This window comes from Ambystoma mexicanum, chromosome 6p, assembly GCF_040938575.1.
Source record: "Ambystoma mexicanum isolate Mex_15411 chromosome 6p, UKY_AmexF1_1, whole genome shotgun sequence".
Lineage (NCBI taxonomy): Eukaryota > Metazoa > Chordata > Amphibia > Caudata > Ambystomatidae > Ambystoma > Ambystoma mexicanum.
In genome coordinates this window covers 1426317437-1427470869 of record NC_090935.1, presented here as the reverse complement: position 1 = coordinate 1427470869, position 1153433 = coordinate 1426317437, and the positions used below count along the sequence as shown (strand labels likewise).

General features: G+C 48.0%; 1 protein-coding gene across 1 annotated transcript; it reads left to right on the top strand.

Moving 5' to 3' along the window:
• The first annotated feature begins 489538 nt into the window (after positions 1-489538).
• On the top strand, positions 489539-1128780 carry LOC138510837 (histone-lysine N-methyltransferase PRDM9-like). The gene is made up of 6 exons (XM_069626517.1): positions 489539-489586; positions 489769-489832; positions 490457-490728; positions 811790-811857; positions 944785-944975; positions 1124428-1128780. Exons 1-6 carry the CDS (start codon positions 489539-489541, stop codon positions 1125393-1125395), a joined length of 1611 nt encoding a protein of 536 aa, XP_069482618.1. The 3' UTR covers positions 1125396-1128780.
• Positions 1128781-1153433: the final 24653 nt, after the last annotated feature.

Sequence of the window (1153433 nt, the reverse complement as noted above, 5' to 3'; positions counted from 1 at the left end):
TTGCTGACGAAGACATTGGGGGTCATTCTGAGTTTGGAGGTAGCCATGGTGCTATTAGCCCCATGGCTGCCTCCAAACCCAGGTCCGGGTCCGGTGTCTCTGAAAGGGGATTTACCTGGTCATTCTAACCTTGGAGGACCCAGTTAGTCCCCATTCAGAAAACCATTCCCCATTCCCATTTGAACCCCCATAGGGCTCAATGGGAATGGGGAAGGTGCTAATAACGGGCCCGCAAATTGCAGGCCCTTTATTTGCTCCCTGGTCCCCTAACGGGACCCGCTAAGGACATGTGGTCTGACCAGACGTTATCAGCGGGTCCCGCTAGGGAACCTCGGAATAGGGCGGTGAGGGGTTACCGGCATCCTTACCGGTGCCGTTAACCCGTTACCGCTCACCTCCGAATGACCCCCATATTCTAGCACAGAGGCTGAGTTGCCTCTGTGCCAGGTCGTTCAAGGGGCCATCTCTCCATGTGTAACATCGTTTAGCATTTTCAGATCCCATGTGTTCATGAAATCAAGCCAGGCCTTCCCCTTGTTGGATAGTTTCTGTGGCCCGCCACCCTTGGTCCCCTTTCTTTAATACACACACCCTGCATTGAGATCAACTGCCAGAAGGATGTTCGCTCCTTCCCATTCTGCCTTGATTTCCCCCAGTAGATCTGTTAGTTTACCCAGGAATATCTGGATATCTACTAAGGCTGGCTTCCAGTAAACGTTTATCACAATTAATACCGGGTTGCCTAGGCTGGATGTCAGATTTACTTTGCATGCTAGTATGCCTATTTCATCTTTAAGGATTAGAGTGACATGTTTAACAGAGCTATTTTTAAAAGCCATAAACAGGCCCCCCGCAGGGCGACCCTTAGCTTTTTGACAAGCTGGCCGACAGTAGGTTATAAACCCTTCGATCTCTATTGGGTTGACTAACCATGTTTCTTGGAAAAGCAGCATGTCCATTTTCCCCAACAAATATTCTCTTATTTCCTTCACCCTAAATGTGCTGGAACCCCTTGTGTTTCAGCACACCATATTGAGTCCTTTTTGACTAAAGGCCCTGGGTACCTAGTCCCAAGCTTCTCAAAATTTGTGTCAGGCTATCTGGTAGTGCCGCCAGAGTTTTTTCCTGAGTTAGAACCTCTTGAGTGCACTCCACCCCCCCAATCCCTCCCGGTCACTGAGGGACGCTTCCATCTCGTTGCAGAGAGACCCCTTGTCTGCCATTGGGGTGGGCGTGGCCGACAGGGGAGGTGCTGGGTTGGGTGTTGAAGACTACTATGCCTTCAGATTCAAGGTCCCAAGCAGCCTTCAAAATTTCGGATTGCGCTTTTGTTGCGCTTAACCCTTTTTTCCACCATGGAATGAACATTCTGATCTGGGAACTTGACATATTCAATGTCACTAGTGCAAAACAAAAACAGACACCTGACTTTTTTAATGTAGTCAAAATCACAGATCTGCTCAATGACTTAAATTGGGCTGGTTTAGTTTTGATTTTCAGCCAAAGTTTTGGGATTTCAAAGCCGGTTGTGTTCTCATGTGAGTTGGTCATGTCATTGTTCTGGGCTCCCAGGGACTCAGCAGTTTTGGGATGCTCGGGTCCCCCCTGATTTAGTTTACCCATCCCCAGTTCTGTTCCTCAAATAGTTTGGTATTTTCCTTTGCCCAAATTCATAATCAATGGCGGTGGAGTCTCTCTCTGGCCAACGAGTATGAGCTTTGGTACTTCTTTTTTTGCTCTCGTAAACATCAGGACTATTTTTATGCTTAATCCACTATTGTTGATATTTCCATTCTTGGGTGGTGCAGATGCCCCTGCCAAAGATTTCTTCTTCTGAGTGAATATTGGAGCAAGTTTCCAACCTTTCACCCCCTCGGCCCCAGTAATGTTGTCTGCATTTGTTGGTACCTCAGTTTGAAAGCCAACACTCACTCTCAATACTTCAGGTTTCTTGTTTTGAACCGACTGTTCTTTGTTTGGTGCCTCTTTGTGATTTTGATCAGGGCTGTCTGAGTTGCCATCTACTGTTTCTGAACAGTTCGCTAACTCCTTCCCTGTCAAATTTGGTGTTTTTAACATTTTTTTCTTCCCCAAGTCACTTTGTTCCTCCCCATTTTTAGCGCTTATGTTTTTCTGGTTTTTTTTATTTTTGAATTTTTTCTCTTGCTTTTTTGTCAATTGAGGTCGAACCTCCATCTCAGTTTTATTTCCCTTCCGTCTTTTCTTCGTCTTTCTTCTCCTGTAGTTTTGGCTATTAGCCTCAGTCCAATTAGAGCAGATCCATTTAAGACTTCCGCGGCCTCTACCCCCAGGGTTTGTTGGCTCTCTTTTATGATCTCCACCTGGTCTTCTAATATTTGGACCGTCTTCAGGAGTTCTTCAATTGTCGATTCCAACAAAGGTGTGTCTTCCAGTGTTCTAGGGTTTGACTCTCCAGTTTGACTCTCTTTTTCTCTCAATTGTGGCTTTCCATTTTCTTCAGCCTTCCCATTCTCGATACTTAGAGCTCAAAGGAGGTTGATATTTTCACTTTGCTTTACATTCTCTTTCTTGATCTCAGACAATGATGGAATTTATGTGCCATTAATCACATTACTCCGGCCCACCATAGATGCATCACCTTTCGCCATTTCGTTGGTTAATTCCAACAGTATCCCTGCTTGGGACTGAACTTCTCCTCTTAACAGTGCAAAGACCGAGACCATGGAGTTTAAGACGTAATTCAAAGCTTTTAGGGTTGTGCCACTTGGGGTCGGGACCTCAGCTATTTCTTCTCCATGTCCCACTGGGAGAGCTCTGTTATGTGTTTCTCCTTCAGTACCTGTTTCCCTTTCTCTTTCCTCCTCTCCATCCATGCTGTCACCCTGAGATCCATATTCTTCCTCTAGAGCTATCTCTATTCGATGCATTTCCTCTGGGTCATTTTCATTGCCCCTGCTATTTGTTGCATCGCGGCCTCAGTTTAGATCTGATTGTTCCACCAGCTCGTCCAAGCTTCTGCTTCTTTTTTTTACTAAAGTACTCCTTAATTTTCCTTTGAATGTTCTTGGTGGTCACTGTGTAATCCAAGCCTCTTTTCCAGTGGTTTATCTGCTCAGTTTGGTTCTCCTTTCCAATATTCTCTTTTTCAGGATGTTGTCCTGTATTATGTATTTGGGCCATAGTTGTTGATACACTTTGGGCAGGGCTCGCCGGTGTACCCCTAGGTGTTCCAGGTGTTCCTGATATAGTTGAATGTGCCACTGGTTCCAGATAACAGCCATCCCATTCTGGACTGTGCTTCTTAATTTCATTTTTAGTTCCTTGGGATTAATGTTCTGCGCCTGTTGCACCCCTCTGTTTATCCACTGGGGGGTACTTCTCGGTGGTTTTTGGGTCTGCGACAACAGGCTATCTTGGCCTTTGGAACTCACTTTCCGAATTGCTTGTGTCCCATCTGCTTTTTCGTGAAGATTTTCTCTCAGAGAGCTAGTAGTTGGCGATTTTCCTTGTTTCCTCTCAGCCCTCTGCTCTCCCTTTATCACTTTTCGCGTCTCTTTGGTGAGAAAACTCTTCCTTCAATCAGCTCCAGTATCAGCAGTTTCCTATTTAACTTGGCAAGAGGGGCCAAGGATACCTTTCTCAAACATTAGCACGCCCCTTTGGTGCCTCCTACGTGCTAAATGTAGAATTCAGAATGTAGAATGTCACTGGCCACCACACGTCTTGTCCCGTCCTAATTTCCTGTTGTCCTGTCTCCTTGTAAGCGCTCTGATGCCTGCGGGCTTTCAGCGCTATATAAATAAATAAAATAAATAAATAAAGAATGTAGAATTCAGTAACGGCTCTCGGCGCACCCCAGTATCACCCCGAGCGTCCCACACGCTGAGTCCTTTTTCGTTCACCCGAACGTTTCGCACGGGGTATCAGTGGCGGGGGTGGGGTGGACCTTCCGCAGCTTCTATTCTGCTCACCGTAGATACACGGAGGCAACGAGCTGACGGGCGCAGACCAACTTCACAGACTCACAGGCTTGCCAGAACGTCTTCGGTTCTGTTGGTCGCCTCTGTCTGCCCTTTTTTCTCCTTCGCTGTTTCTCCCCTTATCACCTTGTACCCGCGCTCTACGGGCCCCGCTTTCTGTCGAGTCCGAGATTGCGCGGTCTCAGAGATGACAAATAGATGGACACAGTCTCAGTTTATTAGGAGGTTACGCTGCTGCCGGCACTTACTTGTCATACGCTACTTTTTTTTCTCCAGAGCCAGAATCACTTTTCCAGCGCTGCCAAGCCTTGCCAAACACGCAAAACCCTCGCGCCTCACGCCGCTCTCGCTCCGCTTGACCGGAGCTTGGAGTTTTAAAGGCGTTCCTCTCCTTTCAATGTCCACAAAGGAAAGACTTCAGCAGGCAGCTAATGCTGGTAACAGTAAAGTTGAGCAGGGTCTCCAACACGCAAAACACTCGCGCCTCACTCCGCTCGATATTCCATTTACCCTCGTCCAAAACCATCTGTTTTCATATTGAGATGATTTAAGATTAAGGGCCATTGATATGCATGAATTTGTGGGTAATTGTCTGAACTCTTTGCCCTATGAGCTCAATGACTTTCTGGGTCACCCAAATTCTAGATAAAATACAAGTGCATTGGCAAATAACCAAAAAAGCGAGAGGGGAGGGAACTGGGTGCGGGTGCCAGAGTCTCAATTGTTTGCAGATACAGGGCTACCTTCCGTAAGATCAGGATTTTCACATTATTAGTTGGAACTCACAAGGCTTTAACCACCTACTTTGTCAGGAAAATGCCATTACAAAAAGTGGAGACGCAGAACTAATTTTCATTCAAGAGTCTTTCCTGACAAGAGAGGTTAAAATTGATCGCTAAGTGGTTGCCAACAAATGGCTATGGTAAATACCTTTGGGAGGCCTCGTGGGGGACTACTGGTAGCTGTAAATCAACAATGAATGAGTTCCATCGACCCACTATCCTCGTTTTCACCATACATTCAAGCTGTGAGTCTCTCCACTCGATGCAACCTGGGGTCAATACTGATTATACATCTATATGCCAATTACAAAGAAATGAGCTAAAATATTTTTGAACGGCTGCAGCATATTTTGATGTATAATCAGAACATGTCTAAGCATGACCATGTTCTATTGGCCGCAGACTTTAATAGAGACTGCCTCTGGGGGGAGTCACGACTAAACAAGGCCATTGCCAGGAGGGGCATGAGTGAAAATCATTTTTGAATGAATGGAACTTGTTTCCATTAAATGGAAATGGCAGTACAACTTGGCTCTGCGATAAACAATCCTCTAGAATAGATTTTTCCAATGTTTTTCAGGGGCTGTTTCAAAAGTGCCGAGCAATTCAATGTCATCGAAGCAAAACCTAGCAATCACTACTACGAAGCAGGTTTGTCTGTACTCAACCTGGACAATTGGCCTGCAAGACAGGGAGTCTTACAATAAATCAAGTTAAAATCGATTAACATGGAATGATAGATGCACGGGGAGATTTATGTCTCTATTCGAAATATGGCTCACAAAACGAAATATTCATGAGCAATTTGCAGTCCCCGATGCTGCAATTGTAAAAGTGCTACACGACACAATCACTAGGGTTAAAGTTGGAGGTTTTAGTGCAATGACTAGAAAGGCGATATATGTCTGAGAAATCCAGGCCTTTAAATGCTTTACCAGAGAGACCATACGCTGTATCAAGAACTCTAGCTTGACCCCTGGTAAGTGTTTGTCATGTATAAGAGAGGAGAAGATAAACTTCAAATCTAAGGTAAAGGCCTTACGGGAGCTGAGACATTAGAGAGAATGGGAAAAGATCGTATCTGGCATCCTGAATAATTCAGATAAAAACCTTTGGCAGATTATAAAAGAACGAGAGAACAACCAGACCGTTCTGCAAGATTGTCCTGTACCTGAGAGTGTATGGGTATCCCATTTCTCTAAGTTGTATAGCCCGAGTCACTTGTTGTGTGAGAAGGACAGAAAACACTTGTGGAACTTTGTTTTTGACCAAGAAGACATAGAATACATCATATGCAAACTAAGCCGCTCGAGAGCGCCGGGCCCGAGCGGCTGTGAAAAGCGTTGTTTACAACCGACCCAAAGTTCTGGGCAGAAGTCCTATATAAAGTGCTTAAATCAGCCCTCTGTCACAAAATATATTCGGATCTGTGGCACACAGCAAATGTGGTGCCAATCTTCAAGAAGGGGGATAAATATAACCCACTTAATTATAGTCACAACACCCTGTTAGACCCTGAGTCAAAAATATTTGCATCCTTCATATTAACAGAACTCACTGACAACTATGGGCAAGTACATCCAGCATTTTAAAGCCAAATCAGATTGGCTTCCGTAAAGTGGTGGGGACCACCACCGCAGGATTTATCATAAACCATCTCCAACAAAGTGTTTGGGAAAAACAAATCCCTGACATATATGTAGTCTTGATCGATTTGTCGATGGCTTTGGTCAAAATTGAAAAGCTGGGGAATCCCGGCCAATTCGCTGGCTGTTTTGATTAACTTGCATTCTGATCTAACACTTCACGTTAGATTGGGCCGGTGGAGTAATATTTCTGCGACAATTCAAACTTCTAATGGTTTATGCCGGGGCTATTTCCTGGTACCGTTATTATTCAATCCTTTTCTGTCGGACATTGGAGTAGACCTAGTAAAAGCTTAATTTGTCACACCGACCGTTCTAGGATGCAGGCTCTTTTGGGTTACCTACACCGACGATATTTTGCTGTAAGACCACTCTAGCCTGGGTATTCAGCGACTCCTCAGGGCATTTGGTCAATATGGTGAATATGCTATGAAAAATAATACTATAAAATCTAAAATGCTGGTAATTCATGCAGGGTGCAGGAAGTTCGTAACTAGCTGGACCCTAGAATTGATGAATATTGAAGAGGTGTGATATGTGAATATTTGGACTTCAATGTTCACCGTAAGAAAAAACAAGCACTCCTAATTGAGCAAGTGATTGCTAAAACAAAACAGATGGCCTGCCAGATGAAATCACTACACCGGTAAGTTGGGAAGTTCTCACTTAAGCCCCTACTTAAATTTTATGAATCGAAGGTGGTCCCAACAGTATGTTAAGTCTCCAACCAACTTACAAAATATGACTTTGATTACGTGGAGGGGCTCTTATGGAAAAATGCTTTAGGTCTCCCAAGATCAGTTCCAATGTCGGTTATTCGACAAGAATTAGGCCTAAATTCAATAAATTATAAAAATGTGTTGTATTTGTGCCCTTTTATGTTCAAAGATATGCTAACCATTGCTAAATTCCATATTTGAGGAGATAAACTTGTCAAAGGCCTCAAGCAAAAGCATCTTAGTCCAGTAATGTTGTAGGTTCCTAGGCATGGCATTAACAAGTTTAGAAGAAGTGGCTGTAAACTATACCTTGTCCAAGGAACAAAACTCGAGATCAGGACTGGATTAACACATGTGATAAAGCAAGGTCCTACAAGATGAATGGAGATTTAGGGGGTGCATAGGAAAAGAGGGTGCTGTGTCACCTATTTGCTGCTTTATGTCCCATGGGGCTTCGCCAGGTGTTTGTTACGCTTCCGTTTGAATCTGCTCCTAACCAAGGAAAACAGATTTAAATTGAAAATGAAAGACACAAGTGACTCAAAATGCCAGCATTGTTCAAATTCGATAGAGTCCCTAAAGCATCTGATCTGTGAGTGTCTGGCATTGATAACACTTAGGTGTAATATCTTTGGAAAACACATTGAGGGTCTTAGATTACAACCATGGGAATCACTTTGGGATGATGTTTACTCGGACCACTGCTCAAGATCCACATTGCTTGCTTTATATTCATTTATTAGAAAATTGAACGTATATTGATATTGTATTTTGACACCAACTGGAGATTTTATTTTTTAATGTATGAATTAAGTGATTGTTATATTTGTATACTCTTTTATGTCACTATTGGAGAATTGTTTTAGGGCCTATTCATTTAAATAAATAAATGTAAAAAAAAAGAATTGGCAGAATCTTACAAGAACTTGCAGAAACCCCACGCCGTGCACGCCACTAGCAGGAGTCTTGGGATGCGCTACAGGCACCTCACTTCAGAGACATTGGGCCTCATTACAACCTGCCAGTCCGGGACTGTGCAAAATCCATGACGGCGGTAAAAACGTTTCCGTGTCCGCAAGGTTGCGGAAAAACCGTCCGATTACACGCTATCGGTCGCGCGCACCACACGGACTCGGAAACGTTGTTACCGCCGTCACGGAAAACCCCACGGAAATGGAAATAACACAGCCACAAATGGCGCAAAACCTGTGTCCGCCTCCGCCGCCACGGACACGGAACCGGAAATACCATGATCGCCAAAACAGGAAACAGAGAGGCGGCCATCATATAAAAGCACAATCCATTGCCATCCAGAGCCAGCACAAGCACAATCCTAACTCTGAGAAGCCAAAAGGGACCACCAGCATGTCTGCCTGGATTCCTGCTCAGAGGCAGCGCAAACAGCGCTTCAGCGAGGCGGAGCTAACCGTCTTGGTGGAGCACATTGTGGACAATGCGGAGATGCTGTTCAGCGCCGACCAACGGCGTGCCACACAGCAGCGGAGGAAGGAGGTGTGGGCCGAAGCTGCACGCAAGTGCACCGCTGTGGGCGTGACAGCGAGGAGCGTGAAGGGCTGCCATAAGCGGTGGGACGACCTGAGGCTGAGGGTACACAACCTCATTTCCACGCACCGCCAACGCAGCAGTGGGACAGGCGGAGGACCCCCTTCCCCACTGAGGCTGCAAGCATGGGAGGAGCGTTGCAGCAGCGTCCTCCACCTAGAGGGAATCCATGGGATCGGGGAGGCTGAGGCAGGAGTGAGCCAACCTGCAGATGCCGGTAAGTGCCCAAACATGAATGCCACATGAAAATATGCAGTTGTGAGTACTGGGCCAAAGGACCCATTAACAACCCCCCCCCCCAGGCAGTGAATGTGTGGGCCAAAGAACCCATTAACAACCCCCCCACCCAGGCAGTGCATGTGTGGGCCAAAGGACCCATCATGATCCGTATGGCAACCAATATCACAGAATGCATACACCAGCAATCAGATGCACGTGACTAACACTATTCAATGTACAATCTTAATGACGCATGTGATGCACCCATCTGCCACCACAACAACACTAATTGCATGCCATTTGTGTCCCCACAGCCGTTTCAAGTGACAGTGATACTGCACAACAGGCCAGCCAATCTGCACCGGCAAGTACACAAGCCACCGCCACCACACAGGAGATGCTGCCGGCAGTTCTGCACCTCTGGCCACATTACCAGCCACTACAGATGTGCCGCCCACCACCACCACCGACATCCCCACCGTCTCCACACTGCCTGAGTCTAGACAGGTGCCACGGGAACCTATCATGGCCACCCAACACAACACCGAAGGCAGCAGCACTGCAGAGGGGGCGGCCTGCAGTGATAACAGTGCCCCGCAAGAGCACTCGGAAACGGGGCCACAGGGGGTGATGCCCACATTGGAAGACCTGGGCTCCTTCCATGAGCTGGAGTTCAGCCCCACATCACTGGGGAGTCCCATGAGGTCGCCCACCCCATCCATGGCCGAACTGAATGCCCGCATGCAGCGGATGGAGGACCAGCAGGCTATCCTCACCCAGCTGGTGGAGAGGCAGCTAGAGGAATCCAGGCTGCAGAGGGAGAGCTACAGCGCCTCAGTGCGTCGCCCGTCGAGGTCCATCGGACGCTTTGCGAGGACTATAGTAACCCTTGCACGCCATGTGCGGGAGGGCAACGACCACACCTCCAGGCTTGTAGAGGCCACAGATGCCCTCAATCCCAGATTCTGCGGAATCAAACACAACCACCCCATCCAGCTCCACTACTGCCAGTCCAAGGAGGCGCTCGAGTAGGCTAACGGTGTAACGCTCACCTGGTTCCCACAGGGGCGATGGTCTAGTCTGGATTGCTGCGGCCTCTTCTAGCGTGATGCGCAGGACCCGGAACACTGATTGGACAGGACCTCCAAATCGTGCTTGCCTGGCCCGTAGGAATATCCTTCTGCAGATGAGAAAGGGGATTAACAGTCTGCAGAATAGTGTGCTAGCTCCCCCCTTTCCCCCTTCGTTCCTCTCTAACTTCCTCCAAACCCCGGTTTAAGCTCACCTTATGGTTTGGAAGGATGAACTCTCCATCCTGCTTCTGGTGCAGGGGCGCGCGTTCGTCCAGTTACTTCACTGGTTTTCAGAATGGCGCTGGCAAAATCCACTTGATTTTCCTGAGCGATGCGCCGTAAGTATGAAAGTTCAAAGTTCAAGTGAGGCCCCCTTTATGTTGTCTTTCTAACCTGTGATCTGTCCTTTATTTCAGGTGCAGAATGAAGGCGATGCGGTGAGGGGTTAAACTGCCGAGGTGAGTAGTGATGAGGCCCTCTAAATGTCCTTATCATTCCCCAGAAATGTCTCTTGTCCTTTCCCCATAGTGTCAGGACTAGTTAGGCGAGTACAAAGGCAGCGAATATGGCAAGGGAAATGTGCACCCAGGAACTACGACTCAGGTATGCTAGAACCCAGGAGTGCAAATAGAGTGTGACATCAAAACCAATATATGAAAAGGGATGTGGGGTAAGCACCTGACCGCGAGGAAAGTCGGCAAGCGCCTTACCCCCAATTGCTGTTACAGGTACTGACAGCGCTAAACCCACGTGGAGGGCAAGCAATGACAGGATCTGTGTACTAACACTCTTGATGGTATTACAGAAGGGAACTTAAGAACTGTACTCACGAGGACGAGATAAACCTCTTGAATGTCAGCTAGCCCACGAATCCTGTTGAAGAAACTGGGACCCCGAAAGGCTAGAACAGCAATGGAAGGAAAACTAAATACCTAAGTGGGAATAGTGTCTACAAAATAGTGAGGAAAACATAAGCATTCACACAGGAGCTAGCTACTACCGCACACCACACCTAATAATCAAAGGGAAAATAAATGCAGAAGTGCAGTGGAAAACATGGAATGGATCCTCTAGAAAGTAAGGATCAGGAGCAGGGAAAAACGAAATAACCTATGCAAACTTCTCCCTACCCCTCCAAGGAAAAGACAGGAAACTAAACTAAGAGGAAGGCTAAGGCAAATGGGTAACAGCAGCAAAGGACAGAGTCAAAGAAATATAGAACACAGACAAACTGGGCTGCATCTAAAAGGGGAAAGCACTGAGAATTGCTGCCTGCAAACAGAGGAAGACAAAAAGGGAAATCAAGGGAGTAGAAATCAATTAGCTCATGAATCCGAAATTTAGGGCGGAGGAAACAAGAAAACAGGAACAAGGAAGTAGGTACAATGGCAAGGAACAAGGAACCAGGGACTAGTCAAAACAGGAACACTGCAAGCGATGACCAGCGCTGGACTGAAGTGAGACTGAGGCTTTTAAAGCTGTTTAACGAGCACACGCCTCAGGTGTGCTGACTGCTGCACCTGCAGCCACAGGTGTTGCCTATCCTCCACCCAACCTTGTCCTGCAAGGGTGGAGGTGGAGCAGTGGGCCAGGCATTCTGGGAAGCACAGTCATTTGGTTAAAGAAGCATGCTGGCTGCCAAAAACCTGGAATGGATCCGGAAGGGAAGTAGTTTGGAAAATAGGGATTTAGCGCTCCCAATTCATTACAGCGCTGTGGCATTAGGTTCGGAGGAAATGTCCAGCAAGGAATAAGCCCCAAAACATGCCCCCAAGTGGCGGGAACGGGAGCGAAGGGAGCGAGTCGTGACACATAGGGGCCGGGGTACGGTACCTGCCAACGGGGCGGCGCCGACCCGAAATGTGAAAGAAAAGCCGGTAAGTATTATGGCTGTTAATCAGGTTTTCCTTCTGTGTTCCTTCTGCTCACCTTTTGTTTCTTCCTCTCTCCCCTAGGTGCAGAGATGTGGCGTCCGATGCTGACAGCCGCGATGGAGCCGGGAGATGTCTCGAGGACAGGTGAGTGAAGTGTGGCGCCGCAGCGAGCAACGCGATGCTTTCAAATAGAAGTCTTTCTTCAGGGATGCTGGCGAGAAGATTCCGGATGCAGGTAAGAAGTTTGAAATAGTCCTTGGTTTTCACCTTTCTCTTCTCTTCCTTCCTTGCAGGTCTTCCAGGTTCGAGGCGGGCGTGGCTGGAGTCCAGGAGCAGGAGCAGACACGGTGAGCGTTAAGCTGCAGGAAGCAGAACAACGCGAAGCATGAGCTGCTGTCTGGGCGTGGCTTAAATAGCCTCCAAAGAAGTCCCAGGTATGTATCCTTCCCCAACTAGGTATGTATCCTTCCCTGGCCACGCCCGAGTGAAAAAATAGTCCCTATGAAAAAATAGTCCCTTTCAGGTCTCAGGGAGGCCTGAAGCGTGCAGCATGGTCTGCATCAGGTAAGTGCACAAAACACCTCCCTTTATGAGCCTGGCGCCTATGGCGCCAGGACTGATGTCCAACATGAGCCTGGCTCCAAAGGCGCCAGGACTGAGTCGAAAGAGCCCCTATAAGGGGCCGCTGGGCTTTTACCCGAGGGAATGATGCCTGCTTCTGGGGGTGCTGGGCCTGTCCTGGTGCTCCGGGGGTAGGCATCATGACAGCCAGGTCCATCGGGCAAGGTTGCACAGGCACAGAAGCACACACGGAAGTGATGGCATGTGTGTGGGGCAGTGAAGGACACATGTGGACTACAAGGGTGTGGGTGGAGGTGGGCACGTTTGGGTGGTGGGGTAGGTAGTTTTGGGGGTTTGAACAATGGGGTGGGGGTGGGCACGTTTGGGTGGTGGGGTAGGTAGTTTTGGGGGTTTCAACAATGGGGCCTGGGTGGGCACGTTTGGGTGGTGGGTGGCCCCGGGTGTACAGCTTCCCTAACCAATGCACCTCCTTCCCTGTTGTTATTACATCAATACATCACCATTTCGAATCAAGACATACATGTGTGGACATTGATCATTTATTTTGCAGTGCAACTATTAATTCATTGTCGTCACCATGTTCGTGCATTTCTGTGAATGTGCTGTGACTCAAAAGTAAATGCGAATCAGGGCATCCCGTGCTCTCTGGCCATCATGTGGACCCCCAGGGGGAGGCGGTGCCATCCCCATCTCCATCCCCATCTCCATCCCAATCCCCATCTCCATCCCCATCTTCCTCATCTGCGTCTGGTGGCATTGGGATGTTCCTGCGAAGGCATATATTGTGCAGCATGGCACATACGAGCGCGATTTTACCCGTCTTCACTGGGCTGTATAGCAGTGATCCGCCAGATCTGCTCAGACAGTGGAAACGGGCCTTCAGCAGTCCAAATGTCCTCTCAATCATTCCACGTGTGTGGATATGTGCCCTATTGTATGCCTCTTCATGCCTGTTCCTTGGTCTCCGTACAGGTGTCATCATCCATGGCGTGAGTGCATATCCCGCATCACCTACATGGGATGTAGATGGGGGAACAAGTCAGTGTTTGTGGCATCATGTCCTCATCTGCTGCTGTGCATTATTGTATCATCATTCATTCATGCATATGTACCATGCAGTGTATGGAGGTATGTTTTGGGCATCACGACGTATGTCGCTAACTGGATATGGACCTACACATTAACTTGCATGTTTACTGTGCCCTGCGGGTGACATTTGATTGTGTGCATGTCACGGTGCAATGCTGTCCACACATGGCAGAGTGACTCCACTGTACGGAAGTAGTAAATACACGTCGTCTCATTAACACACCTCTCGTGCCTTTTGAGGCAGTGTTTCAATTGAGGGTGTGTGTCTGCAGTGGCACAAGGTTCATGGGACAGTGACGGGATTGGCTGTGCCAGCGTGTGCACGGGCACATTGTGGTGCCCTGTCATGTCTTCCTTCATGATGTTTGGCATCCGCTGTGTATTTGGTAGATGGAAGGGGGGTGATGCATGTGCGGTCACAGCGGCACACTCACAATGCTCATTGGCCTGGACACACACACACCACTTCGACAGGGTTGTAGCATCGTCAGCTGTACTCACCCAATAGCCATGTGCTTTGTCCGGCATAGCGTTCCATGTACCGTGGCAACGTGGAATTCCGCAGTACCATTGAGTCATGTGATGAGCCTGGGAAACGTGCGCAGCAGTGCGTAATCAGTTGCATGGCATCACAAACCATCTGGACATTCAAAGAGTCATACTGTTTCCTATTGCGGAACACCGCCTCAATTGCACGTGGTACTGTCAGCTCAACGTGGGTGCAGTCAACTGCGCCTATGCAATTTGGCATGCCTGCCATGGCATGGAAGGCCAACTTGGTGGCAATGACCTCAGAGAGGGTGCGGGGTAGGGCTATGTGTTCCGACACATGGCGCAACAGGGCATCCAGTACCTGTACCAGGATTTTTGAGAAACAGGGTTGTGATATGCCGTGCAGCTCACCAACCGTGTGTTGATAGGTGCCAGTGCCAAGGAAATGCAGTACTGAGACAGCCTTCAAGAGGGGTGGATGGCGGTGGGGGTGTCAATTTGGCTGCTGATGTTGTCCTCAATCATGGCGTGATGTGCAGGATTGTTGCACGGTCCAGCCGGTTTAGTGTGTGGATCTGTCCTGGGGTGAGGTTCCAGGGTGAGGCCCTGATGATTGGTATTGCTGGCTGGCGGTGGGGTCGGGCTGGCTGTGCAATGGGGTTTGCCAGAGCTGCAGGGTTGGCTGGTTGCCGCCTGCGCCTCCTCCGCCTACGCCTCCTCCTCTGCGCTATTACTGCCACCATGTGCAGTGCTGCCTGTTGGTTGAGTAGGCCCAGTCCCAGTGCTACTAGACCTGCTGCCTGCATGGTTCTGTGTTGTGTTGGGCTGGGTGTGGCCCTTTTGTAGGCTCTCAGTGGCCTGCTAGGTCCAGCTGGGCTGATTTGGTGCACCTGTGCCCTGATTCAGTTCAGCAGGCAGTGCATAACGCCATGTTCGCGGTGGCGGCGGTTCCGCCACCGTGATCACGGTATTTACGCCATTTTTCTGCCGGTATTTCCGTGTCCGCGCTAGTTGTGATGCTCACGGTGTTTCGTGTTGACGGTAACGGAGGGGTTTCCGTGCAGACGGGCTTAACGGGACCCCTATTTCCGCGGTGGCGGTTGAGGGTGGTGCTATTACCGGGGCCGTGGGTCATGATTGGGCGGATATGGAAACAGTGCCGGTATGGTTTTACCGGCAGTGTTAATTCCGGACCGGAGTACTTGTAATGAGGCCCAATGGGCCCCACCACTCACCTGCAACCATACTCAGCTGTGGTAATCTTTGCATGGCTCAATCCTAAACAGTTTACTTCTGGCAGTTCCTCCTTATCACCGGGCTTTACTGGGCAAGGACGATGAACTTCTGGATGCCTATAGTCACAGGTTCTGAGACAATGGGCCTCATTACGACCTTGGCGGAGGACCATGGCGCTATTAGCACCATGGTCCATGCCGCTAAGGTCCCAACTCCGCCATGGTGGATGGCGGAATTACCGCCCCATTCCAAGGTGAGTGGGGCGGTAATTCCCCATTCACCAATGGCCCCTTCCCCATTCCCATTTTTGCCCCATAGGGCATAATGGGAATGGGGAAGGCGATAATTACGGCACCGTAAATTACGGTTGCCATAATTATCGGCAAGGTCCCTTTGCGGCATGGTTTTTAACGCCTGCAAAAAAGCAGGCGTTAAAAACACCATCCCGCAAAGGGACCTCGGAATCAGGCGTTAAGGGTCCGTTAACCCCTTAATGCCTGACTCGTAATGAGGCCCACTGCCTTTTTGCACTTGAGGCAGGCCAAGTTGATGTGCTTCTGGCTGCTGCTAATTAAAAGCTTTGGAGGGAAAATGACGACTTCCAGGCTTTCCTCCCTTCGGAGAAACAGCAAGACTTTAAATTAGGCATGATAGAAGCCAAGCTCATCACTCAGGACCTGTTGGAAGATTCCATCCATCATATCAATACATTAGGCACCAACATATACAGGGAGGCTTATATGCATGGAACCACGTTTACGCAGGAGGTTCAAGACAGGATACTCGACCTGCCCTTTGACCGTCAGGATTTGTTTCATCCACCCATAGACAAAGGGCTAAATAAAGGAAGACTTCTACCCAGACCGCTAAGTCACTTGCGGTCTTCTTCAAGCCTGGGGACAAATCGTTTCTGCGGTCCTCTTTCTCGGAAGAAGCCAGGCAGGGATCCTCTGGGGGTTTCATCGCTACCAGTACAGGAAAGCAATAAATCCTGATGAGTCTGTCAGCAGCCATAGAAGGAAGCAGCCTCTCACCTCTGCCAAGAGCTTCTTTGCTGGATCTTCCTCTACAGCTACAGCAGTTCCAAAGAAGCGATGACTGGTTGAGCCAAGCCCACTCTAAACCAGCTGGGTTCAGGCTCTCGTCACATTTCTCACTCTCAGACATCTCTCAGGACCCTTGGACAGTCTCCATTGTATCCAAGGGCTACCGTCTTTCTGTTCCTCTTCACCCTCCTTCCTGCCCACTTCTCATCCAGATGAGATCCTCTATACCTTTGCGAGAGGTCGACAAACTCCTATCCATGGAAGTTTAAGATGCCAATACCCACGGACCAGCGGGGTCAGTGCATCTATTCCTGTCTATTCCATGTGCCCATGAACAACCAGGCTGTCCTCCAGCCAATACAAGCTCTTTCTACTGTCAGTCCGTATCTCCCCAATGAAACGTTTGAGATGGTCACACCTGCACAGCTTCTGTGATCTGTTTCAGAGGATGACTGGTTTTGCACTGTGGAGCTCAAAGACACATTCCTGTATGTTCCCATCTGGGAGTCCCATCTGAGATTTCTGAGCTTCTCTATCAGCATGAGGCATTTTCAGTACAGGGCTCTCCCTTTCGGATTGGCATTGGCTCTGGGAGCATTTACCAAACTTATGAACACAGTAGCCTGCTTCTTTTGTCTTTTGGGGACCATTGTCTTCCTCTGCTTTTACTATAGGCTGCCCTGCGCTGCTTTTGCGCAGCAAGAGGCCACACCAGCAACATTATTAGCGGACCTACTTAAATCTGGGATTTTCCATCAGCCATCAAAAATAGACCTCATCAGAGCCTAACTTTTCTTAGATGTGTATGGGACTCGCAGGCTGCAAGGATTTTCCCATCTTAACAAAGGATCACCTGTATCTCATTGGCAGTGGGCCATTTTCAGTGGAGACAGTCAACCTCCGCTTGGTGGTTTCAGAGGCTCCAAGGATTGATGCCTGAATGCGTACTATGTGTTCCGCTGGCACACTTGAAAATCAGAGGTCTCCAGTTGCACTTGCCCAGCTTCTAGAACCTATCCATGAGGAGACAATCAGATTGTGTCCTAATTTCAGCCTCTCTGTCTATGGAAAAGGACTTGGCATGGTGGAGCCAGCTCAACAATCTGACTCAGTGTGTTCCTTTCAGGAATTAGACCCAGATGAATGTGTCACTATGGGCTCCTCTATTGGGGTGTGAGGCGCCACGTTGGGACCTTTCAAGACGCATTGTCTATTGTCTCAGGAGGGACAGCATTCTCCACCTCAACATCCTTTAACTGCAGGTGATTTTTCAACGACCTAAGGGCTTTCCTTCCAGTTCTCTTGAGGGAAAAGAGTTTGCATCTAGACCAACAGTTTAATCTCCATGTTGTACCTGAACAAGTAGGGAGAAACAGATCTTCTACCTTGTGACAGCTGGCAAAAAGAATTTGGGAGTGGAACATCAGGCATTAAATGTCCCTGAAAGCCATTCATCTACTAGGTCTGCTCAATGCAGAAGCCAACCTCTTCAGCAGAATGACGTGGCCTGATCACGAGCTGGGACCGGTACCAAAGGCGACCGAGGACTTTGGAACAGGGGGGAGGCCGATATCGGTAAGAGGGGGACTATACCTTCAAGTGAGGTACTCGTTTCGGCACCGGCTGTCGGTACCCAAGGGAATACTGCCTCCTCGGTTCCGGAGTCTTCACAGAACTGTTCAGGCGGAAACCCTATTCACCTGAAAGTACCTATGGGTGGGAAAGCACTAGTACCTCTAGGTGGGAAAGTGTTAGTACCTCCAGGTGGGAAAGGGTCACAGAAGACCCATCCGGTACCGGAAGAGTTATTTATTCCGGACAAAATAACAACGGTACTGGCAAAACCGTCTATTGCCTCGGCACACCGAACAGGCAAGGGTACGTGCAAAGAGGCTTGCGGCTCCGGGGTCGATTCAGTCCATTCTGATTTCCCTATAGCAGACAGAGCCAAGTCGGCTTCTGCACATACAAATGTGGGTACTTCTGTACCGAAAGAAAAAGTTTTGCCCTCATCTACCGCAGTTGAGCTTGCAAGCCAAGGAAAACTCATAAGTCTACTCATAAGAGGCATAAGCACTCGCATTCAAAAGCTAGTCCGGTACAGAATTCTCCACAAAAACACAAAAGGAAGAAATCTCCTGTGGCTCCATTTCTCTGGCTTGTACCGGAGAGCCAGAAAGACAATTCAACTTATATTTCTGACTCTGAAGACTTTGATGCTTCCACATTTTTTACTGTTCCACCAGAACAATTGTTCAGTGCTCCTGTGAGGGCTCACATTCCTCACATTTTTCCTCAATTTTCTCCTCAGTCTGAGGACAATTTGGGTCAACCTACACTGGCGCCATCACAACCTACACCCCAACTGGTTCTAATCAACATTCAGGTGCCTAGACCAGTGGCATTGAACATTTACAATCCTAGCCAACCACTTAATAGGGCTGACTCTTCTACTTCTCCTATCAGATTGGAAGAACCTCTACCTAGCCCTTCCCAAATGGCAAACAACATCACTAACACTGCTGTAAAGAATGCTTTCTGAGCCCTTTCTCGAAGTCTTGGCTCAACACATCAAGGACAAAATATTACCAGTACTACCTCAGGGATCGGTTCCAGTCGACCCTACTCCCGACCCTGTACTGGTATCAGTAGACAATGTGGACCCTGCTCCTCCACCCAAAAAACAGAAAATGTCAAAGGACACTGACTCAGATTCAGAGGACACCACTCATTCACCTTCTAAGGTATTCCATGACATTGTCACTAAAGCCATGCAGGCTCTTGAAATCCTCCCAAAAGATAAGCCTGAAACGGCTGGTGTCTTTGGGAAACTGCCATCACAGCAGTCTAAAGTTCCACTGCACATGAAATTGTCCGTTATGGAGCAAGCTCTAGCTCGTTGGGGAAAATCTCATTCCGATACCCACATCTCCAAGGCCCTAGACAATAAATACAAGGTGCCCAAGAACAAACCCTTCATACTCATGGGAAATCTTCCAGCTCAATGAGCAGTAGTCTCTGCTGCCCATGGCACAGAGGGTAAAGGCCCTTCTCCATCTCCAGCTTCAGTGCTGGACAAAAATGCAAAAGCATGGGAGACCCAAAGCAAGAAGTCTTACACTACCTCTACCTTACAACTTAGGCAGGTTAACGCTGCTACAATTCTGGCAGGATTTAATATCCTTAACTGGGAGAATCTGAAGCGCTTCTCTGACATGCTACCTCAGGAAGCTGCAGACAAGTTATCTTTCTGGATCTCAGAAGGCAGAGAAGCTGCTATGCAACAGCTTCAAGTCATTAAATACCTAACTAACACAACTGCTAGGGCAGTTACTAGTGCAGTCTGCATGCAGAGACATGCATATCTGTCTGCCTCTTCCCTTCACCAGGATATCCAGGAGAAGGTGCTTAATCTTCCATTCGATGGTAAAATGTTGTTTGACCCATCTACAGATGAGGTCCTACACAAATGTAAGGCCAGTGTCACAACAGCTAAAACTCTCAGCTCCATCTGGGTGAAACAGCCATATCACCAAAACTTCAAGGCATTTAAACCACCATGTACACAAGGCAACAGTGGATCTTCCACTTCTGCAAAATGTTACTACTGTGCCAAAAAGAGACGGTATGGACCCAAGAATAAATCGGCCCCTCCCTCTGCCTTTAATTTTGCTCAAGATCAAAAGAAGTATATTTGACTTCCCCCCCGGGCATGTACTTACCTTCTGCTCCAACCATCATCCAGGAGCATACCTCCCCGGTAGCAGGAAGGCTTTCCAACTTTCTCCCTTTTTGGAAAACCATTACTCGAGAGGAGTGGGTTCTAAATATTATTCTTTCACACTAACAGTGTTAGGTCACTGATTATTTTCTTTACCTTTTTAAAGTTACCTATAGTCTAACTCTGAACGCCTTTTCCTCCAACAATCTATCTGCTCCCTAGTGTGGTAACTTGCCCTAGAACACGCTGATGAGCTGCTTATCTAGGGTTAGGGGATAGAAAAGAGACTTGCCCTGTACCTATCTGGGCACAATCACTGCTGTTTTGATCACATCTAAAATGCACAACCTGTGGCAATTTGTCCAGGTGCGTGCGTAAAGCAGTGCAGGTGAAATACAATTATTTATTCTTTTCCCTGGATTGGCTACTATAAAAACAAATTTAAAAGTGGAACAACTCTCATTCATTTAAGAGTTCTGCTTAAATTACAGGTGAAGGCGTTATCAAGGCTTCATATCTCTCTCACACAAGTGTTAAGGATTCACTTGTGACAACCTCTGGACTGCCCAAATTGTCCTTTGTTTTTAAGAGGTCCCAACAGGCCTTACGGTTTCAGTGGTGTGATGGATATACCAAATCTGTCTCTGGATACTGTCCATATGATAACCCTTGGCATCTATAGACCTACAGGATGCTTATTTTCACATCCCCATCTACAAACACCACCGTCAGTTTCTGAGATTCACAATAGGAAGGTCTTATTACCAGTTCACATGTCTAACCTGCATGCTAAATTCTGCCCCCAGGATTTTCACAAAGGTTCTGGCGTCAGTGGCAGCCTACCTGCGGTTGCAGGCAATCCATCTATATCCCTACCAAGACGACTGGCTTCTCAAAGCCCAGTCTCCAGAGGTATTGCTTCAGAAGTTGCAAATTACTTGTCATACTATGTTTAACCTGGGGTTTCCCATACATGTGACAAAATCCCAACTTATTCCCTCACAAAGGATCCAATTCTTGGGAGCAGTTATAGACACTACTCTGCACAAAGTCTTTCCACCCTTGGAAAGAGTGGACGCCATTCAACAAACCATAGTTCGGTTCTTCAACCACCAGTCACTGACAGCTTGCTGGTTTCAAAGGCTGTTGGGCCTCATGGCATCTTGCATAAACCTAGATCCTTTTCCAAGGCTACATATGAGAACGACCCAGTGGCATCTTGCTCTCAGCTGGAATCAGCTCTCCGATCCCCAGGAAATAAAGATCCAAGTTCAGGACTCTCTGCACTGGTGGAACTCCCCAGAGAACCTGCTAACAGGATCTCCCTTTCAACCTCCCCCTCACCAAATAGTCATAACAACAGACTCATCAGAGTACGGTTGGGGAGCTCATTGTCAAAGCCTAACAGCTCACAGTCTTTGGGCCTCACAGGAAAATAAGGACCACATAAATGTCCTGGAACTTAGAGTCATATTTTTTGCTCTAAAATCTTTTCTTCCCTCACTTCAAGGAAAGGTGGCGAAATTTCAAACGGACAATACCACTGCAATGTTTTATATCAACAAGCAGGGGGCTGGGGGACTCCTAGCAGAACAAATTTGGTATTGGGACATTTAAAATCAAATTTTCTTTTTGGCGTCCCATCTCGAGGGGAAGAAGAACGTCCTGGCGTACAAGCTAAGCAGGTTACAGTCTACTCCGTACGGATGGGAGCTGAAACCATCAGTAGCACACACGATATTTCAGAAGTGGGGCCATCCATCAGTAGATTTCTTTGCCAATCGACACAACACACTCTGCCCGCAGTTTGCATCAAGGCAAGGTCAGGATCCTCGGCCCCTGGGAGATGCTCTACATCTGGATTGGTCAAATCTAACACTTTATGGCTTCCCACCTCTTCCATTAATTAACAAGATGTTGCTGGAGTTCAAAATGTCACACAACCTAACAATGATTCTAATAGCCCTGTTCTGGCCTCGCCAGATTTGGTTTCCAGATCTTCTGGAGTTAGCGGGGAATACCCCCTTAGATCTTCCACTTTCCAGAAATCTTTTGACTCAACAGAAGGGACAGGTTCTTCACCCCCTCCTCTCAATTGCTCAACTTGAAGGGTTGGTTCCTGAAAAGCTAGCCTTCCCTCACTTGCATCTGTCAGACCAAAGCATTGCTATTATGTCAGCCTCCAGGAAATCTTCCACTAAGAAGCAATATCGTAGCAAATGGTTACGTTTATGTCACTGGGCCTTAGAACAAAATCTTAACCATGTAAAGGTCTCCATTGATAATGTTATGTCCTTCATGTCTTATCTTGTTTCCACCTGTGTCAAGGTAGATACGTGCAAACATTACTTATCAGCCATCAGTGCTTACCTGACTAGAGAACACAAGTATTTTTCTCTTTCCAACAAAGCCATTAAAAGGCACATTGAGGGCCTTTTACGTTTAAATCCTCCTATTCGTGAACCTCCACCTCAGCGGGAGCTCAACGCGGTTTTACCAGCCCTAATGCAAAAACCATTTGAACCTATGGCTTCATGCAATTTAGAACTCCTATCTTGGAAATCGGCCTTCTTAGTGGCCATTCTTCAGCTAGAAGAATTGGTGAGCTCTGGGCTCTTTCCTCAAAGCAACCTTATATTTTGTTCCTTGAAGACAAAATTGTCTTACGTACGGTCCCCTCCTTTCTGCCTAAGGTGGTTTCCGATTTTTACTTAAACCAGGAAATATGTCTTCCCGTTTTTGTTCCTAGACCGCACGTGTCTGCGGCAGAAGAGAAATTGCATAATCTAGATGTAGTAAGAACTTTAAAATTCTACCTTGAAAGGACCAAGCCGTTTAGAAAAGCAGATCATCTCTTTATTAGTTACGGTGGTCCTTCTCCTGGCAATAAAGCAGCAAAGGTTTCTATTGCCAGATGGGTTGTCTCTTGTATCTCCAAGGCTTATGACTTGAAAGGGCTTGCGACTCCGCACAGACTTCAGGCTCATTCTACTAGAGCCAAGGCAGCATCTGTAGCCTTTACCAGACACCTTCCCATTATAGGCATCTGAAAAATAGCTACCTGGGCTACCACACTTGCCTTTTGCAAGCGCCATGCTATGGACACTTCGTCCAGAAATTATGCCAAATTTGGCTAAGAGGTTCTCCGCAACTTGTTTGCCTGAATCCTGTGCATGCTGTCTCCTCCACCCTTGCTTATTGAAAGGCTTTTTAGTCTTGCCCCAACCAGTTGGAAGGAGGGAGAGCCAGGACGACATAGAAATGAAAAATTACCTTCATGGTGATTCAGGTTCTCTTAGTCGAGGCTCTCCCTCCTTCACAACACCCACCCAGCCATCCCCTACAGTACGCATGTTCTTAAATTCTACCGCCTCGGCGGAACCATAGGAACTAGGTGTGGACCATTGTTGACGTGAGGGTAAGGTGTGGGCCTGGCGCATGGAGTGACGCACGTGTGACATAGGCCCTTCCTCTTCTAAAACTCTTAAAGTGACAGCTATCTTTTTCAGTCAGCTTTTCCGGACCGCCTGCGGATGCAGGCGTTCCCAACTAGTTGTGAAGGAGGGAGAGCCTGGACTAAGAGAACCTGAATCCCCATGAAGGTAATTTTTCATATTTTCTAATCAATATGTAATGTATATTAACTTGTATTCAACCGTAAATGATGTAGCCTTGTTATATTTAACATGTTTTTTTCTGTTGTTGAAAAGTCTACTTTTTTCATTAAGTTTTTTGATAAGCACTTTAGAGCACTATAACGTTTATATTAAATGCCATGCCTGTTATATAGTCACTTAATGTTATTGAGCTACATATTTTAGCTGTTTTTTTTTTCATTTTTTCATGTTTTGCACACTTTTCATTGTTTTTTATGTAGATTTTTGACTCTTAATTTCTGATTTTCCTGCATTCCTTGCTCATTTTGTATAGTAGATATGAATATCCATATGCCTGCTTTGCCATTACCTAACGCTACATTTAGTCCATGGTGCCATCCCTCCAGTTTATTGTTAGTTTTTGGAGTTTTGTCTAAAATAGCTGTATTGCAATTCCAGTATTCTATTTTAACTTTTGGTTGTTTTCTTCCAAATCTAGTTTGTGCCCCTATCCATGTCCCCTCAAAGTAATTTAAGAAACTTGCCATTTCTGTTTCATGGTGTCGACAATAATTATCATTCACTGTTGTCATGTATGCATTTATCACTTCTTCCTTTGGTACAAATGTTAGTGCGAATAGTTTTTTAACATTGAACTGAAATTCACTGTCTGTACTGTATGTTCGTGGTAGTCCATGTTTTTGTATGTTTCGCCACAAAGCCTGGTTGTAATGAAAGTAACATCCCTATATATCTGTATTTTTGAAAATGTTTTTCATTGCGTTAATTACCGATAGTTCAAAATCCATATTACTTTTTTGTGGATTTTCGCAGGAATCACGCATTTTTTCTTTTCTTTTAAAAAAAATTTCACGGTAGCTTTTCTCTGTTTTGTTGGTCATCAGGATGTACAACAGGAAAGAACTCTTGCGTGCACACTGTATAGATGTTTGAACGGTTTTGGACAACATTTAAATGTTCCGTCTAACATCTAGTGTTCGGTTACCACTAATCTTTGTAAAATGCTCAGGGAATTTTTCAGTGATATCACTTGGTGACCTCCGCGACCTATTTACTGCAACATTGCAATGTTGCATTGGTGTGTCAAAGAGAACGGAGATCTTGAGCTCCCCAACTCCGTTTGTCAAAGTGAAAAGAAAATGCTTTGATCACACCTTATTACTGCGCCAAAAGATGATTGCAAAGTATTATTCGGTATCTGATTAATTAGTTTTATTAGTAGCCCTTTGTGATAACACGTGTTTCAGCATTATAAATGCCTTTCTCAAATCAGGGCATATCCTGTGCCGTCAGTCTTATACCGAATAATACTTTGCAATCATCTTTTGCCGCAGTAATAAGGTGTGATCAAAGCATTTTCTTTTCACTAATCTTTGTAGATTGTGCTTTGTGGCAAACATTAGATATTGTTTTCTTTATTTTCCCTTTCATGGTATACAAATTTCTCTCCTTGTAATGTGATTTTAAAATGTTCTGGAATTACTAAATCACCAATGGTTTTCAGTATTTTTGGCACTGAACTTCTTTGATAAATTACCTGCCGTTTTAATAACTTGGCACACAGCATTTCTCCAGCCAAATACGGCAGTAGTTCACCTAATATTTTTCGAACTATTTGGCCACATGTGCTAGCTTCTTCTTTTGCCTTTCTTTTAAGCTCAAATCTTTTTTCGTTAATTTCTTTTTTGAAAACATTCGGTTTGTGTGTTCTTATGAACTCGATATAGCAATTTATTGTACAGGCTCTTCCTCTGCAATCTAAGTTTCAATATTCCACACATTTCCACCAACTTTTTTCATTATTTGTTCTTTCTAAATGATATATGTATCCTGACTGACACAGTTGTTTCTTTCCCTTGTGTGAAACAATGAAATTTGCCTTCTCCATTTTTTTCTCCTATATTAATAAACACATCTTTTCTCTATTAATTAATTTATATGTGTCTTTTCATCATGTATTATAATTTTCACTTTTTATAAGCTATTATTACGTTCATATTCCTTACCTGTAGTTGTTTAATTTAGACATTAATCTTTCACTCTGTTTTTACTTTGCTTTAGTTTGAAATGCGCAGTTGCAGTTTTTATTGCCACAAAGCAAATCCAGTCTGTTTAACAGTCGTTTCTCTAATATGGTTTGTATTTGTATTTGTTTATTATTTGTATCGTGCTCCGAACCCTGAGGTAACTGGGCGCTGGAAAACTTGAGTGTTACAGGCATAAATAAATCGTTGACAAAAGATAGGAGGACCAGTTGTTACAGTTAGGTCTGAGGACAGGAAATTACAGGTGAGTGTTACAGGCATAAATAAAGTGTTGACAGAGGTGGGAAGACCAGTGGTTACAGTTAGGTCTATAGACGATCATTACAAGTGAAAGCATGCACGTTAAGCAGTCATAAGAAGGGGACCTAGGGGTGCAACGGCAAAAGGTAGAAGGGGAAAAGCCTCACCGGATAGGCTTGTCACTAAGCCAGCTTTTTACTCCGGTTTTGAAGGTCATGAAGGATGGTTCTAGTCTGTGAGAAAGATGCAGATAATTCCAGCACTTGGCTGCTTGGACTGGGAAGCTGGCACCTCCTGCAGTTTTTAGGTTGACCCTTGGTACTACGAGGCGATTGGATTGGGCAGATCTGGAAGGCCGTGATGGTTGGTACTTGCTGAGTTTATCTGACAGATATTTGGGAGCTGAGTTTGACAGACATGTGTGTGTAATTTCCAGAGTGCGGAGAGTGATTCTATCGCAAACTGCAAGCCAGTTGGCTTCCCGTCTGATAGTTGAAATGTGGCTGGATCTAGGAAGGTTAAGTACTACTCTCAGTGAATTATTTTGTAGGACCTGTACCCTATTTAAATTCTGTTCAGAGGGTCCTAGGAAAAGTGTGTTGCAATAGTCAATCTTTGACAACGCTAGGGCTCTGGCAAGCGTTATGCAGCTGCTAGTGGACAAGTAAGAATTGCAGCTATAGATTAGCTTGTTTCTGTAGGTGGTAGAGGATGCCACAGAGCTGACTTGTTTCTTTAGGGACAGAGTGAAATCAAGATAGACTCCCAAGGTTTTTATTTCCTTGGCGACTTTGATCATGTTCCCGTCAATATTGAAGGATATGTACCTTTGGTCTAGTTTATTTAGACGCGCCTAAGTGCCGACAATCAGAAGCTCAGTCTTTTCATCATTGAGGCACAGACTGTTGGTGGCCACCCAGGCCTGGATTTCTAGGTAGATATCATTAATTAACTTGGAATCCTGATCGTAGTGGCCAGTAAGCGGGATGAGGACCTGGGTGTCACCTGCGTAGTTAGTGTAGATGACACCCATGTTATCCAAGATATCGAAGAGGGGCTTTGGGAATATATTGTATAGCGTTGGAGATATGCAGGAGCCTTGAGGGACTCCACAGTGTATAGGGATCGGGTCAGCAGAGGCTGAGGGTGAAAAAACTCTGGTGGTTCGATTGGATAAAAAGGATTTGATCCAATTAGAGGCATTGGTGGAGAAGGCTGCTGCTGTGGTGAGATGTCCAGTGAGGATTTGGTGGTCGACTAAATCGAATGCTGAAAACAAGTCTAACAGCAGAAGGATTGCTAACTTGCCTTTGTCCTTCGCCTCGTCCATATGGATTTTCAAATCCAGGAGTGCTGTCTCCGTTCCATGTCTTGGCCTAAAACCGGATTGTCTGAGGCCTAGTAAGTTGTTTACCTCCAAGTGCTTCTGGATTTGCAACTATGCAACTCTATCCAGGATTTTTAAGAGGAAGGGGGTGGTGGTAATCGGCCTGTAATTCGTTGGCATGTTGGGGTCTACGTTTTTTTTAAGAGAGGCATGATCCAGGCCCCCTTAAGATTGTTGGGTACTGGTGATTCTAGTTCCTTTAAGATGCTAAAAAGCTCCTTAGAGCTTGATTTGGCATCAAGGATTCTAGTGTTTGTTTTGTTTGTTTGTTTGTTTGTTTGTTTGTTTATTATTTGTAGGGTGCCCGAAACCCTTAGGTAGCTGGGCGCACAGCATATCAAGAATACTTAGAGCATGGTTACAGTTTGCAAGTTACAGTTAGTTTAGTTACGTACATTATATACAGTATATACATTATGAACAGTTGTTTGCATCTAAGGTGTGGGCAGGTGCATGGGATCATAATGGACAGTTACACAGTAGCAGGAATTACTAGGTAGGGTGAGGACATGGCATAGGGATGCATCATGGGTCTAAAGGTTGTTGCGTCATAGCCAGGTGCAGGTATTGTGTCTAAAACTGTTGTATGGCTGGTCTCTTCTTAGTTCAACTGGTAATGCGTTCCAATGCTGAGCTGCTTGTACAGGGAAGCTATTGCCTCCTGTTTTTCTAGGCGGAATCTGGGTATTTGGAGGCAAAAGGAGTTGGCTGTCCTGGTTGGTCGTGCAGAGGTTTTACTTATTATTCTTTCCCTGAGGTATGGAGGGGCTGCATTGTTTAAACATTTGAAGGTTAATGTAACGATTTTAAAGATGATCCTATCTCTATTCTTTAGCCAGTTGTAGTTTCTCCGCACATTCGAGATGTGCTCTCTGGTAGGGAGGTTCAGGGCCGTTCTGAGCGCATTATTTTGCAGGGTTTGTAGTTTACTGATGATGTATTTATTTGCTCCTGCATACAGTGTGTTGCAATAATCCAATTTTGACAGGATAAGGGCATTGGCTAGAATAATGCAGCTTGCTGGTGAAAGGAAGGGTCTGCATGCTTTAATAAAGTTTGCCAGTATAGGCAGTGGATGAGGCCAGGGAGTGCACTTGTTTTCTTAGGGACAACATGGAGTCCAGATAGAAGCCAAGGGTCTTCACTTCTTTGGCGACAGGGATTATATTGCCGTCGATATATTGAAGGTACTGTGGTTGGTATCAAGTTTAGGTTGTTTGGCGAGCCTTAAATAAGGATCTCTGTTTTTTCTCGTTCAGGCAGAGGCCATGGGTTGCCATCCATGCCTGAATGAGGATGTAAATCTCATTTACTAAAGCCGTATGTGGATAAGATGGCAGATTTGTCAGATGCCGCAGCTGTAGCGAACAAGGCTTTGTTATGGACGGTATCCTTTTTGGTGTTCCTTAGGATTTTTAGTTTGGGCGTGCACCACTTATTGAGGTGGGCAGTTGGTTTGGCTTTTTTATAGCTTGAGTGGTGCAGAGATGCTGATTCAAGAGTGTCATTCTATAGGTCCACTATCTTGTTTGAGTCTAGATTCTTATAATTGTGCACATCGAGGATGTGTGAAGTTTTCAACAGTTTCTAGAGAGGGTGGGGGGTTCCATGGTGGGGCAAGGGGGTGGTATCCCTTGGATAGCTAACGATATGAAGTGGTGGTCCGACCAAGCCACAGGTTCATTCTGGAGTATTGTTATGGAACAATTGAGGTCTGACACCCAGTCCAAGATTCGGCCCTTGATGTGTGTAGGTTCTGTGACTCTATGTTTGAAGCCAAGTTGGGAGATGGAGTTTTTTAAGGCTATGGCCTGTGTATCATCAGGATCCTGAAGTCCTAAATTAAGGTCCCCCAAAAGGATAGTTTGGGAGCCAAGCTTAGTGTTGGCGGAAAGAAGGTTTGTGATGTCTTCATCGAAGGAAGAGATCGGACCTAGAGGGCGGTAAATGAGATGCATAAGAATAGTTTGGGTGGGTGAGAGTGCGACTTTGACTGATAAAAGTTCCGCAGAAGGAAAGCTGGTATGGGAGGTGGCTCTGAGGCCCAAATGGGTTTTTGTTATAAAGGCCACTCCCCCTCCTTTACCTGATTTTCTGTCAGCCCTAATGATAGTGTATCTCTCAGGGAGGGCTAGTGGGATTGCTGGGCCTACTGCCTAGTGAAGCCAGGTTTCGGTAATAGCCAGGAAGTCCAGGCAATTGGCCGAGATAATGTCAGCAATGTTAAGGGCGTGGGCAGCTAGTGAGCAAGCATTAATGAGTGCTCATTTGATGGTGGGCAACAGCACTGTGGCTGACGGACCTCCTGGGCTCAGATTTCCTGATAAGGATGGTGCCAAGGTCAGAGTGGGAGCCGTCATGGTGGTAATGGGGGTCGGTGAGATCAGAGGGTGTGAGGCTGCTGCTAGGCAGAGAGTTGGCCAGTGCTTTTTAGGCTTAGGCGGTGTGTATCGAGTGGGCATCCTTAAGGTTACTTTGTGGTTGGGGAGGCGAGAACCTAGTCTCTGGTTTCTGATGTCAACAGGACATGGGATAAGTGGGGTGGGAGGTGTGGCGAAGCGCTGAATCCATTTAGTTGGGCTGAGTAATGGATTGGCTGTGTCCCTAGTTAGGATGCCATCTATGGAGATGTATTTTGTAGCGCGTTGGAGAGGAGGGAGGAAGTTCGTTGGGTTGATAGTATGGAACAATGGGAGGAAGAAGGCCATGCCAAGGGTGACTCTGTGGAACGCGCCATGATAGTGATGAATCAGGCGCGGGTTGGAGAACAAAAAGTGGAGCTACTAATTAGCGAAGGACGGTACAAAGCGACTGGTGAGCTAGGTGGGAGAGGAGTGCTGAACGATAGTTGCCTGAGGCTAAATCATAATAGATGCCGAGTTCAGGTCGTGAGCTAGCAATAGGCTGGTGCCTGTAGCTTGTGATCACATGGGTCACAACGCAGTTGGAAGGCTAGAGCATTGTGGGTACAGTGCACATGTGAACTTTAATCTGCATTGGCTAGTACAAAATTATTCAGGAACATCAAATCAGCAAGCTTGCATTAGGCTGGGACAAATGCTCAGAACATCAGATCACTAAGCTATGACTGGGCTGGCACATGTCCATAAATGCAAGGCACATAATGTTCATGAACATCAGGTGGCAAGGCAAAAAGAGTAGTCTAGCTGGTAGTTGAGGCAGAGTTACAGGGTCACCATGATAAACTGTATAGCTGGGAGTGGTCTGGAGCCTATAGCTTGTGATCATCAGGGTCACAGGGCAGTGGGTAGGCTAGAACATTGTGGATACAATGCACATTAGAACTTTGGTCTGAGTAGGCTAGTACAGGTTTTTCAGGAAAATCAAATCAGGAAGCTTGGACTAGGCTAGCACATATTACACAGGACAACCAGAATAAGCTAGTACTAATAGGCAGTACATTTCTTAGGAGCATCGAGCACATATTACACAGGACAACCAGAATGGGCTAGTACTAATAGGTAGTAAATTGCTTAGGAGCATCGAGCACATATTACACAGGACAACCAGAATGGGCTAGCACTAATAGGCAGTAAATTGCTTAGGAGCATTGAACACATATTACACGGGCAATGCAATGTTATTCTCACAAGGCTGTTGTATACATATATCACTTGTCGTTGGTAGATCACAGTGAGTATGATCATTGCGATGCTGGGAAATAAAGTGTCACTAAGACTCACAATTACTAGTGAGTGGCCATAGGAGAGTGGCATAAGCAGCAATCGGCAGAGGGATATTTGGATCGGCAGACGTTGGGCCCTGGTCTATGCAATAGTAATCAACGGTAGGTGGTAGGCAACGCGAGCAACAATCGCTAATGTACATCAGGTGACTAAGAAATCTAGATGGCGGATGTTATTGGGGATACGGTTGGGCCGTGATGAGCGTAGAGTATCAGTTCTTCTGCCGTATTTGGGTGATGGCAGATGCAATTAGGTGGTGAAAGCATGTAAGCCGCGTAGGCGTTGGCAACAGCAAAAAGATACAGTACATTGCAATGTGGTCACTTGGCTTATGGGGTTCCTTGTCGGCAGGGCAGGTGACACTCTGTTTAGCGGGAAATGTGATTTCAAAGAACATCAACAGTGTTTGAAGAATAACCAGAGGTAATAGCACTGTGGAATGCAGCACCTGTTTTTAGCAGCAGGTAACAATGAGGAATAGGAGTAGAGGTATTACACCAGTGCAGGTGTCAGAGGGATAACAAGGTCTGGCCTACCTTCAGAATCGTTGTTGGAAGGGGTGTGCCGCATCGCGCATCAGTGTGCAAACAGGCACAAAACAGGGTCTTGTTTATCTGGGCTTTCGCTAAAACGGGCCGGCTTCTGCCTGCCGGCGGACGTGCATAGTACAAATGCGGTTTTCTGGCTTGGCAACAGGACGCTCAGCAGAGCGATGCAATCGTGGCCATCTTGGTTGTTCTTTTCTTCCTGTAACATAGTTCTCGTGCTTTTTCTCATCCAATCAGTTTGCTTCTATGTTCACGTGTTTCTTGTTTCAGGAAGTGTACGCAACTTTTATGTGTGTAAAATGACATGCATATTATCATCATACCTTTTTTTAACTCCTTCATGCCTTTTTCTAGCTTAATATTCTAAAATATTGTCATTATTTAATACATCTCGATCCTATAGAAAAATGTGTATGTTCGAACAAATAATCTACAGTTTTTTCGGCCGCGATCTATTCAGCTTCAGTAAAACAACCCAAATTCGAGATCAAGTACTCAATACTGGAGGCATTTTTGCCCAGTGGGGTCACCACCGGTAGACCTCTTTGCCAAGGTGGAGAACGGGAAGTGCTCTCTCTTTGCTTCCAAGGAAGGCGTGGCCGGGAACTGTTAGGGCGATACCCTTTCGATCCAATGGGAATCCCTTTCTCTGTATGATTTTTCACCAATCCCTCTTTATTACAGGGTTCTGGTGAGGTTCTGCAGCAGCAGCAAGCCACTTTCATTCTGATAGCCCTGCATTGGCCACCTTACTATTGGTTGTCCCGTCTGGTGGATGCTCAGAGTAAGGTCCGATTTTCCTTCTGGCAACACACAATCTCCTACAGCAAGGCAGGGTTCTTCACCCAGTCCGACCGATTACTGAGCTTAGCAACATTGTTCCTGAGCATCTCACCCTAGGCCACCTCAGGTTATCAGCAGAAAGCATTGAACTAATTCAGGCAGCCTGGAAGGCATCTACTCGGGTCCAGTACAGAAGTAAGTGGACCAGATTCTGTTACTGGGTTCTCGACAAGTAGGTCAGACCGTTGCCTTGCTCGCTGAACAAGATCCTTGCCTTTCTCCAGCATTGGATATTTCATACATTCACATGCTGTGAATAGTCCCTGTTGTCAGGCTGGGAATCCTCGGTAACATAGAATTACTTAAATTTAAACTGAACTCTGGTATCTCTGTTGACCCCTGTCAATCTTATCTGTCAGCTAGCGGGGCCTATCGCACAACACAGAATATGTCTTTTCTCAATTCCAATACAATTGTGCACAGAGACCAAAAGGATCTACTTCTGGATCTATCCTCCTTTTAAAAGACTTGCATCTAGATATCTAGATGTCGGAAGAAGCCAGTGTGCATTCCTGATTGTCTTCTGGTGCTGCTTGACACAGTACAGTGAGCACTGCAGTGTGGTCCCTATGATGTCCTTCCGAGCCGTTTGAGCCGTTGTGCCAAGGAGAGGTCCGTTTTGACAGAGTTTTTGACAGAGCAAACAGAGACTCAAACAGACCCGCTCCTTGAGCCTGGAAATCGAGTACTACAGAATTGCGTGAGTGGTGTGGAGTACGGTGGTCCACGGTGGCGCCAAGGAGGAGCCAGTAAGTAGGTGATTGGTAAGTGGAAAGTGGACCACATAAAATGCTTATGTTCTTAAAACATTGAAATAAGTGCTCCCCGAGTTGCTACCTCTCACCCATCCCCCCGCACTCTCTCATCAACTGACATAATAGTGTTGAGTGAATATTGAGTCCTGATTCTCCGCTGGCCTCGTTTAGGTTTAGTAAATCCTAAGGCTGCACTGGGGTGTATTGAAAGGATCAGCCTGGAATCTGTAGTACATAAGCAAAGAAAAATAAAACCTTTGCTGCCCAGAATACACACTTTGCACAGCCAGGGAAAGCGACAGCTGTGTACTTCTAGAAACAAACAGATGAGCAGAGCAGCGGATATGAGCGAAACCGTGAGTATGACAAAGACATTCCTTGGTACAAATCCCCCGCCACGGATGCAATCATTTCAACTGAAACTAATATCAGTGCACTAAACGTGGGGGTACAGATGGTTACTTTGAACAGCATGATTGGGACCAATGTTGAAACGACCAATGTGGCCAAAAGGAAACAAATTAGCAGCAAGTCTCTTACTCAAAGTAAAAATATTACAAACTTTTTTCTGAGTCACGTTGGTACCGCCTCCATGTCCAGTTGCACTCACTATCTCACCTATCTCAACAGGAAACACAGATAATAATAACTCTTTACTAAATATGGTCTTGGATTTGCGAAGAGCATCAATGGTTGGGTTGGAGGCAAATGCAGTCATACCTATACAAATACTAAATACTAATCTGTCAACTACTCCTGATTTGGTACCCATTGCCTAAACTGGGCTGGATGAATCCTTGCCTACCACTATTGATAACACTGGTGATTCTACAAATGACTCTTTGACCAGCACCATGCACGTTTTAACCCGAGTTTGAACAGTGTTGCTGTAACAGTTGGTGCCATCTTTGGGCTATGCTCGACGATGGCAAATGAGCAGTGGGCAATAAAATGGATATTGGTTGGATTGTGGACATAATTTTTGCGAATAGTACTGGGGAGGTGGAGCAAATTAAATAAGGTATTTCTGGAAAGCATCGCTGTAATACCATTGGGAATTCAGAACAAGAGCCTAGTATGTTACATTTGCCACCTTCGATCAGGACTAATGCCACGGTATCACTAGAAGAATCTGCTTATTTCGATGGCAGTTGTCTGATTGATAACTCTAAGCTATAAAAAACATCAAGGATAACGCTACCTCCTGCAGCTTGGGAAATATTACCAGCAAAGCGTAAAAGGAGAAAATACAAGCGCAAGACTACTGAAGCAGTAGTACTTAGTAAAAAGCTGCCAGCAAGACCTCCAGCAAACATGGGCTCATTGGCAACTACTTTCCATAGACTTACACCTAGGAATTTCAGTGCAGAGCTAGTAGTTTCACCTACAAGTAAGCATAAACAACAGATGCCATTTGTTCAGCCTGGGACTTTATATAAATGTTCCCAGTTCCCAGAAATGGACCTGATGGTAAATGTAGGTGATAATGCAAATAGAAATGAGAGTGGTGACTAAGAGAGGAGGACGAATATCATCAGCCAAACAAGGAAGGTTACTGCTGGAACCAGGCTGAATTGTCCTCACAAACTGGATGTGTTCTACTGCCATCCTCTCTTTCAAATTTTCCTCATCAAAGGGACTTAGAAATTGAAAACGAACTGTGGCTCCATAATCCACAGCAACAAGCATTGCTTGCGCAATTTAGGCCATCGGAAAATGAGAAATATAAGTACTGTGATGACGGCCCTAGGTATAAACTTACTGAAACACAGGAAACACAACTCCAGGTGACTAAAAGTATCTCACAGAGTATATGTATTGAGGAAGTGGCTGCAACAGATAATATCCCCTTTCTGAATAGAGACCCTAATGCATTTGTTTCATTAAGTGCATGCCTTGAGGCTTTTGGTACCACAGGATATTGAAAATGTGGAACTACCCATATTGTATATCCAGAGTAATTGGGCAATAGTTACGTTTGTAATTTTGTTTATAGTAGAAAAGTTAATATCGTCTGTGGAGGAATTGTGGGCTATGGCCTTTACTATACCGGTGCAAGAATGCACTATTAATGAAGGTAGATTTAAGACACTGTTATGTACTGTAGAAGGTAAAAGGGGATGACACAAACGGGGGGGGGGCCCATTGAGGCATAAAAAGCAATTTACTCACTGGTAAAATGTAAGGACTCCTTTACAGATGCAGACTACTAGAAACTGGATTGCAGTGCTGGAAGAACCCAGAGGTTGGCTTTCTGAGTTTGACCTAAGGTGTCGGTACTCCTCTGGAATACCCAGGGATATAGGTTGTTTACCTATTATTCTGAGGTCATAGATGCTCTGAATTATGTGGAGATTATTATGCTACAGGAAACCTGGCTATTGACTACCATACAGATGGATGGGTATCAGATATTTGCCTTGCTAACCACTAAATCTAGTAGAGGAAGACCTGAGGGGGGTTTATGTATTGGGGTCAAAAGTCATCTAAATGCTAAACGATACGACTTGACTTAATGGAAATGTCCTGGTTGTCTGTATGTGGAAGTCTGCAGTTTGCTAGTTAAAACTATAAACACATTAGTAATGAACATTTATGATTAGCTGGAAAGGTGGTGGTGCAAAGGAACTACATGCATGTGTGGAAAAGTACCTACTAAACTGGAAGGAAAAAAATCCAATGTGGCAATATTGGTAGTGGGTGACTTTAACACACATTGCATATCAGTAGAGGATGAGTGGCGGATTGATAACAGTTTGGTGGTATGCAAGGGATTTAATCCCATATCAACAGTCCATAAGTATGAGCTCCTCCAAAAAGTATGTAGATGGACGGAATTGTTACGTAGTTTCCATCTGGAGCCACTTGTCCCAAGTTCAAATGAAAATCTTTTTGAAGTAGCGACCTGGTCCAGTGGAGGAAACTCTTCTTGCCTAGACTGTATATTTGCCATTGAGACGTTGAGTAAGTCCATGTAAAAATACATGATTGTTCCGACCTTACTGAGTGACCATACTAGGATGATGGTTACTTTCAATATTGTGAAAAGAAAAAAGGCAAAATCCTGTGCTTGCTAAAATTACGGTTAGCCTGCAGAGCCACCGTAACATATGGTCAGAATTGAATGTGGAGGAAGTCATTTCACATATAGTGCAGATGTATCCATCACCAATAGATTTGTTAGAACAATGTGCTGGTGACATACGAGAATTATTATTAGCAGTTTGGCCTCCAACACAAAGGAAAAAGGTGATAGGTATCCAGGGGAAAGAGTAAATGCCCCCTGTTTGATGTTAATCTACATAAGGAGAAACTAGCCCTTTGTAAGAGGATTGTGGCACTAAAAAGAAATAGGCATTTGACAATAAGTGGGAAGAAGCCTCTGATTGGGGCCCCCATGACCAACTATAGGAAGTGAATACGCCGACATAAGCAGAGTGCCAAGTCAGATAATTGGAACACGGTGTTTACTTTGATTAAGACTAACGATTCACAGACATTTTGGTATTTGTACCGCACATATCTTACAGCATCAGTTCCAAAAGAGGCATGTGGTGTCAGCTAATCAGATTCGTTTAAACATGTGAGGAAATTATACTGAGATGGTACGGCATTAACGAGAGACCCCAGACAAACACTTCCCTAGCAAGAAGATTGTGTGGTACAGACTAGTGAGGATGAAATATTTAGCATACTCACTAAGCTGAAACGATCTCGTGCCCCAGGACCAGATGGCATGGAAAATGACGCCCTGAGGAATAATCCTCATTATTGGCCGATATGTCTAAATGCGATGTATGCATACACTTGTGGGGCTATACCTATGAGTTGGTGTAATTCCACATTGATACCAGCCTATAAGAAAGGAGATCGCGCCCAGGCATGTAATTGTAGGCTCCTATCAATGTTGGATACCAGTAGCAAGGTTTTTGCCACTATTTTCCTCAAATTGCTAACAAGTTGGGCTGAAGAAAAACAGTTATTTATTTATTTATTTACTGTACATTTGTTGGGCGCTTATACAACAAGTATATTGTGGTTCAAAGCGCCCGCAGGGCAACATGGAGGGGTCATGTGAATGAAGAACAAATACACCAATGAAAGACAGAGGCGGACCTACTAGGCCTTGTGAGCATTCAGAATGTTAAAGTGCAGAGAGAAGAGAGAAGGAATGAGGGAGTGGGTCGGGGTAAGTGCTAGGTGTATCAAGAGCTATGGAGTGAGCAGCTGTAATTGCCTAGGTAGAGTGGCCAGCCGCCAATAAATAAGTACAGGCCTGTGGTGACATAAGCCAGTGGGTGCCAATGCAAAGTGCTGGGCGGGCTGTGGAGGCTGTAGGCGATTGGATGTAGGAGGCCAGGACCTGGGAGAACGCATAAGGGCCATGGTCGCAAATCTCAGCAACTGTGGGATTTAACAGAGGAGGGAGGAAGGGAAGGAGGAGGTGAAAAGGAAAGTCTTGAGGAGCTTCCGGAATTTGAGGTGATCCGGCTGAAGACAAAGACAAAGGGTGAAGCTTTTCCATAGGAGGGAGCTTGCAGAGGTGAGAGATTGGCCATCAGCTCGCTTTTTAGCGAAGCGCTTACCACACAGATAGTTGGTGCCGGAGGAATGTAAAGATTTGGAGGGGAGTATTTAGTCAGAGCAAGTTGTAGGTAGCGTGGTCCCTGGCCCCAGACAGCCTTGTGGATGATGCAGAGGGATTTTAATTTGATCCTTGCAGTAACAGGGAGCCAGTGGAGAGTTATTAGTGCTGGAGAGATGCGGTACTTGGCCAAGAATACGTCCCCTTAGTAACCTCACCTTATGTTCGTAAAAGATGAGCTCTCCATCCTGCGTGTCTTGCAGGGGCGCATAGATACCAGTTACTTCACTGGTTTGAAGGCGTTGGGAGAGTTCCGGTAAGTACTGACTCTGAAGTCCCTGGCGGGATTGGTAAGTATCAAGTGCAAAGAGTTCAATGTGCCCGATGTTCACTCTTGTCCCCTTCCTTCCTTAAGTTGCAACTGAGTTCGTGAGAAGAAGGTCTCGTAGCTGCTGCTGGCGTTCAGGTAAGAGTCTAAGACTATTGCATGCGTTAACGTGTTGTTTTTCTCCCTCTTTACAGATGCGGCATATGAAAATGTGGAGAGTTATGGAATAATACCGCTGGTGTTAAGTCTATGGTGGTAAGAGGTTGTATTTGTTGATTCCCTTGGCTCACCTTGTTTTTTCTTGTGTCCCCTAGGTGCCGGATTACGGCGAAGAAATGATGGAGACAGTGCCGGATCGAAAGATGCTGTGAGAACTGGTGAGTATGGCGCCGTGCTGGAGCTGGCGAAGCGACGCGTGCAGGACTGATGTACTTTCCAGGTCCGGAGATGAAATGGTTCCGGAATTAGGTGAGGAATTTGAAATAAGTTCGTTTTCTAACCTTGTCCTTTTCTTCTTCTTTATTCTAGGAGCTCCGGATTCGAGGCGGGCGTGGCAGAAGACTGGATGCTGGCTGCAGGCACGCGGGCGTGGCAGAAGACTGGATGCTGGCTGCAGGCACGGTGAGCGTCACGCTGCTGGATGCAGAATAACGCGAAGCATGTGCTGCTGTTCGGGTGTGGTTTAAATAGCCTCCAAAGTAGTTCCAGGTAAGAAGTTCCCTAGAGCCACGCCCGAGTAAAAAATAGTCCCTGTAACAAAATAGTCCCATCCAGGCCTCATGTAGGCTTGGACTCTTTTGCAGCATGGTCTGCATCAGGTAAGTAAAGTCTATGAGCCTGGCGCCTATGGCGCCAGGACTGATTTCTATGATGAGCCTGGCGCCTAAGGCGCCAGGACTGAACCCAGACAGCCCCTAGCCGGGGCTGCTGAGGTTTAAACAAATATCTGGATGCCTTCTCCCGGAGCTGAGGGCCTTGGTCCTGATGCCTGGGGGTAGGCATCATGACAGCACTCCCCCCCAAGGCCCCTCCTAAAGTTGTTCTTCCCCCTGGCCCCGGTTTGTCTGGGAAGTTCCGATGGAATCTTTTCACCAACCGAGGTGCATGAACGTGGTCGCTAGGCTCCCATGATCTTTCTTGTGGTCCGTAGCCCTTCCAATCGATCAAATAAAAAAGTTTTGATTCAATCATCTTAGAGTCCAGGATATTTTTTTACCTCGAATTCAGGTTCTCCATCTATGAAGATGGGGTTAGGTGGTTTGGTTAATCTTGTCCCTGGTTGAACTGGTTTTAGAAGTGAAACATGAAAGACAGGATGAATTTGCATATTAGAGGGTAATTCCAATTTGAAGGCCACTGGGTTGATAATGGCCTTAATGGTGTAAGGTCCCAAATATTTAGGATTAAAAGTCTGAGTTCCCTTCAGAGGTATATGTTTTGTAGCCAGCCAAACTTGATCCCCAATCTGGTATTGTGGAGTTTTACTTCTATGTTGATCAGCATTTTTCTTGTATTTCTCTTTTGCTTCTTTCACATGTTCTGTGGCTTCCTTAAAGGCTTGTGTAATAGTAGAGTGCAAATGACTAACTGCGCATTTCTAAGTGCTGAGGTGAATGGAGTTCTGAGGTTCGAGGGTGATGTCCATATATGGTATAAAAAGGGCGTTGTCAGGTTCCTGAATGTACAGAGTTATTGTATGCATACTCGGAAATCCATAAAATATCTTTCCAATTGCTTTCGGTCTGGTGTAGCATGCAGCGTAGGTACTGTTCCAGGGTCTGGTTGGTCCTTTCCGTCTGACCATCGGCCTGGGGATGGTGACTTGTTGATAGCCTCACGTCGATTTGTGCCAGTTGACAACATTTCTTCCAAAAATGCGAGATAAATTGACTACCTCGGTCAGAAACCATTACGGAAGGGAATCCGTGTAATCGAACAATGTTTTCGAGGAACTCCTTGGCCAGAATCGAAGCAGAAGGTAACTTCTTTAAAGGAATAAAGTGGGCCATCTTGGAAAAAAGATCCATAATAACTAGGATGGTGTTAAATCCATTACATGGAGGTAGATCTGTAATAAAGTCTAAAGACAAGGTGTGCCATGGTGTAGGTGGAATATCCAAAGGTTGTAAAAGGCCAGCAGGTTTTTTCTTTTGGCTTTTGTTTTGGGCGCAAATGGCACAAGACATCACAAATGACTTTACATATTTTCGCCAAGTGGGCTACCAGAACTGTCTCTTAATTTTCGCTTCAGTTTTTGCGATACCTGGGTGCCCTTCCATCAGGGTGTCATGGTAATTGTAGATGACTAGTTCTTGTATTTCCTTGTGTGGTAGAAATAGTCGTCCTTGATAGTAAGGTAGGTAATTGACGACTGAGTAGTCCGGCCCTTTCTTTACCCAGTCCTGCAGGGTTGCTGGATCGAAGAGTTGTTGGATTTTTGAATGAATATCTTCTAGTGTCTGTAGAGTAGTTATGCCAAGAATTCTTTGCTCAGGAATTATTGGCACCGGTTCCGGGTTTGCATATGCTTCTCCCATCCCTATTCGGGATAAGGCATCTGCTTTGCCATTTCTGCAGCCTGGTCGATAAGTGATCACGAAATCGAATTCGGCAAAGAACGATGCCCATCGAAGTTGTCGCGATGATTGGGCTTTGGCTGTTTTTAAATACTGCAGGTTCCGGTGATCGGTGATTTCGGTAATAGTATGCCTGGCACCAAGAAGATAGTGCTGCCAAGCCTTAAAGCCGGATTTGATGGCCAATAGCTCTTCATCGGTAACCGCATAGTTTAACTCAGGTGCTGAGAACTTTCTGAACCAAAACGCTACTGGGTGAAGTTGACTGGTTTCAGGATCCTTCTGGGACAGGACAGCTCCCATGGCTAAACTGGATGCATCAGTTTCTACTATGTATGGAAGCTCAGGGCGTGGATGCTTTAAGACAGGTGCTGATGTGAATTTCGCTTTTAGCTCTTGGAAGGCCTTTTCAGCCTCTTCGGTCCACAAGAAGCGTTTGTTTTTTTGCAAAAGTGCTGTGATGGGGTGTACAACATGGGAGAAGTCTGGAATGAATCTGCGGTAGAAATCAACAAATCCGAGCATGCTTTGTACCCCTTTGACTGAACTGGGTGATGGCCACTTGAGAATTGCGTCCACCTTTCGAGAGTCCATTCGGACTCCTTTTGGAGTCAGGATAAATCCAAGAAATTCAACTTCCGTAGCATGAAAAACACATTTTTCCAATTTTGCATATAACTTGTGCTGGCTTCGTTTCTCAAGGACTGCACGCACGTGCTTAACATGGTCTGATTCTGAGGAGGAGTACACTAGAATATCATCTATGTATACGACAACACAGACGTCAATGAGTTCACGAAGGACATCGTTCATAAAATACTGGAAGGCTGCTGGTGCATTGCACAACCCCAAAGGGCATCACCTGATATTAGAATAATCCGTACTTGGTGCGAAAGGCAGTCTTCCATTCGTCGCCTTTCTTGACACGTACCAGATGATATGCCCCTCAGAGATCTAACTTAGTGTAGATACAAGCATCCTTTACTTGGTCTAGTAATTCGGGGATGAGAGGCAATGGGTATCGTTTTTTTACCGTAATCTGATTTAATGCGCGGTAATCTATGCGCGTTCTAAGGTCACCTTCCTTTTTTGGCACGAAGAACAAAGCTGAGGATGCAGGAGACTTGGAAGGACGAATAAAGCCATTAGCAAGGAATTGGTCCAAGTATTTGTCCTGATGCCCGCTCCCGGGGAGCGGGTTCAAGCCCTGCGTCCCCGAAAACGGACATCCAGTCCCCAAGGAAGGACCCAGCAACCCCATATAGGGGCCCTTTGGACAGTGTCCTGGCGCCTATGGCGCCAGGCTCATAAAAGACATCAGTCCTGGCACCATAGGCGCCAGGCTCATTATGAAGTGCTCGGGTGCACTTACCTGATGCAGACCATGCTGCAGGATCCCGGCCTCCTTGAGGCCTGAAAGGAACTACTTTACCTGTGGGACTAATTTACCATCCGGGCGTGGCCGGGGAAGGATACATACCTGATTGGAGGAAGGATACATACCTGGAACTTCTTCCAAGGCTATTTAAACCCCACCCGAACAGCCACAGGTGCTTTGCGTTGTTCTGCATCTAGCAGCTGGACGCTCACCGTGTCTGCTCCTGCATCCTGACTTCTGCCATGCCTGCCAGCATCCTGGATCACCTGCAAAGGAAGAGAAGAAGAGAACAGAAGAAGGAAAAGTCCTTACCTGCTAAATCCGCATCCCGGAGACATCTCGCCGACAATCCTGAAAAGGAAGACTTTTATTTAAAAGCTCATCGCGTCGATCGCTGCAGCGCCACATTCCACTCACCTTTACAGGGCGCCTCCATGTTCAGCAGCGATCATCCGGATTCGCAGTCACGCCCCAGCGCCTAGGGAGAAAAAGACCAGAACAAAAGGTGAGAGAGAGAAGGGAATGAGGAAAGCTAAATCTTCATGTTAAGACTTACCTGGTGATTCATTCCCTCTTCATTTCGGGTCCGCGCCGCATCCTGGCATTTCCGGACCCCGGCCCCTAAGGGGAAAAGAGACATGAGCGTTAATGAGCGAATGAAAAGGCATTACCAAAAAAAGCTCATTAAAGACTTACCTGATTTCTACAAGGATTTCACCTCTCATCTCGGGTCGGTGCCTGTTCCCCGGCATTCCGTACCCCGGCCCCTATGGGGAAAAAGACACTAGCATTAGTACATTAATGCATGGACACAAGGGGAACCTCTTATCAAAAAAACTTACCTGGAAGCCAAGCAAGTTTGGTTCTCACCAATCCGAAAATCCAGTGAAGTAACTGGATACCAACGCGCCCCTGCATCAGAAGCAGGATGGAGAGCTCGTCCTTCCAGACCCTAAGGTGAGACGCTACGAGGAATCACAGAAGGGTTTCGAGGAGGCTGGGAGGGGAAAGTGGGAGGCTGATTGCATTACCCCGCAGACAGTTAATCCCCTATTTTCGCCTACAGAAGGATACTTCTGCGAGCCAGACAAGCCAGATTTGGGGGCCCGGTCCAGTCTGTCTTCCGAACCCTGCGCATCACCTTAGAAGAGGTCACAGCAGCGCGAACCAGGCCAGCGCCTCCGTGGGAGTCAGGTGAGCGTTACAGTATTGCCGTAGGTGACGATTTTCAGGTTCAGTGAGGGCATAGATTCTACTGCATGGGGGTTGTGCACCGGGTAGGAGGTCGATTTGACAATCGTATGATCTGTGAGGAGGTAATGTATTAGCCTGTTCTTTTTGAAAAACATCCTGAAATTCTTGGTATTCCTGAGGTAACTGCACAGTTGGGTTAACGACTGTAGCCAGGCCTTTGTTCAAAGTTTTCTCTGGGTAACAGGTGTGTGCACAATCCGGGAAGGTTATTCTCTTCTCTCGCCAATCTATACAAGGATTATGTGTTTCCAACCATTGCATCCCCAGTATTATCTGGAACTGTGGGGCTTTGATTAGATCAAACACAATAGTCTCTCGATGCCCATCTTGACTCAACAGTGTCATCTCTGTAGTGGAATGAGTTACAGGCCCGAGGCAATCTCAGTTCCAGCAACTGTGGTGATGACATCCGAAGTGGTCTTTTTGCAAAGAGGTAGATTCGTCCTTGACACCAAGTCGTGGTCCATATAGTTTCCTACAGCCCCGCTATCTATTTATGCCCTTACTGCGTGCATACGTGATGGCTGCCTGGGATCAAGTAGGACTATTGCGATGAAATTGGGATGATCAGATGCGAGGTCTGAGTGTGTTTCTTTAAGCTCGGCAAGCGGACCTCTACGCTTGTCGGGCGTTGTCGTTTCCCGAATCAGGCCCTATGTGGCTTTTATCAGCAACTCCTACCATCTTCTTGGGTGGTTTTGTAGGGCAATCCTGTTGGAAATGGCCTGAGGTTCCACAGTACAGACACAACTGCATCTGTCGTCTTCTTTCTCTTTCCTTTTGCGTTAAGGGTCCTTTAACCCCCCCGATCTGCATAGGTTCAGATGCATCTGTTTCTTTGGGGGCAACGTTGGGTTTAACCAATACCCGGTTCTCGAACTTAGCTCGATCAGTCTTTCGGTTCTGAAGTCGGTGGTCTAGCTGGACCACTAAGTCTATAAATTCTGTGCAATCCTGAGGTGGGTTCACAACTTGAGCCAAGACATCTTTGAGTTCTCCCCGAAGTCCACGATGAAACAATGTAATTCGTTTTTCCTCCGGCCATCCTGTTTCCACCACCAACCTATTGAAGGTTGCAATATAGGTTAGCAGATCCTTGTTACCTTGTCGTAAGGATAAAAGTTCGCTGTCCAGGGCTTGACCCTGTGAATGTCTGGCGAATAGTTTTTCCATGCTCCTTTGAAAACCCTGAAAATCCTGGAGAAGAGGATCATCCTGGTTGACTAATGGAATGGACCAATCCGCTGCGCTGCCACTAAGATATGACAATACAAAGGCTACTTTGGCTTGGTCATTTGGAAATGCTCCCGGTCTGCATAAAAAGTGCAAACGGCATTGGTTCATAAACACGGCGAACCTTTTGGGGTCCCCAGCAAAGCTTTCGGGTGGAGCTAACGGAATATTTCCTATTAAAACCACTTGCACTGGATTGCTTGATGAAACGGGGGTTGGGTTTCCCCCATATCCAGGTAGGGGCGTTTGCCCAGCTTGGTTTTGCAGTAGTTGCCTAGCCAGATCATCCGTGCGCTCCTTTGAGACAATCAGTTCTCTCCTGAGGGCATTAGTCTCTTGGCAAGCGGCATGTACTTCCGCCCTAAGTTCCCCCAATAATTGGGCCAGTTGGTCGGTTTCGAGGTTTCCATAACACCCGGGAGGGTATTTGTAGAGAGGCTTCGTGTTATGTTACGCTCACCTGGACCCCACAGGGGTGTCGATCGGACCCGAACAGATGCGGACTCCTTCAACATGATGCGTAGTGCAGAGGTGACTGTCTGGACTGGTAAAGTAAATGCCCCTGTTTGATGTTAATCTACATAAGGAGAAACTAGCCCTTTGTAAGAGGATTGTGGCACTAAAAAGAAATAGGCATTTGACAATAAGTGGGAAGAAGCCTCTGATTGGGGCGCCCATGACCAACTATAGGAAATTAATACGCCGACATAAGCAGAGTGCCAGGTCAGATAATTGGAACACAGTGTTTACTTTGATTAAGACTAACGATTCACAGACATTTTGATATTTGTACCGCACATATCTTACAGCATCAGTTCCAAACGAGACATGTGGTGTCAGCTAATCAGATTGGTTTGAACACGTGAGGAAATTATACTGAGATGGCACGGCATTAACGAGAGACCCCAGACAAACACTTCCCTAGCAAGAAGATTGTGTGGTACAGACTAGTGAGGATGAAATATTTAGCATACTCACTAAGCTGAAACGATCTCGTGCCCCAGGACCAGATGGCATGGAAAATGTCGCCCTGAGGAATAATACTCATTATTGGGCGATATGTCTAAATGCGATGTATGCATACACTTGTGGGGCTATTCCTATGAGTTGGTGTAATTCCACATTAATACCAGCCTATAAGAAAGGAGATCGCGCCCAGGCATGTAATTGTAGGCTCCTATCAATGTTGGATACCAGTAGCAAGGTTTTTGCCACTATTTTCCTCAAATTGCTAACAAGTTGGGCTGAAGAAAAACAGTTATTTATTTATTTACTGTACATTTGTTGGGCGCTTATACATCAAGTACATTGTGGTTCAAAGCGCCCGCAGGGCAACATGGAGGGGTCATGTGAATGAAGAACAAATACACCAATGAAAGACAGTGACGGACCTACTAGGCCTTGTGAGCATTCAGAATGTGCAAGTGCAGAGAGAAGAGAGAAGGGATGAGGGAGCGGGTTGGGGTAAGTGCTAGGTGTATCAAGAGCTATGGAGTGAGCAGCTGTAAGTGCCTAGGTAGAGTGGTCAACCGCCAATAAATAAGTACAGGCCTGTGGTGACATAAGCCAGTGGGTGCCAATGCAAAGTGCTGGGCGGGCAGTGGAGGCTGCAGGCGATTGGATGTGGGAGGCCAGGACCTGGGAGGACGCATAAGGGCCCTGGTCGCAAATCTCAGCAACTGTGGGATTTAACAGAGGAGGGAGGAAGGGAAGGAGGAGGTGAAAAGGAAAGTCTTGAGGAGCTTCCGGAATTTGAGGTGATCCGGCTGAAGACAAAGGGAGAGGCTTTTCCATAGGAGGGAGCTTGTAGAGGCGAGAGATTGGCCATCAGCTTGCTTTTTAGCGAAGCGCTTACCACACAGCTAGTTGGTGCCGGAGGAATGTAAAGATTTGGAGGGGAGTATTTAGTCAGAGCAAGTTGTAGGTAGCGTGGTCCCTGGCCCCAGACAGCCTTGTGGATGATGCAGAGGGATTTTAATTTGATCCTTGCAGTAACAGGGAGCCAGTGGAGAGTTATTAGTGCTGGAGAGATGCGGTACTTGGGGTTGAGGCCAAGAATACGTCTCGCAGCAGTATTCTGGGTTAGCTGGCGAGGTCATAGAGAAGAAGAGGGTAGATTAAGGAAAAGATTATTGCAGTAGTCTAGCCTTGAGAGAACAAGAGTTCTAGAGGCACGTTACGCTCACCTGGGCCCCACAGGGGTGTCGATCGGACCCGGACAGCTGCGGTCTCCTTCAACGTGATGGGTAGTGCACAGATGACTGTCTGGACTGGCCCGCCTAGTCTTGTCTGCTGGACCCGAAGAAGTATTTTCCTGCAAGTCGAGACAGGGATTAACCACCTGTGGGTTTTAGTGATGGCCTCCCAACTGTTCTCGCTCTCCCCCACTAATCACCTCTGATATCCCCTTAGTAACCTCACCTTATGTTCGTAAAAGATGAGCTCTCCATCCTGCGTGTCTTGCAGGGGCGTGTAGATACCAGTTACTTCACTGGTTTGAAGGCGTTGGGAGAGTTCCGGTAAGTATTGACTCTGAAGTCCCTGGCGGGATTGGTAAGTATCAAGTCCAAAGAGTTCAATGTGCCCGATGTTCACTCTTGTCCCCTTCCTTCCTTAAATTGCAACTGAGTTTGTGAGAAGAAGGTCTCATAGCTGCTGCTGGCGTTCAGGTAAGAGTCTGTGTTACCCAACGGTGTCCGGTAACTATTGCATGCGTTAACGTGTTGTTTTTCTCCCTCATTACAGATGAGGCATATGAAAATGTGGAGAGTTATGGAATAATACCACTGGTGGTAAGTCTATGGTGGTAAGAGGTTGTATTTGTTGATTCCCTTGGCTCACCTTGTTTTTTCTTGTGTCCCCTAGGTGCCGGATTACGGCGAAGAAATGATGGAGACAGTGCCGGATCGAAAGATGCTGTGAGAACTGGTATGGCGCGGTGCTGGAGCTGGCAAAGCGACGCGTGCAGGACTGATGTACTTTCCAGGTCCGGAGATGAAATGGTTCCGGAATTAGGTGAGGAATTTGAAATAAGTTCGTTTTCTAACCTTGTCCTTTTCTTCTTCTTTATTCTAGGAGCTCCGGATTCGAGGCGTGCGTGGCAGAAGACTGGATGCTGGCTGCAGGCACGCGGGCGTAGCAGAAGACTGGATGCTGGCTGCAGGCACGGTGTGCGTCACGCTGCTGGATGCAGAATAACGCGAAGCATGTGCTGCTGTTCGGGTGTGGTTTAAATAGCCTCCAAAGTAGTTTCAGGTAAGAAGTTCCTTAGAGCCACGCCCGAGTAAAAAATAGTCCCTGTAACAAAATAGTCCCATCCAGGCCTCATGTAGGCTTGGACTCTTTTGCAGCATGGTCTGCATCAGGTAAGTAAAGTCTATGAGCCTGGCGCCTATGGCGCCAGGACTGATATCTATGATGAGCCTGGCGCCTAAGGCTCCAGGACTGAACCCAGACAGCCCCTAGCCGGGGCTGCTGAGGTTTAAACAAATGTCTGGATGCCTGCTCCCGGAGCTGAGGGCCTTGGTCCTGATGCCCGGGGGTAGGCATCATGACAGGCATTGAGCTTCTGTTGGAAAGTGAATAAAGGAAGAATTCCCTTAAGGAGGTGGAGTTGAAAGTGGGACTTCTTTGCAAGGCATTGAATGTGATGGATGAAGAAAAGAGAGGCGTTTGTAGATGACTCCAAGATTTCTGGCTTCAGGTGAGGAAGAAGAGTGAGGGACAGAAAGAGGGAGCAGGAGTCCCAATAGTAAGGGTCTCAATCCTGCTGGCTTTGAGGCAGAGGTCATTGGAAGTACACCAGGAATGGATGGCAGATAGGCAGTCAGGAATGATGGAGGAAGTAAGAAAAGGATCAGAAGGAATTTTGAAGAAGAGTTGTGTGCCATCTGCATAACACGCGAAGTTTGGGGAGAAGGTGGAAATGAGGTGTGCAAGTGGAGCAAGGTAGTTGTTAAAGAGCCAGGGAGAAAAGTTGGAGCCCTGGGGGATGCCGCAGGTGGATATAGAGGTCTAGGAGGAGAAGGAGCCCAGAATTACCTGAGACGAACAGACACTGAGGAAGGAGGTTAGCCAGTCAGGTGCCCGCTCTCAGATTCCTAGGGTATCTTGGATTAATTTTATGAGGATTGAGTGATTGACCGTATCAAATGCAGAGGAGAGATCAAGTAGAATGAGAACAGCTGGAGAGTTGGAATCAAGAGATGCGAGCAGTTCCTCACGGGTGTTCAGAAGAGCATTTTCCATGCCTCTGGATGCTCGGAATCCAGATTGATGGTCGTGGAGGCAACCAGCGAGTTCAGTGTGCTGGGTCAGTTGGGGGAAGACCAGCTTCTCCAGGAGTTTCTCAAGTAAGGGGGTGACAGATATGGGGTGATAGTTGGCTGGACAAGAAGGGTCTGCAGAAGGTTTCTTTCAGGAGGGGGCACACAATGGATTGCTTGAGGGATGAGGGGAAAGATCCAGTAGAGTGGTTGCACAAATCAGCGAGTGCAGGTGCAAGGCAGACAATATTGTCTTAATGGTTTTGGAGGAGCAGGGGGAAACCGGTTTGGAAGATACCTTCATGGAGCGGACATCTCTTGTAACCTCATCAGGTGTGATAGGAGAGAAGGAGGAGATAAAGGCAGAGGGAGGATTGGAGGCTATAGTAGGCAAGGGCGTCGGTGAATGGGAAGGGGAGAGTGATGCGACAGTGCTCAGGTTGTCCTTAGTTTTCGCATCAAAGTGTGTGGCCAGTGCGTAGCAGAGGGCCTGGGGGGGAAGAGGTGAGGAGGAGAGTGAGGAGGGGTTGGCTAGTTCCCTGCAGATTTTAAAGAGTACAGCTGTGTTGTTGGATACACTACAGACGCGGGCCTGGACGTGGTCCCTTTTCTTGGTACGGATGGAAAGTCTGTATTGCCTTTGGAGTAGGCGACAGGCCAGTTTGAGGGTGAGTCTGAGGACTGTCACTTCCGTTACGCAGTTCTGCACTTGCGTTTCAGGGCTGCACGTTTCGAGTTGTACCAAGTGATACGCTTAGAGGCATGTTTCAGGCGGATCCTAATGACTGGGGCAAGTATGCCAAGGGTGTTGGAAATAAGATGGAGGTTGCTGAGAGCAGCATCAGAGGTAGAGTCTGTAGTGGGGATATAGGGGGGGATGAAGGCAGCAAATGACACTCATTTCATCAGACAGAGGTTGGCGTTGCTGTGGGAGGCATGGTCAGAGGGCAGAGAGGACCCAGGTAAGAGGAGAAGAGAGAGTGGTCTGACCGGGAGAGTGGGGTGGTCAATGGGGAGGAGTGTGAAAGATCGGCGTGGATGAAGGCATCAAGAGTGTGTCCATCTGAGTGGGTAGGACCAGAGGGGAGAATGGAGAGGCAGAGTGAGGTGCAGAGGTCATGGAAGAGAGTGGAAGCCATGATTAAGGAGTCAAAGTGGATGTTAAAATCACCCATAAAAAGGAGTTTAGTGGTGGTAGTGAGGAGAGAGGAGGAGAAATCAGCCCATTCAGAGATGAACAGGATGGTAGAGATAGGTGGCCTGTAGATGGTGTCAATGGTCAGTGAGGAGGTGGGACAGATGACCACCTTGCAAAAAATGCTCTCGAAGGAAGAGTAAGGTTGGGTGGGTATGGGGGAAGAAGGAACCTACTCAGGACACATAAGAGCAACCCCACCGCTTGTACGGTTAGGACGAGGCTTAGAGATGATTTTATAGCCATCAGGGAGAAGGGAGTCAAAAGCAGTGACTGAGCAGGCATTGAACCTCGTCTCGGTAAGAGCGAGGATATCGAGGTCAAGGTCTTCAAGAAGGAGGCATATGTCGGCAGAGTGTTTGATGGGAGAACTAGAATTAAGCATGGCTAGATGAAAGAGATCTCCACCTTTAAAGGTTGTCTGAGGAGGGGTGCAGGGACGTGGTATACCAGTCGGAGGTGGCGGGATGGACATAGAGGAAGAAGGAGTAGCAGGAGTGGGGAGGAAGTTAATGAGTGAAGGCAGTTGCCGGTCAAAGAGGAGGAGGTTGGGTTGAGGACCCTAAACCAAGATAGTGCCAGTGTGATAGACATTAATGATACACCTGGATGATGCAAAGACCCCCAAGAGGACTTCCCATGTAGTACCACCATTAATGGGTGGGGGTGTAAGAGGAGAGAGAGTAGAGATATGATGAGGAGTCCATAGATCTGGAGAGGATATCAGTAAAGATCTGTCTGGAAGCTGCGCTGACATCAGTGTCTACGATAGGTAGGCCAAGGTTAGTGGTCAGGATATCTTTTTAAAACTTTTTTCTTCCAGACTTTGTGAGAGAGGGAGGATAGGTCATAGTATAGCAGTTAGAATAGATAGGGGAGATGGTGAGTGCCATAGGGGTGGCGGCGAGTTAAGGATGGAAGATAGAGGCGAGAGACTGCACAGGGAAAGCAAGAAGCAGATGCAATGGAATAGCAAACAAGGCACACAAAACATATGTAGGACACCTACATTCGTTTTATTGATGCAAGGCACTTTAAGCACACAAAACGAAATTGGCAGCACAGATGTAAGGGCACCTAAATTCGATTGTTGATGCAAGGCACTCTAAACACACAAAACGAAATTGGCAGCATAGATGTAAGGGCACCTACATTTTTTAAACTTTATTTAAAGAGTGTATTTGACATTACAACACGGGTAAAACAGATAGCATTCTTAGTGGGAGAACAGTGCATTCTATAAAGGGGCGTCGACGGGCCCCCTTACTTAACAGCAGTAAGAACACAGAAACGTGCTCGCCTTGGAAGCCTTGCAAGCAAAACAACACAAAGTAACACATGTTCGATTCCCGGGTCCGCGCTTAGACACCTCTGGATATTAAGCGCGTTATAAATAACCTATCATATCATATCAGATAACATCAGGCGTTGCCAATTTAATGTAAGAGACATATTTCATCGGTTTTACTTTCAGTGAGCTGCGCAGTGGACTGGATAGACACCAGGTAGCTGTGATACTGTGGCCATATATCTTTGAGTTTGCAGTTCATTGGCTGTAATGTGGACCAGCGTTCTTCCATATCCGACGCCCATGTGACTGCTCTTAGCCACTGGGGAACAGTAGGGCCAGTTGGACGGAGCCAAAGTAATAGAATGCTTCGAACCGCCAACAACATACATAGGCTTGCCAATTTACGAAGACTTCCCTGTATATGATCAAACTGATGGAACAGACAGTTGGCTGGTGTGGGGTCTAGTGTAGAGTTCAATACAATTGACATAGTATGCCAAATCCCAGCCCAATATTCTTTCAACCTTGGACAGCTCCAAAGCATGTGAATATAGACTGCTTCGTCTATGTGACTCCTTGGGCATGAGGCTGATTGAGTGTGTGAGATATGGTGCAGCCTAGCAAGAGTGTAGTGGAATCGGTGTAAAACTTTAAATTGTATCAACCGAAACCCAGAGTTGAAGGACACCTCCTGCGTCTGCCGACAGATGGCCTCCTAACCCTCATCGGTGATGTGTTCTCCCAGCTCCCTAGACCAGGACTCCCTGAGATTACTCAGCGGTCTACATCCCCGGGTCTGCAGTAAGCCATACAATCTAGCCACAATCCCACTTGCAGAGGGGCCCCTCATGATAGTCTCCAGTAGCGGTTCATCCGGTGGTTGTACCGGAAATGCATTCCATGTGGGTTTGACTGCCCTACGAAGCCCTGCATATTGCAACCACTGTAGGGACTGCCTGCGCAAGGGTGTTGCTAAGTCACAGTGTTCTACAAAGGAGTTCATAGTGTACACATCATCAATTGTTCCATACCCATCAATAACCCACTGGTTTGCTTCCACCTTGGTGATAGTTAAAAATGAGGGAAAGAAATTCCATAGGGGCATGCTTCTATGGTATGGCCTAGGATTATTCAATATTTTTCATATTTTGTCTCATGCTAGGGCAGTTATTGTTATTGGGTCAGTGTCTGCACCTACTCTGTAGCATGGCGGTAGTACAAGCAAGCGCACATCTCCGGTGCCTGCAGCATGCCTTTCCATTTTTACATGTGGGTGATGAGCATCCTTATCAAACTAGTAGGCTGCATAGTGTGCTTGCTCCGCTACCCAATACCTCTCAAAGGTATGGGCGGCTAGGCCACCCTTATCATATGGCATGGCCATTGTGTCCCATTTGAGCCACAACGTGCCACATAAAGCCATTAATTGCTCTGTTTAGTGCCTCAAAGAATACTGTACCAGGCCATGAAGTTATATTGAGCAAATAGTATAGTAGCTTAGGGAGGACTAGCATTTTAAGGAGGGAGGCCTGTCCCACAATAGTGATTGGGAGTTTTGCCCAGGTGCGCAATTTGTCTTACAGTCTTTGTAGATATTCTCCATAGTTTCAGGCCTATAGGGAGACCTTGTGTCATGTAGCTGTAATCCCTAAGTGTTTTATTTCTGCTGGGGACCATACAAAACCTATTAGGTCTGGGGGGCGGGGGTGGTTGTCTCTGTTAGCGGGAATAGTTCAGCCTTTATGAAATTGGCTTGGAGTCCAGACATAGTCCCAGATTTAAGGACATCAGACATTACTGGCGCCAGATGTCTAGCTGGGTCCTGTCTGAATAATAATGCGGCATCTGCATATAACAAGATGATTTCTCGCTCTCCCATGAGATTGATGCCCCGTTGCACATGCTTACTGCGGATGTCATCCGCCACCGGTTCTATAACCATGGCGAACAACAAGGGTGATAGTGGACAGCCCTGTCTAGTACCGCCGCATATATTGATCGGACGGGATAGGGAACCGTTTACATTCACTCTGGCTACGGGCTGCATATACAGAAGCTTTACCCACAAGATGAACTGCGGTCCAAAGTTATATTTCGAATGGTGTGAAGTATAGGTGACCTGGAAGGAGACTGCGCCTGATTCTTGCACACGAGACTTATTTTTGTATTTTATATTTTTTGTTTTTTATTTTTCAGAAAAAATTGCCCTTAACGTTGATGACACGTGTTTCGGTCCTCCAAGGACCTTTCTCAAATCAGGGCTTTTGATTAGTCTTATGGTCATGTAAGAGGCCCCTGTCACAAGATGTGAAAGATAAGCTTCCATATATCATTGGGATAAATCCCTGCTGTTCAGATTAAGCGCGTACAATCGCAGAATTGCTACAAGTCTCAAGGGGGCGCCCCCTTGAGGCCATGCCTTGAGGAAGCGCAGAGGGAAAATGGAGAGACGTAAGCCTCAGAAATCCATTACCCCTTCCAAATTAAAATCATCTGACGAGTCGAGGCCTTCGTCTCCTCGTCATAGAAAACCCAAACCCTCCCATTCTCGTTCTTGAAGTGGATCTCATCATTCCTCGTCTTCGGAGCATAGTAAAAAAATGTACCATAGTTCGCCGTCCAGTTCTTCCTCTAGTTCACCCGAGAGGGTTGTTTGCCCTTCGAGACATAGTACCCCGTACCCTGGCACAATGGGAGGAATTCAGAAAAAGTATGCTAAAGGTGTTCGAAAACGCGGCCTTGCCCCACTCGAAGACACCCAGAGGCGTTACCCCAAATGAAAGACCTGGGAAGCACAGGAGCCGTGAGTCCTCGAACTCGGCTGTGGAAACTCCTCAAGAGCAATTGATTCCCTCGAGTCGAGAGAAAGCCTCTGTGACGCACAAAAAGTTGTCACTATTGACCCATACGGCAAAGCCGAAGAGCGCGGTGTCGCCGCCCTCATCGAAGGAGACGCCATCAACGCCTCGCGTGTCGACCTACTTGAAGCCGTACACAACAGCATCTTCGACGCTTTTGTCGAAGACCGTGACAATGGTGTTGATCCCATCGCCAACTTTGGAGAAGTCAAAGCTGTTGACAACCTTGTCAAAGCCATTGACATCATCTTCCACGATTTCGACAATTTTAGCTGCAATTATGACATCTATAACGCCTTCTTCTACTTTTGAGAGGACTTGCACACCTCAACCTCGTTCAGACTATTTTAAAACCATGTCCTCAATATATGATGATGCAGACCATTCTTCTGACTTCGAGGGACCCTTTGGGCTTGAATATGGCACACCCTCTGTTCCAGAAGAACTTGTGTCAGAGGAATACCAAATTAAAAACCTACAGGACTCTCTGCATGAAGCAAGTGGCATTCACACTTCCCCTGAAGTTAAATTCAGTAGAGCTGACCCAGGAGATCATGCTGAAGGCAATTATAGACAGCTCATCAATAGAGTGATGGAGTACATGGGATGGTCCAGACCTACGCCTGTTTTTGAGCAGGATGACTTAACAGACAATAGACCACATGAGGACCCTATTGTTCCATTTCACAAGGCTCTACACAAGAGTGTGTCTTCCAACTGGGAAACACCTGATGTTCTCCCTTCGAGGTTAGCAATATAGAGCATCAGCTTCGGACCCTCTATACCTTTCGAAGCATCCAACACCTGAAAGCCTTGTGCTACAGGCTGCAACCTCTTCTGGCAAACAAATGCCTATCCCACAAGATAGGGATGACAAAATATACAATGCCACGGCCAAGAATATTTTCTCGGTCGGTAGTATGGTGTAAAAATCTGCTAATGCCACTTGTACGCTGGCAAGGTTTACCTACACCCTATGGGATTGTGTTTGGATGGCGACTGACCACATTCCTGAAGGGGATGAGAGAGACGGTTTCTTAAACATTATTAGGATGGAAAGGACGCTATGTGTGAATCCCTCCAGAACAGTCTCAACTCTGTTGACAGCATCAGCAGAGCCATGGCGGCTTGTACGACAGTCTGCAGATTTGCGTGGTTGCGGAAGTCAGGATTTGCCCCGATGTACAGTCCAGACTTCTGAATATGCCCTTTGACGGCACACATCTATTTGGTAAGAAAGCTGATGACAGTTTGGAAAAGTTGCAAACTTCCAAGGCAACAGCAAAATCCCTTGGAACTGCAATATGGCAAACTCTGAACCGCCCCACAGGTGCACCCTGGAGGTGTAGGTCCTTTCGCAATTATTCCGCATTTGGAAAAAACAGAGGACAGTCTGCTCAAAGAGGCCAAAGACGATTTCCCTGTGGTGGATGGGGTAGAGGTACTAAAACCTCATCAGCAGGGGCTGCTTTACGCTCAGCCTCTGCGTCAGCCGCTCCAAAACCTCTCTGAGGTCATACATTACAAAACAGCAATAGGAGCAGCAGTAGGAGGCAGGTAAACACAACATCTGAAAGAATGGCAGGCTATTACTTCAGATGCTTGGGCATTGGAAACAGTTGCCCAAGGTTACTGCCTGTCTTTCCTACAAACACCTCAGAGTCATCTACCGGGGAACAACTCTTTGAAGATTCTGGATCCGCTCCTTATGCAGGAGATTTTAACTCTGCTAGAGGAAGTTGCTATAGAACCAGTACCTGTAGCGGAGAGGAACAGAGGTTGGTACGCCGCATATTTTCTAATTCTGAAAAACGACAGCGGAGTGAGACCCATCTTGGACTTAAGAGACTTGAACAAGTTCCTCAGGAAGGACAAGTTCAAGATGGTTACCCTTTCTCAGATCCTTCAGGCCCTCCAACTTCAGGATTGATTGGTATCATTGGACCTTCAGGATGCTTACTTTCATGTGCCAATCCATCACAAGCACAGAAAGTACCTGAGGCTCACCGTTGGCAACTCTCACTATCAGTTTCGGGTTCTGCCTTTTGGGCTAACCTCTGCCCCAAGGGTTTTCACCAAGCTAATGGCGGTTGTGGCAGCGAGTCTCAGGAGAGGGGGGATTCACATCCACCCCTACCTAGACGATTCGTTGATCAGGGCCAGTTCTCCGGAACAAGCCCTAGATCATCTAAGCTATGCTTGCCACTTCCTCCACAGGCTGGGCTTCTCCCTTAACTTCAAGAAGTCCCATACGATACCATCACAAAGACTCCAGTTTATCGGAGCAGTCCTGGATACATCCCTAGGAAAAGCCTTGCCACCAGAGGTGAGGGCTCAAGACATTCTGCAGATGGTGACAAATTTCCAAAATGCCCAACATTTTCCAGCCTTTGATTTTCTGAGGTTGCTCGGCCTGATGGCATCCTGCATTTTTCTGGTGCCAGAGGCTCGCCTGAGAATGAGATCTCTCCAATGGGCTCTCATGACCCAGTGGTCACAGTTCTCAGGAAGGATGTCAGATCTCCTACAAATCCCAAACAGTCTCGCTGGACCTTCAGTGGTGGGCCTGTCGGGAGAATATCTTGAAAGGAGAACCTTTTTGGCAACCATGGCCGGAGATAACAGTTGTGACAGATGCCTCACTCACAGGGTTGGGAGCCCATATCAACGATTTGACCACCAGCTGTCGTTGGCCTCCATTGGAGTCCAAGCTACATATCAACCTTTTAGATCTGAGGGCAATCAGACTAGCTCTGAAGGCCTTCCTGCCATCTGTACGGGAAAAGAATGTCCTGATAATGACGGACAACCCAGTGGCCATGTACTACCTCAACAAAAGAAGAGGTCTAGGGTCACTACCACTGTGCAGAGAGGCAACAAAGCTCTGGTTTTGGACAATACAAGAAGGAATCTCTCTATCAGCAGTTCACCTAGCCGGAGAGAAGAACACAACGGCAGGCATTCTGAGCAGGCAGAGCACAGTCTCTCACGAGTGGGAACTAGCTCAGGAAGTCCTTCTAGAGATCTTCACCCTTTGGCGAACCTCTCAAGTGGATCTGTTTGCAACCAATGCCAACCGGAAATGCAAACTATACTGCTCAAGGGAATTTCCCCCGAGAGGAGCTCTAGGAGACGTGTTTGTGGTGCACTGGGAATTTCCACTCCTCTATGCGTTTCCTCCAGTCCCTATCATTCCTCACGTAATAAGGAGGTTGGGGAGGTTCAAGAAAACCATTATCCTAATTGCCCTAGATTGGGCCAGGAGAACGTGGTACCCGGACCTTCTGGACATGTCCATCTGCCCACCGATTCGTCTTCCACAAAGAGAGGATCTTCTCTTGCGAGAAGAGGGTCGGGTTCTCCATTCGGATATCAGGACTCTTAGCCTTTATGCATGGTTTCTGAAAGGCTGAGATACAAAGATTGGGACCTCCCGGACGACGTAATGGAGGTTTTGTTTTTGGCCAGAAGGCCAGCAACCAAATCCCTATACCGCTGCCGTTGGAATAAGTTCTGCACCCGGTGTAGAGATAAGAATGTTGACCCTTTCACGTGAAATACACTGATGGTGTTATCTTTCTTTTTGCACTTGGCAAATCTGGGGCTCCAGACTGGTCCGATAAAAGGTTACCTAGCAGCGCTTTCCATCTTCAAGCGCACTGCTGAGGAAGTCTCCTACTTCAAATACCTTTGGTAATTCAATTCTTGAAGGGGTTAACTAATGTTTATCCCCCAACTCCTTTTCAAATCCCCCTGTGGGATCTAAATGTGGTCTTAAACTTCCTAATGGGTACTCCCTTTGAGCCTCTTCATTTGTGCCCATTACGAGTTTTTACCCTCAAAACAGTCTTTCTAGTGGCAATAACATCTGCCCGAAGGGTGGGTGAGATACAGGCTTTATCCTGCAAGCCTCCTCACACTGTCTTTCACAGGGACAGGGTGGTATTACAGGTGAAGCCTAACTTCCTCCCCAAGGTTGTTTCTGAATTTCACATCACCCAGAAAATAACTTTTCCATCCTTTTACCCTCCTCCACATCCGGGGAATTAGGAAGAAAGGCTGCACAGACTCGATCCGAGGCGTGCTTTGAGTTTTTACATTAGCAGATTAGCAAAACACAGACAAACCGCCAATTGTTTGTGGGTTACACAGGTCATAAATTGGGCCTAGCCATCACCAAACAAACCATCTCTAGATGGATTATTTTAACTATTGCATAAGGCTGCAAATTGGCTGGTAAAGACCCTCCAGAGCACATAAAAGCTCATTCAACCAGGGATATCGCAGCTTCGTCAGCTCTTCAAAGGGGCGTTCCAATGAAGGATATTTGTGCAGCTGCCACATGGTTGTCTGCACACAACTTTACAAGATACTATAGTCTAGATTCCTCCTCTAGCCAAGAATCTAAATTTGGAAAGGCAGTAATGCACTCTGTGCATACTTAATAACTTACATTTTACTGCCTCCTCCTGAATATATTACTGCTTTGGGAGTGTATCAAAGATAAGGAATACGTGGGAGGACACAAACCATTCGAAGAACAAGTTACTTGCCCATGGTAACGTTCTTTCGACTGGATGTTCCTCCCATGTATTCCTTATCGTACCCCTCTCATCCTTCCCTGCAGTAAAACTTCCCTTGTGGTTGCAGTCTGCGGTCCCTCAAGGGTAGTAACCGTCTAACTCTGGACAGTGCTTCGCTCTTCAAAACGGAACTGGGCAACGGATGCTGTGCGCGCTACTTATACCTGTGATGACGTTGAGACGGAGGCCTCCGAGGGACATCGACTCGACAGGCATCGACGCACAGCGCCCTTTACTGGGAAAACATTTTTCAGAGGCAGCAAGCTGGATATTAGGAAATATCAAAGATAAGGAATACGTGGGAGGAACATCCAGTCGAAAGAATGTTACCATGGGTAGGTAACTTGTTCTTTGCTAATACCACCCACATAAACTGCCAGGACACTCAGTCAAAGGCTTTACGAATATCAAGGGGGGCAGCAACCGCCTGTACCTTTAGATCTATTTGCGGCAGGATGTTAAAGACGCGTCTTAAGTTGAGTGCTGTGGAGCGTCCAGGAATAAATACTGACTGGTCCGGGTGAATGATGTGCGTCATTTAGGGGGCTAGGCGCAAGGCTAATACTTTAGCAAAGATTTTGATATCTGAATTAATGAGGGAAAAGGGGTCGGTAAAAACCGCACTGTTCAGAGGGTTTTCCGGGCTTAAGCAGGACTGTGATCACTGCCTCTCGAAGTGTGGGGTGGGGGGGAGTATACCAAGTGAACAGGCTACCGACCAAACTGCCATAAGCACAGGGATGAGACAGGACTTGAAATGTTTATTGAAATCTATTGTTAGGCCATCCGGGCCGGGGACCTTGCTAGCTGGGAGAGCTTCGATGGCTCGGGAGATCTCTTCTGAGGTAATGGGGCTATCGACAACCAATTTGGTGTCGTCTGAGCGCGACGTTAACCGTAGGTCATCTAAATATTTATCTATATCTTGTGGGGACATAGTGTCTGAATTAGCGTATAACTCTGAATAAAAGGTGTGAAACTCTTCACCCACTCCCGTAGTGGTATGTACCAATGCATCGGATGCACTTTGTATGGAAGGGATGTGATGGTTGCCTTGATCCTGTCGGTCCATCCTAGCGAACAACCTGCCTGCGCATTCGCTTTTACCATACTTCCTTGCTAGATTAGGGCAATCCAAAAGTTTCAGTTCCCTGTCTGCGTGTGCCCTGAACTGGTCAGGTTCTATTTTTATGTCACCAAGGATAGGATTGTTTGGACACGCTTCATGGGCTTGCTCTAACTGGCGCAGGTGGGCCTTACTTGCTTGTATATCTCTGTGTATCCCCTTAAGTATCCCACTCTCAGTTGCAAGGGCTACCCCCCTGTATATATGCCTTGAAGGCTTCCCAAAGGATCACCTGCATGTCTACTGTTCCAGCATTCAGGTGGAAGTACTCATCTATATGCTGTGCCATTTCTGCCTTGAATATGGGATCCAATAATGAGTGTGGCTTGAGTCGCCACCCTCTCTTCACGTTTGGTAGCTCGCCTAGTGTCAGCTGTACAGTAACAGGGGAATGATCGGAGAATGTTCTCGGCAGTATATCAGCGCGTTTTATGTGAGCAAGTAGCGAATCAGACACCAACCATCTATCTAATGAGGTATGTGAGTCATGTACTGTTGAGTAATATGAGTATTGTTGCGACCCTGGGTTAAGTGCCCTCCAAGCGTCTGTCAGTTCTAGCTCCGTAAGTCCCTGATGAAGCACATGTGCTGCTCTGGTAAACTGTTGGGGCTTGAAGCTAGACCTGTCAAGGTTAAGGTCCGTAATGGTATTGAAATCGCCACCCCAAATAACAGGGACTAAGGGGTATTGTGCCAGTAAATCAAACATTGCTGTATATAAATCGGGGTCATCAGTGTTAGACTCCTATGTGTTGAGTAGAAGAACCTCCTGGTGCCGTATCTTCCCATACAGAAAAACGTATCGCCCTGCTGCATCAGAGTGGACTATGGTATGAACATATTGTATGGTTTTGTGAATGAGGGTCATAAACCCCCTGCATTGGGTCGAGTATGTAGTGCAGTAGCATTCCGGGCCGCAGTTTTTGGCAAAGGCCTTGCAGCAATGTTGCAATGCATGCGTTTCCTGCAGGAATAGTATCCGAGTATTATGTAATTCTAAGTACAACTGCAGGTCCCGCCTCTTGATCGGGTTACCCAGCCCTCGTACATTCCAACTCACAAGTCGTATCAGGTCAGCTCCCAAATGTACGATGCACTCTATAGTTGCCAGCCACCACTATTTCATTTGTCAAATATATGCATACCTTTTCCATGTAGATACTGCTATTGCTATCGATAGATACAAACATGTCAAACACATTTTTTATAACTTTACCCTAACTTCCCACCCCTCCCACATCCCTCTCCGAATCAGAGGGATGGCTCCCTCAATGTGAACATCCCAACTGCATCTGCAACTTTGCATGGGGGGGCTGTGTGCCGACTGACTCCGGCTCGACACAGCTGGCTTCTGCGCGTTCAGTTACTAATATGTTTTGACCGGCTGTATAGCAGACTGGGCAATAAGTAGATAACTCCAGTGTAGGCTAGGAGGATTGTCCCCACCCAGATCACGGTCTTTCCCTGCAGTATTACTATTCCGATTTGCGAGAGTGACCATGGAGACCTCACAGTTTTTCCATAATGGTCAGCCCGGGAAGTGTTCATCAACAAATCACATGGCCTCCTCAGGTAGGGTGAAAAAGTATACTTTGTTGTTGTGTTCGATTCGCAGCTTGGCAGGGAAGAGCATAGCGTATTTCACGTTGTGCTCCCGGAGTCTTTGCTTGATTACCATAAATGATTTACGATCCTGTTGAACTGATGCCGAGAATCCGGGTACAGGTGAATTCTGTGTGAGCCAAGCAAAAGCTCTCCTTTAGCCCTTGCATCACGGAGCAGCGTGTCTCTGTCCCGATAATTTAGGACACGGGTTATAATCGGGCGTGGAGGGGCTCCCGGCTTAGGTTTTGGGGCCAGTGTGCAGTGGGCTCGCTCGACAGCATCAGCATCTGCATTCACGCCACATAGTCTTCCATTGGACCTTCCACATTATCTTTAGGCACGCCTATTATTCTAAGATTGTTGCGTCGGGACCTGGATTCTAGGTCTTCATTCTTCTTGCCGATGGACTGGACCTGTTTCGAAAGTGCTGTAACATCTGCCCGAAGCGAAGTCACTACATCCTCGGCCGTGCTCACTCCGTTCTCAACTTCAGTAATACGTGTGTCCGTTTTATCCATCCGGGCTTTGATGGAGCAGATTGTGCCGCTCATGTTGTCGAGTTTTGAATGTAGTGTAGTGAACCCCTCGCGCATGTACTCCATCATGTGTTGCAGTTCACTGGGGCCCTGCTGATCCAGGCCATCCCCAGTCGGCCCACCCGCACCCTCGGCTCCCTCCAGCTCCTTGGGGGCAGTTTTCGTGAACATGTTGATGCAGCTTTGCTTCTTCCCAGCTCCCTTCGTCATTTCGTTTGCTGTGCTAGTGGCTGTTGCATGTATTGTTGACACTGTAAGGCTCTCCATATAACTTCTGTGCCGTGTCAGGTTTTGCAATGTATTGTCACTGTGCGATGGGGGGAGGGTAACCCCAGCTTGGCGCCACTGTCCTGTGGTAACACCACCTCCCCCTCACCTTAGTATAGTGCGGTCTGTACCAATGTGGATGTGTCCTATTTTCTTATACTTCAACCCAATGTTCGCAATGGGCAGGGCCAGGTCAGCATGCTCGAGGCCAGCCCAGTTTAGTTCAGTGGCTTTGAATAGTGCAAACACGATTTGCAGTGTATTCCTGAGCAGGGGTTCGGGTGCCAGGGCTGCATGAGGGAGTCAGTGTACAGTAACAGGGTGGTGCAGTGGTCCCCACCTGAGCCAACCAAGTGCAGTGAATATGCCGCTGCCCAAGGGGGTCCACGACTGTGAGTCTCCCAATGGGTTCCCTTAGGCGCCCAGCCAGATCAATTCACCTTCGGCTCAGCAACCCGGCCTTGAACACAGTGCGTGGGCCAGTCCCGCACTGCAGCTGGACCAGTGGAGAGTCAAAGGATCAATCCTTGGTAGGCTCCAGGGAGGGAAGGGTCAACTGGGCCAGTTCCAATATATGCGCGCCAGCGGGGAGGGAGGAGAGGCCAGGCCGCAGATGGCAAAACGGACAGGGGAGGGGGGCAGGAAGGATTCTGCTGCGCGTGTGCCCAAGGGTGAAGGAGCAGCACACAGCACATCCCAGCCCTGGAGGAAGCAGGCCCTCGACACCGGGCCGGACCAGAGGGAGCACTAACCTCTCGGATTCCGTTGGCAGTTAGCAGGTCCAGGCGGGGCAGCAACAGAGCCACTGCAGCGGCTCCTCCTCTTCAACAAGGAGGGACAGCAGGCATCAATGCGGCTAAGGGGGGGGGGGCATCTGTCGGTGTGGGAAAGAGAGTTTTACCCCAGACATGGGCCAGATAGATTCCAGGGCAGTGCCAACAGAGCCACTGCAGCGGCTCCTTCTCTTCTTCAACAAGGAGGGACAGCAGGCATCAATGCGGCCGAGGGGGGGCCAGCAGTCGGTGTGGGAAAGAGAGTTTTACCCCAGACAGGGGCCAGAGTCCAGGGCAGTGCCGGCCGCCTCAATGCCGCGAGCACCGTGGAAGGGAAGAGGTAGGGCACCAGCGGTCAGGCCACGCAGACCGGGGCCTCCAAACACAAAATCGCCCACAGCAGGAGCCTGAGGAAGGCTCAGGTCAAGTCTCTTGTTCTGCTGCTCCAACAGTAGGATAATCGGGGATGTCGGTGGGGGCCTCCCCAACGGATCATAGTTTTCCAGCTGAAACTCAATAGCACAGTAGCAGGGGTAATGGTGCAGGGCCGACGGTTGCCAGCCACAGTGGCGCAGCAGTAGCCTCAGGCAGGGGCAGATCAAGGCAGCACTTCGCGGGCTGTCCCACAGCTGCTTCACCAGTGAAATCTCGCTTTATAAGGATATCAGCAGCCGAGAAGTGCATAACAAAGCCAGTTTACTGTGCCGTTCTGCAGAGCCTCTTCCTCAAGGCGCCATCTTCGGCGCACGTAGCAGCGCCCCCCAGTAAATTTGATTTCTGATGCAAGGCACTCTAAACACACAAAAACAAAATTGCCAGCACAGATATAAGGGCACTTAAATGCTATTTTTTACGCAAGGCACTCTAAACACACAAAACGAAATTGGCAGCACAGATGTAAGGGTACCTAAATGTGATTTTTGACGCAAGACACGCTAAACACACAAAACAAAATTTGCAGCACAGATGGAGGGTGCATTTGAAGAAAGGTTTTGGCTAGGGCTGGGCAAGCATTCAGAGGCATGTGATACAAGATGATGATGACTTGTGCTATGTGGGAGTAGGAGAGAGAAAGTTCATGAAGGAACACGCCAAAGATGTAGCAGAAATGTTATAAGAAACACACACTAGGCTTCGGATTTTCAAAAGAACAAAATGAGATGTAGGAAGGAATGAGTGAGATTAAGTAAGGCACGGAAGTCAGAGTCATTAGTTCAGCAGTTGTTAGTGGTTAGTGGAGAGGCAGATCTGATGCTTGGTCATCACTCACTGGTATTTTTCAGGGTGCATTGAGTTGCAGGGGCCCAAGTAAGTGTGGTAATGGGCTGTTCACCTGGGGGCTGCTCCATGCTTAGTAGGGGGAAAAGGGAGGGGCCCTCTGAGCCCTCCTAGGCACTCACAGGCTCTGACAGGGGCCTTTAGTGAGGGCCTTGTGTGGTGGGCCAGCTTTCTGCCTGCCGGCTGAGCAATTGGCTAGAGATGAGTGTGAGCTAATCAGGGGGAGTCGCACCTAAGGAAGTATATGTGGCACGCCAGTGCCTATTGGCGCTACAATGGCGGTGGCCATATTGGGAGTGGGAGACCAATGCAGAAGTAAGCCCCAGTGGACAAAGTAGGTGGTTGGACCAAGGGCCAGCCGGAGAAGACAATGTTAAGCACACACACATATGATTTAAATACCCCTTTGGACAAATACATCTATTATGACTTGCGCATGGTAGTTTGTAAGGTGTATGACTAGGATGTTGCGGTAATTAGTTGAAGGTCTTATAAGTGTAATAAAGTTAAATATCAAATGAAATTATATTTTTGAAAGGAAATGTATGTTTTTATCTTTTGTTTGTTTTTTATCTGTTTTTATATATGCAAAAGGCTAATCACATAAGCGAAAAGCATTTAATAAACAAAAAAATGAAAAAAAATAAAAGACTTTGGTCCCCATCATAAGTTGGGCGGTATCCCGGTGGTAAATGTGCCGGGATACAGCTCAACGCTAATAGCGGTACTGCCACTCAGTCTGGCGCAGTTAGCGCCAGATCCTGAGTTGTGTGCGGGGGGAGGTCTCCATTCCCATTGGATTCACTTATTTTAGGCGCTATTACAGTGGCATGATTTGCACTGCAGTAATAGCACCGCAAATGGACAGAAAGTGCCGAGATTTACCTCCAGCTTAAAGCTGGAGGTAAATCTTCAACTTTCTGCCAAAATTCTGGATTGGGCAGAGCAGTAATGCAGCGGTAATGCCATTACCGCCACATTTTAACCGCTGCGCCCAACCCGTGATGAGGCCATTCATCTTGTTTGGGATTTCAACGTCGTATGTTAATCATTAACTGTCAAACCCTTGGAACATTTACCGTCCACTGAAGTGAAGTTTCTCAGTTGGGAGGTTGCACTTTTGGTGGCTATCTCATTTGCACGGAGAGTCAGTGGGATTCAGGCTCAATTGGCTTCTGAGACTTATACTGTTTTCCACAAGGACAAAGTGGTTTTACACACTCACGAGAGACCGCTCTTTCAGGGGAAAACACTGGCAGCTTTTGAGGTTTTCATGACAGTCGTAGGGGACAGAACGGCTCTCCCAGTGTCCCTAGAAAGAAGCAAGGCTTGCCCCTCCCCCAGGTCATGTTTTTGTCAGCCAACCACTACCACCAACCCAAATGCCACAAAGTGATTTGAGGGTTCAAATCCACAGCTCTGCTCGCTGCATCGAGGGCTACCTGGAAGCATGGCAATCTATTTCCAGCGACTGTTGGATTTTAGTTTAGTTTAGTTTAGTTTAGTTTATTTATTTGTACCGCGCGCCGAACCCTGGGGTAGCTGGGCGCCGGAGACTTAGAAACAGTTACAGCATGGCAAAAATATACAATACAGACTGTGATAAAACAACAACGGTGTAGCAGACCGGGTTACAGGTGGTCAACAGAGGCATGCAGAGAGGAAGTGCATTAAGCAGCGTTTTTGTTGGAAAGCCATGTTTTTGTTTTGGCTCTAAAAGTCCAAAATGAGGGTTCTGCTCTAAGGTATGGTGGCATAGCGTTCCATAGTTTGGCAGCTAGGACCGGGAAGCTGGCGCCACCTGCTTTTTTTAGGGAGAATTTGGGAACGGAAAGGCAATGTGCGTATGGTGTTCTAGTTGGTCTAGTTGAGGTGTGGTTGTGGAACTTGACTGCCAGGTATTTGGGTGCGTCATTAGAGCGGCATTTATGGACGATGACGAGGGATCTGAGGGTGATTCTGTCTCGTACTGGGAGCCAGTGAGCATCTTGTCTGAAGCTGGAGATGTGGGCGTTTCGTGGGATACTGAAGGCGGCTCTGATGGCATTATTTTGAAGTACCTGTAGTTTGTTCAGGTTGTGTTCTGATGAGCCAAGAAAGAGGGTATTGCAGTAATCAATTTTTGAGAGCACTAACGCTCTGGCTAGTGTAATGCAGCTGGAAGGTGATAGGAAAGGTTTGCAGGCGTTGATGAGCTTATTGGTGTAAGCTGTTGAAGAGGCAGTTGCGTTCACCTGTCTTTTGAGCGAGAGAGTAGAGTCTAGATAAACCCCAAGGGTTTTAATTTCTTTGGCTACTGTGATTAGGTTACCGTCTATGTTGATGGACGCGTAACGGGGGTCTAGTTTGTTTAGTCGATGTTGGGAGCCGACAATGAGGAGCTCAGTTTTCTCGTCGTTGAGGCATAGGCCGTGCTCTGCCATCCAGGCTTGGATCTCTAAATAAAGGTTGTTGATTCTGGTGGAGTCCTCGTCGTAGCACCCTGATAGGGTGATGAGAACCTGGGTATCGTCAGCATAGTTTGTGTATGTGACACCTAGGTTATCTAGGCGGTCAAACAATAGCTTTGTGAAGATATTGTATAGGGTCGGCGAGACGCACGAGCCTTGAGGAACGCCGCAGGTGATGGGGACAGGGAGTGCTGATGCCCCTGGGGAGAAGACCCGGGTGGTTCGGTTGGTTAGGAAGGACTGGATCCAGGCAGTCGCCTGGTTAGAGAAGGCCGCTGAGGTCATCAGATGTTCTGTGAGGATCTGATGGTCGACGAGGTCGAAGGCAGCTGATAGATCTAGCAGTAGGAGAATGGCTAGATTACCCTTGTCCTTTGCCTCGTCCATCTGGATTTTTAGGTCCAGTAGGGCTGACTCTGTTCCATGCCTTGGCCTGAAGCCGGATTGTCTGAGACCCAGGAGGTTGTTGTCTTCCAGGTGCTTCTGTATTTGCAGGTAGGCCACTCTGTCTAGGATCTTTAGGATGTAGGGAACGGTGGTGATTGGCCTGTAATTAGTTGGGTTATTGGGGTCTAGATTAGGTTTTTTTAGAAGTGGCATGACCCAGGCCTCCTTGAGGCTGCTGGGCACTGAGCTTGATTTGAAGGATGCATTGATGAGGGCTGTTATGAAGGGGGCCAGAGTGTTGGCGCCTTCTTGGATGATGGGAGCTGGGCATGAGTCCCCTTGGCATCTAGAGGGCTTGAGGCCCTTAATGATGCTTTCTACTTCTTTAGTGGAAACTGGTGAGAAGGAGAAGGGGGGGGCAAGTAGGTGTTTTGGGGGTGGTGGACGGAGGATGGTTTGTTTTTTTGGAAAGGCTGAGCTTTTTCTGTTCGATTTTGGATTGTAACATGGTGATTTTGTCTGCTAGGGCTTTTTGAATCCTCTCACACCAGTCTGCATCTTTCACGCAGGTTTCAACCAGAGTGGGGGGGGATTCGAGTTCCCTGAGGATATTGAAAAGCTCTTTTGTTTTGGATTTGGCGCTCTCAATTCTGTTATCATATGTCTCTTTTTTGGCCTTAAGGATAGCAGTTTTGTAGGTGGTGGCTGCTATCGAGAGTTGAGTTTTGTTGGAGAGGTTGGGCGTTTTTCTCCAGGTGGCTTCTGCGGCTCGTTTGGAGTTTCGGAGGATTTTTAGCTCTGGTGTGAACCATTTGTTCATATGGGCTGCCGGTTTGGCTTTGGTGAGTTTGAGTGGGGCGATGGTGTCTACTGCTGATTCTAACGTTTTGTTGTAGAGGTCAGCGAGTTTCTCCGCATCTAGGTTGGCGTAGTTTGTAGGGGTACAGATATTGTCTATAAGTGGGCAGAGGTTTTGTAAGGTAATGTTGCGGTTGTTTCTGGTGAGGGTTTGGGGGATGGTAGGGGTTGGAGAGTTTGGTTGTGATTTCCCTTGGATGGAGAAGGAGATGGCGTGGTGGTCAGACCAAGCAGTTTGCTCGTTTTTTGTGATGGTCGTAGAACAGTTGAGATCCGCTAGCCAGTCCAAGGTCCTGCCTTTGTTGTGGGTAGGGTCTGTGATTCTGAGCTTGAACCCTAGTTGGGAGATGGTGCTTTCCAGGGAGAGTGCATTGGTATCGTTTGGGTCGCCGAGACCGAGGTTGAGGTCACCAAGAAGGATAATTTGAGATCCTGTTTTGGTGTTGGTGGTCAAGAGGTCAGATATCTCTTCCTCAAATGTGGTGATGGGGCCTGGAGGTCTGTAAAGGAGGTGTAATAGTATGGTTTGTGTGGCAGAGAGTTGGAGCTTTGCTGACAGAAGTTCTGCAGATCGGAAGCTGGGCGGAGGGATTAATCTAAGTCCAAGGGATGTTTTAGCGATGAAGGCTACTCCTCCTCCTTTACCTATGTCCCGGTCTTTCCTTAGTATTGAATAACCTTCTGGGATGGCGAGGGATAAGGCTGGGCCTGCTGCTTGGTGCAGCCAGGTTTCCGTGATAGCCAGGAAGTGTAGATTGTTGATAGAGATGAAGTCTGCGATATCTAGCGCATGGGCGACCAGGGAGCGGGCATTGACGAGGGCGCCCTTGATTAGTGGCTGTTCAGATGTGCTCAAGGGGGCTGATTGGGTGATGTTCAAAGTTTGAGCGGAGTTTGCTTGAATGTGTGTGGGATGAAAGGAGTGTTTTTTGGCTAGTGTCTTGGGGGTTATGAACCGAGAGCCGAGTCTCAGGTTTCTGTCTTTCAATGTGCATGGGTTCCAAGGAGTGGGCGGAGCAGCAAATCGGCGGATCCATTCTATAGGACTGAGGGCGTCAGGCTTGTCAATATGTTGGGTCTCCAAAAAACCCATAGTATGTTGGGTTGGGAGTGATTGCGGACGGGGTTTGTGGTGGGTGGTGTTGTTGTGGTGGAGCAGGGCGAGTGTAGCCGTTAAGGTGAGCGTGGCTAAGTAGAAGTTTGCCATGGGTGGTCAGAGTAAGACCCGGGCGTAGTTGGCCGAGGTTGACTAGGTGGTAGTAATAGAGTAGTTTGAGGTGAGGCGGGAGCCGACTGGGTCGGGATAGGCAGGATGGCAGGTAGTCAAGATCAGAGTGGGTACAATGGGCAGGCACGGTGGTCAATGGACTAGGCACAGAGGCTAGCAGATAGGCACATTCAAGGTGAGGCACAGTGGTCAACCGACTAAGGCACGGTGGCTAGCAAGTAGGCACATTCAAGGTGAGGCACAGTGGTCAACAGACTAAGGCACGGTGGCTGGCGAATAGGCACATTCTAAACTGAGGCGCATAGGAAAAGTACATGCTAAATGCATGCACCAAGGCACCATACAGCGGTCTAGATGGTCTGTAGGCGACCAAAAGGCACAATATAGCAGACTATATGGTCTGTAGACGACCAAGGCACAATATAGCAGACTAGATGGTCTGTAGGCGACCAAAAGGCACAATATAGCAGACTATATGGTCTGTAGACGACCAAGGCACAATATAGCAGACTAGATGGTCTGTAGGGGACCAAAAGGCACAATATAGCAGACTAGATGGTCTGTAGGCGACCAAAAGGCACAATATAGCAGACTAGATGGTCTGTAGACGACCCATGTTGGAGGCTGGGAGCACATTTCAATGGAGTCGGTTACGGTTATAAACATACAGTGGTGTCTCCGGTGCTGGCATGTACTTACAGTACGTTTTCATTGTCCGGGTGGTAGTCTATCGGTTGGAGAGTAGAAAAAGTGTGCAGGGGGGGTGGCCACGCCGCGCTTCCATGCGCGTAACAGGCGCAGGAACAGGCCTTAGTATGGCCTTCGTGTGGCCGCCGGCGTCCGCCTGCCGGCGGATGCAGATTTCAAATTAGGGCGGGTTATCGAGGCTCAGCCTCGTTTTCGTGCCGCGTTGCGCCCGGCATATCAGGGTCAGGCAGGGAAGTGGGACAGGGACAGGCAGGCCCCCTGTATGCTGTGGCTGTGATCCGCGATGTGGATGCCGCTTCTGGGAGGGGGGAAAGGGCTCCTGCCCTCTTCCCTTGGCATGGGCGTCAGAGTGGGCTTGTAGGCGCAGGAACAGGCCTTAGTATGGCCTTCGTGTGGCCGCCGGCGTCCGCCTGCCGGCGGATGCAGATTTCAAATTAGGGCGGGTTATTTTGCCAATGGTAGGCAGGGCTAGCGCCTTCTTATTCTTCTTTCCCCTGAACCTCCACACAAATGGGATCGGATCATTTGAAGCAATAGATTCCGAAGTTGCCTCTTATCAAGGCAATCAAACCAGTCTCAGCTTCGCAGAGTGTGGCAGGATTTTATTCAAGCTCTTTTGCCATTCCCAAGCAAAACAAGGCAAGCCTTTGAACACTACTGGACCTGTCTGTTTTCAGTCTATCCTTAGCGCTGGTGATTTGTCGATCTGCCTTGCAGCCAGGTGATTGTGACAAATTATGTAGGAGCTGTCACACTTGCCAAACCTCTGGCAAGAGTGGAGCCAAGAATGTGGCACGCCTGATGCCTCTCCCAGTGGTGGGCGTTCCTTTTGAGAGGGTGGGCATCGACATTGTTGGTTCCCTTGACCCTCCCACATCTTCAGGGAACATGTTTATCCTGGTTGTAGTAGACCATGCTACTAGGTACCCTGAAGCCATACCTATGAGGACTGTTACGGCTCAGGCTGTGGCTTAGGCTCTACTTGGTATTTTTACCAGAGTAGGGTTTCCTAAGGAAGTGATATCCGACAGGGGATCCAATTTTATGTCCCACTACATGCAAGCCATGTGGAAAAACTGTGGTGTCACTTACAAGTCCTCTACAGTCTACCATCCACAGTCAAATGGACTGCTAGAGAGGTTTAATCGTATTATGAAGAGCTTGATGGGTGCTTTAGAGGAACTCCTTAAAAGAAAGTGGGACCTTCTACTGCCATGCCTTCTCTTTGCTTATAGAAAAGTCCCTCGGGAGGCAGTTGGTTACAGTCCCTTTGAACTTCTCTATGGCCATCCAGTCAGAGGTCCATTGGCCCTGATTAAGGAGGGGTTGGAGAGTGCTCCTTCCCCCAAGCCAGTCAGAGTGACTGACTATGTGATAGGTATCCGGAGGAGAATGTCACACATGATGGCAAAAGCAAGTGATAACTTAAAAGCAGGCCAGGCTCTGGTCAAACATTGGCATGACCAGAAGGCCAGCATGGTTGAGTTTACTCAAGACCAGCTTGTACTGGTTATGGTGCCAACAAGGCAGAGGGCCTTACAGGACAAATGGATGGGACCCTTCAAGGTTGTGGGCAAACTTGGAGAGGTGAACTATTTGGTGGATTTAGGCAGACCTAAGGAGGCTCCAAAAGTCTTTCACACCAATTGTTTCAAGGCATATGTCTCGGGACCAGATGTGGGAGCTTTCCTTCTAGCTTCAGCTCAAGAGGAGGAGGAGAGTGAACTTCTACCTGACCTCCTCAGAGGCCAACCTTTAGATGAGAACATAGGAGTCAATCTCTCTTCTCAACTGACATCTGAACAACAGGAGGAGTGCAAAGTTCTGTTGAATTAGTTTGCCTCCCTGTTTTCACTTTCACCGGGCTTGCCCCTTGGGGCTAGCATGATATTCTCACTGGTGACTGTTTACCTGTGAAAACAAGAGGTTACAGAATGTCAGAACACGTGAGATCCCACATCTGAGCAGAGGTCAACAAGATGCTTGATCTCGGGGTTATAGAGCCATCTACAAGTCCATGGTCTAGTCCAGTTGTTCTAGTACCAAAGGCAGGATCCAAGGAGTTGAGATTCTGTGTGGACTATAGAGCTCTAAATGCAATCACTAAGACTGATCCCCACTCTTTACCAAGGACACATGAACTGGTGGACAAACTTGTTGCAGCCAAGTACCTCAGTACATTTGACCTAACATCAGGCAATTGGCAAATAGCCCTGAAAGACCATGCCAAGGAGAAAACTGCATTTTCAACCCCAACAGGCTTCTGCCAGTTTATGGTTATGCCTTTTGGATTTAAGAATGTACCTGCTGCATTCCAAATGATGGTCAGTCATGTTCTGAATGGGATGGAGGACTTCTGCATGGCATACTTGGATGACATTGCATTGTTCAGCCCTACTTAGAAAGGACATGTTGATCACTTAGGATATGTTTTGCAGGCTCTTGAGAAGGCCCATCTGGCCATAAAGGCAAGAAAATGTCAAATTGGTCAGAGCAAAGTGGTCTACCTTGGCCATGAGGTAGGAGGAGGTGAAATAAGGCCATTGCCTAGCAAAGTACAAGCTGTGCAAAACTGAGCCACCCCTACTACCCAAACCCAAGTGAGAGCCTTCCTAGGTCTCACTGGGTACTACAGGAATTTCATAGAGAACTATGGGACCATAGCTTCTCCTTTGAATGCGATCTCCTCTCCAAAATTCCCTAATAAGGTTAGATGGAATGAGGAGTGCACTCAGGCCTTTGAAAATCTGAAGAACGCCCTTTGTCAAGCTCTAGTCCTTAGAGCTTCTGATTATCACCAACCCTTCATTGTGCAGACAGATGCATCTAATACAGGTATAGGTGCAGTCCTTAGTCTACTGGATGAGAAAGGTATGGAGCACCCCATTTGCTTCATCAGTAGGAAACTGAAGGAACCAGAAACAAGGTGGGCAACCATAGAGCATGAATGTTTTGCCATTGTGTGGTCTTTGAAGAAGTTTAGACCATACTTGTATGGATCTACTTTTGTGATTGAAACAGACCACCAACTCTTGAGATGGTTAATGCAAATGAAAGGGGAGAACCCAAAACTTCTAAGATGGTCAATCTGCCTACAAGGGTTTGATTTCACCATTGAGCACAGGTCAGGATGTCACCACCAAAATGCTGATGGTCTCTCTAGGATATTTATAACAGACTAGAGTGAAGAGATTCATCCAGGAGTGGATTAAATCCTCCTGTCCCTTAGTCTGGGGTGGGGGAGGGGGCAAGTGTTAGGGAGAATTCTCCAGAATGTCCAGTAGGAAATTCCCTTACCTACCAAGTCCCTCAGCAGCTTTGCTGGATTTCTAGGATTTATTTTTTTCACCTGGTAAGAGTGTGAGCCTTTTTTCCCACTCTTACATGTGTTTTGCTGTGTGTGTTTAACATTTTTGTGTTCATAGATTGTGGAGCCTCACCTATTCCATAGGCATCATCTTTTTACTGTGTGTTACACAGCACCTTTAGTGCAGTGACACAGGGTTGTCTTTTTCAATACAAAGGGAAATGGCTTTGGTTTTTCCACTGGCTTCCATTGATGATTTGCTTTCTTTTACGTCCAATTTTGAAAGTTCTGGCACCGAGGTGTCCTCTTGCAGGACTACATGGCGCTGCTGGGGGATTGCCTAAGTTTTCCGAACATGCCCATTTCTCCGTCAAATCTAGTGATGAAAAAAGGCATTTCTCCAGCCTGTTTTATCCTTTTTCCTCTGCAGAGAAGGCCCATTCCAACATGGGACTTCAATGTAGTTTTGGCATCCTGGCACAAAAAAGATTTAAGCCGATGTGACCTTAGGAGAGATTAACTTGGTTTCGTGGAAGACTGGTTTTCTGGTGGCCATCGCCTTGGCTCAGAGGATTAGTGAGATTAGTGAGTTGCCAGCTCTTTTGGCCTTAAAGCCTTGCACTATTTTTCACACTACAAATGTTTACTACAAACTCATCCTTCTTTCCATCAGAAGGTGGTTTCATATTTTCATATTACCCAGGAAATAATCTTAGCATTATTTATCCCAGATCCTCAGTTAGAGAAAATCCTGCAAAAAAGCAACAATTGTCAGATGTATAGTCTTTTGCATTTAACACTGTTACGAGTTACAGAACAAACTTCATGCCCACCTGATACATTCCAAAACCACAACAGTGGCATTCCAGAGACAACTCATCTGCAAAGCAGGGACTTGGTAAACGTCATCCATTTTCTGCAAACATTACTTGCTTTACACCAGCTCTAGATCTGATTCTCAGTTCAGTCAAGCAGTCCTCTGTAACATGTTTGCTGCTGTTTAGGCTGCTTCCTCCTCCTGGGTAGAGGGGTAGAGTGATGCTTGATACTCTCCCATAAATATGTACATGATAGGACAAAAGAGGAAGAAAAACTTGTTCACTATAATGAATGCATTACTCCCAGTCCATAGACCCATTTCCTCCATATGCCCACCCTTCATCCCCTTAAAATGTAGTCAGTCCTATCGGTGGGTGAAGGGACTATGTGGGACGGATGGGGGTGGCACACGCGTGTGCCTCTGCATGCAACATTTAAAAGGGAACTGCACTTTGCTGAGCTATGGCTCCGATCCCATCCCGGTGTTAGGGAGAATTCTCCAGAATGGCTGATTTCACTTACCTACTGAGTCCCTCAGCAGCTTTGCTGGATTTCTAGGATTTATTTTTTTCACCTTGTAAGGGTGTGAGCCTTTTTTCCCACTCTTACATGTGTTTTGCTGTGTGTGTTTAACATTTTTGTGTTCATAGACTGTGGAGCCTCACCTACCCCACAGGCATCATCTTTTTACTGTGTTTTACAGAGCACATTTAGTGCAGTGACACAGGGTTGTCTTTTTCAGACTTCCCACTTTAAGCTCCATTTTCTGAGACTGACTACTGTCTCCCAGAACATGTCGAGTTGCCATTGACTTTATTAGTCTTTTTAAATTCACAGACCCAGTACAAACTATCTTACATAGAGTTCTGGAAAGGGTTAATAGTTATCCCTTTTTGTCTGTCTCTCATGCAACATTGTTTCGTTCCCCTTTCTTTAAGATTTGCTGGTGGCAATGGTATCTACCCTATTTTTCCTACCGCGGTTATTTTAAATAGCCTTGGTATTGTTTTAGGCTATCTTAGTAGCCTCGAACTTAAACCGGCTGGAGCTAATTTACTTTTATTTGGTTCCGGCTGGGTTTATTCGCCATTTCTTTTTGTAAAGGTCTTTCTAGTGTTTTACTCTGCGCGCCAAACCAGGTTTGGTTTCTTTGTTCGCCGTCCTTTGGCGGGTTTCTGCACAGAAGCCCTCCTTAGGCGCCTGAATGTCTGAGGGGGACAGGATGTGAGGGAGGGGTTTGAGACTCCCTGCACAGGGTCTCCTTGGAGACCCATGTCTCACTCTGTGTGATTGGGTGAGGTGGCTGTCCCGCCAGGACAGCCACCCTGCTGTGTGATTGACAGCCAGGCTGTGTGAATGGGGGAAAACTGCATAAAAAGCAGGTCTCTGGGACTGAGAAGGCAGAGTCGGCACTGGATCGAGAGAACCGAAGAGAAGCTGACGGCACTGGATCGAGAGAACCGAAGAGAAGCTGACAGAAGAGGACCTCTACCACGATTGAACCTCCCGGTGAAGCCCTGCTGCAGGTCAGAATCTCCAAACTTCAACGACATGGAAGATCTGCAAGGAATCTTCTCCCCTTGAGCTGGTGGGACCAACCAGTTTGCCGAACTGCAAGCAGGCCTTCCTTCTCTGGTCGAATTTGCTGTGCACAGCTACAGTGAACCGGATAGCCAGAAGGATCGGACCCTGCTTGGGTTTTAAGGAGCGCACCTTTTATTTGTTGCTTTGCTCTGCTGCTGGTTTCTTCCTTGGCCAGTGCAGGACCCTCCAGTCTTCTTACTTCGTGTCAGTCCGACAGTCGCTTCAGGAACCGTGAACCTGCAGGACCTGCCAGGAACATCCGCCTCAGCTACAGCCTTCTTCTCCATTTAAGGAACTGTTCAAATCCGGTCGTTCGTTCCGTCTGACCACAGTAAAAGTGCTTGAAATCTTTTGCCAATCCGAGGGCTTGTCATTCTCTATTCTTTAAAGTAACTTTTCGTCCGACCAACTTCGGTCTGAACTCTTGGCAAAGACTTAACCGCGAACTACTCTGAACTATGTGATCCTCTGCAAAAACTTTGGTCCATTGACTTTGGCCCAGGCCTCTTGATTTGATTTCCTCACTGTAGTTACTTTTTCTAGATTGCCCTGCTTACTTACTTGTTGGAGCTACTCAACTTTTGTCTAACTTCGTCTTTCCTTCCCTTTTAAATTACTGGAGTGCCATTTTGCTCACACTTCATTTTGAGCTTAACTTGTCCAGAATCTACTGGGTGTGGTGTAGTGTATTAAGATTGTGATTTTTCAACTGCTTGATAATGATGAAATGTTTAAAACTGATGTGTAAATAAATGTATATTCTTTTACCCAGAAACCTTGAGTCACTGTTTGTTTGAACCATAGTAATTGCTGTCCTTTGTGTAACTATTGATACTGCTCACTTTACTCTTGAGATAAGTCTGGCTGCTCAGCTATCGCTACCACTTTACTGTGTTGTACAGGCTTGTACCAAAGGTGAATTTGTACTGTCACTTGTAGTCTTAATTGTGTGTGGTGTTCCCAAAGGGTACTGCATATGATTCTGCCTAACACCCGGCACAAAGAAACAGGATTATGGTCTAAGAGTTAAGTAGCAAGTGACGTTTTCTTTCTCCTTCAACACAGTCCTTCTCCTTCAACATACTCCTCCTTCTTCACAATCATTTGTCATAAAATATATTTTACCATAGTCATTCATCTTAGTTGTTCTCCGTCATCATAGTCTTTCATCATAGCCCTATTCTTGTCGGCTTTAAACGTGGCTACGCGTCTCTGCAACCACGGTCTGACGTGCATAGAGCTTGGGGATCTGACCTCCCTCGTACAGTCTGGTCTCAGCATCCATTCGTGTTCGTGCCACCAGACTTGACAGAGATCTCTCAGTCTCCAAATGCGTTCCGACCTGGGCTTCTCATTTGGATAGAACGCCAACCCGCGGGCGATTCAGTTAGCGTTTTCTTCCTCCTCTTTGGTTCTACTGGCCCGCGGCCCAACGTGGCTCAGCCCGTCCAGGATGTCAATACTGCGGAGGCTCGCCTCCATAGGAGTTCCCCTTTGCTTTCCAATCCATCCTCTTCTTATACACGTCACAGGGATAGCTGAAAAGGCGTCCATCTTTGTTGACAATGGCATTAAGGCTGTGTTCAGAATTACCTGCAGCTAAGAGAGGTCATGACGAATTCTTGTGAAATCCATTTGTACTGGGAGATATAAAAGTATTTTCCAGATTCATACATTGTCATGACCCTTGCCTCAGGCCCTCACTGGCAAGTCAGCCTTCCAGTTAGGGCCAGGTCAAAGGCCATAAAACCTCATCCAAGATTCTCTTGGAGTCAGTCCTGCCGCCTTTGGCGCCAGACTCATAACCATCATGAAGACCAACATTAGAATGGGACTATTTACTTGGGGGGTTCAGCCAACATGGAGGCACACACATAGCTCAGTTACAAGGAAATGAGCTATGCGGTCTAGTCTTTTGGATGTGGCAGGCCTGGGACTACTTTGGGTGTGGCAGGCTTGGGACTATTTTACCTGGACTACTTTACCTGAGACTATTTAAACCGCACCCATACAGCAGAACATGCTTTGCGTTATTCTGCTGTGGGCAGAGTAACGCTCACCGTGTCCAGTTCTTTGATGCCAGCTTACCTGAAACCAAGGGCCTGCAGAGAGAGAAAGAACACTACGAAACTTACCTGGAACAGTATCCTGTCTTCAATCCATCGCCGACTTCATTTCCACTCACCTGAAGGTACGAACTCCATCATCCGGCACTGCATGCATCCTGGAATACCATAACCTGGAAAGAGGAGAAAGAAAGACAGCACTACTAAGCGTTTACTCATGTTTCCTCCCGAATGAAGAAAGCCACACAATTCTTACCTGGGTAGTCATCTCCTGGTCAGTATCATTGCTGGAACATTACGGCGCTTGGCGAGAAACATTGCAACCTGCAAGGAGAGAAAAGACACAGGTTAGCAATATAAAAGGCGAAACAGCGCTGCGCATCGTGCATTACTCACTGGACAGCATCGCGCACAACGCGCTTTCGCTACTGGCCCATGCTCATCTTCAAACTGCATGATAACACCAAAATACCTTTGCATACCTAAAAGGAAAGAAGCAAGACATTATTATTCGAACTAAGAGGAACATAAGAACTGCATATAAAGACTGTAAAGCAGCAAACCTACGGAGTCGCAGCAGGCCTGGATTCCCACAGGGGGGCTTGCACCAGTGAAGTAACTTCAATCGCTGCTCGCCCCCCACATCTATGCGCCCCTGCCACGAGGAGCAGGACGGAGAATCCACCTTTTACAATATTAAGGTGAGGAGACGGGCCAAGGGGGATGAAGGAGTTGAGGCCAAGGGAGGTGGGAAAACATAAAGACAATCTGCTATTGAATCCAGCTCTTCAATATTGCAGACGCATCTTTAACCAGAGGCCTTACCAAGGGACTGGGAGAGGGTTCAAGAGTGCAAATCATCCAACCAGGACTGGGTAGCGTCCCCGTGGATACCAGGTGAGCGTAACAGAACGCAAAGCCTCAATAATATTATTCACCTGGGCGTCATGGAGGCTTCAGAGACTGATGTTAGGCAGAATCCCGTGCAGTTCCCTCTGGGACCACTACACAAGATTAGGACTACACGTGAGAGCAATAAATCCCCTTTGGTATCAGTCTGTACCACAAAGATTTAGTTGGTAGCTGTGGCTAAGCAGTCACACTTATCTCAAGAGGGAGATGAGCAGTATTCAGGGTTTACACATTAGGCAGACCAGGCTATGGAGCAAGGAAACACTGACCAAAGTTTTGTACTTAAAAAGAAAATATATATTTATTTATACACCTCTAATCAAACACATGTATCACAATTATCAAGTAAGTTAAATTAAGTCAAGAAGAAGATATACACAACTCCCTGTTCAATTGTAGACAAGTTTGCGGTTAAGTGAAAACTGAGCAAAACGGCACAGTGAAAACCCACTACAAATGGCACTCCAACAATTTAACGAAAAGGGAGGGAAAGCACAAGTTACACAGAAATATCTTCGCAGACCCCCTAGCAACACTTCCCTGAAGTTTTGTGGACAAGTAATGCACAGTAATACTTTAGCAAAGAGATAAGTAAATGAAAACTGAGCACAATGGCACTCCACAAGTTAAAACAGTAGGGAGGAAGAGGGGTTAAGAAGATTTAGGTGCATCAACACATTTCTCATTGAAAAACAATCTAGTGAGAGCAGATCTAACAAATCAGCCAGAGTCAATAGGCCTGAGCCAGTGTCAGTGGTACAGGACCAAGAGTTTAGGAGCAAAAATGTTCTTGTAGCTGCAGTCAAGTCTTTGGTGAGCAAATGTTGAAAAGGTAGATGCGAGGTAAAAGACAATGTTAGGAGAAAGGGCGGCCAACCCAACGAGTAGCTAAAGGATTTCAAACACCTTTATGGCTACCACGGGGAAAGGGAGGCCTGGCAGAACAATGTACCTTAAACGTGAAGAAGTGGCTCCTGCGGTGGCGGTTGTTCCTGGTAGTTCCTGCAGTTCGAGGGGTCCAGCAGAGGAAGAGAGGCTCTCGTCGTGGAGGAAGGTTCGAGTCACTGCACTACCCAGGGATGAAACCAGCCACGATGCTGCCAAACGAAGTTTAAAAGGTACACTCCTTTTAATCGCGGTCCGGGTCGATAGCTGCCTGGCTATCCGGTCTCCAAGTGCTGAGCACTGTCGATTCGACCAAGGCAGGTCCGCGATGCGATGGGTGAACTTGTTGTGCCCACCAATTCAAGGGAAGAAGGCTCTTCGCTGAAGATCTTCTCTCGTCGTGTAGAAGAAAAGTGGTGAGACGAACCGGCAGGGCTTCACCGGTGGTTTAGATGCTGAAGATGTCTGTGGCTTCTCTCCCCTTGGTTCCGTAGTTCCAGTGGCGACGTATTGCTCTTCCAGTCCTCAGGACCCTGCTTTTATGCAGAAAGAGACCCATTCATGCAGCCTTGCTGCCACTCAAACAGTGGAGTGGTCTTCTTGGCGGGAGACCCTCCAGCCTATCAGGTTAGAGTGCGACCTGAGTAGCTGAGGCAACTCTGTCCAGGGGTTCTACTCCCCCTCCCAAACAACAGACCCACCCCAGATTCAGAGGCACGAAAGAAGGGCTTCTTGGCAGAAGCCCGCCAAAATGGCAAACAAAGGATCCCCGACCTGGGTTAGGAGTTTAGAGTAAGACACGAGAAAGAATTTGTATTAAAGTTCTGGCGAATAAACCGAACTGGAGTAAAGTTAATAATAAAATAACCCGGCGGTATGTTAGAGGCTGTCAGTAAAAGTGGTAGCCTCGAACAATGGGAAAATCCCATAGGGAAATATTCACGGTCGAATATTTACGGTAGTAACCACTGCCACCAGCCAGGAACTTTAAAGAGGGGAACTTTAAGGTACCCCCTCGGAAATGAACCCAAGGCAAAGACTATTAACCCTTTCCAGTACCTCCATAGTAAGATGGTTTGTACTGGTTAAGTTCATAAGATTTGACTAGTAAAGTCAATGGGGACTTTACATGCCCTGGGAGACAGTAGTCAGTCCCAGGGTATGGAGTCTATGTTTGGGGGTCGCTACGACACCCCTGTGTCACTGCACTGAGGGTGCTGTGTAACACATGTGCATAAAGATGGTTCCTATGGGCGAGAGAAAAGATCCCATAGGCATTAAACACAAAAATAGCCTAGAACACACATAGCAAAAATACCTAAGAGTGGGGAAAAGAGTCTCACTCCTAGCAGGTAAAAAGAAACAAACCCTTCAAATCCAGCAAAGCGGCTGGGGGACTCTATAGGTAAGGGAAATTAGCCATAGAATGAGAATTCTCCCTAACAACTGACCAGTTAGTTCAGTTGTTGGGACAGTTACACGCTGAAGTACATTCAGCCAGGCAAGAAACCAACACTCTTAGGAGGGATTTGATTGTTACTAAGGATTGTACCGATGAAATAAGTAGACAATTGCTCCAATCACAGGCAGGACAGACCCCATTGCCTGGTAATATTCTGCCAGCACCTGTACCAACTTCTTCCACCAATCCAGTACAAATAACCCTTCCTGGGGCAGTTCCTTTAGCTCCACCTGAACGATTTACATGGGACCCCAAGAAGTATGCAATGTTCATGAACCAGTGTCGTCTTCATTTCCTTTGCAGACCTGGGGCTTTTCCTCAGGACCAAGCGCGGGTTGCTTTTGTCTTGTCATATCTGAGTGGCAATGCTGCGGATTGGTCGGTACCATTGGTAAGTCAGGATAACCCGTTGTAAATAACAAGGGGGATCCTGGGAGACTCTCTGCCAGACATGAGTCCTAGTTACAAGAGCCTTACCCAGAGTCTTTAGCTCACTATCTTTCACAGAGGAGAAATATCCTAAACATATCAGTCTTTGTCCTGCCCTGAGGCACTCCAGCACCAAAATGGTAGGCAATTCTCCTCTGAACAAGAGTACCAACCGCAACCCCAGACACGTGTTTCAGTCTGGTTGAACCTCATCAGTAGGGTGTAGCTGTGCCTCTCTAAGAATAGTGAGCAAGGGGTCCATGTCTGGATTCCCCTAGTAATTTAGGGTGATACCCAAAGTTACTTGAAGTATGCAAATAACAAGGGGGTCCTGGGAGACTCTCTGCCAGACATGAGTCCTAGTTACAAGAGCCTTACCCAGAGTCTTTAGCTCACTATCTTTCACAGAGGAGAAATATCCTAAACATATCAGTCTTTGTCCTGCCCTGAGGCACTCCAGCACCGAAATGGTAGGCAATTCTCCTCTGAACAAGAGTACCAACAGCAACCCCAGACACGTGTTTCAGTCTGGTTGAACCTCATCACTAGGGTGTAGCTGTGCCTCTCTAAGAATAGTGAGCAAGGGGTCCATGTCTGGATTCCCCTAGAAACTTAGGGTGATACCCAAAGTTACTTGAAATATGCAAATAACAAGGGGGGTCTTAGGAGACTCTCTGCCAGACATGAGTACTGGTTACAAGAACCTTACCCCGAGTCTTTAGCTCACTATCTTTCACAGAGGAGAAATATCCTAAACATATCAGTCTTTGTCCTGCCCTGGGGCAGTCCAGCACCGAAATGGTAGGCAATTCTCCTCTGAACAAGAGTACCAACAGCAACCCCAGACACGTGTTTGAGTCTGGTTGAACCTCATCAGTAGGGTGTAGATGTGCCTCTCTAAGAATAGTGAGCAAGGGGTCCACGTCTGGATTCCCCTAGTAACTTAGGGTGATACCTAAAGTTACTTGAAATATGCAAATAACAAGGGGGGTCCTGGGAGGCTCTCTGCCAGACATGAGTCCTGGTTACAAGAGCCTTACCCAGAGTCTTTAGCAGATAACCCGTTGTTACATGATTTTGGGGGTTTCCAGATGGAAATGGAAAAACTCTTTGCTCGTCATACCCAAGGCCAAGCATTGGACAACAAACTTGTGTCACTCCATCAAGGAAGTCAAGACTTGCTTACATATATAGCAACATTTAACAGACTAGTCGTTGAAGCTGGGTGGCCTGAATAAAAAAGGACCACACTATTTCATCGGGGTCTACGAGGGGAACTAAAGGATGTCCTTGCTCAAGTGGTTAACCCACCGAAAGACTGTGGAGAATTCATCAACCTTGTGGTTCAATTAGATCACAGATTATAAGACCGAAAAGCGGACCGGATAAGGTTAGACACTCGAGCTGTGTATGTGCGGTCAAAGGACAATGTTCCACGTACATTGGAAAACACAGTAGAACCCATGCAAATCGGAGGTGTACGGCCCCCTTTAACTAAAACTGAAAGAATCAAGAGAAGGCGACAACAATTATGCTTATATTGCGGAAAATCAGTCCACTTCCTCAAAGAATGTCCAGTGAAACCACCAAGGAGAACTGTTTGAGCCACAGAGAAGGAAGATAATAACAAGGAGTCGGAAAACTACCAAGCCCGGCAAGCGTAGAGGTCCGCTTGTCGAGCAAGAAGGATGAGCCACAGACCTCACACTTTGCATTACCAGTAATTTTGATCAATCACCAACAACCGTCTCGGATGCATGCTGTCGAAGCATACATAGACAGCGGAGCAGTTGGGAATTATGTAGACCAAGATCTGGCAGCAGAGATGGGGCTTCCCTTATGCTCTAAGTCGACTACTGAAAAGGTTACTACAGTTGATGGGACAGAAATAGCTTCCGGACCAGTAACCGAATGCACAGCAGCACTAACCCTACTGTACCAGGATTGACACCGAGAATCTATTGCATTCAACCTCATCAAAGCTCCTCAGTTTCAACTAATCTTAGGGATGTCATGGTTGGTAGCTCACAACCCTCGAATAGATTGGCGTGCCAAGAAGTTGGCCTTTTCCGATGATTGTGCTTGCACCTGTTATTACCAAGAAAAGGGGAAAACAGATTTATGTACATCTGCTACTTCCAGTATGGCGTTGATTGTACTAGGTGTGACTAGTACTCTACCAAATGAATACCAAGATTTTCAAGACGTGTTCCAGAAAGAACAAGCCAATACTCTACCACTGCACATGCCCTACGATTGTCAGATCGACCTCATACCTGGTGCGCAAATTCCTTGTGGTTGAATCTATGCACTTACTGAACCAGAAAACCTCCATTTGAAATCTTATCTTGATCGGTACCTGGCAAATGGATTTATCCGCCCATCTAAATCACCGGCAGCCAGTCCCTTATTCTTCGTACCAAAGAAGGAAGGAGATTTGAGGACTTACATAGACTGTCGCGCATCAAACCAGATCACAGTAAAAAAAACATTATCCACTGCCCCTTATTCCTGAATTATTGGATCAAGTCAAAGACGCCCAAATATATACCAAACTGGACCTTAGGGGGGCTACCATCTTGTTCGAGTGAAGAAAGGAGACGAATGGAAAACCGCCTTTCGTACCAAATATGGCTTGTATGAATACCAGTTAATGCCTTTTGGACTTTGCAACGCTCCTGCTGCATTCCAGTACTTTATGAATGATGTTTTGCGGGAGTTAATCAACGTTTACGCCCTGGTTTACATTGATGACACCTTAGTGTATTCTGCTACAAAAGAAGACCATGTTAGGCATGTCGGCTCCGTCCTTACTAAACTCTTCCAACATAAACTGTATGCTAAACTTGAAAAATGCTCTTTTCATGTCACCGAAGTGGAGTTCCTCGGTTTTATCCTCACACCAAAAGGTATCAGAATGGATAGGCACAAGGTAGATGCCATTCTTAACTGGCCGTCACCATCTTCATTTAAAGGAATCCAGAGTATGTTGGGCTTTGCAAACTTTTACCACCGATTCATCACAGATTTTCCCAAATAGTGCAACCAATTACATCACTATTGAGAAAAAAACAATAAAAAGTTCCATTGGACCGAAGAAGCAGAGAAGGCCTTTCAAGAACCTAAGAGAAAATTCACTTCTGCTCCAGTTCTACCGCATCCTCGCCCAGACCTCCTTTATATAGCTGAAACAGATGCCTCTAGCATGGCTATGGGAGCTGTTCTCTCACAAAGGGACCTAGGAACTGGTCAGTTACACCCTGTGGCCTTCTGGTCACGAAAATTCTCACCTCACGAACTCAACTATGCTATCACAGACAAAGAACTCTTGGCTATAAAATCAGCTTTCAAGGCATGGCGACACTATCTCCTTGGTGCCAGACATACTGTCACGGTCATAACTGATCATCGAAACCTGCAATACCTAAAAACAGCAAAGGCTCAATCATCCCGTCAACTGCAGTGGGCTCTTTTTTTTGCTGAATATGACTATGTGATCACCTACCGGCCAGAAGTCCAAAACGGAAAGGCTGACGGCTTGTCCCGCATGGGTGTTGATGAAAAGGTATACATAACTCCAGATCCAGTAGCCATCATTCCATAAGACAAACTCCTGGGTCTTACGACAACATTGACACAGGGTGAACTCCAAAACAAGATCCAACTCTTAATGGATCCCACCTTCTCACAAGAGTGGTGTACTCAAGGAGAACATTACACCATTAAAGATCAGTTACCATATTTTAGGAACCGTCTATACTTGCCAAGTAAAGATTTACAAGAGCAGGTTATTTCGAGTTATCATGACTCCCTGATTGAAGGTCATCCTGGAATTGCCAAAACTCTAGCTAAAGTAGAACAAAACTATTGGTGGCCCACATGGCGTAAAGACATCATACAATTTATCCAATCATGCGGTGTGTGTGTGTGCACAAAACAAGTCCCAAAAGCAGAAACCAGCTGGTCTTCTCCAACCAATGGAAATTCCTCCCGCACCATGGCACACACTGTCCCTTGATTTCATTACAGATCTACCTCCCAGTCAAGGATTCAACACCATCTTAGTAGTTGTAGACTTGTTCTCTAAAATGGCACACTTTATTCCTTTTAAGGGTCTTCCAAATGCATCCAATTTAGCAAAAGTATTCCTGGAGGAAATCGTACGGCTACATGGCTTTCCATCGGTCTTGATCTCAGATCGAGGTAGTCAGTTCGTATCCAACTTCTGGAGGAAATGCTGTTCAATGGCCCAAATTGACATTCGACTATCCACAAGTCACCATCCTCAAACAGATGGCCAAACAGAAAGAACAAACCAAACCCTCGAGCACTACTTACGTTGCATGTTACATCAAGTGGAAAGAAATTGGAAGGACTTGTTATGGATAGCTGAATATGCCTATAATAATTCATTACACACCAGCACTGGACAAACCCCTTTCTACACTATATATGGTAGACATCCACATAATTCAGAATTGGATCTCCCAACCCCTTTGGAAATGCCAGCGGTTAAAACCCTACATACAACTATTTCCCAGGCCTTCAAAGAAGCAGCCAAACATTTACTCCAAGCCAAGAACAGACAAAAGAAATTCGCTGACCAACATCGTAGAAAAGCCCCCGACTATCAAATTGGAGATAAGGTCTGGTTAGCATCAAAATATGTGCCCATAAAAGGAATTCAGATCTTTCGTCCCCGATATCTGGGACCTTATTCTATTGAATCCATAATAAATCCAGAGGCAGTTAAATTAGCCCTACCACCCACTATGCAGATTCATCCTGTGTTTCACGTATCACTCCTGAAACTGGTACAACCCGGTACTCGGGTTACAACACCACCAAAACCAGTATTAGTTGACCGAGAACCAGAGTTTGAAGTAAAGAATATCCTGGACTCAAACTACACCAGATCCAAACTATACTTGTTAGTTGATTGGAAGGGATACGGCCCTCAAGACAGATCATGGGAACCTAGTGAATACATCCATGCACTTCGCTTAATTAAAAAGTTCCATCAGAATTACCCATCCAAACCAGGACCAGGCAGAAGTGCCACCGTGAGAGGGGCCTTGGGGGAGCGTGCTGTCATGACCCTTGCCCCTGGCGCTCACTGGCAAGTCAGCCTTCCAGTTAGGGCCAGGTCAAAGGCCTTAAAACCTCATCCAAGACTCTCTTGGAGTCAGTCCTGGCGCCTTTGGCCTTTGGCGCCAGGCTCATAACCATCATGAAGACCAACATTAGAATGGGACTATTTACTTGGGACTATTTAACTTGGGGGGGTTCAGCCAACATGGAGGCACACACATAGCTCAGTTACAAGGAACTGAGCTATGCGGTCTAGTCTTTTAGCTGTGGCAGGCCTGGGACTACTTTACCTGGACTTCTTTGTGGCAGGCAGGCCTGGGACTATTTTACCTGGATTACTTTACCTGAGACTATTTAAACCGCACCCAAACAGCAGAACATGCTTTGCGTTATTCTGCTGTGGGCAGCGTAACGCTCACCGTGTCCAGTTCTTTGATGCCAGCTTACCTGAAACCAAGGACCTGCAGAGAGAGAAAGAACACTACAAAACTTACCTGGAACAGTATCCTGTCTTCAATCCATCGCCGACTTCATTTCCACTCACCTGAAGGTACGAACTCTATCATCTGGCACCGCATGCACCCGGGAATACCATAACCTGGAAAGAGGAGAAAGAAAGGCAGCATTAGTAAGCGTTTACTCACGTTTCCTCCCGAATGAAGAAAGCCACACAATTCTTACCTGGGTAGTCATCTCCTGGTCAGTTCCATTGCTGGAACATTACGGCGCTCGTCGAGGAACATCGCAACCTGCAAGGAGAGAAAAGACACAGGTTAGCAATATAAAAGGCGAAACAGCGCCACGCATCGCGCATTACTCACCGGACAGCATCGCGCACACCGGAAGACATTATTATTCAAACTAAGAGGAACATAAGAACTGCATATAAAGACTGTAAAGCAGCAAACCTACGGAGTCACAGCAGGCCTGGATTCCCACAGGGGGGCCTGCACCAGTGAAGTAGCTTGGTCGGTGCTCGCCCCCCACATCTACACGCCCCTGACACGAGGAGCAGGACGGAGAAACCACCTTTTACAATATTAAGGTGAGGAGGGGGCCCAAGGGGGAGGAAGGAGTTGAAGCTAAGTGAGGTGGGAAAACATAAAGACAATCTGGTATTGAATCCAGCTCTCCTATATTGCAGACCCATCTTTAACCAGAGGCCTTACCAAGGGACTGGGAGAGGGTTCGAGAGTGTAAATCATCTGACCAGGGCTGGGTGGCGTCCCCGTGGATACCAAGTGAGCGTAACATACATGCAGACAAGGTGGTTTGGACTAGGAGTTCTATTCTGCAATGGGAGTACTTGTCCCCAAGAGCAGAGTCACTCCCAGTGAGGTCCCACTTGTCCAGAACCCTAGGGAGGGTCTTTCGTAGCGGGCTCACCTCCCTAGTCTGAAAGGGGGTGGCTCTCCCCTGAGGAAAAGGGACGAATTGTCGAGATTCGTCACACTAGTCTTTCATCTTAGTCCTCGATCATGGCCCATCATCCTAGTCCTTCTCCTTTGCTTTGTCCTTAATCTTTAGTCCTTCGTCCCAGTCAGACTGTCTCTCCCCACTGTTGCATGTCATCTGTCATCTGTTTTTCTTCTATTCCCCCTTGATATGTCCCACTTTCTCAATCTCTCACCTGCTTGATTTGTTGCTCTTTTTTCGTTCCTCTTATTGAGTGCTTTGGTACCGGTCGGCAGAAATAATGCAAGAGAGGGCAAAGAAAGAATTAATGGTTGCATGGAGATTGTAAGGGGGTGGATGCCGAAAGCTTAAAATGGGGTGTAATCTTTCAGAGTTTTGGTCCCTCATGATTAAACAACCACCCCTAAGCCTGCATATAGATTTGTGTGTGGTATTTCTACATTTCACAACTGAGGGCCTTGCTTGTTTGGAGGATTCAAGGTATGCATGGAAATGTAATGTTATTAAGCTTGAAACTTGCATGGAGTTGAACAACTGTATCAGTCGTCCAGAGGTAAAAGTAAGGCAAGAATGCTGCCTAAATATTTCTGAGCAAAAAACGAGCATATGGCTATAGAATCTTCCTTGCATCAGTTATAACTAGAATGTTAATGAGTATGATTGGCAAACTGGTGCTGGGTTTTGGTGCAGCAAATGTTTCCATATTGCTGCATATGATGGTTATCAAGCATGTCATGCCTTCGAACACATGGTCTGATATATCATGTATGTCTGCATTCTACTTCTAGCTGGCATAGTCCTACTTTTTAGCCCGTAGTTAAAAGATTTTTAGAGATTACACTATTCTTTTGGATGTCCTGGAAATGTTGGGCTGAAAGGTGTGTTTTAACTTTATTAATGATTCCATGATGAATGATACAGAGATCATAAGCATCTTATGGACATCGATAGCAGGCTTTGAAACGTGTAAGCTTTATGTCTCTTTATGTCTCAGCTAGGATTTCAACTGTTAGAGGTTTTTATTCAGTCAGCAGAGGCTAACAGCTAATGTAATATTAGACACATGATGGCCAGCCCTTCTGTTTTCTTTGTTCTTTGATCTGGACCTGTTCTTTATGGGCCCAGTACAAATGCATGCATATACATGTAAAATGCAATGAACAACAACACACGCTAAATCTATTGTGTCAGTGCTTGTTTTTTGTATGTTTCTCACTAACCTTTCTGCTTTGCATGATGTCTTCCCCTTTTCAGCTTTCTTTGTTTCTTGTATCTTTTTTTTAACCTTTATTTACAATTTAACAACATACAGAGTAAATCAGAATTATGCAATCATGTAGTCAAATCAAAATCAAACAAACCTAATATACATTACAACTATATACAATGAAGGATGTAATTGCATCATCATCTTTCTCAGAATCTTGCCCTAGCTCTCCCTATCCCCACCCCCATCCCCAACACCCCTGATTCACTTTCACATATTCACAGCTTAGTACATTGAAAGAAATGTTTCCCAGATCTTTTCAAACAGCTAATTTCTTCCCTTCCCTCCTGTACAGTACTCTCTGCATTTCTGCCAGGACGTGCATATCCGTGATCCATATTCAAGGTGAGAGCAGACTTCCAATTGCTTAAGATTATTTTCTTTCCAATCATGGCACCTCTGAATAACCATTTTTTTTACATTGAGTAACATCCTCTAAGATTTCATCACTCCCCAACACCAATGTTGTGAAGTCGAAAACAAGCTTCTCCGCAAGCACCTATTTCCATCCAAAACACTCTCACCTTCCTACAATCCCATAACATGTGTTCAAGGGTACCTGGTTCATGAACACACGCCCAACAATCAGAGTTTCCCTGCAGACCTCTTTCCCACAATCTTTCGGGGGTCCAGTAGACCCGATTCAGAATCTTAATCTGTCGTGATCTCTCTGTTAGTCCCAGAGAGCAAAGTCTGACATTTTCACACATTCGCGTCCACACATCCACTGAGATTTCAGAACCAATTCTTCTACTCCACTCTTCCCTCAATGAGTCATTACCTTTGTACTCTGCCACAATCATATTGTAAACACAGCTGGCTAAGCTCCCTTCCCCCACCAATGCCTTCCTTGTGAACAAATCTAGATTTAGCCTCGTCTCTAGATCAATCCACCCGATTGCACTCCTGAGCTTTCTATAGTCTGACACTTTGAATTTCTTAATGTCAAAGTGTATCTGTGCCTCTCTAGCTGTCATACATTTTCCGTCCTTAAAGAGATCAGCGATCCATTGAACACCACCAAGAAACCATTCAGGCCTGAAAAGAACCGTACCCTTTATTTTAATAGATAGATTCATCCATACTGAAGCACCAGGATCTTTATGCGCATCCACTCTCAACAATTCACTCAGCCTCTTCCTAGCGTGTCTCAGACAATCAATCAATGGATCTTTTCCACAACCTAACCTAGAATTTGAGGTCAAGATCGCTCTCGGCATCAATGGACCATTGTAGCTAGTTTCTGCCAACACCCACTCATCAGGCGTAGCATTGAGGAAGTAAGAAGTGTGCGCAAGGTGGTAGGCTTTAAAATTAGGTACTTCCAACCCGCCCTTCGCCAATGGTAATTGCAACTTCCATAATTTTAACCTGGGATTTTTTTTATCCCATAGGATTGCTTGGAGTAATCTGTCCAATTCATTCCAGTATGTAGAAGTTATGGTCATTGAAGTCATGCTCAGGACATAGTTAATCTTTGGGGTTGAGACCATTTTCAGAGCATTCACCTTACCCCAGTGACAGTTTCTTGTAACTTGTTTGTGCATTTCTTTTGTGTAACAGCACCCCCCCATTTGTACACTTATATGAACACTATGAAGTGTGCACTTGTTCCGAGTTGTGCAAGTGAATCATTAACTTGCACAATCACTTCACCTTTTAGAGTCAGTTACAACATGTTCTCAGGCATTCATTTTCATGCCACTTTTCATTTTGTAAATGTTCAGTGTCTCCCACAAACGTATTGAGGAGCACTGGTTTAAAATGGTAAAAACCATATGAAACATACACTATGCAAGAAATACCTTTCAAATATGAGATGTTACACTGACATGCAGACGCATACTTTTGCAACGGGACAGGCGCATTAACAAATCCTGGTAAAAGGGCAGACGGAATGTAGAGGCTTTATTTTGGCAGTAATCTCGAGCCGGCCTGCCATTACCACCTAAGGTAATGCCCCCGGCGTCCATCGTTATAGGCCCGAGCATAGCAAGGGCCTTAACGGAGGCCCCCGGGGGCATTACCATTAGGGGGTAATGGCCTGCCATCGAGGGGCTTATTGCCATTAGTATTCCGGGGTTTTTAGCCCCAGGATACTAATGGCATTGTTATTCTTTTCAATTAGCTTTTGTTTTGCCGGTTGAAAGAAGCGGCGCTGCAGTACGTGTTCATTATACAAAGACTAGAACGAGCATACTACTTTATTACTACAGATCAACAGGGTGCCATTTTGGGCCCAGTTGATCCGTAGTAATAAATGGAGAGGTGATTGAGGATGCTGGCAGACCCGGCACGCGATGCACACAAATGCGTACACTGGATTACACTGTGATATAGCTTGGAATTGAGCCAATCCACGTTCAGTGTATCCCGTAGCATTGGCACGCGGGTACTAATATTGAATGCAACATGGTGAATATTTAACAGTTTATTTTGATGCTGGATATTAAAGGGTGGGTGAACCCTTTATTTGTATATCTTTAAACAGTGCCTGCACCGTGCCACACATTACAGAAAACATGTTAAAATTATGTTTCCTATGGATCATCAACTGTATGTGCTCTGAACTGAACCTGGGGGCAATAATCTCCTTTAAAATGTTTTCTTTAATTTGTGACAGGGTGCTCGCCCAATTTAAAGATGCATGCAACGAACTGCTTGTAGACAACTGTAGCCCTGGAAACATTATATGTATCTTTAAACAGTGCCTGCACCCTGCGCAAATTAAAGAAAAAATGTTAGGATTTCATGAATTCTAAAGACACACAGCAGCATTTATCTTTAGAATTGAATGTTCCCACAGCACTAAACAAACACCAGCTCCCTCAAGATAATTTTCTCCTGACAACGATTGTCTGCAAGCAGCTTCATTATATGTATCTTTAAACAGTGCCTGCACCCTGCCACAAATGGAAAGAAAACATGTTACAATTGATTATTGCCACAAGGGCAATGAAGCCTTCAGACACGCAGCACTGTCATAAAATGGAAGCCTTCGCCTTAGGGAATTGGAGTACATAAAGTTGGGGATGCTCCAAAAGAAAAGTAATTGTAACATGTTTTCTTGCATTTTTGGCACGGTGCAGAAACTGTGTACAGATATAAAACAAAAGGGTGCACTGTGCCCCCTTTAATTGGAAAAAACATTTATTGCAGCAAAGTCAAAACAACGCCCCACCAATGTCGAGCTTCCAATTAATAGAGATTTGCAAGTAATGTTTTTGTTGTAACCTTCTGCACAGGCAGGCCAAAACAAATGTGAAGACTTTACAGAAGAGTCATTGACACATATAACAATGTCACATAAAAATGGAGATGCCTCAAATCTATCCCTGGCAGTTTGTGTAAATGTTCGGCCTTCTTGCACAACCTATCGTAAGTATTACCATAATCTCTTCTTTTTTATATCTTATTTTATATTTAAAAAAAGGCTTATGAAATGAAATGATTATTGATTCAGAGATGATTGTTACAAACCATTTAAACAAGTACTAAAACATCCAGTATCACATTCTCTATTTACTTTTGCATGCCTTGCTGAAGGGTAACCGTCTAGAATGTTTGCATAGCAGTACATCAGACTTTCTAAATGTGAAGCCAGACCCCTCTAGCAGGCTTCCTTCAGTGTATTCCTTGTCTTTCACTGCTCTTTTCAGGATGTCCCTTTCACAGTGTTGCCTAAAAAAACGCAGAGATCAGTTTGGGTTAGGTCATCTTCAGAAATCTTTAAATTACTCGCCACAGTACTGTGTGAGACACATCTCAGAGGGATAGATTTTCCCCAGGAACCAAGGCGAGTTTCCCGCCATCCTTCAATCAACAGGCTTTTTTTATAGGTTTGTAGATTGCATAGTGATCAGTGCGGGCATGTGCTAGAACATTCTATGACATCATCAAAAGCAATGGAGGGTGAAAGGATCATTATTCAATGATTAAAGAGATTATGAGACTGATGGGAAAGGCAAAAAGCACATGTCACAAAATTACCACCGCTTTTTACAATTCTGCCAGATTACAGGGTGATAATTCCACCAGCGTTATTCCATCCAAGAAATTAGCACTGGAGGAATGAATGTAAAAGGAAACGGAAATAATTCCTTGTGTTCATTCCTGCAGCAGAATTTGCCTCAAAAAGAATGTGCGTAATAGAATCTGAAATACTGCTGAGGTATCACCAGAATAGGCAATAATTTCTCCAAAAATACTGTGTAGTTACCACAGCTTAAAAGTATCCGGGTTATGAAAAATAAGTCACAGTGCATGAAACCAAAAGCGAATTAGGGCCCACATCTTCACAAAACACATGTCCAAGCAACCTGTAGCCACTAGTGGACATGAACTATGGCATCTACAACCTGCTACTATTAAATGACTTGCAGGGGCGTGCAGGATCCCAGCAGGAAAGGATAGCAGCACCACAAAGGCAGAGGACACATTACAGAGGCCTCTCATACCTTGTGTCTGTCCTTCCGTATGGGCACTGACTGATGACAAATATTTCAGCTCTACTACCTGAACTGCTAAGCCATCGCAGACTTGCTGTTCTGGATTTTGACAGACCTCCAGAGTAGGTTCAATATCCCACCCTTGTTGAAGCTGGTGTATGTTCTGCACTTCTGTGCCACGTGTATTTCAGCACTTTGTTGGAATGCTGCATGGCATGTCTCAATCAACCTTCTCCAAAGTGCTGGTCATGTGTTGGATATATTCATGAGACATGCCCACCACAGCAGCCCAGGTATATGCAGCAACGGCACTGTTTACACATAACCCACTTCTCCAACATGATAGCAGCATTGCAATGCACACATGTGGCATTCATTTCCCCCGTCAGTGGAGCAGGTGTATCACAATAGGAAACAGTACCATTCCATGAGCATACAGATTACTTTCAACGCCAATCTGATCATCGGCCACTGCTTCATTTCCCAGGTTCCATTCATGATGCCATAGTCCTAAGGAACAGCCCCCTGCCAGGATACATAAACATCCACAGAAGACAGCATGCCTGGATTTTAGATAAGTATTAGAACTGGAAATGCTAGAGGCATTCAGATCAATGAACGAGAAGCTTGTTAGCTGAAGGTTGCACAAGACCATAGCATTACACATCATGCATGCATACCCACACCCATCTCCTAGCAGTATGCACATTTCCGCAATAATACCATGTTACATTGCCTATAGCCTTTAAACCTCCTGAGTGTTGACATACCTGAGGTGCTACGTAGGCCCCTACACAAATAATACGTTATGGAACTACATATACAATGCCTCATACAAGATGCATGAAATAGGCCAGAGCCTTTACCTCAAAGTCCTCGGGGACATTTGATCTGCATGTACACCATACTGGGCTAACTAGTTATGCATGAACGTAGACATGCAAAGAACAAAAAACACAGATCATGATATGTCAGCAAGTGGTCCATGGTCATGGAGGCTGTTGCATCTGTGTACTGACATGCAAGCAGGGGGGAATTAATTACCATGCACTGCAAAGGTCCAAGAAAAAATATAGATACTCCAAGTGTTGTAGGATGATAAGTGTCCACATGCACATGTACACACAAAGCTGAACAGCACAGTGCTTACAGTGATGAGTCCACCAACCAAAAGTCTCCCAACTTTCTTTTCTCCCTGTTGCAGGTGACTGTATCCGCAGCCCACGTGTCTGAGGACACCTGTCAGGAACTTTAGAACGCCCTAGAAGGTGACCTGCAATGAGGCACACATTTGAACAAGGTTGTGTACTTAGTGTACATTTGGAGTGCTTAAGGGAAGGTTCAAGTGCCTGCATCAGACATTGGAGCATTCACGTACAGCGCAGAAAAAGTCTGGAAAATTGCTACACAAGATGTGTGTACATAGGAATGTTCTCATGCCTCCAGATGAGGACGCATTTCCTTTCTCACAGAATTAAGGAGCTGCAGGTGACCACAAGCAACCTTTGGGTGGATGTGATGTATTGAGGGAAGGACGCATCATACATCTGGAACTTATGGATATCTATTTTTAAACACACAGACATATGCACATATCACTGTACTTATACCCTTCACTAAAATCACATATATAACAGAAACTAAATGACCACTGGAATGATGGACTGCATTGCTAACGTATTATTTCTACAAGTAAACACTCCTGTCCTCCCCCACATTCAACCTCAACAAGCCTGCGATCCCACATCCTATACAGTCTGTAACATGGATGTTTTTACTTCCTTCTTTTTTAAATTTTTTTATTTATTTTTATTGTTTTTTTTTTCAAACCTTTAAAATAGTTACAACATATAAACAAACACCAACTAACAAATCCAAGACTCCATCAGCATGAGTCATCGTATAGCGTTTCCCACAGTTTTACTTTTTACAGGTCTGTTCACTCTGCTGGTGTCAACCGATTTTCAATTATCTCCAGCAGCCCTGTTAAGGGAAGTACCAATTTTAAGTCTGTTCCCTGAAACATCAGCTTCCACCAGTCATCTGCACGTAAGGAGGGGTGGTATTGGCTCCAGGGGCCCAAGTTAATTGTCCTTTCCGATCTTAATTTGGTGCAAAATAGCACCAAGTGTTTAAGTGATTTGTTGGCCTGTAAACACAACCTACATTCAAGAGCTAGATGATCGTTGCCTTTCCATAAGCAAAGCCGGTCGATGCTTTTAGACATGTTTAACCAAAACAATATGAACAGTCTTCGTGCCTGTGGTTCAGGAAACAGTATAACATAGCGTTGTTGCGTGTTGAAGGCACGTGTCTCAAGTGGTACCTCACTCATTGATTTAGCGACAACTCTCTCTGCACAAGTTTCGTCCCAGTCTGCACGCCAGATTTCAAATTTGGCCGCGTCGGGATTATCATGGAGCATATCAGGTTTGATGTCATATTTCCTAAATATCGCTTCACATCTTTTTGTCCACATAGACACGCTTTTGGAGTTGGCAGGTGAGGCATCGTAAAAGATGTAAAATTGTGGAATTTGGGCACATTTACAAGTCTTACGATATAGGTTTAAAAGACTCCAGCAAATCCTGGCGTGAATCGATATAATTGCTAGCTCGTATCGTATACAGGACGTCTTCACGCTCCTAGGAAGAGCTAGTACTTTGGACCAAAAGCAGTTTTCTAAGGAAGCCCAGGTCTCGTGGGGACGGCCAAGGACATTTTCTGCCCCATATATCACGACTGGAATGACCTTTTGTTGATAAAAGGACAGAACAGGTCGTAATGAAAATTTCCCAAATTTGTTATGGATAATCAATGCCTGGCTTGCTAGTTGCTTGGATTTCCTTTTTGTCTCAGCAAGCCAGGGCCCGTCGTTTATGGCTGAACTTATTCTCATCCCAAGATATTTTACATTCTGAGATATCTGGAGCGTTTCTTGACCTAAGGTCCATTTTATGTTTTTTCAGTTGGACACCCCACCGCCATTCAGGTTTCGTAAGACCAATATTTTGCATTTTTTAGTTTTTATCGATAGTGGTTGGATGTAACATATTGTTGCACAGCATTTCGTTTTCTTTGCAACCCAATGGGCGTTACATCCAACACGATCAAGTCATCTGCGTAGAGAAGCCAACTTAGATGTATGTTGGCGACTTTTGGTGGAAAAGACTTTACTTCGTCTATTGATTTGCCTATGTCTGATATAAAGAGGCTGACTATTGCTGCGGCTAAGGGCCAGCCCTGCTTAACTCCTTTGAAGGTGTCAATTGAAGCAGATAAAAGGCCTGTTTGATACAGACGAATGCAAATTGAGGTCTTAGTATGGAGTTCTCTAATTGCAGCTCTTAAATCTGGCAGGCACCCCCCAGCTCTGCAGTTTTGCCCACAAGAGCGATCTGTCGATGGTGTCGAACGTATAAGAGAAGTCTATGAATGCTAAATAGACCTTTGTGTTCGACTTGATTGCCTCCATTTTGATGATGTTTAGCAGTAATAAATTTAACGAGCATCCCACTTGTTTTACAAACCCAGATTGACGTTTGTCCACGTGGTTTGATGTTATACATGAGGCTACCAGTTTTTTGCAACATTGTGGCGTAGATTTTACCTAGTACGTCCAACAATGCAATTGGTTGATAGTTTTTGGGATTAGATCTGTCACCCTTTTTAAATATAGGTACAATAATCGCGGACTTCCAAGATTTTGGGGTCTGACGAATTGTATTAATCCTTTTGAAAAGCATCTCACAAATCTCTGCCCATAGCTCTGGGTGCAGTTTGATGGTAAAGTTTGTGAGCCCGTCAGGGCCGGGGGCTCGCAAACTTTTTGCTTTCTTGATTATGGCCACTATATCATCTTTCAGAAAAGAGAAGGCCCAGGGTTTAGAAGTTTCATTAACTGGGCTGTCCAGTGACTCATTTGTTTGGTGGTTGAGTTTAAAATCTTCCAACCTGAGTATCTTTTAATCATGGTAACTAGGCCTGCCATCGGACGACCTTTTAGAGGTTTAATCTCAGGATTTAAAGCCACCTCGAAGTCAGTTGTAACCGGAACTTCGGTTAGCCATGTTTCTTGTAAACATGCAAACTGGAGGCAATCGAACCTGTTCGACTTGAACAAGTGTGAGAAGCCATGTGTATTCCAGGAGGCAAATCTGCACACATTTTGCGTTGTGTCCTCGTGGCGTTACTGTTGGTTTTTGATGTTGAAAGCCTCGGACAGCCAATACCACTCTTGTTTTTCCTCGGTGGATTTCGCAGTGTTGTCGCTCGGCCCCTCTGTGCGACCCGAGGATTGTTATTCTTATCTTGTCGTTTTGAAGAGCCATTTCAGTGGCATGCACAGCTGACTCCTGAACAAGGCACTTCGAGGATTGATGATTTTCGTCGACCATTTGATACATTTGTGTATGAGATCGAGGACTTGTTTTTAATTCGTGCCCTGTCGTTTCCTTAGATATTTTCGTTTTAGCGGACGAGTCCCCTGCTAAGGGCTTATGGCGAGAAATGTCATTGTCTTCAGGTGACAGTGGATGGTGAGTTTCGATGTGCTTAAAGACGTCAAAGCCTAAAGAGAACAAGGCTACATTGGCATCCAATATAGTCGATGCGATTAACGATAATGAGACATGGAGCACTACCTTGTCATTTCAGTTTTCGTCGAAAAATTCCACGATCTTCAAGTCATTGGAACTTATGGCACGTAAAGATGGCACTAGGTGAAGTAACCTGATCGTGTTGCCTCGATTCAAGATTAACTTGTCAGAGGTTTCCAGCCTCTCAATTATGAGTTTGTAGACAGGGGTCGTCATGTTAGTACTTCGAAGGGATTGTGTCCTCCGACGTATTCCTTATCTTTGTTAATACGTTTCCAGCTTGCTGGCCTCAGAAATTTTTTTTGTAGAGGGCGCTGCGTGCCGACGTCCGCCGAGTCGATGTCCCTTGATGGCCACCAAATCGGCGCCAACGTCACCATGCCCATAAATAGCCACGCGTGGCGTCCGTTGCTCAGTTCCGTTTTTCCGCGCTTCGTGGGGCCTCGGAACATTGTTGCTCAGTTTAGTCATATAAACTAATCTACATCTACTCGAATATACCAACTCGTTCTCGATGGCATCTTCATCGGAACCGACAACGCCGCGATCCGGCTTCAAGAAATGTCGAGACTGCGGTAAAAAAATGTCGATAACGGATCCACACAGGATCTGCTTGTGGTGCTTGGGAGCCGAGCACCATTGTTCGGAGTGTGAGGACTGCATGTCCATGACGGCGAAAGCCTCGAAGTAGCGCAAGGGGAAGCTCGAGAGAGGTAAGTCAGTCAAAACCTCCTCGAAAGTTTCTTCGGCTGAGTTGAGGCATTCGTCTCCTCGCCGTCAAAAACATTCCCATTCTAGATCTCGAAGTAGCTCCCACCATTCGTCGAGATCAAGACACTCAAAGAAGAGACGTCGAAGATCCCCTTCCTCGTCGTCTTCTGTTTCCCCAGAACGGGTCTCCTGCCCCACAAAACACGCTCTCAGGCTGAGTGGGAGGAATTCACGAAGAAAATGTTAAGCGTCTTCGAGAAAGCGGCCTCGACCCCCTCGAAGACAGCTGAGGGTGATACCCCGGGTGAAAAACCCAAAAAATCAAAATGGCGCGAGTCGCAGCACCCGGCAAAACATTCCACCCGAGAGCGCCAGGGGCCATCGGGTAAGAAGGCACCATCTTCGACGCCGTCGTCGAAGATTCCTTCAACGCATGGATCGGCGCCATCGACGCCGTTGTCGAAGGGTTCTTCGACACATCGGTCGATCGACTCGACGCCATCGTCGACGCCGACATCGACACCGATGAAAGAGAAGACCACGGCTACTCCACAGCCAACGGTGATTCCAAGAGCCTCCGGCACGACAGCGAGACCGTCGTCGACATCCTCGAGAAGGATCCCGATCCTCTCGAGTTCTTCGAGGCCTCTTCGAGTTTTCTCGACGCCTTCGAAGCCTGTCACATCGGCATCGACGACATCAACGTTTTCTCGCCCAATAATGACTAGTTTGGCTCCTTCTGCTTTAGAAATGGGTTTTATACCATTTTAGAGGTCAGAGTACCCTGGATTATCTTCAATTTATGAAGAAGGGGAAGATTCTGACCAGGAAACCTTCGGGTTGCAGAGGACCACACTACCTATTTCAGAGGATTTCACCTCTGAGGAAAGAAGGTTGAAAGACCTACAGGAGTCATTACATGAGGCAAGTGGCTGGACACTTCCCCAGAAGTGGATTTTGTTAAACCAGACCCAGGGGAACATGCCGAAACACCCTATAGAACCCTGATGGCAAGAATTATTGAATTCATGGGTTGGTCTGCGCCTTCGCCTATTTTTCAACAGGATGACCTGACAGACATATTAGGCAAAGGTCCAGAGGAGGATCCTCTGGTCCCCTTCCATGCAGCCTTACAAAGAAAGATTGCATCTAATTGGGAAACTCCTGAAGTTATCCCTTCTGTCAATAAAAGATTATCAGCCAATTATAGGGTAGCTGCAGCTGACCCTGAATACTTATCGAAACACCCGACTCCCGAGAGCCAGGTGGTCCAAGCTGTGGGATGTTTTTACCCATGCATCCCAGCCCTACCTCAAAAACTGTGCAGTACTGGCATTGAAAACATCATGATGGCCAGAGCTTCCCAGAAAATGCCCAGGGAAATGCATGAAGAATAGGCTGCCACCCATTTTTGCCGATGTTATGGGCACAGAAGGGCACTGCCTAAAACCACCATTGGACTACCCACACAGTAGCCTGAAACATTGGGAATGGCAATGCTGATTGCCAAAAGCAACCTAGAATTGTGGGGAATTCATTTTCTTAAATCCCAAAAATGGGTGCATTACCAGTACTCACCACTATCAGAAAGCCGGCGTTTTAAAACAACACCAGACATTTGTGTAAAACTGAATAAATGAACCCAAAGCAGGCCAAAGAAAGATTTACTGAGAGGTGGATACAATGTAAAGTTATATTCTGAAGTGACTTGAAGGTTTATAACAAGACTGGCTGAGCTGTGGATTTCAGCAGTTTAAGTAAATTTGGACTGAAAGACACTAAAAATCTAAATGTTTAAAAGAAATGAGTGACCTACTTTTGAGTGTCACATAGGTTGCAATTGTTTAAATGTCATAGTTTTAAACTTAGAATCAGCATTCTAGCTGCATATGTAAAAATCGTTAGTTTTATTTGAATGCAGAAAACTGGGTAACTAAAAGTGACATTAGCTGGGGCCTGGCTTAAGGAACTGAATTCTGCCTGACATCTACCCCCACAGGAGTTAAAACCTGCTCAGCCACTCTTCCCCTGGCCAAAAGGAGTTGTCACCTCTCTGATTAGATTAGGGGTGGAGCAGCTACAGGGAGTTGAACAAAGGCCTATCCTGAACCCAGGCAGAGGGTTTATTGGGGGGAGGCCATAAATGGCTTCCTCTTGAACAATGGGCCTTCCAGGGCCCAGGCAGATGGTTTATTGGGGGACCGTAAAACAGCTTCCTCTTGCAGGAGCTGGGAGGGGCAGGGTCTCTGAGCTTGGCAGAAACTGGAAAAACCAGAAATTCAACCTTGTGCTGGGGGGAAACCACACCCCTTTGGGACCAGAACATAAATCTAAAAAGATGGATCATTCATAGAGCGGACTTGTGAAAATTTTATAAGTGATATCATTATTCTTGTGATTTTTCTGTGCACATTTGAAGACGTGTTAGGACCCGGTGGTATGTTCAGGGGGGGTTTTTAGCAGAAAAGAGGATATTACTCTAAATGTATGTATGTTAAAAATCTGACACTCCACCACCTAATGCCCACATGCTTTGCGAACATTTGTGTAAATGCGGGGACAAATCCAATATTGGTAACCCGACCAAAAAGTGAAATATGTTGCCATTTTTTAACCCAAGCCCCCAGGAAGAGCAGAGTTTGAACAGGGGCTACCATCAGTAAATGTGATGGGTGCATGTAATTTTAAACAAATGTGTACCTGTGCAAATATGCATTTGGGTCAAAATATAGATTGTGTGTAATTTGACAGGGGAGTGTCCTCTCTGCAAGCCATTAAATGACATCACTCTGACACTCCACTTCTTTTCCCCAATCAAGAGAGAAAGGAAAGCTTGACCAATGGGCAGTGGAGAGGGCTAGGGTCTAGAAAGCTAGCCTCTCCACCCACTTTCAAAACACATAAAAGCAGACAGTCAGGACAGATAGGGACATCCAATTCCATTTGCTGCGGAGCATGCCGACCGACGGCTTCACATCCAGAGATCCAGACTTCAAATACATCAATCTCCAGAACCTGTAGCAGTACCTAGAAAGCAGAGCAGTATCCAGAATCCAGAGAGGCTAGACCAGCAGAGCAGAGCTGATCCAGATCACTGTGAAGTGCCGAGACCAAAACCGGAGTCCAGTCCAAAACCTGACCAGATCCGTGGCGAGGCCTATTTTTAAATATATTGTGAGTACCTAGCAGAACTGTGCAGAACCCAATCTCTTAGTTAAAATAATCTAATGCAAGCTATTTTAACTTGAGTAGAACTGTCTCCTAGAGATCCTGTCACCTGTCATTTGCAAAGCTGTCACCTGTCATTTTCTAGCTGCAAGCTGTAACCTGTTGCTTTGAATTTTAAAATTTCAAATAAAAAAAACAACCTTCACAAAATCGTTCATAACTCCGTAACCGTTTGGGTTAGGAACTTGGTTTCACTTTCCTCTGAAAACTTAGAACCGACTTCCTACTCCTTATACTTTCTCCGTAATCACGATTCTCGCACCTGCGAATTTTGCCGCGATTTGCGATTTGGCCCGATTTCTTTACTTGTAAAAAGGTAGCTGTTTTGCCTGAACTGCTAAATTTCGTTTGCCTCTTAAGAACCATCCCTGAATCATTGCTAGAGTGAGCCTGGACTAATATTAACTAGATACCACTAACCCTGAACCTCTAGAGGGAATTAAAAGCATTTTAGCATATTTTTCACTTCATTGCCAGCACATATAAAAGCATTTTGGGCCTGTGTTTCAAACTTCTGTAGTCTAAGCTTGCTGGGGTGAACTGAATTACATTTGATTGCATTTCTGAGAACTGTGTGCTTTTCTTCCATTTCCTTGCATTGCATAAAGGGGGGGGGAGTGGATTGCCAGAGAAAAGTGATTACATTGTTTTGTTGAAATCATATTGAGTATTTTCTGTATTGCATTTTCATTCAACATTGCATCCATCTGAACTTATATAAAGCATTCTCTACCACCTTATTCTTCTATTCCTATTTACAAGTGTGCTAGTGCCAGACTATCCATTATTGATTACTGCTCAGATTAAGTGTGATATCCAATTATTAATTTATCATAAAGTGTGATATATATATATATATATATATATATATTGTTTAAATTCTCAAATAAACCTTTTAACTTGAACTTGCAAAACAGAACTACTTCTTGGCTCAGTGGGGTCAGGGGGATTCCAAGATTCCAAGAGAGGGGTGTTATATAGGGGTAATCATCCAGAACGCATGAACTGGACATAAAGATATATCAATAAGGGTTTCCATTCAGTATCCCAGACTAGGCATTGACTTAGCTGTAGTGTTGAATTGAATCCTCTTACAAATTGGGGGCTCGAGCCGGGATATTCTGGGTTAGATTTACCATTTGTGCAGATTAATACAGCGTGCCGGCTGACCAGATACACATATCCAGTCGGATCACCACGCTGTGTTAAGCTGTAAAGCACTCATCTAAGGAACGCTCTAAGGAAAAGTTCTGTTTTGCAAAAATAAAATACAAACTTCTGTAAGTCAGGACAGAGACCAATCTCTAGAATGACGACCTTAGTAGACATGAAAATAGCCAGAGAGCACTTCTTACATAAGTTATTTGTGAGAGGTGAGTGGACTCACCAGGACCGCATGGTCTGGTTGCAGGCCATCACGCAACAGGTCACGCAAACAGGGTCAGATATATGGAGAGATCAGGGTCCCTTACATGTGGCCCTGAGTGAACTATACATGGCTCCTAAAGCTAAGGATGAACAAGACAAGATGGTTAGGATAGCGGCATACCTGTACCTATATATGGGAGACATGCAGGATAAATGTACTGAAAGCCAAGATCTGGCGAATAAGCGACAGATGGCGTTAGAGAAGGTCCAATCTGACCTGGTCTCTTCTGAGCAGAGGCTGCAGGGTAGCCAGGAGTCAGAAAATGAGAGTAGACAGCACATCATTAAAATAAAGAAGGATATGGACACCCTGCAACAGGAAAAGGCTGACCAGGATACCAGATTTCTGGCCTTGCAGAAGGAGTTCCAAGAAGGTTTGGACTCCCTACTGCAGAGCCAGAAAAAGCTGGAGCAACAGTTAGGCTTCAATAGGGTATGTGCTGAGCAAGTAGTCACCCTGCAAAGCCACCTAGATAGGGAGAAGGCAGAGAGCAATAAACTGATTCTGAAAGACCTGGATACCCAGGCAGAGTTTGATCAGGAGCGCCAGAAAGCTGGTGCCTCCCAAAGACAAAGGGACGACCTGACGGTACAGATGCAGACTCTTAGTCAGGAAAGGGACACCTTAGGCCAGGAAGTCTGCCACTTAAAAAGAAAAATGGAAGAAAATCACCTGGCCCACCAGGGACTGGGTGACCTCCAAAAAGAACACCAGGACTTGCTAGAGCACACCAGGAGGGTGGAGGATGCTCTGGCAAGAAAGGAGCAGGCCAATAGGGACACAGCTCAGGAGGTAACCCTCCTGCAGTAGAGACTGGCCCAGTACTCCAGGACCAATCAGGAGGCACAAAGAGAAAATGATGCTCTCTGTCAGCACAATGATAATCTCCAACAACAGGTAGCGATGCAGGAGCGACTGATAGAGTCTAGTAAGGCCTTAACTGAGGAACTGAAAGCGCAGGCTCTTGCATTGCAACAAGGAGCAGGGGCGGATAGAGACCAGGTTCGCTGGGAAAGGGAAACTCCTGAGCATAACCTCAGGAGCCCTAGTACCAGAGGCTTTTATCTCTCTCCGTCCCTGGACTCTGCCGCCCCCATGTCCCCTGGCGCACATGAGCACCGGGCCACAGGGATGGCAGATTACTATCCAGCCAGAAGCATGGGGCTCATAGGCCAGTACCTCCCAGGAATGGATGGGCGGGCATCCGGGTATGGGCACCCAAGCACAGTGCAATTTAGTGGGGAACCCCAGGAGAATAGGCCCATTAAGGGCATCCTGAAAACTTCTGCCCAGTTAGGTCAGTGGGGGGGTACCCATCAAATCCTGGCAGCAAGGAGGAATCTGAAGACTCCTCTGAACGGCGCAGGACACAGGAGACCAGGTCCCCACATTCTGCCAGCCAATCCCAGGCTCGCAGAATCCGGGAAAACCTGGAAGATCAGACAGGAACCTTTGGGAGCAGTGCCTCTGAGTCAGAGGATGAATGGACCAGGGTTACCCGAACCAAAAAGGCCAATAAGGCAAAAAGGGCCTTGCTTAAGGACCCATTGAAACAGATTAAGGCAATCAGGAGTGTCATCACGCCTTATCATAAGAACGCCAAGTACTCTGTTTGGGAACACTTGGAGCTCTATGAGCAAATGATGGAGACTTTTCATTTGAAGGACAGCCAAAGCTGTATCCAATATGTAAAGTGGACATTCTCCCCAGAGTACTTCAGTTTCTTTGCGGGGCTGGAGGACCAAAATCATTCCAGGTGGTCCACCTATAGGGCGGCCATATTAAAACATTTTTCTGTTCACAGAAATCCCCAAGAGGCTTGCAAGGCAGCCTACAACTTGCAATGTGGGGAGGATCAGGCCCCACAAGAATTCGTGCAAGAACTGAAACGTGCCTTTGCGCAGACCACCAGAAGGGTGCGCACGGACAGCAGAGAATTTGTTAATACTTTTTTCCATGCCTTGCCCAAATACATAATGACCCAGCTCGTGAGAGATTTTCATGAGAAAAGATCTTTAGACTGGGTCATTGAACAGGCTACCCGGATCTATGAGGTGCAGAAGCCCATAGAAAATAAAAACAATACCCAGAAAAATCCCAAAACCAACAGCACCCCTGCTGCTGCCCAGGTGGCAGAGGTACAGGTCACCCCCGTTTTGGATTTGGAGATGGGGGGGCCTAAAAACCTAACGGCACCTAATAATGCTAGGCCCAGAAGGTCCTCGGGCCAGTCACAGACAGGGAGCCAAGGAGGCAGCCCCACAAATGGGGTCCCTCGCTCTCCTGATTATGTAAGTCCCCGTTACAAGGGAAATCGACCCATCCTGGGTTATGTGTGGACTCCTCCAGCCCAAGGGGGGGGGTCCAGCCAAGCACCTAACCCAGGGAACTTCCCTCCTAACTTCCCACCGGAGGGCAGAAGTTCTCCAAATCCTGGGCAGAACTTTTTCCCCAGGTATCCACCCAACTTCCAACCCCAAAATCATCCATCCTTCTTTCCCCAATTCCCTGAGCCCAGACAATCTAATCCGGGAGAGGGGAGGCCAAGGGTGGAGGGGTACCCAAATCTTCCCAATCCGGGGTATTACCAGAGAAGGGATAGCTACCCTTCCCGGGATCAGCCCAGGGGAGAAAACAGGGCCCCGTATCAGCCTGAGCGGGTTTCCCAGTTAGAGCGCCAGGTTCAGAACATGGCACAGGAGCTGGGTCGCGTGCTAAGGGCTCAGCAGAACCCTCAGATGAGCATGCCGGCACAGAATGCCCCAAACTCTGGACCTGGTGCTCCAGAACAATGACGGGGGCAGCACCCCGATAACACACCGGTTCCCAGGGAGGAGGCACAAGGGGAAGGGGGGGTAAAGCCTTGGAGGAAGCTTCCTTCCCAACTTGTAAACAGCCCCTGGAAAACCAGGAACCGGAAACAAAATCTCCTGCCCCTGAAAGCCTGCCTCCCAAGGAGCAGAGGGGGGGTAGGAGAAACAAAGGACCCAAACAGACCCACTTTGTGGAGGAGGTACAGGCCTTCCAATTTGAGGGAGAGGGATCCTCAGAAGATCCTGGGAAAGGGATCTTCTCCTTCAGAGATGGGGGAACTCCTCCCAAAGAAAAATGGGTCCCAAGGGACTCCAATCCAGACTGGGGAGATGTGGAGACTGAGCTACCGCCGCCCACTATCTTATCCCAGAACCAACAATGCCAAAATCCCCTGGTTCCAACCCATCCTGGTGACTGCCTCCAAAAAGGGGGGGCGGCCCAGAACCGGAACCAGGGGAACCCACAATGGCTCTGATCTCCAGTTGCCGACTTTTCTTTCAGATTCCCAAGGCTCTCCACAGAATTCCCCCCAAATCTCTTCTCTAGCAATGTCCAGAACCAGAAAGTTAGCCCACCAGTTGTCCAAAAATGTGCATTATCTGTTCCCCCTTGAGGAGAAGGAGGGAAGATACTATGCCCCGGTACAAGTACAGGGGCAGGGTACAATTTTGGCACTGGTGGACACTGGATCTCAAGCTACCCTTCTGTCCAAAAGGGCCTTTGAGGAACTAAATGCCGGAAGGGGGGAGAATTACCGTATTCCTCTCACCTCTCTTCCTGGACAACTGTAGAACTTTGACGGGAAGGAAATTCCCGTTGAGGGGACTGCAGACTTGGACATTAAAATTGGGCGACACAAGTTGAAACACCCGGTCATAGTAGTGACTCCAGAGGGCACCCCTTGTTTACTAGGGAATGACCTCCTGAGAAGGTTGTCACCTCTAATAGATTGTGTAAACAAGGTCCTCTGGACCCAGACTAGACGACCCATAAAATTAAAACAGAGTGTCAACCATGTTAGTTTAAACGGCACATGCCACATGGTTGAACAAAAATCTGACCAAGTAGAATTCCACTTCCAGAATAAACAAATTCCAGACGTGACAGTAATAGCAGTAGGGCAACAGACTAGTGATGGGGGGTCCTCTCTATTTCTGAAAATCAACCTTCCTTCCAGTTTAAAGTGGTATTCCACACTGGAAGGAAACACCCTGAAATTCTTTACTAATCCACAATCAGAAACTCCCACTCCTATAGTCCACAAAGATGTGAAATCAGCTCAGAGCCTGGCTGATATTCAGCAAGTTGGAGAGCAGTTGTTCATCCCTGTTCAGTTAAATGATGGGAAGGACTCTGTTCTCGCTCGAGTGTGCGTGAACAATGGTAAGAGCTTCATCAGCGAAGCCATGTTCCGCCAACTCCCAAAAGATCCAGCCATTCCCACATTCAAACTGATAGACAAATGGGAAATGGACCTGAAAGCACCCAATTCCAAACATCTCCTGCCAAGCAGGTGTATGCTCAAAATCTCCATTGGCAACAAGAGCATAGTCCATAATTGTTGGGTCGTGCGAGACGTCACTGCCGCCTTTTACTTAGGCAGTGACATTCTCAATCGCTTTGCCATTAGTCTGGACCTAATAAACTTCAAAGCTTGGTCCCGATTAGCGGATAATCCCATGGGCTTTGATGATCCAGAAAAAGCATTTAGGTCAGCTCAATTGCTACCTTATGCAGTTGAAATTCAGATCAAAGAGGAAGTCACCATCCCAGAAAGGACCCAACAATTCTCCCTGGAAGTGAAAGTTAAAAGAGGACAATATTTGCAAAACCATGATGCTTATATACATCTAAATGCTTCTCTCCAACAGCAAGGGTTGGGGGTAAACCCAACTCCATTAGTCAACATAGCACATGACACCATTCTAATAGAGGTGGATAACAGCGACTTAAAGAGTATTACTCTAGCGGCAGGCACCATTATTGGAATGGCGGTTGATGACCGACATTTTTCCATCGATTTAGGAAATGAACTGTTAGGACCAATCCCCAAGGACTGTTTTGACAGTGACAGTGATGACAATACAACACCAGACAGGATTTTTACCCGGCATGGGGGGAACTTCCTGGTGTACACTTCTTGCCCTTATGATAAGGAAGATGTGACTTGTGACTTCAGGAGGGATGAGGTGATTTTCCAGGTCCATGAGGGCTGCCTTTCCCACCTGAAGCCTCCAGTCCAAATCAGCACTCTGACCAGGGACTTCTCCACCCAGCTGGAGGAGGCCGCTGAGATAGCCAAACCAGAAGTCTTTCCAGGCTTCAGGCAGATGGTGGAAGAGAGAGTCAACCTAGCTGATGCCTCTGTGACTCTGGAACAAAAGCAAAAGTTGAAACAAGTTTTCTTGGATTTCCAAGATCTCTTTGCGGTAGACTCATATGACTGTGGTCACACTGACATCCACACAACAACAATCCCCACGGACCTTGGCATGACTCCTGTGTTTGTGAAGCAATATCGCTTGCCTCTCGCATCAATGGAGTCCCTTACTGAAATAATTAAGAACCTTGAGTCCCGGGGAATAATCCGTCCAGTCCACAGCACCTTCAATAATCCGGTGCTGGGAATATTGAAGCCAAACGGCCAGTGGAGACTCTGTGCCGACCTCAGGGAGCTCAACAAACGGGTCCATACTTCCCGATGGCCTCTGCCCTACATTGACCAAGGGCTGGCCCAGATCCAGGGGTCACAGGTATTCACTGCAATAGACCTGACCAATGGATACTGGACTGTGCCTGTCAGTAGGGAGGACCAATACAAGCTGGCTTTTACCTTTGGGGGCCAGCAGTACACATGGACCCGGACTCCCTTCGGATACCTCAACTCCGGCAATGAGTTTAACATTTTCCTACATAAGGCCATGCCCAACCTGGGTGCGAGGTGTAACCTGGCTTATGTAGATGATGTCCTCATCAAAAGTTCATCTGTGGAGGAACACATAGCGGAGATCTGTTATGTTCTGACCCAGTTGAGGGCCGCCGGAGCAAAACTTTCCTTTCAGAAAGCACAGTGGTGTAGAACCCGTGTTAATTTCTTGGGTCATGAGATTACTCCTCAGGGTCTCTGTCCCCAGGAAAAGAAAGTGGAAGCACTTCAGAAACTGAAAGACCCCACAACTCTGCGGGAACTAAGGAGCCTCCTTGGACTGACTAATTACAGCAGAAAGTTCATTGAGGGCTACGCAGAGATCACCAGACCCCTGATTCATCTCCTGAAGGGGGGATGGGGTCCAGAACAATCTGAGGCAGTAAGATAACTCAAAAGAAGCCTCTCGCAAGCGCCTTGCCTAGCTTACCCTGTCAGAAACAAGGAGTTCTTCCTGGAGACAGGGTTCTCTAATACGTGCTTGACGGCAGTAGTATACCAAAAGCATGACAAGGTCAATAAAGTAATCTCCTATGCGAGCAAAACTTTATCCTCTGTGGAGGAAAAATTCAACGATTGTGAGAAGGCACTCCTGGCAACGGTGTGGGCATTGAAGAATTACCGCCCGTTTATCCAGGGGGAACACATCATAGTGGAGACTCCACACCAGCCTCTGCAATATCTCCAAAGTGATAAAATCCGGGCCAGAAATGTGAGTAATTCCCGAATTACTTCCTGGATTCTGTCAATGCAAGGCTTTCCTGTGGAGGTCAGATATGGCCAAAACAAGAAGAGTCCCCTCGCGCAAGGTCTGGCTGACTTGCATGATTGTGCTAGAGAAAACTGTCTCGAAGACGAAAGCCTAAAAATCAAGGACAACATGGAGGCATACCTTAATTCCCCACACAAAGTCTTTGAAGAGGACAAGTGTGAGGGAATGCCCACTGTCTATGTGGATGGATGCTCTTACCATGTTGACAACAACAGGGAGAAAGAACTGGTGGCCGGCGTAGGGAATGCATGGGTGATTGAGTCCCCAGAACCCTCCGCTGGATACAAAATTGGTCCCCGAAGTAGTCAGGTGGCAGAATTGATGGCTGTGCATCAGGCCATCCTCACTGCTGTCCAGCATCAACTCCACGAACTGGTCATAATCACAGATTCGGATTATGTACGGAACGGGTTCGTGGAACACCTGGTTAATTGGAAAACCAGAGGCATGTTATGTGCTAACAACAAACCCTTGAAACATGGGAAGTTGATCCAAAACATTGATGATCTGGTCACCTCGAAGGGAATGACCATCTATTGGAAGAAGATCAAGGGTCATTCCAAAGTAGAGGGACCAGACAAAACTGGAAATGACTTAGCTGATCAGCTGGCCAAAACCGGGGCCATCCAAGGGGATCTAATTGAGATTGAGTCCCTGTTGGGGGAAATCCAGGTCACTGCTATCACTAGGTCCCAGACAAATGCTCACAATGATCTTTCGATTGCACAATGGAGTAAGGAGACCCCTGATGCTGATTTGATTACAGCTCAGAAGGGGGATCCAATTATTGGTAAGTTTTACCAACACCTTGAGGACCCTGAAAACTTTCCCCTGACGGATACCGATTAAACTGGGAAAGAGGACCTAAGAGTGTTGATGAAATGTCCAAAAATGTTCCGGATCCAAGACGGTTTGTTGGTAAGGAAATCCAAAGCTGGCCACGATCAGTGGGTGGTTCCTACCTCATTCCGAAGCCTGATGTTAAGTCACGCCCATGATGCGGCCACCGCCGGTCATAGGGGGTTTCACACAACACTGGAAATCTTAAGAGAGGTTGCATACTGGCCACACATGGGGCAGGACCTTGACCAATACTTGAAGGGGTGTCTTGTGTGTGCACAATTTCAGCCATCATCCCTCACACACCGTGCGCCTATCCAAAAGAGGGGGATGACACTGCCATGGTCAGATTTACAAATCGACTTTGTAGGCCCCGTGATTCGCTCCGCTAGGGGGAATAAGTGCATGTTGACTGTGACATGCTTGTTTACCAAGTGGGTGCAATGTCTACCAGCCCCAAATTGCAAGGCAGAAACCGCAGCTGCCCTGATGATTAACCACATCTTTTCCCGTTTCGGTCTACCTCAAAGGATTGAGTCAGACAGGGGTAGCCACTTCACCAGTGAAGTAATGACAAAGATGTGGGAGATACTGGGGGTTAAAAGGAAGTTGCATATTGCTTACCGGCCAGCTTCTTCTGGGGCAGTAGAGAGATGTAACCGAACCATTGTGAGCATATTAAAGAAGTTTGTGGCAGATTCTGGGCCAAGTTGGGATATCCGATTACCTCTGGTCCTAATGGCCATCAGATCTACTCCTTCATCTGCAACCAAAATGTCACCATTTGAGTTGATGACGGGGCGCAAGATGGTGCTTCCTCAGCATTTGCTCTACAGGACCCAAGAGCAGACACTGATAAATGCCTCCACAACTCATGAGTATGTGGAGAATTTAAGGAAACACCTCCAACATGCTTTTGCTTATGCTCAGCGGAATCTAGAAAGATCAGCTGATAGCATGAAGACCCACTATGACCTGAAAACTTCCAGGAAGCAATATCAGGTGGGGGACCGGGTCTATTTATACAATTTCCAAAGGAACCTGGCCAAACAGCGAACATTTTTGCCTACATGGAAGGGACCCTTTGAGATTATAGACAAAATCTCCCCTGTAGCCTACAAGATCCGCATCCCCAAAGGCGGTTTGGCAGAGGGGGAAGACAAGTGGGTCCACATTAACCAGTTGAAGTGTTGCCATCCCAGGCACACTCTGCAACAACTGGAGGAATCCTCTGGAATCCTAGAGGGTACTGTCTCAGATTAATTCAGTTCTAACTTAAAAGATCCTACATATCGCCTATCAAATTCTGAGTTTCTCAATGTGGGTGTTTTCGTTTTCGAATGCAAAAAAAAATGTGCATGTTCATATGTTCTGACTATAAATTTATATGCCACCCCACTATATCAATGGTGGGGGAGAAGTGTCCATGAATAGGTATTGCCGCTCTTCCTTTGTCGTCCTAGGAGAAAGAAAACCTTGAGACTGGCCAGGGAGGACGATCCGGAGACCGGGAGCAGAGACGCAAGGGGCCCGGGGTACCACCCAATCTTCCTATCAGGACCGGCGAGGAGAACCGATCGATCCGACCGGATGGAGAAAAAGATGCTGAATTGTGCCATCTATTGGAAGAAGATGAGGAAACATCCCAGATCTTGCGAGTTCCATCAGTGAAACAGAATGGCCATCACAAGAGGGGGGCTTGTGGGATGTTTTTACCCATGCATCCGAGCCCTACCTCAAAAACTGTGCAGTACTGGCATTGAAAACATCATGATGGCCAGAGCTTCCCAGAAAATGCCCAGGGAAATGCATGAAGAATAGGCTGCCACCCATTTTTGCCGATGTTATGGGCACAGAAGGGCACTGCCTAAAACCACCATTGGACTACCCACACAGTAGCCTGAAACCATTGGGAATGGCAATGCTGATTGCCAAAAGCAACCTAGAATTGTGGGGAATTCATTTTCTTAAATCCCAAAAATGGGTGCATTACCAGTACTCACCACTATCAGAAAGCCGGCGTTTTAAAACAACACCAGACATTTGTGTAAAACTGAATAAATGAACCCAAAGCAGGCCAAAGAAAGACTTACTGAGAGGTGGATACAATGTAAAGTTATATTCTGAAGTGACTTGAAGGTTTATAACAAGACTGGCTGAGCTGTGGATTTCAGCAGTTTAAGTAAATTTGGACTGAAAGACACTAAAAATCTAAATGTTTAAAAGAAATGAGTGACCTACTTTTGAGTGTCACATAGGTTGCAATTGTTTAAATGTCATAGTTTTAAACTTAGAATCAGCATTCTAGCTGCATATGTAAAAATCGTTAGTTTTATTTGAATGCAGAAAACTGGGTAACTAAAAGTGACATTAGCTGGGGCCTGGCTTACGGAGCTGAATTCTGCCTGACATCTACCCCCACAGGAGTTAAAACCTGCTCAGCCACTCTTCCCCTGGCCAAAAGGAGTTGTCACCTCTCTGATTAGATTAGGGGTGGAGCAGCTACAGGGAGTTGAACAAAGGCCTATCCTGAACCCAGGCAGAGGGTTTATTGGGGGGAGGCCATAAATGGCTTCCTCTTGAACAATGGGCCTTCCAGGGCCCAGGCAGATGGTTTATTGGGGGACCGTAAAACAGCTTCCTCTTGCAGGAGCTGGGAGGGGCAGGGTCTCTGAGCTTGGCAGAAACTGGAAAAACCAGAAATTCAACCTTGTGCTGGGGGGAAACCACACCCCTTTGGGACCAGAACATAAATCTAATAAGATGGATCATTCATAGAGCGGACTTGTGAAAATTTTATAAGTGATATCATTATTCTTGTGATTTTTCTGTGCACATTTGAAGACGTGTTAGGACCCGGTGGTATGTTCAGGGGGGTTTTTAGCGGAAAAGAGGATATTACTCTAAATGTATGTATGTTAAAAATCTGACACTCCACCACCTAATGCCCACATGCTATCCGAACATTTGTGTAAATGCGGGGACAAATCCAATATTGGTAACCCGACCAAAAAGTGAAATATGTTGCCATTTTTTAACCCAAGCCCCCAGGAAGAGCAGAGTTTGAACATGGGCTACCATCAGTAAATGTGATGGGTGCATGTAATTTTAAACAAATGTGTACCTGTGCAAATATGCATTTGGGTCAAAATATAGATTGTGTGTAATTTGACAGGGGAGTGTCCTCTCTGCAAGCCATTAAATGACATTGCTCTGACACTCCACTTCTTTTCCCCAATCAAGAGAGAAAGGAAAGCTTGACCAATGGGCAGTGGAGAGGGGTAGGGTCTAGAAAGCTAGCCTCTCCACCCACTTTCAAAACACATAAAAGGAGACAGTCAGGACAGATAGGGACATTCAATTCCATTTGCTGCGGAGCATGCCGACCGATGACTTCACATCCAGAGATCCAGACTTCAAATACATCAATCTCCAGAACCTGTAGCAGTACCTAGAAAGCAGAGCAGTATCCAGAATCCAGAGAGGCTAGACCAGCAGAGCAGAGCTGACCCAGATCACTGTGAAGTGCCGAGACCTAAACCGGAGTCCAGTCCAAAACCTGACCAGATCCGTGGCGAGGCCTATTTTTAAATATATTGTGAGTACCTAGCAGAACTGTGCAGAACCCAATCTCTTAGTTAAAATAATCTAATGCAAGCTATTTTAACTTTAGTAGAACTGTCTCCTAGAGATCCTGTCACCTGTCATTTGCAAAGCTGTCACCTGTCATTTCTAGCTGCAAGCTGTAACCTGTCGCTTTGAATTTTAAAATTTCAAATAAAAAAAACAACCTTCACAAAATCGTTCATAACTCCCTAACCGTTTGGGCTAGGAACTTGGTTTAACTTTCCTCTGAAAGCTTAGAACCGACTTCCTACTCCTTATACTTTCTCCGTAATCACGATTCTCGCACCCGCGAATTTTGCTGCGATTTGCGATTTGGCCCGATTTCTTTACTTGTAAAAAGATAGCTGTTTTGCCTGAACTGCTAAATTTCGTTTGCCTCTTAAGAACCATCCCTGAATCATTGCTAGAGTGAGCCTGGACTAATATTAACTACTCACCCTGAACCTCTAGAGGGAATTAAAAGCATTTTAGCATATTTTTCACTTCATTGCCAGCACATATAAAAGCATTTTGGGCCTGTGTTTCAAACTTCTGTAGTCTAAGCTTGCTGGGGTGAACTGACTTACATTTGATTGCATTTCTGAGAACTGTGTGCTTTCCTTCCATTTCCTTGCATTGCATAAAGGGGGGGGGGGTGGATTGCCAGAGAAAAGTGATTACATTGTTTTGTTGAAATCATATTGAGTATTTTCTGTATTGCATTTTCATTCAACATTGCATCCATCTGAACTTATATAAAGCATTCTCTACCACCTTATTCTTCTGTTCCTATTTACAAGTGTGCTAGTGCCAGACTATCCATTATTGATTACTGCTCAGATTAAGTGTGATATCCAATTATTAATTTATCATAAAGTGTGATATATATATATATATATATATTGTTTAAATTCTCAAATAAACCTTTTAACTTGCAAAACAGAACTACTTCTTGGCTCAGTGGGGTCAGGGGGATTCCAAGAGAGGGACGGATGAACTGGACATAAAGATATATCAATAAGGGTTTCCATTCAGTATCCCAGACTAGGCATTGACTTAGCTGTAGTGTTGAATTGAATCCTCTTACAAAGCGACAACTTCATCAAGCAGCAGGACCGCTTACCCTACTGTACCACAGGATAGAGATGACAAGAGGTACGATTCTATGGCAAAGAAAGTCTTCTCTGCTTGTAGTATGGTGTTGAAGTCCATCAACGCCACCTGTACGCTCGCCAGGTTCAGTCACACACTGTGGGTGTGTGCTTCATCAGCGGCTGACTGCGTACCCGAAGGAGAGGAAAAGGAAGCCTTCCTTAACATTATTAAAGATGGCAAAGATGCCATGTGCGAGTCACTTCAAACTGGCATCGATTCCGCTGACAGTGTCAGCAGTGCCATGGCAGCTAGTACAACAATCCGCAGGCATGCGTGGTTGCGAAAGTCTGGCTTTGCTCCAGATGTACAGGCCTGACTTTTGAATATGCCCTTTGATGGCTCTTCATTATTCGGAAAAAAGGCTGATGACAGTCTGGAAAAGTTGCAGACATTTAAAGCAGCAGCAAAATCTTTAGAAGCTGCTATCCGCCAAACTCCTTTTCGCCCCTCTGGAACCTCTGGGAGAGGAAAGTCCTTTCGCTATTATTCCGCATTCGGGAAAGGCAGAGGACAGCCGGCTCAAAGAGGCCAAAGGAGATCCACCCGAGGTGGACGGGTCAAAAGTACTAAGACCGCAGCAGCAGCAGGTGCCTCTTTACCCTCCGCATCTGCATCAGCCGCCCCCAAACCACTCTGAGGTCTTTCCACACAAAACACCTGTAGGGGGCAGGTTAACTCACCATCTGACGGAATGGCAGGCTATTACGTCAGATGCTTGGGCATTGGAGAAAGTTGCCCAGGGTTACTGCCTACCCTTTCTACACATCCCTCAGAGTCATCCACCGGGGAACAGCTCTCTAAAAGTTCCTGATCCGCTCCTCTTGCAGGAAATTATGGACCTGCTAGAGAAAGGTGCCATAGAACCGGTACCTGTAGCGGACAGGAACAAGGGCTGGTACTCCCCCTACTTTCTCATACCAAAGAAGGACGGAGGACTGAGACCCATCCTGGACTTACGAGAATTGAACAAGTTCCTCAGGAAAGCAAGTTCAAGATGGTAACTCTCTCTCAGATCCTTCAGGCCCTCCAGCTCCAGGACTGGCTGGTATCTCTGGACCTTCAGGATGCTTATTTCCATGTGCCAATCCATCTCAAACACAGGAAATACCTGAGGTTCGCAATTGGCGACTCTCATTATCAATTTCGAGTTCTGCCATTTGGGCTAACCTCCGCCCGAGGGTCTTCACCAAGCTAATGTCGGTAGTGGCTGCGAGTCTAAGGGAAGGGATCCACGTCTACCCCTACCTGGAGGATTGGCTGATCAGGGCTGTATCTTCGGAACAAGCTCAGACCCAGCTAGATTATGTCTGCCACTTCCTTCACAAACTGGGCTTCTCCCTCAATTTAAAGAAGTCACAGATGATACCATCACAGAGACTCCAGTTCATTGTAGCAGTCGTGGACACTTCCCTGGGAAAAGCTTCGCCACCAGAGGTGAGGGCTCAAGATATTCTGCAGATGGTCAACAAGTTTCAAAATGCCCAACGTCTCCCAGCCTTCGACTTTTTGAGGTTGCTAGGCCTCATGGCATCCTGCATCTTCCTTGTGCCAGAGGCTCGCCTGAGAATGAGATCTCTTCAGTTGTCACTGAGAACTCAGTGATCGCAATTCTCAGGGAGAATGACAGATCTCCTCCGGATTCCGGACAAGGTAGCCCGCGACCTTCAATGGTGGGCCTATCCAGAGAACATCTTGAAAGGAGAACTGTTTTGGCAACCATGGCCGGAGATAACAGTAGTCACAGACGCCTCACTCACGGGGTGGGGAGCCCATGCCAACGACTTGACCATCAGCGGTCGTTGGTCTCCATCGGAGTCCAGACTACACATCAACCGATTGGAGCTGAGAGCGATCAGACTAGCGCTGAAAGCTTTCCTGCCATCAGTACAGGGGAGTAATGTCCTGATAATGACGGACAACACGGTGGCCATGCACTACCTCAACAAAAGAGGAGGCGTAGGGTCACTGCCACTGTGCAGAGAGGCAATGCAGCTCTGGTTTTGGGCAATTCAGGAAGGAATCTCTCTATCGGCAGTCCACCTAGCCGGAGAGAAGAACTTGGCAGCGGACGCTCTGAGCAGGCAGAGCACAGTCTCCCACAAGTGGGAGCTAGCTCAGGAAGTCCTTCAAGAGATCTTCGCCCTTTGGGGAACCCCTAAGGTGGATCTGTTTGCCACAAGCACCAACAGGAAGTGCGATCTGTTCTGTTCAAGGGAATTTCCCCCGAGAGGAGCTCTAGGAGACACGTTCATAGTGGACTGGGAGTTTCCACTCCTTTACGCATTTCCACCAGTCCCTGTTATTCCTCAAATGATCAGGAGGTTGAGAAGATTCCGGAAAACCATGATCCTAATTGCCCCGGACTGGGCCAGGAGAACGTGGTACCCGGACCTTCTAGATATGTCCATCTGCCCTCCAATCCGTCTTCCACTCAAAGAGAATCTTCTCTCGCAGAAGGGAGGTCAGGTTCTCCATCCAGACATCAGAACCCTCAACCTTCACGCTTGGCTTCTGAAAGGGTGAGGTACAAGGATTGGGATCTCCCTGATGACGTCATGGAGGTGTTGCTTTCGGCCAGAAGGCCAGCAACAAAGTCTTTATACCGCTGCCATTGGAAAACATTTTGCAGCTGGTGTAGAGAAGGGAATATCAACCCTTTTTCATGTGGTACACCAACAGTGTTATCGTTTCTACTCTACTTGGCAAACTCAGGCCTTCAAGTTGGCACTGTAAAAGGCTATCTCGCAGCGCTTTCAATCTTCAAGCGCACTGCGGAGGAACCATCGTATTTCAAACTACCTCTAGTGATACAATTTCTCAAAGGATTAACTAATGTTTATCCTCCAAAACCATTCCAAGTTCCCTTATGGGACTTAAATTTAGTCTTAAACTTCCTAATGGGCACTCCATTCAAACCACTTCACTCTTGTTCGCTGAGATTTCTCACACTTAAAACTGTCCTATTGGTAGCACTAACATCTGCTAGGAGGGTGAGCGAGCTACAAGCTCTCTCCTGTAAACCCCCAAATACAATTTTCCACAAGGACAAAGTTGTCCTACAGGTGAAGCCTAATTTCCTCCCAAAGGTGGTTTCTGAATTTCATATTACTCAGAAATTTACCTTACATTCGTTCTACCCTCCTCCCCATCTGGGGAAAGAGGAAGAAAGGCTACATAGGCTGGACCCAAGGCAAGCTCTAAGCTTTTACATCAGCAGAATGGCTAGGATCAGGCAAGCAGACCAACTGTGTGTAGGATACTATTAAGCTGATCGGCCCGAGAGGACCGTGTACCTGTATTCTTGGTGGTTGGTCTTGCTGAAGTCGCCAGTCTGGAGTCCAAGAACTGATGAATGGGCGGCACGAGGAATCAGCCCCTCCGCCACCCAAAAGAGGAACTGGGTGAAGGGTGGACCGACCCCCAATGTCACGATAAGTACTGTCCCGATGAGCGTGACTTGAGGGTTGATGGCTCAAGATGGTGACCCTGTAGCTTTAAGTAGAGCCGATTGTCGACATCAAGAATCTTCCGGAACCAATGTAACAGTGAGGGATTACAGCTGATAGAAAGTCCGGTTGGTGCTGATAGCTCCAGAGGTTTGCAGGATTGGGTTCGGAGGCAGGCAAAACAGGAAGAGAGAGAACAGCTGGAGACTAGCTGGTACTGGGCAAGTCCCGGGTAAGTATGAAGATGGGCAGACCCAGTGCCGACAGCAAGTCAGGGCTGGAGGCAGGCAGGCTCAGGACAGGCCCCAGGTAAGGATGGAGGTAGGTAGGCTCAGGTCAGGCCACGGGTAAGGCTGGAGGGAGGCTGGCTCAAGACTAGCCACAGGTAAGGGCAGGAGGTAGGCTGACCCAGGACAGGCCACAGGTAAGGCTGGAGGGAGGCTGGCTCAAGACAAGCCACAGGTATGGGCTGGAGAATGGCTGACCCAGGATAGGCCACAGGTAAGGGCAGGAGGTAAGCTGACCCAGGACAGGCCACAGGTAAGGGCAGGAGGTAGGCTGACCCAGGACAGGCCACAGGTAAGGGCAGGAGGTAGGCTGACCCAAGACAGGCCACAGGTAAGGGTAGGAGGTAGGCTGACCCAGGACAGGCCACAGGTAAGGACTGAAGGTAAGCTGACCCAGGATAGGCCACGGGTAATTGCAGGAGGCAAGCTGGCCCAGAACAGGCCACAGGTAAGTGCAGGCAGGAACAACGAGGCAAGCGAAGCGAACCGCGTTGAGACGCGACTCGCTGAGGATTGCGGCCTCCTTTATGGGCCGCCGGCGCCCGAAAGGCCTGGGACGCAAGCCGTTCCGTTTCCGGACGCCGGCGGACCCATAACGAGGCTTGAGAAGCAAGCCCCGCTAGGGAGATGAGTTCGGCCCACGGCGCATGCGCAGAGCCGAGAGAGAGGCCTTCCGCGCATGCGCCGAAGGCCGCCAGCCCTGTAGCCCGTCACTCCCCTCCCGGCGAGCCCCCGGAAGCAGATGCGCAGGTAGACTCGCCAGGAGGGGAAGAGAGCGGCAGACCCCCGGTTCCCGTGTGACATAACACTATGCCCCCTCCCAGGAAGGCCCGGAGCTCCGGGTTTCCAGGGAAACCGTACATAGAACTCACGTATCAACCGGGGTGCATGTACATGCTGGCGTGGCTCCCATGTACGGTCACAGGCTGGGTACCCCTTCCAGTCAACTAAATAGTGGAGCACCCCTCTACGGAAACGGGCATCACAGATCTCGTGTACCTCAAACTCCGGGACCCCCTGCACTAGGACAGAGGCCGGACGGGGAGGAGTGCGGCCATACGCATCGACCACATAGGGCTTTAACAGGGACACGTGAAAAACGGGATGTACATGCCAGGAAGAGGGCAGGCGTAGGCGAAAGGATACGGAGGACAACCGTTTGGTAATAACAAAGGGACCCAAGTAACGAGGAGCCAGTTTGACGGGCAAATTGCGGAGTGGCAGATTCTTTGAGGACAACCACACCTTGTCACCCTCCTGAAAGTCGGGTTCTACACTCCTCTTCCTGTCTGCCTGTCTCTTCATCCGATCTTTGGCCTCACTTAGGATCTTGCTTGCCAGTTCTTGTTGATTCCGAATGTGTTTGACTAGATCATCAGCAGAAGGAACAGTACTGGAAGGAATGGGTTGAAAGGGCATCAATCGAGGATGTAAACCAGTGGAACAGAAGTATGGACTGACTCCGGTGGAAGCATGGATGGTGTTATTATAAGAAACCTCGGCCAAATCTAGTCCATCTTTCCAGTTAGATTGTGTGGCATTAGAAAAACAACGGAGGTACCCCTCCAAAGTCTGATTGGTCCTTTCGGTCAGTCCGTTGGTCTGTGGGTGGTAGCCAGAGCTTAGAGCTCTATGTATTCCTAAATGACCGCATACCTGTTTCCAGAACGAAGAAAGGAATTGGGTTCCTCTATCCGATATGATTTTCTCTGGTAGGCCGTGCAGCCGGTAGATGTCATGCAGAAATGCCGAAGCCATTTGGGTAGCTGTAGGGATCTTCCGAAATGGGATGAAATGAGCCAGTTTGGTGAAGCAGTCTACGACCACCATTATACAGGTGTAACCTTCAGATGGGGGCAAATCCACAATGAAATCAGTAGCGATTGTATGCCATGGATAGAGAGCTGTTTCAGTGGGCATTAATAACCCCAATGGCCGTTTTCTGGGAACCTTGCACTGTGCACATATTGGACAGCTGTCGATGTACTTCTGGACCTCAGTCGCCCAACCTGGCCACCAGAACTGTCGAGAAACCAACTCTCGAGTGGCTCTGACTCCACGGTGTCCTCCTATGGGTGAATCATGGAATCCATGTAAAACGCCTCTCCTAATGGCTCCTTTAGGTATGTAAAGTCTCTTCTGAAAAAACAAGAGTCCCTCACGTTCAGTAACTGAGTGACGACTAAGAAGGGATGTTCTTTCGGGGTCCAACCGGGTGGCTTCTGCGATGGACTTAAGGTGAGAGGACAAAGCCAGCAGGAAATGGCGAGGAGAAATCAATGGCTGTTCAGGACCTTGCGTCCCATCAACATTTTCCAAGGACCTGGAGAGAGCATCTGCTTTTATATTGGAAGTTCCCGGGATATAAGTGACATGGAACTCGAATGGAGAGAAGAAGAAGGCCCACCGGGCTTGACGAGGAGTCCGACATTGCAGAGAGCGAAGATATTGCAGATTGCGATGGTCGGTTCGCACTTCTACAGAAAAACGGGCTCCGAGGAGAAAATGTCTCCATTCCTCGAATGCGGTCTTGATGGCCAACAACTCCCTTTCTATCACCGCGTAGTTTCGTTCGCTGGGACTCAACTTGCGAGAAAAATAGGCAATTGGATGTTCCACTAGCGTGGCTGGATCTTTCTGGAGGAGGACTGCTCCGACCGCGAAGCCGGAAGCATCGGCCTCTACGATGTAGGGCAAGTCCTCCTGGGGATGGCGCAGGATGGGAGCAGCCATAAAAGCCGACTTTAATACTCCAAAAGCCTGGGAAGCCACAGGACTCCATTCGAAAGCGATCTTGCTGCTGGTAAGACTGGTGAGGGGAGCCGTGATCCGCGAGTAATGTGGGATAAAGCGCCTGTAGAAGTTTGCGAATCCCAAAAATCGTTGGAGAGCCTTGATATCGTGTGGATGTTTCCATTCTTGTATGGCTAGAACCTTCTTGGGATCCATCCCAACTCCTTCTTGATTGATAACGAATCCCAAAAATTCAATACTGGTCTGGTGAAAGCTACATTTCTCTGCCTTGGCGAACAAATTGTTGATGGATAGTCGATGAAGGACCTCACGAACGTGTTCCACATGCTCGTCCAAGGATTTAGAGAATATTAGTATGTCATCCAAATAAACCCAAACGGATAATCCTAACAGGTCACCAAAAATGTGGTCCATAAATCGCTGAAAAACAGCGGGGGCATTACATAAGCCGAAGGGCATAACCCGATATTCAAAGTGCCCAAAAGATGTTTTGAAAGCTGTCTTCCACTCGTCCCCATTCCTGATGCGTATTAAATGATAAGCTCCACGGAGGTCCAATTTGGAGAAAATACGTGCAGTATGCAGGGTTTCAAGGATACTACGTATCAAAGGCAACGGGTACCGGTCCTTGGCTGTAATGTCATTCAACTGTCGGTAGTCGACACAGGGTCTCAACGTGCCTTCTTTCTTCTTTACAAAGAACAGGGGAAACCCTGCAGGTGACTTTGACGGTACAATGTACCCCTTGTCTAGACTTTCAGATAGATATGCCTGGAGAACTTGCTTCTCGTCACGGGTCAACGCGTACAACTTCCCATGAGGTATGACATGGTTCGGCAACAGGTCAATGGAGCAATCAAAGGACCGGTGTGGAGGAAGGGGTATGTTGCCGGGTTCAGAAAACACCTGTTTGAAGTCGGCATATACCTGTGGAACCAGAGACGTGGAACATAGATGAACCCCAATGTTGTCCGTCTTTAGAGAAGTCGAAATGGTCATGGTGGGAACAGATAGCTTGCATCCTTGAGTACACCTTTCGGAGGAAAAGGTTAAAGTCTGAGTTCTCCAGTCTATCAACGGATTGTGATGTTGTAACCATGGTAGACCTAGGACCATTTTGTAGTTAGGTGACTTAATAACATCAAAGGAGAGTACCTCGTAATGATCAGTAATCTGAAGAGCCAATCCGACCGTGAACTGGTTAACAGGCCCCGAAGACAAGGGGGTACCATCAATAAGCTCCACCGACAAGGGAGTAGGCCTGGAAACGAGTGGTATTTTATGTCGGGCGACGAATGTTTCGTCGATGTAGTTGCCGGAAGCCCCACAATCCAGCAGACCAGATATCTCCAAGTCTCTGTCTGGTAATTTAATCCTGACCTTTAGGGTCTGTAACACCACTGGTTGCATGGGCCGACGAATGGAACAAATAACCGAAGGGTCTGAGGAGGAGATGGGACCTGTCGTTGCCCTTCCTATAAACGACAGGTCTCCTAGTTTCCCGACTTCTTCTTTTGTGGACGTAAAGGACATATACTCAGATAATGCCCAGCTGCTCCACAGTAAAGACACAGACGCAAAGACCTCCTTCGTTTCTTCTCTTCTTCCGACAAAGGCCCTCTCATGACTCCTACTTGCATGGGCTCAGATCCGGACTCGGTAGATCCAAATGAACCAGCAGGCGAATTGGTTGTTCGGGAACCGCTTCTGTCGAACCGACGTCTCTCAGCCTTTCGTTCGGTTAGTCGTTGGTCAATACGAAGTACTTGATCTATCAAGAGTTGAAGACTCTCCGGCTCGGGGATGTGGAGTAATTCGTCTTTGTACTCCTCTCTCAGGCCTCGACGAAACAGCGTTTTCTGTGTAATTTCGGGCCACTGAGAGTCGGTAGCCAAAAGCCGGAAGCGACTGATGTGGGTGATGACGTCATTGCTTCCCTGTTTGTAGTCCATCAACTGATTCTGTGCGACGGAGACCAGGTTCGGCGTCTGGAATACTTCCAGAAAGGCTTTTTCGAAGGCAGCAAAGTCATTCAAAATAGGACTGTTCGTGACCACAAACGGGGTTGCCCAAGCCAATGCGTTCCCAGTTAGATTCCCCAGGATATAGCCAATCTTGGCCCTATCGTTGTTAAAGTGCGTGGACCTGAAGAGGAAATGGATCCTACAGTGGTTACAAAACTCTGCCACCCGTCTAGGATCGCCGTTGAATTTGATGGGTGTTGTGTGAGCCAATGGTCCCTCTGTCTGAGAAGGAATGGATGCTCCTTGTGTTATCATTTGGCGTAATGTTTGATTCTCTTGATGCAGGGCGGTCATCTCAGCTCTGAGTGCCAGCAATTCGTTCCTCATTTCTTGCGATTCATCCATCTCCGAATCTGAAGGCAGGCGTCTCAATCTATTAAGCTGATCGGCCCGAGAGGACCGTGTACCTGTATTCTTGGTGGTTGGTCTTGCTGAAGTCGCCAGTCTGGAGTCCAAGAACTGATGAATGGGCGGCACGAGGAATCAGCCCCTCCGCCACCCAAAAGAGGAACTGGGTGAAGGGTGGACCGACCCCCAATGTCACGATAAGTACTGTCCCGATGAGCGTGACTTGAGGGTTGATGGCTCAAGATGGTGACCCTGTAGCTTTAAGTAGAGCCGATTGTCGACATCAAGAATCTTCCGGAACCAATGTAACAGTGAGGGATTACAGCTGATAGAAAGTCCGGTTGGTGCTGATAGCTCCAGAGGTTTGCAGGATTGGGTTCGGAGGCAGGCAAAACAGGAAGAGAGAGAACAGCTGGAGACTAGCTGGTACTGGGCAAGTCCCGGGTAAGTATGAAGATGGGCAGACCCAGTGCCGACAGCAAGTCAGGGCTGGAGGCAGGCAGGCTCAGGACAGGCCCCAGGTAAGGATGGAGGTAGGTAGGCTCAGGTCAGGCCACGGGTAAGGCTGGAGGGAGGCTGGCTCAAGACTAGCCACAGGTAAGGGCAGGAGGTAGGCTGACCCAGGACAGGCCACAGGTAAGGCTGGAGGGAGGCTGGCTCAAGACAAGCCACAGGTATGGGCTGGAGAATGGCTGACCCAGGATAGGCCACAGGTAAGGGCAGGAGGTAAGCTGACCCAGGACAGGCCACAGGTAAGGGCAGGAGGTAGGCTGACCCAGGACAGGCCACAGGTAAGGGCAGGAGGTAGGCTGACCCAAGACAGGCCACAGGTAAGGGTAGGAGGTAGGCTGACCCAGGACAGGCCACAGGTAAGGACTGAAGGTAAGCTGACCCAGGATAGGCCACGGGTAATTGCAGGAGGCAAGCTGGCCCAGAACAGGCCACAGGTAAGTGCAGGCAGGAACAACGAGGCAAGCGAAGCGAACCGCGTTGAGACGCGACTCGCTGAGGATTGCGGCCTCCTTTATGGGCCGCCGGCGCCCGAAAGGCCTGGGACGCAAGCCGTTCCGTTTCCGGACGCCGGCGGACCCATAACGAGGCTTGAGAAGCAAGCCCCGCTAGGGAGATGAGTTCGGCCCACGGCGCATGCGCAGAGCCGAGAGAGAGGCCTTCCGCGCATGCGCCGAAGGCCGCCAGCCCTGTAGCCCGTCACTCCCCTCCCGGCGAGCCCCCGGAAGCAGATGCGCGGGTAGACTCGCCAGGAGGGGAAGAGAGCGGCAGACCCCCGGTTCCCGTGTGACATAACAGATACTCAGGTCACAAGTTGGGATTACCCATAACAAAACAAACCATTTCCAGGTGGATTATTTTGGCCATTCTGGAATGTTACAAACTGGCAGGGAAAGAGCCACCCCAAAAGCTTAGGGCTCATTCAACCAGGGGTATCGCAGCCTCTTCGGCCCTCCAAAGAGGGGTACCCGTCAGAGACATATGTGCGGCTGCCACATGGTCGTCCGCACATACATTCACAAAATGTTACAACCTGGATTCCTCCACTTGTCAAGAGACCAGATTTGGCAAAGCCGTATTACATTCGGTCCATCCCTAAAGGGATACATGACATTCTTACTCCCACCTCCAATTACATGCCACTGCTATGGGAGTCTATCAAAGATAAGGAATACGTCGGAGGACACAATCCCTTCGAAGAACAAGTTACTTCTTACCTTGTAACGTTCTTTTGACGGAATGTTCCTCCGACGCATTCCTTATCGCCCCTCCCATCCATCCCCGCAGTAATACTTCCCTTGTGGTTGCAGCTTACGCTCCTTCAAGGTCAATAACCAATTCAGGCATGACTTTTCTTATGCTACAAAACGGAACTGAGCAACGGACGCGGTGCGTGGCTATTTATGGGCTTTTTTCGTGTAAGGTCATTAAGACCGGACTGACTAAAGAGATTGGTTGTGTCTGCAACCTGTCGTTTTTAACAATAATGTGACAGGTTCTGCCAGATACACTGGGTTCGTGACTGGTTGGTTGCAGGATCTCCTTTGTCGTACTGGATGGTTTGGAGTTCCTTGTGCCCATTTTCGGTTCCTGGGACCCATTAGAGGAGCCCTGTGTCTTGGGATCCTTGATGACTTTGGTACACTTAGGTTCCGCTCCCCAAATCGTTACAGGGTCGTCTTCCAGATCTACATAATCGGCGTCTTCATATGTTGACAGGTTTAGAAGCTCAGTAGATATATCATGAACTTACCCTGCCAAGGCCACTTCCTGAAGAGTTGCGGGTGTGTCCTTTGAGTCTGTTACTTGCTGAATTGTGTTGCTTGTTTGAGACAAGGCCATTATGCATTTATTAATGCTACTGGCCACATTCTGAACCACATTAATGTTCCGCAGGAACTTCCGTGCCCCCTGCAATGACTTATTTTTCCGACCCTTTTGATTTTTAGACTTTTTCGTTTGTTTTAGAGGTTGTGTGGAGGGTGGTTTAGGTATCGGCAAATTCGTCGGGATTTGAGGGACCCCATTGAAGATTGGATAAACATTCGATGGCTCAGCTGGTGGACATTTAGAAGGAGTGTTGTTAACAATTTCTACACACAACTCTGTCTGCGAAGATGAAGCAGCCTGGGAGTCGAGCTGTGCTTGGTTTGAGCTGCTGCGAGCCTGCTCAAATGCGGTTTTAAACGAGATGTCGGCAATGTTAACGGTCGAACATCTTGCTGAGGTTGGCAAGAATTCAGTTCCTGAAGATGGCATATGCCGAATTGCAGGCGACAAGACAGGTGTACTTACTCCACTTAGGGCAGATGGCGTTGCAGGCTTTATTAAGAGGAGGCCACTCTGCCTAGACATACTTCTCTGATCCAATGCCTGGAGAGCAGCTCTTCCTGAAGGTTTGTGGTAGTGACGTGTGTGCCAATTTCCTCGTAAATGTTGTTACATTGATTAGGTGTAGTGCTGTCTGACGTAAGGGTTTCAGGCTGACCCAAGATGTTTGGGGTAGTTCTGTTGTGTTTAAATAGCGAAAGAGCCTCTCTCGCGCCTTCAGCCAGAAGCTTTTTGTCGATAGTGTCGTTTTTCCTTTGGTCGTTTAGAAGGTTAAAGGACGCGTCCAGCGTTTTGATTCCTTCATGTTGTTCGTTGTATGAACGGTCACACACTTGTTTGAGGCGGATCAACCTAGAATGCAGTAGTGCCACTACAGTTGTCAAGCCCTTGGTTGCTTCATGTATGCTTTCATACAATTTCATGAAGGGTGCCAAGGAAATCGCTGTTGATGAAATTAATAAGGCTTGTAGCTCTTGAGATGACGCAGGAGTACTCTTTACAGGGGAGGTCTCATAAGCATGCTTTTCGTGTGAGATCCTCCCTAACGTGTATAATTCTCAATCTTCCATCAATGAGGAGTCTTGGGAATCTTCAAGGAGAGAACCATTGCTGCCAGGCGACTGTGGAGTGCCAATAGACAAGTCATTAGCGTGAGTGGCTTTCTGTGGTCGAGTTGTCAGCCTTTTTTGGGAGGTTCGCAAATGGTTGGATACTTCATGTGAATGAAAGTCATTAGGAGTTAAATCGTTTGTTTTTGGACGTTTGTAGCACACTTTGTGCCATATGTCCTGGTTTGCTCCAGTTAATTGAGAGTTTTGCCTTTTAATTGTGTGTTTGCCAATTTTTTTCTGTGGTGGGGGGCACCCTCTATGAGCTCTCTCGTTACATGCTTTGTTCATCAGCATAAGGTTTTCTAATTCTTTATTGGCAACACCAAGTGAGTCTCGCCTATCTTCATTCTGCAAATCACCAGTATCAGATTGCGAGACGCCCTCGACTCTGGGTGTCACATTGCCCTGATGACACATTGCAGACTCTTGTTCTATGCCAGCGGCTGGTGGAGTTGTGTGAACAAACACGTTTTCCGAGTGCGCCTCGCACTGTGGGCTATTGCTTTTATGAACCGGAGAGCTGGCGTTTATTGGTATCTCCTGGACGAAGACGCCAGGTTTGCCCGACTCGCCAGCACCCATGGGCTGCGGCGAAAGAACACCCAGCTCTCCCGGGTGTCAGCACCTCCCCCAACATGCAGGGCAACTCCTTCGAGGAAAGCACGCATACCCCCGGACGACAGACCCCGCCACACTTCCTCTGTCGGGTTGGCGACCCCGCGCCAGACGGCACCAGCAACGCAAGCAGACCGCTCCGCCAGCGCGCCCACCCCGCAGCCCCCACCAGGTGAGCCCGAGACCGGACGCTCCACAGGGGCAGAGGCAGAAGCGTCACATGGTAAGGCAGCGAGCGGGACACAGGCTAGTTGGGTTATTTTGGAGGTATTTTCAGGGAGAACATTATGTATCGCTGCTGGCACTCCGCTTTGTAATGTGTCCAACAAACCAGAGTCATTATCCGTGCATTCAGCAAGCGCGTACTCGTTAGGCAGTAAGCCTACGGTTTCAACTACAGGTTCAGACATAACTGCAGATATATCTGCAGCGTTCACAGTCACGCGGCTCTTAAACTCGTTAGGTTCACTAGAGTCAAGGCAGGCAAGGGAAGAGGTGACTTGTACGTCTGTAGTAGACATGCATGAAAAATATCGGCTTACTTTGTTTGTGTGAACTCGCTGGATGGGTAGGCCATTAACAGCTCCGCTAATGCCTTCATGCCGTTTTTGAGCACGAGTCCTTAAGGCAGGTGAGGTGGAGTCCAGCATCGTAGTCGTTGCGATTCGTTGTGGGGGCTCCAGCTCGCCCACTCGCCAAACAGCTAAACAGCAGGCAGTCCACAGCCCTTCACTCCTCAGGGCTTAACGCCGCAAGGGCGAGCAAGGCGGCCTTAAATGGTCAGCTGACCTGACTGGCAGCTGAAGTTTTTAAAGGCACACGCACCTCAGATGATTTCAATGATTTTCAAGCAGGGAGAAAAAGCGAGCCTGTATCCCGACAGAGCACTCGTCACAGCTAAACAGCAGGCAGTCCACAGCCCATCACTCCTCAGGGCTTAACGCCGCAAGGGCGAGCAAGGCGGCCTTAAATGGTCCGCTGACCCAACTGGCAGCTGAAGTTTTAAAGGCACACGCACTTAAGATGATTTCAATGATTTTCAAGCAGGGAGAAAAAGCGAGTCTGTATCCAAACAGAGCACTCGTCACAACTAAACAGCAGGCAGTCCACAGCCCTTCACTCCTCAGGGCTTAACGCTGCAAGGGCGAGCGAGGCGGCCTTAAATGGTCCGCTGACCGGACTGGCAGCTGAAGTTTTTGAAGGCACACGCACCTCAGATGATTACAATGATTTTCAAGCAGGGAGAAAAAGCAAGTCTGTATCCCGACAGAGCACTAGCCACAGCTAAACAGCAGGCAGTCCACAGCCCTTCACTTCTCAGGGCTTAACCTCCTTCTTCACTTGTTATGTTCCTCTGTTGGAGGCTTGGACTGCGGAACATGCCACTGAGAGCACCTTGGTAGAGTGCTTGCAAAGGATTCATCTTTGGGGTGGAAGAGATTGAGGATGCTGATTCACTCCAGAGATATGTTGAAGGGAACAGTTATTGTAAATGAAACATTCTCATTTGTCACCTCTATGGTCACAGAGAACTTCCTCACCCTTTGGCTCAGCAATGTCATAGCAGTATTGCCATCTGCAGAGCGCCGGTACAATCTGCCCAAAGAGGTTGCCAACCTCATGGAGGTACTGTGCACGGCATCTATCATCACCTGGGAGTGGCCCAGTGGTTCATGGGTTATTTGTTCCATGTGTCCCCGCTGCTGTTCAATCTGTGTGAGTCTCTCCCATAAAGTGTCTAGGTTGTTCTGTGGGACTGGGTGAAGTGTGTCATGGGGGTGCCTTGACCCAAATACGCGAACGTACATGGCTGTGCATATACAGAAATATCATGAATGGGTTTATCAGTTTCCTGACAATGGCGCACAGCTGAGGTTATGTGGGAAAGACCGGTAAGCAGAGGTGAGAGACTAGAAAGGGGAGGGGTGTTAATCATTATAGGAGGCTCAATGCCTTCCGTTTATCTGCTGTATTACTTTTTGTATTATCTTTTGTGACCAAATGAACTTGTTTCCGTGAATGTATGTATGCATAATAATCAGGAAGAGGCCCCTCCTTGCTGCTGTAGGAGTATATTTGATAGTGCTTGAAACTTGTGCAGGGAGACTGGAAGGTGAAGCTGTGGTATCCTCAGCAGTGGCTTGACAAACAGGTTCCTTTTAGGCAGAGGTGGTGCCAGTGATGGTTTATGCCACAGACTGGCTGGAGCCTACTGCTGCAGGATCCGCCCAGCCATTGTGTCTGTGGGCCCGAGGGTGGCTTGTGTGGTGGTTGCTGCCAATGAGGAAGTACATTGAACACAATGCTTGTTGCTAGTGCTATTTTTCCTGTTTGTGTCAAGCCAATGTGGGAGGGGCTGGGCTAGTTAATGTTGTGTCCAGCATATGGCAACTTACCATATGGAAGCCACAATGGTGTGGTGATTATTTCCAATAGTGGTTGATGATTGATTGCAAACCACTCAGACAGTCGAGGATACATTAACATATATGTCACTGATAGTTTGTTCTACATTTACGCTTTCTCATTACTAAATCCCTTTTCAGGGAGTCACCTGCTATGCTTCCTCATTAATGATCCATATGTGTTAATTAATCAATTATAACAAGCTTTATAATGGAGACCAGTCTCTAAGCGTGTGACCGGGATTCGAACCTGTGTTGCTATGCATTGTCTTGCTTCAAGACAAACACATTGCTGCTGAGCTATCCTGCTGGCATGTGCATTGGCACGTTGATTGCAAGTGTGTGCGCTGGCATGCTATTGGGGCTTAGGCTAAGGGCCCACAAGCCAATCATCTATTCACTGTGATCTTCTTGGCATGCATGCTATTCGGGCTTAGACTAAGGGGCCACACGCCAATCATCTATTCACTGGGATCTTCCTGGCTGCTCTGACATCTGCCTCTTCTGCACCATCTTGGCCTGCCATGTGGACTATGTTTTTCTCCATCTCCTGGCATTTTGTAAATTGCAGGCGCTCCACAGTCCCTCCTCCGGTGTCAACAGTCTCTGTACGGTGGTGGGACATGAGGTAATGGACCCTTGCCTTGAGGTCATGCCACCTTTTGCATAGATCCTCACAGTCCGGGGTACTGTACCCACGGCCGCCACATTGTCTAGAAATTAGCTTCAGGCGGTAGGCCTCCTCTGGTGGGTGATCTTATTCTGGGCCCCAAAAAGCTAATTTGCATGGGCCAGTATCTGCTTCGCCTAAACAGTGAGCTCTACCTATCTAAACGTGTGCATTCTTTGGCACATTATTGCTACCTTCCCTTTTGATTTCCAACGTACATGATGCAGGGCTTTTTCAGATTCAGATGGCAAGTGTAAAACGGGGATTTGAAGTGGATTGGATTTTTCCAAATGGCCACACAACTTTCCGTTGTGAAGAAAACCAGGTGCAGCAATTGATCCTGAGGAAGGTTAGTTAGTCAAATCTTTAATAGCAGCCCTATAGGTGAACGCAGACAAGAAAAACCTACATTCCCCATGTAATCTCAAACTGCATATCACCGCCAACTAAATTCATCTTTCCTCGTACCCTTTCTAGTAAATTAGTATCGGTGCAACGTGTGGAACATTTTATGACCTCATGAAAGAGTGCTTCAGTCTTCCCTAATTAACATAAGAGATGGCTCTTTGTAGACATGCCAGTTGTGGTGAACCAGAAGGAGGACACAGACGATTGTTCACCATGGCTCAAGGGTATTATTAAAATTGAAAGAACAACATACCTAACTAGCTCTATTTCTAGTTCCCTACCTAGTAAAACAAAAACAGATGGATTTCAATTCCAAATTAAAGTTCTTTAGTTGAGTCCTACCCAATTAACTGACTTACCACTTTAGAAAACAGTTAACTAAAAGGAAAAAGGGGTGGCTTTGTAAACTATCCTCAGCAAGGCTTCTGTATGGCCCGGTTTACACTTGACTTGCTCTCAGTCTTCAAATACATCACCTCATACATAGTCTCAGTACATCACCAACAAGCCCCCAACAATGCAGCAGGGAAAAAAACAGCTGCTGGCATGAACTACATAACAACCGGTGTTCGCAGTATGGAGGATGATATTCTGCTTAGGTGAGCACTGCTGCACCATCTATATCTATTTTCCAGACTGTGTTCCACTTTAAAATGACCACCGTCTTCACTGATGCCCTTCCTGGGCTTCCACATGCATCGGTCCCACCTCCGGCTGTTGCCAATAGGCTGAGGGCAAAATATCAAGAACCAGGGATTAGGAGCCAGCAGGTGATGACGACCACCTTACAAGGCCCTCTTTTAAGGCCTAACACTGCTGTCAGGGCGTGGATGGCGCCTACTTCTCTATTTCAATGTTCTCCTCTGTTATATCCCATATTGTTTCTTCAAGCTACTCTAAACGCACCGGAATGCAGTGAAAAACTAGCTCTATCTGAAATACCGGCGAACCTGATAACCTTTTCTCAAACTATCCAGAAGAGACCACATCACCCCTGCCCTAAAAACACTACGCTGGCTCTCAGTAAAACACTGTATCACCTTCAAAACAATGTGCATAACGCACAGGGCAATTTGCGGACAAGGAGCAGAATTCCTACAAAAGAAAATAACAATCTACAAGCCAACGATACCCCTCAGGTCAACCAACGAAATCCGCCTGGAACTAAAACCTTACATCAAGAAAAAACTTGAAGGCACCGCCTTCTACTACTTAGCCGCAAAAACCTGGAACAACATCCCAAAAGAAATAAGGAACGCCAAAGATCACCTTAAATTCAGAAAATTACTAAAAACCTGGCTCTTCAGTACCAGAGACTAAAACCGAAACAACAGTAAGACAAATAACTAAACGGGAAAGGACATTGACAAGCTCCCAGAACCGACTGAGAAGCACTCAGGGCACTGGGAGGGGTGACGCCAGACAGAGTGGTTCACATGCAAGACCCATGGAGACGGAGGCAACAAACACAGCCAATCATTACCATCCCCAACCGCCCGTTTAGCTACAACCAGGTACCACTGGGTTGTGGAACTGGCGAGATACCACCAATCACCACACTAACTGAGGTATGGACACTGGCAGGTGCACTAGCCATATGGGTGGGCGTGAGGAACATACAAGGTTGTTGACGGAGAGGACGGAGGAGGCAGCGAGATGTTCAAGGGGCCTCAAATGCAAAACGGGCATGAACCTTCAGAGGCACAGGGGTACCCAAGCACTCCATCGGGTGAGATTACGCGAGCACAACTGGTCAATTCAGGACAGAGATGCCAACTAACCAATACCACTAACAATTTCCTCTTCTGCATACACCTCTCAAACTCCAAACCAAACACACCCACAAACCTCCAGCACAACAAACCGCACAAACTTCACTACACTGCAACAACAAAACAATAAACACACATAGACTCGCACATCAGTACACAATGACTACCGGCCGCATACACCCCAGGCCCAGCCGATGGACCCACGGGCTGAGGCTGCCAACAGCACATCACTGCACTCTTGCACTTTTCCAGCCTCCACCCACTAACTCACCTTCCCTCCCTCTTTCAGAGCGGCCTGAGTGCCAGGGGACCACTCCGGTGGTGATAGTGCGCAGTACAAATGTCCTTTAACATTAACATTAACATGGTCAGGCTGGTATTGATGTCTACGACTCACCTATGCATCCTGGCACTAGAGCCTTGCCTGAGCCTTACTACAAGTCGATCACGCTTCCCCTATTGTCAGCACGCTCTGACTTACTACACTGTTGTCCTCAGATAGTCTCCTTAATACACTGTGCCGAGGCCCCCTTCACAGCATGGCCTCCGGATCGACACGTTTTGGCAATATCTAGCCCTACCACAGCACCCATCTCAAAGCCGGCTGGCAAAGCTTGTCTATGCCCCCAGTTTGGCTGGACTCCCGCTCGAGTTGCATTGACTCTAATCTGCTATTTGAATTTTTGCACTGTTTTCTTTACACATGCATTCATCCACTTATTGCACCTATTACTGTTAAGATTGTAAACACCCAACTACTACGTAGCCAAATCCTACAACCATGTATCCTGCATGTCTTACAACCATGTAACCTGCAAGCATTGAACATGTAATGATTGTAAATGTAACTACATGCCTGGAGGCATCACTTTCACCTATACTCGCACCTTTCATTAATGCTGTTCTTCATGATTATCCGCATTTCCGTCAGACGCAGCCCCCTGCACCCTGGGGCAAGACTCTGCCAAGCTGTTGTAAGGAACTCATGGTTGCAGCACTAAACTTTACTTTACTTTATAACATTTGTATCGCACAACCAAGGGACCTGTAGGCTGAAGGGCGCACAAACGGTAGAAAGAAATACATATAAGATAGAAAATTATAAACACCAGCCTAGACCAACAAGAGGCATCAGTGTTTAGCTGGATTGCAGAGGAGAACTAAAAGAATAACAAAATGTTTTAATTTTTTCCTCAAGACCTCTGTTGATTTAGTTTCTCTTAGATCAAGCGGCAGGGCATTCCAAGCCCTTGGAACAACTTTCCCAAAGCCCCCTTTCATTGCTTTACTGGTGTTACAAGTAGGTATTTTCAATTGATACGTGTTGTTCGATCTAAGAGATCTGGAATTAGATTACTCAGAGAGCAACTCCTTCAAGTATGCCAGCATCGGTCCAACACAACATTTGTGAGTGACTAGAAGCAAGCAATCCTGTAGCCTGGATTCCACCGGTAACCAATGCAAACTCTGTCTGGCCTCTGAAACGTGAGCTCTCCATTTAAGGCATTTAACCACTCTGACAGCACTGTTCTGGATCTCTTGAAGACGGTTGCATTCGGATTTCGAGATGCCAATCAGAAGACTACTACAATAATCAATCTTTGACCCTACAATGACTAGTGCGCTTATCTTTGCATTCTTCTGAGAAATAAATGGGCGCAGGTGGGCTAGCAATTTTATGTAGTAGGCTGAAGAGGAAACCAGACTACTGACCTGCGCCTTCATATTTAAATTCTGGTCGAGTACTATGCCTAGGGTTTTCACTTTTTTTGTGGCAATGTTGCAATCTCCAACCAAAGTATTCATAAGTTGGTCCTAACTTCTTTATCTTATTCTGTGTGCCGACTAACGTAAGTTCAGTTTTTTCTTTATTTAATGCAAGTCCATTCTGCAGCATCCAGGTTTGTATAAGGTAGTAGACCTTATTTATGGAGAGTTCATCCTCTCCATGTGATCCTGTCAGAGGGATGGCACATTGAGTGTCATCCGCATAATTTGTGAAAGCTATGCCATTCTGCTCCAAGAGATCAAAGAAGGGCACCGTAAAAATATTATAGAGTGAGGGGGACACGCAAGCACCCTGGAGGACGCTATAAACCAGAATTGCTGGCATAGCCTCTGCCTCTCCACTATACACTCTTCGCTGTCTATCACTTAGATATTAGGTGATCCACCGTGCAGCGCTATCTGAAAAATTCACCACTTCCTTCAGCCTAGTGATCAGAATGGAGTGATCAACCAGGTCAAAAGCCGCAGATAAATCTAATAGCACGAGGAGCAAGGCCTGGCCTTTGTCCATAGTATCAAGTAACTTAGATTTCAGTTCCAGAAGGGCCGTTTCTGTCACATGGCCCTGTCTAAACCCTGACTGGTATTTATTTAAGATCTGATGCCTATTCAAGTGGGCAGAAATTTGAACATAGGCCACGCCGTCCAAGATTTTTAGAAGGAAAGGTGTATTCGTAATGGTCCGGTAGTTCATAGCCGTTTTGGGACATAATCCTGGTTTCTTCATAAGAGGGGTTATCCAAACCTTTTTAATCCCCACTGGGACATGATTTTCTAAAAAGGAGGTGTTTACAAATTTGGCAGAAATTAGAATGGGAGAGAAGATTTTATTATCATTGCTGAGCAAGGATCACCCTTACATCTTGTAGTTTTAAGATGCTCAATAATGTTAGCCAATTCAGTCACTGATATTGTGGAAAAGTTAAACTGGTGCAGGGAAACTGTCTCTACATGGTTTTCCGATTCACCTACACCCATTGGCATATCTGAAGTTGACTTTTTATGTTCGATATCTTTCTTGATTCTCTCCAGTTTGCCCATCATGGCATTCTGAATTCATGGACACCAGGCCGCATCTTTCAGTGGGATATCACTATTCTGTTCATGTGGAGTTTCCTGTTCTCCTAGAATTTTAAAGAGTTCCTTAACCTCTGAGTGAGAGTTTGCTATCCTATTGTTAAGCATATCTTTCTTAGCAGCTAGAAGTGCTGTTTTATATTCCTTGGCTGCTAGTTCCAAGCTATTTGTATCCTGAGTTGACCTCCAGGCGTAAAAGTATCTGATTTTCGCCGTTTTAAGTTTTTGCAGTTCAGGACTGAACCACAAATTACTTTTCTTTGTGTGCTTCAGCTGTTTCTTTTTTAAAGGTGTCAAAGTTTCCGTTATATCCTGAAAAGAATGTAGGAAAAGATTTGTCATATCTTCAAATGTTTCAGATTTTATCATTTCTGAAGTGAGTTTCTTTACATTTCTGGCTGATACTGGATATTTTCCTTTCCCGTTATTTCTTAAAGGTAATTCACTGTTTATCATGAAGTGGACAAAGGAATGATCAGACCCAGGACAGGATAAGACTTGATGATCACTCATTTGAATATTATGGGTTACAACCCAATCCAAAGTATGCCCCTTACAGTGCGTGTGCCATCTGACAGTTTGCTCGAAACCAAGGTTGCTCAATGAATCTTCCAGCACAGTAGCTAATGTTTCCGTCTCATCCCCCAACCAGAAATTAAAATCACCCAGAACTTCATATTTAGTGTTGGGCTTAAGGAGTGGTAATAAGAAATTAGTCAATAAAACAGGGAAATCAGACCCTGGAGCAGGTGATCTCTATAACAATAGCAAATTCATGGTCGCGTCTGCCTTAATACCAATTTTAACGTGCTTCAATTCAGTACCAGCAATAATAGCCTGACTGTTTACTTCCCAAATATCCAAATTTGATTTAAATATCAGGGCGACCCCCCCCAACCCCCCTCCTCTTCCTTCCAGTCTATTTTGCTGCAGCATACAGTAACCCTCTGGGATCGCTAGCCCCAACGAGGGACCTGCTGCATCATAGCCCCAGGTTTCGGTGAGCACACAAACATCAATATTGCATTGCACAATATAAGTAGCAACTTCCAAGGCATGCTTAATTAGTCATCTGGTGTTCAAAAACACACTTCTTAATGCTAGAATGGAAAGTTTAACTAAACCCACATGGTGGCTAAAGGGGGCGGCCGGATTGGACTCAGCCCCTGAGCCACTTCTATAGTTTTTTTTTAATTCCCCTCTAGATCCAGGAGCTCCTCCTTCTGAGCACTTTGAAAGCCCTGTGTGACCTGTGTATTAAATAGGTCCACATCAGTAATGTTGCTATCCAAATACTCCTCCCCATTCAAAACTACTGGTTCAGAAACCGATAAAAAAGTTGGCTTATCTAACTCATAACTAAGACAGACACAAGTGATCAGAGTTCAAGGGTGTTTATTAAACTATAGGTAGGTTGGAAAAACGCCTATCGAAACGTAAATCTAAGATGGGAGCAAGCTACGACAATCAAATAATAATAAGCCAGTCTGACTGGCGTCTTGTCAAATAAAAGGGCCTATACTAAAAAAAAATATTGCCAAGGGGGCGCTGTTGTGCACGACTAAGATGGCCGCCTGAAGCGTAAGCTCCGGCCCGACAAACATCCGGAGTATAATTGAATCCTGTTCTGGAGCCACCAGCGGACAGCGGAGCCGAGCAACGGGTGCACTATGGCCCAGCCCACACTCGACTGAAATCCTGGAAGCAGCGGTCTAAAATTCACGTAGATATTGGCCTTTGGTGGTGGGAGCGGGATCGGGCCTGGGAGTGTGCCGTGGAGGACGTCCGGCTAATCTGCGCCCTACGCTGCTGACACTCTGGCCAGAGAGGCATAGAGAGGAGGAGCCGCTGTGCTGAGGTCGCGGAGCTGGACCCGTGGGCGCTGCGGATTGACTGAGGTGGCCCCCCTGGACTCCGTACACTTGGGCTGTGCGGACGAGGGCTGCTGGCTCGGCGGCCCTGCATCTGACCGGCGGCGAGGTTGGACCAGAGGAGACCGGTGGGGCCCTGCCTGCGCAGTCGTGGAGGCTATCCCGTTGGGCGAGAGCTGGCGCTCCCTGCTGCAACGCAGCGGGTGCTGAGAAGCGGGCCGTCGTCGGACGGTGGGACGTCCTCCGACCCTGACCGTGACCGGAGGAGTGGCGCTGTCAAGGGGAGGGAAGACTCCATCTCCTGGCCTGTAGCCGGGGCACGCCGCATGTACTACATCTCCTGCAAGTCGGCGGTGGAGACGGCGCCAGGCTCGGGGCCGCTTAGACAGTGAGTTATACGACGTGCAGCGGCTGGGGAGCAAGGTTATGAGTACCTGGGGTCTTCCCCCGTGCCCGCTGTGTGCTGTAGGGCTGCACTGGATCTGGGGGCGCCGTGCCTGGGCCCTGATACAGGCACCTTTGGCGCCATTGTTACTTGGCGGCGTTGTGCTGATGCGCTCGCGTGCTGGGCTGGAGGAGCACGAACGGAGCAGCGGTACACGGGAGTCCCTTGCGATAAGCGGGGGCTGGTTTCAATTGGTGCATACATAGCGAGGGAGGCTTCTTCTGTGGTCTGCATGGGGTGGAGGTGCTCGCCGATCCTGGCCGCCGTCTTGCTGAATGGACTGATCGCCCTGTGCTAATCAGGTCCCAAGATTGCACCGTATAGAAGTGCCCAAGTTAGAAATTATACTGACTTGAACATTAATTGGAAAGCATTCATAATCAGCTCCTTTCTACGTGGGAGGACACAATCCGTTGCAAATGGGCGAATTAAAAAGTATACCAGCTCAACTGTGGCCATGGGCGCCCACTACCTCTGCTGGCACTAGGGCCCTGGACACTGATGGCCCCATAAAACACCATTTTCGTGGTACCCCAGCCTGACAAGGCCCACTTGATTGATAGTATCCTGTCACGGTGCAGGCGGCCTATCCCTGCGGAAATCCAGTACAGCCCCACAAGATCTATAACCCCTGTCGGGCCGAGGTGGTGGGCTGGCTGGTGTGGCAGATATGGGAAACAAGAAAAAGTGGCAGAGGGGGCGACTGGGAAAAAGAAGGGCCCGATGGATTCATTCACCAGCAGCCAGGCAGTCGGCTATGAACCAGATCCGCCGACAACATCCACAGCTGAACCTGGCGTGGACAGCAGCAACAGGGTTGATCGCCTTACCACAATAGTACAGAATGGCTTCCTATCCCTTAATGTGAACTTAGACGACATTGTCAACACTATTGGAGCGCTGAAAACTAGAGTCGCCAAGGAAAGCCTCAGACTCACTGAAACCGAAGACAGAATTGGCACAAATGAAGACGCCATTGCGTGACACGATCGTGACATAGCACAGCTTAAGGCAGGCATGAACGCGTTGCAAAGTAAATGCGAGGACCTAGAATCCAGATCCCAAAGAAACAACATTCGGTTTGTGGGAGTCTCGGAAAAGTTTGGGAAAGGCGCAATGGAACAACAAGTGGAAAGCCTTCTTAAGACTCTTTTTGGGACAGAATACTTTTCGAGCCAATTCCTGGTTGAGCGAGCGCATCGCACACTAGCCCCTGTACCGAAACCCGGTGCCCCGGGGGCTGCGCACTATCATTGCTAGACTGTTGAACTACAGAGACAGAGACACGATCCTTAGAATGGCAAGGGAAATTGGGACACTACAATATGAGGAGAAACGCATACATGTTTATCCGGACTTTGCTGCGGGGGTACAGGCTAGCAGGAGATCATATGAGCCGGTCAAGCGTCTATTGAGGGCACGCCAGGTCCCATATGCGCTAATATTCCCGGCCAAGATGCGAATTCAGTATGGTGGAAGGGCACACTTTTTCTAGACCCGGCTGCTGCTCTGGCGTATGTGGAAGCAACTATACCCCCACCACCTAGAGGCCGTGGGCCGGACCAGAACAGAAGATCACCTCCAGGGGGGGAGACCGAGGCCCTGCCGACTGAACCAGGTTGCACGCATATCCTCTGTTGTTGCTTTATTAATGTGTAACGGAATTCTGCTCCCGCTGGGGGGCTCTGAGTAGTGCTTGAAGCGGGTCGTGAGCCCGCTCTGGTGGCCTCGTGATGACAACGTGGCACCCACAGGAAAGTTTCTACAAGTTCCAAGGGTTCATCGTCAAGTTGGGGCGGATGATGTGGTTGGAGGGTGGGGATGGGGAAACTGGGAAGTTGCAGAATGTTACTGCTACCAGGGCATGTTAGGTACCTGGGGGGCGGATTGGTTTAATTTAAGTTCCAGGTTGGTTGAAACCGGGTCTGGCGGGTGCGCGCTGCGCCCACATCAGGTAAACTTAAGTCATGGTGGAAACAATAGCATGGCATGGATTATATGTATGGGGGAACAGGTGACGGGGTGAAGATAACCTTATTGTCCTGGAATGTCCGGGGGCTAAATAACCCGATGAAAGCCAGGAAAGTGGGGAACTATGTCACCAGGCACAGTCCTCAGATCCTAATGCTTCAGGAGACGCACGCACAGGGAGTGGTTAACACAAGTATAATGGCTAAATGGGGCAAGCTACGTTATTATACAGAATATTCCTCACAATCCAGGGGAGTCATAACACTCATTCATCCTGCATTGGGATTCCGTACAAGGGACACGAGGCAGATCAAATGGGAAGATATGTGTTGGTGTGGGGGGAAATGGCTGGTCAACAAATGACCCTGGTTAACACCTATGGCCCTAATATAGATGACCCAGATTTCTATCTGAAAATACTCGATATTCTTAACAAGCACGACATGACAACCATTATATGGGGCGGTGACTTTAATGTTGCACTCGACCCCGTGCTAGATAGGCCAACTAATGTGGTGAGGGTGCCCACGAAAACGGCGGTAACTCTGAACCAACTCCTCCCGGAGTTGTCGCTGATAGACGCTTGCCGGGTGTTGCACCCGGATTATAGACAATATACATATTACTCATCCATGCATGACAGTGAATCGCGTATAGACTACTGGTTTATATCCTCGGACATCTCGAGCACGTTGCAGCTCTGCCCGATCCTCCCCTGCAGGCTGTCCGATCACTCCCCGGTTCTACTGAGCCTCGCGTTCAAAGATGTTCCCAGACCGGTGACAAGGTGGAGAATGCCGGAGGGATTGCTGGGAGATGCAGACGTGGCCGAGGCCTTACATGAGGAGATAACCAACTTTTTTGTAGACAACCTGGGGATGGTAGGTCGGGTATCCACGGTGTGGGAAGCATTCAAGGTTTGGGTTAGAGGGATCCTTATGGTCAAATCAACGGGACTCTTGAAGGGGGTGCGACGGGAGCTTGAGGTGGTGGAGCGGGAACTGAAAGAACTGGAAGAGGTCTATAGCCGCACTCATGATAGGGACACCCTCGCTGCAATTCACAAACTTCTTAGGAACTTCAACAATCTAGCCACGAGAGAGGTACGATACATTGCGGCCCCCATACGGGCACGCCGCTACGGAGAGGGGAACAAGGCGGGGAAAATGCTGGCCAACTTGATTAGGAATGAAACGCATAGCACCCCGATAGCCGCCATTCAAACTGCGGCAAACGTAGTGGTCACAAGCGACAAGGGGATTAATGATGAATTTGTCGAATTCTAAAAAGCACTAAATGCGAATAGAGACCGGAAAACTCCAACTGAGATAAAAAAAATACTTGGCCTCACTGGGTCTTCTGACGCTCCCAGACGAAAATAAATTGGCTTTGGAGCTGCCTGTCACGATAGAAGAAATCGCTGAGGCGATCAAAGATCTCACGTCAGGTAAAGCCCCGGGTTCGGATGGGCTGGGGGCTGAATTCTATAAGGAGTTCCATGAGGAACTAGCCCCTATTCTACTCAGAACGTGGGAGGAGGCCCTTGAACAGCGCATATTAAAACCCCGACAATGAGGGAAGCTATAATTACTGTGCTTTCCAAGCCCAGACACCTGCCCCAGGACATGTCCTCTTACAGACCCCTCTCGCTCATAAACACCAACATTTTTGCAAAGGTCATGGCCTATCGTATGGACCCATAGTTCCCGCACTGGTCCACCCGGACCAAAACGGGTTTATTCCCCAGAGGTCTACCACGTTGAACCTCGGCAGGCTGTTTGGGATCATCGCACAAATTGATCCGGGCAGACAAGCGGTCGCTGTCTCCCTTTGACTCGGTCTCATGGGAGTACCTCTTCGCAGTGTTGGAGGCGTTCGGGGTGGGACCCAATTTTATTGGATTTGTCCTTCTACTCTATACAAAACCCGGGGCTAGAGTCTGCACCAACAGAACCATGTCCGACATGTTCGAACTAGGTAGGGGCACCAGACGGGTGCCCGTTCTCTCCAATTCTATTTGCCCTAACGATAGAGCCCATGGCGGCTGCAGTTAGATTACGACACAGAGATAAGGGTATAGTTATGAAAGGCTCTAATCAGCTGATCTCACTTTATGCGGATGACACGCTGTTATATATCCATGAACCCGACAAAAACATTGCACCCATAATGGCAGATATACACAAACTTGCTGATTACTCCAGCTACACAGTAAACAATACTAAATCAGAAATGTTCCCACTCACCGCTTCCACTAAATGCCCGGAAATAACGGGTGGCCTTAAATGGTCAGAGGGATATATTAGATATTTAGGCGTGCTGGTCTCCAGGAGCAGACAATCTTTGTTTACTGACAATTACGAAGGGGCACTGCAATCAATTAATGCAAAACTAGGAATATGGAGACACCTCCCCATTTCAATGCATGGCAGGATAGCAGTACTAAAAATGACCATTCTTCCTAAGCTACTGTATCTGTTTGTGAATATCCCGATATTGCCAGGTAGGGAATTCTTCTCCAGGCTGCGATCAATGGTGACCACATTTCTTTGGAATGGGAAGACTGCTAGAATGGGTTGGGAGAAAATGGTGGAGCCATATAGCTCCGCAGGCATAGCTGCCGCGGACTTTGAACTTTATTATCTGGTTGCACAAGCGCAATTTGCGAGATATTGGTATGAGGAGGTAGAAGATGCACCTCACGCATGGATAGAAACACACACAGTTGCACCCTCTGATGTAAGATCAATTATTTTTGACCCACGGCATAGAGACATGTGTGAATATGATCCGGCGAGTTGCACTGTCCGGGTTTGGGGGCAATATGCCGGAGACTTAGGGCCTCATTACACGGATGGCGTTAGGGATTTACCGGTACCGGTAAAATACCGGTACCGGTAAATCCCTACCGCCTTACTACGAGGTCCTTTTGCGGGTTGGGGGAATTTAACGCCTGCTTTTTGCAGGCGTTAAAATCCAACCCGCTAAGGGACCTCGGAGCTAATTACGGCACCGCAAAATTGCGGTGCCGTAATTAGCGCCTTCCCCATTCCCATAGAGCCCTATGGGGCAGAAATGGGAATGGGGAAGGGCAATGGCGGAAGGGGGATTTACCAACTCTCCAACCTTGGAATGGGGCGGTAAATCCCCTTTCCGCCAAGGCGGTGCCGGTATTTTACCGGCATGAGCCATGGCGCTAATAGCGCCATGGCTCACCGCCTTCCGTATAATGAGGCCCTTATAACCCGCAAATTCCCTTGTGGAATTTTCCCGGCATTCCTCCCACGTTTGACATGGACATGCAGGAAGCCTGGGATCCCAATGGGGAAATGGTGGTGGGGGACATGTTCATAGAGGGGAAATTCGCAAGCTTAACAGATATTTTAAGGGCCATGGGGAGGGGACCACTTCGGACACTCTAGTATTACCGAATGCGATCAGCATTCCAGGCGAGATGGCCCCTCTTCCCGGATGAGCCACTTTCACACCCATGTTTGCAACTGATCACAACTCAAGGGGGTCTGGGAACCTCCAAATTATATGCATCGGTGCAGGCCCACACTCCCACAATCAACAATGTCAAAGAAAAATGGGAAACAGATTTACAGACGCCCATACCAGACGAGAAATGGGTGAAGTACTGTTCACTCACTAAAAAAGTTTCGCTCAATGCAGGACTACTCCAGATACAATTTAAAATCCTAAATAGATTACACTACACGCTGGCCAAAGTAGCAAGGTTTGTACCGGACGCCCCGAGCGAATGCCCTAAATGCGGCACCCCACAAGCAGGGTCCTTTCACATGTATTGGGACTGCCCTGAGCTGCTGCGGTTCTGGGGGAGGATGGCTGAATTGCTGGCGGAAATCACACAAATATCCCCATTCCTGTCTCCACAAAAATATCTGTTTGGTGATATAGGGAAGTGCTCTGAGAGGACTAGAAGACTCTTTAATGTTTCATGCGCAGTTGCTAAAAAATTTATCCTCCAGGCTTGGAAAAATCCTACACCTCCGAGCATGAACACCTTTCTACGAGAATTGACATACGTAAATGAGAACGAGGAACAGTATTTACTGACTTAGTCGAGAACGAGCCGACCGAAGGACATCTTGGGCGCGTTCAGGATATACTTATGTGAATTGCCGTCGGACAATGAAAATTCTATGTGAATAAGTACCACCTGTGAAATTGTAAAATGTGCCACTGTATGATATTTTTGATGTGATGTCGGAGCGATTAATGTACCTGCCACGACCTTTAATAAAAAGATGTTTTAATAAAAAAAAAAATATTGCCAATCCTTACAACTAATTACAAAAAGAGTGTGGGATAGGGTTCACAAGAAAGAAAGAAGTGTTCACAAATGATAAGTCAGGATGTAGTAGCTGGGGGTCTCCCTTCCCCACGTTTTGAGCACAGGACAAGGCAGGACTCCTGAGCACAGCACACGCTCGAGCTTTCCCAGCACAAGACTAAAGTTCCGTTCTCCGGTATCAGGACCTTCGGTGGGTACGTCTCTTTTCTAAAAAAAAGTCTGATGTGTTCAAAATAATAACCATGAGTTCCTTTCTGATTGTACTTGGGTGATGATTCTTCACCGCTGGGTCCCCCTCTTCTGTACTCAGACCCCTCTCAAATATCAGCCTCCCTCTGTCGGTTTCACTCTGGCTTGAATTCAAAAGATTTTATCTGTTGCATTCACATTTCGGTGGGTGATGGCTATTCATCCCTGGATCCCCTCTTCTGGGCTCAGACCCTTCTTGGATATTTGCCTCCCTCCGTCGGGTTCACTACGGCTTTTCACAAATCAATTTCACCTGTGGCATTCACAAATCTTAATGTCTTTTTAAACAGTCCACTGTGGACATCCCTCTGTCGGGTTCACTCTTGTCAACACAATGTTCTTTCTTCTTCCTCACTATGCTGGATTTGCTTCCCTTAGTTTTCCAAAGGTTTGTCGGTCAAGGACTTTCGACTGTACAGGGGATTTTACTAGACACTTGTATGACCATTTTGACCTTTTCCTTATGGCTCTCCTACGGCCTTCTGGTTTCAGTAGTTTCAATAATAGGGTGAATTAACCAGAGTCTCCCGAGTGAGCACCCACGTGGTGCCGGACCCCTATGCAGCTGGTTTTCCCCTGAAGAGTTAACAGTTCTATAATTTCCCTTTAACTTTGCCATTTGCATTTTTCGTTCAACACAGTTCGGGTTTTTATCGATTCCCCCCTCCACTCACCGGCTGTGATGAACCGCTTTGCTTTTCTTTCTTCTGGAGTCAAGGACGGTACTACAGTAGCAAGCGTCTCCCCCTGTCCTGCTTATCCGTGTAGGAGGGCTCCATGTATGGTTGACATCTGCTGCAACACACGCTGGCTATTGTTTGCGGTCTTTCGATTCCTTCCATGGAGGCTTCGCGGGTCTGGGTCAGAAAGGGCAAGGTTGCTTCTCTCCTTGTCACCCTTTCGTTTCTTGCTGCCTGTCTCCTCCTCTTGAACTGCCTTGCTAGGATAACTGTCTCGTTGTGCGGTCTGCCTTGCTAGTAGTGCACTCTCGTGCTCCACCTTTTATCCCTGTGGGGAAGGGAAAGGCCCGTCAGGTGTGTGTGATTCTGGTTAATTTCCTGACTTTGCCTGACCCTTGTGTTGGGACATGTCAGGTAAACAGCTCTGGTGTTAGTCCTTCGTCTTTTGTAATGTGCGAAAGTGTTTGTGTCGGAAAGGGGATTTGGTGGGGGGGAGGGTAGAGTTTCTGAGTATCCTACATGGTAGGATGGGGAAAAGGTGTTAGAAGAAGGGGGATACTGCATCTCACCCGTCGGCATCCGACTTCCAGTGCCCGAGGACCCCCCATCCAGGTGATCTTCCCTCACTGGTCCACCCCCAGGAACTGAATCCAATAGCGATGGCTGTGTCCTGGCCCCCTGGATGGCAGATCCATGGGGACTAGTAAAGGAGACACCTCCAGGTTTCTCAGACTGTGCAACCATGTTTATTCTTATTTTTATGTAATAGTTTTTTATAATGCGCCTAATACCGTACCTGAGTTCGGTTTCTAAGCATGGATCCGGGATTCGAACCTCTGTTGCACTGCGTGATCTTGCTTCCAAGACCAGCATGTTGCCCCCGTGCTATCCACCAACCCCTGGCTTTCTTGTAACTACCTGTTTTGAATTTGCACACACCTTTTTGTCCCATATGCTTTTCTGCACGCCTGAGTGTGCCACGCTGCACCATGAGGCGAGGCTTTGCCAGTCTGCATTTTGCACATACTTATTTTGTCCCCTCTACTTGTCTGCACTCCTGATGTATCCCCCCGCACCATGAGTTGTGGCTTTGCCAGTTTGCATTCGCACATACCTATTTTGTCCCATAAATGCCCTTTTGCACAGCTGGATATTCTTTCCAGCCTTGATACTTAGTTAAGGATTTCAGTCTCTCCTTGACATTAAAGAAAACTGTTTCTTGAAGCAAACAACCCCATTCCTCGAGATTTGCTGAAAAGGTTAATGTTTCTGCCTTTTCATCCTTCAAAATGCTTTTTAGCCCTACTTCAAAGGCTTTATATCTCTTTTCTTACTCTCCTTCTAGGGTATTTACCCACTCTGGTTTCTCAGCCTCCTGTAACCTTGATATGCTTTCCAATCATTTTGTATACTGCTCGAACCTTCTAGTGGTATGTTTTTAATTCTGTTTCTCAGGCTCCCAAAACCTTGTCGGCTTTCCCCATGGCTACGCGTCCCTGCAACCACAGTATGACGTGCGTAGAGGTCTGGTATCCCTCATGTGGTCTGGTCTCGGTGTCTGTTGCCGGCCTTCCTGGCCACCACAGCTCCTTCGTAGTCGCACCACCAGACTGGACAAATATCTCTCCTTCTCTGCTCCTGTTCCGACCTGGGCTTCTTGGCCGTGTATAACGCCAACCAGCAGGTGTTCGGTTAACGGTTTCTTCCTCTTCCTTGGTTCCACTGGCTCTGTGGCCTAAAGTGACTCCGCCCGTACAGGATGTCAATATTGCAGAGACTCGCCTCTGCATAGCGGTACACCAGCCTCCATAGGAGTTCCTCTCTGCTTTCCAATCTGTCCTCTTCTTACACATGTCACAAGGATAGCTGAAATGGTCTCCTTCTTCGTTCAGGCTTTGTTCAGCATTGCCTGCAGCCAGGAAAGGTAAATAAGGATTCTTGTGAAATCCAGTTGTTGTGGGAAATATAAAATTCTTTTCCAGATTCATATATGCAGACAAGGTGGTTTGGACAGGGAGTTCCATTCACTCCCAGTGAGGTCCAACTTGAGCAGGGAAAGCATCCTTTTAAATAATTTTGCTAGTGCACCAAATTGCAAAAATATGGGTAAATACATTGTCTACTGCAAAGCTATCCATCTCCATTCTGCTTGTAGGCACACAACTCAAAAAATATTCTTTTCTCAACTAACTTGGGCGTGATGCTAAACTTAAGGCCTTGTTCTTCCCATATCAACATACAATTCAAGACTACATTAAATTAACTTATATACATTAAGAATCCTAATGTATATTAATGTGAAATGTAACTATTTGCATTTTTCTAGCACTGTTTTATTCATGATGCTTTTTCCGCCCGGTGGTTATTCTACCAATTTCTATAGGATTTACTGTTTGGTAATTCCGCCATTACCAGCCTGCAGTAATATTAATTCTGCCAAAAACTGACTGTGCTAGCAGTGCAATCAGTGAGGGGTTTTGGTGGTAATTCCTCCCAGCAAAACTAACATTACTAACAGTCCACTTGCTGCACAGTCAAGACTAATGCTCCCTCTACGGTGCATGACTGGGGGCCTGCACACTTTAGATGAAAAGGCACAGCATGTTTCTTAATCACAGTGTATAGTACAACATTTGTCCTCCACTCATTCATCAGCTTGCTGTGCACAGATAATCAGAAGCCAGGCACATCATTCTTTGAAGATGATAGCCCGTAGTAATGAATGACTGCTCATGCTGCGATGTGACAGTCATTGAACACTCCTAACCAGTGTGCGGCCAGGCCATCTATCTACATATGTTACATATGATTTGTTCTGACATACTGAGAACTGTTGTCTGCATTTCAGGAACAGTTAGACAGTGATGGATGGTCCTTAGTGCAAAAGAAGTGATTGAAGCTCTGACGACAATTGTATATGGGTGATTTGTTTGGATACGAAAGGCAGATGAGACTTGACATTTCTTACTGGCATAGATATCAGAGGGACTTTTTTGCACTTCAGAGAAGCTTACTATATGATGGAGCCTCGGTCGGAGCTGGTGAGATGGGTAAGGTGGGAGTTTGGGGGTGTATTTCAGTGCATCAGTTCCACGCGACTACCGCTTTCAACCAAGACAATAATTGCAAAAATAACTTCGAATGGATCGTGTCCTCCCACGTATTCCTCATCTTATGATAATTCGTTATCGCCAGCTTTGCTGCTTCGGAAAAAAAAATGTCGGCAGAGGGTGCTGTGCTCGAGGTCGTGGCGTCGATTGTCCCTCGATGGGCTCCGTACCTTGTCGACGTCACTGATGGTATAAGTAGCTCGAGCCGCGCCCGTTGGCTTCAGTTCAGTTTTTCAGATTGCTTCGCTCTCGAGAACGGCACGCTTCTAAATTTTCTTCTGAAAATGTCGTCTTCTCCAACATGGGGTCTGGCATGGATTCACATGCTCATGAATATTCCCCGTCGTCAGGCCGGGAATCCTCGGTATAAAAAAAATCAGTATCAGTTTAGTTTCTGATCTGTCTTTCCTAGTAGTAACCAATCACTGATCTCTGGGTCATACTGACCCCAGCCAATGATTGCCCTCTCCCTAAGCCCCGCCTCTGGCAGCCATCCTCAGATTTTTACTGCACGTTCAAGTGTTGGGAGTCCTCGTGCTATAGCTCTCGAGCTTGACTGTGTTTTTGCGCTTTTTCAAAGAGAATTTCTCATTTTTCGGTTAAATAGAGCCTCAAGCTCCACCGCTTCTACATCCGATCAACGGGGACCCGTTTTGGATTTTTCTATGCCCCTCAAGGGTGAAGATTTCGTCGAGTTACACTTTTGGAGGAGTCCAGAAGTTTCTGAGGCCTACACCGGACATGGCCCAGGAGAAGGGAAGCTCGACACCCGGGAAGCTGTTCAGGGCTTGCCCTGGATGCCAGCTGCAGAATGTGTTCAAGGAGGACGAGCATTCTTTATGCCTCTACTGTCTTCATGAGGACAAAATGCACGTGGAGAAGGACTGTGCGTTTTGCAGGAACATGTTGGAGCGGACCATGAGGGATCGCCATCTTCGTCTCGCCACCTGCCTGGAGGGAAAGAGCCCGTCAGGTGAGAAGAAAAAGAAGAAGTTCGAGCGGTCTTTTAAGTCCTGTGAGGGCGCCCCGGTGACGGGGGCCCAACATAAGGCTAAGCACCGCGAGTCCGCGGGCACCGGGAGCGCCGAACGGTCGGGCTCCTCGGCTGCCAGGCAGGGCGCATCCTCCTGGCGCCATCAACCACGAGCCAACGCTCTGGCTCGGGTAAGAGGAAATCCGAGAACCCGGCTAAGCTTCTGGAGAGGCCCCAGGCGAGCTCGAAGGTTCCAGCAGAGGGTGAGCGAGGTGGTGACCCTCCCCCCAAGGTGAAGGCCTCAGGCGCACAGGCGGTGACGAAGGCTTTGATTCACCCAGCTAAGGCCTCGATCGAGGAAGTCGCGGCGGCCCTGGTGCAGCCTGTGGAGGTTACACCAGAGGAGGCGACCTCGGGGCCCAGAGTTTCCCTGCCACCGCAGAGGGAATCCTCTTTCAAGCCCATCGAGAAGACCCCCGTGAAGACCCCGGTGGAAAAAGAGGGGGGGTGGTGGCCATCGTGGATACGGATACAGCCTCTGAGGAGGAGCTGATCGAAGTCTTGGAGAGCCGCGACGTGGGCATGGAGGAGGCCCAGCCCATCGGGAGGGATCCCAATGAGGGGGACGACGAGAGCGGCGGCGGCGCCGACGAGATTCCAGATCAACCGTCGCGCCCGTCGCAGCCAGTGCCGAAGGACAACTCGGCGGCCATTTTGTTGGCAATACAATTCTTATGTACAGAGATAAGGACGAGATTGCCTCTACCCCCGACGGAGAAGCCAGAGCCGCGTCCGACGGAGGAGCCAGAGCCAGGCCCGTCGGGAAGTCCTCCACTTAAGAAGAGAAGGACACACCCTCCACCACCGTTTCAACCATCACGGCCTGCTCATCCCTCGCCACAATCCTCGATCCATGGGGATGACACAGGTACGGGTACGGATGACGACGGCGGTGACGACGGGACGGACCTCCCGTCGTCTCCCCCTCCTCGGGCTTCCCCGCCCGATAAGATTGGATCTTTCCACGTTATGATCGCCAGGGCATCTGAGCTTTTCCAGCTCTGCCCCGAAGAAAAGAAGAAGGAGGGGTCCTTTACCAACGGCGTGAGGACAAGAGGAAGACTGTCCTCGCCGTGCCTCTGCTGGATGACATCTGGGACGAAGGACTTTCCCGTCTCAAGAACCCGTCCACGACGCTGGCAAAAAGGGACCGGTACGAGAAGAAGTACCGGGTCCCCGACGCGGCCCCCTTGTGCCTTAGGGCACAGCCGACCCCGGATTCGGTCGTCTCTCAGGTGGCCAGGAAGAAGGCGGGGGGCATCGGCCTCAACATCGACGTCCCCGCCAGACGGCGAGGGAAAGAAACTGGACGCGATGGGACGACGGGTCATCTCGTCGGCAGCAACGACGATTAAGGCGGCCAACGCTTTGGCGATTGTAGCCCGCTACGACAGGGAGTTGTGGTACAAGATCGCCCCCCTGTTGGACTTCCTACCGGACGACAAGAGGGTGGAGGCCCTAGAGATCTTGCAGGAAGGCGAAGTGGCTTCGGGCCACGCCATAACGGTGGCGACGGACATCGCTGACACCGGTTTCCGCCAGTTGGGCAACAGCGTTTGCCTTCGACGGCGAGGATGGCTCAAGGCGACGGATTTCCGCCAGGACGTACAGGCCAAGGTGTTAGACATGCCCTTCGACGGGAACAACCTGTTTGGGAAAACAGTAGACGATTCCCTTCAAGCCATCAAATCGGACACAGAGACGGTCCGGGCCTTAGGAGTTCTCCAGCAACGGCGGCCGTCCTTTCGGAGCGCCGGAGGCAAGCAAGGGGCCTCCAAAGGTTCCGGCGGCGGCTCCTCTACCTACCGTCAAGCGGCCTGCTCTTCGTCGCAAGAAGCCTATAGAGGACGAGGCAAGTCGGGTGGATCCCGCCGTCGTCGCCAGGGAGGCCAAGGCGGCAAGGCGACCTCAAAACAAGACTGAACTGACCTTGGCGTCGGGCCCCCACCGAAGCACCCCAGTGGGAGGCCGGCTAGCGAAGTTCGTCAGAGTGTGGGAGTCCATCTCCACCGACCATTGGGTGCTGGATGCCCTGGCCCAGGGGCACGCCCTTGAGTTTCTAAAGAAGTGCCCTTGCGTTCCCCCATGGCCAGGAAGGAAAATCACGTCCCTCAACTTCTGTTGGAAGTAAGGGCGATGCTCAAGAAAGGTACCATCGAGCTCCCCCCAAAGAGGCTTCGGGGCTCTGGAGTTTACTCAAGGTGCTTCCTCGTAAAGAAGAAGACAGGAGGATGGCGTCCCATCCTGGACCTGCGACAACTGAACAAGTACATCAAGGCACAGAAGTTCCGGATGGTCACCGTCCAGCACGTGCTGGGACAGCTGGAGGAGGGCGATTTCCTGTCGTCGTTGTATTTGGAGGATGCATACTTCCACATCCCTATCCTAAAAGGACACCGAAAGTTCCTCAGGTTCATGGTCCAAGGGTGGCACTACCAATTCAAGGCCCTCCCATTCGGGTTAAAGTCGGCACCCAGGGTTTTCACCAAGTGCCTGGCACCGGTGGCGGCGCGGCTGCGCCTGCAGGGGATCCACGTCTACCCCTACCTGGACGATTGGCTCATCCGAGCAAGGACAACACACAGCGAAGACCGTCCAGCTGCTCACGGACATGGGGTTCTCCATCAATTACCCGAAATCCCACCTGGTGCCTGCGCAAGTCGCACTGTTTCTGGGAGCCAAGCTCGACACAGTGGCGCGTCTAGCCTCGCCGTCGGAGGAACGGACAGTGGCCATCCTGGGCAAGGTGCAGTGTCTGCTGGCCACGGACGTGGCCAGGGTGAGGTTCATCAAATCCCTCCTCGTAATGATGTCCTCGTGCATATATCTAGTGCGATTGTGCAGGCTTCGGATGCGCCCGCTGCAGGAGTTCCTCGACGCCCGCTGGATTCAAGCGACGGGCAGCTTCGAGGACAGGATCCCCCTCGACGAGACCTTCCGACGAGCGATCCGGTGGTGGGGCACCCGCGCGCACCTGACGGCGGTTACAGACTTTCAGACCCCAGTCCACCAGGAAACGGTGACTACGAATGCCTCCCTGGAGGGGCGGGAGCACACACTGGAGATCTTCACGCGAGAAGCCTTTGGCGACCGGAGGAGAAGTCGCTCCATATCAACTTCCTGGTGCTCCATGCAGTGTTCTGGGCCCTCAGGTCCTTCCTACCGTCCCTCGAGGGCAAGGTGGTGAGGATCTTCACCGACAACACCACCACGATGTTCTACATCCGGAAGCAAGGCGGAACCAGATCCCCAGCCCTATCCAAGGAAGCTCAGGATCTGTGGCATTGGGCCGTTGCCCGAGGGATGTTTCTGGTGCCGTTTCATCTGGCAGGGATAAAAAACACCATTGCCGACTCACTCAGCAGAGAGCAGTGCTCGTGCCACGAGTGGGAACTACGACAGGACCTGGTGGATCGACTCTTCCGGCGATGGGGCACACCCCAGATCGACCTGTTCGCAACGGCGACAAACTCCAAGTGCCAGAGGTTCGCCAGCAGGTTTCCCCAGCCGAGGAGCATGGGAGATGCTTTCTCGTTCCCCTGGGACGGCCTGTTCCTATATGCGTTCCCTCCGTTGCCGTTGCTGCTCCGACTCATCAACCAGCTCAAGAGGTCCCGGTGCTGGATGATCCTCGTCGCACCGGCGTGGCCGAGGCAGATCTGGTTCCCGGACCTTCTGGATTTGACAGCGTCCCCTCCGTTCAAGCTTCCGACGGACGCGGATCTTCTCGCCAGGGAAGGAGGCGCCATCCTTCACCATGATCCAGAGTCGCTGAACTTGCAGGCCTGGCTCCTGCAGCGCTAGAGTTTGGAGGGTACGATATCCCGTCTGACTGCAGAGAGGTTCTTGCAAAAGTCAGGGCGTCCTCAACTCTCAAGTGCGATGGACATAAGTGGAAGAGGTTCTCTGTCTGGTGCCGTGCACAGAAGATTAACCCTCTAAGGATTACGGCCCCCAAGTACTGCCGTACCTACTGTCGCTGGCCAAAGCTGGACTAGCTCACGCCTCCATCAAAATACATCTGGCGGCGATCTCCCGATACACCAGAACCACGGGTCGGGTGTCCTTGTGGTCTCATCGACTGATGAAGGAATTTATGATGGGACTGTTCCGATCATTCCCGCCGGTGAAGGCTCCTGCCCTGGCGTGGGAGCTCAACGTGGTGCTGACCAGGCTCATGAGGCCACCATTCGAGCCGCTGCATTCGGCACCGTTGAAGTTCCTGTCGTGGAAAACAGCATTTCTCGTGGCCATCACCTCTGCACGACGCGTGGGAGAGATCCAGGCCCTATCCTGCAAGCCCCCGTACTTTACTTTTCACCACACAAGGGTGGTGCTGAGGACGCACCCCTCCTTCATGCCCAAGGTGCCGTCGGACTTCCATCTTAACAAGCCCTTGGTGTTACCTGTTTTCTTCCCGTCGCCTTCGTCGCCGGCCGAGAGGACTTTGCACTCGCTGGATGTGGCTAGAGCGCTGAAGTTTTCAGAAGACTTCACAGCTTTTTGTGAACTTTGGACCTGTGAACCAATGCAAGGCTCTCTCGAAGGCTTCCATTTCCAGATGGCTCTCCGGCTGCATCATGCACTGTCACCGGTTGGCAAACCGACCGTTGCCCGGCCGTCCGAGAGCCCATTCGACCAGAGCAATCGCTGCTACTACGGCGTTCCTGTCTGGTGTGCCCCTGCTGGACATCTGCAGGGCTGCTACGTGGAGGTCGACGTACACCTTCACGAGATTCTACTGCGTCGATCGGGACTCCAGGGAAGAGTCCAGGGTCGGCCAAGCAGTGCTGCGCAACCTGTTCGCCTAAGGTGAGTCTGGTGAGGAGGTAAGAGTTGCTTAATGTTGAGTTGTTGTATTGCTTAATGTTGAGCCTGCTGCCACCTCCCGTGGCTGTGCATGTGTATACTGCTATGTATTTTTGTATTCATGAGCATGTGAATCCATGCCAAACCCCATGCTGGAGAAGGAACAAGTTACTTACCTGTAACTGTTGTTCTCCAGCATTGGATCTTTCATGGATTCACATGCTTAGAATATTCCCCGTCGTCAGACTGGGACCCCTCGGTACACATATATAGCCTTTTCCAATAGGAAAACTTTCGAGACTTTTGTGTCCTATCTACGTCCTTTTAGGACCCGCCTACGCATGCTCCATAGGGCGTCCCCGTATAAGAGGCCCGCCCCCGCGGTTCCCCTTCAGATTTCAACCGTCTCCAAAGTAGTGGGATCTCCTTGCGCTGTCTTACTATTTTGTGCAAGGTTGCATTACTGGAAGTTGAGTACAGAAAATGTCCTCCGTGTCAGGAAAAGCGCTGTTCCGCCCATGCGCGACGTGCGGCTTGAGAAAAGTTTACGAGGGGGGCGGACATATGGATTGTATATATTGCCTCCACCCTCATCATTCGGCGGATAACTGCGACATATGCAAAGGGTTTTCTCAAAAAACCCTCAAAGACCGCAGTAGATGACTGGTGGCATGGCTGAAGGATGGAGCGGGGGCATACCCCCCTTCGGACGTAGGCTCCACACAATCGGCGAAAACATCACGCCGCGCTACCTCGTCGGAACCACCGGTGAAGAAATCTCGACCGACGGAAAAAGAGTCGTCTGGAAGTCACTCAACTAGAGACTCCTCGTCAAAGAAATCATCTTCATCGAAAAAGCATGAAAAGGAAAGGAAAACCTCCTCGGGCGATCATCATAGGTCGACCACGAGTCGAGAGTCGAGTAAAAGCAAACCAAGTGTGGAAAAGGCGGGACCGCCAAAACCACCTGCTAAGTCACCGTCGTCGACGGCGGTCCAGTCATCGGCCTCCACCCTGCCACTTACGCAGGTGGCATCCACTGTCCCACCGACAACGACGTTGACGATGGCCTCGTCGACGGGGGTTCTACAGGAGGCTTGGAGGCCTGAAGTTTTTGATCAGATCCCCCGGATACTTTACTACAAGTACAGGCTGTGTTGCTGTCCTCGGAGGACGAGAATGAGAGAATAGCTGGCCCAGCAGACCTAGGGCTACGAGTGGCTGACAAGTCGTCGACGAGGGGATCCGTTATACCGGTATCTGCCCCTCTTCTCAATCCTCAACCTGTTTTATCGTTGGAAATTCTGTCCACGCTTCAGTCGTTGTTACAGTCGTTGGACCAGAGACTACCTTAGGCAAACCTGCCACAGTCACCCGTCGACGAGCCGGGCCCGTCCCGTCAACCGGCGCACCTACGCACGCCAATCTCAGCACTGGCACAAGAGGAAGGTGAGCTGCCAGATTCGGAGCCTGACAGGCGAGCCATGTCGGATATCTCCTCATCCCCCTCCAGGGATCCAACCTGGGAGTCAGAGGTGGAGTTGGAAACCCCTAGAAGCCCAGCTCACCCGTCCCCTCCGGACGACATTGCGTCATTCCATTCTATGATGAGAAGGCATGCAAAGAATTTGGTTTGTCCCAGGAAGAACAGAAAAAGGACTGTTTTTTGTTCGACCACATTGGTAAGAGTAGGAGGTCTGTGTTCTCGATACCAATGCTAGACCATGTGTGGAAGGAGGGGTTGCAGACAATGCGTCACCCGTTTTCAGAGCCGGCAGTGAAAGGACGCCTGGAAAAAAAGTTTAAGGCCCCAGAGTCTACCCCCAAGTGTTTATCCTCCCAACCAACGCCAGACTCCGTGGTGTCGGCGGCAGCGGCGATGAAGGCGAAGGCCCAGCACAAGTGCACGACTCCTCCTGAGAATGAAGTGAGACGCCAAGATGCCTTTGGCAAAAAAGTGCTATCCGTGGGAGCGACCACAGTAAAGGCCGCAAACTCTCTGGCAATTGTTGCCAGATACGATAGGGAGATGTGGCACAGGCTAGCTCCGTTGCTTGATCATCTTCCAGAAGAGCATAGGAAGGCAGCGATGTTACTCGTCCGAGAAGGTGAGGAAGCCTCAAATCACGCAATAAACATCGCGGTGGACCTCGCTGAGTCAGGCTTCAAGCAAGTCAATAATGGGGTCGTATTACGTCGACGGTCATGGCTTAAGTGTACCTACTTTAGGCCAGATGTACAATACAAAGTTTTAGATATGCCCTTTGAGGGAGACCTTCTTTTCGGGGATAAGGTGGACGAAGCCCTAAAGGGAATGAAAGAGGACTCGGACACGGCACGTTCATTGGGTGCCCTCCAGAGTGGCAGAAACTACAAGTCTTTTCGTCCCTTTAGAGGGGCTTCAGGTAATTCAAGATTCTCTGCGTCTGGAGACAGATCCTTTGGCAGATCAGCTTACCCCTCCCAGGGATACAGACGTGCCTCCCAAACGGCGAACCGTCGCCGGAACTTCCAGACTTCCAGGAAAAGACCATCATATCCGTCGTCGTCGAGAGACAAGCAAAATAAAGATCAGCAGTGACATACAACACACCGTTCTGGGGGGAAGAGTTTCAGCATATGTCGACGAATGGGAACGAATAACGACGGATCAATGGGTGCTGGATACTATAAGAAACGGACACTCTCTACAATTCAAACACAGCCCTCCGCAAATTCCACCTGCGTTCACCGCTCATTCCCATCTGAAGATACTGCAACAAGAGGTAACACTCATGTTAGCAAAGGGCGTGATAGAATTAGTTCCAACATCACAGAGAGGTCAAGGAGTCTATTCAAGATATTTCGTCGTAAAAAAGCCGAACGGCAAATGGCGTCCCATTTTAGACTTACGTGATCTCAACAAGTCTCTAAAGAGCCTAAAATTCAAGATGCTCACTCTGCAGGAAGTGAACAGCGCCGTTCAAGAGGGGGATTTTCTAGCGTCCCTGGATTTACAGGACGAGTATTTCCATATTCCAATGCGTCGGAAACACAGGAAATTCCTAAGATTTGTAATAGGGCGGACTCACTACCAATTCACGGTTCTTCCTTTTGGGCTCAAGACCTCCCCCAGAAAGTTCACAAAATGCCTGGCTCCAGTAGCGGCCTGGCTAAGGAAGCAAGGCCACCATGTATACCCATACTTCGATGACTGGCTGGTAAGGGGATCCTCCCCAGCGTCGACCAACACAAGTTTACAAGCCACCATGCAGCTTCTACAACAGCTGTGATTCGCCATAAACTTCGAAACATCCTCTCTGCAGCCATCGAGATTGCTGGTATTCCTGGGGGCACAGTTCGAGAACCAGTTAGGGCTAGTGAAACCTTCTCTCGACAGAACCTCAAGACTCAATCAACAAGCATGCCGACTACGGCGAAACACCAAGATCTCAGTGAGAAAATACGTTTCGGTCCTAGGGGCCATGGCATCCTGCATCCATCTGGTGGAAAACTGTCGCCTATTCATGAGGCCAGTCCAGGAATTCCTCGCAGACCGATGGACGCAGGCTCAAGGATCGTGGTCAGACAAGATAACCATCGACGACGACAAGCTGCTTCGGACCCTTCAGTGGTGGCAGAGTTTCCACAATCTGAACAACGGCGTACCCCTACAGGAGCCGGAGTTTCAGCGAACCATAGTCACGGATGCGTCCCTAACCGGATGGGGAGCTCACATGGGTGCTCTCCAAACGCAAGGTCGCTGGACTCCAACGGAGTCACTCCTACACATAAACGTGTTAGAGCTCAGAGCAGTACGATGGGCCTTGAAGGCATTCCTACCACACATCAAGGGTTCGCGAGTACGAATACTGACCGACAATACAACGGCCATGTTTTATCTGAGGAAACAAGGAGGGACGCGATCAAGAACTCTTTCCATAGAAGCCCAGAAAACATGGCATTGGGCGTTAAAGCACGAAATTTACATCGTAGCTCATCACCTTCCAGGAGTGAGGAACTCCCAAGCAGACTCCCTCAGCAGAAGCATGGCCCAAATACACGAGTGGGAAATGGACACAGTTCACCTGATGAAAGTGTTCGAGAAATGGGGTCACCCCCCTCTGGACGCCTTCGCGACCAAAGACAACAAGAAATGCGAGCAATTTCGCAAGCAGATGGCCTCAAGAGGGCTCCAGGGGGGAGGCATTCTCCTTCCCATGGACGGACATGTTCCTCTATGCTTTTCCTCCGTTCCCCCTCATACGGAGGACAATACAGTGGATACGCAGATACAATTGCCGGGTAATTCTAGTGACACTATACTGGCCAAGGCAACCGTGGTTCTCCGACCTGCTTCACCTGTCGCTGGAACATCCCATAGGGTTTCCGAAAGTCCCGAACATACTATCCCGGGACAAAGGCACGGTGTGGCATCACGACCCGGACAGTCTCAACCTTACAGCCTGGCTCCTGACTTTTCGGAGTTCGGGGCTTTAGACATTTCGGAGAATTGTCAAAAAATTCTGCAAGCGGCTAGAGCCCCTTCTACAAACAAATCCTACTCCTATAAGTGGCGGAGGTTCTGTGAATGGTGTAAGGGACAACAGGGCCTACAACCGTTGTCGGTGACGCCGGAACAAGTTCTACCTTACCTGCTCCTCTTGGCGTCGAGGGGATTATCCTTCACATCGATAAAGGTGCATCTGGCAGCCATCTCGAGGTTCACAAGGAAAAGGCAGTCGTCTCCTCTATTTAGCGACAGACTTGTAAAACACTTCATGAGGGGTTTATTTCGAGCTTTTCCCCCGGAAAAACGTTTCCCCCCGACTTGGAGTCTCAACACAGTGTTGGCAGGCTTAATGAAACCGCCTTTTGAGCCTATGGCCACGTCCGACATAAAATTCATTTCGTGGAAATTGGCATTCTTGATTGCTATCACATCAGCTAGAAGAATCTCGGAACTGCAAGCGCTGGTCGTAGACCCGCCATACCTAAGATTCTTTAAGGACAAAGTAGTCCTGGCAACTAATCCTATGTTCGTCCCAAAAGTTCCGACAGTGTATCACAAACACTCGTCCATTGTTCTCCCTACTTTCTTCGCCACACCATCATCGGCAGCAGAAAAAGCTCTTCATACCCTGGACGTTAAGAGGGCTCTGAAATTTTACCTATATCGTACACAGGAACTCAGGTCTACTAGACAACTGTTCGTCGCATATGGTCCGTCGACGAGAGGAAAAGCAATCTCTAAACAAGGATTGGCTCGATGGGTCTCATCGACGATTGCGTTTTGTCACTCTAAGGCCAGAAGGCCACTGCAAGGACATCCTAGAGCCCATTCTACAAGATCGATGTCCTCCTCAACAGCTTTATGGGCAGGAATTCCGTTGACGGACATATGCCAAGCTGCGGCATGGTCAGTGCCCCACACGTTTACCCGCCACTACTGCATTGCTAGGCAGCATGCGGACGAGGTGCAGATGGCAAGAGCTGTCCTGCGCCATCTGTTTCAGTAAGGTAAGCTCCACGCTGTGGAGAATCTGGTGTCTACCTTCTTAATGACAGTTTATTTTATGTGGGTATAGTTATATGAGGTAACTTATTCCTACTGTACATATGCATTGTGTAGTATGTTGAGGGTATATTACATTACATTCTCACCGCCGTCTCAAGTGGTACTGCTATACAATCTATTCTAAGCATGTGAATCCATGAAAGATCCAATGCTGGAGAAGGGAATAGTTTCTTACCTGTAACTCCATTTCTCCAGCATTGGTATCTTTCATGGATTCACATGCGCCCGCCAACCTCCCCGGAATGTAATGTATTTGATTGATAAGTTTAACCCTTCCTACTTTGGAGGGGCCGAAATCTGAAGGGGAACCGCGGGGGCGGGCCTCTTATACGGAGACGCCCTATGGAGCATGCGTATGCGGGTCCTAAAAGGACGTAGATAGGACACAAAAGTGTCGAAAGTTTTCCATTTGGGAAAGGCTATAAATGTGTACCGAGGGGTCCCAGTCTGACGACGGGGAATATTCTAAGCATGTGAATCCATGAAAGATACCAATGCTGGAGAAATGGAGTTACAGGTAAGAAACTATTCCCTTCTCTAGCATGGGTCTGGCATGGATTCACATGCGAACCCTCCCGCCTAACCCTCTGCGGCTCTTCACTTGGTCATACTGCCACTTTACGTGCTACCAAATCTGAGGATGGCTGCCAGAGGGCAGTCATTGGCTGGGGTCAGTATGACCCAGAGATCAGTGATTGGTTACTACTAGGAAAGACAGACCAAAAACAAAACTGATCCTGATTTTTTCTATACCGAGGATTCCCGGCCTGACGACAGGGAATATTCATGAGCATGTGAATCCATGCCAGACCCATGCTGGAGAACAACAGTTACAGTTAAGTAACTTGTTCCTTCTTCAACACCTTCATCACCCAAGACTGGGTTTAAAAAAAGTATCGAATGCAGATCGAAGATGTTGATCACAGATCCTCACCGCGTTTGTCTCTGGTGCCTCGGTTCAAGTCATCAAAATGGCCACTGTGGCTCCTGTCAGTCAATGACGGAGAAGGGCCTTTGTGAGAGGAAAGGTAAATTGGCGGTGGGGAGGGAAGCTTCTAAAGCCTCGAGGGCTTCGTCTAAAAAACATAAAAAATCGAGCGATTTGACGACAAAGGGAAGTCGGGAACTACTGTCGTAAAACCCAGTAGTATGGAGGATACTTGAAAAACTTGAGTCGACGCCAAGTCGTCGAAGACTCAACGAGAGTCGAGTACCTCTCCGATACCACATAAGAAACAGAAGTCGCCGAAAACTTCCACGATTTCGTCGACGCCTTCGGCGCCGGCAGCTTCGACATCGAAGCCAAAAGCGTCTTCGACGCCTGTGTCGAAGCCTTCATCGGGGTCGTCGAAGATTCCTTCGACACCTTCGAAGAATCTTTCCATTCCTTCGATGAAAATTCAGGAGGAAGAAAGGAGATTTACTTCATTACCAAAATCAGACCTTTTCGATTTTTGAAGAATCTGGCTCTGAAGATGAGGAAATCTCTCCTTTTGGAGTGCAATATGGCACTAGCCAAGTTCCAGAAGAATTTATAGACCCAGAATCTAAGATGAGAGACCTGTGCGAGACTCTGCATTCTGCTAGTGGCATTGACACGTCACCGGAATTAGAGTTTGCTAGACCAGACCCTGCAGAACATGCAGATTCAGGGTACAGGAGTCTGATGAATAGAGTGATAGAATATATGGGTTGGGATAGAACCTCACCCACTTTTAAACAGGACGATATGACGGACATAATTGTTCAGGGTCCTCAGAAGGATCCAGCTCTCCCCTTCCAGAGGGCACTTCTGAGAACAGTGGAGAAGAACTGGGAAAATCCTGAAAATATTGCTGCTGTAAACAGTAATTTTCCAATAAAATAATATAGACCAGCTAGTTCTGATCCTGAATATTTAAACAGACATCCCACTCCAGAAAGTCTGGTTATTCAAGCAGCAACTACTTCAAGACAGACTGCATATCCTACTATCCCCCCGGATAGAGAGGATAAAAAAGTTGATGCTTGGGCCCGTAAAGGTTTTACTTCAGGTAGTATGTCTTTTAAGTCAACCAATGTACCTGTACCCTGGCCAGGTTCACCCATACCCTGTGGGACTGCATTTCGGCGGCGGCTGATCATATTCCGGAAGGCGAGGAAAGGGAAGGTTTCCTGAATATTGTCAAAGACGGGAAGGAGGCAATGGGGAATGTCTCCTGTCTGTACTGGATACTGCTGATAGTATCTGCAGATCCATGGCTGCAAGCACTGTACTATGCAGATTTGCGTGGTTGAGGAAGTCAGGGTTTGCACCAGATGTGCAGGCCAGACTTCTCAACACACCTTTTGATGGCTCAAGGCTGTTTGGTAGTAAGGCTGATGAAAGCCTAGAAAAACTTCAGACCTCAAAAGCGGCAGCTAAATCTCTTAGCGCCTCCATGCGTCAGCCTCAGAAACCCTATTCCGGCTCATCTTCCTGGAGGGGTCGTTCTTTTCAGTACTACTCCTCTTTTGGGAGAGGAAGAGGACAGGCTTTTCAAAGAGGCAAAATAAATGTCCCTCGTGGTAGACGAGGAAGAGGTGCGAAACCAGCCTCAGGATCGGCATCTTTGCCCTCAGCCGCTCCTGCAGCCGCCTCCAAATCACTTTGAGACCTTGTTACACAAAACCCCAGTGGGAGGCAGGATCCCTCAACATCTGAAGGAATGGCGGGTCATTACCTCAGATGCTTGGGCACTGGAAACAGTAGCTCAAGGTTACTGTCTCCCCTTCCTAAAAAGGCCTCAAAACCATCCACCGGGAACCAACTCTGTCAAAATTCCAGATCCGCTCCTGTTGCAGGACATTTTAACCCTGCTGGAGAAAGGTGCTATAGAACAAGTACCTGTAGCGGAGAGGAACAAGGGTTGGTACTCCCAATACTTTCTCATCCCAAAAAAGGATGGAGGATTGAGACCCATCTTGGATTTAAGAAACTTGAACAAGTTCCTCAGGAAGGACAAGTTCAAGATGGTGACCCTTTCTCAGATCCTTCAGGCTGTCCAACTCCAAGACTGGTTGGTGTCATTGGACCTTCAGGATGCTTACTTTCATGTGTCAATTCATCTCAAGCACAGAAAGTACCTGAGGTTTTCGATTGGAAATTCTCACTATCAATTTCGAGTTCTGCCATTCTGGTTAACCTCCACCCCAAGGATTTTCACCAAATTAATGGCGGTGGTGGCAGCGAGTCTTAGGAGAGGGGATTCACGTCTACCCCTACCTGGACGATTGGTTGATCAGAGCATGTTCTCCCGAACAAGCTCAGCAACATCTTTCGATCACCTGCCACTTCCTTCACAAATTGGGCTTCTCCCTCAATTTCAAGAAGTCCCACATGGTACCATCCCAAAAGCTCCAGTTTATCGGAGCAGTCTTGGATACTTCCTCGGGAAACACCTCGCCTCCCGAGGTGCGAGCTCTCCACATTCTGCAGATGGTAACAAAGTTCCATAATGCCCAGCATCTACCGGCCTTCGATTTTCTGAGGTTGCTCGGCCTCATGGCATCCTGCATTTTCCTAGTACCAGAGGCCAGATTGAGAATGAGATCCTGTTACGCTCACCTGGCTCCGACAGAGGCGTCGATCGGAACTGGACAGTGCGGTCTCCACCAATGTGTTGCGTAGGGCCGAGATGACGGACTGGACTGGCCCACCTAGCTTCGTTTGCTTGGCCCGTAGGAATATTCTTCTGCAAATGGAGAAAGGGAATTAACCACCCGTGGAGTTGAGCGTAAATTCCCCCACCCCCGCTGTACTCCCCACAGATCACCTTTGATGTCCCCTCTTATAGTCTCACCTGATGGTTTGAAAAGATGAGCTCTCCATCCTGCATTGAGCGCAGGGGCACATTGATAACCAGTTGCTTCATGGCTCGAAGGAATTGGTGAGTTCCAGAACAATATTGACTCCGAGATTCCCGGCAAAACGCTGTAAGTATAAAGTTCATAAGAGTTCAAATGCCTGACTTTCACTCTTGTCCGATTCCTTGCAGGTTGCAGCTTGACCCTAATGAAGAGTTCCTCGTGGCAACCGGTAGTATTCTGGTAAGGATTTGTATTTTCCAACACAGTTCGATAAAATAATGTCAATCTGTAACCTGTTGCTTTCTCCCTTATTCAGGCGCTGAGAGAAAGTATGAAGTCTCAGGGAATAATACCTCCGGCGGTAAAATCAGGTAAGTCTATTGTGGTGAGGAGGGTCCCCCTTATTAGTCCCTTTGTTTCACCTTGCTGTCCTTTTGTTTCCCCTTAGGGCCCGGGGTTCGGCGAAGATGCAGTGGAAGCTGCGCCGACCCGTGAAGAGGAATAGTACCCCCGGTGGTAAAATCAGGTAAGTCTATGGGGGGTAACTAATATTGCCTCTGTGTATTCCCTTGGCTCACCTTGCTGTTCTTGTCTTCTCCTTAGGTGCCTGAGTGCAGCGGGAACATGCAGGAGGATGCGGTGGAATGTGAAGATGCTGCGAAGGCCGGTGAGTTCAGCGCGGCGCGGCAGCAGGCGAGGCGACGCGCATTAATATCTTCTTTCTTCCAGCTTGAAGGCGCGATGGATCGGGAATTCAGGTAAGGATCAAAGGTATTGCTCTTGTTCTACCCTTTTCTCCTTCTTTCTCCCTTTTTCTAGGAGCTCCAAACTCGAGGCGGGCGTGGCAGAAGGCTGGATGCAGACTTGCAGGCACGGTGAGCGTTACGCTGCTGGATGCAGAATAACGCGAAGCGTGTGCTGCTCTTCGAGCGTGGTTTAAATAGCCTCCAAAGTAGTCCCAGGTAAGTATTCCTCCCCAGCCCCGCCCAAGTAAAAAATAGTCCCTAAGTAAAGTAGTCCCTTCCAAGCCTCTTTTGGCTTGGAGCTCTTGCAGCATGGTCTGCATCAGGTAAGTTTGCAGCATGGTCTGCATCAGGTAAGTTTTAATCTATGAGCCTGGCGCCTATGGCGCCAGGACTGACTCTCCATATGAGCCTGGCGCCATAGGCGCCAGGACTGGACCCAAATAGCCCCTAGCAGGGGTTGTTGGGCTTGCTTGGGATAACTTGATGCCTGCTTCCGGGGTTGCTGGACTTGGTCTGGGTCCCCGGGGGTAGGCATCATGACAGATCCCTTCAATGGGCACTCAGAACTCAGTGGTCCCAGTTCTCAGGGAATATGTTGGATTTTCTGCAAGTCCCGAGCGCAGTTGCTCAGGATCTACTATGGTGGGCTTGCAACAACAACATCCTCAAAGGAGAATCTTTTTGGCAACCATGGCCAGAGATAATAGTAGTAACGGACGCCTCACTCACGGGGTGGGGAGCACACACCAACGATCTGACAATCAGCGGTCATTGGTCTCCATCGGAGTCCAAACTACACATCAACCTATTGGAGCTGAGGGCAATCAGACTGGCGCTGAAGGCCTTCCTGCCCTCTGTACAGGGAAAGAATGTCCTGATAATGACGGACAACACAGTGGCCATGTACTACCTCAACAAGAGAGGAGGAGTAGGGTCACTACCACTGTGCTTAGAGGCAATGCAGCTCTGGTTCTGGGCAATACGAGAAGGAATCTCTCTATCGGCAGTTCACCTAGCCGGAGAGCAGAACACGGCGGCAGACGCTCTGAGCAGGCAGAGCACAGTCTCCCACGAGTGGGAGCTAGCTCAGGAAGTCCTTCTAGAGATCTTCGCGCTTTGGGGAACCCCTCAAGTAGATCTGTTTGCTACTGCGCTCAACCGGAAGTGCGAACAGTACTGCTCAAGGGAATTTTTTCCGAGAGGAGCTCTAGGAGACACGCTCATAGTTAAGTGGAAGTTCCCACTTCTGTACGCGTTTCCTCCAGTCCCCGTGATTCCTCAAGTAATCAGGAGGTTGAGAAAGTTCAGGAAAACCATTATCCTAATTGCCCCGGATTGGGCCAGGAGGATGTGGTACCTGGACATTCTGGACATGTCCATCTGCCCTCCCATACGTCTTCCGCAAAGAGAGGATCTTCTCTCGCAAGAGGAAGGTCGGGTTCTCCATCCAGAGGTCAAGACACTCAACCTTCACCATGGTTTCAGAAGGCCAGCAACAAAATCTTTGTACCGATGTTGTTGGAACAAGTTCAGTAACTGGTGCAAAGATAAGGATGTGGACCCTTTTCAATGTGGCACCCCAATGGTGCTTTCTTTCCTATCTAGCCAATCTGGGGCTCCAGATCGGAACAATTAAAGGATATCTTCCTGCACTGTCCATTTTCAAGCGCTCCTCGGAAGAGGTTTCCTACTTCAAAATTCTGTTAATCATTCAATTCCTGAAAGGGCTTACTAACGTATACCCTCCAGTACCTTTCATGTCCCAACTTGGGATTTAAATCTTGTACTTAAGTTTCTAACTTGTATACCTTTTGAGCCTCTGCACTCTTGTCCCTTGAGGCTTCTAACCTTAAAAACTGTCCTACTTGTGGCCTTAACATCAGCCCGCAGGGTTAGTGAACTACAGGCTCTCTCATGTAAACTTCCAAATACTACTTTTTACAAGGACAAGGTAGTTCTTAAAGTTAAACCTTCCTTTTTACCAAAAGTAGTTTCTGACTTCCATTTGTTACAAAAAATCATATTAGCAACATTCTATCCTCCTCCTCCTCCTCATTTGGGCAAAGAAGAGGAGAGACTTTATAGACTGGACCCCAAAATGGCTCTCAGTTTTTACATTTTAAGAATGTCAAATTTACGTCAAGATGACCAACTCTTTGTAGGTTATGCAGATCATAAATTGGGATTATCGGTGACAAAACAAACCATATCCCGCTGGATCATTCTGGCTATAATTGAATGCTACAGATTGGCGGGAAAGGACCCCCCAGATGGGCTTCATGCTCATTCCACTAGGGGGATAGCTACTTCTGCGGCTCTGAAGAGGGGAGTTCCTGCAGCGGATATTTGTTCAGCTGCAATATGGAAATCAATGCATACTTTCATCAAGCATTATTGCTTAGATGCTTCCTCCTCCAGTGAGGGGTTATTTGCCATGGTGGTACTTCATACCGTCCATGAAAACAGTATCTAATACTCCCACCTCCAAAATTGCCACTGCTATGGGAGTCTATCATAAGATGAGGGATACGTGGGAGGACACAATCCATTTGAAGAACAAGTTACTTACCAACTGTAACGTTCTTTCGACTGGATGTTCCTCCCACGTATTCCACATCGACCCTCCCAACCTACCCCCCAGTACAGTTTACATTTTCTTACACTTTCCTCTCACGAAGAGTGCATCAGTCATGAGGCACACCTGTGTGTTCCTTCAATATTTCATCGAAAAAACAGAACTGAAGCCAACGGGCACGGCTCAAGCTACTTATACCATCAGTGACGTCGACAAGGTATGGAGCTCATCGAGGGACAATCGATGCCATGACCTCGAGCACTGCGCCCTCTGCCGAAATGTATTTTCTCCGAAGCAGCAAAGCTGGCGATAAAGAATTATCAAAAGATGAGGAATACGTGGGAGGAACATCCAGTCGAAAGAACGTTACAGTTGGTAAGTAACTTGTTCTTCTCTTCTCCCCTCACAAAACAACTTTAGTACTGGTTGATTTATTTACCTATTTATTAATTTTACATTCATAAAGCACGCCTAGCCCTCAGGCAACTGGCGCATGACTTAAGAATACGGTTACAAATAAGGTAATTGTTTTAAGAATGCGGTTACATTTCGGTTGCTTAATTGCTTGAGCATAGATTCAAGAATACGGTTACATATGCATTGCATGATTTAAGAATACAGTTGCATATACATTGCTTGAAAACTTGAGCATAGACTTAAGGATACGGTTACATTTACATTGCTTGACTTAAGAATATGGTTATGTATGCAATGCTTGAACACTTGATCATTGCTTGTTCACTTGTGCATAGAGTGGTCCTGGTTAAAGAGACAGGTTTTCAGTTTTTTTCTGTAGGAGCATAGTGAAGGGTCGATCCTGAGTTTGGTTGGGGCAAGGCATTCCAGTAGTTCATTGCGAGAACAGGGAAGCTAGAGCTGCCCGCTTTCTGTTTTGGAATCTTTTTGAGTTCAGTTGACCTACTAGGTAGGCTTATCAGGCAGCTCTAGTTGATTGTTTATTTTTAGAACATGTTGGACAGGTAGTGCGGAGCGGTATAAGTAAGGCATTTATGAGTGAGAGACAGTACTTTGAATTTGATGCGCTCTCTGACTGGAAGCCAGTGAATGTTTCTCTTCGTTGTGGAAATGTGGTCTGACTTTGGAATATATAGGGTTGCCTAATGGTGTTGTTTTGAGTAGTTTGAAGCTTTTGAATGGTTTTTTTTGGTGGTACCAGCGAATATGGCATTGCAGTAGTCAATCCTTGAGAGGATTGGGGCTCTTGCTAGAGTAATACGATTCTCCATCGTGAGGTAGGGTGTGCAAGCCGTAATGAGTTTCTCTGTTTACGAGGAAGCTGAAGCGATGGCATTCACTTGCCTTGTGAGGGTAAGTGAGGAGTCAAGGTGCACACCTAGAGTCTTGACTTCTTTGGACACTTTAATGTTGTTGCCATCTGTGTCAAATGTTTGGTAGGTTGGCGGGAGGTTCCTGAGTCTAGCTGGACTGCCTACAATCAAAATCTCTGTTTTATCGTCGTTAAGGCAGAGTTTGTTTTCAGCCATCGACGCTTGAATTGTGAGGTAGATTGCATTGAGAGCTATGGAGTCGGTATCATAGTCTCCCATGATAGCTAGTAGTATTTGGGTGTCATCAGCGTAGTTTGGATAGGTGACACCCAGATTATCTAGTTTGTCAAAGAGCTGTTTGGTGAAGGCGTTGTACATGTTAGGGGATACGCAAGAGCCCGATGGTACTCCACATAGGACCAGGGTAGGGAGTGCGGCTGCTGAGTCTGAGAAGACTTGCATTGATCGATTCGAGAGGAACGACTCTATCCAGCTGATGGCGTTTTCAGAGAAGTGGGCGTCACTGGCCATTTGGCGGCAAGGATCTTGTGATTTACTAAGTCAAATGCCGCCGACTGGTCCAGTAGGAGTAAGATGGCTAGGTCACCTCTGTCTCTTATTAAGTCCATTTGTGATTTGAGTTAGACTAATACTGTTTCTGTGCCGTGGCCTGATTGTGTTTTGTACTTGGAAGGACACTATACAGAGAGAAGGAGTGAGAGGAAGAAGGAAGTGATGTAAGCAGGGGGGAAGGAGTTAGTTGGTGTAAGGAATAAAGAAAGCAGGTACCACTTCAAGGACACCACAGGAGACATCATCATGTAGGATGAACATGCAGCACTTCTGGCAGCACTATCTTTGCTGTTCAATATGAACAGGTGTTAGGCAGAATCCTGTGCAGTTCCCTTAGGGAGCACTGCAAAAAGATTAAGACTACAGGTGTTGGCAGTAAACCCAATTGGTAGCAGTCTGCACCACCTAGATTTACCTGGTAGCTGTGGCTGAGCAGTCAGACCCCTCTCAAGAAGAGTTAGGCAGTATATAGAGTATACACATTAGGTACAAAAAGACAGTAGCACAATCAAACACTGACCAGAGCTTTGGTATAAATGTATATAATTATTTATTTAAAAACACACTTATAAAAATACACTGGCACTAATATATCAAGCAAGTTCAAACAGTCACTATAAGTATATACACCTCCCTAGTTAAATTATTCGACAAGTCTAAGTTAAGACACCACGTATTTGCAAAACAGAGGTGAGCGCGTAACTTTAGATGGCACTCCAATAATTCAGTTAAAAAAGGGAGAGAAAAGGCAGAGTTTGGAAATATCACAATACCAACACTTTTAAGAAACCACAGCAAGTCAAGAAAGGCAGGGTCTACTGTAGAGCAAAATGTTCATAGGCCAGGGCCACTCTTGGAGAGAGCAAGGCGGAATGTGCCCCAGCTCACACAGTGGAAATGCACTTAAAGTCTTTGCAGAAAAATCAGAAAGGAGTAGGAATAGTTCAGAAAGGCAAGGTTAGCAGGTCTGGGGCCAACCCAGCATAGAGGACAAGGATTTAGGGGACACCTTGTGTACTCTGTAGAAAGGGAGGCCAGGCAGGACACAGTACCTTAAATGGGAAGGAAGCTCCAGCGGGGGCAGTTGTTCCTGGCAGTGGTTGCAGCTCGGTGTTCCAGTCAGAGGAAGAGAGGATCTCGTTGTAGAGGAAGTTTGGAGTCGTTGCACTGCCCAGGGATGAAACCAGCCGCGGAGTTCCCGATTAAAACGTGCAGTCCTTTTATTCGCGGTCAAAAGTGGTGAGCTTGGCTATCCGCCGCCGGGGTGTTTGGCACGGGCGATTCGACCAAGGAACGCTTCTGGGAGCGAAAGAAGGCGAACTGGTTGGTCCCACCAGCTCAAGGGGGGAAAGACTCTCCAGCAGAAGATCTTCCCTGTCGTTGGAAAGTGGTGAGTTCGTGCAGCAGGGCTTCACCGGTGGTGTCGTCGGGTTGCAGGTGGCTCAGCTTCTTCCTCGTCGGATTCTTAGGTCCTGTGGGGACTTCTGAGGTTCCAGTCCCAAAGACCCTGCTTTTATGCAGAAAAACCCCCATTCATCAGCCTAGCTGTCAATCACACATGCTAAGTGGTGAGCCGGGCGGCTCACTACTGGGCCAATCAGAAGAGAGTGTGACTTGGGTTTCAGAGGCAGCGCAGTCCAGGGTGCCTAATCCCCCCTCCACCCCTCCTATGGAACCCAGACAGAGTGGCACCACTTGGAGGGCTTCTGTGGAGAAAACCGCCAAAATAGTGGAACAAAGGGCTCGACCTTTGTTGGAGTCACAGAGACGGACACAAACGCCATTTCTGGCAAAAAGACCCAACCGGGGAATTAATATTAAATAAATAACCCGGCAGTATCTTTAACGTTGCACCATAAAGTGGTGCGTTTAAAATCAATGGGAAAATCCCATAGAGAATATTCCGAAGGAATATTTTGCGTGGTAACCACTGCCACCAGCCAGAAACTCGACAAGGGGGGGCTAGACAGTGCCCCCTTGAAAACAGACCCAGGGGCAATCAAATTTCCCCTACCCAGTACTTCCACAATATGATGGTTTTTACTGGTTCTGTTCACAGATTTGGACCTGCCCTGGGAGACAGTAGTCAGTCCCAAGGTATGGAGTCTGTTTGGGGGTCACTATGACACCCCTGTGTTATTGCACTTAGGCTGCTGTGTAACACACATAGGAAAACAGATGATGCCCTATGGAGTAAAAGGAGGTTACCCCATAGCCCATGAACACATACAAAGTCAAAGGTACATCTCAAATCATGCCCAAGAGTGGGAGGAAAAGAGTCTCACTCTTAGCAGGAGAAAAAAAAAACCCAAAAATCCTTCAAAGCTGCTGAGGGACTCACTAGGTTTGGGAAATTAGCCTTAACATAGAATTCTCCCTAACAACAGGGCATAATTTTTGAGGAAACCACTACCATTTGAAGTGACACCCCAAGCTGATTGTGGTACGAGATGATTAGAATGAATGGAAGACTTTGAAGATTTCATCAGGGCTTTAGGGGACAGAGATGTGGCCGATATGGTCGATATACTTCAGACTTTGCATTGCACTTCAGAGAAGCGTACTATATGATGGAACTTGGGTCAGAGACGGTCAGATGGGTAAGAGGAAAGTTTGGGGTGTATTTCAGTGCATCAGTTCCACGCGACAACTGCTTTAGACATGAATTCCAAAAATAAATCTCTTCTCCCCTCACAAAACAACTTTAGTACTGGTTGATTGTGCTTTGTCCTTGGATGGACACTGTACAGGCAGGAGGAGTCAGAGGAAGAAGGAAGTGATGTAAGCAGGGCGAAGGAGTTAGTTGGTGTAAGGCATAAAGAAAGAAGGTAACACTTCAAGGACATCGAAGCAGATAAGCGGATAAGCAGCAGTATCCTACACTAATTACAGCACTCAACAAAAAATGTGTAGCACAACGAAACAGACTATGAGAGTTTGACATTTAACTGCATCCAGAGGTCTCAGGAGAAGATGGATGAATATGTCCTTCGCCTACAAAAACAGTATCACACTGCGAATTTGACAACTTCTCAGAAAGGCATCAGACTATGTATTATCAAGGGGTGTATCGCGTCCATTTTCAGGAAACAACTTTTAAAGAAACCGTTCCCTCTAATAGAAATACTTGGCCTGGCTAGAGTGTTTGAACGTGTGGACTCGTAAATAGCTGTCATGAAAGCTCTGAAAAACAACAGCAGCAGTGGCAGTAATGTCACCGAAATCCAGCACCAATTGTCAAAATACAAGGGAGTGTGCATACTATCGCCCAACCCCTCAACTGAGGACCCCGGATAATGCACATGCGCCATGCCGCCAACCTGAGAGCCAACCTGTGAGCCACATGCAGAACGTGGGCCACGTCTATGCTATAGATGTGGATTCCCTTTCCCACACAGAAACCCATGTCCAACTCTGACACAACATTGCAGCAAATGTGGGTGACAGGGACCCTTCCAAATGGTTTGTAGAGACAGACGTCCTTTCCCGATGCAACGGCCTTATGATTCAGATCAACAGAGACTCATGGTATGTCTCAGAAGATAACCTTACACATGCTGGGTCAAGATGTCAAATTCGTGATTGATACAGGGGCGACTGTGAATATGATAGGTGAACGACAATTTTGCCTGTTCAACGTGGAACACAATTTGTCTCTTCCACAACACACATTTCTCAATGGGGCGCCCAAATACCTCTGCCGTGTGTCAGCCAGTTCTCCCAATGTGCTTCATCATGGAAACAATGAACTTCCTGCTCTGCTTCATGTCCTCTGAACGTATGCACTCAGTAGATTTGTGTTCTGCTTTAAGACGGCCAAGTGTCTGGGCCTCATCGAGATCAAGTGTCACATGGACATGTGGCAGATGCCACCAGTACCTCCAGACCCGCTGTCCAAAGCTACCATCCAAGCACTATTACCGAAACTGGTGATCATCCTACACATCAATGAAGCAGTCTTCTGGTACCACAACATCCCCCGATGGGTCACATTCCACCTGCAGCACATGGTTTCGGAAGAACTGAGACGTCTCCTAGCGGCTGACATCATCGAACATCATCGAAAGAGCTATGTGACCCACCCCATGGGTTTTCCAGCGATAGTAGTGCCTAAAGAAGGGGGGCACATCAGGCTCTTTGTTGACATGGCGATTCCCAACACGGCCATTGAACGAGAATGCCAACCTGGTCCAAACATTGAGAACATGATCATCTTCCTGAATAGGCCTGAATCAGGGGTACCACCAGCTCCCCCTCCATCCGTCCTTCAGGGCCCTCACTACTTTTGCAACTCGTAACAGATTATACAGATACAAGAGAAGGGATCACGTCTGCAGCTGAAATTTTCTAGAACACCATCACCACAATCCTGCTTTCATATAAGCAATTCTTTAACTACATTCACAATATTATTGTTTTTTGGCGCACTCAAGCAGAACACAATCACACACTGATCAATGTCTGTCAGGCACTCATGGAGGCAGGGCTGAATCTTAATATGGAAAAGTGTGAGGTCAACAAGCCCACTCTTCATTTCTTCTGACATATTTTTTCAAAACGGGATGATCCCACACCCGGTAAAAATACACACCATCAGCCAGCTCCCTCTGCTCCTTCTTAGCCATGGCAGGTTACTGCTCATGCTACATCAGGGATTATGCCACAACACAACCTCTGAGGAAGCTGCTGAAAGCTGAGGCCTCATTCCTGTGGACACGACCATGCCAGTCGGTGTTTAAGGCCATCAAACGTGCCCTTCCAAAGGTGCACCACCTGGCCTGCTTCGATCTGACTAAACACACAGCAGTGATTGTGGACGCTAGCCCTGTAGGAATTGGTGCCATTCTAGTCCAAGCAGACTCTTAGCGGGTACAAGAGAAATGCATTGTTGCATACGCCAGTAGAGCATTCTCCCAAGACAGAAGAAGGATACTCACAACCTGAAAAGGAGAGCCTCGCAATCTTATGGGCGTACAAGCACTTCCACCATTTCCTCATTGGCAAGCGACTCAGGCTAGTCACAGACCATCAGGCATTCCTATCCCTGTTCAGCAACCCCCGCACAGGCATGTCTCCTCACAAAGAACGATTGGCAATGATGCTCTAGAAATATGACTGTAACATCATAGATCGGCCGGGGAAGGACCTTAACTTGGCGGATTACATCTCGAGGAACACGGCTCCCCAGACGACTTCACTAAATCACAAGTTGGGGGAGGCATACATCAACTACCTAGTGGAACAAGCCCTTTTGCCCTCGGGATCAGTGAAGAATATCTCGATAGTGTCCAGGAATGACCCAAACATACTGTCATCCGCAACCGCTACCGCAGGTGGCGGCTCCTTCCACGTTGGAGGCGCTCCGGCAGGTAGAGCGATTTAGTCCCCTCTTTGTGTCTAGTACCAAGCCACGACCAATCACAGCACTGCCGGTAGTTTATCTGCCATTCAAGCCCGGCAGTCGCTGCGTTTCAACCGTTGCTGGTTCTCGCTCCAGCGGCTCTGGTTTTTGCGCTCACCAGCGTTTGCCCTCTGCTAGCTTCGCCTTGCAGCGGGTCTGCCTTGCTTGCTCGTCCCTCCTCTTTGGGATAGGAGTTCTTTTCTTCTTACCTGTCTGCCGTAGGATACAGCGGCGGCCTTTTCTTTCTGCAGCGTTTTCCTTGCCGATCACTCGTCACTTCTTCGCTTTCTCTTTCTAGTCTCGCCGCTCCGGCGGCGGGCGTTTTTTGTCCTCCCGCTTTGCCGCTCTTTTCTCTCGCGGCTCTCCAGTTTTTTCCTTTTTTTCTCTGTCCATTGTTTTCTCTTCTGTATTTCTCTTTTTCTCACCGCGCCTATCATATCCTTGGGCCTGGTTTCCTCCACCTCTCTTTGGGGTATTGGACTTCCCTCCTGAGTTTCTACCCGGTGGACCACGCATCAGCTTCCAGTTCCTACTGTATTCCAGTTCGATCGTCACCTACCTCATTGCCAGAACATCCTAAGGGTTTTTCCCACTTGTGGGTTTTTTCCCCTTTGTCCGGCCTGTTCCCGGTCAAGGGGTCCCAGGACGGCTGTCAAGTCAGCGGTCACTGTGGCTTCTCACCGAGACAGGCAAGTGCTACCTAAAAAAGAACGGGACTACCTGAGCCGGCGGAATCTACAGAACGCAGGCGACTCTGAGGACTCAGGTGAGGAGAGTGTGGAGGGAAGGGAAGAGAAAGGAGTCATACAGCTTTCACAGTCACAGATTGAAACGCCAATAAGGACCAAGATGTCAGCCGAAGAACAAGTCCAAGAATTATGGAAGGCTTTTCAGGCCATGTCACTGGAATTACAGGGGGTAAAATCGGAGAATGCCCTTCTAAAACAGATGGTAGCGGTCCGGGAACCCTCACATCCCCCGGAATTGCCTCCTATGACTCTTTCGTCAGGAAGATTTGATGGCTCACCAAAGAGGGTGAAGGAATTCCTGGAAGCCTGCAATGTATATTTCACTTTCAGACCACACACCTTCTCCACGGACCAAGCCAGAGTAGGGTTTATGATCTCGAATATGACAGGGAATGCTTTAGCCTGGGCTACTCCGCTAGTTACGAGCAGTAATGCCATTCTACAGGATTTCTCAGGGTTCCAGAACCTACTGAAACAGACTTTCAAGCGACCCGAACTATCTTTTACTGCAGGTGAGGACCTGCTGGATGCACGACAGGGTGCTCTGGACGTGCTGTCATACATCTCCTCTTTTAAGACACTGGCGGAAGGAGCAGGATGGTCCGAACAAGCACAATACGCTGTATTCCGGAGAGGGTTGAGAGAGGAGATCAAAGATGAGCTAGCCAGATCTCCACGCTCTCCCACATTTCCAGACTTACTTGCTGCCGCTCTCCACATTGAGTACCGTCTCCAAGAGAGAAGGACAGAACGCAGGAAGCAAAGAGGACCAGGAAATCCCATGAACCCTCCTTCACACTCTCCTTCTGGACGATTCACCTCTACTCAGAACGAAGAACCGATGCAAATCGGAGCTACCAGAGCACCTCTGTCGTCAGCGGAGAGAAGGCGAAGAAGAGAAAAAGGGTTGTGCGCCTATTGTGGTTCCGATCAACATGTACTGAAGGATTGCTCTGAGGTACCGGAGAAGAAGGCGGGAAACGATTACCCTCGGCGCCAATAGGGACGGGCAGCCGGGGGTATTCAGATCTTTTTCAGCGTCCCTATGTCACACTTTCAGTATCGGCGTCAGAATCCCAAGAGGATTCCAGACTGATGGTACTATCTGTTACCTTGAATCTGAATGGAAGACTGGTGGAAACATTAGCCTTATTGGATTGTGGAGCGGCCGGGAACTTTGTGGACACTCTGTGGGCAGACAAGATGGGGCTCACACGGATAGTTCGGAAGGTGGGTCAGAAGGTGGAAGGAGTGGACGGTACACCTTTGTCGTCCGGATTAATCACTCATACCACTGAACAACTCTCCATGGTAATCAACCAACACACAGAAACCCTGCAGTTCGACATCATTAGAGCCGCACATTTCCCCATAATCTTAGGCATTCCCTGGCTGCGCAGGCATAACCCGTATATCGACTGGACGGAAAATCGACTAAGCTTTTGCTCTACGTACTGTTCGGTCAACTGTCTTCCTCCCGATACCAGGGAAGATCAACAGTCAGTCAGAGTTCTCTCCAAGGATCATATAGGTGTTCACGCGCTTCCTAATTTCTGTGCTAGATACTTCGGGGTATTCCAAGAGAACCTTCACGCGCAGCTACCTCCTCATCGGCCAGAAGACTGTTCAATCGATCTCGAACCTAATGCACTGGTGCCATTTGGGCGTAAGTTCTCTCTCTCTCAGGCCGAGAAGAAGGTATTAAGAGTCTATCTAGATACCAACTTGGAGAATGGTCTTATTCGACCTTCAAAGTCACCAGCTGGTGCCTCCCTGTTCTTCATCAAGAAAAAAGACACGACTGATCTTCGACCCTGTATCGATTACCGGGGCCTCAATAAGGTTACAATCCGTGATCGGTATCCCATGCCACTCATAACCGACATTATTGAGGCGGTACAAGGGGCTCGAATTTTTACCAAATTGGATCTCCGAAACGCATATCATTTGCTTCGCATCACTGAGGGGGACGAATGGAAGACGGCTTTTCGAACTCCATACGGTCTGTTTGAGTACAGAGTGATGCCGTTCGGCTTAGTGAATGCACCGGCTGCATTCCAGCGATTCATGGATAGGCTATTCTCTGATCTGCTGTCGGTCTCGGTCATAATATACCTCGATGACATTCTGGTTTTCTCCCCTAACATGGAGGAACATGTTCAACATGTCACACAGGTACTGTCTCGCCTTCAGGAAAATCAGTTGCTGGTCAAGGGCGGGAAGTGTAAATTTGCAGTATCCTCAGTTCACTATCTCGGATTCATTCTTTCAGAGGAAGGGGTGGCCATGGACCAAACCAAGGTGGATGCGATTCTGGATTGGCCAGCTCCTACTTCAGTCCGAGAAGTCCAGAGATTCTTAGGATTAGCTAACTACTACCGCCGATTTATCTCAAACTTTTCGGAGGTAGTCTACCCGATTACGCGCCTACTCAAGAAGGAGGCTATTCCTTTTTTCTGGTCTGATGAAGCAGAGAAAAGTTTCAATTTCCTCAAAAGATTGTTCTGCACTGCTCCCATTCTCCAGCATCCTGATCAATCACAACCATTTGTTCTGGAAACTGACGCTTCTGCGGTAGCTGTAGGAGCGGTATTGCTCCAGCTTATCCAAGGAGCGGAACATCCCGTAGCCTACATGTCAAAGACTCTTTCTCCTAGCCAACTCAACTATTCGGTACTGGAGAAAGAACTTCTGGCCATGAAACTAGCCTGTGAAGAGTGGCGCCATCTCCTACTAGGAGCCAGACATCCTTTTCTGATTAGGACCGATCATAAGAACCTCAAGGTACTACAAGAATTGGAGTGTTCAAATTCCAGACAGGCCAGGTGGGCACATCACTTTGCACAGTTTGAATTCCAAGTCTCGTATATCCCGGGATCCCAGAATAGTCTGGCGGATGCCTTATCCCGCAAAGACTTCACCAAGGAACACCTGGAAATAAAGAGGGAGTCCATGTTCAAACGCAACCAAATCCTGGCCTTTGTTGGTTCTTTCCTCAAAGAGGTGAAAACTGCCCTCACTCAGGAAAAACTTCAACTACCCCTACGTAATACCTCTCCTTTTCAACAAAAAGGTGACTGGTTTTTCTACAAACAGAAATTGTACATTCCCAAAGGTCCTCTTCGTTCTAGGATTCTGAAGTGGAGTCACGACTCTCGCTCGGCCGGCCATCGAGGACCCGAGAATACCCTGGAGCTTCTCTCTAGAACATTTCTTTGGCCAAATGCTAGAAAGGAGACATACGAGTATGTCAACACTTGTCCAATTTGTGCCAGAGCCAAGTGCCGCCTGGGAAAACCGTTGGGTCTGCTCACTCAGGTCGAACTTCCAACGCGCCCCTGGGGTCTCATATCTACCGATTTCATTGTTGATCTGCCGGTATCGGAATCCTGTACCTGCATTATGGTCACGGTAGACGCCTTTTCCAAGTTGGCACATTTTTCTCCCCTTCCGGGTCTGCCCACTGCTGCGAAGATGGCGGAGGTTTTCTCTCGAGATATATTCAAGCTACATGGTCTTCCCGATAAGATAATCTCGGATCGGGGAAGTCAGTATATCTCGAAGTTTTGGACCGCCTTCTGCTACCGTTTGGGCATTGAAAGAGCTCTGTCTTCAGGGTTTCACCCAGAGACCAATGGTCAGACGGAACGCCTTAATGCAACACTGGAACAATACCTAAGGTGTTATATATCTCAGCATCAAGACAACTGGGTCTCGCTGCTTCCCACGGCGGAATTCTCATACAACAATACTAGACATTCCGCCACAGAACTCTCTCCTTTCTACTGCACTTACGGGGTTCACCCTCGTGCCGTATTTCCGGAGGTTACCAGTTATACGAACTCCCCGACGGTGGAAGAGGTATTAGGGAATATTAAGGAGGCCCAGACTTCTGCTATGCGGAGTTTAGAGATTAGCAGAAGACGGACGAAATCCAGTGCCGATCAACACCGGAAAGAATGTCCAGTTTGGAAGCCAGGGGATCAGGTGTGGTTGTCCACCAAGTTTCTGCCTAGATGGACAAGGCCTTCTAAACTGTCTCCTCGTTTTCTGGGACCTTTCACTATTCTCTCTAAAGTAAATCCTGTAGCTTTTCGCCTTCGGCTTCCCTCCTCTCTTCACCGCATTCACCCGGTCTTTCATTCCTCTCTTCTCAAACCTTACCACCCCGACCTTCACCAGAGAACCATTCCCAGATCTATCCTAGCACGGTCCTCGGAGCCTGATGAATATGAGGTGTCTAAGATCCGTGATTCCAGGCATTATCGCGGACGTCTTGAGTACCTTCTGTCCTGGAAGGGATACCCGGAGTCGGAGGACTCATGGGAACCGGCTTCTCAGGTTCATGCACCAAGGTTGTTGGCTACCTTTCACCGCCGCTATCCGAGGAAGCCTGGGGCGGTTAGGTGGGGAGGGGGTCATACTGTCATCCGCAACCGCTACCGCAGGTGGCGGCTCCTTCCACGTTGGAGGCGCTCCGGCAGGTAGAGCGATTTAGTCCCCTCTTTGTGTCTAGTACCAAGCCACGACCAATCACAGCACTGCCGGTAGTTTATCTGCCATTCAAGCCCGGCAGTCGCTGCGTTTCAACCGTTGCTGGTTCTCGCTCCAGCGGCTCTGGTTTTTGCGCTCACCAGCGTTTGCCCTCTGCTAGCCTCGCCTTGCAGCGGGTCTGCCTTGCTTGCTCGTCCCTCCTCTTTGGGATAGGAGTTCTTTTCTTCTTACCTGTCTGCCGTAGGATACAGCGGCGGCCTTTTCTTTCTGCAGCGTTTTCCTTGCCGATCACTCGGCACTTCTTCGCTTTCTCTTTCTAGTCTCGCCGCTCCGGCGGCGGGCGTTTTTTGTCCTCCCGCTTTGCCGCTCTTTTCTCTCGCGGCTCTCCAGTTTTTTCCTTTTTTTCTCTGTCCATTGTTTTCTCTTCTGTATTTCTCTTTTTCTCACCGCGCCTATCATATCCTTGGGCCTGGTTTCCTCCACCTCTCTTTGGGGTATTGGACTTCCCTCCTGAGTTTCTACCCGGTGGACCACGCATCAGCTTCCAGTTCCTACTGTATTCCAGTTCGATCGTCACCTACCTCATTGCCAGAACATCCTAAGGGTTTTTCCCACTTGTGGGTTTTTTCCCCTTTGTCCGGCCTGTTCCCGGTCAAGGGGTCCCAGGACGGCTGTCAAGTCAGCGGTCACTGTGGCTTCTCACCGAGACAGGCAAGTGCTACCTAAAAAAGAACGGGACTACCTGAGCCGGCGGAATCTACAGAACGCAGGCGACTCTGAGGACTCAGGTGAGGAGAGTGTGGAGGGAAGGGAAGAGAAAGGAGTCATACAGCTTTCACAGTCACACATACAGGCGGTGATCGCACCCACAAAGGATGACCAGTGGAATTGAAGAGACTAGCAACCATTCACACAGAACTAGCCGTCTTGCTACTCATGATAGGCACATGGTCGGTCATCCCAGCTGCTTTAAGAAAGGCAGCATTGAAGTAGCGCACAAGGCCACCAAGGGGTGGTCCTTACCAAGTGATTACTACACCATCACGTTTGGTTTCCCAGCACTGATGAAATGGCACAGTAGCCGATTGAATATTGCAGGGCCTGCCAGATGACAACAAGAGCCAACATGCCGTTGCCACTATCAGTAAGAGACTTACCGGACACTGTGTGGCACATGGTGGCTATGGACCTTTGTGCCTGACACAAGAGGGGTCATACATTTTGCTATTCATTGACCAGGGTGGTATCCCCGACAAGCTTCAAGTCAACGGCCCTTGTGATGGACGAAGTATTCAGTGAGTGGGGCATCCCGCTAACCGTCAAGTCGGATTACAGCCTGACTTTCCATGGCCATGCGTTTGCCATGCTGGCAGCACATTTGGGGTTTCAGCACCAGAAAATAACACTGTTGTGGCCCCCAGACCAATGGAATGGGCGAGAGGTTTATGGGGACAATAAAAAGACAGTCCAGAAGGCAGACTTTGACAGTGTACTTTTGCAACAAGCATTGTGCAAGGTGCTGAGACAATATAGGATGACTCCACATGAATTGAGAGGAGCATCGCCTGCTGAACTCGTGATGGATAGGTCTCTCAAGACGAGACTACTGATTTGCATCGAGCCTACAACGTGAGTGATGGAGATATCTGAGAGAAGGACAACAAGAGAATGGTGGCAGTGAAGGCATATACGGGACGATGAAGAGGAGCATCCCCGAAAAACATTGTTGTTGGCAATGAGATATGGGTGCAGCAGAGATAGATGAGCAAGACAGATTGCCTATTTGACTGATTCCACTACCATAGTGGCGTAGAAAGGATCCATAATCATGGTGGCTCAAGACGATAAGGAAATCATGAGAAATGCGTCGGATTTCTGCCCATTCAGAAGGTCTGGAAAAGAAAGGATGAAAGAAGAAAAAGAACAGAGAACATCAGAGGAGGGAGAAGAAGGGCGTGGTGCTGCAGACAATGATCTAAGTGTGACTTCTGGTCCGCAGATACCCCAGTTACATTTAGGGAGAGTGATCCGCCGACCTGGTTGATAGGTGGAAGAGATCTAGAACTGTGAAAAAGAACAGTGAGCACACTGCTAAAGGGTGTGTCCTCTGTTTTTGGTAGGGGCTTGTGGGGAGAGGACTGAATACAAGTAACAATGCGAGTGTCCCGACAAGTTACCTTTCGACGTCTACACCGGAGTTGGCACAGCTAGGATTGAGTCCTAGTTGTGCCAATCCAGTGTAGACTTCGAAAGGTAGCTTGTCGGGACACTCCCATTGTTTTTTGAGATCTAGAACTGGACAGATAAGAGGGGGGAAAATATTGTGTTCTTGTAGGGACAACATACAGGGAGAAGTGAGAGGAAGAAAGAAGTGACGTAAGGAAGGGGAAAGAGTTAGTTTATGTAAGGAATAAGGAAATAAGGTTATCCTACACTATGTCTCCCGTGTCTTCCTTTACCTGATTCCTTTTCTGTGGACGGAGGTGACAGACCAGATTGCTTATTACTTTTACAGCTGTAATCCACGTGAAGGGATTCTACACGCTGCCTGGACTTGATTTTCATGGCTTTAATCTGTCTGGGATTGGTAGACGGGCAGTGGCAGCCTCTTTGTTGGATGGTGGGGCACTGTAAAGGCTTTGCAATGTATGGTTTGCCTTTGCTCTTAAGTTACAAACATTATGGTATTAATGAAACTCCTCCAGCCATCATTTCCAATCAGTGTGCTGTACACCATTTACATGTTAAATAGTGCAGTTGTAGCGTCTTTGAACACGGCATGGATTAATGCAGACGTGGTTGAAGGCTATCCCACTCAGGTAATTCATGAAGTACATACTTGTTTTAGCTGAATCCTTTTCATGCTTTAGATTGTTGACAAGAACAGATAGCAAAACTTGGCCATAGTGCTGCAAGAACAGCATATAACTGACCTTTATTTTTAGATGGGTGATGCTATGCTATTTCAGTTGCCTCAACTACCATCTTCCCCACTATATAAGGAGTACAAGACATTGAAAAAAATCACAAACATGCATATTCCCATGCTGTTCAACATTTGCAGCCCTATATCTGCTTCTCTATGCAGGTGCCAGGCATGCTGGTATGCAGCGTGCCAAAAATCTATATCCAAGGTCCTCATCCTAGTATTACATTCTGTGTGGAATTAGTAGTTGGGTTTCCCCCATACATTACCTGATGGCAAATTAAGGTTTTGCAGTAGCTTGAGATGCAGCACAGTAGCCCAGAAATTACCCTCTGCAAAGCCATCTAAGAGCACATCAGGTGCACTGAGGTCATGGGATGAGGGCATGCCGATGTGAGGCGTTGATGCTCATTTTCCGGCATTGGGCAATCTTCATCTGCTATAGGAAATCAAGCTTCTAATATATGTATGAAAATAGTATTGGTTTATCTCTCACATCTCACTCCTAAAATAGACCAAGTCCCCGAGTGCTGTTTACTCATAATATTCAGCTGTCTGAGAGGGACAGGTGCATTCAAACCTACCCACCAGTACCTGAGATTAGATCCTGAAGGCTGAATGTCACCACTCCCAGTGCTCTCGCTGCCTGTAGTGTGTATGGGTGAATAAGGAGCTAGTGCTGTCTATGTTGTACCTTTTCTGTGTGTGATGAAAGCATATACTGTGTGCCTATGTTGTACTACTTCTGGCGGGGGAAGCTTACAATAATGCTGTACAAACGTGTTCTAGGATTTGCAAGGCCCTGTGTGCCACAAAGGGCGATCGGTGGGCGATGCAGGGCCCCATAATTTCCACAAGTATTGGCATTGCACATCGCCGGAAGTGTGAATACAGAAGACAATTTCATGACACAGTCACAGGGAGTGAACTCAATCTTTTATAGTCAATGGCATCATGGGAGGTTACATTGAAAGCACTTGCCTTGACATGTGTGAGCCAAGAGGTATAAATGACATTGTGATATGCGTATGAACGGTCAAACTACTATTATACATCGAGGCACTCTATAGTCTGTTATACTATGATTGAGGCTTTTTCAAAAGTATACACTGTAAACGCAGTCACTCCTTTGGACTTGCACTTTTGGCACATAAAGCTCAGTACAAGAAAATGATATGCCCACGGTCACATACTTTAGTTAGAAGTAGTGGAGCTGGAATTTATATTTATTTATTTATTCACAGCACACCGAAAGCCGCAGGCATCTTGACTCGATAATTAAACGGATCAGACAAACATAGAGAACGGGACAATCAAAATCCTAGGGGCCCAACAGAGAGTTTGGGCAATCCATTACTTGAAGAGAAGGGATTTCAATGCTCTGCGGAAGTCCACTGTGTTCTCTTCCAGTCTAAGCAGTAGTGAAAGTCATCTGCAATGACCTTCTTGTCCTCTTTATATGAGAGACTATGGTGGCCTTCGTGGCTGCCATCCACTGTGATGGTGAAGGAGAGGTCTCTTTTATTGGGATACACCCTGGATTGAATCTCGTCGTTATGATGCTTCTGATTGTGTCCGTCAGGTTCATTAAACTCCTTTTTCCCACGGAGTCCAAGGTTGTTGCACCGTGTCATAATTTTGCACCTTCTTGCCCAACAACTGCTTTTACTGCTATCACTCTTAAATCAAAGCCCATCGGTAACAAGCGCGGGCCGGGCCTCATACAATCATTGGTTTTTGACAAATTTGGAAGGTAAATGGATAATCACCATATCCAGCCTGTCTTGTTCCGGGAAGTCGATGATTTTCAGGTCGTTGGTTGTAATCAGTCTGAGATTTGGAATGTGGTGTACCAGTCTTAACACATTAGCTCAGTTCATCGTCAAGCCGTCATTAATGTGTAGGATCCGCTCCAAGAGTAGACAGGTCCCATCTATGCGCCATTGTGCTCTCTGCAGCGAGGAAGGGGATAAAACGTGGCAACGTGTGATCAGATCGCCAGCAGCAGACTGTGTGCGCCACGGTCAGGAATTGGGTCATGAACGGTGGAGCAGGGCCACATTATTTAACTCAGTGATATGCGGGGCGTGGGAGGTTTCAGGCGTGGGCTTGGCCCTTCGAAGAACTTGCCTGTCCGGAGCTTCATGGAAATACGTTTGACTTGCTTGGTTGCCAGTAGCGTGAGTGCAGCTTTGTTGCCGCTGTGTGCGCGTGCGCATTAGGTTGGGTATGTCCAGGCATGAAGCAGGATCTTACCACAAGTGTCCCCCTGCCTTCTGGGCAGTGTAGTTCAGTCCCAAGGTACACACTGCTGCTAGCCTGCTGCTGCACCTGCAATGAAAGCAGATATGGCATCTGCTAGGATGTGCTTTCAGTTTTGGTCTAACACCAGTTCTCTGCTTGTTCTTTATTAATGTGTCTGATAAGACACTGGCTCCCTGTTTATTCCTGACATTTCCTGAGGCCCTTTGCCTCTTGTAAAGCATACACCTACCAGAAAGCACTTGCTGAATTAAACCAGAACCCAGAATGGAACTTGAAATGGGATTGGTCCAAAACGTTAGCGGTAAAGGAGCTAACAGAATGCAAAGGCAGTTTGTAGTTTCTAGCAATGTAATTATGCTATAAACAAAGAGCCTCATTACAAGTCTGACGGACTGGAATTAAGGGTGTCAATATCAACGTACCTGCACCCATTACGGACCGGCAGTCTACAACTGTGCCTGCCGGGGGCCTCTGCCCCCGGCAGGTCTGACCTGCCGTGCACATCGGCCCGGGTAGGCACAGTTTTCACGGAAGCTCTGGCACCGTTAGCAACGGTTCCGGTGCTTTCGTCTCCCCACTCCAATAGAGTCCTATTGGACACTATGAGTATGGGGACTTAAGATTTCTGCCGCATGAGATCCCGGGTCACCGGGACTTGCAATGTCCTGGTGGCACCAGGATCTCCGGCGGCAGAAACAGTGTTACGGGATTGGCGGCCCCCAACCTCGTAATGAGGCTGAAAGTCTTTGGGCCTGATTCATGTAACGTTTTCCTATGGGATTGCGCCATTATAAAACACTTCCATGAATCAGGCCCTTTAAAGGGATGGTCTAGTAAATTTTTTTTATTTAAAAAATAGATAGGCCACATAAAAAAAAATATACTAGCATCCTCCGTTTTAAAACTTCCTATGTAAAATTTTGAGCTATTCAAGCTCAAAATTCGAAAAAAGCAAGCACAGGGTCGCAGCCATTTTGTGAAATGGAGGCCCTCCTGTGCTGGCTTTTGCTTTTGCGGCACTAATGAAGGAAAAGCCAGCCAGCTGTAGTAAACAAAGTCTACCGCTGGCTGGCTTTTCCTTCATTAGTGCCGCAAAAGCCAGCACAGGAGGGCCTCCATTTCACAAAATGGCTGCGCCCCTGTGCTTGCTTTTTTCGAATTTTGAGCTTGAATAGCTCAAAATTTTACATAGGAAGTTTTAAAACGGAGGATGCTAGTATTTTTTTTTTTATGTGGCCTATCTATTTTTTAAATACATTTTTTTGCTAGACCATCCCTTTAAGTGTGTGTATGCAATTTTTCTGGGGGGTAGGCGTGTAGCATCCTGACAACATAGCAGAATAAGATGCAAGGTAAATGCAAATGATACACAAGCAGGCACAATAATTGCAGCTTACTCTCATGGCGAGATGATTTAAAAGTAGTATTTACACAGTTCAATGGGAAAAACTTTAAATCAGGTTGAGTACTACATAGGTGGAATAAATGCAAACAGTTCAAGCAGGGGATGTTCTGAAACTGTTCAAATGGAATACTAAGATTTTTTTTGTGTTTAGGTTTATTACAACCCTTTCATCATTTTCATTGTACATCATTAAAAAATAAAAACGTGTGTAATAATATAATTACAAATCAATCCTAATTGCATTTACACGATTCAAATTTCACTCAATCAGTCTTCTCAAGGACTTCTCCTTTTTCTACATTTAATTTACTAAAAATCTTACTAGTACAAGTAGCAGCGGCACTGACCTTCCTTATGCCATTTGGTCCCATAAGGCATCATCCAATACCATGTTTGGATTGTGCACAAATGGATGTTAGCAAGTGCTACACTTAGATAGAATTGTGAATGTTAGAAAGTGCCACACTTAGATAGAATTGTGAATGTTAGCAAGTGCCACACTTACATAGAATTGTGTACATTAGCCTGCGCTGGACCCAGATAGAACTGCGAATGATAACAATGGCCACACTTAGATAGAATTTGTGAACATTAACCTGCGTCACACTTGCGTCACATCTAGATAGTTTTGTGAATGTTAACAAGTGCCACACTTCAATAGAATTGTCAGTTAGCAAGTGCCACATTTAGTTAGAATTGTGAACATTAGCCTGTGCCGCACCCACTCTGCAGGACTCTCAAATCTAGCTGTAGCCTCCATCTCTGTCTATTATATGTTGAAACCCACTTACAGTGGAACCTGGGCCTTTCTCCCAAAATATAGGACTCTCAAATCTAGGTACAGACTCCATCTGTGTCTACTGAAACGTAATGTACTGTGAAACCTGGGCCCTCACCCACTCTACAGAATTCTCGAATCTAGGTGCAGCCTCCATCTATGCCTACTGTATGTTGAAACCCACTTATTGTGGAACCTAGGCCTTTCTCCCACTATACAGGACTCTCAAATCTAGGTATAACCTCCATCTTTGTCTATTGTATGGTGAAACTTAATGTATTATGAAACCTGGGCCTCTCTCCCACTTTACAGGACTCTCAAATCTAGAGCCTCCATCTCTGTCTATTATATGTTGAAACCCACTTACTGTGGAACCCAGGCCTTTCCCTCCACTATAAAGGACTCTCAAATCTAGGTATAGCCTCCATCTTTGTCTACTGTATGGTAAACGTAATGTATTATGAAACCTAGACCTCTCCACCACTTTGCAGGACACTCAAATCTAGGTGTGGCCTACATCTTTGTCCATTTGTCCATGGTGAAACGTAGTGTATTGTGAGATCTGGGCCTCTCCCGCACCATACAGGATTCTCAAATCTAGGCACTTAGCCAAACTGCAAAGGTCAGCTGCGAGACATATAACCCATTAACCAAAAAGCTTGAAATGTCTGCATACTTAACTCACATAGAAACCCACACAACCACCTCTCGCACAGCAAGCCGCACGCACTTCACCACGCCGCAACAACAAACAACACATACGCTGCACCAACAGCACACGAGGACTGACATCGATCCGATACTCACACCAAAGCTCAGCGCACGGTGTAAACCGAACTGAAGCCTTCCAACAGAACACCACTTCTCTCACTATCCTACTCTGTCTTCACCTTACTAACCCACCCCGCCTTCTCGTTTGCAGATCCGCCTGAGTGCCTGGGGACCAATTCTGTTGGTTATGGTGCGCGGTACAAATACCTTTAACATTTAACAAATCTACTGAGATATTTCAATCTCAGCCCTGTCAATTCTGGACATTTCAGCACCAGATGCTTCAAATTTCCCACTGTCAGATGCAGCGCATAACTGACAAAGTTGGCCATCTAGTTGGTTGCCTGCTCTTATTCCTATAATTTGATTAGTTGGAGAAGATTAAACGGTAACCTTAAATATTGTTGGCTTACTGTAGGACACGGAAATGTCACTACTTGCTGGGGTAGTACCCCATGTTTTACACTCTTGTGAGCGCACCCTCCATACAATTTATAGGCTTTTACTAATTTTAAGATTCTCTCCCAGTCGTGAAGCCATAGGTTGGCCTTTGCCTTTTTTGGGTTAATAATTGCTTCCCTTGAGATTTTAAATTGCAGCATGGTTATTTCACAGTTATCCACACATTTTGGCAAATGAAATGACTTTTTTAAAAAAAAATTTAAGAGACAACTTTCGAATAGGCCCATATATATGATATGATATGATATTTTATTTGTATCGTGCTCGTACACAGGTGTTTCAGAGCGCGACTAGGCAAGGGAGGGGAAACAAGGGAGAACACCAAAACAACAACGATCTTACTAGGCCCAGTGACATTGAGAAGTGCATGGGACGGGGAAAAGGGAAAAAGTGCATGGAAGGAGGAGAGTGGAAAGTGCAGAGGAGAGTAGATAAATAAATAATAAATAAAAAAAAATAGAAAGGAGGCAATAAACAGTGATAGTGCAGCCAGCATGTGGCAAGTGCTGTGGTTATGGCGACAGACTGGGTAAGTCTGATAAGTGCAGAGAAGAAGAAAATGGGCTGGGGGCTCTATGGGTACAGATACAGTCCATCCAGTGCAAGGGGTGGCCGGGAGGCAGTGCAGGAGGGCGGCAGGGTGAGCAGGTACCTGGACCAAGAGGAAAGAGGATGGCCAGGTGCACAGTGCCAAGAGAGAGCTGGTCAGCAGGGGAGAGGGGGAGAGAAGGCAGAAACAAAGAGGAAGGTCTTTAGGTGCTTCCGGAACCGGAGATGGTTCCCCTCAAGTTTTAGAGTGGCATGGAGGCTGTTCCAGAGGGAGGCCCCAGCCGAAGTTAGAGATCTACCCCCAGCTCGTTTCTTTGAAAAACGATTAACCCGGAGGGAGTTAAAGGTAGAGGAGTGAAGAGCTCGAGAGGGGAGGTATTTGCGGAGGAATAGCTGAAGATATTTTGGACCCAGGCCCCAGAAAGCCTTGTGGACAATGCAGAGGGTTTTGAATTTAATCATTGCATCCACTGGGAGCCAATGGAGAGATTTCAGAGCTGGAGAGATATGATCCCAGGGCTCGAGGCCAAGGACAAGTCTTGCAGTCCTGTTCTGGATAAGTTGCAGAGGGCGGAGAGTAGAGGCAGGTAGATTTAGAAAGAAGCTTTTACAAAAGTCCAACCTAGAGAGAACCAGAGCTTGAGAGACAGTGAGCTTCTGAGGGAAGGAGAGGAAAGGCAAGGTACCTCTGAAGAGGTGCAGTAGGAAATTTGACTTTTTAGAGACCTCAGAGATATGGGCTGAGAAGGAAAATGTGGAGTCAAAGATGACCCTGAGGTTCTCAGCCTCGCAGGTAGGGGTAGGAGGCGGGCCGAGGGAGGCAGGCCAGAGAGTGAGGGAAAAGGAAGGAGATGGTGTGCCGATGAGGAGGATCTCAGACTTGCTGGCATTCAGACAAAGATCATTGGCGGCACACCAATTTTGAATGGCAGTTAGGCAGTCAGAGATGAGAGAGGTGGAGGAGGTGGCTGAGGGCAGCCGGAAAATGAGTTGAGTGTCATCAGCATAGCACTGGAAATTTGAGCAGGAAATGGCAATGCAGTGGGCAAGAGTTGCCAGGTATTGGTTGAAAAGCCAGGGTGAGAGGTTAGAACCCTGGGTAACCCCACAGGTAGAGAGGAAGATAGATTATAGGAAGGACCCGAGTTCCTTACAGGATGCATTAATTGAGCAAAGATCAGGAGTGATCTCCAATCTACCATTGCGTAGAGGTAGGTTAATACCAATTCATATTGTATTACTACTGCTGGCACACACAAGGTTTAGTGAAAGGAGTGAATGCCAAACAAGGCCTTCTGTTTTGTCCAAGAATGCTTAGTCATACTCTGGGTTAAATTCCAGACATATATTCTTCCCAAAACTATTTTTGTTGTGTAATATTTGATTAATGTAGTTAATGAAAACTTGCAATACAGGGTTGTGATTCTTTTAGCGGGAAATATATGGAGGAATTTTTTAACATTTGCTGGTACTAAGCCCTTTTATTGTATCCATTCCATACTAGAAAGCTCAAATATTTCACACCTGTGTTCTAACACCATCCATAGTCCATTCTTTTTTTACTTTACTGGTTGTTACAAGGTAATTATGTCTTGCAATATCTCAAAATTCCATTTAGGTTTCTATGTAGACAAATTGGTGTGCGGTCAAAAATTATTATATCCTAGGCAAAAGCTAGCCAATTTAAGCTTACCAATCCATAGCTTGAACACTCAACAGTCAAAAATGCACCCTGATCGGAAAGGTAGAGGTTGAATAGACATGGGGACAGGAGACAACCCTGGCGCAGGCCTCTCATAGTTTGAATTTTGTCCGTCAGAGATCCACTGCTATTCAACTTGATGTTCACCGATGTATTGGTGTGCAACATTATTAACAAATTCAACAACCCCCCAAGAATCTTCCACTTCGTCAACTTGTCCCAGAGGATTTGTCTAATTACATATCATAGGCTCCTGTAAGATCAATACTAGCAAAATAGATATTAACACCAGTATTTATGGCATTTGCTTGGAGAAGGGTTATTAATAACCAATTCAAATATATTCCCTGATTAGCTCAAAAACCAATCTGATATTTTGCTAATCACTTTGTTTCTTGTATCCAGGTTCTTTTAATACCAAAGAAGAATAGAGCTTACTGCATACATCCAGAAAAGCAATTGGTGTTTAGTTCTATGAATCTTCACCATTGCCCTTTTGAAAAATTGGCACTATGGGGCTCATTACGAGTTTTCCAGTATACAATAAAAGTGGGGGTAAATCCTGTTACTGTCACTTTTACCGTTCCGGGGGAATTTCGAGTAGCTCTGGAAATACTGGTGCTGGTAATACCAGCAACAGATTATCCGACGGCGGAACAACCAGCACTGGCATTACTGGTACAACAGTATTACCGGCCGATTACGAGTTGGGAAATGGCAGTAACACTATCGTTTTTTGCTGATAATACCGGCAAAAGCAAGGCAGAGATACCTACACCTAAAAACAGGCGGTAATGGAAATTAGGCCACAGGTGCACACACTGCACCCAGGTGCACCCATTTCACACAGGAAGAGAACAAAAGGGTCACACCATCCACAAACACACTGCCCTACACCAGCATGCTGCCAATGGTCTCTGTCAGCCTTGACAAGCAGCTGCTCCACGCCAACAGAAAGCTGCAGGGGCTGGAGGACCACCAAAGGAAACATGAGGCACGGAAGCGAAGGATGATGGTGCTAGGAGGAGATGCCATGCAAGGCGTGTGCCTAAACCCAAGATAAGGGCCTCACCCTGGACACTCACTGACAGCCAGATCCTCACCCTGTACGACCTCAATTGGGAAACTATTGGAGATCTGATGGACAAAATTCAGGACGACATAGGGAGCAGGATCGGCATCCACCGCTGGCAAAGCTGGTGTCGGTACTGCACTTCCTTGCCACGGGCACGTCCTAGCATATTGTGAGCCAATTGCATGGTATCTCTCAGCCTGCTTTTACTAAAGTGCTGTGACTGGTTCTGGGCGCATTCCTTTGTCACGTGGGACGGCACATTTCACTGCCCACTACCCTGGCACAGGTGAATGCCATGAAGGCAAGATATTACACCATGGCACACATGCCCAATGTGGTAGCAGCCCTGTACTGTAACCCATATAGAGTTGGTGACACCCCAGGTATTGGAGGAGGTCTACAGGAACCGTAAGCATTTCCATCACTCAATGTCCAGGTCACCTGTGATGTACACCTCACCATCATCCACTGCTGTTGCAGCTTCCCAGGAAAAAACAATGATGCCATGTTCCTGCGGAACAGCACGCTGACGGCATACATGGAGGGGCACAGAGGCCAACAGACCTGGATATTGGGGCGATTACATGTTTCATCACACAAACCTTGCTGTACAAGTGACATGCAATGGGGCGGGCCACACATAGTGACTGCATGCCCTGACAAGGCCTTGTACATGCAGGACCCACCCGCACTGCCCACACATGACAGGCTACAACCCACAGGAGTAGGACATGACTCACGATGTAGCAGTAGATGGTCAAGCCATGCTTTCCCAACAGGCCAGGCCCACACACTGTACTGCAGGTAAAATAATGCAACATCACACATCTCACAACATGCATGGGCTGCAAATGGGGGATCTGGCCCACCTAGGGGTGTCCAAAGTATGTCCAGGGGGTGCCCTAAGAGCCGGGGTAAAAGGGCAAATATGACAGTTGGCAACACAACCAAGGGTTACCGTCCATTCAAAGTAGAACCACACAGTACAACAATACACAAGGAGATTAGTTGCTCCAAAGACACTCTGACATTCTGAATAGCCTGCCCACCCCCAGACACTGTTAGTGTCTTGGGGTGGAGAATGGCTAGATGTAGGGCCAACAAACACCATTGGAGCTCCTGGGGTGTCCGTAATGTAATAGTCGGAAGAACACTGCCATACATGGAATGACATTCTGCTAAGCTGAAACTGAGGGACATGACACTGGCATTTGACAAGACATGCACTCAGGTCACAATGTATATGAATCCATCATGGAATCCACACAGACAACCTGCACATGTAACCCAGACTACCATCAGGAACCATGCAATCGAGCAATGCACAGGCCTAAACCACCTAACAAGGTATGCTGCCCTGTCAGCCATCAACCTTGAAAGCAACGAGTGTTGGCTGTGACCTTTGTGCAAGATGTAACATGGCAGACTGAACACCCCATACTGAGTAGTTAACTCTACATACAAGGAATGTAATGTGAAATAGTGTTGTGCGACGACACATGGGACATGCTTGCACAGACTGTCGATCGAGATGCTGCTGTTACAGGCAGTGCATTCACAGATCATCATGATTTACACCTATGTCTCTTCACCTTGCAGGTGACCCTGGATACCCGCAGCTTCCGTGGCTAATGACTCCTCTGAGGAATCCCCAGACACCACAGGATGTGGCATACAACTGGGCACATATCCGGACTAGGGTGTCTGTTGAGCAGACCTTTGGCCTGTGAAGGCTTGCTTCTGATGTTTACACCATTCTAGGGGTGCGCTCATGTATAGTCCCGGCAAGGTGGGACAGATTGTGCTTGTATGTGCAATGTTGCAAAACATCTGCATTCTGCAGAACAGTTCCCTGCCGCCGGATTTAGACATGCCGCCCCTTCGGGAGGATGATGCCATGCTTGCGGGTGCCATGCATGCATGCACTGAGTGGGGTAAGGCCAGGGACAGCGCCTGGCTCGCCAGGAACTGATAGAATTGTTGGGGGGTAAAGCCATCACATTGTACTCCGCTTGCACCTTTGTACAGAATGTTCTCTCGCATTAAACTCTTATACACAATAAGGAATGTCCTATCATTGCTTCAAGTGAATATTATTTGTATGTAGCAACATGTAACGTATAACAACCTTCACCAGAACAGCATCCCCGTGCCCAAAAACCCATCCTCATAACACCCTCCCCAAAAACCCATCCTCATAACACCCTCCCCAAACTCACACCCTCATAACACCCTCCCCAAACACAACCCCCGAAAACACCCCAGCAGTGTCCACCTGTCGCTTTCTGTGCCTCTTCGGCACAGGGCTCTTCACCAGGTCCTTGCCAGTGTGGAGGGGCTATGAGCAGTGCCTTGGGGTACCAGGAAGGGAGCCCTCTGTGGGTGTCATAGAGGTGGAGGCTTCTGACCCCTGGGCCCGCATGAACTGCAGGGTAAGATGCATGCATTGGTGCAGGGTCTCGGTGGAGGCGAAGGTGGCCTCTGTGTGCTCCAGCGCCCTCTATGTCCCATTGCAGTCATGGTGGCGGTGGCATAACCGAGTAACCAGGCCATCCTGGCCATCCTGCGGCTGCAACCCTGCATGCACTCATGCATGACCCACATCTCCTGCAGCTGCTGGCCTGCCAGATCCTCAATGGAAGCCTGCCGCTCCTCAATATCACATAGGCGAGCACTTATGGCCAACGCATTGGGCACCGGCAGAGGTGGTGGGCTGTGTGGAGGGCCAGGGCTGAAGCACAGAGATGCACCACCCATCGTGTGCTTGACCTCATCCCCCTCATCCTCATCTGTGGTGTCCACATAGGCCCTGCCACGATGGGCCAGTGGCTGCACTGCCTGTGATGGCGAGGAGAGCATGCTGGAACCCCAGCGTCTTCCGGACACAGGGGGGACGGCAGCACTGTGCCCCATGACAGGTGCTGGCTGTGGCATAGCAGTGGCGGCTTTAATGACTGCCGTGTCACCTGCTTGGTAGGTGGAGGGGCGGCAGAGCGCTGCATGGGAATTGTGCCATACCCAGTGTGTCCACAGCAGTGGTAGGTGGAGGTGGTGGAGGTGGTAGTGGTGGCCTGGCAGCTCTGTCCTCCTGTCTGCTCCTGTGACGAGGCTTGCATTAAACGCATCCAACATTGTGTGTGTCCCAGAGATGCACATTTCCTGTGGTTGGCTTGGGTGGTATGGCTCCAATGAGTGCTGCTACTACTAGGTGGTGGTAGTGCCTGCTGAGGGTGCACATGGTGCATGCATGTGCACATTGCCTGTTGGCCTGCCAAGGTGGCTTGTTGCTGTGTGCGCAGTCGGTCTTCACTTTTTGACATCGACTCAGGGTTCGAAATTGAGGGGAACTGGGAGATATTTAGCTCCTGCTTCAAGCCTAGGCGTGCCTGGTTACCTTGAAACCAACAGTTCCCAAGAGCTAATTTTGACTCCGCAGGCCAACGAGTGGCTTACAAGCATGCATATGTGACATTATTTTTTTAGTATTTGGGAATCTTAATAAAGACAAATTAGGACACATCTAGTACACATTTAAGCATAATGGATTGTACATAATGGGCAAAAAGTTAAGGACTCTCTCCTGTGCAAGTTAGATTTGCAGTGTGCCGGGTACCCCCTCCTCGTTCCCCAGTGGTCACACCTGCCTATTTGGTGTTGCCTGACACAAAGCAGCTGGTTTTAGCTCCCGCACATCAAATCCTAATCTCAAGCCCTGTGGGCTATCTGGGCACACATGGGCGCTTCTCATGTGTCAATGTGTTGGTAGGCATATTTCGACTACAGTGAATGTGCATTGCAATGTTTACACGCCCCCCGGTACACTGGTCATTGCTGTGACTGCAATGTGTTGAACCATTCCTGTGCCCATTTTGTGCATCTCTGCTGGGGGACACATGCTTTTGGACACTACATTCACATGTACATGGTCTCAGATGTACTTACCGCCATCGCAGTGGGTCCCTGCTGCAGCCTCCGCGTTCCGCATCCCCTTGATGTCCTCTATGAGGAGGATGAAGCTGGCCGTCTCCTCCCAGGCCATGATGTGGGGGGGTTTCACTGTGCCTTCTCCCGTGCCATCGCTCGCACTCTGTCTGGCTGTGAGGCTGTGGACTCTCACCGTTAAGTCGTCCCAGCGTTTCTGATAGTCCCTGATGCTATAGGGTACTGTTGCCACTGCCGTCACACTTGCCTGTATGTCGGCCCATTTGGCTGTCTTTCTCTGGGCAGAGGTTTTTCTGTGGCTGCTGCCAAATAGGGCATCAGCATGGTCCACCACTGCATCTGCCAATGCAGTTAGCTCTGCCTCCCTAAATGTTGGCTTCCGGAGCTGGATATCTGGCAGACAGGTCTTTTTTCATGTGAAATTATGTTGCCATAACTTTGGGGACTGGATGCCAGCTGGAAACGGATGATTCGAGGTTGATCGAGTTTTTAAAGATCGCCGCCTCTGAGCTTTCCGTTCGTTGGTAATGCCGGCCGGTTTGGTGCCGGAAACATTTTTGCTGGCATTATTTTGCCTGCCAGTATTACTGTTTCCGGCGGGGGTGGGTGGGGTGTGCACACCCGATGACTCGTAATACAGCGATAAATCTGACCGGTAACACCGCTGTCCGTATTACTACTGTTTTACCAGCAAACCCGTAATGAGCTCCAATGTGTACAGAGTGCCAATAATAGGGCATTCCGTAGGTATTACTAATATTTTTAATGAGTAAAACTAATATATCTGCCCAGAGGATCGGATTTCGGCAGCCCTGGAATTCTTACATTTTTTTATTTGATTTATTATGTCCTCCTAGGTGATTAAAAAACCCCAGTGTGAAGGCATCATGAAGACACAAACAGATTCAATTTTATAAATAAAATGGTTTATTTTTCTTAACTGTCAGGGTGGAGTAAGGCCTAATTTGCCCTATGCTAAGGTAGGATTTCCCTACCCAAAGAAACTAAGGATAGTCAGTGTCAATAAGTTAAACACAAAGGTCTGTCTGTGTCAAAAACCTGTACTTGCCCTCACAACTAAAGATATACAATGTGTAGGGATGTCAGCAACCAAAAGAAACAGTGTTCAAATCAAAATAAAGGTCTGAGCTTCTTCAAGCTGCTGGCTTACTTTCCAACTTCCCCTTCCCAAAGTTAAAGACAATTCCAAAAGGCCTCAGGGTTTCCTTCCCCAAGAGGTCATCTCGTCCAGCATAAAAACTACAATCGGTTCAAATCTCTTGACTCTCACAAAAAAATGGTCCCAGTTCAACTTCGTAGTCATTCAGGGTTTTCAACAGTTCACACAGATTACTGCTCGACTCTCTCGCGGCCCATTTGAGCCCCAGCATCTCTTTCACGCTTCTGCTGCACACAGCGTCCTTCCCGCCGGCCCATCCCCAATCTGCTCCACGACTGCCAGCCATGTCCTTTTCTCCAGGTGGGTTTCTCTCCCTGTTTATGCATCTGTGGCCTGTTAAATGGTTGCAGGTGCAAGTCTTTTACTTTAAGTGCCTGGCCATAGTTAAGCCTATTAGCAGGACATGCCTGGCTATTGCAATGGTACTCCTCCACAGTGAAGTGCATAACTCCCAGTTGCCTCCTCCTAGCCCCAGACTTAAAGTCAAATGGTTGTGGGACCTTTTGTGTGTAAGAAAGAGGTAAAGACTGACAATAACCTACAAAGGCAGGGGGAGGGTAGGGTTCATTCTGACAAGGGAAAGGGTGATACCATGTCTCACCCAAAGACATCCTCTCCCCTTTCCCCAAGGTCTCCCACCCATGTGATCCGCCCTCGCATATCCACCCACAGGGTCGGGATCCAAGGGCGATGGCCTTTCCCTGGCCACCTGAGAGGTGGATCCAGGTTGAGTAGAAGTGAGGATGCTCTCAAGTTCTAATTGTCTATACACCTGGGATTGCCCTCTTGATTTATCAAGCGCCAGAACAAGGATGCATTTTTGTTTGACACCGTCCACAACATACGTTGGCTGTCCATAATTAACAATGCTAATTTATGATGGACCATACAATGTTTAAAGTTCTGTCTTAACTGTTTCGTTCTTTCCTTGACACTATTAAAGCCTATTCTTTTATTCTTCCATTTAAAGCTCCTCCAATGCCTGTTTTGACTTCACAGGGTTACCTTCTCTAAAAAGGTCATCTTCGTCTTGGAAACGAGAACTCAAAAATTCAGACAAGGATCCAGAGCTGCTCTTCACTTTTAAGCCGTATGTTCCTTGGGTCTTGCCCCGTCCATGAAATGCATATCCATGGGATATTATGGAGCACGTGATTGACACTGATTTTGAGGCACCACAAAGGTTTTTCTCAGAAGAGGAAGACAACCATTACATCTCACCTCATGTGCAGCCACTGCATGCAGCTCTTTTACCTGCACTACTGGTATCTAAACCCACTCTTCCAGAAGTACGCCCCATGGACATTTTGTCCGCCTTACAGACACTGGTGCAAACATGATTTCCCTGATTCCTCCTCCACAAGATCAGCCTGCAGTTCCTACTAGATGCCATCATGCCCTCCTTCCTTCGGTGCCTTCTCCAGAGGATCTCCAGAGGATCTGTCTGACACTGATTCACAGGAGGTCCCACCGCAGGGTGCTGCGTCCACTTACTCTTTGTCCTCAGACACATTTGATACCAGCAGATGGAGAACTTGAGGAGGTTCCAATCAGGGATTCTTCTGATGAAGTTGGGACATTTCACACCATCATATCCAAGGCATCTAAAATGTTCGACCTCCTCCCTACTGAGTAGAGAAAGGAAGGTTTCCGTTATCAATGTAGGGAACAAGCTTGGAAGACCGGGGTGTCTATCCTTGTTCTTATGACATCTGGGAGGATGGTTTGCTTATCTTGATAAACCTCTTTATTGCGCTTTTTAAAAAGGACTGGTTTGACAAAAAATATAGGGCACCTGACACTGCCTGCAATTGTCTTTGAATCCAGCCTAGTCCTGATTCTGTGGTGTCCGCTATGGCCCGCAAAAGATCAGGCAACCCCTCTTCTCCATCTGCTGTGCCTCTGCCCGAGAAAGCGAGACAAATGGATGTCTTCAGCAAACTAATCGTATCTACTCCGGCCCCTACCATCAAGGTTGCAAAATCCCTTCCCATTTTGTCCCGATATAATCGGGAGCTGTGGTACAAGATGGGACCCATGCTAGATGTCTTGCCTGACGATAAGAAGGAAGCCTTCTTGTTACTCCATGAGGGCCAGGCTGCATCTGACCATGCAATCTTGTGGCGGTTGACATCACTGATATTGGTTTTTAACAGATGGGAAATGGTATTGTTCTGCATTGTCAAAGGTGGCTCAAAGTCACAAACTTCTTCTGAGAAGTCCAGGCCAAGATTGAACATATGCCCTTTGCTGGTAAGGAACTCTTTCAGAAGAAGGTGGACGACACCATTCAGGCCATCAAGACGGACACAGCCCAGAGCTTGGGCACCTTGCAACAATGCCGGCCGTACCAGTCTTTTCACTCCAGCAAGTCTGGGTTCCCCATATCGGGACATGATTAGCTACCAGCCTGTCGTTCCCAAACTTAGAGACCAAACACCTATGCCTCCATTGCCAATGCCAGGTTCCAGTGTCATAGAGGCAACCAACAACGTTGCAGGTCCTTTCAGGCAAGAGGCCAGCCCAGTAAGCAAGCATGAACACGTCATGGACCTGCCCCTCCATTTCTGCACCCCAGTGGGAGGGCACCTTTTCTGCTTTTACCACTAATGTTGCGGACAACCACAGACAAGTGAGTGCTCTTTCTTCTACAACACAGCCATACTCCGGAGTTTCACGAAGACCGTCCACCACTCCACCTTCCATGAAAGCAGAAAAATAGCTTTGCATGCTACAACACAAAGTTTGTGCTCTCCTTTCAAAAAGAGCGCTAGAATGCGTCCCACGTGCACAGTGGTGTCAGGGCGTTTACTCATGCTACTTACTCTTACATCCCATCTCCTTTTCTCCATACTGCATGGGCGTCCCTTGCAAGAGACGGGAGACGGAACCTTTCTCACCAGAAAAACACTTATTCCTCTTTAAATTTAGAGGCGCGCGGCCCTGGGAGCATGCACTGCCCTGATGTCATGATGCCTACCCCCGGGGACCCAGACCAAGTCCAGCAACCGCAGAAGCAGGCATCAAGTTATCCTAAGCAAGCCCAACAACCCCTGCTAGGGGCTATTTGGGTCCAGTCCTGGCGCCTATGGCGCCAGGCTCATATGGGGTGTCAGTCCTGGCGCCATAGGCGCCAGGCTCATAGATTAAAACTTACCTGATGCAGACCATGCTGCAAACTTACCTGATGCAGACCATGCTGCAAGAGCTCCAAGCCAAAAAAGGCTCGGGCGGGGCTGGGGAGGAATACGTACCTGCGACTACTTTGGAGGCTATTTAAACCACGCCCGAAGAGCAGCACATGCTTCGCGTTATTCTGCATCCAGCAGCGTAACGCTCACCGGGCCTGCAAGTCTGCATCCAGCCTTCTGCCACGCCCGCCTCGAGTTTGGAGCTCCTAGATAAAGTGAGAAAGAAGGAGAAAAGGTTAGAACAAGAGCAATACCTTTGATCCTTACCTGAATTCCCGATCCATCGCGCCTTCGAGCTGGAAGAAAGAAGTTATTTTATGCGCGTCGCCTCGCCTGCTGCCGCGCCGCGCTGAACTCACCGGCCTTCGCAGCATCTTCACATTCCACTGCATCCTCCTGCATGTTCCCGCCGTACTCCGGCACCTAAGGAGACGACAAGAACAGCAAGGTGAGCCAAGGGAGTACACAGAGGAATATTAGTTACTCCCCCATAGACTTACCTGATTTTACCACCGGGGGTACTATTCTTCTTCACGAGTCGGCGCAGCTTCCACTGCATCTTCGCCGAACCCCGGCCCCTAACGGGAAACAAAAGGACAGCAAGGTGAAACAAAGGGACTAACAAGGGGAACCCTCTTCACCACAATAGACTTACCTGATTTTACCTCCGGAAGTATTATTCCCCGAGACCTCATACTTTCTCTCAGCGCCTCAATAAGGGAGAAAGCAACAGGTTACATATTGACATTATTTTATCGAACTGTGTTGGAAAATACAAATCCTTACCAGAATACTACCGGTTGCCACGAGGAACTCTTCATTAGGGTCAAGCTGCAACCTGCAAGGAATCGGACAAGAGTGAAAGTCAGGCATTTGAACTCTTACGAACTTTATACTTACGGCGTCTTGCCGGGAATCTCAGAGTCAATATTGTTCTGGAACTCACCAATTCCTTCGAGCCAGTGAAGCAACTGGTTATAAACGCGCTCCTGCGCTCAATGCAGGATGGAGAGCTCATCTTTTCAAACCATCAGGTGAGACTATAAGAGGGGACATCAAAGGTGATCTGTGTGGAGAACAGCGGGGATGGGGGGATTTACGATCAACTCCACGGGTGGTTAATTCCCTTTCTCCATTTGCAGAAGAATATTCCTACCGGCCAAGCAAACGAAGCTAGGTGGGCCAGTCCAGTCCGTCATCTCGGCCCTACGCGTCACATTTGTGGAGACCGCAGCTGTCCAGTTCCGATCGACACCTCTGTGGGAGCCAGGTGAGCGTAACAGAATGCGAAGCCTACCCACAAATTCCCACCCGGGTGTTATGGATACCTCAGAGACGGACCAATTGGCGCAATTACTAGGGGAACTGAGGGCTGAAGTGCATTCCGCCCGTCAAGAAACCAATGCTCTTAGGAGAGAACTGATTTTGTCAAAGGAGCAAACTGATGACCTTGCTAGGCAACTATTGCAAAGCCAGGCTGGACAAGCACCCCTACCTGGTTCCGGGGGAAATCCAGCTCCTGTGTTATCGAGTAACCCTGTGCAAATAAACCTACCAGGAAATATTCCATTAGCTCCACCCGACTGCTTTGCCGGAGATCCCAAAAGGTTCGCCGTGTTTATGAACCAATGCTGCTTGCACTTTTTATGCAGACGTGGAGCCTTCCCAAACGATCAAGCCAAGGTAGCCTTTGTATTGTCATATCTCAGCGGCAGTGCAGTTGATTGGTCAATTCCACTAGTTACTCAGGATGACCTAATTCTTTGGGATTTTCAGGGCTTTCAAACGAGCATGGAAAGACTATTTGCCCGGCACTCCCAAGGACAGGCCCTGGATAACGAACTTTTGTCCCTACGACAGGGTAACCAGGACCTTCTATCCTACATCGCGACCTTTAATAGGTTGATAGTGGAAACTGGATGGCCTGAGGTAAAACGAATCACGTTATTTCATCGAGGGCTTCGAGGAGAACTCAAGGATGTCTTGGCTCAAGTCGTGAACCCACCGCAAGACTGCGCTGAATATATAGATTTAGTGGTCCAGTTAGATCACAGACTTCAGAACAGAAAGGCTGATCGAGCCAAGTTTGAGAATCGGGTGTTGGTCAAAACCCATGCTAACCCCAAAGGAGCAGATGCTTCAGAACCCATGCAAATCGGAGGGGTTAAAGGATCCTTAACCCAGAAGGAAAGAGAAAGGAGACAGCAAATGCAATTGTGTCTATATTGTGGAACTTCTGGGCATTTTCTACGGGATTGCCCTGTAAAACCACCCAAGAAGGTGGTAGGAGCTGCTGATAAAACCCATATGGAGTCAGACTCGGGAAACAACCACCCCCGACAAGCGTAGAGGTCCGCTTGCCGAGCTTGAAGAAGGATACTCGGACCTCACATTTCATCATACCAATGGTCCTCGTAGATCCAGGGCAGCCATCGCGTATGCACGCAGTAAGGGCATACATTGATAGCGGGGCCATAGGAAACTATGTGGACTATGAATTGGCTTCCAGGATGAATCTACCTCTCTGCCGAAAAACCACCTCAGATGTCATCACCACATTCGATGGAACTGAAATTGCCTCTGGGCCTGTAACTTATTCCACCGCAGAGATGACACTATTGGGTCAGGATGGGCATCGAGAGACTATTGTGTTTGATCTAATCAAAGCCCCACAGTTCCAAATAATACTGGGGATACCTTGGTTGGAAACACATAATCCTTCTATTGATTGGCGAGAGAAGCTAATAACCTTCCCGGATTGTGCACAAACCTGTTACCCAAAGAAAAGTCAGAACGCAGGCCTGGCCTCAGTAACCACAGCAGTCATGCAACTACCTCCAGAATACCAAGAATTCCAGGATGTCTTCCAAAAAGAACAGGAAAACACCTTACCTCCTCACAGATCGTACGATTGTCAAATCAATCTCATACCCGGTGCACAACCCCCTTGTAGCAGGATCTATGCCCTTACGGAACCTGCGAACCTTCACCTACGACAATACTTAGACCAGTACCTTGCCAATGGCTTTATTCACCCATCCAAGTCCCCTTCATCTTCAGCTTTGTTCTTCATGCCCAAAAAGGAAGGTGACCTCAGAACGTGCATAGACTACCGCGCATTGAACCAGATAACTGTTAAGAACCGATACCCATTGCCTCTGATCCCTGAACTACTAGACCAAGTGAAGGACGCTTGTATATACACTAAATTAGATCTCCGGGGGGCATACCATCTGGCATGTGTAAAAGAAGGCGACGAATGGAAGACTGCTTTCTGCACTAAGTATGGGTTATTCGAATACCAGGTGATGCCTTTCGGGTTGTGCAGTGCACCAGCAGCCTTCCAATACTTCATGAACAATGTCCTTCGTGAACTCATTGACGTTTGTGTTGTCGTATGTATCGATGATATTCTAGTATACTCCTCTTCAGAATCTGACCATGTGAAGCACGTCCGAGCAGTCCTTGAGAAATTGCGCCAGCACAAACTATATGCAAAACTGGAAAAATGCGTTTTTCATGCCACAGAAGTTGAATTCCTTGGGTTTATCCTGACCCCAAAGGGAGTCTGAATGGACTCACGAAAGGTGGACGCAATCCTTAAGTGGCCATCGCCAAGTTCAGTTAAAGGAGTACAAAGCATGCTCGGCTTTGCCAATTTCTACCGCAGATTCATCCCGGATTTTTCACATGTTGTACATCCCATCACAGCACTCTTGCGAAAAAATAAACTCTTTATGTGGACTGAAGAAGCTGAAAATGCCTTCCAAGAGCTGAAAGTGAAATTCACGTCTGCACCTGTATTAAAGCACCCGTGCCCTGAACTTCCATACATAGTGGAAACTGATGCATCCAGTCTAGCCATGGGAGCTGTCCGGTCTCAAAAGGACCCTGAAACTGGCCAACTTCATCCAGTAGCATTTTGGTCCAGAAAGTTCTCGGCACCCGAGTTAAACTATGCGGTTACCGACAAGGAGTTATTAGCCATTAAATCCGCCTTCAAGGCTTGGCGGCAATATCTTCTCGGTGCCAGGCATACCATTAATGTGATCACTGATCACCGGAACTTACAGTATTTAAAGACAGCCAAGGCCCAATCGTCACGTCAACTTTGATGGGCATTGTTCTTTGCCGAGTTCGATTTCTTAATAACCTATCGACCAGGTTGTAAGAATGGTAAAGCAGACGCCTTATCCCGAATAGGGATGGAAGAGGCAGAAGTGAACCCAGAACCAGTACCTATAATTTACGAACAAAGAATTCTTGGCATGACTACTCTACAGACACTAGAGGACATTCAGGTAAAGATCCAGCAACTCTTTGATCCTACAGCCCTGCAGGACTGGGTAAAAAAAGGCCCGGACTACTCCGTCACCAATGATCTGCCTTATTACCAAGGGCGGCTATTTCTGCCACACAAGGAACGACAAGAGCTAGTCATTTCCCGTTATCATGATACCCTAATGGAGGGGCACCCAGGTATTGCAAAAACTGAAGCTAAAATTAAAAGACAATTCTGGTGGCCCACCTGGCGAACGGATATTAAATCATTTGTTATGTCTTGTGGCATTTGCGCCCAAAACAAAAGTCAAAAGAAAAAACCAGCTGGACTCTTACAACCTTTAGACATTCCGCCTACACCATGGCACACCTTATCGTTAGACTTTATTACTGATCTACCCCCATGCAATGGATTTAACACCATTCTAGTTATTGTAGATCTTTTTTCTAAGATGGCCCACTTTATTCCTTTAAAGGGATTACCTTCAGCTTCAATCCTGGCCAAGGAGTTCCTCGAAAACATTGTTTGCATACACGGATTTCCGTCCATATTGGTCTCTGACCGGGGCAGTCAATTCATTTCACATTTTTGGAAAAAATGCTGTCAATTGGCGCAAATCGATGTGAGGTTATCGACCAGTCACCACCCCCAGACCGATGGTCAAACGGAGAGGACCAACCAGACTCTCGAACAATACCTGCGTTGTATGTTACATCAGACTGAGAGTAATTGGAAAGACATTCTTTGGATCGCCGAATATGCATACAATAATTCAGTACACTCTGGAACTGGACAAAGCCCCTTTTATACCTTACATGGGCACCATCCTCGAACCTCAGACCTTGACTCACCCCAACACTTAGAAATGCCCGCAGTGGACCATCTGCACGCTACGATTACACAAGCCTTTAAGGAAGCAACTACACATTTAAAACAGGCGAAAGAAAAATACAAGAAAGATGCTGATCGGCATAGAAGTGATACTCCACAATACCAGATAGGGGACCAAGTATGGTTAGCCACAAAACATATACCTCTAAAAGGAACACGGACCTTTAACACCAGATATTTGGGACCTTACTCTATTAAGGCCATTATCAACCCGGTGGCTGTCAAGTTGGACTTACCTGCTAATATGCGAATTCACCCCGTCTTTCATGTGTCACTTTTGAAGCCAGTGCAACCAGGGACAAGACTAACCAAGCCACCAGACCCTATCCTTGTAGACGGAGAACCCGAATTTGAAGTTAAGAACATCCTTGACTCCACGCTGATAAAGTCAAAACTCTTTTATTTAATCGACTGGAAAGGTTACGGACCACAGGAAAGGTCATGGGAATCTAGTGACCATGTTCATGCACCCCGATTGGTGAAAAAATTCCACCGAAATTTCCCAGACAAACCGAAACCACAGGGAAGAACGACATTAGTAGGGGCCTTGGGGGGAGGGCTGTCATGATGCCTACCCCCGGGGACCCAGACCAAGTCCAGCAACCCTGGAAGCAGACATCAAGTTATCCTAAGCAAGCCCAACAACCCCTGCTAGGGGCTATTTGGGTCCAGTCCTGGCACCTATGGCGCCAGGCTCATATGAAGAGTCAGTCCTGGCGCCATAGGCGCCAGGCTCATAGATTAAAACTTACCTGATGCAGACCATGCTGCAAACTTACCTGATGCAGACCATGCTGCAAGAGCGCCAAGCCAAAAGAGGCTTGGAAGGGACTACTTCACTTAGGGACTATTTTTTACTCAGGCGGGGCTGGGGAGGAATACTTACCTGGGACTACTTTGGATGCTATTTAAACCACGCCTGAAGAGCAGCACATGGTTCGCGTTATTCTGCATCCAGCAGCGTAACGCTCACCGTGCCTGCAAGTCTGTATCCAGCCTTCTGCCACGCCCGCCTCGAGTTTGGAGCTCCTAGATAAAGTGAGAAAGAAGGAGAAAAGGTTAGAACAAGAGCAATACCTTTGATCCTTACCTGAATTCCCGATCCATCGCGCCTTCGAGCTGGAAGAAAGAAGTTATTTTATGCGTGTCGCCTCGCCTGCTGCAGCGCCGCGCTGAACTCACCGGCCTTCGCAGCATCTTCACATTCCACCGCATCCTCCTGCATGTTCCCGCCGCACTCCGGCACCTAAGGAGAAGACAAGAACAGCAAGGCGAGCCAAGGGAATACACAGAGGAATATTAGTTACCCCCCCATAGACTTACCTGATTTTACCACCGGGGGTACTATTCCTCTTCACGGGTCGGCGCAGCTTCCACTGCATCTTCGCCGAACCCCAGCCCCTAAGGGGAAACAAAAGGACAGCAAGGTGAAACAAAGGGACTAACAAGGGGAACCCTCCTCACCACAATAGACTTACCTGATTTTACCGCCGGAGGTATTATTCCCCGAGACTTCATACTTTCTCTCAGCGCCGGAATAAGGTAGAAAGCAACAGGTTACATATTGACATTATTTTATCGAACTGTGTTGGAAAATACAAATCCTTACCAGAATACTACCGGTTGCCACGAGGAACTCTTCATTAGGGTCAAGCTGCAACCTGCAAGGAATCGGACAAGAGTGAAAATCGGGCATTTGAACTCTTACAAACTTTATACTTACGGCGTCTTGCCGGGAATCTCTGAGTCAATATTGTTCTGGAACTCACCAATTCCTTCGAGCCAGTGAAGCAACTGGTTATCAACGCGCCCCTGCACTCAATGCAGGATGGAGAGCTCATCTTTTCAAACCATCAGGTGAGACTATAAGAGGGGACATCAAAGGTGATCTGTGGGGAGAACAGCGGGGGTGGGGGGATTTACGCTCAACTCCACGGGTGGTTAATTCCCTTTCTCCATTTGCAGAAGAATATTCCTACCGGCCAAGCAAACGAAGCTAGGTGGGCCAGTCCAGTCCGTCATCTCGGCCCTACGCATCACATTGGTGGAGACCGCAGCTGTCCAGTTCTGATCGACGCCTCTGTGGGAGCCAGGTGAGTGTAACACCTGACTTTGCCCTCAGGCACCACACCTCAGTCCCCTTTTCCGCACCAACAGGAACGGCCTGAATTCACCAGCGCTCATGGGTTGGGCTTCGGCCATGTAATTCCATGCGCGGATACTTCTTCTCTTCTGTCTTTTTTTGTCTTTTTATCATTACAGAACTCGGTCCTCAGGCGTCACGCTCCTCCCCGGCGCATGTCGACTTCTCCAGGATTCAGCTGGTGTCCAGCCTGCGGGGGCCTCTTTCCGACTAAGGACCCTTACGCCCATTGTCTTTGTTGCCTTGGCCCAGAACACGGTTGACAAGCTTGTACCGCGTGCAACGCGATCTCATCGAGATCTTTGAAGAACAGACTAGCCAGGTGGAGAGAGCTCTTCAAGAGATCGCCTCCTGAGGACCTTAAGGACTGTTAAATGGTTGCAGGTGTATCATCGATCTAAGCCCAAGGTAGGGCTGTTTTTTTCTAGCGCACCCCACAAGGTAGACTCCTTCCCAAGGACTCGCCCACGTGGGAGGGACCGCTCAGGTCCTCATACCAGCACAGGTACCAAGGCTTTATCAGCTACCGGCCGGCAGGCCGAGGGGTCTACGGATCCTCCCGGTGACAGTGTTGAGCGACCGGAAGGTTCTATTACCGGGCCTAGTCCTGAGGGGCTGCACCCTAGTACCGGCAATATCTCTGAGGGGTGCCTTCACGCAGTTCTACCAGCAGGTCCGCCGAGGACAAAACACCTACCAGGCCGCGTCCTGAGGAACAGGCCAGCACCCATTGTCCACACTCAAGAGTCCTGGACAGGGCAGTCCCAGCAAGCCAAGCAACACGACGCAGGCACGTGGAAGGCAGCGCGACAAAATGGCCGACGGGCCAGATCTTCCAGACATCCGCTCTACATCGCTCCAGCCCAGGCAGCAGACAGAGGAGTGGGTGTCAAGGTGGGACTGGTGTACTCCAGGTATGTGGTCTACAGCCTACCCGTCTGTTGCGCAAGGCAGGCTCCCAATGCGTCCGTATGGGCAAGGCATACAAACATTCCAGCAGCCGATACCCACTCCATCAATACCACCTGCCACCACTCCAGCGTGCGAGGACCGCTTCTTCAAGCGGTTCCTTGGCCTCATGAGGTCTCCCCGCATGGGGGATGTTCTCAGGAATGCTATCAGGGATGTCCTCCCTTCTATGGCTCTGGCCCCACAGGCCCCGGTGCAAGCCCCCGAGCCCCTGTCCAGCCTCCACTACCGGCTCCAGTCCTACAGCTAATAGTTCAGACGGTTCCACCTGCGCTGCAGCCTCCAGTTGTGCTCCCCACACCTCAGCCGGTGGCACCCAGCACTCCCCCGACTGGGCCGGATCCTCCAGACCCCCAAGGGGACACAGATGAGGAAGAGGACCCCGACACATCGACATTAGCCAAGGCCTTCCACTAACGTCTTGCTGGGCTGGCTGAGTACCTGGGCCTACCTCAACCCGAGGTCGAACAGCCTACAGAGGGGGTCCTGGCAGAAGTCCTCACGTTACCCACCCTATCAGAACGGGGATCCCGATGCAGGACTTTGTTGCCCTGGCCAAGAAGGGATGGCTGAAGCCCCACTTGGCCCAACCAGTCAATAAGCGCCTAGACGCCAAGTACAGGCAGATGGAGGGGGATACATTCTTGTCGGCCCATCCTCAGCCACACTCCTCTGTGATAGCTGCGGCATCACTATACTCCAAGCCTCAGTCGTCTTTAGCGTCCTGTGTGCCGCTGCCAGGCAAGGAGGAGAAGATCTTGGAGGCGTACGGGAAGAAGCTGTATTCCAACGCATCTTTGCATCTTCGGTAAGCCAACGCGGATGCCATGCTGGCCGCCGCCAACCAGAGGCTCTGGTGGGTAATTGCGCATTTCCTACCAGAGCTTCTGGTGCACAGCCAAGCACGCTTCAAAGTGGGTCTTGGCGAAGCCAGGCTGGTAGCGCATTACATCATGGAGTCCACAGTGGCCCACCTCGGTTCGGGCCATCTGCATTGCCACAGACATGAGAAGAACGGCCTGGCTCTGGGCGACGAAATTCAATCCGGATGTCCAGGATCGTATCTTAGAGCTGCTTGGGGTGGGGGACCTCCCCCACTCCACCACAGACGAGGAGCTCTAAAGAAAAGAAGAACAGCTCACAAACGGCCAAGTCTTTATCCATCTTGACAAAGAACACGCCCAAGACATACACCCAGTCACAGCAGCCACATAGAAGGGGCGTATGAACGGAGTTCCAGGCAGCCGGACTGTTCGCCGACTCAACATCCGCGCAAGCAGCAAAAGGGGGGGGTAAGGGCTTTTTTCAGTCCCCCTCCTCTGCAACAGCCTCAGATGGAAAAAAGGCATGACACGCCCCTCGGGGTCCACGTGTCTCCGGTGGGGGGCAGGCTTGCTCTCCCTGTACATTTTTGGCACCAGAATTTCACAGACCCATGGATCCTCTCCATAGTCTCCAATGGGTACCGCCTACCAATCCATGCCTCTCCTCCCTCCTTCCCTTTCATTCCCACAGGTTGGGACAGCAACTCTTTTGGCGGAGTTCCGGTCGCTTGTCGAGAGCCAGTCAGCGGAGGGAGTCTCAGCCTCCCAGCGTGGCTTGGGCTTTTACTCCAGGTTTTTTACCATTCAGTAGAAGAACCAGGCGGGCCTGAGAGTTGTGCTGGACCTCGCCACCCTCAACCTCTCCCTACCTCTACAAAAATTCAAGATGATTACGCCAGCTTTGATAGCAGAGACACTGTGCAGGGGAGACTGGATGTGCTCCCTGAACAAGTCCCGATCTGGCAGCCTCATTGTTCCTTTCTTCAAATCAGGATCATGGGCTACCATTTCCAATACAAGGTGCTTCCTTTTGGCCTCAACTCGGCCCCCAGGGTCTTTCCCAGGCTGATGAATACAGTGGCAGACCTCCTCAGGGCTCAGGGCCACCACATTTACCCGTACCTAGACGACTGGCTCGTGAGGGCTCCATCGCAGGAAGCGGTGCATCTTACTTCACACGCTCTCATGAACATTCTACACTATCTGGGCTTTTCGCTCAGCCTCAAGAAGTCGCAGCTCTAGCCTACGCAGACTCTGACCTTCTTGGGCCTCATCTGGGACACATGCTCAGAGAGAGTTTTTCCTTGGGAGGACAACATCACAGCAATCAAGAGGGCCGTTACGCACTTTTTCAGCAGAGAAGTGACATCGGCATGGTGGTTCCAACTCCTGCTAGGTCTCATGGCAGCGGTCCTACTGGCCGTCCCCCACACGAGACTAAGAATAAGGAGGATCCAGCTGCACTTTGCGGCATCATGGAACCAGGAGCGGGGTTCTCAGGCGGAGATGATCCACGTTCCTCCATCACTTCGCCCATTCACCTTCCGACGGGCCCAGGACATCTTCTGGCACAGCAGGGGGGCAGGGTCATTCACCCCGCGCCACAGAAACTGGACCTCACTGCGTGGTTTCTGAGCAGGTCACGCTGAGGCACCTCAGCCTCTCCCAGGCTAATCTTGAGATCATACAGGGCGCTAGGAGCAAGTCTACCAGGGCCCAATATAAGAGCAAGTGGACCAGGTTCTGCCAATGGGCCGACTCTAGGGATATGGACCGACTGGCATGTACGTTGGATGACGTGCTCTCATTCTCGGCGCACCTCGCTCATTCGGGTGTGCAGGTTGACACTTGCTGCACTTACTTGGAAGCCATTGGGGCATACAGAAACTCGGAGGAGGAAGTCTTCTCCTCTTCCAATCATATTGTCAAGAAACATTTGACGGGACTCGCGAGACTGTACCCGCCCATTAAGAGGCCACATCCTGTGTGGGACCTCAACATAGTGTTGGGGGCCCTCGCTCACAAACCTTTCGAGCCGATGGCGTCCGCGGACATCAGGGAGGTCACCATCAAGACTGCCTTGTTAGCCGGCCTCACCTTAGCTCGCAGAGTCAGCAAAATACAGGCGCTGGCCGCCTCAGAACCCTATACTACGTTTAATAAGGACAAGGTAGTCCAGCGTTCCTACCTAAGGTTCCTTCTGCGTTCCACCTGAACAAAGAGATAGTCCTGCCTATGTTTTTTGCGGAGCCTAAAAACGAGGCACAGAGAGTTCTACATTGCCTCGATGTTAGATGGGCATTGGAATTCTACTTGGACAGGACCAAGGGCTTCCGCAAGTCTGATGCATTGTTCATCACTTTCAGGGGTTCAAGACCGGAGTACCATGCCTCCAAGGCCTCCATAGCCCAATGGATGGTCTCGGCCATCAAGGAAGCTTACGAGGGACAGCATAAGCGACTACCGGCCAACATGCACGCCCACACGGTCAGAGCCAAGGCAACGGCCATCGCATTCCAACGGCATGTCCTCTGGCAAGTCATAAGCAGGGCGGCCACCTGGGCCACCCCTTCGGTTTTCTGCAAGCACTACTGTTTGGATGCCGGCTCTAAGGGCAGACGCAGCTTTCGGACAGGCGGTTCTTAGAAACCTGTTTGCTTAAGGAGGATCTCCTCTCCACCCTAGGGCTACATTCAGTTGTAATCGCCCATGCAGTATGGAGGAAAGGGGACGGGACGTAAGAGTAATTATAAGGTACTCACCGTAGTGACTAACGTACTCTTAGTCCTTAGTCCCCTTTCCTCCATACGTCTCACCATCCTCCCCCCTAATAAAACTGGTGTCATTAGGCAAGGTTAATCCATTGTCGACGTGTCTATGGGGACTGAGGTGTGGCCCCCGGAGGGCGGAGTCAGGGCAGCGCATGCTCCCAGGGCCGCACCCCTGCGCGCCTCTATATTTAAAGGGGAAGAAGTGTTTTCTGGTGAAAAAGGTTACGTCTCCCGTGCCTTAGAAGGGACTGTCATGCAGTATGGAGGAAAGGGGACTAAGGACTAAGAATACGTTAGTCACTACAGTGTGTAACTTATAATTTCTCGTAAAGAAGAATGTGCGCGGCTGGAGACCCATACTGGACCTCCGTTCATTCGATCCCAAACCTTTCATTTGGTCACAGTTCAACACATTCTCAGTCAGATAAAAGTAGGAGATTTCTTATCATCCCTGAACTTATAGGACACATATATCCAATGCCACCACAGGAAGTTCCTCAGATTTACCCTGGTAGGACTTCACTACCAATTCATGGCTCTACTATTTAGCCTCAAGTCTGCCCCCAAGGTATTAACAAAATGACTAGCTCTAGCTGCGGAAGTTGGGTATACATTCCTACCAGTGTCACGACAACAAGTTGCATTTATTATAGGGTAACTGGTTCAAGTCCTAATCTCTCAGGGTCCACATATATATTACACGCACAAAATGATCAGGACCGATATGTCAGATAGACCATCTCTTTCATTAGACCAATAAACCATCAATACGCTGTCATTTCTCTGTAGAAAACATATTCACAATTTGATTCAAAAATATATCTCTAAATCACTCTTTTTTTAAAAGAAATAGCATATACAGACATGAATGCAATGACTCATAAATTGCATGAACACTATTCTCACATATAACAATACATCATAAAAACAATATTATATATTCACACGAACAGCAACACCTTATGTCATCTGGTTACAAAGTCTGGGAGCCATTTCTCGCTCCATTGACCCCTTTTGTTTAGTTCCAGGGATATATACCAATTCCTCTTACTACATATACATATTATTACAACTTCAACATGAACCTTTGTTCCTCACAAAAAAAGTTGTCACCTCAGTGTTTCGGTCAAAATAAACCACTTAACGCTCCAGATGCAAACGACCTTCATCTGGACTAAGGATTGCTTAATATGCCACACAACATGAATTCCTGTGTGGTAGAATATCTGTAGTGAAGGTCTATCTGAACTAACTTAAATCTGAATTCAATACCATAACATCATTTAAAGTACTGTATAAATCACACTAATATACCTAGACTCCGGTATGCTTCAGATCTGCTACTGTGCCCCAAATTTAATTTAAAAATACCTACAATAAACATAGCAAAGGACATTAGTTCACTCCTCATTGCCCTAGGCTACTTATCTATGCCTAGCATATCACATTTCCCCCATAATGCTCACCTCCAGTTCGCGGTTTTCCATACTATATTCAGGAGACTCCAAAGTCACTGGATATCGTACCAGGATAAAGGCAGAAGACCTGCAGCTATCAGGGAATTACTGTTTTATGTTATCCAGACTGTAGCACCGTTTTGATGGCTAGATTATAAGTTCTAGTTTTCCTCAAGGAACTTTCGATGTTTTCGCCACATTTCCGGTGTGAACCAATAAAAAAAGATAAAGTGAATCCATATGGTTTCTCACTATTTGGCCTACTGCAGTGGCCCACCAACAAGTTCTGAAACCTATTCTTAAAGTCCATCCATAGGTTAATAAAACCAAACAAACAATTGTTCTTGGTAAGGATCATGTAAAAGGTACTCGCAGTGCGTGCTTCCTTCAAACTGCTTTTCCCACAATGAAGACCTCTCTGCAGTTGTTTCCGTCTTGTCCTCTTGCGCCTCCATAGCTTTGATTGCTCTTATTTTGCAGGCAACAGGTCCTTGATTTTCAATTTCTCTAGGATTCACAACTATTTCCTCCTGGCATTTGGGTTTCTTCGAGATTCTCACCAGTCCCTCTTGGACTTTGAGTCTCTTCAGGTTTCACAACAGGTCCTTCATGGACCTTGGATTATTTAGGGTTCATAACCGGTCTTTTCTGGACCTTGGATTTCACCAGAATTGGCAATAGGCCCTTCCTGGGTGTTGATTCCATAACTGGACACACCAGGTCCTTAACTTCACAACATGTTTCACAGCTTGTCCCTACTGAACCCTAGCTTCAAAAATGGTTTCAGAATAGTCCCTCCTAGACCTTAGTTTAACAGCCTGGTGCACAACTTATCTCTTCGGGATCTTGCCTCAGTTCAAGACTTTTAAAAGGTCTTCTCTTAGACCTGGGATTTAAGGGCATGCAGTACTTTTCCTAGACATTGGATTGCCCGAAAACACAGTACAGCTTTTCTCAGACATTGAGTTTTATAATTTATTCTAGGTATCTTCCCAGAACTTGGGTGTCAGAATTCACGGTGGGTCTCCTCCCAGACATTGGGCTTTATGTTTCACCACAGGTTTCTTTCCAAATCTTGGGTTTCAGGATTTATAACACGCCACTTCCCAGACCCTGGGTTTCAAGATTAGAAACTAATCTCTTCCCAGATTTTGGATTTAAATGGGTATTTATCTCCCTCATTCAGGGATCTGTTCAGGCAGGCTGTATTCTCTTGCCATTCTGCCACGTGCATCAGACCTTCCCTAGGGTAACTGGTTGAAAATCATTGGCTTTGGCTTTTCAAAACCGCAAGAACTTTACAGTGGCTGTTTAGTTGGTCTTCCTCCTCCAGTGCTTCCAGTAATTAGCAGCTCTTCACCTCTCATCCCAGGCTTTCCAGGCTTGTATTGCCTTCATCCGTGCAGCACTCGTCCAGAATTCTTCTACTAAGCAGCCTCCACTTGTATCAAGGGAGCTTCATTAAGCACATCTGCCTCATCCGGGTCCAAGACACTGACACATTGCAGGGTTCAGTCACTTCTCCCCAGGGGAGAGCCTTTCCCTATCAGGCTAGGGAGGTAAGCCTGCTACGAAATACTCTCCCTATTGGCAGACCCAGAAGAGACTCCCCCCTTGGGGACAACGACTCCCGTTCCTGTGAGGAACTCCCTACCCAGTCCACCAATAAACCAGTATTTATAAACCTCATTGGAAGAAAACATGAAGGATCAGTGGATATTTGTTATTGCCATGTTGAACCACTGAGAAAACTTAAAGAGAATTACTTATGTGGTACTGAGATGAGATACTGAGTGAAAATAAAACACAAAAGAAGGACTCTAATGGTATGCCGGAGAAGTACCCGCGTGTCATCATAAATCCAAGGGGAGAAGACGCAAGAGAGAGAGAAGGTGAGGTGCTCCAAATCAGCTGTTGGAGTGAAGCCGAAGGAAACGGGCAAGCACGGCTTCCCAAGCTTGAAGGAAGCTCACATATAAAAGTCCCTGATTTTCACTTCAGTAGAGCGAGGCTGAGGGAAGCCAAAGGATTAGAACAGGGTCTCAGGAGGGACCTAGTAGATTGTGGTGGCTTGACCGGTGACAAAGGGAAGTGTCTCACCGACACCGAAACAACTTGCAGAGAGGCACCGCAAAGCGTGCCGAAAGAAGAGTGAGTCACGAGCGAAGAAGCTGTCCTGACAGGAAGAGTAGTGCGTGAACCATGAATTCTCATACTCGTTCCAGTGAGGCAGAACTTGATAAGAAGAGTGAGAATCATCGCTGGGTTACTCATACTTGTCCTAGTGAGGCACAAGTTGACAAGAAGAGTGAGAATCATCTCTGGGTAACTCATACTCGTCCCATTGAGGCTCAAGTTGATAAGTAGAGTGAGAATCATCCCTGGGTTACTCATACCTGTCCCAGTGTGGCACAAATTAGGAAGAAGAACGAGAACCATGAGCAAGTGTTGGTAACAGGAGAGTGAGATGTATAACAGGAACAACATTGGTTGTGATAATCAAGGTAAAGAGTAGACACTGAAACAAGAGAGACTCTCAGGTTTGTCTAATAAGGAAGAGTTGACACTAAAAGAAGAGAGACTCTCAAGTTTGGCTAATAAGGAAAGAATAAAAGAACTACACAAATGAGAAAACCAAATCAATAAGACCTCAAAAGGTCAAGAGAAGAGAAAGAAGGAAAAGTGGAAGAGCCCTCTAATTGAACTTGATGACTTGATAAAAGTGATAACCAAGAACTATCTTAAAATACGTTATTAATGGAACCTGCTGAGATAACAGCCCATAGGTGAAGGGAGTCAATCTCCTGTGCCTTAGTTGTTTTGTTAGTGGTATGGGCAGTGGACAGACTTTTCTTTTGGACTCACCGAGACTGATGAGCACCCTAGTTAGTTTTGTTAAGTAGGGAAGGTTCCAACTCTGTCTCCTTCTTCTGACCCACCACATAACATACAGAGTCATTTTAGAGCAATTGGTAATTGCACGCCAACTTTAGCACTTACATGCTAATGGATCTCGGCTTGCAATTTTAAACATTTGCAAGGCACAATACAAAAGGAAATATTAGAAACAGGCAAACTCGCCTTTACTCTTTCTTTTTTCTAGAAAGATAAATGCTGTCTGCAAATTGTATGTTGCTGACATCATTTACCAATTTATTCCAATAGCTTTTAGCAGGTGTTAAATGGAGGCTGATTCCATAGGAATATATTCCTTTTTACGTGAAAATCTCATGCAGGCGTTAAAGGAAGTGCACTTCCAAGACGAAGAAGGAAAGCATGGAGATCTTTACTCTGCTTTGTGCTTCTCTGTTGCGGAAGAACATGAAAAGGGGTCAAAGTCTGATATGAAGGAGTTAAAGCATTGCTTTTATTTGTTTTCCCGCTCCGCCCCATCGAAAAATATCCTATAAATGTTCTGTTCCAGCTATTTGTAGACCCTTGGGGCTCTAGTGGTTATTATTACTGATTGGTAATTTTCCAGGTTGATTTATCCCCCCTGATGGTGGGCTCTGATTTCCAACATTGTGAGCTTTCAATTTATAGATGGCCGGTTCCCAAATGTATGTCCCCCATTTCACTTCCCAGTCCCTACTCACTATATAAGAAGCGTTGAGCAACACCTCAGTATGTCTCAATCAGTCTTAGCTTTCCTAACATTGTTGGCAGCCCTCTCTTGTTTCTTACCTTTATGGGTTTGAACAGGGTCAGATGTAGGGATTCCTTTTTTTTTTTGGAGTGGGGATTGGGGGTCCTGTGATTTCCCAGGAAGTGTTTTTTGCCTCATTTCTATGCACATCCTGGGAAAGAGATTTTCCCTTGCAGTTTTCCCTTCTGGGATCTTTAACAAGGTGCCTGTGTTACATCCTTTGTTTACTCTAGCACGGCTGATGCACTGGCTGATGGGATGGAATTGCTGACCTTTTTGCAAAGGGACAGAAGGAGTTGTTTAATCACTGTCTGGTTCCTCCTGCTATTGACAGGTTGAGACACTGAAAAAAAGTTCTACCTTTACTGAGGAAATAATCCAGAGCTATTTGCAGCTGTCACTGCAGACCCTAAACAATAAAAATGGTGCCTTATGTCAATTGGGTACGTCTCAGGATACTATAATCCTAGATTCCTCTTTGGCAGGTTTGTCATTAAAGGAAGTTTGATGGGAACTTCCAAGACCTGACAATGAACTGTCAAGAATTAGTAAATGTCTGTAGAGGTCAGTTTATCTTCACCAGTTTAGTGCTTATCTACCCAAGGTAGGTTACATTATCAGTAAACTTGCTGGTATTGCTCTATTCTGGGCAACACTAAGAAGGACTGTTTTTGATTCCCACTTAGGTAACTATGCACTCTGCTTGCCAGTCTTTACGTCTATGTGAACGCCCCAATCGTGTTCACTCTCTGGAGGGAGAGCTGGTGGACATACACCATGGCAGCCCAGACATACTATCGTACGTCAACTGTTTTTGTCACTTGGCTATGAAACCGGTTGGCACGAGAATACCTAGTTACCTTGTTTTGTCAAGGTCTGGAGAAAAGATCAGATGAGTTGGCCAAGGTGAATTGTCCGGCCACTATCCAATCCATGGTTGAGTTGGTCTTACAGATTGATTATTGTCTATAGGTGAGATGGGTAGAGAAAAGGAGGGAACAAGGAACAGTGTTCAGACCTGTTTCTCGCCCAGTTATAGCAGCAACTCCACCCATAGAAGCGTAATATGAGGATTCTACAGAGAATCCATGCATGTTGGTCTTATTAGAGGTACATTATCCGAAGTGGAAAAAAAGTGGCACAGACAACTGGAGCTCTGGCGAGAAGGGTCAAAAGCTTAGACCATGCCTAGTGCTCCAAGTACACCTGTTGGGAAGTTTATAGGTCATTACCCATACAGTTGTGTTCAGGTCACCACAAACTATCATTGCCTGAGCCTCGAAGTCCAGTACCTTGTTCCGAAAAAACCTGTTTCTCTTTCTTGGCATGTCAATTCCTTGACTAACATAGCCATACCAGCACTTTTCACTTCTGGTGTGTATATGAACAACCGTTGGTGCCACTTTCAGCAATTTCCACTTGAGTCCAAGAAGACCCTGAAATGATTTACCTGGTTGATGTGCGCACTTTGCCTGCTGATCCCATGGACACCTCTAGCCAGAGTCTAGTTTGACTGTGGGAGAACATTGAGAAAACATTTATTTTGATTTAATAGCTTCTTCTAATTACCCTGTCTTTTTCAGTCTGCCCTGGCTGCGGCAACAGTCCTTATATCACCTGGGTAGATAGTTTAACGGTGATATGGGTCTGAGTTTTCTGCCCTCAATTGTGGTGTCTCCAGACATTACGGAGCATGTCTGCAAGTTTTAGAAGAGGCTAAGGGAACATCTACTATTGCATTGGTAGAGGTGTTTCTGCAAAAGTATAACAATTTGGTGGTTTGTTTGTTAAACCCACTTCAGGCATGTTGCCTCCGCATTGACCCTTTGATTGTCGAATAGACCTTGTTCAAGATGCCTTTCTCTCAGTGAATGTATTTTCTCTCAGACACAGAAAAGTTGGATCTATGTCAATATCTTGATAATAATTTTGAATCAACCGAATTGTTCCTTCTCAGTCTCCGGCTGGATCCTCACTCTTCTTCATGCCAGAGTAGACTGGGTCCTTAGACCCTCTATTGACTATCATGGAATAAACAAGTATACTGTGCAAGATGGTTATCAGTTATTAGCACATCCTGGAATCAGTCTGCCATGCCACCATTTTCACAAGGTTAGATTTGACCGAGGCTCACGTGCCCCGTGCCAGCTCGGGGATACATGGGATACCCTTTATGGACATTTTGAAAACCAGGTGATGCCATTTGAGCTTTGTAGTGGCACGTTCTTTTCCAGAGATTCATGGATTCCATCTTCTCTGATATGATGAATGTCTCAGTGATTGTGTATCTTGATGACATTCTGCTGTTCTTCTTGTCATAAGCACATAGAAAACAAGTGCATGCTGTCTTTCATAGGTTATACGCAAATTGTGAAAATTGAACAATTTGAGTTTTAAAGACCTTGAGTAGAATATCTGCCCTGTGTCTTATCTCCAGACGGCCTAGGCATTGGACCCGAAGAAGATATCAATTGCGTTAGATTGGCCTTGGCCTACCAGTGTAAAGAAGACAAAGTGTTTCTTTGGTTTTTTCAAATGTTTATCGTAAATCCATAAAGAACCTTTTTTATTTTACGTACACTGTAGAGATAACCTGCCTCCTTACCTAGGAGGTTTGTTTTCTTTGGGATGAATGGTCAAAACAAGCCTTCATAGCCTTAACAGACGCCTTTATTCAAGCTCCCATTTTGTGTCATCCTAGCAATGCTTGTTGGTTATTGTTGAAACAGATGCCTCTGATAAGGCTATTGGGGCTGCCCTACTAAGCCTTTTTTACTGGTATTAAATATTAACACTTAGAAAGAGAGCTCTGAAAGAAGCCTGTCAGCAAAAGTGACTCTTGTTATGGGGTTTCTGTTTTGAGTCTAAGTTTCCTGTACATAATGGGAATTTAGGGGTCCTTAAAAGGCTAAAGGTCCACTGGGGATATTCTTTTCCTCTCTGTGCAATGTCCATGGGGCCTATTATGATTCAGGTCTCTTGTACCTACCATCTCCAGCTCTACCAGAAAGAGCCTTACAAATGTGCCATTACTCATGGTCCACTTTATTTTAAGGAATATATTTCTGCTTTTCTTGTTTGTTCTGAAGTTAAAGTACTCTATCAAATGCCTTTTCGGGTACTTCAAATGTTAGAAAGACCCACCAAACTGTCAGAGATAATCTTCACCACTTTTATTACAGATATATCCCTTTCTGATGTGAGTGAAATAGTGGATGTGGTGAGTGAAATAAAGGTAACTCTGAACCCCTGGTACATTCTTCAGTATATTCCTCAATGCCTTCTGTGCCTACTATGCCAATGTTTTTTTCCAGATGTTGTTTGGCTCCCCGGCCTGCGTAATAAGATCCTCTTTGATCGGGACTCCCTATACACCTCAAGATTTTGTTCTGCTCTATGTATGCTGTCAGGTTTTGACTAAGCCCTGTTATCTGGCTTTTATGCCAAGACTAACGGCCAGACTAAGGGCCTCATTACGACCATGCCGGTCCGGTAACAACGGTGCCTATAAGCCTACAGGCACCGTTGTTACCGGACCGACATAGTACGACTCAGACCCGCCCGCAGAGTTTCACGGAAGCACCGATACCATTATTAATTGTGCTGGTGCTTCCGTGGTCCCCCTTCCCATTGAGTCCTATGGGACTCAAATGGGAATTGGGATTAACATTTACAGGCGCTTGTGGCCAGGTGCCGGTAAATATTGCAAGTCTGACGGCAGCCTGCCGGTTTTACCGGCACGGCTACCGCCGGACTTGTAATGAAGCCCTAAGTGTTTGAAAAGGAACCATTACCCTACAATTGAAGTGATTTTCTATAGTTACCAAGCCTAATTGGAAAACCCTTCTTCCCAGTGCGGGGTTCGCTTACACAAAGCATCTCATTCTATCTGCTGTTCCCCTTGCAGGTTATTTCTACCGTCCTCTTCTGTTCATGATGATGCCATTCCTGTTGCTTCTGTCTCTATACAATCTTTGTACCTCAATTTGTAAACAAGTCCTGGTGTGTCTCCCCAAAGCTAAACGGGTTAAGCCATTGATTGTCAACAAACACAGTCTGACTTCGCCACATTATCAGGTTGGAGATATGGTGTGACTTTCCTCATGTTTTTTTTACCTACAAGATCGCTTCCTACAAAACATTGGCTAGGATAATTGGGGGCTGGAAGGCATTGTCAACCCTGTGTCTGTTCATTTGTGATTGCCTCTTAGTTGTGTTCAACAGAGTTCACCCTGTTTTCCATGTTCCTCAACTCAAGCCAATTCTTCCTGGCCCATGTCTTTCTTATATGCCCAAACCTCCTCCTCCTAATGATGTGAAAGGTGAATGAAGTTGAGTCCACTCTTTACTCCTATCTTTTTCGAGGCCATTTTCAGTTTCTGGCATCCTGAGAGGGTTATCCAATTTCAGATTTTTTGTTCATGCCCTTTTCTTAGTTTGAGCCTTTTTTCAGGTGGCTTTTGGTAGCATGGGTCTTTGGGGAGTTGTGTGGGAGGGGCATGGGGGGAGCTACTGCCAGACTCGTCAGATGTAACCATGCTGCCTGGTCTTTGTATGCTTTTTGGAGAGGCGGGCCAACAAATATGTGTGTCATGCTCTATGGCCTTAAGCAAGTAACGAGTGAGAGTGTGCACTGCTGAGTAAATTCAATTCTGACTATTAATAGTGATTCTGGTTGACAGTTTGTATAAACTTGGGGTGCATACCCTATGGAACATGCCTCCGCACAGGGCATTACAAATAGTGGCAAAACTGAGGACCTTGACTGAAAACAGCCAGCGGTGAGGGCTGCACACCATTGGCCTAGCAAATTTGCTAGAATTATATTTCGTTAAAGCATTGCTGTTACTATTCTGGGATTACTTTCATTCATGAGAAAGAAAAACACCAAACAGTAGTTGAGGCAGAGACAAACCTTGTATTTGCAAAACATCTACGGCCAATAAACAACGGCCTGTGCCAATGTTCTACAAATGCCAATGCATTTCGGATGTCATATCCTTCGTCAGGGCAATAGCTGTGCGTGTCACAAAAATAGATCCCAGAGACCCCAACCAATACCAAATCACAAGAGTCAGACCACAAACAGAATGATGGAAATTAACCCCATATTAATCAAAGAAATAAAACATAGGCGATGTGGCAATGACCGATTTGTAGTGAGTACATCAATTTGTTCGAAATGAGCCAAACATAGTGTGAAAATCACAACATTAAATAAAGTTTTGTACATCATGATGAGCAATTTGCCAATAGAATGGTAAAACAAATGTACAGTTTATATGAGTGCATTACCGCAAAACATGGGAAACGCATGCAGAAACAAGCAAGGGAAGGAAAAGGAAAGAAAAGAAAAATAACACGTTACACCAAATAACACGGCTAGCATGTCTATGCATATGAAGAACTGATTTAGTGTTATTTTCTCTCACCTGGATGGGTTGTAGCAAATAATGTGCCTATGCCTCTTCGTGCAGACAGAGAAGCCTTACTAATAGTAGACGCTCACCCCCGAGGGGAGCGTGCCTCTAATAGAATGCTAATTACTTTAGTGAGAATGGGCTCTAAAGCCATTCCTACTGCAAAACAGTAAAGAAAGAAGACACATTTCTGTAATAACTCTGTCCTCTAGGTCTGCTATTCGGAATTCTAAGTAAATCTCCTAATCTGTGTTTACCTTATCTCAATAAGCCGCTCCATTGTCTGCTGGTATGAAGAGCTCTCGAGAATGAGTCATGCTCCCTAATTGCTTAAATATGGTTGACAAACTAATCACGTGCGCACGCACGTCACAGTTGAGTATGCCTGAGCCCCATTGAGACAAAAGTAATTGTGCCTGATACTAGGTAGATCTCTGAAAAGTGTGGCGCTTGGAAGCCTTTTGTAAATCCCAAAAGCAGTCAGCTGGGTTGTAAATGCTAATGTGGGTGACTGTGTCGCCCAAATTGGTAATGTAATGTGGCATACCTAACTTAGACGATGGCCTTCCCATCTATACTTTTTCGCCTCTCGACAAAGTCCTCAACTTGGCTGTCTGTAGACTGTGAAAACCTGACGGTATTCTCCCTCCTACTTCCTCAGGATCTTCCATTCAGGTAGCTGGGCAAGAGCCATCGCTTTTGGATCCCGACCGTGGGGGTGGACAAGCAAGGGAGGATACCCGAGTGGAGGGTCACAAGGGATCGGGAGGAGGATACCCAAGGGCGAGACATGGTATTCCCCCAGTCCCAATACTACCCCAACCTACTCTGACTCAGCCCTCATGGAGTATTTTTAATCTCACGCCATCTCCCTCTCCCCATTTCCAACAAATACTGAGACGAGGAGAAGGCAACTATGAGAAGTAAAGTTTTCCCATAGAAACAACATGGGGAAAGTAAGGGAAACCTACTATAGAAAGAACTCATCCTGCAGGAATTAATGCCTGGAGGAGAACAGCGTGCCGAGACGCTGGCCCAGTGTTTGTGAGGGGATGCAGCATGGCTAGGGAGCCATGCATCCAAGGAGCTGGAGTAAGGCAGCCTGTATCCTGGAGTAAGGCAGCCTGTATCTTGCTGGTGGGGTTTGGAAACTGCGTGTTCCCTTGGGACGTGTGCCAGTCCCAAGGGAGGCTGAGGGGCAGGTGGTGAGACCCTGACCTCAACCTTGTGTATCCAGAGGTGCCGCTTGTCAACGCGACGCTGCCCGGTGAGTGAGAGAGCGAAACTTAGGAGCGTGCGTTTGTTTGAAGCGGAGCAGGAGAAAGATACAGTTTTAAAGCGGGAAAAAGCGGAATGTAAGGAGAAGTGTACAAAGGGCTGGAAGTGTAAGAAATAAGCAGAAGAAGAGGAATAGATAGAAGGAAGTTGCGCTAGCAGCATGGAAGAAAAGTACACTGAATAAAAGTTTAAGAGTGCGAAGCGTGCATGGTAAAGCGAGGACAATGTGTCAATCGTGCGGGAAGCACGAGAAAGAAACGAACAGGTGCCAGGCTGCACGTTAAGGGAAAATAATGGATGTGAGGTGCGCAGGAGGCACGATAAGAAAGCAAAGGAAAGTGCAAGAGTGCACCGTGGAACAAAAGGAACAACAAAAGGGAAGATGCACATGTGCATGAAGAAGAAGCCAAGGAAATAAGAAGGGGTACAGGAAGCACCTGAAGGTGAAAGGCTTAAAAGTACGAGCAAGGAATAAAGAGTGAGGGGTTTCAGATCAGGGTGGTCACACCTGGGAGGAGCAAAGAACCAGGCGGTTTCGAAAGTCTCTGATTGTAACCCACAAGTGAAGTGTGTGTGAAAAAACTGTGTATAAAAGGAAAGGTTCATCCTGGCAAGTTAAACTTGTGTCTGAAATGAAAAATGGGCCGAAGCTTGGGAAAGGGAACCCTGAGAGGACTAACCAAGCTGGAGACGTATTGTTTTGTAGTGTTGAAAGGATTGAAGCTTGGGGAAGGGAACCCTGAGAAGCTTAAAAAGGAACTGTGATATATTTCGTTTGTGGTGTTTTGAACTTGGATAAGTTGAAGCTTGGGGAAAGTTATCCCCGAGGAACCAAAGACACTGAAGGTGCTTGAGAAGATTGCAAGGGCTCTGTGGAGAAGGTCTTATGAACAGCCCTTTTGAATTGAACTAATTTTTGTGATATTGACCATACTACATCTGGTGAGAAGAATGCCTGAAACCAACCTTGGTTTCCGATTTTCTGTTGAACCACACATTTTCCTTTTTAAAAAAAAAAAAAGACTTCCTATCACAATTTTGTAAAGAGTGAGGGCAAACATAGGTTTAGACACAGACAGACTTATTTTATTCTATCAGACATTGACTGCCGTTAGAAACCTCTGTTAAGGGAACCATCCCTTTAGATTTGGAGCCATTGAAATCAAGGAACCTTAGGTAAATCAAGATTTGTAAACTAACATCTTTGAGTCTGTGTCTCTCTTGATACCATGCCTGTCTCACAACACTCTTCAATCTTCCCCGCCTCACCTCCCCCCACAGCCCTTCATCAATTAGGCTATTTATCTATGAGACAGAGGGAAAAGTCTAAACTCATTCTCATGATCTTCAAAACTATACACAGACTTGCCCCACCCTACCTATTGGCCCATCTCCCTCCCTACTCACTGTCGCTCCCTACGATCCTCTTTGGCTCACCTTCTTGCCACCTCTTGTTGCCCTTGCGCGCTCCCTCTCATTTATAACAAAAACTTATATACTGAATGCATTTTTCTTTATGTGGGAGGGGAGGCGGGTCACCCCAAATACCAGTTTAATACCCTTAAAACCCCTCCCCGAACATTTCCCCAAAAAAAGCATTTACCTCACCCAAAAATACATTCGGTATACAGGTTTTCATTATAAAGTACTCAATATTGTAATGTTTGTGCGAACTGCAAGCTAAAACAATATGGCGTCGGTGTGCAGCTATTTTGGACACTCATCTCACATCACCGTAATAAAAGGTCTGCGTCCTCGCAGGCCTCAGATAATAAACGAACATTTCAGTAGTGAAAGCAGAGCAAGGTCACATAATCACGTAAATATTATTGCTGAGTGGACTTGCTGTGGAGAGTAGTTGTATTGTCCACTGAAGGACGAATACAGGGAGGGAGTCGGAGCGTCCTGTAGGTGCTTGATAATAGGTTCTGGGAATGAATGCAAGGAGAGGGGTGCTCGGTTTTTCCACTTCTGACTGGATTTCTCCACTCTCTGCCCCTTCCACTTGTGTTCTGCTCTTTGGTCGAGCGTAGCCATAACTGAGACGGGCGGGTTTATGTCCCATAAAGAGAATGGAGCATTTTGTGGCAAAGTTAGTTAGAATCTGGATCCCCGGGTGTTGCAGTCTCGTTGAGTGGGAGGACGCTCCGCCTCAGACCCCGTTAGCACGAGTGATCTCTTTGCCTACCTGCTGAGGGACTAAGCAGTGTCGTAGTGGCCAAGATGAAGGTGTCTTCTGCTGCTTTGTTAACAGTGACGCCACTTTTATCTATCTTTTTATATATCGAAGTGTATGTTTGGTTATGTATACTGAGTTTATATGTACCTATATTGTGTGAAAAAAGGGCCTGTAACGAGCCATTTGTTGTATTATAACAATTAGCCTATGTGTGAGTTCTTGCTTGTCTTGAGTCCAATAACTTGTTTTGCCAGGGGACCGGGGAAACGTAAGTGTAAGTGTTCTCCTCATGTGGCCAAGCAAAACAAAACAGATATATGTGTGTTCCACTATAATATTTTCGACATAAACACTGCATACCAGGTAGACGTTGTGTCACACGTTATATTGCAGAAGAATTAAACCATAAGTGAAACACAGACAGTTATACAGCATCCTCTGAAGGGGGTGCGCCATAGGGGGCCCTTCTGACATCCGAGATGTGTACCCAATACTGCAACTCCACTCCTTCACCTGGACCACAAATGGAGTGGCGTAGATCACTGTATAAGGACCATTATACCTTGGCTGCTCCACCTGCGGACAAAATTGCGAATGTGGATTCAGCCTCCTGGTGGCAGTTGCAGCGGTGGTGACTTTGCTGTTCCTGTTGTAGCGCTGTCTTCTTCTGCACGTCTTGGTGCTATCTGTCGAGAGATGAGCTTAATACATTTAGTCAGGTTACAAGGTTACATAAATAAGCATGAAATTCATCACCCAAGACAGACGCAGCCCTGTGAGCATCTGAAGCACACCGGATTGGTGAAGCTGCCGTGTGCATGCATCTCCCGTCACTATTTCATGGAGGAAGAGGTGATGGTCCTTGCAGGGCTGTGTTCTCAAGCAGAAAAGGGCCAAGGGCAAACAGTGGACCCCACTCTTCTTGAGAGTAATACAAAGTTTTAATCATTTTGCCTTCAACAGACTATTTATTCACTCAACAAGACCGTTGGCCTGGGGGTGGTAAATTGAACACATCTTATATTTTATTCCTAAGAAAGCTGTGATCTCTTTAAAGAGATCATTAAAAAAGTGTGTGCCATTTTCTGATTTAAGTGCTTTACACACTCCACATCGAGGAAATACCTGCATACCAAAAACTTGGCTGCAGATTTAGCATCTGGATGTGCACAAGGATCCGCCGGAACCCAAAGTGAGAAGGGGCACACGACAACAGTAAGATATCTGTACATGTTGCACCGTTCTCCCTTGTCAGCGAAGTCAGCGTGTAACTATTGAAATGGTCCGCTGGGATCTGGTAATGTGCCTCCCAGCGTACGTAGTATTTGCCCAGTATTATATGTCTGATATGTCGTGCAGTTGGAGTTAAACACATTGATGAATTCTGTAATGTGGGGCACATACCAATCCTCTTGTATATCCACAATGATGTGCTGCTTCGATAGATGTGAGGGGTAGTGCAGTTGCCCAAAGGCAACCATGAGCAGTTATTGGGGCATCACTGGTTTACCTCAGATAACCTGCCTCTAAATGAGGTCAGTGGGGGACTGCTCACACTTTTTTATGCCACAGTAATTTTTCACTTCGGGATGCCTGCCCTTGTAACTCTTATTACCTGGGTGATTGGCACAGCTGTGTAGAGAACCTCTTACTTTAACTGCATTGTGGCTACCTTTGGATAGGCTATAACATCTGGAAATGGAATATATGCCGCTGTTTTGGTTGCTTTGTCTGTGGCCTCGTTCCCAAGAGAAATTGTGTCTATGTTGTTAGTATGGGTGGCACACTTGACGACAGCTCCAAGCGCGGGCCGTCCAAGTGCAAAAATCAACCGCTCCAGTAATGTTGCATGTTGTACCGGCGAACCATCAGGTGTGCAAAACCCCCTTCTTTTCCACTGCAACAGGCCTGAATGAACCGTAGTGATAACATAGGCTGAGTCTGAATATATTGTTACTCAGCATCTCTGGGATGCTTCCAGCGCTTCAATCAGTGCAATACGCTCAGCCGCCTGGGCAGAATAGTGCACTGGTAATCATTTTTGCGCCAACACCTCATGCTCCCTATCCACTAGGCGAACACCTCATGCTCCCTATCCACTAGACGGACTACTGTTGCACCCTGGTGCCTTTTTACTGTCTCCTGGTAAATTGTCACTGACCTGTCAACAAAGAATACCTCTCCCTTCTCTATTGTGTAGTCTTTCGCTTTTGGTATGTCATCATCGGGGCCTTCATATGTAGCACTGCTGTGCAAGTCATCATTGTCGGTGAGTGGTTCTGTCAAAAATGTGTCAGGATTCACTGTCTTACATCTGTAAGGGAAGCATGGTTTCACAAGTGTGACACTGACACAAAAGTTACAAGTTTCAAAAACCTTTATTAGATTTGTGGGGTTTGTAAAAACTCCTATGTTGCCCAATAGCTATGATGGGGTTAGGCTCTGCCATCAAATAATAAGAAAACACAGTCCTAGTCAGTCTACGTCAAATTGAAATGGCCTCTACCAACAACACCTAATGCCCACCCTATCTCTTATGCAAAAAGTGTGTAAAGGGGAATGTGTATGCAAAGGAAAGTCAATTTTATACCATATAGGATCAATGTGGGTGAGTCAGCTCTCCTCCCCACGTTGGACAGCACGGAGTAAGGCAGTCCCTGTACAAAGGATGACACACTCTGGCCCAGGTTATCATAAAAAGGCAGTTCAAAACGTGGGTTGAGGCCCGCTTGGCCTTCTACTTTCACGTCACTTATTGCAGCTTTCCAAAAGTTCTTTCGAAGGGATTGTGTCCTCCGACGTATTCCTTATCTTAGATACCTCTTTCCAGCATTGCTGGCCTCGGACATTTTTTCTCTCTAGAGGGCACTGCGCGTCGACGTCCGCCGAGTCGATGTCCCTCGACAGCCGCCGTATTGACGTCGACGTCATCCTGCCTATAAAGGCCATGCGCAGCGTCCGTTGCTCAGTTCCGTTTTTCCGCGCTTACTCAGTGCCTCGGAATATCATAGCTCAGTTTTCGTAGAGAATATTATTAATTTTCCTCGAGATATTCGATCCATACTCAATGGCTTCCTCGTCTGAACCGATGACCCCTCGGTCCGGCTTTAAAAAATGCCGAGACTGTGGAAAAAGATGTTGTTAACGGACCCTCACAGGGTCTGTCTGTGGTGTTTGGGAGCTGAACACCATTGTTCGGAGTGTGACGACTGTATGTCCATGACAGCTAAGGCCCTGAAGGAGGGTAGGGGGAAGCTGGAAAAAGGTAAGACTTCTAAAGCTTCTTCTTCCTCGGCGAAGTCGAGACATTCGTCTCCTCGTCACCATTCGCGCTCCAGGTCTCGAAGCGGGTCTCATCACTCCTCGAGATCGAAGCACTCGAAAAGGAGACGCCGAAGATCCCCTTCTTCGTCCTCCTCTTCCTCTGTTTCACCTAAGAGAATCCCTTGCCCCATGAAGCATAGTTCCCCGGGCTGAATGGAAGAAATTCCGAAAAAATATGATGAGCGTCTTCGAGAAAGCGGCCTCGACCCCCTCGAAGACTGCCGAGACCTGCCGAGACCGATGCTCTGGTCGAAAGACCCGAAGGTCAAAAACGCTGCGAGTCGCAGCACCCGGCGAAGGAAGCTTCTCCAGCGCATCACGAACCCTCGAGTAAAGCAAAGACCTCGAATCCTTCTTCGAAGGTTCCGTCGACGCCGAGGTCGGTGTCTTCGACGCCGTTGTCGAAGGGACCTTCGACACACGGGTCTGTCGACTCGACGCCATCCTCAACACCGGCGTCGACGCCAAGGAAAGTCACGGTTGCGGCGCACCCAGTGGCTATTCCTGGGTCTTCGATGTCGATGTCGTCGAGATTGTCGATATCCTCAAGCAGAATTCCGATTCTATCGAGGACCTCGAGGCCTCCACCTTTGTTTTCGACGCCACGTTCAAAGCCTTCGACGTCGGCGTCGACGACATCGACGTTTTCGAGGCCGATTACGACAAGTTTGGCACCCTCTGCCTTGGAGATGGGTTTCACACCCTTTGTGAGCTCAGACCAATTGAGAACAATGTCCTCAATTATGGAAGAGGGAGAACTGTCTGACCAAGAAGAGACATTTGAGTTGCAGGGATCTGCAACTCCAGTTCAAGAGGAGTTATCCTCAGAGGAACACAGATTAAAGGAACTCCATGATTCCTTACATGAGGCAAGTGGTTTAGACACTTCCCCAGAGGTGGAGTTCGCTAGGCCAGACCCGGGGGAGCATGCTGAAACCCCTTATAGAGCGTTAATGGCCAGGATTACAGAATTTATGGGGTGGTCAACACCTTCACAGGCTTTCCAACAGGATGACCTCACGGATATTCTTGATAAAGGTCCACAGGAGGATCCTGTAGTACCTTTTCATAAAGCTCTTCAAAGAAAAATCATGACGAACTGGGAAAACCCAGATGTCGTCCCGGCAGTAAATAAAAAACTGTCTACTAAATACAGGGTATCTTCTGCAGACCCTGAGTTTTTGTCCAAACACCCATCCCCAGAAAGTCTGGTGGTACAGGCAGCATCTTCTACTGACATCAAGACTGCTTACCCTACCGTCCCACAGGACAGGGACGATAAAAAATACGATGCTATGGCTAAGAAAGTCTTTTCGGCAGGTAGCATGGCGTTAAAATCTATTAATGCTACTTGCACCCTTACTAGATTTAGCCATACACTTTGGGAGTGTGCTTCTACAGCGGCTGACCGCATCCCGGAGGGAGAAGAAAGGGAGGCGTTCCTAAATATCATAAAGGACGGTAAAGACGCTATGTGCGAATCCCTCCAGGCGGGCATTGATTCGGCTGACAGTATCAGCAGAGCAATGGCGACAAGTGCAACAACCAGGAGATTTGCTTGGTTGAGAAAGTCTGGTTTTGCCCCAGATGTGCAAGCCAGGCTCTTGAACATGCCATTTGATGGCTCTTCTTTGTTTGGGAAAAAGGCGCAATCCCTAGGCGCTGCAATCCGTCAGACACCTTTTCGTCCCACAGGAACCTCTGCGAGAGGCAAGTCTTTTCGCTTCTACTCTGCATTCGGAAGAGGTAGACGACGACCGGCTCAAAGGGGACAAAGAAGAACTACCCGAGGTGGATGGGGTAGATATTCAAAAGCCGCAGCAACAGCAGGTGCCTCTTTACCATTGGCATCTGCATCAGCCGCCCCAAAACCACTCTGAGGACTTCCCTTACAAGACACCTGTAGGAGGCAGGTTAACTCAACATCTGGCGGAATGGCAGGCTATCACGTCAGATGCTTTGGCATTGGAGACAGTTGCACAAGGATACTGCCTGCCTCTCCTACGCATACCTCAGAGTCATCCACCGGGGATCAGCTCTCAAAAAGCTCCAGATCCGCTCCTCTTGCAGGAAATTTTAGACCTGCTAGAGAAAGGTGCCATAGAACCGGTACCTATAGCGGAGAGGAACAAGGGCTGGTACTCCCCTTACTTTCTCATACCAAAGAAAGACGGAGGACTGAGACCCATCTTGGACTTGCGAGAATTGAACAAATTCCTCAGGAAAGACACATTCAAGATGGTAACTCTCTCTCAGATCCTTCAGGCCCTTCAGTTCCAGGACTGGTTGGTATCTCTGGACCCTCAGGACGCTTATTTCCATGTGCCAATCCATCTCAAACACAGGAAATACCTGAGGTTCGCAATTGGCAACTCTCATTATCAATTTCGAGTGCTGGCATTTGGGCTGACCTCCGCCCCGAGGGTCTTCACCAATTTAATGTCAGTAGTGGCTGCAAGTCTAAGGAGGGAAGGGATTCACGTCTACCCCTACTTCGACGATTGGTTGATCAGAGCTGTATCTTCGGAACAAGCTCAGATCCAGCTAGATAATGTTTGCCACTCCCTTCGCAGACTGGGCTTCTCCCTCAATTTAAAGAAGTCACAAATGATACCATCGCAGAGACTCCAGTTCATCGGAACTATCATGGACACTTCCCTGGGAAAAGCCTCGCCACCAGAGGTGAGGGCTCAAGATATTCTACAGATCGTCACCAAGTTTCAAAATGCCCAACGTCTCCCAGCCTTCGACTTTTTGAGGTTGCTAGGCCTCATGGCATCCTGCATTTTCCTAGTGCCAGAGGCTCGCCTGAGAATGAGATCTCTCCAGTGGGCACTGAGAACTCAGTGGTCACAATTCTCAGGGAGAATGACAGATCTTCTTCAGGTTCCCGACAGGGTGGCTCGAGACCTTCCGTGGTGGGCCTGTCAGGAGAACATTCTGAAAGGAGAGCAGTTTTGGCAACCTTGGCCGGAGATAACAGTAGTCACGGATGCCTCACTCACGGGGTGGGGAGCCCACGCCAACGACTTGACCATCAGCGGTCGTTGGTCTCCATCGGAGTCCAGACTACATATCAACCTGTTAGAGCTGAGGGCCATCAGACTTGCGCTGAAGGCTTTTCTGCCATCTGTACAAGGAAAGAATGTCCTGATAATGACGGACAACACAGTGCCCATGCATTACCTCAACAAAAGAGGAGGCGTAGGATCACTACCTCTGTGCAGAGAGGCGATGCAGCTCTGGTTTTGGGCAATCCAAGAAGGAATCTCTCTATCGGCAGTTCACCTAGCCGGAGAGAAGAACTTGACAGCGGACGCTCTTGAGCAGGCAGAGCACAGTCTCCCACGAGTGGGAACTAGCTCAGGAAGTCCTTCAAGAGATCTTCACCCTTTGGGGAACGCCTCAGGTGGATCTGTTCGCCACCAGTGTCAACAGAAAGTGTGATCTGTTCTGTTCAAGGGAATTTCCCCCGAGAGGAGCTCTGGGAGACGCGTTCATAGTGGACTGGGAGTTTCCACTCCTGTATGCGTTTCCACCAGTCCCTGTCATTCCTCAAATGATCAGGAGGTTGAGAAGATTCTGGAAAACCATGATCCTAATTGCCCCGGATTGGGCCAGGAGAACGTGGTACCCGGACCTTCTAGACTTGTCCATCTGCCCTCCAATTCGACTTCCACTCAGAGAGAATCTGCTCTCACATAAGGGAGGTCAGGTTCTCCATCCAGACATCAAAACCCTCAACCTTCACGCTTGGCTTCTGAAAGGCTGAGATACAAGGATTGGGACCTCCCTGATGACGTTATGGAGGTGTTGCTTTCGGCAAGAAGGCCAGCAACAAAATCTTTATACCGCTGCCGTTGGAACAGATTTTGCAGCTGGTGTAGGGAAAAGAATATTGATCCCTTTTCATGTGGTACACCAATGGTTTTGTCCTTCCTACTTTATTTAGCGAATTCAGGCCCTCAAGTTGGCACCATCAAGGGCTATCTCGCAGCGCTATCCATCTTTAAGCGCACTGCGAAAGAACCATCCTATTTCAAGTTACCCTTGGTAATACAGTTTCTAAAGGGGTTAACTAACGTTTATCCCCCAAGACCATTCCAGGTTCCCCTATGGGATTTAAATTTAGTCCTAACTTTCCTGATGGGCAAACCTTTCGAACCACTCCACTCTTGTTCGTTAAGGTTTCTTACCCTTAAGACTGTTTTATTAGTAGCACTTACATCTGCTAGAAGGGTGAGCGAGTTACAAGCTCTTTCTTGTAAACCCCCTCGTACAATCTTTCACAAAGACAAAGTTGTTCTGCAAGTGAAGCCTAATTTCCTCCCAAAGGTGGTTTCTGAATTTCATATCACACAGAAGATTACCCTTCTATCTTTCTATCCTCCTCCCCATCCGGGGAAAGAGGAAGAGAGGTTACACAGGCTGGACCCAAGAAGGGCTTTAAGTTTTTACATTAGTAGACTGGCTAGGATAAGACAAGCAGACCAGCTGTTTGTAGGCTACGCAGGTCACAAGCTGGGGCTACCAATAACTAAGCAGACCATTTCCAGGTGGATTATTTTAGCCATTTTGGAATATTATAAACTGGCAGGAAAAGAGCCCCCTCAAAATCTTAGGGCTCATTCGACCAGAGGTATTGCAGCTTCATCGGCCCTCAAAAGAGGAGTGCCGGTTCGGGACATATTTGCGGCTGCCACATGGTCGTCCGTCCATACCTTTACACGATTTTACAACTTCGATTCCTCCTCCAGTCAGGAAACTAGGTTTGGAAGGGCAGTATTGCACTCTATTCATCAATAAGAGGAAGAATGAAGTCAGTACTCCCACCTCCAATAACAGAATACTGCTATGGGAGCCTATCTAAGATAAGGAATACGTCGGAGGACACAATCCCTTCGAAGAACAAGTGACTTCTTACCTTGTAACATTCTTTCGATGGGATGTTCCTCTGACATATTCCTTATCGACCCTCCCATCCATCCCCGCAGTACTACTTCCCTTGTTGTTGCAGCTTACGCTCCTTCAGGGTGATTAGTCTAGTCCAGAAAGAATTATTGTGGGCTACAAAACGGAACTGAGCAACGGACGCTGCGCGTGGTCTTTATAGGCAGGATGACGTTGACGACGATACGGCGGCTGTCGAGGGACATCGACTCGCGGACGTCAACGCGCAGCGCCCTCTAGAGAGAAACATTTTCTGAGGCCAGCAAAGCTGGAAAGAGATATCTAAGATAAGGAATACGTCGGAGGAACATCCCATCGAAAGAACGTTACAAGGTAAGAAGTAGCTTGTTCTTCACAGTTCAACAAAAGTTCACATAGGTCTCCCTCTGTTGGGCTCGGACCTTTCAAGGCATCAATAGTTCACGTACGCCTCCCTCAGTCGGGCTTGGATCTTTCAATCAAAAGTACCTGATTCAACGTAGATCTCCCTCAGCCGGGCTCGGACATCGCAAACACAGCACTTGCCGGTGTTCCCTTCCCCAAGCTTCATTCACATTTTTTAGGGGTTCCCTTCCCCTAACTTATTTCATGTTTCCGGTCTTCCTCAGACTGTTTCGGACCTTTCACTGATGTCGAAAACGTTTGAATGTCTGCGGCTTTTACCAAAGACCTCTGCAGGACCACTTCGACTTTCACTTGAGCTTTCCCTTAATGTTATTTGCCGCAATGTCTCCTTGTATTGATAGTTCTATACCTCAATCAGAAAAGTTCAAAGAAATCTTCCTCTTCAAGCAATCTCCTTTTAACTTCCCCTTTCGTCGGGTTTAATATTGACTATTGCGTATTTCAAAGTTTGTTCACTTTGCCACTTTATAACAAGACATCAAACATTTCGCAGAGACTTTCGCGTGGGCTGTTTCCTTTCGCCAGACCACTCCGCTACTCTCCATCACTGGCTTCATAGTTATCTGTAACTTACAAGTTCATTACCGGTTTGCTTTATTTTGCGTCTCGTCAGCACTTGCGCAATCTTCAATCGTGCGATGTACTGTTGCGGCTTCAATCTTTTCTTGACACAAACTGGTCTTTCCTTTCTTTCGGTAACTCACCGGTTGTGTGCATTCCTTTCTTGTCTTTGCAGCTTTGATTCATGAGTCATGGTTGATACCACAGTCTTGCCCTCGCCTCCCCAACTCTGTCGTTCAACCGCGAGGGTCTCTGGCGTCCTTGAAACACAATGCAGGCTTCTTCTTGTCTGGGCTTTGGCTTTCCCTGAGTCTCCTTCGCGGTTTCCCAGAGGCAACCACTTCCTGCAGGGAACTTCAGGGTTTTTCTATCCCTTGATCGGTCGTCCTTCTCCAGTGGGTTTGCCTTCGCCCCGGAAGAGCTGCTCCTTCTCGTTTCTCACCTTGCTCAGAGTGTGTCTCTATGTTCCGCCTTTTTGTCTGTATGGGGGAGCTAATGGGTCTTAAATGTATGTGATTAAGGTCAAGTGCCTGACTTTGCCTGACCTGATTAACGGGACATGTCCAATTAAATCTGTACGGGTTAGCCTCATTACTCTCAGTTGACCTCTTCCTCAGCCCAGTGTTTAGAATGGGGGGAGTTGGGACATTGGAGAATCCTAAAAAAAAAGGATGGGGTATGGGCACGAGAAAGGGTGGAATACAGTGTCTCACCGTTGGTTGCCTCACCCGCCCACTCTCCGAAGATTCCCCACCCAGGTGATCTTCCCGCAGTGCTCCGCCCCCAGGGTCTGGCTCCAAAGCTGATGGCCGTGCCCTGGCCACCTGAGAGAGAGATCCCCGGGGACTAGCAAATGAGACACCCTTTGGTTTTTCACACATCTGACAACGTGTATGGATGGGCTGGACAGTATCACCTCATACGCCGATGCCCTCTGCGTGGTTTGTGTTTGTTTATTTTATTTATATGGCGCACCCAACCCAAGGGTACCTGGGCGCCTTTCACACAGAGGATACAAGTGTACTTTCAAATTAATTACAGTGGATGCAGAAATTCAGCATATATACAATAGAAACAGTAAAATTATACAAGATAAGCAACTGTACAACATATCAGCAAATACACAACAGGTGCAGTGAATTATGGAGGATAGGTGAGGAGTATATATATAAAAGTACTGGTGCAGAAGAGAATAAATTGGTAGTCAGGGCAAGGTTATTTGGCAGAGTCAAGAACGGATGATGTTGTCTGTACAAGACTGAACTATCCATTGGTGGCGTGGGTAACCATCCACTTTATGGTGTTGCGCCTAAACGTGAAGAAGGGTTGGTTGGCTCTCAATGATTGAGGTAAGGAGTTCCAAGCTAATGTTGCCATAACCGGGAAGCTACTTTCCCCTGCTTTTTTAAATTTGAATCTGGGCACGACCAGACCTGATGAATTAGCTGTCCTTGTGGGTTGTGAATTGGATTTTTTAACGATTCTCTCGGTGATGTTGATAGGGGCTGCTTGATTAAGGCATTTATGTGTTAAATGATAGTTTTCAGCATCATTTTATCCTTGGTAGAGAGCCATTTGATCTGTCTCCTCAGATGCGAGATATGTTCTCTCTTTGGTATGCCATGAGCTGCTCTAAGAGCATTGTTTTGCAGAATTTGGATTTTCTCCAGCATGGGGTCTGGCATGGATTCACATGCTCATGAATATTCCCCGTCGTCAGGCTGGGAATCCTCGGTAAAGAAAAAATCAGTTTCAGTTTCGTTTCTGAACTGTCTTTCTTAGTAGTAACCAGTCACTGGTCTCTGGGTCATACGGCCCCCAGCCAATGACTGCCCTCTCCCTAAGCCCCTCCCCTGGCAGCCATTCTCAGATTTTTACTGCACGTTCAAGTGTTGGGAGTCCTCTTGCTATAGCTCTCTAGCTTTTACTGCGTTTTGCGATTTTTCAAAGGGTTTAATCTAATTTTTTCGGTCAATCGAGCCTCAAGCTCAACCGTTTCTACTTCCGATCAACGGGGAACCGTTTTGGAATTTTCTACGCCCCTCAAAGGCAAAGTTCTCATCAAGTATCGCTTCTTTGGGGATTCTAGAAGATCTTTGAGGCCTACCCCGCGTGGACATGGCCCAGGACAAAGGAAACACGACACCTGGATCCAAGCTGTTCAGGAGCTGCCCTGGATGCGGATTGCAGAATGTCTTCAAGGAGGACGAGCATTCTAGATGCCTCTGCTGCCTTCACGAAGACAAAACGCACGTGGAGAAGGACTGTGCGTTTTGCAAGAACACGTCGGAACGGACTATGAGGGATCGGCGTATCCGCCTCACCAACTGGCTGGAAGGGAAGAGCCCAGCGGTAGGTGAGGAGAAGAAGAAGAAGTCTGAGCGGTCTTCTAAGTCCTTTGAGGGCGCTCCGGTGACGGGGGCCCAACAAAAGGCAAAGCACCGCGAGTCCGCGGGCACTAGGAGCGCCGATCGGTCGGGCTCCTCGGCTGCCAGGCAGGGCACACTTTCACTGATGCCATCAACCACGAGCCAACGCTCTGGCTCGGGAAAGAGGAAATCGGAGAACCCGGGTAAGCTTCGGGAGAAGTCCCGGTCGATCCTGGCGGATACAGCCGAGGGGGAGCGAGGCGGTGACCCTCCCCCCAAGGTGAAGGCCTCAAGCACTTCCAAAGTCATGAAGGCCTTGATTCACCCGGCAAAGGCCTCTATCGAGGGAGTCATGGCGGCCCTGGCAAAGCCTGTAGAGGCTACCCCAGTGGAGGTGACCTCAGGGCCCAGAGTTTCCCTACCACCGCGGAGGGAATCCTCTTTTCAGCCCATCGATAAGACCCCTGTGAAGACCCCGGTGGGAAAAGAGGGGGGGCGGTGGCCATCACGGACACATTTACAGCCTCTGAGGAGGAGCTGGCTGGAGTCGCAAGATCCTGAACAGAAAGTTTGAGGAGGTCCGGTCCCACGGGAGGGATCCCGACGAGGCTGACGAAGAGAGCGACGGTGGTGCCAACAAAGGGCTTGTGGAGGAGGAGGATTCCACTCCCCAACCGTTGCACCCGTCGCAGCCGACACCTGGGCCACAGGACAACTCGGGAGCAATCTTGACGGCTATCCAGGCCTTGTGTACGGAGATCAGGACGAGGTTGCCCTTACCTCCAACGGACGATCCAGCGGAGCCTGGACCGTCGGGAAGTCCTCCAAGCAAGCGGAGGAGAACTCATCCCCCCGCGCCCAACACGGAACAGAGATGGCCACAACGGGGACGGATGGGGACGGATGACGACGGGATGGGCCTTCCATCACCACCTCATCGGGCCTCCCCGCCCGACAAAATTGGCTCCTTCCATGCCATGATCGCCAGGGCATCCGAGCTTTTCCAGCTCTGCCCGAAGAACAGAAGAAGGAAGGTTTCCTCTATCAACGGCTTGAGGCCAAAAGGAAGACGGTCCTCGCAGTCTCATTGCTTGACGACATCTGGGACGAGGGGTTTTCACTCCTGAAGAACCCGTCTACGACTCCTGCCAAGAGAGACCAGTACGAGAAGAAGTACCGAGTCCCGGATTCCGCACCCATGTGCCTTAGGGCGCAGCCGACCCCGGATTCGGTCGTCTCTGCGGCGGCCAAGAAGAAAGCGGCAGGGGTGACGGCTTCGACTTCAACCTCCCCGCCGGACGGCGAGGGGAAGAAACTGGACGCCATGGGACGACGGGTCATCTCGTCGCCAGCGACGACGATCAAAGTGGCCAACGCCCTCGCGATTGTGGCCCGCTACGACAGGGAGCTGTGGTTTAAGATCGCTCCTCTGCTGGACTTCCTCCCAGACGACAAGAGGGCTGAGGCCCTGGAGATCCTGCAGGAAGGCGAGGTGGCATTGGAGCACGCCATAACGGTGGCCACGGGCATTGCTGACACCGGTTTCCGCCAGATGGGCAACAGTGTTTCCTTTTGCAGGCGTGGTTGGCTTAAGGCAACTGATTTACGCCAGGACGTACAAACCAGAGTTTTGGACATGCCTTTCGACGGAAACAACCTGTTTGGCAAGACAGTGGACGAGTCACTGCAGGCCATCAAGGCTGACACGGAGACGGCCCGGGCCTTGGGGTTTTACAGCAATGACGGCCGCCCTTTCGGAACTCTGGAGGTACGCAAGGTGCCTCCAAAGGATTCGGCTGCGGCTCCTCGACGTACCGCCAGGTGGCCCGCTCCTCGTCGCAGGAGGCCTACAGGGGACGCGGCAAGCCAGGAGGATCTCCTCGTCGTCGCCAAGGAGGCCAAGGCGGCAAGGCCGCTGCCAAGCAGGACTGAACCGGCTGTAGCGTCAGGCCCCCACCTGAGCACCCCGGTGGGAGGCCGGCTGGTGACGTTCGTCAGGGTGTGGGAGTCCATCTCCACCGACCGATGGGTGCTGGATGCCCTGGCCCGCGGGCACACTCTCGAGTTTCTAAAGAAGTACCCCCGCATTCCACCCAAGGCCAGGAAGGAAAATCACATCCCTCAACTGCTGCTGGAAGTAAGGGCGATGCTGAAGAAAGGAGCCATCAAGCTAGTCCCAAAGAGGCTCTGAGGCTCCGGAGTGTACTCATGATACTTCCTCGTAAGAAAGAAGACTGACGGGTGGCGTCCCATCCTGGACCTTCGTCATTTAAACAAGTACATCAAGTCCCAGAATTTCCAGATGGACACCCTCCAGCACGTGATGGGGCAGCTGGAGGAAGACGATTTTCTGTCGTCGCTGGACTTGGAGGATGCATACTTCCACATCCCCATTCTAAAAGGACACCGAAAGTTTCTCAGGTTCGTGGTCCAAGGGCGGCACTACCAGTTCAAGGCCCTTCCCTTCGGATTGAAGGCAGCGCCCAGGGTATTCACCAAGTGCCTAGCACCGGTGGCAGCGCGGCTGCGCCTGCAGGGGATCCACGTCTACCCCTATCTGGATGACTGGCTCATCCGAGCAAGGACAAGAGAACTATCCGTCGAGCACACAGCGAAGACCGTCCAATTGCTCAGGGATCTGGGATTCTCCATCAACTTTGCGAAATCCCACCTGGTTCCGTACCAAGTCGCCCTGTTCCTGGGAGCCAGGCTTGACACAGTGGCGCAAGTGGCCTCCCCGTCGGAGGAAAGGACGAAGGCCATTCTGGGCAAGGTGCAGCGGCTGTCGACCATGGACGTGGCCAGGGTGAGATCCATCAAGTCCCTTCTCGGCATGATGTCCTTGTGCATCTATCTCGTGCGCCTGTGCAGGCTACGGATGCGTCCACTGCAAGACTTTCTCGACGCCCGTTGGATGCAAACGGCGGGCAGCTTCAAAGACAGGATCTTGCTCAACAAGACCTTCTGCCAATCAATCCAGTGGTGGGGCACCCGTGCGCATCTGGCGGCGGGTATGGACATCCAGACCCCGGCCCATCAGGAGACGGTGACGACGGACACCTCCCTGGAGGGATGGGGAGCGCACACCGGAGATCTCCACGCAAGAGGCCTTTGGCTCCCGGAGGAGAGGTCAGTCCACATCAACGTACTGGAGCTCCGGGCTGTGTTCTGGGCCCCAGGTCGTTCCTTCCATCCCTCAAGGGCAAGGTGGTGAGGATCTTCACCGACAACACCACCACAATGTTCTACATCCGGAATCTGGGAGGTACCAGATCCCCAGTCGTATCCAAGGAAGCGCAGGATCTGCGGCACTGGGCCGTCGCCCAGGGGATGTTTCTGGTGCTCTTTCACCTGGCAGGAATAAAGAACACCATCGCCGACTCACTCAGCAGGGAGCTGCGCTCGTGCCACGAGTGGGAATTGCGGCAGGATCAAGTGGATCTGCTTTTCCAACCATGGGGCAATCCCCAGATCGACCTATTTGCGACAGCGATGAACACCAAGTGTGGGAGGTTCGCCAGCAGGTTTCTCCAGCCGGGGAGAATGGGCGATGCCTTCTCATTCCCCTGGGACGGCCTGTTCCTGGATGCGTTCCCACCGTTGCCATTGCTGCTGGGACTCATCAATCAACTCAGACGGTCCCCGTGCAGGATGATCCTCGTTGCTCCGGCATGGCCGAGGCAGATCTGGTTCCCGGACCTTCTGGACATGTCAGCGTCCCCCCCCAGTCAAACTACCGACAGACACTGATCTCCTAGCCAGAGAAGGAGGCACCATCCTCCACCACGACCCGGGGCCGTTGAACTTGCAGGCCTGGCTCCTGGAGCACTAGAGTTTGGAGGGTACGATATCCCGCCGGACTGCAAGGAGGTCTTTACAAAGGCCAGGGTGTCCTTGACTCTCAAGTGCTAAGGACATAAGTGGAAGAGGTTTCCCTGTCTGGTGCCGCGCACAGAAGATTAACCCTCTGTGGATTACGGCCCCCCAGGTGCTGCCATACCTACTGTCGCTGGCCAAGGCGGGGCTTGCGCACGCCTCCATCAAGATACACCTGGCGGCGATCTCCCGCTACACCAGAACTCCAGGACGATCATCTCTGTGGTCCCATCGCCTGGTGAAGGAGTTTATGAAAGGACTGTTCCGATCGTTCCCGTCGATGAAGGCTGCGGCCCCGACGTGGGAGCTCAACGTGGTGCTGACCAGGCTCATGGGGCCGCCATTCGAGCCTCTGCATTCAGCACCTTTGAAGTTCCTGTCGTGGAAGACAGCGTTTCTTGTGGCCATCACCTCCGCACAACGAGTGGGAGAGATCCAGGCCCTCTCCTGTAAACCTTCATACCTGACTTTCCACGAGACGAGGGTGATGCTGAGGACGCACCCCTCCTTCATGCCCAAGGTGCGGTAGAACTTCCATCTCAATGAGCCCTTGGTGTTACCCGTTTTCTTCCCGTCGCCTTCGTCGAGGACTTTGCACTCGCTGAATGTAGCTAGAGCGCTGAAGTTCTACGTGGACCGCACAAAGAGTTTTCGGAAGAAATCACAGCTGTTTGTGAACTTTGGACCTGTGAACCAAGGGAAGGCCCTCTCGAAGGCTTCCATTTCCAGATGGCTCTCCGGCTGCATCATGCATTGTCACCGGTTGGCAAACCGACTGTTGCCCGGCCGTCCGAGGGCCCATTCGACCAGAGCGATCGCTGCTACCACGGCGTTCCTATCTGGTGTGCCCCTGCTGGACATTTGCAGGGCTGCTATGTGGAGGTCGACGCACACCTTCACGAGATTCTACTGCATCGACCGGGATTCCAGGGAGGAGTCCAGAGTCGGCCAGGCAGTACTGCGCAACCTGTTCACCTGAAGGTGGGCCTGGTGAGGAGGTAAGAGTTGCTTAATGTTGAGTTGATGAAATGCTAAATGTTGAGCCTTGCCACCTCCCGTGGTTGTGCATGTGTGTACTGCTATGTATTCTTGTATTCATGAGCATGTGAATCCATGCCAGACCCCATGCTGGAGAAGGAACAAGTTACTTATCTGTAACTGTTGTTCTCCAGCATGGGTCTGGCATGGATTCACATGCAAACCCTCCCTCCTACCCCTCTGCGGCTCTTCACTTGGTCCTACTGCCACTTTACTTGCTACCAAATCTGAGGATGGCTGCCAGGGGAGGGGCTTAGGGAGAGGGCAGTCATTGGCTGGGGGCAGTGTGACCCAGAGACCAGTGATTGGTTACTACTAAGAAAGACAGTTCAGAAACAAAACTGAAACTGATTTTTTCTTTAATGAGGATTCCCAGCCTGATGACGGGGAATATTCATGAGCATGTGAAGCCATGCCAGACCCATGCTGGAGAACAACAGTTACAGGTAAGTAACTTATTCCTTATTGGTGATTTATTTACTCGCCCCCAAGTACAAAGAGTTACAGTAATCCAGCTTCGAGAGGATAAGTGCTCTAGCTAGGATTGTGCAGCTATCTTTGGATAGGAATGGTTTGCAGGCTCTAATCAACTTGCAGGTGTAAACTGTAGAGGATGCCAGGGCATTAACTTGTTTGTTGAATGTGAAGGCAGAGTCGAAGTAAAAACCTTACGTTTTTACTTCTTTCACCGCTTTAATGGTATTACCGTCGATATTGAAGGTGGTATAGTTTGCACTCAATTTGTTGAGGTTGGCTGTAGTTCTGAGCATTAGGGGCTCGGTCTTATCCTCATTCATGCATAGACCGTGTGCTGCCATCCAGTCCTGAATGATAAGGTATATTTTATCCACCAAGGCCAGGTCCTTGTCATACTCTCCTGTGAGAGGTATGAGGATCTGGGTGTCATCTGCATAATTAGTGTAGGTTACACCCAGATGGTCTAGGTCATTGAACAATGGCTTTGTGAATATATGATACATTGTGGGAGATACACAAGAACCTTGTTGCACACCACAGGTTATCGGGATCGGATCAGCAGCTGCTAGTGGAGACGAGACTCTCATAGTCTTGTTGTTCAGAAAAGATTTAATCCAAGTGATAGCGCCTTGTGAGAAATACGCTGCTGAGGCAAGGTGTTTACAGAGAAATTGGTGATCCACCTGATCGATGGCGGCCGAGAGATCAAGGAGTAGCAGCAGTGCTGTTTTGCCTTGATCCGTGAGTACATCGATCTGCGTTTTTAGGTCTATTAGAGCCGTCTCTGTACTGTGACGTGGTCTAAAGCCAGATCTGCGGGCACCTAGGAGGTGGTTTTTCTCTAGGTATTCCTGTATTTGGATGTAAGCCACTTTGTCAAGGATCTTGAGTAAGAATTGTATGGTGGTAATGTGCCTATAGTTAGTAGGGATTGAAGGGTCTAGTGATTGTTTTTTCAAGACGGGTAAGACCCAGGACTACTTTAGATTACTAGGGACAGAGCCTGAAGTGAATGAGGAGTTAATTAATTTAGTTATGAATGGCGCTAGCTCTCTAGCGGCATGTTTAGTTATCTGTGCCGGGCAGCTGTCTCCTTGACACCTTGATGGTTTGAGGGAGGAGATGATTTTTTGTACCTCATAGGTGGATACTTGAGAGAAGCTGAAATAATGTTGTGGTTTATTGGGCTGAGCTGTGCCCATGCTGGTCTTGCTTACGTTAGGAAGGTTAGCTTTTTTATTAGTAATCTTGCTTTGGAGGAGAGACATTTTATTCACTAGAGCGTTCTGGATGTTTGTACGCCAGAGTTTGTCCTTCAGACACTCATCTGTCTGAGCAATAGGTGTTTCCATTTCCCTTAGGATGGTGAACAATTCCTTAGTGCTAGAGCAAGCTTTATTAATCCTCCCATTATAGGATTCTTGTTTGGTGTGTATTATTTCTTTTTAGTAGAAGGTGGCTAGGTTGATCAGGTTCGTTTTGTTTTCTTCAGTAGGAAGTAGTTTCCACAGGGTTTTGAGTTTTCTTTTTCCAGTTCTCAATGATTTTAGATGGGGGGGATGAACCATGAGTTCTGGTGAGCTTTAGGTTTGCTTTTCTGCATCTTAAGTGGAGTAATAGTGTCTAAAGCTTTGTCATAGTAGCATTATAAGCATCTACTAATTTATCTGGACTAGTTGAGTCCGGTAGTGAATTAAGAGTGGGCATGATAAGTGGTATGAGCTTATCTGCAGTAATGTTCCTTTTATGCCTCATAGGGAGTGGAGGTGCTATTTTATTGAACGTGGAGGTAAAGGTAGTAGTAGATAAGATAAATGAGAGCAAGAAATGATCAGTCCAGATTTGGGGCGTAATGGATGTGATAGGTACTGCGCAGTTCAGGTCTGCCACCCAGTCAAGGATTCTTCCTTTGTTATGGTTAACCTGGGTCACTCTTTGGGTAAGCCCTAATTCTGAAAGTACATTAGATATGGCTAGGGCATTCTTGTCGTTGGGATCATTGAATGCTAAATTAGAATCTCCTAGTATGCAAATTTTAGAGGTTGGTTTAGTTTAGAGGTCTTCTTCGAATGAACCTATCGGTCCTGGTTGTCTATATAATAAATGTATTGTTAGAGTGTCTGAATTTGAGATTGGTACTTTAACTGTGAGTAGTTCACAGGACCTAACTTTGGGAGATGGGGCTATCCTCATAGCTAAGTCAGACTTGTCGATGAGGGCAATGCCTCCGCCTCTAGAGTCAGCTCTGTCTGCTCTTAGGATTTCATAGTTATCAGGAACTGCTAGTAGGAGGGTAGGGCCCGCAGCATCGTGGAGCCTCGACTCCGTTATGGCAAGGAAGTCGAGATTGTCTGCTGTGATCAGATCCGCTATCTCTGTAGCATGCACCAATAAGGATCTGTCGTTGATTAACGCAACCTTAATGTTAGAGGGTTTATCCTTAGTCACAACAAGAGATTTACCCTGGCAGGTTTTAGGGTGTGAGTCTAGAGTTGTGGTTAGGGCAACTCTTTTATTACTGTAGTGGGTTTTAGTATTGTTCGCCATAATGGTAGGGTTTGTTTTAGTGGAGGTATTAGTCAGTGGTTAGTCTAGAATTTCTGGCTAAGATAGAGCATGGTAAATTTGTTTCACTGGTGGGATAGTAGTTCATACAGTTGGTGGGTGGCAAATGATTTAAACCCATGCTGCTAGAGTGTTCAGGATGAGTGGGTTGGGTAGTGAGAATCGAGGGAGGTAAAGAGCTAAGACGTTGGGAGGGTAATGGTCGATTGTCACATTTGAGCTGGGAACATGGCGAGGAATGTTTAGATACTGTACAAGTTTTGAGGTCCTTGTTAGCCATGGGGGACCAGTGGTAGTTGAGGTAGTCAAGGGCTGGAACATTCACTTGTGTGCCTGCAGTCAGTGAGGCATACAATATTGTTAACAATAGTAGATTGGGAGCATGCATAGTGCAAGTAGTGTGCCCCATTAGTTTAAGATGACCGTTGCAAGTGAATGATAACTTGAGGTTAAGGTTCAGAGTGTAACTTGGCAAAGGTTAGATCAATAACCAGATCCAGGGCTGGTGTGTACCTAGTCAAGGCAGAGGACAGATACCAAGAAGGAAACAGAGTCCTTCTTGGTATCGTATTTGGCAGTGTGCAAGCATCACATTTAGGAGGTAGTGACAAAGAGGTAGTATAGGCACTTTCAAATCAAAAGATCACACTAGGCAAGTAACACGTTGACAGGCAGGTGCAGGCAGTAGGCAGATGCAGATCAGCATTCACGCTTGGCCATATCCATAAGAATTTGATTGAGAGTAACTTAAGGTTCAAGGTGTAACTGGGCAAGGCACAAAGTAATTACCAGGAAGGCATGGGCCGCACTCAATTGTACGGATAGTGATTGGCAGTAGGCGTGTATCACCTTTAGGAGGCAGGAGTACAAAGGGATAGTAGCTAAATGCAAATTGGAGAAATCACATTAGACATGTGACACGTTGAAAATGCGGGCACGGACAGGTGCAATAGGAGGATACAGGTTGGCATTCACATTTGGCAATACAAAATTATATTTGGTACGATGCGAAGTCGCAGTTTGGCAGAGGGCATACACATGTAGCCGATGCTGGTTCACGGGAGCAAAGACATGTTAGCAGCACGTTTCTAGTAGTAAATACTACGTGTATATGTAAAGTCAAGATGCACTTCAGTTGTGGTCAGGATGTTGGGAAATATAAGCCCAGAGATATGCAGTACAGATGAGAGGTTAGGAGTAAGTTTTAGTGCAAGGCTATGCTTACCCGACAGCCATAGTACGTAGTAGGAGGTAGTGTTTCATTAGACCACGGTGAGGACTTGGTAGACTTTGATCGGTGTAACCTTATCGAAGGATGGTGGGCAGAGAGACGTGCCTTGGCCTCTGGAAAGCTCTGGACAGGCTCGTGACAGGGGTGAGAATGGATTTAGACCTTTCAAAAATGGCAAATACTGCGTGATCCACATACAGCGCCACTGAACAGCCCATCACAATGGTGGCAGATATTTCAATAGGAAAGGCTGCTGCAGCCAGAGCTTGATCACAGGGAAACTGTGCCTGCATCACTGAGTCCAACATACCACTGTAATATGCTAGCGGATTGTGACCCATAGTGCTTTGTTTTGTCAGAGTGGGGGAACAAATAGAATTCTTGTGTATAGTCAGATATTGCTAGTACTGGGCAGATACAATAACATAGTTGAGATCCTGAAAGCTGGTTATCATTTCTTCAGTCCACTTGATCACACTCCTTGCTTTTTGCGTGTCTTTAACGGCCTGCAGTAATGGTTTTGTGTAAGTGGAATAGTCAAAAAATTCTGGCCCTATAGTATAGTCACTCGGTGAATACCTTCCCTCCCAAGCTCTTCGCTCCTCCACCTTAACTCCCTCAGGGTCAGTCCTTTTTCAAAGAAACAAGCTGGGGGTAGAGTTCTGTCTTCGGCTGGGGCCTCCCTCTGGAACAGCCTCCCTGCCACTCTGAAACTTGAGGAGAACCATCTCCGGCTCCAGAAGCACATCAAGAGCTTCTTGTTTGCTTCTGCCTTCGCTCCTCCTCTCCCTGGCTGACCTGTTCTGTCATGGCATCGTGAACCTGGCTACCCTCTGACAGTCAGGCCCAGGTACCTGCTCACCCTGCCACCCACCTGCACTGCCTCCTGGCAATCCCTTGCACTGGAGTCTGTATCTGTAACTCTACAGTCCCCACCCCCTTTTTCTGCACTTATCCAGACATACCCTGTCTGTTGCCTTAAACTTGCCACTTGCTGGCTGCACTACCACAGTTTGTTGCTTTTAATTTTTATATATGTATTTATTATTTATTTTTATTCCTTTGCTCAGCACTTTCCATTTCTCCCCCACTCCCATGCACTTTCCCTTTTCCCTTTCCCATGCACTTGCGCGTTCTCAATGTCACTGGGCCTAGTAAGATCGTTGTTTTGTTCTCCCTTGTTCCCCTCCCTTGCCTCATTGCGTTCTGAAACACTTGTTTACGAGCGCGATACAAATAAAATATCAATATCAATTGCGGAATCGCAGAAACACTTGCATGTCTTTTACTGTCACTGGCTGCGGGGTACTGTGCACTGCTGCCGCAACGTTTTGGTGTCACTCTTTTACCATTAACAGAAATCAACTGACCGAAGTACAACACTTCTTGTTGCCAGTACTGCCCTTGTATCCCTTGTCAGCCAACAGTTTCAGCAGGGCAATAGCGTCTCTCCTACATTGTTGTTCGTCGGCATTGCACACCAGTAGGTCCTCTACATATTGAATGATCGTGCCAGACACGTGAATGTTACCCAAATCTGCATGTAGCACCCTGTTGAAAATACTGGGGGACTCACAGGACCCTTGGGCAAGCCTAGTGTGCTGGAATCTGACTCCGCTATATGTAAAGGTGGTGAAATATTGTGTATTAGGGTGCAATTGAACAGAGAAGAACGCGTTTTTCAAATCCACTACTGTGAAGTGTGTTGCTGTGGGTGGTATCTTACACAAAATCGTTGCAGGATTGGGCACAACTGGAAATTCATCCTGTACTATACTAAAAGGGGTGTAAGTCCTGTATCATCCTCCACCTAGCCCCCTTTGCATTTTTCACTGGATATATCGCTGTGTTGCATGGGGAGGTTGAGGGCACTATGATCCCTTGGTGTAATAGCGCTGCAATAGTATCGCAGATACCTTCCTCTGCTTCTTTAGACAAGGGGTACTGTTCACTCTGGGTAGGACCGCACCTGGCATTAAAGTAATACGGATCAGGGCACCCTTTGTAAGAGTTCCACGTCATGGGGGTTACTTGTCCACAGGTTGTCAGCACTTTTGCTAGGTCATTTTGAGCAAAGGATGGAGCACTCCTGGCAAGCAGAACAAGTGCAGGGACCCTCCTGTACTACACCATTATTTCACATGGGACACAACCAGACAGTGTTACTTCTCCGTCTCTCGTCATCGTCAAACAAGTCCCAGTCTGCTGGGTCAATGCATAACACTGTACGCCTCTCGCCTCCCTTGGTGCCTGTCTCGATTACTATCTTGTCATCTGAAACCATCACCCCTTATATGTCTAAAGTGATGATGGTACCTGGACATGCTCTTGGGGTTAAGCTGGCCTGAACAGGAATTCAGCTGGTACTCTCCACGTCCCGTCAGCTGCACTTGGCACTTCTTGCAATGCACTGCAGCGCTATATACAAACAAGTACGGATACACCGGCACTCCTGTAGCTGCGGTCTTTATTCCTAGCGAGTGCATTATTAACATTGCCCTCAATAGCATATGCCTGGGGTCAAGCACACCACTCCCCTATCTGTAAAGGAGATGGTCATGTTTAGTTTACAGAGCATGTCTCGCTCCAACAGGTTAACGGGAATGCTGTAGAATATAACAATTGCGCCCAAACCACTCTGTCGCCCAGCTTGATGGGTACCTCTTCATTAAATGGAACTGATTTTATTGCCCCAGCGAACCCCTGCATGCTCATTACCTCCCCTTACAGAAGTTGCCTTCTGTGATACACAATTTTGTTGCACCTGTGTCGACCATGAAAAGAACGGTTTATCCCCTATATCTATGCCCACCATTGGTTCCTCATCTGTGTTGGCAGTGACTGATAGGACTGGGCACGCTAAATCTCTCTGTGGGCTGTCCTAATCTGCATATGTGTATGTCCCCGGAAAGACGAAAGGGTTATCCCCCACCACGCTTGCTCCCTGGTAGTGCGTCACTGTGCAGTGAGGTACTGCGTTACTGTTTGGGATTTGAGGGGCTTGCAGGGATGCGTACGCTGGTATGTTGAAATCTTTTATTTTGGCAATGCCATAATGTTAGGGAGCATTCTGATAAATGGCTGATTTCCCCTACCTAATGAGTCCCTCAGCAGCTTTGCTGGATTTCTAGGATTTGTTTTTTTCACCTGGTAAGAGTGTGAGCCCTTTTCCCACTCTTACATGTGTTTTGCTGTGTGTGTTTTTACCATTTGTGTGATCTTGCCTCACCTACTCCATGAGCCTCATTTTTAAGTGTGTTACACAGCACCTTCAGTGCGGTGACACAGGGTTGTCGTTAATTCCCTCCCGGTAAGCTACATGTTCACTTGTATTCCAAATTCGCAGCCAGTATAGTAGCAGTCGCAAATTTATCAAATACTCCAGCCCATATGCTGGTGTGGTTGTAGAAGCGGGTGCAGGGAGCTGCGGGAATCGAGGTGGGGCAGCAGGCTGTGTTGTGGGCAGAGGTACACCATAAGGCACTGCTGGGGATGGCTGTCCGTAGGACTGTTGGTATGGGCCAGGGGTACCTTGTATGTTCAGGTGCATCTGCTGATAATATGCAGCCGCCTGTCTGCCCCTACACTCTTGCGTAAAGTGGTCTACTCTCCCACACGTCCAACACTGTCCGATGGTTCCACCCCTTGGGCCTGCTCCTCCGACTCCACCTCTTGCACCTCGGGGCCCTGAAAATCTCCCTCTTCCTCTGGGATACCCTCCCGGGCCCATCCCTGGGGCTGTGGCTGGTACCCACCATTCATTCAGGTGCTCCGCCCCACCCAGGCGCTCCACTCAATTCACCCTGCATGGCCCTGTATTCCACCTTACTCCTACGTCCCGTCCCCTTTCCTACATACTTTTGGGACATTCCGTCCTGTGGGATGGGACTGGAGCACTTTTGTAAAAAAGCATCAAATTGAAAATGTGTCCTTCTTCTATTTTTACTTGGGGTACCTCATGCTTCCGTAACCCCGCCCTCCTTAGCTCAGTCCTTTTCTCCGCGCGGTCGGGGCTGGACGCACTAGCATCACCGGGAAGACCTTTTTTCTTTCCCGTTGTCCTTCTCTCCAGCTCCGGTTCTGCGGTCGCGTAGTCCTCCGTCTATGCCGGAGTGTCTGGGATTTTCCACTTGTTCCTCTTGCGAGTGTCGATAGCTAGGGGGATCCCCATTTTCTCTGCTTGGCCTGTCTGGGACCGAATCTCGTGTTTCTTCTGCGACTCCCTTTCAGTCCGGTCACTTCAACTTTATCTTCGTAGGTGGGAGGAAATCTTCCAGAAGGTTCCTCCATCGCATTTCCAACTCTTCATTGACGGAAAGAAGAGACGCCCGGTAAGTTCTTTACTTTTCAGGGCACCCCGGCCGGGGGACTCCTTCCCGGGGTCCTCCAGGTCTGGGAGGGGCTTCAAAAGCTCTGTTACCGGGGTTATCCCTGAGGTGCCTCACAGGCCTTATAGACGTACCCGGGTTTTCTCCGAGGGTTTCCGCGAGGGGCCTGCCTTTACCGGATCACGATCCAAGGTTCACCGATCAGGTGCTAGTAGCCAGCATAGTCATGCTGAGGCGTTGGGTACCGGAGTTCGCTCTGAGGTCTCCTTGTTAGGAGCTTCCCGCACAGACACCGGGGTGCGACCTGAGGCTTCTGTTAAGGCTTTCTGTACTGACTCACGGTTCGAGGCCCCTCTCGGGGGAGCTATTAAGAACGGACTCTGTTCCGAGGTTCTGTCAAGATGCCTGCCCCCGGGAAACCAGGTTTGGCCCAGCTACCCCGGAAGCAGGCATCATGCCATTTAATGCAAGCCCATGAACCCCAATTAGGGGCTATTTGGGTGCAGTCCTGGCGCCTATGGCGCCAGGCTCATAAGTTCAGAATCAGTCCTGGCGCCATATGCGCCAGGCTCATATTCAAAGACTTACCTGAAGCAGACCATGCTGCTAACTTACCTGAGGCAGACCATGCTGCCAGTGACCAGAAGTCAAATGAGGCCTAGGAGGGACTATTTTTCCCTAAGGAACTATTTTTGACTTGGGTGGGGCCGCGGAAGGATACTTACCTGGAACTACTTCCAAGGCTATTTAAACCACGCCCTGACAGCAACCCCTGCTTCGCGTTATTCTGCACCTGCAGCGTAACGCTCACCGTGTCTGCAGCAGCTTCCAGTCTTCAGCCACGCCCGCCTGGATGCCGGAGCTCCTGAAAACCTGAAAGAAAGCAGAGGGAAGGTTAGAACCTGAGTTTTTACCTGCAATCCTTACCTGAATCCTGAATCTTCTTGGCTCAGACCTAGAAGGAAGAAATCATCAGACGCGCGCCGCTTCGCATCCTGCAGCGCCGCGCGGGAACTCACCTGTAGCAATCCTCCGCATTCCATTGCGCTTTTCAGCATCCAGCGGCCGCTCTCCAAAACCTGTGGAAATAAAGACAATAAGGTGAGCAAGGGAGCATTCCCAGACAATAAAGGCAATCCCCAGGACTTACCTGATACCACAGGGGATACTTACCTCATCTCGGGTCGGCGCGGCCTCCACAGCTTCTCCGCCGTACCCCGGCCCCAAAGGGGAAACAAAAGCAACACAAAAGTGCAAGTAGGGGAAACCGAATTCCGCTACAGACTTACCTGGTTACTGCCTGAGACCGCAATCACCAGAACCTCCACCGATTCAGCGCCTGCAAAAGGAAAGGGTCACAGGTTAGACCAGGTCCTCATTATCGAACTGAACAGAATCCATAAACACTTACTTGCATCTTACTGGTTGCCACGTGGAACTCTTCTCAAGAACTATTAAGGCAACCTAGGGGATTTGGACAGAGTGAAGGCCAGACGTGTTTGAACTCTTTTTCAAACTATTTCCTTACGGAGTCAATACCGTTCTGCAACTCTCCAACATCCCACACCAGTGAAGTAACTGGTCATCTACGCGCCCCTGCGCTCGAGGCAGGATGCAGAGCTCATCTTTCCAAACTATCAGGTGAAAACATAGCAAGAGTTTGGAAGTAATTTGTGGGAAGAGATCGCAGGAGTGGGGGAAGGTGGGGTTGGCGCCCAGTCCCCGCAGGTGGCTAATTCCCTTTTCTCCATTACAGAAGAATATTCATACGGGCAAGACAAGCTAAGCTGGGTGGTCCGGTCCAGTCTGTCATTTCGGCGCTCCGTGTGTTGCTGGAAGAGGTAACAACAGCCCAGTTCAGATCGACGCCCCCGTGGCACCAGGTGAGCGTAACAGAACGCGAAGCCTACCCACAAAAGGCCACCTGGGCGTTATGGAGGCCTCGGAGACGGATCAGTTAGCCCAATTATTAGGGGAGCTGAAGTGCACTCCGCCCGCCAGGAAACTAATGCCCTTAGAAGGGAACTAATAGTTTCAAAGGAACAAACAGATGATTTGGCCAGACAGTTGTTGCAAAACCAGGCGGGGCAAACACCACTACCTGGACTCGGGGCTAGTCCAGCTCCTGTACCATCAAGTAACCCAGTACAAATAAATTTGCCAGGAACTGTTCCATTGGCTCCGCCCGAACGTTTTGCCGGAGACCCTAAAAGGTTTGGCGTATTCATGAATCAGTGCCGCTTACACTTTTTATGCAGACCTGCAGCATTCCCAAGTGATCAAGCCAAGGTAGCCTTTGTGCTGTCCTATCTCGGCGGCAGTGCAGCAGATTTGTCCATTCCTCTAGTTAATCAGGATGACCCAATTCTTCGGGATTTCCAGGGGTTTCAAACAAGCATGGAAAGGCTTTTTGCCCGACACTCCCAGGGTCAGGCCCTGGATAACGAACTTTTGTCCCTACGACAGGGGAATCAGGATCTTCTTTCTTACATTGCAACCTTTAATAGACTAATAGTAGAAACCGAATGGCCTGAAGTAAAACAAATCACATTGTTCCATCGAGGGCTTCGAGGAGAACTCAAAGATGTCTTGGCCCAAATTGTGAACCCGCCTCAAGATTGTGCGGAATACATCAACCTAGTGGTCCAACTAGATCACAGACTTCACAATAGGAAGGCCGATCGAGCCAAGTTTGAGAACCGAGTGTTGGTCAAGACCCACGTCAGTTCCAAGGGAGCAGAAGCCTCAGAACCTATGCAAACCGGCGGGGTGAGAGGACCCTTGACTCAAAAAGAGAGAGAAAGGAGACGGCAAATGCAGCTATGCTTATATTGCGGGAATACTGGTCATTTTCTGCAGAACTGTCCTATAAAACCGCCCAAGAAGATCGTGGGGGCAGTAGATAAAAACTCTGACTCGGGAAACGATCTCGCCCGGCAAGCGTAGAGGTCCGCTTGCCGAGCTTAAAGAAGGACACTCAGACCTCGCATTTCATCATTCCAATGGTCCTCGTAGATCCAGAACAGCCATCTCTGATGCATGCGGTAAAAGCATACGTTGATAGCGGAGCCATAGGAAACTACGTGGACCGTGAATTGGCTTCCAGGATGAACCTACCTCTCGCCCAAAAAACCACCTTAGATGTCATCACCACAGTTGATGGAACGGAAATTGCCTCTGGTCCCGTAACTCACTCCACCACAGAGATGACATTGCTGGCGCAGGATGGGCACCGATAGGCTTTGGTGTTTGATTTAATCAAGGCCCCGCAGTTCCAAGTAATACTGGGGATACCTTGGTTGGAAAAACATAATCCCTGCATTGATTGGCGAGAGAAGAGAATCACCTTCCCAGAATGTGCGCACACCTGTTACCCCAGGAAATCTCAGAACACAGCCCTGGCTTCTGTAACCCCAGCTGCCATGCAATTACCTGCGGAATATCAAGAGTTTCAAGATGTCTTCCAAAAAGAACAGGCAAACACCTTACCTCCGCACAGATCGTATGATTGCCAAATAGATCTCATCCCAGGCGCACAACCCCCTTGCAGCAGAATCTATGCCCTTACGGAGCCCGAAAACCTTCACCTACGCCAATACCTTGCTAATGGTTTTATTCGCCCATCTAAGTCCCCTGCATCTTCCGCTTTGTTCTTCGTGCCCAAAAAAGAAGGTGACCTCAGAACTTGCATAGACTATCGCGCACTGAACCAGATAACCATTAAAAATTGGTACCCGTTGCCTTTGATCCCAGAATTACTAGGTCAAGTGAAAGAAGCTTGCATTTATACTAAACTCGACCTCCGGGGGGCATATCATTTGGTACGTGTCAAAGAGGGCGACGAATGGAAAACAGCTTTTTGCACTAAGCGCGGACTATTTGAGTACCAGGTGATGCCTTTCGACTGTGCAATGCACCAGCAGCCTTCCAGTTCTTCATGAACGATGTCCTTAGAGAACTCATCGTTGTTTGCGTTGTCGTTTATATTGATGACATCCTAGTATATTCTTCATCAGAATCTGATCATATCAAACACGTCCGAGCAGTTTTAGAAAAATTACGCCAGCACAAACTTTATGCCAAATTGGAAAAATGCGTTTTTCATGCCACCAAAGTGGAATTCCTAGGATTTATCCTAACCCCGAGAGGAATCAGGATGGATACACGAAAGGTGGATGCAATTCTCAAATGGCCTTCGCCAAGTTCTGTCAAAGGTGTGCAAAGCATGCTCAGCTTTGCCAACTTTTACCGCAGATTTATCCCAGACTTTTCGCATATTGTTCATCCCATTATGGCGCTCTTACGAAAAAACAAACTCTTTATGTGGACAGACGAAGCGGAAAGCGCCTTTCAGGAGTTAAAGGCTAAATTCACATCTGCACCAGTCCTAAGACACCCACGTCCTGAACTCCCGTACATTGTGGAGACTGATGCATCTAGCTTGGCAATGGGAGCCGTCCTCTCTCAAAAGGACCCCGAAACTAACCAGATTCACCCAGTGGCCTTTTGGTCAAAAAAGTTCTCGATTCCTGAATTAAACTGTGCCATTACTGATAAGGAGCTGTTAGCTATCAAGTCTGCCTTCAAGGCTTGGTGGCATTATCTACTCGGAGCCAGACATACCATTACAGTCATCACGATCAACGAAATTTACAATATCTAAAGACAGCTAAGGCCCAGTCTTCTCGCCAACTCCGTTGGGCACTATTCTTCGCCAAATTTGATTTTGTAATAACCTATCGGCCCAGTTGTAAGAATGGTAAAGCAGACGCCTTATCCCGAATTGGGATGGGAGAAGCAGAAGTGACCCTGCAACCCGTACCTATAATTCCTGAACAGCGAATTCTTGGCATAACATCTGTACAGACGCTGGAAGACATTCAAGGTATTATCCGACAACTCTTTGATCCTCTTGCCTTACAAGACTGGGCTAAGAAAGGCCCAGACTTCTCCGTCACCAATGAGCTACCATAGTACAGAGGACGTCTATTTCTGCCACATAGGAACTACAAGAACTAGTCGTCTCTCGTTACCATGATACGTTAATGGAAGGGCATCCTGGTATTTCAAAAACGGAAGCTAAAATCAATAAACAATTTTGGTGGCCCACCTGGCGAAAGGACATTAAGTTGTTTGTCCTATCTTGTGGCATTTGTGCCCAAAACAAGAGTCAAAAAAGAAAACCAGCTCGTCTATTACAACCTATGGACATCCCACCGATTCCTTGGCACACCTTGTCATTAGACTTTATCACGGACTTACCCCCGTGCTATGGTTTCAACACTATCCTAGTTATTGTGGATCTTTTTTCTAAAATGGCCCACTTTATTCCATTAAAAGGGATACCTTCAGCTGCAGCCCTGGCCAAGGAGTTCCTTGAAAACATCGTTCACCTACACGGCTTCCCATCCGTGTTAATTTCCGACCGAGGGAGTCAATTCATCTCACACTTCTGGAGAAAATGTTGCCAGCTGGCACAAATAGATGTTAGGCTTTCAACTAGTCACCACCCTCAGACGGATGGTCAAACTGAGAGGACCAATCAGACTCTTGAACAGTACCTGCATTGTATGCTACATCAGTCTGAGAGCAATTGGAAAGACATCTTATGGATCGCTGAATATGCGTACAATAATTCAGTACACTCAGGAACTGGACACAGCCCCTTTTATACTGTATATGGACATCATCCTCGAACCTCGGACTTGGATTCGCCCCAACGTTTGGAGATGCCTGCAGTAGACCATCTCCACACCGTCATTACACAAACCTTCAAGGAAGCAAAAGAACATTTACAGAGAGCTAAGGATAAATACAAGAAGAACGGAGATCAACTTAGGAGAGAAGCACCACAATACCAGATAGGAGACCAAGTATGGCTATTTACTAAACACATCCCACTCAAGGGAACACAAACCTTTAATCCTAGATATTTGGGACCCTACTCGATCAAAACCATTATCAACCCAGTGGCCGTCAAGTTGGACCTGCCCGCCCATATGCGAATTCATCCCGTCTTCCATGTCTCTCTCTTGAAACCAGTCCAACCAGGAACTAGATTAACCAAACCACCAGATCCCATCCTCATTGACGGGGAACCTGAATTTGAAGTTAAAGACATCTTGGACTCCAAGAGGGTTAGGTCAAAACTCTTTTACCTAATCGATTGGAAAGGATACGGACCCCAAGAAAGGTCCTGGGAAAGTAGTGACCATGTGCACGCGCCCCAATTGGTGGAGAAATTCCACCGGGAGTTCCCTAACAAACCAAAGCCCAGAGGAAGAACGACTTTAGGAGGGGCCTTGAGGGAGAGTGCTGTCACGATGCCTGCCCCCGGGAAACCAGGTTTGGCCCAGCTACCCCGGAAGCAGGCATCATGCCATTTAATCCAAGCCCATGAACCCCAATTAGGGGCTATTTGGGTGCAGTCCTGGCGCCTATGGCGCCAGGCTCATAAGTTCAGAATCAGTCCTGGCGCCATAGGCGCCAGGCTCATGTTCAAGGACTTACCTGAAGCAGACCATGCTGCTAACTTACCTGAGGCAGACCATGCTGCCAGTGACCAGAAGTCAAATGAGGCCTAGGAAGGACTATTTTTCCCTAAGGAACTATTTTTTACTTGGGTGGGGCCGCGGAAGGATACTTACCTGGAACTACTTCCAAGGCTATTTAAACCACACCCTGACAGCAACCCATGCTTCGCGTTATTCTGCACCTGCAGCGTAACGCTCACCGTGTCTGCAGCAGCTTCCAGTCTTCAGCCACGCCCGCCTGGATGCCGGAGCTCCTGAAAACCTGAAAGAAAGCAGAGGGAAGGTTTGAACCGGAGTTTTTACCTGCAATCCTTACCTGAATCCTGAATCTTCTTGGCTCAGACCTAGAAGGAAGAAATCAACAGACGCGCGCCGCTTTGCATCCTGCAGCACTTCGCGGGAACTCACCTGTAGCAATCCTCCACATTCCATAGCGCTTTTCAGCATCCAGCGGCCGCTCTCCAACACCTGTGGAAATAAAGACAATAATGTGAGCAAGGGAGCATTCCCAGACAATAAAGGCAATCCCCAGGACTTACCTGATACCACAGGGGATACTTACCTCATCTCGGGTCGGCGCAGCTTCCACAGCTTCTCTGCCGTACCCCGGCCCCAAAGGGGAAACAAAAGCAACACAAAAGTGCAAGTAAGGGAAACCGAATTCCGCTACAGACTTACCTGGTTACTGCCTGAGACCGCAATCACCAGAACCTCCACCGATTCAGCGCCTGCAAAAGGAAAGGGTCACAGGTTAGACCAGGTCCTCATTATCGAACTGAACAGAATCCATAAACACTTACCTGCATCTTACTGGTTGCCACGTCCAACTCTTCTCAAGAACTATTAAGGCAACCTAGGGGATTTGGACAGAGTGAAGGCCAGATGTTTTTGAACTCTTTTTCAAACTATTTCCTAATGGAGTCAATACCGTTCTGCAACTCTCCAACATCCCACACCAGTGAAGTAACTGGTCATCTACGCGCCCCTGAGCTCGAGGCAGGATGGAGAGCTCATCTTTCCAAACTATCAGGTGAGAACATAGCAAGAGTTCGGAAGTAATTTGGGGGAAGAGATCGCAGGAGTGGGGGAAGGTGGGGTTGGCGCCCAGTCCCCGCAGGTGGCTAATTCCCTTTTCTCCATTACAGAAGAATATTCATACGGGCAAGACAAGCTAAGCTGGGTGGTCCGGTCCAGTCCGTCATTTCGGCGCTCCGTGTGTCGCTGGAAGAGGTAACAACAGCCCAGTTCAGATCGACGCCCACGTGGCACCAGGTAAGCATAACAGGTTCCTCTTAACGAGGCTAAGGTGTGTAACAGAACTGAGAGGCCTGTTAAGGTCTTGTCTGTGAGGTGGATTCCTCAAATTTCCCGCACTCGCAGTGTTACCGGTTCTGTTGAGGGGCACAGGGAGAAGTTGTCGACCGTAACTCCTCTGTTACCGGCTTTGCTGAGGTTCCTCCTTTGGAGGCTAATTCTAGGGACAGGATGTCCAGTAAACATACAAGGCCCCATAGTACCGGCTCTGCCGAGGTTCCTTGTGTCAAGGCAACAATTTCAGTCAAGTCCCCTGACCAGTCTGTGGAGTCAACTGCCTCATCACATGTGACGCAGTTCTCCTCAGATGTTCACAAAATGGCGGGCGTTCCCGTGTCGTCTACAGTAGGCATTTTGGATTCTTCCCTTGCACCCACGCTATCGTCGGTGGGTGCTGGAAACCTTCTTTTCGGTGGACAACCTTTTCCACGCGACAGTGCGAATACGTTCCGCTCTTCCTATGATTGGCGTGCTCGGATACCGCTACCACATTCGGTCTCGCTTCCTCCTACATCTGCCCCATTGGTCTATGTAGACCCGGTTGGTGGCGGGTCCTCTTGGCAGCCCTCTTCACTGCATTCGTGGAGTTATGCTCCTCATGGGATGCCTCTGCCCACTCCAGTGCCTAAGGTCTCGGCAGAGGATGCCTTTTTCGGGAAATGTCATAGTCTAATGAACTCTGATCCCATGAGGGAGTACTTTAAGGATCTCTTTAGGGAAATCTGCCCTCATACTCCATTGCCTGCCCCGACAGTTCCTGTCACAGCGCCTGTCATCCTGGCGTTAGCACCTCCTCTGGCTCCCGGCCCGTCTCCGGCTCTTCCGCCTCTGCCTCCCTTGTCACCGGTGGACAAGTCTCCAGCAAAGCGTGATGTCAATCTGAAGCCTGTTGCGTCGCAGTCGGGGGATCCGGATGCTCCAGACGACCCCTTGGCAGATGAGGATAGTGAAGACCAGCCCTGCTCTGTCAGAGCATTTCACGACCCGGTAATGGACATGATGTCACTCCTGGACATACCAGTGCCTGAGGCACCCGCTTTGCAGGAAGGGGTGCTGTCGGGGGCGCTGACCTTGTCTCCACAGGAGCGCACCGGCCTGTTCCTTCAGAGGGACGTCCTGCCCGAGGCCCACAAGGTCTCGAATAAGCCCCACACCGTGCTACACATAAATAAAAGGATTGAGGCCCGTTACAGGCTTCACACCTCTGAAGAAGTAGCCTTGGCGTCAAGTCCGCTCCCGTCCTCGACGGTGGTAGCGGCCGCCACTCTGCAATCCAAGCCGGTCCCTGTGACTTCCGCAGCTGCAGCTCAGGTTCTGTCCAAGGAGGACAAATTACTTGATTCTTTGGGCAAGAAGATTTTTTGCCAACTCGCCGCTGCATTTCCGTCAGGCTAACACAGAGCTCATTTTAGCGGGTGCGAATATGAAACTGTGGAGGGATTTGGCTGACTTCCAAGAGTTCATTCCGGCTGACAGATTGGAAGACTTCAAGGGCAGTCTATCAGATGCCAGGGTGTTGGCGCATGATATGCTGGAGGCTGCTGCGCATCATGTCGACACCTCGGCTCGAGGCCTCATGCTGGAGTTGGACACCTTTCGTCAAGCTTGGCTTCATGCAACAAAGTTTTCGAAGGAGGTCCAAGATAAAGTTCTGGACCTGCCATTTGATGGCAAATTGCTGTTTCATTCCTCAACGGATGATGAGCTCACCAAGACTAAGGCGAGCACGCAAACTGCCAAGTCTCTGTCGCTGCTAGTGAAGCCTCCAGTCAACGCTCAGAGATCTGGGTCCCAGTCTCGGTCCTCCTCAGGCTTCAGATGGTTTCAGGACCGCAGGTCTCGTAGGACTGATCTGCCGAGGGGTAACTTCCGTCGAAGACAGCAATGAAGTCGGTTTTTCTCTCGGTCTTCAGCCTCCACTTCAGGGACAGGTAGTCTCTCCGCTGAAAAGTCTGCAAAATGATATTTTTTGGCGCTCACACGAGACTCCGGTGGAGGGACAAATCTCATCTCATCTGGAAGCGTGGCAAACCATCACCGACGGCCGGTGGGTTTTGTCCATCACTGGGTCGGGGTTCCGCTTGCCCCTCCCCCCTACCGCACCCTTCAATCCTCCCTTTCAGCAGTCGTGGACGCCCTCCCTCAGAGCCGAGGTCCAGAAGCTTCTAGATCTCAGGGCGATAGAACCTGTTCCCATAGGGGAACGAGGGGAGGGCTTCTACTCTTGTCTGGTTACGGTGCCAAAACCCAACCAGGCTGGCCTGCGCACCATTCTAGACCTTTCCCAGTTCAACCTTTCTTTTCCCCAAGAGAAATTCAAGATGATTACGCCCTGCCAAATAAAGTCCACTCTTCAGAAGGGCAACTGGCTCAGCTTTGTGGACCTTCAGGATGCTTATATGCATATCCTGATCTGGAGCCCGCATCAGAAATATCTGCGGTTCTCCCTGGGAGAGGAGCACTATCAGTTTCGAGTGCTCCCTTTGGTCTCAGTTCCGTGCCGCGTGTCTTCATGAAGATGATGTCAGTCATTGCGGCTTTTTTAAGGCTACAGGTTATTCATGTGTATCCATATTTGGACGACTGGCTTCTGCGCAGTCCCTGTCCGGTGAAAGCGTCGAGCAATCTTCAGTCTCTCTTTCAGCTCCTGTTCAGTCTTGGGCTGTCGGTGAACTGGCAGAAATCCTCCATGACGATCTCTCAGGACCTGATATTCTTGGGTTTCCATTGGAACACGATCAACTGTAGGGTGTACTTGACGGTGGACAGAATGGCGGATCTGTTAACCATGTGTCAAGTCTTCATTCAGTCGAAGAGCATGTCTTCTTGGTGGTTCCAGAGGCTTCTGGGCTTCATGGCCTCGTGCGTGCTTGCTCTTCCCCTTGCACGTCTCAAGGTGCGACTTACGCAGTTGGCTCTTCAGAGCTCCTGGCTCCAGGCAGTGGACTCGGACACCAAAATGATCCCGGTTCCACCCTACATGATGACAGATCTCCTTTGGTGGTCTTCTTCCAGCAATCTGTCGGTGAGTGCGCCTTTTCAGGAGCCCTTCCCTCAGGTGACCATTATGACGGAACTCCCTTATCAGGTGGAGCGCGACGATGGATCATCTTCAGGTTTTCGTCCTGTGGTCGCCGCAGGACAGACAATTTCACATAAATTATCTGGAACTTCTGGCAATTTTGCTGGCGCTCAAAACTTTCAAGCCAGGGATTGTGATCAAGGTGGTCTGCATTCGCACAGACAATGCGGTATCCATGTTTTACATCAACAAGCAGGGGGTTACCAGGTCACCTCCCCTTGTAGATCTAACCATTCAGATTTGGGAATGGGCCATTCAGCACGGCGTTTGGCTGTTGGCGGTACACATTCCGGGCCAGCTGAATGTGACGGCAGACTCTCTCAGCCGGCGAGCGATGGACAGCTTTGAGTGGTAACTGAACACAGAGATTCTCTCGCGACTGGGGCACCCCATAAGTGGACCTCTTTGCGACATCATTGAACAGGGAACTTCCTCTTTATGCTTCCAGGAACAAGCCCTGAGCTTCTTCCCTGGGGGATGCTCTCGAGATTCTGTGGCACAACATGAGGGCCTACACCTTCCTGCCTCTTCCTCTGATTCACTGGGCGCTTCAGCATCTGTCAGTCTGCTCACCGATCAGGCTCCCGCTGATTCCCGACCTTCTTCACCTGAGCGATCAGCAGATGTGGCACCCCTCCCAACAATCGTTCAGCTTGGTGGCCTGGTGTATGAATTCAAATCTTTAGAAAGCTTCAATTTGTCCACAGATAATATGCGTATCATTCAGGCGGCTAGAAAGCCTTCGACGAGGTCTCATTATAGGAGCAAATGGCTCAGTTTCTGTCACTAGTGTTTAGCAAAAGAGCTGGACCCCAGAGAAGCTGTCATCCATACGGTCCTGTCTTTCATTTCTTATCTGGCAGCTTCGGGCATGCATGTCTTGTGTTGTAGGACTTATTTGTCGGCTATTGCCGCTTACCTGTCCACGGACTCTTGCTCCTTTTCTCTGACAAACCCTGTCATTAAAAGCTACTTTGCAGGTCTATTGCATCTATATCCACCTGTGCGCAACCCGGATCCCAAGCGGCATCTGAATGTGGTCCTTACTGCTTCATGCCATAAACCCTTCAAACCCATGGCTACGGCAGACTTGAAATTCCTTTCATGGAAAATGGCCTTTCTGATTGCGGTGACTTCGGCAAGGCGTGTAAACGACCATCCATTCCTCACCTTTCACAAGGATAAGATTGTCCTCCGGACCAATCCCTCTTTCCTTCCAAAGGTGGTATCTGATTTTCATCTGAACCAGTCTATATCCTTACCAGTCTTCTTCACAGAACCGGCTTCAGACGCCGAGAGGGTTCTGCATAATTTGGATGTAAGGCGAGCTCTTAAGTTTCATTTGGCCAGAACATCTAATCTTCAGAGCTCTTCCCAGCTCTTGGTGACCTTCGGAGGCTCGAAAGGAAAGCCGGCCACGAAAGCAACTATCTCCCGATCGATTGCTTCCTATACCTCTGAAGCTTATACCGTTCAGGGTCTTCAGTCTCCGAAGGGAACTCATGCCCATCTTGTGCGGGGCAAGGCAGCTGCCATTGCCTTCCAAAAATATGTTCCCTGGGAAACCTTTGCCAAAGCAGCTACATGGGCTTCCCCGTCAGCTTTTGTGAAACATTACTGCTTAGATCTGAGCTCAGGGCTGATACTCAGTTCGGGCAAGCTGTTCTTAAAAACCTCTTTCAGTAAAGGAGTTCCATCCACCAGTTATTCCGCAAGGAGTGCTTGGTAATCTCCCAAAACCATGGAGGAAAGGGGACGGGACGTAGGAGTATAATAAAGTTACTCACCGTAGTGACTACCTTACTCCCAGTCCATAGTCTCCTTTCTCCATACGCCCGCCCGCCGTCCCCTCTAATAAGTAGCCTATATTATTACTTAAATGGTCTCAGACCTTGCGATAGAAAAGGACTGAAGGGCGATGCGCGGGGTGGAGCTAAGGAGGGCAGGGTTACAGCCGTGTGCGGTACACCACGTAAAAAGAGAAGAAGGACACATGTTCAATTTGGTGCTTTTTTACAAAAGTGCTCCAGTCCCGTCCCACAGGACGGAATGTCCCAAAAGTAGGGAGGAAAGGGGACTATGGACTAGGAGTAAGGTAGTCACTATGGTGAGTAACTTTATTATTCTCTCTGGCGGCACTGCGACAAGTGCCCCTTCTACTGCCAGCTGTGCTATTTGTTTCTGCACCAGTTTTGCTTCCTCTACTTGGGCCCTCTGTGCTATTTCCATCTACTTTTCTTTCAACGGCTGTATATCCACCTACCCCTTCGTTTCAATACCCACTATTTTGTCAAGTGCCTTTTGCACCTCCTTGAGAAGTCTCCTCTTTACTACAAAATAAAAGAATGCAATAGAGCGGTCCAATGGCAAATTATTCCTGTCTCTATGTGGCCACGTCACACACTATGCCCTACCCGGTCCCTTATCAAGAAGGTGACATTGAGCCTCTTTCACTTTTGCCCCCTGGTCACCATTTTCTTCCACGCCTGCTTCCCTTTCACTACCACCATTCGCCCATGGCGATTCCTCCACCTGGGCCCCCACAACCTTTTCACGCGTGGAGCTATAACGGATGGGGCCTCATCGTCTGTCATATCCTCCACCTCATCCCACTCCTTCGTCTCTTCTCGCCTTTCTCGCTCTTCGTCTGACCTTAAGGTCCCATAGTTGCCGTACTGTCGACTCTGAACAAGAAGTCTCCTACCCTCCATCGTTCACAATAGGAGCCTGCTGCCCCCTCCCTTCTGTTTAGCCTCAGCCTCACAAGCTCCCCCTCCACTCTCCTTAATGGCTCCTCCAGTTCTTTCTGTGGCTTCTGTTCTACCTTCTCTGGTATCTGAGCTCGGGCAGCTGCAGTTGCTGTGGGGTTTGGAAGTTTCTGATACTGTGCGAGAGATGTAGTGGGAGGTGGTGCTGTAGTGGAGAGAGGGACATACGTGGGATTTGTGTACCCTAACGCTGCACGGGTGGGCTAATATCCTGCTGGGGGTGCCTGGGACTCGGTGGCCTCTGGATCGGTGGGTGCCGTGGGCGTGACTGGGGTCAGGGTTGGGCATGATCGGGGTCGGGCACATTCTTGTAGCCTTTCGCCGAATATCTATGCGGGGCCTGTGGAGATATCTTCTAAGTCCTCCACCATCTTCCACAGTTCCAACACTTCTTTTCTATTCTTCAACTTCTTCCCCTTATACTTTTCAGTTAAAAACATGTACATTTGACTCAATACATTTTTATTATTCATCCTTTCTTCTGGCCGTGGTTTGTACATACCCCGCCCCCCAAGTTTCGGCCAACCACTCTGTGGTATTTCATTATCTTGTCCCTCTAAAGCAGGAGAGCTATACACATATATTCCAAAGGGATTGCCGGCTGCATTTTAGACGCACTGGGCTAGGTACCGTACGTTTGTCTTTATTCTCTAAAATTCTGTCCAGCCCGTGCCCTATTACCCTGCCCCAAATTCCCTTTCTAACCCCACACCCCACACCTCCTTGCTCCCTCTCACACACTCACACACTCTTTTAAACCAGGCCACTCCCTGGCCTACACAAACAACTCTATAATGCACTTGAATCCTCCTGCAGGCCACACCACACAATACAGAAACGCCAACAATAATATATAATATTTTTAATATTATTTGGAGTAACGGGATCCTTTCCAATTGATGGAAGAAGGTAGCGCTGTATTATTAAGAGGAAAAGAGGAACAGGGGTAGAGGCTCTGTATATGAAGTATTCCTCCAGGGTATTAACTGGTTTAGACCGCTTTGTGGCTCCAGCTGGAACTGCCTCCAAGCGTTTACGCTTATTCATTCTTCTTCCGTGCGAGTGACCAAGAATAGCAGGGGCTATTTTCTGTTTGCTCTACCCAGTTGTTATCTCTGACTCAGCACCTTACCAGGACTTTCAATTCGCTACAATAGCATATGTGCGTACGTGCATAACCCGGAGCAGCCTGTCCGTTTTATTTCACCACACAAGCTAGCAGCTAAATGGCAAGCTTTCAGTTTAAGGGATTTTAAGAAAGAACAGGAGCCCCTACCCTCAAGACTCAGGGAACAACATTATAAATACAGTAAAAAGTCCAGAGATTTTATTTCAAAGCATAGCAATTATTTAATAAGTATTAGACTGAATTAATCAGACATTTCTTGCAAAAGAAACATTCAGTTCAATACAGGAGGAAAATGATGAAAAAAATCACATAAACACACACATTCGTAACTATCACCCATATACTCAATTACCTAATCACAAGCATACACTATCCAACAATTGATGACAATTTAGAACAACAAATAAACACCAAAAAATGACTTCACGTTCTCACGCCCCCTTTATATTGGGCGGAGAGATGCCAGGCCCACTCAATATACAGAGCCTCTACCCCTGTTCCTCTTTTCCTCTTAATAATACATTGCTGCCTTCTTCCATCAATTGGGAAGGATCCCGTTACTCCAAATAATATTCAAAATAAATCATAAAACAAACTGCCACGTGGTCTTTCTACACAAAACCCACACGTCAGTCACTGCGTCACAACTCTCCTCCACATTCACCAACAGTCACACGTTTCCCCTCCCCACCCACGTTGTTTTCTCCTGCAGCAGGTGCACTACATGTCTTTCCGAGTTCCTCCATCACAGGGCCCCATCAATGGCCTACACAATCCGGGAGCAGCACGCCGCGTCAAAGAACAGACAGGTATACTGGCAACTCGGCTCCTGTAAACCTATCCAGGTTGTGCACAAGGGGACTGGTTGCTGTATACAAAAAGGAGAATGACAGTGGTATCTCACAACTCAATTGCTGAGGAGCTCTCTGGCCAGATCAAGGTGAACACAAGATTATATGTGAGAACATCATCATCGGTGACGCACACTATATACAGTGTTAATCCCCCACCCTCATTGGCTACCATCTATATACGTACTAACAATGCCCTATGGTTCATTGGTCCTTTGGCCTGTGATGACTTTGTCCCATCTTTCAGGCACATGGATTACTGTGCCGTCACCTGGGGCTCCCATTTCCCTCATTGGTGGGTCTACATGATGTATCTTCTTCTAGTTGGCCTAATCACTTGGTACAAACCTTGATGACAATATGGGGTCAGTGGATATTCTCGAGGTCTTCCAGGCCCGTTAGTACCATTAACCGCTTCTCTTGATCCCAGCTAAGCTGGTGCCCCCAGCCCTACATTTGCTGGCTTCAACTCTGGTTCCTCATGGTACAAATCAAAGGAAGGCTCATCCCTTGCTTCACCCTTTGTCATGAACTTCAGATCACGCCCCTTTTGGACCTCCTGTTCCTTGTCTCAACGGGGCTTACATTCCGTACTACTTCCAATATGGCCGTCAAGCGCTGACGTCCTTGCTCGCTCCATGCGCTGAACGCGGCGTGATCTATTTATAGACCATGCCTTCCGCTGCTCCGCCCGTCTCAATGCTATTGTAGAGTAGCCTCAGACGTGTGTTCGTAGCTCGCGTTATTGTTTCCTTGTCCCAGTGCTATTACCCGCTCCTGACCCTTTCCCCCTTCCTGATTCTGAGCATTACTAGCTTTTCCCAGACTCCCGGATTCCTGGACTCCGATCTCCCGGAACTAAATGCAACCTGGAACCAGACGAGACTCGAGCAGCGCTGTTCAAGACCAGGAGCATTCGCAAGAAGGCAGCGATCGAAGACACCGGCAAACACCGTACCCAGGTGAGAAGGGGGGAACTCCTTGACAGTTTGAGACGCCACCCGATCAAACCTAAAAACGAGATGGAAGCCGCCATGCAGGACTTAATGCGACGCATGCAAGAATTATCAACCGAGGTCCAAAATCTTAAGGCGGAAAACGCAGCGCTCAAACAATTGGTCTTATCCCGGGATTCTGCTACAAAGGAGGGTGCCCTGTTGGGCGGTATTGTTGACAAGTATGGTGGTTCGACAAAAACACTTTGCGGATTCCTGGATTCGTGCCTGGTCCACTTTACCTTTAAGCCCTATTATTCTCTACTCCTAGGGCTAAGGTGGGTTTCATCATATCCCACCTTTCCGGCAACGCCTTAACTTGGGCAACACCCCTTGTTAACTCCGGCGATGCCCTCCTAGACAACTATGATGGGTTCATACAGGCCCTTAAAGGCATGTTTGACCGTCCAGAGCAGGTCTATACAGCCCAAGAACGCTTGCTGGACTTTCAACAGGGCTCCCAAGATATGCTCACTTATGTGACCAGATTTAAACAATTGGCTAAGGAAGCAGACTGGTGTTCTGAGGCTAGTTTTACCCTGTTCAGGAGAGGCCTGAACGATGAGATCAAGGATGAACTGGCCAGGGTGGCCAGACCAAATTCATTCCAAGCACTAAAGGACCTGGCCTTGCAAATAGACTTTCGCATCCAGGAAAGGAAGGCTGAAAGGAAAGAATCCAAAGGAAACCCACCCAAGACTTCCTTTGAGAGCACAGCCAGAATGGACGTAAACCCAAGTCTAGCCCCAGAACCTGAACCCATGCAAATTGGAGCCTTTTGTGGACCCATATCACCTCAAGAAAAGTTGAGAAGGATCCATACGGGTTTGTGTATGTATTGGCCTTCAGACAAACATTTGGTCAGGGAATGTCCTCTGGCACCTCCTCGGCGTTCGGGAAACGCCAGCTACCAATCTTAAATGGAGCAGAGATTCGGGAGAGAGATGTTTGCTCCACATCAATTCCATCCTTGAACTCTCCTCTACAAAACAGACTGGTCGTTCTCCAGGCATTTCTTTCACCTTCGAAGAATAAGATCTGCCCCATTCTGGCCCTGGTTGACTGTGGAGTTATGGGAACCTTCATAGATCAGGAATGGGTTGTCAGTCATCAAATCCCATTTGAGGCACGAAGCACCATGCAGTCTGTGGAAGCCATCGATGGAAGACCCCTCAGTTCAGGGCCCATAAGCCTACAGACCAAGGAAATCCAGCTCTCAATAAATCACCATCAAGAGCTGATCAGATTCAATATCATTAAGTCCGCCCACTACCCCATGGTATTGGGTATGCCCTGGTTACAAAAACACAATCCGTATATAAACTGGACAGCAGGATCATTATTCCTAGGCTCTGAGTTTTGTATGTCTCATTGTCTATCCCTGGAACTTCCTTTAACACCCCCTGAGGAACCACCTAAGGAGCAAGAAACCCCACTCATGGTTTCCAATATAATACAGGTCCTGGAGGCCTACCAAGGATTTGCCTATGTCTTTTCCACTGCCATAGTCCAGGCTTTACCTCCACACAGACCTGAAGACTGCACAATTGAAACGGAACCCTCGGCAGTGATTCCTTCCGGTAGGATGTTTATCCTTTCCGAACCTGAGAAAAAGGCCATCAAAGAATATCTGGATACAAACCTTGAAAATGGTACCATCAGACCTTCAATGTCACCAGCAGGCGCATCATTGTTCTTTGTTCCTAAGAAAGACACCCAGGAACTTAGACCTTGCCTCGATTATCGTGGCCTAAATCAAAGCACTCTTAAGGACCGATACCCACTACCCTTGATATCGGATATCCTGGAGGCAGTGAGGGGTGCAGTATTATTTACCAAATTGGATCTCAGGGGTGCCTACCATTTGATCCGTATCCGGGAAGGAGACGAGTGGAAGACCGCCTTTAGAACACCCTTTGGCCACTACGAGTACCTGGTCATGCCCTTTGGACTAGCCAATGCCCCAGCAGTATTCCAGCGTTTTAGGGATAGGGTGTTTTCTGACATGTTGTTTCTCTTCGTCATTGTCTATCTGGACGACATATTGATTTTTTCCAAGGACCCTCTGAAGCATGAAGGACATGTTAAGGCAGTTCTCCAAAGACTCTGGGAACATCACCTCTTAGCCAAGCGTGAAAAATGTTTGTTTCACATTACCTCTGTGCACTATCTGGGATTTATCCTTAGTCCAGAGGGGATTGGCATGGACCCTTCAAAAATAAAGGCCATTCTCGCCTGGCCTACTCCCACATTCGTGAAACAAATCCAATCCTTCCTAGGTCTAGCCAATTTCTACCGAAAGTTCATAGCCACCTTTTCCGAGATTGTACAACCTATAGTGGCTCTGCTAAAGAAGGATACCCCATTTGTCTGGTCAACATTACAAGAAACTGCATTCCAGCGTTTGAAGACCGAGTTCACACAAGCTCCCATTTTGGCTCAACCCGATACAAGTCGACCCTTTTTAGTGGAAACGGATGCCTCTAATTACGCTATAGGAGCAGTGTTGAAGCAGAAGATGGAGGACGATTTGGAACATCCTGTTGCTTATCTTTCAAGAACCTTAAATCTGAGTGAAACTCACTACTCCATCCTGGAAAAGGAACTCTTAGCCATTCGCCAAGCCTTCACTGAATGGCGACACCTATTTCTGTGAGCCAGACATCCTGTCCAAGTCCGTACTGATCATCGAAACCTTCAGATTCTACAGTCACTGGAGTGCAGGAACAGTCGTCAGGCATGTTGGGCCTACTTTTTTGCCCAGTATCAGTTCCACATTACTCATGTCCCTGATCACAGAACCTGATCGCTGACGCCTTGTCTCGCCGTCCTGACTACGTGACCACTGAAGATAAGGCATTTCCTAAAATGTTTTCTCCCACGATCTTCGTAGCCCAAGCAGTTGATCTCCTGGAAGAAGTCTGATCGCACACCCAATCCTCGGAAATATGGAAGGACATTTCAACAAGAAATCACTGGAAATTAAGAGCCAAGGAAGGCTACTTATTCAAGGACAGTGCACTACTCATTCCTACACGGAAGTTACAGCAAAAATAATAAACCTTTGTCATGACACACTCCATTCCGGGCACCGAGGTATCACCAACACCCTCTGTTTTTATACAGAGACAGTTCTGGTGGCCTAAAATGAAGTCTGACGTACAGCAATACATCCAGGCTTGTATAACCTGTGCCCAAAATAAACATGATAACAAAAGACCGGCGGGTCTTCTTCTGCAGCCCACTCTACCCTCTAAACCATGGGAAATCATCGCTACAGACTTCATAGTGGAGTTACCACCTTCCCGAGGATATACTACCATCATGGTCACCATAGATTTGTTTACCCATATGGCCCATTTTACGCCACTGATGAAACTACCCTCCTCTTCAGAGCTAGCTGGAATATTTCTGGAACACATATTCCGACTACATGGGCTCCCTTGCAAGATCATATCTGACCGGGGTCCACAATACATTTCACAATACTGGAAACACTTCTGTCGGGTACTAGGAATCCAACGTGCCCTCTCTTCAGGATATCACCCCCAAACCAACGGAGCCACAGAACGTGCAAATCAGACCCTGGAACAATATCTCCGATGTTTCGCCACCAAGGTCCAGGATAACTGGTCTCTCCTGATACCCGTTGCGGAATTCGCTTACAACAACTCCGAACATTCAGCGCTACAGACCAGCCCTTTTTATTGTAGCCAGGGGTTCCATCCATCGGTTTTACCCTCGATTCTTCCTTACCCTACACCAGTACCTACTGTTGACTCCTGGATCGAAACTCTTATCAACATTCATCGGGAGGCTAAAGAACACTTAGAAAAAGCCAGATTACAGACCAAGAGGTATGCGGATTCCAAGAGAAGACCAGGTCCTTCCTATACGGTCGGTGACCGAGTGTGGTTGTCATCAAAACTACTCCCCCGACACTTGCGACCAAACAAGCTGGCTCCCCGCTACTATGGTCCATTTCCCATCACGGAGATTATCAATCCTGTCTCATATCGAATCAAGCTACCTGACTCCTGGAAAATAATTCATCCAGTTTTTCACACATCCCTATTGAAGCCCTACTCCAATCCTCTCGAAGATCCAGTAGACCTCCCCCTCTACTGGTTGACAACCAACTGGAATATGAGGTGTCCCGGATTTGTGACTCCAGGTATAAGCGGGCCATCTTCAATACCTAGTGGAGTGGAAAGGATATCCTCCTAGCGAAAGGACCTGGGAACCTGTTTCAAATATCAAGGCTCCTCGGTTACTCAGAAGATTTCACCAAATACACCCAGGCAAACCTGGAGGAAAAGGCCTTCGGAGGAGGCATGCTGTCATGAACTTCAGATCACGCCCCTTTTGGACCTACTGGTCCTTGTCTCAACGGGGCTTACATTCCGTACTACTTCCAACATGGCCGTCCAGCGCTGAAGCCCTTGCTCGCTCCATGCGCTGAACGCGGCGTGATCTATTTATAGACCACGCCTTCCGCGGCTCCGCGTGTCTCAATGCTATTGTAGAGTAGCCTCAGACGTGTGTTTGTAGCTCGCGGTATTGTTTCCTTGTCCCAGTGCTATTACCCGCTCCTGACCCTTTCCCCCTTCCTGATTCCGAGCATTACTAGCTTTTCCCAGACTCCCGGATTCCTGGACTCTGCGCTTCCGGAACTAAACGCAACCTGGAACCAGACGAGACTCGAGCAGCGCTGTTCAAGACCAGGAGCGTTTGCAAGAAGGCAGCGATCGAAGACACCGGCAAACACTGTACCCAGGTAACAAGGGGGGAACTCCTTGACACCCTTATCAACTTCCCCTGCCCAGAGCATCTTCAGGCCGTTTCACAACGCACACTAATCAACTCATTTGTGATGGATTTAGGGGTATTGTTTGGGGGCATCTTGCATTTCAAATGGGATGGCATCATTCTGGGGGGCGCTGCAGTCCTAAATCCACACCGGACATTTGTCAACTTGGAACCTCTGTCCTGACTCTCATAGGTCTGTCCTTCGGACTGAGCGCAGCTTTGCTCGCTCTCAGCCCTTCACATTCCATTCGGATATCGCAGACCTGTAACTCCATACACTTGTATGTTATCTGTGCAGCCTGAAGTTCTTTGTGTCTGGGACTGCTACTTCTGTTCTCGGGGCTGGGGATGGGAAAGGGAATCAGGACTTGTTTTCAAGAAATACTAGTTTGTGCAGTTCTCTGGTTCTTAGTGAAATGGGCCTAGTTTACAAGATGACAGGACTTTAGTGCTATTCGCGGTACAGATTGGGGTAGAGTTTGTTATCATTAGTCACTGTATTTCTACTAACCTATTTCTATATCACACATGCCTTACATGTTGAGCCTACTTGTGGTTTCATGTTCATTCCAAAATGCCCTATTTACTTAATGTATCATGCACGCGATCCCCCTCCCTTTGAACGTGCATGGCCACTCTACTATTGACTAATATACATTTCTTAATCTAAAGCATTTTGGATTGGCTGGGAGTTGAACGTTCATTCCAGCACTCACACGCACGCTCGCCAGCATGCCTGTTTACTCCCTGTTCACCCGATGACACCTGGAAGGTCAGAAAGCCCTCAGTTGCGGTGGTGGCCACCACTCACAGGATCACTGAATTTTCTAATCCTATGGTGGCTGCAGAGGCAGCAAGGTCTTTTGTTATACCGGTTAGCGAAAGATAGTGAGAATGAGAGAGGGAGGGGAAGGAAGGAAAGTGGTTGTAGCTCTAGTGCACCCCCTTCCCTTCTAATCCCTGTTACCCCTGCAACTCCAAGTGTCTATACCCGAATCACAGAGCGTAAAGCTGTGTGGTCCTACTACTGTCCTACTTTTGTTGCCCTGAGTGAGACTATCATAAGGCTTTCACAAGCTAACCCTAAGTGCAACCTCAAGGCGAAGTGGGCTCAGGTGTTGTATGCCTTTACAGTGACCACGGAACCAAGACTAAGCCACTGGCAAAGCCTTAGCTATGAGAAATATACTGAAGTGTTCTGCAAACTGTCTTAAACTGATAGCTGGTGTTTTGCCTGGAGTGAGACTTTGGGTGGTGTACCCTAATTCGTTGCATGACAAATAATAACATTCAAATATCCGTTTTATGTGAGCACCTCCGCAGGACTGGGCGAGGCACTTCAGCACCCTTGGTGTATTTGATCACTTTGATTTATTTTTGGTGTTCACTTGGTGATATGACACTTTAATTATTTTTAAATGGTGTCTTGCATATAATTAGTTTACAAATATATTTTGGGTTGATAAATGATGTAATTTATTGTTTCATTTTAGGTCTATTATGTATCCCTGATAAAGACGTGTTAAGTTGTATGCCATACGTCAAAACTGGTCGGTCCATGATAAATAGCCTGAAGATGGAAATATGAATTCTATAAGCCATCTATTGTTTGGCTGTATTGACATTTTTGGGAATTTGTCATATGTTCTAAATTGTCATCAATTGTTGGATGGTGTATGCTTGTGATTGAGTAATTGAGTATATGGGCGATTGTTACTACTGTTTGTGTTAATGTGATTTTTTTTCATCATTTTCCTCTTGTATTGAACTGAATGTTTCTTTTGCAAGACATGTATGATTAATTCAGTCTAATATTTATTAAATAATTGTTATGCTTTGAAATAAAATCTCTGCACTTTTTTTCTGTATTTATATTGTTGTTCCCTGAGTCTTGAGGGTAGGGGCTCCTGCTCTTCCTTAAAATCCCTTAAACTGATAGCTTGCCATTTACCTGCTAGCTTGTGTGGTGAAATACAACGGACAGGCTGCTCTGGGTTATGCACGTACGCATAGATGCTATTGTAGAGAAGTGGAAGTCCTGGTAAGGTGCTGAGTCGGAGATAACAACTGTGTGGAGCAAACAGAAAATAGCCCCTGCTATTCTTGGTCACTCGCACGGAAGAATGAATAATCGTAAACGCTTGGAAGCAGTTCCAGCTGGAGCCACAAAGCGGTCTAAAGCAGTTAACACCCTGGAGGAAAACTTCAGGGAGGCAAGGTTGCGATTGAGGCAACAATTACACAAGTTGAGGAAGCAATAATGGCTAAGTCCGATGAAACGGGTTAGGAAGCAACTATGGACAACCAAATACCCGTTTTACCCATTGAAATGAACAATGTTCCTGGGAAAGCTCGCCCTAAATTTAAAAACACGTTCCCAGAAAACAACAACCACCACACTGATGTACCATAAGCCTATGCTTAAACCAAAGCCGAAGTTGAAATCTGGCCTGAAACCCAGCCCTAGAGCTAAACCTAAGCCCAAGCCTAAGCAGGATTCTGTCCAGCAAGGATCCTGCTGTAACCCTGGCCTCTCAGGTCCAGGAAATGGAACAGTGGTGGTAGATACTGATGGCACTGATGAAGTGGGTCCAGGGTCACATTCTGGCACAACCTCACTAAACAGCGTCCCCCACTACAGATTTGCAGCCCAATACGATAGTCTTGTTCAACAAAAACATAAAGAGCCAGGGTGTTTAGGAAAGATGAAACATCCTGTGAGTTGCAGGGAAGCCGAAGCCACTATCAGGATCACTAGCCAAGCATTGGCAGTTAGCTTTCGGAAACTCTGCATGGGTCCCGAATGAACGCAACTACCCAAACTGATAACTATTACGCCAGTGACTACGAATTTTTATGCTCCCGGTACACAGCGAAAGAGAGCTTTGATATAGCAATGATCTCAGGGGAATCCCTAAAGAGCTCAATGGACAAGCTGTGTAACGTGGTAACAAAATCTTTTGTCCAACTTGAGAAGACATTAAACCAGCTGCTGGAACTAATACTGGTCAGTGACCGTGGAAAAGAAAGTTGTAGTAGGCCAACTTTGGCCAAGTCAAATAAAACATTATAGGAGACAAATGAGAGGATGGACCACACCATCACTAATAAAGTGAAGGTTTCGGGAATACAGTCGACAAACACTGCCCAAAGAAAAACTGATACACCTCCATTGGTGCAACAGGGTCTTGTCCTCATGGAAACAGAGGAAATGATAAAAAACATTTTTGTATTTGTATTTATTTTATTTGTAGTGCGTACCTTGCCCCGGGGCATCTGGGCGCATATTTAAGAGGCGGTTACAAGTTACAGCAGGTAGATACAATATACATTTTACACATATTTACAAAAGTTCAATATACATTTTACACATAATCTACAAAAGTTCAGATCATCGAGTAGAGAGATCTAAGTATAAAGTATAAACAGTCTATGTACAATGAGCAATAGGTAATGGGATTAACGGATGTAAGAATTATAGAGAGGAGGCTGGGGCATCCCGTTCATGTAGCCACAATTTGGTTTTGGCTTTGAAGGAATGGATGTGTGGAAAGTTTCTGAGAGCATTAGGTAGGGTGTTTGTTAGGGAGAGTTCTCTTATGCGGCTAATTTCCCCAACCTAGTGAGTCCCCCAGCAGCTTTACTGGATTTTTGTGGTTTGTTTTTTTCTCCTGCTAAGAGTGAGATTCTTTTCCTCCCACTCTTAGGCATGATTTGAGGTATGTCTTGACTGTTTGTGTGCTTATGGGCTACGGGGTCTTTTACTCCATAGAGTCTCATCTGTTTTAGTGTGTGTGTTACACAGCACCCTCAGTGCAGTAACACAGGGGTGTCATAGTGACCCCCAAACATAGACCTCATACCCTGGGACTGACTACTGTCTCCCACGGCATGTAAAGTCGCCATTGGCTTTATTAGTCCAAAATTGTGAACAGAACCAGTACAGACCATCATTTTGTGGAAGTACTGGAAGGGGTTAATTAGATTGCCCCTGGGTCTGTTTCCAAGGGGGCACTGTCCAGTCCCCCCTTGTTGAGTTTCTGGCTGGTGGAGGTGGTTATCACGCGAAATATTCCACCAGAATATTTCCTATGGGATTTTCCCATTCATTTTAAACGCACCACTTTTTGGTGCAATGTTAAAGATACCGCCGGTTTATTTATTTAATATAAAATCACCAGTTGGGTCTTTTTGCCAGAACTCGTTCCCAAAATGGCGTTTGTGTCCGTCTCTGTAACTCCAACCAAGGTCGGGCCCTTTGTTCCACTTTTTGGCGGGCTTCTCCACAGAAGCCCTCCAAATGATGCCACTCTGTCTGGGTTCCACAGGATGTGTGGGTGGGGGAATTGGCACCCTGGACTGTGTTGCCTCAGCAACACAAGTCGCTCTCTGTTCTGATTGGCCCAGTGGTGAGCCTCCCGGCTCAACACTTAACATGTATGAGTGACAGCTAGGCTGTTGAATGGGGGTTTTTCTGCATAAAAGCAGGGCTTTGGAGACTGGAACTTCAGAAGTCGCCATAGGACCTAAGAAATTCAAATAGGGGAGAAGCTGATCCATCTGCAACGACGACACCACCGGTGAAGCCCTGCTGCAACGACCTCGCCACTTTCCCGACAACAAGAGAAGATCTTCTGCTGAAAGAGTCTTCTCCCTTTGAGCTGTTGGGAACAACCAGTTCGCCATTCGCCTTCCAGGACATCCCTTGGTCGAATCGCCAGTGCCAAGGACCCCGGCGGCCGGATAGCCAAGCTTCACCACTGTGATCGCGAATAAAAGGAACGCACCTTTTAACCGACGAACTCCTTGGCTGGTCTCATCCCTGGGCAGTGCAACAACGCCAAGTTTCCTCCTCGACAAGATCCTCTCCTTCCCTGGTCAAAACCACGAACTGCACCCGCTGCCAGGAACAACTGCCACCGCTGGAGCTTCCTCACTTTTAAAGGTACTGTGTTCCGCCTGGCCTCCCTTTCTACGGATTGCTAAAGGTGACCCTTAAATCCTTGGCTTTCCAACTAGGTTGGCCCCCAGACCTTCTAACTTTATCTTTCACCTCAAATCCACCTCTTTTGAATATTTTTGCAAAGACTTGAGTGCATTTTTAAACTGTGTGATCTTGGGCACATTCCGCCTTTCTCCATTCAAAGTGCGCCTGGCCTATGAACTTTGGCTCTACAGTAGACTCTGCCTTCACTAACTTGCTGTGGTCTTTTAAAAGTGTTGGTAACTGTTTTATTTTCATGACCTGCCTTTTTCTCTCCTTTTAAACTAATTATTGGAGTGCCATCTACGTTACGCGCTCACATCTGTTTTGACAAATAGTGGTGTTTTGATCTAGACTTGTCTAATAATTATTAAGGGAGGTGTGTATATTTTTGTTGAGTGTGTTTTTAACTTGCTTTGCTATATAGTGCTAGTGTATTTCTTAAAGTGTGTTTTAAATAAATAATGATACACTTTTGATACCAAGCTTTGTTCCGTGTTTGCTTAGCCCTATTGTGTATTCTTTATATACTGCCTTACTCTTCTTGAGGGAAGTCTGACTGCTCAGCCACAGCTACCAGGTAAATCTGGGTGGTGCAGACTGCTACCAATTAGGTTTACTGCTTACTCCTGTCGTCTTAATCTTTTTGCAGTGTTCCCCAAGGGAACTGCACAGGATTCTGCTTAACAGTGTTCCAGAGATTAGCCGCGAGGACTGGGAAGCTCGAACCTCCGGCTGTCTGTAGCTTGAAACTAGAAATGGTCAGTGTGTGAGCTTGAGAAGATCTTAGTGGTCTAGTTGCTGTGTGTTGAGTGAAGCGCGTGGATAGGTAAGCCGGGGCTGTGTTGTTCTAGGCCTTGTGGGTTAGAAAAATTGCATTGAGGGATATGCGATGTGAGATGGGTAGCCAGTGTAAGTTGCGTGTAGTGTTGGATATGTAGGAGCGCCTGGGTACGTTGAGAGCTGCCCTTATGGTGTTGTTCTGCGTGACCTGGAGTTTGCCAATGTTTCTTTGACTAGTCCCTAGGTAGAGGGCGTTGCCCATCAAACAGCTGCTCCACTATCCTGGCTCCCATTATGCCATCAAAACTGTTATGAATGGACAATATGTCTCCAAAGCAGAGGATAAGAATCACTATGAATCTGGAAAGAACCACAGAAGGAGTACTGATGACCCTATAATATGGGGCCGGAATCTAGATCTATCCCCAATAAGGTCAAAGATCCCTGATTCTAGAACCTTATTCAGTCAAGCTACTTGCAGGCTAAATACCACGTACCCCATCGTGACCTTTAACCTGCAGCTGCTCCAAATGGCAAGACGTACCAAATGGTTCGGACCAGCCAGAAAATCCATTAAGGGTGATTGTATCATCCTGTCTTTTGCCTCTCCTGACATGGTCTTTAATTTCTGGGCTCCTAATCTTTGCTGACCAACAAACATCAGAATGTTGCCCCTGGACTTTTTCTAATCCCTGCACCATCAGCCCAAGGCCAGGTGCATAGAGCTCCATTTAATCGGCCTCAGACTACTTCCAGCCTAGCATGTTCTCAAACCATGGCCGTAGGAGCTTCTTGGCAGGAATTGGTGGAATTCCCATATTGTATGAATCTCGCTATAGGCCATTCCTCAGTAACCAATTCCAAGTTTTGTACTCACTAGAGAACATAGACTGACATATACACCCTGAGCATTCGCAGAGGGGAATTAGTTGGGAACGCCCTGAGAAGGGATGGAATGCTCCACTAACTAAGATTTACACTCCTGTATCTCTGCCCCATGCTTGTAAAAAGACGTGCCTACCGATCAGGATACAGGCATGGCCTCTGTCTCTATGCTCATAAATCAACAAGATGGTGGGCTTCCCATTTTGGCCACAGCTGAGCGTGGCTCCCGGCCTTTGAAAAGCTTATTGTGGAACATTGCAGGGGCCTTCACATCACACCGGAGGACTAGCTGATTTAGTTTATTACCAAAAATGACATCATCCTGTTATAGCCCCGATTGTCTGTCCGCAATCCAGGAGTGGTGTGCCGCCAATGATCTCTCCCTTAATGCCAGTAAAACAGAGATCCCCCTCATCGGTTCACAGCACCTTCCTTTCCTGTCACTCTCTGGCCGCCGACTTTGGGCCCTTGTTAGGCAGAATTATATGCAGTACCCTTTGGGAACACCACACAATATTAAGACTACAAGTGACAGTACAATTTCACCTTTGGTACAGGCCTGTACTACACAGTTAAAGTGGTAGCAGTAGTGGAGTAGCCAGACTTATCTCAAGAGTAAGTGAGCAGTATCAAATAGTTACACAAAGGACAGCAATTACTATGATTCAGGCAAACACTGACTCAAGGTTTTCAAGTAAAAGAATATACATTTATTTCACTCTTCAGTTGTTTAACAGTACACTATTATAAGCAGTCTAAAAATCACACTCTTAATGTACCACACCACTTCCCTTAAATTCCAGACAAGTTAAGCTCACAAAATGAAGTGGGAGCAAAATGGCACTCCGGCAATTTAAAAGGGAGGGAAAGACAAAGTTATTAGAAATTAGGTCAAACCAACAGGTAAGTACTCAGGGCAATTGAACAAGAGGAACTACAGAGATAGAATCAGGTAGAAAAGGCTTAGGGCCAAAGTCAATGGGTCAAAAGTCTTTTGCTCAAGATCACACAGTTCAGGGTAGTTCGCGGTAAAGTTCGTAGCACGGTTTCCGGACGAGGTTGGTTGATACAAAAGTTAGTTCAAAGAGAAGAGAAAGACTAGCCCTCCGATTGGAGAAAGATTTCAAACACTTTCACCGCGGTTCAGCAAAACGAACAACCGGATTTGCACAGTACCTTAAAAAAGAGAAGGAGCTGTAGCTGAGGCGGACGTTCCTGGTAGTTCCTGCAGGCTCACAGTTCCTGAAGCGACTATCGGACTGACAAGAAGTAGGAAGACTGGAGGGTCCTCCACTACCCAGGGAAGAAACCAGCAGCAGAGCAAAGCAACAAATAAAAGGTGCGCTCCTTAAAACCCAAGCAGGGTCCCACCTTCCTGGCTATCCGGCCCTCTGTAGCTCTGTACAGCGAATTCAACCAGAGGAGGGGTCCTGACTTGTAGTTTGGGCGAACTGGTTGGTCCCACCAGCTCAAGGGAAGAAGTTTCCTGGAGGATCTTCTCTGTCGTCGGATTCTGAAGATTCGGACCTGCCGCAGGGCTTCACCAGGTGGTTCAGTCATTGTAGGTGTCCTCTTCTGTCAGCTCCTCGTTGGTTCTTTCGTTCCAGTGGCGACTCTGCCTTTCCCAGTGGTGGGAGTTCCTTTTGAGTGGGTAGGCATTGACATTGTCGGTCCCCTTGACCCTCCCACATCTTCAGGGAACAGGTTTATCCTGGTTGTAGTATACCCTGCTACAAGATACCCAGAAGCCATACCTATGAGAACTGTTACGGCTCAGGCTGTGGCTAAGGCTCTACTTTTTACCAGAGTAGGGTACCCTAAGGAAGTGATATCCGACAGCGGATCCAATTTTATGTCCCCCTACATGCAAGCCATGTGGAAAAACTGTGGTGTCACTTACAAGTTCTCTACAGCCTACCATCCACAGACAAATGGACTGGTAGAGAGGTTTAATCATACTAGGCAGAGCATGATAGGTGCTTTAGAGGAAACCCTTAAGAAAAAGTGGGACCTTCTACTGCCATGCCTTCTCTTTGCATATAGAAAAGTCCCTCAGGAGGGAGTTGGTTACAGTCCCTTTGAACTTCTCTATGGTCATCTAGTCAGAGGTCTATTGGCCCTGATCAAGGAGGGGTTTGAGATTGCTCCTTCCCCCAAGCCAGTCAGAGTGACTGACTATGTGATAGGTCTCTGGAGGAGAAAGTCACACATGATTGCAGAAGCAAGTGATAACTTAAAAGCAGGTCAGGCTCTGGTCAAACATTGGCATGACCAGAAGGACGGCATGGTTGAGTTTACTCAAGACCAGCTTGTATTAGTTATGGTGCCAACAAGGCAGAGGGCCTTGCAGGACAAATGGATAGGACCCTTCAAGGTTGTGGGCAAACTTGGAGAGGTGAACTGTTTGGTGCACTTAGGCAGACCTAAGGAGGCTCCCAGAGTCTTTCACACCAACCGTTTAAAGGCTTATGTCTCGAGACCAGAAGTGGGAGCTTTGCTTATAGCTTCAGCTCAAGAGGAAGAGGAGAGTGAACCTCTACCTGACCACCTCAGAGGCCAACCTTTAGATGAACAGATAGAATGAGTTAATCTCTCTTCTCAGCTGACTTCTGAACAACAGGAGGAGTGCAAAGTTCTGTTGAATCAGTTTGCCTCTCTGTTTTCGCTATCACCAGGCTTGGCCCCTTGGGTCCAGCATGATATTCTCACTGGTGACTGTTTACCTGTGAAAAGCCGGGGTTACCGAATGTCAGAACATGTGAGATCCCACATCAAAGGAGAGGTCAACAAGATCCTTGATCTCGGGGTTATAGAGCCATCTACAAGTCCATGGTCTAGTCCAGTTGTTCCAGTACCAAAGGCAGGATCCAAGGAGTTGAGATTCTGTGTGGACTAGAGAGCTCTAAATGCAGTCACTAAGACTGATGCCCATCCTTTGCCAAGGACAGATGAACTGGTGGATAGACTTGGTTCAGCCAAGTACCTCAGTATATTTGACCTAACCTCAGGCTATTGGCAAATAGCACTGACAGACCATGCCAAGGATAAAACTGCATTTTCTACCCCAGCAGGCCTCTACCAGTTCAAAGTTATGCCTTTTGGACTAAAGAATGGACCTGCTACATTTCAAAGGATGGTTAATCAAGTTCTGAATGGGATGGATGACTTCTGCATGGCATACTTGGATGACATTGCAGTGTTCAGCCCTACATGGAAAGAACATATTGATCACCTGGGATATGTTTTGCAGGCTCTTGGGCAGGCCCATCTGACCATAAAGGCAAGCAAATGTCAAATTGGTCAGAGTAAAGTGGTCTACCTTGGTCATGAGGTAGGAGGAGGTGAGATAAGGCCATTGCCCAGCAAAGTACAAGCTGTGCAAAACTGGGCCACCCCTACTACTCAAACCCAAGTGATAGCTTCCCTAGGTCTCACTGGGTATTACAGGAATTTCATAGAGAACTATGGGTCCATAGCTTCTCCCCTGAATGTGATCTCTCCGAAATTCCCTAAAAAGGTTAGTTGGAATGAGGAGTGCAATCAAGCCTTTGAAAACCTGAAGAAAGCCCTTTGTCAAGCTCCAGTCCTAAGAGATCCTGATTATCACCAACCCTTCATTGTGCAGACAGATGCCTCCAATATAGGTATAGGTGCAGTCCTTAGTCAACTGGCTGAGAAAGGTAGGGGGCACCCCATTTGCTTCATCAGTAGAAAACTGAAGGAACCAGAAGCAAGGTGGGCAACCACAGAGCGTGAATGTTTTGCCATTGTGTGGTCTTTGAAGAGGATTCGACCATACTTTTATGGATCTACCTTTTGTGATTCAGACAGACCACCAACCCTCGAGATGGTTAATGCAAATGAAAGGGGAGAACCCAAAACCTCTAAAATTGTCAATCTGCCTGCAAGGGTTTGATTTTACCATTGAGCATAGAGCAGGATGTTACCACCAAAATGCTGATGGTCTCTCTAGGATGTTTATAACCGACTAGAGGTAGAGATTCATCCAGGAGTGGATTAAATCCTCCTGTCCCTTAATCTGGGGGGGGGGCGAGTGTTAGGGAGAATTCTCATAAATGGCTGATTTCCCTTACCTAATGGTTCCTCAGCAGCTTTGCTGGATTTCTAGGATTTATTTTTCTCACCTGGTAAGAAAAATAAATCCTAGAAATCCAGCAAAGCTGATGAGGGACTCATTAGGGAAGGGAAATCAGCAATTTATGAGAATTCTCCCTAACAGCCCTCTTCCTGCTCCCACCTGTGAGGCTAAGAACCTCAGGGTCATCTTCGACTCCACACTCTCCTTCTCTCCTCACATCTCTGACGTCTCTAAGAAATCACACTACCAGCTGTACCTCCTCAGAGGTATTCTTCCTTTCCTCACTTTCCCCCAGAAGCTCACTGTCTCTATCGCTCTGGTTCTCTCTAGGCTGGACTGCTGCAACAGCCTCTTTCTAAATCTACCTGCCTCTACACTCCGTCCTCTACAACTCAGCCAGAACAGGACTGCAAGACTTGTCCTTGGCCTTAAACCCAGGGATTGTATCTCTCCAGCTCTGAAATCTCTCCATTGGCTCCCAGTGGCGGCAAGGATCAAGTTCAAGAACCTCTGCATTGTCCATAAGGCTTTTTGGGTCCTGGGACCGCAATACCTCCAACTCTCTCTACAGAAATATCTTCCTACTCGAGCTCTTCAATCCTCAACCTCCAGTTCATTGTGGGTCGGTCCCTTCTCCAAGCAACGAGTTGGGGGCAGATCTCTTTCTTCGGCTGGTGCCTCCCTCTGGAACAGCCTCCCTGCCTCTCTGAAACTTGAACAGAACCATCTCCGGTTCCAGAAGCACCTCAAGACATCGCTTTTTGCTTCTGCCTTCTCTCATCCACTCCCCTGCTGATTTCCTGTCTGACACCTGCACTGGTCACCCGGCTACCCTCTGAATTGGGGCCTTGGTCCCTGCCCGTCCAACTGCATGCCTGCACTGCCCCTGGCACCACCTGCACTTGTCCTCTGTATCTGTAACCCTACTGTCCCCTTTCCTGAACTTATTAGACGCCTGTTGTCTGCACTTCTAACACTCCCACTTGCCACCTGTTGGCTCCATGTCATGGCCACTGGACAAGGGGCCAGTCCTTCCTCATCCCCAGGGTCCAATTGGACCAGTCCCGGTGCCAGGCTCATGTAAAAGTGTGCCTTGCACACTCTGTGCCAAAGGCATTTGCAGCTGGGCCGGGCGTGGCCGTAGAACAGAATTGGAAGGCATGTGCCAGAGTCTCTGGGAAGGGCAAGGTGGAGTCAGTAGGCGGGGCTAAAGGGAGGGGCCTAAGCCAGCCTATATAAGGCCAACCCATCCCCGTGCCATCGCTTCGCGTTATTCTGCTTTCAGCAGCGTAACGCTCTCTGCTGTGCGTACCTGTGCATGACTGGATTCCTGCAGCTCCATTCCTGAAGCCATCTCTGAGGGTGCTCCTTAGCTCCTGCCAGCCGCTACATCACTGTGTGCACCTCTTACCTGATCTGGCTGTTCCATTGCTGAGGGCGCTCCTTACCTGCTGCCAGCCGCTACATCGATGTGTGCACCTCTTATCTGATTCGGCTGCTCCATCGCTGAGGGCGCTCCTTACCTGCTGCCAGCCACTACATCGCTGTGTGTACCTCTTACCTGATCCGGCAGCTCCATCGCTGAGGGCGTTCCTTACCTGCGGCCAGCCGCTACATCGCTGTGCGCGCATCTTACCTGCATTCTATCGCTGCCGGAGTCAGAGTCTTCATTTTACGTAATCCGGGCGCCCAGTTACTCGGAGCACCTCTTCTCTCCATTTTCTCTGCGGTATCTTCATCCTGCAACCGCGAATCTTCATTGAGCATCCGGACGGCATTCTTCGCCGTCAGCCTGCACCTGCGAGGAAATAAAGAACACAACAGGTTAGAACTCATACAAATAACGAACGCTTGGCCGCGCCATACAAGAGACTAGAGTTTCCTTATAAAGACCAACTTACCTGTCACTGTTGAAACTCCATCAGTCTCTAGGGACTTCCCGGACCCTCCACGGCTCCGATTTACTTTTTCGTACCTATGGCGATGGAATGAGACATTGCAAGAATTATTATTAGACGAAATACAGACAGTCTAAACGAACAATAGTCATAACTGAAAGACTTACCTTCTAAGTGGATTGGTCGCAGCTGGTCTGGATCAACACTTCCACGGACCAGTGAAGCAACGCGGTCCATTCTACTCGCCCCTGCTAGGATAAACAGGACGGATAGCTCAACATTACAAAACAACAGGGGAAACACCAGTATCTCGAGCAGCAGGCCCAGCAGCAACCTGGAGGGGGAGACGATTCCGAGGAGTCAAGTCAAGGGAGGGCTCCAACCGTGCCCCAACGCCCCCGCGGAGACCAGGTGAGCGTAACAGAATGCAAAGTCTCTCCAAATCTCTGCCTGGGCGTTATGGAAACTTCTGAAACCGACCAGTTAGCCCAACTATTGGGGGAGCCACGGGCTGAGGTGCATGCCTCAAGCCAAGAGACTAATTCCCTGAGGAGAGACCTTATTATAGCCCGACAACGAACAGATAATCTGGCAAGGCAAATGCTCCAGGCACACGCAGGACAAGTCCCGTTACCCGGGATTACACCAACTCCTTTGCCGCAGCCCTCACCACCAGTGCAGGTGGTACTCCCAGGGCGGTTCCACTTGCTCCACTCGAACGCTTCTTTGGCGACCCGAACAAATACGCTGTGTTCATGAACCAGTGCCGCCTCCACTTTTTGTGCCGACCAGGAGCCTACCCCAACAACAGTGCAAGGGTGGCCTTTGTGCTTTCTTATTTGGGAGGCTGTGCAGCTGTTTGGTCTATACCATTAGGGGCCCAGGATGATCCAATACTTCGGAACTTTGCAGAATTCCAACGGTAATTGGAAAAACTGTTTGCCAGTCACACCCAAGGACAAGCATTAGACAACAAACTACTATCCCTGAGACAAGGAAACCATGACTTATTGACTTATATTGCCACCTTCAACCGCCTCGTAGCACAGACCAACTGACCGGAGGAGAAACGGACAACACTTTTTTTTACCAGGGGCTTCGTGGTGAGTTAAAGGACGTACTAGCTTAAGTTGTTAATCCACCCGAATGCTGTGCAGACTATAGCAACCTAACTGTGCAATTGGACCACCGATTACAAGAACGAAAAATGAACCGCACGTGGGCGGAAGGGAGATCAGTCTGCATAAGGCCTCGGGACACTCAAGCCAGAGGTCATGAAACCCCTGAACCTGTGCAATTAGGTGGATTACAAGCTTCCATTTCTAAGGCTGAAAGAGAAAAAAGGAGGTAACAACGGCTTTGTTTATATTTCGGAAAGGCTGGACATTTCTCACGAGATTGCCCTACTAAACCCCCCAAGAAGGTGGTAGGTCCCACGGCCAATGACATTGAAGACAAGGAACAGAAGCCGGAAAACTCGGACACCCGGCAAGTGTAGGGGTCCACTTGTCGAGCGGAATCAAGAAAGTTGTAACGACCTCATACCTGGTCATTCCGGTATTAATAACCCATCACCAACAACCATCAAGAGTACATGCTCTAGAAGACTACATTGATAGTGGTGCGGTGGGAAATTACATCGATCATGGGTTGGCTGCACGGATAGGCCTCCCACTTCAGCAAAAACCACACTCAGAAAACGTCACTGCCGTGGATGGCTCTCAGATGTCTTCTGGGTCAGTAACTCAACACACCGATGAGGTAATACTGACATGTCAGGATGGTCATCGGGAAAGCATTTCGTTTGATCTTATAGGGGCCCCCCAGTTCCAAATGATCCTAGGAATGCCATGGCTTCAAACCCATAACCCAAGGATCGACTGGCGCACAAGAAAGCTGACCTTCCCCCGAGAATGTGCCAAGAGCTGCTACCTTAAGGATGTGAGGAAACTACAACACAAGGAGAAGCCCATCCTGGGAATGTCGGTCCATTGCCTCCCGAATATCAAGATTTTGCGGACGTGTTCCAAATGGAACAAGCCAACACCCTGCCACCACACAGAACTTATGATTGCCAAATCGATCTTGTCCCTGGAGCCCAATCTTCCCTGCAGCAGAATCTATGCTCTGACTGAGCAAGAAAATCAGCATCTACGAACATATCTCGATCAGTACCTAGCTAATGGGTTCATCCGCCCATCCAAGTCACCAGCCTCCTCAGCTCTATTCTTCGTACCAAAGAAGGAAGGGGAGCTCAGGACCTGGATAAATTATAGGGCGTTAAACCAGATTACTGTGAAAAATAGGTATCCTCTGCCACTCATTCCTGAACTACTCGACCAAGTAAAGAATGCTCAAATCTATACAAAGTTAGATCTACGAGGAGCTTACCATCTGGTCAGAGTGAAAAAAGGCGACGAATGGAAGACAGCATTCCGAACCAAATACAGGCTTTTCGAGGACCAGGTCATGCCCTTTGGGCTATGCAACGCACCAGCCGCATTCCAGTTCTTTATGAACGACGTACTCCACGAACTGCTGGACGTCTGTGTCCTTGTTTATATCGACGATATCCTCATCTATTCGGCATCCAAGGAGGAGCACGTGGGCCATGTAAGAGCTGTTTTGGAAAAACTCTGTAAGAACCGGTTATTCGCCAAACTGGAAAAATGTTTTTTCCACGTTATGGAAGTCGAGTTCTTGGGCTTTATGCTTACCCCAAGAGGGGTACACATGGACACTCGTAAAGTGGAATCTATTTTTCAATGGCCATCCCTGACCTCAAACAAAGGAGTGCAGAGTGTACTCGGGTTTGCCAATTTCTACCGGCTATTCATCCCGGGATTTTCTCAAATCGTCCACCCTATCACCTCTTTGCTAAGAAAGAATAAAACATTTTCTTGGACCCCCGACGCTTAAAAGGCATTCCAGGAATTGAAATCGGCTTTCACTTCAGCCCCTGTTCTCCGGCATCCTTGACCCGATCTACCTTACGTGGTTGAGACCGACGTCTACAGCACAGCCATGGGGGCAGTGTTATCACAGAGAGACCCAGACACCGGACAGTTACATCCTATAGCATTTTGGTCCCGTAAGTTTACAGCACCAGAAAAGAACTATGCCATAACCAACAAAGAACTGTTGGCGATCAAAGGAGCCCTTAAAAACTGGAGACACTACCTCCTGGGGGCTAGGCATACTGTCACCGTTATCACGGATCATCGCAATTTGCAGTATTTAAAGACAGCCAACGCCCCATCTTCTCGTCAGCGTCGCTGGGCTCTCTTCTTCGTGGAGTATGATTTCATAATCACGTACCGACCAGGAGTGCGGAACGGAAAAGCTGACGCTCTGTCACGAATGGGCGATAACAAAGATGCATTTATACCATCAGAACCAGTACCCATTACTCCAGAGGAACAAATTCAGAACGAGATCGCAGTAACCGCCTGTTGGGAAGAATTGAAGGTTGACCTCCAATCTCAAATGGATCAAACCACCCAAAAAGAATGGTTGAATAAGGGAGAACAGTACTCAGTCACGGACAACTTACCCTATTTTCAGGGGAGACTACATATTAGGGATAAAGAAACTCAAGACAAAATTATAGCCAACTACCATGAATCATTAGTGGAGGGACACCCTGGGATTATTAAAACACGGGCCAACATCAGGAAGAATTATTGGTGGCCAACTTGGAGAAAGCATGTGGCCCAATTTATCGCGACCTGCGGAGTTTGCGCACAGTAGAAATCCCAAAAGGCCAGCCCTGCAGGATTATTACGTCCCCTAAGCATACCACCGGTCCCTTGGGATACATTATCCATGGACTTGATTACAGAGTTGCCTCTCTGTGACGGCTTCAACACAATTTTATTGGTGGTGGATTTATTCTCTAAAATGGCACACTTTATTCCACTAAAAGGACTTCCTACTGCTGGAACCCTGGCCACCGTATTCCTAGAGCAAGTAGTCAAATTACATGGCTTCCCATCAGTACTGATCTCTGATCGGGGGACACAATTCACCCTTCTGGAGGAGTTGTTGCAAGATAGCGCAAATTGACCTTCGCCTCTCTAGCAGTCACCACCCCGAGACCGATGATCAAACCGAAAGGACTAATCAGACGCTAGAGCAATACCTGAGATGCATGCTGCAGCAGACTGAAGGATCCTGGAAGGATGTTCTTTGGTTAACTGAATTTGCTTACAATAACTATGCACACTAGCACGGGACAGACCCCATTCTATATCATGAATGCTCGGCACCCTCGGACATCTTCCTTTGACCCGCTTGATGAGCTACAAATGCTGGCAATCACCTCCCTACATAAGACTATTACCCAAACCCTTAAGGAAGGAAGACCAAGAGCTTAACTAAAGCCAAAGAACAACAAAAGAAGTTTGCTGACAAGCATAGAAGGGAAGCTCCACATTACCAAATCGGAGATAAAGTATGGTTGGCTGCCAAAAATATACCACTAAAAGGGCCTTGTGTCTTCCGCCCCAGCTATCTTGGGCCCTATCCCATCAAAGCAATCAACAACCCAGCCGCAGTAAAGCTAGATCTACCCGACAATATGCAAATTCATCCAGTATTTCACGTTTCCCTCTTAAAGCCTGTGAAGCCTGAGACTAGGATCAAAAAACCACCGGAACCTGAAATTATCGAAGGAGAACCCGAGTACGAGTTTAGATTCTAAAATGGTATGGTCAAAACTGTACTACTTAATCGACTGGGAGGGTTATGCACCTCAAGATCGCACTTGGGAGCCTGTGGAATTTGTCCATGCGCCTCTACAAATCAGGCGGTTTCATCGTAACAATCCCACCTAGCCTGGACCAGGGAGAGGATCGCCCATGAGAGGGGCCTTGCGGGGGAGTCGTGTTATGGCCACTGGACAATGGGCCAGTCCTTCCTCATCCCCAGGGTCCAATTAGACCCAATCCTGCCGCCCCTGGCGCCAGGCTCATGTAAAGGTGTGCCTTGCACACTCTGCCAAGGGCATGTGCATCTGGGCCAGGCGTGGCTGTAGAACAGCATTGGAAGACATGTGCCAGAGTCCCTGGGAAGGGCAAGGTGGAGTCAGTAGGCGGGGCTAAATGGAGGGGCCTGAGCCTGTCTATATAAGGCCAACCCATCCACGTGCCTTCGCTTTGCGTTATTCTGCTTTCAGCAGCGTAACGCTCTCCGCTGTGCTTACCTGTGCATCACTGGATTCCTGCAGCTCCATTCCTAAAGACATCTCTGAGGGGCTCCTTACCTGCTGCCAGCCGCTACATCGCTGTGTGCACCTCTTACCTGATCCGGGTTCTCCATCACTGAGGGCGCTCCTTACCTGCTGCCAGCCGCTACATCGCTGTGTGCACCTCTTACCTGATTCGGCTGCTCCATCGCTGAGGGCGCTCCTTACCTACCGCCAGCCGCTACATCGCTGTGTGCACCTCTTACCTGATCCGGGGGCTCCATCGCTGACGGCGTTCCTTACCTGCGGCCAGCCGCTACATCGCTTTGCGCGCATCTTACCTGCATTCCACTTCCGGAGTTGGAGTCTTCATCTTACCTAATCTGGGCGCCTAGTTACCCAGAGCTCCTCTTCTCTCCATTTTCTCTGCGGTATCTTCATCCTAAAACCACAAATCTTCATGGAGCATCCAGACGCCATTCTTCGCCGTCGGCCTGCACCTGTGAGGAAATAAAGAACACAATAGGTTAGAACTCATACGAATAACAAACGCTTAGCCGCGCCATACAAGAGACTAGAGTTTCCTTATAAAGACCAACTTACCTGTCACTGTTGAAACTCCATCAGTCTCTAGGGACTTCCCGGACCCTACTCGGCTCCGATTTACTTCTTCGTACCTATGGGGATGAAATGAGACACTGCAAGAATTATTATTAGACAAAATACAGACAGTCTAAACGAACAATAGTCATAACTAAAAGAATTACCTTCTAAGTGGATTGGTCGCAGCTGGTCTGGATCAACACTTCCACGGACCAGTGAAGCAACTTGGTCCGTTCTAAGTGCCCCTCCTAGGATAAGCAGGACAGATAGCTCAACATTACAAAACAACAGGGGCAACACCAGTATCTCGAGCAGCAGGCCCAGCAGCAACATGGAGGGGGAGACGATTCAGAGGAGTCAAGTCAAGGGAGGGCTCCAACCGTGCCCCAACGCCCCCGCGGAGACCAGGTGAGCGTACCACTCCACTACTTGTTATGTTGATTCCTTGTCCATCCTCCCACACCCCCTCCTCTGTCACTTCTCCCCTCTACCCTGCACTTGCACGATCTCAATGTCACTAGGGCTAGTCAGATCGTTGTTTTTTGTCCTCCCTCTGTTCCCCTCCCTTGCCTTGTCGCGCCTTGAAACACTTGTGTTATAAATGCCATATCATATCATAAGAGACCTGGCGACTGTACGGTATTATATTGCAGGGCTACTGCACCTTCTCTTTACCTGCCACCAAAAGCAAGAGGGGTCGAAACGCTGCAGGGTTGGCAATGGGCGTATCAACCTTACTAAGGGGCTCCCTGGAACTTATACTTAATGATCATGAGATTTTTCAATGTGTTAGTCTGATTATGGGTTGCACAAACTCACAGTATGGCATTGTGAATTTTTATAATACAATGATTATTTCTAGAGGCACCTCTAAACATATTTTATTACTCAATGTAAGCACTTTTGGAGACAATGCCTTCTACTACAATTTGGATAGTTGGGGGCAATTTTAATGTTATAATGGGCAAAGGCCTGGACGATGATTTGGTTACCAAGCATATCATGTGGATAAACCAACTCTAGTAGATAGATCAAAAAAGGGAAGCAATTGCGTTTAAAAATGGCTGCACCCTTTCCGATCAACCAGGAAAACAAACTTTTGTAGGTCACCTTGGTAAGAGCCTGATGTATTACATTGTATTTCCTGTGTCTTGCTGGAACGATATTATAGACTTCTGAATTGATGAGAGGCTAGAAATTGATAATTTTCCTCTCACTCTTTTTTTAAGCCTTCCTTAATCGTGCTTTCTCCACCCAGAACGAAAACACAAGTAAGTCTGGAGGGTATGTCCGCGCTACCCACCTCACACTACGCTAGAACTCGAATATTGCCCCATCTTATTTGAGCGAGTTATAACTGAACAATCTAGCTTCTTATTGAAAATTGTCAATTTAGAGCTGCCGACCACGAGTACTATTAAGGTACATCAGGAGGGGATGGGTGCATTTCTGCACACCTTTATGGGATTTTCAACGCCAAAACAAGAGAAATCGAACTGTGAATATAAAAGGCTGGTTCGACTCCCACTTCAGGCTTGCAAAAAATAAGTAAAGCAAAACCTATCGATACCAGGGCTATTGCAATAAGGAGATCGTTATACAGACAAGCCATTAAAAATAGGAAAAAGATCTAGTCGATAATACCTGGGATAAGCTTTTGGAAGCATCCCTATCCAAAAAAGGTAAACATTTTTGAACTATCTTGAAGTCTGGTCCACCAACCTCTGGTTCAGGACAGGTAATGTCCTGTTCTCTCCCGGCTGATGATTGGGTGAATCATATTTCCGAACTCTACTCAGACAGTTTGTCAAGACTTATCCTCTATTACCATCTCCCCATGACAGTAGCCTACCTATTGCTCCCTTCGATGGGGCATGGGCGATCAACAAACAGCAATAAGTGTACTCCTACGCCCCATCCCCTTTCCTCCATACTTTTGGGACATTCCGTCCTGTGGGACGGGACCGGAGCACATTTTGTAAAAAAGTATCAAATAGAAAAATGTGTCCATCTTCTCTTTTTACGTGGGGTACCGCACGCAGCTGTAACCCTGCCCTCCTTAGCTCTGCCCACGCATTGCCCTTCAGTCCTTTTCTCTGCGCAGTCAGGGCTGTACACACTTGCATCACCAGGAAGACCTTTTTCTTTTCCCGTTATCCTTCTCTCCTGCTCCAGTTCACCGGTACGTAGTCCTCCGTCTATGCCGGATTGTTTGGGATTTGTCCTTGTTCCTCTTGTGAACGTTGCTTCAATAGGGCGGATCCCCTTTCGGTTTGGCGTGTCTGGGAATGGATCACTGTTGGGAATTGTGTTTCTACTGCGACGCCCTTTCGGTCCAGGCACTTCAGCGTCGTCTTCGTCGGTGGGAGGACATCTCCCATAGAGTTCCTCCACCGCATTTTCAACACTTCATCGACGGAAAGAAGAGACGCCCGGTAAGCTCCTTAGTTTTCAGGGCACCCCAGCCGGGGGACTCCTTCCTGGGGTCTTCCAGGTCCGGGAGGGGCTTCAAAAGCTCTGCTACCGGGGTTTCTCCTGAGGTTCCTCACAGGTCTAATAGGCGTACCAGGGTTTTCTCTGAGCGTTCCCGCGAGGGGCCTGCTGACACCGGATCACGATCCGAGGCTCACCAATCAGGTGCTAATAGCCAGCCCAGTCGTGCTAAGACTTTGGGTACCGGAGTTCGCTCCGAGGTCTCCTTGTCTGGAGCTTCCCATACAGACACCGGGGTGCGCCCTGAGGCCTCCGTTGAGGCTTTCTGTACCGAACCACGGTTCGAGGCCCCTCTCGGGGGAGCTATAAAGACCGGACTCTGTTCCAAGCTTCCTCTTATCGAGGCTAAGGTGTGTACCGACAGAACTGAGAGACCTGTTAAGGTCTTGTCTTTGAGGTGGATTCCTCAACTTTCCCGCGCTCGCAGTGTTACCGTTTCTGTTGATGGGGCACAGGGAGAGGTCGCTGACCGTTTCTCCTCTGTTACCGGCTTGGCCGAGGTTCCTCTCTTGGAGGCTAACTCAAAGGGTCACGACAGGATGTCCAGTAAACATCCCAGGCCCCATAGTACCAGCTCTGCCAAGGATCCTTCTGTCAAGGCTAAAGTTTCGATCAAGTTCCCTGACCAGTCTGTGGAGTTACCTGCCTCATCCACAGATGTGACGCAGTTCTCCTCAGATGCTCACAAAATGGTGGGCCTTCCCACGTGGTCTACGGTGGCCATTTAGGATTCTTCCCTCACACCCACTGGGAGCCTTCTTTTTAGTGGACAAGCTTGTCCAATGGGACGGTGTGAATCCGTTCCACCCCTCCTATGACTGGCGCGCTCGGATGCCACTACCGCATATGGTCTTGCTTCCTCCTACTTCTGGCCCACTGGTCTATGTAGACCCCGTTGGTGGCGGGCCCTCTTGGCAGCCTTCCTCACTACGTTCGTAGGGGTAGCCCCTCATGAGCGGCCTCTGATCATTCCAGTACCTAAGGTTTCGGCAGAGGATGCCTTTTTTGGGAAGTTTCAAAGTCTTATGAACACTGATCCCATGAGGGAGAACTTTAAAGGCCTTTTTAGGGAGATATGTCCTCTGGTGCCACATCTTGCCCTGGCAGCTCCAGTCACGGCACCTGTCGCTCCGGCAGCGGTACCACCTCTACCTCCTGGCCCACCTCCACGTCTTCCGCCTCTGCCTCCGATGTGTCCGGTTGACAAGACTTCAGCAGAGCGAGATGTCAATTTGACACCGGCCGCATCGCAACCGGCAAATCCTGATGTTCTGGACGACCCTCACGCAGACCAGGATAGTATAGACCAGTATACCATGACCGGGTTCTGGACATGATGTCACTCCTTGACATACCAGTACCTGAGGCACCCGCTCCGCAGGAAGGGGTGCTTTCCGGGGTGCTCACCTTTTCTCTGCAGGAGCGTACCGGCCTGCTCCTAAAGAAGGACGTTCTGGCTGAGGTCTGCAAAGTCTGGGATAAATCCCCAGGCGGGGCTACATATAAATAAGAGAATTGACGCCCCTTACAGGCTTCACACCTCTGAGGAACTAGCCTTGGTGTCATGTCCGCTCCCTTCCTCAACGGTGGTTGCGCCAGCCACTCTACAATCCAAGTCGGCCTCTGTGACCTCTGCTGCCGCAGCTCAAGTTCTGGCCAAGGAAGACAAGTTGCTTGACTCCTTGGCCAAGAAAGTTTTTGCCAACTCAGCGCTGCAATTGCATCAGGCTAACGTGGAGCTCATTTTGGCGGTGGCGAATCTGAAACTGTGGAGGTATTTGGCGGACTTCCAGGAGTTCATTCCTGGGGACAAGCTGGAAGACTTTAAAGGCGGTTTGTTAGACGCCAGGGTATTGGTGCAGGATATGCTGGAGGCTGCTGCGCACCATGTTGACACCTCAGCTCGAGGCCTCATGTTGGGGGAGGACACCTTTCATCAATCTTGGCTTCATGCAACTAAGTTTTTTCGAAGGAGGTCCAAGATAAAGTTGTGGACTTGCCTTTTGACATCAAAGAGTAGTTTAATTCTTCAACGGATGACGAGCTTACAAAGACTAAGGCGAGCATGAAAACTGCCAAGTCTCTGTCGGTGCTAGTGAAGCCTCCAGTCAACGCTCAGAGATGTGGATCCCAATCTCGGTCCTCCTCAGGCTTCAGAGCGTTCCAGCAGCGCAGGTCTCGTAGGGCTGATCCGCTGATGGGTAACTCCCATCAGAGATCGCAACGAGGTTGTTTTCTCTATCGGTCTTCAGCCTCCTCTTCAGGGACAGATAGTCTCTCCGCAAAAAAAATCTGCAAAATTATATTTTTTGGCACTCGTACGACACTCCGGTGGGAGGACGAATCTCGTCTCATCTGGAGGCGTGGCAAACCATCACCGAAAGACCGGTGGGTTTTGTCCATCACTCGGGCAGGCTTCCGCTTGCCCCTACTCCACCCTTCAATCCTCCCAGTTGGGGACGCCCTCCCTCAGAGCCAAGGTCCAGAAGCTTCTAGACCACAAGGCGGTGGAACCTGTTCCCCTAGTGGAATGAGGGGAAGGCTTCTACTCTTATCTGTTTACGGTGCCTAAACCCAACCGGGCTGGCCTGTGCACTATTCTAGACCTTTCCCAGTTCAACCTTTCTCTTCCCCAAGAGAAATTCAAGATGATTATGCCCTGCCAAATCAAGTCCTCTCTTCAGAAGGGTGACTGGCTGAGCGTTGTGGACCTTCAGGACGCGTATATGCATATCCTGATCTGGAGCCTGCATCGGAAATATCTGCGGTTCTCCCTGGGAGAGGAGCACTTCCAATTCCGAGTGCTCCCTTTTGGTCTCAGCTCAGCGCCGCGTGTCTTCACGAAGATGATGTCAGTCATCGCGGCTTTTCTACCTCTACAGGGTATTCATGTGTATCCATATTTGGAAGACTGGCTTCTGCGCAGTCCTTGTCCAGTGAAAGCCTCGAGCAATCTTCAGTCTCTCTTGTTCTGTCTTGGGCAGTCGGTGAACTGGCGGAAATCCTCCATGACCATCTCTCAGGACCTGATATTCCTGGGTTTCCGTTGGAACACGATCGACTGCAGAGTGTACCTGACTGTGGACAGGATGGCGGATCTGTTAACCACGTGTCAAGTTTTCACTCAGTCAGAGAGCATGTTGGCCTGGTGGTTACAGGGGCTTCTAGGCCTCATGACCTTGTGCGTGCTTGCTTTTCCCCTTGCTCGTCTCAAGATGCGACTCATTCAGATGGCTCTTCAGAGCACCTGGCTTCAGGCAGTGAACCCGGACACCAAAATGATTCCCGTTCCACCCTGCATGATGACAGATCTCCTATGGTGGTCATCTTCCAGGAATCTGTCGGTGGGTGCTCCTTTTCAGGAGTCCTCCCCTCAAACGACCATTACAACAGACTCCTCCCTTATTGGGTGGGGCGCGACGTTGGATCATCTTCAGGTTTTCGACCTATGGTTGCCACAGGACAGACAATGTCACATACATTATCTTGAGCTTCTGGCGATTTTCCTGGCCCTCAAAGCTTTCAAGCCAGTGATTGCAAACAAAGTGGTCCGCATCCGCACAGACAATGCGGTATCCTTGTTTTACATCAACAAGCAAGGGGGTACCAGGTCACCTCCCCTTGTAGATCTAGCCATTCAGATTTGGGAATGGGACATTCAGCACAGTGTTTGGCTGCTGGCAGTGCACATTCCAGGCCAACTGAATGTGACTGCAGACTCTCAGCCGACGAGCAGTGGTCAGCTACGAGTGGGAACTGAACACAGAGATCCTCTCCGACCTTTTTCGACATTGGGGCACTCCAGAAGTGGACCTCTTTGCGACATCATCAAACAGGAAGCTTCCTCTTTATGCTTCTAGGAACAGGCTCGGAGCTTCTTTCCTGGGGGATGCTCTCGTGATTCCGTGGCACATGAGGGCCTGCGCCTTCCCGCCTCTTCCTCTGATTCACTGGGCGCTATGCAAGCTCAGGAACACGACGAATTGCACTCTCCTGTTCATAGCCCCCTGGTGGCCAGCCATATTCTTGTTTTCAGAGCTTCAGTCTGCTCACCAATCAGGCTTCCGCTGATTTGCGACCTGTTTCACTAGAGCGATCAGCTGATGTGACACCCCTCCCCACAATCATTCAACTTGGCGGCCGGATGCCTGAGTTCAAATCTTTAGAAAGTTTCAACTTGTCCGCGGATAATATGCGTATTATCCAGGTGGCTAGAAACCCTTCGACAAGGTCTCAGTATTGGAGCAAATGGCTCTGTTTCTGTCACTGGTGTTTGGCTAAGCAGCTGGACCCCAGAGAAGCTACCATCTTTAGAGAGAGGGGCGCCTGCTACCTTTTTTGTATTTTTGGAAGGAACTTGGGGTTGGTCACCCTAAATTACCTGGGGGCAACCAGACGTGGACTCCCTGCTGCTCAGAGAGGCACAGCTCCACCTAACTGATGAGGCCCAACAAGGCTGAAACATGTGTATGGGATTGCTGTTGGTACTCTTGTTCAGAAGGGAATTGCCATAGCATTTCGGTGCTGGAATGCCCATGTGGGCGGGACAAAGACTGATATGCAAATGGATATTTCCCATCTGTGAAAGGTACAGTGAGCAAAAAGGAGATGGCTGTGAACTCTCAAAGTGGTTACAAACCACTGAACAGGTTATCATGCCGTGTTCTTTCGAGAGAGGGGCGCCTTCTACCTTTTTTGTATTATAACAAGCACAGGCACCGAAATGTAACCCCTGGAAGAATTTTGGTGCATGCAGTGTATCCGTCAATGAAGCTACTGAGTACAGTACGTGGGCATGAACCTGTGCAGCCCCTGATGAATGTCTGGCACATACACGCCTAAATGACAGAAACGTGAATTAATTAATGTTTATGTTACACTATATGTGCAACAGAAAACTGAGACCTGATGAATGTGTACTTTATTTTTTGTTTTTAACAAATAATTTGTACAATGTATTGGTGAAATGTTCAATTAAGATATTTATTTTTTGATATGGGATACAACAACTTTTAGAGTGTAGGTCAATTTTTTCAGGACTATTAACCTAGTTCTTCAAAACCAGGGCACACGTTCCTACATTGAAAATAGACTTCCTTTATAATAGTTTATGTATATGTCTACCCCATGAGGTAGGAATGTTGAAATTCCGCTTTTGTGGGCTAATGATTTAAAGTGAGAGATAGAAGAAAGGGCTACATTCTTTTCCTAATTTTAACGGGACATGCAGTAGTTGAACATTTATTTGTTTGTTTAACATTTGCTGTACAAGTTAAATTAAAAGAAAGAGAAGCATAATGCCTGCCTCCATGTCTTTAATAGAACCAAGACTTTCCATCAAGCTCTTTTGGAAAATCTTCATTTGCACACATACTATGTCAGCACTCTTGGTTGCACATTATGTAGAGTGCCAACACAGTGCAGATAATTTGTTTTGGTTCACGATCGAGAAACAGAGTTGTGTTTCAGTTGAAAGTCTGGCCAATAAATTGGCTTAGAAAGAACAGATACAAAATATATATTCAATAGCCATTCTATGTTTACTGCCGCAATTTAAGAGGGCCGCCATCTTTTCTTCCATGGAAGGTGGACGTCTGCCCTTTCCATAGAAATTACTTTGTCCGACAACAAGCGATCATGTGACTTGAACCGATGTGAGTTATTAGCATTGCGATTTTAGCTAACGTCTCCAGCTGCCAGTTAAAACACGTTCGGGCTATCGCCGAAGCCATTGAGATATCGGCGATTGCAAAATGGCACACTGCCATTCCCTCATGGGGGATGCCCTGAATTCAGGTAACCTTGATTCAGTCTATTTGATTAGACAAGAGGCTTGACACTGTATATTACATTTGCTAATCATAATACATAGAGATCATTAAAGACTTTGCACGCTATGGCGCTGTGAGTATTCATTTATCTGGCTTGTGCACAGGGGTTTAGGGTGCACCCTCCTTTTTAAGAGCACTGGCAGTGGGATTCTGTTATTAATTATAGTTTTCCATCTTTATTTATTTAATTAATGACCGCCCTGTTACAAACTCTACAAAAATGATATGTTAAATAGTTTATGTAGTACAATTGAGATAACAGGGATGGGGCAATGTGCGAAAAGATAATTATTGTTTCTTTCAATTTTCACCTCAAATATTTATACCATAGCACCTTTTTGGCTTTGTTAGTCCATAACTTTGGTTCGTTTAATGTTTTTACATGTTGGCACTGTAGCACTTTTGTAAATATTTGTTTGTTAAATGTATTGCATGTATGTTGTTGTAATAAGAATATATGTATTTATAATTAATTACACAGATATGTGCTGTATGTTCCTCTGCTGTTTTTATGAAATGATGTAGATTAACTATTTGATGAATTCAAATAGAGTCTATTTCTATATTCATTCCACAGATACAATTTTCTGCTAATATTTGCCCTTCCCATGTATCCTGTAGTGTAAAGGAAACCTGATTTTCAGCTTAGCACAGAATGCATTTCTTGACATAAAAGTTGCTTGATAATTCTTTTGCAAACTCGCTCCATTACCCATAATACAGTGTGCGACAGGGTCTGGGCCTGGACCCTGTCAAAGGAGAATGGGGAACCCTCCCAACACGGGCAGAGGGCTTACCAGGGTGAAAGGCAAAGCCAGCCATGACACAGAGGCTTGGAATGATAGGTGGGGTGGGGAACAGTCCCAGAAAACCCCTCCTGTACCATGAGTGTCACTCCTACTACCACTGCCCGGTACGTGTTCTGGCCAATGTTTTCTCCTTTGTGTTTCAGGACCTCACAGCCTAGAATCCTTTGGAACAGCATACAAGAAAATAGAGCGATGCTGCACATGACACGGCCAGCACAACCCCACTAAGAATTAACTACCAACACGAGAATGAAGCAAGCAACTCTGCTTCGGTCACTGGTGTTTGGCTAAGCAGCTGGACCCCAGAGAAGCTACCATCTTTAGAGAGAGGGGCGCCTGCTACCTTTTTTGTATTTTTGGAAGGAACTTGGGGTTGGTCACCCTAAGTTACCTGGCGGCAACCAGACGTGGACTCCCTGCTGACTGCTCAGAGAGACACAGCTGGTGTTCAATCAAGGTTACCTGAATTCAGGGCATCCCCCATGAGGGAATGGCAGTGTGCCATTATGCGATCGCTGGCACACTGCAGCAAATGAAAAACGAAGTGCCACACCCAGGACATGCCATAGAAACAGCAGAGTGTGCAGCCAGACCTTTGCTGGGGAAGGGGACAGAGCTAGAAGGCCTTTTAAAGCTTTTCACCTTTGTAACTCATCAAGTAGGGAAAGCATAGCCACAGATTGGCCCATAGTCATGTGAACGCTGCAACCAATGGAGGGGTGTGTGTGAGGGAGAGGGAGAACAGAGTAAATGTAGAGTGAAGGAGGGACCTTTAGGGTAGTATGGGTGAGGTCAGGCGGTCAAGAGGTGTGGAGGCAGAGCAAGAGAACGGGCACAGGACAGACCGTGGAGCTGAGAACTGAAGAGTTGGTGGCAGAATTTGTGTAAAGTGCAGGTGAGGTATTGGTTGTGAGAGTGAGTGGAACCATGTTTTTAAGTGTGAATGTGGAAGTAGAGGCGAGAGTAGTACAAAGGGTGAGGAGAGGGATGTGTAGAGAGGTGAGGAGGGGGCATGTAGAAGGATGAGAAGAGGGGCCATAGAGAGGTGCGTAGAGGTTGCATAGGGAATGTTTGTATATGGAGAGGTGAGAAGAGGGGTGCATAGATAGTTTAGGAGATGGGTGTGTAGAGAGTTCAGACATCAGTGGGAAAGAGGAAGGGAAGGAGAAAGGAGAGAGAAAGAAGACAGGAGGGTCTGAAAGAAGGTGGAGGAGGGAGAGGGGCATGTGAGAATAAAGAGGAGGCGGAGGTGGGAAGATTAGTCAGATCAGGGAAAGGGGAGGGAGGGAGCGCATGAGTGAGATAACGGGCCAGGATGTTGGTTATCGACAAAAGGAAAACTTCATTTCTATTGAGCAATCCTGGGGAATGTTAGGTTAAGGGATCCTTCGAAAAACCCTAGAGGTGGCCAGATAGGTCAGGCTTTGGCCTTTAGGTCCTCACCTGTAGCTAGAATATAGATAATAGTAGTAGTACCCGATCAGTAGTTACCAAGCCTGGGTTACGGTAAAAAGTGAATTTGAAGTATCCATGGATTCCTATATAGAATGGAGAGAATAGCCTCCTCAAGACTGCTGGAATAAATTAGTCAGAATCGTGGCCTGCGATGGTCATGGACTTCACATGTGAACACCATAAGGCTTATCTAACCGACAGCCAGGAAATGGAAGACTGCGTGCAGAGCACCCTTAGGAGTTGGTCCAGAATCCAGGGCTTGCAAAACCCTGGGACGCAAAATAACGGGGTGTCTCACGTTCAGCCTCACACAGAATTTCAAGATGATGTAGACTGCAGTGCCACCCTTTGATTTCCCCACTGACCCTCATTAGGGATAAAACTCCATCTACAAATCAAACCGAACACTAAAGTCTTGCAAAGACATTTGCCTTAAACCAAAACAATACTCCAAGCAGACATTTGGTGGATCAGCATTCTCCTGAATTCACTCTTGAAGGAAATACGAACAACAGAAGACCACCTAAAATCCAGACAATTGCTAGAAACATGGCTCTTTAACTTACCAAACTAGACACCAAACACAGTTGAACGGAAACAGCCAGCACAACACAAGAGAAACACCCAACACAACTGAAACCTAACAAACCAAAACCTGCATGCCCCAACAAAATAAAGCATTTTAACATAAAACCACAAAGAAATATGCGATCCCTGCCAGACCAACATAACCACAGCACAGGAGGGCACAGACTACCAACCTCACCAACTAACCCTACTAAATACCTTCCAATATCCGGCATACTCACTGTCAAACACCAAACAAAAAACACACATACCCCTACTGCAGCAGAAACCTACAGCCACAACAAAATGCACACACTCCTTGACACCAAACTAAACACAACACACTACAGAAAACTAAACCAATTACACAAAAATCACCCCACGCACACTCCTACAACAAACACCACCTAACCCGTATCAACTTAAAACAAACCCAGCGCACACTGTCCAGTTTTTCTGAACTGAGGCCACCAGCAGCACATCAAGGCTCTCTAGACTTTCACTCTCCATGCACCTAACTAATCCCTCTCAGTCGTCCTTCCTTTTCAGATCCGCTAGAGCACCTGGAGACCATGAAAATGGCAGCACTACCCAGTATAAATCACAATAACCTAACCCAACAGACATGTAACCAACCAAAACCACAAATGACTTCAAAAAAAGGCTCAAGACATTTCTCTCTAAGCCCACTTGGCTGAGTACTCTCCCTCCTTTCTGCACTGATATCTACCTTCTGACGCCTTTTCTCTTGTTTCTGTTGTTCGTCTATTGTATTGTTGTTTGTGCGCCCTGAGGCCTTCGGGCATGTGGCGCTTTATAAAAGTTAAAATAAATAAATAATCCACACATAGGGCTTTAATGAATTAATGAGGGAATATAGGGAATAACCTGTCTATATCCATTGTTCAAACTGGAAAGGAGAATAACCTAAGGGAATAATCAAAAGAGGAATCTCGACCCCAGTTTATTTAGGAGAAAAGGGGCAAGGAAAAACACAGTTGGAGAGGAACCTAAGGGATAAAGATTTCTGTCTCTGCTCCCTTGTACCAAGAAGGGAACGGAAGAAGTTGCAGGGTGGTCGAGCCCTCCAACACTGTGGGAGCGGCTACTGCAGGCCAGGGGAGAGCTTATCCAGCAGAAGGAGCCTTCGATAAAGGGGCTGATCCAGGAGGTCCGAATCTTCACCTTTTGGCCTTGAAGGAACTGGAGGGTCCAGAGCCTAGGCCCTCCACAGCAACCTCATGGTGAGAGACAGACTGTGACAAAAAGGGCCTTAAAATATCGACTGCCTGAAAAGGCCCAGATACCAAGGGAGAAATACCTATCACCACCACTGAAAAGATGGCTTGGTGAAATGGCCCATTGTGAGTTCAGCTACCACGGTTTCGTGTGAGACCTGACAAGGTACTCAAAGAGACGGCCTAAGGCAGGGCCAGTGTGAGTTCTGAGACAAAGGACCAGTGGAAAACCCGACAAGTAGTTGGAAGAGACGGCCTGAGGAAAAGGCCCAGTGTGAAATTTGCCATAGAGGTCTGGTGGAGGACCTAACAAGAACCGTGGAAGGAGGGTCTAGCGAAAAGCCCATTCCAATATTTTGATTTAAAGGTTTGGCGAAAGAACTACAGAAGTCATTGTCAAATCGAGTGAGAAAACCATACACTGTGCATCTTAAAAGCTGGTTAAAGTGGGAGACACAACAGAAACCGCAAGCCAAAGGTCCAGAAGAGGACCTGCTATAACACTGAGTACCCAGCCTGGAAGGAAGAGTTGGAGGCAGCCAGAGTCATAGCCGGTGGAAGGGGCTCACACGAGTTTGGAAATATCCAGAGCCCAATTGCAAAACCCAGCCATGCAACAGGGAACTGTTGGGAAAACCAAACAAACATAAAGTCCAGAAGGAAGGACTTACTGCTGGCACCTCAACAGGGTCAGGACACAATGAGATTCCTGACATATCTAACTCCTGACTACAGGTGAGTATCTGTAAGTGTGGAAGCCAGGTGAAAGCAGAGCAGACAGAAAAGAAGATCCAGACAGTGAGTGTTCATTGCAAGTTCATTACCTCCAAGAACCGTTCTCTTTGTTGTAAAAGAGTAGGGGTGGTTATCTGAGGAGTAGGGATTTTTGGGACTATTTACTTTGGCTTATTGTTGGACCTTTCATTATTAGAGTAGGTCAGTCGACAGAAAAGGTATTTCTGAAAAATAGGTTTGGGCTTTCTGGTAGCCAACAGTTCTTCGAAGTAGGGTGTCTTCGGAAGACACAATGAAGCTCCTTTTGGATGAGCCGGCTTTTACACATTTAATTTACACTAAGGCTCGTTTTCAACTATCTGCATGGAAGGAGAGGAGGGGCGGACCCTCCCCTTTCCTCTCTGTCATGGATATAATACAGCCTTTTCTCCAGCATGAAACCTTCATTCCTATGGAATCCTACATATTTTCCACAATCAAAAAGTAGGCAGATTCCATAGGAATCTATTGTAAATGCTGCCTGCCATGCTTTGACGACAGGCAGCGTTAACTTAGTTTGCACGGCAGAGTGCAAAAGGGTGGCGTACAAGCGTGTACACAACCATTTTTAACTCCCCTTTTGCACTCCGCTGTCCAAATGAGGAAAATTACAAGGCAGGGACTTGTTTACTCAGAAGTGTAAGCTTAACAGGTCCCTGCTGCGTAATTACGCAGAACTAAAAAATGAGCTCCAAGGACTTTTTAAGAAGCTGAAACCAACAAAGTCTTACTAAGAATTGTCTTCGATTGTGTATATTAGCGTATAGCTCTATCATGTTTTTAAATTGGCTTATTTCCTTTGTATAAAAACATTATAAAGTTGTTAAATGTGCATAAATTCTATAAATTAGGCAAAGCAAGAATAAAGGGTAGGTAAGTAGCATGTAATTTTCTAATAAATCGTCAGTGTTGAACCTGGCTTTGTTAAAAATAAATGCAGCTTGTACATTTTTATTTTCAGATGCATCTAGTAAAGTGGTTTTAAACCAGGCCCTGAGAAACAGAAGCAACGCGTACGAGTTTAGAGAGGTGAAGAGACAAGTCTACGCTGAGATAAATGAACTTCACGATGATGACTACTTATGTAAGTGGCTCATGGGTCAAGGGCATGGGTATGAGGAGTTTATATATAAATGTGTGACAACCTTTCACCCCTCAAATATACATTTTCTCAGATCTATGTTTGATGCAAACACCAGCCAACAAGATGCATAGTAGTAATTCACAGTGAAATTAGTGTAAGCCAATGGACATTATTTTAAAATGGAATTAAGTTGGTACTGCTTAAATCTGATGTTGAACTTAAATATTTAGCATATTTTTGGACATGGCAATACCACTAGCAGGCATCAAATAATTTAATGTATAATTACTTCTTTGTTTTCATTTTTTTTTACCGCTGCTTCATAAATGAGCCAATAAACAACATATAGGGTAACATCAATGTACAAGATTGTATACGTTGAAGTTTATTCTAAGCACATAAACATCACAGGTTTACCATTAAACAACAAAGTGTTTGACGCTAGCAGGAATGTTTCTTAGATTAGCACGTTTGTGCATTCCATCCATTCCATGCTGTCAATACTACACATCAAAAGCTGTGGGCGTTTCAACCCTGCCTCATGGCTGGCTAAGAGTAAGACAAGATAGACTATTCTGCAGACATATACGCAACGACAATAAGCAAAGCGACTTTCCCCTGGCAGATAGGGAGATGAGGTCCTCCAACCATTCATTCAAATTCCATACCTGAAGTATCTCCCTTTTTGCCCTATATATAGTCAGACACCTAAAGAGACATTGGGCCTCATTACGAGGTTGGCGGTAACCCACCGGTGCTGCCGGCGGGTTGCCGCCAACCCGTAACACTGTTCCAACCACCTGATATCCCGGTGGCAGTGAAACGGTAAATCCCCATTCCCATGGAGTCCTGTCGCACTATAGGACTCCATGGGAATGAGGACACTATAGGACTCCATGGGAATGGGAACACTGAAGCACCGGCACCATTGCTAACGGTGCCGGTGCTTCAGTGAGAGACATGCCAGTAGGGGCCTGAAAACCCAGCAGGTCAGGCCTGCCGGGGGATCTGTGCCCCTACCGGCATTCTCGCAGTATGGGGGTCCGGAAAGGGTGCTGTTACGTTGCTACCGGCGCACTTATTTCTGGACCGCCATACTAGGACAGGACTGGGGAGATACTGATATTATGTGTTCCAATCTAAAATATGTCCCAGCAGGAAGCATTAATTTCTCATTCAATGGAGGAGATACCAAAGGTATTGGGGTATGTGGTAGCAGACTCAAGTTGCGCCATGGAGGAGCTCTGTGTGGAAATCTCTCTCCTTAACAGCCCTCCGCTCCCTATCATAAATTTGCAGTACAAAAGTCGATCCCCCTCCTCGCAAGAGACCTTAAGCCAAACCCCAAAAAACTTCTATGGCACCCGTTCCATAAGCAGAGCATGACATGGTCTACTGCCTTGTAGCTTAGGCAGGCACCTGGTAGGCAGAAGGGGGACTAGTCCCCAGTTAAATATATTTCACACTGACCTCTTCTGGGGAGGGAAGGAGGTGCCTTCCAGTTGCTCTCTTGGAACTCGAGGGATCATCAATCATTTCTCAATCATCAATCCGCCCTTGATACGATTTTGAAGTTGCAGCTATTCTGTTTATAGGAAAGGTGGCTGACCTCCTTCTTCGACCTAGACGGCTACACTACTTTGTTCAGACCCTCCACTCACCCAACTAAGCACCGTCTGAAGGGCGGCTTATGTATTGGTGCTAGGGCATTGTTGATCATTACTGAATTTCCGACCACAGGGTTCCACTGTAACCTATTATAAGGTTACACTATTCCCGGGAATGGGGGCAACATTGGTGGCGATCCTATATGACCCCCCGGGAGCAGAACTAACCGAGGGCTTGCAGTGGGTACTAAGAGACACCCTTAGGAGTTGGTCCAACAGATTTACCTGGGGTGGTATTATTCTGGCCGGAGATTTTAATGTGGATTGTGTTTATGGAAGTCGGGGTGTGGCTAGAAAGGAGAAGAGGTGTGGACTTGGTCCTCCGGTCAGGGGCTGGCGTGAGGCCTTAGACGAGTTTGATCACTCTCCGCTGGTGGTTAAGGAGGAAGAGGTACAAACCACATGGTCCAATGCACATATAACAGCTGTATTGACTTTATTTTTGTGAATCCTGTGATTCAGAAGTGCTTTCCAGAATTTGGAACGCTCCAGATGACATGTGGTGGTCAAGTTATCCTCTAATGAAGTGTCGGGGGGGGGCAACCCCTGAATAGGGGTTGGTAATCCCACAGTTAATCTCCAGGGTAACAGGCTTTGTTGGACGAACTCCAGGATCCAACGATTTGGATTGGCTGTTAGAGAGCAGGGACTGGGTGAAGTGGAAATGTACTCCGTGGCTGTGTGATAGGGAGATGGAGAAGATGGCCTACATCTCCCCCCCACCCACCCCCACCCATTCCTAGATATTGGGTTTCTGCTGACCTTAGGGCTCATATGGGCCTAAGGTTGATCAAGACATTGATAGGAAAAAGAAGGTGCTCAATTCCCTGATTCGTTAAAGAAAAGAGACTCACCATCCCATGGGAAACTAGGAGGAAGATTATGGTAACAGCAAGGTCACGATTTAAATCTTGGCTCCGGAGTTACAGACTTGGGGTAAATTCCACAGCCTGGAAGTTCATTAATCAGTTGATCAGGACAAATAATGCACAGAAGTTTTGGCATCTTATTTGTACTAATGGGGAAGGCCTGGCAGCCCTGGAAGTCTGTAGTGTAGCGGAGGATCAATGGAGTGCCTTTTATTGAACACATTTTTTGGCTGGATTCTGAAGTTGGAGAAAAGGAGATGGTGATCTCCATGCGGAATTCTGCTGTTTCTGATTACATCAGGGGAGCTGATTTGGAAGGTATGATATTAAAATGAAAGGCCTCTAGGGCCATCGGTCCGGATGGACTATGTAACATGGTTGTAAAGACCGACCCCTGCTTTTGGGGTGCCCTGCTAAGGTGTCTCTTCCTGTACATATGTGAAAGGGGATCATTACCCAAGACTTGGAATAGCACAATACCCATCCCAGTATATAAGAATGGCCACCACAATCACCCAGCAAATTTCAGACTCTTAGCGATGTAAGACTGTAGAGCTAAGATATTTGCCTCTATACTCCTCACTATTGGCTGACTAGGTGAGAAAAGAGGGTTTGCTACCATTCTATCAGACAGGTTTTAGGAAGGGAAGTGTAACAACTCACTCTTTTCCGGCTCTTCTGACTTTGTTGTCAGATACACATTCATATCCTGGTAGGGCGCTATACCTCGCCTTTGTTGACTATTCCGCTGCTTTTTAAAAAAAAATACATTTTTATTGGCATTTCTTTCAACTTGAACATCGGGACTCAACATTGTCCTGTTCCCGCCCACCCCCCAACCCAAACTATGTGAGAAGTTAGCAAGGTGGGGTATTGACTCATCACTTCTGTACTTCATTAAACATATCTATTCTGACACAGTGGTGAGGGTAAGGACCTCACAGAAGGGTACCGACACCAAGCCTTTTGTCACTAATGGAGGCCTCAAGCAGGGTTGCCCAATGGCACCCCTTCTTTATAACCTCTATATTCTTGAGGTATTGCAGGCTCTAAAGGCTGTACATAACCAACCCTCTGCATTGTCCACAAGGCCTTCTGGGGCCTGGGGCCTAAATACCTTCAACTCTCTCTTCCTAAATATCTTCCTTCACGAGCCCTTCGCTCATCCGTCTCCAACTCCCTCATGGTCAGCCGCTTCTCGAAGCAACGAGCTGGGGGTAGATCTCTCTCCGCAGCAGGGGCCTCCCTCTGGAACAGCCTTCCTGCCTCCCTGAAACTTGAGGAGAACCATCTCCGGTTCCGGAAGCACCTCAAAACCTTCCTCTTCGCTTCTGCCTTCTCTCTCCCTCTCCCCTGCTAAACCTGCTTAACTCCCCACTGAAATTCTGCACTAAACCTGCATCTTGGCCACTCTCAGCGACCTCGGTCCAGGGCCCAGCCACTCTCCACTTGCACTGCCTCCCTGGCTCCCCGTGCACTGTGGGACTGTCACTGTATCCCTACAGCCCCCTTCCAGCACTTGCTCTGCACTTACCTCGCACTTGCCACCAGCTGGCCCTTTTATTTATTATTTATTATTTTATTACGCTACTTACCGTGTACTGCACTTTCACCCCCACCTCCTCCCCCTGCACTTTCTCCTTTTCCCCTTACCTCTGCACTTGCCCGATCTGAATGACACCTGGCCTAGTAGGATCGTTTGTCTGTCTTCCCCTTGTTTCCCTCCCTCCCTGCCTCGTCGCGCCTTGAAACACTTGTGTATAGGCGCGTTACAAATACCATATCATATCATATCATATCATATCCCCTCCCCCGCTATGGTAACGAAGTTTTGAACTGTCTCACATAAGCAGATGACAGTCATATTGGACCGCATGCCTATTGGTCTGCAACACTCCTTAGAGGCATTACACAAATTTGCAACAGAGAATGATCTGCGCCCTAATCCCTCTAAAACAAAGGTCCTGCATACGGGTAGAGGGGCTTATGGTATGGTGCGCCTTCTTTTAAATGGAATTTAGGTGAGGTTACCTTGGAACAACGGGCGGTGGATAAGTTGAATATGTTAGCAGAGCCCAAGTTAATGGCTCTTGCTGATTTTTTTTTTGTGCGTGATCGGTTTTATTATAATAAAATACGAAATAGTTTCGAAGAACAAAAGCTGGGGTTGCAAGGTTAATTTAGACGTTTATTTTATCATGGTTTTAATGTGAGACTTGTGTTTTAGAAATTGTCTTATGCATTGTAATGTTATGTTCTTTTTTTACAGTGTAAAAGAGTGACTAAGTTCTTGCATATGCACTTAATATAAAAATAAAAGAAATCTAATATATTACTCTCTCTATGCTAGGGTCCTTAACATGCTAAGTAAATCCTAGTGCCTCTAAGGCAGAAGTCAAAGATGCAGCTTCAGCATCCAGGACATTTGTCACAATACCGTTTGACATGCTATTTTATCTCATGTCAAAAAAATCTACTAAGAACATGATATTGGTCTTAGCAATGCCCTGATGGCCGGCAGTAAGTTGAATGTGTGCTATGCCCAACAGAGATGTTCTGAAGGTGGCTGGCACAAAGAGCTGATCGAGGTCTGGCCATCTCACTCAATGGTATTCTCAGATCAATAAAGCAAACCTCTCTTCTCCACAAAAAGGTCCCTTTTTCCACTGATATGGTATGATCAAACAGAGAAAAGGGACATTGGAACTGAGATGATGGGCATCTGTAGGTTTGCTCTTCGGGTCTGAGTTTGATGTTGTGTAGGATGTCCCAAAGCCCTACTCTCCCTTTATATTGGCTGGTAGTATTGTAACTTCTCTTAATGTAGGTTTCTAGCAGACTTTACAAACTATCTCTGCTACTGGATCCCCTTGTTGAACATCAAATGTGTTCTTACCTTTATTAACAAACAAAACGTTGATTACTCCTTGATGATCTTCATCCATAATTCAAGCTTCAACGTCTATGTATGCCATACTTCACTGCCAGGCAAGACTTTGCTACTACCTTTCCACACGTTCCATTGGATAGTTGGAGTTTCAGATCTATGGAAATTAGAGCCCAGGCCGTTTCTGGTCAACAATCTGTTCTATCCATGCCAAAATCCACTGACCTTGGGGTTCCTTTAAAAAGGAATTTAGTCCCCCTGCAGGCTCTCAAAACATTTAGTGATGTGGGTAGTGGGCATGGAGGAGCTTCCAAGTCAGTCGCCAATGATCGCACTTCTTACAACATGGTTCATTAAGCCGGGTAGGATGAACACATGTTGGGCAGAGGAAATAATACATAATAAAACATTTGTTTATGAATTTACAGTGGTCATGCCAAATGGAATAAAGTCATGTTTAATGTTCAAACATATATAGGATGGTTTCTCCCCTGGGTCAATAGGACTGACGTCCATTCCCTTCAGGCTCACAGCAGAATTTCTTCCCGGCTGTAGGCTTCAGCCTTAAAATGTCAGACACATTCCAGGGGATTTTGAGTTCATGACGGGTGTAACGGGTTCACGTCCTGCACAACCTGTGGTAAGCATTAAGTGGTGGCGGACTCCCACGAGCTCTGCCTAGAGGGCTTAGCCCCAGATCACAGATGGGCGGATTGTGCTTCGTGGCATGCCTTTTTGCTCTGCGCGCTTCGTCGAAGTTTAGGCCCCTGGCAGGAGGTGTTCCACAGGTCTCTGCCGAATCACATCATGGAGTTCATTGGGGCAAGGAAGACAAGACCTCAGGTGAGTACTCTGGCGCACTGCAGGAGGGGCGCAAGTCCTTCTGCGGTTAGGCCCACTGTACCAGGGTTTTCTCCAAGGCCTCACAGGCTTTTACCGGTGCTCACACCGATGGTTCCTCTGGGCATAATACCAGAGTTTGCGCCGAGGCCACACAGGATTTTACAGGTGCTTGTACTGAGGGCCTTCGGGGTCTGGAACCAGGTTGGCTAGACCCGATGTAACGCCTCAGCATGGTAAGTCTACCGGGCTCAGAGATTCTGAGGGTCACTGATCTTCTGGAGCATCTCCGAAGCCTGCAAGAATAGAACAGTACCAGGGATCGTCCCCCACGGCTAGTTTTGGGCCTGTGAAATTGAGCAAGCCTCCTCGCTCAAAGAACAAGACTTGCGGCATAAATCGGATAAGGTCAGTAAAAGTGTACATCAGAGAGGACCTCCTCAAATACATCAGAGAGGTCAAAGGAGCATTGCCAAAGTCCCCTCAGGACTTCGAGTACCTTGGAACAACGTCACAGCCCCCACAAAATAGCAGCCAGACAGACGTCAGGAGAAACCGAGACCCGTCGGTTGCGGTTTCTCACACTGCATACACTATATCAGAGGTTTCCTCTCGAGTCTTTGGATACTTTTGTACCATGCACACCGCAAATTCCCTTGCCTCCAACAGGGAACAATAAGGCTTTCGTGAGGGTAGATTGGTCTCCAGTCTCCACATGGTCCACATCATACCCGGCACTTTCATCTTCTATGAGGTTTCAGCCTTCCGTCTCCTCCCAGGCACCCGAAATGGTGACAGGCTCTGAAATCCTCTTCGACACCCCTATCGTCTACTTCATGGACCTTGACGCCTTCCTCAACCTCCAGGACAGATTTTTCGAGAGGTTCCAGCGTATCATGCACTGAAAACCCATGGTGGGGTATTTTAAGAACCTCGTAAAGGAGGTCATTCTCTAGGTAGTTCCGCAGTGCCCACTCAGCCTGACCAGACTGGCACTCCTATGATGCCTCCATCTACAGTGGCTTCTAGTACTGCAAGCATCTTCCTGCATCCCAAGACTCAGCTAGTGCCATCTTTAGCGCCAACTTTACCAACTCCTGATGGTTTATCAGGTCCTGCACCAACTCATCCAACTCTGTAACCTGTGTTGGAAGCTCCAAGGCAAGATACTGATGATGATAATGATACCTGGGAGGAAGAGGAGTCCACTTTGCCATCTAAGGCTTTTCATTGACCTATGTGGGGACGCCAGGATTTTCTAGGACTTCAGGTGTCAGAACAGGTCTCCTCTGAGCCAGGTGTTCTTTTAGTGTTATTGTCACTGAATGAGGAAGATGGATATGGGATCCCTATGCGGAAGGACGTGCTGGCCAAGGCAAGGCAACTGTGGAAGACTCCACACTCCACCTTAATGACTGGCAAAAAGATTGAGGTGAGGTATCACCAGTTGCAATTGGAGACAACCATTTTATCAGCCTCCGTCTTCGTTTGTGGGTGCAGCACCCTGATATCCAGATATTCAGCCTCCACTTCCTACAAGGGCCAGCCTCTAACACCCCTTTCCAAGGAAGATAAGATCATGGAGTCCTGTGGAAAGGAGATGCATTCAAATGGCTTATTGCATTTGCGTCAATCAAATGCTGACGGTCTCCTGACGGCAGGTAACCAATACCCATGGCTGTAAATATCTGACTTACAACAATATCTTCCGCTGGAGACAGTTCCTGCTTTTAAGTCAGGCTTAGCTGAAACAAAGCTTACCGCGCAGCATTTTAGGAAATCGCCTATGAATCACATAGACACTGCTGCTAGAACAATTGGTATTGGAGGGGACATTCGACACACAACCTGGAATCGTCGATCTCCCCTTTCAGGGGAATGACCTGTTTCACTCCACGGACGATGAATTAAATAAAATGAAAACTTTGACTCTAACGGCTAAATCCCTTAAAGAGCTGTTGAAGGCTCCCCAGAAGGCCTTCACCTCTCCGAGAAATTCACAAACCAACTTTCGATCTACGAGCTTTGGTGGGCTTCGTGGCTACCACGAAAGAAAGAATAGACTGCCCGACAGATTGCAAAGCTTCAACAGACACAAGTAGTAGAGCAGTTCAAATAAGGTTTTTTTCTTAGCTTCCACCTCTGCCTTTTCATAGCCCAAGAAACAGTGATGTAGTCATTAAGACCCGCCTGTCCCCGGTAGGGGGCAGGATTCTTCAGTAGCATCTGCGCTGGTGTTCCATTTACAGGGACACCTGGTCCCTTTCTGTTGTATCTCGGGGGTAACGTCTCTCGATCCCTCCAGTTCCTCCTACTTTTTCCCCTCGTCTCCAGGTCAGTTCTTCCATACTCGGCCTGGAGATTTCCAACTTTCTCGAAATCAAGGTGATAGAAAAAGTCCTCCCATATAGGCAAAAAAAGCAGGTTCTCTTCTCTCCTTTTCACTGTCCGGAAAAAAAGCCAGGTGGGCCCAGGAACAGTGTTGTATGTTTTCTTTCTAAATCTCTGCCTTCCCTTGCAGAAATTCAAGAAGGTTACACCAGCGCAAATCTGAAATTACCTTTGCTAGGAAATACTAGTTGCACGCTTTGGATCTGAAAGACGCCCATCTTCATGTGCCCATCCTTGCAGCGCACAAGAAGTCCTGAGATTCTCTCTTTCAGATCGCCACTTTCAGTACCGTGGGCTCCCTTCGTTCTGAATGGGGCAGCAAGAGTTTTTACAAAAATGCTGTCTCCAGTTACAGCCCACTTGTGTTCACAATGGGTGCACAGTCATCCTTATCTAGATGACTGTATTGTCGGGGTGGAGAATTTTCAGTAGGCACAGTCATCTCTTCAACTTCTACTGGATCTATTATACAGCCTGTGCTTACCAGTCAATCAGAAGAAATCTTGCCTGAGCCCACTCAGATCATCAGGTTCATAGGATTCAAGTGGGATTCAAGTTCAGGGAAAGTGTTGTCCCACATCATGAAGGATTTAGGACATCAAGCTGTCCACTGCTCATTCCAGCAGTTAGCAGGAGACTGGTGGTTCCAACACCTACTGGGTCTAATGGCTGCCTCCATCATAGCCATTCCCTTTGCAGGTCTCAGAATGAGGCACAATCAACTACACCTTTCAGCCTCTTGGGATCAGTAGGTGGAAACAGTCAACAAGAATTGCGATTTCCCCTAGATCGAGGCCAGAATTGCTCTGGTGGAAAGGCGAAAACAGCCTACGAGTGTGGGGGGGGGAGGGGCGAGGAGTCCCTTTGCTAGCACCTCCCCTGACGCATGTGATTATGTCAGACTTGTCCCACATGGGATGAGGGGTGACACTTGGACAGTTACAAACACACACTATGTGGTCAATAAAGGGGAAGGAATTCTACATTAACGTCCTAGAAAATCTTGTCATCTGTAAAGTACTGAAATCTTTTCAGACCGACATTCAGAATGCTGTCATGCTAGTAAGAGCAGATAGCATGACTGCCATGTTTTAAATCAACAAACTTGGGAAACGGGCCTCCTCTCGTCCCCGCCCCTGCAGGTTGGCAATCTAGATCTGAGAATGGGCTATTCAACACCACATTTCATTACAAGCAATTCACTTAGCAGGTCAGCGCAATACGGTAGTGGACAAGCTCAGCCACCTATCACGCTCCAATCACGAGTGGGAGCTAAAGACCTCAGTGGTGCAGGAGACTGTTGTGCGACAGGCATGGTATCAGGAGAGACACAGACTCAAAGATTTTAGTTTCAAAGCCTTTATTTACTAAGTGTCCCGGCCCTAACACTAAAGGGATGGTTCCTGTAGGTGCCTTTCCCCGTCTTACTACGTGTGAGAGAAAATAAAATAACCGACACTACCCCTTGTCGGGGAAGGAGGCACTGAGACCCGGCTGCAAGAGTTCAAAGGATGGTTTATTTCTCCAGCTAGGAAATAACCAAAAAAAACCCATTCTCATTACATCACACTTATATTTATATTAATTAAAGTAACACAAAATGCTAAATGGACCCGATTGGCCAGGCGGTGTGGTGCTGTAGGTGTGGGTAGCATCTCTTCCTCCTGGTTGGCTGAGTGGCTGACGAGATGACGGACGTCAAACATCTTGTGTTCCACGCAGGTCAGGGTCCGGTCACTGTGGTCACTACCTAAGCTAATATGTTACATACTAAATAACAAATTATCTAAAACATTTTATGCTACTTTTCACATTTCTACATAAGTCACACACAATGATTGTTGTCAGTACAATTGGGTCATTCGTGGCTTTAATTGGAGGCCTTGACCTTATTGTGCACGTAAAAGAATCAAGCTATGTTTCACATTTCTCCTAAATTTCAAACCCATTAGTACAAGAAAAAGCAAATATTGTAATAAAAATGCTTACGGTTAGTAATGAGTGTGTTGGGTGGGTTTTGCAACACAGGCGAGGGTCTGGCACTTGAAAGAAATACCTTACTGGGAGCGAAGGGTCAGGATGGCAATAAATTGTTCTAAAATGAGGGTGGGTGGCTTGCACGTTTATGAGGACGAATCGAGCAGAAAGTGCTTAGCTCATCCTGGTTCACATGACGGTTCTCAGGCGAGCAGTGATCTCACAGGAAGAAAACTGTATCATATTGGTTGTTGCAATTTTCTCTGGTTTCTGCGTGAGAAATAGGAGCGCAGAGCTTTCCTTCACAGGGGGAGTGCAAGGGTGGGGGCCAGCCAGCTGCCTGCGCGCCTTGTGTGTGTGTGTGGCTGTCCTTGGCTGCTGCGGTGGAAGGGGAGCTGAGCATTGCTGTACTATCGCAGTGAGGCCTGTTTACCCAAGATGGTGTTGAAAAGGGGCACAAAAGATGGATGCCTGTGTCCTGCTCAGTAGTCCCATCTATGTAGTAGTCAACCGTGGTTAACTTTACATAAGGGCGAGGGGCAATCCCACTACCGGAGGCACATGGTCCAAGCTTTATACTGAGGAGCGTACGACGCGAGGGGGCCTAGGGACCCCTCGCTCCCATACATTCCCTTAACTGATGTTTCTAAAGGCCGTTGAAGTCTGAAAGTCCAAAGTAAAAAGCTGTCTGTGTCTAAACCTATGCTTGCCCTCACTCTTTGACAAAATGTGTTAGGAAGTCTGTTAAAAGAAAATTATAGTGGTTCAACAGAAAATAGGAAACCACAGTTGGTTTCAGGTGGTGGTCTCACCAGGTTAGGTTGGTCAGTTTCACAAAAATGAGTTAAATGAAAAAGGGCTGTTCATAAGACCTTCTCCACAGTTCTTGCAGTAGTCTTAAGTTCCTTGGGATTCCCTTCCCCAAGCTTTAACTCTTCCAAGTTAAAAACACAACCAAAAGAAATATACACAGTTCCTCTTCAAGCTTCTCAGGGTTCCCTTCCCCAAGCTTTACCTCTTTTAGTATCACAAACCAATGAGTATTCAACTTTGTCAGGCCTCTCAGGTTTCCCTTCCCCAAGCTCAGGCCCTTTCCACTTCCAAACACCATTTCAATATGTCAGGATATACCTTTTCATTTATATACAGTTCTTTCATACACAATTCATTTGTGGGGTGTAATCAGAGACTTTCGAAACCGCCAGGTTCTTTGCTCCTCATAGGCTTGAACACTCTGATCTGTAAACCCTCTCTTGATTCCTTGCACTTGCTTTTCCTTTACCCTTTATCTTCAGGTGCTTCCTGCACCTCATTTGTTATCTTTCACTTTGCCGTGCACACTTGCACCTTCTTTTGCTTTCTTCTCTTTCACCTTGTCATGGCCCTGGCACCTTCCTTTGTTTTACTTTCTCTCCAGTGTGCCTTTTGTACATTTCCTTCTTTACCTTTGTGCACCCTTGCACGTGTCCTTTCCCTCATTGTGCCTCTTGCACACTTATCTTGCACTTCGGTGCTCACTTGCACCTTTCCTTTTGGGTCGCTTGCATCCTTCTGTTTCACTTTCACGCCCTTCCTTGAAACAATACTGGCTTCCTTTTGGCTGAAGCAATGCTTGTGTTTGTAGTATCTCTTCTTCTTTATTACGTGACTACCTTAACTTTCTCACATATGCGTGTCCCAGACCCCTTTGGCTTTCTCTTTTAACTTGGCTTCTCACTACAAGTCCCACAATGCCCCTCTCCCTATGGACAATAGTGAATCTTAAGTTGACAAAAGGATTCATACGTTTCTCATCTTACTTTCGCTTTACAGACTTTTCACTTGCTTTCTGTTTCACGCCTCTTTATAATCTATCACTTGCTTTTCGCTCCATGACGCTTTACAGTCTGTGTCGTTCTCCCACTCCGCTGTAGTCACAATCACGCTTCCGAGTTTCTCTCTCTTTACCTTTCACGAAACTCGCCAGGCAGCATCACATTGACAGGCGGTCCCTTCAGGATACACAGGGTTGAGGTCAGGGTTTCACCACCTGCCCCTCAGATACCCTTGGGGGCGTCACATGTCCAAGGGAGCGAGCACTCCACTCAACGCCACCAGCAGGATGTAGGCAGCCTCCCTCCGGCTTCTTGGAGGCACATCACTCTCACCACGCTGCAGCCCCTCACAGACACCGGGCCAGCATATCGGCACACCGTTCTTCTCTAGCCTTCAGCTCTTGCCACTCTCTGGTCCGGACAGCATCCCAAGCTCGCTCCACTTCCACTGGCCCAGCAGGTCTGGGAACAAGACTGGATCCCCTGCAGGACTCAGCCACGCATCCTCCCTTCTGCTCTCCTAACAGCTTCTCACTCTGCTCTCTCATCAGTCTCCTTTCATACACCTCTCTTGTATCAATGGGCTGCAGGTGTGTGGTCAGGGCTGGGTTTGCCTGAACTTCAATATTCCAATTAACTGGACTTGCCTGTCCTTCAGTCCTGAAAAGAGAGTCAAGTAGAGTTGGGTGTGAGTGGTCATTGTTAAATGCCTGACTCTGCCTGACTCTTATTAGTGGAACAACCTAATGGTAGCTGGTGGTTGTCTTTGTTTCTCAAGGTGTTTCTCATAGGTAATCCTCACTACTCTCGGTTGCCTCTTCTTCCCAATATTAGTCGGAAATGGGGAGGGGAAGTTGAATTGGGATTGATGGTTAAGTCTCTTTACTAGAATACTATTAGGAGATTGACAGCAGAGATGGGAACATCCTATAGCCTTGTTTTTATTTAATGAGATAGCTTCCCCTTGTGACAGAGTATTCCATCTCTCTGTAGTTATATTATACAAGCATGGGTCTTGATAGTCTGTGGCCTAGATGGGTAGGAGATGAATGGATATTAATATCACTGACCCGTCTCTGTTGTACTTGTTCTTTCTTCTCACCTGATCTCATGTACTTAACTCTTTTCCTCCTCTTACTTGTGCCATAAATAATGGGCTTTGAGGAAGGAGAGACACTTTTAAGGTCAAGAGTTGTAAAAGGGTGTGTTGTCCCTAGCCGGCCAGAATATTTTATCTTCCCTTTTCGAGTGAATTGTGTCCTCCAACGTATTCCTCATCTTAGATGTATTCCATCCAGCTTTGCTGCTCGAAGGCCTCCGTCGAGGGTGACGTCATCGGGTGTATAAGTAGCACGCGTGGCGCCCGTTGGCCTCAGTTCCGTTTTTCCACAGTTACGTTGCTTCGGATATTCGGAGCGCCTCGAGTTCTGTCAAGAAATATAGTATAACGAGAAGTAATTATGTCCTCGTCATCGACGCCGACCACGACCCCGAGATTGGGTTTTAAGAAATGCAAGTCTTGCGGCTCAAAAATGTCGATCACAGACCCGCACCGCGAGTGTTTGTGGTGTCTTGGGGAAGGCCACGACATGGAGGCCTGTTCGAAGTGTCAGGCGATGAGAGGGAAGGCCTTGCGAGAAAGGAGAGGAAAGCTACAGGTAGGTCAGAAAGATCGAAAAGCCTCTAGCGTAGAGTCGAGACCCCATGGGGAAAAATCTCCTCAACGCGAAAGGCATCGATCTAGATCCTGAAGCGATTCTCATCACTTGTCGTCTTCGTCGAAGAAACGGCGCCATAGGTCTCCCTCTACCTCGTCGTCAGACATGTCTCCAAAAATGAAATGCTCCACAAAACATTTGTCTACGGAAGAGTGGGAAGCGTTCAGGGTAAAAATGATGGAGGTGTTTGAGAAGGCGAAGCCTCGGTCCGCGCCTTCTTCGGAAGCCAGCTGGGTGCATCATTGCTCCGACACTCGCGCGCCCTCGAGCCCGGGTGATCGTAAAAGGAAGGATAGGGAACCTTCCAGGACACCAAGCGATAAATGCTCGAGTCGAGTCGACCGCTCGAGGTCACTGACGCCGTCCGAGACCTATCACACCTCGAAGGGAAAACCGTCGAAGGCCGCCTCGACGCCCTCGAAGCAGACCCTGTCGACGACCACTATGTATGTCATTGACGCCTTTATCGACGTCGACGCCGAAACCTTCGGCGCCAAAGGCCCCAACCAAGCCAAGGCAGCCAGAAAAAGAGAAGGAGAAAACTACAAAACATGTATCTTCTTCAAAACCTGGTACTACACCTCTTCCTCCTCCTCTTCCAGAGAAGGTTTTCAAGCCTCTCCCTAGGAAGGAGTTTTTCAAGTCCTTGACCTCAATTTTTGAGGAACAGGAAAGATCCGAGGAAGAAGATGTACATTTTTGACTGGAATATGGCACCCCAAATGTCCCAGAATGCTTGATTTCAGAGGAAAGCAGAATGAGGGATTTGGTGGAGTCATTACATAATGCAAGTGGCATTGACACCTCTCCTGAGAATGATTTTGGTAGACCAGATCCAGGAGAGCATGCCAGTCCATCTTATCGTCAGTTAATGACCAAGGTGGTAGATTACTTGGGATGGGCTAGACCACCAGCCCAATTCGTCCAGGACGATTTAACAGACATATTGGACCATGGTCCCACTGAAGACCCAATACTACCTTTTCATGTAGCATTACAAAACAGGGTGGCCAAGAATTGGGAGACTCCGGATTCTATTCCTCCGGTAAATAAATCCCTCGCATCTAGATACCGCCCAGCCAGTAGCGACCCCGGCTATCTGTCAAAACATCCAACTCCAGAGAGTTTGTTCATACAGGCAGCCACAGCTTCCAACAAACTTGCATACCCGTCTATCCCTCCAGACAGGGACGATAAGCGTGTGGATGGTTGGGCACGGAAGGTATACTCCTACGTCCCGTCCCCTTTCCTCCATACTTATGGGACATCTCTCTGTCCTGTGGGACGGGACCAGAGGGACATCTCTCCGTCCTGTGGGATGGGACCGGAGCACTTTTGTAAAAAGTATCCACATTTTTTTCAAAAATGTGTCCCTCCTCTCTTTCCTGTGCGGGGCCCGGCACGCGACCTTAACCCCGCCCACCTTGGCTCCGTCCCGCGCATCGCCCACCAGTCCTTTTCTTCGCACGATCGGGGCCGGACGCACTTGCATCCTCAGAATATTTTCTTCCCTTTTTTCCCTCTCTGGCTCTCGCTAGCGTTCGTTTACTAGTCTGTCTATGTCTTTTAAACTAGATTTTCCTGACTGTTCATCGTGTCACCGTCGCTTCGCGAGGGCGGATCCCCATCCTCTTTGTTTAGAGTGTTTGGGTCCGGGACACTGTTGGGACTCCTGTTTTTACTGTGACTCCCTTTCGGTCCGGGCACTTCAACGTCGGTTGGAGCGGTGGGAGGAGGTGTTCAGACGGACTCCTCCTTCTCATTTTCAGGCGTTCATCGAAGAGAAGAAAAAACGCCCGGTAAGTTCTTTAATTTTCAGAGCACCCCATCCGGGGGATACCTTCCCGGGTTCCTCTCGAGCTGGGAGGGGCGTTGATCGCTCTGTTACCGGGGTTCGCCCTGAGGTGCCTGTCGGGCCTAATAATTCTACCAGAGTTTTCTCCGAGGGTCTCCATAAGGGGCCTGTGATCACCGGAGTACACTCCGAGGCCCCTCCTGTGGGGGCTGTGTGTAGACCCATTTCTACTGAGTCGTGGGGTACCGGAGCTTGCTCTGAGGCCGCTCTTTCGGCTTCCCTCAAAAACAAAACCGGGGTACGCCCCGAGGTCTTGGCTGGGCTTGAGGTTACCGAACGGATGTTCGAGGCCCTTGCCGATAAGGCTTCTACCGGACCGAGGTCCGTCGTACAGAGGCTAAGGATACCAACAGTTCTGATGGGCCGGGCAAGGCCCTGTCGATGACAGTGCACTGTTCCCGCTCTTGTGGTGACACCAGATCTGTTGAGGGGGCAAAGAAGAAAGTTTCTTCTTTTACCGGCAGTGCTGAGGCTCTTCCTTCGAAGGCTCAGTTGGTGGTTGGTATGCCGCAGAAACATTCCAGGCCTCATAGTACCGGCTCGGCCAAGGCTCCATAGGTTAAGGTTAAAATTAAGACCCCTGATCCATCGACGGGGACCCCTGCCTCACTTCCTCACGTGCCGCAGTTCCCCTCAGATGAGGACAAATTGGCGGCCGTTCCCACTACGACCACGGTGGCCATTTTAGGTGCTACCCCTACAACTACGCCATTGGCCCCTGGTGTAGGGTTCGGTCCTTTGGGTGAACCTAAGGTCCCTTGTGCGCATCCTTACCGGCCGGTTTATGATTGGAATGCCCGGATGCCTCTTCCGCACAATGTTTCATTGCCCGCGGGGGCGGCTCCCTTGATTTATGTGGATACGTCGGCGGAGGGGCCGGTGTGGCACCCTTCCCCGTCACGTCCCTGGATTTGTCCACCTCATGAGAAGCCTCCTCAGGTTCCGAAACAATCTCCTGAGGACGCCTTTTTCGGTAAATTTCAAGCGCTTATGCGCACCGACCTCATGAGGGAATATTTCAAGGGGCTTTTCAAGGAGATATGTCCACCTGCGCCTCCGGCTCCACCCGTTCCGACGGTGGTTCCGCCGGCGCCTCCCTTGCCCATGGTGCCTCCCCCTGCGCTCCCGCCTGTGCCACCATTGTCCCCTGTGGACAAGGCAGTGCCTGACACGGCTCAGCAGGATCCGGACCTGTCAGATGACCCTCAAGGCGATCAGGACAGCAAGGACCTACCCCGCTCTACCAGAGCTTTCCATGACCGGGTACTGGACATGATGAGCTTCTTAGATGTTCCGGTGCCCGAGGCACCTGCTCTGCAGGAGGGCGTGCTTTCTGGATCGTTCACCTTGTCTCCTTTGGAGCGTACCGGCCTGTTCTTGCAGAAGGACGTTCTGGCCGAGATCCGAAGAGTTCAGGAAAAGCCACCCTCGGGACTTTTTGTAAATAAAAAGATTGATGCGAGGTACAGGCTACATTCCTCGGAAGAGGTGGCCTTGTCGTCTTGTCCGCCTCCCTCCTCCACAGTGGTGGCTGCGGCCACGTTGCAATCCAGACCTGCAGCTTCCTCCTCCGCGACGGCGACTCAGGTTTTGGGAAAGGAGGACAAGCTCCTGGACTCCCTAGGGAGGAAACTCTTTGCCAATTCGGCCTTGCAGCTCAGGCAGGCCAATGCAGAATTGATTTTGGCGGGAGCTAACATGTGGATGTGGAGAGGTCTGTCAGAGTTTGAGGAGCACATTCCAGTCGAGAAGCTGGAGGATTTCAGAGGAGGCCTTTCCGATGCCAGGGTCTTGGCCCAGGATCTCCTGGAGGCTGTGGCTCATCACATAGACACCTTGGTTCGGGGTCTGATGCTAGGGGTTGATACCTCGCGGCAAGCCTGGCTACATGCCACTAAGTTCTCGAAGGAGGTGCAAGACAAGGTTCTGGACCTTCCATTTGATGGTAAGGAGCTTTTTCACTCTTCTACTGATGTAGAGCTCACCAAAACCAAAGACAGCACTCAGACGGCCAAATCATTGGGCCTCATTACACGGACGGCGGTAAGGGTTAACGGTCACCGTTAATGGCAAAGGTGACCGTTAACCCTTACCGCCGTACTACGAGGTCCCTTTGCGGGTTGGTGTTCTAACGCCTGCTTTTTGCAGGTGTTAAAAACCAACCCGCTAAGGGACCTCGGAGCTAATTACGGCACCGCAAAATTGCGTTGCCGTAATTAGCGCCTTCCCCATTCCCATAGAGCCCTATGGGGCAGAAATGGGAATGGGGAAGGGCAATGGCGGAAGGGGGATTTACCGCCCAACCGACCTTGGAATGGGGCGGTAAATACCCTTTCCGCCAAGGCGGTGCCGGTAATTTACCGGCATGGTCCAGGGTGCTAATAGCACCCTGGATCACCGCCTTCCGTGTAATGAGGCCCATTGTCTGTTCTGGTTAAAGCTCCCTTCAAGGCTCAAAGGCCGTTGTCGCAAGGTCGACCTTCCTCTGGTTTTAGGGGCTTCCTCGACCGCAAAAATCGCAGAGTGGATACTCCTGCAGGGAATAACCGCCGTAGACATCAGCGTACGCGGTATTTCTCCCGCTCCTCAGCCTCCTCATCAGGTTCAGGTGGCACCGCCACCGATAAACCTGCCAAATGAGGGTTTTCCGCGCTCGCACGAGACCCCGTGGGAGGACGCATTGCGTCTCATTGGGAGGCGTGGCAGACCATCACAGAAGACAGATGGGTCTTGTCAGTCACTCGAGCGGGCTTCCGCTTACCTTTACCCCATACCCCACCCCTCAACCCTCCTTTTCAGCTGTCGGGCTCACCCTCCCTCAAGGCCGAGGTTCAGAAACTTCTGCTCCTCAGAGCTGTGGAACCCGTTCCGCTTGGGGAGCGAGGGGAGGGCTTCTACTCCCGGCTGTTTACGGTGCCCAAACCCAACCAGGCTGGCCTGCGCACCATCCTAGACCTTTCCCAGTTCAATCTTTCCCTACTCCAAGAGAAATTCAAGGTGATCACCCCCGGCCAGATTCGCTGCTCGTTGCAGGCGGGCGATTGGCTCAGTGTGGTGGATCTTCAGGATGCGTACATGCATATCCTAATTTGGAACCCACACAGGAAGTACCTCCGTTTCTCTTTGGGAGAGGAGCACTTCCAGTTTCGGGTGCTTCCTTTTGGCCTCAGTTCAGCGCCGCGTGTCTTCACGAAGATGATGTCGGTGATTGCGGCCCATCTTCGTCTCCAGGGTATCCATGTGTATCCCTATTTGGACGACTGGCTCCTACGCAGCCCTTGCCCGTTGGCAGCAGCGGGCAACCTCCAGTCTCTCCTTCAGCTCCTGTTCCATCTTGGGCTGTCGGTGAACTGGCGGAAATCCTCCATGACGTTCTCAAAGGACCTGACTTTCCTGGGTTTTCGTTGGAACACGATAGACTGCCGAGTGTATCTGACCGGGGACAGAATGGCGGATCTGTTGGCCACATATCAGATGTTTATGCAGTCAGAGAGCATGTCGGCCTGGTGGTTCCAGAGGCTTCTGGGCCTCATGGCCTCGTGTGTACTGGCTCTTCCTCTTGCTCGTCTCAAAATGAGACGGACCCAGATGGCTCTTCAGAGTTCCTGGCGTCAGGCTGTGGACCCAGATTCCAAACGGATAACGATTCCGGATTCCATGAGAGTGGACCTGGACTGGTGGTCTTCTCTCAGCAACCTCTCAGTGGGCTTGGGGTTCCAGGACCCAGCCCCCATGGTGACGATCACGACAGACTCCTCCATTTTCGGGTGGGGTGCAACGTTAGATCTTCTTCAGGTCTCGGACCTCTGGTCACCTCAGGACAAGCTCCTGCACATAAATCAATTGGAGTTTCTGGCAATTTTTCTGGCGCTCAAGGCGTTCAGAACTCTCATTGTCCACAAGGTGGTCCGCATAAAAACGGACAATGCGGTGTCAATGTACTACATAAACAAGCAAGGGGGAACGAAGTCTCCCCCTCTCGTGCATCTGTCCATCCAGATTTGGGAGTGGGCCGTGCTTCATGGGGTCTGGCTGCTTGCAGTGCACATCCCGGGCCGGCTGAATGTCACCGCAGATGCCCTCAGCCGGCAGACAGTGGTCAGCTACAAGTGGGAGTTGAAGGCGGCGATCCTCTCATGGATTTTCTTGCGTTGGGGCACACCAGAGGTGGACCTCTTTGCCACGGCGTTAAACAAGAAGCTTCCTCAGTACGCCTCCAGAGGGGGGGCTGGGAGCCTCCTCTCTGGGGGACGCACTCGAGATCCCATGGCACAACATGAGAGCTTACGCCTTCCCGCCTCTTCCTCTGGTTCATTGAGCAATTTGGAAGTTGAAGAGTTCTGTCAACTGTTCTCTTCTACTGATAGCTCCGTGGTGGCCAGCCAGGTTTTGGTTCTCAGAACTTCAACACCTGTCGGTGTGTCCGCCGATCTGCTTACCAGTAACTCCCGATCTTCTTCACCAAGGGGAACAGCAGATGTGGCACCCCTCGCCACTATCGCTCAACTTGGCGGCATGGTGCCTGAGTTCACGGCTCTAGAGCCTTTGGGTTTGTCTGCGGATAACATGCGCATTATCCAGGCAGCCAGGAAACCCTCGACCAGATCCCAATACAAGAGTAAATGGCTCAGGTTCTGTCATTGGTGTTTGGAGAAAGAATTGGACCCGAGGGTGGCGACGATTCACACGAAGCTGTCCTTTGTCTCCTCCCTAGTAGAGTCAGGGGTTCATGTCTTGTCCTGCAGGACTTATCTCTCGGCAATTTCCGCCTACCTCTCTACAGACTGGTGTTCTTATTCGTTAACTAACCCGGTGGTGAAGAGACATTTTGCTGGTTTGACACGCCTCTACCCTCCGGTTCGTAGTCTGCACCCGCCTTGGGACCTAAATGTAGTCCTGACGGCGCTGTGAGCTCCAGGCATTGTCGGTGGAGCATCCTTTCTTGATCTTTCACAAGGACAACGTAGTCCTTCGGACGAACCCAGCTTTCCTACCAAAGGTAGTGACCGAATTCCATCTGAATCAGTCGATTTCCCTTCCGGTCTTTTTTCCGAACCCTGCCTCGGAGGCGGAAAGGGTTATACACTGCCTGGATGTCCGAAGAGCTCTTAAGTTCTACCTGGACAGGACTGCCGAGCTTCGGAGCTCTTCCCAACTGTTTGTGACCTTCGGTAAACCCCGGGGCAGGCCGGCCGGCGTCTAAGGCATCCATTTCCAGATGGATTGCTGCCTGTATCACGGAATCTTTCACCGTCCAAAAGCTGAAACCTCCTAAGGGTATCCATGCACATCAGGTGCGAGGCAGGCAGCTGCGGTTGCTTTTCAGAAGTATGTTCCCTGGGAGTCCATCGCTAGAGCGGCTACTTGGGCCTCCCCATCTGCTTTCTGTAAGCATTACTGCTTCGATATGAGCTCTAGGGCTGACGCTCAGTTCGGCCAGGCTGTGCTGAAGAACCTGTTTCAGTAAGGGGTATTTCCATCCACCCATAGTTCCTGTAAGGAGTGCTTGGGAAAATCTCCCATAAGTATGGAGGAAAGGGGACGGGATGTAGGAGTATTACCAGGTTACTCACCCTAGTGACCACCTTACTCCTAGTCCATAGTCCCCTTTCCTCCATACGCCCGCCCGCCATCCCCTTTAATAAGGTTCCTCTGTTATTGCTAATGGGTCTTGGACCCTGCGATAGAAAAGGACTGATGAGCGATGCGTGGGGCGGAGCCAAGGTGGGCGGGGTTATGGCCGCGTGCCGGGGCCCGCGCAGGAAATGGAGGAGGGACACATTTTTGAAAAAAATTTGGATGCCTTTTACAAAAGTGCTCCGGTCCCGTCCCACAGGATGGAGAGATGTCCCTCCGGTCCCGTCCCACAGGACTGAGAGATGTCCCATGAGTATGGAGGAAAGGGGACTATGGACTAGGAGTAAGGTGGTCACTACGGTGAGTAACCTGGTAATTTTCAGCCGGGAGCATGGCGTTAAAATCTGCCAACTCCACATGTGCCTTGGCAAAATTTTCGTACACTCTGTGGGAGTGCATCGCAATTTCGGCGGAGCACATACCAGAAGGGGAAGAAAGGGAGGGTTTCCTAGCCATCGTTGGAGATGGAAAGGAGGCCATGCAGGAATCCCTTCAATCTGGATTGGACACTGCGGATAATGTAAAAGGTCCATGGGCACTAGCACAGTAATGCGCAGGTTTGCGTGGTTACGGAAGTTGGGTTTTGCACCAGACGTACAGAACCGCCTTCTGAACATGCCTTTTGACGGGTCTCCCCTTTTTGGCAACAAGGCTGACGAGAGCCTTGAGAGGTTTCAGACCTCAAAAGCAGCGGCCAAATCTTTAGGAGCTGCTATTAGGCAACCTCAGCCTTTTCGTGTGCAAGGACAATCATGGAGGGGACGATCCTAACGTTATTACACCTCATACGGGAAGACGAGAGGAATGGCCAGTCAAAGGGGCCAAAGAAAGGCCACTCGTGGTGGACGAGGAAAACGTGCTAAGCCAGCTCCAGCTGCAGCCTCTTTGCCATCAGCAGCTGCAACATCCACCACAAAACCACTTTGAGGACTTGCACCACAAAACACCTGTAGGAGGCAGGCTGTTGCAGCATCTGCAAGAATGGCGAGCCATTACTTCAGATGTTTGGGCTCTAGAAATAATATCCCAAGGCTATTGCCTTCCTTTTCTAAAGCAACCTCAAAACAATCCACCAAGGAGACACCCGTTGAAACTTTCAAACCCGCTCCTACAGCAGGAAGTTCTAACCCTGCTGGAGAAGGTGCTATAGAACCAGTACCTGCAGCAGAGAGGAACAAGGGTTGGTACTCCCCGTATGTTTTGATCCCCAAAAAGGACGGAGGACTGAGACCCATCTTGGACTTAAGAAACTTGAACAAGTTCCTCAGGAAGGACAAGTTCAAGATGGTTACCCTTTCTCACATCCTTCAGGCCCTTCAACTTCAGGACTGGTTGGTGTCATTGGACCTCCAGGATGCTTATTTTCATGTGCCGATTCATCTCAAACACAGAAAATACCTGAGGTTCATAGTTGGCGACTCACACTATCAGTTTCGAGTCCTGCCATTCGGGTTGACCTCCGCCCGAGGGTCTTCACCAAGTTAATGGTAGTGGTGGCAGCGCACCTCAGGAGAGGGGGGATTCATGTCTACCCCTACCTGGACGATTGGTTGATCAGAGCGCGTTCTGCCGAGCAAGCACTGGATCATCTGTTAGTCACCTGCCACTTCCTCCACAAACTGGGCTTCTCCCTCAATTTCAAGAAGTCACAGATGGCACCTTCCCAACGGCTTCAGTATACAGGAGCTGTACTAGACACATCCTTGGGAAAGAGCTCGTCTCCCAAGGCGAGGGCTCAAGACATTCTCCAAATGGTTTCCAAATTCCAAAATGCCCAAAATCTACAGGCTTACGACTTTTTAAGGTTGCTCGGCCTCATGGCATCCTGCATTTTCCTGGTGCCAGAGGCACGCTTGAGGATGAGATCCCTTCAATGGGCCCTAAAGACTCAGTGGTCCAAGTTCTCGGGTCAAATGACAGATCTTCTTCAGATTCCGAACAAGGTCAGACAAGACCTTCTATGGTGGACCTGTGCAGAGAACATCCTAAAAGGAGAACCTTTTTGGCAACCATGGCCGGAGATCACAGTAGTGACGGACGCTTCACTCCTGGGGTGGGGAGCACATGCCAACGATTTGACAATAAACGGTTGTTGGTCTCCATCGGAGTCCTAACTACATATCAACCTTTTGGAGCTGAGGGCAATCAGACTAGCGCTGAAGGCCTTCCTGCCATCTGTCAGGGGAAAGAATGTCCTGATAATGATGGACAACACAGGGGCCATGCACTACCTAAACAAAAGAGGAGGTGTGGGGTCACTACCCCTGTGCAGAGAGGCAATGCAGCTGTGGTATTGGGCGATTCAGGAAGGAATCTCTTTAATGGCAATTCATCTAGCCGGGGAAGAGAATATGACGGCAGATGCTCTGTGCAGGCAGAGCACGGTGTCCCACGAATGGGAATTGGCTCAGGAAGTCATTCAAGAGATCTTCGCCCTTTGGGGAACCCCATCAGGGAGACCCATTCGCAACCAGTAGCAACCGAAAATGCAAAAGGTATTGCTCAAGGGAATTTCCCCTGAGAGGAGCCCTGGGGGACGCGTTCGTGGTGGAGTGGAATTTCCCACTATTGTACGCGTTCCCTCCGATTCCCGTAATTTCTCAGGTCATTAGGAGGCTGAGAACGTTTTGGAGCCGCATGATCCTAATTGCCCCGGATTGGGCCAGGAGAACTTGGTACCCAGACCTTCTAGACATGTCCATCTGTCCTCCAGTGCGTCTTCCTCAGAGAGAGAACCTTCTCTCTCAAATGGAGGGTCAGGTTCTCCATCCAGAGGTCAAAACGCTCAACCTTCATGCTTGGTATCTGAAAGGCTGAGATACAGGGATTTGGACCTTCCAGATGATGTTATGTAGGTGTTGCTTTCGGCAAGAAGGCCAGCAACAAAGTCTCTATACCATTGCCGTTGGAAAAAGTTTTGCAACTGGTGCAGAGAAAAGAATGTCGATCCTTTTCTATGTTCTATTCCGGAAGTATTATCTTTCCTTCTGACCCTAGCACATAGAGGGCTGAATATCGGAACAATAAAAGGTTACCTTGCGGTGCTTTCAATTTTCAAGCGCTCATCGGAAGAATGCTCCTACTTCAAAATTCCTTTGATAATACAATTCTTAAAAGGACTCACTAATGTGTTTCCTCCTCACCCATTTCAAGTACCAATCTGGGATCTAAATTTAGTCCTAAAATTCTTAATGTGTGCTCCTTTTGAGCCTATGCACACGTGTCCATTAAGATTACTAAGGTGGAAAACAGCCTTCTTGGTTGCTCTAACATCAGCAAGAAGAGTGAGCGAATTGCAGGCACTGTCTTCTGGGCAACCCTATACTGTGTTGCATAAGGATAGAGTTGTATTGAGGGTAAAACCATCATTTTTACCGAAAGTAATATCTGATTTTCATTTAAGTCAGAAAATTGTTTTGCCCACATTCTATCCTCCACCCCATCCTTCGAAGGAGGAGGAAAGATTACACAGGTCTGATCTGAAAAGAGCTTTAAGCTTTTTACATCTCTAGACTTTCCAGACTTAGAGTGGACAACCAGCTGTTTATAGGTTACACAGGAAGGAAACTGGGTCAATCGGTGACAAAACAGACAATTTCATGCTGGATTGTGCTCTGTATTTCAGAATGCTACAGACTAGCTCAAAAAGACCCTCTGGAAGGGTTAAGGGCTCATTCCACCAGAGGCATTGCCTCCTCCACGGCCCTTCAAAGAGGTGTTCCAATAAGATCCATTTGCGAAGCAGCAACTTGGTCTTCGCTACACACCATCTCAAAATTCTATAACCTGAATGCTTCCCAGTCTAGGGAGCTAACTTTGGGAAAAGCAGTACTATACTCAGCCATCTAGAGTATCGAAAAAATCTACCCCATCCTCCAGAGGAATTGTCCATACTGCTTTGGGAGTCTATCTAAGATGAGGAATACGTTGGAGGACACAATCCACTCAAAGAACAAGTTACTTACCAACTGGTAACGTTCTTTCGATTGGATGTTCCTCCAATGTATTCCTCATCGCCCTCCCAGCCTACCCCTCTGTAGATTTTTCCGGGTTATTGCCATCTCAAATCTCGCAAGGCTCATACCTGTCTGCCGGCACAATCTACACAGTACAAGATCAAAGATAAAAAGGGGAAAAACAGAACTTTGCGCCGCGCGTGCTACTTATACACCCGATGACGTCACCCTCGACAGAGGCCTTCGAGGGACCATTGACTCGACGACATCGACGCGCAGCGCCCTCTGCCGAAAAAGATTCCGAAGAGCAGCAAAGCTGGATGGAATACATCTAAGATGAGGAATACGTTAGAGGAACTTCCAATCGAAAGAATGTTATCAGTTGGTAAGTAACTTGTTCTTCTTGAGGGAAGGTCGAGGGGTCGGATGGGACTCTGGTGACAATATTCATGAACGAGGGTGTGTTGGATGGATTGGTGCAAAAAACGGGTGGATACCATGTCTCCCCTTCGGACGCCCTGCCCGCAGTCCCTGAGGACCTCCTGCCCAGGTGATCCTGCCTCACTGGTCTGCCCCCAGGGTTGGGATCCAAGAGCGATGGCCCTTCCCTGGTCAACTCAGCAATGGATCCCGGGGGCTACCTGTGAGAACATCCTCAGGTTTCTCACACTGTCCAACTCTGAACTTGGGCCCAGGCTCCTGCATGGCCAATTGCACTTTGCACTGCCCCCCGGTTGCCCCAGCACTTATAGTCTGTCTCTGCAACCCTACAGTACCTTTTCTCTGCACTTATGAGCCACCCGTAGGCTGCACTTTTTGAGTTAGCTGCACTGAGCCACACGTTGGCTGTACTTTTTGAGTTACCTGCACCCACCCCCCCTTCAGCACTTCTCCCCTTCCACTTCCCTGCACTTGCGCAATCTGAATGACACAGGGCCTAGTAAGATCGTTGTTTTGTCCTCCTTCTGTTTCCCCCTCCTTGTCTTGTCGCGCCTAGAAACACTTCTGTACAGGTGTGTTATAAATGCCATATCATTATATACAAGTAGATCTGTTTGCAAGGGTACTGATCCTCAAGTGCAAGCTATTTGCGCCCTTGCTAGGACAGGGGTCGGTCTCCTTGGGCGACGTTCTCTAGATCTCATGGGATCACAAGACATTTTATGCATTTTCCCCACTTCCCCTCATTCCGAGGGTTCTAGCCAAGTTCTGCAACTGGTTTGCTGTACCATGATCCTGATATCCCAGACTGGCCAACCCGAATTTAGTATTCAGATCTTCTGAAAATGAAGATATCTGGGCCTCTTTGTCTTCCAGTGTCACAGGACCTTCTGAGCCAACAGTGAGGTCAGATGGTTCATACCTCCCCTCAATCATTGATCTTAGGAGCTTTGTTCCTGAAGAAATGCCTTACAGAAACCCAAGTTTATCGAAGCAGAACATGTCTATAATTCAAGCTCCAGAAAAGCTTCTAGTAGAAGCCATTATAAGAGTAAGTGGACTCAGTTTTGCCACTGGATACTAGAGCAATCTGTGGATCCACAGCAAGCTTAGCTCGACAACATTTTATCTTTCATGTTCCATTTGACCTCTATAGGCATCAAGGTTCATTCTTGCAGGTCATACTTATCTGCAATCGGAACATATATAGGGTCAGATCATGTCCTCATCTCGACAGCCAATCCCATTATAAAAAGACATTTCGAGGGTCTGCTTCAGCTGCATCCTCCAATCGATAAGCCTCATCCTTCATGGGACTGTAATGTGGTGCTTGTAGCCCTGGCTCATAAACCATTCAAGCCAATGGAGACATCAGACATTACTGGTTACTTGGAAAACAGCTTTTTAAGTCGCAGTCACATCTGCTCAGAGGATTATAAAAATGTGTGCTCTTTCAGCCTCAGAACCTTACACTGCTTAAGGACACTCACCCTTCCTCCTTCCCAAAGATGTATCTTCTTCCCACTTAAATCAAGAAATGGTTCTTCCTACTTTCTTCTCTCTCTGCAAACTGAGGATGAAAAGACCTTACACTTTTAGACGTGAGGTGTTCGCTTAAGTTTTACTTAATTCGCTCCGGAAATTTCAGGAAGTCAGACAATCTTTTTGTGACTTTTGGTTGTCAGCAATCAGGAGCTCAAGCTTCGAAAGCGATCGTAACATGCTGAATTGTATCCTGCATTGTATAAATATACAAACTCAAAAAATATAAAACTCTGCCCAAAGGCATACAGTCACATACGGTCACAGCTAAAACTGCAGCCATCGCTTTACGAAGAAATGACCCCTGGGACATTGTCAGCAAGGATGCAACCTGGGCTTCTACATCAGATTTTAGCAGACATTATTGTATTGAGGCGGCTGCCATGTCAGACCCCAGATTTGGACAGGTAGTCCTTCAAATCCTATTTGGCTAGATTCTATTGACATATTTATATCATGCACTTAACAGCCTAAACCGCATCTAAGCACAGGTTATACAATGTTCCACCTTCTGATCAAAGTTTAAACGTCACAAGAACGAACAGCGCCTATTGCTGGAAAAGGTAGGTATTCAGGGCTTTCCTAAAAGCCAAAAGAGTTGTCAACTTGCGCAGTGATAGTGGGAGGGAGTTCCATTACCGCACCCCATAGACAGAAAAATGACGGGTGGAAGGAATATTCAAGTGGTACTTATCGGCCGAGCGGCGAACATAATGATGGATGATGGAATATATGGAAGGGCGTGCCGGAGCAAACAAAGTTAATAAAAGACAGATTGTACAATTGCTCGACCTGATGTTCACAAACCAAGTTCGACTGCCAATATATAAGATATATATGCCTGCCTCTCGGGATGGTTTGGTGCTTTTCAATCTCCCATACGTATGGAGGAAACGGGATGGGACGTACAAGTAAGAAAATGTTACTCACCATAGTGACTTCTGTACTCCTGGTCCTAGTCCATATTCCCATTTCCTCCATACGCCCCGCCCGCCATCCCCTTATAAATAGGTCTCTACCAATTCAATGGACTGATGGGTGTTTCCGGATGGCGGGGTCAGCGGGCCAAGTCACACCCACGCTTCCACATTTACTGTGCAACACAAACATTTTTTAAAGTGAAAGTTTTCTTTTATGCTGTGCTAAAAGAGCTCTAGCCCCGTCCCAGAGATGTATACCCATAAGTATGGAGTAAAGGGGACTAAGGACTAGGAGTATATGTCAAGCCCTCAATGTACCTCCCGATACTCCTCCTCACCTGACTCTTCTATGGAGCTTTCTTGGGTGGCAGAATCCTTCTTCTGTTGCAACCTCCTCTGCTCTTTGATCTTCTTTTCCTTCTTTTGATGCAGGTAGGGGCGAGCTCCTTCGGTGGCTACCTTAACTGGAGTGAAATCCAAGACCAGAGGACCCCAGAGGAGCAAGCCCCCAAACAGGGAAAGAGCCTTTCAGGTGCAAAAAACCCTGGATAGTAGTGGAGTTGGAGCAATTCGTCCTCTTTGGACAGGAAGACTCTAGCTGGAATACACACAATGTTCTGTTAGTATAATCCAATGGAATATCAGCAACAGGAGTTTGCTCAGCAACGGTTGTAGCAAGGGGGTGCCTGCGTAACCGTAGATAGATGGAACTAAATGCACAATCTGTGGAACAATACAGCCTAGAAGAGCTGCAGGGAAGCTTGCCAAAGGCACAAGAAAAAACTGGGGAATTCCAAGGAGATAAGAATGGACTACTAATAAAGAAAAACAAAGGTTGATATAACAGCAGGATACAGACACAAAGTGTGTACCAAGAAAGGAGGCTTTAAGAAAGCATACGTGTAATGCAGCAAAGGACAAGAAAGAAACGTGAAGGAGTACAGGTAAACAAAAGCTAAAGAGAGCGCAACGGTGCAGGAATTGCAAGTAGACAAGAGGGAAGGCAATAGAAGGAAAAACTATGATTGCCGCCAGACGGCAATGACAGAATAGTAACACCGCAACATTAGCGAAATAAGAAAATAAAGAACAGTTACCAGAGGTGAAAATACAGGTAGCAAGGACGTCGAAGGCACCGCAAGGGCACAGAGATAGGAGGCGTGTATAAGTAAACAAACACAACCGCTAGTCGTTACCTCAAGACGAACGAAGCACCCGAGCGTGCAGAACACAGAGGACAGCAGAAAGGAAAAATTAGAAACTGCAGGGCAAGAAACAATGAGAAAGTCAAGGAAAAATGCTAGAACGCTGTTGAACAGGATCTGGCAGCGTTTTCATCATAGGACGGATACAACGCAAGGAGGAAGCGTTCTGAGAACAGTATTATTGTATTGGCGGCCATATTGGAAGAGAACTAGACCGTCAATATGGAACACTCGGAACCGTTTTAGGAGTATTTCCATCTTAGCCAGTACTTCCAAGGACGGTGCATGACAGTATAGAAGTCACTATGGTGGGTAACATTTTGAAATTGGACTTTTGTGCAAGCATGCTTTTTGGTCTCCCTAACAATGCTTTCTGTCCTCTTGACAAGATCATTAACTTTGCATACCAGGACTATCTTTGTACCCCCTTACTTCACACCTACTTCCTATTACCTTCGCCAGCCTGGATGGCTGATGATGCAAAACAGGGCCAGGTCTTCTCCTGGCTCACATCTCATCAGTAAGGCACCACTGTATCTATCCTCCTCTATCCAACTCTACAAGCCTTTTTGTTATCTCCACTCTGCTTCCTCGAATAACTTTGTGGCTCCCCGCCCTCCCCGTACTTCCGCTCTTTCTTTCTTATTGCTCCACTTGCATGGACTTCTTTTCTACTGCTATGCACATGTCATTATTTAGCTGATGCCACTTTCCGCCGCCTTTAGTCTGTTGAGATAAACCAGAATAATTGACTGCCTGGGAAGTACAGTACCCTTGAGGTATGTGAACCTGCCACCTGGCTCCTGGAAATCTAAGGCATCCAGGGATGCTGGCAGTAGTCCCCTTCTGATCCCACTCGGGTATTAGGAACATTCAGTAGGGTCATACAAAAGGAGTTGGTATTGGGTATGTGAGGGGGTTCCCTCCTGCTAAATTATCTCGCCTCTGCAGCTCCTGGAAAGGGTGCTTGTGCATGTACTACAGTGGCAAAGTTCAGCACTTCTGCCTTGGGGAGCAACACCCCTCCTAGTTCACTATATGATGGAGGGGATGATGTATAGGGGTCTGAGCCATTCCTACTTTGTTCCTGAGAAAAACTTGATACCTGCTTGACCGAGCCTGACAGATTGGGCGGTAATACCCTTTCTCCTGAACAATGACAGCAGTGTTCAAAGAACTTGCAGCAGCAGTACAGAAACTGTAGGTGGGTGTGACCATATGCCAACAAGAGAACACAGTTCTCTTTCAATCATAAACTCACTGCAGAGCTCCGTGGAATATCCCATTGTCATTAAAATCTGTGGGAATTGGTCCCAGGTGCAGGGGCTGCAACATCCAGTGCCGTTCTTCACACCAATTCCCAATCAGTCATTCCCTGCAACATTTCCTGTCTCAGTTTGCGTCTCTCTACCTATCACGTTGGTAGCCTAGTAAACGTGTACTGCAAGGTTTTATAATTAAAGGCAAACAGGTACTTGCTGTCAGGGTGTACATGTATCAAGAAGAAAGCAGACCACAGGTCAGCAACAGTAAAGGATGTGACAGAGGCAGGAATGCATGACAAAATGGTGTCAGGGTTAGGGACCGCTGGGAAGGTAGGAAGTACCGCAGTATTGACTGCATACAGGCCCTAGATGAATAGGTAGACGTCTTTGCCTGATTTCTTTGTTGGAAGAATCAGCGTATTATATGGACTGCGTGTGGGCACGATAATACTTTGTTCAAGCAATGATTTAATGGTACAACGGATGCCTTCCTCTGCCTAATTGGAACTCGGATACTGCAAAGACTTGTCTGGGTTCAGGGTAATCTTTCCTGTTTCAGAATTCAATACTTTCACCATTGTTAGCATTTGTGGCCCATAATTTGGAAGAGGCCTTTGTCCAACAATCCCTGTTGCAACAACAGAGAGTTGGCCCGGTTTCCTCAGTACAATTAGCCTTCTCCAGCATTGGATCTTTCATGGATTCACATGCTTAGAATATTCCCCGTCGTCAGACTGGGAACCCTCGGTACACATATATATAGTCATTTCCAATAGGAAAAAAACTTCTGCCCTATCCCCGTCTGCGTCCTCTACGGGGCCGCCCACGTACGCCCCGTTGGACGTGATGGTATATAAGCCCCGCCCCCGCGGGTCCCTTCAGATTTCAACCGTCTCCAAGGATAGTGGGATCTCCTCGTGTCTTCTTCAAAGACTTATCGATTGTTTTCTAACTCCTGCGAGTGTGTCTGTTTGGTCCGCTGCTAACTCCTACGAGTTTTGTTTGTTGTCTGACAATAATGTCGGGTAAGCCTCTTTTCCGCCCGTGCGCCACATGCGGTCTAAAGAAGGTTTATGAAGGGGATGGCCATCTTGATTGCATCTACTGCCTTCACCCCCACCACTCGGCGGACCAATGTGATATTTGCAAGGGTTTTTCCCAAAAAACCCTGAAGGACCGCAATCGGCGGCTGGTCTCGTGGCTGAACGACGGCGCTGGAGCGTACCCTCAGTCGGAGGTAGGATCGGTGCGCAGTACCGCCTCAGCGAAAAGACGCTCACATCCGTCGGAACCTCCGGCCAAAAAATCGCGACCTACGGAGAAGGACGTGCCTCGAAGTCATTCTTCTAAGGCCTCATCGAAAGAATCGACGAAGAAATCGTCTTCCTCTTCTTCGTCGAAGAAAGATAAAGACAGGCCAAAATCCTCCTCGAGCGATCAGAAAAGATCAGCTACGAGTAGAGAGGCGGATAAACACAGGGAGAGCTCCGCGAAGGCGGGACCGCCTAAGCCACCTGTAGGCCCTCCGTCGACGACGACGACGATCCAAGCGCCCACTCCGTCACAGTCCCCCGCCTTTCAAACAGGCTCATCGTCGACGACGATTCCCTCGTCGACGGAGTTCCAGGCCTGGAGGCCAGAGGCGTTCGACATGGGGCTACCCGACACACTGCTACAAGAACAGGCAGTTTCGGTCGCCTCCAAAGAAGACGACGGCTTCAGAATAGTGAGCCCGGAAGACCTGGGGCTACGGCCCAGATTTCCTTCTGGTGCAACCTGCTCTCAGGTTTTCACCCAACCTCCAGACGCCCAGGCTACTCTCTCCATGGAAGTACTTTCCTCATTACACTCGCTCTTGAAGTCCCTGGACGAAAGGCTCCCACCTGCTCCGACGACTCCCCTCGTCGAGGAGCCCGGACCTTCACACCGCCCGACTAGATCGGTCGTGGGCCCAACTGCTCCAACAGCCCAGGAAGAAGGTGAGCTCTCGGACTCCCTCTCTGAACAGGGGTCAGCTTCTGATATCTCCCTCTCGCCGTCGAGAGACCCGTCATGGGTTTCGGATGTGGAGGTGGATCCTCCGAAAAGTCCCATTCACCCATCTCCACCGGATGACATAGGGGCCTTCCATTCCATGATGGAAAAGGCCTGCAAGGAGTTCGGTTTGACCCAACAAGAGGAAAAGAAGGACTGCTTCCTCTTTGACCACATGGGCAAGAGTAGGCGTTCCGTTTTTTCGATACCGATACTGGACCACGTATGGAAAGAGGGCGTCCAAACCATGCGGCATCCATTCTCGGAACCTGCAGTCAAGGGCCGCGTAGAGAAAAAATTTAAAGTTCCAGATTCGACGCCAAAATGCCTATCTGCGCAACCCACGCCTGACTCGGTGGTATCGGCGGCGGCGACGAGAAAGGCAAAGGCCCAGCATAAGTGCTCTACACCTCCGGATTCCGAAGCTAGACGCCAAGACGCTTTCGGAAAAAAGATCCTGTCAGTGGGAGCGTCAACAGTGAAAGCAGCGAACTCCCTGGCAATCATGGCCAGGTATGACAGGGAGATGTGGCACAGGCTGGCACCCATTTTGGACCACCTCCCAGAAGAACACAGAAAATCAGCTATGTCCCTGGTTCGTGAAGGAGAAGAAGCCTCGAACCACGCTATCAATATAGCGGTGGACCTGGCAGACTCAGGGTTCAAACAAATTAACAACGGAGTGGTTCTACGACGCCAGGCCTGGCTCAAATGCACCAACTTTAGACCCGAGGTGCAATATAAAGTCGTCGACATGCCTTTCGAGGGTGACCACCTGTTTGGCGAAAAGGTGGACGAGGCCTTGAAAGGAATGAAGGAGGACTCTGAGACGGCGCGCTCGCTGGGCTCTCTCCAAAGCGGTAAGCCCTTTCGCTCCTTTCGCCCCTTTCGAGGAGCTACGGGAAACGCACGATTTGCGGGATCCAGGGATAGAGCATTTGGGAGGTCTTCATATCCGTCCCAAGGCTATAGGCGCGCCTCACAGTCCTCGACCCGACGCAGAAATTTCCAGGCCTCTAAGAGACGTCCCACTTACTCGTCGTCGACGGGAAAACAAAACGATCAACAATGACGTTCTAGGAGGGAGAGTGTCAAGTTGCGTCGAGGAATGGGAGTCAATTACAACGGATCGGTGGGTTCTGGACACGGTGAGACTGGGACATTCCCTAAGATTCAAATCCAGGCCTCCAAGACGTCCACCGATACGCCTGTCTCAACCACACTTAAGCGTCTTGCGTCGAGAGGTTGCGCTCATGTTAAAAAAAGGCGCCATCGAGCTAGTCCCTGCTTCGCAGAGAGGCTTAGGAGTTTACTCACGCTGCTTCGTAGTAAAGAAACCAAACGGGAAGTGGCGCCCCATCCTCGATCTACGGGACCTCAACAAAACCCTGCTGAGTCAAAAGTTCAAGATGCTTACCCTACAGGAGGTAATCAGATCGGTCCAAAAGAACGATTTCCTGGCGTCTCTGGACCTCCAAGATGCGTATTTTCACATTCCGGTGCGCACTCACCACAGGAGGTTCCTGAGGTTCCTAGTCGGCCAAACACACTACCAGTTTACCGTGCTCCCTTTCGGCCTGAAGTCCTCCCCAAGAACCTTTACAAAGTGCCTAGCTCCCGTAGCGGCCTGGCTGCGGAAGGAAGGGCATCACGTTTACCCGTACCTCGACGACTGGCTCGTGAGGGGATCCTCCCCAGCGTCGACCAACGACAGCCTGGTGACCACCTTGCGACTGCTACAGCGTCTGGGATTTGCAGTGAACTACGAAAAGTCCTCACTAAAGCCCTCGAAGAGCTTGAAGTTCCTAGGTGCTCAATTCGACACCCACACGGGACTAGTGAAACCCTCCCTGGAAAGGTTGTTGAAGATCAAACACCGGACAAGCCAACTTCGTTTACAGAGCAGGTTGTCAGTAAGAAAATATGCGGCTCTCCTCGGCTCCATGGCGTCATGCATCCACCTTGTCGCGAACTGCCGGTTGTTCATGAGACCTCTACAGGAGTTCCTATCAGACAGATGGAAGCAGGCCACAGGCCGCTGGTCGGACAAGATAATAGTCGACGACGAGCGAGTTATCAAAGCTCTCCAATGGTGGAGAGTGGCGCACAACCTGGACAGAGGGGTCCCCCTGCAGGAGCTGGAATTTCAGTACACCATCATTACAGACGCCTCTCTGTTGGGCTGGGGAGCAGACATGTCACGTCACCAAACCCAAGGCAGGTGGTCGTTGACCGAATCTCGCCTACATATCAACGTCCTGGAGCTACGGGCGGTGAGATGGGCCCTGAAATCTTTCCTCCCACACATCAAGGGGTCAAAAGTAAGAGTGCTCACGGACAATACGACAGCTATGTTCTACCTGATAAAACAGGGTGGCACCAGATCCAGGACCCTCTCGAAGGAAGCTCAAAAGATCTGGCATTGGGCTCTAAAACACCACATCTCCCTTGTGGCATACCACCTACCGGGAACGAGGAATGTACAGGCGGATTCCCTGAGCAGGACTATGTCACAAATACACGAGTGGGAGCTGGACTCCGCTCAACTCGGGGAAATCTTCGAAAGATGGGGGACCCCGTCGATCGATCTCTTCGCCACGGAAAGAAACCGAAAATGTGTCCAGTTCGCAAGCAGATGGCCCCAAACAGGCTCCCTGGGGGAAGCGTTCTCGTTTCCGTGGACGGGCAAGTTCCTCTACGCCTTCCCTCCATTCCCCCTCATACGGAGGACGATCCAGGGGATCCACAGGTACAACTGCCGGGTCATCCTTGTGGCCCCGCGCTGGCCGAGGCAACCATGGTTCTCAGACCTCCTTCATCTGTCGCTGGATCAGCCGATACCATTCAGGAAAGTACCGAACCTCCTGTCCAGGGACGAGGGGTCCGTGTGGCACCACAATCCGGACAGCCTGAACTTAACTGCATGGCTCCTGACTTCTCGGAGTTCGGAAACCTAAAAGTCTCGACTGATTGCCGTAGGATTCTGCAGGCGGCCAGAGCCCCGTCCACTAACAAATCATATGTAAGCAAATGGAAAAGGTTCTGTATATGGTGTCAAACACAACAAACTATACAACCTTTGGAAGTAACTCCGGAGCAAATCCTCCCGTATCTTCTTCATCTGGCAGAGAGCGGACTGTCATCATCGTCAATCAAAGTACATCTGGCGGCTGTTTCGAGATTTACCAGAAGACGTCAGTCCCCTCCACTATTCAGTGACAGGCTAGTGAAGCATTTCATGAAGGGTCTGTTTAGAACCTTCCCTCCGGAAAAACGGTTCCCACCGTCGTGGAGTCTGAACACGGTTCTAGCTGCCTTAATGAAGCCTCCCTTTGAGCCAATGTCCTCGTCATCTCTACAATTTCTATCTTGGAAACTCGCATTCCTAGTTGCCATCACTTCGGCTAGAAGAATGTCGGAACTTCAGGCACTGGTCATCGACCCTCCATATCTGAGGTTCTTTAAGGACAAAGTTATTTTATCAACTAACCCTTCATTCATCCCAAAAGTACCGTCGGTCTATCATAAACACTCGACCCTGGTACTCCCTACTTTCTTTGCATCTCCTTCGTCGACGGCGGAGAAGGCTCTTCACACTCTGGACGTCAAAAGGGCGCTAAAATTTTACCTGCAAAAGACACAAGATATCAGGGCCACCAGACAGCTATTCGTCGCCTACGGCCCCTCGGCTAGGGGTAAGGCCATCTCCAAACAAGGTCTGGCTCGCTGGGTCTCCTCGGCGATTACCCTGTGTCATGCCAAGGCTGGGAAACCTCTACTACATCGTCCCAGAGCCCATTCCACGAGATCGACATCTTCCTCCGTGGCTCTATGGGCAGGAATTCCGTTGACGGACATCTGCCAGGCGGCGGCATGGTCTGTTCCGCACACGTTTACGCGCCACTACTGCCTGGAGAAGCAGCACGCGGATGAGGTACAAGTGGGAAGGGCAGTGCTTCGCCACCTTTTTCAATGAGGTAAGCCAAAGTTTCAAGAATATGCTGCCTATTATTATTGTTATTCGGCCTCAGCTGGTTTTTTTCAGAGCGTATACAGGAATGTGCATAGTTTATTGACCTAAACATGAGTGGTTGGGTAGATATGTACACAAGGGGTGCATACTGAGTCATATGACATAGCATTGTATGGCGGAAATCCGTTTCGTATCAGTATAATAAGTTGGTTGCTTACATGGTGCAAACGGTAGCGTTTGGGGGTGTCTCTACGCATATAAGTTACATTGCACTCTCACCTCCTTCTTGATGTTACTGCTTTATAATCTATTCTAAGCATGTGAATCCATGAAAGATCCAATGCTGGAGAAGGGAGTAGTTTCTTACCTGTAACTCCATTTCTCCAGCATTGGTATCTTTCATGGATTCACATGCGCCCTCCGGCCTCCCCGGACTGCAATGTGGAAGATTGAGATGTAAGCAAGTTTTTTCCCCCCGTTATCTTGGAGGGGTCGAAATCTGAAGGGACCCGCGGGGGCGGGGCTTATATACCATCACGTCCAACGGGGCGTACGTGGGCGGCCCCGTAGAGGACGCAGACGGGGATAGGGCAGAAGTTTTTTTCCTATTGGAAATGACTATATATATGTGTACCGAGGGTTCCCAGTCTGACGACGGGGAATATTCTAAGCATGTGAATCCATGAAAGATACCAATGCTGGAGAAATGGAGTTACAGGTAAGAAACTACTCCCTTCTCCTGAAACGCAACCAAGACCTCTAGTTCTCTATGGGTAGAGATGTCGAGGGAAATACCATCAGGGGAACAGTAAATGGAACAACTCATCTTGCAAAGCAGGTCCAAACCCAACACATTAACAGGGGTGCAAGGACTGAGCAAGAAACCATAATCTTCAGAGATCGAATTCAGTGAGACACACAGAGGGACAGACCCTGGATGGGGGGATTGGCATCCCCTGATAGCAACAGCAATAGCAACTTTAGAGCATATGACATGGGGTAACTCAGGCACCTTCAGGGTGGAGCGTGATGCTCCAGTATCAACCAAACATGAAATATTTTGACCATTTACAGCACAATCTACATAGGGCGCAGCAGGATTAAGCGGGATGAGCGGAGCAATAATCTGAAGAATCGCCTGGCTGCTTTAGCAGTTATTCTTAGAGGATGGCAGAGGAGGTGGCGGGAACGTTGGCTGACTGGGACTGTGGGCTGTACTCCTTGCCCACCATGCTGTTGCATGTTTGGTCACTGGAAAGCAGAATACCCAAATTCTTTGCAATAATTACATTTATCAATATACACATTCCCAAGATGTCTTTCCCCACTGTTCTCATGATATGCCTTCAGGGAGTTGCCTCTTCCACTTCCCCGCCCTCCAGATGCAGGACTGGAGCCTCCTCTTCTTTGAGAGGGCTGCAGCTGCTGAATTTGTAGCACCATAAGCTTCGTTTCAATACTTTCTGTCTTTATGCTTGCTCACAAAACATCTGTGCAGCCAAAAAAACATCAGTCAAGTTCTTTTTTTCCAAACCAGTCCAGAACGATGTTATCCCTTCAGCCATCTTCGGTTTCAGACCCATAACAAACTGCAATACTATGGCTTGCGGGGCGACAACAGTTGCACCTAGGATTCCTGAATATTGTTCAAAACATCATTTCAGCTATTCAAGATAGTCCACGGGATTTTCACCAAGTGCGTGCTTGCATGAATTTATCTTAGACCAATCAGCCTTCTTGGGGCAGATTTTAGTGATGGATTGCACTAGTCTATCGCTAAAAGCTTTGAATCTTTTAGTGTGGTGGTGTGGGGGTTAGTCAACTGGCCAGTTACTCTGTTGCTTAAGGAGGGGAAATGTATTGGCCGGGAGGGCTGCTCTTAACAATTGGTAAAGGTAGGCACATATGGGCCGATAGCACTCAAGAGAGACCTGTAGTTCTTCCTAAAATATAACATGCTCCTCTTGACTCTTAGGGAATTTCTGGACAATATTAAGTGGGTCAGTTGCACTCCCAGGGGTGCACAGTAACTACTGTGTTCCCTCCTCCAGGGAGCTGTTTTAAAGGGAACGTTACAACATTGCTGGGGCGTGGGGAGCCTGGGAAGCGTTTGAAGGCTCAGGACAGTCTTGGGACGGAAATCCAAAGAGGCTGGATACTTGAGCTTAGAGAGAGTCCGAGACAGAGGGCGATCGGGTCGGACTGGGAAGTGGTCCAATCGGGTGTACTGGTTATAAGGGGGCGGTACGTTGGATGAGTGGGTATAGATGATAATAACCAGACTTGTGCTTCGGCACCTGCAAGTCTTAACGTCTTAACCTGTTATTGTATTATTTCCTGTGAGTCCTTGAGCACTCTTGTTTTCAACCATGACTGCCTTTCGGTGGTTTCCAAAGAAACAATCTACATAACTGTCCCAGTGTTGTTGGTGCACCTGTGCTCCTCTATCTTCGAGGGATTTTAACAGCGTTATGATCTTATCTCGGTCGACTATGCCTTTCTGTGGAAATTGTTTAGGCGAATCTTCTTGCATGTAGTGCCATTTGTCCAGGAACTTATATGTTTTGGGCAAGGAGTGAGTGTACATGAAGTGGTTTAACTTCCTTTAAGAAGAAGTGGTACTTTTCTAGATTGACTAGAACCCATTCCCACCAGGGGATACATGGTATGGCTTATTACAGAACCCAGTTCCTGCCATCCTCCTTGATGGTCGCGCATTACCTTGCTCGGGGCTGGCAGAGCCATTCCGGCTCATGCTGACCACTTTTTTAGAGCTACTATCCAGAGGTTTGAGTGGAGTCACACGAGCTCTGCCCCTCCCCTTTTACAGACATTTCAGAAACACATGTCAGTGTTAGCCAAATATATATCCCAGCAACTGTGCTTCGTTCCAAGGCAGTTCGTCACACTCAGTGCCCCCAATATACTACCCAGAAAACAGAGCAGTCTAGCTTCCAGAGACGTGGGTAGGAAAGTGTCAAGGACAAGACACACACGGAGGAAAACAAAGCCTGTTACAGCTCCAATACTACGACAGAGAGAGACAACGTTTATTTCACAACTGGGTTGCACATATAGGGTCCTGGTGAGGGAAAGAGATTGGACAAGACAAGATGCCGGGGTTCACATTCAATATTTTTTCTTTGCATTCATACAAGCTTCATGTACACAAGACCCTATCCTGTGCCTGTGCTGTGCTACTCTACTAACTGATATTATTTTTTTTGTTTCATTCATTCTAATTCAGTGTTGTGCATGTGTGCACTGCATAGATGTTACAGTTACATTTCCTGGGGTTAGATCATTACTGCGGTGGACAGCAGCTTCCTGATTTCTTTTGCAAACTGATACAAAAGTAGGCAGGGCACCTCCCTCCTTCTTTCCAGAATTACCAGGATGTTTCTCGGAGCCGATTTTCCCGTTTACCAGAGATGACACTTAACAAAACCGTTACCAGAGATACCATGAAATCAGAACATAAACATCACAGATAGCAATGCAATTAGCAGCGCTCACCAACTCATGTTTTTCTATTGGTTCCTTTTTCCGCATCTGCTCTACATACTTCCCCAACTCCCCAGGTGCATCTGCCATGGGTCCCCTTTTCAGGATGAAATCATTTTACCTTGGACCCTCTGGGACTGCTGAGAGTCGCATCCGGTGACCCTGGGCTTTCACCGAAGGGCAGCAGCAATATAACGTTGCAAGGCACCAATCTTTTTTGGTATATAAACCACAGACTCTTCAGGTAGATTAGTAAGTATCTTTAATGGCAGTCAGCAAAGCAGCATAGAGATAATCCACAAGCCAGGACACAAAATCAACGATTGAACTGTATACGGCGCAGGAACCGCCCTACCTAGGCTTATAGGGTTTTGTAGTATGCACAAAATGTGAATACTTCGTTGTGCTGCTAACAAGCCAGTCACGAGATGAGGTTGTACGAGAGTCAGCCTTGGAATAAAGCGACATGCTCGTGACTGGGGAATGCGAGCCATTCGAATATCAACAGCTGCCAGTTGGTGGGGCTCGACATAACGTTTCCTTTTCCCAATTAACTATATTTATAAGTTATATGTATAACAATAAATACTTCATCTAAAGTTCACCTTATCCACTGTAATCACTGCCCACACTTCAACTGGCGACGAGGATAGTTTCGAGCCCCACCGCCTCCTTTGATCAACGGCTGCTACTTTCCTTCGTGACTCTGGCGACCCGGTGCCCCGTTGCCGCCCTGCTCCGGTCTGTTCCCTGATAGATTGGGAACAGCTGGCCGCTCCGTTCGCATGAACATTGTAGCGGCCGTAAATCTTCACAAGTAAGTCAGCGCTGCGCTACTTCATTGACTCTGGCTTTCATTTTTGCAGCATCCCAGCAACCTCTCATGGGCTTTTCCTGCTTACCGTATTAAGCCTTATAGAAGCGCACTGTCTATTGAAAGAAAGCCTCACAACCGTGTATAGGAGGGAACTGTATGCCTGAGGAAGGCCTTACAGCAGCAGATGAAAATTAAATATGTGGTGAATATATATGCATATCGCTGCAGAGCAACAGGAACATTACAAGTTGTAAATTTATGGCATATTCACTTTCAAATATAGACACGGCTTCAGACACTGTGCTCTGCTCCAAAGTCCATTGCATGACAATTTAAGGAAACTGTACAAGCACTTTAACATCATGTTCTGCTCCTATATAATTCAATCGGAGCAATTGAATCAGGATCACTAATTCACCATGTCTTTTAGTAGTGTTCCACCTCCAATGTTTTTCCTGTCAGATGTGGGTGAACCAGCTATTCCGTGGAAGAGGTGGATCAAGGCCTTTGAACATTATTCAGGTGTGGTATGTGGCCAAAATTGTAGTGTGGAAAAAAGAAAGTCACTATTGCTACACTGCCTTGGCCCAGCTGGACAAGAGAAATTTGAAGACTTGCCTGATTTACCTCACGAGGAAAGTGCAGAATTAAATGAATATGAATGTTCAGTGAGGAAGATGAGAGAGAGGCTTTGGACGGAGGATGATCCGCCTCTGGATATTGTTTTGCGAATAACCAAGGAAGTTGAGCACACTGAGAAATGTGTTCAGGAATTGGAAAACAGGATGCATACTGTTCAAATCAAACATGATGCCCCGAAAAGTAATGCTATAAGTAATACCAATAAGAATAATGAAGCAATAGCCCACGTGACGGAAATAACAAGCGGAAAGGGCAAGTCAGATAGAATTCGCAAATCGACATGGGTTGATGACAGGAGAGGCAGAGGCGCATCCAGGACATATGCAAGGAAAAGAAGCCCATGCAGACATAGAAACAGTCCAAGAAGATGGAATACTTGCAGGTGTTTTAGATGTGATGCTACAGACCATTTGGCAGATAGCTCTGAATGCCCATTTTTGAAAATTATATGTGGTAAATGCAAGGGCAAGGGCCATTATGCCAGATGTTGTAGAATACAGAATGCATCTGCAAATTGGATTGGTGACGGCGATGAGGACAAATGAGTATTTGTCATTTCAGATGACGAAAATGAGGAAGAGATGGAGAGTCCAAAGGCCACAATGTGTGTGGATGGAGTGGACATGCACATGATGATCGACTCTAGTGCCAAATATACTCTCGTGCCGCAGGCTATGTGGGATAAGAACAAACATGAGTACCTGCATGAACCCAACATAAGGCCCAGAGCCTATGGTGGAGTTAAAATAGATGTCATTGGCTGGTTTTGGAGCACATTAAAATTCAAAGATAGAAAAGCGAATGGAAAAGTGTACATCACGAGAGCTGGGAGGACACCTTTACTGAGGTGGACTTATCAAAGCAAACTCAGAGTAAAATTGTATGCCGGTGCTGATGAGTCAGTATTGAATATTGAAAGTGATGCTATAAAACCTCAGATGGGCAAGGTAACCAAGAACATTGATGAAGTTATGAAAGGTGTTTTCAAGAATGAAATTGGGTGTCTGCAAGGTTTTTCTCATGTAATCAGAATGAAACCTGGATATGTTCCCGTGGCACAGAAACCACGCAATGTTCCCCTCTCTATGAGGGAAGAAGTAGAGAAGGAGATTAAACATTTAGAGGAACAGGGTGTCATAGAGAGTATTGTCGCCAGCGAATGGGTATCTCTGTTAGTTGTTTTAAGGAAGAAGTCTGGGAAATTAAGAATGTGTGGACATGCGGGAGCTCAATAAGTGTGATTCCCGACAGGCACCCGCTCCCTAATATCCAGTAGATAGTGTCCACCATAGGTCCTTCAAAGCATTTTTCCACTCTCGATTTAACTTCAGTGTACTACCAGGTGAAATTACATAAGAATTCTAGGAGTATGACAGCGTTTATTATGCCGGATGGATTGTACCAATATAAAAGATTACCTTTTGGATTAATATCTGCTGCTTCTGTTTTTCAGAAGATTATGCACAAAATGTTTGAAGGGGACCAGGGCGTCATTTGTTTCCAGGATGACAACCTAGTGCATGCTGTCGATCAAAGATCACATGATGAAAGACTGCAGTATGTGTGCAAGAAATTATATGAGGCAGGCATGACTTTAAGTAGAGAACAATGCAAAATTGATTGCCACGAGATTGAGTACCTGGGACATACAATGTCAGATGAAGGCATACGGCCAAAGAAATAGCTGGTGGATGCTATAGAAAATATGCCAAGACCCAAATCAAAAGAGGAAGTACGTACTTTCATTGGTATGGCGGAGTACTACTCGAAATTTATACTCGAGATTTTGCCACACACACCATTCCTCTACGTGAACTTTTAAAAAAGAAAACATTTGAATGGAGCATGGAATGTGAAGAGGAATTTGCTTGGATCAAACATGAATTGAATAGAGCGCCATCTTTGAAGAATTTCAGTAGTGGCAAGAAAACCGTGATCACCACAGATGCCAGTAATGTGGGCCTTGGAGCAGTCGTCACACAGGAAATTGATGGGAAAGAAATGCTGATTGCTTTTGCATCTAGGCTGTTGAAAGGTGTGGAAAAGTCCTATGCTGCCATAGAAAAGGAAACAGTAGCCATTAAGTGGGCAGCTGAAAAGTTTCGGAATTTCATTTGGCGTGCAGAAGTAGAATTTTGCACGGATCACAAACCGTTGGCCCATGTCATTATGAGAAAAGGTCTAAATAATGTGTCCAATCGCATAAGAAGATGGGTGATACTCCTGCAAGAATATAATTGTGTGGTGAGATATGTACCAGGCACAAGGAATCGCGCTGCTGACTGTCTATCACGGCTTACCAACATCTCTGAGATAGATAATGATGATGGAATGGAACCTGAAGTTGTTTTGAATGTTGAAGCTCTTTCCATATCGGAGAAGGAATGAAGGAATGGGAGGAAGCAGAAGAGTCAGACAGAATGTTATTACAATTGAGACAGATCATTCAAAATGGAAACTCTTTAGTGAAGAGCAAATATGAGGAGAGTAATCTCACAGAATATTGGAGAGTTGCCAATGAACTCAAAGTAGAGAACATCAGAGTTATGAGGAGCGACAGAATTATTCCACCTGCAAGCTTACGCCAAAGGATCATCGAATTGGGTCATGAGGGCCACCAGGGAATAGTGAAGACGAAGCAAAGAATATGTGACGAATTCTGGTGGCCAGGAGGCGACCTGCAGATCGAGAGAGTTATAAGAGAATGTATCCTTTGCAAAGAGAGTGATAGAGGTTGTGTGAATGTGAACTATCCCATGGTGGTCACAGACATTCTGGGAAATATCTGGGATGATCTGGGTATGGATATATTGGGTCCAATTTACAATGACGGGAAGCAGCAGTATTGTTTAGTGGTTATTGACCTTTTGACTAGGTGGGTGGAGGTCATGATTAAACCGTGTATGACTGCAAAAATGGTTGTCGAATTTCTATCTGAAATCTGTGGAAGGGAAGGGTTCCCGAAGAGTATATTGACGGATAATGGAGTTCAGTTCCGTTCAAAGGAAATGCAGAATTTCTGTGCAGAGAATTCTATTATACACAAGAAAAGTGCCATATATCACCCACAGACCAATGGGGTGGTTGAGCGTTTCAACAGAGTATTGAAAGATGCCATAAGATGGGCATGGGCAAATGGGTTGAAATGGGAAGAAGCAGTAAAGCAGAAAATAAATGCTCACCGTTTCACAACACATTGCACAACAGGGTTATCCCCTTTTGAAATGAACAGAGGTCGCAAGGTCAACACCAAGTTAACTCCTTCTTGGATGAAGAGAATGACTGTTGTAAAGAAAGATTTTGGGGATGCTTATGAGAACATTAGGGCAATGCAGTTAAAGAACAAGAGAGCTTATGACAAATCTCCAAATGGTAACGTTAAGGGGGTACACCCAACAGTTGGAGGATTTGTGAGGATCAAACTTCCACCTGTTTTGAGGGATGGTCTGTGCAAATGGTCCAAACCTGTTGGTGTGGTTGAAGTCTTTAGACATGCAGTGAGGGTTGAGGATGGAAGGATCTGGAACATGGAGAGAGTATGTGTAGTGAAATTGCTTGGAGTGGGTCTGTCAAAACATCATGGTCATGAAGATCCCAAAGATATGGGTAGTGGTGAGGGTGTTGGTGATGGTGAAGACCGTGGCAGAGATGTGATGCATGGGAAAAGCTTGTCAAAGATTTCCTTGCAAAAACCCAAATCAGATTTTTCACGCATATCGAAGAGAGGAAGAATCATTTACAATCCTCACATCATGAAGGACTTTGTGTGGGAACGCGGAACATGCAGAAAGACTGCAATGTAGACTCCTGATTGTTCGAAGGAGTTGAAGGAGGGGAGAGGTGTAGTATGCACAAAATGTGAATACTTCGCTGTGCTGCTAACAAGCCAGTCACGAGATGAGGCTGCACGAGAGTCAGCCCTGGAATAAAGCGACGTGCTTGTGACTGGGGAATGCGAGCCATTCGAATATCAACAGCTGCCAGTTGGTGGGGCTCGACATAACATCTCCTTTTCCCAATTAACTATATTTATAAGTTATATGTATAACAATAAATACTTCATCTAAAGTTCACCTTATCTACTGTAATCACTGCCCACACTTCAGGTTTTTATACAGTAAGGCACCCAGGTTCTTCTATGGAAGGGGGTTGATCATAAATCGTACAGTGGCAGCAGAATACAGTGTTTCAACCCGCAATACAAGCTTCTCACCATAGGGTATACAGGCAATCTGAGAGCTTCTTACTCTTTGGAGAGTAAACCTTTATAACATGCAGCAGACAGTGGCAGATACATTTCTAGAAGATCAGCAGTTTCTACTATGACTACAATTCTCACATGGTTCAGACAGTGCATGTCCACCTAATGTTGCTAATTCTACCTGCTGAACCCATCTCGCCTGGTAAGGCAGTGATCTAAATCACGCTTGCTTGTGCCAAACGGGAACTACAGCAGAAGAGGGTAAAGTAGAAGTGAGCTGAATGTAGCAGAGCACTTAGAAACACATCTCAGTTAAGGCATGTGCTCAATGACATAGGACAATGCAAATATAGGCAGAAAGGCTCAGGTTAACATGGCAGCTGTGGATGGCTGGGTTTTATAAAAGAGAAACTGAGTACATAAACGGGTGGCTAATTTTACTTTTGCCACCACAACCTCTTTCGGATATTGCACATTCACAACATGGTTCTCCATGCCCATCAAAACTTCCTGCTTAAAGCTGTGTCCGACTTTCATATAAACCAGGAGATTTGCCTACAAACATTTTTCTCAAACCCAACTTCGGAACCTGAGAGGACACTCCATAATTTGGACATCACCAGAGATCTGAAGTTTTTCTGAACCAAATTAGGTCAGCTGGCCATCTCTTTGTCACATACTGGGGTGTGACCTCAGGTTCGGCAGCCTTAAAGAGTAAAATTGCCAAATAGGTGGTGGACTGCATCCAACCATACACTATGAATAAAGGGGAGCCCATAGCCCAGGGAATCTGGGTACAAGTCTTACCCCAATTGCACAGGAGATAGACCCCCTCGCTGATAACAGGAGGGGCAACCTAGGCTTTGGTAAGGCGGATCAAAATCGAACCCCATCCTTTCCCACTCACAGGAACAACCCAACCCTGGCTTTCATGCAAAGAAATTACCAGAATCTGGCGAAAGTCTTTGGGAAGGTTGTCCCTGAGAATACCTGATTAGACCAAAGCGGACCCTTTTTTACCCAGGGAGGTCTCTATCTGGTATATACTTAGAGGGATGGGACCTGTCGACATCAGCTTGGCCACTTCTCACCTCATGACCAGACACCAGGGAGTGACCAAAACATAAGTCCTGGACAAATGTTCTTCGCCTACCTTCTTCATTAATTAATTCATCTTTTATAACACACTCAATACCAGAGATCAGTCTCTAAGCGTGGAACTGGGATTCAAATCTCTGTTGCTCTGCAGTTTCTTTCTTCCAAGACAAACCCGTTACCCCTGAGCTATCCTTCCATCCAGCTTATACGCCAGTGTTAAGACGTATGTGGCCAATTGCAAGATTTGCTAAATGACTTTGACCACTCCAGGCCCTAGGGCCCCTTTGCAACCTATCCCCATTATCGAGGTTCCGTTCACTAGAATTGGTATAAATATAGCGGGCCCCTTGAACCATTCGAATTGGGCAATAAGTAAATCCTTGTCATTCTCGACTGTTCCACCCGCTATCCAGAGGCCTTTCTCATGATGAACAATATGACTCAATACATACTAAAACATGTGATCCCTTTCTATGCCGAGTGTTTGTTCCCAAAAGAAATTCTAACCAACCAAGTCACTACCTTTATGTCCTGGCTTATGAAGGAAGTAAGGAGCTAGTGAACATCGAGACCTTTAGGACCTCCCTGTACCACCCTCAGACGGATGGTCTGGTAGAACGCTTCAATCAGGCCCTCAAGTGAATACTAAAAAAAATTGGTGTAGGCTGATGGGAAAAATTGGGATCTGATGATACCATGGGCCCTATTTGCCATCACAAAACCTCCTCAAGCCTCTTTGGGATAGTCCCATTTCAATTTCTAGATGGTCTAGAATCCAGGGTCATCCTCGACATGTTGAGGGAAATTTGGGAGGAGAGGGAGAAAGCCCCATTGCCGATATCTGACGTTGCCAACAAGTTACAAGACCACCATAAAGAGAGATTTTTATTAGTTTTATTTCCTGGGCTCACGAACATCAGAAGTATGCATACAGACTACAGGCTGTCAATAGGTCTTTTTCCACTGGACATCAGGTATTAGTTTTGTTGCCAACCTCAGAAAACAAAATGGTATCCAAGTGGCATTGACCATGTAAGGTCCTTGAACGTAAAGGCCCACTTAATTACCTGATCTCCCCGCCTTCCCAAAGGCAAAAGACACAAATATATCATGTGAACCTTCTCAAGCTCTGGATGGCAGACCCCATACACCCCGGCTCTGTCACTATGGTCAGTCTTTTAGTGAGAAATGAGGATTGCCATAGCCTTATTGACAGGAACTTCCACCCAACCCAGCAGTGAGACTTCAGGATTTGTTGGCACAGCTCCACAAGGTTTTTTCTGAAAAACCAGGGAGAGTTAAAAAGTCTTTCCATCTTATTAGAACGCCTCCTGGGAAGTTGGTTATCCTGAAACTGTACCGAATCCCAAAAGGCTCAAGGAAACTCATTGGAGAAGAGATAACAAAAATGTTAAAGTTGGGCGTGATTGAGCCCTCTGAAATTCCTTTGACCTCCCCTATTGTACTAGTCGCTAACCCAGAACACTCTTGGTGTTTTTTTAATTGCTTTCTGAAGATTGAATTCAATCTCCATCTTCGACAACTACCTCATGCGAAGAATATATGAACTGGTTGAGGGACCGGGGAATGCTAAGTTTATTACCACGAAGGACGTGACATTAATATCCTCACCTAAGATCAAGAAGGAACTCTGTGCCTTCTTAGGATTAGCTCGGTATTACCCCCGGTTTATCTGGAACTTTTCAACTATTGCTGCCAGTCTTACTGATACGCTGAAAAATGCCTAGCCCAATAAGAATGTCCACTCTGGACGCAACATCACCAGAGCAGCCTTGATGAGCTGAAACGCATCCTCTGCAATGAGCCTATTATAAAATAGCCCGGTTTTAACTGGGAATTCATTTTGCATTTTGCAGACTGATGTGTCCAAGGTAGGCTTAGGAGCTGCTCTGATGGTCAAGAACACTGGGTCCAATATACCAGCCTCAAGTTATGTTCCTTCAGGAGCAAAGTTATGCAACTGTGGAGCTAGAAGCCCTGGCCCTGGCACATCAACAGTCTGCGATATTACCTGACAGGACGGAAATTTCGGCTCATCACTGACCATTCCCCTTTAACATGGATGTACTTAAAGAACAACACTAACTTAACAATGACGAGAAGGATTCTGGACTTACAACCCTTCTGCTTCACAGTGGAATACCGGAAGGGAGAAGACTAAGACAATGTTGACTTCCTCAGTCAGTATACCATGACCGCTTAGAGCAGGGCTCCAAAGTAATAAAAGTGGTATGTGACGAATCCCGGGAATTTGTCCCCTCTCCCCAAGGGGAAGCCACTCCCTTTGGGACTGGTAGGTGACCCCTGATGCCTAACACCCCCTAGGGGACAGAGAAAGCGGTATTGCACTGGGGGTGAATCCCCTGCCTCCCTTTAGAGGACAGGCCATCCCTTAGCAGGGAAATGTGTCACCCTGCCTTGTCTCAGGAAGCCAATGGGCCGCATGACAAGTTTGTTGGTCCGGAAACACGGGTGCTGGTAAGCTCACCGGCACCCTTGTTTCAGGACCGGCAAACTATGTGTTTGCCTGCCCTTAGCCGCTGTGCCCGACAGGTCTGGCCGTGCAGGGCGCAGCGGTCACGGTAGGCAAACCCGTCACGGAAACACTGGCACCGTTAGCAACGGTACCAGTGTTTCCGTGTCCCCACTCCTATAGAGTCCTCTGGGACTCCATGGGAATGGGGATTTACAAGTTTAACGGCGCCTAACTTCCCGGCATCCTGACTCGTAATGAGCCAGTGGCACCAGGAGGTCAGGCCGCCGGACCCGTAATTTGGCCCAATGTATTCATTGGTTATTTGGTAATTGCGCCAAGTCACTGTGGGAATGTTTTACCTGGTTTGGTTTATAACCATGTACTATTGCCATCACAAGACCAATGGAGTGGAGTTTTCCATCTCCTTTTGGAGATGGATATAAAGGCCCCATGAGACTGACACGAAGGATAGCCATAGAGCAACCTGGCGTGCAATGCGCAAGCCTGCAAAGGAGGGCCTATCCGAGTTCAATGCAGAGTCACAAAGTAGTCTCATGCAGAAGGCGTGGAGGTGTGAGTCAGCCTGTGGACCGATGCTTCCTGCAAAGAGCCCGAGACTGGATAATCTCAGCCCTACCACAGTGAGAAGACACGCGACCGCCCAAAACGTGGTTGACTGGTGCTTGCTGCAACCGATGCCATAGTCCTGTCAGGAACTAACTGGAAGCACCAAGGCCTGCACACCGACGCAGAAGTCCAGAGAGAAACCGAAACCACAATGCTGCCTCCCCTGAGTAAGGTCAGTGCAGCAAGCCAGGCATGTGGTACATTTAGGGAACCGGGAGGAGGGTGGACTGGTCCAGAAATGCCCCAAGCTGGGATGAGAAAGTGACAGGCCCAAGAGGGACTGAGGCATCTGGTAACACGACACAGGGGTAGAATCCACATCCTCAAGCTGGGGTGAGACATCAAAAGGCCCACGAGGGGCTGAGGCATCAGATAGCACAAGACAGGCGTGATACCATATACATCAAACCTGTGTGAGGAAGCAAAGGATCCAAGAGGGGCTGATGCAACATATAACCTGTGGCAGGGCAGGCATTCATATTCTCGATGCCAGAGAGGGAGACTGCAAAGAGCTCTAGAAGGGCTCAGGCAATAGGTTGCCAGGGACAGTGCAATAATCTGAATACCCATGCCAGGGTGAGAGACAAAAAAGCATGAGAGGGGCTGAGAGTCTGAAGAGCCCAAGCTGAGCTGAGAGAGTGGATATTCCACAAAGCGGGTGAAACCCGAGACCCCAGGGAGGGTAGGATCCGAAGGGTTTCCGATACAAGTCTGGAGAGAGCTGGCTATCCAAAGAAACTTGAAGAGATTTTATTTTGTGTAGAACTGAGCAACAGGCCCTGAGGCCTAGAGACATTCACTTTTCTCTCATACCACGGGTGGGAGACCCTACGGAAACCTATGTGCTGGAATGTAAGATGGGCAGACGACCCAGAGTTATTGTTTGGTGACAAGCTGGGACAGTGCAGTGCAGGCCAAAAGACAGCCAATCTGGCAGGAAGAGACCCTTAAATATTTTCATTTGTAGTTCTTGTTATTTTATATTGGTAGGTTTAGGATCAGGCTAGTTAGGTTTGTACTTCAAAAACCTTGGCTTGGAAGGTTTGGTCTATCTTGGCGACATCTTATAGTGGTGAACAATGAAAGTAGTTGGTACAATCAGTACATTAAGTCCATGGAGTCGCGTCTCACCAGGTCTGGTGTTTAGCCAAGTACAAGACCCCTTGCAAAATAGTGTAAGGTATAAGTAACCTGGAAAGAGACTGCGCCCGATTTTTGCAAATTATTTTTATTTCTCAGAAAATAGCCCTTAAAGTTGATGACACGTGTTTCGGTCCTCCAAGGATCTTTTTCAAATCAGGGCTATTGATTAGTCTTAACATCATAAAGTCATAAAAAAGACAAAAAATGAAAACATAAGGTTTGTAGACTGAGGCAGCTTGACCTTTGTATGACATCCTGACATGCACCCTTTTGGACTATTTTCTTTCTTTTAGCATGGGGACTAGAGTGGTATAATTAGACCCAGGTTTTTACACCAAAATAAAAGCCTTTCATTACAAAACACAATGGGGGTCATTATGAGGTTGGAGGTAATGGAAAAACGATGCCGGTAAGGGATTACCGGCACCGCATACCGCTATGGCTATTCTGACCCAACAAGCCGATATTAGCGCCACCGCTGATAGCGTGCTCCCCCGTACCGGCATGCGCGCGGGCAAGAAGCCCTCAGGCCCGGCAATAGCGGGATGACGCTAACAGGAGGACATCACAAGTCAGGCGGACATGCAAATACCGTCATCATGAAGGCGGTAATGAGGCGTACCGGGATGCCGGCAATACCGGCATCGCGAACCACCCGCAAACAGCAATGTCCAGTGTTCCCCCAACTGCCACAGGTGTACACAATCAGCACAGGTGGTGGCAATGGAGTCTGGGCCAGCACAAAAGGAGCACACCCACACACCACACCAAAATGATTCCACTTGTAGTAGCAATACTGTGGCTGGAGGACATGCTTGCATTGCTACACCAGCAACAACAACAGGCACCACAGAGGAAGACGCAGGAGGAGAAGGAGGGTGAGACAGGCCCAGCAAGCCCCACCAGTCCAGCCAGTGGTACCACACAGGCAGCCCCCAATCCCTAGCATCAGAGCCAGTCCATTCAACCTAACCCCTGAGCAGATCCACACCCTGTACCGTCTGGACCAGGACACCATCACCACCATTGTGGACATGATACATGACGACATTGTCAGCCTGTTTGAAATGCGCACCACCATCCCATCTCTACTGATGGTAGTGTCTGTGTTCCACTTCCTGGCCACAGGCACCTACCAGCACACAGTGGGGCACATGCATGGCATATCACAACCCTTATTTTCTCGCATGCTGAACCAAGTGCTGGATACCCTCCTGAAGCACACGAGGGACTACATATCCCTACCACGGACTCCCCAGGAGATCTTTGACACAAAAGTTGGTTTCCATGCACTGGCAGGCATGCCAAATTGTATTGGTGCATTTGACTGCACCCATGTGGAATTGGTGGTCCTGCATGCAACAGAGGTGGTGTACCGCAATCGTAAGCTATATCACTCAATCAATGTACAGATGGTATGTGACTCCAGCAAGATCATCACACATTGTGCCCGATTTCCCGGATCAACTCATGACTCAATGGTCCTGCGCAACTCCATGCTACCACGCTACATGGAGCGACATGCAGGACGACGTGCCTGGCTGCTGGGTAAGTAGCATGACAGGCACATGGCAGTGAAATGGGGGGGGAGATGCACACACCACCATGGTGTCATTGTTGTGGTGACAGCACGATGTGCATATCCCAAAACACTGTGCCCCAAAGCATCCCAAACTGAATCTGACTACCAATTCCCATAGCAATTAAGTAAGCTGCACACCTATCACAACATGCCAAACTTAAAACCATCCCACAACACGTGCACCACCCATCGTCGGACCTCACCCTCCGTAACACAATCCAGCAACATGATGTGAGTTTTCAAAATGTAAATGTCTGCAGCAAATCACTACACAGGGCAAGCATCCATGAGAGTGCACATAACAAAACCACCAAGGGAATCCACTGCTTGCCACAGAGCCACTACCACAGTAGTGCAGCATGTCACCATGGGAATAATCAGCACTGAATGCCAAATAATGGAAAGACTACTGCCAACGCTGCCAATCAGAAATTCTTACAGAAAACTACACATCACATATATATCATAAACACAGCGGTATGCGTCCACAATGCATGAGCAACATCAAGGCAGTGTACACCGTGTATCATCTTGAAGATGCAATGCACACCATAAGACCATGGCACAGCACACATTGAGGGAATGAAAAATGTGTGCATACAACCAAGGACATGTGCATGAGACCAACAAATATCTGCAGGCATGTGTGATAAGTACAGCTGTCCATCATGAATCGACTAACACAAACCTTATTTTGCTCCCATGAAGGTGATAGTGGCTACCCCTTGAAGCCGTGGCTCCTCACACCTGTCCGAAACCCGCAGAACAGGCACAAGGAGGACTACAATCGTTCCCATACCCATGTGGTCATCGAGCAGACCTTTGGCCTGTTGAAGGCATGTTTTCGCTGTCTTAGCCGGTCGGTGGGGCACTCCTCTACAGGTATGAGAAGGTGGCCAAGATCATCATGGCATGTGTCATGCTGCACAACATGTGTATCCGACGGAACATGCCCCTGCCCCCTGACATTGAACTGCAACCACCAGGTGATGATGAAGGGGATGAAGAAGATGTGGCCGCACACCATTGCGGTGCCGTTGCACAGGAGGGACTTGCTGTGCACCAGTCTGTTATTGGACAATATTTCTAAGACACATGGGTGCAGAGGGTGAAATGAATGTGGGGCCGAGGGCACTGGGTGTGGGAGTACATGTACACTATGCACTGTATAGCAATAAATGACACATATGCAATAAGGAATGTCCACTCAAGTATTGTTTCTGCCACACAACGGGTGTATTAAACTGTTAAACAATTAAACAATGTGCTCAAACCCTCCACCACAAACACACCCTCTACCTCCCCCTCCTCCCCCCACAACTCCCCCACACACCCTCTCCCCCCTCCCCCCACAACTCCCCCACACATCCTCTCCCCCCACAACTCCCCCACACATGGGGCCTCATCACGACCCAGGCGGTAAGTTACCGCCTGGGCCGTGACTTTACCACCATGGCGTAAACTACGTTTACGCCATGGTGGTTGGCGGACTTACTGCCCCATTCCGACCTTGGCGGGGCAGTAAGTCCCCAATCCCCATTTACCCTTCCCCATTCCCATTTTTGCCCCATAGGGCATAATGGGAGTGGGGAAGGCGTTAATTACGCCACCGTAAATTACGGTGGCGTAATTAACTCCATGGTCCCTTAGCGCCATGGATTTTAACACCTGCTAAAAGCAGGTGTTAAATCCGCCATGGCGCTAAGGGACCTCGTACTCAGGCGGTAAGGGTCGGCGCTGTTTACAGCGCCGTAAACCCCTTACCGCCTGAGTTGTAATGAGGCCCATGGTGTCCAAGCAAATGCTGCTGGTGTCTGAGTCTATTGCCTTCATCAGGCTGCCCCATCTACATTGGTCCACTCCCCGAACCTGGTGGCGGCATGTCTGATCGACGCAAGGTGCGCGCTGACCGGCGAAGGGGGCTGGTTTGAGTGGAGCTGCAAGATGATGTGGTGCCCGCCTGCTCCAGTCTGGGGGCAGTACACTCTGCCTCCATGGAATCCGCTATGCGGGAAAGCACCTGCCTCAGAGCAGACACCTCCTCGCAGATCCGCGTGGTACTGGCGTCAATTGCCTGTCTCAGGGAGGCAGTGTTGTCCCGCCCCTCCTGCCTTGCCTGACAAGGGCAGTGAGCTCCTCCTGGCGCTGCACCGAATGTTCCATTAGCGGCACACCACCCCGGCCACCACTGGAGGTGGATGCTGCATGTGTGACATTTGCAGAGTCGTGTGGTAACTCCGTGGGGCTCATGCTCCCTTGCCCTGGCTCCCCTCCAGACAGCTCCTGTGTACTGTCATAGGTGGAGTATAGAGGTGTGACCTGGGGTGATGGTGGCGGACTGGGTATGGCAGGTAAGTCCAAAGAAGAATCATCTTCCACAGGGACACACACCTGGCCCTGGCTCTGCGCATCGTCGTCCTACTGGAGTGCCGTGGCTGCCGCCTCCCCAACAAGCTGTTCTCAGCTGATTGGGCCCCACTGGCCACTGTCTCCTGTGCAGGGGCCACAGTTGTTGTGGGGACTGTAGCAGTGGCCCTTAGCGGCACCAGAGCCATGGCATCCTGTGATGTCTGGCCCTTCTGTGCCTGTCGTGGCTTGGCTGGCCCTTTCGATGTCGAAGGCCTTTTGCCTTCTTCCCCGCTGCTGGGCCTCGCTGTCAGGATCAGAGCCTGTGGGGGACCGAGAGAGGGACGGCATCATTGATGGTTCTACATGCATCATGCATACATTGGTATTATTGCTGTTGTACACATTAGAGGGGATTAGCTATTGGAGTTTTGACTATCCCGTTGCTTGCTATATGGGTGTAGCATGCAGGCATCCGTCAGGGTCACACATGTTGGAGCTTTTGTATGCTGTGTGACATGCATTTCTATTGTGGACTGCCTGCAGTGTGACTAATCCCGTTTTCATATCTCAGGTATGGCATTGCCATGCTGCATGCATGTGGACGTGTCAGTGCTGAGGACGGCATCTAGGCAGGGATGTGTCCATGTGTATGTAATGGGCCATGCAATGCCTCTTGGGACAGACAAATTGGTGGACTATCATCATACTTTGCATTAAAGTGTTTTCTTAGGATACTCACCTCCATCCACCGATGAGGTGGCCCCACGTTCCTCCTCGCCGACACCTTCTATTGCCTCGATGTCAGTAGTGTTGACGTAGATTTCCTCCCACCGGCTTAGCTTGATAGGGGAGCTGGGACCACCGCCAGTAGCCAGGCCCTGGCTCCGGTTGGCCGACAATTATGTTCCTGACTCTCAGGCGCAGGTCGTCCCACCGTTTGCGCACATCCTTGACTGTGCGGGGGGTGTTCCCTACAGCAGTGACTTTTTGGGCAACAAGTTGCCAGATCTCCTTCCTCTTTATCTGTGCCTCTCTCTTGAGGTTGTTGGCAAACACAACCTCTGCATTATCTGCCAATGTCTCGGCGAGCATTTTCATCTCGTCCTCTGTAAAGTGCTCTTTGCGCTGTGGGATGCGCCTTTTTTTACAGCTTTAGGCATGATGGTGTTGGTGATGGTCTTTTTCTGCAGTTGGAACTAGGCTCCAGGTGCTGTGTAGTGAGGATGGCAATGGATCGGGTTTTTCAAGATGGACGCCGTGCTCTTTCCGGTTCCGGCGCAATGGCGCTACTTCCGGTTCCGCTTATTAGCCTACTAATGCCGTATCCATTGATGCCGGTCACATTATTTAGGGGAGGACGGCAACGGTAGTGCTGTCTACGCTTTCCATGATGCTCGTGCACGTGAACTCGTAATAGCCCACTATTAGCGGGCTCTTACCTACACGGACACGGTATTTGCTCCATGCCGGTATAAACTGTTTTTTACCTCCAACCTCGTAATGACCCTCAATGAGTTGTTTGTCTTCTGATCCTGACTTGCCACAGTAGTCAACTACCGCTTGCCAGAGCCAGGTCAGAGGTGCTCCAAGGACTATGAGATAACGTCTATATGAAAACATTCTAAATATTTGTTTGATCAGACAATGATAGCTTACCTATCCACTAATGATCTCTGCTATCCTTGTAAGGCAGTCTCCCAGAAAATCAAGGAACTCCAAAGGTTCCTGAAATATGCAAATGTGTATTAGTGCTTCATAGCAGAATGCTCCAACTCCCCCCCCCACAACACTGCTGAAAAAGGGTGTCTTTCTCAATTAGAAAAAGATGTTGGGAGCAGGTGCCCAAGCAACAGCGGCTGTGGGATGATTCCTGTCCACTCACCAAGTGGGTCTCAATCGATCAAGATGAACAGGAGCAATCCACCTAAAGAGCAAATAAGCAGAAAGGACAACCGCAGTATCTCAAAGGAGCAACAAAAAACAGAATTAAGAATGAAACCCAATCTTCTTTCCCTGCTGACAACCCTTAGAAGATATAAGGACCTTATGTAGGTGCGCCAGAGTTCCAGGGTCTGAAGAAAGCAGTACACCAGGAGAAAGGGAAAACCGATCCGCCAGAACGGAGTAGTGTAGCAGGCAGATGAAAACAGACACTGCGTAGAATGGTCAACAGAAGGTCGCCTGCAGGAGCGACGAACCCAAGGGAAGGAAAACAGGCACCTGGTAGAAGGGAACAAGGAGACAAGGGAAACAAGCTCAAACACAAGGTACTCACCAAAACGTTGTGGAGCACTGCATTCCGCTCGTTGTCTCCATAAATGCTTCCATCAGGGATGCTAGCTCCACCTCTTCGGGGAGCGAGATGTTGCATGGCGTGACATAATGGTTACCAGACCGCCTTGTTTCCCAGGCCACTGGAGGCGCAAACGTCCCCAAATGGGTCACCGGCCACAGAACGAACTGAGGCCCGGAATCGTGAAATAAGAAAATCAAAATGAATTCTGCAACCTCAAGCCCTTATTAACCACTGCCCCTGTGTTGAGCCTTTCAGATCCGAGTCTACATGGTGGCCAATGCAACCAATTATGCAGTAGGGTCACTGTTGGAAAAAAAGTATTCAGCTATATAGGCAACTCACACCATTGCTTACCATTCTCATACTTCACTTCAGCGGAGAGGAACTACAGTATATTCAAGAAGGAACCTCTTGCTATCAAGGGTGCTTTTGTGGCCTGAAGGCACCTTCTTGAAGGATCTCAACACTGAATCACTGTCCTAATGGATTAGATTATTGTAACCTGGGGTTCTTAAAAACAGCCAAAACCATGAATCAACGACAGTCATTGGATCAACTTCTTGCATTGGACTAGTTCCAATGGGCGCACATATCGACGCACAGACCTCACAGTACTGCGCTACTGTTAAAAGATGCCAGTCCAAATGCTGGCTGCCCACACTCTACAGCGCACCGCTGCTCTAGAGCTAGGTACATGCTTTAAACAATAAAATAAGAGATTGACAATCCCACTGGAATCCCCTTCATCGCAGCATAGAAAATCACCTCTCTTGTCTCCCATGATGAGGTACTTAGCAAAACCTACACCCCCCACCAGACCAAGGTCTGTCCTGGTAGCTCATCCGTCACATCAAGAGTCACAAGGACTTTTAATCCACCATGATAGGCTTTGCCTTTGGCGAAAGGCGTTCTATACATTTAATAAAATACAAATGATAAAATACAAATAAGCTATAGCTTTGCATGAGAGACAGACAACCTGCCAGGACTTACACCATATGCAGGCCATTATGGTTTTTTTTCGGAAGGTAAAAAGATATGCATGGCGGGACACTATGCAAAATGATAATATGGAGTAACTGAAAAGATGTGTGTGTATATGTGTCGGAACCAAAATTGCACAACAAACCAATGGGATTGTTATACTTCCTTTCCATTCCAGGGAGACATTAGCAGATCTGCTCTGTGGGCTTCATCACAACCCCCCAAAAGTCCAGAGGCAAACAGTGATGTGGAACATTGTTGACTTGTTTAGGAAAGGGGCTCACTTTGTCACCTTACTTGCCATGCCATCTTCACCCTTCCATGTGCCTTTGTGAATCACAAATTAAGAACGCTTCCAGGGACCATTATCATGGGTGGGGACACCACAATGTGTGTCTTCCTTCTGAATGTAATTTTCTTGTCTCCTGGAAGTCCGTCTGAATTTCACCACTGCAAGCCACCCCTGGAGCAATGGACAAACCAAGCATGTAAATCAAACAATCGTACAATATCTTTGTTGTTATTACACTAATAAAGCAAGACGTGTTCGCGAATCTACCCCTGGCCAGGTGTGCTTACAATACCTTCTTATCACACCACTGTACCAGACACAGTGTTTCTCCAGCATTGGATCTTTCATGGATTCACATGCTTAGAATATTCCCCGTCGACAGGCTGGGAACCCTCGTTACATTTATAAAGACGTTTTCCACAGGAAAAAATTTCGACACTTTTGTGTCCTGTCTATGTCGTTTTGGGGCACTTACACCTGCTCCAATAGGACGTAGCAGTATAAATATCCCTGCCCCCGCGGCTCCCTTCAGATTTCAACCGTCTTCCAAAGTAGTGGGATCACCTCGTGTTATCTGCTATTTTACAAGGTTGATTTTCGTTTTGTTTCCCAATGTCTGGGAAGGCGTTATTCCGTCCGTGTGCTCCATGCGCATTAAAAAAGGTTTACGAGGGAGATGGGCATATGGACTGCCTGTATTGTCTCCATCCTCATCATTCGGCGGACAGTTGTGAAATTTGTAAAGGCTTCTCACAGAAGACCCTGAAAGACCGAAATAGACGTCTGGTGACGTGGCTGAATGAGGGAGCGGGAGCGTACCCTCCCTTGGAGGTAGGCTCTACACATAGTTTGGCCTCGAGAGCTTAATCTCTGGTGGTCCCCCGCTGCTCTGTATCTGCAAAGCCGGCGGCGAAGAAGCCACGTTCGGCGGAGAAACGTTCCTCTGAGAAACATTCTACAAGGGAATCGTCATCAAAAGGAAAAGCTTCGTCTTCTTCCTCCTCGTCAAAAAAGGAGAGAAAAGATCGGTTAAAGACCTCCTCAGGTGACCATCATAGGTCATCCTCGAGTCGAGATTCATCGAAGCATAAGTCAAGCTAAAAAAAGGCTAGAACGCCTCAGGATTCTGCACCACAACCGCAGTTGTCGTCGATGGGAGTTCGATCGTCGACGCCCTCATTACATCAACACAGAGTATTCCTGCAGTAGCTCCGTCGATTCAGACGACGACGACTGTTGAGAAGTTGGCATCGTCGACGGTGGCCCCTCCAGAGGGCTGGCAGCCCGAGGTGTACGATCCGATCTTACCAGAGACCCTGTTGCAACGGCCTTTTCCATATCATCCGTAGAAGATAATCGTAAACCGGTGGTTGGTCCAACAGAGCTTGGATTACAGGAGCTCAACTCGTTGACGGTCTCGAGTGAGCGAAGTATCCCAGTTACAACGCCTTTACTGAATCCCCAGGCGGTGTTGTCCTTAGAGGTATTGTCCACATTGCATACTCTATTGAGTCGGTTGGACGCGAAGTTGCCTCACGTTGGTGCTCCGGCAGTGGTACATTCTACGCCAGCCAACGACGAGCCAGGTACAGCCCCCCAGTCAATAGCCAGGGTACCAACTGCCCTTCCGGTTAATGAAGATCCGCCATGCTGACACCCGGAGGAAGGAGAACTACCAGAGTCCGAGTCGGAACTAGGAGAGTCTTTTTCAGACATATCATCATCCCCTTCAAGAGACCCAACATGGGAGTCGGAGGCTGAGATGGAAGCTCCAAGAAGTCCGGCGCAACCATCACCGCCGGATGACATCGGTTCCTTCCACACAATGATGGGTAAAGCATGTACCGAGTTTGGCCTGGCCCAGGAGGAGGAAAAGAAAGACTGCTTCTTGTTTGATCATATGGGGAAGAGGAGGAAGTCAGTGTTTTCGGTCCCCATTTTAGACCACGTCTGGCAAGAAGGGTTACGAACCATGCGTCATCCGTGTTTGGAGCCTGCGGTTAAAGGTAGACTGGAAAAGAAATTTAAAGCTCCTGAGTCTACTCCAAAATGTTTGTCTTCTCAGCCTTCTCCGGAATTGGTGGTATCGGCAGCTGCTGCAAGAAAGGCGAGGTCACAACATAAATGTACAACCCCCCCTCCACCCCGGACAACGAGGCCAGGAGGCAAGATGTCTTTGGCAAGAAGGTATTGTCGATAGGAGCAACGACGGTGAAGGCAGCCAACTCTCTAGCTATTATGGCGAGATATGACAGAGAGATGTGGCATTGTTTACCTTCCATACTGGAACATCTACCGGACGAGCATAGAAAATCTGCTATGTTACTGGTGCGTGAGGGGGAAGATGCGTTGAACCACTCAATTAATATCGCCGTAGACCTGGAGGAATCAGGTTTTAAACATATAAAAAATGGAGTGGTTTTGAGGAGGCAAGCCTGGCTCAAATGTACGAACCTTCGACCAGAAGTACAATATAAAGTGCTCGATATGCTGTTTGAAGGAGAACAATTATTATGGGAGAAAGTGGATGAGGCCTTAAAAGGCATGAACGAAGACTCGGACACAGCATGCTCTCTTGGAGCCCTTCAAAGTGGCAGAAGTTTTCATTCTTTTCGTCCCTTTAGAGGGGCATCAGGAAATTCCCATTTTGTGTCATCCAGGGACCGGGGCTTCAGTAGGCCATCATACTCCTCTCAAGGCTACAGGCGAGCTACCCAAACGGCTCAAAGTGGACGAGACTTTCAAGCTTCAAGAAGAAGAGGAGGTTATTCTTCGTCCACGAAGGACAAGCAAAGACCCAACAATGACAAGCTTCAGGACATCCTGGGAGACAGAGTGTCTCGCCATGTCGACGAGTGGGAGAAAATAACATCAGACCGGTGAGTATTAGACACAGTGAAACTAGGCCACTCGTTGCAGTTCAAAAGCATACCACCGCACATTCCACCTGTGTTTTCGGTGCAACCCCATCTTCAAATATTACAACAAGAAGTGGTGCTTATGCTAAAAAAAGGGGCTATAGAATTGGTCCCGGTGGCCGAGAGAGGTCAGGGAGTTTACTCCCGGTACTTCGTTGTCAAAAAACCCAATGGCAAGTGGCGCCCCATTCTAGATCTTCGAGATCTCAACAAGACACTAAAAAATCTGAAGTTCAAGATGCTTACGCTTCAGGAAGTTATCCGATCTATCCAGCCGGGGGATTTTCTGGCGTTGTTAGACCTGCAAGACGCATATTTTCATATACCAATGCGTCGACGACACAGAACATTTCTGAGGTTCGTAGTCGGACGAACCCACTATCAATTCAAAGTATTCTCATTCGGACTAAAGTCATCTCCCAGGACATTCACAAAGTGTTTGGCTCCAGTAGCAGCTTGGTTAAGAAGACAAGGTCATCATTTTACCCTTACCTGGACGATTGGTTGGTAAGGGGGTCGTCTCCAATAATAGCGCAAGCAAGTCTAAAGACCACCATGCAACTTCTGCAACAGTTAGGCTTTGCGATCAACTTCGACAAGTCCTCCTTAACTCCCTCAAAGAACTTTGTGTTTTTGGGTGCAGAGTTCGAGGCACAGTCAGGATTGGTTAAGGCATCTGTGGAGAGAGTTCACAAACTCAGGCTCCTGGCAAAGGAGTGGAAAGTCAACACCAGGATGTCGGTAAGGAAATATATGTCTCTACTAGGGGCCATGGCGTCGTGTATGCCCTTAGTAAACAATTGTCATCTCTTCATGAGACCAATCCAAGAATTTCTGGCAGACCGATGGTCCCAGAGTCGGGGACTTTGGTCAGACAAATTGACTATCACCAACAAGCTTCTGCGAGCACTGCAATGGTGGCAACGCTTCGAAAATCTATCGAGAGGGATGCCCCTGCAGGAACCAGAGTTTCAAATGACAGTGGTGACCGATGCATCTCTGACTGGATGGGGAGTGTATTTGGAGTCCCTGCAAGCGCAAGGTTTGTGGTTGTCGGAAGAGGCAACCCTTCATATCAACGTACTGGAATTGAGGGCGGTACGTTGGGCCCTCAAGTCCTTTTTACCGCACATAAAAGGATCGGTCGTAAGGATATTGACAGACAATACAACGACAATGTTCTACCTGAGAAAGCAGGCAGGTACTCGTTCCAGGACTCTCTCGACCAAAGCTCAAGAAATATGGCATTGGGCTCTCGAACAGGAGATAAGTATATTGGCCTACCACCTGCCGGGAGTAAAAAATGTACAGACGGACTCTCTCAGTAGAGAGATGAATCAGCGGCACGAATGGGAGTTGAACGACCAACAACTGGCGAATGTTTTCAGAAAATGGGGCCACCCTTCCCTGGATCTCTTCGCGACGAGAGAGAACAAGAAGTGCGCACAGTACGTGAGCAGGTGGCCAGAACCCGACTCACTGGGGGAAGCATTCTCTTTCCCGTCGACGGGCAAGTTTGTGTACGCGTTTTCCCCGTTTCCACTCATTCAATGAATTCTACAATGGATACACAAATACCCATGTCGGGTGATCCTAGTGACCCCTTATTGGGCGAGACAGTCGTCGTTCTCCGACCTGCTGCAGCTATCGATAGCGCAACCATTGAGGTTCCAGAAGATTCCGAACCTTCTATCTCAAAACAAGGGGGCAGTGTGGCATCACAATCCGGACAGACTCAGTCTGACAGCCTGGCTCCTGACTTCTCAGAATTTGGAGCTCTAACCATTTCATCGGACTGTCGTCAAATTTTACAAGCTGCGCGGGCTCCATCCACGAATACTTTTTATGCATGTAAGTGGAGAAGATTCTGCATGTGGTGTAAGGATCAGCCAGGACTGGAACCCCTGAATATCGTTCCGGAACAGTTCCTTCCATACTTGCTGCACTTAGCGGAAAGAGGTTTATCTTTTTCTTCGATAAAGGTTCATCTGGCAGCCATTTCAAGATTCCCTCGTAAAAGACATTCAAAACCACTGTTTAGTGATCGGTTAGTTAAACACTTTTCCCCAACTAAAAAGTTCCCTCCGAACTGGAGTCTTAACCTGGTACTGGCAGAACTAATGAAAGCTCCTTTCGAGCTTATGTCGTCGTCATCTTTAAAATTCTTATCGTGGAAATTGGCCTTTTTGGTGGCTATTACTTCGGCATGACGACTTTCGGAACTACAGGCGTTAGTCATTGATCCGCCATATTTGAGATTTTTCAAAGACAAAGTGGTATTGGCAACCAATCCTCATTTCATACCAAAAGTTCCAACTGTCTTCCATAAGCATTTGTCTATTGTGCTGCCGACATTCTTCGCAACTCCTTCATCTGCTCTCCATACATTGGATGTGAAAAGAGCCCTAAAGTTTTACCTCCATCGTACTCAAGATTTTAGAGATACAAAACAACTATTTGTGGCCTATGGCCCTTCGGCAAAGGGAAAAGTGTTACATTGTGACTACCTGTGTGTGTGTGTGTGGCTTTGGAAAAGGAAGGAGATGTGTTATATAGTGACTGTATGTGTTAGTCTGCCAAATGTGAGTGTGTAATGTCATATGGAATGTTGTTGGGTGAATGATGGAATGCTGATCTGAGGGTTCCATACTGAGGCAGGCAGTTAGAGCTCCCCTGCCTGGGTGATGGGGCCAGTGCTGATTATACACCATACTCCTGTATTTACTTTCATGTAACTGTAACTGAAGTGTCTTGAATAAACCTAATATATAACCTAAGTTAAGCCTGCAAGTCACTTTGCAACATTGGCGACGAAGAGGTTTTGAGAGAAGAATCTGCGCACAAAATGAAGGAGCTGAAGATGAAGGAGCCTGCTGCGGGGGGTGCAGTAGACAGGAGGAAACAGCGAGGTAATGGGACATTGAGCATTGACAGCCACCAAGCAATAATGACAGTGCCATCAATCAATAGGGGAGCAAGTGGACACTGTCTGTCCTGATGGGTCGCTAGATACCAGGAGTAAAAGCAATGAGGAGCCCATAGCACTCCAAGTGTGAAGTCTCCTTACAATTTAGGAGGAGAAAACGGGAAGTCCTGAGGGAGCAAGAAGTGACCATTTTGCTAAGAAGTGTTTTATTACGCGCTGTTCACAGGGTGTTGAAATCGATAGGTGCTGAAAGTAACAGTCACCATTCTCACCGTGCGTGTGTGGCGGTTGGTAGCGGAGAGATCCGTCAGGTGCCGGCTTTGAAGTAGAAATGATGATGTCACTGAACGTCCTGGGGTGTTGGTGATGAAAAGGAACGCGAGGGTAGCGTTCGAAGGATTGACTGTTCAAGGATGATGTTAAAGTGCGTAATGATGAGAGGTGCAGCGCATACGTGATGATTCATTGACTAATGATGACAGGATGCGTTGCAGAGCTTGTGAAAAGAACCTCTAGGTACTAACGTATCACGTGACAGTGCTACGTAGCGGCACCCGGAGAGCGTCGGATGCGAACTGCTATTGCACGGATGAGTTAAAAAAATGAAGAGCAATGAATAGCCATCCAAAAGAGGCTTGACATGGTACGGAAAGGGAATAAAGTCTTTTTCGTTTCGATACGCAGCAATTGTATCTAGGCAAAACTGTTCTGCACTAGCGTGACGCGCCGCCGTCGTCACGCAGTGAGGTCTGGCAGCATTTTTAACAGAGTCTAGAGGGCATGGAGTTCCATAACAAAAGACGTAGCATCCCACAATAGAATCAAGAGGTTTTATAGCTGCACGGTAAGGCATCGAAGACTTGGGGCCCATGGTCGAGATGCAGCGTTGTGATGGCGCATTGCAGGATTTTGTTTGTTGCACAGCAAAAGAGTTAAGGAGGAAAATGCAAGCAAAGTCACGGCTACATGTATCCTTTTTATTAGGTGAACTGCGGGTAAGATGCTGTGAGATAGCTGAAAGCAGGTTAAGGGTACGGATTATCCATGGACTTTTAGAAGTTTAATGGTATTTTAACATACAGGTCAAAGTTGTTTGCTAAAAAGTAAGGAGTGCCTGTGTTGTTATGATGAGTCGTATAATTGGAAGAATGTGCTAGTATAATTTCTTGAGGAATTTCAGGAGTTTAGGTTGTTTTAAGCAACATGGACTTTTAGGAACAAAGTTATATCATAGGGTCAAAAGATGACCATGGACTTTTAGGACGAAGATATTAGATTTTAATACATTGCTTTTAGTAATGCAAAATGTCTTGGCCTGATTCAGTTAAAGTTGGAAGTGAAATAGATGCTCAAGGATGGACATGATGATGATATGGTGATGATGGTATGGGTCAAGCAGTAAATGCAGAAGTAGCGCTTCTGATGAGAATGGCATTGTGTAAGGAATGAGAGGTAGACTCTGATGTGTATGTGTCACCTTCAGTATTAGTAAGAGGTAGCGCCTCTGATGTGAATGACACTGTGGTAGTACTTGGGGGTAGCACCTCTGATTTGGGTCACGCTTGATGGGGTAGCGCCTCTGATGAGTGTGGCTCAATGGATATTTTAGGGAGGTAGCGCCTCCAGTTAGGGTGACTATTAGTTTGAGTGAGGTAGCGCCTCTTAGCTGAGTGTCACTAGGGTATTTTAGGGAGGTAGCGCCTCTGATTTGGGTCACGCTTGATGGGGTAGCGCCTCTGATGAGCGTGGCTCAATGGATATTTTAGGGAGGTAGCGCCTCCAGTTAGGGTGACTATTAGTTTTAGTGGGGTAGCGCCTCTTAGCTGAGTGTCACTAGGGTATTTTAGGGAGGTAGCACCTCCGGGTATATGTTCAGAATAGTTTTAGAGAGAGGTAGCGCCTCTGATGTGCATGGACGTAAGTGGATATGAGGGAGGTAGCGCCTCCAGTAGGTGTCACGATTTGTGTTAGCAAGAGGTAGCGCCTCTAATGTGTATGGACACAAGTGTATATGAGGGAGATAGCGCCTCAGGTTTGTGGAACATAAGGATGTGCGTGAGGTAGCGCCTCAGCCCGTGTAGAGTAGGACAGGTACCTCAGTGGATATCATGTCAGATTGTTTCCACAATTGTTTAAAGGAGGTAGCGCCTCTGTAGTGATTTTTTCTTACGTGTATTTGTGTTAAAGTCTGTGTTTCATCCTAATTTGTGGGGCATGACATATCAGTTTCTATTTAATCTGCATTGGGTTGCCTGTGGTCATTTGCCGGGTGCACAGATGGGTTTGGGATGTCTGGCCAGTGTCTCAGATTTTTCTGCAGTATTTTAATGTATTGGCTAAGTAGGTCATACCCAACAGGCTGAGTATATTGGGTGTTTGAATGGGTGAGTAGTGTGGTGTCGTTGTGAGTGTGTCTGTTTCGGTTTGGTATTAGATGCGTGTTTGAGACGGGTTCAGTAAAATATCTTGTTGTGACTGCTTTGTGTTTGTGTGGGTGAGTCTGGTAGAGGAAGGAGATGTGTTACGTTGTGACTTCCTGAGTGTGTGATGTCATATGGAATGTTGTTGGGTGAATGATGGAATGCTGATCTGATGGTTCCATACTGAGGCAGGCAGTTAGAGCTCCCCTGCCTGGGTGATGGGGCCAGTGCTGATTATACTCCATACTCCTCTATTTACTTTCATGTAACTGTAACAGAAGTGTCTTGAATAAACCTAATATACAACCTAAGTTAAGCCTGCAAGTCACTTCGCAACAAAAAGCAATCTCAAAACATGGACTTGCTCGTTGGGTTTCGTCGACGATTGCTTTTTGCCACTCGAAGGCAGGGAAGCCGCTAGAAAAGCGTCCAAGAGCCCATTCAAAGAGATCCACTTCGTCTTCGGCGGCATTATGGTCCGGGATTCCGCTGGGAGATATCTGTCAAGCGGCATCCTGGTCGGTGCCACATACATTTACCCGGCACTATTGCCTCGAGCAACAACATGCAGAGGATATACAGATGGGACGAGCAGTTCTACATCATCTGTTTCAGTAAGGTAAGCCCCCTACATGGGTATATCCTTCTATCAATGTATCTTAATGTGTGTTTTAATGTTAACATACAACGGTTGAAAGTTTTTTTTCCATTGTAAAAGGCATGTGTGGCTATGATGATATTGGTTTGCATTACACACCTCCAAATTAGGAGCACTGCTATACACTCTATTCTAAGCATGTGAATCCATGAAAGATCTAATGCTGGAGAAGGGAATAGTTTCTTACCTGTAACTCCATTTCTCCAGCATTGGTATCTTTCATGGATTCACATGCGCCCGCGGCCTCCCCTGTATGCAAACAGTTATACCCCATACTACTTTGGGGGGGTTAAAATCTGAAGAGAGCCGCGGGGGCGGGGATATTTATACCGCTAGGTCCTATTGGAGCAGGCGCAAGCGCCCCAAAACGACATAGACAGGACACAAAAGTGTCAACATTTTTTCTTGTGGAAAACGTCTTTATACATGTACCGAGGGTTCCCAGCCTGTCGGCGGGGAATATTCTAAGCATGTGAATCCATGAAAGATACCAATGCTGGAGAAATTAAGTTACAGGTAAGAAACTATTCCCTTCCTTTCTCTCACAGGTGTTGTCCCACCTCTATTCCTGTAAAGAGCACACAAGATGTTAAGATGGATTTCTGAACTCTGACCTGGTGGGCAGAGGTTCAGAAGGCCAGCCTAGTTTCTTGGAACAGGGTAACCTTCTGGACAAGCCAGGCCAATCAAAGTAGCATTGGCGGCGGTCAAGACTAGGGGCCTCATTACACGGTAGGCGGTGAGCCATGGCGCTATTAGCGCCATGGCTCATGCCAGTAAAATACCGGCACCGCCTTGGCGGAAAGGGGATTTACCGCCGCATTCGAAGGTTGGAGGGGCGGTAAATCCCCCTTCCGCCATTGCCCTTCTCCATTCCCATTTCTGCCCATAGGGCTCTATGGGAATGGGGAAGGCGCTAATTACGGCACCGCAATTTTGCGATCCGGACCAAACTTGGCCAGTCAAGTCCAGTTCGCTCGCAGGTTCGAGTCCCGCAGTTGTGCGTCCCTCTGGTTTTCAGGGGATGCGTTCCAGTACCTCAGTCTATGAAGGGACAGTGGTGTTTTTTCTGCTTCTAGTGAAGGGATCAGGCCAGTTCCACTGCGGCTTGTCTTAGGGCACAGGGGGGGAACATCAGCAAGGCACCCACAAAGCTTGTCACCACAGTGGGTTACACGGGTACCGCATAGGCTCGGGTTCGGGCGGCCTCTCCTAATTCCAGACCTAGGAATGCTAGGTGTATGAAAATCGGCGGGAGAGTGCCTTCTACCAAGAGCCCACAGTTCCCAAAGTCTCAAGTCGAAACTCGAGACTGCGGTGGTTCCAAGGCAAAGGTCCCATACTAGCTGGTCAGTTCACTGGGCGGCCCAGGAACTCGTCCGAAGAGGCTTGTTTGCAGGAGGTTCCGAGAGTAGTTGGTCCCACTACTCCAAAGGGTCGATGCGCCCTTGCAGGCCTTCTGTGATCGATGAGAAACAGGAGCTCTGACGGGACAACAGCGGGGTCAGGGTGCCAAACCTTCCAGTGGGTCACCAGCGGTTCCACAGATCTGTTTCTTCGGTTCAGGATACTTGAATCCTTTACTAAGTTCAGTGTGAACTCAGAAGATCGACCTGGAATCGGTTTAGAGTGCCTTCTCATATCGAAAGTTTGCTTTGCGCCAAAACAAAGGGCATCCAATGGGTGATCTACTCACATTCTACCATCGCAGACGTGGACCAATCATGGACCACAGTGGTCCCAGTCATCCCAGCACACCAGACATCCTGGCACCCAGGATTTGTATTGGACCTAGACCGCTCCAGCCCACATCTGGGCGGCGTACACACACAAGGCATGCAAAAGCCTGCGAAAGCTTCGGTTTGCGCAGGAATCTGCATGACCAAATAAGGCATTTCCCAGGTCTGATCGACCTGGGGAAGGCAAAGGGACAAAGTGGTCAAAGGACAGAACAAAGGAATGTGTGGCATGGTCATTTTAGGCACTGGCCACTGTCCTGGGCCAAACGCGGTTTGGACCATAGAAAAGAGTTAAAAATACTTTTTTTAACTTTTTTAAATGCTATAGTTTTATTTTTCAAACTTTTCATTTGTCTCAAGTTTTCCAAGGTTTCTTTTTAACTTATTACAGTTTTTGCGATCTGCCGTTAAGCATTTCCATCCATCTCTCTTCTGTCTCCATCGTTTGCTCTCCGATCTTATAGTAGCTGCCGAATCTGGATCTTTGTTCTGAGAGATCGTTGCATTCCATTAGTAGGTGGAGGAGTGTTTCAGATTTTTGGGTGTCTGAACAGAAGCGGCAGAAATGTTCTGTTGAAGCAATTTGTCTGGTTTTGGCTAGATAGAAGCGTGTTGGTATTGTGTTCGTTCAGACTTTCAAGTATATTGCACGCATTTTGGCATCAGGAAAGATGGTCAGGTAGGCTGGTAATTCGTTAATGGATCTGATGTCTGTCTCACATTGTAAGTTGAGGGTGTATTTTGTTTTTTCCTTGAGGGTTTTTATCCAGTCATTTTCCATTATTTTTATTTTTGCATGTTGAGGGCGTAGCGTGAGCATTTCATGTGAAATTTCTTCTGTTTTCATAAGTTGCTCCAAATTGTCTTTTCACTTAGCGAGGATTGTGTTGTTCATTGCTCCGTCATGGGACTTCAAGATTTGAATTGCTGGTGTTTTCTCATCGGTGAGGAGCTTGCGGTATAGGTCTAGTTGTTTCCATAAGATTCTGTTCCATAGACTATTGTCAGAATCACCTTTTGTTTGTAATATGTGGTTATTGGTTTGAAAGAGTATTTGCCAAATTTGCGCTGGATCACACATCCTTGTCTTGCCAGAGATTGAATCCGTTGTTCCAGTTTCAGAGTACACTCTTTTTCAGATTTGGATTGGTTTATATGGATGCCCAAGTACTTGAATGTTGTTACCTCTTCAAGCTGGTTGTCATTTAGATAGATTTTTAGTTGTTTTCCGTTGTTATTGGTCGGTCTGGACAGTTGCATGATTTTTGTCTTTTTTGTATTGATGGTGAGTTCGTTGAGATTCATGTAGAGGCTTAGTTGACTGAGGCTGTTTTGTAGACCTGATGGTGTCTTGTCCAGGGGAATGATATCATCCGCATATGTCATGATTTTTACCGGTATTGAGTGATCTTTGGGGGGTTGAGGGCATCGGACTGTAGGTGAATCTCGATGTCTGCAGTAAAAAGATTGTTCAATGTGGCTGCTAGAGGGCATCCTTGTTTTAGTCCGTTTTCGGCTTTTATTTTTGATGTTGTGTGGCTTTTTCTTGTAAGTCTTATTGTTATAGATGTGTTTGAATAAAGTTGTTTGATTGGGCCTAGTATGTCGTTAGGGCATTCCCATTTTTCAAGTTTATCCCAAAGTTTTTCCCGGGATATACCATCAAAGGCCATGTGAAGGTCTATGAAAGCCGCGTAGATTTTTGTTTTGTTATGGATTGCTTCGTGTTTTATCAGATTTAGCAGTAGTAAGTTGATATTTGTTCCGACATTTGGGCTGAAGCCAGTTTGTCTTGTTGCAAAACGCTTTGTTTCAGTTGCCCACTGATTGAGTTTTTTCAAAAGAATCGATGCAAACAGCTTTCCTAAGGGATCCAGTAACGCAATTGGGCGGAAATTTGTCGGGTCGTCCCTCGGACCGTGTTTGTGAATGGGTACGATGGTGGCAGTTTTCCATGATGTAGGTATCTGATTGAGCTTGTTTGAGTGTCATGATGTTTCTCATGAGATTCGCCCATGAGTGCGGATGTTTCTTTATCATTGCGTTCGATGTCCCATCAGGGCCTGGAGCACGAGATATGTTGAGTTTTTGAATCATCTCAAAAATTTCTTGATAGCTGCAGCTTACTGTCCACTTTGTGTTCTGTCTTTGTGAATTTTTTCCAGTATCTGATGGCCGGGCTTTGTATATTTTTGTGTAGTGTTCAATCCATTGATGTTCTGTCACATTTCCTGTCAGTTTTTGTTGGTGTTCTGCGTTGTTGTTCAGAAGATTCCATAGATCTCGGAGATTGTGTGTTTTATACGTTTCTAAGATTGCTTCTGCATCTGCTTGTAGTAGCATCATCTTGTGCGTTTTGATCCAGTTTTTGTAGGTTTGTTTGGCCGCTTTTATTTTGGCGAATGTTTCCTTATCTTTTTTTTTTGTCAGTTGCCGCACTGTGTTTCTCAGTGCCCTTTTCCTTTCGGCAAGCTCCTTGTTGTAGGAGTGGTGGTGAATCTGTAAGGTTTGCTGTTTGGCTGGTTTGTAGTGGGGTTGGAGTAGCCATTCGGTCCTCATGCGTTAAGTTGAGTAGATCGTCTAATTCCGAGCTTTGATCCTTGTGTATTAGCGCAGTTGCAGCTACTGGTTTTTTGTTTAGATTTTGTACTGATGGGTCCGGATGTTTCGTTATGAACTTCTTTGCTTGGTTTTTAGGTGTTTTTTTCTGTGGCTGAATTTTTGAGTGTGTTTTCTGGGACAAGCTTCGGTATTGACAGGTTTCGGAGGAATGCTTGTGATCCCGTTTGCTTTTGCGTTTGTTTGGGGGGTTTCTTTGCTGGTTCTTTTTCAGTTTTCTTTGCTGGAGCAAAGATCCCGAAAGTGTCATTGCCAAACATGTTTTTTGAGTCATTTGTCGGTTTTGTTTTCTCTTTGCACGCGTTTGATGGATTTGTCATTTGGGTCGATGAAGACGTTGAAGGTTTGCTTGGTGTAGATCTAGCTTGATCAAGATTCAGTTTTTCTGGCATCATGCAAGGTGCTGTGTTTTCTTTTGGTGTGTTCTGCGGTAAGGGCATTTGTTGTTGTTGATTTCTGAGTAAAATCATGAGTTCTTTTGTAGTTGAATCTTTTCTTCCTTATCACCTCGTGCTGTCTCAAAGTCTTTGTTGCCAGATGCGAGACTGTTCTGCTTCAGAGTCTAAACGTTTTCCAATTGTGTTTATGTAATCTTCTGTGTGTATTTGCTTGGTGTGGATCATTGCCAGGGGAGTGGCTTGGTCTCGTATGTTATCTTTTATTGCCTCATGAAGCTTCAGGAAAGGTACCATGGATTGGGACACCACTGCCAGCAACATGTTTTGTAGTTCTAACATTGATGTTGGAAGTCTCTGGTTTTGGTTGTCGACGTTTGGAGAGAAGTGTTTTCCTGTGGCGCCAGATATTGGGGTTGAGTAGTTTATGGCATTTTCCTGCGCCGGCGTATGAAAAGATTCTTCCACGTCATACTCAAATTGGGTTGTGTTTTTATCTTGAGATGTAAAGGGTGTGGTGGTTCTCCGCGTGAACTCTGTTTTTCATGAGATTCGCAGTTCTGTTGGTTAGAATTTTTTGGTAGTGGCGTCGAAGTGCAGGGTGGAATTGCCAGATGTTTGGCTCGCCGAAGATTTCTTTCCTTCTTTCTGCACTATTCATGATAGATTCTATTTCAGTGATGTCTAAAGATAGACGAGCTGCCTTCCCTGTCACTGTGTTCGAGGGGTGCTTGGCAGGTTCATTTAATAGTTTTTGAGGAGTGTGGGTTTGTAACCACTGTAGTTTTGCCTGTTTCGCTTTTTCTTTTTTTGTCATTCCTGCCGGGGTTTTCGTTCGGCTTGATTGTTTACATGATTCTTCATTGTCGGTTTGGTTCTGGGTAGTCGTTGATGTTTCAGCTGATGGGAGATTTGGCGTTTTGTTTGGTCTTGTGTCTCTAGTTGGATCGTTGGCAGCAGCCATTGACGGAATAGGCTGGGTTTTTGCAAGGATTGGTTTTGCAGTTATCTCGCTCTGTTTGTGCCTTTTATTTCAAGTTGCATGTCTGATTGTTTGTTAGCTCGGACGATTTCATTATCCTCTGTGTGGGCTTTGCAGGTTGATTGGTTGGATTGGTTGTTTTTTTCTGTTGTTGGCTGATTTCCAGTTTGATCCCAGGTGGTTGGGATTTGTAAGTCTTGAATGCTTGAGTTTCCTTGGTTTGTTTGTGCCAGGTCTTTAGTTTGTTCACATTCTAATTGTGGTGAGGGTTCGCTTTGACTTTCTGAGAGGATCTGTTCCATATCTTCAGGCTGTTTATGTATTTCGTTCTCTTGGATTTGTGGTTCTGAGACGTTTTGACTTGGTCGATTTTCGGTGAGATGTTTGTTAGGGTTCTTCTTTTGGAATGCCTGTTCCATTGTTGTTTGTGAGGGGTCTGCGTGAAGCTTTCCTCTAAGCCTTGTATTTGGCCGCATGGGCTGTTTCTTTTTTGCGTCGAGGGGGACAGGTGGTTTCCTGTCATCTCTAGTACTTTTGCAAGTTTTGATATTGGGAATGTCCCAGTTCGCATCTCAAGGTGAGTGAGTCTCTTAGTGCGATGCTAGAGAGATTGTTATTGGTCACGGTTTCCTTGTTACAGCACCCGGGACAGGATCAAAGGGGTATGGGCCCCCGCAGTCTCCTGTGCTCCGGTAAATTCAAGATCGAGTGAGCGCTTTTAGATGTAACAGTGCAGACCAGGGTGATGAGCTGGATCGTCAGTTTCTTTGATGCAGCGCCTAGGACAGGATCAAAGGGGAGCAAGCCCCTGCAGTCTCCTGTGTTCTGGTTAGTTCAGGTGGTCGCTGGAGGGTATTTGCTGTAGCACAGAGGTCTGATCAGGATCAAAGGGGGAGAGCCCCTGCAGTCTCCTGTTTTTTGATATTTTCGTTGTTATTGTAGTGTACTTTCAATGGTGATGTTTCCGTTAGTATGGGGTAGGGTGGGCAGGATCAAAGGGGAGAAAGCCCCTGCAGTCTCCTGCCTTGTGTTGGTTGCTAGGGTTCTTAGTTCGGCACCCCAAGGAAATCACTTGTGCTGTTGATGTTTATGGTATTGTTGAAACAAGGAGATCTCCTGTGCTGTTAGTATTTGTGATTACTGATGTTCTTGTGGCGAGGGAATTACTCGATGCAAATCAGAGAGGAGAGTGCTTCCTGTGTTCTCTTATCTTTTAAAAGCTTTGGATATTCTTATTGTGGCACAAGGAGGGTGATAACGACCGAGCAGTGTCTTGGTTAGGTTGGAAAATCAATGTTTCTTTTGTTATGAGGCGAGGCTCTTTGTGCGACACTTTGAGTTTTGAAGAAGGTGAATTTTTAAATGAAATGACCTGGAAGATTCTTTATTGCGCACAATTGCGGTTTTCTCAGCTTGTGAGAAGTTGTCTTGCAACAGAATGCAGTGCTGCTTGGGTGGACACTGAGCAGCGTGTCAGATTGGGATCTTTCAGCCGGTCAATGGCAATGTATTGCCGCTAGATGGAACTTGGCGTTCTCGTTAGATGTGATATGGCAGAGCGCAGCTCACTGCCAGTCTCATTGAAAAGCTGGTATGTAATCAGCCACGTGTCCTGCGGAGCTTGCAGGAGACCAGACGCCGCAAGCTATGCGAGGGGGAGGGTGCGCGTGCAAGTGTTCAGGGCTTGTTGGCGTCAGTCACACAGCGGTGAGCAGACAGGCCCGCGGCTCGTCCATGCGCAGCTGAGTCGACAGAGCCGGCGTGCGTGGACAGAGAGGCCGGGCTCCGAAAACACAAAATGCTTTAAAAGTAACTGCTGCTACCAGCTCTTTCCTGGACACACTTGTACATTCACCAAAAATCCATCGAGGGAGTCTAGGGCCTTAAAAATGAAAAAGAGACCCCAGCGCACTGTACTGGAAGGTACATTGTGCACTGGTAAAAGATTACCAAGAAAGGGTAACATAGTGAAAGACTAAGGGAAACAAAGTCTCCCAGTACTGACAGCCTGAAGGGCATGTCAGTTCCCCTTAACAAGATGAGAAAAAACCCAGCGGAAGTACCGCAGAAAGCTGGGCTCCACTGGTAAAAGTCAGGCTAGGATGGTCAGACAAATGCTAAAAGTTGGGGGGTTCACAACTGGTGGGAAAATTACACATAAATGGAAATCTTTCCTAACACCTTCATTCATCCCCGTAACAGATATGAATTTCTCCATAAAGAAAGGGTAAATGTCCACACTAGTCTACCCTTGTAGGGCACAAGACCATGCCAAGACCCAAGTAAACAGAGACAACCAGCACCTAATTACCAGGCGCATGATAAAGTCTGGCTTACCATAGCTCACCTACAATTGCTCTCTTTTAGTCGCAAGGTCAAGCCCGCAATATCAGCCCTTTTCAAATCCTAAAGGTCATAAATCCTATGGTTATTGTTACAGGTATATATAGACAACTAAGAGTCTGAGGCTTTCCTATCCTGTCTTCGCCTGACTAGTTTTAACACCATTTGGACAGAATCAATTTATTAAAAAGATTCTACCTGTGGTCTAAATCCCTAGATCTAACTAAATGTCCATGCGTTGTCTAGTCTCTCCTCTCTTCAGGGTATGTACCTAGAGTTTCGCTATTAATTGCGACTCTCAAGGGGACAGACAAACGGGAATCTATCCCTATCTTTGCTCACTGCTTACCTGTCAACTAAAAAGGGTTGCACACTTCATCCAGATCGATAGTTAGCTTTATTATCATCGCCTTGGAGCTGTGTGTCTTACAACACTGAGGTCCTTGATCCCGAACGTCAAGGAATTTCTAAAAACCAAAACCAGCTCTATTTCCTATTAGGCTGTTTAATTAAAAAGATGCTGCTATGTCTAGGCAGTGTCCCTTATTTTTCTGCTCATGGAACACAGGGTTCAGGTCATCACACCTGAGCCTACTGTCTACTGTGAACTGGTTTCAGCGGTATCTCATCATTTCCCGCTTTCTTCATTAGAAATGTTTCATGGCAGATGAGCATCCTGATTTCAAGTCCATCGAAAGTAACGGTACACTGTCCTGGTGTTTGCCACCTCATCTCGCGCCAGCGGTTTATATGTTCTCTTCTCCACCGCAAGGATCTCTGGAGGAGTTAGTCCTAAAAGAAAATAGAGAAAACACTAGCCAGCATGTTGTACGGCAGATATGGAGTGATTGTAAGTGATACTCTGTAATTGTAACCAAGCACATGTGGGGGTACAGACTGGGGCCCTCCAAATTCCCAACCCATCTCTTGGAAAGGACTGGCTTGGGAAAACACCCTGCCTGCCCCAGGTTAAGAGGGGTCCCCAGTTATATTATGGAATTCTGGCCCTCGCCCCGTCCTTAAGCACAGTTATCGAGTAGTATTTCACATCTGCTTCTTGCAATAGTCACTTTCTATAAATACTACTGAGATACCAGCTGTCGGGCCTGAGAGAAATGAGGTTCAATATACTCTAGAGTCCGAGTTCCTCCACATTTTCCTATGGTGCTTTATTCATTGGAAAGCCATTGGCCCCTCAGAGATGTCTTGGGTTAAGGGACAAGATGCAGTTACAGTTCAGGCAATGCTTTGGAGCTTGCGTCAAACAAAAAGCCGACGTTACCGCAATACTTGGTAGTGCTGGCTATAGGACAAAGAGAGAAAGAGAGACGCTCCTTACGGTGTGCCTCAATCTGTGCAGAAAGACCACTATGCCCCAAGAATCCAATCTGCTGTTTCTCTGAACTTGATTCGCATCACCTGCATCTCTACCCCAAATGTAATTTCTGCACCTTGCTAATAGACCTCTTCTCTGTAAGATTCATATAGATCCCTAAAGATATTTTGCCAAGACAATGCTCCACTGCCTGAATTCTGGCCAGTTAAAGCAGCATAATTGACTGCCTATGAAGAAATAGGATGACACACCTGAGGTAGCTGGACTGGCCACATGACCCCTGAAAACTGAGACACCCGCCCTCGGGGCTGAGAGAAAGGAGGTTGAAGATTCCCAGTGCCTCCAGAGTTTCCTATGGTGCTTGATTCATTGGAAAGCCTGTGGCCCCTCTGAGGGAAAAGATGCAATTACAGTCCAGGCCATGCTTCGGCGCTTGTGTTAAAACAAAGAGCTGACGTTACTGCAATACCAGAGAGAGAGAGGGAGGGAGAGAGAGAGAGAGAGAGAGGTTCCATGTGGCGTCCCTTAATTTATGCAGAAAGACCCCTGTGCCCCAAGAATACTAGCTGCTGATTCCCTGAACTTGAGTCGCATCACCTACATTGCTGCACCTTGCTAATAGACCTCTTCTCTGTAAGATCTATATAGATCCTTCTAGATATTTAGCCACGACCATGCTCCACTGCCTGAATTTTGGCAGAATAATTGACTGCCTATGACATAATATGATGGCACACCTGTGCTATCTGTACTGCCCACAAGACCCCTGAAAATTCAGGACATCCCTGGACCTTGGCACCAGTTCCCTTCTATGTTCATCCCAGTATTCCTAGCATTCAGTGGGATCATACAAAATGGTTGATATGTGGTAACAGACATGTGGGGTGGGGTACCTCTAAACTATTCCCTTCTCTCTCCTCAGCAGCTCCTGACAGGGTATATGTCAACATTCTACAGAGGTGCAATCCTGCACTCCTACCTCTGGGAGCAATCCCCCTTCCTAGTTCATTATATCAGTAAGGGGTATTGTTCTCCGGGGTCTGAGTGCCATTCGTGTTCTGTTCCAGAGAAGACAATAATACCTGTTTGGCCAAGTATAACACTCCTCCTTTCTCCTGAAATTCTCTCCACCTTCACACATGAGGTTCATAACTCCATCCTCCTCAATGTTCTCTAGTACTTCCTTTTGAATATTTCCTCCTGCTTCTCCATGGGTGTTTGTTTCTTGCTCTTCCTTCCTTGTTCTCACCAACAACATCCTCATTGTCTTTCCTTCCATCCTCCTCATTAATCTCTCTCCTTACCTCCCCTTCTGTTTTACTTCTTACCCCCTACTTAATACTCTTGCCCTCCTCTCTGATGTTCTTTCGATCTTCCCTTCCAACTCCAATCTCCTTTCTACAACTTATTAACCTGCTCTTTAGCCTCCTCCCTCTTCTTCTCCTCAGACAAATTGTCTATTGATCCTGTGCCTTCTCTCTCCACCTGTTCACAACCTCCTCTATCTTTCTGCAGCCTCTGTGTCTCATTTGCCAACTCCTCACAGCCACACGGAGGCAAAACTGCCCTTTCTTTTATAGGTGCCTGAACCTTACCATTGGGCTTTGAATTAAGTGCACTTGTGTCTGCTAACTCGGTTGACAATGTGACTGGAGGAGCAGGTTTGCAGGTTTGCTGGTTTGCATAAACTTGGGTGTTATAAATCTCATCATCTTGGATTCGCTTTGCGCTGTTCAAAAGACGACAAGCGGACAGCCCTCATGCTTTACCTCTTGTGCCTCATCTACTGTAAAGGTATTGCAGATTATTACTCCAACAACCAGTCCCCTTTCCTCCACAATGTATTGGGCATCCCGACAGGAGGATGGGGCCGGAGCCTTTTTACCCGCATGAGTGCTTTCCCCTTTAAGTTTTATGAGCTGCGCAAGGGCTGCCGCTTCAGGGCATGGATCTGCCCCACAATCCCTGCCCTCCGATAATCAACTGATTGTCCTAACTGCAGCATTTCCGTTTACCGTGATTTCCCGGCTTCTTTGATTTTTTATTTCAATGTTTTCCCCCTCCCCTGCAGCACCTCCAGTCCTCCAGCCTATGCCGGTGTCCTCAGGTTTCTCTAGGTGCACCTCTTGCTACAGTGCCTTATTATTAATATTATTATAGTATTTATTGAGTGTGGACCTAGCTTCGAGAAGCAACAGAGCACTTTACGTAGGTATACAACAATACATATCCACAATGGAGCTGTTTACAGAGGTATACAACAGTACAGATGCATAACAGCGCTTTTCAGAGGTAACAACAGAACAGATATACAGCGGGGGGTAGGATACAGAGGGGCACAGAGGAGTCCCTTCCCAGCATCGGACCCACACACACTCTGTGTGGAGTGCCCCAGGGCTGATCACCGGTGAGGCAGTTGCATCGTATGTGGTGACTTACACCTTGAGCTTTAAAAAATCGTCTTTAATGTTGGAGGGGGATTTTTCTGCAGCCCCCTCCAGATCACCTGAAGTGCTTCTCTTCAAAGAAGCATCAAGCAAGGTAAGCACTTCATGTTCTTCCTATAGGTCACCACGCCGGAGGGAATCCTCTCTGAACGTTTCCTCCACTGGGAGGGGTTGGTATTCTGACTCTTCTGCGTTACATCACGCTGTCCTGGGGGCCTCCTCGAGGCCCATTTGTACTATTTTCACTGGTGATTGCAAGAGGAGTCCAGAGGCTCTCATACCGGACACAAGCCCGCGGACCACTGGGCTAATACCGGCTAAGTGGCCGAGAGGTGAAGCTACTCTTTCACCAGGTCTAAATCCGATGGGACACCTTCACATACCGGGAATACCGGAGATCAAATCTCTGATGGCATATCAACTACCTAGCACTCGCTCGAGATTCTCAGTGCCTCCAACAGATGTCTTCCTGCGGGTTCTTCGGAACCTATGCACAAATGCTCTACTTACTCCTAAGTCCCATCCCCTTTCCTCCATACTTATGGGACATCTCTCCGTCCTGTGGGACAGGACCGGAGCACTTTGTAAAAAGCATCCACAAATTTTGCAAAAATGTGTCCTTCCTCTCTTTCTTGCGCGGGGCACGGCACGCGGTCGTAACCCCGCCCACCTCGGCTCCGCCCCGCGCTTCTCCCATCAGTCCTTTCCTCCGCGCGTTCGGGACTGGACGCACTAGCATCCGCGGAAGACTTTCTTCCCTTTTTTCCTCTCTGGCTCTCGCTAGCGATCGTGTACTAGTCTGTCTATGTCTTTCCAGATTGTTCATCGTGTCACCGACGTTTCGCGAGGGCGGATCCCCATCCTCTTTGTCTAGAGTGTTTGGGTCCGGATCACCGTTGGGACTCCTGTTTTTACTGTGATTCCTTTTCAGTCCGGGCACTTCAGCGTCGGTTGGAGCGGTGGGAGGAGGTATTCCGACAAACTCCTCCTTCTCATTTTCAAGCATTTATCGACGAAAAGAAGAGATGCCCGGTAAGTTCTTTACTTTTCAGAGCACCCCAGCCGGGAGATACCTTTCCGGGTTCTTCCCGAGCCGGGAGGGGCGTTGATCGCTCTGTCACCGGGGTTTGCCCTGAGGTGCCCGTTGGGCCTAATAATTGTACCAGAGTTTTCTCCGAGGGTCTCCGTAAGGGGCCTGTGGATACCGGAGTACACTCTGAGGCCCCTCCTGTGGGGGCTGCTTGTAGACCCAGTTCTACTGAGTTGTGTGGTACCAGAGCTTGCTCTTCGGCCCCTCTATCGGCTTCCCTCAAAAATAAGACTGGGGTTCGCCCCGAGGCCTCGGTGGGGCTTGGTGTTACCGAACGGATGTTCGAGGCCTGCGCTAGTAAGGCTGTTACCGGACCTGGGTCCGAGGTCCCTTGTACAGAGGCTAAAGTTGCCAACATTTCTGAGAGGTCTGGCAACGCCTTATCGGTGAAGGTTGTTTCTCACCGTTCCCGCTCTTGTGGCGACGCCAGATCTGTTGAGGGGACAAAGAAGGAAAGTTCTTCTTTTACCGGCAGTGCCGAGGTCCTGCCTGGGAAGGCTAATTTGGCATTTGGTATGTCGCAGAAACATTCCAGGCCACATGGTACTGGCTCAGCCGAGGTTCCTTGTGTTAAGGCTAAAGTTAAGACCCCTGATCCATCGACGGGGACCCCTGCCTCACTTCGTCACGTGCCGCAGTTCCTCTCAGGTGATGACAAAATGGCGGCCATTCCCGCCACGACCACGGCAGCCATGTTGGGCGCCACCCCTACAACTACACCATCGGCCTCAGGTGTAGGGTTCGGTTCTGTGGGTGAACATAGAGTTCCTTGTGCGCATCCCTTTCGGCCAGTGTATGACTGGAACGCGCGGATGCCCCTTCCGCACAATGTTTCGTTGCCTGTGGGGTCGGCACCTTTGATTTTTGTGGACACATCGGGGGATGGGCCTGTGTAGCAACCTTCCTCGTTACGTCCCTGGAATTATCCTCCTCATGAGAGGCCTCCTCCGATACCAAAACAGTCCGCGGAGGACGCTTTTTACGGCAAATTTCAGACGCTCATGCATACCGACCCCATGAGGGAATATTTCAAAGGGCTTTTTAGGGAGATATGTCCACCCGCGTCTCTGGCTCCACCTGCTCCTCCGGTGTTTCCGCCGGCGCCTCCCTTGCCTATGGTGCCTTCTCCAACTCTTCCGCCTTTACCTCCTTTATCCCCTGTGGACAAGGCAGTGCCCGACACGGCTCAAAAGGATCCTGGCCTGTCGGAGGACGCGCAGGGCGATCAGGACAACAAGGACCTGCCCCGCTCTATTAGAGCTTTTCATGACCGGGTACTGAACATGATGTGCTTTTTGGATGTTTTCCGGTGCCCGAGGCACCCGCTCCGCAGGAGGGTGTGCTTTCTGGGGCGTTCACCCTGTCTCCTTTGGAGCGTACTGGCCTGTTCTTGCAGAAGGACTTTCTGGCCGAGGTCCGCAGAGTCTGGGAAAAGCCACACTCTGGACTTTCGATAATAAAAACATTGACGCGCGACACAGGCTGCATTCTTCGGAAGAGGTGGCCCTGTCGTCTTGTCTGCCCCCCTCCTCCACAGTGGTGGCTGCGGCTACCTTACAGTCCAGGCCTGCAGCATCCTCTTCTACGACGGCTACTCGGGTTCTGGGAAAGGAGGATAAGCTCCTTGACTCCCTTGGGAGGAAGATTTTCACCAACTCGGCCTTGCAGCTCCGGCAGGCCAATGCGGAACTGCTGTTAGCAGGGGATAATATGCAGATGTGGAAAGGTCTGTCGGAATTTGAGGAGTTCATTCCGGTCGAGAGGCTGGAAGATTTCAAAGCGGGATTATCCGACGCCAGGGTCTTGGCCCTGGATCTCCTGGAGGCTGTGGCTCATCACGTAGACACCTCGGCTCAGGGCCTTATGCTGGGGGTTGATACCTCACGACAGGCGTGGCTGCATGCCCCCATATTTTCAAAGGAAGTGCAGGACAAGGTGTTTGGACCTTCCGTTTGACAGTAAGGAGCTCTTTCGTTCTACAACAGATGTGGCGCTGACCAAGACGAAGGATAGCACTCAGACAGCTAAGTCCTTGTCGGTCCTTGTTAAAACTCCTTTTAAAACCCAGAGGCCGTTATCGCAAAGTCGGCCCTCCTCTGGTTTCAGGGGCTTCCTTGACCGGAAATCTCGCAGAGTGGATACCCCTTTGGGGAATAACCGCTGGAGGCAACAACGGACTCAGTTTTTCTCCCACTCCTCAGCCTCCTCCTCAAGTTCAGGTGGCAACACCGCTGAAAAACCTACAAAATTAGGGTTCTCAGCATCTCATTGGGAGGCGTGGCAGAACATCACCGAAGACAGATGGGTCTTGTCAGTCGCGGGCGGGCTTCCGCTTACCCCTACCCCCACCACACCCTTCAACCCTCCTTGCCAGCTGTCAGTATCGCCCTCCCTGATTGCAGAGGTGCAGAAGCTTCTGGACCTCAGAGCGGTGGAACCCGTTCCCCTCGGGGAACGAGGAGAGGGCTTCTACTTCCGGCTGTTTACGGTGCCCAAACCCAACCAGGCTGGCCTGCGCACCATCCTAGACCTTTCCCAGTTCAATCTTTTCCTACCCCAAGAGAAATTCAAGATGATCACGCCCAGCCAGATACGGTCTTCCTTGCATATGGGCGATTGGCTCAGCGTGGTGGATCTTCAGGATGCGTACATGCATATTCTGATTTGGAATCCACACAGGAGATATCTCTGTTTCTCTTTGGGAGAGAAGCACTTCCAGTTTCGAGTGCTTCCTTTTGGCCTCAGGTCGGCGCTGCGTGTCTTCACGAAGATGATGTCGGTGATTGCGGCCTATCTTCGTCTGGAGGGTATCCATGTGTATCCGTATTTGGTTGACTGGCTCTTACGCAGTCCTTGCCTGTTGAAAGCCGCGTGCAATCTTCAGTCTCTCCTTCAGCTCCTGTTCCATCTTGGGCTGTCGGTGAACTGGCGGAAATATTCCATGACTGTCTGGCAGGACTTGATTTTCCTGGGTTTTCACTGGAACACGATCGACTGCAGAGTGTACCTGACCGGGGACAGAATGGCGGATCTGTTAGCCACGTGTGAGATGATTGCGCAGTCGGAGAGCATGTCAGCCTGATGGTTCCAGAGGCTTCTGGGTCTCATGGCCTCGTGCGTGTAGGCTCTTCCTCTTGCTCGTCTCAAGATGAGGCAAACTCAGATAGCTCTTTGGAGTTCTTGGCGTCAGGCTGTGGATCCGGACTAAGTTGATAATGATTCTGGCTTCCATGAGAGTGGACCTGGAGTGGTGGTCATCTCTCAGCAACCTGTTGGTGGGTGCGAGGTTTCAGGACCCAGCCCCTACAGTGACGGTCACGACGCACTCTTCTCTTCTGGGGTGGGGTGCGACGTTGGATCTTCTTCAGGTCTCGGATCTTTGGTCGCCTCATGACAAGCTCCTCCACATAAATCATTTGGAGCTTCTGGCGATCTTCCTAGCGCTCAGGGCGTTCAGACCGATCATTGCCAACAATTGTGAGGCAGAATCCCGTGCAGTACCCTTAGGGACCACTACACACGATTAAGACTACAGGTGGCAATACAAGTTTTACCTTTGGTACAAGCCTGTACTACTATGTCAGAGTAGTAGCAGTGGCGGAGCAGCCAGGCTTATCTCAAGAGTATATGAGCAGTAGCAGAGATTACACAAAGGGACCACAATTACTGTGACTCAAGCAAACACTGACTCAAGGTTTCAGGTAGAAAAATATAACTACATTTATTTTTAAACCATTTGTCATAAACACAACACTTCTATTAAACTTAAACCAAAACCACACGTTAAATATACTACAACTAACCAATTCACTTTGTACAGTATGTCTCAAGGTAAGTACCCTGTGTTTGAATGAACCGGTGTTAAGCACAAAACATGTTACCGCAAATACGATTGCGATCACTTTTGGACAGTTCGGTCTACTAACTAAACGCGTATCCGTTACGTGAAATGAGACCGGGGCAAAACACACTTAGCACCTCAGATACTCAGAGGGAGTTGGAGGCAAAAATCACAGGCAATATTTTGGTTAGGCAGACAGAATCGAGAAACACTCGTAGACAAGATTTCAAAAGTCAAAGGGCTAGAGCCAGGGTCAAGTGACACCGGGGCCTGTTGCCGAAGATCACACAGTCAGATAGTTCACGATTCAACGTAGCCAAGAGTACTTCGATATTGTCAATGTTCGGAAGCAAAATTTATAAGAAGGAGGGAAGACAAGGGCAAGCCTTGGAAATGAAGAAAAGGGGTTCACCCAGTTTCCTCAAACAGAACACAGTACCTTATTCCAACGATGCAGCTGGTGCCCTGGCAGTTGTTCCTGTTGGTTTCCCGCAGACCCACAATTCCTGGAGCTTCGTTGAGAAGGAGGACGTCTGAAGGGGGTCTGCACCACACAGGGATGAAGCCGGCAGCAGCGACAACGAATAAAATGTGCGCTCCTTAAAAACACAGGAGAGGCTCTTCAAAATGGCTATCCGGACCACTACAGCTGTGTGCAGCGATTTCGACCAAGGAAGAGGATCCTCTGGCTGTGGAAGATGAGCTGGTTATCCCCACCAGGCTCAAGGGAAGAAGACTCCGGACTGGATCTCCTCTTAGTCGTTGAAGGGCAGATAGCTCAGGACTGCAGCTGGGCTTCACCTTGTAGTTCCAGTGGCGACTCTCTGACTTCTAGCCCGAGAGACCTGCCTTTTATGCGAAAAAAAACCCATTCACACAGCCTGGCTGTCAATCCCCCAGCAGGGGGGTTGTCCAGCCCGGAACACTACCCTGGCCAATCATGACAAAATGCGACTTGGGTTTCCTAAGATACCCTGTGCAGGGGGTGACTACACCCCTCCCTCACATTCAGCCCACCTAGACACCCAGGCGCCTTGAGGAGGGCTTCTACATAGAAGCCCACCAAAAGACAGTGAACAGAAGGCAAACCTAGTTTGCCGCGCAAAGTAAAACACAAGAAGGTGTTTAACAAAAAGAAATGGCGAATAAACCGCACCGGAGCCAAACGAAAAAGGATTTGGTCAAGCGGGTTTAAGGTTGAGGCTAACACAGTAGCCTTCAATGTTACCACAGTAATATAAGATAACTGCGGTAGGAATTTAGGGTAGATACCACTGCCACCAGCCATGTCTAAATGTTAAAAGAGCAAAACAATGCTCGACGAGGTACAGATGAAAAGAGTTAAGAGTTAACCCTTCGAGTACTCCATGTAAGATGGGGTGTACTGGATCTGTGTTTAGTTTTGACTAGGTAAAATTAATGGTAACTTTACCCTTTTCTGGGGGACAGTAGTCGCCTCAGAAATGGAGTCGGTGAGAAGTCTAAACGATAACCCTGTGCCACTGCACAGAAGGTGCGGTGTGACACACACAAAGGAGGGGGCTACTGAAGTGGTGTCCTACAGAGCCCACAATCCCAAAAACAGGTAAAACACATAGCAAAATACAAGTAATAGTGGTGGGAAGCTCACACTCTTACCAAGTAGAAAAGAAACAACTCCAAAGATCCAGCAAAGCTGCTGAGGGACTCACTAGGTAAGGGGAATTAGCCATGAAATGAGAATTCTCCCTAACAGGTCCGTATACGCACGGAAAATGTGGTGTCAATGTATTATATCAACAAGCAGGGGGGCATCAAGTCTCCCCCTCTCGTGGACCTGTCCATCCAGATTTGGGAGTGGGCTGTTCATCATGGTGTTTGGCTGCTTGCAGTGCACATCCCGGGCCAGCTGAATTTCACAGCGGATGCCCTCAGCCGGTGGACGATGGTCAGCTACGAGTAGGAATTGAAGGCAGAGGTCCTCTCATGGATTATCCTGCTTTGGGGCACACCGGAAGTGGACGTCTTCTCTATGGCGTCAAACAAGAAGCTTCCTCAGTATGCCTCCAGAGGGGGGCTAGGAGCCTCCTCTCTGGGGAATGCTCTCGAGATTCCATGGCACAACATGAGGGCTTACGCTTTCCTGCTTCACCGAGCAATTTGCAGATTGAAGAACTCTGTGAACTGTTCTCTTCTGCTCATAGCCCCGTGGTGGCCGGCCAGGTTTTGGTTCTCAGAACTTCAACACCTGTCGGTGTATCCACCGATCAGGTTGCCGGTGACCCCCGATCTTCTTCACCAGGGGGAGCAGCAGCTGTGGCACCCCTCCCCACAATCGCTCAGCTTGGCGGCATGGTGCCTGAGTTCAAGTCTTTAGAACATCTCCACTTGTCTGCGGATAACATGCGTATTATCCAGGCAGCCAGGAAACCTTCAAGTAGGTCCCAGTACAGAAGCAAATGGCTCAGGTTCTGTCATTGGTGTTTCAGTAAGCAGTTGGACCCAAGGGGGGCTGCAATTGACACGGTACTGTCCTTTCTATCTTTCTTAGCAGAGTCGGGTGTCCACGTTCTGTCATGCAGAACTTACCTTTCGGCGGTTTCCGCTTACCTTTCTACGGACCAATGCTCTTACTCTCTGTGTAACCCAGTGGTTAAGAGGCATTTTCAGGTTTGACACGCCTCTATCCTCCAATTCGTAGTCTGCACCCGACGTGGGATCTAAATGTGGTCCTGATGGCGTTGTTTCATAAACCTTTGGAATCGATGGCCACGGCGGACCTCAAGTATCTATCCTGGAAAGTGTCCTTTTTGGTCGCCGTTATGTCAGCAAGGCGGTGAGTGAGCTCCAGGCCTTGTCAGTGGAGCATCCCTTCTTGGTCTTTCACAAGGATAAGGTGGTCCTACGGACAAATCCTGCTTTCCTGCCAAAGGTGGTGTCTGAGTTCCATCTGAATCAGTCGATCTCCCTGCCAGTCTTTTTTCCGAACCCTGCCTCAGAGGCAGAAAGGGTTCTGCATTGTCTCGATGTCAGAAGGGCTCTTAAGTTCTATCTGGACAGAACATCCAAGTTTAGGACTTCTTCTCAACTGTTTGTGACCTTTGGTAACCCACAAGGTAAGCAGGCATATGAGGCGACTATTTCTCAGTGGATCGCCGCCTGCATTATGGAGTCTTTCACTGTCCAAGGGCTGAAGCATCCTAAAGACATTCATGCACACCTGGTGCGGGGCAAGGCAGCTGCGGTTGCTTTTCAGAAATATGTCCCCTGGGAGACCATTGCTAGGGCAGCTACTTGGGCCTCCCCGTCTGCTTTTTGTAATCATTATTGTCTAGACATGAGCTCAAGAGCTGATGCTGAGTTTGGTCAGGCTGTGCTGAAGAAACTTTTTCAGTAAGGGGTATTTCCATCCACCCATAGTTCCTGTTAGGAGTGCTTGGGAATCTCCTATAAGTATGGAGGAAAGGGGACGGGACATAGGAGTATAACCAGGTTACCTTACTCCTAGTCCATAGTCCCCTTTCCTCCATACGCCCGCCCGCTGTCCCCTCTAATAAAGTTCCTCTGTTATTGCTAATAGGTGTTAGACCTGGCCATAGAAAAGGACTGATGGGCGATGCACGGGGCGGGGCTGGGCTGGGCGGGGTTACGGCCGCATGCCGGGCCCCGCGCAAGAAAGAGAGGAGGACACATTTTTGCAAAATTTGGATGCTTTTTGCAAAGTGCTCCGGTCCCGTCCCACAGGACGGAGAGATGTCCCATAAGTATGGAGGAAAGGGGACTATGGACTAGGAGTAAGGTGGTCACTACAGTGAGTAACCTGGTTATTCATGCGCACCTTTCTAGTTTCCTATGCATCCCTGAGACGAAACGTCTTAGCAATCCCCCCAAAACTTCCGCCAAACATGAGATGAACACTGAACCCTTCATGTTCTCATGTGGTTCCTCACCCTCAGGGATCGGAGCAGGTCTCCTCACCGGAGGAGTTTAATACAGTATCCACTCCTCCACTGAGGTTATTGCCGTGAGGGCACATCTTGCAACTGGCTCTTTAAAGACTGGGACCAGGATGAGCGGACATACATGGGAAGAGGGAGGAGAGAGATGGGGAAATGGAGGGGGAGGAGTTTACTATTGTTATGGGAAGAAATAAAAAATAAGGTTGATTATTCCTCCATAATTGTGTGGTCTCGTCTTTGCAGTGGCCGCTCTGCAAGTAACAACTGGCGACGAGCGAGACAATACATCCCACACTGATCCCAGCAGTGCAGCTGGTGAAGGTCTCCATCGCATACCCACCCGTGTTGTCCTCATTACGGGTGACGGTCCGCTCTAGTGCCACTCCGGACAGCATCCACACCTGGACGAGCGCATGCTCCACTCCGGAGCAAGAGTACATAACATCCAAGCCTAGAAAGGCGCACGCTCCACTCCAGAGCAACATTACATACTGCCTGCTTGCGGTTCTGCTGTGCACTGCTGAAGGTTCCCACTACGCGCTCCCACATTTCGTCCTCACGGCGGGTGGCGTGCTGATCCAGTGCCACTTTGTGCACACCACGTGTGCTCCATTCCGGAGCTAGCTTGTATATCATCTGCAGGCGGCTCCGTCCTTTCTGCTTAAGGAGGCCGTACAGCAGCTCCAGCCATAGTGACTGTCTGCGCTCAGGCTTTGAAAAGGCTCATTTCACAGCTGATAGGGTGTGTTTATTTCCTTCATACATCTATCATCCTACAAGAAGCTCCATTAGGCTAAACCCAGCAATAAGACTCCTTATAGCTGTTCATATTTCCAGGGGCCATACACCAGGATCCCATACACTAACTCCTGTCTATACAATGCACAATTCAGCTCATCCTACGTTCCCACCTCATATTGTCCACCATGGAGGAAGGTGCTTGGGAAGGACCCGAAGCGATACAAGTTCCTTTGCTCATAAATGTGAGGACCTCCTTCCTTAGAAAGCCACTAAATTTCACAGACATTATTAGTGCCATCGGAGATGATAAAACCCAAGCTATGATTGACATCTTCACAAATCTAGCGAGAAAAGAGGTTAAAAAAACCATCAAAACTATTCCCGAGCCTTAGAAGACATCCTATAACACACTGGTTGAGGCCCTCAACAAGAAATTGGTGAAACCAAAGGTGTCTGGAACCAGATAGAAAGAAACCAAAGGGGTCTTGGACCTGAGAGAAATAAGCCAATAACGCAGGGGGCTGGGACCCAACAAAAAGAATATCTGGCAGGATAGTGAACCAGGTAAAACCATTGAGAATCAAGAAGGGATTGGGATTGACTTCCAATAACTAATTGACTTCAAAAGCCTTTGTCATTATCACAGTGCTTAGCAGGATAGCAAGCCAGATATGCTGTGAACATGCTGAACATTGTTGAGAAAGACCAGGGGGAGGGAGACATACCCTCTGTTGTTTATGAACATTGTAGAGAGAGTCATGAGGAAGACAGTAATTCCTTTGGCACTGTAAAAGCTAGAGAAAGACTAGTGGAAGGGAGACATATTCCCTGGTATTTTCTCGGCATTGTACAAGGAGAAACAAGCAGGAAAACCTTCTCTTGACATTGATCAAAATCTGATAAAGACCAGGAGAAGAAAGACACTTGTCCTGACACTGGGAAGACAACTGAGAAACACGAGAAAGGTCAGGGGGAGAGAGTCATCCCCCTAACGCTGTGAAGATACGAGACATTTTGTTCTAATGCCTTATTGGAAATTAAATACAAGGAACCTTTTTGGTACTTTTGATTTGCATCCCTTAGGAAGAACATTTCATTTGTATCACCCAGAAGTGAACTTTCGGTTATCGTTTAGGAGAAAGAAACCATTCTTCTGGATTAAGAAGACTACCCCTTTTCCTTAGTTGAGTATATAGTGTAAGGGTTGGAAATAGGTTTTTGGACACAGGATGATGGACATTTTGCTTTAGACTGACATCCGGACACGTTCCTTAGTAGTGGTTGAGGCAGGGAAACACCTTTTGGAACTCGGGCCAGACAGGGTTTTCTCTATTACTTTTTTACCAATAAAGGTCTATAGCCAGAAACATGCCTCCCCTGTGTCTCTCTCCTCCTTCCACACACTTACACAGTGCAGCTCTTCATTTTTTATTTTTGGTGAGCAAAACCCATGGGATATCCCTATGGCACCCATGGGTAGGGTTCCCTCTTAGTACCCCTAGTGGGTGTTTTGGGGCACCTGTGTGTCTTTCCCTTTCTGTATCTCAAAGTCCTGAGAAGCCCTGGCTCTGTCTCCCTTCCCCTGATTGGATGTTAGGTGGAAGGACCATATATGGATCTGGGGCTTTCACTGCTAGACTGGTAGGAGCCTTCCCTGGGACTGCTTGTTTTGGGTACACCCTAGAAGTCGGACCTGAATGCATGGAAAGGGGAGTCAATTCACATTCTGTGTTGTAGGTGTCTGGTTTTGGTTGTGTCACAAAGCCTGTGCCAGCCCTGTCTGAAACTGGAGTGAATGCAGTGTATGCTCTTAAAGGCTGGGAGTTGCCGTCAATACACATCCACTGTTTTCAGTGTCTGGTTTTGGGTGAATGGCCTGAATGTCTGTGAGCCCGATTGGGCGCTGCCTGATGAATGCACCAGCGTGTGATTGGCTGACTGAGCCTAGCTGAACCTGAGGGAATGGGGGAATGTGTTTTTCTCCAGCATTGGATCTTTCATAGATTCATATGCTTGAATATTCCCTGTCGTCAGACCGGCAATCCTCGATGATTTAAAATAATAATTAATAATTAAATATATACATTATTTCCATTAGAAAAATTGAATGCGGAGAGCCCATTATGCCCAATGAGGCATTCACTTGTGTAGTCCCTCCACCTCACTTTGGTCCTTTATGACCCTAATCAATGAGGTGGCAGGGCTTAAGCTCCGCCCCCAGGCAGCCATCTTCAGATTTTTCACTGCAGTCTAACAGACAGAGGGAATCCTCCAGCTCTGTGAGCTTTTTGATTTTTTTCTATCTTTATCTGTTTAAGGTACTTTTCAAAATGTACCCTATTTTAAACTCACAGTCACGGACTACGGTTTGTGTTTTTCCGGGCCCAGAAAACACAAAATTTCAACCCGTTTTCTTCGAGTGAAAGAATACTTCATACCATGGCTGAGGAAACACCAACTGCCAAGAAGCCCTCGCTATTCAGGGACTGCTCCAGATGCAAGAAGAAACTTGTTTATATGAGGGACCCACATGAGCAGTGTATCTATTGCTTGTACCCTCATGATATTCACAAGTGTGAAATTTGCAAGACCTTCACAAACAAAACCCTGCAGGAGAGGCACAGGAGACTTTTACTACATCTGGAGTCCAAGTGCCACTCTTCAGATGAGGAATCTGTCAAGACAGCTCCTGTTCTATCTTAAAAACCATCTGAGAGGCAAACTTCTAAAAGTAGGGCCTCTTCAGTGGAAAGGAGCACTTCTCCCTCTCATAAGAGCAAGAAAAGGTTAGAGAAGACTTCCCTCTCACCTTTCTTAAGCTCTGGGGACCCAAAGAAACATCATTCTGAGGAAAAGAGGAAAAAACTACCTCTAAAGGCAAGGAGGTGTTTTCTAAAACCTTGTTGGGGGGTGATCGTCCACATAACCGCCGTCTACGAGCGGTACTGGTGATAAAGGTTTGTCAATGACTAGACTGCCTATGAAGGCAAAAACACCTACGCCAACTCTCCAAACCTCGTCATCGACGGGTAAATCCTCATCATCGAAATCGTCATCTACGAAACAGTCGTTGAAGAAGGAGACTCAGCAGTCATCTACGAACATATCGTAGACGGAGCCAAGGTCTCAAAACTCGTCAACGAAGTAATTGTCGATGAAGCACCAATCAGGGTCGTCGACGAAGCCATCAACAAAGCTGTCGCTGAAATAAACAACCTCTGCACCGACTGGTAAAGAAAAACCAGAGATGCTGTCCATGCACACCACAGTAACAGCAACAACGCCGTCCACGAAGGACAACACAAATAAACCTAAAGCCATGACTCCATACACTCTGGAGGTCCAGGAAGAACCAATAATATTACAATTGTCACCTATAAGGGATCTGGCGGAACTGCCAGACAGAATTCTGCAGGAAGACTTTTCTGACACCGAATTGATACGAGAACAACCTATTCTCACCCCTAAGGAGAATAGTCCACCTTGGCACACCACCACCGAGGATGTCACCGACCCATATGACCCTATGCTCATGGAGTCAATACAAAGAATTATTGACGAGTTCAATAGGCGCCAGAGATCACAACTATCGATGCCTATCAGGCCTCAGTCATAGGAATTTGTCTTCTACTTCGAGGAACACAAGATCCCCTCAGAGAAACAAATCGCCTCATTACAGCACACCTAGAAGCTCTCCTACCAGGAGCAGAGCCCATAAAAGGCCACGCTCCCTGGAACCTCCTCACAGACCTAGAAGCAGAACACGCAGTGCTTCACTGACAAGAGTGTTACCAGAACAGGATCGTTTCTCTCCAGGACTGAAATCTCTGCACTGGCTCCCAGTGGCTGCGAGGATTAAGTTCAAAACCCTCTGCATTGTCCACAAGGCCTTCTGGGGCCTGGGGCCGCAATACCTTCAACTCTCTCTTCCCAAATATCTTCCTTCTTGAGCTCTTCGCTCATCCGCCTCCAACTCCCTCAGGGTCAGTCGCTTCTCCAAGCAACGATTTGGTGGTAGATCTCTCTCTTCGGCAGGGTCCTCCCTCTGGAACAGCCTTCCTGCCTCCCTGAAACTTGAGGAGAACCATCTCCGGTTCCGGAAGCACCTCAAAACCTTCCTCTTTGCTTCTGCTTTCTCTCCCCCTCTCCCCTGCTAAATTCCTGACTGAAACTGCACTGGTTACCTGGCCACCCTTTCTGATCTCAGGCCGAGGCCCCGCCAATTGCACACCTGCACTACCTCCCTGGCAACCCCGACACCTGGAGACTGTTTTCTGTATCCCTACAGTCCCCCTACCAGCACTTATGTCTGCTCTTACCTTGCACTTGCTACCATCTGGCCGTTTTATTTATCGTATTTATTCTACTATCCCATGTACTGCACTTTCCCCTCTCCCTTCCCCCATGCACTTTTCCTTTTCCCCCTTCCCAGCATTTGCACAATCTGAATGACACCTGGCCTAGTAGGATCGTTGTCTGTCTTCCCTCTGTTCCCCCTCCATTGCCTCGTCGCGCCTTGAAACACTTGTGGATAGGCGCGTTATAAATGCCATATCATATCATACCACTGAGATCTTCGCCTAGACCAAGACCACGTTCGCCAATAAGGGATCCAACCTCAACCGCTTCAGTTTCAGATTAGCAGGAGGATCTGTTTAGAGATTTCTCTGACCCAGAAGAAGGGGAGATTACTCACGACCCTGACACACATAGTGAATGGGACGACTATGTTATTGAGAAACCAAGAAAAAGGGATTCCCCAGGAGAAACTTCACCACCGGACGACTTGGTATCGTTCCATTCCATTATTGGCAAGGCGGCAGATCTTTTCAAGCGGCAAGTAACGTCGGAGGAAAAGAAATCAGTCCTATACAATATAGGGATAAGCGTAGAAGGACTGCCACTACTATTCCTCTCTTAGATAGAATATTTGGCGCAGGAGTGAAAATACTATCTACACTTCTGTCTACTCCGGCTCTCTTTTTGTGGCCTGAGAAAAAATACAAGGCCCCAGACATGGCTCCACTATGCTTGAGATGACATACAAAGACGGACTCCGTTATCACAGTGGCAGCCAGAAAAAAGCTGGCGAACCCCTCATATCCATTGTCGGCACCCCCTGACGAGGAAGCACGAAAATTGGAAGCTATGGGCAGGAAAGTATCATCTTCAGTCTCCCTTACCATCAGAGCTGGGAATGCTCTAGCTATGACAGCGTGCTTGGACAGGGAATTATGGCTTTGCATGTCAAAGCTAGCCAAACACCTACCGGCTGAATTCCAAGAAGAAGCAAGGGCAATAATAACAGATGTTGACGCTACATCCGATCACATGATTGATGCAGCAGTAGACGTTGCAGAATCAGGCTTCTGTCAAATGGCCCACGGTACGGTCCTAAGAAGGAAAGCTTGGATGAAAGCAACACATTTCAGGCCAGAAGTCCAAGCACAAATCCTGGATATGCCCTTCGATGGGCATGATCTTGTTAGGCAGAATTATATGCAGTACCCTTTGGTAACACCACACAAAATTAAGACTACAAGTGACAGTACAAATTCACCTTTGGTACAAGCCTGTACTATTAACACAAAAAGTTAGGCAACACACAACTGTGTAAAAGCTACTAGCAACCACCTGAAAACCCAAGGATAGGTCCAGAACGTAAAACCAAACCCTAAGAAAAGGTTTTATTTATTTTACTTATTTTATTTTACTGTGGGGTGGACTCAAATCTATTCAAAGAAGAATAGAACAAGGTTGTGGCTGAAGACAGGAGGATAGAGCGAAACAAGGGTACTATCCCTGCCTAAAGTGCGCTCTTGACTAGGTTGCGGTGTTACAACGCCTGTCTATTAGTGACAGAATAAGAGTAAAATTGCCACTTCCATAGTATGTAATACATTCAACCTTGAGAGTCACAGCCCACTCTCTTCTCGATTGGCTTAAATCGGAAGAGACTAACAATAAAACCAGGGAAAGGAAAGGAGAGTCAGCCCAGGAAAGTGAAGGGAGTCAATTTTCCTCTTCAAACTAAACCATGTGGCATCTAATGGGATTGACAATTTTTAATAGCCCATTGATTGTCACACCGCTCCTGGGGTACTCAAATGTAAAAATGACACAACTTCGGGAAATGGGATAAATTCCCAATCCCACAAACACACACAAAGACAATACAATCACCGCTTCCCCTGTGAAATCAACTTTTTGCTCATGGAAAGTCGGACAATGTAAAAACGTTTGCTCAAAACTAAAATGGGGGCAGGTTGGAGCCCTTTTAGATGATACAAACACCGTCGACCGGTTTCAGTGGCTTAGGTTTAGTAACGCCACATTCCTCAGGACAGTCTAAGCTCCTCACGAGTTGGTGCATTTTATTGTACAACAACCACTTTAATGAGGAAAATGGTTAAAACCAGTACAGTAGATGGCATGGTACATTACCACCCTGCAGTAGGTGTCATGGAGCTGGAACAGTCTGGGAAGGAACCTGTGGGATCAACAAAATGAACCACAGTTACTAGGAGGCTGCTAAATTCCACCTATTGGATTTAGGATGGCACAACACTGGTTTGCCAACCACAACACACACAGCACCATGGCTATCGCATAACACCACCTCAATTCCCAATCTCAATATCAAGGTCTCATCTCTTGGTGTCAAAGAGTACCACCCAAATTTATTAGCCACAATGTTATTTTAGAGAAATAACCACAACATAGGTGATGATTCTAACGATCGTATGAAATGATCTTAAACAACTCCTGTAATCATATTAACAACAGAGGAATCTCAACTCACCCTTGGTATTCACTCCCTTTTGTTCTAAAGACTGGTATGCCACAGATTAGTGCCCAACTTTTACTGTCCAGTCCACGTGTAATACATCTGTGAATAATTACAAGATTTATAATGATATTCAAACAGACTGGATGTCAGAAACTCTCAATTTAGAGCGACCACAATTTATATCACATGGGCAATTATTTTAGAGCAAAGATATAAAGGGGAACAGAGAATCATATGGTCCCGGCCAACAACGGCAAGCTTGCTTTTTAGTAGTAAAATCTGCAGTCAAGGGTAAGGGGATAAATACAGCTACAGAATTATCCCAAGGGCAAGATAGAGCATTGAAACATCCCTGCAGGTAGTTCCTGCAGGCTCACGGTTCCTGAAGCGACTGTCAGACTGACGTGAAGTAGGAAGACTGGGGGGTCCTGCACTACCCAGGGAAGAAACCAGCAGCAGAGCAAAGCAAGGAATAAAAGGTGCGTTCCTTAAAACCCAAGCAGGGTCCGACCTTCCTGGCTATCCGGCCCACTGTAGCTTCGTTCAGCGAATTCGACCAGAGGAGATAGTCCTGGCTTGCAGTTTGGGCGAAGTGGTTGGTCCCACCAGCTATGGGAAAAAAGATTCCTGGAGGATCTTCTCTGTCGTTGGATTCTGAAGATTCGGACCTTCAGCAGGGCTTCACCGGGCGGTTCAGTCTTTGTAGGGGTCCCCTTCTGTCAACTCCTCATCGGTTCTTTCGTTGCAGTGGTGACTCTGCCTTTCCAATCCCAGAGACCTGCTTTTTATGCAGTTTTCCCCCAGTCACACAGCCTGGCTGTCAGTCACACAGCAGGGTGTCTGTCCTGGCCGGACAGTGCCCTAGCCACTTAAACAGGAGTGCGACTTGGGTTACCAACGGAACCCATGGTAGGGGTCCTAAGACCCCTCCCTCACATCCTGCCCACCCAGATTTTCAGGCGCCTTAAAGAGGGCTTCTGTGCAGAAGCCCGCAAAAAGACGGCGAACAAATGGACCAAAACTGGTTTGGTGCACAGAGTAATTCACGAGAAAGACTTTTACAAAAAGAAATGTCGAATAAACCCAGCCGGAGCCGTATACAAATGTATATGGTCAAGCAGATTTAAGTTTGAGGCTACCAAGATAGCCTAAAACAATACCATGTTTATTTAAGATAACCGCAGTATAAAAAATAGGGTAGTTACCACTGCCACCAGCCAAGTCTTGATGAAAAGGGAGCGAAACAGTGCTCCAAGAGAAACAGACAAAAAGGGATAAGTATTAAACCTTTCCAATACTCCATGTAAGATGGGGTTTACTGGGTCTGTGGTTTAAAGAGACTAAATAAAGTTAATGATAACTTTACATGTTTCTGGGAGACAGTAGTCAGTCCCAGAAAAATGGAGTCAGTGGGAAGTCTGAAAGACAACCCTGTGTCACTGCACTGAAGGTGTTGTGTGACACACATTAAAAAGATGATGCATATGGAGTAGGTGAGGCTCCATAGCCCAAGATCACACAAAAAGGTAAAACACACACAGCAAAACACATGTAAGAGTGGGGGAAAAGGTTCACACTCTCACCAGGTGAGAAAAATAAATCCTAGAAATCCAGCAAAGCTGCTGAGGGACTCATTAGGTAAGGGGAATTAGCCATTCTGGAGAATTCTCCCCAACAGATCTATTTGGCAAGAAGATTGATGATCATTTTAAGGGGATTAAGACAGACACAGATACAGCTCGAGCTATCAGCTCACTCAAAGATACGGACAAAGAATGCTGCACTTTTCGATCTTTTCGAGGCTCTTCCTCCAAATACAGAGCATTCAAACGTCCACCCTACAGTCAGAAAAACAAGGCAGTACCTTTCAAGATAATAGATACCATCAGTCCACAGCCAGATTCAATACACATAGAGGAATGCATGGCTCTAACCAGGCCAAAGCACAATCCAAACACAACTGACAACTCATACCGTTTCCACCCACAGCACACCCCGGTGGAAGGAAGGATAAGCTGCCATTACCAGCTCTGGGGAAAGATTACATCGGACAAGTGTGTTTTGCAAGTAATTCACTAGGGTCACACAATCGGATTTCTGGATCACCCGCATTCCCTTCTGCCCACACCGCACAAGGCACACCTTGTGAAACAGATGGCATTAGAAATCCACAAGCTTCTCCAGAAAGCAGCGATAGAATCGGTTCCAGGGAAACAAAGGGGAAGAGGCTTCCTAGTCGAAAAAAGAACGGCCAGTGGAGACCAATATTGGATTTAAGGGCGCTAAACAAAATCAATCACGTCAAATTTAATATGACGTCATTACAAAACGTACTCCCTTCGTTAAATAAACACGACTTCCTTGCAACCCTGGACTTGGAAGACACCTACTTCCATATTCCATCCACCCAGCACACAGAAGATTCCTCAGATTTGCAGAGGGGGAGGTACATTTCCAATTCTGTGTCCTCCCTTTCGGCCTAAGGTCAGCACCAAGAGTCTTCACCAAGTGCCTGGCTCCGGTGGCAGCAAACCTCAGCCGAGCAGGAATGGAGGTTTTTCCATATCTGGACGACTGGTTAGTGAGAGGGAGTTTGTTCAAATTCGCAACCTCGGCGGTCGAGAAAACAATGAATCATCTAAATGAACTTGGTTTCTCCATAAACGAAACCAAAACCTGTCCACTACTCGCCAAGACAGTTCTCTTCCTGGGAGCAGAGCTGAACACCCGCATACCCAGGGTACGGCCCTCAGCAGACAGAATATCGGCAATTCTACAACTAGGCTCATGGTTCCGCGGCAACGTGACAACCACGGTACGATCTTTCAAATCACTCCTGGGCATGATGTCCTCATGTATATTTCTAATTCCAAACTGCAGACTAAACATGAGGCGAATACAAGAGACCCTGCACCACCAATGGGCTCAAGCACTCGGGTCATAGGAAGACATCATCCTGCTTCCACAAAGCACTCCAATTGTGGATGGAACACACCAAAAAATCTATCGCAGGGAATGCCCTTCCAAGCTCCAACATCAAAGCTTCTTCTCAGAACAGATGCGTCTCTGTCAGGCTGGGGAGCACACCTGGCAGATCTCCCATACAAAGGGCACGTGGTCATACGAAAAGTCCCAACTACAAATCAATGTTCTGGAACTCAGAGTAATACGCTGGGCACTGAAAGCTTTCTTACCTGTACTAGCAGGGCAGGTAGTGACTATCCAGACAGACAACATAACCTCAATGCATTATACCAACAAGCAGCGAGGCACAAGATCAGAGATGCTATCCAAGGAAGCACAGAGGCTAGGGGCTTGGGCACTACAGCACAAAGTGCAGCTCAAAGCAGAACACCTACCGGTAGTGGACAATGTCCTAGCGGACAAACTGAGCAGAGACTACACAACCTCCCACGAATGGGAATTAGACCGTTCAGAGGCTCAACGGATATTCCAGATGTGGGGACATCCGGAGATCGACATCTTTGCCACCACGGACAACAAGAAATGTCACCTGTTCGCCTCGAGGTATCTCGAAGACCTGTCACTAGGGGACGCCTTCTCAGTGAACTGGACAGGCACATTTCTGTATGCTTTCCCACCGATTCCACTAATACCGCGAGTACTACGCAGGCTCAAGGAGCAACCGTGCAGAATGATTCGCTTAGCACCGGAATGGGCACGACAGGTGTGGTATCCTACCCTCTGGCACCTTTCCCAGGAGTCCCCAATATACCTCAGGGCTCCCCCTTCAGCTCACTCCACCAGGGGAAGAGCAGCCTCGGTCGTGTTCCACGCAGGGGTGCTGATAAAGAACATCTGCATATCGGCTACTTGGAGTACGCTGCACACATTCGCCAAGCATTATTGCTTGACTGAAGACACCAACAAGGAATCAGCGGTTGGACAGGCGGTCCTCCGCCACCTCTTTGTGTAAGGTAGGAGCAGCCTTCTCCCGCCTTCCCTATAAAATTTGAACTAATTTGAGTTGTGATACACTAGTTATACTGAAGACTAACCTACAGGGTGTAAAGAAAGAAATGTGGGCATGCTTAACTGCTTGGTATTCTTTTCAAGCATGTGAATCTATGAAAGAACCAATGCTGGAGAAGTCTTAATTACTTACCTGTAACTGTATTTCTGCAGCATTGGTATCTTTCATAGATTCATATGCGCCGACCCGCCTCCCCCGAGAGGCTGCTCCAAGTCCCGGCAGTCATCATACATGTAGTCTACTCACGGCTCAAAATCTGAAGATGGCTGCCACCTCATTGGTTAGGGTCATAAAGGGCCAAAATGAGGTGGAGGGACTGCACAAGTGAATGCCTCATTGGGCATAATGGGCTATCCCCATTCCATTTTTCTATGGAAATAATGTATATATTTAATTATTAATAATTATTTTAAATCACCAAGGATTCCCGGTCTGACGACAGGGAATATTCAAGCATGTGAATCTATGAAAGATACCAATGCTGGAGAAATACAGTTACAGGTAAGTTACTAAGACATATCAGAAGACAAGACCCCTCACTTGCCTCTTTGTCAGATGCCCAAATCAGAAGCTGAAAATCGAAACCAGAAGTCAGAAACTTGGCAGCTTGGATCCTGAATCCAGCGGAGGAAGAAGCCTGTGGCTGCAACTCTTCAAGAAATCCAAAGGCTGCAGTGCTGATTCAAGGACAGATGAAGAGAGGACCTGGACAGGCGTGCTCTTCCTGTAGCTACGAGGGGAAACCGTGCAACTTCATCCAAAGTGTCCTGGAAGCTAGTCCTGAGTGCCTGCCGTCCTGCAGAGGTATCTTCGTGGGTCCTGAAACAGACTGGCCAGACGTCATGAGCCCACAAATTCCACCAGCGTCATCCTGTGTCCAGAGGCTGTCAGTCACTAGAAAAAAGCCAGATTGCTTTCTGCCGCCCAGAAGAGGGGGTCCCCTGGCATAGTGCTGCTGGACGCCCGGAGCATGCCAAGTTCCAACCTACTGAAGAAATCTTCAAGTGGCACTGCAGACACATATGTTCACTTTTTCACAGCTGAGGAAGTTCTGTATCGCCGCCTGGAGAGACATGCCCGCTGCTGGGTTTCCCACGATTCTGATCCGATGATCGAGTCCCGAGGTCCGAACTTGGTGGTGGTCCGCAGAGAAGTCCAGTGCTCGAGTCCAAATTGCCAGAAGCTATCTTGTCATCCGTGCTGCGGCTGTAGTACCAAAGAACACAAAGGCAGCCAACTGTGAAAATACTGAAACCCTACACCTACTTCTGTCACTGCACCCGTCACCACCAAAGGTTATCGACATAAACCAAAGCACTCCTTATCACCTCTCAAGCCTTGTTGATGTCCACAGTGAGTTTCAGCTTTGTGGGACATCCGCAGCTGGCGTACCAACCGGACCAAGGAGACCACTGTGATAGGCATGCAGACACTGCTGGGTTCCTTTCTACTCCTCGACAGCAATGGACAAGTGACTTCTTCCTGAGGGGGGTTCAATCCTCATGGGCCATTGTCCAGTAAAGCTGAGAAACTTCGCCTTCCAAGCACCCAAGGTACTGTGACGATGAAGAGGGGCTTCCTCCCTCAGGGTCCATCCAAGGGTCCTAGATTCTTCTTGATCCCGGCTCTCCTGTTGCTTCCCAGGGACTTTGGGGTGGTGGGATCTGTTGAAACGAAATCAGATAATTAACGAACACATAAGAACTGGGCTTTAACATAAAAGCAAAGTATAACTTACCCTCTCTTACAGGTTGCCCAGGTCGGGGGATCTCCACACAGAATTGCATTCTTGCTCTGAACAGTATTCTGCCAGTGATCTAAAAGTATTACCTGCATTTATACACTCATGTCTGTGGGGCTAAACAGTGTTTAGTAACTGCAATGCTTTTTAATACCTGCTACCAGCTGGTGCATTATTGCTGAACTAAGAATAACTGTGATACCACATAGAGTTGTACACACTGTGTTAACTATTTGAGTACAATTGCATAGTACAAAGCGAGCCTTATTTATTCGTATAAATACGCCTAACTTTGTATCTTTTAATAAAAGAACTGTGTTAGCACATAACATAATGTGTGGACATTGCATTGTGGGGGGCTTGGGATTCACTGTACCTAAGAACCAGCCTGCATCACCTCCTTGAGTTTCAGCCTTGGCTGCTCGTCCATTGTTACCACTAGAGAGCCTTGCCCGGGGTGCTTCTGTACCTCTACCCCAACCATATAGTGGGTAGCAGTTCAGATAACACCCTCCAGTCTTTACACTGGTGGCAGCGGTGGGATCACTGGTTTTGGGACGCAGTGTTTAACCTTGTGTCACACCCTGGGGGAGATGGCATGTTTGGAACCGCTGGAATAGAGGTCCGCCATTGACTGTTCCATCACGCATTCCTCTACGTCGCTTGCAGATCCAGTTCCTTTCTGCCTTGCGTCCATCACCAGTAGTTAAATACAGTCACTTCTGGGTTACGGACGCGTTGCAACGTACCTAGGATTTTCCTCCTTTTGTTGCTTTCGCTTACGGTGTCCTTCTTGCGGTTTCGCCCGCTAGTTCAATATTCCCGCTTCCCCTGTTATTCCCTGTTAGGCAGAAACCTGTGCAGTTCCCTTAGGGAACACTGCAAAAGATTTAAGACTACAGGTGTTGGCAGTAAACCCACTTGGTAGCACTCTGTACCACCCAGATTTACCTGGTAGTTGTGGCTGAGCAGTCAGACTTCCCTCAAGAAGAGTTAGGCAGTATGCAAAGTATACACAATAGGCACTCAGATACAATAATACAAGCAAACACTGACCAGAGCTTTGGTATCAAAGTATATAATTATTTATTTAAAAACACACAGTTGAAAACACTCCAGCACTCTTATTGTAAAATATCCTAAACACAGTTACTATTATGATATATACACCCCTTTTTCCCTATTAGATAAATCACAGTAAAACACCACTTATTTTCATACAGAGATGAGCGCTTAACTAGATTGCACTCTAATAAGTTTGCGAGAAAGGGGGGGAAAAAGACAGAATATGAAGAGGTACACCACTCTATGATTCAGGAACACTGTTAGCAAGGCAGAGAGCAAAAAGTCACTGGTGAGCCAAAGTCCAAAGGCTGGGCCCACTCTTAGAGAGAGCAGAGCACAAATGCGCCCAAGATCACACAGTTACACTAAGCTTAGAAAGTCTTGCAGGGGGTTCAAGAAGAGTTTAGAGAGGCTTAGAAAGTTTAGCCAAGGTGTCCCAGGCTAACCCAGGTTCGAAAGCCGGGGGCTAAATCTACCCCGTACAGTCGGCAGCAAGGGAAGCCTGGCGGGACACAGTACCTTAAGTGGGAAGGATCCTCCAGCGGTGGCAGTTGTTCCTGGTAGTGGGTGCAAGTTGCGTCGTCCAGGGGAAGAGAAGATCTCGACTTGGAGGAAAGATGAAGGTCGTTGCACTACCAGGGAAGAAACCAGCCGCAGATTTTTCCGGTTAAAGGTGGTACCTTGGTTTTGCGTTCGTGGTAAAACGTGGTATCCCGGTTGCCGGGGTGCTTGGCACGGGCAAGGCGGCCACGAGGTACGTCGGGAAAGCGAAAAGACAGTGAAGCTGGTTATCCCCACCAGTCAAAGGAAGAAGACTCTCCGGCGGGAGATCTCCTCTGTCTTTGGGAAAAGTGGTGAGGCAGTCCAGCAGGGCTCCACCGGTGGTGGTGGTGTTGTGGCAGGTCGGCTCAGCTTCTCCCTCGTCCGATTCTTAGGTCCTGTGGCGACTTCTGAAGTTCTAGTCCCCAAAGCCCTGCTTTTATGCAGCAAACCCCCATTCACTCAGCCTAGCTGTCACTCAAACATGCTAAGTGGTGAGCCGGCCGGGTCACCACTTGGGCCAATCAGGATGGAGTGCGACTTGAGTTGCCTAAGCAGTCCAGGGTGCCTAAATTCCCCTCCACCCCTCCTAAGTACCCCAGACATAGTGGCACCACTTTGGAGGGCTTCTGTGGAGAAGCCCGCCAAAAAGTGGAACAAAGGGCTCGACTTGGGTTGGAGTCACAGAAGAGAACACAAACGCCATTTTAGAATTAAGTTTTGGCAAAAAATACCAACCGGAGAATTAATATTAATTAAATAAACCGGCGGTATGTTCGAGGCTACCGTAAATAATTAAATAAAGATAGTAGCCTAAAACAATGGGAAATCCCATAGGAAAATATTTGCGGTTGAATATAAAAAGTAGTATCCACTGCCACCAGCCAAAACTTGATCAGGGGGGATGGAGATGTGCCCCCTCGACTAACAGACCCTGGGGCAATCGAATTGCCCCAGCCAGTACGTCCACAATATGATGGTTTGTACTGGTTCTGTTCAGAATTTAAGACTAGTAAAGTCAATGGTGACTTTACATGCCCTGGGAGACAGTAGTCAGTCCCAGGGTATGGAGTCTATACTGGGGGGGTCACTATGACACCCCTGTGTCACTGCACTGAGGGTGCTGTGTAACACCCATCACAAAAACACTAGAAGCCCTATGGAGTAAAAGACCCCATAGCCCATTAAACACTTCTAGATTCAAAGAAACACACTCAAATCATGTCTAAGAGTGAGGGTAAAAGAGTCTCACTGTCATGACCCGGCGAAATTGCCCCTTCTGGACCTCATGGCCATTGTCACGAAGGGCTTGTACTCCTTGTTCCTCCCAACATGGCCATACCAAGCTCTGTGCTACGCACTAGCTTTCACGTCGTGCCACGTACTATAAATGCTAAACGCTATTATGGTCCATTTTCTATAAAGGAGATCATCAATCCTGTCTCCTTCCGAATTAAGCTCCCGGATTCCTGGAAGAAGATACATCCAGTCTTCCATACTTCCCTGTTGAAACCCTACGTTAGTTCAACTCGTAAACCCTTCAAACCCACACCTGATGTTGTGGACGACCAGTTGGAATATGAGGTGTCCAGGATATGTGATTCCAGGTATAGGAGGGGTCGACTACAATATCGGGTCGAGTGGAAAGGCTACCCCCCTAGCGAGAGAACATGGGAACCAGTTTCTAATTTAAAGACCCCTTGTTTGCTCAGAAGATTCCATCTTATTCACCCAGGCAAGCATGGAGGAACCAGTCTTCGGAGAGGGCATGCTGTCATGACCCGGCGAAATTGCCCCTTCTGGACCTCATGGTCATTGTCACGAAGGGCTTGTACTCCTTGTTCCTCCCAACATGGCCGTACCAAGCTCCGTGCTACGCACTAGCTTTCACGTCGTGGCACGTACTATAAATTGGTCACGCCCCTGCGGGTCCGCGCGTCTCAACGCTATCTTCGGTAGTGACCCGACGTGTGCTTACTTTCTACATTGGTTTCCTTTGATCCTCTTCCTTCCTTCCTTGCCTTTTATCCTGTTCCTGGATTCCCCCCCCCTACTTACTCGTTCATCGCTAATCCTGGATACCCTGGAACCACGAACTTCCCGGAACTCTGAACGCGTCCTGCAACCTGGCGAGGCTCGGGCGAGCCTATTCAAGACCCGAACGATCCACAGGAAGAGTCCTGCGGCCGAACAAGGGAGATCCCGATTACAGGTGAGACTGGGGGAGATTTACGACAGTTTGAGACGCCAAACGATCAATACGGATTCTACCATGGAGAATGCTATTCAGGACCTGATGCGCGGAATGCAAGAACTTTCCAGAGATGCAGAATTTAAAAGCCGAGAATGCGGCGCTAAGACAGCTTGTCTTGTCACGTGACTCCGCGAACAAGGACAGCGTATTATTGGGAGGAGTGGTTGATAAATACGACGGTTCAACAAAGACCTTACGTGGATTCCTGGATTCTTGTTTGGTACATTTTACCTTCAAGCCCTACTATTTCTCAACTCCTAGGGCTAAGGTGGGCTTCATAATATTGCATCTTTCTGGTAATGCCCTTACATGGGCCACTCCTTTACTCAATTCAGGGGATGCTCTCCTGGATGATTATGAACGGTTCATCGCGGAACTCAAGACCATGTTCGAACGTCCAGAGCTGGTCCACGGTGCTCAAGAGAAGTTACTTGACTTCCAACAAGGATCCCAAGACATGTTGACCTATGTTAACAGATTCAAACAGCTAGCCAAAGAGGCGGACTGGCCCCTGGAAGCCAGTTTTACCTTGTTTCGCAGAGGTCTAAATGAAGAGATTAAGGACGAATTAGCCAGGGTGGCACGTCCTAGTTCATTCCAGGCCCTCCTGGACTTGTCTATGCAAATAGACTTCAGAATCCAAGAAAGAAAGGCCGAAAAGAAAAAGAATAAAGTCTCAATTCAAAGAAACTCCCCAGAGAATACTACAAGGACAGAATCTGCCAAGAATCCGAGCACTGATTCTGAACCCATGCAACTTGGAGCCTTTCGTGGACCAATTTCCCCGCAGGAAAGGTTAGGAAGGATACACACAAGCTTATGCATGTATTGTGCCTCAGATAAACATCTAGTTAAAGAGTGTCCTCTGGCTCCTCCCCGACGCTCGGGAAACGCCAGCTCCCGATCCTAAATGGAGCAAGGTTTCGGGAGAGCGATGTTTGGTCCACAGTAATTCCATCCTTGAACTCTCCTGGTACAAAACAAATTGGTGATATTACAGGCCTTTTTATCGCCATCGAAGGACAAGGTCTACCCCATACTGGCCTTGGTGGATTGCGGAGCAATGGGAGTCTTCATTGATCAAGATTGGGTCAGAAGTCATAACATTCCATATGAAGCAAGAAGTTTTTCACAGCCAGTGGAAGCAATTGACGGAAGACCTCTTTCCTCAGGACCCATAAGTCTGCAAACAAAGGAGATCCATCTTTCCATAAATCATCATCAAGAAAGGATTGTGTTTGACATTATAAAATCAGCCCATTACCCCTTGGTTCTGAGCATGCCCTGGTTACAAAGGCACAATCCATATATTAACTGGACGGCCAGATCCTTATTCCTGGGCTCGGAGTTCTGTATGAACCATTGTTTAAACCTGGATACCTCAGTCACAGCTCCTATAAGTCTACCAAGGTGTCCAGAGACACCACTTATGGTTTCCAATATTGTACAAGTTCCAGAGATCTATCAAGGGTATGCTGATGTATTCTCTAGTGCCATTGTTCAAGCCTTACCTCCACATAGATCCGAAGACTGTGCCATAGATACTGAACCCTCAGCAGTGATTCCCTTTGGCAGGATGTTTATCCTTTCAGAACCCGAAAAGAGAGCCCTCCGGGAATACCTAGACACTAATCTTGAGAACGGCACCATGAGACCTTCAAAATCACCAGCTGGTGCTTCATTGTTCTTCGTTCCAAAAAAGGATACCAAAGAGCTCAGACCTTGCCTGGACTATCGGGGCCTAAATCAATACACCCTGAAAGACAGATACCCACTACCCCTGATCTCGGATATCCTTGAAGCTGTGAGAGGTGCAGTGATATTTACGAAACTGGATCTCCGAGGTACTTACCATTTGATCCGTATCCGGGAAGGAGACAAATGGAAAACAGCCTTTAGAATACCCTTTGGTCACTTTGAATACCTAGTCATGCCCTTTGGTCTGACTAATGCTCCCGCAGTCTTCCAGCGTTTTATGGATAGGGTGTTCTCTGACATGTTATTTCTCAATGTTATCGTCTACTTGGATGACATATTGATCTTCACCAAGGACTCCTTGAAACATGAAGAACATGTAAAAGCAGTACTTCAACGTCTCCGTGAAAATCAACTCTTAGCCAAACCAGAAAAATGTTTGTTTCATGTTACATCAGTTCACTATCTGGGATTTGTCCTTAGTTCAGAAGGAATTAGTATGGACTCTTCAAAGGTGAAGGCCATACTGGATTGGCCCGCCCCAACATTAGTTAAGCAAATACAATCCTTCCTGGGGCTTGCCAACTTCTACCGGAAATTCATTCCCACCTTTTCCGAGATTGTTCAACCCATTGTTAATCTCCTGAAGAAAGACGTTCCATTTAACTGGTCTATACCACAAGACAACGCATTCCAACGCTTTAAAGAAGAATTCACTCAGGCCCCCATCCTGGCCCAACCTGACATAAATCGTCCTTTTCTAGTGGAAACTGATGCCTCCAATTACGCCATTGGAGCAGTTTTAAAACAAGAATCCGATGATAAGATGGAACATCCCATTGCTTATCTCTCACGGACCCTGACCACCAGCGAGACTCACTACTCAGTTCTGGAGAAGGAGTTATTGGCTATTCGTCATGCCTTCACTGAATGGAGACATTTACTCCTGGGTGCTAAATATCCAGTTCAAGTCCGTACTGATCATCGAAATCTTCAGGTCCTACAATCCATGGAGTGCAGGAACAGTAGACAAGCTCGATGGGCCTACTTCTTTGCTCAATATCAATTTCAAATTTCATATGTTCCTGGATCGCAAAACTTTATTGCCGATGCCCTTTCTCAGCATCCCGACTACGTTCCCTTGGAGGATAAGATCTATCCTAAAATGTTTCCACCCACAATCTTTGTAGCTCAAGCGATCAATCTCCTGGAAGAAATCAGAGCACAGACTCAATTATCTGAACTCTGGAAGGACATATCGAAGAAAAATCCCTGGCGTCTGACAATCAAGGAAGGATATTTATTCAAGAACAATTCAGTGGTCATTCCGACAAAAGAACTTCAACAGAAGGTAATGAATCTATGCCATGATACTCTTCACTCCGGCCATCGAGGAGTAACCAACACCTTCCGTCTTATACAAAGACAGTTCTGGTGGCCAGGGATGAAGTCCAGTGTAGTTCAATACATCAAGACCTGTGCTATTTGTAGTCAGAACAAATATGATGATCAGAGGCCGGCGGGTCTGCTTCTACAACCTACTTTGCCAACCAGGCCCTGGGAAGTTATTGCCACTGACTTCATTGTTGAATTACCACCTTCCGGAGGATATACAACTATCATGGTAACCATTGACGTGTTCACTCATCTAGCTCATTTTACACCATTGTATAAACTACCATCTTCCTCAGAACTTGCTGGAATTTTCCTGGAACATATTTTTCGTCTTCATGGCCTTCCTTCCAAGATTATTTTGGATCGGGGACCTCAGTATATTTCACAATTCTGGAAACATCTCTGTCGTGTTCTAGGAATCCAACGTGCCCTTTCTTCAGGCTATCATCCACAAACCAATGGGGCAACGGAACGAGTAAATCAAACCCTGGAACAATATCTTCGTTGTTTTGCCACCTAGGTTCAAGACGATTGGTCTCTCCTTATACCTTTAGCCGAATTCTCCTACAATAACTCGGATCATTCAGCTCTCAAGATCAGCCCTTTATATTGCAGTCAAGGTTATCACCCGTCTGTTTTACCATCATTTCTTCCAGAATCTACTCCGGTACCTACCCTTGACTCTTGGATTCAGACGCTGATCGACTTACAAAGAGAGGCAAAGGATCAGTTAGAACAGGCCCAGACTCGAACCAAAAGATATGAAGACCATCACCTTCCTATTCAGTAGGCGATCAACTCTCGTTAGCCTCAAAAATGTTACCTCGACATCTACGACCAAACAAATTAGCTCCTCGCTATTATGGTCCATTTTCTATAAAGGAGATCATCAATCCTGTCTCCTTCTGACTTAAGCTCCCGGATTCCTGGAAGAAGATACATCCATTCTTCCATACTTCCCTGTTGAAACCCTACGTTAGTTCTATTCGAAAACCCTTCAAACCCACACCTGTTGTTGTGGACGAACAGTTGGAATATGAGGTGTTCAGGATATGTGATTCCAGGTATAGGAGGGGTCGACTACAATATCTGGTCGAGTGGAAAGGCTACCCCCCTAGCGAGAGAACATGGGAACCAGTTTCTAATTTAAAGACCCCTCGTTTGCTCAGAAGATTCCATCTTATTCACCCAGGCAAGCATGGAGGAGCCAGTCTTCGGAGGGGGCATGCTGTCATGACCCGGCGAAATTGCCCCTTCTGGACATCATGGTCATTGTCACGTAGGGCTTCTACTCCTTGTTCCTCCCAACATGGCCGTACCAAGCTCCGTGCTACGCACTAGCTTTCACGTCGTGGCACGTACTATAAATTGGTCACGCCCCTGCGGGTCCGCGCGTCTCAACGCTATCCGTGTGCTTACTTTCTACATTGGTTTCCTTTGATCCTCTTACTTCCTTCCTTGCCTTTTATCCTGTTCCTGTATTTCCCCCCCTACTTACTCGTTCATCGCTAATCCTGGATACCCTGGAACCACAAACTTCCCGGAACTCTGAACGCGTCCTGCAACCTGACGAGGCTCGGGCGAGCCTATTCAAGACCCGAACGATCCACAGGAAGAGTCCTGCGGCCGAACAAGGGAGATCCCGATCACAGGTGAGACGGGGGAGATTTACGACACTCACTCTTGGCAGGAGAAAAAAATAAACCCCAAAAATCCAGCAAAGCTGCTGGGGGACTCACTAGGTTAGGAAATTCAGCCTAAACAGAGAATTCTCCCTAACACTCGCCCCCCCAGACTAAGGGACAGGAGGATTTAATCCACTCCTGGATGAACCTCATACCTCTAGTCGATGACATACATCCTAGAGAGTCCATCAGCATTTGGATGGTGACACCCTGACCTGTGCTCAATGGTGAAATCAAACCCTTGCAGGCAGATTGACCATCTCAATAGTTTTGGATTTTCTCCCTTCATTTGCATTAACCATCTCAAGGGTTGGTGGTCAGTCTGAATGACAAAAGTAGAACCATACAATTATGGCCTAAACTTCTTCAGTGCCCACACAATAGCAAAGCATTCTCTTTCTATTGTTGCCCACCTTGTTTCAGGATCCTTCAGTTTACGGCTGATGAAGCAAATGGGGTGCTCCCTACCCTTCTCATCCAGTTGGCTTAGAACTGCACCTATACCTACATTGGAAGCATCAGTTTGTACAGTGAAAGTTTGGTGGTAGTCAGGAGCTCTCAATACTGGAGCTTGGCAAAGAGCTTTCTTCAGTTTTTCAAAGGCCTGATTTCACTCCTCATTCCATTTGACCTTTTTAGGGAATTTTGGAGAGGAGATTACATTCAGTGGAGAAGCTATGGTCCCATAGTTCTCAATGAAATTCCTGTAATACCCAGTGAGGCCTAGGAAGGCTCTCACTTTGGTTTGAGTAGTAGGTGTTGTCCAATTTTGCACAGCTTCAATCTTGCTGAGCAAAGGCCTTATTTCTCCACCTCCCACCTCATGCCCAAGGTAGACCACCTTACTTTGACCTATCTGGCATTTACTTGCCTTGATAGTCAAGTTGGCCTGTCCAAGAGCCTGCAAAACATGTCCTAGGTGGTTCACATGATCCTCCCAGGAGTGGCTGAAGACTGCAATGTCATCCAAGTATGCCATGCAGAAGTCCTCCATCCCAGCTAGAACTTGGTTCACCATCCTTTGGAATGTAGCAGGTGCATTTTTTAATCCAAAAGGCATGACCTTAAATTGGTACAAGCACAATAGCCTGACGTAAGGTCAAATGTGCTGAGGTACTTGGCTGCACCAAGTTTATCCACCAACTCATCTGTCCTGGGTAAAGGGTGGGCATCAGTCTTGGTGACTGCATTAAGAGCTCTATAGTCCACAAAGAATCTCAAGTCTTTGTATTCTGCCTTTGGTACTCACACCACTGGGCTAGACCATGGACTATGTAACGCCCACCTGGTTCCCAGGGGGGGGCTGATCTAGTCTGGATTACTGCGGCCTCTTCTAGCGTGATGCGCAGGACCCGGAACACCGATTGGACAGGACCTCCAAATCGTGCTTCCTTGGCCCATAGGAATATCCTTCTGCAAATGAGAAAGGGGATTAACAGTCTGCAGAATGGAGTGCTAGCTCCCCCCTTCCCCCCTCCGTTCCTCTCTATTCCTCCAAACCCGGTTTAAGCTCACCTTATGGTTTGGAAGGTTGAACTCTCCATCCTGCTTCTGGTGCAGGGGCGCGCGTTCGTCCAGTTACTTCACTGGTTTTCAGAATGGCGCTGGCAAAATCCACTTGACTTTCCTGAGCGATGCGCCGTAAGTATGAAAGTTCAAAGTTCAAGTGAGGCCCCCTTTAGGCTGTCTTTCTCACCTGTGATCTGTCCTTTATTTCAGGTGCAGAATGAAGGCGATGCGTCGAGGGGTTAACCTGCCGAGGTGAGTAGTAATGAGGGCGATCCCTCTAGATGTCCTTATCATTCCTCTGAAATGTCTCTAGTCCTTTCCCCATAGGGGCCGGGGTACGGTACCTGCCAACGGGGCGGCGCCGACCCGAAATGTGGAAGAAAAGCCGGTAAGTATTATGGCTGTTAATCAGGCTTTCCTTCTGTGTGTCCTTCTGCTCACCTTTTGTTTCTTCCTCTCTCCCCTAGGTGCAGAGATGTGGCATCCGATGCTGACAGCCGCGATGGAGCCGGGAGATTTCTCGAGGACAGGACAGGTGAGTGAAGCGTGGCGCTGCAGCGAGCAACGCGATGCTTTTAAATTGAAGTCTTCCTTCAGGGATGCTGGCGAGAAGATTCCGGATGCAGGTAAGAAGCTTGAAATAATCCTTGGTTTTCACCTTTCTCTTCTCTTCCTTCCTTGCAGGTCTTCCAGGTTCAAGACGGGCGTGGCTGTAGTCCAGGAGCAGGAGCAGACACGGTGAGCGTTAAGCTGCAGGAAGCAGAACAACGCGAAGCATGAGCTGCTGTCTGGGCGTGGCTTAAATAGCCTCCAAAGAAGTCCCAGGTATGTATCCTTCCCCAACTAGGTATGTATCCTTCCCTGGCCACGCCTGAGTGAAAAAATAGTCCCTATGAAAAAATAGTCCCTTTCAGGTCTCAGGGAGGCCTGAAGCGTGCAGCATGGTCTGCATCAGGTAATTGCACAAAACACCTCCCTTTATGAGCCTGGCGCCTATGACGCCAGGACTGATGTCCAACATGAGCCTGGTGCCAAAGGCGCCAGGACTGAGTCCAAAGAGTCCCTATAAGGGGCCGCTGGGCTTTTACCCGAGGGCATGATGCCTGCTTCCGGGGGTTCTGGGCCTGGCCTGATGCTCCGGGGGTAGGCATCATGACAGACTAGTAGAGGGTTCTATTACCCCGAGATCAAGCATCTTCTTGACCTCCCCCTTAATATGGGTTCTCACATTTTCTGACATTCGGTATCCTCTGCGTTTGACTGGCAGACAGTCACCAGTGAGTATCTCGTGCTGTCCCCAAGGGGTCAAGCCTGGTGAGAGCGAGAACAGGGAGGCAAACTGATTTAACATAGATTTGCACTCCTCTTGTTGCTCCGGTGTCAGATCTGAAGAGAGATTGACTCCTTCAATTTTTTCATCTAAAGGTACACCTCTGAGGAGATCAGGGAGAGACTCACTCTCTTCTTCCTCGGCTGCTGAAGCTAGAAGCAAGGCTCCTACTTCAGGTCTGGAGATGTACGCTTTCAGTCGGTTTGTGTGGAAGACTCTAGGAGCTTCCCTGGGTCTGCCCAGATCCACCAGATAGTTGACCTCTCCAAGTTTTCCCACAACTTTGAAGGGTCCCATCCATTTGTCTTGCAAGACCCTCTGCCTTGTTGGGAGCATAACGAGAACTAGCTGGTTTTGAGTGAACTCAACCATGTTAGCCTTTTGATCATGCCAATGCTTGACCAAAGCTTGTCTAGCTTTCAGGTTATCACTAGCTTCTGCCATCATGTGTGACATTCTCCTTCGGAGAACTATCACATAGTAAGTCACTTTGACTGGCTTGAGGGGAGGAGCGCCTTCCAACCCCTCCTTTATCAGGGCCAATGGACCTCTGACCGGATGGCCAGAGAGAAGTTCAAATGGAGAATAACCTACTCCCTCCTGAGGGACTTCTCTATAAGCAAAGAGAAGGCATGGCAGTAGAAGGTCCCACTTTCTTTTCAGAGGTTCCTCTAAAGCACCTATCATGCTCTTCATGGTTCTGTTAAATCTTTCCACCAGCCCATTGGTTTGGGGGTGGTAGGCGGTTGAGAACTTGTAAATAACTCAACAGGTTTTCCACATGGCTTTCATGTAGTGGGACATAAAGTTTGATCTCCTGTCGGATATTACTTCCTTAGGAAACCCAACCCTGGTAAAAATACCAAGGAGGGCCTTAGCCACAGCCGGAGCTGTAACAGTTCTCATAGGTATTCCTCAGGGTATCTAGTAGCACGGTCTACTACTACAAGGATAAACCTGTTGCCTGAGGAGGTAGGGGGATCAAGGGGACCAACAATGTCAAATGGGACTCCCACAACTGGGAGAGGCACTAATGGTGCCACATTCTTTGCGCCAACCTTACCAGAAGTTTGGCAGGTATGGCAGCTCTTGCAGAACTTATCTACTTCGGCCCCCATTTTTGGCCAGTAAAAGTAGAGTGAGAGCCTTTCCTTGGTCTTCTTGAAACTCAAGTGACCAGCCAAAGGAATCTCGTGGGCTAAGTGCAAGAACTGTTGTCTGTTTTCTTGAGGTACTACAAGGCGTTTGTAGTCTCCAGGTTCAGACTCAGTTGGTTCACTGTAGAAGAGGCCATCTTCCCAGTGCAACCTATACTTCCCAGGCTCTTGCCCATCAGCCTGAGCAGCTGCCTGTAGGCGGAGACCCTCCAGAGTTGGACATTCTCTTTGTCCCTTACGGAAAGCTGCCCTGCTGGGTCCACCTTCTGCCAGTAACGACTGCAGCTCAGGATGGTCCTCAGGGTCTAGATCTCCAATAAGTTCTTGGCCTCCCACTAGCTCTTCTTCAGAGTCTAGTTCAACCATACAGGGTTGTACCTCCCTCTCAGCCTCAGCCGGAGGTGGAGTTACAGGTGTAACTGTTGGAAGCACTGGAGTGCTTGCTGCAGACTTCTTCCTAGGAGTCTTGGGTTGCCCCTTTGCTCCTTATCTGGTAGTTACTGCAGTGAGTTGCTCCAGTGGTAAAGGAGTGATCTCTGTCATCATCTCCTGAGATAACCCTCTCAGGGTTTTCTCCCTTGCAGGTTTTGTGAGCTCCTGTAACCTTTTACTAGGTGGTCTGGGGGTATGTGACACAACTCCAAGAGCTTTTAGGTCATTACCCAACAGAACCCTACCTGGCACTTCACATTGTACACTGACAGGTATTTTTACAGCCATGGCATTACACTGGATGAGAACTGGTAACTGGGGACACATCTGCACAGGCCCTCCAGCTAACTTGGTGCGGCATTTGGGTGCCTTAGCAACATCCTCTGCCTTGAAAAATGATTCATCCACCACAGTTATGCTGGCCCCAGTGTCTCTAATGGCAGGAGTCTCCTGACCATTCACCTGGACACTGTCTTTATAATACTCTTTAGTATTATCTGGGATAGAATTATACACATCTAAATTCTGTTATTCCCACAACCCCAGAGAGACTAAAGAAACACTGGCTGAGACTCCAATGGGTTCATCAGCCAGCAGTAGAAAGTTTCCACTTGCCATAGGGACTTCCTCCTCTGGAGCGAAGGCTAAGGAGGCAAGTTGGATCCCTGAAGGTTTACCCTTGCATCTGGGATCTCCTTTCACATGCTCAGTAGAGCCACAAACAAAGCATTTTCCAAATGCCTTCTGGAATGGAGGCTTGTTCTGACCTCCCTCTGGTTTGGCACCAGAGGAGACACTATTCTGCTGTGGTTTCCGTGGTGGCTTACCCTTCTGGTTTTGTTTGGGGCCCTCTTTGGAATTTGCAGTATTAGAATTCTCTTTGGAGTCCTTTTTAGGCTGTTTACCCTCATCCTTTTTCTGAGTTACCCCAGAATCCTGTGAGTGGCCCTGTTGGCAACCCACAAGTCAGCAGCCTTAGCTAGCTTTCGGGAATCTAATTCCTTTGAATCAGCCAAGTGCTGTCTGAGCTCAGGAGAGCAGGCATCATAAATTGACTCCAACATAAAACGATTCTTCATACCTTCATAAATGTTCACTTTGTAACCCTTCATCCATCCCTCTAAGTTTTTCAACCCTTCACTCACCCAGGTAGCCCAAGGGGTACCATCATGCTTTTTGAGGGTCCTAAACCTTTTAAGATACTGGGAAGGGGTCTTCCCAAACCTAGCTATCAAAGCTAGTTTTACACATTCATACTCTTTCCTATCCTCCTCCCCCAACTCCATTACCACATCAGTTGCAACAGGGGGAAGCCTAGAGAACAACCAGGTGAGTAAGACATTTCCTGTGATGTTCTGGAGCCCATGATTATATTCAAACAGAGACAACCAATCCAACACATCCAACTTAGGCTCATACATACCAACCAATTCTTTAAGCATCCGGGGTCTTTTAGGACTGGAACTTCTAGAGGAGCCAGAGAGAGAAGCATTTTCGACAGATAATTTCTTCATTTCTAGCTCATGCTTGAGCTCCATTTCCCTTAGCCTTAGTTCTTGATTCATTTCCTGATGTCTCTGTTCAGCCAGAGTATTCAGCCTCTTGAACTCTAGTTCAAGTTTAATTTTCTCTAATTCGAGATATTGAGGATTTAGTGTGGGACTTGGTAAAGGCCCAGTAGGTACAGCAGGTAGAGCAGACAGAGGCCTAGGGGGGACAGTCACAGCAGCCTCACCCTCCTCTTCTGACTCTTCCTCAAGATTATCAACATTTGGATCAATATCAATTTCTATACTGTTATCTACATTCTCTGGCATGTTAGGTTCCTCAGACCCATCATCCAGACTTTGGTTAGCTAACAACCTTTCTATTAACTCCATTTTTTTGCCTTTAGTCAGGTGGTTCTTATGCTTACACAATACTCTTAAACAATCAGCAGTTTTTGTTGCAAGGGACTCTTGACTATAAGTTTCCATAGTTGACATGTTAGAAAGATTACTTTTTCAGTGCTAAGCTTTGTGGTTAGTTGCACTAAGGTATCCTAAAGCACTCTAAAGTGTATACTCAATACAAATCCCACCGCTGTACACCAGTGTTAGGCAGAAACCTGTGCAGTTCCCTTAGGGAACACTGCAAAAGATTTAAGACTACAGGTGTTGGCAGTAAACCCACTTGGTAGCAGTCTGTACCACCCAGATTTACCTGGTAGCTGTGGCTGAGCAGTCAGACTTCCCGCAAGAAGAGTTAGGCAGTATGCAAAGTATACACAATAGGCACTCAGATACAATAATACAAGCAAACACTGACCAGAGCTTTGGTATCAAAGTATATAATTATTTATTTAAAAACACACAGTTGAAACACTCCAGCACTCTTATTGTAAAATATCCTAAACACAGTTACTATTATGATATATACACCCCTTTTTCCCTATTAGATAAATCACAGTAAAACACCACTTATTTTCATACAGAGGTGAGCGCTTAACTAGATTGCACTCTAATAAGTTTGCGAGAAGGGGGGGAAAAGACAGAATATGAAGAAGTTCACCACTCTATGATTCAGGAACACTGTTAGCAAGGCAGAGAGCAAAAAGTCACTGGTGAGCCAAAGTCGAAAGGCTGGACCCACTCTTAGAGAGAGCAGAGCACAAATGCGCCCAAGATCACACAGTTACACTAAGCTTAGAAAGTCTTGCAGAGGGTTCAAGAAGAGTTTAGAGAGGCTTAGAAAGTTTAGCCAAGGTGTCCCAGGCTAACCCAGGTTCGAAAGCCGGGGGCTAAATCTACCCCGTACAGTCGGTAGCCCGCCAAAAAGTAGAACAAAGGGCTCGACTTGGGTCGGAGTCACAGAAGAGAACACAAACGCCATTTTAGAATCAAGTTTTGGCGAAAAATACCAACCGGGGAATTAATATTAATGAAATAAACCGGCGGTATGTTTAAGGCTACCGTAAATAATTAAATAAAGATAGTAGCCTAAAACAATGGGAAATCCCATAGGAAAATATTCGCGGTTGAATATAAAAAGTAGTATCCACTGCCACCAGCCAAAACTCGATCAGGGGGGACAGAGACGTGCCCCCTCAACTAACAGACCCTGGGGCAATCGAATTGCCCCAGCCAGTATGTCCAGAATATGATGGTTTGTACTGGTTCTGTTCAGAATTTAAGACTAGTAAAGTCAATGGTGACTTTACATGCCCTGGGAGACAGTAGTCAGTCCCAAGATATGGAGTCTATACTGGGGGGGTCACTATGACACCCCTGTGTCACTGCACTGAGGGTGCTGTGTAACACACATCACAAAAACACATGAAGCCCTATGGAGTAAAAGACCCCATAGCCCATTAAACACATCTAGATTTAAAGAAACACACTCAAATCATGTCCAAGAGTGAGGGTAAAAGAGTCTCACTCTTGGCAGGAGAAAAAAATAAACCCCAAAAATCCAGCAAAGCTGCTGGGGGACTCACTAGGTTAGGAAATTCAGCCTAAACAGAGAATTCTCCCTAACATTCCCTTTGTTTATCCTGCTTTACCCTGCTTTGCTGCTTTCCGCTCTCTCTCGCCCTTTCCTTCCGCTTCCCTTTTCTTCCCAGGTATTGTCCAGTCCTTTCCTTCCTGCTTTCTGCCTTACCCTACGTTCTTCTCTGCTTACCTGTGTACCGGAACTCCTTGCCTGCCCTCGGACTGCTGATTCCTTATGCTTTTAGTGCCTCTCTGTCTGCCCGTGTGTCGAAGATGGCCCTTGTCCAGTCCTTGGAAGCTTTGTTGGGTTTTTTTGTGCCTCTGGCTTTTTCCCTGTATTTGACGACCACGGAGGATTGTCCACAGCCCACCGCATTGACTTGGTGTCATGATTCTAAGATTGCAGGTCATCGTGGCAGTAAGGGTACTCTGGACTATCTCCAAAGACATTTCTACTGGCCAAGCATGAAAGAGGACACTAATCAATATGTACAGTCATGTACCATTTGTCTCCGCAACAAAGTACCAACTCAAAGACCTTTGGGATTAATGGAGCCTTGTGCTGTACCTACGGGTCCCTGGAGTACTATCTCGACCGATTTTATTGTCGAATTACCCAGATCCCAGGGATGTACTTGCATAATGGTTGTCGTGGATTCATTTTTGAAATTTGCTAATTTTTCACCCTTGACAGGGATTCCTTCCGCTACCGAGATGGCAGAAGTCTTCTTAAAAGATGTATTCCGACTGCATGGTATTCCTACCAAGATTATCTCAGACCGTGGTAGCCAGTACACATCACGATTTTGGAAAGCTTTCTGCAAAGGGTTGGAAATTGAAATGGCATTGACATTGGGTTTCCACCCCCAATCCAATGGGCAAACCGAACGACTTAATGGCACACTTGAGGGGGGCGTGGCCTAGGTCCATGGACTGAGGATGTGCTTGCCTTGAGCTCCTGCCCCGATCCTGAAACAGATCCTTCAAAAGAACACTCAACCTAACCCGACGACGCAACTAAATATATGCCCAGCTGCCCCAATCGATCCTGCACCGCCTGATGGTGAATTCCGAACAAAACGGAACCGGCAGCGCACAAACGCGACCTCTGCGCCCCGGCCCCTTGGAATCAAAGATGGCGGCCGCGACTCTGCCTGGAGCCGCGGGACGAGGAGAGGCCGAGAACTGAGGGAGGCGGCGTCCGCGGCACCGGAGAGCGCGCAGTCGCTAGACACCTGTGGCACCGACGGCACTCAGACATCAGCACCCCCCCCCTGCGCCGAGACTATCGCGCGGCGACTGTCGCCAGGAGTGCACTGCTGTCGAGCGGTGAAGGGGAGCAGGCGGGGACCGGAGGCCTGGGCTGCTTTGGGCCCCTAGGAGAGCCAGGAACGCCGCATGGACCGGCGCATTGAGCCTTCCGGGGACATCGGGGCCCTTCTTGGTACCCGGCGGCTGGAGGACTTCGCCGCCGGGCAACATCCATCCTCGGCGGACAACTCGGTCCGCGGCGATCCGATCCGGGCGACCTGGACCACCTCTGAACCCCGACGGGCGCCAGGGGTGCACCGCTGCCGAGCAGTGAGGGGGAGCGGGTGGGGACTGGAGGCCTGGGCTGCAGTGGGCCCCTAGGAGAGCCAGGAGCGCCGTACGGAGTGGCGCATTGAGCATTCCGGGGACATCGGGGCCCTACCTGGAACCCGGCGGCTGGAGGGCAACATCCATCCTCGACGGACAATTCGGTCCGTGGCGATCCGATCCGGGTGACCTGGACCACCTCCGAACCCCAACAAACGCCTTGCAGACAGCGACCGCCATACGACACGACATTTCTCCTCCTCCTGCCTATAGGGGAAAAAGCAGCACAGCACCATAAACCCTGCAGCACTGGGAGGGGGAACTGGCCTCCGACCTCGGACACTGCCCTCTGGAAAGAATCGCATCAGCACATCACGAAAACGGGGTGAGTAACGCGAGGTCCCTGCTGCACGCAAGATGGCGGCACCCGCAACGAATTAGCGTCCTGCACCCTTTCACATAAAACAGCTGAAGGCCCCCAGAATGGACCAACTCCCCGGGCCCACGCAGCCACCGGGAACCGTCTGAATAGCCACTGGGCCCAAGGATAGGCAAAGACACCCTGCATGCCGGACAACTAGAGGCCCAGAGAAAAGGGGCGATGCGGAACGTAATGTGCAGTGACAACTGAACACCCAAGAGACGCCACAGGCCCGGTAGGGGGGAAAGCACACCGGCCACAGTGCCCCACACCCGACACGGCGGGAGGCTAACACCACGACTGCACAACTACCAAATAATAGAAGCCACCAACGGCCCAGCACCAACGGCTCAGGAGAATAAAACCGTCAGGAGGGGCTGCACCACTGTAGGCTCCAGCGAAGAAAGCCACTGACCCTACAGCCTGAGAACAAGCGAGTGAGTCCCGAGGCGGAGTGAAGGACCGGGTACCCAGGAGCAGGGGATGTCACCTCCCAAGGGCAAACTGAAAGCTGCAACAATGGACTCCTTTACAACAGTCAGGCCCAAGCAGCAACAAGAAACAGGGGCAACAGCAGCACAAACGACTCAAGAGGGAGACACAACAAACATGCAGTTACTACAGGCAATAACGGCACTACTTGAAACCAAAATCGATGAGGTTAAAACAGACATACAATTGATCAGGCAAGATGCCTGCAACCTCACTGAAAGAGTGACCTCAGTGGAAGCTACTCTACAGGACAACGTAGACAGCACGACGGAACTCAAATCCAGGGTTCAGGACCTCGAACTAAAGGTGGCAAGGCTGGAGGCAAGGTCGGAGGATGCGGAGGGGAGGGCCCGCCGCAACAACATCCGAATCCTTGGGGTCCCGGAAGGCATGGAAGGCCCGGACCCAACAGAATTCATAGAGACGATGCTACAACAGGAAATCGGGGCCGGCAATTTGTCTCAGGGATTCTCTATAGAACGAGCCCACAGGTCCCTACAAAAAAGACCTCCGCCGGGCTCACACCCACGCCCAATGATTGCCAAAGTCCTAAACTTTAGAGACAGAGAGACAATACTAAGATTCTCCAGAGAAGGAGGGGAAATTAGGAGACAAGATGCCAAAATAGTGGTGTACCCGGACTACACCCCCACTGTACAACGCACGAGAAACTCCTTCATCCCGGTGATGGCAAGACTACGTGAGCTCAACTTGAAGTATATGTTGATGTACCCATCACGCCTTAAAGTGATACACAAAGGTAAAGCGGTCTTCCTGGACACCCCGGAGGCAGCAAACATGTGGCTCGAACACAACAACCTTGCAGACGGTAAGGAAGGAATGGCAAGAGGAACCGAACCACAGGACATTGAACGCCCGAAGAACCGGGCGGAAAGGACTGATGTCAGCACAACAGGTTGATAAATAAACCAAGGCACGGCATTACAAACTACAGCATCAAGGAAGCAATAATGGGCAGGAACACACCAACCTACATGACAAGACGTCAACGCACCCCCTCAAGACACGTGTAGGCATACCGCCGACACAACACCCGCACCGGGAGGCCTGGAAAGGCCCAGAAGGCTTGGGAGCCCCTGAGTGCTGCAAGTTGGAAGCAACTGCTGTGGGCAGTTCAAAGTTGCACTGTATGCTGTTCAAATTCAACCGGAATGAACGTTACTACTGTTGGTAAGTCGCCAAAGGGAAAGAAAAGAGGGGGAGAGGGGCCGACCGAAGGGAAAGGGAAACCAGTGCCTCGGCCCACACAGGGAAGTGACCTTCGACATCAGGCCCGCAACCACGGACATTTAAGAGAGAGAAGCAGAATAATTACCATACCCACCTTAAACCACCATGACCACTACGACAATTAAGATATTGACATGGAATGTGAGAGGCCTGGGGACATATCTCCGCAGAAACAGAATTAAGACCTATCTGCACAGGAAGGGGGTGATGATAGCACTCCTACAGGAGACCCACTGCTCCGCGGACTCAATGGCCAAACTCCAAACACATTGGGGAGGGCAGAGATTCGGTACTGCTTATTCCAGATATGCTAGGGGAGTATATACTTGGATACACCCACAGCTCCCTTTCCGCTTGACCAAATCAGAAATAGACCCGGAAGGTAGATTCGTAATGCTATGGGGACATATAGAGCAGACGGAAATATGCATCTTGAATTCCTATTTTCCTACTAGCAATAACCCGGCCCACTTGAACTCGTTATACCCCAAAATCGCACAACACAGAGACGGTCTGTTCATCTGGGGGGGCGACCTCAATTGCATATGCGACCCGAACCTAGATAGATCTATCCCCCTCCTGAAAGGTCCGTCAGCAGCAACAACAGCTCTGACTGCAATGATAGACAGACTGGACCTGGCAGACATATGGCGAGAAATGCACCCAGCTGTAAGAGGATATTCATACTATTCTTCCCCGCACAACCTACACACGAGGTTAGATCATATCCTCATCGGCAGGGAACACTTACCTCAGGTGGAAGGAGCGCAGTACCTAGGAAGGACCATCCCTGATCACTCCCCTCTCCTAGTAACATGGAACCACAATGGCCCCAGACCCCCAATTCCCATGTGAAAAATGCCGACAGAGGCCCTTAAAGACCCTGCCTTTAGAGAAGAACTGCAAGAATCCATAGATAGCTACATAGAAATTAACGTGGGAAGCGTGGAGCACAGTATGGGATGCCCTAAAAACGGTGATAAGAGGGGAGACCATTGCAAAGGCCGGTGGAATCCGGAAATTGCTCAGGAAGGACTTAGACCAGCTGGAAAGGGAGATCGGAGAACTGAAAGCGGCCCCCACAGACACCCGGGAAAGGGAATCAGAACTTCGGAGGTTCAGGGGGGAGAATGAAACAGCATGGCGCAGACTAGAAAAGTTTGACCACACGGCCAAAACAAACAGAACACATATAGAGGCGGACAGACCGGGCAGGCTGCTGGCCTGGCTATGCCGCAAGGAACACCCTAGACACCCCACCACATCGTTGCGAGACGAAGCAGGGAACATACACCACACACAGCAGGGCATCAATGAAGCCTTCAAAGAATACTTTGCCCGCCTATATTCACACGCGGAAGAGGTCCCCCAAGAACTGATCATGGACACGCTGGATGAGATTGGGCTCCATAAAATGCCTACTGAACAGGCCATGGCACTAGATACAGAAATCACACCTGAGGACATAACCGAAGCAATTAGGTCCCGAGCCACGTGTAAGGCACCTGGCACTGACGGGCTGCCCTCAGAGTTTTATAAAACTTATGAATCCTCCCTCACACCCCTGCTACACAAAGTATACCAAGAAGCATATGAGAGGGGGATACTGCCGGAAAGCATGAGAGAAACGCTTGTGGTCCCAATCCTGAAGCCAAACAAACCGGCAGACCTGTGCGACTCATACCGCCCACTGGCAATGCTAAACTATGATGTGAAAATTTTAACCACCATATTGGCCAAGCGCCTGTCTAGAATAATAGGCGACATAATACATCCTGATCAGAACGGCTTTATACCGGGGCGCAACACGTCAATGAACCTGCGCAGGCTGCAACACATTATAGCGCAAACTAGCGAAGATGAGACTCCCAGTGCATTACTATCCCTCGATGCCATAAAAGCTTTCTGGGAGTGGCTTGTGGCTGTGCTCAAGGAATTTGGCTTCGGACCCGGATTGATTAGATGGGTTAAGATACTATACGCCAGACCAAGAGCAAGAGTAAAGTCAGGGAAGCATGTGTCAGACGCCTGGGGCATACAAAGAGGGACTAGACAAGGTTGCCCACTATCCCCAATGCTGTACGTATTGGGGCTGGAACCCATAGCTATTTATTTCCGGAAACAGTTCTTTGACGCCGGCATAAGACTAGGAGGGGTGGACCACATCATTTCGCTCTATGCAGATGACGTCCTTATATACGTCATGGACCCACACCTCAACGTGCCAACTATACTAGAAGTCCTGGACAACTACTCCAGAGTCTCTGGGATCCAATTCAGCAGGGCAAAATCCTGCTTGTTCCCTCTAGCGGCCCTAAAAAATGAGGACGTGGAAACACTCCGGAGGTTGGGATAAGATGGCAGACCACCACATTCCGATATCTAGGAATCCAAATAATGCACACCCCAGCACTGATGCATGAACATAACACAAAAGCAGCGCTCCCGGCTCTGCGCAGATCCATGAACTTTTGGTCGAGACTCCCCTTATCTATGATGGGAAGGGCATCCATAATTAAAATGATTGTTTTACCGCGATTCCTATATGGGTTCCAGAATGTGCACTACTATATTAATAAACCCTTCTTCCGGCAGCTCGAGGCGCTAATAAGAGAGTTCATTTGGGGGAAAAACAGACATAAGATAGCGCTGTCGACACTGACCCTACCATACACACAAGGCGGCATCCAACTCCCAAATCTAGAAAAATACTATCTAGCAGCTCAGCTTAGCTTTGTAATTAAATGGTTATCCGATGAGCCCACAGATGAAACACCCCTGCTACAGACCATGAGCCTCTCGCTCACTTTGAAGGAACTGGTCTGGGTGCCTACGAAACTGCTGAGAGCGGCGCCCCTCATAGTCACCTTGGGGAGGGAGATCTGGCGTAGAACAAGGACACTTACCCGCACGCAGAACGCTTATGCACCAGAAATACCCTTGCTCGCAGACCTGTACACAACGGTCACTGATCATAAACAAATCAGATTATGGGAAAGCGGAGGGGTTTACACCTGGGGAGACCTTTATGAAGAGGGCATCTTTAAAGAATTTGCCACACTACAGGACAGAGAGGGCATCCACACGGGCCAGTTCCTCTGGTACCAGAGGGTCCGCTCCACAGCACGACGTAAATGGGAAGCATGGCCTGCAGAACCGGACCCGGAACCATTACTTACGCTGCTATACAATATGGGGGAGGGCAGTAGACCAATATCTCAAATATACAGACACCTGAGCGACATACCTAACCCCCGGAGCACGGAAATGAAGGGTAAATGGGAAACGGATGTAGGCAGAGAAATGACAGAGGGAGAGTGGAATAGGGCGCTTGCATTCCCCAAAGAGGTGTCCAGAAATCATAGATTCCAACAAATACAGATGAATGTGTTGCACCGAACCTACCTAACCCCGAAACGAATAGCTACGTTTAACAAACAAACGCAGTCACACTGCACCTGGTGCATGAGGGAGGAAGCGGATCTAATCCACATGATGTGGGAATGCCCCAAGTCTAGGACGCTGTGGGATAGGGTAAAACAGACATGCGAGAAAACAGGCATGACCAACTACAAATGGCACCTGAGGAATGCCTACTCGGAACCTATCCTAGGTTAGCCAAACTGAAACACATAGTCAGGCTCATGGACATAACGTGCATACCGGCCAAGAGAACCATAGCCATGTCCTGGAAAAGACCCGCAGGACCACAATACAAAGCATGGCATAATGAAACAGAGCGATGGGTGTCGGTTGAGACCAAGGCCTGGGAAGAAAGTGTCACTAGATCTACGGATGAGTCCAGCAGAGCTCTTGAGGCATGGAAAGAACTTACTAGATACATTTCTCCCCTCGGACGACAAGCCCCCATGAGCCCACGACCCGAAACGAACTTACCTGCAAGACAAGAAAGGGCAAACCCAGATAAATGACTGGAGACAACGCTGGCCCTGGGAAGGTATCCCCTCTGCACTCTCCCTGAGTATGCTACCCAACTTCCCTACACCCCCTACCCCCCTGAAACAAGAGACGCTGAAACATATGGACATGGCAAGGAGACAGTTACTGTTACTCGTTATTTGTTGCTTGTTATATTGTTAAGGCTAAACCGAAAAGCATTGTAAAAGAGTATGCACAAGACGCATTTGCAAAACTTGTAAGTGATATTACTGAAAATGCCAATAAACAAATTTAAAATAAAAATTAATGGCACACTTGAACAGTATCTTCAATGCTTTATTAATCTGCAACAGGATAACTGGGTCAGACTCCTTCCCACGGCTGAATTCTCATATAACAACTCTATTCACTCCGCTCTTGGGATGAGTCCGTTCTACTGCACCTTTGGACACCACCCACGTTCTGTTCTACCTCTTTCTGGCATCTCCTCTAGTATTCCCTCCATTGATTCTTCCCTAACGCTTATTCATGAGGTCCACGATAAAGCCAAACAGAGTCTCCAGGAGGCTTGAGATCGTAATAAGACCCAGGCTGACAAACACCGTAGGCCAGTCCCAGGTTGGGAAGTAGGATCTCGAGTGATGCTTTCCACAAAATATTTACCCCGATGGGTACGTCCTTCCAAGCTGTCTCCGAAATACATAGGGCCATATAAGATCACCCATAAGATAAACCCTGTGGCTTTTCGACTTCTGCTCCCAGTGGGTCTACGAAGAGTCCATCCAATGTTTCATACTTCCCAACTAAAACCCTTCCAGGTCGATAAATGGGCACGTATCTCCAAGAACACCTCCTTACCCCCAGATTCTACCCATGAAGAATATGAAGTCGCTCAGATATGTGACTCTAGGTACCGTCGGGGAAGGTTGGAATACCTCGTACACTGGAAAGGTTATCCCTGGTCAGAGAACGCCTGGGAACCCAAATCCCATATTAATGCCCCTCTTTTGCTGCGCAAGTTTCATCGGTGTCATCCGGGCAAGCCTGGGGGGATGCGTCTCAGGAGGTGGCATACTGTCACTCCCTGTGGGAGATGGCGTGTTTGGAACCACTGGGGATAGAGGTCGGGCATTGACTGTTCCATCACGCATTCCTCTGCGTCGCGTGCAGGTCTAGTTCCTTTCTGCCTCGGGTCCGTCACCAGTAGTTAAATACAGTCACTTCCGGGTTACGGACACGTTGCAACGAACCTAGGATTTTCCTTCTGTTGTTGCTTTCGCTTAAGGTGTCCTTCTTGCGGTTTCGCCCGCTAGTTCAGTGTTCCCGCTTCCCCTGTTATTCCCTTTGCTTATCCTGCTTTTCCCCGCTTTGCTGTTTTCCGCTCCACTCTCGCCCTTTCCTTCAGCTTCCCCTTTCTTCCACGGTATTGTCCAATCCTTTCCTTCCTGCTTTCTGCCTTACCCTACGTTCCTCTCTGCTTATCTGCTTACCTGTGTACCGGAACTCCTTGCCTGCCTTCGGATTGCATCTGCTTAACGTTCTTGTGCCTCTCTGCCTGCCTGTGTATCGGAAACCCTTGCCTGCCTTCGGATTGCATCTGCTCAACATTCTTGTGCCTTTCTGCTTGCCTGTGTACCGGAACCCTTGCCTGCCCTCGGACTGCTGATTCCTTACGCTTTTGGTGCCTCTCTGTCTGCCTGTCTGTCGAAGACAGCCCTTCTCCAGTCCTTGGAAGCTTTGTTGGTTTTTTTTGTGCCTTTGGCTTTTTCCCCATATTTGACGACCATGGAGAATTGTCCACAGCCCACCTATACGGTGGCACTGTGGCATCCTTCCGTGGACGTCCTTATCTACATAAAAAAAAGAAATGGCCCAAGAAATGATGCTTTAAGACAGAGACACTGAAAGCCAAATAATTCAGCTGGAGAAAGCTTAAGTGAAGTCTACAGCTAGGCCAGTTGAAAGTGTCAAGTCTTCTGCCACCAAATTCATTAAAGATTTGGTGGGTGTATATGTGGCGGGTTCAGATATTTTCCAATGGATTGAAACATTTGAGATGGCTTGTGAGATCCATGATGCTTTGACCAAAAGGATTGGGCTAAGTGTCTGCTCAGTAGAGTACCTCAGACTGGTTAAGATTGTATTCTGAAGGTGAGTGTGGAAGAAAGAGGTCAATATGAGTGCATGAAAGCTGCTTTGATTGCCAGGTTTGGCAGGACACCTGCCCAGTACCTTAAGATGCTCAGGGAACCTATGCAAAGAGAAGGTATGTCTTGTGTTGACTGGGTGAGTGCTGCACACATGAACATGATGCAATGGGTTGATGGGTACAAAGTGAACACTTTTGTTGATTTGTATCGCCTGTAGTTTTTTGAACATTTCTCTGAAGCTTGTTCAACAGAGCTGTGTCAGTACATTGCTGACAAGAATATTTTAGACCCCTTTAAACCATCCAAGCTGGCCCAAATGTTGGTCTCTCACAGGGTGTCCCCTAAGGATCCCAATGGGAAGGATAAGGACAAGGAAAGAGGGACTTCTCCGAAATCTGATGAGTCCAAAAGCAGCCACATTCGAATAAACCTAAGCATTCCTCCTCTAAGGTCCACAAATCTAGTGGGGATAAGTCTCATGGGGGTGTAAGTAAGAGTAGTGGTCCTCCTGCTGTAAAGCGTACTCCCAGTGGTACTAGTCCAGTTCCTTGCACCCCTGTTACTTGTTGGGAGTGTGGGGCCCAGGATCACAGGAAGGGGGATCCCAATTGTAAACGTAAGGAACCTGGAGTCAAGGCTGTCAGCCTGACCTACCCTTGTGCTATACCTGAGGTGGAGGCCACTGTCCTCACCTCCTCTCCAGGAATCACATAGTGCTGCTCGACGCCGGTGCTTGCCAAGTTCCAACCGACTTAAGAAATCTTCAAGTGGCACTGCAGACACAACATCTGTCCACTTTTCCACGGTTGAGGAAGTTTAGTGTTGCTGCCTGCAGGGAAGGGCCTGCCGGTGGGTTCCCAACATTCCGAAATGACGAATGATCCAGGGGGTCCAAACTTGGTGGTGGCCCACAGAGAAGCCCAGTGCTCGATTCCAAGTCGCCAGAAGCTATCATGTCATCCGTGGTGCGGCTGTAGAACCGAACGGCAGCCAACTGCACAATACTGAAGCCTGACACCTACTTCTGTCACTGCACCTGTCGCCACCACAAGTTATTGACAAAAGCCAAAGGACTCACCCTCACCTCCCAAGCCATGTCGAGGTCCAAAGTGAGTTTCAGCTTCGTGGGACATCTGCAGCTGGTGTTGCAACCAGACCAAGAGAGCACTGTGACAGACCTGCACTGCTGCCTTTCCTATTTGAGTAGAATTTCATAGTCTAGAAATTGACTAAAGTGAGCCATATTTATTTGTATATATCCACCCCACATTTTATCTTTTAATAAAAGAACTGTGTATGTGTGGACATTCCATTGTGGGGGGCTTGGGGAATCATTGTACCTAAGAACAAGCCTGCATCACCTCCATTGAGTCTCAGCATTGGCTGCTTACCCATTGTTACCACTTGAGAGCCTTGGCTGTGGTACTTCTACTCCAACCATATATTGGGCAAGATCAATTGTCTAAAACAGGGAGTACAACAGACATCAGCAGTCGTCGCACAGCAATTCTCAACATAGCTTGTAAAAATCACAATTTTATACTAAATGTTTGTCATTCGTGACGTCATACTACGTGGCAAACTAAGAAAAACCTAAGAGGGATTGTGATACACTCAAGGGGAACATCTAAGTATACTTTCTATATGGTATAGGATCGTGATTGGACCTCTATAGTCAGGTGGGCACTCTTGCCCTCCCTTTGTGCAAGTCACAGCGTAAGTCATTCTCGATAGCTACTAGAAACACAACACTTCATTGGCTCTCAAACTATAAGGCTCTTAGTTATACGGCCTTCTATAATTGGTTGGCATGCTTGTACCCTTCTGGAATATTCGATGCTCTAGCAGCATGTAAGCTGATACCCCAGGTGTTGGTGGGTTGGCCTGACCATGTCTCTCCACCCAATTAGGCCCATATCTCTCATCACTCGTGCCGTCTGCCAGTCATTGTCTTTGAACTCAGCCTTGTAGTAGCTTCTCGTCTATGGGAATAAAATGGAGTATAGGCACTCGCTATGTTCGCTGGGGTGCACCATGCTCTTCGTCTATTTTCATCCTCAGCTCACCTGATCAGAGACTGTGAATTTGCTCATATTCTAACATTTATTAGTCTTTAATGAAAAACTTAGCAGTCATGGTGTTCTCTTCTTGCAACTTAACAAGTGATGCCTCGGCTTCTCACGTCTACTGTTCTTCGCAGCTGAAAACCAGTTCTTGGCTGCTTCCAGTCCATGACACCAAGCCCGGCAAGCTCTTCAGGCTTGTTTCGAGTTGTGAATCTATTCTTTGCTGCGACATACATATCCTTCAATTCGTCTTCTTCCATGGAGACTTGCTTACTAAATTATGTCATTGAATATCCCGAACTCTATACATGTTGTCGGCACCGCCGACAATCTATATACTATGTATAGCCAGCCTTAAGAATTCTTAGTCTGCTTGCGTTACAGCCTCTATACAATTGTAAAACGGCTTGTGTTCTCTGCAGTGCTTTTCACACATGCAATCTTCATTCCGCACATAAAAGCTTACTCAATTCTTTATTTTGATATCAGATTCTTCATCGTCTATGCATTTTCTTCTCTGGTCATTCATTCCAGTGCGCCACACACATTCTCTGTGACGTCACCAGCCTCTTTCTTCCTTATTCTCATATTCCTTCGGGAACGGCTTCCATTAGATCATCATCTCTTCGAGGGTACATCATATAATGGATACCTTGTCTCAAAGACCTTCCTTGGAATTGTCACAGTTACTGGTATCAAACTTGGCACGACCTCTGGCTTCCAACACGCAGGAAGCAGGGGGCGGGCTTCCTGTAGAGGCATCTGGCTTCTCCTATATATTCCCCCCTCTGCTTGATTCATCTACCATACCTTCACCGGTCTCCACATCTAGGCATCCTCTCTTGAAGAAGTGTTTCTTCTGGGTCCATATCTCTACCACTCCTTTCAGGGATCCTGCTGATTTCACATGTTCATCCATACTCCAGGTCATGTAGCTGCATTGGCCATTTGGATTACAATAGAGCCATCGTCCCACATACTTTTTGCAGTTTCTCAGATGGAGGAACTTTGTTCCTTCTGGTGCTACAATACTGGCCTTTATATAGTCTCTGATTTCTTCATCTGTCAACTCCTTGGGTTTGAGTCCTGTTTCAACATCGATCATGATCTTCATTCCTACTGCCTTCTTCGTTGCCTTTTTGAATTGTGCGATTATTATCCTTATCATACAGAATCCAAACATGATCATCACCAAGATTTCTCCAAGGAACTTGAACATACTTGCCATCCAATGTGGAATCCAATGAGAAGATGGATGCAAACCAGCTGTCGTCTGCAATGTCTTCCACTTCATCTCCCATCTTATTGTGCAGGTTCGTCAGCCGTGTTATAGCCTCGGTCAAGGTCCCATTCTCGTCTTCATGAGAAGGTATGAACGTGCAACATGAGGGCCCGATTTTGGCACAAACTCCTCCTTCCATTGCAGTGATCATAGTGATCATATCAAGGACATACCTGTTCTGGAGAGTCATCAGTCTTATGGCTCTCCATTCTTCTCTGATAGCATTGAATCACTTTATGGTCGTATTGATCTTCTGCAGAAGCTTGCAGCGAGTGACTTCGAACCACTTTGCATTCACCATTGTCTGGATCCCAGGCATGAAGATAACCGTGAAGATTGAAGCAGTTTTGCTGAACAATCTGTGTTCAAACGGGACAGCATCAAATGCTTCTATTGATTTGGCTGAGAAGTAGTTCTCTCTCCTTGGTCGATTGAGAAACTCAAGTGATCTTCTCTTCCTTAGATGGGCATCTGCTTTTGGAAATTCACCAATGTTCAGGTCACTTTGAGGAATCACTAATGTTGGAACATGAATAATCACTAAGGGACAAGTTCCTCCCCAATCCTTGGGCAGCTTCATGTAGGCTCTGGGTCCACAGGCTCAGTATCGATCCATTAAGACAGCCGTTCCTGCGCCCATCTTGGAGACATCAACTGTAGTCTTGCAACATATATCAGTTCCCACATGTCTCTTTCCCTCTCTTCGGAAACACAGTGTTGCATTTGTCAATGGGATCACAATCAGTGGACCTGAATCATCTTCTACCCACGTCAATAGCTTGGCATGTTCAGCCGATTATTTTAAACATTCATCATTCACCTTTTGTACTTCTCGTTCGTAGTCTGACTTCAACAAGTGAGCTGCACAGGACATCAGGCCCTTCTTCCCATCCCTTCTTGGTCTTCATTCATCCGTAAACTAGCATCTGAGATCGTTCCCAACATCCAGGAGCCCAATGCATCTCTATTTTTTCAGGACAGTCCATCTTTCTCACTTCTTTCACTACCACTTCATCTTGTCTTGCCCTTGGATACTTGAGCATCTTGCTTTTCCATGCAGGCTCCTTTTCCATCTGTGTAGTCTTTATATAATCATCTTGAAATGGAAATGTCCATTTTGATCTCCATCGCAAAGTGGCCCAATTTCCTTGAAATTGTTCTCGGGTCATACAAGCAACAAGTTGAACAAGGCATCGGGCATCATACTCTGGAATTTCTCTGGCAATTAAAGTGTGGGCAGCACTCATGGCATACGGTATGAGAGCACAAACGTAACAGCCCTCCTTGGAGGTTCTCTCTCCTACCTGTTTCATATGCTGATATCACATGTTATGTGCTGTCCAAATAATGATTTATCCCCTCATTGTCTTCCTCTGCACGCCTTTTGCCCCTTCCTAACAACATGGTTGCTGCCCATGGAAACAATTCTAAAGCAACCTTGCTCTGGGGGGATAACACAGCGGGCCTTGCCTCTTTATTAATCAGCACATTAGCAGTAGTTCCTGAAATAGTGAGAATCAAAGGAATTTCTGCCTTCTTTGGATCAATAAAATAATAAATCAGAAGAAACAGGGTGGCACAAAGCATGATTGTAAACACATATATGAAAAACCAACATATGAAACCCCACTGCTTTTGCCACTCTGGAACCTCTTAGCCTTACCCATTATTGAAAATCGCATCATGCTCAATAGTCCTCATTATGCCTGTGTACTACTTTAAGGAAGGAAAAACATCTTTTTAATCAGGCAATTCTGTTAAATTCTCAGGTAACTGCAGGATCTGCTCAATTATCGCCGTGAGCAGCCTCCATATTGCAGGGCCATTTTTAGGATCATGTAGAAAAGTAGGTATGTTGACACTACGCCCAACAATAGCAGGATAAGTTTGAAGTATGAATACGAAAAAAGCAATTAAATTCTATGGGCATCGGCATGTGACAGAACCATGAGTTCATCCAAATAACTGCCTTGTGTGAAAAGAATCAGCGTATTGCTCACGCTTCCAATTTCGTATTAGGTGCTGTCGTTTAAACATACTTCACAATGTATCAACAATCTTCTAAAGTTCATTTTTCAAAGTACTCTGTGGCCCAAGAACTGAGTTTTCACTCCTGCTATAATATCTATAAAGAGTGTCCGGGGGGGGCCACAGTCCAAGTGCAAATCTGCACCTTTTAATCAGTCAGCTGAAATTCTTCTTCTTGTCTTGCTTCCGAATTAATCGTTGGGGGTGCGTCGGCTTCTCTACTGCACATTTTTACATCTCCAAGATCGGTCCACGCTCCCCTACCCTGAACCTTTACTGCAGAGGGGGTAACGTTTTCCACTACAAAAGGGCCTACAAATCTGGGCTCACACCACTTCCTGGTGAAATTCCGAATCAATATTAAATCGCCAATAAATAGCTTTGGTGCTGTTGCTGAATGGTCTTCATCTGTGTGTGGAGACCAACACCCTTTGCGCTTGAGTTAATCTGAAATATCAGAGATACCAGAAGTCATAGATGTTAAGCAATTCATTTCCCAACAGTTCTGCAGTATTCTGGGCATCACTTCTGCTCCTTGCTGGAGGAGTCAAAGGCATTCTCATTCGTCTCCTTGTTACTAGTTTGTGGGTTGTGAGGTGATGGTCCAAACCAGGCTGATTCCTCACAGCGTATAGTACTAATGGCAGGCAATACACCCATCCCTTATCAGTGTCAGTTTCAACTTGGCGACTGTCTCCTTTAAGAGGCCTTTGAGCCTCTCACATATGCTGTGTGCTTGTGGGTGATAAGCAGAAGAAATTTGTGTTTTATATTCAAAAGAAGTGCTATTTGCTCAAATACTTCATTAACAAAATGTGGCCCATTATCGGATCTCGGCACTTCACACACTCCCCATCTTGGAAAGACTTCACTTTCTTTGCTGTGCAAGTGGCATCAGGGTGCGCACAAGGACCTGCTTCGATCCACCTGGAAAAATACCAACACTATCAAATACCTGTATCTACTACATACTTGCAGCATGTCAACATAATTGATATTTAAATTCTGAAAAGGACCATTCGGTAGAGGAATTACTCCTCTGATTGTTCACAGTGTATGCCCAGTGGTAAACCTTTGACATACGATGCAATTTACTACATAAAATGCAACATGTTCAAACAGGTTTTGTACAAACCAGTCCTCTGAAATAGCTGCAGCAAGACTCTCCCTAGTTATATGCGTGGGGTAGTGCAGCTATTCAAGCACTAGCTTCAGTAATGCTACTGGCATCACCGGGTTTCCGGTATTGTCTTGTCGCCACAGTGCTTCTGTGGGAGATACATAACACCCCCTTTGTTTCCACAATTCTTGCTCTTCCTGCGGTACACTGCCTTGGATTTCCATTAACTGAGCCTTTGATAAGTGGTTAAACCCTTCCTTTACCACCATATTCTTAACCACCTTTTCCTTAACATTTGGAGCATCAAAACTTGAAATATCTGATGAATATGCAAACCTTTTGGCTTCTGCGTCTGTGGCTTCGTTCCCACAAGAAATAAAATCTGTTTGCTTTGTATGTGCTGCACATTTAACTATCGCTATGGCTACAGGGAGTTGTAGTGCCTTGATAAGCCTGTCCAATAATGATGCGTGTTGCACTGGAGTGCCATCCGCTCGGAGTAGCTCCTCCTTTTCCAACATGCTAACTCTGCGTGTACAGCCGACGTCACATAAGCAGAGTCAATGTATATCGGCACTTCCTGTCCTTTGTGTTTTTCAAGCGCCGCAATAAGTGCTGTCAATGCTGCCGATTGTGCTGAAACGTGAGACGTAGTCTTCCACTCGATACTACCTCAAATTCACCATTTGCTCTATGCCTTCATATGGCGGTACCTGAATATTGTTTCCCATCTGTCTGGTCAATTTCTGAAGAACCATCAATAAAAAGAATCTCTCCACCTGCCAATGCATTTTCCTTAATGCGTCGAATGTCATCATAGAATTCTTCATAACTAGCGCAATCATGCACATACTCACCCTCTGCCACTGGTTCAGCTATAAGTGTGACAGGGTCCACTATTTTACATCTAACAATTTTAATTAATGGATTAGATATAATGACTTCATACACGGGAGCCCTTTGAGATGTTAACGTACCCTTAGGTTTCTGCAAAATGGCAAACAAAGTATGCTCTACAAAGAGTGTCATGAAACAGCCCATTACCATGCTTGCAGACTTCTCAATTGCGAATGCGGCGGCTGCCAATGACTGTTCACACAGGAAATGCCCTTTCATTACTGGGTCTAATATCCCACTTTAATATGCCAACGGTTTGTACCCCATTGTAGTTCTCTGTGCCAGCACTGCTGTCATAACTGTCCCATCTGTATGTGAAAACAAAAAGAATTTGTGAGCATAGCTGGAAATCCCTAAAGCTGGAGCCATACAAATTGCCTTTTTCAGCTCTCCAAATTGTTCCTCTCCTTCCTCAGTCCATTCTATTTTTTCTTTGTTCACCTGTGCTTTCTTTAAAGCCTGCAAAAGGGGTCTTCTGTATGAACTATAGTGAAACACCCATGCTCTCACATAATTGCACAATCCCAAAAAATCGCTTCATCTGCTTTACTGTGTGCAGTTTTGTAGTTTTCATAATCGCTTGAGCTCTTTCTGGTTTCACTTTCTTTCCCTCATGCAATATCTACTGGCCTATGTACAACACTTCTTCTTGGCAGCACTGTAACTTCTCTTTGTCTACCTTGTGTCCCTTGTCTGCAAGGATAGTCATTAACTGAATCGAATCTTGTCTGCACTCATCTTCTGTGATACTACAAATCAGAATGTCATCTACGTACTGTATCATGGTACTTTTCAAATCAATATTGCCAAGGTCCATCTGCAGGACCCTATTAAAGATCGATGGAGACTAACAGTACCCTTGAGGCAAATAAGTTTGTTTCAGCCTAATTTGGCGAAACGAAAATGAAGTCAGGTCTTGTGAATGCTTGTGCAACAGGATTGAGAAAAGGACATTTTTCAAGTCAATCACTGTGAAATATTGCGCTTCCACCGGGATACTACATAGAATCGTTCCCGGATTCAGAACCAAAGGAGACTTGGCTTCTACTATCTGGTTAATTGGTCTCATATCTTGTGTAAATCTCCACGACTCTCCCTTTGATTTTTTATTCGGGTACACCGCAGAATTACACAATGACTCTGCTGGCACTAGGATGCCCTGCTCCATTAATGCTGAGATAGTCTTAAAAATCCCCTCATCTGCCTCTCGAGACATTGGGTATTGTCTTACTCGAGGTAAAATTGCTCCTAGTTTCATGTTTATTTTAACCTCTCCCACTCCCTTTAATAGTCCTACATCATAAGGGACTGTAGTCCATAAATTACTTGGCACTATCTCCAAGTCTTCATCAAAAAATGCTGGACGTTCTCACATTATGATCATGCGCTGCAGGATCTACCTTTCTTCTATCCTGATACAATACGTGATGCTTATTTCAAGTATTACTTCATCATCTGTTGGATCATCTCTAAACATGTCATCATCAGTGACGTCAGTTAATCTACACTCTTCCCCAATGGCAATTATTGTTCTCCGTGGCCTACCCTCATCATCTGTGCCTTTGAATATTACCATGTCCCCTCGTACTATGGCTGCATCCAATTCTATGGGGATTGTCTGCTCCTCGTTTTCACTCATAGGTATCTGTGTTCTGAACAAAAACTCATTAGGTATTCTCATAGTCTTTCCCACTTAGCCATGTTAACAGAATTCTCACCACATAAACAAAAACTTCTGGTTCTATAAGCACACCTCGCGCAAAGCCATTTGCCCCGTAAATGCCAATATGAACTCGCCCACGTTCATATAATGTATCCCAGGAGTGGAGCACACTATACCTTCATCAGTGAAAGAAATCGTCATGTTCAGTTTCGGCATTAAGTCTCTCCCCAGAATATTAACTGGTGTCTGCCGTGAATACAACAGCGGAACAGACATATCACATTCTCCTATAGAGACTGGTAATTCATCAGTAAAAGGAACTCCACTTGTAGCTCCAGGGAATCCTTGAGCATTCATGGCATTTCCTGACATTGGATATTTTCCCTCTCGTATACATGAACGAGTAACCCCAGTGTCAACTAAAAATGAAAAAGATGTGCCTCCTATTGTCACATCGACCCTTGGTTCCTATTGGGGTTCTGATATCACAGATAGTACTGAACACATCAAGTCGCCTTGTAAGCTGTCCTGTTGTGGATACATAGATACCCCTGTTCCTGTAAAAGGATTTCCTCCCACCACAGTGACACCCCCTATTCTAGGTGTCAGTAACTGCCCTGTGTTTGCATTCTGCTGTATCTGCATAGCGGCCTGCTGCGACTGCCCTTGTGGCTTATTCAATGGTGCTTGCTGTGATTGCTGCATATGTTGCACTTGTTGTGCTTGTGGCTGATACACTGTCTGATCTTGGGCGAATCCTTCCCTTGCCTGTGAGCTATATGCTGGCGGATATGCTGTCCCCCCTCTTGAGTATTGCCCATTTTGTACATACCCTTGGCTCCCACAACTGCGCGCAATGTGCCCTGTCATTCCACATATCCAACATATAGGTGGGTTTTGTCTAATTAACCCTCCTTGATTAAATCCTCCTTGTGCATTCTGGTTTTCGTTCTGCCCATTCTGGGACCCACCTTGAGTGTTTTGAAACCCACTCCTTCCTCTGTAGCCCATGCCTCTGCCTCGTGGTATAAACCCACTTCCTCTTTGATTCATTGAATGCTGGTTATTCACCTGCGATGTGTCCCCTGTTTGCTGTACTCGTAACCCTTCTCAGATTGTCAATAGCGCTCCTTCTATGGCGTATTTTGACAATTTTTTCTTTACTAGCTCAGCTTCCTCAATTTTTCTAGCGTCATCTTTCTTTTTATTTTTCTCCTGCAGCAGCCGACAGTGATGTACTATAGTCAACTGTATTTCAGGCCACGGTTTTGCTTCCATCCCCACAAGTTTCTTGAGCTGCCTCTGCACTGCTTCAGGCAGTCTCTGACACAAAATGTGGTAAAATACCACCACTGTTTTACTCCATGGCTGGCGCGTTTCAAGAGACCATCGCTCTTGAATGTAAGCAAGTGGATCTTCATCATCTTTCAGCTTACGTTTCATAATCGCGCCCATATCTGATATGTCAGGATATTGTACCGTAAGGGCTCTCCAAACATCTGCTCTACAATTATTAAGTGGCACTACATCGTGTGCTGTGTTTTGTGCCGTGACACTTTCATACCCTGCTCTCATCCAAATGTAATCTGTTCTATCCCAAGAATAGCTGCTAGGAGACCCGTAATGTCCCCTATTGCCAGGGTTTTTCCTCCGGTCAATTTCTCTAACTCATAAATCCATTTCCCTGCACCCGCCGTTAAGCTGGTGAGGTTGCATCTTAAAATATTCTTGTCCATTTGTGGCCACAGAATATACTGTGGTCTCGCCCCTCACTTCTCCAATAGGGAAAACTGCATAAACCCTATACCAGAATCCACTCCCATCATCTGCCTATCCATAGTAGGGACAATGGTTCCTGATTGCCGTCTTCCTGGTAGAGACCTTAACCGACTTACATATGGCAGTGATTCCCCCCTCTCGCTTTAAGATCGTCCTTTAGGGTGCTCTGGATATGCTATAGGATCTGATGTTCTATCTTTAGGTTGCTCTAGATCAGACAATCGTACTTCCTTGTCTGTCCGCAGACATCCCTCGGGACTGCATGCACTTCTTCCCTCCTCCGCACGGAAGGTTTCTCCCTCTTCGTCCGACATATCTATTCCCCAAATAGTATGGCTCTCTTCGCTTTTGCCTTTTTTAAAAAGTTAACCTGCTTAGAGACAGAGCTCTATGCTCAGGATCGAGTGGGATTCCTTATTGCATCGTGATTGGGAGATTATCGAACAATCTCCCCTTTCTCGGCTTCCCAATTCGCCTTTGCTCTCAAATCCTGTTAAGCTTTATTGATTCTATCTCTGATGCTTCCTATATCGATGTTCTCATCTAATGTAATTCTAGATCGCCCTGACGTTGCTCCTTGTGATGGTAGGAACTCTTCTATGTCGCTCCATCGTATCACTGGACTCAGCTCCATTAATTCATTCTGAATGCGCTTGATCTCATGTTCCCCCTGCCTCCTTTTTCATTCCATTTCTTCAGCTAACTCCCTTCGCTTTCTTGCTTTCCATCTAATGCTCTTTTCTTCCTTTCTCACTTCTTCTCTCCTTTCTCCTGCTCTTTCTTCTTCTTCCTTTTGTCTTTGTATCCTCTTATCTCTTAATTTCTGCGCTTTCTCTTCTTCTCTCTTCCTATCCTGTCTGTCCATTTCTTCCATTGCCCTCTGCCTATTATCATACTTCCTGTGTGCCTCTGTCCTTTCTTCTTTCTTTTGTTGCTCCTCCTGATACAGCTGTTCTCGCCGCTGTCAGCTCTTCCTTTTCTGTTTATCTTCTTTTAATCTCTTTTCTCGCTCCCTGTCTTTTCTGTCTTGCTCATCTCAATCTTCCCTTTGCCTAACTTCCTTGATGATTTTTCCATCTAGCTTGAGTTGTATCTGTCCTCCCAACCATTCGTTCTGTAAGAGTGTTACCTCGTCAGCCTTATCCTTTTCTCCTTTCCATCTCTTAATTTCCCGTTCTAATTCTGTATATATATTTTTTCGTTCGCCTTTCTCTTCCCTGTTTTGTCAGGCCTTAAAGGTCTCCTCTTCTCTCCTATTTTCCTCTGGACTATCTGGACTATTATCACTGCTATAAGCGGGTGGTTTGTATATTGGATTAATATACCCCATCGCCGCTTTTAATGCCTTAAATGGGTACAATCCTGCGCTTTCTGGATTAACGCTTTTTACTTCAAGCAAAGCAAGGGGAGGCAAGGGGAGCAGAAGGCTCAGCACATTCCTCTTTACACTGATTAAGCGTCCAACCTCAGGTGGCAGATCCTCTCTCTTCCTGATACATTTTCCAGAGCTCTAGAATAGCTAACCTCTTTTCTAATTTCTTCCCTGTGTATGCCGCGTGCAAGTATGTGGTTGTGTGTTGCAATACTGCTTTTGACAGCGATCCCCCTTGCGGCCATGACATTAACATCTTATCTGCCGTGCCTTTCACCCATTACGCACTATATTGTTTAAGCTTGGGCATGTGTTTTGGCAGGGTCTTACACTGGTGCATCAGAGGAGTAACTTCTTCCATTGTGACAAGTCTCAATTGACTGTAGAAGAAAGGACCTAGGCTAATTAGCCATTGGTGTGGCCCACACCGATGGCTAATCAGCCTAGGTCCTTTCTTCTACAGTCTATTATTGGAGCCCAGCACGGAGGCACTATTCAGTGGGCTGCACCCTATCAAGCAACTTAAACCTAATTAAGAACATTACATAAAATAATCCTACAAAAAGGATTCTCCCTCGCTCCATTTTTTCAAGTCTCAATTGACTGTCGATACTTACCGATGTTTTACAACAAGAACACGTTTACAAAAAACTACAAATATGGGCGCGCTCCAACAAAATCGCCGTTCAAAGCCTCTATTTTCCAACAATCTCAATCTACCTTAAATCGGTACAAACAACTTATTTTAAGTATATGCTATATTTTCTCACCTTTTCTCAATTCTCCTTATAACATTGTCGTTCTCCGACACCTCAAAATAAACATATAAAAAACAGACAAACTATTCGACTTGATCACAAAGTGTAAGCCTTTATCTAACAGGGACCTGTCCACTGCGCTGCCTATTTTATTCCGACTGGAATGTATAATGACTTCTGCTGGTCCCATTGGACCAGGTTTTTGTCTGGCTTTATCTCTTAAACGCTCTTCGTTTACACTTTAAAACACTCTTTGTTTACACTTTAAACCCAACCTGTTACTTTTAAAACTATCACAACCCCATTCCCTTAATTTGCCATTCCCCTCAATCTACTCACCATTCGCTCTTTTAGCTCAAGTCCTTCGGTATCAAATCCCTTCTCCAATCGACCACCTTCGGCTTCCGTCCGCTCAGGGCCTGTGGAAACCAGGAGGGATTTCGTGAAAGAGGGACCCGTCCCACCTGTAACGATTTTCTTGCAAGATTTCTTGCAAGATTTCTTGCAAGATTTCTATATCGGCCACTCTCCACAGGAAACCTTGCGATCTTCCGGCTAGATGGTGAAGGACACTCGATCGTCTGAAATCTGGAGTTTAAAGTCGATGGGTCTTTTTTCAACCATCCGACATGCTACCATGTGAACCCGGAGGGCTCTTTTACTAAAGGTAACATGGCGTACTATGGATGGGACAGAGAATAACTTCTCAAACTAAATGACAAGACCGACTCAGGAAGTTGGCAAATCACTCTGTTTTAATATCAATTGTCTAAAACAGAGTACAACGGACATCAACAGACGTCGCTCAGCAATTCTCAACATAACTTGTAAAAATCACAATTTTACACTAAATGTTTGTCATGCTATGTGCCGAACTAAGAAAAACCTAAGAGGGATTGTGATTCGCTCAAGGGGAACATCTAAGTATATTTTCTATATGGAATAGGATTGTGATTGGACCTCTATAGTGAGGTGGGCACTCTTGCCCTCCCTTCGTGCAAGTCATATTGCAAGTCATTCTTGATAGCTACTAGAAACACAACACTTCATTGGCTCTCAAACTATAAGGCTCTTCGTTATACGGCCTTCTATAATTGGTTTGCACGCTTGTACCCTTCTGGAATATTCAATGCTCTAGCAGCACGTAAGCTGATACCCCTCGTGTTGGTGGGTTGGCCTGACCATGTCTCCCCACCCAATTAGGCCCATACCTCTCATCACCCATGCCGTCTGCCAGTCATTGTCTTTGAACTCGGCCATGTAGTAGCTTTTCGTCTATGGGAATAAAAGGGACTATAGGCACTTGCTAGCTTTGTTCTGGTGCACCATGCTCTTCGTCTAATTTCATCCTAAACTCACGTGATCAGAGACCGTGAATTTGCTCATGTTCTAACATTTATTAGTCTTTAATGAAAAACTTGGACGTCATGGTGTTCTCTTCTTACAACGTAACAAGGGATGCCTCAGCTTCTCACGTCCACTGTTCTTCGCAGCTGATAACCAGCAATCAGATTCCGTCCTGGGGCCTTATTAAGACCCAGGCGCTAAGTGGTTAACGGCGCCGTAAAAGGCTGCAGCGCCGTTAACCACTTAGCGCCTTACTACGAGGTCCCTTTGCGGGAGCCGACCTGAACGGCTGGTGTAGACCAGCCGTTAAAGTAGGGTCCCGCAAAGGGACTCTCGAGGTAAGTACGGTACCGCAATTTGCGGTACCGTACTTACCACCTTCCCCATTCCCATTATGCCCTATGGGGCAAAAATGGGAGTAGGGAAGGGCCAATGTTCAATGGGGAATTACCGCCCCGCCAACCTTGGATTGGGGTTGTTATTCCCCATTGAACATTGGCAGACACGTTACGATACCGGCAACAACCATGGTGCTAATAGCGCCATGGTTTAGCGCTGGTATCGTAATGAGGGCCCTGGTGTCTGCATTTTTCAGACCCCTGTATAATTTCCATCTTTTGAATGGGTTTTAGTCTTCCGGTTGTCCGGCTCACCTAATACCCCAGCCCTGCTCTGCAGCACCCTCCACCCAGACTCACTGGATCACTCACAGTAAGGTAAGTGACAGTGTATTTGATTAATAACGCATTGCTCTGTGTGCCACACTGATAATTTGCCACTTTCATAGATTGCCATTGCGAAACTTTGCCTCTGTGAGATTCTGCCATTATGATTTTTCGTTAGCAGGTTAGTTTACCACACTGATATGCTACCCGATTCATAATTTGCCACTGCAAAACCGTGGCTCTGAGAGATTCTGCCATTGTGATTTTCTGCCAATATGATACTCTGCCTTTGTTATATTTCACCACTGTGATTTTTCGTCAGGAGAGTAGTTTTACACACTGATAGTTTGCCACACTGATAATTTGCTACTGTGAATCTTTGCCTCTGTGAGATTCTGCCATTGTGCTACTTCGTCAGAATGTTAGTTTGTCACACTGATAGTCGGCCACACTGATAGTTTGCCACTGTGAAACTCTGTCACTGAAGTATTGTGCCAATGTTATATTTTTGCCACTGCAATATTTCACCAGCAGGGTGTTGTGCCGTACTGATAATTTGCTATACTGTATGCCACTGCAAAAATTCTTCCTCTGGAATGGTTTTCCAGCATAACTGTCTGTATACCGCTCACATTGCTGGGCGGTTTTAACCTGCTATAACCCTCGGATGTATAAGATTTGGCCGTGGCACAATTGTTCGCTGCCGAATTGTTTATGGTCAATTTGGCCACGAAGATAATTTTGCTGCGGCCAAATCGGGTCAAATGTAAACCCCCCCTACTCCCCCCAGAACACTCCCCTACCCACCCCCTACTTACCTATTTCATGTCCTCTTTGTTTCTCGCCCTGCGGCGTCAGAACCGTCCCGCCTACGCGTGTTAGATCCGGCGCCGGCAGGGTCCGCCTTTCTTTTTTCCCGTCCCCCACATCCAAACCTCCAGAAGCGGGGGACACCCCTGCAACCCCCAAAGGCAATCACTACCAAATATGAGGAGCGGGGGACAACCCCGCAACCCCTGGTCCCCATGTTTGGTAATGATTTACCAAACTGTTCCTCTACACACGATCGAATGGTACTGGCCGAATTCGGCCAGATTTACAATACTATCATTTGTAAACAATCAATTTGGGTACTACCTAACCATCTGCATACATAGCACATTGCTGAGCTGTTTTTCCTTCTTAATTGTACGCAACCCCAACAAAGCACTGAGCGGGTTTTAACCTGGTATAACCACCTGAAAATCCAGTCGATTGCTGGATAGTTGTTTACAATAATTGCTCTGCACACCCAGCACACTGTTGTACTACTCTTACACTATAACTGTCTAGCTTTCCACGTTATCACTGTCCACACACAAAGCACATAGCTGTACTTTCCCCATCATAGCCACGCAACTGGACTGCCTTATAACACACCGACCTAGGTACACAACACATAGCTAAGCCATCACCAGGACTTAACCTCCCTACTGCCCCTTCACAACGTTCCGGTGTACCCAACAAATATCAGGGCCCGCAGCATGTACAACCGCTCACCTACCCAGACTAAACTAAGACCCTCAACCCACATAACTCCCTGCACACAGACACACTCTCAAAACTACAGTAATGCCCCACTACAAGAAAGACAAATGGACAAAATGGATAATAGAGAAAGAAAGTAAAGTTACACTAGACAATCACTGAATGCCAGGAAACACCAACCAGACCTCACAATACCTCAAAATCACTGGAAACCCCATTGAAGGCGTAAGCGAGTCCCAAAACCTCATACATAGCACATTACCTCTCCACTTGCAAACTCACTGGATTAGAAAGCAAACAGACTACAAAAAGGGACCCAGGAGATGTGAGATGAACCATTGATAGATTACACACAATGAATGTACTGTCCAAAAACAGAAGTCTGTGACGCAGAAAGCATCAACATAGACGATTCTAAGAACCAGACCTACCTTCGAACCCATCACTCCTTTAGTAACAAGAGACTGGGAGACACGCTACTCAAACAACGAAACCCAAGTCTATAATGAACCAAGATGGACAGATCCCATACACAAACAGATAAAACCTCTGCAAACATTGAAGTACCAAGTCACACCCAACCCTTGTACCAACAATCCACGCAACACATACCGCCGTACTACCGGAAGCAGCAGCCAGTAGTGCATCATCCAAAATGAATACAATTCATTGCAGCCTGCTCAATTTACGCTCAAAGGCAATGCACAAAACCGAAATATACGACCTTCGAAGTGAAGGTGGCCCTGACGCCCTATTCCTCACAGAAACATGGCTCTCTGACAACTATAAAGTAGTCACGAAGCACTACCATGCAACTACAAACTATTACACACTAAGGGAGAAGGGGAAGAGGCATCATTGTGGCTCACAAAAACCACCTCACCTACACATCTCTACCTTCAACAGACATAGACGATTGTGAATTCCTCCTGGTCAACTTCAAACTCAGCAACCAAGTTGACCTACTTTTCTTTCTCATATACAGGCCACCCATGTACAATACACGTTTCACTGCCAAACTCAAAGATGCTATAGCCAGTCTAGCGGTAAAACAGGACGAATCATTGTACTGGGAGATTTCAACATCTGGTTTGAGAGAGAAAACAAAACATTGTCAAACTCCTTCAGCACTCACCAAGCAACTCTTTACCTGAAACAAACAGTGAATGGACTCAACCACCGAGCCGGACCCACACTCACAATTTTCTGCAGGGATGGACTTATCCCTACCTCTCCATTGGTACCGGTCATCTGGAGCGACCACCACATGTTCCCTTTCACCATCAGAATCTCAACTCGTGCACTGACCACAAACAAAAAGCAACCAGCAACAATCAAATGAAACTGGAAAAAGCTTAATCTAGAAAGAAAAACTAGCACAACTAATGGAAAACACCAAACCCGACATACACCAACTGGACAAAATGATGCCAGATTCCTTTGGAGATAAACTTCATATCTGGATCTCAAACACTCAAAATAAATTGACACCCCTGAAAACCTTCAAACCAACACAGAAAAATGTAGGGGCTAGGTTGTTTACGGAGGAACTGAAAGCACTTAGAAGACCAATAGAAAATTCTGAAAAACATGAAGAAAACATCACAACCAACCAGACAAAATTAAATACCAGTGTCAAATTCAGCTATATAAAGCAACTGTTTCAAAAGCCAAGAAAATGCTTTACGCTGAATGAATTAATTCTGCAACAAACCCACAAAAGGAAATGTACAAAATCATCAAGAAAATAAAAAAAACGATCTCAGGCAGCAATACTCCTTTACCCTTGCAAAAGGTATGGGACACCACTGCGGATCAGCTCAGAACAAAAATACACAATACAACAGGCCATTGGCACACCCACCTTGAGAAAAAATGATATTCTACCAGGAGCAAGAGCCACAATAATTAGCACAACACTCAACCATTTCAAAGCAGTCTCTGAAAGAAAGTTTCAACAAACTACTAAAGCATAACGAACAAGGCCAGATCTGCAAGCAACCCATGCTCACCAAATGCCTGCAAACAGCTACTTGCCAATAAAACAGCAGCCCTCCATTTCCAAAACGTAATTAACCTATCACTGAAAACTGGAATCGTGCCAAAACATACAAATCCACCTACATTAAGACACTTTTAAAAATCGAGACAGGAAAAACTGACAACCCCACCAACTACATGCCAATATTAAATATCCCCTATATTGCGACAATCTTGGAGAGCCACGTGTACAAAGAAATCCTCAACCACGTTGAATCCAATGTTGGATCAATCACAGGTACGCTTTAGACCTACGAGAGGAACTGAATCCATATTCCTTTTCATATGGGACAACCGAAAGATGAATAACACTCAAATCGATCTTTTGACACTATCAGGCACACAACCTTAATCTAAAGATTGGAAGAATCTTGCATTCATAATTGTACAATACAATGGCCAAAATAATTCCTCACTTATAGAACCTGAAGAACTTTCCTACTCCCTTTCACCTCGACAACGAGAAGCACGAACTGGGATCAAGTCTTAAACCAATTCTCTTCAATTTTTACATGACCCCAATCATGAAACTCATCAAAACACACACAATGACATGCTGCAACTACGGAGATGGAACCCAGCTAATCTTTAGAATGACAACCAACAATGATCCCAACTCCCTCAATAAATGCTTCAATAATATAATCATCTGGATGACCAATCACAACCTAAAACTAAACCAAACCAAATGATAAATAACGACCACCACACAAAACGGCAACCAAACACAGACATAGCTTGCCTTGCCCCAAGGAACAGGAACAAACCCTGAAACCTCAGCCATGATAAAAAATCAGGGACTGCTCATGGACAGTAAGAAAATGCTTCTAATATCTACGCTTAATAAGAGTCATCCTCCCATACCTGCATTTCCTACATCGAACCCTCATCATCAGCCTCCTGGTATTATCGAGAATAGACTATACAAATAGCCTACACCTAGGAAAGCCTGACTACCTCACCAGGAAATAACGATGCATCCAAAACAGAGGGGCAAGACTCCTTCTCAGACTTAACGGGAGAGAACCCATCACCCCAACCCGGAGAATTATACACTGGATACCACTAAAAATGTATCAATTTTGAAGCTCTCTGCATCGCCCATAGAGCATTACAGCGAGCAGAATTCCTCATAAATCACTCAATACCAGCCAACAAGAACTTGGAGATCAAGCACTGTCCTGGTCATAGCAACAAGACACTATGCGAAAAATACATTCAGAGGAACTGCTGTTAAGCTCACCTGGCTCCCACAAAGGCGTCGATCTGAACTGGACAGCTGCGGTCTGCACCAATGTGATGCGTAGGGCCGAGATGACGGACTGGACTGGCCCACCTAGCTTTGTTTGCTTGGCCCGTAGGAATATTCTTCTGCAAATGGAGAAAGGGAATTAACCACCCGTGGAGTTGAGTGTAAATCCCCCCACTCCCGCTGTTCTCCCTATGGATCACCTTTGATGGCCCCTCTTATAGTCTCACCTGATGGTTTGAAAAGATGAGCTCTCCATCCTGCATTGAGCGCAGGGGTGCGTTGATAACCAGTTGCTTCACTGGCTCGAAGGAATTGGTGAGTTCCAGAACAATATTGACTCCGAAAAGTATGTAGTTCGTAAGCGTTCAAATGCCTGACTTTCACTCTTGTCCGATTCCTAGCAGATTGCAGCTTGACCCTAGTGAAGAGTTCCTAGTGGCAACCGGTAATATTCTGGTAAGGATTTGTATTTCCAACACAGTTCGATAAATAATGTCAATATGTAACCTGTTGCTTTCTCCCTTATTCAGGCACTGAGAGAAAGTATGAAGTCTCGGGGAATAATACCTCCGGCGGTAAAATCAGGTAAGTCTAATGTGGTGAGGAGGGTTCCCCTTGATAGTCCCTTTGTTTCACCTTGCTGTCCTTTTGTATCCCCTTAGGGGTCGGGGTTCGGCGAAGATGCAATGGAAGCTGCGCCGACCCGTGAAGAGGAATAGTACCCCCGGTGGTAAAATCAGGTAAGTCTATGGGGGGGTTACTAATATTCCTCTGTGTATTCCCTTGGCTCACCTTGCTGTTCTTGTCTACTCCTTAGGTGCCTTAATGCAGCGGGAACATGCAGGAGGATGTGGTGGAATGTGAAGATGCTGCGAAGGCCGGTGAGTTCAGAGTGGCGCTGCAGCAGGCGAGGCGACGCGCATAAAATAACTCCTTTCTTCCAGCTCGAAGGCGCGATGGATCGGGAATTCAGGTAAGGATCAAAGGTATTGCTCTTGTTCTAACCTTTTCTCCTTATTTCTCCCTTTTTCTAGGAGCTCCAAACTCGAGGCGGGCGTGGCAGAAGACTGGATGCAGACTTGCAGGCACGGTGAGCGTTACGCTGCTGGATGCAGAATAACACGAAGCGTGTGCTGCTCTTCGGGCGTGGTTTAAATAGCCTCCAAAGTAGTCCCAGGTAAATATTCCTCCCCAGCCCCGCCCAAGTAAAAAAATAGTCCCTAGGTAAAATAGTCCCTTCCAAGCCTCATTTGGCATGGAGCTCTTGCAGCATGGTCTGCATCGGGTAAGTTCTACTCTATGAGCCTGGCGCCTATGGCGCCAGGACTGACTCTCCATATGAGCCTGGCGCCATAGGCGCCAGGACTGCACCCAAGCAGCCCCTAGCAGGGGTTTTTGGGCTTGCCCTTGATGCCTGCTTCCGGGGTTGCTGGACCTGGTCTGGGTCCCCGGGGGTAGGCATCATGACACTGCTTACTCTTTGCTAAAGCCAAACTATGGAACTCGGTTCCTAAAACAATCAGGATGACAGAGGGCCATCTGACCTTTCGGAAATGGCTAAAAACCTGGGTATTCAACAATACAGGGTAGAAGCCTAGCCAACACTTAGGTTGCACACTACAAAGCCACAATTATGACGACACCTCCATACACAATACGCATCAACAGTTACACCAACACAATAACAAGCAGATCTCAAAGAACAACACATAGCATGAACTAACACCTCTGTTAATAATAATGCCACACCTTTCCAAACCAACCACTAAAATTCGACACAAAACACAAACTCTTTAAACCCAGACCTGCAAACCAGAAACCTAGTCCCACCAGAAAACACCACAAATCGCCAAGAGAACTCAAACGCATAGATGCCAATCCCTCCCAAACCGAACCGCACCAACAAATAAGCACAAACCGTGCTGTACTCCGAAGGTATCAATCACTCTTCTTGGGTGCATAACATCATTTCAAATGGATTGTGTCCTCCCACGTATTCCTCATCTCAGATATATTTGTATCTTCAGCTTTGCTGCTTCGAAAAAGTTTTTCCACATCAGAGGGTGCTCTGCCCGAGGTCACGGCGTCGATGTCCCATCAAGGGCTGCCGTAGAGCGTCAACGTCATACGCATTATAAAGGGTTCAAGCCGCGCCCATTGGCTTCAGTTCCGTTTTTCCAAAAGCTTTCGCTTTGTGTATCAACACGGCGCTTCAGTATTTCGAGATGTCTTCTTCATCTAAACCTTCTACCCCTAAAACTGGCTTAAAAAAATGCCAGAATTGTCGGGAAAAAATTTCCATAACCGACCCCCATCGAGTTTGCCTCTGGTACCTGGGCCCTGACCACTGAGTTGACGACTGCGATTCCTGTCAGGCTATGACGGGTAAAGTTCTCAAGGGACGAGGTAAATAGGTGTGGGGGAGGAATCTTCGAATGCTTCAAAGAAAAATAAAGGCTCTGCAGAGTCTAGAGAAAAGTCCCCACGTAAATCGAAGAAATCCAGATCGAGGATTCGATCACGAAAATCTTCTACTTCTTTGAAGAGGGCGAGGAAAAGACATAATCGGTCTCCATCTTCTTCTTCTTTTTCATCTGAATCCGATAAAGGGGAGATTACTTGTCGATCCAAACATGATTCCCCTAGAAAATGAGAGGCTATTAGAGCCTCCATGATGTGAATCTTCGAGAATGCGGCCAGACCACCTCGAAGAAATTGTGCGAATACCGTGCCCCTACTCATCGTAAAGATGACAGAGAAAGGTCAGAGACTAGACGCTCGAAATCCGACAAGAAATCGTCGAGGGTGTCGCCGAGAGAAACCTCTCTGATACCTCATAAGAAGAGCAAGACGGGCCTTTCGGTGCATAAACTGAAAGCGACACCAGATGAAATGGCGTCAGGTTCCATATTGTTTTCGACAACCATGTCGAAGGTTTCCTCGACGCCTCTGTCGAAGGCTTACTCCGACACCAGTGTCGAGGGCTCCTTCGACTGTGTCAAAAGCCGGCGTCGACAACATCGACGCCATCAACGCCTTTGTCGAAGAAAACATTGATTCCGGCACCGGTGTTGACGCCATTGGCAAAACAAAGGTCGATGCCTCCACAAACCACTGGTAAGATTTATACCCAAATACCCAGGAAAGATTTTTTCAAGTCTATGATCTCTATTTATGAGGAAGAACAATCCGCGAAGGAGGAGACTTCCCCTTTTGGGATTAGTTATGATGCAAAAGATGTTCCTGAAGAACTAATTGACCCTCAATCTAAAATGTCTGACCTCTATGACTGTCTCCAAACAGCAAGTGGTATAGACACTTCTCCTGAATTGGAATACGATAAATCTGACCTAGCTGATCATGCCGACTCAGATTATAGAAATATAATGAATAGAGTGGTGGAGTTCATGGGGTGGAACAGGATTTCACCCAGCTATGAACAAGACGATATGACGGACATTCTGAGTCAAGGTCCCAGAAAGGATCCTGTTTGTCCTTTCACTGCACTTCAGAGGAAGGTTATGGCCGCATGGGAAACCGCAGAGTCTTGACTGGCGGTCAACAAAAACTTTGCAAGAAAATGTAGACCCTCATCCTCTGATCCTGATTATTTATCTAAGCATCCTTCACCTGAAAGCTTAGTGGTCCAGGCAGCCACATCCACCAGACAATTGGCATACCCTTCTATTCCCCCAGATAGGGATGATAAAACAATTGATGCCTGGGCTGGCAAGATTTCTTCTTTGAGCTGTATTTATTTATTTTAAAATGTTTTTATTAGCATTTATGTTATACATTACCAATTCGGTACTCACTTAGCAGCATTGGTCAACATGTACGTAAGAAGTTTAAAATAACAATAACCTTTGCAACGGCTAAAAAAAGGAAAAAAAAACAAAACAATCGGTCTTCACTTACAGGGTGATCATGTTGGGGCTCCCAGACCCCACCTACTTAACAGTCTAGGCACCGGGAACTTTTTAGGCGGTATACTGACCAACTATGACAGGTCTGATTGCCCAGTGAACAGGGGTCTCTCATGGGGGTTTGTTGTCCGATGGGTGGAACATGTCCCAGATTAGGGCCTTCCAGTCCTCATATGCAGGGCTTGCCTCTCCTCCCGCTTTAACCACTCCCTCTCCCCAGACTATGGTTTCTGCCCCTGTCCAGTGCTACAATTTCCTGTGCCACTTATCAAACTGTGGGCCCCTCGCAGATTTCCATGCCATTGCTATGGCTCTTTTGGCTAACACGCACACCATGTCCATGAGTTTCACTACATGTCTCACTTTGCTTAATCTTGGGTAGGCCTCCAGGAGGCACTCTTTCGGAGACCAATCTTACCTCACCACCCCTGCTCTTCTACAGGTTTGTTCTATTTTGGACCAGAAAATCTGTATCTTCGGGCACCCCCAAAACATATGCAGCAGTCCAGCCCTTTTTGAGCTACACCAGGGGCACAAAGGGTTTGTGCTCTTACTGAATTTGGCTATCCTGTCTGGTGTCATGTATGCCCTGTATAGGACCTGTAATTGGATTAGTCTGAACCGGGTGTTTCCTGATTCTTCTTGGGGGTATACCAGAATTCTCTCCCATTCCTTTTCTGTTATGCTGTTCCCCAGGTCCGCCTCCCACCGCTGCTTCACTGTGTCACTTTTAGGATTAGGCCTGTCCGCTAATTGAGCATAGAGCCTGGACACTGGTTTCCATCCATCCCCCAGATTATACAGTAGTGTTAGCAGTGGCCGGAAGAACCTGGTTCAGGTTCTTCCGGCCACTCTTTCCTTTTCGCCTTAGCCCCATTCCCGACTCTCCTATACCACAGGAATTGGCCCTTAGGTAGACCTTCTTTCTCCGCCATAGACTAAAAGTCGCTGAAGGCCCCATCTTCGTATGTGTCCCCCCAGGTGTAGATGCCGTGTCCTTCCCATTTCCTCATCGGAGCCAGATCTGCTTTCCCCATGCATACCCCAGCTGCAATTGGGATGTCTGGGGAGTAGGGGTGTGCACCTCCTGTCAGTTTCAGGGCCCTGTCCCAAACTTTCCTGCCCAGTTCTACTATCATCAGGGTTTTCCCCAGACATCCCACCGGGACCGGTTGCCAGTGATAGGGTCGAAAACAAAGGGATCGAATGCCTTTTGATTGACAGTCAAAGGATAGAAAAAAGGGTCGCTTTTTTTATGGGGGGTTCCCCCCTCAACCCCCTGTTTTATTTATTAAATACATTTTTTTACCAACCCAAACAAAAAAAATATATAAATAAATAAATAAAACAAATTCGCCCTTTTTTTCGATCCTTTTGCATTCGAGCAAAATGTCATTCGATCCTTTTTTTTCCGATTGTTTGACTGGACACCACCGGGACCCATAGGGCTTCCTTCAAGTTCGCTTGTGCCACAAGCCGTCTGAGCAGTCTAGTTTCCGGGGTAGTGTCACAGCTCGCTCCCTTCGCTCCCGTTCCCGTCACTTGGGGGCATGTTTTGGGGTTTATTCCCTACTGGACATTTCCTCCGAACCTTATGCTACAGTGTTGTGATGAATTGGGAGCGCTAAAACCTTATTTTCCAAGTTACTTCCCTTCCGGATCCATTCCAGGTTTTTGGCAGCCAGCATGCTACTTTAATCTAATGACTATGCTTCCCAGAATGCCTGGCTCACTGCTTCACCTCCTCCCTTGCAGGACAAGGTTGGGTGGAGGATAGGCAACACCTGTGGCTGCAGGTGCAGCAGGCGGCACACCTGAAGGGTGTGCTCGTTAAGCAGCTTTAAAAGCCTCAGTTTACTTCAGTCCAGCGCTGGTCATTGTTGCAGTGTTCCTGTTGTGACTGGTCCCTTGTTCCTGGTTCCTAGCTTTTGTGCCTAGTTCCTAGTTCCTGTTTCTTGTTCCTCTGCCCTGGATTTCGGATTTATGTGCTTAATTGATTTCTGCTTTCTGAACTTCCCTTTCTGTCTTCCTCTGTCTGCAGGCAGCCTTTCTCTGTGCTCTACCCTTTGATGCAGCCCAATTTGCCTGTGTTCTGTTTCTTTGATGCTGTCCTTTGCTACTGAAAAACTTAATGCATTAGTCTTTCCCTTTATAGATTTAGCTTCCTGCCTTTTCTCCTTGGATGGGTGGGAAAGGTTTCCTTTTGTGATATCATTTTCCCTGCTCCTGATCCTTACCTTCTATTGGGATCCATTCCATGTTTTCCTTTGCACTTCTGCATTTATTTCCCATTGCTTATTAGGTGTGGGGTGCAGTTGTAACTAGCCCATGGGTGAATGCCTTTTGTTTTCCTCTCTATTCTATAATCACATTTCCTACTTGCCCCTTGACTTGGGTCTTATGTATTTAGTTATCCTCCACCCATTGCTGTTATAGCCTTCTGTGTCCCAGTTTGATCAACTGGGTTCGTGGGTTTACTGACATTCAAGTGGTCTTTCCGGTCCTCGTGAGTACTGTTTCAAAGTTCCTTATTCAGTATCTTCCAGAGTGTCAGCTCACAGATCCTGTCCTTGCTTGCCCACTACGTGGGCTTAGCGCTGTCAGTATCTGTAATAGCATAGTGGGTAAGGAGTTTGCCGACTTTCCTTTCAGTCATAAGGAGGTTCTAAGTGCTTACCCCACATCCCTTTTCATATATTGGTATTATTGTTTCACTCTATTTGCACTCCTGGGTTTTAGTATACACGAGTCTTGGGTATTGTATGCACGTTGTTAGATTCAAAGTTGTTCACTGTGCGATTCCGTGCACATTTCCCTTGACATATTCATTGCCTTCCTCCTTTCTTAACAGAATGACCAGCCGTTATTCCTGTTTGAATATGGCCAGTTTAAGAAAGAAAGGCAGCAAGGCCACTAACAAGTTTGTACAGAAAGCTTCCCTTACGTTTACCTGTGACAATCAAATCACTGATTCTGACTTAAATGAACTCCTTGTCACGAATGGGTATTTACATGCAAAGTATTTCTCCCACAGGATGGCCCATCGTACACTGCCTGATCTTAGTTCTGTCTTTAATTTTGATCCAGATTCTATGTCCGCACAAGCCTTAGCAGCGGAAACAACACACTGCTAGATTTATTACACACGAGTACCTCTGTTGTTGAACCCCATGATTCCGGTTGTGCTTTATCTCAGATTGAACAGTTTCATGATTCAAACATAAAGAATGGAGGGGTTCCTTGCATATCTTCTGTTTTCAGCCCTCAGTCTACAGCTTACACCTCTGCACACGTACTTACTGTAGTCCCTAATGCCAAGAGGTCTGATGTCAATAGTCTGCTTAAGGGAAACACAGACCAAGTCGGTAAGAGAGAGTATCGATCACAAAACCTGCAAGCAGTAAATGACAATGTACAATCAGTGCACATCCGGATGGCTAGGGCAGGATCCAGCACTGATGCCACCATGCCTTCCCCTGTGCCTACTGATAGGGATGTACAGTTAAGGCGGGGCATGCTAAAAGCTGAACTTGAGGAGTTAAAACAAGAATACATTACTTTACAAGAGGAGAATAAGACCTTACAGTCTTTTCTGAATACACCTCAAACTTTATCCGTTGATGAAGTGAATACTGTTCAGTCCCTAAGTGCGGAGATTTTTGTAGGTCATGATACTTGTCAATATGAAAAATCTATTGGGAGTGAAAGTCCTTTTTCTAGCACAGCACTTATTCAGGGCACAGGTTCTGACAATTGTTCTACCGTTTGTCAGGAATTGCTGTTAGCTGAAGATTTATAAGCCACTCCTTTACCTAAGATTTCCTGTGTAGCAGTTTGTCATAATTCTGAGCTTGAACACATACATGCTTCTGATTTCAAACACAATCCACAATGGTGGCATACACAGAATCAGTCACTACTGTAGGCTTAGGTTCTGCCCTTGATCTAGCTGCTGAGACTGAAGTAGACATTCAAGCTGATGTGGAAAACGATGCTACCTCTGTGTTCGATTCTCCTTCTGCCAATTTTTGTAACAACGAACAGTCAAAGACAGTACAGAATTCTTGTTTTGATGGACTCTTTCCACAGTATACTGAACCAAAGACCCGGCAGGCGATTCCTGAACTGTTGATTGTTAATATGCCACTTTCTGAAGCTAAGACAGAGGAATGGACATTTGACGAAATCCTGATTAACAGAGACTTTACTATGGTGATTCCTCTGGTTGATTTTGACTTCTACAAAGGAAGAGACTCTGTGTCATCCACTAAGGAGAGGGACGGCATGGGTGCAGCTCATTCTTTGGTTACTGGTGCCAAGGAGTCAACCGCCCTAAAGGTGCTTTCCATTCCTGAGCCACAAATGTGTCTGTCGACTTCTGGGACTTCAGTCTGTCCTCCTACAACCATTGACTCTTCGATTATCCAGTCCACGGCTCTGCAGTCATCGTTGACACACGTGTCTTCAATCAATGAACAATTGCTATGTCTGCCAGTCACTCAAGAGCCTTCACCATGTACGTGGTCAGAGCCAAAGACCTTGACAAGTTTGTCTTCAGCTAACGAGACGGCTCCAGCTTGCATGCCCTCAGCCTCAGAATTTCCTCTGGCATGCCTGTTTTCGGCTACAGTGACTCATCCAGCGGATTATCCTTCTGCCATGGAGCCTCCGGTAGCACATCCTGAGTGCATGTCTTCAGTCCCAGAGCCAGCTGCTAGTTTGGCTTCAGTTCATGAGAGACCTGTATCCTGCTCAGTCTCGCTGCCAATATCGGAGGTGCACCTGTCTACTCTGTCTGATCATGTTGCATATTCTTCTACTTCAGAGTTACCTTCTGAATCCCAACCATTTATTACGGATGAACGTCCAGCCTGCCCTTCTTATGCTTCAGGGGGATCACCAGAATGCCTGCCTCTTACACAAGTTGATTCTCCCAACTGCTTGACTGTAGCATCAGCGCCTCCCGAATATGCAACATCTGAGTCTGAGACTTCTGCCAGCTCTCTCTTCAGAAACATCAAGCTGGATCACGACTCGGGAGGGCCTTACATGCGAGGCCGTTGGACTTGCCTGGAGTGTTACGAGAGGGAGACGGATACCATCCGCCATGGCCCAGTCACCAAACAAGTAGCCGACCAGGATAGCGGGCTGGACGGTTCGCATTTGGGGGCCGGTTTGGATCAGCCGCTTGACAGCTTTCTTGTTGCCGGATACCACATGAGCCTGAGGGAGGGGACGGGCACGGCCTCCCAGCTGCAGCACCAGTCGGGTGCAAGTAGCCAAAGGAAGGGTATGACTGCTGCAGTTCAAGATGTGCCTGTTATTGCTCCTGCTGCGAGTGTGCCTGATGTGCCAAGTACTGCGTCTATCACTCCTATCGGTATGCCAAACGTCCCTGTGGTTGTATCCCACGTACAACAAGGTGGCTACATGACTGACACCAGGAGTGCCAGCCTCGTACAACCCATTGGACTTCCAGGCCCCCAAGGCATGGAACAGATGCAGTCGAACCTTGGTCACCCTCAACCACAGGCCTTTACCCAGATGGATGATGGGAGAAGATCCGAACCTCTACCTCGGCCGCCACCTTCTTTTTCTGAGCATGAACATTTCCTGAGTCCTGCTATTTTCTTACCTCCTGTGTGTCCGATCTCGGCAGGGAGGCTACCAGAGCATCTTCCATTGTCTAAAACATGTCGCACCAGCCTGCCTCCCTCCTCAATGATGTATGAGTGTTCGCTCCCAGTGACTGAGCTTCCTGGACCTTCCAACTCTGCTTCGGGTCCTGCAAGTCCTTCATGCCTTTCTTCGACCCATGAGTCTCTTCCTCACCGAAAACCTGCCTATGGCTCTTCTAGACTGCGGCCTGATTCTATTCATTCCAGTCCCTCTGCTTTTGCCCGCGGGTCATCGTTTCCGTCAGTGCCACCTCCGAAGACAAAGCGCTCCTGTCATGGAAGGAAGATGTTTTGTGCGGGTGACGGCTGCCTGGAGTCAGCCGTGGGAGGGGGTATAGTGTCACGGCTCGCTCCCTTCGCTCCCGTTCCCGTCACTTGGGGGCATGTTTTGGGGTTTATTCCCTACTGGACATTTCCTCCGAACCTTATGCTACAGTGTTGTGATGAATTAGGAGCGCTAAAACCTTATTTTCCAAGTTACTTCCCTTCCGGATCCATTCCAGGTTTTTGGCAGCCAGCATGCTACTTTAATCTAATGACTATGCTTCCCAGAATGCCTGGCTCACTGCTTCACCTCCTCCCTTGCAGGACAAGGTTGGGTGGAGGATAGGCAACACCTGTGGCTGCAGGTGCAGCAGGCGGCACACGTGAGGGGTGTGCTCGTTAAGCAGCTTTAAAAGCCTCAGTTTACTTCAGTCCAGCGCTGGTCATTGTTGCAGTGTTCCTTTTGTGACTGGTCCCTTGTTCCTGGTTCCTAGCTTTTGTGCCTAGTTCCTAGTTCCTGTTTCTTGTTCCTCTGCCCTGGATTTCGAATGTATGTGCTTAATTGATTTCTGCTTTCTGGATTTCCCTTTCTGTCTTCCTCTGTCTGCAGGCAGCCTTTCTCTGTGCTCTACCCTTTGATGCAGCCCAATTTGCCTGTGTTCTGTTTCTTTGATGCTGTCCTTTGCTACTGAAAAACTTAATGCATTAGTCTTTCCCTTTATATATTTAGCTTCCTGCCTTTTCTCCTTGGATGGGTGAGAAAGGTTTCCTTTTGTGATATCGTTTTCCCTGCTCCTGATCCTTACCTTCTATTGGGATCCATTCCATGTTTTCCTTTGCACTTCTGCATTTATTTCCAATTGATTATTAGGTGTGGGGTGCAGTTGTAACTAGCCCATGTGTGAATGCCTTTTGTTTTCCTCTCTATTCTATAATCACATTTCCTACTTGCCCCTTGACTTGGGTCTTATGTATTTAGTTATCCTCCACCCATTGCTGTTATAGCCTTCTGGGTCCCAGTTTGATCAACTGGGTTCGTGGGTTTACTGACATTCAAGTGGTCTTCCCGGTCCTCGTGAGTACTGTTTCTAAGTTCCTTATTCAGTATCTTCCAGAGTGTCAGCTCACAGATCCTGTCCTTGCTTGCCCTCTACGTGGGCTTAGCGCTGTCAGTATCTGTAATAGCATAGTGGGTAAGGAGTTTGCCGACTTTCCTTTCAGTCATAAGGAGGTTCTAAGTGCTTACCCCACATCCCTTTTCATATAATGGTATTATTGTTTCACTCTATTTGCACTCCTGGGTTTTAGTATACACGAGTCTTGGGTTTTGTATGCACGTTGTTAGATTCAAAGTTGTTCACTGTGCGATTCCGTGCACATTTCCCTTGACATATTCATTGCCTTCCTCCTTTCTTAACATGTAGTCTCGTCCGCAAGCCATTTGGCCACGTGGCTCAGCTGAGCCACCAGAAAGTATTTTTCCAGGTCTGGCAGTTGGACTCCGCCCCCTTTGTATGGTAGTGTTAGTTTGCTAAGGGACAGTTTGTGTCTAGTGTTGCCCCATATTAGTCCTCTCAGTAGTTTTTCAAGTAGTCAGAAGAAGGAGGCCGGGATGAGATAGTGTACATTGTGAAAAAAGTATAAAAACTTCGGCAGCACTATCATTTTGACCACTGCAGCCCTGCCCTTTGCAGACAGTGGCAATTTGGACCAACACTTTGTTGACTTCCTAAGCCCCTGCACCGCCACCAGGGTGTTACCCCCATGCATCTGCTTGGGTATGTGCCATATGTTAACCCCTAGGTATCTAAACGTGTGTGGCTTCCATTGGATTCCGGCATCCTGAACGTCTGCTTCTTTGTTCCCAGCCAGCCCTGCCAGTGGGAATATGCACAACTTCTCCTTGTTAAAGGCGATCCCTGACACTCGGGCAAAGTTCTCTAGGACCTCCAGGATTGTTGGTACGTTAAGGTGGGGGTCCCTCAGGTACAGCAATACATCAAAGAATTGTTTCCTCGTGTGTATGGCTAATGGTCCGAGACTCAAGAAATAAAGCATTAGAGTTAGTGGGCATCCTTGCCTGGTGCCTCTCTGAATGTCCCACAGTCCTGACACCGTCCTCCCAGTCTTTACCCTGGCCACCAGTGACTTATTTAGAGTTTTTATCCACCGAATGAAGTGTTAACCCACCCGGAATTGCCCCAAAACCTCTAGCAACCATTCCCAGTATATGGAGTCAAACGCTTTTATGGCGTCTAGGGATATGACCATGTATGATTCGTGCAAATTCTTTGTTTGTGCCACTATGTGTTGTAGTCTTCGCATGTTCGCTGTCATGTTCCGACCTGGTATGACGCTGTTCTGATCCTCATGCACTAGTGCCCCTATCACCCCTGCCAACCTCTTGGCCAATATGGTCGTTAATATTTTAATATCATAATTGAGCATGGCCAGTGGTCTGTATGAGCCACATTCGTCTCTTGGTTTCCCAGACTTGGGTATCGGTACCACCAGTGTCTCCCTCATGCTTCTCGGTAGCATCCCTTTTTCGTATGACTTTCAACACCTCCGGAGGGTGGAGGCCAGGTCTGCGTCATATGCCTTGTAGAACTCCGGGGATAATCCATCACTACCCGGGGTCTTACTCGTGGACAATGATTTAATTGCTTCAGTTATGTCCTCGACAGTCAGATCCCCATTTAGGGTGGCCCGTTGGGATTCGCTCAGTGTTGGCAGGCCTATCCCATCCAGCGTGTCTGAAATGTCGCCCTGCGGCACCATCGTTGCGTGGCTGTGCAGCGGGAATAGAACTGCTTAAATATGTCATTGATGTCTGACTGCGATGCGTGGACCCTGCTAACGGGATCCTTAATTTTGGTGATTGGGTGTTTCGGGTATTCCCTCCTGCACAGCCACGACAAGAGTCTGCCTGGTTTATCACCCTCTGCATGTGCTCTAGTGGTTTTGGCGACATAGTCAAATTTAGCTAATATGGCCCACGCGTTTTGGCAGTCTCTTCTAGCTACGGAGAGTTCTTCCTCAGCCTCCCTTGTTTCATGGGGCGGTGGCTTCCAATTGTTTGATCCTCCTCTCTCCCACCTCCAGTTCATTCCTCAGTGTTTTCCTGATGCCCCCAGCGCTAGCAATGATTTCCCCCCTAACTACGACTTTCAGTGCCTCCCAAATAGTGTTCCATCTCTTCAGGCTCCCCACATTGATGTCCAAGTAGTCTTTTATTTTGTCTCTGAGACCCTCTTTGAAGGCCCAGTCTGTTAGAGCCTCCGTTGCCATTCGCCACATTGGTATGGGTGGTTTAGGCCCCCGTATTTTCGACTCCATAAGGAGCGGAGAATGGTCCGATATTGATCTGCACAAGTAAGACACCGACTCCAACCGGGGCAGGTGTTGCTTGTCTATTAACAAGTAGTTGATTTTTGGTATAGAGTGCATGGGGAGATGAGAAGTAAGAGTATTCCCTATCCTTTGGATGTAGTTCCCTCCATACTTCTGCTAGGTCTAGGTCCTCTTTTACCCTATTTAATGAGGAGTGGGTCGAGTTGGGCGATGATGTCAAGGGGTTCGATCTGTCCAGTATGTGGTCGCGTATGCAATTGAAATCCCCCCCATATGAAAAAACAATCTCGGTAGGGTGTTAGTTTAGCGCCCCGCTTAGTCAGATACGCTGAGGTCCCGTTGTTGGGGAGATAGGAGTTGACTATGCAGATGTCTAGTTGTTCGATGCTGCCCCTCAATATCAAGTACCTCCCTTCTGCGTCTTCCTTCTTCGACAGTAACTTGAATGGTACAGCACCATCTATCCATGTGTATACTCCGTGCGCATATTTAGAGGACGTAGCGCCAAAGCCCTGTCCTCCCCACCACTCTGTCACTTTTGTGGAGCTCTCAGCATGGAGATGTGTTTCCTGTAGGAATCTAATGGAGACATGCTTCCTCCTCAGGAAGGATGTAATCCTATTCTTGCGCATGTAGGAGCCCACCCCCCCTAACATTCCATGTCAACACCTTAATGTCAGCTGCCATCTCTGTGCCATAGTTTCCATATCAGCAGTTCTGGTGCCCACTGTTCCCATGTACCTATCACAGTGAAGACTGAGAAACATTTTAAACAACAACCAATTAAACTTAACCAACTGCACCCAGCAGTTGCGCCGTGTGGGCAACGGTCAGGTGCCCCCGCCACATCTTGACCTTTCCAGGACGTCCCAGGGCGTGCTGCGGTGCTGCAGCAACGGGTTGGCACCAGTCCATTCGCAGGACCATGCCATCCTGCCCTGGTCAGACGGTGTGACAGGTCCCCCATCATTAACAAAAAAATTTGGCTTAGTCTTTCCCCCTTAGGCGACTACCTGCTCCCAGCTGGGCGTTACGTCATTCGACATCTGCGTGCGGATCATGCGGTCGCTTCTTCTCCGCCTGCCATGTTGTTGTGCTCAAGTCACATGTTGGCTGCTGCTGGCGTTTCTAAGAAGATTGCTCTCCGTTTATATATCACTCTGAGCCTGGACGGGTACATCAACATGTACTTGAGATTGAGCTGACACAGCCTGGCTTTGACTTGGACAAAGGAGTTTCTCGCTCTCTGAACTGCCGGGGTGTAGTCCGGGTTTATGGTGATCTTGGCATTGTCCCTGTTTATTACCCCTCCTTCCCATGAGTAGCGTAGTATGGACTTCCCTGTCTTGGAAGTTGAGGATCCTTGCTATGATCGGGCATGGATGTGAGCCAGTTGGCATATTTTTTTTCTGGTGCCCTGTGCGCTCTCTCAACCGCGAACCCCTGCAAGAGTCGGCCAGTGCCAATTTCTTGTTGTAGCAGGGTTTCTACGAAATTCGTGGGGTTGGGACCTTCCAATCCTTCAGGAACACCAAGTAGGCGAACGTTGTTACGCCTGAATCGGCCTTCCGCATCTTCCAGTATCCTGTGGCGTCTTTCCAGTTCCACTACCCTATTTTGTACATCTTTCAGTGTTGCGGTTGTTTCGTGTTGCTCCGCCTCCGTGGTTGTTACTCATTCCCTGAGGTTGCGTATGTCTTGGCGCATTAGCTGCATGTCTGATTTCACTTCCCCTATTTTAGGGTCGATGAAGGAGCGCAGCCCAGATATGGCCTCCAGTACTAGTTTGTCTTTAGTGTGTTCCTCTGAAGTCTGTTGGAGTGGTCTCTTGTCTCTGTTCCTTTGATCTGACTGGGGCAAAGGATTCCATAATATTGGCTTTGTTTCTTCCCTTGGGAGGGGACATCTCCATATACCGTGGGCTGGGGCAGTTGTGGATTACCAGCAGAGGCTGCACCCCGTGTAGTCTGGGGCTCTGCACGTGTGGGTGCTTCTGTTAACTTCACCTTGTAGTCTCTTAGTCTTTGGGCTTTGCTGTGTATTGCTTGCTAGCTTGTGGCAGTTGCAAGCTTTTTGGGGCCCTCCTTGCAGTAGGGCCCGGCCGAAGTGGTCTGCTACTTCTGCTCACTGCACTATCTGGCTATTTGCGCTGGGGTAGGGGGTGCCAACTCTCTGTTTTGTTTGTGCCCTTGAAATGTGCTTCCCACTTGTTGCTCTTTCTGACCCTGTCCGGGGTACAGTGTCACTAAAGGCGGTGTGGCCCCCTCTTGCTCGTGTTTGGTCCTGGCGTCCCGAGTTGCTGTACGATTTGGTGGGACTAGTTGGTATTTTGGTTGCCCATTCGGTGCGGGTGCTCGATTTTTGGGTTCAACCTGCCCTGGCCCGCCGTCTGTTCCTTTGCTTTGATAAGCGCTTTGCTCCGTGGCTGGCGGCACAGGGTTGTTTCGGTGGCCCCGTCCCCCGTGCCCAACTCCCCAAGGGCAATGCCTGCAGGACCGTTTGTTGTCTGCCAGGCGTCCGCAAGCAGGCTCAGCGTGGTGCCCAATTGAGCCCTCTTTAGATGCTGTGTTCTTCGTACTCGGGGTGCTGCTCACCCCAGCGTCGCCTTGCCATGTGGGCCCCTCACTCGTTCCTACTGTTCGCCCTGTTCACCAGCGGTTTAATGTCATGCGCACAGGGGGGGGCATTGCGTTTGCCTCTGCGGCCGTTGTTCTTGTCGGCTGGTGCCAAAACGATGAGGTCTTTTATGTGGCCCGAGGGCCTCAAGGAGTGACTTTGCCCAGGGTGTTCGTCACATCCGTCCCACCGTCCCCAGCCATTGCTAGCCCCCTCTGTACCTCTCACATGGTTGTCTTGCTGTACGTCCCCGGGATTGGTGGCCCTCGAGGTGCCTGCGCTGCAGCCTGGGCTCTGGGGTCTCACCTCATGTCTGGTTCGTCCTCCGATGCTGCCGTCTATCAGGGCCTCTAGTTCTTAACGCGTCACTGTAGTGGCCTTCGCAGAGGCGCCAGCTGCCCTCGATTGTATCCGCAGCAGCCGGTGGGCGTCCTCCTCTCCGTCTGCTGCAGGGCGACTCAGTCCCCAGCCCTTGCTCCTCTAGATTTCCAGGCCGTCTCTACCAGCCCCAGGGACGTCAAGTAGGGCCGCCCGCAATCACGGGTGGGTCCGCCGTGGCAGTGCCTTTGCTCTGCTCCCTCCTGGGACTTTGCCCACTGTGCACAGCTCTCCTGCTTCGTCCGCCTCAGGCCGCAGCGCCATCCACCATCTTGGCTGTCTCAGGGGCTCTGTTTCAACAGCTCCGCTTGATGGTTTGCCGGCTCCGATTTTCTCCGTGTTTTTCACGCAGTGTACAGGATCGGTTCCACTGTGTGAACGTTTGCTTATCTGCTCTTTATTCAAGTTTTGCCATAGTTTTCAAGGATCAGTAGCAGGATCGAGACGGGAGCTCAGTCTCAGCACGTCTTCACATCGCAAGCTCAGGCCACGCTCCCCCTTCTTCGAGCAGTATGGCATTAAAATCAACAAATATGACTTGCACCTTGGCAAGATTCACATACACCCTGTGGGACTGTATTTCTGGGGCGGCTGAGCACATTCCTGAGGGCGAGGAACGTGATGGTTTCCTGGCGATTGTTAAAGATGGAAAAGAGGCTATGGGGGAAGGCCTCCAGTTAGGACTGGACACTACTGACAGCATCAGCAGGTTCATAGCTCCTAGCACAGTGCTACGCAGGTTTGCGTGGCTGAGAAATTCGGGTTTTGCACAGATGTTCAGGCCAGACTACTCAATATGCCATTTGACGGCTTGAGGTTGTTCGCAGCACGGCGGATGAAAGTTTGGAGAAGCTGCAGACCTCTAAAACGGCGGCTAAGTCTCTTAGTGCCTCCATACGACAACCTCAAAAACACTCCTACTCGGGCTCATCTTCCTGGAGGGGTCGTCCTTTTCAATTCTACTCCTCATTTGGACGAGGACAGGCTAGTCAAAGAGGACAGCAAAGAAAATGTCCTTGTGGTGGATGAGGAAAAAGTGCTAGATCAGCCCCAGCAGCGGCAACTGTCCCCTCAGCCACTGCTGCTGCCGCCTCTAAGCCACTCTGAGGCCTTGACCCACAAGACCCCGGTGGAAGGCAGGATCTCTCAGCATCTGAACGAATGGCGGGGCATTACTTCAGATGCTTGGGCACTGGAAACAGTAGCCCTGGATTACTGCCTACCTTTTCAACAAAGGCCTCGGGACCATCCACTGGGAGCCAACTCTGCCAAAATTCCAGACCCGCTCCTTGTGCAGGAGATCTTAACCTTGCTAGACAGAGGTACAATAGAAGATGTACCTGTGGCGGAGAGGAACAAGGGTTGGTATTCCCCTTACTTTCTCATCCCAAAGAAGGACGGAGGATTGAGACCCATCTTGGACTTAAGAAACTTGAACAAGTTCCTCAGGAAGAGCAAGTTCAAGATGGTATCCCTTTCTCTGATCGTTCAGGCTCTACAGCTCCAAGATTGGTTGGTATCATTGGAGCTTCAGGATGCTTACTTTCATGTGCCAATCCATCTCAACCACAGGAAGTATCTGAGTTTCACGGTTGGCAGTTCTCACTATCAGTTTCGAGTTCTGCCATTCGGGCTGACCTCCGCCTCGAGGATCTTCACCAAACTAATGGTGGTAGTGGCAGCGAGTACCTCTATTGCACTTTTTAAAAAAAAGAATGGACCTTGCCCTTCATCGAATTAATATCACTAAAAAAGATTTAACAACGAGAGCGAGCTATTCTAAAAAAAAGCTCATATCAAATGGACTGGGTTGATGCGTACGACAAAATTGGTACATATATGTTGTATAAAGAGTTTGCCTTACATTCGCATAAAAGGGCTCCAAGGCTGATGTATATAGAATGTTTCCCTAACATCAAAGTACGGGAAATTTACATGCGTTTTTGTATGAACCAACTACATTCAAAAGAACGCATCAGTCAGTGGATTCATTTTGATTCGGATATATGTTGCTTTTGCGAGATAGCTCCTCAAAGACAAACCATAAAACATCTGTTCATTTTTTGTAGACACTTTGACAAAGAAAGAATTGCGTTTCTGGGAGATAAAAATGTTGGGAACACAATTTCTTCACGTGAAATGCTATGGTACAAATGCATGAATAATCCTTATATTGCTTTCATGTGTGCATTGGCTAGACTCTTATTCAAAATCGAAGAAGAACTTATGTTGAAAATGAAGTGCTATGAAAATGGTGTAGACTGAGAATTCCTTCCATTGAACCTTGGATAGTAATAGTATTTTATATTTTGTAACAATCTTTTTTCTGTGAGCCTGCTTCTAGACTTTTGTATTTTCTGTTTGAGTAATTTGGAACCATGTGTACAAGTTTACTATGAAGAAAGAAGCTACTTATTTATTTATTTTTTTTAACTTGAATTTAATCGAAAAGATTTTTACGATTTTTACAAGAGCTATTTCTCCTTCTACAGATGCGCGTTCAAGTTTTCATCGTAGGAAGAATGTTTCTCAGCTAAAAAGAGACTCCTATCTATGTGTCTCCAAGTTGTGTCACTTCTTTTATGTGACTTGAGTAGCGGAAAAATGTTTTGCGATGATCACGTAATGTGTGGCGTTGTCACGACCCCTTCTCAACCAGGTACGGTTGTGGTTTTATTTGCAATCATTTCGAAGGCCAGTTCTATCAGTTTCACCATTACGATGGTCCATCTCGTCCTCTCTCCCGATATTAACCGGTTCCATACTGCCTCTTCATCTAGGGTGCTCGCCCCTTGTATACAAGGTAAAAGTAATATGTCTCTGTTTGGCCGTGTTTTAGGGCATATCAGGACAAGGTGTTTCAATGTTTCCACTTCCTCTTTAACTTTGCATAGCCGGCAGCTGTTGTCCGTCTTTGGAGTGCGAATTGCAAGGATTTGCTGGGTCATCAGGAGATTTAGTCTGTCTTTCAAAAATGTTCCTCGCATCTTTTTGTTCGGGAATGGTCTGCAGTAGTTTAATGGCGTTTTTACCTTGTTATACGTCGGGGGAGATGGGTGAGTAACTTGTTGGTCCTTGCAGTATCTGCTGACCGGATCCAGTCCATGAGTTCAATTTTGGTTTTCACTCGTTCAGGGTTTGTTTTCAAGTCTTCTTCTGTGCAGGCTATTTTGATCAACGTTTCTTGAATTGAGGCCGCCCATTTGTTGAGTGCTTTACAGGTGCCCTCTTTTAGTTCTTCTGCAATCACGTTGTATATGGGTAATGAATCTGCCATTATGATTTTTCTGTAAAGCCTCATCTTGCTTTGCTCCACCGAGGCAGCGAGTGAAACAAGACCTGGTTCCCTTCTTATTGCTGACATGGAGGTCGACTTGGGCAATCCCAGTACTGATTTCCACACGTGTCCTTCAAGTTTTTGCCATGTAGCTTTAGGGACATTAAAAAAGCTTCCATTCCGTATGTGATAGATGGCACCACCTTGGTCTTGTAGAATTTTATCGCAGGAATGATGGAAAATTTTCCAAATTTTTTATCGATCAGTGTTGTTTGGGTATTGAGTATTTTGACTTTATCCCACAATTGTTCTTGCATCGCTTTTTCTGCTGATGATCCGCCGATGGTCAACCCAAGGTATTTAAACTTATCGACTATTTCTAGTTTCGAGTCTTCCAGTCGCCATGTCCGCAGGTTCGGCCTCTTCGTTGTTGTTTTTTCCATGATCAACACTTTAGTTTTAACTGCGTTTATTTCCAAGTTGTTTTTTCCCATGTAGTTTGCCAAGTGTGTCAGTTTTAGCTGCAGACCAATTGGAGTCTGGTCGATGATAATGGCGTCATCGGCATAGAGGAGTCGTGAGATGAAGCTTTTGCCAATTTTGGGCGGGAAGGCTCTTATTTTTTCTTCCTCGTGCTGATAGTCGCCCAAGAAACCTATAAACAAGGCTGGGGCTAGTGGACAGCCTTGTTTGACGCCTCTCTGGACTGTAATCTCTTCTGATAGGGCGCCTTGTTTGCTCAGTTTTACTCTGATCTTCGTGTTTTCGTGTAAGGCTGTTATTGGCTCTATGATTGACGTTGGGCAATTCCAATTCTTTAATTTGATCCATAATTTCTCTCTGTCGATTTTGTCGAAAGCTTTCGATAAATCTACAAAGGCCAGGTAGACTCGAGGTGCTCCTTCTCTTGTTTTTGCTTTCAGGATTTGTAGCATCATTATGTTGATGGTTGTGCTTCCGTTTTTCTGGAACCCAGACTGGAAGGTGTCAAAATAGGGTGCCTGGTTTGCCCAGGTTCTGAAGTAGACCAATAGCTGTGCTGCGTATATTTTTCCCACGATGTCCAACAGGGCTATGGGCCTGTAACTTCCCAGATCTTCTCTTCCACCTTTTTTATAGACAGGTACTATTATCGCCTTCTGCCAAGTCTCAGGGACCATTTTTGATTGTGCGCAGTGGGTGAAGATTTTACTTATTATTGCTGCCCAGGCTTTCGGGGACTGCTTCAGTTCAACATTTCTCCAGCATTGGATCTTTCATGGATTCACATGCTTAGAATATTCCCCGTCGTCAGACTGGGACCCCTCGGTACACATATATAGCCTTTTCCAATAGGAAAACTTCCGACACTTTTGTGTCCTATCTATGTCCTTTTAGGACCCACCTACACATGCTCCGTAGGCCGTCCCAGTATAAGAGGCCCGCCCCCGGGGCTCCCCTTCAGATTTCAACCGTCTCCAAAGTAGTGGGATCTCCTCGTGTTGTCTTACTATTTTGTACAAGGTGGCATTACTTTTGAGTAAAGAAAATGTCCTCCATGTCTGGAAAGGCGCTGTTCCGTCCATGCGCGACGTGCGGCTTGAAAAAAGTTTACGAGGGGGACGGACATATGGATTGTATATATTGCCTCCACCCTCATCATTCGGCAGATAACTGCGACATATGCAAAGGGTTTTCTCAAAAAACCCTCAAAGACCGGAGTCGACGACTGGTGGCATGGCTGAATGATGGAGCGGGGGCATACCCCCCTTCGGAGGTAGGCTCCACACAATCGGCAAAAACATCACGCCGCGCTTCCTCGTCGGAACCACCGGCAAAGAAATCTCGACCGTCGGAAAAAGAGTCGTCTGGAAGTCACTCAACTAGAGACTCCTTGTCAAAGAAATCATCTTCATCCAAAAAGCATGAAAAGGAAAGGAAATCCTCCTCGGGCGATCATCATAGATCGACCACGAGTCGAGAATCGAGTAAAAGCAAGCCAAGTGTGGAAAAGGTGGGACCGCCAAAACCACCTGCTAAGTCACCGTCGTCGACGGCGGTCCAGTCATCGGCCTCCACCCTGCCACTTACGCAGGTGGCATCCACCGTCCCACCGACAACGGCGTCAACGATGTCCTCGTCGACGGGGGTACTACAGGAGGCCTGGAGGCCTGAAGTTTTTGATCCGATCCCTCCGGATACTTTACTACAAGAACAGGTTGTGTTGCTGTCCTCGGAGGACGAGAACGAGAGAATAGCTGGCCCAGCAGACCTAGGGCTACGAGTGGCTGACAAGTCGTCGACGAGGGGATCCGTTATACCGGTATCTGCCCCTCTTCTCAATCCTCAATCTGTTTTGTCGTTGGAAATTCTGCCCACGCTTCAGTCTTTGTTACAGTCGTGGGACCAGAGACTACCTCAGGCAAACCTGCCACAGTCACCCGTCGACGAGCCGGGCCCGTCCCGTCAGCCGACGCACCTACGCACACCAATCTCAGCACTGGCACAAGAGGAAGGTGAACTGCCAGATTCGGAGTCTGACAGGGAAGCCATGTCGGATATCTCATCATCCCCTTCCAGGGATCCAACCTGGGAGTCAGAGGTGGAGTTGGAAACCCCTAGAAGCCCAGCTCACCCGTCCCCTCCGGACGACATTGCGTCATTCCATTCTATGATGGAAAAGGCATGCAAAGAATTTGGTTTGTCCCAGGAAGAGCAGAAAAAGGACTGTTTTTTGTTCGACCACATGGGTAAGAGAAGAAGGTCTGTGTTCTCGATACCAATACTAGACCCTGTGTGGAAGGAGGGGTTGCAGACAATGCGTCAACCGTTTTCAGAGCCGGCAGTGAAAGGATGCCTGGAAAAAAAGTTTAAGGCTCCAGAGTCTACCCCCAAGTGTTTATCCTCCCAACCAACGCCAGACTCGGTGGTGTCGGCGGCAGCGGCGAGGAAGGCGAAGGCCCAGCACAAGTGCACGACTCCGCCTGATAACGAAGCCAGACGCCAAGATGCCTTTGGCAAAAAAGTGCTATCCGTGGGAGCAACCACAGTAAAGGCCGCAAACTCTCTGGCGATTGTTGCCAGATACGATAGGGAGATGTGGCACAGGCTAGCTCCGTTGCTTGATCATCTTCCGGAAGAACATAGGAAGGCAGCGATGTTACTTGTCCGAGAAGGTGAGGAAGCCTCAAATCACGCAATAAACATCGCGGTGGACCTCGCTGTGTCAGGCTTCAAGCAAGTCAATAATGGGGTCGTATTACGTCGACAGTCATGGCTTAAGTGTACCTACTTCAGGCCAGAAGTACAATACAAAGTTTTAGATATGAGAAGGTGGACGAAGCCCTAAAGCGAATGAAAGAGGACTCGGACACGGCACGTTCATTGGGTGCCCTCCAGAGTGGCAGAAGCTACAAGTCTTTTCGTCCCTTTAGAGGGGCTTCAGGTAATTCAAGATTCTCTGCGTCTGGAGACCGATCCTTTGGCAGATCGGCTTACCCCTCCCAGGGATACAGACGTGCCTCCCAAACGGCAAACAGTCGCCGGAACTTCCAGACTTCCAGGAAAAGACCATCATATCCGTCGTCGTCGAGAGACAAGCAAAATAAAGATCAGCAGTGACATACAACACACCGTTCTGGGGGAAGAGTTTCAGCATATGTCGACGAATGGGAACGAATAACGACGGATCAATGGGTGCTGGATACTATAAGAAACGGACACTCTCTGCAATTCAAACACAGCCCCCCGCAAATTCCACCTGCGTTCACCGCTCATTCCCCTCTGAAGATACTGCAACAAGAGGTAACACTCATGTTAGCAAAGGGCGTGATAGAATTATTTCCAACATCACAGAGAGGTCAAGGAGTCTACTCAAGATATTTCGTCGTAAAAAAGCCGAACGGCAAATGGCGTCCCATTTTAGACTTACGCGATCTCAACAAGTCTTTAAAGAGCCTAAAATTCAAGATGCTCACTCTACAGGAAGTGATCCGCGCCGTTCAAGAGGGGGATTTTCTAGCGTCCCTGGATTTACAGGACGCGTATTTCCATATTCCAATGTGTCGGAAACACAGGAAATTCCTAAGATTTGTAATAGGGCGGACTCACTACCAATTCACGGTTCTTCCTTTTGGGCTCAAGACCTCCCCCAGAACGTTCACGAAATGCCTGGCTCCAGTAGCGGCCTGGCTAAGGAAGCAAGGCCACCATGTATACCCATACCTCGACGACTGGCTGGTAAGGGGATCCTCCCCAGCGTCGACCAACACAAGTTTACAAGCCACCATGCAGCTTCTACAACAGCTGGGATTCGCCATAAACTTCGAAAAATCCTCTCTGCGGCCATTGAGAACGCTGGTATTCCTGGGGGCACAGTTCGAGACCCAGTTAGGGCTAGTGAAACCTTCCCTCGACAGAACCTCAAGACTCAATCAACAAGCGTGCCGACTACGGCGAAACACCAAGATCTCAGTGAGAAAATACGTTTCGGTCCTAGGGGCCATGGCATCCTGCATCCATCTGGTGGAAAACTGTCGCCTATTCATGAGGCCAGTCCAGGAATTCCTTGCGGACCGATGGACGCAGGCTCAAGGATCGTGGTCGGACAAGATAACCATCGACGACAACAAGCTGCTTCGGACCCTTCAGTGGTGGCAGAGTTTCCACAATCTGAACAACAGTGTACCCCTACAGGAGCCGGAGTTTCAGCGAACCATAGTCACGGATGCGTCCCTAACCGGATGGGGAGCTCACATGGGTGCTCTCCAAACGCAAGGTCGATGGTCTCCAACGGAGTCACTCCTACACATAAACGTGTTAGAGCTCAGAGCAGTACGATGGGCCCTGAAGGCATTCCTACCACACATCAAGGGTTTGCGAGTACGAATACTGACCGACAATACAACGGCCATGTTTTATCTGAGGAAACAAGGAGGAACGCGATCAAGAACTCTTTCCATAGAAGCCCAGAAAACATGGCATTGGGCATTAAAGCACGAAATTTCCAACGTGGCTCATGACCTCCCAGGAGTGAGGAACTCCCAAGCAGACTCCCTCAGCAGAAGCATGGCCCAGATACACGAGTGGGAAATGGACACAGTTCACCTGATGAAAGTGTTTGAGAAATGGGTTCACCCCCCCAGACGCCTTCGCGACCAAAGACAACAAGAAATGCGAGCAATTCGCAAGCAGATGGCCTCAAGAGGGTTCCATGGGGGAGGCATTCTCCTTCCCATGGACGGACATGTTCCTCTATGCTTTTCCCCCGTTCCCCCTCATACGGAGGACAATACAGTGGATATGCAGGTATAATTGCCGGGTAATTCTAGTGACACCATACTGGCCAAGGCAACCGTGGTTCTCCGACCTGCTTCACCTGTCGCTGGAACATCCCATAGCATTTCCGAAAGTCCCGAACCTACTATCCCGGGACAAAGGCACGGTGTGGCATCATGACCCGGACAGTCTCAACCTTACAGCCTGGCTCCTGACTTTTCGGAGTTCGGTGCTTTAGACGTTTCGGAGGATTGTCAAAAAATTCTGCAGGCGGCCAGAGCCCCTTCTACAAACAAATCCTACTCCTATAAGTGGCGGAGGTTCTGTGAATGGTGTAAAGGACAACAGGGCCTACAACCGTTGTTGGTGACGCTGGAACAAGTTCTACCTTACCTGCTCCTCTTGGCGGAGAGGGGATTATCCTTCACATCGATAAAGGTGCACCTGGCGGCCATCTCGAGGTTCACAAGGAAGAGGCAGTCGTCTCCTCTATTTAGCCACAGACTTGTAAAACACTTCATGAGGGGTTTATTTCGAGCTTTTCCCCCGGAAAAACGTTTCTCCCCGACTTGGAGTCTCAACACAGTGTTGGCAGGCTTAATGAAACCGCCTTTTGAGCCTATGGCCACGTCCGACATAAAATTCATTTCGTGGAAGTTGGCATTCTTGATTGCTATCACATCAGCTAGAAGAATCTCAGAACTGCAAGCTTGTCGTAGACCCGCCATACCTAAGATTCTTTAAGGACAAAGTAGTCCTGGCAACTAATCCTATGTTCGTCCCAAAGGTTCCGACAGTGTATCACAAACACTCGTCCATTGTTCTCCCTACTTTCTTCGCCACACCATCATCGGCAGCAGAAAAAGCTCTTCATACCCTGGACGTTAAGAGGGCTCTGAAATTTTACCTACATCGTACACAGGAACTCAGTTCTACTCGACAACTGTTCGCATATGGTCCGTCGACGAGAGGAAAAGCAATCTCTAAACAAGGATTGGCTCGATGGGTCTCATCGACGATTGCGTTTTGTCACTCTAAGGCCGGAAGGCCACTGCAAGGACATCCTAGAGCCCATTCTACAAGATCGATGTCCTCCTCAACAGCTTTATGGGCAGGAATTCCGTTGACGGACATATGCCAAGCTGCGGCATGGTCAGTGCCCCACACGTTTACCCGCCACTACTGCCTTGCCAGGCAGCATGCGGACGAGGTGCAGATGGGAAGAGCTGTCCTGCGCCATCTGTTTCAGTAAGGTAAGCTCCACGCCGTGGAGAATCTGTTGTCTACCCTTTTAATGACAGTATATTTTATGTGGGTAAGGTTATATGAGTTAACTTATTCCTACTGTACATATGCATTGTATAGTATGGTGAGGGTATATTACATTTCATTCTCGCCGCCGTCTCAAGTGTTACTGCTATACAATCTATTCTAAGCATGTGAATCCATGAAAGATCCAATGCTGGAGAAGGGAATAGTTTCTTACCTGTAACTCCATTTCTCCAGCATTGGTATCTTTCATGGATTCACATGCGCCCGCCAACCTCCCCGGAATGTAATGTATTTGATTGATAAGTTTAACCCTTCCTACTTTGGAGGGGCCGAAATCTGAAGGGGAGCCGCGGGGGCGGGCCTCTTATACTGGGACGGCCTACGGAGCATGCGTAGGCGGGTCCTAAAAGGACGTAGATAGGACACAAAAGTGTCGGAAGTTTTCCTATTGGAAAAGGCTATATATGTGTACCGAGGGGTCCCAGTCTGACGACGGGGAATATTCTAAGCATGTGAATCCATGAAAGATATCAATGCTGGAGAAATGGAGTTACAGGTAAGAAACTATTCCCTAGTCAAGCCGTCTGGGCCTGGGGCCCTCGATGATTTTAAGGTATTGATGGTCCGTTCTATTTCCACGCTGTTTGCTACGTTCACCAAAGGGGTTGATGATTCACATTTTGCTGGTACTTCTCGTGAGTCTGGAAGCTGAAATTGGGTCGTTAAGTAAGTCTTCCATTTTGTTTCATCAACCGCGTTTACCAGTTCTGTTGGTTTGCCCGGGTTTGAAGCTTTGATTAATGACCAGAAGTCACTTGATTTCTTTGTGCTGAGACATTTCAACATGCTTTCCGCGTCCTGCTGGTAAAGTTGTAGTCTATGTTGCTTTAGCCACTGTTTGTATTTTTTAGACTCTGTATTCCATTTTTCCCAGGTTTCTTGGAGATCACATTTTTTTGCGATTTTTCTCAGTCTCCTGACCTCTTTTCTTTTTTCCACCACCAGTCTGTCGTAGACATGAGTGTGGGTTGGTTTGCTTCTCTGCTGACTTCCCGCTGGTTTTCTGTACGGGATCAATAGCGGTAAGTAGTTCGGACGGTTCCCAGGAGCATGAGGCCTTGTTGGATCAGGCAGTTTGTATTTTTCTGTTATCCTTTTGATGTCTTCTTCCTTCAAACAGGTTCTTGATTGTTGGTTATTTATGTCGGGGTTGTACTTGTATACTGGGTTTAGTGTTTGAGTTCCTAACCATTTGCATGTCAAAATATTATGATCACTGTGCGTTGTTTTCTGAACTTTGAACTCTTGGAACCTTGTTGTCAGTTCGGTGGATACATATATGTAGTCCAAGGTTGTTTTGCAATGCAGATTCTCCCAGGTTGGGATATTCTTTTGCTTCGGAAAAAGTTCTGCGATATTCTGGAGGCTTCTAGGTTTAGTCAATAAGCCCCATGCGATCCCTCTGTCTCTGGTTGCTTCGCGGGGTTTTCCTGCTTGTGTTTCTTTGTTCCCCTCGCTACAGTCCGCATTTAGATCTCCGCACACTATGATGTGTGCGTTGATATGTTTTGTGTAGAGCGAGTCTAGTAGATCCTCCATCCTGGTACAGTAGGTTTTGGTTGTTATTTTTAACGGGTTCCAATAGGTGTTTATTATGATGATTTGGTTGCTGCGCCTATTTTTCTGCCCTTCCGGTTGGTCGTACCAGGAGGTCAGCGTGACTAACGTTTCGTATGATTCATGGAGCTTTATGGGTGTTGCCAGACCTACTCCCATTTTTGTTGCTGTTAACAAACCTGATGACGGGCGTCCAAAAACACCTCTACTTGCCGCCGATAGTTCTACTACGAAACCGTCGAGGCACGGTTTCTCTTGCAGCCATGTCTCTTGAAGACATATAATGTCCAGTGAACCTAGGTCAACGTCGCCAGGTCTAGTTAAGTGAACGTGTCCCCTTGTGTTCCAGGAACCCAAAGTGAAGCACTTCTTGCTGATCTCTAGGTCCTCGTTAGGTCGTTCACTTCTTGTAGGTGGCGCTGATCCCTTTAAATGCTAGTTCTCTGTGTTAAAATTTAGTGCTGCTTTTATCCAGGCCAATGGCCCTGTGCCCGATAGGTTGCTCCTTGTTTGTGCCAGAGCTGTCTTCGCTGGTTTCTCGTTTCGGTTATAGGAAGAGGTGCGCGGCAGGCTTGCTTGTCGTATAGTGTATCGAGTTACACCTCTTGTTTGTGACCTGTATTTGTCTGGGTCTGTTTCCTGGTGTTCATTCCTTCGTTGTCTGTTTTCTTTGATCTTCTCTTCATTGGTCCATTTTTGGTTGTCTTTTTGATTCTCGGTTCGTACGTCTGCTCTCTCTCTGCTGTATACCTTTTCTTCTAGGTTTTTGCCTATTCTATTTCCTCGGTAGCGCTCTTCTGTGCGTGACGTGCAGCAACATTTTCTTTCCCCTTGGTGGTGGTAGGGGAAGTGATTCTTTTCTCTTTGCGTTTCTGTTTTTATTTCAGTCAGCTCAAACCCATTTTGCTTCATTTCTCTGGCTACGTTCTTGTCCATGTCTTGGAGGCATGTTTCTTTCACGTGGATGTAAGCCTTCGCAATCTTTCCTCTGTAATAAGGTTCCACTAGAGTGATGTCTTCTGTTTTTATTTTTTTCAGTGAATTTATTGTGCTCATTAGTTTCACGATCGTTCTCCTGTTTAAAATCATGTAGCCTTTTTTAAGTCTAGTTGTTCAACTTTAAATATTCGTCTTTGTTTCTCTATTTTTGGGGTTTCTGTTTTTTGATGATCGTCAGAGCCTTTGTAAGCTTCGTTTCGATGTGTCTGACTTTGACGTCTTTCTCTTTGCTCTCTTGGGGACTTTTGCACGCCCTCCTTCTTCCTTGTTTGCTCTTCAAGTGCTAGCCTCCTTTGACAATCGGAGTCGTTTCTGGTTCTCTTACTTGTTTGAGTTTTTGGGGATTTTGGGTTTTCGTTTCCTTTTACAACTGTTTTCTGTTCTGTTTCTTGCTGGTCCGGGATTACCTCGATCACTGAATTGTTGGAGGCATTTTCCCAATGTTGGGATAGATTCATCAGGTTCATGTCGCTCATAAAATCTTCTACTGATCTTGGGGAGCATCTCTTTTTCTCTCTATTTGTCGATCTCATTAAGTCTTCTTGTATGCCCTTGGTTTTCTTTTCTTTGTTTTCTTTATCCTTCGGTGTGTCTTGCTGCTTTACCTTCTCTCCCAATGTTTGTTTCTGCCGTTTATCGTTATTTGCTAGTTTCAGTACCACTGGGACCTTTTTCTGAGGATGCTTGAGCAATCCCGACTTGATTGGGTATTGCTGTTGGCGTTCAGGACATGGTTCATTAGCTTCACTTGCTTCTCGCTCTTCCTCGCAGATGTCTACCGTTTCGCCCTTCTGACTTTCGGACTGGTACTTTATGTTATGCGGGTCTTCCTGACCCCTCCCCCTTTGTAGAAGCTTGATTTGCTTTTTTAGTTCCTCCACCTCTTTTTCCCAGTCCTTATGGTAAGCATTGTTTTTTTCCTCAAGTGCTGTCATGTAGTTTTCTATATTCGTGACTTTTGTGGACACAGAAGCTAAAATTGAGGTGTTATCTTGTATTCCCTCTTTTATTGCTTCGTATAGCTTATAGTATGGAGCCAGGGCAATCGTTAAAGCTGACATAATGGTCAATAGGTCTGTTTGTTTGCTTGGCGTATCTTTTTGCGTCGGTGAGGTTATTTCGCTTATCCGTTTGTTTTTAGGGGATTTCGGTGTGCTTGCTGTTTTTCTAGGGGTTGACCTCGCTTCCATGAACAAGCTGTCACTCAGCCTGGTTCTATTTGGTTCACCCTCTGTTAGCGCATGTTTAGGTAATTCTTTTAGGCCTTCTTTTTGACGGTTCTTTTCGTTTGCGACCCTTGCTTTCTCAGGGGTACACGGTAGCTGAGTTGAGTTTAGTTTGGCTTTCGACCAGCCTCTATCGGGACCGCTGAGGAAGTGATCTATCCCTTGGTGTCTTAGTTTTTGTGTTTCCGTTCTTTCCTCTGCGGTCATCGGTTGCAGACTAGTTGCCGCTTTCATCTGGTTACACAGGGTCCATTCTTGTAAGTGCTCCCGACTGACGTCGTTGCCTGTGCTTTTTAGTGCACTATCGTCTCTTACTGTGTTCTTTTCCTGTTGTTCTTTCCGCGTACTTTGTCTCCGACTCTCTTCTCTTTCCTCTATTTGGCGCCGAATCGCTATGGCCGCGTTTCTTTTTTCCCTCAGGATCTGAGACAGGCCTGTTTCAGGTGTGCCTACTTGCAACCCTTCTGGGCCTGTTGGCTGTTGACTGTTTCCTGTCATGGCCTCCTGAGCTACTTCTAAAATGTAGGCGTCCGATACTTCGTTTTCTGAGTCAAGTTTGCGCTTCTGTTGGTTGAAAAAGAATGCTTTCAGTGTGCCCGATAGCGATGGCGGTGGCTGCCCTTTTTGCAGCTCTTCATTTCTTTTTTGGAGTTTCGTGGTTATGGTTTCTCCTGTCGTTTTCCCTTTGGTTAGTTTTTCGTGAGTAGTCTTTGTCATTTTCATTGTGTTGATCATTTCTTGATTTTTTATTTGTATTGTTATTTTATTATTTTTTCTTTTTTTCTGTTTTAGTGGAGAGGATTTTCTCTCTGGCTCCGAATCGGAGCCTGTGTCTGATGTGGCAATTTCACTTTCTTGCGTGCTTTGCTCTGTGCCACTTTTTTGATTTTGTCTAGGTGTGTTATTGTTTATCTGCTCAATGTTACTTATTTGCTGGGTCATATTTTTTCTTTTGGCGCCTGTGTTTTCTATCGTGGCACTTTCCTTGCTGCCTGTCTCCTCGACAGTTTCTACTAGAGTTGGGTCTTTGTGGATTAATGCTTGGGCCGACTTTGCCGGGTTTTTCCATTGTGGGTGTTCGTTTGTGGCCGTTTCCAGCTCCAAAGTCGGGCTGTTTTTGTGCTCTGATGTCGGGTTCCTTTCGTCGCGTTCCTCCAGACTGTCAATCCGCCCTCGATGTTTCTCCTGGTCACGCCCCTCCTTACACCCCGTCTGTGTTGGGCTCCTTCCAGCTCTCCCTGGGTCGGGCACTCCGCCGTGGTGCTCCAGTGGGTCCAGTGCACTCGACCTTTCCTGGTCCTCCACGTTGCAGCGCACCCGTTGAGGGTCTGTCACTGGCAGCCCTTCGACCGCCAGTGCCGGGAACCCACTCGCCATGCCGGCGGTACACGAGGTGCTGATGGTTTTGTGTCCGGGTAGGTCACTGTTTTCAGTGCTCCGTTTTTCTTGTATGTCATGTGAGTTTGAAGTGGCTGGTGTGTCTTGGTTGTTTACCACTTTAGCTTGCCTTGAGGGGGGAGCCGGCTTTCCTGTCTCCTCCCTGTGCTCCTTGTTCAAAGTCTTCCGGCGCACCTTTGGCGCTTGTGGTTCTTTATTCATTTCCTGCATTCCCTCTGCCAAGACGGTTGTCTTTGGTTTCAGCTTTTTCACCGGAGTTTTGACACTTCTTAGCCAGCGCCAGCTCTGCTCCGTGTCCGTGTCTGTGTCCGCCGGCTCTACTGCGCTTGTTACTGCTTCTTTTGCTTTTTCACTTCTTGCTCCTCGTTCTTGCTCTTGTTGGGTCGACGGACTCACGGTGTTCACAGCGTTCAGGGTCGAGTCCATGCTCCCTCCGCTCCCGCGGACTCCTGCAGACTCAACTCGCCTCACCAACTTCGCTCAACCGCTCCGCTCTGGGTAAGGGTTTTTAAGCCCTCCCACACACTGTGTGAAGTAGTAGACAGGGGAGAGGGACTGCAGCGACTCCTGCAGACACAACTCGCCTCACCAACTCCGCTCACTTAGAAGCTACTTAGAATGTTCTGTTTTTACACTCTCTTTGTTTATGAATTGTAGTTTTAAGAAAATATAGTTAATTTTACTGTGAATTTTTGAATTTTCATTTTAATTCTGTCAGTGTGAAAAGTTTCTTTAGTAAACTATAACACACTATATTAATAAAAAAAAATTAAAAAGTGGCAGCGAGTTTCAGGACAGGGGGGATTCATGTCTACCCTTACCTGGACGATTGGTTAATCAGGGCGCGTTCACCCAAACAGGCCCAGGAACATCTTGACATGACCTGCCACCTCTTACAGAGACTGGGCTTCTCCCTCAATTACAAGAAGTCTCAAATGATACCACTCCAAAAGCTCCAATTCATCGGAGCAGTCCTAGATACTTCCTCGGGGAAAGCCTCGCCTCCTGAGATGAGAGCTCTACACATTTTGCAGATGGTGACAAAGTTCCAGGATACCCAGCATCTGCCGGCCTTCGATTTTCTGAGGTTGCTTGATCTCATGGCATCCTGCATTTTTCTGGTGTCAGAGGCCCGATTGAGAATGAGATCCCATCAATGGGCCCTCAGGACTCAATGAGCCCAATCTTCAGGGGATATGTCAGATCCTCTGCACGTTCTGTCCAAAGTGGTGCATGATCTTCTATGGTGGGCTTACAAGGACAATATTTTCAAGGGAAAATCTTTTTGGCCACCATTGCCGGAGATAACTGTAGTGACGGACGCCTCACTCACGGGGTGGGGAGCTGACACCAGCGGTCTGACAATCAGCGGTTGTTGGTCTCCATCGGAGTCCAAACTACACATCAACCTGTTGGAGCTAAGGGCAATCAGACTACTGCCCTCTGTACGGGAAAATAATGTCCTGGTAATGACAGACAGCACAGTGGCCATGTAACACTGCAACAAAAGAGGAGGTGTAGGGTCACTACCACTGTGCAGAGAGGCAATGCAGCTCTGGTTCTGGGCAATACATGAAGGAATCTCTCTGTCAGCAGTTCACCTAGCTGGAGAGAAGATTATTGCGGCGGATGCTCTGAGTAGGCAGAGCACCGTCTCCCACGAGGTTAACTAGCTCAGGAAGTCCTTCACGAGATCTTGACCCTTTGGGGAACCCCTCAAGTCGATATGTTTGTGACCAGTGTCAGCCGGTAGTGCGATCAGTACAGCTGAAGGGAATTTCCTCCAAGTGGATCTCTAGGAGACACGTTCGTGGTGGACTGGGAATTTCCACTTCTGTATGCGTTTCCTCCAGTCCCTGTGATTCCTCACGTAATGAGAAGGTTGAGAAAGTTCAGGAAAACCATGATCCTATGTGCCCCGGATTGGGCCAGGAGGAAGAGGTACCTGGACCTTCTGGACATGTCCATCTGCCCTCCAATATGTCTTCCACAAAGAGAGGATCTCCTCTCGCAAGAGGAAGGTCAGGTTCTCCACCCAGAGGTCAAGACACTCAGCCTTCACGCATGGTTTCTGAAAGGCTGAGATATAAGGATTTAGACCTCCCGGACGACGTAATGGAGACTTTGCTTTCGGCCAGAAGGCCAGTAACAAAATCCCAGTACCGGTGTCATTGGAACAAGTTCAGTAACTGGTGCAAGGACAAGAAAGTGGATCCATTCCTATGTAATACACCTATGGTTCTTTCTTTCCTATTACATTTAACCAATCTGGTGCTCCAGGTTGGCACAATAAAAGGATACCTAGCAGCGCTTTCTATTTTTAAGCGCTCCTCGGAAGAGGTGTCTTACTTCAAAATTCCATTGATTGTGCAGTTCCTAAAGGGTCTCACTAACGTGTACCCTCCAATCCCATTTCAAGTCCCTGTTTGGGATCTAAATTTAGTTCTAAAATTCCTTACATGGATTCCTTTTGAGCCTTTGCATTCTTGTCCGCTAAGGTTTCTCACTTTGAAGACAATCCTTCTGGTGGCGATTACATCAGCCCGCAGGGTGATTGAGTTACAGGCTCTCTCTTGTAAACCTCCTCACACCATCTTCCATAAAGACAAGGTTATACTTAAAGTCAAGCCTTCATTTTTACCTAAAATAGTCTCTGACTTTCATCTGTCTTAAAATATCACTTTGCCTTCTTTCGATCTCTCCCACCCCCCATGGATGTAAGGAGGAAGAAAGACTCCACAGGCTGGACCCAAGAAGGGCTCTCAGCTTCTATATTTCTAGACTGGCAACATGTCGGCAAAGTGATCAACTTTTCGTTTGATATACTGGCCACAAATTGGGCTTAGCAGTAACAAAACAGACATTATCCAGATGGATAATTCTGGCAATTGGCGAATGTTACAGGTTAGATGGAAAAGACCTCTCCTCTCTCCTCTTTCTACAATCCCTCCCGCTCCCTCCGTTCAGCCGACCACTTCCTTCTCACCGTCCCCCCTTCACCCTTTTGTGCCTCCTCCCTTTTCCGCTCCTTTCAGCTACTAGCCCCCCTGCACTGGAACTCCTTACCTCTCTCAATCCTCTCAATACCTACCTTTTCCTCCTTCCGCACTTCCCTGAAATCTCTCCTTCTCCATTCGTCGCCATGAAACTTTCCCCACCTCTCATTCTCTCCCCTTCCCTCGAATCTTCCCTATGATCCTCTCTTCCCTCCCCCTTCCCCTTAGCCTCCCTCATTTTCACCTTTATACCCCTCCTGTTTTTCCCTCCTCCTTCCTTCCTCACCCCTTCCCTCTTCCCTCACAGATTAATTGCTCTACTTACTGTTTTTATTGGTTCGATTCATGATTGTAAATTGCTTCTACTGTTATAATGTTTTATGTATTCTGTTATTATAATGTAAAGCGCTTTGGATGAAAAACACAATAAATACAAATACAAAAGAACCCCCAGATGGGCTAAGGGCTCACTCAACTAGGGGCATGGCAACTTCAACTGCTCTTCACAGGGGTGTCCCGGTGCAGGATATTTGTGCAGCGGCCACCTGGTCGTCGATGCACACCTTTTGTGAAACACTACTAGATTCCACCTCATCACAAGGAGGTCTTTTTGCTAAGGCTGTTCTACATACAGTCCATGATTAGAATTAACTTGTACTCCCTCCTCCAAATGTATATTGCTTTGGGAGTCTATCTAAGATGAGGAATACATGGGAAGACACAATCCATTGGGCCTCATCACAACTTGGGCGGTAACGCCGGTGGTATTACCGCCGGCGGTATTAGCCCTACCGCCAAACCCTATTAGTGCCGGATCACGGGTTTGGCGGTAATGGAATTCCCCATTCCCCACTGAGCCCATTCGGGAATGTGGGCTCAATGGGGAATTTTCGCGCTCTTACCGCCGGCGGGAAATTTTCAGCGGATTTCCCCCCGGCTCAGAGCTGGAGAGAAATCTGCTGAAGCCCTGATTTAGCGGACCCTTAAATCCAGTGGTAATAGCGCGACCGCCGGCTTTAAGGGTTACCGTCAAACTCGTGATGAGGCCTATTGCAGGAAAAAGTTACTTACCAACTGTAATGTTTTTTCGATTGGATGTTCCTCCCACGTATTCCTCATCGACCCTCCCAACCTACCCCGCCATACAATTTACGTCAATTACACTCCGCATTCCTTTAGAGCTTGCGGTCTAGGGGTATGCCTGATCAACGCCTCAGTTTAGAATATCGAAAAAACAGAACTGAAGCCAAAGGGCGCGGCTCGAGTGCTTTATACTGCGGATGATGTCGATGTTCTACGGCAGCCCTCGAGGGACATCGACGCCGCGACCTCGAGCACAGCTCCCTCTGGTGTGGATTTTTTTTTCTTCGAAGCAGCTAAGCTGAAGATACAAATATATCTGAGATGTGGAATACGTGGGAGGAACATCCAATCGAAAGAACGTTACAGTTGGTAAGTAACTTGTTTTTCCATAAAGTGCCCAAGCCAGTTGCAGCGTCATTTCAACTGTAAGTACTTATGATAGTGGATCCTATTCCCCAGTGTTTCAGGACAAATGCATTGCCCTAGACAGATAGGGATATCCCAAACAATAGTCTCTGCAATATCAGCTTTCTGTATCCTGTCCTCCATAGCGAGACAAGCCCAATATTATCACAGCATGTTCTGAAGCTACACACTCCTCACGCCTGTGTGAAGGTGAGTCTTCCAACAAAGCTGAATAGCATAGTCGCACTGTGCCCAGTGGCTATCCACAACTAAATACCCAAAATCCACTAGCAATCTCCTACACAGCCACCCTCACACACTGACCTCAGACAGCTATAGAAAACCTCCTTGCTAAAACGCTTCAAAATAGTTAATCTCTCTAACTGGCTCCCAAACCTCCTCAATTAGCTACATCACTTGATAAGTCAAACACAGGACATCCCCCAACTGGCAACAGTACCCATGCGGTTTACACATCATAAGACACCTAGAAAAGACACCTGGTCAGACTCCAGTTACTCCTGGTTCTACGCTGATCAACAGCTGAGCACAACACCTGCCTTTTCCCTCTTCTCCCCTAACCAACCCACCCGCACTTTCCTTTTTAGAACAACGAGAGCACCTGGAGGCCTGCAAATGGCAATGGTGTGCAGTATAAAACAATACAACATAACATATTTCATTGTATCCTTATGTTAAACATGTTTGTTATGTAGTGAACATTGCTTAATTTGTAGGTGTATAGAGAGAGAAATGGAGCAACTGAATGATTTCATTTGGATAACTGTAATTATTTCAAATATTAATATATGAATTATTTCTTTCCTCTTCTAGTTTGTGAAGATTGCCAGACTTTTTTCCTTGAAATGTGTTCTACTCATGGCCCGCCAGTGTTTATCAAGGACACACTAGTTCATGGAGAACAGCCAAATAGATCAGCTCTCACTTTACCTGCTGGCATGAGCATTGGGCCATCGAGCATTCCATTTGCAGGTCTTGGTGTTTGGAATGAAGCTTCAACGTTTCCGAAAGGTGTACATTTCGGCCCTTATGAAGGGAAGATCACAGATGACGATGAAGCAGCAAACAGTGGATATTCCTGGGTGGTATGCCAGTCTAATTTGACACAAACGTTGAAACTATTTTGCAGCATTACTAACTAGCAATGCCAAAAGCTGAAATCCAATTCAATTTCCAGTATTATCTTATTTAGATTTTGGCTCGCATGTGGAATTTTGCATCCCCATGTAGGCTGAAACTGATGATGGGTGTGAAAAGGGCAGTTGCGAATAAATACAATGCTTTGGTGATATTCCCTCTTTTGCCACTCAACTTAGGTGCTGATTTGTTAGGAGCACTTGTAGGCCACTTTCTGATGTGTTGTGCTTTTCAAACTGTCGCCCTTGTTGTCAGTCTTTTTGTAAGTCGCTTCCGAAGTCTCTGTTTGGCTGTTGCAGGCCTCTGGACCTGCTGAGAAGCAATCTCCTGTGGTTGATTCATGGAAGCCACTCCCACTATTTCCCAGAAACCAACCTAAGGAGAAACCCGCTCTCTTCATGCACGCGCGCTTCGTGAAGTCGCTGTTGCAGACCTCTGGAGCTGCTGAGAAGCAATCTCCTGTGGATGATTCATGGTAGTGAATATACTATTAGACTTATTGGACTAGAAGTTTCACTTACAGATAGCGTTCTGAAAAGCTTGTAATAGTCTCTATAATCCTTTGTAACACATTTCCTTATATTTAGGAAGCCACTCCCACTATTTCCCAGTAACCAACATAAGGAGAAACCCATGCGCTTCGTAAAGTCGCTTCCGAAGTCGCTGTTTGGCTGTTTAGCTGGTTTTCTGTGGTGTGGTCTTATACTATCAAAGTTAGAAACGTAGTGCCTCCTTTGCTTCGGTCTTGCTTTGATTTCTTTCCTGCCGGGATTTCCTACTCCTTCCTCCCTCTTGGCGGGTTGCCATCACAACTCTGGTGTTTTCTTTGTGCTCATCGCGTAGCGGTCTGGTGCTAAAAAAGCAAGGTAAACGTTGCAGCCTTGCCGGCTAGTGACTGCCCGCCGCACAGTATTTGTACACTTTTAAGCATTATTTGTGGGCAACAGACATGGGGGAGCGGCAGTGGTGGATCGGGCGGCCCAGAAAGGGGTAGAGTTTATAAAAATAGAAAGTGATTCTGAACTGTCCTTGCAATCTAAAATGTCTTATTTTTCAACAAGATGCTTAACATTTTCTATTCCAAACTCAAAGCTGCATTGTTGAGTGGCTACTAGTGAATCAAAATCAAAACTGGCCCAGTCCTTCAGTTCGTTTTCTGGAAACCTTTTCTCCGTATGCTCACATACCAAGCCAATAAAACTCCGAATAGATGCGGTACTGAAGTCCTTCTTGTTGTCAGAGTATGTTGAGATCATATCTGTAACTGTGCTGCTCCAGAACACTTCCTGACCAAGGTACTGTCCCCTGATCTGGTTGATCTTGCCTCGTGCAAACTGCATGGCTTCAATTGGGGTAAGACTGCTTTTTTGGAGTAACTTGGACAAGTATGCTAGATCGCAAAGAATATCATTTGACACTGCCATAGAAATGTGATAAGTGGGGTCAGACAGTTTCTTGAAACAGTATTTTGCTATAGGATAATTTTCCTCCTTCATTTCCTGATGAATGCATTTTAGCAACACCTCATAATTGGGAATTAATGCATTCACTGCAAAATGTCTTGATAGCCAGCTCACTACATTGAGAGGTCGAAATTACAAAGCATCGCATTCAATGACTGATGCCATTTCTTAAAATTTCCGATTTTTTCAAAGGAGATCTGCAAAACACAGAATAGACAGTTCTTCTACTTCCCTAATCATTGGCACTTTCTTCCAAGCATCCCCAATGCCCAATTCTTCACGGTGAGCCACACAGTTTTGCTCAATTAAGTGTGAAATGGATTGTTTAAGCCTTGTAGCCACACTGCTGTTCTGCTCCAAGAATAACGGATGCACCATCTGAAGTGAACATCACCATTTTCTGCAGATTCAGACCATTGGCAGAGTAAAATTCAGTAATAGCTAAAGTGACAGCTTCTGCATTGCAAGATGTTAACTTGATAATTCCACCAATCACAGTTTTGTACATTGAATGTGGAGTTGCTGCAAGAGATCTGATCTTAAAGTAAAAAACAAACACTTTACTGACTGAAATGTCTGTGCTTTCATCAACAATAAGTATGTTAAAGGGAGAATTGCAAACTTGTGCCATGATTTCTGATCTGATTATGCTACTGATGGACTCCAGGAATTCAAATGCATAATTTGTACTTTTCCAGTTATCTGGTATTTTGGTGTTGTGTGCTATGTTATTGTGGATTTCTTGCACAGATAGCAAGAAAGTGTTTAATTTTACAGCTAGCAGTACATTAGAACTTTGACCTCTTCAGGCTTGGACCATAGTTGCTCAACCATGGACAATCTATTGACTCTCAGTAGAGGTTTGTGCCAGCATACTACGCAATCCAAACCTCAGTTTCTCAGCCCAGTTCTTGTGCGTGAGAGCTTGTACAACAGAGACATGACTTTTCCAACTAAATGGCGTTTCGTGTAGTCCAATTTCCACCCATCGGCCCATTTCATTCCTGTAGAAAATTTGCCAGCAACTTTAGCTTCTGCACATACTCTGCAAATCAGGCCCACATCAGCATTGCACTAAAACATCTCTCCAAGTCGCACATGTAGCTTATCTTGTGATTTCTGGAACTCTATTTCGTCTATTTCCTTTAACCAATCCACTTTGAAAGCAGCATTTTCAAAGAGGACAGCACTTTCAGCTCTTCTTAGGTGGTGCTCTAGCAGCTGCAGCAGCACTCCCTTGCCCTTCGTTTGATGAAAACTTGGATCTTCTGAAGTTAAACAGTTTATCCATTATCTGGTTAAAAAAGAAATAGCAATTATTTGCATGGAAACACAGTGTCCTGCTGCTGTCTATGTACAAGTGGGGAACTTGCATTCATCACATCAGGCCTGGGGCAGATGCCTTTTATGCCTGGCTGTTAGCTTGCAACTTGAAATGTTTACTGGGCCCAGGCCACACAACGTAAGAGTACAAGTAGCAAAATGCTTTTCTAATATGAGCTACAGAACACGTGATGGCTAAATGAGCAGCTTACACAGTGGCATGTGTTCCACGGCTGGCTAGAACTGCAGCACCTGCTGCACTTAAAAATGACAAATGTTGGTTGTCCTCAATCTATGTATTTCCACCTAAGTAATTTGTCTCTGCCGGTGACTGTTCCAATTACTAGCCTTCACCTCCCCCCGACCCCCTCCACAACAACCTGGTCAGAATGTCACTCAAACTCACTGAATTGTAAGAAACCCACTGCTTCTCGTCAAATCTGATTTCTTATATATTGTATGTTCTTTTGTGATCAAAAGAGCATTGTTCCTCCCTGTATAGAGAATAAATAAAATAAGGACTGTCTGCAACAACCAAGCATCCTGGCTGATCACCTCCCAAGAGGCACAGAAAACATGAAAGCACCCTTTACCAGCACATCAGGAGTGGGAGTGAGTATTTGACCTTGCGCCAACTTTGCTGGCATTTGACCTCTTCCAAGATAACTGTGTACATAATAGCCGCCTGCCACCTGCCCTCCACTTTGGAAAAACCCTGTGACAGTTCGGAAGCCATTGAAAGGCTTCTGTTTGCAATAAAATGGCTGTTCGCTTTATGAAAAAGTGCATGTCTGGAAAGGCTCTCTCTGTGCCGACTGAAAACTACTCTATGTTCTTCTGGGTCTTCGCCAACACAATGAAGGTGACAACATAAATGGGCCATCATCTTCTGAATCAAGTCATCATCATCAAAGATAAACCTCCTGGCCAAGAGGCCAGAATCCAATGGAGATTGCATTGTACACCACCGCTGTCTCCCGTTTTTTCTACTTTGATTTTAATTTCATTATCTTTATATCATCTATCGTTACAATTAATATTTTTCTACGTAATTTCTGTCATAAAATCACACCACCACACCTTCCTCTGCTGCTGTGCAATGGGTAGCTGACTGCTAAAGTGATTGCATGAGTGTTCGCAGACTGGCATGAGACACTGCACACTTGCTTGAGACATTACACACTAGCATTAAACATTGCGCTCCTGCACGTGACATTTACTGGCATGAGACATTGTACACTTGCTGTGGGTGGAGAAAGACAAGGAGTATGGTTCCCTTCTTGTGGGAGCCCTTGGAGGGAGATCCAGGGGGATTTTCCATGACTGCATTAGTGCAGTGCAGACTGTGAACACTTTCTTTATGTGGACAAACCTGTCTAGTTGACTGACAAGTTACAATTGGACAATATTTTGATGTCATTTATAGGAATCGTACGCCCTACGTACTGAACTGTGAGCCTACACTCCAAAACAGACAACCTTTAGTGCACACATTCTTAGTCCGCTATGCTCAGTCAGCTCAGCTCTACACAGGCTTCTCTAGCACCAAACAAGTAGGCACACTAATCCTATTCTCAAAATGCTCTCAAGGAGGCTTGCAGCTTGTTGAAACAGGCATTTCAAATGGATTGTGTCCTCCCACGTATTCCTCATTTTATGATATTCGTATCCTGCCAGCTTCGCCGCTTAGCTTTGCTGCTTCGGGAAAAAAATTCTCGGCAGTGGGTGCTGTGCACGAGGTCGTGGCGTCGATGTCCCTCGATGGACTCCGTACCGCGTTGACGTCGCCATCAGTATAAATAGCTCATGCCGCGCCCGTTGGCTTCAGTTGCGTTTTTCCGATTGCTTCGCTCTCGAGAACGGCGTGCTTCAACATTTCCTTCAGAAAATGTCGCCTTCTTCCACCCCTTCTACTCCCAAGACGGGGTTCAAAAAATGTATCGACTGCGGATCGAAGATGTCGGTTACAGATTCTCACTGCATTTGTCTTTGGTGCCTAGGTTCAGACCATTGAACCGGCAACTGTGGCTCCTGTCAGTCGATGATGGAGAAGGCCCTTCGTGAGAGGAAAGGTAAACTGGCGGTGGGGTGGGAAGCTTCCAAGGCCTCCTCGAAGGCCTCGTCAAAAAGACATAGGAAATCAAGCAATTCGAAAGAATCTGATCATCGGAAACATTCTAAAAGGTCTCGATTACGCAATAGATCGAAACGCTCTTCATCTTCCTCTTCAAAAAAGGTTAAGAGGAGACATAGATCTCCCTCTTCTTCCTCGGATACGTGTACCGAATTGGTCGCATTCCCCAAGAAAATGGGATGAATTTAGAAGGAAGATGAAGGTCTTTGAGAATGTGTCCTTGACCCCCTCAAAGAAGCCTCAAAAGAGCCAGACCCCGGTCGCTCCGTCGGACGACACAGGGAAGTCAGGAACTACTGTGGAAAAATCCAGTAGTAAAGGTGAAAGTCGAAAGACTCGAGTCAACGTCAAATCGTCAAAGATTCCTTGAGAATCTAGTGTTTCCCCGACACCATCTAAAAACATAAGCCGTTGAAGCCCTCGACGACTTTGTAGGCGCAGACGGCTTGGACATGGAAGCCAAAAGCGTTTTCGACGCCTTTGTCGAAGACGTCATCAGTGTCTTCAAAGACTCCTTCGTTACCATCGAAGCTTCCTTCGATTCCTTCGACCCAAACTCATGTACAGGAAAGGAGATTTACTCCTTTACCCAAGTCAGACTTCTTTAAGTCTATGTCTTCTATATTTGAAGAAAGTGGCTCTGAAGAAGAAGACGTTTCTCCTTTTGGAGTACAATATGGTACTAGAGAGGTCCCAGAAGAATGAATCTATCCGAAATTGAAAATGAGAGACATGTGTGATACCCTTCACTCTGCTAGTGGCATTGATACGTCACCTGAGCTGGAGTTTGCAAAACGTGGCCCTGCAGAACATGCAGATTCAGGGTACAGGAGTCTAATGAATAGAGTGGTTGAATGCATGGGCTGAGGTAGAGCCTCACCCACTTTTGATCAGGGTGATATGACTGATATACTTGATCAGGGCCCCCAGAAGGATCAAGTTCTCCCGTTCCATAGAGCACTTCAAAGAACGGTAGAAAAAAACTGGGAAATTCCTGATACAATTGCTGCAGTCAACAATCATTTTCCAAAGAAGTATAGAACTTTTAGTCCTGATCCTGATTATTTAAGTAGGCATCCCACAAGTCTGGTTATTCAGGCTGCAACTTCCTCAAGACAAACAGCATATCCATCTATCCCCCCAGATAGAGAGGATAAGAAGGTGGATGCTTGGGCCCGTAAGGTCTTTACCTCGGGTAGCATGGCTCTCAAGTCAACTAATGTCACCTGTACCCTGTCCAGGTTTACCCATACCCTCTGGGACTGCATTTCGGCGGCAGCCGAACATATTCCGGAAGGCGAGGAAAGTGAAGGCTTCCTGAATATTGTCAAAGATGGAAAGGAGGCAATGGGGGAATGTCTCCAGTCTGGACTGGATACTGCTGATATTATCAGCAGATCCATGGCTGCAAGCACAGTGCTACGCAGCTTTGCGTGATTGAGGAAGTCAAGGTTTGCACCAGATGTGCAGGCCAGACTACTCAACATGTATTTTGATGGCTTGAGGCTGTTTGGTAGTAAAGCTTATGAAAGCTTAGAAAAACTACAAAAGCGGCGGCTAAATCTCTTCGCGCCTCCATGCGACAGCCTCAGAAACCTTATTCAGGCTCATCTTCCTGGAGAGGTCATTCTTTTCGGTACTACTCCTCTTTTGGTAGAGGAAGAGGACAGGCCATTCAAAGAGGCAAGAGAAATGTCGCTCCTGGTGGACAAGGAAAAAGTGCAAAACCAGCCTCAGGAACGGCATCTTTGCCCTCAGCCACTCCTGCAGCCGCCTCCAAACCACTCTGAGGCCTTATCACAGAAAAAAACCCTAATGGGAGGCAGAATCTCTCAGCATCTGAAAGAATGGCGGGGCATTACTTCAGATGCTTGGGCACTGGAAACAGTAGCTCAGGTTTACTGCCTTCCCTTCCTAAAAAGGCCTCACTACCATCCACCGGGAACCAACTCTGTCAAAATTCCAGATCCGCTCCTGTTGCAGGAAATTTTAACCCTGCGAGAGAAAGGTGCAATAGAACAGGTACCTGTAGTGGAGAGGAACAAGGGTTGGTTCTCCCCTTACTTTCTCATTCCAAAGAAGGACGGAGGATTGAGACCCATCTTGGTCTTAAGAAACTTGAACAAGTTCCTCAGGAAGGACAAGTACAAGATGGTAACCCTTTCTCAGATCCTTCAGGCTCTCAAACTCCAAGACAGGTTGGTATCATTGGAGCTTCGGGATGCTTACTTTCATGTGTCCCAAGCACAGAAAGTACCTGAGGTTCGCGGTTGGTGGTTCTCTTTCAGTTTCGAGTTCTGCCATTCGCGCTGACCTCCACCTGAGGGTTTTGACCAAACTGATGGTGCTGGTGGCAGCGAGTCTCAGGAGAGGGGGGGATTCCCGTCCATCCCTACCTGGACGATTGGTTGATCAGAGCACGTTCTCCCGAATAAGCTCAGGAACATCTGTCGATCACCTTTCACCTCATTCACAAACTGGGCTTCTCCCTCAATTTCAAGAAGTCTCACATGATACCATCCCAAGAGCTCCAGTTTATCGGAGCAGGTTTGGATACTTCCTCGGGCAAAGCCTCGCCTCCAGAGGTGAGAGCTCTCCACATTCTGCAGATGGTAACAAAGTTCCAGAATGCCCAGCATCTGCCGGCCTTCGATTTTCTGAGGTTGCTCAGCCTCATGGCATCCTGCATTTTCCTGGTGCCACAGACTCGACTGAGGATGAGATCTCTCCAATGGGCCCTCAGAACTCAGTGGTCCCAATTCTCAGGGACTATGTCGGATCTTCTACTTGTCCCATGCGCAGTTGCTCAGGATCTACTATGGTGGGCTTGCAATGACAACATCCTCAAGGGAGAATCTTTTTGCCAACCATGGCCGGAGATAACAGTAGTAACGGACACCTCACTCACGGGGTGGGGAGCCCACACCAACGATCTGACAATCAGCGGTCGTTGGTCTCTATCGGAGTCCAAACTACACATAAACCTATTGGAGCTGAGGGCAATCAGACTATCGCTGAAGGCCTTCCTGCCCTCTGTGCAGGGAAAGAACGTTCTGATAATGACGAACAACACGGTGGCCATGTACTACCTCAACAAGAGAGGAGGTGTAGGATCACTACCACTGTGCAGAGAGGCAATGCAGCTCTGGTGCTGGGCAATACGAGAGGGAATCTCTCTATCAGCAGTTCATCTAGCCGGGGAGCAGAACACAGCGGCAGACGCTCTGAGCAGGCAAAGCACAGTGTCCCACGAGTGGGAGCTTGCTCAGGAAGTCCTTCTGGAGATCTTGGCCTTTGGGGAACCTCTCAAGTGGACCTGTTCGCGACTGGGGTCAACCGGAAGTGCGAACAGTTCGGTTCAAGTGAATTTCCCCCAAGAGAAGCTCTAGGAGACGCGTTTGTGGTGGATTGGAAGTTCCCACTTCTGTATGCGTTTCCTCCAGTCCCCGTGATTCCTCAAGTAATCACGAGGTTGAGAAAGTTCAGGAAAACCATGATCCTAATTGCCCCGGATTGGGCCAGGAGGACGTGGAATCCGGACCTTCTGGACATGTCCATCTGCCCTCCAATACGTCTTCCACAAAGAGAGGATCTTCTCTCGCAAGAGGAAGGTCAGGTTCTCCATCCAGAGGTCAAAACACTCAACCTTCGCGCATGGTTTCTTAGAGGTTGAGATACAAGGATTGGGATCTTCCGGATGACGTAATGAAGATTTTGCTTTTGGCCAGGAGGCCAGCAACAAAATCTTAGTACCGGTGTCATTGGAACAAGATCAGTAACAGGTGCAACAATAAGGATGTGGACCCTTTTCATTGTGGCACCCCAATGGTGCTCTTTCCTATTGTATCTAGCCAATCTGGGGCTCCAGATTGGGACAATTAAAGGATATCTAGCTGCGCTGTCCATTTTCAAGAGCTCCTCGGAAGAGGTTTCTTACTTCAAAATTACATTAATAATTCAATTCCTGAAAGGGCTTACTAATGTGTACCCTCCAGTCCCCTTTCATGTCCCAACTTGTGATTTAAATCTAGTACTTAAGTTTCTAACTTGTATACCTTTTCAGCCTCTGCACTCCTGTCCCTTGAGGCTTCTAACATTAAAGACTGTCCTTCTTGTGGCCTTAACATCAGCCCGCAGGGTTAGTGAACTAAGGCTCTCTCATGTAAACCTCCATATACTACTTTTTACAAGGACAAAGTGGTTCTTAAGGTTAAACCCTCTTTCTTACCAAAAGTAGTTTCTGACTTCCACTTGTCACAAAAAATCATATTACCAACATTCTGTCCTCCTCCTCATTTGGGCAAAGAAGAGGAGAGACTGCAAGGGCTCTCAGTTTTTACATTTCAAGATTTTCAAAATTACGTGAAGATGACCAACTTTTTGTAGGTTATACTGGTTATAAATTGGGATTAGCAGTGACAAAACAGACTATATCCCACTGGATCATTCTGGCTATAATTGAATGCTACAGATTGGCGGGAAAGGACCAACCGGGTGGGCTTCAAGCCCATTACACTAGCGGGATGGCTACTTCTGCGGCTCTGAAGAGGGGAGTCCCTGCAGCAGATATTTGTTCAGCTGCAACATGGGCATCAATGCATACCTTCATCAAGCATTATTGCTTAGATGCCTCTTCTTACAATGAAGGTTTATTTGCCAAGGCGGTACTTCATTCCGTCCATGAGAAGAATAACTAGTACTCCCACCTCCAAAATTATCACTGCTATGGGAGCCTATCATAAGATGAGGAATACGTGGGAGGACAAAATCCATTCAAAGAACAAGTTACTGTTAGGGAGAATTTTCATGGCTAATTTCCCCTACCTAGTGAGACCCTCACAGCAGCTTTGCTGGATCTCTGGAGTTGTTTCTTTTCCACTTGCTAAGAGTGTGAGCTTTTCACGACTATTACTTGTATTTTGCTATGTGTTTTTACCTGTTTTTGGGATTGTGGGCTCTGGAATACACCACTTCAGTAGCCCCCTTCTTTGTGTGTGTCACACCACACTTTCTGTGCAGTGGCACAGGGTTGTCGTTTAGACTTCCCACCGACTCCATTTCTGAGGTCATTACTGTCCCCCAGAAAAGGGTAAAGTTACCATTAACTTTACTTAGTCGAAGCTAACCACAGATCCAGTACACCCCATCTTACATGGAGTACTGGAAGGGTTAACTCTTAACTCTTTTCATCTGTACCTCGTAGAGCATTGTTTCGCTCTTTTAACATTTAGACATGACTGTTGGCAGTGGCATCTACCCTAAATTTCTACCGCGGTTATCTTATATAACCGTGGTAACATTGAAGGCTATTGCGTTAGCCTTAACCTTAAACCCGCTTGACCAAATCCTTTTTCGTTTGGCTCCGGTGCGGTTTATTCGCCATTTCCTTTTGTTAAACTCCTTCTTGTGTTTTACTTTGCGCGGCAAACTAGGTTTGCCTTCTTTGTTCACTGTTTTTTGACTGGCTTCTACCTAGAAGCCCTCCTCAAGGCGCCTGTGTGTCGAGGTGGGCTGAATGTGAGGGAGGGGTGTATTCACCCCCTGCACAGGGTATCCTAGGAAACCCAAGTTGCACTTTGTCATGATTGGCCAGGGTAGTTGTCCGGGCTGGACAACCCCCCTGCTGGGTGATTGACAGCCAGGCTGTGTGAATGGGGTTTTTTTCGCATAAAAGGCAGGTCTCTTGGGCTAGAAGTCAGATAGTCGCCACTGGAACTACAAGGAACCGAAGAGAAGCGGAGAGAACGACGGCTGCTGCAACTACCCCGTCCCAGGGAAGCCCTGCTGCAGTCCTGAGCTATCTGCCCTTCAATGACTAAGAGATGAACCAGTCCGGAGTCTTCTTCCCTTGAGCCTGGTGGGGATAACCAGCTCGTCTTCCACAGCCAGAGGGTCCTCTTCCTTGGTCGTAATTCCTGCACACAGCTGTAGTGGTCCGGATAGCCATTTGAAGAGCCTCTCCTGTGTTTTTAAGGAGCGCACCTTTTATTCGTTGTCGCTGCTGCCGGCTTCATCCCTGTGTGGTGCAGACCCCCTTCAGACATCCTCCTTCACAACAAAGCTCCAGGAATCGTGGGTCTGCGGGAAACCAACAGGAACAACTGCCAGGGCACCAGCTGCATCATTGGAATAAGGTACTGTGTTCTGCTTGAGGAGACTGGATGAACCCCTTTTCTTCATTTCCAAGGCTTGCCCTCGTCTTCCCTCCTTCTTATAACTTTTGCTTCCGAACATTGAAAATATCGAAGTACTCTTGGCTACGTTGAATTGTGAACTATCTGACTGTGTGATCTTCGGCAACAGGCCCTGGTGCCACTTAACCCTGGCTCCGGCCCTTTGACTTTTGAACTCTTGTCTATGAGTGTTTCTCGATTCTGTTTGCCTAACCAAAATATTGCCTGTGATTTTTGCCTCCAACTCCCTCTGAGTATCTCGGGTGCTAAGTGTGTTTTTGCCCCGGTAGCATTTCATGTCACGGATACACGTTTAATTAGTAGACCGAACTGTCAAAAAGTGATCGCAATCGTATTTGCGGTAACGTGTTTTGTGCCTAACACCGTTTCATTCAAACACAGGTTCCTCACCTTGAGACATACTGTACAAAGTGAATTGGTTAGTAGTAGTATATTTAACGTGTGGTTTTTGTTTAAGTTTAATAGGTGTTGTGTTTATAATGAATGGTTTAAAAATAGATGTACTTATATTTGTCTACCTGAAACCTTGAGTCAGTGTTTACTTGAGTCACAGTAATTGTGGTCCCTTTGTGTAATCTCTGCTACTGCTCATATACTCTTGAGATGAGCCTGGCTGCTACGCCACTGCTTCCACTCTGACATAGTAGTACAGGCTTGTACCAAAGTAAAACTTGTATTGCCACCTGTAGTCTTAATCGTGTTTAGTGGTCCCTAAGGGTACTGCACGGGATTCTGCCTAACACTGGTGTACACCGGTGAGGATTTGGAAGTAGAGTGATTACACTTAGAGTGCTGCTGTTGCTTGGGTTCAACTAAGCACAAGGCTAACACCACTAAGTCTATTTAACTAAAAGGAGTCATGTCAAATATGGAAAGCTACACTGAAGAGAGTCTTTTACTCTATACTGCTGAGGTTCTGAGAACCATGTGTAGGGATAAGAATCTCTCTGGTAAAGGAAAGAAATCTGAACTGGTTGCAAAGTTAATGGGAAAAAGTGTGGAGAGTGGGTCAGAAGGACCTGCCACTCCAGCAAATGTGGATTTTGACGTTTCTTATTCTGAGAGTGTTAATTTAGAAGAGGTAGATGAGTCCATGCTAGGAAACCCTACAACTCCTTTGCCTGCTCAGAAAGCACAACCTCTGTCCACTGGGACCCTCACAGGTCCTACACTTACTCCTGAATTTATTTCGCTTGAAAGAATGAGACTTGAATTGGAAGTGAAACGTATTGATGCACACACTGCCATGAAACATCAAGAGTTAAGGCTCAGAGAAATGGAGCTGAACCATGCACTAGAAATGAAGAAACGGTCTCTAGAAAATACTTCTCTCCCAGAGTCCTCTAGGTCTTCCAGCCCTAAGAAACCCTGTATGCCAAAGGAGATGATTGGTATGTATGAGACTAAACTTGATGTTTTGGATTGACTAGCAATGTTTGAGTACAATCATGGGATTCAAGGTATCTCAGGGAATCAGTTGATTCCCTGGCTTTTTTATAGGATCCCCCCGATTGCAAGTGATGCTGTAATGGAGTTGGGGGAGGTGGATGAACAGGAGTGTGTGGAACTAGCATTAATAGCTAGATTTGGGAAGACCCCTTCCCAGTATCGTAAGAGGTTTAGAACCCTCAAAAAGCATGATGGTACCCCTCGGGCTACCTGGGTGTGTGACTGTTTGAAAAACTTAGATGGTTCGGTTAAGGGTTACAAACTGAACACTTATGAAGGTTTGAGGAATTCTCTAATGTTGGAGTCTATTTATGAAGGTTTGAGGAATCTTGTAATGCTGGAGTCTATTTTTGATGTCTGTTCCCCTGAGCTTAGTGTCATGCGCCGCCAGCATTGGGGGATATGGTCGCGGTGGAGACTGCGCCGCCATTAGCAGCCCATCGCGTCTCGCCGCGTACTAGGTGAGCGGTCTAGTTGTTCCGCGACGTCAGCCGCGGAACGCCTTATCTTCCCATCTCACCCGGAAGCCTGCGCGTTGCAACCCTCTCGCGTCAGGCTTCGGGTGAGACGCTACAGTTTTTCTCCGTGTTTTCTTCGCCTTCTTTTCCCTCCCTGTACTACTATTTTGCTAACTCTGCCGCTGTTAATACATCCTCAGCCCTGTACTCCTGCTCCTGTACTTTCGTTTTGTCCTCAGTTGGCTTTTTCCTACCAGACTGCTTGTTTACCTCCGTTCCATCCTGCCTTCCTATTGTTTTCCCTTCCTACACTCCGACGCTCAATTCCCTTCTACTTCGGTTCATCTCTACCGCTCAACGCTTCTACCCTACGACGGTACCCGCTCACACCAGCTTGGATTGGGGGTTTTTTATGCCGTTAGGCTTGTTCCCCCACTTTGTCTGCTCCGGCAGGGAAGTCCCCACTAGACTTCTTTGTACCAGGTCAGGGTGGCTTCTTTCCGGGGTAGGCCCTATCCTCCGACAAAAAAAACAGCTTGGTGGAAGAAAAGGTTGGAACAGCCAGAGGAGACCAGCTCTACAGGTGAGGAGGTGGTTGGAGGGCTGGAGATAGGAGAGGAAGAGGACGATTTGGAGCTTGGCGGTGACAGTTTGCAACGCCTGAAATACAACATGGCTACCCCTGAACAGCTTCAAGAGCTGATCCAAGCCGTGCAGGGAATGAACGTAGAACTGCAGAATGTAAAAGCTGAAAATGCCGCTCTGAGACAGATGGTTACGGCTCGTGAATCTAGGGAGACGGATCTCCCCCCCATGCCCCTGTCCTCTGGAAAATATGATGGATCGCCGAAACGCCTCAAGGAATTTCTTGAATCCTGTGCCATATATTTTGCCTTCCGCCCACATACTTTTGCTAGCGCTCACACCAAGGTGGGGTTTATGATCTCGAACCTAACCGGTAATGCCTTGGCCTGGGCCTCCCCTTTGGTGACTAACAATAATCCGGTACTCCAGGACTACGGTGCCTTTGTCACCTTGTTGAAACAGACCTTCGAACAGGCCGAAATAACCCATATTGCCGCGGAAGAACTGCTAGACGTTCAACAAGGCAATAGTGATCTCAGAACCTACATCTCTTCTTTTAAACGCCTTGCTACTGAGGCTGGGTGGCCCGAACACGCGCAATTTACGATCTTTCGTCGCGGCTTAAAAGAAGAATTGAAGGATGAATTGGCTCGCATTGCACTTCCTACTTCTTTATCGGATTTGATGTCTATGGCACTTCAGATTGAATTCCGTCTCAGTGAACGCCGGGCCGAAAGACGAAAATTCCGCCTTCCGGCCAACTCACCCTCCTCTGGAACCCCTCCTCATCCATTGCCCTCAGGGTCAGGCAAAGAGGAACCCATGCAGATTGGAGCCACGAGAGCCCCATTAACTCCTGAAGAAAGAAGAAGACGGCGAGATACTGGCCTCTGTATGTATTGCGGGTCAAAGGCTCATCTTCTACGAAATTGTCCAGAGGTCCCTCCTCGCAGGTCGGGAAACGACAGACCTCGGAACTGATGGGGGTCGGTTTCCGAGGTAAATCTCCTTGCCCCTATGTTACCTTAGCAATCACTCCTCAAGAAGATACCATGGACTCTCGATTGATGGTGGTCCCTCTTCTTATACAAACTGCAACCAAAAAACTAACTACTCTCGCCCTCATAGATTGTGGCGCAGCGGGAGTGTTTATGGATACGGTTTGGGCTAATCGACAAGGACTCCTGTTAGTTCAACGCGAGGATTCCCAGAAGGTGGAAGGCGTAGATGGGACCCCACTTTCCTCTGGTCCTATTACTCACACAACAGAACTTCTCACAGTGGTTATCCAACATCATACTGAATGTTTGAAATTTGATCTCATTCGAGCAGCCCACTTCCCGGTCATAGTGGGTATCCCATGGCTGAGAAGGCACAACCCCTCCATAGATTGGTACAGAAATACCATTACCTTCGAGTCCGGATTTTGTAAGGAGTCTTGTATACCTAATCGGTCACAGGAAATGGTAAAAATTCTCTCTCCCGAATCTACCGCCACTTGCGACATTTGCTGCATCCCATCAGAATTAGAGGAGTTCCACGAAGTCTTTGTTAACAGAACCATATTGGAGCTTCCTCCGCACCGACCAGAGGACTGTGCCATAGAGCTTGCCCAAGATGCATTAGTCCCTTTTGGTCGGATGTTTCCGTTGTCTTTCACAGAGAAGGAAGCTCTACGACAGTACTTGGACGCCCACCTGGCCAATGGATTGATCCGACCTTCAAGATCTCCTGCTGGGGCCCCGTTGTTTTTCATCCCCAAGCACGATTCTGCTGAATTGAGACCTTGCATTGACTATCGCGGCCTCAACAAGGTCACAATAAGAGACAGATATCGCACGCCTCTCATAGCTGACATCCTGGAGGCAGTGCCAGGTGCTACCATTTTTTCCAAGTTAGATCTCCGTAGTGCATACCATCTTCTCCGTATACGCGCGGGAGATGAATGGAAGACGGCATTCCGTACTCCTTTTGGGCTCTACGAGTATCGGGTGATGCCCTTTGGCTTAGTGAATGCCCCAGCGGTTTTTCAGCGCTTTATGGATCGTTTGTTTTCAGACGTCCTTTACATCTTTGCTGTTGTTTATTTGGATGATATTCTGATATTTTCCCGATCCTAACCAGAACATAACCGGCATCTCCAAAGCATATTAGAACGTCTACGGACCAACTGCCTCATTGTGAATCCTGAGAAGTGTGTATTCAAGACTAACGCCATTTCCTATCTGGGATTCATACTGTCTAAGGAAGGTATCTCTATGGATCCCCGTAAGGTGTCTGCCATACAGCAATGGCCCACTCCCACCTCTCTGAAGGAAGTACAACGGTTCCTTGGATTGACAAACTTTTATAGGAAATTCATCAGTCATTTTTCCCTAATAATATGCCTATAACAATTCTGTACACTCGGCTACCAACCTAAGCCCTTTTTTCTGCACTTACGGGCTTCATCCCCGGGGAATACTTCCCCTACTCAGTACCCCGACCAACATACCCTCAATCGAGTCCACATTAGCGGACATCTCCACGGCCCATAAGAGCGCCCTGATCAGTTTGTCCTCAGCCAGGGATAGGTATAAGTCTCAAGCCGACCGTCATCGTCAGCCCTGTCCCCTGTGGAAGGAAGGGGATTGGGTTTGGCTCTCCACTAAATACCTGCCTCGTTGGTTACATCCTACAAAATTATCCCCCCGTTATGTGGGGCCGTTTAAGATCATTAAACGGATAAATCCGGTGGCCTTTAAACTTAGGCTTCCCGAGAATATGCGTCGCATTCATCCAGTCTTCCATTCTTCTCTCTTACGCTCCGTGGACTCCAATAACCCCAGTAACAGAAATTTGCATCTCCCTTAGGATCCCAACCCTGTTCCTGAAGAATACGAAGTGTCCCATTTTAGGGATTCCAGATTCAGAAGGGGAAGATTGGAATATCTAGTGGCTTGGAAGGGATATCCCCGTTCTGAAGATTCCTGGGAACCAGAGTCCTATGTTCATGCCCCCCTCCATACCCAGAGGTTCCATCGTTTCCACCCAGGTAAGCCTGGGTGGTCCAGACATAGAAGGGGGCATACTGTCATGCGCCGCCAGCATTGGGGGATATGGTCGCGGTGGAGACTGCGCCGCCATTAGCAGCCCATCGCGTCTCGCCGCGTACTGGGTGAGCGGTCTAGTTGTTCCGCGACGTCAGCCGCGGAACGCCTTATCTTCCCATCTCACCCGGAAGCCTGCGCGTTGCAACCCTCTCGCGTCAGGCTTCGGGTGAGACGCTACAGTTTTTCTCCGTGTTTTCTTCGCCTTCTTTTCCCTCCCTGTACTACTATTTTGCTAACTCTGCCGCTGTTAATACATCCTCAGCCCTGTACTCCTGCTCCTGTACTTTCGTTTTGTCCTCAGTTGGCTTTTTCCTACCAGACTGCTTGTTTACCTCCGTTCCATCCTGACTTCCTATTGTTTTCCCTTCCTACACTCCGACGCTCAATTCCCTTCTACTTCGGTTCATCTCTACCGCTCAACGCTTCTACCCTACGATGGTACCCGCTCACACCAGCTTGGATTGGGGGTTTTTTATGCCGTTAGGCTTTTTCCCCCACTTTGTCTGCTCCGGCAGGGAAGTCCCCACTAGACCTCTTTGTACCAGGTCAGGGTGGCTTCTTTCCGGGGTAGGCCCTATCCTCCGACAAAAAAAACAGCTTGGTGGAAGAAAAGGTTGGAACAGCCAGAGGAGACCAGCTCTACAGGTGAGGAGGTGGTTGGAGGGCTGGAGATAGGAGAGGAAGAGGACGATTTGGAGCTTGGCGGTGACACTTAGACAGCACTTGGTGGATTCAAAGGAGATAGATCCTAAGAAACCAGCTAAGGCTGCTGACTTCTGGGTTGCCAACAGGGCCACTCACAAGGATTCTGGGGCAACTCAGAAAAAGAATGAGGGAAAGCAGCCAAAGAAAGACAACAAAGAGAATTCCAATAACTCCAATCCAAAAGAGGGTCTCAAACATAACCAGGGTAAGCCACAGGGTAAACCAAATCAGGCTAGTGTACCATTTGGTTCCACACCAGATGGAGGTCAGAGCAAACCCCCATTCCAGAGAGCATTTGGGAAATGCTTTGTTTGTGGGCTGCCTGGCCATGTGAAAGGAGATCCCAAGTGTAAGGGTAAACCTTCAGGGAGCAACACTGTCTCCTTAGCCTTTTCCCAGGTGGATGAAGTAACTATGACCAGTGGAAATTTTCAGTTACTAACTGATGAGCCCATGAGAGTCTCAGCTAGTGTTTCTTTAGTGTCCTTGGGTCTTTGGGAACAACAGAACTTAGATGTCTATAACTCAATCCCAGATAATACTAAAGCGTATTACAAAGATAGTGTTCTTGTGAATGGTCAGGAGACCCCTGCCATCAGAGACACTGGAGCCAGCATAACTGTGGTTGGTGAATGTTTTTTCAAAGTGGAGGATGTTGCTTAGGCACCCAAACACTTAACCAAGTTAGCTGGAGGCCCTGTGCAAATGGTACCCCAGTTACCAGCTCTCATCCAGTGTAATGACATGACTGTCAGGATACCTGTAAGTGTGCAAAATAACGTACCGGGGAGGGTCCTGCTGGTAATGACCTTAAAAATCTTGGAGTTGTGTCTAGTACCCCCAGGTCCCCCAGCAGAAGGAAGCAGGAGCTCACAAGGTCTGCAAGGGAGAGAGCCTTAAGAGGCTCTCCTGGGGACATGATAGAGGAAGCTATCACCCCAAGTCCACGGGACTTACTGCCATTGCAAAACAAAGCCAGACAAAGGGGAAACCTAAGTCTGCCAGCAAGAAACCAGCAAGCACTCCTGTGCCCAGAAGGACATCTCCGATACTGTCCAAAGTCACATCTGTGACTCCCACACCAGCTGAGGCTGAGTGTGAGGTTCAACCCTGTATGGTCGAACTAGATACTGAGGAATCAGATCTAGAAGAGGATCTTACCTTGGTAGGAGATCTTGATCCTGTTGACCATCCTGAACTGCAGTCTTTACTGGCAGAAGGTGGACCCAACAGGGAAGATTTCAGTAAGGGACAAATAGAGTGTCCTACCTTGGAAGGTCTTTGCCAACAGGCCACTTCTCAGCTCCATGGGACTGAACCTGGGAAGTATAGGTTACACCGGGAGGATGGCCTCTTCTACAGTGAACCAACTGAGTCAACCCCTGGGGACTACAAAAGATTTGTAGTACCTCTAGGGAACCGACTCCAGTTTCTGCAGTTAGCCCATGAAGTACCCCTGGCTGGTCACTTAAGTTTTAAGAAGGCCAAAGAGAGGTTATCTCTGCACTTCTACTGGCCTAAGATGGATACAGAAGTAGACAAATTCTGCAGAAGCTGCCACACTTGCCAAACCTCTGGCAAGAGTGGGTCCAAGAACGTGGCACCTTAAGTGCCTCTCCCAGTAGTGGGAATTCTTTTTTAGAGGGCTGGGATTGACATTGTTGGTCCACGTGACCCTCACACATCTTCAGGCAACAGGTTCATCCTGGTTGTAGTGGATCATGCCATTAGATTTCCTGAAGCCATACCTATGAGGACTGTTACGGCTCCGGCTGTGGCTAAGGCCCTACTTGGTATTTTTACCAGAGTAGGTTTTCCTAAGGAGGTGATATCTGACGGGATCAGATTTAATGTCCCACTACATGCAAACCATGTGGAAAATCTGTGGAGACACCTACAAGTTCTCAACCGCCTACCACCCCAAACCAATGGGCTGGTAGAGAGGTTTAACAGAACTATGAAGAGCATGATAGGTGATTTAGAGGAACCCCTTAGAAGAAAGTGGGACCTTCTACTGCCATGCCTTCTCTTTGCTTATAGAGAAGTCCCTCAGGAGGGAGTAGGATTCAGTCCCTTTGAACTTCTCTATTGCCACCCAGTCAGAGGTCCATTGGCCCTGATTAAGGAGGGGTTGGAGAGTGCTCCTTCCCCCAAGCCAGTCAGAGTGAATGACTATGTGATAGGTCTCCGGAGGAGAATGTCACACATGATGGCAGAGGCAAGTGATAACTTGAGGGCTGGTCAAGCTCTGGCATGACCAGAAGGCTAACATGGTTGAGTTTACTCAAGACCAGCTTGTTCTTGTTATGGTCCCAACAAAGCAGAGGGCCTTGCAGGACAAATGGATAGGACCCTTCAAGGTTGTGGGTAAACTTGGAGAAGTGAACTATCTGGTGGACTTAGGCAATCCTAAGGAGGCTCCCAGAGTCTTTCACACCAACCGTTTAAAGGCTTATGTCTCTAGACCTGACATAGGAGCTCTGCTTCTAGCTTCAGCTCAGGAGGAGGAGGAGGAGGAGAGTGAACCTCTGCCTGACCTCCTCAGAGGCTTACCTTTAGATGAGCAAGTGGAAGGAGTTAATCTCTCTTCCAGTCTCACATCTGACCAACAGGATGAGTGCAAGTTACTGTTAAATCAGTTTGCCTCCCTGTTCTCACTTTCACCAGGCTTGACCCCTTGGGGCCAGCATGACATACACACTGGTGACTGTTTGCCTGTCAAAAGCAGGGGGTACAGAATGTCAGACCATTTCAGATCCCACATAAGGAATGAGGTCACCAAGATGCTTGATCTCTGGGTTATAGAGCCCTCTACTAGCCCATGGTCTAGCCCAGTTGTGCTTGTACCAAAGCAGGATCCAAGGAGTTGAGATTCTGCGTGGACTATAGAGCTCTGAATGCAGTCACCACGACTGATGCCCATCCTTTGCCAAGGACAGATGAGCTGGTGGACAAACTTGGTGCAGCCAAGTACCTCAGCACATTTGATCTAACGTCAGGCTATTGGCAAATAGCCCTGACAGACCATGCCAAGGAGAAAACTGTATTTTCTACCCCAGCTGGCCTCTACCAATTCAAGGTGATGCCTTTTGGATTAAAGAATGCACCTGCTACATTTCAGAGGATGGTCAACCAAGTTCTGAATGGGATGGAGGACTTCTGTATGGCATACTGGGATGATATTGCAGTGTTCAGCCCTACATGGAAAGAACATATTGAACACCTAGGCTATGTATTGCAGGCTTTGGAACAGGCCCCTCTGACCATAAAGACAAGCAAATGTCAAATTGGTCAGAGTTCAGTGGTCTACCTTGGACATGAGGTAGGAGGAGGTGAAATAAGGCCATTGCCTAGCAAAGTACAAGCTGTACAAAACCGGTCCACCCCTACTACTCAAACCCTCAAACCCAAGTGAGAGCCTTCTTAGGTCTCACAGGGTATTACAGGAACTTCATAGAGAACTATGGGACCATAGCTTCTCCCTTGAATGTCATCTCCTCTCCCAAATTTCCTAAAAAGGTCAGGTGGAATGAGGAGTACAATCAAGCCTTTGAAGGTCTAAAGAAAGCCCTTTGTCAAGCTCCAGTCCTAAGAGCTCCTGAATATCACCAACCCTTCATTGTACAAACTGATGCTTCAAATGTAGGTATAGGTGCAGTCCTTAGTCAACTGGATGAGAAAGGTAGGGAACACCCCATTTGTTTCATCAGCAGGAAGTTAAAGGATTCTGAAACAAGGTGGGCAACAATAGAAAGAGAATGTTTTGCTATTGTGTGGTCACTGAAGAGGTTTAGACCATACTTGTATGGATCTACCTTCATCATTCAGACTGACCACCAACCCTTGAGATGGTTGATGCAAATGAAAGGGGAAACCCCACAGTTACTCACTTAGTCAATCTGCCTCCAAGGATTTGATTTTTCCATTGAGCACAGATCAGGAAGTCACCACCAAAATGCAGATGGTCTCTCTAAGATGTTTGTAACCGACTAGAGGGATGAGAACCATCCAGGAGTGGATTAAATCCTCCTGTCCCTTAGTCTGGGCAGGGGGGGGGAGTGTTTGGGAGAATTCTCATTTCTTGGCTAATTTCCCTTACCTAGTGAGTCCCTCAGCAGCTTTTCTGTATCTCTGGAGTTGTTTCTTTTCCACTTGGTAAGGGTGTGAGCTTTTCACCACTATTACTTGTATTTTGCTATGTGTTTTTACCTGTTTTTGGGATTGTGGGGTCTGGAGTGGTGAGTTTTTGGTGCAGTCTACATGATCCTAATTCCACTGTTAACGCTGGACTGTTGTACCCCTGAGGAATTTCTGTTGAACAACAATTATACAGAAAGAAACATGGGTTGTGGAACTTGCTGCGGTTTGCAGCAGCACTGTTTAATATGATATTGAGTCCGTTTTGATTGCATTAGACTGTATAATTACCGGTGGCTCATTTGTGAAAACCTTATTGTTCATATTTGTAATGAATAATAGGTTATATTGCTGTATGTTAGCATAATGTTTTATATTAATGCTTTGGATGTTATATTTGAATGAATTGATGAAGTGTTTGAGTGTGAATGAGGTATGTTTGGCGTGTGGTCTTTTGTGGTTTTAGGTGACAATGGTGTACCTTACCAGTCGAATTATTGATTTCTGAGATTGGTATAGGGTTGTATTGATGTTTATATTTGTGATGTTTTTCTCTTAATCATGTGTATACTTTTTTATATTATTTTTCTATATATTAATACAAATGTTGAATTATTATAGAGTGGTGAGTGATTTGAATTACATTTTGTTTAATTTCATTTGAGTTGTTATTTGAGGACTTGTCCTGCAGATTGGCTTTTAGTCATGATGAAACTTTGTGTGTTCATATTAGTAAACTACACCCAAGCTCACCACATAGCAACACCAGTATTATGATCTTTGATGTTAATATATGTATATGAGGTTTATCCAGGCCAGAGCATAGTACCAAAATATTCCTGGTATCCTTTGTTACTTCTGTTTGTTGGGGCTCTGGAATACACCACTTCAGTAGCCCCCTTCTTTGTGTGTGTCACACCGCACCTTCTGTGCAGTGGCACAGGGTTGTCGTTTAAACTTCCCACCGACTCCATTTCTGAGGTGACTACTGTCCCCCAGAAAAGAGTAAAGTTACCATTAACTTTACTTAGTCGAAACTAACCACAGATCCAGTACACCCCATCTTACATGGAGTACTGGAAGGGTTCACTTTTTTCATCTGTATCTCGTAGAGCATTGTTTCGCTCTTTTAACATTTAGACCTGGCTGGTGGCAGTGGTATCTACCCTAAATTTCTACCGCGTTTATCTTAGATAACCGTGGTAACATTGAAGGCTATTGCGTGAGCCTTAACCTTAAACCCGCTTGACCAAATCCTTTTTCGTTTGGCTCCGGTGCGGTTTATTCGCCATTTCTTTTTGTTAAACACCTTCTTGTGTTTTACTTTGCGCGGCAAACTAGGTTTGCCTTCTTTGTTCACTGTCTTTTGGCGGGCTTCTACCTAGAAGCCCTCCTCAATGCGCCTGGGTGTCTAGGTGGGCTGAATGTGAGGGAGGGGTGTAGTCACCCCCTGCACAGGGTATCCTAGGAAACCCAAGTCGCACTTTGTCATGATTGGCCAGGGTAGTTGTCCGGGCTGGACAACCCCCCTGCTGGGTGATTGACAGCCAGGCTGTGTGAATTGGGGTTTTTCGCACAAAAGGCAGGCCTCTTGGGCTAGAAGTCAGAGAGTCGCCACTGGAATTACAAGGAACCGAAGAGAAGCGGAGAGAACGACGGCTGCTGCAACTACCCCGTCCCGGTGAAGCCCTGCTGCAGTCCTGAGCTATCTGCCCTTCAACGACTAAGAGAATATCCAGTCCAGAGTCTTCTTCCCTTGAGCCTGGTGGGGATAACCAGCTCGTCTTCCACAGCCAGAGGATCCTCTTCCTTGGTCGAAATCGCTGCACACAGCTGTAGTGGTCCGGATAGCCATTTGAAGAGCCTCTCCTGTGTTTTTAAGGAGCGCACCTTTTATTCCTTGTCGCTGCTGCTGGCTTCATCCCTGTGTGGTGCAGACCCCCTTCAGACGTCCTCCTTCACAAGGAAGCTCCAGGAATTGTGGGTCTGCAGGAAACCAACAGGAACAACTGCCAGGGCACCAGCTGCATCATTGGAATAAGGTACTGTGTTCTGCTTGAGGAAACTGGGTGAAACCCTTTTCTTCATTTCCAAGGCTTGCCCTTGTCTTCCCTCCTTCTTATAACTTTTGCTTCCGAACATTGACAATATCGAAGCACTCTTGGCTACGTTGAATTGTGAACTATCTGACTGTGTGATCTTCGGCAACAGGCCCCGGTGCCACTTGACCCTGGCTCCGGCCCTTTGACTTTTGAACTCTTGTCTATGAGTGTTTCTCGATTCTGTTTGCCTAGCCAAAATATTGCCTGTGATTTTTGCCTCCAACTCCCTCTGAGTATCTCAGGTGCTAAGTGTGTTTTTGCCCCGGTAGCATTTCATGTCACGGATACGCGGTTAATTAGTAGACCGAACTGTCAAAAAGTGATCGCAATCGTATTTGCGGTAACGTGTTTTGTGCCTAACACCGGTTCATTCAAACACAGGGTACTTACCTTGCCTCATCCCAATTCACTTGTAAAGCCTATACAGCGTCTTAGACATAAAAATGTAGAACAGGAGAAATTGCATTTAATGTAACATTGCAAACACTTAAGGTAGACACACACATCTCAGAATTAGAATCTGTCGGAAAATGGGAAAATAATGCAGCAGGTTGGTTGCAAAAGCTGTATATAAAGACGATTGAATAATGTGTTGAAAGGAGATAAGTGTTAAAGAACACTCAGACTATTTTGTGTTGTGGAAGCTGCAAGGAGCACCCTTCCACTGATACTCCGATGCCATCTAGGGAAACAGCACTGTACCGGAGCATCATGTGCTACAGAATGTAATAACTCAAGCAATGCATTTGTGTGCATGCACAGGCACACCTTCTGCAGTGTCTTTACCCATTCATGCTCCCAGACCACACGGCTACCGTTTGGACCGGAACATCGCATGGCAGCTGCACTTTTCAGCTAGCTTTTTTTAAAACATATTGGGCCTCATTACGAGGCAGGCGGAATGGGTGTAATGGCGCCGGTAAAATTAAACCCATTCTGCCCTATTACGCGGTTCCCTTGCGGGACCTGCTCTGGACGTCTGGACCAGACGTCCTTTCTGGGTCCCGCGAGGGGACCAGGGCGCTAACAACGGGCCCGTTATTAACGTGCCCGTTGTTAGCTCCCTCCCCATTCCCATTGAGCCCTATGGGGGCTGAAATGGGAATGGGGATGTGTTCCCTGAATGGGGAAATACCGGTTCCTCCCAGGTTGGAATGGCCCGGTATTTCCCCATTCAGGGGCCCATTGTTTCTTTTTGTCCTACACCTGTGTTCTGCAATGGAGCGTACCACACATCTTGTGCCTGGAATGTCTTGACTTAGGTTGGGGTCATTGTGTCACCTTTGAAACACTGTGCTTTAGGACCTTGCAATTCAGGATTTCCATGCATCTCACATGTTGGCGCTAACCATTCTTCATGGGATACAAATGCGCTGCTTAATACGGCGGTATCGGGTAACATATCAAATCCTGACTTGCCTGGAGCACATTAAAACCTTATTCCTGGATTCTGGAATGCAGGCAGCAGACGCAGCATCATAATCCTGCAGCTCCTGGCCCTCTCCTTTCATGGATAACGAAAGATAATGAACTCAAAAAAGAAGATTGAAATTGCTGACAACCCAGTCCCTAAGAAACACAAGTCAACTGCAGGGATGGCAGAAGTACCTAGTCCACAAGATATTTATTCCCTCCTTCTGAAGTGGCACAGGACCTGGGGAAAGTGGCACAAGATGTGGGGGATGTTAAATAATCTATGGAAGATCTCTCTATGAAAGTTACCCAGATTGACAGTCGAGTTTCTGCTTTAGAAAATGGGACAGCGTCTATGTCTTCGGAAATCTCAGGCAGCTACAGAGAATACACAAATTTAAAGGATGATTTCCTTAAAGGGACAGTGAAGACCATGGAGATTGATCTTAAAATCAGAAGTAAGAATTTGCGAATTGTGGGAGTGGAGGAATCAGCAGAGGAGGACCTGGTTCAAACAGTGATTGAAGTATTGAAGACCACCTACAAGTGTGATTATATTGTCTCTGTGGACATAGACAACGTTTACAGAGTAGGTAGGAAATTGGGCCCCAAAGCAAGGCAGGTCCTGGTCTCCTTCATGCATACTAGAAGTAAAGAAGACACATTGAGGGCTGCAAGGAGTAAGGAAATTACCTACTTCAAAGGCAACAGGGTCTCTGTCTACCCAGATTACCCTAAAGAAGTATTAGAGATCAGAAAGTCTTTCAAGGGACCCAAAGACTTAGCAAGGTCTCTGGGTGTGAAGGCCTTTTTAAATAGAATCAACCTGCTGACACTCGTGTTTCCTGAAGGTGAGAAAATCACATCGGATCCTACTGAGGCTATGAAGTGGCTACATGTAGTGAAAAATGCCTTTAATACAATGGATTGATTGGCTTTCCTATACCAATGTCATCTCTTCTGGTAAGCTTTGATAAGTTATGGCCCTTTAAACTTATCATATCTTAATATCTTCATAAATGAAAATGGCGCCTGATCTATATTTCAGTTAAACTAATGTATATTTTTGAAAAATGCTCACCGTCTTGATTTTCCAAGCTTCATCATCTTGCAAGCGGTCGACTTTAGAGGAATGGACCTATCACGTTGGGTTCGTGATGTCAGCTGACGCTCAAAGTGGAGCGTATCATTAGTATTCACATCGGATGAATCTAGGAATACGCATCCCTCAAAAGATACCAAGCGGGAGAGTGATCCTTCAGCGGGCCCTTTGCTTCGCGACCCAGATGTGTATTCCGATATCTTCCCACAAAGATTCCCGTTTGGAGCTTCCCCGCAACCAATGCCGCGCTACAGGTGAGCGTCGTAAGAGTTCTGCTCCTTGACACCTGCGATCCTCCATTCTTCTTGTGCACGATGATAAGCAACGATGCAATTGCGGGATGACATAATGGGCAACTAGTTACGTTTTATTGGTATTTTTCTCCACTGTAGTCAGCTGTGCTTGGGATTTCTTCCGGAACGTACTGGACTAATAGTTTTAATTAAAGGAGTTCAAAGTATGTACAGCCCTCCTACCATTTTAATGCTGCTGTTATGGTGAACCATCATGCAGTTTGATCAGTACAATTCAAATGGTACATTATTCTAGAAACCCAATTGCCTCATCAGGGAAATAATGCAGACGATGCTTATTTTACACATTGTGGTAACCAAACACTTATGGTTAGGAGTCCAGGACAGAACAGACCTCATAGAGGTTTCTTTAACCCACAATAGCACCCATTAACCTCACAATGCACATCAATTGGGCCAAGTGCATGAGTTGCAAATACATCACAATTGTATGGTGATCCATTCCTCATCCTATACAACGAGAATGGGAAGCAAAGATTGATCCTGCTTGTCAACGGTAGAGGTTTAATTGGAATATACAGACGATGATGGAGAGCCCACAGATGAAACTTAAAATAAGATAACCCGGAGAGGAAGGACTTGGGTTTTACTAAATATTTCATCTCCTCCAGTCGGCTGGGATGGGATGGATGTTTAGAAATGAGAATAAGCTATCTGAACCTATTTAGTCTACATATTGCTATTTAATATATGTTACATTGATGCATCATTCCAAATAGGTTGATGGCAAAATATGATGTATATGGCGACAATACAAAAAATTGTCACTTTGAAGTCTTACATAATATGCATGTCTAGTGAATGTAGTCAAAGTTAAGTGAGTATGACCATTGAGCATAGATTTCTATGATAACTGCTGAAGGCTTGTATGGTACACTCCTTGGTAAGAAGGTGTGGGTATCGGAAAGTTTAATGATAACACCTATATTTATTTAAGAATATTATGTTGAGGTTAGAGACACTAGAGAGATCGGTTGGGTAGGTGTATATATATATTTATATACACACTATAATACCTGAGATTTCTAACAGTACAATTCTGAAGAGAATCCGGATTTTAACAATCTCTAGTCAGCTGTGTGTAATGCTTATCTCTAGTAGAATTGAAATATACTGACAAGACGGCGCTGTCAATTTGAATATGGGGTAGGATATCTTTGAAATGGGTCAGAACAGAGGACGGTTGAGTTAATTGATGTTAATGTTTTGGTAACGGAAGGGTGAGGTAGGGATGACATTGGTTCTCAAGGAATGGGTCGGGGGTATTAGGTTGGATGTTGTCATTAGTAAGTGTTTTCAAATGAATTACAGTTCAGTTTATTTAGGAGAGGTGATCAGGGTGCTGGACATCTTGGAATGTGGTACACAAGTTCATAGTTTACGCTGTTCTTTGTGTTTTGCATCTACATTGGGGTTGGTGGGATAGGGTTCACATCTATCTATTATATAGAAGATCAAGGGTCACTTACTAAGTGGATTCAGAGATTGGAATTGGTGTTGAGAATTAATTTGAGAATGGATGATAATTTAAGAGCGGTCACATGGAATGCAAATGGCTTAAACCATATACATAAGAGAAAAAAAGTCATGTCTTATTTAAATGATCTAAAGGGCGATGTGTGTCTTATTCATAGAGAAAATGTCTCGCAACCTTAAAAATCTTACAGCTCCAAATTTTGCCACACTGCTGTCTTCCAAACTTCAACCCCTTGACAACTTTGTTGACTCCTCGAAACTTATCAATCATCTGTCTACCAACATCAAAGAAACAGTTAACAACCTTGCCCCATTGAAAATGAAGACAATAAAGACTGAAACCATAAAGAACACCTGGTTCACTAATGAAATTCTTGTGGCCAGACAAGAAAAACGAGCCCTCGAAAGAGTCTGGAGGAAAGACCCCAACGATAACACTCTAACCAACTACAAAAAATCCATCCTTAATTATAAAAAACTCATCACAGAAGCTAAGGCCACACATTATAACGCAAGGATAGTGAATGCTCAATCCAACACTGGGGAACTTTTCAAAATCTTAGCGGAGTTCCAAAGTCAGCCCCCAACCATTAATAATATCATTAAGGACAATAAATGGTGTCAGGGCATACATGATGCCTTTCTACTCAAGATTGATTCTCACAAAGAAAAAATAAATAGAGCTCTGGGCAATGTAACATCCCTGCAAATCCCCACAGACACCGTTCTGCCCAAAACCTGCGAAAACAACATCCCTCAATTCTCCTTCACACACTACTCCGAGGATGAAGTACTCAAAATCATAAAGGACCTTAAAGACACGTCCTGTCCTGCTGACGACTGTCCCACAAGCACTCTTAAGGAGTCCTTAGAAACTCTGGTTCCATGGATTACCAAACTGGTCAATCTCTCTTTTGATGAGGGCCTGGTACCGGAACTGCTAAAATCAGCGTGGATCACACCTTTATTGAAAAAGGAAAATCTTGATCCAGCAAACAACAACAATTACAGGCCCGTTACCAATGTGCCATATGTTCTCAAGATAATTGACAAACTTGCCTATTTACAGTTACAAGCCCATGTCGAAAAATATAACATCTTGGGTACCCGTCATATAGGGCTCGTCACGGGACTGAAACAGCAATGCTAGATCTTAAATCTACCTTAGCTAGCATAGCTGATAACAATCAAGCTGCTTTGCTCATGTTATTAGACCTCTCCGCAGCCTTCGACCTAGTTGATCACAGCTTACTGGTGTCAAGGCTCGGGGAGGTCGCCAACTGCTCCGTAATTGCATCCAGATGGATTGCTTCCTTTCTGGGTCCCAGAATGGTGAGGGTCTGTGTTGGCGATAATCAATCTTCTCCAATATCTCAGACATGCGGAGTTCCTCAGGGCTCCTGCCTATCGCCTCTGCTTTTCAATCTTGATATTCGTCCCCTTCTTGACCTCTTAAACAAATCAGGAGTGCAATACACGAACTACGCTGATGACACTCAGGTGGTCATACAGCTAAGTGGCGCCTATAGCAGCGATACAGTAACCATCAATAAAATATACAAAGCCATACAAGATTGGATGGCCTGCAATTCACTTGCCCTGAACAACAAAAAAACTGAACTCCTCATCGTGGCATCTAAAAACACCCGAGCGAAACTCGACTCCAACTATGCTAGTTTCCACATTGCCGACAATACCATTCTCGTCCAGAAGAAAGTCAAGACCCTAGGCGTCGTTCTTGACGAAGAACTTTCTATGAAGTCCCATGTCTCCAGCATTAAATCTAGCTGCGGTCTTATAAATAAAAGAATAGGCTATATTCAACCATTCATCTCGGAAGAAAACTGTGCCCTTCTGTCCACTGCACTGATCAATTCTAGATTGGATTATTGCAACAGCCTCCTAGCGGGCACCACAGCCTCCAATATCCAATCATTACAAGTGGCTCAGAACAATGCTGTTCGTTATATCTTCAATCAGTCCCGTCGTACACACATTTCCATCTTTAGGAAAAAACTTCATTGGCTTCCCGTTAAACATCGGATAACGCACAAGATATTGCCCACGACCCACAAATGCCTCAACCTCTGTAGCCCCACTTATCTGTCAGCCCGCATTAGCATTAAATCTAACGCGAGGAACCTTCGTTCATCCTCTGCTACTATTCTCAAGCATCCAAAATACAGGACAGCCAAATTTGGAGGTACCACTCTTGACGCTCAAGGTCCCCTTCTATGGAACAAACTCCCAGCCCAGATGCGGCAGATTCAGGACTATACTGCATTCAAACGTGCTGTAAAAACCCACTACTTCAATCTGGAATAACTCTTTGACACCTCTTTTTTCTTTGCCATGTGTGTTTGTTTGTTCAGTTTTATGTGCGCCCTGCAGGCCTACGGGCATGTTGGCGCATTACAAGAATTAAAATAAATAAATAAATAAATTCAAGAGACACACCTCATAAAGAGGGAAACATGACTTGAAAAAAGGGTGGGTTTGGAGGGTATATGGGTCCACCTTTAACTCAAGATCTAGAGGAGTGCACTCTTTTTTTTTTTAACTTTGTTTATTTTTAATCAAGGCAGGATGATAATTACAAACAATATCAGCAGTGAATTTTAGACATAATAATACCCAGTCTTTTATTCCCCCCCCCCCCCGAGTTTCTTCCTTCTCCTCGTCTCTCGGCCCCTCCGCTCCTTAGTTTCTGGGGGAGGTGTCTTCCCTCCTGGATTGCCTGGTTTTTGCCTCGGCGTCTATGAGTCTGCCTCGGGGGTCCCTTGGTTTCCCAGGATCCAGCGGGCCCGGATCGGTTTGTAAGTCAGGGCGGGGAAGTGCTGATCGAATTCAAGCACTGGGGCCCAAATGTTCTGGAAAGTGTGGAGAATTCCCGCTTGTGCCGCCGTCACCTTCTCCGCGATCAGAATATCCCAGAGTTTGGTCCACCATTGGGTTATGTGAGGGCCTTCCGGGGATTTCCAGGTTCGGGCTACCACTGTTTTCCCTGCCAGGAGGCAGTGGGTTAGCAGTTTCGATCTGGGTCCGGAGCGCAGGTAGATTGTGGGGACCGGGGCTCCCAGCAAAACTGGTTCTGGTTCCAGGGGGATCCTCGTTCCAGTAATCTGTGTGATGGTCTCCAGGCATAACTTCCAGAACCGTTGGACCTTTGGACAGGTCCACCACATATGGAAGAAGGAGCCCGGACGGCCGCATCCCCTCCAACAGGAATGGTCCACTTGTGGATTCATATGGTGAAGTTGGAGGGGCGGGTAGTACCACCGGAGTGTGATCTTGTATGCACATTCCCTGTTAGTGATGCAGGTAGAGGAGGTGTGTGTTCTGGTCCATATGTCCACCCAGGTTTGGTCCTCAATTGGGTGCCCCAGGTCTGCCTCCCACTGAGCCATGCATCGGGTCTTTGTGGTCAGGAAGTCGGCTAAAAAGCGTCTATATAGGGTGGATACTCTACCGCGTGCAGGGAGGTCTCTTAGTGTGAGTTCCAGAGCGGTCGGGGGACGTGTCGCAGCTTGGAGGGTTTGGGGATGTGAGCACCAATGGCGTAGCTGGATGTAGGAGAATCTGTCTCTTTCCTGGAGCTGGAATTTCTCCTTGCATTGGCTGAATGTAAGTGGTCTCCCTCCCATATATAGCTGGTCCACCGTCTCCAGTCCACCGTTTATCCAGCTCTGAAAGTTGCGGGGGTTTGCTCCAGGTGAGAAAGTTGGGTTGTGAAAGATTGGGGATTGTGGGCTCAGTCCCCTTGGTACTCCCTTCCGTTTTAGTGCCCAGTCCCAGGAGCTTAGGGTATGTTTCGTTGATAGGAGGAGGTCTCCCCAATGTGACCTGAGGGGGGTGGGATATGTGGCAAAAATCGTAGGGGCAGGGGTATTAGCGATTGTTCCAGCTCAACCCATCTAGGGCGGTTTGTTATGTTTTGCCATGCCTGGATCTGTGCCAGTTGAGCCGCCACTCTGTAGGCTTGCAAGTCTGGAACCCCCAGGCCTCCCAGTTTGGAACCCCCTAGCATCGTCCTGAGAGGGATTCTCGCTCTCTTACCTTTCCAGATAAAGTTCAGCATTTTTCTCTGGAGACCTCGGAGAGTTGTCGTGGGAATCGCTACTGGTAGGGAGGCGCAGGAGTACAGGAACCTCGGGAGGAGGTTCATCTTGCATGCTGTGATGCGCCCTAGCAATGAGATCTCTTGTGTTTCCCATCGTTTCAGGTCGCCCTCCAATTCTGTAAAGAGTCGATGAAAGTTGACCTTATATGTGTCCTTCGGATCCGCCGGAATATGGACCCCTAAATAGGGGATGGCCTTTTTTTCCCATGTTATTGGGCATATCTTGGTCAGTGGCTCTTGCTCCGCTGAATTGAGGCCAACGCCCAGGGCCGATGACTTGTCGAAGTTTATGGTGAAGCCAGAGACTTCTCCATAGGTGGCGATTTCGCGGATCGCGTGTTTCAGAGATGAATGGGCCTCTGTGATCGTGAGCAGAACGTCGTCCGCGTATAGGGCGATTTTGTGTTGCGTGGGGCCGCTCTGTACGCCCTTGATTTGGTTGAATTCTTTGGGCGAATGGCTCCATGGTGAGTGCAAAGAGCAGGGGCGACAGTGGGCAGCCTTGTCGAGTTCCGCATGACAGGGGGATTGGATCCGAGTTGTGGCCGTTGATTCTTAGGCTGGTTTTTGGGTTGCTATAGTTGGCTAGAGCCATCGTTTGGAAGGTTGGCCCGAAGCCAAAGGCCCCAAGGGTGTGCTTCATGAAAGTCCAATCCACCCTATCAAATGCCTTAGCTGCGTCCAGAGCCACCAACACTAGTTTTTGAGAGTTCCGGGAGGCCAGTTCTATTAGGTTTAATGTTCTTCGTATGTTATCTCCTGCTGTCCGATGCAAAATGAAACCTGTCTGATCGGGATGAATAATTTTCGGTAAGATGTGATTTAGGCGGGTTGCCAGAATTTTCGAGTATATGTTGGCATCGATGTTTAGGAGAGCAATCGGCCTGTAAGAGGTTAGATTTCTCGGATCCTTTGCCGGCTTAGGTAGGAGGATAGTGGTCGATTCCTGCATCGACGGGGTCACTGATCCCGTGTCCCTGAAGGAGTTGAACAGGGCGACCAGGTGAGGAGTCAATTGAGCTCTGAACAGTTTGTAAAATCTAGTAGAGAAGCCGTCTGGCCCAGGGGCTCGTGTTTTCAATGATTTGATATCTCGTTCCACCTCCTCTCCCGTTATGGGCTCCTCCAATTCGTCTCTCGCTGTATCGGGGAGGCGAGGTACTGCTGCCCCCTGTAGGTAGTCCATCTGTTGCGGGAGGCTCCGTGGGGTTGCCTTCATAATTTGGGCCAGGTAGTCTCTTTCGAGTCGTTGCTTTTCGGGCTCTGAATATTGCGTGACTCCGTTAGGATCACGCAGGCCGGTGATCGTGTTACCGCGTTGGCGTTTGGCCAGTTTGGCTACTAGGAACCTGTTCGCCTTGTTACCCTTTGCGTAATATGACTGTTTAGCTTTCGCCATCAGTTGAGCGGTCTGTTCCGCATAGTGGGCTTCCAGTTTTTTCCTGGCTATGCGTATGATCCGTTGTGTTTTGGGAGACCAGCCTTTTTCCTTTTGTATTGCCTCGGCCTCTCTTAGTTCATCTTCTAGGGCTATCCGGGCTTGGCGCCTGTTTCGGTGGTAAGCCGCTCCTTGAGCTATTAGGGAGCCTCTTATAACAGCCTTCATGGCGTCCCAGTTATTTGCTAGTGAGGTGTCTGAGGCCGGATTTTCTTCAAAAAAATTTCTTATGCCAATTGCGATCTCATCTCTGGTGGCCATGTCGTTGAGGATCGGGTCATATAGTGCCCATTTACGTGGGCTGTGAAGGTTAGGGTTCTGTGTCCGGAGCTCCAGGAGCATTGGAGCGTGGTCGGATATGGCTCTGGTGCCGATGGAGACCTCTTTGACAGAGGGGAAGGTTTGCGGGGAGATCAAGAACAAGTCGATCCTTGAAAAGGTGCGATGGACAAATGAATAGAAGGAGTAGTCTATTTCGTCGGGGTGGAACACTCGCCATGAATCTATTATCTCCAGGGATCTGAAGAGCTGGAGGAGGCTAATCGCCTGGGCAAAATCGCTTGGTGTTGCGGGGTGCGATCTGTCTTTGGTGGGATCGGGAACCCCGTTGAAGTCCCCTCCCATTATCGTTTGGCCTTCCACGAAGCCAGCGAGCGCTTTGCCCAGGGAGTCATAAAAGAGGGATTGTCCGGTGTTGGGGGCGCGTAGACCGAGACCAGGGTGTATAGGTCTCCCCTAAGAAGGCATTTGACCGCTATGTATCGGCCTTCCGGGCACGTTTGCGTTTCTAGGACTTGCGGGTGCAAGTCCCTCCGAAAGAGGATCGCAGTACCTCCCTTTTTGCTTCCACCAGAGGAGAAGAATTGAAACGGAAACAGCCGGGAAAGGAGCCGAGTCACGTCTGCCGGCAAGGTACTGAAAGAAGTAAATGAGGGAGAAGGTAGAATTGTTGCCATTCTGACCAATATTCAAGGCACGGAGATCATTTTTTGTAATATAAATGTGCCAATAGTGGATGATGGCTCCTTTTTCAGGAAATCATACAAGATCTGGGGTTCTGAAACATAATGCTGGGTGGTGATTTCAATACGGTCCTAGATCAGGACGTAGATAGGATTGGTTCAAGACGAAATATAAATATTGACATGCACTCCAGAGCTCTGAAAGATCTTTTGGAGGAACACAATTTGAAAGATGGATGGAGGATGGGAAATCCGGCGACCAGAGAATACACTTTCTACTCTGGAGCACATACGACATATTCAAGGTTGGACATGTTATTAACGTCAGGAAGAATTTCTGAAAACTATTTGGCAACCAAAATTATAAACATAATATTGACGGATCACGCCCATGTCGCCATGGATTTGACTAAATACCAGGGTGTTGGACAATGAAGAGATGGACAACATTTCCACAGTAATAGATTACTTTGTGAAAGAAAACTGTTCAGGAGAGGTCAGTCCAGATATTGCATGGGAAGCATTCAAGTGTACAGTATGCGGTATGCTCATCAGTTTGGCAAGTGGTTGGAAGAAAAAATGTGACAGAAGATATCTAGAATTGGAGTCAAATCTTAAAGATATCTCAAGGAACTTGGTAGTTAATCCAGCTAATTCAGTTATGGCCCAACAACAAAAAGAATTGAGAATGGAATTGAAAAACCTAATTTCAGATAGAGCGGATAAGACATTTTTTTCAGCAAAAATGCACTTATTTTGAGAGAGGGGAAAAATGCGATTGATGGCTGGAATTTAGGCTGAGGAAAAGAGAGTCAGACTATCAAAGAGGTGGATGGTCAAATCATTTTCAAACCAAAAGAAATTAATGAAGTTTTGAAGGCATTCTACACAGGTCTATACAAAAATGAACCTCCTATTTCTGCAACTGATGGAGGATTCCTAGAAGGATTGCCGCTTCCAAAGATTACTGAGGAAGAATCAAAAAATTTGAAAGGAAATATAACGCTAGATGAGGTAAAGAAGGCAATTGGAAAACTAAATACTGGAAGATCACCTGGACCAGACGGATTACCAGTAGAATTCTACAAATGGTTACCCAATTCAGCAGTGACTCTTTTACTTAACATGTTTACATCATCCCATTCTAGGGGTTTACTTCCCCCAACCACAAGACATGCTATGATCTCGGTGTTCTTAAAAAAAGGCAAGGATGAGCTTCAAGTTATAGACCAATTAGTCTAATCAATGTTGATAACAAAATATTGGCAAAACTACTTGCTTTAAGACTGGAGAATCTACTGCCAAAATTAGTACACCCAGATCAATCAGGTTTTATAAAGAAAAGAAGTACCTCCAGTAATATTAGGAAGCTACTACGTACCATATCTTTGGCAACTAAGTCATTAGAGGATTCTGCAGTCCTATCTTTAGATGCCGAGAAAGCCTTTGACAGAGTAAATTGGCAATTTATGTTTACGGTCCTAGAGAAAATGGGAATTGGCTGTAAGTACATATCTTGGGTTAAATTGCTCTATTCCAAGCCAACGGCTGATGTGAATACCAATGGGCTAAGATCTGAAATGTTTAAATTAGAAAGAGGTACAAGACAGGGATGTCCCTTGTCCCCTTTACTATTCGTTATTGGAATAGAACAACTAGCTGTAGCACTGAGAACAGAAAGAGGACTACAAGGTGTAAGTTGTTGGGACATACAACAATAAGTATGGTTATACGCCGACGATTTGTTATTAGTTCTAAAGAATCTTAGGCATTAGTTGCCCATACTTATGGATATTTTGTCGGCCTTTAATCAGTACTCTGGTTCTCCAGCATGGGGTCTGGCATGGATTCACATGCTCATGAATATTCCCTGTCATCAGGCTGGGAATCCTCGGTAAAGAAAAAATCAGTTTCAGTTTCGTTTCTGAACTGTCTTTCTCCTAATAACCAATCAATGGTCTCTGGGTCATACTGTCCCCAGCCAATGACTGCCCTCTCCCTAAGCCCCTCCTCTGGCAGCCATCTTCAGATTTTTACTGCACGTTCCAGTGTTGGGAGTCCTCATGCTATAGCTCTCGAGCTTTTCCTGCGTTTTGCGATTTTTCAAAGAGTTTAATCTCATTTTTTCGGTCAATCGAGGCTCAAGCTCCACCGTTTCTACTTCCGATCAACGGGGACCCGTTTCAGAATTTTCTACGCCCATCAAGGGGAAAGTTCTCGTCGAGTTTCACTTCTTGGAGGATTCCGGAAGATCTTTGAGGCCTACCCCGCGTGGACATGGCCCAGGACAAAGGAAACAAGACGCCCGGATCCAAGCTGTTCAGGAGATGCCCTGGATGCGGATTGCAGAATGTCTTCAAGGAGGATGAACATTCCAGATGCCTCTACTGCCTTCACGAAGACAAAACTCACGTGGAGAATGACTGTGCGTTTTGCAAGAACATAGCGCAACGGACTATGAAGGATCGGCGTATCCGCCTCACCAACTGGCTGGAAGGGAAGAGCCCAGCAGTAGGTGAGAAGAAGAAGTCTGAGCGGTCTTCTAAGACCTTTGAGGGCGCTCCGGCGACAGGGGCCCAACAAAAGGCAAAGCACCGCGAGTCTGCGGTGCCGGGAGCACCGAACGGTCGGGCTCCTCGGCTGCCAGGCAGGGCGGGCTTTCACCGACACCATCAACCATGAGCCAATGCTCTGGCTGGCGGAAGAGGAAATCAGATAACCCGGGTAAGCTTCGGGAGAAGCCCCGGTTGATCCCGACAGAGACAGCCGAGGGGGAGCGAGGCGGTGACCCTCCCCCCAAGGTGAAGGCCTCAGGCGCGCCTAAAGTCGTGAAGGCCCTGATTCACCCGCTAAGGCCTCTATCGAGGGAGTCGTGGCGGCCCTGGCGAAGCCTGTGGAGGCTACCCCAGTGGAGGCAACCTTGGGGCCTAAAGTTTCCCTGCCACCGCAGAGGGAATCCTCTTTTCAGCCCATCGATAAGACCCTTGTTAAACCCCTGGTGGAAAAAGAGGGGGGGCCGATGGCCACCACCGACACAGATACAGCCTCTGAAGAGGAGCTGGCTGGAGTCGCGAAGATCCTGAATAAGAAGTTCGAGGAAGTCCGGTCCCACGGGAGGGATCCCGACGAGGCGGACAAAGAAAGCAACAGTGGTGCCGACGGGGAGCCCGTGGAGGATTCCACTCCCCAACCGTCGAGCCTGTCGCTGCCGTTGCCTGAGCCACAAGACAACTCGGGAGCTATCTTGATGGCGATCCAGGCCTTGTGTACGGAGATAAGGACAAGGTTGCCTTACCACCAGTGGACGGTCCAGTGGAGCCTGGCCCGTCGGGAAGCCCTCCAAGCAAGCAGAGGAGAATTCATCGACCCTCTCCCTTCCAGCCCTCTCAGCCGTTACAGCCTTCTTCCCCTTCCCCGGATCCGAGGGATGACACGGGAACGGAGACGGCCACGACGGGGACGGATGACGATGGTGGTGACGACGGGATGGGCCTTCCATCACCACCCCCTCGGCCCTCCCCACCCGACGAAATTGGCTCCTTCCACGCCATGATATTGCCAGGGCACCCAAGCTCTTCCAGCTCTGCCCCGAGGAACAGAAGAAGGAAGGTTTCCTCTACCAACGGCGTGAGGCCAAGAGGAAGATGGTCCTCTCGGTCCCATTACTTGACGACATCTTGGACGAGGGGCTGTCGCTCCTGAAGAACCGGTCCATGACCCCTGCCAAGAGAGACCGGTACGAGAAGAAGTACCAGGTCCAGGATTCCGCCCCCATGTGCCTTAGGGCGCAGCCGACCCCGGACTCTGTCGTCTCTGCGGCGGCCAAGAAGAAATCTTGGTCTTGTCGGTATGTAGTGGACTAAGCAAGTGCTCCAGCAGACTTCGACCAACCTACTAGGAACACACAGATGCATCGTGTGAGAGACGGCTGTCATGGGCACTTAATAGTGGCTTAGACCACTACATAGGGACAAGACCAAGATTGTCTTGAGTAAATATACCACGGGAACCCATGAAGGAATATTAGTCTCCCGCAGACGCAGAAGGTATTGAATGAACATACCGTCTGAATAATGCATCCGTTAAGGAGCCTGACTCTGTCCATCATTGTTCTATCAAGATTCTTTTCCTAAGATGTCCTGAAGTAATTTGAGTGACACATAGATCAAAATACAAGAAATATCGAACCGGAGAAAGTATTAATGACTTATTATTAAACAACTTGCTGTTCTGTCCTGAAGACGGCCTGTACCAACAAAACCAACGGCACTATGAGGGTGACCTGTATGTGTTTATATGGCCGAAACATACGTCGACTTAACAATAGGAAACTGCTACTACTTGTGTTTCCTAAATCTCTTCATATATCAAATGGAAAGGTTATGTTATTGAATGTACAACACTAAATATACCTGGTACGTTTGCCATCAAGTGAGCAGGTGAGGCTGTAGATGAGTATCAAATAAATTAAAAAACAGCAGCACTCATAGATTGTTGTCACACCAACAAATGCAAGTGCGATCAAGGGTCTTAACCCCAGATCCATTAGTGCTTCAAAACAGGATTGTAAACTGTTCTTCTCCAGCATTGGATCTTTCATAGATTCAGATGCTTGAATATTCCCCGTCGTCAGACTGGGAATCCTCTGTGATAAATTAAATAATAATATATTTTTTTTAAATATATATATATATATACTGCCACCTAGCAGTGCATGTACATAGCCCATTATAGCCTATGAGCCAATTCATTGTGTAGTCCCTCCACCTCACTTTGGTCCTTTATGGCCCCAGCCAATGAGGTGGCAGGCTTAAGCTCCGCCCCCGGCAGCCATCTTCAGATTTTTCACCGCAGTCTATCAGACACAGGGAATCCTCAAGCTCTCTGAGCTTTCTCAAATTCTTTCTACTTTTGTGTGGAATATATTTGTAAAATATATTCCATCTTGTTCCCCTTCTTAGGGGCTTTCTTTCCAATTAACCTTGGTGGCAAAACTTATTGTTTTCCTCTCAAAATCGTCGACTGAACTTCTCTTCAGAAATGGAGGCACCTCAGGCTGTCAGGAAGCCTTCCCTGTTCAGGGACTGCACGAGGTGCAAGAAGAAATTGGTTTACTACAAGGACCCCCACGAGCATTGCATTTATTGTCTGTACCCACATGACATTAAAAAATGCGAGATTTGTAAAACCTTTTCCACTAAGACCCTTCATGACAGGCATAGAAGACTCCTTTCATACCTGGAATCCAGGGATCAATCTTCGGACGAAGAGTCTGTCAGAACAGCTCCTGTCCAATCCAGCACTCCATCTGAGAGGCAAACTTCAAAGAGAAGGGCCTCTTCAGTGGAAAGGAGTTCCTCTCCCAAATCCAAAAAGAGGAAGCTGGAATTGATACCCTTTCTGCCTCCAGTTGACCTATCAAGCCAGAAAAAGTCAGCAAAATCTGCCTCCAGAGGTAAGGAGGAGTTTGCAAAAAACGGGGGGGGGGGGGCAGTCGTCGGCGGGTATACCGCCCACGAATGAAGGGAAAGGTAAAGGCCCGTCATCGGCCATACCGTCGACGAAACCAGCATCGACGACGACGACGCTTAAGACATCGTCGACAGTTAGATCATCGTCATCGGACATGTCGACCGCGAAGCAATCGTCGACGAGCAAGAAACACCACTCGTCCACGAAACATTCCTCCATGACGCAGTCGTCCACGGAACACACTCCACATTCGTCAACGAAGCCCTCGTCGACGGGAAAAGGTCAGTCGTCGATGACGAATCCCTCGTCGACGGGAAAAGGTCAGTCGTCGACGACGAATCCCTCGTCGACGGGAAAATCTCAGTCGTCGACGGGAAAAGCTCAGTCGACAGCGAAGCCTCCGTCGACGGGGCAATCTCTGTCGTCGACGGGAAAAGCTCAGTCGACAGCGAAGCCTCCGTCGACGGTACAATCTCTGTCGTCGACGGCGAAGCCCTCGTCGACGGGAAAATCTCAGTCGTCGACGAGGATAACATCATCCATAACGCCTTCAGAGGCACCGCAAATTTCGGCAGTTACAGAGGAATTACTGCCTCTCACTCTTGAAGCTCCTGTCATTACAAGCAATATCATTGAGAAGAATACTGTAACTGAGCCTCTGGTACAGCAATTTTCACCTTTGGGGCACATGGCAGAACTTCCGGATATAATTCTTCAGGAAGAATTCTCCGATGCGGAAGTGGTGGAAGAGTCCATCGGTCCCTTACCGAAGCAATACAGCCCTCCTTGGCACCCGTCCACGGGAGAATCCGAATATCCTCATGACCCGGTGCTCATGCTATCCGTGCAGAGGATTGTAGAAGAATTTTACAAACAGCAAAGGGAGAAGCAAATTCCGATTAATCCCATTCCAAGAGAGTCATCCCCGATTCCAGGCACATCGGGTTGCTCTCCTTACAGGAGTAGACCGCAAAAACGGATGAGATCACCTGCTTGAAGACCGAGGAGCAGCACCCACAGTGCTTCACCTACAAGAGTCCCGTCACCACAGTCATCGCACAGACCGCGATCTCCGGACGTAGATCCCACCATGGTACCGTCCACCATCTCGGTATCAGACTGGCAGGAGGATCCTTTTGGTGAATTTTTGGAACCAGAAGAAGGAGAAATTACTCAGGAGCCAGACGATTAGGATGACTACGTCGTCGAGAAACCCAGGAGGAGAGACTCGCCGGGCAAGGCCTCACCACCGGATGATCTCGTCTCTTTCCACACCATAATAGGTAAAGCCGCAGAACTGTTTAAAATTCAGGTTTCTTCGGAGGAAAGGCAATCAGTGCTCTACGAGCACAGGGACAAACGAAGGAGGACAGTGACCACAATTCCCCTCCTCGATACCATCTGGGATTCCGGATCCAAGATCCTATCTACGCCCTTATCGACTCCGGCGTTGGTGTCCAGGCCAGAAAAGAAATATAAAGCTCCGGATTCGGCACCGCTTTGTTTAAGGGGTCATACGAAACCGGACTCAGTTATTACAGTAGCGGCCAGAAAGAAACTCGCCAACCCCTCCTCACCGTTGTCGGCCCCACCGGATAAGGACGGACGTAAATTGGAAGCCATGGGCAGGAAAGTATCATCTTCTGCATCACTTACAATCAGAGCGGGTAATGCACTGGCCATGACCGCAAGATTCGATTGCGAGCTTTGGCTCCGCATGTCTAACTTGGCGAAACAATTACCACCGGAGCTCCAGGAGGAGGCAAAATCCATAATCGCGGATGGTGAAGCAACATCGGATCACATGATCGACGCAGCAGTTGATGTGGCCGAATCAGGCTTCAGACAGATGGCGCACGGCACAGTGCTCAGAAGGCAGGCCTGGATGAAGGCTAATAACTTTAGACCTGAAGTTCAGGCGCAGATACTAGACATGCCATTTGACGGCCAAGATCTCTTTGGGAAAAAGATAGATGATCATTTGAAGGCAATCAAGACAGACACTGACACAGCCAGAGCCATCAGTTCTTTAAAGGACAAAAGTAAGGACCATCGGTCTTTTCGTCCCTTTAGAGGTTCATCTTCCAAGTTCAGGGGATACAGTCGTTCCTCCTATGGTCAAAAAGCACAAGGCGGCACGTACCAAGCCAATAAATATCAGTCATCCAACAGATACGCCCATAGAGGCAGACGTGGCTCCGCCCAAGGGAAGTCGCAAGGCAAGCAGAACTGACGACCAATCCCCCCCCCCCTTCTCCACGCCCCGGTGGGGGGAAGGGTGAGCCAGTTTTTCCAGCGCTGGCGGTCAATTACATCGGACAAATGGGTGTTACAGGTGATCCGAAAGGGTCACACCTTGGAATTTCTGGACCAACCTCCTTCCCTGTCTCCAACTCCCCGCAGAGTGCATATGCTAAGACAGGTCATGTCCGAAGTGCAAAAACTGCTCCAGAAGGCAGCAGTAGAGCCAGTACCCTATTCTCAGAGGGGAAAAGGTTTCTACTCCCGATTTTTCCTCGTCAGAAAGAAAAACGGTCAATGGAGGCCCATCTTGGACCTGAGGGCTCTCAACAAGTTCATCAAGCGCATAACTTTCAAGATGGTAGCTCTACAAGGGGTGCTACCTTGGTTAAACAAGCACGACTTCTTGGCCACTTTAGACTTGGAGGATGCATACTTCCACATTCCGATCCATCCAGCACACAGGCAGTTCCTCAGGTTCACAGTGGGAGGGCACCACTTTCAGTTTCAAGTGCTTCCGTTCGGTCTAAAATCGGCGCCAAGAGTTTTCATGAAGTGCCTGGCACCGGTAGCGGCAAGTCTCAGGAGAGCAGGAACGGACGTTTTTCCATACCTGGACGATTGGCTGATAAAGGCAAGTTCAGCTGCAAAGGCTCGTTCGGCAGTGTCGAGGACGGTCAACCTTCTAAAAGAGTTAGGTTTCTCCATCAACCAGACGAAGTCCTGCCTCGTTCCCAGCAAGGTAGCTCTCTTCCTGGGAGCCGAGCTCGACTCCAGCTTTCCCAGAGTGAGACCATCCACAGAGAGAATAGCAGCGATTCTACGCACAACTTCGAACTTCCTACAGAAAGAGACAACATCTGTACGCTCTTACAAATCCCTATTGGGCATGATGTCATCATGCATATTCCTCATACCGAACTGCAGGCTTCGCATGAGGCCGGTTCAGGAAGCTCTGGACCACCAATGGAAACAAGCTTTCGGATGCTGGGAAGACATTGTCCAGATTCCATCGACGTTGCACAAGGCCCTTCGATGGTGGAACGTTCCGAGGAATCTTCTACAGGGAATGCTGTTTCAAGCACCGACATCGACCCTCCTGCTACGGACTGACGCTTCCTTATCAGGCTGGGGCGCTCATCTTGCGGACCTCCAAACCAAGGGATCTTGGTCGGCACAAGAGTCCCAGCTCCACATCAACGTGTTGGAGCTCAGGGCCGTAAGGTTGGCGCTGAAAGCCTTCCTACCGGTTATAGCTGGTCAAGTTCTTACGGTCCAGACAGACAACACGACCTCCGTGCACTATACAAACAAGCAGGGAGGCACGAGGTCTCAGATTCTGTCGCAAGAAGCCCAACAGCTATGGGCATGGGCCTTGCGCTACGGGATACAGATCAGGGCAGAGCACCTTCCAGGAGTAGACAATGTCCTAGCGGACAGATTAAGCAGAGAATACACAGCGTCACACGAGTGGGAGTTGGACGACAGAGAAACCCGACGGATATTTGCCTTATGGGGCCATCCGCAGATCGACCTTTTCGCCACCAGGAACAACAAAAAATGCAAGAGATTTGCGTCAAGATACCCCGAGCACCAATCGCTGGGAGACGCGTTCTCAGTGGATTGGTCGGGGAAGCTCCTCTACGCCTTCCCACCCATTCCCCTCATGTCGAGGGTACTTCGCAGGGTGAAAGAACAGGATTGTTCCTTGATTCTTATTGCACCCGATTGGGCACGGCAAGTCTGGTACCCGACGCTGAGACATCTATCCTGCAAAACCCCGATTCGTCTCAAATCACATCAATATCTACTGACACAACAGAACCGCAAGGTCCTCCACCACGACCCGAGGAGCCTGTCCCTCAAAGCATGGTTCCTGAGCAGCGTAAACTAATGCACCTAAAGTTACCATCAGAATGCTGGGATATCATCAGGGCCGCTAGAGCCCCGTCCACGCAACTCACCTACACCAGAAAATGGACCAGGTTTTCCAAATGGTGCGAGACCTCGGCGATCGATCCCCTCACGGCCTCGGTTGATCAAATTCTGCCTTACTTGTTGCACCTGGCTAAGTCAGGGCTCTCACTGTCCTCTATCAAGGTCCATCTGTCAGCCATAGCGACCTACACAGTAACCGCGGAGACGCAAGCCTTACTCTCCTTACCAGCGATCAAGATCTTCCTGAAAGGGCTGATGCGTACTTATCCGCCTACACCTACACCAGTTCCGGACTGGAGCCTCAACACCGTCTTAACAGCCCTCATGCAACCTCCCTTCGAGCCCATACATAGATGCGATATGAAATTCTTGTCCTGGAAGACATCCTTCCTGGTAGCCATCACATCGGCCAGAAGGATCAGTGAGTTGCAAGCCTTGTCTTCGGAACCTCCATTTACCTTGTTCCAGAAGGACCGCGTCATCTTAAGGCCTCACCCGAAGTTCCTCCCCAAGGTACTTTCGGAGATGTCGTTCACTGAGCGCATTGTTTTACCAACCTTCTTCCAGAATCACGCTTCGGAAGCGGAAAGGACATTACACTCTCTAGACGTTTCTAGGGTGTTGACGTTTTACTTGCAAAGAACCAAGGAGTTCCGCTCCTCAAACCGGCTATTCATTTCCTTCTCTGGCCGTACCAAGGGCCAACATATATCCAAACAAAGCCTGGCACGCTGGGTATCGTCCTGCATTACCCACTGTCATCAGTTGAAAGGCGACCCTTTAACTAGACCGCCGTCTGTGCACTCCACCAGAGGAAGGGCGGCGTCAACAGCATTCCACGCAGGGGTGGCCTTGAAAGACATATGCAGAGCTGCCACGTGGAGCACTCTCCATACTTTCGCGAAACACTACTGCCTGACTGAAGATACCAACAAAGAAACTGCAGTTGGACAGGCAGTGCTCCGCCATCTCTTTGTGTAAGGTAGGACCAGCCTCCTTTCCCACCTTTCCCGAAGTATGTAACCGTTGTGTTGCTGCATGGTAAAGGTTTGATCAGAAATATGTTTTTCTGTAATTATGCATATCTGTTTATAATGGTGGCATGTTTTAACTGCTTGGTATTCTATTCAAGCATCTGAATCTATGAAAGATCCAATGCTGGAGAAGTCTTAGTTACTTACCTGTAACTGTATTTCTCCAGCATTGGTATCTTTCATAGATTCACATGCGCCCGCCCGCCTCCCCTGAGAGGCTGCTCCTATGCTCGGCATCCATCATACTGTAATCTATACGGTTCAAAATCTGAAGATGGCTGCCGGGGGCGGAGCTTAAGCCTGCCACCTCATTGGCTGGGGCCATAAAGGACCAAAGTGAGGTGGAGGGACTACACAATGAAGTGGCTCATAGGCTATAATGGGCTATGTACATGCACTGCTAGGTGGCAGTGTGTGTATATATATATATATATATATATATATATATATATATATATATATATATATATATATATATATATATATATATATTTAAAAAAAATATATTATTATTTAATTTATCACCGAGGATTCCCAGTCTGACGACGGGGAATATTCAAGCATGTGAATCTATGAAAGATACCAATGCTGGAGAAATACAGTTACAGGTAAGTAACTAAGACTTCCCCCGCCTTCATTTTTTAGATAACCATTTTTCTGATTTGATTCTTATTTTTGTATTTACTTTGAAAGTTTGGTGTAAATACACCCAGTAGATTGTAAGTGGTAAACCCAGTTTTGTTTTTACTTGTGTTTTTGACTTTTGGTTTGGAGGACCCATTTTTGTCCTTTTTTAAGTCTTTGTAGAAGATACACTGAAATTAAAGAATATGTTATTTTAACCCCAAAGAAGTTGTGATGTCTACCTATCTGAAAGTGAATCAGATTGGCGTGGATTATACTTTGTGGAACTCAGGGACTAAAGGAAGAGGTAGTTGACCTATCATTGTTTTTGTTTCGATATCTTAGTCTCCCATTCGATAGTGTCAACCCCCCGTCATCAAAAAACTGGGAGTACCCATTCTAATAATGACCATGGATGTGGCCAGGGTGAGGTCCATCAAGTCCCTACTCGGCATGATGTCCTCGTGCATCTACCTCGTGCGCCTGTGCAGGCTGCGGGTGTGTCCACTGCAAGAGTTCCTCGACGCCCATTGGATGCAGACGGTGGGCAGCTTCGAAGACAGGATGTCGCTCAACGAGACCTTCGGCCAAGCGATCTGGTGGTGGGGCAACTGCACGCATCTGGTGGCGGGTATGGACTTCCAGTCCCCGGCACATCAGGAGACGGTGACGACGGATGCCTCCCTGGAGGGATGGGGAGCGCACACCGGAGATCTCCACGCCAGAGGCCTTTGGCTCCCGGAGGAGAGGTCACTACACATCAATGTCCTGGAGCTCCGAGCCGTGTTCTGGGCCCTCAGGTCGTTCCTCCCTTCCCTCAAAGGCAAGGTGGTAAGGATTTTCACTCACAACACCACCACAATGTTCTACATCCGGAAGCAGGGAGGCACCAGATTCCCAGCCCTATCCAAGGAAGCCCAGGATCTGTGGCACTGGGCCGTCGCCCAAGGGATGTTTCTGGTACCCTTCCATCTGGCAGGAATAAAGAACACCATCGTCGACTCACCCAGCAGGGAGCTGCGCTCGTGCCATGAGTGGGAACTGCGTCAGGATCAAGTGGATCTAGATCAACCTATTCGCGACAGCGACGAACACCAAGTGCCGGAGGTTCGCCAGCAGGTTTCCCAGCCGGGGTGCATGGGCGATGCCTTCTCATTCCCCTGGGACGGCCTGTTCCTGTATGCGTTCCCACCGTTGTCGTTGCTGCTGCGACTCATCAACCAACTCAGACAGTCCCGGTGCAGGATGATCCTCATCGCACTGGCGTGGCCGAGACAGATCTGGTTCCAGACCTTCTGGACATGTCAGCGTCCCTCCCAGTCAAACTGCCGACGGACGCGGATCTCCTCGCCAGAGAAGGAGGCGCCATTCTCCAGCATCACCCAGGGTGGCTGAACTTGCAGTCCTGGCTCCTGCAGCACTACAGTTTGGAGGGTACGATATCCCGGCGGACTGCAAGGAGGTGCTTGCAAAGGCCAGGGCGTCCTCAACTCTTAAGTGCTATGGACACAAGTGGAAGAGGTTTTCTGTCTGGTGCCGGGCACAGAAGATTAACGTTCTGCGGATTACGGCCCCTCAAGTGCTGCCGTACTTGCTATCGCTGACCAAGGCGGGGCTGGCCCATGCCTCCATCAAGATCCATCTGGCGGCTATCTCCCGCTACACCAGAACCCTGGGGCGCTCATCCCTGTGGTCCCATCGCCTGGTGAAGGAGTTCATGAAGGGACTGTTCCGATCGTTCCCGCGGGTGAAGGCTCCAGCCCCGGCATGGGAACTCAACGTGGTGCTGACCAGGCTCATGGGGCCGCCATTCGAGCCTCTGCATTTGGCACCGTTTAAGTTCCTGTCGTGGAAAACAGCTTTTCTTGTGGCCATCACCTCCGCACGACGAGTGGGAGAGATCCAGGCCCTCTCCTGCAAGACTCCATACCTGACTTTCCACGAGACGAGGGTGGTGCTGAGGACGCACCCCTCCTTCATGCCGAAGGTGCCGTCTGACTACCATCTCAACGAGCCCTTGGTGTTACCTGTTTTCTTCCCGTCGCCTTCGTCACCGGCCGAGAGAACTTTGCACTCGCTGGATGTAGCTAGAGCGCTGAAGTTCTACGTGGACCGCACAAAGAGTTTTCGGAAGACATCACAGCTGTTTGTGAACTTTGGACCTGTGAACCAAGGGAAGGCCCTCTCAAAGGCTTCCATTTCCAGCTGGCTCTCCGGCTGCATCATGCACTGTCACCGGTTGGCAAACCGACCGTTGCCCGGCCGTCCGAGCCCATTCGACCAGAGCATTTGCTGCTACCACGGCGTTCCTATCTGGTGTGCCCCTGCTGGACATCTGCAGGGCTGCTAAGTGGAGGTCGACGCACACCTTCACGAGATTCTACTGCGTCGACTGGGATTCCAGGGAGGAGTCCAGAGTCGGCCAGGCAGTGCTGCGCAACCAGTTCGCCTGAAGGTGGGCCTGGTGAAGGGGTAAGAGATGCTTAATGTTGAGTTGATGTAATTGCTTAATGTTGAGCCTTGCCACCTCCCGTGGTTGTGCATGTGTGTACTGCTATGTATTCTTGTATTCATGAGCATGTGAATCCATGCCAGACCCCATGCTGGAGAAGGAACAAGTTACTTACCTGTAACTGTTGTTCTCCAGCATGGGTCTGGCATGGATTCACATGCAAACCCTCCCTCCTACCCCTTTGCGGTCCTACTGCCACTTTACTTGTTACCAAATCTGAAGATGGCTGCCAGAGGAGGGGCTTAGGTAGAGGGCAGTCATTGGCTGGGGGCAGTATGACCCAGAGACCAGTGATTGGTTATTAGGAGAAAGACAGTTCAGAAACGAAACTGAAACAGATTTTTTCTTTACAGAGGATTCCCAGCCTGACAACGGGAAATATTCATGAGCATGTGAATCCATGCCAGACCCATGCTGGAGAACAAAAGTTACAGGTAAGTAACTTGTTCCTTATAGGATAAATTGGGCCAAATCAGAGGTCCTGCCCTTGGTGCCGTTCTGTGATAGGAATTTTGTAACGCAGTGGGTGTTAGGGAGAATTCTCATTCTATGGCTAATTTACCTTACCTATAGAGTCCCACAACAGCTTTGCTGGATTTGAAGGGTTTGTTTCTTTTCTCCTGCTAAGAGTGAGACTCTTTTTCCCACTCTTAGGCCTTTTTGCTATGTGTGTTCTAGGCTATTTTTGTGTTTAATGTCTTTGGGGTTTTTCTCACCTCCATAGGAACCGTCTTTATTCACATGTATTACACAGCACCCTCCGTGCAGTGACACAGGGGTGTCATAGCGACCCCCAAACATAGACTCCATACCCTGGGACTGACTGCTGTTTCTCATGGCATGTAAGGTCCCAATTGACTTTACTAGTCAATTTTTATGAACTAAACCAGTACAACCCATCTTACTATGGAGGTACTGGAAAAGGGTTCATAGTTTTTCCCTTACGTTCATTTTCAAGAGGGTACCGTACAGTCGCTCTCTCAAAATTCTCTGGCTGGTGGCAGTGGTTACTACTGTAAATATTCGACCGCGAATATTTCCCTATGGGATTTTCCCATTATTCGAGGCTACCACATTTTCTGACAGTCTCTAACATACCACCGGTGTATTTTAATATTACCTTTACTCCGGTAGGTTTTATTTGCCAGAACTTTAATATAACTTCTTTCTCGTGTCTTTCTCCAAACCCCTAACCCAGGTCGGGGATCCTTTGTTCGTCCGTTTGGCGGGCTTCTGCCCAGAAACCCTACTTTTGGCGCCACAGAGTCTGGGGTGGGTCCATTGTGTGGGAGAGGGAGTAGGACCCCTGGACAGGGTTGCCTCAGCAACCCATGTCGCACTCTATCCTGATAAGCTGGAGGGTCTCCCGCCAAGATGACCACTCCACTGTGTGAGTGACAGCGAGGCTGTATGAATGGGGCTCTTTTTGCATAAAAGCAGGGTCCTGAGGACTGGAAGAGCAAGACGTTGCCACTGGAACTAAGAAGCCGAAGAGGAGAGAAGCCAAATACCCCTGCAACGACTGAACCACTGGTGAAGCCCTGCTGCAGCGTCTCAACACTTTTCTCCACACGACGAGAGAAGATCTTCATATGCAAGAGCCTTCTTACCTTGAGCTGGTGGGGCAACCAGTTTGCCAATCACCTTGCTGGACCTGCCTTGGTCGAATCACCAGTACCCTGTACTCGGAGGCCGGATAGCCAGGCATCAGTCCACCCGGACCGTGATTTAAAGGAGCGTACCTTTTATTCGTCAGGCAGCACCGCAGCTGGTTTCATCCCTGGGTAGTGCAGTAACTCGAACCTTCCTCCGCGACGAGAGCCTCTCTTCCTCTGGTGGATCCCCCGAACTGCAGGAACTACCAGGAACAACCGCCACCACAGGAGCCACTTCTTCATTTTTAAGGTACATTGTTCCGCCAGGCCGCCCTTTCTTCGCGGTAGCACTAAAGGTCTTTTAAATCCTTTACCTACCTGTTGAGTCGGCCGCCCCGCTCTCTTAACATTGTCTTTCACCTTCTGCATCCACCTTTTCAAAATCGTTAACCAAAGACTTCACTGCAGCGACGAGAACATTTTGCTCCTGGGCCCTTGCCCTGTACCACTGACTCTGGCAAAGGCCTACTGACTCTGGCTACATTTGTTAGAATTGCCTTCTTTAGATTGATTCTCAACTAGAACTGTGTTGGTGCACCTACTTCTTATAACTACCATTTTCTTCCCCTTTCTAAACCTTGTGAAATGCCATTTTGCTCAGTTTTCATTTAAGTATATTCTATACTGATGCACTGTCTTGCTTAATCTGGTTCACAAACTTATGGGAAGTGTTGGTAGGGTGTGTAAGAAGCTATTTCTATATAACTTGTGCTTTCCCTCCCTTGTGAGAAATTGCTAGAGTATCCCTTGTGTGTGGTTTTCACTGTGCCGTTTTGCTCAGTTTTCACTCAGGTTCACTTGGTCTACAATTTAACTAGGGAGTGTGTATATTTGTCTTTGACTCATTTTGACTTGCTTTAAGAACTGTGATAGATGTCTTTAACTATAAGTGTATAAAATAAATATATATTTCTAAGGGATTGTGTACTCCGACGTATTCCTTATCTTTGATAATTCGTCTCCAGCTTGCTGGCCTCGGAAATTTTTTCCAGTAGCGGGCGCCGCGCGTCGACGTCCGCCGAGTCGATGTCCCTCGACGGCCACCGTATCGGCGCCAACGTCACCATGCCCATAAATAGCCGCACGTGGCATCCGTTGCTCAGTTCCGTTTTTCAGCGCTTCGTGGGGCCTCGGAACGTCATTGCTCAGTTCAGTCATAATAACCTTCTATATCTACTCGAATATACCAACTCGTTCTCAATGGCATCTTCATCGGAACCGACGACGCCGCGATCTGGCTTCAAAAAATGTCGAGACTGCGGAAAAAAAATGTCAATAACGGATCCACACAGGATCTGCTTGTGGTGCTTGGGAGCCAAGCACCATTGTTCGGAGCGTGTGGACTGCATGTCCATGTCGGCGAAAGCCTTGAAGGAGCGCAAGGGGAAGCTCGAGAGAGGTAAGTCAGTCAAAACCTCCTCGAATGTTTCTTCGGCTGAGTCGAGGCATTCGTCTCCTCGCCGTCGAAAACATTCCCATTCTAGATCTCGAAGTAGCTCCCACCATTCGTCAAGATCAAGACACTCGAAGAAGAGACGTCGAAGATCCCCTTCCTCGTCGTCTTCTGTTTCCCCAGAAAGGGTCTCCTGTCCCACAAAACATAGCTCTCAGGCTGAGTGGGAGGAATTCAGAAAGAAAATGTTAAGCGTCTTCGAGAAAGCGGCCTCGACCCCCTCGAAGACAGCTGAGGGTGATACCCCGGGTGAAAAACCCAAAAAATCAAAACGCCACGAGCCGCTGCACCCGGCGATACATTCCACCCGAGAGTGCCACGAGCCATCGGGTATCGGCACCATCAACGCGGTTGTCGAAGGGTTCTTCGACGCATCTGTCGATCTACTCGACGCCGATATCGACGCCCTTGAAAGAGAAGACCAAGGCTACTCCACAGCCAACGGTGGTTCCAAGAGCCTCTGGCACGACGCCGAGACCGTCGTCGACATCCTCCAGTAGGATCCCGATCCTGTTGAGTTCTTCGATGCCTCTTCCAGTTTTCTCGACGCCGTTCTCGGCGCCTTCGAAGCCTGCCACATCGGCGTCAACGACATCGACGTTTTCTCGCCCAATAATGACAAGTTTGGCTCCTTCTGCCTTAGAGATGGGTTTTACACCATTTCAGAGGTCAGAATACCCTGGACTATCTTCAATTTATGAAGAGGGGGAAGATTCTGACCAGGAAACCTTTGGGTTGCAGAGGACCACACTGCCTGTTTCAGAGGATTTCACCTCTGAGGAAAGAAGGTTGAAGGACCTACAGGAGCACTACATGAGGCAAGTGGGCTGGACACTTCCCCAGAAGTGGAATTTGTTAAGCAAGACCCAGGGGAACATGCCGAAACACCCTATAGAACCCTTATGGCAAGAATTATTGAATTTATGGGTTGGTCTGCGCCTTCGCCTGTTTTTCAATAGATGACCTGACAGACATATTAGACAAAGGTCCACAGGAGGATCCTGTGGTCCCCTTCCATGCAGCTTTACAAAGGAAAATTACATCTAATTGGGAAACTCCTGAAGTTATCCCTGCAGTCAATAAAAGATTGTCAGCCAAGTATAGGGTAGCTGCGGCTGACCCTGAATACTTATCAAAACACCTGACTCCAGAGAGCCTGGTGGTCCAAGCGGCAACTTCATCTAGCAGTAGGACCGCTTACCCTACTGTCCCACAGGATAGAGATGACAAGAGGTACGATTCTATGGCGAAGAAAGTCTCCTCTGCTTGTAGTATGGCGTTGAAGTCCATCAACGCCACCTGTACGCTCGCCAGGTTCAGTCACACACTGTGGGAGTGTGCTTCATCAGCGGCTGACTGCATAGCCGAAGGAGAGGAAACGGAAGCCTTCCTTAACATTATTAAAGATGGCAAAGATGCCATGTGCGAGTCACTTCAAACTGGCATCGATCCCGCTGACAGTATCAGCAGGGCCACGGCGGCAAGTACAACAATCCGCAGGCAAGCGTGGTTGCGAAAGTCTGGCTTTGCTCCGGATGTACAGGCCAGACTTTTGAATATGCCCTTTGACGGCTCTTCATTATTCGGAAAGGATGCTGATGACAGTCTGGAAAAGTTGCAAACATCTAAAGCAGCAGCAAAATCGTTAGGAGCTGCAATCCGCCAAACTCCTTTTCGCCCCTCAGGAACCTCTGGAAGAGGAAAGTCCTTTCGCTATTATTCCGCATTCAGGAAAGGCAGAGGACAGCCGGCTCAAAGAGGCCAAAGGAGATCCACCCGAGGTGGACAGGTCAAAAGTACTAAAGCCGCAGCAGCAGCAGGTGCCTCTTTGCCCTCTGCATCTGCATCAGCCGCCCCCAAACCACACTGAGGTCTTTCCACACAAGACACTTGTAGGGGGCAGGTTAACTCACCATCTGACGGAATGGCAGGCTATAACGTCAGATGCTTGAGCATTGGAGACAGTTGCCCAAGGTTACTGCCTACCCTTTCTACACGTCCCTCAGAGTCATCCACCGGGGCACAGCTCTCTAAAAGTTCCAGATCCGCTCCTCTTGCAGGAAATTATTGACCTGCTAGAGAAAGGTGCCATAGAACCGGTACCTGTAGCGGACAGGAACAAGGGCTGGTACTCCCCCTACTTTCTCATACCAAAGAAAGACAGAGGACTGAGACCTATCCTCGACTTACGAGAATTGAACAAGTTCCTCAGGAAGGACAAGTTCAAGATGGTAACTCTCTCTCAGATCCTTCAGGCCCTCCAGCTCCAGGACTGGCTGGTATCCCTGGACCTTCAGGATGCTTATTTCCATGTGCCAATCCATCTCAAACACAGGAAATACCTGAGGTTCGCAATTGGCGACTCTCATTATCAATTTCGAGTTCTGCCATTTGGGCTGACCTCCGCCCCAAGGGTCTTCACCAAGCTAATGTCGGTAGTGGCTGCAAGTCTAAGGAGGGAAGGGATCCATGTCTACCCCTACCTGGACGATTGGCTGATCAGGGCTGTATCTTCGGAACAAGCTCAGATCCAGCTAGATTATGTCTGCCACTTCCTTCACAAACTGGGCTTCTCCCTCAATTTAAAGAAGTCACAGATAATACCATCACAAAGACTCCAGTTCATTGGAGCGGTCCTGGACACTTCCCTGGGAAAAGCCTCGCCAACAAAGGTGAGGGCTCAGGATATTCTGCAGATGGTCAACAAGTTTCAAGATGCCCAACGTCTCCCAGCCTTCGACTTTTTGAGGTTGTAAGGCCTCATGGCATCCAGCATCTTCCTTGTGCCTGAGGCGCGCCTTAGAATGAGATCTCTTCAGTGGGCACTGAGAACTCAGTGGTCGCAGTTCTCAGGGAGAATGACAGATCTCCTCCGGATTCCGGACAAGGTAGCCCACGACCTTCAATGGTGGGCCTATCCAGAGAACATCTTGAAAGGAGAACTGTTTTGGCAACCATGGCCGGAGATGACAGTAGTCACAGATGCCTCACTCACGGGGTGGGGGGAGCCCATGCCAACGACTTGACCATCAGCGGTCGTTGGTCTCCATCAGAGTCCAGACTACACATCAACCTATTAGAGCTGAGAGCGATCAGACTAGCGCTGAAAGCTTTCCTGCCATCAGTACAGGGGAGAAATGTCCTGATAATGATGTACAACACGGTGGCCATGCACTACCTCAACAAAAGAGGAGGCGTAGGGTCACTGCCACTGTGCAGAGATGCAATGCAGCTCTGGTTTTGGGCAATTCAGGAAGGAATCTCTCTATCGGCAGTCCACCTAGCCGGAGAGAAGAACTTGACAGTGGATGCTCTGAGCAGGCAGAGCACAATCTCCCACGAGTGGGAACTAGCTCAGGAAGTCCTTCAAGAGATCTTCGCCCTTTGGGGAACCCCTCAGGTGGATCTGTTCGCCATCAGCACCAACAGAAAGTGGGATCTGTTCTGTTCAAGGGAATTTCCCCCAAGAGGAGCTCTAGGGGACGCGTTCGTAGTGGACTGGGAGTTTCCACTCCTCTACGCGTTTCCACCAGTCCCTGTTATCCCTCAAATGATCAGGAGGTTGAGAAGATTCCGGAAAACCATGATCCTAATTGCTCCAGACTGGGCCAGGAGAACGTGGTACCCAGACCTTCTAGATATGTCCTTCTGCCCTCCAATCCGTCTTCCGCTCAAAGAGAATTTTCTCTCGCAGAAGGGAGGTCAGGTTCTCCATCCAGAGATCAGAACCCTCAACCTCACCTTGGCTTCTGAAAAGGTGAGGTACAAGGATTGGGACCTCCCTGATGATGTCATGGAGGTGTTGCTTTCGGCCAGAAGGCCAGCAACAAAGTCTTTATACCGCTGCCGTTGGAACAAATTTTGCAGCTGGTGTAGAGAAGGGAATATCGACCCTTTTTCATGTGGTACACCAACGGTGTTATCGTTTCTACTTTACTTGGCAAACTCAGGCCTTCATGTTGGCACTGTAAAAGGCTATCTCGCAGCGCTTTCAATCTTCAAGCGCACTGCGGAGGAACCATCCTATTTCAAACTACCTCTAGTGTTACAATTTCTCAAGGGATTGACAATTGTTTATCCTTCAAAACCATTCCAGATTCCCTTATGGGACTTAAATTTAGTCTTAAACTTCCTAATGGGCACTCCATTCGAACCACTTCACTCTTGTTCGCTGAGATTTCTCACGCTTAAAACTGTCCTATTGGTAGCACTAACATCTGCTAGGAGGGTGAGCGAGCTACAAGCTCTCTCCTGTAAACCCCCACATACAATTTTCCACAAGGACAAAGTTGTCCTACAGGTGAAGCCTAACTTCCTCCCAAAGGTGGTTTCTGAATTTCATATTACTCAGAAAATTACCTTACCTTCGTTCTACCCTCCTCCCCATCCGGGGAAAGAGGAAGAAAGACTACATAGGCTGGACCCAAGGCGAGCTCTAAGCTTTTATATCAGCAGAATGGCGAGAATCAGTCAAGCAGACCAACTGTTTGTAGGATACTCAGGTTACAAGTTGGGATTACCCATAACAAAACAAACCATTTCCAGGTGGATTATCTTGGCCATTCTGGAATGTTACAAACTGGCAGGGAAAGAGCCACCCCAAAATCTTAGGGCTCATTCAACCAGGGGTATCGCAGCCTCTTCGGCCCTCCAAAGAGGGGGTACCGGTCAGAGACATATGTGCGGCTGCCACATGGTCGTCCGCACAGACATTCACAAAATTTTACAACCTGGATTCCTCCACTAGTCAAGAGACCAGATTTGGCAAAGCCGTATTACACTCGGTTCATCCCTAGGGGGTGCATGACATTCACCTACAATTACATGCCACTGCTATGGGAGTCTATCAAAGATAAGGAATACGTCGGAGGACACAATCCCTTCGAAGAACAAGTTACTTCTTACCTTGTAACGTTCTTTCGATGGGATGTTCCTCCGACGTATTCCTTATCGCCCCTCCCATCCATCCCCGCAGTAATACTTCCCTTGCAGTTGCAGCTTACGCTCCTTCAAGGTCAATAACCAATTCAGGCATGACTTTTCTTATAGTACAAAACGGAACTGAGCAACGGACGCCGCGTGCGGCTATTTATGGGCATGGTGACGTCGGCGGCGATACGGTGGCCGTCGAGGGACATCGACTCGGTGGACGTCGACGCGCGGCGCCCTCTACTGGAAAAAACTTCCGAGGCCAGCAAGCTGGAGACGAATTATCAAAGATAAGGAATACGTCGGAGAAACATCCCATCGAAAGAACGTTACAAGGTAAGAAGTAACTTGTTCATTCTTTTTACTACAAAACCTTGGTCAGTGTTTCCTTGTTCCATAGTACTGAAGGCCTATTGTGTAAACCCTGAATACTGCTCATCTCCCTCTTGAGATAAGTCTGACTGCTCAGCCACAGCTACCAACTAAATGTTTGTGGTACAGACTGATACCAAAGGGGATTTATTGCTCTCACCTGTAGTCCTAATCTTCTGTAGTGCTCCCTAAGGGAACTGCACAGGATTCTACCTAACAGTGGGGTTTTAAGTGGTGTGCAGAAAAATTGCTATACTTTGGAGTGTGGATTTTGCCGAGCATCAGTGACTTCATTAAAGAAAATATGAACATGATTTGCACTATATGTAAAATGGATTTAGAGAGATGAAACATGCTGCACTTGTCCTTACGGGGGAAGGTAAACGCATTGAGGGCCCAGGGGCAGCCCAGCATCAGCGCACAAGGCTGACTACACCCAGAAATGAGCTAGTCTGTCACACTCCTCCAGTGTGCACTGGCGCACAGCTTCCCCTTTCTCACTATGCCCAGGCAGGCACTGCCTTGCACAAACAAAGAAACAACACTAACGACTTGCCGAATCAACCGTGCATAGGCTCAGGCACACCCCAGTGCTCAGAGACGGGGCTGCACTTGCAAGCACCCATGGTTAGCAAGGAATACTCAGATGCGGCCAGAAACCGCAGCACTGGCACGCACTCTAATGGCCATATTGCGCAGCGTATTGGAATTTGGAATCTGGGCACCTTGTGAACAGGAGCTTATTTGGCAATTGGCAACCCTTTCTGCCTTAAGTTAACACCAATGGCCAGAGGCAGCCATTCACAACCCACTCCTCCCCTCCCTTCGACCCCCATTGCCAAAGACAAGTTTGCTTTGCTGCCCGCTCTCGCATGTCCATATACAGCCATGCACTGGCATCCCTAACTCTTTCATGATCAGACAACTCAGGCCTTGGAGGTGAAGGAGCAGGCCAATCCATTGGTGGTAGAGATTGCTAAAGCTATGCAAGAAATTCAGGGGGAGTTGCACAAACCACCAGAGCTGAAAGGGCTATCGTTTTAGATAGGATTAATTGAATCTGCTGGCCTCATTACGAGGTTGCCGGTAAGCGAAAAACGATTCCGGTAAAGGATTACCGGCATCGCTTACCGCTCCGGTGTATTCTGACCCTGTAACCTGCTATTAGCGGCACCCTAAATAATGGTGCCACTATTAACGGCATGGGCGCATACCCGAGCCCCTTCGGGGAGCAAATACCGGCATGCTGGTAATAGGAGGACATCCCAACCCATGCGGACATGCAAATACCGGCATCACGAAGCCGGTATTCACGGACTGCACGATGCCGGCCATACAGGCATCGCGGATCACCCGCAAACAGCAATCAGGAAACCAGCCAACTGCCACAGGTGCACACAATCCCCACAGGTGGAGTCAATGGAGGCTGGGCCAGTATAAAATGAGCACACACCACACCCCTTCCAACACCAAAATGCTACCACTAGCTGTTGCAATCATGGCGCTGGAGGACATGCCAATACTGCTACAACTACAGCACAACACCAACTACGACAACTACAGCAGCAACAACAGGCAGCACAGAGGAGACGCAGGAGGAGAAGGAGGGTGAGACAGGCCCAGCAATTACCACCAGCGCAGCCAGCAGTGCCTCGTAGGCAGCCACCAAGCCCTCGCACCAGACCCAGCCCATTCAACCTAACCCCTGAGCAGATCAACACCCTGTACCGGTTGGACCGGGACACCATCACCACCATAGTGGACATGATACATAATGACATTGCCAGCCTCATAGAAATACGCACTGCCATCCCCCCGCTACTAAAGGTGGTGTCCGTGCTCCACTTCCTGGCCACAGGCACCTATCAACACACAGTGGGGCAGCTGCATGGCATTTCACAACCACTTTTTTCACGCATGTTGAACCAAGTGCTGGATGCCCTCCTGAAGCACGCAAGCACCCACATATCCCTACTACGGACTGCCCAGGAGATAGCCGACACCAAAATAGGCAACCATGCACTGGCAGGCATGCCCAATTGTGTTGGTGGCCTGGACTGCATCCATGTTGAATTGGTAGTCCCCCATGCCATACAGGCAGTGTACCGCAATCGCAAGCAATACCACTCCATCAATGTGCAGATGGTATGTGACTCCAGCAAGATCATCACACATTGCTGCGCCCGATATCCCGGATCAACACATGATGCCATGGTGCTGCGCAACTCCACGCTACCCCTTCACATGGAGCGACATGCTGGACCACGTGCCTGGCTTCTTGGTGAGTTGCCCAACTGGCCCATGGCAGTGCATTGGGGCACTGATGTGTAGGGATGCATACTCCACCTGGGTGGGAAAGGGGGGGGTGCATACTCCACCTGGGTGGGAAAGGGGGGGATGCATACTCCACCTGGGTGGGAAAGGGGGGGATGCATACTCCACCTGGGTGGGACATGTCGGTGATTCTAAGAGCTAAACACTCCTGACCTGAACCTCCCAAACAGAACATGAGACATCACTGGCACACATTTTACCATCAATGCATATCCAAAACAAGTACAAGGCACGACCAGGCCACCATGGGTATGACAAGCAATGCATGACTGAACAGGAATGCAACTGTGCCAATGTGGCTAGTGTGACCATGCACAGTGTAGAATATACAGCCTGAACGGGAGGCGAAACATTGTCGTACAACCAGAGTACATCCGCCTCAGCATGCATCATTACACCCTGCATCATCTATTGAACGCCATCCAGACTACCACACCTCATAACAGTATAGTATGCACCAACGTAACAATCTTGCATATGTACAGGGACATGTGCATGTCCACACCGAATAGCTGCGGCCATCACTGTGCTTCCTGAAGGTGGCAGCTCAGAGTGACACACGCCTATTTGTATTTGCTTGCAGGTGATGGAGGATATCCCTTGAGGCCGTGGCTGCTTACCCCTGTGCGGAACCCGCAGAACAGCCATGAAGAGGAGTACAAACGTGTGCACACACGTACCCGTGTTGTGATTGAGCAGACCTTTGGCCTGTTGAAGGCGCGTTTCCGCTGCCTAAGCAGGTCTGGTGGGGCACTCCTATATAGTCCTGAGAAGGTGGCAAAGATCATGGCCTGTGTCATGCTGCACAACATGTGCGTCCGGAGAAATGTACCACTGCCACCTGACATTGACATGCATGCACCGGGTGAGGATGATGAGGATGGAGACAGAGGTGAAGTAGCCCCCCTGCCAGTACGTGATGCACGGGATGGGCATGCAGTATGCCAAGCACTGATTCCCGAATACTTCTGAACCACAGGGACTATGATAGACATGTGTCATTGACACACTGGTTCCATGTGGACATGCACACTGGGATTGTTTGGAGTTGGCCACTGAACACCGTCACACATTAAATGGATATACACAAAATGAACAATGTCCAGCCATTGAATTTTTTTCAACACAACGGGTGTATTTGTACTAACAGAGAAAATGTTACCACTCCCCCCTAGCCCCCAGTGAACACCCTAACCCACCCTACAAACCCCAAAAGTCCCCAAATGTACTCCATGATATGGTTCCCTTCACCCAAACCCATGTGTACCACTCCCATTGTCTGTGCACTCTACTTCCTTGGCTTTTTGTTGTCCGGGGGTGGCATCTCCGAGTGCCGTCCATTCCTCCGGGTCATACGCACAGGGCTTGCGTGGACTGAGGATGCAGGTGTTGTGTCAGTGGATGCGTCCGAGGCAGGTTCCACGCCTGCTCCAAGGCGTGGCCGCTGCATATGGAGCAGGATGGAAGTAAGGACTTGGGTTACTTCCTCCAGACAGTCCCGCATGAGCACAGCCGACACATTCACGGCAGCTGTGTTTGCTGCAATGGCCGCTGTGGTCCCCGCAATGGCAGTTGCAATGCCCCTCCTTGTCTCCTCCCCATCGGCGATATACTGCCGCAGGAGTTCCAGCATTGACTCCTGTCGTGCCTCCACCCTTGACAGGCGTGACTCCAGGGTGTTGGTTGGAGTTGGAGCTGGAGTGGTGGGATTTGTAGCTGGAGTGGTGGATGGTTCATGCACGGGGCCTGCGTTGGGGGTCAGGTGTGAGTCATGGAGGCAGGGATCGTCACTGCTGTAGGGCTCCATATGGGGTGGAGGGGTCTGCAGGGGGCTTGGGGTGGGTGTAGTAGACACAACTGTGACACCCTCGGGGGCCACATTGGCATCCACAACGTCTGCGGTGGTTGGTGGGGCAGGAAGGGACACCCCTCCATCTGTTGTGGGTGTGTGCTGCTGGTCCTGATGTGTGTGGGCCACACTGGCAGCAGGTGTTGTTTGCTGGCTTTCCACCCAGTCAGTCACACTGCCTGTGGGTCTGGCCTGTTCATCTGGCTGAGGGGTGGTGGTGGCAGTGGCCCTTGTCCTATGGCGTGATGTAAATGCCCTTGCGCTCGGCTCCTGACTGGCATCTTCCTCATCGGTGCCTGGGGGTTAGAAGAGATGCAGGTCATCAGTGATGGTGTCACAATCAAGCAACATACTATAGTGCTGTTCAATATTCATACATTCATGCATCCATGTCTTACAGGTGTGTGGCACTTGGTGTTCTGAGGGGGCATATTGACAACCAATGCATGGCAGGTGGCATGCCGTTGATATGGGGTTTGTGTGTTGGGTTACATGGGCACGGTCCTGGTATGTTGGCCGTGTGTTGGTTATGGGATTGGCACTCAGGATGCATTTCTGTGTGGCAGGGTTTGGGCCGCAATCTTGACTTGGATATGTTGATGTGGGTGTAGGGAAATGCATTGCCTTGCCTAGTCTCACTTCCATGTCACTTGTGCTAAGTCATGGTTTACCCTACAGGGATGTGCAGGGTCACTCACCTCTTTCTGGGGATGATGCTGCACCCATCTCCATCTCTCCAAATCCCTCTATTGACTCAAGGTCAATAAATGTGCTGGCAGGCTCCTCCCAGGCCATCAGCTTAGCAGGTGAGTGTGGACCCCCACCTGTCGCCATGGCCGCACTCCTGTTGCTTGACAGGATGTTTCTCACCCTCAAGCGGAGGCCGTCCCACCTCTTGCGGCAGTCACGCACAGTACGACACCTTCCGGGCAACCTCCTGCCAGATTTCCTTTCTCCTCATCTGGGCTTCACGCTTCATGTCGTTGCTTTTTATTATGTCTGCACGTGCAGCCAGAGTGTCCGCAAGCATATTGAGCTTTGCGTCAGAGAAACGCTGTTTCCGCTGCCCGGGGGTCGTCTTCCAGGTGGCCTTGGAAATCCTGAGGGTTTTCCAACACAGCACAACACAAAAAGACTGGTAGTTGGGGAGGATGGCAATGGATTGTGTTTTTAAAGATGGCCGCCGGCCCATTTCCTGTTCCTGCGTGATGATGTAATTTCCAGGTCCGGTTTTGCGAACCCGGTATTAGCATGGTGGTGTGTCTCTCTTGATGATACCATGCCTATCTCACAGTACCCTCTGTATTGCTGCATCCGGAGCCCTCTAAAGTGCTTCCATACAAATCTCTATGCACACCTCATCCAGACATGAGTCAATAATACCCGTTCTTTTTATTTATCTGAACAATGCTTACTGAACATGACACAGTGTGCGACATTCGCAAATGCCATCCTTTGTTCAGGGGGGTGTGAGGAAGTGGAGGTCAAAAGAATGTTAAGGAAGAATTGTGGGAGTGGGTGAGGGAAGGGTGGGAGGAAACGGAGGACAACCAGTACCTGTCACAGGGGCTGCGCGGATGTCCATGCACTCGGGGAGGAAAAGGGTGATGGGGTGTCCCCTGCAAACATTGAGCGAGGGGGAGAACAGGGGCTGCTTGGATTCGCCCCGCATTAAATGGCATTAGATGGGGCAGCGGAAAGGAATCATGCCGCGCAAATAGAGGGAGCGTCAAGCCAACAAAAGACTGCTTTGGTAAACCCAGCCTGCGGCAAGACATCATTGCACAAATAATACCACTCCACATCTTTCTTTAAATCATCATTTCGATCCATCTGAAAACTCAAGCCAGATCCTGTGCAAAACTGTCCAAAGGCAAATAAGTCTCATCCTGGTGCATCTACTAAATCACAAATAGATTGCTCTGCACACCCTCACTACCACGAGTCGTGGATAGGAATAGCTAGGCCCTTTGATGCCTGGCGCTGGGGTTGGTTGGCCCTGGCTACAAGGTCTCAGTGGCTGGGGAATCTACGACAGGGGTTTGGTCACCCTCACCAATCCTGGAGCCAGACAATTTACAGGGGGGATCACAGAATGTGCAAACATTTCGAACCATACTGAAAGACAAATGGATAGACCCTGTAAAGGCCAGCGCAGGAAACATAACGCGTGCACGACACACAGTATTATTACTCACCCCTCACTTGTGCAAAGTGTAATGTAAAGGGGCCTGCCTGTGCCACCACCAGTGCCACTGCTCACTGCCCACTGGATGTGGACCTGAAAAAAGACTGGGGCACGACTGCACAAGCGATTGCTGGTTCGCACAGCCCAACACACCATGGAGAGCTCCAAAGGAGGTGCCGTGCCTTACGTGCGCAGAACTTCTGAGCGGGAGGTGGGAGAAACCGCGTTTGATTGGCTGTAGCTGCGCAGCACATGCAGCCAAGCGCTGCTACAGCCAATCAGTGTTCCCCCTGTAAATGTTTTGGGCTGTGTGAGCCAATCATATGAAGAACATGGTGTGAGTGACTGTAGACTAGGTCCGTGCCATGTCGGTGAGACGGCCAGATGATTGGATGAAGGATGACACAGTACAGTGAACACAATATACAGTGCACCATCCATCGTAAATCATTGTGTGCGCGGTAAAGTAAACAATATGCGCAGCTTCATAACAAAAGGTGCCCGGCCGCACAGCCGTGCACCTTGCAGGGAACATTGCCACCAACACCATACAGTGTCTACAGCAACTGGGTTTCTCCATCGACTTCCCAAAGTCGTGCCTGGTTCCATCTCAACAGGCACTCTATCTCTGAGCAAGGCTCAACACCCAAACCTGCACCCCCAGACCCTCAGACGACAGGGTGGCAGCTCTTCTACACAAGGTGCACTCTTTCAACAGCGCCCAGGTAACGCCAGTTCGCAACTACAAATCCCTTCTGGGGATCTTGTCATCAGGCATCCCATTGATCACCAACTGCCGGTTACACATAAGACCGCTGCATGATTTCCTGGATGCCCGCTAGATCCAAGCCTCAGGGTCCTGGGACGACCCTTTGCTTTAACACCGATTTCAAATGGAGGTTCGCTGGTGGTCAGTAAGGGAGCATCTTGTGCAGGGCACCCCCTTCAGGTTGCGTGACTATCAGGCCACCACCACGACGGATGCTCCACTGGAGGGCTCGGGCGCCCGCTGTCAGGACCAACACACCAGGGCCATTGGTTGGAGGAGGAAAAGAGCCAGTACATCAACCTGCTGCTTCCCCCATCTGGAGAGCTTGGGGGACACCTTTACGTTTCCATGGGAAGGGAAGTTTCTTCATCAATTTCCTCTGATTCCTCTGGTGCCTCGAGTCCTACACACCTTCAGACTGTATTGGTGCAAAATGATATTAGTGGCCCCAGCGTGGCCTACAAGCAATCTTTTTGGCCCTGAAGTTCTTTCTTCCCCTCCTAAGGGAAAAAGTGGTACGAATTTACACCAACAAGACGTCAATGTTTTGTGTCTGCACGCAAGGAGGAACAAGGTCTCCCCTGCTTTCCAGGGAGGCTCAAGCCCTGTGGCATTGGGTTCTACAGCAGGGCATGTTTCTCATTCCCCTTCACCTACTGGGGATTCGGAACCCTCTGGCGAACTTCCTCAGCAGGGAGTTGTGCTCTTGCCACGAGTGGGAACTGCACAACGACCAGCTTCACTTGTTGTTTTGAACGTAGGGCACCCCGGAGATCGGCCTCTTTGCTACCCGCAACAATAGGCTCTGCTAGACCTTTGCCAGCCGCTTCCCCCATCCGGCGAGCTTGAGGGACACCTTTGCGTTTCCATGGGAAGGGAACTTTCTTCATTAATTTCCTCTGATTCCTCTGGTGCCTCGAGTCCTACACACCTTCAGACTGTATTGGTGCAAAATGATATTAGTGGCCCCAGCATGGCCTAGACAGTTTTGGTTCTCAGAGCTCCTTGCCCTCATCATCAACACTGATCAAGCCGAGCCCACACCAGCCTCTCCTGTCCCAAGAATCAGGGAGCAGTACTGCACCACGTCCCGTCCTCTCTCAATCTGATGGCCTGGCTCCTCTGTTCCTACAGTTTGGGGCTCTGTCCCTTCCGCAAGATTTCTAGGCGATCCTGGCCAGAGCTAGTACTCCGTCCACCTTGAAATGCTACAAAAGCAGGTGGAAACATTTTCAGGTGTGCAAAAACTAACAACTGCAACCTCAGACCATCCGACCAGAGGATCTGTTGCAATATTGTTGTCCCTGGCTCAGTCTGGTTTAATGCATTCTTCCATTAAGGTGCACCTAGCTGCTATCTCCAGGTACAACCGCACTGCATAGGCGCAATCCCTGTGGTCTCACTGGCTGGTGAAGGAGTTGTTGCTTGGGCTGTTCCGATCTTTACCACCTGTCTGCTGCCCAGCTTCAGCATGGGAGCTCTATGTGCTCTTCGCAAGACTCAGGAAGCCACCGTTTGAGCCCATGCACCATGCATCTATTAAATATCTTTTCTGGAAAACAGCTTTTTTGGTGGACATAACTTCTGTCAGGCGAGTGGGGAAGATCCATGCGTTTTTTCGTAAAAGCTCCCTATTTGACATTTCACAAAGACAGGGCTGTTCTGCGTACCAACTAAACATTTGTGCCAAAAGTGCCATCTGCCTTCCATCTAAATCAGCTGGTGGTCCTGCCTGTATTCTTTGGCACACCAACGTCTCCAGTGGAGCGAACACTGCACACGCTGGATGTGGTGCGTGCCCTTGAGTGCTATGTGGCACGTACTAAGTCATTCCGTACAACGGATCAACTGTTTGTTTCATTTGGACCTTCTGGGCCGGGGACAACTCTCTTGAAGTCCTAAGTTGCAAGATGGATTGCTGCCTGCATCTCATTCTGCCATAAGCAAGCCGGCAGACTGCTTCCCGGCAGGCCCCGACCTCACTCTACCAGAGCAGTGGCTGCAACCACTGCTTTCCTCTCTGGAATTTCGCTGCTCGACATCTGCCGTGAAGCCACCGGGAGAACGGTGCATTCGTTCACCAGGTTTTACTGTGTCGACAGACATTCTGCAGAAGAGTCTAGAGTCTGCCAATCAGTTCTGCTGAACATTTTTGGGTGACGGGGTAGGTCTCCAGTGGTAAGTTATGCTGGTAGCTTGCCTCAACCCATGAGTATTGTAATACTGCTGTGTAATCTATTCACAGGATGTGAATCTATGAAAAATCCAATGCTGGAGAAGGAATAAATTACTTACCTGTTACTCTGGTCCTCCAGCATTGATATATTTCAGAGATTCACATGCAACCCTCCCACCTACCCTGCATGACTCATCGTTTGGCTTTTACTGCCACTCACGTCCGCTGCTAAATCTGAAGATGGCCGAAAGGGGAGGAGTTAAGGGAGATGTTCCTATTGGCTGTGAGCAGTATGACCCAAAATGACTGATAGAGCACAAAAGTGACTGAAAGTTTTCAGTTTAAGTTTAAACTGCTCTATGTTACTGAGGATTCCCAGCCTGATGACGGGAAATACTCACACCATGTAATAATGATAATAATTCTTATTTATATAGCGATACGAACCCTCAGGCATCTGAGCACTGCTTATTATCTCTGCACGGATGTCAAAGCTAGCCCTCTACTAACTGTGCTAACTGACGAGTTAGGTAATTTTTTTTTTTTTAATTTATTTACTTGTTTGTAATCAAAAGAAAATTTGATTTTTACAAGAGATCATTTCGTAGAAAAGAGAAGAAAAGAAAACGAAGGCAAGGAAAGAGAAAGGAGAAGAAGCAGAAAACAAATGTAGAAGATCGTAACATTTATCCAAAAAAATAGATCTCCATTGGTTAATGCTGGCTGGCTGGATATACAGTCTCTGTTGTCAATTTCAATGTGGCTTCTAATATCTTAACTGCCGCCGTTGACCATTTTGTTTTTTCACCGGCAACCAGACGGCGCCACCAGATGTCCTCCTCATGAAGTGCGGCATCGTACAACAAGGGTGCCAGAAAAGCTTCCCTCAAGTGAGCTGTTTTAATGCAATTCAAAAGTAAGTGCCTTACGGTTTCCACCGATTCAGCATCTGCACATAGTCTGCAAGTTTTTGGAAGTATTTCGGAGCGGATAGCTTTGATTTCTTGAGTTGGCATTTGATTTAGTCTCATTTTCATGACAGTTTTTTGCAGTTTCTTGTTAGGAAATTTTATACAATAATTCAGTGGCAATCTCAGTTTATTAGTCGTTGGTGGTAGGTGGCGTAATAATTTATTGGCCGTTGCTATTTCACACGTTTGGATCCAATCTTCTTGAGCTATTTTAGTTTTTATCTTTTCGGGATTTAGCAATAGATCATCAAGCATGCAGGCCAAATCTGTAAGTTTCTTTATGAGTGTCTGTTCCCACTTGTTCAGAGCTTTAAGGCGTCCTTGGCTGAGTTCCACCTGAATCATTTTATAAATCGGCAATGTGTCAGGCGTGATGATTTTCCAGAGGAGTCTCATTTGACTTTGTTCAACCGATGCTGCCAGCGAGAATAGACCTAGTTCACGTCTAATAGCTGATATTGATGTCGATTTGGGAAGCCCCAATACGGCTTTCCAAAGGTAACCTTCCAATTTTGGCCATATAGTTTCCTGCATGTTTAGAGCCACATCCATTCCATAGATTACAGAGGGTACCACCTTTTGTTTGTAAAATTGGATTGCAGGCAGTAGGGAACATTTCCCGTATTTGTGGTCCACTAGCCTTGTTTGGATTGTCAATGTTTTAATTTTGTTCCACAGGGCCAGGTGAGTTGGCTTTTCGGATCTTGTTGAATCGACCGTTATTGCCAAATATTTTATGTTAGTAACTGTCTCAATCTTCATATTGTTCAGAAACCAGCTGCCATTTACTGTCGCTTTTGGTCGATTTTTTTCCCCATAATCAAGATTTTGGATTTTGCAGTATTAATCTCGAGATCGTTTTCATCTATATATTTGGCCAAGTTGGTTAATTGGCGCTGAAGGCCTATTTATGTTTGGTCCATAAGGATTAAATCATCCGCATAGAAGAGTCTTGATATTGAGTTGTTGCCAACTTTAGGCGGAAACGATCTAACCAATGGTTGGGTGTATTGAAAATCTCCCAAAAAGGCAATGAAAAGAGCCGAGGCAAGCAGACATCCTTGTTTCAGACCGCGTTCTGACGTAAACTGGTCCGACAACATGCCTTGCCTATTTAGACAGACTCTGATTTTTGTATCGGTGTGGAGTGCAATCACGTAAGATTTCCAAAGGACAGTTCCAGTTGGTTAGTTTGGACCATAGTTTTTGACGACTAATTTTTTCAAAAGCTTGCGACAAGTCTATGAACGCTATGTATACTTTCGGGGCACCATTCTTTACATTTTCTTTTATGATGTTCAGGATCATAATGTTAACACTGGTGCTTGCGTTCTTGACGAAGCCCGTTTGTAGTTGGTCTAGACATGGAGATGTTCTTGCCCATCTGTGGAATCTGGTTAGGCGAAGGGTAGCAAAGATTTTGCCCATGATGTCTGAGAGGGATATGGGACGATAATTAGCCGGGTTGTCTCTGTTTCCCTTTTTGAAGATGGGGACTATCACTGCTTCAGTCCATGTTTTGGGGATTTGTTTGGTGACTTGGCATTGCTTGAATATTTTTGTTATTAGGACAGACCATTCCCATGGATGTTGCTTTAAATCTATATTGGTTAGGCCATCAGGACCAGGGGCCTTTGATGTTTTCAATTTCGAGATCGTAGACAGGATCTCCTCTTGTTCTGCTAAATCTACCCAAGTTGTTTCTGTAGGGGGTATAAAGTTGGTTTCAGATAGAGGAAGAGATGTGAATTGAGTTGCAAAGAAGGTTGTCCACGTCAATTCCGGTATGACATTGGTCAGTTGGTTGTTTGTCTCGCTGTTCTTATTCTTAATTAGGGCCCAGAAATCTCTTGTGCTTTTTGAAGTTAAGGTTTTGAGCATTTGCTCTGTGTCATTTTGATACATAACAGCTTTGTGGTGTTTCAACCATGATCTATAGGATTTTGTTGCAGTTATTAGAATATCTTTTTGCTCCACGTCATCAGATGCTCTAGCTATATGCCTTAATTTGCCCAGTTCTCTTCTTTTCGTGACTAATTGGATGTCGTACTCGTGGGCTCCATTTTCCTTTGCCGAGACTCGTTTCCCTTGTTTTATCCTATGAGTCAAGAAGAAGGGGAGGTAATTTGGCCTGGTTGGTGCGTCCGTGGTGTTACTGCTGTCTTCGTGGAATTTTTTTGTGATTTCATTAATATTTGCCACCGTTAGTTGGATTCGTGTTGACTTGGTTGACAATTCTACGTCGGCTGTGTATGTTTCTTTGGACACACTTGCTGTTCGAAAGTCATTGTCAGTAAGTTGTGATCACTAGCTTTTGTTCTGTAGACCTCAAAGAAGCCTACAAATGGTAGAAGGGAGTGTGAGATAAATATGTGGTCCAACGTCGCTGCAGTTTCAGCTCTTTCCCATGTAGGAATAGCTGGTAGCTGGCCTCGGGCTGTTGCCACATTGTGGAAGTTTCTGGCGTCCATAAGGTCTGACCATAGCACACACCGTTCATAGGATGCTGAAGTTGGTGTGATGGAAGAGAATTGATCACACTTAGCGTTTAGGTCCCCGCAAATAATGATGTGGTCCGTTGCCATTTCAGTTGTGAATTTGTCTAAGGTTTCCGCGACAGAGTCACAGAAGTCGATGTTATCTGTTCTTTGCGGGTTCCAGTAGACGTTTATAATGGCTAAGTTGGATTTGGTTCTACCCCTTGAAACCTCATTTGAGTGGTGCCATTCCGTATGTAGCATCAAGATACCGTAAGATTCAGCCACCTTCCTTTCGATGGAGATACCTGAGCCGAGTCGGACTGCAGTTAAGAGGCCTGACGATGGTCTGCCAAAAATGCCTTTCACCGCAGGAGAAATTTGTGTTTCGTATCCGTCGAGCACTAGTTTTTCCATCAACCAGGTCTCCTGGAGACATATTATGTCGAATAGGGCTAGATCTAGTGCATCTGGTTTGGTCAAATGATCATGTCCCCTCGTGTTCCAGGAGCACATCGTTGTTGCTTTCATTGCGTCTTCCAGCGGAAGTTTGAGTCGCTGGTTGGTAAGTGCTGTAGCTGGTCCTTTTCGATGTTAATTTTGAAGATTTGGGTTTAGCACATTTTTCAACCATCTCCATGGGCCTGACGGCTCCCGTTTTTTAGTTTGCGCCTGATCAGAACTTTGTTTGGTCGAGGGGTCATGTCTGTAGTTTTTCTCCCTTTGGTTTTCTTCGTATTGTGGCCTTGTATAGTTTGTACTCTCGTTTACGCGATTGTATCTGGATTGAAATCTCCCACGGCGTACCTCGCCTTCCTCTTTGTAGGTCTCCCTTCTTTTGTTTTTGTTCAGATCTCCAGTTTTGGACCAGTGCTCAAGACGCTTTTCAGCCGTTTTACTTAAGGAAAGCGTGTTGTTAGCGAGGGGTAACGACGTTGGAATTTCTGCGAGGGCAAAACCCATTTGTCTCAGGTCCGAGTTCACGTCTTCTTTTATATTTTGGCTTGCTGCGTTTTTAACGTGAAGATACGCTTTCGCCCTTTTTTCCCTATGATAGGGCTCAATCAATACGAAATCTGCCGTGTTCAACAATTTCAACTTTGGGACTCTAGTTAGAATCTTTAAGACCGTCTTCCTGTTTAAAACTAGGAAGTTTTTCCCAGCTGTCAATTGTTCCATCTTGAAAATTCGGGTGGATCTTGCTCTTGTGTCTTCTGCGAATCTAGGTCTTGCTGAGTCTTTGTTCTCTGGTTTGTTATTTTTCAGCGTTGCAGGGATGTTTCCATGATACTCTGAAGTTTCCTTGTGGTTAGATTGTGTTTTATTAGATGTTATATCGGTTGGTGCCCCTCTCACCACCTCAAGGGCAACAGCTTCAGGTCTGTGTGTTACTGATACGGTCGTGGCCAAGGTTAAGTTCTTGGTTTATTTATAAGAAACGATTTTGTCATCTGCGTTAGACTTCAGATCCAGGTTTTGTTGAGTGTTATCGAGGGGTTCAATGACCCAGTCTCGGTCCAGATGGGCCGTTGGGTCCAGAAGCGAAGAGTTCACTAGCGACTCTGCTTCATTGGAACGAGAGTTGTCAAGTTCAATTATCGTTTGGTCCGTCTGCAATGCGTTTTTAGAAAAAAATTCCCTGGGACACTGCTGAAGGTGTTGCTGCTTTGGTTTGTGCTGTCACAGCTGATTTTGCAATTTTAAAAATTGTGGTGACTTTTGGTGGCTCTTTATTTTTTTTCCTGGTTTTAAGTTTAAGGTCTGGCCGCAGAGTCTGTCCAGTAGGACCTTCGCTTTCAGTTTCACTTTTTGTCAAGCTTGTATCCGATGGAGGGGGTCGATCTGTTTGGGAGCTTGACTGGTGGCCTCGAGGAGTATTTGGGGAGTTTCTGGTTCCGATTAGGGCTTCTAGACGAGCAATTTTTAGTTCCCATTGTCGTTCTTGCTTCATGTTTTGTTGGTCCAAAGCTGTAATGAAGCCCTCCAGAAAATTAACTTTTGTATTTGTCATTGCTGTTAGTGTAAGAGAGTCTTTCATTGTATAATTTATTGACTCATACAGCTTTACAAAGGGAGCAATCCCACCGTGATAGCAGACATAATTGTTACAAGGTCCAGCTTCTTCCCTGGAGTGTCTTTTGGTGGATTCACGAAAATGTCACTAGACCTTCTGTTTCTTACAGGTGTCGAGGTATCTTGCGGAAGGTCGTTGTGAGTTGGTGATCTCACTGTTGAAGGCACGAGAAGCTTTGTTTTTTGCCCAATATGTATCAACACGGGTTGGGACAATATTGGATGGGTTTTGCTCCTTTGTTCAGTTCCATCAGTTGAGGTGATGTTAACTGATGGTATTAATAAGTCTTTTCCCAGTCCGCGCTTCTCGGATCGGTGTAGTTGGACATCTTCATCGAGCAAGTTAAGTGGGACAGCTGCCAAACCCGATGGTGGTAGGTTGAAATCAATGCTCCGCGGTTGATGGCTGCCCGGAACGCCTTCGCGTAAAGTGTCAACCTCTAGGGTGAAAGCCCCTGTAGGGGCGTTTTGACAGATGTCTTCTGTAGTTTTCCTTTGCTTGGGAGCCAAAGGTGTTCCTAGGACTGCATCTAAGATTTCTGCGTCAGAAAGCTCTGCCTCAGTTTCCAGTTTCCTCTTCGTTTGTTTAGAGAAAAAGTCCTTCAGAGCATGAGACATTAAGGGATTCGGGAAGGTTGACTTTGTTTCTCCTTTCTTTGTTATTGCTCGGACTGTTTTTTTTTGCTGGCAGCCTTGGTATATTGACTCCCCCTGGTCCTTAAGTATCTTCTTCGTCAGGGCTCTTTTTTTGAATATTGCCATTGCTGCTTCTCTTTTTTGTGCGTAAAGTTCACTGACAGAGTCGTTAGGTGTAGTGGGTAATGTTTCACGTTCTGGAACCATGTCTCTATGCTCCCCCTCCTTCTGGCCGAGGGGGGCGTTCAGTAAATGATCCATGGTTATGTTGGATGAAGAGGGTTGCGAGGAGGCAGAAGGTAAAGCTGTTGTTACTCCGTCGCAGCTATCCGGCAGTTTGGGAGTTGGTCTGGTGTGGATTTCCACTTGAGTGGTAGTTCGTGGAATCAGCTGCTCCAAAGCATCTTGCCCCACTGGTGGCGGCGATCTGTTTTGAGCAAAGTTTATTGGCCGGCTGTTGACTGCTCGCACCTCAGCGAGCCAACTCTGCGTGCGGCTCCGCGTGGATGCTGGGTATTTTAAACACTGGCACTGTAGAAAGACTGCAGCAGAAAGACAAGGTAGGGACTGCTGTTGACTGCTCGCACCTCAGCGAACCAACTCATGTGCATCTATGAAAGATACCAATGCTGTAGAACCAGAGTGACAGGTAAGTAACTTATTCCTTATACTTCCACCCTAACCGCACCCGATTCACACACCCAACATAAACACTACTACACAAGCAGGGCCGCACAACCAACTCACACACAAGACAACGCACACAGACGCCAGTTTCTCCTAGTTCTGAACCTATCCTATCATCCCATCATCACTAACACACCCCGCCTTCTTTTCCTGCAGAGCCAGAGGAGTGCCTGGTGACTGCCCCTGGGAGGTAGCAGTGCACACCATTAATCAGCAAAATATAACATCCCTCAAACATACCTGAATCTTACTAGGAGATTCACAGGAGCCTGGTGATCACTTTTGAAAAAGTTCACCCATGATTACTTGTACGATACTGAGAATGTATTGATTTATTTATTGGACATTTGTATGGCGCCTATACACAAGTGTTTCCAGGCACCACAAGACTAATTCTGGGGGGAGGGAAGACATGGGAATCACAAAAGTAACAGTAAGAAACGCTTCTATTAGCCTTGTGACAATCCTACCATGCAAGCGCTTGACAAAGTGGTAAGTGCAAGAGGGAGTCGGGGGTATCCAGTTAATATGTCGAAATAATAATTTGAAATTACAAAAATGTCAAAAAAATTATACCAAAAAACATTTTTTCGAATGTCTTATTTTTTAATTTACATGCTTTATTTTGTTTCGCGGGTAATAAAAAGGGTTAAAAAAAATACAAAAATAAGGGGTTTGGGGCGCAGGGGGGGAACGCCATTCCAAACAAAAAATTAAAAAAGAAATTCAATTTTTTTTTTTTTAGGTATAATTTTTTCATCATTTTGGCATTCGAAATTATTTAATTCGAAATAGTCACTATAAACCAGAGTGGGTGCCCCCAGGGAAGGGGGGTGGGCAAGAGCTGGATGGGCCAAGGTGGCAAGTGCCAGCAGAAAGGGGGAAAGGGAGGATGAGTGTGGTGAACAGGGAGGACCAAGTTGGGATAGTCCGGGAAAGAGAGCCCATGGACAAGTGCTGGCAGAAGATGCTGGGTGGACTGGTAGGGGATGGTCTGGCCCCTGTATCACTCTGAAGGCTCCAGTCTCAGTGGCAGAAGGAAGGAGAGTTAGCGCGGGAGGTGGAGAGGAAAGGAAGAGGAGAAAAGGAAAGTCTTGAGAAGTTTCCAGAACTTGAGAAGATCCAGCTCAAGTCTGAGGAGGCGAGGGAGGCCATTCTAGAGGGAGGTCCCAGCCGAGGAAAGGAATCTACCTCCCACACTCTGCTTGGAGAATTGTTTGACCTGCAGAGAGTTGGAGCCAGAAGACCGAAGGACTCTGGCCTGGAGGTATTTAGGGAGGGAAAGCTGAATGCAAAGAGGTCAGCAGCCCCAGACAGCCTGGTGAATGATGCAAAGGGTCTTGAATTTGATCCTTGCTGTCACCTGAAGCCAGTGGAGAGATTTTAGGGCTGGAGAGATGCGGTACCTTGACTTGAGGCATGGATAAGTCTTGCAGCCCTATTCCGGATTTTTAAAGACGGCAAAGGGAGGAAAGAGACAGATTGAGGAAGAGGCTGTTGCAGTAGTCCTAGAGAGAACCAGGGCTCTGACAACGTTGAGCTTGTGGGGGAAGGTGAGGAAAGGTAGAATGCTCCTGAGAAGGTGGAGCTGTAAGTTGGACTTCTTGGCAAGGTCCGTGATGTGTGGAGAGAAAGAGAGAGAGGAGTGAAAGATGATCCCAGGGTTTTTTGACTCACAGGTGGGTGAGGGGAGGGGACCCAAGGAGTCTGGCAAGAGAGTGAGGGGGAAGCAAGGAGCAGACGTCCCGATGAAAAGGATCTCTATCTTAATGGCATTAAGGCAGAGATCATTGCAGAGCACTATGCCTGAATAGCAGTCAGGCAGTCGGATATGAGGGAGGAGGAGAAGGTAGAGGGTGGCAGCTGGAACGAGAGCTGTGTGTCGTCTGCCAGAGGGGCCAGGTAGGTTTAGAAGATCCCTGGCGATACGATAGAGCCCTGACGAACTCCACAGGTGGAGAGTGTGGTGGAGGAGATAAAAGGGCCCATTTGCACTTGGGAGGGTCTGTTTGAAAGGAAGAAGGTAAGCCATGCCAGTGCCCTCTCCGTGATGCCTAGGGTATCATGGAGACAGTTTATGAGGATGGAGTGGATGGCAGTGTCAAAGGCAGAAGAAAGATGAAGGAGGATCAGAACAGAGGGAGTGTTAGAGTCCAGGTTAGACAGTATGTCTTCACAGGTGTTCAGGAGAGCAGTTCCTGTGCCTCTGGCTGCCCTGAAACCTGACCAGTGGTCACGGAGGAAGCCAACCACTTCGGTGTGAAGGGTGAGTTGGGGGATGACCAGCTTCTCCATGAGTTTGCCCAAAAAAGGGATGGTAGAGATAGGGCGATAGTTAACCGGACAAGAAGGGTCAGCAGATGGCTTTTTTAGGAGAGGGCGATAATTAACCTGGCAAGAAGGGCCAGCAGATGGCTTTTTTAGGAAAGGGTGCACAAGAGAGTGCTTAAATGGTTGAGGGAAGGAGCTAGTGGCGAATGAGTGGTTGCAGAGGTCAGCCTGAAATGGGCCCCTAGGGGTCCCTCACGTCTATGGAAACAAGGCAAGTCACCACACATGATAGATACACCAGACACAAGGTTGTATTCCCAAAGCTAGGGTTTATTGCAAAGCAAATAGTCTCAATTGGCCAACTCGGTCTCACGCCCCGCGATGTGCATCTCTGGACCTCGAGGGACGCAAGAGCGCGAATTACGTACATCAGTTACATATATACAAAATGCATATCATACAATCAGCTGTGACATGTTTAACACCCCCCTTTATTGGGTTTCTTTGAACTCGGTTTGATGATGGACACTTTCGACGAATATGACACCTTCAAATATCTATTTTAGTAACAATATGCAACTTTGCAAGTGCGGAGACATCTTTTCCTTGTTGAACAGAACACAGTGCTTCTGTTCTTGGAAGCAAGCTACATACGGGGGAAGAGTCACATTCCAGACCTTGCTATCTATGAGGTGCTATTTGTGTCCTGGGAGCCGACACTCTCTACAGGGCTCGGTAAAGGGGAGCCGTAAGAAGAGCATAATTCAAGCCTTTAGTTGCTTTAGTCTAACATATTCTACCATATAACGAGACTGGCTGGCAGCTGTGAAATGATTAAATGCCCTGCGGCTCTGCTTCAAGGCTACATTTGGGAGGGAGCCGGGCATTCCTTCCCGGCGCTGCCTATGTTGTGTTTCAACAAACTCTTATTAGTCTTGTGGCCCTGCGGCCTTGTCCTTTCACGTTCAGACAACAATATTAACAGTCGAGCAGTGTAAGCAGAAAATGTGCTGTGAAGCAATTGGAACAGAAAGCAATGAGCAATTGTTAGAAAACAAAATGCCAATCCTTGATACATCAAAATGGCCGTTCATTGGTAAACTCGGAAACCTGTATTTCTATTGTTTCGTGCATGAGACGGTTGGCCTTCGGCCACCAAAATACATTTGCCGTCAATCATGAGAGGTATCCATTTTTCTAGACTGACAAGCCAAGGCTGAGACGAGAGAGGAGATGTTGTCCTTGATGGTTCTGGAGGAGGAGGGGACAACTTTAGAGATCTCATCCGGGTCCAGGGTAGGGAAAGAGGAAAGTATGGGTGTCGGTGGTGGGGGTTTGGGAGGGGGCAAGGGAGGCGAGAGAAGGGGTGGGGTGGGGGTGAGCAGATGACAGAGAGGACAGAATGTCTAGAGTTTTGGAGGAAAAGTGGGCCACCAGTGCAGAGCAGAATAGTATTGGCAAGTTCCCTGCAGTATTGAAAGAGTTCAGCTGTGTTATTGGTGCCTCCAGAGATGCGGGCTTTGACATGCAACCTCTTCTTGGAGCAGATCGAGAGACTATACTGCCTTTGGAGTAGGCGGCAAGCCAGTTTGTCAGAGGATGAGCTAGTTGCCTGCCACTTCCGCTCTGCAGCTTTGCACTTGCGTTTCAAAGCGGCCAAGTCGGAATTACACCAAGAGTTGCATTTGGAAACAGACTTCATGCGGATCCTCATGACGGGGCATGGATGTCCCGGGTGTTAGAGATAGAAAGGTGGAAGTTAGCTAGTACATAGTCAGAAGAAGAGTCTAAAGAAGGGGGTCAGGGTGAAGGAAGAGGCAAATTCAGCAACTGACACATGCTTAATTGGTCGAATGACGGAGAAGGAGACTGGAAGTGCAGGCGGAGGGGTCAGGGAACACGGTAGGTCCGTGCAGAGCCTGCTGACGCAGGTTTGAATACCGGCAGGGCCAAACTCGGCCTTTCATCCTTCCGAGGTTGATAAATGAGCACCACACACTGTGGGAAATAAGCAGCACTCAGATACCTGAGGGTTTGTATCGCTATATAAATGCACAAACAAACAAACAAGGTGGAAAGAGAGGAGAGAGTGGTCAGACCAGGAGAGAGGGGTAGTAAGAGGGTTGGAGAGGGGGATATCTGTTAAGATGAGAGCATCCAGGGTGTCTCCGGCAGAGTGGGTCGGGCCAGCGGGAAGGATAGTGAGGGAAAGAGTGTTGCATAGGTCGCGAAACAGTACAGTAGCCACATCTGGAGAGTCGAGAGGGATGTTAAAGTTCCCAAGGAAGATACTTTTGGGGGAGGAGGCAAGAAGAGAGGAGGACAGGTCTGCCCATTCTGAGAGGAAGAGGGAGGTCGGTCCGGGAGGCCTGTAGATGGTAGCGAGGGTAAGAGAGAAGGTAGGCGAGACAGAAAGCCTGCAGACTTTATCTGATTTGAGTAGAGCATAGAGCATAAGTCTTATCTGTGCTAAGGGTCCCTCTATTTTAAGTTCATGTATTTCCTTACTGACATTCTCATGTGGCATTGACGTAGGGACATAGGAACCAAGGAGCAGGGTGGCAGGACAAAGACTTAGGCGCCTTACTTTCCTGAGCTGAGGATATAGGGTAAAGGGAGTCCAGGTTTTCTTCAATCAACTGCTGTCCCAAAACAAGCTTACATTTCAGAGTTGAAATTGGCTCGTGCTGATTTGCAAAGGATGCCCACCTGCTGCCCTGCCAATGAGAAGTTATCCAATTGACAGTCAGAAGGAGACTTGAGGGCCCTTTTGGAGTTTACAAATTGACCTACCCAAACTTTCATGGTAAGCTTCTGCATTCAAACTGCTCAGATAAGAATCTCTTCAGCCAATCGCATGCTGCTAATTTTCTACTTGAGTGAGGCTTATGTTAATATCCATAATGTGTAATCAGGGCCTAGATTGGTGACTGTGCTGGCATGAGTGAAAGAGAAAATACTAGCTTGAAGCTTGACATTTTCATTAAAGATTACGACCATTCTGAAAATAATTGTTTGTAAAGCTGGAATACTTTGTTTTCCCCCTAATAAATATAGTAATACAGTGGTGGGTTGAGTAAACCCTCATCTTGACATGCGAGAGGGTGAGCCACAAGGGACTGGGTTGGCCCGGGTTGCTACCTGATGTGCCTCCAGAGGTTGGAAGGTGTGGGATCCCATAGGCACAACACACCCACCAAGGCACTATATTACATCCTCCGAGTCCTCGGTCCGAAAACATTCAGGGAAATAGCCACTGGAATTTCTACCTAAAACCTGGTGTAGGACAATCATACAAACGTGCATGATTCTTCTCTGATATCTGGACTGTAACGGGAATGCACAATATTGTTCCGCATTTTTAAAAAAAACATTGTTTTTGAAATACCCATAGATTCTATAGGCTTTTTGTCCCTGCATAATTGGCTAATAAAGTAATTCAGTTGAACCAGATTCATAATGTGTCCCATGTGTCATTGATAGGCCTTTCCACAGTGCGCTTAGGCCTTGAAGGCACATGCAAAACACTGCAATTTGGTTGGGTTTAAGATGGGAGGAGCAAATCTATTGACTTTTGCATGCCATTTCACAAAGAATGTGTCCGCTATGGTCTTGCTTTGTGAATATCATTGCAGGAGTCCCTTGGACAAATGATGTGAACAGGAACAGTAATTGTTTAAGGAGCCCACCTTTGTATTCTTTTAAAAAAAATGTTTTATTTCATTTTCAATAACCAGAATCCAGTATCAGATGAAGCATATTCAACAAGTAATCGTACAACGTGTAGAATAATTTTGCTATACCTTACTATGCACTTTTGTATTCTATGATGTAAATGACTGTACAGTAACCCTTGCTTGTGAAGAAGCACTTGAGTACCATGATAGATGTGTGAATAGTAACAAATAGGAGTATTGTGTGTGCATTTGAAAATAGGAGGTGTGCTTTTCAAATCTGTTACTGTACAGCAGCATGAATGGGGCATCACTTCTACAGCTGGCCTATTAATACAAAAATGTAGCCAGGCTGGCACAAAAGCATGTGACTAGTAAGGAAGTACAGATTCACAAACCATTTCTTCACCATGTGAAACGGAAGAAAGGCACAAGTTTAGAATGGCTTCCTTACCAATTCATATCAGCCTGCCTACTGCCACCTATTAACAGCTTCTGGTAGTGCATCCCCATATATCCATAGTAGGTTCCCAAGTGCCTACAGAGGCCTACAGTAGAGGACTAACTCAGGTAGTGCAAAAGCATGTTAATTTGAAAGACACACAGATCTATAGCCCTGTCTTTTATCTGAATAAAAGTGATAAAAACATCTGTGGGGAAAAAACTCGTAAACTTACAACTCAGGCAAGGATCATCGACAAAAAGTATGGACAGTTTTCTCTGCTACCGGTCCTGAAATTTTACAAAGGAAAGGTGGTCCCCTGCCTGGTTTACGGAGGAGAAGCACAACCCACTCTTCCCACTGCGATATGGGCCAAACTGGAGGGATACTTCTGGCGGAGGGTCCTCCAATTACCGGATTCAACACCAATCGCAGGCATTAGACGCAAACTAGGCCTCTGATCTCTGAAAGCAGCAAAAGAGGCAGGAGAAATGTCACTCTTCAGGAAAATACTCATGTAGGAATCCTCCCCACTTTACAACTTGATAAATACTGAAATGCTCAACGATACGTGCAAGATGCTGACCACATGGGCATCCAAACAAAGAGCCACCCTGGACAACATCGCCTGCTCAGAAGAGACACTGATCGGCAATCCTACCAAAGTGAAAAAGAAAATGGACCAAGAAGACTGGATTGAAACCCACACTACTGCTGAAAAAAACAAACTTCTAAACCACCTGTCTCCTCAACCTAAAAAACTGGATGCTACGCTCGAAATACTCAAAAGATTTCCGGACAAAGCTCTACGTTCAACCCTACTTAGGGCAAGGTTGAACTTACTCCCAACCAACGAAATCCGGGCGATAAGGCCCTTATGCTACAAATCAATGTTGCTTGTGCAATAGTCAATCTGAAAAGGAGTCAGTGAAACATCTTCTCTTAAAATGCCCAAAGACCACCAAATGGAGAAAAGCTTTTCTTGGCCCCCTACTTGAACCTTTCTCCCAATACGACGAAGAGGTGTGGTGGGCCCGCTTAATGAGTGGGTCAAGAACTTCGTTTAAAAGCTGCACTGGATGAATGCATAAAAACGACACAAAATGTATAAACTGAAAGGGAAACTAAAGTACACAGAAGTGAAGAGAAAACAATGAAAATGAAGTAAACCTCTTTGCAAAATCATAAAATTGATAAATGCAAAAAAAAAAGAAAGTGATAAAAGCATAGCTTGTCTGCATGTACATTACTTTCGCCAGACTGCACAGCGCTACCTATAAACAACTTGTGGTACTCGACTGCTGTACATCCAATGTTTAAAGTCTGTGATAGTGCACTTCTTTACACAAAGTTCTGGTGCCTGGCTACATATAGTAAAGCACCATGCCATGGTAAATAGATTAAAATGGTGGCATGTACCCTTTACGAAAGAATAACATAACAACTAAGTGCAGCACATAGGTGGAGAAAATCAATGCACTAGCCAGGGTAGAGTAAAAGATCTCTTACAGGCAACATTCTACAACTCTAACCCAAACGTATACAGTAGCCCTGGCTTCTACAAAATGCCTTATCCTATGCACTCACAAGCTATTTTCCTCTTTTTTCAGGGAGATTGCACGCTTTCCTCAGTGTTGCAGGTATGCTTCAACATCTTTTTCCAGAAATAACTGGCAGTGTTGAGCCATGCATCATAGAGTGGCCTGCTTCTGAGACAAAACAATGGGCCTCATTACAAGTTGGGCTGTAAGTGGAAAAGACACGGTAACTGAATTACCGAATTACCTCCACTTTTACTACTGAATTGTGAGTTCCAAAAAATGGTAGCTAATTCCACGGGCAGAATTATCTCTGGCGAAATTAGCACAATTAATAAAAATTGTGAGGGTTGCCGTGACCGCGTGTTCGCCTTTCACTCACAAACACGTGGTCACAGTCAATCCTTTCCCACTGTGGGAACAGTGAGCCCAAAAACTCAGCTAATATATAGGTCGTGTTTGCACAATAGAAGGTTCTGCGATGTGGTAAAAATGACGCCCATTAATAATACGCAATCTAACTTCATTGATACTACGAGGCCACCTAGTAGCGCTATTAATACTTCAAATATTTATCAGCACCACAACTTGTCTTTCTTAGTCCAATTTGGCTCAAGTATGTTAGCCTTGAAAAAGACATGAGTATTGGTTGAAACACGTGTTGGGGTATGTTGTTTGTTCACCACTCAGGAAGCAATTCAAGTTCTCAAAACATATCTTCAGTTACTCCAATCTTTGATGTTATATGATTTGCTTGGCATTTCTAGAAGAGGGCGCACGTTGGTCCGGGCATCAAGTTGTCATCTATTTTATGTACGCAGCTTACCCTCCCAGGACTTCCAAGTTCAATGGCACTATTTCGCAAGGAGTGACCACACCGGCTAATTCCCAGAGGATGGTACATTTGATCTTGATTGATTTATCTACATGGACCCTAGGGAACTGGGGATTGAAGATACACCAACAGCAATGGGATTCCTTCTTTGACTGCTAAACCTAATTTGGAGTCAAAGACCAGAGCTCTGAAAGATGCCCAAGAGAAACCTCATGAAAAGTTAAAAGAATGAATATTTTCCAGAATAACTTTAAGCAATGTCTTGATTCTATTAAAGACACGGAGGCGAGCATTATGCTTCTCTTTCTTTAATTACCATTAACCACAGAAAGCTCAGCAGCAAGATTAACACAGTAGAAGTTCTCTGGGAAATAAAAATTGCACATAGGTGACAAACATCCTAGTAGAAATCAGTTTCCCAAATATCCAAACATCAACTTGGAGCTTTGCTGAACTCCATTTCCCAGAAGTCTCTGGTAAGTTCAACCTTTGGCCACGCAACATGTGACCTAAATCCAGCCAATCCAGCATCTACTTGGCCCCTCATATAAGTTTAGCTCATCCTCTACTTCCTCTTTCGACGCTGTGAATGTAAACAACAAGTAGAAAAACTCCTATGCCGAGGGCATCGGGGAGGCACTGTCGCTGTGCCAGTATACCCTCTGCTCAGCTAGGCTTATCCGACGGCCCTGTCAGAGAAAGCAAAGTGTCACTGGAGGAATGGAACAAAATCTAAACCAATTTGCAAGTTTGCTAGTGATAATGAGGGAGGGGAAAAATGCAAACTATACAGAAATGATACAGCTACTTTAATGCTTACAGTATCAACATGAATTGTTTACAAAGGGTGGGATAATGCTCGCCTCTGTGTCTTTTATAGAAACAAGACTTTTCTTAAAGTTATTCTGGAAAATCTTCATTCTATGTCAAGACCGGAGGCTCGCATTATGCTTGTTTAATGCTTACTTCCCACTAACGTTGCCGGTTGTTCTACCGGTTTCAAATAGAATTCTTTAAAAACAGATTCTCCTTCCCAATCACTCATTCTCATGATGTCCTCTAATCTGACACCCACTTAAAAAGCTTTAGAAGCCATTGCGCCCCTGACCGAGTGAGCTCCAATCTGGGCGATATCTATCCCTGCTTGTGCGAGGGTCCATCGTACCCAGCGAGCTAGAGGAGGGGCGGAGACTGCTCTATGCGGTTTGCAAAGAGCAATTAGTATTTGACCCCTGGGGTCGGCTATTAGGGCACAAGTCATTTCTTCGTAAGCCTTTAGGCACTTTACAACACACAGTTTAGGCTGTTCGTTGAATGCAGGATACGTAATCACCCTTGTATGGCATTTGGTCATCTGGAGACGTGGAAGACCACACCGTCTGGGGAATACACCCTGCCTGCTAGGTCTGGGCCCTAAAGTCAGAGACTCTCCTGCAATACAGTAAGCACAAAAGAGTTGTGAGCTTGCTGGAGAGAGCAGTGCGAGATAATTTGGCATTTGGCGGCCCAACATTTGTCGTACCTGGCCGGCGGTGGCACCGACAACCTAACAGAATGCTTAAGCATCCTGCACACTAAGTGATGCTCGCCGACTGGAGACCCTAGCACTAGATCGTGGCTGGCGGAGATTGCTGAACGGTAAGCATTTATCGTTCTGTATGCTAAGCCCTGTTCTACCAGCTCAGCCAGGAAGTTCAAAATCTCTGCTATAGATACTGAATCTGGATGGAAATCCCATTCCAAGCACCAGCGTGCCCATGCGCCCGAGGAGTTGGTGTATCTCTTGGATGTTGCTGGAGCCCAGCTCTCCCCAATGAGGCTGACTGCCTTGCATGAAATTGCAGGGACTCTCCATCTCGACCTGAAAACATCTATGCTGCGAGGATCAAGGAACCAGACTGAAGGAGGGTATGATACTTCCCCGCTCTGACCCGATAATAGATCCTGAGTCCGGGGTAGTAGGATTTGAAAATCCGATGTAAGTTCCAGAAGAACTGGATACCAGGACTGAGAGGTCCAGACTGGGGCTACTACGAGTACCAATTCTGCCTGCTCCTGACGGACCTTCGCCAGGGTCCTCACTATCATTGTGAAGGGGGTAAGGTGTAAACGACCCCCCCTCGCTCCATCTCTGCAGGAAAGTGTCCACTGCTGCCGCTGCTGGATCCTGTCTCCAGCTGAAGAATACTGGCAGCTGGGTATTGAGTCGAAAAACGAAGAAGTCCTTGGTCAGTGGACCCCATATGCACTGCAGGCAAACAAAAACCTCCCTGCATAATTTCCAGTCGCTGTAATCGGACAGGTGGCGTGAATGCCAATCCGCCCCTTCGTTGTTCAGCCCTGGAAGGTACTCCGCTGTCACTGATTTTTCTGATGTTGCAGACAGAAGTGCCAAAAATCCTTGGCTAACTCTGCCAGAGACTTCAACCTGGTAAACCCAGATGATTGATGTGCCTGACTGCTTATATATTGTCCATCTTGAGTAGCATACAGCAGTTCACACTGTCTCTGGCAAAAGAACGAACTGCGAAGGATGCCGCGAGGAGCTCTAGGCAGTTTATATACATCTACAATTCCTGGGGGGAGAACTTCCTGCCTGTGGCGACCGGGCTGCACCTCGCTCCCCAGCCTGAGCGCCTATCACTAGGTCTGGTGCTGATCCGAAGATCGCCCTGCCATTCTAGGCCTCCATATAAGTCAGCCACCAGTGCAGCTCTGTTCTTGCTTCTGATGGCAGGGCTAACCGCTGTGAGTAGGAGAGGCTCCGCCAGAGCTGTTGTCCTTTCAACCTCTGGAGCTCTCGATAGTGTAACGGCCCTGGGAATATGGCCTGAATCGAGGAAGATAGGAGGCCGATTACTCTCGCCTGCTCTCTCGGTGAGATGGTCTCTTTTCTCAGGAGCTGCATATTTTACAACGCGTGGCATGGCTCTTGTAGGATGGAAGCGGGAGTTGACAGTCTTGGGTGTCCACGACGAAACCCAGAAACTCTGTCCTCCGAGATGAGACCAAGGCTGATTTCGGCCAATTGATGAGAAATCCTAGTCCGTGCAAAAGGTCTATGTGTCGTGGCTTGTTCCTTGGCTAGGGCTTCGTTCTGGGACATGATAATAATATCGTCCAGCTTATGCCCTTCTCCCTCAGGTACGCGACTGCAGGCCGCATGAGCTTGGTGAAAGCCCAGGGTGCCGATGAGAGGCCGAAGGGCAAGCTCGTGCACTCCCAGTCGAGACCTTGCCAGGTGAACCTCAAGTATTTGACATGCTGTTGGCAAATTGGTACTGCCAGGTAAGCGTTTTTGAGATCGAGTCGGACCAGCCAGTCGCCAGGTCTGAGAATGTCCCTGAGCATTTGAATGCCCTCCATCTTGAAGTGACAGTAGAGAGTGAAGTCGCTCAGGGCTTTGAGATTTATGACCGGGCAAACTTTGTCCTTCCTTTTTACTTGGAAGATGGTGCTGAAGAAACGGCCCGGGTCTGTGCATGGTCGAATCAAGTGTTTCCATTGTAGGTTGCGTACCTCTTCGTCTACCGCTGTGCTATCTGCTTGTGACATAGCTATGGGAAGTGGGTGGCATGGCTGGGTGGGTTCTAAAAAGAAGTCTATGTGGAAACCCCTTGCGGTATCCCTGACCCGAGCATCTCCTGATAAGTCCCACGCTTGCGCAAATCGCACTGTCCTGCCACCGATCGGCACTTGCTGTGCAGGGGCTATGCAGCTGAGACCCACCTTATTAAACGGGAAATCATATTGTGCCTCCTTCTGATTTATATTGGCCTAAGTCTAGCCTCCGCAAAGAAAACCGCGTTGCAAAGTTCCGATTTTAGATCGACTTCACCGCCATTTTAGAATCATCCGCCATTTTGATTTCTGTCCGTATGTGATTCTCTGTTCTAAAATGGTGGACTGTGTTTCTAACATGCAACCAAGCCTTCCCGATCTTTGAGTCCTGTTAATGGTTAGACTGTCCGAGGGCCGACTGTTTAGACTAAGTAATGAGACCTCGCACCAAGCATGACTTGTTGTCCTAGGATTGTCTGCACTAACAAGCCTCATCCACAAATATACATTGAGGATAACTCTATGTAAATGTCGAGCGTGGACACTGGAAGAACTACATTGTGAAGGGATATGTACTAAGACTCACTGCTAAATCCAGGAATGCACTTTGCCATTGTAACTTGTTGGAAACACAAGCCTATGTAATCCATGTGCATATTATTGTATGAGCTATATGTGAACTCGGCACAAACTCTAGACCGCAGATTATTAACCTGTAGAGGGGCTGGACAATATTGTTGGAAATGTATATAAACCCAAATGTTTAGATGGCCAGCTCGCTCCCTCCTCACTCTGATGGGCTGGTACTCATTGCGGGGTGCCGAGAGCCAGATAGCTATCTGTATCAGATCTGTGTTTCTTTGTAACTGTGCAGTATTAAAGATCTGTGAATCTTTATAGCCTGTGTTGTGGTACTCAGCCTCGATATTTCCTTGCTTTTACAGATGGTGCCCAAATAGGGACCCTCAAGATTGATGCCATCTCGTTGAAGTGTTGACGCGGCTATCGGACCGGGTTCGGACGGTGAGAAAGGGGGCCCCTTCTTGGATGAGACGCGATACCTCAACAGTACTGCACAGCCCGATCCCTGGACGGTGGGCCCACGGTCCGAGACAGCATCTTGACGAGGGTCCATGTATCGAGGCGGGCAGTTTTGCCAAAATCACCAACCACGAGGGTCCTTAGTTGTCCTTTGTAATCCGATCGGACCTCCTTTATTTTTTTGATCAGGTGAGTCGTGACCCGATTCTTAAGTATCCTGATAATTTGATTTTGGTGTATTGTACTCGTGAGCACAATTATTGACCAGGTAACACCAGGAATCTGATATGCCTGAGAAATTATCTGCCTGTTTCAGGGCATTATTCCACAGAGACAGACAATCTTTGGAATTTAGCAGTCCGGCGCCTCAGGAGGGGTCGCCGGCGTGTACTATGTACTGTAAGCATGGCATTGGTAGTGTAGTGTTTAATGATATTTGGCACACACAAACTAGACATGTTTCCGAACTTCAGTGGCCAACCAATGGTAGTTTTGAGATTCCTCGTATAGAATATTTAGAGTCTACATTGTTAAAGAAGAAAGCTAGACCTGCAGCATTTGATGTATTGCAAAATTGGAAGAAAGATGCTATGCAGCAACTTAAAAAAAAGAGAGAAACATGCGTGCCGACTGATGTCCAACGCTGAGAAAGCGTTATTGTATGATCAAAGTAAACAGTCAGAGTCAGTTAGAAATATGGCTAGGGCTTTTCAACTTGGCATCTAGAAGATATATCCGTCTAAAGATTTTCACGTGTCTGATGAATTAATTGACAAGCTTCTAAATGAGCGAAGACCTGGTGCCACAGCGCCACCTCCGTATGTTCCTATTCCTGTTGCTTTACCTCTTCCTGCTGTTGTTCCTCCTCCCGTGGTAGTTCCTGCTCCTCCTATCATTCCTCCTATTGCTCCTCTTCCTCCGGTTATTGTTCCGCCTCCTATCGCTGCTCCTCCACCTGTACCTCCGCCTTTGCCTACTGTTACGGGTCTGGTAGATTTGTCTTCTGCACCAGTGATAGTACCTTTGTTACCGATTGTACAAGATTCTTCTACTCTTTCTCTTCCAAGTGGTTCTGTTCCGCTTGTAGTTGATAAGGGAGCAGAATCAAAGATTGTAACTCGCAATACTGTGTCTAAAGAGAGAAAGCGTGATTTGACTGCGTGGGCTAGACAGTGCATGGAGAAGGGTGAACAATCTGACGTTTTGCCACACTCTCTAATCTTGAAAGTTTTCCTGAGAAAAATGTTTTTATCGAAGGACTGGGAATTTACTTATCTGTAATGTGGAACAGACTGAATGATGTAGATTTCCCACAAGGGTTAAGGGATCTGAATGTCTTAGCATATTCAAGAGATACTGCGGAGAAAGTACATGAGCATGTCGAGAGGGTTTTTAAGTATAGAAGGGAGTTAGAAAGGTTACGGAATGAAGAAATTGACAATGATAGTTTGAGTGCTATTTTTGTACAGTGCTATCTTTGTAAGTCGATGAGAGGAAACACGAATTTGCAAAAAGATGCAATTAGATGGATTTCAGACATGTCGATATCTCCCGTAGAAGTATATGACACGTATAGTCAGTATACGCCAGAAATGCAGAGGAACGTGATACAGGTTATGGTAGAATACCTGCAGGATGAATGTATAAAAAGAAGGATTTGTTGTCCCGCAGAATTATTGAATATCTATAAGAGAGCTTTTTCGTCTGACACTCCTTCAGATGCTTAAGCACTCGATTTAGCTCTGTTGCTCAGTAAGCTTTCAGAGTTTGCAATCTCTCAGTTGCCTATGAGAGAGGTTCCTCTGACATTTGTCCCTAAAGTTGAGGTTCCAGCTGCTGCCGCAGCGGGTACTGCTGACATTCCTGCACATTATGTATCACAGTTTGTTCACGTCCCGTTCTCAAGACAGGAAGTGAACATCATAAGACAATCCATCCCAGATATTAGAAAGAATCCGACAGGGTTCTCCAAAGAGATAGAATCTGTCTTCCAGTCATCAGTATTAAGTTTGGATGACATAGATTTGTTATTTCCTGTGCTCCTACCTGCGATTTGTGGAAACAGATTAGGACAGTAGATGATATAGCAGGGTTAGGGGACACATGGGATAATTTGGTTAGACAAGATAGAGAAAGGAAAGCTGGTGAGAGACCGCCACAGGTAATACTGACTTTGCCTGATAGAATAGTGACGAAACTGAAAGCCTTAATTCCTGAGAGAAGGATTGTCTGGGACAAACTTACTGCATGTGTCCAAGGAAAGTCTGAGGGTGCTACCGAATTCTTCAATCGGTTTGAAAAGTGTTTTCAGATTTCAGTGGACAAGATTTGAGCACAGAGTCTGGAAAACGACTATTTGTAGACAAATTTGTGCGTGGATTGCTACCTGACATCCAGTCGCAAATTATGACTTCCGAGAGCGCTTGGCTAGCTAAGTCTCAGTCTGAAGTGTTGCATATGGCTCAGTACTATGGAAAGCGAGTCAATAATGAAATAGAGAGGATCGAAAAGAGAAAGGGAGACTTGAAAACTAAGGTGTTGTTGCAGCAGATTGTTAGAGGCCCTAGAGGGGGGTAGTACACAGTTTAGGGGACAGTATGTTCCACAAGGTAATGTACCGTTGGGTCCTGTGTACGCGAACCAATGTGCTTATTGCAGACAAGAGGGTCATTAGCGAGCACAATGCCCGATCCTCCAGCAGAGGTTGAATAACACATTTGGTACCATGGGTAGACGATCCAGGGGCCGCCCTGGGGCAGGGGGTCCTGGTAGAAGCCAGTTTTCTCAGAATTCACAGCCCTTTTCACAAGACAATCAGTCACCGAATGTGGATAATAGAAACATTTTTTGATCATCCTTCTACTGTATATCTCTCTGAAGGCCTTCCTTTTGATGAAATATTGTTTCGCTAGGATTGCCCGAAGCAGGGTTTGGAACCAATGCCTATTCCCGTTAATCAGAAAGGTCCCTACGTTGAAATGATAGTGGGAAATAGGAAACATCTATTCTTGATAGATACAGGAGCGCAGAAGTGTTCCATTGACCATTCACGGGTTCCAAACATTCCACTGTCAGGGCAAACCAATGTTTCTGTAGGGTTTTCTGGTACACCAGTGGTTAGTCTGGTTTCTTCGCCGGTACCGATTACTCTGGGTCCATTCACGGATCACTGTCCGTTTCTTTTGACAACGAACTGTGCAGAGAATTTGTTGGGGTTGAATCTGTTGAAGGAATTAAATGCGGTAATTCATTGTTCTTCGGATTGGAGTGCGTTTGACGATTTCACCACAGCAATTTTCTGCCTCACAGTTCCTAACTAGACCTTTGCCACCAGAATTTAGTGATGTTCCAGAGTGTTTATGGGCGATTGATGACAATGATGTCGGTGTTCTACGAATTGAGCCTGTTAAAATCATTTTGAAATAAGGAGTAAAGTTTCAGCGTATTCCTCAGTATAAGATTTCGGTTGATGGTGAGCAAGCTCTTAAGTGTATATAGTTTCCGATTTTGTACACCGTGGGGTAATTGAAGAAATTGCAGGTAGTTTGTGCAATAATCCGATTTTGCCTGTGCATAAGAAAGGAGATAGTGCAATTCCTTTTCGTTTTATCATTGATTTACGTGCTATCAATAAGATTGTTGCTCCACAATTTCCTATTGTGCCTGATGTAACGACGATATTAACTATGATCCCAGCTTCTGCTACGCATTTTAGTGTTGTAGACCTTAAAAATGCTTTCTTTAGCATTCCTATACACAAGGATAGCAGATATCTGTTTGCGTTCACCCTAGGGGGACGCTCGGTTACATTCACCCGTGCGCCACAGGGGTACACAGAAAGTCTGAGCATTTATAGTAGGGCTTTGAAAGAACAGCTTGATACACTCGAGTTACCTACCACTTGTACGTTGCTTCAATACGTAGATTATCTTCTTTTAGCTGCTGATTCAGAAAGTGTGTGTAAGGAGGGCACCGTGTTGTTGCTCATTCACCTAGCAAAACATGGACATAAAGCTTCACTCAAAAAGTTTCAATATTGTCGACAGGTCGCTTATTTAGGCTATCTCCTGTCAAAGGAGGGAAGAAGGTTGACGCCTGAACAGATTAAAATCATTTCTAGCATGTCTGTCCCAAATACACAGAAGGAAGTCAGAGCCTTGATACGAATGGCTTCTTACTGTAGGCAGTGGATCCCCAATTTCTCACTACTGATCAAGCCAATGTTGGCTTTGACAAAGAAGGGCATTTCTTTGACATTGCTGTGGAACTTGGAACACCAGAAAGCTTTTGATCTGCTCAAGACTACACTCTGTTCAGCACCAGTTTTGGGCACACCAAATTATGAAAAGGCCTTCGAGTTGTATGTGCATGAACGTGATGTATGTGCTTTGGCTGTATTAACGCAGGAACATGGAGGGAAGAATAGGCCGTGCGGTTACTTTTCTTCCGCCCTTGATCCTGTTGCATGTGCTTTACCGAGATGTCTGAGAGCTGTCGCTGCTGCGTCTGTAAAACAGAGCGAGGTTATGGTCCTAGGCCATGCTTTAACCTTGTTGGTACCTCACTCTGTAGATGGTCTATTAAATAGAACACAAACACAGCACCTTAACTCTGCACGATTAACGAGATATGAATTGATCTTGTTTGCACCGCATATACAAATCAAGAGGTGTTTTGTATTGAATCCGGCTGAACTATTACCCTTCCCGCAAGGTACTGCTTGCAGTGACGAAATGTCACATGACTGCCTTTACACCACAAAACAAGAGACTAAAGGCAGGATTGATCTGAAAGATACACCTTTGAACAATCCACAAGTGGAGCTGTTTTGCGATGGCTCCTGTTTTAAACTTCCGGATGCTACATCGACGGCTGCTTATGCCATCACCGCACTAAGTACGATTGTGGAAACCAAAAGAATTTTGCATAACTCCGCGCAGGCCGCAGAGATTATTGCATTGACTCGAGCTTGTGAACTTTCTGAAGGGCTTAGAGTAAACATATATACTGATAGTCAGTATCTTTTGGGGTAGTTCACAACTTCGGTAGACTTTGGGCAGAGCGTGGTTTCTTGACCTCACATGGAACGAAGATTCAATATGGCTCCTTGATAGTGCGGTTACTTTCAGCGCTTGCACTTCACACTCAGTTAGCGATCATGAAATGTGCAGCGCATCAGAAAATCATAAATGATGTAGAAAAAGGGAACGCTTTTGCTGACCAGATAGCCAAACAAACTGCTACTGATCTCTATTCAGATATGCATACTACAAGGGAAGCCACAAATGTCTGTACCATAGATGAAGGTATTGAATCTGTAAATAATATCCAAGCCGATGCCACTTCAGAAGAAACTAAGCAGTGGGCTGAGGCTTTGGCGAGGTTGGATGATGATGGAGGTTGGGTGGATAAGTTAGAGCGAAAATAGATGCTGCCAGATGCGTATAATTACTATGATGGTCGCAATGGCTCATGGGCCCACCCATATCTGCGCGCGGAAAATTTGCAAAATGTTAGAAAATATCTGGGTGAACGATAACATCTCGAAAACAGCTGAGCGTTTTGTCCAGAATTGCATGACCTGTCTACAGCACAATATGGGGAAGGGCACATCAACACCAAGGGGTAGTTTTGGTCCACCTTCTGTCCCCTTTGAAGTGATCCACTTTGACTTTATTGAAATGGAGAGTTGTAACAATTTTAAGTTCGTTTTGGTTGTTATTTGCGCCTTTATTAAATGGGTTGAAGCCTTTACTGTAAAAGATGCCACATCAATGACAACAGCGAAAACCATGCTTAAGGAATATTTTCCTAGGTTTGGTTTGCCAAGGGTCATCTGGTCGGACAATGGTCCACATTTTATCACTGCTGTAATTCTGCAGATATGCACGGGATTACAGATCGATTAACAGTTCCATTTGACCAGGCATGCTCAGAGTGCTGGATTGGTAGAGAGACTCAATGGAATTTTGAAAAACAAGCTTGCTAAAACGTGTGCCGGCACCAAACTGAAATGGCCGGACGACTTACCGATAGTGTTACTGTCAATGCGCACCACCCCACAGACTAAGACTGGGCTCTCCCCATATGAGGTGGTCATGGGTAGGCCAGCTAACATTTGGAACCTCCCAAAACCCAGGGCTCTGAGGGACATTGAGCATGTACTTCTTTCTGATTATTGTGACCGGTTAACTAAAAATCTGTATTTGATTTACCAACAGGTGCGAGAAGCCCTCCCAGGAAAGTACGAGGGGACAGGTCATAGTATCCAACCTGGGCAATGGGTGCTCGTTAACGCATTCGAACGAGCATCCTGTCTTGCACCACGGTGGAGAGGGCCGCACCAGGTCTTCCTGGCCACACAGACGGCGATTCGGGTCGAGGGCAAGAAGCACCTGATACATGCGTCGCATGTCAAGAGGATACCCTTCCCTTTGCCACACGATAAAGAAGATACGGAGAACCTTACTTGCTCTGCTCCCAACGATCACTCAGCATTGAGCAGTATTGAGAGTGCTTCGGAGGCACTCACTGAGCCCGTGGGGCCTGGGGGAACAGCTGCTTCATCTCCACACTCTCCTGCAGATCATTTTTCACCGCTGTTAGGTTCTGTTGCAAATTCATCACTTCCATCAGGAAGCAACGACACACTGTTCGCAGATCACACTGTACCAGGAGTCACAAGATACAATCTGCGTCCACTGAGCTAGACTTACTGCACGGTTCGGCTGTGCCAACAGGAAAATCATCATAGGGCTTGTCCTTTGCCCTGTCTCTTGCACACAAAGAAAAGTTGTTGGCTGGGGATAGGGAAAGACTAAGAAAACGTGTGATATGGAGATCACCAGCAAATGAACTACGGCGTTTTCGTTTCGAAGGAACAATGCCTGTTATCGTCTCTACCCGTACGGAACAAATAAGTTACTGTGTGGCCAGCAAAAACAATAGACGATCGAATGCATGGTCTTTTAAAACTTATTGTTTACTTGTAATCATGTTAACCGGTTTCACAATAGTAATTGCTTTAGGATTTTGGTACATGGAACAAATACATTCGCTCGAAACACTTTTTCCCACTGAAAATGTACCCACTGTACCTACACCTTTCATGCATCTGCACACTCTATCTCCTAGAGGCTCTCAACACAGACAGAGTTACCATAATAACACACTACTGCGTATAATGAATGCAACACCTGCCATTTTGAACACATCTAACTGCTGGGTCTGCTCTCATTTACCGCAACATGGAGACAAAGGATTGGGCTGGTATATTCATCCTTTGCCTCTGACTACTGCATGTTATGCTTCTTTAAGGGCACTATTGTTTGGCCAATGGAATGATAGCATCTCGGGGACCTTTGATGGAACAAATTTGAATGAGTTTGAAAGACGAGTTCTAACGCCTCTGGGATGCTCACTTTTCACAAATAGAAGCCAGCTAAATATTGCTTCCATTAGGCCTTCTGATAGACTGTCTCTACCTTTTCGGTATCTGATCTCTTTCAAGATGGCTCCTATGGGCAATAGGGATGCCACACCACCTTGCTACACTGTTAAACATAGCACTGACTCAGTTTCTTTCTGCATACAGAGGAATGGTACTCAGTCAATGGGCGATTTTGATGGTTGCACTAATGTTGCGAACTTGACCAGTGAGGACAGACCTTTGTATGTAGGAGAACCTGTCTACTTCGTTTGCAGTAATGAAGCTTTCCCATGGCTTCCTAGGGATTGGCAGGGAACCTTTTATTTAGGAATTCTGTTGCCAGGGGTATTTATAGCTAGTACCACAGAAATCTCTAGGGCTCGTCCAAGGCGGGACGAGAATGGCGATACTTCATCACAAGTTCTGGTTGACGTAGCAAAATCCTTTGTACCTTTTTGGGGACAAATACTAAACTCTGAGGATATCAGAAGACTAGCGAGAGTACTGGAGAGAACCATCAACCGGACCACTGACATACTCTATAACATGACTCTAGAGCAAAAGGCAATCAGGTTAGTGGCACTACAGAACCGGATGGCGTTAGACGTCATCCTGGCTGGGCGTGGTGGAGTATATAAATTAGTGGGGTCCGCTTGTTGCGTCTTCGTAACGGATTCCTCCCCAACCATCTTTAAAGCTATACAAAATCTGCATGTCCTCAGTTCAGAAGTGCATGTTCCCGAGGGAAATTGGGATCTTAGGGCTTGGTTCTGGGACTTCTTACGATCTTGTGGATGGAAGCTACTTTTCGTGTTATTGATTATTCTGGGTATTCTGTTGTTCTGCTGTTACAGTATACAGTGTCTTCCTGCCATATGTTCAATGTTAGGGGGATGTTGTGCACAGACTATGGGAACATTAGGACAAAAGGTACGTGCAGTGGAAAGAATGACCAACGAATTTGTGTTGAAGGAAATTTCTGTTACAGACCTTATGGCGATTGATATCTCTGATGATTGTGATTCAGGATGTATGGACATTGAAACGTGGAGTTATTCGTAAAGTGACTAGTTGCATTTTAGCGCTTGGCTTAGGCCAAAAGGAGGGTTAGTTAAACGGGAAATCATATCGTGCCTCCTTCTGATTTATATTGGCCTAAGCCTAGTCACTCCGCGAAGAAAACCGCGTTGCAAAGTTCCGATTTTAGATTGTCTTTGCTGCCATTTTAGAATCATCCGCCATTTTGATTTCTGTCCGTATGTGATTCTCTGTTCTAAAATGGTGGACTGTGTTTCTAACTTGCAACCAAGCCTTCCTGACCTTTGAGTCCTGTTAATGGTTAGACTGTCCGAGGGCCGACTGTTTAGACAAAGTAATGAGACCTTGCACCAAGCATGACTTGTTGTCCTAGGATTGTCTGCCTCATCCACAAATATATATCGAGGACAATACTATGTAAATGTCGAGCGTGGACACTGGAACTACATTGTGAAGGGATATGTACTAAGGCTCACTGCTAAATCCAGGAATACACTTTGCCATTGTAACTTGTAGGAACCACAAACCTATGTAATCCATGTGCATATTATTGTATGAGCTATATGTGAACTCGGCACAAACTCTAGACCGCAGATTGTTAACCTGTAGAGGGGCTGGACAGTATTGTTGGAAATGTATATAAACCCAAATGTTTAGATATCCAGCTCTCTCCCTCCTCTCTCTGACGGGCTGGTACTCATTGTGGGGTGTCGAGAGCCAGATAGCTATCTGTATCAGATCTGTGTTTCTTTGTACCTGTGCAGTATTAAAGATCTGTGAATCTTTATAGCCCATGTTTGGTGTATTTCCTTTTGTGGTATGGTACTCAGCCTCGATATTTCCTTGCCTTTACAACCTGATGCTTGTTACGGCGGCTGTCTCACTGGTCTTCTCCAGCGGCGGCCCCTGGCTCTTCCTCTGGGGGGGAAGAAGGTGTCGGACCTGTCCTGCCAGTAGGAGTGTGTAAAGACCGGAGGGGGGGTCTATACTTCCGCTCTCTATATGGTAGAGGAGAGGCACAGAGGACTCCTGCCAAGATTCTCTATTATTGGTAACGTAGTCGAGTAATCATGGTCTAGCTTCTCAGGAGGTGATGCAAGCTGGTTCTTAAGTACAGTGTAGTCCCCAAGCACCCACAAAGGAATGTCCACACACTGTATCGGTTAAAACAAAGTCTTAATATAATTAATATCAAGGTGATGTACACTATCACTATAATTCACTTTGTACTCAGGAATCAACAATGGCAAATATATACAGTTCTAAAGTGGTACCACTAACGTTATAAGATCTCATTAAAGTGCATACGGTCAGAATGACACACAGATCAAAATAAAGAGGAAACCAGCAGTAGAGAGAGGAAGGAAAGCAAGATGGTTGAGCAATTGGCAGAATACTGGCCCCGTTTACCTGGACACAGTTCTATGTGGAGATCCCCCCACCTGGGCAACCTGTAGAAGAAAGCTACAAGCCCAGTCCATATATTGTTCACACTAGACTTTCCAATAGTTCTGCAACCCCAAAGTAGCGTTCCTCGTCGGGAATCGACGGCCCTTCTTGTGTGTCCTCCCTTTCAGGCAGGAGTCACGGGTCACCAAACGTCCGACGGAGAACAGTTCGAGCTACGACGGTGAAGTGGCTGCGTCGTTCCTAGCGTTGCTTATTGACGGGGAAGCGTAAACGTCCTGCAAGGAAGAGGCGTGCGGGGCACCTCGGTGTCGATAGTTCTCGACCACAAATAGTTTGAAGAACTGTGGCCCAGCAAGGGCGTTGAGTCGTCGGCGTCTCTGAGGTCTTTGGTGGCGGGAAACCCACCGGCGGAGGCTCCGCAGCGCGTAGACGGTCAGGCCATCTCCAGCAGGATACAGCGGCGACAATGCGGACGAGAGCGTCCTTGGATCAATGAAGTTCCTAAGCAAAACGGGAGCACGGCAGCTCCGGTCGGCGACGGTGGTCAGCGACAGTGCTGGACAACAGTCCGGGCGCTTCTCCTTGGAGTTCCGCAGCAGTCCCCGTATCGGGTCAGCAGCCTGTCAAAGGTCTACCAGGGAGCTTAGGCAAAGATCAGCTGTGCACGATGGTCCCTCGTAGCTCGGGAAGAGGGCGCCTTACCAGGTCCTCTCTGGGTCAGTCCTTGAGGCAGAGCTGCTTTCAGATTGCAAAGGAGAGCAACAGCAATTCTTCTCGTCCAGCAGGGCTTCAAGATCAAGCTTCAGTTACTCCAGTTACTCTTCGTAGTGGACTTCAGCTTCTGAACACGATTCCTAGCAGTGAGAGGTCCCCAGATATACTGTTGATCTCCCATTCATTCTGCTGGGTCACACTCAAGCATCCAATCACAACTAAGGGCTTTCATGCAGGCAGGCAGCCAATCGGGCACACGGTGCATTCAGGCCATTCACTTCCCTCCAGACACTCACAACAAGTTATGCGTATTGGGACAAGTACCGAGCCATTCAACACTCCATACTGCATTCATACCGGTTTCGGGCAGGGCTGTCTCAACCATTGTGTCAAACACCAGATACTAGACACCCATAACATAGAATGCATATTCTTCACACACTCCATTCACCCAGGTCCCACCCACAGGCGTACCCACAACATACGGTCGTTGAGAAGGCTCCAGCCAGTCTGGTCGGCACTTCCCCACACTACCATATACAGAACTTCCACCCAACAGCCATTCAGGGGGAAGGGACAGAGGCAGGGCTTCCCGGGACTTCGGGAAGATCAAGGTAACAGGTGATGGAGGGCAAGAGGCCATGGGGGCCATTTTGTCTCCATCAGGAATCTACCGATTCCAATGACAGGGCCTGGGCATCCCAAAATGGAGGACACTCAGGGCACCAGTTATTTCAGCACTGAGCTGCCACCAGCCCGTACTGTGGCTCACACGCAGGTGCCCAAAAACATACACCCATGGGTGCTGTAAGGGTATCCCACAGGCCTGTTCACCAAACCAAAAGAGAGAAAGCTGCACTGCCAGGAGTCCCACATGAACTCCTGCACGGAAAACACGACAGAACACACGATAACAAGCAGTAAAGGACATGGATACGGAGGCCCTGTCCCTCTGATGCATTTCCAGCATCACAGAGTGATGGTCGCAGGTCTGATGGGAACTTCTGTCCAGTGAATAGCGGCCGGATGAGCGGCCCCGCCTCTTCCGGCCCGAGAAAAAACCTGTTTGATTAAAATACTCTTTATTGAAGCTTGTGCTTTGTCTAAGGCAGTGAAGGTGCCCACAAATGTGTCCATCTTCTTTACGAAGGGGCCGTCGAATTGGATCCCTTGTGCGGCTGATCCTGATTCAGTGGTAGAGAGCTCCCCTGGCTTAGGGTCCATTTTCATAGGGACACCCTTCCTTCTCTCTGCTGAAATGGCACAGTTTGTGCTGCAGAGGAGGCATAGGGCACTTTGGACCCATCCCGACAAGTTGAAGGGGTCTATTGGTTTCCCCAGGCGCTATCTAGCACGTTTTTTGGGTCTTTACAGTTCTTTCCTAGGAAGGTGATCATTTTGACATCTAACTCGGGAGTAAGTGCCACCTTTCCTTCAATGTCCGGCCGGGGGCATTCTGCCTTAAGCACTCCATGTGCAAGGGCCGCCGGAGCCTGGATTTCCGCCGACAAACATTGCATCTAACTCTGCTTGCTCTTTTGAAGGTTGCTTGCCGCTGGGAATGTAGGCTGCCACTGTCCCAGATGAACTATTGCAGAAACATGTGCCGTATCTCAGAAGCTCAGTGAACTGATATCCTCTTTGAAAATCAGAGGAAATATGTCCCTGAGCGTCGGGAGTAGTGTGTGGGACCCCCTCTGCTGTCTGCTAGGCTTGTGGCGTACCTGGAGGGAGGAGGGGCATGTGAACCGACGGCCACGGCTCGAGAGGGCTTCCCCTGCACTGTGACAAGTATCGCTGAGGTGCAGGGGGAGAAGCCTCTCCCCAGCCTCGCTCTGCGGCCTATCTTAACGGCAGGCAATTAAAGATATGAATGGCGACACATGAGCCGAGGCATGGACGCGACGCAGCAAAGTCCTTTCAATCGGCTGTAGTAAAACGGGGAAGAAAGGTGAGGAACAAAAAGTACTAGACGAAACACTAGCGCGCAGTGCACTTAACGTGCGTTACATACAAATATGTATAACTATACTAGCTAATGTACATACAAAGTATGCTGTAACACTAAAGAAAATAGGAATAAAGAAAGGTTCACTTATCTCTTGCTATGAGCAGCAAAGAAAGAGGAAGTGGGAGGTGAGCTACACGTATCTGAGGGGCCAAGTGGATGCTGGATTGGCTGGATTCTGGTCACATGTTGCGTGGCCAAAAGTTGAGCTTACCAGAGACTTCTGGGAAATAGAGTTCAGCAAAGCTCCAAGTTGATGTCTTGATATTTGAGAACTTGTTTTCTACAAGGATTTTTGTCACCTATGTGCAAGTTTTATTTCCCTAAGAACTTCTACTGTGCTAATCTTGTTGCTGAGATTTCTGTGGTTATTGATCATTTAAGAAAGAGAAGCATAATGCGAGCCTCCAGTCTCGACATAGAATTGAAATCATAACGTACAAATTTGACCGTCACCAAGACCAGAACAGCAGATTTTTTCTGACACTAATGGCGTGCCCCCACAAAAGTAAAACCCAGGGGATAGTTTAAACTCATATACTTCTGCTATATTGAATGTTGAAGTCCCAAGAAGATAAAAATGAATGCGTGTAAGCACAATATGGGAGAGAATCCGTCCGTCTTCCAGACTTCAGGGATTCTGAATGCTACTACTACTGCGCCACAATCCATGGTTTATGCGTTTATAAAGGGACTGCAGCACAAGGTTGTTGATGGAATTAAGGGAGTACTCAATGGTTGGGAAGTCAAGAATTTGACTGAAGTGTTATTAGCTGCCCATCATTTATATGCACAGCTCCAACCCTTAGAGGGAGTGGTGGGCACCAAATGAGTGCTAATTTAAGAGGAAGAGTTAGGGGCAGCAGGAGAGGAGGTGAGCCCCTGTTATTATGGAAGAGACAGAGGAGCCCATGTAGACACACAATGAATGTGTATAATGATCAATGTAACATTTGTACGTATATCTAACATTGGCAGTCCAAAAGTCTGAATCGGCCAGCTCAGTATTAAGGACAACCAACTTCTTCTTCTTTCTAAGCCATTTCCTCTTCCTCCGCCTCCTACTACTTTCAATACACAATAGGGCAGCCTTTGAGCCTGTATTATTTGTGCACCACTCATATTGATTGATCCTTCAACTCCTTATGTTAATTGGGCTGTTAGCAGCAAGTGTTTCCTGACTTGTTTATACGGGGGCATCACGCTTCACTTTGAGAGCACCTGAATTTCCACATGTCCTCTGTTCAGATTAAGTGATACATGGTGTGGGTATTGGGGGTCGATCAATACCCCATCCTGTTACCCCGCCTACGTCATTTTAGATTGTATCTCTGAAGGCAATGCTTTCCCATTGAGTCCTTCTACACCAGTGAATTTAGTAGGATTGGAATTGTTGGGTAAAATGGGTTGCACTATCTATTATTCCCATGATGGTATCTATCGGGATGTGCCAATGAACAGAGAATTGGAATTTTTGGCTGAGTGGCAAGAGTCTCCAAATAAGCAATTGCGGAACAACTCCCCCCCCCCTGTTGCAGCAGGGACTGTTGGACCAAACTCCCCTGTAACTGTGGTCCATGAATGCAAATAAAGTGGGATGCATATTGATTGTGGAACCAAACTGCATTACCCTAAACTGTGCAAACCTTTTCGGTTCATGCCTCAGTATCCCATTTCAAAAAGAGAAGGTATAAAACCGGTCATTGAATAATTGCTTAAGCAAGGAATTATTGTGCCCGCTTGTAGCCCTTGTAATACTCCCATATGACCTACCGAAAAGCCTGAGAAAGAAACGTAGCGATTTATATAAGACCTCTGTGCTGTTTATCCAGTGGCTCTGCCCACGTTTCCTGTTACCTAATCTTGAAACCACTTTATCTTGCATGCGCGCTACTGCTATGCACTTAACTGTGGTAGATGTGTGCTCTGTATTCTATACTTTTCTACACCTGTGAACTTTGCCACTCAGTATTGTTTCACAAGACACCCTCAGGGGAATGTGGAAAATCTGACACTTCTCAGATTTTTATTTAGTGGTGTTCAGAGGGGGCCCTATCTTCTTTCACGCCATTGACAACCTCCCATTTTCAATTACCCTATTGAAGACTTGCGAACAAGTTTCTCTTGTTTATTCACAGCTTTTATTTTGAAGGGTCATAAAACTTCTAAAGAAACAGAGTCCATTGTCGAGGTCATGATATTTCTGCTGGGGAGAGACATCTGTCAACGATCGAATTGATGTGATTTTACATGTACCCAGACACCAAACCCGAAAGCAAATGAGAGATTTTCTTGAAATGTCTGGCGGTTTCCGCCAGTGGGTAAATGCTTCAATTATTAAACCCTTGCAAAACCTTACCTTTGATTCGGTTCCAGAACCTTTACCCTCGCCATCTGAAGTGGCTTTTGCAGAAATAAGCAAAGCTTAACAAGCGCGTCAGCATTGGGTCTGAGTTATTATCAGAAATCTTTCACTATTTTTTGTAATTAACGTGAAGCTTTTACCTTGAGAGTGTTGACCCAATTGCATATTTAAGTGTTACATCGGCTCCTGTGGCAGCAGGTTTACCATTGTGCTTACGTGCTGTTGCAGCAACTGCTTTGTTAGTTGAAAAAGCCAACTCTTCAGTTTAGGAGCACCCAGTCACTGTAGCGGTGCCACATGCTTTTTTAGCATTATTCCTGAAGGATAAATCACGCAATATTTTAAACTCCCATTTAACAAAATATGAAAAGCTCCTCATAACATTAATATCAATAAACCCTAATGTCACTATTAATCACTGTGCAATTCTTCTTCTCTGCTCCCATCTCCCGAAAATGGGAACCCTCATGATTGCTTAGTTGTCATTGAAAACCCTGTGACCCCTAAAATCGATTTAAATCAGGTACAACTAAATAATCCTGAGATTATTCTGTTCGTTGATGGATCTTGTTTGCATTATAATCTGTGCATGCAGTTTTTATGCTGGATGAAGTTATACCAGCATATGAACTGATATATTTTAGTTTAGCTCAAGTTGCTGAATGTATTGCTCTCACCCGTGCATTTATTATAGCCAAGGGAACAGCTGCAAACATATATAATGGTTTTTATTATGCACATGTGGTGGTACATGGTTTTTGAGTGCTGTGGAAGCAGCATGCCTAACATCAGATGGCACCCCTATTTTCTATGCAGTGTATCGCTCAGATTTTATGGAGGCACTCTTAGTGCCTTCTGCCCTAGGTATTGTTGTGTACAGATATGTGCCTTATGAGGATTTCTGCCTACAACAACGTAGCTGAGAGATTAGTGCGAACTGCGGCCATAGAAAGTCCCCTGGCTCCTAACAACGTCATTATCTCTATTTCAGTGGAACAGTCACCAATCACAACTCATTCCGTCTGACTGTGCTGCATGACCTTGCACACGAGTCTGAGAAGGAGTGAGCATCCAAAAGACACTGTAAGCTACACCCTGATTCCCTTTGGCACTCTTCAGCAGGCTGTCTGGTAGCGCCGAGGCTACTTCTTCCTTATGTCGCCAGATTGGCTTATTCTGTGGCGCTCTCAGGAAAAGGAGCCTTGATTGCAGCGATTAACCAGGATGGGTTTGTATCCTATTTCCTCACGGTGTCTCAGCTCACAACTGTTGTAGTAATTGCCCTACTTGCCTGGACCACAATATGGGAAAGTCTGTAAAGACTTTGCCTTCTGTGGCTGCAGTACCGGAAGATCCTTTCCTCAGTGTACAGGTTGATTTTATGCACTTCCACAATAGCATAAATGGGAGTATTGTCTTGTGATCGCAGCCATGTTTACAGGGTTGGTAGATGCTTACCCTGTCGAAAAGCTGGTTCTTGTCACTGTAGCTATGAAACATCTCACGGTTTATACCTAGATTCGGTCTTCCTGCTGTCATTAGCAGTAACATAGACACACGTTTTACCAAGCAGGTTATTAGAGACATTTACAAGCCCCGGATCATCTCTCAGCATTTTCATTATGCTTTTCATTGTGCTTTTCACAACCCAATGCAGAGGAGGAGTTAAACACCACAGTGGCGATATGTAAAGAACACACTTTCCAAGGTGTGTAATAGGTCTGGCCTACGATGGCCCGAGGCCTTACCATTGGGCCTTGCCATTGGCATTGCTGCACATGTAAAATAACTCAAACAAGAAACATGGGCTGCTACCTCTTGAGATAATAATGACTGAACATCCTATACATAGCCCCTCCAATGTTTTGGACCTGCACTTAGAAGACAACAGTGTCTTGAATTATTGCAATTCTCTTGTGAAGGCTATCAGCTATCTGTATTCCAGGTCAAAGAAATGTTTTTTTTTCCGATCATTCGTTGATAAAAAAAATTATTTTATTAAGCGAAATATCAGGCTAAAAATGAAATATTTGACACCTAAACAATGAGTTCACAGGCAGAGAATCAATGCAAATGAGGCGTGTTATAAATAACCTGACCGTTAGTTTCACCATTCCCACACGGCCGTGTCATAAATTCATCAAATACTCTATTGTCACATTAGATGTCGCATTGCTTTCCGCAACAAGTGATGATGCCGCATTTTAAAACACTGATGCAGTACGGTAGGCTGTTTTCACAGCCGCCTCCCTGTTCCCGCATCGGGCATTGACTTACTTGAAGGACGGTGAGAAATGGAGCATTCTTCACATGCGCAGAGTTAGACAGTAATGTTGTAGTACACGAAGTATGGATGCGCTTAACAGCTAATAGTTTTTGGCTCCTCTGTTTGGCTCGTAGGTATGATGGGAGTGAGAGGGACTGACATGGTGGGTAGTACCTGGTAGAACATCCATACATTCTACTCGCATCTTGAAGCAGGTTAGTTTATGGATAACATTGGGATAAGTGTAATGCTTTGTACAAGTGACATAAGAATTGTGAAGTCTCTGCAGAGGATGAGAGACTGTTTAAATCTTTTTACAGTGTTAAGGAGAATTCTTTTTTAAGGCAAATTTCCCAAACCTAGTGAGTCCCCCAGCAGCTTTGCTGGATTTTTGGGGTTTGTTTTTTTCTCCTGCTAAGAGTGAGACTCTTTTCCTCCCACTCTTAGGCATGATTTGAGATATACCTTTGACTTTGTATGTGTTCATGGGCTATGGGGTAACCTTTTTTTACTCCATAGGGCATCATCTGCCTTTCCTATGTGTGTTACACAGCACCCTCAGTGCAGTAACACAGGGGTGTCATAGTGACCCCCCAAAGATAGGCTCCATACCCTGGGACCGACTACTGTCTCCCAGGTCATGTAAAGTCACCATTGGCTTTACTAGTCCAAAATTGTGAACAGAACCAGTACAAACCATCATATTGTGGAAGTACTGGAAGGGGTTCATATATTTGCCCCTGGGTCTGTTTTCAAGGGGGCACTGTCCAGTCTCCCCTTGTCGAGTTTCAAGCTGGTGGCAGTGGTTTTCACGCGAAATATTCCCTATGAATATTATCTATGGGATTTTCCCATTGATTTTAAACGCACCACTTTTTGGTGCAATGTTAAAGATACCGCCGGTTTATTTGTTTAATATTAATTCCCCGGTTGGGTCTTTTTGCCAGAACTCTGTTCCAAAATGGCGTTTGTGTCCATCTCTGTGACTGTGACCAAGGTCGAGCCCTTTGTTCCACTATTTTGGCGGGCTTCTCCACAGAAGCCCTCCAAGTGGTGCCACTCTGTCTGGGTTCCATAGGAGGGGGGAATAGGCACCCTGGACTGTGTTGCCTTGGCAACCCAAGTCGCACTCTCCTCTGATTGGCCCAGTGGTGAGCCGCCCGGCTCACCACTTAGCATGTGTGATTGACAGCTAGGCTGATGAATGGGGGGTTTTCTGCATAAAAGCAGGGCCTTTGGGACTGGAACTTCAGAAATCGCCACAGGACCTAAGAATCCGGCGAGGAAGAAGCTGAGCCACCTGCAACCCGACGACACCACCGGTGAAGCCCTGCTGCCACAAACTCGCCACTTTTCCGACGACAGGGAAGATCTTCTGCTGGAGAGTCTTCTCCCCTTTGAGCTGGTGGGACCAACCATTTCGCCCTCTTTCGTTCCCAGAAGCGTTACTTGGTCGAATCGCCCGTGCTAAGCACCCCGGTGGCCGGATAGCCAAGCTCACCACTTTTGACTGCGAATAAAAGGACAGCACCTTTTAATCGGGAACGCCGCGGCTGGTTTCATCCCTGTGCAGTGCAATGACTCCAAACTTCCTCCATGGCGAGATCCTCTCTTCCTCTGGCTGGAACAATGAACTGCAACCACTGCCAGGAACAACTGCCCCCGCTGGAGCTTCCTTCCCAAGGTACTGTGTCCTGCCTGGCCTCCCTTTCTACAGAGTGCTCAAGGTGTCCGCCAAATCCTTGACTTCTATACTGGGTTGGCCCCAGACCTGCTAAACTTTGTTCCTTGAACTATTCCAACTCCTTTTTGACACTCTGCAAAGACCTTTAGTGCACTTTAAACCGTGTGATCCTGGGCACATTTCGCTTGCTGCACTTAAAGTGGGACTGGCCTATGAACTTTGGCTCCACAGTATAACCTGCCTTTCCTCTCTATGCTCTGACTCTTAAAAAGTGTTGGGAACTGTTTTATTGTATGCTTTGCCTTTTCTCTCCCTTTTTAACCTAAACTATTGGTGTGCCATCTAGGTTAAGCACTCACTTCTGTCTTAACAAATAGTGTGCTCTAACCCTGACTTGTCTAATAGTTATTAAGGGAGGTGTGTATACTTTACCTAACTGTGTTTTAACTTGCTTTTACTTATGAGTCCTGGTATATTACTTCAAGTGTGTTTTTAAATAAATAACTCTATACTTTTATACAAAGCTCTGGTCAGTGTTGGTTTGCCCTACTGTACTTTAGTACCTATTGTGTATACTCTATATACTGCTTAACTCTTCTTGAGAGAAGTCTGACTGCTCAACCACAGCTACCAGGTAAATCTGGGTGGTGCAGACTGCTACCAATTGGGTTTACTGCTTACTCCTCTAGTCTTAATCTTTTTGCATTGCTCCCTAAGGGAACTGCACAGGATACTGCCTAACATACAGCACTTCAACTGATGTATTTGTTGGGACAAGCGTAAAACTTGGTAGAAAAACAAAAACTTGGATATTCACCATCTTGAATCAGGTCAGTTTAAGAACACATTCAGATATGCATTGTGCCAAGTGCATCAAATGTTTGAATTATGAGGCTTTTGAAGATATTGATTGCATTTACATTTTTTACAGCCCTCCGTTTGGTGAATCTTTTTGGGCAATTGAAGAAACAGACCGGTCAGTCCAAGAACAGACAGGTCAGTACGGTGGTTTTTAGGAACAATTAGAATGAACAATGGCGAATCAGTGCAATAAGTTGATGGGCATTTTCCCTTTATGTCCTGTTTAGATCATAAGAATAGATAACATTCACACCTGAAGAAGGGACAGAAGGTCCTACAATGCATAGTGTTGCGTCAACAGGAAGAACCTCATTGAGAAATCTTAGTTTTGCTGATGTGGTACAGCTTGTATTATACACAGAACTGTTACCTATATTCATATCTACATGTACAATTTCCTTTTTGTACACTGTGAGAACATTGAAACTTTATGTTTGATGATATCTCTTCCGCACAATGAATTGAGAAGAGGAGTATTTATGTTGATTGAACCTTTATTTTACATGAATTTACTGTTCACTTATGAATTATTGATTTGATATGAATTATTTCTGTACGTGGAAATAATTGAAGAGTTTTTTTTTCTGTTCAATATATTTCATTAAATTCTTAGGAAGGGGTTGCTTTGGACCTCATGAGAGTGACTGGGTTATTCATCAGTGAGTCTGATGAATTACGACTATTTTGAACCAGCTATTGCACCCTTCCTTTCTTCAACCTGGAAAGTGGGTTTACCTGCGAGTGCACCAGAGGAAGTCAGCACTACAACTGTGTTGGCCTCCCCGATAGCAGTGAAGTGCCAGAGTAATCCCACATGGGTCCATGCCTCCAACTGCTAGCATGTCCTGATATCACCAGAATAACCTGGACCAGCTATGAGGACAACTGTGTCCCTTCCACAGGCCATTAATGGAAAGAGGGTACCAGCCTGCTCCTCCCAGTCCACCTCTGTAAATATATGCAGCAATCCAGAAGCTTCTTCACCTGTTCCGGATTATCCTGTTGCTGAAGTTCTGTAGACCTTTTCAGCAGTCAATGCAGTCTCACTGACAGTAAGTGCTGATACAAATATCGCAAGAGGGCAGCCTTAGTCTTTTTCTGTAATCCATGGTTCTGATTCTGTAGCTCACGGGAGATACAATACTATCTCCGTCCACTGGATGGATGGTGCCAAGATTAAATTGCACTCGGAAAGCGTGTTTACATATTCTTTGCAGATTGCATTTGAACAATATGATCCCCCTTGATTGTGTTGATGTTGAAGGAAATAACCGAAGAAGAACCAAAGATAATATTAGGTGAGGGGACAAGCCTTATTGGTAGTTGGTTGACCACGTCAGATGGAGCCACAGAGACACTCTCTAAGATAAGCTACCCAGCTTGCAGCAGGCACCCTCAACAGGGAGGCCCTCGGACCGCAATATCTTTCATCTGGCATCCATGTCACCTAACTTGTGTCGGCCTTGATAAATACTACAGTCGAAACGCGCGTCGACTCTTTGTTTCACCCATATGGCAAATATTGCCAGCATTTGTCACGTGTTATTGAGTACATTAAAAAACATGTACAGAAATAACCTCTGACTTATGTGTCTACATTCTCCACTCACTCACGTATAACTGGTGCCAAGACAAACCGCACAGAAAGTGGACAACCACAAACTGCCAGCGCCAACTACCAACAAGACTTGTCACCTCACCCAGTACGTAAACTCCTGAGAACCCTGGAGTTTGGTTCTCTGACAAACCATGTGCCAGGCTGCAGGCAACAATCTAATTCTAAACCAAAACGGTGCGCAGGGGACCGGTTTTTCCCAACCAAAACTCCAACCTTTCTGAAAACACATAGATAATATTATTCAAAACCTTTCCGGCTTCCTATCTACAAATGTGCCACTGGCTTGTTTCTATTCATAATTGTCCTCATAAACCCTGTCCTCATGCGCATATATGGGTATTTCTAACCGTACCAGATTCTGCTAATCAACCAGTTCATCTATTGACCGACCCAAATTACAACTGCTGTTTCCGGTTTGCATTGTTGTTTTTCTTGCTTTTAACCCCATAAAGAGTACAGCAGCTTGTTGAGAACCTTTGAAAAATAACTGAATCCTGAGCTGTACTTGGCATCCTGTCATAAATTGCATGCTCATGTAGCTCACAACTTCAAGCCAGGCCACATTGTAGTCACATATGAAACTTTATGGTTAACTTTGACAGAAATACATTTCACAGATGTGCATACTGTTAGGGAGAATTCTCCAAAATGGCTAATTTCCCTTACCTACTGAGTACCCCAGCAGCTTTGCTTGATTTCTAGGATTTATTTTTTTCACCTGGTAAGAGTGTGAGAGTTTTTTCCCACTCTTACATGTGTTTTGCTGTGTGTGTTTAACATTTTTGTGTTCATAGACTGTGGAGCCTCACCTACTCCACAGGCATCATCGTTTTACTGTGTTACACAGCACCTTCAGTGCAGTGACACAGGGTTGTCTTTTAGACTTTTTCAACTCAGACTCCATTTTCTGGGACTGACTACTGTCTCCCAGAACATGTAAGGATGCCATTGACTTTATTAGTCTCTTAAAAATCCACAGACCCAGTACAAACTATCTTACATAGAGTACTGGAAAGGGTTAATACTTATCCCTTTTTCTCTGTTTCTCTTGGAGTATTGTTTCGCTCCCTTTTCATCAAGACTTGGCTGGTGGCAGTGGTAACTACCCTATTTGTCCTACCGCGGTTATCTTAAATAACCTTGGTATTGTTCTAGGCTATCTTGGTAGCCTTAAACCCACTAGACCATATACATTTTTATACGGTTCCGGCTGGGTTTGTTCGCCATTTCTTTTTGAAAATGTCTTTCTCGTGTTTTACTCCGTGCGCCAAACTAGGTTTGGTTCCTTTGTTCACTGTCTTTTCGTGGGCTTCTACGCAGAAGCCCTCCTTAGGCGCCTGAAAGTCTGGGTAAGCAGGATATGAGGGAGGGGTTTTAGGACCTCGTCCATGGATTCCCTTGGTAACCCAAGTCGCACTCCTGTTTGATTGGCTAGGTGACTGTCCTGCCATGACAGCCACCCTGCTGTGAGATTGACAGCCAGGCTGTGTGAATGGGGGAAAACTGCATAAAAAGCAGGTCTCTGGGATTGGAAAGGCAGAGTTGCCACTGGAACGAAAGAACTGATGAGGAGCTGACAGAAGAGGACCCCTACAACGACTGAAACGCCCGGTGAAGCCCTGCTGCAGGTCCGAATCTTCAGACTCCAACGACAGAGAAGATCCACCAGGAATCTTCTTCCCCTGAGCTGGTGGGACCAACCAGTCCGCCCAAACTGCAAGCCAGGACCCCCTCCTCTGGTCGAATTTGCTGTACAGAGTTACAGTGAACCGGATAGCGAGGAAGGTCGGACCCTGCTTGGGTTTTTACGGAGTGCACCTTTTATTTGTTGCTTTGTTCTGCTGCTGGTTTCTTCCCTGGGCAGTGCAGGTCCCTCCAGTCTTCCTAATTCGTGTCAGTCCGACAGTCTTTTCAGGAACCATGAGCCTGCAGGTCCTGCCAGGAACGTCCGCCTCAGCTACAGCTTCTAAGGTACTGTGCAAATCCGGTTGTTCGTTTCGTCCAGCCGCGATGAAGGTGTGTGAAACCTTCCGCAAATCCGAGGGCTTGTCCTTCTTTACTCTTTAAACTAACTTTTCTGCCAGCCAACTTCGTCCGGAACTCTTGGCAAAGCCTTAACCGCGAACTACCCTGAACTGTGTGATCTTGAGCAAAAGACCTTTGTCCTATTGACTTTGGCCCTAAGCCTTTTTTGATAGGTTCCATCACTGTAGTTCCACTTTCTAGATTTCCCTGCTTACTTACCTGTTGGTGCTGCTCAATTTGAGTCTAACTTTGTTTTTCCCTCCCTTTTAAATTATTGGAGTGCCATTATACTCACACTTCATTTTTGAGCTTAACTTGTCCAGAATCTATTGGGAGTGGTGTGGTGTATTAAGAACTGCTTTTCTTTAGTGAGATGTTATACAACTGATGTGTAAATAAATGTATATTCTTTTACTCAGAAACCTTGAGTCAGTGTTTGTTTGAATCATAGTAATTGCTGTCCTTTGTGTAACTATTGATACTGCTCACTTGCTCTTGAGATAAGTCTGACTGCTCAGCCATCGCTACCACTTTTACTGTGTAGTACAGGCTTGTACCAATGGTGAATTTGTACTGTCACTTGTAGTCTTAGTTGTGTGTGGTATTCCCTATGGGTACTGCATATAATTCTGCCTAACACATACCAACTATTGACTTGGCTAGCGTGGTCTTCTCAAACCCAGTTGGAAATACATAGAACAGTACTGAAGATTTTCAAAATGCATTATGGGGACAATGTGCTCACTAGAATCTGAAAAAATGTGTGTGTTTAGAAAATAAATTTCGAATGCATTGTGTCCTCCCACGTATTCCTCATCTTATGATAACTCCTACCAGTGTCAGCTGCTTAGGAAAAAATGTTTGCGGTACAGGGCGACATGCGTCATAGTCGACTCAAGTCCCTCGACGGCCTCCATCCAGTGTCGAGGCTGACGTCATCAACAGTATCTATAACACGCACTGTGCCCGTTAATTCAATGGCGTCGAAAGTGTCGAAGCCATTGACGTCATTGAAGGAGATGGAGAAAAGCTTCAAGCCTTTGCCCATGAAAGACATTTTTAAGTCTCTTTCGTCCATATTTGAAGAGGTATACCCCTCAGACCAGGACACTACACCTTTTGGCTTGGAATATGGAACACCTAATGTTTCAGAGGCTTTAGTGTCTGAGGAGTCCAGCATTGAGAACCTTTATGAGAGCTTAAAGAGCGCAAGTGATTTGGACATCTCTTCTTAGTTTGACTTTGCAGCAACTGACCCTTCTGAGCACCTTCTCAACCTTCCCATCCAGCGGCACAGGGATGGAAGGGTCGGGCTTGTCGCTACTACTCCTCATTTGGAAGAGCAAGATGTCAGGCCCGTCAAAGAGGCCAATGAACATTCCCTCGTTGTGGACGAGGAAGAGGTGCTAAGTCTGCCCAGGCAGCAGCTGCTTTGCCTTCAGGTGGTGCCTCAGCTGCCTCAAAACCACTCTGAGGCCTTAGTCCGCAGGAATGTGGTTGGGGGCAGGGTCAGTCAGCATTTGGAAGAATAGCGGGGCATTTGGTCTGATGCTTGTGCCTTGCAAACAGTGGCCCAGGGTTACTGCCTCCCCTTTTTAAGAACGCATCCGGACCATCCACCGGGCTGCCACTCCTGCAAAATTCCAGGTCCGTTCCTCTTGCAGGAGATTTTAAGTCTGCTAGAGAAATGTACTATAGCGCCAGTACCTGCAACAGAGAGGAACAGGGGGTGGTATTTGCCTTTCTTTTTAATTCCCAAAATGGACAGAGGACTGAGACCAATTTTAGACTTCTGATATTTGAACAAGTTCCTTAGGAAGGACAAGTTCAAAATGGTTACCCTTTCTCAGATCCTTCAGGCCCTTCAGTTTAAGGATTGGATGGTATCATTGGACCTCCAGGATGCTTACTTCTATGTGCCTATTCATCAGAGGCACAGGAAGTACTTGAGCTTCGCCGTTGGTGGTTCTCATTATCAGTTTCGAGTTCTGCCATTCAGGCTCACCTCTGCCCCGAGGGTTTTCACCACATTGATGGCATTGGTGGCAGCAAGTCTAGGGAGGGGAGGAATTCACCTCTACCCCTACCTGGATGATTGGCTGATCATGGCTCGTTCTCCTGAACTGGTCCTGGAACATCTCAGCATCACCTTCCACTCTCTCCACAGACTGGACTTCTCCCTCAATTTTTAGAAGTCCCACATGATAACTTCTCAGAAGCTCCATTTCATCGTAGCGGTCCTGGATGTTCCCTCAGAAGAAGTCTTGCCACCGAGGTGAGGGCTCAACACATTCTGCAGATGATCATCAAATTCCAGAATGCCCAGCGCCTTCTGGCCCTCGATTTCCTGAGGTTGCTCAGCCTCATGTCATCCTGCATTTTTCTGATGCCAGAGGGTCATCTGAGAATGACATCCCTGCAGTGGGCCATCAGGTCCCAGTGGTCTCAGTTTTCGGACAAGATGACAGACCTTCTTCAGTTTCCAAGCAGGTTTGCACAGGATATCCTGTGGTAGGTATGCAAGGACAACTTTCTTAAAGGAGAACCTTTTTGGCAACCATGGCTGGAGATAACGGTAGTTACGGGTGCTTCCCTCACGGGTTGGGGAGCCCACGCCAAGGATCTGACTGCCATCGGTCGTTGGTCTCCATCGGAGTCCAAACTACACATCAACCTTTTGGAGCTGAGGGCAATCAGACAGGCGCTGATGACCTTTGTGCTCTCTGAATGGGAACAGAATATCCTGATATGACAGACAACACAGTGGCCATGTACTACCTCACCAAGAGAGGAGGTGTAGGGTCCCTACCACTGTGCAGAGAGACAATCCAGCTCGGGTTCTAGGCAATTCAAGAAGGAATCTCCCTATCAGCATTTCACCTAGTCGGAGAAGAGAACACAGCGGCAGACGTTCTGAGCAGGCAGAGCACAGTCTCACACGAGTGAGAACTAGCTCAAGAAGTCCTTCAAGAGATCTTCACCCTTTAGGGAACCCCTCAAGTAGATCTGTTCACGACCAGTGTGAACAGAAAGCGAGAGCTGTTCTGCGCCATGGAGTTTCCCTGAGAGGAGCTCTAGGGGACTGGGAGTTTCCACTCCTGTATGCCAGCAGGATAGCTCTGGGGCAACGCGCTCGCCTTGGAAGCAAGACAACGTGGAGCAACACAGGTTCAATCCCTGGGTCTGCACTTTGAAACCTATGGGTATTAAGCATGTTATAAATAACCAATTACAATTAAGCTTTTCCTCCAGTCCCTGTCATTCCTTATATCAATCCGAGGTTGAGGAAGTACTGGAAATACATGATCCTGATTGCTCCGGATTGGGCCAGGAGGACGTGGTACCCGGACCTTCTAGAAATGTCTATCTGCCCTCCAATATGTCTTTCACAAAGAGAGAACCTTCTCTCGCAAGAGGGGGGGTTAGGTTCTACATTCAGAAAACAAGACTCTCAACCTTCAAGCCTGGTTTCTGAAAGTTTGAGATATAAGGATTGGGACCTCCTGGAAGATGTGATGGAAATGTTGCTTTTGCCCAGAAGGCCAGCAACTAACTCTTTTTACCGCTGCCGTTGGAGCAAGTTATGCAGGTGGTGCAGAGATAAGAATGTGGACCCTTTTCTGTGCGGCACAACTATGGTGTTATCATTCTTGCTGCATTTAGCCAATCCTGGGGCTCCAGGTTGGTACTGTGAAGGGATACCTGGCGGGGCTGTCCATATTTAAGCGCACGTCTGAGCAGGCATCTTACTTCAAAATGCCTCTTATGATTCAATTCTTAAAAGGGTTCACAATGTGTTCCTTCCCGTCCCTTTTGTGGTTCCTGTTTGAGATTTAAACCTGGTTTTGAAATTCCTATATGTGTGCTCCATTTGAGCCTCTTCACTGTTGTACTTAAGGTTACTAACATTGAAAGCAATCTTTTTAGCGGCTTTAACACCTGAACACAGGGTCAGCGAGTTGCAGGCTTTGTTGGGCAAACCACGTTCAGAACCTTTTATAAGGAAAAAGTCGTAGAGAGAGCCCCACCTACTTTTCTACCGAAGGTGGTTTCGGAATTTCACCTCTCTCAGAAAATTGTATTACCAACATTTCATCCTCTCCCTCATCCTGGTAAGGAAGAGGAGAGGCTTCATACACTTGACCCCAAAGGGGCTTTAACCCTTTGCATCTCCCGTATGGCAAAGGTGAGGCAGGATGACCAGTTGTTTGTTGGATACACTGGACACAAACTGGGTCTTGCAGTGTCAAAGCAAACTTTATCCCGTTGGATAATTCTATGCATCACCGAGTGCTGCAACCTGACCAGTAAGGATGTCCGTGTCGGCTTTCCGGGTCAATCGACAAGGGGTGTGCCACTTCCTCAACCTTGCAGAGAGGGGTGCCAGTACAGTATATCTGTGCGGCAGCCATTTGGTCATCTTTACATACTTTTATGAGACATTATTGTCTGGACTCTGCATCAGAACAGGAGGCAGGATTCAGGAAGGCTGTACTTCACAGCATTAATGAAAAATCTTGAAAATTCGTACTCCCTCCTCCAATACCATAATGCTTTGGGAGGGTATCAAAATATGAGGAATACGTGGGAGGACACAATCTATTCGAAGAACAAATTACTTACCCCTGTTAATGTTCTTTCGACTGGATGTTCCTCTGACCTATTCCTCATTGCCCCTCCGATCCTACCCCTTAGTAGAATTTCCATGCCTGACACCTTTCTTTTCTTGAGTGCCTGGCCTTTTGACCTCGTGAATGCCAGGTATTCTTTTAACAGAAGGGGACAAACTAGGAACTGAAGTGTTAAGGATTTCAATCAGGCGACACACACCTTGGTTCTCGGCCTAGTATGCAACGCCGGACTGAAATGCTTATCTTTTTAGATTGATTCAATATTGAGATGGTACACCACTCATATCACACCCCATTTTCAAATACCCTGGGCCACAATGGACCATGAGCCAGGATGGTTGGTAAAATACAATATTTATTTATTTATTTTAAAATTCAAAAGAAATCATAAACTTTTAATATGGCGCAGCAATCACCAATGGGCTGTTAATTACAATGAGAATGTGAGCAGTGCACTGGGTTTAACCTTCTAGTGGAACATATGTATACAGCACAGCGGAATAGGAGCACTCTTTGGTTTAGGAAAGATAGCACACAAGTTAGGATTTCCCCCTGCAAACCTTCCCTCTCCAAATAAGAGAGAAAAACCTTTCAATGTTATGAAATGACACTTGGAAATGGACAAATAAATAATGAATGTGTGTTAAAAACCTTGAAGCAAATATAATTCCTCACTAAAGCAACAATGCAAAGACACTAATAATCACAAAGAATGGATTACCAAAAGCATACAGTTTGGAAATGAGTGGAAAGTTTAACCCTTTCTCCAGCATGGGGTCTGGCATGGATTCACATGCTCATGAATATTCCCCGTCGTCAGGCTGGGAATCCTCGGTAAAGAAAAAACCAGTATCAGTTTCGTTTCTGATCTGTCTTTCGTAGTAATAACCAATCACTGGTCTCTGCGTCATACTGACCACAGCCAATGACTGCCCTCTACCTAAGCACCGCCTCTGGCAGCCATCTTCAGATTTTTACCGCACGTTCATGTGTTGGGATCCTCGTGCTATTGCTCTCGAGCGTTAGTGCTATTTTTTTCACGATTTTTCTCAAAAACTTCGCTTTTTCGGTCCAAAGAGCCTCAAGCTCCACCGACTCTCCATCCGATCAACGGGGACCCGTGTCGGATTCGTCTGCGCCCCTCAAGGGTGAAGATCTCGTCGAGCTACGCTTTTGGAGGACTCCAGAAGTTTCTCAGGCCCGGTCATGGCCCAGGATAAGGGAAGCTCGACGCCCGGAAAGCTGTTCAGGGTCTGCCCTGGATGCCAGCTGCAGAACGTCTTCAAGGAGGACGAACACTCTTTTTGCCTTTACTGCCTACATGAGGACAAGACGCACGTGGAGAAGGACTGTGCGTTTTGCGGCAACATGTCGGAGCGGACCATGAAGGACCGCCATCAACGTCTCGCCAACTGGCTGGAAGGGAAGAGCCCGTCCGGCGAGAAGAAGAGGAAGAAATCCGAGCGGTCTTCTAAGACCTTTGAGGACGCCCCGGCGACGGGGGTCCAACATAAGGCCAAGCACCGCGAGTCCGCTGGCACCGGGAGCGCCGAACGGTCGGGCTCTACGGGCGCCAGGCTGGGCGCACCCTCCCCGGCACCATCAACCACGAGCCAACGCTCTGGGTCGGGTAAGAGGAAGGCCGAGCACCCGGCGAGGCTCCTGGAGAGGCCCCGGTCGAGCTCGAAGGCGGAGGGGGAGCGAGGCACTGTCCCCCCCCTCAAGGATAAGGCGGTGAGCGCACCTAAGGTGGTGAAGGCCTTAATCCATCCGGCCAAGCCCTCTATCGAAACTGTCGCGGCGGCCCTGGCTCAGCCTGTGGAGGCTACACCAGTGGTGGCGACCTCAGGGCTCAGAGTCTCCCTGCCACCTCGGAGGGAGTCCTCTTTTGTGCCCATCGATAGGACCCCCGTGAAATCCCCCGTGGGGAAGAAAAAGGGGGGGCAGGGCGTCGTCGTAGATTCGGCCTCAACCTCGGAGGAGGAGCTGGTCGAGGTCTTAAGCCACGGCCTCGGCGTGGAAGAAGACCGGCCCGTCGGGATGGATCCCGACGCAGGTGACAACGACATCGTCGAGGGTACCGACGGGGCCCCTGATCGCCCGTCGGATTCCCCTCTGCCAGCGCCGCGAGACAGCTCGGCGGCCATTTTGTTGGCTATACATTCCTTATGCTCAGAGATAAGGACGAGACTACCGTTGCCGACGGAACCTCTCCCGTCGGGGGACCCAGAACCGGGACCTTCTGGGGTTCCCCCTACCAAGAAAAGAAGGATCCACCCTCCTCCTCCTTTTCAGCTGTCGCGCCCCTTCCAGCCCTCCTCCCCGTCCACCCGAGGGGATGATACGGGGACTGACACGGCAGCGACGGGTACGGACGACGAGGTATACGACGAGGATGTACCGTCGTCGCCTCCCACCAGGGCTTCTCCGCCCGACGAGATTGGATCGTTCCACTCCATGATCACCAGGGCATCCGAGCTTTTCCAACTCTGCCCTGAGGAGAAAAAGAAGGAAGGTTTCCTTTATCAGCGGCGCGAGGCCAAGAGGAAGACGGTCCTCTCAGTGCCTCTATTGGACGACATTTGGGATGAGGGCCTCACCCTCCTCAAGAACCCTTCCACGACGCCAGCTAGAAGAGACCGGTACGAGAAAAAGTACCGGGTCCCGGACACGGCCCCCCTGTGCCTCCGGGCGCAGCCTACCCCGGACTCTGTCGTCTCCGCGGCGGCCAGGAAAAAAGCGGGGGGGGGGGGTGTGGCCTCCACATCGATTTCCCCACCGGACGGCGAGGGAAAGAAATTGGACGCTATGGGACGCAGAGTCATCTCGTCTGCAGCGACGACGATTAAAGCTGCCAACGCCTTGGCTATCGTGGCCCGATACGACAGGGAGCTCTGGTACAAACTGGCTCCCCTGCTGGACTTCTTGCCGAACGACAAGAGGGCAGAGGCCCTGGAGATCCTGCAGGAAGGTGAGGTGGCTTCGGACCACGCCATTACCGTTGCGACGGACATCGCCGACACTGGGTTCCGCCAGTTGGGCAACGGCGTTTGCCTTAGGCGGCGTGGATGGCTCAAGGCTACGGACTTCCGTCAAGACGTTCAGACCAGAGTCCTGGACATGCCCTTCGATGGGAACAACCTGTTTGGGAAAACAGTAGACGATTCCCTTCAGGCCATTAAAGCGGACACCGAGACGGACCGGGACCTTGGAGTTCTGCAACAACGACGGACGCCCTTTCGGAGCAGCGGAGGCAAGAGCGCCTCCAAAGGTTCCGGCGGCGGTTTCTCCTCCTACCGTCAAGCGGCCAGCTCGTCGTCTCAGGAGGCCTACAGAGGACGAGGCAAGTCTGGCGGACCCCGCCGTCGTCGCCAAGGAGGTCAAGGCGGCAAAACCTTGTCGAAGCAGGATTGAACCGGCCGTGGGGTCGGGCCCCCACCGAAGCACCCCGGTGGGAGGTCGGCTGGCGAGCTTCGTCAGCGTGTGGGAGTCCATCTCCACCGACCGTTGGGTGCTGGACGCCTTGGCCTGGGGCCACGCGCTCGAGTTTCAAAGAAAGTGTCCGCGCGTCCCCCCCCGTGGCCAGGAAAGAACTTCACGTCCCTCAACTTCTCCTGGAGGTAAAGGCGATGCTCAGGAAGGGCACCATCGAACTCGTCCCAAAGAGGCTTCGGGGCTCCGGAGTTTACTCGAGATACTTCCTCGTGAAGAAGAAGACGGGGGGTTGGCGCCCTATCCTGGACCTGCGACGTCTGATCAAGTTCATCAAGGCGAAAAAGTTCCGGATGGTCACCCTCCAGCACGTCCTGGGTCAGCTGGAGGAAGGAGACTTTCTGTCGTCGTTGGATTTGGAGGATGCCTACTTCCATATTCCCATCCTAAAGGGGCACCGAAAATTCCTCAGGTTTGTGGTCCAAGGGCGTCATTACCAGTTCAAAGCCCTCCCCTTCGGACTATGGTCGGCACCCAGGGTGTTCACCAAGTGCCTCGCACCGGTGGCGGCGCAACTGCGCCGCGAAGGGATCCACGTCTACCCCTACCTGGACGACTGGCTCATCCGAGCCAAGACAAGGGAGCTCGCCGTGGTTCAGACGGCAAGGACCGTCCAACTTCTCACGGACTTGGGATTCTCCGTGAACTACGCCAAGTCCCACCTGGTGCCCGCGCAAGACGCTCTGTTTCTGGGAGCGAGGCTCAACACAGTGTCCCTTCTGGCCTCCCCGTCGGAGGAGAGGACCAGGACCATCCTGGGCAAGGTGCAGCGGATGTTGGTGGCCGACGCGGCCAAGGTGAGGTCCATCAAGTCCCTCCTCGGAATGATGTCTTCCTGCATCTACCTCATTCCCATGTGCAGGCTCCGGATGCGCCCGTTGCAGGAGTTCCTGGACGCGCGCTGGATCCAAACGACGGGCAGCTTCGAGGAAAGGATCACACTCGACGAGAATTTCCGACGAGCGATCCGGTGGTGGGGCACCCGCGCGCATCTGACGGCGGGCATGGACTTCCAGACCCCAGCCCACCAGGAGACAGTGACCACGGATGCCTCCCTGGAAGGGTGGGGAGCGCACACCGAAAATCTGCACGCAAGAGGCCTTTGGCTCCCGACGGAGAAATCCCTACATATCAACGTCCTGGAGCTCCGTGCAGTGTTTTGGGCCCTCAGGTCCTTCCTTCCGTCCCTCAAGGGCAAGGTGGTGAGGATCTTCACCGACAACACCACCACCATGTTTTACATCAGGAAACAGGGCGGAACCAGGTCCCCAGCACTGTCCAAGGAGGCGCAGGACCTGTGGCATTGGGCAGTCGCCCAAGGGATGTTTCTGGTGCCGTTTCATCTGGCAGGGATAAAAAACACCATCGCCGACTCACTCAGCAGGGAGCTGCGCTCGTGCCACGAGTGGGAACTACGGCAGGATCTAGTGGATCGCCTCTTCCGACGGTGGGGCACACCCCAGATCGACCTGTTCGCGACGGCGACGAACTCCAAGTGCCGGAGGTTCGCCAGCAGGTTTCCCCAGGCGAGGAGCATGGGCGATGCTTTCTCGTTCCCCTGGGAGGGCCTGTTCCTCTACGCGTTCCCTCCTTTGCCACTGCTAATCCGGCTCGTCAACCAGCTCAAGAGGTCACGGTGCAGGATGATCCTCGTCGCACCTGTGTGGCCGAGGCAGATATGGTTCCCGGACCTTCTGGACTTGTCAGCGTCCCCGCCAATCAAGCTGCCGGTGGACGCGGATCTGCTCTCCAGGGAAGGAGGCGCCATCCTCCATCACGACCCGAAATCGCTGAACTTGCAGGCCTGGCTCCTGCAGCGCTAGAGTTTGGAGGATACGACATACCGGCCGACTGCAGAGAGGTTCTTGCAAAGGCCAGGGCGTCCTCGACTCTTAAATGCTACGGACACAAATGGAAGAGGTTCTCTGTCTGGTGCCACGCACAGAAGATTAACCCTCTACGGATTACGGCTCCCCAAGTACTGCCGTACCTGCTGACGCTGGCCAAAGCTGGACTGGCACACGCGTCCATCAAGATTCATCTTGCTGCGATCTCCCGATACACCAGAACCACGGGACGGACGTCCTTGTGGTCTCATCGTCTGGTGAAAGAGTTCATGAAGGGACTGTTCAGATCGTTCCCGCCGGTGAAGGCTCCGGCCCCGGCGTGGGAGCTCAACGTGGTGCTGACCAAGCTCATGGGACCTCCGTTCGAGCCTCTGCACTCGGCCCCGTTGAAGTTTCTGTCGTGGAAAACAGCGTTTCTTGTGGCCATCACCTCCGCACGACGGGTGGGAGAGATCCAGGCCCTTTCCTGCAAGGCCCCGTACTTGACTTTTCACGACACGAGGGTAGTGCTCAGGATGCTCCCCTCCTTCATGCCCAAGGTACCGTCGGACTTCCATCTCAACGAACCCTTGGTGTTGCCTGTATTCTTCCCGTCGCCTTCGTCGCCGGCTGAGAGGACTTTGCACTCGCTGGATGTGGCTAGAGCGCTGAAGTTCTACGTGGACCGCACAAAGTGTTTTCGGAAGACGTCACAACTCTTTGTGAACTTTGGACCTGTCAATCAGGGGAAGGCTCTCTCGAAGGCTTCCATTTCCAGATGGCTCTCCGGCTGTATCATGTACTGTCATCGGTTGGCAAACCGACCGCTGCCTGGCCGTCCGAGAGCCCATTCCACCAGAGCGATCGCAGCTACCACGGCGTTCCTTTCTGGTGTGCCCCTGCTGGACATATGCAGGGCTGCTACGTGGAGGTCGACGCACACCTTCACGAAATTCTACTGCGTCGATCGGGATTCCAGGGAGGAGTCCAGGGTCGGCCAAGCAGTGCTGCGCAACCTGTTCGCCTAAGGTGAGCCTGGTGAGGAGGTAAGATGCTTAATGTTGAGTTTGATGTAATGCTTAATGTTGAGCCTTTGCCACCTCCCGTGGTTGTGCATGTGTGTACTGCTATGTATTCTTTATTCATGAGCATGTGAATCCATGCCAGACCCCATGCTGGAGAAGGAACAAGTTACTTACCTGTAACTGTTGTTCTCCAGCATGGGTCTGGCATGGATTCACATGCGAACCCTCCCGCCTACCCCTCTGCGGCTCTTCACTTGGTCATACTGCCACTTCACGTGCTTCCAAATCTGAAGATGGCTGCCAGAGGCGGTGCTTAGGTAGAGGGCAGTCATTGGCTGTGGTCAGTATGACGCAGAGACCAGTGATTGGTTATTACTACGAAAGACAGATCAGAAACGAAACTGATACTGGTTTTTACTTTACCGAGGATTCCCAGCCTGACGACGGGGAATATTCATGAGCATGTGAATCCATGCCAGACCCATGCTGGAGAACAACAGTTACAGGTAAGTAACTTGTTCCTTAAGTGCCATGGGTATTTCCCCCCCCAGTGCCAAGGTCTTTTTTGGTGATTTCGGTATGTGGCCATTCAATGGCTTGTAACTTTTTTGTTACATGAGATATCTCAGCCAAATTTGGCTCCTTTTTTTTCCCACATGAAGGCGGCCGTAACGCCACCCAGGGATCCTAGGTTGCTGTAGGGAGGTGAGAGAAAATAACCAGAAAGTGCGAAAATGTTGTGTTTTTAAAAAAAAAAACGAATAAACTGATGTACAAAAAAGCCTGTGGTTTTTTCCTTGTAAGCGCTAGGAACAAATGGTTTGCTGTGCCGAATTCCCCAATTTCCTGGCTTTCAAGAACAAGTTGAGTGGAAACGAAAAAACATTATATTGATGTGGTTATCAACCGTTTTGTGAGAGATAGGCAATTTTGGCAATTTTTGCCAGTTGGACATGCATGGACGGAATGGAAGAAAAGGATAGGAAAGCCGAATTGGAGGACAGAAAGGCATATATTTCTGAAAAGTAGACAGAATTCCAAGTTTAAAAAGGGGTGATTTGCGTAGGTCGGGCAACAACTATGTAGGGGAAAATGCCATAGATTGGGGTGGAAAGCGGGAAAATGACCGAAAAAAAAGGTTTGTGTTGGACATGGTTGGCTTGGTACGGAAATGGCTTCTATGAATTTTGAGAAAAGCAATGCTCCGCTACATTCCCCCGACTCTTGCAGTTAGGAAAGCACACATTTTCTGTAGTGTTTTACAAAACGAGCAATACCACAAGCCAAACACTGAGCCATGGTACACAGGTGTTTTATGCTCACGGCCTGAACAGACGCACTTAGTATGTGTAAATCAGGAAAACCAATGTGGTGAGGAACGGCAAGCATACATTTTTTGAAAGAGCACAGGCAGACCATTTCAAGGGTAGGTGACTTGTGCAGGTTACAAAAGTGTATGGTACCTAAAGCAGCGACTAAATGTAGGTCACATTTGGGAAATGAAAGGGTTTTGTGACAAAGGGCACCAGCAAATGGGTCAAAACGTTATGAAAACCACACAAACACGACAAATGTTATACCTTCCTGCGTTCCCACAGGTGTCCCGATGGTGGGTGCACCTACCTGGGCGCCAAGGGGAAAGCCTAAAACACAAGTAACCCCAAGTCTGTTTTCACACCTGAATTTCACACTCTCTGCAGACGGGCACATCATACAGATATGGGCCTCGGATGTCCAAGCCACCAAGGAAAACAGGGAACCCCATGCATTTCCGGAAAAAGGACACCCGTGGGAATCCACAGAGTTATGATTTGCGCAAATAGGCCCAGAATTTATTACCCAGACACCCCCGCAAAGTCTGAAATGTGGGGAAAAAAACGCATTTTCCTCACATTTCACTCGGCTCACCCATCGAAACACGCCCCCAACAACACATGGCCTACCGTCCCGCGTTCCAACAGGTGTCCCGATGAAAACGGTACCTCACATGTGTGGGTGCACCTACCTGGGCACCAAGTGGAAAGCCTAAATCACAAGTAACCTCAAGTCTGTTTTCACACCTGAATTTCACACTCTCTGCAGACGGGCACATTATACATATATGGGCCTCGGGTGTCCAAGCCACCACGGAAAACAGGGAACCCCATGCATTTCCGAAAGGAGGACACCCGTGGGAATCCGCAGAGGTATGATTTGCGCAAATCGGCCCAGAATTTATTACCCAGACACCCCCGCAAAAAGTCTGAAATGTGGGGGGAAAAAACGCATTTTCCGCACATTTCACTCGGATCACCCATCGAAACACGGCGCCAACAACACATGGCCTACCGTCCCGCGTTCCCACAGGTGTCCCGATGAAAACGGTACCTCACATGTGTGGGTGCACCTACCTGGGCGCCAAGGGGAAAGCCTAAAACACAAGTAACCCCTGTTACTTGTGTTTTCACACCTGAATTTCACACTCTCTGCAGACGGGCACATCATACAGATATGGGCCTCGGGTGTCCAAGCCACCAAGGAAAACAGGGAACCCCATGCATTTCCGAAAAGAGGACACCCGTGGGAATCCGCAGAGGTATGATTTGCGCAAATCGGCCCAGAATTTATTACCCAGACAGCCCCGCAAAGTCCGGAATGTGTGGAAAAAAACGCATTTAACGCACATTTCACTCGTCTCACCCATCGAAACACGCCGCCAACAACACATGGCCTACCGTCCCGCGTTTCCACAGGTGTCCCGATGAAAACGGTACCTCACATGTGTGGGTGCACCTACCTGGGCGCCAAGGGGAAAGCCTTAAACACAAGTAACCCCAAATCTGTTTTCACACCTGAATTTCACACTCTCTGCAGACGGGCACATCATACAGATATGGGCCTCGGGTGTCCAAGCCACCAAGGAAACTAGGGAACCCCATGCATTTCCGAAAAGAGGACACCCGTGGGTATCCGCAGAGGTATGATTTGCGCAAATCGGCCCAGAATTTATTACCCAGACACCCCCGCAAAGTCCGAAATGTGGGGAAAAAAACACATTTTCCGCACATTTCACTCGGCTCACCCATCGAAACACGCCGCAAACAACACATGGCCTACCGTCCCGCGTTCCCACAAGTGTCCCGATGAAAACGGTACCTCACATGTGTGGGTGCACCTACCTGGGCACCAAGTGGAAAGCCTAAATCACAAGTAACCCCAAGTCTGTTTTCACACCTGAATTTCACACTCTCTGCAGACGGGCACATCATACAGATATGGGCCTCGGGTGTCCAAGCCACCAAGGAAAACAGGGAACCCTATGCATTTCCGAAAAGAGGACACCCGGGGGAATCCTCAGAGGTATGATTTGCGCAAATCGGCCCAGAATTTATTACCCAGACACCCCCGCAAAGTCCGAAACGTGGGGAAAAAAATGCATTTTCCGCACATTTCACTCGGCTCACCCATCGAAACACGCCGCCAACAACACATGGCCTACCGTCCCGCGTTACCACAGGTGTCCCGATGAAAACGGTACCTCACATGTGTGGGTGCACCTACCGGGGCACCAAGTGGAAAGCCTAAATCACAAGTAACCTCAAGTCTGTTTTCACACCTGAATTTCACACTCTCTGCAGACGGGCACATTATACATATATGGGCCTCGGGTGTCCAAGCCACCATGGAAAACAGGGAACCCCATGCATTTCTGAAAGGAGGACACCCGTGGGAATCCGCAGAGGTATGATTTGCGCAAATCGGCCCAGAATTTATTACCCAGACAGCCCCGCAAAGTCCGAAATGTGTGGGAAAAAACGCATTTAACGCACATTTCACTCGGCTCACCCATCGAAACACGCCGCCAACAACACATGGCCTACCGTCCCACGTTTCCACAGGTGTCCCGATGAAAACGGTACCTCACATATGTGAGTGCACCTACCTGGGCGCCAAGGGGAAAGCCTAAAACACAAGTAACCCCAAATCTGTTTTCACACCTGAATTTCACACTTTCTGCAGACGGGCACATCATACAGATATGGGCCTCGGGTGTCCAAGCCACCAAGGAAAACAGGGAACCCCATGCATTTCCGAAAAGAGGACAACCGTGGGTATCCGCAGAGGTATGATTTGCGCAAATCGGCCCAGAATTTATTACCCAGAAACCCCCGCAAAGTCCGAAATGTGGGAAAAAAACACATTTTCTGCACATTTCTCTCGGCTCACCCATCGAAACACGCCGCAAACAACACATGGCCTACCGTCCCGCGTTCCCACAGGTGTCCCGATGAAAACGGTACCTCACATGTGTGGGTGCACCTACCTGGGCGCCAAGGGGAATGCCTAAAACACAAGTAACCCCAAGTCTGTTTTCACACCTGAATTTCACAGTCTCTGCAGACAGGCACATCATACAGATATGGGCCTCGGGTGTCCAAGCCACCAAGGAAAACAGGGGACCCCGTGCATTTCTGAAAAGAGGACACCCGTGGGAATCCGCAGAGGTATGATTTGCACAAATCGCCCAGAATTTATTACCCAGACACCCCCACAAAGTCCGAAATGTGGGGAAAAAATGCATTTTCAGCACATTTCACTCGGCTCACCCATCGAAACACGCCGCCAACAACACATGGCCTACCGTCCCGCATTCCCACAGGTGTCCCGATGAAAACGGTACCTCACATGTGTGGGTGCACCTACCTGGGTGCCAAGGGGAAAGCCTAAAACACAAGTAACCCTTGAATTTCACAATCTCTGCAGAAGGGCACACCATACACGTATGGGCCTCGGGTGTCCAAGACACCAAGGAAAACAGGGAACCCTATGGATTTCCGAAAAGAGGACACCCGTGGGAATCCGCAGAGGTATGATTTGCGCAAATAGGCCCAGAATGTATTACCCAGACACCCCCACAAAGTCCGAAATGTGGGGAAAAAAATGCATTTTCCGCACATTTCACTTGGCTCACCCATCGAAACACGCTGTCAACAAAACATGGCCTACCGTCCCGCGTTCCCACAGGTGTCCCGATGAAAACAATACCTCACATGTGTGGATGCACCTACCTGGGCGCCAAGGGGAAAGCCTAAAACAAAAGTAACCCCAAGTCTGTTTTCACACCTGAATTTCACACTCTCTGCAGACGGGCACACCATACAGATATGGGCCTCGGGTGTCCAAGCCACCAAGGAAAACAGGGAAACTCATGCATTTCCAAAAACAGGATACCCGTGGGAATCCGCAGAGGTTTGATTTGCGCAAATCGGCCCAAAATTTATTACCCAGACACCCCCGCAAAGTCTGAAATATGGGGGAAAAAACGCATTTTCCGCACATTTCACTCGGCTCACCCATCGAAACACGCTGCCAACAACACATGCCCTACCGTCCCGCATTCCCACAGGTGTCCCGATGAAAACGGTACCTCACATGTGTGGGTGCACCTACCTGGGCGCCAAGAGGAAAGCCTTAAACACAAGTAACCCCAAATCTGTTTTCACACCTGAATTTCACACTCTCTGCAGACGGGCACATTATACATATATGGGCCTCGGGTGTCCAAGCCACCACGGAAAACAGGGAACCCCATGCATTTCCGAAAGGAGGACACCCGTGGGAATCCGCAGAGGTATGATTTGCGCAAATCGGCCCAGAATTTATTACCCAGACACCCCCGCAAAAAGTCTGAAATGTGGGGGGAAAAAACGCATTTTCCGCACATTTCACTCGGATCACCCATCGAAACACGGCGCCAACAACACATGGCCTACCGTCCCGCGTTCCCACAGGTGTCCCGATGAAAACGGTACCTCACATGTGTGGGTGCACCTACCTGGGCGCCAAGGGGAAAGCCTAAAACACAAGTAACCCCTGTTACTTGTGTTTTCACACCTGAATTTCACACTCTCTGCAGACGGGCACATCATACAGATATGGGCCTTGGGTGTCCAAGCCACCAAGGAAAACAGGGAACCCCATGCATTTCCGAAAAGAGGACACCCGTGGGAATCCGCAGAGGTATGATTTGCGCAAATCGGCCCAGAATTTATTACCCGGACAGCCCCGCAAAGTCCGAAATGTGTGGAAAAAAACGCATTTAACGCACATTTCACTCGTCTCACCCATCGAAACACGCCGCCAACAACACATGGCCTACCGTCCCGCGTTTCCACAGGTGTCCCGATGAAAACGGTACCTCACATGTGTGGGTGCACCTACCTGGGCGCCAAGGGGAAAGCCTTAAACACAAGTAACCCCAAATCTGTTTTCACACCTGAATTTCACACTCTCTGCAGACGGGCACATCATACAGATATGGGCCTCGGGTGTCCAAGCCACCAAGGAAAACAGGGAACCCCATGCATTTCCGAAAAGAGGACACCCGTGGGTATCCGCAGAGGTATGATTTGCGCAAATCGGCCCAGAATTTATTACCCAGACACCCCCGCAAAGTCCGAAATGTGGGGAAAAAAACACATTTTCCGCACATTTCACTCGGCTCACCCATCGAAACACGCCGCAAACAACACATGGCCTACAGTCCCGCGTTCCCACAAGTGTCCCGATGAAAACGGTACCTCACATGTGTGGGTGCACCTACCTGGGCACCAAGTGGAAAGCCTAAATCACAAGTAACCCCAAGTCTGTTTTCACACCTGAATTTCACACTCTCTGCAGACGGGCACATCATACAGATATGGGCCTCGGGTGTCCAAGCCACCAAGGAAAACAGGGAACCCCATGCATTTCCGAAAAGAGGACACCCGGGGGAATCCTCAGAGGTATGATTTGCGCAAATCGGCCCAGAATTTATTACCCAGACACCCCCGCAAAGTCCGAAACGTGGGGAAAAAAATGCATTTTCCGCACATTTCACTCGGCTCACCCATCGAAACACGCCGCCAACAACACATGGCCTACCGTCCCGCGTTACCACAGGTGTCCCGATGAAAACGGTACCTCACATGTGTGGGTGCACCTACCGGGGCACCAAGTGGAAAGCCTAAATCACAAGTAACCTCAAGTCTGTTTTCACACCTGAATTTCACACTCTCTGCAGACGGGCACATTATACATATATGGGCCTCGGGTGTCCAAGCCACCATGGAAAACAGGGAACCCCATGCATTTCTGAAAGGAGGACACCCGTGGGAATCCGCAGAGGTATGATTTGCGCAAATCGGCCCAGAATTTATTACCCAGACAGCCCCGCAAAGTCCGAAATGTGTGGGAAAAAACGCATTTAACGCACATTTCACTCGGCTCACCCATCGAAACACGCCGCCAACAACACATGGCCTACCGTCCCACGTTTCCACAGGTGTCCCGATGAAAACGGTACCTCACATATGTGAGTGCACCTACCTGGGCGCCAAGGGGAAAGCCTAAAACACAAGTAACCCCAAATCTGTTTTCACACCTGAATTTCACACTTTCTGCAGACGGGCACATCATACAGATATGGGCCTCGGGTGTCCAAGCCACCAAGGAAAACAGGGAACCCCATGCATTTCCGAAAAGAGGACAACCGTGGGTATCCGCAGAGGTATGATTTGCGCAAATCGGCCCAGAATTTATTACCCAGAAACCCCCGCAAAGTCCGAAATGTGGGAAAAAAACACATTTTCTGCACATTTCTCTCGGCTCACCCATCGAAACACGCCGCAAACAACACATGGCCTACCGTCCCGCGTTCCCACAGGTGTCCCGATGAAAACGGTACCTCACATGTGTGGGTGCACCTACCTGGGCGCCAAGGGGAATGCCTAAAACACAAGTAACCCCAAGTCTGTTTTCACACCTGAATTTCACAGTCTCTGCAGACAGGCACATCATACAGATATGGGCCTCGGGTGTCCAAGCCACCAAGGAAAACAGGGGACCCCGTGCATTTCTGAAAAGAGGACACCCGTGGGAATCCGCAGAGGTATGATTTGCACAAATCGCCCAGAATTTATTACCCAGACACCCCCACAAAGTCCGAAATGTGGGGAAAAAATGCATTTTCAGCACATTTCACTCGGCTCACCCATCGAAACACGCCGCCAACAACACATGGCCTACCGTCCCGCATTCCCACAGGTGTCCCGATGAAAACGGTACCTCACATGTGTGGGTGCACCTACCTGGGTGCCAAGGGGAAAGCCTAAAACACAAGTAACCCTTGAATTTCACAATCTCTGCAGAAGGGCACACCATACACGTATGGGCCTCGGGTGTCCAAGACACCAAGGAAAACAGGGAACCCTATGGATTTCCGAAAAGAGGACACCCGTGGGAATCCGCAGAGGTATGATTTGCGCAAATAGGCCCAGAATGTATTACCCAGACACCCCCACAAAGTCCGAAATGTGGGGAAAAAAATGCATTTTCCGCACATTTCACTTGGCTCACCCATCGAAACACGCCGCCAACAACACATGGCCTACCGTCCCGCATTCCCACAGGTGTCCCGATGAAAACGGTACCTCACATGTGTGGGTGCACCTACCTGGGTGCCAAGGGGAAAGCCTAAAACACAAGTAACCCTTGAATTTCACAATCTCTGCAGAAGGGCACACCATACACGTATGGGCCTCGGGTGTCCAAGCCACCAAGGAAAACAGGGGACCCCGTGCATTTCTGAAAAGAGGACACCCGTGGGAATCCGCAGAGGTATGATTTGCACAAATCGCCCAGAATTTATTACCCAGACACCCCCACAAAGTCCGAAATGTGGGGAAAAAAATGCATTTTCCGCACATTTCACTTGGCTCACCCATCGAAACACGCTGTCAACAAAACATGGCCTACCGTCCCGCGTTCCCACAGGTGTCCCGATGAAAACAATACCTCATGTGTGGATGCACCTACCTGGGCGCCAAGGGGAAAGCCTAAAACACAAGTAACCCCAAGTCTGTTTTCACACCTGAATTTCACGCTCTCTGCAGACGGGCACACCATACAGATATGGGCCTCGGGTGTCCAAGCCACCAAGGAAAACAGGGAAACTCATGCATTTCCAAAAACAGGATACCCGTGGGAATCCGCAGAGGTTTGATTTGCGCAAATCGGCCCAAAATTTATTACCCAGACACCCCCGCAAAGTCTGAAATATGGGTGAAAAAACGCATTTTCCGCACATTTCACTCGGCTCACCCATCGAAACACGCTGCCAACAACACATGCCCTACCGTCCCGCATTCCCACAGGTGTCCCGATGAAAACGGTACCTCACATGTGTGGGTGCACCTACCTGGGCGCCAAGAGGAAAGCCTTAAACACAAGTAACCCCAAATCTGTTTTCACACCTGAATTTCACACTCTCTGCAGACGGGCACATCATACAGATATGGGCCTCGGGTGTCCAAGCCACCAAGGAAAACAGGGAACCCCATGCATTTCCGAAAAGAGGACACCCGTGGGTATCCGCAGAGGTATGATTTGCGCAAATCGGCCCAGAATTTATTACCCAGACACCCCCGCAAAGTCCGAAATGTGGGGAAAAAAACACATTTTCCGCACATTTCACTCGGCTCACCCATCGAAACACGCCGCAAACAACACATGGCCTACCGTCCCGCGTTCCCACAAGTGTCCCGATGAAAACGGTACCTCACATGTGTGGGTGCACCTACCTGGGCACCAAGTGGAAAGCCTAAATCACAAGTAACCCCAAGTCTGTTTTCACACCTGAATTTCACACTCTCTGCAGACGGGCACATCATACAGATATGGGCCTCGGGTGTCCAAGCCACCAAGGAAAACAGGGAACCCCATGCATTTCCGAAAAGAGGACACCCGGGGGAATCCTCAGAGGTATGATTTGCGCAAATCGGCCCAGAATTTATTACCCAGACACCCCCGCAAAGTCCGAAACGTGGGGAAAAAAATGCATTTTCCGCACATTTCACTCGGCTCACCCATCGAAACACGCCGCAAACAACACATGGCCTACCGTCCCGCGTTCCCACAAGTGTCCCGATGAAAACGGTACCTCACATGTGTGGGTGCACCTACCTGGGCACCAAGTGGAAAGCCTAAATCACAAGTAACCCCAAGTCTGTTTTCACACCTGAATTTCACACTCTCTGCAGACGGGCACATCATACAGATATGGGCCTCGGGTGTCCAAGCCACCAAGGAAAACAGGGAACCCTATGCATTTCCGAAAAGAGGACACCCGGGGGAATCCTCAGAGGTATGATTTGCGCAAATCGGCCCAGAATTTATTACCCAGACACCCCCGCAAAGTCCGAAACGTGGGGAAAAAAATGCATTTTCCGCACATTTCACTCGGCTCACCCATCGAAACACGCCGCCAACAACACATGGCCTACCGTCCCGCGTTACCACAGGTGTCCCGATGAAAACGGTACCTCACATGTGTGGGTGCACCTACCGGGGCACCAAGTGGAAAGCCTAAATCACAAGTAACCTCAAGTCTGTTTTCACACCTGAATTTCACACTCTCTGCAGACGGGCACATTATACATATATGGGCCTCGGGTGTCCAAGCCACCATGGAAAACAGGGAACCCCATGCATTTCTGAAAGGAGGACACCCGTGGGAATCCGCAGAGGTATGATTTGCGCAAATCGGCCCAGAATTTATTACCCAGACAGCCCCGCAAAGTCCGAAATGTGTGGGAAAAAACGCATTTAACGCACATTTCACTCGGCTCACCCATCGAAACACGCCGCCAACAACACATGGCCTACCGTCCCACGTTTCCACAGGTGTCCCGATGAAAACGGTACCTCACATATGTGAGTGCACCTACCTGGGCGCCAAGGGGAAAGCCTAAAACACAAGTAACCCCAAATCTGTTTTCACACCTGAATTTCTGTCAAGCTGATTGGCCCGAGAGGACCGCGTACCTGTAGTCTTGGTGGTTGGTCTCGCAGAGGTCGCCAGTCTGGAGTCCAGGAACTGATGAGATAGCGGCACGAGGAATCAGCCTCTCCACCACCCAAATGAGGAACTGGGTGAAGGATGGACCAACCCCCAATGTCACAAAGGCACTCTCCCAGGTAAGCGTGACAAGAGGATGTAGGCTCAGATGGAGGGAACCATAGTCCAGGTAGAGCTTGTTGTCCGAATCTTCCAAGAACCTCAGTGCAGCGACAGTTGATAGATAGACCAGTGTAGCAGAAAGGTATTCGTAGTAGGCAAAGGAGCTTGGCTGGTGCAGATAGTTCCAATGGTACACAGGATGAGATTCGGAGTCAGGCAAGACAGGAAAGAGTGAGGACAGTTGGAACTAGTTGTCTGGCCAATTAGAGAACTGTAGGAACGTGCCCAAGATGGAACAGGGGGAATGCAGGCTAGTGTGGGATAAGTCCCCTCTACACAATGATGACTCAGGACAGAACTCCGGAATGGGCTGAGGGAAGACTGACCCAGGGCAAAACCTAGGTAGTAGCTGGAGGCTGGCTGGCCCAGGGCCGAACCCAGGTGAGGATTGAAGGCAGGCAGGCCCAGGACAGGACCCGGATAAGAACTGGAGTCAGGCTGGCCCAGGGCAGGCCACAGGTAAGGCTGGAGGCAAGCAGGTAGGCCCAGGACAGGCCACAGGTAAGGCTGGAGGCAGGTAGGCCCAGGACAGGCCACAGGTAAGGCTGGAGGCAGGTAGGCCCAGGACAGGCCACAGGTAAGGCTGGAGGCAGGTAGGCCCAGGACAGGCCACAGGTAAGGCTGGAGGCAGGTAGGCCCAGGACAGGCCACAGGTAAGGCTGGGCAGGAACAACGAGGAAAGCGAAGCAAACCGCGTTGAGACGCGGGCAGCTTTGACTAGCGGCCTCTTTTATGGGCCGCCGGCGCCCGAGAGGCCTGGAACGCAAACCGTTCCGTTTCCGAGCGCCGGCGAACCCAGAACGAGGCTTGGAAGGCAAGCCCCCACGGCGCATGCGCGGAACCGAGAGAGAGGACCTCCGCGCATGCGCCGAAGGCCGCCGGCCCTGTAATCCGTTGCTCCCCTCCCGGCGAGTCCCCAGACGCGAACGCGCGGGTAGACTCGCCAGGAGGAAATGGGAGCGGCAGACCCCAGTCTCCCGCGTGACATGACACTTTCACACTTTCTGCAGACGGGCACATCATACAGATATGGGCCTCGGGTGTCCAAGCCACCAAGGAAAACAGGGAACCCCATGCATTTCCGAAAAGAGGACAACCGTGGGTATCCGCAGAGGTATGATTTGCGCAAATCGGCCCAGAATTTATTACCCAGAAACCCCCGCAAAGTCCGAAATGTGGGAAAAAAACACATTTTCTGCACATTTCTCTCGGCTCACCCATCGAAACACGCCGCAAACAACACATGGCCTACCGTCCCGCGTTCCCACAGGTGTCCCGATGAAAACGGTACCTCACATGTGTGGGTGCACCTACCTGGGCGCCAAGGGGAATGCCTAAAACACAAGTAACCCCAAGTCTGTTTTCACACCTGAATTTCACAGTCTCTGCAGACAGGCACATCATACAGATATGGGCCTCGGGTGTCCAAGCCACCAAGGAAAACAGGGGACCCCGTGCATTTCTGAAAAGAGGACACCCGTGGGAATCCGCAGAGGTATGATTTGCACAAATCGCCCAGAATTTATTACCCAGACACCCCCACAAAGTCCGAAATGTGGGGAAAAAATGCATTTTCAGCACATTTCACTCGGCTCACCCATCGAAACACGCCGCCAACAACACATGGCCTACCGTCCCGCATTCCCACAGGTGTCCCGATGAAAACGGTACCTCACATGTGTGGGTGCACCTACCTGGGTGCCAAGGGGAAAGCCTAAAACACAAGTAACCCTTGAATTTCACAATCTCTGCAGAAGGGCACACCATACACGTATGGGCCTCGGGTGTCCAAGACACCAAGGAAAACAGGGAACCCTATGGATTTCCGAAAAGAGGACACCCGTGGGAATCCGCAGAGGTATGATTTGCGCAAATAGGCCCAGAATGTATTACCCAGACACCCCCACAAAGTCCGAAATGTGGGGAAAAAAATGCATTTTCCGCACATTTCACTTGGCTCACCCATCGAAACACGCTGTCAACAAAACATGGCCTACCGTCCCGCGTTCCCACAGGTGTCCCGATGAAAACAATACCTCACATGTGTGGATGCACCTACCTGGGCGCCAAGGGGAAAGCCTAAAACAAAAGTAACCCCAAGTCTGTTTTCACACCTGAATTTCACACTCTCTGCAGACGGGCACACCATACAGATATGGGCCTCGGGTGTCCAAGCCACCAAGGAAAACAGGGAAACTCATGCATTTCCAAAAACAGGATACCCGTGGGAATCCGCAGAGGTTTGATTTGCGCAAATCGGCCCAAAATTTATTACCCAGACACCCCCGCAAAGTCTGAAATATGGGGGAAAAAACGCATTTTCCGCACATTTCACTCGGCTCACCCATCGAAACACGCTGCCAACAACACATGCCCTACCGTCCCGCATTCCCACAGGTGTCCCGATGAAAACGGTACCTCACATGTGTGGGTGCACCTACCTGGGCGCCAAGAGGAAAGCCTTAAACACAAGTAACCCCAAATCTGTTTTCACACCTGAATTTCACACTCTCTGCAGACGGGCACATTATACATATATGGGCCTCGGGTGTCCAAGCCACCACGGAAAACAGGGAACCCCATGCATTTCCGAAAGGAGGACACCCGTGGGAATCCGCAGAGGTATGATTTGCGCAAATCGGCCCAGAATTTATTACCCAGACACCCCCGCAAAAAGTCTGAAATGTGGGGGGAAAAAACGCATTTTCCGCACATTTCACTCGGATCACCCATCGAAACACGGCGCCAACAACACATGGCCTACCGTCCCGCGTTCCCACAGGTGTCCCGATGAAAACGGTACCTCACATGTGTGGGTGCACCTACCTGGGCGCCAAGGGGAAAGCCTAAAACACAAGTAACCCCTGTTACTTGTGTTTTCACACCTGAATTTCACACTCTCTGCAGACGGGCACATCATACAGATATGGGCCTTGGGTGTCCAAGCCACCAAGGAAAACAGGGAACCCCATGCATTTCCGAAAAGAGGACACCCGTGGGAATCCGCAGAGGTATGATTTGCGCAAATCGGCCCAGAATTTATTACCCAGACACCCCCGCAAAGTCCTAAATGTGTGGAAAAAAACGCATTTAACGCACATTTCACTCGTCTCACCCATCGAAACACGCCGCCAACAACACATGGCCTACCGTCCCGCGTTTCCACAGGTGTCCCGATGAAAACGGTACCTCACATGTGTGGGTGCACCTACCTGGACGCCAAGGGGAAAGCCTTAAACACAAGTAACCCCAAATCTGTTTTCACACCTGAATTTCACACTCTCTGCAGACGGGCACATCATACAGATATGGGCCTCGGGTGTCCAAGCCACCAAGGAAAACAGGGAACCCCATGCATTTCCGAAAAGAGGACACCCGTGGGTATCCGCAGAGGTATGATTTGCGCAAATCGGCCCAGAATTTATTACCCAGACACCCCCGCAAAGTCCGAAATGTGGGGAAAAAAACACATTTTCCGCACATTTCACTCGGCTCACCCATCGAAACACGCCGCAAACAACACCTGGCCTACAGTCCCGCGTTCCCACAAGTGTCCCGATGAAAACGGTACCTCACATGTGTGGGTGCACCTACCTGGGCACCAAGTGGAAAGCCTAAATCACAAGTAACCCCAAGTCTGTTTTCACACCTGAATTTCACACTCTCTGCAGACGGGCACATCATACAGATATGGGCCTCGGGTGTCCAAGCCACCAAGGAAAACAGGGAACCCCATGCATTTCCGAAAAGAGGACACCCGGGGGAATCCTCAGAGGTATGATTTGCGCAAATCGGCCCAGAATTTATTACCCAGACACCCCCGCAAAGTCCGAAACGTGGGGAAAAAAATGCATTTTCCGCACATTTCACTCGGCTCACCCATCGAAACACGCCGCCAACAACACATGGCCTACCGTCCCGCGTTACCACAGGTGTCCCGATGAAAACGGTACCTCACATGTGTGGGTGCACCTACCGGGGCACCAAGTGGAAAGCCTAAATCACAAGTAACCTCAAGTCTGTTTTCACACCTGAATTTCACACTCTCTGCAGACGGGCACATTATACATATTTGGGCCTCGGGTGTCCAAGCCACCATGGAAAACAGGGAACCCCATGCATTTCTGAAAGGAGGACACCCGTGGGAATCCGCAGAGGTATGATTTGCGCAAATCGGCCCAGAATTTATTACCCAGACAGCCCCGCAAAGTCCGAAATGTGTGGGAAAAAACGCATTTAACGCACATTTCACTCGGCTCACCCATCGAAACACGCCGCCAACAACACATGGCCTACCGTCCCACGTTTCCACAGGTGTCCCGATGAAAACGGTACCTCACATATGTGAGTGCACCTACCTGGGCGCCAAGGGGAAAGCCTAAAACACAAGTAACCCCAAATCTGTTTTCACACCTGAATTTCACACTTTCTGCAGACGGGCACATCATACAGATATGGGCCTCGGGTGTCCAAGCCACCAAGGAAAACAGGGAACCCCATGCATTTCCGAAAAGAGGACAACCGTGGGTATCCGCAGAGGTATGATTTGCGCAAATCGGCCCAGAATTTATTACCCAGAAACCCCCGCAAAGTCCGAAATGTGGGAAAAAAACACATTTTCTGCACATTTCTCTCGGCTCACCCATCGAAACACGCCGCAAACAACACATGGCCTACCGTCCCGCGTTCCCACAGGTGTCCCGATGAAAACGGTACCTCACATGTGTGGGTGCACCTACCTGGGCGCCAAGGGGAATGCCTAAAACACAAGTAACCCCAAGTCTGTTTTCACACCTGAATTTCACAGTCTCTGCAGACAGGCACATCATACAGATATGGGCCTCGGGTGTCCAAGCCACCAAGGAAAACAGGGGACCCCGTGCATTTCTGAAAAGAGGACACCCGTGGGAATCCGCAGAGGTATGATTTGCACAAATCGCCCAGAATTTATTACCCAGACACCCCCACAAAGTCCGAAATGTGGGGAAAAAATGCATTTTCAGCACATTTCACTCGGCTCACCCATCGAAACACGCCGCCAACAACACATGGCCTACCGTCCCGCATTCCCACAGGTGTCCCGATGAAAACGGTACCTCACATGTGTGGGTGCACCTACCTGGGTGCCAAGGGGAAAGCCTAAAACACAAGTAACCCTTGAATTTCACAATCTCTGCAGAAGGGCACACCATACACGTATGGGCCTCGGGTGTCCAAGACACCAAGGAAAACAGGGAACCCTATGGATTTCCGAAAAGAGGACACCCGTGGGAATCCGCAGAGGTATGATTTGCGCAAATAGGCCCAGAATGTATTACCCAGACACCCCCACAAAGTCCGAAATGTGGGGAAAAAAATGCATTTTCCGCACATTTCACTTGGCTCACCCATCGAAACACGCCGCCAACAACACATGGCCTACCGTCCCGCATTCCCACAGGTGTCCCGATGAAAACGGTACCTCACATGTGTGGGTGCACCTACCTGGGTGCCAAGGGGAAAGCCTAAAACACAAGTAACCCTTGAATTTCACAATCTCTGCAGAAGGGCACACCATACACGTATGGGCCTCGGGTGTCCAAGCCACCAAGGAAAACAGGGGACCCCGTGCATTTCTGAAAAGAGGACACCCGTGGGAATCCGCAGAGGTATGATTTGCACAAATCGCCCAGAATTTATTACCCAGACACCCCCACAAAGTCCGAAATGTGGGGAAAAAAAATGCATTTTCCGCACATTTCACTTGGCTCACCCATCGAAACACGCTGTCAACAAAACATGGCCTACCGTCCCGCGTTCCCACAGGTGTCCCGATGAAAACAATACCTCATGTGTGGATGCACCTACCTGGGCGCCAAGGGGAAAGCCTAAAACACAAGTAACCCCAAGTCTGTTTTCACACCTGAATTTCACGCTCTCTGCAGACGGGCACACCATACAGATATGGGCCTCGGGTGTCAGAGCCACCAAGGAAAACAGGGAAACTCATGCATTTCCAAAAACAGGATACCCGTGGGAATCCGCAGAGGTTTGATTTGCGCAAATCGGCCCAAAATTTATTACCCAGACACCCCCGCAAAGTCTGAAATATGGGTGAAAAAACGCATTTTCCGCACATTTCACTCGGCTCACCCATCGAAACACGCTGCCAACAACACATGCCCTACCGTCCCGCATTCCCACAGGTGTCCCGATGAAAACGGTACCTCACATGTGTGGGTGCACCTACCTGGGCGCCAAGAGGAAAGCCTTAAACACAAGTAACCCCAAATCTGTTTTCACACCTGAATTTCACACTCTCTGCAGACGGGCACATCATACAGATATGGGCCTCGGGTGTCCAAGCCACCAAGGAAAACAGGGAACCCCATGCATTTCCGAAAAGAGGACACCCGTGGGTATCCGCAGAGGTATGATTTGCGCAAATCGGCCCAGAATTTATTACCCAGACACCCCCGCAAAGTCCGAAATGTGGGGAAAAAAACACATTTTCCGCACATTTCACTCGGCTCACCCATCGAAACACGCCGCAAACAACACATGGCCTACCGTCCCGCGTTCCCACAAGTGTCCCGATGAAAACGGTACCTCACATGTGTGGGTGCACCTACCTGGGCACCAAGTGGAAAGCCTAAATCACAAGTAACCCCAAGTCTGTTTTCACACCTGAATTTCACACTCTCTGCAGACGGGCACATCATACAGATATGGGCCTCGGGTGTCCAAGCCACCAAGGAAAACAGGGAACCCCATGCATTTCCGAAAAGAGGACACCCGGGGGAATCCTCAGAGGTATGATTTGCGCAAATCGGCCCAGAATTTATTACCCAGACACCCCCGCAAAGTCCGAAACGTGGGGAAAAAAATGCATTTTCCGCACATTTCACTCGGCTCACCCATCGAAACACGCCGCCAACAACACATGGCCTACCGTCCCGCGTTACCACAGGTGTCCCGATGAAAACGGTACCTCACATGTGTGGGTGCACCTACCGGGGCACCAAGTGGAAAGCCTAAATCACAAGTAACCTCAAGTCTGTTTTCACACCTGAATTTCACACTCTCTGCAGACGGGCACATTATACATATATGGGCCTCAGGTGTCCAAGCCACCATGGAAAACAGGGAACCCCATGCATTTCTGAAAGGAGGACACCCGTGGGAATCCGCAGAGGTATGATTTGCGCAAATCGGCCCAGAATTTATTACCCAGACAGCCCCGCAAAGTCCGAAATGTGTGGGAAAAAACGCATTTAACGCACATTTCACTCGGCTCACCCATCGAAACACGCCGCCAACAACACATGGCCTACCGTCCCACGTTTCCACAGGTGTCCCGATGAAAACGGTACCTCACATATGTGAGTGCACCTACCTGGGCGCCAAGGGGAAAGCCTAAAACACAAGTAACCCCAAATCTGTTTTCACACCTGAATTTCACACTTTCTGAAGACGGGCACATCATACAGATATGGGCCTCGGGTGTCCAAGCCACCAAGGAAAACAGGGAACCCCATGCATTTCCGAAAAGAGGACAACCGTGGGTATCCGCAGAGGTATGATTTGCGCAAATCGGCCCAGAATTTATTACCCAGAAACCCCCGCAAAGTCCGAAATGTGGGAAAAAAACACATTTTCCGCACATTTCTCTCGGCTCACCCATCGAAACACGCCGCAAACAACACATGGCCTACCGTCCCGCGTTCCCACAGGTGTCCCGATGAAAACGGTACCTCACATGTGTGGGTGCACCTACCTGGGCGCCAAGGGGAAAGCCTAAAACACAAGTAACCCCAAGTCTGTTTTCACACCTGAATTTCACACTCTCTGCAGACGGGCACACCATACAGATATGGGCCTCGGGTGTCCAAGCCACCAAGGAAAACAGGGAAACTCATGCATTTCCAAAAACAGGATACCCGTGGGAATCCGCAGAGGTTTGATTTGCGCAAATCGGCCCAAAATTTATTACCCAGACACCCCCACAAAGTCCGAAATATGGGGGAAAAAACGCATTTTCCGCACATTTCACTCGGCTCACCCATCGAAACACGCTTCCAACAACACATGCCCTACCGTTCCGCATTCCCACAGGTGTCCCGATGAAAACAGTACCTCACAAGTGTGGGTGCACCTACCTGGGCGCCAAGGGAAAAGCCTAAAACACAAGTAACCCCAAGTCTGTTTTCACACCCGAATTTCACACTCTCTGCAGATGGGCACATCATACAGATATGGGCCTCGGGTGTCCAAGCCACCAAGGAAAACAAGGAACCCCATGAATTTCCGAAAAGAGGACACACGTGGGAATCTGCAGAGGTATGATTTGTGCAAATCGGCCCAGAATGTATTACCCAGACACCCCCGCAAAGTCTGAAATGTGGGGAAAAAAATGCATTTTCCGCACATTTCACTCGGCTCACCCATCGAAACTGTTAGGCAGAATCCTGTGCAGTGCCCTTAGGGACCACTACACACAATTACGACTACAGGTGGCAATACAAGTTTTACCTTTGGTGCAAGCCTGTACTACTATGTTAAAGTGGTAGCAGTAGCGGAGCAGCCAGGCTTATCTCAAGAGTATATGAGCAGTAGCAGAGATTACACAAAGGGACCACAATTACTTTGACTCAAGCAAACACTGACTCAAGGTTTCAGGTGGAAAAATATAAGTACATTTATTTTTAAACCGTTTGTTATGAACACAACACTTCTATTAAATTCAAAACCACACGAAAAATACACTACAACTAACCAATTCACTTAGTACGGTATAAATCAAGGTAAGTACCCTGTGTTTGAATGGACCGGTGTTAAGAAACAAGACACTTTACCGTTAATATGATTGCGATCACTTTTTGACAGTTCGGTCTACTAAATAAGCGCGTATCCGTGACAAGAAATGCTACCGGGGCAAAAACACACTTAGCACCTGAGATACCCAGAGAGAGTTGGGGGCAAAAATCATAGGCAATAAATTAATTAGGCAGACAGAATCGAAGAACACTCATAGACAGGAATTCAAGAGTCAAAGGGCCGGAGCCAGTGTCAAGTGGAACCGGGTTCCTGTTGTCTAGGATCACACAGTTAGAAAGTTCGCGATTCAACATAGCCAAGAGTACTTTGATATTGTCAATGTTCGGAAGCAAAAGTTATAAGAAGGAGGGAAGATTAAGGACAAGCCTTAAGGAAGAGAAATAGGGATTCACCCAAATTCCTCAAGCAGGACACAGTACCTTTCTCAAATGATGAAGCTGGTGCCAAGGCAGTTATTCCTGGTAGTTTCCTGCAGACCCACGATTCCTGGAGCTTCGGCACGAAGAAGGACGCTGAGGGGTCTGCACCATGCAGGAATGAGGCCGGAAGCAGCAACGATGAATAAAAGGTGTGCTCCTTAAAAGAACAGGAGAGGCTCTTCAGGTGGCTATCCGGACCACTACAGCAGTCTGCAGCGATTTTGACCACGAAGGGATTCCTCTGACTGAAGAAGACGAGCTTGTTATCCCCACCAGGCTCAAGGGAAGAAGACTCCGGACTGGATCTCCTCTTAGTCGTTGAATAGTCGTTGAAGGTTAGATAGCTCAGGACTGCAGCAGGGCTTCACCGGTACGGGATAGTTGCAGCAGTCGATCTCCTCCGCTTCTCTTCGGTTCCTTGTAGTTCCAGTGGCGATTCTCTGACTTCCAGCCCAAAAGACCTGCCTTTTATGCGAAAATCGCCCATTCACACAGCCTGGCTGTCAGTCACGCAGCAGGGGGGTTGTCCAGGCCGGACAACCACCTCTGCCAATCATGGCAAAGTGCGACTTGGGTTTCCTAGGATACCGTGTGTAGGGGTGACTACACCCCTCCCTCACATTCAGTCCACCTAGACACCCAGGCGCCAAGAGGGGGGCTTCTCTGCAGAAGCCCGCCAAAAGACAGTGAACAAAGAAGGCAAACCTGGTTTGCCGTGCAAAGTAAAACACAAGAAGAACTTTAACAAAAAGAAATGGCGAATAAACCCGACCGGAGCCAAAAGAAAGACTATTTGGTCATGCGGGTTTATGTTCAAGGCTAATATAATAGCCTAAAACAATACCACGTTTATCTAGTATAATCGCGGTAGAAAAGTTAGGGTAGATACCACTGTCACCAGCCTAGTCTAAATGTTAAAAGAGCAAAACAGTGCTCTGGGAGGTACAGATAAAAAGGGCTAAGGATTAACCCTTTCCAGTACTCCATGTAAGATGGGGTGTACTGGATCTGTGGTTAAATGACTAAGTAAAGTTAATGGCAACTTTACCCTTTTCTGGGGGACAGTAGTAAGCCTCAGAAATGGAGTCAGTGGGAAGTCTAAAAGACAACCCTGTTTCATTGCACTGAAGGTGCTGTGTAACACACAGAAGAATGGGGCTACTGAAGTGGTGTACTCCAGAGTCCACAATCACAAACACAGATGAAATACACATGGCAAAACACAGGTAAGAGAGGAGAAAAGGGGTACACTCTTACCAAGTGGAAAAACAAACTCCACAAATCCAGAAAAGCTGCTGGGGGACTCACTAGGTAAGGGAAATTAGCCATAAAATGAGAATTCTCATTCTCTAACACTCGCCCTCCCCCAGACTAGGGGCCTGTAGGATTTAATCCACTCCTGGGTGGTTCGCATACCTCTAGTCGGTTACAAACATCCTAGAGAGACCATCAGCATTTTGGTGGTGACTTTCTGCTCTGTGCTCAATGGAAAAATCAAATCCTTGCAGGCAGATTGACCATCTGAGTAACTTTGGGTTTTCCCCTTTCATTTGCATCAGCCATCTCAAGGGTTGGTGGTCAGTCCGAATACTGAAGGTAGATCCATACAGGTATGGTCTAAACCTCTTCAGTGACCACACAATAGCAAAACATTCACGTTCTATTGTTGCCCACCTTGTCTCAGGATCCTTTAACTTCCTGCTGATGAAACAAATGGGGTGTTCCCTACCTTTCTCATCCAGTTGACTAAGGACTGCACCTATACCTACATTAGAAGCATCAGTTTGTACAATGAAGGGTTGGTGATAGTCAGGAGCTCTTAGGACTGGAGCTTGACAAAGGGCTTTCTTCAGACCTTCAAAGGCTTGATTGCACTCCTCATTCCACCTAACCTTTTTAGGGAATTTGGGAGAGGAGATGACATTCAAGGAGAAGCTATTGTCCCATAGTTCTCTATGAAGTTCCTGTAATACCCAGTGAGACCTAAGAACGCTCTCACTTGGGTTTGAGTAGTAGGGGTGGCCCCGTTTTGTACAGCTTGTACTTTACTAGGCAGTGGCCTTATTTCACCACCTCCTACCTCATGTCCAAGGTAGAGCACTGTACTCTGACCAATTTGACATTTGCTTGCCTTTATGGTGGGATGGGCCTATTCAAGAGCCTGCAATACATAGCCTAGGTGTTCAATATGTTCTTTTCATGTAGGGCTGACACTGCAATGTCATCCAAGTATGCCATGCAGAAGTCCTCCATCCCATTCAGAACTTGATTGACCATCCTCTGAAATGTAGCAGGTGCATTCTTTAGTCCAAAAGGCATTACCTTGGATTGGTAGAGGCCAGCTGGGGTGGAGAATTCAGTTTTCCCCAGGGCATGGTCTGTCAGGGCTATTTGCCAATAGCCTGACATTAGGTCAAATGTGCTGAGGTACTTGGCTGCACCAGGTTTGTCCACCAGCTCATCTGTCCTAGACAAAGGATGGGCATCAGTCTTGGGGACTGCATTTAGAGCTCTATAGTCCACGCAGAATCTCAACTCCTTGGATCCTGCCTTTGATACAAGCACAACTGGGCTAGACCATGGGCTAGTAGAGGGCACTATAACCCAGAGATCAAGCATCTTGTTGACCCCATTCCTTATATGGGTTCTGACATTGTCTGACATTCTGTACCCCCTGCTTTTGACAGGCAAATAGTCACCAGTGAGTATATCATGCTGGCCCCAAGGGGTTAAGCCTGGTGATAGTGAGAACAGGGAGGCAAACTGATTTAACAGTAATTTGCACTCATCCTGCTGGTCAGATGTGAGACTGGAAGAGAGATTAACTCCGTCCACTTGCTTATCTAAAGGTAAGCCTCTGAGGAGGTTAGGCAGAGGTTCACTCTCCTCCTCTTCCTGAGCTGAAGCTAGAAGCAAAGCTCATATATCAGGTCTAGAGACATAAGCCTTTAAACGGTTGGTGTGAAAGACTCTGGGAGCCTCCTTAGGTTTGCCTAAGTCCACCAGATAGTTCACCTCTCCAAGTTTACCCACAACTTTGAAGGGTCTTATCCATTTGTCCTGCAAGGCCCTCTGCCTTGTGGGGACCATAACAAGAACAAGCTGGTCTTGAGTAAACTCAACCATGTTAGCCTTCTGGTCATGCCAATGTTTGACAAGAGCTTGACCAGCCTTCAAGTTATCAGTTGCCTCTGCCATCATGTGTGACATTCTCGTCCGGAGACCTATCACATAGTCAGTCACTATGACTAGCTTGGGGGAAGGAGCACTCTCCAACCCCTCCTTAATCAGGGCCAGTGGACCTCTGACTGGATGGCCATAAAGAAGTTCAAAGGGACTGAATCCTACTCCCTCCTGAGGGACTTCTCTATATGCAAAGAGAAGGCATGGCAGTAGAAGGTCCCACTTTCTTTTAAGGGGTTCTTCTAAAGCACCTATCATGCTCTTCATAGTTCTGTTAAACCTCTCTACCAATCCATTGGTTTGGGGATGGTAGGCAGTTGAGAACCTGTAGGTAGCTCCACAGGTTTTCCACATGGCTTGCATGTAGTTGGAAATAAAATGTGATCCCCTGTCAGATATCACCTCTTTAGGAAAACCTACTCTGGTAAAAATACCAAGTAGGGCCTTAGCCACAGTCGGAGCCGTAACAGTCCTCATAGGTATGGCTTCAGGAAATCTAGTGGATTGATCCACTACAACCAAGATAAAACGGTTGCCTGAAGATGTGGGAGGGTCAAGAGGACCAGCAATGTCAATCCCAACCCTCTCAAAAGGAACTCCCTCCATTGGGAGAGGCACCAAGGGTGCCACATTCTTGGTTCCACTCTTACCAGAGGTTTGGCAAGTGTGGCAGCTTCTGCAGAATTTGTCTACTTCTGAACCCATTTTAGGCCAGTAGAAGTAAAGAGAGAGCCTTTCCTTGGTCTTCTTAAAACTTAAGTGGCCAGCCAAAGGTATCTCGTGGGCTAACTCCAGAAACTGGAGTCAGTTCACTAGAGGTACTACAAGTCTTTTGCAGTCTCCAGGGGTTGACTCAGTTGGTTCACTGTAGAAGAGGCCACCTTCCCAGTGCAACCTATACTTCCCAGGCTCAGTCCCATTGAGCTGAGAAGTTGCCTGTAGGTGAAGACCTTCCAAGGTAGGACATTCTCTCTGTCCCTTGCTGAAATCTTCCCTTTTGGGTCCACCTTCTGCCATTAAAGACTGCAGCTCAGGATGGTCAATAGGGTCAAGATCTCCTACCAGAGTAAGATCTTCTTCTAGATCTGAGTCCTCAGTATCTAGTTGAACCATACAGGGTTGAACCTCACACTCAGCCTCAGCTGGAGGAGGAGTCACAGATGTGACTTTGGACAGTCTTGGAGATGTCCTTCTGGGCACAGGAGTGCTTGCTGGCTTCTTGCTGGCAGACTTGGGTTTCCCCTTTGTCTTTTCCTGCCTTGCAATGGCAGTAAGTAAGTCCTGTGGACTTGGGGTGATAGTTTCCTCTATCATGTCCCCAGGAGATCTTCTCAAGGTCCTCTCCCTTGCAGACCTTGTGAGCTCCTGCTTACTTCTGCTGGGGGCCCTGGGGGCACTGGACACAACTCCTAGAGTTTTGAGGTCATTACCCAACAGGACCCTCCCAGGTACGTTATTCTGCACAATACTTACAGGTATTCTGACAGTCATGTCATTACACTGGATGAGAGCTGGTAACTGGGGAACCATTTGCACAGGGCCTCCAGCTAACTTGGTTAAGTGTTTGGGTGCCTTGGCAACATCCTCCACCTTGAAAAAACATTCATCAACCACAGTTACGCTGGCCCCAGTGTCTCTAATTGCAGGGGTTTCCTGACCATTCACAAGAACATTGTCTTTGTAATACTCTTTAGTACTATCTGGGATTGAGTTATAGACATCTAGGTTCTGTTGTTCCCAAAGACCCAAGGACACTAAAGAAACACTAGCTGAGACTCTCAATGGGCTCATCAGCTAGTAACTGAAAGTTTCCACTGGTCATAGATACTTCATCCACCTGGGAAAAGGCTAATGAGACAGTGTTGACCCCTGAAGGTTTACCCTTACATCTGGGATCTCCTTTCACATGGTCAGGCAACCCACAAACAAAGCATTTTCAAATGCTGTCTGGAATGGGGGTTTGTTCTGACCTCCATCTGGTTTGGGACCAGATGGTACACTAGCCTTATTCGGTTTTCCTTGTGGCTTACCCTGGTTATGTATGTGGCCCTCTTTTGGATTGGAATTATTGGAATTCTCTTTGGTGTCTTTCTTTGGCTGCTTTCCCTCATCCTTTTTCTGAATTACCCCAGAATCCTTGTGAGTAGCCCTGTTGGCGACCCACAGGTCAGCAGCCTTAGCTAACTTCTTAGGATCTATGTCGTTTGAATCAGCCAAGTGCTGTCTACGCTCAGGGGAGCAGACATCAAATATGGACTCCAACATTACAAGATTCCTCAAACCTTCATAAGTGTTCACTTTGTAACCCTTAACCCAACCATCTAAGCTTTTCAAACATTCACACACCCAGGTAGCCCAAGGGGTACCATCATGCTTTTTGGGGGTTCTAAACCTCTTAAGATACTGGGAAGGGGTCTTCCCAAATCTAGCTATTAATGCTAGCTTCACACACTCATAATCCTGCTTATCCTCCTCCCCAACTCCATTACAGCATCGCTTGCAACAGGGGGAAGCCTAGAGAAAAGCCAGGGAATCAGCTGATTCCCTGAGATACCTTGAATCCCATGATTGTACTCAAACATTGCTAACCAATCCAAAACATCAAGTTTAGTCTCAAACATACCAATCATTTCCTTTGGCATACGGGGTCTCTTAGGGCTGGAAGACCTAGAAGACTCTGGGAGAGAAATATTTTCTACAGACAATTTCTTCATCTCTAGTTCATGATTCAGCTCCATTTCTCTGAGCCTTAACTCTTGATGTTTCATGGCAGTTTGTGCATCAATACGTTTCACTTACAATTCAAGTCTCATTTTCACAAGTGCAATAAATTCAGGAGTAAGTGTAGGATCTGTGGGGGTCCCTGTGGACAGAGGTTGTGCTTTCTGAGCAGGCAAAGGAGTTGTAGGGTTTCTTAACAAGGACTCATCTATTTCTTCAAAATTAACACTCTCAGAATCAGAAACATCAGTATTCACATTTGCTGGAGGGGTAGGACCTTCTGACCCACTCTCCAGACTTTGTTTTCCCATTAACTTTGCAATCAATTCAGATTTCTTTCCTTTACCAGAGAGACTCCTCTCCCTACACATGGTTCTCAGAACCTCAACAGTGTAGTTCAAGAGACCCTCTTCAGTGTAGCTTTCCATATTTGACATGATTTTTTAGTTAAACAGAATTAGTGGGGTTAGCCAAACCCAAGCAACAGCAGCACTCTAAGTGTAATCACTCTACTTCCAAATCCTCACCGCTGTGCACCAGTGTTAGGCAGAATCATGTGCAGTGCCTTAGGGACCACTACACACAATTAAGACTACACGTGGCAATACAAGTTTTACCTTTGGTACAAGCCTATACTACTATGTCAAAGTGGTAGCAGTAGCGGAGCAGCCAGGCTTATCTCAAGAGTATATGAGCAGTAGCAGAGATTACTCAAAGGGACCACAATTACTGTGACTCAAGCAAACACTGACTCAAGGTTTCAGGTGGAAAAATATAAGTACATTTATTTTTAAACCGTTTGTTATAAACACAACACTTCTATTAAATTCAAAACCACACGTAAATTACACTACAACTAACCAATTCACTTTGTACGGTATAAATCAAGGTAAGTACTGTGAGTTTGAATGGACCGGTGTTACGAAACAAGACACGTTACCGTTAATACGATTGCAATCACATTTTGACAGTTCGGTCTACTAAATCATGTATCCGTGATAAGAAATGCTACCGGGGTAAAAACACACTTAGCTCCTGAGATACCCAGAGAGAGTTGGGGGCAAAAATCATAGGCAATAAATTAGTTAGGCAGACAGAATCGAAGAATACTCATAGACAGGAATTCAAGAGTCAAAGGGCCAGAGCCAGTGTCAAGTGGAACCGGGTTCCTGTTGTCGAGGATCACACAGTTAGACAGTTTGCGATTCAACGCAGCCAAGAGTACTTTGATATTGTCAATGTTCGGAAGCAAAAGTTATAAGATGGAGGGAAGATTAAGGAGAAGCCTTATGGAAGAGAAATAGGGATTCACCCAAATTCCTCAAACAGGACACAGTACCTTTCTCAAATGATGAAGCTGGTGCCAAGGTAGTTGTTCCTGGTAGTTTCCTGCAGACCCACGATGCCTGGAGCTTCGGCACGAAGAAGGATGATGAGGCCAGCAGCAGCGACAACGAATAAAATGTGTGCTCCTTAAAAGAACAGGAGAGGCTCTTCAGGTGGCTATCTGGACCACTACAGCAGTGTGCAGCGATTGCGACCACAAAGGGATTCCTCTGACTGAAGAAGACGAGCTGGTTTTCCCCACCAGGATCAAGGGAAGAAGACTCCGGACTGGATCTCCTCTTAGTCTTAGTCGTTGAAGGGTAGATAGCTCAGGACTGCAGCAGGGCTTCACCGGTACGGGATAGTTGCAGCAGTCGATCTCCTCCGCTTCTCTTTGGTTCCTTGTAGTTCCAGTGGCGACTCTCTGACTTCCAGCCCAAGAGACCTGCCTTTAATGTGAAAATCCCCCATTCACACAGCCTGGCTGTCAATCACGCAGCAGGGGATTTGTCCAGGCCGGACAACCACCTCAGCCAATCATGGCAAAGTGCGACTTGGGTTTCCTAGGAAACCTTGTGCAGGGGGTGACTACACCCCTCCCTCACATTCAGTCCACCTAGACACCCAGGCGCCAAGAGGGGGGCTTCTCTGCAGAAGCCCGCCAAAAGACAGTGAACAAAGAAGACAAACCTGGTTTGCCGTGCAAAGTAAAACACAAGAAGGACTTTAACAAAAAGAAATGGCGAATAAACCCAAACGGAGCCAAAAGAAAGACTATTTGGTCAAGCAGGTTTATGTTTGAGGCTAATATAATAGCCTAAAAGTAATACCACGTTTATCTAGTATAATCGCGGTAGAAAAGTTTGGGTGCATACCACTGCCACCAGCCAAGTCTAAATGTTAAAAGAGCGATCTCTGAGACTCGGAAGCGGCCTCTTTCTGTTTCTGTCAAATTGTGAGGTGCGGCTTGAGTCGCAGCGAGTTGTGCACAACTGAGGTCCTTTCCTCGAATCTCTGAGGCCGCACGTCCTGGACAACGTGTCCTGCGAATCCGCGCTCGCACCCGCGGTTGGGACCCACACAGGAATACGGCGGCCGCTGGAGGGGGAGCCACAGGAGTCGCGGATGACGCAGGTGCTACTGCCTGTAGCTACAATGACTGCTGCCTGAAACTACTGCCGACTATAGTTACAATGAATGGGCAGCTGAAAAAAAAAAAGATTACAACTTAACTGCGGTAAGGGCTGTGCAGGGTTGGGCAGGCGCTGTTTAGCATTGTCTAGCTTGCAGGCTTGCTTGCTGACTTGCTCTCTGACGCCCTGAGGGAATTTGACTTTAAGTGGCAATAGGACACTGGGGCACTGTGATACTGCATTTTTTTATCACGAGTAGAGAACAGCAGCACGCAAAGACACGTGTCGCATGGGAGTGACTGTGGACTATATGTCTTTGAGCTCCCATGCCACACAGAGTGTTCCCTCTGCCCATTGTGAAAACTGCTAGGCAGTGACTGGGAGGAAAAACCATCTTGGAATCTCTTATTCGTGTAGCCTCACTAGTTGTGCTAAAGGCACAAAAGCTGTGGGGTGGAGGTGACTGAGGGCTTTTGTGCCTTAGAACCTCCTTACGAATCTACATCTGTAACACAGCCACCTTGACAACACTGCTCCCTTCTATTGGCGCGGAGTCAAGGAGAAGAGTCCCAGTTCGCCCCTCTCTCCCTGTTCTGTTGGCGTTAGAGGAGCTGCACGACTGCAAGTCCTCTTTCTATCTTCACTGCTAAGGTGCTTAAAAACTCCATTTACGCGCGGAGCAGTCCGCCGCAGACCGCAATGACTGCAAATACTGGCCGCGAGGGTCCTGCATTATGAAAAAAAACGCATCAGCAACGTTGTATGCAGAACCCATGGACCGCCATGAAATCTGACACAACTAAGAAAATATCGAAGGTAAGCGCTCCAAAGCAAACAACGCATGACATTTCTCTCCCTTTGCTTGAGCTTGAGCCTGCCACTGAGTCTATCACTGTTACAGTCATGCCTATTAACAACACAGCGAAAGACGCTGCAGCAATGACACTCGAGACAAAGCCGGGCTCTTGAAGTCAGGACTCCGAGGATTCCGAGGAGAGTTCAGCCTCGTAACATCCCTGTAAGCCGGTGGGAACTCCGGCGAATGTATCTGTTTTGTCCGGCACCCACTTGAGCGAGGCAATCAATCTTGAAATTACTGTCATTGAGGAAGTTGCAGAGGAGGTGGAACTGGAGTACACGCACCAACAGTTTAAACCTTTCATTGAACGATTCATCCCTGATTCCTCTCCGATTTCCTCCTCCCTCTCCCTCTCTCACGTTAACTATCCCAAGTGAGAGAGAGAAGTCGATCTCTACTCCTGAAACTGCCGACATTTATTTCTCACCTTTTGAATGCACCGACACTGAGTTAATGGAGGTTTCTCAAGAAGAGGACTCGATCATGCTTGAGTACCTTAAAAATGCTCGATCTAAACAAACATCAATTGCTACGTTGGACTTTCCGCCAAAAACTTCTCTCACCATCGACATTGAATCAAGAAATAAGGAAAAGCTGATTCTGAGAGGAAATAACTTCTGCTCAAGTCGTGAATCTATGATACATAAAAAGCCTGATGTGAATGGAAGCACGCCACCGTCAACTGATGAGCAACCGATAATTCTTTCCTCCCCTATGTCTATTCATTTTGCTGAGCAAGGGAGTGAGCCAGTTAGAACCAACTCACGGGAACCTGAACATGCCCTGCCTATTAATATGCATAATGATCTTCAAGGACCCGATAAACGGCATATCGCTATCTCAAAACCGAATGCAAGGCAGGACCTCACTTTTGAATCAAGTAACATCATGGCAGAGGCATCAGGCGTATGTATGCCTGACGATACCCTAAAAGTGGACATTCGTCGCAATTCGAAATTATTGCGAGGTAGTAAGGCGTCTTCTAGCACTCCGCGAGCATCAGCAATGCGATTGACGCTTACGAATTCAACAAGTGCTTCATGTGCAATGCCTACAACAAACACATCAATAACAGACGACTCTCCTTCCGAGACAGGCACAAGCCTGCATACGTCTGTAACTGAGAACTCAGGCCCCAATGCCAAACCCAGCCTTTCATCAGCTGCTGCTATGCAGATTTACAACAACGTCCTTGCTGCATCGTCAACAGCGTTGTTACCATTTCTGAAGATGTATGAATCGCTGCTTGATGCTGTAAAAGATCAGACCCCGCTAATTTCTAACCTGAAAGAAAAAATTGACAACTTTGAAACTATGAACCTTTTCTTGCAGGGTCAACTCCTACGTGAAGCAGACCAAACTACTCGTTGGCAAGAAAGGCTGAGTGACCTTGCAGCGCGACATCATTGTCAGAATGACACCCTGACAGAAGGCCTGCTTGAGGCTGTGAAATGGATGTGTCATTCATCTGCTGAGACCCTTCAAAAAACTACAAATATAACGACTTCGGTCCCACACTCTGTGGAGGCCAAACGAACAAAGAATTCAAATAATCAACAAAATGTACTTGGCCAATTCACGAAGAACGTACAGTCAAGAGTCACGCCAAATACTGGAATCCAAGCAACCTCTATGGAAGCTGGGGCTGAGGGAAGTCTCACAAAAGCTGTCTGAAATCAGGTCAACATACGAAAAAGCTCAGTGTCCGCACAAAATACAGCAGACAATACTTCCTTGAACGCCAATATTCCGACAGGCGAATTTACCGACCAGACTAGCAAAGCCTCACAAGAGAAGTCATGCAAAAACATGCTCAATAACTCAGACACCCAACAGGTGTCCTTTGGGATCTTTGAAGGTGCTGCGAAATTAATCACATCACTCATGCTGCCTGTCCATAAGCCAACTGTTCAAAAAACAATCCCTCAGAAGCAAACATCATCTAAACGAACTTTGGCTCCAAAAAGGGCAGACAGATCTACAAATCCAAGACAATTTATTAGAAACATGGGCCCTCAAACCAAAAATGGGCTGCTCAATAAGAACGGAATGTCCTCCTCTATGGCTCCTGTAGTGATTGTGCCTGAGGTCCCTACGTCGCATGAACGACGTCTGCAACCTGCCCCTTCAAGCATAGGACGCAGAATTGACTCTGAATCCGACGGATCCATAGAAGGTTCAATTGGATCTGTCACTGACCTTTGCAATTTATCTACGTACTCCGATGATCAATCTGAGCTTGCCACAAGTCATGAACAGGCGACTAATTGTGTGGCAAAAGACAATCGACCACAACCAAAAGACATCAAACAGGTTGTACAAGGAAATAAGCAACCGGCAAGTCTGAAACTGTCGCTGGCGCACAAAGTGTCAGTGACCTCAAAATTGAACACAAAACAAACCAGTGTCCAGAAAAACAATTCAGCGCACTACATCTCATGGGTTTACCATGCTGAAAGGTCTGGTTCAAAAAGCAGTAAACTGCGGCTACAGAACCTGCAGCCAGAGGATGAGGACTTAAATCTGAACTGACGAAACGTGTTAAAACTGTTCAGTTACATCCCTTCCCTCCACACAATTATTTCGGACGACATCAAGATAGTAGAATACGCGATGGAGAAATGTTGCGATCAAGTGCTACTTCACATTGAATCTGCTTCCGTCCGAAAAACCATACTGATGGCTGTGGATAAACTACTCGTATTTGGATTCGACCTAACTCTCGAACCATCTAATACTTGCTGAAATATGAAAAACTCGAGACTGAGTCCTCCGTCTAACGACAATCACCTTGATAGACGCTGTGAGCTACGCAAAGCCATGAAAGTTACCGTTAATCTTGGTCAATCAAATACGACTTCCCAAAGGAGTACTTCCCAGACCAATGACATCTGGAAGAATAAAGCATCCACCAAGTAGCCACGACAAGTCACATGCGATCAAACATGTGAATTCCTGTCGTGGAACACAAGGGGATTCAGCCATCTTTTTAACAGGTTTGATGTTCCATTGGGAAATGTGTTCGTAATATGTCTCCAGGAAACCTGGTTAAGCGAGGTACCTACAAGAGACAGCTTTGTCATTGTAATGAATCTAGCTATTAAAAACGAACAAGGGAGACCGTCATCTGGTCTGTTAACCCTAGTAAAAATCAATACCTGGTGGTCAGTTGTGACTTCTTGCTGTCCAAATCCCTATGTCCAGATGGTTAGGATGCGGACTGGTGATGCCAACATATCTACAAAGAAACATCTGCTAATCATAAATGGATATTGGAATCCGGAAAAAATCAGCACTAAGGCCTTCCTAAACCCGGTCACATGTATGATAAATGAAGTCATAACTTCGTATTTGAATACCTCGATCATATGTTGTGGCAACCTAAATTGCTCCTGGTTCAAAATCGACCACAAATCAAAGCACTTTTTGCCACTACCGATCGATGAGCTAAATGTTAGAGGCCAAATGTGGAGCTTGGCTTTGCAAAACAGAAACTGTCAAATGGTTAACGGTAACGTGAAAGATGACCAACCACCGTGTGCAACGTGGTCGAACCAAAAATCAAGGTACATTATTGACTATTTCTGGGTATCCCAAACCTTTTTTGCCCAAGAATTGAAGCTCAAAGTTTGTGAGATGCCAGACAGTGATCACGACCTGTTGTAATTCTCCTGTATGTTGGAATGGTCACAGTGCGCAAAACAGTATGCTCTCCCGTTATCAGTGAATGCTGGGGGAAACCGTCTTCAGATGAATGACTCTCAAATCCATTCGTTGAGTCTGCAATTATTCAACCAGAAGGAAGGATTGTCGGTTCAGTATGCACCACTTTAGTCAATTTTATCATTGTCAAATCTGCAGACAGAGTGATGGGAATGTCCCACAAGCATCTCACATCGTCACTACAAACTACAGCAAAAAGGGAGATGCGTCGTGATATAAGAGCTATGAAAAAGTCATCCCTCACAAGACTTTGTGACAACAATCTTGAAAGTTCATTTCTAGCACGACGCCAAACTTACCGGAACTGGCTAAAATCTGCAAAAATGATCATTGAACAAGATAAAGCAGAACTAATGATGAAACAGTTGCTCACTAAGAATTCACACGAAATTTGGGCGATTTTGAATACAGGAAATTCGCGTCATTCACCTTCTGTTTTAAACGCAATTGATGCATTCCAATGGGAGACTCACTTTGTGAACATACTTAGTACTCCCTCGAGTGAAGGATCGCCTGACTCATCTGATAACGTGATCCCATGGGATTTGGAAATCATGCAAGACGACATCAAAATTGCAGTACGTGCTCTGAAGAATTCACACGCTGCTGGCCTGGACATGATATCCAACATGATGCTAAAACAAAACGAAACGCAATGGTCAGCTTTCATAGAAGCCTTGTTTTGGTCACTATCCTCCTCAAGGACCAATCCTGAATCCTGGCTTGAAGCCATCATCGTACCTATATATAAGAAAGGAAATTGGGCGGATACCGACAACTATCGCCCGATTGCACTGCTAGATACGATAGGCAAGCTATTTGCCTCTTTCCTACGACAACGACTTGCACAGTGGTCCTTGCGAGAAGAAATCTACGACGTTCGTCAAACTGGCTTTACCAAAGGCGTTGGAGTTGAGGTTAACTTACTGATCTTAAACATATTGAAATCAGAAACCCTAAAAGCAAAAAGGAGACTACATCTAGCATTCATCGATCTGCGAGGAGCGCTTGATAGTGTCAATCATGTCAAGCTCTGGCAGAAATTGTCAAACTGGAATTGCCCTCAAAAGTTGCTATAATCAATTAAGGCGCTGCATTCTAATACTTCCATTCGGATTCATTTAAATAATCAAAGAGACCAATCGAAGAAAATCTTTACCAACAAGGGGGTGAAACAGAGATGTCCCCTGGCAACCGAACTTTTCAAATTGTTTATTTCTGACCTTCCGACATACCTGGAAGCTGTCAGATGCTTCTTGCCAAAGATAAACAACACCGAAATTCGCTGCATAACTTATGTGGACGATCTCGTCCTAGTAGATCTTACACAGATCTGTCTCCAACTCCTGTTAACAAGTCTGTATGAGTATCTTAATAGGAATGATCTCGAATTAAATACAGGTAAAACAAAGATCGTGACCATTGGGGCTGGTGGTTCCAGAAAATACAAGTCCTTTTCCTGGAAAATAAATGGAATCTCTTTGAGTTCGGTAAATTCCATTCGATACCTTGGAATAACCTTCAACACTTCTATCAATGAACATCACTGGAAGTTGGACCTCATAAATCGGATGATTCAATTCAGCATTCAAGCTTCAAAAATAAATAAGCAATATGGCAAATTTTCACTTGAACCGGTACTAATTTTCTACATTCAAAAGGTTCTACCCGCTATTACGTTTGGATCTGAATCAGGCTGGAACATTGATTACCTATTCTGGCAGAAGCTTGAAGGCTTATTTTGGTGTCGGGTACTGCATCTACCCTCGTACATTTCAATGGTGTCTCTTCGATAAGAATTATCAATAAATTCAATACATAGCTGCGTCATGTGGAAATCAATAATGGTGCTACGAAAGATGAAGCTGCATCCACTGCCTCTGCATACCAACTTTTTTAATATCGTCCAGGCTGTGGGCGACCGGGCCTTCTTGGAGACTGGCAGCAATTACTGGAAGCCACTGTTAACAATACCGATTTGAACATACCTGACTTGCTCAGCCAACCTCAGTGTGTAAAAAAGAAATTTGACCGATGGTGTTGGATCCAGAACTACGATCTGCTGAAAACGAAGCCTGCATTCTTGAGATCGGGAATAGGCGAACACAAACTCAATGCTTATTGCCGCTACTTGGTAACTTGCCCCTCGCGACATCATCGTCACCAATTTTTGAGGCTGCATTTGAATGCATTAAACACCAGGGAAATGCAATTCCTACGACATATTAACGAAACAAACATCAATCTTTGCAGATTCTGCAATCTTCAAATTGAATCCATTGAACATCTAATTACCGGATGCCCTGCGCTAACCTCACGTCGACTACGTCACTTAGGAGACTTTACTCCTGTTGAATCAGACAATCAAAATTGGTGGTCGTATGCGGTTGCTGGACATAACATTAAGTTGACCTGTGCAATCGTGAACTTCTTGGACTCTTTATATTTAACTGAAAAATGATGTTGCATGGAATTCTTTAATTGTTATTAATACAATGATATGATACAATTTTATATTCTGGATTGCTGATTGTTTTTAAATTGTAATGGATAATAAGACATATTTGATGATGTGTTGTAACAAAAGCTTGGCGACTTGTTGGTTTGCTAACAGGCTCGCTGGGCTGAAGTTTCAATAAAAAAAGAAAAATTGTTTTAAAAAAAGAGCGAAACAGTGCTCTGGGAGGTACAGATAAAAAGGGCTATGGATTAACCCTTTCCAGTACTCCATGTAAGATGGGGTGTACTGGATCTGTGGTTAAATGACTAAGTAAAGTTAATGGCAACTTTACCCTTTTCTGGGGGACAGAAGTCAGCCTCAGAAATGGAGTCGGTGGGAAGTCTAAAAGACAACCCTGTGTCACTGCACTGAAGGTCCTGTGTAACACACAGAAGAATGGGGCTACTGTAGTGGTGTACTTCAGAGTCCACAATCATAACAACAGATGAAATACACATGGCAAAACACAAGTAAGAGTGGAGAAAAGGGGTACACTCTTACCAAGTGGAAAAACAAACTCCAGAAATCCAGCAAAGCTGCTGGGGAACTCACTAGGTAGGGGAAATTAGCCATAAAATGAGAATTCTCCCTAACAGAAACATGCTGCCAACAACACATGGCCTACCGCCCCGCGTTCCCACAGGTGTCCTGATGAAAACGGTACCTCACATGTGTGGGTGCACCTACCTGGGCGCCAAGGGGAACGCCTAAAACACAAGTAACCCTAAGTCTGTTTTCACACCTGAATTTCACACTCTCGGCAGATGGGCACATTATACAGATATGGGCCTCGGGTGTCCAAGCCACCAAGGAAAACAGGGAACCCCATGCATTTACGAAAAGAGGACACCCGCGGGAATCCGCAGAGGTATGATTTGCGCAAATCGGCCCAAAGTTTATTACCCAGACACCCCTGCAAAGTCCGAAATGTGGGAAAAATGCATTTTCCGCACATTTCACTCGGCTCACCCATCAAAACACGCCACCAACAACACATGGCCTACCGTCCCGCGTTCCCACAGGTGTCCTGATGAAAAAGGTACCACACATGTGTGGGTGAACCTACCTGGGCGCCAAGTGGATAGCCTAAAACACAAGTAACCCCAAGTCTGTTTTCACACCTGAATTTCACACTCTCTGCAGACAGGCACATCTTACAGATATGGGCCTCTGGTGTCCAAGCCACCAAGGAAAACAGGGAACCATATGCATTTCCGAAAAGAGGATACCCGTGGGAATCCGCAGAGGTATGATTTGCACAAATCGGCCCAGAATTTATTACCCAGACACACCCCAAAGTCCGAAATGTGGGAAAAAAAATCATTTTTCGCACATTTCACTCGGCTCACCCATCAAAACATGCCGCCAACAACACATGGCCTACCGCCCCGCGTTCCCACAGGTGTCCTGATGAAAACGGTACCGCACATGTGTGGGTGCACCTACCTGGGCGCCAAGGGGAACGCCTAAAACACAAGTAACCCTAAGTCTGTTTTCACACCTGAATTTCACACTCTCTGCAGATGGGCACATTATACAGATATGGGCCTCGGGTGTCCAAGCCACCAAGGAAAACAGGGAACCCCATGCATTTACGAAAAGAGGACACCCGCTGGAATCCGCAGAGGTATGATTTGCGCAAATCGGCCCAAAGTTTATTACCCAGACACCCCTGCAAAGTCCGAAATGTGGGAAAGAAATGCATTTTCCGCACATTTCACTCGGCTCACCCATCGAAACACGCCGCCAACAACACATGGCCTACCTCCCATGTTCCCACAGGTGTCCCCATGAAATCGGTACCTCACATGTGTGGGTGCACCGACCTGGGTGCCAAGGGGTAAGCCTAAAACACAAGTAACCCCAAGTCTTTTCACACTTGAATTTCATACTCTTTGCAGACGGGCACACCATACAGATATGGGCCTCGGGTGTCCAAGCCACCAAGGAAAACAGGGAACCCCATGCATTTCTGAAAAGAGGACACCCGTGGGAATCCGCAGAGGTATGATTTGCGCAAATCGGCCCAGAATTTATTACCCAGACACCCCTGCAAAGTCCGAAAATGTGACAAAAAAATGCATTTTCCACACATTTCACTCGGCTTACCCATCGAAACACGCTGCCAACAACACATGGCCTACCGTCCCGCGTTCCCACAGGTGTCACGATGAAAACAGTGCCTCACATGTGTGGGTGCATCTACCTCGGTGTCATGGGGAAAGACTAAAACACCAGTAACCCCAGTTTCACACTCTCTGCAGACGGGCCCACCATACAGATATGGGCCTCGGGTGTCCAAGCCACCATGGAAAACAGGGAATCCCATGCATTTCCGAAAAAGAGGACACCCGTGGGAATCTGCAGAGGTATGACTTGCGCAAATCGTCCCAGAATGTATTACCCAGAAGCCCTAGCAAAGTGTGAAATGTGCCAAAAAAATAACACCTTTTTCACTTTGTCAGGGGTTCGGGGTAAACATTCTGGTCCGCTTCGCGCAAGTAGACCTCTGTGGATTCCCACTGGTGCCCTCTTTTCAGAAATGCATGGGGTTCCCAGTTTTCCTTGGTGACTTGGACACCCTAAGCCCAAATCTGTAGGTTATCTCCCCAAACCCTTTTGTGGTTACCAGTGGGTTAGCCTTTTCCCTTTGCAGCTAGATTGGTGAACCCACACATGTGCGGTACTGTTTTTGTTGGGACACCTGTGGGAATGCGGGAAGGTATGACATCTGTTGTTGGCCGTGTGTTTCGGTGGGTGAGCAGAGTGAAATGTCTGGAAATTGTGTTTTTAACACCCAAATTTGGACTTTTCCGGGGGTTCTGTGTAGTAGATTCTGGGCCGATTTGCACAAGTCAGTCCTCTATGGATTCGCATGGGTGTCCTCTTTTCAGAAATGCATGGCGTTCCCTGTTTTCCTTGCTGACTTCGACACCCTAGGCCCAAATCTGTACGTTGCCCACATGAACAAAATGTGCTGTGGCGAAAGGCTTGGGGTTACCAGCGGGTTACCCTTTTCCTTTTGCTCCCCCGGTAGGTGCACCCACACATGTGAGGTACCGTTTTCGTCAGGACACCTGTGGGAACGCGATAAGGTATGAAATCTGTTGTTGGCGACGTGTTTCGGTGAGTGGACACAGGCAAATGTCTCTGAAATTGGCTGGAAATGAAGACAATTCTCAGACATTTCGCTCTGGCCACCCACCGAAACACACCGCCAACGACACATGGCCTACCATCCCGCATCCCCACACGAGTACCAATGAAAACGGTCCCTCCATGTGTGGGTGCACCTAAAGGGGTGCAAAAGGAAAAGGGTAACCCACTGGTAACCCCAAGCCTTTCGGCACAGCCCATTTTGTTCATGTGGGCAACCTACAGATTTGGGCCTAGGGTGTCGAAGCCAGCAATGAAAACAGGGAACCCCATGCATTTCCCAAAAGAGGACACCTGTGGGAATCCACAGAGGTCTGACTTAAGCAAATCGGCCCAGAATGTATTACCCTGAACCCCTGGCAAAGACCCACATGGGAGAAGGGTGCCCAAGGCCAGGGATATTAACGCCGACTTTGCTGGCGCCCTGGCTGCCCTGCGTTACAGCTTCTCCCCACCAAGGAGTCTCGGCAGTGTGCCAATACCTCCCCGAAGGGAAAAGCTGTAATGCAGCCCAGCCGCAACTCCAGGACAGTTGGAGGTAATGTCCCTGGCCTTGGACATCCATGTACCATATGGGTGTACCATCCCCAAATGCACAGCAGCAGCTCCAGGTCGCCCCAGCAGGATCCCCATTCCTCCCCAGAGGTGACATCTGTAACGTAGCACAGCCAGAGGTGGAGCCTGGGCTTGCAGACGGACAACCCACATGGGAGGGATCCGCTCCCAAGGAAACACCAATGATCTGGGGGCAATTTGTGGCCTGACCCTGCAATTGTGTCCCAGCCCACCAGCATATCTGCCCAGACGGGCCATTCCCACCCACAACGCCAACAATCCAGCCCCAGTCTCACCCACCCCACTGACAGTAGGCCCTAACCATAGAATAATAAAAAACAGTACTCACATAATGTTGCAGCTGCTCGCGTAGAAAAAGCTGTAAACAAAACAAAAAACATGTGTTACCTACGGTCACACCAGCAAAATTTAGCCCTCCCTGGGGCAGATAAGGGGGGGCTGTCCTGCACTCCTCCCTGGGCTCAGGCGTCCCTTCCTAGGAGCAGATATCTGGTCCCAGGGAGGGCTGCATGACATGGCACCCACTCCGTTGCGGGTGGGGGGAGGGGGTCAACGCCCCATCCCATTAGAAAATTCCCCGACACTTTGGGGTGCCCCACAGCCCCCTCTAAAAAGCGTTCCATCATTTTCACTTTTTTTCCTTTGGTAACCCAACTCCTCTTGGTGCAGAGAGGCACATTGGTGTGCCAATCTGGCCCCGGGGTGCCCAAACCTTACTGCCCCACCCACTGGGGGGCCTGTCTGACAGCTTCTCCCTCACCCCAAATGGGTGGCGGGGGCACCTCATGCAGGCCTCCCTGGGCCTACTACAAACGGCTGCGTGAGGTACACCCTCCCTCCATTTGGGTACGGGGAAGAGGGCCCCCAAAAATTGTGGGACTGGCCCCCAGTGGGTGGGGCAGTAAGGTTTTGGCACCCGGCGCCAGATTGGCACACCAATGTGCCCCTCTGTGCCAAGGCAGGTATAGTAAACAAAGAAAATAATTCAAAATGGCAGGCTGCCCTTTAGTGGGGGCTGAGGGGCCCCCTACACCACTGTGGAATTTTCTAATGTGAAGGGGGGTGCACCTCTCCACCTCCACCCCAATTGGAGGGGTGGCGCATCACATCTAGCCCTCCCCAGGGGCAGATAAGGGGGGGCTGTCCTGCACTCCTCCCTGGGCTCAGGCGTCCCTTCCTAGGAGCAGATATCTGGTCCCAGGGAGGGCTGCATGACATGGCACCCACTCCATTGCGGGTGGTGGAGACGGGGTCACTACCCCGTCCCATTAGAAAATTCCCCATCCCTTTGGGGTACCCCTCAACCCCTCTAAAATGCGTTCCACCATTTTCCATTTTTTTCTTTGTTTACGAAACTTGCCTTGGTGCAGAGGGGCACATTGGTGTGCCAATCTGGCCCCGGGGTGCCCAAACCTTACTGCCCCAACTACTGGGGGGCCTGTCCCACAATTCTTGGGGCTCCCCTCACCCCAAATGGGTGGCGGGGGCACCTCATGCAGGCCTCCCTGGCCTTCTACAAACGGCTACGTAAGGTACACCTCCTTCCATTTGGGGTGGGGGGGAAAGGGCCCCCAAAAATTGTGGGACAGGCCCCCCAGTGGGTGGAGCAGGTAGGTTTGGGCACCCCGGGGCCAGATTGGCCCACCAATGTGCCTCTCTGCGTCAAGGCAAGTTTTGTAAACAAAGAAAAAAATGGAAAATGGTACACTACACTTTAGGGCAGGCTGAGAGGCACCCTAAACCACCAGGTTATTTTCTAATGTAATGGGGGGGTGACCCTCTACCCCCCCCCACACCAAATGCAGGGGGGGCATCTCATTCAGCCCTCCCTGGGGGCAGATAAGAGGGGTGCATCTCATGCAGCCCTCCCTGGGGTCAGATGCCCCTTCCTAGGAGCAGATATCTGCCCCCAGGGAGGGCTACAAGGGGTGCCCCCATTCCCCTTGGGGTGAGGGGGAGAGGGCCACCCCCCTTTTCTGTAAAATATATCCCTGGTTTTTTATTTATTTATTTTTCCCCCTTCCCTGGGGGCAGATGATCAGCCATCTGCCCCCAGGGGGGCCCTAACCTGCAGGCTCCATCCTTTGGGGGGCCTGCATACCTCTTCCTGCTGGCCTTCCCCCCCACCCCCCAAATGGATGGGGGGCCACCTCATGTACTCCTTCTTGGGTGCATAAATCTGTCCCCAGGGAGGGCTACAAGGGGTGGCCCCCCTTTCCACTTGGTGTGGCAGGGGGAGGGCCACCACCATTTCAGGGGGCAAAAAATCCCAGCCCCCCCCACCCCTGTCCCAGTTGCTTTCTGTTTTTTTTTACCCCTTCCCTGGGGGCAGATGATCAGCCATCTGCCCCCAGGGTTGTACACTTATGTGCCACCATGCTTTGGGGACCGGGGGGGAGGGGCGAGGGCTGCTTACTGTAAGAAAGACATCCCTCGTGTATAGTGGCCATTGCTGCCCGCGCATCAAGCCCCCTGCGCCTGATCCGCGGGCAGCAATGTTGTCACACAGGGTGTCCTTGGAAAGGGGAGAATCTCCCCTTTCCAAGGACACCATTTCCGAAAAAATCCCTGGTTGCTAGGGCCCCCAAACCCCCTCCCCCTTCCCATCATGTATTTTTAATTTTGTCTTTTTTATTTATTTTTTTATGCCCCCACCCTTGGGGCAGATGGTCACCTGTCTGCCCTCAGGGGTCATTATATATGTGCCCCCATGCTTTGGGGGACGGGGGGAGAGGGCTGCTTACTGTAAGCAGTCCCCCACGTCACAAACGTTTCCCTTGTGGTCCAGTGGGCATTGCTGCCCGCGCATCGAGCGCCCTGCGCCCGATACGCGGGCAGCAATGCTGTCACGCAGGGTGTCGTTGGAAAGGGGCGAATCTCTCCTTTTGAACGACACCTCCCTTGATCTCCGGCTTGAAATACAGCCGGAGACTGAGGGGGAGAAAGGTGAACACTCACCTTCTATTTTACCCGCAGCAACCCGAAATGGCTGCTGCGGTGAAAATTACTTTGTTTCACGCCGACGTGCTTTACACACGCCGACGTGAAACTGAAGGTAATCCAGCCCCCTGGCAGTGAGGGAGGACCTCTGTAAAGACCGGAGGGGGGTGGTCTGTACTCCTGCTCTCTATATGGTAGAGAAGAGGCACAGAGAACCCCTGCCAAGATTCTCTATTTGGTAGCTATGGTCGAGCAATCAAGGCCTAGCTTCTTGGGAGGTGATGCGGGCTGGTTCTTACATACAGTGTAGTCCCCAAGCACCCACAAAGGAATGTCCGCACACTGGATCGGTTAAACCACAGTCTTTATATAATCAATATTCGGAGTTATGTACAGTATCACGATAACTCACTATGTACTCGGAAAATCGGCAATGATAAATATATACAGTTCTAAAGTGGTACCACAAACGTTATTATATCTCATTAAAGCGCATACGGTCAGAATGACACACAGATCAAAATAAAGGAAACCAACAATAGAAAACTGGAGGAAAGCAGTTGGTTGGAACAATTAGCAGATTACTGGCCCTGATACCTAGACACAGTTCTGTGTGGAGATCCCCCCACCTGGGCAACCTGTAAAGCAAAGATGTATCACAAGCAATGTCCATATATTGTTCACCCTAGACTTTCCAATAGTTCTGCAACCCCTAAGTACCTGGCGTTGTAGCGTTCCTCGTCAGGGAATCGACGACCCTTCTTGAGTGCCCTCCCTTTAAGGCAGGAGTCACGGGTGGTCGAACGTCCGACGGAGAACAGGTCGAGCTACGACAGTGAAGTGGCCGAGTCGTTCCTAGCGGTGCTCATTGGCAGGGAAGCGCAAATGGCCTGCAAGGAAGAGGTGTGCGGGGCACCTCGGTGTCGATAGTTCTGGACTGCAAAGAGTTGAAGAACTGTGGCCCAGCAAAGGCATCGAGTCATCGGCGTTTCTGTGGTCTTTGGGTGGCGGGAAACCCGCCGGTGGATGCTCCTCGGCGCGCCGACGGTCAGGCCTTCTCCAGCAGGATACAGCGGCGACGCAGGGATCACACAAAACAAGGTGCCAAAAAGGACAAGCTATCTCGTCCTTGGCACTGCGTATGCAATTCCAAGGACGAGATACCTCGCCCTTGGCACTTAAGGGGTTAAAACAGATTGCAGCAAGCAATAGGACACGTTGGAAACTTTGCACATTTTTCGATTGCCGCCTAAAATTACCCAAACGGTTTTTAATAAAAATGGGTGAAATACACTGATTTGGAGTGCAGTATTTGGGCCGGGGGATAGAGGTATATCCCAAGGATATTCTAGAAGCTAAGTCTCTAGCTGGTAAATTGGGTGAGATATGCAAGATATAAAAAGGTGTGCTTTGAGTAAAATGGAGCTGTGAAATAGGAAAGGAAATCAGTTGTGACAAGAACAGTTTTACTTTACACTAGAGTATTCAGGCTAGGCCACCAAAGATGGACACAGTAAGAGCCAGGGTTGATTCGCGACTTCAACCCTGTCACCCCAGCGCCCAACCCTGGCGGAAACCAGTCCGATCACCCGAAATAGGATTTATGGCTTAGGATTACACAAGACAAAATTACTAAAGAGATGGTGTTAGCAGTAGAAATCAAGGGTAAGGTTGCAAGAATGATTCTGACAGTTTTACCAAGTTAGCAGGGTGAGGATAGGATCACTTAGAGAGTGGGAAAAGGACACAGACAAGATATGCTATGGGTTTCTATGGGGTGGCGATTATACTCACAGTCCACTTTTTAATTTTGGGATTTTTGGACCGTCAACGGTTCTCGTCACTACACGGCAGCGTGCCTGGCAAACAGCTGGGCAGTTCTGGTCACCGGATGGCACTTCTGGACTGGCAATTCTGTCACTGGATCCTAAAGGTCAGCTGGATGGCAGGATTCCAGCAAGCTTGCAGTTAGTGGTATCAGGATGCTTCCCAAAAACACCACAGCTTTCCTCTTTGGTTATTTGGGTATTTTAGTGGGATATCAGAATTGAGGCCTTGCTGGGAATAGGATCAGCACTGCTTGGGTTTTGCAGTGGGGCCTGGAGTAAGGTCAGCAATGCTTTGGCCTTGTAGTTGGGATCTGGAATCTGGATGGATGGAACCGGAATGCAGCGCAGGAACGTCAGGTAGAGTGTGTGTGGAGAGTCTTGTCAGTGAATCTTATTAATAATCCATAGTGACATCATAGACTATATTGCTGGGCCGGTTTAGCTAAGCCCGCCTATAAACAACTGGATTGGACAATCAATGTTGGTTGCCTCCCCTGGGATGTGTCTCAGTTCAGGAGGTTGCATTTTATGATGTAAAAAGACTTCCCACAGACCGTTTTGCCAAAAATCTGTCATACTAGAAATTACACATTTGTACAGTTGTGGCACCTTAATAAATGACATAATCAGGTTACATATTTTATGTAGAGCACAGCCGTCCAATCCTGCAATCTGTGAGACATTGCTTTGTCCTTTTACCAGTTTTTCACGCTTTTCAATGGGATTTCTATTACTCAAAATTCTATAACTTTATACATGGGTGTGGATTATCATAAGGGATGTATGTACAACAATTCACATTTACAACATGGATGCTTTTCTTTTAATCCGCAATGCTTTGCCATTTCTGTCCAAAAAGTGTCAGTGAATTCTACCATGTCTTCAATGAAACCCCATAAAATCATATTTTAACTATAACATTTTCAAAATTTTACTAATTCTTGCTGCAGGGATAAAAGTCTTAGGGCCTCATTACGACCCTGGCGCTAAGTGAAAAACGATGGCGGTAAATGGTTACCGCCATCGTTTTCCGCCAGGTCCGATCATGACCCGTGACCGTTAACTACGATGCCATTAGCGGCATCGTAGTTAACGCTACCGCTAACTGCGCTAAGGGTGTGCGCATGCGGCCGGCCACACCGTACTTAGCGCCATGGCGGAAAGGTACGCAAATGCTGACCCAAGCGGACATGCACCTAACGCCATCACCCAGCCCGTTAAGTACCTTACCGCCATGGTGCTAAGTACGCCATCGCGAACCAACCATAAAGGGCCATGTAAAGTGAATGCAGCTGCCACAGGTGCACAGAAACAGCACAGGTGAAGGCAATACAGACTCAGGAAGTACAAAAAGAGCACACCCCACCCCTTCCCACACCCAGTCACACTCCACAATGATACCAATACGACTAGCAATGTTGGGGCTGGAGAACCTGATAGCAATGCAAGTGCTACTACAACAACAACAACAACAACAGGCTGCACAGAGGAGACGCAGGAGGAGAAGGAGGGCAAGGCAGGCCCAGCAAGCCCCACCAGCACAGCCAGTGCCACCACGCAGGCAGCCCCCAATCCCACGCATCAGAGCCAATCCATTCAACCTCACTGCTGAGCAGATCCACACCCTGTACCGTATGGACCGAGACACCATCACCGCCATCGTACACATGATACACAACAACATCGTCAGCATGATAGAAACTCCAACCGCCATCCCACCCCTACTGAAGGTAGTGTCTGTACTCCACTTCCTGGCCACAGGCACCTACCAGCACACAGTGGGGCACTTGCATGGCATTTCACAACCATTATTCTCACGAACCCTCATCCAAGTGCTCGATGCCCTCCTCAAGCACACAGACGACCACATCTCATTACCACGGACTGCCCAGGACATTGCAAACACCAAAGTGGGTTTCCATGCACCTGCCGGCATACCCGGTTGCATTGGTGCCATCGACTGCACCCATGTGGAATTGGTGGTTCCACGTGCCACGGAGGTACCGTACCGCAACCGGAAACAGTTCCACTCAATCAACGTGCAAATGGTCTGTGACTCCAACAAGATCATCACACATTGTTGTGCCCGATTCCCCGGATCAACCCATGATTCTATGGTCCTGAGGAACTCCACAATACCACGCTACATGGAGCGACATGCAGGCCCAAGATCCTGGCTACTCGGTGAGTCCAATGTCATGGAAGTGGGCAGGTGAATGACGTACCGATGCATACTCCACCTGGCTGAAGGGGGGGGGAATGATGCATACTCCACCTGGCTGAAGGGGGGGGGAATGATGCATACTCAACCTGGCTGAAGGGGGGGGAATGATGCATACTCAACCTGGCTGAAGGGGGGGGGAATGATGCATACTCCACCTGGCTGAAGGGGGGGGGAATGATGCATACTCCACCTGGCTGAAGGGGGGGGGATTATGCATACTCCACCTGGCTGTGAGCAACACAGAGAACGGAGACAGAGGATGGGCACTCACAATGCACTCAACCCCTCTGCATACATTGGGTGATGGCATGCAAAACAGGCCAGGGGAGCCATGAGCATATACTGGTTGCATTGTGTGAATCAATTAGTGCATGTAGAAGTGAGCCGAAGTAACAGTTGGATGCAGGCCATGGTGGCACATCATGTTCTTGATCAGACGACATGACTGACACATACATTCTCGCCTACATACAGGTGATGCAGGCTATCCCCTGAAGAGGTGGCTCCTTACACCAGTCCGGAACCCGCAGAACCAACACGAGGAGGACTTCAACCGTGCACATACACGTACTCATGTGGTCATAGAGCAAACATTCGGCCTATTGAAGGCACGGTTCCGAAGCCTCAGCAGGTCTGGAGGGGCACTCCTGTACCACCATGAGAAGGTGGCAAAGATCGTCATGGCATGTGTCATGCTACACAATATGTGCGTCAGACGGAATGTGCCCCTGCCCCCTGACGCAGGACTGCAACCACCTGACGATGAGGATGAGGAGGGTGCAGATGGGGCACCACCCCATGGAGGAGGCGACGCACAGGAGGGGCGTGCAATGCGCCAAAGTATCATCGACCACTGCTTCTAGCACACACGGCTGGTGTGAATCACATGGAGACTGCACTTGGGGCACTGTGTGTCTCTGGGACATGCACACTGTGGACTGTACACCAATAAAGCACACATATGCAATGAAAATGTCCACACATTTCATTTTGTGAAAGAAAAATGTGTATTCAAACAATGAAACGTCGTGACACACCCCCACCCCCCTCCCCCCTGAACACCCCAACACACCCCCTCCCCCCTCCACCCTGAACACCCCAACACACCCCCTCCACCCTGAACACCCCAACACACCCCCTCCCCCCTGAACACCCCAACACACCCCCTCCCCCCTCCACCCTGGAATCCCTACGAAGGTGCGGTAGTGTCTGTGCAGCAGGGTGTGCAGTAGTCCTGCTCGACTGTCAAGCCACTAATGTGATTCCCCTCCCCTGGCCCCCGGGGCACCCCTGCCAGTGCTGCGTAGATTGCGCCCTGATCTGCGGATGGGGCTGCTCTGTGCCGAGCTGGCTGATGAGGATGGTCCGGCCTGCACATCTGGACGCATGTCCCTGATGGTCTGGACAAGTTCTGTGAGGACATTGCGCACAGCCGCGAGTTCCGTGCATATGTCCTTTGTGGAGGACTCTATGGCAGCTGTGACTCGGTCTGCCAAACTCTCCATGCCATCCCTTGGCACCCCACACTGTGCAACATGTTCGTTGAGGAGGGCGGATAGCTGCTGCTGGCGGGTAACCATTTCCTCAAGTGTCTGCTGGTTCTGCTGGGCCATGCCAAGTGGCATTTGCATGTGCATTGGGCTGCTCACCTCAGGCTGGGGGGATGGGGTGGCCGGCCAATCCTCGGCCTCCGACTGCCCCTGTGTGGCATCCGCCTGCAGGGGGCTTAGGGATATGCAGGGGGAATGTGGCTGGGCAGTGGGCATTTCCTCATCGATGAGCTCGATGCTGCCTGCCTCACTGTCGGAGGTTGCCGCTATGGCAGCGATTTCTCCCAGGGTGCTGCTTGCAGCAGAGCCTGTCCCTTCAGTGGGCACGAGTAGTGACATGTGCGGTGCTGCTGCTGGGTCTTTGTCTGCTGTTGTGGGGGCTGGCATTTGCCTGTCCTCTTCCCCAGGCAGGGTTTGCGGCTGGTGGTGTGTTTCCTTTCGGATGGCTGGGGTGGATGCCTGTGGCCTGGCCCTCTTGGTGGATGTGGATGCAGTGTTGTCCTCTTCCTGGAGGTCTGTGTCAGATCCTGTGGTGGAGCAAAGGAGGGAAAGTGTTATTGATGGGTACGCGGACATTGGCCGTGCATTGTGAGGGATGACATCTATACAGTGGGTACATGCAGCACATTTCAGGCAGGGGCATACAGGTTTTGTGCCTTTTGTGTGGAGGTAGCATGGTGGTATGTGTGTGCCAGCAGTTAGGTTGTGCATGCTGCATGTGTACAGGGTGGAGTCTGGATGTGTCTGTGGACATTCACCTGCCGATGTGTTGCATATGCGCTATGGGGCTACATGGTACTTCACATGATAGGACTTTGTTGAGTTTTGCATGGCTTGCTCTGGCCACCTACCTGCATCTCCTGAGGTCGGCGCTCCTCTCTCCATCCCTCCGACACCTTGGATGCTCTCCATCCCGATGGTGGATGCACATATTTCCTCCCATGCTTGCAGCTTAATGGCCGAATCCGATCCACCCCCAGTTGACGTGGCTAGGTTGCGGTTGGCTGAGAGGATGCTTCGGACACGGAGCCTCAAGTCGTCCCAGCGCTTTCTGCACTGCTGGGCTGTGCGGGGTACGGCCCCCACTGCACTCACACGCTGTGCCACTAGGGCCCATATGGCCTTTTTTTTTGCTATTGCCGGCCTTGTCATCTGCGCGGAGAATACAGCTGCAGCAATTTCTTGCAGGGTCTCTGCGAGCATGGTTAGTTCCTCCCTTGAGAAACGGTCTTGGCGCTGCCGGTCAAATGCTTTTTTAACAACTTTGGGCATTTTTACTTGGCTAATTGGGTGGGTGATGGGTGTGGATAGGTGTCAGGGTTGGATCAGGTATGGTTGTGGAGGATGGCAATGGATTGTGTTTTTCAAGATGGCCGTCGTGCAGTTTCCCGTTCCGCCGCGATGACGCTATTTCCGGTTCCGCCTATTTACGGTGACCGCTAATTACGCTGACCGCTAATTACGGTGACCGTTAATTGCGGTCGCCGCTATGGTGTGTGTGGCGGTAGTGCTCCTTGCGCGGCGTGCGATGGCCGTAAGGGCCGTTTCTGGCCCATTTACGCCATGCCGTACTTTACATTAACGCCATGGCGTAATGCACGTGCCCGATGGGTCGGAATATGCCGCACTTTACGCCATCGACCCACGGCGTAAACGTTGATTACGCCATGGCGGTAATGTTCGGTACTTACCGCCATGGTCGTAATGAGGCCCTTAGTATTTGGAAGCAAATGGCAGTCCTTTGTCTATCACTGGACCATTTTCTTCTTTCTTCAGCTGTAACCAACTGTCACTTCAGCCCTGTGTGGGGTGGGTGTTCCCAGTTAGATTGAAGGTTTTATGCCCCCCTCCACTTGACAGGACTTCTATTGTCCCAGCCTGGAGCACAGACAAATGTCTGACGAGCCTAAGAACTTTCTTTGTTTTGGTCCATTCAAAGTTTTTCAAGCTGGCAATTATCACTTTCGTTTCCTGGAAGTTTATGGTGTGGCTTTCTTCCTAGGGGGAAGCTTTAACTCTGCTAACCGGAATAACATGTTTTTGACAGTTTGAAAATCCAGCCAAGGCAGTTTAAAACCTGTATTTTCAGATATTTGGTCATGAATTAAAACAAACCTGTGGAATAAAATAGCCCATGTATGTAGTTTCACCAGCCACAAACCCCTGCACATTGCTAGGTAATGGCAGGCTTTCCTTCAACAGTTTACTTTTTAAACAGGCATTTTTCCCCTTTAGGTTTGCAAAAACCCATTTGTACGCATGTGTTGAAAACTGCTAGCATTTCCTTTCAAATTCGATTTTACCATCTGACTTCCCAATATTGCCTTGCAGCCTTAGTTATTTTCTTCTAGGCAGTAGTTTATTTGAAGCACAGATGCATTGAAACTGACATGGCACAGATAGCTGGAGTCTCTTTTGAACTACTGAGCTTTGATATATTTGTAAAGAAATGAATGCGTTTTCCTGTGCAAGTAAAAGTGAAGTTCCTTGTTGATTTCTCTCAGAGTTGGCTTGACAGGGCCTGTCATTCAGAAATCATGCCTAGTTTTGCTGAGGCAACAATGAGATACTGGGCATGGCAGGGCCTTATTAATCACAGTGATTTAAGGAAGAACAGATGGAAATAGCGTCAGCAGCATTATTTTAAAATGAAAAGTTTCCTTTATGATGCAAATCTTGGGCTTTCAGCAAAGCAATGCTGCCTTTTCACTCCATTTCTTTTGTACAGGTAAGAACACACTGGCACGCTCCCTTAGCGTGTCCCCTTGTTCCATCCTGCCCCTGTGTGCTTGGCAAGAAGGTGCAGCCATCTTTTTGTTGCTGCAGAAACACAGTTTTGAGGCCATAGCGCTCACAGGAGCCAGCACAGCAATTTTGCTGTTTCTGCACACATGCAGCTTGGTGATGTGGGGAAATACTGTTGAGTCGGTCAATATATCCCATAGAAGTAACTTGCACAGTGCGTGCCATATATACTGTTGATGATGTCAGCCTTGACAGTGGATAGAAGCCATCGAGGGGCATTGAGTCGACAATGACGCACAGCGCCTTCTACTGCAAACAAATATTTCCGAAGGAGCTGATGCTGGAAGGAGTTATCATAAAATTAGGAATACGTGGGAGGAACATCCAGCCGAAAGAACATTACCAGGAGTAAGTAAGTTGTTCTTCTTTCTTTCTATGCTACATGTACAAGATACAAGATTGCCTAAGCAACAAGTTTATCTGCAACTCTAGTCCAGTTTGCTGCATTGTCTTTCAAAACAATTACTTTGAATTGTTTTAATGAGCGTAGAAACTTGTGTGCACTATTATTTAAACATAGCAGCGGAGATCAAAAAGAATTCAAAAACATATCCACATTTGAATAGGTTTATGCAAACAAAAAGAACACAAGTCCTTATCAAAATTAATAAAACACTAACCAATGTTGCATGCTTAATTAGAACACACAGACACATAAAGTAGTGACATCTTTTTTTTAAATTCCAAGTTTTATTGAATTTTAACAAATACAGAATGATACCTTTAGACGCGTTGTTTAGAACTTCACAAATGCAAACATTATCTTTCAGTAAGACCCCCCTACTTACCCCACCCTCCCTCCTGTATGGAAAGAACGAACATAAATTAGCACTTTATTGGCACATATCACACATATAGCAAGAGAGCTTGTGCCCTCCACTCCTCTTGGTGGTGGACACATCATATTAACCAATCAGCATCTCCATCCATCATGCGCATCCACCCAGAGGGGGCGACATCACACTTCATCCAATGACCTTCCCACCATTTCAAAGTCCCACTGAACACCCATCATTCCCTTTCTCGAGACTGAGCATTTCCATACTTCCTATGGAACCCCAGCCACTGCATTTCCATGTCTGCACTCATTCCATGCAACGTTGGCGTGAGCCTTTACATTAAATATAATTCCCTGGCTTTCCTGCACCACTATGTCACAGTCAGCAATGTTGCCCTTTTCTAGGAAACAGTCAAACAAGCCTGGGCCGCTAACAGCAAAAACTGGGCCATGCGATGGCCCGGTCATATTGCCAACGATGTAGCAGCTTAATACTTTGCAACTTGTTTTGGCATGCCACAGATGTCGGGTATGCTCTAGTACACATGATATCCCATAGACGTGGGGTCCACTTCCCATACCAGGTCCTTCTCCCATCTAGCCCTTAAACCTTTGGTGGTCCCCCGGTTGCCTCCAATAACACTGCATACAACAACAAACTAAGTTCCTTCATCCCACTCTGGGAATCCAATATTTTCTCCGTTCTCGTAAGTTCCTGCTGCAACGACTCCCTCCACTTTTCGGCTGTCAATACTCCCTTTAATTGCAAATAGGAGAACACGGAAAGAAGACCAATCTGCAATGTTGCTTCTAGTTCCTGCAGGGAAATATATTTCTCCATAACTGCCCACTCTTGCCAGCCCTGCCTCGAACCAGTCCTGAATTCGTCCCGGGCACGGGATGTCATCTCATATCACTGGCGCCCATAGATGACTGAGCGGAGACAGCCACGTGATTACCCCGCGCAATCCCTGACCTCGCCGCCAAATGCTCCAAAGAACAGCCAATATAGCGTGCTCTCTAATTCGCCTCAGCAATCACTCCTGTGTGACCCACAGCGACTCCCCCACTATTACAGGTCTCAGAAGACAATTCTCAAGGTAATCCCACTGTTCATCTACGTCCTACCTCAGGTGCGGCACCAGCACCCTCAGCTGCAATGCCTTATAATATAGGCCAAGATTTGGAAGCCCCATACCCCCTCTCTCCTTTGATAAAAGCAGCACCCTTCTAGATATGTGCTGTTTTCTCCCCGCCATAGGAAACGCAACATCCTCCCTCTCAAGTCCACAAAAAAGGAATCTGGCATCTCTATGGGGAATATCTGAAAGAAATTAAGTAATCCCGGGAGGAGATTCATTTTAAGGGCATTAAGCCTCCCCATCCAGGAAATTGTTTACACACTCTACCCAGACATTTCGCTATATAATTTCTCAAGCAGCAGCGAAATTAGCTCCATACAAGTCTTGAAGATCCCTGGAAATCATTACCCCCAAGTATTGTATTCCCACTAACACCAACCGAAGATCCCGAAGGGGAGCCACTTTACTGCCCTTGTCTACCTCAAAGGGAAACAACACTGATTTCTGTTTATTAACTTTGAAGCCTGATTAAGTGCTGTATTTCTATTACCTCCATTGCCACCTTAACCGATACCAGCGGGTGCACCAGATGCAGTAAGACATTGTCAGCATACAACCATAACTTATTTTCCCTCTCGTCTACCTTTATCCCCGTAGCTTGAGGGGCACGTAGTCGCTCCACCAGTGGCTCCAAGTTCAACGCAAACAAAAGAGGCGAGAGAGGGCATCCCTGCCTCACCCCCCTCCTCAGGGCCAGCCCTCTAGAGATCTTCCTTTTCACCACCACTCTTACACCTGGCTTGTCATACATTGCCCTGACCCCATTGAGAATGGCCTGCCCAAACCCATTTTTTCCAAGCACTGCATAGAGGAAGTCTCAATCGACTCAATCAAACTCCTTCTCGGCATCTTAAGATAAAAGCGTCAGATTCCCACTCTTCCATCTCTCTGCATACATGAGGACCAGAGCCTTTCTTAGCATGTCCACCCTCTGCCTCCCTACTATAAACCCTACCTGGTCCGAATGAACAAGCCGGGGCATCAACACTCCCGGGCGGGATGCCAATAAACTTGCGAAAATCTTAGCATCTACGTTGAGAAGGGATATAGGTCTGTATGACTTGCATAATCTGGGGTCCTTCCCTTTCTTCGGTATCACAACTATCGGCCTGACAAAACGACTGAGGTGCTCTCCCTGTTTTGGCAATGGAATTAATCATTTTGACCATATACGGATCCAGCACCCCCTAGTACTGATTATAAAGCCCCACTGTGAACCCGTCCTCCTGCAGCTCCCTGCCCCCTTGCATCTGCCAAATTTCCACCAATACCTATTCTTGCATGAACCCTGTCTGCACACTTCACTGCAAAAACCCAAGACATCCTTTCCTCTTGCTTCTTCCACACCACATCATACACCAACACCTCTGGAGCCTCCCTTGGCCCCTCCACCACTTCTCTCTCTCCCGTTACACCTGTTGAGGTCGCCAGACAAGTCCGGTCTATGAAGGCTCCCCCCCCCAGTCAGTCTTGGAAGAGGCGTCCCCATCAGATATCCCTCCAACTCCATCTCAGTCCTTACCTTTTCTTCCCGATAGAGGTTCTCGTAGAACGCCACAAACTGATTAACTATGTCCTCCTGGGTGGTGTGATAATTCCCCTCATCATCCCCTCCACCCACCTCTCTGCCCTCTGCGCCCTCAGTCTCGCTGCCAGCAAGGCATCCGCCTTAGCCCCTGCTCATAATATTTCCAACACAAAAATTGCAATTAATACATAATCTGATCCATTTCTAGGGCCCTCAACTCCTCCTGCTTATCCCTTACCAGTCCTATCAGTTCCCTGGTCCCTGGGCCTCCCCGCTGCACCTCCCCGCCCAAAGCCATCATTTCCAACCTGAGTTTCTTTTCTAGGAGACCCTATATCCTTTTCTTCTTGGAATCTTCCCTAACCAGCACCCCTCTCCATGTCGCTTTCAACGCCTCCCACACTGTGCAAATGCATAACCACCTACCCTGTGCCCCTTCTTCAGTGCCAAAAACTGTATTTTGCCCCATCTTGCCAGCTGCGACCCACCCCTAACCTCAAAACCCCCCCACCCCAAGCCCCCCACAGCCTGAGATGTCCACCAATAAATTGGCCACTTCAACCCCCACTCATCACATAACCAATTCAACTAGAAAATGCACTCAAACCTGAAATTGCCATGGAAAACACAGTCCGGCAGACTCCTCCCATCAAAGTCACCACCCCATCAAGTCCCCTTCATTTCACTGGCGAGGGCCTATTGAGCCTCCTGAATTTCCTCCCTTTGGGAACTCTTTGGCGCTGTTCTGGACCCCTCTCAAGTGACTGGGTCCCCGGGCTTCCCTCGCCTACCCCCTAGGGGCCACCCTCCCTATTCTTCCCGCTCTATGAGGTTCCGTAATACCTGCTGGGCCTCCGACCCCATAGTCACTCTGTCGTCTGCGATGCCAAACTCAAACACCAAGGCAAAAGGATATGTCCACCTATACCGGATCCCTCTTTCCGGCAGCCACGAGGTCAAAGGCGACAATCTCTGGACTGGGTCAAATATGAAAGATCTTGGTAAATCTGAACTGAGTCCCCCTCAAACTGGCTAGACCGCTGCAGTTTTGCTCTCTGCAACACTGCCGCCTTATCCACATACCATAGAAACCTTACCACCACGACCTCTGAGCTCTCACCAACTCCACTTCCTTACCTCCTTGGTCAAGGAACAGCATATTTATGAGGGCCTTCATCTTTCTGTGCACCTCACTCAGGGACTCTCCCTTTTGTTCCTTCAGGCCAAAAATCCGGAGGCTATTCTATGCTCCCTATTCTCCAGATCATCCAGTTTAAACTGCACTTCCTCCTCCAGATCCGTCATTCGCGCCTCACTTGGCAAAAGTCCATCTTTTTCAAACAAGCAAGTTTATATGAAATGTGACCAGGAAGGAGCAGGGCCTGGCGGACACTGTTGACCCACAAGATCTTGACCTGCCTCGGTAAGAAAAGAAAGCAGATTTAATGAGTAGGCCAATTATCCAATTTTCTGATTTGTAGTACTTTTTTCAATAGTTTGGTGGCAAAATTAATCTAATGCTCTCCTCTCCTCTTGCGTTGGCACACCCGGTGCGGCCACTCGGTTTCAAAGTCACCAGACCCATGAAAGGAGTAACAGCGGCTGCCTTTGCCTCCACCTACTCTCCGCCTCCTACTCCTGCGACTGAATCCCACCCTGACACAACTTCGCTAACTTCAATCTCTCTATCTCTAACACTCTTGATACTCTTGCCCCTGTCATGAGGGTCTGACTGAAGCCTTCCAAAAGGTGCAACGGTACGACTCCGATCTGACTACCCTCAAATGCAAGTGTAGAGCAGCTGAGCGGAAATGGAATTCTTTGGGCGGACCCTCTGACAAACTGGCCTGCCGCCTCCTCCAAAGGCAATATCGACTCTGCATCCACTTCAAGAAAAGAGTCTTTATTCAAGCCCGCATTTCCGCGGCATCAAACAACACGCCCAAACTTTCCAAAGTCTGTAACAAACTGGCCAATACTGCAGCAGCCTTCTCTTCTGCCACACCCACCCAGGACCTTTGCTTGTCCCTGGCTGCACACTTCACTGCAAAAACCCAAGACATCCTTTCCTCTCGCTTCTTCCACACCACGTCATACACCAACACCTCTGGAGCCTCCCTTGGCCCCTCCACCACTTCTCTCTCTCCCGTTACATCTGTTGAGGTCGCCAGACAAGCCCGGTCTATGAAGGCTTCATTCAAACAGGTGGACCCCTGCCCCTCCGAAACCATTAAGGACAACATTCACCTTCTCGCTCCAGCCTTGGCGGATCTCTGCAATCTCTTTTGCCACTGGAGTTTTCCCAACTTCACTTAAGCACTCCCTTGTGCACCCTCTGCTTAAGAAACCCTCTGCCGACCCCTCCATTCCAGCAAACTACTGCGCCATCTCTATCACTCCTTTCCTGGGCAAATGCCTGGAGAAGTTGGCTATCTCTAAGCTTACCCTCCACACTGAACCTGCTGGTTGCTTCGACGTCCATCAGTCTGGCTTTAGAGCATCCAGAGGCATGGAAACTGCTCTTCTGAACACCCTTGAAGACCTGCTCTCAGATCTTGACACTAACACTCCCCCTGTGCTCATTCTTCTTGGCCTCTCCTCTGCCTTTGACATGGTAAACCGTAACATCCCGATTGCACGCCTCTGTGACACCCTGGGAATCACAGGTCAGGCTCTGGTGTGGTTAACCTCCTTCCTTTCCGACCGCCCATCCCAGGTGGAACTTGGGTTCTTTCTCTCTACTATCACTCTTTCAACCTATGGTGTTCCCCAGGTTTCTAACCTATCACCCTGGTTCTTCAATGTCTACATGGCTGCCCTGGCACGTGTGATTGCCACCTTTATCTCCAACTTCCAGTGTTACGCAACTCTCCTTCAGGCTACCCTCAGCCACCTCCTCTTCCTTGCTCATATCTAACTGTCTGTCCACAATTCAGTCATGGTCTGCTACAAACGACTTCTGCCTCAACGCCAGTAAGACTATGATTGTTCGCATTGGTACTACTGCTCCCGGTTACCCATTCTTACTCTGGCCGACCTCCCTTGGCGCTGTGCCCGCACCCATCTGCGAGGCAAAAATACCTTCGGGTCATCTTCGACTCCACTCTCTCCTTCTCCACTCACATTTCGGAAATCTCTAAAAAGTCCAACTACCAGCTGCACCTCCTCAGAAGTACTCTGCCTTTCCTCACCTTCCCCCAGTGGCTCACTGTCTCCAGAGCATAGGTTCTTTTAAGGCTGGACTACTGCAACAGCCTCTTTCTCAACCTCTCTGCTTCTGCTCTGCACCCTCTGCAACTCATCCAGAACAGAACTGCAAGACTTATCCTTGACCTCAAGCCCAGGGACTGCATCTCTCAGGCGCTGAAATCCCTCCACTGGCTCCCCGTGGCTGCAATGATCAAGATCAAGACCCTCTGCATTGTCCACAAGGCTTTCTGGGGCTGGGGACCTACCTATCTGCAACAATGCCTACCTAAATACTGTCCTTCCGGAGCCCTCTGCTCATCTACCTCCAACCTTCTGCGAGTGAGCTGGTTCTCCAAGCAGAGATTTGGAGGGAGATCTTTATACTCTGCAGAGGCCTCCCTCTGGAATAGCCTCCATGCCGCCGTCCGTCTTGAGCTGGATCTCCTTAAGTTCCGGCAACTTATTAAGACATTCCTCGTCTCCTCTTCCTTCTCTTTCGCTCTACCCTGCTACCCTCTCTCTCCGCTCTACCCCTCTCTCCCTCCTTATCCGGACATCCTGATGACTGGCTGCCTGGTATACCCCAGAGTCCCACAGGTCCCTGGCACCCTCGCCAGTTCTCTCGCACTTGCCTCTGGACCTTGCACTTGCCTCCTCGTTGCTGCACTTGGTCAATGACCATGAGAGTGGCATCTCTCAGCACTTACTGGGCTCACTTGTTTTCCCCACAAACCCTTCACCCCTGCACTTGTCCCCCCTTCCCCTCTCCCACACTTATCTGCGCACTTCTGAATATACCATGCCTTGATCTGTTTTTCCCTGGTTTCCCCTCCTTTCGTGGTTGCGCCTTGAAACACTTGTGGATAGGCGCATTACAATTGAACAGCAAATAATTAAATAAATAAATAAGGCTGAACTGCCTTTGAAAAAAGCAGCAAAAAGCTTTCAGGTGCATTCACCCAGAGACAGTAAACTGCTGATGCGGCTCAAAATTGGCAACTTTTCTCAATTTTAAACTGAAATAAGCATTGTTTCCAATTCTTTCAACATACATTTTTGTTTTCCATTGGAGGACTTTGAAGAGACATGATGTTTTTTTTGTTTGGTTAGCCTTTCAATATTCCCTGTGACAGTAACACAGAGTTATAGAGATTAGATGCACTGTCCATATATAACCTGGGTTACCCCTCATACTTCGCTGGGGAGGATAAGTGGATCCATCAAAGCACACATGGAAGGGCAATTGAAATCCTTTCCAGGGGGATTTTAATTGTTTTGCCAGCAATTGTTTTTGATCCATTGCTCACTTTTAGGCTTTTCTTATTTAACTACCCATAGAAGCCATGGAATATTTTACAGAGTTGTAACCCTTTCCACCTGATGGATTCTTGGGTTAATAATAGATTGGTAGGTATAACCTCACCTGTCCTCTGGCTTGCCCACCTGCAGAATCACAATTGTGAGTAGGATTTTGTTTTACTAGGACACAATTACTACATACACACGTATGATTGGTAGAAGGTACTTTTAACACGTTAGAAAAGTATGAAGCTGGGTTTCTACTACCACTAATGTGTTGCTACTATTGTGAACTGTATATTGCTTGACTATTCTATTTGTAATGCTCATATATAATCTCTACAAGAGAATAAATACACAAACATGATAGACAAGAGAATGAAAGCATTCATGTGTTGCTATTGATGAAAAGTGTTGGTTTAATGATAAAACTGTGCAGGGAAGATATTGATAACATCCAAGGTTTATCATATGCAAAAAGCTAATGGCCATTGATACATATATTCATCCAGAAGGTGGACCCACAACAATATTGCTGTTCAATATAGGCCTGTCGGGAGCACTACCTGATGAAAATGGTTAAAATGGTACACAGTGCTTCTATGAAGTGTTCGTTTTGTGACATGGCATTTACTGGATACTCCTATGTCCCGTCCCCCTTTCCTCCATATTTTTGGGACATTTAGTCCATTTGGACAGGACCAGACCACTTTTGTAAAAAAGAACCAAGTTGAAAAATGTGTCCTTCTCTTTTTACGCGTGGTAACGCACGCGGCCGTAACCCCGCCCTCCTCCGCTCCTCCCCATGCATCGTCCTTCAGTCCTTTTCTCAGCGCGGTCGGGGCTGGGCTCACTTGCTTCACCTGAAACACATTTTTCTTCTTTCCGTTGTCCTTCTCTCCTGCTCTGGTTCTGCGGTCGCATAGTCCTCCGTCTATGCCGGATCGTTTGGGATTTGTATCTTGTTCCTCTTGCAAACATCATTTTGCGAGGCCGGATCCCCATTCTCTCTGTTTGGAGTGTCTGGGACCGGAACACCGTTGGGATTCGTGTTTCTACTGTGACTCCCTTTCGGTCCGGGCACCTCAGCGTCGTCTTTGTCAGTGGGAGGAACTCTTCCAGCGCATGCCTCCACCGCATTTTCAACTCTTCATCGACGGAAAGAAGAGACGCCCGGTAAGTTCCTTATTATTCAGGGCACCCCGGCCGGGGGACTCCTTTCCGGGGTTCTCCAGGTCCGGGAGGGGCTTTAAGAGCTCTGCTACCAGGGTTTCCCAGGAGGTGCCTCGCAGGCCTAATAGGAGTACCAGGGATTTTCTCGGAGGGTTCTTGCAAGGGGCCTGCCGTCACCGGGTCACAATCCGAGGTTCACCAATCAGGTGCTCATAGCCAGCCCAGTCGTGCTGAGGCGTTGGGTACCGGAGTTTGCTCTGAGGTCTCATTGTCTGGAGCTTTCTGTACCGAACCACGGTTCGAGGCACCTCTCGGGAGAGCTGTTCAGACCGGACTCCATTCCGAGGTTTCTCTTATCGAGACTAAGGTGTATACCGACAGAACTGAGAGTCCTGTCAAGCTCTTGTCAGTGAGGTGGATTCCTCAACTTTCCCGCTCTCGTGGTGTTACTGGTTCTGTTGAGGGGGCACAGGGAGAGGTCGCTGAGCGTTTCTCCTCTGTTACCGGCTTTGCCAAGGTTCCTCTCTTGGAGGCTAATTCAAGGGGCAGAATGTCCAGTAAACATCCGAGGCCCATAGTACCGGCTCTGCCGAGGATCCTTGTGTCAAGGCTAAAGTTTTGATTAAGTCCCCTGAGCAGTCCGTGGAGATGCCTGCCTCATCCACACATTTGACGCAGTTCTCCTCAGATGTTGACAAAATGGCGGGCCTTCCCACGTGGTCTACGGTGGCCATTTTGGATTCTTCCCTTACACCCACGCTATCGACAGCGAGTGCTTGGAACCTTCTTTTTGGTGAACAACCGTTTCCACGTGTCAGTTCAAACCCGTTCCGCCCTTCTTTTGACTGGCACGCTCGGATGCCACTACCGCATAGGGTCTTGCTTCCTAGCAGCCTCTTTGTCAGAGGATGCCTTTTTTGGGAAGTTTCAGAGACTTATGCACTCTGATCCCATGAAGCAGTACTTTAAGGGCCTTTTTGTAGCCCCGTCACCAGGGTTTCCCCTGAGGTGCACCAAGGGCCTAACATCATCTGAGGGTTCTGACGAACATTTTTCGAAGGTTCACCATCACGGTGCTAAAGTTAAGCCCAGTTCGGCTGAGTGCTGGGATACCAGGGTTCACCCTGAGGTCTCTGTTTCTGTAGCTTTCCCCGCTGTAACCAGGTTGAAACCTGAGGCTCCTCTTGTGGAGGCTAAAGTCTGTACCGAGTCCCGACTCGAGGCCCCTTTTAACAGAGCTTTACGTACCAGGTTGAAACCTTAGGTTCCTCTTGTGGAGGCTAAAGTCTATATCAACAGATCTAAGAGGCCTTCTCTGAGGGTCTTGTCGGTGAGGTAATGTCCTCAACCGTCCCGTGCTCAGGGTCGTGGTGGTACTGGTTCTGTAGAGGGGGGTCACGGACCGCATTCCCTCTGGTACCGGCTTATCCGAGGTGTAAAGACCGGAGGGGGGCTCTGTACTTCCGCTCTCTATATGGTACAGGAGAGTCACAGAGAACGCCTGCCAAGATTCTCTGTTGTGGTAGCAATGGATGAGCAATCAAGGCCTAGCTTCTCAGGAGATGATTCGAGCTGGTTCTTAAGTACAGTGTAGTCCCCAAGCACCCACAAAGGAATGTCCACACACTGTATCGGTTAAAACACAGTCTTTATATGATTAATATTCAAGGTCACGTACACTATCACGATAACTCACTTTGTACTCAGAAAACAATAATGGCAAATATATACAATTCTAAAGTGGCACCACTAACGTTATCAGATCTCATTAGAGTGCATACGATCAGAATGACACACATGTCAATATAAAGAGGAAACCAGCAGTAGAGAGAGGAAGGAAAGCAAGATGGTTGAGCAGTTGGCAGAATACTGGTAACTACCGTTAAACACAGTTCTGTGTGGAGATCCCCCCACCTGGGCAACCTGTAGATGAAAGATACAAGCCCAGACCATATATTGCTCCCAATAGACTTTCCAATAGTTCTGCAACCCCAAAGTACCTTTGGCATTGTAGCGTTCCTCGTCGGGGAATCAACGGCCCTTCTTGAGTGTCCTCCCTTTCAGGCAGGAGTCACGGGTCGTCGAACGTCCGACGGAGAACAGGTCGAGCTATGACAGTGAAGTAGCCGCGTCGTTCCTAGCAGTGCTCATTGACGGTGAAGCGTAAACGTCCTGCAAGGAAGAGGTGTGCGGGGCACCTCGGTGTCGATAGATCTGGACTGCAAAGAGTTGGAAGAACTGTAGCCAAGCAAGGGCGTCGAGTCGTCTGCGTCTCTGTGGTCTTTGGGTGGCGGGAAAACCAACGGTGGATGCTCCTCGGCGCATCAAGAATCAGGCCTTCTCCAGCAGGATACAGCGGCGACGATGAGGACGAGAGCGTCCTTGGATCAAATGAAGTTCTTAGGCAAAATGGGAGCACGGTGGCACCAGTCGGCGACGGTGGTCGGCGACAGTGGTGGACAACAGTCCGGTTGCTTCTCCTTGGAGTTCTGCAGAAATCCCTGTATCGGGTCGGCAGCCTGTCGAAGGTCTGTCTACCAGGGAGCTTAGGCAAATATCAGCTGTCCACGATGGTCCCTCGTAGCTCGGGAAGAGGGTGCCTTACCAGGTCCTCTCTGGGTCAGTCCTTGAAGGCACAGCAGCTTTCAGATTGCGAAGGAGAGCAACAGCAATTCTTCTCGTCCAGCAGGCCTTCAAGATCAAGCTTCAGTTACTCCAGTTACTCGTCTTAGTGGACTTCAGCTTCTGAACACGATTTCTAACAGTGAGCGGTCCCCAGATATACTGTTGATCTCCCATTCATTCTGCTGGGTCACACTCAAGCATCCAATCACGACTAAGGGCATTCATGCCGGCAGGCAGCCAATCAGGCACACGGTGCATTCAGGCCACTCACTTCTCCCCAGACACTCACAACAAGTTATGTGTATTGGGACAAGTACAGAGCCATTCAACACTCCCTACTGCATTCATACAGGTTTCGGGCAGGGCTGTCTCAACCATTGTGTCAAACACCAGATACTAGACACCCATAACATAGAATGCATATTCTTCACACACTCTATTCACCCAGGTCCCACCTACAGGCGTACCCACAACATACGGTCGTTGAGAAGACTACAGCCAGTCTGGTCGGCACTTCCCCGCACTACCATATACAGAACTTCCACCCAACAGCCAGTCAGAGGGAAGGGACAGAGGCAGAGCTTCCCGGGACTTCGGGAAGATCAAGGTAACAGGTGATGGAAGGCAACAAGAGGCCATGGGGGCCATTTTGTCTCCATCAGGAATCTACCGATTCCAATGACAGGGTCTGGGCATCCCAAAATGGAGGACGCTCAGGGCACCCGTCATTTCAGCATGGAGCTGCCACCAGCCCGTACCCTGCTCTGTGGGTCACCCACAGGTGCCCAAAAACATACACTAGGGGCACAGGGTTTTACCCCTACCCATGGGTGCCATAAGGGTATCCCACGGGTCTGTTCACCAAACCAAAAGAGAGAGAGCTGCGCCGCCAGGAGTCCCACATGAATTCCTGCGCGGAAAACACGACAGAACACACGATAAAAAGGATTTAAGGACAAGGATACGGAGGCCATGTCCCTCCGATGCATTTCCAGCATCACAGTCGCCTGCCCCTCCCCAGACTGAGGTTAGGGTGCCTAATCTCCCATGGGATAGACACCCTCATCCAGACGGTCAACATACCTTCTGTAAAGGCCATCTGCATTATCGTGACTCTTCCCTGGTCCTTGCTCAATGGTAAAGTCTATCCCTTGCAGACTAATGGACCACCTGAGCAGTTTCGGGTTTTCACCCTTCATCTGCATAAGCCACTTAAGGGGCTTATGATCGGTTTGGACCTTGAAGGTAGACCCGGTAAGGTAGGGCCTAAAACGCCTAAGGCTCCAAACTATACTAAAACATTCCTTTTCAACAGTAGCCCACCTAAATTCCCTACCCTTACGTTGTCTGCTGATGAATATGATCGGATATTCTCTTCCTTTGTCATCTAACTGGGACAAGACAGCTCCAATTCCGGTGTCGCAGGCGTTAGTTTGATCGATAAAGGGCTTGCTGTAATCAGGCGCACACAACACGGGTGCCCTACACAGACTTCCTTTCAGGCCATCAAAGGCCCTCTGACAGTCTTCCGTCCAATTAACCTTCCTCGGTTGCTTGGGCAAAGTCAGAGCTGTCAGGGGTGCAGCTATGGTTCCATAGTCTGCCATGAAATTGCGATAATACCCTGTGAGGCCCAAGAAGGCTCTCACCTGGGTTTGAGTAGTGGGAGTCTCCCAGTCATGTACGTCCTGTACTTTACTGGGGAGAGGTTAGATTTGACCCCCTCCTACCTCATGACCAAGATACGTGACTTTCCCCTGAGCTATCTGGCACTTGGTGGCCTTGATAGTGAGGTTAGCCCTTTTTAACGCCTGCAACACTTTATCCAGATGAGTCAAATGCTCTTCCCAGGTGGAACTGTAGACGGCAATGTCGTCTAAGTAAGCCACACAAAAGGCTTCCAGCCCACTGAGCGCGTGGTTGACTAATCTCCGGAAAGTGGCAGGGGCGTTCAACCCGAAAGGCATGACTCTAAACTGGTAGAGTCCGTCTGATGTTGAGAACCCTGTTTTTTCCTTGGCATGGTCCCTCAGAGCTATTTGCCAATAGCCTGAGGTAAGGTCGAAGGTGCTCACAAATTTGGCAGCACCTATCGTGTCCACGAGCTCATCAGCCCGGGTCAATGGGTGCGCGTCAGTCTTGGTGACTGCATTGACTCCTCGGTAGTCCACACAGAACCTCCAATCCTTAGTATCTGCCTGGGAACTTGCCTTGGGGACAAGGACCACGGGACTGGACCAGGGACTGGTTGAGGGTTCAATAACACCCAGATCCAACATCTTGGCGACCTCAGCCTGGATGTGGTTCTTAACGGTATCTGACATACGGTAGCACCTGCTTTTGACAGGCACACTGTCACCAGTGTCAATCTTGTGCCTACACCACAGTGTAAGGCCTGGTGTCAGGGAAAACAGAGAGGCATACTGCCGGAGCAAAACCCTGCAGGCCCTCTGCTGCTCTGCTGTCAGATCGAGAGAGAGATGTACTCCCTCCACGGAGCCATCCTGAGGGTTGCTATGCAGCAAATCAGGAAGGGGCTCACTCTCATCCTCTTCTTGCCCTGAAGCTAGCAAGAGACATGAGACTTTGGCTCGCCTGTGGAAAGGCTTGAGGCTGTTAACATGGAACACCTGAGAGGCCACCCCAGAGGCTCCCATGTCAACCAGATAATTGACCTCACCCATCTTGGAGATTATCCTGAAGGGTCCAGTCCAATTATCTGCCAAAGCCCGAGGCTTGGTAGGCTCCATCACGAGGACCTCCTGTCCCAGAGTCCAATCTGCTTGCAATGCTTTAAGGTCATGCCAGTACTTATTCAATTCCTGGCTGGCCTTAAGATTTGCTGTTGCCTGACCCATCATCTGTGTCATCTTCCGTCCGAGGCCTAACACATAGTCCCCCGCTTGCTTGGCGGGACCTGGAGCGGCGGCCTCTCAACCTTCTCGGATCAAGGCGAGGGGCCCCCTCACGGGATGTCCAAAGAGTAACTCAAAGGGGCTGAAACCAACACCCTCTTGAGGTACCTCTCTGTAAGCAAAGAGCAGACATGACAGGAGAAGATCCCACTTCTTCCTGAGGGGCTCTTCCAAAGCGCCTAACATGCCCTTGAGAGTTTTGTTAAATCTCTCAACCAAACCGTTGGTCTGGGGTTGGTAAGAGGTGGAGAACTTGTAAGTTACTCTGCATTCTTTCCACATGGATTTCATGTAACTCGACATGAAGTTGGATCCTCTATCAGAGACAACCTCCTTAGGGAATCCAACATGGGTGAAAATGCCCAGGAGAGCCCTGGCAACCACCTTGGCCGTAACCGTCCGAAGGGGTATAGCCTCAGGGTACCTGGTGGCATGATCTACCAAGACCAGGATGAACCGATGTCCACCCGACGTGGGAGGGTCAAGGGGACCGACAATGTCGATGCCCACCCTCTCAAACGGTGTGCCAACCACTGGCAATGGTTGCAGTGGGGCGATGACCCTGCCTCCAGTCTTGCCAGACAACTGACAAGTTGGGCAGGTCCTGCAGTGGGACTCCACTTCTACTCCCATCCATGGCCAGTAGAAATGGGCAGAGAGCCTCTGCTTAGTCTTCTTGGTCCCAAGATGACCAGCTAAGGGCACCTCATGCGCCAACTGCAGCAGGAAGGGCCTGTAAACCTGGGGTACCACCAACCTCTTGAGGGCGCCAGGTTCAGGCTTAGTGGGCTTACTAACAAGGAGCTCACCCTCCCAATAAATCCGAAAATATCCTAGGCATTTCTCCTTGTGCCTGGGACAGGGCCTGTGTCCTCAGACCCTCGAGAGAGTGGCACTCTCTCTGTCCCTTACAGAAGTCCGCCCAGGAGGGTCCCCCTTCAGCTAACAAGCATTGAAGGTCGGGATGATCCTCTGGGTTAAGAGCCTCTCCCACAGGAAAGTTTTCTGGCTCTTCTCCTACAGGAGTTGAGACGGAAGTCACCACTGGACCCAGCCCGTCCGGAGCATGGATCCCAATGGGTGCTGTCGGTACAGCGGGAAGAGCAGGGGTTCCCTCCACAGAGGTGGCCTTCTTACTCTTCTGTTTCTTTCGTGCCTTGGGTTTCCCCGTTGGCAAGGATACCGGGCTTGCAGCTGGACCCTGTGTGACCTGCGATCGGGTGACCACCATAGCAGCCATGGGTAGATCATCCGTGATCATCCCCAACTCGACCAACTCATTTCCCAACAAAATGTTCGCAGGCACGTTGTCCTGAACCAGGACCGGAAGCTTTGCTGTCTTGTCTCCAATCATAATGTTGACTAAGGCTACAGGCGATAATTTGGGAGGCCCACCAGCTAACCTGGTGGTTCTCAGAGGAGCACCTACATAGTCCTCTGGCTTGAGCAGGGTCCTGTCCACCATTGTCATGCTTGCCCCAGTGTCTCTCAAACCAGTAGAAGGCTGGCCATTCAAGAAGACACTTCTCAAAAACCTACAAGTGTTTTGTGGTATAGTCGCCAGTACTTCTGCGTACTGGTCCCAGGCCCCAAGGGACACTAAGGAAATCTCTACGGGAGCACCGAAGGTGATCCCAGTAGAGGAGGGGAGGACGGTGGCCTCCACCTCAGGTACGGAGTAGGGGTAGGTCAGGCTGGCACCCTGGACTCCAAGTGCCTTACCCTTTTACTTGGAGTCACCCCTTCGGTGGTCCAGAGCCCCACAATCCCAACAAGTGCCGGGAGTGCGGGGTACGGTACTGGAGCCACTGGGACGCTGCTTTGCAGCAGGCGGACCACTGCACTCTCACCCACAACAGACGTATCCCCACTAGGTTTTTGGGTCTTCGGAGAGGAAGGTTTTGGTATACCCGACTGTGATTGCTTTTGGGACTCCTCAGCTTTCTGAGAGGCCCCCTTTTCTTTGTCCTTGTCCTTCCCACTGGAGTCCTTAGGGGACACCCGGTGGGAGACCCACTTGTCAGCCAACCTAGCCAGCTTAAAGGGGTCCAAAATGTTCTAGTCAGCAACATACTGACGCAGCTCTGGTGAACAGGCTTCTGAAAAATGCTCAAAAATCAGGAGGTGAGACAATTCAACAAACGTTTTTACTTTGTATCCATCAATCCACCCCATCATTTTCATGTGCGCAGCACTCACCCAGTCAACCCAAGACACATTCTCTTTAAGATATTGGGTAGGCGTCTTGCCAAACTTGGCAATTAAAGCAGACTTCCTGCACTCACACTGACCCCTTTCTTCCACACTCAGTTTCAGAATACGGTCATATCCTGTTTGAGGCACTCTGCTTAACAAACACTTAGCCCAATCTCTCTTATCAACATCGTGAATTGCGCAAGCCATTTCAAACGCTTCAATCCATTGCACGATATCAGAACCCTCTGCATACACACCAACCAAATCTTTCATAAACTTGGTGGCTGGCCACTCTCAACTGGTTTAGCTGAAGTCTCCACTCAAGCTTTCTCTAGCTGGATTCTTTGGTGCTGAGTGTCCCTATCTTTGAGTATCACTTGCTGTGCCAACTCCTCCTTCTTAAGCTCAGCATCTGTTGCCAACTTTTTGTATTGAAAGGCTAACTGTTCCCATTGTAGCTCCAATTTTAAAAGTTCAATCTTCAGGGCTTCCCCCTGAAGAGCAGTGCTGGGGTTTGGAACAGAGGCAGCAGGAATGGTGGCATTCCCAGAATCGGAATCAGCGACATCCCCCGGGGTAGAGTCCTCATCGGTTGCAATCCCCCATTCAAGATCTTCACAATCGATCTGGTAGTCCACCAGGGCAGCTATCAGCTCAGCCCTAGACTTAACCACAAAGTCTAATTTCCTGGCTTCACAAGCACTCTGGAGAGCCTCTAAGCTTATCCGAGTAAATTTACCATTCACAATAGATTCCATTGCTTGTAATGCAGTTATCTTGTACACGACTAAACCTTAATTTAACAAAGTGCAGATATCCTTCATAAGTGGCACGGTTATACACTGATTCTTAAAACCAAAAGCATCCCACCGCTGCCAACAGCTGTAAAGACCGGAGGGGGGTCTGTACTTCCGATCTCTATATGGTAGAGGAGAGGCACAGAGAACCCCAGCCAAGATTCTCTATTGTGGTAGCAATGGACGAGCAATCAAGGCCTAGCTTCTCAGGAGGTGATGCGAGCTGGTTCTTAAGTACAGTGTAGTCCCCAAGCACCCACAAAGGAATGTCCACACACTGTATTGGTTAAAACACAGTCTTTATATAATTAATATTTAAGGTCACGTACACTATCACGATAACTCATTTTGTACTCAGAAATCAATAATGGCAATATATACAATTCTAAAGCGGTACCACTAACGTTATCAGATCTCATTAAAGTGCATACAGTCAGAATGACACACAGATCAAAATAAAGAGGAAACCAGCAGTAGAGAGAGGAAGGAAAGCAAGATGGTTGAGCAGTTGGCAGAATACTGGTAACTACCGGTAAACACAGTTCTGTGTGGAGATCCCCCCCACCTGGGCAACCTGTAGACGAAAGATACAAGCCCAGTCCATATATTGCTCCCACTAGACTTTGCATAGGTTCTGCAACCCCAAAGTACCTTTGGCGTTTTAGTGTTCCTCGTCGGGGAATAGACGGTCCTTCTTGAGTGTCCTCCCTTTCAGGCAGGAGTCACGGGTCGTCGAGCGTCCGACGGAGAACAGGTCGAGCTACGATGGTGAAGTGGCCATGTCGTTGCTAGTGGTGCTCGTTGATGGGGAAGCGTAAACGTCCTGCAAGGAAGAGACGTTCGGGGCACCTCGGTGTCGAGGTTCCTCCGTTGGAGGCTAATTTTGAGATTGGTTCGAAGATGTCGACTAAACATCCGAGACCACCCAGTACCGGCTCTGCCGAGGATCCTTGTAAGGCTAAAGTGTTAATTAAGTCCCCTTACTCTCCCGAGGAGGCAATTGCCTCAGCTACGCATGTGACGCAGTTCTCTTCAGGTGGCAACAAAATGGCGACCCAACCTGCGTGGCCTACGGCGGCCATTTTGGATAGCTCCCTTACACCAACTTTCATGACGACTGGTGCTGGAAGCGTTCCTTTTGGGGCTGAGCAGTTTTTCCACGTTATGTGGACAACAAAGACCCGTTTGTCGTCCTGGTGACAGTTTCAGCTAAGGCGCTTTGTACACAGAGGTCAGGGTCCCAGACTCGGCCTTCTCTGGGATCAGGGGGTTTCAGGGTCGTCATGCGCGCCGATCTGAAACTCCTCTTGGTAGCCCCGCCTTAAGCTGCAGCGGCAAGGTGGTTGGTTTTTCTCTCGGTCATCAGCCTCCTCTACAGGGACAGGTAATCTCCCTGCCGACATATCACCAAATTATATTTTTTGTCAGTCACACTACACTTTGGTGGGAGGACGAATCTCGTCTCATCCGGAGGCGTGGCAAACCATCACCGAAGACCAGTGGTTGTCCATCGTTAGGGGGGTTTTCGCTTGCCCTTTATTCCTACCCCACCCTTGAAACCTCTCTTCCAACAGATCGGGATGTCCTCCATCAGAGCAGAGGTACAGAAACTTCTATACCTCAGAGTGGTGGAATCTGTTCCCCTCATCGAGCAAGGGAGGGACTAGTACTACTGTCCTTTCACAGTGCTCAACCAGGCTGGCCTGCGCACTATCTTCGATCTTTCCGAGAGAAATTCAAGTTGATCACGCCCTCCAAATAAAGTTCTCTCTTCGGAAGGGCGATTGGCTCATTGTGGTGGTCTTCCAGGACGCGTAAATGCACATTCTGACTTGGAGCCCGCATATGAAATATCTGCGGTTCTCTGGATCCCGCATATGGAATATCTGCGGTTCTCCGTGGGAGCAGAACACTTCAGATTCGGTTACTCCTTTTGGGCTCAGCTCAGCGAGACGCACCGGAAACTCCTCTGAGGGGGCCTGCAGCTGTCTCCCAATACCGGATCTTCTTCCAAGGTTCCCCATTTCGGGCTAAGACTAACCCCAGTTCTGCTGTGGCTTTGGATACCAGGGTTCACCCTGAGTCTTCTCCATCTGGAGCTTACTGTACCAAGTCCTGGCTCGTGGCCCCTCTTGAGGTGGCTATAAGACCAGGGTTAAACCTGAAGTTCCCCTGCTTGGGGCTAAATCGGTCACTAACAGAATTGAGAGTCCCTCTTCGAGGGTCCTGGCTGTAAGGTATATCCCTAAGCCTTCCGCACGTGCAGCCGTGGTGATACCAGTTCTGGTGAGAGGGAGAAAGAAGGCGGTCACGTACCACAGACCTTCCAGTACTGGCTCTGCCGAGGATCCTCCACTAGAGGCTAATTCTGGGGAAGCCCCTGACATGTCGAGTAAACACCCTAGATCTGCAAGTACCGGCTCTGCTGTGGTTCCTTGTTTCAAGGCTAGGATGGCACGCAAGGCCCCCTGACTCCCCTGGGGAGACTATTGCTTCACTTGCTCCTGTGACACCAGTCGACATCGGTTACGAGTGTGAGATGAACAGCAATATCATCTCCAACATTTTCCAGCAATGGGGCACACCAAAGGTGGTCCTCTTTGGAGCTTGTGGGTCAACATGAAAGCTTATGCTTCCCCTCATTGCCTCCTATCTATTGGTCGCTCTGTAAGCACATCGAACCGTTGACAAAGCAGCTACGTGGGTTTTCCCACCAGCTTTTGGTAAGCATTACTGCTTAGACCTAGGCTCCAGAGCTGATGCTCAATTCGGCCAGTCTGTTCTTAAAAACCTTTTTCAGTAAGGGGGTTCCATCCAGCCGTATTTCCTTTGACGAGTGCTTGGTAATCTCCCAAAAGTATGGAGGAAAGGGGACGGGACATAGGAGTGTAACAGTTACTCACTGTAGTGACTATCTTACTCCTAGTCCATAGTCCCCTTTCCTCGATACGCCAGCCCGCTGTCCCCTCTAATAAGTATCCTCTATTATTGCTTAAAGGTCTCAGACCTGGCGATAGAAAAGGACTGAAGGGCGATGCGTTGGGCGGAGCTAAGGAGGGCAGGATTACGGCTGCGTGCAGTACCCTGCGTAAAAAATAAAGGACACATTTTTTAATTTGGTGCTTTTTTACAAAAGTGCTCCGGTCCCGTCCAACTGGACGGAATGTCCCAAAAGTATGGAGAAAGGGGGACTATGGACTAGGAGTAAGATAGTCACTACGGTGAGTAACTTTATTTTTCCATGTTTCACCCTAGAGAACCAACCTTAAATTGTTTACTCATTTTTGTCAAACATTGTGCTGCAAAATGCATCATTACAGCATATTATCAAGGGGAACCCTCTCAAATCTGGGCTCCCTTGCTGCACTCGGCCACTTGAGGTAATTTGAGAAAATAGTTATGTTCCTCCACTCAAAATATTCACCAGGCAAATGTACTGCATATTTTTCACGGTGACCCTAGAGTACCAATTGTAAATTGTATGAATTTCTATCACATTTTCAAAAAAGAAATTGTACTTTGAAACGCATCATTTCAGCACATTATTTGAAAAAATATTCAATCAATCATTTTTTTTTCCAGCTAAACAGATGCCTTAAAAGCACATACAGTTACAATGAAATATACATATTTGGGATAAAATTTTAAAATTATAGGTACATCATACATACAATACAATACTAATCTATACAGGTCAATGCAAAATCACATTTACATTAGAATAGGTGCTTCGTGCATACAGTACAAATGATTAGTTGTGGCTCTCAGGAACAGGTGGCTCCTGTTTGGAGAAGGCTGTAGAGGGAAGACTGCTGTATAGCAGAGGTGCTGTAGAGATTTTGGAGATTGGAAGATGCTGCTGAGGGAAGCAGGAGAAGTGGAAGCATAATAGAGGAGGAGATGATCTCTACAGAAGACATGAAAGTATGATTGGTGAGGACTGGGATTGTCTACTCTTGCCTGCTGGAATCGACGTTCTGCAAACAGGACTTTAACAGTTTCAAATCCTGAGAAGAGCATGTCAGCGTGCGCATCCTTGCAAGTGGCTTCATAAGTGGCAGTCTGAAAGTCTGCAGCTCGGCTTCTGGGCTGAGGCTTCAATTAAAGCAGGGTCGCGTCTCCATCCAGCTTTCAGCTCCATAGAAAAGTTTCTGACGAGTACCGAGAAGTACTGTTTACTGCCGTGGATCTCTGCTGGAGCATTGTTGGAACACTTTGGATTCCTGCATTACTTCTGTGCACCGAGAACTTTCAACGCTGTGTTCGTGAATGGCCTCTGAGAGGACGTCTTATCGTGTAACTCCAATTTGCCTGGCCTTACGAAGGGAAAAGAAGGTGACTGTGTGTTCACGTTGTGTTCACCTTGCTTTCTTGCATTGGACTACAATAGAAGCAGTGTGCTTAAACATCTCCTATTTTCATTTAAAGGTGTTCCTATTGAACGGTGGCTCCGCCCCCTGCATTGTGACGCTTTCCCCGACCGCAACAAATACCCACAACCAAGCGCACCCGCTTGCGCACTGATATGTACAGAGAAGTACTGTTTACTGCCGTGGATCTCTGCTGGAGCATTGTTGGAATGCCGTGGATTCCTGCATTACTGCTGTGCGCCGAGAACTTTCAACTCTGTGTTCGTGAACGGCCTCTGAGAGGACATCTTATCGTGTAACTCCAATTTGCCTGGCCTTGCGAATGGAAAAGAAGGTGACTGTGTGTTCACGTTGTGTTCACCTTGCTTGCTTGCATTGGACTACAATAGAAGCAGTGTGCTTAAACATCTCTTCTATTTTCATTTAAAGATGTTCCTATTTAACGGTGGCTCCGCCTCCTGCGTTGTGATGCTTTCCCCGGCCACACCAAATACCCACAACCGAGCGCAACCGCGTGCCCATCGACAAGTACCGAGAAGTACTGTTTACTGCTGTGGATCTCTGCTGAAGCATTGTTGGAACGCTGTGGATTCCTGCATTACTGCTGTGCACCGAGAACTTTCAACTGAACGGCCTCTGAGAGGACGTCTTATCGTGTAACTCCAATTTGCCTGGCCTTGCGAAGGGAAAAGAAAGTGACGTTGTGTTCACCTTGCTTGCTTGCATTGGACTACAATAGAAGCAGTGTGCTTAAACATCTCCTCTATTTTCATTTAAAGGTGTTCCTATTGAACGGTGGCTCGGCCCCCTGCATTGCGATGCCCTCCTATGCCGCAACAAATACCCAAAACCCAGCGCGCCCGCGTGCGCAATGACAAGCACCGAGAAGTATTGTTTACTGTTCGCGATGCGGGGCGCAGGGCTTCTAGACAACTGTATTTGCAAGTTTCTTTTTGGTAAAAAGCCCTTGGTTAGCCTGGCCCTTTGTGACTGGTACAACTTTTTCCAGGAATTTGCTAGTTTATCATCGATAGAGGGTGACTGCGGGCGCCGAGCCTTTGAACCCTGGTGATCTACGAATAGTGTGAGTACCAAGGACCACCCATATAGGGTGACTGCGGGCATTAGGCCTTTGAACCCTAGGCGGCAGGATATCACATGCACATCTGGAGTACATTAGTTATTGAGTTCTGGATAGTTACCTTTGTATAAAAGGCGGCTGGGTGTCTCTTAAGTCTCTAATCCCATCGAAGTCCATTTGCTCTTTAAAACGAGACATGTGGGTGAACGTTATCAAAGTATAGAGTTAACTGTGTTCATACCTTTAGCCACAAACAGAGTCAAAAGGAGATTGGGGGTCATTAAGTCATCTACAACTTGCATAGATCTATCTTTGTTGTGATTGTCACATGTTGTCACATGTTGTGTTGTTTCCTTGCTGCCACCTAGATGCCACAAATTTGAGAGTGGGAGTGTTGGGGTGGGGCATTATTCTGAAAAGCTGGTCTGTGGTGGTATTTGTTGAAGGGTGGCGGCTTTTGATCACATAGCATCAGTGTACTGTCTTAACTGTGTTAGCCATTGTAGGTTGGTGGTTGCATTTGTGTAGGCCTCTTGGCTAAGTTTGCTGTCTTGAAGCTGATCATGAGCCGTGCACTGAGAAGTGGTAACAAGTCTGGCAATTCCTCTAAGGCCCCTGTAAAGAACTCAGCGAACAAGCTGATTAACAGCACCCTACCTCTGTTACTTTCCTGTAAAAAAACATTACTCTCAATGTTGATATCTAGATGTGATGTGCCTCTGGCATTGGACCAAGAGGAGGCATCTAGCTCACTTTTATCGACATGTCCGGCCCTTGGAATGGAGGTGCCGGCAAAGGCGGCTCCTCCAGTTCAAAGCCAAGCGTCGTTTTCTGTTAAAGATGCAAATGAGAATGATGAGCAGATAGCTTGCGATCACCCTCAGGCACATGACTGTAATTGTATACCAAGGGAAGCTCTGGAGGGCTTTGCACATGTCTCTGATACATCGATGCTTGCCCCAACTATTATGAGTGAGCTGGGGAGGCGGGTACGTCTTTCCCTTGGTCCCTCTTCACCTGCCTCTAGGTTGTATCCCTTTCGCGAACAAGTGTATTTTCACCTTACTGCAGAACCTAGCCCTAAAGTCATCGGGGATCCTGGAAGAGTATTTTCAGGTATACCCTCTCATGGATCGGTTGGGGGCATGAATGTGGACTTTGGGGACCATAGCACTAGACACATAGACGCTATGAGGTCCTTTTTGCCTTCACAGTTGGAGACTCAGACATTAAGGAAAGATGAAATTGGTCTTGCCGCCTCCAAAGGGACGTAAGGTAATCTTCGACACCTGAGGATTCCCCCTCTGACATTTTCCGCAAGCTGACCCCTTTAACTTTCCAGTGATTTCAAGAATACTTAATTTGCTTGACAAGGGCCACGAATTAACCCATTGCACCTTAAGGGAAATGCAGGGTTCCCTGGCATTTATGAAAGAAAGAATTAACAACTTAGAAGGCTTTATGTTGGCTGAGACGCAATCAAAGTCATTTTACTTCTCTCAATTTGAAAAAATGATAGCAAATATTGCCCCAGCTGCTAGATCTGTTGTCCCTATCTTGCCAACACAGTCCCAGAGAACTCAAACGGACTATGTGCTAAGCAATGTCTATGCTCCACAAAGATCATATTCAAGTGCTGCAAGGAGTAAATACGAGCTCAATAGAGCATGGTAGCAGTGAGCCTATTGATCTCTTGGAGATAGCCAAACTCCATCATGATCGTCTACTCCAGGTGGAACAACTTTTGTTCAATACCCTTACCAATTCCCAACCCACTGTGACCATAGAGTCTATAAGTGGAGCAACAGGGACTGACATCGGGTCTTCCACCTCTCCGGACAGTCCCTCTGAGCTGACTGATATTATTGACTCACAGCCAACCCTCGTGCTGGAAGCACCCCTGACGTCAAGCGAGCAAGGTGTGGAATGCACAGGTCAAGGGGGGAGGTAATTTATTTCCCGTAAGGCAAAGAAGTCTTTTTGAGAGCACAAAAACGGCTACATTTTGCCAAAACCAACCAAAAGAAAGTGCAAACAAAGGGTAGGTTGGAAATTATTCCGCAATCCCCTAAGGAGGTGGTGTCTGCTCCAATCTGCAAAAAGGGCATGAGCACCGACGATCTAGCACTAAATCTTTTGGAATTGAATGAGGAAAGCAAGAAACATCTCCAGATTAAGGCTTTGAAAAGGGGTAATGTGCAGGTGCTGGCCTCTAAACCCTCTGCGGTACCTTCTGATAAGTCCCAATCGCAGCTACATAGCTTTTTTCCTAGTATTGAAAGTAAGAAGGCGCCTGTATTGTCTCAGGAAGAGGCAAGCCGCCTGAATCTATCAAATAAAGCAAACGGAATTTTGCCTCCAGCACCAAACAGTGAGGGATGCATAAAGGGCTTGGATTTACAGTATGTTGCCCACTCCACTCTAGCAAAACAGGTGGAGAGTGTCGTAAAAGTATTGGACACAACCGCATCCCCCAAATTGGTGAGCAAAGACTCACATTATGTCGAAGAGGATGTTCCTAGGAAGGAGAACCAAGTTGAGCCTCCCATTGACACATTGTTGTTCTTAGACTCTCCCAAAGAGATGAACCAAATATTGGGATGGGTGAGCAACCCGGACATTCATGGATTGGCACGGATCAATAGGTCATTTTTGATGAATACCTTTTTTCAGATCCCGCCTTTACGCAATTTGGCAAGCAAAAACCTGGAATGGGTAAAACTAGCACCACATAACAACTTAAGAGTGCTGTGTAAAGTCCAATCACAAATAATTACAAAATTAATTCTGGACTTTAAAGAGGACTTCGAGTCTCTGGGTCTCTTTCCGTACTTGTTTGGGAATATGGAGAGTGCATGGTAGTTTTTAGACTTTGTCACGCCTGCACCCATCAACCGGCCTATGGGAGCCTCAGTGTCGGCCTCATATGAGTCCCATAGCAAGGAACTATCACAGCAGTTGGCTTCGCTGTCCCAGGCATTAAGTGGCCTATCATGGTTGGAGCCTCTGATTAAAGTGGCAGCAAATATGAAAGTTGATGTATCAAATTCATAACCATCGAGTATTGGCGTCGCATCCTGGAACTGCTGTGGAGTGAAAAATCTCACGGCATGGCACGAACGGGTTGGGGCTCGCCACGTTCCTGAAATTTTACTATTGCAGGAATCAATGGCCTTGCACACAATTGAGTTAGATGGTTACGTATCTTTTAGTGTTCCCGCGAGGCGCACTCAGTTAGGTCGACCCAGTGGGGCCACCGCAATTCTCATTAAGAATAGTTTGAATGCAACTACACATCTAGTGGACATATCCAACACCTTTATAAAGGTGGAAATTACAATATCTGGAAACAAGATACAAACATTTCTCTTGCTTTCAATCTATTGGAATCCCAGTGCTGCTTCTCTTGACTCAGCACTAGCTGAGCTGAAACATACTCTGACTAATGTGTCGTTGCTTTTTCCAAAGCATGAAATCTTAATTGGTGGGGATCTGAACTCCTATTTGGGTTTAGACAGTGACATGACACTGTCATATAATTCTTATGCATATGCGCAGCAGTCCCGTAGGAGAAGAAAGGCATGAGCCGAGTTTTTTGAAGCTTGGGGTATTTATCCAATATTACTCGGGACCCATAGTTGCAACGTCTCTTGGCAGCGTGGCAACTCATCTTCACTAATTGATTACGTGCTAGCATCAGTTGCAAGTTCTGGATTGCTCGACCCCATCTTAATTTCGAAGGTAGGCTTGGGCGACCACAATATGTTGAGCACAAGGCTCCATATTAAGGACAAGCCGTACAAGACCGTGATGTCTGTTGTGCCGGTGGAAAGCGACAGATACGCTTTGTCAGTAAGATGGCAGCCTAACACATGTCGTAGAATGGTGTTTTTAGTAAACAGAGACCTGGTGGTGCCCCATGAAGAACAGCCATCTGTGGATGCTATGGAAAAAGTCAATGACCGAAACCTGTTGATGATCCATGGGCACTTGGTGAGTCTATCTAAGGAACTCCTCTGTAAAGATGCACCTAATGCTGTCCGTGCATATGTGCTAGATATCGCCACTCTGAAAAGTCAGAAAAACCACGAACTTCGGATGGCAAGAGGCTCTCATGACAATGCAGCTTTATATAAAGTAGCAAAAAACGTAATCATGTCACGCTACAAGAAAAGGGTAAAGGAGGTGCGTTATGCTGCTCACAACCATGCAAACCAACGCATGATCGAACATATATGTAAGGGAAACATCAGAGAAATGTGGTCCATCTTAGGAAATCCTGCTGGCAAGGTTGATAAGCACACATTTGCGACTTTATCTGGTCCCCAATGGCAATCTTTCTTTGGAAAGAAATATGAACTGCCTGCTCAGCACCTCAGGCTGGAGTCTGTCAAACTTCAGTTACTATTTCCTGCTACATTACCTTGGGAACTTAAAGATGTAATCCGGGCAATAGTGCAATTGAAGTTTTCCAAAGCAGCAGGACCGGATGGGCTGCCGCCCTGCGTCTTTAAGGACGACCCGCATTTTTGGCCCAGGTATCTTCTTTCGTGTTACAATCTAATCTACAAAACGGGCAGAATACCTCCCTCCTGGTTGATGGCAATAATAATACCCATCCATAAGAAGGGTCCCCTTGACGATCCCGGCAACTTCAGGCCTATTGCCCTAATTGACATTGCGGCAAACATTTTTGCTCGCTTTCCAAAGCCCAGGTGGGGTTTCGAAGGGCTATGGGTACACAGCTAAATGCGTCGATCCTTGCCCATCTGCTAACATCATCATGCACCCGGGCCAAGTGCCCCATTTATATCGCATCATTTGACCTATCGGCTGCATTTGACAGTGTCCTTCGAAACCGCCTCTGGCGGAAAATGATGTCTTATGGTATTCCCTCCCATCTGGTAGCGACAATCGCGGCACTGCATCAAAACACATCATATAGGGTTTGTATCAACGCAGAGGGCCTTCTGTCTGATAGTATTCCCACATGGAGTGGTGTGAAGCAAGGTTGTAACCTGGCTGCTGTACTTTTTAATCTGTACCTCTGGGCAAGCTACGCCTAAATTGGTTGGCGTTTGCTGACAACATTATTCTGTTTGACAAAGTACCCTTTGGGCTACAGAATAAATTGAATCTTTTCCAAGAATACTGTGAGTCGAATAACTTGACAATTAATTTGGTCAAAATCACATCATAGTCTTTACGACAAATAAGAAAACCCAGAGGTACAAGTATACAGTGAATGCCACACCCATTAACATCATGGGTAAGATCACATATTTGGGTTATCACATATCAAACAGTATGTCAGTTGGCAAATGGTGTGCAATTTTGGATACCAAGTTGAATCATCTGTCTGCTCAGATGAGAATTATCTTCACTCGGCATTGCAAGTACTCCCTCATGCCTTTGATACATTTTTACACAATGAAAGTAGAGCCTATCTTACTGTATTGTTTGGATGTCTGTTTATTGAACATAGGCCCTTCATTGAACCTACTCCAGGGAAAGATCTGGAAAAGGGTTTTAGGTCTCCCAGGGTATCTGCCAAATCCCATCTTGATACACGAGCTAGGCCTATAGCCCTTGGCTAATAAGTATGAATGGCGTATGCTCATTAGCTATATGAAAATGTTTCCACCGTCTAACTCCCTCTATGAGGATTTTAGAGCAATGCTACACGTGAATTATCTGCTTTCCATTTCTGCATTTCAGAAACGCATGACTCAGGTCCAGTGCTCCCTGAATATGTCCAAGCAAGATTTAATTGACTCCCCCAGGGTGCTTAAACTTCGGTTCTTTAGGAATGCATGGGCACGCAACTCTGACTTAATTGCAGGTTATCCATCATTTAGCTCCTACGCCAAATTTAGACACGGGTTTACTCCACGTCTGCGCTACATAACATGCTTTCCAGACAAGAATGCCAGAAGGACATGCATGAGATTCCATCTGGATCTGATCCACACGGGCTCGCGTATTAGGAACTGGTCTGGTTATAAAGAATCTGGGAAGTGGGACCATTGTAGGTTTTGTGCCAGAGTGGATGAGTCTCAAACCTTAGAACACCTATTCATGCACTGTGTGCATTTTCAACGACAAAAGGCTCACCTGTTTTGGATCCTTTTTGGGGTCTAACTCTTGCTATGAACGCAACTTGGTTTGGTTGCGCTGTATGTGGGGGCCATGTAATCCCACCATCTTGGCGACAGTCAGACTTGTGAACATAATTGAGGATGCCCTGTGGTTGCTTAATGGTAGTTTGCATATTGTGAAGGATGAAGGGTTTGTAACATCGTGACTTCTCCTCTGCATGTGAGCAATACGAATGATGGCATTGACATCATTGGTAATGATGTAATTTTTCACTCTTATGTCTTGTTTTTTGTTCTCTGTTATTTAATTGAATGCAGTAACTAGTATTGTATGTTGAAAGCATTACATTTTAGAAATATTATGATCCTATGTTATTGAGGTGTTGTCTCAATGCATATGAGACGCGCTAGAAAATGAATTTAGTGAATGGTGTTAGAAAGTGTGTTACGACTTGTGGTTTGACTTGAGTGATGAATTGTCTGATGACTCACTTGTAAGATTTGTTTTTGTTAGATCGTGAGTTGATTTTATTTTTTTTATTTTATATAAGGAATAATGAGATTCTGGATATGTAAACCTGTTTTTATGTATTGGTAATATTTTTGTAAAGGTGTCCATTAATTGTTCCCACCAAAAAAAAAAAAAAAAATCAGAGCAAAAACCCAGGTTGGGTTGGCAAACTATATAAAAAAAAAAAATTTAAAACAGTACCATTACCAACTGTGTGTAACTATTGCGATTATGGTCTTTGTTATCTAACTTTATTTGGCTAACCTGACTGTACAAAAGACGCAAACCGCAGTGATGCCGGCAAAGTTAGATCTAAAACAAGCAGCTATGACTTGCGACACAAAACCCGTATAGTAAAAGCAAGATAGCCGCCTCTGTTATTGAATGTTCAGATCATTTTGCCAGACCATCTATGAGTTCACCAGCAAGAAATGTACAGTCCGAAAAAAGGAAAGCTGGTGGAAAAATCACCTCATTTTTTCCACTGGACTCTGCTACCACAGGTAGGGAGGCTGCTGTCCCGGCGAGGAGCTGTGGTACCGTAAGCAATTAAAAACAGATGAACAGTAATGAAGAGCCTGATGACACTTCCTTTACTGCAATAGACAACAACTCCCTTTTAGAACTATGTTACTCTTTACAAAATAACATTGGAGCGGAATTTCCACAACCATACCATATTGAATCAACAGACGTGCCTCAGGTTGTGGTGGGGGAAAGTGTTAGGGGCCCTCAAATCAATTCCCAGAGAATATCAGCATCACCTAATCTCTGTGTAGACACCAATGAAAGCAATAACTTCAGTAACACTGCTATGTCTATGCAATTTGCTATGAAAGTCGTTCTTAAGCTATGTGGAAGAATTCTGGAAGAAGTTATGATTGTGACTACTAACAATCTGCAAAAAGCTGATGACAACAGAGAACTTGACGAACTGATAGCAGTAGCTCAACTCACTCTAGTGCCTGTGACAGTGATAAACATAGAGCCTGTTTTTCAAACTAATGACGCTGGTGATACCACAGTATGTGGGTGTGAGGACTTGCTTGGATCATCAGTTATCTACCTGACAAGGAAGCAATGGACAAATGAAGATGCAGCCGGAACGTTGCACAAAAAAGGTCAATCGAACAAGAGACGGGGAACAAGGACGGTGCTGAATGCGAGCTGCCTGCCAACAAGCCTTCTAAAAAGGCCAGGAAAAAGGTGAACCACAAAAGAAGAAAAGTCCCTTAATCCCCTTATGTCCTGACAAGCTGGCTTGTTAGAAATAATATAGCTAAATCAGCTTGTGGCTAGTGGAACCCTAACAAGTTTTCAAACGCGCAGTTGGACAGTAGTGGAACATCTCAGGGCGAAATAACACTCCCTGACACAGAAATGGCCATGCTTTTCAAGTACAAGCTGCGTGTATTTGTATTTATTTTATTTGTATAGCGCAAACCAGGCCCGGAGGCTACCGGGCGCATATCTTTGAAACAGTGGTTACATAACAGTATGACATTACAAAGAACATTTGAGTTGAACATTGGAATACGATCACATTGGAGGTTTAGACAGAAATACATAACTAATCAGGTTTTTCAAAGTGACAATTGGTCGTCTGAGGTGACTAGCCAAAGTTTGGCTTTGTGTTTGAATGAGTTCAGGGAAGGCAAGTTTCTGATAGTGAGAGGCACAGAGTTCCACAGTTTGGCTGCCAGAACTGGGAAGCTGGGCCCACCGGCTGTTTGGAGCTTGTATCTAGGGATCAGTAGGCTCTGGCTAAGGGTAGACCTTAGTGAGCGAGGTGGGGTATACTGAGTGAACCGTGAGGATAGATAGATAGGGGCCTGGTTATTCATGCATTTGTAGGTCAGGGCAAGAGATTTTAGTGAAATCCTTTAGGCAACTAACAGCCAATGAAGGTTCTTCCTAGTTTCAGAGATGTGGCTGATCTAGGGCTGCTCTGATGGCGTTATTTTGTATGATCTGGAGTTTGTCAAGGTTGCATTGGTTAGTGCCTTGGTACAGTGCATTACAGTAGTCAAGTTTGGACATGACCAAAGTCCTAGCAAGGGTTATGCAGTTCTGAGTAGAGAGAAAAGGGCGACATGCTGTGATCAGCTTGCATATGTATGCAGCAGCGGCAGCAACTGCATTTGTTTGTCTGTGGAGGGAGAGAGTGGAGTCAAGGTAGATTCCGAGGGTTTTAGTATCTTTGGAGACTTTTATGGAGTTTCCCTCGATATTAAAGGAGCTGAACATGGGTTTCAACTTGTTAAGTCTTTGCTGTGTACCTAGGATGAGGAGCTCTGTCTTGTCGTCATGAAGACAGAGCTCATGTTGTGCCATGCAGGTTTGAATGACATGGTATATGTCATTTAAGGATTACGAGTCTACCGTGTAATCACCCGTGATGGGGATGAGTATCTGGGTGTCATCGGCATAGTTGGTGTAGGTGACACCCAGATAGTCAAGCACATCAAACACGGGTTTAGTAAAAACATTGTAGAGGGTGGGGGATACGCACGATCCTTGGGGGACCACGCAAGGGACTGGCGTAGGGTCGGCAGAGGAGGTTGAGGAGAATACCCTCATATGTCTTTTGTCCAGGAATGATTTAATCCAATTAGTATCATTGTCAGAAAAGTGGGCTGCAGTTTTCAGATGATAACAGAGGATTTGGTGATTGACCAAGTCAAAGGCAGCGGATAAGTCTAGTAGTAGTAGCAGGGCTAGTTTACCTTTGTCTTTTAGATCCTCAATTTAGGTTTTGAGGTTTAAAAGGGCTGTCTCCGTACCATGCTTAGGTCTAAAGCCAGAATGTCTAGTGCCTAGAAGATTGTTAGTTTCCAGATAGTTCTGTATCTGAAGATACGCTGCTCTGTCTAAGTTTTGTAGCAGAAACGAGACCGTCGTGATGGGCCTGTAGTTGGTTGGGACCTCAGGATCTAGGGTTGGTTTTTTTAGAAGAGGGATGACCCAAGCATCCTTCAAATTGTTAGGGACCACTCCCGATTGAAATGTGGAGTTGATAAAGGTAGTAATGAAAGGAGTGAGGTCATGGGCCGATTCCTTAATGATCGGAGCTGGACAGGAGTCCCCTTGGCAATTGGAGGGTTTTAAGTTGCAGATGATTTTATAACCTCAAGGGTGGTGAGCGGCGTGAAGCTGAAAGGCAAAGGAGAGTCTGGGGTGGTTATTTTAGGTGGCAAGGTTTTGCTTAAGAGGGGAGTGTGGAGAGAGTTTTGTTTAGCGTTGATTTTAGATTGCAGAATGGTTATTTTGTTGAGAAGTGCATTTTGTATATTGTTGCACCAAGTGCTGGCTTTAGTGCACGAGTCAGGGGCAGGTGAAGGGGATTCTACTTCTGTGAGAATTTTAAATAATTCTCTTGTGTTCGATTCTGCTTGAGATATGCATAGATTATACGTCTCTTTTTTGGCTTGAAGGATGGCTTCCTTATAGTTATAGTTAAGTGAGGTGATCAGGAGGGAAGCTTTATTGGTCGTACTAGAATGAGTTTTCCAAACCGCTTCGGCCGTACGCTTTTCTTTGCGCAGAGCGTTAAACTGTGGGGTGAACCAAGAGTTCAGGTGGGACTGTTGTTTGGCTTTGCAAATTTTTAGCGGGGCTGTGGTCTCAATGGCTTTGAGCAGCGTGCTGTTGAAGGTGTCCACTAAGACGGTGGGGTCCTTGTGCTATGTGGCACAGGTGTTCAAAATAGGGAGGATAAGAGGAAGCAATTTCTTCTTGGTAACATCCTTTTTATTTCTAGTGGGTATAGCAGGGGGTATGGTATGTGTGGGCTGAGGGTTGGTGGCTGGCAAGAGGAAGGTAATGACGTGGGCTTGGAACGCCCTGCCTGAATGTCCACGAAATACCGAAAATGATTTGATGTTCAGAAAACAGTTAAAAACTATAATGTTCATTGAGCAAAATAGCCAGGCCTTTCTACCACTCTTTATGGCGCCTGGATGCCCTCAGGCTTTGGCGCCCAATAAATAACATAACATAACATTAATGGAAAAATGGATATGGTGATACCCAACCTATGGGAGTAAAGACGAGGTTCGAGGCAGCCTCCAAATATATTACATCTGTAACACATTCACCTGTCTTCACCATGAAATGGATAACCCAACGTCATCCTAAAAAACGTTTAAACCTCTGACTGACTAAATTTGCTGTGCCTTGTTCCGCCTCTGCGTGTTCTAGATTCAGCAGATTTTGATTTCATGTAGCCATTAGATTGCGCTAACCCAAATACATTGCACATTCACTGTAGAACCATTGAAACGGTGGCCATAATACACGCTCACCGTGGCAGAATTCTGGAATTGGGATACGAACTTGATGCGGAAGAGATTGCTTAAATTCTACATGATTGTTATCTAATTAAAAATATAAGATAATTGAGTGGCCCGTGTGGCCCTAAAGGTCCCAGCGATATAACACAGAGTGACAGAGGAATTCTAGAGCTGTTGTTGGACGTTGTAAGAGCTAAAGGCCCCGCTTGAGCCTGAAACTGCACGTTGGCTTTTTGGAACACTTGTGGTTTTGTGCACCCTTAGTGAATCATGCTCACTAGGCGTCTTGCAAAATAAAGATGTCTTCTCAATCCAGGAAAGTTGTCTGACTACACCTATAGAAGTTGATGGTTACCAAATATATCAATGGTTTGAAAAAAAAGGGGATGAGGCTGCCCTTTTTGGTGGTTGAATATAGGGGTGAAGAGTAGTCGCAAGACTGCCATCATATAAACACCCTTTGATGACCCGAAAGTGTTGGCTGTAATGATCAGCTTTCCTGGAAGTAGAAGACGAATGATTGTAGTTAACATATACAACCCACCGGGGAGCAGTTTCACAGAGCATGCTTTTGATACCGTGGCCTGCTTACTTAACAACACAATCAAATTAGATGGCAATGAAATGATCGTAATCGTTGGGGACTGAATGCTCACTGTACTAGCTTGAAAGATTGTTTGGAGACCAACGGTGTCAAGTGTAAAAGTGTGATGAATCAGGGCATCGCAAATAGTCAAGAAAGACTCTGGTGTGATTATTTGCATGACTGGGGTCTGTGAAGAAGGTATAATATCAACAGTAGACATACAAGACAACAGAGGGAAGTTTCAAAACCTTTACTTGGTATTTGGTATTCAGCAGGGTTGGAGTAATTCCTAGCTAGCCCTAACCCGGGAGTAGTCTTGACCATGAAACAAAAGAAAAAACAGTCCCTGTCATTCTAAGTCAAATTAAAAAAAGGCCTATACTAAATAAAAACTAACCTAACCCTCCTTCTCTAACAACAAATGTGTACAGGGAAGTGTTGCAAAAAGAAGTGTCAGAATGGCTTGTATGGCAGTTCCCTTCCCCATTATTACCAGCACAGGGGTTTGAGAGTTCAAATGGATAGGCGACTGGCACCGTCTCATCAAGTTCAGCACACTTCAGCTTACTGAGACACTTAAATAGTTTTAACAGTTCCTTTAGGCTCTCTCCACCTTATCATCAAGACACAGTTCACTTTACTTTCACCATAGATCAATGTTCACTTCAGCCTCACAATAGGGTATTACAGGCTTTCCTTTTTCGGGCTCGAGCCTGCCTATTTTCTTACACCTTGGGGTTCCCTTGCTCAAGTCTCAATCCACTTGTATCACTTTCTATCCTCTGGGCCATGACTATCAAAGATTTTCGAGACTGCAAGAATTTTGTCTCAGACCTTTTCATGACCACTTAGACATCCCATTAGAATAGACTTCCAACGTTCACTTTGGCCGCTTTGCCCTTTATTAATGTTCACAAGCTTTTACTTTCAACTTTTCACAAGGCTTGATTTCACAGGTTGCATGTACTTTTTCTGCATTCCTTTTGCTCCACTCGGCTTCCCAATTATACTTTGCTCCTCACGTTACTTTCAGCTTTAAGCATTACTTTCATGCAGGTTTACAGAGTCTTTCAAATATGCGAGCGTTCCTCGCAGGACCAGTCTGTTATTTTTTATACTGTAACATTTCACAACAAATTGTCCAATTTCATCAAGCAATCATTCTTTCGAAGGGATTGTGTCCTCCGACCTATTCCTTATCTTAGATAGATATCTCTTTCCAGCTTTGCTGGCCTCGGAAATTATTTCTCTCTAGAGGGCGCTGCGCGTCAACGTCCGCCGAGTCGATGTCCCTCGACAGCCGCCGTATCGACATCGACGTCATCCTGCCTATAAAGGCCGCGCGCAGCGTCGGTTGCTCAGTTCCGTTTTTCCGCGCTTACTCAGTGCCTCGGAATATCGTTGCTCAGTTTCGTAGAGATATTATTCCATTTTCCTCGAGATATTCGATCCATACTCGATGGCTTCCTCGTCTGAACCGACGACCCCTCGGTCCGGCTTTAAAAAATGCCGAGACTGTGGAAAAAAGATGTCGATAACGGACCCTCACAGGGTCTGTCTGTGGTGTTTGGGAGCTGAACACCATTGTTCGGAGTGTGAGGACTGTATGTCCATGACAGCTAAGGCCCTGAAGGAGCGTAGGGGGAAGCTGGAAAAAGGTAAGACTTCTAAAACTTCTTCTTCCTCGACAAAGTCGAGACATTCGTCTCCTCGTCACCATTCGCGCTCCAGGTCTCGAAGTGGGTCCCATCACTCCTCGAGATCGAAGCACTCGAAAAGGAGACGCCGAAGATCCCCTTCTTCGTCCTCCTCTTCCTCTGTTTCACCTAAGAGAATCCCTTGCCCCACGAAACATAGTTCCCGGGCTGAATGGGAGGAATTCCGAAAAAATATGATGAGCGTCTTCGAGAAAGCGGCCTCGACCCCCTCGAAGACTGCCGAGAGCGATGCTCTGGTCGAAAGACCCGAAGGTCCAAAACGCTGCGAGTCGCAGCACCCGGCGAAGGAAGCTTCTCGAGCGCGTCACGAACCCTCGAGTAAAGCAAAGACCTCGAATCCTTCTTCGAAGGTTCCGTCGATGCCGAGGTTGGTGTTTTCGACGCCGTTGTCAAAGGGACCTTCGACACACGGGTCTGTCGACTCAACGCCTTCCTCAACACCAGCGTCGACGCCAAGAAAAGTCACGGTTGGGACGCACCCAGTGGCTATTCCCAAGTCTTCGATGTCGATGTCGTCGAGATTCTCGATATCCTCGAGCAGAATTCCGATTCTATCGAGGACCTCGAGGCCTCCACCTTTGTTTTCGACGCCACTTTTGAAGCCTTCGACGTCGGTGTCAACGACATCGATGTTTTCGAGGCCGATTACGACAAGTTTGGCACCCTCTGCCTTGGAGATGGGTTTCACACCCTTTATGAGCTCAGACCAATTGAGAACAATGTCTTCAATTATGGAAGAGGGAGAACTGTCTGACCACGAAGAGCCATTTGAGTTGCAGGGATCTGCAACCCCAGTTCAGGAGGAGTTATCCTCAGAGGAACGCAGATTAAAGGAACTCCATGCTTCCTTACATGAGGCAAGTGGTTTAGACACTTCCCCAGAGGTGGAGTTCGCTAGGCCAGACCCGGGGGAGCATGCTGAAACCCCTTATAGAGCCTTAATGGCCAGGATTACAGAATTTATGAGGTGGTCAACACCTTCACCGGCTTTCCAACAGGATGACCTCACGGATATTCTTGATAAAGGTCCACAGGAGGATCCTCTAGTACCTTTTCATAAAGCTCTTCAAAGAAAAATAATGACAAACTGGGAAACCCCAGATGTCGTCCCGGCAGTAAATAAAAAACTGTCTGCTAAATACAGGGTATCTTCTGCAGACCGTGAGTTTTTGTCCAAACACCCATCCCCAGAAGGTCTGGTGGTACAGGCAGCATCTTCTACTGACATCAAGACTGCTTACCCTACCGTCCCACAGGACAGGGACGATAATAAATACGATGCTATGGCAAAAAAAGTATTTTCGGCATGTAGCATGGCGTTAAAATCTATTAATGCTACTTGCACCCTTGCTAGATTTAGCCATACACTTTGGGAGTGTGCTTCTACAGCGGCTGACTGCATCCCGGAGGGAGAAGAAAGGGAGGCGTTCCTAAATATAGGGGATGGTAAAGACGCTATGTGCGAATCCCTCCAGACGGGCATTGATTCGGCTGACAGTATCAGCAGAGCAATGGCGGCAAGTACAACAACCAGGAGATTTGCTTGGTTGAGAAAGTCTGGTTTTGCCCCAGATGTGCAAGCCAGGCTCTTGAACATGCCATTTGATGGCTCTTCTTTGTTTGGGAAAAAGGCGGATGACAGTTTAGAAAAACTGCAAACATCTAAGGCAGCAGCAAAATCCCTAGGCGCTGCAATCCGTCAGACACCTTTTCGTCCCACAGGAACCTCTGCGAGAGGCAATTCTTTTCGCTTCTACTCCGCATTCGGAAGAGGTTGAGGACGACCGGCTCAAAGGGGACAAAGAAAAACTACCCGAGGTGGACGGGGTAGATATTCAAAAGCCGCAGCAACAGCAGGTGCCTCTTTACCATCGGCATCTGCATCAGCCGCCCCAAAACCACTCTGAGGACTTCCCTCACAAGGCACCTATAGGAGGCAGGTTAACTCAACATCTGGCGGAATGGCAGGCTATCACGTCAGATGCTTGGGCATTGGAGACAGTTGCACAAGGTTACTGCCTGCCTCTCCTACGCATACCTCAGAGTCATCCACCGGGGATCAGCTCTCAAAAAGCTCCAGATCCGCTCCTCTTGCAGGAAATTTTAGACCTGCTAGAGAAAGGTGCCATAGAACCGGTACCTGTAGCGGAGAGGAACAAGGGCTGGTACTCCCCTTACTTTCTCATACCAAAGAAAGACGGAGGACTGAGACCCATCTTGGACTTGCGGGAATTGAACAAATTCCTCAGGAAAGACAAATTCAAGATGGTAACTCTCTCTCAGATCCTTCAGGCCCTTCAGTTCCAGGACTGGTTGGTATCTCTGGACCTTCAGGACGCTTATTTCCATGTGCCAATCCATCTCAAACACAGGAAATACCTGAGGTTCGCAATTGGCAACTCTCATTATCAATTTCGAGTTCTGCCATTTGGGCTGACCTCCGCCCCGAGGGTCTTCACCAAGTTAATGTCGGTAGTGGCTGCAAGTCTAAGGAGGGAAGGGATCCACGTCTACCCCTACCTGGACGATTGGTTGATCAGAGCTGTATCTTCGGAACAAGCTCAGATCCAGCTAGATCATGTTTGCCACTCCCTTCACAGACTGGGCTTCTCCCTCAATTTAAAGAAGTCACAAATGATACCATCGCAGAGACTCCAGTTCATCGGAGCGATCCTGGACACTTCCTTGGGAAAAGCCTCGCCACCAGAGGTGAGGGCTCAAGATATTCTACAGATGGTCACCAAGTTTCAAAATGCCCAACGTCTCCCAGCCTTCGACTTTTTGAGGTATCTAGGCCTCATGGCATCCTGCATTTTCCTAGTGCCAGAGGCTCACCTGAGAATGAGATCTCTCCAGTGGGCACTGGGAACTCAGTGGTCACAATTCTCAGGGAGAATGACAGATCTTCTTCAGGTTCCCGACAGGGTGGCTCGAGACCTTCAGTGGTAGGCCTGTCAGGAGAACATTCTGAAAGGAGAGCAGTTTTGGCAACCTTGGCCGGAGATAACAGTAGTCACGGATGCCTCACTCGCGGGGTGGGGAGCCCATGCCAACAACTTGACCATCAGCGGTCGTTGGTCTCCATCGGAGTCCAGACTACATATCAACCTGTTAGAGCTGAGGGCCATCAGACTTGCGCTGAAGGCTTTTCTGCCATCTGTACAAGGAAAGAATGTCCTGATAATGACGGACAACACAGTGGCCATGCATTACCTCAACAAAAGAGGAGGCGTAGGATCACTACCTCTGTGCAGAGAGGCGATGCAGCTCTGGTTTTGGGCAATCCAAGAAGGAATCTCTCTATCGGCAGTTCACCTAGCCGGAGAGAAGAACTTGACAGCGGACGCTCTGAGCAGGCAGAGCACAGTCTCCCACGAGTGGGATCTAGCTCAGGAAGTCCTTCAAGAGATCTTCGCCCTTTGGGGAACCCCTCAGGTGGATCTGTTCGCCACCAGTGTCAACAGGAAGTGCGATCTGTTCTGTTCAAGGGAATTTCCCCCGAGAGGAGCTCTGGGAGACGCGTTCATAGTGGACTGGGAGTTTCCACTCCTGTACGCGTTTCCACCAGTCCCTGTCATTCCTGAAATGATCAGGAGGTTGAGGAGATTCCGGAAAACCATGATCCTAATTGCCCCGGATTGGGCCAGGAGAACGTGGTACCCGGACCTTCTAGACTTGTCCATCTGCCCTCCAATTCGACTTCCACTCAGAGAGAATCTGCTTTCACAGAAGGGAGGTCAGGTTCTCCATCCAGACATCAAAACTCTCAACCTTCACGCTTGGCTTCTGAAAGGCTGAGGTACATGGATTGGGACCTCCCTGATGACGTTATGGAGGTGTTGCTTTCGGCAAGAAGGCCAGCAACAAAATCTTTATACCGCTGCCGTTGGAACAGATTTTGCAGCTGGTGTAGGGAAAAGAATATCGATCCCTTTTCATGTGGTACACCAATGGTGTTGTCCTTCCTACTTTATTTAGCGTATTCAGGCCTTCAAGTTGGCACCATCAAGGGCTATCTCGCAGCGCTATCCATCTTTTAGCGCACTGCGGAAGAACCATCCTATTTCAAGTTACCCTTGGTAATACAGTTTCTAAAGGGGTTAACTAACGTTTGTCCCCCAAGACCATTCCAGGTTCCCCTATGGGATTTAAATGTAGTCCTAACTTTCCTGATGGGCACACCTTTCGAACCACTCCACTCTTGTTCGTTAAGATTTCTTACCCTTAAGACTGTTTTATTAGTAGCACTTACATCTGCTAGAAGGGTGAGCGAGTTACAAGCTCTTTCTTGTAAACCCCCTCATTCAATCTTTCACAAAGACAAAGTTGTTCTGCAAGTGAAGCCTAATTTCCTCCCAAAGGTGGTTTCTGAGTTTTATATCACACAGAAGATTACCCTTCCATCTTTCTATCCTCCTCCCCATCCGGGGAAAGAGGAAGAGAGGTTACACAGACTGGACCCAAGAAGGGCTTTTAAGTTTTTACATTAGTAGACTGGCTAGGATAAGACAAGCAGACCAGCTGTTTGTAGGCTACGCAGGTCACAAGCTAGGGCTACCGATAACTAAGCAGACCATTTCCAGATGGATTATCTTAGCCATTTTGGAATGTTATAAACTGGCAGGAAAAGAGCCCCCTCAAAATCGTAGGGCTCATTCGACCAGAGGTATCGCAGCTTCATCGGCCCTCAAAAGAGGAGTGCCGGTTCGAGACATATGTGCGGCTGCCACATGGTTGTCCGTCCATACCTTTACACGGTTTTACAACTTGGATTCCTCCTCCAGTCAGGAAACTAGGTTTGGAAGGGCAGTATTGCACTCTATTCATCAATAAAAGGAAGCATGAAGTCAGTACTCCCACCTCCAATAACAGAATACTGCTATGGGAGCCTATCTAAGATAAGGAATACGTCGGAGGACACAATCCCTTCGAAGAACAAGTTACTTCTTACCTTGTAACGTTCTTTCGATGGGATGTTCCTCCGACGTATTCCTTATCGACCCTCCCATCCATCCCCGCAGTACTACGTCCCTTGTTGTTGCAGCTTACGCTCCTTCAGGGTGATTAGTCTAGTCCAGAAAGAATTATTGTGGGCTACAAAACGGAACTGAGCAACGGACGCTGCGCGCGGCCTTTATCGGCAGGATGACGTTGATACGGCGGCTGTCGAGGGACATCGACTCGGCGGACGTCGACGCGCAGCGCCCTCTAGAGAGAAAACATTTCCGAGGCCAGCAAAGCTGGAAAGAGATATCTATCTAAGATAAGGAATACGTCGGAGGAACATCCCATCGAAAGAACGTTACAATGTAAGAAGTAACTTGTTCTTCTACAGCAACCTTCAACTCGTGATGCTCTATTGCTCACTTTAAACACGGACCAGCTCTTTGATCACTCACCAATTGTGTTATCGGAGCATCTCTCAGTGACGGCTTTTTGTTTCCATCAGAGGCCGTTGCTCGCAGCTCTGTATTGCCTTCACTCAGGAGTGAAGCGGGCCGCCCTGTAGTACCTGAGAGGTGTGCCCCTCCTTCTCACGCACCGTCCACCTCAGGATGCAAACTGCGACTGGGTAACGGGGAACTCCTGTTGGGATCCTTACTGTTCTGGGTTTATGCCCTGCAGTCCTTTGGCCCTCCTGTGTGTCAAGCCCTCACTGCATCAGCTCTGCAGGAACTGCTCTGCTCGGTCTCCAGCCTCACTCAGAGTGTGCTTGTGCCTGCCACATTTTATCGTGCTGCAGAGTGTTAACAAGCATTAGGTGTGTGCAATTAGAATGAAGTGCCTGACTCTGCCTGACCTCATTAGTATGACATGGCTCTTGTACAACATAGGAGGTAATCCTCATATTCTTATTCCTCCTCTTCCTCGTCTCGGTGGTATAGGGAAAGAGCAGTGGGGAGGAATTCTGGGAGTTGTAGTCACCCATGACATAGGTAGGGAGAGTGGTTTCTGGGGTAGTTGGAAAAGGGGGATACCATGTCTCGCCATTGGGTACCTCCCCCGCCACCCAGGTGATCCTGCCTCGCTTGTCCACCCCCAGGGTTGGGATCCAAAAGCGATGGCCCTTCCCTGGCCACCTGAGTAGGGGATCCCCGGGGACTAGGATGTGAAACACCCTCTGGTTTTTCACAGGCCTTACTATGATCAATGGCAGAGCACGCAGGGATTGCTCTGGACAGTACACGTTGTACATTGGCAATAAGACCACGATACTTGATTATGTTTTCGTTGTATTGCCCCTCGTAGGCCATCAGGAGTGAGTACACTGACCAATGTATCCTTAATTTAGGTATTGAAGGCTGGGGTAAGTCTGGTATACAAGAGACGATTGGTGACTTTGATATACATTGCAGTGGAAACAGGATTAGTTGGACACATAGAAGTCTGGTGAAAGTGCAGAATCTGGTCTGCAGTTTTAGCACAGCTAATTTGGACCAGTTTGGTACCCTGACAGTGGACGATATGGAAGACTGGTTAAGAGAAACAGTGGCAGAGATAGCATTACAAAAAGGCAGCTGTACAATGTCATCCAAAACCACTCCACATCATTATTTCGATAAGGATGTTAGAGACGCCAAGAGGGCGATGCGAAAGGCTCAGAGCATTAAGCTCAACACTTCTATAACCTATTCTAAGATCAAGGCAATCAGATTGATTAAAAACAAGTATAAAAGATGGATAAAATGGTGGTGCACCATCTACAAAAACACACGAAATCGCAATGTCTAATAGTGGTGGTTCTTACCAAGGACCACAAGAAAATATGGAGATTGTTGGGTAGAGTAAGATCTGCTAAAGAGAGTCTGGTAGTTAATTCTGTCATCTCCTCACAATGAACTGACCCCATAACCCAGAATTTTGTGAGTCCAAAAATCGACATGGCAGCTACAAACAAAGTGTATGAAGGCTTTAATGTTCCTATAGACAGAGATGGCATACTAAGTAAAATAGCTGTGTTTTGTGGACCCTGCTGATTGTACTTGCCAGAGTGCTTTTCTGAGTCTTTCCTTGTTTGCCATTCACGGAGGAGTACTTTGCTGCCTGCATTGGACAATCACTCATAAGCCTCACCACTCGCGGAGCGAGCAGAGTATTTTGTGTTCTGTGCCTGCTGCCAGAAGCAACATGACGCAACACCATCTTAACCTCTTCTCCTAAAGACATTTGCGGTAAACTCATTTCACAACTCCTCCTCCTTTTAATAATCTACCCTTTCCACCTCTGGAATATTGACGTTTGAGGAAAAGGACATAATCCACAGTGAAATTGTGTTACGGTGGGCTTTGCGCTAGTCTGTGAACCCTTTCCACCTCTGGAATATTGATGTTTGAGAAAAAGGACATAATCCACACTGAAATTGTGTTACAGTGGGCTTTGCGCTAGTCTCTGCATTGCTGCTGCTGTCCCCTTAAGGAATAGCATATCCGCTACTACAGGTGTAGAGCCCCATTTCGAATATAGCCACTCACCAGTCAGCTGACAGCAGCTGACTGGCAGCAGTTTACTATTCGATCCTGGCTTGATAAGTGAACTCATGCTTCAAGACCAGGCTGACTATTGAGATTATTGAACTAATGACAAAGAAGCTTGTCAAACGCAGAGCTCCGGAGCAGCCTGCGTTGGTTTTGGAATATCGTGACAGAACGCTGAGCATAAGGAGCAGCCGCTTTCTACAAACATCTCAAACACAAATGGTGTCAAGAGTGAGTGCTTTGGAGGGGGAGGGGAGCTGACGATGTTCAACCTAAGTCTCCAATTATGAAACATTCTGTAATTCTAGAGCAAGACAGAAGATTTGATTCTACCCCTGCTCCCCGCTGCCCAGTTTTCTTGGTTCTGAGGTGGCTGTCTCTTGTTCGCCTTTTGTGTGAGCTGGTCTCTAATGACACTTCCCAGGTCCCTTTTGCTCCGATATCACCTCCCTTAATGCATAACACATCTGCATCAATGACCACCCCCAGGCTACCAACGCTTAAACTACAGAGTGTTCTAAAAACAGCTTTGATAACTATAGACGCATCACCTTCGCGGGTTACACAGCCACAGGATATTCATTTGGTGGAGAGCCTTAGTCCTCTTAGCTCTGCTACCCCCCACCAGCCATTTGTTAAAGGTGAAAGTCGGGGATGTATGAAGCCCCCCTGGTGGCCCCTTTACCTTGTTGTCTGGGAGTTACTGCTTCCTTTGTGGAATACCAGGCGGCACAGAATAAAAGAAAAAATATGTCACTGAGGTCAACTCCTTAGCAGCAAAGTAAAATGGAAGTGGACGTGGGTGGGTCTCAAAATGCCCCAGCCACCTCTGGTGGAAAGCCTGAATTTGAAAGCCAACTATCAAAGAAACATCAACACCAGCCCATCAGATACAATCAAACAACAAGATAAAACAGTAGTTTTACAAACAATTCCACGCATGACTCTACCTACAGAGAGAAAGGATGAGCTATCTGATATAGAATGACTGGAGACCTGTGCAGGGATAGAAAGTCCGCGCCAGCAGCGGTCTTTACCGGCCTTGGAGGAGTCTCCGACAATTGATCTAATTTCAGCTAGACCTACAGTGAAATCACTTTTGAAGGATAAAGAAGGCATAGATCACTCTCAAGGGGGTGGATCTCATTTACACGACGTGTCTGATAATTCAGACCTTTCCCCCAAACAGCGACGACACGGGTCTCCCCGTTACTCCAGTGATCGTCATTGGAGAATTCTAGACTATTTTCATTTCATCACACAGACCAGGAACTGTTGAAATCCCCTATCGCTATTAAGGCAAAAACAAACCCCTCTAAAAATTCGATCAGCAGTAACAATGATTACCAGCCTGTCTTTATCACCTCAACCCTGTCTGTCACCTCTTGAATCATCCACTTTTGGTGTGAACCCTGTTGAGGATGCAACTATGGTTGTAGAGGAGTCGACTGTAACACAGGGTTTGCATTCAAATATTCACATAACATAACCCATTCCCTGAATGGCAAAAATGAGACTCTGCCTGCTTGAATTCTACCTTAAATAACAGGAAAGCGAGATCCTCATTACCACTCTTCACGAAGGGCTCAGATGATACTCGTACCCGATCCAATGGTGCAAAGAAATCTATCCAAGAGAGTCACCAATTTGGAGGGACAAAAGATGACGGTCCTAAGAAATCGAACACTGACCTTTTTGAGCAAATCTCTCTGATTTATATAGCCTTACAACCCCTCACAAAGCTCTATGAAGCCTTGAATGACTCCTTAAAAGAACAAACCACTTTGCTCGCAATGTTGCTCTCTAGGATGATATTTGTGAAAGGGTTTATCACAGCAAAAAACACAACTGGTCTAACCACCAACATCAATGGAGGTCAGTGTGATAAACTCTGATGTAGCTGTAATGATTCTAGACCTTTTCCTCAAGAGAAAACGCGACTGTCTGGGCCTACCAAAATCACGTTGCCAGGAGCAGGGCCTCTGAGGGCCCCGCTTAGAACTCACATCACAGGAGCCTGTGGTTACCTGTTCGCATTTATAAGACTCCTTCGAGACTGGACTCCTAAGTGAAGACGCTACCACAGCATAGAGACATTTCTCAACTGTATCTATGTCGCAATCTGCACCGTCAATAAACCCAATCGTGGATTTAACTGTTTTGGAGAGAAGTTATAAATCGTTCCCTCTCTTTAGTAGGAAAAGAAGGTGGATTGAGTCCAGCTCCCCTAAAAGCTCCCTGGTGTCCTTGCCGTGCAGCGGTCAGGAGGAATCCACTGGGGAGTCGACTGAGGCAATGAAGCCACTCGCAAAAAGGGGTCTTCAGTGCGGAAAGAAGCACTATTCGAAATCAAAAGATATACAAAATAATATTACTAAAAAACAAATTCGATTAACTACTGAGCTACGACTGACCGCTTCTACTCAACAGTTGACTAACTTTACTCCCTCGGATGAAGAGATACTGAACACCTTACTAAATCTGTCCACCTATTCTGTGGAGTGATCTGGTGTGGGCCCAAGCCCGGTTTTGGTGACAGCCTTGACTGATGCAACAACTATGATTGACCCCTAAAGGTTGGAAACTTAAGTATCATCAGAACTCGACAAAGAGTTCTTAACATTGGCTGAAAGACGAGAGAAAACTGTAGCCCTAGCAAGGGTACAGATATCCCAGAATGTAACATTGACAAAACCTAAGATAAACCAACCTATTTCTGAGACGCCAGTGGTGGGGCGTATATAGAAGAACCTGGGAAACTCAGGGAATCATGATAATAAAAAAAAGTGGGCCCTCTTCAAAATCCCCCCATCGATTGCCAAATCATGAATATTCAACGTTGTCATCTAAAGTCATGGACACAAGAACCCAAAGAAGCTTTTGGCAATCAAATAAGACGCAATCCCCGGTAAAACCCAGGGCTCGATTGCTAAGTGCTATCAGACCAGGAACCCAGAAGCAGGACAAATGCTTAAGATTGGAACGTGTAGCTGATAAAGGTAGGGACTTAATCCTAAATGGGAGAAATGTCATAAGACTACGCCAATATATTCCAACACTCAGACAAATTACCACCAATGATTTGGCTATAGTCGAATTAGAAAATGAAGACCGTATGGATTTGGTCCATCTACTCTTGGAATCTATGGTGGTCAAAAACCTAATGCTCTTAGAAGTACCACGTTTTTTTACTTTGGTATTTGATTTGACAGTCCATATTGAAAAAAGAGCAACAACGTCTGAAGTTTAAATCACCTAGAACTATAGATGCTGACTCTTTTGCGGAAAACCCATCCTTCCCGCTGAGCTGTGATTACCCAAAGGAAAGAATCCCCAAGGGCCCAAGGATAAGCTTTACGGATAAGAGATCAACCGCTACGGAGACAGCCCTCCTAAATTCTTTCACTGATCCTTTATCAAAACCAACACAAAAAATGAAAGGCTCAAATATGTTAGAAAACCTAAGATCGAAAATGAGAACTCGGGCCACGCAAACATCTTCAAAAGAACAGGAAAATTGGTAGCAACTGCACAAGCTCAGTCTTCCAATAAATAGGAAACTCCCCAAGCGAAGAGTGACAGGCCACTCTCCTTTACATCATGGAATACGAGAAGATCATTGCATCTCTTCGCGAAGGGGGAACTAAATTGGACTGAGTTGGACATGGTGTGCCTGCAGGAAACCTGGCTGCACGAATGCCCTATGCTGGATGGCTTTTCATCGCTCCTAAATCCTGCAATACAGGGTCCACTCGGTCGCCCCCAAGCGGGGGTGGTAACTTTGATTAGAAATGACTTTGAATGGTAAATAAATTCCCATATTACAAGAGACCATTTTGTTCAGCAAACAAATCTACAGTTTAAGAGGCTACATCATTCATCAAAAGACGCAGAGAGGAGTTATTAAACGATCATTTATGTATATTGGAACCCTGCAAAAACCTGCATAAAAGAAATGCTGTAGACAGTGACAACAGCAGTCGACGAGGCATACTATCTAGGAGATACCTCTGTTCTTTTGGGAGGGGACTTAAACTCCCTCTGTTTTGGAATCAAAGACAGAGGCTTACAAGTCTTGTCTAAGTCCTCTAAGGCTCATGCAAAGCCAGGTAATGCTTGGATGCTCTTTTCTAAAAGCCGAAACCTACATATGACCGATGGGTACTTGAAGGCCTCCGTAAGAACACCTGGAAAAGAGGGTCCCACGCTTCACTAATCGATCACATATTTGTAACGAGACTTATTTTTTAAATAATTTTTTTTAAGGTTTTTCTTAGTTTTTACACATTATAACCATACCAACATTCAGATCAACTGTGTTCCTCACTATAAACAATAAACATTTGCATCTCCCATTCCCTCCCTACCCTCATGAGCCTCTACTTTCACATTAGCCTTGATCAATCACTACTATTGCATCAGTAACCTCCAACTGTTGTACATTTACTTTCTCCCCTTTCTTTGCGAATAGCGTTATCGTTAGCGCTATCCATCTTTGTATATGCATGTCCCAGGCTCTGCAATTTGCTCCCTGAGTGCCTTCTCCCACTCCCCAGTCTCTGCAGTTCACCATTTCTCCAATTCCTTCCACAATTTGCCTATGCTCGGCTTCCTTGTCAACAAGAGACTTATTTGACGCGATTCAGGGGCTAGAAGTATTGGCCTCTACTGTCAGCGACCATAATATCTTAAAACTGACTTGGTACAGTAGCCATCAGCCTGTAAAGGGGAGGCAAATGATGACGACAGAGATTAAATCAACCAACAATGGCTGCAGATTACGAATGAGGAAAGGAAAGATAATTCAAGCATCCAATTCTCTCAGGACGAAAATTTTACTTGCTTCATCTGAGGTCGAATTGGAAAGAATTAACTATGTTCGTGCTTTGGCACCTTTTTGGGTTAAAAATGGGACGAAAAAGAGGATCTCTAAGGTTCAGCTACATACCTATTATCAAAAGTTAGCCCATAAGAAAAGGGAAATGAGGGTTGCCATTTGCCAAGTATGGAGATCGTACTTGAAAGACTGGAAATCAATGGTGAGAAAAATAAAAAACTCGTATTCATGCAGGCTGAAAGGATATAAGAGTTCATTGCTGCAATTAGATGCAGAACAAATCATGCTAACTATCCACTCTAAAAGTTCTGCGGCATTGTGGGGTTTACTATCGAGGACATCTTTGGACCCAAACTTATCGCAGATAAACGGTGTCTCAGAGGCAGGCTGGTTGGAATTCTTTGAAACTCTATGTTCTGCCCTAGATTCTTGCTTAGACTTGACCCTGAGGACCAGCAAACCATGGTGCTTGGATTTTCACAAACATGTTTTGATTTACTACATCAAAGGTGCAAGCCCCTCTTGAGCACCCGGCCCGGACGGGCTGTCAATTCCAGTTTTGAAACAAAATCCAGAGGCGTGGGCTAATGTGCTTGAAACGATTCTGAAGAGAGTTGTTTCCACCCAGTCGATCCCGGCTTCCTGGACAACGGCTAACATCATTCCAATTTGTAAAAATGGGAACAGACAGGACCCTAGTAACTATCGTCCTATTGCCCTATTGGATGCTCTTGGTAAAATGTATGCTACTCTGTTATTGAAGAGACTAAAATGTTGGATGCAAGAATCATCCCAATACAATGGGCCTCATTACGAGTCCGGCGGTAACCTGCTGGTTTTTCCAGCTCGGTTACCGCCGGACTCGTTTTACCATTCTGCCTTCGTGATTCCCAGAATTACTGGGGCATTACGACCCCAGTGTCCCGGGAATTCCGGAGGCGGAATTCGGGAAAATCCCCATTCCCATTGAGTTCCATAGGACTCAATGGGAATGGGGAAGTGGAAACACCGGCACCATCTCGTGATGGTGCTGGTGTTTCCACGTCCGCCTGCAGGCAGAACGCCACCTCCCGCCTGCAGGACTCGAGATCGGGCGGTCCGGAATTAACAGTGGCAGTTTACCGCCACTATTATTTCCGGACCGCCCGACCCGTAATGAGGCCCAATGTCTTCCAGACTGGAATGTTAAGGGATTAGGCACTGCTGCCCCTATCTGTATTCTCTCAATACTAAAGGAAAAATTCCTGAAGGCAAAGGGCAATCTGTTTTTGGCATTTGTAGATTTCCAGAAAGATTTTGACAGCATTGACAGGGAACGTCTGTGGTGGAAACTGATAAACTGGGGATGCCCTGAAGATCTGGTCTCCCAAATAACATGTTTACACTCAAACACCTCTGTCAAGATCTGCCTTAATATCGACAGGCAGCTGACTGATAACATTTCAACAAACCGTGGGGTAAAACAAGTCTGTCCGACTGTTATAAATATCTGGGGATCGAGCTGACGTCTAGAGGTCTTTATGTAGAGATCATCTCAGTTAAGCATAGGAAGGCGGTCATGTTGACATCTCTTATAGCCAAATTCGCTGCTGAGACATCAGGATTTAGCCTTGCAGGGTTCTTTATGTTGTACAGTGTTTTTGAGCTATGATGCTATATGGCATTAGGGCTTTGGCTACGAGAGACTTAACTTGGCTAAAAGTGAGTGAGGGCAAATTTTGGAGAACGATCTGGTGAATAGCCCCCTGTGTCCCTGTTGAATTATTGAGATTGGAACTGGGCTTGACATTTCTCCCGGCTATGGTGCTTAAGAGGAGGTGTCTCTTATTAATCCAAATCCAGAACAATGCCTAAATGTTCTTTGCTAGAACTATTGGGAGTTACCTCTGATGCTGGGTACGCTGATATGTACATGTCACTGGTAAAATCCACTTTTGATTTAATTGAATGGTGGCCAAATTGGGTGAGTGAATAATATGCGCTTAAGAAAGCATTCACTAACAAATTAGAAAAATGGGAATGGGCAGCAAATTATGAGCACATGGCTAGCTTGAAGTGCTACAACGACATTGCTAGGGTAAGACACACATTCAGGTTGCCCAAGGGGTATCTAACGTTGTGTCCGGCGTAGATTCCTGTTGCTTTTGTGAACTAACAGGCTACCAGTGTTGACTGTAGTAGGGCCAGAGCGGGGTATACCAAAATTAGATAGAATCTGTTGCTTGTGTAGAATTCCAACTAAGAGGGAAACTGTTAGTCATGTATTGACAAAGTGTAGGGAAAAGGGATCATTATACATGTGTGCCGTGGGAGGTTTTGTCAGTCATTACGACAGTATCAGAGATTATGGATTCTGGTAGTATTGCATAAACTGAAAACAAAGCATTGCGTATTGCCCTGCACCGTACATGGCAACAGATAGAGGGTAAATTGATGAATTAGCAAGCGAACAGAAATTAATTATTATCTCGTCCTGCATCAACTTAAATGAATCAAAGCAAATTCAAGTCTATTCTGTCATTGTATGTGTATATGCATGAGTTCAATGAATATTGGTGAAAAGTTACTTATTTTAATTCTTTTTTAGGAAATTGTAAATTGTATATATTTTGTGGATTGGTTTTGTTTTTATGGTGAATTTTTTAATGTATTCATAAATGTATAATGTTCAGTATGAATTAATCACATTAATAAATAATGATTAGCAGTGCAGATCGATGCAGAATAACAAGCAAATTAGACAAAAGTGCTTCAGGCATACAGTGCAAATGATTAACAGTGCAAATCAGTGCTGAGCCATGTCGAATTATAAAACATAGCTTATCAAGCTTTTATGTACTAATAAAAGGGGAGGAAAAGCTGCTGGGTGTCTCTCTCCTAGGTTAATTTCGTATTTGAAATGACCAGATTACTTAAATGCATTCACTGAAGGTACACCGAGATGAAGACAATCGATTTAAAAACACAACATACAAATGCAATATTTAATATATAAAACTCAAGATGACTTGTACTGAAAGTGCAGATGTTCTCTGTTGAATAAAGCCATCTCCTAATCGAGTAGAATATGCATAAAAATAATCTTAGAAACGCAAGCCGATAATACCATATAGCTATTTCACTGGAGACAGATTAAGATCTACAAGATTCATTAATGCCTTTGCTACGACTTCACCAAGCATAGGTCAAGTCTACATAAACTTTTATAACATTTTAGGAGTTTGGAGGCAGCCTTGCTGAGTGTTCCGAATTTTTGACAGCCTCCTCCTACATGCTCTAAACAAATAATTACATAACGAATTAACCGCCACACTGTCAGAGGAGTCAGTGCAGAGTTTCGTGGCCTCATCCACCGTTCAAGTCTGTCTATCCAAGAATAATGGCTTCAAGAATGTTACCCATATGTCCATATATCCTATGCAAATTAACCTGAAGCCTCTGATGCTCTCTGGTATAATGCCACAAACTGGGCATGCAACGTCTGCTTCACTACTCCAGTTACTTGTCCATAGTCTTACTGCCAAAATATCCAAGCGTAGTTCAGTATACAGTACTCTCGGGAACTTCAGCTGCACGACATCCAGATATGTTTCATAGCTGGAGGTAGCGTTAAGGCCCCATTAATCCCTGAGTCTGGAATTTTGGTTAACTGTGCTCGTGATATCCAATTCTACTTTTGCCCTCAAGATGTTTTTCAGTAGCACCTTGGATGAGGAATGTATCATGTCTGGGCTGTTTTTGTAGCCCTGAGAAATTCTGTTGAAAGAGTAATATTTCCCTTGGAAAATAAATGCAGTGTAATTGAAACTCTGAATTCAAAGGTTTCGTGAAGAATCCATTTGCCAAATCTAATGCTATTTTGCATTTGTACCTTTGAATGTTACTCAACAGTCCAGAACTGTGGAGAGAGAGAGAGAGAGAGAGAGAGAGAGAGAGAGAGAGAGAGAGAGAGAGAGAGAGAGAGAGAGAGAGAGAGAGAGAGAAAGAGAGTGTGTGTATGTGTGTGTTTTTTTTTTTCATTGAGTATTTTATAGTCTAAAACTAAACGATAAGTGCCATCTGGTTTGACCACTGGAAGAATTAACATGTTATACGGACTTGCAGTAGGAGAGAAGGATCGATCGCACTCAGTTCCTTAACTGATAATCAATAGAATTTCTCAGTTTACAACCAAATCAAAATGTAAAATGAGGGGCAATGGATGCGTAAACCCTGGTCTACAGTGTATGTCATGTCATCGCAAAACAAACAGAGGTTCTCATAAAATTGACAAACCATCCATTCTCAACTCCCACAAATGTTTTCCAAAAGTTCAAAGATTTTTATTAATAACGATCAATAATAATTAGATTTCGATAGATAGAATGCATCAAAGTGTATCAACAACAATTAAATGAATAGTAGTCCACGGAGATTAGTCCATCTGTAGTGTCACAAAATGCTAATAACAGTAATATTTGTTTCAACAAAGCCTCAGAAATTCATGCTTGAAACATTTTGGTCTGATGACCTTCAGAAGCATTTAAGGCTACAAAATAATCATAATATTATTTAGATTCCATTTTCAGTTGAGCATGGAAAGTTTCTCATAATATTTTGAGAAATGTTTGCTATGTTATACAGACTTGCCTGTTGTATTATGACTTCTTGGTCCAACAATTTGTCTACCATCACTTTTATGTAAGGGATAGCTTGTGCTTTAAAGGGATATTGTTTCTGATGGCTAGGTGTTGAGTATACCAGAATATTGCGTGGTGGACATTCAATATCATGACCAACTTGCTTCTTGAATGTATGAGCTGCTCCTACGGCAGGCCACTAATCTGTATAAGCATTTATTTTTCCTCAACTGTTTCCTAGAGCTTCTATCGTCATAGCATGTGCTATGTGTCAAAGTGGCTTCTCAAGATTATATACTGTTGTCTAGTATAAGGATCAGTATGCTTTCTGTTTGGGTGTTCTAGTGTCAAATCCTCAGATGTTAAGGCCCAATGTCTAGCAGCCTTTTCAGGATATCTTAAATTGCCCCAAACCAGTGTTGATGGTCTATTTTCTAAGGCTATTTCAAAGTATGAGTATGGTGCAAATTCAATTTATTGATATCCTTCCTTATGCAAAGGGTTTCAAATAAACCCTCAACTCCTGTTGTGCCACTGCCACAGTAAGATTAGTTAGGATTGATAAAACCTCCACCTGTCAGCCATTTATGGACTGCTTGATGTTATTCTGTGGGTAATGTAACATCAGTATGTTGTAGGTTAGCCATTCTCGTACAGCTAAAGAGGGTGAGTTAACACCCCCCACCCCACCGCAACAATGCTTTTTCTGGGAAGGAAAAAAGACATGAGGCCTCATTACAAGTGTGCCGGTCCGATAACAACAGTGCCGGTAAGCTTACCGGCACCGTTGTTACTGGACCGGCACACTACGGGTCTGCCTGCCGGAGTTGCCGTGCCTGGCAGGTTTGACCCTGCCGGGCACATCGGCCACGGTAGGCAGACCGTAATGGAAGCACCGGCACTGTTAATAACTGTGCCAGTGCTTCTGTGGTCCCCACTCCCATATGGGAATGGGGATTAACAGAATTACTGGCACCTGACTTCCCGACCGCTATGGTTGAAATACCCTGGTGTTACCGGGAAGTCAGGCACCAGTCATTTTTTCCGGGTCTGGCGGCAACCCGCCGGTATCACCGGCAGGGCTACCGCCAGACCCGCAATGAGGACCATGATCTTTCTTGTCAGAGGTTCTAGATTTTAAACTCTAGACATATTTTCCTAGATACTTTTATGGCTATCCAGAACCCGTTTAAGTGACCAATTCTCTTGGTGCCCTATATTTTTAAATGGAACGGGTGCCTGATTTCACAACTACATAGTGGTGCTACTTAAGGTAATTGGTAGCAACTACTTTGGCTTACAAAATGTATTTTGAATGTATGGGTGCCAACTGGTATTCTTCCCAAGACCTAGAATTGGTGTCTGAATGTATGGGTGCCTGCTGATCTAGCTACACAAGACCCGTTATGGGCACCATCTGTCATGATTTTCATCATATACGGTATTCCAGAGCCTAACCTCCACCCCAAAAGGGGCTGTGGCAGGTTTTGGCTCTGGAAAAGGTTGGGTCTCTGTGCTTTAGTTCAAGAGAAACTACTAGCCCAGCGCAATTTGCATGCATGTCGCTGATGCTACAACCTATTTATGCCAGTAAGTATTACTGGCATAGATAGTTTGTGGCATCCGCGCGATGCATGTGCTTCAAAGTGACCATTATTGGCATAGATCGGTTGTGGCAGCAGCATCATGCATGTGAATTTACGTTTAATGGCCACTTTAAATCACATGCATGAAGCTGCTGACACAGCTTACTTACATAGATAGGTCTTAGCAGCAGCTTCATGCATGTGAGTTAAATTGACCATTAACTTTAAATCAAATGCATGGCGCTGCTGCCACAATCTCCCTATGCCAGTAATCATTACTGGCATAGATAGGTTGTGGCAGCAGTATCATGCAAGTGATTTAAAGTTAATGGTGACTTTAAAAACAAATGCATGATGCTACTGCCACAACCGCTATACTAGTAAACATTATGGGCATAGATAGGTTGTGGCAGTAGCTTCATGTATGTGATTTAAAGTGGCCATTAAACTTAAATGACATGCATGAAGCTTCTGCCACCACTTATCTACGCCAGCATTACTGGCATACCTGCTGGCATTAATAGGTTGTGCCAGCAGTTTCCTTCATACATCTGATTTAAGGTGACCATTGTTAGGAAAGATTTCATAATTGTGTGTAATTTTCCCTCCATGTGTCAACCCCCAAACTTTTTGCTGCTGTTTAGACACCATTGACTGACTTTGCCAGAGAAGCACAGCCTTCAGCTGCACTCTTCTGGGCTTTAGCTCACTTTTTATGGGGAAACTGACATGCCCTTAAGACAGTCAGTACTGGGATACTTTGTTTCCCTTAGTCCTTTCCTCATGTTGCAACTTTTGTGCAACATGTAACAAGTGTGCAATGTATCTTACCATACAGCACACTTGGGTCTATAGTAATTTCCAAAGGCACTAGATACTATTGCTGGACTTTTTATGAACTGTGCAGATGTGTCATGGACAGGACTGGTGGCAGCTATCGTTTCGCATTATTTTTTACCCTTTCCTGCCATGTTAACCGCGATAACCGTGTTTGGCACAAATAGGTGGCCTGGCTCCAAAATGGCCATGTCACTAGGTTCTTTGTCCTGCCCTTTGGCCATCTTGCCCCTTCACCTTCCCCAGGTCGAGTCGGCCCGGGCCAGTCCTTATTTGGTCATGCATTTTCCCGCGAAATGCAATGCTTTCGCGGGCTTCTGCATGCCTTGTGTGTGTGCCTCCAGGATGTGGGCTGGGGTGTCTGTCCTCAATACACATCCTGGGTGCCAGAGAGTCTGGAGTGCCCTGAATGCCTGAGACCAATGTGGTCTGTGATTGGTCCACGTATGGAGTGTGTGTTTGTGAGAAGATCTCCCATTGGGTCCTCTTCGTTTTGGCACGAAGGGAACTTTGGATAAGAGGAGGCCAGAAACAACCATACCAGGTCGATCTCCTGAGTTCTCACTGAACAAAGGAGAGGACCCAAGTATCCTGAAACTACGAAGCTGAGTCGAGGAACCGCTGGTGACCCGGTGGAAGGTTTGGCACCCTGCACCCGCTGTCGTCCCGTGGGACCCCTCTGCATCTGATCGTCCTAGAAGATCTGTGAAGGCGCTTCGACCTATTGGAATAGTGGGACCAACTATGCTCGGCACCTTCACCAAAACCTGCAAGTAAGCTTTCTCGGAAGTGTCCCTGGGCCAACCAGTGGGCTGACCAGCTCACATCGGACCTTTGCTCTGTCTCTGCCATCGTTTTGAGGAGACCTTCGAAACTTGGTAAACTGCTAGCTCTTTGTCCACGGCACCCTCACACCGAATTCCGTACACTTGGCGTTCCCAGGTCTGAAGTGAGACGAGTGCGCCAGGACCGGAGTAAACGCGGTTACCCTGTTGCCCTGCCCCGGCAACGTCCTTTGCCATTCCACTGCATTTGTGACCCTCTTGCCCCTGAAGCCTGCTGTAGTGAAACTGGGTTGATTCATCCACCCGGAGTGAAGAAAATGCCACTGTCCCGTTTGGTGATAATCGCTGTATCTCAGGAACTAAAAGGTGCTGAGATGTCCTTTTTGCCACATTCGAACGGTGGGCAGTCATAATTTCGAAAAATAAATGTCGACAGACAAAAATGTCGACAAAAAAATGTCGGGAAAAAAAATGTCGACTTTCGTTTTTTTTTATTATATATTTATTTTAGGGGTTCGGGAGTAAAAAAAGGGAAAAATAAAAAAAAATTTAAAAAAGGCGGGGTTGGGGGGAACCCCCCCATTTCGAAAAAAAAATGCATTCAAAAAAAAAGTCGACGTTTTTTTTCGACATTTTTTTTTCGAAATTTTGACTTTCAACATTTTTGTTGTCGAAATTATCACTATAAACCCCATTTTGTACCCCCATTATAGGTCAAAGTTGTATCCCCTAACTACGTATTCTAAATCAGAGACAATGGGCCTCATTACAAGTTTGCTTGTACCGTTGTTACCGGACCGGCAAACTACGAGTGGGTGACAGGCACCCGCTCGCAGACCTTGACGGATGCACCGGCACCATTCTTGAATGGTGCCGGTGCATCCGTCGTCCCCATTCCCATTGAGTCCAATGAGACTCGAATGGGAATGGGGAGTAATATTTTCCAGCACCCGGCAATGGGGAATTACCGGGACCGCCGGGGCTGTAATGCCCCGGTGAGTCCCCATTGCCGGGTGCTGGAAAAAAACATTTCTGGCGGCAGCCGTGCCGTTTTCACCGGCGCGGCTACCGCCAGGGTCGTAACGACCCCCAATAAGTTTGGGCTTGTGTGGCACAACGTGCTGGAGCGCCATTAGAATACTTTGTAGCTAGCTGTCTAGACTGATTTATCTCCTAAGTGTTTCGTTTTGGTGTCTAGGCATTCAAAGACATTATTATTTAATGCCTAACAGAAGCACATGCAGCTTGTCCCAATGGCTGGACTTGCTAAGCCATCACAATAAAAACACTTCAAAAATATCCAGAGTGGAATGTTTTACACAGCTACATCTGTGTATGTATGCAATGACCATTCAAGATCACACATTTGCTTCAACCCTAGTTTGTAATGGTATTGCACATCAGGCACAGTCTGAGTAACAGCACATTGAATACATCTATTGTGTAATGCTTTTGCATTCAAGATTGCTGGGTGTGTTGCTGCTTCTAGCTGAACTAGTGGAGTATTCAGGTGTATGGTAATATTTGTTGCTAAAGCCCTTTCTTTCTGTACAATAATCTGTACTGCTAAGATCTTCTCTTATGGAGTGAACTTTTGTTCTGGGATTGGTAAATAGGAGAACAATATGCTATTGGTTTGGTTTCACCATAGCAACAAACTGTGTATGTAAAAGCATTTTGACTAGAAATCCTTATTGGTATTCCTATCTTGAAGAGCAGTGCTTTGAGTCATTTTATTGTAAATGTGTTGCAGAATGTTTGTGTGCTCCGGTTTTCCGGTCTGATGGATGGAAATTCAGCTTCACTGATGCATAAAGTGGTTTTTACTAAAGATGCATATTAGGCACATTCTTGCGCCGAAAGTTTAGAAAACCCAGTAACGCTTGAAGTTGTCTGAGTGTGCGAGGATTCTGCAAGTGTGCACATTTTCCTAATAATTGGGAGGAGACTCCCCTCCCTTCATCTGTTAATTAAAAAAAAATGCCTTTGCACGTTTTTTTTTTTTTTTTAATTTGAATACATGTCCTTTTGAATGATTAAATCTTACTTTATACAGATGCTTGTTCAAATCTTCATCGGTACAACAGATATCCTCTACGTACTGCTATCCAGGGACAGTGAAGGAGGAGTGCAAGAGGGGCGTTCGATCCCTCCGGCTCCTGCCTAAATTCCGCTGCACCCCCATCTATCCTGCTTGGCTGTCGGGCAGATAGGGTTGGGGCCCAGCCCTAATATTTAAAAAGGATCTGTGGGTGACGCGATGCGCTGCACATGTTGGCAAGCCAATCACAGTGTTGTTTTCTTTTTTAAAGATCGGGTTGACCCCCTCAGTCTGAATGAGCGACAGCCCATATATTTTTTTTTTTTTAAAATCAAAAACCCTGTGCTGATAAGGTTTGCATTGTGGCACTAGCGCAACTGGAAGGGCACGAATACCCAGGTCACCCGGGTATCCAATTCTTTTCTGGGCACAGCAGTGAATTTGTTTTGGTCTCGTTTTGGTGCCCTTATAGAAGAGAAGACCTGAGGTAAGTAAGTGTATGTGCTTTGGGGTTGTTATGTGTATGTATGCGTGTGGGTGCGTTTGAATGTAATGCATTGTGTGTGGGTGTGTAAAACTAGTCGAGTGAGATTGTAGCTGTGCATGAGTGTATGTAGGTTAGAATCAGTCTCAGAGTGTGTCTGCATATGAATGCATGTGTGTGCAGGGTTCGAAATTGAGGGGAGCTGGGCGCTGTTTAGCTCCTGCTTGTAGCCTAGAAGAGCCTGGGCTCCACAGGCAAAGTGATGCTGAATAAACACTCCTATATGAATTTAACTCTGTTTATTTGGGACAACCTATAAATGAACATTAGGACACATTTATAGGATATTTAAATTATGATGGGTCATAAACAAGGGACAAAATGTTAGGTTTGCCTCTTATGTGGAAGTTAGATTTGCAGAACGGTATGCAGTAACTCCTGGTTCTCCAGTGGTGTCTCCTGGTCACAAGTTAATGCTGGATACCTAGAAGTTGGTTTTAGCTCCTGCTTATCCAATCTCAATTTTGGTCCCTGTTTGTGCATGGTTTGGCCACTGTAAATCCCTTGCAGAGACTGCTGCCATTAATAGGTTTTGGCAGCAGCTAGATTCATGTGATTTAAAGTTAATGGTTGTTAAGATGGATTTCTAAACTTTGACCTGGTGGGCAGAAGTTCAGAAGCCCAGCCTAGTTTCTTGGAATAGGGTAACCTCTGGAAAGCCAGACCAATCAAGGGAGCTTTGGCAGGCGGTCAAGACTAAGTCTCAGGAGCGGTGAGGGTGACTGAAAGACCTCAATGAGCACACAGAGCAAGGACACTTACAAATTACTCCAGACAGGTGTTATATTAAAAATATAGACACATTTATTACAAGGCCTTTGTAACATAGACCATAGCAAAAGAATCACAGTAACACTAAGTAAATCAACACAACACTATCAATACAATATGTATACAACACCAATGGGGACCAAAGGGTTAAATGCACAAAATATGTCAACAACCTACATGGGAAGGAAACAGGCAGTGCAGATAATGGCGTCTCTTCAGGGTTCTCTAGCAGCTCAGGAAGGGGGGTGAGGCGATGAAGAATAGGTTCCCACTATTCAAGAAGGACCTCCACTTGAGGGCAGAGGCAGTTCGAGATTTCGGGATGGAGTCGCTATTTCGCAATAGCAGTGGAAAGGTGCAGGGCCCTCAGGGGTCACTCAGGTGTAAAAATGGGCCCTTGCACCAGGGGGTACCGGTTGGAGTATCGAGTACTCACCGGTCCCTGATGCAAGTGGGTCCAAACTTTGGCAGGTCAGTCCACTTGCCTTGCAGGTTCGATTGGTTTATAGTGATAATTTCGACAACAAAAATATGGAATTAATTTTTTTTTTATTTTTCCCTTTTTTTTACTCCCGAACCCCTAAAATAAATATATAATTAAAAAAAACGAAAGTCGACATTTTTTTTTTCGACTTTTTTGGTCGACATTTTTTTTTTCGACATTTTTGTTTCAAAATTATGACTGCCCACCACAAAATGGATGTAAAGATTCTAAAGGGATCCAGTCCTATCTAAACAGCTTTGACAGCAGGTTTGGAACATCACAGAGGCACATCCACTTTTTGGGTAACACACCAAAGAACATAGATCAGCGGTGGTAATGAACTAGGACAAGATTTGTAATAACAACTTTAATGCACTCCATTTCACATATTGATGAGGACATAAAAGCCTGCCTTGCTGCAAGCTGTCCTAACCCAAAAGAATTCCTTAAGGCACATACCTACTGTTTGAAAGAAAACACAGTGCCAGTCACAATACCTGCAAAAGATGGAGGCGCTCTTGAAAGGGTACTTCTGAACTACCAGGGCAGTTTAAAATTCATCTCTGCCCCTCGTGCAGGAATGTCTACTGCCCACTTTGGGATATTGGCAACTTCTCAGCTTTTGCTGAACCATTATTCGCGGCCAGAGCTGAAAAAAGCGTAAAACAATACATTTCTAATTGCTCAACATGCTTCCAAACCACTGTGGATCATACCAGTAAGCAAATAAGAACTCCTCTACTGGGGGCAACAGTACCATTTGAAACCATGTTCATGGATCACTTTGGTCCATTAGTAGCAGTTAACAAATACAAATACGTGTTGCTTGTAGTTGGTATGTGTTCTAGATTCTCTTGGCTCATTCTCCAGAGGAAAGCTGAATGTAAAGAAGTCATAAAGGAATAGCATTTTCAAGTAGCTATGACAGCGGCCCGAAGTGAAAATGCCTTTTTTTTCTTTCTTTTTTTAAAACAAAAACAAAATAGACAGATTTAGAAAGACCGCTCTGAGACCGTTAGATCGTTCTTTCTAAATCGAACTGTCATACTGTGCTGCACACAAGTATGTGCAGGGGCAGACAGGCATGCCCGGGACATGTAGGGGAAAGACGGAAGTCGCGTGCTTGAGAGGTACTGCTTTAGGGGGAATGATTGTAATGTATTGGGGCTGGTGGCAGAGGAGAAGGTAAGTGTGTAGGTCAAAGATGAGTATTTGTTGTGTGGAAGGGAAGGGGGTAGGTGGATGTCTGAGGTGAGGGTTTGTTTATGTATGAATGTTTATGGCGGGGAGGGGGCAGTGGAGCAAAGATGTTCGGGTCGTGGATCCCTCCGATTTAAAGAGTAAGGACAGGTGTGGGGGTTGCTTTCAAAGGGGGGTTGGTGGTGTGAAACCCCCCAAAAAGTGATATTTTCGATAATTGAAAGCTGCACGAAATCCGCCAAAAAAAACATTATTTTTGGTGTGTGGCATTCAAAATTAGAAAATTTTGCATAGAATCATGACACCACCTAAAACACAACCTTTTCGGGCAAAGCCTTCTGATAAGCCCTGTCATGCTGAGTGTGGGGACATCACATGATCTTGGGAGCGTGTTCTCACGAGATCTCGCGAGACAGGATCTCGCGAGCCCACGCTCCGCGGGAAAACGTTCCCGCTTCAGAGTTGGCGCTCGGCCAGCTGAAACAGTCACACAGGAGCGCTGCTCCTGATTACAGGATAAGAGGCAGTGAGTGACAGAACTCACACCACAGCTTCTAGGGCGTAACACCACAGCCACAGGAGGCTTCATGGGGGCCCTAGAAGTCTACAGCGTGCCACCGGTGAGCACAACCTTTCCACAGTGAATCAACTGGGAAAGCACAGGACTTGATCGCAATGAACTGTAAGTAAGCGCCCAGAATCACCAGGCCACCTTAGAGCCTTTCTCCCTGTTGTCAGTCAATAAAGACTGTTAGAAACCCTACTGCGTCCTGTCATCTATTTAGGCCACAACATAACTGGCGACGAGGATACCAGAAGTCCCACGGACCCACCATGCAAGGCGCCCACCACCCCCTGCGTTTCTCCCCTTGCCAGGGACACCGGCAATTCCTTGGATGCAATGGGAACCCCTTTTTTCCACCTACTTGGAAGCAGTGGGCGGTACGCGATATGTCCCCATCAGGAAGAGGGCGATGCTGTTAAATGCGTTAGGGGTTGAAGGTCAGCGCATCTTTGCCGGCCTTAAAGAAATATCTGCGGCCGACGATGACGTCGAAGACGACGATGTTTACAAAGAAGCGACTCGTCGCATCATGAAGAGATTCACCAATAAGGAGAACATTGTACTGCACAGGCTGAGATTCTACACTCGCAAACAGGAAGGGAGCGAACCCGTGGATGACTACATCGCCAGGATGAGGGAACTCGCTTCTCTTTGCGCCTTTGGAGAAAATGCAGAACAGGTTATCTGCGACATGCTCGTTGTCCACACCAACTCTAGGAAAGTACAGGACAAACTCATCCAAGAAAAGGAGGTCACCCTCGATAAAGCCATCCAGATTGCCAGGGCAGAGGAAGAAACCTCCAGCAGACGCAAGGAGGCGGGAAGTCACCTGCCTGTGCCCGAAATGGCGGCGCTACAATGGAGAGGTCGCAGAGACAAGCATTCCCGCGACGGCCCCAAAGACAAAAGTCCCAGGAAAAAGGAGGCACCGAAATGTTACAGATGCGCCAGCTCCAAGCACATGGCGAACGACCGCGACTGCCCCGCCAGGAATAAGGAGTGCTCCAAGTGCGGACGCATTGGCCACGTGGCTCCGGCATGCATGTGGCGGGAGAAAACTGTTTCCCGTGTTGACGGTGACTGCACCTCAACTGACGATGATGAACTACAGGACAGACCCATGGTTGTCATGGTCAATGCCCCCGGTGCCAGAAGAGAAAAGCCCCACTGCACCATTAAAGTGGACGGAATGGAAACACGCGTCATGGCTGATTCAGGATCCGACCTCACCATTCTGCCCATCAACACGTACAAGGAGATGATGGGACAAGAAAAAGTGGAGATTAGATCAACCAGGCAAAAACCGACCGTGTTTGGAGGGGCAACGGTCGACCTGTTGGGCTACATCAAGGCCCGGATCGATTTTAAAGGGAGGTCTACCACCACCAAAGTGTATTTTTCACCCAAAGGTCCAGCCGTGCTGGGGTGGGATGACCAACACAAACTCAGCATGAAACTAGATCCCAGCACTCCGGAACAGGTGCTCATGATCTCATCAGGAGCAGCGCAAAACTACAAGGAGATCTTTCCAAACCTGTTTTCCGAGAATCTGGGAAAAGTCAAAAACTTTGTCCACAAGATTCGGCTGAAGCCCAACGCCACCCCAGTCAAGCACAAAGTAAGGGCAGTACCTGCCACCGCAAGACCAGCTTTGGACGCCTACCTGAGGAAGATGGTCGAAGAAGGAACCATTGAAACCGTAGAATCCTCAGAGTGGCTGAGTCCGGTAGTATTAGTAAAGAAAAAGTCCAGCAACGACCTCAGGATCTGCATCGACCTGAGAAGCCTGAACTTGGAGGTGATCACGGATAGCTTCCCACTCCCCAGCATCAATGAGATTGTCCTCATGATGAAGGAGGCGGCCATTTTCTCGAAGCTGGACATGCGTGATGCCTATCACCAGATTCCTCTACACAAGTCCTCCCGCCCCCTGACGGCGTTCATCACTCCTTTTGGCACCTTCCAATACACCTGCATGCCTTTCGGGTTTTATCGTCCGCAGCATCCGCATTCCAGAGTATGATGAACTCCCTGCTTAAAGGCCTTACCAATGTCTCATTCTTCCAGGTACGCCAAAGACAACGAGACCCATGACAAGGCACTCAAGTCAGTCCTGAGCAGACTTCAGGAGGAAGGCATTCACCTACGCCATGAAAAGTGTGTCTTCGGGGTGAACAAGGTAGAATATCTTGGGTACTGCATCTCGAGTGATGGGGTAAGCCCCAAGAAGAACCTCATGGAGGCCATTACAGAAGCACCGGCGTCGATGTCCAAAGAGGAACTACGCTCATTCTTGGGCCTAGCCGAGTACTATGCCAAATTCGTCTCCAGGTTCTCTGAGACCACGTCTCCCATGAGGGAGCTCCTGAAGAAGGGGGCAGCGTACTCTTGGGGCCCAGAACAGGACGAGGCTTTCGGCGAAATCAAGAAAAGGATTCTACACGCGCCGTGTCTTAAACCATACAACCCAGAATGGGACACCTACATCACCACTGACGCCAGTGCATGCGGCCTAGGGGCCACCTTGACCCAGAAGAAGGGCGACACTGAGAACATTGTGGCGTTTGCAACCAAGGCACTATCCTCATCCGAGAAGAATTACTCTACGGTAGAGAAAGAGATGTTGGCATGCGCCTGGGCCGTCGACTATTTCAGATCATACGTATGGGGGACAAGATTCAAGTTTATCACCGATCACAAACCCCTAATTCACATGTTGAGCCCGGGCGGCACCAAGACGGCCACCCCCAGACTGGCCAGGATCGCCGCAAAGCTCCAAGAGTACACATATGAGATACAACACATTGCGGGCTGGAAAAACGCACAAGCGGACTGCATGTCCAGGCTCTTGAACCAAAGCGCCCCCGGCACCACATTCCTGGAAGACGAATGTGTTGTTGCTTCCATCGGCGACTTGAGGAACGTCGAGTACATGGAAATGAGCGAGCGCCACTGGCAGGAAGAGTTCGAGCAGGACAACGCCCTAAGGCACGTAAGCACCTGGGTTCGAAATGGATGGCCCAACGAGAGAGCGATCCCCGAAGGCCTTCGTCCCTACTGGAAGGTGAACGAGGAAATCACCGCCATGAACGGTCTCATTCTCAGAGGTGAGCAAGTCATCCCACCCAGCGGAATCCGCAAAGTCATACTGTGCAGAGCACACTCGGGCCATTTAGGGTGCAACATGACCAGACGAAGGATACGCGACGCATACTGGTGGCCAGGCATGGACCAGGACGTACGGCAGATGGTCGATAGGTGCCATGAATGCTCAAACAGCGACAAGCGCCTAGCCGTGAGGCAAGCCCCCATGCTGCCCACCGAAGTCCCCAAAGGGGTGTGGCGAAAACTGGGGCTGGATTTCATAGGGCCGCTGGACAACATGCCCCCAGAGCACAGGTACGGGATAGTCATGGTCGACTATTTTTCCAAATGGGTGGAAGCTGACTTCACCCCAGACATCACCACAGGAACAGTCATTGAAACACTCACCGCCATATTCCAGCGGGAGGGCCTACCCGAAGAACTCATCACGGACAACGGAGTCCAGCTAGTCTCCAGAGAAATGGAAACATTTCTCAAGCTCAACAACATCAAACAGCGAAAAGCAAGTCTATACCACCCACAGGCAAATGGCCTAGTCGAGCGGGCAAACCGCTTCATCAAGGGGGTGCTACAACTGGCTCACGCCTCGGGCCTGGACCCATAAAAGACAGTCAAAGAAGCCGTAGCGGCCCACCGTCTCACCCCCAACGCCGTCACAGGTGTTTCACCTTTCCATCTGCTGAGGGGGAGAAGGGCAGCATGCTCACTGGTACCACCATGGCTCCAGCAAGTGAGGGCCGACGAAGACGTTGACATGGATGACATAACATGCCGCATGCAGCGCAACAAAGAAGCAATGAAAGCACAGGGGGATTTGCGCCGAGCCGCTCGACACACACAAGTCAACAAAGGGGATCTGGTGAAGATACGACTTCCCCACATGGACACCTCCACTGGTTCCAGATACAGCAGTCCCATAGAAGTCATGGAGAGAGGGGCAAACCACATCTGCACCAGCGATGGCAGGAGGTGGAATCTAGAAAGGGTAGCCATGTACCGCAGGAAAGAAGACACTGTACACTCGCAAGGAGACACTGGAGGAGATCAAGTCTGCCAAGAGTCATACGAAAACCATCACCTCCCGAGTAGAGATACCATAGAGCCGCACCATCACAACGACTTCGCAAGCCCCATTCCCCCAACAACACCCAGGGAATCACAGCAAAGAGCTGGACAAAGAGAACCTGAATCACCAGCACCCTCCCAAAGACACTTCATCGATCCAGCTCCATACCCCGATCCTGGCAGACCCAGAGAGAGAGAAGGAAACCCAGGAAATATGCGGACTTCATCATGGAGTGACCACCCATCCTTTTTCCCAGCAAAGGAGGTGTGTGGGGACATCAGATGATTGCGGGAGCGTGTTCTCGCGAGATCTCGCGAGACAGGATCTCACGAGCCCACGCTCCGCGGGAAAACGTTCCCGCTTCAGAGTTGGCGCTCGGCCAGCTGAAGCGGTCACACAGGAGCGCTGCTCCTGATTACAGGATAAGAGGCAGTGAGTGACAGAACTCACACCACAGCTTCTAGGGCGTAACACCACAGCCACAAGAGGCTTCATGGGGGCCCTAGAAGTCTACAGCGTGCCACCGGTGAGCACAACCTTTCCACAGTGAATCAACTGGGAAAGCACAGGACTTGATCGCAATGAACTGTAAGTAAGCGCCCAGAATCACCAGGCCACCTTAGAGCCTTTCTCCCTGTTGTCAGTCAATAAAGACTGTTAGAAACCCTACAGCGTCCTGACATCTATTTAGGCCACAACACTGAGGATGTCGATTGCCATTTTCAAACCCGTTTTTGCCTCAAACCAACCAGATTGTTGAGAATGTGATTGGGATTGTAAAACAGGCCCTTACTAAATCCATCCTTTCCTCTGGGGGAAACCAGGTGGATCACTTGCATTTAGTATTGAGAAGTACAAATAAATTACCACGCCAATCCAAATGTGTGTCACGGTCCCAACAGGTCGTGAACCTTCCTTTCTTGCACCTTCATTTCGGAGGAAACAAGTCCCTCGTTTCCGCCTGTCCACAGCTTCTCCCTTCTATCGTCACTGGAGGTTGCCATGGCGATGCACCGTGCACAGACGCTCCTAACTATGCTGCGTTCCATTGCAGCCTCACGCTTTCGCCAGAACGATCACGTGATTGTTCCCGTCTGTTTCTCTCGGTACGCTCCGCCCACTGCGTTAGCATAAAACGTTCCCACCTACTTGGAACGGTGCTTCTGATTGAAGTTAGTATCATTCATTCATTCCGATTCAGCCTTTGAAGCTGTTTGACCTCGCACTGTGTTCTGGACCCTCTTTTGCCCAGCGATTCTGCCTACGATTGTGACCACTTGTTACCGAACTCTTGCCTGTCCCTCAAACTGTTGTGCTGCCTGTTGGAAGACTGCTGTGTATACTTGCTTGCACAGTAACAAACTTTGCTTATTCCTCGATTTGCCCCTTCATACTGCTTCTGTTTTGCCAACTCGGAAATTCTTGCTTGCACGTTAACGAACTCTGCTTATCCCTCGATTTGCCTTTGCTCACTGATTCTGTTTTGCTTACAACCCCGACTTACACCTTCCCACATACGTGATTTGGTTTCTATTATTCGCTCCTGCATGAACTTACCTTTTGCATTGGACTGTCTACAAGAACAAGGAGTGCACTATTCCTGGACGCTTTGCAGTGAGAACGTAGTGCACCACCCCGAATCTAGCGCGTCCCTCGTGCCATTCACGTTTAGTTCCATAATAGCACTCCCATTTTTACCTGCGTTGTTCTCCTTTCGGAATTCTTCCTCCTACATCAAACCTGATACTGTTAATGCATCATACGTCTGGTAAGACCCATGCTTTTCCCTGTTATGCTCGACATTAGGCGTTCTTAACACCTTGTGATCTTTAGGGGGGAGTGCTATAATCCTTTTGTTTGTGTCCTTTAGTGGGAAAGAACCGGGTAGGAGAGCTTGCTTCACGTCGCCCAGGGTTAGACAAAACCATTCTAGATTAAGTAGGTCATCCTTCCAGTTCCTGCCTTACTTTTGGTACCTGTTGTTATCTTGACCTAAACTGTTTCTTTTTCCTTTACAGCCTGGCACCTTGGTGGTGTTGTTTGCTCACTCTTTCATTTGATTTACCCTTCTGATCTGGTGGTTACTTATTAGCAGAGGGGTGTGTCAAGGAAAAGATCTCCCTCAGTGAGGAGACCTGGGCTAGGACTAACCCAGGTTACACAGTCTAGCAGTACCCACACTGAATATCTGTCCTGGAAACTTGGTGAGTACTGACAATGTGAAGGTAAAACAGTATTTGGAATGCTGTTTGGCACACCAATGTATATGCCTGACTTGTACAACCCTGCTAATTCCCTTTCCAGGCCAGATCAACAGCTTCTCAGCACGCTACCGAGAGATAGTTTAAGGGTGGACAAAGAGTTTCTGGCTGAAAACGAATTAAGAAAATTAACTGGGTTTCTGAGAAACTGCATGAAGCAGACACTACTAGCTCCAAGTACAGCAACCAGTGCTGCTCATCAAGCTTGTTTGTACAAGAACAGCAGTCCTACCAGCTCTGCTCCCAAAAAAGGGACCTGTCTGGTTTCAATTAACCACTAGAAACCAGGTGCAGCTGTGGTTACTTTGCTGTACCCAAAAGAGAACATTCTTCATTTTGAACAACCTAGACAGAATGCAACAGATGGTAGGGGGAATCAATGATGATGGAGACTAAAGAAGAAACATGCAGTTTAGGTTGTCTTGTTGACACAACAAGAGACTTTTCCAGACCTAAAGAAAGAATAATCGTTTTTACAAACCACCACCAAACAGTTCTGTGCCAATGTGGATGAGCCTAATTTTATTTGTATATTTTATTTTAACCACTGGAACAATTTTGATACCTGAATCAACACATCATGCTAGCAGTCTAGTTAATTTGGCATCTGCAACCCACATTCACTTCACAAGGGGGATGTGTAGGATAGAGTCCATGCATGCATATGCCTTCAACCACTTCCTTTGGGTATGTTCTGGCTCAATCAATACAAAACATATAGTGGGCCTATCATGCAAATTAATTCACACACTATCAGTGATAGATAAGTCAAGAATTGTGTTCTCCTAGTGTCCCTGTTCAGACGTATGTAGAGATATAGAGAGGTTGGACATGAAACTTTTAGCCAAAGTGCTCTATTAAATCCTGAAGATCACACAAAAGAGTTGCAGGAAATGGCTGAACATGTCGGTTTTGCTAGATTCATTGACACATTTTTACAAAAGATTCCTGATGCAGTGGATTAACACGACCCACTAGGAGCATTGTGCAGTTCCATTTTCAGATTCACCTTCTGATTTTAAAGCACAGTTTCCTTAGATCACAATGGGACCTCATCAAGAGGGTGTACACAATTATAGCAATGATATCATTTTACTGCACCTTCATATGCGGCACTTCTCATTGGTCTATAAATAATACAGTATTTGTTTCCAAAACCACCGATGATGGCCTTTAAGAGAGGCATGAACCTTAGAGATAAGCTGGTTAGAGCAGAAAAGACTCCTAAAGACAGACAGCTGTTATTGAGCACAAGGAAAAAAGGTACTTATCCTTGCTTGTGTTGCTCCAATTGCAACAATGTAATCAAGGGAGAAACAGTGACACACCCACAAACAGGCAAGAAATATAAACTCAGAGATTTTGCCACTTGTATCTCAGTAGGCGCGATATACGCCATTAAGTGCCCCTGTGGAAAACTGTATGTGGGACAGACCACAAGTCAAAGACAGAATTAATGAACACAAGTCCAACATCAGGTGTAAGAATATCAAATCTCCACTAGCAAAACATTTCGCAGACTACAACCATTCAGTGGCCCAGATTAAATTTCAAATCCTGGAATTGGTCAAATAACCCTGCAGAGGAGGGGATTACAGCACTATGCTCTCCCGCAGGGAAAAATATTGGATTCCCCTTCTTGATACCCTTAATCCCAAGGGATTTAATGAGGAATTCTCTTTGAGGTGCTTCTTATAGCAGACTATCCAACGCCCTTATTTTTACACACAATCCACACCCACACTCTTCTAGATAAGTGATGACATTAATGACATTACACGACATTGAGGCAACATTAAATGGTCGAATCCAGGTAGAATTATGACACTAACTTAACAGGGCAAATGGAGGTGGAACAACTGTTAAATCCATTTAGTCCGAGACATGTTTTACCGGCCCACTGCATTGGGTTTTTTTTCCCCCTTTTTCTTTGGGATAAATGTTTAAGAGGAAATCCTCTTTATTTTCTTCATAATTCCAAGTTGAACATATGGTGGAACTCGTGTTAACTTAGAAGAAGTCCGGGCCATATCTTACCGGCCCACCACATTACCTGACTAAAGACATGGAAAGTCTTTTCACCTTTATTTTTTTAAATCTTCCGCCTTTGGTGACCACTATCGGTCCAGTATATAGATATCTTCACAGCAATCATTAGTCAGGCCAGAATGAGGAGACATTTACATAAGAAGGCTATGTGACACCGCTTCAGTCTCGGTTTGATGCACTCCGGACAAATAGAGGAATACATTTTAAAAAATCATTTCTCGCGTATGTTTAATATATACCTTGAAAATTTACATTTTTTCATTTTCTTGTTTTCATGTTACACCACCGCAACCGCGATCGCACATAGGACAGACAGACATGAGTTTATGTGACAAAACGTCCCACATTCCGTCACGATACTGAATATACATATATACATTAAGAATCATTAGTCACCTTCAGTTGGACATTGCCCACGTCTATCTCTTCATTAATCTATACGTTCATTTTTCTTTGGGACTTGCTCCACTCCAAAATGGTGCCCCTTATACTTCTCTTTGTAGAGTATCTTATAGGGCTAGTCCATTTTCTATTTTCCTCATTCTGCAGTATTATACACATGGAGGTCTTTCCCGAGAGACCCTTACTTAGCGTTCACGGTCACCAAGACGACCGCCATGCTCCGTTCAGCGGACTCGTCGAGATCAAGCTTGGATTACAATCCTTGACATACCGCACGTCCTATATTAAGATTTCGCGCACCACAGCTGGTCTTCAGATACCACGGAGACGTCAGATTTGAGTTTCCATAGGTAAAAATGCTTCTTTTACTAACTTAGACCGCCACTTAGGACATGCTGCACGATGTACTTAAAGGTCTTTTGACTTCACCTCTAATTAGGTTTCACCCTTTAATCTTATATCAGGGGTTACTACCTCTCAAGAATTATTGGATCCCACCTCTCTGGGAGTATTTACACGCCCACCGTGCCAACTCCTAATATTTGCACAACGGTTATAAGACTACAAACACATTGGATACTTGGACGCGTACAGACAGCTATAGGATTCAGCCCCATACAAGGGTGAGTGCATCTAGAGGGAACAATCGTGATTGTTTCACTATTTTAGATCTCTTTATTGGATACTTCAGGGAGTTGCATTCTGATTTTTGTTTTTTCGCCACCATTAATTCTATAGGAACCTGTAAAAAATGATGAAGTGTTCTGTAAATCCCTGATAAGCCATTAAAGGGACGAGTACATTCAGCCTAGAAAAAGAACAAAGACAGAATACCAATAAGGTACCTCTATTTTTACTCCTGCTCTGACCATTAATCACGACCTCTGGGGACACGTCTACATCGAGGCTGTTTATATAATTCTATATATTTTCCTAAATAATAAAGACCATATTTGCTATAACATGCACAGCACTTTAATAGCCAACAATGCACCTGAATCTTGGTGAATGTGACCATATGGAAATGCTGAATTTAAGTTATTTCGACCACTCACCGTTCAAATGTTATGAAGGACTTGTCTAATTGACGATGATACCACTGTAAGAGTGTATGGGTATGGCTGTACCACGTGTATTGTTAAACTTTTCTGACACAATGGATTATAATCTACATGAAAAATTCTTCTTGATTTGGGAAAATGATTGTTAAAAGAAACTACTTTTGCTTTTCAGCTCTAAATCTGGCTCAGGAAGAAAAGAATGGATTCTCGAAACGCGTCAGCCATTTTAATTGTTTTTTCACCTACAAAATCCTCTGTTCCTTTACGCTAATTTTCTAGACTCATGAAATTATTGTGAAAGAAATTTATTAAACATTTGTTTTCTTTCTTTTATGGAAAGAACGTTTTGGAAATCATTTTTTCATAAGATATTCTTCGAATAGCATTATCTTGTTATACATAACTTTTGAACCGGTCCTTAGACGGTCTATTGATAGAGTGCAGGGGACGGGAGGGTTCCAGAATTTTGGACCTCCTTTTTCCTTTTACATTGTTGTAAGAGTGGACCTGTGCCAGATCCACTTATCCTCCCCCGCACCTTTAAACTATTTAAAAATTGTATAGCTTAGTTAATTTGTCCACCACATCAAGGAGTGCATCCACACATCCCTCTTTTCTATAAACACTACAGTATTTGATAGGATTTTTTATGCTAACATGACAGAAGATTCCTTGTGAGAGAGAGTCTCTTGGAACACAACATTGGAGGAGGGGATGATTCTTGGCAAGTGCATGGAAATAACACTTTAGACCTAGCACGTAGGTTCCTCAACTCACGTATTTTTAAAAATGATGCGCATATTCAGACTTTCTAAAACAAGAACACCTATTTTACACAGATTGGGAAGCCAAATAGGGCAGGTTCTGAGATGAAAAGGAAGTGAAGGAAGCCAGGCTTAGTGGTAGAAGTCACATCCCATATGCTTCAGGTATGTTAGCCTCATCGGGTATGCAAACCAATGATTGTAATAAAAGGCACTTTTGATCCTGTGTAGGTAATTACAGAGTTTAGGCCTCAAACAACACATAGGAAACCTTCGCAATAACAATTGAGACGGTTTGCCAGTCGATGGTTATACATGCAAAGTTAAGCTCACTCATACATGACATTGAAATATGGAGTTCATCAAGCAATTGAACAAAATACAAACAATTACACAGGTAGTGAAGTCTAGACATAAGCACTCCAGGAAACAGAAAACGTATCTACAGGCCTGGCAGGATGCTGTTCAGCTATACAGAGCTGAGATGATCACACCATCGAGAAAGGGTCCTGTGCCATAGATGACAACTTCAGTGTGTGACAACAAGGCATCTACTTCCTTAGAGATGTAATTGTGGCTATGATTGGCACAATGCACCATGGCATATCCATAATAAGGTTTGGCCAATAGGGCTCTGCCAATCTTTTAAACGTGGCTGCCTTGCTAGACACACTTTTAAGAGGTACTCCACTTTGGAACTCACTGAAGTTTCCTATTCAAATCAGGGAGCTAAATCTGTCTACACAAGCAAGAAAGCAAGACCTATCAGACACCACATATACACTTTTGAGTGTCATTAGTGAACATTTTTTGCACAGTCTTGCTTATTCCAGTACCTACAAAACCCACAATTATGTGCCAAGCACTACAACCCTGGAGTACCCTACATCAAAAGGAGCAACACTGGATGAAGACATCATAGTAATTCCCCTACACACGTCTGTGTGACAGATTGGTATTCAAGCATCCGCCAGTATGCCCTAAAAGACTGTGTTGGCACAAGATAGTTTAAGTGCCCAATTATTACAAAACACAGCCCTGTGAACTGTCATCAAGTTCTATGATCTGCACCATGACTGCAGTAAGGCTTGAAACATTTGCAAGTATGTTGTTCCTGCTACCCTATGGGTCCTAAATTGTCCAGTCCAATGCTATTTGCTGTGGTGTGCCTGTGGCAATTGCCCGCCTGATCACTGTCACCCATATGGTTAATTGCCGTGGAATCATTCTCCAACCACCAGCTCATTCTGAACAAGTGCAACTGCAATGGCCTGAAGCCAAACTCATGCATCTCCAGTTTCAACTACTGTCATTGAGGTTGGCACACCTTGACAACTTTCAAAATAACAATTGCCAGCACTAATAAACTATTTCATGAAACGACTGAGGAACGCAGGGCACCTGACCAATTCGGTCCTGGAAGGCACTCGAACCTGGTCAGATGGCTTGAGCACCATAGGGAAAAGCTCTACTTTGGCTGGCGATGCTTTGGTTCCAGCAACAGCCACAGATTGGTTCACACACTCTGTCTTCAATACAGGATCAGGCATTCTAGACTTCATGTCAAGACTGGGCACTGTCATTTCACCTCTGTTTTACACATTTTCAGCTGGAGTCATCCTGGTTCTCCTTTACTTTCTCTTCAACAGCAGAAAGCAACAGAAAACCTGAGTTCTATAATCTTCACTGGTGAACACAACTGCCAGGCAATTCTGCTGGGTATGATTCTGCTCACATTTGAAATAGTGAGAACATTCTCATCTTTCTTCACCTCCAACTCGATTGAACAAAAGGCAGCAATTGGTAATCTGTGTAAAACAAATGCTATTGGCACCTGGGTTCCTCCTCTGTTGAACCTGCAAGATATTCCAATTTCCTCCAGAGAGCACCCTGCACAACACAACTGTGCCAGTGCTTGTTGCTGGTTGCAGAACATGGAGTTGAACTGCTGCAGAAAAAACTGTTGCACATGTCAGTGCACAACCGGAGGAAGATGACATCCATATGGAAATAACACAAGTCCTCGTCATGTATGAATGCAGCAATACTGTGTGATGAACAATCACTTCTTCAACAGATCCAAAAGAGGTACCCACGCTATAGACAGTCCTGATTTCTGTCAATTATTAAGGTTAAATCTCCATGCTAATGCAAGGGATGTGCTTTCAAAGAAAGTCACTTAAAAAATTGAAAACCAAAGAAAAATCTAAAGAGTACGTACAACAGATTTATTATTCAGAACACATTTTTGTTGTTCAAATTTTTAACAAAAGTAAAATGAAGGAATTGAAAACAAAAGAAGACATAAAACATAACATTCATCATATATACATACATTTACAAAAGAACGATATTTCCATTGAAGAGCATTTTAGATAGTTTTAAATGACTTGGAATGCTGAAACTATCCTTGCAGGATGCAAATTTATTCCTACAACATAAATACTACCAGGGTGTGTTAAAAATAACCCTGGTAGGTAAAAAAAGAGATTGTTCAATCAACTAAGTTAGTGTGGTTATCTGCCAACGTGTAGGAAAGATCATAGACTTGTTCCCGAAGTACTTCCAATCGAGAAGGGAACAAAACACATGGATAACACGTTTCGGCGTGCCAAACGGGCATCAATAGTAAGGGCCTTCCTCAGGGCAGGAATTATGTGGTACAGTAGTTTCACCCCTGAAGTCAAATTAAGAACAGGGGGGATACGTAGGGCTGCTTTCCCAGTGTATTAGAATTCTTGCACTGTAACTCGGTTCAGCCAATTTGAAAAAGAAGAAGAACCTGGGCCAATGCTCTAGCTTGCTGTGCAGAAGAACAACAGCTGCTGGTCAAACTCCTAGGGACTGTGGGGACAGGAATGGATACACAGCAGTCAAAGTGTGTGGTGGACAAAGAGGACCAAATCTGACGGCACAATGGGTGCTGTACACACAATCAGAGGCAGTGGCTCATCGGGCGAAACTCCCGAAGTTGAAGCAGACAGCGGGGAGAAAAAGCTGCGTCATGCGGCAGATAGCTTCGCTGTGAATCCTCACAGCCGGTCTCGTTCATTGGTTCCAGAGCCAGGTATGGAGTTATCCTACTATCCACCTTTCTACAAAACAGAATTTGCCTGAAAATGTTTGCTTTTTACCTGGATCAGCACCATAATTGAGAATGAGACATCTTGGCCATTTTGACTGTCCTAAGTGGCAGGGATTGGACAATCATCAGAATTATTAAGGCAAGAGAGTTTTAGTCGTCATCATCTTAAAGCCAGGTATTGTTTGCTTAACGTTCTTTCCGATTACAAGAAAAGAGACCATTCTGCACAGTTTATGCAGAGACACTCCTACAAACTGCTAGTTTCTACAGTGACATTCCTATAAGGGAACCAAAAGAGCGGTAGTGCTGGATGTTTTCCTGCCGACCTACTGGAACATCTGAGAGAATTGGCTACATAGAGGGGTTGTTTTTATCTTTCTCTCTCTGCTCTCAAGTTTCAAATTGTTGTGCATTTTGTGACTTGTCCATAGAGTGTTTCACTGTTCATGGGGGGGTGGGTCATACATTAAATGATATGCCCTATATAATGAACAGCTCTAAACTCCAAGCCATGCCACATTAGCCTGTAGCCACACATGAAACATTAGTGTTAACTTTAACAGAGATACATGTTATGAACATTCCTTTCTGAAACACAATTGGAAATATATAGAACATTACTGAAACTTTTCAGAATACGTTTTGGGGTTAATGTGTTCACTAGAAACCGAAAAGCTTGTTGCCTTTAAAAAATGCATCTCTTTGCATGCAGCATGCTCAAGATAAGAGATTGCCCAAGCAACAGGTTTATCCACAACCTTAGTCAAGTATGCTGCCTTGTTTTTCAAAACAATTACCTTGCAGTGTTTTAGTGAGCGTATGACAATGTGTGTGCACTTATATTAAAACATAGCAGGAGAGAGAGAGGAGAATTCGTAAACAGATCCACATTTGAATATGTTCTTATAAACAAAAAGAACACCAGTCCTGGCCAACATTGATGAAACACTAACCAAGGTTGAATGCTTGATTAGGGCATGCAGACAGTAGAACATGTTTTGTTAAAGCACTGACGTCTTTTTTTCATTTGGAAAAAGCCCAATTTGTTCAAACAAGCAAGTTGATACGTGAGTGACAGATAACAAGATTGACTTCAATTGAAATATGAAAAAACTAAATATTTTGTTTCAGTGTTCCTACTGATTAAATGAATGACATTGGGCCTCATTACGACCCTGGCGCTAAGCGAAAAACGATGGCGGTAAATGCTTACCGCCATCGTTTTCCGCCAGGTCCGATCATGACCCGTGACCGTTAACTACGATGCCAATAGCGGCATCGTAGTTAACGCTGCCGCAAACTGCGCTAAGGGTGCGCGCACGCGACCGCCCACACCGTACTTAGCGCCATGGCGGAAAGGCACGCAAATGCCGACCCAAGCGGACATGCACCTAACGCCATCAATGAGGCCGCTAAGTACCTTACCGCCATGGTGCAAATAACGCCATCGCGAACCAACCGTAAAGGGCCAATTCAAGTGAATGCAGCTGCCACAGGTGCACAGAAACGGCACAGGTGAAGGCAATACAGACTCAGGGGAGTATAAAAAGAGCACACCCCACCCCTACCCACACCCAGTCACACTCCACAATGATGCCAATACGACTAGCAATGTTGGGGCTGGAGGACCTGATAGCAATGCATGTGCTACTACAACAGCAACAGCAACAACAACAACAACAACAGGCAGCACAGAGGAGACGCAGGAGGAGAAGGAGGGCAAGGCAGGCCCAGCAAGCCCCACCAGCACAGCCAGTGCCACCACGCAGGCAGCCCCCAATCCCACGCATCAGAGCCAATCCAAACAACCTCACTGCTGAGCAGATCCACACCCTGTACCGTTTGGACAGGGACACCATCACCGCCATCGTAGACATGACACACAACGACATCGTCAGCATGATAGAAAGTCCAACCGCCATCCCCCCCCTACTGAAGGTAGTGGCTGTACTCCACTTCCTGGCCACAGGCACCTACCAGCACACAGTGGGGCACCTGCATGGCATTTCACAGCCATTATTCTCACGAACACTCATCCAAGTGCTCGATGCCCTCCTCAAGCACACAGACGACCACATCTCATTACCACGGACTGCCCAGGAGATTGCAAACACCAAAGTGGGTTTCCATGCACTAGCCAGCATACCCGGTTGCATTGGTGCCATCGACTGCACCCATGTGGAATTGGTGGTTCCACGTGCCATGGAGGTACCGTACCGCAACCGGAAACAGTTCCACTCTGTCAACGTGCAAATGGTCTGTGACTCCAACAAGATCATCACACATTGTTGTGCCCGATTCCCCGGATCAACCCATGATTCCATGGTCCTGAGGAACTCCACAATACCACGCTACATGGAGCGACATGCAGGCCCAAGATCCTGGCTACTCGGTGAGTGCGATGTCATGGAAGTGGGCATGGGAATGACGTACCAGTGCATACTCCACCTGGCTGAAAGGGGGGGGGGATGATGCATACTCCACCTGGCTGAAAGGGGGGGGGGATGATGCATACTCCACCTGGCTGAAAGGGGGGGGGATGATGCATACTCCACCTGGCTGAAAGGGGGGGGGGGATGATGCATACTCCACCTGGCTGAAAGGGGGGGGGGATGATGCATACTCCACCTGGCTGAAAGGGGGGGGGATGATGCATACTCCACCTGGCTGAAAGGGGGGGGGGGATGATGCATACTCCACCTGGCTGTGAGTAACACAGAGAACGGATACAGAGGAAGGCCACTCACAATGCACAAAACCCCTCTGCATACATAGGGTGATGGCATGCAAAACAGGCCATGGCAGCAATGGGCATATACTGGTTGCATAGTGTGAATCAATTAGTGCATGTAGAAGTGAGCCAAGGTAACAGTTCCATGCCAGCCATGGTGGGACATCATGTTCCTGATCAGACAACATGACTGACACATACATTCTCGCCTACATACAGGTGATGCAGCCTACCCCCTGAAGAGGTGGCTCCTCACGCCAGTCCGGAACCCGCAGAACCAGCACGAGGAGGACTACAACCGTGCACATACACGTACTCGTGTGGTCATAGAGCAGACATTCGGCCTCCTGAAGGCACGGTTCCGAAGCCTCAGCAGGTCTGGTGGGGCACTCCTGTATGGCCATGAGAAGGTGGCAAAGATCGTCATGGCATGTGTCATGCTGCACAATATGTGCGTCAGACGGAATGTGCCCCTGCCCCCTGACGCAGAACTGCAACCACCTGACGATGAGGATGAGGATGAGGAGGGTGCAGAAGGGGCGCCACCACATGGAGGAGGCGATGCACAGGAGGGGCGTGCCATGCGCCAAAGTATCATCAACCACTGCTTCTAGCACACACGGCTCGTGTTCATCGCATGGAGACTGCACTTGGGGCACTGTGTGACTCTGGGGCATGCACACTGAGGACTGGACACCAATAAAGCACACATACGCAATGAAAATGTCCACACATTTCCTTTTTTGAAACGAGAAAAGTGTATTTGAACTATGAACTGTTGTGTCTCACCCCCTCCCACCTCCCACCTCCCCCCTGCACACCCCAACACACCCCCTCCCACCTCCCACCTCCCCCCTGCACACCCCAACACACCCCCTCCCACCTCCCACCTCCCCCCTGCACACACCCCCCCAAACTCCCCCCTTAACTCCCCAACACACCACCCCGCAACCCCCCTGCACACCCCAACACACCCACTCCCCCCTCCACCCTCCCCCCCCCCCTGGAATCCCAACAAAGGTGTGAGTTGGTCTGTGCAGCAGTGTCAGTAGTAGGATTCCTACACTGTCCGGCCACTATTGGCAGCCCCCTCCACTGGCCCCCGGGGCACCCCTGCCTGTGCTGCGGAGGTTCCTCCCCGATCGGCGGATGGGGCTGCTCGGTGTCGAGCTGGCAACCGAGGAGGATCCTGCCTGCTCATTTGGACGCATGGCCCGTATTGTCTGCACAAGGTCAGTGATGGCGTGCCGCACAGCAGCTAGTTCCGCGCAGATGTCCTTTGTGGACGACTCTATAGCTGCCTTCACAGTCTCTGCACATTTCTCCATTGCTGCACTTGACCCCCCACATTCAGCAACATGTTCTTCGAGCAGCGACGAAAGTTGCTGCTGCCGGGTGGCAATCGCCTCCAGAGAATGGGTGGAATTCTGGCCCATGGCTAATGGCAGTGGTATTCCCATTGGGCTGATCTGCCCCTGCAGCGGGGATGGAGTGGCTGGCCAATCGTCATCCTCTGGCTGACCCTGTGTGGCATCCGCATGCGGGCTGCTTAGGGACAGGTAGGGGGAATGAGGGTGGCCTGTGGGGCTCCTGACATCACTCTCCTCAAAGATCCCTGCTTCACTATCGGAGGAGGCAGCAATGGCAGCAGTCTCCCCAATTGTGCTGCTTGCAGCAGAGGCTGTGGCTTCTGTGGGCATGATTGGTGTGATGTCTGCTGCTGCTGCTGCTGCTGTACTGCCTGCTGGGGTGGCTGTCTGTGCCCTGTCCTGTTTCCCTTGCATGGATTTTGCCTGCTGTGGTGTTTTCCTCGGGACGACAGAGGTGGAGGGTTGTGGCGTTGGCACAGTTGGCCTGGCCCTCTTGGTGGGTGTGGAGGCTGTGGTGTCCTCTTCCTCAAGGTCGGAATTTGAGCCTGTGGTGGGACAGAGGAGGGAGAGTGTTATTCATGGGTCTGCGGACATTGGCCGGGCATTGTGGCGACTGGCATCTCATCAGTTAGTACATGTGGCACATTTCATGCAGGGGAAAAAAGTTGTCTCCCTTTTGTGTGGAAGTAGCATGGAGGTATGTGGGTGCCTGCAGTTAGGGTGTGCATGCTGCATGTGTACAGGGTGCAGATCGGATGTATCTGTGGGCAGTCTCCTGCTGATGTGTTGCATTCACACTATGGGCAAACATTGTACTTCACATGAATGGACTTAGGTGAGATTTGCATGCCTTGATTTGAGCCACCTACCTGCATCGCCCGATGTCGGGGCTCCTCTCTCCATTCCTCCTACTCCTTCAATGCTCTGCATTCCGATTGTGGAGGCACAGATTTCCTCCCATGGCTGCAATTTTATAGGGGACTCCGATCCTCCCCCAGTTGCCATTGCCAGGTTCATGTTGGCTGATAGTATGCTCCTGACTCTGAGCCGGAGATCGTCCCACCGCTTGCGGCACTGTTTGACATTGCGGGGTGTCGTTCCCACGGCACTGACCCGCTGAGCTACCAGTGCCCATATGGCCTTCTTCTTGGATATGGCCGGTCTTGTCAGTTGGTTGGAGAATACCACTGCAGCGTTCTCCTGTAGGGTCTCCGCTAGAATGGTAAGCTCCTCTCTGGAGAAGCGGTCTTGCCGCTGGCGGTCACAGGCTTTTTTCAAAACTTTAGGCATCTTCCTGCAGGTAGAAGGTTGAAGCCGGTATTGGCGGGGTCTCAGGCTCGGATGTCCAGTGGTTTCAGAGGATGGCAATGGATTGTGTTTTTGAAGATGGCCGCCGTGCTCTTTCCCGTTCCGCCGCGGTGACGCTACTTCCGGTTCCGCTTATCTACGGTCACCGCTAATTGCGGTGACCGCTAACTACGGTCACCGCTATGTACGGCGGTGGCGGTGGTGCACCTTGCGCCGCATACGATGCCGGTAGGTGCCGTTTTGGGGGCATTACCGCCATGGCGCTGTTTACATTTCCGCCATGGCGTAATGCTCGTGCGCGATGGGTCGTAATGTGGCGCACTTTACGCCATCGTCCCACGGCGTTAACGTTCATTACGCCATGGCGGTAATGAGGGCGGATTACCGCCAGGGTCGTAATGAGGCCCATTATCTGTTAAAGTTTGATTGGATAACAAGGAAACAGGGGTGAGACCTTCAAAAAGAATCTATTATAGCTGCCAGAGGGTAGTTCTTAAAATGTCATTGAAGGCTACGCTATGCTGAACCACAAAGGAACAGGGCCCAGAAGACACTGCTGACCTACAAGATCTTGACCTTCCTTTGTAAGACAATCACGCAGATTTAATGAGTAGGCCAAAGCTATAATTATAGTCTTTGGCCTAAAACTGGCACTTTTGTCACAAGCACACTTTGTAGGGGAAGAGAGATTGACACTCTCCCCTGAACCACAGAAGCCGAATGAATTCGACCCTCCCACCGTGGTTGGCACAGGCACCTGATAGTTATAATACAGGTAATCACGTGACAGCCAATCGGGGGAAGAGGGATTAGGGAGAGGTTGTGGATGGGGTGGGGGAGATTAGGAACACTGGGAAAAGGGTAAGGAAACACCTAAATTGGATAATAAAAGGGAAGCACTGGGAAAAAACCCTAACCTATCTAAGCATATTCATACCTCAAATTCTGCAATGCATGTAACATGAGATAGACTTAGACAATACTCCTGAACCCTGCCTGTACCTGTTTAAGCACACCTTTATATGTGTACTACACCATTACTACACATATGCTGAACACATTGCAATAAGTGTAATGAAACAAACAAATGGGAATCTTCCCAAGATGTTAGGACAAAAAACGCATGGCCCCTTGGGCAGGCATAAACAACATACAATGAACATAAATTGCATTCATAAGCCAATACTAGTTTACAGCACTAGTTGGACTTGACTCAGTGCCCACATGCTTTTCTTAACACACATGCTGCCCTGCGGTGCGGATTGGTTGTCTATCCACATGTTAAACCAAATGCCTCAGCACTTTACAGTTCGTAAGTTTCCTTTTTGCAGAAACGTTCCAGGCAATCACATAAAGCAGAAAATAAGTAGGGCCCGATCCTCGGACCGATTCATAATCACTCCCGTGGATGTTTCGTCAGGAATGCTAAGCCCGTATGTGTAAGCCCAGCCCCTTCTTGTACTTATCTGAAGTCCGGTAGCCCCTCAGGACTTCCCGGACGAAGAGTGCACTGCCAATAGTCAGCCGGCAACGTCCTTGCCCCTCCGACCTGCGTATTCAATCAGAAATGTCAGCAACCCCTCCTTCTTCCTCCGATTCCAAACGCTCCATAATCAGAATAAGCCGCACCTGCCTTGCGCCTTTGCCGGCTGATAAGCTGTCCTCAATCAGAGTCAGCTGGCAACGCGCACGTAACAAGAAAACTACAAAGCACCCTAAGACTGCTGGGAAACGTAGTCTTTGTCCTCCCACAGCTCCCTATGCTTCAATGAGTGCATTTTAGCACTCCACGTCTGCTCCAGCCCTTATTCCTGACATTACCTCCTGTCCCAGGGCCCTCCCCTTGACCCGGTTTTTCCGGGTGTCGCAAATTAAATTGTTTAACCAACCTGGGGGCATGCACTGCTCCTGCAGGTTCCCATGAACAATCCTCAGGACCATAACGTTTCCATTGAATCAAATACCATAATTGTTGCTGTCTTCTTTTGGCATCCATAATGCGTCTTACTTCGTATTCCATTTGGCCTTCTTTAACAATAGCCGGAGGCCGTTTCGTAGTCATCCCTGGAGCTGTGGGTTTAAGCAAAGATACATGGAAGACCGGGTGTATAGGTAAAGTCTTAGGCAAACGTAATTTCATTGCTGTAGAAGACACACACCTGATTATTTCTTAGGGCCCAATAAATCGAGGCATACATTTATGAGACCCCACTAAAGATAAATTCTTTTGTCGACAACCACACCCGGTCTCCCACTTGATACTTGGGACTCTCCTGCCTGTGCTTGTCGGCCTGTTTCTTATATGCTCCTTTGGTTTGTTCCAAATTTGCGCATGCTCTCTGTCTGATTTCAAGAAGCAACTGTTTGCGCTCCTGTAACAATGGAATATGTTCCATCTCCGGTAAGTGTTCCAGTGTAATGTTCTGTTCATGACCATATAAACATTCATTGGGTGCCATCCCCAAAGAGGTGTGTTGGGTGTTATTATATGTAAATTCCTCCAACCATAGTGCCTGTATCCAAGAGTCCCGGCCATCTCCCAAATAGCCTCTCAAATATTGCTCAAGTGTTTGATTCACCCTTTCAGTCTGGCCATCTGTTTGAGGGTGATAACTGGTGGAAAGAGCAAGTTGATTCCCAACATTCGACAGAAAGCACGGCAACATTTTGGAGTAAACTGCAGGCCTCTATCTGATTCAATACTCTTCGGAAGACCATGCAATCTCACCACATGTTGGAGAAATAACTGCTAACTTGCCCGCCCCAGGTATCCCCACACATGGAATGAAATGGGCTTTTTTAGACAGAAAATCCACCACTACCCAAATGGTGTCAAACTGATTATGGGGGGGTAGATCCGTGATGAAATCCATCGAAATGCGAGTCCATGATTTCTCTGGAGTTGGTAATGGTTGTAACAACCCTCTCTTCTTAACATGGTCTGCCTTGTTACGCACACAATTCTCACATTGTAACAAATACACCCCCACATCCTTTCTTAATTGAGGCCACCAAAAATACTTTTCCAACATTGTCTGAATCTTTCTTTGGCCTGAATGTCCTGCCAAAGGAGAGTCATGGCACCAATACAAAGCCTTGTTTTGTAACTCTTTGGTAGGCAAATACAATCGGCCCCGATGATAAGGCAACCCTTCCCGCACTGTTCTTGCAGGATGACTGTCCCGCCATTTCTGAAGATGAATTGGTTGTAGGGCCCTCTTGACTTGATCAACTAATTTCTTAGTAATAGCCCCAATTACTTTTTCCGGGGGATTGATTGCTTTTACTTCACCCACTACGTTGTCTTAATTTTGCTGCCTTGTCAAGGCATCTGCTTTCCCATTCTTGCTCCCAGGCCTGAAGGTCACTACAAAATCAAATTCATTAAAGTAATGGGACCAGCGGAGTTGTCAAGGACTAAGTGTTTGAGCAGTCTTGACATATTGCTGATACTTGTGATCGGTTACCACCACCACCACTTGATGCCTTGCCCCCAACAGATAATGCCTCCACTCCAGAAAAGATGATCGAATAGCCAACAACTCCTTATCAGTGATGGAATAATTTTGCTCACAACCAGATAACTTCCTGGAGTAAAATGCTACCGGATGCCATACTCCTTCCTCATATTTCTGCGATAATATAGCCCCTACTGCAACATTACTAGCGTCAGTCTCCACCTGGAATGCTCTATCCGTGTTTGGATGTTTCAACACCAGTGCTGTAGTGAATGCTACCTTCAATTCTTGAAAAGCTTCTTCTGCTTCCTGATTACAAGTAAACCACACTGCTTTTCTAAAGAGTTGCGTAATAGGAGTGACTATTTTTGAGAAATTGCTGATGAAACGCCGGTAGAAATTGACAAACCCTAAAAAGGATTGTATGTCCTTTATGCACTGAGGAGAAGGCCAATCTGTCACTGCCTGCACCTTTTTTGGATCCATGACAATACCTGCCGGTGTTAGTATAAAGCCCAAAAATTCAACTTGAGTCGTGTGAAAAGCACACTTCTCCAGTTTCACACACAATTGGTACTCCTGTTGCCGTTGTAGCACTGCCCTCACATGTTTTACATGTTGTTTCTGAGAGGATGAGTAAATCAAAATGTCGTTGATATAGACAATAACAAAGATATCAATGAAGTCTCTCAATACCTCCTGCATGAAAAACTGAAATGCCGCTGGAGCATTACATAACCCGAACGGCATGACAAGATACTCAAACAAACCAAACTTCGTCCGGAATGCAGTCTTCCATTCATCCCCACCTTTCACTCTTATCAGGTGGCACACTCCTCTTAAGTCTAACTTAGTATAGATCTTTGCTGTCCTCACTTGATCTAGTAAAACTGAAATTAAAGGCAATGGAAATCTATTTGTTATCGTTACCTTATTTAGTGCGCTGTAATCAATGCAGGTTCGTAATGTTCCTTCTTTCTTTGGAACAAAAAAATAGAGGTCGAAGAGACCGGGGAGATGGAATGTCTAATAAATCCTTTGTCCAACATGTCATCCAGATACTCTCCTAGGTATTTATTTTCTGTTTCAGTAAGTGCGTAAATTCTACTGCAAGGCAACTTTGCCCAGCATCCAATTCAATTACACAATCCTATGGTCGATGGGGAGGTAACTTTTCTGCTCCACCTTTGTCAAATACTTTATCAATATCCATGTACTGCGGGGGAATTCTGATCCCACTGCTCCCACCACCTGAGCTACCCGCCCCTGGTCTGCCAAAAAAAACTGCAGGCCCCAATTCCAGTATCATGTGATCCTGACACCTCTGCTCCTCAAACCAAACTATCTGCTAAGGTGTGTGTCCCGGGATCGGGTAGCACCTGCGGAGACAGGATTCCTGGAAGGCATCCGAACTGGAGAGGCCAGGCTGGTGGGGAAGTGTCACCAGCTGATAGTATACAATAATAGCAACTCCAACCCTGCCCGGTAGCACAAGGGAATAGGGGACACCCCCAGACGTCACAAGACTTTCCCTGCGGGTCTGATGTAGTGACTGCACCGGGAGGGATGGTGATGCAACAGACGAAAGGTGTGGAGGATGCACTGGATGTTCTTGCAGAGTATGGACACCACAGCAAAATGGGCGAAAGAAGAGCCTGACAACGTGGTATTCTGTAGTCAGGAGAAATGGAGTAGCAGGCAAACTTGAGAAACCAAGGGGGAACAGGAGAGGAGAACCAATTGGCGAGGCAAGGTAGAAGTCCGTAACTAACCAAGGTGGCTAATAGGCAAGCTGACCCCAGGGCAGAAAGCACAGGAGGAATTCCCCAAGGGACCCACAGGGGAACCAAGGGAGACTAGGACCATGGAACCGGCTGGAGAAGGCTGGAATCAGGTAATGGCTGGCAGAGCAGGATACAGTGAACCAGGGAACCGGCAGGGGAGGGCTGAAGCAGGAGATTGCAGGCAGAATTGGATACGGGCGTTGCTACGGCTAGTCAGGAACGAACCGCGTTAAGACGCGATTCGTTCTCTGACTCAGCCGCTATTCATGGCCCTCGGCGTGAAGCCGAGGCCTGAAGCGCAGGCTGGACCGCGCATGCGCAGCCGCCCTGGCCAGGAGTGAAAACGAGGCTTGACACACAAGCCGCCGGCCTCCGCGTATTGCGGCGCATGCGCGCGCCCGAAAACAATCCGAGGTTTCGGATGTCGGGAGACTCCTCTCCCGACTAGCCGAAACCTCGGATAGACCCGCCAAGACTGGCAGCGTCTCGCTGTCCCCCAGGTAAGTGGTCTAACACCATGACCCTCCGCAGAAAGACCAGGAGCACCAGGCTTCCAGGGATGAGCGAGATAGAACTCCCAAACCAGATGAGGTGCATGAACATTGGCAACCGGTTCCCAGGTGCGATCACAGGGGGGGTAGCGCTTCCAGTCCACCAAATATTGCAATTTTCCCCTATAAAAACGGGAATCACAAATCTCTTGGACCTCAAATTCTGGCGTACCCTGAACATCAATGGCTGCAGTTCGAGGATGGGAACGACCATAGGAGTCGGGACGATAGGGTTTCAGCAGGGAAACATGAAAGACTGGATGAACATGCCATGAGGTAGGTAAAGCCAGTCTAAAGGCTACCGTAGACACCTTCTTAATTATACGGAAAGGACCATGGAATCTAGGGGCCAATTTCAGTGGAAGATTTTGGGCAGGAAGATTTCTGGAAGATAACCACACTGCGTCTCCCACTTGAAACACTGGACCAAGACTCCGACGCTTGTCAGCAGCCTTTTTCATACTAGCCTGCGCCATAGTTAAGGCACCTGTCGCCTGGCGGTGACAACCTTGTACATTGGCTATCAACCGATCAGACGAAGGAACTGAGCTGTGTTGTATGGGAGGGAGAGGTAGTAACTTGGGGTGTAGGCCAGAGGAACAGTAGAAGGGACTAAACCCGGTTGCCGAGTGCACTGAGTTGTTGTAAGCTACTTCTGCCAGGGCTAAATGAAACATCCAATTGGACTGGGAAGCATTGGTGAAACAGCGTAAATACTGTTCCAAAGGCTGATTGGTCCTCTCCATCTGCCCGTTAGTTTGTGGGTGATGACCTGAGCTAAGGGCTCTATGTATACTCAAATGTTGGCAGAGTTGACCCCAAAAGGCAGAAACAAATTAAGAGCCCCTATCCGATATTATCTTCTCTGGTAAACCATGTAGACGGTAAATGTTCTGTAAAAAGGACTGGGCCATCTGAGCAGCTGTGGGTATCTTCGGGAAAGGAATGAAGTGGGCCATCTTAGTAAAGCAGTCCACTACTACCATGATGCAGGTCTGGCCCTCGGAACATGGGAGATCCACAATAAAGTCAGTGGCTAGTGTGTGCTAAGGGTAAGGTGGTATTTCAGTAGGATGCAATAGGCCTACAGGTCTCTGTCTCAGAGTCTTAACCTGGGCACAAATCGGACAGGACTCCACGTATTGCTTGACTTGGGTAGCCCAGCCAGGCCACCAAAACTGACGGGCAATCACCTCTTGTTTAGCTCGAATCCCACGATGTCCTCCTATTTTGGAATCATGTAGTCCCTGCAATACAGCTCTACGGAGATCTTCAGTTGGTAAGTACAATCTTTTCCGAAATAGCAGAAGGCCATCTCTTTCGCTTATTTGTGAAATCTTCAATAGGGTGGTACGTTTAGGATCCACTGTCATCTCCTGGGCTACTCTCTGTAAGTAGGGTACTAGGGCTAGGAGAAAATGTTTCGAGGCTAGCACTGGTTCCCCCTTGTTTTCCTGTACAATATCGTCTTCCAGAGAGCGAGATAAAAAATCAGCTTTGACATTCTTATTGTTGGATATGTAGGTGATATGGAAATCGAAATGTGAAAAGAAGAAGGCCCACCGAGCCTGACGTGAAGTTCTGCATTGTAAGGAACGTAGAAACTGTAAGTTTCGGTGGTCCGTGCGCACTTCCACTGGGAAACACCCTCCTAATAGATGATGGCGCCATTCTTCGAAAGCAGTTTTTATGGCTAGGAGCTCCTTCTCGATGATAGGATAGTTCCGTTCACTGGCAGTGAGTTTTCGGGAATAGCATGCTAGAGGAAATTCAGTCTTCAAATCTGGATCAAGTTGTAACAGTACTGCCTCCACAGCGTATTCGAAGCATCAGCTTCCACAATAAAGGGTCTGTCCTGCCGTGGGTGTTGAAGAATAGGAGAGGTGCTGAAGGCTTCTTTTAATCGCAGAAAGGAAACAGCGGCCTCCGGTCCCCACTCAAAGGCCTTCCTGACACTGGTCAGATTAGAAAGAGGAGCTGCCCATTTGGAAAATGATGGTATGAATCGGCGATAAAAATTTACGAATCCAAGGAAGCGTTGAAGCGATCGCCGATCTCTGGGAGGTTTCCACTCCAAAATAGCACAGACTTTAGCAGGATCCATATGTATACCTGTAGCACTGATGACATATCCCAGGAACTCCACTTGGTCTTGATGGAAATGGCATTTTTCTGGCTTGATGTATAAGTGATTCTGCTGTAACCTCTTTAGAACCTCTTTAACTTGAACTATGTGTTCCTTGCGGCCCTTAGAATACACAAGGATATCATCCAAGTAAACCCAAACTGATGCTCCGATTAAATCAGCAAATACGTGATCCATAAGAGGTTGAAAAACTGAGTGAGCATTGCACAAGCCAAAGGGCATCACGCCGTACTCGTAATGCCCCATTGGAGTCTTAAATGCGGTCTTCCACTCATCACCAGATCTTATGCGCACTAGGTGATAAGCTCCTCAGAGGTCTAGCTTGGTGAACACCCGGGCTTCATGTAGCAACTCCATAATGGTTCGTATCAAGGGGAGTGGATACCGGTCTTTCTTTGTGATATCATTTAATTGACGATAATCGATGCATGGACGAAGGGTGCCCTCTTTCTTTTTAACAAAGAATAATGGAAATTCCGCAGGAGAGGTTGAGGGTACGATGTATCCCTTTTGTAGGCAATCCTGTAGATATTCCCGTAGTACCTTCTTTTCTTGTGCTGTTAGGGAGTACACCTTGCCATGTGGTATTGTAGTGTCTGGAAGAAGATCTATGGAACAATCAAAGCTTCTGTGCGGGGGCAACGGAATATCCTTTGGTTCAGAAAAAAACTCCTGGAATTCAGTATATTCTGATGGAATTGTAGAAACCGAGTAAAGACTTGTTCTACTAAATCCATCGGTCTGAGTAGAGGTCGTAGTCTTCATTGCCAGATGGTAGCTGCCTAAGCATTCTTGTGTGCAACGGGCTGAACAAAACTCTAGAGTCCTTGTCTCCCAATTGATGTTAGGATTGTGATGCAACAACCAAGGTAAGCCCAGGATAATTGGGTATGACGGTGTCTTGATGACTTCAAAAGAGATCAGTTCCTGATGCTCCTCAATTTGCAGTTGTAGAGTTCCTCTATGCTGATGGACCGGTCCAGAAGACAGAGGAGTCCCATCAATAACTTCCACCATGGAAGCGCATCTCTTCTCCAGCAAAGCGATCCCGTTTCTGGCTACAAAGTCGGCATCAATATAGTTACCGGAAGCTCCACAATCCAACAGGCCAAGGACCTCTACAGGTTCGTTTCTTGCCCACGTAACCTTGATTCTTAAGGCCATGAGTACCACTGGCTGCATTGGTTGTTTTTCCCGGTGATCATCCGGAAGGACTGAAATTAAAGAAGAGGGGCCTGTCGTTGCCTTCCCTACATACGACAGGCCGTTTAGTTTTCTGACTTACGGAGAGGTCGTTGAGGGCACGTAGAGAGGTAATGCCCGGAGGCCCCACAGTACAGGCACAACCTGAAATCTCACCTTCTTTTCCTTTCGGCATCTGACAGGGGACCTCTTAGGACTCCCAATTGCATGGGTTCAGATGCTGGTTCTTGAGAGTTTGAGACTTTACCGGGTACTGGCAGGATTCTCGAAAGCATCTTTTCAGATTTGGCTCTCGTTCCGTCTCTCAGTCAATCTATGGTCAATACGTACGATACGTAGGACTTGTTCTTGTAGGGCCTGCAAGGTCTCTGGTTCTGGTATATGTAAAAACTCTTCCTTGTATTCCTCCCTTAGTCCCCTACGAAAGAGTGTTTTCTGGGTTACTTCCAGCCATTGGGAATCCGTGGCCAACTGGCGAAAATGACTGATATAAGCAATAATGTCACTGGAGCCTTGCTTTAAGTCCATTAATTGGTTCTGAGCTGTTGCTGCTAGGTTTGGTGACTGGAACACTTCCAAAAAGGCCTTTTCAAAGGCTACAAAATCCTCCAATATTGGGCTCTTGGCTACCACAGGGGGCGTAGCCCAGGCCAACGCATTGCCAACCAGATTGCCCAAAATATATCCAATCTTGGCCTTATCCTGATTGAAATGGGTTGGACGACACAAGAAATGGATTCGGCAATGATTGCAAAATTCAGCCACTCGTCTGGGATCTCCATCGAATTTCACTGGGCTGGTCTGTGCCATCACAGTCTCAGGCGAAATATTAGCACTGGCCCCTTGAGCCACCATCTGTCTTAATGCCAAATTCTCCTGATGAAGTGCCGACATCTCGGCACGTAAGGCTCTGATCTCACTCCTTAAATCCTCCATGTCATCCATCCCTGGATCAGTACAGATAGGTAGGCGTCTTAATCTGCTAAGGTGTGTGTCCCGGGATCGGATAGCACCTGCGGAGACAGGATTCCTGGAAAGCGTCCGAACTGGAGAGGCCAGGCTGGTGGGAAAGTGTCACCAGCTGATAGTATACAATAGTAGCAACTCCAACCCTGCCCGGTAGGACAAGGGAATAAGGGACACCCCCAGACGTCACAAGACTTTCCCTGCGGGTCTGATGTAGTGACTGCCCCGGGAGGGAGAGTGATGCAACAGACGAAATGTGTGGAGGATGCACTGGATGTTCTTGCAGAGTATGGACACCATAGCAAAATGGGCGAAAGAAGAGCCTGACAACGTGGTATTCTGTAGTCAGGAGAAATGGAGTAGCAGGCAAACTTGAGAAACCAAGGGGGAACAGGAGAGGAGAACCAATTGGCGAGGCAAGGTAGAAGTCCGTAACCAACCAAGGTGGCTAATAGGCAAGCTGACCCCAGGGCAGACAGCACAGGAGGAATTCCCCAAGAGACCCACAGGGGAACCAAGGGAGACTAGGACCAGGGAACTGGCTGAAGAAGGCTGGAATCAGGTAATGGCTGGCAGAGCAGGATACGGCGAACCAGGGAACCGGCAGGGGAGGGCTGAAGCAGGAGATTGCAGGCAGAACTGGATACGGGCGCTGCTACGGCTAGTCAGGAATGAACCGCGTTAAGACGCGATTCGTTCTCTGACTCAGCCGCTATTTACGGCCCTCGGCGTGAAGCCGAGGCCTGAAGCGCAGGCTGGACCGCGCATGCACAGCCGCCCTGGCTAGGAGTGAAAACGAGGCTTGACACACAAGCCGCCGGCCTCCGCGTATTGCGGCACATGCACGCGCCCGAAAACAATCCGAGGTTTCGGATGTCGGGAGACTCCTCTCCCGACTAGCCGAAACCTCGGATAGACCCGCCAAGACTGCCAGCGTCTCGCCGTCCCCCAGGTAAGTGGTCTAACACTATCTGCTTTTCCCAATCAATCCTTCGATTGTGTTGTACCAACCACGGCATTCCCAAAACCAGACCAAACTGAGGTGCTGCTATCAAATCAAAGGTAATCTCTTCCCTATGACCTGAGGCACATATCATATACAAAGCTTTGGTTTGTTTTCGTATTGGACCTGACACTAAGGGAGACCCATCTATTGACTGGACTCCTTCCACTTGCTGTTTATCCTGCAAGGGCAATCCCAGCTGGTCTGCTAGTGTAATATCCACAAAATTGCTAGTAGCCCCTGATTCCACCATCGCCAGTACCACCTGCTTGGTCATAGCAAAACATAAAGTCACCAATATATATAAGTGAGAGGTCTTACTCCCTACTGTATTTGCCACCCATCTGGGGAACCTTGATTCCTTCGGGCCTGTCACCTGTGTTCCCCCTAAGGCTGGCCCATCTCTTTTCCCGCTTCCTTCTTACCCCGTTCCCATCCTACACTCTTCTGCTGAGTATTCGGGCATGTACGTCACCTGTGTTCCCCCTGCCTGCCCACAATACAGGCGCAAGTTGTTAGTCTTACGCTGTTCCTTTTCTGCAACTGACAATGGCCCTCTTACGCTTCCAATCTGCATTGGTTTTACCTCGCTGTGCCTCCCCCCCTGCTCGTATCTAATCTCACGAAAGGTACTGCTTCTGGTCTTTTCTTGTCTCCCTTCCTCTCACTCATTCTATGGTCTAACCGCAATGCCAGATCTATCATGGCAGTACAGTTACCGGGTTGAGGCTCTACCTGAGCGATTGCATCCTTTAATTCCTCTCGTAACCCTTGATAAAATAACACTGTTTGTTTTGCCACTGGCCAATCCTTCTCAATCACTAACCTATTGAACTGTGTCACATATGTTACCAGGTCGTGTGATCCCTGCCTTAATCCCAACAACTCTTTATCTTGTGCCAATGACACTTCCCTCCTGTGAAACAATCTGCCAAATTCTGCCAAAAAACCATCCCAATTATATAATAATGGGTCATCTTTTTGAACCAGGAGCATCGCCCATTCTGCTGGATCTCCTGTCAAATATGATATCACAAATGCCGTTCCTGCCTGAATAGTCTCGAACGCTGTTGGTTTACACAAAAGATGGAGTTTACATTGAGTAAGAAACATCATTTACTTTCTGGGATCCCCTGAAAATCGTTCAGGAGCTGCCAAGGGTACACTACTGGGAGGTTGAAGAATTACAGTGGAACTCCTACTTGTGGAAGCTCCCATAGCTGTAGATGCACTGGTCCCCTCCAAGGGAGTACTTTGTGCTACCAAACTCTGTACCTGTGCTTTCAAAGTGGTGGATTCCTTTCGAGCATGAGCTAATTCCACCTGAATCTCTTGAAGAGCCTTTAGCACATCGGCCAAAGGCGAAGGAGTCGCTTCCATTTGGCTTGGGTGGTTGTGAGTATCCCAATCTGTGGGCGGCTTATTATGTCACAAACACACTTTGTAGGGGAAGAGAGATTGACACTCTCCCCCAAACCACAGAAGCCAAATGAATTCGACCCCCCCACCGTGGTTGGTACAGGCACCTGATAGTTATAATAGAGGTAACCATGTGGCAACAAATGGGGGAAGAGGTATTAGAGAGAGGTTGTGGAAGGGGTGGGGGAGATTAGGAACACCAGGAAAAGGGTAAGGAAACACCTAAGTTGGATAGGAAAAGGGGAGCACTGGGAAAAAAACCTAACCTATCTAAGCATATTCATAACTCAAATACTGGAATGCATGTAACATGAAATAGACTTACACAATATTCCTGTTCCCTGCCTGTACCTGATTAAGCACACCTTAATACGTGTACTGCCCCATTACCACACATATGCTGAACACATTGCAATAAGCGTAATGAAACAAACAAATGGGAATCTTCCCAAGATGATAGGATAAAAAACAAACGGCCCCTTGGGCAGGCATAAGCAACATACAATGAACAGAAATTGCATTCATAAGCCAATACTAGTTTACAGCACTAGTTGGACTTGACTCAGTGCCCACATGCTTTTCTTAACACACATGCTACCGTGTTGTGCGGATTGCTTGTCTATCCGCGTGTTAAACCAAATGCCTCAGCACTTTACAGTTTGTGAGTTTCCTTTTTGCAAAAACGTACCAGACAATCACATAAAGCACAAAATAAGCATGGCCCGATCCTCGGACCGATTCATAATCCACTCTCATGGACGTTTCGTCAGGAATGCTAAGCCCAACGTGTAAGCCCAGCCCCTCCTTGTACTTATCTGAAGTCCGGGAGCCCCTCTGGACTTCCCGGACGAAGAGTGCACTGCCAGTAGTCAACCGGCAACGTCCTTGCCCCTCCGACCTGCATATTCAACCAGGAATGTCACCAACCCCTCCTGCCGTCAAGCGAGCAGAAATCTCCTTCTTCCTCCGACGCCAAACGTTCCATAATCAGAATAAGCTGCACCTGCCTCGCGCCGTTGCCGGCTGATAAGCTGTCCTCAATCAGAGTCAGCTGGTAACGCGTGCGTAACAAGAAAACTACAAAGCACCATAAGACTGCTGGGAAACGTAGTATTTGTCCTCCCACTGCTCCCCATGCTTCAATGAGTGAATTTTAGCACTCCACGTCTGCTCCAGCCCTTATTCCTGACAACTTTGCCGTTTTTTCAAAATTCTGATTTAATTTTAATCAATAGTTTGGAGGCAAAACTAATTTACAAAGCTGTACAACAGCTCTGGAAACAAGCAGCAAATAGCTTTCAGATACCTTCACCCTGAGGCACTAAAATGCTCCTGGCTCTAACAATTGGCACTTGTCCAATTTTTCCAAATTCAAATTTTTAGACTTTCAAAATGAGCAATTTTTCCAACTTTTCCAACATACATTTTTCTTTCCATGGGGCGGGGACTTTTAAGAGACACTATTAAGAGGTTATCCTTTCAATCTTTCCTCTGCTGGTGACACACCCCCGTTTAGGGTCATACTTAGTTTCGAAACAGTGCCCTTATATAACCTGTGTTGCCCCTCATACTTCTCTGTCCATGATGAGTAGATCCATCAAAGCACTGAGGAACAAGAATCCTTTGCAGGGGAATTGACATGTTTTACCTGTATCATTTGTTGATCCATGGCTCGGGGTAGCTTTTAGGCTGTTCTTAGTTAACTACCCATTTACTTTTTCACAGAGCTTTTAACCCTTTCCACCTAATGGGTTATCCAGAGGTTGGCCTTTATAACCTCACCTGTCACCCTGGCTTGCCAATCCATAGCATCACAATTGTGTGTGTGATTTGATTTTATGTTTTACTGGCCACTGTCTACATACACACTTGTGATTGGTAGTAGGTATTAACATTGTAGAAGAGTATGATATTGGGTATATACTCCACTACTTTATTGCTAATATTAGTAACTGTATTTCAAATGGATTGTGTCCTCCAACCTATTCCTCATCTTTGATATTCTCGTCCAGCTTCGGCTGCATCGGAAAATATTTCTCGGCAGAGGGCGCTGTGTGTCGAAGGCATCGAGTCGATGTCCCTCGAAGGCCTCCGTCGAGGGTGACGTCATCGAGTATACAAGTAGCACGCATGGTGCCCGTTGGCCTCAGTTCCGTTTTTCTGCAGAACCTGTTGCTTTGTAGACTCGGTGTGCCTCGTTAGTTCTTTTAAACTATACAGTTCGTTCTTCGTAAAATTATCAAAGATGTCCTCATCATCGACCCCGGCTACCCCTCGCTTGGGTTTCAAAAAATGCAAGGAGTGCAGTTCTAAGATGTCGATCACACACCCGCTTCGATCGTACCTGTGGTGCCTGGGAGAAGGCCACGACATCGAGGCCTGCTCGAAGTGTCAGGTGATGACAGGCAAAGCCCGGCAAGAAAGGAAGGGGAAATTGCAGCAGGGTCGTAAATCTAAATCTGACCGATCCTCGACAGTCAAGTTGAAGACTCATTCCCCTCGACGCAAAAGGAAAGAAGAAAGGTTGAGATCCCGAAGTGGCTCCCACCACTTGACGTCATCAAAAAGATCGAAGAAACAACGTCACCGTTCACCATCTTCATCGTCGTCAGACGAATCCCCAAGTAAGTTTAGATGCCTCACAAAACATTCTTCTTCCGAAGAGTGGGAGGCTTTCAGGTTAAAAATGATGGAAGTCTTTGAGAAGGCCAAGCCTCGGTCCGTGCCTTCTTTGGAAGTCTGCTGGGAGCGTTCCCGTACCGAAACTTGTGCGCCCTTGAGCCCGGCTGATCGAAGAAGAAAGGATTGTGAGCCCTCGAGGTCTCCGATAAACAAAAAGTAATTCGATCCGTGATGCGCGCTTGTTGTCCTCAACGCCATTCAAGGCTCTGCACACTATTAAGGCAAAATCCTTGAAGGTCACCATCAAAACCTCGCCACGTTCAACGCCATTTCCACCTTCGGCGCCATTTTCATCGGCACCATCAACGCCTTTGTCGACGTCGACACCGAAGCCATCAGTGCCGAAGATCCCTAAGGTTCTAACTCAGTCCTCTGAGCATGTAAAACCTTCCACAATACCAACTTCTCCTGAAAGACCTGTCGCTCCTTTGCCCAGAAAGGAGTTCTTTAAATCTTTGTCTTCAATTTTTGAAGAACAGGAAAGGTCTGAAGATGAGGAGGTTCCCTTTGGTCTAGAGTTTGCCACTCCAAATGTGCCAGACTGTTTAATCTCTAAAGAGAGTAAAATGAGGGACCTCATTGACACACTACATAATACTAGTGGTGTAGATACATCGCCAGAGACTGAATTTGGCAAACCAGAGCCGGGAGGGCATGCTGATTCCTCCTACCGGCAGTTGATGTCAAAGGTTGTATACTACTTAGGATGGGCAAGACCACCAACCCAATTTATTCAGGAGGATCTGACAGACATTCTAGATCAAGATCCACCTACTGACGCAATTTTACCCTTCCACATGGCCTTGCAAAATAGGGTGGACAAACATTGGGAGTCCCCGGATTCTATCCCTGCTGTGGATAAGTCCCTTACTAGAAAATACCACCCTTCCAGTAGCGACCCCGGCTATCTGTCCAAACACCCCACTCCCGAGAGTTTGGTGTTCCAGGCAGCCACAGCTACATCTAACAAAGTGGCATACTCTACCATCCCTCCAGATAGGGACGACAAGCGCGTGGATGGATGGGCACACACAGTATTTTCAGCAGGTAGTATGGCATTAAAATCGGCCAACTCCACATGTCCCTTAGCCAAATTTTCGAACACTCTGTGGGGGTGCATCTCCATGGCGGCTGAGCACATACCAGAAGCGGAAGAAAGGGAGGGTTTTCTAGCTATCGCTAAAGATGGCAAGGAGGCCATGCGTGAATCCTTTCAGTCTGGTTTGGACACTGAAGACAGCGTCAGCAGGTCCATGGCTGCGAGCAGTTATGAGCGTGGTTGCGGAAGTCGATTTTCGCACCAGATGTGCAGTCCCATCTCCTAAACATGCCATTTGACAGGTCTCGCCTTTTTGGTAGCAAGGCTGACGAGAGCCTTGAGAGGTTGCACACCTCAAAGGCGGGTGCCAAATCTTTGGGGGCCGCTGTTAGGCAACCTCAGCCTTTTTGTTCATCAGGACAGTCATGGAGGGAACGATCCTGTCGCTACTACTCCTCATTTTGAAAGGCGAGAGGAATGGCCAGCCAAAGAGACCAAAGGAAAAGCCCTCATGGTGGACAAGGTAAAAGTGCAAAGCCAGCTCCAGCTGCAGCCTCCTTACCATCAGCAGCTGCAGCAACCGCCTCAAAACCGCTTTGAGAGCTTGCGTCACGAATCACCAATGGGGGCAGACTGTCTCAGCATCTCGAAGAATGGCAAGCTATTACTTCAGATGCTTGGGCTCTGGAAACAATAGCCCAAGGTTACTGCCTTCCATTCATAACGCAGCCGCACAACAATCCACCGGGGAAACACTCTTTGAGGATTCCAGATCCGCTCCTTCTGCAGGAAATATTAACACTTCTAGAGAAAGGTGCTATAGAACCAGTACCTGTACCAGAGAGGAACAAGGGTTGGTAGTCCCATATTTTTTATCCCCAAAAAGGACGGAGCACTGAGACCCATCTTGGACTTGAGATACTTGAACAAGTTCCTCAGGAAGGACAAGTTCAAGATGGTCACCCTTTCTCAGATCCTTCAGGCCCTTCAACTTCATGATTAGTTGGTGTCATTGGACCTTCAGGATGCTTATTTTCATGTGCCTATCCATCTAAAGCACATAAAATACCTGAGGTTCGCCGTTGGCGGATAGCATTATGAGTTTTGAGTCCTGCCATTCGGGTTGACCTCAGCCCGAGGGTCTTCACCAAACTGATGGTGGTAGTGGCAGCGCATCTCAGGAGAGGGGGGATTCATGTCTACCCCTACCTGGACGATAAGCTGATCAGGGCCCGCTCTCCTGAGCAAGCTCTGGATCATCTCAGTCACCTGCCACTCCCTTCACAGGCTGGGCTTATCCCTCAATTTCAAGAAGTCACAGATGTCACCTTCCCAGCAGCTCCAATACATCAGGGCTGTTTTAGAGATATCCTTGCGAAAGAGCTCTCCACACAAGACGAGGGCTCAAGATATTCTTCAGATGGTGTTAAAATTCCAGAATGCCCAGATTCTTCCGGCTTGCGATTTCTTGAGGTTGCTCTCGCCTTTCGGGACACCCTGCTACTACCTAAAAATGTGGAGCCACAGGACAAACTAGTATGTGCCCTTACCTATAGTCCCCATTCCTTTCTCATTAAAAAAGCAATTAAGAAGCATTGGTCAGTGGCACAATTAGCTTTACCAGCTGAAGCATTGCCGATCTTCGCCATGAAGAGACAAAAGAATCTCAAGGACCAATTAGTCCATGCCTCCTCTTCACTAAAATCTTCTAGATCCACTACGACGAGTTGGGACCTTCGCCCACTGACGGGTAACTTTCCCTGCGGGTCCTGCTATATTTGCAAATTTGTGATGAAGACAAAAACAGTCCTGGTGCATGGCAAACTTTGGGAACTGAGACACTATTCAAATTGCAAGACTGCATGGGCTATCTATTGCATTGAATGCCCGTGTGGGCTCAAATATATTGGAAAAACTACACGGCTAGTACACACTAGAATCACGGAGCACTGCTCCAGGATTCGATGTAAGTCAATTAACTCACCACTAGTGAGCCATTACATGGAATACGGCCACTCTACAGAGGATCTATGCTGGTGCGTGATTGATGTTGTCAAAAACTCTTCCAACCCCTCTCAAACTCTGTCCACAAAGGAGGCTCGTTGGATTTTCCAATTGGACACCATTTCCAATGGTCTTAATGAGCTATCTCCGCTTTGGCACTAAGGCTATATTTATTTAACTAATTTTTTAACTAGTCCTCTTCAAAAAAAACTTTTTTACAATTTTTTCATAATTTTTGCATTTATGCATTTCTATATGTTTCTTTTTACCAATGTTTATTATTGGTTGGTTTTCAATTTTCTTTCATGCAGTTTCGAATTTGGTACAATTAACACTCAATATGCTTTGGGGTGTGCTGCCCCTTTCCGCTTTCTAATGTTTTTTTCCCTAGGATTAGTACCCTTTGCATATAGTACATAATGCCTGGCCTCACTAAAGTTTCAGCAAGCCTGCAATGTTAGTCCCTTGTCTATGTCCGGTCATTAATTCATAGGATTAGTACCCTTTGCATATAGTAAATAATGCCTGGCTTCACTAACGTCTCAGCAAGCCTGCAATGTTAGTGTTAGTCCCTTGTTTGTGTCCGGTCATTCATGGAAGGGCTCCATTTTGCTTTCCATTCACTTTGTTAGTCCAAGTCCCCTTTCTTTGTCTGCCTTTTTCATTCGGTGTTACCAATTCACTTTGTTAGTCCCAGTCCTCTTTCTTTGTCCACCTTTTCCATTCAGTGTTACATGCCTTCCAGTTGAGTGCTACTACACCCCACTGGCTGCCTCTTTCTTCACTATGAAGAATAGCGTATACACGCAGCATTTTCCAGAAGCAAGCCACAGCTTTCTTTAGAAGCAAGTCATTTGCTGCTTCTACGTGGTAGAAGTCAACAGTAAGTTCCACTTTACTTACTCTTCTCACTGACCCACGCGCTGGGCGTTTTATTTACACTGCCTAACTCACATGTTGGGCTTGTCATTTTTTACTATTATGCAGCACTGCCATACTCATCAACCCATAGCCTGATACCACCAGCCCCAGGCTAGGAGTTTTTGTGTCCTGCGCAAAATACGAAGTGCTTCATGGGCATCCACATATTCATATGGTGAGTTCTTGTTACCTTTACCATACCTGCACACCAGCCGTATTAAATTACCGCTGCACATAAACTATCGCCACCTTTATGTCTTTGTTCTCCTCCTCTTTCACTTTAGGTGAAAATTCCAGATTCAGTTTGTTTTCTAATTGCTAAACCCAAATAATGTGCTGAATGCACGACATCTTGCATGGTGAGCACATGATGTGCCCTCTGAGGTACGTTCCGCCATGTTTTGATTTATGTGCCTTTCTTTTGCACAGCATTTTTTGTATTCTATCACACATATTTTTCACTATATGATCACATCTTTCACTTATTTTTCTCACGAGGTGACTTAGTTTTTGGGTGCGCTCTTTACACTTTAAGGGCGCCTTTCTGGTAACCTTCAAGTTTTCTGTCTGGGGGTACTGCCAACTTGTTTCTGGGGCTCTGAGGCCTGATGCCTTCACCATATATTGGTATATTCTCTAGTTCTCTTCCCATTTAAAGTTAAACCTTTTGAGTTCACAAAATGTCCCCTGTTACTACCTTTTCAGGAGGACCCCCTACATTAAGGCTGTCTGTATTAAGGCTGAATGTGAAGATCCCAGTACCTGAGGAAGGTGGTTGCTACCCATCAATATACCACCGAAATGCCAACTAGTCCTATGTAATTGTCGCAGGAACTACATTCTCCTGCTGTTTGGCATCATGGACATACACGCTTTATAGCGGTAGGCGTAGTACACCCCCTTTCAGCCTGTGACAACACAGCAGATAAATGACTGTTTGGGTGACATTGTATATGTCGAAAAAAATTTTCAGCCAAAATCTGGCTTAACACACAGCACTATGCGACATTGTTTACATGGTTAGCCAAAATTAGGCTTAGCAAACAATATTCTGTGTGATATATATTTTTTTTGTTGTAGCCATAATCAGGCTCTGGTTGGCGCATGTACTGTGCCATTTTCACGAAATTGTTTAATCTGAGCCTTTAGACAAGTAAGGGTCAGCTAGGGATAGTTTAAGTTTTATTAGCTATCTCGGAAAACTCTTATGATTTAAAATGTATTCACTGTTTTGCTAACACCAAATCATTTTTTGTTAGTTCCCATATATTGGGTTCCTATGTGTATTTCCTAGTGGGGTTGTACCCCTACTTCTATGAACCTTTTCATAAATTCTGCTCGCATTGATTGTATGGACTAAATAGTCCTGTTTTTTTCTCTTTGTAAATTGCATTGTTTTTGTATGTTTTTCATGTTATATGTACTTATTAAATTGATACATTGTCTAGTTTCAAACTAACAATTAAAGCAATTTATAATTTTTTTATGCCAATGTACTTGTTCCCCTTTTTTTTCTCATAAAGGTTACTTTGACTGGTGAGAGACCAGTAAATTTAAATATTGAATTTGATTTAATCTATTGTTTAGGCTACCAGGAGAATAATACTGTTAGCTCCACAAATGATATTTTTTGACTTTGTATGTTCAGGCACACCCTTGTGTTTATAGATGTCTGTTTTCTCCATTTGAGTGCCTGTACGTTTTGGAGTCCCTCTTTTGTTTATATTGTATTTGCAGCCAGGGCTGCATATCGAGGGTCATAATTTGCTTTTTATCTTAATTTGATCCCAAGTAGCTAAGGGATCACCACTGTTATTGGCATCTGAGTATTCTGCTCGACAACCCAAGGAGGTTTTTCTTCTTCCCCCCGTGTTTCTGTTAAAATGTCATTTATACTCTTCTCTTGTATAGTTTTCTATCACCATAATAACAGGCCGGCCTAGTATGGCCGACAACTTAACCTTGAGCTATGATGATGATCAGATTAGAGATATACTTCGTGGCTCCTCACTTTTTAACCCTACGGGCTTAGATGAGACAGGCACTAGCCCAAACACTGCTAATGACTTACTTAAATTAAAAAAGAAAAATTTTCGTACCACGCTCCATGGTCATTTGCTTAAGGATTACCTTAAAAAGAATACCATTCCGGCCGGGCTCATTGTCCGAAATGAACCGTGTGTATATTTAGATGACCAAGAATACAAGAATAACTTCAGCTATATTGCGACAAAATGTAGCCGAGATCTAATGGTGCTAACTATTTCAACAGCCCAAAGATTAGGTGTTATTGTCCAGCAGGAATTAGACACAGCGGAAAAACTGTTTATTAATGGTCCCTCAATCACAAATGCTAAGGACAAACTAGCAGAAATTAATAAAACCTTCCAGGAGTTTATAGACACTACCTTGGCAAAGAAAACAAAGAAATTGGCTAAAGACATGCAGAATTTAAAACTGAGGTGATATATCCATATCTTGACCCTAACTACACATCTATCACTGCAAACCAAAGGAACCAAGCAGGGGGTGCACAGCAAAGACGCCGAGTAACGTTCTCGGGTAGCAGTAGTTCATCAGGGTCGGATAGTGACTTCTATTATCGTCACTTCTATAACCCTTTTCAAGGACCCCCTCAACCTTTTTTAGGGGCAGGTCCATCACGAGGCCCCGGCCCAGGTTGGTTCCCTCCCCAATTTCAACCATGGGGACGAACTCAGAGACGGCCACGCTTCCGCAGGAGGAGCAATCGACCAGCAACGAACCAGTAAACTTACCAGTATTTAACTTATCACAAGTACCGCTTACAGCGATGGAACTTCAAGTTCTCTCCAAAGGTCTTTCATGTATTCCAACACATCCTACTGATTGGTTCAGTGTGAAATCCGAGATCAAAAGATTCTTTAGGTCAGTTAGACTCAAGATCTTTTTTTCAGATAACCAGGGTGCATCGTATGAAAGTGAAACAGGGTTACACCCACCCTCTACATTCATCCCGGAAGACAGCACTATGCCAGCTGAACTCCTTACATTTGAGAAATGTATTCTAAGAGACCTTAACCAGCTACAAAAACAGCATGGGACTGTTCGCTACAATCTAACACAAGCAGAGAGACTAGCCTTAAAATCCCTCAGCAGTAACTCAAAAATTGTCATCAAACCTGCGGATAAGGGTGGGGGCATAGCAATACTAAATCAGTCTCAATACCACACTATGGTACAAGACCTTCTCAGTGTACCAGGCAGTTACCGCCCCCTCCGCAAGGATCCAATTAAAGACATCCAGAAGATGATTTCAGAAATCACAGATTATGCCTTACTACACTCCTGGATCACTCCAAAAGAAGCACAATTTCTTAACAAACCCAACTGTTCCACCCCTAAATTTTATGCCATTCCTAAAATCCATAAAGACTTGGCTAAACCACCGGGGCGGCCTATATTAGCAGGCTGTGGTACCGTTTTGGAACCAGTCTGCCAATTCATTGACAAATATTTACAACCCATTAGCTTACAAACAGAGACATATCTAAGAGATAGTACTGCAGTAATTTCTCTATTTGAAGGCAAGACATTTGACCCAGCTACCAGCCTTCTGGTCACACTAGATATCACGGCATTGTATACTAACATCCCACACGATGAGGCTATGGACTGTATCAGAAACAATCTGACCCATTCTGCATCAAGTTTCAAAGCTCCCACTGAATTTCTCATGGAATTACTCTCCCTGGCACTTACCAGGAACTACTTTGTATATCAAAATCTATTTTATCAGCAAACCCAAGGCACTGCAATGGGTGCGGCCTTCGCCCCCAGCCTGGCCATCATTTTTATGGCTGACTTTGAGTCCAAATTCATTTTTTCTGACATTAATCCATATCGCCAATATATCGAGAGCTGGAGGCGCTATATAGACGACATAATCTTCATCTGGCACGGCACCTCCCAGGAACTTGACTCCTTTCTTCTCTGGTTGAACTCTTGCCACCGGACGATTAAATTTACTCATGATATGAGCAATATCGAAATCCCTTTTCTTGATTTACTCATTCAACATAAGGCCAACCAACTGGTCTGTTCTCTTTTTACCAAGCCCACAGATCGTAATACATTACTGCATTACGACAGTTACCACCCACGCACTCTGAAAGAAAACTTACCCTATTCCCAGTTTCTAGACGGAACTGTACATCCATAACAGATTATGTCCAACATGCTACTAACCTGACCACTAAGTTCCACCAGCGAGGGTACCCCAAAAAATTGATTACCAATTCCAATAAACGAGCAAGATTCACCCCCCGGGACACCCTGCTACTACCTAAAAATGTGGAGCCACAGGACAAACTAGTATGTGCCCTTACCTATAGTCCCCATTCCTTTCTCATTAAAAAAGCAATTAAGAAGCATTGGTCAGTGGCACAATTAGCTTTACCAGCTGAACCATTGCCGATCTTCGCCATGAAGAGACAAAAGAATCTCAAGGACCAATTAGTCCATGCCTCCTGTTCACTAAAATCTTCTAGATCCACTACGACAAGTTGGGACCTTCGCCCACTGACGGGTAACTTTCCCTGCGGGTCCTGCTCCATTTGTAAATTTGCGATGAAGACAAAAACAGTCCTGGTGCATGGCAAACTTTGGGAACTGAGACACTATTCAAATTGCAAGACTGCATGGGCTATCTATTGCATTGAATGCCCGTGTGGGCTCAAATATATTGGAAAAACTACACGGCCAGTACACACTAGAATCATGGAGCACCGCTCCAGGATTCGATGTAAGTCAATTAACTCACCACTAGTGAGCCATTACATGGAATACGGCCACTGTACAGAGGATCTGCGCTGGTGCGTGATTGATGTTGTCAAAAACTCTTCCAACCCCTCTCAAACTTTGTCCACAAAGGAGGCTCGTTGGATTTTCCAATTGGACACCATTTCCAATGGTCTTAATGAGCTATCTCCGCTTTGGCACTAAGGCTATATTTATTTAACTAATTTTTTAACTAGTCCTCTTCAAAAAAAACTTTTTTACAATTTTTTCATAATTTTTGCATTTATGCATTTCTATATGTTTCTTTTTACCAATGTTTATTATTGGTTGGTTTTCAATTTTCTTTCATGCAGTTTCGAATTTGGTAGAATTAACACTCCATATGCTTTGGGGTGTGCTGCCCCTTTTCGCTTTCTAATGTTTTTTTCCCTAGGATTAGTACCCTTTGCATATAGTACATAATGCCTGGCCTCACTAAAGTTTCAGCAAGCCTGCAATGTTAGTGTTAGTCCCTTGTCTATGTCCGGTCATTCATTCATAGGATTTGTACCCTTTGCATATAGTAAATAATGCCTGGCTTCACTAACGTCTCAGCAAGCCTGCAATGTTAGTGTTAGTCCCTTGTTTGTGTCCGGTTATTCATGGAAGGGCTCCATTTTGCTTTCCATTCACTTTGTTAGTCCAAGTCCCCTTTCTTTGTCTGCCTTTTTCATTCAGTGTTACCAATTCACTTTGTTAATCCCAGTCCTCTTTCTTTGTCCACCTTTTCCATTCAGTGTTACATGCCTTCCAGTTGAGTGCTACTACACCCCACTGGCTGCCTCTTTCTTCACTATGAAGAATAGCGTATACACGCAGCATTTTCCAGAAGCAAGCCGCAGCTTTCTTTAGAAGCAAGTCATTTGCTGCTTCTGCGTGGTAGAAGTCAACAGTAAGTTCCACTTTACTTACTCTTCTCACTAAGCCATGACTTACCTACGCGCTGGGCGTTTTATTTACACTGCCTAACTCACATGTTGGGCTTGTCATTTTTTACTATTATGCAGCACTGCCATACTCATCAACCCATAGCCTGATACCAGCAGCCCCAGGCTAGGAGTTTTTGTGTCCTGCGCAAAATATGAAGCGCTTCATGGGCATCCACATATTCATATGGTGAGTTCTTGTTACCTTTACCATACCTGCACACCAGCCGTATTAAATTACCGCTGCACATAAACTATCGCCACCTTTATGTCTTTGTTCTCCTCCTCTTTCACTTTAGGTGAAAATTCCAGATTCAGTTTGTTTTCTAATTGCTAAACCCAAATAATGTGCTGAATGCACGACATCTTGCATGGTGAGCACATGATGTGCCCTCTGAGGTACGTTCCGCCATGTTTTGATTTATGTGCCTTTCTTTTGCACAGCATTTTTTGTATTCTATCACACATATTTTTCACTATATGATCACATCTTTCACTTATTTTTTTCACGAGGTGACTTAGTTTTTGGGCACGCTCTTTACACTTTAAGGGCGCCTTTCTGGTAACCTTCAAGTTTTCTGTCTGGGGGTACTGCCAACTTGTTTCTGGGGCTCTGAGGCCTGATGCCTTCACCATATATTGGTATATTCTCTAGTTCTCTTCCCATTTAAAGTTAAACCTTTTGAGTTCACAAAATGTCCCCTGTTACTACCTTTTCAGGAGGACCCCCTACATTAAGGCTGTCTGTATTAAGGCTGAATGTGAAGATCCCAGTACCTGAGGAAGGTGGTTGCTACCCATCAATATACCACCGAAACATCAACTAGTCCTATGTAATGGTCGCAGGAACTACATTCTCCTGCGGTTTGGCATCATGGACATACACGCTTTATAGCGGTAGGCGTAGTACACCCCCTTTCAGCCTGTGACAACACAGCAGATAAATGACTGTTTGGGTGACATTGTATATGTCGAAATTTTTTTTCAGCCAAAATCTGGCTTAACACACAGCACTATGCGACATTGTTTACATGGATAGCCAAAATTAGGCTTAGCAAACAATATTCTGTGTGATATATATATTTTTTGTTGTAGCCATAATCAGGCTCTGGTTGGCGCATGTACTGTGCTATTTTCACAAAATTGTTTAATCTGAGCCTTTAGACAAGTAAGGGTCAGCTAGGGATAGTTTAAGTTTTATTAGCTATCTCGGAAAACTCTTATGATTTAAAATGTATTCACTGTTTTGCTAACACCAAATCATTTTTTGTTAGTTCTCATATATTGGGTTCCTATGTGTATTTCCTAGTGGGGTTGTACCCCTACTTCTATGAACCTTTTCATAAATTCTGCTCGCATTGATTGTATGGACTAAATAGTCCTGTTTTTTTCTCTTTGTAAATTGCATTGTTTTTGTATGTTTTTCATGTTGTATGTACTTATTAAATTGACACATTGTCTAGTTACAAACTAACAATTAAAGCAAGTTTATAATTATTTTATGCCAATGTCCTTTTTCCCCTTTTTTTCTCATAAAGGTTACTTTGACTGGTGAGAGACCAGTACATTTAAATATTGAATTTGATTTAATCTATTGTTTAGGCTACGAGGAGAATAATACTGTTAGCTCCACAAATATTTTTTGACTTTGTATGTTCAGGCACACCCTTGTGTTTATAGATGTCTGTTTGCTCCATTTGAGTGCCTGTACGTTTTGGAGTCCCTCTTTTGTTTATATTGCTCGGTCTCATGGCATCCTGTTTTTTTCTAGTGCCAGAGGTCCGCCTGAGGATGAGGTCGCTTCAATGGGCTCTAAAAAGTCAATGGTCCCAGTTCTCAGGAAATATACGGACCGACTTCAGATTCCATCCAGTCTCACAGGACCTTCTGTGGTGGGCCTGCGAGGAAAATATTCTGAAGGGAGAACCCTTTTGGCAACCATGGCCAGAGATTACAGTACTGACGGACGCCTCACTCACGGGGTGGGGAGCCCATGCCAACGATCTGACAGTGAGCAGTCGTTGGTCTCCATCGGAGTCCAAGCTACACATCAACCTTTTGGAGCTAAGGGCAATCAGACTAGCGCTGAAGACCTTCCTGCCCTCGGTCAGAGGAAAGAATGTTCTGATCATGACGGACAACACGGTGGCCATGCATTACCTAAACAAAAGAGGAGGTACAGGGTCACTACCTCTGTGCAGAGAGGCAATGCAGTTCTGGTACTGGGCAATTCAAGAAGGAATCTCCCTATCAGCAGTTCACCTGGACGGGGGGGGGGGCACAATAGCGGATGCTCTGAGCAGGCAGAATACAATGTCCCACGAGTGGGAACTAGCTCAGGAAGTCCTTCTAGAGATCTTTGCCCTTTGGGGAACCCCTCAAGGGGACCTGTTTGCGACCGGAATCAACCGGAAGTACGAAAGGTATTGCTCAAGGGAATTTCGTCCTAGAGGAGCTCTAGGAGACACATTCGTGTGGGATTTCCCACTGTTGTATGCGTTCCCTCCGATCCCTGTCATTCCTCAAGTCATCAGGAGTTTGAGACGGTTCGGAAATCACATGATCCTAATTGCCCCGGATTGGGCCAGGAGAGTGTGGTATCCGGACCTTCTAGACATGTCCATCTGTCCTCCAATTCGTCTTCCACAGAGAGAGAATCTTCTCTCACAAAGGGAGGGTCAGGTTCTCAATCCAGAGGTCAACAATCTCAACCTTATAGCTTGGTTTCTGAAAGGTTGAGGTACAAGGATTGGGACCTCCCGGATGATGTCATGGAGGTGTTGCTTTCGGCAAGAAGGCCAGCAACAAAATCCCTGTGCTGGTGCCTTTGGAACAAGTTTTGCGACCGGTGCAAGGAAAAGAATGTGGATCCTTTTCTATGTTCAATTCCAGAGGTGTTATCTTTCCTCTTATCATTGGCCCACAAAGGTCTCAATGTTGGGACCATAAAAGGTTACCTGGCAGCGCTCTCGATCTTCAAGCGCTCTTCAGAAGAATGTTCCTATTTTAAAATTCCTTTAATAGTTCAATTCCTGAAAGGGCTCACTAATGTGTTTCCACCTTCTTCTTTTCAAGTCCCAGTTTGGGATCTTAATCTGGTTCTAAAGTTTTCAATGTGTGATCCATTTGAACCTTTGCACACTTGCACTTTGAGGTTGTTAACCTTCAAGACCATTTTATTGGTCGCATTAACATCTGCAAGTAGGGTGAGCGAGTTGCAGGCACTATCTTCCAGGGCACCCTATACTGTGTTCCAGAACGACATGGTTGTATTGAGGGTTAAACCCTCTTTTTTACCTAAAGTTGTGTCTGATTTCCATTTGAATCAGAAAATCATTCTGCCAGCGTTCTATCCCCCGCCGCATCCCGGTAAAGAGGAGGAAAGACTCCAGAGGCTGGACCCTTGAGGAGCTTTAAGCATTTATATTTCTAGATTCTCCAGGCTCAGAGTTGATGATCTACTCTTTATTGGGTATACCGGAAGTAGATTGGGTCAAGCGGTCTCAAAGCAAACATTGTCAAGATGGATTGTGCTTTGCATTTCAGAATGCTACACATTGGCTGGCAAGGATCGACCAGAAGGTTTGGGGGCCCACTCGACCAGGGGTATAGCCTCTTCAACAGCCCTTCAAAGGGGCGTCCCTACTAAATCAATTTGTGATGCAACAACTTGGTCTTCAATGCATACTTTCACAAAGTATTATAATTTAGACGCCTCCCACTCCCAAAAAATTGCTTTCAGCAAGGCAGTACTACCCTCTGTGTTATAAGATAGCTTCAATATCAAGATTCTACTCCTTCCACCAAAAATTCTTTATACTGCATTGGGAATCTATCAAAGATGAGGAATACATTGGGAGGACACAATCCATTCGAAGAACAAATTAGCAACTGGTAACGTTCTTTCGACTGAATGTTCCTCCAACGTATTCCTCATAGGTCTCCCATCCTACCTCTCTGTAGAATTTCCTATGTTGTTACTACTTCAGTTCTCGCGGGGCTGCCTACTGTCTGCCTACACTAACAACCAGCACGAACAGGAGGGAAAAACAGAACTGAGGCCAAAGGGCTCTGCAAGTGCTACTTGTATACTCGATGACGTCACCCTCAACGGAGGCCTTCGAGGGACATCGACTCAACGCCTTCGACGCACAGCGCCCTCTGCCGAGAAAACTTTTCCGATGCGGCCGAAGCTGGCCGAGAATATCAAAGATGAGGAATACGTTGGAGGAACATCCAGTCGAAAGAACGTAACCAGTTGGTAAGAAACGTGTTCATTGCTTGACTATTATTTTCATTGCTCATATATTATTGCCCATATATCATCTATACGAGAGAATAAATAAACATGGAGGGCCGCATCACGGGTTTGGCCTAAGGCCTTAAATGTGGCGGTAACAGTATTAACGCCACATTTAAGGGCTGCCCAAATCACAAGTTGGGTGGAAAATGGCATTTATACCTCCAGCTTTTTGCTGCAGGTAAAAATGACCATTTTCAGGCCGTTTTCGGTGCTATGACTGCTGGCGCAATTACTTCCAGCGGTAAAAGTGCTTCCCAAGCTCATTGGGTCCTGGGTAATGGGTATTTACCACACGCCGCAACTCGTGATCTGGCGCAAATTGTGTCAGGCTAAGTCGCAGTAGTGCTATTGATTTGGGCAGTATCCCAGCGGTATTACTGCCAGGATACCGCCCAACTCGTGATGAGGCCCAGAGTGTGAGAGCATTATTGTGTTTCTACTTATGAGTATAAATGACACTAAATTGAAAGTGCAAGTACTTGTTAGTTTAACGGCTGGTGGCGAGGGCTGTTCCTGCGAATTGTTGTTAGGGGCGTGCTGCCAGACACAGAGCAAATCACGCTATATGCTGCTTGCTCCAGCGCCTGGATGTTAAAAGCCTTTGAAATGGAGCAGAACGGCTAGTGGAGCGAGCTGTTCTCCAGCATTAGATGTTTCCTAGATTCACATGCTGAATTTCTTCTTCTTTTTCTACAACATCAAGTCTACTGCTTTAAGGTGTGGTAGCTTGTTGGGGATAGATGGCAAAAGGAGATCCCTTTTTAAACCCTGTGCCACTTGTGGCCTGTAAAACATATATGAGGGAGATAAGCACTCCGACTGCATACACTGCCTGTACCCCCAAGATTTAGTTCCAAGACTCTTGCAGATAGAAACAGAAGGCTGGTCTGCTCGCTCAATGAGAGGAACTACGCCTTCGACGTCAAATCGACCAAGAGCATGGCCGCTCCCGTGGGGAAATGACTGTGGTTGAGAGTAAGGGCCAGGTTCGAAAAGCAGCCAGTGAAGAAGACCAAGCACAGAATCACCCACGGCTAAGAGCTGTCGACAGCGGGCAAGAGAAGACCGACTAAGGGGCCGGAGAGGCGTCTTTACCCAGAGACAGCCTGTCATCGCCAGGAGGGAAGACGGGACCAGAAGGTGGCAAGTCAACAGAAAAACGGAAACACAAGCATACAAAGTCAGTGGAAGAAGACGAGGCCTTATCAAAGTCGCTGAGTCCAGGGTGGTGGGGGGGCACAAGGAATACCCGAAATCCCTGGGGCTGGTGAAAGCCACCACAGTGGTGGACATAAGCCCCTCGTTAACAGCCACTCCGAAAACACTTAAGTACATGTCGAAGAAAGCCGCTGAGGCACATAACGCGCATAAACACCGTCCAACCGCAGCCAGAGAGAAGGAGCGGCAAAAGTCACGTGAGGTGAGCCCGTCAATGGGAACGAAGCATAGGGCAGCTAGCCCCTCGACGACACCACAAAAAACAACCTCGTCGATGACACTTCACAGGTCCAGCTTGTCAGCGACACTCTGCAAAACTAGTTCATCCACGACACATCATAAATCGAGGAGGAACTAACAGATGCGGATGAACCCTGCGACACCACAACTTTCTAATCCGACTCCCTGTGGTGGGGCGACGATTGGGACAAAGATTCCCCCCCCCCCCAAGAATTTAAGAATTTCCCCAGGACAAGGAGTCAGCAAAACCGTCACCCCGGACAACATTACAAGGTTCCATTCTACACTCATGAAGGCGTACAAAGAGTTTGGCCTCCTCGTCTCAGAGGATAAGAAGGAGTGCTTTTTATTTGACCATATGGGTAATAGGAGAAAGGCAGTGGTCTTCATTCGCATCCTTGACCACGTCTGGCAAGAGGGACTTAAAATAATAAAAGGACATTCACAAGCCCAGCAGTGAAAGGCTGCCTTGATAAAATGTACAACCCACCAGAAAATGATCCGAAATGTCTCAATTCTCAGCCGTCTCCCAAATCGGTAGTCTTGGCAGCGACAAGCCAGAAAGCGAAATCCGAGAAGCAAAAATGTGCAATACCACAGACAATGGAGCATGAAAACAGTACGCCTTTGGGAAAAAGGTCTTAGCAATTGGGGCCACAATGGTGAAAGAAGCCATCTCCCTAGCGATCATAGCCAGATATGATAGGGAGATGTGGCATAAGCTTGCTCCAATTCTGGAGCATCTCCCAGAAGAGAAGTGTATGGAGGCAAAAGCGATCCTAAAGGAAGGGGACAAGTCCTCAAACCTGGGGATCAACATTGCGGTGGACCTGGCGGAAACAGGTTTTAAGCAGGTGGCCAACGGGGTGGTCCTGAGGAGACAGGCGTGGCTTCGATATATGGATTTCCAGCCGGATGTCCACCATAAAGTAGTACACATGCCCTTCGACGGGGATGAGCTGTTCCGACCAAGATCCACAAAGCTCTTAAAACGACTAAAATAGACACCGACACAGTCAAGTCTTTAATATCTCTACAGAACCATCGGCCCTTTCATCAGTTCTGAGGAGCTGCCAGCAGAACATCTAAGTCCTCGTCCAACAAGGGATGGCAATACTCTAGGGTCTCAACATATTACTCCCAGGGGTACAAGAGAGCTTACAAAAGGTACCAAAAATCAAAGGACATTACACAAAATCAGCACCGCAAGCAGTCCTCCGGATCCCAGAGGGGCGGCAGGGCAAGAACCAACAGTAACAATCCATCCCACAGCCCCCTGGGAGGGAGGATCTCCAGGTTTGCCCGAAACTGGAGAGGAATAACAAAGGACAAATGGGTGCTGGATATGGTATTGTACGGGCACCTACTAGAGTTCAAACAAACGCCCTCTCCCATACCGCCAAACCACCAACCGCAGGCGCACAAGACCACGCTCCTACAAGAAGTGCAGGTCATGCTGCAAAAAAGGGCCATAGAAAAAATCCCGAAGGACCAAAGCGGAAAAGGAGTATACTCCCGGTATGTCGGCATCCGCAAACTAGACGGAAAATGCAGGCCCATTCTAGACCTACGGAGATTAAACAAGTTTATAAAGCGCCCGAAGTTCACTATGATCACGCTACAGCATGTCATAGAAGCAATGCAGCACCACGACTACCTCGCTCCCTGGATCTCCAGGATGCATATTTTCACGTTCCCATACATCCACGGAACCGGAAATAGCACAACCAACTCAAGGTCCTTCCATTCGGCCTGAAGTCGGCTCTGCGCACCTTTACAAGGTGTCTCGCACCAGTGGCGGCCAGCCTCTGCAAACAAAGTCACTGCGTCTATCTCTATTTAGATGACTGGCTGGTGCATGACCCATCCAGGAAGAGAGCACAGTCTTCTATGGCAGTGCTTCTATTACAAACATTAGGTTTTTCCATCAATTACAGAAAATCCTGATTCCGGCTATCCAGGAAGCTTATATTCCTTGGAGTCGAATTCTCCACCCAGGAACACATGGTGCGTCCCTCCAACGACAGAGTAAACACCCTCACAACCCTGCTGAAGATGTGCACACCAAACAAAGCACAAACAGTACACCAATACATCCAACTGCTCGGGACTAGGGCATCTTGCATAACACTAGTCCGACACTACAGACTCCATATGAGACCGCTACAAGAGTTCCTGGCGGCTAACTGGTCCCAGGTCACGGACCATTGGGGGGGATAAAGTGCGTATTCCTCCCAAATTGTGCTCGCGACTTCACTGGTGGACAAGCAAGACCAATATCTGCAGTGGGAGAATGTTTTAGGATCCAACACCTGACAAAACGCTAATAACTGATGCCTCCCTCCAGGGGTGGGGCAGTCACGTAGAGCGGCTACACATCAGGGGGCCATGGACGTGCCGGGAGACATCCCTACAAATAAACGTGCTCGAACTCAGAGCAGTTCGGTGTGCGCTCAGTCATTCCCCCCAATACTGAAGAGCCGGACGGTCAAAGTCCTCATAGACAACACCACCACAGTGTATTATCTGCAAAACACAAAGGAACGAGATCCAGGACATTGTCCAGGGAAGCCCAACTGACATGGCTCTGGGCCATTACCCACGGGATCAGCATCCAGACATTCCACCTTCCGGAGATACAGAATCAGACAGCAGACAGCCTCAGCAGGCAAGTGTCCCAAAACCACGAATGGACACTCGACTCATCGACACTGCAGTCGCTATTCCAGCACTGGGGTCAGCCAACAGTGGACCTGTTCGCCATGATCCACAACAAACAGTGTGCCAGGTACTCCAGCAGGACGCCCCAAAAGAGCTCAATGGGAAACACGTTCACGTTTCCATGGGACGGCTTCTTCGCATATGCGTTCCCGATCCTGCGCAGGACAATACAGATGATCCAGCGGCACTCCTCCAAGGTCATTCTCATCGCACAAGACTGTCCCCGCCAGGCCTGGTACTCCGATGTGGTCAAACTCTCCAGGGACAAACCCATCGGACTCAGCAGTCGGCCAGACATGATAACCCAAGGCAAGGGGAACATCCTATGCCACAACCTGCAATCACTCAGCCTGACGGCATGGCTCCTGACTTCATGGAGGTCAGAGGCCTAAAAATATCACAGGAGTGTTGAGATATTCTAACGGCAGTGAGACCCCCGTCACCAACAAGTCATACCACCTGAATCGATTTTGCAAATGGTGCGAACCCCAACGTGGGGAACATCAGGAAAGGCTGAACCTATTCCGGGTGACGCTGTGGGAGGTATTGCCATACTTGCTGGGCCTGGCCAAACAGGGCCTCTCCCACAATTCTATTAAAGTGCATTTGGCGGTCATCTCTATATAAACGAGACGGTAGAAAGGCGTTTCCCTCTATGGACTGTGAGAAACCTGACAGTGTCTCCCTGGCTAGTCTCTGGGGTGCTGTTATCCAGGTGGCCAGGACACTGCCATCGCTATAGGATCCAGTTCCTGCAGGTGGACCAGTGAGGGAGGATCACCTGGATGGGGGGTCCTTGGGGAGTGGGACACCGACAGGTGAGACACGGTATCCCCCTTCCTTCAACACCTTTTCCCCATTGTACCACGTAAGATATTCCAAAACACTGCCCCACCACTTTTCTGGCACAAACACTTTCACACAACACAGAAGACAACGGATTTACACCAGAGCCGTTTACCTGACATGTCCCAATACAAGGGTCAGACAAAGTCAGGCAAGTTTCCAGAGTCACACACACCTGACGGCCCTTTCTCTTCCCCACAGGGATAAAAGGTGGAGCACCACAGCACAAGACGAGCAAGGCAGACCACACAACGTGAGAGCTAACTCAGCACGGTAGTTCAAGAGAATGTGAAAGACGGCGAATACCAAGAGGGTGACAGGGAGAGAAGTAACCCTGCCCTTTCCGATAAAGGCCTGTGAAACCTCAGCAGATGGAAAAATAAGACCACGAACAATAGCCAGCGTGTGTTGCAGCAGATGTATCCAATATGCAAGACCCTACTCCGCTGATAACCAAGCCAGGGAAGGATGCCTGCCTTTGTGGTACCAACCTTGACTCCAAGGATAAATAAAGGCAAGCAGTTCATCACAGCCGGTGAGTCGAGGGGAGAATCGATAAGAAACCAAACTGTGTTGAATGAAAAGTAGCCAACGGCTAATTTGAACTTTGAAAGCCTTAAAGATACGATTGGGGAAAGAGGGGGGAAAACCAGCAACAGAGAAGTCCAACACCACGTGGGTGCTCAGGCAAACAACTCTGGGCGATGATTACCCGATGGTAGAAACTTCTAGAAACAGAAGCCCTTGGGAAGAGTCGAAAAGAGGTCAAAGTGGTCATAGAGGGGACTTGTAAAATCCTCTGTAGAGTCGAAAGTCTTTGACCTGTGGATGATTGTGAAAGGAAGTGAAACAAATCCTTCTTGATGAAGTGAGCCCTTGAACAGAGTGTCTGTAGAAGTAGAAGTTAGCAAGAGTGAACCCGGTGGAGGGATGCTAACGAGACAGGGCCAAGTCTGAATTCCCTGTGAACAGTGAGTTGACCAAGTGAACTGTTTGGTAAAAGGTTGGCAAGAGTGAACCCGGCAGAGGGATACTAACAGAAAGGGGCAAAGTCTGAAGTCCCTATGAACAGTGAGTTGACCGAATAAACTGTCTGTATAACTTGGCGAGAGTGAACCCAGAAGAGGGAAGCCAACAATCAGAGACGTAGCCTGAAGTGCTGTTTAAAAAGACATTAAGACTTGTGAAAATAAGAGTATTGGAAGATGAGGGAAGTGAATGATCCTTCTTGTCAAGTGGGTCCGGGCCCGGTCGAGAGAGATCCAGGGGTGAAATGTCATCACCCAAAGTTAATTGGGAAAGGAGCTGTTTAATTGATTAGTTGAATACAATACGAGAGGGGTCGGCGCCCGGAGGAGGGGGATCCAGGGGTGAAGCCGTCACCCAATATGAACTGTGGAAAATAACGTTTTGTTTATGTTTGTTTGTTGGATACATCAGGCCTCGAATGCAAGAGATTTTTGAATGCAAAGAGACTTTACTATCGAAGAACCTGATACCTGTAACGGAGCTGTTGGCTCATTAAGCTTGAGCGTGTACTGTGCTAGCTGGAACGGACATGTCGGCTTGTGCTGAAAAAGCTCGAGTGTGTGCTGTGCTCCAAGGTCACACCTTGTCCCATGCAGAAAACGTGGGGAAGGGAGGCCCCTGACAATCACATCCTGACTTATTATTTGGAACACTTTTATTTATTGGAACTCTATCCCATACTCTTTCTATAATTAGTTGTAAGCAATTGGCAATAGGTTTTTCTTAGTATAGGCCCTTTTATTTTGACACAATGCCACTAGGACTGCCTCAATTTTCATTTGATAGTCAACGCTTGCTCCCATCTTAGATTTAGGTGTAGTTTAGGCGTTTTTCCACCCTGCATTAATTGTTCAATAAACAACCTTGAACTGTGATCAATTGTGTCTGTCTTTACTGTTGCCACCATGAGTTCCTCACAGGACTCGGGCTCATAAAGCATTTCCTCAAAGGCCTTATTAGAAGTTTCCCACTAGTAAAACGGATATCGCCGGAATGGAGCCTTAATACCATAATCTCAGTACTCATGAGGAAACCGTTTGAGCCTATGGCCTCTACTCCACTAAGATATCTGTCGCAGAAAGTGGCCTTCCTAGTGGCTATTACATCAGCTAGGGGGGTGTCGAAGCTGCAAGCCCTCGCAGTTAACCAACCCTATTTGCTTTTCCAAAAGGACAGGGTACTCCTCATGATGAACCCGCAATTCGTTCCCAAAGTCCCTGCTGACTTTTACAGGAATTCCACAATACTCTTGCCAGCTTTCTTTAGCCAACCTTCGTCACCGGCAGAGGTGGCGTTACACTTGCTCGACCTCAAGCGAACGTTAAAGTACTACATTGAAAGGTTAAGCCCTACACAAGGTCAACACAACTCTTCATAGCATATGCCCGACGAATAAAGGCAATGCTCTTTCTAAGCAAAGCATAGCAAGGTGGATCTTGTCGGCCATTGTTTTCTTCCACAGGTCTACAGAGAAGCTGCTCCAGGCTCCTATCGCATGCACATTCAACGAGAACTGCAGCTGCACAGGCGGCATGGTGGTCAGGGGTTCTGATCACAGACATCTGCCAAGCGGCTACGTGATCAGTGCTGCATACTTTTACAAAACACTACTGGCTGGAGAAGCAAACTGCTGAAGAAGTGCATACAGGGAGAACAGTCCTACAGCACATATTCCAATAAGGTACAATCCTATGGATTTGCTTTAAGGTGTTTTGGTGGGTTTTTTACCTGTATACACTGCCAGTGTCCGTGTACTGCTACATAATTATTCACAGCATGTGAATATATGAAAGATCCACATGTGCCCTCCTTCCACCCCAGCAGGTAAACCCGCATACACCCTATGGACATCTTTAACCACAGGGTCAGAATCTGAGGGGAAGAGGAAGAGGACGGTCTAGTCTAGGGCTACTCGGGGTCCCATTGGTGGGGACCAAAAACACCCATAACAAGGGGAATCAAAAGTAACTGAGGATTCCTAGCCTGACAACAGGGAATATTCACAGTATGTGAATCTATGAGACATACCAATGCTTGATAACAGTAGTTACAGGTAAGAAACGCTCTCCTTCCACTGTTTGTTGGAAGGAGCGGGCTGCCAGACACTGATGTTCCTGCTGTCCCCCACAGGTATGCTAATTTCTTTGACTCATTTTGCATAAAAATTCCTAATGGGAACAATTCCTCTTCGGTGTGCATGTTTCTCCAGTTCCCATTATTGTCCGAGCTTTCCCTTTTGTATTATACAGCTCCTAAAAGGGGTCACAAAAGAACTCTCTGCCATCTCCGAAATAGCATACGTATAGTGGGGGTTCCAGAGGTGGCGGGGAGAGGGCCCATGGGGCAATTCATGGAGGGCCTTCTGAAGACATTATTTGCAGAGGTGGACTTTTCAGCACATTTCCTGGTGGAAAGCACATATCGGGCACTGGTGCCCACCCCTAAACCTGGCGCACCGCCATGCATGATCATCCCACGTTTATTTAAATTATCGTGACAAAGATCATATATTGCGCCTGCCTAGAGAAAAAGGCTTGTTACGATTTGAATCCAGCACCATTCACGTGTATCCGGATTTCTCTGCTGGGGTACAGGTGGCCAGGCGATCCTATGATCCGGTCAAGCGATGATACAGGATCAACAGGTCCAAATCCCAGCTTTTCCTGCTTGCGGATGCTATGGGTGCCCAGGCAGCTCTACTAGGGTTTAAATGGGTCCCTAAGACCAGCAAGGGGACCGGGTGCAGGTGCTACCGGCCGAGGGGTCCGACCCTCCCTGTCCACCGCTGAGGGGCCGCAAGGCTATAGCACTGGGGATCTGATAATGGGCTCGATCCCAAAGGGGTGCCTAAGCGCATACCAGCACTACCAGCGTCATGGCCGACAGCACTCCACCTCCCAGATCACTACCTGTGGTGCAGGGAAGGTCTGAGCCTTCGCAGTCATGCGTGCAGGCGAAGACTGGTCCCAGTACAACAGTCACCATGCAGCAGGCACGTGGCGCAGTACAGGATAAAATGGCCGCCTGGCCAGACAAAATGGCGGCACTACCAGGGCCAGCAATCTCAGCGCGCAGGCATCTGAACGCACGTCAAGGTGGGATTGGTCAATGCCAGTTGTCTGGTCCACCTCATATTCAACTGCATCCGCGCAGGGGCGATTCACAGAACCTAACTACTTGAGACAAGGGGCGGCGAGAGCACAGCAACAGGTACAGCTTCAAGGCCCCGCTCCCACGCAAGTAAGGTCCTCACCAGTATGCAAGGACAGGTTCTTCGAGAAGTTCCTCACCCTCATGAGGTTGCCTCAAATGGGCACAATGCTCGGGGGTGGGGAGGGGTCATCAAAGATATGCTTCTTCCTGTACCGCCCAACCTCCTGTCTTGGTCCAGACCCCGGTACCCGTGCAGGCCCAGGTTCCCGCACCTCCTCCCCCAGGTGCATATCATGATGGCAGCTCGCCCTGGCGCAGCCACCGCCTCAACCACCGGCATTGCCAGTCAGCACGCCACAGCAGCCCACAGCACCCTCCAGCAGCACCTGACCTGCAGGACACAGTGGGGGACACGAACGACGAGGAGGATCAGGGCACTTCCTCCTCAGATAGGGCCTTCCATGAGCGGCTGGCAGGCATCGCTGAGTATCTGGGGATCCCGCAGGCTCAGGTTGAGCAACCGAAGGTGGGAGTATTGGTGGAGGTGCTGACCATCTGCTCTACCACAAAAACCGGCTTCCTTTTGCAGAAGGATGTTGAAGCTACATTCCACACAGCCTACGAATAAGCATCTAGATGCCAAATATAGGCAGGCAGAGGGGGGTGACCTCGTGCTGTCGGTGCACGCTGAGCCTCATTCCTCAGTTATAGCGCCAGCCTCTACTGGACCCCTGATGTTTGGCCTTCCACTCTTGAGCCCTGCTCTTCTCCAGTGGCAGTGGTGAAGAATTTAGGTGTAAATCTCTCAGCCTCTTTCTCGATGAAGGACTAGGTCACCACTGTTTGTCAATCTGGTCACTTAAAGCTGCAGACTCTTCGCAAGTTTCTTCCTTCTGTCCCCTCTTGCTTCCATGCCCCAGTGGCTTCTTCTCTGGTTCTTAGTAGTATTGAATACTACTACTCCCTCTACCTAGCAGAGTCATCTTATCTGCTTTGGTGCCTTCAGTTGTTACAAAACATGGCAGCCAGGGTGATTCTACATCCTCCTTTTGGCTCTTGCATGACCCCACTTTTACACGAATTACACTGGCTCGCGGTACAGCGGCAGCAACAAAAGGAAGAGACACTACTGTTACAAGAAAACACGTCACCCACGTCAGCACAAAAAGATCTGGCAAGTGCTTCTACTTTAACGGAAATAATCTCTAATGAATCACTGATACCTGAGCAGAAGCCCCAGACATGTCAACCCTGCTCATCTGCTATATCCTTAAAAGAGAAAGCAACTCTACCCAAAAGAAGATGGCAGTCCATGTATGTAGCTACAAAACCAACACAGGAAACTCCACATTCAACTTTGGCTTCACATAATCCAAAGATAGCTCGACTGTCTCTGGACATGCAAGAGATCGAAATGTTGATGGCCAACCCTGAGAAAAGAAAATAAGTTTTTGGAAATCCATCCCACTCTACCCTCAATTCATCATGCCGGGCACTAGAAATGGACGAGATATCTAGTTATCAGACGCCTGAAGTACCATTTCCAACAGAGAAGTTTAGCACCCCAAAAATAACACAGTTTGAAAGAAAACATCTCACTAAACCATAAATCGAAAACCCCAGAGTCCCCAACATACTCTCCCACACCAACACCTAGCCCTCGTGACCAGCTTACCTCAATACCTACCACCATACTGGACCTTCAGAATATGCTCATTGTGGTTACATCTCAAACAATGATCCCGTTTATAAAAATGCAAGAGGCAAGTGTTGACGCTAGTAAAGATCAAACTAAGCTTCTCGCTTTGATCCATTCCAAACAGATATTCATTGAGGCGTTTATTTTGAAAATCCAAGATCGTTTAGACTACGAAGCAGAAACAAGTAAAATATGGCAATCACGCCTTTTCGACACCTCCAGAAATGATTGAACCGATATATCACAGCTCACTGAAGCATTAATCACAATGATGTCGTCCTTCAACCGATCTAAATTTCCTGAAACTACAGATCTCCAAACTCGGACCGAGAAAAATCTAGGTACTGCTCCCGCGAATGATAAAGGTCCCCTCACATCTGAGACAAATATCTTACCACATGATGTGATCAGAGAAGACCCATCTTTGAAGCTGCCCTCGATCACCACACAACACCCAAAGATGACAAATCTGAATGATGCATTACCAATAGACAAAATAGTATCAACAACTGGTAACTTTGCCATTTTCACACCAGCAACGAAAGATCCCAAAGACCAAAGAAAGACTAAGTAAAAAAAACAGCAGAACGGATCCTGAGCCTTTCTCAGAAACATCACTGCGCCAAAAGTAACGAAACTAAAAACAGCAAGTATCAAACAAATAGAAGCCGCATGTGCACGACCAGTCTCTTCAAACCTCAATATGAAAGGATCTTCGACCCCGCTTGAGAAGCCCCAAAAGGAAAACACTGAAGAAACAGCCCAAATCCAGATGTTAATGAATTTGACTCAACATTTCGATGAAGATCCGGAAATATCAGACGAAGTTGTCATGAACCGTCGCCTGCGTCCATTCTGGACTTCGTGGTCCCTGACCCATAGAGGACTGAATGCAGTGATCCTCCCAACATGGCTGCTTGATACGGAAAGCAGCGTGCCAGTCTCTGCGCTCTACGTTCTACTAAACAGACACACCCCCGCGGCTCTGCGCGTCTCAACGCTACAGCTCGCTGTAGTTGGACGTGTGTTGCCGGAGTTCACTCGGGGCTTTCTTCTGAATCCTGTTTCCCGGTTCCTTGAATCCTCCTCCCTTCCTTTCTTTCCTCAAACTTACCCTCAAGCTTTTCCTGGATTTTCGTATGTGCTCGGACATTGTTCCTTCCTGGTTCCCATCCTGGACATCTGAACGTATCCCGGAGTTGGATCATTATCCTCACGCTGGAATCCGAAGACCAGCACACAGGTTTATACAAATCGCGAACCGTGCGAAAGAAGGTTGCAAGCAAACAAGAAAAACAGGTGAGAAGGCGTCATGATGCCTACCCCCGGGGATCCAGATCAAGTCCAGCAACCCCGGAAGCAGGCATCAAGTTATTCCAAGCAAGCCCAACAAGCCCTGCTAGGGGCTATTTCGGTGCAGTCCTGGCATCTATGGCGCCAGGCTCATATGGAGAGTCAGTCCTGGCGCCATAGGCGCCAGGCTCATAGATTAAAACTCACCTGATGCAGACCATGCTGCAAACTTACCTGATGCAGACCACGCTACAAGAGCTCCAAGCCAAAAGAGGCTTGGAAGGGACTACTTTACCTAGGGACTATTTTTTTACTCGGTTGGGGTCGAGGAGGAATACTTACCTGGGACTACTTTGGAGGCTATTTAAACCACGCCCGAAGAGCAGCACACGCTTCGCGTTATTCTGCATCCAGCAGCGTAATGCTCACAATGCCTGCAAGTCTGCATCCAGTCGTCTGCCACACCCGCCTCGAGTCTGGAGCTCCTAGAAAGAGGGAGAAAGAAGGAGAAAAGGTTAGAACAAGAGCAATACCTTTAATCCTTATCTGAATTCCCGATACACTGCGCCTTCGAGCTGGAAGAAAGAAGTTATTTTAAGCGCGTCGCCTCGCTTGCTGCAACGCCGCGCTGAACTCACCGGCCTTCGCAGCATCTTCGCTATCCACCGCATCCTTCTGCATGTTCCCGCCGCACTCCGGCACCTAAGGGGAACACACGAACAGCAAGGTGAGCCAAGGGAATAAACAGAGGTAATATTACTTACCCCCATAGACTTATCTGATTTTACCGCCGGGGGTACTATTCCTCTTCATGAGTCCGCGCAGCCTCGACCGCATCTTTGCCGCACCCCGGCCCCTAAGAGGAAGAAAAGGACAGCAAGGTGAAACAAAGGGACAAACAAGGGGAATCCTTCTCACCACAATAGACTTACCTAATTTTACCGCCGGAGGCATTATTCCCCGAGACTTCAGAATTTCTCAGCACCTGATTAAGGGAGAAAGCAACAGGTTACATACTGACATTATTTTATCGAACTGTGTTGGATAATACAAATCCTTACCTGAATGTTACCGGTTGCCACGAGGAACTCTTCGCTAGGATCAAGCTGCAACCTGCAAGGAATCGGACAAGAGTGAAAGTCAGACATTTGAACTCTTACGAACTATATACTTACGGCATCTCGCCGGAAATCTCAGAGTCAATATTGTTCTGGAACTCACAAATTCCTTCGAACCAGTGAAGCAACTGGTTATCTACGCGCCCCTGCGCTCAATGCAGGATGGAGAGCTCATCTTTCCAAACCATCAGGTGAGACTATAAGAGGGGACATTGAAGGTGATCAGTGGGGCGAACAGCGGGGATGGGGGTTAACACTGAACTCCACGGGTGGTTAATTCCCTTCCTCCATTTGCAGAAGAATACTCCTACGGGCCAAGCAAACGAAGCTAGGTGGGCCAGTCCAGTCTGTCATCTCGGCACTACGCGTCACATTGGTGGAGACCGCAGCTGTCCAGTTCAGATCGACGTCCCTCTGGGAGCCAGGTGAGCGTAACAGAAGGGGAGAGACTTGTGACAGAAGTGCAGATTCAACCAAATGACACATCATTGATAGTTGTCGACGAATATGAACAAATGAGTGCATCACACAGTACAGCCTATTTGTTGATGTGCAAAGACACCTCCAGTACCACCCTGGAAACCTCCGGTTTGGAGCGATCGCCAAATGAAGGTGCGATGCAAGATCCACACTCAATCTTTTTGAATGAGGAAATATCAAATCACCCACTAACCTTAACTACCTTCGTGAACCCTCGGAAAAGGGCTACCGTTTGCTCAATAATCCTGAGAAGAACTCAAAAAAGCACAGAGGACCTGATACTCAACAGATTTAATGTGTTACAATTATTCAAAGTGATTCCAAATCTAAACCAGATAACCACTAATGATATCCTAACGGTGGAATTTATAGATGATCTGCAATTAGACAAAGTTCGTCTATCTCTTAAATCGAATCATCAGTTGCAAATAATAATCAATGAAAAACACACATTTTCAACGCTTGGATTTCAACGGACTGATATCGATTTCTCTAAAGAAATGCAAACTGTGAGGCCTAACGAACAAAAAACACTTCACAAAGCGCTGATCACTACTCAGGAAACCGAGTAGCCCAAGCGAGACAGACAAGCACCCGAATGGATACCCATAGTAGTGAAAATCAAAACCGTGATATCCGAAAATGCAACCAACAAAGTCCTGTGAATTACAAACATAAAATATGGACGGACATGGACTGGTCTGAAACTGAAACATCTCAATACCAAGACAGTACATACTAACCATTACTATCGAAAGACAACCCTAAAATCACATTGTGCTCATGGAATACACGTGGGCATACCCATCTTTTTAGCGACCAATCACATGATTTAGCACAATATGATATTATATGCATTCAAGAATCATGGTTATCAATCCAACCGATTTGTGATGGGTTTACGACTTTTATGGCTCCCGCGATAAGGAATAAAAAAGGCTAGCCATCTGCGGGCCTATTGACTATGATCAACTCTTGGAGGTATTTAACATTTATCGAAACAACTAACAGAAGTAATTGGACCCAAATCACGATTCTGAAGACGAATAAGGAAAAACAACAGAGCGAACCAGAAATCTTAGGTATAATTAATAACTACTGGAATCCAATGGCGATCGCTGACGAAGCGTTCATAGACAATGGGCCTCATTACGAGTCAGCCGGTCTAGAAAGAACGGTGGTGGTAAATCCGCCACCAACTTTCTTTCCAGACCGGCTGATCTCGAGTTCTGCAGGCCGGAGGTGTCACTCCTGCCAGGTCTGACCTGGCAGGTTTAACACCACCCGCCTGCAGGCGGACATGGAAACACCACCACCATTACAACATGGTGCTGGTGTTTCCACTTCCCCATTCCCATGGAGTCATATGGGACTCCATGGGAATGGGGACTTACAGAATTCCGCCTCCGGAATTCCCGGGTCACCGGGGTCTTAATGCCCCGGTAATTCCGGGAATCACGGAGGCGGAATGATAATACGAGTCCGGTGGTAACCTGCCGGTTTTTCCGGGTCGGTTACCGCCAGACTCGTAATGAGGCCCAATCTGTGCTCAACAAAAGATAACATGACCCTCAAATACCCACGAATAAATGTCATCTTGTGCAGTGACCGTAATATACATATGTTCGACCGAACAGGAGTGTTGATAGAACATACGATGCTGACCCCCCGTGCCCGCTGCTGGACTAAAGAACTGCTTGCAAGAGGTCTCACAAGACTCGACATTGTAGAGAAAAACTTGAATAGACCATCGTCAACATAGCATCGAGGATCATCGACTGCCATACTTGATTATATCTTTGTAACGCCGTACATCCATTCAAAAATCACTGAAGCATATACCATACAATCAGCGAACAGTGATCATGTCATGATGATAATCTCTTGGCGAATGTACAACCCGCTTAAGACCCGGTTAATCCTCCCTGATCTACAATTAAATTCTGGCTTAAATCGTCTGAGACTCTCCCATGAGGATCTGATGAAAATATCTACCCAGATAAAAAGCACTACATTCGAAGACTCACTACGTCTGAACTACCCAAATCTACTAAATACGTTTAAACTTTTGCCAAATACAATAAAGATGAAGTCCTACGAGTGCACACATGCATACTCGGCAACGATTACAATTAAAAAAAAGGAAATGAGAAGAGACATAAAGCAATTACAACGACTCCCTGGAGCGAACTTTGATCAAATCAAACAACGAAGACAACAATTCAAAAATTGGATGAAGAACAATAGAGCAATACAACATCAAACAGATGCCGAAAGAATGCTGAAAGCGCTTAACAAGCATAACACCAGGGACTTATGGAAATTACTAAACCCTCAACAACATTTAACACGAAAACTAACATCTGATGTAGAAGAGCAAAGATGCAATACTCACTTGAAGAACTTATATAAAGCAGCGGATACCAAAGAGAAAGAAGATGATGGGCCTGAACAAGCACCTTGGAAGTTCTCATGGGAGATTGATGACATAGAGAGGTCAATTGCAAAACTGAATCCCGGCCCCGACGGTCTCTCAAACCAAATTATCAAAACAAATAAAGTGATATGGACGGATATTTGTAACCAAATCCTTAAAGCGATTGATAAAACCAAGCAAATTCCATCATTATGGAAAAAAGCGGTTTTGATTCCGATCTACAAACAGGGGGACACCAAAGATCCCTGCAACTATAGGCCCATTGCCTTTCTAGACCCTTTGGGAAAGATTTTTGCTACCATACTCCTGGAAAGATTAAACGCCTGGGCTAAAGAAAACCATATATATGCCACCAGACAGACTGGTTTTGTCAAACATCTTGGCACATAAGTGAACCTACTACTATTAAACTTACTAAAACAGGAAGCCATCAAGAGCAAAAGACAAATATATGCTGCATGTATTGACTAACAGCTTGCTTTTGATTTAGTCAATAGAAACCAACTATGGGCAAAACTGCGGAGCTGGGGATGTCCGAATGATGTACTAAAGCCAATAATACAACTCTACAATAATACATCACTCAGAGTGAGGTTATCAAAAGATGGAACTATATCCGAAGAAATACTCACATTTAATGGACTCAAGCAAGGCTGCCGCTGGCTGCGATTTTGTTCAATCTCTTCACTGCAGACTTCTAAAGGGAGACCTACACCTCAGAAGCAAATCCTCCAAATTTGAATGCCACATGCTTTCCCTGCTGCATGCATGCAGATGATATTGTTCTTTGCTCACAAACACAGAGAGGCCTACAAATAGCTTTGACAAACTAGAAAAATCTAAAAATAAACACGCTGAAAACAAAAGTGATGTTACTAGCCCAGACGCTCCCAAAGAAATGCAATATGAAACCAATGTATTTATATAATAAAAGATTAACGCAAGTGCCAACTGTGAAATACTTAGGAATACGACTGAATCAATCACCCACTGAAAAAAATTGGAGTAAACATCTACAAGCAAAAGTACTTTCACTAGCAAGGCAAGGTCATCATATCTTTCTACAGACAAAAAGTGGTAGCGATCCTTTTGTACGGGAGTGAAACCATGATTAACATCGATAGTTCGATATGGCAAAAATTAGAAGGACACTTCTGGAGGAAAGTGCTATTTTTCCCAACGTCATTTCCAACTGCACGGATTAGATATGAACTTGCTGTCGTAAATCTCCCCCGTCTCACCTGTGATCGGGATCTCCCTTGTTCGGCTGCAGGACTCTTCCTGTGGATGGTTCGGGTCTTGAATAGGCTCGCCCGAGCCTCGTCAGGTTGCAGGACGCGTTCAGAGTTCCGGAAAGTTTGTGGTTCCAGGGTATCCAGGATAGCGATGAACGAGTAAGTAGGGGGGGGGATCCAGGAACAGGTTAAAAGGCAAGGAAGGAAGTAAGAGGATCAAAGGAAACTAATGTAGAGAGTAAACACGTCGGGTCACTACCGAAGATAGCATTGAGAAGCGCGGACCCGCAGGGGCGTGTCCAATTTATAGTACGTGCCACGACATGAAGGCTAGTGCGTAGCACAGAGCTTGGTACGGCCATGTTGGGAGGAACAAGGAGTACAAGCCCTTTGTGACAATGACCATGAGGTCCAGAAGGGGCAATTTCGCCGGGTCATGACAGCATGCCCCCACCGAAGACTGGTTTCTCCAGGCTTGCCTGGGTGAATAAGATGGAATCTTCTGAGCAAACGAGGGGTCTTTAAATTAGAAACTGGTTCCCATGTTCTCTCGCTAGGGGGGTAGCCTTTCCACTCGACCAGATATTGTAGTCGACCCCTCCTATACCTGGAATCACATATCCTGGACACCTCATATTCCAACTGGTCGTCCACAACAACAGGTGTGGGTTTGAAGGGTTTTCGAGTAGAACTAACGTAGGGTTTCAACAGGGAAGTATGGAAGACTGGTTGTATCTTCTTCCAGGGTTCCGGGAGCTTAAGTCGGAAGGAGACAGGCTTGATGATCTCCTTTATAGAAAATGGACCATAATAGCGAGGAGCTAATTTGTTTGGTCGTAGATGTCGAGGTAACATTTTCGAGGCTAACCAGACTTGATCGCCAACTGAATAAGAAGGTGATGGTCTTCTCTTAGAGTCTGCATATCTTTTGGTTCGAGTCTGGGCCTGTTCTAACTGATCCTTGGCCTCTCTTTGTAAGTCGATCAGCGTCTGAATCCAAGAGTCAAGGGTAGGTACCGGAGTAGATTCTGGAAGAACTGATGGTAAAACAGACGGGTGATAACCTTGACTGCAATAGAAAGGGCTGATCTTGAGAGCTGAATGATCTGAGATATTGTAGGAGAATTTGGCTAAAGGTATACGGAGAGACCAATCGTCTTGAACCTTGGTGGCAAAACAACAAAGATATTGTTCCAGGGTTTGATTTACTCGTTCCGTTGCCCCATTGGTTTGTGGATGATAGTCTGAAGAAAGGGCACGTTGGATTCCTAGAAAACGACAGAGATGTTTCCAGAATTGTGAAATATACTGAGGTCCCCGATCCGAAATAATCTTGGAAGGAAGGCCATGAAGACGAAAAATATGTTCCAGGAAAATTCCAGCAAGTTCTGAGGAAGATGGTAGTTTATACAATGGTGTAAAATGAGCTAGATGAGTGAACAAGTCAATGGTTACCATGATGGTTGTATATCCTCGGGAAGGTGGTAGTTCAACAATGAAGTCAGTGGCAATAACTTCCCAGGGTCTGGTTGGCAACGTAGGTTGTAGAAGCAGACCCGCCGGCCTCTGATTATCGTATGTGTTCTGACTACAAATAGCACAGGTCTTGATGTATTGAACTACACTGGACTTCATCCTTGGCCACCAGAACTGTCTTTGTATAAGACGGAAGGTGTTGGTTACTCCTCGATGGCCGGAGTGAAGAGTATCATGGCATAGATTCATTACCTTCTGTTGAAGTTCTTTTGTCGGAATGACCACTGAATTGTTCTTGAATAAATATCCTTCCTTGATTGTTAGACGCCAGGGATTTTTCTTCGATATGTCCTTCCAGAGTTCAGATAATTGAGTCTGTACTCTGATTTCTTCCAGGAGATTGATCGCTTGAGCTACAAAGATTGTGGGTGGAAACATTTTAGGATAGATCTTACCCTCCAAGGGAACGTAGTCGGGACGCCGAGAAAGGGCATCAGCAATCAAGTTTTGCGATCCAGGAACATGTGAAATTTGAAATTGATATTGAGCAAAGAAGTAGGCGCATCGAGCTTGTCTACTGTTCCTGCACTCCATGGATTGTAGGACCTGAAGATTTCGATGATCAGTACGGACTTGAACTGGATATTTAGCACCCAGGAGAAGATGTCTCCATTCAGAGAAGGCATGACGAATAGCCAATAACTCCTTCTCCAGAACTGAATAGTGAGTCTCGCTGACGGTCAGGGTCCGTGAGAGATAAGCAATGGGATGTTCCAACTTATCATCGGATTCTTGTTTTAAAACTGCTCCTATGGCGTAATTGGAGGCATCAGTTTCCACTAGAAAAAGACGATTTATGTCAGGTTGGGCCAGGATGGGGGCCTGAGTGAATTCTTCTTTCAAGCGTTGGAATGCCTTGTCTTGTGGTATAGACCAGTTAAATGGAACGTCTTTCTTCAGGAGATTAACAATGGGTTGAACAATCTCGGAAAAGGTGGGAATGAATTTCCGGTAGAAGTTGAAAAGCCCCAGGAAGGATTGTATTTGCTTAACAGATGTTGGGGCGGGCCAAGCCAGTATGCCCTTCACCTTTGAAGGGCCAATACTAATTCCTTCTGAACTAAGGACAAATCTCAGATAGTGAACTGATGTAACATGAAACAAATATTTTTCTGGTTTGGCTAAGAGTTGATTTTCACGGAGACGTTGAAGTACTGCTTTTACATGTTCTTCATGTTTCAAGGAGTCCTTGGAGAAGATCAATATGTCATCCAAGTAGACGATAACATTGAGAAAAAACATGTCAGAGAACACCCTATCCATAAAACGCTGGAAGACTGCGGGAACATTAGTCAGACCAAAGGGCATGACTAGGTATTCAAAGTGACCAAAGGGTGTTCTAAAGGCTGTTTTCCATTCGTCTCCTTCCTGGGTACGGATCAAATGGTAAGCACCTCGGAGATCCATTTTCGTGAATATCACTGCACCTCTCACAGCTTCAAGGATATCCGAGATCAGGGGTAGTGGGTAGCTGTCTTTCAGTGTGTATTGATTTAGGCCCCGATAGTCCAGGCAAGGTCTAAGCTCTTTGGTATCCTTTTTTGGAACGAAGAACAATGAAGCACCAGCTGGTGATTTTGAAGGTCTTATGAGGCCGTTCTCAAGATTAGTGTCTAGGTATTCCTGGAGGGCTCCCTTTTCGGGTTCTGAAAGGATAAACATCCTGCCAAAGGGAATCACTGCTGAGGGTTCAGTATCTATGGCACAGTCTTCGGGTCTATGTGGAGGTAAGGCTTGAACAATGGCAGTAGAGAATACATCAGCATACCCTTGATAGATCTCTGGAACTTGTACAATATTGGAAACCATGAGTGGTGTCTCTGGACACCTTGGTAGACTTATAGGAGCTGTGACTGAGGTATCCAGGTTTAAACAATGGTTCATACAGAACTCCGAGCCCAGGAATAAGGATCCGGCCGTCCAGTTAATATATGGATTGTGCCTTTGTAACCAGGGCATGCCCAGAATCAAGGGGTAATGGGCTGATTTTACAATGTCAAACACAATACTTTCTTGATGATGATTTATGGAAAGATGGATCTCCCTTGTTTGCAGATTTATGGGTCCTGAGGAAAGAGGTCTTCCGTCAATTGCTTCCACTGGCTGTGAAAAACTTCTTGCTTCATATGGAATGTTATGACTTGTGACCCAATCTTGATCAATGAAGACTCCCATTGCTCCGCAATCCACCAAGGCCAGTATGGGGTAGACCTTGTTCTTGGATGGCGATAAAAAGGCCTGTAATATCACCAATTTGTTTTGTCCAGGAGAGTTCAAGGATGGAATTGATGTGGAGCAAACATCGCTCTCCCGAAACCTTGCTCCATTTAGGATCGGGAGCTGGTGTTTCCCGAGCGTCGGGGAGGAGCCAGAGGACACTCTTTAACTAGATGTTTATCTGAGGCACAATACATGCATAAGCCTGTGTGTATCCTTCTTAATCTTTCCTGCGGGTTAATTGGTCCACGAAAGGCTCCAAGTTGCATGTGTTCAGAATCAGTGCTCGGATTCTTGGCAGATTCTGTCCTTGTAGTATTCTCTGGGGAGTTTCTTTGAATTGAGACTTTATTCTTTTTCTTTTTGGCCTTTTTTTCTTGGATTCCGAAGTCTATTTGCATAGGCAAGTCCAGGAGGGCCTGGAATGAACTAGGACGTGCCACCCTGGCTAACTCGTCCTTAATCTCTTCATTTAGACCTCTGCGAAACAAGGTAAAACTGGCTTCCAGGGGCCAGTCCGCCTCATTGGCTAGCTGTTTGAATCTGGTAACATAGGTCAACATGTCTTGGGATCCTTGTTGGAAGTCAAGTAACTTCTCTTGAGCACCGTGGACCAGCTCTGGTCGTTCGAACATGGTCTTGAGTTCCGCGATGAACCCTTCATAATCATCCAGGAGAGCATCCCCTGAACTGAGTAAAGGTGTGGCCCATGTAAGGGCATTACCGGAAAGATGTGATATTATGAAGCCCACCTTAGCCCTAGGAGTTGAGAAATAGTAGGGCTTGAAGGTAAAATGTACCAAACAAGAATCCAGGAATCCACGTAAGGTCTTTGTTGAACCGTCGTATTTATCAACCACTCCTCCCAATAATACGCTGTCCTTGTTCGCGGAGTCACGTGACAAGACAAGCTGTCTTAGCGCCGCATTCTCGGCTTTTAAATTCTGCATCTCTGTGGAAAGTTCTTGCATTCCGCGCATCAGGTCCTGAATAGCATTCTCCATGGTAGAATCCGTATTGATCGTTTGGCGTCTCAAACTGTCGTAAATCTCCCGTCTCACCTGTGACGGGATCTCCCTTGTTCGGCCGCAGGACTCTTCCTGTGGATGGTTCGGGTCTTGAATAGGCTTGCCCAAGCCTCGTCAGGTTGCAGGACGCGTTCAGAGTTCCGGGAAGTTCGTGGTTCCAGGGTATCCAGGATAGCGATGAACGAGTAAGTAGGGGGGAAATCCAGGAACAGGTTAAAAGGCAAGGAAGGAAGTAAGAGGATCAAAGGAAACTAATGTAGAGAGTAAACACACGTCGGGTCACTACCGAAGATAGCGTTGAGACGCGCAGACCCGCAGGGGCGTGACCAATTTATAGTACGTGCCACGACGTGAAGGCTGGTGCTTAGCACAGAGCTTGGTACGGCCATGTTGGGAGGAACAAGGAGTACAAGCCCTTCGTGACAATGACCATGAGGTCCAGAAGGGGCAATTTCGCCGGGTCATGACACTTGCTCTTCAATCTCTCAAATCACTCAATATATGGAGAAAATTAGATCTCTAGAGCAAAATTCTCACAGATTCAACTATTTCTGCTTTACAAATACTACAAGAAAAAGAACCTTCTTCTCAAGCATCTGCCCTGAAGGCATGGAAAATTCATATGGACAACATCAGATCCACAGCTAACATCTCAATAGAAATGCTATGTCAATGCCCAGAAAAAGCAAAAAGGAAAATTTGGCAGAATTACTGGATCGAAACGATCAAACAGAAAGGAAAATACAGACTAAATATGGAATGTAAATTTGACACTCACTCAACAAACTGCCTTCCAGTTTATCTACAAAGATTCCCCTCCATGCAAATCAGAGATACATTCTTGCGGTTCCGACTGACCCTTTTACCCACCAGAGATCTGATGACAAAGAGGAAACTGTTGCCTATGGATATGGCACACTGCCGTTTTTGTAAACAAGAAATTGAACCAGAAACATTGAAACACATCGTAATAGTCTGTCCCGCGTTGACTGAAAGAAAGACTTTAATTATAGACATGTATATGACTACAACAACGCAACTTGAACCAGAAGATAGATGGGCAAAATTCCTTTAAGGGGGCACAAAAAAGGAAATCTTTACCATTTTTCATTTTTTAAATATGGTTCTGAAAGAAAACTGAAAGAACTTACTTGCACTTAGAAGATACCGCTTGTGTCAGTAACGATAGATGAAAGGTTTAAACATGTAAACCAAAACATATTAAAATAAAAAAAAAATGAAAAAAAGATGATGATGATGGGATGGGTGTACAACCAGGCCGGGGTGCCATTGATGGACTACATGCACGGAGAGCACTCATACACAATATTTTCTGATGGACTTCACATGTATGCACATTTAGCACTTCATTTTGTAGCACTTGAGTACATGATTTCAGCACACACGAAATGAGATTGTCCACTCATCATTTCCATTTGCACAACAGTGTATTCAGAAATTAACATAACAAACTGGTACGTAATTGGAATAAAGACCACACGTTCCCACCCACCTCCCCAACGTACCCACCCACCGACCAGGCCCCAACTGACAAACTCCACTAAGTACCACCCCCACCTCCCCAACGTACCCACCTACCGACCAGGCCCCAACTGGCAAACTCCACTAAGGACCACCTCCCCAACTTACCCACCCACCGACCTGGCCCCAACTGACAAACCCCACTAAGGAACTCCCCAACGTACACACCCACCGACATGGTCCCCATCCCAACTTGTGTGACTCCTGTGCCATGACGTAAAACCTATTTTTTGCAACGCTTGGGCCAATGGTTGTCCTTCCCAGTTGCTTCAGCCAGCTGTGACGACCTCCTCCTAGGGCTGCTGGCCACAGAGCTGGTGGGAGTGCTTCTGGCGGAGGCCAAAGCAGGGTTTGGTGGGGGCAGACGGCCTACGATGGCCTGCAGGGCCAGCGACATTGTCTCTGCAATGTTTGATTGTATGTTGTTGCCCTTCATGACCCTTCTCGACAACACCGTGTTGGTGGTCGCAAAATGCCCTATTGCGCGCAAAAGGCACCTCACAGTGGTGACATTGCTTTCACGGTGCAGACGGGCCTCCTCCCGTTGGAGCCTTGCCTCCTGGAGCACTTGCTCTATGAATTGCGCCAATGTGTCTTGGCGCTCTTCGATGCGCTGCAGCCGAGCGGTGAGTTCCTGGAGGGATGGTGTGGGAGAGCGCATCGGACTGTGCATTCCCATTGGGCTGAATGTAGCCAGCTGCTCAGGTGTGGTATTGCCCCCCTCATCCACAGTTCCTGGTGCCTCAGCGGCCTGATATCCATCTGCACTTCCCAGGCTATCAGACTCCTCAGTGCTTGTTGCTGCAGCAGCATTTGTAGGCCCACTTGTAGTGACTCCAGGGAGATTTAGCGGTGGAGCATGCTGGTTTGCAGGTGGTGTCCATAGTGTGGTGCACCGTAAGCGATGCATGGCTGCCGGAGGTGCTGGCAGTTGCTTGCTGCCGTTGTCTCGGCCGACGACCACATGCAGTCCCCCTTGACGTCGACTGTTCAGCCCTGTCACTGTCGGATGAAGTTCCTGTGGGGGATTGTAAGGCATGCCATTAGTGGTGTATGGGGCAGTCACATGCAACACACTCCTCATGCTTCATCTAGTTGCAAGTACATACATTGATGGGTGCTGCACTCAGGTGTGTGCATCAGGGGTTGCACTCAGTTGCCCGCCGTCTGGCTGTCCAAGTGGTGTTGTCACTTGGGGCTGCTGGTTGTGGTGGGGTTGATGGGGATTGTGCTATGTGCCTCTGTGTCCCTGGCTGGGGGGCATGGGGGTGCTGGGTGTGGTGGGGTTGATGGGGATTGTTCTATGTGCCTCTGTGTCCCTGACTGGGGGGCATAGGGGTGATGGGTTTGGTGGGGTTGATGGGGATTGTGCTATGTGCCTCAGTGTCCCTGGCTGGGGGGGCAAGGGGGTGCTGGGTGTGGTGGGGTTGATGTGGTTTGTGCTATGTGCCTCTGTGTCCCTGGCTGGGGGGGGTACATGGGGTGCTGGGTGTGGTGGGGTTTATCAGGATGGTGCTATGTGTCTCTGTGTACCTGGCTGGGGGGAGGGGGGTATGGGTGTGAGGATTGTGCTGTGTGCCTCTGTGTCCCTGGCTGGGGGGGCATGGGGGTGCTGGGTGTGGTGGGGTTGATGGGGATTGTGCTGTGTGCCTCTGTGTCCCTGGCTGGGGACGTGGGGGGGCGGTGCAGTTCTTTCTTCATTCACATTAATTTATTTGCACTCTGTGTACTTACCAGCCTCGCCAGGTGTGTCTGCTCCAGCTTCAGCTTCACCTACACCCTCAATCCCTGTCTGATCCAAATGCTGCTGCACCTCTCCTCCCATGGTTGCAGCTTCAGTGGGGAATGTGGTTCCCCTCCTGTGGCACAGCTCTGCTGTCTGTGTGCAGACAGCAGGTTCCTGACCCGTAGCCGCAGGTCGTCCCATCGCTTGTGGCAGTCCTTCACTGTCCGCTCTGTCACACCCACAGCTATGCACTTCCTGGCAACCTCATCCCATATCCCCTTCCTCCTCTGCTGCGTGCTGCGCCTCTGATCTGCACTGAATAGTACCTCTGCATTCTCCACAATGTGCTCTACGAGCACAGTGAGGTCTGCCTCACTGAAGCAGGGTTTCCGCTGGCGGGTGGCTGGGACCCTAGATGTCATCTCCCTGAAGGATATTGAGCAGTCACAGGTGCTGTGGGCCTTGTGGTTCTGGAGGATTGAGGTGGATTGTGAATTATGTAATAGCCTCTGCTCTTTCCGGTTTTCACGATCTTGGTATTAGCGGCACCAGTATTTCTGCATCCGCTGATACCGGCATGGCCGTGGCGGATAGGGATGTACTGCTGCCGTTTGGCCCGGTGCATCCATCTCTGTGGGTGTTACCATGATGGCAGTGGCACCGGTTCCGCGCTGGGCTGAGGCGCGCCCACCAAGTCGCAATCATAACTTACTTCCGCATACATGCGGTCGCGGAACCAGTGTCACCGCCATCACGGTAACAACGGATTCCGGACCGGCAAACTTGTAATGAGGGTCAATGTGTTGTCTTTTTCAGCACCTTTTTCAGCACACTTAGGTCATTCAGGTGTCCAAGTTGACACCTTGCGTACTTGTCTGGCAGCCATTGGGGCTTATAGAAACTCCAGAGATACCCTTTTCTCCTTCTCCAATCCGGTGGTCAAAAAAACCCCTAGCAGGCCTGACCAGATTTTATCCTCCAGTCCAGCTACCACACCCTGTCTGCGACCTCAACGTGGTGCTGGCCGCCCTAGCCCATAAGCCTTTTCAACCCATGGCATCAGTGGACATCAGACTTGTTACCATCAAGACAGCGCTTCGGGTCAGCCTCATCTCAGCGCACAGGATTATTGAGATCCAGGCCCTGGTGGAATCAGGGCCATATAAGACATTCCACCAGGACAAGATTGTGCTTGGGACGCACCCTTCATTCCTCCCAAAGGTTGTGTCATCCTTTCACCTTAACAAGGAGATAGTACTTCCAACCGTCTTCCCAAATCTGAAGTATGATGAAAAGTAGGTGTTGCACTGTCTTGATGTTAGATGTGCCCTGAGAGTCTACCTAGACTGGACTAAGACCTTCCGTTACTCGGATACCCTGTTTGTCACTTTTGGGGCGGTCAACGCCAGGCAGCCAAGCATTCAAAGCGTCTACCGCAAGGTCGATGCTTACGGCCATCAAATAAGCTTATGAGGGGCAGCACATGACCTTCCCAGCAAACATGCATGCCCATGCAAAAATCAGCAGGGCGGCTACTTGGGCTTGTCCATCAGCCTTTTGCAAGAACTATTGCTTGGACGTCAGCGCCAAATCAGATGCAGCATTTGACCAGGCAGTTTTAAGAAACCTGTTTTCTTAGAGGGGCAACTCTCCTCCCCAGGGCGTCATTCTGTTGTAATCGCCCATACAGTATGGAGGAAAGGGGAAGGGATGTAGGAGTAATTATAAGTTACTCATCATAGTGATTAACATACTCCTAGTCCATAGTCCCCTTTCCTTTATACGTCCCCCTTAAAAAACCTGTGTCATTAGGCATTTTAACAAAGCCGACCCGTCAAAGGGGACTGAGGAGTGGCGCCGGTGGGCAGAGTCAATGGAGCGCATGCTCCCGGGGCCGCACCCCAGCCTCATCTAACTTTAAATGGGAAGACAATTTTTTCTGGTGAAAAAGGTAACTTTTCCCGTCCGTAGCGAGGGATGCACATATATGATATGATATGATATTTTATTTCTATCGCGCTCGTACACAAGTGTTTCAGAGTGCGACAAGGCAAGGGAGGGGAACAGGGGAGAACAAAACGATCTTACTAGGCCCAGTGAAATTGAGAACGTGCATCGGAGAGGGAGAGGGGAAAAGTGCATGGAAGGGGGGAGAACTGGAAAGTGCGGAGCAAAGGTGAAAGAATAAAGCAACAAACAGTGGTAGTGCATCCAGCAAGTGGCAAGTGCTGGGTTTAAGGCAGCAGACAGGGTAGGTCTGATAAGTGCAGGAAGAAAAAGAAGGGGGACTGTAAGGGTACAGATTCAGACCCCAGTGCAAGGGGTAGCCTGGAGGCAGTGCGGGAGGGTGGCAGGGTGAGCAGGTACCTGGGCCTGGGGGACAGAGGGTGGCCAGGTACACAGTGCTGAGAGAGAACAGATCAGCAGGGGAGAGGATGGGTGTAGCCAGAAGCAAAGAGGAAGGTCTTGAGGTGCTTCCAGAACCGGAGATGGTTCTCCTCAAGTTTCAGAGTGGCAGGGAGGCTGTTCCAGAGGGAGGCGCCAGCCTTGAGATTTACCCCCAGCTTGTTTCTTTGAAAAACGACTGACCCTGAGGGAGTTAGAGGTAGAGGAGCAAAGAACTCAAGAGGGGAGGTATTTGCGGAGGGATAGCTGAAGGTATTTTGGACCCTGGCCCCAGAAAGCCTTGTGGACAATGCAGAGGGTTTTGAATGTAATCCTTGCATCCACTGGGAGCCAATGGAGAGATTTCAGAGCTGGAGGAAAGGGGATTATGGACTAGGAGTATGTTAGTCACTACAGTGAGTAACTTGTAATTGTTTTGCCAGTGGGGTCCTTATTTACCACCAGCTCTTGGCTTGAGGTAAATCAGGTAACCCCCTCCAGCAAACTTGTAGTTTTGCAGTGCCGGAAAAGTGGTGGTCACGGAATTACCAAGCAGAAATTCATCTTGCCAGCAAGAACATATGCAATTCAAAAGCAGCCTGAGTGTTCTTCAGCAGATCCCAGATTCCATCCCCAAATGTCAGGAGGGCTTTTCCTCCCTATCTTAGGTTCAGTACTTACCCCGGGTGCCAGGCCTCTGCACTCACTCACACTAGCACAATAAATGACCACGACACCAAGAGTAGAGGAGAATGAGGTTTAGTGAAAGCATGTTCTGCATGGCAGGCAGACAGGGGCTCTGTCTTCCTTTCTCACTGCAATCCCTTATATAGTGCCTGGATAGGCTACCACCACTTCCAGTTTGTCACAACATATACAGTGTTTCGAGGCAAAAATAGCTGTGTGTACAAAATGTCCCGAAAACCACAAGGTTGCCTGTTCGCGTTGCTATGGATTTCATCAAGTGGATGTTACTTATTGTGCATTTAGTTCCATACAAAACTTTAAGCACATAAAAACAAAAAACATATATAGTTACCAACAAAAAAAAACAATAACACAATAATCAATTAAAAATGGATTAGAATATAAGAATAAGAATTAGACACTGCTTCTTATTAATGCTTTCCAACCTTCTTCACTACCTCCCTCCATATGTTATATGCTGCTGCCACTACAATCAATGATGTTGCACCAAACAGATTAGACCAAAATTGGTCACCTGAACAGTTTTCTAGATTAGTGATACGGTTGACATATCCACATATTTAAAAAGATTCCATAGTCTTGCAACTTGTAAGCAGGTGGCGGCAGGTTTCAACCTCAATATGACATAAGCGACAAAGTCTTTACGTAGACACTGCTTCTTATTAATGCTTTCCAACCTTCTTCAGTACCTCCCTCCATATGTTATATGCTGCTGCCACTACAATCAATGATGTTGCACCAAACAGATTAGACCAAAATTGGTCACCTGAACAGTTTTCTAGATTAGTGATACGGTTGACATATCCACATATTTAAAAAGATTCCATAGTCTTGCAACTTGTAAGCAGGTGGCGGCAGGTTTCAACCTCAATATGACATAAGCGACAAAGTCTTTACGTATAAGGGATTTTTGACCAAGCGCCGACAAACTCCATGGTTTGCAGCACATTCAAGCGCATATACAAGACAAAGCGTTTGAGGTGAGTAGGGCAAAGCTTCGTTAAGTAAGTAGTAGATAAATGACTACTGAAACACTGTCAAGACAAATCATAATATTGGGATTTACCAGGAAGTTTATCAACATTGTTTGACAGATCCCAGCTTCTTGCTTTCTTTTTTATTTTAACTTTGTTAGGATCTGATGTTAACACATTCGAAGCAAGGTTTAAATGGATTATAAATGTTTCTGCAGTCTTCTTTAGTCTACAATAAAACAATTTTTGTATGGATTACCAGTGCTTTTTCCCTTTAACAAGAGCAGACCGTATTTTTTTTACTCAATCGCAGTATTGTTGTTTTGGTTATATTAATAACCATCGTGTTTGCCTTCGCGTATTCCACCAGAGAGTTTATAGTCTGTTGGAGGCCATTTTGCGTACCATCAAACATTATAATATCATCGGCATAGGAGAGCCACGGTATCTGTACACCAATGATCCTGGGTGGAAAATTATTAATTTGTCGGAACATTAACCTCATATATGCTGTAAATAAATTATACAAAATAGGTCCTAGCACACATCCTTGCTTAAGGCTGCTGTTAGTATCTTGATATTTTGTACAGTGACCTGCGATGTTGAAATATATTGGAATCAATGTATTGGTGTACAACAGCTATATATGATACAGAAAATTCTTTTCAATACCACATATGGTACGTTTTTCCCAAAGGAGTGCTTGGGGCATAAGATCAAAAGCATTTGTAAAGTCCACACAACAGCAATAAAGGTAGGACCTGCTTGTATTCTCTGTCTCCGCCATTAGGTATTGTACAACAGATATATAAGTAATAGTGTTATATTTTTTTCTAAATCCTGTCTGAAAAGGACTAAATATTTATTTTTCATTAGCCCACCTACATAGTTTCTGCAAGAGTATACAAGCAAAGATCTTTTATCTAGTATCCATCATAAATAAAAATCTATAGTTTTGTGGATTTAGCCTGTCGTCGTTCTTAAAAATAGGGACCAAAATTGCTTTGCTCCAATTATGCGGTATATAACCCGTTTTTTCTATGCGTTTATAAAGCAGGACCAATATACGGGCCCAAAGTTGTGGTTAAGCCTTTAATGCAATATTATGTATTCCATCGGGTCCTGGGGCGCGAGAAATGTTCAATCTTGTTATGATGTTACATAGAAGTTCCTCATCTATATCAAAATTGGCCATACTAGTATTAATGTCGTCATTCTTTATTTGGGTGTCCATATCATCAGGGTCAAAATGTATGTCCTCAGTATAAACCATCCATTTGTTTTCTGACACAGGATTCAATTCGACCGGTGAAATATCCTTCTTATAGTTGTTAAAATTCGACCAGAAAGCTTTGCTATCATATGATCTCAACCACCCAAATAATAATAGCCAATATGAAATATTGATACAGGATTTGTGCTGTTTATGCCAGTTTTTATATCTAGAAGATTTGTGGGGTTTGACAAACTGTGGACCTGTAAGGCGCTGGTAGGATTAGATGGTCCGGTGGTTGCTGTTAGGCAGCTTACTCAGGTAATGGATGAGTCAAGTTTATTTGTCAAACATGAGGTTGTTTTATTCCTTAGTTAGTCAGCACCAATGAGAAACATCATTGGAGGCATAGGTGACAGTTTTGACATGTTGATACGTTACACAGCCGACGCGCCTTTACTAACCATGACTTTAACAAACTGATCCACACTTGGATGCGATATATTGATGTTATCCTGATGATCTGGCGGGGAACAAATGAAGAACTTGAATCATTCAAACTCTACTTGAACAAAAACTATTTTGGCATTGAATTAACAGGCTCTTCAAGCAAGGAAAACATTGATTTTCTGGACATTACCATTACACCAGCTGGTACAAGACTCATGACCTCGACCTACAGAAAACCCACGGAAGTCAACTCAGTCCTGCATGCATTAAGCTGCCACAAAAAATCTGTAATCAACAACATCCCCAAGGGTGAATTTCTCCGAGCCAAAAGAAACTGTAGTGACCTGCCAGCATTTGGAAAGGAATGTACAACACTCAGCAAACGTTTCCTTGAGAGAGGATATCCGGAGCAATAAATTCAAGCAGCTATAACCATGGCTAACAATAGAGAACGCAGCACGTTCCTGACCCCTAAGGTACACACCAGCAAAGAGGCAACAAAGGACAGCCCAATACGATACATTACCCAATTCTGCAGTGATAGCCGTCGAGTACAGAAAATCCTAAAAAGACATTGGTATATCTTACCAATTGATGAAGACATAAAGGCATGGATCCCAGACAAACCCACTCTTACCTATACTAAAGCCAGAACACTAAAAAACATCCTGAGTCCATCCTTCATGGCACGTATCCCTAAAGCTGATACCAACTGGCTCATCTAATCCTACCAGCGCCTTACAGGTCCACAGTTTGTCAAACCTCACAAATCTTCTAAATAATCAAGGAACCCCGGAGTTGGTCCCTTGACAAACCAGGACTCAGGTTGCAGGTCTGACATAGTAAACAACCAAATAAGAAGTGCGCAGGAGTGAGGGAGTCCCGCCTTCCAAAAACTCCACCCATGCTAAAACTAGTTTTTATATCTAGTTGCTAAATTGCGTATTGTTGACAACTTATCCTCAAAGCTAATTTCAGTGTTGTTTTTAACAAGATTTTTTTTCTCTTCAGTAGGCCTTCTTCTTATCTGCGATCATAACGTCATATGGTTGTCTGATTTTATTTTTTTGAGTACTGTTGAAGACCATTTCACAGCGAATCGTAATTCCAAATGGCTTAGAATAAATGTGTACCAATTGAGTAAGATCCCAGTCTACTCTAGCCAAGTCATGTTGCATATCACTTCTATTCTGCCATAGAACATCGTTAATGATCTTAATTTTTTCCACAGACCAATTTATATGGGTGCCTTTGGAATTTATACCTACGTTAACAATTTATTTTTTGTTTATGTATGTGTGGAGCAATTATTTGCATTTTCCAATTTATTAAATAGGTTCAATGAATATTGCACCAAACAATAACACATGCCACCTTCTCTGGGGCACAAAATAAAGCTTCAATACAAAAACTCACTTTTGGGGATTTCACTTTTGGGTCTCATGAACATGGCACACAGGTCTAATAAACAGTTAAAACCTCCTGTACCACAAACCCCTTTATGTCAAAATTAAACAATACCTTGGAACATTTCAAGATCATGAGCATTAGCATTCCTTGATAAGGTTTAGATTTAAATCATATGCTAAATATTTCTATTTTTAAAAGCAATTTCACAGATGCAGCACTTGTATGTTTAATTTCCCTGCACACTTAAAAATGTTAGCATGTTTGAAAGCACAACAGACCTTTGATACTATTTTAGGTTAATAGAACCCTTCTTCCTTCTTCACCCTGAAGCAATAAAAAAACTCTCCTCTATCAGGGTCACTTTGTCACTCTCAGGAGAGAGTGTGTATTTTTCAATTGGGAATTACACTTTGCTTCATTTAGCCAAGCACTTCTCTTACCAAGCACCAAACCCAAAGCTTCAGTTACATTCAGCACCCCTCTGCTGAAAGACCAAATCTGAGGAATGGTGGCAGTTAGGAATTTCATTTTTGGACAAGGACATCCCTCTCCCTTTACAGAAGTCTGGGGTTGACAAGGACAATAGTTGTACCCAATTACATTAACAGACTATAGTTTTTATCCATACTGGGAATTAATTTTATTAATTTAGAATGTTAACAAAATCCCCTGTGTTATTTGGCAATAGGGGAATTTATTGAATTATTGTTTATCAAAATATACTAAGGGTTTACTTCCATACCCTCCACCCATTAACTATGGGGATAGTGTCAAGTCAAACAAATCCCCACACTCGGTTCTGTTAGAAAAGCTACTTACATTGAAAACCTCAGTTGTTGGTGCTCAGTAAAGGCATCAAGGCTACATGCTCAGAGGAACACAGGGGTCTGGTCAAACAGCCTCTCCAGGTTCTGTCATCTCCCACCTCTTAGGCTCTTCTTGGTCATAGAGCTCGGCCAGCTTTTAGCCTTTCCCATTTGCTGTTTCTTAGGCCAGGTTAATCCTGCAGCAATTTTTCAGTCATTCACCCAGATTATTTTTAGGCAGTTCTCTGGCAAGGGGAAATTCTGCAGCCCTCTTTCAGTATTCGCCTAGATGATTTTAGGCTGTTCTCCCTGGCAAGGTTACATTCTGCAACCCTCTTTCAGTAGTCACCCAGATGATTTTTAGGCAAGTCTCCCCTCTCTGGCTTGTGCCACACCTCTGAAATATTTAAAGCAGGAGGTGGTAACTTATTAGCCCTGAATTTTATTGGACTCTTACGGTCCTCTCCACCCCCAAGGTCCAGACCCTCTCTATGGATAGGCCCATGGAGTCTAAGGATGAACACACCTACTAGCATTAACATTTTGTTACATGTAAGATTTGCACTAAAAAGGTTCTAGGTGGTGAAAACGTGTGTGGTTGACATATTAAGATGACTCCTCTCTCGGCAGGAGATTGCAGGTGCAAACAGCAATGTTTCACAGTTTATACAAAAATTATAATAGCTATAAACATTAACTTTTTGTTACGCTCACCTGGTTCCCACAGGGGTGTCGATCGGACCCGGACAGCTGCGGTCTCCACCAACGTGATGCGTAGTGAAGAGATGACAGTCTGGACTGGCCCGCCTAATCTTGTCTGCTGGACTCGTAGAAGTATTCTCCTGCAAGTGGAGAAAGGGATTTAGCCACCCGTGAACTTTAGTGATGGCCCCCCAACTGTTCTCGTTCTCCCCACTAATCACCTCCGATATCCCCTCTTGGTAACCTCACCTTATGTTTTTAAATGATGAGCTCTCCATCCTGCATGGCATGCAGGGGCGCGTAGATACCAGTTACTTCACTGGTTTGAAGGTACTGGAGGAGTTCCGGAGGAATATTGACTCCAGTGTCTATAAAGTTCAAAGAGTTCAATATGTCCGATGTTCACTCTTGTTCCATTCCCGCGTTAGGTTCCAGCTGGGTCCAAAAGAATATTGCCTGGAGGCAGCTGATGGCGTTCAGGTAAGAGTCTGTATTACCAAACACTGTCCGGTAAAAGTTGCATGAGTTAAACTTGCTGTTTTCTCTCCCTTTATAGGAGCGGCATAGGAAGATGCGGCGAATTAAAGGATAATACCTCCGGTGGTAAAGCAGGTAAGCCTATGGTGGCAAAGAGATTGTCTTTGTCGGTTTTCTCGGCTCACCTTGTTATTCCTTTTGTTTTCCCCCAGATGCTGGGTTTCGACGAAGAAAATGATGGAGGCAGCGCCGAGTTGAAAGATGCGGTGGACTGGTGAGTATAACGCGGTGCTGCTGCTGGCAAAGCGACGCGTGCTGAAATAATGTCCTTTCCAGGCTCAGAGATGTGCTGGGTCCGGAATCAGGTAAGGAATCAAATAATGTCAGTGATCTAACCTCTTCTCCTTTCTTTTCCTTTTGTCTAGGAGCTCCGGATTCGAGGCGGGCGTGGCAGAAGACTGGATGCTGACTTGCAGACATGGTGAGCGTTACGCTGCTGGATGCAGAATAACACAAAGCATGAGCTGCTGTTTGGGTGTGGTTTAAATAGCCTGCAAAGTAGTCCCAGGTAAGAAGTTCCCCAGAACCACACCCGAGTAAAAAATAGTCCCTGTAATGAAATAGTCCCATCCAGGCCTCACGTTGGCTTGGACTCATTTACAGCATGGTCTGCATAAGGTAAATAAAGTCTATGAGCCTGGCGCCTATGGCGCCAGGACTGATTTCTATGATGAGCCTGGCGCCTAAGGCGCCAGGACTGAATCCAAACAGCCCCCAGCTGGGGCTGTTGGGGTTTTAATTAGTATCTGGATGCCTGCTCCCGGGGCTGATGGACTCGATCCGGATGCCCGAGGGTAGGCATCATGACACTTTTCTACCCAGAAATCGACTTTATTAAGTTATCACATCCTCAAATCGCTGTTTTGTGGGGAGTTAAAAACACATTTTGGATTGTAACTCATCACCAAGGTCAGATTTTTATGGAAATAAAGACGGTCTAGGGGATACACCAACTTTGTCCCACAGTATCTCCCTTACAACACAATCTAAAGCTTTTGTAATTTATAAATAGCAAAGGTAGAGTTTCCTTCCAGTATGTCGCTGTCTCAGCTATCAAGCAGTGCCAGGTCTATACTCTATCTAGTGTAGTTGCCCACTCTAAAGCATGTCTGTTGGCAAGCTAGTATCTTTCTCTCTACAGTAGATGGAAGTGGTGGCAACAAAACAACACTGGGATAAGCTTTAAAATGATACATGTCCCATTTCAATAAGTATCATGGTTCTAAAGTTAATGGGCACAACGTGAGTCCTTATATAAACCAATGGCCACATAATTGCATACATGTGATTCTGACCATCAAACAACGCCCTAGGTTTCATTTCTTGTCCGGGGTTTCAGTTCTCTTGAAACATATAATCCAGGCTGTGCGACACCATTGTTTGTTTTAGCCTGAGGTAAAGTCATTAGCCGTTCTCTCAAGGCTAATGGGTGATCATTTTGCTTATCTCAGAACAGGCCCCAATAAAATTATTTCCTGGTCACTTAAGCATTCTGAATAGAAACTGGGCCCTTCTCAGGTCATGCCTCTAGCAACACACACTTGTATATTTGTGAAGGTTGCATTTCCTTGGGGACACAAGGCCTTTTTGATGTTGCATCTGAAATAAAATACTGCCATTTCAATCTGTTGCATTTACTTTTCATGTGAAGCCTTTTATAATATTTCTCATCATGACATCAATGTACCCTTCTCTCTATGATCTACATTTGAATGGTTTAGGCCAGAGAGTTTCACTGTTAACTTGTTGATTTCCTCATTTCAGACAGAAGTGTGTTTCCAAAGTTCAGCACTTTTTAGGTCCAACGTGGCTCAATGCATTTCCTTTTGTCTTGGGCCAAAATATCCTACAGCCTCCCTTACCCAGGAGTGGACTGGGCAGGGTAGAGAACTTTGAGGTGTGAAAAAACATTGGAAATACGGTCTGGAAGAGTCAGAGCAAGGTGAAGGAAGCCAAAAAAGTGCTGGGTGGAAGGTTTTGAATAACGCTGAACCACTGGCACTGCAATGGGCATCCTTCGACACCACAGTTTCTTAGCCATCTGCTCCATTGCAAAAGGGGTCAGCAATATGCAAATCTTTCAGGTGCTGCCACCAATGGGAGCAGTCCTGCCCAAACTGCTAGGCCATGTCCCCTCTGCATGAAAACACAAGCAACCCCAGACATGTTTTGGCCTTGTTGAGCCCCATAAGTGAGGTGCAGCTTAGTTCTGGCGCAGCGATTAAGGGACCCATGTCTGGGCATACCTTCTCTCACATAGGGAGACAAACTGAAACCAAAAAAGTGATGGGTGCAAGGATTTGAATTAATCTGAACCACTGGCAATACTCTGGGCAACCTTCCACACCACTGTTTTTTATCCCGTCTGCGCCATTGCAAAAGGGGTCCAGCCATATGCAAATCAGTCAGGTGCTGCCTCCCATTAGCTCTTTTGAAGCACACGGAACTCACAGGGCATGGGAAGCAGTTGGTTTGTACTGGGGCCAAACAACAAAAACCCTGAAACACATGTTTAGATCGGCAGGGAGGTCAGAGGTGCTCAGCCCGGGCCACATGTGCAGAACAGCCCGGACCAAGCAATGCGACCGTGCCTGATGCGTGTCTGCTCCACGGCCAGAATAGATGAGATCATAAGAGAAGCCTTCCCGGGACATGTATGCTGAAGCGGCCTGGTGAAAAGAAGAGGGAGAGCAGCTTGAACAAAGAATGTCCAGTCTAGTGCAAGCCGGGCAGGGCGGTGACGTGGCTAAGTCCCGGGCCACTGTATCATTCTGGCCTGGGTGAAGAGGAATGGGCCTTGAGCCGGGCCCACCCCTTGTGCTGCAGAGTATGCAGGAGATGGGCCCAGATCTCCAAGGTGCTGGAGTGTGGTAGTGACTGCAGCAATCTCCCTGTTGCCATGGCGAAGCTGCCTAAAGAAAATTAGAGTATGCAGGAACAGCAGTGAATGCAGTACCCCCCAGGGCACAGGGCCGCTGCGAGAAAGAGTATTGTGCTCAAAAGAGCCATCAGATAGAGGATGCACCTACCCCTCATTATATCAACATATACAGAACGAAATGATCAAGACCTTCATGTCACACGAAAACCACTTCAATATATTTCTACCAACAGACTTGTAGTTATTTACCCAACATATAATTTGTATTCATATATCAAAAGTTAAAAACATTCTTATGTACATATTTTACAGACAACATTTAGACGTTTCAACATATTTCTGTAACATCCCTTTGAATCTATTTTCATTTTCAGACACAAAAGACAAAATTTCCAGCATGAGACCTGTATTCAACATAGATCCGAAATATGTATGTAAGGTGTAAACAAACCCCTGGTTCATTCAGAGACCTTTCAAACCTTGCTAGTACTTTTTATATATGTTATGACCTGCCATTTGTTTGCAATGTCGTCATTGCTTCTTGGAAAGTGGAGACAGTGTGTTTCGGCCGTCTCTTCAACATTAACTGTAGTCCCTACCAATCGCGGCCTTTGTCAGGACATAACCAATTTTCAAATACAACCAAATGTATTTTTGTGTCTTTTGGTAGTAGCCAGACCACTAGTGGGGATCACAGTGGCCAACTTCTTTAGATTCACCGTGAAGTCGCAGTTCGCCAAAGCCACAAGTGGTGATAGGGCAGTATAATTGGCCATTTGTGTAGTCCCTAGACCTCCATTTTTTGCGTGGATTTACTGCAGATTGCTTAGCACCCTTTTCGTATCCAGCTGTTCTAGGGGGCTGGGTGGTTTCATTGGGTTCTATCTCTGGCCTGGGGTAAGGAAGGTGTGCCCTTGCCCTGGGCCAGAAAAACCAGGGCTACATTTGTATGCATGCCTTATGAATCTTAGTTTATCAGTCATTTTGTGAGCTTCTGTGTATGTCGTTGTTTTTCTATTCTGTACCTCAGCCTTGTTCAGTCCATTTTCCATCATGGAAACTCTGGAATGTTTTCAGGACACTCCTGTCTTCTATTTGGTGTCCTTTGAAACACATAATAAAGCCCACAAAGTGGATTTGACGCATGTTTCAGAACAGGTTCAGCCTATTCACCCATGTGAGGATTATTCACTTCCATATCACAATACTGAGTTATCATCTGAGCACTGGAGCATAGTTGCCTCCCGGGGATGCATTCTTCTGGTAAATCGAATTGCAGAAATTATAGGATATGCCAACATTTGCCACATTGGTTATTTGTAACTGATGTTTTATGTAGTTGCTGTTGATTTTGAATAATACCTGGACATGCTGCTTGATTTTACAGACGTCTCATAACTCTTTTTCAAAATCAAATTAGCATCCGTGCATACAGTATAAATACATTCTTCAATATCCTGCCTATTAATGTGTTGATCTATACAACGTCCTACAGTTTCTACAAAGCTAACATCGCAATCCAATATGTTTTTCTCTTTTAATTTACAGATTACTAAAGGAAGAAATTGTTATGAGTACGTTGATGCTAAGGATGAATCTACTTCAAATTGGATGAGGTAACCGATACTGCCCCCCTTCCTACTTACACATTGGTACATATGATTTTTAGCTTTGATGCCAGGTGTGTCTTTATTTTTACACAAGGTGTTCAAAATTACTAATTGGAAACAACGTAGTGGACGCAGTAGCCGTTGAAATATGCATTTCTTTTAGTACTACCTACCGATGTTTTGGCTTGTGCCATCTCAGAAAACGTGTTACTAAAATCATTTGGTACACAGCAACCATTGAATAGGTCATTGTGAGGAGGCAGCAGTGTGGGTGTGGCTAGTAGTTGGAACTGGAAGCATGCTTAATTAGTTACATGTACTGCACTTCTGCTATTTTCATGGTCTCATGGCGCTTCGGACTACAAGAAAGTTGATTGGGTTAGGTTAGTAGAAGTAGAGGAAGAAGTGCAAGATTGCTTTGCTGTTTTGTTCTGTGTTGATGTATGCTGATTGTAGAGAAGTACGACAGTGAGGACCTCAGGTTCTAATGAGCTGTAACGTAAATGCAAGGCGTAAAAGCCTTGAGTAAGGCTTTAACGCCTTGTATTCATGCCACAGCTCATTTTCAATCATTTGTAGGAGGTAGAGAGGAGTGGTAGGTCGCAACTTGCGTTTCTGCCATCTCCCTTCCTCTCCGCCATACTAATGCCCCAGCATTTGCGCCAGCATGGATTTTCATACTGGTGCAAATGCTGGATTTCCCCAACATAAAGCAGGCGGACCCCATAGGGATCCATTGTACACACTGCCTGCCATGCTTGCTTGTATCGCAGGCAGCCAGTACAGTTGACTGACATGTCGGGCAACATTTAAAGGTAATTGTGAACACAGTAAGCATGGTAAGAAGTGCTCACAGGATAAGAGTTGGGATAAGCGTCATGAGTACTAGGGTGTTTATCTACAACTAAAATATGATTTACTGTATTGAACTCTCTAAGTAAAAGGGGTTAGGATGGGTTTAACTATGGGCATCATTACAAGTCAGATATTAGCTGTAAAACAGGCGATATTCACAATTACCACCTAGGTTTAAATACAGTAAGATTTTCAGTATCATACCAGGTGCACAGTGGCCCAACTTAACATATGCAATATTTGTCAAATAGCATGTTTCAAAAACTGCATGGGGATTTGCTACATTTGGAGTCCCAAAACCACCTAAATAACTACACAAATAGCATCAACATGTACTTCTTGCTAAATGGCGGTGGTATTGACTGATGGGTAGGCCAAGTGATACATAGGTGCATCCTATCAAATCTCACAAAGTAAAGGCGCAAAAAACCTTACAACACCATTGAGCCAGGCAGAGCTACATCCCGTTACATTCCTGGGTACATGATATAGTTTGAAGGAAACAAGCATTAGCAGATCCTGCAAGAGGTGAATGTCTTTGCAGAAAGGAGGAAGAGGATGCAGAGGTCACCATGACAAAGAGTCTCACCTTATTCTGGGATAGTCTAGTAGGATGACCAAGGTGGCAGGGGATTTCCCCAATCTAGTATATGATGGTTCTGAAGCTCGTATGGGTAGGATCCCCTTATCACTGACATTTGATCCCTTTTGCTGCGCAAGGAGGCATTCACATGCCAGCTAAAACGGCTACTTACTTTATAAGTGCCGTGTCAGGAGACCTGTGACTTCATTTGGAGCAAATCATCCCACCCTAATTCAGGTCGAATGAGATGTAGACCTATCAGAAATCCTCATCACAACTAAGCATGGTAAACACTTACTGTGTGTCGACTCCAATACGGTCCGCAGACACACGCAGACAAAACATCCAAGATGGCAGACTGCCACTTTAAAGCCACAATCCAGCTGCCACTCGTATTACATGATCAGACATTACGCTACACCTGTGGGGGTAACATTCCTCCACTTCCAATACCACTGCGGCACCAATTTTGTAACTAAGTTTCTCCAGCATGGGGTCTGGCATGGATTCACATGCTCATGAATATTCCCCGTCGTCAGGCTGGGAATCCTCGGTAAAGAAAAAACCAGTATCAGTTTCGTTTCTGATCTGTCTTTCGTAGTAATAACCAATCACTGGTCTCTGCGTCATACTGACCACAGCCAATGACTGCCCTCTACCTAAGCACCGCCTCTGGCAGCCATCTTCAGATTTTTACCGCACGTTCATGTGTTGGGATCCTCGTGCTATTGCTCTCGAGCGTTAGTGCTATTTTTTCGCGCTTTTTCCACAAAACTTAGATTCTTTCGGTCAAAAGAGCCTCAAGCTCCACCGATCCTACATCCGATCAACGGGGACCCGTGTCGGATTCATCTGTGCCCCTCAAGGGTGAAGATTTCGTCGAGCTACACTTCGGAGGACTCCAGAAGCTTCTCAGGCCCGGTCTCGGACATGGCCCAGGAGAAGGGAAGCTCGACGCCCGGAAAGCTGTTCAGGGCCTGCCCTGGATGCCAGCTGCAGAACGTCTTCAAGGAGGACGAACACTCTTTCTGCCTTTACTGCCTTCATGGGGACAAGACGCACGTGGAGAAGGACTGTGCGTTTTGCGGCAACATGTCGGAACGGACCATGAAGGACCGCCATCAACGTCTCGCCAGCTGGCTGGAGGGTAAGAGCCCGTCTGGCGAGAAGAAGAAGAAATCTGAGCGGTCTTCTAAGACCTTTGAGGGCGCCCCGGCGACGGGGGCCCAACATAAGGCCAAGCACCGCGAGTCCGCTGGCACCGGGAGCGCCGAACGGTCGGGCTCTACGGGCGCCAGGCAGGGCGCACCCTCCCCGGCACCATCAACCACGAGCCAACGCTCTGGGTCGGGTAAGAGGAAGGCCGAGCACCCGGCGAAGCTCCTGGAGAGGCCCCGGTCGAGCTCTAAGGCAGAGGAGGAGCGTGGCAGTGCCCCCTCCCTCAAGGATAAGGCGGTGAGCGCACCTAAGGTGGTGAAGGCCTTGATCCATTCGACCAAGCCCTCTATCGAAACGGTCGCGGCGGCCCTGGCCCAGCCTGTGGAGGCTGCACCAGTGGTGGCGGCCTCGGGGCCCAGAATCTCCCTGCCTCCTCGGAGGGAGTCTTCTTTTGTGCCCATCGATAGGACCCCCGTGAAACCCTCCGTGGGGAAGAAGAAGGGGGGGCAGGGCGTCGTCGTAGATTCGGCCTCAACCTCAGAAGAGGAGCTGATCGAGGTCCTAAGCCACGGCCTAGGCGTGGAACAAGACCAGCCCGTCGGAATGGGCCCCGACGCAGGTGACGACGACGACATCGTCGAGGATACCGACGGGGCCCCTGCTCGCCCGTCGGATTCCCCTCTGCCAGCGCCGCAAGACAACTCAGCGGCCATTTTGTTGGCTATACAGTCCTTATGCTCCGAGATAAGGACGAGACTACCGTTACCGACGGAGGAACCTCTCCCGTCGGGGGATCCAGAACCGGGACCTTCTGGTGTTCCCCCTACCAAGAAAAGAAGGATCCATCCACCGCCTCCTTTTCAACCATCGCGCCCCGTCCAGCCCTCCTCCCCGTCCACCCGAGGGGATGATACGGGGACTGACACGGCAGCGACGGGTACGGACGACGAGGCATACGACGAGGATTTTCCGTCGTCGCCTCCCACCAGGGCTTCTCCGCCCGACGAGATTGGATCGTTCCACTCAATGATCGCCAGGGCATCCGAGCTTTTCCAACTCTGCCCTGAGGAGAAGAAAAAGGAAGGCTTCCTTTACCAACGGCGCGAGGCCAAGAGGAAGACGGTCCTCGCTGTGCCTCTGTTGGACGACATTTGGGATGAGGGCCTTTCCCTCCTCAAGAACCCTTCCACGACGCCAGCGAAAAGAGACCGGTACGAGAAAAAGTACCGGGTCCCGGACTCGGCCCCCCTATGCCTCCGGGCGCAGCCTACCCCGGACTCCGTCGTCTCCGCGGCAGCCAGGAAGAAAGCGGGGGGGGGTGCGGCCTCCACGTCGACTTCCCCGCCGGACGGCGAGGGAAAGAAATTGGATGCCATGGGACGTAGAGTCATCTCATCGGCAGCGACGACGATTAAAGCGGCCAACGCCTTGGCTATCGTGGCCCGCTACGACAGGGAACTCTGGTACAAGATAGCTCCCCTGCTGGATTTTCTGCCGGACGACAAGAGGGCGGAGGCCCTTGAGATCCTGCAGGAAGGTGAGGTGGCCTCGGACCACGCCATCACCGTGGCGACGGACATCGCCGACACTGGGTTCCGCCAGATGGGCAACGGCGTTTGCCTTCGACGTCGTGGATGGCTCAAGGCTACGGACTTTCGGCAGGACGTCCAGACCAGGGTCCTGGACATGCCCTTCGGCGGGAACAACCTGTTTGGGAAGACAGTGGACGATTCCCTTCAGGCCATCAAGGCGGATACTGAGACGGCCCGGGCCCTTGGAGTACTGCAGCAACGGCGGACGCCCTTTCGGAGCGGCGGAGGCAAGGGCGCCTCCAAAAGTTCCGGCGGCGGTTTCGCTTCCTACCGTCAAGCGGCCCGCTCGTCGTCGCAAGAGGCCTACAGAGGACGAGGCAAGTCTGGCGGACCCCGCCGTCGTCGCCAAGGAGGCCAAGGCGGCAAGGCCGCGTCCAAGCAGGATTGAACCGGCCGTGGGGTCGGGCCCCCACCGAAGCACCCCGGTGGGAGGCCGGCTGGCGGGCTTCGTCAGCGTGTGGGAGTCCATCTCCACCGACCGTTGGGTGCTGGACGCCCTGGCCCGGGGCCACGCGCTCGAGTTTCAAAGAAGGTGCCCGCGCGTCCCCCCCCGTGGCCAGGAAAGAACTTCACGTCCCTCAACTTCTCCTGGAGGTAAAGGCGATGCTCAGAAAGGGCGCCATCGAACTCGTCCCAAAGAGGCTTCGGGGCTCCGGAGTCTACTCGCGATACTTCCTCGTGAAGAAGAAGACGGGAGGATGGCGCCCCATCCTGGACCTGCGACGCCTGAACAAGTTCATCAAGGCGCAGAAGTTCCGGATGGTCACCCTCCAGCACGTCCTGGGTCAGCTGGAGGAAGGAGACTTCCTATCGTCGTTGGATTTGGAGGATGCCTACTTCCACATTCCCATCCTAAAGGGGCACCGAAAATTCCTCAGATTCGTGGTCCAAGGGCGTCATTACCAGTTCAAAGCCCTTCCCTTCGGACTACGGTCGGCACCCAGGGTTTTCACCAAGTGCCTCGCACCGGTGGCGGCGCAGCTGCGCCGCGAGGGGATTCACGTCTACCCCTACCTGGACGACTGGCTCATCCGCGCCAAGACGAGGGAGCTCGCCGTGGTCCACACGGCAAGGACCGTCCAACTCCTCACGGACCTGGGATTCTCCGTGAACTACGCCAAATCCCACCTGGTGCCCGCGCAAGTCGCACTGTTTCTGGGAGCGAGGCTCGACACAGTGTCCCTTCTGGCCTCCCCGTCGGAGGAGAGGACCAGGACCATCTTGGGCAAGGTGCAACGGATGTTGGTGGCCGACGCGGCCAAGGTGAGGTCCATCAAGTCCCTCCTCGGGATGATGTCTTCCTGCATCTACCTCATTCCCATGTGCAGGCTCCGGATGCGCCCGTTGCAAGAATTCCTGGATGCGCGCTGGATCCAGACGACGGGCAGCTTCGAGGAAAGGATCAAGCTCGACGAGAGTTTCCGACGAGCGATACGGTGGTGGGGCACCCGCGCGCATCTGACGGCGGGCATGGACTTCCAGACCCCAGCCCACCAGGTGACTGTGACCACGGATGCCTCCCTAGAAGGGTGGGGAGCGCACACCGAAAATCTGCACGCAAGGGGACTCTGGCTCCCGACGGAGAAGTCCCTGCATATCAACGTCCTGGAGCTCCGTGCAGTGTTTTGGGCCCTCAGGTCCTTCCTTCCGTCCCTCAAGGGCAAGGTGGTGAGGATCTTCACCGACAACACCACCACCATGTTTTACATCAGGAAACAGGGCGGAACCAGGTCCCCAGCGCTGTCCAAGGAGGCGCAGGACCTGTGGCATTGGGCCGTCGCCCAAGGGATTCTTCTGGTGCCGTTTCATCTGGCAGGGATAAAAAACACCATCGCCGACTCACTCAGCAGGGAGCTGCGCTCGTGCCACGAGTGGGAACTACGGCAGGATCTGGTGGATCGCCTCTTCCGACGGTGGGGCACACCCCAGATCGACCTGTTCGCGACGGCGACGAACACCAAGTGCCGGAGGTTCGCCAGCAGGTTTCCCCAGACGAGGAGCATGGGCGATGCTTTCTCGTTCCCCTGGGAGGGCCTGTTCCTCTACGCGTTCCCTCCCTTGCCTCTGCTAATCCGGCTCGTCAACCAGCTCAAGAGGTCACGGTGCAGGATGATCCTCGTCGCACCTGCGTGGCCGAGGCAGATATGGTTCCCGGACCTTCTGGACTTGTCGGCGTCCCCGCCAATCAAGCTGCCGGCGGACGCGGATCTACTCTCCAGGGAAGGAGGCGCCATCCTCCACCACGACCCGAAGTCGCTGAACTTGCAGGCCTGGCTCCTGCAGCGCTAGAGTTTGGAGGATACGACATACCGGCCGATTGCAGAGAGGTTCTTGCAAAGGCCAGGGCGTCCTCGACTCTTAAATGCTACGGACACAAATGGAAGAGGTTCTCTGTCTGGTGCCACGCACAGAAGATTAACCCTCTACGGATTACGGCTCCCCAAGTACTGCCGTACCTGCTGACGCTGGCCAAAGCTGGTCTGGCACACGCGTCCATCAAGATTCATCTTGCTGCGATCTCCCGATACACCAGAACCACGGGCCGGACGTCCTTGTGGTCTCATCGTCTGGTGAAAGAGTTCATGAAGGGACTGTTCAGATCGTTCCCGCCGGTGAAGGCTCCGGCCCCGGCGTGGGAGCTCAACGTGGTGCTGACCAAGCTCATGGGACCTCCGTTCGAGCCTCTGCACTCGGCCCCGTTGAAGTTTCTATCGTGGAAAACAGCTTTTCTCGTGGCCATCACCTCCGCACGACGAGTGGGAGAGATCCAGGCCCTTTCCTGCAAGGCCCCGTACTTGACTTTCCACGACACGAGGGTAGTGCTCAGGACGCACCCCTCCTTCATGCCCAAGGTACCGTCGGACTTTCATCTCAACGAACCCTTGGTGTTACCTGTGTTCTTCCCGTCGCCTTCGTCGCCGGCTGAGAGGACTTTGCACTCGCTGGATGTGGCTAGAGCGCTGAAGTTCTACGTGGACCGCACGAAAGGTTTTCGGAAGACGTCACAACTCTTTGTGAACTTTGGACCTGTCAATCAGGGGAAGGCTCTCTCGAAGGCTTCCATCTCCAGATGGCTCTCCGGCTGTATCATGTACTGTCACCGGTTGGCAAACCGACCGCTGCCTGGCCGTCCGAGAGCCCATTCCACCAGAGCGATCGCAGCTACCACGGCGTTCCTATCTGGTGTGCCCCTGCTGGACATATGCAGGGCTGCTACGTGGAGGTCGACGCACACCTTCACGAAATTCTACTGCGTCGACCGGGATTCCGGGGAGGAGTCCAGGGTCGGCCAAGCAGTGCTGCGCAACCTGTTCGCCTGAGGTGAGCCTGGTGAGGAGGTAAGATGCTTAATGTTGAGTTGATGTGATGCTTAATGTTGAGCCTTTGCCACCTCCCGTGGTTGTGCATGTGTGTACTGCTATGTATTCTTTATTCATGAGCATGTGAATCCATGCCAGACCCCATGCTGGAGAAGGAACAAGTTACTTACCTGTAACTGTTGTTCTCCAGCATGGGTCTGGCATGGATTCACATGCGAACCCTCCCGCCTACCCCTCTGCGGCTCTTCACTTGGTCATACTGCCACTTCACGTGCTTCCAAATCTGAAGATGGCTGCCAGAGGCGGTGCTTAGGTAGAGGGCAGTCATTGGCTGTGGTCAGTATGACGCAGAGACCAGTGATTGGTTATTACTACGAAAGACAGATCAGAAACGAAACTGATACTGGTTTTTTCTTTACCGAGGATTCCCAGCCTGACGACGGGGAATATTCATGAGCATGTGAATCCATGCCAGACCCATGCTGGAGAACAACAGTTACAGGTAAGTAACTTGTTCCAAATGCTAGCCTCAGGCTTTCAATGTTAAACATATGTCCTCTGATCCCTATCCCCATGTATGTGCCTACTCTTCCCACTTCACCCCGTGGTGCTAATCATTTAGTCCAGAAATGCTCTTATTTAAAGACACCTTAATGTAGGGCTGCTTCTGCCCTCAGTCATTTCTGTTTGAAATGACACCCTGTTCTTCAATAAATGCCCAAAAATAAAAATAAATCAATACAATCGGCATACACGCGTGCAGGCCCTTTTATTTATTTATTCAGTTGGTTATTTGTATCGCGCACAAAGCCCAGTGGCAGCTAGGCGCTATACGTTTCTTAAGGATACAGTTGCAAGAAGTTATAAGATAACCACTTATTTATATTTTACATGAATGATATGACATTGAATTTGTTACGAATTTACAAGTTATAGCAGTTGTTACACAATTTACAGAATTTACACATTATTACATTTCCTCTTTGCATCGTGAATTCTAATTGTGGGATTGAGAAGGGAGGTCAGTCATAAAGAGTAACGTTTTTAGTATTTTTTTTGGAAAGACCAGAAGGCTGTGTCATTTCTTAGTTGGGTAGGGAGGGCATTCCACAAGTTAGGTGCTATTACTGGGAAGCTTGACCCTCCTGCTTTCTGTCTTCTAAACCTAGGGACAGTAAGCCGGTTTGTGTAAGCAGACCGCGTAGGTCTATTAGATTGAACTTTACTAATGAGATTGCTAAGGTATTTGGGCGCCTTATTCAATATGCATTTGTGGGTTATTGTCAAAACTTTAAATGTAATCCTGTCATGAACCAAAAGCTAGTGGATACTCCTTCTAGTGGAGGAGCTGTGTTAGTTTTTAGGTATATTTAGGGCTGCTCTTATGTCATTGTTTTCTACTACTTGCAGTTATTTCATGTTTCTAGAGCTTGTTCCTGCGAAGACGGAATTGAATTGCAGTAATCGATCCTCGACAATATCAAGGGTCTGGCCAAGGTGATAGAGTTTTTTGAGGAAAGGAAGGGTCTGCCAACTCTTATCAATTTGGATGTATAAGCTGCTGAGGAAACAACAGCGTTGACCTGACTATTTAGAGTGAGGGATGAAGAGCCCTAAAACGCGTACTAGGTCCAATCCCCATTACTCCATACTTATGAAAGTGCTTGCCAAGCGGGTTGCGACTGGAGACTTTAGCACAGCAATGTGTGCATCCTCTTTAAATTTGCATGTAGAATGTGACCATGCCAGTGCCTCATCCCCTACGCTTCTTCTCCGGATCTATGTGATTTTAACGAATTAAAAGATAAAGAATGACATTTTAACGAAACAAAAACAATAAAAAATATCAAATTTTTTTGTTTAGTTTTTTGGGGGGATCCTCCCAAGACCCCCATTTCTCCAAGTTTAAACCCCCCCAACCCCTACGACCCCCCAAATATATAATATATTTTTTAACAATCAGTGTTTGTTTTTTTGTTTCATTAAAATTGTATTCTTTATTTTCTGTTTGTTAAAATCACTGGATACCTTCTTCCCCCCAGTCTCTTTCTCTGCATCGGACAGATCACACTAGTGCAGCTCCAACTTCCCCTAGTGTGTGTCTCAGCCTCCACAGTCTCTATCCCCATCTGTCAATCTTTGCAGGCCAGTATGGTGCAGGGTCCTCCTATGTTAGTGTCAGGTTCCGACTCCAGACAATCACTAGGCAATTCATCTTCTGTGGCCCCCGACAGAAACTTTGGTTTGGGAGAGTCTGTAAGGTTTTTAACTCTGGCGCCTGTGGAAACTCTGGTGCTCCTACCCTTCTCACCTTGTTTGGAGTGGTCCCCAAGTGTTAGGAGCTATGCTGACCACCCCTTTCAGTTCCACCCATTATTTGGGCTCTAAAAGGCATTCCTGTGTCCTTAGGAAGCCTCCCTCGGAATCATTCATTGAGGGTGGACTGATTCTTTGAGAGCTTCCAGGATTGAATGCACTCACATCACATGAGTCGGTATTTTAAGTGCCTTAGGTGGAAAGTGTGGTTGTCAACAGGAAATCGCCAAACAAGACAAGCCAAGAGAGATCCAGACCCGGTGATTGAGCCTCTGGCCTCATAACCGCAGGGCCCCTTCTCACTTCTCACACTCTCCACCCGTCAGTGCCTCAGTTCAACCATCAGCTACCTCAGACAACATGGTTGCTGGGTGGACCTCCAGATAACTCAGACCATCAGGGAGACCCAGATTCATCTGCGAATGAAGCAGATAAGTCACCCACTTTGACCAACAAAATTCACATGAGAGTGCAAGGCCTTATGGGTGACCTTTGGATACCAGACATGAAAACCCTGCAGTTGGACTCAGAAGTTCTATCATCAGTGCTTTCTTGGAAAGCTCCAAACAAGTCTGGCATACATCTGAAACACTTGTGTACGAGCGCGATATAAATAAAATATCATATCATATCATATCTACAACCAGACATGGAGCGGGAGGCATTAAAGAGCAGGCAAAATCCTGCCTCACGTCCGCCGGTTGCTAGGAAAGTCAATCTCCTTTATCAGGCTCTTCCCAGCAAAAAGCTGTGCAGTGGTGCAGATACCAGCCGACTCGACCATATTGGCTGCAGCCACTCTCTCCGGGAAAGCTCATGGTGCTGCACCTCCACTTTTCTGCCCTCCTTGGGCGAGAGGATCAGCTCTTGGAAATGAATGGGAAGACATTTTACAAAAATGCAGTATTAAACTTCTGGCAGGCTAGCATCGAGGCGCTCATGGCAGCTACCATCTAAAATATTAGAAAGATTTGTGGGATTATGACTTTTTTCTCTCTTTGGAATCCCAATCGACTGGGATTGACTGAGGCAAAGACAAATGCAGCAGGACCACATAGAAGCATCCCGTCACCATGTGTCGCTGTATGGTGAATGATACTTTACTACAGAGAGAGGCGCTGTTGAGGGCTACAAAATTCCAACAAGATATCTAGGGCAACATTCTATATCTCCAATTGAGTCCGGACACAGAAGTCAAGCAGACAAACATCAAAATCTTTGCTATCCCTCACACAAGCTCCTACAAAAGCATGCTTCCCTGAGCAACATTGGCAGCCCTTTCCCTCTTAGAACCCAGGATAGTTTGGAGGATTCCGCGACGGGTGCAAACGGTCAGACAGTTCCCGTACCGCATCGCAGAAAAATCAAACATGACCTTCTTTTAAGAGTGTGTTCTCTCAGCATACATCTTCCTCTGAGCCAAAATCAAGAAAATGACAAGTGGGTCCTGAACACTCAGAAGGACAAGGTTACAACGAAACAATGAGGGGCGTTTGCCGCATGATTTGAAGCAATGACGCAGAGAAATGACAGTAAAATTAGAGGACTGAGAGAAGTTAATGGCCGGTTGAGGGGACAAATTAAATACCTTAATCAAGAGGGGCGAGAGATAAGAATATGAACCTATACTCACCACAAATAATACAGAAGAAAGATAAGGAAGACCAGGATGATCATGATAGTGAGTCAGCAGAGGATACTGTTGATTTCTTCACTAGTTTATCAACGGCCATAAGGGCGAGACAGATACAGCTGGAGCTAAAGCAACCACCGCTAGAAGAGCTTCTGCTGCAGGGGCAGTTGTCGCTCTTGCCATCGGCCCCAGCACCGCCGGGGACGAGTGTCCAAGGTGCTGCGAGAGGACATTTGTTGATAGATGAACCTCCATCATGCACTCCGTTGGTGAAAAGGGGCAGTACCGTGCATGGAAGAAACCTTATCGTTTCTCCAGCAGCCTCTTAGACAAATGCCAGCAGGAGGCGAAGAGAAGGGGCAACAACACCCCAACCTCATTACTGTACATGTCCCATGGACCCCAGGAGACCTTCAAAGCCTAGCTAAAGAGTTACCAAACGTCAGGGAAGACCTGAAGTGATTCATTAAATAACTGCTGACTGTATACAATGCTAAAATCCTTCTTGGGCTGATATGAATCAACTCATGAGGCTAGTCATGCCCCCAGAAGTGAGACAGCACCTAATAGAGTTGGTTGCATGGCCAGCCTTCAATGCAGGCAATGGGGCTGTGCTGCTCCAAGCAGGGGAACGAACAGTGACAGCTATCCCCGGAAGACCGAATGGGCTAAAATATCAAATTGTAAGCATTATAAAAGCAAATCACCAGCAGATTATTTGACAGGTTAAAACTAGTGTTCACCCAGCATTACTAAACTCAATGAGACACCCCAGAAGGCTGTAGCTAATTCCTTCATGGCTGGCCTTCTACCTAAGGTGCAAACACAACTCAAAATGTGTATTCTGGGTTGCAGACCAAATCACTTGCGGAACTGGTGGCGGTTGCAAATCATTGTGTGGCGTATCAGGAACCAAAGAAGGAAACATTCAAGAGTACGTTGATGTAACTGCAGATGCAGAGTTTACAGGGAAAGGTGCAGAACCTGCAGACCAACATACAGAGGAGGGAGACCTACAGACAGCACCAGTGGGCCGCCCTCGATGGGCCTGTAAAGACTGGAGGGGGTGTCTGTACTCCTGCTCTCTATATGGCAGAGGAGAGGCACAGAGGACCCCAGCCAAGATTCTCTATTTGGTAAACGTGGACGAGCAATCAAGGCCTAGCTTCTCAGGAGGTGATGCAGGCTAGTTCTTAAGTACAGTGTAGTCCCCGGCACCCACAAAGGAATGTCCACACACTGTATTAGTTAAAACACAGTCTTTATATAAATAAGGTTCAGTGTTCTATACACAATCACAATAATACACTTTGTGCTCCGACAATTCTAAAATGGGAAATATATACAGTTCTAGGTGGTACCACGATTACTCTGATGCCATTAAAATGTATCAACTGTACTCAGTTCGAATAGCATACTAATCAACACAGCAAAACGATATCAACCATAGACTTAGGAGGAAGATAAGTTGGTTAGACAATTGGCAGAATACTGAGCCCCTACCACTAGACACAGTTCCGTATGAGAATCCCCCCACCTGGACAACCTGTAAATGAAGATGCACTACAAGCCCAGTCCATATATTGTCTGAGAGTCTTATCTTCTTCTATAGTTCTGCAACCCAAATGTACCTTGTGTTGTAGAGTTCTTCGTCGGGGAATCGACAGGCCCTTCTTGAGTGCGCTCCCTTTCAAGCAGGAGCCACGGGTCCTCGAACTTCCGAGATGAAGAAAAGGTGAAAGTTGTCGTTGAGGCAGCAGCTTTAGGTCCTTGCGGTGCTCGTTGACGATCGGTCGAAAACATCCTGCAACAGGGGAGGCGTGCGGTACACCTCAACGACGATGGTTCATTGCTGCAAAGAGTCAGTGAAGAACCTTGGCCCAGCAAGGGCGTCGAGTCGTCTGTGTCTGGCATCAGTGAATGGGACGTGACCACGGCTGGCTTCAGTAGCTTCGTCAGCGTCTCTGAGGTCTTCGGGTGGCGGGAAACCCACTGGCGGATTCTCCTCGGTCGTCGACGACCTTGACTTTCTCCGGCAGGACGAAATTGGTCGAGAAGGATGAACAAGGGAGTCCTTGCATCAAATGTTCTTAGGCAAAGGGAGCACGGCGGCTTTGGTCAGCGACGGCGGTTGTCGACGGTGGACGGCTGTCTGGTGCTTCTTTTCGTTCTCCTCGGCGGTCCCCTTCTCCGGACGGCAGCCTTTCGTAGCTCTCTCTATCAGGGAGCTTTGGCAAAGATCAGCTGGTGCACAATGGTCCCTCGTAGCTCGGGGAGAGGTCTCCTAGCCAGGTCCTCTCTTGGATCAGTTCTTGAAGGCACAGCAGCTTTCAGATTGCAAGGAAGGGAGCATCGGTTCGCCTTCTTCTTCCGGCTCAGCTTCGAGAGTAAGCATTGAGTATCAACTTCTGAACGATTTCTAGCAGTGAGAGGCCCCCAGATATACTGTTGATCTCCCATTCACTCTGCTTGGTCACACTCAGGCAACTAATCATTCAGAAGGGCATTCAGGCAGTCAGGCAGCCAATCAGGCGCACAGTTCATTCAGGCCATTCTTCTCCATCCAGACACTCACAACATAGAATGTGTATTCGGACAAGCACTCTGCCATTCAGCACTACACACTGCTTTCATACCAGTTTCAGGCAGGGCTTTCTCAGTCATTGTGTGAAACACCAAATACTAGGCACCCTTAACACAGAATTCGTATTCGTCACACACTCCATTCACCCAGGTCCTACCCCACGGGCGTACCCACAACATACAGTTATTGGGAAGGCTCCAGCGAGTCTGGCCTGGACTTCCCCACAACACCATATGGAACTTCCACCCAACAGCCAGTCAGGGGGAAGGGACAGAGTCAGGGCTTCCTAGGAATTTGGGAAAAGTAAGATAACAGGCGATAGAAAGTAAGAGGCACCAGGGGCATTCTGGCTTCCCATCAGGAATCCACTGATTCCAATGACAGGGCCTGGTCATCCCAAAATGGAGGATGCACAGGGCACCTGTCAATTCAGCATGGAGCTGCCACCAGCCCGTTCCCTGCTCTGTGGACCACACACAGGAGCCCAAAACATACACTAGGAGTACAGGATCGTACTCCCCCCCATGGGTGCCATTCGGGTATCCCAAGGGTCTGTTCACCAAACCAAATACAGGAAGAGCCGTACCGCCAGGAGTCCCATGTGCACTCCTGTACGGAAAACAAGTCAGAACACATGATAAAAAGCAATGAAGGGCAGGGATTCAGAGGCCCTGTCCCTCCGATGCATTTCCAGCATCACAGGGCTCCATGATACTACAGTGCCAGAGAGGCATACCAGGGAGAAGCACCCCTACCGAGGCAGTGGGGCCCCAGATAATCAGGGATATCAGTCTAGACCACAGAGACAGCTGGACCAACCAGGCCGAAGAGTTGTCATGACTTGCCCCCTAATCTGTAACTATTTTAGGCAAAAAGGCCTCTGGAAGAACAAATGTCCACACAGACCACAAACACCATACCAATCAGAAAATGGAAACCCTGGTAATATATTAATACCACAACAGGGTCGACCAAGACTTTCCCCCAATGCACTGCAATGGGCATAATCTATTTTTCTTAATCCGGATGCAAACTCATTTGTCTCGGTAGACAGTAATGTTACCATGATGACGCAGACCCCTTCTGACAACCAAAAGACAGAGAAATACTGGAAGCTCCTTTAATCCCAGTAGATCAGGACAGCCTGTACGTTCAGTGCCATGTGGAAGGGAAGAAAGTGGCCTGCCTAGTAGATACGAGGGCCCAGAAGTCAGATCTGAAAATGGGCATCTTTGTCAATGTCCCAATCTCGGCCGAGACTGTAAAGGCAATAGGTATTTCTAATTTCTCCAGCAATGGATCTTTCAAAGATTCAGAGGCTTGAATATTCCCTGTCGTCAGACCGGGAATCCTCAGTGATTTAAATAATTATTAAACATTTTAAATATATACATTATTTCCATAGAAATATGACTGTAGATTGCCCATTATGGTCTATGAGCCATTCACTTGTGTAGTCCCTCCACCTCACTTTGGTCCTTTATGGCCCTAACCAATGAGGTGACAGGGTTTAAGCTCCGCCCCAGTCAACCACCTTCAGATTTTTCACTGCAGTCTAACAGACAGAGGGAATCCTCCAGCTCTCTGAGCTTTTCGAAATCTTTCTCCTGTTAGATATATTTGTTTTTCCCAAAATATATCTTTTTGCGAACTCCTGATCAAGCTCTTTCTGCTCTGTGTTTCTGGGCTCAGAAAACACTTTATTTCACCTAAAATTCGTCGAGTGAAGTCCTCTTCAAAACATGGCTGAACTTCCAACTGCCAAAAAGCCTTCCCTGTTCAGGGACTGCACAAGGTGCATGAAGAAACTAGTCTACATGAAGGATCCTCATGAGCAATGCATCTACTGCCTGTATCCTCATGATATAAATAAATGTGACATTTGCAGGACTTTCTCAACAAAACCCTACAGGACATACACAGAAGACTTCTTCTCCATTTAGAAGCCAAAGGTCTATCTTCTGATGAAGAATCTGCCAAGACAGCTCCTGTACATTCTTCTAAACCATCTGAAAGGGAAACTTCTAAGAGAAGGGTCTCTTCAGTGGAAAGGAGTTTCTCTCCCACTCACAAAAGTAAAAGGAAGGTGGAAATATCCCCTTTGGGCTATGGGGATAACAAGAAACGGCATCCTGAGGAAAAAACCACCTCCAAAGGTAAGGAGGCGTTTTCAAAAAACCTGGGGGGGCAATCGTCAACGGATAAGCCGTCTATGAGCAGCCATAGCGATAGAGGCCCATCGACGACCAAGCCGTTGACGAAACCCGTATCGTCCACGGCAATGACACTTCAAACCTCGTCATCGACAACCAAATGTTCATCGTCGAAATCAGCCTCCACTAAACATTAGTCGACGAAGGAGTCCTATCACTCGTCCACGAATCTCTAGTCCATGAAGATCCCATCGACGGATAAACACACTCAACCGTCGACAAAGTCATCGTCCACAAAGCCACCGTCGACGAAGCATACAATGGCGCCGTCGACGACAACGTCAATTCCTTTGTCCACAGAGGAAACAAAACCCAAAACAGCCGCCGCCATAGACGCCACTGTTGCACCATCCAATGAAAAAACGGTGCCTCCTATATCAGAGACTCATGAACCAATAGGAGCACAAGTTTCTCCTTTAGGAGAGAAGGCAGAACTCTCAGACATCATTCTTCAGGAGGAGTTTTCAGACACAGAATTTGTTGGCGAGCAACCTTGTCTCAGCCCCAAAGAACACAGTCCTCCCTAGCAACCAACTGCGGAGGAACCTGCCTATCCTTTTGATCTAGTTCTCATAGAGTCAATGCAAAGGATCATTGAAGAATTCAACAGACGTCAAGCGGAAAAGAATAAGTCATCCATACCGAAAGAGGTAACACCTCCACAGAGGAGCATCTCGCCTCGGCATAGCACACCTAAAGAGTCTCCTTCCAGGAGCAAGCCACATAAAAGGGCACATTCACCTGAGCCTCCTCGCAGATCCAGGAGCAGGACGCTCAGTGCTTCACCGACAAGGGTCCCATCTCCAAGATCATCGCCTAGGCCAAAATCACCTGTTCGAGATCCTACAATTGTGCTTTCAACCGCATCGGGCTCAGACTGGCAAGAGGATCCTTTCAGAGATTTTTCAGACCCCGAGGAAGGGGAGATTACTTATGAACCTGACACTCATAGCGAATGGGATGATTACATAGTTGAAAAACCTAGAAAGAAAGACTCTCCAGGAGATTCTTCACCACCAGACGATTTGGTATCTTTTCATACCATTATCGGCGATATTTGGTATCTTTTCATACCATTATGCAGACTTATTCAAGTTACAAGTCACATCTGAAGAGAAAAAGTCAGTACTTTATGAGCACAGGGACAAACGTAGAAGTACAATCACGACCATCCCTATTCTAGATACCATGTGGGAATCTGGAACAAAGATATTGGCTACATCTTTATCTACTCCCGCTCTGGTTTCAAGACCGGAAAAGAAATACAAAGCCCCTGACACTGTGCCACTTTGTCTAAGGCAGTGGTCTTCAAACTTCTTTGACCTGGCCCCCCCTGAGCAAAATTTGGGCAGGCCAGGCCCCCCCCAAAAAATGCCAAATAGACAATATATAGAAATAGCTATGAACTATTGCACGCCGTCACTGCACCCTAGTCCCTGGGCTCTGCCACCTGCTCCCATCACAGTCGCTGGGCTCCCTCAACCCACTCCTACCCAGTCTCTGGGCTCTCCCCACCCCATCACAGACCCCAGGCTCTCCCCACCCCGCTCCCACCACTATTCCAGTGCTCCCACCCATCCTGCTCCCACCTCAGTCCCTGGGCTCCCCCACCCCGTTCCCAACACAGTCCAAGGGCCAGTGGGAGCTAGTGAATTTTTTTTAATGGAGGGGCATATATAATTCCCACAAAAATGCCATAGCGACCGAGTGCAGCGAGGGAGCCCGAACCAATCAAGGGGGGTTCTGGGAGTACAACCCTCCTTTTCCCCTCTCGCCAAAATCAGCTTAACGGACCAAAACAAACACACACACACACTCACACAGCAATCACTCTATCGTTCATGCAAGCATCCATAACCATACACTCACTCATAACACAAGCATACACACATCCATACACATATTTAAATAAAAAAAATAAATGAACATAAACGTACCTTCTGCAAGGGGCCTGCGTGTGGGTGCTGAAATGCCCCGCCTCAGGTTGCTCTGTCCGTATGTGCGAGGCGGCGCAGGAGCTCCTTCTCGCACATACAGACATGCAGTGCCCCAGCTAGCATGTCCAATGAGCTATCTAAGGCTGGCGAAGGAAAACACCCCCAGCCTTGCATTGCTCAGTGAGCATGTGCGGCTGGGGAACTGAACTGTCAAAGGGAAACTGTGTGAAAAAGCAGCTGAGGGAGTTCTCAGTGTTTCACTGGGCTGGCTCCTCGACCCCTCCATAATGGGTGAGGGGGCAACTGGGTGGATGCCCCTTCGCCCGTTATGGATGAGCCGCCATGCTATGCAGCTAGTAGTTTTGACCATTGTTGCTGAATGAATATTCTTTAAATATCACAATTTGCTTACATTTTAACAAAAAACACCCCATGGGTACTATTCAAACAGCCTGTGACTAAAGGAATGAATATCCATTTGAAACTGTGGGGCGCTTTTTAATTGGTGCCTGAGACAGTATTATTGTCCAGTACAACCATGTGTGCCGCCCCTGCCCATTTCCTCCAATCTAAAAATAAAAAAACACTTTTTAAAAAAACATTTTATGCTGGGCTCTTGCGCCCCCCCCCTCCCGGGATGCGGCCGTGCCCCCCTGGGGAGCCGCGCCCCACAGTTTGAAGACCTCTGTTCTAAGGGGACATACTAAGCCAGATTCTATCATCACGGTGGCAGCCAGAAAAAAGTTGGCCTATCCTTCATCACTCTTATCAGCACCTCCTGACAAGGAAGGCCGTAAGTTAGAAGCCATGGGCAGGAAGGTATCCTCGTCAGCCTCTCTCACCATCAGAGTGGGCAATGCACTAGCCAGGACAGCTTGTTTTGACCGCGAGCTATGGTTACGCATGTCTAAACTAACCAAACATTTACCAGCGGATCTCCAGGAAGAAGCCAGAACATTCATAGCAGACGGGGAAGCTACCTCAGATCATATGTTTGACGCAGCCGTGGACGTAGCGGAATCAGGTTTCAGGCAAATGACTCCCGGTACTGTACTGAGGAGACAAACCTGGATGAAAGCTACAAACCTCAGACCAGAGGTCCAACCTCAAATATTGGACATTCCCTTTGATGGGCAAGACTTATTTGGTAAGAAGGTCAATGACCAACTCAAAGGAATAAAGATGGACACGGACACAGCTGGAGTGATCAGTTCCCTTAAATACAAGGACAAATATCTTTTCGTCCTTTTCAAGGCTCATCCTCCAAATTCAGAGGCTTCAATCGTCCCTTCTATGGCCAAAAAACACAGGGAAACACCTTTCAGGACAACAGGTACCACCAAGCCTCTAGCTGGTACTCCCAGAGGGGAAGGCATGGCTCTACCCAGGGCAAAATTGACAGATCATGTCTTTCTCCTCAAAGTCACACCCCGGTGGGGGGAAGAGTAAGCCGATTTCTCCAACATTGCCAGTCAATAACATCAGACAAGTGGGTGTTGCAGGTGATCCGCAAGGGTCACACTATAGAATTTCTGGATCAACCTCCATCCTTTGCTCCCACCCCTCGAAAGGTACATCTTTTAAGCAATGTCATGTCCGAAATCCAAAAACTGCTTCAAAAAGCAGGTATCGAACCAGTCAAAGACCAACAGAAGGGAAGAGGCTTCTACTCCCGTTTCTTCCTGATCAAAAAGAAACACAGTCAGTGGAGACCTATACTGGATCTAAAAGCGCTCAACAAGATCATCAAGTGCATCAAATTCAAGATGATATCCCTGCAAAGGGTCTTACCTTGGCTAAACCGGCACGACTTCCTGGCCACTCTAGATTTGGAAGACGCCTACTTCCACATTCCCATTCACCCTGCCTACAGACAGTTCCTCAGGTTCGCAATAGGGGAGTTACACTTCCAATTCCGTGTTCTCCCTTTCGGCCTAAAGTCAGCACCAAGAGTTTTTACCAAATGTCTTGCACCAATAGCGGCAAAACTCAGAAGGACAGGAATATAAGTTTTCCCATATTTGGACGACTGGTTGATAAGGGCAAGCTCATACAAACTCACACGCTTGGCAGTTTCGAGAACAGAACAAATGGGTTAAGTTTTTCAATAAACGAAACTAAATCTTGCCCAGTTCCCAGCAAAACAGTTCTCTTTCTGGGTGCAGACTTCGACACCAGCATCCCCAGGGTAAGACCCTCGGCTGACAGAGTAGCCGCTATTCCTCACTTGACCTCATGGTTCCTAGACAGAGTGGCAACCACGGTACGCTCTTTCAAATCTCTCCTGGGCATGATGTCCTCATGTATATTCCTCTTACCAAATTGCAGACTTCGCATGAGACCAATCCAGGAGGCCCTGGACCACTAATGGAAACAAGCACTCGGTTCATGGGAGGATACCGTCCAACTACCGCAGACATTACACAAGGCACTTCGATGGTGGAATTAATCTCAAAACCTGTTACAGGGAATGCCCTTTCAGGCACCAACATCTACCCTTCTCCTCAGGACAGATGCATCTCTGTCGGGCTAGGCGTCTCAATTAGAGGACCACCAAACCAAGGGCACATGGTCTGCTCAGGAATCTCAACTGCACATCAATGTCTTAGAGCTCAGGGCAATACGGTGGGCGCTGAAAGCCTTCCTCCCGGTATTAGCCGGGCAGGTGGTGACCATCCAGACAGACAATACGACCTCCATGCATTACACAAACAAACAAGGAGGCAACAAGTCAGAGATCTTGTCACAAGAAGTTCAACTGCTATGGGCATGGGCATTGCACCACAGAGTCCAAATCAAAGCGGAACATCTTCTGGGTGTGGACAACGTCCTAGCGGACAAACTAAGCAGAGAGTTCATGACATCTCACGAGTGGGAACTAGACGGGAAAGAAGTCCAACAAATATTTTCCGAATGGTGTCATCCGCAGATCGACCTTTTCGTCACCAAAGCCAACAAGAAATGCCACGAATTTTCTTCCAGGTACCCAGAGCATCGGTCAATAGGAGATGCGTTCTCAGTGGATTGGACAGGGAAATTCCTTAATGCTTTTCGCTCCATCCCTCTCATAGCGACAGTGCTATGCAGACTGAAGGAACAGAATTGTTCTATGATCCTGATAGTGCCGGATTGGGCCCGGCAGATCTGGTACTCAACCCTACAACACCTCTCCCATTGGCCCCCGATTCACCTCAAAGCTCATGAGGAGCTTTTGACACAACAGAACCGCAAGGTCCTCCACCACAACCCAGCAAGCCTATCTCACAAGGCCTGGTTCCTGAGCAGCGAAAACGAATGAATCTGGATCTCCCTGCAGATTACTAGGATATTATCAAGGCATCTAGGGCTCCTTCTACTCGGATCACCTATATCCGGAAATGGGCTCGTTTCTCCAAGTGGTGCGAAACATCATCAGTGAACCCACTCACAGCATCGGTCGAGCAAGTGCTACCTTACTTACTGTACTTGGCCAAAGCAGGATTATATATATCCTCTATCAAGGTTCTTTTATCAGCCATAGCAGCATATACAACAAATCCAGATAAACAGTCATTGCTCACTCTACCAGCTGTTAAGATCTTCCTGAAAGGGCTGATGCGTACTTTTCCACCTACGCCAACATCAGTGCTATTCCTGGAGCCTAAACACGGATCTGACAGCTCTAATGGAACCACCTTATGAGCCTATTCATAGATGTGAAATTAAATTCTTATCTTGGAAAACAGCTTTCTTGATAGCCATCACATCTGCCAGGAGGATCAGCGAGTTACAAGCTTTATTATCAGAACCTCCTTTTACCTTGTTCCACAAAGACCGAGTCATTCTGAGAACTCATCCAAAATTCCTTCCCACGGTTTTATCGGAGATGACTCTCAGGGAGCACATTGTCCTCCCAACTTTCTTCCAGAATCACACATCTAATGCAGAAAGATCTTTGCATTCACTAGATGTGGCGAGGGTTCTAAAGTTTTCCTTACAGAGAACTAAGGCGTTCCGCTCCTCCAACAGAATGTTCATTGCTTTCTCTGGACGCACTAAAGGTCAACATATTTCAAAACAAAGTTTGGCACATTGGGTTTCTCAATGTATCACCCACTGTCATCAGTCTAAAGGCGACCCTCTCACCAGGCCTCCTTCGGTGCACTCCACCATTACTGCCTGACAGAAGATACCAACAAAGAATCTGCAGTTGGCCAGGCAGTGCTCCGCCACCTCTTTACATAAGGTAGGATCAGCCTTCCTCCTGCCTTTCCCTGGGTATGTAACCTTGGTGTTGCTGTATGGCAAAGGCTCACAGAACTTTTTTGCATATCTATGTATATATGATGTGGGCATGTTTTAACTGCTTGGTATTCTATTCAAGCATCTGAATCTATGAAAGATCCAATGCTGGAGAAGTATTAGTTACTTATCTGTAACTGTATTTCTCCAGCATTAGTATCTTTCATAGATTCACATGCGCCCACCCGCCTCCCCTAGAGGCTGCGCCTGCATTCAGCTTCCATCATACTGTAGTCTATACGGTTCAAAATCTGAAGATGGTTGATTGGGGCGGAGCTTAAACCCTGCCACCTCATTGGTTAGGGCCATAAAAGACCAAAGTGAGGTGGAGGGACTACACAAGTGAATGGCTCATAGACCATAATGGGCAATCTACAGTCATATTTCTATGGAAATAATGTATATATTTAAACATTTTAATAATTATTTAAATCACTGAGGATTGCCGGTCTGACGACAGGGAATATTCAAGCATGTGAATCTATGAAAGATACCAATGCTGGAGAAATACAGTTACTGGTAAGTAACTAAGACATGCTCATCTTACACCCGGTTACAGAACCTCTGATAATCACTTTGGGCCCCATCACTTATCCACATGTATTCCTTTTAAGCCCTACCACCCCTGTGAACGTGCTGGGCCGAGTCCTGTTGTGCAAATGTAGGTTCACTATATGCTGCGCCCAAAATGGGATCTTTGTGGAGGTGCTTTAAGGAACTCATGGTGGCAACAGTTAAGACAGACACAAGTGATCACAGTTCAAGGGTGTTCATTAAACTGTAGGCGCAGGATGGAAAAACACCTATTCTAAACCTAAATCTAAGATGGGAGCACGTGTCGTCCATCAAATGAAAAATAAGGCAGTCCTTGTGGCGTTGTGTCAAAGTAAAAGGGCCTATACTAAGAAAACCTATTGCCAATTCCTTACAACTAATTTACCAAAAGAGTGTGGGATAAGGGTTCAATAAAGAAAGAAGTGTCCACAAATAAAAAGTCAGGATGTGATTGCCAGGGGTCTCCCTTCCCCACGTTTTCAGCACGGGACAAGGTGGGACCTAGGAGCACAGCACACACACACGAGCCTTCTCAGCACGAGCTAACAGTTCTGTTTCCGCTATCAGGTTCTTCAACGGTTAAGTCTCTGATGAAATCTCACCGTACACAGGTAAGAGGATTATAAGTATTTATTTGCGAGACCCCGCAGGCCTCCTGCTTCAGCTTCCTCAAGCTAACAGCCACTGTGGAATGTTGACTACTGAACATGCATCAACATTCCACAAGTGCCCCTGCACGAGCCTGTGCATATTACAACATATCCTCTTCCCTCGCATAACAAAAATGTTAACAACCTGTGACAGGATAAATCGCAAACAGATTGAACAATCGAAACATGAACATAAGATTATATAACTTATCATTAATACAAATTGCATTCATGGATATAGAAATATTGACCACAAGGGTGCGATGCACCATAAAATGTAAAATTCACATTTAACAAATGTAATCTCTAAACCTTATAGGAGGGCCACACCTCCTGGCCAGACGACCCCCTTCTTGTCCTACATCAGGTTGCTGATCAGAAGCATTTTGACACTCCACATTCACTTCTGCACCCAAAGGACCTGGAAGTGGGACAACCTCTTCCTGTTCAAGGCTGATCACTTGTGAACCCACAGGTTCATAATCCAGCACAGTTTCCTGAGATTCCGGATCAGACTCCACACCTGCCCTGTCCACGCGTTTGCAGCCATCCACCACCACCCGTCTCTTACTCCAGACAGAGCCATCCTCCAATTGCACATGGCCTTTTCCAACCTTAACAACTCTCCTTGAAGGCAAAAACTTGCTGTAACCTTTGTGAACCATCCTGGGATTTTTTATGTGCACCTCATCCCCAGACTTAACATTCAACTCCTTTCTAAACTTTTGTGAAGACCCCATGGCCACATGGCGCGCCAAAATGCTGCGATGAATAGCCTGCAAATCCATATTACATGGCCCTCCACCACCCATAGCCAGGGTTCTCAACCTTGTACCTGCTTTCCTGCCCCTCATAAGCTCAAATGGAGATCTACCCGTAACCGTGGCTGGGGTTCTGCGATATGCAGCCAGATATTGTGTCACCACTTCCTGCCAATCCAAACCATTGGCCAAAGCCAATTGTATAGCTGACTTAATAGTACCATTGGCCCTCTCCACTAATCCATTAGAAGAAGGATTGTACAGGGCTGTTCTATAATGGGAAATGGCATGCTGTTCCAAAAATTCTCTCGTGGCTCTAGAAGTGAACTGCACCCCATTATCTGTAACTAAACTTGCAGGTAATCCCTCGCGATCAAAAACTTTCCTCAAGAAAGCAATAACAGAATTGGTTGTGACATTGGAACACTCCGCAACCTCAATCCACCTGGATGTATAGTCCACCAACACCAACATATATCTAGACTCAGGCTCTAAACACTCAAACGGACCCATGATGTCCAAAGCCAATTTCGACCATACTTGCTCAGGAACCTCTACAGGATGTACAGGTTGTGGATGCAGTACCTTGCTTTTATCACTGACAGAGCATGCCTGACAGTCTTTCACCACTTGTTCAACATCCTTGTCCTTGGCCGGCCACCAGTACTCCTCCCTCAGTCTCCTCTTAGTCAAAGATCGACCCAAATGACCAACATGTGCCAATTCCACCATTCTACCTCTCAGACTTACAGGGGATATCAACCTACTTCCCCTAGACACACCCCATGGACCCTCGGCTAATTTATGTAAAACTTGGGCATAACCTTTCCCTTCAGGCCTATCCTTAACCGTGTGCCAACCTTTCACTAGACCTTCCCTAATCCAATTTAACTCAAGGTCGGCCTCAGACTCCTGATCCCACAACGACTTCTCCACCGCAGAAGCCACAAAAGCAACCTGGCATTCCTGCAAGTCTTCCTCTTTCACCAAGGCTGCCTGACTGCCCGCTTCCACAACAGGCAAACGGGACAAGCCGTCTGCCACAACATTCAACTTCCCCGGAAAATAATGCAAAGAAAAATTGTAATCCTGTAGCTGTACTGACCATTTCGCAATCCTCGGGGATACCACCATGACTCCCTTGGTAGAAAACACTTGCACCAACGGTTTATGGTCCGTTCTGACAATATAGGGCATGCCCCACAAAAATGTCCTGAAGTGTTTGTGCATATTACAACAGTCTCCTTTCAATAAAAGTCTCTTGCCTTCGAGGGCCTGATACATTCAACAAACAAACACAAAGTTCTGTTCCACATATATTTTGGGTGACAGCTTCACCCCTGGTTCCTGTTAAGATGGATTTCTGAACTCTGACCTGGTGGGCAGAGGTTCAGAGGGCCAGCCTAATTTCTTGGGACAGGTTAACCTTCTGGACAAGCCAGACCAATCAAGGTAGCATTGGCGACTGTCAGGACTAGGTCTCAGGAGGGGTGAGGCTGATCGAAAGCCCACAATGAGCACACAAAGTAAACAACACTACAAATTACTCTGTCGGGTGTATATCAAAAATAAATATGTATTTATTAAAGGCCTTTCAAATCAAACACAAGCAAAGATCAGCAGTAATACCTAAACCAACACCAACACTACTACAAAACATATATATACAGATACCAATGGCCTAAAGGAATGGCACACAGTAAGGATTCACAACCTGTAAAGAAAGGGATCAAACAGTGCGACTACACTTTAGGTAGTCCTTCACTTTATCAACCCTATCTGAGCGGCTGTCCAATCCCTAAGTAGAGTGGAGCCTTATGCTCAAAAGTACTTTTGGATGCAGATGCACGCGATCGTGCGGTTGGGCAAAAACAGGGTTCCTTGCAGAGGCTGTAGCAGCTCAGGAAGGCAGGTGAGGCAGTGAAGAATAAGTTCCCACTATTCGAGGAGAGTCTCCCCAAGAGGGCAGAACAGGTTCCAATAGTTGGTAATAGGACAGTAGCGCAGGCTACCTCAATAAAGAAGAGTGTCCCTCACGGGACACTCGTGGGTAAAAATTGATGGATGTGCCAGCTGCCACTGGTAAGGGTTGCAAGTACTCACCGACCCAAGACGCACTCCGGACCAAACTTCGGCAGTCGAGTCCACTTCGGCTGTGGGTTCAAATGCTGCGATTGTGTGGCTCTGTGTCTTTCAGCGGCTGAGTTCCAGGGATAATTCTGTGGCGCGACAGTGACAATTTCTCCTCTCCTGGTGAAGGGATCACCACAGCTGGGTGACACAGTGACCGTGTGCACTCTGGTTCAGGCGTACTCTCCTAATTCCAGACCTAGGGTGCGTAGATGTACGAAACTCGGCTGGAGAGTGCCTTGTACCCAGTGCTTACGATCTCCAAAGTCTCAAGTGTCAAATCGAAATGGCCGCAGTTCCAGAGCAAAAGTCCTGCGCAAGCTGGTCAGTTCACTGGTTGGCCCAGGAACACTTCCGAAAAGGCTTGTTTTCAGGGTAAGGTGGAGGTGCAGTGAAGAGTTGGTCCCACTATTCAAATGGGTCGAAGCGTCTTTACAGACCATCTAAGTTCGATCCGAGGCAGAGGGGTCCTGCAGGACAACAGCGGGCTCATGGTGCTAAACCTTCCAGCGGGTCACCAGCGGTACCTCGATTCGGCTTCTTAGTTTCGGGATACTTGGATCCTATCCTAGGTTCAGTGAGAACTCAAGAGATCGACCTGGTATGGGTGTTTGGGCCCTTCTCTTATCCAGAATCTCCTTCACGGAAAAACAGAGAGGACACAATGAGAGATCTGCTCACATACAGCCATGCCAGAAATGGTCCAATCACGGACCATGGTGGTCCCAGTCATTCCCAGCACACCAGACTCGCTGGCACCCAGGATGTGTATTGGAACTAGACAGTCCAGCCTACATCCTGGAGGCACACACACAAGGCATGCAGAAGTCCCCGAAAGCTTGGCATTTCGCAGGAGAATGCATGACCAAATAAGGGTTTTCCCGGGTCTGCTCGACCTGGGGAAGGCAAAGGGACAAGATGGCCAAACGACAGAACAAAGGACCTCCTAGATTGGCCATTTTGTGGCCAAGCTACTGTCCAGGGCCAAACACTGTAAACGCAATATGGACCGAAAGAAAGGGTTACAAATATATCTGTCCAAGGCACATTTGTACTTCTACCAAAAAATCCTTTGAGGGTGTCTAGGGCCTTAAAAATGAAAGGAAGACCCCTGTACACTGTGCTGTAAGCTACTTTGTGCACTGCTAACATGTTGCAAGGAACATGGCACTGGCAAATGTCAGGCTTGGATGGTCAGACAACAACAAAAATAATTGAGGGGTTCACAACTGGAGGGAAAATTACACATAGATGGAAATCTTTCCTAACAGTCCCCCTCTTCCGGGCATAAACCCTTCACCAAATCGTATTCAACCAGTCCATTAAACAATTCCTTTTCAATGCACTTTGGGTGATATCTTTCCACCCCGGATCTCCCTCTTTCTGGCTTAGACCCCTTTTGACGCTCGCCTCCCTCATTCGGGTTCACTGTGGCTTTTCTTGCATTCACGGGTTTCAATGTCTTTTTAAACAGTTCATCGGACCTTGCCCTTTGTTGTTGGCTTCCCTTTGCTGGGTTCGCTCTCGCCAACTTTTACGAAACAGTTCACTATGGGATCTTAGACTTCACCCCTTCTCTTTAGCATCCCTCCACCGGGTTCACTCTTGCCAACTTTACGAAACACAGTTCATTGGGCTTTTCCCTTGGTTGTCGGCTTCCCTCTACCGGGTTCACTCTCGCTGACCTTTACGAACAATTCCTTACAGGACTTTTAGACTTTCCCCTTTCCATTAGCATCTCTCTGCCGTGTTCACTTTTGCTAATCTTCACCATGCGGGATTTACTTCCCCTTCTTCACAATCTGTCGGCCAAAGACTTTCAATGGTACAGAGGATTTTACAAGACCCCTGTATGACCATTTTGACCTATCTTCGCCTCTTCCCAATGCCTTCTGGTTATGGTAGTCGCTACCTTTGGATAATCACGTGAGCACCCACATGGTTATAAACAAGGAAAATGGCCGCCGCCACTTGTTTTCATTGGGTTGCCTGGCAACCATTCAGCAGCCCATTGGCCCAACGCAAACATTTCTCTGGAGAGACCCCGCAGGAAGGCGTTAGCCGGCCCTTCCCTGAAGGCACCCCTTTATGGCACAGGCCTGTCTGTGCCAGTGCCACTCTTCTCCAGCGTCGGGTGGGCAGGAGCCCAACCCGCATCAGCTCGACCCCTTCCATCCCAGCTGACCTGCAGAAGTCTGCACACCGCTCTACCACTCCCAGGAAGCAGAAACCAGCAACACGCTGTTGCTCCCAGCTCCGATCTCAGGAGAGCGCAGGTAGTCAGCACCACGTCGCAGCATACTGCTTTTTTAGAAATGTGCTCGATTGCACGCACAGCTGACTGAAATCGCCATTCCAGAATATGAGGATATAAATAAAATGGCCGCCGCCACTCGTTTTCGTCGGGTTGCCTAACAACCATTCAGCAGCCCATTGGCCCGCGGCAAATATTTCTCCGGAGCGGCCCCGCCGGAAGGCGTTAGCCGGCCCTCCCCTAAAGGCACCCCTTTAAGGCACAGGCATGTTGTGCTCCTGTCTGGTGCCTTTCGAGCCAAGGGCCACGAGCCCTACACCTTTCCATTATGCCCCTGCGCCTCCGCTAGCCCCTCCAACCCACAGGATCTCCAGTCGTGCAGCTAACATCCTCATGCTGCCAACGCTATCATCATGAATATGCCGAACACGGTAAGCACCAATGCAGACCACGCCTGTGACATTAAACTTGTAAATGCTGCATTTATTAGCGTACGCCGATCCCACCTTCCGGTATTTGTTACATACCTTATATTATATAATTGTACCTTCATATTTGTATACATTCTAACTTGCCATAAGTTGTGCATTACATGTAACCCTTGATCTTGCTACTATGCCAGCCCTATCTCCACCTATGACCACTGTTGCCTGGTGCCATATTGTAATAGCCTGGCCCTGTGTTAGTTGTTGTGCCATACTGCACTAGCCTGGCCTTACGATATCTGATGTGCCCTACTGTACTAGCCTAGCCCTATGTTAGTTGTTGTGCCCTACTGCACTAGCCTAGCCCTATGTTAGTTGTTGTGCCCTACTGCACTAGCCTAGCCCTATGTTTGTTGTTGTGCCCTACTGCACTAGCCTTGCCCTATGTTAGTTGTTGTGCCCTACTGTACTAGACTAGCCCTATGTAAGTTGTTGTGCCCTACTGCACTAGCCTAGTCCCATGTTTGTTGTTGTGCCCTACTGTACTAGCCTAGCCCTATGCTAATTGATGTGCCTTACTGTACTGGCCTAGCCCTATGTTAGTTGCTGTGCTCTACTGTACTAGCCTAGCCCTATGTTAGTTGTTGTGCCCTACTGCACTAGCCTGGCCTTACGATATCTGATGTGCCCTACTGTACTAGCCTATCTCTATGTTAGTTGTTGTGCCCTACTGTACTAGCCTAGCCCTATGTTAGTTGTTGTGCCCTACTGCACTAGCCTGGCCTTACGATATCTGATGTGCCCTACTGTACTAGCCTAGTCATATGTTAGTTGTTGTGCCCTACTGTACTAGACTAGCCCTATGTTAGTTGTTGTGCCCTATTGTACTAGCCTAGCCCTACGCTAACCTTATTAACTATGCCCTATAGTGACTGAAAATAACTTAGCCTACTGTGGACACTTGTACCTGTACGCATATTCTGCACTTCACTGTGCCTACTCCTGAATCAGCCCACCATCAGCCCTTGTGCCTAACTAGGACTGCCTACAACCCACTGTCATTATGTACCTTTGGTGTCCCATTAGACTCCTACTAGGTGCTTTATCCAAGACAGTGCAGCTAACGTTACACATTGCCCTTTCTATCATCTTAGTATCACAGACTAGCAGCCTGATCACTAACACCCTGACTACTATGTTCACTTGTACAATGACCCTAAGCAGTATTCCTACTCACCTCACCATGTCAGATACCTCTACTCATAAACTTAGCCTACAACAAGAACCCTCTATCACACAGGCTCCATGTAGTACTGCTGATAGAAATCTAAGACTGCGCGCACGCTTATCTAAATTGCACGAACTACCAGCTAAAAAAGTAGAGCAACTAAACTACCTAAAAAAAGAGCTTATCCCACAAAGCTGCTACCGAGCCTAAAAAAGCCCTAGCCAATTATAAAAGACCTAAACCCAACTCTCCTAGGCAGACTATTATAGACACACTTAGTTCCATTATACCACATGCATCAGCAAGCCATCTACCAAATCTTAAAGGAGCTGTAACAAAAGCAAGGTCTTTAGTTGCACACGCAACCAAAATATCTGACATCATCCTAACAGATAACCTTGACATCCTGGCCATCTCAGAATCTTGGTTACATGATGCCGCAGGCCCTGCCCTCTCTCTGGCAGTCCCTGATAATTACACTATCCTGAGACCGGACAGACAAATCTCTCGAGGAGGTGGAATAGCAATTATTTCAAAAATTAACCTCGCCGTGAGATTAGTTACTACACCCACTCTGAAATCCTGTGAATGCCTCACTGTCAAAGTACCCATTGCCAACTCCCAAACGTGAATATTTATCTTATCTATAGACCAGCAGGTCCTATTGGAACCTTCCCTGAAGCCATCTCCATGGCCTTGTCTAACAACTTAAAAAACACTTCCCAAACCCTAGTGCTAGGTGATTTTAATTTAGGCTACAACGATACCAAGGACATCCAATCTACTGCCATCGCTAATACTTTGAAAGAACTAAGCTTCACCCAGAAAGTGAACCTACCCACTCATGACAAAGGACGAACTCTCGATTGGATCGCAGAGTACAATTGCAATGCTACTATCACGACCATTGCTCCTCAAATTTGGACTGACCATTATCTTCTGTCATTTACATTGGCAACTAAATTGGCCACAGCTCAGACTACCCCGCCTGCCCCACCAACCCTCACGAGGAACAAAAAAAATATGACAGCTGACAAACTACTTCCTTACATACTACCTAATCTTAACTCCCTACTTGATAACTTGGACCCTAACTCTCTAGTTGAACATTATAACAAAGTCATGAACACTGCCCTCGATAATATTGCACCTCTGAAACTAAGGAAGAGTAAACCCAAAAGAAACCTCAACACATGGTTCACCCCTCACTTAAAGAATCTAAGATTACTCAAAAGAAAATGTGAAACTGCCTGGAGACTCTCACCCTCAGCGGAAAATAAAATAAACCTTACCAATATCTCAACCCAATACAAGAAAGACATCCTCCTAGCTAAACAGGAGACGTACAATAACAGAATATTATAATCTAAATCTAGTACCAAAGAACTGTTCACTATTCTAAAAGAATTGGAAACACCTATCTCACCACAAGAAAACTGTACCAAAGACAAAATGTGGTGCTCCAGCATTCAGCACGCACTAACCAACAAATTCTCTAATTTACAAACCAAAATTGCTCATACGAAAGCCTCACTAGCACCTCGAACTACTCCTAGCATAGTACCGTTGTCACACTGTAAACAAGAAACATGTTTCAGCTTCTCACAAGTCTCTGTTATTGAGGTGGAGAAGGTCATACTTGGACTCAAACCCTCCAACTGTAAGGGTGACCAATGCCCTGCACAACTTATTAAGGACGCTGCTAGAGAACTCACGCCCTTCATATCTAAATTTATTAATTCCTCATTCACATCTGGCACTGTCCCTAATAATCTGAAATAATCTTGGGTACCACCACTCCTCAAAAAGCAAACCCTTGACCCTACCATACCCACAAACTACAGACCTATCACGACTGTGCCATTTCTCTTAAAAATTCTAGATAAAGTGGCTTACATTCAAATCCAGAACTTCCTGGAATCCAACCTCTTACTAGGATCTCACCAATCTGGCTTCTGTCACCAACATGGTACGGAAACAGCTCTAATTGCTCTTAAGGCACCCATAGATGAACTTAGAGACAAGGGCCAATCAGGCCTCCTCCTAGACCTCTCGGCATTCCACTTGGTTGACCATAAAGTCCTATGTAGCCACCTAGACTCTGCAGCACACTTCTCTAAGGAGGCTATAATATGGATTGAGTCATTCTTGATCAATAGGACTATGAGAGTCTTTTCACCTTCGGCATCAGCAGAGCCTATCCCTATAACCTGTGGTGTACCCCAGGGATCCTGTGTGTCACCGACTTTTTATAATGTATTCACCAAGCCCCTCTTTGACAAAATGGACCATTTGGGTATCACCTACACGAACTATGCAGACGATACCCAAATCCTCCTACCTCTTACTGGAAAGTACTCCCTGGACCTGGCTTTGGTGAATAGAATTTATGGCATTGTTCAAGCGTGGATGGCCACCCATGGAGTATGCCTGAACGATGATAAAACTGAGTTTATCATCCTAGGCACTACGGCTCACCTATCTAAACTAAGGCCGGACTATGCCCACTTCACCATTGATGGTAATGACATCAAAGTAGCGAAGGAGGTGAAGACTCTAGGTTTCTACCTAGACGCCACCCTTAACTTTACTAAACAAGTCAACTCCCTGGCATCTGCTACTGCATACACATGCAAATTAATCAGAGCAAGTAAACAATTTCTCTCCACTAACAGTTGTCTAATTCTCTCTAGAGCCCTCATACTCTCTAAATTGGATTATTGTAATGCCCTTTGTAAAGACTGGTAGGGGGGTCTGTACTTCCGCTCTCTATATGGTAGAGGGGAGGCACAGAGGACCCCAGCCAAGATTCTCTAATATGGTAACGATGGACGAGCAATCAAGGCTTAGCTTCTCAGGAGGTGATGCAGGCTGGTTCTTAAGTACAGTGTATCCCCAAGCCCCCACAAAGGAATGTCCACACACTGTATTACTGAAAACACAGTCTTTATATAATTAATATTCAAGGGTTATGTACACTTATCACAATAACGCACTTTGTGCTCAGGAAAATCAGCAATGGTAAATATCTACAATTCTAAAGTGGTACCACTAATATTAGACCTCATTAAAGTGCATTCACAATACTGTTAAAATGGCACACAGATCAATAAGAAGGAAACCAGCAATAGAGAGAGGAGAGATAACAGAGGGTTGAAACAATAGGCAGAATACTGGCCCCTACCACTGGACACAGTTCTGTGTGGAGATCCCCCCACCTGGGCAACCTGTAAAATAAAGAGATATAACACCAGCCCAGTCCATATATTGTTCAATAGTCTATTTCTCTCCTATAATGTTTTTACCCCCCCAATGTACCTGGTGGAGTCGAGTTCTTCGAAGAGGCGTCGACAGATCCTTCTTGAATGACCCCCTTTAAAGCAGGAGTCACGGATCGTCGAGAGGCGTCGAGAAGCGTCGAGGAACTCGGTGTTCGGTGTCGGGGAATCGACGGCCCTTCTTGAATGCCTTCCCTTTCAAGCGGGAGACACGGGGCGTCGAACGTCCGACAACAAACAAGGTAGAACGGCGTCGATGAGGCGGCAGGCTTCGATCCGAGCGGTGCTCGTCGGCGTCGAGATGTCGGCGTCCTGCGAGGAAGAGGCGTGCGGGGCACCTCGGCGACACTAGTTCTGGACCGCAAAGATTGTGGGTGACGGTGGCCCAGCAAGGGCGTCGAGTCGCTCGAGTCTTTGGGGTCGTGAGGTGGCGGGAAACCCACCGGCGGATTCTCCTCGGCGCGTTGGTCGTCCTCGACTTTCTCCGGCGGGACAAAGCGGCCGACGATGCGGACGAGGGAGTCCTTCAAGGCAAATGTTCTTAGGCAAGGAGCGGACGGCTCCGGTCGTCGGCGGCACGGCGTCAAGTGGTTCCCACGGCGGGGCAACACAACTTCGACGGGCCTCCAGCGGTTACACAGACCTGCGAACCCTGGTCGACGGCAATGGACTTCGACAGCGTCGATGTCCGGGTGCTTCACTTCGATCTCCTCGGCGGTCCCGTCTCGGGTCGGCAGCCTTTCGAGGGTCTGACTTCCAGGGCGCTTCGGCGAAGATTCAGCGGTGCTCGATGGTCCCTCGGAGCACGGGAAGAGGGCGCCTAGCCAGGTCCTCTCTCGGGTCAGTCCTCGACGATTTCGACAACCTTCAGTTCCGTCGAAGCAAATGCCACAGCAAGTCTTCTTCTTCCAGCTGGACGTCGAGGATCAGCAAATCCAGTTACTCTTGAGTGGAGACTCAGCTTCTGAATGCTTCTGAACAATTTCCAGTGGTGAGAGGTCCCCAGATATGCTATCCTGTCTCTCATCCACACTGCTGGCACACACACAGCAGCCAATCACACAGAAGGGCATTCATGCAGTCAGTCAGCCAATCAGGCACACAGTGCATTCAGGCCACACTCCTCCCTTTCAGACACTCACAACAAGGAATGTGGATTGGGACAAGTACCCAGCCATTCAACACTACACACTGCATTCAGGCCAGTTTCGGGCAGGGCTGTCTCAGTCTTTGTCTCACATGCCAGAAACCAGACAACCACAACAAGAAGTGTATATTGGTCACACACTCCATTCACCCAGGTCCCACCCACAGGAGGTACCCACAACATACAGTCAAAGGGAAGGCTCCAGTCAGTCTAGCTGGGCCTTCACAACAACACCATATATGGAACTTCCACCCAACAGCCAGTCAGGGGGAAGGGACAGAGTCAGGGCTTCCCAGGACTTTGGGAAAAACAAGACAACAGGCAATAGAAAGCAAGAGGCCACAGGGGCCATCTTGTTTTCTATCAGGAATCAACTGATCCCAATGGCAGGGCCTGGGTATCCCAAAATGGAGGACGCCCAGAGCACCTGTCTAATTCAGCATGGAGCTGCCACCAGCCCATACCCTGCTCTGTGGGCCACCCACAGGTGCCAAAAAACATACACTAGGGGCACAGGGTTGTACCCCTACCCATGGGTGCCATAAGGGTATCCCATGGGTCTGTTCACCAAACCAAAAGAGAGAGCTGCACTGCCAGGAGTCCCAAATGGACTCCTGGGCAGAAAACATAACAGAACACACGATAAAAGGCAGAAAAGGACAAGGATTCAGAGGCCCTGTCCCTCTGATGCATTTCCAGCATCACAGTCGCCCCCCCCAGACTGAGGTGGAGGGTGTCTAATCTCCCACGGGATAGACACCCTCATCCAGACGGTCAACATACCTTCTGGAAAGGCCATCCGCATTATCGTGACTCTTCCCTGGTCTGTGCTCTATGGTGAAGTCTAGCCCTTGCAGGCTAATGGACCACCTGAGCAATTTCGGGTTCTCACCCTTCATCTGCATAAGCCATTTCAGGGGCTTATGATCTGTTTGGACCTTGAAGGTAGACCCCGTAAGGTAGGGCCTAAAACGCCTAAGGCTCCAAACTATGCTAAAACACTCCTTTTCAACAGTAGCCCACCTAAGTTCTCTACCCTTGAGTTGTCTACTGATGAATATGATAGGGTGTTCTCTCCCTTTGTCATCTAACTGGGACAAGACAGCTCCAATTCCGGTGTCGCAGGCATCCGTCTGGACGATAAAGGGTCGGCTGTAGTCAGGCGCACACAACACAGGTGCCCTACACAGACTTTCTTTCAAGCCATCAAAGGCCCTCTGACAGTCTTCAGTCCAATTAACCTTCCTAGGTTGTTTGGGCGAAGTTAGAGCTGTCAGGGGTGCAGCTATGGTTCCATAGTCTGCCATGAAATTGCGATAGTACCCAGTGAGGCCCAAAAAGGCTCTCACCTGGGTTTGAGTAGTGGGAGTCTCCCAGTTCTGTACGTCCTGTACTTTACTGGAGAGAGGTTGGATTTGACCCCCTCCTACCTCATGACCAAGATAGGTAACTTTCCCCTGAGCTATCTGGCACTTGGTGGCCTTGATAGTGAGGTTAGCCCTTTTCAAGGCCTGCAACACCCTATCCAGATGTGTCAAATGCTCTTCCCAGGTGGAACTGTAGACGGCAATGTCGTCTAAGTAAGCCACACAAAAGGCTTCCAGCCCACTGAGCGCATGGTTGACCAATCTCTGGAAGGTGGCAGGGGCATTCTTCAACCCAAAGGGCATGACCCTAAACTGGTAGAGTCCCTCAGGTGTTGAGAAGGCCGTCTTTTCCTTGGCATGGTCCGTCAGAGCTATTTGCCAATAGCCTGAGGTAAGGTCAAAGGTGCTCACAAATTTGGCAGCACCTATGGTGTCCACGAGCTCATCAGCCCTGGGCAATGGGTGCGCGTCAGTTTTGGTGACGGCATTGACTCCTCGGTAGTCCACACAGAACCTCCAATCCTTGGTACCCGCCTGGGAACTTGCCTTGGGGACAAGGACCACTGGACTGGACCAGGGACTGGTTGAGGGTTCAATAACACCCAGATCCAGCATCTTGGCGACCTCAGCCTGGATGTGGTTTTTGACGGTATCTGACATACGATAGCTCCTGCTCTTGACAGGCACGCTGTCACCAGTGTCAATTTCGTGCTTACACCACGGTGTAAGGCCCGGTGTCAGTGAAAACAGAGAGGCATACTGCTGGAGCAAAGCCCTGCAGGCCCTCTGCTGCTCCGTTGTCAAATCGGGAGAGAGTTGTACTCCCTCCACTGAGCCATCCTGAGGGTTGCTATGCAGCAAATCAGGAAGGGGCTCACTCTCATCCTCTTCTTGCCCTGAAGCTAGCAAGAGACATGAGACCTCCGCTCGTCTGTGGAAAGGCTTGAGCCTGTTGACATGGAATACCTGGGGGGCTACCCCAGAGGCTCCCATGTCAACCAGATAATTGACTTCGCCCATCTTGGAGATGATCCTGAAGGGTCCAGTCCACTTGTCTGCCAAAGCTCTAGGCTTGGTAGGCTCCATCACAAGGATTTCCTGTCCCGGAGTCCAATCCACTTGCGAAGCTTTAAGGTCATGCCAGTACTTGTTCAATTCCTGGCTGGCCTTGAGATTTGCTGTTGCCTGACCCATCATTTGTGTCATCCTCCGCCTGAGGCCTAACACATAGTCCCCCACTTGCTTGGCGGGACCTGGAGGGGTGGCTTCCAAGCCTTCTCGGATCAAGGCGAGGGGCCCCCTCACGGGATGTCCAAAGAGTAACTCAAAGGGGCTGAAACCAACACCCTCTTGAGGTACCTCCCTGTAAGCAAACAGCAGGCATGGCAGGAGGAGATCCCATTTCCTCCTTAGGGGCTCTTCCAAAGCACCTAGCATGCCCTTGAGAGTTTTGTTAAATCTCTCAACCAGACCATTGGTCTGGGGGTGGTAAGAGGTGGAGAACTTGTAGGTTACCCCGCACTCTTTCCACATGGTTTTCATGTAACTAGACATGAAGTTGGATCCTCTGTCAGAGACAACCTCCTTGGGGAATCCAACACGGGTGAAAATGCCCAGGAGAGCCCTGGCAACCACCTTGGCAGTAACAGTCCGAAGGGGTATTGCCTCAGGGTACCTGGTGGCATGATCTACCAAGACCAGGATGAACCGATGTCCACCTGAAGTGGGAGGGTCAAGGGGACCGACGATGTCGATGCCCACCCTCTCAAATGGTGCGCCAACCACTGGTAATGGCTGCAGTGGGGCAATGATCCTGCCTCCAGTCTTGCCAGACAACTGACAAGTGGGGCAGGTCCTGCAGTGGGACTCCACTTCTACCCCCATCCTTGGCCAGTAGAAATGGGCAGAGAGCCTCTGCTTAGTCTTCTTAGTCCCAAGATGACCAGCCAAGGGCACCTCATGCGCCAACTGCAGTAGGAAGGGCCTGTAAACCTGGGGTACCACCAACCTCTTGCGGGCACCAGGTTCAGGCTTAGTGGGCTCACTAACAAGGAGCTCACCCTCCCAATAAACCTTGAATGTCCTAGGCACTTCACCTTGTGCCTGGGACAGGGCCTGTTTCCTCAGACCCTCGAGAGAGTGGCACTCTCTCTGTCCTTTACAGAAGTCTGCCCGGGAGGGTCCCCCTTCAGCTAACAAGCATTGAAGGTCGGGGTGCTCCTCTGGGTTGAGAACCTCTCCCACAGGAGAGTCTTCTGTCTCTTCTCCCACAGGAGTTGAGTTTGGGTTTTCCACTGGACCCAGCCCGTCCGGAGTATGGATCCCAATGGGTGCTGTCGGAACAGCAGGAAGAGAAGGTGTTCCCTCCACAGAGGTGGCCTTCTTGGTCTTCCTTCTTCTTGCCTTAGGCCTCGCCTTTGGCTCGGGTACCTGACTCACAGCCAGACCCGGTGTCACCTGTGACCTAGTGACCGCAGCAGCAGTCAGGGGAAGACCATCCGAGATCAACCCCAACTCCACTAGATCATTACCTAACAGAATGTTAGCAGGGACATTGTCCTGAACCAGGACAGGAAGCTTTGCTGTCTTGTCTCCAATCATGAGTGTGACTAAGGCTACAGGTGATAATTTGGGAGGCCCACCAGCTAATCTGGTGGTTTGCAGAGGAGCACCTTCATAGTCCTCTGGCTTGAGCAGGGTCCTGTCCACCACTGTCATGCTTGCCCCAGTGTCTCTCAAACCAGTAGAAGGCTGGCCATTCAAGAGGACACTTCTCAAAAACCTACGGGTGTTCTGTGGGATAGTCGCCAGTACTTCTGCGTACTGGTCCCAGGCCCCAAGGGACACTAAGGAAATCTCTACCGGAGCACCAAAGGTGATTCCGGTAGAGGAGGGGAGGACAGTGGCCTCCACCTCAGACACGGGGTAAGGGTAGGTCAGGCTGACAGCCTGTACTCCAAGTGCCTTACCTTTACACTTGGGGTCACCCCTTTTGTGATCCAGAGCCCCACAGTCCCAACAAGTGCCAGGAGTGCGGGGTACGGTACTGGAACCACTGGGAACCTGCTTTGCAGCAGGTGGACCACTACTCTTATTCCCACCCACAGAGGACTTATCCCCACTAGATTTTTGGGTCTTAGGAGAGGAAGGTTTTGGTTTACCCGACTGTGACTGCTTTTGGGACTCCTCAGCTTTCTGAGAGGCCCCCTTTTCTTTGTCCTTGTCCTTCCCACTGGGGTCCTTAGGGGACACCCGATGGGAGACCCACTTGTCAGCCAACCTAGCCAGCTTAAAGGGGTCCAAAATGTTCTGGTCAGCCACATACTGACGCAGCTCTGGTGAACAGGCTTCAGAAAAATGCTCAAAAAACAAGAGGTGGGACAACTCAACAAAAGTTTTCACCTTGTATCCATCAATCCACCCCATCATGTTCATGTGCGCAGTACTCACCCAGTCAACCCAAGACACATTCTCTCTTTTCTTAAATTCCCTGAACCTTTTAAGGTATTGGGCAGGTGTCTTGCCAAACTTGGCAATCAAAGCAGACTTCATACACTCATACTGACCCCTTTCTTCCACACTCAGCTTCAGAATACAGTCATATCCAGTTTGAGGCACTCTGCTTAACAAACACTTAGCCCAATCTCTTTTATCTACATCATGAATTGCACAAGCCATTTCAAACGCTTCAATCCATTGGAGGATATCTGAACCCTCCACAAACACACCAACCAAATCTTTCATAAACTTGGTGGCTGGGGACCTACCACTCTCAATTGGTCTAGCTGAAGTCTCCACTCGAGCTTTCTCTAACTGGATTCTCTGACATTCAGTGTCCTTTTCTTTGAGCGCAAGATCCCTATTCTTGAGTTCCACTTGCTGTGCCAGCTCCTCTTTCTTAAGCTCAGCTTCTATTTCCAACTTGCGATATTCAAAGGCTAACTTCATCCTTAATAACTCAAGTTCCATGGAATTGCTGGGGTTTGGAACAGAGGCAGCAGGAATGGTGGCATTCCCAGAAACAGATTCAGCGACAACCCCAGGGGCAGAGTCCTCACTGGTTGCATCCCCCCCTTCCTCAAGAGTTTCACCATCAGTCTGGTAATCCACCAGGGCAGCTATCAGCTCAGCCCTAGACTTATCCACAAAGTCTAACTCCCTGGCTTCACAAGCACTCTGGAGAGCCTCTAAGCTCATCCGAGTCAATTTACCATTTGCAATGGACTCCATTGCTTGTAATGCAGTTATTTGGAACACACCCGAACCTTAATCTAACAAAAGTGCGGATATTTTGTAAGTGGCACGGTTATACACTGAGTCTTAAAACCATAAGCATCCCACCGCTGCCACCAGCTGTAAAGACTGGTAGGGGGGTCTGTACTTCCGCTCTCTATATGGTAGAGGGGAGGCACAGAGGACCCCAGCCAAGATTCTCTAATATGGTAACGATGGACGAGCAATCAAGGCTTAGCTTCTCAGGAGGTGATGCAGGCTGGTTCTTAAGTACAGTGTATCCCCAAGCCCCCACAAAGGAATGTCCACACACTGTATTACTGAAAACACAGTCTTTATATAATTAATATTCAAGGGTTATGTACACTTATCACAATAACGCACTTTGTGCTCAGGAAAATCAGCAATGGTAAATATCTACAATTCTAAAGTGGTACCACTAATATTAGACCTCATTAAAGTGCATTCACAATACTGTTAAAATGGCACACAGATCAATAAGAAGGAAACCAGCAATAGAGAGAGGAGAGATAACAGAGGGTTGAAACAATAGGCAGAATACTGGCCCCTACCACTGGACACAGTTCTGTGTGGAGATCCCCCCACCTGGGCAACCTGTAAAATAAAGAGATATAACACCAGCCCAGTCCATATATTGTTCAATAGTCTATTTCTCTCCTATAATGTTTTTACCCCCCCAATGTACCTGGTGGAGTCGAGTTCTTCGAAGAGGCGTCGACAGATCCTTCTTGAATGACCCCCTTTAAAGCAGGAGTCACGGATCGTCGAGAGGCGTCGAGAAGCGTCGAGGAACTCGGTGTTCGGTGTCGGGGAATCGACGGCCCTTCTTGAATGCCTTCCCTTTCAAGCGGGAGACACGGGGCGTCGAACGTCCGACAACAAACAAGGTAGAACGGCGTCGATGAGGCGGCAGGCTTCGATCCGAGCGGTGCTCGTCGGCGTCGAGATGTCGGCGTCCTGCGAGGAAGAGGCGGGCGGGGCACCTCGGCGACACTAGTTCTGGACCGCAAAGATTGTGGGTGACGGTGGCCCAGCAAGGGCGTCGAGTCGCTCGAGTCTTTGGGGTCGTGAGGTGGCGGGAAACCCACCGGCGGATTCTCCTCGGCGCGTTGGTCGTCCTCGACTTTCTCCGGCGGGACAAAGCGGCCGACGATGCGGACGAGGGAGTCCTTCAAGGCAAATGTTCTTAGGCAAGGAGCGGACGGCTCCGGTCGTCGGCGGCACGGCGTCAAGTGGTTCCCACGGCGGGGCAACACAACTTCGACGGGCCTCCAGCGGTTACACAGACCTGCGAACCCTGGTCGACGGCAATGGACTTCGACAGCGTCGATGTCCGGGTGCTTCACTTCGATCTCCTCGGCGGTCCCGTCTCGGGTCGGCAGCCTTTCGAGGGTCTGACTTCCAGGGCGCTTCGGCGAAGATTCAGCGGTGCTCGATGGTCCCTCGGAGCACGGGAAGAGGGCGCCTAGCCAGGTCCTCTCTCGGGTCAGTCCTCGACGATTTCGACAACCTTCAGTTCCGTCGAAGCAAATGCCACAGCAAGTCTTCTTCTTCCAGCTGGACGTCGAGGATCAGCAAATCCAGTTACTCTTGAGTGGAGACTCAGCTTCTGAATGCTTCTGAACAATTTCCAGTGGTGAGAGGTCCCCAGATATGCTATCCTGTCTCTCATCCACACTGCTGGCACACACACAGCAGCCAATCACACAGAAGGGCATTCATGCAGTCAGTCAGCCAATCAGGCACACAGTGCATTCAGGCCACACTCCTCCCTTTCAGACACTCACAACAAGGAATGTGGATTGGGACAAGTACCCAGCCATTCAACACTACACACTGCATTCAGGCCAGTTTCGGGCAGGGCTGTCTCAGTCTTTGTCTCACATGCCAGAAACCAGACAACCACAACAAGAAGTGTATATTGGTCACACACTCCATTCACCCAGGTCCCACCCACAGGAGGTACCCACAACATACAGTCAAAGGGAAGGCTCCAGTCAGTCTAGCTGGGCCTTCACAACAACACCATATATGGAACTTCCACCCAACAGCCAGTCAGGGGGAAGGGACAGAGTCAGGGCTTCCCAGGACTTTGGGAAAAACAAGACAACAGGCAATAGAAAGCAAGAGGCCACAGGGGCCATCTTGTTTTCTATCAGGAATCAACTGATCCCAATGGCAGGGCCTGGGTATCCCAAAATGGAGGACGCCCAGAGCACCTGTCTAATTCAGCATGGAGCTGCCACCAGCCCATACCCTGCTCTGTGGGCCACCCACAGGTGCCAAAAAACATACACTAGGGGCACAGGGTTGTACCCCTACCCATGGGTGCCATAAGGGTATCCCATGGGTCTGTTCACCAAACCAAAAGAGAGAGCTGCACTGCCAGGAGTCCCAAATGGACTCCTGGGCAGAAAACATAACAGAACACACGATAAAAGGCAGAAAAGGACAAGGATTCAGAGGCCCTGTCCCTCTGATGCATTTCCAGCATCACACCCTTTACATTGGTGCGAGCAAACAGATCATCCAAAAAATACAGGTACTCCGGAATAACGCCTTTAGAGCAGCACTTAACAGAAAGGAACATATTTCCTCCACCAGGAGAAAATGCAAATGGCTATCTACTTTCGACAAAATTCGACTTAAAATCGCCACCCTTGCCCACAAATGCCTAAATAATAAAGTACCGCCATACCTAACTGATAGGATTATCAGAAAAACATTCCACAGACCGACCAGATCAGCCAACTCCAACAGCCTCCTAGTACCACGCTTCAAATTATCCACCATTGGAGGACACAGCTTCCCAGTTAAGGCAGCTCAACTGCGGAACTCCCTGCCTCCTTGCTTAAGAGAATATCAATCCTTCACTAAATTTAGACAGAGACATGACTGACTGGCTGAAAGAAAATGACAAGTAAATTGCCATGCTCTAGCCATATCACAGCTGCCTCTACTACGTAGATACCAGCCCTAGTATCCTGCTAACCATTTACTTGACTGCTAATACTCCCAGGAATACTCTTCCTCATGGTATACTCTTCTGTATATTGATTTGCTTACCGTGTTTTAGTCCATATTGGACACTTACTCTGTATTTCACCTCCATCACTTTGTATTTAGTCTCTCATGTAAATTACACTGTCCTTATCTCTGATGTATTTCATGTACCTATGTAACTAAGCTGAACGCATTCTTATGTCTTGCGCCCTGATGCCCCAGCGTCTGGTGCGCACTATAAAATAAAATAAACAAACAAACAAACAAACATGGTGCCGGACGCCTCTGTTGCAGACTTTCCCCTCACTTTCTCAAAATTTCCTTTAAGCTTTCCAAAGTTTAAATGATCGGTTTGCTACCTCTTGTTCAACAGAGCTTGGTTTCTCATCGACTTCCCCTCAACTCACTGTGATGATCTGCTTGGCATTTTTCTCCTTCGAATCAAGGTTGGTACCACGGAGTCCAGCGTTTCTTCCTGGCTTGGCTATCAGCGCAGGAGGGTCTTGTGTATCATCTGCGGCAACACATGCTAGCCTTTGTTCACGGTCTTATGCTTCAATCTGCGGACGTTTCACAGGCCTTGATAGGAAAGGGGAAGGTTTCTTCTCCCCTTGTCACCCTCTTGGTATTCGCCATCTTTCGCCTCCTTTTGAACTGCCGTACTAAGTTAGCACTCATGTTGTGCGGTCTGCCTTGCTCGTCATGTGCTTTCTTGTTCCACCTTTTATCCCTGTGGGGAAAGGAAAGGGCCATCAGGTGTGTGCCTGACTTTGCCTGACCCTTAGGTTGGGACATGTCAGGTGGACAGTTTTAGAATTAGTCTGGTGTCTTTCGTGTTGTGCGAACGAGTTCGTGCCAGAAAGGGGGGGAAGTTAGAGTGTTCGGCTAACCCACAGGGTATAGAGATGAAGAGGTGTTGCATTGGATTATAGTTCTTTTGCTAGGGGTTTGGGTAAGTTCGGAAGGGTGAGTTTCGTAGGGTGTTTGGAACAAATGGGAATGACCAGGGGTTTTCTGGGAACGATAACCAGATGGTTCCATGTGTTAATATACCTGCAAAATATTGCGATACAAAAATATCGCCATATTTTTGCTGCAATATTGAGCCAGGAACCCTGCGGGGGACACCCCCTTTTTTTTTAAATGTTCGGGGGACACCCCCGCAACCTCCACTCCCACAAATTATCCCCCCCCAAAATATTGCCTATGGCGAGACAAACAACCATATGTACAGCAATATTTTGGTGGGGATAATATGTAGGGATACCAACCAGAGGGTCGGGATTGGTAGGGTTTTGTCACAGTAGATTGGGTGATCTGGAAAGAATAATCAATGGGACGTGAAGAAGAATGACTGGGAGTATTCAGGTAGGAAACAAGGAAACAGGGATTCTGGGGAATGTGCTTTCTAAGTGCCACAGGGTGTCTAATGGATTCATCAGATGCAGAGGGGATGGTGGCTTCAAGAAAAGGAGATTCATTGTGTGAAAGGAAGGTTGAGTTGATACAGCCCACAAAAGCCTTGAGGACCTCGTCTTCCTCGTCCCTTTCACCAGTATAGTACCGCGTCTCACCTGGGGTATTGCTCTGAGCATAACCCCCGGCTCACCTACCCAGGTAATCCTCCCTCGCTCATCCACCCCCAGGGTTGGGATCTGAGAGTGCCAGCCCTTCCCATGCCACTTGAATAAGCAAATCCCGATGTCTACTTGGGATAATACCCTCAGGTTTCTCACAGTGTCCCCTACGAACGTGCAACTAGTTATGATCATGCTTCAGGAGGAAGAAGAGAGGTCCACATTTTATCATGTCTTACAATGGAGGGAGATTTGCAGGCACTGTTAAATTCCATCCCGCCTCCCTATGGTACATGCTCAATAATGATGTAAGTTATATACATACGGCAGAGGCAGTACAAATTGAAGTGGATCCTTTCAAGTGATTAGCCGTGATACCACAGTACCCTTTGAAACCTGAGTCCGAACTCAGCATTACACCAGCCTTTGAAGCATTGAGAGACCAGGGATTCATAGTTTCTGGCAGTAGCACCTGCAACACTCCATTTTTTTTTCAATGAAAAAGCCTGGGAAGGCATCTTGCAGTTTTGTACAGGACCCAAGGGCTGTTAACGCTGTTGTGATAACGGCATTCCTAGTAGTACCCTACCCAGCTACGGTACTCTTCTGTATTCCCCCTTTCACCACTCACTTCACAGTGGTAGATTTGTGCTCTGCTTTCTTCTGTGCCTGTGCACCCGGACAGCCAGTATATATTTGCATTTTCACATAAAGTGATCTAATGAACATGGACCCAGCTGCCACAGGGGCACACAGTGTCCTGGACCCTCTCCTCACAGCCGTTAAAGAAGAATGTATACAATGTAAAACTGCCAGGAAAGTATGTGCTCATTCATTATGTGGATGACTTTTTAATAGCTTCTGCCTGAACTGGCGCTTGCAAACAGAACATACAGGTGTTGCTGACAGCCCTAACCATGAAAGGCTTAGGGCATCTGAGGAGAAATTGCAGCTCTGCCTAGAGAGAATGCACTACTTAGGCTATGACATTATAACAGGATTATCGATTGATAGCCCCACCCCGAAAGGAGGCAGTTTACCAAATTCCAAAACATCAGATGATTACACAGATAAGGGCATTCCTAAGGATTGTTGGTTACTACTGGCAGTCGATGTCAGGCTATGGGAAAATTAGAAAACCTCTCTAGGTATACACCAAGCTGAATACAAAAGAACCACTAAAATGGACGCCCGAAGCAGAAACAGCATTCACTAAAATAAAATTCTGTTTGGCTGAAGGCCCTGCTTTAGGTTTACCTGATTGTAAGAAACGTTTTGTGCTACTTTGTCATGAGATGATTTGCCTTGGCAGTGGTCACACAGTGTCACAGAATAGATTTCCGGCCCATTGCCTACTAAAGTAAAGATTTAGAACCAGTGGCTGCTGGAATGCCCCTTTGTTTGAGGTCAGTAGTGGTCATGGCAGTAGAGCAGACTGGGAACATAGTGTTTGGGTCTCTATGGAGGTCACCATACCACATGCCGTCGTCACACTGCTGTTAAAAAACAAAGACACATGTGAGGCAGGCATGTATCAAGAGAGACACACAGACTCAAAAGTAACAGTTTGAAAACCTTTATTATAAAACTTTGTGGGGTTGGTGTAATGCCTAACTAGCCCTAACTCTAATGCAGTTGTTGCCTCAACTGATGCTTCTAAGGGCCGTCGATGTCCGTAAGTCCAAAACTAAAATCTGTCTTTTGTCAAAAGCTATGCTTGCCCTCACTCTTAAAACAAATGTGATGTTGGGTCTTTCTTAAAGAAAAAATGGTGGTTCAAAAGGAAATGCAAACCAAGGCTGATTGCAGGTAGCCTTACCATCAGGTTTAGTTCTTCCAGTTTAAAAAAAAATGTTTAATGCAAGAAGGGTTACCTCAGGATCTTCCAGGTAGGGCTCTTGGACAAAGTCAATATAGTTCACAATGTCTCTGGTCTCTCGCGGGTTCCCTTCCCCAAGCTCTGTTCCTTCTGGTTCCAAAAGAATATAGTTCACAATTTCTCTGGGTCGGTTGAGCTTCCCTTCTCCAGGCTCTGACTCTTCTGGTTCCTAAAGAATATAGTTCACAATGTCTCTGGGTCTCTCTCTCATAAAACTCACTGAGTAGCGCAGCGCTGGTGGACATTTTCCTCGGGATGTGTGTGTGTCGAGATCAGGGTCTCACCACCTGCCCCTCAGGCACCCCTGGGATCCGCACACGTCCCAGGGGAACGAGCACTGGTCCGGATGCAGCCAACAGATCACAGTTTTCCCCAATCCAGCTCCATGGAGACACGGCTCCTCACCACGCTGCAGCCTCTTCAGTCTTCTGTCTTTATACAACTGGGGGGATTCCCCTTTTTAAGGTTAGTGTCTGCCCCTGGTACCCTGTTATGAAAGCACTGGTCTTGACAGCACACCCTATGATCTAAAATAGGGGAAGTTAAATAGGTGTTGAGGTCAAAGCCAGACCTTTGTCTATTCTGACCCTCCTTGTTGCCTGCTTTTATTCTGGAAAAGTGGGTGGGCAAAACAAACCAAAAGTAGAACGATGCGCTTGCACCATAAATTAGGTAAACGGGGGGCTGCAGTGGACTGGATGTTGAGGATACCTTGCCCAGATATACCACTGTGAAATACGAAACAAAGAAAGGGGGTTTTCCAGTCTTGCTGCGCCGACACCAAAAGATACTACAAACTGCTACAATTGCAGGTTTATTGTGGTTTGAAAACAGCCTGACACGTGTTTCGAGCGATTCTTGCTCTTCATCTGAGGCTGATGGGTTTACACATAATACATTTAAGCAAAAATAAATTAAAACGTACAAACAATTATGTATCATTGCGAAATTAATTGAAAGAAACATAAAATGCATGGAAGTGGGGGAGAAAACAAGAGGGGTTGGCATACCAACACAACCCCGTACCCAATATATACATTTAAACATTTTATACACGGAAACACATGGAGGGGCAGGACGACAAAAAACAACCCATTTTTTGGGGAAATATCCATAGAATAATACAAAAAGACACGTAACAACCATAATCAAAAAAGTTCAATTAAACATTGGGAGGGAGAGGGAAAAATTAAATGAAAATTCATTTGTGCCATACCATTCAATTTTGATTGCGATTGTTGTTGATACATACGTGATTATAATTGATGGGTCCCGGTTGGGATTAGAGGGATTTATAGGCGGAGAATAGAGAAAGAAAAAAGAGAGAGAGAGGGGAAAAGGAACAGAGCAAAGCTATTAGAGCATTGTTAACACAGGCTTTTGAGGTCTGAAATGACCAATTGGCTAAGATAGACAGTGCTAAAAGATACCTTAAGGTTGTATTAGACGAAACCTTGGCTTGCAAGTGTTATTTCTGTTAGAATACAATGAGAAAAAGGAGGATTGGTATGTTTACATGCTTGCTATACTTAAAGTAAAAGTAGTATCCCAGTGTTAACTATCAATTCTAACATACCTTATTAATTCTATAGCTTCGCTGTTGCGGAAATCTCTTCAGTGAAGAGTTTAGACTGTGCAATTTCAATGACTTCAATAACTGGAGACCAGGCTACCTGTAAACCAGTCCCACCCGCAAACACCCGATGAGCCGCCAGGCCCTTTTGGGGGGAATCCAGAAGGCCTGATAGAAACCGGGTGAACGAACCAAGGGTACCGCCTGTCAAGCCTATGAGGTACAGACGACCGAACAGGACCAGCAGCCCCATTAGAACATGAGGGGCCTCCCCAGGACCACACCTCCAATCCTCTACCACCAACGATGAGGAAGGTAACAGAGACACTGTTATCTCTACCTCGAAATCTACGCAGCCAGATAACTGGGAGGACACAGACTTGGGTCTGATCGAAGACTCTGAAGAACCCTTGCGCCATTCTCTGCCAGATGACATAACTGCATTTCACAATACTGTACAAAAGGCTTGTGAGGAATTTGGCCTAATACCATTGGAGCAGAAAAAGGATTGCTTCCTTTTTGATTTAATGCACACGCGCAGGAAGGCGGTAATGTCAACTCCCATCCTAGACCACGTTTGGGAAGAAGGGCTGTTACTCATGGGAAAGCCTTTCTCGCAACCAGCATTAAAAGGCTGTTTGGAGAAGACATTAAAGACACCTTAGGTGTCCCTTGTATGCCTTACATGCCAGCCGACACCTGACCCGGTGGTATCACCAGCAGCGTGCAGAAAGTCTAACGCGCAAGGTCAAAAATGCACAGTAGCACCTGACAATGACAGCAGGAAACAAGATGCTTTTGGTAAAAAAAAGTCCTAACCACAGGAGCCACAACAGTAAAAGCGGCTAACTCACTGGCAATAATCGCGAGATATGACCACGAGATGTGGAACCGGCTCACACAGCTGTTAGACTACCTACCAGATGATAAAAGATAACAGGCCCTGGACATCCCCCGAGAGGGTGAAGACGCCTCAGACCATGCTATCAACATCGCAGTGGACATAGCAGAAACAGGTTTTAAACAAATTAGTAATGGGGTAGTACTTGGGAGACAGGTATGGTTAAAATGCAAAGATTTCAGAATAGATGATCAATTAAAGTTGCTAGACATGCCTTTTGAGGGAGACCAACTCTTTGGTCCCAAAATAGATGACGCCCTAAAACCCATAAAAACAGACACTGATACAGCAAAATTGCTCACTGCATTGACAGGGAGGTGCACTTTTCGCTCCTTCCAAGGGGCCTCTGGTCGTTCTACATCAACAATAAGAGGCGGGAAGGTATACCAGAGGGCATCCTCATATTTGCAAGCATACTACCAGGGGTATCGCCGGTCTTACCGATACAAGCAAAAATACTACAGACAAGCTTCAAGAAGGCGACAAACAACATCTGCCTCTAGGGGCAGGCCACAAAAACAAGCCTGACATCTGTTGGACATGCACACCCACAGTCCAACTGCAGCAAGTAGGAGGCAACTTGCAACACCATCTACAGCAGTGGCAACAGTTGACCACAGACAGGTGGGTGGTAGACATCCTAAAAAAGGGTCACACCATAGAATTCCAAGGAACCCCCCCCCACCAATGCTCCCAATATTTTAACACTATCCGCACCTAAACATCTTAAAGGACGAGGTAGTAGTAGTAAGTATGTAGCTTTATTGATCGGATTTCCCCATTAACATACATCATTAAACACATCATTGTAAAACAAAAAGAAAACATTTTATACAAAATTTAAAATCAGTTAAAACACAATGTTAAAAAGGGAATTCTCCCCACTTCAGTTTCAATTTAAAACTTTCTTTGATTGTCTTATCATGGTCTTGCTCACGTAGGTACCCAAGTTAAAAATAAAATCAAGGTCTGGGCCGTTCCAAATAAAATACAGTGCTGTTTTACAGTCCCTTATCTGATTTTCCAAAAAAGAAGGGCCTTAAAAGATCTATTCGCAGATTTAAGTACCACCTACATATTTGCAAAAAATGCTTGAGATCCTCCCTTACTTTTAGCCTACACGTACAGTTTTTCAATGGGTCACTCAGTCCCCGATTGGTACAGGCTTTTAGTGGTAACATATTTAAACACACTAATAAAATAGAGCACCTACAATTGGACTAGGGGATACTACACACAATACCCCCGGTTGAGGTGGAGAAACTGCTGATGAAAAACGCAATCGAAAAAGTCAAATGGGGCAAAGGATCCTACTCTAGATTTTTCTTCATCAAAAAAACAGACTCATGGTGACCAATTCTGGACCTCAGAAGTCTAAACAAATATGTCAAGTAACAAAAGTTCAAAATGGTCACGTTGGCAGATGTCATCAAGTCAATAATTGAGAACGACTTCCTAGAGTCACTTGATCTCAAAGACGCATACTTTCACATCTCCATTCTCAGAAGTCACAGGAAGTTCCTAAATTCGTTGTGGGCATAAACCACTACCAATTCAAAGTCATCCTATGTGGCCTTCGCTCAGTCCCAAGAACATTTACAAAATACCTAGTTCCCATAGCCGCATCGCTGAAGAAAAAAGGATATCATCTATATCCATATATCAACGATTGGTTGGTACGAGCACCATTTCACCAAGTGGCTCAAAGAGCGATCCGGCAGGTGTCCAGCACCCTCTTACACCTCATCTTTGCAATAAATTCAAGCAAGTCCTGCTTCAAGCCATCAAACACGTTAGTGTTCCTAAGGCACAGTTCAACACCAACTAGGGCCGGATACGCCCATCGGTAGAGAGGGCCGCGTCAATACCCTGTCTAATCACAAAGTTTGACCAGGCGCCAAAATCACAGTCAGAGCTGTCATGCAACTCTTAGGCACCATGTTGTCCTGCATTCCCCTAATACAACATTGCAGGTTACAGATGTGATGCTACAAGAATTCTTAGAAGATCGGTGGTCCCAGCTAACGGGAACATGGAACAACATATTGCCAGGAACAAAGTCGCTCACAGACAGCTGGCAGTGGTGTCTCATACCATCCCACATCTCCAAGGGAGTCCCATTCAGGGACCCACTTTTTCAAGAAACCCTGGTCATGGATGCCTCACTAACCGCATGGGGCACGCACACACACCACCTGTCAGTGAAGGGCCGTTGGTCCCCGACCGAGGCACATCTCCATATCAACATACTGGAGCTGAAAGCAGTGGCTCACGTCCTCCACTCATTCCAGTCAGTGCTCAAAGGCAAAGTGGTACGAATGTTCACAGACAACACAACCACAATGTATTATGTGCGGAAACAGGGAGGCACGAGCTCAAGGGCACTCTCCAGAATAGTGCAACGGCTGAGGCACTGGACCATCGAAAACAACATGCAACTACAAGTATTTCACCTTCCAGGAAAAGAAAATAAATCTGCAGATCAGCTGAGCAGGGTAAACAACCAGTGAGACGATTGGCAATTGGTAGACAAGAAACTCCTACAAATCTTCAACAGATGGGTAACACCGACCATCGATTTATTTGCCAAATGGGAGAACAAGAAATTCCTGCTTTTCATGAGCAGATATCCACGCCATCAATCACTAGCTGACGCGTTCACAATGTCATGGGAAGGAATCTTCACGCATGCATTCCCTCCAACGCCAGTCATACACAGGGTCCTACAAATGATTGCAACGGACAAGTGCACAGTCTTTCTCATAGCGCCAACATGGGCGAGACAACCGTGGTTTGCAGAGCTTGTTCACCTGTCCCAGGATCGTCCAATTCCTCTGGGGCAAGACCCCGATCTGCTGACCATGTGCAACCAACAGGTGCGACACGACAATCCAGGGGTGTTCAACCTAAAGGCCTGGCTCCTGACTTCAATGAGTTCGGAAAAGTCCCACTCAAACAGGAGTGCAGAAACATCCTAAGGACTGCCAGGGCAGAGTCCACAAACAAATCATCAACAAGTGGGATCGGTTTTGCAATTGGTGTTCTCAAGAACAGTTGGATCCGTTACGGTCAAAGCTGCCCAGCTTTGGAACTCCCTCCCGCCCGGCCTGAGATCCCCCCAATCCTACGCTCTCTTCAGATCCAACTGTATCAATTGGATCAAAGAAAATGACCGATAGTCCATTACCACTGCTCTACAAACGTACTATGTACATAATTATATATCCTCTTTCTCCCTACTGCATATTTCCTGCTTATATTATGTTACATGTATATACCATGGCCTGCATTATGTAATTTTTACTATGTATAATCACTATTTGTAATCATATGTAACCTGTAAAGTTTAAAGTATCCTTGAACAACGCGCCCGGTTACCCTCGGGTCTGGTGCGCGATATAAATAATAAACTCAACTCAACTCAACGTGTGGAGCCTTACCAAATCCTACCGAACATGTTAAAATTAGCCAAAGATGGTTTATCACACTCATCCATCAAAGACCATTTATCAGCAAATTCTAGACACTCCTGAAAGCAAGGAAAAGCTCCCATTTTCAGAGCATGCATCGTAAAATAGTTCATGAGAGCCCTATTCCGCACCTACCCCCCTCAGAAAAAAGCACCACCTCAGTGGAGCTTAAACACTGTGCTGTCCGCCCTAATGAAACCTCAGTTCGAAACCAATGGCGACCACAGACCATGTTTGTGTCTTGGAAGACTGCTTTTCTAGAAGCAGTCATGTCCTTCCGACGGATGTCAGAAATACATGCGCTATCTGTTCAACCTCAATATCTCCGGTTTGAAAGGAACAAAGTCGTCCTGAAAATGAGCCCTATGTTCATTCCCATGGTGCTAGCCACCTTCCACTTACAAATTGAGGTTACTCTGCCAGTTTTCTTCGGACATCCATCCACACCAGCGGAACAGGCTCTGCACTCGCTAGACCTTAGAAGAGTTATAAAGTTCTACATAGACAGAACAAAGAACTTCAGGCGCACGTCTCAACTATTTATGGCTTTTGGGCCCCCTAACAAAGGTCAGCCTATTTCAAAACAAGGTATTGCCAAATGGGTTGCCGCCGCAATTTCCACGGTGCACACCTAGGCCAAACGGCCGCTACAGGGACCTGTTCATGCTCATTCCACTAGGGCAGTGGGATCTTCAGCAGCGCTAAGGATAGGGATCCCCCTGTCAGACATATGCTGGACAGCAACCTGGGAAGTCCTGCACACCTTTGTCAAGCATTACTGCATGGAAGGACAAGGAGAAGCTGAAGCAAAGGTCAGAAGAGCCGTCCTGCAATGCTTGTTTGAATAAGGTATGCCTTCTCCCAGTACACCTCTTATTACAAGATGTTCACTGCTGTGGCAACCTATTCAAAGCATGTGAATCCATGAAAGATCCAATGCTGGAGAAGGATTTTGTTGCTTACCTGTAACTCCTGTTCTCCAGCATTGGTATCTTTCATGGATTCACATGCACCCACCTACCACCCCTGTGGGAGAAAGGCTACATTTTGCCAACTTTCATGTCTCAGGGATTAGAATCTGAAGGTGGCCCCCTGGGTGGGGCTTGTCACTCGACATCCCATTGGTTGAGACACAATACACCCAAAAGGACATAGATGGGCTACTAAAGTGAGCTTAAAAACTCTAATAAACTATAATAAAATGTTACCAAGGATTCCCAGCCTGTCGGCAGGGAATATTCGAAGCATGTGAATCCATGAAAGATACCAATGCTGGAGAACAGGTGTTACAGGTAAGCAACATATTCCATCTGTTCTGTCAGTCTCATCCGGCTTCTGCTGTGTGCAATGTTTCTGCTTCAGAGCCAGCTCCCACTTATAAACTCAATAACATAGTTACCACCTCTGAAGTACAGGGGTGCCTGTGGTATAAGAAGAGGTTCATCGTCAATTGGGAGGGTGGAACGTGCAATTTGGGAGTTACCTGGAAATGTGGAGTAGATATGTGGTTGGGATTTATACCATGGCCAGCCGAATGTCCTGTTGGAGTAGTGCTGTATCCATGTGACGCTTCGCCAAACTGGATGAGTGACGAGTACTACCTTCATGTTTTAAGTACAGAGTCACAATCTCCTCCAGTAACCACTACCTTTAGAAAGAGATAGTACTCAGCCTGTACTAACAAACCCCTGACATATCTGTACAATACCCAACGGCATCCCATATTTCAGACTTACTTCATTACTGTTATTCTGTTCTTTACACTGAGAGAAGGAATTGGATGATCTCCAAATGCATTTATTGATATTCACAAACACCCAGCAAAACGGTAGTGTTTGCACCAAGACAACTTGGGAATATGAGCTCTGTTGTCAGACCTGGTGAATTTGCCTCTTGCTATGCACCGGTTGGTGATGCCAGGGTTTTGCAGCATTGAGGATTTAAGTGCGATGCTGATCAAAGGGCCACGTCGGCCAATGCAATTAAAATTGTATCTATTGACAATATTAGAACCCAAGAATGATAACAGGATGTCAAAGGTTTGCTCGAATTCAACTAATACTCAGTAATTTTTCCAAGGATATTGGTAACAGGACTTGTACCACGATTCAACAGTTGAAGTTGTCAGAGGTTAGGTTTAGTGAATTAGCGAAGTACACCCAGGTCTACAATCAGCCATTGTGTTATGACACAGGGCCTTATTAAGATGTTGGTGGTAACCCACTGATGCTACTGCTGGTGCTAACGGTGCTGGTGCTTACGTGAAAACCATGCCTACAGGGGCAGGTCAGACCTGCCGGGAGAAACGGCACCTGCAGGCATATTTGTAGTCTGACTGTGCAGAAAGGGTGCAGGTACGCTGCTAACGGCACCCTTATTTCCAGACCGCCAGCCTTGTAATGAGGCCCACTGTGTCAAAATTGGCTAGGTGGGGGTATAGATATTTGGTGCTAAATGTGACCCCTGCTACTGTGTTATGTACTGTACCATTATCTGCCTTCCAAGTGATGACACATTGGTGCTCATTACGAGTTTGCCGGTATAAAGTAAAAGTGCAGCTAATTCTGGTTACCGTAACTTTTACTGTACCAGCCAAGTACGAGTTAGCCAGAACACCCTTGCCGGTATTACTGGTGTCTGTACAAACACATCCCAAATTGCAGTCAATGGTAAATCCGGATGGACCAGCAACCAGTGCCGGTATTACCGGCACTATGGTATTACCGGCCGATTACGAGTCGGGATTTGCCTATAATACAGGTGTGTTTTGTGCATATTGCTGACAAAACCAAGATAGAGATACCTACACCTCGCAGCAGCCAATAAACAGAAGGAAATAAGGCCCCAGGTGCACCCAAGTCACCCAAGTGCACCCAATGCACACAGGAAGATTACAAAAGGACCACAACTTCTCCAAAAACACTTCCCAACACAAAAATGCTGCCACACATTGCTGCAAAAATCGACCTTGAGCTGCTCCAGGCCAACCTAGAGCTGCAGGGACTGGAGTACCACCAGAGGCAAAAGGAGGCCATAGAGAGAAGGAGGAGTATGATGATGGGGATGCAGGTGTAGAGGAGGCGATGCCACGCAAGGCATGCAGTGATCCCCCATGCAAAGGCCACACCCTGGGCACTTACAGACACATAAATACTTTCCATGTACTGCTTCAACAGGGAGACAATACTGGACCTTCTCACCCACATCCAGGAGGACATTGGGAGCTGGTGTCGGTCCTGCACTTCTTGGGCACTGGAACATTCCAGCACTCTGTGAGCCAGCTGCATGGCATCTCGCAGCCTCCCCTCTCCAGAGTGCTGGTGCAGGTGCTGGAGGTACTCCTGCACCATGTGGGGCAGCACATTGATAAATGCCAACAAGGCCCACTATTATGCCATTGCATGCATGCCCAATGTTTGACAGCAATGGACTGCACAACGGTCTAGCTGGTGGTCACCCACTCCTCAGAGGAGGTCTACAGAAACCGGGAGCAATTACATTCACTGAATGCTGAGGTCACTTGTGATGCCGACCTTCTCATCATCCACTGCTGTGACTGGTTATCAGGATCAACCCATGACTCAATGGTCCGGCGGAACAGGATGCTGCCGGCGTACATGGGGCGTTATAGGGGATAAAGGGCCTGGATATTGGGTGGGTACATGTACAATCCCACCTACCTTACTGTATGAGTGACAGGCAAAGGGGGGGCAACAATGTTGTGAATGCTTGTCTTAACAAGGACCAGTACAAGCAGCACCCACCAGAGCACCCCACAGATGACGGCTGCAACCACAGGAGTAGCACATGAGTAGAGCAGCAGCCATTGCAACCCAAATGGGACATCCGCACACAATGCCCTACAGGTACCAGAATGCACCACCACACATCCCTCAACATGCAATAGCAGTAAAGTGATGGCCCTGGCCACCTAGGGGTTTCAAAGTAGGGCAGCCATAAGAGGCTGGGGACAAGTCAGAAGATGACATCTCCACCAACAACGAGCAAGGTCGACGTCCAGTCATGAGACACAACATAGTACAGTGAGTCTCAATTAGCTCAGTACTCCGAATGACACTCAATTAACCGGAATAGGCTGCCTTGTCCAGACACACTTGGCGTGAGAACAGGGGGGTGTACAACGACAAGGGGCAGGACACACAAACAACAATGGTGCCCATGGTGTAGCCGTAAAATGAAGCACCCAATGAAACCCCATACATGGAATGACACAATGCCAAACAGCTACAGAGGGACATTACCCTGTCAATTGACATGGCATACACTCAGTACCCCAGGAAAACCAGACATCATGGATGCCACACAGACGACCTGCACATGTAACCCAGACTCCCATTATGTTCCATGCCTGGGAGCAATGCACAGGCCCAGACCACCCTTTCCCCACGCCCGGCATGCTGCCCTGTCTGTCAAATACCCAAGAAGCAAAGTGTGTTGGTCGTGAGATGTGTGCAAGTAGTACCATGTCAGACGGCACAACCCCCTGAGCAGAGCAATCCACATGAAGGAGATGGAATGTAGACCAGTGTGGTGCATTGATACATGGGACATGCATGCACAGACTGGCTATTGAGATGCCGCCGTAACAAGCAATACAACTACTGATCATCATGAGTGACACCTGTGTCTTGACCCTTTGTAGGTGACTCTGGATACCCACAGCTACTGTGGTTAATGACCCCTCTGAGGAATCCCCAAGCAAAACAGGAAGTGGCATATAACAGAGATCATGGCAGGATCAGGGTAACAATAGAGCGCACCTTCAGCCTCTGGAAGACCTGATTCGGTTTCCTGCATCGGTCTTGGGGTGCGCTAATGTCCATGCCAGACAAGGTGGGACAGATTGTTCTGGCCTGTGCCATGTTGCATAACATCTGCGTGAGGGGCAAAATACCCCTGCCAGCTGGGCCCATGCATGTGTGCGCACCGGCAAGAACTGCTAGAGAACCTTTCTTGATTTTCCCCTCCTCTTTGCACTTCCCTTGCACCTATATTCTATACAATCACCGGTGAACTTGTAATGGGCCCCATTCTCTAAACTTCTCAGGTCGTGCCACAAATCGCCTGCAACAACAGAAAGAGGAGCTCTTTGTAGGACCGCAGAACGGGATGTAGTTAATAAGATATGGAATGGGGCAAATACAGCACTTGCAGCTAGGGGTATATATTTGACTCAACTCTAGACAGCTGTGTGGGCCGTCTTGAAACCACCAGGCTTATATCTGGGGCATAGCTCTCAAAATGGGGAACTCCACGTCATTGGAACCCTCAATCGGCTGACACCTGGGGAGCTACAGCAACTAATGGACACTGTGATGGCAGCAGGAAAAGGACTGCAGTGGGACATGAAGTGTAAAGAATTACAAGACTAGCTGAACTCACACTGCTTCCCATCAGAGACGATTTACAGCATAGCAGTTGGTCATAGCTACTAGGAAACGGTTCCGGGATACCCGACTACCTCTGGCCTTGGAGAAACATCTGGAAATATAGCGGGTGGTCCTGTGAAAAGGAAAAGTGTTCTTTCAATGCTCAGTGCCCGATCAGAGGACTGTGGGCCACAGCCAGCCGAATACTGCCTGGTCTGTAGGCAGGATGCAACAGGTAGTGAATGACTCCCCAAGAAGTATAGGAAGTAACACCCCCAGCTCTAAACCTTCGACCCCCTAGAGTGAATTTGAAGCCTCGAGTTGAGGAGAGCCCTGAACCTCGTTCCTCGGTGACTCTGTCAAGTAATGGGTCGGGTTCTTCGGCGTTGAAGCCTTCGGGGTTGAAGCCGTCAACGTCTTCAACGGAACCTGTGAAGATTTGTAAAACTTTACCCATCGGCCTCATTCTGAGTGTGGCGGTCTACAAACAAGGGTGCCGGTAAACTCACCAGCACCCTTGTTTCCGAACCGCCCCACTACGAGTCTGCCTGCAGGTACTGTTGAGGCCGGCAGGTATGACCCTGCCAAGCGCATCAGCCGTGGTAGGCAGAGTCGTCACGGAAGCACCAGCACCGTTAGCAACGGTGCAGTGCTTTCGTCTCCCCACTCCCATGGAATCCTATGGGACTCCACGGGAATGGGGAGTTACTGAATCTGCCACCTGACTTCCCGCTGCGCCTGGACTTGTAATGTCCCTGTGGAACCGGGAAGTCAGGCAGCGGATTCAGTGTTTCGGTGGCGGCGGCAACCGGCCGGTTGCACCAACGGGTTACTACTGACCTCGTAATTAGGCCCCATGTCATCCATCTTTGAGGAAAATGAGTCCTCTGATCAGTACACTCCTTCATTTGGACTTGAATAACATACCCCAAATGTTCCAGAAGCCCTCATTTCTGAGGAATCAAGAATGGAACACTTGTTTGATTCTTTGAAGAATGCAAATGGCCTTGATACCTCTCCTGAGGTGGATTTTGTGGCTTCATATCCCTCAGAGCATGCAGAGGCCTCTTACAGGTCACTCATGAATAGGGTCACAGAATATCTGGGATGGGGAAGGACTGCTGCATTTTTTAAGTAGGATGATCTTATTGACATTTTAGACAAGGGTCCACAGAAGGATCCTGTGTCACCATTTCACTCTGCTTTACAGAAGAGGGTGATGGCAAATTGGGACACTCTGGATATGAACCCAGCAGTTAACAATAATCTTGCTAGAAAATATAAGCCTTCGAGTGTAGATCCAGATTTTCTATCCAAGCAACCCACTCCCGAAAGCTTGGCAGTACAGGCTGCCACTACTACATCCAGGACTGCCGCCTATCCAACTATACCACCGGACAGAGATGATAAAAGGTTCGACACTCTAGCTGAGAGAGTCTTTTCTGCCAGTAGCATGGCATCGAAATCTATAAACCCTACTTGTGCCCTAGCAAAAAGTACCTATACGCTATTGGACGTCCTAGCCATGGCTGCAGAACACATCCTGGAAGGGGAGGAAAGAGTGGGGTTCCCGAATATTGTTAAAGATGACTAAGAAGCCATGTGTGAGTCTTTACAATCTGGACTACATTCTGCCGACAGTGTCAGTAGAGCCATGGCAGCTAGTATAGTGATGCGCAAATTTGCTTGGCTGAGGAAGTCTGTGTTTGCACCTGATGTTCAATGTCAATTATTGAACATGCCCTTTGATGGGCCTCATCTTTTTGGTAGCAAGGCTAATGAGAGTCTGGAGAAGCTTCAGACATCTAAAGTGGCAGCTAAGTAGTTTTGTGCTGTAATACGGCAGCCACAACAGCCACATACCACCACTTCCCAGGGTAGGAGGGGTCGTCCCTTTTTACACATCCTTTGGAAGGACAAGAGGTCAGACAGGCCGAAATAGGTCAGAAAAGGTTTCCTCAAGGTGGACGAGGTTGTGGTGCAAAGTCCACCCAAGCAACAGCCTCTTTGCATCAGCCGCTTTGACAACTGCGCCAAAACCTCTCTGAGTCCTTAGTCCACAGTACTTTTGTGGGGGGCAGGCTCAGTCAGCATTTGGAAGAATGGCGGGGCATTTCTTCCGATGCTTGGGCCTTGCAGACCGTAGCCCAGGGTTACTGCCCCCCCTTTCTTAAAAAGGCCTCCAGATCCTACACCAGGGAGCCACTCCATCGGGCTTCCAGTACTGTTCCTTCTGCAGGAGGTCTTCTTCCTGCTAGAGATGGAGAAAGGTGCCATAGAGCTGGTACCTGTAGCAGAGAGGAACCGGGGATGGTACTGCCCTTACTTTTTGATCCCCAAAAAGGACGGAGTATTGAGACCCATTTGGACTTGAGATACTTGAACAAGTTCCTCAGGAAGGACACGTTCAAAATGGTTACTCTTTCTCAAAACAGGGCATATATTTTAATCATAAATCACAGCATTGTGATTTTTCAAATGTAGAACGAGAAATGTAAATCTTGTGCATTGGTCCCTGGGTTCGAATCCCACCTTCAAAATGCAGCAACTCCCTTATCTCACGCGTCGGCTTCTCTGTTCAAACATGGGATTTCTCGTTCTACATTTGAAAAATCACAATGCTGTGATTTATGATTAAAATATATGCCCTGTTTTGAGAAAGGCTCGGAATGAGCCGAAACACTTGTCAAAATTAAAAGGGCCTCCTACGGTACAGGAGACATGTGATATGGAACTTGTCAAAATAAAAAGGGCCTATACTAAGGAACCTATTGCCAGACTTTACAACTACTACAAAAAGGGTATGTGGGATAGATTTCAAGAAAGAAAGAAGTGTTCTGAAATGATAAGTCAGGATGCAGTGGTTTGGGTCTCCCTTCCCTGCGTTTTAGCACAGGGTAGGATGGGAGCTTGGAGCACAGTACTGTCTCAGGCTTCTCCAGCATGAGACGACAGTTCCAAAGGCAGTGAGTCTCCCTTCCCCATGTTTTAGCACACGGTAGGCTGGGAACAGGGGACTTGGAACACAGTTCCAATGGCAGTTCTCAGCACGAGACAACAGTTCCACTGGCGGTTCTCAGGACCTTCGATGGCCAAGTCTCGTTTCCTCTGAAAGTCTCTTGCCTTCAGGGCCTAATGTGTGTCAACAACAAAAACAAAAGTTCCTTTAACAAATGAAAAGTTTGTTCCCACTATTTGTTGGGTGATGGGTTCTCACAAGGTGCCCCTCTTCTGGGCTAACCTTTCCCAGTTGCATTCCAAAGTTCAAAATAGGGTGATGACTTCCTTGGATCTCCCTTTGCCAGGCTCGGACCTCTCTTGACTGCCAGCCCTTGGGTGACGGCTTCACCCCTGGATCTCCCTCTGCCGGGCTTGGACCTTTCTCGGCTGCCAGAGCTGAGTTTAGTTTCACCCCCAGATCTCCCTCTGCCTGGATCGGACCCTTGTTTACTTATTCTACTGTTTCAAATGTTTGCGGGGATCACGTCCCTTTTCTTATTTACCATACGGGATTCACTTCCCTTGCTTTCATGCCAATTTCACGAAACAAAGTCTTTCGAATGTACGGGGCTTTTGCTCGAACCTCACGTATGTTCCACTTTGTGTGTCTTTGAAAGCCTTCTGGTTTCTGTAGTTTCTCAATATGGGGCTTGTCCAGAGTCTCTTGATTCGGCACCCACGTGGTGTTGCTTTTCCTCTTCAGCTGGTGTCCCCTTTACACTTTTTACAGTTCACTTAAAGTTCAGGTGCTTTGTTCAAACCTTGCCACTTTACGATTCTCACGCAACACAGTCCAGACTTTTATCAATTCTCCCCTTGACTCACCAGCGCTGCTTAATCGCAGCGCTTTAGCTTCTGTGAAGTCAAGGCCGATACCACGGATGAGGGAGCTTCCTCTGCCCTGACGTATCAACGTGGGCTGGCTCTGCATATCGCTGACACCTGCAGCCTGATACTGGGGCTATTTTCTACAGTCTTAGATTCCCTCTGACGAAGGTTCTGCAGGTCTGGGATGAAAAGGGCAAGGTCTCTTCTCTTCTCGCCACCCTCTTGCTTCCCACCACCTTTCTCCGTCGCCTGAACTGCCGCCTGGAAGTAGCCATCTTGTGCCGTCTTTCGTGCTTGCCTTCCTCGCCTTGCTCGTACTGTGCTCGCCTGCTCCAGCTTTTATCCCTTTAGGGAAAAGGAAGGGACATAAGGGGTGTGTGCTTAAAGTTGATTGCTTGAATTTGCCTGACCCTCGGGTTGGGACATGCCAGGTACATAGATTTATTACCAGTCTGTAAAACAGTATGCATGTCGGGATGTCCTACGGGATAGGATTGGAAAATGGTGCTATTGTAAGAAGGGGGTTGAGTGATAGACTGAAAAGAACGGAATGGGTAGGGTTTGCGAAATGGATGAGAATGACCGGGATGGAGGACAGAACATAAGGGATTGTGGGAATCGTCGTATTTTGTCGGAACCGGTTGGGAGTTCGGAAGATGACCATCAAAGGGAAGGGATTGATAGGGTTCACAAAATAAACAAGGGAAGTTGTGTGAATGGTAGTGTTTCTTCTGCGCAGATGGGAAGCGCAGGAATATTGACTGAAGGGTTTGGAAAAGAATGGCCTGGAGTATGCAGGTAGGAAACAGCAATCAGAGGGACAGAAAAGAATGATTGGGAGTATTCTGATGGGGAACAGAAAAAAGAGGATTCGGAGAGGGATGGTTTCTGAAGGCAGCAGGCTGAGTAATGGATTTATCAGAGTTAGAGGGGATGATGGATTCTTTAAAAGGACTCTTACTGAATGGAAGGGAGGTCGAGGTGAAACAACCCACAAAGACTTCAAGGACCTTGTCTTCCTCATCCCTTTTCCCAGTGTAATACTGGGTCTCACGTGGGGCAATCTCCCAAGCTTAACCTTGGGTTCCCCCATCCAGGTGATCCTCCCTTGCTCGTCCACCCTTAGGGTTGGGATCTGAGAGCGCCAGCCCTACCCTGGCCACCTGAATAAGGTTTACCTGAGGTTTACCTGGGAGAATACCCTCAGGTTTCTCACAGCATCCATCTTTGGAAATTCTTCAATATGGAAATCACTTTGGGGAATCACCAATGCAGGAATATATATATTCACTATAGAGCTTTTTCCCTCCCAATTTTTAGGTAGCTGCATGTAAGCTCTGGATCCACAGGCCCAATAGTGGTCCGTCAGCAGGCAGTTCCTCCATTCATTCATGGTACGTCAATTATGTGCTTACATTCCTTGTTTTCTCCCACTTTAATCAAACCCCTGTTCCTGAAACACAATGCACCATTCTTTATTGGCAGTATGGAAACAGATCCTGCTTCATTTTTGAACAGTTAGCAGTTTCGCATATTTGTCCCATGATTTCAGACATTCACTACTTGTACTATCTGCACCACTGCTGTCATCAATAAGTGTAGCATTCCGCCTTCCAACCCTGTACTGGTTGCTACTCGTCCATATACTAATAGCTGAGGTCTTTCCCAGCATCCTGGCAATCCTGACGTTTCCCAGTTGTCTGCACACCTCAGTCTCTTTTGCCCAACAATCCTTATCTGGTCTCCAGTCACCACTGAGTGAATAAAAAAGTATTCAACTTTTCCAGTCTGGGTCTTTTTCCATTTTCTGCGTGTTTATGTATTCATCTACATATGGGAATGTCTTTCTCGTCCTCCATCGTAGGGTTGCCCATTTTCCTACAAATTGTCCTCTTGTTGTACACACTGCTAGATGGCTGAGGCAACTCACATCATGTACAGATATTTCTCTTGCAATAAATGTTCTGGCTGTGTTCATGACATAAGACATGAGAGAACACACATAGCACCTCTCATCTAACGTTCTCCTCCCCACCTCCTTCATGTGCTGATAACACATATCATTCTTTAAATGGGCTGAATTATCAAGATATGTATTTATATCTTCATGATCTTCTTCAGCATCTCTCTTAAGTCAGATAATTTGTTTAGAAAGATTAGGGAAAATATTACTTGTGCTTTTGTTAGGGATAAGAGTAGATTTTTCATTGTTAACTACTTCATCTGCATTATTGATCATTATTTGACGAAATGCCATAAAAATAAGGAAGAAAAGACAAATCATTGTACAAAATGAGGTTACAGTTAGTATTCCAAAGAAACCTATTGATTTTCTTGCTGTAAGTGATGCTCTTATAGCTTAGAAAATTCACATTATTTTAATTGAACGTATACTTTTTATTACTTTTATAAACAGCACTTTTTATATCAGAAATTACAAAATGATCGCAATGATGATCTTGAAAATATAAGGACTGTTTGTAGGATTTCCCAAAAATGTAACAACATCCACGTGTCGTCTTACTAAGACTGGGTAAGACTGCAGCATGTAAGTGAAAACAGCATACAATAATGTGAATCTCCTTATAATGACAGACATCACAGTGGCCATGTACTACCTCAACAAGAGACGAGGTGTATGGTCACTAGCACTGTGCAGAGAGGCAATGTAGCTCTAGTTCTAGACACTGTAAGAAGGAATCTCTCTCATTGCCGTTCACCTTGGCGGGGAAGAGAACATGGCGATGTATGTTTTGAACAGGTAGAGCACAGTCTTCCACGAGTGGGATCTAGCTCAGGAAGTCCTTCAACAGATCTACACCCTTTGGGGAAACCCTTAAGTGGATCTGTTTGCGTCCAGTGTCAACAGGAAGTACGACCTGTTCTGCTCAAGGAAATTTCCTCCAAGAGGAGCCTGGGAGACGCGTTCGTAATGGAGTGGGAATTTCTACTCCTGTATGCATTTCCTCCAGCCTCCATCATTCCTCACGTCATCAGGAGGTTGAGGAAGTTTGGGAAGACCATGATCCTCATTGCTCCAAATTAGGCCCAGAGGATGTGGTATCCAGACATTCTAGACATGTCCATCTGCCCTTCAATTCGTCTTCCCCAAAGAGAGGACCTACTCTTGCAAGAGGGAGCTTGCATTCTTCACCCTGAGATCAGGACCCTCAACCTTCACGCCTGTTTTCTGAGAGGTTGAGATATAAATAATAAATATTGGGACCTCCCAGAAGACATCATGGAAGTGTTGCTTTCTGCTAGAAGACCAGCTACTAAGTCTTTGTACCGCTGCCATTGGAATAGGTTTTGCAGCTGGTGCAGAGATAAGAATGTAGATCCTTTTCTTTGTGATACACCGATGGTGTTATCCTCTTTGCTTCATTTTGCCAACCAGGGGCTCCAGGTTGGCACTGTGAAAGGATACCTAGCGGCGCTATTCATTTTTAAGCATGCTCCATAACAGGGATCCTATTTCAAGATCCCTATTGTAGGCCAATTCTTAAAAGGGCTCACTTATGTGTTCCCTCCAGTCCCTTGAACCTAGTACTCAAGTATCTCATGTGTGCTCCATTCGAGCCACTACATTCATGTCCTCTAAGGATGTTGATTCTCAAAATGGTTTTCCTAACGGCCATTACATCGGCGCCCAGAGTCAGTGAACTTCAGGCTCTTTGATGTAAGCCGCCTTTTACCACCTTTTTTTTTTAAAAAAAAGGTTTTTTGAGAGTCCCTCCCATCTTTCTTCCAAATGTAGTTTCAGAGTTGTATCTTGCTCAGAAAATTGCCCTTGCTACTTTTTATCATCCACCTCATCCATCTAAGGAGGAGACAAGACTGTATCATCTTCACACTAAGAGAACCTTAGATGGAAAACCTTAGGCAAGACGGCCAAATGTTCGCTGGTTACACTGGACACAAGCTAGGACTGACTGTGACTAAGAAAAACTTGTCCCGCTGGATTATACTTTGCATTTGCAGAATGGTAAAAGTTAACGGGTAAAGACGTTCCTGTAGGCCTACGGGCGCATTCTAGTAGGGGTGTGGACACTTCTTCGGCTTTACAGAGAGGGGTACGTTTGTGTATGTCATCACTGAATGGTTCTGGAATGCCCCTGTATTCCAAAACCATTAATTTGAACTGTGTTTCTGGTCTTTAGATGGCTGCCGCCCTCTGGGGGCTCTTAATAATAAACCAGCCTTGCATTCACAAGTATATTGCCTCAATCTTTCTCAATGGGGCCCAATTTCTATCAACAGTATTCCAGTCATCTTTGAGAGAGAGGGCAATAGAACATAGGACCACGTCATTGTATCATCCCATGGCGAACTGACTTGTAGAGAGGATGAATGGCTTTGTTAAAAGTATCATTCAACTAGCCCTTGCAAATGCGCATCCATGGAGAGAGACATTGAGGGAAGCCCTCAACACGTACAGGACAACACCACATTCGGTGACGGAGGTAGAACCATTCATGATGAGGGGAAGGGTGGCATCTAACAGACTGAGGCCTGCGTGGATGTTTGCAAGTGACAGATGCATTGATATTGGTGACATTGCAAGGAGGGTAAAGGAGAAACAAGCCAAGTACAAAGAGTACTATGACCGGAGGAACGTTGTGGAGGAGAATAAAATCAAAGATAGGGATTGGGTTTGCATAAAGGAGCCCAAGAAAGTGATGAAAGTGGAGTCAAAATTTAGATCCCTGCAGAGAGTGATAAGCTGTTCAAGGAAGTCGGTGGTATTGGATGATGTCAAGAGATGGTCCTGCGATGATGTTGTACGGATGGTAAAGGGCACCCATGAAGTGACAGGATCTGGAGTAAAGAATTCACAGGATGGAGGTGCTCAAGACTGTGGTTCCAGTACAGAGATTCAAGATCCTGGAGTAAAGACTGATGGGGCAGGAGACATGTTGTCAAAAAGGAACCGAAGAGTGATCCAGAACTTTAAAAAGAACTATATTTATTATTAGTTTTCATCGGTGATGAGGTGTCATCCTTTTGGTTAATCTCCACAGCCTTTGTTGAAGAATGTATCCTTTGTGTTTTCAGAACTAGTTTAATTTTTTCATTTTGTTTTCCCCTTTCCTTCCCCACCTTTTCCTGTTTTACTTTTCTTTAATTGATATGTTGTAGGGGGGAAGATGTTATACTGTGTTACATCACATTTGTGCCCCTGCATTCCAGAACCATTCATTTGAACCGTGTTACTGGTCTTTAGATGGCTTGTATCCTCCAGGGGCTCTTAATAATAACTAAGCCTTATATTCACAAGTATATTGCCTCAATCATTCTTCAACAGGGTACCACTGCAAGACATGTGTGCTGATGACAATTGGTCCTCTCTGCATACATTTTCAAAACATTACTGCCTGGACTCTGCGTTGGGACAGGAAGCAGGATTTGGGAAGGCTGTACTTCACAGCATTAATGACAAATACAATTCTTACTCCCGCCTCCTACACATACTGCTTTGGGAGTGTATCAAATATGAGGAATACATGTGAAGACACAATCCATTCCAAGAATAAATTATTTACCCCTGATAATGTTCTTTTGACTGGATGTTCCTCCCATGTATTCCTCATCACCCTCCCATCCTATCCCTTCCTCCCTTTAACGTCTGGTCTTTTTGATCTCTTGAATGTATGTGCTCTGAAGAGAGAGGGAAAAACTAGAACTGAAGTAACGAGCGCGATGCGTGCTATGTGTACTACCAGTGACATCATGCTCGAGAGCAGACGGAGGCCGCTGAGGGACATTTAGTCGAAGACGCATGGCACCCTCTACAGAGGGAAACATTTCCTGAAGCAGCTGACGCTGGGAGGAGATTATCAAAGATGAGGAATACGTGGGAGGAACATCCAGTCGAATGAAAATGACCAGGGGTACGTAATTTGTTCATCTGCAGCGCCAGAAGCTTGGCTTCAGAACTGGCTTTTTGTCTCTCCATGTTTTATTGGAAATGTTGTGCAGCTAGTAAAACCTCCACCAAGTTCTTTCCCTCCCAATCTATGAGGACGGATTTTATTCCGTCCCCCTCGCCCTTTCCGTTGCAACCCCATAAAGAACTGTGCCACAGCGACCTGGGGGACTATGACTACTGCATCAATAAACCCTGATTGTTGTTCGAAACATCTTTTCCGTCGCTGGAGATATTCTGATGGATTTTCACCCTTTGCCTGTCTGCAGGCAAATATTTTGACCTAATCAGTCTTTCGCAGACAGATTTCAATAATAGTTTGCACTCCAGTGAAAGCCTTTAGCCCATCAGTGAGAGGTTCTTTGTCTGGCCAGTTACAACTTTGTTTTAACAACGCAAAATTGTCAGCAGGTAGGGCTGCACGCAGTGGTTGATAAAATCGGCAAAAGTGGAATGGTAGCAGTCAATAATAACCTAGAACTCCTCTTGGAACTTAACTGGATCTTCACTTATCTTGGGAAAGTTTTGCACAATATTAAATAAGTCAGTGTTGCTCCAGGGTGCATGCACGGTAACCAGGGTGTTTCCTCCTCCTGGCAGATGCCTGAGTGAGAATGCACCAGTGCTAGTTGTGGCTGGGGAATCAGTGAATCCCTGAAAGGTACGGAAGTCAGTGGCTGATGCTGACTGGAAGATTTGGGGTATCTGAGCCTGTAGTGCGGCTGAAAGCAGGCCAATTCCAGAACCAAACAAGGTGGATTGGAGATAGGTCGGTGGTTGGGTGGAATCTTTGCTAACCGGTGATCCAAGACTTTCTGGCCGCGAAGTGGGGGTGGTATTTAATATGGCTGGATTGTTAGAGTCCAGAATGTCTTAAGGGGATTACTCTGGTGGGGTGTTCCTTGGATTACAGTGTATAGGTGATTGAACCCATTCTTTTGTGCCGGGAACTGTAGGTTGGGGTACTCTGTCTTTTGTGTCTTTATTTGCTCCTGGAGCGTCTTCTGAGTGTCTCTCAGTGCTTGGGTCTTTGATTCAGACTGTCTTTTGGTGGCTTCAGTATACCAGTCTAGATAGCTATCCCACCGTCGTTGATGCTCTTGACTCCTTTCTTCTCTAGCGCCTTGGATTAGATTGTTATTATGTCTAAATCGAATGTGCCTTCCTGGGTAAAGTGTCTAGGTGACTCATTCTGTGTATATTTCTTCCATTTATCCAGAAACGTACAAGCTTTGAGGCAATAATTGTCTATATGAAGTGAGCTGGACTTCATTTACGAGGAAGTGGCAATTGTCTAGACCGACCTGAGCCCATTCTTGCAGGGGTGAGACAAGGGATGACTTATTACGCAACCAGGTCCTTCCCTAACCCTGCCTGGACCGGGAACCAGCATATCCTGAGGCTGGTGGGGTTGGTTCGGCTCACAGTTGACCGCTCTGCACCAACTATTCAGAGGTTTGGATGCAGACACCTGGACTATGCTCCTCCCCCGTTACAGAAATGTCAGTGACACGCTGAAGTGTTGGATGACTGCTGATTCACAGTCTATACCCCCTGTTACACTGTTCCCAATACAGAGCGGTACTCAGCTTACCAGAGACATGGTTCAGGAAGGGTCGGAGACAAGACACATAGATGTGAGAAACAAAGCCTAGCTCAGCTCCCGTACTAGAATTGAAAAGAGGGTGGATTTAAAAGTAGGGGTCGCAACGGGGCTGCACATATAGGGTTTCAAGAGTTGTGAAAAGTGTGTGACAAGATGAGTACTGGGCTCTCATCCAATCTCATCTTTGCATTCATACAAGGCACATTCATTCTGGCTCCTGGTCTGTACTACTCTACTCTGGCCGTCTGTGTGGTCTTGTGGTGTTATCTTAAGTCAGTAGGGAGCATGGATGTGATGCTTCACAATTACTCTTAAATGCGGTGGCCAACCGTTTTCTATTTAAATTTTTGTTCATTCTGTTTAGATCAGACTTGCTTGATACCCAGGCCCTGCCATTGGAATCAGTTGATTCCTGATGGGGACAAGATGGCCCCTGTGGCCTCTTGGTTTGAAATCGCCTGTTACTGTGTTTCCTGAAGTCCCGGGAAGCCCTGACTCTGTCACTTCCCCCTGACTGGCTGTTGGGTGGAAGTTCCATATATGGTGTTGTGGGAAGTCCAGGCTAGACTGGCTGGAGACTTCCCAATGACTGTATAATGTGGGTACGCCCATGGGGTGGGACCTGGGTGAATGGAGTATGTGACGAATATGCATTTCATGTTGTGGGTGTCTAGTATCTAGTGTCTAGTATCACAGTGACTGAGACAGCCCTGCCCAAAACTGGTATGAATGCACTATGGAGTGCTGAATGGTTAGGTGCTTGTCCGAATACACATTCTGTGTTGTGAGTGTCTGGATGGAGAAGAATGGCCTGAATGCACTGTGAGCCTGATTGGCTGCCTGCCTGTATGCCCTTCTGAATGATTGGTTGCCTGAGTGTGACCCAGCAGAGTGAATGAGAGACCAAATAGTATATCTGGGGACCTCTCACTGATGGAAATTGTTCAGAAGCTGAAGTCGAAACTGATGCTTAACTTTGAGGCCCGCTGGAAGAAGAAGAATTGCTGTTGCTTTCCTTCGCCAATCTGAAAGCTGTGTGACCATCAAGGAACTGATCTATGAGAGGACCTGGTAAGGAGACCTCTTCCTGAGCTACTACGGACCATCGTGCACCAGCTAATCTTCAACAAAGGATCCTTGGAAGTCAGACCCTCGAAAGGCTGCCGACCGGAGAAGGGGATCGCGGAGGAGATTGAAGTAAAGCACCCTGGCATTGCCATCCGTCACCGTCGACCGAGATCCAGGAGGTATCGCTGTGACCTCGTCAACCGGAGCCGCCGTGCTCTATTGCCTAAGAAACACTTTGAATCAAGGACTCCCTTGCTCATCACCGTCGACCGCTTCCCTCCTGCAGGAGAAAGTCAAGGTCGCTGACGACCGAGGAGAATCCGCCGGTGGGTTTCCCGCCACCCGTAGACCTCCGGGACTCCAGAGAAGATCCAGATGCCAGCTGTGGTTACGTCCCGATTGCCAATGCCAGATGCCGCCAACCCAACGCCCTTGCTTGGCCAAAGTTCTTCATTGACTCTTTGTGGCAACTAACTATCGTTGTCAAGGTGCACCACACACCTCATCTATTGCAGGACGTTTTCGACTGATCTTCAACGAGCACCGCAAGGACCGAAGCTGCTGCCTCAACGATAACGTTCTCCTTTTCTTTACGGAATCACGACGACCCGTGGCTCCTGCCTTAAAGGGAGTCACTCAAGAAGGGCCCGTCGCTGTTGCATTGAAGAACTCTACGTAACCAGGTACATTGGGGTTGTAGAACCTTTGGAAAGACCCGAGACTATATAAAGCATATCTGGACTAGGCTTGTCAATACGCTTTATTTACAGGTTGCCCAGGTGGGGGGGATCTTCACACAGAACTGTCTCTAGGTAACAGGAGTCAGTGTTCTGCCATTTGCTTGATTTAACTTTCCTTCTTTCTGTGTTTATCGTTGATTCATCTTATTAACGGATTCGTATGTCATTTGAACTGTTAGCAGTTGATGCATTTCAAGGGAATCGATAGTTAAGAGTGGTACCATGTACACTTGTATATATTTGCAATTATAGTATTACCAGCGTACAAAGTGTGTTATTGTGATTGGGTATATAACGTAAACCTTATTTATATAAAGAGCTGTGTTTTCACTAACATAGTGTGTGGACATTCCTTTGTGGGTTCTCGGGGCCCACACTGTATTTAAGAACCAGCCCACATCACCTCCTGAGAGCTTAAGCCTTGATTGCTCGACTTCACTACCGCATAGAGAATCTTGGCTGGTGTCCTCTCTGCTTCTCCTCTGCCATATAGAGAGCAGGAGTACAGATACCCTCCTCCGGTCCTTTACAGAGTACATCTTACCTGGGCCCACAGGGATCACTGGGAGTCACGTCCAGCGACCAACAGTAATCCGAAGTCGCAGGCCCCAATCTTGTTGTGGAAAATTAACCACAGGCTCTTCCAGTGGATTGATGAACAACCTTTAATGGCAATCAGCAGAGCAGCATACACAGGACAAACAGCAACCCAATTGTAAAACAAGACTTAACGCAGCAACCCCCCTTCCCTCCAGTCACTGGGTTGTATACCCTAGAACTCATGCCTTTCAATGGACAGTGTCTCAGCATACAAGTCGTAGGCAAAGGCAGCGTTCTCATGCTCAGGAAGGCATGATCAGTCAGAGAAACAAACAGAACACATTTTAAGGTTGGAATCTAAGCTATTTCTATAGTTCAGACAAGGCTGTTTGTATGAAATCCTGCTTACTATATGACAACTTCCATCTGCTAAAGCCGGCTTGTCTTGGAAAGCTTCTATATGCCAAAAGGGAAACAAGTCAGAAGCGAGGACTGTGGAAGCAAGCTCTGTGTGGTAGCAAGCAGGAAAGCCTTCGAGGTTGGGACATGCACATTAAAACATATGTCTCAAAAAGCAATGGCAATATGGCACTTGTTAAACATGGAAGTTATCCTTATCTGAGCATTACTATAATGATGTATGGGGTTAGAAGGGTTATAACAATGTTCAAACTCTCCACCCACAACTGTGTGCTTATCTGCACACAACCACCAGTCCACTTTTCCACACTGTGTTTGAATCATGTGGCTGTTTGCTCTTTTTAGAGGTTTCTAAAATCTTCAAGAGTGCGTAATGTTTGTAGCCATGCCCAGGGCAGTCCACTTATTCTATAACAGAAACATGGAGGGAACTAGTTAGTCCACTTACAAACGTCTGCTTATCTTTCAATTAGACTGAGATGCCCAATGTTATTGTAGCCTCAGGCTGAGCATGAGGACATGTAGAGTGTCTGCTTGTTTCCTGACCTCCTGGATTCCCTGTTTCCTGTGATGTGCAACAAAGCTTTGTGGCAGCAGAGAAACCATTCTAGAGCTTGTGGGAGGCCTTGCTTGCAGTTTGGTGAACTGGTTGTTTCCATCAGCTCAAGGGGAGAAGATTCCTTGCAGATCTTCCCTTTCGTCGAAGTTTGAAGATTCGGACCCGCAGCAGAGCTTCCCCGGGAGGTTCAGTCATGGTAGAGGTCCTCTTCTGTCAGCTTCTCGTCGGTACTCACGATCCAGTGTTGGCTCTGCCTTCTCAGTCTCAGAGACATGCTTTTTATGCAGTTTTCCCCCATTCATGCAGCCTGGCTGTCGATTACACAGCAGGGTGGCTGTCCCGCCGGGACAGTCACCACAGCCAATCACATCAGAGTGCGACATGGGTCTTCAAGGAGACCCTGTGCAGAGAGTCTCAAACCCCTCCCTCACATCCTGTCCCCCTCAGACATTCAGGCGCCTAAGGAGGGCTTCTAAGCAGAAGCCCGCCAAAGGTCGGCAAACAAAGGTACCAAACCTGGCTTGGCACGCAGAGTAAAACACAAGAAAGACCTTTACAAAAAGAAATGGCGAATAAACCCAGCCAGAACTGTTTAAAAGTAAATGTGGTCCAGCGGGTTTAAGTTCGAGGCTACCAAGATAGGCTAAAACAATACCAAGGCTATTTAAAATAACTGTGGTAGGAAAAATAGGGTAGTTACCACTGCCACCAGCCAAATCTTAATGAAAAGGGAACGAAACAATGTTCCATGAGAAACAGACAAAAAGGGATAGCTATTAACCCTTTCCAGAACTCTATGTAAGATAGTTTGTACTGGGTTTGTGAGTTTAAAACGACTAATAAAGTCAATGGCAACTTTACATGTTCTGGGAGACAGTAGTCAGCCCCAGAAAATGGAGTTGGAGTTGGGAAGTCTAAAAAAACAACCCTGTGTCACTGCACTGAAGGTGCTGTGTAACACACAGTAAAAAGATGATGCCTATGGAGTAGGTGAGGCTCCACAGTCTATGAACACATAAATGTTAAACACACACAGCAAAACACATGTAAGAGTGGGAAAAAAGGCTCACACTCTTACCAGGTGAATAAATAAATCCTAGAAATCCAGCAACGCTGCTGAGGGACTCAGTAGGTAAGGGAAATTAGCCATTCTGGATAATTCTCCCTATCAGACAGGGGGTGGAGGGAACCGTAAAAACAAAAAGATAAGGGAGGGCGGGGGGAAGATGGCGCTGCAGGGCTGGGGAAGCAGCCTCCAGGTTCCATGGAGCGTGAGCCGAGAATTGCAGTTTCAGCCCTCGATCCAAGAAACCTGATCTGCTGCTCCCCCCGCCCTGTGTACTAAGTTGTGAAATAACTCTGATTTTGTACTATGTTGCATGAAGTAAAATAGATAAGGAAATTGTGTCTATTTTTTCATATGCTACATTGTCCTTTGATTATGAACGTTAATGACTACTTTGAAAAATTATGAACAATTTATATGAATCTTCTGAAATTTCCAATACGTTCTAATATTAATTCTATCTCAGATTAGTCAGATTATCTGTATTATGGAATCTTTTGTTGTCTTTTGGTCATTGCAAGTGTTATGTTATGTTAATGTGACTTGTACCACGCACCGCTGCCATTTTTCATGGTCTCCAGGCGCTCTAGCGGATCTGAAAAGAAGGGGGGTATGGGTGGTTAGTTAGTTGGTAGGGTTGAGAGGACAAGCAAGCAAGCTTTGATGTGCTGTTGGTAGCTTCAGTTCTGAAAAACAGTCACTGTGTGCTAGTATGGTTTTAGTTGATTCATTGTCCTTTCGTATTTGGAGTAAGATTAAATGCAATACTGACAAGTGGGGGAATGTAGTTGTCCCTGACTGCCTAATATGGTAATGGCTGGGAAGGCTAGGTAGAGATTTTAGGGTGCTTTACCAGGTTCTTGCAACACTTGTGCCAGATACAGCACCACTGGTGATGATAGTGGCGGTAGAGGGTGTGGTCCTGTGGTAGAGGTGGTACCAATGTTGTTGGAGGGTTTTGCTCAGGTGGTTGTGGTGAAGACAGATGTTCCACGTGTATCAGGGTAACTGGATGTCTCATCTTTTGGAAATGTAGCAGACATGCTGTCAGTCGGTGCACAGCAAAAGGCCAGACAGGTGTTCAAAGTCATGTATTATTGTAGGCACTCGGGGACAGCAGATATAATGCTTATCCTTACACATGTGTTGGTGGTTGTCTACGTCCTGTGTGTGCTGCTATGACAGACTTGACATTATCCTAACCAGACTTGTTATGACTGTTAACTGTTACAGATGATGAACCTTTGCCAAATTGTGTGGTGATACTGCCTGCATAGTTACTCTATATAGAGAGATATAGCGCATGGAATTACGAGATCCATTTTTGCCTACTCCCATCAATGTGATGTTTTCGATTTCCACTGTTTGTTATAATGTCATCAGTTATGTGTCCTTTTCATAACTTTATATTACTTTTAATGTTGCATTCTGGATCACGTTGTATTTCAAACTTTAATACTGCTTAATGTTACATATGGCATTTCCTTGTTTGCCTGCCTATTTGACAGCCTTTTATAAGGCTTGTCTCATTTGTTTCTTTGTAGTCACAGGATTGTTGTACTTGCACATTGAATGTGCTTGAAATACCTTCTGTTGCGAGATGATGACGTTAGTGTTTCCCAGGCGGCATGTCAGTTCGACATCGTACTCGTTCAGAGCGAGTAGCCACTTCTCAATCCTCGCCAGCAGCTTGGAAGAAGATCCTGTCATGATCGGTATCAAGGACTTGTGGTTGGTGATGACTTTCACAGGTTTGCCATAGATGAATAGGTGGTAATGTCTGCACCGCCAGAGCCTCCTGTTCAATTTGGGGTTACCTTCGCTCGGTTGCCGACAGCACCCAGCTGGCGAATGCCGCTAGTCGGTCCAATCCACTCTCATCCGGCTGCATAAGCATAGCTCCCAGACCAAACGGGCTGGCCTCAACTGTGATCTCTGACCTCTTCCCCGGGTCATCGTGTCCTCTGCAGTTAGGGCCCCTTTTATCTCATCAAGCGTGCTCTGTTCCAGTGCTGTCCACCTCCACACACATTCCTTCTTCATGAGTTTCCTACGCGGTTCAGCTAGGGTAGCCAGGTTCCTTATGAACCTTCCACACTATGTGGCTATCCCCAGGAAGCTACGCACTTCTGACACATTCACCGCGGCACAGGCCTCCTGTATGTCTTTGACCTTCGCCGGATCAGTGGAAATACCACCCTCCTGGAACACGAATCCAAAGAATTCAATTTTCCTCTGCATCAGCTCACACTTGTCTTGGTGCAGGGTAAGACCCAATTGTTGTATAAGCTTTTGAACATTCTCGACTCGTTCTGGAGGTTCCTGTTCAGACTACGTGTAAACCATTATATTGTTACTGATGTTTCTCACCCCCTTCAGGCCAGCAAGTGCCCCTTTGATGGTGTTTTGGAACACCTCTGCAGCCGACGATATTCCAAAGCTCAGGAACTTGTACCTGTATAGGCCCTTGTGCATAGTGGACGTGGTTATGTAACAGGTTTCAGGATCCAACACAAGCTGATGGTAACCGGCACAGAGGCCCAACTTGGTGAAATAGCGTGCACCCTGGAGATCCGACAGGAAGTCGTCCAATGTGGGCAGGATGTGTCACCCGTCCGATCGCTCTATTCGGGAGGCGCATGTCCACACAGATTTATTTATTTATTTATTTATTTCTCCAGCATTGGATCTTTCATGGATTCACCTGCTTAGAATATTCCCCGTCGACAGACTGGGAACCCTCGGTAAGCTTATATAGCCTTTTCCTATAGGAAAACTTTCAACACTTTGGTGTCCTATCTATGTCGTTTTGGGCCGCGCACGCACACCCTACCAAGACGTAGCGGTATAAATGCCCCGCCCCCGCGGCTCCTTCCAGATTTCGACCGTCTCCAAAGTGGGAACACCACGTGTTTTTTCTACTTGGTTAGGTTGCACTCTTCTCCTGATGTCAGGAAAAGCTCTTTTCCGCCCGTGCGCTACGTGCGGCCTAAAGAAGGTCTACGAGGGGCATGCGCATATGGACTGCATTTACTGTCTGCACCCTCACCACTCGGCTGACGACTGCGACATTTGTAAGGGCTTCTCCCAGAAAACCCTTAAGGATCGGAGTCGCAGACTTGTCGCATGGTTGAATGATGGAGCGGGGGCTTACCCGCCTTCAGAGGTGGGCTCAACACGCAGCGTGGCCTCGGCATCGAAATCTTCAGGGGCCCCACGCCGCTCATCGTCATCGGAGCCCCCGGTGAAGAAGCCTAGACCGGTGGTCAAGGAGTCATCGGAAGGCCGCTCCAAGGACTCGGCGTCGAAAGGTGCCTCTTCGTCCTCATCTTTGACGAGAAAAGAGAAAGACAAATCCAAATCCTCCTCAGGCGATCGTCATGGATCGGCCTCGAGTCGAGAAAAGGAAAAACGCAGGTCGAGTTCAGAGAAGGCGGGAGCAACGCATAAACCTGCACGACCACCACGGTCGTCGACGGTTGGGCGGTCGTCGACGACTTCTCTGCCATTGACGCAGTTAACATCTACCGCACCTGCATTGCAGACGACGACACCGACAGGAACAACTATGGCTTCGTCGATGGATGTCCCGCAAAGGGCCTGGTGCCCGGAGGTCTACGACCCAGTTTTACCGGACACACTCCTACAGCAAGAGGCCTTGTCGGTGTCGTCGGGGGGACGAGGTCGAAAAGGTAGCTGCCCCGGCAGACCTGGGGTTGCAGCTTATCAAACCGGTCTCCGAAAGCTGTCCGGGTTCTGCCCCCCTGCTGGATCCACAATCGATTCTATCGTTGGAAGTCTTATCCACGCTGTAATCTCTGCTACGGACACTGGACAATAGACCGCCTCGAACAGCCCCGGCCGGGTTGGTCGTCGACGATCCTGGCCCGTCTCGCCGTCCTCCACCTGCAACCCCCGCAGCAGGACCTCCGGAATCAAGCCTCTCGGTTCCACGCCGCGAGGAAGGGGAGCTGTTGGACTCGGAATCAGGCAGCAGGGCGTCGTCAATAGTCTCACTTTCCCCCTCCAGGGATCCGACCTGGGAGTCCGATATGGAGTTGGAAACGCCGAGGAGCCCGGCCCAGCCATCTCCTCCAGACGATATCGGGTCATTCCATAACATGATGGCTAAAGCCTGCAAGAAATTTGTGCTGGCACAGGAAGAGGAAAAGAAAGATTGCTTTCTTTTCGACCACAAGGGTCAAAGGAGAACGTCCGTGTTTTCAGTGCCCATCCTAGAACACGTGTGGAAGGAAGGTCTGCAGACCATGCGTCACCCTTTCTCAGAGCCAGCGGTTAAAGGTCGTCTGGAAAAGAAATTCAAGGCCGAGGACTCTACTCCCAAGTGCCTTTCCTCACAACCGACACCTGACTCTGTGGTATCGGCGGCGGCGGCGGCGAGAAAGGCGAGGGCTCAACACAAGTGTACAACCCCCCCGGAAAGTGATGCTAGACGCCAAGATGCGGTCGGCAAGAAGGTCCTGACGGTAGGTGCTACCACAGTTAAGGCGGGCAATTCTCTTGCCATAGTCGCTAGATACGACAGGGAAACGTGGCAGGCACCCATACTCGAACACCTTCCGGATGAACATCGGAAAGCGGCTATGCTAGTAGTCAGGGAAGGTGAGGAAGCTTCAAATCATGCAATTAACATCGCAGTAGATCTTGCAGAGTCGGGTTTCAAGCAGGTGAACAATGGTGTGGTCCTCCGACGGCAAGCTTGGCTGAAATGCACCAACTTCCGACCCGAGGTGCAGTACAAGGTACTGGATATGCCTTTCGAAGGGGACCTCCTTTTTGGCGAGAAGGTCGACAAAGCCCTGAAGGGCATGAAGGAGGACTCGGACACAGCGCGTTCTTTGGGAGCTCTCCACAGTGGTCAGGGTTCCCGGTCTTTTCGTCCCTTCAGAGGAGCTTCGGGGAACTCCAGGTTCTCTTCCAGGGACTGTTCCTTCGGTAGATCAACATATTCCTCTCAAGGATACAGACATGCTTCACAGGCAGCTAGACAGCGCCGGGACTACCAAGCCCCTAAGAAAAGGGCAGGTTTCTCGTCGTCTACGAGGGATAAGCGAGCTAAGAGTCAGCAATGACGGTCATCTGAACGTTCTGGGGGGCAGAGTATCACGTTACATCAAGGAATGGGAGCTGATAACCACAGATCAATGGGTGTTGGACACAGTAGAATACGGACATTTCCTGCAGTTCAAAAGCAACCCTCCGCATATTCCACCGGTGCGTGTAGCTCATTCCCATCTGAGCGTGTTGCTGCAGGAAGTAGCACTTATGCTACAAAAAGGGGCTATAGAACACGTCCCGTCGTCGCAAAGAGGTCAAGGGGTTTACTCCTGGTACTTTGTGGTGAAAAAGCCGAATGGAAAATGGCGTCCCATCCTAGATCTGCGAGAACTGAACAAGTCGTTGAAGGACGTAAAGTTCAAGATGCTCACGCTCCAAGAGGTAATAAGGTCAGTTCAAGAAGGGGATTTTCTAGCGTCTCTGGACCTGCAGGACGCGTACTTTCACATACCGGTATGTCTGCGACACAAGAAATACCTCAGGTTTGTGGTGGAACACAATCACTACCAGTTCACAGTTCTCCCTTTTGGGCTAAAATCTTTCCCCAGAACGTTCACCAAATGCCTGGCTCCGGTGGTAGCCTGGCCTAGGAGGCAGGGCCACCATGTATACCCGTATCTCGACGACTGGTTGGTGAGGGGTTCTTCCCCGTCATCGACGCACGACAGTCTACAGAACACATTGAACCTATTGGAACGATTGGGGTTTGCGATAAACTTCGACAAATCCTCATTAACGCCGCCCAGAAGCTTACTGTTTCTGGGTGCCCAGTTCGACACCCAGCTGGGATTAGTCAAATCATCCCTCGACAGAATCACCAGGCTCAGTCGTTTGGCAGGCCAGCTGAAGATCAATTCCAGGTTGTCGGTGAGAAAATATACGTCAATCCTGGGAGCTATGGCGTCCTGCATTCATCTAGTGCCCAACTGTCGCCCTTTTCATGAGGCCAGTTCAACAGTTTTTGGCAGATCGTTGGACGCAGTCTCAGGGCCTTTGGTCAGACAAGTTGACCATCGACGACGTCGAGCTCATGTCAACCCTACGGTGGTGGAGGAATTGTCGGAATATTTCCAAGGGAGTGCCTCTACAGGAACCGGAATTCCAGTTCACAGTGGTAACGGACGCGTCCCTAACAGGCTGGGGAGCGCATATGGGCACTCTGCAGACACAAGGCCGCTGGTTTCGGAAAGAATCTCTCCTATACATCAACATTCTAGAATTGAGAGCAGTCTGCTGGGCCCTGAGAGCATTCCTGCCTCGCATCAGGGGATCCACAGTGAGAGTTCTGACGGACAATACCACAACAATGTTTTATTTATGAAAGCAAGGCGGTACGCGGTCCAGGACCCTCTCCATCGAAGCTCAGAAGGTGTGGCACTGGGCGCTGAAGCACGATGTATCCATCATAGCCCATCATCTGCCAGGAGTGAAAAACGAGCAGGCAGACTCGCTCAGCAGACAGATGGACCAGATTCACGAGTGGGAAATAAACAACGATCATTTGGCGAAGGTCTTCTGGAAATGGGGGCAACCGACGCTGGACCTCTTTGCCACGAAGGCAAACAGGAAGTGCAAAATGTACACCAGCAGATGGCCACAGGAGAATTCAGTGGGAGAAGCTTTTTCCTTCCCGTGGACGGACAAGTTCCTCTATGCCTTCCCTCCGTTTCCCCTGATACGGAGAACTCTGCAGTGGATACGCAGGTACAGGTGCCGAGTCATCCTGTTAGCGCCGTGTTGGCCGAGACAACCATGGTTTTCCGACCTCCTTCATCTGTCAGCGGACCACCCGATAACGTTCCCAAAAGAGCCCAACCTCTTGTCCCGGGACGAAGGAACGGTGTGGCATCATGACCCAAACAGTCTCAACCTCACGGCTTGGCTCCTGACTTTTCGGAGTTTGGGGTCTTGAGCATTCCATCGGACTGTCGGAAAATATTACAGGCTGCGCGGGCCCCGTCCACCAACAAGTCTTACAGGTGTAAGTGGAAAAGATTCTGTGTGTGGTGCCAAGGGCAGGCGGAAGTGGAGCCTCTGAGAGTTACTCCGGAACAGATCCTCCCGTATCTGTTGCATTTGGCGAGGAGCAGCTTGTCTTTTTCATCTCTAAAGGTTCACCTGGCGGCCATCTCTAGGTTCACAAGAAGGAGGAACTCTACGCCTTTGTTTAGTGACAGATTGGTTAAACATTTAATGAGAGGTTTGTTTCGGACCTTTCCCCCGGTTAAGCGTTTTCCACCAACGTGGAGCCTTAACTTGGTACTGGCAGGTTTGATGAAATCACCCTTTGAGCCAATGGCTACGGCGTCCATGAAGTTTCTATCTTGGAAAGTGGCTTTTCTAATAGCCATAACGTCGGCGAGACGAATCTCAGAGTTACAAGCATTGGTCATAGACCCTCCGTATCTCAGATTCTTCAAGGACAAGGTGATCTTGTCGACGAGTCCTCGTTTCGTCCCGAAAGTTCCTACTATTTTTCATAAACACTCTACCATGGTCCTACCCACCTTCTTTGCAACGCCATCGTCGGCAGCGGAGAAGGTTCTGCATACCCTCGATGTCAAGAGGGCTCTAAAATTCTACCTGCATCGTACCCAGCAACTTCGATCTGGCTCAATGGGTCTCGTCGACTATTGCTTTCTGTCACTCGAAAGCGGGAAAGCCGCTACAAGGACGTCCGAGAGCCCATTCGACCAGAGCGACCTCGTCATCGACGGCATTATGGGTGGGGATCCCACTGGCAGACATTTGCAGAGCAGCAGCATGGTCAGTGCCCCATACATTCACCCGCCACTACTGCTTTGAACGACAGCATGCGGACGGGGTTCAAATGGGTCAAGCAGTCTTACGGCATCTCTTTCAATAAGGTAAGCCCTTTCTCTTCGAGAGGGTTCTATGCTGATTCGATATGTGTTTATACATGCAGATATGGGTATATATATATATATATAGGTATATATATATATATATATTAATATATATATATATATATATATATATATACGTTTTTAATTATATGCACGAACATGCGTATGTGGTTCCAATGCGTGCTTTATGTATCCTGTTTTTTAACTTATGTATATTGCGGTATGCAGTACGGTGACAGGTGATTGATTTCGAATCTTATGTAATCATGGTTCGTTTTCTTTGGCAGAATGGGGTGATTGCTCGATTGTAGTTACACCTCCTTCATTGTTTCGCGTTCACTGCTGTGCATTCTATTTTAAACATGTGAATCCATGAAAGATCCAATGCTGGAGAAGGGAATAGTTTCTTACCTGTAACTCCATTTCTCCAGCATTGGTATCTTTCATGGATTCACATGCGCCCTCCGGCCTCCCCAAAATGCAATCTTCGCATTTTTTCTGGTTTCACCCCGTTCCACTTGGAGGGGTCGAGATCTGGAAGGAGCCGCGGGGGTGGGTCATTTATACCGCTACGTCTTGGTAGGGCGTACGTGCGCGGCCCAAAACGACGTAGATAGGACACTAAAGTGTCGAAAGTTTTCCTATAGGAAAAGGCTATATAAGCTTACCGAGGGTTCCCAGTCTGTCGACGGGGAATATTCTAAGCATGTGAATCCATGAAAGATACCAATGCTGGAGAAATGGAGTTACAGGTAAGAAACTATTCCCATTTATATAGCGCGCAAGCAGCCCAGGGGCATTGAGGCGCTGTTACTTGCAATAACTTAGTTAAATGGTACAGCCATGATAGCGATTGTTGACACATTATGAATACTATAAGACATCATACTGTTGTTACAGATATTGCGTTTGGTCATGTATTACAACATACATGATAAGTATTTGTGCTGTTGTGTCTGGCCAGATGCGTATGGCATCGGGTTGCTTGGGCTTTCTTGCAACCACAATGGGTGAAACCCATTGAGTTGGTCCGTCCACCTTCTCGATTATGTCCAACCTGACCAGATTGTCCAGTTAAGATTCTATGGGCCTCATTACGATTATGGCGGTAGCCATGCCGCTATTGGCGGCATGGCTGACGCTGAAATCGGGTCGGGTTCCCAGAATGGGGAATTACTGGGCCATTCTGAGTTCGGAGGGCCTGGTAATTCCTCCCTCCAGGAACCCGGGCCCGGACCTTCCCAATTCCCATTTCAGCCCCCATAGGGCTGAATGGGAATGGGGGAGGGAGCAAACAACGGGCCGATTACGAGTGGCCCGTTGTTTGCTCACTCTTCCCCTCGCGGGACCTGGTAAGCACGCCTGCTTTGACCAGGTGTTACTTACCGGGTCCCGCAAGGGGAGCTTAGAATGAGGCGGTACGGGTCCGCCTCCTTTAGCGGGTCTCGTTAACTCATTCCACCTCACTCGTAATGAGGCCCTATGTGTTCTCTCAGATGAAATGGCACCTTCCAAAGCTTCAGCGCGACAGGCTGGACCGTGTTGTCGATGTGTAACCGCACTGGGTCACCCACCAGTCTGCTAATTCTGTCGAAGAACGTCCTCGAGGTAAACCCCAAACGCGAAATTCACTAAGTGCAGCGCCTCAGCGGTTGCACACCCCCTGGCACCACTCCTCAGTCCCCTTTTCCGCATCGACGGGAAAGATCTGATTTCCCCAGTGCTGCTGGGTTTGGCTTCGGCCATGTAATACCCCGGATACTTCTTCTTTCTGTTTGTCTTCTTTTTATCAATCAGGTACTTGGTCCTCCGGGGCCATGCTCCTCGCAGGCGCATGTCGACTTCAGCGGGCTTCAGCAGGTGTCCAGCCTGCGAGGGGCTCTTCCCTACGTCTGACCCCCATGCTCTTTGCCTCCGCTGCCTTGGCCCTGACCACTGCTGGGAAGGGTGTACCGAGTGCGATGCACTTACTCCACACACATTGAAGATCAGGCTAGCTCGGTGGAGGGAGCTCTTTGAAAGGTCGCCTCCAGAGGACCTGAAAGACTTTGTCAGACAGAGAGCGAGACCCAAGGGAGAGCCGCTGTTTTCCATTGCACCCCGTAAGGGCGATTCCTTCTCAAGGAAACGCCCAAGCAGGAGGAACCTTTCTGGTTCTCGCACCAGCACACATACCGAGGCTAATCCAGCTACCGGCCTCACGGCCAAGGGGTCATCAGGTCTTTCCGGGCGCAGTGCTGAGGGACCACAAGGTTCTTTTACTGGGTCTACACCCGAGGGGCAACGCCCTGGTACCAGCCTAATGTCCGAGGGGGTGCCTGCACGCAGCACTACCGGCAACACTGCCAAGGGCAATATGCCTTCCTGGCCCCGGCCTGAGGTGCAGCGTGAGTCTCATGCTCCAACATCAAGAGTCTTGGAGAAGGCCGGGCCCAGTGAGCTAAGCAACACGACTTCGGCACGTGGCACGCAGCTCGACAAAATGGCTGCCGCGCCAGATAAAATGGCAGCTCGTCCGATGCCACTCCTAGGAACGGAGCAGGTGGACAAACGAGTTTCAAGATGGGACTGGTGTCAACCAGGTACATGGCCTACAGTTTATCCATCAGCAACGCAAGGAAGGTTTCCCCTGCAACCGAGGCAGAGTGCACTCTGGCCCCAGCAGCCTCCAGCCACTCTTTCAATATCACCTGCCACCCCTTCATCCTCTGAAGACAGGTTCTTTTAAAGGTTCCTAGCGCTGATGCGAACCCCTCAGATGGTGCCATCTTTCGGGATGCTATCAGGGACATGTTCCGTCTGGTCACTATACCAGCGCCCATAGTCATTTCTCCTATGGCCACAGGCCCCAGTGCATCTCCTGCTGTCGCTGCCGGCTCCTTCGGTTCCGTCTCCCCTACTTCCCACAGTACAGGCGGTTCGGCACCAGCTTCCACAGCACCCACCAGTGCCGGTCTCCACACTGCAGCCCACGGCGCCCAGTACTCCTCCACCCGCTCCGGACCAACCAGACACTCTGGTGGACACAGATGAGGTGGATGACCCCGACACACCGTCGTCAGCCAAGGCCTTTCACGAATGGCTTGCAGGTTTGGCAGAATATTTGGGGTTTCCCCAACTGGAGGTCGAGCAGCCGGAGGAAGGGGTCTTGGCAGAAGTCCTCACTCTACGCCCCCATGCCAGAACGGGGATCCTGATGCAGAAGGATTTTGTTGCCTTGGCCAAAAAGGGGTGGCTCAAGCCACACTTGGCCCAGCCTGTCAATCGCCGCCTCAACGCCAAGTATAGGCAAATGGAGGGGGATCCACTCTTGCTGTCTGTACACCCTCAACTTGATCTCCTCTGGTCTCCCTCTCTCTATTCCCCTCACCACTCCTCTATCCTGGAGTGATCACTGCCTCCTCTCCTCTCATCTTTCCATCTCTTCTCCTCAAGCCAAGCCTACCCCAAGACTGCCACCCACCTTCTCGGACATCCATCCCATGAAGCGTGTGTTAGTCAAGGTTTTTGCCACCTTCTGACCCCCACCCCCCTGCACCCCAGACTGACTCACATCCTGACACAGCCCTGGCCCTGCTTTACTCCTCTATTTCTGCTACTCTTGATGCTCTTGCTCCTGTCATGAGGATCCGCTTGAAGTCCAAAGCCAAGTGCAATTCTTGGTATGACTCTGACCTTGATACACTTAAACGGAAGTGCAGGGTGGCTGAGAGGAAATGGAGGGCTTCTTGTTCATCCTCTGACAAACTGGCCTACCGCCTGCTCCAAAGGCAATACCGACTCTCTGTCCGCACCAAGAAGAGAGCCCACATTCAACCCATGTCTCTGCGGCTTATAACAATTTAGCCGCACTCTTTAAAATCTGTAAGGAGATGGCCAATCCTGCTGCAGTCTCCACCCCTCCTCTTGCCTCCCAGGCCCTTTGCCTCTCACTTTATCTCTAAAACCCAGGATATCTTGTCCACCCTCTCCTCTGCCCCCTATCCTCTCCCCCCTCCTTCTTTTCCTGCTGACCATCCTTCAGCTACCCTCCACCCAATTTCTCCTCCTTTCCTCTTTTCTCCCCTGATGAGGTTGCTAAACAAGTCCGATCTATGAAAGCCTCATCAAAACGGGTGTAGAACCTCAGCAGAATGATCCTAGTACCTCCCTTCTCCCTCTAAGAAACCTTCAGCAAACTACCCACCCCCGTCAAACCCGACAACTTGTATACCTGCTCCAAACTTTTAACAGGCCTAACGGCCACTTGCATGCGACCAACCCCAGATGCTCAAGACCCCAGAGTGGATCAAGTATTGCCCCTAGGAGGGGTATTCAACTTTTCAAACTTCCTTGAGCCAGGCATTCGTCTTCTACGTGCCTCCTTGAGAGACCATGGCCCCTCTCTGACCTTGCCGTCCGGGTCTTGGTTTGGATGCACAGGCTTCCCCAAGAGTTCCCCTGTGACCCTCTGAATGTCAGCCTCGGTAACCTGTTTGTAGTCATGGCTTTCATATTCAAACAAGAGGGAAAATGGAAACGCCCATCTATATCTCACCTCTTCTCAGCCAGCCATTTCATCAGGGAGGTGCACATTCTGCATTTCACTAAATGAAACGACGAGAGGTCCTGAAAGACTGTTATCCTGGAAGAGCCAAGCTGTACCGGGCCGGCCATCCAAGCCTTATCCAGGATTCTCATCTTCTCTGTGTAGTTGTGGAAGAGGACCAAAACCGAACGCGGCCCTCTAGTGCGGCCTCCGGCTCTGTGCGCCCTGTCTATTTTGTGCTCCTAAACGGTGTTGCCGCAGAACAATTGTTTGGCCACTTCATGGATCAATCACCATATATATCCCTTTCTGTTTCCCCATCCTTCTCCAGAAAGCCAAAAAATCTCAAGTTATTCCTCCTTTCCCTGTTTTCAAAGTCATCCATCTTTAATGTAATTTCCGCCTCTATCCTTTCTAGTTTTGATAACCTCATGTGCATTTGCGTCTCCGCCGTGTCCAGGGAAGATTGGTTGTTCTCCAGGCCCTGGATTCTCTCCTCCAGTGTCTCGACCTTTTTATTAAGCTTGTCTATTCTCCCCCCTGTGTCGGATCTCATGCCCGAATCTCGTCCAGCAGGGCTGCAATGTCCTTTTTGGTGGCAACAGCATCCTCAGCGTCATTCGCCATGTTCTGCGACCCAATAGAAGCCTCCGTCGTTCCCCGATGCATATGATTACATTTCTCCAGATAGGATTTCCAGTCCATGGGAGGGGCAGGTGAAATGGCCCAGCCACCTACCGCCAGCTGAGAGTACTGCTTCGTCTTGTGCTCCGCTAAATGTATGTTGGGGGATCACCCCTTAGTATCGTCCCGAGGGGCAGGGGGAAGGGCTATGCCTGGAGAACCTGCACTGCTAGGTGGTTCTCTCAGTTGTCTTCTCACCTGTCTCATGCACATGGGCCCTTTACCTCGGGTAGGGATCAATGAGAGACGGGGCACTCTTAAAACCAGCCCGCCCAAGCATGGGCTCTCTCCTGGAACCCCAAGTGCTGACCTGTGCTATCTCCACCAACCCTGGGCCAGAGAGGTTATATGGCCTATGCCTGTGGCTCCCACCATTTTCTAGACAACCCAGGGGTAGGGCCCTGGTGGTCCTGGGCTTCCTTGCTACTACACCCCTCCTGGTAGTCAGGCCCTGGGACTTGCACCAAACCAAGCCTCCAGACAGGATCCAGGAACAGATGGCTTCCAAAGTGGGGGGCACTCCCCAAACTCAGTTGTTTCTCATCCCGGAATTGATAATTGGTCAAGGTATGTCACAATATGTGACCTGTCACCGAGTATTCTGACATTTACAATTCCTCATAATGTTTGTCAAACTCCCTTCCAATGCTTGCTGTGTCATAAAACATAGACCACCCTCATCTGGTCTAAGAGAGACTACCATTTTTCTTTTCCTCTCCTCCCTCAATCTTCATGCCAGAATTTAGGCAACCTTGTCCCCTTTTTCATGATATTTCTGTTTCACGAATAACAGCTTTTTTCCATGTCCTGAATCAGAATCGCCTTGAGATTTGCCTTTGCTGCCGAAGTTTTCTGGCTTTTGCCGGGGTACAGTAGTTACCCGAGGACCCACCCAATTGTAATTCCACTATTCTCCTCCTGAGCTGATCCTCTTGCTTTCTTTTTCTGAGAACCCATCCTTCTGAGGACCCCCATATAGTAGCCTTAAAGCCCTCCCATAGAGTTTGCACTTTCACCTCCCTGTTGTCATTGTGTTCAAAATCCTCTTTAATCTCTGTTAGGAGGGTCTGGACGAATTCGCTATCCTTAAGCAGGCATTCATTACACCTCCATCCACCCTTAGACCCTTATTTAGGCCAGTTGCCTATTGTAATTCTTACCAGATCTTGGTTTGACCACGGGATAGGGAGCACCTGCAATTCTATGATCAGTGCTTTCCGATCTGTATCCTCCAAAATTAGGTCTATTCTTGAATGTGAGCTGTATACTTGTGAATGGTACATGAATGGCCTGTCCCCCTCCGTGGGTTCAATAAGGGAATCTCTGAGTCCTAGTTCCTGGTTCACCCTCCCAAAGCACTTGGATTCACTGGCACTGGGCTGCACTCTTGTCACTTGCCTCAACCTTTTTCGGTCTCTTAAAGGGTTCAACACCATGTTAAATTTGCCCCAACTATTAGCTCCCCTTCCCCAAAGAGAATCAGTTATACTCCTACGTCCCGTCCCCTTTCCTCCATACTTATGGGACATCTCTCCGTCCTGTGGGACGGGCACACTTTGTAAAAAGCATCCAAACATTTTTTTCTAAAATTTGTCCTTCTTCTCTTTCTGCGCGGGGCCCGACACGCGGCCGTAACCCCGCCCACCTTGGCTCTGCATCGCCCATCAGTCCTTTTCTCCACTCGTTCGGGACTGGACGCACTTGCATCCTCGGAAGATTTTCTTCCCTTTTTTCCTCTCTGGCTCTCGCTAGCGATCGTGTACTAGTCTGTCTCTGTCGCTCAAATTAGACTTTCCAGACTGTTCATCGTGCTTAGAGTGTTTGGGTCCGGATCACCGTTGGGACTCCTGTTTTTACTGCGACCCCCTTTCGGTCCGGGCACTTCAACGTTGGTTGGAGCGGTGGGAGGAGGTGTTCCGACGAACTCCTCCTTCACATTTCAGGCGTTCATCGACGAGAAGAAAAAACGCCCGGTAAGTTCTTTTCAGAGCACCCCGGCCGGGGGACACCTTTCCAGGTTCCTCTCGGCCCAGTAGGGGCGTTGATCGCTCTGTCACCAGGGTTCGCCCTGAGGTGCCAGTTGGGCCTAATAATTGTACCAGAGTTTTCTCTGAGGGTCTCCGTAAGGGGCCTGTGGATACCGGAGCATGCTTCGAGGCCCCTCCTGTGGGGGCTGTTTGTAGACCCAGTTCTACTGAATTGTGGGATACCGGAGCTTGCTCTGAGGCCTCTCTGTTGGCTTCCCTCAAAAAAAAGACCGGGGTGCGCCCGAGGCCTTGGTGGGGCTTGCTGTTACTGAACGTATGTTCGAGGCCCGCGCGGATAAGGCTGTCACCGAATGTGGGTCCGAGGTCCTTCTTTCAGAGGCTAAAGTTACCAACATTTCTGAGGGGCCTGGCAAGGCCTTACCGGTGAAGACTGTTTCTCACTGTTCCCGCTCTTGCGGCGACGCCAGATCTGTTGAGGGGGCAAAGAAGGAAAGCTCTTCTTTTACCGGCAAGACTGAGGTCCTTCCTGGGAAGGCTGATTTGGCAGTTGGAATGTCACAGAAACATTCCAGGCATCACAGTACCGGTTCTGCCAACGTTCCTTATATTAAGGCTAAAGTTAAGACCCCTGCCTCACTTCCTCACATGCCGCAGTTCCCCTCAGATGAGGACAAAATGGCGCCCATTCCCTCCACGACCGCGGCGGCCATTTTGGGTGCTACCCCTACAACTACACCATCGGCCTCAGGTGTAGGGCTTGGTTCCTTGGGTGAACATAGAGTCCCTTTGTGCGCATCCTTATCGGCCAGTTTACGATTGGAACGCTTGGATGCCTCTTCCGCACAATGTTTCGTTGCCTGCAGGGTCGGCACCGTTGATTTATGTGGATACGTCGATGGAGGGGCCATTGTGGCGCCCGTCCCCGTTACGTCCTTGGATTTGTCCACCTCATGAGAAGCCTCATCAGGTTCCGAAACAGTCTCCGGAGGATGCCTTTTTTGGTAAATTTCAAACGCTTATGCGTACCGACCCCATGAGGGAGTATTTCAAATGGCTTTTTAGGGAGATATGTCCGGCCGCGCCTCCGGCTCCAACCGTTCCTCCGGTGGTTCCGCCGGTGCCTCCCTTGCCTATGGTGCCTTCCCAGACTCTTCCGCCTTTGCTTCCATTGTCCCCTGTGGACAAGGCAGTGCCTGACACGGCTCAGCAGGTTCCTGACCTGTCGGATGACGTCCAAGGCGATCAGGACAACGAGGACCTTCCCCGCTCTATCAGAGCTTTTCATGACCGGGTACTGGACATGATGAGCTTCTTAGATGTTCCAGTGCCCGAGGCACCCGTTCCGCAGGAGGGCGTTCTTTCTGGGGCGTTCACCATGTCCCCCTTGGAGCGTACCGGCCTGTTCTTGCAGAAGGACGTTGTGGCCGAGGTCCGCAGAGTCTGGGAAAAGCCACACTCTGGACTTTTTGTCAATAAGAAAATTGACGCAAGATACAGGCTGCATTCTTCTGAAGAGGTGGCCCTGTCCTCTTGTCCACCCCCCTCCTCCACAGTAGTGGCTGCGGCCACTTTGCATTCCAGGCCTGCAGCATCCTCTTCCACGATGGTTACTCAGGTTCTGGGAAAGGAGGACAAGCTCCTCAGGCAGGCCAACGCCGAATTGGTATTAGCGGGAGCTAATATGCGAATGTGGAAAGGTCTGTTGGAGTTTGAGGAGTTTATCCCGGTCGAAAAGCTGGAAGACTTTAAAGGAGGCCTATCCGACGCCAGGGTCTTGGCCCAGGATCTCCTGGAGGCTGCGGCTCATCACGTAGACACCTCGGCTCAGGGCCTTATGCTGGGGGTTGATACCTCCCGGCAGGCATGGTTGCATGCAACTAAATTCTCAAAAGAAGTGCGGGACATTGTGTTGGACCTTCCGTTCGATGTGAAGGAGCTCTTTCATTCTACAACGGATGTAGAGCTCACCAAGACGAAGGATAGCACTCAGACAGCTAAGTCCTTGTCTGTCCTGGTTAAGACTCCTTTCAAAACCCAGAGACCATTGTTGCAAAGTCGACCTTCCTCTGGCTTTAGGGGCATCCTCGACCGAAAAGCTTGCAGAGGGGATACCCCTGGGGGGAACAACCTCCGTAGGCAACAACGGTCGTGGTTTTTCTCCCTCTCCTCAGCCTCCTCCTCAGGTTCAGGTGGCACCGCCACCGATAAACCTACAAAATGAGGGTTTTCCGCGCTCGCACGAGACCCCGGTGGGAGGACGCATTGCGTCTCATTGGGAGGCGTGGCAGACCATCACAAAAGACAAATGGGTCTTGTCAGTCGCTCGGGCGGGCTTCTGCTTACCTCTACTCCCCACCCCTGAACCCTCCTTTTCAGCTGTCAGGCTCGCCCTCCCTCAAAGCCGAGGTTCAGAAACTTCTGGACCTCAGAGCTGTGGAACCCGTTCCCCTTGGGGAGCGAGGGGAGGGCTTCTACTCCCAGCTGTTTACGGTGCCCAAACCCAATCAGGCTGGCCTGCGCACCATTCTAGACCTTTCCCAGTTCAATCTTTTCCTACCCAAGAGAAATTCAAGATGATCACGCCCAGCCAGATACGCTCCTCCTTGTAGGTGGGCAATTGGCTCAGTGTGGTGGATCTTCAGGATGCGTACATGCATATCCTGATTTGGAACCCACACAGGAGAAATCTCTGCTTCTCTTTGGGAGAGGAGGACTTCCAGTTTCGAGTGCTTCCTTTTGCCCTCAATTCGGCGCCGCGTGTCTTCACAGAGATGATGTCGGTGATTGCGGCCCATCTTCGTCTCCAGGGTATCCATGTGTATCCATATTTGGACGACTGGCTCTTACGCAGCCCTTGGGCAATCTCCAGTCTCTCCTTCAGCTCCTGTTCCTTCTTGGGCTGTCGGTGAACTGGCGGAAATCTGCCATGACGGTCTTGCAGGATCTGATTTTCCTGGGTTTTCGCTGGAACACGATCGACTGCAGAGTGTACCTGACCGGGGACAGAATGGCGGATCTGTTAGCCACGTGTCAGATGTTTGCGCAGTCGGAGAGCATGTCGGCCTGGTGGTTCTAGAGGCTTCTGGGCCTCATGGCCTTGTGTGTGCTGGCTCTTCCTCTTGCTCGTCTCAAGATGAGATGGACCCAGATGGCTCTTCGGAGTTCCTGGCGTCAGGCTGTGGACCCGGAGTCCAAGCTGATAATGATTCCGGATTCCATGAGAGTGGACCTCGATTGGTGGTCATCTCTCAGCAACCTGTCGGTGGGTGCAGGGTTTCAGGACCCAGCTCCCATGGCGACCATCACGATAGACTCCTCCCTCCTGGGGTGGGGTGCGACTTTAGATCTTCCACAAGTCTCGGACCTCTGGTGCCTCAGGACAAGCTCCTGCACATAAATCATTTGGAGCTTCTGCCGATCTTTCTAGCGCTCAGGGCGTTCAGACCGGTCATTGCCAACAAAGTGGTCCGCATATGCACGGACAATGTGGTGTCAATGTATTACATCAACAAGCAAGGGGGAATGAAGTCTCCCCCCCTTGTGGACCTGTCCATCCAGATTTGGGAGTGGGCCATGCTCCATGGTGTCTGGCTGCTTGCAGTGCACATTCCGGGCCAGCTGAATGTCACAGCGGATGCCCTCAGCCGGCGGACAGTGGTCAGCTACGAGTGGGAGTTGAAGGCGGAGGTCCTCTCATGGATATTCTTGCGTTGGGGCACACCGGAGGTGGATCTCTTTGTTATGGCGGTGAACAGGAAGCTTCCTCGGTATGCTTCCAGAGGGCGGCTGGGAGCATCCTCTCTGGGGGATGCTCTCGAGATTCCATGGCACAACATGAGAGCTTATGCCTTCCCGCCTCTGCCTCTAGTCCTTCGAGCAATTTGGAAGCTGAGGAACTCGGTGAACTGCTCCCTCCTACTCATAGCTCCCTGGTGGCCGGCCAGGTTTTGGTTCTCAGAACTTCAACACCTGTCGGTGTACCCGCCAATCAGGTTACCAGTGACCCCCGATCTTCTTCATCAGGGGGAACCGCAGATATGGCACCTCTCCCCACAATCGCTCAGTTTGGCGGCATGGTGCCTGAGTTCAGGTCTTTAGAGCATCTTAACTTGTCTACGGATAACTTGCGTATTATCCAGGCAGCCAGGAAACCCTCAACTAGATCCAAATACAGGAGTAAATGGCTCAGGTTTTGTCATTGGTGTTTGGGAAAGCAGTTGGATCCAAGGGTGGCTACGATTGACACTGTGCTGTCCTTCGTGTCCTCCCTAGCAGAGTCCGGTATTCACGTTCTGTCCTGCAGAACTTACCTTTCAGCGGTCTCTGCTTATCTTTCTACAGACCAATGTTCCTACTCTCTGAGTAACTCAGTCATCAAGAGGCATTTTGCAGACTTGACAAGCCTCTACCCTCCAGTTCGTAGTCTGCACCTGCCGTGGGACCTAAATGTAGTCCTGACGGTGCTGTGCCATAAGCCTTTTGAACCCATGGCCACCGTGGACCTCAAGTACCTGTCATGGGAAGTGTCCTTTCTGGTTGCCGTTACCTCAGCAAGGCAGGTGAGTGAGCTCCAGGCTTTGTCAGTGGAGCATCCCTTCTTGGTCTTTCACAAGGACAAGGTGGTCCTACGGACAAACTCTGCCTTTCTACCGAAGGTGGTAACTGAATTCCATCTGAATCACTTGATCTCCCTGCCGGTCTTTTTTCCGAACCCTACCTCAGAGGCAGAAAGGGTTCTGCACTGTCTTGATGTCAGAAGGGCCCTTAAGTTCTACCTTGATAGGACTTCCAAGCTTAGGAGCTCTTCTCAACTTTTTGTGACTTTCGGTAACCCTCAGGATAAGCAGGCGTCTAAAGCGACTATTTCTCGGTGGCTCGCCACCTGCATTACGGAGTCTTTCACCGTCCAAGGGCTGAAACCTCCTATCCTAAGGGTATTCATGCACACCTGGTGTGGGGCAAGGCAGCTGCGGTTGCTTTTCAGAAGTATGTCCCCTGGGAGTCCATCGCTAGGGCAGCTACTTGGGCCTCCCCATCCGCTTTTTGGAAGCATTATTGTCTTGACATGAGCTTGAGAGCTGATGCTCAGTTTGGTCAGGCTGTGCTGAAGAACCTTTTTCAATAAGGAGTATTTCCATCCACCCGTAGTTCCAGTTAGGAGTGCTTTGGAATCTCCCATAAGTATGGAGGAAAGGGGACGGGACGTAGGAGTATAACCAGGTTACTCACCGTAGTGACCACCTTACTCCTAGTTTATAGTCCCCTTTCCTCCATACGCCCACCCGCCGTCCCCTCTAATAAGGTTTCTCTGTTATTTCTAATAGGTCTCTGACCAAGGACTGATGGCTGATGCGTGGTGCGGAGCCAAGGTGGACGGTGTTACGGCCACGTGCCGGGCCCCGCGCAGAAAGAGAGGAAGGACACATTTTTGAAAAATAAATTTTGGATGCTTTTTACAAAGTGCTCCGGTCCCGTCCCACAGGATGGAGAGATGTCCCATACGTATGGAGGAAAGGGGACTATGGACTAGGAGTAAGGTGGTCACTACGGTGAGTAACCTGGTTATTCCTTCACCCCTTCCCAAAATGGAATTGGTCCCACGTTTGGGAAATACACTTAAACTATGTTGACCTTTCTGCGTTTCAGGCTCCCCTTTACAAACACATATTAACCCTCCGGATCCTTCAGTTCTTTGTCTATTTGCCATTCCAGATGGGCCGATATAACTGTGGCCACCCCGCTTTTTCCCCAGGCATGATGCTTTGTATAATTCACCAACTGATTTTACTCTTCAGTTCGGTTCTTTACCCCTCTGCCAGTGGGTTTCCTGTACTAGAAGGATGTCCAATGTAGCTCTCTGAAATACCTGAAGGACCATTGATCTCTTGGCTGGTAAGTTAACGCCCCTTGCATTGAGGGACCCTGTCAGAAGATCAAACTCTGTACCGATGACTCTTTCTCGTGTGCTTCCTAGTGCGGAAACCATCCCTGAGTCCCCCCTGCTGCGACAAACCTGAATTGTGCAAAAAGAATGCGCAAAAACGCCAGTAGAAACAAACCCAAGGAAACATTAGCATTAACTTGAAACTTACCTCGTCAAACACAGACCAATCAATCAATCAATCAAGCATCCAATCCTGCAGGATTAACATATACCGTCCAGGATCAGATCACCAGTGGTTCCCAGAAGATTGTAGCCAAACCTGTAAGACACCCCCCTCTTGTGAGCCCCCCTCACAGTGTCACATCTTTCTTCTGGCGTACGCCCTACCCCCAACAAAGTCACCTGCAGTGCCCCTCCCCACACTTGAGTGGAGTCCATGAACTTTGATAGACCCACTACATCAGAGACAGCACACCCTTCTTAACTGAGTAACAGTACCACAGAGGCCAGGCCTCATGTCCCCTTCTACCCCAGTGGCAGTGTATTACGTTGTTTTTTGTATTTGCAGAAGCCCTGAATCCTTCTTCTGTCTCCCATTTCACTTTCCCAAGTGTGTCTCTGTTGCCACTGTCAGAGTCACCTTCTTGTTCTGTTGGGTTCTCCAGGAGTTCCCCTATGACCCTTTGTATATCATCTTCCATTACCAATTTGTATTTGTGGCCCCTGTATTCAAATGAGATTGAAAAGGGTAATCCCCAGCTATGCCTCACTTACTTTTCATTCAGCCATTTGGTGAGGGGATTGCCCAATCTTTTTCTTGCCAGGACGAATGTGGAGAGATCCTGGTAGATTGTTATCTGAGAGTTACCATATCCTTTCAGGCCTTCTCTTCTAACCTTGTCGAGGATCTTAAACTTCTCTGCATAATAGTGAAAGCGGGTAAGGATGATTCTGGGTCCCCTGATTCCTGCGCCCGCGCAATGGCCATGATCAATGGTGGGCTCATCAATTGTATCATTCGCAAACAAAGTCCAAAGCACATCCAAGATTGCCCTCTTTATGTCTCTGTCTCCCCTTCCTTTCTGGAAACCCTGAAAATCTTAGGTTTTTGCAGTGCTCTCTATTTTCAAAATCATCAATTTTTAGGGAGATTTCGCCTTCTCTTCTTTCAAGTTCTGAGAGCCGCATATCAATTTGGGATTCCATGATGTCCTGTGAGGATTGATTGGCTTCCAGCCCTTCTGTTGTCCATTCTTTGATCTAACTTATCCAGCCTTTGATCTATGTCCGCTCGTATGCCCCTTATCTCCTCCAGTAGCACAGATATGTCCATTGTGTACACCGGGTCATTGGCTATGTTTTCACGTTTTACTATTCGTGGTGTGCTGTTGCATCGAGTCTCATGGGAATCGATACTGCGGCAGGGAGGTTCTCTAAGACATAAATAGTGGGGGCTCAGCCACCCTCCCCTTGTCCTCCACACAACTTTGGATGCTTCTAGTGTCCTTCACTCAACGGACCAACTGTAGGGAGGGGAGTCCCACATCCACCACAAAAGCAAAGGCCGTCTCCAAATATGACTCTTCTGCCCTAGTGCGGTCCCTGTGCACCTGTGGGACCCCCCCCCCCCATGTGCACCGGCTGTGCGGTATCCGTTGCCGGGAGCACTGCGGTTGTTAAGTTGCAGCCTGGTGGGAGCACTGGTTTCCAATCCTCCACTTATTTTGACCTCTAGTAGTGTCTGATAGCCCCTTGGAAAGGAGAGGCTCAACAGCAACCAGCAGCCATAAGCTGACAGGCCATTCTTTTACAACCCTGTGCTGTCTCCGGGGCCGACTCACCCCACTGTACCCTCATGTTGAGCCCCCTGATCAGATGGGCATCTCTGTATCCTCCCAGGTGCAGGCTCTGTATTTGGGGAGTGAGCTATGTCCATGCCTCAGGGAGTCGAAGCTCAGGGGAGACTCCCCAGTCAGAATCCTCCTGTCCCCCCCCCGTGTTTCCAAGAGCTTTACTTCCAGAGCTGCCAGCAAATTATGTGTTTCAAGGCTCCTTGGCTGCACTGAGGGCAACTACGTGAGCACCATCACTGTTTGGGGCACACCTCATCCCCTATTTCCTGGGGATCGACACTGGGGTCAGGCAGGCGGTCCAGATCCTTCTCCAAGTTCGGGTCACCAGTATCTATGGACTCCTCTGTGTGTGGCCGGGGCTAACTACTACTTGTGTGCCTCAGCAATTCTGTCACTGACCTGAAAGCCACTGGCTGCGGCTGTAAGTAAGGCGCCTGCAGTGCACCCGCTTTCCTAGCAGCATGGCTCTCACGCATCAGAATTGTACGGGCCACCGCGGAGCTCTGTGTGATGAATTGACACTGGAGCCTGGAGGCTACCCGGCCCCGGAACAGAATGACACACACAAGCCGTTATAGTGTCAGGGACATACTGTCCCATTTGGCGGACTTTCGCCCTCTTTATTGCATCAGCGTACAGTCATGGCATGACGCTACTCATCATGCCATCGGGGTAAGTCACATGACTATATCATATTCCTCCCGAAATTGAATATCAAAACAACCCAAATCAAAGTTTCACAGTCTTATGATTGTCTGATGTTTCGGCTCGCCGATAGATTCCGTGCAGCACAAACCCTCAGAGTCTGGTGGATGGTGTTGGTTGCCTTTGGAGGGAGTTGCGATGATGACTCTCCTCCCTCAAGGTTGTCCTAGCTTTTGGGAGGATTGTTTCCACCTGTCTACTGGCGGCAGCTCCTGGTCTGGGCCTGTGGATGAGCTTTCTTCTCTCGTGGCAGTTCCTTCTCTGTCAGTCAGTACACCATGGTCTGCGAATGTCTCTGGAACCGCTTGCCACATGGTCGGTGGGTCTTTGCAAAAGTGTGAAGAGTTACGGTTCACCTTCATACTCCCTTGTGACGCTGTCACCATGCCATGATTCTTCTCTACAACAGTCCATGGTTGCGATTCATATGTGAGGGCTAACCTAATCGGTGGTGCCCGGTTCTTCACTAGCGTCATGTCTCCCACTTGGAGCATGCTCTGGGTGGCTTGCTGTGCTTGGCCCTCTTTCCTGTTGTGCACTTAGTGCTGTTGTTTGACCCTTTCTGCGCCTACAGGTGGCAGAGCCCAGACATGATGGAGAGGGTGCCCTACTTGGATCGGGACTCCGAACATAAGAGCATCTGGGCTCGCCTGTGTTGATGAGTGGGGGTCTGGTAGTATGGGCAAAGGAAACTATATAGTTCCGGGAGCACGGTCTGCTTTTGTCTTTGGTGATACGTACTACTTGTTTCATTGATGCCATAAACCTTTCTGCATCTCCATTGACTTGTGGTTACTACTGTGTGATCCTGTGATGACGGATACCCAAATGGTCAAAGAACAGTTGTATCTCCCGGCACTTGAAGGGAGGTCCGTTGTCACTCTTAATGGTTGTAGGGATGCCGTGGACAGCGCACATCTTTTCCAGTGCCATGGTCACTGATGTTGCGTATGTGGAGCACACTGGCTCAACTTCAGAGTATCGGGTGAATTTGTACACAGCTACTAGAAGATATGCCTCATTGGCGATGGTGTAGAAGTCAATGCTGTCCGTGTCCCACCTCTGTTGGCTGCAGGGAGGGCTGGCGATTGGGTCCGGGGTGCCAAGGCTGCGGGAAACTTGACACGCTACACATGCCTCCACCCGTGCTAGTGGATGTATACGAATTGTTTGTTTGCAAATTGCTCGAATTACAATTGACCTTTTCACAATTGACCGAATTGTGAAGGTCAATTGTAACATATATGCGGGGGGAAACCCCCCGCAACCCCCCACCCAACCCAAACCCACCCCAAACCCATATATATATATATACAGTCAATTGTGAAAAGGTCAATTGTGACCCTTTAAATTTGTGCAATTGTGCATAATACCGTGCTAGTACCTTTCATTGAATGTGTGGCATCCATATTTGTGATTTCAGGAAAGCCTGGGTTTTGACTGCTCCTTGGTGTCCGTCATGGGCTAGGAGTAGCGCCCTCTCGTCCAGGCTCGTCGGGATTACAATTGAGCACCAGTCCTTCCAGAGAGACTGCCAGTTCGTGTCGGATGACAAATAGGCGCTGCAACATCTCTTGGGCTTGTACCATGTGTTGTGAGATGGATGTTAGGTAGGTCTTCCATTCCCCTGTTAGGATAGTTTCTTTGGTGATTTGTAGACAGGTGTCTTTGGCTGTTTCTTTGACTATGTCTTGTAGCATTGTTCTCGGCCGGGCACACACAATGATTATAATTATTATTAGTTTTTTGTAACGCTCTTGCATTCTCTCAGAGTCGCTGGGTGATGTCACGACAGGATGTCGGCTGGGTTGTCAGCTCCTGCTCTGTATTGGACTTCTATGACGAACTGTTGTTACTGTAGCATCCAGTGCTCTATCCGTGCAGGAGGGTGTGGGGCGGAGCCTTTAAATATCAGTACCAGCAGCTTGGGGTCCATGAGGACTTGGACGGGATTACCCACAATGCACACATGGAATTGTGGGCACCCCAACAGGATGTCTAGGGCTTCCTTCTCGATGTGGGCATAGTTCTTCTCAGTGGGGGTCAGTGCTCTGCTTGCAAATGCTATGGGGTAAATCATCCCTTCCCGGTCTTTCTGTGTTAGGACAGCGCACAGTCTGACCGGGCTGGTGTCAACAAGCAGTTCTGTTTCTCAGGCTATGTTGGAGAAGGCCATGGTGGCATCCCCCAGCAGCGAGTCTTTGATGCGTTAAAAGGCGGATTTGTGTGTTTCTCCCGACTCCCACATGACATTTGCTTTGGTGAGCTCCCTCAGTGGCGTTGCTGTTGTGGCTAAGCCTGGGATAAACCTCCCGCAGTAGGTGGCCATCCTGAGGAACCTGCGAACCTCAGTGGCGTTTGCGGGTGCCTTGGTATTTTTGATGTCTGCTACCTTATTTGGGTTCAGAGGCTTGCCTTTTTCGTGGAACACTTATCCGAAGAAGCTGAGCATTTTCTTTCCAAACTCGCATTTCGAGTGGATTGTGTCCTCCCAACGTATTCCTCATCTTAGATGTATTCCATCCAGCTTTGCTGCTCTTCGGAAATTTTTTCGGCAGAGGGTGCCGTCCGTCGAGGTCGTCGAGTCGATGGTCCCTCGAAGGCCTCCGTCGAGGGTGACGTCATCGGGTGTATAAGTAGCACGCGCGGCGCCCGTTGGCCTCTGTTCTGTTTTTCCGCAGTATACGTTGCTTCGGACATTCGGCGCGTCTCGAGTTCTGTGAGAATAATATAATAACGAAATATGTCCTCGTCATCGACGCCGACCACAACCCCGAAATCGGGATTCAAAAAGTGCAAATCGTGCGGGTCAAAAATGTCGATCACGGACCCGCATCGAGAGTGTTTGTGGTGCCTCGGAGAAGGCCACGACATGGAGGCCTGTACGAAGTGTCAGGCGATGATGGGGAAGGCCTTGCGAGAGAGAGGAGGAAAGCTACAGGTAGCTCGAAAAATCGATCGAAAAACCACTAGTGTCGAGTCGAGATCCCGTGAGGAGAATTCTCCTCGATGCGAAAGGCATCGATCGAGGTCCCGTAGCGATTCCCATCGCTCTTCGTCAAAAAGATCGAAGAAACAACGCCACAGGTCTCCCTCCACCTCGTCGTCAGACGAGTCTCCAAAAAAGATGAAATGCCCCACGAAACATTCATCTGCCAAAGAGTGGGACGCATTCAGGGTCAAAATGATGGAGGTGTTTGAAAAAGCGAAGCCTCGGTCCGCGCCTTCTTCGGAAGCCGGCCGGGAGCATCATCGCTCTGTCACTCGCGCACCCTCGAGCCCGGGTGATCGAAAAAGGAAGGATAGGAAACCTTCCAGGAGGCCGAGTGAAAAACGCTCGAGTCGACCGCTCGAGGTCATTGACGCTGTCCGAGACCCATCATATCTTGAAGGGAAAATCTTCGAAGGTCGCCTCGACGCCCTCGAAGCGGACCCTGTCGACGACCACGGTATCGTCGACGCTGTCATCGACGTCGACGCTGAAACCCTTGGCGCCAAAGGCCAGGGAAGCCAGAAAAAGAGAAGGTTAAGGTTACAAAACCTGTATTGTCCTCAGAGCCAGGTACTAGACATCTTCCTCCTCCTCTCCCAGAGAAGTGTGATGCTGGAAATGCATCTGAGGGACAGGGCCTCTGAATCCTTGTCCTTTTACTGCTTTTTACCGTGTGTTCTGTTATATTTTCTGCCCCGGAGTCCATGTGGGACTCCTGGCAGTGCAGCTCTCTCTTTTGGTTTGGCGAACAGACCCATGGGATACCCTTATGGCACCCATGGGTAGGGGTACAACCCTGTGCCCCTAGTGTATGTTTTTGGGCACCTGTGGGTGGCCCCAGAGCAGGGTATGGGCTGGTGGCAGCTCCGTGCTGAAATTGACAGGTGCTCCGGGTGTCCTCCATTTTGGATACCCAGGCCCTGCCATTGGGATCTGTTGATTCCTGGTAGGAAACAAGTTGGCCCCTGTGGCCTCTTGCTTTCTATTGCCTGTTAACTTGTTTTCCCAAAGTCCTGGGAAGCCCTGTCTCTGTCCCTTCCCCCTGACTGGCTGTTGGGTGGAAGTTCCATATATGGTATTGTTGTGAAGGCCCAGCTAGACTGACTGGAGCCTTCCCAGTGACTGTATGTTGTGGGTACCTCCTGTGGGTGGGACCTGGGTGAATGGAGTGTGTGACCAATATACACTCCTTGTTGTGGTTGTCTGGTTTCTGGCATGAGAGACAAAGACTGAGACAGCCCTGCCCGAAACTGGCCTGAATGCAGTGTGTAGTGTTGAATGGCTGGGTACTTGTCCCAATCCACATTTCTTGTTGTGAGTGTCTGGAAGGGAGGAGTGTGGCCTGAATGCACCGTGTGCCTGATTGGCTGACTGACTGCATGAATGCCCTTCTGTATGATTGGCTGCTGAGTGTGTGCCAGCAGTGTGGATGAGAGACAGGATAGTATATCTGGGGACCTCTCACCACTGGAAAAGTGTTCAGAAGGAACCATTGGTTGAGAAGCGACCATTGTGTTCAGAAGCAGCCAGGTGTTCAGAACGTTCGGGAACGTTCAGAAGCATCCTGGAGTGGAGTCTCCACTCTAAGAGTAACTGGAACTGCTGATCCTCGACGTCCAGCTGGAAGAAGAAGACTTGCTGTGGCATTTGCTTCGACCGATCTGAAGGCTGACGAGATCGTCGAGGGCTGACCCGAGAGAGGACCTGGTAAGGCGCCCTCTTCCCGTGCTCCGAGGGACCATCGAGCACCGCTCCATCTTCGCCGAAGCGCCCTGGAAGACAGACCCTCGAAAGGCTGTCGACCCGAGACGGGACCGCTGAGGAGATCGAAGTGAAGCACCCGGACATCGACGCCGTCGAAGTCCATTGCCGTCGACTAGGGTTCGCAGGTTTGTGTAACCGCTGGAGGCCCGTCGAAGTTGTGTTGCCCAGCCGTGGGAACCACTTGACGCTGTGCTGCCGACGTCCGGAGCCGTCCGCTCCTTTGCCTAAGAACATTCAATCGAAGGACTCCCTCGACCGCATCGTCGACCGCTTATCCTGCCGGAGAAAGTCGAGGACGACCAACGCGCCGAGGAGAAACCTGCCGGTGGGTTTCCCGCCACCCGAAGACCCCAAAGACTCGAACGACTCGACGCCCTTGCTGGGCCTCCGTCTCTACAATCTTTGCGGTCCAGAACTATTGTCACCGAGGTGCCCCGCACGCCTCTGCCTTGCAGGACGCCGACGCTCCGACGCCGACGAGCACCGCTCGGACGAAGCTGCAGCCTCATCGACATCGTTCTACCTCGTTTGTCGACGGACGTTCGAGGCCCGTGCCTCCCGCTTGAAAGGGAAGGCATTCAAGAAGGGCCGTCAATTCCCCGTCGCCGAACAGCGAGTTCCTCGACGTTTGTCGACGCCTCTTCAAGGAGCTCGACTCCACCAGGTACATTGGGGGGGTAAAAACATTATAGGAGAGAATAAGACTTGGATATGGACTGGGCGTGCGCTACATCTTTGTTTTACAGGTTGCCCAGGTGGGGGGATCTCCACACAGAACTGTGCCTAGTGGTAAGGGCCAGTATTCTGCCTATTGCTCAACCATCTTATTTCCTCTCCTCTCTCTACTGCTGGTTTCACTCTATTGGCCTGTGTGACATTGTACGGGATTGTTCATGCACTTTAATGAGATCTAATACAAAGGGTGGTACCACTTTAGAATTGTATATATTTGCCATTGTTGATTTTTCCGGAGTACAAAGTGAGTTATTATGATAAACGTACATAACCTTGAATATTGATTATATAAAGACTGTGTTCTAACCAATACAGAGTGTGGATATTCCTTTGTGGGGGCTTGGGGACTACACTGTACTTAAGAACCAGCCTGCATCACCTCCTGAGAAGCTAGGCCTTGATTGCTCGACCATTGCTACCGTAATAGAGAATCTTGGCTGGGGTCTCCTGTGCCTCTCCTCCACCATATAGGGAGCAGAAGTACAGACACCCCCCACCGGTCGTTGAGGCCCTTCTCTCACACTGGTGGCAAGCGGTGGGATGCTTATGGTTTTAAGAATCAGTGTATAACCGTGCCACTTACAAAGGATATTTGCCCTTTATTAAATTAAGGTTTAGTTGTGTACAAGATAACTGCATTACAAACAATGGAGTCTATTGCAAATGGCAAATTAACTCGGATGAGCTTGGAGGCTCTCCAGAGTGCTTGTGAAGCCAGGGAGTTAGACTTTGTGGATAAGTCTAGGGCTGAGCTAATAGCTGCCCTGGTGGACTACCAGACTGATAGTGAAACTCTTGATGAGGGGGGAATGCAACCAATGAGGACTCTGCCCCTGGGGTTTCTGCTGAATCTGTTTCTGGGAATGCCGCCATTCCTGCTGCCTCTGTTCCAAACCCCAGCAATTCCTTGGAGCTTGAGTTATTAAGGATGAAATTGGCCTTTGAATACCGCAAGTTGGAAATAGATGCTGAGCTTAAGAAAGAGGAGTTGGCTCAACAAGTGGAGCTCAAAAATAAGGACCTTGAACTCAAGAGCCAGGACACTGAATGTCAGAGAATCCAGCTAGAGAAAGCTAGAGTGGAGACTTCAGCTAGAACCAGTGAGAGTGTCAGGTCCCCAGCCACCAAGTTTATGAAAGATTTGGTTGGTGTATTTGTGGAGGGTTCGGATATCCTCCAATGGATTGAAGCGTTTGAAATGGCTTGTGCGATTCATGATGTTGATAAAAGAGATTGGGCGAAGTGTTTGTTAAGCAGAGTGCCTCAAACCGGATATGACTGTATTCTGAAGCTGAGTGTGGAAGAAGGGGGTCAGTACGAGTGTATGAAGTCTGCTTTGATTGCCAAGTTCGGCAAGACACCTACCCAATACCTTAGAAGGTTCAGGGATTTTAAGAAGAGAGAGAATGTGTCTTGGGTTGACTGGGTGAGTGCTGCGCACATGAACATGATGGGGTGGATCGATGGATACAAGGTTAAGACTTTTGTTGAATTGTCCCACCTCTTGTTTTTTGAGCATTTCTCTGAAGCCTGTTCACCAGAGCTGCGTCAGTATGTGGCTGACCAGAACATTTTGGACCCCTTTAAGCTGGCTTGGTTGGCTGACAAGTGGGTCTCCCACCGGGTGTCCCCTAAGGACTCCAGTGGGAAGGACAAGGACAAAGAGAAGGGGGCCTCTCAGAAAGCTGAGGAGTCCCCCAAGCAGTCACAGTCGGGTAAACCAAAACCTTCCTCTCCTAAGACCCAAAAATCTAGTGGGGATAAGTCATCTGGGGGTGGGAATAAGAGTAGTGGTCCACCTGCTGCAAAGCAGGCTCCCAGTGGTTCCAGTACCGTACCCCGCACTCCTGGCGCTTGTTGGGACTGTGGGGCTCTGGATCACAAAAGGGGTGACCCCAAGTGTAAAGGTAAGGCACTTGGAGTACAGGCTGTCAGCCTGACCTACCCTTACCCCGTGTCTGAGGTGGAGGCCACTGTCCTCCCCTCCTCTGCCGAGATCACATTTGGTGCTCCGGTGGAGATTTCCTTAGTGTCCCTTGGGGCCTGGGACCAGTATGCAGAAGTACTGGCGACTATCCCACAGAACACCCGTAGGTTTTTGAGAAGTGTCCTCTTGAATGGCCAGCCTTCTACTGGTTTGAGAGACACTGGGGCAAGCATGACAGTGGTGGACAGGACCCTGCTCAAGCCAGAGGACTATGAAGGTGCTCCTCTGCAAACCACCAGGTTAGCTGGTGGGCCTCCCAAATTATCACCTGTAGCCTTAGTCACACTCGTGATTGGAGACAAGACAGCAAAGCTTCCTGTCCTGGTTCAGGACAATGTCCCTGCTAACATTTTGTTAGGAAATGATCTAGTAGAGTTGGGGTTGATCTCGGATGGTCTTCCCATGACTGCTGCTGCAGTCATTAGGTCACAGGTGACACCGGGTCTGGCTGTGGGTCAGGTACCCGAGCCAAAGGCGGGGCCTAAGGCAAGAAGAAGGAAGACCAAGAAGGCCACCTCTGTGGAGGGAGCATCTTCTCTTCCTGCTGTTCCGACAGCACCCATTGGGATCCATGCTCCGGACGGGCTGGGTCCCGTGGAAAACCCAAACTCAACTCCTGTGGGAGAAGAGACAGAAGACTCTCCTGTGGGAGAGGCTCTCAACCCGGAGGATCATCCTGACCTTCAATGCTTGTTAGCTGAAGGGGGACCCTCCCGGGCGGACTTCTGTAAGGGACAGAGAGAGTCCCACTCTCTCGAGGGACTGAGGAAACAGGCCCTGGCCCAGGCACAAGGAGAAGTGCCTAGGACATTCCGGATTTATTGGGAGGGTGAGCTCCTTGTTAGTGAGCCCACTAAGCCTGAACCTGGTGCCCGCAAGAGGTTGGTGGTACCCCAAGTTTATAGGCCCTTCCTACTGCAGTTGGCGCATGAGGTGCCCTTGGCTGGTCATCTTGGGACCAAGAAGACTAAGCAGAGGCTCTCTGCCCATTTCTACTGGCCACGGATGGGAGTAGAGGTGGAGTCCCACTGCAGGACCTGCCCAACTTGTCAGTTGTCTGGCAAGACTGGAGGCAGTGTCATTGCCCCACTGCAGCCATTACCAGTGGTTGGCACCCCATTTGAGAGGGTGGGCATCGACATCGTCGGTCCCCTTGACCCTCCCACTTCAGGTGGACATCGGTTCATCCTAGTCTTGGTAGATCATGCCACCAGGTACCCTGAGGCGATACCCCTTCGGACTGTTACCGCCAAGGTGGTTGCCAGGGCTCTCCTGGGCATTTTCACCCGTGTTGGATTCCCCAAGGAGGTTGTCTCTGACAGAGGATCCAACTTCATGTCTAGTTACATGAAAACCATGTGGAAAGAGTGCGGGGTAACCTACAGGTTCTCCACCTCTTACCACCCCCAGACCAATGGTCTGGTTGAGAGATTTAATAAAACTCTCAAGGGCATGCTAGGGGCTTTGGAAGAACCCCTAAGGAGGAAATGGGATCTCCTCCTGCCATGCCTGCTGTTTGCTTACAGGGAGGGTACCTCAAGAGGGTGTTGGTTTCAGCCCCTTTGAGTTACTCTTTGGACATCCCGTGAGGGGGCCCCTCGCCTTGATCAGGGAAGGCTTGGAAGCCACCCCTCCAGGTCCCGCCAAGCAAGTGGGGGACTATGTGTTAGGCCTCAGACGGAGGATGACACAGATGATGGGTCAGGCAACAGCAAATCTCAAGGCCAGCCAGGAATTGAATAAGTACTGGCATGACCTTGAAGCCTCGCAAGTGGATTGGACTCCGGGACAGGAAATCCTTGTGATGGAGCCTATCAAGCCTAGAGCTTTGGCAGACAAGTGGACTGGACCCTTCAGGATCATCTCCAAGATGGGCGAAGTCAATTATCTGGTTGACATGGGAGCCTCTGGGGTAGCCCCTCAGATATTCCATGTCAACAGGCTCAAGCCTTTCCACCGACGAGCAGAGGTCTCATGTCTCTTGCTAGCTTCCGGGCAAGAAGAGGATGAGAGTGAGCCCCTTCCTGATTTGCTGCATAGCAACCCTCAGGATGGCTCAGTGGCGGGAGTACATCTCTCTCCAGATTTGACAACCGAGCAACAGAGGGCCTGTAGGGCTTTTCTCCAACAGTATGCCTCTCTGTTTTCACTGAAGCCAGGCCTTACACCGTGGTGTAAGCATGAAATTGACACTGGTGACAGTGTGCCTGTCAAAAGCAGGTGCTACCGTATGTCAGATACCGTCAAGAACCACATCCAGGCTGAGGTCACCAAGATGTTGGATCTGGGTGTTATTGAACCCTCAACCAGTCCCTGGTCCAGTCCAGTGGTCCTTGTCCCCAAGGCAAGTTCCCAGGCAGGTACCAAGGATTGGAGGTTCTGTGTGGACTACCGAGGAGTCAATGCCGTCACCAAAACTGACGCGCACCCATTGCCCAGGGCTGATGAGCTCGTGGACACCATAGGTGCTGCCAAGTTTGTGAGCACCTTTGACCTTACCTCAGGCTATTGGCAAATAGCTCTGACGGACCATGCCAAGGAAAAGACGGCCTTCTCAACACCTGAGGGACTCTACCAGTTTAGGGTCATGCCTTTTGGGTTGAAGAATGCCCCTGCCACCTTCCAGAGATTGGTCAACCATGCGCTCAGTGGGCTGGAAGCCTTTTGTGTGGCTTACTTGGACGACATTGCCGTCTACAGTTCCACCTGGGAAGAGCATTTGACACATCTGGATAAGGTGTTGCAGGCCTTGAAAAGGGCTAACCTCACTATCAAGGCCACCAAGTGCCAGATAGCTCAGGGGAAAGTTACCTATCTTGGTCATGAGGTAGGAGGGGGTCAAATCCAACCTCTCTCCAGTAAAGTACAGGATGTACAGAACTGGGAGACTCCCACTACTCAAACCCAGGTGAGAGCCTTTTTGGGCCTCACTGGGTACTATCGCAATTTCATGGCAGACTTTGGGACCATAGCTGCCCCCCTGACAGCTCTAACGTCACCCAAGCAGCCTAGGAAGGTTAATTGGACCGAAGACTGTCAGAGGGCCTTTGATGGCTTGAAAGAAAGTCTGTGTAGGGCACCTGTGTTGAGTGCGCCTGACTACAGCCGACCCTTTATCGTCCAGACGGATGCCTGCGATACCGGAATTGGAGCTGTCTTGTCCCAGTTAGATGACAAAGGGAGAGAACACCCTATCATATTCATCAGTAGACAACTCAAGGGTAGAGAACCTAGGTGGGCTACTGTTGAAAAGGAGTGTTTTAGCATAGTTTGGAGCCTTAGGCGTTTTAGGCCCTACCTTACGGGGTCTACCTTCAAGGTCCAAACAGATCATAAGCCCCTGAAGTGGCTTATGCAGATGAAGGGTGAGAACCCGAAACTGCTCAGGTGGTCCATTAGCCTGCAAGGGCTAGACTTCACCATAGAGCACAGACCAGGGAAGAGTCACGATAATGCAGATGGCCTTTCCAGAAGGTATGTTGACCGTCTGGATGAGGGTGTCTATCCCGTGGGAGATTAGACACCCTCCACCTCAGTCTGGGGGGGGCGACTGTGATGCTGGAAATGCATCTGAGGGACAGGGCCTCTGAATCCTTGTCCTTTTACTGCTTTTTACCGTGTGTTCTGTTATATTTTCTGCCCCGGAGTCCTTGTGGGACTCCTGGCAGTGCAGCTCTCTCTTTTGGTTTGGCGAACAGACCCATGGGATACCCTTATGGCACCCATGGGTAGGGGTACAACCCTGTGCCCCTAGTGTATGTTTTTGGGCACCTGTGGGTGGCCCCAGAGCAGGGTATGGGCTGGTGGCAGCTCCGTGCTGAAATTGACAGGTGCTCCGGGTGTCCTCCATTTTGGGATACCCAGGCCCTGCCATTGGGATCTGTTGATTCCTGGTAGGAAACAAGATGGCCCCTGTGGCCTCTTGCTTTCTATTGCCTGTTAACTTGTTTTCCCAAAGTCCTGGGAAGCCCTGTCTCTGTCCCTTCCCCCTGACTGGCTGTTGGGTGGAAGTTCCATATATGGTATTGTTGTGAAGGCCCAGCTAGACTGACTGGAGCCTTCCCAGTGACTGTATGTTGTGGGTACCTCCTGTGGGTGGGACCTGGGTGAATGGAGTGTGTGACCAATATACACTCCTTGTTGTGGTTGTCTGGTTTCTGGCATGAGAGACAAAGACTGAGACAGCCCTGCCCGAAACTGGCCTGAATGCAGTGTGTAGTGTTGAATGGCTGGGTACTTGTCCCAATCCACATTTCTTGTTGTGAGTGTCTGGAAGGGAGGAGTGTGGCCTGAATGCACCGTGTGCCTGATTGGCTGACTGACTGCATGAATGCCCTTCTGTATGATTGGCTGCTGAGTGTGTGCCAGCAGTGTGGATGAGAGACAGGATAGTATATCTGGGGACCTCTCACCACTGGAAAAGTGTTCAGAAGGAACCATTGGTTGAGAAGCGACCATTGTATTCAGAAGCAGCCAGGTGTTCAGAACGTTCGGGAACGTTCAGAAGCATCCTGGAGTGGAGTCTCCACTCTAAGAGTAACTGGAACTGCTGATCCTCGACGTCCAGCTGGAAGAAGAAGACTTGCTGTGGCATTTGCTTCGACCGATCTGAAGGCTGACGAGATCGTCGAGGGCTGACCCGAGAGAGGACCTGGTAAGGCGCCCTCTTCCCGTGCTCCGAGGGACCATCGAGCACCGCTCCATCTTCGCCGAAGCGCCCTGGAAGACAGACCCTCGAAAGGCTGTCGACCCGAGACGGGACCGCTGAGGAGATCGAAGTGAAGCACCCGGACATCGACGCCGTCGAAGTCCATTGCCGTCGACCAGGGTTCGCAGGTTTGTGTAACCGCTGGAGGCCCGTCGAAGTTGTGTTGCCCAGCCGTGGGAACCACTTGACGCTGTGCCGCCGACGACCGGAGCCGTCCGCTCCTTTGCCTAAGAACATTCAATCGAAGGACTCCCTCGACCGCATCGTCGACCGCTTATCCTGCCGGAGAAAGTCGAGGACGACCAACGCGCCGAGGAGAAACCTGCCGGTGGGTTTTCCCGCCACCCGAAGACCCCAAAGACTCGAACGACTCGACGCCCTTGCTGGGCCTCCGCCTCTACAATCTTTGCGGTCCAGAACTATTGTCACCGAGGTGCCCCGCATGCCTCTGCCTTGCAGGACGCCGACGCTCCGACGCCGACGAGCACCGCTCGGACGAAGCTGCCGCCTCATCGACATCGTTCTATCTCGTTTGTCGACGGACGTTCGACGCCCCGTGCCTCCCGCTTGAAAGGGAAGGCATTCAAGAAGGGCTGTCGATTCCCCGTCGCCGAACAGCGAGTTCCTCGACGACTGTCGACGCCTCTTCAAGGAGCTCGACTCCACCAGGTACATTGGGTAGGTAAAAACATTATAGGAGAGAATAAGACTTGCAGAGCAATATGTGGACTGGGCGTGCGCTACATCTTTGTTTTAGAGGTTGCCCAGGTGGGGGGATCTCCACACAGAACTGTGCCTAGTGGTAGGGGCCAGTATTCTGCCTATTGCTCAACCATCTTATTTCCTCTCCTCTCTCTACTGCTGGTTTCACTCTATTGGTCTGTGTGACATTGTACGGGATTGTTCATGCACTTTAATGAGATCTAATACAAAGGGTGGTACCACTTTAGAATTGTATATATTTGCCATTGTTGATTTTTCCGGAGTACAAAGTGAGTTATTATGATAAACGTACATAACCTTGAATATTGATTATATATAGACTGTGTTCGAACCAATACAGAGTGTGGATATTCCTTTGTGGGGGCTTGGGGACTACACTGTACTTAAGAACCAGCCTGCATCACCTCCTGAGAAGCTAGGCCTTGATTGCTCGACCATTGCTACCGTAATAGAGAATCTTGGCTGGGGTCTCCTGTGCCTCTCCTCCACCATATAGGGAGCAGAAGTACAGACACCCCCACTGGTCGTTGAGGCCCTTCTCTCACAAGAAGGTTTTCAAGCCTCTCCCCAGAAATAAGTTTTTCAAATCCCTGACCTCAATTTTTGAGGAACAGGAGAGATCTGATGAGGAGAATGTACCCTTTGGGCTGGAATATGGTACCCCAAATGTCCCAGAATGCTTGATTTCAGAAGAAAGCAGAATGAGGGACTTGGTGGAATCATTACACAATGCAAGTGGTATTGACACATCTCCTGAAAACGACTTTAGCATACCAGAACCAGGAGAGCATGCCAGTCCATCATACCGTTAATTAATGACAAAGGTAGTAGATTACTTAGGATGGGCTAGACCATCAGCCGAATTCATCCAGGATGATTTAACAGATATACTGGACCATGGTCCCACCGAAGACCCAGTACTTCAAACCCGCTACTACAGCAGGAAGTTTTAACCCTGCTGGAGAAAGGTGCTATAGAACCGGTACCTGCAGCGGAGAGGAACATGGGATGGTACTCCCTGTATTTTTTGATCCCCAAAAAGGTTGGAGGACTGAGACCCATCTTGGACTTAAGAAACTTGAACAAGTTCCTCAGAAAGGACAAGTTCAAGATGGTTACCCTTTATCAGATCCTTCAGGCCCTTCAACTTCAGGACTGGTTGGTGTCATTGGACCTCCAGGATGCTTATTTTCATGTGGCGATTCATCTCAAACACAGAAAATACCTGAGGTTCGTAGTTGGCGACTCACATTATCAGTTTCGAGTCCTGCCTTTCGGATTGACCTCCGCCCCAAGGGTCTTCACCAAGTTAATGGCAGTGGTGGCAGCGCACCTCAGGAGAGGGGGGATTCATGTCTACCCCTACCTGGACGATTGGTTGATCAGAGCGCGTTCTGCCGAGCAAGCACTGGATCATCTGAAAGTCACCTGCTACTTCCTCCACAAAATGGGCTTCTCCCTCAATTTCAAGAAGTCACAGATGACACCTTCCCAACAGCTTCAGTACATAGGAGCTGTATTAGACACGTCTTTGGGAAAGAGCTCGCCTTCCAAGTCGAGGGCTCAAGACATTCTTCAGATGGTTTCCAAATTCCAAAATGCCCAAAATCTCCAGGCTTACGACTTTTTAAGGTTGCTCGGCCTCATGGCATCCTGCATCTTTCTGGTGCCAGAGGAACGCTTGAGGATGAGATCCCTTCAATGGGCCCTAAAAACTAAGTGGTCCCAGTTCTCGGGTCAAATGACGGATCTTCTTGAGATTCCGAACAAGGTCAGACAAGACCTTCTATGGTGGACCTGTACAGAGAACATCCTAAAAGGAGAACTTTTTTGGCAACCATGGCCGGAGATCACAGTAGTGACGGACGCCTCACTCCTGGGGTGGGGAGCTCATGCCAACGACTTGACAATCAACGGTCGTTGGTCTCCATCGGAGTCCAAACTACATATCAACCTTTTAGAGCTGAGGGCAATCAGACTAGCGCTGAAGGCCTTCCTGCCATCTGTCAGGGGAAAGAATGTCCTGATAATGACGGACAACATGGTGGCCATGCACTACCTAAACAAAAGAGGAGGTGTGGGGTCACTACCCCTGTGCAGATAGGCAATGCAGCTCTGGTATTGGGCGATTCAGGAAGGGATCTCTTTAACAGCAATTCATCTAGCCGGGGTAGAGAATATGACGGCAGATGCTCTGAGCAGGCAGAGCACGGTATCCCACGAATGGGAACTGGCTCAGGAAGTTATTCAAGAGATCTTCGCCCTTTGGGGAACCCCTCAAGTAGACCTGTTTGCAACCGGAATCAACCGAAAATGCGAAAGGTATTGCTCAAGGGAATTTCCCCCGTGAGGAGCCCTGGGGGACGCGTTTGTGGTGGAGTGGAATTTCCCACTATTGTACGCGTTCCCTCCGATTCCCGTCATTCCTCAGGTCATCAAGAGGCTGAGACGGTTTCGGAGCCGCATGATCCTAATTGCCCCGGATTGGGCCAGGAGAAAGTGTTACCCGGACCTTCTAGACATGTCCATCTGTCCTGCAGTACGTCTTCCTCAGAGAGAGAACCTTCTCTCTCAAATGGATGGTCAGGTTCTCCATCCAGAGGTCAAAACGCTCAACCTTCATGCTTGGTATCTGAAAGGCTGAGATACAGGGATTGGAACCTTCCAGATGATGTTATGGAGGTGTTGCTTTCGGCAAGAAGGTAGCAACAAAGTCTCTATACCGTTGCCGTTGGAAAAAGTTTTGCAACTGGTGCAGAGAAAAGAATGTCGATCCTTTTCTATGTTTGATTCTGGAAGTATTATCTTTCCTTCTGACCCTAGCACATTGAGGTCTGAATATCGGAAAAATAAAAGGTTACATTGCGGCGCTTTCAATTTTCAAGCGCTCATCGGAAGAATGCTCCTACTTCAAAATTCCTTTGATAATACAATTCTTAAAAGGACTCACTAATGTGTTTCCTCCTCACCCATTTCAAGTATCAATCTGGGATCTAAATTTAGTCCTAAAATTCTTAATGTGTGCTCCTTTTGAGCCTATGCACACGTGTCCATTAAGATTACTAACGTGGAAAACAGCCTTCTTGGTTGCTCTAACATCAGCAAGAAGAGTGAGGGAATTTGCGTGCACTGTCTTCTGTGCCACCCTATACTGTGTTCCATAAGGACAGAGTTGTGTTGAGGGTAATTCTGTCCTCCACCCCATCCTTCGAAGGAGGAGGAAAGATTACACAGGTTGGATCCGTAAAGAGCTTTAAGCTTTTACATCTTTAGACTTTCCAGACTTAGAGTGGACAACCAGCTGTTTATAGGTTACACAGGAAGGAAACTGGGTCAATCGGTGACAAAACAGACAATTTCACACTGGATTGTGCTCTGCATTTCAGAATGCTACAGACTAGCTCAAAAAGACCCTCCGGAAGGGTTAAGGGCTCATTCCACCAGAGGCATCGCCTCCTCCACGGCCCTTCAAAGAGGTGTTCCAATAAGATCAATTTGCGAAGCAGCAACTTGGTCTTCACTACACACCTTCTCAAAATTCTATAACCTGGATGCTTCCCAGTCTAGGGAGCTAATTTTTGTAAAAGCAGTACTATACTCAGCCATCTAGAGTATCGAAAAATCTCCCCCCTCCTCCAGAGGAATTGTCCATACTGCTTTGGGAGTCTATCTAAGATGAGGAATACGTTGGAGGACATAATCCACTCGAAGAACAAGTTACTTACCAACTGGTAATGTTCTTTCGATTGGATGTTCCTCCAACGTATTCCTCATCGCCCTCCCAGCCTACCCCTCTGTAGATTTTTCCGGGTTATTGCCATCTCAAATCTCGCAAGGCTCATACCTGTCTGCCGGCACAATCTACACAGTACAATATCAAAGATAAAAAGGGGGAAAAACAGAACTGAGGCCAACGGGCGCCGCGCGTGCTACTTATACACCCGATGACGTCACCCTCGACGGAGGCCTTCGAGGGACCATCGACTCGACGACATCGACGCACGGCGCCCTCTGCTGAAAAAATTTCCGAAGAGCAGCAAAGCTGGATGGAATACATCTAGGATGAGGAATACGTTGGAGGAACATCCAATCGAAAGAACGTTACCAGTTGGTAATTAACTTGTTCTTCTCTGCCTGTAGCGTCAGCCCAGAATCCTCTAGGCGTGGAGCGTCACTGCAAGCCGGGAGTCGTGTTCCTTGTCTGTCTTTCTGTAGAGCAGGATATAGTCGCTGACATTGGTCATGCAAGGGAGGTCTTGTAGGACCTTTCTGATCTCATGTTGGAACACCTCAGCTGTGGAGTAGATTCCAAAGTTAAGGCGCTGATATCTCCTCAGGCCAAGGTGTGTTGGGAAGGTCGTAATTTACCTTGATTCCTTAGCTAATTTAATCTGGTGGTATCCTGAGCATAGGTCTAGCTTGCTGAATGTGGTTGCCCCCGTTAGGACCACTATAAGTTAATCTATGGTCAGGGTGATATGTCGTTCTCTTCCAATGGCTGAGGTCGACAGCCGCATGTCTGTGCACATCCAGATGGAATGAGGGTGCTTGGGCTTCATGGTCACCATCAAAGGCGACACCCACGGTGTCGGGCCAGTGGTCTTCTCTGTTATTTTGAGGTCTTCAATCTTGTTGAGTTCAGCTCCCACCACGGCCCTGATGTGGAATGGGACCCTCCTGTGCCAGACAGCCCGAGGTTCGACCGTGGGGTCAATGTACAGTTTGACTGTGCAGTTTTTCAGGCACCCAATGTCCTGGAATAGTTTTGCATGTTTTTATAGGAGGTGTTCAGTTCCTCTGGTGCGTATCCCAAATGCAGAGTGGATCAGCTTAGTTTTCTGCTGTTTTACAGCTGAGAAGCATCTAAATCTCTGCGTCAACCATTTAGATGCGTGATTTGCATCTCTCTCCTTCATAGGCTAACTCTGTCTTGAAAGAGCCTTTGACTGGCAAAGGTTGTTTGCACCCACATGCCTACAGCTCTGACTTGTGCTGCAGCGGTGGACATGGGCAGAGCTTCTCATAGCGGATTGCGGTTATTACATTGACAGTGGCACCCATGTCCATCATCATTTTTGTAGGTGTCCCCCAGCCAAAATTATGCAGGTAGGATAGGTGTTCTTTCCTCGTTTTTTTTTGCTGTAGTGTGGTTTTGTGGCTTATATCATGTGTACTCGTTCTCTCCTTGGTCTCTGGTGTCGTGATGACCTGTGGGGGGACGATTCACCGCCTGAGTGCTCTTCCTCGTCAGAGTCTTCATCGTGTGAGTCCACTGCTCGTCTCGTCCTGGTTTGTCCGTTGGTGTTGCTTCACGCGGGGTCTTATGCTGTGAGTACTGTCATGTTCTCATAATAGGAGTCGCTGTACCGGGGTCTCTAGCGGTCCTGTGGCCCTGTGGTGAGGTTGACCACGGGGGTTGGAGCTTAGGCATACTGCTGCCAAATGATTTAGTTTCCTGCATTTGTGGCAGGTAACTCCTAGTGCTGGGCACAGTCCTTCTCTGCGCCAGGGTGTACACCGCACCACTTCCACGATTCATCTTGGCTTTGGGCCGGGCTTGTCCCGTCCCTTTCAGAGTGTGTTTACAGCCGGTGGGCTGTTCTCCGGGCTCTTCGAGTCTAGTGGTAGTCAGCTGATTGTGGACTCCATTTCAGCCACTTGTGCATCGGTCTGTTCTCGTTGACTGACGTCCCATGGTGAGTATGCGTTCAAGTGGTAAGTTCGCTTCCAATAGTATTACCCTGTAGAATTTTTCAGATGAGAATCTGTGGATTACCTGCTGACAAACGGCAAAGTCTTCATCAGGAAATCACTGCCTATAGCCATTTCTCAGAGGCAGCTGTGAAAATCATCAATCTTTTCATTCGGTCATTGGCAGGCTTGGCTCATTTGAAACCTTTCAAAATCTGGATTGAGTTGCGGCTTAAACTTCCCGGTTAGCACTAGCTTTGCTGTGTCATAGCCGTCCTCAGTGTCTCTGTTGGATAAGGCGTTCAACAACCTCAGCGCAAGGGTCCCAAGATTGAGCATCAGGATGGTTCGCCTGTCCTGGGGTCTGTAATCATGCGTGACGTTGTGTTCAGTTTAAACTGTTGTTGTAGCCACAGTTCCCACCTAAGCGCAGCTCCATGCCCATATGGATTGAAAGGCTTTGTGAATCTAATAACATGTTGTGAACAAACTGTAATGAATGTCCTTATTTATTGTGAAATCTGGTTTGCAGTTTTCCTCTATTTACGTACATCTTACAGCTTTCCCAGCATACATAAATGTCCCCGTTCAGGTATCCTTTTTCAAGATTGCATTTTTTTTTATACGGCTTAAAACGATGTAATAGGCCTCCGCTACCACATGGGAATATAATGGTCCGAGTAAACTGATAAGTTCACCATTCGAACCAATGCACAAATATAATTTCAAACACCTTTCTTAGTGGCCGTGAGCGTTCGTGAATTTCAGGCTCTTTGCACTAACGAACAGTATATTATTATTCACAGTACGTAGGTGTCTCTCAGAAGGTACCCTTATTTCCTTCCTAAAATGGTTTTTGATTTCCACATTAAAGTATTTAATGTTCCTCTTTATTTCCTCATCAGGTCCCTTCACACTTGGGATATAAAGAGGGCCCCACAAAAGTATTTAGACAGGACTAAAAAACATTACAGAGTCCAATAAACTGTTTTTTAGCAATGGTACAATAAATCTATGTTTCCGTGCAATTAAGCAGTTCATAGCTAGATCCAGTGTTTGTGTATCATTCATCTTATTAAATTATTAGCCTCTTTTTGGGTAAACCTAGAGCTTGCTTAACAATAGGAAAAGTGCAGCTCTCCTCAGGAATGTACCAATATCTAAGATTTACAAAACTGTTACATTGACATCATTCATTATGCTCACGGCTCAACTTTGTCTAATTCAGATGCATGAGGGAAGTCTAGGTGGGTTAAGAAACATGCTAGTAAACTCTCCTAATCAATGTTTCTCTCTCACCTTTCAGCGTCACTGATGTCCCCTCTCCCTTTCTTTTTTGGGAGATGGACTACAAATTCCAGTCAGTGGTTGTTAATATTAATAAAGATCCCATGATAGAGAAGGTCATCCAAATGGGTATTTGCACTGAATAAATAAGTAGCCCTTCTTCCTCCCCAAGAGAAGACATAAAGAGAAAGCTAGAGACATTATAAAGGAGATTCTTAATTACATCAAAATGAACTGAGATGCAACTGCCAGTGTGATGTGTATAGCGTGATGCCAGAGCTGGCGTTGTGCCTTAAAATAGCATTGTTCACCTTTTATATTGTCACGGCATCCTATCTGTCTCTTTGTTTTCCCCTTTTCTCAAGGTGGAAATAGGTTATTTCAAAGTAACTCACAATGATTGTGGGGGGTTAAATCTAAATTAGGATTGTAAAAAGGTGAACATTGAGGCACATAGGTTTCCTGAATATATTGCTTAGCTAAAAATGAAAAGAGAGTTCTCTCTTTTAACATGTTCTGAAATACAGCAGAAAGCCAGAGGTATTCAATGTTAATCAATTTAATGAAAATTCACAGGATGGGGAGCAAGGATTAGAAGAATGTAACTTTTCCTTCACCCTCGGGAGAATGTTCCTTCAATACATTAAGAGTCATCCATTTCCCCAAACAATTCAAAGGGAATTAATAAAAAGCTATCAATGTTTTCCTTTAGCTAGCCATAAAAATAAACTACTACCTGTCACTAGACTGTGGGATTATGGATGGCACGGTTGGAAAGGTTGAAAAATCACAAACGGGACAGCTGCTGAATGCGTTATGTAAAGATGATTGTAAAGATGATTGTAGTCAGTATTCTGACAGGAAAGGTGTTTGACCAAATGCCTATAGGAGCTAAGGGACTATCTACACATAATAAGGGTTGCTAAAGCAAACAGTATCATGTATGGGACAACACAAAGTGGGGCTTTCTGTGTGTGTTCCACAACTCCAGGATGAATGTCCAAATAATACAGATCTTAACCTAAGCTTCATGATTCCTTGTCCACCCAGGGGCACCCTAGTCTATAAACTAAAAGACAAAGAAGTGGCCAACAGACAATTCCAAATCCTAATTTTAGCAAGTCCTTATCCTCCTAGCTACTCTAAGGATAACCTAAATGTTCAAAAGCCTGGCAAAAACAAGAGTTCACAAATCACACTCTCAAAATTCCAGCCTTTGTCGAACAGAAAATAGCTATAAAGATCTTCGGGAATGGGTCTTCCAGGGGTTCCTCACAGTCTGGCCCCTTCTTCATCCTTTCACTCTCTCAGGTTTAAGGCTTGTAAGTCTTAACCGCTGACTTGTAGCATTTACTTTAGGCCTTTCTCATACCCTGGGTTTCCCAGCATTCCCTTCATATCTTCCCCAGACCTTGGGCTTCTCAGTATTCTGTGTTGAGGCAAGTGAACCCCCCCATCCTTTTATGTGAGCGGTAAGAGCAACTAGAGATTGAGTTTACCTGGCCACTACCCAATGTGTCTCCCTGAGGGCAGATGTATGGGATCCCGCAGGCCGGCCCTTTCCACCTTGGCAGTATCACCAGCTTCCCTGTAAAAGAGCGGTCCCTTTACTTAGAGGCACAGGACTCCAAGTCCCTGAATACCTTAAAAGTAGTAAATTCAGGGCACAGCGGGAGAATCAGCTATTAGAGTACGAAGAATAGCCATCTGGCCTAAAGAAACCCCAGAGATAATACAGATTACATATGTAAAGCATGTTAACTTCATGAGCGTTTGTCAGGCATAAACCTTGTGAATAGAAGAGCTTGCAAATGCACAAAGTCACCTGCAACCAAATCCCAGCAGAAGTGTTTAGGACACTTCAGGACCTCTTGAGAGCCCAATCAACCTCTTGAGAGCCCAATCAGAGCACCATCCTGAAGAACAATTTAAGCAAAAGTAAAGTATTGTTACATTATCCCGTCACGCTGATCGTACGTGACTTACTGCTTGTGTACTGCTTGTTTTCACATTGCTAAATAGAAGCTCAGCCTCCTAAAGACTGAAGCAACTATTTCCCTTGACTCTTTCACTTGATTAGACAGACGGGAAGCAGACAGGACTACAAGTCCCAGAGCGCTCTCGCGCACACTTATAGAAACGTCAGGCGCTTCAGCGCCGGCGCTTCTGCAACGAAGCCGGTCTACGCCGGTCCCGGCGGACGCTTCATAAATAACTGCAACCTCGCCCTCACTCAGGACTCACATTCCCAGGAGGCACAGAGGAGGCAGTGCTCAGAGCACCATCCTGAAGAACAATTTAAGCAAAAGTAAAGTATTGTTACATTATCCCGTCACGCTGATCGTACGTGACTTACTGCTTGTGTACTGCTTGTTTTCACATTGCTAAATAGAAGCTCAGCCTCCTAAAGACTGAAGCAACTATTTCCCTTGACTCTTTCACTTGATTAGACAGACGGGAAGCAGACAGGACTACAAGTCCCAGAGCGCTCTCGCGCACACTTATAGAAACGTCAGGCGCTTCAGCGCCGGCGCTTCTGCAACGAAGCCGGTCTACGCCGGTCCCGGCGGATGCTTCATAAATAACTGCAACCTCGCCCTCACTCAGGACTCACATTCCCAGGAGGCACAGAGGAGGCAGTGCTCAGAGCACCATCCTGAAGAACAATTTAAGCAAAAGTAAAGTATTGTTACATTATCCCGTCACGCTGATCGTACGTGACTTACTGCTTGTGTACTGCTTGTTTTCACATTGCTAAATAGAAGCTCAGCCTCCTAACGACTGAAGCAACTATTTCCCTTGACTCTTTCACTTGATTAGACAGACGGGAAGCAGACAGGACTACAAGTCCCAGAGCGCTCTCGCGCACACTTATAGAAACGTCAGGCGCCTCAGCGCCGGCGCTTCTGCAACGAAGCCGGTCTACGCCGGTCCACGGCGTCCGACGGCTCACGGCCCAAAACGCTGAAACTCCAGAACAAGAGTGATACAGCAAATTAAATAAGGTATGGGCTATTTAAACCTAACCGAGCTACTGTCCCGAAACGAAAGGTTACAGCAACTAGGAATGGTACAAAATTACCTCAGACATAGATATGAGACAACATCCACTAATGCCACATTGACAAGTAGTACTCCACCTAAAGCCGCCATTAACACGAAACCCGACCCAAAATCAGAAGACGACATAGCTCACCTTAAAATTGCATTACTCAATACCAGGTCCTTGCCTAAACATGCACAAGAAATTCATGACTACATTACGGATGAAAATTTAGACATCCTTTGCCTTACAGAAACCTGGCTACAAGAGCCTGTTGGACCCACGATAGACATAGCAGTCCCTACAAACTATAACATCTACACAAAAAATAGAGATACAGGAAAGGGTGGAGGTGTGGCGATCATCGCAAAAAACTCACTCAAACTCTTTGCCTCTCCTATTCAATGTTCAGGTTGTGAGGTTATCCACGTCAAACTCACACCCACCCCTAATAACTGCATCAACTTAATCACTATCTATAGACCCCCATCTTTAGTATCTGACTTCAACGATGAAATCATGACCCTATTAAATAGCACTAAATCAACCAACACAGAGACTATTATGCTAGGTGATATAAACAGATGGAGGGGGAACTCACAGGACCAGTTAGCCATCACTCTAGAAGAGGACTTAGAAAATAGCAATTTCTCTATCATCAATAATGAGCCTACCGCAAACACAGGGAATCAACTCGATTGGATTGTTACTAACAATCCCAAAGCAACTATGCTCGGTACTTACCCCTGCATATGGTCAGACCATTTTAAAATCGAATTCTCTCTACCATTGAAATTCAATAAGGGAAAACCAGCTAACCTACCTAAACCTGTCATGACCAGAAACTTGAAAAAGATCACGAGTAGTATGCTCTCTGAGGAAATGCAGAAAATCATGAGCTCCACCAAGGACAATGACCATAGTAAACATATAATTCAAATCTATAACCAAGGCATGCTTAAATTGTTAGACACCCACGCCCCCTTGAAAGACAAAAAAATTAGGCCGAACCCAAATCACCAAAAATGGTTCACCGCAGAAGCCACTAAGCTTAAAAAGGACAAAAGAATTCTCGAAAGGAAATGGCTAAAAGATCCCTCCGAAACTAACAGAAACAACTGGAAGACAGCAGTCCAACTATATAAATCAAAACTAGTGGATTTGAAGAAAAACCACTATAATGACAGCATAAGTACCGCAGCAAATTCCACTGGAAAACTCTTCCAAATCCTTAAATCCATTGACAAGCCCACAACACTCACACCACCGTTCCAACCAACGGAAACAGATTGTGAAAACGTCCAAACCGCCTTCCAAAATAAAATAACCAAAGCCAGAGAAACCATCATCAACTGCCTGACCATAAATATTCCAGTTAAGACTCCCCCCATAGAACATAACATCGAGATAGAAGTTCCTAAATTTCATTTTCGATCCATCACAGACGACATAGTGAAGAAAACGCTATCCACCATGAGGTGTACCTCGTGTTCAGAAAACGTTCTTCCACCTAAGTTCATTCTTGAAAATCCCGATATCTTTAGTCCCTTTCTCACTAGAATGGTAAATGCTTCATTCAGAGACCATACTGTCCCAAACACCATCAAAACAGTTACAGTCACTCCCTTACCAAAAAAAACAGACCTTAACCAACAGGACCCTGCCAACCTCAGGCCCATCACAAATTGTAATTTTCTGTTGAAAATTTTGGATAAAATAGCCACTGACCAACTTCAAAACTACATTGATGAAAACAACCTACTCCATCCACAACAATCTGGGTTTAGATCTAGCCATAGCACTGAGTCAGCACTATTGGATCTCCAAACTGAAATGCTTTCCATCCTGGACAGAGGCAAGGCGGGGCTGCTAATACTATTGGACCTTTCGGCGGCATTCGACCTGCTAGATCATGCCAAACTCCGCGAGGCCCTTGACAAATCAGGCAATTGCTCAACGGGAGCCATTGAATGGATCGCCTCTTTCCTACAAAACAGACAATCTAAGATTGTCTGGGGAGACAAAGCATCTAGCGCTAAACTAGTCGATTGCGGAGTCCCTCAGGGAGCCAGTTTCTCCCCATTACTTTTTAACCTATATATGCGATGCCTCTGCACCATGTTATCCCAAATGGGCATATTCTTCACCAACTTCGCCGACGATACCCAACTGGTATTTGAACTCAGTGGAAACCACCAAATAGACAACGACAGACTTAACACCCTCTACAATACCATCGAACACTGGATGAAAGAAAACTGGATGTGTCTAAACGGCTCTAAGACCGAGCTCATGATCTTCGGATCCACACAAGCCAGAAAGAAATTGAGCCCTGCCTTTAACTCATTCACCATCAAAAACAACCAGATCCCAGTATCAGCAAAAGTAAAGACACTAGGCGTGTATCTTCAAGCCTCTCTTGGAGCTGAAGCACACACAAGCTACCTCAAAAAAAATTGCCAGTACCATCAAATTCTCCTTAAAAAGATCAGGCCACTACTAGACCAAAAGAATAGCATCATCATTGCTAGGGCCACTATACTATCTAGATTAGACTACGGAAACTCCCTACTCTTGGGAGCAAATAGCAAGTGCCTGAAAAGATGCCAAATCATTCAAAACAACGCCATTAGAACGATCACTGGAACAACATGGAGAGAACACATCTCTGGAGAAAGGAAAGCCCTCCACTGGCTGGCTATGGAGGAGAGAATCTCTTTCAAGTCTCTTACCATGGTACATCGTTGTCTCTACGGCACAGCCCCGGCTTACCTCAAGAAACATTTCAAATGGTATAAACCATCCCGGAGCCTCAGATCATCAAACACAGGCAAACTACAAACCATTACCTTTAAAAAACAACAGGGCCTTGGTAAGGCTTTCCCGACTATAGCCATCGGGAAATGGAATGACCTACCCACCCTACTTAAACTTGAACCCAACTATCTCACCTTTAGGAAAAAACTGAAAACTTTTCTTTTTAAGTAGAACCCAGAAACACCTAGCACCACTTTAAGTTAATTCAGACCTCTTCCGTCTAGTCCCGTCATCATTATTTGTTGTCTTTGTCTATCTGTTAGCGTTCTGATGCCTGCGGGCTTTAGCGCTATATAAACAAATAAATAAATAAATAAATAAATAAATCAGGCATATGGGAAGCTAATACAGAGTACCACAGAGCCACCTACCTGGACTCCAGCATTTCCAAAATTGCACAGATGACCGCACACAGAAATAAACCCTTGGAACCATTCATGGAAACTAATTTGGAACCATTAGCACCCAAGACGGGGGCGCAGCCAATCAGGTTCTGCGGATCATGGGCTGAAACCTCTGATGTCAGCCCGCATTCCACGGAGCCCGCAGGCTGATTCCCAACCCTGCAGTCCCATCTTCCCCCACCCTCCCTTTCCCCTTCTTTTTTTTTTACAAGACCTATCCCCCCTCCCAACTCCACTCACCCAATTGTGGCCCGCAGCAGCTTCCCTGGATGACCGCCATGGTAATGAAAGAGGGACTCTGTACTGAAGCCTTGCCTTCTACAACCTTGGCAGCCATCTTGGCAAAGCATTTGCATTCAATGAATGGGTTGCGTGCTGCGTTCCGTTCAATTAATGAAAATACTTTTTATTAGCACCCCGGGTTACTGCTTTGGCAACCCGGGGTGCTAAAGGCGTTTGTAGCCCATGGAATGGGTTGCCAACACCACATTAGATCCTTAACAATGTGGAAAGCCTAGTGATAGGAGATCAGTATAAATTCTAGTAATATAGCATTATGACATAATAACCTAACAAGTCAATTGAAATTTAAAATGAAATCAAACCAATCACAAGACCTGACACAGTCTAGTCCGGGAGGAAGCTAAATTACGAGTTGGGTTGCATAATCAACCACCAGCTCACAACTATAATGAAATCTGGGAAACACCAGAATGGCGCAAATCCTTGAACGAAGCAGACAAGCTGAGCCAAAGTCCTTGGCTACATGTTGATAATGCCAACTGGGAAACTTCAGTTAGTTTATGAGGCTAATAGCATGGAAACTGTCAAACCCAGGTCAGAGGGTGTACCTGCAGGGATGGTGGTGAGAGCATGCAACCTAAGACCCGGGTTCCTGTCCAGAGATGCTTAAAAAGAATAACGCCTGTCAGAATGGTGTAAATATCAGTTGCCTGAAACGGACAATGAATAAGGGGGAAAACTAAGGCCTTGGAGAGACCTTGGAGAGAGCTACAAGTCAATGTTGCAAGACTTAGGTGAAGCCTGAGAAGGGAAACCTGTGGAGCCTGAGGATCTGGGGAGGTCTTGAGAGACGTTGTGAAGACCAGAGTAGAGTCCAGACTGAGTAACAGCAGAGAGAGCCTTTGCAGGAGAACCTTTCCATTTTGTGTTGTAGGCTAGGACTGGACATTTCAAAATAGGTGTTGTGAACTCGTTGGCCAATTTATTGTGTGCATAGTTTAAGGTAGCCAGACGTTTGAGAAAACATTAAGATTAGGCTTTGAAACTTTTCCCTTTTAGGGAGTTTATTTTGATGATTAGAGTGTCCGTGCAGAGCCAAACACTCTTGGGAATAAGTAACAAACTATATAATTTGGACACTCATTCTTGAATGTGTTGGACACCTGGAGACGAATCCCACTTTGTGTTGCTCCTTCCACGACACTGTTTACTGTAGAAAAATCCTCATTAGTTCTACCTATTTCCCTAGTTCCTATAGGCATTCAGTCCAACCCTCTCTCTGACAAAATACAGAATAAAAGTTTTCCGTTGAGCCATAACTATCTCGTGTCAAGAGTGTCATTGCTCTGCCTTACCACAATTCACTTCGGGTATCTCCCCTTATGTTTCTAAGCATTCACTTCAAGTGCAATGTTTATTTCACTCCCTCATTCAGGGTTGTTTTCAGGCAGACAATATTATATTACCCTCCCTCCAGGGGTCTCTTTAGGGGAATCTCAAGGAAGACCTTTAACTTCAGGTTTCTTTCTAATTTTATCATTTGGCTTTGGGATCCTCCACTAGGCCTGTTCGTTTGTTCAGTTCACCCTTCCATGGCTCAGTACTCTGGGTTAGCTTCCCTCAGGACCTCGACCATTTATTTTGGATCCTTAAGGGCGAGGGCTTGAGAGGAGCTAGGACCTTTTGTTTGTAATAGTATGAGTTTCATTGGGCACTGTCCTAGGCCTCTTTCTACAAAAAAACCCAGTCCTTTGTTAGTTCTTTGGTTTCCAGTGCGGTTCTCCCGCAGGACTATTTCCCCAAAAAAAACCTTGGTGGGAGTTGTTTGTTTCTTCGTGTGCGGAATGTTTAGCCCTTGCATCAATAGGGTTTGCTTAGTCAGTGTTATGATGGCAATTTACACCACTAAAATCCAAGATTAAGCACTTGATACTCTTGGAAATACTCTTCCTTGGTTCTAGAGAAAACCCTATTAAGAAGGGAAGAGTGTGCTTTATTTGTGCTTTATCTGTCCTTATAATATAAGATCTTCCCATCAGGTTATCAAAATGACCACCGAGAAGGTGATTAGTTTTGATGATAAATATATTGACGAATTACTAGCTAGAGCTTCCATTTTTTCAGAGGAAGGGGAAGGCTCATTAATCTCAAACCTCAGTATTTGGGATGAACTTCTACAACTCAAAAAACGTCTTATTAGGACTGAATTATATGGCTCGATCATGATTGAGTACCTCAGAGCAGGTGCTCTTCCCCAAGGATTAATTGTCCACAACGAACCCCGGTTATTTTTAGATAATAAGGAGTTTGTGATAAAATGGAGTTATAATGCCAACAAGTGCAGGAGAGATTGGCTTGTATTGATTATAGACACAGCTAGCAAAATGTCCATTAAGATCTCAAAAGAACTAACTGACATGGAGGCTGAAATTAAGAAATTGGTCCCACTTGAGACTTTCAAACGGAGACTAGAAGATATCTTGAAGGAAATGGCTGATTTCAAGGAATTTACCACGAAGGAAAGAGTGAAAAGAATGAAAAAAGATCTCACTGAACTCTCACACGAGAAGGCGTTTAAATATACTCAAGAAGGATATGACCCTTCCAAGAACCCGATAACACAATTCCAGAAGCAACGGAAAGTACATTTTGGTAGTACCTCGTTTTCCTCAGGGTCCTCAGGAGACGATAATTTCTCCAATTCAAGACCACAGAGGAATAGCTATCGCCCTGCAAGACAACAAGGCAGAGGCAGGCAGAATAGTTACAGAGGAAGAAATCACAATAGCTCCTCCAGAGGGAGGCAAGGACAACCACCACAAAGACAATGTTTTTTAGAGGAGGAAGTACACAACGAGGATTGGGATTATGCACCCCGCCAACTCAGGAGCACCACGGGTTATTAGTGAATTTATCGAGCTATACCCCCACTTCTTCAGAAGTAAAATTGTTAAACAAGGGCTTTGGTTTTGTTCCTACCACTAGCTACGATGGCTTCAGGATGAGGACTGAGATCCATCAACTGTTCCGCAAAATCCATCTAAAACAATTCTTCACAGATAAAAACTATGAGGGTGAAGTTAACAACAGCGGATTAAAGAATCCTTCTGATTTCCATCCACCGTTTGCAAGTTTGACACATGAAGCAATAGTTTTTGAAAAATGGGTGCTCTCCGAACTAAAATTACTTGAAGAGAAAAACACTAATACTCATTTTTTTCAAAACCTGGCACGAGACGAACTGTTAGCCTTGCAACAATTGTAAAACAATGATAAAATTGTGATAAGAAAGGCAGTCAAAGGAGGAGCGATTTTGTTACTTAATCGCGATTTCTATGTTTCAGAGTGTACCAGGCAGTTAGCTGATGTCACGTTCTATAAAAGAATTGACGAAGATCCTACACCGCGCCTGAAAGCACAGATCGAAGAAAAAACTAGAAAGGCTCTGGAAAGAGGATGGATTTGTCGTCAAGAATATGATTATCTTAATGCTAAAAAACCATCAATCCCCAAATTTTATATCTTGCCAAAGATCCACAAATCATTTACAAATCCGCCAGGCCGACCAATCGTCTCTGGGTCAGGGTCATTGTTAGGACCATTGTCCAAATTTGCAGACAAGTATTTAAAACCATTTGTGTCGGAGATGTATTCACACATACAGGATACCACCGAAGTTATTGTGTTAATCGAAGACTATCCCTTTGACAATAAGCATCAGATGTTGGTTAGCCTTGACATAGTATCTTTGTATACGTGTATTCCCCAAGATACCACACTTGAAGTCCTAGAAGAGGTCCTCAGGACTAAAAGAACAGATGGTGATTGTCCTAATAGCTTCATACCTTGGTGTGCCACTATGGCTCTTAAAGAAAACTCTTTTAGTTGTAACCATCAACTTTACCAACAAGTGCACTGCACGGCAATGGGGTCATCTGTTGCCCCCACCTCGGCGAACTTGTTTGTCGAATTTTTTTAAAAAAGTGTCGTCTATAACCCCTCCAATCCGTTTTTGAGTCACCTACGGATTTGGAGGCGTTTTATAGATGACATTCTGATCATCTGGGATGGTGATACAGTGTCGTTTGACAAATTCAAGGTATGGCTGAATGAACAAAATCAATTTCTTAAATTTACAGCCTCTACAAGTACCGTTGAAATTAATTTTTTGGACATCACTACATGGGCCGATAGTACTAGCAACTCGTTGAAGGTTAAGCCTTACCATAAACCGACGGATCGTAACTCCTTGTTACTATTTAACAGCTGCCATCCTAGCCACATTAGAAACAACTTACCAGTTGGCCAATTTCTTCGTTTGAAAAGAAACAGTTCTAGTACAACTACTTTCGAAGAAGAAGCAGCGAATTTAAGTTCCAAGTTATTATCAAGAGAGTATCCCCATAAGATCGTGAGGAGAGCTCACAAACGAGCAAAGAATAACAATAGAGAAGCTCTTCTTGAGTACCGGAATAAAGTGAAAAACACTGATCAAATAGTATTTGTAAGCACATTCAACACCCTTTCGAATAAGGTGAATGCCATTATTAGACGAAATTGGCATATTCTCGAGTCGGGTGAATGCCCTGTGGCTAGACCAATATGTGCATTCAAGAGAGGTCAGAACATTAAAGGCATGGTAACTAGAAATGATATTTCAATACGTTCATCACAGTTGACACTTACGGAGTCACAGATGGTAATTTATGTGATCTGGTGCCCTTGCCACAAAATATACATTGGCATGACGGAAAGGAAAATAAAAACAAGGATTACGGAACATAAAAGCTGTATTAGAAATAAAAACATGACAGCTCTCCTTGTGGGACATTTTTCAGCCATGGATCACACACCGGAATCCTTAATTTGGAGTGTCTTCTTACAAGTTGATAGTAAAGAAAATACAGTTGCAATCAAGAAAAGACTGCACGAGAAAGAACAGAGATTAATTTACCTTTGTAACTCAGTAGAGGCAGGTCTCAATGACCAGATCGACTGGACCAATGTGTGAGCTACATTTGAACAGTCAATTAATTACAATATTGAGGTTTTTTGACGTCAACTATGTTATTTTACTGAACAGAATACATCGGTTGTAAAACAAAACAGTAGTTCTAGTCGTGCTATGCTGCTTACTTTAACTGCGTCTGTCAATGTCAAATCGTGAATCAATACCTCGTTAGAACAATAGTATGTTCACAAGGTATCATTATGTTCAATTGCGAGTACTGCCTCCTTACAATCAGGAATCCTGAGCGGACCTAGGCGAGGTGGCCCGGACTTTAATACACAAGGTGGTCTGTTCAGTTATGCAGTAGCTTTGTCCTTGTTAAAATGGCCCCCACCGTTTCCATCTACACCTTACCTCCGCCGCCGTCTTTAGTTTCTATTGTTATTCAATGCACAGCTGCTGTAGCATTTAGTCACGTCGCAATAGTTAGCGAGGTAATGCTACCGATGCAGTAGGACGTGCGAGAGGAGCTTGCTAAATACGAACGCACGCGGAGTGGAGGCACAACAAAGTAAGTGCAGAGATGAACCACACGAGCACGTGTTGCCGGTATTTAACGTTGTTAATATCGCATTTACCAACCCGCTCATCTGTGCTTTTCGCATACATAAGTAGTGACGGTTGCTTCTCCATGTGTACTTCTTAGCTGATACAGCGAAGTGCTCTTGATGGTAATTAGTGAGAGAGCGGTTGACATCGTGCCTGCTTTTAAAATTTTCGGCTGCATGAAGACTTCTAATTCTTGCCACCATTGTTATTACAAGACCCTGAGCCTAAGGTCAGTCATTCATCCAGATAACTAAACGAGTTTGTTGTAATTCATTTTTGAGTGGTAGGGGTTTTCCATACAGTTTCTTCAATGAATGGAGGGCTGCTATTTTTATTGGGTTTTTAGAACACTGTCATACTATTAGCTCATGTGTTATATAAGGGCACACTCTGTTGATAGTGTGTGATAGTGGTTGGTATTAAATGAAGTTTTTTCTGCCGCATGTCTTAAGATTGAGATAGTATTGGAATCTCATCGGTGACCTTTCGATGTGTTTTTGACATCTGATTAATGGAGCGTGTTTTGCTACACCACTGACAAGGCATTGCATTCCCACTTTTTTGTAGAGGGCGGAAGCTCCTCACGCGAAGACTCTTCTTTTACCCCTGCTACTAATAACAAGTTGGCAGTGAGGTAAGCCTCTAAAAATTTTGATTCGTAAAAAAGGCCTATAAACTATTGGCTCTGAGAGTTTGTATTTGGTACACTCAACTGATAAATATGGTTGTCTCTTTCTTTTTCTCTTCCTCTCCGTCTTGTTTGTTTAGGCTGACACCACACAGTGTTCAGAGCCTTTCATCAAAGAGCTGCCCCCGCTTGCTTACATCAGGTTGCACTGTTAATACTTGGAATTGTTATAAGTGTTTGTAATTCCGATTGTTGTCTACAGTACATCCCCCCTGAAGAATTTCCCGTGAATAATTCTCTTGAAGAACAACACGGTTTCTCTGGCTGTGAGATAACTGTCACGGTTTTAATTAGGCATTAAGAGCTGCTGTCTACTTAGAAGTAATAATAGGATCTCAATATTAATTTAATAGATCCATAATTAGACATCAGATTTGTATTCATACTTAAGATGCTAATGTTACATATTGTGTATTTTTTATGTGTTGTTTAGTATGCAATTGGATGTGTGTTTGTAATATTAATAACAACCTCTAATGAGTAATATTGATTACTTTAATTGCTTTGCTGCTTTTCTGTTTATTAAAGATGCAGGTGTTTCTTTTTATGTTTAACACAGAATCCCTTTAGTTCTATCTTTGGTGTTTTGTTTTGTTTTCTTTTCTTACCTTTTTTATATTTTTTCATCTAAGTTTTGTTTTGTTGCTCCACATTTATGAATTACTGTGGTTGAAATGCTGGTTGTATATATATAAAAAATCTTTTTAATATGGAATGAATTTTGTAATAAAGTATAGTAATATACATATATGTTTTCAATGACGGTTGTGAGTGTAATTTGTTGCAACTGAGGAGGGTAGGCCGTTAGGTATCCAAACCATTGATTTTGGATCCTTAAGGGCGAGGACTTGAGAGGAGCCAGGACCTTTTGTTTGTAATAGTACAAGTTTCATTGGGCACTGTCCTAGGCCTCTTTCTACACAAAAACCCAGTCCTTTGTTAGTTCTTTGGTTAGCTTCCCTCAGACCACCTGTTGCAACGCTGCCAAATTGTGTACTACTGCTTTCTTAGGCAGTGCTTTCCCCAGGTATCCAGGGTTCTATGTGAAGCTCTCTTGCTCCCTGCTTAACTCTTCTCCTAGCCTACCCCCTCTTTCATAGCCCTTCTGCACTCCTGGACTGTGTCAGCCCATAGGATTAGCTGGGGTATGTTTTATTTCAGGGATTTGGATTTACCTAGGGATTGGCTTTATCCTAACAGATTTTCAAATCCGCCTACTTGTTTTTTTTTTGTGGCAGAACATGAACTGATTTTCCCCACCTGCTCATCCAGCGCTGTTGCATACGTATCTTAACTTTACGGCCATCTAATAATCTTTCTTGTGCCTGTTTGTGTATTTGTGGCATCCTAGTGCAGAGAGAAAATTCCCTACTGCATCTTATGGCCACTTATGTCCAAGCACGAAGTTCAGGTTTGCTTCTTTGTCCCACTAGGTGAGCTTGAGAGCATCTTTTCTCATGTACCAATTTTGGGCTTTTGGTCTGTAAATGTTGTGCTGGTCCGGCTTGTACACCGACATGCAGGGTTTTCTCATAGGAAGCTTGTACTAAAAACTGCAATGGGCATTGGATTCACGCCTGTGTCATACAATGTTGTGTGAGAACTTTGCACCAAGTTTTTTTCATATCTCCAAAGTAATTTGTTTCTGAATGGCTTTTAGGAAGGGTGTTCCAAATCCCCCTGAGGTATTATACCGTGTCTTGGCTTGGGTGGCGAGCCTGCAGAATCCCGCTCCTTCCACCCACTGGAAGATGCAACAGGTAGCGTCTGGATCAACACATTCCCTAGAAGCTCTCGTCCTTACATAAAAGGATAGCGAGTTCACTTAATTCACTGTAGTAACTTAAAGTGAGAACATTCTTTCACTTTATTAACAGTCCTAGACCCTTTCCTCTTGTTTTAATTTATCTTTTTAAAAGGAAGGTTAAAAGTTGCAATGTAAGCAACATATTGTTTTTTTTTAAAAAAAATAGATTGGTAACTGAATGAGTTTAAAAAAAGTAAAATGACATATATCGTGTTTTAGCTACTTTCAAAGTCGTTTCCTTACAATCCTGCACAAAGGTTTAAATTTGATTAAGTTAATGAAAATACACATGATTGAGAATTCGGATACTAAGTGGCTCATTCCGAGTTTGGCAGAGCAGGAATAAAGTGGCAGCAATTCCGTTGACACCACGTTTTTAGCGGTAACAGAATTATCGCTCTTTTTACCATACCACCAAATCCCGAGTTCAACGGTGAAGTGGAGAATCTATCACCAGCATTATTCTGGAGGTATACAATGCCAAAAATTGGCTGAATTACCATGACGGGATTACCGTTTGCAGCAATTCCACCAACATCCCTGGTAGTCCTATGGACTCCAAAAATGGGGACTATCAATGCCTTACCAAACTGGTAATCCCATGGTAAATCCTCAGGACCAAGTGGTGGTAACGGTAAGTGATTGTCGCAGTAATTCAGGAGATTAATACAGAATTTACACCAAACCCGGAATGAGGCCCAAAGTCACGTGTTCTATTTCCAGAAATGCAATTTTAAAATGTGTGTTATCGTACACAGCTTGCACTTAAACGTATTTATAGACAGTAAATATATACTTAAAATCTGCTATGACTTTTGAATTATTTTAGATACGTTAATTGTGCGCGAAATGAGGAGGAACAAAACTTGGTTGCCTTCCAATATCTTGAACAAATATACTACCGAACCTGTAAGGCAATCAATACCCACTGTGAGCTCTTTGTCTGGTATGGGGATGAATATGGCAAAGAACTGGGAATCAAGTGGAATCTTACATGGAAAAACCACCCGCCTAGAAAAGGTAAGTAAAATTGCAGTCACTTCATGCCTAAAAAAGAACAACACAGGATAAGTCTGTGCAAAAATGTATTTTCTAAATGAAAAGTGTATCTTCTTTCAGACGAGGTTAATTCATCACCCTGGGAGCAGCTGTACATGCCTGGGCTCGAGTTCTTGGAGGATGTTTAGGAGAATGGAAATCTGTATTTCTCTGTCATTGAACCTTTCATAGATTCACGTGCTTGTTTTAAGGCTGGGAATCGTCGAGAACATTAAGCAGTTATATTGAAATACAAGAAACTGCATTCACTTTAGTGTTCTCTTAGCAGTGCTTTGGGTCATTTACCCTCTAGTCAACAGGCAGTGCCTCCCATAGCTCCACCCCTGCAGGCCGTGTTCAGATTTTTTACTGCACGTTTAGTTTTGGGAGTTCTTTCAAACGTTCCAAATTATTTGATGTTTTCTCCAAGAATCTTCATCACTCAGCTTTACTTTTGGCATAGTTTGAAAGTGACAGATATGTACTTTTCTATTGTGGTATTTGGAAGTTAAGGCACTCATTTGATGCTCCCCTACAGGGGACATACGTTTATCTGTGTTCCTCCAGGGTTGAGGCACCTTAAGTGTTCCTCCCCTCACCATGACTGACGCCAAACCAAAAAGAGCCTTTTCAAGATTAGTTGCACCTGTAAACTGATGAACATTTATGTTAAGGCTAGACATCAGGAGTGTCTTCATTGTCTTTGCAGAGATTATAATCTGGATTCCTGCTCTATTTTCTAGACCTCCTCCAATAACGCAGGAGACTTTCCTGATGAAGATACTGTAGCATCAGACTCTGCTTCAACGAGGAGCTGTGCTTCATTGCGTCCAACAGGCCTTAAGAGCAAATTCCCTCTTCCAAGGGGTTGAGATCCCATAAAGAGAGTTCTTGTGGCAAAATGGTGAAGAAAGGTGATCCCTCCTGTGCTCGGGCAGTCGTTGATAGGTTGACATGCCTGACAAACCTACCCCTACTGCTGCTACCTACGAGTCACCAAAACCATCCTCCTTGCTGATGAAATCCTCATCGTCAGGCATGTCTTCGAGCCACACTGCTCCAAAAGCATCGACAGCTCCGCTGACAACACAAACACCTTCATCCACAAAGCTCAAACCATTGACAAATCTGTTGGTGACCTCCTCGTCAATGAGTGCAAAACCTTCCATGTCTCCTCTGTTGACTACCGCATCGACTACCTCCTCCACAACCACTGCATCAAAATCTTTGCCGAAAATCCCATCAACCACCTCATTTATGCACTCCTCATCAGTGCATTCACACACGGCTCCTGTACTACTAAGTGTTTGGGAGAATTCTCATAAATGTACTAATTCCCTTCACCTTAGAGACCCCCAGCAACTTTGCTGGAGTTTGAGGACTTGATTATTTTTACCTGGAGAGAGTGTGAGCCTTTTTTCCCACTCTCTCATGTATTTTGATGTGTGTTTTACTCTTGTGTTTTTTGGTTATGGAGTTTTAGATAACTCCATAGGCATCATCTTTTCATTTGTGTCACACAGCACCCTCAGTGCAGTGACACTGGTAATCCTTTTAGGCTGTCCCAAGGTTTAAATACCTTCTCTGGGATAAACTCCTGCTTCCTAGAGAAAGTAAAGTGAAATTGACTTTACTAGTCTTTTCAAATTCCTAGATGCTGGAGGGGTTACCTAGTATCCCCTGTGTCCAGAAACTCATGTAGCAGTCAAATGCTACCCTTTCCTCTCGAAATGGCTGGTGGCAGTGGTTTTACAACGAACTACCATGATTTTTCCCGACCGCGAACAACGGTAGCGTTAAATCGCGGGAGCCATGTTTTTCAAGATGGCGTCTGAGCCCCCTCTGTAAAAACAGGGTCCAGTCTTCTTTTTTCGCCATTTCTTTTTGGAAAGGTCCTTCTAGAGTTTGTCTCTGGGCGCTAAACCAGGTTTGGTCCCTTTGTTCCTATGCCTTTGGCATGCTTCAGGACTGAAGACCGCCGCTGGCGCCCGAGTGTCTCGGGTGGGCAGGAAGTGAGGGAGGTGCCCGAAACTCCCTGTGCTTAGTCTCCTAGGAGACCCAAATGCACTCTGGTGTGATTGGCTGGCTGAATGTCTGGCAAGGACAGCCACTCTGCTGCGTGAGTGGCAGCTAGGCTGGAATGAATGGGAGGAAACTGAATAAAAGGCGATTCTCTTGGCTTGGAAGGCAGAGTCGACCACTGGAACAAAAGAACCGAAGAGGAGCTGGAAGAGGACGGCTGCTGCAACTCCTGGACCGTTGGTTTGCCCGGTGAAACCCTGCTGCAGGTCCGAATCACCAAGTTCATCTCGACAGAGTAGCCCTTCAAGGACGACTTCTCCCTTTGAGTTGGTGGGACCAATCAACTCACTAAGCTACCTGGATACCATTCTCAGGGATGGTTGTATTTTCCTCAGCGTGCTGCAGAAAACCGAATAACCAGGGAAAAGGACACCAGTTTGTGTGCTTGAGTACAGCTACCGAAATTGAAGATTGATAGTTCCCAGCTTTTCGACCAGTCCCAGTGCAGTGCAGGAGTCTCCCGACGTCCTCCCTCTTGTCCCCATGACTGAGGCTCAGGAACAGCGAGATCTACAGGAACTGCCAGGAACAGAAGTCTTCAGCTGCATCTTTTTCTTCATTGTAAGGTACTGTGAAAACCCGACCGAGAGAACTTACCTCTCACTGCGACAGTGCTTGAAACTTTGGCAACTTGCAGGCCTAGTCAGCGTGTGACCGAACATATTAATCTTTCTTTTACAAACTACTTCTGAGAACTCTGGAAAAGACTTTTCCATTTCACTACCAGAACTGCTTCATCCTATACAAGACTTTAGCCCATTGACTTTGGCCTAACCTATTGCATTGAATTGACTCCCCTGGTGAACCCAAACTATTTGCACTGTTTTAGAGTAACTGTAATCTTTTTATTAACCTATGCCGTTTTGCTCCTACTTCAAATGCTCTGAAAGCCATTTTGCTCCTTCTTCAAAGTAGTTTAAATGCCTCAGAAACTGATAGTATGAAGTACTGAAGTATATTTGTGTGTGCTATAGATTGCCTCCTTCTAGTGAATGTTTTATAACTGACTGTGAAATAAATTAATAAGTGTTTTACCAAGAAACCTTGAGTATAAGAGTCTATATGAATACTTGTGATCATAGACCTCTGCGTAACATCATTACAGCTCATATTCCCCTCTTGAGATAAACCTGGTTGCTCAGCAACGCTACCACAACACTGTGTAGTACAGACTTGTACTAAAGGTTGGTTTTGCTTACACCTGTAGTCCTAGTTGTGTGCAGTGGTCCCAAAGGGTACTGCATACAAACTTTGCCTAACACTCAGTTCACCTAAAAGGCCTACACAGTCCGTGTTCACACTGCAGCCTTAGACACTGCACACTTTGTCAGTGACTTCCAATGTTCATCTTGAGGACATCCTGGAAGGAACACACCTTTGATTCTGACTTTAAGGGCCTGGCTGGGTTGTTTTCTGAGTTTGAGTAGGATTTACCTGGATTGACTCCCGCACAGGGTCCTCCTTTTACCAGTGCTTCCAACATCAGCACCACTCCCAATGGCCTTGCGCAATCATGATCTTAAACGCAGCAACTGTCTTTGGACATTTTATGCACTGTACAAACTTTAGCATCAGAGCTTAAAACAAGGGCCAATCCTCTTCCTCTGGACCCAAAACCTGCTGCGCCATCCAAGCCTTGGCCTTCATGCTGCTATCACCGCCTGCCCGCACCAGAACAATGACAGCCACAAGATATCTCCTCAGACACTGATTCCTATGAGGATAGACATCCGGATACAGCCTCAACTCAATCCTGCTGTATGGACGGGTTTGATGATCTTGTGCTCGCTGATGGAGAGCTGGAGGATGAGATTGGAGATTTCCATTGTACCATGACTAAAGCTGCAAAGATGTTCTACCTCATTTTTTTAAAAAAAAAAATTCACATGAGTTTTTATTGATCAAAAACAAAACACTGAAAGGAAACAAAGACAAAAAAAAAAACCAAACCCAACTCCACCCCATTCCCCCACCCACACCTGCCCCCCACTCAACCCAAACCATACACAGAGAAACTAAGGAGAGAGAAACATCACACTGTATCAGGACCAAAATTACAGTCAAAACTGGCACAAAGGGCTCAAATCATAGAAACAAAGGACGGTGCCATGGCATCTTATGCGGGAACACAAATATTCGAGGCATGTGAAAAGTCTCATAAGTCAAAGTCTCATTGATTCACAATCTTCATGAAGCAAAACCACCATCCAGTCTTGCAAAAAGGAGTTCATGGTGTCGTGAGTAATCGCCGACAGTTTTTCGTACGTGAAGATCACCCAGAGTTTTGCTAACCAGTCTTCCTTAGAAGGCATCACAGCACATTTCCACCCTTGAGCTAAAGCAAGCCTCCCCGCCCGCAACATAGCTTGGACCACTCGCGACAAGGGCATATCCTCCTCTTCCACGACCCACACACCAAGGAGAAGTACAAGAGGCTGCAAGGGTAGATCAGCTCCCGTAATCTCCTTAATCCAACTCAAGAGTTCAGACCAGAAAAACTGGGCAGAAAGGCAATCCCACCAGAGATGAAACCAGGACGCCTGTTGACAACACCCCCTCGGGCAAAACAGGGAGAACCCTGCATACATTTTGGCAACCCACTCGTGAGAAAGATGCAAGGCGTGCAGCATTTTGAAGTTATGTTCCATTGCCGCTGTATACAGGGAACCCGAAAAAGGACCTTAAAAATGGCTGACCATGTAGCTTCCCCTATTTCCCCCCATACCCAGCCCTCCCAATGTTTCTTAAAGGGCTGCCTGAGCTCAACATCTGCCGTAATCAGCGCTTTATAAATTTTGGACAGGGAGCCTTTCATACTATTGGAATCGATAAACACTCTCTCCAACGGAGTGTGGGGGCGAGTTAGGTCTGCTACTCAGTGTGGGTTGGTCATAATGCCCTTCACCCGTACATAGTCAAAGATAGAGATCGGAGGAGCGCCCAGAGAATCCACCAGACTATAATAGTCTATAAATACACCCTGCCTAAACAGCTGGGCTGCACGCTCCAGACCCCCATCTGACCACCGTTGAATTCCCCGAAAATCTCTGTTACCCAAATCAAAAGGGGTGCCCACACCAAGGACATGGGGGATGGCCAAGAGGACAGGGACACATTCCCCCTATCATTCTTCCACAGCGACCACAACACTGACAGGGTGGGGTGTACTTTTACAGCTCTAGGAAGGGGGGTTGCCACTGCCCACAAGAGGTCTCTCACTTTTCTGGGGTGGACATGGACATCCTCAATATATGACCAATACGTTCTCATCTCATCCCTTAAGTGCTCCAAGAACACCCTCAACTGAGCCGCCTTATGGTATCGACGAAAGTCAGGCAGCCCAAAACCCCCGAACGAACGCGGAAGAGTCAAAGTATCATACCTAACCCTCGGTTTCTTCCCCCTCCAGATAAAGCGACCCACCGCCGACTGGAGAGCTCTAAAGAAAGACTCTGGGATAGTGACCAGGAGGGAGGCAAACAAGTAGAGCAGACGGGGGAGCATGTTCATCTTGATCATCACCATATGGCCGAACCATGATAACGTCAAAGGGGACCACCGCCGGAGATCGGCAAGAATCTTCACCAAAGCCGGAGGGAAATTGACCTCATAAAGCTTTGTTAGATCCCTTGGGATCAATACCCCCAAATAGTGCGTCGCCTCCCATTCAACTCTGATACCTTCCCAAGTGATCCCCTACCCAACCTCCAAGCCAGAGCTAGCCATAGGCATCAAGCACGATTTCATACGGTTAATTCTCAACCCGGAGAAGGAGCCAAAAGTGCTAATTAGATTAAAGAGACTCGGCACCGACTGCCTTAGATTAGTTACATACACCAGAAGGTCGTCCGCAAAGAAAGATAGTTTAAACTCCAGCTCGCCACACCTGACCACTGCTATACCCCGATGTTCTCTAACTGCTATCGCCAGGGGTTCAATCGCCAGAGCATAAAGCAGAGGCGAAACCAGACAAACCTGGCGGGTTCCCCGTGAGAGAAAAAAAGGAGACGAGGTCACGCCGTTGACTGCCACCCTGGCTGAGGGGCCGTTATACAGAGTAGCTATCCACTTACAAAATCTGTCCCCCAGACCCATTTTCATTAAGACCTTGCTCAGATAGGCCCACTCAACCCGGTCAAAGGCTTTTTCTGAGTCTAGGGATAACAGATAAGCCTCCACCCCCGAAAGAGCCACTTCATGCATCAGCCCGAGTGACTTGCTAATATTGTCGCTACCCTGCCTCCCCGGGATGAAACCCACCTGGTCCCCATGCACTAGGGCAGGGAGATGAGTTGTCAATCTATTTGCCAAAAGCTTAGCTAAAATCTTCACATCAGTGCTTAGTAACGAAATTGGGCGGTATGACTGACAATTCCTCTGGTCCTTTCCTTCCTTAGGGATTACAACAATACGGGCCGAAAGCATGGAAGGGGGAAGATGCCCCGAGTCCAGAACACCATTAAACAATTTAGCTAGGAATGGAGCCAAAGTACCCAGAAATGTTTTATAAAAAAAAACAGTAAACCCATCATCCCCCGGGGCCTTACCCAATTTCATAGCACCTATAGTGTCTATCACCTCCTGGGGCGAAATAGGGCTCTCCAAGAGGGTGGCTCTCTCGGAGGACAGAGAGGGAATTGGCAAAGCCTCCAGAAAATTATCTATGTCCGCCCCATCTCCCTCATATTCAATTTGTATAGATTTTCATAAAATTTCCAGAATTCGGCCGCAATCGCAGAGTCTTCTCTGCACAGCTTCCCGTCCGGCAGGGCAAGAGCCTCCACTCGCCTACTCTCCCTAAGCTCTCGGAGTCTCCACACCAGAATTTTGTCGGCTTTTTCACCCCTCTCCATGTACTTTTGCCTAAGGAAGGACCATTTCCTTTCAGTCTGCCCCACCAGGAGAGCAGCTAATTTCGCCTTGAGCTGCTGAAGCTCTGCCAACTTCCCTGGGAAGATCTGAGACCTCAATTTACCCTTCGGCTGAATAGCCTCAATTTTGTCCCTAAGAAGCTTTTCCTCTTTACCCCTCTCTCTCTTCCTCGCCGCCCCCAACCCAATAAGGACACCCCTGATCGTGACCTTAAAGGCTTCCCAGATCCCCTCCAGGCCCACCTGCCCATCATCATTGGACTCAAAAAATTCTTCAATAGAGGTCAGGACAGTCCGAGCCAACACCTTATCCTTCAGCAGGAGGTCATTACATGTCCACTGCCTCTGCACTGGAAGAACAAATGGAATCCCTAATTGTACCCTCACCATGTCGTGGTCTGACCACGCAGTCACCTCCACACAAACCTCCGAGATTCTGTTGGAAAGCCCCCTATCGACCAGGACATAGTCAATTCTAGAGAATGACGAATGGGGCTTCGAGAAAAAGGTGAAAAGGGTATCAGGGCCTTCTCGCGCCAAGTGTGAGTCCCAAAGCCCTAATTCATCGTTGGTGCACTGGAAGGAAGACGCGAGGCACTGTTGCATCTGGGAGTCCACCGCCGGACGACTGGGGATCCTATCCCCCATGTAATCAAGAACCATGTTAAAATCGCCCCCCACCACCAGCGCACCTTCAGTAAAGGTTACAATTTTGAGCTTCAAATCTGACCAAAAGCGATCAGGGGCCTCATTTGGCGCATAAATGGAAACCAACGTGACCCTGGTTCCCCTACAGTCACCCTTGACCAATACAAAGCGGCCCTCTGGATCGCAGACCTGGGCACGAAGAGAGAAATTGGCCTTCTGGGAGATCACCATCGCCACCCCCCTCTTCTTGACCTTGGAGGAAGCATGCAAGACTTTGTGTATGGACCTTGCCTTCAAAACAGGTTCTACTCCCTTCACCCAGTGAGTCTCTTGAAGAAATAAAATGTCGAGTTTCAACCTATTGAACTCCTTGACCACCAAAGACCTTTTATATGGGGAATTAAGGCCCCGCACATTTAACAAGCCCAACGCCAGAGGGAAATCACATTCACCCATTTAAATGAGAACATTTAGGCATTGGTCCCTGAACGATCAAACGCTCAGAAAAAAACCTTGTCGGATGACGCTCCAAAAATTCCCCCAAGCAAAAACCACAACAGTAGTCAAACCACCCCCAAACCATTTGAAACCCCCCTGACCCCCATCCCAAAACCCCCCAGCCCCCACATTACCGAGCGCCTGGCCTGACAGCACCATCCAACCGCTGCCACACCAGGCCACCATTGGTCGCCTCTACCCGGGCTGCCCATGATTCAAAAATATCACGTCATTCTGAACCCCCCCCCCACATGCCGCACACATAACCCCCGCATACCGCACTCAAACCCACTCCCCCATACTCCATGCACCTTCTCATTGGCCACATTTGCCCCTCTTATTTATGCCAGCCTCATCAGGGCATGACGAGGACCATAGAGCCCCAGGGACCCTCAGGACTCCCCACCAAAAAACAGTGTACACCATGAACACCCATGTGCACCACATAGAAAACAGCCTTCTTTAACAAGTTAAGAGGCAGGCTGACTCGGGGAGGGTGGTGTCACTCCCCTAAACTTCCTATGACCTCGAACTCTGCGCCTCTCCACAAACCGGGAGGGCTTCCTCTGTTCGAACTTTTTTTCCAGGACCATCTGAAGTGTCTACTCCTTCAGTTAAATCTCCCAAGAGTTCGCCTGTCACCCTCTGTATGTCGGCTTCCGTAACAAGCGAGTACTTATAGCCTTCAACTTCAAATGCAAGAGAAAAGGGATGACCCCATCTGTATCGCACTCCCTTAGACTGCAACCATTTAGTCAAGGGGCCACAGAGTTTCCTGCGCGCTAGAGTGAATGCCGACAAGTCCTGATAAATCGTTATTTTGGAACTCTCCCAGGCGATGTGCCCCTTCTTCCGGGCCAAGTCCAAGATCTTCTCTTTCTCAGAAAAATGGTGAAACTTTACCAGGACTGATCTCGCGTCGCCAGCACGACCCCCCGCTCTATGAGCTCTATCTATTGTCGGCTCATTAGTGTTACCGCCGTCAAAGAGTGTACTTATTATTGCTCTGACTGCTCTCATAATGTCAGATTGTGTCTCCCCCTCCTGCTCTGGAATGCCGAAGAATCGCAGGTTGGACCGCCGCTCCCTATTTTCCCAATCGTCCAATTTAAGAAAGACCTTCTCCTCCCTTCTCTCGAGCTCTGCCAGGCGCATATCGAACTGAGTTTCAAAGAGATCCAACAACGTTTAATTAGCCTCCAAAGCTTGGACCCGGTCGTCAACCGCATCCAACTTCTTGTCCAAGGAGTCCAGTCTCTTGCTAATGTCCGCTCTGAAGCCTCTTATCTCCTCCAATAGAGCCGCCATATTCTGACTCATCGTATGCACCTCCTTAGTTTCCGAATGGGAGGCAGGACCAGAGCCGCTCTTCTCCATGCTGAGATCGGGAGTGCGCCAAAACCTCTGCAGTGATCGAGACCAGTCCATTAGCAGTGGGGAAACGGTACTGAAAGGCTGTAGCTCCTAGAGGTGGGTGGTTTGCAAGGCACAAGAGGCCTCACTGCAAGGCAAATCCCCAAGCAAACACTACAGTAGGCCCCTCGCCCAGACCCCACACCAGCGCTCCAGCAACCGCCTCTCCAGCACCCGGACCAGACCACAACCCAGCTGAGGTAGGGGGACAACCGGGGCTAGTAGAGCCAGGTGTCGTCGGGCCCCGGAGGAGATCCCCGCCGCATCACCTTAAACAGAGGGGACCAGGAATCCCGAAGAAACTCTCCTCTCCCTCCGAGAAAAAGCCTGACTCTGTAACGCTCACCTGGTTCCCACAGAGGCGCGGCGTCGAAGGCGCAGAACTCTGAAGATGGACAGGAAGGGCCCCTCTATTCTGGCTTCCCTGGCTCGTTGGATACCCTCCTGTGCGTGAAAAGGGAGTACTACCAACTGTGGAACAATGCTCAAGCCTCCCACTCCCTTCCAACCCTCCACGATACCTCCTCCACGATTCCCCGTGAAGCCTCACCTTAGGGTTTGGAAGGATGAGCTCTCCATCCTGCTTCTGATGCAGGGGCGCGTTGAAACCCAGTTACTTCACTGGATTGAGGATTGATGGGAGTTCAGGTAAGCTTGACTGTTCAGGTAAGGCGCTGTAAAAGTTCTGTTCAAAAGTTCAAGCTTAATAATAATGTTCGTTGTCTAATTGCAGCAAGCGCTAATGCTTATGTCTTTTTCCCCTTAGGGGCCGGGGTTCGGAGTGCCGGAGATATGGCGCCGACCCGAAGTGAAACAGTTCTGGATGAGCGCTCAGGTAATGTCTTTGCATTCGCTCATTCAATGTCTTTGTCTTTTTTCCCCATTGGGGCCGGGGTCCGGAGATGCCAGGAAGCGGCAGGACCCGAAATGCAGTGGGAATAATCCAACAGGTAAGACTTAAAAGGAAACTGAGCTTTCCTTATTCCTTTTCTCCCTCTCACCTTTGTTCTTGTCTTTTTTCCTCTAGGCGCCGGGGCGTAGCTGAATCCGGAAGATCGCTGCTGAAGATGGAAGCGCCTTGCAAAGGTGAGTAAAATGCAGCGCTGCAGCGATCGAAACGAAATGCCTTTAAAATGATGTCTTCCTTTTCAGGGCCGTTGGAGAAATGACTCCGGGATGCAGATTTAGCAGGTAAGGGCTTTTCTTCTCCTATTCTCTTCCTTTCTCCCCTTGCAGGTGTTCCAGGGTGCTGGCAGGCGTGGCTGAAGTCAGGATGCAGGAGCTGACACGGTGAGCGTCCAGCTGCTAGGTGCAGAACAACGCGAAGCATGTGTGACTGTTCGGGTGGGGTTTAAATAGCCTTGGAAGAAGTTCCTGGTATGTATCCTTCCACCAATCAGGTATGTATCCTTCCCCGACCACACCCGGGTGGTGAAGTAGTCCTACAGGTTAAGTAGTCCCATTCAGGCCTCAAGAGGGCCTGGATGAAGCAGCAAGGTCTGCATCAGGTAAGTGTGCACCCAAGCACTTAAACACATATCCTCTTCTATGAGCCTGGCGCCTAAGGCGCCAGGACTGGGGTCCGCTATGAGCCTGGCGCCTAAGGCGCCAGGACTGAGTCCAAAGGGCCCCGACTTGGGCCCGCTGAGACTTCCCTGGGGAAAATGATGTCTGCCTCTGGGGTTGCTGGGCCCGGCCTGGCTCCTTAGAGGTAGGCATCATGACAGACTCAAGCCCCCGCAGCAGACCTGGCCCGGGCAAAGGAGCCCGCCAGCAAGACCACACCGCAGCGTTGGAGCTCCTCCAAAGCTATGCCAATGGGTGCCGCCACCCCAGAGAGCACGCCCCGCACCGGGCCCGCTCCCTCCAGGCCCCGGAGCGACAGCCCGACCACAGGGTCCCAGGGCACCTCCTCAACTCCGTGGGGACCGCCGCTGCTCCCAAGTGTCCAAACGAAACTTAACGGGCTGGCAAGCAAGCCACACTCCAGGGGCAGGACCACCTTCTGAGAGCTCTCGCCAGACCTCTGCCGTTGCTGTAGCGAACTCCTAGGCTCCAGTCCACAGAACCCTATACTCTCAGACAGCACCTCCGCGGGGCGGGGCACCAGCTCACCCCGATACCCGTCTCTTCACCGCCGCAGTGAAAGCCATCGATGGCCAGCAGGAGTGGCAGGAGACCACCCGCAGCCCCCGATCCACCAACAAGCGGGTCCCCCCAGACCCATTCACTACCGCCCCGACTAGGCGGACAACACCTCCTGCACTAGGCCACAATGGGGGAGCGCTGAAATGTCCAGCTCCTTCACACTCGCTGGCAGCTCCTTGATGAAGGCAGGCGATTACAGTCCCCTCCGCCGGCCCCTTCCCTCCGGTCTGGGACAGCACCACATGTCTATGGAAATGGGCCTGGGCGCCAAAGCAGCAGCTGTCCGCGCGACGACTGCCCCTCCCCCGCCGACCACTGGGGAGCGCGACACGGAGCTCCTCGGCGGGGACAGCCACCTCCCAGGCCCCGCTCACCAACCTAGAAGGTCCGTTCTCAGGAACGACGGCAGCTCCGAGTGTCGGAAAAACACTCAACAGGTGCTCGCAAGTTTCAGCAAATCCTGGGGGGTCAAGAGATCAATTGTGGCATGCTGGGGGGGCCCAGATCCCCATTTTAGGCGCCCATAGTCAGAGACTGGCCGAGGAGCGTCAACACATCACGGCGTCCCCTGGTGGCTCCTTTCTACCTCATTCTGACTGTGGGAAGGATAGAAGGTTTCCTTTACCAACAGAGGAAAAAAGCACGGAATTCAATGGTGTCCATTACAATCTTGGATGACATCTTTGAAGACAAGCTGGTTTCCATGACAAGTTTTTTTGTGGCTCTTCTGAAGGACTGATCTGATAAAAAAAAAATATATGATTCCCCGAATTGACTGTACACTCAGCCAAGCCCCAATTCTCTTGTCTTTGTAGTGGCTATAAAGAGATCGGCTAACCCCTCATCACCATGTGAAGCACCTCTGAACAAAGAAGGCAGTCAGCTTGATGCTTTCGGCAAGAGACCCATTTATATGTAGGCAACTGCAATCAAGGCCGGAAATTTGCTTGCTCTTCTGGCAAGATGTGACCAACAACTCTGTTTCCATACTGGAGTTCCTCCCTGACAACAAGAAACAGGAATCTTTTGGGCTTCGAGAGAGGGCGGATCCACCTGTGACCATGTCATCTCAGTGGGTGTTGATATTACCAACAAGGGTTTCCATCAAATAGGCAACGGCGCAGCCCTGCGATGCTAAGGTTGGCTCAATGCCACACATTTTAGATCAAATGTACAGGCGAAGGCCGTTGATATGTCCTTTGACGATGACACTCTACAAGCCATTAAAATGGACACAGCCCTGTCCTTAAGCACTCTGCAGCAACAAAGGGCCTTTCAGTCTTTTCGATCGAACCACAACCTCTTCACAAGATCCGACAGAGACTACCTCTCATCGTACCACTCCCAGTCATACATGGGGACATGGACGCCTCATGCGAGCAGTACAAGGCTTGATCGCAACCTTACAGAGGTGCCCACAGGCGCTATAACTCTTCTCCATGTTAAGGCCAGTCCAACAAGTAGTCTTGACGCCTGCCCAGCAGTGCCTTTTCATTTCAGCACCCCAGTGGTAGGGCGCCTATCTTCATTCCAACATTGATGGAAACAAATTACATCTGACAAATGGGTTCTTTCAATAGTTAACCCAGGCAACACCCTCAAATTCGTTCAAAGGCCATCGAAGGCCCTCCCTGCCACTGAATCAGAAAAACATCTTCAGCTAGAAGTACTATTGCTCCTTTTCAAAGAAGCTATAGAGCGAGTCCCTCATTTCTAGTGTAATCAGGGCATCTTATGTTATTTCCTGGTACAAAAAAAGTCAGGCATGGTGAAGATCTATTCTCGACCTATGATATCTCAAAAAATTCCTCTACTGTCTGTCTTTTCAAATGGTCATGCTACAATCAATTCTCAGCCAACTTGCAAAGGGAGATTTTCTAATGCCCCTAGATATGGTGGGCGCCTATTTTTATGTCCCCATTCACCACTGCAAATTCCTCTGCTTCATCGTGGCCGGCGGCCACTTTCAATTCAGGGTTCTTTCCTTTGGCCTCAAATCCGCCCTTAGAGGGTTTTATTAAATTCCTTGCGGCACACGTAGCAAATCTCAGGAAGCCGGTTATCCAGGTCTTGCCTTATTTAGACGACTGGCTCTTCAGAGCACAATACTCTGAAAAAATCACAAGGCCTACAACACACACGGCCATGGAAGCCGATCTAACATCGAGAAGTCGTCTATGACAGCGTCTCAACAAATGCCTCTTCTAGGTGCGCAGCACACCTGGACACCAAGATTTCCACTGGCACCCTGTCGGCCTACATGGTCAACTCAATCCTGTCTAAGCTGCAAGTGTGGCCTTGGCATCTGGTTTCCTCAGCAGAAGTGTTCATGTCCCTTTTTTGGGCATGATATTCCATGCATCCCGCTCATCAAACATTGCAGGCTCCACATGCATGCCCTCCAAGAATTCTTGGATGCCCACTGGGATCAGGTCTCCAGACTGAGACGACAAACTCTACCTCACCATTCCCTTTCACAACATGCTGCGTTGGTGGAAGGATGTCACCAACATTACAGCAGAGCTCTTTTCACAGTCCCAAGCCATAATTTTACTGTGACGACAGATGCATCCATGCAGGGCTGGAGAGCCCACACCGCCGATCTTCATGTCAGAGGCCTATGGTCAACCGAGGGAAAGTCTCTCAACATCAACATTTTGTATTTCAAGCCGGTGTTCTGGGCCCTCAAGTCTTTCCTTCCCCATCTGCAAGAGAAGGTGGTAAGGGTGTTTGCAGAAAACAGGACCACAATGTTCGACATCTGACAGCAAGGTGGTACCAGAATGCCAATCCTCTCCTCTGAGACGCAGTGACTGTGGAAATGGGCTCTGGCCCAGGGAATGTTTCTGTCCCCTTTACACTTTCCCGGCATTCACAACTCTGTGGCCGATTCTATCAGCAGTGAAATCCGCTCCTGTTACGAATGGCAGTTCCTCCAAAGCCCAGTGAAAGTCCTCTTCCGAAAATGGAGGAAGCTAGAGGTGGATCTGTTTGCCAAAAAGGACCACTCCAAATGTGACTTGTTTGCCATCAGATTCCCTCAACCAGCCAGGTTGGTAGGCGCCCTCACGTTTCCGTGGAATGGAAGGTTCCTATATGCCTTTCCAGTCAAATAGCAGCCATGCAGACTGATCATTCTGATGCCTGCATGGCTAAGTCAGTTCTGGTTCTTGGAACAACTAGTTCTGTCCTCTGCCCTACCAATAAAGCATTTGCCAGTGCCCAACTTGCTGTCCAGGAACAAGGGTGAGGTCCACCATCAAATCCTGTCCTTGCTCAACCTCACAGCTTAGCTTCTATGTCTCTAGTACTCCATCACATTGACATGCCTCTGAATTGCAAGGATGGCTTCTCCAAGGCAAAGGCTCCTTCTAACATGTCTTGCTATAACAAGAAATGGAAAAGGTTCACTGTTTAGTGGATGTCTTTAACTTTCAGATGTGACAGATCCTGCCATACTTGCTCTCCTTGGCTACCAGTGTCCTTGATCATTCTTCCATTGAAGTTCACTTGGCTGCCATTTCCCGCTTCATGTGCATAGCAGTAGCACCTTTGCTATGGTCACATAGGCTGTTGAAAGAATTCATGAAGGGACTTTTTTGGACTTTTCCCCCTGTATGCAAGCCTGCCTCTTCTTGGGCGCTGAACGTCGTTCTGTTCAGATTGGTGGGGGCCACATTTGAGCCAATGCAGATCTCCATTATCAAGTTTCTCTCATACTCCTACGTCCCGTCCCCTTTCCTCCATACTTATGGGACATTCCTTCGTCCTGTGGGACGGGCCGGAGCGCTTTGTAAAAGCATCCAAAAATGTCACTTTTTTTAGTCCTTCCTCTCTTTTACGCGGGTCCCGGCATGCAGCTGTAATCCTGCCCATCTCGGCTCCGCCCCGCGCATCGCCCTTCAGTCCTTTTCTCTGCTCGTTCGGGACTGGATGCGCTTGCATTCTCGGAAGATCTTCCCTTTTTTTCCTCCTCTCTGGCTCTCGCTAGCGATCGTGTACTAGTCTGTCTATGTCGTTCAAACTAGACTTTCCAGATTGTTCATCGTGTCACTGACGCTTCGCAAGGGCGGATCCCCATCCTTTTTGTCCAGAGTGTTTGGGTCCGGATCACCGTTGGGACTCCTGTTTTTATTGCGACTCCCTTTCGGTCCGGGCACTTCAACGTCGGTTGGAGCGCTAGGAGGAGGTGTTTCAACGTACTCCTCCTTCGCATTTTCAGGCGTTTATTGGCGAAAAGAAGAAACCCCCGGTAAGTTCTTTACTTTTCAGAGCACCCCGGCCGGGAGATACCTTTCCGGGCTCTTCCCGAGCCAGGAGGAGCATTGATCGCTCTGTTACCGGGGATTGCCGTGAGGTGCCTTCTGGGCCTAATAATTGTACCAGAATTTTCTCAGAGGATCTCGGTAAGGGGCCTGTGGATATCGTAGCATGCTGCGAGGCCCCTCCTGTGGGGGCTGCTTGTAGACCCAGTTCTACTGAGTCGTGGGGTACCGGAGCTCGCTCTGGGGCCTCGTTATCGGCTTCCCTCAAAAGTACCGGGGTGCGCCCCCAGGCCTTGGCTGGGCTTGGTGTCACCGAACAGATGTAGGAGGTCTGCGCTAGTAAGGCTGTTACCGGACCTGAGTCGGGGGTCCCTCGTACAGAGGCTAAAGTGACCAACATTTCTGAGAGGCCTGGCAAGGCCTTATCGGTAAAAGTTGTTCCTCACCGTTCCCGCTCTTGTGGCGACGCCAGAACTGTTGAGGGGGCAAGGAGTGAAAGTTCTTCCTTTACCGGCAGTGCCGAGGTCCTTCCTGTGAGGGCTAGTTTGGCTATTGGTATGTCACAAAAACATTCCAGGCCTCATAGTACCGGCTCGGCCGAGGTTCCTTGTGTAAAGGCTAAAATACAGACCCCTGATCCACCGACGGGGACCCCTGCCTCACTTTCACACGTGTCGCAGTTCCCCTCAGGTGATGGCAAAATGGCGGCTGTTCCTGCCATGACCACGGCGGCCATTTTGGGCGCTACCCCTACAACTACGCCATCGGCCTCAGGTGTATGAGTTGGTTCTATGGGTGAACATAAGATTCCTTGTGTGCATCCGTTTCGTCCAGACTACGATTGGAACGGACGGATGCCCCTTCCGCACAATATCTCATTACCTGTGGGTTCGGCACCCTTTATTTTTGTGGACACTTCGGGGATGGGCCTGCTTAGCAGCCCTCTCCGTTGCGTCCCTGGAATTATCCTCCTCATAAGAGGCCTCCTCCGGCAGCTCCAAAACCGTCTCCAGAGGACGCCTTTTTCGGCAAGTTTCAGACTCTCATGTGTACCGACCCCATGAGAGAGTATTTCATGGGTCTTTTTAGGGAGATATGCCCGCCTGCGCCTCCGGCTCCACCCGTTCCACCAGTGGTTCCGACGGCGCCGCCCTTGCCTTCGGTGCCTCCGACGACCCTCCCGCCCTTGCCCCCATTGTGCCCCGTGGACAAGGCGGTGCCTGACAAGGTTCAGCAGGACCCTGACCTGTCGGATGATGCGCAGGGCGAACAGGACAGCGAAGACCAGCCCCGCTCTATTAGAGCTTTTCACGACCGGGTACTGGACATGATGTGCCTATTGGATGTTCCAGTGCCCTAGGCACCCGCTCCGCAGGAGGGTGTGCTTTCGGGGGCATTCACCTTGTCTCCTTCGGAGCGTACCGGCCTGTTCTTGCAGAAGGACGTTTTGGCCGAGGTCCGCAGGGTCTGGGAAAAGCCACACTCTGGACTTTTCATCAATAAGAAAATTGACGCGCGATACAGGCTGCATTCTTCGGAAGAGGTGGCCCTGTCATCTTGTCCGCCCCCCTCCTCCACAGTTGTGGCCGCAGCGTCCTCTTCTACGACGGCGACTTAGGTTCGGGGGAAAGAGGACAAACTTCTGGACTCCCTATGGAGGAAGATTTTCGCTTGCTCGGCCTTGCAGCTCCGGCAGGCTAACGCGGAACTGGTGTTAGCGGGGGCGAATATGAAGATATGGAAAGGTCTGTCAGAGTTCGAGGAGTTCATTCCGGTCGAGAATCTGGAAGACTTTAAGGCGGGTTTATCTGACGCCAGAGTCTTGGCCCAGGATCTGCTTGAGACCGCAGCTCATCACGTCGACACGTCGGCTCGGGGCCTTATGCTGGGTGTTGACACCTCTCGACAGGCGTGGTTGCATGCCACCAAGTTCTCGAAGGAGGTACAGGACAAGGTGTTGGACCTGCCGTTTGATTGTAAGGAGCTTTTTCATTCCACAACGGATGTGGAGCTCACCAAAACGAAGGACAGCACCCAGACAGCTAAGTCCTTGTCAGTCCTGGTTAAAACCCCTTTTAGGACCCAGAGACCGCTGTCGCAAAGCCGGCCCTCCTCTGGTTTCAGGGGCTTCCTAGACCAGAAATCCCGCAGAGTGGCTACTCCTTTGGGTAATAACCGCCAGAGGCAGCAACGGACTCGGTTTTTCTCCCGCTCCTCAGCCTCCTCCTCAGGTTCAGGTGGTAACACCACTGAAAAGCCTGCCAAATTAGGGTTTTCCTCGCTCGCACGAGACCCCGGTGGGAGGACACATTGCGTCTCATTGGGAGGTGTGACAGACCATCACCGAGGACAGGTGGGTCTTGTCAGTCACTCGGGCGGGCTTCCGCTTACCCCTACCCCCTACCCCACCCTTCAACCCTCCTTTCCAGCAGTCGGGATCGCCCGCCCTAAAAGCCAAGGTGCAGAAACTGCAGGACCTCAGAGCTGTGGACCCGTTCCTCTTGGGGAGCGAGGGGAGGGCTTTTACTCCTGGCTGTTTACGGTGCCCAAACCCAACCAGGCTGGCCTGCGCACCATCCTAGACCTTTCCCAGTTCAATCTTTTCCTACCCCAAGAGAAATTCAAGATGATCACGCCCGGCCAGATACGGTCCTCCCTGCAGATGGGCGAATGGCTCAGCGTGGTGGATCTTCAGGATGGTTACATGCATATCCTAATCTGGGGTCCACACAGGAGGTATCTCCGTTTCTCTATGGGATAGGAGCATTTCCAGTTTCGAGTGCTTCCTTTTGGCCTAAGTTTGGCACAGCGTGTCTTTACGAAGATGATGTTGGTGATCGCGGCCTATCTTCGTCTGCAGGGTATCCATGTATATCCGTATTTGGACGACTGGCTTTTGCGCTGCCCTTGCCCGCTGAAAGCCGCCTGCAATCTTCAGTCTCTCCTCCAGCTCCTGTTCCTCCTTGGGCTGTCGTGAACTGGCAGAAATCTTCCATGACGGTCTCTCAGGAGTTGATCTTCCTGGGTTTTCGCTGGAACACGATCCACTGCAGAGTGTACCTGACCGGGGACAGAATGGCGGATCTGTTGGCTACGTGTCAGATGTTTGCGCAGTCGGAGAGCATATTGGCTTGGTGGTTTCAGAGGCTTCTGGGCCTCATGACCTCGTGTGTTTTGGCGCTTCCTCTTGCTCGCCTCAAGATGAGGCGGACTCAGATGGCTCTTCGGAGCTCTTGGCTTCAGGCTGTCGATCCGGACACCAAGTTGATAACGATTCCGGCTTCCATGAGAGCGGATCTGGACTGGTGGTCGTCTCTCAGCAACCTGTCGGTGGGGGCGGGGTTTCAGGACCCAGCCCCGACGATAACGGTCACGACGGATTCCACCCTTCTGGGGTGGCGTGCGACGTTGGATCTTCTTCAGGTCTCGGATCTTTGGTCACCTCAGGACAAGCTCCTGCACATAAATCATCTGGAGCTCCTGGCGATTTTCTTAGCGCTCAAGGCGTTCATACCAATCATAGCCAACAAAGTGGTCCGGATGCGCACGGACAATGTGGTGTCGATGTTTTACATCAACAAGCAAGGGGGCACTAAGTCTCCCCCGCTCGTGGAGCTGTCCATCCAGATTTGCGAGTGCGCGGTTCAGCATGGTGTCTGGCTACTAGCAGTACACATTCCGGGCCAGCTCAATGTCACAGCAGAAGCCCTTAGTCCGTGGACTATAGTCAGCTATGAGTGGGAACTGAAGGCAGAGGTCCTCTCATGGATTTTCCTGCGCTGGGGCAATCCGGAAGTGGACCTCTTCGCTACGGCGGCAAACAAGAAGCTTCCTCTGTATGCCTCCAGAAACGGACTGGGAGCCTCCTCTCTGGGGGATGTTCTCGAAATTCCATGGCACAATATGAGGGCTTATGCCTTCCCGCCTCTGCCTCTAGTTAATCCGACGATTTGTAAATTGACGAACTCTGTGAACTGTTCTCTTCTGCTCATAGCCCCGTGGTTGCCAGCCAAGTTTTGGTTCTCAGAACTTCAACACCTGTCAGTGTATCTGCCGATCAGGCTACCAGTGACCCCCGATCTTCTTCACCAGGGGGAGCAGCAACTGTGGAACCCCTCCCCACAATCACTCAGCTTGGCGGCATGGTGCCTGAGTTCAGGTCTTTAGAACATTTTAGACTGTCTGCGGATAACATGCGCATTATCCAAGCAGCCAGGAAACCTTCGACTAGGTCCCAGTACAGAAGCAAATGGCTTAGGTTCTGTCATTGGTGTTTAAACAAGCAGTTGGACCCAAGGCGGCCTACGATTGACACAGTGTTGTCCTTTGTATCCTACTTAGCAGAGTCGGGAGTTCACGTTCTGTCATGTAGAACTTATCTTTCGGTGGTTTCCGCCTACCTATCTACGGACCAATGTTCTTACTCTCTGTCTAATCCAGTGGTTAAGAGACATTTTGCAGGCTTGACACGCCTTTATCCTCCGATACGCAGTCCGCACCCGGCGTGGGATCTAAATTTGGTTCTGACAGCATTGTGCCATAAGCCTTCCGAACCAATGGCCACGGTGGATCTCAAGCACCTGTCATGGAAGGCGTACTTTTTGGTGGCCGTCACTTCGGCAAGGCGTGTGAGTGAGCTCCAAGCTTTGTCGGTGGAACATCCCTTCTTGGCTTTTCACAAGGATAAGGTGGTCCTACAGACAAACCCTGCTTTCTTGCCGAAGGTGGTTTGTGAGTTCCATCTAAACCAGTCTATTTCCCTGGCAGTCTTTTTCCCTAACCCCGCTTCAGAGGCGGAAAGGGTTCTACACTGTCTGGATGTTAGAAGGGCTCTTAAATTCTATCTTGACAGAACTTCTGAACTTAGGAGCTCTTCTCAACTGTTCGTCACCTTTACACCGTTCAAGGGCTGAAGTCTCCTAAAGGTATTCATGCACACCTGGTGCGGGGCAAGGCAGCCCCAGTTGCCTTTCAGAAATATGTGCCCTGGGAGACCATCGCAAAGGCAGCTACTTGGGCCTCCCCATCGGGTTTTTGGAAACATTATTGTCTAGACCTGAGTTCAAGAGCTGATGCTCAGTTTGGTCAGGCTGTGCTGAAGAACCTTTTTCAGTAAGGGTTTTTTTCCATCCACCCATAGTTCCTGTAAGGAGTGCTTGGGAATCTCCCATAAGTATGGAGGAAAGGGGACGGGACGTAGGAGTATAACCAGGTTACTCACCGTAGTGACCACCTTAGTCCTAGTTTATAGTCCTCTTTCTTTCCTCCATGCGCCCGCCCGCCGTCCCCTCTAATAAGGTTCCTATGTTATTGCTAAATGGTCTCTGACCTGGCGATAGAAAAGGACTGATGGGCGAAGCGCGGGGCGGAGCCGAGATGGGCGGGGTTACGGCCGCGTGCTCGGCCCCGCGTAGAAAGAGAGGAAGGACTAAAAATGTTATTGACATTTTTGGATGCTTTTACAAAGCGCTCCGGTCCCGTGCCACAGGTTGGAGGAATGTCACATAAGTATGGAGGAAAGGGGAGTATGGACTAGGAGTAAGGTGGTCACTACGGTGAGTAACCTGGTTATAAAATATGGTGTTTCTGGTGGCTATCACCTTGGCCAGGATGGTAGGTGAGATTCGGTCACTCTCCTCTTAACTGTCTTACCTAATTTTTCACAAAGGCATGGTCTTCCTTCTGATCAATCTGACTTTTATGCCCAAGGTGCCATCCTCTTTTCACCTCAACGAGCTCATGGCCCTGCCTGTTTTCTTCAGCTCTCCAACGACACCTGATGCATGCTCTCTTCACTCCCTTGATGTCATGAGGGCGCTCAAATTCTGTGTTGATCTTAACAAGCCTTTTTGAAAATCATTGCAACTATTGGTTGCCTTTCGGCCTGTTGCGACTGGTAGGGGCAGTTCTAGGGCTTTGATTTCCAGATGGCTCTCTACTTGCATACCTTTCTGCCATCAGCTTGCTAACAGGCTGCTTTCGGGTTTGGCCCTGGGATCATTCTACAAGAGCATTCTCGCCTACCGCTGCTCTTCTTGCAGGAATGCTGCTGTCGGACATCTAAAGGGCGGCCAGGTGGAGGTCTACACACCTGCGTCAAACTCTACTGCATCGAAGGAATTTCTGCAGAGGAGTCCAGGGCTGGACAAGCGGTCCTTCAAAACCTGTTCACCCAAGATGGGCCATTATCCTCCTCCCTGCTTGCCTAAAAGTGCATTTCCAGGTATTTCACACTGCTTTCTAATCTATTCAAACACTGTAAAGACTGGATGGGGGGGTATCTGTACTCCTGCTCTCTATATGGCCGAGGAGAGGCACAGAGGACCCCAGCCAAGATTCTCTATATAGTAATGTAGTCAAGCAGTCAAAGGCTTCAGCTCTCAGGAGGTGATGCAGGCTGGTTCTTAAGTACAGTGTAGTCCCCAAGCACCCACAAAGGAATGTCCACACACTATGTTAGTGAAAACACAGTTCTTTATGGCTTTGATTATGTACACATACAATAACACACTTTGTGCTCCAGTTAATCTAAAATGATAAATATATACAGTTTCTATGTGGTACCTCTATTACTCTGATTCCATTAAAATGCATCAACTGTACTCAGTTGAAATGTCATACAAAACAATTAATAAAGTGAACCAACAATAGAAATAGGAGGAAAGCAGCTTGGTTAAAACAATAGGCAGAATACTGGCCCCCTACCGCTAGGCACAGTCCTGTATGAGGATCCCCCACCTGGGCAACCTGTAAATAAAGATATAATACAAGCCCAGTCCATATATTGTTTCTCTATGAGCCTTATTTCCTTCTAAGTGTTTCTACCACCCCAATGTACCTGGAATAGTCGATTTTCTTTGATGAGGCTTCTTGAGTGGCCCCCTTTAAGGCAGAAGCCACGGATCGTCGATAGTCGTCGAAGAAGGAGAACTTGGCGTCGAGGGTCCTCGATGAAAAGTTCGATGGCGTTGTGGCAGCGGCTTCGGTCCAGGCGGTGCTCATCAACGATCGGTTGTGGACGTCCTGCGAAGACGAGGCTTGCGGTGCCCCTCGACGATGGTCATTCGTTGCCGCAAAGAGTCAATGAAGAACTTTGGCCCAGCAAGGGTGTCGGGTCGTCTGCATCTTTGTGGTCTTAGGGTGGCAGGAAACCCACCGGTGGATTCTTCTCGGCACTTCAGCGGCCTCGACTTTCTCTGGCAGAACAAAGCCGTCGACGGTGCAGACAAGGGAGTCCTTGGATTCAAGTGTTCTTAGGCAAAGGTGAAGCGTTGCAACTCCGATCATCAGCGGCACTGCGTCAAACGGTCCCTGATTCTGGGCAATACAGCTTCGACAGGCCTCCAGCGGTTGTAGCAAACCTGCAAACCCTGGTCGACGACGGTGGACAGCTGTCCGGCGCTTCTCTTCGTTCTCCTCGGCGATCCCCGCTCAGCAGTCTTTCAAAGGCTGGCTTCCAGGGCGCTTTGGCGAAGGTTACCAGGTCCTCTCTCGGATCAGTCCTTGACAAACTCGACAGCTTTCAGATCGGGTCGAAGCAAATGCAGCAGCAAGTCTTCTTCTTCCAGCTGGGCTTCAAGGATAAGCAGTTTCAAGTTTCCACTTCAGCTTCTGAACAATTTCCAGCAGTGAGAGGTCCCCAGATATACTATTTGGTCTCTCATTCACTCTGCTGGGTCACACTCAGGCAACCAATAACTCAGAAGGGCATTCAGGCAAGCAAGCAGCCAATTAGGCTCACAATGCATTCAAGCCATTCTCCTCCCTCCAGACACTCACATCAAGGAATGTGTATTGGGACAAGTACCTAGCCATTCAGCACTCCGCACTGCATTCATACCATTTTCGGGCTGGGCTGTCTTAGTCTTTGTGTCACATACTAGAAACCAGACATCCACAACAAGAAGTGCATATTGGTCACACACTCCATTCACCCAGGCCCCACCCCAAGGGTGTACCTACAACATACAGTCACTGGGAAGACTCCAGCCAGTCTGGCCTGGACTTCCCCACAATACCATATGTGGAACTTCCACCCAACAGCCAGTCAGGGGAAGGGACCGAGTCAGGGCTTTGGGAATACAAGGTAACAGGCAATGGCAAGCAAGAGGCCAGAGGGGCCATCTTCTTTCCTATCAGGAATCAACTGATTCCAATGGTAGGGCCTTTTATCCCAAAATGGAGGATACTCAGGGCACCTGTCAATTCACCATGGAGCTGCCACCAGCCCATACCCTGCTCTGTGGGCCACACACAGGTGCCCAAAAACATACACTAGGGGTGGGAGTTGTACCCCCACCCATGGGTGCCATAAGGGTATGGCAAGGGTCTGTAAACAAAAGCCAAAAGAGGAAGAGCTGCACTGCCGGGAGTCCCACATGGACTCTTGTGCAGAAAAGAACACAGAACACACATGATAAAAGGAGAACAGGACAAGGACATGGACACGGACATGGAGGCCCTGTCCCTCCAATGCATTTCCAGCATCACAAACACCATATCACCCTATGAAAGATCCAATGCCGGAGAAGTAATACGTTACTTTCCGGTGAATCCTGTTCTCCATCATTGGTATATTTCATAGGTTCACATGCGAACCCCCCTCACCCCCCAGCCTACCTATATATGGCTAATCATTTCACTATTTTGTGCGCTATCCGAATCTGAAGATGGCCTCCAGGGGTGGAGCTAGGGGAGACACTGCCTACTGTCTGAAATGTAAATGACTCAAAGCAACACCCAGAGAACACTAAAGTGAATTCAGTGTTATGTATTTCTGTGAAACTGCTTAATTTTATTGAAGATTCCCAGCCTGATGATGGGAAATATTCAAATACCATTTGAATCTATGAAAGATGCAAATGTTGGAGAACAGGAGTTACAGGGCAGTAATGTATTTCTTACAGATACTCAGGTTGCTGCTTCTGTAGCATGTAAAACTTCTCTATCTCTCCTCTGGCCGCCCATTAGTGACTTAGGGGTTCATTATAAGTGCTATGGTAGCAGTAAACCAGGTGATATTTGCAAAATACCTCCAGATTTACTCTCCGCTAAATTTAAGGTGCTTTGAAATACAGCTGGTGCTATTTCTTGGGAATACCGCTGGTGGTATTCCAGGTGGATTTTCATTTGAAATTCGACTTTTTTTACCTCCAGCTCAGATTTAGAGGAAAAACATAAAAATTCCAAAGTGGTCCAGAAAAACATTTGTAACATAGTTTACTGTGCAGAATGAAAGGGTAAGCACTTTCCTTCAACACTATAAAACAAATGTTTTACTGTTTAAGGGGGTCTCTGATGCTCCCTCTAACCACCACCCATCATTGAAGAGGTCTAACAATGATACACCCAGTGCTCCAGATAAGATTTTGAGGTGGGAGTATTTTACTCCCTATTTTTATACTTTGAGAGTAAATGTGATTTTAAGAGAGTAAAAATGAATTTTCTCCTTTGCAAGAGAGTAAAATGTATGTGACATCCAGCCGACGTGTGCAAAAACTGTATGGAAATCATTACTATGTGGCAGCTTTCTGCATTATGACGGAATACACCTTTCATTATTTCTCTAAGGTTTGGCCATATGATCTCTCCTATATATATTTAAATGCTGAAAACACAAAAACCTAGCGAATTACATAGTAAAGCAAACATGAATTTTATTTTTTGTTTTGAGGTTCTATAGCATAATTGACTTTTGATGTTCATTTCCTGGAGCTATTACTACCTAATGGTATGCCAATATTAAGATACAACAGTGCAGAGAGGCAAGGACTCCATGCTAAATCTATATCTAATCTCATGGTCAAATGGTTATTTATATATATATATCGCTTTTGGCGAAGCGCTGTACATAGAACATATTTATCACAATTATCACCAAACCGAAGTTGGTACTCCTTTATCGACCTTGAAAGGATGAAAGGCTCATTTGGCCTTGCCGGGATTCGAACCTGCAACCTACAGATCATGCACAGGTCGCAGCAACAAGTGCTCAACCGGCTGAACTATCTTGTTGGCTAACATTCTTGAGAGGTCGGTTAACTGAGTATTGACTGAGGTATAATAATCACAGTGCCTAGATGTTGGACGAACCATGTATGAAGCGCTACACAAAGTTAAATACCTATCTGGATTATCACAGGGACAGGTTTTGCTGAGTTTCTATTTCAATTACAAATTTAATTTTCATTTGTTTGTTTTTGAACAGCACTTTCACTTCCTGGAGGGTCGGGTTTTGGATCTTTTCATCGCAGTCTTGAAGACTTGACAGGCTTGAACACCTGTGATTGGTGTAATGACAATCACTCACCCTCCAGCAAAGACTCTGCTGCCACTGACCATTTATAGTAATGTACCCCATTGACTGCAAGGTTGAATGGATGTAAACTAGACCGTGCATAGTCATGATTTTACACACTGTAATGTAATTGGTTATTTATAACGTGCTGAATACCCATAGGTTTCTAAGCGCGGAAACGGGGATCGAACCTGTGGTACTGTGCGACGTCTTGCCTCCAAGGCGAGCTTCTTGCCCCTGAGCTATCCTCCTGAGACACTGTTTTTATAAATAAGAGTGTAAATTATAAGTGTAAACATGATCTACCTCTGCATGATTATGCACATAGCACAGATATTCTGAAAAATTACAATTGTGCAATACTGATGTGGTTTCACTGGGAAAAAAAAGCATAGTTTGTTACAAAAAATTAATTCTCAACTGGAACTTAGTTTTCCATTTTATTAATTTGACAATCCTAAAACGCTAGGAAAAGAAATATACGCAGTGCTTCTGTTTGCTCCATGAGCAGCAACACAGCAGAAGCTGAACGGAAATAATCAATTCCTTTTATCACAGTGTGCAGTTACTTTTTTTGAAAGGCTTCAGAGAAATACATTCTGTTTCAGAGGCCTTATCCATGGCTTGCAATTACATCCGTGTAGATAAAAATCAAAAGAAGCCGTCGGGTTTCTGTCAAGTAACCTGACATTTGCAATGCCCTCTGCTCTAAACTTGTGTGTAAATGTACACAGGAAAATAATAAATCTGTCGTATTTACAAGATTTTCATGCGTAAAAAGGCCTAGTATGCACCTTATCTGGAGGCCTGGTTACACCTGATAACAACTGGTTGTGTGAAAGAAGCAGGTTTTAGTAAAATAGTTTTTGAGATATGGGTTAGGGGAAACACCAATAGTATTATTCCAATGTCCTCCAGCTCCTGTGGTGTACTTCCAAAACAAAGTATAACCGAGTGTTATGAATCGTTGTCCCTCTTTGGACTCCCTAATTTATAAAACAGTGTTCAAAGCATGTGGCCAGCAGAAACATTCCAAACTTAAGCTTAATATGGCTTTAGCCTCCTAGCTAATCCAGAAGCTAAAGCATACATGTTCCAAGTCCTGGCCAACAAAAGAATTCACAAATCCTAAACAACAAAATTCAAACCTACTTGCACAAAATAAAGAAGCTTCTCCTAAGAATGGTCTTCGAGGGTGAAGTCACAGTCTGAACCCTCCATGATCATCCTGTTTCAATCTGACCTTTCAAAAGTATCCAGGTCCCTTGTTTCTCAGCCTTTTTGTTAGGCTCGGCTTCCGTCTTACACCTTGGACTCTGAGCTGAGTAGATGGATTATCACCAATCCTTGGTTGTCTACTAGATTGATAGTTCATGTAGGTCTTCCAAACCTAAGGATTTTAGAGTTTTGGTCTTGCCATGACCTTGCATTCAGGGTTTACTTACGTGGTCCTCAACAGGACCATCATGATCAGCTTTTCTTCACCAGGCCTCACCACGACCTGGAATCAACATTTACTTTGGTAGATTTCTCCATTATTATTATGGTATTTATTGAGCGCAGACCTAGCTTCGAGAAGCAAAGGAGCGCTTTACAAGGGTATACACCGATACAGATACATAACAGAGCGATTTACAGAGGTATACAACAGTACAGATACATAACGGAGCACTTTTAAGAAAGAACAACAGAACTGATACACAGCGGGGGTAGGATACATAGGGGCATAGAGGAGGGGTACAGCTGTAATGGGTGGCGGGGAGTAGAGAGGCGGGCGGCATTTAGCGAGTCAGGAGGTGCTAGGGGTGACGTGATGGACTAGGTGTTGAGAAGGAGAGACTCTTTGAAGAGGTGGTTCTTGAATTCTTTTCTGAATTGCAGGAGCGTGGGGGAGAGACTGAAGCTACGAGCAGGAAATTCCATCGTATTGGGGCGTAGGCAGAGAAGGCTTGTTTTCTGGTCCTTTCTTTTTTGCAGCAGCGTATTTCATGTCTCCACGTGTCCTGGCTTCTGGTGGTGCGCTGTCCGCCGGAGATGCTGAGTTTCTTCACGAGGTAGCTAGGTGACTTGAGTGCGACCGCCTTATAGATGATGCAGCAAGACTTGAAGGTGATTCGTGTGTGCAGTGGGAGCCAGTGAAGGTCGACGAGGGCTGGGGGATGTGGTCGTATCTGTGTAGACCCTTGATGAGGCATGGAGCTGTGTGTAGGACACTTCTCAGAGGCACAAGGGAAGATGACAGGGTGCCTTCGAAGAGTGCATTGCCCCATCCAGGTGGGATAGGACCAGTGCTTGAACGGTGGATCTAAAGTGATCCAGAGGGAGAAATGGATTGACTTTCTGCAGGAGGGAGGGCTGATACCAAGCTGGCTGAGTTTTCTTAGCTATGTGTGTCTTGAAGGAGAGGTGTTTGCCAGTGTGGAACCTGCGGGACTTGGCGCAGGAGATCAGCTCGGGTGTGAAGCACTCAGAGTTCATAGTTGATAGCCAGGTCTGTATGTCTGGGTGTTCGGTGTTGTTGGTGAGGAGTAGGAATTCAGTCTGGGGGAGTTGAGCTTAAAGTATGCTCTGGACATCTAAGACTGGATCAGCGAGAGACATGTTTTGAGCCTATGCATCTCCTTGATAAGGTCGATTTTGAGCTATAGCTGGGTGTCGTTTGGCATATTGGTGGATGTGGATGTTTTGTGTGGCGGCAGGGCTCCCAGCGGCTCCTTGTATAGATTGAAGATGACTGAGAAGAGGATGGAACCCTGCGGGACTCCATAGGTGACGGGTAGCATTGGGGATCTAGAGGAATCCATCTGAACAACTGTTGGCGAGGTAGGACTTGAACTAGAGTAGGATAACGTTGCTGATTCCCATGTGCCGATGTAGGGTGCCTGTAAGCGGCTGGTGGTCTACTGTGTTGAAAGCGGCTGAGCGGTCGAATAGAACCAGGAGGCACGGGTGGCCGTCATCATGGATGTTGAGGGCGCTGTTGACCACCTGTATGATTGCTGTCTCTGTGCTGCATCTGGGTCTGTGCCCGAATTGGTAGGTTTGGAGGAGATTGTTGGTGTCGATGTGTTGCTGCAGTTGTGTGGCTACTGCTTTCTCGATTATCTTACCTAGGAAGGGAAGATGGGTGATGGGGAAACAGTTACCTAGGTTGTCGGGATCTAGAGTGGGTTTCTTTAGTGATGGGGGATTTGTCCTGTCTTTGGGGTCGATGGGAAGGTGCCTTGAGTTAGGGAGCTGTTGATGATCACCAGGTAGGGAAAGAGAGCTGCTGCGGGGAGGGTCTTGTGGATGGATGCTGGGAGGATGTCGTCTGTATACGATGTGGCTTTGAAGGTGGCCAGGGTTTCTACCAGGTTCTCTTTTGAGAGTGTCTTGAAAGTTGTTCGGGGTGTGGCGATTTTGCGAGGAAGGGCATGAGGTGGGTCTATGGATGCTGAGCTGTTGTTTATGTGCTGGCGAATCTTTGTCGATAAAGAAGGTGTTGATGGCAGATTTTTCGATAGAGTGTGGTATTGCAGGGTCAGGTAGCGGGTTGACGCAGTGCTTGACCACTTTGAAGAGGTCTCTGCTTTTGTTGCCGGCTTCTGCTATGGTGTTCTGATAGTAGGAGGCCTTGGCTGATTAGTTGTTGGTGGGTTGCTCCGAGTAACTTGATGAGCGCCTGGTCGGATGCTGTCCTGGAGCGGTGCCAGGTTTTCCCTTGTTTCCTGATGACTCTTTTGCTGAGGTTGAGTTCTTGTGTGTACCAGGGTGCTGACAGTTTCGATTTGCATGTGCGCTGTTTCAGAGGCGCATGTCGGTTGATGGAGGCTGAGAGGGTGGCGTTGAGTGCTTCCGGTAGATAGTCGCAGTTTGGGTGAGGGTTCATGTAAGGTGGCAGTTGGTGAGGGCGAGAACTGAGAAGTTCTTAAAGGACCTGAAGGTTTGTCTGATGGGTTTCTGCTGGGAGTGCTTGACGGGGTAGTGTGCAGGATGTTGAAAGGCACAGCTCAGTGGTGAGACCAGTCAAGCAGGAGAGGAGAACTGTAGTGGAGGGAAGACAGCGCAGTGATGATTAGGTCGAGGATGTTACCTTTCTCGTCTTTTGGGTCTTTTGTGTGCTCTGTGAGGCTGAGGTTGTCGAGAAGGCCGAGGAGAACTTCCTTCATCGGTTTCCTTGGGAGGTGGAAGTCGCCTAGGAAGATGTTGCTGGTGTGCTTGACGGACATGGTGGTGACCAGGACGCTGAAGTCTCTGATGAAGGCGGTGTTGGGTTCGGGTGGTCTGACGATGAGATGGAAGGTGACTGTCCGTCAGGGAGAGCAGGAAGGGGCAGAAGACTTTGAAAGGGCCAAAGTTGTTGACGTCAAGTCTGGTGCAGGGCCACAAGGTCTCGTGAATGGCTGCGAGGCCTCCGCCTGTTTGGTTCGGCTGGTCTCTGTGTTGGTTGCTGTGGCTGTCGGGTACAAGGACATCTATGATGTGGGTGGAGGTGGGTTTCAGCCTTTTTCGGTGATGAAGATGGCTTCAAGATAATCTGTAGTGATGAGGTTGCCGATCTCTGCTGCACGGGTGATAGCTTTAACAGACGTTGGCAAGCATCAGCTTCTGTGTTGTGGACAGTGAGGGGTGAAGATGGGATTGTGGCTGAGGTGGGTGAGGTTGCTGAATTGGAGTCCATGACTTAGAGGAGAGGCAATGTCGTTGGCGTTGCCTGGTGATGGTTGGGTTGGTCTGTGGAGACTGAGGGAGAAAACACATGTCGGCGCATGTTTACCTGTTCTCTGAGCAGGGGTTTGGGGCCTGGGTCCTCCTGGTCCAAACAGGAATTTCCTTTTTCCTCGGCTGCCCTTCACTTCAGATGCCCGCACGAAAGACATTACATTACAGTAGATTATTATTTATATAGCGCACTGTGGACCCTCAGGCATAAAGATCATGCAAACAAGTGCATTTTTAGTTCTTAGTTGAGTTTTGGGGCCACCAAGTGAAAAGACCCCTTCTCGGCTTTAGCGGTTCTGCATCTAGGCAGAATCAACAAGTTCTGACCACTAGACCTCAGCGCTCTGCCATTGACCTTATCACTAATACAATCCTGAAGATATGATGGCATAATACCATGTCTGCATTTGAATGTCATAATAAGAATCTTGTATTTAATGCGTGCTTCAATAGGGAGCCAGTGAAGAGACCGTCTGGCCTCCGTAACATATTCTGTTCGCGACAAGCCCAGCACTACTCTTACCACCCTATTTGGACTGGTCTGTGGCTGTAGCCTGTGAACATCCTGCTTACCAATGCCAACCAATAAACTACCACAGTAGTCCAAACCGGAATAGGTAAGGCCTCAGCTATTGCCGAACATACTCTACTAAATCTGTTATCCAAAAAGGATGCAATCCACGAGACCGCCAGAGATGAAAAAGGAGCGACCTCAGATAGTCTTGACATCAAAATAGAATGATTGACTAAATCAAACGCAACTGACTGGTCGAGCGAAACTAGCAGGGAAAGAGACCCTTTATCTAGGCAGTCCAACAGATTTGACTTTAACTCGAGAAGGGACGTCTCGGTGCCAAAGCTTCGCCTGAAGCCTGATTGATGCGCATTCAGGATTGGGTACAGATTTAGATGTTCTGAAATCTCACCATACACCACCTTATCCAATATTTTTAGCAGAAACAGGGTATTAGATATCGGGTGGTAATTCAAGGGATTATCCCTAGCAAGTCTGGCTTTTTTCAATATAGGCGTGACCATGGTTTGTTTCAAGTCATCTGGAACCTTGCCTTCACACAATGAAGTGTTAACGAATATGCAGATTGCCTTAATGAGAAGAGGGGGGCAAGCAGGAACAAGAAACCCCTTTACACCGGGTAGGTTTTCGTTTTTCAATCACTTGCTGTTAAGACTCCTCTGTAATAGTGTGGAAATTAAATAGAGGAACCGTCAAATTACTTACAGGGGGCTTGTGGTGCACGCTAATGACCATTAAAGGTAGATCTTTCTTTCTTTCTAGCATACCCGCTGTTATTCCCAAGAGTTTGTTTTGCATGCCATCTTGTATACACTGGCACCAAAAGGAGTCCTTAATCTCAAATTGATCTGCTGGAGGGGGGACTACCTACTGTTCTTTGAGGATTTTAAAAATGTCCTTTACATTCGATGCAGCATTAGCTGTTCTTATGTTATGGAAGTTCTGTTTGGCATCCAGTATAGCTAATTTATAATCCTTTGCTAAGATTTTATAGGATTGCAGGCGGGCTGGAGTTGGATCGGATTTCCAAGAGTAAAAGGCCTTAGTCATTAAGGCTTTAAACTTTCTAAGCTCAGCCGTAAACCAAGGATGACTTTTAAAATCTTCATTCTTCTGTTTCTTTGGCTTCAATGGTGCTAAGATCTTAGAGATGCTAGCCATATTGAAAGCCAAGCACGAAGACATGGCTAAAAGAGAAGTATTCGTCGAGAAACGAATGTTACTATCCAATAATGGCGCGATATTGTCCAGAGTAAGGCATTTTAAATTACGTGACAAAGAGTAGTCCTTAGGCATGTTCCTCAATTTCAGAAGAAACGGAACAGATAGAGAAAAATGTATAAAGGTGTGATATGATGCGCTTGATCTAAGAGTTAAGAGCAGGAAGGAAGTGGCAGGGCTAAGAAGGTGAGTGGGGTTTAGGCCTCGTGACCTAGATCCAGCTGGAGGGCTGCTTAAGTAGGGGGAAAGGGTAGCAAAACAGGAAGGCACAAACAGTTCAAAGTGATTGAAAGGTGGGCAGGGCTTAGGCGACGTGACCTAGATCGACTTGCACCCGCTCACCACGGTATTAGATATCATGTGGTAATTCAAGGGATTATCCCTAGCAAGTCTGGCTTTTTTCAATATAGGCGTGACCATGGTTTGTTTCAAGTCATCTGGAACCTTGCCTTCACACAATGAAGTGTTAACGAATATGCAGATTGCCTTAATGAGAAGAGGGGGGCAGGTTTTTATTATCAAGCAGGAACAAGAAACCCCTTTACACCGGGTAGGTTTTCGTTTTTCAATCACTTGCTGTTAAGACTCCTCTGTAATAGTGTGGAAATTAAATAGAGGAACCGTCAAATTACTTACAGGGGGCTTGTGGTGCACGCTAATGACCATTAAAGGTAGATCTTTCTTTCTTTCTAGCATACCCGCTGTTATTCCCAAGAGTTTGTTTTGCATGCCATCTTGTATACGCTGGCACCAAAAGGAGTCCTTAATCTCAAATTGATCTGCTGGAGGGGGGACTACCTACTGTTCTTTGAGGATTTTACAAATTTCCTTTACATTCGATGCAGCATTAGCTGTTCTTATGTTATGGAAGTTCTGTTTGGCATCCAGTATAGCTAATGTATAATCGTTTGCTAAGATTTTATAGGATTGCAGGCGGGCTGGAGTTGGATCGGATTTCCAAGAGTAAAAGGCCTTAGTCATTAAGGCTTCAAACTTTCTAAGCTCAGCCGTAAACCAAGGTTGACTTTTAAAATCTTCATTCTTCTGTTTCTTGGGCTTCAATGGTGCTAAGATCTTAGAGATGCTAGCCATATTGAAAGCCAAGCACGAAGACATGGCTAAAAGAGAAGTATTCGGCGAGAAACTAATGTTACTATCCAATAATGGCGCGATATTGTCCAGAGTAAGGCATTTTAAATTACGTGACAAAGAGTAGTCCTTAGGCATGTTCCTCAATTTCAGAAGAAACTGAACAGATAGAGAAAAATGTATAAAGGTGTGATATGATGCGCTTGATCTAAGAGTTAAGAGCAGGAAGGAAGTGGCAGGGCTAAGAAGGTGAGTGGGGTTTAGGCCTCGTGACCTAGATCCAGCTGGAGGGCTGCTTAAGTAGGGGGAAAGGGTAGCAAAACAGGAAGGCACAAACAGTTCAAAGTGATTGAAAGGTGGGCAGGGCTTAGGCGACGTGACCTAGATCCACTTGCACCCGCTCACCAGGGTATTAGATATCATGTGGTAATTCAAGGGATTATCCCTAGCAAGTCTGGCTTTTTTCAATATAGGCGTGACCATGGTTTGTTTCAAGTCATCTGGAACCTTGCCTTCACACAATGAAGTGTTAACGAATATGCAGATTGCCTTAATGAGAAGAGGGGGGCAGGTTTTTCTCACCAACTGCAAAGGAAAGAGGCTGGAGGGCTGCTTAAGTAGGGAAAAAGGGTGGCAAAACAGGAAGCTTCCAACAGTTTAAAGTGATTGACAGATGGGCTGGGCTTAGGCTATGTGACGTAGCTCCACTTGCACTTGCTCACCAACTGCAAAGGAAAATACGCTGGAGGGCTGCTTAAGTAGGGGAAAGAGTGGTAAAACAGGAAGGCACAAACTGTGTAAAGTGATTGACAGGTGGGCAGGGCGTAGGGCTGCTTATGCAGGGAAAAAGGACGGCAAAACAGGAAGGCACCAACCGTTTAAAGTGATTGATAGGTGGGTGGGGCTTAGGCCATGTGACCTAGATCCAGTTGCACCTATACACCAACTGCAAAGGACAGATGCTAGAGGGCTGCTAAGGGAAAAAGGGCAGAAAACCAGGAAGGCACCGACAGTTTAAACTGATGGACAGGTGCGCATGGCTTAGGCCACGTGACCTAGATCCTCTTGCACCTGCTCATCAACTGCAAAGGAAAGATGTTGGAGGGCTGCTTATGTAGGGGAAAGGGTGGCAAAACAGGAAGGCACTAACTGTGTAAAGTGGTTGACAGGTGGGCAGGGTGTAGGGCAGCAAGTCTCTACACGACCTGGGGTCAGCATCTGTTTCCTGTATCTGCAGCCTTCTTTGTATCTTTATGTCGAGGCTCAAGTATCCAAAAACCTCCTCCAGCAAAGACACCATTTTCACCCACGTGGTATTCTCTGTGCTCCTGCAGGAATCAGTAAGGCGCACGTCCTCACTCCTCACTGCTATGGATTAGACTCCAGAACCCATCGCCTTGAACATGCTTTTTTCAAGCCCCTTGTCTACTGCCAGTGTATTTCCTTCTATGTGTCAGCCCTGCTGTTTGGCTCATTAGAGAATTTTTAGCAAGTTGGGGATTGGTTGTTCCTCAACATATTTTTGCATGCTTTTAACAGAGTATCTCCACGGTTGCTAGTTTAATCTCTCCTGTTTGCTTCACTGTCTTATGTGCTACCTGTGATGTTGAAGCCATCTTGGGTGTTCTCCTGCCCATGTTTGCCTGCCAGTAGTATTCTGCAGAGTGTGCCCTGCAACTATTCTTAGTGCCTGCACCTGACCTCTTGGTTTCCTGCCTCTCTCACATCATACACAAGTAAACTTGTTAAGTTTTGTCTTCTCTACCCACAAGCTCGGCACTTGTTTTGTTATTCACACAGCATTTCAGGGATTGACTGTCACCTATCCGGTCTTTGCAGAACTTACATAATGTTGGCAGCACATTTTCAGCGACTTGGGAAGATGTAGTGTGCATGGTCCATGACAATGGGCTCTCAAACTACCCCGATGGTGAAGCACCACGTGTCGGTGGTGGTTGCGAACCTGTGAGATCCTACTGGAGGCACATCAGGTAGTGGGTAAACCAGCCCAGTCCAGTCCCTAGCGGCTTGCCCCTCTAACAGGATAAGATGGAGAGTATATCCAACACACCACACTAAGTAATGCATAGAAGGTTTAGTTGTTACCATTTTCTGCATAGAAAATGGATAGTAATGGTTGGTACCACTCCTGTACATCACCCATGTCCAAATCAAATCAAAGGTAGGAATGGGTAGGTATTCTTTTTTTAAAAAACCTCTTAAGGTTACCACTGATAGTGGTGGTATTTGTGGAATACCTGCAGAGGTATTCCAGCAGCCACCACCTATGCAAAACGTAGAATTTTGCTTATTTTGTAATGTACCACCGGCGAAGTTGGCAAATGCTGAAAGCATCATTTCCTAAAACAATTTGCTCAACTGGTAATGACAACCATAGAGCCTAATGCTGACTTCAACCTGTAGAAGAGGCAGGCGTTGACAGATTTTCCCAACAGACTAGCTTTCATAGAAACGGCTAGCATGTTTAGCTCAAAACCAAAACAATCTAAAACAATGGAAGGGGAGTGAAAAACCATCTCAAATGAAAAACACCAATTTTTAAAGCAATGCACTTGTCACAATTGTGTCAAGTTTCTTAGACCATACAGAAGTGAAATTGAGATTTGATTGAAGGCTGTGAAAAAAGGATGGAATTTGGAGTTGCAAAATAGCTGCTTTCATCTATTTTCTATGTGTCAGCCCTGCTGTTTGACTTGTTGGAGACGTGTTACCAAGTTGGGGATTGGTTGATCCTCAGCACGTTTTTTGCATGCCTTTAATGTAGTATCTCTGCGGTTGCTAATTGTATCGCTCCTGTTTGCTCCACGGTGTTATGTGCTGCCTGATGTTAGACAGCGGGTTGACGCTCTAGTTGTCACTGCGGCACCGCGATGTTAGCGGATGTCGAGCACACACTTGCCCTCATGCAAGCATTCACGTGTGATGCAGAGAAGCGTCACCATGGCCAATAAAGGCAGGGCAATGGAGCGCACAGGCTCAGTTGCACTGGAGACCTTCTCTGGTGGTGTGGCTTTCATATTGATGGCAGTGGCTCTGCCACGGTGTTAGACCAGGGATCCCTGACCCTCGGTGACTGTTCTCTCTCGAGCTTGTGGTTAGAAAAGACAACACTTCACAAGTTTACTTGCGTCCAATGTGAGAAAGTTAGGAAATAAAGTGGTTGGGGTCGGGAGCAGGCGCTGTGAAAAGACGCAGGGATCCCTCTTACAGATGTGCAACGCTGCCGGCAGGCAAGCCTAGCCAGGAGAACATCCAAGATGGCGGAGACATCATAGCTCTGGGGGTCCTCTGTTGGATGAGTCTCCTGGAACACCGGCAGGTGCAGGCAGCTCTCCAACAGTCACCCAGGGCCAGGGATCCCTGGTCTAATGCCCTGTCACAGCCACTGCCATCAATAAGGACCCACATCACTAGAGAAGGTCTTCTGCACAACTGAGCCTGTGCGCTGTGTTGCATTGGATGTGGTTTCTGGAATATCACGAAAGACCACCTTCATCAATGGTAACCTTAAGAGTTAAAACAAAAAAATGTCCCATATCTAGCTTTAATGTGATTTGGACATGGGTAGTGTGCAGTAGTGGTTTGAACCACGCAGAAAAGGGTCAATACTAAAGCTTCTATGCACTACACAATGTGGTGAGTTGGATATACTATCCATCTTATCCTGCGAGTATCCTGTGAGAGGGGCAAGCCTCTAGGGACTGGACTGGGCAGTTCCAGTCACTACCCAATGTGCCTCTCAGTGGAATCCCACAGGCTCGCCTCCAACACGTGGTACTTCACCACCTAGGTAGTTTGAAAGTCCATTGTCATGGATCATAAACACTACATTTCCCAAGTCCCCGAACATGTGCTGCCAACATTCTTTAATTCCTGCATAGCCTGGATAGGGGGCAGTAAATCTCTGAAATGCTGCGTGGGCAACAAAACATATGCTGAGCTTGTGGGTAGAAAAGAGAAAACTTCACAAGTTTACTTGTGAATGATGTGAGAGAGGCAGGAAACCAAGAGGTCGGGAGCAGACACTGAAAAGTTGCAGGGCTCCCTCTTACAGCTGGGGAACAGTGCCAGGAGGCAAGCCTGGCCAGGTGAACATCCAAAATGGTGGCAAAGTCACAGGTAGCACATGCCTGTTTTCCAGGAGGCCCATCCAACAGAGGACCCCACAACTGGTGACAAGGATAGTTGACTCAGAGAATGAGGCCATCCCTTGGATGGCTTCTCCGAGGTTATGTGTGGCAAGCAAGCATGGAGGTGTATCTATCCCCATTGAAGAATTCAACATTGTGGGTATGCCTTCAACACTTGGGCCCAAATGGGTCACCTGGACCAAAAGACTAGAACTTTATTTTGACACTAATGATGATTTTGACAATGGGTGGAAAATGTCTGCCCTCCTCTTCCACACAGGCCCTGGCATACACAAGATCTTCAAAAACCTCCTACGAATGACGCATTTTACAACAGTGCCAAGGGGGCCCTGGTTGAATATTTCAACCCCCAGAGTTTTGCAGATTTTGAGCAATCCCAACTGCCGCAGCTAAGGCAAACAACACTGGAGCCGATTGAAGCCTTTGATGCCTGTTTGAGGCAACCGTCATCAACATGCTCTCTGGAGGATGAAACCGATGAAGTGAGAGCTCAGTTAATTCAAGTATGTCACTCCAATAAACTGCGACGCCAGATTTTGAGGGAACCGGGAATCGCACTGCAACACATCCTCGAGCTGAGCCATTCACATGACCATAAGTCAGAACTGGGAAAATGGAAGTAGCATTCCAGACCTTTGATTTCCAGGAGGTGCAGGCCATCGTGAAACATCACCCTGGAAGTGCCGGTGCCAGTCAGGCGAAAACAGAACAGCGGCCAAGAAACAGGGAGGGACAGCCCGTTTTCCCTAACACATGGTCCTGTGTATATTATGGGTGCATTTTGTTTGTTTGTTTGTTTGTTTGTTTATTTGGTAATGTGCACCAAACCCTTGGCCGCAGCAGTATACAAGAAATGTTAAGCTTATTACAGTATTTGGCATGAATAAAAGGAGCACATAGTCAAAAAATAAATGCAAGAAAATATACAAACATATGTACAGTTACAAGGCATAACTCAGAAAGGTCCGAGGCAATCTAGCAAGGTTGTCTGACAGATGAATATATAATCAGGTTTCAGGTTTGTAGGTTACCGGGTCGCGGTAGGTTTGTAGTATCACAGTGTTTGCACATGGCAACGTCTATGGCATTGAAATGGACACTGCCACCTTCTTGAGATGCGACACTGCATAAGAGCTAGAGCTGGTTACATTTGCTTTTGGGATTCACGTAGAAGACATCAATGATATGCTGGCTGAATTTGCTGATATTTTCGAAGGCATTGGCTGTCATTGCTTGCATTAGATACACCTCCACATGGATCCCACAGTTAAGCCAGTGACGCTCAAACACCACTGGGTCCCATTTCACCTGAGGCCGATGGTGAAGCAAGAACTGCGCAACCTGTTTGAAGCAGATATCATTGAAAAGGCAGTTGGCCCTACACCATTGGTGTCTCCATTTGTCATAGTTTGTAAACCCAAAAGCTAACACGAAATTCGCATTTGCGTGGGCATGCGCCTCACAAACAGGGCCTTGAAGAGGGAGAGACACTCCACCCATACCATTGATGATCTGCTGGTGGATATTCAGGGCTCCTAATACTTCTCCAAACTTGGCCCGAGGGCAGGCTACCACCAGCTCCCACTCCACGAGGAGTCACGTTACATCATGTCTTTCTCGTCTCATGTGGGCCTGCATAGGTACAAGCGTCTCAGTTTCGGCATTTCCTCGGCTGCCAAGCTTTTACAGAGCACCATCAGAGTGGTTGTCGTTAGCATCTCTGGGGTCGTCATTATCAGCGATGAAATCTTGATTTTTGCTCCAACATACAGCGAACATGTGTTGTGACTGCGCGCAGTCCTGATCAGGATACAGGAGAACGGCCTCACCTTAAATAAGAACAAGTGTGAATTCCTGAAAGGCCGCATGGAATTCTTCGGTTTATGTTCCACAAAGATGGCATGTCTGTGGACCCACAGAAAACCAAGGACATTAAGGCAGCCACAGCCCCGAACGACCAGTCAGAGGTGCAGAGTTTCCTAGGCCTAGGTATCTATTGTGGCCGTTTCATCCCTCATTTAGCCTCGATCTTTGAGCCTCTGAGAATGCTGACGAAGGCATTGACACACTGGGTGTGGAACGGTGAGCACCAGGCGACGTTCAAGGTGACAAAAGACGCTCTTGTGGACAATGCCACCATGTTGTACTTTGATCCTGCTCTGTCAACGGAGTTGGTGGTGGTTGCGAGTCCCCATGGCCTGAGCACAGTGCTGACTCAATGTACGCTGAAATGTGAGGTTCTGCCAGTTGCATATGCCAGCAGGTCTCTGACGCAACCTGAATCAAGATGCTCACAGATTCAGAAGGAGGCGATTGCCAGAATATGGGGCTGCCGCCATTTCTGCCCCTACCTTTATTGGTATTTTGTTTAAAGTGCTATCTGATCACAAGCCTTTGTTCCCATTTTTCTCTGGCTCATCCCCTCGCCCACCACCTCGGATCGAATAATTTACTTCAGTTGCAAGAATATGATGTTGTGATCGCGCACCGGTCCGGGTTGGCAATCCGGCTGATTTCTTGTCACGCCACCCGAGGGCCGCCACCCCGAGGGAGTCCAGATTGGCAGACCACCTGGAAGAACATGTGCTTCTGGTGGCATCGGATCACATACCCAATGTTCTGACACTAGGACAAGTGTGTGCTGACTGTTTGCATGATGAATGTTATGGTGAAATCAAGCCTCATGTCCGGTTGCTGAAGAAACTTCCTGCAAGAGCGACATCATAGGACTGAATCTGCCTGTTGAAGGCAACTGAGTCTCTTTCAAATACGGGAGTGTTAGGGAGAATTCTCTCTTAAGGCTAATTTCCCAAACCTAGTGAGTCCCCCAGCAGCTTTGCTGTATTTTTGGGGTTTATTTTTTTCTCCTGCTAAGAGTGAGACTCTTTTTCTCCCACTCTTAGACATGATTTGAGATATCCTTTGACTTTGTAATGTGTTTTATGGGCTATGGGGTCTTTTACTCCATAGGGTTTCATGTGGTTTTTGGTAAGTGTGTTACACAGCACCCTCAGTGCAGTAACACAGGGGTGTCATAGTGACCCCCAAACATAGACTCCATACCCTGGGACTGACTACTGTCTCCCAGGGCAAGTCCCCATTGACTTTACTAGTATTAAATTGGGAACAGAACCAGTACAAACCATCATATTGTGGAAGTACTGGTAGGGGTAATTAGATTGCCCCTGGGTCTGTTTTTCGCGGGGGCACTGTGCAGTCCCCCCTCGTCGAGTTTCTGGCTGGTGGCAGTGGTTACCACGTGAAATATTCCACCAGAATATTTTCTATGGGATTTTCCCATTCATTTTAAACGCACCACTTTTTGGTGCAATGTTAAAGATACCGCTGGGCTATTTATTTAATATTTATTCCCCGGTTGGGTCTTTTCGCCAGGACTCGGTTTTAAAATGGCGTTTGTGTTCGCCTCTGTAACTCCAACCCAAGTCAAGCCCTTTGTTCCACTTTTTGGTGGGCTTCTACACAGAAGCCTCCAAAAGTGGTGCCACTCTCTGTGGGTCTACAGGATGTGTGGGAGGTGGGTTGAGGCACCCTGGACTGAGTTGCCTCAGCAACTCAAGTCGCACTCTTGTGTGATTGGCCCAGTGGTGAGCCGCCCGGCTCACCACTTAGCATGTTTGAGTGACAGCTAGGACTGATGAATGGGGGTTTTCTGCATAAAAGCAGGGCTTTGGGGACTGGAACTTCAGACGTCGCCACAGGACCAGAGAATCCGAAGAGGGAGAAGCTGAGCCGACCTGCAACGACGACACCACCGGTGGAGCCCTGCTGAACCGACTCACCACTTCTTCCAACGACAGAGGAGATCTTCATCCCGAAGAGTCTTCTTCCTTTGACTGGTGGGGATAACCAGTTTCCCGCCTTTTCGACTGCCCGGATCATCTCGTGGCCGCCTTGCCTGTGCCAAGCACCCCGGCAACCGGGATACCATGTTTTACCACTACCGCGAATAAAAGGGTAGTACCTTTCAACCGGAGAACTCCGCGCCTAGTTTCTTCCCAGGCAGTGCAACGTCCTTCAGCTTTCCTCCACGTCGAGATCTATTCCTCTGGACGAAGCCGCGACTTGCACCCACTGCCAGGAACAACTGCCCCCGCTGGAGGATTCTCTCCACTTTCAAGGTACTGTGTCTGCCTGGCCTCCCTCGCAACGGTCTGTGTGGGGTGTCTGGTAAATCCTCATTTTACCACTTGGGTTGGCTCTAGGCTGGCTAACTGAACTTTTCTGAGCTGAACTAATTCCTTTTTAAACTCTCTGCAAGACTTTTCATGCCTTTTAAACTGTGTGATCTTGGGCGCATTGGTGTTCTACTCTCTCTAAGAGGGAGCCGGGCCTCTGAACCTTTTGCTCACAAGTAGTCTTTGACTTTCCTGCCTTGCTGAGTGGTTCTAAAGTATTGTGTTGTGTGCTTTTCTAATTTCTGCCTTTTCCCTCCCTTTTTTGATAACTTATTGGAGTGCCACCTTTAGTTAAGCGCTCACCTCTGTCTGAAAATAAGTGGTGTTAACTAAGACTTGTCTCATGAGGAATAAGGGATGTATATATATTAATAGTGACTGTGTTTTGAACTTGCTTACAATAATAGTGCTGGAGTGTTTCTAAGTGTGTCTTTAAATAAATAATTATATACTTTGATACCAAAGCTCTGTTCAGTGTTTGCTTGTGCTACTGTATTTTGGTACCTATCTTGTATACTCTATATACTGTCTAACTGTTCTTGAGAGAAGTCTGGCTGTTCAGCCACAGCTACCAGGTAAATCGGAGTGGTACAGACTGCTACCAATTGGGTTTACTGCCAACACCTGTAGTCTTAAGCCTTTTGCAGTGGTCCCTAAGGGAACTGCACAGGTTTCCGCCTAACACTGGTGGCAGCGGTGGGATTTGTATTGAGTATACATTTTAGTGTGCTTATGGATACCTTAGTGCAACTAACCACAAAGCTTAGCACTAAAAAGTTTATTTTCTAAACCTGTCAACTATGGAAATTTATAGTCAAGAGTCCCTTGCTACAAAAACTGCTGATGTTTTAAGAGTTCTCTGTAAGCATAACAATCTCCTGACTAAAGGCAAGAAAATGGAGCTAATAGAAAGGTTGTTAGCAAACCAAAGTCTGGATGGTGGTTCAGAGGAACCTACCACTCCAGCTAATGTAGATAACAGCAATGATATTGATATTGAACCTAGTATTGATAACCTCGAGTCAGAAGCAGAAGAGGAGGGTGAAGATGATGTAGTTGTCCCCCCTAGGCCTCTACCTGCTCTGCCAGCTGTACCTACTGGACCTTTGCCAGGTCCCACACTTAGTCCTCAATTGTTACGTCTCCTACACCTAACAACCCCTCCGCGGGTGCCACGCCCCCACCCTCGGCCTCTTGCCGTCCCACTCGCTCACGTACACACCCGATTGTACGCATGTTCAGGCGCCCATTCAGTCATCATACCCGGGGGGTTTTCTCATACACCTGGCACTTACCTTCCCTCCCGCTCCTGGCAGCTACACTGGAGGCTTCCATGTCACCAGGGTGCCCTGAATGGACCTCGGAGGATCCGCGCGTCACGCGTCACGTGACTCTCCATTTCCATTGCAGCAATACTTCCGTATCACGTGATTTCTGTCATCCCCATCACGTGATACGCCTTCCTTGGATAAAAGTGTCCGGAAGTCAATGAGCGTCGCTTCACAGCTGTTTCCACCTGGATTCCGTGACGCTCGTTTCATTGTTGACTCTACGGATTTTTCTCGACCACGTTTTCTGTACCACGGATTGCCTTTGCCTTGCCCAAGTATTGACTTTGGATCACCAGTTGCCGGACTACCTTTACTACATTGGATTCCTAGTGCCTTTGCCTCTTGTTACCTCGTTTTGGAACTGTTGGTTTTCTCGCTGCCTGACCCTTCGTCTGTCCCTGGTCTGCCTTACGGATTTGTTTCTTGTCCTGGATTCTTGGCCTCTGGCCTTCACGCTGGGCGCTTGCCTGTCTGCATACCCACCATCTGCCCTCAACCATTTGGGGAATTCCCAACGCCTCTCTGCTGTTATTGAACATCTTTACCAACACATTAGGTAAGCCATTTAGGATCATTTCCCTGGGGTTCTACTTTTGCCAACTGCTTTGTGCTTATCCTATAACCTATTGCCTTACAGCGTTCGAGGGGTCCTTTTCCGGCGGTTCCCGAGTCCAGGCCTACGAACCACTTCACCTGTGGCCTCAAAGACCACACAGGCAGTATTTCTGGTGTTGTCTGTGCAGTACTTGGGGACGGAGGTATCCTTACTCTGCACGACCATCAAGTCTGTAACAGACTGTGAAGCCTCTGGCCGTTGGAGTATGGATCCCTCCGCCAGGGACCCCGTGACCGCTTTAATGCAGGCCGTAGCGGCTCTCAGGACTGACATGGCCACAGCCACAGCTGCCATTCATCACCGCCTAGACCTCCTACAAAGCGCACATCATCCCCCATCTGCGGACATCGAGCTTAGGGATGCCACCCCTCCTGTCCAGGCCACACCTGCTCCCGCTCCTGCCCCTGTATTGATCCCAACCTCCTCTCCTCTTGCTGCCCCAGAACGCTTTCAGGGAGACCCACGGACCTACCGCACCTTCATAAATCAATGCAGACTCCATTTCTTGTGCAGACCTCAGGCCTTCCCTGATTCGGTTACGAAAGCCGCTTTTCTCTTACCTCATCTATCAGGCATAGCGGCCACTTGGGCAAATCCGTTCTTAGAGGGCAACCATCCCGTATTATATGACTTTGAGCTTCTAGTCACAGAGATGGCTAACGTGTTTGATATCCGCTACAAGGCCCAGGCAAGGGACCTGGAACTAATGGACCTTACACAGGGTAAACAAACATTGATCGAGTACATCACCCGGTATAACCAACTCGCCGCTGAAACCTCTTGGCCTGAGGAAAAGAAGGCGATCGTGTTTTACCGAGGACTCAGTAGTGCTATGAAGGACGCCCTTTCAGTGGTCCCTGCCCTTCCTTCTGTTTTCACAGACCTTGTAGACCTTGCCCTACAGGTGGACGCCCGCAAATCCGAACGAAGGATGGAATCCACGTTTGGGCAGCCATCTCTAGCACCATCTTCCGTCGGTTCTGAGCCCATGCAAATAGGCGAATCCGCAGTCCCATAACACAGTCAGAACGTGAACTTCGAAGAACCAACAACGCTTGTTTCTATTGTGGTCTAAACGGACATTATGTAAAAGAATGCCCCCGCCGACCGAGAAACAAAGTGCCGGGTTTTCAGAAGGCTCGCCCATGATACCGGGGGCACCGGCGAGCCCATTCACGACCCCCGCTGACCCTGCATTTGGTCCTATCAGACCTGTTACAGTACAAGCCCTATTGAAACCCACCAGAGACATCATTCACGTTGTTCAGATAGTGATAGACTCCGGAGCCACGGGTTGTTTTATGGACATTGCGCTAGCACATCGTCTTAACCTACCTCTGATCCAAAAGGATCACCCCGAACCGGTACAGGCTGTTGATGGCACTTCTTTAGCCTCCGGCCCGATCAAGCATCAAACCGCACCGTTGGAGGTGGTCATACAAGGTACCCACAAGGAAAACTTGTCGTTCGACCTCATTACCACACCCCAGTTCGGGGTCATATTGGGAATACCCTGGTTGAAACACCATAATCCGTTAATCAACTGGGGTACGGGACAAGTGCTATTTGAGTCAGAGGAATGCCAACATTTCTGTCTCATAGAACCTGAGTCACCCTCATCTCCTGCCTCTATTCTCAGCGCTATGGCTTCCTCCCATATCAGTGACACGGCACCTGACGGCACGTCAGCACACACCGTGGGAGCCGTTATGGCAAGCATTCCCAAGGAATACCAAGATTACCACATGGTCTTTGATAAAACCATAGCGGAAGGCCTACCTCCGCATAGGCCCTATGATTGCCCTATCGACCTCCTTCCAGAAGCTCCCATACCCAAGGGAAGGGTTTACTCTCTATCACCATCCGAGGAACAAACCCTAAAGGACTATATACAACAGGCTTTGCGTTTGGGTCATATCCGGCCGTCTTGCTCTCCGGCTGCTAGTCCTATATTCTTTGTACCAAAAAAAGAGGGTGATTTGCGCCCATGCGTGGATTACAGGCGATTGAATTCCATCACAATAAAGAACAGATATCCTATCCCTCTTATTTCCACGCTCCTGGATAGGCTGACTAAGGCATCGATCTATACCAAACTAGACCTAAGAGGGGCATATAACCTGGTCCGTATACGGCGCAGTGACGAATGGAAAACCGTGTTTTGTTCCCGACAGGGATTGTTCGAGTACACCGTAATGCCCTTCGGGCTTTGTAATGCACCTGCAACGTTCCAACATTTCATCGTTGACATTTTTTCTGATATCTTGGATACGTATGTGGTGGTCTATCTAGACGACATCCTGATTTTTTCTTCCTCTTTGGAGGACTATGTCTCTCATGTCAGGGAAGTCCTATCACGCCTAAAGAAGAACACATTGTTTGCCAAACCCGAAAAATGCTCGTTCCATGTCAGAGAGGTGGACTTCCTGGGTTTCCATATTTCTCCTGGGGGGCTATCGATGAATCAATCCAAGGTCCGTGCTGTCACGGAATGGCCAATCCCTGGCAACACCAAACAATTACAATCTTTTATCCGCTTTGCTAATTTTTACCGACGATTTATAGTTGGGTTTTCCTCCATTGTATCTCCCTTGACAGCATTAACTAGCCCTCTTGTCCCCTTTATCTGGACCTCCATACACCAGAAAGCGTTTGACACTCTCAAGTCTAGGTTTGTCTCAGCCCCGGTGCTGCAGCACCCTGACCCAGACTTACCGTATGTACTAGAAGCAGATGCCTCTTCGTTTGCCCTAGGTGCCGTGCTGTCCCAACCATGCCCTGCCACGGGCTGTTTACATCCGGTTGCTTACCATTCACGGAAGTTCTCCGCAGCCGAATCCCACTACACGGTGACTGAGAAGGAACTCTTGGCCATAAAGGATGCCCTCCAGGTATGGCGGCACCACCTCATGGGGGCAAGGCACCAGACGATAGTGTACACAGACCATAAGAACCTCCAGGACTTGGCCTCGCTTAAATGCGCAAATAGCAGACAGGTGCGTTGGCACTTGTTTTTTGCTGCTTTTGACTTTGTGGTTAAGCACAGGCCGGGTTCGGTCCATGGCAAAGCTGACGCTCTTTCTCGCTCCCCTAGGGGGGAAACGCTGCCTCTGTTCCCAGACACGGTTTTAGGAAAGGGCCATGTCATATGTCTATGTACGCCATCCCCGCCCATGCTTACGACCATCAAGCAATGGGTTTCCCAACATCCACATATACTCAATGAATGGGATATCGTACTGCAGGAGGGGTTACCATTCCTCCAGGGTAGATTGTACCTTCCCACGAGTGACGTCCGCAATCAGGCGCTTGCTTGGTCCCACGACGCGGCTATCAACGGCCATCCAGGGCAGCAACGTACTCTTGAGTTGTTACACCGATGGTGTTGGTGGCCATCCATGAGACGAGACATAGATAACTATGTTAACACCTGCTCAGTATGTGCTCAATGTAAGGCTCGTAGAGGAAGTCCCTTGGGTTTACTCCAACCACTACCTGTTCCCCCCAGGCCTTGGCATACCATCTCCATGGATCTTATCACAGACCTACCACGCAGACAGGGCTATGATACCATTTGGGTTATAGTAGATGCCTACACCAAAATGGCCGGCTTCATCCCCTGTACCGGCATTCCCTCAGCCCCGACCCTCACCTGTCTGTTCTTTAAGGCTGTTTTTTGTCTTTTCGGTCTTCCGCAGGTTATTGTATCGGATCGTGGGTCACAGTTTACTTCCTGCTTCTGGCGTGCCCTCACCAAGCTCTTAGGCATTGATGCTCACTTTTCTTCTGCCTATCACCCAGAAAGCGACGGGCAGACGGAGAGAGTAAACCAGGCCCTGGAACAGTACCTGCGTTGTTTGACCCTCCAGTATCAGTATTCCTGGTTTAACCTACTCCATCTCGCTGAGTTTGCATATAATAATGCCCGACATTCTGCTACGGGTTTCTCTCCCTTTTATTCTATGTACGGTCAACATCCCCGCACTCTCCCATTACCTGACCTCACTTGTGCCACTCCTGCCACTAACGCCTGTGTTCGCGATCTGGCCGATGTCCATGCTCAAACCCTTGTCCATCTTCATGAGGCACAGGCGGTTATGAAATCAAAGGCTGATAGGAAGCGGACTGCGGCCCCTGACTATCACGTGGGTGATCGGGTATTGTTGTCGACCCGGCATTTACGCATCCCCGGTTGTCGCAAACTGTTGCCTCGCTTTATTGGTCCCTACAGAATCACTCGCATTCTGAACCCTGTTGCTTTTCGCCTTGGGGTCCCTTCTGCCTGGCGGCTCTACCCAGTTTTTCATACTTCCCTCCTCAAGCCCTGTCTTGCTCCTACCCGTATCACTACGCCTCCTGCTCCTGTTTCACTATCCACCCCTGATGAGTTCAAGGTCAATGCCATCATGGGTCTCGTCTTCACAGGGGGCGCCTTCAGTATCTCGTTGACTGGGTGGGTTATGGCCCTGAGGATCGCTCCTGGGTTCCCTCCTCTGATGTCCATGCCCCTCTCCTTGTTGCTCGATTTCATAGGGACTGCCCTGCCTGCCCACGAGGTCGTGGGCCGTTGAGGGGGGACTCTGATACGTCTCCTACACCTAACAACCCCTCCGCGGGTACCACGCCCCCACCCTCGGCCTCTTGCCGTCCCACTCGCTCACATACACACCCGATTGCACGCATGTTCAGGCGCCCATTCAGTCATCATACCCGGGGGTTTTCTCATACACCTGGCACTTACCTTCCCTCCCGCTCCTGGCAGCTACACTGGAGGCTTCCATGTCACCAGGGTGCCCTGAATGGACCTCGGAGGATCCGCGCGTCACGCGTCATGTGACTCTCCATTTCCATTGCAGCAATACTTCCGTATCACGTGATTTCTGTCATCCCCATCACGTGATACGCCTTCCTTGGATAAAAGTGTCCGGAAGTCAATGAGCGTCGCTTCACAGCTGTTTCCACCTGGATTCCGTGACGCTCGTTTCATTGTTGACTCTACGGATTTTTCTCGACCACGTTTTCTGTACCACGGATTGCCTTTGCCTTGCCCAAGTATTGACTTTGGATCACCAGTTGCCGGACTACCTTTACTACATTGGATTCCTAGTGCCTTTGCCTCTTGTTACCTCGTTTTGGAACTGTTGGTTTTCTCGCTGCCTGACCCTTGGACTGTCCCTGGTCTGCCTTACGGATTTGTTTCTTGTCCTGGATTCTTGGCCTCTGGCCTTCACGCTGGGCGCTTGCCTGTCTGCATACCCACCATCTGCCCTCAACCATTTGGGGAATTCCCAACGCCTCTCTGCTGTTATTGAACATCTTTACCAACACATTAGGTAAGCCATTTAGGATCATTTCCCTGGGGTTCTACTTTTGCCAAGTGCTTTGTGCTTATCCTATAACCTATTGCCTTACAGCGTTCGAGGGGTCCTTTTCCGGCGGTTCCCGAGTCCAGGCCTATGAACCACTTCACCTGTGGCCTCAAAGACCACACAGGCAGTATTTCTGGTGTTGTCTGTGCGGTACTTGGGGACGGAGGTATCCTTACTCTGCACGACCATCAAGTCTGTAACATCAATATCTGGAACTAGAGAAAATGAAACCTGAATTGGAGTTTAAGAAACTTAATACTCAAGCAGAACAAAGACACCAAGAACTGAATCAAGAACTAAGGCTCAGGGAAATGGAGCTCAAGCATGAGTTAGAGATGAAGAAATTGTCTGTTGAAAATGCTTCTCTCTCCGGATCCTCTAGGAGTTCCAGTCCCAAAAGACCCCGGATGCCTAAAGAGCTTGTGGGTATGTATGAGCCTAAGTTGGATGTGTTGGATTGGTTGAATCTGTTTGAGTATAATCATGGGCTCCAGGACGACATCACAGGAAATGCGTTACTTACCTGGTTGTTCTCTAGGCTCCCCCCTGTTGCAACTGATGCGGTAATGGAGTTGGGGGAGGAGGATAGGAAGGATTATGAATGTATGAAGCTAGCTTTGATAGCTAGATTTGGGGAGACCCCTTCCCAGTACCCTAAGAGGTTTAGGACCCTCAAAAAGCATGATGGTACCCCTTTGGCTACCTGGGTGAGTGAAAGTTTGAAAAACTTAGAGTGATGGATTAAGTGTTACAAGGTGAACACTTATGAGGGAATGAGAAATCTTGTTATGTTGGAGTTAATTTATGATGCCTGCTCTCCTGAGCTCAGACAGCACTTGGCTGATTCAAAGGAATTAGATTCCAGGAAGCTAGCTAAGGCTGCTGACTTGTGGGTCGCCAACAGGGCTACTCACAAGGATTCAGGGGTCACTCAGAAAAAGGATGTGGGAAAGCAGCCACCAAAAGGGAACCAAGAGATTTCTAATACCTCCCAAACCAAAGAGGGCCCCAAACAACAAAATAACCAGGGTAAGCCCCAGGGTAAACCACAACAGGCTAGTGTACCCTCTGGTCAACCACCAGAAGGAGGTCAGAACAAGCCACCCTTTCAGAGAGCATTTGGAGTATGCTATGGCTGTAAGGCAACTGACCATATCAAAGGAGTTCCAAAATGTAAGGGTAAACCTACAGGGATCAGCACAGTCTCCTTAGCCTTCAATCCTGAGGAGGAAGTCCAAATGGCTAGTGCTCACTTTGAAGTCTTTGCTGAAGAACCTTTGGGTCTTCAAGCAAGTGTAACAGTAGAGTCCATGGGTCTGGTTAGTGATCAGAATAGGAGTGTGTACAACTCCATACCAGAAAACTCTAAAGTTTATTATATGGACAATGTTCTTGTCAATGACCAGGATACTCCTGCCAGACGAGACCCTGGGGCCAGCAGAACAGTAGTGGATGAAAGTTTTTTCAGGCCTGAGGATGTTGCTAAGGCGCCCAAAGGTCCCACTAAGATGTCTGGAGGCCCTGTCCAAATGGTTCCAATTCTACCAGCCCTCATACAGTGTAACAACATGACAGTGATTATTTCTGTCAGTGTTCAAACTGAGGTGCCTGGGAGAGTCCTGTTGGGGAATGATCTAAGAACTCTAGGAGTAGTATCCAGTACCCCCAGGCCTCCCAGTATGGAGACCCAGAACCAAACCAAATTGGCTAGAGAGCCCACCTTAAGGAACCACTCTAAGCCTGTGGGAACCTCTACTGGGAACCCCACTACAAACCCTGGTGTTGGTAAGTTGACCTCTGACCCAGGCAAATTTCAGGCTAAAATGTTAGGGAAATGGGAGCCCGAACCAAGCTCCATCATTATTCCCCCAGTTATAGAGTCTGTGACTCCCCCTTCTTCGGAGGAAGAAGTGGATAGACCAACTGGACCCCTAACTAGGCCTAAGGGAACTGGTAATTCTCAGTGCTGGTGGAAAACCAGGAAAGAAAAGTCTAAGGCCAAAAACCTTTGGACTGTTGGATCTTCTACTGAAGACTCCAACTCAAATCCTAATCTTGGGAGTGAAACTCCTAAAATAGGTAAGGGTACCAAGAGGCCCAAAACCCAACCTTCTCCCAACAGAGAAGTGGTGAGGAACTCTGGAGGCCCCCCTAGATCTAAGGGAATCCTTTATAAGGGCCCATTGAAAAAGCCTATCACAGGTTCAGAAGTTGTAACAACTTCTGAGGGACTGGTCAACCAGATCCCCTATAGTTTCAAAAAGACTGATGTTCCTCAAAGGGTTTGTAGGTCATATAGCTTACAAAGGAAAACCTTTGATTTGACCATAGAACATAGGTCAGGGTGTCACCACCAAAATGCTGATTGTCTCTCTAGGATGTATGTCATCGACTAGAGGTATGAGATTCATTCAGGAGTGGATTAAATCCTCCTGTCCCTTAGTCTGGGGCGGGGCGAGTGTTAGGGAGAATTCTCTGTTAAGGCTAATTTCCCAAACCTAGTGAGTCCCCCAGCAGCTTTGCTGGATTTTTGGGGTTTATTTGTGTTCTCCTGTTAAGAGTGAGACTCTTTTTCTCCCACTCTTAGACATGATTTGAGATATCCTTTGACTTTGTAATGTGTTTTATGGGCTATGGGGTCTTTTACTCCATAGGGTTTAATGTGGTTTTTGGTAAGTGTGTTACACAGCACCCTCAGTGCAGTAACACAGGGGTGTCATAGTGACCCCCAAACATAGACTCCATACCCTGGGACTGACTACTGTCTCCCAGGGCATGTAAAGTCCCCATTGACTTTACTAGTCTTAAATTGGGAACAGAACCAGTACAGTACAAACCAGTGCAAACCATCATATTGTGGAAGTACTGGTAGGGGTAATTAGATTGCCCCTGAGTCTGTTTTTCGAGGGGGCGCTGTGCAGTCCCCCCTCGTCGAGTTTCTGGCTGGTGGCAGTGGTTACCACGCGAAATATTCCACCAGAATATTTTCTATGGGATTTTCCCATTCATTTTAAACGCACCACTTTTTGGTGCAATGTTAAAGATACCGCCGGGTTATTTATTTAATATTTATTCCCTGGTTGGGTCTTTTCGCCAGGACTCGGTTTTAAAATGGCGTTTGTGTTCACCTCTGTAACTCCAACCCAAGTCGAGCCCTTTGTTCCACTTTTTGGCGGGCTTCTACACAGAAGCCTCCAAAAGTGGTGCCACTCTGTCTGGGTCTACAGGATGTGTGGGAGGGGGGTTTAGGCACCCTGGACTGAGTTGCCTCGGCAACTCAAGTCGCACTCTTGTGTGATTGGCCCAGTGGTGAGCCGCCCGGCTCACCTCTTAGCATGTTTGAGTGATAGCTAGGACTGATGAATGGGGGTTTTCTGCATAAAAGCAGGGCTTTGGGGACTGGAACTTCAGACGTCGCCACAGGACCAAAGAATCCGAAGAGGGAGAAGCTAAGCCGACCTGCAACGACGACACCACCGGTGGAACCCTGCTGAACCGACTCACCACTTCTTCCAACGACAGAGGAGGTCTTCATCTGAAGAGTCTTCTTCCTTTGACTTGTGGGGATAACCAATTTGCCCACCTTTTCGCCTTCCCGGATCATCTCGTGGCCGCCTTCCCTGTGCCAAGCACCTCGGCAACCGGGATACCACGTTTTTACCACTACCGCGAATAAAAGGGTAGTACCTTTTAACCGGAGAACTCCGCGGCTAGTTTCTTCCCTGGCAGTGCAACGACCTTCAGCTTTCCTCCACGTCGAGATCTGCTATTCCTCTGGACGACGCCGCGACTTGCACCCACTGCCAGGAACAACTGCCCCCTCTGGAGGATTCTCTCCACTTTCAAGGTACTGTGTCCACCTGGCCTCCCATGCAACGGTCTGTGTGGCGTGTCTCGTAAATCCTCATCTTACCACTTGGGTTGGCCCTAGGCTGGCTAACTAAACTTTTCTGAGCTGAACTAATTCCTTTTTAAACTCTCTGCAGGACTTTTCAAGCCTTTTAAACTGTGTGATCTTGGGCGCATTGGTGTTCTACTCTCTCTAAGAGGGAGCCGGGCCTCTGAACTTTTTGCTCACAAGTAGACTTTGACTTTCCTGCCTTGCTGAGTGCTTCTAAAGTATTGTGTTGTGTGCTTTTCTAATTTCTGCCTTTTCCCTCCCTTTTTTTGATAACTTATTGGAGTGCCATCTTTAGTTAAGCGCTCACCTCTGTCTGAAAATAAGTGGTGTTAACTAAGACTGGTCTAATAAGGAATAAGGGATGTATATATATTAATAGTGACTGTGTTTTGAACTTGCTTACAATAATAGTGCTGGAGTGTTTCTAAGTGTGTCTTTAAATAAATAATTATATACTTTGATACCAAAGCTCTGGTCAGTGTTTGCTTGTGCTACTGTATTTTGGTACCTATCTTGTATACTCTATATACTGTCTAACTCTTCTTGAGAGAAGTCTGGCTGCTCAGCCACAGCTACCAGGTAAATCTGGGTGGTACAGACTGCTACCAATTGGGTTTACTGCCAACACCTGTAGTCTTAAGCCTTTTGCAGTGGTCCCTAAGGGATCTGCACAGGTTTCTGCCTAACAGGGAGGAGCTGTCCCTCTCCCCGGATGGCTTGCTACTGCGGGGCTCTCGGTTAGTGCTCCAGCAGAATTGACCAACAAGGTGGTGCGGCTGGCACACATTGGGTAACATGGAGTCCGTAAAGCAAAGTCTCGCCTCACAGAGAAGGCCATGTTCTCTGGGCTGGAACCCGCCGTAGAGGCTATAGAGTCCAGATGCATCCCATTCCAGTCAACAGGAATTGCAGGGCCTCTGCCCCCATCCAGTCTATGTCCAGGGGTGAATTTCCGTGGGTGTGTGTCAGTGCTGATTTCGTATCCTTGCCGCATTGGGGCTACAGCCTGGTTGTCGTTGATGAATACTCACTACCCGCAGGTTGATATTGTTGACTCTATGGCAGCGTCGGCCGTCATTCTGAAAGCTGATGAAGATCTTCACGGCGCAAGGTCTGCCGGACGTTCTAAAGTCCAATAATGGGCCATCATTCCAGGGGTCGAACATGAAGGCGTTCTGGAACAGCTAGGGGTAAATCACAGGAGAATCACTCCTAGCTAGCCTCAAGCAAACGGTGATGCAGAGAGCTTCATGAGGACCCTGAACAAGACTTTGCGCATTGCCAGGGAGGAAGAAACCGGCACCAATCGAGTGTGGGATATATTGACCCACTCAACAGTATTTCTCCACATCACCAAGCAGCATTTGCTCAGATACAGCAAAATGGCTGCGCTGGCTCCTGTGAGCGCCATGGCCTCAAAACTGCGTTTTGCAGCAACAAAATAAAATGGCTGCACCGTCCAGCCAAGCACACATCAGGCAGGATGGAACCAGGAAACTTTTTCACCTTTCGAAAATGCTGCTTTGACGCTAATCCCATCTGTTCTTTCTGAAACCACTGTGATCAATAAGGCCCTGCCATGCCCAGGATATCTCATTGTGCTTTAGAAAAACCAGGCATGATTCCTGAATGACAGGCCCTGACAAAACAACTCTATGAAAAATCAACAAGAAACTTCATTTTCTGCCGTGCACTGGAAACGCTTTATTTTGTGCTACGAAGTGTCAAAGGAATGAACCCTGCAAAAGAAATCTTAGCTCTGTGCACTTGTCCATTCCAGGAGACCTTTGCCTTGTACAGACTGTTGTGTACAAGAAACTAAGTTCAGAGTTGGAGTGGAATGGTCTGTATAAAATATATAACCTGCTCATGTCATTGGGTAATATGCCAGAACTGTGCAAATGTGTAAATTCTGGTATGACTGATTTTTGGCAAAAAGGTCTGTGGGAAGTCTTTTCACCGCATAAAAGTACAACCCCTAAACTGAGTCACATCCTAGGGGAGGCAGCCAAAATTGATTGCCCAATCCAGTTGGTAGAGGCGTGTTTAGCAGGCCCTGCCCAGCCATATACTTTGATGATGTCACTATGTATTATAAATAAGAGTCCCGGACAGACACACTCTTCCTGAAGTTCCTGCGCTGCGTTCCTTTTCCAGTCATCATCCAGATTCCAGACCCCAACTACAAGGCCAAAGCATTGCTGACCCTACTCCAGGGCCCACTGCAAAACCCAAGCAGTGCTGATCCTATTCCCAGCAAGGCCTCAAATCTGAAAACCCACTAATCTCCCATTAAAAAGGGAAAAGCATTTGCATCCTGAACCAGCCTGGCTTGCTGCCCGCTAACTGCATGCCTGCTGCCGTCCTGCTATCCTGAAATCCTGCCATCCAGCTGACCATTAGTATCCAGTTACCAGAATTGCCAGTCCAGAAGTGCCATCCGTTGGCCAGAACTGCCCAGCTGTTTGCCAGGTGTGCTGCAGTGTAGTGACCAGACCCTATTGGCGGTCCAAAATCCCAAAACTAAAAGTGGACTGTGAGTATAAATCACCACCCCATAGAAACCCATAGTATACCTTGTCTTGCCTTGGTCCTTATCCCACTCTCAAAGCCATCCTATCCTTATCCTGATAACTTGTAAAACTGTCAGACTGACCCATGCAACCCTGCACTTGTTTTCTAGTGCTAGCACCATCTCTCGTTTCAATTTTGTCTTGTGTAATCCTAAACCATTAGTCCTATTTCAAGTGATCGGACTGGTTTCCCCCAGGGTTGGGCGCTGAGGTGGTAGGGTTGAACTTGCAAATCAACCTTGGATCTTACTGTGTACATCTTTGGTGGCCTAGCCTGAATACTCTAGTATAAAGTAAAACTGTTCTTGTCACAACTGATTTCCTTTCCTATTTCATGGCTTCATTTTACTCAAAGCGCACCTTTTTAGATATTGTATAACTCCTCCAATTTACCAGCTAGAGACTTACTTCCAGAATATCCCTGTGATATACCTCTATCCCCTAGTCCAAATCAGTGTAGTCCATCCGTTTTCAGTAAAAACCGTTTGGATAATTTAAAGCGGGAATAGTGTAAATTACAAAGTTTCCAAGGTGTCATTTTGCTGCAATCTGTTTTAAACTTTCCACTCATTTTCGAACTGTATGCTATTGGTAATCCATTCTTTATCATTGTTAGTGCCTTTGCATTGTTGCTTTAGTGACGAATTATATTTGCTTTAAGGTTTTTCACACACATTCATTATTTATTTGTCCATTTCCGAGTGTCATTTCATAACATTGCAATGGGTTTCAAATCCGTTTTTCTCTCTTATTTGGGGAGGGAAGGTCAGATTTGGTTTCCGTTTCCTGTTTCTTATTCCTGATTACCTGCTGCTTCTGTTTATCCTCTCAGAATTGATTATTTGTGGGTTGAGGGAACATTGCAGGGGGAAATCCTAACTTTGGTGCTATCTTTCCTAAATCAAAAAGTGCTCCTATTCCGCTGTGCTGTGTATAAGTTCCACTCGAAGGTTAAACCCAGTGCATTGCTCACATTATCATTGTAACTATCACCCCATTGGTGATTGCTGCCCCATATTAAAAAGTGTATGATTTCTTTTGAATTTTAAAATAAAAAAATATTGAATTTTACCAACCAGCCTGGTTCATGGTCCATTGTGACCCGGGGTATTTGAAAAGGGGGTGTGATATGAGTGGTGTACCATCTCAAAATTGAATCAACATAAAGTAAGGAGAAAAGCATCTCAATTGTGCGCTACATTCTAGGCCGAGACCAAGATGTGTCACCTGATTGAAATCCTTAACAAGAGTCATATCAATTTTTGAAGGAATATCGGTCGTCACCCCATGCCTCGACAGGGGTTGCTCTGGTGACTGCATTGATGGGGAGAGCTCTACCTACACTGGTACCTATAGTCCCTCAGTGGAGGCCGGCCAATCTGGACAATGATGCTTACCTGACGAAGAGACAACAAATTAATGAAGACGAAAGAAGACGAAGAGATGCTTTGGAGGTGGGGCCACAGAGCAAGTTTGCTTTACCGTTTGACCTCTCTCCCATGAGTGGTCTCCCGAGATGGACGCATTGTTATGGCTCAAAGAGGTTTGTTGTCAATCACCAGGAGTGTCTCCCATTTCAAACAGCTTCCAGGTCTGCCAGAAGAGATGATGACAGTATTGGTGCAGCAGCCAGTGTCAAGGGAGGAAAGCAAGGTTTTGCCTCAGAGAGAAGGTTAGTTTCCCTGGGCTGGAACCCGCCGTAGATCCTATTGTGTCCAGATGCATCCCATTTCAGTCAACAGGAACCTCCAGGCCTCTGGCCCCTATCCAATCTATGTCCCGGGGTGAATTTCCGTGATAAGTGATAAACAAGACGTTGTGAGCAAGGATGGGCTAGATACCCGGGTGTTGCCACTGGAAGAAGATGTCAGGATGTCACTAGAGAGAGTTGTCAACATACACCGCCGGCCAAAGAGAGTGGCGAGAGTTGCTGTAAGATTACAGGACTATATATGTTTTGTATAACTGATTGCAGTCCTTGCCGGTTTTTTCTTCCTAATTTGGCGATTTCTAAGTGCAAAGTTTAGTTATTCATTTACCTAGATGCTGCACCCTTAAGTGTATATTGCGGCCGCTGCAATATTTTATTCAAATTATCTTTTTTAAGAAAACACTTATATAGAGTGCGCTTCTGGCAAGAAACAGTATCGTCACACCAACAAGATTACTTCTTGGATAGTATTTATTTTTTGCATTAGTATCATGCACTTTCCTTCTTCATACATTAGTTCGCACATTCATATTTGTTTCCTCTTTTTTGCATTAATGTCATGCACTTTCCTTCTTCATACATTAGTTCACATCCTAGTATATTTTTTCTCTCTTCATACATTGAGTCTGGTGGATCCTGGCAGACTGGAGGCAATCGTACCGAGATGAGCAAAAAAGAAACCAGCTGAAATATACCTATATAATAAATGAAAGAGATAAAAATGAAAAAGGAATAATAAATTAGAAATATGACTAGATGACTAAGAAATGTAGCATCTCTCCTGATGAACCACGTGCATAAGACGTGGGGAAACACGTGTTGAGAGAAAAAATATAATAGGATGCGAACTAATGTATGAAGAAGAAAAGTGCATGACATTAATGCAAAAAAGAGGAAACAAATATGAATATGCGAACTAATGTATGAAGAAGGAAAGTGCATGATACTAATGCAAAAAATAAATACTATCTAAGAAGTAATCTTGTTGGTGTGACGATACTGTTTCTTGCCGGAAGCGCACTCTATATAAGTGTTTTATTACAGGACTATATATGTGACTGATTAATAGGCACGTTGGCCTGGGGCGGGGTTAGTTATTTTTGTGAGAAGAGAAGGGATGTGATAGCATGTTTTGGGGCTCTTGTCAGCACTGCACCACAATGTTAGCTGATGGCACACACACTTGCACGCATGTAAGCAGTCACCGCAAGCATTAAAGACGGAGCAGACAAGCTCTGCTGCACCAGAGACTTTCTCTGGTGGTGTGGCTCCCGTACTGATGGCAGTGGCTCTGCCAGGGCGTTTGACCAGGGATCCCTGAGCCCGGGTGTTTGTTGGAGAGAACTGCCTCCACCTGTGTTCCAGAAGGCCCGTCCAACAGAGGACCCCACACCTATGGCGTTGCTGCAATCTCAGATACTCTCCTGGCCAGGATTGCCTGCCGGCAGCATTCCACAGCTGTAAAAGGGAGCCCTGCGAGTTGCAGTTTTTATTGTATCTGGGATCGTGTTTCTGCAGATTATACAGCTAGGACCAAACAGAAAAAAGTGTTGTGACCGAAAGCATTAAATCAGGGTAAAAATGTCAAGTTACAAACTACTAGCCAGGCAAAAAGTTATGCGCTCCCCCAGTTCTCGACAGGCACACACCACTTTTTGTCAATTAAAACTTGCCAGTACGAGTGCACATTTTGAGGCCTGCTATATTTCATAACTGTGCATGGTTTTGAAACATCTAACAATAGGACCTTCCAGAGGAGTATAAAAGGAAAGTGGCGTAACCCAAAATGTGACAGCCCCCCTGCTAGCCCTGCTGTTGTTCCCTGCAAGCTCCTCAAAGAAGCACAGGCCACACCACCGACTCTTGTGCCGGCCTAGTCCACCATGCGTGGGCAATGCACATTATGAGCATGCTGCCAGAGGGGCGTGCTAACGGCCGCACTATGTGAAAGGTGTACATTTTTTCTATCAAACCGTACAACTTTCACATGTTGAAAGTTCTGTAGGCCATGGTGTGCGTTTCTGGCCTGTGAACCTGACGTCCTGGGTTCGAATATCAGCATTCAGCATGTGGCAATCCATTAGTTTAAACTGAAGTTTGATTGCTTTTCTTATATGCTTCAGGCCTTAGTAACAGTCAGTGTAAATCAATGCAGCCACAAACTATGCCAATAATGGTGACATATAATCACTTTCATGAAACTGCAGACACAATCTATGCCAGTAACAGTCTGTGAAAATCACTCTCATCGAGCCCCTCACATACACAGACACTCACAGACTCTTTCACACACTCTACAACAGATTTAAACACTCATACTTACAAACACTTTTTTATTTTAATTTACTGTAGTTCATACACTGCTACTTTTTATAGTATTGGAGTTTGGCAAGGCAATGACATCTTTGTGCTCTGATCCTCCAGAACTGTTCAGGACGGTGTGCGGGCGAGCTCTAGATTGCCTAACAACCATTGTATGTATAGTGTGTCAACGTCACAGGGCTGGCGCGGAGATCATACCTTTATTTTGGCAGATTCTTTAAAAAGTGTATTTTTAAAGGAGGAGGCCCCAACCCCTTGTGCATGGCCCCCATGTACTCTTGGGTCCCAATTATGTTAGTGCCCGGTGTGTAGCAGGATAAGGCCTGTTTAATGAATGTTATTGTTCTTTCTAGCAGTTCTTTGCTTTCAGTCTGGCGATGTTGTGGCTTCTGGTCGATGGGGATGTTGAGTTTCTCTGCGTAGTAGAGTTTTTTGGTGTTCACTGCATTTGAGTTGACTCAGGCTGTCTTGAACATGATACAATCCTGACGGGGTAGCTAGTGAAGCTCCTTGACAATAGTTGATTACTCTGATCATCTGGGAGCATCCCTTTGTTCATATTGACAGTTTACCCTGCTCTTGGTCTCTTCATGTCTGTTCGGCACAGAGCCAAGAGGTTCGGGGGCCTGGCCAAAGAGCATCCGGGGTGACCCTTGGCTGTTATGCATCATCCAGACTCATCAGCAAAGAGGAATTAAGCAATAAGGGATGCCATGTCCATGGCTGTCCAAGAACACTAAGCAGCCTGTTCCCCATGTTGGCCTTTTCCTTACCATTTGTTAATCTCTGAGACATTACTTGTAATTTCGTGTGGTTGCATGGAATCTAACTCACAGGACAGTGTTATGATATGGGTGCCTTGCCATCATCAGTCAGATACTTAAAGCCTCTGAGCTGTTCTGATCTGACATAGGTACTTGAGTTCAAGCAAAGTTCCACACTGCATTGTTGGAAGGTGACAGTTACAACAGGAAACTCTCCCCTTCCTGGAACAAATTACCAATGCAGACGAGACTGGCTCTACAATCACACATTTCAGGAATGACCTGAAAACGCTACTCTTCAGAGCTTGGATCTCTGATTGCTCCAATCAACCCTGCCTCTCCCCTCACCAGACCTCTACCCTGCTGTGCTCTTTTTTTTTTCTTCTGACCTACCTCAGGGCTTGATGTGGACTGGGCAACTATAATCTCCTCCCTGTGGCAAAAACTATCCCTGTGATAAGTGGACTGGTCCTGCAATTACCCGGGAGGAGATTTTGCTAACTGTCAAATCTTGGACTACCCGAGGCTGCCCATCTTCTTTCGAATTGGGAATGTGTGAATAATCTAAGACTTGCTAACTGCATCTGTCTCCAAGAGAGGTGGCTGACCTCTGCCCCTACCCTAAATGGCTTTAGTGTATTTGTGCAGCCTTCGAAAGAAAGCACTGGCGGTAGATCCTCAGGGGGTCTGATGATTGCAATCGATAATTCACTAGGTTTAAGTGGGGAACAAGCTGTGAATCTGCCATTTGGGGCTTTGGGGATTGAGCTTTGCTCCAGTGATGGTAAGGTTAAGATCTTGATCATCAACATCTATTGGCACAGGGGTATCGCACCTCTGGATGACTTTGTAGAAAATGTAGGCAATATAACAGAAGTTTGGATTGAGAGAAACGTGAATGGGAGAATTATGGTGCTGGGTGATTTTAATGCTGATTGTGACCCCCAGTACTCCCTATGGAATCTTGAAGACTTAACTAGTGGCAATTCAGTAAAGAGATCTCTGGGCAGAACATGAAAGGTTGGGCTTGAGGGGCGTGGTCTGCAGCCCCTAGTGGGAAGGAAGACCAAACAACTCACCTCATTAGACTGGCATACGTGGCATAGAGGGATAAGTTCCTCTTTCATTGACTATATTTTTGTTGATCCTTATCTCATGAACCTCTGCCAGTCATTTGAGGTGATGAAAAATCATTGGAGTGATCATTCCATCTTGACGGCTTCTTTTGATCTGCCGGTCTGTATTAGGGAATTTCTGACTCAACCGCGAGTAATTGCTAATGTGACTGGGAATACTGTCAAACGGACAGACCGTAATATTCATCTGTTGAACTCGAGGGTAAGGAACAATCTTGACTTATCCACCTATGAGTGGAAGATTAATTGTTTCAATACTAACGAATTCCAGAATCTTGTTGGGGGCTTGGTATCTGGTATTGGGGCAGGACCAGGTAGTAAGCGTAAAAGACCATCTAAGCATACCCATGGCTTTATTATGGAATTAGCAGAAGTAAAAAGGGTTATGAGAAGGGAAATTCGAATGGTACAATGTACCAACCCTGAACAGACTACATGTAATGAGCTGACTAGAAAGGTCAGACAGTCCTATAGGAATTTCTGCAAATCCCGGAAACATCTTACTCTACAGCGAGATGCAGAATTGATGTTAGGGATTCTGATTAAATCTGAAGTCAGCTCGTTCTGGTATTTGGTCAACGGGTAAGACCCTAATTATGTTGGATCCCAGCTTAACTCAATTTCTGAACAAGAGTGGGTGCAATTCTATGAGGACAGATTTGGGCACCTGCTGACCAATAGCCCGACAATAAACGAGAAATGCCACGTGGGATCCTCAGCTGGATCTATCCACTATTTACAGTTTTATCTCTATATGCAAGTCATCTCCTGCCCCAGGCTCTAATGGTCTCACAAATAACACCTTTAAAGGAGACCCTAATTTGTGGACGAATCTTCTGTATTTGGAGTTTAAAGACATCATTTCTACCGGGATCATTCCGAGCTCCTGGAATACGGCACATCTGGTAGCTATCTTGAAGTGTGGGGGCAGGACTGATCCCAGTAACTATCGACAGATCTCTCATATCGATGCCGACTGTAAAATCTTTTCGCATTCCTGCTCTCACACTTGGAGGACTGGGCTACCACTTATCATCCGCTGGTCCAATTCCAGAGAGGCTTCAGGAAGGGGCATTCTACAAACATTAACGGCTTGGCACTGAAGTGTGTGCTGGAAGAGGCTTGGCTTCAAATTAAGGGCTGTACTTATATGGCCTCGATCGATCTAACTGCTGCATTTCACTGCATCGCCCGTGGCAGATAATGGTCCAAACCTGCCAAATGGGGGTTGCCTGATGGGCTGCTAAGACTCATTAGCGGTGTGTACAAAAACTGTGGCATACATGTCTGTTTAAGTCAAAAGGGGGACATCTCTAGGAGAGTGCAATCTTACCGGGGAGTGAGGCAACGGTGTGTCCTGGCCCCTTGGCTATTTAATCAGTAGTTCTCCGATGTAATAATATCACTGGCTAAAGAGGGGCTGGTTGCCCCAAGGATCGGTAAGGAAAAAATTGTATGTCTAATATATGCAGATGGCGTACTGATTTTTGACTGCACTTAAGTTGGGCTGCAAAGATCTTAAAACAACTTTGAGAACTATGCCAATGACAACGGCTAATTATCAACCCAACTAAAACTAAGATTCTTGCCTTTAAGAAAGCAAAAGGGATGACTAAAGGACCTGTATGCACTGTTGGAGGCATGCCCCTGAACTTACCGGATTCAGTTTGGTATCTGGGCTTCTATTTCTCCATCTGTAGAGGCCCCAAAATAGCTAAAGAGATCTTGCTGCATAAGGCTAAACTCTTAGAAGCTCAGATTATTAGAACTGACCGAAAGTTTGGCAGATTCTCCCTCAAACCCTCAATGATGTTCTTCGAAGGCAAAATTGTGCCTAAATTGACCTATGGTTTAGAATTAAGATCTGATAATTTGTGTAAAATCTTGAGCACAATTGAGGGAATAATTTGGAGGAGAATCCTTGGAGTGCCAAATGCGATTCCGATCTCAGCTATCCGCTCTGAGTTGGGTATGGTGTTGCTGTGGGCTTCCCTGGTTCTTTACTCAAAAATGATTGCGCCCATTCCTGACTCCCTAGACCAACTAATGAGTAGAAATTTGGACCATTCATCTGTATTAATGGCCATCCAAACTCGGTCTGAATGTACCCTAAATGAGATTGGTGTGTCTGTGGAAACACTGATCTCGAACCCTACTAAGGCTGAGCGAGCCTTATTTGACTATGATTGGTCTCAGAATACCGCTACATTTCACTCTTACCCATCTATGAGCCACCTGACACATGAATACAGACGAAGAGGAACCTTGACTAGGATCCTGTTACAATTTCCTAAACGTCACTACAGGGTCATCCTATTAACGGTGAGTTGGAACTTGCTACCAACCAGGGAAATCCAGCTTAGGAGATTGCTTATCACGGCGGAGTTAGCTACTTGTAGGTTTTGTATGGCAGAATTGGAAACCTTAAGGCATCTGGTGCTTGAATGCCTCCCATTACAGGGCTTACGAACCCAGTATCTGGGGCCACTAGCAATGAATCCATTCCTTTATGATGAAGATATGATATGGAAACATTGGGCTTCATTACGACCCTGGCGGAAGGGGTTTAACGGCGCCGGTAGAGCTGTCAGCGCCGTTAGACCCATTCCGCCCTATTACAAGGTCCCCTTGCGGGACCCGCTCTGGATGTATGCTCCCCATTCCCATTGAGCCCTATGGGGGCTCAATGGGAATGGGGATGGTCCGGGTTCCCTGAATGGGGAAATAACGGGCCCCCAAAGTCGGAATGGCCCGGTATTTCCCCATTCAGGGACCACGGACCCGGTCCCGAGTTTGGAGGCAGCCATGCCCTTATTAAGGGCATGGCTGCCTCCAAACTCGTAATGAGGCACATTGTCTTGAAAACTTTAATATCCAGGAAGGATTGACCCTGGCTGGTTTCATCAAATCACTGAATTTATACACCTGGTAAACTGATGATACTTTGCAGTGGATGTATTTTATTTTTACTTAACTTGACGCGATCTGCAAAATTTTGACTTATTCTGAATCTATTCATTTTATTTGAATTGTTGGTGGATTCACTGTTTCTATACTGCAACTGGTAGTATAATATCTGATGTGAATGTAATTGTTGACCTTTTTTTATATGCTGCTCTATCTGTGGTATTATTAACTGTTGTGTACACACTGTACCAACTCAATTTACTCACCTCGAGGGCGCACTTCTGTTGATGTATTGTACTCAAATTGATTACCATTCTCTTAACTTATTTTGTTTTTCTGTTTGGTAATCCTGTGTGTACTATTTTACTTTATTCTTCTTTTAGCATTTACTTTTTTAATTATGTGTACCATGTGATTATTTGAAATCTTTTTGTAAAGGTTTGAACTAACCAAATACAATAAAAAAATAAAATAAAAATACCCCAGGGCTTCTGTTACCTCCACACCCTACTTGTAACCCTGCATGTGCGTTCCCTAGGTACAGTGTCCCAATGCATCCCAGCTAGGTTTGTACTTTATAAAGCCCATACATATTGTAGAGAGACCTGACCCAAAACATGCATGTGAAAAATAATCCAAAGAGGTCAAACAACCACAGCACCACTTTGCAAGGGAAAACAAAGTTTATTACCTTAAACAGTCCCATAGAACCGGCCTGACACGGAGCTCGTCACGCCGCAAGATGTTACAGGTTATATCAAAGTCTCGCCTGCCGGCACATCTACATTACACAAGCATGTTGCTGCCTCACTGAGCTTTGGGTCCCATTTCATGTACCCTAACACATTTGCTCTGCAACCTGCTACCGCCACTTCCTCCACAGCAATAATACTTTGGACACACCCTTCTCACCAGGGTTTAGAGTCAACAGCCTCACTAATTCCTGGCATAAACTCCCAACCCTCTTTGGGACCAACACTTGCCAATCTACCAACAACAGACCATGCCCTCCTCCGAGGCTCACACCTGCCTTGGCCAACCATGATGCCCAGCAGCTACCCACGCTCCCTCTATTCCATGCCACTACCACTCCCAAACCCATGCCCACTACCTTCCTTCAACCTCTTCTTCCATGGCCACTTTCACCCTCTGCCAGCCGCACGACACACACTAAGTGCTCTAATAGCTCTAGGCCCTCTAAAGCTACCCACCTCTATGCTCCATCTGGCCAGAACTCTAAGAATTGCACCATTATAAATACTACCCCCACTCCTGCCAAGCTCACTGTCACTCCTCGCCATGCCACCATCCACACGCTCTCCAACAGCCACTGACTTGCCATGCTGTGGCCCTGCCAGAAATGAGCGACTATGTGCCCGCACCAGTCCACAACTTTCTCCTCAAGCACAGAGCTCCCCTCCACATTCCTCACCTATTCTACAGGAACCCTCACTTGCTGAGCCCCAACCCTCTCTCCCCCACAACCTCTGGAACAGCCTCCCTGCCTCACTAAAACTTGAGCAGAACCATCTCTGGTTCGTAAGCAGCTCATGACTCTCCTCTCTGCTTCTTCCTTCTCTCTTCCGCTACTTTGCTGATCTCCTGTCTGACTCTGCACTGGTTACCTGGCTACCCTCTGAATCACAGGCCCAGGTCCCTGCACTGCCTCCTAGGAACCATGTACTTGGGGCTGTACCTACAACCCTACAACACCCCCTACTGGCACTTATCTATCACTTGTTTTCTGCACTTAACCCTACACTGCCACCTGCTGTTTTTGATGTTTGATCTTGTCTTTCACTTGCTCCTCCTCCCCTTCCCCTTTTGCTTCACCCCTTCCCCCTCCCCTGCACTTGTGCAATCTCAATGTCACTGGGCCTAGTAAGATTGTTGTCTTATGAAATGATATGATATGATAGGTTATTTATAACGTGCTTAATACCCAGAGGTTTCTAAGCGCAGACCCGTAATTCAAACATGTGTTGCTCCATGTTGTCTTGTTTCCAAGGTGAGCATGTTGCCCCTAAGCAATCCTCCAGAGACAATCTTGTTCCCCCTTGTCCACTTACCCTGCCTCGTCGCGCCTTGAAACACTTGTGTATAGGCGCGGGATAAATAAAATATCAGATCATAACCTAATTCCTTCTCCTGTGCCCTCATTAATTCGTGCTCACGCACAAGACATATTCAACCTGCTACTCGAAAACAACCTCGACATGCTCACCATCACCGAAACGTGGCTGCACGACGCTGCCGGCCCCTCGCTATCTCCTGCTATCCCCCCTGAGTACACCTTCATTATATCTGAAAGACCAGATCAACCTGGTGGCGGAGTCGCCATTATCACTAAATTCTCCATACCTATCAGAGCATCCCCCCTACAGACTACAAACTCCTGCTCACTAAAATAGAACTGAACCCCCTAACCACCATCAACCTCCTCCTTCTCTAGCACCAGCCCGGCCACGCCAACTCCCCAGATACTGACATCCCCTGTCTCCTCACAACTCTCATCATACTGAATACCAAATTCATACTTCTTGGAGATTTCCACCTCAGTCTCAATGACACGGCTGTCACTAAGGCTACAGCCCTTGATACCTCTTTACAAGAGACAGGTTTTGCTTAAGCAGTCAGCGCCCCCACACATGTCAAGGGCCGGACACTTAACTGGGTCATGCACCTCAATTTGCCCATCATAGTCACTGCCATTGTCCCTGTCCCCTGGACCATCCACTCCCTGATCCAATTCCTCCTACCGGTGGAGTCCTCAAGTGCCTGCAAAGACACCATTCACCATTTACCTCCCCATAACCTCCATTCACACTCGCAAACTCACAGCTGAGCTACTCGCACCTACCATATCCTCCTACCTTGCTACTCTACCTGATTACAGTGACCCCAAAACCATCCTTGCTGCATACAACACTCTGCTTCTTCACACACCTCACAAAACTACAATCCAAAAGAAATCCTCCATCCACAATTGGTTCACTGAAGAACTTATATCCCTACGCAAACACAAACGGGCCCAATAACTTCATCAACTTCCCCAAGGACAAAATTTGGTGCACCACTGTCCAAACAGCACTGACTGACAAAACGACCAAACTGAGAATCAAAACCATCCTGCCCTCCACCATCCCTCCCCCGTTCCACTTCAGTCTCTCCCTCTGATGTCCACCTCATCATCCACCACCTTAAGCCCTCTAATTGCAAGGGTGACCTCTGCCCCTCCCACACCATCAAAATGTGTGTTGAGCCTCTGGCACCCATCCTCTCCAAATTCATAAATGCCTCCTTTGAGTCTAGCTCCATCCCATTGGCCATCAAGGAAATCTGGGTCACCCCCCTACTCAAGAAACCCTCCCCTCCCCACGAACTACTGCCCCATCATTACGGTTCACTACCTCCTCAAAATCCTAGACCGCCCTGCATACACCCAACTCCAAACCCACTTGGAAAACAACCGCCTGCTGGGCTCTCGCCAGTCTGGTTTCAGACCCAGGCACAGCACTGAGGCTGCCCTCCTCGACCTAGCCATCCTCCTCCTTCTCGACCTCTCTGCTGCCTTTGATCTTGTCGACCACGATATACTCTGCTATTCTCGACCTCTCTGCTGCCTTTGATCTTGTCGACCACGATATACTCTGCTAACACTTCACCACTAAATTCAACTTCGAATGGGTTGTGTCCTCCCACATATTCCTCATCTTTGATATTCGATATCCAGTTTCAGCTACTTCGGAAAACACATTTCGGCAAAGGACGATGTGTCCCTCGAGGGCCTCCATCTCGAGGATGATGTCATCGAAGGTATACATGGCACACGCAGAGCCCGTTGGCTACAGTTCCGTTTTTCCGAGTAAGCTGACGCTTTGAGAAACTACGACATGCTTCTTTTGTTCTTCGCAATGTCTTCTTCCTCGACACCATTCTAAGATGTCGTTAACGGACCCACATTGAGTTTGTCTGCAGTGTCTCGGGGTGGAGCCTAAGACCTCGGCCTGCTCCAAGTGCCAATCAATGACCGGAAAAGACCTGAAGGAGCGAATGGCGATAAGTAAAAACCCAAAAGAATTCCCATCGACTACCCCATCAAAGAAACCTTTGTCTGGCGAGCCAAGAGGCGACACTCCTCGAAGGAAGAAGGTTAAAAGATCAAGATCGAGGAGTGGCTCCCACCACTGCTCATCGTTGTTGAGGAAGTCGGAAAAAAAGCACCACAGGTCGCCTTCTTCGACTTGTCGTCAGACACCTCCCTGTAGAGGGTATCTAGTCCCACGAAAAGCTTCACACCTGCCGAATGGGAAGCATTTAGATCTAAAAAGCAAAAAATATTTCAAAAACCCTTGGCAAGCCATGCTCCTACCGCGCCTTCCAAAGAAGCCAGTAAGGAAAGGGCTCGAGCCAAATCCTGCGCGCCCTCGAGCCCAGGACGAAGGCCAGATCCTCATTGAGAGCCCTCGAGGCATCGACACGAGGACAAGTCATCGAAGGATCCTTTGAGCCGTAAGTCCAAATATAGGTCGAGGTCGTCGACACCATTGACGCCAGCTGCGCCCTCGACACCGGCAGCACCATCGACGCCAGCTGCGCCATCGATGCCTGCCGCGCCATTAATGTCAGCTGCACCTTTGATGCCAGCAGTGCCGTCGACGGCAGTTAAACCAATGGCATCATCAAAGCCAAAAAAGATTTCAACGACTCCTCAAGCGTCGACTTCACAGTTTCTTAAGCCTTCGATGCCTATCCCAGACAAGACCTATATTCCTTTACCAAGGAAATCATTTTTCCAAATCTCTCACCTCCATTTATGAGGAAAGTGAGCCATCAGACAATGATGCACCTTTTGGTCTTTCATTTGCTACGCCAAATGTGCCTGAGAGCTTTATTTCAGAAGAGTCTAGATTAAAAGATCTTTATGATAATTTACAAAAGGCCAGTGGGGTAGACACCTCACCAGAGCTGGATTGTGGTCGACCTGAAGCTGGTGAGCATGAAGATGCTTTGTATAGACAGCTAATGTCTACTGTTGTAGACTATATGGGGTGGAGTAGGCCTATCCTCACCTGAGAACAGGATAATCTGACGGACATCCTTGATAAGGGTCCGCAAATGGATCCTATTTTGCCATTTCATGTTGCTCTTCCGCTGGAACGGACATTGACCTCGACCCCACCCAAGGGGAAAATATCAACGTTGTGTAAGCTGCTAGACAGAGCACCACCTGAGCTAAAGGAGCCGTACATGACACGATGGGAGCGAGACATAGGCAGAGAACTGGATGCGGCAAGCCGGAATCGCATTTGGACGAGGACTCACAAGAGCTCCATGTGCGTCATAAATAAGGAGGGGGCAATTATGGTCTTCTACAGATGGTACCTGACTCCAGAGACTCTACATAAGTGCAACCCTGCCATACCACTGCACTGCTGCAGAGGCTGCACAGACTCTGGAACTTTGTTCCACCTCCTTTGGGAGTGCCCGAAGTCAGTCCAGTTTTGGAAGGCAATCCTGGAACAAATCAGGCTAATCACAGGTCTAACGATTCCATGGGACTCGGGAATAGTATTGCTGGGCGACACCGGCGAGGGGCAATTTCCCATGATGGGTCGACTGGCGGACCTCTGCACACACCTACTCACAGCCGCCAAAATTTCAATAGCTAGACTGTGAAAGCACCCCGAGGGCCCAGCGATCCCCATGTGGTGGGCAAAGTGTTGGGACATTGCGGCAGCTGAGAAGATCACTGCCTTCCGCTTTGGCAACAGGAGCAAGTTTTACAGAATTTGGTCCCCGTTCCTAGACTACGCACAACAGTTCCCCGGTGTAGCCAGGCAGCCACCGCCCCTCCGCTGGCTGGCAAAAGACAACTACCCCTAATGAACCCTAGCAGCAGTTGCCTGACCCACCGCCAAATTCAGAGACTGTTCCCTCCTTTCTTCAAATATAACTGAAGCAGTAGCCCTCCTGGGTCCCACTGGACTTACCCCCGGAACCCGTTCACCTCGAATGAGGTGGTTTTGAACTATGTTTTATACTTTTTCTTGATAGCATTACATATATGATGCATAACGCTCTTGTTTGTGAAAATTCAATAGAAAGTCTTGTTGGGAAAAAAAAGGGTGACAAAAGGAAATGCCTGAGACTAATGCGGCAGTAAATAAAAACCTGACCAAAAAGTACTGCCCTTCCAGTAGTGACCCCGACTACCTGTCAAAATACCCCACTCCAGAGAGTCTGGTGGTACAGGAAGCTACTGAAACTTCCGGGCAGGCAGCTTATCCAACTATCCCTCCAGATAGGGATGACGGAGCGTAGATGGATGGGCAAGAAAAGTAGTTTCTGAAGGGAGCGTGGCTCTTAAATCAGCCGACTCAACATGTGTACTAGAAACATTTTCATTCATTCTATCGGATTGTATTTCCGTGGCGGCAGAGCACATTTCTGAGGGGGAGGAAAGGAACGGTTTCTTGGCCATTGTTAGGGATGGCAAAGAAGCCATGTGTGAGTCTCTTCAATCTGGTCTGGATTACGTTGACAGCATCAGCAGGTCTATGGCAACAAGCACCGTAAAACGCAGAATTGCATGCTTGAGGAAGCCAGGATTTGCACCGGACGTGCAATCTAGACTCCTCAACATGCCTTTTGACAGGTCTGGCCTTTTTGGCAACAAGGCTGACGAGAGCCTTTAGCAGTTGTAGACCTCAAGGCAGCAGCCACATCTCTAGGTGCTACTATTAGGCAGCCTCAGCCCTTTCATCCAGTCGATAGCCTTGGAGGGGCAGATCTTTTCGCTACTACTCCTCAGTTGGACGAGCGAGAGGAATGGCTAGTCAAAGAGGCCAAAGAAGATTTGCAAAGCCCACTTAAGCAGGGGTATCCTTACCTACAGCCACTGCAACAGCCGCCTCAAAACCTCTCTGAGGTCTTGAGTCACAAAACACCAGTGGGAGGCAGACTGCCTCAGCATCTGAAAGAATGGCAAGACATTACTTCGGATGCTTGGGCATTGGAAACCATAGCCCATGGTTACTGCCTTTCTTTCATTCAGAGACATGTTAATGTTAATGTTAATGTTAAAGGACATTTGTACCGTGCACTATCACCACCGGAGTGGTCCCCTGGCGTTCTAAAACATCAGAACAATCCACCCGGGAGCTACTCTTTGAGGGTTCCAGATCCGCTCCTTGTGCAGAAAATGTTGACCCTGCTAGAGAAAGGCGCTCTAGAACCAGTGCCTGTAGCAGAGAGGAACACAGGATGGTACTCTCCATATTTCCTAATCCCCAAGAAGCATGTAGGACTGAGACCCAGCTTGGACTTGAGATACTTGAACAAGTTCCTCAGGAAGGACAAGTTCAAGATGGTCACACTTTCTCAGATCCTTCAGGCTCTCCAACTCCTGGATTGGATGATGTCATTGGGCCCTCAGGATGCTAATTTTCATGTGCCAATCCATCTCAAGCACAGAAAATACCTGAGGTTCATCATTGCCGGCTCTCATTTGTCAGTTTCGAGTTCTGCCATTCGGGCTAACCTCCGCTGGAGGGTTTTCACCAAACTGATGGCGGTGATGGCAGTGAGTCTCAGGAGAGGTAGGATTCACGTCTACCCCTACCTGGACGATTGGCTGATCAGGGCGCATTCTCCCGAACAAGTCCTGGATCATCTTAACGTCACCTGCCACTCTCTTCACAGACTGGGCTTCTGCCTCAATTACAAGAAGTCCCATATGACACCTTCTCAAAAGCTCCAGTTCATCAGAGCGCACAGGATGCATCCTTGTGAAAGAGCACGCCCCCCGAGGTGAGGGCTTAAGCCATTCTACAGATGGTCTCTAAATTTCAGAGTGTACATCAACTCCCGGCCTTTGATTTTTTGAAGTTGCTCGGCCTCATGCCTTGCTGCATTTTTCTGGTACCAGAGGCTTGCCTGAGAATGAGATCTCTTCAATGAGCCCTCAGGACACAATGGTCCCAGTTCTCAGGAAACATGTCAGACCTACTTCATGGTCACACAGAAACTCCTGTGATGGGCTTGCAAGGACAACATTCTGAAGGGAGAACCCTTTTGGCAACCATGGCCAGAGATAACAGTAGTGACGGACGCCTCAATGACAGGGTGGGGAGCCCACACAAACGATCTGGCAATCAGCGGTCGTTGGTCTCCATCGGAGTCCAAACCACACATCAATCCTTTGGAGGTGGGGACAATCAGACTTGCGCTGAAGGCTTTTCTGCCCTTTGTACGGGGAAAAATGTCCTGATAATGACGGACAACACAGTGGCCATGTACTACCTAAACAAAAAAGGAGGTGTAGGGTCATTACCACTGTGCAGAGAGGCAATGCAGCTCTGGTACTGGGCAATTCAAGAAGGAATCCCTCTATCGGCAGTTCACCTAGCCGGAGAAGAGAACACAGCGGAGCAGTGGACGCTCTGAGTAGGCAGAGCACAGTCTCACACGAGTGGGAACTAGCTTAGGCAGTCCTTAAAGAGATGTTCACCCTTTGGGGAACCCCTCAAGTGGATCTGTTTGCGACCAGTGTCAACCAGAAGTGCGAACTGTACTGCTCCAGGGAATTTCCTCCAAGAGTTGCTCTAGGGGACGCGTTCTTAGTGGGCTGGGAGTTTCCACTCCTGTATGCGTTTCCTCCAGTCGCCATCATTCCTCACGTGATCAGGAGGTTGAGAAAGTTCGGGAAACACATGATCCTAATTGCCCAGGATTGGGCCACGAGGACGTGGTACTGTCAGGGATGGCACTCTATTAAGAGTGGCACAGGACACCCAGAAAGGGTTTGGGTGGTTGTGCCAAATAAAGTGGACAGACAAGAACACACACAGCGGAAAGGAAAGAGAACGAAGAGTAGCAAGGGAAAAGATACAGAATGAATACCCTCTTGGGGTGTATGCAGATATAGGAAAAGAGTATTCCACGAACCTTGGAAATACTCTAGCCTTCTGCACAGTTTGCTATAACAGAGGCCCACGCTGTTTGCTCATGACTTGGAACAGCAGCTATGGGTGTCTGTAATGTAGAAACGAGACAAGGGAAGGGGCAGACGTTGACTGATGGGAACCAACAGTCAAGCTCTGTACAAAAGGGTCTACAAACAGTACAAGAGAAGATACTACAGACAAATCCAGGGAAGGAGGTGATAGCAAACTAGCAGAAGGAAATGAAGGGAAAGTCGTGTAACAGGATAGGATAGCAGAGAACAGTAAGGAACAAGGTTGAGAGCTCAGAGGAGCAGGAAAGCAATGAGTAAGCCCACAGGAGTGGGACTGTAAGGTAGAAAGCCCAGAGGAAAAGGGCTTAGGGCAGCAGAGTAAAGCAGACTGCACGGCAAGGATCCCAAAAAGGGCCGGGCAGTAAGGAGTGAACCCTGAGGGACAGGGCCGCTGAACGTAGAAGGTAGCAGAGGACTGTAGAGGGCTGCTAGGCCGAGAACCCAGCGGAAAAGGTAGGTAGTAGGCAGCGGAGCGTGATAAGCTGCAAAGTAGGAAGGCCCAGAGGACAAAGGCAGTACTTAGCCAGAGTGAGGTAGGCTGCAGAGGAGGGAGCCCAGAGGACAAGGGCTAAGGCAGCCTGAGTGAGGCAGGCTGCAGAGCAGGGAGCCCAGAAGACAAGGGCTGAAGGCAGCCGGAGTGAGGCAGGCTGCAGAGCTGGGAGCCCAGAGGACAAGGGCTGAGGAAGGAAAGCAGCAGAGCGTGATCAGCTGCAATGTAGAGGGTCCGCAGGGCAAGGGCGGAGGCTGGAAGGCAGCAGAGTGTGATCGGTTGCAATGTGGAGAGCCCGGCAGGGCAAGGGCGGAGGCTGGAAGGCAGCAGAGCGTGATCGGCTGCAATGTGGAGAGCCCGGCAGGGCAAGGGCGGAGGCTGGAAGGCAGCAGAGCGTGATCGGCTGCAATGTGGAGAGGCCGGCAGGGCAAGGGCGAAGGCTGGAAGGCAGCAGAGAGTGATCAGCTGCAGTGTGGAGAGCCCAGAGGAGCAGGGCTGTGAGGCAGGGAGCCTGGCAGGCTATGGCTGGAGGCAGCAGGGTGGAGCAAGCAACAAGGCAGGGTCCAAGCAGGAGTGACGGTAAGCAGCATACAAGATCCGTAGGAAGATGCAAAAGGTGGAGGAAGGACTCTCAGATGCAAGAGGCTGAGCCACTGCAGGCAGCAGCCTTTATACTGCCTAGCCCAGCACAGAGGCAGGCTAATTGGTTGCACCTGGCTAAGCACACCTGCAGGCAATCGGCCACCTCCCTTTCTGTTCCTGGGCTGGTGGAAGCAGGGCAAGTCTCTAGGGCTTCTGGGGGGTGTAGTTCCATTGATAACCAATAGGAACAGCCAGGAATCAATGCTTGTAGCCAGGTGCATTATGGTATGCGTAGTTTGTTGGAAATAATAATTAAGCAGCAAAGTCTCGCAAATGGGAAATAAAGTTTCCAAAGTAAATATAGATAGATCCAAGAGTCTGTTGTAAATAAATGATAAACATATAGTCCAAATTGAGCGTAAATGGATGCGCCCATGGCGCAGGCATGACAGTATGCCCCTCTCCAGGCCCCTCTCTAGGTTCCCTGAAGACCGACCTATAGGAAGAATGTCTGTCACACCGTACAAGAGTCTTACTCCAAAAAGGCAAAACATGAAGCACCAGAAACGGGTTGCAAGGTGAGAGTCTTGAATGGCTGTAGAGAGTATCAAGGCGGTAGCAACTGGCTGTGTGGGTGTCATGAGAGAGCCAGCGGGCTGGAACGCACCTGAGACTGGTAGAGTAGAGTCTGGCAGTCTTAGTGTTATAGATACACCAGCAGAAACAACTGGAGCAGTAGTCTTAACCGGAAAACCCTTCGCTGACCCTGCAACAATTAGCATGGCGGATGTAGGATCAGGAAGAGAAGGTGCTGACGGATCAGGTTGTGTAGCAGAGGATTCTGCTGCAGCGAGCACAGCCGCGAAGGAAGCAGAAATCTGGGCATCGGGAGCATCAGAATTAGCAGTAGCTTCAGGAATCACAGTAGCTATAGCAACCTCAAGATTTGCAGCAGGGACTTGAGGAGTCTCAAATGTGGCAGGGAGTTTAGGAACCACAGCAGCAGGAAGATCATGGATTGCAGTTGGAAGTTCGGGTGCTGTAGCAGCTACAGATAGTTCAGGTGTTGCAACTACTGGTAGATCGGGTACCACAACCACTGGCGATTCAGGGGGTATCGAAGAAACTGAAGATGTTGATTGCTCAAGAGTGTTGTCTGATAGCACAGCCACACTTTGGCAAGCCCCGCTTGCCAACTCAGCATGCTCGGTGTGAACTGCGCCAGTCTCTTCAGCTGCCATTGTCATTTCAGAAGAGGTTGTAAGTGTGAGTACTGGACAATAGGCAAGGGTGAGGGCGGAACCATCCTTTGACTCAGAGGGATTTCCAATCAGAAGACCACCCTTGCTTTGTGGTGTAATGGCTGTGTGCGTGATTTGACCCACCGGAGGAGTTAATTCTTTTCTGTCAGTACAACAACCTGAGTTTCTGTGGCTGGAAGGTGAAAGAGCTGTATCAGTCTTTAGAAGGGATACATATGCTATATTTAGGTCTTCCATCTGCTTGGTATAAGCCTGTATACTTTTCTGTATGGCAATTCCAGGCCTTATCATGTCTATCTCTAAAGATAAGATGTCAGGTGTTGTACATAGTGTCAGATGGTCTGGTGACTTATGTCCCTTCATAAGATTCTTATAATACAAATAAACAAAGTCATCATAGAGGTCTTCGGTCTTTCTTTGAAGGCGTAGGAGTTGGTCGTGTAGCAGGTAAGTATCATTAGTTTGATCTAAAGCTTCAGAAGCTGGTGTGGCAGAGAAATCGGTTGTAGCAATGGGAAGACAGACCTTAGGGTTATTGTGGTTAGTAGATACAGTGGAAGCATTAAGACAACCGATGGTTAGTATAGGTCTTTTGTACCCAGGACCAGATGCACAAACCTCAGTATAATGACTGCCTTGTCCTGTCAAATAAGGGTTTCCAGCATTCTGGGGAGCTTGCCAAGCCGATCTTGCGCATATCACTCTGGCAACAGCGTATTCTGGTTTAGAGTCTCCCACAATGAGTGCTATATCCTTGGCTGTTGCGGTGTTAGAAGGCTTGTCAGAAGATGCAGGAGTGTTTTTCACTGTTTAACAAGATCTGTAAGAATTCATTATCTTGCTGTAGCTCTGCAACAGATAAGGACTGCGGGTCATAGTCGCAAATGTCATAATAATTGTACATGGAAGAAGGGTCAGCTAGCCAGTGAGTATAGTACCGTGCTTGTAAATCTTTGTTTACTGTGGCGAGACAGTCCTTTAGACTAAGGTTCTTGTTTGCTGTCTTTAGGGAAACCATAGGTTTATGCAAAGGTTTCTTAACCCGAAAGGAAAGCATCTTTGTTCTGTGTGTGCCTTTCCGGCCTATGGAACAAGAAATTTTTGGCTCTTGCATTCTGTCAGGGATGGCACTCTATTAAGAGTGGCACAGGACACCCAGAAAGGGTTTGGGTGGTTGTGCCAAATAAAGTGGACAGACAAGAACACACACAGCGGAAAGGAAAGAGAACGAAGAGTAGGCAAGAGTAGCAAGGGAAAAGATACAGAATGAATACCCTCTTGGGGTGTATGCAGATATAGGAAAAGAGTATTCCACGAACCTTGGAAATACTCTAGCCTTCTGCACAGTTTGCTATAACAGAGGCCCAAGCTGTTTGCTCATGACTTGGAACAGCAGCTATGGGTGTCTGTAATGTAGAAACGAGACAAGGGAAGGGGCAGAGGTTGACTGATGGGAACCAACAGTCAAGCTCTGTACAAAAGGGTCTACAAACAGTACAAGAGAAGATACTACAGACAAATCCAGGGAAGGAGGTGATAGCAAACTAGCAGAAGGAAATGAAGGGAAAGTCGTGTGACAGGATAGGATAGCAGAGAACAGTAAGGAACAAGGTTGAGAGCTCAGAGGAGCAGGAAAGCAATGAGTAAGCCCACAGGAGTGGGACTGTAAGGTAGAAAGCCCAGAGGAAAAGGGCTTAGGGCAGCAGAGTAAAGCAGACTGCACGGCAAGGATCCCAAAAAGGGCCGGGCAGTAAGGAGTGAACCCTGAGGGACAGGGCCGCTGAACGTATAAGGTAGCAGAGGACTGTAGAGGGCTGCTAGGCCGAGAACCCAGCGGAAAAGGTAGGTAGTAGGCAGCGGAGCGTGATAAGCTGCAAAGTAGGAAGGCCCAGAGGACAAAGGCAGTAGGTAGCCAGAGTGAGGTAGGCTGCAGAGCAGGGAGCCCAGAGGACAAGGGCTAAGGCAGCCGGAGTGAGGCAGGCTGCAGAGCAGGGAGCCCAGAAGACAAGGGCTGAAGGCAGCCGGAGTGAGGCAGGCTGCAGAGCTGGGAGCCCAGAGGACAAGGGCTGAGGAAGGAAAGCAGCAGAGCGTGATCAGCTGCAATGTAGAGGGTCCGCAGGGCAAGGGCGGAGGCTGGAAGGCAGCAGAGTGTGATCGGTTGCAATGTGGAGAGCCCGGCAGGGCAAGGGTGGAGGCCGGAAGGCAGCAGAGCGTGATCGGCTGCAATGTGGAGAGCCCGGCAGGGCAAGGGCGGAGGCTGGAAGGCAGCAGAGCGTGATCGGCTGCAATGTGGAGAGCCCAGCAGGGCAAGGGCGGAGACTGGAAGGCAGCAGAGCGTGATCGGCTGTAATGTGGAGAGCCCGGCAGGGCAAGGGCGAAGGCTGGAAGGCAGCAGAGAGTGATCAGCTGCAGTGTGGAGAGCCCAGAGGAGCAGGGCTGTGAGGCAGGGAGCCTGGCAGGCTATGGCTGGAGGCAGCAGGGTGGAGCAAGCAACAAGGCAGGGTCCAAGCAGGAGTGAAGGTAAGCAGCATACAAGATCCGTAGGAAGATGCAAAAGGTGGAGGAAGGACTCTCAGATGCAAGAGGCTGAGCCACTGCAGGCAGCAGCCTTTATACTGCCTAGCCCAGCACAGAGGCAGGCTAATTGGTTGCACCTGGCTAAGCACACCTGCAGGCAATCGGCCACCTCCCTTTCTGTTCCTGGGCTGGTGGAAGCAGGGCAAGTCTCTAGGGCTTCTGGGGGGTGTAGTTCCATTGATAACCAATAGGAACAGCCAGGAATCAATGCTTGTAGCCAGGTGCATTATGGTATGCGTAGTTTGTTGGAAATAATAATTAAGCAGCAAAGTCTCGCAAATGGGAAATAAAGTTTCCAAAGTAAATATAGATAGATCCAAGAGTCTGTTGTAAATAAATGATAAACATATAGTCCAAATTGAGCGTAAATGGATGCGCCCATGGCGCAGGCATGACAGGTACCCAGACTTTCTGGACATGTCCATCTGCCCTCCAATATATCTTCCACTAAGAGAGGAGCTTCTCCCGTGAGAGGAGGGTCGGGCTCTCCATCCAGAGGTCAAGATACTCAGCCTACACGCATGGTTTCTGAAATTCTGAAATACAAGGATTGGGACCTCCCGGATGACATAATGGAGATTTTTCTTTCGGCCAGAAGGCCAGCAACAAAGTCCCTGTACTGCTGCCATTGAAACAAATTCTGCAACTGGCGCAAAGACAAGAATGTCGAATTTTTCTATGCAAAACACTGGAAGTGTTATCTTTTCTACTATCCTTAGCCAATCTGGGGCTCCAGGTTGGAAATATTAAGGGCTTTTTGGCGCCGCTATCCATCTTTAAGCGCTCGTCGGAAGAATGTTCATATTTCTAAATCCCACTGGTGACACCATTTCTAAAGGGACTCACCAATGTGTTTCCCCCATCTCCTTTCCAGGTTCCAGTTTGGGACCTTAATCTGGTACTAAAATTCCTAATGTGTGCACCCTTTGAACCTCTTCATTCATGTCTGTTAAGGTTGTTAACATTTAAAACCATTCTCTTGGTAGCATTAACCTCATCCCGTAGAGTTAGGGAATTGCAGGCACTATCATCCAAGCCAGCCTTTACTAACTTCCACAAGGATAGGGTTGGTCTGAGGGTTAAGCCTTCATTTTTACCCAAAATCATTTCTGATTTCCATGTAGGGCAGAAAATTGTATTGCCCACTTTCTATCCTCCACCTCATCCAAGCAAAGAGGAGGCGAGATTACATGAATTGGATCCACGCAGAGCTCTGACCTTTTACATATCTAGACTATCAAAACTTCATATTGATGATCAACTTTTTATAGGCTATACAGGTCACAAACTGGGTCGCTCTGACAAAACAGACCTTACCAGATGGATCATTCTGGCGATCTCAGAACGCTACAGGCTGGCGGGCAAGGATCCTCCAGAAGGATTAAGGGGCCATTCCACCTGGGGCATGGCTACCTCTACAGCCCTGCAAAGGGGTGTACCGATCAAAAACATTTGTGAGGCAGCAACGTGGTCTACTACTCACACGTTCACAAAGCATTACTGCCTTCAGTCTTCCCTCGGTCGGGTTGGAAGCTTTGGAAAAGTTGTCCTCCATTCGGTTCATGAAAACCATTGAAAACTAAATTCTTACTCCCTCCACCAAAACAAAACACTGCTTTGGGAATCTATCAAAGATGGGGAATACGTGGGAGGACACAATCCATTCCAAGAACAAGTTACTTACCCCTGGTAACGTTCTTTCGACTGGCTGTTCCTCCAATGTATTCATTATCGCCCTCCCAGCCTAACCCACAGTAGAATTTCCCATTCTATTACAGCTTTCGCTCCTTCAAAGCTTAGTACAGTCAAACCTGTGATTATGCAGGTAGTTCCTACTGTAAGAAAAGCAGAACTGAAGCCAACGGGTGCTGCACGTGCCATATATAGCTTCAATTACATCATCCTTGAGACGGAGGTCCTCGAGGGACATCGAGTCGACTGCATCAACGCACAGCGCCCTCTGCCATTTTGTTTTTCCAAAGTAGCTCAAGCTGGATATCGAATATCAAAGATGAGGAGTACGTGGGAGGAACATCCAATCAAAAGAACGTTACCAGTGGTAAGTAAATTGTTCTTCTCCAAAGAAGCCACTTGTTGGATCAAATCCTTTTCAGCGAGCGAACCTCCAAGGTCTTCGCCAGCTTGGAAGCCGCTGACCCCATTCCTGTGCCGTATTGTGTCCCTCAGGTCTCCTGCATCTCGCCCACCCTGTATAACATGTACACACAACCCCTTTTTGACCACCTTCACAATCTTGGGATACTCTACACAAACTTTGCAGATGATGCTCAAATCCTGCTAAAGCTCACTGGTAACCACGCCACTGACTCCGGCAACATCAATTGACTCTACAGCATCATTCAGGACTGAATGACTGAACACCCATCTCTGCTTGAATGATGACAAAACTGAGCTCCTCATTGTAGGCTCCCCACACCGTCTCGAACCCCTGGACCCTTAGTTTGTATCATTTTCCACAGATGGCAACCCTACCAGCGTGTCAGGCCACGTGAAAACACTGGGCGTCGACCTAGATACAGAACTATCCATGCACATACATATCTTCAGCAGCTTATACCACAAAGCTCATCCACCTCAGCAGGACATTTCTATACACAGACAATTGCCTCACCCTCGCCAGAGCCATTATAGGCAGTAAGTTGGACTATTGCAACGCCATTCTTGCAGGCACCTCTTCTAAAAATCGTTTAAAACTACAGCTGATCCAAAACAATGCTCTCTGCGCTGTCTGGGCTTTAAAATGCTTGAAACACATCTCTCATGCTAGACAAGAGGCCAATTGCAGCCAATTAGAGCTTGCATCGAGTTCAAGATCCTCTCGTTAACATATAGATGCGTCCACAGCGCTGCTCTGACCTTTCTCATCCAACGCATCTTCAAGAGATCAAAACTACTCCACGTACGCTCCTCCTCCACCTTGTCTTTAGTCATCCGAAGATTCACTAGGAAAGGAGCTGGAGGAGCCAGCTTCACGATCATATCCCCCACTCTTTGGAACGCCCTACTTTTCCACATCCAGGAAGAACTGTCCTACATAAATTTCAGAAAAACACTGAAGACCTGGCTGTTTGACAAATATGACTAATCTGTCTTTGAGTGACCTCCCTGATCTTAACCATCCTTGTCTGACTCTTGTATTTCCATATGCTCTGTACCTTGTGTCTGTTCTTTTCACCAAGTTGTACCAGCGCTGGGATACTTTCGGGTTTGGGCGAAGTCAACAAATGCAATAAATAAAACCGCACATTATCATACATGGGTCACAAAGACATCCCACCACCCTCATTGGCTGCCACCTATATAACATGCTAATACCCCCTATAGTCCCTTTACTGATTGGCCACACCTTGTCTTAGCCCGTTCCCCTATGCACATGGCCCACTACATCGTCACCATTGAATCCTAGTACATGATTGGCTAAAAGGTATATTGATACACTAATAAATCTTAACCATCACGTGATGTGCAGTCCTCTAACCCAGGCATGTTCAAAACTGGCATGGCAAACTCTACTTTGATAAGACAATGGGCCTTCTCAAGGAGTGCCTTTACGAGTGTTGTCTGCGGTCATACACTCTGCGGTTCTTATACTCTGTTATGAAGCTATACAATCATCCGGACGCTGATATTTCCACTACATACACACAGCGTTGTTAGGAAGTACTTAATTGTGGGGAATGGTTTTTATTCATTTCATTGGCCGACCAGGTTAAGCTTCCACCAGGAAGCGGATATAAGTGGCGGCTAGCACACTCAAGGAGAGCCTCTACGAGTGCTGTCTGTGCATCTGCGCGACCAGCTAAGGAACCGTACATATGGAACAGTGAGTGCCTGCTTCGGTTCTCCCAATTTGGACTTAGCTCCTTTTAAAATTACTTAAGCTGCTCTTTTGCCTGCCAATGACTCGACCTATTCGAATATTATGAAGAATAAATCCCGGCGCAGAATTGGCCTCTGCAGCGGTTCGGCAAAGGCCGGGAAAACGACTACGGAGCCCAGCAAATGATATAAAACACCTAACTGACGCACCCGATATTAAGAAAGGCAGAAAAGACAATGCACCAGCCAGTAATCTTTTGCAGCTGGTGTAGAGAAGAGAATATTGACCCTTTTTCATGTGGTACACCAACGGTGTTATCGTTTCTACTCTACTTGGCAAACTCAGGCCTTCAAGTTGGCACTGTAAAAGGCTGTCTCGCAGCGCTTTCAATCTTCAAGCGCACGGCGGAAGAACCATCGTATTTCAAACTACCTCTAGTAATACAATTTCTCAAGGGATTAACTAATGTTTATCCTCCAAGACCATTCCAAGTTCCCTTATGGGACTTAAATTTAGTCTTAAATTTCCTAATGGGTACTCCATTCGAACCACTCCACTCTTGTTCGCTGAGATTTCTCACTCTTAAAACTGTCCTATTGGTAGCACTAACATCTGCTAGGAGGGTGAGCGAATTACAAACTCTTTCTTGTAAACCCCCCATACAATTGTCCATAAGGACAAAGTTGTCCTACAGGTGAAGCCTAATTTCCTCCCAAAGGTGGTTTCTGAAATTCACATCACTCAGAAAATTACCTTACCTTCGTTTTACCCTCCTCCCCATCCGGGGAAAGAGGAAGAAAGGTTACACAGGCTGGACCCAAGGCGAGCTCTGAGCTTTTACATCAGCAGACTGGCTAGGATTAGGCAAGCAGACCAACTGTTTGTAGGATACTCAGGTCACAAGTTGGGACTACCCATAACAAAGCAGACCATTTCCAGGTGGATTATTTTGGCCATTCTGGAATGTTACAAACTAGCAGGGAAAGAGCCACCCCAAAATCTTAGGGCTCATTCAACCAGGGGTATCGCAGCCTCTTCAGCCCTCCAAAGAGGGGTACCGGTCCGAGACATATGTGCGGCTGCCACATGGTCATCCGCACATACATTCACAAAATTTTATAACCTGGATTCCTCCACTAGTCAAGAGACCAGATTTGGCAAAGCCGTATTACATTCGGTTCATTCCTAAAAGGCATACATGACATTATTACTCCCACCTCCAATTACATGCCTCTGCTATGGGAGTCTATCAAAGATAAGGAATACGTCGGAGGACACAATCCCTTCGAAGAACAAGTTACTTCTTACCTTGTAACGTTCTTTCGATGGGATGTTCCTCCAACGTATTCCTTATCGCCCCTCCCATTCATCCCCACAGTAATACTTCCCTTGTGGTTGCAGTTTACGCTCCTTCAAGGTCAATAACCAATTCAGGCATGACTTATCTTATGCTACAAAACAGAACTGAGCAACGGACGCCGCGCGTGGCTATTTATGGGCATGGTGACGTCGGCGCCGATACGGTGGCTGTCGAGGGACATCGACTCGGCGGACGTCGACGCGCAGCGCCCTCTACAGAGAGAAAATTTCCGAGGCCAGCAAGCTGGAGACGAATTATCAAAGATAAGGAATATGTCGGAGGAACATCCCATCGAAAGAACGTTACAAGGTAAGAAGTAACTTGTTCTTCTGGGATGTGCGCTAAAATCCTGCATGGCGCACGCAGGTGGACACGTCATCAAACGGCGTGTGCTATGCGCACAGCGAAAGCACACATAGCGCGGCGCACACACCAAAAGTAGCCGGAACAAGAGGCATAACATGCGGAATGGGGAACAACGCGTGAAAATGTGGGCGTTACGGGGGAAGTACAGGAGGCAAATGAGCAGAACGCCCACACGCACGCCTACAACACGTATTCATGGAATCGAACAGGGCAAACGCGTGTGCCAAAAAAGACGCGCTAATCTGGAAACACGTACGCCAGCAGGAAGCAGGCGTACGCGAACCCGCGCAGCATAAAAGTGCACGCAAGCAAGCTCAGACGCTACGATGAATATACCATTCCTCGCAGCAGTGGTCGTGGGACACCGCAGGAGGAGGAAGATAGTCAGGGCTAGAATTTTTACGCCCAGGACCAGCCTTATTGGGATGCCTGATGACCAGGTGTATGGGAGGTACAGGTTTCCACCTCACATAATACTCGACCTGGTGAGTGAGTCGGAGGATGACCTCACATCACCCACCCTCTGCTCCCAAGCACTCAGCCCCCTGGAAAAGGTGCTCAATGTACTGCACTTCTTGGCCACTGGTTCATTTCAGCAGACAAGTGCCATAGTGGGGGGGTGTCACAGGCCACGCAGTCACGCTGCCTACACCAAGTGTTGGCCATCATGACTGCACGCCCATCAGTCCGCAGGCACATATACCTGCCCACAACACCTGCAGAAAGGCAGGCTGCCGTCCAGGAATTTTACGGGGTGGCACACTTCCCCAAAGTGCTAGGTGCCATTGATTGCACCCATGTGGCTCTACGTCCTCCCAGAGCAACTGAGCACATCTATAGAAACCGCAAGCACTGGCATTCCATCAACGTGCAGGTAGTATGTGATGCCAAGGGAATCATCACCTCAGTATATGCCAACTATCCAGGGTCCACCCATGACAGTTTCATTTTCAGAATGTCAACCCTAAACCGGAACCTAGAAGCTGGGCGGCATGGTGATACATGGCTGCTTGGTGAGTACAAATGCCTCTGCACATGCATGCATGTCAGATACTGAGTAATGTCACAACCCCACTAATGATACCCATCATCACCTCCCCAGGGGACAGTGCCTACCCTCTGAGCACTCACATGATGACGCCAATTCGGAACCCCACCACACCACCCGGGGCATAGTGGAGCGCACATTCGGAGTGCTCAAGTCACGCTTTCGCTCCCTTGACCACTCTGGTGGGCAGCTGCTATACGCGCCCCCAGTAGTGTGCAGGATCATAGTGGTAGCATGTGTCCTGCACAAAGTTGCAACCCGCCGGGGCCTGCCAGTGGACATGGTGGTGCCCCCACGTCCCCAACCACATGCACGGCCGCTGTGCATGGGAGGGGAAAGGGCACGTGGTGAGGCAGCCCGTACGCAGCTTTTGGCAAATTACTTCACCTAAAATCACACCCCTGTGGAGTGCACACAGCCCTTGCACATTCCAGCTGACAATCAATGATGATGACATAAGGGACAGTCAACTGTCACAAGCATACCAGCCTGAGATTGGTCACCTGGAAGTGTTACATTGTGTGCATCCCTACCTACTGAAAGACAACCAATGCTGTGTCACAAAAAGACACACATTCATACGGCATGAATGACTACCCCCTTGAAAAATACAACATGAAAATAGCACCATGTCACCCAACCCTTCCCCATCTCCGCCACCCAACACACCATGGCATGTCATGCAATGTGAAAGCAAACAAAGGAATGCACAACACATGACACAAGTGTCACAAAGTGCACTGTCCCAAATGGAAACAGGCCACAGACAATATGCTCCCAGTAATCAATAACAAACAGCACACATGACCAAATACTTACCAGCAACACAATACAGCAACACGGCATGAAACATTGCCAAAATATGACAGTACAAACTCAAAGTAGTGCAAGTCTTACAACCTGAATAAGCCAGCGCATCGACCCCTTCCAACTGCAGAGTGTTGCTGTCAGGCATATGTGTCAGTGTACTGCATACAACATGAACTGCATCTGCAAAGGAGACGGCCTTGTGAAGACATGAAGAAGGTACCTGCAAATAATGAGGAAGACATGGATACAGAAGCACATATCAATACACCAGGCAGTGTTCAGTACAAAAAAAATCACCACTAGGGATGTCCAGACAGTATTGACTACAGACTGCCCACACAGCTCATGGGAGCCCAATGTCACTGTGTAAGTCACTGTCACTTGGTCACACCCTTTGCAAGCCCATGGAAACGGGAAGCAGGAGGGGTGTGTGTGTCAGGAACCCAAGCATCTAACCCAAACACAGGACAAGCCTGCATGTGCCCAGCCGGAATACACAGTGGATGCCCACGGGAGCCACACAAGACAACATACTGTATAAAAATAAAAAAAATATCAAAAATGGCCATGTGGGGGCCAGAGGGGGGGCCACCCAGGAGGTTCGAGGACAGGGTGCACACCAACACCCATCTGCGTGGATGTTACGGAAAAAAATACCTCCATGGGCTCATGGCCTGCACGGCTACGCTGCTGTGGGAGAACTGCTGCTGTCGCTCTCTTCACCCTCTGCTGCTGCATCAGGAGGTGTGGTGTGCAATGGGAGGCAGCCCACGCAAAGCCCTGATATGGTCCTCCATGGCAGCAAGCATGCGGGTGTGGAATGTCTCGTTCTGGAGGATGATAGTACGGAGATCCCAATGCAGCACCTGACGGGTTGCCTGCATTTATGCACGGATGGCCTCACGTGATGCCCGTATCTCCTCCCGAGTTGCCTGCAGCTCAGCTGAGAGCGAACGTGTGAGCTGCTCCAGCTGCTGTTCTGACCTAAAATTTCGGGAAGCCTCAAGTTCAACCAGAGTCTCCCTGAGGTTATGGAGTTCTACCCTCAGGGCTTCCCTGTGGCCCTGTGACTCTATAGATATGGCTTCGCACAGAGTCTCTAGTGCCGCCCGTCGGTCCCTGTTGGACGCCAACATGTCTTCCCTGTGTGATTGGCAAATTGAGTCTGTTGCCTGCTGTTGTTGCTCCATCTGCCTTTCAGCGGGGATAATGGAAGTGGCCACCCTCTCCATTGCCTGAGCCATCATTTCAACCGATGCTCCCTGTTGGGCTGCTATACCGTACATGGAGTTTTCCCATACAGTATTGCCTGGTGGCGTACGGCCACCGCGTCGGCGGGCACCACACATGATCGAGGCAAGGCGATCTGCACCTTGCTGTGCTGGCACTGCCTGATGCTGCAGGACTGCATTCCCCCGCTGATCTGCTGGCCCAGGAACAAGATCAGATGTTGTGGAGTGTGACCCTGCATCCGTAACCGCCAAAGGCGGACTTACCGACACTGACATCCCCATAGAGGGTTCTACCCCTGGTGCAGGTGGGTTGGACAGAACAGAATCCCTGCCAGAAACACTCACCTGTGACAGCACATAAGTCTCATCATCCGATTCAGCACCTGAATAGAGGTCTGGGAGGTGCACCCAGAGACACCCCTGGACAGTATAGTCTGCAGTAAGATTGGATTTTCACCCACCACCACACCACGTCCTCCACTGGTGCCCGGTCGTGCCTGAGATTCCTCCTGGGTCTGCACCATCTCCTCAACCTCAACAGCATCAAGTGCATCATCACCTGCAAAAACATGAAAGACAACAAATGGAAACAGGCATGAGCACCATAGCACACACATAGGCCTGACAAGCCAGAGATCCAGTACATGAATTACACATGTCCCACATGACTATAACCCTGGCATGGATGCACTGTCAATGAGTTGGAAGGGGAGGCAAAAAGCAGACACTGAGGACACCAAGATGGAAAAGCAACACATTTGCTGCATGCTGGGTAGCACTGGCATCACACATTAGCCTGTGAGTGGCATGTCCAATACACATACATGACACATGCCAGCACACAGATGGCATGTAGCATAGCCATGGTACATTTGACAAGTACAGCCATATGTCAGTGAATGAGTACTGTCACCTATCCATGTGAGATGGACATGATGAGATGAAAAATGCTAAATAGTGTGACAAAATACGCATGTGCCACACACTGCAACACATCCAGTTGTTAGGCGGAAACCTGTGCAGTTCCCTCTGGGACCACTGCAAAAGATTTAGGACTACAGGTGTTTGGCGGTGAACCCACTTGGTAGCAGTCTGTACCACACAGATTCACTTGGTAGCTGTGACTGAGCAGTCAGACCTCTCTCAAGAAAAGTTGAGCAGTATGTGGAGTATACAAAATAGGGCAATTCTTCACAGCAAGACAAGCAAACACGCAACGAGGCTTAGTGTAAAGTTATTAAGGCATTTATTCATAACGAAACATCTATGGAAAACACTAAGGCAAATCACGGCAAACAAATCAAACACAATTACTCTACGAAGTAGAAAACGATCAATCCCCCTAGCAATACTTCGACAACTCTAGGTTCTACTGGTACCACTTATTTTCAGACAGAGGTGTATACCTCAACCTATATGACACTCGAATATTAGTTAGGACGGGAGAGAAAAAGGTAGGCAGGTTATGAAATCAACACAGTTCAATCCTTTGCGGATAAAATGCAAGGCAGGAAGGCAAGAATCACAATAGATCATAAAGTTCAGAGGCCAGGCCCACTCGGAGAGAGGCAAGGCGCGATGTCCCAAAAAGTCTCTAGTGGAGATGCATTCAAGTCTTTGTAGCAAATTGTTATCGGCAGATTGAACCAGTTCATAACAAAGAATGAGAAAAGCTTGGAGGCGACCCAACGGAACGGAGAGGATGAAGACACCTCACTCGAACCGATTGAAAGGGAAGCCAGGCGGACACGGTACCTTGTTGTGGAGGGCAGCTCCGGCGGGGGCAGTTGTTCCTGGTGGTGGATGCATGTCGGGTCTTTGCCAAGAGTAGAGATGATCTCGTTGTCGAAGAAAAGTGAAGTCCGGTGCACCACCAGGGAAGAGACCAGCCGCAGAGTGCTCCGTCACAAGGCACCACCTTTTGGTCGCGGTACAGGGGTAGTGGCTATCCGGTTACCGAAGTGCTCTGCACGGGCAATTCGACCACTGCGTCCTGAGGCGAATAAAAAGCAAAGGGGACTGGTTGTTCCCACCAGTCAGGGGAAGAGACTCTCCGGCAGGGAGATCTCCTCTGTCGTCGGGAAGTGGTGAGTCGGTTCCGCAGGGCTCCACCGGAGGTGTCGTCGTGCAGGTCGGCTCAGCGTTACCCTCGTCGGATTCTTAGGTCCTGTGGCGACTTCTGAAGATCCAGTCCCAAAAGCCCTGCTTTAATGCAGAAAACCCCCATTCATTCAGCCTAGCTGTCAATCAACACATGCTAAGTGGTGAGCGGGAAGGCTCACCCCTGGGCCAATCACTCCAGAGTGCGACCGGAGTTGGCAAGGCAACTCGGTCCAGGGTGCCTAAACCCCCTCCCACACCCCTGTGGTAACCCAGACAGAATGGCACCACTTTGGAGGGTCTCTGTCCAGAGGCCCACCAAAAGTGGAACAAAGGGCTCAACCTTTGGTTTAGGAGTCACAGAGACGAACACAGACGCCATTTTAAAAACCGAGTTCTGGCAGAAAATACCATCCGATAAACTTATTTAAGATAAGGAGACCGGTGGTACGTTAGAGATTAACGAGAAAAGGGGTCAATCTCCAACAATGGGACGAATCCCATAGGGTTATGTTCGGGGTCGAACATAACAAGTAGTTTCCACTGCCACCAGCCAAAACTCGACGAGGGGGGACGGGACAGTGCCCCCTCGAGTAACAGACCTAGGAGTAATCGAATTACCCCTACTAGTACGTCCACAATAAGATGGTTTGTACTAGTTCTGTTAATAAATTTAGGTCTAGTAAAGCCAATGGTGACTTTACATGCCCGGGGAGACAGTAGTCAGTCCCCGGGTATGGAGTCTATGGTGGGGGTCCGCTAGGACGCCCCAGTGTTACGGCACGTAGGGTGCGGTGTAACACACATAGAAAAACATATGAGACCCTATGGAGTAAAGGACCCCATAGCCCAGCGAACACATTGCCATTTCAAAGGAATTACACACATACATGTCCAAGAGTGGGAGAAAAAGAGTCTCACTCTTGGCAGGATGGAAAAAAAACAAACTCCAGAAATCCAGCAAAGCTGCTGGGGGACTCACTAGGTTAGGAAATTCAGCCTAAACAGAGAATTCTCCCTAACACTCGCCCCCCCCAGACTAAGGGACAGGAGGATTTAATCCACTCCTGGATGAATCTCATACCTCTAGTCGATGACATACATCCTAGAGAGACCATCAGCATTTTGGTGGTGACACCCTGACCTGTGCTCAATGGTGAAATCAAACCCTTGCAGGCAGATCGACCATCTCAATAGTTTTGGGTTTTCCCCTTTCATTTGCATTAACCATCTCAAGGGTTGGTGGTCAGTCTGAATGACAAAAGTAGAACCATACAAGTACGGCCTAAACTTCTTCAGAGCCCACACGATAGCAAAGCACTCTCTTTCGATTGTTGCCCACCTTGTTTCAGGATCCTTCAGCTTGCGGCTGATGAAGCAAACGGGGTGCTCCCTACCTTTCCCATCCAGTTGACTGAGTACGGCATCTATTCCTACATTTGAAGCATCTGTCTGCACAATGAAGTGTTGGCGGTAATCAGGAGCTCTGAGTACTGGGGCTTGGCAAAGAGCCCTTTTCAGGTTTTCAAAAGCCTGATTGCACTCCTCGTTCCATTTAACCTTTTTAGGAAATTTGGGCGAGGAGATGACATTCAGTGGAGGAGCTATGGTCCCATAGTTCTCTATGAAATTCCTGTAATACCCAGTGAGGCCTAGGAAGGCTCTCACCTGGGTTTGAGTAGTCGGTGTTGTCCAATTTTGCACAGCTTCAATTTTACTGTGCAAAGGCCTTATTTCTCCACCGCCTCATGCCCAAGATAGACTACCTTACTCTGTCCAATTTGGCATTTGCTCGCCTTTATGGTCAGATTGGCTCGTCCAAGAGCCTGCAAAACATCTCTCAGGTGGGTTACATGTTCTTCCCAGGAATTGCTGAACACTGCAATGTCATCCAAGTATGCCATGCAGAAGTCCTCCATCCCATTCAAAACCTGGTTTACCATCCGTTGAAACGTAGCAGGTGCATTCTTCAATCCGAAAGGCATTACCTTAAACTGGTATAAGCCAACGGGGGTAGAAAATGCAGTTTTCTCCTTGGCATGGTCTGTCAGGGCTATTTGCCAATAGCCTGACGTCAAGTCAAATGTGCTGAGGAACTGGGCGGCGCCAAGTTTATCCACCAACTCATCTGTTCTTGGCAAAGGGTGGGCATCAGTCTTGGTGACTGCATTAAGAGCTCTATAATCCACGCAGAATCTAAGTTCTTTAGATCCGGCCTTTGGTACTAACACAACTGGGCTAGACCATGGACTAGTAGAGGGCTCTATTACCCCGAGATCAAGCATCTTGCTGACCTCAGCTTTGATGTGGGTTTGTACGTTTTCTGACATGCGGTATCCTCTGCTTTTGACTGGCAGACAGTCACCAGTGAGTATGTCGTGCTGGCCCCAAGGGGTCAAGCCTGGTGAAAGCGAGAACAGTGAGGCAAACAGATTCAACATAGATTTGCACTCGTCTTGTTGCTTGGGTGTCAGATTGGAGGAGAGATTTACTCCTTCAATTTTTTCGTCTAAAGGTAAGCCTCTGAGGAGATCCGGAAGAGCTTCACTCTCTTCTTCTTCCTCGGATGATGCTAGAAGCAACGCTCCTACATCAGGTCGTGAGACATACGCTTTAAGTCGGTTGGTGTGAAAGACTGTCGGAGCCTCCTTGGGATTGCCCAAGTCCACCAGATAGTTAACCTCTCCGAGTTTACCCACTACTCGGAAGGGTCCCATCCACTTATCTTGCAAGGCCCTCTGCCTTGTTGGGATCATAACGAGAACGAGCTGGTCTTGAGCGAACTCAGCCATGTTAGCCTTTTGATCGTGCCAGTGCTTGACCAATGCTTGTCCAGCTTTCAAGTTATCGCTTGCTTCCATCATCATGTGTGACATTCTCCTCCGGAGACCTATCACGTAGTCAGTCACTCTGACTGGCTTGGGGGAAGGAGCACTCTCCAACCCCTCCTTAATCAGGGCCAATTGACCTCTGACGGGATGACCATAGAGGAGTTCGAAGGGCGAGTAACCTACGCCTTCCTGAGGGACTTCTCTATAAGCAAAGAGAAGGCATGGCAGTAGAAGGTCCCACTTACGCTTAAGGGGTTCCTCTAAAGCACCTATCATGCTCTTCATGGTTCGGTTGAACCGTTCTACCAACCTATTGGTTTGTGGGTGGTAAGCCGTTGAGAACTTGTAAGTAACTCCGCAGGTTTTCCACATGGCTTTCATGTAGTGGGACATAAAGTGTGACCGCCTGTCAGAGATTACTTCCTTAGGAAACCCGACCCTAGTAAAAATACCAAGGAGGGCCTTAGCCACAGCCGGAGCTGTAACAGTCCTCATAGGAATTGCCTCAGGATACCTAGTAGCATGGTCTACTACAACAAGTATAAACCTGTTGCCTGAGGAGGTTGGAGGATCAAGGGGACCAACAATGTCAATCCCTACTCTCTCAAATGGGACTCCCACGACTGGGAGAGGCACTAGAGGTGCCACATTCTTGGAGCCAACCTTACCAGAGATCTGGCAGGTGTGGCAGCTCCTGCAGTGTTTTTCTACTTCGGCCCCCATCTTCGGCCAATAGAAGTAGAGAGAGAGCCTTTCCTTAGTCTTCTTGAAACTCAAGTGACCAGCCAAAGGAATCTCGTGGGCTAACTGCAAGAACTGTGGTCTGTTCTCTTGGGGTACTATGAGTCGTTTGTAGTCTCCAGGTGCAGACTCGGTCGGTTCACTGTAGAAGAGGCCATCTTCCCAGTGCAACCTGTATTTCCCAGGCTCTTGCCCTTCAGCCTGAGCTTCTGCCTGGTGGCGAAGACCTTCCAGAGTTGGACATTCTCTCTGTCCCTAACTGAAGTCTGCCCTGCTGGGTCCACCTTCTGCCAGTAAAGACTGCAGCTCAGGATGGTCAACAGGATCCAGATCTCCAATGAGTTCCTGGCCGTCCATTAGCTCTTCCGCAGAGTCTAATTCTACCACACAGGGTTGTACCTCCCTCTCAGCCTCGGCTGGAGGTGGAGTTACGGGTGTAACTGTGGACAACCGCGGGGAAGTCCGTGTTGTCTGCACTGGAATGCGGGCTGCTGGTTTCGGGATAGAAGTCTTAGGTTTCCCTTTCGCTTCTGATTTCTTGGAGACAGCGGCCGACAATTCCAGTGGAGCAGGAGTGATATCTTTCTTCATCATCTCCTGGGGAGTACCGCGCATGGTCCTCTCTCTTGCAGGTCTGGTTAGCTCCTGTAACCGTTTACTAGGAGGTCTGGGAGTATGCGATACAACTCCGAGAGTTTTCAAATCGTTACCCAACAGTACGCGTCCTGGTACCTCACTCTGTATGCTGACAGGTATCTTCACAGTCATGTTGTTACACTGGATGAGAACTGGTAATTGGGGAAGCATCTGCACAGGCCCTCCAGCTAACTTGGTGAGGCGTTTGGGTGCCTTAGCAACATCCTCAGCCTGAAAAAACGATGTATCCACCACAGTTATGCTGGCCCTAGTGTCCCTAATGGCAGGGGTCTCCTGACCATTCACCTGGACACTGTCCTTATAATACTCTTTAGTATTATCGGGGATAGAATTATAGACATCTAAATTCTGTTGTTCCCACAACCCCAGAGATACTAAAGAAACGCTGGCTGAGATTCCAATGGGTTCATCAGCTAGCAGTAGAAAGTTTCCACTTGCCATTTGGACTTCCTCCTCTGGAGCGAAGGCTAAGGACACAAGCTGGACCCCTGAAGGTTTACCCTTACATCTGGGATCTCCTTTCACGTGGTCAGTCGAGCTACAAACAAAGCATTTACCGAATGCTTTCTGGAATGGTGGCTTGTTCTGACCTCCTTCCGGTTTGGCACCAGAAGACACACTATTCTGCTGTGGTTTTCCCGGTGGCTTACCCTTCTGGTTTTGCTTGGGGCCCTCTTTGGAATGTGAGTTATTCGAATTCTCTTTTGAGTCTTTGTTAGGCAGAAACCTGTGCAGTTCCCTTGGGGAACACTGCAAAAGATTTAAGACTACAGGTAGAGCAGTAAACCCCTTTGGTAGCAGTCTGTACCACCCAGATTTACCTGGTAGCTGTGGCTGAGCAGTCAGACTTCTCTCAAGAAGAGTTAGGCAGTATGTAAAGTATACACAATATGTACCAAAACACAATAGCACAAGCAAACACTGACCAGAGCTTGGTTTCAAAAGTATATAGTTATTTATTTAAAATACACATAAGTTAAAAACACTCTAGCAAAAATATAGTAAAAGCACTTCAACACAGTTATAATGAAAGTAGATTCAATCCTTTCTCCTATCTAGACAACTCTAAGTAAACACCACTTAATTAAAACAGAGGTGAGTGCTTAACGTTAGATGACACTCTAGTAGTTTCCAAGAAAGGGAGAGAAAAAGCAGAAATGGGTTAGACACACCACTCTAAGGTCCAGAGCACTTGCAATAGGCTTAAAGAAGAATAAAGTCACAGGTGAGCAAAAGTCACTAGGCAGGGCCCACTCTTAGAGTAGCCGGAGCGAAAATGTGCCCAAGATCACACTGTTACTTTGAGATTCAAAGTCTTGCAAAGAGTCAAAAAGAGGTTAGAGTGGCTCAGAAAGTTTAGCCAAAGTGTCCCAGGCACTCCCAGGTTCGAAAGCCGGGGACTAAATCTACCCCGTACAGTCGGTAGCAAGGGAAGCCAGGCAGAACACAGTACCTTAAGCGGAAAGGATCCTCCAGCGGTGGCAGTTGTTCCAGGCAGTGGCAGCAGGGCTCGACGTCGGTCAGGGGAGAAGAAGTTCTCGCTGAAGAGCAGAAGAAGAGGGTCGTTGCACTGCCCGGGAAGAAACCAGCCGCGGAGTCCTCCGGTTAAAGGGTTGGTACCGACTTTCGCGGTATGGGGGTAAAGTGTGGTATTCCGGTTGCCGGGGTGCTTGGCACAGGCAAGGCGGCCACGAGATACCTCAAAGAACGGAAAGAAGGCGAAAACTGGTTGTCCCCACCAGTCAAGGGAAGGAGCCACTCCGTTAAGAGTTCTCCTCGGTCGTCGGGAAAAAGTGGTGAGACGGTTCAGCAGGGCTCCACCGGGTGGTGTCGTCGAAGCAGGTCGGCTCAGCTCTTCCCTCGTCGGATTCTTGGTCCTGTGGCGACTTCTGAAGTCCCAGTCCCCAAAGCCCTGCTTTTATGCAGCAAACCCCCATTCACCCAGCCTAGCTGTCACTCAAACATGCTAAGTGGTGAGCCGGGCGGCTCACCACTTGGGCCAATCAGGACGGAGTGCGACTTGAGTTACCAAGGTAACTCAGTCCAGGGTGCCTAAATCCCCCTCCCCCCCTCCTAAGTACCCCAGACAGAGTGGCACCACTTTGGAGGGCTTCTGTGGAGAAGCCCGCCAAAAGTGGAACAAAGGGCTCCACTTTGGGTCAGAGTTACAGAGGCGAACACCAACGCCATTTTAGAATCAAGTTTTGGCAAAAAGTCCCAACCGGAGTTATAAAAATAAATATATAAACCGGCGGTATGTTTAAGGCTACCGTAAATAATTAATTAAATGTGTTAGCCTAAAACAATGGGAAATCCCATAGGGAAATATTCGCGGTCGAATATAAAAAGTAGTTTCCACTGCCACCAGCCAAAACTCGATCAGGGGGGACGGAGACGTGCCCCCTCGACTAACAGACCCTGGGGCAATCGAATTGCCCCAGCCAGTACGTCCACAATATGATGGTTTGTACTGGTTCTGTTCAGGATTCAAGACTAGCAAAGTCTTTGGTGACTTTACATGCCCTGGGAGACAGTAGTCAGTCCCAGGGTATGGAGTCTATGTTGGGGAGTCCCTAGGACACCCCTGGGTCACGGCACAGAGGGTGCTGTGTGACCCACATCACAAAAATACATGAGGCCCTATGGAGTAAAAGACCCCATAGCCCATTCAACACAAGGTTTAACCAAGAAAACACACTTCAACATGTCCAAGAGTGAGGGTAAAAGAGTCTCACTCTTGGCAGGAGAAAAAAAGAAACCCCAGAAATCCAGCAAAGCTGCTGGGGGACTCACTAGGTAGGGAAATTCAGCCTAAACAGAGAATTCTCCCTAACACTCGCCCCCCCCAGACTAAGGGACAGGAGGATTTAATCCACTCCTGGATGAACCTCATACCTCTAGTCGATGATATACATCCTAGAGAGTCCATCAGCATTTTGATGGTGACACCTTGACCTTTGCTTAAGGGAGAACTCAAAGGTTTTCTTTTGCAAGCTAAAGGACCTACAAACCCTTTGAGGAACATCAGTCTTTTTGTTATAGGGGATCTGGTTGACCAGTCCCTCAGAAGTTGGTACAACTTCTGAACCTATGTTAGGCTTTTTGAAGGGGCCCTTATAAAGGATTCCCTTAGATCTAGAGGGGCCTCCAAGGTTCCTCACCACCTCTCTTGTGGGAGCAGGTTGGGTCTTAGGCCTCTTGGTTGGAGGGGTTGGGGTTAGGCAATGTACCTGCTTCCCCTTCCTCTTAGATCTACCCTTACCTATTTTAGGAGTTCCCCCCCTAATATTAGGATTTGAGTTGGGGTCTTCAGTAGAAGGTCCAACAGTCTGAAGGTTTTTGGCCTTAGACTTTTCTTTTCTGGTTTTCCACCAGCACTGAGAATTACCAGTTCTCTCGGGTCCAGATAGGGGCCTAGTTGGTCTATCCACCTCTTCCTCAGAAGCAGGGGGAGTCAGAGACTCTGAGACTAGGGGAACAATGATGGAGCTTGGTTGGGGCTCCCATGTTCCTAGCATACTATCCTGAAAGGTGCCTGGGTTAGAGGTCAACTTACTAACACCAGGGCTTGTAGTGGGGTTCTCAGTAGAGGGTCCCACAGGCTTAGAAGGGTCCTTCAAGGTAGCCTTTCTAGCCAATTTGGTTAAGTTCTGCTTCTCCATACTGGGAGGCCTGGGGGTATGTGACACTACTCCTAGAGTTCTTAGGTCATTCCCTAACAGGACCTTCCCAGGTACCTCAGCCTGAACACTGACAGGGATCCTTACTGTCATGTTGTTACATTGAATGAGGGCTGGTAGAATAGGAACCATTTGGACAGGGCCTCCAGACATCCTAGTGGGACCTTTGGGTGCTTTGGCCACATCTTCAGGTTGAAAGAAGCTTTCATCCACTACTGTTCTGCTGGCCCCAGTGTCTCTCCTGGCAGGAGTATCCTGGCCATTGACAAGAACACTGTCCACATAATACACCTTAGAGTTAACAGGTAGGGAGTTATACACAACCCTATTCTGGGGACTAACCAGACCCATAGGCTCTAAGTTTACAGTTGCTTGAAGACCCAAGGGTTCTTCAGCAAAGAGTTCAAAGTGGGCACTAGCCATCTGTACTTCATCCTCAGGAGTGAAGGCTAAGGAGACTGTGCTGATCCCTGCAGGTTTACCCTTGCACTTGGGATCTCCTTTGATATGGTCAGTACCCTGACAGACATAGCATTGTCCAAATGCTCTATGGAAGGGTGGCTTGTTCTGACCTCCTTCTGGCTTGTGGCCAGAAGGTACAGTAGCCTGACTAGGTTTCCCATGTGGCTTACCCTGGTTATTTTGTGGTTTGGGGCCCTCTTTGGGATAGGAATTATTAGAATTCTCTTTGGAGTCTTTTTTAGGCTGTTTCTCCCCATCCTTCTTCTGAGTTACCCCAGAATCCTTGTGAGTGGCCCTGTTGGCAACCCACAAGTCAGCAGCCTTAGCTAGTTTCCGGGAATCTAATTCCTTGGAATCAGCCAAGTGTTGTCTGAGCTCAGGAGAGCAGGCATCATAAATAGTCTCCAACATAAACAAATTCTTCATACCTTCATAAGTGTTCACCTTGTAACCCTTAATCCATCCCTCTAAGTTTTTCAAACATTCACTCACCCAGGTAGCCCAAGGGGTACCATCATGCTTTTTGAGGCTCCTAAACCTCTTAAGATACTGGGAAGGGGTCTTCCCAAACCTAGCTATCAAAGCTAGTTTCACACATTCATAGTCCTTCCTATCCTCCTCCCCCATCTCCATTACCACATCAGTTGCAACAGGGGGAAGCCTAGAGAACAACCAGGTGAGTAAGTCATTTCCTGTGATGTTCTGGAGCCCATGATTATATTCAAACAGAGACAACCAATCCAACACATCCAACTTAGGCTCATACATACCAACCAATTCTTTAGGCATCCGGGGTCTTTTAGGACTGGAACTTCTAGAGGAGCCAGAGAGAGAAGCATTCTCAACAGATAATTTCTTCATTTCTAAGTCATACTTGAGCTCCATTTCCCTTAGCCTTAGTTCTTTGTCAGTTTGAGCATTAAGTTTCTTATACTCCAATTCTAGTTTCATTTTCTCCAGTTCAAAGTATTGAGGACTAAATGTGGGACCTGGTAAAGGTCCAGTAGGTACAGCAGGTAGAGCAGGCAGAGGCCTAGGGGGGACAGTCACAACAGCCTCACCCTCCTCTTCTGACTCTTCCTCAGAATCATCAACATTTTGCTCCATGTTAATTTCAATACTGTCATCTACAGTTACTGGAGTGGTAGGTTCCTCTGAACCATCACCCAGGCTTTGGTTAGCTAACAATCTTTCAATCAGCTCCATTTTCTTGCCCTTAGTCAGGAGATCCTTATGTTTACAGAGCACTCTTAAGCAATCAGCAGTTTTGGCTGCAAGGGACTCTTGACTATAGCTTTCTATAACTGACATGTTAGAGGTTTTATTTTTTCAGTGCTAAGCTTTGTGGTTAGTTGCACTAAGGTATCTAAAGCACAATAAAATGTATACTCAATACAAATCCCACCGCTGTACACCAGTGTTAGGCAGAAACCTGTGCAGTTCCCTTGGGGAACACTGCAAAAGATTTAAGACTACAGGTAGAGCAGTAAACCCCTTTGGTAGCAGTCTGTACCACCCAGATTTACCTGGTAGCTGTGGCTGAGCAGTCAGACTTCTCTCAAGAAGAGTTAGGCAGTATGTAAAGTATACACAATATGTACCAAAACACAATAGCACAAGCAAACACTGACCAGAGCTTGGTTTCAAAAGTATATAGTTATTTATTTAAAATACACATAAGTTAAAAACACTCTAGCAAAAATATAGTAAAAGCACTTCAACACAGTTATAATGAAAGTAGATTCAATCCTTTCTCCTATCTAGACAACTCTAAGTAAACACCACTTAATTAAAACAGAGGTGAGTGCTTAACGTTAGATGACACTCTAGTAGTTTCCAAGAAAGGGAGAGAAAAAGCAGAAATGGGTTAGACACACCACTCTAAGGTCCAGAGCACTTGCAATAGGCTTAAAGAAGAATAAAGTCACAGGTGAGCAAAAGTCACTAGGCAGGGCCCACTCTTAGAGTAGCCGGAGCGAAAATGTGCCCAAGATCACACTGTTACTTTGAGATTCAAAGTCTTGCAAAGAGTCAAAAAGAGGTTAGAGTGGCTCAGAAAGTTTAGCCAAAGTGTCCCAGGCACTCCCAGGTTCGAAAGCCGGGGACTAAATCTACCCCGTACAGTCGGTAGCAAGGGAAGCCAGGCAGAACACAGTACCTTAAGCGGAAAGGATCCTCCAGCGGTGGCAGTTGTTCCAGGCAGTGGCAGCAGGGCTCGACGTCGGTCAGGGGAGAAGAAGTTCTCGCTGAAGAGCAGAAGAAGAGGGTCGTTGCACTGCCCGGGAAGAAACCAGCCGCGGAGTCCTCCGGTTAAAGGGTTGGTACCGACTTTCGCGGTATGGGGGTAAAGTGTGGTATTCCGGTTGCCGGGGTGCTTGGCACAGGCAAGGCGGCCACGAGATACCTCAAAGAACGGAAAGAAGGCGAAAACTGGTTGTCCCCACCAGTCAAGGGAAGGAGCCACTCCGTTAAGAGTTCTCCTCGGTCGTCGGGAAAAAGTGGTGAGACGGTTCAGCAGGGCTCCACCGGGTGGTGTCGTCGAAGCAGGTCGGCTCAGCTCTTCCCTCGTCGGATTCTTGGTCCTGTGGCGACTTCTGAAGTCCCAGTCCCCAAAGCCCTGCTTTTATGCAGCAAACCCCCATTCACCCAGCCTAGCTGTCACTCAAACATGCTAAGTGGTGAGCCGGGCGGCTCACCACTTGGGCCAATCAGGACGGAGTGCGACTTGAGTTACCAAGGTAACTCAGTCCAGGGTGCCTAAATCCCCCTCCCCCCCTCCTAAGTACCCCAGACAGAGTGGCACCACTTTGGAGGGCTTCTGTGGAGAAGCCCGCCAAAAGTGGAACAAAGGGCTCCACTTTGGGTCAGAGTTACAGAGGCGAACACCAACGCCATTTTAGAATCAAGTTTTGGCAAAAAGTCCCAACCGGAGTTATAAAAATAAATATATAAACCGGCGGTATGTTTAAGGCTACCGTAAATAATTAATTAAATGTGTTAGCCTAAAACAATGGGAAATCCCATAGGGAAATATTCGCGGTCGAATATAAAAAGTAGTTTCCACTGCCACCAGCCAAAACTCGATCAGGGGGGACGGAGACGTGCCCCCTCGACTAACAGACCCTGGGGCAATCGAATTGCCCCAGCCAGTACGTCCACAATATGATGGTTTGTACTGGTTCTGTTCAGGATTCAAGACTAGCAAAGTCTTTGGTGACTTTACATGCCCTGGGAGACAGTAGTCAGTCCCAGGGTATGGAGTCTATGTTGGGGAGTCCCTAGGACACCCCTGGGTCACGGCACAGAGGGTGCTGTGTGACCCACATCACAAAAATACATGAGGCCCTATGGAGTAAAAGACCCCATAGCCCATTCAACACAAGGTTTAACCAAGAAAACACACTTCAACATGTCCAAGAGTGAGGGTAAAAGAGTCTCACTCTTGGCAGGAGAAAAAAAGAAACCCCAGAAATCCAGCAAAGCTGCTGGGGGACTCACTAGGTAGGGAAATTCAGCCTAAACAGAGAATTCTCCCTAACAGTCTTTTTAGGCTGTTTTCCCTCATCCTTGTTCTGAGTTGCCCCAGAATCCTTATGAGTAGCCCTGTTGGCAACCCACAAGTCAGCAGCCTTAGCTAGCTCCCTGGAATCCAATTCCTTCGAATCAGCCAAGTGATGTCTGAGCTCAGGAGAACAGGCATCATAAATAGACTCCAACATAAAAAGATTTCTCATACCCTCATAAGTGTTCACTTTGTAACCCTTAATCCATCCCTCTAAGTTTTTCAACCCTTCACTCACCCAGGTAGCCCAAGGGGTACCATCATGCTTTTTGAGGGTTCTAAACCTCTTAAGATACTGGGAAGGGGTCTTCCCGAATCTAGCTATTAAAGCTAGTTTCACACTTTCGTAATCCGTCTTATCCGCCAACCCCAACTCCATTACCACATCAGTCGCAACAGGAGGGAGCCTAGAGAACAACCAGGGAAGCAACGCATTCCCGGTGATGTCCTGGAGCCCATGATTGTATTCGAACAGTTTCAACCAATCCAACACATCCAATCTCGGTTCATACATACCCACTAATTCCTTCGGCATCCGGGGTCTTTTGGGACTGGAGCTCCTAGAGGAACCAGAGGAGAGAGAAGCATTTTCCATAGACAACTTTTTCATCTCTAACTCGTGATTAAGTTCTATTTCTCTGAGTCTTAACTCAGCTTGCTTCTGCTCAGCCTGGGCATTCATCCGTCTGAACTCGAGCTCTTGGTTTCGTTCAGATTGAGCCAAGAACCGTTTGTATTCTAGTTCGAGCTTCATTTTTTCAAGTTCAAAATAAGCAGGGTTACTTGTGGGACCTGGTATGGGCCCCGTAGGCACATCTGGTAAGGCAGGTAGAGGAGCAGGGGAGACAGTTTCGTTAGCCTCTCCGTCCTCGTCAGCCTCTTCATCGTTATCATCAGAATTACGATTCAGATCAACACAATTACTGTTATCTACATTCGCTGGAGAGATTGGTTCCTCTGAACCAGTACCCAGACTTTGGTTCGCCAGCAATCTCTCTATTAGTTCTAACTTCTTGCCTCTTACAGGAAGATTCTCTTGCCTACAGAGAGCTCGCAGACTCTCAGTATTTTCACCTGACAAGTACTCTTGACTGTAAGTTTCCATCGTAGACATGTTTTTTGAAAGTTGCTTTTTGTGCAAAGTTTTGTGGTTAGTTATCCTACAGTGTCGAAAAGCACTCTAAACTGTATACTCGATACAAATCCCACCGCTGTACACCAGTGTTAGGCGGAAACCTGTGCAGTTCCCTCTGGGACCACTGCAAAAGATTTAGGACTACAGGTGTTTGGCGGTGAACCCACTTGGTAGCAGTCTGTACCACACAGATTCACTTGGTAGCTGTGGCTGAGCAGTCAGACCTCTCTCAAGAAAAGTTACGCAGTATGTGGAGTATACAAAATAGGGCAATTTTTCACAGCAAGACAAGCAAACACGCAACGAGGCTTAGTGTAAAGATATTAAGACATTTATTTATAACGAAACATCTATGGAAAACACTAAGGCAAATCACGGCAAACAAATCAAACACAATTACTCTACGAAGTAGAAAACGATCAATCCCCTTAGCAATACTTCGACAACTCTAGGTTCTACTGGTACCACTTATTTTCAGACAGAAGTGTATACCTCAACCTAGATGACACTCGAATATTAGTTAGGACGGGAGAGAAAAAGGTAGGCAGGTTATGAAATCAACACAGTTCAATCCTTCGCGGATAAAATGCAAGGCAGGAAGGCAAGAATCACAATAGATCATAAAGTTCAGAGGCCAGGCCCACTCGGAGAGAGGCAAGGCGCGATGTCCCAAAAAGTCTCTAGTGGAGATGCATTCAAGTCTTTGTAGCAAATTGTTATCGGCAGATTGAACCAGTTCAGAACAAAGAATGAGAAAAGCTTGGAGGCGACCCAACGGAACGGAGAGGATTAAGACACCTCACTCGAACCGATTGAAAGGGAAGCCAGGCGGACACGGTACCTTGTTGTGGAGGGCAGCTCCGGCGGGGGCAGTTGTTCCTGGTGGTGGATGCACGTCAGGTCTTTGCCAAGAGTAGAGATGATCTCGTCGTCGAAGAAAAGTGAAGTCCGGTGCACCACCAGGGAAGAGACCAGCCGCGGAGTGCTCCGTCACAAGGCACCACCTTTTGGTCGCGGTACAGGGGTAGTGGCTATCCGGTTACCGAAGTGCTCTGCACGGGCAATTCGACCACTGCGTCCTGAGGCGAATAAAAAGCAAAGGGGACTGGTTGTTCCCACCAGTCAGGGGAAGAGACTCTCCGGCAGGGAGATCTCCTCTGTCGTCGGGAAGTGGTAAGTCGGTTCCGCAGGGCTCCACCGGAGGTGTCGTCGTGCAGGTCGGCTCAGCGTTACCCTCGTCGGATTCTTAGGTCCTGTGGTGACTTCTGAAGATTCAGTCCCAAAAGCCCTGCTTTTATGCAGAAAACCCCCATTCATTCAGCCTAGCTGTCAATCAACACATGCTAAGTGGTGAGCGGGAAGGCTCACCCCTGGGGCAATCACTCCAGAGTGCGACCGGAGTTGGCAAGGCAACTCGGTCCAGGGTGCCTAAACCCCCTCCCACACCCCTGTGGTAACCCAGACAGAATGGCACCACTTTGGAGGGTCTCTGTCCAGAGGCCAGCCAAAAGTGGAACAAAGGGCTCAACCTTTGGTTTAGGAGTCACAGAGACGAACACAGACGCCATTTAAAAACTGAGTTCTGGCAGAAAATACCATCCGATAAACTTATTTAAGATAAGGAGACCGGTGGTACGTTAGAGATTAACGAGAAAAAGGGTCAATATCCAACAATGGGACGAATCCCATAGGGTTATGTTCGGGGTCGAACATAACAAGTAGTTTCCACTGCCACCAGCCAAAACTCGACGAGGGGGGACGGGACAGTGCCCCCTCGAGTAACAGACCTAGGAGTAATCAAATTACCCCTACTAGTACGTCCACAATAAGATGGTTTGTACTAGTTCTGTTAGTAAATTTAGGTCTAGTAAAGCCAATGGTGACTTTACATGCCCGGGGAGACAGTAGTCAGTCCCCGGGTATGGAGTCTATGGTGGGGGTCCGCTAGGACGCCCCAGTGTTACGGCACGTAGGGTGCGGTGTAACACACATAGAAAAACATATGAGACCCTATGGAGTAAAGGACCCCATAGCCCATCGAACACATTGCCATTTCAAAGGAATTACACACATACATGTCCAAGAGTGGGAGAAAAAGACTCTCACTCTTGGCAGAATGGAAAAAAAACAAACTCCAGAAATCCAGCAAAGCTGCTGGGGGACTCACTAGGTTAGGAAATTCAGCCTAAACAGAGAATTCTCCCTAACACCAGTGTACAATAATACAGTGATTGCAGGCAGATGTACACATCAATGGTTGGTCACTTCAACATGACAGGAGACAACTATCATGTTCCACATTCAAACAGGCCCCAAAAATTAATGTGAGCAGGCCAATACTCAATCAGCCTGAATGATCTAATCCTTCACATAACAAGGTAACAAATGTGGGCCAATGTGGGGTGTAATCAATGACAGAATCATGTCACATATGTGGCATTAGGGCTGAAAAATGTGTTGCAAAAATGGGAGAATTGAAACAATCAGCCTGAATGAACACTGAAAAATTCAGAACAATGTTGTTGCAAGATGACAGTTCGAGGGCAACTGCATTAATGTGTCGCTAATTGGCTACTGTGGTCAGAAGGGATACTGTCATATTCAAATCCAAGGCCGCTGAATGTTTTGGAGGAAGCACATGGGTGACCCATACCACTCAGGAGTACACACCCTCACCTGGCACTCAATCAGAACCCGTCACCCAAACAACATACACATGGATTACACACACATGCATGGGCACTCATTGGACAATGTGTCGTAATCTGGTCGGTCTCCCACGTCTTGGATCTGTTCCTCTGTGACGACTGTTCCAGCAACAGACTCATGTTCAGTGAGTTGGTTGTCCTCTGGTGGAGGCCCACCGCCAGTCACCAGAGTAAAGGCATGATTTGAGGCCAGCTTGTTCTTTGCTCTGCGTTTCAGGTCATTCCACCGCTTGTAGCAATCATCAGCTGTGCACCTCACAAATTCAAGGGCACTAATGTGGTCCGCGATGGTCTGCCAGTGTGCCCTACTTTGACCAGGTATGGTCTTGCACCCTGCAGTCACCACCATTTTGCGGCTATGTGCCGACACATAGGCCACAAGTGCATCAAGTTTGGCGTCATTAAAGCTAGGTTTCCTTGACGTGCCAGAGTGTGTAGCCGTGTCTGGGGTCTCAGCCTGTAATGCCAGAGCATCCTTCTTCTTCTTGGAAGGTGGTGCGGATCCTGAGTGGCTTACGCCGCTCTGGTCAGTAGGGGCAGAAGCGCAGGTGGACTGGGTAATAGAAGTGTGCAAATGCACAATGACCATAGGTCTTGGTGCAGGCATTGGCTGCAGGGTGATGTTGGCAGCGCCAACGTCGGTTTGATGGACCTGGACCGACACTGTCCCGGCTGGGAGACTCAGAGCTGGGGTGGATTGAGCTGCAGCTGCCCCTGCAGCCTCCCCACCCTGGCTACTGGGGGCAGCAGATGACATTGCTGCCCCAGATCAACCTGGCCTGGTGACAGCAACCTTCCCTGCCACACGTGACTTAGACTTGCTGGCCTGGAAGTCAGCCTGGGAGTCATCCTGTGCCGGTTCAGGTGCCAAAATGGGCCGGTCCAACAAGGGCTGAGCTGGGATGGTGTCAGCTACGTTTCCCACAACCATGGGGGGGGGCATGGGTGTCCCTGATTGGTCCTCCACACACGGGCACCCTGCAAATCCTGGCCACGTCCCCTACCGCGCCCACCACACCCACCTTTTGGAGGTCGGCCACCTTTGCCTCCCTTACTGCTTGGTCGCCTCCCAACCATGGCACTGATGTTGTTGGGGTAAAAGGGGTAGGGTACTAGATGGAATTCGTACCCTAGTGCTCTAGCAAGGCTGTATGTGACCCCTGGGGGAAGATGACGGGTCACGCAACGCACAGGCACCCCAAAAACAAAAGCACACATGCACGCAACCGCTGGTAGACCATGTGCGTGGAAAAATAAACCCGCACTACGCTGTGGCACCCAGAAACACAAAAATAAGCGTACACATGTTACACGCAGCCTACAATGACCTCTGAAGGGATACAGAACACAGGGGGGCGACCACAGTTGGAAAATACGTGTGCGACTCACCGACTGCCTTGAAAAAGAACGTGAAAAAGACGCACGTGTGCGCGTAGGCAACACCCCCGCCAAAAGAAGAAAAGAACGCAGTCTGAGGAAACAGGGAGTACGAACTGGAAACGTTGTGAGGTAATCGCGTGTGAACCGACAAGAAGTACAAGATACACCCGCTCGCTCTCCACAAAAAGCACGTACAAGGAAATAGCGTGATACTTGTACCTTTTAAGCCAGCCCACATGTGAAATGTCACTTACGCGCTTACGCGCTAAGGCCCTTTCCTCCAATAGCATGGTGACGTGCAGTTTTCTCACGTGCTGATTCACTATGCACCCGTGTTGTGGGCAACGCCCGCGCGCGTAACGTCACTGACGCGCTTAAAAGGGCCTTTCCTCGGATTTTGCCCAAAAGGCCATTTTCCTGCCCCCAAAAGCCCCGAGCACGCTCCCACCTGCCATCTGCTGCCCACGTGCCCTGCTATTTGCTGCCTGCACGTCAGCCAGGGGTGCAGTTGCTGTGACCACCCCTGCTGGAACCGAAGGCTCCCAACTGGGATACCATCGATCCACAGCCCAGCCCCAGGACCCAGTTGCCCACCCACACCTGCCTCTGGGGTTGCCATGTCGGGCACAACACCATCTGGAACCACTGGCAACCCCCAGCCAGAGAGGCAGAGGGCCACCAGCTTCAGTGCCAGGGAAGTTGGTGTCCTTGTGGAGCAAGTCCTGGGGCAGTATGATGCCCTCTTTGGAAGTTCGCACGCCGACAATGAAGGACGGACCAGGATCTGGATGGACATTGTGACTGCCATCAACGAGGAGGGGGTGGCAGTCTGCGACATCAAACATGTCCGGAAGCGCTGGGAGGACTTCAGGTCCAGGACCCTCGACAAGGCCCAGCGCCTCTTGAAGGCAGCAGATGGCCAGGGGTGCCGGGGCCAGCTGTCAGACCACCAAATGAGGGTCCTGGAACGCATACGCCCAGCGCTCCACGTCCAGGTCCTTGAGAGGCAGACCCGTCTGGAGTCGAGCGGTAAGTGTACATGCATACTAATTGGACGCTGTGCGTGTTGTTGTGTGCCAGTAGTGTGCAGGTCACACATGTGTTTTTGTAGGGCCATGTATGGATGTGTATGTACAGAGGCGTGAGGCTGACACATGTGAGTCCTCTCATGTGTGAGACACATGGGTGGTATATGTGTTGGTAAGCATGCAGGCCAAATGCAGGTGTGGGAGCACACAAATTTGAATTACTGTGTATGTACGTTGGCATGGTTGTGGTGTCACACATGGATGTGTTCCATCTGCATGTATCTGCATCTGCACTGTGTACATGTGCATGTGTGTGTATTTGACAAGTGTGCAACTGTGATGCAACATGGATGCATGTGGCACTGACATGTAGAAGGCTGAATGCCAGATGTGACATGGATGGCGATCTCATCACTGTGACAGTTGGTGGACATGTACACATGCATGTAAGTGTGGTGGCGTGTGTGCATGTGTTGTGCACTCCCCGTGTTTCATGTGACGTCAGGCTCACCTTCGGATGCTCATGCTGTTGTATGTGTATGGATGGTGCTGCCTGGTGCGATATTGCTGTGGAATTGCTCATGTGTGTGAGTAGAAATGACATGTGTGTTGGCGAGTGTGATGCCACGTCTGAAGTTTGACACTGCGATTCATGTACAGCTGTCATGTGTGTATCAGTCCATTGTACAGTGCCCTGATGCCTGTGTCCTATCTCTCCCTGTCTGCAGCGTCAACTGATGAAGAGGGCGGAGAGGGTGCTGTGGAGCAAGGCGGCAGGGATCGCACCGCCAGCCGGAGACGCAAGGCCCGGCTCCCCTCCCAGGTTGTCATGTCGTCAGGGAGTGAGGAGTCCAGTGCCGCGTCCCAGGCCGCAGCTGCCGAGGGTAGGTCCAAGAGGCGGAGGTCGGAGGTGGACTCCTCGGCAGCAGAAGCAGCAGCTGAGATCCCTCACGGTCCGACGGAGGAAGATGGCACAGAGTCATCCAGGTTGGTGGGGGGTTTGGTGGAGGAGGAGGCCATGGAAGGGACAGACACGGGGTCTGGATGTGGGGATTCCACTGGTGCTAGTGGTGCAGTGCAGGGGCAGGGACAGGAGGCAGCACAGGCCGCCGTGAAGGTGCCTGTGTGTAATCCTGTCCCCGATCCTGTAACTGCATCATCCCGCACCAGCAGGGATGCCTAGGTCAGACCCGTTTTCAGGGAGGGGATCCGCTTACAACAACTGGCCTTCCTCTCCCTGCGGACGTGGCTATCCGGGACCGGGTTGAGCATGTCCTGAGTGGAATGGCGTTGCGTCAACGTGGCATGCGAGGTGACCTGCAGTGTTTTCATGAAGACACTGCACGTCATCTCGAATGCCTCTTTGACCGCGTTGACCTACTGGGACTGGTCACCAGGGCTGGATTCCTCCGTATGCTGGACCTTGTTCCGACCCCCTCCTCACCTGAACCCCCTACGCGCCAGTCGTCCTCCATGCCATCTTCCCACCCATGTATCACCTGGGTACCCTGTGGAGCTGCCTCTGACCCAGCGGCCAGGCTGCTGGAGGACACATCCCTGCCACAGTCGGGAGTCAGACGTCCAGCAGGGGTGGCCACCACAACAACTGCACCCCAGCCGGAGGAGGACGTGCAGGCAGCAAGAGCCAGGGCACAGGCGCAGCAGCAACAAGGTGGGAGCCATGATGGCTCGGGCCATCGACATCGGAGGGGCAGGCATCGGCCAGAGGGCAGGAGGACCCAGGATTACAAGTGTCTTCCGTGTGGCAGCGGTTGGGCCCGGCCATAGGTGCGGAGCGGCGGTGTGCAGAAGAGGCACAGCTCACAATGGTCAGGGCGGAGAACTCCATGCGGAGGCCACCAAGGCGGGCCGAGTGCCTCGAGGCAATTCGCAGGGAGTTGGAGTCCAACATGTCATCGTCCCTGCGAACCCTCGGGGCCATGGAAGAGGACCGCCTCCAGGACATTGAGCGGGAGTTCGATGATGCCCTGGCCCGGGACATCGAAAAGTGAGCCGTCAGACTAGCCCGCCGCCATTGTAAATAGTTTTTAGTGTTAGGTTTCATTTTTGTTTTCCTTTGATTTGGGGTGATTGGATTATGCCCCACACATTTGTAAATAGTTTTTTTCTTAGGTAGTTTCTTAGGTAGGTTTCATTTCTTTCGTTGGGCTCATGGACCCTTGACAATGGACTGTACATAGTTGGACAATGGATTAATTTGAACTTTTTCTTTGGATTTCACCATGGATTAATGGATTTTTGTTTTTACGTTTCTTTTGGATTTGCTTTGGTGGAGGGAGAGTTTGGACTATTTGTTATACTTTTCATTTACTCATCTTTTGGACATGCTTTTCTTTTCATGTTTATTTTTGTTCATAATATATTTGGATATTTTATTTCCATGTGTGTAATTCGCTCATTGGGTTCATGCACGTGAAAATGTGGGTTTACACAATCAATGCCAACCGGTGTGTGTGTGTGTGATGGACATGTGTTGATGTACATAGTTGACTTTTGGTTTGTGTCTTGAGATAGGCATGCCAGTGTGGGGTGGATTGGGAAATCATTGTGTCTCAAGACTGGGGTGGCGTGCTGTGGTATTTTGGTGTAGAAGTGGGCCATGATTGTGCATCTTTATGTCATGTGGGGGGGACATGAGTGGGGGCCTGCTGGCAGGTGCCCCTCACTGCTGGGGGGTGCGGGTGCAGGGGGACATGAGTGGGGGCCTGCTGGCAGGTGCCCCTCACTGCTGGGGGGTGGGGGCTCAGGGGGACATGAGTGGGGGCCTGCTGGCAGGTGCCCCTCACTGCTAGGGGGTGGGGGTGCAGGGGGACATGAGTTGGTGATCACTAGTGCAAGGTGACATGTGGCCTGGCTGGGGGCATGCCCATGGTGGATGGGCTGCCTGCAGGACGTGACCAGGGGTGCAGGGTACTCCCCTGTGGTGTGGGCTGCCTGCAGGGGCCGTGGAGGGGGTAGAGGGCAAACCTGGGAGGACCCACATTGCCAACTCACATGCGGGACTCCCCGCGCATCCCACTGGCTACACGTACCCCGCTCTGACAGCGAAATCTCTTGTGAAACTTCCTGCGCACGCCTGAAATCCACATACTCCGCTCGCACAGGGCCAATCGTGTGTGAAACTTCCCACGCACCCCAGTAATACACGTACCCCGCTCGCACAGGGCCTACCGCATGCGAAACTCCCCGCGTACCCCCCAAATACACGTACCCCGCACGCACAGGACCAATCGCGTGTGAAACTTCCCGCGCACCCCTGAAATACACGTACCCCGCTTGCACAGGGCCAATCGCGTGTGAAACTTCCCGTGCATCCCCGAAATCCACATACCCCGCTAGCACAGGGCCAATCGCGTGTGAAACTTCCCGCGCACACCAGTAATACACGTACCCCGCTCGCACAGGGCCAATCGCGTGTGAAACTTCCTGCGCACCCCAGCAATACACGTACCCCGCTCGCACAGGGCCTACCGCATGTGAAACTCCCCGCGTACCCCCCAGATTCACATACCCCGCTTGCACAGGGCCAATCGCATGTGAAACTTCCCGTGCACCCCCGAAATCCACGTACCACGCTCGTACAGGGCCTACCGCGTGTGAAACTCCCCGCGTACCCCCCAAATACACATAGCCTGCTCGCACAGGCCCAATCGCGTGTGAAACTTCCCGCGCACCCCCGAAATCCACGTACCCCGCTCGCACAGGGCCAATCGCATGTGAAACTTCCTGCGCACCCCAGTAATACACATACCCCGCTCACACAGGGCCAATCGCATGTGTAACTCCCCACGAACCCCAGTAATACATGTACCCCGCTCACACAGGCCCAATCGCGTGTGTAACTCCCTGCGACCGCAGTAATACACGTACCCCGCTCGCACAGGCCCTACCGCATGTGTAACTCCCCGTGAACCCCAGTAATACACGTACCCCGCTCGCACAGGGCCAATCACGTGTGAAACTTCCCGCGCACCCCCGAAATCCACGTACCCCGCTCGCACAGGGCCAATCGCATGTGAAACTTCCTGCGCACCCCAGTAATACACATACCCCGCTCGCACAGGGCCTACCGTGTTTGAAACTCCCCGCGTACTCCCAAATACACGTACCCCACTCGCACAGGGCCAATCGCATGTGAAACTTCCCACGCACCCCCGAAATCCATGTACCACGCTCACACAGGGCCTACCGCATGTGAAACTCCCCGCGTACCCCCCAAATACACGTAGCCTGCTTGCACAGGCCCAATCGCATGTGTAACTCCCCGCGAACCCCAGTAATACACGTACCCAGCTCGCACAGGCCCTACCACGTGTGAAACTCCCTGCGAACCCCAGTAATACATGTACCCCGCTTGCACAGGCCCTACCGCGTGTGATAATTCCAGCGCACCCCAGGAATACACGTTCCCCGCTCGGCGTTTGCTGTGTAGCGGCCCTGTAAAATGGTCCTGGGTTAGCGCAGCCCTTTGCGCTGGATTGGGGATTTTGATGGCTTTTCCTTGCGCGAGGGGCTTTCTTGGGGGCGTAACTGGCACTGCGGGATGTTCTCTGCGCCAGGGCTCTTTTTGCCTTGGGAATTCCATGAATACGCGGTGCGCCAGAATGCTGTTTAGCGCACACGGCTGGTGCATGATCCCTCCCTGCGCTGCTCGCGTGCGCTGCCTCTGCGCTGAAATCTATGAATTACCCCCTAAATCTCTTCCCAAAATGTTGGCCGCCATCTGTCGTGAATATAACAAAGGAACAGACATGTTACACTCTCCTATAGAGACTGGTAATTCATTAGTATAGCAATTCCCGACATTGGATATTTTACCTCCCGTATACATGAACGAGTTGCTCCAGTGTCTACAAGAAAAGAAAAAGATTTGCCTCCTATCGTCACATCGACCCTTGGTTCCTCTTGGGGTTCTGCTGTCACAGATAGTACTGAACACATTAAGTCACCCTGTGATCTGTCCTATTGTGGTTACATGGTCATCCCAGTCCCTATTGTTGTAGTGTAATAGTAGTATGGGAGAGGGACTGGAATTAAGAATGAGAATGGGGAACTTAGAATGTGAGGGCTAAAACGAACCCGGCAGAAGGCTGTTATAGATCACATGTCAATGCCACAGGCAATTTCACAGATGCTACGGCGCTATTGCAACACGCCTCATGAAATGACTGGGTATTCGCCTACAGAATTAATGATATAGTACAAGCTTAGAACTAGGCTTCCACAGCTTGAGGACTACACCCCTAAAGAAGATGATGAGATCAGAGAGAGAGAGAGTATGAAGAGGAAACTAATCAAGGAAAGGACTGATAGCAAGGGGAAGGCGAAGGAACATCAGCTGTCTGTTGTTGAAACAGTGTTGGTCCAGCAGAGACAACAAATTAATTGGATTCCAAGCATAGGCCAATGCCCCTAATAGTCAAGAGAGTTAACAGATCAATGATTACAGCTGCGGGAGATAACTATGACATAACCAGGAATGCGTCATTCTTCTGAAGAATGTTCCAAGATGATTCTGAAGAAGACAACATTGAAAGGAATTAGATGATGTGGGGCGGCCTGGTAACACTCCTGAGAGTTCTGGAGTGTCTGTGTCCCTGGGCTCACCGGACTCTGAAGTTGATGAAACAGCTGAGCAGGGTCGACCTCACAGAGTGATCCGCAAGCCATCTCGTTTGATTGAGCAAATGTAAATATGAATCTTATGAATAGTTGGGTATGAATTTAGATGATAAGTGAGGGGGGTTGTTGTAGTGTAATAGTAGTATGGGAGAGGGATTGGAATTTAGAATGAGATTGGGAAATTTAGGATGCGAGGGCTTGGGAGAAGTCCGTTTTTCATATGATATGAAAGAGGAGTAAGACCTACCTAACGGTCTAGCGTCGCCATTAATGTAACATATATATATGCCTGGGTTGAGCCACCACACCTGTGAAAGGATTCCCTCCTACCACAGTGACACCTCCTATTCTAGGTGTCAATACTTGTCCTGTGTTTGCATACTGCTGTGTCTGCATAGGGGCTTGTTGCGACTGCCCTTGTGGTGGATTCATTTGCACTGGTTCTTGCTGTTGCACCTGCTGCACTCGCAGCACTTTTGTCTGATACAGTGTCTGATCTTGGGCAAACCCTTCTCTAGTCTGAGTGCTATATGGTAGAGGATAAACTGTCCCCCCCTTTTGAAAATTGGCCATTCTCTACATTCCCTTAGCTCCCACATACGCGCACAATGTGCCCTGTCACCCCACAAGTCCAACATACTGGCAGTGCCCTTCTGACAAGCTCTCCTTGAGCACTCTGGTTCCATTTTGCACACCTTGAAACCCACCTTGATTATTTTGAAATCCTCCTTCTCTTCCTCTATAGCCTATACATCTGCCTCATGGCACAAACCCATATCCACCTTGATCCATTGGGTGCAGGTTACTAACCTGCGATGTACCCATTGCTTCCTGCATTCCCAATCCTTCTCCGCTTGTCAATACCGCCCCTTCTATGGCAAATGTTGACAATTTTTTCTGAACTAACTTGACTTCCTCGATTTTCCTATTCTCATCTTTCTTCTTATTTTTCTATTGTAATAACTGACAATGGTGTACTATTTTCAGCTGTATCTCAGCCCAAGGCTTCGCTTCCATCCCCACTTGTTTCTTCATTTGTCTTTGTACTGGCTCCGGCAACCCCTGTCATAAGATGTGGTAAAATAATGCCACTGTCTTTTACCATGGCTCCCGAGTTTCAAGTTGCCATTTCTCCTGAATACCCTGAATGTTAGCAATTGGGTCTTCATCTTCCTTCATCTTACGTGTCATAATTGCACCAATATCTAATTTGTCAGGATACTGTACCCCGAGTTCCCTCCAAACATCGGCTCATCAATTATTAAACGGTGCTCCATCATGCACTGTGTTCTGTGCAGTCACACTTGAATATCCTGCACCATATATCATCAGCCCTTTCCCCAAGAATAGCTGCCAGGAGACCTTCTATGTCCCACCTGTCATTTTTTCTAATTCGTATATCCATTTCCCAGCGCCTAAAGTCAAACTCAGGAGATTACACCTTAAATTATCCTTGTCCATCTGCGACCATGGGATATACTGTGGTCTCGCTCCCCCTTTTTCCTGGGGAAACTGAGTGTACCCCCTCCCAGAGTCAGATCCCACTAACCGTTTATCCCTGGCAGTGATGATCGTCCCTGTCTGTCTCCTTGTGGGTAACGATCTTAACCTGCTTGCACATGGCAGCGATTCTCCCTTTTCACAATTCGATCGTCCTCAGGGACGCTCAGGATATGCTATGGGATCTGGCGTCCTATACTTAGGATGTTCTAGATCAGACCATCTTACTTCTTTATCCATTTGAAGGCTTCCTTCTGGCGCGCACGCGCTCCCTCCTCCTACCTTGAGAGAGGACTCTCTCCTCGTCTGATATGTCTTGTCCCCAACTAGTGTGACTATCATCCCCTTCACCCTTATTCAGATTCAGTCTACTTAAAGACAGTGCTCGACGTTCATCACTGAATAAGCTTCCCTCCGCTTCATAATTGAGGCATTGGGGATCGATCATCATTACCTCGAGTCTCATACTCGCTATTTCGTCTTAACTGTTGATAAACCTTGTCGATCCTTTCTCCAATGCTTTCTGCATCAAATCTTTCTTCGTCTAACGCAACTCTAGACGTTGTTTGCATTACTTCCTTTATCGGAAAGGAATTATTCTATTCTGTCCCATTGTATTGCTGGACTTGGCCCTACTGGTTCCTACGAGTGAGACTAGTATCAAGACCTCGTTGTCTCCTTTTTCATTCCATTTCTTCATCTACTTCTCTTCGCTTTCTCGCCTCCCTTATAATTCTTTCTTCCTCTTGCCTTCGTTCTTCACCCCTCTCCTTATTCCTTCCATTCTTTCCTCTTCTTCCCTTCGTCTCAGTAATCTTTCATCCTTAGTCTTTGCACTTCCTCCTCTTCTTTCTTCCTTTCTTGTATATCCCTCTCTTCTATCACTCTCTGCCTGTTGTCATACTTTCTTTGTTCTTCAGCCTGTTCTTCTTTCCTTTCTAGCTCTTCCTGATATATCAGTTCCTCCTTTTCTGCTCGTCTTCTCTCAATCTCTTCTCGCGTTCTTTATCCTTTCTTTCTTGTTTATCCTTATCTTCTCTTTGCCTAACTTCCTCGATACTCTTCTCATCTATTTTAAGTCATATCTGTCCTCCCATCCATTCGTTCTGCACGAGCGCTATCTCGTCAGCTCTGTCCTTCTCTCCTTTCCATCTCTTAATCTCCCTAACTATTTCTGTCGACAGTTTCGACCGCTCACTCCTTTCTTCTTTATCCTGTATGATCTTATAAATCTCTTCTTTTCTCTTATTCTCCTCTGGACTATCGTCACTATTGTAAGCTCGGTGTGCGTATATCGGATTGCTATACCCTGTTGCCACTTTCAACTCCTTTAAAGGATATAACCCTATTTCTTCCTTACTAGCATCTTTGACTTCAGGCGAGGTAAGGGGAGCTGATGGCTCAACACCTTCCTCCTTTCGCTAAGCATCCACTTCTCAGGTGGCAGATCTTCCCTTTCTTCTTGGTACATCTTCCAGAGCTCTAAAATTGCAAATCTTTTCTCTAATTTATTCCCCCTTGTACTCAGCATGCAAGTATGTGGTCATGTGTTGCAATACCGCTTTTTACAATGATCACCCTTGTGGCCATGGCATGAACATTTTATCTGCTGTGCCTTTCACCCATTCCGCACTATACTGTTTGAGCTTGGGCATGTGCTTTGGTAATGTTTTGCATAAGTGCATCATAGGAGTGTCTCCCGTAATGACAAATCTCAATTGACTGTCACTACTTACCAGACTTGTTTATACTTTTACTTAAATCACCACTTTTCAACATTTTTAAAACAACTAATATGAGCATGCACCATCAATCGCTTCCTCAAACCTCTAATTTCTTAATTGGCTATCTCTACCTTTTGATTGACGCAATCACTTCGCTATGCTCATGTCATGGGTATCAGGCAGGTAGTTGGGGCAAGCTGGGTGGAGGCTTGGCAGGCCTGGCATAGTCAAACAAAGAACCCATAACAAATCCCTCCTTTCATTCCTTCCTAGTGTTTGTAGTAACTTCCTGATTACCACTTCCTGTTGCAAAACAGGAAGTGCATGATAACTCATGAGCTCTCTAGTGTTTGGGTGTGGCTGGCTATATAAGCCACACCCAAGTTTCTTCCAGTGCTTCGTGTTGCTTACTATGAGCTGTATCAGCAACACACTTGCCATGCTCTGGATCAGCCAGCATCTGCTTACCTGCTCCGGATCATCCTGTTTCTGCTTAGCTGCTCTGGATCATCCTGCTTCTGCTTACCTGCTCCGGATCATCCTGCTTCTGCTTACCTGCTCCGGATCATCCTTCTTCTGCTTACCCGCTCCGGATCATTCAGCTTCAACTTAACTGGTTCTTACTCCACGCCGCAGCTATCTCCAGTCAAGAGGGGACTTCTACACCGGCACCTGTAAGAACAAAGAAGAACACTGTTAACACGCGCACATCAGTAATGCTGCGCATACTCATCGAATCTTCCCGGGACGCTGGAATCCAGGTTAGTTGCACGAGCGCACAAACCCCTGTAAGAAAGAAGAGACATTATTCATTGCGCTCGCTCCAATAACGTGGACACTTATTTCACTGCGCTCTCTCTCTCTACGCGGTGCATACTTACCAAAAGCCTCCGTGCAAACTTTCCTAACCACCACGTATCCAGTAGCGCTGAATCCGGACTCGAGGTGCTAATACCACATAATTTCTCCTGCAAGGGAAAGGGAGAGATATTACCAGGCACTTTCGAATTGAAGGCGCTGCATAAACCTACCAGCAGCTAGCTTCTACACGCAGCGCTACTCACCCACAAAAATACCGGCAAACAAAGACAATATGGACAATTCTGGATACTCAACATTCTCCGCGCAACGGTCACTTGTGGGAAGGACTTTCTAGCCAGTGAAGAAACTGTGCACCTTGAACTCTCGGCCTCGCTGTGAAGGGATAAAACAACATTTGGTATCTGAACTCAGCCTACAGACATTGGCACCAATTACATGAGTGAATCGCGCCCCTGCAAATGCAGGATGGAGTGCACACCCTATTAAAGATCAAGGTATTCCTCCGGGTGAAACAGGGGAAGTGAAGACTCAGGGTCAATGGAGGCTCATCCATCGCTCCTGCAGAGACACAGGTGAGACTGACAGAACATGAAGCCATCCTCCATACCTCTGCCCGAGCGATGGAAACCTCAGAGGTAGACCAGCTTTCCCTATTGTTAGGTGAACTATGGGCCAAGGTGCATGCAGCCCGCTCAGAGACAAATGCCTTAAGGCACGAACCTTGTAGTCAACAGGGACAAAACAGACGATTTGGCAAGGCAGCTCCTACAGACCCAAGCTGGTCTAGCACCCCTACCAGGTGAAGTTCCACAGGGGCAGACTACCGTGGCACCTGTAGCCACACCCGTTCAGGTATTGCTTCCAGGCAACGTCCCTTTAGCACCCCCAGGACGCTTCTCTGGGGATACCAAGAAATTTGGAGCATTCATGAATCAATGCCGGCTGCATTTCATATGCAAACCAGACACCTTTCTGAACGACCAAGCTAAAGTAGCTTTTGTCCTCTCCTATTTAGTAGGGCACGCGGCGGACGAGTCTGTCCCATTAGTGCTTAGGGACGACCCTTTACTGAGAAATTACCCAGGTTTTCAGCGTGAACTGGAAAAACTATTTGCCCATTGGACTCGAGGTTAGGCCCTGGATGATGAGCAACTCTCTCTGTGACAGGGTGGTCAGGATCTTATCTCATATGTCGCCACGTTCAATAGATTAATAGCCGAATGAGGTTGGCCAGAGGAGAAACGAATAACGTTATTTTATCGAGGACTGAGAGGAGAATTAAAAGATGTCTTGGCGCAAGTAGTTAATCCTCCCGAAGATTGCAGTGAATACATCGACCTAACTATGCAACTAGACCACCGGTTACAGGATCGCAAGGCCGACCGAACCAGATCAGAGTATAGATCAGTGTATGTCCAACCAAAGGAAGCGTCCCATTGACAGGCCTCAGAAATACACTCAGAGCCCATGCAATTGGGTGTTCTCAGGGGACCACTCACCAAGGCGGAGAAAGAACGGAGGCGTCAGGAAAAACTTTGCTTATATTGCGGCCAATCTGGTCACTTCCTCCGGAACTGCACAATTAAACCTCCACGGAAGACAATGGGGGTACTAGATAACACATGGGAAGACACAGGTGCGGTAGCGGAAAACTCCAACACCCGGCAGATGCAGAGGTCGGTCTGTCGAGCCAGAAATGGAGCACTCAGATCTCACATTTCAGTATTCCTGTGGTTTTGGTAGACCCTTCACAGCCCACCCGAATGCATGCCCTCAAGTCTTTCATAGACAGAGGGGCTATTGGGAACTACCTGGACATAAACACCGCAAAGACCTTGGGATTAGCATTCCACCGCAAGGACACCACAGAAAGCGTGACAGCTGTGGATGGCACACAACTCCTTTCGGGACCAGTAGCACAGTGTACTTCCACCATCACCTTAATCTGCCAAGATGGCCACAGAGAAAGTATTAGATTTGGCCTTTTCACTGCACCCCAATTCCAGCTGATTCTTGGGATACCGTGGCTAGAGACGCACAACCCAAAGATAGATTGGCAAGCTCGAACCTTACTCTTTTCCATGGAATGCGCCTCTTGTTATGACATCAAAGGGATCAAAGGAAGCCCATTGTTAGCTTCACAGGAAAAGATAGCAGGTTTAGGCTTGGTGGGCACTTTACCAGAGGAACACCAGGAGTTCCAAGGAGCAAGCTAATACACTACCACCACATCGAGTTTACGACTGCCAGATCGACCTGCAACCAGGGGCACAAGTACCGTGCAGCCGCATTTATGCATTAACCGAGGAAGAAAACACTCATCTACGGACCTACTTGGATCAATACCTGGCCAATGGCTTCATTAGACCATCTAAGTCACCAGCCGCCTCCCCACTCTTCTTTATACCGAAGAAAGAGGGGGACTTAAGAACGTGTATTGATTACCGGGCCCTAAATCAAGTCACCATAAAAAATAAGTACCTGTTACCTCTGATACCAGTACTTATAGACCAGGTGAGACAAGCGAAGATTTTCACCAAGCTAGACTTACACGGCGCATATCACCTGGTATGCATGAAGAAAGGGGACGAATGTAAGACTGTGTTCCGTACCCGCTATGGCTTGTACGAATACCAGGTCATGCCCTTTGGGCTTTGCAATGCCCCGGCTGCGTTCCAGCATTTTATGAATGATGTGTTACGGGAACTCCTCGATGTCTGCGCAGTCGTCTACATCAATGAAATTCTGATCTACTCCACCACTCCCCAAGAGCACGTAACCTACGTGCGAGCTGTACTCCGCAAACTGCGTGAAAACCAACTGTACGCAAAGCTAAAAAAATGCTCCTTCCACGTCACCCAGGTGGAGTTTCTGGGATATGTACTGACACCGCAGGGGATCGAGATGGACAATAGAAAAGTGGAGGCAATCCTCACTTGGTCCTCACCCACGTCTATAAAGGGAGTACAGAGTTTCCTAGGGTTTGCAAACGTTTATCGACGCTTCATACCAGGATTCTCACATATTGTACAATCAATAACGTCCTTGCTGCGCAAGCACCGAAAGTTCGAATGGACACCAGCGGCGGAAGAAGCTTTCCAAGCACTCAAGGAAAAATTCACCCCGGCCCCAATTCTGCAACACCCACAACCCGATTTACCGTACATCGTGGAAACGGACGCTTCAACCATTGCCATGGGGGCCGTATTGTCTCAACAAAATCCTGAAACCGGATGCCTTCACCCCATTGCCTTTTGGTCAAGGAAATTTTCCCCAGCAGAATTAAACTATGCAATTTCTGAGAAAGAACTCCTAGCAATCAAAAGCGCACTGTGGGAATGGCGACATTATTTACTAGGAGCAAAACACACCATCACAATAATAACAGATCATCAGAACTTGCAATACTAACGCTCAGCAAAAGCTCAGTGTTCTAGGCAGCTCCGTTGGGCCATAGCCTTAATGGAATACGACTTTGTAATCACCAACCGCCCTTGAGTTAAGAACGGGAAAGCAGATGTGTTATCCCGCATTGGCACAGGAGAGGAAGTCTACAATTCCCCTAACCCGGTGGAGATCATACCCAGCCATAACATTCTCGGTCTCTGCATCGGCCCATCTCTGTTAAATACTCTGCAGGAAACAATAAAAGAAAATATGTCTGAAGAAGACCTACTGGCTTGGGACACGAAGGGAGATCAGTTCAACATTCAAGACAAACTACCATACTACCAAAAACGCCTCTACGTTCCAACTAAGGATCTGCAACAAGCAATTATATCAGACTACCACGATTTGCTGTTAGAAGACCATCCGGGTATAGCCAAAACCATGAAGAAAGTAAGCAAATCTTATTGGTGGCCAACTTGGCGAGAAGATATTGCCACCTACATAGGCACCTGTGAGGTGTGTGCACAATACAAAACATCCAGGCAAAAACCAGCCGGCCTCCTTCAGCCAATCACCATTACGCCAGCGCCCTGGCACACAGTATCAATGGACTTCGTTACTGATCTACCTGCCAACTCAGGTTATAATACCATCCTCGTAGTAGTGGACCTCTTCTCCAAAATGTCCCATTTCATAGCTCTAAAAGGTATTCACTCAGCTCAGACCCGGGCACAGGTTTTTCTAGACCGAATCGTCAAGTTACATGGATTCCCTACCATAATCGTTTCTGGCAGAGGCAGACAATTTTGGAAAAAATGGTGTGCCCTGGCAAGAGTAGAAGTCCGTCTGTCTTCAAGTCACCACACTCAAACAGACGGCCAAGCTGAGCGCACGAACCAGACCATGGAACAGTATTTGTGCTGTCTATTACACCAAACAAGCCAAAGCTGGACAGAATTTCTATGGATGGCATAGTATGCCTACAACAACTCAACACATTCATCAACCCAAGCAACAACCTTCTTTACTATATATGGTCGAAACCCCAGAACGTCGGTCTACAATCCGTCAGAAAAGATTGAAATACCCGCAGTAAAGAATCTACATGCCAGCATTATGAAAGCAGCCAGAGAAGCCAGCAGGAACCTACAGCAAGCCAAAGAAACACAAAAAAGAAACGCTGATCGCCATCGACGAAAAGCCCCAGATTATCAAGTGGGAGACTCGGTCTGGCTGGCAACTAGACACATTGCTTTAAAGGGTCCCAAGAAATTTCAGCCTAGATACATCGGCCCGTATACTATAGAAAAAGTAATTAATCCATCAGCCATGAGACTGGCGTTACCTCAACATATGCGTATACATCCCGTATTTCCCATGTCACTATTAAAACCAGCACACTCAGGAACCCGAACTTCCACACCTCCCGCACCCATACAAGTGGATGAAGAAGCACCAGAATATGAAGTAAAGAACATATTAGATTCCAAACAAGTACGAAAGACCTTGTATTATTTGATTGACTGGAAGGGGTACGGACCCCAGGAAAGATCATGCGAACCCAGCACGCACGTGCATGCCCCCCGATTGGTGCGGAAATTCCATCGGGACCATCCTGAGAAACCAAATCCCTCATACGCACCATTGGGAGGGGTCTTGAGGGGGAAGACTGTCATGGGTATCAGGCAGGTAGTTGGGGCAAGCTGGGTGGAGGCTTGGCAGGCCTGGCATAGGCACACAAAGAACCCATAACAAATCCCTCCTTTCATTCCTTCCTAGTGTTTGTAGTAACTTCCTGGTTACCACTTTGTTGCCAAACAGGAAGTGCATGATAACTCATGAGCTCTCTAGTGTTTCGGTGTGGCCGGCTATATATGCCACACCCAAGATTCTTCCAGTGCTTTGTGTTGCTTACTGTGAGCTGTATCAGCAACCCACTTGCCGTGCTCTGGATCAGCCAGCATCTGCTTACCTGCTCCGGATCATCCTGTTTCTGCTTACCTGCTCCGGATCATCCTGCTTCTGCTTACATACTCCGGATCATCCTGCTTCTGCTTACCTGCTCCAGATCATCCTACTTCTGCTTACCCGCTCCGGATCATTCAGCCGCAGCTATCTCCAGTCAATAGGGGACTTCTACACTGGCACCTGTAAGAACAAAGAAGAACAGTGTTAACACGCGCACATCAGTAACGCTGCGCATATTCACCTAATCTTCCCGCCACGCTGGAATCCAGGTTAGTTGCACGAGTGCACAAGCCCCTGTAAGAAAGAAGAGACATTATTCATTGCGCTCGCTCCAATAACGCGGACACTTATTTCACTGCGCTCTCTCTCTCTACGCGGTGCATACTTACCAAAAGCCTCCGTGCAAACTTACCTAACCACCAAGTCTCCAGTAGCACTGAACCCGGACTCGAGGTGCTAATACCACACCATTTCTTCTGCAAGGGAAAGGGAGAGACATTACCAGGTGCTCTCAAATTGAAGGCGCTGCGCAAACCTACTAGCAGCTAGCTTCTACACGCAGCGCTACTCTCCCACAAAAATACTGGCAAACAAAGACAATACGGACAATTTTGGACACTCAACATTCTCCGCGCAAAGTTCACTTGTGGGAAGGACTTTCTAGCCAGTGAAGAAACTGGCGCCTTGAACTCTCGGCCTCGCTGTGAAGGCATAAAACAGCGTTTGTCATCTGAACTCAGCCTACTGACATTGGCACCAATCACACGAGTGAATCGCGCCCCTGCAAATGCAGGATGGAGTGCACACCCTACTTAAGATCAAGGTATTCCTCCAGGTGAAACAGGGGAAGTGAAGACTCAGGGTCAAGGGAGGCTCGCCCATCGCTCCTGCAGAGACACAGGTGAGTGTGACAGCTTAATCACTGTTGCTCCTCAACTTTTTCAATTTCTTCACAAACTCTATTGCTCTTCGATATTTTTATTCAACAAACAACATTCAGACTAGTCGATATTACACATTTATAAACACTGTGATCACCTTTTTCCCTCTCGCCTTTACTTTATACCCTATACAGGATTTGAGACGTCACCTTACGTAATTCTAATTACGCATTTTATGATTCTACTCTACCCCCATTGGGATTCGAAACATTTCCTTGTGAAACTCCCTTGAGTCAGGGCTCCTAGGCGCTACCTTTTCTTCTCTCGATCTTTCCTGTTACTCGGAAATGATCACAATCCCATCCCCTTCATTTGCCATTCCCCTTAGTCTACTCACCATTCGTTCGTTAATCAACTCGAGGCCTTCGGGATCGAATCCTCCTTCAATTCGATCACTTCGCCTTCTGTCCGCAGAGCGCCCGAGGAAACCGGGCAGGGATTTCATCAAACGGGGACCTGCCCACCATCTCGGTTCTTCTTGCAAGTTTATTTCTATCGGGCGGCCTCCACAGGAAACCCAGCGATCTTCCGACTAATGGCGGAGGATGCCCGATCCTCTGAAAGACTGGGGACAAACTAGTTTGGATCCTTTCCAACCATCCGCAACACTACAATGTGAACATATGGTTCTTTAGTAACGTGCATGCAATGGATGGGTTCACAGAATAACTCCGAGACCAAATAATTGAACCAACTCAGGAAGATGACAAAGGTTGCTGTTTTATTAAAAATTATCTACAACAGGGAGGTTACAACAAACATCAACGGACGTTCGCTCAGCCCTCGCCAATTTTCTCATTAAACATTGGCTTTATACTAAATATTTGTCAGAGGTGACGTCATCTTACGTAGCCAATAAGAAAAACCTATAAGCGATTATAATTGGTTCAAGGGGAACAACTAAGTATACATTCCATAAGGACTAGGATTGTGATTGGCTGCCCTAATGTCAGGTGGATAACGTATGCCTACCTCTACAACATGTAATCTTCAACACTATTAAGTACACGGTTTATCATTGGTTTTCAAACTATAAGGCCCTTCGTTATACAGCCCTCTACACTTGGTTGGCATTCTCGTTCCATGTCTGGAACATTCGGTTCACTTAGCAGCACGTAAACTCAGACCCAGGTGCCATTAGGTGGACTTCACTTTACCTCCCCACCCAATTAGCCCAAAATCTCTCATCACTCATGCCTTCTGCCATGAAGATCATCTTTGAACTTGGCCTTGCAAAGTATCCTTCTCTGTTAGAATATATGGAATTACAGGCTCTCACTATCAGTGTTCTAGTACTCCAAGCTCAACTCTATTTCCATCCTTGGCTCACATGACAGGAGACCACAATTTGGTCTATTCTGCAGCATTTAAATGTCTTAAATGAATACAACTTGGCACTCTTGGTGCTCTTTCTTTGCCCCTTAATAAGAGAGGATTCATCCTTCTAACGTGTGTTGCTTTCAAGAATAAATAACCAACCTTGGCTGCTTCTGTTTTGAGGCCAGGCCAGACAGCCTCGCCAGGCACTTCCACAATTTCAGCTTATTCTTTCCTCTCCATGGGTTCTGGCTTACTAAAATTCATGACACCGATGTCCAGCTTCTATACAATGGCGGCTTTGCCTACAGTCTATTCACTACATATAGCCAGCTTCTATGATGACGTGGTCTACTTGCGTTTCAGCGTCTATACAATTATTGAATGTTTGATTTTCTGTAGCACTTCGCACATGTGCAATCTTCTTCTCGCACATGAAAGTTTACCAATTTCTTAACTTCGTCATAAGGTTCTGTAAGGTCTACGCATTCTCTTCAGCCAGTATTCTCAGGGTGTCACACTTTTTTTATTTTATTTTATTTATTTTAGTATTTGTATAGCGCGCTGCAACACAAGGGCATAGAGGCGCTGAGAAGAATATGGATGCAGGCTTGCTTAAGGGTTACAAGATAGCGGCCCAGTACAATGGATAAATACGGTTACAAAGATTTACAGTAGATTACAAGTCTGATGCAGTAAGCAGTAACAGTCATCAGATGATGGCGATAGGGGGAGGCAAGTCAAACAAAAAGCTTAGTCTTCAAGGCTTTACGGAAGGTTGTGTGTGATTCGATCATCCTGAGTTGGGCAGGGCGGGTGTTCCAGTGAGTTGCAGCCAAGGTAGGGAAACTGGAGCCACCGGCTCTCACTCTTCGTGTATGAGGAACAATGAGCCGATTTGCGTATGCAGCCCTGCCAGGTCTAGAGGGTGTTTTTTTGATGATCCTCTGAACTAAGTATGTAGGTGCCAGTCCATGGATGCATTTGTGTGCAATGGCTAGTGTTTTGAAAAGGATCCTTTCTTTGACGGGCAGCCAGTGGACCTGCCTTCTAACCCCAGAGATGTGATCCCTACGATCTGTACCAGTTGCGGCCCTCAGGGCATTATTTTGAGCCACTTGAAATTTTGACACGTTCTTTTGGGAGGTACCGGCATAGAGTACGTTACAGTAGTCTAGCCTAGATACGATAATGGCCCTCGCAATGGTGATGCAATTGTCTTGTGACAGGAATGGCCTAACTGCATTGATTAGTTTGGAATGGTAAGCAGCTGAGGAAGCAATGGCATTAACCTGTCGGTCCATGGTCATGCTAGGTTCCAGGTATACACCTAGTGTCTTGATGGCTTGGGACACAGTTATGGGAATGTTATCTATTGTAAATGAGCTGTACTGCGCATCAAGTTTACTGAGTGTGGCTGTGGATCCAATTAGCAGGAGTTCTGTTTTCTCACTATTTAGGCACAGCCAATTTTCAGCCATCCAGGACTGGATTGTGGAATAGATGCGATTGAGAGTATTCGTAGCTGTGGGGTAGTCACCAGTCAGTGGGATGAGCACCTGGGTGTCATCAGCATAGTTAGTATATGAGATGCCCATGGTGTCAAGAAGTTGGAACAATGGCCTGGTGAAGAGGTTGTAGAGAGTTGGTGATATACAGGACCCCTGAGGGACACTGCATTTGATAGGGCTGGGGACAGCACTCGAGGAGTCAGAGAACACCCTCATCACTCTCTCTTTGAGGAAGGATGATATCCATTTGCAGGTTTTTTTGGAGAAGTTGGCAGTGGAGGACAGATGATGACATAGGGTCTTGTGATCTACCAAATCGAATGCCGCAGACAGGCCTAGCAGGAGAAGGAGAGCAGGCCTGCCGGAGTCTCTTAGGTCATCGATTTGTTTTTTGAGATTCAGTAGAGCCGTTTTTGTGCTGTGCCTTGGCCTGAAGCCAGATTGGCGCAGACCTAGGAGTTGATTTTCTTCCAAGAATTTTTGAACTTGCAGGTAGGCTGCTTTATCAAGAATCTTTAGCAGGAAGGGGACAGTAGTGATCGGTCTGTAGTTCCCTGGTACCATTGGGTCAAGGGATGTTTTCTTTAGGAGTGGGCGGACCCAGGCTTCCTTCAGGGAGGAAGGTACCTGGGCTGAGCGGAAGAATTAGTTAATGAAGGCGGTGATGAAGGGAGCCATGGAATGGGCGCATTCCTTAATTATGTGTGCTGGGCATGCATCCCCTTTGCAGTTGGATGGTTTGATGGATTTGATGAGATCTATAACTTCTGCTTCAGTCCGGTCAGAGAAGTCAAAAGTGGGTACCTCCACAGTTGCGGCGGATGGAGGGGAAGGGGGATGTGTGTCTAAGATGGATAGTAGAGCTTTTTGGTGCGCTAGAATTTTAGTGTGCAGCGTGTCAAGCTTATCTAGCATGGCAGTTTGAATAGTGTTGCACCAAGACTCATCATTGATGAAGGTAGATGGAGGGGTGGTGGGAGTCTCAAGTCCCTGAAAATTGCAAAGATCTCTTTCGTCCCGGATATGGCATTGTTGATCCTAGTATTGAAGGATGCAGCTTTGGCCTGGGTGATGGCTGCTTTGTATTGTCTAGAACAGTTTTTGAAAGCTCTTTTGGTTGTTTCGTTAAGGTTTTTTCTCCAGGTTGCAAGCAGGCTCCTTTTGGGAGACTGTAATTCCATAAATTCTTGGGTGAACCAGGCTTTGGAATGCTTTGTTTTCTTAGCTTTCTTAAGTGTGATAGGTGCTATGGTGTCTACAACGCAGGTGATGACTTGATTAAAGGTGTTAGCGAGGAGGTTACGATCATTAGGGAATGGAGGCTGGACAGCAGGAGCTAGGCGGTGTGGAAGGAGGTTTTCACTAGTGAGTTTGCACGAGCTTCTGGAGAGGGCTGCTGGCAGTGTTAGGTTGGGGTTGGTTGGCCCTGTTGTGTTGGCAATGTTGAGTTTGATGCAGAAGTGATCAGACCAAGGGATGGAGGAGACCTCAGGGACAAGGATGGGACAGTTATGATGAGCTACCCAGTCCAGCGTACGCCCTTTTGTGTGGGTAGGCTCAGTGATGGTTTGGAAGAACCCTAAAGTGGACAGGACTTTTTGTAGAGTAGAAGCTTGGGCATTGTTACTATCATTAAGGCCAATATTAAGGTCACCTAGTAGCACTATCTTGGAGGCTTTTTTGATGTTGTTGGACAAAGCATATATGAGAGCCTCTTGGAACTCAGATGAGGGGCCAGGAGGACGGTACATGAGATGGAAGGCTATGGTGGAGGTGGGCGAAGTCTGGAGTTTAATTAGGAGATATTCAGCGTTGGGTCCTAAGTCACTTTGAATTCATCTAATGTTAAGAGTGTCTCTGGCAATAAGGGCAACACCTCCCCCTCTTTGGCTGACCCTATCCTGCCTAAAGATGGTGTAGCCGTTGGGGATGGCCAGAGAGAGGGCGGGGCCGGATGATTCCTGAAGCCAGGTTTCAACAATAAAGAGAAGATCTAGGTCGTCATTAGTGATCAGGTCGTGTACATCCAGTGTGTGGGCAGGGATCGACCGGGCGTTCACCAGGGCACATTTCAGGGCAGGTGTGCTGCTGCTGGTCAGAGCTGGTGGGATGGCGAGCTTAGTAGCAGCAGGTTCCTTTAGTGTCGTGATAGGGGCAGTGGTCACACAGGCGTGGCAATCTGCAGTGGCACAGGAGTCAGCGCTAACATTATCAATGGCAATCATGGGGGCAGCGGGCACACAGGCATGGCAAACAGCAGTGGCACTGGAATCAGCGCTAACATTATCAATAGCAATCATGGGGGCAGTGGGCACACGGGCGTGGCAATCAGCAGTAGCACTGGAGTCAGCGCTAACATTATCAATGGCAATCATGGGGGCAGCGGGCACACTGGCATGGCAATCAGCAGTGGCACTGGAATCAGCGCTAACATTATCAATGGCAATCATGGGGGCAGCGGGCACACAGGCATGGCAATCAGCAGTGGCACTGGAATCAGCTAACAGTATAAATAGCAATCATGGGGGCACTGGGCACACAGGCGTGGCAATCAGCAGTGGCACTGCAGTCAGCGCTAGCATTATCAATGGCAATCATGGGGGCAGCGGGCACACAGGCAATGCAATCAGCAGCACTGGAGTCAGTGCTAACATTATCAATGGCAATCATGGGGGTAGTGGGCACACAAGTATGGCAAACAGCAGTGGCACTGGAATCAGCGCTAACATTATCCATGGCAATCATGGGGGCAGTGGGCACACAAGCATGGCAATCAGCAGTGGCATTAGAGTCACATGGGAAGGAGGGTGATTTGGCTTGTGGCCGTATAGCTGTGTCTCTGGTGATGGCAGGTTGCTTGTGAATTCTTGGGGGGGCCGCACCTGACGTGGAGAATGTGCTGAGCGGCCGCGTTGGGGAGCGAGGCTCCGTTATGGGCTGGCGCCCTCGTTTGAGAGCGGTGGCAAGGTAAGGTGAGCGCAGGTTTGGAGATGGTCCCTCGACCGCACCCATAGGCGGGCATTGCGGATGGTAAAAGAGGGCAAGGATTTTAGAGTGCTCTTGGACGTGAAGCACAATCCAAGCCGTTCGTTTCTGAGGGCTAGTGCGCCGCATGAGAGTGCGGTTGGTGCATAAGGGGGTGCATGTCCCTTACCTTAAGGTGCTCAGCGAGGCCCGGCAGACGGCAGCGGAGAGCTGCAGAGATGGAGCTTGGCCTTTCCCCCAGACCTTCGCTCCACGGCTTCGCCTGGCGGCGCACCTCGCCTCCATTTAAAGCAGGAGGGGAGGGCCGGACAGGGTGCAGGAGCCATTCCAGGCTATGTTGACGCCTGGTCACCGGGGCTACCGCGGCCCTTGTCTCTTGTGACGTCACTAGCTTCTCTCTTTTACTCCTTTTCATATTCCTTCAGTGAGTTCCTCCCTCAGATTTTCGTCTCTTCAGGGATACATTCAATAGGGTTTCCTCGGTGGATAACTTTTTTCAAAGATTTGCTGCGGTATTGGCACAACTGCTGTTGTGAAACATGGCACAGTCTCTGACTTCCAACATATAGGAGGTAGGGCAGCAGAATTTCCTGCAGAGGCATGCAGCTGCTCCTCTACACATTCATATGCCATGGATGGGTCATGATATGACAAGGTTAGACCCAATGGTACAACATAGACCGACGTAATATGGGTTCTACCATCAGGTTCGCAATTGAAGATTTGAATATATCTTTAAGCAATAATTATGCAAAGCATTGACCAATTTTGGAGAGTGCTGTGACATGATTCTTGTTGAAATAGACTCAGACTAACTTACATTGATGGAAAGCTGTACAACAAAATGAAAATTTTAAAATGTGGAAAGATATACAGAATGTCATTGGATAACTACAAAGGGAGCTAGCCGCACATCTGATGAAATATAAAAAGATACAGTCCTCCGTGATGAGATTCCCAGGGCTGAAATATTGTTACATTTATATGCGCTTTTGTCTTAATTTACTAGGCTCCCTACAAATGTGGGGTCCCATAAGAGGGATCCATTGGCAAGAACGAAAATGTGGGCTCGCACTGGCTGATTGGATGAAGTGCAAATCTAGGGCCAAGGAAATTATGCTTGGGAAACTTCATAAGGAGATTAGAGGATTTAAAACAGTGAAGTCATGTGGGCTAGGCTCTTGTGTGGATACTCTATTCCAATTAATATTTAGTCAATATTTTAATAGTGATACACAAAAAGTTGGGGGGAAATGATTTTCTCGATTAGTCCACCATAATGAGGTTGGGAAGGGAGTAATTTGTCGGATAGGTGGAATATTTAATCTTGAAGGTTAGAAAGAGGCCCTGATGGGTATATAGTATATGGTATTATACTGTACTGTGTTGAATTAATTAATGGGCCTCATTATGACCCTGCTGGTCCGGGAAACAACGTTGGCGCTAAATCCGCCGCCACCGTTGTTTCCGGACCGGCTGATTCCGAGTTCTGCAGGCGGGAGGTGTCACTCCCGCCAGGTCTGATCTGGCGGGAGTAACGCCACCCGCCTGCAGGCAGAAATGGAAACACTGGCTCTGTCATAGACGGAACCAGTGTTTCCATTGTCCCCATCCTCATGACTCCATGGGAATGGGGATTTACAGAATTCCGCTTATGGAATTACAGGGCACCGGGGTTGTAATGCCCCGGTGATTCCGGCAATCACAGAGGCGGAATGGTATTTCGGGTCCGGCGGAAGCCTGGCAGTTTTTCCAGCACGGCTACCGCCGGAATCGTAATGAGGCCCAATGTCTGTAATGTTTGTTTTAGAATATTGTGTCTGAAGTAATCTATTGCCATTTCTAATGAACTAAGAGTTTTGAAGTATATGATTAAAAATATGTTAAAGTTTTTAATAAACTATAAACACAACAAAAACATATGTTGAGGCACTGCGATAGATATGCCACTTCAGCATTGTATTTCCAGTTACTTCCATATTATGCCAATTATATCTTCTTGTCAGGTATTGTCATTATATGAAAAGTAGATCCCCTACATTGCCAGTTGCTGCGATAATATTGTAACCAAAAATTCAATAGATGCAAGTCACTTTTAGTGCACAGGAGCATTAATGCTTTAATTACTGATAATGATTTATTCTTTATATGGTGCTTTCGCCAAAGCACTAAACATAGCACATAATTACATACAATTATAATCCCAGCCGAAGTGGGTACTCATTTATCAACCTTGGATGAATGAAAGGCTGAGTTGGTCTTCCCACGATTTGAACCTGCGATCTGCATATCACACACAGATCGCAGCAGTGAGTGCGCAACCTGCTGAGCTATTTTACCGCTTTGCTATTAAAAATGCAATGCCACCATAAGAAAATGTGTCAAAACTGGCTGCGCAATGTAGGCCAGATAAATAACACTTATCATGTTTGATGTAGCCTTGATGATGCACAGTAGAAAATGCCATACCACAGTTAGACATACATAGATTGGCAGCACCAAAATGTCAGTCTAACCACATAATAACACATATCATGCTTACTTTATCAAAGATGCACAGAAAAATATAGAATGCCACAATAAGGACTGGCTGAACCCAAATGCCAGTCTAGTCAGGTAATTACACTTATCATGATTATTTTATCAGAGATGCCCAGTACAAAATGTCATGTCACAGTAAGAAATGGCCGGTCTAGCTTCAGCAAAATGCTACTCTACACACGTAATAACACTTATGATACTTCATTGTAGATGTCCAGAAACACTGTTCATGCTTACTTTATTATAGATGCCCTGTAAAAATGACATACCACAGTAAGAAATGACTAGACTGGCTGCACCCAATGCCAGTCTAGACAGGTAATAACACTTATCATGCTTACTTTATCATAGATGCACTGTAAAAATGTCATGCCACATTAAGAAATGACTGGACTGGCTGTACCAAAATGTGAGTTTTGCCACTAATAACACATATCATGCCTGCTTTATCATAGATGCCCATTACGTGATAGCGCACCCCCCTCCTGCGCCACCCTCCTGACATGTCCCCTCTCCCTCCCGTTCTCCTCCTCCAATCCCCAAAATCAGCTCCTTCGCCCAGCATTACCACCACATCCCTCTTCCTTGTCCCAGTACCTAAATAGGAGGCAAGGTGCATCATAGGCAAGTACTGAAATGAGGAAGAGTAGGACTAGGAGTAATGAAGATTACCGTTAAGTAATCTAAGCATTGAACACAAGCACACACATCCACACACCATTCACGGGCTCATTTGCACATACATCCATCCGCCATTCACTCACAAACCCAGCCACCCATACACCATGCACTCGTACATTCTCATACATTCTGACTTTAAAAAGAAACTATTTCTGTTCCGGAAAACCGTAACGGGAAATATGTTCTTTCCGAAGTCAGAGTGACTTCAAAAAGAAATTAATTTAAAGAGGACTCTCGTCTGAGAGCTCTCTTTACTTTTGGTTTCTCTCTGCCTCTGCAACCCTTAACCAGGGGTCACAGAGGCAGAGAAAGGGGTTGCACAGGAGTTGCCAGGGGTTGCGACCACCTGGCAAACACCAATTGACATCCCTGTACATACCTCTGTGCAAAGCTATTCTAAGTGCATAGGAGTTTGGGGAAGAAACACTGCTGGCTTGCACTGCCACAAATAACCTAGAGACTCTGACAAAACATACTTCTTTTCAGCAGTGAGATGGGAGAAGGCGCAGTATTTTATGAACCTTCTATGTGGTGTGAATACCTATATGTGATCCAATACCTGGTATAGAAGAAGGACTGAGTTCACAAAGCCTGATTGAGCTACGATGCCGTTCAGTTACTAGATAGACCCCGGCACCTCGCCCTTCGGGGTTATACTACATTCGCGTTCAGTGAGCTTTAAGAGACGGAATCGCCAAAATTCGGGTTGGGATTCATGAGAATAAAAACTGCCATTGAATCGGGGGCCCCCACCACATACCTAAAAGTGAATGGACGGGTGCGTCTTCAAGGCTAGAAACTGAATTGGCACCACAAGCAGACACTATGCCGGACCCAAATGGGGCACAGTTTGGACCATTACAGAGGAAAATCAATGATATAAACGACCGCCGTCGGTTACTGCAATCAACTACATTCTCATTTGGGACACTACTTTAACCCCGGAGTGTACGTTGGGTCCTGTGAAAGTGTTTATATCTTCACGCTGTCTGGTTAAGTAAATGAAGCTTATTGAACACTAATAAGAAGTAGAAAGGAAACTCCTCTCATGAATTTTGCACTGTTTATGGTTGTTATTTGCACAGAAAAGACAGTTACCCCCTGAAGAATGTCCCTGATTGTTATTACAATACTAAATTCAGAGGAAAGACACATGTTGGGTATTATTGATGAAGTGGATTTAGGATGAATGGGTGAGAATGAGTCTTTGAGGAATTATTGATACGTGTCAATCTTTATACAGTATCTCACAGCATGTAGCACTTTAATATTTTTAGATGCGTGTTATTATTGTGACTGTCTTTTTGTAAAAGGTGCTTTTTAACATGTCATTTTTGGAATGAATACAAATAAAATATGTATTTTCCCAAGTAATTACGAGTGTTATTGGCTGTTACTATATTCACTAGGGACCCGTACCCCCTTGAAACTTAGGTAACCAACAAGTACTTGTTGTTTCACATAAAGGTTGACTACCTTTCTGTCAGGGTTCCGTTTGATTCCTCCTTTTCTCCAGCATTGGATCTTTCATGGATTCACATGCTTAGAATATTCCCCGTCGTCAGGCTGGGAATCCCTGTAACATTATATATATATATATACCCTTTCCCGTAGGAAAACTTTTTCGACGCTTATGCGTCCTATCCACCTCGTTTTGTATCATGCGTGCCCGCGCCGCCAGGACGCCATGATATAAATACAGGACCCGCCCCCGCGCTCCCTCAGATTTCAAGCGTCCTTCAAAGCAGTGGGATCCTCGTGGTTACTACTAACAGAAATTAGGTTGTTTTCCCTCGCTTCGGCAACGTTAGACTCTAGAGAATTATGTCTGGAAAGGCGCTATTTCGACCGTGTGCGACATGTGGGCTTAAAAAAGTCTATGAAGGCGATGCCCACATGGACTGTATCTACTGTCTCCACCCGCACCACACGGCGGATACATGTGAGATATGCCAGGGTTTCTCCCAAAAAACCCTTAAGGACAGGAAAAGAAGGTTGGTCGACTGGCTTAACGATGGATCAGGTGCTTATCCGGCATCCGAAGTGGGTTCGACGGCCTCCAGGAGCAAGTCAGAACCTCCCTTGAAGAAGGTGCGGCCGGGTGAAACCCGCCCTGAGGACAAACATTCGGGGAAGCATGCTGGGCCTTCCTCATCACATAAGAAGTCATCCTCCTCCTCGTCATCTAAGACAGAGAGGCAAGTGCCGTCAAAATCCTCCTCAGGGGACCGTCCCAGGTCTTCCGTGAGCAGGGATTCCTCAGCCGAAAAGTCGGCATCGAAATCGGCTGCGAAGTCTAAAGGCTCGGCGCCGGCTACCTGCTCGTCGACCGCGGTGTCGTTGACGATGCCTATTACCGTTCAAACGGCAGCGCTGGGGATTCCTTCGTCGACGGTGACTCAGTCCATGGCTTGGCAGCCAGAGGTCTATGACCCGGTTCCCCCTGAAGTCTTGTTGCAGCCGGACACGGCCTTGTCGGCGTTGTCGGCGGAAGGGGAATGCGGCATCGTTGTGCAGCCGTCAGATTTGGGCTTACGGCCTTCCACTTCGACGACGATGACGACTGCGAGCGGGGGTGTGGTCCCTCTATCCTCGTCGTTGCTGACTCCCCAGACGGTCTTGTCTTTGGATGTGCTTAATACTCTGCAAAAGCTCCTGCAGCGTCTGGATACGCAGATCCCCCAACCTGGGACCTCATCGTCTCTGTTTTCTGTACCTTCCGTCGACGAGCAGGCTCAAGCAGCTCGAAACTCGATGTCCAAGAGTCCATCGGCGTCACAGGTGGTGAAGGGTCGTACGCGAGCGCAGGAGGAAGGTGAACTATCGGGTTCCGATTCTATCCAGGGAGACTCAGGGTCGGATATTTCCCTGTCACCGTCTAGAGATCCAACATGGAATTCGGATGTAGAGATAGAATCTACGAGGAGTCAGACGCAGCCTTCTCCTCCGGATGATGTGGGAGCCTTCCACGCAATGATGGGAAGAGCGTGTTCTGAATTTGGCTTGATTCCTGAGGAACAAAAGAAAGACTGTTTTCTTTTTGATCATATGGGTCAGAGGAGAAAGTCGGTGTTTGCCATTCCAATCCTGGATCATGTGTGGCAAGAAGGCCTCAAGACCATGCGCCATCCGTTTTCGGAGCCGGCTATAAAGGGGCGTATTGAGAAAAAGTTTAAAGCCCCGGAGTCCACTCCAAAATGTCTAACATCACAACCTCTGCCAGACTCAGTGGTGTCGGCGGCAGCGGCTAGAAAGGCCTGAGTACAGCAAAAATGCTCAACCCCACCAGAAAGCGAGGCTAGGAGGCAGGATGCCTTCGGTAAAAAGGTGCTCTCAGTGGGTGCGACGACGGTAAGAGCAGCCAACTCCTTAGCGATCGTATCACGATATGATAGGGAAATGTGGCACAAGCTAGCCCCTATCCTAGAACATCTGCCAGAAGAACACCGAAAAGCAGCCATGTTACTTGTACGAGATGGCGAAGAGGCGTCGAACCACGCAATTAATATTGCAGTTGACCTAGCAGAGTCTGGCTTCAAACAGATCAATCATGGAGTAGTACTTCGTCGACAAGCGTGGCTCAAATGTACTACTTTCCGTCCTGAAGTCCAATACAAAATCCTGGACATGCCATGCGAAGGAGAACATCTGTTTGGAGAAAAGGTCGATGAAGCCCTGAAGGGGATGAAGGATGACACAGATACTGCCAGGTCCCTTGGCGCCCTCCAGACAGGAAGACATTTTCGTTCTTTTCGCCCCTTCAGAGGTGCTGCTGGAAACTCCCGCTTTGGAGCCTCTAGGGACCGTGGTTTTAGCAGACCCTCGTATGCTTCACAGGGGTACAGACGTGCATCCCAGTCGGCACGTAGAGGCAGAGACTATCCAGCCTCTAAAAGGCGCGGCTCGGGCTCCTCGTCGACGAAGGACAAGCAAACCAGCAACCAATGACGGCCTTGGGAACGCCCTGGGGGGCAGAGTCTCTCATCGGATCGACCAATGGAAATGCATCACTACAGATCGATGGGTCCTGGACACGATTCGCATGGGTCATGCACTACAATTCAAGGACAAACCTCCAAGCCTTCCGCCAGTGTTTTCGGCCCAACCCCACCTTCGAATCCTGCGACAAGAGGTGGAGCTTATGCTACAAAAAGGAGCGGTAGAGAGAGTTCCTGGAGTACAGGAAGGAAGAGGAGTTTATTCCCGGCTCTTCGTTGTCAAGAAGCCAAATGGAAAATGGAGACCCATTCTCGACCTGAGGGTACTCAACAAATGGCTAAAGAGCTTAAAATTCAAAATGCTAAAGCTCCAGGAGGTTATCAGGTCAGTGCAACCCATGGATTATCTGTCGTCGCTGGACCTTCAAGATGCCTATTTTCACATCCCAATACGTCCACGACACAGGGGATATTTAAGGTTCGTCGTCGGGCGAAAACATTTCCAGTTCAAGGTCCTCCCGTTCGGTCTCAAGTCCTCCCCCAGGACGTTCACCAAGTGTTTGGCCCCTATAGCGGCCCATTTAAGAAAGGAAGGTCACCATGTCTATCCCTATCTAGACGACTGACTGGTCAGAGGTTCGTCCAGGGAACAAACACGAAACAGTCTGGGGGCCACGTTGTCCCTCTTACAGAAACTGGGCTTCGCGATAAACTTCAGCAAATCCTCGGTAGAGCCTTCGAGGACCTTGGTCTTTCTAGGAGCGGAGTTTCATACGCACACAAGCCTGGTAAAACCGTCCAGCGAGAGAATACAGAAATTACAAAGCAAGGCGTCGGAATGGCAATGCGGTGCCAGGGTGTCAGTGCGCAAATACATGTCCCTGCTAGGGACCATGTCATCCTGCATTCCGTTGATAAACAACTGCCGTCTGTTTATGAGGCCTTGCCAGGAATTTCTAGCGGACCATTGGTCGCAGAGCCAAGGTCGCTGGTCCGACAGACTGGTCGTCGACGAGCAACTAGTACAAGCACTCTGTTGGTGGAGAGTTTCTTCTCATCTAACGAAAGGGATGCCTCTGGTGGAACCAGAGTTCCAGAAGACGGTGGTGACGGATGCATCGTTGAGCGGATGGGGAGCTCATCTGGATACGTTACAGGTACAAGGCCGGTGGTCGTTACAAGAGTCCTCCCTGCATATCAACCTGCTGGAACTGAGAGCAGTGCGATGGGCGCTAAAATCCTTCCTTCCTCAATTGAGGGACTCGGTGGTGCGTGTCATGACGGACAACACAACTACAATGTTTTACTTGAGGAAACAAGGAGGGACACGTTCCAGGTCCCTGTCGACGGAGGCACAAAAAATCTGGCATTGGGCCCTGCAACACAACATGCAAATCTTGGCGTTCCACCTGCCAGGCGTGAGAAATGGGGAGGCCGATGCCCTCAGCAGAGAAATGAGCGACGTTCACGAATGGGTGCTGAACGACCAGCAACTACAACACGTATTCAAGAAGTGGGGACACCCTTCCATCGATCTGTTCGCGACGAGGGACAACAGGAAATGCCCGCAGTATGCAAGCAGATGGCCTCAGCAGGGCTCACTGGGGGATGCGTTCTCCTTCCCATGGACGAACAAATTCCTGTACGCATTCCCTCCATTTCCCCTTATCCGGAGGACGTTGCAATGGATTATCAAGTATCCATGTCGGGTGATTCTGGTGGCCCCGTACTGGGCCAGACAGGTGTGGTTTTCAGACCTGCTTCACCTAGCGGCGGCAGAACCGATGAGGTTCCAGAAGACCCCCAACCTTCTGTCTCGACAGGAGGGTGTTGTTTGGCATCACGACCCGGGCAGCCTCAAGTTGACGGCCTGGCTCCTGACTTCGCCGAATTTGGTCAGCTAACGATTCCGGAGGAATGTCGGCGCATTCTGCAAGCGGCAAGAGCACCTTCTACAAACACTTCATACTTGTACAAATGGAGGAGGTTCTGTCAGTGGTGTGCGGATCAACCAGGTTTGGTTCCGCAGTCGATTAAGCCAGAACAGCTCCTTCCATACTTGCTGTTCTTAGCTCAAAAGGGCTTGTCGGTATCGTCGATAAAAGTACACCTGACCGCCATTTCCAGGTTTACACGTCAACGACACTCTGCACCATTATTCAGCGACCGCCTGATTAAGCACTTCCTTAAAGGCCTGTTTCGAAGTTTCCCTCCAGAGAAGAAATTTCCTCCGGCGTGGAGCCTTAATCTGGTGTTAGCATCTCTTATGAAACCTCCTTTTGAACCAATGTCATCATCATCTCTAAAGTTTTTGTCGTGGAAATCGGCCTTCCTGGTGGCCATCACTTCAGCCCGATGTATTTCAGAAATCCAAGCTCTAATGGTAGACCCACCATACTTACGTTTTTTCAAGAACAAGGTGGTACTAGCCACTAACCCACAGTTCATACCGAAAGCTCCTTCAGTGTTCCATAAACACTCCTCTATTGTCTTACCTACGTTTTTTTCCAGAGCCATGCTCGGGAGCGGAGCGCACGTTACACACATTGGACGTAAAAAGGGCTCTCAAGTTTTATCTTAATCGCACGCAACCTTTCAGAGAAACGAGGCAGTTGTTCGTAGCCTATGGTTTGGGTGCTAAAGGCAGAGCCATCTCAAAGCAAGGACTGTCAAGATGGGTGTCATCTACCATTTCTTACTGCCATTCCAAGGCAGGGAAGCCTCTTCTACGACGGCCAAGAGCTCATTCAACTAGAGCGGCGGCATCGTCGACGGCGCTGTGGTCTGGAGTCCCTCTGGGGGACATCTGCATGGCGGCTACCTGGGCGACCACACACACTTTTACTCGCCATTACTGCCTGTCGCAACAACATGCCGAAGATACCCGGATGGGACAGGCGGTGCTTCGACACCTATTCCAATAAGGTAAGCCCCGGCTGAGGGGTTACATCCTGTTGCGATTATGATGGAATATTGTTCGTTCTCTAGGTTAACGATTACTGATGTATACATGACCGTAGGGAACGGGCATTGTGAGAAAGTATGTGGATTTGCATGCACGCCTCCTCTTTTCGGGGTGGTACTGCTATGTAATCTATTCTAAGCATGTGAATCCATGAAAGATCCAATGCTGGAGAAGGGAATAGTTTCTTACCTGTAACTCCATTTCTCCAGCATTGGTATCTTTCATGGATTCACATGCGCCCGCCTGCCTCCCCTGGACATGCAAACCGGTTTCCCTCACTACTTTGGGGGCTGAAATCTGAGGGAGCGCAGGGGCGGGTCCTGTATTTATATCATGGCGTCCTGGCGGCGCGGGCACGCATGATACAAAACGAGGTGGATAGGACGCATAAGCGTCGAAAAAGTTTTCCTACGGGAAAGGGTATATATATATATATAATGTACCGGGGATTCCCAGCCTGACGACGGGGAATATTCTAAGCATGTGAATCCATGAAAGATACCAATGCTGGAGAAATGGAGTTACAGGTAAGAAACTATTCCCTTCTTGTCATAGATCTGGTACACACAGGAAGAAACATTCCCGACTCCCCAGTAGGTTTAACAGTATACATTTGAATTCAGGATTCTCATTAAAGCCTCGGAACCCTTGTTCGTCTCTGTTTAAGCGTTCCTTCAAAGAACGCTATGGGTTGCCTTGGAAACCCTGGTGCCCTTTGCATTCACGTAGGCGTTCAAGCCTACGGCGGTGCGTTGTGCGTGCAGTCCGCTGATCTGTATATTAACCCTGTCCCCGCTGCACGGCGCTGCTTCTGGATTTGTAATTCCTAAGCTTTGTATTTTGTTACCTTGTTATCCAGTTCATCGATCCCCTGCTCTGCTTTGTGACCTCCCTTGCCTCATTCTTTGTCATTGCTTACTTGGTATCTGCTGCCAAACCGGTACGTATATCTGACTGCATTCGTCTCGTCCCTCAAGTCTTACTTGCCTGTTGCCAAACCGGAACGCCTATCGGACTGCTTTCGTCTCATCCCTCAAGTCTTACCTGCCTGTTGCCAAACCGGAACGTCTATCGGACTGTATTCGTCTCATCCCTCAGGACTTACCTGCCTGTTGCCAAACCGGAACGTCTATCAGACTGCATTCGTCTCATCCCTCACGTCTTACCTGCCTGCTGCCAAACCATCGTCACGTCTTCTTTCTTTTTCGGCTCAAAGACTCTAAGGAACTTAAAAGACATTAGCGCAAAGGTGCACGATCAAAGGACATTAGAGCAATGGCGCAAGGATCAAAGACTTCTTTAGGTGTCCTTGTGCCAGCGGGAATAGGAAACAAGACTTTATGTTCCCAGGACTACCGCTTAATTACAGCAATTTCCTCTTCAAGAATATGTCCAGGACAATCATTGGTAAACACACAACTGCCTGGTTCTTCCTTTTCTTACTATCCTGTACTCATGGTAATAGCTATCTCTCTTGTTTCAGGATACTCACCAATCTAGCTTGGAACTTATCAGTCCCAGTCTCCATTTCTTGCTTGTGAGTATCTGCTCATCACCTTGCTTAGTTGTTTCGTTGTCTTGAGTCATATGTTAATACTTGGTTACTTTCTCTTGCAGCCAGCTGTCTGGGTACCAGGGTGTACCAATATTTCCGGGCAATACTCACTTCAATCTGTCCTTTCGTACTCTTGAGGGGTATATTGTCAGAAAGACTCAATTGCATCACGACGTGTCAAGCCACCACTGCTGGATTTAGTCCTTGGGCCATAACACTTTCTGAAGGTCTGCTTGTTGTAGGTTTTCCTAGCCCTCACGCCTCCCTTTTGTTTCTATATATCAGGGGATTATGGCACCTGTGAGCGAGTTGAGTGTATCACACCACAAACAGCTGACTGCCACATTGTCCAAAGGATATATACTGGTTAGGCTTCAATCTATCTTCCATATAAGTCTTGCATAGCCTTTCCAGACGCTGTTCATGAATTCACCCATAGGTGGCTCCTTGCCATTGAACAGTGGTAGAACACCTACAACTTCATGCTAGGCCCATGCCACAGGCGTGCTGTGAGAGGAAGTAGTAAGACTTTTAACAAATTCAGTCAATCACAAATGTAATACCCGTGGCGTTTATTTAGTATTTATTTTGCCTTTCACTTATCCCCCGTTTTTTGCATGTGTTTGTATATTTCGTATTTGGGTATAGGAAATGCACCGGAAATAAGCATCAGCAAATGTGTCAATTGTTACTTGTTGATTATTTAGGTTTACCCTTCCTGTTTTGACAGTACATATCGAAAGCGTGGAGCATACCATATTGGTATGTACTAAATACAACGCAGAGAGACTTCAGTACAACAAGAACCCCCAAACCCCATTATTCAAAACAGTTCAGCTGAAATCTAATCTGCCTGCCCCTCATTCATATTCCCTCGCAACAGTCCAGTGCCAGCAGGGTGAATCTTTTAACTGGAGGAACGTAAATGTATGGGTCCAATATGTGGGAACGACCGAGTGCAGCGAGGCTGCAAAAAACAAAGAAAGGGGGTTCTAAAATGACAGATTAAAATGGGGCACTTTGCAGCACTTTCTGTGAAAATTTGGCTAAAATACCACACAGTTTGCAATCAATTTTGTATGGTAGCACATTAAAAAAACATGTGCAAGTTACCAACAGTGCACAGGACCTTTTCATAATTTTCATGATAGCTGTGCCCATACATCTCTATTCATACTGCACCAGTATATGCCAGTAATACCATATAAGGACTCCCAGCCAGTGAAAAATCATGCCACGGAACAAAAGTGTATTCAGACTGGCTAAGTACCAAGTAATCGCACTTATGTTTGCTTTTACTCTTGATGCAAAGTACAAAAATGTCATGAAACACAAACAGGGTAATTCATAGAATTTCGCACAAAAGTGGCGCACGCGGCTGGCGCACAGTGTGCGCGTGCGAATGTGTACGCCAGCCGCGTGTGCTAAAATCGATTTCTGCACACAGGGTATTCATGGATTTTAGCCTCCGAAACCAGCCGTGGTGCAGCGACCCTGCAGCAGCGCCAGTTACGCCCCCAAGAACGCCCTCGCGCAAGGAAAAGCCATCAAAATTCCCAATTCAGCGCAAAGGGCTGGGCTAACCCTGGACCAGTATACAGGGCTGCCAAACAGCAAACGCCAAGCGGGGAACATGTATTACTGGGGTGCGCATGAAGTTTCACACGCGAAAGGGTCTGTGCAAGTGGGGTACGTGTATTACGGGGGTGCGGGGAAGTTCCACACGCGATTTCAGCAGTGTATGTCTATAACTGTAGTGCGCGGGAAGTTCCACACGCGATTTCAGCAGGGTACATGTATTTCTGGGGTGCGGGGAAGTTTAACACGCGATTTCAGCAGGGTACGTGTATTACTGGGGTGCGCGGGAAGATCCACACGCGATTTCAGCAGGGTACGTGTATTTCTGGGGTGCGGGGAAGTTTAACACGCGATTTCAGCAGGCTACGTGTATTACTGGGGTGCGTGGGAAGTTCCACACGCGATTTCAGCAGGGTACGTGTATTCCTGGGGTGCGGGGAAGTTTAACACGCGATTTCAGCAGGGAACCTGTATTACTGGGGTGCGCGGGAAGTTCCACATGCGATTTCAGCAGGGTACGTGAATTTCTGGGGTGCGTGGAAGTTTAACACGCGATTTCAGCAGGGTACGTGTATTTCTGGGGTGCGCGGGAAGTTCCACACGCGTCAGCAGGGTACGTGTATTTCAGGGGTGCGCGGGAAGTTACACACACTATTCCAGCAGGGTACGTGTATTTCTGGGGTGCGGGGAATTTCAACACGCGATTTCAACAGGGTACGAGTATTACTGGGGTGCAGGGAAGTTCAACACGCGATTTCAGCAGGGTACGTGTATTACTGGGGTGCACGGGAAGTTTCACACGCAATTTCAGCAGGGTACGCGTATTACTGGGGTGCGCAGGAGGTTTCACACGCGATTCCAGCAGGGTACGTGTATTTCTGGGGTGCGGGGAAGTTTAACACGCGATTTCAGCAGGGTACGTGTATTACTGGGATGCGCGGGAAGTTTCACACGCGATTCCAGCAGGGTACGTGTATTTCTGGCGTGCGGGGAAGTTCAACACGCGATTTCAGCAGGGTACGTGTATTACTGGGGTGTGCGGGAAGTTTCACACGCAATTCCAGCAGGGTACGTGTATTTCTGGGGTGCGGGGAAGTTCAAAACGCGATTTCAGCAGGGTACGTGTATTACTGGGGTCCGCGTGAAGTTTCACACGCGATAGGCCCTGTGCGAGTGGGGTATGTGTATTTCGGGGGTGCAGGGGAGTCCTACACGTGAATTGCCAGTGTGGGTCCTCCCAGGTGTTGCCTCTACACCCTCCACGGCCCCTGCAGGCAGCCCACACCACAGGGGACTACCCTGCACCCCTGGTCATGTCCCGCAGGCAGCCCACCCACCATGGGCATGCCCCTCCAGCCAAGCCACATGTCACCTGCCACTAGTGATCACCAACGCATTACCCCCTTGCACCCCCACCCCCCAGCAGTGCAGGCCACCTGCCAGCAGGCCCCCACTCATGTCACACTCATGTCCCCTTGCACCCCCACCCCCCAGGCAGTGCAGGGCACCTGCCAGCAGGCCCTCACTCATGTCCCCTTGCACCCCCACCCCCAAGCAGTGCAGGGCACCTGCCAGCAGGCCCCCACTCATGTCCCCTGCACCCCCACCCCCCAAGCAGTGCAGGGCACCTGCCAGCAGGCCCCCACTCATGTCCCACTCATGTCCCCTTGCACCCCCACCCCAAGCAGTGCAGGGCACCTGCCAGCAGGCCCCCACTCATGTCCCACTCATGTCCCCTTGCACCCCCACCCCCAAGCAGTGCAGGGCACCTGCCAGCAGACCCCCACACATGTCCCCTGCACCCCCACCCTCCAGCAGTGCAGGGCACCTGCCAGCAGGCCCCCACTCATGTCCCCCAGCACCCCAACCCCCAGCAGGCCCCCACTCATGTACCCTTGCACCCCCACCCCCCAGCACTGAGGGGCACCTTCCAGCAGGCCCCCGCACATGTCCCCCAGCACCCCGAACCCCCAGCAGTCAGGGGCACCTGCCAGCAGGCCCCCACTCATGTCCCACTCATGTCCCCTTGCACCCCCACCCCCCAGCAGTGCAGGGCACCTGCCAGCAGACCCCCACTCATGTCCCCCAGCACCCCCACCACCCAGCACTGAGGGGCACCTGCAGCAGGCCCCCACTCATGTCCCACTCATGCCCTCTTGCACCCCCACCCCCAAGCAGTGCAAGGCACCTGCCAGCAGGCCCCCACACATGTCCCCTGCATCTCCACCCCCAAGCAGTGCAGGGCACCTGCCAGCAGGCCCCCACTCATGTCCCACTCATGTCCCCTGCACCTCCACCCCCAAGCAGTGCAGGGCACCTGCCAGCAGGCCCCCACTCATGTCCCACACATGTCCCCTGCACCCCTACCCCCCCAAGCAGTGCAGGGCACCTGCCAGCAGGCCCCCACTCATGTCCAACTCATGTCCCCGTGCACCCCCACCCCCCAAGCAGTGCAGGGCAGCTGCCAGCAGGCCCCCACTCATGTCCCCCAGCACCCCCAGCAGTGCAGGGCACCTGCCAGCAGGCCCCCACTCATGTCCCACTCATGTCCCCTAGCACCGCCAACCCCCAGCACTGAGGGGCACCTGCCAGCATACCCCACTCATGTCCCCTTGCACCCCCACCCCCCAGCACTGAGGGGCACCTGCCAGCAGGCCCCCACTCATGTCCCACTCATGTCCCCCAGCACCCCCAACCCCCAGCAGTGCAGGGCACCTGCCAGCAAGCCCCAACACATGTCCCCCAGCCAACACGTCATCACAATCTAGATCCCTGGCGTTATGGCCAGCCTCCACAGGCCAAAGACCCACCCAAGTATTGCATCCACTCACATAGAAATGCCAATTACATGATACAACCCCAATGGCAAGTATGTAAATGAACACATGTCCGTCACACACACAAAATGGGTGCAAGTGAATGTCAAAATCCATATCATGACATGCATGAAACCAATGAGATAATACAACAAATGGAAGTATAAAAATATATATATTAAAGATAACATGAACGTAAATCAAATTAAACACACAATGGGAATAACAAAAGAAATGGTCCATGTCCGATAAATAATGAAAAACAAGAAAACATAAGCAAAAGAAATCCAAAAAGAAATGTTGTCCAAAGTCACAGTCCAAAAAAGCAAATCCAAGGGGAAAAAAAGTGAAAACCATTGCTCCATGGTGAACACTAAAAAAAATTAAAAAAGATGAATCCAATGTAGAACTATGTACAATTGAAGAATCCAGGGTCCATGAGCCCAACTTAAGAAATGAAACCTACCAAAAACTACTACCTAATAAAAAAACTATATACAAAAATGTGGTGCATTGTCCAAGCAGTCCAAAATAAAGAAAAAACTAAAGGAAACCTAATACTAACTAACTATTTACAAGGGCAGCGGGCAAGTCCAACAGCTCACTTGTTGATGTCCCGGGCCAAGGCATCATCGAACTCTTGCTCGATGTCCCGGAGGCGGTCCTCTTCCATGGCCCGAGGGTTCGCAGGGACGATGACATCTGGATCTCCAGGTCCCTGCGAATGGCCTCGAGGCACTCGGCCCGCCTCAGGGTCCTACGCATGGATCTCTCCGCCCTGACCATCGTGAGCCGTGCCTCTTCCGCCCGCTGCCGCTCCGCATCTATCGCATGGCCCAACCGCTGCCACACGGAAGACACTTCCCATCCAGGGTCCTCCTGCCCTCCGGCCTATGCCTGCCCCTCCGATGATGAAGGCCCCGAGCCATCATGGCTCCCACCTTTTTGCTGCTGCTGCTGTGCCGCTGCCTGTGCCCTGGCTCCTGCTGCCTGCACATCCTCCTCCAGCTGGGGTGCAGTTGTTGAGGTGGCCACCCCTGCTGGACGTCCGACTCCCGACTGTGGCAGGGATGTGTTGTCCACCAGCCTGGCCGCAGGGTCAGAGGCAGCTCCACAGGGAACCCATGTGACACTTGGGTGGGAAGATGGCACGGAGTACGACTGGCGCATAGGGGGTTCAGTTGAGGAGGGGGTTGGAACAAGGCCCAGCAAACGGAGGAATCCGGCCTTGGTGACCTGTCCCAGTAGGTCGACGTGGTCAACGAGCCATTTGAGATGACGTGCACTCTCCTCATGAAAAGACTGCAGGTCACCTCGCATTGCCCGTTGACGCAACGCCACACCACTCAGGACAGGCTCAACCCGGTCCCGGATAGCCACGTCCGCAGGCAGAGGAAGGCCAGTTGTCGTAAACTCATCCCCTGCCTGAAAACGGGTGTGGACGTAGGCATCCCTGCTGGTGCAGGATGATGCAGTCACAGGATCGGGGACAGGATTACACACAGGCACCTCCACGGTGGCCTGTGCTGCCTCCTGTCCCTGCACTGCACCACTAGCACCAGTGGAATCCCCACCTCCAGACCCCGTCTCTGTCCCTTGCACGGCCTCCTCCACCAAACCCCCCACCAACCCCGATGACTCCATGTCATATTTCTCCGTCGGGCCCTGTGGGGTCTCAGCTGCCCCTTCTGCTGCCGAGGAGTGCAACTCCGACCTCCGCCTGCTGGACCTCCCCTTGGCAGCTGCGACCTGGGACGCGGCACCGGACTCCTTACTCCCCGATGAGATGACAACCTGGGAGGGGTGCCGGGCCTTGCATCTCCGGCTGGCGGTGCGATCCCTGCCGCTGTGCTCCACAGCACCCTCTCCGCCCTCTTCATCAGTCGACGCTGAAGACAGGAAGAGATAGGAGACAGGCATCAGGGCACTGTACAATGGACTCATACACACATGACAGTTGCACACGAGTGTCATTGTCAATCGTCAGACATGGCATCACAAACCCCAACACACATGTCATTTCAAATCATACACCTGAGCTATTCTACAGCCATATCACAACAGCCAGCACCATCCATACACATACAACAGCATGAGCAGGCAAAGGTGAGGCAGACATCACATGAGACACCGGGAGTGCACTGGACATGCACACACGCCACCACACTTACATGCATGTGTACACCTCCACCAAGTGTCGCAGTGATGAGATCGGCATCGATGTCACATCTGGCAATCAGTCTTCTACATATCAGTCTCACATGCATCCATGTTGCATGACAGTTGCACACTTGTCAGATACCCATACATGCACATGTATACAGTGCAGATACATGCAGCTGGAACCAACATCCATGTGTGACACCACAACCTTGACAGCTTACATACACAGTCATTCAAACATGTGTGCTCACACATCTGCATTTGGCCTGCATGCTTACCCACAAATACACCATCCATGTGTCTCACACATGAAAGGACTTGCATGTGTCAGCCTCACGGCCCTGTACATACACCTCCATACATGGCCCTACAAAACCACATGTGCAACCTGCACACTACTGGCACACCACCACACGCACAGCTTCCAATCAGTATGCATGTACACTTACCGCTCGACTCCAGACGGGTCTGCCCCTCAAGGACTTGGACGTGGAGCGCTGGCCATACGCGTTCCAGGACCCTCATTTGGTCTTCCGACAGGTGGCCCCGGCGCCCCTTAGCCTCCGCTGCCTTCAAGAGGCGCCGGGCCTTGTTGAGGGTCCTGGACCTGAAGTCCTCCCAGCGCTTCTTGACATGATGGAATTCGCGACTGCCACCCCCTCCGCGTTGATGGCAGTCACAATGTCCGTCCAGATCCTGGTCCGTCCTTCCTTGTCGGCGCGCGACCTTCCGAAGAGGGCATCATACTGCCCCAGGACTTGCTCCACCAGGACACCAACTTCGGTGGCAGTGAAGCTGGTGACCCTCTGCCTCTCTGGCTGGGGGTTGCCAGTGCTGCCAGATGGTGTAGTGCTCGACATGGCAACCCCAGAGGCAGGAGTGGGTGGGCAACTGGGTCCTGGGGCTGGGCTGTGGAGCGATGGAATCCCAGTCGGGAGTCTTCGGTTCCAGCAGGGGTGGTCACAGCAACAGCACCCCTGGCTGACGTGCAGGCAGCAAATGGCAGGGCACGTGGGCAGCAGGCAATCAGGCAGCAGCAGATGGCAGGTAGGAGTGTGCTCAGGGCTCTGGGGGGCAGTAATTCGGCCTTCTGGGCAGGAGCATGGTCTTTCGTGTGTGAACGCGTGGCCAGCTTGATACGGAGTGATTTGGCACGTGAAAATCTTGCACATCAGCGTGTAATTCGAGGAAAGGCCCTTAGCGCGTAAGCGCGTCAGCGCACGTACGCGATTTCATTGGACCAAAGGCCCTTAGCGCGTAAGCGCGTCTGTGACGTGACGCGCGCGGGTGTTTCCCTCATAGCACGTGATGACAGAGCACACGTGGAAAAGCTGCACGTCCGAGTGTCAGCGCGTGTAATTGGAGGAAAGGACGCGTACACGCCTAAGTCACGTGTACGTGTGGGCCGGTTGAAAAGGTATGTGTAGGACGCCATTTCCTTGTACGTGCTTTTTGTGGAGAGCGACCGGGTGGATTCTGTACTTCTTGTCGGTTCACACGCGATTACTTCACAGCGTTTCAAGTTCATACTCCCTGTTACCTCTGACAGCTTTCATTTTTCTACTTTTTTTGGGCCTGTTTCCTCAAACAGTGTTCACTTCTCCTTTTGTCCTGTCTCCTCAGACAGCGTACACTTCTTATTTTGGCGGGGGTGTTGCCAACGCGCACACGTGCGTATTTTTCACGTTCTTTTTCCAGGCAGACGGTGAGTTCTGCACGTACTTAGCAACTGTGCTTGCCCCGTGTGTCGCCTTCCACTTCAGAGGTCATTGTAGGCTGCGTGTATTACGCGTACGCTTATTTTTGTGTTTCTGGGTGCCACAGCGTAGTGCGGGTTCATTTTTCCACGCACGTGGTCTACGAGGGGTTGCGTACACGTTTATTTTTGTTTTTGGGCTGCCTGTGCGTTGCGTGACCCGTCATCTTCCCCCAGGGGTCACAGACAGCCTTGTTAGAGCACTAGAGTACGATTTCCATCTAGTACCCTACCAAATTGACCCCCAATTGCCCAGGACAATATTTTACTGCTTCTCCCATACGCACAACAACATCAGTGCCATGGTTGGGAGGCGACCAAGCGGTAAGGGAGGCAAAGGTGGCTGACCTTCAAAAGCTGGACGTGTTGGGCGCGGTAGGGGACGTGGCCGGGATTTGCAGGGTGCCCCTATACCCCCATGTGTGGAGGACCAATCAGGGACACCTATGCCCCCCCAATGGTTGAGGGAAACGTGGCTAAGACCATCCCAGCTCAGCCCTTGTTGGACCAGCCCATTGTGGCACCTGATCTGGCACAGGATGACTTCCTGGCTGACTTCCAGGTCAGCAAGTCTAAGCCACGTGTGGCGGTGCAAGTTGTTGTCATCAAGCCACGTGGATATGGGGCAGCTATGTCATCTGCTGGCCCAAGTATGCAGGGTGGTGAGGCTGCAGGGGCAGCTGCAGCTCCATCCGCCCCAGCTCTGACTCTCCCAGCCAGGATAGTGTCGGTCCTGGTCCGTCATACTGATGTTCCCCTGCCAACATCACACTTCAGACAATGCCTGCACCAAGTCCTATGGTCAATGTGCATTCGCACACTCCAACAACCCAGTCCACCGGTGCTTCTGCCCCTACTGACCAGAGCAGCGTTAGCCACTCTGGCTCCGCTCCACCTTCTAAAAAGAGGAAGAAGGGTGCTCTGGCACAACAGGCTGAGACCCCAGGCACGGCTACACACTCCGGCACGTCAAGGAAGCCTAGCTTTAACGACGCGGAGCTTCATGCACTTGTGACCTATGTGTCAGAACGTAGCCATGACATGCTGTTGACTGCAGGGTGCAAGACCACAACTGCTCAACGTAGGGCACACTGGCAGATCATCGCAGACGGCATAAGTGCCCTTGGATTCGTGAGGCGCACACCTGATGATTGCTACAAGCACTGGAATGACATGAAACGCAGAGCAAAGAACAAGCTGGCCTCAAATCATGCCGCTATTCTGGTGACTGGCGGTGGGCCTCCACAAGAGGACAACGAAATCACTGAACATGAGTCTGTTGCTGGGACCTTCGTCACAGAGGAACAGATCCAAGGTGTGGGAGAACTACCTGATTATGAAGCATTGTCCGGTGAGTGCCCATGCGTGTGTGTGTAGTGCATGTGTATGTAGTTTGGGTGACGGGTTCTGATTGAGTGCCAGGTGAGGGTGTGTACTCAAGAGTGTTATGGGTCACCCATTTCCTTCCTCACATGGGATCACGTGCCTTGTATTTGGCTATGACTGCATCCCTTCTGCCCACAGTAGCCTATTAGGTCCACAAAAGTGCAGTTGACCTTGTACTGCCATCTTGCAATTATATTGGTCAGAATTTGTAAGTGTGCCTTCAGGATGATATTTTCCACTCTCTACTTTTTTGCTAGACATTTATCAACCCTATTGTGACATATGTGATATGCTTCGGTCATTCTTTACTGGCCACACTGGGGCGATGCTTTACCTGGTTATGTACACAATGAGACCATTCAGGCTGATGGAGTATTGACCTGCACAAATGTTTAGATGAGTGCCTGTTTGCATGTGGAAAATGACAGATGTTTCCTGTGATGTCAATGTGACGAAAAATAGATCAGACAACAATTACTGTATTCTTGTACACTGCATGTGTTGCAGTGAGTGGCACATGTGTATTAAGTCACAGTATGCAGCATTTTTCATGTCATCATGTCCATCTCACATGGATGGGTGACAGTACTCAATCACTGACATATGGCTGTACTTGTCAAATGTACCATGGCTATGCTAAATGCCATCTGTGTGCTGCCATGTGTCATGTATGTGTATTGGACATGCCACTCACAGGCCATTGTGTGATGACAGTGCTACCCAGCATGCAGCAAATGTGTTGCTCTCCCATATTGGTGTCATCAGTGTCTGCCTTTTGCCTCCCCTTACTACTCAGTGACAGTGCAGGCATGGGAGGGTTATAGTCATGTGGGACATGTGTGAATCATGTACTGGTTCTGTAGCTTGACAGGCCTATTTGTGTGCTATGGCTGTTTCCATTTTTTCTCTTTCATGTTTTTGCAGGGGATGACGCACTTGATGCTGTTGAGGTTGAGGAGATGGTGCAGACCCAGGAGGAATCCCAGGCACGACCGGGCACCAGCGGGGGAGGTGAGAACCCAATCCTCCTGCAGACAATACTTTCCAGGGGTGTCTCTGGGTGCACCTCCCCAGACCTCTATTCAGGCGCTGATTCGGATGATGAGACCTATGTGCCGTCGCAGGTAAGTGTTTCTGGCAGGGATTCTGTTCTGTCCAACCCACCTGCACCAGGGGTAGAACCCTCTATGGGGATGTCAGTGTTGGTAGAGGTGCCTTTGGCGGTTACGGATGCAGGGTCACACTCCACAGCATCTGATCCTGTTCCTGGGCCAGCAGATCAGAGGGGGAATGCAGTCCTGCAGCCTCAGGCGGTGCCAGCACAGCAAGGTGCACATCGCCTTGCCCCAAACAGGTATGGTGCCCGTCGACACGGTGGCCGTACGCCACCAGGCAATACCGTATGGGAGAACTCCATGTACGCTATGGCAACCCAACACGCAGCATCAGTTGAAATGATGGCTGAGGCAATGGAGAGGGTGGCCACTTCCATTATCCCCCCTGAAAGGCAGGTGGAGCATTTACAGCAGGCAACAGACTCCATTTGCCAATCACACAGGGAAGACATGTTGGCGTCCAACAGGGACCGACGGGCGGCACTGGAGACTCTGCGCCAATCCATCTCAATAGAGTCCCAGGCCCACAGGGAAGCCCTGAAGGAAGAACTCCATGACCTCAGGCAGACTCTTCTTGACCTTGAGGCTTCCTCTAATTTTAGGGCAGAGCAGCGGCTGGAGCAGCTCACAAGTACGCTCTCAGCTGAGATGCGGGCAACTCGGGAGGAGATCCGGGCATCACGTCAGGTGTTGCATGGGGATCTCCGCACTATAATCCTCCAGAACCAGACCTTCAAAACCTGCATGCTTGCTGCCATGGAGGACCATACCAGGCCTTTGCCTGGGCTGCCTCCCATAGCACCACCACCTCCTGATGCAGCAGCAGAGGGTCATGAGAGCGACGGCAGCAGTTCTCCCACATTGGCATAGCCGTGCAGGCCATGAGCCCATGGAGGTGTTTTTTTTCCCCAACATCCACACAGGTGGCTGTTGGTGCGCACCCTTTCCTCGGACCTCCTGGGTGGCCTCGCCACCTGCCACCTGCCCCCCCCCGTCCCCCACATGGCCATTTTTGATTGTTGATTTTTTGATTTTTGATTATTTTTTTGACAGTGTGTTGCCTTGTGTGGCTCCCGTGGGCATCCACTGTATTCCGGCTGGGCACATGCAGGCTTGTCCTGAGTTTGGGTTCGATGCTTGGGTTCGTGAGACACACACCCCTCCTGCTTCCCGTTTCCATGGGCTTGCAAAGGGTGTGACCAAGTGACAGTTATGTACACAGTGATGTTGGGCTCCCATGAGCTGTGTGGGCAGTCTGTAGTCAATACTGTGTAGACATTCCTTGTGTATATTTTTGTTGTATTGTACACTGCATGTTGTAATTATGTATGCTTCTGCTTCCATGTCTCCCTCTAAATTTGCAGGTTCATTCCTCATGTCTTCCCAAGCCCATCTAGTTTGGAGATGGAGTTCATGTTGTATGCAGTACACAGACAGGTTTTGAAGCCTGCAAGACTACAGTTGGGAGGGGGCGATGTGGTGGCATATTCGGGTTGCAAGACTACGACTACTTTAACTTAGTACTGTCATGTTTTAGTAATGTTTGTTATTGTGTAGCTGCATTGTATTGTTGGTAAGTATTTGGTCATGTGTGTTGTTAGTTCAACATTACTAGGAGCATATTGTGTGTGGCCAGTTTCCGTTAGAGACACTGTACTTTGTGACACTTGTGTCAGGTTTTCGGGATTGCTTTGTTTGCTCTCACATAGCATGACATGCCATGGTGTGTTGGGTGGCGGTGCTGGGTAGGGGTTGGGTTGGGTGACATGGCACTGTTCTCATGTTGTATTTTGCAAGGGGGTAATGCATTTAGCAGCATATGTGTCTTTTGATGACACAGCATTGGTGCTGTTTCTTTAGATAGGGATGCACACATTGTGACACTTCCAGGTGACCAATCTCAGGCTGGTATTGTTGTGACAGTTGACTGTCCCTTATGTCATCATCATTGATTGTCAGCTGGTATGTGGCAGGGCTGTGTGCACTCCACAGGGGTGTGATTCTAAGTGAAGTAATTAGCCACCAGCTGTGTTCGGGCTGCCTCACCCCATGCCCTTTCCCCTCCCATGCGCAGCGGGCGTGCATGTGGTTGGGGATGTGGGGGCACCACCATGTCCACCGGCAGGCCCCGGCGTGTTGCAACGTTGTGCAGGACACATGCTGCCACTATGATCCTGCACACTACTGGGGGAGCGTATAACAGCTGCCCGCCAGAACGGTCAAGGGAGCGAAAGCGTGACTTCAGCACTCCGAATGTGTGCTCCACTATGCCCCGGGTTGCAATATGGGCTGTGTTGTATTTTACCTCGGGTGGCGTGGTGGGGTTCCGAATTGGCATCATCATGTGGGTGCTCAGAGGGTAGGCACTGTCCCCTGGGGAGGTGGTGATGGGTATCATTAGTGGGGTTGTGACATTACTCAGTATCTGGCATGCATGCATGTGCTGTGGCATTTATACTCACCAAGCAGCTATGTATCGCCATGCCGCCCAGCTTCTAGGTCCCGGTTTAGGGTTGACATTCTGTAAATGAAACTGTCGTGGGTGGACCCTGGATAGTTGGCATATACTGAGGTGATGATTCCCTTGGCATCACATACTACTTGCACGTTGATGGAATGCCAGTACTTGCGGTTTCTATAGATGTGCTCTGATGCCCTGGGGGAACGTAGAGCCACATGGGTGCAATCAATGGCACCTAGGACTTTGGGGAATTGTGCCACCCCGTAGAAATCCTGGACGGCAGTCTGCCTTTCTGCAGGTGTTCTGGGCAGGTATATGTGCCTGCGGACTGATGAGCGTGCAGTCATGATGGCCAAGACCTGGTGTAGGCAGCGTGACTGCGTGGCCTGTGACACCCCCACCTCCCCCCACTATGGTACTTGTCAGCTGAAATGATCCGGTGGCCAAAAAGTGCAGTACATTGAGGACCTTCTCCAGGGGGCTGAGTGCTTGGGAGCAGAGGGTGGGTGATGTGAGGTCATCCTCTCACTCACTGACCAGGTCGAGTATTATGTGAGGTGGAAACCTGTACCTCCCATACACCTGGTCATCAGGCATGCCAAAAAGGCTGGTTCTGGGTGTGAAAATTCTGGGCATGACTATCCTCCTCCTCCTCCTGCGGTATCCCACGACCACTGCTGCTAGGAACGGTATGTTCATCCTGGCGTCTGAGCTTGCTTGTTGTTTGCGCGCACTTTTATGCTGCGCGGGTCCACATACGCCTGCTTCCTGCTGGCGTACGTGTTTCCGGATTAGCGTGTCTTTTTTGGCGCGTGCGTGTGAGCCTTCCGCACATTTGCCTCCTGTACTTCCCCGCCCACCCCAGTAATAGATGTACCCCGCTCGCCCAGGCCCAATCGCGTGTAAAACTTCCCGCGAGCCCCTGAAGTACACGTACCCCGCTCGCCCAGGCACAATCGCGTGTGAAACTTCCCGCGCACCCCCGAAATACATGCTATTTTTGACACAGCGGGTGTCCGTGTTTGTCGTGTACCCCTTTGCACGTCATTTGTCCTAGATGGCCACAGTATGGGACATTCATCAGAGCCGTATATATGTGCTTTTTGTTAGCGCACATTTTTTTAATGCGCAGGTACGCTACCGCCTGCCTTCGTGTGGTGGACATGTGTTGATGCACATAGTTGACTTTTGGTTTGTGTCATGAGATCGCCATTTCACTGCTGGGGGGTGGGGGTGCAAGGGGACATGAGTGGGACAAGAGTGGGTGCCTGCTGGCAGGTGTCCCTCAGTGCTGGGGGGTGGGGGTGCAAGGGTACATGAGTGGGGGCCTGCTGGCAGGTGCCCTGCACTGCTGGGGGGTGGGGGTGCAAGGGGACATAAGTGGGACATGAGTGGGGGCCTGCTGGCAGGTGCCCCTGACTGCTAGGGTGTGGGGGTGCAAGCGTACATGAGTGGGGGCCTGCTGGCAGGTGCCCCTCAGTGCTGGGGGGTGGGGGTGCTGGGGGACATGAGTGGGGGCCTGCTGGCAGGTGCCCCTCAGTGCTGGGGGGTGGGGGTTCTGGGGGACATGAGTGGGGGCCTGCTGGCAGGTGCCCCTGACTGCTGGGGGTTGGGGGTGCTGTGAGACATGAGTGGGGGCCTGCTGGCAGGTGCCCCTCAGTGCTGGGGGATGGGGGTGCTGGGGGACATGAGTGGGGGCCTGCTGGCAGGTGCCCTGCACTGCTGGGGGGTGGGGGTGCAAGGGGACATGAGTGTGACATGAGTGGGGGCCTGCTTGTAGGTGCCCCTCAGTGCTGGGAGTTCGTGGTGCTGGGGGACATGAATGGGGGCCTGCTGGCAGGTGCCCTGCACTGCTGGGGGGTGGGGGTGCAAGGGAACATGAGTGGGACATGAGTGGGGGCCTGCTGGCAGGTGCCCCTCAGTGCTGGGGGGGTAGGGGTGCTGGGGGACATGAGTGGGGGCCTGCTGGCAGGTGCCCCTGACTGCTTGGTGGTGGGGGTGCTGGGGGACATGAGTGGGGGCCTGCTGGCAGGTGCCCTGCACTGCTGGGGGGTGGGGGTGCAAGGGGACATGAGTGGGGGCCTGCTGGCAGGTGCCCTGCACTGCTGGGGGGTGGGGGTGCAAGGGGACATGAGTGTGACATGAGTGGGGGCCTGCTTGTAGGTGCCCCTCAGTGCTGGGAGTTCGTGGTGCTGGGGGACATGAATGGGGGCCTGCTGGCAGGTGCCCTGCACTGCTGGGGGGTGGGGGTGCAAGGGAACATGAGTGGGACATGAGTGGGGGCCTGCTGGCAGGTGCCCCTCAGTGCTGGGGGGGTAGGGGTGCTGGGGGACATGAGTGGGGGCCTGCTGGCAGGTGCCCCTGACTGCTGGGGGTTGGGGGTGCTGTGAGACATGAGTGGGGGCCTGCTGGCAGGTGCCCCTCAGTGCTGGGGGATGGGGGTGCTGGGGGACATGAGTGGGGGCCTGCTGGCAGGTGCCCTGCACTGCTGGGGGGTGGGGGTGCAAGGGGACATGAGTGTGACATGAGTGGGGGCCTGCTTGTAGGTGCCCCTCAGTGCTGGGAGTTCGTGGTGCTGGGGGACATGAATGGGGGCCTGCTGGCAGGTGCCCTGCACTGCTGGGGGGTGGGGGTGCAAGGGAACATGAGTGGGACATGAGTGGGGGCCTGCTGGCAGGTGCCCCTCAGTGCTGGGGGGGTAGGGGTGCTGGGGGACATGAGTGGGGGCCTGCTGGCAGGTGCCCCTGACTGCTTGGGGGTGGGGGTGCTGGGGGACATGAGTGGGGGCCTGCTGGCAGGTGCCCTGCACTGCTGGGGGGTGGGGGTGCAAGGGGAAATGAGTGGGGGTCTGCTGGCAGGTGCCCTGCACTGCTGGGGGGTGGGGGTGCAAGGGGACATAAGTGGGACATGAGTGGGGGCCTGCTGGCAGGTGCCCCTGACTGCTGGGGGGTGCAAGGGGTCATGAGTGGGGGCCTGCTGGCAGGTGCCCCTCAGTGCTGGGGGTGGGGGTGCTGGGGGAAATGAGTGGGGGCCTGCTGGCAGGTGCCCCTCAATGCTGGGGGTGGGGGTGCTGGGGGACATGAGTGGGGGCCTGCTGGCAGGTGCCCTGCACTGCTGGGGGAGGGGGTGCAAGGGGACATGAGTGGACATGAATGGGGGCCTGCTGGCAGGTTCCCTGCACTGCTGGGGTGTGGGGGTGCAAGGGGACATGAGTGGGACGTGAGTGGGGGCCTGCTGGCAGGTGCCTCTCAGTGCTGGGGGGTGGGGGTGCAAGGGGACATGAGTGGGGGCCTGCTGGCAGGTGCCCTGCACTGCTGGGGGGTGGGGGTGCAAGGGGACATGAGTGGGGGCCTGCTGGCAGGTGCCCTGCACTGCTGGGGGGTGGGAGTGCAAGGGGACATGCGAGGGACATGAGTGGGGGCCTGCTGGCAGGTGCCCCTCAGTGCTGGGGGGTGGGAGGTGCTGGGGGACATGAGTGGGGGCCTGCTGGCAGGTGCCCCTCAGTGCTGGGGGTGGGGGTGCAAGGGGACAGGGGTGGGACATGAGTGGGGGCCTGCTGGCAGGTGCCCTGCACTGCTGGGGGGTGGGGGTGCAAGGGGACATGAATGGGGGCCTGCTGGCAGGTGCCCCTCAGTGCTGGGGGGTGGGGGTGCTGGGGGACATGAGTGGGGGCCTGCTGGCAGGTGCCCCTCAGTGCTGGGGGGTGGGGGTGAGAGGGGGGGTGAGAGGGGACATGAGTGGGGGCCTGCTGGCCGGTGCCCCTCAGTGCTGGGGGGTGGGGGTGCAAGGGGACATGAGTGGGACATGAGTGGGGGCTTGCTGGCAGGTGCCCTGCACTGCTGGGGTGTGGGGGTGCAAGGGGCCATGAGTGGGGGCCTGCTGGCAGGTGTCCCTGACTGCTGGGGGTTGGGGTGCTGTGGGACATGAGTGGGGGCCTGCTTGTGGGTGCCCCTCAGTGCTGGGAGTTTGGGGTGCTGGGGGACATGAATGGGGGCCTGCTGGCAGGTGCCCTGCACTGCTGGGAGGTTGGGGTGCAATGGGACATGGGTGGGACATGTGTGGGGGCCTGCTGGCAGGTGCCCCTCAGTGCTGGGGGGTGGGGGTGCTGGGGGACATGAGTGGGGGCCTGCTGGCAGGTGCCCTGCACTGCTGGGGGGTGGGGGTGCAAGGGGACATGAGTGGGGGTCTGCTGGCAGGTACCCTGCACTGCTGGGGGGTGGGGGTGCAAGGGGACATAAGTGGGACATGAGTGGGGGCCTGCTGGCAGGTGCCCCTGACTGTTGGGCGTTGGGGGGTGCAAGGGGACATGAGTGGGGGCCTGCTGGCAGGTGCCCCTCAGTGCTGGGGGTTGGGGGTGCTGGGGGACATGAGTGGGGGCCTGCTGGCAGGTGCCCCTCAGTGCTGGGGGGTGGGGGTGATGGGGGACATGAGTGGGGGCCTGCCGGCATGTGCCCCTCAGTGCTGGGGGGTGGGGGTGCTGGGGGACATGAGTGGGGGCCTGCTGGCAGGTGCCCTGGACTGCTGGGGGGAGGGGGTGCAAGGGGACATGAGTTGACATGAGTGGCGGCCTGCTGGCAGGTTCCCTGCACTGCTGGGGTGTGGGGGTGCAAGGGGACATGAGTGGGGGCCTGCTGGCAGGTGCCCCTCAGTGCTGGGGGGTGGGGGTGCTGGGAGACATGAGTGGGGGCCTGCTGGCAGGTGCCCTGCACTGCTGGGGGTGCAAGGGGACATGAGTGGGGGCCTGCTGGCAGGTGTCCCTGACTGCTGGGGGTTGGGGGTGCTGGGAGACATGAGTGGGGGCCTGCTGGCAGGTGCCCCTCAGTGCTGGGGGGTGGGGGTGCTGGGGGACATGAGTGGGGGCCTGCTGGCAGGTGCCCTGCACTGCTGGGGGGTGGGGGTGCAAGGGGACATGAGTGTGACATGAGTGGGGGCCTGCTTGTAAGTGCCCCTCAGTGCTGGGAGTTCGTGGTGCTGGGGGACATGAATGGGGGCCTGCTGGCAGGTGCCCTGCATTGCTGGGGGGTGGGGGTGCAAGGGAACATGAGTGGGACATGAGTGGGGGCCTGCTGGCAGGTGCCCCTCAGTGCTGGGGGGTAGGGGTGCTGGGGGACATGAGTGGGGGCCTGCTGGCAGGTGCCCCTGACTGCTTGGGGGTGGGGGTGCTGGGGGACATGAGTGGGGGCCTGCTGGCAGGTGTCCTGCACTGCTGGGGGGTGGGGGTGCAAGGGGACATGAGTGGGACGTGAGTGGGGGCCTGCTGGCAGGTGCCCTGCACTGCTGGGGGGTGGGGGTGCAAGGGGACATGAGTGGGGGTCTGCTGGCAGGTGCCCTGCACTGCTGGGGGGTGGGGGTGCAAGGGGACATAAGTGGGACATGAGTGGGGGCCTGCTGGCAGGTGCCCCACAGTGCTGGGGGGCCTGCTGGCAGGTGCCCCTCAGTGCTGGGGGTGGGGGTGCTGGGGGACATGAGTAGGGGCCTGCTGGCAGGTGCCCTGCACTGCTGGGGAGGGGGTGCAAGGGGACATGAGTGGACATGAATGGGGGCCTGCTGGCAGGTTCCCTGCACTGCTGGGGTGTGGGGGTGCAAGGGGACATGAGTGGGACGTGAGTGGGGGCCTGCTGGCAGGTGCCCCTCAGTGCTCGGGGGTGGGGGTGCAAGGGGACATGAGTGGGGGCCTGCTGGCAGTGCCCTGCACTGCTGGGGGGTGGGGGTGCAAGGGGACATGAGTGGGGGCCTGCTGGCAGGTGCCCTGCACTGCTGGGGGGTTGGAGTGCAAGGGGACATGAGTGGGACATGAGTGGGGGCCTGCTGGCAGGTGCCCCTCAGTGCTGGGGGACATGAGTGGGGGCCTGCTGGCAGGTGCCCCTCAGTGCTGGGGGTTGGGGGTGCAAGGGGACAGGAGTGGGACATGAGTGGGGGCCTGCTGGCAGGTGCCCTGCACTGCTGGGGGGTGGGGGTGCAAGGGGACATGAGTGGGACATGCGTGGGGGCCTGCTGGCAGGTGCCCCTCAGTGCTGGGGGGTGGGGGTTCTGGGGGACATGAGTGGGGGCCTGCTGGCAGGTGCCCCTGAATACTGGGGGGTGGGGGTACTGGGGGACATGAGTGGGGGCCTGCTGGCAGGTGCCCTGCACTGCTGGGGGGTGGGGGTGCAAGGGGACATGAATGGGGGCCTGCTGGCAGGTGCCCCTCAGTGCTGGGGGGTGGGGGTGCTGGGGGACATGAGTGGGGGCCTGCTGGCAGGTGCCCCTCAGTGCTGGGGGGTGGGGGTGAGAGGGGACATGAGTGGGGGCCTGCTGGCCGGTGCCCCTCAGTGCTGAGGGGTGGGGGTGCAAGGGGACATGAGTGGGGGCTTGCTGGCAGGTGCCCTGCACTGCTGGGGTGTGGGGGTGCAAGGGGACATGAGTGGGGGCCTGCTGGCAGGTTTCCCTGACTGCTGGGGGTTGGGGTGCTGGGGGACATGAGTGGGGGCCTGCTTGTAGGTGCCCCTCAGTGCTGGGAGTTTGGGGTGCTGGGGGACATGAATGGGGGCCTGCTGGCAGGTGCCCTGCACTGCTGGGGGGTGGGGGTGCTATGGGACATGAGTGGGACATGTGTGGGGGCCTGCTGGCAGGTGCCCCTCAGTGCTGGGGGATGGGGGTGCTGGGGGACATGAGTGGGGGCCTGCTGGCAGGTGCCCTGCACTGCTGGGGGGTGGGGGTGCAAGGGGACATAAGTGGGTCATGAGTGGGGGCCTGCTGACTGCTGGGCGTTGGGGAGTGCAAGGGGACATGAGTGGGGGCCTGCTGGCAGGTGCCCCTCAGTGCTGGGGGTTGGGGGTGCTGGGGGACATGAGTGGGGGCCTGCTGGCAGGTGCCCCTCAGTGCTAGGGGTTGGGGGAGCTGGGGGACATGAGTGGGGGCCTGCCGGCATGTGCCCCTCAGTGCTGGGGGGTGGGGGTGCTGGGGGACATGAGTGGGGGCCTGCTGGCAGGTGCCCTGCACTGCTGGGGGGAGGGGGTGCAAGGGGACATGAGTGGACATGAGTGGGGGCCTGCTGGCAGGTTCCCTGCACTGCTGGGGTGTGGGGGTGCAAGGGGACATGAGTGGGGGCCTGCTGGCAGGTGGCCCTCAGTGCTGGGGGGTGGGGGTGCAAGGGGACATGAGTGGGGGCCTGCTGGCAGGTGCCCTGCACTGCTGGGGGATGGGGTGCAAGGGGACATGAGTGGGGGCCTGCTGGCAGGTGCCCTGCACTGCTGGGGGGTGGGAGTGCAAGGGGACATGAGAGGGACATGAGTGGGGGCCTGCTGGCAGGTGCCCCTCAGTGCTGGGGGGTTGGGGTGCTGGGGGACATGAGTGGGGGCCTGCTGGCATGCGCCCCTCAGTGCTGGGGGACATGAGTGGGGGCCTGCTGGCATGTGCCCCTCAGTGCTGGGGGGTGAGGGTGCTGGGGGACATGAGTGGGGGCCTGCTGGCAGGTGCCCTGCACTGCTGGGGGGAGGGGGTGCAAGGGGACATGAGTGGGGGCCTGCTGGCAGGTTCCCTGCACTGCTGGGGTGTGGGGGTGCAAGGGGACATGAGTGGGGGCCTGCTGGCAGGTGCCCCTCAGTGCCTGGGGGTGGGGGTGCAAGGGGACATGAGTGGGGGCCTGCTGGCAGGTGCCCTGCACTGCTGGGGGGTGGGGTGCAAGAGGACATGAGTGGGGGCCTGCTGGCAGGTGCCCTGCACTGCTGGGGGGTGGGAGTGCAAGGGGACATGAGAGGGACATGAGTGGGGGCCTGCTGGCAGGTGCCCCTCAGTGCTGGGGGGTGGGGGTGCTGGGGGACATGAGTGGGGGCCTGCTGGCAGGTGCCCCTCAGTGCTGGGGGGTGGGGGTGCAAGGGGACATGAGTGGGGGCCTGCTGGCAGGTGCCCTACACTGCTGGGGGGTGGGGGTGCAAGGGGACATGATTGGGGGCCTGCTGGCTGGTGCCCCTCATTGCTGGGGGGTGGGGGTGCAAGGGGACACGAGTGGGGGCCTGCTGGCAGGTACCCCTCAGTGCTGGGGAGTGGGGGTGCAAGGGGACATGAGTGGGGGCCTGCTGGCAGGTGCCCTGCACTGCTGGGGGGTGGGGTTGCAAGGGGACATGAGTGGGGGCCTGCTGGCAGGTGTCCTGCACTGCTGGGGGGAGGGGGTGCAAGGGGACATGAGTGGGGGCCTGCTGGCAGGTGCCCTGCACTGCTGGTGTGTGGGGGTGCAAGGGGACATGAGTGGGGGCCTGCTGGCAGGTGCCCCTCAGTGCTGGGGGGTGGGGGTGCTGGGGGACATGAGTGGGGGCCTGCTGGCAGGTGCCCCGCACTGCTGGGGGGTGGGGGTGCAAGGGGACATGAGTGGGGGCCTGCTGGCAGGTGCCCTGCACTGCTGGGGGGTGGGGGTCCAAGGGGACATGAGTGGGGGCCTGCTGGCAGGTGCCCCTCAATGCTGGGGGTGGGGGTGCACAGGGACATGAGTAGGGGCCTGCTGGCAGGTGCCCTGCACTGCTGGGGGGTGGGGGTGCAAGGGGACATGAGTGGGACATGAGTGGGGGCCTGCTGGCAGGTGCCCCTCAGTGCTGGGGGGTGGGGGTGCTGGGGGACATGAGTGGGGGCCTGCTGGCAGGTGCCCCTCAGTGCTGGGGGGTGGGGGTGCAAGGGGACATGAGTGGGGGCCTGCTGGCAGGTGCCCTGCACTGCTGGGGGGGTGGGGGTCCAAGGGGACATGAGTGGGGGCCTGCTGGCAGGTGCCCCTCAGTGCTGGGGGGTGGGGGTGCACAGGGACATGAGTGGGGGCCTGCTGGCAGGTGCCCCTGACTGCTGGGGGGTAGGGGTGCTGGGGGACATGAGTGGGGGCCTGCTGGCAGGTGCCCTGCACTGCTGGGGGGTGGGGGTGCAAGGTGACATGAGTGGGGGCCTGCTGGCCGTTGCCCCTCAGTGCTGGGAAGTGGGGGTGCAAGGGGACATGTGTGGGGGCCTGCTGGCAGGTGCCCCTCAGTGCTGGGGGTGGGGGTGCAAGGGGACATGAGTGGGGGCCTGCTGGCAGGTGCCCTGCACTGCTGGGGCGTGGGGGTGCAAGGGGACATGAGTGGGGGCCTGCTGGCAGGTGCCCCTCAGTGCTGGGGGTGGGGGTTCTGGGGGACATGAGTGGGGGCCTGCTGGCAGGTGCCCCTGACTGCTGGGGGGTGGGGGTGCTGGGGGACATGAGTGGGGGCCTGCTGGCAGGTGCCCTGCACTGCTGGGGGGTGGGGGTGCAAGGGGACATGAGTGGGACATAAGTGGGGGCCTGCTGGCCGGTGCCCCTCAGTGCTGGGGGGTGGGGGTGCAAGGGGACACGAGTGGGGGCGTGCTGGCAGGTGCCCCTCAGTGCTGGGGAATGGGGGTGCAAGGGGACATGAGTGGGACATGAGTGGGGCCTGCTGGCAGGTGCCCTGCACTGCTGGGGGGTGGGGGTGCAAGGGGACATGAGTGGGGGCCTGCTGGCAGGTACCCTGCACTGCTGGGGGGCGGAGGTGCAAGGGGACATGAGTGGGGGCCTGCTGGCAGGTGCCATGCACTGCTGTGGTGTGGGGGTGCAAGGGGACATGAGTGGGGCCTGCTGGCAGGTGCCCCTCAGTGCTGGGGGGTGGGGGTGCACAGGGACATGAGTGGGGGCCTGCTGGCAGGTGCCCTGCACTGCTGGGGGGTGGGGGTGCAAGGGGACATGAGTGGGGGCCTGCTGGCAGGTGCCCCTCAGTGCTGGGGGGTGGGGGTGCTGGGGGACATGAGTGGGGGCCTGCTGGCAGGTGCCCCTCAGTGCTGGGGGGTGGGGATGCAAGGGGACATGAGTGGGACATGAGTGGGGGCCTGCTGGCAGGTGCCCTGCACTGCTGGGGGGTGGGGGTGCAAGGTGACATGAGTGGGGGCCTGCTGGCTGGTGCCCCTCAGTGCTGGGGGGTGGGGGTGCAAGGGGACATGTGTGGGGGCCTGCTGGCAGGTGCCCCTCAGTGCTGGGGGCTGGGGGTGCTTGGGGACATGAGTGGGGGCCTGCTGGCAGCTGCCCTGCACTGCTGGGGGTTGGGTTGCAAGGGGACATGAGTAGGACATGAGTTAGGGCCTGCTGGCAGTTGCCCTGCACTGCTGGGGGGTCGGGGTGCAAGGGGACATAAGTGGGACGTGAGTGGGGGCCTGCTGGCAGCTGCCCTGCACTGCTGGGGGGTGGGGGTGCAAGGGGACATGAGTAGGACATGAGTTAGGGCCTGCTGGCAGTTGCCCTGCACTGCTGGGGGGTCGGGGTGCAAGGGGACATAAGTGGGACATGAGTGGGGGCCTGCTGGCAGGTGTCCCTCAGTGCTGGGGGTAGAGGGTGCTGGGGGACATGAGTGGGGGCCTGCTGGCAGGTGCCCCTCAGTGCTGGGGGGTGGCGTTGGAGGGGGTCATGCGTTGGTGATCAGTAGTGCAAGCTGACATGTGGCTAAACACACGACGCTTGATGCCGGAACTGTGACTTTTCAGGACGTACATCGTCCTCAAGTCTGACGGGACTCTCTCCATTTGAGAAACCATGAACAACAAAAGATTGCAATTTGTATAAGAATAATTGCCCAGATTTGAGAAAGGCAAAGTTAGAGTGCCGAAACACGTGTCATCAATATGGGCTGTAACTAAAAATAAATAAGGCTGAAAATGAACAAACAAAACTACTTTTGAATAATATAATTTTTTTTGATGGCGCAGTAATGGATGTGTGTGGAACTTTATAGTTTCATTTTTTGACAAGCGAAGTGGGGGAACTCTGAGTCTTCGCTCTCTACACACATCATTGCGACACGTTTGAGTTATTACTTGTATATTAAGTCGCGGAGGTTTAAGAGTGCAGCTAGAAAAGCTCCCCAAGTTTGCAAACCTGACATGTGGCTTGCCTGGGGGGCATGCACATGGCGGATCGACTGCCTGCGGGACATGACCAGGGGTGCAGGGTAGTCCTCTGTGGTGTGGGCTGCCTGCAGGGGCCATGGAGGGTGTAGAGGGAACACCTGGGAGGACCCACACTGCCAATTCACATGTAGGACTCCCCTGCACCCCAGATATACACGTACCCCACTCGCACAGGGCCTATCGCGTGTGAAACTTCACGCGAACCCCAGAAATACACGTACCCTGCTGGAATCGCGTGTGAAACTTCCCGCTAACCCCAGAAATACACGTACCCTGCAGAAATCGCGTGTGAAACTTCCCGCGCACCCCAGAAATACACGTACCCCGCTCGCTCAAGGCCAATCGCGTGTGAAACTTCCTGCGAACCCCAGATTTACACGTACCCAGGCCAATCGCGTGTACAACTTCACGCGAGCCCCAGGAATACACGCACCCCACTCGCACAGGGCCTATCTCGCGTGTGAAACTTCCCGCAAACCCCAGATTTACACGCACCCCACTCGCCCAAGGCCAATCGCGTGTGAAACTTCCCACGCACCTCTGAAATACACGCACACACTATTTTTGACACAGCGGGTGTCCATGTTTGTCACGTACCCCTTTGCACGTCATTTGTCCTAGAGGGCCACAGTAAGGGACAATCATCAGAGCTGTATATACGTGCTTTTTGTTAGCGCACATTTTGGTGCACATTTTTTTCATGCGCAGGGACGCTACCGCCTGCCTTTGTGTGGCGGACGTGTTTAGGCCTGTGCACTTCTTCGCCCGTGCGCTGGTTTGCCCTATTCGATTCCATTAATACGTGTTGTAGGAGAGCGTGTGGGCGTTCCGCGCACTTGCCTCCTGTACTTCCCCCGTGATGCCCACATTTTCACGCGTTGTTCCCCATTCCGCATGTCACGCCCCGTGTTACACCTACTTTTGTTATGTGCGCCGCGCTATGTGCGCTTTCGCTGTGGCCGCAGCGCACGTCGTTAGATGACCTGTGCGCCGGTGTGCGCCATGCAGATTTTCAGCGCACATCTCAGATTTTACTCGCGCACGAACTTCCATGAATCGATGTGCGCGGGTTTTGCTGCGATTTTCGCACTTGCACTGCGATTCGCACGGTTTTGCACGCTTGCGCGGGAATTTTCAGCGCACATTAATTCCATGAATCGGCCTGAAAGAATGTATGGCTAGACTGGAGCCACCATTGTAAGCCAATCTGGTACGTAATAACACTAATCATGTTTGCTTTACCCTTGATGCATGGTACTATGTGCATCAGGGGTAAAGCAAATAAGAATGTCATGCCCCAATCAGCCCCAACCCCAAAATGTAGGGGTGGGGGCTTAGACACACACACGTACACAAACACTTTCACTTGCACATTATTCATATAGATCCTTGCATGCACGCATTCATATAAACAAACACCAGCATACATACCTACAGACATACAAACACTCCATACATGCATACAATCCATGCATGCATCCATACACATTACATTTTAAAAAACTGTTTACCTTACCTTCATGCACCCTCCATACCGCTTGCGCAGCCACAGGGAGGACCAGATGGCTCGCCCCTCCTCTCTGGCATGTAGACATGCTGCCTGACAAGAGAGGAGACCTCTCTTGTTAATCAGCATGTTTCCGCTGCGGGTCTCCGCAATGTGAACATGTTGACTGACAGAAGAGGTCTCTCCTCTTGTCAGGCAGCGTGTCTATGCTGCTTTCGTAAAAATGAGAGCCTGCTGGGCCAGTGTTCGGAGTTCCCGCCTGCTCCCATTATTAGCCACTATGTTGGTTGGGAAGCTGAAAGGGCTCAGCAACAAACATAAAAAAAAGAGTAGCGTGAAAAGCACCCCTTCTTTGAGGCAGGCAGCACAGTCCCCTGTCCTCATTGGTTAGGGCCATGAAGGACCAATGTGAGGTGGGGGAACTACACAATTGAATGGCTCGTAGGCCATAATGAGCAATCTACATTGTGTTTCTATGGAAATAATGTATTTATATTTAGTTTCTTAATAATTATTTTAATCACCGAGGATTCCCAGTCTGACGACGGGGAAAATACAAGCATGTGAATCTATGAAAGATACCAATGCTGGAGAAATACAGTTACAGGTAAGTAACTAATACTTTTGTATAGGAAAGAGTGGCCATTACTAATATTTTCCTAGCTACTGAAGGTCTTTAGAAACCCAGTAAAAGGGAGACGTGTACACTTGACAGGTGCAGATGATAATGGGTCAGTCATTGTTAACATTATAGTCACAAGCAGTGAAATCTTGTCAACCCTTTAATATTAAAATTCCTCGATGGCCTGGGCCAATTGGTTGCAGCCAAAGCAAAAGGTAGAGGAGAAAAGGGGCATCCCTGCCTAGAACTCCTTATAAACAGTAAGGGAATGGATAACCATTTAATCTGAGAAAGACTGATCCAATGAAACACTCTCCAAAGTCCAGTATAGACAGATTATTTCTCTACCATGAGAAAAAAGGAAAGCCGATGCGTTTTATGTTCAAGCCATATCTACCAGGTTAACTAAATTCCTGAAAACATTCCAATCCCAATATCCCATGATAAAACCAGACAGATCCTTTCCCATTGTAAAGGGTAGGAGATGCACAAGACTGTTTGCACAAATCTTTGCCCTTCTAAATAGAAGGAAATGATATGCAGTCAGTCTTCAAGTGGAAAACAGGAGCATGTCCCAGCCCTGCTTGGTTAGCAAATAGTATGGCCTCGCTCATGGTTGTTCTCACTTCTCCATTTGGGTACTAAACAGTTACATCATTGTGTACCATCGAAGCTGAGGAGTTTTTATAGAACTACAAAGTAAACAGTCAGGTCCCTGGCATTTAACGGTATAATTTGCTTTGACCATTTCTTTCCCAATTGGTTCTTCTAACACCACCTCATCTTCGTCAGAGATGGAGGGGGAGTTCTCATTGGCTAGGAATTCCTTTGCTGATCTATTTGGCATACTCTCCAAAGTATAGATCACAATAAAACTGGAAGACTTCAATTTTGCAGACACTTCAAGCCTAATCTCTTATGAACTTTTTGCAAGAGGGGTTTCCTGATTACTAGCTATACTGAGCACACGCTGTACTCTCCTGAGTCCTACAATCATGCTGACCAGTAACCTATTAAATTTGAGAAACACGGATCCCTACTTCGCCAGCCATATCCCCTCCCAATTGTTTTTCCTCTATTTTGGACATCCTATTGCCTAGTTTCTCTTTCCTATCACCTCCTCCCCAAACATCCCCTTCCTTTCCACAGACTAAGGTCTGGTGACACCCTGCCAGGGTCACAATATTCCACCTTTTGGACAAGACTATGGGCCTCATTACACGGATGGCGGTAAGGATTTTCCGGTACCGGTAAAATACCGGTACCGGTAAATCCTTACCGCCTTACTACGAGGTCCCTTTGCGGGTTGGGGGATTTAACGCCTGCTTTTTGCAGGCGTTAAAAACCAACCCGCAAAGGGACCCAGGGAGCTAATTACGGTACCGCAATTTGCGGTACCGTAATTAGCGCCTTCCCCATTCCCATTATGCCCTATGGGGCAAAAATGGGAATGGGGAAGGGCAATGGTGGAAGGGGGAATTACCGCCCCGCCAACCTTGGAATGGGGCGGTAATTCCCCTTTCCGCCAAGGCGGTGCCGGTATTTTACCGGCATGAACCATGGCGCTAATAGCGCCATGGTTCCCCGCCATCCGTGTAATGAGGCCCTATGTGTCGTAAGACCACTACGGTCGTGATGGGCGCCTTATAAATATTGTATAACATAACATGTAGAAATGCAATCTTGTTTTCGGAGGCACAGTCTTTTAAAAGGTTAGAAAGTAACAATGATCACATTAGAACTCTCATTTGGTGCATACTGTCAAACTATGTCAGCAAAACATATTTAGAGAGCGAGCTTTGATGAACCCAGCCCCTTTCCCAATTCCAAAACAGATGCAATGGCCTGCAAATGCAATTCTCCCAAGCACAGGCTCTATGTCCCAGGAAATGTGCCCCATCCGGGAATCGTTGTCCACATCCAGGAATCATACGAATGATTGATTCCTGCCATCAGCGGACCCCCCCCCCCCCATCCTCATGCAAATGATGGAGCTGGCAAGGTTGGCAAACCAGAATGGAGTAGGAACAATCAGCATAATGGCAACAACCTGAAGCAGCTGCTATTTAAATTTCAAAACAAACTGGGTATCCCTTTAGCACAGGTTCTAAAACGCCTGCCGATCACGGCTAACATTAAGATTAATAAAGCAGAGTACAGTACACCCAAAAGGGGTTGATAGGTTATGCACAAGAAAAACCTGAGGGTTTCAGTCATATCGTTCCCATGGGTCAATCTTCTAATATTACATCATCTCCATCCTGGGTTATTCCATTTTGATGGCCATGCCAAACAGAAAGTGCCATCTCTAGTGAATGGGACTGGTTTTCAGTCACCCTGCGAAATGCCAGTCTTTTCTGCAAGGTGATCTGGGCAGGGTCCTGGTCCTGAAGCAATATAGAACCCTGACTGCACGTCTTCACTAGTAGTTGGTCCTTAACTGCTTAAGTGAAGAACTAAAATACCACCATCGTTACAAAGACTGGGATCCAGCCCGATATGAACTCAAGAGGTTCAGAACTCGGGAATCCTACCTAATCAAATATCCCTCACATAAATTTAGACAAGATTTTATGAGATTCCATTTAAATTTGTGGTTAACTAAAGAGATACAATGCAGACGGCAGCTTTTGTCCCCTTATGAGAATGTTTGTAGGTTCTGTAACCTTGCCAAACATCTGGAAACCCTTAAACATATTGTTACATATTGTACTGCAGTACAAACACAAGGTTGCAAATATTTTGCACATTGTTTCAATCTGTCAAGAACTATTGAGAATGGGGAATTCTGGTTGCAAGTATTTGGTGCTAGACGAATGTCTGTAAAAAATAGCTACTATTGGCTTTTTACATGAATCGGAACTGAATTAGATACAAGGCTTAGGTTGGATGTATTTTTTTAGATGAGATAGTATTATAAAGTATTATATTAAGGTTGAAATTTTATATTTTCCGATTTATGTATGAATTTATTTTATGCTTTGTATGTATGATTGATATCTGGAATTTTAGATAGGTTTGTATCAATTATTAATTGTCTTCTATTTTAATTATGTAATTTTGTGTTAAATTGAAAGGTTATTCTTCAGCCAATCAATGAAAAAATAAAAAAACAATACCACAACACTTGTGGCTGCACATGTGCTCTTTATCATCTGGGTTCCCTGAGAAACTCAAATGTGATTCTGCCCTTGTGGACTTCATAGGGAATCTGTGCAAAAAGATGTAAGTTGACAGAAGCTAGATCGGACCAATCCACATTCTTGATCATACCCTTAACCCTCAGTTTATTCAGACTGTCAATTTTCAAAATTCCTGAGATTTTCGAGGCTGCCAGAATATGAGCGGTGGTAACCAGGTTGAATCTTTCTTTGGGAAGATACAAGTTGATAACTGATCGAAGGAGGATTGTGTGAAGTCCTGATGGTCTTTTTCTGCAACTCAAGAAACAAGAGTGGAGCCCAGACAACATTTCTCCCCAGGCACTTCATCTACTGCCCCCTTTCCCTTTGCAGACGTTTCTTTATTCTTGAATTGAGATTTGATGAGTTAGAATCGAAGGGAGGGGGAACAGATGGGAGAAGGGCTAAGGTTTGAAACTAAGCGCACCATAAAGAGAATCCAAAAGTCCAGCGTGTTTACTTCCATGCATCCTTCAACAGTGTGGCCCGGCCTCCTACCAGGGTAGAGGGGTATGCCTGGTCATAGGTTTGTCTGAGTGAGTGAGGAGTGGGGAGGGCAGGAGAGTCCGTTGCTGGTATTTGGCTTCTTGTGAAGCTAGGAAGAAGATGACAGAGTGCCACTTATTTTTTTGTCCTAGAAACAAGGCGAGAAGTCTTCCATTGCTAGTTAGACCATAGCTCTGTTTGTTCCATGAGATGTGATGGAAGGTTGCTTGTTGGCTGGCAGCTATGGCCAAGATTGACTAAACCGTTACTGGTTTTTTTTGTTGAGTTCTTCATCAATTGTCGAGGGAAAACAAATACCACCAAAGAGCGGGCCCAGACTTTATGAGCATCAGGGATTGGAATATTGCTCTAGATCCATGCCCCACCCCAACAGTTGAGGCCTAGACAGTCAGGCTGCAGTGTCAATATGGTGCACCTCAGACTCAAGCACGTCGTTTGCCACAGTTTTGGCCTCAGATGCCTGACAGAAAGGCATCCATTTTGTTGTCAGGAAGATCGGAGGAGAACTCTACAGAATAATGACAAAGGCAGAGATTACTTGCCACCAGGATAGCACCCGAGTAGTGCAGAAGGAGGGAACTGTTGCTGAAAACTTTCATTGAGCTTGTTTCTTTTCCAGATGCAGTATTGGATGATTCTGCTATGGGCCAGGCCGGCTGCCCCAACAGCTGATTGGGCTGGAGCGTGAGGGTCCAAACAATGTTTCATCTGTTGGTAGTCTTAAGTTTGCATTTTGTTTACTATTTATAGACGCTATGTTCTGAGGAGATTGTGAAATGTTCTGGGTCTCTAATAAGAGGTCTAGTTGAAGAGAAATTCAAAACCGGTCTTCAATGTTGCTGAAACAATTTTCAGAGTGGGGGTGCTGTTTTAAAGAATGATCCAATTGTTAAATATTACATTCTCATGTTCACAATTTCCCCACAGGGCCTCAGGGGCAAGTCCTTTGCGTCTACAAAAATGGTCTTTCGCTTCAGAAACCCTTTTTTCACAGATGGGATTCTGTGACGGGAAAATGTTTGTGTAATGTAAGAAATGTTGTCCAATTGAAGCATTGCGCCAGAGCAATGCCAATATATATATAGCATCATGAGAAATAATGGGCATCGGGAGTATTGTATTATGTCCAACAATAAAATCACTTTAAGATACTGTGCCAATAAAAACACTGCTATTAGAAATACTATCCACTCAATAGAAATATTTCTGCAAGGTGTACTGTACAATGTGATAACGCCTGTCAAAATAATACTCTATGGGACCATGTTCCTCATAACAGTAGACACAGGACGTGGCCACAAAATAGGTTTTCATTCAGTATGTCCCCAGAGAATTGCGCAGCAGATAAAGGTAATTGTGATTATCTGTTGAGATAGTTTTATTGAACTACTTCCAACGTAAATCAAAAGGGGTCACTTCTTACCTTAGGGCAGCTAGAATATTACCAATCTTTAGCATACTCATTGGGATGCTTAATTAAGAATCTCTTGAAAAGCTGCTGGTTTACTTTTCCAGGCATGGTCAATTAAAACGATCAGCCACGCAAGTTAAATCACTGTTCATGGAACGTGCTATTCTTTATTTGTTTAATAGAATGGCTTCAGTCTTGGCGTCCCGCTGAGGGGTTCATACTAGAATCTCTCTGAAGCCAAGAAGGAATGGCCATTCCCTGCCCAGGGCGGAGAATAACCCCACTCCAGTAAAACAAAAGAATCAGGGTCCCTCTCCTGGCAGAGACGACTTTGTGGATGCGTCTCCTGTTCTATCTCTAAGATGTAAGAGTCAGGAGCTGCAGCAGGTAAACATAAATAACACATTAATATAATGATATGCTCTAACCTCCAACATGTCAACACGCCCAATTTAGGCAGGAGACTCCCGATTTTTTAATGAAAAATATTGCTATTTTGTACTTACTCCCGCCTAAAATAATTAAATCCCTGATGTAATCCTATGGGAAATTCATGTCTCCCGCTTTCTGTCCCAAAATCTCACTCGCAGGTGCTCCAGAATGTTAACATGTATGTAACCTACCAAGTAGGAGGTGAGTCATTGGAGGGTTTCTTGTGGGCCTAACACTTGGTAATACCTAAAGACAATTAACTTGGATCTAAAAAATTACAAAAATCGAGGACTAAATTGTCACTCTTGATGAAGTTCTCTTTGGGGCAATGTAGTGACTGCCACCGTGCAGCCATTCACACGTTCACACACTACATACTGCCATTAAAAGCCAACAGGGAGTTAATGGAGGAAAGAGTGCAGATGAAGTCTTACCTCGTTGTGAGGCTGCGGTGGAATGAAACAGCAAGATCTGAACTGCATTTGGAATGGTAGAGTGGTCTCTAGCCATCTGTGGGTGGAGAACAGATAAGAGCATAGTCACATCTTCTGTTACTGGTGTGAGTGTTAAATGAGCCCGAGAATGAGACAGCAATAAAATGTGATGGGTTAAAAAGAGTAAAGTAGGAAAATGTATATAGTGATAATAAAGCACACAGGTCCACATCATGGGGAGAGAGAAGGAAAATGTTAGACCAAATTGTTGAAATAGGAAGAGTGACCATAGCCTGTGTGGAGAGAAAGGGGTGAAACGATGCACAGTGGCAATATACAGGGGCTGCCCTTTTTGGTGTAAGCAACGAAGGATTGATAAGGTGGATAGTACAAACAAAGTAAGAGGTGTGGGCTAGGGTTAGGGTTCAAAGCAAACTTGAGAGGGAAAAATAAGAGTGGCAAAGGATGAAAAGTGTAGGCTAGGGAACAGATTGGATGGATGGAACAACTAATAGTGGACAAAAAGGTAGGTGCCTCCAAATTGGCCCACAGAGAACTTAATCCTGACAAAGTGCCAATTCGGCCCTAGATCTTTGTATGTAGGAGTTTAGCATTGCACATTTGTGTGTTCTATGAAAGGGAGTGAGCACCAAAGTGTAAAAAGAGGGCAAACGTGGCCAGCCTCTCTGGTGATAAATCTGTGAGTTGGGGTGGTGCGGGTTGACGTCCTTCTACCTCTCCTTTTACCCAGTTGTACCAAACTACTAAAAGCTCAAAGCAGAGCTATTGCTGATGGAAGTAACTAACGGGTGGGACCATGAGACTGTCTTTGGCACCACTTACTTACTTTAACTGTCACAATCTATCAAAAGACAATCTACCCATGTCTTAGAATGAGCCATCATCCACCCCAGCCTCTACTATCTTCATGCCCTCATACCGCCAGCTAGCTAGCCCCCCTCCCTAGGTCCCACCTTTTGCCTTTTTGCCCCTATTAATACTCCCATCCAATCGGTTTCAATGTATTTACTTAGTTGTCCAACACTGTAAACAAACTTCTGTAACAAACTTCTGTAGTGGCTCTTGTCTTAATCTTGGTTAGTAGCTAGATGACGTGGCTAGCTTACTGTGTCCTGGGTTAGTTCCCAGGTGACTGATCTTGCTTTCTTCTTGTTCAGGGCCCTGTCCTTTTCCCTCTGTGTGCTCCTTGAGCCATTTCCCTTTTACCAGGACATTTGCCCTCACTTTTTAACCCTTTCTTTGAGGCTCTCTTCCTCCTCCAGCAACGCCTCACTCTTTCCTGCCTCCAACTTTTATGTTCCTCTGGACACCCTGCTCATTTCTTGCAGCAACTCATTTTCATTCATGCTTTCTGGTCCCCAAACTCTGTTGGACCCTTCTTGGGTTTAGGTTCCCTGCAGAAACCAAAAAAACATGGTGTGCTTCTCTTTTCCCTGGCCCTTTTATCCTTAGCCTGTGCAGACTATATTCACACTCACAAATACCAGACTACCACACTGACTGGTACTTCTGCTCAGGCTACCAAGTCTTTCAGGCTGCTGCGCCTTTACATTGCCTCTTCCAACACTTTCTTCCGTACAATAGAGGACTTCATATGCAGACCCTCTTTACCTCCGGATCACTTCTCACCACCCCCTTGAGGTCTTCCTTCCAGTCATCTCCGCTCATTTGACCTCTCTCGATTGCCTCTAAAAGGCATCTTCCATCCTCTGTGGGTTTGCCTTCTTTTAACTGGTCTTGGTCCTTCTCTTCCACTTCCTGGCATCTGCCCTCCCACCCCCGCCCCGTCAATTGTGGATAACCAATGTACGTGTTTGTCTTTCTGCTGCTTATGGATCAACTACAACTTCCTAGGATTTTCTCGTCTTCCACCTCCTTGTAGTCAGCTCTGATCGCCAGTTTACTTGTCCTTCTCTCACCTTCATGCCATGTTCAGCTTCTTTCTTCTGCTCTTGCCACAGTCCGTCTTCTAACTCCCACCACGTGGCCTTGCTTTCTCTTTTGTATTATACTCTAATGAGCTTAATGCGGCATACAATGGTGAAAGTGTCTGTACCTGGGAGTTTGAGGGAATGCGGCCTTCTGATTGGCTAGACCTTGTGGCAACTAAAAAGTCATCTGATATGCTCTCTTGATCTGTGAGGTGGGGCGTAGCTTCCTGGGGTAGAGGTTTGAAATAGTGCTCAACCATTGTTTTATCCGGCCTGTTCTTTTGGACCCCATTTGTATAGAACATGGTTTCTCCAGGCCTTTCTTTCAACAGGAGAGTCTCCACAGAATCTCAAACCTTTTCACCAGGATTTCAGGTTGGTCGTACCTAGTGACATCCTGCATTCTAGCAGTACCATTGATCATGCTCGATATGCACCAGCAGTGACCCTCTATTCCGGACTGGCTGCATATCGGAGCCGGTGGAATTATAGTCCGAATATTTTGCTGGATCCCCCAATCCTTAAGAGGCTGCCTTTTAAATGTATGGATGATTCATTCTCTAGTTATGTGGGAGCCCCGTGCTGCATGTGTGTGGGGAGGCAGAGGAGAGAGAGGGGAAGGAAGGACGCCCAGGAACATACCAATTGGTATTGGTTTGAGCTGAAGACCATCTTCCTTGCCCATCAAGCATTCTTGCCGGTAGTTCAGTGGTCCAGGATCCTGATCCTCACGAACAACGTAGAAGCCATGTACTATGTGAAGAAACAGGAGGGCACCATTTCCCTTCAGGCATCACATCTGGTGGTATTACATGAGGAAGTAGACACCTTCAGCAGGCTGGCCTGCGCTAATCACGACTGGGAAGTACAGACAGAGGTAGTCAAATAGGTCTTCAACCAGTGTGGGAATGCAGGATGTGGACCTGTTTGCCACAGAGTCCAACTGTAAATATCGGAAGTATGCCTCTTAGAAGCCAAGCGGAAGGAAGCTCTGGGAAATGCTCTATCCATTCCCCAGAACATCACTGCAGCGTATGAGTTGCCTCCAATACCTTTGATCCCCGAGGTTCTCTAGATGGACAGAAGTCTGGGCATGTGTATCACTCCTGATATCACTCTTCTGGCCAATGGGGCATTTATTCTCGACTCACAGCTTATGGATGATCGCTCCATCTCCCCCAATCAAGTGACTCTTCTTCAGAAAGGAAAAGTGCTTATTCCCTCCCATCATTCTATCCTCTACGGTTTGGCTCCTGAAACACTAACCGATGATGGCAGCAGCTAGAAAGGACTCGAAACGCAGTACAAAGGGAAGGGTCTACGATTTTGCCACTGGATGTTATTCCGATACAGAAATCCCTTGTAATCTTCAGTGAATGATCTTTCCTTAATTTCCAGTTTAGCATCGTTGAGTACTCAAGTTTCTTCCCACAGGAGCTACCTGGAAGTGTTAGGAGTCGAGCACCAATGCCTGATTCATGTCTTTCAAATCCTGTGATAGAGGCATTTGTCAGATCTTTACCATCTTTTTCCTCTGAAAAGAAGCGCCCTTCCACCGTGGAATCTTAATGAGGTCCTGGCACGCATGCCATTTGACCCAATTGCTTCAGCAGATCTAAGTCTGGTCTCAAAGGATGACTGTTTTTGTGATGGCCAGCACCTCAGCAAGTAGAATGGGTGAGTTGCAGCCTCTCTGGCTCAAGGACAAGGTAATTCTGCTAAACCATTCTTCATGTCTTCTGAAGGTGGTAACAGATTTCCATATCAATCAGAAAATAATTGTGCCTGTGCTTTTTCCAGAACTGTAGTCAGAAGTGGACAGGGCCCACCGGAGTGTGGAGTCTGTAGTCTTAGGCCTAGTTCACAGAGCAATTCAGATAGGCTTTTTGTAATGTTTGGGGGCACACCCAGGGGGGCAAGCAGCCAAAGCAATTATCGCTACGCGGAGAGTCTCCTGCATTGAGCAGTGCTATGAATTGCAGACAAAAGATCCCCCAACGAGCTGCACACCCTCTTAACGAGATCCAAAGCCCTGTCCAATGGAAGGAATCTGTAAATTAGCTATGTGGGCTACTTCCTCTGGATCCTACAAATTATATGCACCTAGTTAAGTTCTTAGGAACATTTTCCTTCCATTTAGGCTCCCGCCAGATACTACCATAATGGAGGAGGAAAGGGGACAAGAGCAAGGAGTGATGAAATGTTACTCAAAGTAGTGACTACTGTACTTCTCGTCCATAGTCCCTTCCCTGCCTGTCAGCTAGTCAACTCCCAAAAAGCAGCTGATACCACCAGTCATCTTGGCAAGGGAAGGGACTGAGAGAAGAGAAAGGAGTGTGGGTAGAGGCTAGGGGAGGGGCCACTCATGCAAATGCTGACCAGCCTCTACGTGAAAATGTAATAGGGAAAGCAAAGCATGAACTGCTGTGCAAAGGCTCAGATCCCATCCCCTGTAATAGGAAAAGCAAAGCATGACCTGCTGTGCAAAGGCTCAGATCCCATCCCCTTTCACCAGGAACTCCCCAGAAATATGGAAGGAAAGGGGACCATGGACTAAGACTACAATGTATTCCTGATGGTGAGTATCTTTTCCTAATTATACACTTACTACTGCTTCTAAGTACCTGCTAACCCTATCATTTTTAGTACACTCAACTATTGCTGCGATTCCTGTAGAATTGGCGGCTGGGGGTAGGGCAGAGAAGTTGAAAAAGACCCTGAGGTGAAATAACGGACACCAGTGCATATCAAATAGGTTTACACTACCCCTCCTGCCCGACATTTTGCAGCTGCATAACTTCTGAATGATGTCAGTTATCCATTTTCAATTTGGTTGAATGTGCTGTCAGTACGCACCGTGCAATTTTAGTCTTGGGCTAAACCATGAAGTGCAGTTATGCAGTTGTCTATTTTGCTAGGCTTCTGGACCGTTGGATAATGGGATAAAGGCAAATGATAATGCTAACCATAGAGAGGATAATCAGCGAACGACTAGCAGTTTGTTTTATGGTCTTATAATACATAGCCGCCTACGATATCCATATAATAACCTCAAAATCATTTTCTTATTAAAGGTTAGTTGTGACATCACAAATGCCCTGTAATAAGAAAAGGGCATACCAACTGCTCTGTAATCATTTATACCCTTCAGTTAAGATGTCACAATGCTTGCTGCTTGATCCAGCTGAGCTGATTCCAGCTGTCAGAGCAGCACCTAAAGTTGTGACAAGCTTTTCAATTTACTTGCTTATAAAATAGTTGTTTGTGACATTTTACAGCATTAATTCACAAGGAACTGTTTGGGGTAGAAGTTTTAATATGTGCACTGCTGGAGTTTAACATATATGAACAAGAATCTGTGTTATTGCTTATTTTAGAGCACAACATTAAAGCGTGTTTCCATGTGTTTATTTGAAACTGCTTAAACAATGCTTCTGCAATGCATTCGAGTTGCATATTAGCTTGTAAATATCCAGGTTCTACATTGATTGGATGAACCAGCAAATAGAAGATCTTACATTAGATTAAGCAAGAGGCCAGGTATTAAACTAGATGTTTGGTGGTCTAGTATAAGGAATAAACCTACCATACATAAAAGGGATATTGCAAGTCCCCCTGGTGGCTTGCAATATCCCTATAACGTACGCTAGGGGTTACTTTGTCCAATGTTTATCCATGAAGGTTTTCTTGTGGCAGGACGATAAACAAGGCTGAAAGTGCAGTGGTTTATAAAGTTTGCAAGAACCGGAAGATGGCATTGCTCTGCAGTTCCCATGTTAGCCACTATGCATTTTGTATAGGCGTTAAAAAAAACATATTTTCGATATTAGCAAGAATTAAAATCTGTCCTTCCTGGGTAGTACCCCATGGCCTCGCTGTTCCCCATCCATTAAAGGTGCCCCAATGGTCACTGTACAGCATCGTGCCAGCTTGTTAGATAAGTGGCGTGCCTAAAAGGCACATGTACATATAACATTTCTCGAATGAAGATTCTAGTGCATTGTGCAATGTTCTACATAGTGCGGAATGAATACAGGTGTATGCCCAATTAACGGTTACATTTCCTTTTTTCTTCTTTTTTTGCAGCGCAACATGGCACAGGAGTCTATCCCTGCTCGTCGTGCACGATGGCGTTTAGCAATCAGGAGTATCTCAGCAAACATGTTAAGCGGAAGCATCCTGAACGGTTAGTGGAGCCAGTACATACTCCCTGCATCAGAAAGGCGCCCGTATCGAGCCAAACATCGCCTACGTTCAGAGCGGATCACACTTTGAATATTGATGACCCAGCTGTGGTGCAAGACCCGCACCTGCGCGCAGGAGAGCAACAGTGCACGGGTGGGGAACCGTTTCGCCATTTAAATGGACTAACCCAAGATGCAGACATTAATACTCAAGGCGAACCAGGCATACGTAAGGAGGGTGACAAAATGTCTGATATGTCTGAAAAATCACAACGCACAAACATTGGAGAGAAATTGCAAAGTAAGGAAATTGGGGAGCGTATCAATAACTCGGGGGATATGAACAAGCACCAGCGAAAAAACAATGGGAAGAACCCTCACACTTGCACTCGCTGTGCAAAAAGTTTCAGCAGCTTACGTGGTCTGCGAACACACCAGCGAACACACACAGGAGAGAAGCCGTACACTTGCAAGCAGTGTGGCAAATGCTTCACTACCTCGGGGAATATGATCACGCACCAGCGAACACACACAGGAGAGAAGCCGTACACTTGCAAGCAGTGTGGCAAATGCTTCACTAACTCGGGGAATATGATCACGCACCAGCGAACACACACAGGAGAGAAGCCGTACACTTGCAAGCAGTGTGGCAAATGCTTCACCGACTCGGGGAATATGATCAAGCACCAGCGAACACACACAGGAGAGAAGCCGTACACTTGCAAGCAGTGTGGCAAATGCTTCAGTCGGGTAAATAGTCTGATCGGGCACCAGCGAACACACACAGGAGAGAAGCCGTACACTTGCAAGCAGTGTGGCAAATGCTTCAGTCGTGTAGATAGTCTTAGCAGGCACCAGGGAACACACTAACGAAATGTTATGGACGGAAATACGTCTTTGCAACTCAGGAAATGTGAACTACTAGCGGAGGCAAGTAGGGGGCAGGTGCAAATATGCAGAGAATGTCAGAAAACCGGTTGCTCAATGATTTGTAATGGCTCCACAACAAAACAATGTGGGAAACGTAGAAACATATTTCCAGTTCAAGGCACACAGCCACGCACAAGTGACCACAGATAAACAACTGCATATATGTAAAAAAAATGCCCGCAGATAATTTGCAATTCAGGAGGTCTGTGCTCCAGCAAACATGAATAGGAGACAAGGCATTTATGCAGGCAACTACACCTACTGTTTCATATATATGGGACAAGATCAGTGTTAAAAAGTTGGCGAACACCAGCGAAAAAATACACGTAACGTGGAAGACATTTTTTGTTAAACGGGAACCATTTTAAACTGCACCAGCAACCACAGGATCGGAATGTATGCATTTATTTAAAATGGAAAAGCCTAGTCCTGTGTGTGTGTGTGTGTAAGAGCTTAAGAAACCTAACTAAAGAGCACGAAAAACGTTCCAGGGCCACCAGCTAACACAAACCTGTATACCGAGTCTTTTTTAAAAGGCAAAAGCACAAGAGGGTTGATAAAACACTTTATAAAGATTAGTGATGGTCGGGAAGGTTATAATTAGAAGCTGCATGACGAAAGGGCCTCCTCAAAAGGGAGATCGGTCATTCAGCAGTAGTATAAATGCTTTATCTGGTAAAATAAGATATCACGAGTGAGTGTCTACACAATTCCTAATTTCGGATAGAAGGATATTATTGTCCTAATTCAGAGGGTCAGAAATGAATCAACACCATCATTACTGCTAAGAGCAGAGAGGTCCTGCACCTACCGATAGGTTACCCCGTATATAAAACAACCGATTCTACAATTTTAAAAGCATTTAAAAACAACGTTACACATAGCAAATAAATCCTAACTATGAAAGGCTGTTCTTAATTAGTCTTTAGTCTCGGGGTTCATATTTCGCAAAGCAGAAAAGATACACAAAGCATGAAATAAACCAATCTGGTGTACTGATAAAGTGTGTATTGCTCACATACCTTCCAATATTTACAGGGGAAACAGTTGCTATTCATAACAAACATGGTAAAATGAGCACTCGGGTTACACCAATTCTTCAGTAAGGAATCTTTTCCAGATTCAGACTTAAAATAATCCCGAGCTCCCCTCCCCCGGATTATTATAAATCAGAAAAATACAGGGCACTTTAAATGCTAGAGGTCAGAGCCACTCCCTAATACTTGTCTCTGGACTGGTCTCCTTCCCACTGTACTAGAGCAGATCATTGGCCAATGGATTGCTTTCATCTTGTGTAAATTTCCCACTTTTCTTTGACTTCTTCCGTAAACTATATTGGCAGTTTGAGGCCATGATGCCACCAGTCACCGCTGTGCTTCCAGTGGGATGAGAAGACTGCAAGCGCCACATGCATTTTCTTCCTTCCATTTGGAAGTAATCCTGCAGCACGTGTCGTAAAACTAAACCATTGCAAGCGTCATCCGGAACTGCTAGCCTGAGGTCTTCGCAAAACACCAATAAGGCATTCATTATTTTTTTCAGAAAGGTCGCCCAGGTACTCTGCCACTGCAAGAACCTTTAAAGCAACGTTTGGACCAATCCGGTTTGCAGCCATGTGTCAAGGAACAAACCTCTCCTGGGTTTAATTGCTTCATGTGAAATTGGTACAATCAATTCGTGTTTCCTGTTCACGGACTTCACGCTACTACCCCTTAAGAGATCACTCAGCTCCAATTGAAACCAGTCGCCGCCCGCATGGCATAGATTTATGCTGCCCCAAGAGCGTATTTTAGGCGCCAAGGTTTTTTTTGAAGACGCCTCACCAAAGAATCACCACATTAAAAAAAAAAGACAAGGATGGGCAAACGCACCCTGGTCAAGGAGTAAAATGCTACCATCTATTAAGAAGAGGAATGGTTTTAGGATTCACTAATTTGGCTTTCTAGGAGGAGCCACCCTCGTAGCAGCTGAATTAGGGAGTACTTGCCTGTTCTACCGCAAAATAAAATGCTCTTTACTGATGAGCACCAGACATGTTTTCCCAAAATATTCCTTTTTGGCTTGTTTAGTCAGTCAGGTGTTGAGATAAGTGTAAATTCCAAAATACTCAAATAGGTGTGGTAAAAAAAGTGACACGTGTTTGCCACTTTCGGCACTTCGTGAATGCTAAAATAAAAAAAAGAGAGAGCTGGTACCTACACTGATGCATGTAGCTAAATAAAGCCATTCATATTTGGGGGTCTGAGTGGTAGGTGCAATACTTGATGCGTTTCTCGGCGGCATGATCCAACGGTGCACATTTACACCCAATTACTATCCGTCTTAACTCGTGTGTGTAGCAAGAAGCGCACACATCTTACAGGGCGACACCTAAAGTAACTTCAACAATTCTGTCACCATTTGTAATATTCGCTTTTGTGCGACTACTGGTCCCACTTTATGGCATTCTGTGCTAAGTGAAGTTGCATCTTCACTGAAATGGTGCCATGCAACCCATTTATAGCACGGTTTGAATCATTCATACAATGTTTATCCCACTATTTTCTCACTGACAGAATTGAACAAGGAAGGTTCATTTCGCGCCAACCTTGTACGCAGGGGAAAAAACGACACCCATTTAACAAAAGAGCACTTTCAAACTATCGTGACGTAACAATCATACGTGGGATGAAATGTATTGCCCGGACTTTGTCGGTAAATTCTTAGCGCTGCACAATAGCCGGGCTGAGAGGTTCACATTTGTTTAATTGGCATGCAAATTAGAAAGAAATAATTAGAGTGTATTAGTGAGATGTTTTAGAAAAAGAAATAGAAAATTAAATGTAAATAGTTCCGCAAGATTGAAAACTCCGCCAGCAAGAGTGCGTGCAGGTTCGATGCAATTATGTACTATAAAGTTGTCTCTGGAGCTGCCTGACCAGAGGGGGTGGGAAAGGAGACCTTAGGGTTCGGTGGCGCGAGCACCATGATGAACTAGGGCCCAAGAATGGTGTGGGCAGGATCCCCGAACCCTCCTCTCTTGCAAAAAAACAGAAACACCGGGGCCAGGGGTTAGGGTTCGTCGCGAGTAACACCCAAAGTCTCCTGGTAAACAGGATTGAGGTACCGGGAATGCGTACCATTTACATCAAGCCCCATGGTCATAAAATATTGGTCACTTTAGGCAAATGAGGTTTAATTTACAACTGGTTGCAGTGCCCTTTACTGACATTTAAACACTGAATGGTTATCCAGGGAGCCGCTGCCAGAGTGGCGAGTAGCAGAGAGCCTCGGGGCTGATTCATGGAATTTTTTGCACGGTTCAAAGTGACTTTGCACTGCTGAAAAGTGACTTTGTAATGCCGACACAAACCCTGATTTATGGTACTGTGCAAAGTGTATTTTTGCAGCAAAGTCAGTATGAACTGCAAAAATGCCTGTGTACTGACTTTGCACTGCAAAAATACACTTTGCACAGTTCCATGAATCAGGGTTTGTGTCAGCATTGCAAAGTCACTTTGAACCGTGCAAAAAATTCCATGAATCGGACCCTCTGTGCTTCCATGAGACGTGAGAGAATTCCAGCATGGTTGGCGAGCTGTTTGAATCCATGGTCCTAAGAACACAAGAAATCTACATTCTAACTTGCATTGGAACACCTGCATTGCAATGCATATTTGAAACCAACCAATCCGCAATTCACAAACCCTCACTGGGGTCCTCGGCCAAAGGGAGGAAAAGGGGATATAGATCAGTGGGCCCCAAAAGGAGAAAAGAAAAGAAGAGTTTGGCATGATTGGAGAAAAAAACAACTCTGGTGGAGTAGTTAGCTGGAGGTGAAAACATTAGTAGGGGAGCAAGGTGACGTAGAAAGACATGAGGAGCTGGAGGTGAAAGGGTAGCATGGGCATGCGACTCAGATCTGAGAAGATTGCGACAGAAAGAGTGAAAAGGTTGAAGGACGAGAAGCCAAGTAGTTAGAGGAGAAAGACAGATGAAAAGAAATAGGTGACGGAGCAAGGGGGAACTCAGAAAAGATGCCAGGAAGTTAGAGGCAGAATAGAGAGACATGCATTTCCAGTCTCGAGAACATGTGAAATGTGCACATAGCACAAAGGAGGTAAACTAGGAGCCCCTAAATTGAGATAGTGACTGGGTTGGGGGTCTCTGTGGTATATACGTAGGCCGTTTGGGGGTGAGCATGAGCACCACGAAGGGGAGAGTAGTTGGGAATGGAGGATGTCCCTTATGCAGGGATGGGTCCAAGAGCTTCAATGACAGCCTGAAAATCTTCGGACCCTATCTCACCTTGGAGAAGTGCTGGGCCACTTGGACTGACTTGTCTGTTCTTGAGACGGAGTTGAGATGCACTTTGCACTAACCAGAGAATTGCAATGATAACTTTATCACAGGAGGAATCCAGGACAAGGGACCACGGACCGAGTGTCACTAGGGAGACAAGACATTTTTTGATTTTTGAAAGATTTGAACCCAAGAACTATTCAGACATTTGAGTTCGAACTGGCCCAGATTTGTGTCAAGTCCCTAATAAAACATGCTTTCTTTTTAATATGTGTGCCCTTAGTCTTTGTGAAGAACGTTCAACCTCGTACAGTATGTTTACATTAGGTTGTCACATGGTATTGAAGTTCATGACATAAATGGCTGCAATCCTTAAACTGTTAGTTCAACATGCAGCAGAATGTCAGGGCAATCGTCACTTTAGGAGTACCCCTTCATACATTAGGCGGTAATACCTTAACTTGGTTAGAATTCGAAATGTATAGGTAGCACTTTCATATTTGTGCATAGCCTAACAATCGCTATGACACAAATATGAAGTCACAGCGGCATCAGTCAAATAGAATATGTATTGATAGGCGGTAAGGATTGGGGTTTGATTACGTCATTAGAGGTATTAGAATGTAATAAGAGTGACCACAGACCCATCATGTGTAGCATTTCCTCAGCCTTAAGAAATCAAGCTGGGGTTGCCCCAGATTTTAAATCAAATGTAATCAGTATTAGTGGGCAATCGAGTGGGCAGAGTTGATCAGAAAGGAACGGCTACCAGACATACATGCAAGCATTATTGGGCATATTGACATTATTTATGACTTGAACAGGCAAAAGCAGGATGTGCTGTGTCGCTATGACGGATTGGTTGCAGTGCTCCATTCTGCATTTACCAAACCAGGTGCTAAAAGGAAGAAATCTGCCCAGGAAGCGCATGGTTGGTATGATGCTGACTGTCGTTCCTGCAGAAAGGAGATCCTGGTTGGTCTGGGGGAGAGACCATTTGTTGATGTGTTGAATTTGAGGGCCATAAGAATAAAATATGAATCTATGGTTGCGTCTAAGAAGGGATCATTCCACCAGGCAATCTGGGATGCCTACGACTTGACCTACTTGTCAAGAAATACACACGTTTAAATCATTGCAACTTGTATGCAGTCTTTACTGACTTCAGGACAGCATTTGACTCCGTCCCCCATAACAACCTATGGCTGGTTCTGCAAGCCTATAACATCCCCCCAGGTTTACTGACAATCATTCAGTCCTTGTATTCCAACAACAGTGCTTCTGTTAGATGGGGGATGAGTGGAGAAAACACTTAGAAGTTTAGGGTCCAACGTGGGGTTAGGCAGGGCTGTGTGCTAGCCCCCTCCTCTTTTGTACCTATAGAAACAGCCTGATTGAGGTGTTGGTGGCTAGTGGCATGGACACTACCAGGATTGGTAACCTCCGTTTTCCAGCTCTTTTCTTTGCCGATGACGCAGTGTTACTGTCAACCTCCCAATGGGAATAAGTCACACTGTGTCAGTATTTGTCAAGAGCTCTGAAAATCTTCGCCTACAAATCAACAACAGTAAGACAAGTGGGCTCATTACAAGCATGCCGGTCTGGAAACAATGGTGCCGGTAAGCTTACCAGTGCCGTTGTTTCTGTACCGGCATACTACAGGTCTGCCTGCCGGAGCCACCATGCACAGCAGATCGGACCCTGCCGGCCACAGCGGCCACGGTAGGCAGACATCGCGGAAGCACCGGCAACGTTAGTAACGGTGCCTGTGCTTCCGTGGTCCCCACTGCCATAGGGGAATGGGGATTTATAATTTACTGGCACCTGAATTTCCAGGCCATCGGAGTTCTAATCCCTCTGTGGCACCGGCAAGTCAGGCGCCGGTAAATATTTACGGGTCCAGCAACAACCTGCCGGTATCACCGGCACCCTTACCGCCAGACCCGTAATGAGGCCCAGGATCTCTTGTCTTTAGAAGCAAAACAGCTAGGCATGTGAACGTGCGCATAGAAATCAAAGAGTTTGTGCTGGAGCAGGGAACCATGTATAACTCATTGGACTTGTGTTTTACTGAAAATGTCATGTGGCATGACTAAGTCTCAAAAGCCACTACGACTCTAAGTACAATGAGAGTATTAGGAGAGTCCATCTTATGCATGGGAAGGGAGCACTGACCTCTGCCCTGGAACTATACAAGTTTAAAGCCATGCAAGCAGCAACATATTGTGCAGAGATTTGGGGTCCTGAAAAGTTGTCGCACTAAGGTGTAGCGGGCAATACATTTTTAAAATAAATAATGTTACAATTGGACAGTGCTCCAAATGCTATACTGCACTTGGAATGGTTCCATGTCTTAAAATCGCGGCAAAAATGACCGTGGATACAAAATATCACACCAAAAAAATGCAGTGGTTTTGCCGCCACAATCATGTAAAGGATGCGGGCGACACCCCTGCAACCCCTGGACACATTATACCATTTAAGGGGAGCAGGGGACACCTCTGCAACCCCGCTCCCCTTAAATGGTATAATGGGGTACACCTTTACCGGGTCAAACCATTGCATTTTTGCCATGATTCTTTTTACCGGCGACATTTTTGCAGCAATTTTATTACCTGATACCCTTGGAATGTGATGTGTGCCACATCGAGCATTCAGCAGCCATCAAACCTTTGTTTCTATGGGTCCGCATTTGGACAGTACCTGGGCTACATATGTTTAAAGAGTTACTGGTAAACTTCCTAGCACTGTAAGGTAGCCGTACAACAGCATGGCTGAGGCACATCAAATAGTTGTTTGCAACATTGGGCCTTGAACATTATTGGGAGCGGCCTTCAACTATGAACTCTGGGTGCAAGGAAGTGTTTAAAACGGCCAGTAGTATGTATTACAAATGGGCTTTGGTCCTAGCCTGTGAAATGCTTTCTTGTGGCCAGCACTATTTGCAGATTAAGGGTACATTTGGCTATGAAGGCTATTTAGACACTATCACACCTAACCTCGCCCGTTCACTAATATTTGACTTGAGAGCTGGAACTCTGCGAGTAGCCCTTTTTATGACTAAATTGAGTAATTTAAATTGCCCAGACTGTTTGTGCTGTGGTGCACAGAATGAGTCTGTTCCATTTCCTGCTATTTTGTCCAGATACAACGACCGTAGATTAATGTATCAATTGCCAATTTTTAAACTAAAAATGTTTCCAGAGGGTCGCTAGAGGCATTGGAATACTGTAAAAGATGTGATGATGTTAATATTCTATATTTTATTGCAAAATACATGTTCAAGGCGTGGTTGAGAAGGGGCCACGTTCTGAGTCGTATTGGGGAACTTAATCAATAAACGTTGAGTATCCAGGACACTCATTCTTATTGTACCAAATCTATTCAAGATTTTATTCACAGGTTATTAATTATTATGGAAATCTAGGGTTCTAAATTCCAGACTGTATTAACTGTGGGTGTAGTGGATTTTATAGTTTCAACAGGTGTTGCATATTTTATGTGATAAAATATAACACTAATTTAACAATTTGTTTTTATTCCTATTTTACCAAATGCATTTTTGTATTTTGATGCTTTTATGGTCCAAGCCAAAATAAAGTTTTGTTGATGATGATGAATATGAAGTCATGTGATTTAGGACAAAGTAGACACGGTGGCCATTTTAAAATGTTTCAAACCAAAAATAGCATATTAGGCAATACAAAAGTAGAATCACGACCATATGACTATTGGTACCAACAAATTAACTGCAATTGATTTACATGTAAACATTCCCCCTATAAAGCAGTACTTTGTGCAAAGTCATCAAAGAGCAGCTGAATGGTATCCGAGTCCGTCTACACCCTGCTGCCAAAGCAGAGCTAAAGCTCACTCCAATTGGAGATAATAAGACACAAAACCCACACCAGCACATGTACGTCTTGACGTGGGTTGTGTGGCTGTTATTGACAAATTTACTACTTACAATTGATTGGGAATTCTTTTTTTTTATTCTTTATTGTGGGATTATCGAGTGCACCATAATCATAATTATGTATACTTTTAGTTTGTTCAAAATTGTTGCTTGGAATTGCCTAGTTGAGGGTTGGTCTTCCTCTATTAAATGATTTGGTTGTCCTGGTATATAGGTAGTTGGTGTCCCATTAGGTTTGATAGTAAAGTTGTCCTAATGTATAGAAAACTAGTGTCCCATTGGATCTTTCTTGGAGTAATGTCCTAAATGAGATCAATATCTTATTCCATTTGGTTCTTCTTTGGAGTGGTAAAATGGTGGTCTGTTGCCCTCTACACGTGTTTCACCACTCAGGTCGGGTGGCTCGTCAGTAGGGATTTGTGCATTCTTTATTCTGTTGAGAGAATGGGATTAAAGCATATGTGAAATCCTGCATAAGCGGGCATAGATGTCAAGAAGAGGATAAAAAACTGTGAAGAAAAAATAGTAATGGTAATATCTAAGTAGTGATATTAGTAGGGGTGAGATAGTTGAACATAGGGGAGTCAATGATCAATAAAGGATCCCGGCCAATTAATAATTGCCTGTGTGTTGTGCAGAACAATAGATACTTAATAAAGATGTAAAAGATAAAGAAAAGGTGATGATGCAGAGTGATGCTTGCAATATGGCGATAAGTATGTGAAGAGAGGTTTAGAGAAAGCTCTATAGTTCATTGTCCTGAGTAAGACCAGAGAAGCACGTGTCCATGGAGTGTATCCATTTTGATGTAGGAGTTGTTCTTTGTTGCCTCCTCTAGGTGGGTTGATGATTTCTTCCAGTCCTGTACATTTTAGTAGTCATGGATTGCCACCCGTATGTTTTTCAAAAAAATTGGCTGCAGGTGGGTGTCTGATGTCTTTATTCCTAACACTTCCAAAGTGTTCCAGTATTCTGATTTTCAATTTCCATATGGTGCTTCCTATGTACCATTGTTGCATAGACATTGAATTCCATATATGATATAGTTGGTGTTGCAGTTCACCAACTGCTTTATGTTTGTTTCAGTGCCAATGGGTAAGTTGATGGTTTTAAGTTTGTTCAGCAAGTTGGGACAAATCTTACAGTGTCCACATTTAAAGTTCCCTGTGGTCTCAGGTGTGTTCTAGGATGCTTCCACTGTTTGGGGTTTCGCTTTCGGTCTCATATAGCTTGGGCTCAACTGGTTCTTGATGGTTTTGGCTTTGCGAAATGAGATATGGTTTAGGATCAAATGTCGTTTTTAATGTGGTTGTAAGATATTCCAGGGTCTTGTTAGTATTTTTCTGAGACGTGAGGCATTGGAGCTGTAGGTGGTGATAAATCTCACTGTGTTGGGTAGGGTTTTAATTCTAATACGCTTGCTTGGAAACAGATCAGATCTTGTTTTCAATGTAACTCTTGTTTCTGCTAAGTTAAGATGTTTATTGCTATAGCTTCTTTACCTGAATTCGGTTCGCCTTTTATATTGGTGTCGGTCAAATTCTGAGGGCTCACTGCAGTTCCTCTTTATTCTCAGTAGTTCTCCGTAGGGTATGTTGTGAATAATGTGTTTTAGATGATTGCTGGAAGCATTTAATGTGCTGTTTCCTGCTGTGGGGTTTTGGTACAAGGTGGATTGTATGATGATATTGTTAACATAGATGGTCGGGTCCAGAAAACAAATACTCTCATTCATGATCAGTGAGATGTTGTAATCATTAATGTTGAAATATTTTACATATTGTAGAATGGATTATCGGTCTCTGTCCCAAATTAGCAGCTCAGGGGGCTCACCATAATAAGGGAGACACGAGAATGTCTCTTCTTAGGATTTCTTTTAGCTTGCATATTCGAGCTGCTATTTTAGGACGATCTAACTCTACAGCTACCTTTTGTAGGTTTGATGTAGCACATTGGTTGTCTTTCACCAAGGCATGGACACTCTTACCCAATCAATAACGAGCAATCTAATGAAAGCTTTAGCAGATGTGGATGTCCATGCAGCAGTGGAGGTGGCCGAGTTTATGTAGTCATTCCTGGACTAAACTAATGCTCCACGTAATCGTGCAGTGTCCCTGCCCCCTTTTATGGCTCCCTTGTCTGGACCAAAACAACTTCTGTGTTTGCTATATACCTTCCTCGGAGCATCTGCTCTACCAGACAAGGTCTGAAAAAGCCTCTGCGGAGACCAATGTACAGAAGATAGGATGATGTAAAGCAGCAGTTAATGAAAAGGAAAGGAGCAAAACTATGCCCAGCCATGATTGGCCATCATACATGTTACTGACCATGGCTGCAGTCCTTTTCTTCATGTAGATGGGTCAGACGTTTGTGGCTGCAAGTGATTTCACTTTCTTTCTGAATATCCTTTTAACACCCTAATGTCTATGCCCCATCCCACAAGTTGTGTCTATTGCCAAGGAACGTTTGTGGTGTCAGATCTGCATGCTCCTTTTGGAATGCTTGTAACCCAACTATTTCTGGAAGGATTGTGTGCTCTAACAGTTTCTCTGGTAATGCACACTTGGCTTGTCTGAGATGGTGGGCACGAAGGCTGGGCAAACATCTACACAACTGCACAAGTTGAACCAATTGTCGTACCTGGCATTCAGTACACTCGCAAGTTCTTTCAGGATGTGGCAGTTCACAATCACACTATAACCTATGTCCAATCTCAGCGGGCCAGTCAGTCTTCAGCGGGCCAATTCGAACTACTGAATTTTTCAGTGAGATTTGGCAGGCCAGTCAGAGCCCTAGTATCTCAGGGAGGCCAAGTGGCACTACCAAACAAAACAGAAGGTTGATGGGCGAAAGTTGTTGAATTCCTAATAACCACTGGTTGGGCTCCAGATTTTTTTTCTCCAGCCTGCCATTATAGAAGGATACAGATCATATGCAAAACTGGCAGTCCATCCTGAACTGCAAGCTCACATCCCTTCTGCACAAGACTACAAAGAACCCAAGATGCCTCAGCTACAACTCACCGAATATGGCCAATGACCCTGAAGCATATCTGGGGTTGCCTTGTGTTCCCACTTGTTTCTGGGCCCAATGAATCTGCATTTTTTTGATTGAATCATAGCATCCTTTCTGTGCTTTAGTCATCTTCCTTTGTGAGTCCCAAAATCCTTTCCAATGGCCTGAGTCACGTGAATCCATTTGTTTGCGATAACCACTTTCCTTTTTTGTTTGTCTTGTTCGAGTCCTTACAGAAAGCAACTGAAAATTATGAAGTGGGACTGGGCATCATAGTTTGAAGGTGAAGTGGAAAAGAAATGTTAAATTCCTAGAGAATAAGTAGCATTGCTAGGTCTTGGAGGAAGATGGCGAGCCATGTGCATGGGGGGGGGGTCGCAGTACCAGTTACCCCGGGCCACAACAGGGGTTGCAAAAGTCCTCGGGCGGCTGCTCTGTAAGAGCAGGGAAGGCAGGGTGGACAAAGTAGGGGTTTTCAATGTCACATGAGGAGGAGGCAGAGGTGGAAGGGCAGTTAGAGGGTAATACTGGTATACAGGGAGTCCTGGAGCTATCAGGTGTGGAAGGAGCTGGTCAAGTTATTTGGGAAGTGATACCGTACTTATTCTACTAGTAGCATGTTTCTGTAGATACACTACAGATATGCTGGACCATGTCCCCCAGTGAATAGACCTTGGCTTGGAAAAGAGGGTGTGGGGACCACAGTGCACATGAGGGGGTACAGGTAGTGGTGACGCAGGAAAGTAGTGGTGACGCAGGAAACCTAAGAACAATAGGTGGATGGGGCAGAGATAGACGCCAATCAGATGGCTCAAGAGGCTGAAGCGACTGGTGCCTCTGCACCTGTATCTGCTCTTGCAAAGACATTAAGGCAGGCACAGGTGCCCTCTGGTAAAGTTGGAGGGACAGGGACTATCTGTAACCAAGACAGTGCCTCATCATGAATTTGGCTGTACTTTAGCTCTCATGCAAAGAATGTTAAGGGGAGGGGGTTGCATTGTGTAGTTAAACGGATGCAGTAAGCTAGCCAAGCATGTGTACGACTAGGAAGGCTTGTGCATTAGGGACCACAGCAATGCACAGCCACATTTAATGGCGGAATGTGCTCGACTAAAGAATGCACAGTCACACACACTGGCCCACTCCCACAGCACCCTCGAAGCGTATTGACAACCATGAAAGAGTTCTTGCAGGTTCCTCTTGGAAGGACACATTTGCTTGTCACCAAGCACACCAGCACGCGCAAACTGCAGTCCCCCTTCCCCACCCGTACCCCCAGTCCCCTAGCACATAGCTTGCCCAAGCACCTATCGTCTGTGCATAGCAAAGCACAGCCTGCACAAGTGGCATCAATGGGCAGGGCCACATTGCTTCCACCTCCAAATTAGCTTTGTGGTGGTATCATTGTTGGTGTGGCACAGTTGTGTGATGCAAAGAAATACAAACACCTGACACTGGAAGTTGCACCACTGTCTGGAAGAAGCAATATATATTTAAAATTATATAGACCTATAGAAAAATCATCACACCACTAAATTCCCTGTAAATATTACCTCTGCTGAATAATGAAGCAAACGCATGTGATTTGAAAACCGCAGATAATCCAGTAAAACCACTTCAACATCAGTTCTGCAAATTTGCCAACGAGACTGATAGTGTGTTTTCGGAACCAACTGTTAAAAAGTTTGTAATTTTGAAAATTTACAAGACAACAGTTCATGTCATAAATCATGAAAATGCACCACAACAAAATGACTACAGTTCAAACCCACAGGCATACACAATTATACCAATTGTCGCCTGAGACTGTTAGTGACTTATGTATGATAACCTTTGAAGATCTTCCACCTAATATTCAGATGCTTCTGTTTTGGGTGATTGTACATGGCAACAAGTGAGTTTAAGCGCCCACCAATTGTGGAGTAGGCAGTACCTAAAACATTCATGTTTGATGCTCTTCAAAAAAAGAATCTGGAAAATGTTCAGGGCTACTGTTTGCCCTATTGGTAGATGTTCCAAGTCATGCTGCTCCAATTTTATTTTATTATGTAATGGTTTCACAAACCTTTCACATATCTAATTTACAAAATACATCACCATAAATGAAAGAGAAGAAGAAGACGAAAACAAGTGCATTATTTAAATAACGTTCAACACTCGCTACAATTAAACATTATAATCCAATCTCCAACTCCACCACCAAGCTATATTCAACATTATCTAGTCCTACCATAACTCTCCAGGGAAGCAACCCAACTTCCTGTTCCATTTTGTGGTGAGCAAGGAGAACCAGTTAACGTATTAAATATTGTCTTTACAAATCAACACAATTTTAAAATTAATGAAACATTTGTACCTTCTAAAAGTCAAGTCATAAGGTCTCATCCCCATCATGGGAATTCATGTTCATCCTTAAAGTACTGAATTCGTGCCATATAAAAACAAGACAGTAAATGACAAGGTGCTTTAGTGTCTCAATTCTACAACTGTTCTTACAGCCTCTACACAATCTGGCGGAACGTAGCAAACCCCCAGTCGTGGCACTTAAACTGCTGTGTGATACAAATCCCCGTCCCCAAAAACGACTAAAAGGGTGCTTTTTTGATGTGTAAAACACAGAGGTATGTCTCCGTGAAATCCCAACAAAAGGTTTTTTTTTTGTGTGCATAATGCAGGTTGGCACTAACGAGGGCCTTGTAGTGACAAAGCCAAGCTCTGGTAAAAGCCACCATTGTGCGTCACAGGCCCCCAGGTCATTCCCCAAGTCTGTTTCTTTCATGTCTTATCTTTTATTATTGGGTTGGGGCAGATACGTGTGAATTGGAGAGTGCTAATGGCCCTTTTCCCCGACAAGTCACAGCTCACTAGGAAAGGGCCATGCATTGAAAAGTGACTAATTCTGCCGATTCTCCACAGTTAATGGCTGCACCACATAAGCCAGAAACAGTATAATGCCTGCACACTTGAACATTTTATGCAGAAGGTGATTTTGTAAAACAATTCTGTGATGTGAAGACAAGTCGGGCAATACACAGAGATGTCTGGTTGTCTTGAGCAGGTAAGGCATTTTCAGGCATCAGGGTGTTGTAAATGTTTGCGGACTCCTTGATTTCGAGAATAAGGGGTGTTTAAAATGAATGTTGAAAACAAGGAAAGGGCGTGTTTTAAAAAAAAAATGGAGACGAGCATGGGTACAACTTTAAACTAAGAGTGCCACCACGAGGAGCAGACCCAACCTCCCTCTCACAATTTCCAGCGTAGGCAGAAGGTTACATTTAAATTTCAAGTAAAGAAACTTTCTGGCTTGACATTGATATTGTACCAGATATTTTGGTAATAAACCCCTTCTATTGGGGATTTTTGCATATTCAATGTACAAGTCAATGCTAGTGATATAGATAGGCAATGAGCCCAGGGTTTTGGCCTGGATTTTTAAATGGGAAAGGAGCAGACTATTTGAGGACATCCCCAGCTCCAATTTTACAGCCACAATAACGCAAAAACAAAATGCCAGTTGCACTAACACTAATGGCATCCCAGACAAATACAGACACCAACAGTCACTCCCTACAGCTACGGCAAAGCAGCACATTTGTCTGGAGTGATAGAATGGACTGGGTGCATTGTACAGTGATTGGCTCCTAGCGAGAAGGCTGCAATAGAGATCTCTTGAGTTGATTTGTCAACTCTGTGATGCCCCATCATACAACAGCACAAAGATGTGGTATCCAAGCCGGTCTCCCCATTTCCAAGGCACACATTTATTCTTGCACAGCACAGGTTGCTAGTTTCTGTCATTCTAGGTCTTGCATGAAGAAATGACACTTGTATTTTTTGGTGGACCAAAATGTGCCCTACTTTGCTCGCCTAGATGCAACGGTAGTGATGTTTTTGGTGTGGCTGGCACACGTAGACATTTGGGGGTCGATTCATGGAGCAAACGTGCGCCGAAAATCCCAGCGCAAGCAGGCGGTGGCGCAAGCGTGAGAAACCCAGCGCACGCGCACGCGTGCGATTCAAGGAAGACGCTGCGCGTGTTTCCCACGGTCCGTGCGCCAAATCCTGCCATGGCGCACGCGGGCACACACGGCGTGCGCTACGCGCACAGCAAAAGCGCACATAGCGCGGCGCACACAACCAAAGTGTGCGGAACAGTGGGCGTAACACGCAGAATCGGGAATAACGCGTGAAAAAGAAGGCGTAACTGGGGAAGTACTGCAGGGAACTACACGGAACGCCCACACGCATGCGAACAACCCATATTCATGGATTCGAATACGGGAAACCCGCGCACGGCAAAAGACGCACACAGGCGTCAACGCGTCCGCCACACGAAGGCAGGCGGAAGCGTCCCCGCGCACAGTATAAAAGTGCGCGCAAACAACAAACACGTATATACAGCTACGATGAATGCCCCATTTGTCGCAGCACTGATCGTGGGACACCGCAGGAGGAGGAGAATAGCCAGGGCATGTATTTTCGCACCACGGACAAGCCTTTTTGGGATGCCTGACGACCAGGTCTACGGCAGGTATAGGTTTCCACCCCATATCATCCTAGACCTGGTCAGGGAGTGGGAAGATGACCTTACATCCCCCACCCTTTGCTCCCAAGCATTGAGCCCCTTGGAGAAGGTGCTCAATGTCCTGCATTTTTTGGCCACTGGGTCATTTCAGCGGACTACTGCCATAGTGGGGGGGGGTCTCACAGGCCACGCAGTCATGCTGCCTACACCAGGTACTGGCAATCATGACAGCGCACCCCTCAGTCCGCAAGCACATATACATGCCCAGAACACCCGCAGAAAGGCAGGCCGTTGACCTGGATTTTTTCAGGGTGGCACACTTCCCCAAAGTGCTTGGTGCCATAGATTGCACCCATGTGGCCCTACGTCCACCTAGGGCCACTGAGCACATCTACCGAAACCGCAAGCACTGGCATTCCATCAATGTACAGGTGGTATGCGATGCAAAGGGAATCATCACCTCTGTCTATGCAAACGACCCTGGCTCCACCCATGACAGTTTCATATACAGAATGTCCGCCCTGAGCTGGGCCCTGGAAGCTGGGCAGAATGGCGACACATGGCTCCTAGGTGAGTACAAATGCCCTTGCACATGCATGCATGTCACACACACGCACACAAATACACAAACCCCAATAATCACAACCATTTACACCTCCCCAGGGGACAGTGCCTACCCTCTGAGCAACCACATGATGATGCCAATCCGGAACCCCACCACACCACCCCAGGTAAGATACAACGCCGCCCATATTGCAACCAGGGCCATAGTGGAGCGCACATTCAGAGTGCTCAAGTCACGTTTCCGCTCCCTTGACTGCTCTGGCGGGCAGCTACTCTATGCACCCCCCAGTAGTGTGCAGGATCATTGTGGCAGCATGTGTCCTGCACAATGTTGCAACACGGCAGGGCATACCGGTGGACATGGTGGTGCCCCCACATCCCCAACCAGACACAGGCGCTGCCCATGGGAGGGGACAGGGCACGTGGCGAGGAAGCCCGGACCCAGCTTGTGGCCACATTTTTCACCTAAAATCCCACCCCTGCGGAGTGCACACAGGCCTGGCACATACCAGGTGACAATCGATGATGACAAAGAGACAGTCAACTGTCACAACCCTACCACCCTGAGATAGTTGCCATGGAAGTGCCACATTGTCTGCATCCCTAGCTACTTAAACACAAGCTATCCTGTGTGACCAAAAGGCACACATATGACATGACATGATATGGCATTTGTAACATGCCTATACACAAGTATTTCAAGGTGCGATGAGGCAGGGAGGGGGGAACAAGGGAAGACAGACAACGATACTACTAGGCCAGGTGTCATTTAGATTGTGCAAGTGCAGGGGTAGGGGGAAGGGAAAAGTGCAAGGGGAAGGGGAGGGGGGGAGTGCAGTACAGGGTAAGTAGACTAAAAAACAAATAAATAGGCCAGCTGGCGGCAACTGCAAAGGTAAGTGCAGACAAGTGCTGGGAAGGGGGGGGCTGTAGGGATATAGAGACAGTCCCGCAGTGCAGGGGTTGCCAGGGAGGCAGTGCAAGTGGAGAGTGGCTGGGCCAGGGACCGAGGTCGGTGAGAGTGGCCCAGTTGCAGATCCAGTGCAGTTCCAGTGAACAATTTTGCAAGGGAGAGGCAGAGAGAAAGCAGAAGCAAAGAGGAAGGTCTTGAGGTGCTTCTGGAACCGGAGATGGTGCTCCTCAAGTTCCAGTGAGGCAGGAAGGCTGTTCCTGAGGGAGGCCCCTGCCGCGGAGAGAGATCTACCCCCAGCTAGTTGCTTTGAGAAGCGGATGACCCTGACATGCAAGGTGTGAATCACACACACCTGCAAAACAGGCCATGGCCATCACTGTTATGTCACTCAAACCCTCCCAAACCACAACATGACATGGCAAGCAATACCCATACACCAACACAGAACCAATAAGGTACACATTGCCATGTCAAAAATGTACAGTGGCATCAGACAATGATGCCTGACATGGAATCAGATGAAATGACTGACCAACAACCTCCCACCCAAAATAAGTCATTTCCAAATGCATTACAAGAGTTGTAGACGTAACATAACAATGAATGCCTGTCTACATGCACATTGTGCATTGCAAAATCAACACTGCAGCTTCTGTGTGCTGTGTCCAACTCCTGCAACACACTGCTCAGCGCACAGCACAGTGAACAGCCATTGTGTGTGATGCACACCATGAGCATCACATCTAAGCGACAGACCACATCAAAAAGCAAATTAGGCATGTACAGGATCCATAATTGGTCACAGAACATGTGCTGCAGGGACACAGTGGGCAGCAGAAGGCAAACAGTGTACACGTGGATATGCAAGGGTGGTTGTACATGTAGTGCATCATAGTGCAAGTGTGTGGGTCAGTAAGGACATGCACTCAACATATGCATGTGCAATCAAGTGACCATCAGTGTCCTCTACACATCACATGTGAACATTCACCATGTGTACACCCCAGCATGTCAAACCACAACTATCCCCTCACACCTAAAAGGTAAACACAACACATGAACAGGCATTGATCAGCAGAACACAACATGTACATAGGATACCGCCATTACAATGTCAGGGTTCCCATCACACTGCAGGGCAAGGCAACTATCAGCAACAAACCCCCCCTCCCTCACAAATGACCATGACCCACTGAACAACTGCATCTGGGTCATGGAGCCTTCAACTCTCAATTTCACCTGGCCACAGGATCACCCTTCCCCTTCGTCACCAGCTCCCACCTTGTGTGTAAAAAGGTGCCTGCACCCTCAGAGTCCACCCTCATTTGTAAAATCACAAAATCCAAGCCAGAAAAACGAACTAGAACACCCTCCGGTAGATGACTTGACGTAGCAGGACCTCACAAAGGCCAAGTACTACCACAATGATGTAACAACCAAGGTAGCACAGTAAAACAATGTCACAACAGGATGTGAACCATGTGTGGTACATAACATAGAATGATGCACCATGAACGGATGTGTACTGTCACAGGTCCCGTGTACAGGCGCGGGAGTGTCACGAAACAACCACCCCCACCGTGTCCCGGGTGCCTGCAAGGTCAAACTCACACAGGCCTCTGAGACCCTGGTGGGGAAGGAGGGTCAGGGATATGCAGTCGGGACAGGTGTTGGCACACTGGATAACTAGAATGAGTGGCAGGAGAGGGGAGGGGGAATGGCACATGAAAGTAGGGAATGCACGAAAATGTACTACCTGCATGAATACATACACAATCCGAACAAACTTGGACATCATTGTCATGGCCTTCTGTAGTCCAGGCTTAAAAGTGGCACGAACCAACCACCCCCTCTAGGGTTTTGGCGCCTGCAAGTTTGGGGCTTACACAGGCATCCGCAACCCCAGCGGGGAAAGAGGGTTAGGGAACATTGCTTGGATAGGTACGGGAAGCAGGAACACCGGGTAGAGGGTACAGGGTTTAAAATTGGATAGGACTCCAGGTGATTAGGGGAAAAAAAAAATACCAAATTGAATTACACATTCATCCATGCATTAGTGAACCCCCCAGCAAGTCTATGCAGAGCAGTTTGAAAGAAAAACAACAAGACATTTAGCTCTGGTTTTGAGTGCTGGCCTCCTGCCTGCGCACTCTCAGGTCTGGTTACAGGAGCACTGCAATGCTGAAAAGAGAGCCACAGTCAATAATCTGTATGTGCCCATTACACAAAAACACACCACCAAACATGCCCCATAGCAACAAACTACTCTACAAACAGACAATCTGGTGTAGATGCTTCGTACCCATATATAACATTACCCCTGTGATGGGTCATACACAGTCAATGCAGTAAGTCAGCCGCCGGTGGGTGCGTGGCAAATGTAACACCAATGTGTCACAATTCACACAACATGCAATGTTCCCTGGGTAAGCAGACAGACCCATATAGCAAGGCATGACTTCAGAACAAGTCGTGTTCCACCATGACCGAAACAAAGTTGGCAGTGCATGTATCAAAATGTACATGGAAATGAAATGCACTGCACCCGAGTATGTCCCTTGCTGTATGTCCCTGTGAGCTGCCCCTTTCCATGTCTCGGAAGGCTACATGGTTGATACAAGTGCCTCAATGGACCTTGGTGTACCGGAGGGTATGTGCCACTGCCCCTGCAGGTGTCCCAGACAACCTTACAATCAACAGCCATCAGTCCACCAACACATCTGAGCTGCATTGTGTGCTTCAACACCAATATTCGTCCAAGCTCACCCTCAGTGCTGTGACTAAGCCTGCATGTGCAACTCACCTGGTGTAAGCTTTGCTGTGTTGTGGCCCCCCTGTGCTGCTCACCTTGCCTGGAGTTCCTTGGAACACGTCAGCAGTTCTAGGATGTAGGTCTGCAATCCCTGTGCCTCTGCTTGTGCACACATGTACATGTGGGCACCAACAAACGTGTCCAGAATTCAGACGTCCAATGGGCCATGGCTGCTGGCAAAGGTGCTCTGGAGGCTCATCCCCCTGCAGAAAGGGCATGAAACACATGATTAATGCTTTAAAGTCATCTGTGTGTGTCTCTTCAGGCATCTCATTACTGGACCATGTCAGAGACTTACATCAGAAATCACACCATCAGTCCGTCTTTCACATCAAAAGTGTGGAACACACTATCTACGGCATGAATTGCAACAAGCACGTGTGCAGTAAAGATAAGAAACATACTACACAATGCATAGCAATGAATGTACACATTAATCATGAAACACCCCATCTAGCAAAAGCTGAACAGTGGACAATAACACCGCAATCATCCCCACTAGGGGTGTCAACACAAGTCACACAGCACGAGACATGCCACAGATATGACAGTCCAAAGCCCTTGTGTAATAGGTTGTCACACTGAACCATCCTTGCGAGCCCATGGATAAGGGAGGCAGGAGTGGCATATGTGAGTCAAGGACCCCAAGCAGCAAACACATACACAAGACAAGCCTGAAGGGCCCAGCTGGAACAGACAGTGGATGCCTTCAAAAGCCACAAAGCACTGCACCGTCGCATGAAAGCACAATAGACAAGCAATTTTAAACTATATTAACTAATTACACTAACTATGAAAAACCTACATTACCTAATTAAACTAACTATCAAACAGAAACTTAACTAACTAAACTAAAAGAAAAATCAAAAATGGCCACATACGACCCGGGGGGGAGGGGAGGCACCCAGGAGGGGGGAGGTACAGGGTGCTGCTCAACACCCACATGCGATGATGCTGAGCCAAAAAAAAAACCTCCATGGGCTCAACGCCTGCACAGCCCGACCTATGTGGGAGATAGATGGTCGTCCGAGTCTGGCTCATCCTGGAAAGGAGGACGTGGCACAGTAGCCTGGCCATGCCTAGCCGCAGCTTGCCCCTCGTCGGCAGCAAGTCTGCCGGACGGGTGAGCCTGGTTCTGTGTGGCGATGTGACATAGGTCTGCAAGCAGAACCTCACGTGATACACGTGCTTCCTCTTGCAAGGTAGCACGTGTAACACGGAGTTCCTCCTGCAAGGCCTGGCTGGACAACCGCTGCACCTCCCGGCAAGCCTGTAGCTCAGCCCACATGGTACGCTCAAGCTGTGCAAACCTCTCCTCTGCCCGCTGCCTCTGGGACATCATAAGGACACCCAGAGTGGATTTGAGGGAAGCATACTCCTCCCTCAGGGCATCCATGTGCGCCTCTGCGTGAGCAGCAATTGCTTGACGCAGAGACGACATTTCAGCCTGGCGTGCCCTGTCTGAGGTCGCCATGCCCAGCCTGAGCGAGCGGGCCGTGGACCGTGCCTCCTGCTGCTGGAGAAGCACCTGCCTAGCAGGGGGAGCACAGATCGGGCTACACGCTCCATGCTCTCAGCGATGTTCTCCATTGCTGCCCCCTGCCATTCTGAATTGGCAGTCATGTCTTGCTCCCACTCAGTATACTGCGGTTGCGCGCGGCAACCGCGTTGCCGGGCTTGACCCCTGCGGGACCCAAGGACCGAGGGTCCTCGCTGTGTTGGCACCGCCCGCGGCTGCACGACTACATGCCCCCGTCGACGTGATGTCCCAGGCACATCAGTGACTGGTGTGGAGGGTGACCCTGCGTCCCGATCCACCACGGGCGGAGGAACCAAGACTGTCTGATCCCTCAGTGCAGGTGTCGCGGACAGACGAGTGTCCACATCAGAATCACTCACCCCTGACACATGGACTTGATGCTCATCCAACTCAACATGGACGTCAGAGTCGTCATCAAGGCTGGACTCATAGGCAGCCAGAGACAAGATGGACTGTAGCACTTGGGGGTTTTCGTGGCCTACCACCCCACGACCCCCACTTGTGCCGGGTTGATGTAGTGGTAACAACCCTGTGTCTGGCATGACAACACCATCCTCCGCCTCCATTGCGTCATCACCTGAAAAATAGAGAGAAAAAAGGTCACTACACATGTCAGAAGCACACAACACACACACACACCGACAACAAACGCATCAGGCAGACATGTGACACACAACATATAACCTGGCATGCATGCTGGTTCAAATTTGAATTGCTTCTGTGATCAGACCTGTTGAAAGGTGGCAGTTTCCATGGAAGTGGGTCTATGCAGTGCAGAAAATGTGTACGCCACTCACTACCTACATGTACAAGGACTCCATGGTGTGTGCCAGGAAATGTGAAGGCAGTGCAAGGTCAAATTCAGACATCACGTGCATTGTGCATTCAATGTGTACCATATCTAGAAGCCAAGCACCCCTCCACCCCAGTACAAAAGCAGGGATGCCTAGCATGTTATCAAAAGGCTGACCATACACCTGTGTATTGACAGGCAGTGTTGACTGGCATCAACAGCTTAATGTGATTCAAGTGACAACACTGCAAATGATGATGGGACAGTAAGCAGGACACATGATGAAAACTCTGGAGGCCGCCCACGTGTGAAGAAGACACAACACCAGTTGGACAGAGTCAATGGCCATTGAACAGGCTGAGGCCTGTGAGCCACACAGATTGTCAGACCCTAAACATGTGTGCAACGCAGTACTGAGCCACAGTTGACATGGGAAGGCTGATGAGATGCCATGCAATGTATGTCACCCAGGACTTGTATTACAGTGATCATCCAGTCAAGGACACATAGGGGCATGCGTGCAATGCACATGGAGCATGAATGGGCACTCATGTCCATGCGGGACATCTGACCTATGCACAGTACAAGTGAGATACCCTGCATCAAGTACTAAGGCTGTAACACACGGCATATGTCTGGCAGATTCTACGCTGGAAGTTAGCATCTACACAGGACGCATGAACAGGAAAGTACACATTGGCAAGATTGAAGCAGACCAGTGCAAAGGTGGAACTGGGGTGCAGAGTGGCGGAGGAGGGGCAAGGGAGAATGCCTACATGGAGTCCCTGCATGCAGGCAGAGGAGACATGCATCACAGAAGCATTGCATTACTTACACATCAGAACCATGTACACGTTACATGTAGTGGCAATCATGCACAACACATCCCACAAGTGAAACACACACGTCCTCAACAAACACGCATCAACACTCACTGGACTGGGCATCAAAGTCCAGCATCTCTCCCACTCCTTCGACCAATTCAGGTGGTATGAACTCCGCAACGTGTGCCTCATGCGGAGTGAGCTCTTCCTCCTCTGGTGCAGGCCCACCGCCAGTCACCAGAGTCAAGTTGTAATTAGAGGCACGCTTAGCCTTAGTGCTGCGTTTGATGTCATTCCAACGCTTTTTGCACTCTTGCGCTGTGCGCACCTCATGGCCGAATGAACTGACATCTTCCGCAACATGCTTCCAGTGGGTGTCACGTTGGGCAGCCGTAGTCTGACTATTGGCACCCACTAGCATGTCACGGCTGTGGCCCCGCACGTAGCCCACGAGGAAGTCCAGTTCCTGCTTGCAGAAAGGCTTCTTCCTCGACGTGCAGGAGGTCGTGGCTGTGTGTGGGGTCCCAGCCTGTGCTGCAGGTGCAACCTTCCTCCTCTTGGACTGTGGCGCAGACCCTGGCTGGCTAATGCCGCCCTGACCAGTATGGCCAGTGGGTTCGGTGGATTGAGCCAAGGGAGTGGCAGGTGGAGGGACGACCAAAGGCCTGACTTGTGTCAGTGGCAGCTGGGTGCCCTCTAATGGACCCTGCGCAGCAACATCAGCTGTGGCAGGGTCATTGACCGCAACGGTCCTGGTTGGCAGACTCACAACCGGGGTGTTGTTGGGTGCATCTGCCCCTGCACTTGCCAACACCCGGCTGTTCGGGGCAGCAGATGACATAACTGCCTCAGGGACACGTGTCTTGGTCTGAGCAGCCCGGCCTGCCCCTATGGTTTCCCTCCTGGCCTGTTGGAAATCTACCAAGGGCTCCTCAAGTGCCAACGCAGCCTGCGCTGGCAGACCCTGAGCCTGGGTGGCGGTGTCCACAGCTGCACCTGCAGCTACCACTACCCTTGGGCACGTGGCAGTCGATGGAACGGACTGCCAGGTCACACGGGCGCCAGTGCCAGATGCAGAAGCTGCATCCCCCGGAACCACAGGGGGTGGTGACATGACTGGACCGACACATGGCACAACATTGTGCTCAAGTGGCGCACCCCTGCCTCTTCCCCCTCTGTGGCCGCCCTGGACACCCTGGAGTCCCCCTACTCCCTGGTCGCCACGTCCCCGACCACGCCCGCCACGAGGAGTACGCCCAGCTGAGGCGCCCCTCACCTTTGGTGTCCTCCCAACCATGGCACAGATGTAGTAGTGCCGGCACAGATGGAGTAGTGCCAATGGGAGGTGTACACCACAATTGACCTGGGCAATTGGGGTGAAGGGGGTGGGAAGCAAGATGTTAACAGCCCCCCTGCACCTGCAAGGCTGTATGTGACCCCGGTGATGTAGTGTCGGTCACGCAACGCTCAGGCACCCCAAAACTGCAGTAAAACCATGCACGCAACCCTGCAGCCTACATGCGTGGATTCAACCTCCCACAGTATGCGGTGGCACCCAGTAACACAAATAACGCGGACGCGTGGGACACGCAGGCTACTATGACATTGAAAATGGGTGCGATACACAGGGGCACCCGCAGTGGGAAAAAAAGCGTGTGCGACTCACCGTCTGACTAGCGCGATGCAGAAAAACACGCGTAGCCAATACCCTCACCAAAAGAAGAGATACGTCCTTGATAGCTGTGAAGTTGTGATGGCGCGCGAAACAACAGGAAGCAGCAACACACGTCGGTCTCCACGAAAGGCACGTACAGCGGACTGCTGGCCCCGCTCACCTTTAACCCGTGCTGAGGGAAACGCCCGCGTGCGTCACATCACTTACGCGCATGGGCCCTTTCCTCGGATTACACGCGGACGTGCAGTTTTTCACGCGCGCTGAAACGCCCATGCACGCCTGCGCATGTCACGTCACAGAGGCGCTTGCGCTTGAAGGGCCTTCTGTCCAATAAAATTGCGTATGCGTGCAGACGCGCTTACACGCTAAGGGCCTTTCCTCGAATTACACGCTGACGTGCAGAATTTTCACGTGCCAAATCACTCCGTATCAAGCTGGCCACGCGTAAGCACACGAAAGACCACGCTCCTGCCCAGAAGGCAGAATTACTGCCCCCCAGAGCCCCGAGCATGCTCCCACCTGCCATCTGCTGCTGCCTGACTGCCTGCTGCCCATGTGCCCTGCCATTTGCTGCCTGCACATCAGCCAGCAGTGCTGTTGCTGTGACCACCCCTGCTGGAACCGAAGACTCCCGACTGGGATTCCATCGCTCCACAGCCCCAGGACCCAGTTGCCCACCCACTCCTGCCTCTGGGGTTGTCATGTCGGGCACTGCAACATCTGGCCATACTGACAACCCCCGGCCAGATAGGCAGGGGGCACCAGCTTCAGTGCCAGGGAAGTTGGTGTCCTGGTGGAGCAAGTCCTGGGGCAGTATGATGCCCTTTTCGGAATTTCCCGCGCCGACAAGGAAGGACGGACTCGGATCTGGACAGACATTGTGACTGCCATCCACGCGGAGGGGGTGGCAGTCCGCGACTTCCAACATGTCAAGATGCGCTGGGAGGACTTCAGGTCCAGGACCCTCAACAAGGCCCGGCACCTCTTGAAGGCAGCGGATGCTAAGGGGCGCCGGGGCCACTTGTCGGAAGATCAGATGAGGGTCCTGGAACGCATATCCCCAGCGCTCCACGTCCAGGTCCTTGAGAGGCAGACCCGTCTGGAGTCGAGCGGTAAGTGTACATGCATCCTGATTGTAAGCTGTGCGTGTGGTGATGTTTCTGTAGTGTGCAGGTTGCACATCTGTTTGTATGGGCCGAGTATGGGTGGGGGTGTACAGGGCCGTGAGGCTAACACATGCGAGGGCTGTCATGTGTGAGACATGGATGGTGCTTGTGTGTGTAGGCTTGCATGCCAAATGCAGTTGTGTGGGCACACATGTTTGGATGAATGTGTATGTAAGTAGGCATGTTCGTGATGTCACGCATGTATGTTGTTTTCAGCTGCATGTATCAGCACTGTGTACATGTGCATGTGTGTGTATTTGACAAGGGTGCAACAGTGATGCAACATGGATGCATGTGACAGCGGGACGTGGAAGCCTGATTGGCAGATGTGACATGGATGCCCATCTGAAGACTGCGACAGTTGGCAGAGGTGTACACATGCATGCAAGTGTGGTGGTGTGTGTACATGTGTAGTGCACTCCCTGTGTTGCATGTGATGTCTGGCTCACCTTTGCCTGCTCATGCTGTTGTATGTGTATGTTTGGTGCTGGCAGTTGCGATATGGCTGTGGTATGGCTCATGTATGCAAGTTGAAATGACATGTGTGTTGGGGATTGTGATGGCATGTCTGAGGTTTGCCAATGCCACTCATGTACAACTGTCATGTGTGTATGTGTCCATTGTACAGTGCCCTGATGCCTGTGTTTTATTTCTCCCTGTCTGCAGCGTCAACTGATGAAGAGGGCGGAGAAGGTGCTGTGGAGCACAGCGGCGGGGATCGCACCGCCAGCCGGAGACGCAAGGCCCGGCTCCCCTCCCAGGTTGTATTCTCGTCGGGGAGTGAGGAGTCCGGTGCCGCGTCCCAGGCCGCAGCTGCCGGGGGGAGGTCCAAGAGGCGGAGGTTGGAGTTGGACTCCTCGGCAGCAGAAGGGGCAGCTGGGACCCCACAGGGCCCAACGGGGGAAGATGGCACGGAGTCATCCAGGTTGGTGGGGGGTTTGGTGGAGGAGGAGGCCATGCAAGCAACAGAGACGGGGTCTGGAGGTGGGGATTCCACTGGTGCTAGTGGTGCAGTGCAGGACCAGGGACAGGAGGCAGCACAGGCCGCCGCAGAGGTGCCTGTGTGCAATCCTGTCCCTGATCCTGTCACTGCATCATCTTGCACCAGCAGGGATGCCTACGTCCAGACCCGTTTTCAGGCAGGGGATGAGCTTACGACAACTGGCCTTCCTCTGCCTGCAGACGTGGCTATCCGGGTCTGGGTTGAGCCTGTCCTGACTGGTGTGGCGTTGCGTCAACGGGCCATGCGAGGTGACCTGCAGTCTTTTCATGAGGAGACTGCACGTCATCTCGAATGGCTCGTTGACCGCGTCGGCCTACTGGGACAGGTCACCCAGGCCGGATTCCTCCGTTTGATGGGGCTTGCTACGACCCCCTCCTCAACTGAACCCCCTATGCGCCAGTCGTCCTCCGTGCCATCTTCCCACCCATCAGTCACCTGGGTGCCCTGTGAAGCTGCCTCTGACGGTGCGGCCAGGCTGGTGGAGGAGGCATCCCTGCCAGAGTCGGGAGTCGGACGTCCAGCAGGGGTGGCCACATCAACGACTGCACCCCAGCCAGCGGAGGATGTGCAGGCAGCAGGAGGCAGTGCACGGGCAGAGGCACAGCAGCAGCAGCAACGTGGTGGGAGCCATGATGGCTCAGGGCCTTCGACATCGGAGGGGCAGGCATCGGCCAGAGGGCAGGAGGACCCAGGACGGGAAGTGTCTTCCGTGTGGCAGCGGTTGGGCCACTCCATAGATGCGGAGCGGCAGCGGGCGGAGGAGGCACGGCTCACGATGGTCAGGGCAGAGAACTCCATGCGGAGGGCCCTGAGGCGGGCCGAGTGCCTCGAGGCAATCCGCAGGGGGTTGGAGGTGGACACGTCGACGGCCCTGCGGACCCTCGGGGCCATGGAGGAGGACTGCCTCCGGGACATTGAGCAGGAGTTCGATGATGCCCTGGCCCGGGACAT

What these genes read in the sequence shown, in the direction of transcription:
- LOC138510837 (XM_069626517.1), top strand. Translation starts at nt 489,539, where the DNA reads ATGTGGAATACGTGGGAGGAACATCCAATCGAAAGAACGTTACAGTTG. An exon ending in CTCCTCACGCCTGTGTGAAG is followed by an intron (nt 489,833 to 490,456) that starts GTGAGTCTTCCA and finishes TTCCTCTTCTAG; the next exon opens with TTTGTGAAGATTGCCAGACT. An exon ending in TCTACTTCAAATTGGATGAG is followed by an intron (nt 811,858 to 944,784) that starts GTAACCGATACT and finishes GAATTATTTTAG; the next exon opens with ATACGTTAATTGTGCGCGAA.